Raw genomic sequence first — 985,530 nt, forward strand, 5'->3', positions numbered from 1 at the left:
CAGTTCAAAAGCATCAATTCTTCTGTGCTCAGCTTTCTTTATAGTCTAACTCTCACATGCATACATGACCACAGGAAAAACCATAGACTTGACTAAATGGACCTTTGTTGACAAAGTAATGTCTCTGCTTTTTAATATACTGTGTAGGTTGGTCGTAACTTTCCTTCTAAGGAGTAAGCATCTTTTAATTTCATGGCTGCAGTCACCGTCTGCAGTGATTTTGGAGCCCAGAAAAATAAAGTCAGCCACTGTTTCCCCATCTATTGGCCATGAAGTGATGGGACCGGATGCCATGATCTTCGTTTTCTGAAAAGCCAACTTTTTCGTTCTCAGGGTTCCCTTTTCTCTGCACTTTCATCAACACTTGTTACTGCTTGTTATCATCCTAGCAGGTGTGAGCTGATACCTCATTGTGTTTTATTTGCTTTTCTCTGATGATTATGGTCAGTTTTAGACCACTTTTATCACCCCCCAAAAAATCCATTCTCATTAGCAATTACTCTCCATTCCTCTCCCAAATCCCTACTCCTAGACAGTCACTAATCTACTTCCTGTCTCTATCAGTTTGCTATTTTGGACATTTCATATGAATGCAATTGTACACTATGTGGTCCTTGGTATACAGCTTCTTTCACTTGGCTTACTGTTTTCAAGGTTCATGTTGTAGCATGGAGCAATACTTCATTCATCTTTATTACTAAAATCTATTCGGTTATATGTATATATCACATTTTGTTATCACTTCATCAGCTGATACACATTTAGACTATTTCCATTTTTCAGCTATCATGAAGAATTTTGTTGTGAGCATTCATATGCAGATTTTTATGTAGCAAGGTACAGGATTTTTTTTTTTTTAAAGTTCTCCCCAGTCTAAAGTGCAGTCTGATTTGTGAACCACTAGTCTCATAGATTCATGACATTGTACAAGAGACAGGGATCAAGACCATCCCCATAGAAAAGAAATGCAAAAAAGCAAAATGGCTGTCTGGGGAGGCCTTACAAATAGCTGTGAAAAGAAGAGAAGCGAAAAGCAAAGGAGAAAAGGAAAGATACAGGCATCTGAATGCAGAGTTCCAAAGAATAGCAAGGAGAGATAAGAAAGCCTTCCTCAGCGATCAATGCAAAGAAATAGAGGAAACAACAGAATGGGAAAGACTAGAGATCTCTTCAAGAAAATTAGAGATACCAAGGGAACATTTCATGCAACGATGGGCTCGATAAAGGACAGAAATGGTATGGACCTAACAGAAGCAGAAGATATTAAAGAGGTGGCAGTAATACACAGAAAAACTGTACAAAAAAGATCTTCACGACCCAGATAATCACGATGGAGTGATCACTGACCTAGAGCCAGACATCCTGGAATGTGAAGTCAAGTGGGCCTTAGAAAGCATCACTACGAACAAAGCTAGTGGAGATGATGGAATTCCAGTTGAGCTATTCCAAGTCCTGAAAGATGATGCTGTGAAAGAGCTGCACTCAATATGCCAGCAAATTTGGAAAACTCAGCAGTGGCCACAGGACTGGAAAAGGTCAGTTTTCACTCCAATCCCAAAGAAAGGCAATGCCAAAGAATGCTCAAACTACCGCACAATTGCACTCATCTCACACGCTAGTAAAGTAATGCTCAAAATTCTCCAAGCCAGGCTTCAGCAGTATGTGAACCGTGAACTTCCTGATGTTCAAGCTGGTTTTAGAAAAGGCAGAAGAACCAGAGATCAAATTGCCAACATCTGCTGGATCATGGAAAAAGCAAGAGAGTTCCAGAAAAACATCAATTTCTGCTTTATTGACTATGCCAAAACCTTTGACTGTGTGGATCACAATAAACTGGAAAATTCTGAAAGTGATGGGAATACCAGACCACCTGACCTGCCTCTTTAGAAACCTATATGCAGGTCAGGAAGCAACAGTTAGAACTGGACATGGAACAACAGACTGGTTCCAAATAGGAAAAGGAGTACGTCGAGAATGTATATTGTCACCCTGCTTATTTAACTTCTATGCAGAGTACATCATGAGAAACGCTGGGCTGGAAGAAGCACAAGCTGGAATGAAGATTGCCGGGAGAAATCTCAATAACCTCAGATATGCAGATGACACCACCCTTATGGCAGAAAGTGAAGAGGAACTAAAAAGCTTCTTGATGAAATTGAAAGAGGAGAGTGAAAAAGTTGGCTTAAAACTCAATATTCAGAAAACTAAGATCATGGCATCCAGTCCCATCACTTCATGGGAAATAGATGGGGAAACAGTGAAAACAGTGTCAGACTTTATTTTTGGGGGCTCCAAAATCACTGCAGATGGTGATTGCAACCATGAAATTAAAAGACGCTTACTCCTTGGAAGAAAAGCTATGACCAACCTAGATAGCATATTGAAAAGCAGAGACATTACTTTGCCAATAAGGTCCATCTAGTCAAGGCTATGGTTTTTCCAGTAGTCATGTATGGATGTGAGAGTTGGATTGTGAAGAAAGCTGAGTGCTGAAGAATTGATGGTTTTGAACTGTGGTGTTGGAGAAACTCTTTAGAGTCCCTGGACTGCAAGGAGATCCAACTAGTCCATTCTGAAGGAGATCAGCCCTGGGATTTCTTTGGAAGGAATGATGCTAAAGCTGAAACTCCAGTGCTTTGGCCACCTCATGCGAAGAGTTGACTCATTGGAAAAGACTCTGATGCTGGGAGGGATTGGGGGCAGGAGGAGAAGGGGACGACAGAGGATGAGATGGCTGGATGGCATCACCGACTCGATGGACATGAGTCTGGGTGAACTCCGGGAGTTGGTGATGGACAGGGAGGCCTGGCGTGCTGCAATTCATGATGTCGCAAAGAGTTGGACACGACTGAGCGACTGAACTGAACTGAGTCTCATAGATTATGAGTGACTAAATGGTATTTTTCATTGGACTGACAAATCCTGTGCTCTCCCTCTGCTATGCTTAATCTATCATTTAGACAAAGCACGGCATAGTATAGAACCCCAACAAATATTTATTGAAATAGGAAAGAACAGACCTTGTCATGTTAGAAATGCAGTGAAATGACTCTTCATAATCAAGATACTATTTCACTATGAATTCCAGATCTGCACAGAAGTGTCCTAAATTATAAAACAAAAAAATAAAAATTTCTTCTCACAGTTTGTCCAAACGGAGCTTGTTGTCTTAGTGGTAGTGGTAATGCAGCTGGTGAAACAGTGCTCACTGCATGAATTCCAGAGGAAAAATGAGATTGAATCTAATGCGGGTACAAGTTAATGTTGACTTTCCCAAGTTCCAAGATCAATGTTAATTACTGCTGTGCCACATAATTATAAAAGTGCCATTTGATGTTGCACACCAAGAACATGGGTAGGGAGAAAAAAGAACTTGGGTTAGATCTGTTGTTTCTAAGTTTGTAGTTACCATCACTTCCTCTTTGGAACACTGAAGTTAGGATAGATGATTATTGTTACTGTATTAATGTCTATAGAGGTATTGCCATAAGGGGGATATTCATTCTGGTTTGCCCGGGGTGAATCTGGGGCATCCTGGTCTGTACCTGTTTTCCTGGTACACTTATTAAAAGCCTCTTTCACTCAGAAGTGTCCTATTGTACCCAAACCTGTTCATCTTTGGGAGACTCCTCACTTTCTGAGATGACAAGATTTCCAGTCTCATCTTGTACCTTTTCTGTGCAGACACCTGGAATAGAATATTTCTCAAAGGAGTTCCAACCCTGTTGAGTGATAAATGACATCTGGCAGCCATAGTTTGGGCGTTAGAGGTGTCAGTGCTTTTGGGTTGGTCATTGTTTCTTAGCCTGTTCAGTGGAAAGAAGTAGGAATTTTGTAAGAAAAAGTATGCCGTGAGTTCAAACTGAATCATCTGGGAGTTCCCTGGTGGTCCAGTGGTCAGGCTCCACCCTTTCAGTGCCAAGGGTCCAGATTCGATTCCTAGTCGGGGAACTAAGATCCCACAAGCTACAGGGCATAGCCCTCTCCCCCAAAAATTGTCCTGTTCTGAATAATAAATTTCATGGTTACCCTAGCTTTAGGTGCCAATTCGTGGACACACTCACCAACTTGATAGATTTTGAATGTCATCTTTAAAAATTGATTTTTTAAACCCATTGTATGAACTGATTTTTATTTGAAAGTTCTGCTAATGAATTTTACGTGTTCATAATAAAGGCTTTGCATGCACATGTGCTAAATTGCTTCAGTCAGTCCTGTCTGACTTTTCGCAACCCTATGGACTGTAGCCTGCCAGGCTTCTCTGTCCATGGGATTCTCCAGGCAAGAATACTGGAGTGGGATGCCATGCCCTCCTCCATGGGATTGTGGCATTTAGAAATTACAACTCTGATAACTGGCATGTTAGAGCTTTACTACCTAATCTATTTATGAGACTAAATCCCCAAAGATGACTTTGTCATCTGCCTTGTTTTCATGAAATCATGGTGAAGAATGTGCAGCTGTATGATCATAGACATGTCGCAGGCTTGGCCTCTGGTAGAAATAATTATTAATCTCAGAATGAAGAACTCTTTTCTCGAGTTGTTTAGTCCTTTGCTCAAATCATCCTTTCATTGGCTTTGACTATATCCTTTTTCTTCTTTAACATAAAGAACCTGTTATTTTCTTCATCAGAAATATTATGTGTGATTTTAGCTTCCTTTTCAGTCTCATGCTGCTTTTTTTCCAGAAAACTTTACTTCCATGAAGCTTTTTCATGGATGTAGGGATGTCCCTCCCTCTATCAGAATCACCTAAGGAGGTTTTGTTCTATTTTAATTTTTTAAAATTTTATTGAAGTATAATTGACTTACAGTGTTAATTTCTGCTATACAGCTAAGGGATTCATTTATATATATTTATATATATATATATATATGCTCTTTTTCATATTCTTTTCTGTTAGTATTGAATGTAGTCTCCTGTGCTATACAGTAGGACCTTGCTGTTTATCCATCCTATAGTAATAGTTTGCATCTGCTAATTCCAAACTCCAATCCTTTCTTCCCCTATCCCTCCCTCTACCTTGGCAGCGTCAGATCTGTTCTCTGTGTCTGTGAGTCTGTTTCTGTTCATTTTTGTCGTATTTTAGATTCCACATATAAGTGATAACGTGATATTTGCCTCTTTCTCTTAGTATAATAATCTCTAGGTCCATTCACATTGCACATGGCATTATTTCATTCTTCTTTGCGTGCTAAGTCGCTTCAGTCGTGTCCAACTCTGTGTGACCTTGTGGACTGTAGCCCGCCAGGCTCTTCTGTCCATGGGATTCTCCGGGCAAGAATACGGGAGTGGGTTGCCATTTCCTCCTCCAAGTGATCTTCCTGACCCAGGGATCGCACCCGCGTCTCTTAATGTCTCCTGCATTGGTAGGCGGACTCTTCACCATTCTTCTTTATGACTAAGAGTCCATTGTGTATATATACCTATGTGTTGTATGTGCTGTGCTTAGTCACTCAATCATGGCCAACTCTTTGCGACCCCATGGACTGTAGCCCACCAGGCTCCTCTGTCCGTGGGGATTCTCCAGGCAAGAATACTGGAGTGGGTTGCCGTGCCCTCCTCCAGGGGATCTTCCCAACCCAGGGAGCGAACCTAGGTCTCCCACATTGCAGGTGGATTCTTTACCATCTGAGGCACCAGGGAAGTATATACATATGTACACATATATATACACACAATTTTATATGTATATATTTTTTTATCCATGCATCTGCTGATGGATATTTCAGTTGCTTCCATGTCTTGGCTCTTGTGAATAGTACTGCTGCGAATACAGGAGTGCGTATACCTTTTCAAATTACATTTTTGTCTGGTTATATGCCCAGAGGTGGGATTGCTGATCATATGGCAAGTCTATTTTTCGTTTTTTTGGGCGAACTTCTCTGCTGGTTTCCAGTGGTGGCCGCACCAGTTCACATTCCCACCAGCAGTGGCAGAGCATTCCCTTTTCTCCACACCCTCTCCAACCATTAGTTATAGACTTAAGTGATGGCTCTTCTGACCAGTGTGAGGTGGCACCTCATTGTAGCTTCAGAAACATCTGAGATTTTCAATACAGATTACTAAGCCTCATTCAATTCTGCTGAATCTGAATCTCTGAGGTTGGTACACAGCAATAGTAGTCGACACTAATTTTTGTCCTCATCTCTTCCTTCCCATTTTCTCTCCCCTTCCCCTGTCTTACTCCTCCATTCATGATTAGTGGTCTTGTCTCCAAAGAAATTTGCTAAAAATCACATTCCTTAGATCATAATCCTTTGCCAAGATTCAGTCTGATTCAGTAGATTTGCCATGGAACCCCAGGAAGCTTTTTTTTTTTAAGACTGTATTTTTAGAGCTGTTTTAGGTTCAGAGCAAAGTTGAGAAGAGAAAGTACAGAGAATTCTTACCTACCCTCTGCCCATAAAGCACAGCCTCCTCCACTAGAGTAGTACATTTGTTACAATCAATGACACACTGATTATCATTCAAAGCCCATGGTATGTATACTAGGGTTCATTCTCGGTGTTACACATTCTGTGGATTTGGACGAATGTTTAATGGCATGCATCCACCATTATTCTGTCATATAAGATAGTTCCACTGCCCTAAAAATCCTCCATACTCTGTTTATCCCTTTTCTTCTCTTAACATGTGGAAACCACTTACAGTTTTGCCTTTTTCATTTCCTTTGTCATTTAGTTGGTATCACACAGCATGTAGCCTTTTCAGATTGGCTCCTTTCACTTAGTAATATGTATTTGTTTCCTCCATGTCTTTTCATTGGTTCATAGCGCTATTTTATTACTGAATAATGTTTCATCGTCTGTATTTATCGCAGTTTGTCCATTCACCTTATGAAGGACATTGCAGTCGCTTCCAAGTTTTGGTAATTATGAATAAAGCTACTGTACATATCTGTGTGCAGGCTTTTGTGCAGACACAGTTTGGGATAAATACCAAGGAGAGTGAGCGTATATTAGTTTTGTAAAAAGTTGCCAAACTCTTCCAAAGTGACTGTGCCCTGTTGCCTGTCACCAGCACTGAATGGTAGCACCTGTTGCTCCACGTGCTTGCCAGCGCTTGTGTTTTCGGTTTGTTGGACTGGGGCCATTCTGAAATGGCAACCCACTCCAGTATCCTTGTCTGGAAAATCTCGTGGCAGAGAATCCTGGTGGGCTGCAGTCCATGGGGTCGTAAAGAGTCAGCCACAATTGAGCGACTAACACACACACACACGATGAGTGTGTAGAGTTTATTGTGGTTTTAATTTGTAATTACTGATAGCGTACATTTCTCTTGCTTATTTACCATATGTGTATCTTTGATGAGGTGTTTGTATAGGCCTTCTGCCTTTTTTTGAATTGGAAGGTTCATTTACTTATTGTTGAGTCTTAGGAATTCTTTGAACAGTTTTAATAACAATCCTTTATCAGATTTGTCTTTTGCAGATATTTTTTCCCAATCTGTGACTTATTTTCTCATTTTCTTGACATTGTCTTTTGCAAAGAAGTTTTTTTTTTTTTTTTTAATTTCGATGAAATCCAGCTTACCAACTTATTTCATTCAGGGATCATGCCTTTGGTGTTATATCTAAAAAGTCACTGCCATACTCAAGGTCATCTAGGTATTCTCCTTTGTTATCCTTAAAGAGATTTATAGTTTCTCATTTTACATGTAGGTCTATGATCCATTCTGAGGTAATTTTTGTGAACAGTATAAGGTCTGCATTCATATTCATTTTTAAAAATAGACTTTATTTTTAGAGGAGTTTTTGGTTCATAGCAAAATTGAGTGGAAGGTACCAAGATGAAAGTTTATTTTTAAAATGAGTGTCATAAGTGATCCTGATGCAGATAGTTAAAGAATTGAGTTATGAGGAGCATGGTCATAACGCCATCAAATTCTTACTCATAAGAAGTCAGTTCTGCAAATAATGGTGGGCCTTTGATTTTTCCAAAATCCTTGCATTTCTTTGTAATAGAGAATTAGGCAAAAGAAACACATGAAGTTGCATCTTTGTGTTATGAGATTTAAAGCATTGTCTATAAAGAGTATGCAATGGTGCCTCAAACTGTTCATAAGCTCTCTGCTATAATGTTATTTTTATATTCTAAGTAATATTCCAACCAGTGTAGAGCATAATCAGGAAAGGAGATAATGAAAATCTTCCCAAGCATCAACTTGCTTCGTGACCTTGAACACTACAATTTTCTAGTGAATAGTAGCTTTGATATTATTGGTACACAAGCTAAGTTCCAAAATGTCCTTTCTCTGTAGGCACAGAAAATAAGATGACCTTAGTCTGAAAAGAATTGTTAATGGACCCAAAAGTTAACTCACACGTTGTAAGCAACAGGCAAACAGGTCCCTGTGTCAATTAACGTGGGTCAGCAGTGGTTTAACAAACCTGCAGTATTAGAAGCTCTCAGAACAATCACTCCTGTGTTAGATAGAAACCTTGGAGTGAGGTTTGAAAAAAAAGTTCTAGAGTTAATGTTCTCTTGCTGTGAGGAAATGTAATTCCTTACTTATAGGAAGGAACAAGCTGAAAATATTAACTTTTCTACAAACCAGAGACTTCAAGGCATCTTGTTTAAATATAAAAATATTTATTAGTGGCAGGTGAGTGTAGGTAGCCAATTGCAAGACATCTTATTATATATATATTCAGTTTAGCTACTGGCCTCCAAACAAGAAATAAAATGTTACCTAAATGTCTAGCCACAGTTAAGATATTTTTTCAACTAAAATTGTTCCTTTAGAATAGCAATTTATCATAAGTTCATTCATCTGTGTTTAAATGAATAATTGCAAACTTAGTTAATAGTGATAGATTCTAAGTTTCAAGAACAGAAAGATACCAGAGGATACATTGAAAGTTAAGGAAGACAGAAACAGCAGCCTCACTTGGACTTGTAAAAGAGGAGAAATTTAAATTATTTTCAGGATACAGCATATACAGTTCTATTTCTGTTGCTTAGTCATTTCATCACAAACAGGTTTCTTTTCTGTACATCAAGGTTGTATATTGTCACCCTGCTTATTTAACTTATAAGTAACTCTAACCTGGAAAATCCCATGGACAGAGGAGCCTGGTAGGCTGCAGTCCATGGGGTCGCAAAGAGTCAGACACGACTGAGCGAATTCACGTTCACTTTCCACTTTCATGCATTGGAGAAGGAAATGAAAACCCACTCCAGTGTTCTTGCCTGGAGAATCCCAGGGACAGGGCAACCTGGTGGGCTGCCCTCTGTGGGGTCGCACAGAGTCAGACACGACTGAAGCAATTTAGCAGCAGCAGCAGAGTACATCATGCAAAATGCAGGGCTGGATGAAGCACAAGCTGGAATCAAGATTGCCGGGAGAAATACCAATAACCTCAGATATGCAGATGACACCACCCTTATGGCAGAAAGCGAAGAACTAAAGAGCCACTTAATGAAATTGAAAGAGGAGAGTGAAAAAGTTGGCTTAAAGCTCAACATTCAGAAAACTAAGATCATGGCATCTGGTCCCATCACTTCATGGCAAATAGATGGGGAAACAATGGAAACAGTGACAGACTATTTTTTGGGGCTCCAGAATCACTGCAGATGGTGATTGCAGCCATGAAATTAAAAGACGCTTACTCCTTGGAAGGCGAGTTATGACCAATCTAGACAGCATATTAAAAAGCAGAGACATTACTTTGCCAACAAAGGTCCATCTAGTCAAAGCTGTGGTTTTTCCAGAAGTCATGTATGAATGTGAGAGTTGGACTATAAAGAAAGCTGAGCACTGAAGTATTGATGCTTTTGAACTGTGGTGTTGGAGAAGACTCTTGAGAGTCCCTTGGACAGCAAGGAGATCCAACCAACCCATTGTAAAGGAGATCAGCCCTGAATATTCATTGGAAGGACTGATGCTGAAGCTGACACTCCAATACCTTGGCCACTTGATGCAAAGAACTGACTCATTGGAAAAGACCCTGATCCTGGGAAAGATGAAGGTGGGAGGAGAAGGGGACGACAGAGAATGAGATGGTGGGATGGCATCAACGACACGATGAACATGAGTTTGAGTAGGCTCCAGGAGTTGGTGATGGACAGGGAGGCCTGGCATGCTGCAGTCCATGGGGTCGCAAAGAGTTGGACACGACTGAGCGACTGAACTGAACTGATGTGGCTGTTGTTGCACCACTGTAGTGAGTCAGCTTCTCTTGGTCTTCTTTTTTGCTTGCTTCTACCATTATTGACTTTCCACCGTTTCTCTCTGTTTTCTGGCCTCTGCATTTTCTTTTTTTTGTTTTTTTTTTTTTTTTAATTTTATTTTATTTTTAAACTTTACATAATTGTATTAGTTTTGCCAAATATCAAAATGAATCCGCCACAGGTATACATGTGTTCCCCATCCTGAACCCTCCTCCCTCCTCCCTCCCCATACCATCCCTCTGGGTCGTCCCAGTGCACTAGCCCCAAGCATCCAGTATCATGCATCGAACCTGGACTGGCAACTCGTTTCTTACATGATATTTAACATGTTTCAATGTCATTCTCCCAAATCTTCCCACCCTCTCCCTCTCCCACAGAGTCCATAAGACTGTTCTATACATCATTGTCTCTTTTGCTGTCTCGTAGACCGGGTTATTGTTACCATCTTTCTAAATTCCATATATATGCGTTAGTATACTATATTGGTGTTTTTCCTTCTGGCTTACTTTACTCTGTATAATAGGCTCCAGTTTCATCCACCTCATTAGAACTGGTTCAAATGTATTCTTTTTAATGGCTGAGTAATTTCGTCACTTATACTTCCTGCCCTCTCTCCAGGGGTCTCCATTTCTGTCCCACTACCAATTTGTTACTTCCTTTTGATTTCAGATGTCCTAAGAAGGCAGACTTGATTGGTTCAATTTATCATAGCTGTTCCTGTGGGTAGCTTTTGTCTTGGGCCACCTCCTGAACAGCTGATTTGCTTGGGAAGTCGCAACCCCAAGATCAAGCATCTACTCTGTTTAGTCTGTTCTGTCCAGAGGGCAGCTTCACTTTATCCAGCTTCACTTGACTATGAGCTTGGCAGCAGCTCTGAACACCAGTGATTAATCTGACTTCATGAGAGTGCTGGAGATTTGTGCAATATGTGAATACACTGGAAATCAGCCTTCTAGAAAGAGAGAACTTCCCCAGTTCAACCTGATTGGAGGAGTATTCCAACACACCTACCTATCTGAATTAGTGAAATATCTGAGTTAGAGCATTTTGCATGATCTATTTATAGAAAGTAATATCTTAAAATTGAAAGGGAGACCATAACTAAAGGAAAGATAAAAATATCTGCTTGGAAATACCACAAAATATCCCTTATAAGTGGAATCTAAAATATGACACTAATGAACGTAGTTACAAAACACAAACAGATTCACAGACAGAGAAGACAAGCTTAGGGTTTTACCAAAGGGGAAAGAGGGTGGGGGAGGGGTAAATTAGGATTTGGGATTAACAGGTATAAGCTACTATATATAAAATAGAAAAAAAGGACCTACTGTATAGCACAAGCCAACTCATTGGAAAAGACCCTGATGCTGGGAAAGATTGAGGGCAGGAGGCGACAGAGAAGGAGGTGATTGGGTGACGTCCTCGACACAATGGACGTGAGTTTGAGCAAACTCTGGGAGATAGTGAAGGACAGGGAAGCCTGGCCTGCTGTAGTCCATGGGGTTACGGAGTCAGACGCAACTGAGCGACTGAGCATGCACATCCGTGAGAATATATAAGCAATGAAATGTTAGTGTGCTCATGAAGAGTTACGATATTTAAATGATGGATCCAGAGTTAATATTGTTATATAGAATGAACAGGAAAAGCTTTTTACAGTTCTTGGGAATGGAATAAAACTAGATACTATTGGGAATAACTGTACTAATGATAATGGCAGATCCTTACACTCTTATGATATTTAGGATTAGATTGAAAGGGTGTTGAAAGGGTTTTAGAAAGAAATCCTGATGAAACAGAGTGTTTTCTTCTTAGTAAATAAAAACCGTCTCAAATACCATAACTCTAGCAGGCAGCCTAAAGGTACTACTTCTGGATTAAAATATAAGGAAAATATTGTAGTGAGTCTAGTACTTTTTGGTTCTTAACTGAGTTCTAAATTTCTATGCCCTGCCATTTAGTGTCTTCAAACAAATCATATAAAATGTCTCTGAAACTCAGTTTTCTCCTTTGTAAAATTTTAATTGGAATACTAACAAGTGACTTGCTTAGTTTATTCATAGGATTGTTCTAAGAGTCAATTAGAAATGCATAAGAAAGAGCTCTATAAGCTGTAACATAGCTAGCTGATCAATATCAAATAGCTACAAATGACATGCTTGTTGTTTGAGTATGACTGATAAAAATGACTAGATACCAAGTTGGAAATCACATTAATACTGGTATTGAATGTTTTATGAATATATTTGGGGAGACTTAATTCAATCTAATTTTGGATAGTCCCCTAAATAGTTCTAAAACTTCTCTCATGCAGAATCAGGAGATTCTAACAAAAATTGTTTCTACAAGAAATCCTCAAGCATTTTTTCCCTGGGCCAAGGTTCCAAATTCTTTCATTGCTTTGAATAGGGTTGTGATGGTCCTGGAACCTACTGAAAACAAATTAAGAGTAGATACGGAATTTCCTTCATTGAGAAAATTTCTAACTCCCCATTTACTCTTCGCTGTCTTTGTTTTCCTCTAGAAAGCGACTGATATATCTATTTGCTAACTTCTTGTACTAATATTTAATATTGTTTGAATAATTATGCAAGCACTGAGCTGAGGGCTTTAGATCTGTGTGTGTGCATTCTCAGTTGCTTTGTGTATTTCCTGTTTAATCTTTCTAACAACTCTCTGAGATAATATCTCCATTTTTTCAGATAAAGGAATACAGGCTTAGAGGGGAACTGAGTAACTTGCCCATAATCATACATGACTGAGTTCTGAGCACTGAGTTCAAGAGTCAGTATTTAAACCAAGGCAGTTTGACCCCAAAGTCCTCATATTTAATAATGATATTTGTATGTTAACATTTTAAAGCTACGAATTTTCCTCTAAACACACTTTTGAGTACCATCCCATACATTTTGATATTTTCATTGTAGTTAATTTCCAAGCATGATATAATTTAAATTTTTATTTCTTCTTTGGTCTATAAGGTTGAGACATTTTAAAAATCAGCAAGTACTTGGGATTGTTTTAGCCAAGTTCTTAGTTGCTGGCAGTACCTTTCCTTTGCAATTCACAAAGCTAATTACTAGACACCAGATGTTCTACTGGGGCTTCCCTGGGTTTTTCAAACAGTCAAGAGTCTGCCTGCAATGCAGGAGACCAGGGTTCGATCCCTGAATTGGAAAGATCCTCTGGAGAAGGGAATTGCAACCCCCTCCAGTATTCTTTGCCTGGAAAATCCCATGGAGAGAGGAGCTTGGCAGGCTACAGTCCACAGGGTCGCCAAGAGTTGGACACAACTTAGCGACTAACATACACACACAGATATTCTTCTGTAACCACTGCAGAGAAACCAAATTCCAAGACAGAACCTCTGAGGAAGCATGTGATCTTCACTTTACAAAGTCAGTTCTGCTAAGTCTCACACAACTGTGTCTTATTGGCAACAGGTAGTCCCACACAGAACCTTAGCTTCGAGGGAATGGGAGAAATCTCTTTGACCTTTGACCTTCCAGCTCTGAAGAAATACTACAGATGAGTTGAAGTCATATTGATTGAGGCAGCCTTCAGCATCTGCTTTTGTTACTTATTTTGAGGGTTTTTCGGGGCTTCCCTGGTAGCTCAGCTGGAATCCACCTGCAATGCGAGAGACCCCAATTCAATATCCTGGAGAAGGGATAGGCTATCCACTTCAGGATTCTTGGGCTTTCCTGGTGGCTCGAATCGTAAAGAATCTGCCTGCAATGCAGGAGGCCTGGGTTCAATCCTGGGGATGGGAAGATCCCCTAGAGAAGGGAAAGGCTACTCACTCCAGTATTCTAACCTGGAGAATTCCATGGGATGCAAAGAGTTGGACACAACTGATTGAGTTTCACTTGAGGGTTTTTCTCATTGTGGTCAGAAAATATAAGTTTAAACAGAGGGGATCCATTTATGTGAGGATGTTTTTAATAAATATGTTGGAAATTTTTTTTGGAGATTTGTGACAGTTTGAAAAAACTTACAGAAATCAAATAGCCCAGAGATATCAAAAGAGTAAGAAAAATGATAGGGATATCATCCATGTAAAAAATATATGTAGACACTAGTCTATTTTATCATTTATTGCCATAAAATATACACAAATCTATTATGAAAAGTTAAAATTTATCAAAATTTATGCATACAAACACAGGCCATACCTGGCACCATTTGCAGATGAAAGATAAACAAACATAAAACTGCAGTATTAAGTCATAATTGTATACAATTAACTTTAGTGCATACTATACTGCTATAATAATTTTGTAGCCACCTCCTGTTGCTATTGCAGTGAGCTCCACTTAAAATGCTGTGTGATGTTAATCATCTCTGCATGAGCAGTTTGTTTCTCCAGTAAATTGTGTATCACAGTAAAAAGTGATCTCTTATGATTCTTGCATGTTTTTCACCTTTTTTAGTGCAGTACCATAAACCTTGAAAAACACCATGGGCCCCATACAAAGTGCTGCTAGTGATGCTGGAAATACTCACAGGAAGCAGAGAAAAGTCATGGAAAAGTTGAGTTGCTTTATATGTGCTATAGATCAAGGTCTGCAGCTGTGGTTGCCCACCATTTCAAGGTAAATGAATTTAGGATAAAGGCTATTGTAACAAAAAAAAAAAAAAAAGGAAATTCATGAAGCTATTGCTGTAGCTGTGCCAGCAGACACAAAAACCTTGCACTTTTTGCAAAATACCTTTTTAGCTTGTATTGAAAATGCAGCTTTTATGTGGGTTCAGGATTGCTATCAAAAAGGCATACCTATAGACTCTAATATGATTTGAGAAAAAGTGGAGAAAAAATATGCCAACTTAAAGCAAAAGGAATGTAAAGGATCTAAAGCTAGAGACTTTAATACCAGAAAGATAGTTTGACAGTTACAGAGGTGTGGCTTAAAAAGTATCAAGTAACAGGAGAAGCAGCTTCTGTTGACCAGGAGGCGGCAGACAAGTTCCCAGATGCCATTATGAAAATCATTAAGGAGAAGGGATATCTGCCTGAACAGGTTTTTAATGCAGCTGAAACTGCCTTATTCTGGGGGGCAAAAAAATGCCAACAAGGACACTTAATAGTAAGGAATAGAAACATGCACCAAGATCTAAGCAGGAAGAGATAAGCTAACTACTGTTTTGTGAAAATGCAATCAGTTTTATGACCAAGACAGCCCTTAGCTATACAGCTGCTAATCCCTGGGCCTTAATGGGGAAAGATAAGCACCGGCTGTCTGTCTTTTGGTTGTACAAGGCCTAGACAATGAGAACCTTTTCTGGGGATTGATCCCAACAGTGTTCTGTCTCTGAAGTCAGAAAGTACCTTACCAGAAAGGAACTGCCTTTTAAAGTTCTTTTGATACTGGAAAATGTCCCTGGCCACCCAGAACCCCATGAATTCAACACTGAAGGCGTCAAAGTGACCACTTGCTCCCAAACACATCTCTAACTCAGCCTCTAGATCAAGAAGTTCTAGGGACCTTTAAGGCTCATTAGCATGGTACTATACAGAAAGAATTGTTAATGCTATGGCAAAGTACCCAGATACAGAGAACATCATGAAAGTCTGAAATGATTACACTGTTGAAATGATTATATCATTGAAGATGTCATCATAGTTATAGAAAAAGCCATGAAAACCATCAAGCCCAAAACTATAAATTCCTGTTGGAGTAAACGGTATCCAGATGTTGGCATGATTTCACAGAATTTATAGGGAAATCATGAAAGAGATCATGGATATGGAAAAAAAAAAAAAGTGGGGTGGGGTCGGGTGGGTGAAGAGTTTCAAGATACAGATCTCGGAAAACTTCAAGAGCTGCTGGATACCACACTAGAGGAATTGACAGAAGATGACTTGACGGAGGCAAGTGCTTCTGAACCAGTGCCAGATGAGGAAGAAGATGTGGAAGAAGCAGTGCCAGAAAATAAATTGACATAGTCTGGCAGAAGGGTTTCAGTCATTTAAGACTGCTTTTGACTTCTTTACAACACAGACCTTTTTATGGATATGGACACTGAAACAAAAGCAGATGGTGGAGAAAGCATTGATAGCATATAGAAACAGTTTTTAGAAGTATGAAAAAGCAAAAAAGTCAGAAGAGATTATTAAGTATTTTGATGTTATACTGAATGTGCTCCCCTGCCTCCCTTTCCACCTCCTCCACCACTCCCACCCCTGAGACAGCAAGACAAAGCTGTCCTCTTCCTCAGCCTACTCAGTGTGACGATGACAAGGATGAAGACCTTTATGATGATCCACCTCCACTTAATGAGTAGTAAAGAATCGCTGTGCCATATGGTTGTCGTACGAAAACTTATCTGTTGTATAAGTGTGTGTATCTTTGTGTGAAAACCTAGTAACTTATACAAGAGCTATATGAGATGTTTTTGTGTCATCATGGTTCTCATCACTGCCTAAGAATTCATGGTGTAGAACACTGTGTGCAAGACTTGTGTTGAAGTGGATAGCATATCCTTCCATAGGCATAAGGTGAGTGACAGTTAATATAAAATGAATAATGTGTTGATTTTCTCACTGTTTTATAACTTTGCTTTCAGAGACGCACAGTACTATACAGTATGCCTTTCTTTTTCTTGTAATTGAAGAAACTGCATATCAGACTATCATCCCAAGTGTTGCAAAGAGTTGGACACGACTGAGCGACTGAACTGAACAGTTGATTTATAATATTATATTAGTTTCAGGTGTATAACAGTAGTTCAATACTTTTATGGATTATACTCCATTTAAAGTTGTTACAAAAAATGAATTTATTACCCTTTTCTGTACAAAATGCCTTTTGTTGCTTATTTATTTTTTATATAGTAGTTTGTATCATTTAACCCCTATCTTGATCCTCCCCCCTCTCCTTTCCCCACTGGTAACCAATGGTTTGTTCTCTGTATCTGTTATCTGTGAGTCTGTTTCATTATATTCATTCATTTTATTTTTTAAATTGCACATGTAAGTGGTTCAGTTCAGTTCAGTTCAGTCGCTCAGTAGTGTCCGACTCTTTGCGACCCCATGAATCGCAGCACGCCAGGCCTCCCTGTCCATCACCAACTCCCGGAGTTTACTCAAACTCATGTCCATCGAGTCGGTGATGCCATCCAGCCATCTCATCCTCTGTTGTCCCCTTTTCCTCCTGCCCCCAATCCCTCCCAGCATCAGGGTCTTTTCCAGTGAGTCAACTCTTCCCATGAGGTGGCCAAAGTACTGGAGTTTCAGCTTTAGCATCATTCCTTCCAAAGAAATCCCAGGGCTGATCTCCTTCAGAATGGACTGGTTGGATCTCTTTGCAGTCCAAGGGACTCTCAAGAGTCTTCTCCAACACCACAGTTCAAAAGCATCAACTCTTCAGTGCTCAGCTTTCTTCACAGTCCAACTCTCACATCCATACATGACCACTGGAAAAACCATAGCCTTTACCAGACGGACCTTTGTTGGCAAAGTAATGTATCTGCTTAACAGAATATTATCTTTCTATGACTTATTTTACTAAGCATAATACCCTCTAGGTCCATCCACATTGTTGCAAATGGCAGAATTTCATCCATTTTTGTGACTGAGCACCCCACTCCAGTACTCTTGCCTGGAAAACCCCATGGATGGAAGAGCCTGGTAGGCTGCAGTCCATGGGGTCGCTAAGAGCCGGACACGACTGAGCGACTTCACTTTGACTTTTCACTTTCATGCATTGGAGAAGGAAATGGCAACCCACTCCAGTGTTCTTGCCTAGAGAATCCCAGGGACCGGGGAGCCTGGTGGGCTGCCGTCTATGGGGTCGCACAGAGTCAGACACGAATGAAGCGACTTAGTAGCAGCAGCAGCAGCAGTATTCAGTTTTATATATATGCCACATCTTCTTCATTTATTCATCTGTTGGTGAATACTTAGTTTGCTTCCAAATCTTGGCTATTGTGAATAATGCTGCAATGAAAGTTGGGGTGCATGTAGCCTTTTTTTATAATTAGTGTTTTCATTTTCTGCAAATATATTCCCAGGAGAATTACTGGGTCATGTGGTAGTTCTGTTTTTACTCTCTTGAAGAAATGCCATACTGTTTTACACAGTTGTTATTGTTCAGTTGCTAAGTCATGTTTGACTTTTTGCAACCCCGTGGACTGCAGCACTCTGGGCTTCCCTGCTGCTGCTGCTGCTGCTGCTAAGTTGCTTTAGTCATGTCCAACTCTGTGCAACCCCATAGACAGCAGCCCACCAGGCTCTGCCATCCCTGGGATTCTCCAGGCAAGAACACTGGAGTAGGTTGCCATTTCCTTCTTCAATGCGTGAAAGTGAAAAGTGAAAGTGAAGTCGCTCAGTTGTGTCTGACTGTTCGCTACCCCATGGACTGCAGCCCACCAGGCTCCTCCGTCCATGGGATTTTCTAGGCAAGAGTACTGGAGTGGGGTGCCATCGCCTTCTGCACTGGGCTTCCCTGTCCTTCCCTATCTCCCAGAGTTTTTTCAGACTCACATCCATTGAGTCAGTGATATCATCTAACTGTCACATCCTCTGTTGCCCCCCTGTCCTCCTACCTTCAAGCTTTTCCAGCATCAAGGTCTTTCCAATGAGTCGGCTCTTTACATCAGGTGGCCCAAGTATTGGAGCTTCAGCTTCAGCATCAGTCCTTTCAATAAAGAGGGTTGGTTTCTGCTAGGATTGACTGGTTTGATCTCTGCACCAATTTCTGTTCCCACCAACAGTATAGTAGGGTTCCCTTTTCTCTACTTCCTTTCCAACACTTGTTATTTGTAGACTTTGATGATATTCATTCTGACAGGTGTGAGGTGATATCTCATTGTGGGTTTGCTTTGCATTCTCTGATGATAAGCAATGTTGAGCATATTTTCAATTAGAAATGTTGAGCATATTTTCATGTCCTTGTTGGCCATCTGTATGTCATCTTTGAAAAAATGTCAACTCAGATCATCTGCCCATTTTAAAATTTTTTGTTAAAATATTGAGTTGTATAAGCTGTTTATGGGCTTCCCTGATAGCTTGGTAAAGAATCTACCTGCAATGCAAGAGACCCTGGTTCCATCCCTGGGTCAGGAAGATCCGCTGGAGAAGGGTTAGGCTACCCACTCCAGTATTCTTGGACTTCCTTTGTGGCTTAGCTGGTAAAGAATCACCTGCAATGTGGGAGACCTGGGTTCGATCCCTGGGTTGGGGAGATCCCCTGGAGAAGGGAAAGGCTACTCACTCCAGTATTCTGGCCTGGAGACCTGGATTTGATGCACGGGTTGGGAAGATCCCTGCAGAAGGGAATGGCTATCCACACCAGTATTCTGGCCTGGAAAATTCCATGGACTGTATAGTCCATGGGGTGACAAAGAGTCGGACATGACTGAGTGAATTTCACTCATATGAGCTGTTTATATATTTTGGATATTAACCTTTTATTGGTCGTATCCTTTGCAAATATTTTCTTCCAGTCAATTAATTGTGTTTTTATTTTGTTGATAATGTTCTTTTCTGTAAAAAGATTTAGGTTTAATTAGGTCCTATGTGTTTATTTTTACTTTTGTTTCTTTTGCCTTAGGAGACAGCTCTAAAATAAATTGCTATGATTTATGTCAAAAAGTGTTCTGCCTATGTTCTCTTCTAGAACTTGTGTGGTTTCAGGTCTTACATTTAGATCTTTAAACAAGTGTGTGTGTTAGTGTAGCAGTGTTTCCAATACTATATTATGAATATGACTGTAATACTGTATGCCATAAAGTTTTTGAAATGATTCATTCATTAGTGTATAGACGAGGCTGCTGCTGCTGCTGCTGCTAAGTCGCTTCGGTCGTGTCCGACTCTGTGTGACCCCAGAAACGGAAGCCCACCAGGCTCCCCTGTCCCTGGGATTCTACTGTGAAGCAGTTCTGTCAGATACACTAGGCTACAGTAAAGCAATAAATCATAATGCTGCTTCCTCCTTATCAATGCACCAACTCTCAAAACTCATCAGTAAGTAAACAATTTAGTACATGAATGGGCAACAGATTTGAACTGACCTGTTACCAGAGAAGGCAAATGAATGGGAAATAAGCACATTAAGTGATGTGTAACATCATCAGTTATTAGAGATATGTAAATTAAAGCTCCATCTAGTTAAAGCTATGGTTTTTCCAGTAGTCATGTATGGATGTGAGAGTTGGACTATAAAGAAAGCTGAGCGCCAAAGAATTGATGCTTTTGAACTGTGGTGTTGGAGAAGACTCTTGAGAGTCCCTTGGACTGCAAGGAGATCCAACCAGACCATCCTAAAGGAAATCAGTCCTAAATATTCATTGGAAGGACTGATGCTAAACCTGAAGCTCTAATACGTTGGCCTACTGATGTGAAGAACTGATTCATTTGAAAAGATCCTGATGCTGGGAAAGATCGAAGGCAGGAGGAGAAGGGGATGACAGAGGATGAGATGGGATGGCATCACCGACGGCAATGGACATGAGTTTGGGCAAGCTCCGAGAGTTGGTGATGGACAGGGAAGCCCGGTGTGCGGCAGTCCGTGGGGTTGCAAAGAGTTGGACCGACTGAGCGGCTGAACTGAACTGAAATTAAAGTCACAATAAGATACCAGTGTACACCTGTTAGAATGTCTTAAAACAGACACATACACATAACATATAAAACCAAATGCTGGTGAGAATGTGGAGCAACTGAAATTCTTATACTTTGCTGGTGAGGATGAAAAATAGTACAGCCACTTTAGAAAGCAATGTGGCAGTTTCTATTAAATATACAATTGCCAGGTTTCCCTGGTGGCTCAGACAGTAAAGAATCCTGCAATGAAGAGACCCGGGTTCAATCCCTGAGTCGGGAAGATCCTCCGGAGAAGAGACTGGCTACCCACCCCAGTATTCTTGCCTGGAGAATCCCGTGGACAGAGCGGGTTACAGTCCATGGTATTGCAAAGAGTCAGACACGACTGAGTGACTAACGCTTCCACTTCATACACTTGCCATGTGATTTAACATTCCTACTCCTAGATATTTAGTCTAGAAAAACAAAAACTTACATTCACACAAAAACTTACACATGAGTATTTATAACAGCATTATTCAGAATGGCCCATTTCTGGGAACAATCCAAATGTCTTCAGCTGGCGACTGGGTAAACACACTATGATAGCTCCATACAACGGAGTACTTTACAGCAAGGAAGAGGAACATACTGTGGGCGCAAATGACAACACGGGTAAAGCTCTCGTGTGTTGTGTTGAATGAAAGAAGACAGTCCGGAAAGGTTACATATTCATGATTTTACTTATGTGACATTCTGGACAAGGCAAACTAGAGGGAAGGAGAACAGATTAATGATTGCATGAGATTAGTGTTGGGGGAGAGTAGAGCCTGACGAGAAATTTAGGGGAGTTCTGGATCCTGATTGTGTTTGTGATTACACAAATCTGTGCATTGAACTGTACATCAAAAGTAAGTCTGTATGTAAATTAAAAAGAAAGCAAAACCGTATTTAAAGACAATGCAGATCATTTTAAAATACATTATAAAAAATAATAAAAAATAAAATACATTATCATCTATATCAATTTAAAAACATTATCATCTATATCAATTTAAAAATTAATAGACATAAAAATGAAAGAAATTCTGACACGTCCTACAATGTAGATGAACCTTAAGGACACTATGCTGAATGAAATAAGCCAGTTATAAGAAGACAGATAAACTGTATGACTCCACTTACAAGAGGCACGCAGAGTAGTCAAATTCGTAGAGACAGAAGGTACAATGGGTGGCTTGCAGGATGGAGTAATGGGGCTTTACAGTTAAATGGGTACAGAGCTTCTGTTTGGGGTGATTAAAGGTTCTCATGAAGGATGGTGGTGATATGTGCACAAAACTATGAGTATACTTAATGGTACTAAACTGTACACTTAAAATGGTTGAAACGGTAAATTCTATGTATATCTTGAAAGAGAAAGTGAAAGTGAAGTCGCTCAGTCATGTCCGACTCTTTGCGATCCCATGGACTGTAGCGTACAGCCTCTTCTGTCCATGGGATTTTCCAGACAAGAATACTGGAGTGGATGTATATCTTACATGCACACAAAAAAGTTAATGGATCACATATTGCTTTTACGTAGGTCTTGACTGAGAAATACTAGGGAAGATGCCTTAGATATGCCCTATTCAGGTTAATTTTGTGTGTGCTTTAAAAAACAAAGAAGTTAATCTGTTAACTGTTTCCAAAAAGTCATATATGATTTCTGTGTAATATGTTGCCATAGAACTTTGTTAATCACAAAATAAGTTACAATAAATTCTCAGTGCAAAAACTTGCTTTAAACCCTTCTGCAAAGCCCTACGCAGCAAGAAAAGCCATGTTTCCTCCCATAACTAATTGCAGAGAAATCACAGATAGTTATATAATTGCCCTGATTCTCATCCTGAGGATACAGGAGCCAAATGTGAAGGCAACGCTCTGTGGGAGAGAGCTGCTTTGCAAGGACTTTATCAGGCTGTGTCCTGGGAGGGTTAGAACAGAACTTCAGAAGGTGTGGGATTTACCCTGACTCCAAACAGACTCAACAATCAAATATGCTTTTTCCAACCAAGTCATATCCGAACTGTGAAAGGTTAGGCTATTGTGGTTGTGCCAGAACTGTTCCTTGAGCCAACCTAATTCTAGATTAAAAAAGAGAGAACATGAGGTGTCAGGGGGACAGTTAAAAATCCCTTCTGCACTTGGAAGGACTCAAAGCTAAGGGAAAAGGGGGAAATGGAACTCAGGAAATGGAACTTTTTAATGGATGTTTTAAATTATTTTTTATACGGTTGTATTATTCTACTGACAAAAATCAATGTAAGTAACCAACAAGTGCTGTTCCTCGTTTACTTCATTCTTCAGGTGGCTTATCTTAGGATCAATAGCAACGTCGGGCTTTAATGGCAACAGAAAAATTCAAGTTAGATTGTCGTTTTACAAAAGCTTAATGCTGAGTCACAGATGTTCATGATCACATTGAAGTGAATAATGGGCAAATGACACATTCACCCTTTTGGTAGATTGCATTATCATTCAAAATATTTGTTGCCCTTCCCTGAGATCACCTTCCTGCAGGAAAATAATACTCCCTGGCTGTTAAACTCAGGCATGGCCAAATGACTTCCTTTAGGTAATAAATTATGAGCAGAAGTGATGTGTGTCACTTCAGAGCAGAAATATTAAGAATGAGCATCATGTCCGCCATATCTTTTATTCTTCTGCTATAAGACCAGCAGCATTCCAGATAAAAGCTGCTCTGTGAGTCTTGGTCTGTGAGTGGAGCTGACCTGTGATAGACATGTAACATGAGTGGAAAATCAACCTGCTCATTTGGAGTTGTTTATTCCTGCAGCATTACTTAGCCTATACTGACCTTTGCACGTTTCCATCCGCACTACAGCAGCCGCATAGCTGTTTAGGTAGTTTGTATAACATTTTGCTTAGGCTTTTTATTTACCTGTTTATCCTTTCCTAAAGACCAAATTTAAACAATTTATTTTTCCTTCTTTGATAACAGAATCCCAACTTTTGTTCTAGCTGCAATGTGCCCAACTAATAGTTTGATTTTGTTTGTCATTGTTTAGTTGCTCAATTGTGTCTGACTCTTTTGCGACACCGTGGACTATATAGCCTGCCAGGTTCCTCTGTCCATAGGATTTCCCAGGCAAGAATACTAGAGCGTGTTATTATTTCTTTCTCCAGGGGATCCTCCTAACCCAGTGATCAAACCTGTGTCTTCTGCATTGGCAGGTGAATTCTTTACCACTGAGCCACTAGGGAATCCCTATAGTTTGATTAGTCTAAACCAATCACAGCAACTCTGTTCCTCCTTGAGAGTATTAAAATTGGTCTACAGATAAGCGTCTTATCAGGTCTTCCCAGACAGAGGAGCCTGGTGGGCTACAGACCATAGGGTCACAAAGAACCATACACAATGGAGAATGCAAGCATCTGATCTGGCTCTGAAAATGACAGTGAAAGTGAAAGTCGATGAGTTGTGTCTGACTCTTTGTGACCCCATGGACTATACAGTCCATGGCATTCTCCAGGCCGGAATACTGGAGTGGGTAGCTTTCCCCTTCTCCAGGGGATCTTCCCAACCCAGGGATCGAACCCAGGTCTCCCGCATTTCAAGCAGACTCTTTACCAGCGGAGCCACAGATCTAGCTCTGAGATTTAAGGGGAATCTGCTAGAGGACTCAGGACATACTGTTCCTTTCTGAGAAGAGCAGCATGCAAAGAGGAAGTTGTTTCTGTCCACTTTTAGCTTTGAAAGCTGTAGTATAAGAATGTGATGCCTGGAACTATGGCCACAAAAGCAGTGAAATCAAGAATAGAAAGAGCTGGAGTCTTTGATGACACAATTGAACCATCAAATCAAGCTTAGGATTGCTGACCTAGACTTAGTGAACTATTAACATCCTTATAGTTTAAGCTATAAGTCTGATTTTTCTTTTCCTTGCCATCAAAGGAACACCAGCCAGCTGCTGTATTGAGCAACAGCAACTCCACAGCTTAGATCATAGATTTAGGCAAGCAGGGCTGCCTTTCAATGCTCAACGTGAGTTTGGTCTTTTTTATAGTTTCTTGGAACAGTCTTCATTTTGGCATTCTGTGATCATCCAGTATTGCCAGATATTTCTTGTTTTTTTATAGTAGTTTTCTATTTCACAAACCATGTTTTATTACTTTTGTTTAGTTGCTAAGTCGTGTCCAACCATTTTGTGACCCCACCAACTGTAGGCTGCCAGGCTTCTCAGTCCATGGAGTTTCCCAGGCAAGAATACTGGAGTGGGTTGCCATTTCCGTGCTTTATGACTTGTGTTTGTGGATCCTTGAAAAGATCTCAAAAATCTGGTCATTCTTTAATTTTTATAGGTATCTGTTTCTTTGTTGTGGTACCTGAGTTTGCATTCTGGACATCATGTAGGAGTGTTACTTTCATTTTACATTTCTGGAAACACATAAACATCTCAATTGTTGCTGTGCTGCTTTCCTTTCATCTCTGTTTTATACATATTTCATTTTTGCCAAAAATGTTTTAATATTTGGTGTCCCTTTTTATTGCTTATGCTACCATGTACTTCTTTTCTCCTTGTAAATAAGAGAAAAATATACAAAATTTATCTTGTGCAATTATTTAAATCAATCCTGGTAGCTATTTTGAAAAATTCCCCTAAGAGCAGCTAAGTTACTATTAAACTAATAGCTTTTTTTTTTCCTGAGTGGTCCATGTTCATAAACGTCACAATAGCTATTTCTTTTAATTTATATTTTCCTGTTTTAATTTGCTTAGTATAAATTAGCTAGCAATTGATTGTATTTGCAATTTTTCTCCACTTTTTATATCCTCCATTTTATGGACAGGCTGCCCTTAGGTCAAGTTTTGTTGCTACTTGGCACCTGTGAATTCTTAGCATTCTTTCTTAGATTTATGCCTTGAATCAGGAAAGCTTTATTTAAAAATCTGTTTTTGAACATTGGCCCATAAAATTTTCTTGGATAGACTAATGTACCCAGTTCTCAAGGAGTTTAATGGCTCTTTCACCTTGTTGATTTATTGTGGGTTTTTTTTTTTTTTTTTCTTTTTTGGGAGCATTTCCATTCTTCCATCAGCTCACAGAAACCTTGAAACATCTGTGCTTGGGAGAACAGTGGTCACATGGAAATGAAAAGCACATTTAGCTGCTTTGTTGCTGCATATCATATGGCAAATAAAAGTCATAGGCCCTTGACATTCCAGACAGCCAGTGGTGTACAAACAGCTTGTGTTCTGATGGTCTGTATACCAGCTGGTTATTTGAAATGCATTTCCCCATGGAAACAAGGTTAAGGGGTTTCTAGGTTAGTTCATAAAAGCCTGTTTCACCCAGAAAATAACTAAAATTCTACAGATTGCTGTAAGAGCAGAATATTTTGAGTCTTAAAGAGCTAGAAAAGCAATACAATTGAATAAGAAAGAGATTTTAAAAACGTATGTTGAAGCTGATTGTCAAGGAAAAACAAATTTAACTAGATGGGGATATAATTGTCAGGGGTGTTGGGAGGGGGCATATGGGGATATGAAATTGGCAGGGAGCCAATTTCCACACAGCAGTGAGGGAAGGGGCCATTTTGCAAGATGGATGCTGGGAACTAGAGGAAGTGAAGCCAAGGGAGAGGGTAGGTGATTTGGCGGCAATTTCGCTCAGATAAATTCCATGGTTTCAAAGAGTAAAGCATAAGGGATAACTTGAGAAATGTTCAAAAGTTTTGTTTCAAAATAAAAAAGCTATTTTAGGGACTTCCCTGGTGGTCTAGCAGTTACGACTGTGCTTCTAATACAAGGGGCACCAGGTGGATCCATGATTGAGGAACATCATGGGTGTGTTCATCCATGGGTGTGTTCATGTGGAACATCATTCCACATGCCAGGTAGCATGCAAATTTTTTTTTAAATTTTAATTAAAAAAAGCTACTTTATATTTGTTATAGGTTAGATCCTTGGGTTGGGAAGATCCCCTGGAGAAGGAAATGGCAACCCACTTCAGTATCCTTGCCTAGGAAATCCCATCAACAGAGGAGACTAGCAGGCTGCAGTCCATGGGGTTGCAAAGAGTCAGACACAACTTGGTGATAAAATAGCAACAGCAACATTTGTTGCAATGTGATTATGTGTGATTACAAACTGTCTTGTGCATTTGCAGGGACAGAGTTGGAGAGAGCTAGCTTAGTAACTAGGTCCCCAGGAGCAAAGAATAAAGTAGCTCCCCATGCAGGGTTTGTAGGAACTAGTTCACAAACTGACAGTTTGCTAACCCCTTTATCAGCTTACGGAAGTGGGTTTATATATATAAACCTAATGTCAGCAATACCTGTCATTTATATAAAAGTGATATTTTAATTCCTTAAATAGGAAGGGCAAAATCTTCTGAATAAAAGACAGGCCTTTAAATTTAAATAAATGCAATTGTACTATAAACTTACTACACTGTTCTTACTTTTCTAATTTCACAGAGAAGCAGTGAAACTTTATAAACCCAATGTTTTGAGAAACACGGTCTAGATGACTTCCTAAATGTCTTTTCTGCAAGATGACATATGACACATTTTGATATTTTTTGAAATAAAAGCCTGCTAAAAATATGAGTGTGTCTGTGTGTGTGTGTGCTCATTCGCTCAGTCATATCTCTTTGCAACCTCATGAATGATAACCCACCAGGCTCCCCTATCCATGGGATTATTCCAGAATACTGGAGTGGATCGCGTTTCCTTCTCCAGGGGATCTTCCCGACCCAGGGGTTGAAACTATGTACTATTGTTTTATTTTGTTGCCCAAGCAGCACCCCACCAGTTGCCTTAAAGGGAATATTCCAGTTTCCGTGCCTCAGTGGGCAGTGGGCTCTTTAGGATAAACTAAGGATGATGGCACTGCTGGAACCAGAGGTGGCCCCAGAGAGGTTTAGCTGTAAAAAAGGTAACCAGAGAAGCGCCTTTGATAAAGGGCTTTGAGAAATTATCTTTTTCTTGACCATTTGACAATTTAGACTTGAAAATGCTCAAGGGATAATGTTACTGTGGTCATACAGAAAGGTTAGAAATAAAGTTCCAGAGGAGGTCTCAGTGACTGGAAATCCAGAATTTCCCAGCATCTCAGCATCTGTTCATCTGATCCAATCCTAATCAGCAAAATTCTCTTTCCAAATGCACTGAAGTCCACCCCATGTGACCTTGTATAAGTCTAGCTTCACATCTTGATTTCAAAGCAATTTCAATAATAACTTTTATTCTTAAAAAATAATGATATTCCTTGCCATTAAGACAACTGAACATATTTCAAAAGTTCCCATGATCTTTAATGGAGCAGGACATAAAACCAGGAGATCAGTGCTCGCTTTGGCAGCACATATACTAAAATTGGAACGATACAGAGAAGATTAGCATGGCCCTGCGCAAGGATGACACGCAAATTCGTGAAGCGTTCCATATTTTTAAGACTAAGAAGGAGGAGGCTTGGAGCTTTCTTCCCTAACCTCTCCCATTATCTCAGTATTATAGACCCCTGCCCTTTCTTGGGGAGGCGGGAGTTCCTCTCCTGAGCCAGAGGAAGGGGTGGGTAGGCACCCTCCTTTCTGTTTCTATCTAATAAAATACTAACCTGCAAAAAAAAAAAAAAAAAAAAAAACCAGGAGATCATGAGCTAAAATTTAGCTCCTTAACTTCAAAAATGTCTCCTGGTGGTCTGGTGGTTAAGAATCTGCCATCCAAGGATGGGGACACAGGTTCAGTCCCTGGTGGGGGATCTGAGATCCCACAGGCTGCGGGACAGCTAGGCCTGAGTGCCACAAATGAGCCTGTGTTCTCTGGAACCCGTGTTCAGGAACTAGAGAGAGGTCTGCGCGCTGCAACAGAGAGCCCTCAGCGAAGCTCCTCTGTGCCACAGCTAGGACCCAGTGCAGCCAAAGAAACATTTAAAAACAAAAAAAAACCCAAAATGTCACCATCAAAGTCATCAGAGTTGGGGCAATTTCTCATTTTTCTTCGGATGCTGTTTATTTTTTCTTAAGTATGTTTTATTGACATATAGTTGATTTACAATGTTGTGTTAATTTCTACTGTACAGCAAAGTAGTTCAGTTACATATACATTCTTTTTCATATTCTTTTCCATTATGGCTTATCATCGGATATTTAATATAGTTCCCTATGCTATACAATAGGACCACCTGGTGTTTATCCGTTCTATTTATATATATATATATATATATATATATATAATAGTTTGTATCAGATATTATTTAGAAATAAGGTTCTAAGTATTCCCAGAATATTTTGTCTTCCATAAAGGCAATTTATGATCCAGCTTCCTTGTTCTCTTCCACAATTACTGTGCTTGCCAATTTGTATTTGGGATTAAAATAGCCCGAACATGGATGTACTCTTTGAGTGAAAACTTAGCGCACTTACCAACAGGAGCTAATTTTGTCATAAATAATAATTGCAGCAGTAGATATCAGCAACTGCAATATCATGAGTCATATAAATAAATACATTGACAGTTAACTTCACACAACTCATGCAAACAAAGACAAATAAAAGTAAATGAAAATGCATATACAACACATTGTAAGAACTCTCAGGCTTGTGTCTTCTGAAGTTTTCTCTTTCCCCCAGCCCAGGATATATGGATTTTGGAGGTTTCCTTTCTAATCTGTCTGGTTCACATTGACTTCTTAATAGAAACATCACAGAATCTATAGACTTAGTTAAGACCTAGAGACTGCTGTTACACAGAACAGCACAATTTTAGAAAATGAATGTGCATTTCAGGCCTAATTTTCACAGTCGATCCTAGCACTAAAGGAGAACAGAGCTATAATTTGAACAAAATATGACTATTGAATCCTACAAGAGGAAATGAAATGTATTCCTGTGCCCACTGCCAGGCAATGTTCCTTGGCTCCAAAGTCTAGCCAGGGGCAATGCCAGATGGTCCTTCCCGGGAAATCAAGCTTGCCTCCAGCATAGGAAATCCAAATGACTCAATCCCACAGGAAATGCTTTATTGTCCATGACCATAAACTTGGTGAGAAATAAAAGAATGAGAGTGGCAGTGACTGAAGATTGATCAAAGGAAGGAAGCTGTTAAATAATTGAGACTTGTGCTTTTCTTGGCATTTTGGCTAACACCAGGGATTGTGGTATTAAAACAATAGAGTTGAATTATTAACTGGGTAGAATAATAATAGCTAACTAATGGGTACATACTATGTCCCTAGAACTGTGTTAAAAATGTACATGTATTAATACAACAACCCTATGAGGTCAGTTCATTATCATTATCGTCCCTAATCACAGACATGGACATCAATGAACAAATTTCCACTGGATTCTGGAGTGCCAGCTCATAGAGTTCCCCAAAGTCTTACCTTTGATGAATGGCAGAGCCAGGATTTGAACTCTGATCTGTTTGATGGTTGATATTATGCCTAACAGTATCATGACACATTCCAGCGCTGATATAAAACAATACTGCCTCAAACATGCTACATTTTGAGCGTTAAGAGGCTCCATTGTGCTTTGCCTCTCTTAGATAACATTGTCAGGGAGCTTTTTTATCTTGCTTTTTACTTCCCAGATCCTTACTGATGTGTCTCATCCTGACTTGTCTTCTTCAGTTCAAATTACATATGCTCTGGTCTCTGCTAAAAATAGGATTTGCCCATCGATCATTTTAAAAAATGGCTTCAGTGGTGACATTTATCCTCTGCTAAAAAAGCCTTCTAATTTTCATGCTGCTGTGGATGGACCACAGCTAAGCCTGGAAAAAAGTAAAGCCTGAAGTAAACCAAACCCTATAAATTATATTATTATTTGGACAATTGAATTCCTACATAAATTCTGAAAGGTGGAAGGCGGGATCAGATTTATAATATTATTTAATATACAGCCTGGAGCCCACAGGAGAGATGCGAATACAGGCTCCTTCCAGTCACCTTTCTTCGCCCTTGAATCTTTCCCAAGCAAAACTCCTCCTCTCCCATGGCCAAAGTCAGGTGCGTCATCTTTGTGGTCTAAGACCTGTGGTTTCAGGTGAACTTTTAAAAGTGCCTAGAGTTAAAAACGAGAACACAAAGACTAGCTAAAATGCACGGCGCATTTGTATGCAAGGCTAAGCGGTGTAAGTGATCATTAACTACTCTTTAAGGGAAGGCCTAGGGTCCTGAGCAATTGTACAAGTCCCCTGAGTTATTCACTCAGCCGGAAAGTGGCAAAGAGTTGGGATTTGAACTTTGAGCCTTAAACATGAGGGTTTTTTCTCCCGTCCTGGAATCTGTCTAAAAGTTACCAAATACTTCCAGGGTGGGTCCCTGTGCACCACCTTGCAGGGAAAATAGATCTATTATCAGTCATGATCGCTCTTCAAGAAGACCACAATCTGACTAGTAAGATAAAATATAATGGGAATTATCCACCAAAATAAGTAATATTTCAAGAGCTGTCTCTTGAAATACATATTGGCTGTCCAGGGCATTTTACCAATTCTAATTGCCATGTGAGTTCAGAGGAGGCTGGGGGAGGGGAGGGTTAGAGTGGGGGCCTCAGAGCAGAGGTAGGGCTTAGTTGGCCTGCAGAAAAGATCAGTTTTCCCAGATGGTGCAGTTTTCCAGGTGAGAGCAGGGCCAATCCTAGGGGTTAGGGCAGGTGAGTACAGTCCACTGGACACAGATTGGACTAGAAAGACTTGCAGGGCTACTTAAGGAACTCAGATAATAATATCATTCTCCAGTCTACAGGGAACCACTGAAGGTTTTGAACAGGAAATGTATGCAGACAAAAGAATTCATTTGCTCAATCCTTTAGCAGAGGGGATGGCAATAGGGCAACTGCTGATATGGTGTATGTGGCTGCCCAGTATATTTTGAAGTAAATGTTTTTGTTGAAATATAAAATAGTGATGATGATAAAGTGCAAGTCAAAATGTTGCAGTGGGGATTAAATGAGTTAATTTAAGAAAAAGACCAAGCACATAGTAAGTGCTATGTAAGTAAGTGTGTTTACTGCCGTCACTGTTATTACTTATGACCCTACCAGACTCCTGGGCTTTTTCAGGCCAAAACTTACTTGGTGGGAAAATGCCAGCTAGGACTAGAGACTCACCTGAGTTATTTGCACTGGAGGAAATCTCCAGTATGTTTAGTTCAAAAAAATGGAGGGAGGTAACCACGGTGGTCAAAGCAACTGGGCAGATATGCCCTTGACCGAGGTTTCCAAGACTTCCAGAATGCTAAAGGCTCACCCTACTCCTCATCACTCCCTTCTCTTTATTTCTGCCCTCCTCAAACTCCAGTACCTGTTTTCTCTACATGAAATCAAGTGTGTGTGTGTGTGTCCCAACCAGATTCTGGGTCTTATGTTACCATCTAGAGTTCCTACTTTTCCACTGAAGCCTTATTGTTATTTGGTAATTTTTAAATCTAGAGAGGAGTCCTCCTTTGTGGGAGCAGAAGTTTGTTCGGTAGATTTTTGCCTCTAGGGATGCCCTCATTTTGTGGGGTAGATAGGATTGCAGGATGAAAAGATCCCTAGCAGGGATCCACACTGTCAGGGCAAGTCCTACCATGTGACAAATTTTAGCAAGTGTCTGGGCCTGGGATGGTGGGCAGAAGTGTGCCCTCCATTCTCTTGAGTTCTTCCCTTGGAAGTAGTCCAACTGCCCAGACTCAGATGGGATAGCAATTGAGCTGCTGCTGCTGCTGCTAAGTCGCTTCAGTCATGTCCGACTCTGTGCGACCCCACAGACGGCAGCCCACGAGGCTCCCCCGTCCCTGGTATTCTCCAGGCAAGAACACTGGAGTGGGTTGCCATTTCCTTCTCCAATGCATGAAAGTGAAAAGTGAAAGTGAAGTCGCTCAGTCATGGCTGACTCTTAGCGACCCCATGGACCACAGCCTACCAGGCTCCTCTGTCCATGGGATTTTCCAGGCAAGAGTACTGGAGTGGGGTGCCACTGCCTTAGCAATTGAGCAGTGAAGGTTAAATTGTGGTCTGATGCTCCAGAAGCTCCTTGGCTGTCTTCCACATCTAAGTAAAGAGAAAGTTTTAGTCTTTACCCTAGAGTTTCAAGTGAGAGTCCTCACATTCACTCTGATTGGACTGGCTTAGATCAATCATTCCAAGTGGGAGAGAGAGAATATTCTGGTGGCTTGAGCAGATTAGAGTACACTCCTGGTTATACTCGTACTTGTAGGGTATTGTTAGGGAAGAGGAGTGGAGAGGAATTTGGGGTGGCAATAACCAACACTAGTCACAGCTAGGTTCAGTGCAGCTTAGCTTGGACTGGGACCTCCGTTGAGGTTCAGAAATGAGTAAGACAGGGTCCCTGGCCTCAGGGAGCTTTGTCCAGTAACAGAGATAGACATACAGATAATTCCAAACTGTGGTGAATGCTTATAGAGATAATATGACTGTTGCACATGGAAAGAAGACTAAATCCAGCTGGAAGTCAGTGAGGCCTCCATAGAGGAAAAATAACCAAGCAATTTCTTGCAGGATAAGCAGAAATAAGCATTTCACACTTGTCAAATGAAGACAGAAGGCTGCTCTTAGAGAAGTGTTAGTTGCTCAATTATGTCCAACTCTTTGCGACCCCATGGACTGTAGCCCACCAGAGTCTTCTGTTCATGGAATTCTCCAGGCAAGAATACTGGAGAGGGTTGCCATTCCCATCTCCAGAGGATCTTCCCAACCCAGAGACAGTATCTGGGTCTCTTGCATTGCAGATGGATTCTTTACTGTCTAAACCAAAGCTCTTACAGAAAGAAACAGATAAAGAGCTAGAAGCATGAAACAGTCATTTATTCAACGAGCACCACTGAACATGGTGAAAGCTGAGATCTACCAGAAGTCTGGAGTTATTGGAGATTAATATTTGAAGTGCTTGGAAATTAAAATTTGAATTTTGAAGTTCTTGGAGAGTAATATTTGAAATGGTAGACGATGAGACTAACCTGGAATTGAGACCAGGTCACAGAGAGCCCTCTGTGCCAGAAAAGGAACTCGGGCTTTATGTAGTGAGAGATGGAATTTGAGTCAGGGAATCTGATGTGGACTGGTGTTAAAGAATCTCACCAATTAGTTTTAGCAAGTCTCTCCTTTCCTCAGTCTTATCGTAACTCACCAACTTGGAAAGTGCTCACAAATTATGAACTGTGTTTTGGCATCTCTTTCTTTTTGTTAATCATCTAGCTCAATCACCTAGTTTTTCTGACGGCCACAGGGAAAACTCATTTTGGCCTTTCGTCTTGCCTTGCATTATAAACAAGGCAAGAAAAAGTTGTGTATTTGCTTGCCCTCTTGTATAAAATGGGAAACTATTAGAGGCTCTTTTTTTTTGCACCCTTTTCCACCTTTATTGAGATATAATTGACATACAACATTTATGAGTTTAAGGTATACAACATAATGATTTGATATGTATATATTGTGAGCTGATCAACATAAGTTTAGTGAACATGTGTAACTTCACAGTTACAATTTTCTTGTGATGAGATTAATCTCCAGTCATTTAGCAACTTTCAAGTATATAATACAGTATTATTAACTGTAGGCACCGTGTGTACATTGCATCCCCAGAACTTACCTATCTAGTAACCGAAAGTTTGTACCTTTTGACCACCTCACCCATTTCTACCATCTCCTACCTGTCAACAGCACTTTTTAAAAAAATTATTTTTAATTGGAGGATAATTGCTTTACAGTGTTGTAAAGCAGTATGTATAATGTTTCTGCTATATAATGTGAATTAGCTATAAGTTTTCATATATCCCCTCCCCTCTTGAGCCTTCCTCCCACCCCTCAATCCCACCCCTCTAGGTCATTACAGAGTACACAGCTGAGCTCCCTATGCTATATAGCAGCTTCCTACTAGATGTCTATTTTATACATGATTGTGTATATATGTCAGTGCTTCAGTCTTATTCATATTTGTTTCTACCATCATCACCATAACAAGTAAGAAGTTGATAAACGTTTGTTGATCTCTTGATGATCTGGGTCACAGAGGCCATTAAGCTGGTTTACAGAATAAATTCATTTCCAGTTTGAGAAAATAGAGTTGGGAGTTTTGGAAAGTTGACTGCAAGGTTGTATGTTTTGAAGTCTAGGGCTGAGGTGCTAAGAGCACAGCCCTGGCATGCTTTTGAAGCAGAGAGTTAGGTATTTATCTGGTGTTTGCCAGTCTTGGGGCTGCTTGCTCTCACAGTCACTTCTTGCCCTCCCCCGCCACACACACACTTTGTATTTGTCTGCCGGCTCAGGGTGAGTGCAGCCAACAAGAAGGCAGGTGAATTTGAAGGCAGGAGAGAGTCATCCAGTTCTTTCCCTCTCTCCCCCATCTCTGCCTGGCTGAGTCTGCAGCAATAGCTGAGCCTTCCCTGGCTTCACCTCCTGCCATACATGCCCACATGACACCAGCTTCTGCCCAGCTATGCCAGGGACCCAGGAATTCATCTTCTCCCTTTGTCTCTGCAGCCCAGAAGCTGTACTGACTTCCTGCCTTTCTTCATCTCTGAGTTTCCACCCTGAACCCCGTTTGACTCCTTTGGTCTTCCATCCCTGAATTAAGTTCTCTCTATGTAAAATATTCAAATTTTCCTTACTGAATCCTGAATGATATAAGATCTCCCCGTATCCCTTCTACCAATTCTTTTAACTATTAGGTTGACCTGTAAGATATTACAGGAAAATCTGAACAAACTTTTTGGCCAACCCAATAAATATTTGGCCCAGAATTCAATGTCATACTCCACTTCTCTTCTCCTCCCTTCCTCCAGTTTTTCCTCTTTATGATCCAGGGCTTTTGTGTTGTTCTGTTTCTCCTGTTAGGAAAGAATATGAGTTGATAAATCCATTCACACAAAGATGTGTACCCCTACTGAGAGTATATGCATTTTTAATAAATGCACAGGGACATAGTAATAATAAACTCAGAGTGATGACTCACAGATGGTGGAATTTCTCTTTCTTAGTGCCCTTCAGAGGCCTCTGCTGTCCGTGTAGACTCCACTTCTGGGTTTTATATGAGCATCACCCTGCCTCCCACAGCATTCCTTGCCTAGATGTCTATCTTTGGCCCCAAGGAATGTGGATGGAGCACCAAAATCCATCTCTGGCATTGGAAAATCAATTCAGAACACATGGATTGTGAGCGGTCAATAAGTAAATGTCTTTTTCAAATACAAAGCACATGTGTGTGCATACTCCACTTCTCTTCTCCTCCCTTCCTCCAGTTTTTCCTCCAGTCAGTCATGTCGGACTCTTTGCAACCCTTTGGATTGTAGCCCGCCAGGCTCCTCTGTCCATGGGATTTTTCAGGCAAGAATACTGGGGTAGGTTGTCATTTTCCTCTTCCAGGGGATCTTCCTGACACAGGGATTGAACCCACATCTCCCATGTCTCCTGCACTGTAGGCAGATCTTTACCTGCTGAGCCATCAGGAAGCTTTGTGTGTGTGTATATATATACGTATATATTTACAATTTTTACTAAAGCCTGCATAAGTAATGATAATCCACAGTATAAGATTATCTTCCCATACTCCTTAAGAACTAAGACTAGGAGTTACAGAATCTCATTTTATTTGCCTTAGGCAAACATATGCTACTCTACCTGTGTTTTTGACTCTGACACATTTACTGAACATGGTAATTTTACCATTTAAAATAAATGATACAAATTTAACTGCATAAAGATTTGATAAAAGCTCCACCATAGTAAATCTTAGGTCATCTGGTAACTAGCCACTTCCACCCTTAAGTTGCTCAGATGGACTTGAACCTTGAATGGCCTTAAAAACCAGCTCTTGGGAACAAAGAAGTCATGCACTGGCTTCAGGATTAGGGAGATCAACCATTCCATTTGTTGGGGTCTGGGGAGTTTCCCAGGATGTAGGAATTTCAATGCTAAAACCAGAGTCCTGGGAATCTGGGACAAGGTAGTCACCCTGTGAAGGCCAGATTTCAGAGGAGAAGTAAGGCTCTGAAACTCACAGCCAATGAGCTGTGGTTGACCCCTGCCATGTAGAAGGAAAGCAGCTCTCTGATTGGCTGTGGAGGCTGACACCCAGAAGCAAAGCAGTTCTCTGGCTGTTCATGACTGGGTGAGGTTAGTCTTTTAAGTGCACTGTGCTGTGGGTACAAGTGAAATAACCCAATAGAAGACAGACTGAGAAAAACAGAAAAAGGAGCAGTGAGAGGGTATGAGAAGAGCAGTATTCACCAGGCAGCCTGCAGTGGATCCTGGCAGAGGAAGAGAGAAAATGAAGAGAAAGAAGATAACTGGTTTTACTGTGGAGGTCCAGATGAGATAAACGGTTTTGTACAGGCAGATAGGCCTCACAGGGGCTTCCCTGGTGGCTCAGTGGTAAAAAATCTGCCTGCCAAGCAGGAGACATGAGCTCCCTGGATCAGGAAGATCCCCTGGAGAAGGAAATGGCAACCCACTCCAGTATTCTTGCCTGGAGAATTCCATGGACAGAGGAGCCTGGTGGGCTACAGTTCATGAGGTTGCAAAGAATCGAACATAACTGAGTGACTGAACATGCTCATGCATGTGGGCGCGCACACACACACACACACACTCAATTGTTAAGAGGCCACAGGGCTGCTTCCTTATGAGGATTCACTAGAAGATCTGTATATAGTCTCCTGCTCCAGTCTCACTGAGCTGCCAGCTGTGGTGATCTTTATCTAGTATCTCCTTGAAGCTCAAATCACCTCCGTGCAACTCTGAGCCAGAGTTACCCTCAGGCCAGTGGGAATGGAGGTTGGCAAGGGGAAGCACCACTCACCTTTACCAACCCATCTCAAGCGTGGAATTGGTCCTTTAATTTCCATCAGAACAACAGAGAACAGAAGGTTCTGACAACATAGAGAATGCAGATGCTAACATGGAGATGAAGGGAGAAGTTCCCTGCTAGAGAAAAAGTTTCTCTCTTCCTTCGGCACAAACCTTCCTCTCCAGTTTTCACTTGTCATAGAATCGGCCTCTTAGAATGATTCTATGGAAGGAAGAATCACTCTCATTAGGAGAAAACATAGGTCCTGTCTGGGCTGATTTTAAGCCACTAATGGGACTAAAGAGTCCAACACGAGCCATTTGTGGTCTCCTGTGTTAAATAACACACCTTGAGTAGGGAGGACCTCCATGGTCCAGACCACAATGGGGCTTTGCCGAGCTTGGTGCAGCCCCTCTTCCTCTCTCCTACCTGTGGGCTGAAGCTCCCACCCGTCATTTATGTTGTGAATATCCCAGCAACAGCTACTCGTCATCACCTATGAGCAACCACCAAATAATTTCTCAAGAACAAAGACAGGATTTCTACTTTGGACCCTAAACAACCACAATGTAGGACAAAATATATGAAGCAGTGGTTTCCAGACACAGGGAAAGAGGCAGGAAGGCACTTGGGAGTCCTTGAGTGAGGGAGGCAAACAAGATGAGCCCTACAAGTGGCCCCACCACCCATCCTGGAGAGAGCTGCCAGGCTGCAGAGCTTAAAGGGAGAACCCCATGAAGACCTGGTGGCCTCACTGAGGTGAAGAGACAAGACTGAGTGCAGGGAAGCCAGTGGCTAGAATACACAGAACAGGGTGCTGGAGAGGAGACAGCTACATAAAGAGAGAGCTGCGAATCTACAGAAAGTTCCCCTTCAGTCTTCAGCTGAGCCCAGATCAGCTCATGCATGTGAGAAAATGACTAAAGTCAGAACAAGAAAAAAAGAAGCAAGAGGAAAAATCTCCAGAGTTTACACCACTTCCTAGAAGAATGGACATATCTCCTAAAACAGGGAGCATGAAGTAGAGTCCTCGGCTGAGTGGGCCAAACGAACTTAAATGAAAGGCTGTTCTGAACCTCCTTGAAAAGAAGGCTTAAAAGTAGGCCTTCTAAAGATCGAACTATTTTCAAGTTACTTAACTGAGTTCCAGAACAAAGTAGAAAATATTTAAAGCAGTATATTGCAACAAACACACACACAATGAAAGCAACAGAACTGAAAGTGTAAAATTCGCAGTGTCTGTGCATGTGCGTGTGTGTGCGTACTCAGTCACTTCAGTCGACTCTTTGCAACCGCACAGACTGTAGCCCGCCAGGACAAAGATAATCCCTTTGTCCACTGGATTATCCTGGTAAGAATACTTCCTTAGGCATCTAACCAAATATGGCAAAGACTCAGGAAAATGTGGCTCTTTGGAAAGAGAAAATGAAATTAATGAGTAGGCCCAGAAATGACACAAATGACAGAAACAATAAAATGGAAGGATAAGGACATTAAAACAGCTATTATAAATATACTCCCATATGTTTGATAAGGTAAAAGAAAGCATGAGCATGATGAAGAGGAAAATGGAAGACGGAAAGACCCAATCAAACTTTTAAAGATGAAATAATGTTTGAGATGAAAAATACACTATATGGGTTAACAGCAGATGATACACCATAATAAAGTAGAGTTTATCCTGGGAAGGCAAGGTTTATTTAACACTATTATTTAAAGCTATTGCTTCACCATATTGAATGATTTAAAAAGTAAAACCATATGAACATAAGAAAAAGCATCTGCCAAAATTCAATATCCAATCATGATTAAAAAAAAAAAACTCTCTGCAAACCAGGAATAGCTGGGAACTTCTTCCACCTGATTAATGGCCTCTATGAAAAACTTACAGATAACATCACACCTGGTGAATCCTTTCCTTCTAAGATAAGGAACAAGCAAGGATGTATGTTCTCACCTCTTCTATTTAACATATTTTTTAGAGGACTTAGCCATTAGCAAAAAGCAAGAAATAGACATAAAAGACATACTGATATGAAAGGAAGAAATAAAAGTATTTTTATTAACAGATGACATCATTGTCTATGTAGAAAATTTTAAACTTATGAAAAGGTTGTAAGAACTTAGAAGTGAATATAGTGAGGTTTCAGGGTATGAGATCAATATGTTGAAATAAATTTTATATCTATATTACTGTCAATGAGAAATCAGAAAATAAATGAAAACATACCATTTATTGTTTGTTGTGGACTATTTGTGTTCATGCCTGCCCTCCCAAATTCACATACTGAAATCTAATCTCCAGTGTGATGATACTGGGAGGTGGGAGGCTTTTGGGAGGTAATTAGGCCGTGAGGGTGGAGTCCTAATGAATGGAATTGGTGCCTTTATAAGACACCAATTTATAAGAAACCAAAATGCTCTCTTTCTCTACACTATGAGGATACAGCAAGAAGTCCACTGTCTGCAATCAGGAAGAGGACTCTCTGGCTGGACTCAGCCAGGTTAGCACCATGATCTTGGGCTTTTGGCCTCTAGAACTGAGAGAAATTTCTGTTGCTGACAAGCTACCCAGTTTACAGTATTTTTTTTTTTTTTAAGAACAGCCTTAAGCTAAGACACTATTGCATTAAAAATGTGAAATATTTAGAATAAATTAGACAAGAGTTGTGCAAGACTTGTACACTGAAAACTATAAAACACTGCTGAGAGAAATTAAAGAAGACCTAAAATGGGGAGATACACCATGTTCATGGATTGGAGGACCTCAATATTGTTAAAATGTCATTTCTCTCTAAATTGACTTATAGATTCAATCCCATCCCAATCTAAAGCCCAGCAATTTTTTTTTCAGAAATCTGTGAGCTGAATCTAAAATTTGTGTGGAATTACAAGACTTAAAATAGCCAAAACAATTTTGAAGAAGGAGAATGAGTTTCAAATCTTAAAACTATTGATTTTTAAGACTTTTTAAAAAGTTAATCAAGACAGTATAAAGTTGGTATAAAGTTATATATCAATGGAAATCTGATATATGTGTATATATGTATATATGTATATATATATATATATATATATATATATATATATAAAGATACACATCAAAGGAACAGAACAGCATCCAGAAATAGACCCACACATGTGTAGTCAATTGATTTTTGACACACATGCCAAGGCGATTCCATAGGGAAAGAATAATCTTTTCAACGAATGGTGCTGGAACCATATGGTTGGACAGCCATATGTAAAAAATACAAACCTCAATTCATACCTCACACCTTGGATCATAGACCGAAATATAAGCCCTAACACCAGAAAACTTCTGAAAGAAAATATAGGAGAAAATCTTAGTGTTCTTAGGTTATGGGGTTGTAAAGAGTCGGACACGACTGAGCAACTTTCACTTTCACTAGGTTAATCCAAAGTACAACTCAAACGTCCACCAGCAGGCAAATGCATGAACAAATGTGGTGTACTCACACCACAGAATACTACTCAGAAATGAAAGGAATAAACTATTGGAAAGCTCATCAAAATGAATGAATCTCAATACCACTATGAATGGCAGACACCAGATGAAAAGGCTACAAGACTGTATGAGTCCATTATTTTAAATTCTAAAAATTGCAAACCAACAATGGCAAAGTAGACCAGTGTTTGCATGGGGGTGGAGGGGAAGGAGAGGTGGGAAGGAAAGGATTTCAAAGAGGGATGAGGAGACTATTGGGAGTGATATGTGTTAGTTGCACAGTTGTGTCTGACTCTTTTGATCCCATGAACTGTAGCCCGCCAGGCTCCTCATTCCGTGGAATTCTCCAGGCAAGAATACTGGAGTGGGTTGCTATTTCCTACTCCAGGGGATCTTCCCAACCCAGGGATCAAACCCGGGTCTCCTGCATTGTAGGCATTTTTTTTTTTTTTTACCATCTGAGCCACCAGGGAAATGTTTGTTATTTTGATTAGGTATTGGTTCATGGGTATACAAATATATCAACACTTATCAAACAGTATTCTTTAAATATGTGCAGTTGTTGTAAGTAATTTATACTTCAAGATGCCTGTTTTTAAAAAAGCAAAAAGAACACTTTATAGCTGATATAACGCACTTTAAGTCCACAGAGAAATGTATACATCAAAAAATGTATACATCAAAAAATGTATAACTAGGGCACTTAGCACTAGTTATAACAAGAAGGCTAGTATCTCTATGACTTGATAAAACAAAAGTTTATGTTTTGCTTATGTCACAGTGTCACATGGGCTGGGCTGCTTGCTCCAAGCAGTTGGAAGCCATGCAGTGACTCAGGGATCACGGCTTCTTCCATCTGGTGGCCCTGCTGACTTCAGGATGTATCTTCACTCTTACCAAGGAGAAGAAAGAGCAGAGATGATCCTGACCAGACCTAGCAGGAGGTGCCCATCAGTCTGCCCATGTCCCTTAGGCCAAAAGCCAGTTATATGGTAAGAAGGGCTGGGAAATAGAGTCCCCTCCACTCCAGGAGAGAAGAATTGTGCGTTCATCTGTATCCAGCCAGTCTCTGCCAGAAGGAAAAGAAACATCTCCTCCAAGAGTAGCTATGCACACAACGATCCCATCATGGTTTTCTCGAAATGATGAGAAGTCATTTGTTTTATATTTCTCAACTGAAGAGCCTTTTCAAGGGCTTCTTATGAAGGAACAGTTTCTACACCAAAGGGAATCCAAGGTTCCAGCTCCTGAGAGGCAGCAAATTATTTACGGTTTATGGATCATTCCCACGGCTTCCCCCACTCCTTTTCTACTAATTATCCCCAAGGTTGCAAAGCATTCAGGGTTCAGTCTAGGCAAAGGCATGCATCCTGCGTCCTACACCATCAGCACTTGCACCTACAGCACGAGGAGAAACTGGATCCAGACCAATGACGCAGAGCTACTGAGAACATTTGCTCAGAGTCTTTGGTGGGATAGAGCAGGATAAAGAGACTCCTCTCTGAAGCATCCAGACAGCCGCACTGTGTGACGCTTTGGACAAGCAGTGACTGTGGTAAGGCTGGATCCAATCTTATTATTATCAGCTGGGTGACCATGACAGGGTCTCGTCAGATCTCTATTCCTGGAGCAAATTCCCCAATGGCAGCGAATCTTCTCCAAATTCAGCAGCACTTCTCACCCAGGTGTCTTTGGTCCTGGGGATGACCTGACTTGTCAGAATGTGTCTGGCAATTACCTACAAGGGCCAACAGCTGACTGTGCTCAGAGTGAGAAGATCTGAGTGTTGAGCTTCCAAGTCCACACTGGTAAGGTGATTGACACAGTTTTTGCTAATATTTTTATTTTCATCCTGGATTTTGAGGATAATATACTTAATGTGTGTGAACCACTCCATTCAGTCTTTTTAGCCTTACCACTCAACTGAAACCATGGCTGTCACTGTCACCAATGATCTTCTCATTGTCCACACCCAATGGTCAGCACCTAACTTAACATCAAAGAAGTATTTGATACAGCTGATCACTCCTTCTTTCTCCAAACACTGCTATTTAGCCTCTGGGGTACCATGCTCCTCAGGTCCTACCTGCCTACTGTTCTTCTAACCCCTGAATATTTGGCCACAGAGCCCCTTCCTGGAAAGTCTTCTCATGTATGAATTAGGCATTTGGAAAAGCTATGAATTAAGTTCTGTAAATGGAGAATGAGTTTCCCTGCCTCCACCTCCCCAACCTTAATAGCTTTGGACAACTCAGAGAAAATTTCTCTTTCCTTCTTATCTTTCCTCTTTATTCCCTTATTCCCACTTTTCCTCCCTTCCTTCCTTCTTTCCTCCTTCCCTTTCTTCCTCCTTTACTTTTTGGTCAAATTATCTGGAAATCGTCTCCCTCTACAAATCGTAAATATAGTTTCCAGATACGATAGTTCATTGCCATTTTTTTTTCTCTTACTCAGGAAAAGTGAAAGAGGACACTTTCATCATTATCAGTGAGAAATGCACCATTTTCGAAAATCAACTTAAACTGTCCCCTTTAGGAACGAGTTCATGAAACGCAAGAGGGAAAAACAATGAATTCATAGAAGCACTTGTTCCCACCCACTTGGAACATAGTCCGTGTTTGCCAGCCTGTGTGATTAGCTGGGGGAATAATCATCCTCATTTTCATAACCTCTTGGCCCTTTGGTGTTTCAAGATGGCACCATTCCAGGGGTGCAGTTTCCCTCTAGATGAAGGAAGCTGAAAGCCCATGAATGTCCATCAGATACTCACTGGATATAGCTTCTCTAGAATGTCTAGGAATTTCTGGTTGTTTCTCCATCTCTTAAGAGTCTTGCAGAATGATCTAATATTTGCTAATGTGCATGTCGTCTTTAATAATTCAGTGGCCCAATATTTAGGAAATATTATGAATCACTTGTATATCTACTGCATATAAGCTCTCCTACTGGGTGCTTCAGGCTTGCCAGGTAGCTTGGTGCTAAAGAATCTGCCTGTCAATGCAAGAGATGTGAGTTGGATCTCTGGGTTGGGAAGATCCCCTGGAGATGGAAATGGAAACCACTCCAGTATTCTTGCCTGGAGAATCCCATGAACAGAGGAGTCTGGAGGGCTACAGTCCACAGGGTCACAAAGAGTCAGATGTGACTTAGCAGCTGGGCATGCATTGGGTGCTGCAGCCCTGCCTTGGAGGAACAGACAGGTGAGAAGTGCCTAAACGGTAAACCCTATTCCTAACAGACTGAGCACACCAGGGGCAGAGGCAAGGGCTTTTCTCTATATCCTCTATCTCACCTAAATGTAGCGTTGAGGACATAAACAAGTGATCAGTTTCCCAATGAATTTTCATAATTAAAACCCATAATGGTCACCAGTCAAATTTTTGGGGAAAGAAAGAGCTCCTTTCTCTCACTGTCAGAGGGCATATGACAGTCACAACACCTTCCATAGTAGAAAGTGGTGACAGACCAGAGGCTGAGAAGAATACTTCATGTGGTTCAAATCAAAAGGAACTTTGAGCAGATAAGATAAATAAGCACTGAAATTAGCCTAAATACCAAAGACACTGCTTATTGGGGGAAAAAAAGTTTCACATCTAAAAAAACACACAAGTGGTTAGAAGTTCTAAATACTCATTGCAAAATTGTTTTTGTATTGAATTCACACCCTTAATGGTTTCCGCTCAGAAATGGAGCTCATCAGCTCTACCCCTGTCAACTCACTTATGGGGTTTGGATCACAGCGAAAGAAACGAAAGACCTCCTGAGATAACTGCCATCTCCTCTGCCTCTCGGACCTGACTGAAAACCGTGTCCACATTTACTTAGTGTCTCTCTACGGGTATCTCCTCTAACGAACAATACAATAATATCCCACCTGGGTTAAACCCAAATTAGCCAAGCACTGGCCTTTAGATATTTAAAAATATGTAGAGAGAAATGGCCACAGTTCTCATACTGAAATTTCAAATGGCAACTTCCCTATTGTATAGTTTTTAATAGTGATTTTTTTTTTTTAGCTAAAATGGAAGGAACACTCAGCTGCTCAGTGAGGCAGAGTTAAAATATTCTGCAAAAACAGCACTTACAGCAGAACCCCTGGGCTACCAGTTAATGAACACACAACTATTGGTACCAGACACAGGTGTGCTATGGCGGATTCATGGCCCAGGAAAGGATTTTGCCATTATTATCTTATCTTTAACAATAAACACTTTATAGCAAACCATTTTTATGATAAGTGACTAAGGAGACTAAAAAATGTATATAACAGAATCAAACACAGGTACTCCCTGGAGTGTTCACTAGCTTTCTCTCACAGCTTTCTCTGCTGGGCCCATTACTTCTATTCCACTTATATTGTTTAGTAGGGGTCTCGGTTTTCTGGCTGAACCTGTGAGATTTGTTAATCAAATGAATCCCAGTCCCAGCAAGAGTATCTAATGAACCTATGACAGCATGATCTCTCCGGATAAATTCTGCAGGAGCCCCAAGTCTCCCTGTTGGGCTGTTTTTTCCTGGTTGAAAACTCTGTGCTTAAAATTTAGTCTTTTGTCTCAATCCTGAGAAATAACGGTCATTGACAGGGAACCCATAATATCTGATACCTTTCTGGGAACAGGAGATCTTCACCTCCATTTTTAAGTACAGTGAAGTATAGGCAGAAAAGTCAAGGTTGCCTGCTATGCAAAACCATCGTGACCCCACCCACTGCAGTGGGAACACAGTGGTGGATGAATATGTGGATTTGGCTGGTGAGAGTGTTGTGTGTCAGTGGGTTTGGGAAAGTGTGTAAATTTGCATGAATGTGTACTTGTATGTTTCTGAGTGTTTGTGTATGAATATGCTATTTGTGTGTATTTTTGAGTAAACGTGTGCAGGTGTGTGTGTTCATATATGTGTTTGCATATGATCACATTTTGTGTGAGTGTATGACCATGAATGTGAATAGAAATGTATTGTGTATGGATGTCTATTTGTGTATGAATGTGTGTATGAGTGTAAAAGTGTGCATGTGTCCACTGTGTGGGTGAGTTTGGTTGAGTGTGTGGATGACTGTATGATTTGTGTGTGTAAATGTGTATGTTTGGGTGAGCATGTCAGTGTGTGAGTTTGTGTAAGTTGCATATGTGTGTAATTTGCAAGTGGGGTTGTATTTTTGTGTGGAGGAATGCACGTTGTGGGTGTTATTTGTATATACGTGTCATTTTTTGTGTGTTCAAGCATTGCGTTGTGTGTATTTGTGCGAATATATTTGTGTGTGTTGGAGTATGTGGGTCTGTGATTGTGTATTTGTGTGTTCTCGTTTGGGGGAGTGTGAGGGTGTAATTGTGCAAACGCGAGCGTTTGTGCTGGGACTGTGCGCGCCACGGGAATGTGGGTTTGTGTGTTTGAGTATGTATACTTGGTTTGCCTGTGTGTGTGTGTGTGTGCGCGCGCGATGGAGCGCGCGTGTAAGCCGGTGTGTGCGGTCGCCGCGCGCCTCCACCTCCTCGCGAACCGCCCCTTCGCGGCGGGAGCAGAGGCTGCGGCCGGGCGGGCGGGCTGACGGGCGAGGGAGGGACGCGCGCCGCGGTGAGCGGCTAGCGCCGCCGTCACCGCCGCCGCGCCGACTCTGCCCTTTAAATCGGTCTCCAAGCCGATTACAGCTGATCTCCCACGTGACGTTTTACCTTCTGTCTCCCGGAGCTAGTTGCCCGAGGACAGTCCTTCTCAGCCCGCCGCGGGGCTCGGGCTCCCTCAACTTTGAGCGAAGCGGCGGCCGGCCGGGCGCCCTCGCGGGCCCCTCTCCACACGGGCGTCGGGGCGCCGGGGGCTTCGCTCGGCCGGGGGCGGGGCGGAGAGGGCGGTCAGGGCAGACAACGTGTCCCGCCGCAGCCCGCCGTCCCTCGGACCCGCGCGGCGCCGCGCCCGGGAGGCCGACGGCGTGCAGGGTGCGCCGCGTCAGGCAGCGGGGCGCCCCCCACGTCGTCTGGAGCCAGACGGGCGCGCCCTCGGAGGAGCCGGCGGGAGATGGCCGCGATGCAGGGCTGAGCCCCCCGCGCCCTCACCATGCAGAAGAGCGTGCGCTACAACGAGGGGCACGCCCTGTACCTGGCCTTCCTAGCCCGCAAAGAGGGCACCAAGCGCGGCTTCCTGAGCAAGAAGGCAGCCGAGGCGAGCCGCTGGCACGAAAAGTGGTTCGCCCTCTACCAGAATGTGCTCTTCTACTTTGAGGGCGAGCAGAGCTGCCGCCCGGCGGGCATGTACCTCCTGGAGGGCTGCAGCTGCGAGCGGGCACTCGCGCCGCCCAGGGCCGGGGCCGGGCCGGGCGGCGCCCGGGACACGCTGGACAAGCAGGTACCACGCGCCGTCCCCTCCCTGTTCCCCTGCCTGCGGCCGCGGCGATTCCCAACTCTACTAACCCCGGAGGTCGAGGGCCCGACCTAACGCAAGGCCCTCGCTCCGAGGTCCCCCTGCGGCGTCTGTGGCAGGACCGCTCTACGCGTCTCCCCATCTCCATCCCCCCTTGTCCTCCATCCTTCATCTCTATGATCCGTTGGTACAGGGGCTCGGCTTTATTTATTTATTTTTTTTTTCCGCGTCCCGAAAGCGGGCGGGTCCTTTCAGCTTCTTTGCTCACCTCCCATGGCCTCTCTACACCTTGTTCGGAAGGATTTAGTGTGGTGACGTGTGTTGACACCTGTTGGACTTAGACTGGCAAAACGGAACTAACTTATTTGGGAAAGTTTGGTTTCTCCTTTACCCGGCTGGTGCGTGCAGGTTTCTTTGCCTGAGATGTTTGATCGCTGGCTGAGCAGGGAACACACCGGGCTCCCGGGACGGACAGGCACTTTCTGTTGGTCACTTTCAATCTGTCTTTGTGGTTTCTGTCAGTTTACTTTGCTAATATTTGGCCTGCTGGGTCTAATTATGAAGGTAAATGTGTATCCGTTTCCCTCAGGATTAATATTTAGTAGCCACATTCCTGCTATGTGTAAACATGCGGGCATTTAAAAAGAACGCTTCTGTGTACTTTTCAATGAATGCTTTGAAAATGAATGTGATCTTTTTATTCTGGGTCGTAATTTTATTAGTTTTGCTATGTTTTGCACTCACGGAGGGAAAAAAAACCCCTGCAAATTTAGTAACTCCCGCACCCCATTCCTGCGAATGCGAAATTTGTATTTTTTCAATCACCATTTGTTATTAAAGTTAAAGCAGACTAATTTTATGCTCCCAGATCTTCTCACTTCGCTTCTAGATGTCCACCTGGAAAAAAAGATTGATGGTCTTTGTTGTTGCATAAACATATTTAGCAGGTTAATTTTCCGTGCAAGTCAGACCAAACATCTTTGACTGCAAACCCCGAGGGCGGCTGTGGGAGGCGCTAGCGATGGAAAGATGAGTAAGATGCCTGCATAACCCCTGGGGGCTCATAAATCAATGTGTTAAGTTAAGAGGAGTTAAAGCTAGATGGACCAGAAGTTTGACTTTTCTTTTTTCACTTTACTTTCACTGTAAGTCATTCAGATTTAACTGATTAAGCTTGGTATACCACACACCTGAAAAACTTACACCCCCCTTTGGTTTTTGAGGGCATGTTGAGCGTCTTTGAAAAACTGATTTCCAATTTTGTAGATGTAGGTACTGGAAATATAGGTTTAAATTTCAAGTTAGATATTTTAGAAATTAAATTGAGAGCCAGAGGAGGGGTTTTGAAGAAATATGTAGAGTTTTTTTTTTTTTTTCAGAATTTTTTTTTTAATGTTTCTGTTGGTGAGATTTTTCTTAAAGGCATGTGTTCCAAGGCCTATAGGAGCAAAGACCAATAGATTTAAAATGTGTTATTTTGCCTAAACTAAAATAGGATACTTTAGATTATTCTGAAGATATATCAATGACTTAATTACAAAGTATTTTTCTCTCTTTGTATGTATGCTAATATCAGGAGATAGCCACTTAAAAAAAAAAAAAAACTGGGAGTGGGGAGTTTTTACCTGTTGCACCCAAACGTGGCTGCCTGTCCTAATAACATATGAAAACCAAGATTTTTCTACTTGGAGAATAACTAGACTCTCATCTTTAGGACTGTTTTCTTTGAAGCATACTTTATAAAGAACTCTGATCTCTATAAATAGTTTGACTCTCATGCTACTTCCTAATGGAAGTCCAAAATAGGTCTCCTTACAAAAAAATTTTTTTCTCGGTCATACAAGCCATGAGTATTTCTCACTCATTTCTACATCTCCGTGAGGTTAGAAATTAGAACCTGCGGTGATTGTAATAAAACTGAGATAGAGAATACAGCATTCAAAATGGATTAGGAGTTGGATGGGGAAATCTGTTAGTTTGTCTTGTGTTAGACAACCTTTATGACTTAGGTTGGCTGAGCAGGCTGATATTTTTTCTGTAGTACTATCTGGCTGTGTTTGAAGAATGAAGAAACTGTGAAGATGAGAAGCAAGCAGAAACAGTTTACCTTAAATCTACAGTTTATTTAGTTGGTTCTCTTTCAGTTAATTTGTGTTGCTAACGCGCTGATGTGAAGAGCCTTTGGGAAAGACCCTGATGCTGGGAAAGATTGAGGGCAGGAGGAGAAGGGGATGACAGAGGGTGAGATGGTTGGATGGCCTCATTAATTCAGTGAACACGAGTTTGAGCAAACTCGGGGAGATAGTGAAGGACAGGGAAGCCTGGTGTGCTGCAGTCCATGGGGTCACAAAGATCTGGACACGACTTAGTGACTGAACAACAGTGTGCCTCACCTCAGCTAGACACAGTGGATCTATGAAATGGGTGAGTAGGGGAAGATGAGAGGGGCTGAGCAGAGATCCTGTCAAGGTCTGCTTCTCCAAGTATGCTTCTGGAACTTTCCTCATAAACGTTTCTAGCAATCCCATAAACATACCTGAAGGTTAGGGCTTGAAACAGGTCTTAAGGAGACAGAATAGGTTTCCTCCACCATTTCTGTGTGACTTCTTTAAGGCAAATCTCTTAACATCTCATTAACATTTTTTCTGTTAATGAAATCTGTTCTTTTTAACATGTAAATATTAAGAGTTTGGCTAAGATGATTTCTAAGTTGCCTTCCAATTAGAACATCTCCTGCTTCTAGGATTTTAACAGATAGTGCGAGCTTTTTGCTATGTACAAGGATGTGAAAGACAATTTCACAAGATTTAAAGATTACCCGTCTCTGTCATAAATACTGCCTCTGAGTAGCTGAGGCCAAGCAGGTGATTGAAGTGGACCTTCTGATAAATTCGATCAGCAGAGGTTCAGAACTATAGAAACATTGCTTGAGACAAAGATGTTCCTACCATTCACATTGAAGGGCGACGTATTGTAATGACGATGACAGCTGATGTAATTCTTGCTATAAAATGCCTCTAGTCATCCTTGCCAGTTTAGATTCTACTTCTTCAAATTATTTAAAAGTCTAATTAGCTGTGGTAAGTTATGAGAAGAAAACACTCATTGGTTTGTTTCTTCTTAATACTCATTCAAAGTGCGTTGGTTGACAAAAGAAAATTAAGGTTTTTTTCCTTCATTTTTTTCTTCCCTCTCTCCTTCCTTCTTTCCCTCTGTCCCTTCCTCCCTCGCACTTCTTTTCTTTATTTCGCACTTTATCTTAAACTGTTTCCAGTTAAGAAGAAAAAAGTGATTTTCACTTTCCAAATGTGCATAGGTCGAAGGATTATTTGCATTACTCTGTATTTCTCAATAGCGTCCCAGGATTTCACTTTAGTCGGTCCTCAGGAGATGCATGGCTCTTATCAACCTTCTATAGTAGCTATTTCTTAGCGATAGTTGCGGTGATGCAGTCAAAATGCTCTCAATTACAGAAAATTTTAAGTGGTGCTCCTTTTCTTGAAAATATGTGTATTGATAGCACTTCTTTCTACAAGAGCTCCATTTATGGAAAATGACAAACTTACCTTTCATTCCAGGTAAAGGTGTTCATGGGGGAAAGGAATTTGCATTTAGTAGGAACCTCCTATGTGCTGGGCTTCCCTGGTGGCTCAGAGGTTAAAGCGTCTGCCTGGAATACAGGAGACCCAGGTTCGATCCTTGGGTCAGGAAGATCCCCTGGAGAAGGAAAATGGCAACCCATTCCAGTACTCTTGCCTGGAGAATCCCATGGAGGGAGGACCCTGGTAGGCTATAGTCCATCCGGGCACAAAGAGCCGGACACGACTGCGCGACTACACTTTCACTTTCACATTCTGTGTGCTAAGCTCAGTGTTTCATTCTGTTAGCTAATCAAGTTGGAACCTCACTTCGGCTCTTGGAGATTGGTGATGTTCTTTCATGTTTATCTATGATAAGATTGAGGCTTTGAGAGTTTTAGGGAGATGACCAAAGTCTAACTCTAGGTATGAAGACTGAATAATCTCTGAAGAGTGGCTTATTAAGGAGACTATTTAAATCCACTGAGCTTGAAGAACTTTCAGATCTGGGTGAAATGGGGGTTGGAGTTGTAGTAAGTGAATCACTGTTTAATTTTTTCCTCTTAAAACTGTTTAAGGAGCAGTTTCCATTTTGAGAAATACAGTTGCAGACCATTCCATTTTCAAAGAAAAATGGGCTTTATGTTTAAACAATTGTATGGGGCATTCATTTACTTTGTAGGGAATCTTTAAAAATACTCACTCTGGGGTGAAAGCATACATCCCAGTTAGTCTGGTCTGTTTACATGGTTGTATCCGTCTTGCCTGCTTGCAGGAGAGGCAGACAGGAATGAAGTCATCTTTGCTCTTACTCTCCTGGTAGTGTTGAGTGTTCTGTTCAGCCTGATTTCAGTTGTTTCAGAGGCAGGGTAGAGAACATATCCTTAGTTCTGGAGGTTTAAAGTAGTAGATACTAGTCATATTTGTGCTGAATGAAACATGTTTTAATTTTTAAGGGATTAAAGGTTATGAGATTCCCCCTGTCACCTCATTTCCAGCCAGTCATTTTAGCCTTCCTAACTTGACCACAAGCAGAGGATTTTAATCATTTTATCGAATTAGGCAGAGCTGCCTGCAAGCCCTGAAATATTTGTGGAGGTTGGGGAGTGTGGATGATCGGTTTTTGTTCCAGCTCACGTTAATTGAAATATAATAACCAACTCAGTATTTTCTTTTCAACCTTTGCTTATTGAACACAAATAAAGGGGAAATGGAATAAAAGTACTTGTTAAATCTTATAAAATGTTTTAAAGTATAATTTAGGAAAGAAGTGATTTATCACTTGAATTTTGTAGTCATTCTTCCAATTAAGATTTGAATGAAGAAAAATAATCTATGGATTAGAAAAATACAGTTTTAATTTTGACTGCACTAAACCTTACTGTTTATATTATTGTACTTATCGTTAAGAATTCAGCGTAGAGAAATCCATCTTTGATGGGACAGATGTACATAAAAGTGAATTTTTATTGTGACAAGTATTTTTCCATGGGTTTTAATAAGTGAGTACTAAATATACTACTAAATGGAAAATATTTGTAGTGTAATAACAATTTTTTTTCCCTTCTTTCAGGAATGAAAAAGCAAAAGTATTTTTCTTTCATTAAATGATAAGTCCAAAAGCATGTATGATAACCAAAAGCTTCTGGCTTAGCTGGCAAATATTAGTAGTTTGTTGTAATAGTAGTTGTTGATATTGCTGTTTGTTTAATGCAGATTATACTTTTTAGTTGACCATATTTTTGTCCATATTTCTCAATAAATATGCATGATACAATAAATATAATTTTAATTTTGTAGAGTAGGAAAAGTAATGAAATAAGCCATATTAACAAACAATATGGATTTACTCAGGTCTGAAGTCCTGATTTTATGTTTTAATGCCTTGTTTATTTGTCCTATAAGAAAGGGATATGTGTGTATATTTGTGTATGCATATTGTGTATATGTTTATTGAGTTTATCTTCCATCATTAAAAATCAGACAATTTTTATACAATGATACAGAGCTTCCCAGGTGGTGCTAGTGGTAAAGAAACTACCTGCCAATGGCAGGAGACGTAAGAGACGCAGGTTCGCTCCTTGGAGAAGGGAGTGGCAACCCATTCCAGTGTTCTTGCCTGGAGAATCCCATAGGCAGAGACTGGTGGGCTGTGGTTCATTGATTTGCAGAGAATTGGCCACAGCTGAAGCAAATTAGCATTCAATTACATATCTTGGAGTTTGCAGGGTTTTATTTGTATCATTAAGACATGTATTTCAAGACTTGAGTTGTAAATACAATACTATTTACAATGAGTTGTAAATACAATTTGGGGTGATTTTTCAGGACTAATGATTGTGTTAAGTTACATCACAGTATAAATTCCTCTCTGATATTAGTTTACCTTAAGACTATGTATATGAAAATCTTCATTAATATTGAAACAAAACTAGCAATGATATTTGTTAGGTATCAATATAGCACTATGGTAAATGTTTACTATATAATATTTGGCAATTATTCTAAAAATTGACCATTATTCCAGAATTATTCAATGCAATTCAGTTGGTATAATTTTCAAATATTAGCTGATGGTAAAATTATAAGTACATTATTTTGGTTCCGCCAAAGGGTATAAAATATTTTACCCTTTTTCCCCAAGGAATTAAAATATGATTATGTGTATATTTTGGGAGGAAAACAGCAACAAGTTTTCCTTGATAAAACATTTGTATCAGAAAGTGGAACAAAGATGCAGAAAGCACATGTTCTCACAATTTTTCCTTTTTTACTAGCACTTGAAAAACTTATGATTCACTAGAAATGAACATTCAAATCATTTTTCTTAAGACTTCTCATAGTGAATGCTGCTGCTGCTGCTGCTAAGTCACTTCAGTTGTGTCTGACTCTGTGCGACCCCATAGACGGCAGCCGACCTGGGATTTTCCAGGCAAGAGTACTGGAGTGGGGTGCCATTGCCTTCTCCGCATAGTGAATGCAGAATGCTCCAAATATACTTTTAGGGAGAGGGAAGAAAACAAGAAAAAAGTTTATCTGTGTTTATTTAAGTCGTAATTCTTTTTTTATTGAACTATAAAGAAAGAAATGAGAAAGTTGGGGAGGCTTATGTAAGTCATAGCATTAGAGTGCGGTAAGTTAATGAAAGCTAGAATTCTCATAACATCTGAGAAGATACAAGTAAAACTACTTTAAGAAAAGCTATGCTTAAAAATAAAAGTTATTGATTCTTTAGTGCAGTGGTCCCCAACATTTTTGACACCAGAGACAAGTCTTGTGGAAGAGTTTTCCATAGACAGGGAATAGGGACATGGTTCCGAGACAAGAGACAAGTCTTGTGGAAGAGTTTTCCCTGGACAGGGAACAGGGACATGGTTTCGAGATGATTCAAGCACATCACATTTATTGTGCCCTTTATTTCTATTATTATTAAATCAGCTCCACCTCAGGTCATCAAACATTAGATCCTGGAGGCTGGGAACCCCTGCTTCGGTGCCTTATTTTTTTTTTTTAATGAAGGCTAAAATTTCTTTTATTAGCTCCTCCCATACTTATGCTGTGAACTGGCTGAGACTGATGATGTCGGGATCAGCAGGCGTCTGAGGGACCCTGGTTACTGATAATTTGCATTCTTTCTTTTCAGTTTCCTGAAATGTTTTATTTTGTCATTTTCTGATTTAATGTAGACAACGCCTGATTCATTTCCTGAACTATATTTACGAGCTCATGCCATTTGTGTGACTAATGTAAACAGGAGGGCTAGTGCCGTCAAATAGAGGGACGATTGGAAAGCTAGGAGGCTTCTGGGGTTAGAAATATGGGAGTGGGGAGGAGGTAGTCTGGCCTCAGGCTCACTGTGGAGTATCATACCTCATTGCAGAGTCATAACAAGATGATGTTATGATGCATAGGAATAGGTGACCGCTCATATCTGATATGGATTTGCTTTCAACTTGAAGAATGTCACTTTCCAGGTCAGATAGTAGTATTGTGTATGGTTTGGTTCAGAAGTTAAACTGTGGGGGTTTCAGTCTCCACACAGACGCTTACTGGATCCATGATGAGCAATTTCTCTTTCTACGCCTGTATCCCTGCCTGTGATGGGGATCATGGTGGTAGCTGCATCATCGGGTTGTTGAAAGACTCATAGGCAACCGGTCCATGCCCCAGCGCATACAGAGCTCGTTTGTCAGCTGGCGTTTGTGTTCCTCTCTTTCTAATACAATTCTTTTTAAATTTTCTTCTTGTTGCTTTAATTACTAGGGTTGCTTGGGCAGGTTTTTCCTTTCTTTCTCTTTAAAAAATACTTCTAATTTAACACAGACAAAATAGAATATTTTAGGGAATACCAATATACTTATTGTCTAGCTTCAACAATATTCAGCTTTCTGCTTTCTGGTTACATTTTTTTTCCCCACACATGCCTATGTTGTTGTTGTTGTTTGACTCTTTCAAAGCAAGTCCCAAACATCATATTAAATAAGGAGGTTTTTCCTTTTTGGCGCTGAAGATTGTAGTAGGTGTAGCTCTGAAGAGAACGATCCTGGAAAGAGTTTGTAATGTGTTTCTGATTTAATGTGTGTTATTGTAATTGTCATCATCTTTTTGTTCCTTTGCTATCATTATAAAGGAGAAAACTGGAGACAGTAGTTGTGAAGATATAAAGGTAGTAGAAATAGGTTTTAAATAAGGCCTGGCTTGTTAAATCCTAAAGAAAAGAAGTCTGAAATCAGTTGTTTAACCATGACCATGGTGTAAAAAGTATTTTCATGATTTGACCCCATTGTGGGGGAAATTGAACTTCCCTGGTGGCTCAGATGGTAAAGAATCTGCTTGCAATGCGTGAGACCTGGGTTCGATCCCTGGGTTGGGAAGATCCCCTTGGAGGAGGGCATGGCAACCCACTCCAGTGTTCTTGCCTGGAGAATCCCCATGGACAGAGGTACCTGGAGGGTTACAGTCCATGGGGTCCGAAGAGTTAGATATGACTGAGCGACTAAGCACAGCACACATAGAGGAAATTAAATTATTGGTGGTTTTCTTATTGAGGGATTCTTATCTTTATTGAAATCTACTTACCAAACTCTTCCAGCAGCTGAAAGAGTCTTGTTTAGAGTTAAGAGTGAGTGCTTTCTTTTCTGATGCCATTGATACTTCTCATCTCTCAGTATTTTGCATAGCTTTGCAACAGTCAGGACATTATCCATAAATCAGTGTTTTATCCATCTATCAAAATCAGTTCTGAGACCCAGCAGCAGTAAATGCTATTTTAAGGCAGTTGAAGTGAAGTGAAATCGCTCAGTCGTGTCCGACTCTTTGCAACCCCATGGACTGTAGCCTACAAGGCTCCTCTGTCCATGGGATTTTCTAGGCAAGAGTACTGGAGGAGTGGGTTGCCATTTCCTTCTCCAGGGGATCTTCCCGACCCAGGGATCAAACCCAGGTCTCCCGCATTGCAGGCAGATGCTTTGCCATCTAAGCCACCAGGGGACATAAGGGAACTTTAGTACCTTTTCCTATCCTGTGTCAATAAAGATCTAATATTTTTAGGCCATTTTTCTTGTCATTAGATGATTGCTATAGATTGACCAGTCCAAAAAAAATTTTTTTTTCCCTAGGGGTTCCAAAGTGGGGTGTGGAAGCTTAGATGAGCACTTCCCATGTTAGTTCGAGCAGTTTGCACCAGTTGTCTGTACACTCAAACCAAATGGAACCAAAACCTCACCAGCCAGGAGTCAAACTTGAAACAAAAGGCAAAGAGATGCCCAGAAATCAAAAGCCAGGTGGAAGAGTGTCCCCCAAAAGATGATAAAGTGATGACCAGAAATCGAAAGCCAAAAGGCATAAATGCCAAACATTTATTCCACTAATCCTGAGACCTGGCAGAGTCAGCGTTAGCAGCCTTTTTCACTGATGATATAGTTTCAGGCAATTTCTTGTTGGTTTCCTGCAAAGAAGTTACTCCATCATTTCCTCTTTTAGAAGCTTCTAGATACAAGTCAAAGTAAGCACAGCTGGCCTTTTCTAATTGTGCATGCAAAATGTCAGTTTTGGAATATCAAAAGAACCCCAATTTGGCCATTTTAGGTTGAGATCTCTTTTAGTATAATTTCTCCAATTAACTAGGTACTTGCAAGTATGAGCTCCGTACATACTGTACAAGATTCTGGCTGGAGTGTTAGTCAGAGGCTGGCTTTCTGACACCCCTTTGTTTCTGTTTTTGAGAGATTCTGTTTCCATTTTAAGCTGGGTAAAAATCACTAGTTAACTTGTGTAGTGGGCCAATGTTCTATTTGTGAGCTTAACTCCTCCAGGAGTTATCCCAGAGTTGTTTCAGCTTGTCTTACATGTCTCGGATTCTTCAATCTAAGACCACTGTGGCTGCTCAGGCAGCTGCATGGCCAGTTCTTATGTGCAAACTCCAGACAAGCAAGTATTTTAATTAGTGAGCGGGTTTCCCTATGGGACCACTGCATGGTATGAGGACTAAGGAAAAGTGTCAGATCAGTCTCTTACTTAACCACTCAGCCAAGACCCTTCAGTCCCCTGAAACAGAGCGACCTTGGCATCATTCAGCCGAGCCCCAGGTATTCCTCGAATTTTTTCCCAAATAAGCCCTCCCCGCCAGTACCTTTCCACTGAGTGGGCTGTTCCCCTGGCATCTTTCAGCCATCCCCCTCCCCTGCCCACCCAGTGTCTTTTGACTGGGTGGTAATTTCTCGGTATCTTTCAACTGAACCCTCCTCAGTGTCTAGACCATGAGTAGGTATGCCCTGGATGCTCCACTCTCTCCGCCCGCCCCCAGTATCTTTCCTACTGGGGGCGGTTAGGTAAACTGCTCCACCACCAAATAAAACTCAGAATCTCAACCAATACAGGAGATTTAAGAACAGGAGAGACTTACCCAAATTTGTCTGCACTCCCCGAGGAGGTGGATGGGTGCAAGGCGCCACTGCAGGTACCAAAGCTCTGGTTCCTCATGAAGTCCAGTCGAACTAAGGAAGTCCACTCTGGGTCGCTTCATCGGTTGCCATAACTGTTGACTAAAAAGTTGTTACAACTTGAGAGTTGCGAGTTAAGCTTAATTTGGGGCAAAATGAGGACCGCAGACCGGGAGGCAGCATCTCACATATATCTGAGAGACTGCTATTTTAAGGCAGTTACTAAGGTTTAATTAGTCAGGTGTGTAGTTTGCTTTTTCTAGTGCTGCTAAGTTTTTCCAGGGTTCGTTGGTTACTGTCACATGATTATTTATTTGCTTTAGGCAAGGGAGGGACATGAACTCAAGTTGTCTTGAATTATGGGGACCTCTCTCTGTGGTAGGGGGATAGTGGGAATATCATAAAAAGGCAAGTATTGCTCTATCTTTATTGTGACCAGCTATGATTTGGGCTTCCCTGGTGGCTCAAGGGTAAAGAGTCTACCTGCAATGCAGAAGACACTGGTTCAGTCTCTGGGTCAGGACGATCCCCTTGGAGAAGGAAATGGCAACCCACTCTAGTATTCTTGCCTGGAAAATCCCGTGGACAGAGGAGTTGGGCAGGCTACAATCCATGGGGTTGCAGAGTCGGACATGACTGAGCGACTAAACCACTAGCGCTGTGCTTCGGACACTGGTGCTGGCTGACGTGTTCTTCAGTGTGTTATGCCTCTTGGGTTCCTCATGGCTTCTGTTTTCTCGTCATTTCTGCTTCCCTCAACTGTATGCTGCCATGCCTCTTGTGGTACCTGACTCAGCATGGTATGGCCCTGCTCTCTGCTTTTACTGCTTTAGTTCTCACGGCGGCATCTCTTATTCACTCAGTGTATTCAAGCTCGTCTTTTTGTGAGAGAGAATCTCATTGGCTTAACTCACATTTGGAGACTAGACAAGACTGCTGGACTCTGACCAGTCCGTGGACTGGCTGTCAATCAGCAGGAGCTGTGGATAAGGGAGTTTCATGAAAAGTTTGGTGGATGTCAGAGACATTATTGACATGTCTAGTGTTTTCATCAAGCTAGTAAATATTATTTTCACTAACTAATATTCATACATTGTAAGCCACCTTCTCTTCCTTCAGTAGCAATTTTACATCCTCACCTTATCAATAAGATCTTTCCAATAAAACAGTTTCTATCCTCTGGTCCTGATTGGCCTCCTGTGTTGCTAAGGATTCATGTTCATAACTTCTCTTTACTTTTTAATACTTCAATAGTAAACGTTATTTGAATGTTGTTCTTTTAACCATAAATTACAATATAAACCTGTTTTCAGGGTATAGCATACGTATAGAAAAGTGCACAGATCACAAGTGTGCTGCTTCCTGAATGTTCACAGAGTGATTATATTTTTGTAAGCAGCACCCAGATCAAGTCATTGACATGTTCAGCCCTCCAGAAACGAAACTGTTTCTGTTCCTCTTCGGTGCTCCTCCCCATGGGTAGCCACCATCCTTGCTTCTAACATCATGGATTCCTTTTGCCTGTTTTTGAACTTCATTATAGACTCATGCAGTAAGTACTCTTCTGTGTCAGGCTTATTTCCCTCAACATCATATCTGTGAGTTTTGGATGACACTTCGGATGCTGTGGTTCATTCCTTTTCATTTCTTTGTAGTATTCCACTGGATGAGTATACAATGGTTTCTTGGTCTATTCTTTGTCTACTGTTGGTGAAACATTTGGATTGTTTCCAGATTACAATTACAAATTGTATTGGGGCTATTACAAATAATATGGCAATGGAAATTCTTGTACAGGTATTTTTTGTGTTCAGCAAGGAGATCCAACCAGTCCATTCTGAAGGAGATCAGCCCTGGGATTTCTTTGGAGGGAATGATGCTGAAGCTGAAACTCCAGTACTTTGGCCACCTCATGCGAAGAGTTGACTCATTGGAAAAGACTCTGATGCTGGGAGGGATTAGGGGCAAGAGGAGAAGGGGACGACAGAGGATGAGATGGCTGGATGGCATCACTGACTCGATGGACGTGAGTCTGAGTGAACTCCGGGAGTTGGTGATGGACAGGGAGGCCTGGCGTGCTGCGATTCATGGGGTCGCAAAGAGTCGGACACGACTGAGTGACTGATCTGATCTGATCTGATACATTTCTGTTCAGTATATGCCCAGGAGTTAACTTTTTGATTCATAGGACTTACTTATATTCAACTTCAATAATTACTGCTAAACACTTTTCTGAAATAGTTATATCAATTTGTGTTAACGCTAGCAATGTATATAAGAATTACAGTTGCTCTGCATCCTTGCTAATAGTTGGTATTATCAGTCTTTTTAGTTTTAAGCCTTCTAGTAGACATGAAGTAGTATCTCATGTTGGTTTTCATTTTTATTTCTCTGATGTTTAACTTGAACATTTTTCCAAGTATTTCTTGACCATTTGAACATTCTCTGTTTTGAAGTGCTTATTCAATCTTTTGCCCATTTCTCAGTTGAGTTGTCTTATCTTGTTGATCTGTGAGTGCATGCTAAGTCACTTCAGTGGTGTCAGACTCTTTGTGACCCTATGGACTGTAGCCCTTCAGGCTCCTCTGTCCAGGGGATTCTCCAGGCAAGAATATTGGAGTGGGTTGCCATGCCCTTCTCCAGGAGATCTTCCCGACCTAGGGATTGAACCCTTGTCTCTTACATCTCCTGCATTGGCAGGTGGGTTCTTTACCAATAGCACCACCTGAGAAGCCCTTATTGATCTGTAGGAGTTTTGAAATATTAAGTTAAACTATATGAATTGCCATTTTTGAATGTCAAAATAATTGAATATCATCTTGTTCATCCCAGTATGTATGAAGACATGAGTCCTTTGTCAGTTATATGTATTGGAAATATTTTCTCTACTCTGGTTTGCCTTTCTACTTTCTTAAAGGTGTTGTTTGATGATGAGAAGTTTAAAATTTTATTGTAGTATAAAATATCTGTATTTTTCTTTGTGGAATTTGTCTGCCCATGAAATGAGTGCGGTGTGGATGGGGACAGCGTCTGGAGGTGCTTTGTATGGAAGGTGCAGGAGCTGGGGTCTCCCTTTTGCTCTGTGGTCAAAGCAATCAAGTGGATCACAGAAGATGCAGCCGTAGGTAAAACAGAATGCACTTGCAGCAGCTTCAGATTGCCACACCAGGATGTTTTCCCCTTTGAGAAAATCTCCAGGGGCAATCTACAGGACAAAAATATCTTAATGTTCTTTCCTCCCTCATACCTCCTGGAGCCTGAGGTGTTCCCTTCCTACATGGTAGGTTGTTGTGCTTCCTCTAGAGATGCAATACATGTATGTGCACCAAAGACTTGTACAAGGATTTTGACAGCGGTGTTATTCACAAAAGAGGGTGTTCTGTTCTAGTACTTCTAACTTCACTTTGTTTTCAGTCATCCCCAGTTCACACCCACCTTTCGTCTCAAAGGGTCAGATGCGAGAGGGACAAGGTACTTTTATTAACTTAACCAGAGCTAAGGTTGAATTCCTGACAGCTACCTTTCAACTATACTGCCACCTGGAGGATGTATCATCCAGGCTGACCTGGGGGTGCTGTTGCTGCTGCTGCTGCTAAGTCGCTTCAGTCGTGTCCGACTCTGTGCGACCCCGTAGATGGCAGCCCACCAGGCTCCCCTGTCCATGGGATTCTCCAGGCAAGAACACTGGAGTGGGTTGCCATTTCCTCCTTCGATGCATGAAAGTGAAAAGTCAAAGTGAAGTCGCTCAGTCATGTCCGACTCTTAGTGACCCCATGGACTGCAGCCCACCAGGCTCCTCTGTCCATGGAATTTTCCAGGCAAGAGTACTGGAGTGGGGTAAGAAAAATGTGTTATGCCCAACACTGGTCAAGACTGAGTCCTCAGTTTTCAAAATACATCTATGTAACGCTCTGTAATCCTTCCCCCTTTGTCCTGATCCGTACCCAGGAAATGATCAAGAAGGGATGAGCCCTTTCTTGGAATACCTGTATTCATTAATCAAACTGCCTTGCTGAAACATATGGACTGGGAGGGAATGAGGGAGAAAGAGGTGGACAGTCAGTCCACTGCTGAGCGCACAGGTTAGTTTCAAGGGCCACAGTGGGGTGACTGGAACCTGCTAACCAGTCACCCGAATGAGTACCAACAGTGCTGAGGCAGCGCCGTGAGCCCTGAGAGGGCTTCAGGTGTCTGGTGCAGGCAAGCTGCCAAGAGTGGGAGGGGTACTGCCCCTCATGGTGTGGCCTCTCCCATTGTGAGACAAATGGGCCAACTTTGGACAGGAGTCACAAGCATGCCCTGCAGCGGTAGTCCTGTGCATTAGAAAGAGTCAGCCTCTATCAGTGGCTTGATTCCAGCTGGCCCACAGCCCTTCCTGTGGGCACCTGCATACCTGATCCAAAGAGTTCAGTCAGCAGACAGTTCAGTCAGTGCCCCCCATTCATGTTTCCAAAGAAGGATCTTTGAATCTTGCAGTCTGTAGTTTTCCAAGTGATAGACCAGATGGCTGTGCCATTGCCAACAGCCATGAAGTCTGAGCCCTGCCCTCTGACTGGAGCAACTCCATCTGCTCTTTCTTCTGCATTGCTGACACTGAGACTGACCAGCCACAGCGTGCCGCTGGATATCATTGGGTTTCAGGTTAGCCAAAACATCAGTGAATCAGGCCCAGATATTTAGGGAATTTCTGTGAATCAAGGATCCTATTGAGTCAGTGGCTTTGCCTCAGGTAGCTGAGCAGATAAAGTTTCCTCCAGAGAGAGAGAGAGATGCTGCTCTTTAAAATGTAAAACTGAGATGCTTCTGGGGCCACACCAACTACATTCATAAACATACCTTTTCCATTGAACAAACAAGGTCTGAGCCCTGCGTACCTTGTCAGTTCTTGAGTCTGAGTTAATTCATCCAAAAATTGGAATTTCAGATCGGAAAGTTATAAGTCCTCTATGGGTCAGTTTCAACAAGGACTCAGCTGTAAACTAATGGTCACTTGCCTGCCTTGTGATTTTCTTTGGATGTTGGACATGGTTTATGAAAAACCAAAAGAGGTAATTTCAGTTTCTGCATGACATTATTTTCCTTCAGAGAGGATTTACTTTTGGTTTCTTGCTGGCATTAATGTGGGGTAGTTTATACTAATCCATTCTGAGGATGAGCTGGTGAAAGTTAGGTTTCAGGTTGTGAGAGCAGAGTTTCCACTTTGTCCTGATTTCTAAAGTATAGCCTTTCCAAGATCTTATCAGGAATTCTGAGTGTTTACATAACCCCCTCCTCCTTGGTCTCTTCACAGCCCCATGGGACTGCCAAAAACTCAGTGCTGATTTCCAGCAGCTTAGCTGCTGCTTCTGCCTGGCCTCTTAGCCTCTTGGCTCTATACTACTTCAGTTCAGTTCAGTTCAGTCGCTCAGTCGTGTCCGACTCTTTGCGACCCCGTGAATTGCAGAACACCAGGCCTCCCTGTCCATCACCAACTCCCAGAGTTTACTCAAACTCACGTCCATTGAGTCCGTGATGCCATCCAGCCATCTCATCCTCTGTCATCCCCTTCTCCACCTGCCCCCAATCTCTCCCAGCATCAGAGTCTTTTCCAATGAGTCAACTCTTCGCCTGAGGTGGCCAAAGTACTGGAGTTTCAGCTTTAGCATCATTCCTTCCAAAGAACACCCAGGGCTGATCTCCTTTAGAATGGACTGGTTGGATCTCCTTGCAGTCCAAGGGACTCTCAAGAGTCTTCTCCAACACCACAGTTCCAAAGCATCAATTCTTCGGCGCTCAGCTTTCTTCACAGTCCAACTTTCACATCCATACATGACTACTGGAAAAACCATAGCCTTGACTAGACGGACCTTTGTTGGCAAAGTAATGTCTCTGCTTTTCAATATGCTATCTAGATTGGTCATAACTTTCCTTCCAAGGAGTAAGCGTCTTTTAATTTCATGGCTGCAGTCACCATCTGCAGTGATTTTGGAGCCCAGAAAAATAAAGTCTGACACTGTTTTCACTGTTTCCCCATCTATTTCCCGTGAAGTGATGGGACTGGATGCCATGATCTTCGTTTTCTGAATGTTGAGCTTTAAGCCAACTTTTTCACTCTCCACTTTCACTTTCATCAAGAGGTTTTTGAGTTCCTCTTCACTTTCTGCCGTAAGGGTGGTGTCATCTGCATATCTGAGGTTATTGATATTTCTCCCGGCAGTCTTGATTCCAGCTTGTGGTTCTTCCAGCCCAGCGTTTCTCATGATGTACTCTGCATAGAAGTTAAATAAGCAGGGTGACAATATACAGCCTTGACGTACTCCTTTTCTTATTTGGAACCAGTCTGTTGTTCCGTGTCCATTTCTAACTGTTGCTTCCTGACCTGCATACAGATTTCTCAAGAGGCAGGTCTGGTATTCCCATCTCTTTCAGAATTTTCCACAGTTTATTGTGATCCACACAGTCAAAGGCTTTGGCATAGTCAATAAAGCAGAAATAGATGTTTTTCTGGAACTCTCTTGCTTTTTCCATGATCCTGCGGATGTTGGCAAGATCTCTGGTTCCTCTGCCTTTTCTAAAACTAGTGTCTATTCTATTTTTATGCAGTTGCAATAGAAATTCAAACTATTATTATTATTTAAAAATTAAATAATGATATATAATTCTATTTAACTTTCAAAATACATTCACATATTTTAACCATTGATTTCTTAATAACTCTATATTGTGTTTCCTTTGTAATTCTAACCACTTAGCTACATGGTTAAACTTATTAATGAATTATAAAATTCATTCTCTCAAAAAGGAATAATTTTTTTGTGTATAATTTGAAGTCAGAGAACTATAAGAAATTAATATTTCCTGAAATCCCATTCCTCAGAAAAAAACATATATTAAATTGTCAGAGGATTTCGTTCAGGAGTTTTTTTCATGGGTATGAATATAATAAACAGACATTTTAAAAGTAAAGCATAATCAATACCATATTTTATATGTAGAGTTGTGGATCTTGATTTTTTAATTGAACATTGTATTGTGAGCATTTTGTTTGTCAGTAACTATCTTTCAAAACATTATTTTAAATTACCATACAACATTCTTGCTATCACACAGATGTACAGTAAACATTCTGCTGTCTGATGTTTAGATTGCTTTAATGTTATAAAGCTGTGCTTTGGTGTAGTAAGTAATGCTGCAGTGAACATCAGGATGACATTTGTGAAAAAATTGTCAGGGCAGGTGGAGGCACATGCAATTAAATTAATAAACAAAAAAGCAGGAAGTGATAGGCAGCTTTTAGCTATGACCGTAAGGGTATTTCTCTCAACTTCTCCACCTTAATAAAAGCTATTTTCTCTAATAAATGCCCCACTTTCATTTCAAGGTAGTATTGTAGCTAGTTGAAAACCCAACAGGAAATATAAATTCCTGGAATGGAGGTACAATCTCACCTGTGAGTAAAATACAGAAACAAATATGGTCCAATACAGTAGTCTAATTTGGGGAAATAAAACTATAGACCTATAAATGCATTTTGGTGGGATTTACTCTTCTTAGGAGAGAAAGCAATGGGCAACCCACTCCAGTGTTCTTGCCTGGAAAATCCCATGGGCGGAGGTGCCTGATAGGCTGCAGTCCATGGGGTTGCTAAAAGTTGGACATGACTGAACGATTTCACTTTCACTTTTCACTTTCACGCATTGGAGAAGGAAATGGCAACCCACTGCAGTGTTCTTGCCTGGAGAATCCCAGGGATGGGGGAGCCTGGTGGGCTGCCGTCTATGGGGTCGCACAGAGTCGAACACGACTGAAGTGACTTAGCATCAGCAGCAGCAGCACTCTTCTTAGGAGGTGTTTGTTTGGATTAGTTAGAATGCCTAGGACCATGATAAATGAGCTCTGTTTGAATGAATAAAATAGAAATGCCTGAAACTACCACATTCCATCGATTTTAAGCATATTTGGATTGTGATGTTTTACATTTTGTGAAATTAGAATGTGTTTTCAGTCAATGTGCACATTTGGTTGATGTGATAATACTTTTCCTATACACCTTTACTAATTTAGGTGCATTTAATGATACCATGGGCTTCCCAGGTAGCTCAGTGGTAAGGAATCCACCTGCCAATGCAGGAGACACAGGAGATGCAGGTTTGATCCCTGGGTCAGGAAGATCCCCTGGAGGAGGAAATGGGAACCCACTCCAGTATTCTTGCCTAAAAAATTCTATGGACAGAGGAGCCTGGCAGGCTACAGTCCATGGGGTCTGAAGAGTTGGATATGACAGTATGAACACACTTAATGATACCATGATAAACATAGACTGGGAATTTTCAGACTAAGATACTTGACAGTTGTGTTTGCAGTGCTGTTTGCTCTGTGTATTTGAGCCTGACATTGACGTTGACCCTGAAGTTGCTCAGTCGTGTCCGACTCTTTGCGACCCCATGGACTGTAGCCTACCAGGCTCCTCCGTCCATGGAATTTTCCAGGCAAGAGTACTGGAGTGGGTTGCCATTTCCTTTTCCAGGAGATCTTCCCAACCCAGGGATCGAACCCAGGTCTCCCGCATTGTAGGCAGACGCTTTACCATCTGAGCCACCAGGGAAGTCCAAAAAAAAAAAAAAAAAAATATGGAACACTTCACGAATTTGCATGTCATTTGAGCCTAGAGGTATATAAATATCTCTATTATATCATAGGCTTCCCTGGTGGCTCAGATGATAAAGAATCTGCCTGCAATGTGGGAGACCTGGGTTCGATCCCTGGTTTGGGAAGATTCCCTGGAGGAGAGTCTGTCTAACCGCTCTAGTATGCCCCATGGACAAAGGTGCCTGGTGGGCTACAGTCATGGGGTCGCAGAAAGTCAGACATGACGGAGCAACTAAGCACAGCACATATTGTATCATATGCAGTGGGCTTTTGACCTTTTGATAATAATTAAATATAAGGATGGGAAATGTCCTGACCACGTGAGAAAGAAGAAAATTCAATGCTTGGTTTTTAAGGTGTTTACTCTCCTCTTATCGCGGTTGTTATCTCTTCCTGCAGCCCCTTTAAATTACACGATCTTCGGTCACTAAAATTCAAGATGTTGCTTCTCCATAAAACATTAGCAACTTTTTTGGCAGTGGGTCTTTATTTTTCAAATTCTTCCATTGGGTTAGAAAATGGCAAATTTGACGATTCTAGCTTGTCCTTCGGCGAAGGCAGTGGCAACCCACTCCAGTACTCTTTCCTGGAGAATCCCAGAGACGGGGGAGCCTGATGGGCTGCCGTCTGTGGGGTCGCACAGAGTCGGACATGACTGAAGCGACTTAGTAGCAGCAGCAGCAGCAGACTGTCCTTAAATTGAATTGTGTTAACATTTTGTGATTTAAAGAAACCAGAGCAAAACAATTAAATCCTCCTGGGATAATCATTCTTTCTTACCTTTGAAGTTGTTAACGGCTGCCTTGCCTCTTGCAACTTCTAATCCTTTCCACTAAGAACATCTTTCATGTTCCTGGTGTTCCACCAGCCCTACCCCATCACACCTCTCCCTGTGGCTTTTGATAATAAGAATGATTTTGGCCCCAAGCAGAACTTCTGAAAGAATGTCACTGAACCTCTTCTGTCCTCTTATTTTAAAACTTATATGTTGCTGTGAATTTAAATAAATGGGCTTTCTAGTTTTGTTGTTTAGACAAAAGATTTATGTATTGTTATTGATGTATAGTTAATTTACAATGTTGTGCTTGTTTCTAGTGTACAGCAAAGTGATTCATATATACGTATATATATGTGTTTTCTATGTCTGTGAGTCTATTTCTGTTTTGTAAATAAGTTCATTGCTATCTTTTTTTATATTATACAAATAAGTGATATCACTTGATATATATCTTTCTCTCTCTGACTTACCTCACTTAATACAATAATCTCTAGGTCCATCCATGGTGCTGCAGATGGCATTATTTCAGTCTTTGTTATGGCTGAGTAATATTCCATAGTATATATGTATCACATCTTCTTTATTCATTCATCTGTCAATGGAAATTTAGATTGCTTGACAAAACATTTTATTTGAAGATTATTTTAGCATCCTGGAAGGCAGGTTTGTTTGGAGACTCGGTCACCTTCCATAAAGGAGGAAAGCCCTATGCCTTTTCTCCTGGCAGTCTTGTTGGCTAGTGAGGTGGGCAGCCTTGTTGGCGAGAGCTCTCACAGACCACATCTCCTGCGTACCCACTTCCCAGATTTCTCAGGATTGCTGCTCATGACATCACAGTAAAACCCACTCAAGTGTTTTCCAGATACTTCTAATCTCTTTTGCACATTTGTATAAAAGTTACTAGAAGTTTTGGAGCTGAGTTTTTATGTGTGACATGTTACTGTAGTCTCAATACACCAACAGTAGTTATTTACCTAATCGCTGTTATGAAGTGAAAACCTTCCACGTTAGGTTTTATTAAGACTTGTTTTTGTTCATACTATTTGGCTTAATTGATATCACAGCAGGGTTCCAGGTTTTCCAGGACAATCTTGATTTAAAATATTCTATCTCTACAGTCCCATAACAGCATTTGGCTTTCAGGTCATGAGGTCATGATTTGCTTTGAAAATTATGGTACCTGTACTTCCTGGTAGCTTTGAAAAAATTTGTGAAATTCTGGTTAGACTCTTAAATGGCATTCTCAGCAGTCCATGTGGTACAACTGGGATGAAAGAGACTTTCTTACAAGGGTTGTGTTTTTGTTATTGGAGTTTGTAAGTGCACACGTGTGTGTATGTTGTGATGCTTTAGTAACTAACATCCTCTTTAAGAGGTATTCCAGACAGTTCCTTTCTCATGCTTAAAAAGTGCTTTTCAGAAGCAAAGCTTCTAGTTTCATGGGAAAATTGCAATATATTAAATTTGTCTTTGAAGAATAATAATATAAAGGATATAAAGTGTGTCATAAAGGGAAAAAGAAGTTTGACCTTGAATTAATTCACTAGCAGTATGTGGCTCATGCCTTAAAACGATAAATCAGGACAAGGGTTAGATTATTGGCTTTTCTGCTGTGAAGGCTAGCAGGTATATCCTCACCTCATGTGTCTTTTAGGAAACCTGAATGTGCTCACAAACCAGATCCCTCTGCATCAGAACCCAGGCACTTCATTCCTTCCTTTATTCACTAAGCAGACTTTGAGCATTTGCTGCAGAGCATTATACCAAGGCCTCTGAACAAAGTTTCAGGTCTAGCCCCTGATCCTGAAAGTGCCTGTCTAGAGGGGAGGTAAGGTGGTATATTTAAGGAGTTCTCTGAGGATATGTGAGGCTTTGTAAAGGCCGTACACGTTTGGGGGATGAGGAGGACCTTTCTGGCTTTGTGGTCAGAGAGGATTGCAGGCACATCTGTGGTCTTCAGTCCTTGACAGAGGAACCAAGTTTAACTCGTAGGAAAAAGGAAGAGCTAGGTTCATTTTGACTTCAGCTGGGACATTTAGGTTCAAGTTGGGAGTAACGTTTGGGAAAAATCGGAAAGGCACTTGGAGCAGACCACAATCACTGGCTTGTGCATCATGAAGAGCTTGGAGGGAACTAGTGTGGACACGGGAGAGTTGAAGAGCTAATCTAGCACCGTGTTCTGGGACAATGGAACAAGGAAATACGGGAGCCTGAGAAGGAACCTGGGAATTTGGTTCTATTATTAGTAAGGTTCACTGTGAGGCATTTTTCCTGATGTCAAACAGGGCTTTACAAAATTAGATCAGAACAGTATCTCTCGAAGAGAGCCCTGTGTTATGAGAAATATCAACTTGTGTGCCTTGGTGTTTATTAATTGTTAAAATGGGTTCACACCAAAAAAGTTAAGAAAGCAGAAAAAGCAGAGTTATCCAGAGTGAAGCAGGTTTCTTCATGACAGGATTTCTCAGAATCTTCACTGTGCAAGGGGCTTTGTTAAATCTCCCTTACTTGATAGCCTATTCCAGAACCAGGGTGGGCTGGCACAGAGAGCTGCAGGGACCAAGCTGTGGCATGCCTGTGGGCCTCTGCTCTCCCTCTGGCCCACTTCAATTGCCCACACATTGGGGTCTTCGCTCTGGCAGATGCAGGGCACTGGATGGAGTTGTCCCTGTCTGGGAATCTCGACTGCTCAGTCTGCTCTGTCATGGCCACCTGTCCCAGTGGCAGTGTGACCTGGGTTCTCAGGAGGAGGCAGGATCTCACTGAAATCCAGGTTAAGTGTCAGCAGTGTCCCTGTCCACCTTTAAGCCACTGTCTTCATCTCAAAAGTATCTCCCGTTGAGGGCACTTGGGTGCAAAGCTGCTTGCCACCTTGGATGGGCCACTCAGGCAAAAGGTGCTGTTTAAGTACCTACGCGATATCCTCAGTTTTGCCTGTTGGCCTGCAAAGCCATAAATATTTATTATCTGATCCTTTACAGAAGAAAGCTTGCCTATCCATATAGTAGCCACCAGGCCTATGTGGCTTTTGAAACCTAGAATGTAGCTAGACAGAATTGAGATGTGTTATAAATATTTACACTTACACATGCTCAAATTTGAAGACTTGGTACCAAAAAAAAAAAAAGAGCATAGAATATCTCAATAATTCTTTTTTTAAACTTGATAAGATGGTGAAAGAATATTTTAAATACATTGGGTCAAATTAAATGTATTATTAAAATTAATATCACCAGTTTTTCTGTCCTTTTTCCCCTGCAGCCCCTAGCAAATTTAAAATTACATGTGTGGCTTACATTTGAGAGCACATTATATTTCTATAGTATAGTACTTACTATAGCGTAGCACCCAAGTTTATTGCCCTATACTCTCGCTTCCCTGGGGGCTCAGATGGTAAAGAATCTGCCTGCGATGCAGGAGACCCAGGTTTGATCCCTGGATGGGGAAGATCCCCTGGAGAAGGGAATCTTCTAGTATTCTTACCTGGAGAATTCTTTGGACAGAGGAGCTGGCAGCCTATTCTAGTTTGAGAATTTGTGCTTTGTTGACAGCTAGTGGCACCCCACTCCAGTACTCTTGCCTGGAAAATCCCATGGATGGAGGACCCTGTTGGGCCGCAGTCCATGGGGTCGCTAAGAGTTGGACATGACTGAGCGAATTCATTTTCATTTTTCACTTTTATGCACTGGAGAAGGAAATGGCAACCCACTCCAGTGTTCTTGCCTGGAGAATCCCAGGGACGGGGGACGGGGGAGCCTGGTGGGTTGCCGTCTATGGGGTCGCACAGAGTCAGCCATGATTGAAGTGACTTAGCAGCAGCAGCAGCAAGCTATAATTTAATAGATGTAAACTCTTACTCTTAAAAATATATACTTTCCTTTATGTTTTTCAAATACAGCTATATTTACATTATTTTATAGTTTATTTTTGTTTGCATGTTTTAAACAACCTATGAGCTATATATTTCCTATGCTATAAAAATCATGACTGTATCATGTCTACTCTGATTCAGCAACTCCACTTCTAGCCTTCTGTCCTAAGGAAACCATTGGATGAGTATTTAAGTACTATGCTCATTATTGCCTTTAATGAAGAAAAATTGGAAACAATTTTTGACGCCCCACCCTGAAGATTGATTAGCTAAATTATGAAATATGTACATAATTATATTGCCAATATAAGTTATGGCAATAAATTATTAAAAAGTATTTATAGACAAGCAGTATTTTAAAGAGAAATTGTACTTTAAAAATTCTGAATGGAAGAAAATAGGTTCTAACTGTTTATACTAATTCTCTTTGGGTTATTTTAATTTTCCTCATGCCTACGTATATGGTCTAATTTTCTATAATCTGTAATCTTATGTAATTAATTAACTACTTGATAACTTTGTAACTAATATATGAAACAGCTCCTTGGAAAAAGTTCAGAATTCAAAGTGAACATATTTATGAGGCATAGGAATTCATTAAAATAGATTTTGTTGTCACATAATGAAGGATATTAAATAAAAAGCTTTTTCCTCCAGATTCCTCACATATTGCAAACAAATTGTCTTGATATTAAGGTAAGTAGTCATTGGTAGGGAGTAAAGAAATTTGTACTACCTAAAAAGTAAAGTTCTTATTTGAAATCCTTCCAAGATCTACCTGGAGTCTTCACTTCACTACAATTGTGATAGCCAGTGATTTTTCCTCTAAAATAATTTCCTGAAATTTTAAAATGTTTCATGGCTAGTTATTTTTAAGTGACCTAGCACAGGAAGGATGTGGAGGGGGTGGAGTACCATGGGAACTCCTGCCAGTTACTGGAAAAATTGTCTGAAAGTGGACTAGGGCCACCAAAAGTAGTCTGAAGAGATTGCTGTTACAAAGCAAAGGTTTTTTTCTTTTCAGAGAGTGTGTGCTTGACCCCAACAGGTCTGAATAGGTTTTTACCATTTTGTTTATTTCTGTGATGAAATTCAATGCTGAGAATTAGTTGAAAATGTAAGAAAATGACTCTCATCATAGTAGTTAATGGGTGAGCCCCAGCTAGCAAGCAGAGCTCTGCAAATGGGATTTGCCTTTAACATTCACAAGGTTAAAGTTTCATAGAATCTATGTTCTGATGTATTTTAAATAATTCATCTATTGCTTCGGCTAAGTTAAGGGGGAGTGAATCACTGGCAATGTGTTTATCATTAAAAACTTGGTGATAGATTCTTTAAATTATTAAGACATTAATGGAGTCAGGTGTTACCTGCAAGATCATATCAGTTCAATTCAGTTCAGTTCAGTTCAGTCGCTCAGTCGTGTCCAAATCCTTGCGACCCCATGAACTGCAGCACGCCAGGCCTCCCTGTCCATCACCAACTCCCGGAGTTCACTCAAACTCATGTCCATCGAGTCAGTGATGCCATCCAGCCATCTCATCCTCTGTCGTCCCCTTCTCCTCCTGCCCCCAATCCCTCCCAGCATCAGAGTCTTTTCCAGTGAGTCACCTCTTCGCATGAGGTAGCCAAAGTACTGGAGTTTCAGCTTCAGCATCATTCCTTCCAAAGAACACCCAGGGCTGATCTCCTTCAGAATGGACTGGTTGGATCTCCTTGCAGTCCAAGGGACTCTCAAGAGTCTTCTCCAACACCACAGTTTAAAAGCCAAGGGACTCTCAAGAGTCTTCTCCAACACCACAGTTTAAAAGCATCAATTCTTCAGCGCTCAGCCTTCTTTACAGTCCAATTCTCACATCCATACATGACTACTGGAAAAACCATAGCCTTGACTAGATGGACCTTTGTTGGCAAAGTAATGTCTCTGCTTTTGAATATGCTATCTAGGTTGGTCATAACTTTCCTTCCAAGGAGTGTCTTTTAATTTCATGGCTGCAGTCATACCCAATTATCTCTGTAATTAAAAGTAAACTGACGAAGCATTTCAATTGGCACATACACACTACTATATATATAATAGATACCTAATAAGGACCTACTTCATAGCATAGGTAACTCTACTCAATACCTGTAATGGCCTATATGGGAAAATAATAGAAATATGAGTGGATATATGTATATGTATAACTGATTCATTTTGCTGTACACCTGAAATTAACACAACTTTGTAAATCAACTATACTCCAATAAAAACCTTTTTAAAAGACACACACAAAAAAGTTACCTGCTCTGCGCAGATAGCTTGTGAGTCTCTGTGCACTTGCCAGCTCTCATACGCTTCATACAGCATTGGGATTATTGTGCTTGTTATCTCTGCATCCATTTGTCTTCTACTAAACTCAGAGCTCCTCGACCACCACATCTGTGTCTTACTTTTGTATCCCTAGCTACCAGTATAGGGTATATAGTTAGTGTCTTGCTGATGTTTATTGAAAGAAGGAAAGCAGGAGAGGAATGTTCTGGGATGTAGAATTATTAATTAATCCCTCTTTCAAAAGGCATTAATCTGAATGGCCTCCTGCCTGATGCTTTGCAGACATGAGAAAATCCAGCAGTCTCTAACTTGAGAGCTTAAGCTACATATTTTGCAGATAGAAATCTCTTAGTACTGATATTTGTTAAAATTCTTCCTTTTATCTCGTTCATCACCACTTGAGTTCAGACCCTCCTCTTCCCTCAGTGGCACTACCTGATGATCACCTCCAGGCCTCCTTTCCAGTCTATCCTCCACATTGCCATCACACCTCTCTCTTTAAATTAGTATGATCAGATTAATTTCCTGCTTAATATCTGTTCCTGGCTCCTTGTAACTGCTCGATAATCCTGCCTTCTTTGCAGGGCACTGCAGCCCTCAGTGGGTTGACCTAGTTTCTCCCACTCTCCCCATGTCTGGGCCCCAGTCATACCACACAGAGGTGGCTATCATTCTTTAACAGGTCGGATTCTTTGCTGTGTTACTGCTCAAAATGCTCTCCAGCTTCCTATTTCTGCCAGGTGCTCTCCTCTTCCGTGAAAGAGCAGCTCTCTGACCCCTTTGGGGAGTTTGCCACACCGTTCTGGTGGTCCCTGTCCAGTGCTTCTCAGCTCTCTGATTTACCTTCTGTATTTGTCTTTTGCTTCTTGACTTCTACGTCAGTTCCCTTGGCTCAGCTGCAGTGGTCAAGAAACAGGCGCTCCCGTTTACTGAATGCCAGTGTATGCCAGGCACTGTGTTGACTTGGTTCCCAGTGGATCACCAAGTCCTTGGGGGCTAGAACCTTTGGGGGCTAACCACTTACTCTGGGCTGAACACCTAGTTGGGCAGGAGCTCTCTAAATAAAACATAATGGTTGACTGAAAACCTTTCCATCATCTTTTAAAAGAAGCAGACAAGTAACCTGAGTCATGTAAATTCAACCCTCATTTTATTTTGGCTTCAGGAAGAGACAGTTTTTGCAAATATGTCAGTGGTGGGTGATTGCTTGGTGACATCACTCATTTAGCCGGCTAGTTTGTTTCTGAGCGAATCATTGTACACTGGTGGGAAGCAGACCAGGAAGGGAACACAGGAAATACGGTTTCCACTTAACAGTCCAGAGTGTTGCCCTGGAACACTGAGAGGAAAGGAGAATAAAGCCAGATTAGTGGTGGTGATTTGTGTAAAATGTAGATTCTTGGGTAAAGGAAAACCACTGTGAAGTAGCTCAGCATAGTTTCATATGGCTTGAAATATTAATACTTTGTGACATACATTCTGTTCTCCAGCTGCCACCTCCATCTCTCCTTTTACTTTTTGCCTCTGTATTTGATCAAGGTGTGAAGTTCCCTTCTCCCATCACTGTCAATCCAGGCACTGGTTCCTTAGAAAGCTACATTAGGGATCACCTTGGCAACACTTCCTGCTCTATCTGTCATCTTTCTCTTTATTTCATTTAAATCATTATCATTTCCACTTAGATATATAGCTTTGAAATAAATGTACCTCATGTGTATGTTTTTATTTTTTATTAGCCTGCAAAGTACTTGTAGCCATGGACAATATCTTTTTTCTTTTTAATTTTGTGGATATCTTAGTACCATTCTCTGAAGGTTTAAATGTTGAAGTATTAAATGTTGAAGTCTTTCTGAATTAAATCATTGTTGAGTGTTTAAAATCTTGGTTCAGGCCTTGATGGATACTGTTTGCATTTATTTGATAGTAATTGAGAGAGAAACACATTTCCTGGCTTCAGATACTGACTTTTCTGTGTATTAGCAGTCTAACCTTTCTGTGCTTCACTTTTTCATTTCTTAATGAGGCTAAAAGTCATATCTATTGTACATCCATAGGGTTGATGCAAAGATAATGGTGTTGAGACATGTGCAAAATCCTTAACAATGTATGATATATAATAAGTGCATGATACATACTAACTGCTATCTATGGTTTGTACATACAAGCACAGAAAAATGAATTCTAACACAATAAACGTAGTTTGCATATGTAAATGATTTATTCCAGTGATTATAAAATTGACTTGTTGCAGGCATGAAAAAAATTAATGTGACATTGTGACTCAGAAAGTTGAACACTGTTACTATTATTTTGTAGAAGAAAGAACTCCTTTACTTGTGCGTTGATACCTAAAATCAAATTAAGTCAATTGTAGAAAGTCTGGCCTGAAGATACACCAGATGTTAAAAGAATTGAGTAAAAACATACTTATGGAAATGTTTTTCATGAGTTCACTTCTGGGCAGCCATTTTTAGTTTAGGCATTCCACTGTAGTGGGGGCTCCTTTAAAGATTCCTCGGTGTGAAATTTTGTGTTGGAGCAAACTTTATCATTGGAACAACCAATAATGTTGTTGCAGTTTGGAGCTATTACTGTGAGAATGGTGGGAAAATGTTTTCATAAAATGCCCCATCGTGTTAGCAAATGAGAACTGGAGGACGGCGGTGGCCCATGAGCGGAGCAGTTACCCCACTCCCTGTGCTTGCTGAAATCAACAGCTCCACTTTGGCAGCCTGGGCTTTATTATATTCCTGCATTCCGAAATGTATTCCATTACTCCCGACATGATACAGTGTAGTTATGCTGTAGTTAATCATGCCATCAGTCAATTTATAAAATTCAATATAATCGTATTGTGTAAAATGCAATTACAACACGAGTCATAATGAGATGTGAGGACGGATGAGTCCTCTGGGAACTATTCCTACTTCTAAAGTACTGTTCTTTGTCTGGATTATTTATTGGATTCTGGGGTGCCTGTGCTTATGTAGTCTATTTTCCTTTCTCTTCCAGCCTAACTTTAGAGGCTGCCAGGGTGGGGAGGGCAGATGGCTTTGTCTGTAAACATTGCATACATGTTTGTGCTAGGAACTGAGCGGGAGCTGCATTACCTGGGGAAAGGAGGGCCATTTTCTTAGCACACAGGTGCCTTCTGTCTGCTAAGCCCTGTGTTCCCAACACCCAAAGGAACGTTCCTTACTGAGTTTTTTCCTTCTTCTTTTTCTGTCTAGCTGGAGCCCCATTTTCTAAATCGCACAAAGGCTCACTGTATGGTCCAATAGTAGCTTGATTTCCAGGGTCCGTAGGAAGGAGGTGAGCTCCTTCACACCTGCAATTTCATGGCCAACTCAAAGCCTGCTTTTGGAGTCCTGAGGATCCTCCTGACCACTCCTGTAGTCTCATTGCCTCTGGAAGGAGTGGAGTGGGAACTGTAGCCACAAGCAGTTCAGACCCCTGTTGCCAGGCCAAAGAGTTCTGAGGCTGGGGCTCAGGTCTGCTGGGGCACTTGCCTTCCCTGGGAGGCTTGCTCTCGATGGCAGTGGCCCTGTTGGAATGAGCAGGGCTGTCGGTCCAGGTGAAAGCCTGTTGCGGGCTGGGGTCGGGGCTTGTCAGGGTGCTGCTCTGTTGCCCAGGCCAGCCCTGTTGCAGGTCGTGTAGCCAGTCCCAGGGCTTGCACCAGCCTGAGCTCCGAGCTCCCAGCACTCTGGGCTCCTTTTTGTTGGCTCTTCCTACTTCCCAGCTAGGTTTTCCCATCCCATGGGGTGGCTCACTGGCTGGTTGGCTGGCATGCCCCTTATCCTGATGGCTTCTAACCTCTATTCTGTGGACATCCCTTGGTATGACTCTGGGAAAGAGTGGAGTTCAAATTGTCTTCCTACATTGTAAGTGCTGATTTCTTACTATACAAAGGTTCACACGGTTGAGCTATATAAGCTCAGGTAGGTGATGGCGCTATTGTAGTGGAGGAGTTTGTGAATCAGACTAGAGCAGGAGAGGTACCTCCAGGAATGTCAAAACCTCATTTTCATTTAGTTTTACTATAGATTTCTACCATCCCTTGTTTCTGTCTGCTGCTGCTAAGTCACTTCAGTTGTGTCCGCCTCTGTGTGACCCCATAGACAGCAGCCCACCAGGCTCCCCCGTCCCTGGGATTCTCCAGGCAAGAACACTGGAGTGGGTTGCCATTTCCTTCTCCAATGCATGAAAGTGAAAAGTGAAAGGGAAGTCGCTCAGTCGTGTCTGACTCTTCTTGACCCCATGGACTACAGCCTACCAGGGTCCTCCGTCCATGGGATTTGCCAGGCAAAAGTACTGGAGTGGGGTGCCATCTGTCAGTACCTCCTAATTTTATATATTCACTGATAGAGTATATGAACTCCTGGGACCTTAGAGCAAGGCTTCTGGAGCCTTACAGAGGTCTCCACATCACCTGAGGGCTTTTAAAAATGCAGACTGTGATCCAGCATGTTGGGGCCTAGACTGCATTTTTAACAAGCTTGGGAAGACCTCATCGTAGTTCTCACACTCAATAGGATCTTTTCCACCTTTTTCCAGTTTTCCCTCAAAATCCCACCTTACACACCATTTTATTTTATTAATAGAGCTATTTCTTGTGTGTCTGTTTGCTTTGCTATCACTGAGATGTGTATTGATACACATTTGAAGTGACTTTTCAACTGTCAAACGTGTTCCTAAGATATTATCTATGAAAACAAATAGTTGCATTTTTTCTACTTTTACATTTTTTTAATTAAAAAAATTTTTGACACGTATATGCTACTACATTTATTTATTTTTGACAGCACTGGGTCTTTGTTGCTGCACGCAGGCTTTCTCTAGTTGCGGAGAGCGGTGTCCTTTCTTGTGTGGAGAATGGGCTCTAAAGCGTGTGGGCTTAGTGATTGCAGCTCCCTGGCTCTAGAGCACGGGCTCAGTGGTTGGGGTGCATGGGCTTAGTTGCTCCATGGCATGTGGGACCTTCTCAGACCAGAGATCAAACCTGTGTCCTCTGCATTAGCCTGCTACGTTGCTTCAGTCATGTTTGACTTTTTGCGACCCTATGGACTCTAGACCACCCGGCTCCTTTGTCCACGGGATTTCCCAGGCAAGAATACTGGAGTGGGTTGCCATATCTTCCTCCAGCAGATCTTCCCCACCCAGGGCTCAAACCTGAGTCTCCTGCTTTGGCAGGCATGCTCTTTACCACTAGCACCACCTGGGAAGCGCTAAAAGACTAAGACCTACTCATTACTCCAGGGAAGCTTCCCAACCCAGGGATTGAACCCATGTTTCTTGGGTCTCCTGCATTGCAGGCGGATTCATCAGCAGGTGGATTCTTATCCACTACACCACCGAGGAAGTCTGAGTTGCATCAGTTTCTAAATATTTTCATTTTTAAATTCTGTAAGCATATTTAAATTTTACAGAGATATTTTGAGCACCAGCAGTTTATATATCAGCTTTACCAGGGAAGGTGTCTTTTAACCCATCTAACAACTTCATTGTGAATTCTGGAAGCAGAAGGTCTTTAGATAAGTAAGTGCTGCCTTGGGTAAATTTGGTTTCATGGACCTTATAGACAAGGATGGGATGTCCAAGGAGAAAATTCCCACGAGGATGTTCATAATGCAGACAGTCCTCCATATGAGTACCTGCCATATCCTAACCTCCATCACACGCTCCTCCCCTAAGCCCCATCCTGGACCAGAGAAGACCCATTCTCTTTAACAGAGAGAAAAGAACTCTTTGCATGCATACATGTGCTGTACACACACACACACTCACACTCTCATTCACACACACAGACACGTACACACACACATAGAAACAGAAACTGAGAGAGACATATTGAAGGACCAAGACCCTCAGGGAAGCCAGTACTGTTCATGGGAGGACCTGCTTTTTAGGTCTGAACGTTCCCTTTGGTGTTGAGGCTGTAGGAGGGGTGTCTCCTGGGCCCCGCCCGGGAGCACCAGTGACCTCCATGCCTGTGGGAGATATGTCACGGGGCTTCTGCAGGTTTGTCCAGTGTAGTCTAGTATCTGTTCCACTTTTTTTCTGGCTAATAAAACTGAGATTAGTGGTGTCATTTGCAGAAAAGAATAAGAGGGAGATACAGCCCAGAGGCTTCCTTTGAAAGGGAGAAGAAACTTCAACAAAATGGAAAGGAATGGGTTCCAGGATAAGCGTCAGGATAAGTTATAAAGATTATCATCACATTTCAGGCTTCTTGACAGTTTTAGGGGCATTTTAAAATATAGCTTAAGCTTTATGGGGAAAGATACATGTCACTATTTTCAGCCTTTTTTGAAAGTTTGTTCTAAATTATCTTTCATCTCTGTCTCATTTCAAAAAGAATTTGATAAGCCTGTCTTAGTCTGTTTGAATTTCTGTATCAAAATTACCACTGGGCAGTTTATGGACAACAGAAATTTACTTCTCACGGTGCCAGAGGCTAAAAAGTCCAAGATCAACAGACAAGCAAATTCGGTGTCCAGTGAGATCCACTTCCTGCTTCATAGATGGTCATCTTCTCACTTGCTGTGTCCTCATGCAGTAAAAGGGGTGAGGGAGTGATTTGGGGGTGTCTTTTATAAGACACCCATGCCATTCATGAGGCTTTACCTTCATGACCTAATCACTTCCCAAAGACCCCATCTCTCAGTACTGTGACATTGAGGATTAGGTTTTGACATGGATTTTGGGGGGATGTAAGCGAGGAGATCCAACCAGTCTATTCTAAAGGAGATCAGCCTGGGTGTTCTTTGGAAGGAATGATGCTAAAGCTGAAACTCCAGTACTTTGGCCACCTCATGGGAAGAGTTGACTCATTGGAAAAGACTCTGATGCTGGAAGGGATTGGGGGCAGGAGGAAAAGGGGACAACAGAGGATGAGATGGCTGGATAGCATCACCGACTTGATGGATGTGAGTCTGAGTGAACTCTGGGAGTTGGTGATGGACAGGGAGGCCTGGTGTGCTGCAATTCACGGGGTGGCAAAGAGTCGGACATGACTGAATGACTGAACTGAACTGAACTACAGCATTCAGTTTGTTGCATAGCCCACAAAGGTGCACCCACAAAGATTAAAAATAAAATATGTAAGGATATGGAAAGAAAAGAAGCTAGGAGTAGGGTCAGCACCCAAAACATTTTCTAGAAGATGCCATTCACTAATTAGAAGTGAGCTACGGGTTTGGCTGAGAGCGTCCAGGCTCCCTGAGTCAGTGATACAATGCATCATGGCCCTAAGATTAAGGCAAAACAGCGTTCCCTGTGTTTATATTGGAGAGAAACACCTCATAAAGGGAACACTGTATGTGTTGTGAACTATGCTTTCAGCAGCATTTCTCAAATGTAGAATGGTTTGTGGGACTGTTTTTCAAAAGGTCTTTTCATATAGACTGATGGCATATGTATGCATAATTTAGTGAAGACCTTTTTACAAGGTCCCAATAAGTGTTCAGCTCTCTGACTGCCTCCAGGGATAAATCATCATTTCTGGAGAATGGATGGACCCATATCCATTATGCAGTCTGCCATGAGTGTTATTTTGCTCAACCAAGCTATATTTTGGAAAATATTAAGTTGAATTGCTTAAAAAGGGAAGAAAATTTGGGACTAAAGCTTTCTCTAGCAGAAAGTCATCAACTTTAATTTCAGGGAAAGTCTGTACAAAATGAATTAAATCCAGTGGCTGCTACTGATCCCTCAGTTTCCTAATTTGCATAGTGAGAGGGTTTAAAAATGTATCCCCAAGGTTCCTCTTGTCTCCAGAGTCTTCTGTATTAGCCAAGGTCTTGGCAAGTAAGAGCTGATATTCTCAAACTGGGTAATTGAGGGGCTGTCAATAAAGAGACCATTTACCAGCAGGCCAGAGGACGTCACCCAGGGGTAGCTGGAGCAGGGAGTCCTTGGCACTACCTGAAGACATGAGCGGAGAACCTGGTTAAAGATATTGGAGAGATTAGCTTTCAGGAACTACTTAACAAAAACTACAACCAGTCATGGTTGAGAGGTGAGCTGGAGGGATGGGTACCTCAGCTTGAGTCTATTTCCCTTCTATCCCTGGATGGTGGCTGCCATGGGCCAAACCCAGTCAAAAGCCAGAGGATTTCTATACACCTCAGCCTCTAGGGGCATAGAGCAAGATGAGGAAGAGTGGAGCTGGAAAGGAGCAAATTGAAGAGATGCAGCACTTTTCCTAACTTCATGTTCCTAAACAAATGCTTTTGATTTTCCTCATAGTAAAGAAAGTTGACCTTTACCGGTCCTGTGGCCACGGCTGAGCTTTCCAAATTTGCTGGCATATTGAATGTAGCACATTTTCTTTTCTTGGACTCCAAAATCACTGCAGACAGTGACTGCAGCCATGGAATTAAAAGACACTTGCCCCTTGGGAGAAAAGCTGTGACAAACCTAGATAGCAGATTAAAAAGTAGAGATATCACTTTGCCAACCAAGGTGCATATAGACAAAACTATGGTTTTTCCAGTAATCGTGTATGGATGTGAGAGGCAGACCATGAAGAGCACTGAAGAATTGTTGCTTTTTAACTGTGGTGTTGGAGAAGACTCTCAAGAGTCCCTGGGATTGCAAGGAGATCAAACCAGTCAATCCTGAAGGAAATTAACCCTAAATATTCATTGGAAGGACTGATGCTAAAGCTGAAGCTCCAATACTTTGGTCATCTGATGCGAAAAGCCAACTCACTGGAAAAGACGCTGATGCTGGGAAAGATTGAGGGCAAAAGGAGAAGGGACGACATAGGATGAGATGGTTGGATGGCATTACTGACGCAGTGGACATGAGTTTGAGCAAACTGCGGGAGATGGTGAAGGACAGGGAAGCCTGGAGTGCTACAGTCTATGGGGTTGCAAAGAATTGGACACGACTTAGTGACTAACCAACGAACAACAGCAAAGAAATTCTATCTTTGTGTTGTCTCCACTAGGGACCTTATCTCTGGTTTACTGCTGTAGCTCCAGTGCTTAAACCATGACCTGGTCTGTGATAGAGTTCAGTGAATAAAGGGCCACTGGGCAGTGAAGGGACCTTAAGTAAGTGGCAACAATCACTGCAGAGCCAAGGAAATGAAACAGACATGTGAGCTGACAGCTTTGTCAGGTTTCTGAGAGTCTTTGTTGTCAAGTCCTAATGAATCCTATGAGAATAGTTTTCAGACTGCACGACAAAAATAAAGCCTACATAAAATTTCATTTGCTGCTTTCACCTTTATGGTGTTGGAGAAAATTCATTTTCTGATCCATAAATCTCACAGATTTGACAAGATGGCACCGTGGCCTTGCCTCTGTGACAGTCTCTATTGTGAAAAACCACTCTCTTAGCTTGTATTCCATTCCTCTCTTAGCTTCCATTCCATTCACGTGATAGCTTGAAGAAAAATAGCTTGAAGCAAAATCAGCTGTGCCACAAAAATGTTGTGATTCGAAGTCAAGTATCGGAATATACTCTTCTGAGGGAATTATAGTGGATTTTCCCCCAGCTTCTCAAACAAAAGTACATTTTTCTATACATATATAGAGACTACACATACAATAAATTTCATCCATTTTAAGTATATAGTTCTATGAGTTTGGGCCCATGTATACAATTGTGTGGGCTTCCCAGATGGCAATAGGGGTAAAGAACCCACCTGCCAACACAGGAGATGTAAGAGATGCGGGTTCAATCCCTGGGTTGGAAAGATCCCCTGGAGGAGGGCATGATAGCCCACACTAGAATTCTTGCCTTGAGAATCCCATGGACAGAGGAACTCAGTGCTACATAGAGTCCATAGGGTCACAAAGGGTTGGACATGACTGAAGTGACTTAGCATGCGTACATGTGTACAATTGTGTAGTCACTATCACAATCACTATCACAATCAAAATATGGAATATTTTATCCCACAATCAAAATACGGAATATATATTCCATAAACACCCTAGGAAGTTTACTTGGGTGCTTTTGTGGTAAGTCCTGGCCCTGTGCAGTTTCTAATCTGGTTTTTGTTACTGTAGCTTTGCTTATTATAAAATTCTATATGAATGGAATCATATATAGAGTATAACATTTGAGTTTTAGAACCAGTCTTTTAATTTTTACAAATAAATCTCCTGGGGTTTTATTGTCTATTTGTGCTTACATGTTTATACAAGTTAATATTTATCCAAGTAGATACACATGGTTAAAATGATCTGAGTAGTATAAAAAGATTTAAAATGAAAAGACAAGTCTACCGCCCACTCTCATTTCTAATCCCATTTCAAGAGCCAGCAGCATTTAATTGTGTCTGCCTTTCCTTCTTCTGGACGTTTTAATTAATATACAAGCCACTGTTTCTTGACAGTACTTTTGAGGAGGAAGGAATTTTCCTTTACCCTTTTAGTTTCTTCTGGCTGGCCTAAGAATTAAATTGACACGAAACAGATTAACAGAAGAAAATCACACAAAAGTTTGATAACATGTATACATGGCAGAGACCCAGGAGAATTGAGTGATTCACCAAACTGGTCGAAATCCTCACCTGAAATCCCATCTTCAGCTAAAGACAAAAAAAAGGTTGCTGAGGGCAGTGCTTTGGAACTTGAGAGGAAGGCAGTTCACATGGAGATAGAAAAGCAAACGTTTGGTAAATCAGTGTTTGCTGGACTGTCCAGAAACAGTGGGACACGGAGTAGACTCTGGCCTCCAGGCCCTGCTGAGATTTCCTGGCCCATATTCTTTGCAGATGTCTATGGTCACCTCTATTCTTGGAAGAAGTGAAAGTGAAGTCACTCAGTTGCTCAGTCGTGTCCCACTCTTTGTGACCCTATGGACTGTAGCCTGCAAGGCTCCTCTGTCCATGGGATTTCCCAGGCAAGAATACTGGAGTGGGTTGCCATGTTCCCCTCCAGGGGATCTTCCTGTGCCTTGAACTAGCACTTTGAAGATAAAAGTGTTAATAATTACAATTCTTGGACTCAGTAGACTGTCCTTTATGGAAAATACCTGCATAAATTACAAATTTCAGGGAAAGGGATCAGGCATGACCAGTGAAGTTACTTTGCCATATTGTGTGTGTGTGTGTGCGCGCACGCGCGCAGGTGTGTTTTGATATAGCTCCGTTTTGTTTCAGTCATATGTTACAAAATAGCTAAATTAGACATTTGATGTTAACAATGTAATTTGTGTTATGTTAAAGAAAATTCAGAAGAAAATTGTAGGAGACTTAGGAAAAAGCTGTATTTGTCCCACTTCTTTGGTGCACAGTTCAGTAAAGTGAACTAAGAAGGAGATTTGCTCTTTCTAGCAAGAACATGAAATTTAAAATGAGGCACATGATAAAAATTAGCTAACAAAGATTTTACAGCTAAAGACTCCCTTTATATTGGTAGCTATTTGAGTTGAAGTATTCTTAGCCAATGTTACAGAAAACCTTTCAGAGTAATATTTTTCATGCAAGCATGCTTTCTTTGTTGTGCTACAGACAGTCATCTTTGAGATGGTAAAAGGGGATTCTGACCATTTTCTTTGATTATGAGGAGCTGCAGAGAGGGTGGTTTACTAATTTACTTTCTCCACGTCTCCTTTGGAATCTGTCAGATTTGACTTCATCATCTGGCACCTGGCATCCAGTTTGTGGATCAGACTTCTCTTGGACTCTGCAACTAGAATGTCTTCACCAAGCACAGGGTCTTTTCTGTGCTCAAGGATACTGCGCTGTGCTGTGCCTAGTCACTCAGTCCTGTCTGACTCTTTGAGAGCCCATGGACTGTAGCCCGCCAGGCTCCTCTGTCCATGAAGATTCTCCAGGCAAGAATACTGGAGTGGGTTGCCATCACCTCCTCCAGGGGATCTTCCCAACCCAGGGATCGAACCCAGGTCTCCCACATTGCAGGTGGATTCTTTACTGTCTGAGCCACCAGGGAAGCCCCTCAAGGATACTGTTGACTCTCAGATACTTGATAACTTCACTGAAGGCAGGAATGAAGAGACTTTTTCATACAAAGACAAACCCCTCTTACAGCAACTGCAATCTCAAGAAATTTGTTTAGTTAAATTTAACAACAACAAAACAACAAAGTATAACCTCAGGCCCAGATAACCATTTTTCTTTCTTAGTATATTTATCACGGGAAGATGGCTAAAGTGGGAATTCTGAAATGTTGAAACAGTAATAGCTTCGCATATCATGGAACTCATTTGTTTTGTCATAAAATGCAAAAATTCCTATAGTTCATACAAAAGTGGGGCTTCCCTGGTGACTCAGTGGTAAAGAATCTGCCTGCCAATGCAGGAGACTTGGGTTTAATCCCAGTCAGGGAGATGCCCTGGAAAAGGAAATGGCAATCCACCCTAGTATTCTTGCCTGGGAAATCCTATGGACAGAGGAGCCTGGAGGGCCACAGTCCATGGGATCACAAAAATAGTCACACACGACTTAGCGACTCAGTTCAGTTCAGTCGCTCAGTTGTGTCTGACTCTGTGACCGCATGGACTAGCATGCCAGGCTTCCCCATCCATCACCAACTCCTGGAGCCTATTCAAACTCATGTCCATAGAGTTGGTGATGCCATCCAACCATCTCATCTTCTGTCATCCCCTTTTCCTCCTGCCTTGAATCTTTCCCTGCATCAGGGTTTTTTTTCTCAAGAGTCAGTTCTTTTCATCAGGTGGCCAAAGTATTGGAGCTTCAGCTTCAGCATCAGTTCTTCCAATGAACATTCAGGACTGATTTCCTTTACGATTGACTCATTTGATCTCCTTGCAGTCCAAGGAACCCTCAAGAGTCTTCTCCAACACCACAGTTCAAAAGCAGCAATTCTTCGGCACTCAGTTTTCTTTATAGTCCAACTCTCACATTCATACATGACTACTGGAAAAACCATAGCTTTGACTAGATGGACCTTTGTTGGTAAAGTAATGTCTCTCTTTTGGTAAAGTAATGACAGCTTTTTAATATGCTGTCTAGGTTGTTCATAGCTTTTCTTCCAAGGAGCAAGCGTCTTAATTTCATGGCTGCACTCACCATCTGCAGTGATTTTTGAGCACCCCCCCGCCCCCACCGAAAAATAAAGTCTCTCACTGTTTCCACTGTTTCCCCATCTATTTGCCATGAAGTGATGGGACTGGATGCCATGATCTTTGTTTTCTGAATGTTGAGTTTTAAGCCACTTTTTCACTTTCCTCCTTCATTTTCATCAAGAGGGTCTTTAGTTCTTAGCTTTCTGCCATCAGGGTGGTGTCATCTGAGTATCTGTGGTTATTGACATTTCTCCCAGCAATTTTGATTCCAGCTTGTGCTTCCCTCAGGCCGGCATTTCTCATGCTGTACTCTGCATATAAGTTAAATAAGCAGGGTAACAATATACAGCCTTGACGTACTCCTCCTGATTTGGAACCAGTTAAACAATAGCCTATGAAAGTGAAACCCAAAGCGTAGAAGAAAATTGGTCAGTATTTCCCTTTAAAATCATCAAAGCTTTGATCTCTCCGTTGAGGACAGCTGCATCTTTAAAACAGGAAGATGACAGTGGGAACATAGCATATGAACTGGTGCTGATGGAGAGTTTTGAATGACTGGAACGAGAAGACATTATGTTTGCTCAGTTATTTCTTCCAGAAGCTGAAATGCCCAGGGGAAGATGCTCTCATGCTGGGCAAGCAAGGCCTGAAGTGACCTTTCTACAGTGGTTACCATATTCCAATTTTATAGCTGTTATTGATATTTGTAAATTTCTGTTTTATTTGATCAGCTTTCAACAGTGCCTCTTGAGTCTCTGTTTTCTGCCCTTCCTTCTTCTCTCTTCCCCTCATCTTTACTGTGAAAGTCATTATGGCTGAAACTATGGGGCTTCCTTGGTGGCTCAGTGGTAAAGAATCTGCCTGCCAAGCCAGAGACGTGGGCTAAATTCCTGGGTCAGGAAGATCCCCTGGAGAGAGAAATGGCAACCCATTCCAGTATTCTTGCCTGGGAAATCCCATGGACAGAGGAGCCTGGTGAGCTGTATAGTCCAGAGGGTCGCAGAGTTGGCCACGACTTAGTGACTGAGCAGCAGCACATACATTCTGAAATTTAAATCGTCATCTGCTTTATGTATAGGTTGGTTTTTGAAAGACAAAAGCTGAAAGTAGGTTTTACTGCAGTATACAGAGCTATACTATGATTAGGTTTCTTTCTCTCTGGTACCAGGACCACAACTTCTTTGTCTTCAGGAAATGTTAAATTCTCTTTCCAATATACTCAGCACATTTGGCCACATTTTAGTGGGTTTCCTTTTTGCACCATGACTTTCTTTTGCATGTTCTCTTCCCTGGAGTTCTGTATTGCTTTTTGTTTTTATGCATTAAGAGATGCATAGAGTGCCTTCTACTACTCCCCTTGTACACCCACTCTCCACTCATATTTACCCTGTACTCTCTGCCTATATGCATTGAGTCAACAGAGTACCATGCTTGGTGGCTTCTAGTTGGGTTCAGTCAGTAAGGAGCCCAACAGGAGATGAGCATATGAATAAAGAACATTGCATGCCATTTCCATAAACAATGATGGTTGACCACCATCAAACCATCAGCCACTGCAGCTGCCCCCCGATGGTGACCCTGAGAGGAATTTAGGATGGTGAAAAACAGGATACTGGTCCTACATAGTTAAGATGCATATAAAAGGAATAATTTTTATAAACCTAGACTCTTGCATCTTCCTGTGTATAGAAAAGCACTAAAATCATTAATTGAGATATCTGGTTTTTTTGATTAGCAGTAATCTTTTGATGTTTGACTACATTTTTTTTCAGCAAAAACTTATATATATCCTGGTTCCTCCCTTACCTCTTTGGAACAGTTCCTTAGAACTATCTGAGAGGCTGTCTCCCAGGCTCTTGTCCTCAGTAAGTTCCCTGAATAAAGCATGCATGCCAAGTCACTTCAGTCGTGTCTCACTCTTTGTGATGCTATGGACTGTACCCCATCAACTCCTCTGTGCATGGGGTTTCCCAGGCACAGATACTGGAGTGGGTTGCCATTTCGTCTTCTTCCGACCCAGAGATGCACCTGTGTCTCTTATGTCTCCTGCGTTGGCAGGTGGGTTATTTGCCACTAGTGCCACCTGGGACATCTTGAATAAAGCATAACTCTCAGTTTTTAGGTTGTGCGTTGTTTGTTTTTAGTCGACAGGCAGGAGAGGGGAACATTAAGTCAGCGTAGTCATTCTGTGGGCTCCCTGTCTGTGAGCTTGCCTCAGTCTACTAAAGGTCACTTTTCCTTTTAAGGTTGGCATCCTTGCAGCCTCCCTAGCTTTTTGATTTGGTAGATACTAACTCCTGCTGTCCCTTTGAGCTTGGGGGGCGGATAACTTGTGCTAGCACCCCAGTTATTGCACTCTTTTCCTCAGTTTTGTAAATGTACCCCAAGTGTCCTAATCTGAGGGCGCCACTGGTTTCCTGTTGGGATCTTAACTAGGGCAGGGAACTCTTCCTAGTAAAAGCTGAAGTGTCAAGGGCATATCTGACTTTCCTCAAGGCTGGTTTGTCAAAGCCGTGCAGACAGCTCTGATGGCGTGAGCCTGGAGCGCGAATACAGCAGATTTCATACAGTACACTGTCTTGGTGATGTTCTGTGCTCATCTGCTTGCTATGACTGAGCAAAGAAAGGCTTTGTGCATTTTGTGTTTCCTCAACATGGTACACAAAACACAAATAACTACAACCAGGGGTGTGGTTGGCCAGCTGAATTCAAACAGAGCTGTACCCCTGACACCCTATCACCTTGGCCAAGACCAAGAAGGCCATAGATGAAGCCAGGGCCACACGCCTAACGACGTGAGCTGCTTGCTGCTGCACCTCGCAGCGTCTGTAACTGTGGAGCTAGAAGCTTCAAAAATAAGATCAACATATTCACGCTGCTATACTGTAAGTCTCCTACATATGAATGAGTTCTGTCCTGAGAGCGTGTTTGTAAGCTCAATTTGTTTCTAAGTCCAACAAAGTTAGGTTAGGTACCCAGCTAACACAATTGGCTATGTAGTACTGTACTGTAATATATTTGTCACACTTTTCACACAAATCAGATCAGATCAGATCAGTTGCTCAGTCGTGTCCTACTCTTTGCGACCCCATGAATTGCAGCACGCCAGGCCTCCCTGTCCATCACCAACTCCCGGAGTTCACCCAGACTCATGTCCATCGAGTCAGTGATGCCATCCAGCCATCTCATCCTCTGTCGTCCCCTTTTCCTCTTGCCCCCAATCCCTCCCAGCATCAGAGTCTTTTCCAGTGAGTCAACTCTTCGCATGCGGTGGCCAAAGTACTGGAATTTCAGCTTTAGCATCATTCCTTCCAAAGAAATCCCAGGGCTGATCTCCTTCAGAATGGACTGGTTGGATCTCCTTGCAGTCCAAGGGACTCTCAAGAGTCTTCTCCAACACCACAGTTCAAAAGCATCAATTCTTCAGTGCTCAGCCTTCTTCACAGTCCAAGTCTCACATCCATACATGACCACAGGAAAAAACCATAGCCTTGACTAGACGGAACTTTGTTGTCAAAGTAATGTCTCTGCTTTTGAATATGCTATCCAGGTTGGTCATAACTTTCTTTCCAAGGAGTAAGCGTCTTTTAATTTCATGGCTGCAGTCACCATCTGTAGTGATTTTGGAGCCCAGAAAAATAAAGTCTGACACTGTTTCCACTGTTTCCCCATCTATTTCCCATGAAGTTGTGGGACCGGATGCCATAATCTTCATTTTCTGAATGTTGAGCTTTAAGCCAACTTTTTCACTCTCCACTTTCACTTTCATCAAGAGGCTTTTGAGTTCCTCTTCACTTTCTGCCATAAGGGTGGTGTCATCTGCATATCTGAGGTTATTGATATTTCTCCCGGCAATCTTGATTCCAGCTTGTGCTTCTTCCCGTCCAGCGTTTCTCATGATGTCCTCTGCATAGAAGTTAAATAAGCAGGGTGACAATATACAGCCTTGATGAACTCCTTTTCCTATTTGGAACCAGTCTGTTGTTCCATGTCCAGTTCTAACTGTTGCTTCCTGACCTGCATATAGATTTCTCAAGAGGCAGGTCAGGTGGTCTGGTATTCCCATCTCTTTCAGAATTTTCCACAGTTTATTGTGATCCACACAGTCAAAGGCTTTGGCATAGTCAATAAAGCAGAAATAGATGTTTTTCTGGAACTCTCTTGCTTTTTCCATGATCCAGCGGATGTTGGCAATTTGATCTCTGGTTCCTCTGCCTTTTCTAAAACCAGCTTGAACATTAGGAAGTTCACGGTTCACATACTGCTGAAGCCTGGCTTGGAGAATTTTGAGCATTACTTTACTAGTGTGTGAGATGGGTGCAATTGTGTGGTAGTTTGAGCATTCTTTGGCATTGCCTTTCTTTGGGATTGGAATGAAAACTGACCTTTTCCAGTCCTGTGGCCACTGCTGAGTTTTCCAAATTTGCTGGCATATGGAGTGCAGCACTTTCACAGCATTATCTTTCAGAATTTGGAATAACTCAACTGGAATTCTATCACCTCCACTAGCTTTGTTCACACAAAATAATACATGAAAACAAACACAAAGATAAAACATTTTTTAATCTTACAGTACCTTGAAAAATACTGTAATCCAGTGCAATAGGTAGCGCTTCTTAGTAGTACCAGCCGCATCACTGCTGCTTTTATGTTTGCTTCTGGACATCCCAGGTTTGAAATAAAGACACTGGGCTGTACTGAAAGAGACTGTTGTACTCTATACAGTATGTATGCTTCAATCAGTTAAGTCGTGTCTGACTCTTTTGTGACCCCTTGGACTGTAACCCACCAGGCTTCTCTGTCCATGGGTTTTCCCAGGCAAGAATACTGGAGTGGATTGCCATTTACTTCTCCAGGAGATCTTCCTGATCCAGGAATCAAACCTGAGTCTCTTACATCTCCTGCACTGGCAGGCGGATTCTTTACCACTGAGCCACCAGGAGAGCACTCTACACTACTGTAAAGTAAAGTACACAAAAGCAGAACCACTTGTAGAGGATGCACACACATGAAAACACACACTGGACATGTGAACGAAAGCATGTGATTAGACACGTGATCACATGTTTGTATCTTTGAAAGTTTGCAGTTTGAAGGTTTGTATGTAGAGGACCTACTATATAGTACAGGGAACTGTACTCAAAATTGTGTAATCACCGAAAAGTGAAAAGACTATACTTGAATCACTGTGCTATACACCTGAAACTAAGATGACTTTGTAAGTCAGCTACAGTCTAATAACAGAAAATGAGGACCTACAAGTGGTAAGGGAGGGGACTTGTTGCATGGCTGAGTTATGCACCAGTGAGTGCTATCACAGTTATTCTGTATTTTTCTTATTTCCTATTTAAATAGATCAGGCATATTACCAAGCTCAACGCTGCATGCAGCCTTAATTAAGAAGCACTGTTCTAAAGAGACTGAGATGAGATATATGATCCAACAAGCTGTTTTTCTTTCTCTGTTCTTATGTCTTCACTCCCGGGAAATACCATTGTTAACCCAGTCAATAGCCTTCCGGCAGCAGTCTTTCTATTAGGTTTGTGAATGAAACTGGTCTTTGTTACACAGGTCTTCTCTGGGATACTTGTGATCAAGGATAAGGTACTCGGAGCTAATGACGGATGAGTGGGGACTTACCAGCCTTGGCTGGGCTTCTCTGCTGTGTCAGTTTGGATTCACTGGAGGAGGCCACAGATTTCAGGCGCACTGCTTGGGACCCCTGCAGAATGTGGCCCTGCAGTCTTATAGGTTTTATTCCTTGGACGCATGAACATCTCAGTTTTCACTGCCACTTTAGGGCCCTCTGACTTAGTCTGTATGGGCCGCTATATCAAAATACCACACACCGGGTGGCTTGTAAACAACAGAAATTTATTTCTCACAGTTCCGGAGGAACTGGAAAGTCCAAGATCAAAGCCCCGGCAGACTGAGTGTCTGGTGAGAGCCTGCGTCTTGGTTTATAGAAGGCCATCTTCCAACTGTCCTCACATGCTGGAAAGAGTGAAGGACCTCTCTGCGGTCTCTTTTTATAAGAGCACTAATGCCATTCACAAGGACTCCACTCCATGGTCTAATCACCTCCCAAAGGCCCTGCTTCCTAATTCCTTCTCATTGGCCATTAGGACTCAACATATGAATTTTTGGGGAAGACAAACATCCAGTCTATTTTCATCCTCCAACCTCATTCCTTTGTGACCATGAAGATGCTCTCTGGTACTCTGAGAGTCAAGGGTTCCCTGCTTCTCGAGCACAGGTACTTCTCCTTGGCAATTAAAGAATATGATGTGGATGTTTGATGACCAAAGGGCTTTCACAGACATACACATGAACTGTTCTCCACTTTTGAAAAACCTGAGCAGCTACCTTATGAAACCTAATTCTACCCTGATTTGTATTTACTTGTTTTCTTGCGTCTGTTTTGCTGTAGGAATGTAACTTCCTTGAGGGCTGAGAAAAAGAGTTTCTCATCTTGATAGTGCCTGGCATGATTTTGGCCACATGATGAACACTTAGAAACTTGTGTTAGATTGAACGGAAATCTGGGTTTCCCCTCATCTGCTGGTTTGAGCAAGGTCTTGTCTTCTGTATCTTCTTGAATTGTGACAGAATTGGTGGTCTCTAAGGAATGGGAGAAAAGTGTCCAGTCATTTCGGTTGACTGGGTTCATCTGTTCAGTCTTATCTATAAAGACACATCTCTATGTGGAATTCGAGGAGGGCATGGCTACCACTCCAGTATTCTTTCCTGGAGAACCCCCATGGACCGAGGAGCCAGGCGGGCTACAGTCCATGGGGTTGCAAAGAGCTGGACACGACTGAGCAACTAAGCACATGTGTGGAATTAGGTAATTGGCTACCTCTGTAGTTTTCAGCAAATGGCTTTGCATCTGTAGTCCAGTTGCAAACTATTATATATATCCAGTGGATTTTTTCCAAAAAGAGTATCAACCAATTTTTCCTTCTAGTTTGGCTTTGTTGGAGGAAGTAAAAGTGGCATATTTAGCATTTAACAACTATTCCTATTTATAGAGGGAGTAGTTATCAAATTTGTCAGCTTTATTTGCAGGGCTTTGTTTTTGGCTGCAATACATCTAATTATTTATTTGCTTTTCTTTCCTGCATTTATATTCTGGATACTGGATTTAGTATTATGTTTTGAGCCAAGTATTTACTAACATAGCTAGATGGCTATTGAAATGCCATTCATTTACTACCTGTTTTAAATGATCAATTATGGGGAAAAAGATATAATGGAGCACTATTTAAGGAGCATCTGGACAGTATCTTATGGTGACCTGTCCTAGAGGTAAGGAGTCTGCTTGTAACATAGGAGACATAAGAGACGCAGGTTCGGTCCCTAGGTCGGGAAGATCCCCTGGAGAAGGAGATGGCAACCCACTCTAATATTCTTGCCTAGAAAATCCTGTGGACAGAGGAGCCTGATAGGCTACAGTCTACAGGGTTGCAAAGAGTTGGACATAACTGAGCACGCATATGCACAACATCTATTCTTAATTTTTCCTGTGACTCAGAGGATGCAGTTTTGTCATTGTAAACAAGTGATTATATGATATTAACATAAAGGGACTGTAATTACTCCTGGATAAATTTGCATCTTTGGAAGAGGTAAAAAATTAAAAAAAATCTTAGTGTACCTTTACATAGTAACAGCCTAGATTTTTAAATGTATTAGTTCTTGTGGAATATCAAGATCATGTAAATAAGAGTATTTATTATGTAGACCTGGAAATTTTGTAATTAAGCTATCTTTTTCCAGGATTTTGCAAGATGTTATCTCACTAGATAGTGAAATGGAATATTTGATAGTAGAATCATCATTTTCCCCAACAATAAATTATCAGCATTATATTACATTTATTGTGACAGGTTTGGCAAGCAGCATGGGAGACCTGCCTCTGGCCATTGGACCACTTACGGAAAAAATCTGTTCTGGATGTCTTCAGACCAGATGGAAACTGTCAACGAGAGTCCCTTGAACTCTGTCCAGTGGGTGTGAATTGGTCAAAGTTATTGATTTCCTGCCAGAGGAAAGTAGCTATCTCAGTTTTTTAATATAACAAAAAGTCAGGTTTTTTTTCATAAAGGAAAAATAAATTGGTTTTTGTTTTAAGGTTTATTTATGAAAACAGTTTTTCAGCTGTATTAAGATATAATTGGCAAATAAAATTGTATAAAATCAGTGTTTTGATTTCAGGCAACAAAACAGAAATCTGTGTAAGGTAGAGTCAGTGCCGAGGCTGAACTGTGGACCTAAAGAAATGGAATATCTACTTTTTCTCAATTATTTTAGGAAAAAGAGGCCTATACGTTGCTCCCTAAGTGGTGGGGAGCTGAGACTTCTACATGTTTACCATTGTCCTAGGTCTCTGAAGAGAGTCCTGGAGGTAACAGTTAGGGGCTTTGCCTAGAAAAGGGCTCATGTAACTTTAGATCAGTCATGCAAACAGCGTATCCATCCCTTGTATGCATCCCGACCCTTCTGTTTAAAAATTCCTGCTTGGAAGCAGAGTCCCTGCTGCAGGGCTGATGGTGAAATGAGAGCTCGGAGTTGACATGTGTGCTTGTGTTTGTGTTAATGTTGGCAGGCAGGTTGGTCAGAGCCTCAGAGCATTTAAGGTTCTCCAGGATGATCTGAGGCCAGAATAAAGCTCTCATTTGCTGCTGAACTCTAAACACAATGAGCAGTTTCCTGTCATTGAACAGGGGAGAAAAAATAATGCTCAGCTACTGAGTTTTGGACGTACTTGGATTTGAGGTCTCCTTGATTTGAAACCAGATAGGGTTTGGCACATTACTTCTTGCACACCCTTTTTTTTTTGTTTTGTTTCCAGGCAGTGATTGACCCACTGATCACAGAATGGGATCCATTTCCCAGTGTGTTCCTGGACTTTCTGTGAGTGAGAAGTAGGGCAAACAGCTAAGAGGCTGTTTTGGGTGTGGTGGGAAGCCATGAAGCTGAACATTGAGTCCAATAGCAACATTCCATCAGCTGGCTTGTGAATGAGAGCCACCCCACACCTAACCACTTGGTTAAACCATTTGAAGCAGATTCATTTCTTGCAGCTTAATAACGTGTTGTTCTTTAAAGCAGGTGGCTCTTGACTAAGCCTGGCTTCTTCCACAGGATAGTGTACACAGCTATTTCATTTGGGTCATTTCATCAGCTGAAATGTCTCTGGAGACTTTCAGAGACAGAGTTCCAGAGCTTGGGTAGCATAATCAATGGCAGGGCAGCAAAAATGGAAGAGGTATAAATGCGCTGATTGAGATCATAATCTACACAAATGATTGTTTTCCCCCCATATGACATCATCAGTATTATTCTTTACTTGGAACAGAAGTGCTGATAAATCTTTAGTGTTTGTTTTCAGTTGCACTCTTCCCTACAGTGAATTTGAAACAACTCAGTTTCCCCCAATTTCCCACCACTTGTCCCCCACAGCTCTGTTGCTGTTTTTTAGTCACTAAGTCATGTCTGATGTGACCCCATGAACTGTAGCCCGGCAGGCTCCTCTGTCCATGGGATTTCCCCTGAAAGAATACTGAAGTGAGCTTCCATTTCTTTCTGTAGGGGGTCTTCCTGACCCAGGGATCAAACCTGCATTGCCTGCTTGGCAGGTGGATTCTTTACCACTGATCCACCAGGGAAGCCCCACCAGCCCTGGGCAACCACTAATTTACTTTCTGACTTCATGGATTTGCCCATCTGGACATTTTATACAAATGGAATCCTGTGTATGGAGTCCTTTATGACTAGCTTATTTCACTGAACATAGTAGTGTCAAGGCTCATCCATGTATGTATTATTATATAATATGTATCAATACTTCAGTCCTTTTTACAAGTGAATAATATTCCATTTCATGGATATACCACATTGTTTATCCATTCATCAGTTAGTAAGATATTTGAGTTGTTTCCACTTTTTGGCTATTATGAATAATGCTGCTGTGGATATTCATATACAAGCTTTTGTGTGACATTTGTATTCATTTCTCTTGGGTATATACCCAGGTGTGGAGAGAGACAATTTTTTGCAATGCTTTTTTTCTTCCTATTTGGAGAGGGGAAGGGGCACTTTCCTTGGTGATGTACTCAGAGCTGGAGAGAATGTTGATTAGGAGGCAGGAAATGTGGGTCAGAGTTCTAGGTCTGCCCCTGACAGGCCATTTGTTAGGAAATTCACTGTTTCCTCAGTTGTACAATGAGGTACTTTTTTTTAATCATACAATCTTTAAGATCCCTTCCAAGTTAAAAAAAAATTCCTGAGTGATAATAAAAGATTTTCAAGATGTGAAGGAAGCTATTTCCAGTGAGGTCTAAATAACACACCACACCCCACTAAATTCCCTAGATGCTATTTTATGTTTCTTGACTTTGAAAAAAACTTGGACTTTAATATTCAGAAAATGTTTGTGTGCTTTTCCAAAAAGAGCAAATAAATGCTCTTTAAAATACTAGATGACTATGGAACCAAAATTACTTAAATTTGTATTACCCCAAAACATCTGCTTTAACATTTTGGGTTATTTCCTGTCAGCGTTTTCCACTTTAAGTTGTTTTGTTGTTTATTGAGCTGTAATCATACTCGGTTCACAGTTCTCTGTCGGGATCCTGTTTTGATGGCTCTTTGGGCTCTTCTTGATTTCAGTGTGATGCTTCTTACTCTGATTGAAGGGCCTTTGAAAGAGGCAGTCTCTTGACTTAAACAGCTTTCTGAAAGCCTCAACAGTTTTGAGAGTGGCAAGGTGTTCGCCAAAGTGTGTTCCAGTCAGAATAGTCAGTAGAAAGATACGTACATGGTAGACAAGGACGAGGATGTAAATGAGTTAAAATGAGTAGTTTCAACCCTGGAGCAACAAATCCATTTCCTCTTCTTGTATTTTGACTGATTTAGATGCCATCAAAATCATGTGCTTTTTTTTTTTCCCCCCCAGAATGTAATTTATTCGAAACGTTTCTGATTGTGGTTTCAAGTAGACTGATTCTTCCGAGAAAACACGCTCCCAAGATTTTTTTCCCTTATTGGAAGGAAGGGTGAACTTGAGTTTCCTTTTGCTTACTTGCTGGTTTTCAAGCTCAACAACTTGAGAATTTACACTGACCTTTTCTGTTTCCTGAGAGATGTTCTGCACAGTGAAGCTTCCCTTCTTCCCTGGGGTGTAGCGGTCTATTCCTTCCTAGGACCTTTCTCGAGCTGGGCCCTGGGCTGGAGCGGCCCCTCCCCTGTGACGCCACACACCTTCCGGGCACTCCAGCCTGTGTTCCCTAGAATGCTTCTGCTGGTTACTGCAGTGGAAGTTAGCTGGGCAGACACTCCCTCACTTTTTCTCTTTTCCTTTTTTTTTCTTAAACTCATGCCATCAAATTCAGCTTTCTTATTGTATCCTTTCAGTTATTGCAAATACTGTTTTATATTTATGCAGTCATCATTGTGGAGCCCTTACTCTATGTCAGGCATGGGGTTTAAGAACTTAAGAGTCACAACTCTTGCTTTGTTGAAATGTAGTATTGTATACTACATTTCTGGCTAAAAAAATCTGGGTAAAGAAAGAGAAGTCGCTCAGTCATGTCCAACTCTTTGCAACCCCATGGACTGTAGCCTACCAGGCGCCTCCATCCATGGGATTTTCCAGGCAAGAGTACTGGAGTGGGTTGCCATTTCCTTCTCCAGGGGATCTTCCTGACCCAGGGATCAAACCTGGGTCTCCTGCATTGCAGGCAGATGCTTTACCGTCTGAGCCACCAGGGAAGCCCCAAAAGAATCTGGGTAGAAAAAAAAAAAAGTCATAGGTGCTGGAAACTCTTTTACCTTTAAAAACCCTGGTTTGAATGGATGCAGAAACTTTCTGCCAAAGGCTCTGTATGACTGCCAGTTAATTTTTATAAAAGACAGCTTTTATTATCTCATGATTCCAGCCCAAGAAAATATACAGTTGCAATTGCCTATGGAATAAAATTTATTTTCTATAGTTTCTGTGGCTCTTTAAAATCTAATGAATGAATTGGTGCAACCTTCCATCCCTTCTTTTATGGAGTTATGTTCCTTTCCTCCTCTGATTCTCACCAGTGGGCCATGTGTTGAAGAATATCCAGTCAAATGAGAAACAAAGGCTGATTTATTATCCCGGGCAGACCTCACCCACTGACTATGTAGGACAGTGTGGCCTGAGTTTGATGTTGAAATAGGAGCTTCCTATTTCCCGTAAGTCTGGACCTGTGTACGCAAGCCCTGCAAATAAAGAGCAAGGCAAACCCAAATTTGTTAGTGAAAATAGTTGTATTTGCATAAATTCTTTACTTGTAAGAATTCATATAATTTTCACAGTAACTCTGTGAGATAGTTATAACAATCACCTACATTTTTATATGCAAAAATTGAAGCACAGAGATATTAAGCAACTTGCCCAAGGATATGTAAGTTCCTAAGGGACATCAATGGGACTGGAACCCACAGAGGCTGGCATCACGACCAACAAAGTCAGCCATTAGGATCACCTGCCTTTCCATGATTTCTGCTAACCTTACTCCCCTAATTGTGTACACAACTTAGAGAGAAGGGTGACTGCATGTTGTTCTTTAGAGCAGTGACCCCACCTACAGAGACCAGCCCGCTGAATGTGAAATGCTGAGCAGGCAGATCAGATAGGGCATCCTTGTTGGGAGGGGGTGAGTAGGATGTGGAGACGTGAGTGGAAAGAGCAATAGAAGTGTACACATCCCTTGGCAGTGGCAGTAATGGAGAAGACCTAAAGGCCCCGGGCTTCCCCAGGAATATCCAGCAAGAGACCTCGGCCTTGTTTCTGCCAGTCTCTTCACACTACTACTGTTGCTGTTTAGTCGCTAAGTCGTGCCCAAGTCTTTGCGACCCCATGGACTGTAGCCCACAAGGCTGCTCTGTCCATGGAATTTCCCAGGCAAGCATACTGGAGTGGGTTGCCTTTTCCTTCTCTAGGGGATCTTCCCTACCCAGGGATCAAACCCAAGTCAACTGCTTGGTGGGTGGATTCTTTAGCACTGAGCCATCTTGGAAGCCCCCTTTTCACATTTACTCTTCCCATATTCGGTACCATCATTCTTTCTGAATGCTTAGGGACTTGTCCTCAGGGACTTAGCCTTGGGGAGTGACTCATTGGTATCTTGATGTTTGTTCAGTGATCTCCTATAGCATTTACTGTCTTTATCTGTAGTAAGTATTTTCTCATAGGCCAAAATCCGGTTGAGTAGTCTGATATACGGGAGGAACTGTCTCAAATGTCTAGTAATCCAAAAAAAATGTTGACACTTGCCATTTCATACAGCTTATGACATACCTTACACTGTTATTTGGGCTTCCCAGGTGGCTCAGTGGTAAAGAATCTGTCAGCCAATCCAGGAGACACAGGTTCAATCCCTGGGTCAGGAAGATCCCCTGGAGGAGGAAATGGCACCCCACTCCAGTACTCTTGCCTGGAAAATCCCATGGACGGAGGAGCCTGGTATGGTGCAGTCCATGGGGCCACAAAGAGTCCGACACAAATGAGCAACTGAACACATACACAAACACACACATTTAATCTTACATTGTTATTCAGTTGTTGTATAAGTGTGTAATTTAGCTCTACAGCGAAATAGAAATGTTCTCATGGCCAGAAAGTGTTATGTATGTCTTTGTGTGTAACACACCAGCATGATCCTTCCTAAAATAAGATGGTTGATAAATATTTAATAGATATCTTCCTCCCTCCTTCTCTCTTTTTCCCCCTCTCTCTTTCCTTTCCTTTCTGTAGCACCTGCTGTCTCTCGGGCTATTGATATAAAGATTAGAAATGAGGATACAAATGGTTAGGGCAGCAGATGGGAATATTATAAAGTTCAGGGGTAAAACTGTGTAGACTTGATGATTTGGGGAAATTTATTTTCCGGACACACACGTTCTCTTTTGAGATTCCAGCCCATCTATTTCTCCTTCCCATGCAGTCCATCCTTTCGTGGTGAGTTGGCTCAGCAGAATAGACTTGTGTGTCCGAGTCCAGTATGGACTCGTATGACCCGGCTAGCTCTGGCTACGAGTATAGCTACGCTATATATAGCTATATACGCTCATAGCTACGTGTATGACCCGGCTAGCTCTGCCATGTGTACAGCTTTCACAACAGAGAATAGGAAGCAGGGTGCGTGGTTGAATGTGGGTCTGTTACTACCCCTGGGCCTCCAGGGTAAGGCACATGCCCTGGTGGATTGGGGATGACTGTCATGCTTCTTTAGGCCTATTTCCTCATCTGTAAAAGGGGAGTAAATCACAGTGGTATTATGAGAATTAAATGAGAAAATACAGAAGGAATCTTAGTACAATGCCTGGTATATGTTAAGCACTGAATAGATGTTAGCGATTCTTATGTCCACATATGCAGACATGGACATCATATGCTGCTCAGGTTAAAGAAGCACCCCTGAGAGCGTAAGCTCCCAGAGGGGAGGAATATTCAGCTGCTTATAATTTCCAGTTATAGTATCACAATTGGGGCTGCTTAGTTGCTGTAACTGTTGTGCAAGGATTGTTCCAGTAGCTGATTATCACGCCTGTCAGATGCAACCTGGTGTCAGCCTTGGCCAATGTGGAACAAAGATCCCTAAAGAAAAATCTAAAAACAAGTTAAAAAATCCCCAAACTGTTCTGTATCTGTTGTCCACACTTGAGAGTCTTAAATCAAAATTCAAATGAAAAATTTTATGTACCATAAATAGTATGAGGAATGGCAGAAAACCTTCTAAGTGTTTCAAAAATATGCAAATATGTTTACGTAAACTGTAGTGTGTCCTCTCTGTGCAGTGCTATACAGGCTTTCATAAATGTTTACCGCACTGTAAGTAACATGGAAACATATTTAGGTTATCATATAACTTGAAAAAAACTGGAGTAACGTTGCATATGCAGCATGAGGTCAACTATATTAAACTGGTTTTAGAAAATAGAATGGCTTGAAATACATCTAAATTTAACAGTGGTTGTCTTTGGGTGATGTTGGGATTTTCAATACATTTCCCCCTCTAATTTTGCTTCTTTGTGTTTTCTATCTTTATATGATTTATGTGATTATTTTCATAGGGCAAAAGTACATTTTATAAGAGATAAATAATTTACATAGGTGGTAGACAAAAGCCGTGGCATTTGGCTTGTGTTTTCACAATGAAAAAAAAAAATCAAATGCAGAAGGCACAGACCTGAATTGTTTGCTATGTCTTCCTTAAAGAGAAATAAGAGTGTGGCATAAACTAAATTAAAGACACTTTGATTTGGAGAATTTGAGAGGGGTTTAGCTTTTTGAGGATTTTTGGAGAAGCAGAAAAAAAAAAAAGCCCTAGCTTATGCACACGTGCATGTGTGAATTTTCTTTTCCGGGACTGAAGTTTGATATTCTGAGCCATTCTGATTGTGGAGATTTGAGACTGTCATTTTCTTTTAAATGTCTGACAGCTATAAGCTTTCAGCTATCAGCAAATGAGGTGAAAATGTATTTTTAATATTAAAAGTCTTTTTGGGGGGCAAAGAAGCCCAGCAGAACCATCATTAATAGTTCATATTCAGACAAAATTTTAAGCTCCTTTCCTAATCCTGCTTCTTTGGTATTTAATAGCCAGGCATATCCACCAGATGTGCTCCAAGTCCTTTTATTTACATAAATGTTTCCAGCAATTCGTTATACATTTTTCTACTTAAAAATAAATGCATACCATATAGCCCTCTTTCTCACATTGTGATGCTTTAGCATTATTTGGGTTTTTTTAGAGCAGGAAGATGTCTAATTGACCCCAGGTATTTTTCAAATTTTACCATTCATAGGACTTTTTATATTTATGTCTTTAAAATGTATATGCCGTTATGACTAGTTTGAAAAATGCATTAAGTGTGTGAATTAGAAGATGATAGTTACTAAGGACTACCTACCATTGACATTTTGTTTTTTTTCCTTCCATTTGTTCTCATTAATGTGTGTGTGTGTGCTCAGTCACTAAGTCATGTCCAGCTCTTTGCAACCCCATGGACTGTGGCCCACATGCACCTGGACTGGAGTGGGTTGCCATTTCCTCTTCCAGGGGATCTTTCCAACCCAGGGATCAAGCATCTCCTGCATGGGCAGGCAGATTCTTACCACTGAGTCACCTGGGAAGCCCATTTTCATTAATACTGTTTTGTAAATGCTAATTCTGTATTATCTAGCTTGCTTTGATTGGTTTGCCTATAAATGTTGATCTATGTAGAACTCATTCTATTAAACTGCTTATTCTTGGTTTACTACTATGTATGTAACTATGCTTTTATTGATAGATATTTAGATTGTTGTCTTTTCTGGCTCTTGAAATAGCATTGCAGTGTACATCTTTGTATGTGCTCTTTGAGTGTTTCTCTAGGAAGCAGAATTATTGGATGATGGATTTGCTCTTACATTTTTTCATATACTATGCATTTTCAGTGTATTTCTTTATTCATTTACAGACATAAATATTATAAATAAATATATATTACATATACTTTTTCTTTTAGGGTAAATAGTTGCATTCCACCAGTCTAAATCTTGCTTTTTTGACTTATTGACTCCCTCTCCCCAATCAATGGAAATGTTGCAGTGTAACTGAACTTCTATAATAGATCGTCAGATACCTGGAGATATGACCATGAATTTGCCTTCTAGCAACATTTTGTGAAAGTGTTAGTTGCTCAGTTGTATCTGACTCTTTGTGGCCCCATGAACTATAGCCTGCCAGGCTCCTCTGTCCATGGAATTCTCCAGGCAAGAATACTGGAGTGGGGTGCCATTCCCTTTTCCAGGGGATATTCCCAACCCAGGGATTAAACCCGGGTCTTCTGCATTACAGGCAGATTCTTTACCCTCTGAGCCACCAGGAAAGCCCGGCAACATTTTCAGTTCAGTTCAGTTCAGTCACTCAGTTGTGTCTGACTCTTTGCCACCCCATGAACCACCGCACATCAGGCCTCCCTGTCCATCACCAGCTCCCAGAGTTCACTCAAACTCATGTCCATCGAGTTGATGATGCCATCCAGCCATCTCATCCTCTGTCGTCCCCTTCTCCTGCTCCCAATCATTCCCAGCAACAGAATCTTTTCTAATGAGTCAACTCTTTGCATGAGGTGGCCAAAGTATTGGAGTTTCAGCTTCAACATCAGTCCTTCAAATGAACACCCAGGACTGGTCTCTTTTAGGACGGACTGGTTGGACCTCCTTGCAGTCCAAGGGACTCTCAAGAGTCTTCTCCAACACCACAGTTCAAAAGCATCAATTCTTTGGCGCTCAGCTTTCTTCACAGTCCAATTCTCACATCCATACAGGACTACTAGAAAAATCATAGCCTTGACTAGACGGACCTTTGTTGGCAAAGTAATGTCTCTGCTTTTGAATATGCTATCTAGGTTGGTCATAACTTTCCTTCCAAGGAGTAAGCATCTTTTAATTTCATGGCTGCATTCACCATCTGCAGTGACTTTGGAGCCCCCCAAAAAAAGTCAGGCACTGTTTCCACTGTTTCCCCATCTATTTCCCATGAAGTGGTGGCACTGGATGCCATGATCCTAGTTTTCTGAATGTTAAGCTTTAAGCCAACTTTTTCACTCTCCTCTTTCACTGCAACATTTTAAAAATTTCAAAAAAAAAGTTCATTCACTCAGTCATGTCTGACTCTTTGTGACCCCATGGACTGCAGCACGCCAGGCTTCCCTGTCCATCACCAACACCTGGAGCTTGCTCAAACTCATGTCTATTGAGTTGGTGAAGCCATCCAACCATCTCATCCTCTGTCGTCCTCTTCTCCTCTTGCCTTCAATCTTTCTCAGAATCAGGGTCTTTTCCAATGAGTCAGTTCTTCAAAATTTTGTTATTATTTCAAACTTTATAAAATTGCAAAAGTAGTACAATGAACCCCTATATGTCTTCTACCCAGATTCACTGCTGCTGCTGCTGCTAAGTCGCTTCAGTCGTGTCTGACTCTGTGCGACCCCATAGACAGCAGCCCACCAGGCTCCTCCGTCCCTGGGATTCTCCAGGCAAGAACACTGGAATGGGTTGCCAAAGTGAAAGTGAAGTCGCTCAGTCGTGTCCGACTCTTCTCGACCCCATGGACTGCAGCCTACCAGGCTCCTCCATCCATGGGATTTTCCAGGCAAGAGTACTGGAGTGGGGTGCCATTGCCTTCTCTGGCCCAGATTCACTAGGCATGCATATTTTGCCCTATTTACTTTCTTTCTCTCTCTCTTTCCATACATAGGAATTCAGAATTTTTCTTTATCTTGTTCATTTAGTTATCATGGTGTCTGCCAGATTTCTCCACCTGAAAATTACCTTTTCCTGTGTAATTATTAATAGTTTATGGGGAGATTCACCCAAGTTTATTTAAGTATCAGCAGTTGCTTATTCCTTGCTGAATAGTTTTCAGCAAGCATATTTTTTTTGAATATGCTATCTAGGTTGGTCATAACTTTCCTTCCAAAGAGTAAGCGTCCTTTAATTTCATGGCTGCAGTCACCATCTGCAGTGACTTTGGAGCCCAAAAAATAAGGTCAGGCACTGTTTCCCCATCTATTTCCCATGAAGTGATGGGACTGGATGCCATGTTCGGTTGTATTAGTGTACCTGCTGCTAAGTTGCTACAGTCGTGTCCGACTCTGTGCGACTCCATAGATTGCAGCCCACCAGGCTCACCCTTCCCTGGGATTCTCCAAGCAAGAACACTGGAGTGGGTTGCCATTTCCTTCTCCAATGCATGAAAGTGAAAAGTGAAAGTGAAGCTGCTCAGTCGTGTCTGACTCTTCCCAACCCCATGGACTGCAGCCTACCAGGCTCCTCCATCCATGGGATTTTCCAGGCAAGAGTACTGGAGTGGGGTGCCAATTGCCTTCTCCACATATTGTTTATTCACCTGTTGAAGGACCCTGGGGATTTTCCTTGGCATGGCGGGGCACCAACCAGATTCCCCTTCAGAGAAAGTTGCTGCCTAGCTGCAGGGGGTCAGTCAGCAGACAGCCTCTAGCTGTCAGCTCCTTCACAGTCTGCCACAGCTGCAGAGATCTGTCTTGTCCAAGATGGTACCTTTCCTGAAGCAGCCCACATCAAGTGACTGAGTGAGGCAGCGGTATAAAGATCTAGCCATTTCAGCCTGGGGAGACAACTCTGACACACAATTTTAACTTTTTTACCTCCAGGCATCCACCACAGTCACCCCAGCAGCCCTCTCTCAGCCTCTGTTGATGGCTGTATGGGGGATTCTTTACAGCCCAGTGAAGGAAAAGGGACAAACCCAAGCTTGGCCTGGGGATGGATCACTTCAAAATGGTCTTGAAAGACTGTGATAAGGAGAGATTCCCCCAGTGGGTGGACTAGCAGATCATGCCCCTGGCCACCTATTTTGTGTTGGAAGAGAAGTGGTCTGAGGCTTAAATGTACATAGGCTTATAGGAGGTGGTGAATGTTCTGGCTGGCATCAAAGACCTGGAAGGAAAAAGATTAGACGTTTGGGGGTAGCAAAGCCTGAGTAGAAACATGTGGATGGACAAAATAGGAATGGGCCCCAAATGGGATCATCTCTGCAGCATTCACTAGAGAGATTTAAAGACTGAATTCTATTATTTTCCTGTGAAGAGTGTTCATTTCTTATTCTAGCAGGCCGTTTACTTGGCACTAAATGATCAAATTGACAGACCGACCAGGTCACTTTTTTTCAGATAATCGCTGTCATTGATTACCCCAGTGCTGATACAATGAGCATATGAACAAAATGACAGGTGGGGCAAAAAAAGGTGGCTACTCATGGGCCCAGCATAGGCTTATTCTTACAAAGGCTGATATAACTAATGTGCTAAATGTTCAAACTGACAGCAATAGAGACAACACTGAGCCTTCATATGGAACCACTTTTTAAAGCGATTAACTGTCTTCTGTGTGCAGGTATACTACATTTACTCTTTCATTTAAAACAGCCGTCTATAATCTGCAATTAGGTTTACCCATTTACTTTTTTCTTTTCAATCGTTATGCTTTTCATTTCTAAAATTTCTGTTTGGTCCTTTTTTAGAATTACATTTCTCTCCTGAGATTCCCCATCTGTGTTCTCATTATGCTTCTCTTTTCCTTTGTATACACTGTCTCATAGCTGCTTTGAAGTTCTGTCTGCTAATTCTAACATCTGTGTTCTATTTTCTCATGATTATGGCCCTAGTTTTTCTGTTGTTTCTTTTCTACTAACCTTTTAGCATATACCAGACATTTGGATAATACATTTTAAAGATTCTGGATTATGTTGTTGTCCTTTGAAGAGTGTTCATTTTTGTTCTAACAGGCAGTTTACTTGGCAGACTCAATTTCTAAACTCTGTCTTCCTGTGGCAGGTAGTAGCTGAAATCCTTGTTCAGTCTTTTCAGTCTCCTAGCTGTTATTTTTCACAAGATTGCTTGAAATGTTTCCTGCTGTGCAAAGTTCAGAGGCTAGCTTGAAAATATTCTTACAGATCATTATTAATTGCTCAGAGCATTTCAATTTAAATACCAAATTTAATTTTCCCCCTATTGTTGCGTACTTTTATGGTTATTTTTGATGCTTTAAACATTCTTGGACATAAGTCTTTGAAAGTATTTTTAATGATTTCATTAGTATAGATTCCTATATAAAAACAGAGGCGTAAATTCTGTGGTACAAATTGCCAACCAACTTCACAAAGTTTGTAACCATTTTAATATTAATCAACACATTATACTTCCTAACTCTGGATTTTATTATTAACAAAATCAATTTGAAAGGAACATTTTAATGTACTAATATGCACTTTTTCATATTTTTACCTATTTGTATCATTTTATTATTATTTTTTGTTTGTGGACAAGTGAATATTCTGTTTCTTCTCCCACATTCCTACTAGGCTATTTGACTTTTCCTTATCAATTTAAAAAACTTCTTTATTCATTAAATACAGTCATTAATCTTTTACTGTTATCCAGTTTTTGATTCATGAGCTATGCATGTGATCACTATTATTTGATTATTATTATTATTAGGGCTTTCCATCTTTGAGGTTTGCTCAATGAATTAAGTGCTAGCAATTATTGTCAGTAGTTGGCACTTAAAATGTAAAAGATAAAACATTTTTGTCAGTTTTGTATTGTTACGAACCCAGTGCTTCTGATTTAAAAACATCGATGCAGCAGTGGTTAGTTTTAGTTAATTTGGTAAGTGTAACTGATGATTATCAATATACACCAGGCATAATGTCATAAAAGACTTCTTCAGTTCAGTCACTCAGTTGTGTCCTACTTCTTAACAGGCACTAATTATTTCTTTGTTTAGACTTGTGTTTTCTTTTACTCCCATTTGGTAAATTGCCATGCAATAAAAACTGAGATGTTGAACAGCACAGTGGTCTAACCCTTGTTTATATGACTCCTCTGTGTCATACCTTAATGGTAGAATTCTAGAGTATGTTATAGCTACTAAAGGATTTTGATAATGTGGGATCTTAGAGGCCACCTAGTTCTGTTTTCAGAGGACAGGAATCCCTTCTAAATACCATTGAGAGATGGCCAACTGGCGTCAGCATCCCCTCTCATTTTTAGAAAGATCTTTCAAATCTCTCACTTGAACCACTGTTTCTATTTGTGCCTTATGGAGCTACACAGGATACATCTAAAATTGATCTCATTTATGTATATTTTCCCTGCCCATTTGTTTGGCATAACCATGGTTCCTCTTTGACAGAGCACCTCAGAAAATTTCCTTGTAGCAGCAGGGGAACTCTGACACTCAAGTCTGTGTGTTGAAGTATTCTTTGCTGCTGCTGCTGCTAAGTCGCTTCAGTCATGTCCGACCCTATGCGACTCCATAGACGGCAGCCCACCAGGCTCCCCCGTCCCTGGGATTCTCCAGGCAAGAACACTGGAGTGGGTTGCCATTTCCTTCTCTAAAGCATGAAAGTGAAAAGTGAAAGTGAAGTCGTTCAGTCCTGTCCCACTCTTAGCGACCCCATGGACTGCAGCCTACCAGGCTCCTCTGCCCATAAGATTTTCTAGCCAAGAGTACTAAGTGGTACTAACTAAACTCGGTGTTAACAGCATGCATTTTCACTGTACATACATTTTACACAAATGAGAATACGGTTGGCAAATGAGGAATAATTCAAACCAATGATTGTAATGAGAAAGTGATGAAGATGGCATGAAGTAAAAAGGTTTTGGAGGTTTCATATGAATTTAGAGATTCTAGATTAGTTCAGGAGAGGCTGGGATAGAATGGACATTGGAATGGTGATAAAGTTTAGTTGCCTTGCTGTAAGAGAAGGCTGTAACAATGGTTACAGTGGCTCTAGACAGACAGGAGTTAGATATCTCTCTCCAAAGATAAGATGGTAAGTAAACAGGAGGATGGGGATGAGGTGAAATCAATCACAAAGATGGAATGTTATCAATAACACATGTCGCTGTCTGGAGTGGTAGTACAAGAGAAAATCAGCACTGTGTGAAAATGTAACAAAACATGGAGAAGGATTGTTGCCTTTTTCTGTGAGTCAAGGATGATGACTTAAGCCACCATGTATCATGCTTGCTTCCCTTTTCATAAATTTCAGCATATCTGGTGATTTATGGGAGCTCAGATCCCTTGGTTCATGAAAGTTTCTCTGTTGCAATTTTATATGATAACCTTTCAAAGATTTGAAGCACAACCAAATATATCAACTTGGTTTAGCCATTCTTAAAATGACAGATTTTCTGACCCCTTGGCACAATTAATTTGATTCACTTCTCTATGAAATTTGGAAGCCAGACATAATATATTTTCTTGTTGTGGTAGAAAACCACAGGTAGGAGGCAGTTAAACCCTTACTCCTTGAGCTGCATCCTACATTAAATTCTTTATTAAACATTAAAATATGTTTAATAAAAGGATATATTCTGAGGCAATTTTTAAATGGTGATACTGGATTTTATGCATGTTAATACTCTGCTTTACTCACAGTTTCAAATGTATAGTCTACATGTTGGCTTCTGTTGGGGCAAATCATTCAAACTCTTGCATGTCATTGAAACTGCAAAATACAATTCTTATCTAAGCCTTTGGGAAAATTAGAAATCTTTTCATCATGAGTATCAACCAACTACAAAAATATCCATAAGAACAAAACAACCAACAAACAACCACCATAATAAAAACAGCATGACCTCTTCTTAATTACCAAGTACCCACTATGCTGGTTCATAATTTTAATACATCCTTTTTTCTCCCCCCACTCATGTGCTTTTATCTGGGGAAGGCAGTGAGGGAAACCTGAGGAACACTCAAATTACCCAGTTTTGCAGAGCTGGAACAGGTCCAGTGTTCGAGGCAGATTCGAGGTGACTGGCTTCCCAGTGAGAGCTGGCAGGTCTACCGCTATAGTAACGACAAGACGTACTTCATGCTTTTCAAGACACTTTGATGTGTGTTACTGCATTTGGTCTTCACCTCAGTGAAGATCTTCACCTTCACCATTTGATCTTCAGGGTTAGTGAGAGAGGTGGCCTTGTCCTCACTTGGCCCAGGAACAAACTGAGCTTGATAGGAGCTTGCCAGAGCTCACACTGAGTCATCCGAGACGGGACAGAATCCCAGTGTCCTACTTTCCAGCCTGGGGAGCCTACTGCTGGACCACACTGCTGGTTCAGATGCACAGAAGTCTGTGAAGTTGCCTGTGCTGAAGCGAAAATGCCCACGGCAAGACCTCTGAATCTAGAGTTGACAAGAAAGTGAACCAATAGGGAGGGAAAGCCTTCAGCATCTTGGATCTTTGTTCTTAAGAAGACCTGGTAGTAGCTGGGAGATTTGACATGTGTTTTAACAACAAAAAATGAGCTTCAGTCTGTAACCATGATAGGAGAAGATGGTGTCTATGAAGTAGTTGGAAAATTCAGTCTCCTTTAATATACACAGAGTCTTCTTTGAAACTAAAAGTATGAGATGGAACTGTGGTTAAGAAATGATCGCACTATATGAACACCGTCCCTGAGGCAGGAGAGAGAAATGCTTTCTATTCTAGATACCAGTAGGGCTGGGTCCCAGATATAATGTTTTAGACGTTTCTTCAGGGTGTACCCCATTGGCTGGCACGATGGTGACCAGATGCAGTGGGCAGAGAAGTCTCTTGCAAGTAACGTTTCAGATGAGACTGGGCTCGTTCAGGTATGGCCATAGATGCAAGTAACATTTCAATGGCAGGAAATACGAAAGAGCAGGAATGTTAGGAGGAGGAGGGAAGGGAATGGTATCAAAAACATGAAGTATCTCCCGTTTTTAAATGCTCACTTATTATTTTCAGTCTGTCTTCTCTCATCTCCCTCTCACACGCTGCCAGGGCAGTGGCAGTAAATCTGATTAGAGCAGTCTGTGCCTTTAGGGCTCAAGGATGGGATTCCTTTCTCTTATGGAGGGCCAGTCATGTTCTGGGGACTTTAATTGAAATTCCTGTGAATGTTAAAGATAGTTAGCAGTTTGGGTGAAGTTAAACCCCTGATTCAAAGAGCCAACTCATTGGAAAAGACCCTGATGCTAAGAAAGATTGAGGGCAGGAGGAGAAGGGGGCGACAGAGGATGTGATGGTTGGATGGCATTACTGACTCAATGGACATGCTTTGAGCAAACTCTGGGAGGTGGTGAAGGAAAGGGAAGCCTGGTGTGCTGCAGTCTACGGGGTCCCAAAGAGTTGGACTCGACTCAGCGACTGAACAGCAACAACAAACCCCTGGGAGTGAAAATTAGTATAGGGGGCACAGCAAGCTCAGTTTTGTCAATCTATCCAGTGTTTAAAATGTGTTTCATTTCCACTCTACAAGCAATTACAGAAGGGAGAAGAGAGGGGAAAAGGGAGAAAGAAGAAGATGTAATGAAGCATAGCAAGATTAACATGAGCTCAGGCTTTATTATTGCTTGGGAAACGCACCTAGATTGGAGAGTTGCTGTCCATGGTGTCCATCCATCTCCACATCCAGGAATGCTTGGAGTCTCCCTGCTGATTGGGGTGGATGGTCATAGCAACATGTGGGGCTGCTGTGGGAAGAATATGCTCTGGGCTGCGGAGGGCCACTCAGCAGTGTTATTCACATTCCTGGAGACTGGGAAGGCCAGACCCCAAGGCCCAGGTCGGGGTGGAGAGCTCTGCCTGGCTTTAGAGCCATGCTGTGGTCCCAGAGGCACTGCCATGCCAGACTGCTGTATTCTCATGATCACCATCCCCAGGTGTGCAAGTCATCAAGTTGGGAACTTTGGAAGGCACCCATTTTATCCCATCCATTGTCTGACTTGCAAGGTCAGAAATGTGGTTCTGGAGAGGGGACCATAGCTAGTTCCTGTAGGTCCTCCCACTCCTCCTAGACAGGGGCCAAGTGTAGGAAGAAGATTTGAAGAGAATCTTCTTCCTCAGAGGCTGCAGAGAGGGTTGGTTTTAGTTCTTTTACTCTAAAACTGAAAAAATTTCACTAATATATGTGATAATTTAAAACCCTTAAGTGCCATCAAAATAATAATACATATGGTACTGAAGTTTGTTTCAGTTCAGTTCAGTCACTCAGTTGTGTCCAACTCTTTGAGACCCCATGAATTGCAGCACGCCAGGCCTCCCTGTCCATCACCAACTCCCAGAGTTCACTCAAACTCACGTCCATCGAATCAGTGATGCCATCCAGCCATCTCATCCTCTGTCATCCCCTTCTCCTCCTGCCCCCAATCCCTCCCAGCATCAGAGTCTTTTCCAATGAGTCAGCTCTTTGCTTGAGGTGGCCAAAGTACTGGAGTTTCAGCTTTAGCATCATTCCTTCCAAAGAACACCCAGGGCTGATCTCCTTTAGAATAGACTGGTTGGATCTCCTTGAAGTTCAAGGGACTATCAAGAGTCTTCTCCAACACCACAGTTCAAAGGCATCAATTCTTCGGCACTCAGCTTTCTTCACAGTCCACTCTCACATCCATACATGACTACTGGAAAAACCATAGCCTTGTTTAAAAGAGGTTATTTTTCTAACTGGTACTTTAAGAACACCGGTGGTGGTTTTTAATCTTTTTTGAACATCTCTGATTTGACTAACATCATTTACTTTTCTTGGGTATATAAGTAGTATTATAAAGACCCAGTGGCCACCTCACGCGAAGAGTTGACTCATTGGAAAAGACTCTGATGCTGGGAGGGATTGGGGGCAGGAGGAGAAGGGGACGACAGAGGATGAGATGGCTGGATGGCATCACTGACTTGATGGACGTGAGTCTGAGTGAACTCCGGGAGTTGGTGATGGACAGGGAGGCCTGGCGTGCTGTGATTCCTGGGGTTGCAAAGAGTCGGACACGACTGAGCGACTGAACTGAACTGAACTGATAAAGACCCGGTGGTGGTTTAGTTGCTAAGTCATGTCTGATTCATGTGATCCCATGAATTGTAGCTCGCCAGGCTCCTCTGTCCATGGGACTCCCCAGGCAAGAATACTGGAGTGGGTTGCCATTTCCTCCTCCAGGGAATCTTCCTGTCCCAAGGACCTAACGCAAATCTCCTGCATTGCAGGCAGATTCTTTCCTGCTGAGCCAGCAGGGATAGTTTTGAAAATGGATAATATCTTTACTGTTGATTATATAGCTATAGGTGTTTATTGTTAATGACTCAATTTGAAAGTGGAATGAGCATATTGTTGTCGGCTATATAGCTATAAGTGTTTATGTAAATGATCCAACCAATACAGAAATGGAGGAAGTGGAAGTGGCCCTATAATATTATTCCCCTGCAGTTGCCACTGCCATAACCATAAACTTGTTTCTAGCTTGCAGAGAAGTCTAAGGACCAGAGTTTTAAATGAACTTGTGTTCTCATATTGGGTTACGTTTGTTCTTTCTGCAAAAACACATAGCATAAACAGCAGCAAACCAATTATAATAAAAACCAAACAAATGGAAAATGAAAAGTCATATGAAGCTACAGTAGATACCAATAAGACCCTGAATATTTAGATTTCCTAGACCTGTTCATTATGCTGTCATTCTGGCATTTTGTAGTTACTGTTGGTAAGTGGTAAGACCCTTTAGGGAATCTGCCAACCTGCAGTATCTGTACTTACTGCTTTTCTATTATGAAGAACATCATAATATTCAGTTTTCCTTTTTTTTTTGATAAAAATATGTATTTAGTAGCTTTAATGGTGTTTCTAAATCTTTTCTCTGGGTGTCTACCTAGAGGTGATTATACAGTCATAAAATTGTCATATGTGGCTGTTTGAAGCAAATTTATTAGGTTGATTATACCTCATGTTTTCTTTATGATGATCATTTATTCACCAAACATTATTGAGGGATTTGGGTACAAAGGGACATGTCCTACAGGGAAGAGAGACACATGCGTGGACAACTCTCCGGCTACGTGAGAAGAGTGTGCTCAAGGTTACTGAAACACAGAGGAGTGTGTGCATATGTGCGTGCTCAGTCGCCTCTGACTCTGCGACCCCATGGACTCACCAGATTCTGTGGGATTTTCCAGGCAAGAACACTGGAATGCATTGCCATTTTCTTCTCCAAGGGGTTTTCCTGACCCAGGGGTCGAACCCACGTCTCTTGCATTGGCAGGCGGATTCTTTTACCACTGAGCCACAACTGACCCCACAGAGGAGAGAGGGACTCTTTTATGCCAGAAGGTACCTGGGAAAGATTTAGTGGAATTGACGGTTCATGACGTGAGTCATGAAAGTTCAATAAGAATTTTAGGTAGGAGAGGGACTGGAGAGGAAGAACATCAAGACAATGGTTTGCGCTGAGAGAGAAGGGAATTAACATTTGTTAAGCACCTACTGGGTGCCAGGCATTACATGTCAGCTAGTCCGTCCTGTAAACCTACCTTTGGCCTCATTGACTAGAGGAGACTTAGTCTCAGAAAGTTAGTCACCTGCCCCAAGGTCTCGTAGGTTGTTACCACTTGGAGGAGTCAGGACTCACACCCAGGTCTGGTGATCCCAGAGATATACTCCATCAGTAGCATGAGGCCAAGGAAAGAGCTTGTCTTCTTGGGGGAGTGATGGGTTGATTGGCTGGAGTGTGGCATACTTAGGAGGAAAGAGGCAGAAATGAACTTTAAAATGGAGACTAAGGCCAGTTTGTAGGGTGTTAAGTTTGAGAATATGAATGAGGGTTTTGTAAGGACATATGAAAGCTCAGGTTTATCTTTAAGGAAGAGAATTCTGGTCATCTTGTTTGGCCAGGAGGGAGCTGCATAAGACTGTGAACAGGGTTGTATTAATAGGTTTATCCTCACTACACTTAGATGTGCAAACATTTTTTTTTCCAAAATTTGAGCCAACTTTTTCATTAAGACCCCCTCCATACTTAATATTAGTGGAGAAAAAAGAAGCTGCTGAGAGTAGTAAATTTAGTTTGCTCCAATCATGTAAAAAGTTCCGTTCAGTTCAGTCACTCAGTCGTGTCCAACTCTTTGCAACCCCATGGACTGCAGCACACCAGGCCTCCCTGTTCATCACCAGCTCCCGGAGTTTACTCAAACTCATGCCCACTGAGTTGGTGATGCCATCCAACCGTCTCATCCTCTGTCATCCCATATTCCTCCTGCCTTCAATCTTTCCCAGCATCAGGGTCTTTTCTAATGAGTCAGCTCTTTGCATCAGGTGGCCAAAGTATTGGAGTTTCAGGTTCAACATCAGTCTTTCCAATGAATATTCAGGACTGATTTCTTTTAGGATGGACTGATTGGATATGCTTGCTGTCCAAGGGACTCTCAAGAGTCTTCTCCAACACCACAGTTCAAAAGCATCAATTCTTCGGTGCTCAGCTTTCTTTATAGTTCAGCTCTCACATCCATACATGACTGCTGGAAAAACCATAGCCTTGACTAGACGGACCTTTGTTGGCAAAGTAATATCTCTGCTTTTTAATATGCTTTCTAGGTTGGACATAACTTTTCTTCCAAGGAGTAAGCGTCTTTTAATTTCATGGCTGCAGTCCCCATCTGCAGTGATTTTGGAGCCCCCAAAATAAACTCTCTCACTGTTTCCATTGTTTCCCCATCTATTTGCCATGAAGTGATGGGACTGGATGCCATGATCTTAGTTTTCTGAATGTTGAGCTTCAAGCCAACTTTTTCACTCTCCTCTTTCACTTTCATCAAGAGGCTGTTTTGTTCTTCTTCACTTTCTGCATATCTGAAGTTATTGATATTGCATATCTGATAATACAACCTCAGATAAACACTTTCTGTGTTATCTGTATATCTGAGGTTATTGATATTTCTCCTGGCAATTTTGATTCCAGCTTGTGCTTCTTCCAGCCCAGCATTTCACATGATGTACTCTGAATATAAGTTAAATAAGCAGGGTGACAATATACAGCCTTGACGTACTCCTTTTCCTATTTGGAACCAGTCTGTTGTTCCATGTCCAGTTCTAACTGTTGCTTCTTGACCTGCATACAGGTTTCTCAGGAGGCAGATCAGGTGGTCTGGTATTCCCATCTCTTTCATAATTTTCCACAGTTTGTTGTGATCCACACAGTCAAAGGCTTTGGCATAGTCAATAATGCAGAAATAGATGTTCTTCTGGAGCTCTCTTGCTTTTTTGATGATCCAGTGGATGTTGGCAATTTGATTTCTGGTTCCTCTGTCTTTTCTAAAACCAGATTGAACATCTGGAAGTTCACGGTTCATGTATTATTGAAGCCTGGCTTGGAGAATTTTGAGCATTACTTTACTAACGTGTGAGATGAGTGCAATTGTGTGGTAATTTGAGCATTCTTTGGCATTGCCTTTCTTTGGGATTGGAATGAAAACTGATTTTTTCCAGTCCTGTGGCCACTGCTGAGTTTTCCAAATTTGCTGGCATATTGAGTGCAGCTCCTTTACAACATCATCTTTGAGGATTTGAAATAGCTCAACTGGAATTCCATCACCTCCACTAGCTTTGTTTGTAGTGATGCTTCCTAAGGCCCACTTGACTTCACATTCCAGGATGTCTGGCTCTAGGTGAGTGATCACACCATTGTGATTATCTGGGTCATGAAGATCTTTTTTGTATAGTTCTTCTGTGTATTCTTGCCACCTCTTCTTAATATCCTCTGCTTCTGTTAGGTCCATACCATTTCTGTCCTTTATTGTGGCCATCTTTGCGTGAAATGTTCCCTTGGTATCTCTAATTTTCTTGAAGAAATCTCTAGTCTTTCCCATTCTCTTGTTTTCCTGTATTTCTTTGCACTGATCACTGAGGAAGGCTTTCTTATCTCTCCCTGCTATTCTTTGGAACTCTGCATTCAAATGGGTATATCTTTCCTTTTCTTCTTTGCTTTTCACTTTTCTTCTTTTCACAGCTATTTGTAAGGCCTCATCAGACAACCATTTTGCTTTTTTGCATTTCTTTTTCTTGGGGATGGTCTTGCTCACTGTCTCCTATACAATGTCACGAACCTCCGTCCATAGTTCATCATGCACTCTGTTTATCAGATCTGGTCCCTTAAATCTATTTCTCACTTCCACTGTATAATCATTAGGGATTTGATTTAGGTCATACCTGAAAGGTCTAGTGGTTTTCCCTACTTTCTTCAATTTAAGGAAAAAGTGATCCATTCTTTCTTCTGTGCCTCCCTAAGATTGTATCTCAGTAAGCGGGGCTCCCTGTCCTTGAGACTGCATGCGTGTCTATCAGACACTGGGGGGTGGTCCTTGCTGGTGCTGACAGGTCCGGCATTTATTCTAGCTCTGCCTTGGTCGTCAGATGCCGAAGTGTGTGACTGCTGCCACTTGTGCTCCAAGCTCTCTCAGGTCATTTGTGGTAAACTGAGTTCATATCAGAGCGAGACCAGAACACACAAAGAAGGCTTTTTGATGAATAGCTTAGCCTGAATAATTTGCAGGTATATCCAGTACTTTGGCCACCTCATGCGAAGAGTTGACTCATTGGAAAAGACTCTGATGCTGGGAGGGATTGAGGGCAGGAGGAGAAGGGGACGACAGAGGATGAGGTGGCTGGACGGCATTACTGACTCGATGAACGTGAGTCTCAGTGAACTCCGGGAGTTGGTGATGGACAGGGAGGCCTGGCGTGCTGCGATTCATGGGGTCGCAAAGAGTCAGACACGACTGAGTGACTGATCTGATCTGATGCAGAGACAGTGTTTTGATTATTTGTGGTCAAGCTGAATTTGTTAAGTGAACTCCTGGAAATGTAACCTGTACTCTCAAAACTCCATCATTGGCATGCCTGAGACACAGTCTAACCTTTGGATGTAGTTCTGCTAATATAATTACCTTGCTGTCTTTTAAAGGTGGCTTTTAATTGGGTTCCCACGCAGCAGCTGCTGTTGAGGTTCTGGTTGCAGCCTTCCAATAACAGGTTCATTAAGTGTTTCCTCTTCCCGGACTGGGCATCTGGCCTTGGATGGTAGCCAGCTGTTGCTGAAATGCCATCGCTTATAGGATTGCCCTTAAACCACTGATTTGTTATTTTGTTGACTTGCAACTCCTTTCCTCTCAAGTTTAACTGGAGCTTTATTGAATACAGTGCTAAACTCAATTCTTCCCCTTCTCAGTGGCCTTTTCATCGGGTTATTTCCCCCTAGTTCATAGCATTTAGTCCTCTGGCTAGACAAGAGGTTTAAGAATTAAAGACAGCTTGTCATTTATGGGCTCAGGCCTGTCCGTAGGGTAGTGCAGTGGATTCTCTCACAGGCAAGTCTTCTGATGATTTATCCCCAGGTAACACGAGAAGTCTCTTGGCCAGTTTTTGCCTTTTTTGTAAAATTGTGCTGAAAATTCTAGGGTTTTTAAGAATTTATCTCTAGGATTGTTGTCCTGAAGGATTTTTTATATTATAGTATAAATGATTTATAATATTATATGGTTCAAGTGTAAAAAATAGTGATTCAGCGTTATTATGGATTAAAAGCTTTTGTCCTGAGTATTTTTAATTTGTTTGAAGAAAATGAGCGTGTAATGATCATACTGAATAAAGAGAAGTTTGCAGGGGCTGGTAAGGTGGGACAACAGAAAGAACTTGGGTTTTATCTTTGGTTTTTAATCTCAGAGCAGCTGCGTGGGACTGGTCATTTTCAGGCCCCAGGAGGAAACTGTGGGCAGGCTCAGTGTATTTTCTGATCATTCTCATATAATAAAAAGTTCTCCAGTCATATTTCCTTCCCAGACAGTCTGAGCTTGGTAATTAATACATCTAGCTTCAAATAGACTGATTTAAAGTGACATCTTCCCCGTCCCTGGCTCAGATTCTAGGTTCACTTTGTCAAATTCCACCCAAAGAAAACCTATTGGTAATTTTATTAGAATATATTGAAAGTACAGATTAATTTGTTCTTTAGAGGTGATAAACTTATTTTCTTAGGTCCTTCAACTGTTTATGTTTCTTTGCTATTGAAAATGCTGTGTTTTCAAAATTAAGTTACTTATTTGTTGATATTGTACCAAAGTGCAATACATTTTGTATATTGATTTTTGCATCCAATAATTTTGAAGGATGCTCTTATTTTAATAGTGTGTCAATGGATTTTTAGTATAGACACTTACATCATCGTGCAAAATGATTTCCCCCCTTGCTTTCCATTTCTTTTTTTCTTAATTTTTCTATGTTGCCCTCCAGACAGAATTGGTAATTAGAAGTGGTGATAATTGCAGTTTTTCTTATTCTTGATTTTAGAAGGGCTGCTTATAATAATTTACCATTAGGTGAAATATTTGTAGTAAGTTTTTGGTAGAAATCCCTTATTAGGTTCAGAAATTTCACTTTTGAGTTTGCAAAGAATTTTAATCATGTGTTTGTATAGAATTTTACCAAATATCTTTTCTGTATGTGAGGCATTGTAAGTTGACTCTTACTGAGGGGTATTAAGATGCAATTTATGGTATCTTCCAGGTGCAAAGTCATTGCCAAGTGGACTGGGAATGTTATTAAATTTTGAAATATGATTTACATAATGCTGATGTGTTTTATAAGCATATACTCTTTGTAGGGAAGTATTGTCTTATTATGCTATTATGCCTCAAAAATAAAAGACAACTTTGTTTGTTTTTCTTTCCAGTATTACTTTACTGTTCTTTTTGGCCATGAAGGTCAGAAGCCACTAGAGCTGCGCTGTGAGGAGGAGCAGGATGGTAAAGAGTGGATGGAGGCCATTCACCAAGCCAGGTATGGGAGCCACTGGATTGTCTGGGTTTTGCATTGAGGTTTCACCATCAGTGTTAGTTTTGGGCGAACTTGCAATTCCAAGTTGGATTTCCCCTTAGTACCTCCTCCTCAGTCATGTGTGAGATGATTCTTTATGCTTTCTGTGGCTATATTCTAGCTGAAGATTAAAGGTAATAGATACAGCAATAGTAATGATGATTACTGAACACAGGGTTTGTGCCTGTGTGCCAGGCCCTGTTACAAGTGCCTCTCAATTAAGGAATCTATTAAATGCTTGGATTCCTTATCCTCTCAACAATTTGTGAGAGGCACGTCATGGTTAACCCCTCTTTTACAGATAAGGAAACCAAGACCTGGAAAGTTAGTTTGCTTGCCTGAGGCCTCACAGCTAGTGAGTGGCAGAGCTGGGATACAGGCCCAGCTGAGCCTCCACTTGGAAACCCTGCCCTGTACAGCCTGGTTATCGACAAAGGCAACACCAGCTGCCATCTGGGGAAATAGAAAAGTGTGCTTTTGCTTCCTCCTAAGAAATACCAGAAAGGTGGACATGAGCACACTTGGCCTCAAACGGGAGTGAGAAATCCACAAGAGACACACAGGCAGACCTCTCTCTTTTATTTTTCATATTCAGTTCCAAAGTCCTGTTCATTTTTGCTTTGAATGGCTCTTGTGCTCATGGCTTTTTTCCTGTCCGCACCGTGACTCCCTGCTTGAAGTTTCAGGGCGAAACTTGGCCTGGGACATGTGACTTTCTTTGCCGGACATGACCCCTCCTTCACCTATAAGTCCACTCACGTCTGTGTCTGTCTCTCTGTGTGTCTCCCGGACCCTTCGCCACAAGCCAGCACTCACTGGCCCCCTTCTGCAAATGACCGCAGTTCTTGCTTTATTACATGTGGAATATTTAATGACTTAGTACAATGTGGGTTATTTTTCATATATTTCACACGTGTGATTTCTGTTTCCTGAGCTGGACTGTAGACAGCATGAGAGGAGGAGGATGGCGACACATTCATTTCTGAATGAAGCACAGTGCTGATTATGTAGTAGGTCACCAGGAAATATTTTGACATTGATTATAAAGAATTTAAGGTGCTGTCCTGAGTAAGTGTAGGCTGTTCTTTGAACCCTGAAGGCTTTTCCCTCCCCCGTCCTCCCCTCTGCTCCCTTCCCTTTCCCTCCTCTCATCCCCTTCCCCTCTTCTTTCTTCAGCTGCTGTATGTTGACTACTTGCCCTGTGGCAGGCAGCATGCTAAGAGCTCTACATACTCATCTTTAAAAAAAAAAAGTCTTCCCAACTACCAGTAGGGTATTATTAACTCTGTTTTACAGATGAGAAGACAAAGGTTCATGATGATTAAGCATATTGGCCAAGGTGTAAAAAGCTGGTTAAAGGGAAGAGGAAAGGGCTGGGACTCGAACTCAGGTCTCTTTGACTCCACAACCTTTAACCAATGTTCTATATTGTATTAGTCTTCGTTATTGTCTCTTTTTCTCTCCCTCTAATTCAAAGATCAAAGTGGATTAATGTCAGGTCAGGGTTGAGAGTAGATGTTATTTGCAAAAGATTTCAGTTCCTTTTCTTTCCTCCCCTCCAAAATATTTCTCTGAAATGCGCATGGTTGGTGACCAAATGCTGCTGTCCGAGGGGGACCCTGAGGCAGCCTGCTAACATCAGGATCCAGGCACACTGTTCAGCTGTCTTCACTCTCAGGGTCTCTGTCTGACGGTTTTGCTCCAAACTGAAGGCTAATGCAGACTGACTTGCTGTAGAAAGAAAGCCAGGTTTTCAAAGGTGAAAGAAGTATCAAGTTGGCAAGGTAGAACCTTTGGGTCATTTCCAGACACAGTCTTTGTGACCGCTTCTGTTCCTTTCTACCTGGGAGTTAAAATGAAGTAAATAATTTAAAACACGTGTATTTGCCCATTTTTTTTTTCTTTCCAGAAAAACCAAGTACCATTAGCAGCCTAAATTCCTTTGTAGTTGCCAAGCAAACATTGTGGTGAACCAAATAGAGTATGAATTACTTTAAAATGGTGAAATTTCAAGTAAGAGGTTTTTTTGGTATACCAAGAAAACTTTGTCATATATATGGAAGTAGGTCAGTAGCTATTTGATATTGACTGCCATATGATCAATCCAGGGCTTACATGATTTTGTCAAGAAGCATAGATTTTAGAAACCACTTTAGTGGTTTGGTTAATCCAAGTTTTTCTTCTCTTTTAGATGTGAAGATTTGGTTCTTAATTGATCATTTTTTTTTGGTGTTCTGACTTTTGGTCTATTAGATTTGCTTTTCCTTTGATTTGAGGTCCAGGACTCCATTGTTTGATGACTTCCTTTTAATTTGACTGTTTTACACCTGTTCTTGTATTTGACTTTTTGTATTGAGATGCTTCTTAAATTTTTGCTTTCTAAATCATAGAAGATAATAACTTTTTCATTTACATTTCATTAAGTCAAGTTTTTGGTGTAAACTTGGGTCTGTGAAATTCATCCTGACTTTGTTTGTAAATGAGCAGAGCCAGAAAGTTAATGAGGCTGATGCAGAGAAAGAATTTGTCAGCCCTTTTTGCTTGAAATTGTGCTAATTAAACAACTGGTTGCTAACTAAACATTTCACCTTTAGAGGACAGCCTGATGGCATTACTTTGGTATTTCTGCTTTTTTAATAGCAGATGCTCAATAATTATGGTTTTATTGATCCCTCTTTTTAAGTATGAGCTTTTGATGAACTGATGAGTATTTTAGCCTGAGACTAGTTCTTTTCTGAGCTATAGATCCTTCTGTAGGTACTACACAGAAACAGGGACTGCTCAGAATCCTTCTCTTGATCACTGCTCCTCTTTTCCTGGGGTGTTTATCAGTACTAGCCTGGGTGTTCTATCTTTGGGGTGTCATGAGAATCACATTTTTGAGGCTGGCTTTTGTACCTCCGAGCTGCATCGACTTGATTTGCTTTCAGAGGATCTTTAGGTCGTTTCCTGGTATGTTCAGTTACTTGTTTTCTTCCTTAGATCTGGCCCAGGAAGATATCTTTTTGGAAATTGATATTCTCATTTTGAAGCTTTGACCTTGTCCAGGAAGCTTGTTTTACAGTTTTGCTCAAAGTTGGTTGCTATTACATTTCTAGAAATTGGCACATTTAAAATATCATTTCATTATGTATTACTGGCTTTGGTTCACAGGAAGGTGATAGTGTTGTAGGAAGGGGGAGGCCCCCCTACAGGGCCCCAAGAGCAGGCTCTTGTCTAACACTTGGAAAAGAATTGTCAGAGGAGACACATGTCCTGACAAAGCAAGAGATTTTATTGGGAAGGGCACCCGGGTGGAGAGCAGTAGGGTAAGGGAACCCAGGAGAACTGCTCTGCCACGTGGCTCACAATGTCAGGTTTTATGGTGATGGGATTAGTTTCCGGGTGGTCTTTGGCCAATCTTTCTTTTTTTTTTTTTTTAAATTCTATTTTATTTTTAAACTTTACATAATTGTGTTAGTTTTGCCAAATATCAAAATGAATCCGCCACAGGTATACATGTGTTCCCCATCCTGAACCCTCTTCCCTCCTCCCTCCCCATACCATCCCTCTGGGTCGTCCCAGTGCACTAGCCCCAAGCATCCAGTATCGTGTATCGAACCTGGACTGGCAACTCATTTCTTACATGATATTTTACATGTTTCAATGTCATTCTCCCGAATCTTCCCACCCTCTCCCTCTCCCACAGAGTCCATAAGACTGTTCTATACATCAGTGTCTCTTTTGCTGTCTCGTACACAGGGTTATTGTTTCCATCTTTCTAAATTCCATATATATGCGTTAGTATACTGTATTTATGTTTTTCCTTCTGGCTTACTTCACTCTGTATAATAGGCTCCAGTTTCATCCACCTCATTAGAACTGATTCAAATGTATTCTTTTTAATGGCTGAGTAATACTCCATTGTGTATATGTACCACAGCTTTCTTATCCATTCATCTGCTGATGGACATCTAGGTTGCTTCCATGTCCTGGCTATTATAAACAGTGCTGTGATGAACATTGGGGTACACGTGTCTCTTTCCCTTCTGGTTTCCTCAGTGTGTATGCCCAGCAGTGGGATTGCTGGATCATAAGGCAGTTCTATTTCCAGTTTTTTAAGGAATCTCCATACTGTTCTCCATAGTGGCTGTACTAGTTTGCATTCCCACCAACAGTGTAAGAGGGTTCCCTTTTCTCCACACCCTCTCCAGCATTTATTATTTGTAGACTTTTGGATCGCAGCCATTCTGACTGGTGTGAAATGGTACCTCATAGTGGTTTTGATTTGCATTTCTCTGATAATGAGTGATGTTGAGCATCTTTTCATGTGTTTGTTAGCCATCTGTATGTCTTATTTGGAGAAATGTCTATTTAGTTCTTTGTGGCCAATCTTTCTAATTCAGAGTCTTTCCTGGTGGCACACGCATCGCTCAGCCAAGATGGATGCTAGCGAGAGGGATTCTGGGGAGTGGATGGACACGCAGTGTCTCCTTTCGACTTTTCCCAAACTCTTCCGGTTTTTGGTGGCTTATTAGTTCCGTATTCCTTATCAGGATCTCCTATCGTAAAACAGCTCATGCAAATGGTTACTATGGTGCCTGGCCAGGGTGGGCTGTTTCAATCAATGTGCTTCCCCTAACAATAGCAAGGCTTAGTCTTGTTTCTGTTGAGATGAGGTGAAGCCAGAGTATTTTAATAGTAATGAAGTCTGTATTTGTTCTAGAAATGGTTTGCTATTTAGATATGGAGCTTTGGACATTTCCAGTAACTTGATATTTCTTTGTTCTCTTGGCCATATCTGTCCACCATGGTTGATTTGGTTGTAGGCATTGTTGTGGTTGTTGTTCAGTCTCTCAGTTGTATCTGACTCTTTGCAAGCCATGGACTGCCGCACGCCAGGCTTCCCTGTCCTTCACCAGCTCCTGGACCTTGCTCAGACTCATGTCCGTTGAGTCGGTGATGCCATCCAACCAACTCATCCTCTGCTGTCCCCTTCTCCTCCTGCCCTCAATCTTTCCCAGCATCAGGGTCTTTTCTAATGAGTCAACTCTTCACATCAGGTGGCCAAAGTATTGGAGTTTCAGCTTCAACATCAGTCCTTCCAATGAATATTCAGGATTGATTTCCTTTAGGATTGACTGCTTTGATCTCCTTGCAGTCCCAGGGACTCTCAAGAGTCTTCTCCAACACCACAGTTCAAAAGCATCAATTCTTCAGCACTCAGTCTTCTTTATGGTAGCCATTATGACAATTAAAAGCATTGATCCAATTGATTGTGGGTCTTTAAGGGCTCATTGGCTGACATGATAATGTCCACAGCTCTTTTTCCTCTGAGTTTCATCTGCTGGAGCCCTGAGCAAATGGAACCTCGGAAGTTAGAAGGTAGTCATGTCTTGGAAGAGGATCCAGTTGAACCAGAGGTACCAAAGCTTTTCTCATTCTGATCTAAGCATAAGACCTGAAGGACCTGGTTGATGGCAGTTGGGGAAAGAGGTAGGTGGAAAGTATTTCAGAGTTGTAGAGGGTAGACTTCAAAGGATCTTGTGCCCACCTGGAAAAGGACAGTGTTGGACCAGGGTGGCATCTAACATGTCTCTTGGATCCCTAGCTTGGATGGTGTCACTCTCTGAGAGGGCATATGATGACTGAGAGGAGGACTGTGGGGCAGGATGACAAGTGCTGGCCAGGAAGGGCTTCTGCAGGGAACTGTGGTGTATGAGTGTCTGGAAGGGGGAGTAGGGAACCGGGCAATACTGGTGGGTCTCCTTGCCCACTGGTATGTCAGGTATGGGAGAATGAGCATCAGGGGCTCCTAGAGAAGTCAAGGTATGTCCTGAGGGGAGAGCTGGCTCTGGGTTTCTACCGGGTCTGAGGTCAGGGGAGGGCTTGTGAAACATCAGAGCCATGGAAAACGTGGTGCCTGATGTCGCACGCCGTGGGGTGTGTGTGGCTTTGCTCACCTGCAGAGCTCTTGCTTATGCTCTCAGTGTTTGAGACGGTCCTGCTATCTGTTGCCCGCTTTGCCTCCAACTTCTCCAGCTAAAACTCAACACCTTCGGTGCTCTTTCCTCCCTTTTGTGTGTGCCTCTGGCAGGTGGCTCTTAGATTTTCCTTCATGGGGAAGGTATTTGCAAGAGAAAAAGGAACTGGGCATGTGACTCGGTCCCATAAAGCTCACGTCGCGTTTTGTTTGGCTGGGGCTTGCCACAGCCCTTTCCTTCACCCTGAAGTCAGTTGTGAACTTGATGAGTGGAGAAACTTAATCCTCCAGTTAAGGTTTTCAGTTAAACCTTGTCTTCTTGTCCACTAAAGAAAGCTGTAATCCAGCTTCTTGGGTCTGTGCCTGAGGCAGCCTCGTTCATATTCTCTATCTCTTCACCTCTCCCTCTAAAACACACACACACACACACACCCCCATGGTAATTGCACCAAACACCTAATGCCTGTAACCTCATTCTTTTGACCTGGCTAGAGGCTTACTTTGGAGCAAAGTGTATAATACAAAATCTGTCCAACACTGAAGGCCACTGTATGTATCCTGTCATCCCCATAAAATTAGCACTTTGTAGATTGAGCATGGGGAAGTCCTTCACAAGTCAGAAGCGTGATTACACAGAAAAGCTGAAAATGTTTTATGTATCACAGCAAAGCCACAAGACTAGGAAATCAGAAACGTATGGTAATGTTATACAGCCTAGAGCAATCCCAAGGGCATATTTTGTATTCTTTTTGTAACAGCAAGACTGCCACTGTTAAAAAGCTGAAGATGTGGATTTTGTGTGTTTGAGATTTTGTCTTTCTTTACCAAGAAGGTCTGTCAGACCTTTGCCTCCACATCTGCCACAATGAAAGAGACTTCAGAACTTTTCCCCTTAGAGTTTGAAGAGTGCAACACAAAAGAAAAGGAGTCGTGTTTGTGGACTGAAAGATTTGCTTGGTTGGATAGTAGAAATTGTTTTCTGTGGAGAAAAATTGGGCTTGGATTGTCTTATTTGCAGCCCTTTGTTAATCCTCCTACCCGTCAGTTATCTTTCCTTTTCCTCATAGAGTGTTTGCCTCAGATGCTTGTCTTGTCTCCTTCCTTAAGCGTCAGCTGACACCGCAGTGCGACCTTGAGTCTCCACTCACGGAGCGGGTCCTCGTGTGCACGTGGGCTCACCCCCTGCAGGGGGTCGCCTCCAGAGAACCTCTCTGGTTCAAGGAAGATCTCTACCATTGGCTTCTTCCCTCTGATTTTCTTGCTGGATAATTGATTCATTTCTCTCTTACAGTTCCAATGGGTTTCCCTGAGCCTCCTCTCTCCCTTTATCCTGCTCAACATGACTTTTCTCTTGTGTTCTTTGGTTTTTCTTAAATATTTGTCTCCCACCTAAAAACCAGAAACCCTTTGCCTTGTCCCTAAATCCTCCTCTAGCTGCTGACCACTCTTGAAAGTGCAGCCAGGTTTCTTGGAGAAATGATTTGTTTGTTCTTTCTTTGTACACACTCCTGCTCTTTCCAGCCTCTGGGGGTGGGTTTCTGTCTCTCCCCCACTGAAGCTGTGTCACCTGGGTCAACATGACTTTCCAGAGCTTTTTCCTCCTTATGTAACTTCAACTTGCCATTTTGTATTTAGTACTTATTTTTGAATTACACAAATAATACCTATAAATGCAAATTCTCCAAAAAGAAAATTTAAACAATGCACAAGTGCAGAGGGTAAAAAGTTCTAGTTTCCACTCATATCCTTCCCCTCTCCCCCAACATTCTCCAAGCCTACTTATGTCCTCAGAGGTACTTACTGGTCACAATTTGTTCTTTTTTTTTTTTTCCTACGTATTTGCACGTGTGTGTATAGATAGACTGATACTCAGTAAGCCTAAAACTAAACTCATAGTTTTCTGCAAGAGGTCTCCCTTCCAAATGTGTATCATTCTGATCTGTCCTCCACACGATTACCAGAATACCCTTTCTGAAGAAAACATCTGATCTTCTAGAAGAATTCCAGGGTGCCCTTGAGTAATTTTAGTTATTAAAGTCAATTTTCTTATAATATAAAAATTTAAACAGATACAAGGGTCGGGAGAATAGTATGATGGTCTCCCACGCTGCTTTTAAGGGAAAAAAAATTCATTCATTCAACTGATGTTTATTCCCTCCCTAGCAAGTTCTGGGATGCAGTGAGCCAGTCAAGCAAGGACCCTCTGAGCTAACCTTTGTGAGCTTCTCATGCCATCCCACACCACACCACCGCCACCTCCCATGTCCTGAGCTCAGGAATTCTGATGTGCTGGGGTGTCCCTCCAGCCTGAGTAACTCCAGCTCGTCTTTCAGGCTCAGCTCTCAGTCATCTGCACCATCTTCCTGGATCCTCTTTCTCCAGCTCAGGGAAGTGCTGACCATTCCCTTCTTTGAGCCCCTACTGTAACCTCTTATTTATCTCTGAGCCTCTATGAGATTATTGCATTGATTTGTTTCTCTGCTTCTCCCTGTCAGCTTGAATTCCTTCAATGCAAACGTGTCCTGCTCATCTCTTATCCCTGCTCTTGGCACAGGGCCAAGTTGCTTTTCAGAAATGTGGGTACCAGTTTAATCTCCCTCTGCTAGGGCATGAGAAAGCTGGAATCATTTTTTTAAATCTTTATTATATTGATGGGTAGAGAATAGTATCTTGTGTAATGAGTATTTCCTTGATTATTGGTGAGACTATTTTTTGCTATTGATAATATTTGTCTCTACTACCTATATGAATTACTATCTCATATCCATTCCCCATTTTTCCAGTTGGTGTTTTTCTTATCAGTTTGTTTGTGAGCTCTTTGTGTAACAGAGATATTTTCTATTTTTCATATTTGTTGTAAGCCCATGTCATTTTTTATCTTGTACTTAAATCTATGGCATTTTTGACATAAAATTTTTTGATTTATCATGCAGTGAAAATACTGGTTTTGGGGAGAAGTCATTCCATTGCTTTTTACAAAGTAGTATTATTTTAAAAATTGAGATGTAATTCACATACCATAAAAATGTACCATTTTAAAGATTGTGATTTAGTGATTTCTGGTATATTCACAAAGTTATGCAACCATCACCACTACCTAATTCCAGAACATTTTCAACACTCAAGAAAAAAACCCCATCAATTAGCAGTTACTCCCTATTCCCTGATTTCCCTAGCCCTAGCCAACCACTGATCTACTTGCTGTCTCTATGGATTTGTGTATTCTGGACATTTCATATAAATGCATTTGTCTCTGTCCCTGGTGGCTCAGACGGTAAAGCGTCTGCCTGCAATGCGGGAGACCTGGGTTCGATTCCTGGGCCAGGAAGATCCCCTGGAGAAGGAAATGGCAATCCACTCCAGTACTCTTGCCTGGAGAATTCCATGGACGGAGGAGCTTGATAGGCTACAGTCCATGGGGTCGCAAAGAGTCGGACACAACTGAGTGACTTCACTTTCTTTCACTTAACATAAAGTTATCAAGGTTCATTCATGCTGTAGCATAATCAGCCCTCCACCCTTTTTATGGCTGAATACTATTCCATTGTGTGACTATACTGCTTTTTGTTCATTCATTAATTGGTGGACATTTGGGTTGTTTCCTCTTTTTGCTGTTATGAGCAGTGCCACTGTGAATCTTTGTGTACTAGATTTTGTGTGGATTTATGTTTTCAGTTCTCAGATGGCACTAGTGGTAAAGAACCCAGCTGCCAACACAGGAGATATGAGAGACACGGGTTTGACACGCATTCAATCCCTGGGTTGGGAAGATTCCCTGGAGGAGGGCATGGTAACCCATTCCAGTGTTCTTGCCTGGAGAATCCCATGGACAGAGGAGCCTGAGGGCTACAGTTTATAGGGTCACAAAGAGTTGGACATGACTGAGCAACTTAGCACAAGGCAAGAATTATTGGCTCATGTAGCATCTCTATGTGTAGCTTTTCAAGGAACTGCCAGACTGTTCCCCCATGGATACACTACTTTCCATTCCCACTAGCAGTGTATGAGGGTTCCAGTTTCTCCACAGTCCCACCAACACCTGTTTCCATTGCTATTTTGTTCAGAGTCCTCATAGTAGAAATTAAACACAAAAATTTATAAACGCCTTTAATTCATTTGTGTTTAATGAATATAGTTAGATATATACTTTGGCTCAAGAATTTTTGGTGATCATAAAGAGAATTCTACCAATACTTATTTATGCATATTTGTAAAGAAAGAAAAGTCTCAGTGTTAGGAAAGGGTCATCAGTATCAATTGTGATATAAAACATGTTCCTCACTTTTTAAATATACTACTATACTATAAAATGTATTTAGTTTTAGAAGCATTCCTTAACATTTCTTTCTGTCAAAGTAATAACTTTACCATTATTGGCTTTCTGTTATACTTCCTTATAACAATGTTTTGCTCATTTTTTTATATTTAATTGTGCTTTAGAAAAGATTAGTGACAACTTTTCACATGTCCCAAAGTTAATCAGATGTTGTAAGTAATGAACTACAACTGTGAACTGAAAAGAAAGCAGTGTTTAAAAGAGGGAGCTTTCAGTTCAGTCGCTCAGTCCTGTATGACTCTTTGCGACCCCACGGACTTCAGCACACCAGGCTTCCCTGTCCATCACCAACTCCTGGAGCTTACTCAAACTCATGGCCATTGAGTCAGTGATGCCATCCAACCAGCTCATCCTCTGTCACCCGCTTCTCCTCCTGCCTTCAATCTTTCCCAGCATCAGGGTCTTTTCTAGTGAGTCAGTTCTTCGCATTAGGTGGCCAAAGTATTGGAATTTCAGCTTCAGCATCAGTCCCTTCCAGTGAATATTCAGGACTGGTCTCCTTCAGGATGGACTGGTTGGATCTCCTTGCAGTCCAAGGGACTCTCAAGAGTCTTCTTCAATACCACAGTTCTAAAGCATCAATTCTTCGGCACTCAGCTTTCTTTATAGTCCAACTCTGACATCCTTAGTCCTTAAATTTTATTTCTTTTTTTGATCTCTCCTAACAGAGATGCTTGAGTTTCCACTTATTGTAAAGGGGACAGTGTAGGAAAGAAGAGCCTGTTTGTAGAAAAAAAGAGATTAGTGGGAGTAAATTAGTGTTAGAACCTCTAACACTGATGTGATACCTGGAAAATATTGATAAGCTAGTGGAGTGGACCTATTGATGTAAGAGCAGTTGAGAGCCAGAAAAATGGAGGGTAGCAATGTTAAGGTGGCTGTAATGATGCCTGAAGGCCTGGTCTTGCTTAGTTAAGAGTGCTGCTGCCTGTGCTCAAACATTGTTTAGCTGGGAACCACAATGCTGTCATCCTGAACTGGATTTCTCCAGTTCCCAAAGACTCCACGATGCCTCTGAATGCTGATTCCAAAGTTTTCTCAATAAAATTTAGCATAACCCTGGAGCTAGTGAAACTGTTTCTTCAGTTACCCATTATACAGCTTTTTAGTTTGGGTTTTACTGTAGTTCTCTCCCTTTCTCTGATATGCTAGATATATATGCTAATTGTAATTATAATTGTCTAGCGTATTAGAAATGGCAACCCACTCCAGTGTTCTTGCCTGGAGAATCCCAGGGACGGGAAAGCCTGGTGGGCTGCCGTCTATGGGTCGCACAGAGTTGGACACGACTGAAGCGACTTAGCAGCAGCAGCAGCGTATTAGACACATCTCTCTCTCTCATTAGCAAATATATCTTCAACCAAAATAGCTAGGATAAAGGACTTCCCTGGTGGTCCAGGGGCTAATACTCTGCGCTCCCAGTGCAGGGGGCCAAGGTTCAGTCCCTGATCAGGAAACTAGATCCCACGTGCCTCAACTTAAAGACCCTGCCACAACTAAGACTTGGAGCAGCTGAAGGAAAAGAAAAGACAGGACAGAATAACTCAGATAAGGTTCTGGCCCAAGTAAAATTCCTTCCTGATAATTTTAAGGCCTGTGATTTTATACTGTGCCTTATCTCTGAACTCTTCAGGATTCTACTGGAATATTTCTTCTCTCTTGCATGGAGTAGTGGTTTTGATTATACATATTACCCAAGAATATTTTACTCCCATATATATTTCTCAGACTTGCCATCTGTTGGTACTCAACAGCTTAGTTTGGTTTTCATCATGTTCATTTATATGGCTTAATTTTATTATTTCCTTTGGCAGTGAGGAACCGTTTTTTCTCAAGGAATCTTAAACTGAATAACAAAAACTAATATGTGAATAAATTGCAAAACAGAAGTAATGAATAGTTTAGACTGAAACACTTAAACCTGAGCATTATCTAGTAACCAGAAAATTTAATCAGACAAAACATGTATTGATAATATAGTAGAAGAGAAATAGCAGTGCTCTGAAAACTCTTACACTAAAGGGAAGCCGTGCATGTGTCTTCAATGATTTGACCCAGTCTGTAGTACATTTTTTATTTTACTAGTGGGGTACATAAAAAAAAACTATGATTTTTAAGGTGGGACAATATCCCCATAAGAGTAAACTAGGGAGACCCAATGAAATACTTCAAATGACTTGAAAATTATGAGAAAAGCAAATTATTTTGTAAAAAGAATAAACTGTGCAAAACAAATCATATTAAGTGACATTTTTTTCATTTGACAATGATTTCATTTGAATGACTGTTTTGTGCCAGGTCCCATGCTACATGATCGTCTAGATGATCATCTAGCATGGACTAGTCTTTAACACTTTTCCTGGATTATTGTGGAAATTCCACTGGTTTCCTTTTCTTCTTTATACTCCACCCCTCAGCTCTGTCTTTTCGTATCACAGCATCCAGTGTGATCCTGTAAAGAAGTCAGATCTTGCCATGCCTCTGATTAAAGTTCTGCATCTCATACAGGGTGAAAACCGAGACTTTAGATTGGTCTCTAGAACCCTACATGCATTAAAATCTTGTCCCCTCTTCTGCCTCTCATGTATGCCCCCTAGTAAACCGGCCACTTTGCCATTCCCATACAGGTCAGACCCACTCCCACCACAGGGCTTTTGCACTTGCTGTTTCCTCTGCCTGTCAGGCTCCCCCTGAGCTGGCGACAAGGCTGTCTTCTCAGATCATTCATTAGTCCAGTGCTGGCTTCTCAGTAAAGAGCCTCTCTCATACCCTGGTTAAAATGGTAACCCCGTCTCCCCCATTTCCTTTCCTACTCCTCTGTTTTTTTCCTTTAAGGTACTGATCACCAGTAGCATACTGCTTGGGCTTCCCAGATGCCTTAGTGATAAAGAATCCACCTGCCAATGCAGGAGACATGGGTTTGATCCCTGGGTTGTGAACATCCCCTGGAGAAGGACGAAACAGCAACAGCACACTACAGATTTTTCTTACATTAATGTCTTTTGCTGTGTTGTTGTTCAGTCACTAAGTTGTGCCTGACTCTTTGCGACCCCATGGACTGCAGCACACCTGTCCTTCACTGTCTCATGGAATTTGCTCAGATTTATGTCCACTGAGTCAGTGATGCTATCTAACCATCTCTTCCTCTGCCACTCCCTTCTCCTTTTTCCTTCAATTTTTCCCAGCATCAGGATCTTTTCCAGGGAGTTGGCTCCTTGCATCAGGTGGCCAAAGTATTAGAGCTTCAGCTTCAGCATCAGTCCTTCCAATGACTATTCAGGGTGGAGTTCCTTTAAGACTGACTAATTTGATCTCCTTGCAGTCCAAGGGACTCTCAAGAATCTTCTCCAACACCACAATTCGAAGGCATCAATTCTTTGGTGCTCAACCTTCTTTATGCTCCAACTCTCGTATCCATACATGACTATTGGAAGGACCATAGCATTGACTGTATGGACCATTGTCAGCAAAGTGATATCTCTGCTTTTTAATATGCTGTCTAGGTTTGTCATTACTTTCTTTCCAAGGATCAAGCATCTTTTAATTTCATGGCTGCAGTCACCATCCACAATGATTTTGGAGCCACAGAAAATAAAATCTGGTACTGCTTCTGCTTTTCCCCTTCTATTTGCCGTAAAGTGATGGACTGGATGCCATGATCTTAGGTTTTTGAATGTTGAGTTTTAAGCCAGCTTTTTCACTCTGCTCTTTCACCCTCATCAAGAGGCTTCTTAGTTCCTCTTTGCTTTTTTGCATGATGTACTCTGCATATAAGTTAAATAAGCAGGGTGAAAATACACAGCTTTGATGCAGTCCTTTCCCAATTTTGAACCAGTCATTGTTCCATGTCCAGTTCTAACTGTTGCTTCTTGACCCATATACAGGTTTCTCAGGAGACAGATAAGGTGGTGTGGTATTCCCACCTCTTTAAGAATTTTCCACAGTTTGTTGTGATCCATACTGTCAAAGGCTTTAACATAGTCAATGAAGCAGCAGTAGATGTTTTTCTGGAATTTCTTTGCTTATCCAGAGAATGTTGGCAATTTGATCTCTGGTTCCTCTGTCTTTTCTAAATCCAGCTTGTCTATGTGGAAGTTCTAGGTTCACATACTGCTGAAGCCTAGCTTGAAGAATTTTGAGAAAAACCTTACTGGCATGGGCACAATTATATGGCAGTTTGAACATTCTTTGGCATTTCCCTTCTTTGGGATTGGAATGAGAACTGACTCTTTCCAGTCCTGTGGCCAGTGCTGAGTTTTCCAAATTTGCTGTTGTGTTGAGTGCAGCACTTTCACAGCATCATTGTTTAGGATTTGGAATAGCTCAGCTGGAATTCCATCACCTCCAATAGCTTTGTTTATAGTGATGCTTCCTAAGACCTACCTGACTTCACACTCCAGGATGTCTGGCTCTAGGTAAGTGACCACATTATCATGGTTATCTGGGTCATTAAGACCTTTTTTTTTTTTGCTCTGTACTACAGTGTAAACTTCACAAGAGCACAGGTTTTTTTTTTGTTTTTTTCTTCTTTGTTTACTCCTGTCTCCAGTGCTTTGAACAGTTTCTGGGTACATACCGGTCAATAAACATTGGATGAAAGAATGAATTTGAAGTCATAGGGACATATTAAGAAGGAAATAAACATTACATAATCCTGTCTCACAGAATAAATCTCTGTCATTAGGATTGGTGTATGTGGGGTTTCCACTTAAAATTATAGAGGTGCTGGAAAAATACAGAAAAGCACAAAAGAAGTTAATTAAAAATTACCCATAATTTTACTAGTGAAAGAACACTGCTCTTTGTATTTGGAGTGCCTATCATTCCCTCTTGGTCACCCCTCCTTCCCAACCCTTATATCTGTGATATACATAATTTTCTCTCTCTGCAACTGAACTTATGTGCATGCACAAAACATGTTTATTTTTGTCTCCTGGAGTTTTTGTTATTGTTGTTGCTCACTTATTAGTGAGTCTTGGATATGTCTTCATTATGTTACTGTTCTTTTAAAATATGATTGTAAATGGCATGTATCATTCCACTGTGTAGATCTACTATTGCTTGTTTAATCACTTCCATATTATATACATGTACATTTAGATTGTTTGCACTTTCTTATAGTCATTAAAATAATTAATGAATGCACATCTTGTTTCTTTGTACATCTTTGTGCAAACCTTTGTTTATTTTCCTTGGGTTAGATTATTAGAAGTGTAATTACAATGACCAAGGATGTGTATGACCTTTTTAGTGTATCATAATATTGTACACAATATGTATCACATATTGTGACATAGTTCACTCCAGTAGTGTAGCCGTTTTAACATATCTTTGCTGGCGCTGAGTAGCATTGTTTACTGAAACTCTTGATACATTTGATAAACAGTTTTTAAAAGTGAAAGTTGTGCAGTCATGTCTGACTCTTTGTGACCCTGTGGACTATATAATCCATGGAATTCTCCAGGCTAGGTAGCCTTTCCATTCTCCAAGGGATCTTCCCAATCCAGGGATCAAACCCAGGTCTCCCTCATTGCAGGCAGATTCTTTACCAGCTGAGCCACAAGGGAAGCCCTTGTGAAAGAAACAATTTTTATTTATATGATTAAGTAGTAGCACCTTTTTTCTGTATTTATTATTCATACATATATTATTTTCTATGACGTCCTTTTATCTATTTCTTGACTCAATAATTTTAAGCAATATTATTGGCTCCCTGTTATAAAGAAGAAGACTTTAAGACTCTTACAAATCTCTTACCTCTCCTTCCTCTGTCCCCTCTGTTTGTGTTACTCACAATGGTTGACTTTATATCTTAAAATCATATCATTAAGCCTCTGTTAATTTACCAACTTTGGACAGTGTGTATTGACTCTCTGCTATGCAAGATACATAATTTGAGACATTTAATATGTTTTTATTGTTCTTTTCTCTCTTCTAACCCTGAGGTTTTATTACTTTCACTATTATTTATTCTCTGTTTATAAACTTTTTTAAACATTTACCTTCTGTTCTATAAATTTAATTAAACCACTGTTGGTTCTGAAAATTAAAAAACAGTGAGGGGCATTTGCATCATGGTTATACAAATGTTACGTACCAACTATCAAGGCTGGTGTTCAATTCTCTATTGTGATCTAACTCCCTAGGTTACTGAGGAGGAACGCATCTGCTTGATACTCACTTTCTTTAGCTAACCTATGGTTTCTCTTTGGAAGATTTCATAATTTTTCTCTATCCTTAGAGCTCTGATATTTTACAAGGGTGTGAGAGGGTATGACATTTTTAAAATTTGTTCTCTCTGGCATTTGGATTAGCCTTTCTATTTGAACTGTACTGTGTTCAGTTCAAGGAAGGTTTCTTGAATTTCTTGATTATTTTCTCCCCATCACAGTCTGTGTTTTTTTTTCCTTCTGAAACTCCCATAAGATAGTTTTTAGACTTCTTGGATCTGTACTCCAGGCTGCTCAAATTTTCTTTCCTATTTTTAATCTCTTTGTATTTTTGTTCAGTGTTCTTTATCTCTGCCACCACCCAGCTTAGATTTTAGCCATGTCTGGTTTATTGGTTAGCACATTCATTGACCTGAAAATTTTCAATAATTGTTTTTGTTTCCAAGAACTCTTCCTTTTATCTGATCACTTCTTTTCCAGCCGCTTTTTGTTTTATGGCTTTACTATCCTTCCATATCTCTCTGAAGATAATAAATCTCTGTAGCCTGATTAGTCTTATTTCCCTAGTATCTCTTCTGTTTGTTCATTTGAGGCTTTACTTATTAACTCTTGCCGCTTGACAGTTTACTCCCCAATGCTTAAAACAATAAACTTCTTGGTGAAAATGAAAAAAAAAAATTAAACAAGAATAATCACAATAAATGCATCATTTACAAAAACAAAAAACAAACAATAAACAACTTACGGTCCCCAGCAGTGTCTGTGGCTCGGGAATCTAGGTATGGTTTTGCTGGATGCGTCTGCCCTGAGGACGCAAGGCAGCAATCCTGGTGTCAGCCAGGTCTGCAGTCACATCAGCAGGTTCAAAAGGTACTCACTCACATGATTGTTGGTTGGATTCACTTCCTCGCCAGTTGTTGGACGAAAGCCTCAGTTTCTCATCAGCTGTTGGCTGAGGCCTCTCTCAGTTTCTGTCTGTGTGGGCCTGTCCATGTAGCAGCTCACGACATGGCAGTGGCCAGCACAAACTGGCAAGATAAGAGAAGGCCAATAATAAGATGGAATCCAGAGTCTCCTTGTACACTGATCTTGGAAGTGCCATCCCATCACTTTTGCTGTGATCTGTTCCATCACTAGGGGTCATCTTGCGTGCCGCCTACTACTTTTCTTAGGGATTAATTTTCTCAAGTGTCTAGTGATCTTTGTTTCTAAATGCAGGATCTTGAGGGTTACTATAGGCAGCTGGCCTGGGCTTAACGCTGTGACTGTGAACAAGGGTCTGTCTGTGCCTTGTGTGGTTGTGCAGGCTTCGTTTTCAGGTATGTGGGCAATGGCAGCAAGGTTGGCTGGGACTCTCCCTTGTCAGGTTCCACCCCCTTTAGTGTGCTTGGGTGGCACCTGTGACTTGCTACCAGCAACTAGTATATAGCAAACACGAGTGAATAGTGGCTTCTAGATTACATTCTATGGCAAAGGAAAAGGGATTTTGCAGGTTAATTAAGGTCCTAAATCAGTTGATTTTGAGTTAATTAAAAAGGAGCTTTTCCTCAGTGGCCTGACTTAATCAAATGAGGGAGGTGGGGGTAGAAGCCCACCCCTGAGGTCAGAGATGCTCTCCGGCTGGTCTTGAAGACGCAAACTGCCTGAGTTCTGTAGCTGCAAGAAAATCCCTTTTTCCAACAGCCTGAGTGAACGTGAGTGTGGCTTCTCTCATTCATGCCTCTAGAACAGAAGGCACCTGGGCTGACACCTTGATAGCAACCTTGGGAGACTCTGAGTTGAGGATCCAGCTACACTGACCCACAGAATCTATGAGATAATATGTATGTGCTGTTTAAACCACTGTATTTGTGGTAATTTGTTACCCGATAGAAAAGTCACACAGTGTATTTCACTCCTAGTCCCTCTCCCTTTCCCTTTTGCTCTCTGTCTTGTGTCTGCAGTGGATGTGATATAAAGCCAAGCTCTGCTCCCTGAGTCTAACCCCTTCATGAGGAGCCTTCTTTGGGAAGGCGGCCTGCTTTCTACAGAGAGCAGATCTTCGGCTGACTTGAGGGCATGTCATTCTTGCCTGTTGGACCTTTTCTTTCTTTATCTTGTAAAATGGGAAGAGGAGGAACCTAACTTCCAGATGTTCTGAAGGCTCTTGTTTAATGAAAGACCCTGATGATCCTTCCCTTGCCGTCTCCTGTCCTTTGTTGATTCTGGACTTGGAGCTTCTCTGGCCACTCTTGGTGGGAACCATGCCTGTGCAAGGGGTCTGCCTGTGTGGTTTCCTTGCTCTGATTTTCCCACCGTTCTGATTCTTTTTGGTTTTCCTCTTCATGGAATTTCATAAAACTTCTGGTCTGTTGATGACATATTTTCCTGTTTTATAATGCTGTTATGGTTTCCTTCTTTAAACAAAAACCAGTTTTCCTAGCATTTCAGCAGGACCTTGGAAATGAAGGGAGCCAGATATATCAATGATAAGTCTGCATGAATTCAGCTCTACATACTGGTCTGGACTTTTTCTTTTTATAGAAGAAAATAAAATACTCTTTTGCTGCCTAACAGTGATCTAACATGTTTGTAATAAATTTGGCATATTTCTAATAAAACCGGTGAGAAAGGGTAGAGTTTTTATTATAATAAGTAATTTTCTCATGCGCTATTATTACATCCTCCTTTTAAAGTACCCTAAAGCATATTTCTTTGAGGACCATGCCTTTTTTTTCTCCTTTCCTCCTTTCCCCGTTTACACTTACACAGCCTTTCTTCCTTCTCTTAGGGTAATTTCTTAGAACAAGTGACTTAAAATATTGCTGACACTATGCTTTTTTTTTTTTTCTAACACTAATGGCACACATGATGTAAGTGCTGAGAAGGTTGAGATAACTGAACTAAAATTGTGATTTTTAGAATTGTCTTAAGACTCTTTTAGTTCCAAGTAATGGCACCCCACTCCAGCACTCTTGCCTGGAAAATCCCATGGATGGAGGAGCTTGGTAGGGTGCAGTCCATGGGGTCGCTAAGAGTCGGACATGACTGAGCGACTTCCCTTTCACTTTTCACTTTCATGCATTGGAGAAGGAAATGGCAACCCACTCCAATGTTCTTGCCTGGAGAATCCCAGGGACGGGGGAGCCTGGTGGGCTGCCATCTATGGGGTCGCACAGAGTCGGACACGACTGAAGCGACTTAGCAGCAGCGGCAACAAAAATCTATTTCAAACTAGTGTAGGCTAGAAAGAGAATTTATTACGTGGAAACTGCAATAGGATCTCACCAAACCCAAGGGTAAAATTATATTCAGATATCATGAGGGTCTGGGACCAGAAACTAAAGAGCCAAAGGTTTTTCTGAACATCTGCTTATTCTTTTCTATCTTTGTTTTGGCATGGGTGTGGCCAAATGTGGCTGATAATAATAGTGATCTGAGTTTCCAAGTTTATATCATCTCAGTTCAAGCAAATAAGTCAGAGGCACACTCCCAGATTCCAAAGAGAAATAATCCAGCTTGGTTTAGCTTGGGCCAGTTATCTCTTTTTAGACCAGTGCCATGTGGTCATGAGGGCAGATTTTGTGGTATAAACAGGACTGCCACAGCCCAGGTTCTCAAAGAAGAGGTAGTGGGGTAGAAGATATATCAAGGGGACAGATAGCTCAAAACTTATCTGTTATTATATTCTTGTTTATATCCAGTGTGCTGTTTCTCATTAGAGAGACAGTTTATCTTGTGGTTAAGAACATGAGCTTGGGGTCAGACAGACCTTGATTTGAATCCCAGCCCTGCCACCTATTAGCTGTGAGGATCAGATTCTTTCTCTGTACAATTGAAGTGATAAAGTCTGTCTCTTGGGGTTTCTGGGAGTAAGAGAATATATATGATACATCCTGCTGCTGCTACTGCTGCTAAGTCGCTTCAGTCGTGTCCGACTCTGTGCGACCCCATAGACAGCCGCCCATCAGGCTCCGCCGTCCCTGGGATTCTCCAGGCAAGAACACTGGAGTGGGTTGCCATTTCCTTCTCCAATGCAAGAAAGTGAAAAGTGAAAGTGAAGTCGCTCAGTCGTGTCCGACTCTTAGCGACCCCATGGTCTGCAGCCTACCAGGCTCCTCCATCCATGGGATTTTCCAGGCAAGAGTACTGGAGTGGGGTGCCATTGCCTTCTCCAGTGATACATCCTACATGCTCAGTAAATAGTTATTATTTATTACTGTTATCACATCATATGGAAAAGATTATGGGAATGGGTAAACAAACATTTTACCACCCTAAATAGCACGAGAAGCTCTGGAAGCAAAAATCTGGGTGCCACAGAGATCAATAAAAAATCTAAGAGAGAATGTCTTGCTTTTCACACTTGGCCAAAGTAGTGGAAACAAGTTAGGCTGATGATGTCAGGGCCCAAGAATCTACACTTGTTTTTAGAATAAAGTTTTTGCCTCTAATGGTTTTGGGAAGCGTGAATTCAGAGGTCGCATAATCCTGAAGAGAGCCAGGCTGGTGGTACAGTCATCGGGGTTCTCTGCAGCCAGGGCCTCTTCTGATGGTTCCTGCATTCATTCTGCTTGGTAGGTGGTTTATTCTGATTGGCTGGTGCCTTACCCCGTGAAATACTTTAAATATGTTCCATCAATTCAAAGACTTCAGTTTTTATTAAAGAAGTTCCACTATTTTCTTTATAAAATAATAAATTTGTTTTGCATCTTTCTCATTTATATGACAAAGTTGTGAGTTGCTGCCATTGTAAAATCAACTCTTCTAAAGGTTATGTAAAAAGGTGATGATTCAAAGTCTACATAGTTAAAGTATACCAAATGTAAGTCAAACGTTAATGTTTACATAGAGTTAGTTAAACTCTATGGCTTCTTTTAAAATAAACATAGAGTATGCTGTTCTATATGAAACTGTAGTAGAATAATATCTCAATGACTAACTGTAATTTTCTCTTAAGTTATGCAGACATTTTGATTGAGAGGGAAGTATTAATGCAGAAGTACATTCATCTAGTTCAAATCGTAGAGACAGAAAAAATTGCAGCTAACCAACTCCGGCATCAACTTGAAGATCAAGACACAGAAATCGAAAGGCTTAAATCAGAGGTATTTCCTAGTTGATAGACTCCTCATTGTTTCATGTTTATTGTCATCTCCTTATGGTTACTTAAAGCCTATAGGGGCAAAATTTTGATCCCAAACTTAGTCCTCTGCCATCACAGGTACATGAGAAATGAATATATTTTCTAAGTTAGGATTAGGTAAATATGTACAGTAAAATATCAGGATAATATGCAGCTTTACATTATGTGTGCTCCTGATGTCATTCATTTGCTCGAATATTCAAGAATTGACTACAGTATTTATCTGTTTTCAGATGGATTCATAGTAATGATTATTGTGAACCTGTCATAGATTCAGTGTAAAAGTCTGAATGACAACTAAAGAAGGTCCAGACATGAAGTCAGAAAGTCTTTGCTTTTTTTCTCAGTCCAAAGAGTCCAACCTTCTCCTCTATAGAATTTTGAAAAACTCATTTGGGTTAAAGTATGTGACATATGCTAGGGTGCATTTGTTTCCTGAAGCTGGAATTCCTGCCTCCCTTCCTGCCCTACCCTCACTGTGAACTCCTCGGGCTTTGCACCCCCATAGAGTGAGATTGACTCAGGTGGTCGTGGAGACGGCAGCCGTTGCGGTGTCTGTGGGTCCCCCCTCCTCCCCAAGGTGCCTCCATCTGTATACAGAAACCTGAGTGTACCTCCCTTTGTTGTCCTGTCATCCCTTGTGGGAAGTGAGCAATACCTGAAGAATTGCAGAGGAATGTAGAAAGTGCAGTTTTTCCACTCTTTCTGACCAGTGGTGCAATAGTGTCCTCTTAGCTTCAAAGAAAAGAACAGGACAGAATGAAACCTACTGCTGATTGTAACTTTGTTGATAGAAACAAACCGCAGGCTCCTCAATCTGGGTAATTTCTTGTTTCTCTGTCATTCAACATTTTCTTCTTCATTTCCTCACATCTTCTTTTGAGACTTACTCTGCAAATTCTGAGAGGGTTTTCACCTCCTGCTGCCCGTGTACCTCACCTCCAGCAGACAGAGCAGGGTTTAAGCTGATGTTCCCATTGGGATCTGATTGCTTCTCTGAGGATGAAAAGTTGCAGACTGTCCACCATATCATTAGTGTTGTTAACATCCCGATCCAACCCTGAAATCTGAGATAGTGAAAACAACAACAAAAAACATAACAAACCTGCATTTTAAAAGACTATATCAGGCACTGTAATTTAAAACAAAATTATTGTGTTCTGTCTTCGCCACAGTTAGCTAGAGCAGATGCTTGTCTGCTAAGTGAAAGAGGTTGGCATTTACTCCATGAGAGAAACTCAGCACCAAGCAGTGTTCCCCAATATTTATTTGTGTGTGCTTATCTGCCTTCACTATGTTCTTTTTTAGTCTGAATATATATTGCAGCCACAAACTGTCAGTAGCAGGTCTGTCTTGTGTGGTTGCTTGACAGGAGCCATAATTTATTTCCTACTCCTTTTATTTGCCCACTTCCCTGCCAGAAAAATGGCAGAGGAGAGAGTTTGGTAATGGGGACAAAATGTAAAGACAAGTCTGAGTGGGCAACTATGATCTCAGCGTTTTAAGTGTTTGCTTGTTGGTAAAATCTGAATCAGTCCTTAAGTTTTCAGGAGCCTGCAGTTGAGTGATAGAGATTCTCTGTCCAAGGAATTTCATTGCTAAGTGTGGTTCTGAGGCTACCTGGTTTTGAGTCACAAAAATGAGCTGAGGCTATGAAGAGATCCCCCAGGTGGTTTCCATTCTTTTTGCCTTTTTGTGTTTTCTTGACTGGCTTGGCCGAGCCCCTGGGCTCTGGAGTTCCCTTTGCAGTTACCATTTTCCCTAGGAGATCTGTGACTCTGCTGTATAGAAAGCATGAGCTTGGAGCTGAGTGTCACTGCATTTGGAGATCAGAGGGCTTTATAGGAAGCTGCCATTGATGAGATGCTTGACACACCACTGAGATGCTGAGAAGGCCTTGGTCTGGTCATCGCTGGCAGTCAGGGTCTAGTTTCGGACTCATGTTTCTGTAACCCAGGCCCCCATTCACACTCTCCACAGTCACTTCTTATAAGCACTTTTGTTAGCAGCATAATAAGACAAGTTTGGGGTAAAGTTCAGGCTTCCCCTGCCTTAGCATCAAACGAAGATAATGTGCCTGAAAAGTGACTGTTTCCTGAGGATCTTATAAGTTACCTTGTAAGCGTAACTTCCTGTGATATATGGCTTTAGCCTAGTGTTTCCCAAGTCATGAAATGGACCAATTTTGTGTTACAGATTATCGCTCTTAATAAAACAAAGGAACGAATGAGACCTTACCAAAGCAATCAAGAAGATGAGGATCCAGACATCAAGAAGATAAAAAAGGTAGGGTTTCCAGCTTTGGGCGAGTGTGGTGGGGACCAGTTGTCTTTCTGTAGTGATGTCTTTGCCACCCTGACTCTGAGCTAAGAACAATCTTGGTGTTTCTCTCCCAATGGCTTCCTGACTTCTGCTTCAAAATTATCACACATGGTTACTTCTCTGGAAAAGCTTTGGCTTGAGATTTCTTTCCAGTTCTGGGAATCCATTTGTGGATTCTGTGAGAAGGATGCTAAAGGTGGACATTAAGACAGTGGTATTCTCCGTTTGGGTTATTTAAGTGCTGCTGAATTTTCTGGTGTTTGTGCTACTTTTATATTTTAGGGAGTATTTTTTAAATTACACTTCAAAAATGTTTCTTTTAGCTTTAGTCTTCAGTGTTTATTTAGAGAAGTTTATTTTTTTGAGCATGTGAGAAAACTGAGTGAATCAATACATCTGCTCAGGTTTCTGTTTTATTGTTGTTTCTTTCTTGTTTAACATCCACATAATCAGCAACTCCTTCCATCTTACTGTCACAACTATACAACTTCTGCAATTAACCAGACCCTGGCACTCTCTCTAGTCTACTGTGTTTGATTTAAGTCATCTCGGTTTTGAATTCCACAGTCTTAGTTGTCCTGTGTAAATGCACTGATTCAGCTGTGTTAATATTATGTTAAAAGGTGCACAGTTACAGAATTTTATTTCTTCTTCTTTTTTTCTTATTCCTATTTTCCTATGTTAGGTAATTATTCCCCTTCAGTTGCAATAAAGCTTTAAATATTGCTCAGAATTTGAAATAGAAAAGCTCCTTAGGACTAAGTTGCACTGTTTTCAGATTTCAAGAAATAACAAAGTAAAATAAAAACATTCCTCTCTTAGAATTTGAAAATCTTTAAATTAAATTTGGTTTATGTCATTGTAACAAGATGAATGCTGTTCAGTTCAGTTCAGTTCAGTTGCTCAGTCGTGTCCAGCTCTTTGCGACCTCATGAATCGCAGCACGCCAGGCCTCCCTGTCCATCACCAACTCCCGGAGTTCACTCACACTTGTCCATTGAGTCAGTGATGCCATCCAGCCATCTCATCCTCTGTTGTCCCCTTCTCCTCCTGCCCCCAATCACCATTCTTTTAATAACATGCAGTTCCATATAAACAAAGATATCAGTAAAATACAATTGTAGTACTGTCCTGTTGTAGAAAATGCTAGCAAGTAAACAAGCCAGCTTTTGCACAGCAGGCAATATCGCTCAAGTAAATAGATTTTGTTTGTGTTAATCACTCAAGTCATGCCGGACACTTTGCAATCCCATGGACTGTAGCTAGCTCACCAGTCTCCTCTATCCGTGGAATTCTCCAGGCAAGAATACTGGAGTAGGTTGCCATTTCCTTCTCTTTCCTTCCTTTCTGACTCAGAGATCGAATCCAGATCTCCTGCATTGCAGGCAGATTCTTTTATTTAACACAAATTCAGTTGATTTTTGAAAATATTTCTGTTAAATAGAGGAATAATGATAAAATACATTTTATAGTTTCCTGTCTTCCTCTTTCATAATGGAAATAATTTTTTAAAAACCTTACTTTTAAATTTGTTAACAGGTTTTGAATTTGACTCGATTTCCCTTTATGTCCCCAATCAGACTAACGTCTCTGTGGAAAGGGATGTTTACAAATGAATTGTGTGTGTGTGTGTTAGTTGCCCAGTTGTGTCTGACTCTTTGCAACCCCATGGACTATAGCCTACCAGGCTTCTCTGTCCATGGGATTTTCCAGGCAAGAGTACTGGAGTGGGTTGCCATTTCCTTCTCCAGAGGATCTTCCCGACCCAAGGATCAAACCTGGGTCTCCCGTATTGTAGGCAGAGGCTTTACCATCGAAGCCACCAGGGAAGTCCCACAAATGAATTAGATACTCTATGCTGATCTTTACAAATAGCAACATAATTTTTTAACTTCAGGAGACCAAAAATTGAAATTGGTTCACAGAAATTTCCCATATGATTTATCCAAATAATATGCATATAATTTTCTCCACATAATTCTACTAAAATGTGTTTTTAATTTTTATTGCTTGAGATATGACAACTGTGTGAATGCCTATTATGAAAATTGATAGTGTGCTGACATCAGTTGGTAAATGAGACAGTTTTAAATATTGCAAAAGAAGAATAGTTGTTTAAATGCATGATAATTGAGACCATATGGGTGAAATAGTATGAGAAAAAAGGAAAATAATCTGTTAAGAAGAAAACAATGATACTACAGATGATTTGATAGTAATTTATTGCTTTCAATTATGTATGACTTTGCAACCTGCTTTGTTGCTTAATCTACTGCTTAGATATAACAAATACTAATAAATTATCATATAATTTTTCTTATATTTAGAAAGGACTTCAGATTTTGGGGTCAGTTATTTTGTAGATAAGGAAATGGAGCCCAGAGTTCAAGGTCACCCAGTAGGTTAAGTGGCAGAGCCTTTGGGTTCGGGATATGACATATACCTCTGTTTGCTGCTGCTGCTGCTAAGTCGCTTCAGTCGTGTCCGACTCTGTGCGACCCCACAGACGGCAGCCCACCAGGCTCCCCCGTCCCTGGGATTCTCCAGGCAAGAATACTGGAGTGGGTTGCCATTTCCTTCTCCAATGCATGAAGGTGAAAAGAGAAAGTGAAGTCGCTCAGTCATGTCTGACTCTTAGTGACCCCATGGACTGCAGCCTACCAGGCTCCTCCATCCATGGGATTTTCCAGGCAAGAGTACTGGAGTGGGGTGCCATTGCCTTCTCCGACCTCTCTGTTTAGCTCTCAGCATTTACCTGGGCATTTAAAAGATGCTCAGTAAACATTTGTTGGCTGAAATGCAAAGGCTAGCACACACTGTCCAGTTGGCCTGTTATTTTTCAAATCCTATCTTGGGGATTCAGATCAGTTTTAGGGGCTTCCATCTTCCTACAACATTGATTTTAATTTTTATTTCTTATTTTTTTCCCCACAAGATAACACCATTGTGAATTTTTAGTGTGTGTTTTTGCCCATGTGGCTGAGAAAGAGAGTCCTTATAGTTCTTAACAAAAAGCAGGTAAAAGAAGGGCAAGCCTGGTTGTAGCTTTCCTGTGTAACTTAACCAAGAAATTTAGTTTACTCATCTGTAAAAAGAAGGGGTCAGATGAGTTGATGTCTAACACTGTTTTTTTTTAAGCTTAAAAAAAAAAACCTCAAATAGCCATAACAAAAAATCAAACCCAATTTAAAAATAGGCAAAGGACTTGAGTAGACATTTCTCCAAAGATGATACACATTTCTTTCAAAGATGATTCTTTAGAGAAATCACTAAGACTTGAAAAGATGATCAACATCACTAAGCCTCAGGGAAGTACGAATCAAAACCGCAGTGTAATATTATCGCACACCCATTAGGATGACTACTATAAAAAACCCCAAACACCCAATAACAAGTATTGTTGATGATACGAAGAAATTGGAACCCTTGAACTCTGTTGGTGAGATTGTAAAATGGCTCAACTGTTATAGAAGACAGTATGGTGGTTCCTCAAAAATTTAAAAATAGAACTACCAGCAATCCCACTTCTGAATATTTATCCAAAATAATTGAAAGCAGGATTTTGAAGAGATACTTGTACTCCTGTATCCATTGCAGCATTATATGTAATAGCCAAGAGGTGAAAGCACCCCAAATGTTCATCAACAGATAAAAGGATAAACAAAATGTTATATATCTATATACACATACATATACAGAGTGGAATATTATTCAGCCTTAAAAAGAAAGGAAATCCTGACACATGCTATAACACGGATGAACCTTGAGGCCATTATACTAAGTGAAATAAACCTGTTACAAAAAGATACTGAATGATGCCACTTATGTAAGTTATCCAAAGTAGTTAAATTCATAAAAACAGGAAGTAGAATGGGAATTACAAGGAGCTGAGGGAAGGGGGAAATGGAGAGTTGTTTAACGATTATAAAGTTTGAGTTTCACAAGATGAAAATGTTCTGGAGATCTGTATGTGCAACAGTGTGATTTTACTTAACACTACTGAACTATACACTTAAAAATGGTTAAGACAGTACGTTTTATGTTATGCGTGTGTTTTTTTTTTTTTTACCACAATTAAAAAATGTTAATACCTGACTTTATGTTGTTAAAGAATAAGCCTTCGATTTATTCCTTTCTTGAAATGTTAACAACTAAATATGTGTAATATTATTATATTCTGTTGTCCTTCTAGGCAGGCCTAAACAGCTTAAGCTATTGAAGAAACTTGAAAAGCTGAGGAAAAGTATTGTTTTAAAACTCATCTTTTTTTTTTTCCTGCTATCTGGTCCAAACCTGACATTATTTATTCTGTGGTGGGCCCACCAGTGCTCCAGTGAAGGAGCACGATACACACGGCACAGGATGGACACCCTACCGACCAGCTTAAGAAGCCTGCCTCACCCCTCCCTGAGATTCACTTCTGTTTTGTTGCCGCTGCTCTGTAGGTTCAGAGCTTCATGCGAGGGTGGTTATGTAGAAGGAAATGGAAGACCATCGTGCAGGATTACATTTGTTCTCCTCACGCCGAAAGCATGAGGAAGAGAAACCAGATCGTGTTCACCATGGTGGAGGCCGAGTCGGAGTACGTTCACCAGCTCTACATCCTCGTCAATGGCTTCCTGAGGCCCCTGCGCATGGCGGCCAGCTCCAAGAAGCCCCCCATCAGCCACGATGACGTCAGCAGTATTTTTCTCAACAGGTTTGTCTTGGATAAGTAAAAGTTGTGTGAAAAACCTATCTGTAGTTTTTAAAGGAAGTTTTACTTCACTCGTAAAAGAAGAGGTATCATAAATTCACCTGTACGAGCTTATGATATTGAAAATAAGAAAGCTGTCATTGGTGTTTCATTATTAGCCCATGTTTTCTTATTTTTATCTGGTATGTTCGCATCTAGTTTTTTCTCTCTCTCTTTTTTTCTATTTGACATGGCATTACCTACTGCTACCCCTCTGACATCTTGTCGTTGTGTGTGTGTTGGGGAAAATTACCTCCTTCATAACCTGAGGGAAATGGAAGTGATTAATAGGTCTTCACATGTAACTTACACAGAAGTACTTTAGGAAGAACAAAAATTAACAGAGGGTCTGAGTATCTCTTAGTAAATTTATTTGCTCAATAAATATTTGTAGTGCGTTTACTGCTGAGGATTCATCAGTGAACAAAGCAGAAGGTCCCTGCCTTCATAGAACTTAAATTCTGATGTGGGAATATAGACAATGAACAGTGAATAAGTGAAAGATGCAGTATTTTATCGGAGAAGGCAATGGCACCCCACTCCAGTACTCTTGCCTAGAAAATCCCATGGACGGAGGAGCCTGGTGGGCTGCAGTCCATGGGGTCGCTAAGAGTTGGACACAACTGAGCGACTTCACTTTGACTTTTCACTTTCATGCTTTGGAGAAGGAAATGGCAACCTACTCCAGTGTTCTTGCCTGGAGAATCCCAGGGACGGGGAGCCTGGTGGGCTGCCATCTATGGGGTCACACAGAGTCGGACATGACTGAAGCGACTTAGCAGCAGCAGCAGCAGCAGCAGCAGTATTTTATATTGTGATTAGTGCTGTGGAAGAAATAAAGAAGGAAAGGGGAGATGGGAGAAAGGGGACTGTTAGGGTATTTTACTTAACATTTTAGTTATTTATTTGTTTTTGAGTGCTGCTTCAGCTTCCCAGGTGGTATAGTTGTAAAGAACCCATCTGCTAATGCAGGAGACATAAGAGACCCGTGTTGAATCCCTAGGTTGGAAAGATTCCCTGGAGGAGGGCATGGCGGCCCACTCCAGCATTGTATTTTACTTAACATTTTAGTTATTTATTTGTTTTTTAAGTAGATAAAAACATGCATTTAACCATGCATTTACATGGTTAAAAAAATTAAAACAACATGAGAACATCAAACAGCTTTGAACTCTGTCTCTCCCCACCCCATTTTCCTCACCTGCTATCTGTAACTGTTTTCATTAGTTTTCTATATAGCCTTACAGTGTTTCTTGATGTAGGTCAATCGAATTTGAATATAATTTTATTCCCCCCCCTCTAACACAAAAGGCAAGTACTTTAACACGTGCCTGCTTTTTACAGATATGTATTAAACTTAACAGTATGTCCTGGACATCTTTCCATATTTGATATATAGAGACAGTATTCTATTTTTCAAAAGATTGCTACATGGTATTACATTATGAGAATGTCCCATAGTTTTTCTATAGCCAGTTTTTAGAAAGACCTCAATGATAATGTTAACATTTGAGCAGAGACTGCGGTTGATGAGAAGGCAAGCCATGTGGCTGCCCGAGGGGAGAGAGACGCACACAGAGGAGGTGCCCTGTGCAGAGGGCCCGAGGCTGGAGCCTGCCGGGCTTGCCAGTGTCAGAGCAGATGAAGGGAGATGTCAGAGGGATAACAGTTAAGGCATTGTAAAGATGTTTTCTTTTACTCTAAATGAGATGGGGAGAGATTGGTGGGGTTTTAAGGAGAAGCATTCCATGACGTGATTTAGGTTTTAAAAGTTCCCCCTGGTTTTCTCTTTTGAGTATAGACTGTGGGCAGATCAGTTTTGTGCCTATTTCAATAAACCAGGTGAGAGATGACTGTAGCAGGGAGGCCTATTAGGTGGGGCTAGTGCAGTAATCTAGGCAAGAGATGATGGAGGTAGTGATAAGTGATTAAATTCTGAGTGTGTTTTTAACATAGAGCCAATAAAATTTGCTGATGAGTTTGAAGTGGATTTTGAAGGAAAGTCCAGGGTTTTGGGTCTGAATAACTAGAACGATGGAGCTGCTATTTATTAAATTGGGAAGATTGACATAAGAACAAGTTTATGGGAAAAGACCAAGAGTTTTTATCTCGAACTTGTCAAGTCTGAGATGCTGTTAGCCAGATGTAGAAATCAAGGGAGCAGGGTTGGATGTTAGTCTGGAGTTCAGGGGAGGAGTTCAGGGCTGGAGGTATAAATTTTGGAGTCTAATAGCATATGAATAGTGTTTAAAGTTGTTTGTCTGAATGTGATTACCAAGGGAGTGAGTACAAATAAATGAGAGAAGAGGACCAAGGACTGAGCCCTGGGATATTCCAACATTTAGAGGTTAGGAGTATGAAGAGCCACAGCAGGGAGGGTGAACTGGAAGATTAGGATTGACTTGTGTGTATTGCCATGCGTAAAGTAGAAAGCTAGTAAAAGCTTACTGCATAGAGCAGGGAGCTCAGCTTAGTGCTCTGTGTTGACCTAGATGGATGGGATTGGGGTAGTGGGATGGAAGTTCAAGAGGAAGGGGATGTATGTATACATATAGCTGATTCACTTGTGTGCAGCAGAAATTAACACCACATTGTAAAGCAGCTGTACCCCTTCAAAAAATTATAATGAAGAGGATCAGCTAGGGTTGTAGGATACAAACCAGGAGATGGGTTGTCCTGGAAACCAGTGCAAGCAGGAACAAACAACTATGTCAAAAGGTCAAATAAAACAATAACTGAGAGCTGACTGTGGGTTTAACAACTTGGAACTTATTAGCAATTTTGATGAGGGACCAAAACCTGATTTGGTGAGAAGGGGAATTGGAATTAGAGTTAGTGTAGAAAACTATTTCAAGGAGGGTTGCTATAAAGAGGATCAGAGAAACAGAGTGGTACCTGGAGGTAAATAAAGAAATATAAAGTTGTGTGTGTGTTTGTGCATGTGTTTAGATGGGATAAAAATGACACCAACAGTGATGAGGCGGCGGGGGGAAGGGATATGGGAAAGAGAGGGAAGAATTGCTGGAGCGGGTACTTGCACAGGCAGAAGTGGATAGAATGTGGTGAACAAGTCAAGAGCTTGACTTTAAGTGGGAGCATGGACAGGGAAGGAATAATACCTGGACACATCGTGTGGTTAGGAATCAAGGATAGCAAGTGGCAGTGCTGATGGGAGGGAAGTGCTGGAGTCAGGGAAGAGAGGGAAAGGTGTGAAATGATAATCAAGGCGAACAGGGCAGTGAATGGATGAGGGAAATGTAATAGAACTGCAGATATTAGGCTTGTGGCTATGACTTTACAATGAGACTATTCAGGATGGTTTTATGTTGTTCTTAACCACCTTCAGCTGCATAGGTGCAGGTAAAGAGTGGGCAAAGGGTTGAGTTTAACTAGTATTGGTGTGTATGAGGCTAATATGATGAACTGAAAACAGAAGGGAGTTGAAGGTGTGTGTAAGGAAGGGGTTATAACACTGAACCATGAGATCTAAACTGTGGAGAATGGGAAATGATGTTGTGAGGGGATTTTGGTCAGTAATAAGGCAGCAGGATCAATGGTCTCGGGTCCTGATGGTGGGAAGGGATTTGGGGAGTCAGGTTTCTAAAGATAATGAACTCGGAGGTAAGAGGATGGTCACAGAGCAGTGTCCCTGAAACTGAGATAAGGGAGAGGATGCGGTTATGGACAACGAGACGGTCTAGGATACGATTAAGAGAGTGTTGTCTGAGGTCAGTGGAAGACAAGACCTTCGGAGAAAGAGATTCAAACACCCGAGAAAGGCCAGGTCATTGGAATGTTGTTTGTGCGCATATTGGAGTCACCAAGAATTGTTTCACCTGTTTTCTATTTAAATACCAAAATATGAAGGTAGATATTCCAGTTAGTTTTCAGTGTAGGCAAGAGGAACCTCCTCTGTGATTGGAGGGAATTCACTGCTTATAGGTTCCTTAGGAAGGGCTGGGGCACAAGTCAGACAGCAGGCCTGGACCACTGAATTCAAGGGCACAGCACCACAAATACAACCCAGAGGTTAGAAAACTACTGCTTCCGCTGTTGCCACCGCAGCGGCCTCTCAACCACATCAGACTGGTGCCTAGAAACTAGACCACTGAGGCTAGGCACTGAAATTGCCCCCAAAGCACATGTGCATGACTGACTTTCAGTAACAGGAAGATGGCCTCTGCTGCTGCCTTTCATGTCTTACTATGTGCGTCCATGGGTGGGACTGAATTTACATCTAGAACCCTCTCTGCAAGGGACTCTGGAAAATGTAGTTTTAGTTCCCCGTCCTCTCTACCTAGAAGGACGATGGAATGGAGATTGAAGGACTAATCTACAACACCTACCAAAGTAGATTTGGTTGAAATCCTAAAACAACAAACACCGCTTAGTTAAAATTTCTATGAAAGAAAACAAATCACAGTCTACAAGGAGCATCTATCGTGTTCCATGGGCCATTCACAGAAAGTAAGGATTTCCCATTGATGTTTCTTGTTGTGGACTTTGACTTATAACAAACCCAAGTATGTCACTGACATGAATAATCCTGTTTTTGGTTGTGTTGATGTGTTAGTTCAGAAAAACCTTCAAAAGCTCGTTCCAGTAGATTAATTCTAGTGAGGAGAAAGCAAATATTACTTTGATAACTCCCCTTCTTAAACCTTCTAGAAGTTTGGATCTTTAATTGATGCAATCTTCATTCTAATATATTTATGTAGGCTACATTCTTTACAGAAGATTCCTTTACCTTTCTGGCATGAGGGTTTTAGGAGTGGTTATGGTAGAGGTCTGTCAAGTCTTCTCTCTGTCAAAACTCATTTTAGTGAAAGAGAGAGAACGTTGGCTGAATTATCATTTAGAATTAAATCTGAAGAGAAGGATCTTAACTAATTTTCTGATTATCAGTTGAAGTGCTACATCCTAACAGTAGAAAGCTGTTTTTATCAATATTATAAGTTGATAAAGAGGGCTATATGACACTGATTTGGTGCTTACTGTCTTCCAGTATTTGGGGCTTAGCTCAGAATTTTCATTGAGGTTTTAGTGTTGTTGAAAGATAAACTGCTTTCTGGGGGCTGATATAATCCATGTCTTTATTGATTGTATGGTTCCAAGGCCCTCAGAGACATGTATATCATGTACTTAAGGCTTTAAGGATTCAGTGAACTTCTTTAACAAACTAGATACTTTATAGTGATTAAATTATATTATTTTTTCCATTTTTTTTTATAGTGAAACAATCATGTTTCTTCACGAAATATTTCATCAAGGACTGAAGGCAAGAATAGCCAACTGGCCTACTTTAATTTTAGGTAAGTGCATGCTTTGAAAAGTTTCTCTTAATGTGGCTGCAATAAAGAGTAAAACAGTTTCAATGTTATTCATCCTAAATTGTTTGAACTTCCCTGATGACCTGGGAGCTTCTGTGGGCACGGGGACTCTGCCTTTTTGACTCTTCCCCGTGGCCCGTCAAGGTTCTTTGGGGACTAGAGTTGGGCTCTGCCGAGGGGTGCATTCTACCAGGTCAGTCATTCTGGCATCTGCACTGGGCTGTGTAGCCTGAAACCTGGCTCCGGGGGCCGCTCTCTGCCATTCCTGCAGAGTGAGCAGTCTGTCCCTGTCCCGTGGGTAATTTACTGAGAGACGGCCATGTTTGCTTCTTCTTTCCAGCTGATCTGTTTGATATTTTGCTCCCCATGCTGAACATTTATCAAGAATTTGTGCGTAATCACCAGTACAGCCTCCAAGTGCTCGCCAATTGTAAGCAAAACAGAGACTTTGACAAACTCTTAAAACAGTATGAAGCCAACCCTGCCTGTGAGGGGAGGATGCTGGAGACGTTCTTGACATATCCAATGTTTCAGGTAAGTCACCCAGGATGTGTCTTATAAGTCACTGATTCCAGCTCGATGTGACTGATACCCAGTGTGACCAGCATGAGATGTGCAAGTGTTCCGTGTGGGAGGTTGTGACACCTCCTCTGTCATCTTGAGCTTGACCCTGAGATAAACAAATCTTTGCCACACATTCTCTCCAGTCTGTCTAGTGTTTGTAAGAAAACCAGGCATTTTTGAGACAATTAAATCAGGAGTGATTTTTTTTTTTTTAAAGCAGCACAAATTTCACTCTGCAGAAAGATTCCTCACAGACCTCTTCCATGGAGTCTCCTCCTCCAGCATGTTTAAAAATATTATTGGGTTTACAGAAATAGGCTGCCGTGCAAATGTTCCAGTGCGGGCTGGTTGCATAAAAGGTTCTGGGGCCGGGGGGTGGGGTGGGGGGTAGGAAGGACTGCTGGGAAGGTGTTTGTTTTCCTGCCCTGTTCTTGTTGCTGCCGAGTCTCCCTTGGCTGGAGCTCTGCAGAACGCAAGAAGAACCTTCCCCATCACAGAGGCTGTGGGGAGACGAAGGAGCCAGAGGCTCCTGGCCCCTAGTCAGGTTGCTCCAGTGAATCTAGGGCTTGTCCCGACCTTCACTTTTGGGGGTTAGAGCAACCCCAAAGATCAAGTACACTTGCGCCTTTCCTGTATCTAAGACTTCACCACTCTTTAGTGAGAGCTGCAGAGGCCAAAATGTGAATTGAATCTCCTATCCTTTTAAAAAGTGTTGATTTTGTTCTTTTGGAAAAGCATCGAGTGTTCCCGTTGTGGAATTTGTGGGGCTTCAATCCAGCCCTCCAAATTGTTATGTGGCAAACCGACTCTTCTAATCATGTGTGTTATGGTTTCTGTGGAGGGCTTTGTCCCTCTGAACGGATATCTCTGACCTCAGCTGATCGTTTCATAGCCTCTGAGAGAGATGCTGCTCTGGTTCATAATTGTTTGTCTTAAAGTTTGTCTCTCCTGCTTGAAATCCTGGAAGTCACTGTAGAAGTTTAGTAAGATTTTAAAAAATCAAAAGGATGCATGTGTAACAACTTAAGTATAGTGAAACTTTGTAATGCCCTTGTGTTTTTTCTTTACCATGGAACTGAATTGTTTAACTCTTTGCCTCTCTGAACAAATATTCCATAAGAGAAACTACAAAGAAAAAAATGAGTTTTAAAAACCTTATACAAAATTATAATTTGAGATTTTGTTTAGAGTGAAACAAAATTTTATTCAATGTTCTGAGATTCTATTTGAATCTTTGGCAATTAGCTCTAGGTTATGATTAAATTCTCTAAATCCTGTCTGCCTAGCAACCCTCAACTCAGGTGGATAAACAAAGGTAGGGTTGTGAAAGATGCATGGAACATTCAGAGAGGAACCTCACTCCCTTCCTGAAAGCCCACGAATGCCTTTTCAAGTATTGTTTATTTCCCTTCGTGTGTCTCTCAGTGGTTTAAAATGCAAGAACTGTACTTGAATTTTAGATCAGGTGTCCAAACAGTTGAATGTAGGGCCTTGGAAAGGCCTTTGGATTTCTTAAAAATGCTGAGATAGTCTTCTTCTAACCTTCTTTTCTCCGCCTGGAGTTTAAGCCCAATAACAACAACTTGGCATTTTGATTGATCCCAGGGAATGAATTCCCATAATGTCCAAAAGGGACCATTGGATTGGGAGTATTTAGGAGACCTGCATGTCCTGCTCTCCCTTCAGTGGTAGCATTGGGAAACTTAACTGAACCAATCTGAATTTCTGTTTCTTAAGTTTAAAATTGGGACAGTTGAGCTCTAAATATCTCCCAGAGCCCTGGCTCTCTGGGGGACCAGACTAGAAATTTGAGCTGGGTAACTAACTAACCTTCTAAGTCTCAGATCCCTCCCTCCAGATCCTAGAATTAAGCTAAAGGGTCAGATGTTGAGATTGTCTGTTTTTTTTTTGAGACTAGGGTAACCAGCGGGTGCTGGAAGAAGCCTCAAACTTAAAAGAATTTAGCCAGAATTGGTGCAACTGCAAGAAATGTGCAAATTGAAAGAGCTCTGAATTCTGCTCTTATTTATTTGCTTCTCCAAAACTGTTTTCCTTCTCTCTAGCTATTTTGAACAGACCAAGAGCAGAAAACGTTGGAGTTGCTGCCCAAATGCCTTATTCTCCCTCCTGTCTTCTTCCTAGGAGAGACCACGTAGAACACTTGGGAGAAAACTGCCCTTTCTAGAAACTTGAAGGTTTTTCTTGCTAGGTTCATTCTATACTTCTTGTTCCCTTTGGGTCCTTTGCCTGAGGAACCCTGAGGCGTTTGCTCCCTCAGATGGTCTGCTTCCCTCTGCATAAATTGTATTAGCAGTGGTACTTCTGCACATCTGCCTTGCTCCAATGTAAGCTGGACACCTTGGGGTAAGATCAAGAGTGTAAGAGGTGACCTTAGCTCGTACTGCCAAGAGGCCACTGCCGACTCTAGATATGGAGGCAAAAGTTGGTATGGGGGCCAAAGGAGGAAGAGAAGTAAATGGAAACTTTTAGCCTGTGTATATTTAGAGAAGTGTTATATTCCACCTCTTCTGGGCTGTTTGTTGAGTAGGTCAGTTGTTACTGTGAGTGAATTAGGCTGAGCTATGGAAACATGGAGGAATTATAGTGAATGTATCCTTAATTGATGATGCAGTGAATCGGACTATAGTCCAATAGTCAATTGGACTATTAATATCAGACAAGAAAGTTTGTGTTACCAAGATATGTGTTATAGACAATACAGTAGTGATTAACTTAATTTTTATTTAGCAAAAACTGGTTTGGCTAGTACTATTTAAATTGTCTTCAGCTGCTCATATATCCATAGATGAGCAAATCATGAAATATGCTTCTGAGAAGGACAGTGCTGTTAGAGGTCCTCCAGGAAGTAACCACTTGCTTCTCTACTTACCTATTTACTGTAACTAAAGAGCAAGCTAATTAGTGTCTAAAGGTGACAGTATTATTTCATAATTGAAAGAATTATGATTCATCTAGACAATACTTACTATGATCCTTGGGTTTTGGGGGGTGTGTGTGCGCACTGAGTCATATGTGACTTTTTGTGACCCCATGGGGTGTGTGTGTGTGTGTGTGTGTGTGTGTGTGTGTGCGCGTGCATGCACGTGCATGAGCGCTCACTCTTATCTGACTCTTTGCAACCCCATGGACTGTAGCCCACCAGGTTCCTCTGTCCATGGAATTTTCCAGGCAAGAATACTGGAGTGGGTTGCCATTTCCTCCTCCAGGGGATTTTTCCGGCCCAACCCAGGTATCGAACCCTTGTCTTTTACATCTCCTATGTCTCCTGCATTTGCATGTGGATTTTTTTTACCGCTGCACCACCTGGGAAGCTCCAAGGTCTTTTGCGGGGACAGATTTATAATCAGTTCTTGAATATGTCAGATGAGCTCTTTGGAGCGCTGTCCATTTCTCTCTGCAGAAGTCCTTCACCTGCTTTTTGGTCGTTTCAGGCTTCTTGGTTTCTCTACCAGAAAGTGAGATGGGCCAGTTACTTTCAAATCCATCCACTTGACACTTAGCCAAGGAGCTTTCTAAAATAGATTTAATGATTTGGGGAGGACCATGAAGCTATTGACTGAGCTTGGTTTTGTGGATTTTCAGAACATTATAAGCAGTCAGGCTCTCCCACTCCTGCCCTCCACTTGTTATGAAAAATTGAGTACCTTAGCTATTGATTGCCTTGATTTTCTTGTAGAACTACTAACTTAGAGGCAAACTTTTATCAGTCATGGCATTGTACAAAAGGGATATTTGAAAGCATACTTATCCCAGCAGCCTTCACCAAGAGGAATGGCCCAACCAGCTGTCTTAGTGAGAAGTTTATGGGGTAGAGAGTAACAAAGCCTCACATTAGCTTCAGAGGAAGGGTTCTCTTGTGACCCATCCTCCTATAACTGAGGATACTACACTTCCAAAACCCTGACTTGATGACAGTCTCTAGGACATGATCCTAGAGTATGAACTGCTGATAGATGTCTGTGCTTAGGGCACTGCCCTCTGTACCCATGGGTGATCTGGGTATGCAGTAAATATTAGCAAATGACTCAGTGAAGGCAAGAGAGGAACAGCAGATTTGTAGATAGAGCTGACAAAGCCTCAGGTCAACATGAAAGGAGCTACCCACAGAGTCTGGGAAGCTGCTTTACTTTCTTCATTCTTAGGGGTCCTTTCAAAGGCTGAGTAAGACCCCCCAGTCCCTGCAGAGACACCCACTAGACTAGTGCACTGGTCAGAGCTGGGCTCATGGTTGGCTCTGCCATTTACTGTGAGGCCACTTTGGGCAAGTTATGGAACCTCTTCATGCTTTGTGTCCTTGTCCATAAAGTGGGGAAATGATCCTTATGTTTTGCTGGAGGATGGATGCAAACCTCAAACTCCCAATCTGACCCATAGCGGACAGCATTATGGTAGCTGTTGTTCATGCAGGTTTTTATTAAAATTAAACCCACTGCCCCTGCTTTCTAACAATTTTTTGTTTATAAGCCAGTAAAAAATATGTCAAGTTAAATCAACATATTTAACTTGAGTTAATTCTTCATTGTGTTCTATTAAATCCTCCACAGGGTTGGTGGCGTTTCTGCTTTTGAGAGAATTCAGATAGATAGTCTGTTCATTAATAAAAGCATAAACAAATGATCTAATTAAGCAATACTGCTTACTGCTAGAAGGATGAGTTGAGGTAAAGCGGGATCAGAATGTAATAAGGGTAAACATATCTTTTCCCACATTTTGATTCTTAAAGAGAACATTGCAATAGGATTGTCTATTAAAAAATTGTAAACAGACAAATAAATCTAAAATACAGACTCAAGTGACTTGCTGATAACTGTATCTTTTCCCCTATGAACCAGTTTTCAAAAATTATGATTGAGAAATATATGATTATATTAAAAATCTAAAGAAACAGTTGTTTCTTTGTGCCTTATTATCTTCATGTGTTCTTGGTTGTTGGGGGCCAGAGTGAGGTACTCCGCCCATGGCAAAGGTCATGAGGAAGGAGGCTCGACATACGCAAAGGCGGGATCGAGCCTCAGGAGTCCCCCTGGAAATCCTCGAGCGTCTACCCCCATAACCAGAGCCTGCCTACTTTACTACTTTGTGCTCTTACCTACACCTCTGACTTTACAGGGGGCTGTCCCCCACCACCTCTTTCGGAGAAGGAGTTAACCTAGAGCTCCAGTCAATAAAAACTCTTGGGTGTGACAAGAGTGTTTTAACCTACAAACTCCTCTGAAGGTTCTCTAGCCTGCCTGACAGGCTCGTCCAGCCACATGTGATTGCTCACAGCCTCCCAACCGTGAGAGGCACAAGATGCTTTAAACCTTCTAAAAACAGGTTCCTTAGAAAAGTTAGAAAACTATTAGTATAAGTATAATGGGCTAATTAGAAATTGTGTTGGTGAAGGGTTTTTCATTTGTTGAGCCAACGTTTGTTGCTAAGTCTCCATATCCCCTGACCTTACACACATTAATGAATATATAGAATTAACCTTTGATATTAATCACGTTAGACCTTAGGCTAAGTAAATTCTTTCCTTAACTAAAACCCACTACACCCTCACCCTGTAGGAATGTAACTTTATTTGGGTGGCGTCTGTTTTGAGAAATAAGTGTCCTGATTGACTGACCGCTGTCACAAGGAGAGGGTCGTAAATTGTCAGCAGGCCCCCCTGGCCAGAAGATGATGTAACACCCCTAAGACCTCTGTATACATTTGTATGAAGCACCTGACTTTGATAAAAGTCAGGACTGCTGACCCCGCGTGACTTTTGTATAACATCTCAGTGTATAAAAACAGACTCTGGAAAATAAAGAATTGGGATCAGTTTCTCGAAATACTGGTCTCCCCATGTCGCTCTCTCTCTCACTCTGGCTGAGTCTCCATCTGGAGCGCGGAACCCACCATGCTTACTAAGTATGCCTGGGCTTCTAAGATCCGACCGGGGAGGCCTCAGTGTCTCCTCTCCTTCGGGAGAACGGAAGGACGCCTGCGGCCCACGTAAGTGGTGCAAACTTCTTGTCTTGAAGTTTTATTGGTCTTCCGCGTAAACCAAGCTACTCAGCCTCTTTTCTCCACTGAATTTTCCTACTGAGCTATCCTTATTCTATTACTCTTTATATCTTTAATTAATATCTAATTGAAGCTATTGTATCCTGATCCTCGCCTATGCCGTCTCTCCTTCGAATACCCTGGATCAGCCAGGGCTGGTCCCCGGCACTTGGTGAAGTTTTTGCGTGTGTGAGGTTTGAAACATAGTTCATTTTAAATGTATTTCTTAAAAATATTTGTTTGTGGGGATTCAAACAAATGTTTGAAGCCTAATATTCAAACTGAGTGGTCCAGTGGCTGACTCCGCACTCCCAATGCAGGGGGCCTGGGTTTGATCCCTGGTCAGGGAACTAGATCCCAGATGTGCAGCTAAGACCCAGTACAGCCAAATAAATAACTACTTTAAAAAATATATTTGTAAAACAGCCAGACGTGTCAGAGTAGAGATGAGCTCTTCAGAAGTGGTGATGGTGCAGTAGAGAAGGTCTAGTGTTACTCACCCAGCCCTCCTTCTCACGCTGGCCTTGCTTTGCTTCTAGATCCCCAGGTATATCATCACGCTTCATGAACTCCTGGCTCATACACCCCATGAGCACGTGGAGAGAAAAAGTCTGGAGTTTGCGAAATCCAAACTAGAGGAACTGTCCAGGTACGTGAAGAATTTATAATAAAGGCTTCATATGGCAAAGTAGCATGTTAGTCTTTTGTGAAGACCTGATGTAGACTCTGGGAGTTGGTGATGGACAGGGTGGCCTGGCGTGCTGTGGTCCATGGGATTGCGAAGAGTCGGACATGACTGAACTGAACTGAATGTTTATGTCCACGGGAACAAGAAGCAAGACATAAGCGGCTTCTCAGATTTCCCTGAACATTAAATGCTAGCTTCTGAGATGGTGCTAAATCAGCATGCACATTAATTTTAACCAAGAAAAAATTATATATATATAACATTTATATAATAAGTATAATTATATATATATAAAATCTTTGAGAATGATTTTATGTCATTTAAGTTTATATAATTGAGATTAGACACATTTTGGTTTAAGTTTGAAAAGATTCACATTTCTTTCATTATAATAGGAAGATGGTTAGTTGCGTTTTTGTATGCATATTTGGTAAGAAGTTGGAGAATGTATATTTTCGATTGATCGGTGACTTTTCAGTGTTTCAGGCATTTCTTTACAGCTGTGTTCCTTTAACTTATAAGGGACAAATATAAATAGTGTATTTGGTATAAAGGTCTCTAGTTTGCTCCACCTCTAAGAAACGGCGTCCTAATTTCAATGAAAGAAGCTGTTCATAAAATAATGTGTTGCTTTCCTATTGCGTTTATAAGCAACGGTTCCAGAATACTCCATTTGCTTTGCTTTGAGTCATGACTTGATGAAGGTTAGAAGTCCAGTGTGACTTAACCTACATCTCCAGTTAAACTGATACAAGGTCAAACACTTGCTTCCCAGATGGAGCTCTGTTGCTTACCCACTGGGATAATAGAAGATCTCTCACTGTGGTCCTGTATTGTATTTGACAGGGTCATGCATGATGAAGTGAGTGACACCGAAAACATAAGGAAGAACCTTGCCATAGAAAGAATGATCGTCGAGGGCTGTGATATTTTGCTGGACACCAGCCAGACTTTCATCCGCCAAGGTAAGTCCCTGTTCAGCGGACTTACCAGCTAAGTGGTCTCTGTACCCGTCACCTATCACAGGCAGATCCAGGAAAGCGTGGTGGAGCAGGCTTGATTAGGCTGTTTGCTTGATGCTGTTCGTGCAGGACGTCCCCATGGCCTTGGCCGAGGCTGTGGTTGAGGCCCACCTTTGTGCTGTTTCTTTTCAGGGGCCATGAAAAACAGCAACACAATACTAGTAAAGCACGAGTGGGACAGTAAGTTACATTCTGACTGGACCCTGCTCCTCAGTGGACCGGACATTCTCTACAGCTCCAAGGAGGACAGATTGGTCTGGCCGACTGGAGTGGCAGTGCCAGGTGGTGACGACATCCAGGCAAAGGCCCAAGAGAAACTTGCCTCACTCAAAGCCCTTTCCCATAGGAGAGGGGACAATGTCCGCAGTGAAAACAGCTGTCTCTTGTTCCCATTTTTCATCAGCACTTCCGGATCGGCCCCACACGATATGACTTGATTCAGTTGGTAACTCCAGTTGCTAGATGAAATGTCTCAACTTGCCCTGCCATACTTTGGCGATGGCCAAGGTATCACGTTTGAGGGGTGTGCTTTGGGGGCATCACCCAGTAAATTAAGCCTTTGAAGAGTGGAAGATATTTATGCTGGAAACTGTAGAGAAGCTATGCCATGACAGTGCATATTCCTCTGTGGTTCTTATTACAAAGTACACGAAGTAAACCACACTTGAAATTCTTTGCAAGTGCGTAGGTGTCCTGAGGGAGGGGAACATGCCCTCACAGAGTCGATTTCAGGCAGTATATTGCACACAGTCATAATTTTGAACTTGGGGAGGAGTGGCATATACATTTGGAACTCCAATTAACCTTTAATGTGGTTTCTGTTTATAATGTGCCAATATTAATTGAAGATATTTGCATTTCTAGTGCCTACCAAAATGTGCTGCCTGAAACATTTTTTTTACCTCATCAAACAAGACATTATTTGTGCTGCACACATTAATTTTTGCACAGAACACTTAAAAAATTTAACACATGCTGTTCTATTTTCCATTATTTATTTACAAGGAGAGAAGTCACACATATGTTAAAGTTTGAAAGTATATTTGAGGATATGATACCTTTCGCATTTTTGACTTGAAGTATTAATTTTTCTTTAAGTAATAGTGGACTATCATGCTGACAACACCAGGCCTTCCTAATTCCCCCTCCATTCCTCTTCACAGACTGCGTCCCTGTATTGGCTTCCTGCCTTCCTGGCATTGTCTGCCTCTGTGCCTTTACATGTGTAGGCCCCTGGAGACCAGGGATTCCCTCATCCATGTTTCTGGTGCCTGTGGAAGGTCCTCTTGTCCTGCTAGGCTCAGATCAGAGCCTTTTAAATTTCCTCATCTTCCCCTCCTCTCCCCTCCAGTGTGAATGAGTGTACTCTCCTCCTTGTTTCCAAGAGCCCTTGCTCCTGGTGCGTGCATCTCGTCTTCTTCTACGTGTTTGCTTGCCTGTCTGTCCCGGCAACTGTAGCTCTGCAGGGCACTATTTATGAATTCTCTCTTGCCTAGTTCAATGCTTTCCATTATAGGCATCTGGAAAATGGACAATGGGTTAAATTGAATTGCTTGTTGAACTGCAGTTTTGAATGTCAGCTGTTTTGTTTTGTATTTTTCTTATGTTTGGAGTCCACCGAAAAATACTTACTATAGGACTTGAGCTTTGTAATATGTGAAAATGGAAACAAAAGTTTTTATAACTAGTATTCAATTTCTGAAAGGACTTTGGATTGATGAGTATTATTATTACACATAAACGTTTACTATATCTCTAAGTTGGAAAAAGCATCTATGGTGAAAAATGCTGGAAGGTTGAATACAGTGAAGAAATCGTATTTTTTTTCCTTGCACCAGGAAAACCAATCATGAGCCACCCCTCTCTTTGATTCACGTCTAGATTTTATTTATTGCTTCTTCTGAACCACATGTTTGAGGCGCTTTTGTCAGCTATTAATATATCTGATGTTATTGCTGTATTGACGTTGATATTAATGATTTGCCTTTCAGCAGTATTTTTCTGTGTTGTTTGGTTTGGTTAGTCTGTTTGGGAATTATTCAATAAAGGTGGTTTAAAAAGAAATCAGGCCTTAATCTGAAAGTAGAAGATAATCCAATTACAGTCAATTTGGAAAGTTTGTGTTGTTTTGCTTTGGTTGCAACAATTATTACTTTTACTGCTGCTGCTGCTGCTAAGTCGCTTCAGTCGTGTCCGACTCTGTGCGACCCCATAGACGGCAGCCAACTAGATACGTTCAATGCATGAGTGCAAACATATATGCATAAATATGTGTGTTTTCGTCTCAAAATGAATTTTAATTCTGAGGACTAGAAAAAATAAGGTCGTCTGAAAGCTCCCCTCTGAACAGGGGTGATAGCCAATCTTGAATGTCAATCCGTGGGAATTCATTGATTGAAATAGCTTATTTTTTATAAACTGATTCCAATTACTAGATAGTTGATGAGTATGATGCAAAGGACTGTGTCATAGCAGTGGTCTGACATTGTCATTTATTTTCAAAATCTTTTCAAAGTTTCTTGAGCAAATGTTGTACATGTTTGAGGCAATAATAGACAGTATAGCTAGCTCCATCATGGAGGTCAAATCCTGTCTCCTCCCTTTCCTTGCTGTGTGATACTGGACAATTTACTTAACTTCTTTTAGCCCCAGTTTCCTTTCTTTGTTGTTTAGTCAGTATGTCATGTCTAACTCTTTTGTGACCCCATGGACTGGGGCCCACTAGGCTTCCCTGTCCATGGGGTTTTCTAGACAGGAATACTGGAGTGCGTTGCCATTTTCTTTTCCAGGGGATTTTCCTGATCTAAGAATCGAACCTGCACCTCCTGCATTGGCAGGCAGATTCTTTACCACTGAGCCACCAAGGAAGCTCCTTCCTCTTTTTAAGTGGGGTTAATAGTAGTACCTGTCTTTTAGGGTTGTTGTGAAAATTAAATGTTCATAAAAATGACTGGAGTCAGAGAAATTATGACATAAACTTTAAAAACCAAGATCTAAATTTTGGAATAAGTTTCTATTTTCAATAACATGAAATATATATGAATATTTTTTAGAAGATAAAGGCACTGTAAGTTGACATTTTGTGCAAAATCCATTATATATAGTCATCGTTGTCTGGTAGAAAGGTGAATTAGGAAAAGCAAATAGAGTGACTGAATTTAAAGCTAAATGCATCAAGAATGAAACATGAAACTTTCCGGTACTTTAATCATTTCCAGATTCAAAATCATGTACTTTCAATGTACCAGTGTTCTTTGAAATTGTAACATGCGGTCTGGAAATAGTTTCACCTATTCAAATGCCTAATCCAATAACCTGGAAATTGCTCTTCAGTCTTTTTAACTACTGAATGGAATAAGAATAAGGGCTTTAGCCAGTCTCAAATGCCACACCATGGGAATTTCGTGACTGAAAAACAAGTTTTTTTATAAGTTGACCCCAGTTATTAGATTAGACTGATGACAATGGTAATGCAAAGAATCATTAAGACTAATGATTTCACTTATTTGTAATAACTAAAAAGTCTAGTTGTTTCTAGTAATAACTAGGAAATTTAGAAATTTTCAAGTCTCATAGTTGTGTTGAAACATCATGTCAAACATAAGATGAAATGTGAAAAAAAACCACTTAACATATTTTTCAATATTATTTTATAAACCAGTGTTGAAATTGTTCACTTCTAATTCAGATGTACAGATTTCTGTGCATACCTAATGCATATAGTCTCTTATTTGGATCCAAGATGAGCAGTTATAGATTAGGCATATTAGTGTATAGCTGCCAAGGAAACATTTGGTTTTTTACCTCAAAGCTAAAATTCACAATAATGACTAATACATGAGTTACCAGTGTATTTTAAAATTTCCAACTTACAGAATCATTAAATACTAGAAGCACTTACCCACGAGCACATTATTATTCAGTTTTCTTAGCCTCGGTTATATCCTTTCTGAAAACGACCCTTAAGCCCACTTGTCCACCTGTCTCTGCTGCAGTCTTCCACTCGGCCCTAACCCATCTGTCTGGATGACTCATGACCGCCCATGGCAAAGCTAGAACTTGCTGTCTTTTCCCATCCATTCCCTTTCTGACTTTCAGTTTTTATGTTGTTGAATCCACCGCCGTCTCCTGGCCAGGATAACCCAGGTCCTCTGAAAGATCTCTGGCTTTGATTCCACCAATGGGTCTCACGAGTACAATCCTTCTGTGGCTATTACTTGCTCATTTACTCCTCTAAGCGTTCTGTCTTCTGCTTTTTCACTTTTCCTTTATTCCTCATATTTGATTACTTGCTCCCTGGCTCTCTGCCAGTTTGCTCCCACCTACTTCTCTTGCTTGTTGCCCATTCCTATCACTGCAACCAAGCCCTTCCCCGTCCCCATTCCCCAGTCCCACGCCCTCCCCCAGGACTACCTCTGTGTTATTCTTTAGGCACCAAATAGATGATGACTGTGCCTCTGTCAGGCAGCCCTCTTAAACACTCACCTGAATGGGGGGCATTCAGGGACCCATAGAAATTTGGGTTCTTTACTTCCTGCACATCCTTAGATGTCTGTAAAGGTAGGTACTGTTTGGAATAGTCATATGTTAATGTAAGTGTTTTGTGACCCACAATCACAGATTTATATTCCAAAAACACAATAAAAAAAAACCAATCAGGAAACCTAGGAAATGTATGAAGAGGAAAATAAAGTTGCCTACAGTCTCATCTCTTAGTGATGACCTCTGTTCATAATTAAGTGATGAATATTCATTTAATAGTTCTTACGAGGCTGATAGGAGTCTTTGTAAAGCTGCATTTGGGGTAGGTGGTGAATTACACAAATAGTAGAAATAGTAAAATCAAAGCTTTATAAAAAAAAAAGAAATAGTACTGGCTCAGAGCATTTCAGGAGTCAGAGGCAATGTATTTGCAAGCATCTTTCTTAGCATTTTTTGGTTTGATATTTAAATTAGAATTTCCTTTTGAGGAGAGCAGGAGGTCATAATTAGAGTGAAATTATATAAAATCTCTGCTTAGCTTCTTGAATGGAAGAACACAGGAGTGTTCTGCATATAGAATTTATGTGGTTTCTTTTCTATGTAGGTTTCACAAAGAATTTTTATCACATATAATTTAAATGTAACCTGAAATAACTGCCCTTTAAAAACAGCCCTTCACTAAATTGTGTTGAATTGTATAATCTGTGTATTTTTATAATGTACATTTAAAAATGTACATTATAAATGTGCATCATGTTTTTAAATACAAAGTAGGCTATATTAATGCTATTCATCTACCTTTATTGCTTTAGGAAAAACAAATTTGACTTGCTTTTTATTATGTTGTTTTATTACTATATGTAATTATACAATATGTACCCTATTCTTATGTAAATAAATTGATAAAGATCAGATTATGAAGGACAGAAGGCAGAAATGTCTCATTCTTTGAATTCAGTATGGCTTTGTTTTTAAACTTATTTTCCAGCTTATATATAAATAATCAAATCTAAAGTGTTCTACAAAAATAGTAAGAATTGGTGTGACTCTTAAAGCATAGCAATGTATTGTTTCTTCTGCTCAAAGTGCAGGGGATTTGCTTGTTCCGATGGTACAACAAATAATTCCTTGGTATCTTGGGAAACAGGCCCTAGTGTTTTTGCATCAGGAACTGCTCTCACTTGACAGAATTTTAATTACTGTGTGTTCTTCACTTTTGTGATCACCAGGTTCTCTTATTCAAGTACCTTCCGTTGAGAGAGGGAAACTTAGTAAAGTTCGCCTGGGTTCACTGTCTTTGAAAAAGGAAGGAGAAAGACAGTGCTTCTTGTTTACAAAACACTTTTTAATTTGTACAAGAAGTTCAGGAGGAAAGCTGCATCTGCTCAAGGTACTGGTTTTACATGACTATTCCATTTATGTTCCATGCACTCAAGAGGCATCGAGGTTAATTTAATTATGACTTTCCCATGCCTACTATCATAAAATAGATTATTACCGTATCATGATGAGGTAATATACAGTTGCCAACCTTGACATTTACTTTGTTGTCAGTTAAATCCAAAGTAATAGAAATTTAAGTGCAATTGCCATAAAATAAGGCAATTAAAATCATAACCTGGACAAAATTACTAGTTGTTGACTGAGCTCAAAAATCTTGTCAAATGACTGCAGTGTACTGATTGTGTTCTGCTGCTGCTAAGTCGTGTCAGTCCTGTCCGACTCTGTGCGACCCCATAGACGGCAGCCCACCAGGCTCCCCCGTCCCTGGGATTCTCCAGGCAAGAACACTGGAGTGGGTTGCCATTTCCTTCTCCAATGCCTGAAAGTGAAAAGTGAAAGTGAAGTCGCTCAGTCGTGTCCAACTCCTAGCGACCCCATGGACTGCAGCCTACCAGGCTCCTCCGTCCATGGGATTTTCCAGGCAAGAGTACTGGAGTGGGGTGCCATTGCCTTCTCCTACTGATTGTGTAATATTGGCTAAATGCTATTTTATCTTACTTAGTACCAAGAGTGAGAAAACTATGGCCCACAGCTTTCTGCCTCTTTTTAATAATAAAGTTTTATTGGAACACAGCCACAACTCATTTCCTTCCTTATTGTACCTGACTGTTTCATGCTTTTTAAAATGGCAAATTTAAGCAGTGGCAATAGAGATCTAATGGCTTGCAAAGCCTAAAGAATTTACTAGCTGGCCCTTTACAGAAAAAGTTTGCCTATCTGTGCCTTCTGTTATTAATGCCTGAAAATATTATCCAGCATCACAACAGCAGAGTTCTACTGCTTAAGTCACTTACTGGTTGTAGAGTTTTACCCTTTGTTGCTCTGCATTCACTCTGTGGGGCCTCTGGGGTGCCATATAATCTCCCATAGATCGACTCTTTAAATTTTACAGACATTGCGAGTGAGAGTCAGATGGTGGGGAAGAATCATGAAGCTCAATGAATTCAATTACTTTTACACATTTAAATTTAACTTTGGGCTCTATGAAAAATTAGTTTCAAGACTGAATTGCTGTTTATTCTGTGGCAGTTCGAATATAAGGTTTACAAATCACAGCTTCCCAACCTATGCAAGTCTCTCAGCCACTTAATGAAAAATTGGTCTGTTTCCAGACAGGTGGAGTTCTGTCTCTAATAGAATGTACCTTGGTTGAGGAGCCCGATGCGAGCGATGATGACTGTAAGTCACATTCTATCACTTAGAATTATATTAGCATTAAATAGTCCTATGGTTTTTATTCATTGATAGCTAAGAAGAGCTGCTTCAGGAGACAGGGAAGATGTTAAGAATAAATTCCCTGAATTCATTTATATGTGAAAAATTCTGTTGAACCATTTAACCTGTGACCCCAGTTAAGCCATCTTTGGAAGTTTACATTTTACTGAATTTGTCTCGTGATAGTGGCTTTGCAGCAACAGAGAAGAAAGTAATTGAACTAGAATGTTGGAATTCTGTAATTTATGGAAAATTTTTAAAAAGCCATGAATTGACAAGGAGAGCAGGACCGTAGTCTTGAGTAACCCACCGATCTCAGCTTTTTCCTCTGCTTATGAGCTTAACAAAGCCGTCCCCATGCTTGAGAAGTACTGTATCACTAAAAGGAGATTCTGGACTTAAATCACATTGGTTGTATTACTAGGACCTTGAGAAAGCAGTTACCTATCACTCCTATGTTTGTATTCACATCTAATTGTTTGGTTTACGTGTGTTGAAGCCAAAGGTTCTGGCCAAGTGTTTGGACACTTGGATTTCAAAATAGTGGTGGAGCCTGCAGATGCTGCCCCTTTCACTGTGGTCTTGTTAGCACCTTCCCGCCAGGAGAAAGCTGCCTGGACGAGCGACATCAGTCAGGTGAGCAAGTGACTTTGGCCCCAGGTTGGTTTTTGTTTGTGTTTTAAATTTCCCAGCATAAACTTTTGGGACGCAGTTTTAGAGTCAATTTATTTTTATTAGAAAATTACATCTGGTTGCTGTGGTCATTGTCTTCATGTATTGAATCATTTGTTGTTGTTTGTTTACAGTTTACCTAAATGTTGTCACTGTACTTTGTATCCTGGGCATTCTTGTATAAGCCAGTATGCACTTGCGTGGGACAGTGGTTTTGTGTGTTTGTTTGGAGAGTGTTAAAATTGCCCCGTGAGCAGTAAATTCTCCAGTGACCTCATTAGATTTTTTTTTTTTTTTTTTGCTTATTTGTTGCTGAGATAGGAAAATGGTGAGAGATGTAAAAATAGCTAATAAGGACTGTGGAATCAAATAAAAAAAGAGAGAATGCCTGTAGTATGAGGCCTGAAAATGAGTTCCTGTATTTTATATAGAAAAAGTTAGGGAACAGATTTGCTTACCTTTCTTTGATCAGCACTGTCTGGTTAGGGAATTGCTACATTTGTTCAGGATTTGAAAAAAATGTCAAAACTGTGATGATTGGACTTGGGCATTCTTCAAGCCAAGCTCCACATTAATTTTGGCTCCATTAACCAATCTAGGTGAAAAGGGAAGCTGTGAAGGAAAATATTAAAGCTTAATCATCTTCAGAGTTGTTGACTGAAGGATGATTGGCGCAAACAGAAAAGGCATATGTTATAGATCCCATTGTCTTCCTTTTCTGAAGAGCTCTTAGTAATTTATATATGCTTTAGATATAAGTATGAACTATAAATATATCATAGTTTTTCAGATACTTAATTTTTTCTTTTTTTTAAAAAGCAATTTTTTAATATTTTTTAAAATTTTTGGCCTTGTTGTGAGCCATGCAGGATCTTAAGTCCCTGACCAAGGACTGAACCTGTGCCCTCTACATTGGGAGGGCAGTCTTAACCACTAGACCCCAGAAAAACCCCTTAATTTTTTTCTAAGAGACTGAAAAGCAAAAATAGAAAAAAAATGAATGTGCAAGTTAATCATTTTTATATGTCAGAGAAGTTTTACCAGACTTAATTTCATTTGTCCTTTACAATAATATTCTGAAGGTAAGCAGAAACAGTAGTCCCATTTCACAGGTACAAAAACTGAGGTCCAGAAGGTTAATAAGCATTTGTCTGAAGTTACACAACTGTGCTGGGTCATGACTGAAACCTAATCCAGGTCTTTTATTACCACTCTAAATGTCCTCTACTGGAATTCCAGATTTTTACTGCTTTTCTTCCAGGACTGTTGATGATGAATACATAGCTGAAGTCAAGGTGCTTCTTTTCTGGTTAACAAAGAAACAAAAATATGGGATCATGTATATTTGCATAATTACACACTTATGGTGATTTACTAATACTTTCATTAGCTCTAAGCTGTATGAATTAATACTGTAATTAAGTCTGTGGAATGCATCTTTTACCTTAAGAAACTCTGAATCAGTCATTGATTCTGTGAATGTTAACTGAGCAATCACCCTGTGCTCCCAGGCATTGTGTAGGTACTAGGGGTTTGGCAACGATCCCTGCTCTCAAGGAGACAGACAGATTAGTAGAGAAGAAAGGGAAGTAGATAACTTAATGCAACAAAATCGTGTATGTGTTGTGAAGCCAAGATAAGTAGGAAGAATGGGGAGAATTAGAGTTGTAGACAAAGATGTTTTTCCAGCTTCTTATCGTTTCTGCCTTTTGATATAACTGGGGTGCCTAAGATTCAGAGCTGATAAAAACTTTAAGCCATCTTACTTAGGGGGCCAGGTGAGGCATCACTAAGAGAGAAAAGACCCTTGAGGTGTATGAATGATTCTATGCCCAGTCCTTTAAGGAAAGGATCTAATACTTTGCCTCCCAGAAGCAGTGATTCTCTCTACTTAGACTACATTTTAGCAGGAAATGGCAACCCACTCTAGTATTCTTACCTGAAAAATTCCATGGTCAGAGTAACGTGGCAGACTATAGTCCATGGGGTAGCTAAGAGTTGGACGCGACTGAGTACGCATGTAGACTACATCTTGAGTTAGGTGTACAATTTCTTCCTATTTCTCCAAGTTTGTATGGCTAATATACTGGTGTACTAGATTATAGGTACAATTGAATCGGAGAAAGAAACAACAGGAAATTGTGTCTTTCTGAGTGACAGTGATATCATGATATGAAATTACTGTGTTCAGTAGAGCCTTAATATTGTGTGGTTTCGATACTTAAAATTTCAGCCATTCAACAAATATATTTATGCAGTGATAACATATACCAGGAACTATCTCAGTGCTTGTGATATATCATGGACAGGAGAGAACAACAAAAATTCCTTGACCTTGTGTAGCTTACAGTCTAGTGTGGGGAAACTGAAAACAATGTAAAGATAATAAATATATAATATTTTATGTTGGAAGGTGATAGGGCAGGTTGAGAAGGATTGGGCGACTGGAGGTAGGTGTGGGTCAGTACAATTTTGAAAAGGTGATCATCTCATTTTGAAGACAACATGTAAACAAAGACTGTGGCGAGTTATGGAAAATACCATGTAGATATTTAACAAAGGGAAAGTCATTCCGCACAGAGGGAACAGCCTCTGCAAGCACAAGAGTAGGAGGCAGTATATTTTGAGCAATAGCATGAAGGTTAGATGTGGCTGAAGGGGAATGTTGAGAGGGAAAGTAGAAAGGGGGAAGTAATTTCAATGGAGTTGTTAAGTAAGCAGTGGGGTATGGACGCTCAGTGCTTGAAGGGAGGTCCATGTGTGAGACTCTCTGTCATTTAGATGATATTTAAGGCCACAAGACTGTTGAGATCACCTAGAGAGTCAGTATAGATAGAAATGAGGAGAAGCCCGTGGAGTGAGTGAGGAGTCACGGAGAACAGCAAAGAAGAGAAGGAACCAGTAGTGCAATTGGAGGCTAGCCGAGAGGGTGTGGTGTCTTGCAAGTCAAATGAAGGAAATGCATCGAAGAGGAGGGAGTGGCTATGAGCCAACTGCTTCTAAAAGAAGTTATGGTACACATATAAATTGGAATATTACTCAACCATAACAAGGAATGAAATTGGGTCATTTGTAGAGATATGGAGGGACCTAGAGTCAATCAAACAGAGTGAAGTAAGTCAGAAAGAGAAAAACAAACATCATATATTAATGCACATGTGTGGAATCTAGAAAAATGGTACAGATGAACCTAGTTCCAGAGCAGGAATAGAGACGTAAACACAGAGACCAGACAAGTGGACACGGCGAGGGGAGGGTAAGATGCATTGGGAGACTAAGTGTGACATAGGTACACTGTTGTGTGTAAAATAGCTAGCTACTGGGAGCCTGCTGTATAGAATAGGGAACTCAGCTCCGTGCTCTGTGATGACCTAGGGCCTGGGATATGGGGGAGGGATAGAGGCTCAAGAGGGAGGAAACATATGTATGCATGTAGCTGATTCACTTTGTTGGACAGCAGAAACCAGCACAATATTGTAAAGCAATTATACTCGAATTTAAAAAAAAAATGTTGAGCCAGGTAGTGAGTGTTCTGAGATACTTAGTGATTTTCCTGACGCAGGGTTTGAATGGTGGGTGGTGGGGACAGAGTGCTCCACTATCAATTGAGCCTAGTTTACTGCCCAGCAGCCTGCATCTCAACTGGGCTTGTTCTCCACTTAAAACATTTTCATTTTATGGGGGAAACTGTGTGCTATACATACATCGATGAAATCTGTCAGTCCCCCAAACATCCCTCTAGGCATATTCATTATTGATAAAATGAGCCTACAGAATGCTTGAAATGTACCTTTTAATATTTTATCATGTATATGTAAAAATATGGATACAAAAAGGAACCAGAAATACTCCCAACACCCAGATCACTAAATAAATGTTTATCAAAGTGTCTTTCACAGATAATTACCTGAAGTTTTTTTTTTTTTTAAATGCAGATTCCCGAACCCACCTTCCAGACACCCCCTCAGGTTTAACAGGCCCCACTGATCACTTTTTCACAATTACATTTGAGAAACTCTGTTCTGAAAATCAAATATTTTCATCTCTGAAACCTTCACAATCCTGCCATACCAAAATAATTCAACAGTTTGCCTCTAGCTGCATATATGCATCATTTTTTCCTTTTTCATCTTCCTATATTCCTATGAGTTCTTTGTATCGGTGTCTCCTAATGGTAATATATGTTTATTCTACCATGTTAACTTAGACTTCCCTGATGACTCAGCAGGTAAAGAATCTGCTTACCAATGTGGAAAATGCGGGTTCGGTTCCTGGGTCAGAAAGATCCCCTGCAGAAGGAAATAGCAATCCACTCCAGTATTCTTGGCTAGGAAATCCCATGGATAGAACCTGGTGGGCTGCAGTTCATGGGGTCCCAAAGAGTCCAACATGACTGTGTAACTAAGCACGCATCATGTTAACTTACCACTTTTCTAGCTCTTTCTGAATAATTAGGCATACGGGCAATTTCCAAGTTTCAGCACTAATGTATGATGGGGTGGTGCTAGCCATCTTTGCACCGAGAGTTACTCCTCCTTTCAAGGCCCCTTGTTGGTGTATCTTGCCCACAGGTATAGGGCTGGTGAAGGGGGCCTGATCACTTTCATGATTTCATGATTCATGACTCAACAGACTGCCAAAACACCCCAAGAAATATGTAACTCGTCTATTCTAAGTCCTGCCAGTGCTGAATTTTGTCATGTTTGTCACATTTCCTCATTTAATGGAAAAGTGGAATTCCTTCCTAGTGGTTTTAATTACTTCTGCAGTTATCAGTGAGACTGACATTTTCCACCATATCTATTTCTTGTCTGTTTATACCAGATGGACATTTATTTGTTGGGGCTATGCTTGTAGATATCCTTCCCTGTCCTAGGGAAATAAACATTTCTTTCGATCTAAATTATGAATATATTCTCCATGATTTTGTCCTTCTTTTTGTCATTTTTTTGTTTTGCATAATTTTAATTTTTTCTGGCATAATTTGACTCTACCTTGCTAAACCCTTGTACCATGTTATACTAATCACATGTAGCTCTTACTTGAAATAATAAAGTGGTGCCTAAGTATTGACACAATCCCACTTTCACATAGAGAACTCTGTATGAAAATTAAGACTTTTAGCTTTGTCAGGCCTCTCTCTTTGAAGCTGTAATTTTTAGAAGTAACAATTGCTTGAATGATTAATTATACTTTTAGCTCCACCAGCAAGGTCATAATTAACTGTTGGTGCGTCCAACAAAATGTGCAAGTGGTTAATGGTCTTGACCAATAATTCTTCCCTTTTTCATCTATTTATAGGGAAAAATTTGAGGCTGAAGATTTGACCGTTCATTTCAATATAGTGCATTCATTTGTGCATGTCTTACTGTGATACATAATGGAGTATTAAACAGACTTTTCTGTAATTATGGGTATTAACTAAAATGCAGAATTAAAATTCACCTCTGAGCTTCTTGGTTTGGGCAGATGTGTCAAAATATAGACAAATTTGTAGCACACTGACATGCTTCTTCCCTTAAAATAGCTTCTCTGGAATCAATAGGGAATTTTTTACTTTAATATAAAAAGGTGATTTAAGAGAAAAATTGAGTTTACTTTTCTTCCCACTCTTTAGAAGTATTAGGAAGATAGAAAGGTATGGTGATGCAGTAGATTACTAACCTTTGACCAGATACTTCCTTAAGCAGGACCTGCAGAAAAGCCTACTAGAGGGAATTCCCTGGTAGTCCAATGGGTAGGACTCCGCATTTCCACTGCAGAGGGCACAGGTTCCATCCTCAGTCAGGGAACTAAGGTCCCACAAACTGTGTGGTACAGTCAAAAAAAAAAGGAAAACAAAGCAAAACAAAAAAGCCCAACCAACCAAACAAACAAAAACACTGCTGCAAAAGGCATTGTTAGCCTTCCTTCAAGGACCAACTGCTTCAAAATTACCTGGGTCTAACAATCCCACTACTGGGCATGTGCCTAATCACTTAGTCATGTCTGACTCTTTATGACCCCATGGACTGTAGCCTGCCAGGCTCCTCCGTCCATGGGATTTTCCTGGCAGGAATACTGGAGTGGGTTACCATGCCCTCCTCCAGGGGATCTTCCTAACCTAGGGATCGAACCCACATCTTCGATCTGTCTGTAAAAAAAAATTGCAGACAGATTTTTTTTCCATTGAGCCACCATACCCTGAGAGAACCTAATTGAAAGAGATGCATGAATCCCAGTGTTTATTGCAGCACTCTTTACAGTAGCTAGGACAATGTCCATCTACAGAAAAATGGATACAGAAATTGTGATATATATATATATATATACAGACACACACACACACACACACACACACACACACACACAATGGAATATTCAGTTCAGTCACTCAGTCGTGTCTGACCCTTTGCGACTCCATGGACTGCAGCACCCCAGGCCTCCTTGTCCATCATCAACTCCTGGAGTCTACCCAAACTCATGTCTGTTGAGTTGGTGATGCCATCCAATCATCTTATCCTCTGTCATCCCCTTCTTCTCCCACCTTCAATCTTTCCCAGCATCAGGGTATTTTCAAATGAGTCGGCTCTTCGCATCAGGTGGCCAAAGTATTGGAGTTTCAGCTTCAGCATCAGTCCTTCCAATGAACACCCAGGACTGATCTCCTTTGGGATGGACTGGTTGGATCTCCTTGCAGTCCAAGGGACTCTCAAGAGTCTTCTCCAACACCACAGTTCAAAAGCATCAATTCTTCCGTGCTCAGCTTTCTTTATAGTCCAACTCTCACATCCATACATAACTACTGGAAAAACCATAGCCTTGACTAGATGGACCTTTACTCAGCTATTAAAAAAAGAATACATATATGAGTTAGTCCTAATGAGGTGGATGAACCTAGAGCCAATTGTACAGAGTGAAGTAAGTCAGAAAGAGAAAGACAAATATTGTATTTCCAGTTGGGTTAGTGGTAAAGAACCTGCCTGCCAGTGCAGGAGAAATAAGAGATAAGAATTCAAACCCTGGGTTGGGAAGATCCCCTGGAGGATGGCATGGCAACCCACTCCAGTGTCCTTGCCTGGAGAACTCCATGGACAGAGGAGCCTGGCAGGCTACAGTCCTCAGGGTCACAGAGTCAGACATGACTGAAGTGACTTAGCACCAGCAGCAGCAACGCATGTGTGTGGACTCTAGAAAGATGGTACTGATGAATCTATTTGTAGGGTAGGGGCAGCAGTGGAGACACAGACAGAGAAGAGACTTGTGCACCGTGTGGGAAGGAGATAGTAGGAAGAATTGAGAGAGTAGCATGGAAGCATACACATTACCATACGTGAAATAGATAGCTAGTAGGAATCTGCTGTGTGACACAGGGAGCTCAGCCCAGTGCTCTATGACAATCTATAGGAGTAGGATGGGGTGGGAGATGGGACAGAGATTCAAGAAGGAGGGGATATATGTATACCTGTGGCTGACTCATGTTGATGTATGGCAGAAACCAGCACAATATTGTAAAGCAATTATCCTCCAATAAAAAAAATTTTTTTTAATTACCTGGGGCTTTTACAAATATGCATATTCCCAGTCCTCTATCCCCTGGTCATAGTCATCAAAACTGAACTAGAATAGCCATGATCTAGGAATCTGCTTTTGTTATCTTACTGATTTTAAAGTTTATAGTAATTCACATAAATTGTGTCCTTAAAGTTATATGACACCCTGGCTATTTTCATGTCTTTCTCTTTTAACTGAGTGAATTGGATTCATTTTCCCAGGGCTCAATCTCTTCTCCCGAACACAAGATATGTGCTTATATGATTATGAATATATACTTTCAATATAAATATTAATATATTCATACACACATTCATAAATAAAAGTTCTATTGCAGTTTAACTTTCTTTCTGGAAAAGAACTCTTTTCTTCAGTGCAGCAGTACTGAAAATACCAAATGGAAGTGAGATAAAAGCAAAATATTCTGGTTGAAGTAGAATTGGTAAACCCAGGGCCCCTAGGAATCCTATTTGTTCAAAATCATGTTGTCACTGAACCCTGTCTGTGGAGCCTCTAATAGATAAAGAGTCCATTTCAAAACCACTTCTCTGTTATAAATATACCATAATATATTTTATATACACATGTATGTATATGTGTGTATGGGCTTCCCTGGTGGCTCAGTGGTAAAGAATTCACCTGCTAATGTAGGAGATGCGGGTTCACTCCTTGGATTGGTAAGATCCCTTAGAAAAGGAAATGACAACCCATTCCAATATTATTGCCTGGGAAATCCTAGGGACAGAGGAGCCTGGCCAGCTACAGTCCATGGGGTCGCAAAACTTAGCTACTAATCAACAGCAACATATGTGTATATGTGTGTATGTATATGTATATGTATATATATTCATCCATCCCACAGATAGATGTGTCAGTTATCAAAGACCTTTTTGTACAATTAAATGTGATTTTTTTATTACATGGTCTTTTGATCTCTGGTTCAGATTGCATGTATATTTCCTTCTGAGACTTGAGTGTAAGTAAAAAGTTATTTTTATTCCTATTGAAAATAATTTAATGCTTGACACAATGAATCAAATAGATTTACAAAATGAGATCTGACACTGGATAATAAGATGTTCAAAAGTGGTCACATAAATCTTCTCTTTTGGATCTAAAACATTTATCTCAAGTTTCAATTCTGGCAGTGTGGAGGACTGCACCAATTTAGATCCCCTCTGGCTATAAAATCAGAAATATTCAAGTAATGTATGGCAAAAACAATACAATATTATAAAGTAAAATAAATTAATTAATTTTTTTAAAAAAGAAATATTTAATACATAAAATCAGTATAATAAAAAATTTAATTCATTGATGATATTTATAAATATAAAAGGAAATCTCTAGTTGCCAGAAATAACAGGGAAATTTAAAGTCAGAGCAAACAGCATGTAAGCTGAAGACACAGAGACATGAGGATGATTTAAGTCTGGTTATCGGTCCCATGCCTGAGGGGTATTAGCTAAAGGAGGGAGGGTTAGCCTTGGGCCCCTTAAAGGAACTAAGATTTCTGTTTAAAGCCTGAGCATTGGAAGGCGGTCCCATGCATGAAATAAGAACTCAAAAAAAAAAAAAAAATACCCATTTGGCCTGGGAAATCATAAAGAAGTCTGTCTTTGTCTTGGGTTCTGAATTTTTTAAAATCTCCTTTGAGAAAAACAAATGCATTTCTGGTCTATGGATTTGAAAGTCAGATGTGCAATATTCACATGGTGTGAAAATTCCAAACTGAGAAATTAATGCAGAAACAATTTTTGGACTGTTGCTGGTTAGCAAGAATGCTTGGTAGAAGCAAACACAAAGTCACTGCATTAGCAACACTTCAACAGTTCGGGGCTCATGACAATGTGCTCAAAATAAAAAATTACAAATCTTTTGAGTAACTGATCTATCATGAATGAGAGTTAGAAGACTCAGTAAGGAGTATAATTAGCACTGCTGGAACTTCATCTAATACAGTGATAACTTAGAGAAGACAGGTTTAAAAGAAGATTTAAAGTAAAGTATGAAATGAAAGGAGGGAAGGAAGAAGAAAGGAAAGAAAAGATCGCTATGTAAAAAGGATCCAGATTTAACTTTCAAAGAGCCAAATAGAATATCTAAACATAAAATCTATAGCCCTGAGACATCCTAAGGCTGTTGTCTGATAACTATGCTTTTGCTTAGACTGTTAAAGGATATTGAAGGAACACTGTTTACTTTCCACAATTCTCACCAAACACCAGCTCTGTCCTCCCACTTTCTGTGTTGGTTACCCAGGTAACATCTTCATTCTGCTCAGAAAAACCGAGAGTGAAAAGTCTAAGGAATAGCTAGAAATGTCACTGGGGTGAAGGTGTCACTTAACCCCTCCTTCCTCTCCCTGTCTGTATGCCACATCTGTCCCCATGCCCCAAAATCTCGCTCGTAGTTTCATAAGAATAGGGATAGTGCTAAACCATTTTCCCATTGGAATTAGGAAAATGAATTTAAAGTGGTTTACCTTACTCATCTTTGAAACTCTTTTATATATTCTTTCTCTGCTCCCTGCCCTCATCTCCCAGCATTTAGCCCAGTATCTGTCACATAGATACATACTTAATAAATGCAGACATGAGATCCTCATTTAATAAAATCCCCGCTGCTGCTGCTAAGTCGCTTCAGTCATGTCCAACTCTGTGTGACCCCATAGATGGCAGCCCACCAGGCTCCCCTGTCCCTGGGATTCTCCAGGTAAGAACACTGGAGTGGGTTGCCATTTCCTTCTCCAATGCATGCAAGTGAAAAGTGAAAGTGAAGTCGCTCAGTCGTGTCCCACTCTTAGCGACCCCATGGACTTCAGCCTACCAGGCTCCTCCATCCATGGGGTTCTCCAGGCAAGAGTACTGGAGTGGGATGCTATTGCCTTCTCTAATGCCATATAATCTATGCATCTTCTTGGTGCCCATGAGAATCCAAAAAGGTAGACTAGTTTTGGTTAAGTTCTGTGTCACTCAAAAAACATTTGGCCATGTTTATTGCTTTTAAATATATTTGCATTTTCCAATTTAAAATGTTCTAATAGTGAAGTCATCTTTGAATTTTACCCTGTTTTTTTTTTCTCTTGGTTTTATTCAGTAACTCATCAATTTCTATTATTGCTTTCTTCAAAATATTTATCTCCATCTGTTCCTCTTCATTCCCATGGTCTGCCTCAGCGGAGCCATGAATCATTTCATTTGTGACTCAGAATATCATCCTGATGATCTTGCCATTCAGTGAATTCCCCCAGCTGTAGATCTTCTAACTTGAACAAGACCACTTAGAAACTTGTAGTGACTTACCATCTGCCTGCTGGATATAATCCAGATTCGAGACTGCTGACTGCAGCTGACTTCCTCTTTCTTACCGTCTCCTCCGTTATAGATGCTCACACCAGCCAGACTCATCTCCTTGCTTTCCCCTGTATGCTCATGCATAGAAATGAATGGAGTCACTGGAGTCTCTTTTCACCTGGCCCTGACTGAGAGCTCTCCCTTGAGGTCGTGTGGTCATTTTGAGGCCTACGAGGATACCCCTACTACTGGCAGCTTGGCTCACTGGTGAAAACACTGGCTCCATACAACTGGGTACTAATTTAGGACAGCGCAGTTTCAGAACTTTGGGAAGAATACCATGTCTAACTTCCTGCTACTCAAAACTGATGGGAGAGGCTGCATTTATTTATGCCTAAAGAAGAGCAGCCATACAGACCCTTTTCTGCAGAGTATGAAATTAGTGCTTGAAATCAGATAAGCAAAGGCAGGACCCATCCTTTGGGACTCACCACAGAGTGGTTAGTTTGAAATTATACTCTTCAACCAATGTTGAGGAAGTTTATAAGACATGATTTGATAAAAAAACAAAACTTTAATTACTTTAAAATGAAGTTGTTGAGGACAGTAATGTTCATGACATTATTTAATGTTTTGTTTATAAGACCCATGAGATACTTTTCCTTTGGACAGAGAGTAGGATGAATTGAGGTTCTGTTAAGCCATGAATTTTGTAGTTGATCATATGGCTTCCTTTGAGTTGGCTGCCCCATGGCTCAGCTAATTTTGAGGACCATGTAGAGCAAGTGTTTGGAACTTCTCAACATAAAGTATATGTGGTCAGTTGGTTCCAGGCTTCATCTTATTATTTTCCACACTTTATCCAAATTCTCTCTGATTTTCTTACTTACCTTGACTTTGTCTTACTATATGCATTTTTGTAATCCACCTAGGGGAGTAAGATATAGTATAAACTCATGTATAAGCACATATCATCTAATTTATAGTTAGGGCCACCTCATGTGCAGACTTGACTCATTGGAAAAGACCCTGATGCTGGGAGGGATTGGGGGCAGGAGAAGGGGACGACAGAGGATGAGATGGCTGGATGGCATCACCGACTCGATGGACATGAGTTTGAGTGAACTCAAACTGTTGGTGATGGACAGGGAGGCCTGGTGTGCTGCAATTCATGGGGTCGCAGAGTCGGACTCGACTGAGTGACTGAACTGAACTGAACTGAACCACAGTTATACATATAAGAAGCTAATTCAAAATTTCAGATGTTTAAAGAAATGAATTGAAGAGGAACTTTAAAATATTCTGCTTTATTCCTGGAAGTAGAGATCCGCTATACCTCGTCATTGAAATAATGGCATAAGACTTGAGGAAACAAAGTTTTAAGGAACATTAAGTATGAAAATGGCTATTATGCTAAGTAGGGGAATCAACAGTCAGGGGATGCTGGTAATCCAAAGTTTTTTATATGCATATTCATTCTTTCATTAGACATTGGGGTTTAGGATAAACCCTGAGTTCAAGAGCTGTGTGAAATCACTTGGCAATCAATTTCCTCACACCATTTAATTATAATCATTAAGTAGTACATGGTATCCTAGTAACTAAAAGTAATTTCTGATTTTAAAAAATGTTTAGATTTTATTTTTCATTTTCTGTTTTGTTTAAAGGGAATATGTATAATTCAAAATACTTCTCTAGCCCAAAGTAATTGCAAAGGGAAATTTTGAATTGATAAGGCATAGATGTAAATAAAGGAGGCAGAGAAAATTAGCAACGTTCTGAGTTTTCTTCTTAGAAAGAAAAGAGAGGAGATGAACAGGGCTTTATGTATGTCAGAAACAGGAGAAAGCATACAGTTCATCCTCACCAAACCAACACATTGCCAATAGAAGCTGCTTGAGAAACTAGTAAAATGTAGGGATTTATTGCAAAAAAAAAAAAACAAAACACACACACAAAAAAGCACACACAGAGCTTACTAGTGAGAGAGAAGATGAATCCCATCCAAGGAAGCCGCCATTTCTTCTCTGCCTGCCCCATACCACGCCCTGTGGTAGAGAAGGAATATTGCAGAGGTGGTCACTAGGGGAATAAACTCCTCAAGTAGAGTTGTGACTGCCAGAGGATTGTGCCGATGTGATGCTGTGCTCAGAATCCTTGGGGAACACGTTCCAGGAAAATGCAGCCCTTATATCTATCCTTGGGCATTTGCTAGGTGCGCAGTTTTGGTATTTGGGTATGGACTCTGTTCTTCATTGTGTAATGTTTCCCTGTGTGTGTGTGCATGTGTGTGTGTGTGTGCATGTGTGTGTGTGTGTGTGTGTGTGTGTGTGTGTACACATGTGTGCATACCCATGCTTGCATGCTTATGTGCCCAGATGAGAAACTGAATTGTTTTTATGACTCTAAATAATTCTAGGAATACATACTCTGCCTAGGTTTTCATGTGGGTTGTAACTGTCTGTTTTTTAATTTCACAGTGCGTGGACAACATACGGTGTAATGGTTTAATGACTATAGTGTTTGAAGAAAATTCCAAAGTTACTGTGCCACATATGATTAAGTAAGTGTGATAATCCTTTCTCTGACATTTTAATCAGGATCAAATTGGTGGAGAATGTAAAACCCTGAATAAAATATTGCTTCACTGGGATTCAGCTTCATACTGTGAATACATTCAGCAGTAATGTGATAATTCATAATATGCCATTATAAATAATAAAACTATTGTAATGGTTTTTCAGATTCATGGTTTATTGACTCACAGCATAGAAATACAGTTTTTCATACTATTCAGAATGCCTTCCTCAGTACAAAAAGCCTATCAAAATTTTTAAGTTCAGTATATAAAGTTGTGATAGCAGATGTGTCAGAGGATGGACAAAAGTTTGGCAGATTCTTTTGCAGTCTTCTCAGTGAGTATGAATCATATTAGTTAGATTTGGTTGTAGAGACACACTGAGATTTTGAAGACATTCAACATAAATTAACTGGCTTTCTATGGTACTATCTACCCACAGCCTGTGTATGGATTTGCCCCAGAGGCTATTGCTGAGGGCTTCCATCTTGCTGTCTATGTGTTTTGTTAAGAAAGCAAATCCGATAATTTAGTGTTATCACTAAGGAAACTGTAGTTTTATTTGAAGCGAGAAGTTATATCAATAACTATGTGCCATAACTCTCTACATTAGTACTTTTGTCTCTATATACTTTTTTGTTTCCAAATTCAAAAATTGTTTTGGAAGGATTTTCAAGCTGACCAAATTGTTCCCTACTCTCATTTTCTTGGTTATTTGCAGTCCAAATTCTAAGAATAAAATGTATTTTTAAAAGTAGTCCTGTTATATCTTTCCAAAAAGTTACATGAAGCTAAGAAAATGTTTGTCTTCCATGCCTTTTATGTGGATTTTTTTTTTAGGTCTGAGCTAAGACAAAAAGCAGCATCAACTTTTCTCTTCATTGCAGGTATTGATAGGTACAATTGATAGGTACAATGATAGGTATTTATTGTAATTAGCATCATCCCAATTGTACAAACTTTAAAACTAAACTAATACAATTATGTAAAGTTTAAAAGTAAAATAAAATTAAAAAAAATAAATTGCTAGTCAAGTTTTAAAATATTTTGAAGAGGGTCATTTTTTTCTTTCTTTTTGTGGAAGAAAAGCTATGACAAACCTAGACAGTATATTAAAACGCAGAGACATTACTTTGCAGACAAAGGTCTGTCTAGTCAAGGCTGTGGTTCTTCCAGTAGTCATGTATGGATGTGAGAGTTGGACTATAAAGAAAGCTGAGTGCTAAAGAACTGATGCTTTTGAACTATGGTGTTGGAGAAGACTCTTGAGAGTCTCTGGGACTTGCAAGGAGATCAAACCAGTCAATCCTAAAGGAAATCAACATTGAGTATTCATTAGAAAGACTGATGCTGGAGCTCCAATACTTTGGCTACCTGACGTGAAGAGTCGACTCATTGGAAAATACCCTGACGCTGGGGAAGATTGAGAGCAGGAGGAGAAGGGGGCAAGAGCATAAGATGGTAAGATGGCATCACCGACTCAATGGACATGAGTTTGAGCAAGCTCCAGGAGATGGTGAAGGACAGGGAGGCCTGGCTTGCTGTAGTCCATGGTGTCATAAGAGTCGGACACGACTGAGTGACTGAACAACAACAGGGGTCATTTTAAGACTCTCATGCAGAGATTCCTTTAGCCTTATTTTTCCTAGGTTTTTAAGTATAGTTTAAAAAAAAAACAAAAAACAGATCAGGGACTTAGAATCCACTTTCCAATTCAGGGGACTCAGGTTCCATCCCTGGCCAGGGATCTAAGGTACCACATGCCATGGGGCAACTAATTCCACACACCACAACTAGAGAGCACCTGTGTGCTGCAATGAAGATTTTAGGTGCTGCAACCAAGACACAATGAAGCCAACAATAAATAAATAAATAAGTGCATTTTTTTCAAAGGTAGGTAAAAAGAAAAGATCAGTTAAAAATGTGTGATAATAAAATTAAAACCAAGTATGAAATATTAAGTCAAAAGTTTCAAATTATGACTTAATTTTTAAGTTCACATCACCAGGCTAGTTTTCTTATTAGTTTTCTACCAGAGTTCAGTTCATTTCAGTTCAGTTGCTCAGTCATGTCTGACTCTTTGCGACCCCATGGACTGCAGCACGCCAGGCCTCCCTGTCCATCACCAGCTCCCAGAGCTTGCTCAGACTCATGTCCATTAAGTCAGTGATGCCATCCAACCATCTCATCCTCTGTCGTCCCCTTCTTCTCCCACCTTCAATCTTTCCCAGCATCAGGGTATTTTCAAATGAGTGAGCTCTTCACATCAGGTGACCAAAGTATTGGAGTTTCAGCTTCAACATCAGTCCTTCCAATGAACATTCAGAACTGATCTCCTTTAGGATGGACTGGTTGGATCTCCTTACAGTCCAAGGGACTCTCAAGAGTCTTCTCCAACACCATAGTTCAAAAGCATCAATTCTTCAGTGCTCAGCTTTCTTTATAGTCCAACTCTCACATCCATACATGACTCCTGGAAAAACCATAGCTTTGACTGTATGGACCTTTGACGGCAAAGTAATGTCTCTGCTTTTTGATATGCTGTCTAGGTTGGTCGTAGCTTTTTTACCAAGGAGCAAGCGTGTTTTAATTTTATGCCTGCAGTCACCATCTGCAGTGAGTTTGGAGCCCAAGAAAATAAAGTCTCTTACTGTTTCCATTGTTTCTACATCTATTTGCCATGAAGCGATGGGACTTATTTTAATACTTCACAAAATAATGTATATTATTTTCATTCATTTTTTTGAAGTACTTTCTTGAAGATTAGACAGCCTTGAAATTCCAGTCTGCTTTAGAATGAGAATATGTAAGTTGGACTTGGTAGCCAACTTATAAGCTCTTGAACCTTAGGGCAGCTGCACACCTACTCTACATACACTTTGTTCACTTAAAAAATTAATACAGATAAAAACTTTAGTTTTCTGCCTGCCTCAGTTATGACTGGCATCTCAATGCATCTTCTGTCCTGTGTTCTGGGAGTTTGACTAATTCCCATTTCCAGTTTCATTTGTAACTGCCTCCTATATAGACCAAGACTTCTCTGCATTTGGAGGGACAGAGAGGTCACTGTTATGAGTTGGAACCACTCACTAGAGAATAGAAACCTGTATCTGAGGCTGTAAGGACTTCCTATGGAAGTCACACATATTTGGATGCCCTATTCTCTACGAGGTGTATTCCCAAGGCAGAGTTTCATATATTTTGTATCTTTCTTCCTTCCATTTTCCCCTGGTCATTGAGCCTGATTCTCTTCAATCAGAGAAAAAGATGATTTTGCAATCTCTGTTCCTTCTGATAGTCTCCTCCGTGGTCCTGTTCTTCTCTAAATTCTATATTCTTGCCTCCCTGCACGTCTCTCTGGCTACATGCAATAAAAAAATAAAAAATAAAAAAAGATGTTTTGCAGAGTTAAAAGAAAAAAAATTATCCTATCTTAATGGCATTACTTTGCAGGGACTCACTTTTAAAACTTACTAATTACAATAGGTGATTTGGGTTTGATGTTTCAAGATTGTTTTTTAAAATGTTTACCAAAAAGGAGTTGTTATTATCATGGGAGGCTTAAGTAACACATTATATCTTCTTGAGGGCCCCTTAGGAAATAAAGTAAAATCTCTTTCAGTGTAATAAAAGAAAATTAAATAATTTCATAATATTTAATTCTTTTTTCTTTAGTTAAAATGAAACTGTAATCATAATTTTGAGAGGCAGTGGTGTAATTAGTTGTAATTTCATGTTGGCTACAATATATTTTTTCCTCCTAGTATTTGATTAAAGTAATTATAGTCAAAAAATGCCAAGTGCAAAACTACCATTATAATGCAAAATCATGATATTTATTAGGTGGTTATATTCCTTTAAGTGATGTTTTATACTTTATATATTTAGGCTGAGGCTTGCTTTCTTTTCATAATAGTTGACCTCAACTTAGAGGTTAAAACAAAAAATTTTCCTAGCTTAATGGCATTACTTAGAAATGCCATTTCTAAGAAAATGGAGATTTTAGATGGGAAAATGGTGGGAGAAAAAGTGATCACCTTGATTAGCGGATCCAACCAGTCCATTCTGAAGGAGATCAGCCCTGGGATTTCTTTGGAAGGAATGATGCTAAAGCTGAAACTCCAGTACTTTGGCCATCTCATGCGAAGAGTTGACTCATTGGAAAAGACTCTGATGCTGGGAGGGGTTGGGGGCAGGAGGAGAAGGGGACGACAGACGATGAGATGGCTGGATGGCATCACTGACTCGATGGACGTGAGTCTGAGTGAACTCTGGGAGTTGGTGCTGGACAGAGAGGCCTGGCGTGCTGCAATTCATGGGGTCGCAAAGAGTCAGACACGACTGAGCAACTGAACTGAACTGAACTGAACTGAGACTGATTGAATTAAAGAAGTTTCTGAGGTCTTTTAACAAGGGAGGAAGATTAAAAACCAGAAAAGTAAAGTTGGTGGATGGTCATATAAAGGACAAGAAAGAGCCATTGTATTTTCAAGAACCTCACTCGATGCTCTTCTATATTTTCAAGATCAGTGATGTGACTAGAATGAACAGGCTGCCCTTAGTTCCTCGTCAGAAGTAAGCTACTCATTTAAAATGCTCTTTCAGGCCCTCAAATGAAGTCTTCCCCTCTGCACTGAGCTTACTTTAGGGTGGGATGTTTCCAAGAGCAAGCTAAAGAAGCTATTGATTTCTTTTTATCCCAAAGAAAATAAATATATAATTTAAAATCCCTCCCAAGTACTGCAAGAGCTAATTAGGGACACTCACAACAAGCCAGCTGATTCTTAGCAAGCGACTGTCTCACTGAACCTCACTGGCCCGTAGTGTATCCTTTAGTCAAATGATGAAATCCAGCACTTCATTGATCACCTGTTTCTGAGATGCTGCCATGAAGGTAGACACGGGGGTCTCAGAAGGGAACGTGAAGGCTACGGGCAGTCCTCAAAAAGATGTGCATTTCTTTGAGCCTCACTTGGATTCAGCCTCAGCTTCCACGCTTTCCATCTTATGAACTTAGCCCGGCTTCTTGACCTTTCTAACGAAGGTGCACCACGAGCTGAGGGGTCTGAGCACACCCAAGGATCCCAAGGGCTGCTGTGTGAACCTTCCCCTGAGTTTCCTGTCCACCTGGAAAGACTGTTGCAGGCTTCCAGGACAAGGGCCTCCAGGTGACAAGTTGAGGAGCAGCCAGATGGTGGTTTTATAGAATGAGAGAAACCCAGCATTGCAGGTGGGCAGGTGGAGACTGTGGAAGGGGAATCTTTAGAAGAGTTCACTGAGTATATTACATCCATTATTTTTTTAGGAAGACACTTTTTAACACTGCAGAGTATTGAAAACATAAGGAAAACACAGTATTTTACACAATTGATGGTTTAAAGTGTATTCAGAATAATGGATGGCCTTCAATGCATTAATCAGCCAGAAAGAATGAAATGGATTAAGCATTCAAGGAGTTAGAAAAAAAATGACAAAAATCAACTGTAGGAAAATGTAGGAATAAAATAACTAAGAATGGAAATTAATACCTTAAAATATAGAAAAAAAACAATAGAGCTGATCAAAGAGCTGTTTCCAGAGGGAAAAATACCTAATAATATAATATCTATTGGTTTAGTCAAGAAAAAGTTGGTGGGGGGGGGGAGCACAGATGTACAAAATTACAAGTAAGAAAAAGAAATAACCACAGATAATAGCAGTGCTGTCTGCATCTTCCCCTCCTCCCCACCCTTCTGTGGGGAGAATGTCACCCTTACTTTTTAATCATACTTCTGATATTCTGATTTGAGGGTATAAGCCCTGCTCCTCCTAAATAGGACTTTGGCTTTAATTTCCTAGTAAAATAGGATTGAACCAGAGAAAGAAGTGAAAGCGGAGTATGCTTCTCTAACATAGGCCACTTTGGCATATTCATTACATTGAGCTACAGACACTTGAAAAACAGCAAATGCAGAGAGGGTTTTTCTGAACTCTTCTTATCTGCCTAAAGACAGATTCTCAAAAAGGAACTCAATTGTCATAAATCTTCCCAGGAGTTTCACCAACCATGGAAAATTGACAGCTGTCACAGGAGAGACTAGATGTCAACATCACACCCAGGCTAACTGTCACAAACCTTCCATCTATTTTGATACCTTCCATCTGTTCTGATACCTTCCATCTAGTCTAAGGGTCCATTCATCTTTCCTAAAAATCATTTACTCTTCCCTGAGAGGCCTATACACAACCCCCACCACCCTTTCCCTATTAAGATGGCATTTAAGTCTAAGTTCTAAGCCACCTTTTTGAGTTTCTCATTTTCTCCTGGTTATCTCCCAGGGATACATGAGATATACATGTTAATAAGCTTCTTTATTTTTCTCTTGTTTATCTTTTATCACAGAGACTCAATTAAGATCTCAGGAGTGTAAAGGGAAAATTATTTCTCCTCCCCTGGAGAAGGAATCCACAGAGTGGAATGAATGATTCCTATTTTCACAATTAATTCTGACCTTCCTAAACTATAATGGCATGGTTGATGTTTTTGTGGCCCTGCTTTGTATATGTCCAAGCACATCTTTTATCAAATGCCAGGGGAAGCCTCGACATGAGTGTGCATTTACAGACCCTGAAATACTCAGGGGCTGAAGGTCAGTTATGCTCTGGTTTTATCCTCACGTTCCTGCCTTATGCGTAGGTCTGACGCCCGGCTTCACAAGGACGACACTGACATTTGCTTCAGTAAAACCCTCAACTCCTGCAAAGTGCCGCAGATCCGGTACGCCAGCGTGGAGCGCCTCTTGGAGAGATTGACCGACTTGCGGTTTCTTAGCATCGATTTCCTCAACACCTTTCTGCACACCTATCGGATTTTCACGACGGCAGCTGTGGTGCTGGGGAAGCTCTCTGACATATATAAGAGGCCTTTCACCTCCATCCCCGTCAGGTAGGCCTGGGATTAGCCTGAGATGAAAGTATGCCCCACCTGGTCCCTGGGTCTCTGTGCTGATGGACAGCCCACTCTGCAGGGTCCTGGCTGGCCTTTGAGCTTACCAGACCCCCCAGTCCCCAGTAGAAGACGGTGAGGGGAGGTCACAATTCCCAAGGGAAGCAGTTTAAGTTTCCAAGTGGCCTTTGCCAAGATAAAGCTATTGTTTGGAGCTTTTCTTTCTACCTTTCTTTTCTTTTTTTAAAAGCAACTGTGCTTTTCACATTTTAATATGCAGAAGCATCACCAGGGGACCTTGTTAAACTGCAGGCTCTGATTCAGTAAATCTGGAGTGGAGCCCAATGCCAGTGTTCCTTGTCTTTGGACACAGTTTAGTAGCAAGGGGTTAGACAAAGCCTAAAAAGTGTGTTCTTTTGGCAAGTGTATGGTACACACCCAACATTTAAATAAAGGAATCCAGCCACAGAAGTTCTATGATAGCATGGCCTTTTAATGTAGGGAGCATGTCTTGAACGACATCAGGAGACTAATTTTTCACTCGGCCACAATCTTTTAATAGCTTTTGCTCTTGCTTTTAGGTCATTGGAACTCTTTTTTGCTACCAGCCAGAACAACAGAGGTGAACACTTGGTGGAAGGCAAATCCCCACGCCTGTGTCGCAAATTCTCTTCCCCACCTCCACTGGCTGTGTCCAGGACGTCCTCCCCAGTGAGGGCCAGAAAGCTGTCCTTGACTTCTCCCTTGAATTCAAGGATAGGCGCACTGGATCTGACCACCTCCTCGGCATCCAGCAGCCCCACCACCACCCACAGCCCAGCTGCGTCCCCACCGCCTCACACTGGTAAAGTGCCGTTGGATCTGAGCAGAGGCCTTTCTTCTCCAGAACAAAGCCCGGGATCTGTAGAGGAGTCTGTTGATAACCCCCGTGTGGATCTGTGTAACAAGCTAAAACGAAGTATTCAGAGAGGTATTATCCTGCTACCACACTCTGTGTTTGCTGGCCCCACCATTCCTTCTGGAACCCTAGTTCCCTTTCTTTACAACTTTCCTACTTTTGCATAGAAAGTAGAGTGAGTGCAATGGCTAATTAGACAGTCCTGAAAGTTTCTAGCCTTTGTGGAAGGAGGGCAGGGTTAGCTGCCTTCTGTAGTAAAAGGCCAATTGTAGTCAATTGTCTATGGAAGGATGGTATCATCTATATGATTATCACTGGAAGGTTCTTAGTGGAATTTGATTAAGGCTGGTTGGCTAAAGAGCATAACCCAATATTTGGCATAGAGGCAAGTTGCAGGCACCGTTATCCATGACCTCGAGCCCCAGAGCCTTCTCCTCCTCCAGTGTCCATCTTAAGCACCTGTACTGCTTCTGGCCTTTCCTTGCTTAGGATGACAACCTAACCTGGAAGCATTAAGATGACTTCTTCAGTTTAGTTTCCAAGACAACACTCCATATTATGACAGAGATATAGGGAAAAAATAAAGTCTGAGACAGTGTTCACTGTCCATGACACAACCAAAGCAGTTTTTAGAAATGTGAATTAGATCATCTGATTTCCTGATTATATTCTCTAAAGACTTCCCATCATACTTAGAATAAAGTACAATCTTCTTCCCAAGGCCTTCAGATCCTATGAGATTTGGATGCTGTGTCTCTAATCCCTGCTTCTGCCATTCTTCTTCATCTTCTTGGCTACAGTCACACTGATTTCCTATTTGTGTCTCAAAAACTCCTGGGTTCTTACTGCCTCATGACCTTTGCACTTGCTTATGCCCCTGCCTGGGCAGTCTTTTCTGCCTGGGCAGTCTTTTCCTACAGAAGCTCATGAGATCAGCAATCTTGTCTGTCTTGTTCACTTCTGTACTGTCAGGGCGTTGGCCAGTACCTCACAGATTGTAAATTTTTGTTAAATGAATAAATCAAGCAAAACACTCAGGGGACTAATTAGGGATTGCTGTGACACATCTCCATACCCTTCTCAGCTTGGTACAGCGTAAGGGTTGGAGGAAATGAGCCTAGCCTTGTTCTTTTACAATCCAGTGTTTCTGTGATGAACAGAATTTAACAGCCAAATTAGCAAACAGCTTCTTTGTAAACTACACAGTGACTGATTTGTTTGCTGATAACATAATAAAAAATTGGGCAATAAGTCAGGCAAATTGTCCAAATTTTAAGGAGGATTACTGAGACGGAAGCATAGATTCCTGCTTTCTACCTGCTTGAAGCTTCTATGCACTTTCTAGCTCAGATCATTTAAATCAGCTTTCTGAGTGAAGTGCTTTGTGGAATTTTAACTGGAGTGGTTGTCAAGATCAAAAGTAGCACCCTTTTAACCAAGAAATTCTTTAAGTTGACACATTAGCAACTAAGGAGGATGAAAGGGGAAAGATAATTTAAAAAGTCATTAGAACAACAAGCTGCAGCAGAATCATGATGGATTTCTCTTGGGAATAGTGAGGCAGTGCACAGACTGACAAATGCATCCGGGGTTTGATCCAGACCAGTGCTTGGGAGTCTCTGTGGAGGGAGTGACTTTGGGAGGCTTAGTTCAAATCTCCTCTCTGTGTCAGAGCGGCCTGGGAATTACTGGAACTTCCCAGAATATAGAAAGTTCTTTCTCCTCCATTATTGGATTGTATTAAATGAGAGAGGAGGAATCTGGAGGTTAGTCTGGATTCTCATGTCATTTTGAGTTAGCAGAGCTTTAGGAATAGCATTTCAGTGTTAGACATTGGTGGCCCCAAGACTTTGTTTGGAGACTGGGATTGGAACAGGGTAAGGTTGTTCAGGAGTCATTGTGACCTCCTCCTCTGCACGTTGCCGTGCTACAGGATCCACAGTGGTAAATAAGATGGTACCCTGGCCCCTTATATGTAGTTCTCTGGAGAAGGTGAGCAAACACAGGTGGTTCAAGATGTATAGATGGAGGGCTCAGGAAGGTGAAAAGCAGGGGAGATCATGTTTGGTTGAGCAGAATCTGCAGGGGTCATTGACGTCAGCCAAGAAGAATGGACAAGTGGGCTGCTCGGAGGAAATAGGCAAACTCATGGCCAAAGAGCACCTATGAGCAAAAGGCTGCTGGTAACCCCCAGTGGTGAAAGCCATTTCTGAGAGCAGGAGTGGTCACAGCTTGTGAAGTGACAGCTTTTGTCCAGTTTGGACACCATGTGAAGCTCTGCAGAGTAGACCATGTTACTAGTCTTCCTGCTTTCTAGTATCTAGCAACTATTTAAAACTCTCCTAAAAAGTTCTCCTTTCTCTCCTCCTTCTTCTTTTTGGCCATGTTAGCCATTAAGTGTACAAATCAGTAGTGTTAAGTACCAATATATTCACATTATTGTACAGTACGCAGAACTTTTTCATCTTAAAAAACTGAAACTATATACCCATTGAACAACTCCCCATTTCTCCCTCCCCCAGCCCTTGGCAGCCACCATCTTATTTTTGTTTCTGTGAGTTTGATTACTTCTTGTATTGTATATAAGTAAAACCACACAGTATTTGCCTTTTTGTGACTGGCTTTTTCATGTAGCATAATGTCCTCAAGGTTCATCTTTGTTGTAACACATGCCAGGGTTTTCTCCTTTTTTAAAGCTGAATAGTATTCCTTTGTATGTGTATTCCATATTTTCTTTATCCATCCCTCTCTTGATGGACTTTTGGGTTGTTTCCCTCTCTTGGCTCTTGTGAGTAATACTGCAGTGTACACGTGTATGCAGATTCTCTTCAAGACCCTGCTTTCGGTTCTTTTGCGTATATACCCAGAAGTGAGATTGCTAGATCATATGGTAATTCTGTTTCTAATTTTTTGAGGAAATTTTTGTTTTTGATAGTGCCGACACCACTTACCATTCCCATCAACAGAGTACAGGGTTCCAGTTTCTCTGCATCCTTGCCAACACTTAGTATTTTCTGTTCTTTTGAGAGTGGCCTTCTAATGGGAGCATGGTAAGAATCTTTCTCCTTTTTTGTGATTTTCTAGAGATTGCATTTTAACTTGGCTAGGGCCTGATAGTATAGTTAGTAACTTCTTTCTTTAATAGAGGAGCAAAAGAAAAATCTATTCCTTTCTGCATTATATACTAAGTACGTGTTACAGTTCTAAAGGCCCTCAGTCAAGTTGCCCCTTACCCATAATAATTAATTTTTAGACTTTTACTTGCACATGAATTGTTCTACAGTGGTCACTAAGTTCCCTAGTTCTGGTCTTCCAGGCCCAAGCCCAAAGTGCATGTGATGGTCCCATGCCGCATCATAACATCTGTTTGGCCTACTGTCTCACGTAGAGGTGTAATCACTGGCAGGAATCAGTGGCTTTTCCCCAAGAGTAATGAGGTGGAAAAAGTTTAGAACTGGGGAGCCAAGATAAATGAGAAAGGACCAAATCAAGCTCTCAGGGCAAGACGCTAACAGACTGCCAGAGGTGGGAATGTTGTGGGCACAGCTAGTGGCACCTGGAGACCTTATTATGTGGCAGCTCAGGTTATTGCTGACCAGGGCCCAGCAGATGGTGAGGGCCCATGGATAAAGGCGAGGCAGAAATATTAGGATCTTTCTCACATTAGAGAAAAACCGAAGTTATGGGCTTACTACTTCTGTATCTCCACTGGATTTCCCCCAAACAAATGATATGCAGTTAGAGTTTCAGGGGTCAGTTTATTCACATGGCTTGTGGGGTAGAGATAGGATTTTGTGGTTCTCCAGTCAAGGTTAAATGCAGAGCCATCTCGCTGTGGAGGTGGGGTTGTTCAGGATTGTGTCCATGCATGGCCATGGCACTTGTTAGCCCGTGAAAACCTACCTCAGCTCCAGAGATGTCCAGTCCTCTCCCCAGAGTCCAGCGTGTCATAGTCATGACTACCCACTGACACATCCCCCTTTTTCTCTCATTTTTACTATAATTACCACCCCCCTAACAATCCTTCCCTTGCATGTGTGCTAAGTCACTTCAGTTGTGTCCGACTCTTTGTGACCCTATGTATTATAGCCCACCAGGCTCCTCTGTCCATGGGATTCTCCAGGCAAGAAAACTGGAGTGGGCTGCTGTGCCCCCTCCAGGGGATCTTCCCCGCCCAGTGATTGAACCTGTGTCTCTTACGTCTCCCACATTGGCAGGCAGGTTCTTTACCACTAGTGCCACCTGGGAAGGCCCATCGTTCCCTTAAATACTTTGTTTCTGGCCACTTCTTTGCATCTTGATTTCTTTTCCCTTTCGGGTAGCTGTCTTCTGATGATTTTTAATGTATTTACTTCCCATATTGTTCTTCAAAGTGTTAAAGATGTAACTAAGAGAGGCACATGGTATGCTGGATTAAAAATCAAATAGATAAAGAAATAGGCAATGAAGAAAAATTGTTGAACAAACAAATGCTGTGTGGTTCTCTCCAGTTCCTGGAGTCATTCTGATTTTGGTTTTGAGTGTAATCAATTATATGATTCATACAGACAACTAAGAATAGACTGGTCTGCAGGCACATATTTTCTTGCTCCTGAGACTTGAGAATAATTTATCCTGTGGATCCTCATAAAGGAAACACTGTGAATAGAAAGCTTAGACATAATTCTGAGGTCTAGGGAGCTCTTGGGCATTTTTTTGAAGGGTGAAACGAAGGAATTATAGATTTAGTTTTTCCTTTTATTTTGCATTGGTATATAGGCAGTACTGATCATGAATAGTTCCAGAAAAGTCATAGATGAAATATTTTACTTCAGCATCAGCCTGACAAGATCAGTTTGTGTGTGTGTGTGTGTGTGTGTGTGTGTGTACGTGTGTGTGCGCGTGTGCACAATGTCTGTAGAAGCCAAGAGTGCTGCTGTGTTAACTCTGCTGTCTAATCTTGAAAATTCCAGTTGGCAAAGTAAATGGAGACAATGATCTCTCTTTAATTTGAAAGATGTTTGTGTGTGCTTTGCATAATGTTGACACCTTAAACAGTCGGCAAACTTGAATAAGAAGTCTGTGCCTGGAGTTTATACATTTTCTGCTCTTCACCTCAGGATGCAACTTTCCAAACCTCATTGCACAAGATCAGCTTCTCTGTTGGGTCTGTAGTGGGGCCATGGGTCCTCTCACTGCCATCCGGCTAGACAGTTGCAGGGTGCTGTCTTTGAAAAATGCTAGTAACCTTTGTCTGATTTTATTGTCATTGCAGTTATAATGCCAGCCTTGCCATCTTTCCTGGCAAGAGAACTTCAAATGACATGAAGGGAAAAAAGAGAAACAGGAGCTATCACTCATCTCAGTGAGGCTCTGAACTTGTAAGGGAAGAGTAACGTAGTTGGTTTCACCTCTACTAATCCCCAGATGTGTTCCAGGCTCACTCAACATCCATTCAGTTCAGTTCAGTCCCTCAGTCATGTCTGACTGTTTGCGGCCCCATGAATCACAGCACGCCAGGCCTCCCTGTCCATCACCAACTCCAAGAGTTCACTCAGACTCATGTCGAGTCGGTGATGCCATCCAGCCATCTCATTCTCTGTCGTCCCCTTCTCCTCTTGCCCCAATCCCTCCCAGCATCATGGTGTTTTCCAATGAGTCAACTCTTCACATGAAGTGGCCAAAGTACTGGAGTTTCAGCTTTAGCATCATTCCTTCCAAAGAACACCCAGGGCTGATCTCCTTTAGAATGGACTGGTTTAGTGGTCTTCTTTCTTCCTTCTAGAAAGGCCCCACCTTCTGCTATATTGAATTCTTCTAAAAAGCACAAATTTCAGCCCAACACACATTCAGATTCCACCCAGTGGTGGGATATCAACAAAACATAACCTGCAGTGGAGAAGAGAGGAGAACCACGGGGGCCTGCGCATGGTGTTCAGGCCTCTTAGTCCATCCGCGTTCTCTTGGGCCCTGGCTGTCCACACAGTCTAAGCATTGCCTCTCGACCCACATCACTAGTGTCTGTTTCTTTGTTCCTAGTTTGAAAATTGCCTGCCTGTGGGTTGAAAGTGCTCCCAATTTTAGCATTTGTTTTGAGCCCACATCTGCCCACTCGTTCTGCAGGCAAAGCTGTTTGCAGGGATTGATTGAACGTGAACCTGCCAGAAGGAAACGCTTCTTTCCCCCGCACTGTGCTGGTGTGATTTTTCCTCTCTGTAGGTGCCCGTTTGCTTGCAGTGTTACGCTGTGCTTTTCTGTCCTTTCAGTGGACTTCCCGAGCCCTGTCCAGCTCTCGCACTGGGAAGTTTTTTGGTTCAGTGTAATTGCTGACTAAATGATTTGCTCATTTGCCTCAGAGGAATGAATGCTTGAATCAGACCGAGGACACACGTTTGATATTCTGCTTGCTCTTGCAGAGCAGATGCCTTCTATTACTGAATTTTGAGGGACTTATTTAGAAAATAATAAAACTAACAGCTAAGCACTGATTTTTTTTTGTCTCCATCCTGCATCATTGCCAGCTTGACTGTAATTATGTCATTCAAGGAAAGATTCTAACCATTTCCCTTCCCCGGCCCCTTTGTGTTTCAGAAGAGCTGAATTTGGGCCATATTTCTAAAGGAGTGAATCACATACAAGTGTAAAAATGGCTTTATGTGAAGTCATTAGGAATTTTGTCGAGTTTGTTGAGTGAAATCTTGAATGGAATGGTAAAAGGAGTTGAGAATAATTCTGCTGATAGAGATAATGGAAAATTAGTGGAGGTGGTGCAGTTTTTATCAGTTGATGCAAAGCCCAAGGAAAAAGAAATCAAAGAGTTGTTAGAAGTTTATGAAATTTTTGTAGTGCTTTCCCTTAACATAACACACATGCAGTTGTAGTTTTACCTGGTTAACAAGTTAGTGCAAGGGATGTGGTAATAGCTTGAATGTGACCCTGAAATGATGTTTCTTTTACTCATGGGACGTTACCTGCAGTGAAGAGACTCAAATTATCTTAAAACCTCTCAACTTTCATTATAAAAATTTCCACTGGCCTGCTGCTTATCTGTAGCTCTAGGGCATTAGAACTTTCTGGAAGGATGGAAAAATGTTCTGTACTGTAGCCACTAACCACATGTTGTGTATCGTCAGCATTCTGCCAGGAGGAGTGGCTTGATATCACGATCAGTTCAGTTCAGTCTCTCAGTCGTGTCCGACTCTTTGCGACCCCATGGATTGCAGCACGCCAGGCTTCCCTGTCCATCAACAACTCCTGGAGCTACTCAAACTCATGTCCATCACTTAGGTGATGCCATCCAACTAGCTCATTCTCTGTCGTCCCCTTCTCCTCCCATCTTCAATCTTTCCCAGCATCAGGGTCTTTTCCAATGAGTCGGTTCTTCGATATCATGATAAAGTCCTTTAAAAATACAGACTAGTATGAAATGCTTATTATCCATAAGGAACTTTTGTGTTCCCATGCATGATACTAACAAGAAGCTCTTGAATTCATAACCTGGTTGTTAAAATGTGTGATGTTTTAAAGCAGCAGTCCTCGAGTCTACGCCGGTGGACCGAGCAGGTGTGGACAGCTCCCCCGTAGCCGATGCCGCAGAACTGTCACCTTGCAGGTCACCCTCAACTCCTCGGCACCTCCGCTACCGCCAGCCTGGAGGTGAGCACTCAGGAAGGGACTCAGAAACATGCAAGTGAGAGATGATTCTAGCTCCTGAATCTTTTGTTTACCTTACCATTTCAGTTCCCAAATATTTTTCAGTCTCAATTATGAAAATTAATTGGAAGCAAATGTTACCATGGGAGCAAGTAGTGGAACATAAATGATTAGAGAAAATGTCACTAATATAACCAGTATTTACTTGACCACCATCATTGCGTGGTATTTTGTATGGAGTAACCTGAATCACAGGTTAATCTCTAAGCCTGTTCTTGGTTGCCAGTTGATTGAATGTCAGTGCTGGTTTTGCCAAAGTGTTCCCAGACTCTGATGACATTACAATGAATCCCAGTGTAGTCTCTATTAAATAGGTTCGTCTGGGACACAAAACTGTGGGGTGACCTTATTAAGAACAGTATTTCAACTAAAGTAATGTCCAGTTGCCTGGGACTCCAGTCTTCATTGTTAGTGGCAGAATCTGGTATATTTTCTATTATGAAAATTATAAAATATTATCCCATAATTTGTTTTAAAATATACCATTTCTAATTGAAGGGAAAACTATCAGAGCAAAAGATAGAAAACTTTTATCTCCCCATCGCTTAAGTAAATATAACTACAAATAACAGTTGTTTTTGAAATGTCTCCTTTTTTCTCAAGACAATTGTTTCAAATTGGAAGGGAAAATTATTCACTTGTGAAAGCAGATTCACCCCAAGTAACCTAAGTAAATGTAGATGTTTTCTGACTTTCATACTTCTACTTCAAGTAAGACAGTTTAGCAAAAGACAGAGTGCTTGGCTGCAAATGGTCATTTCATTTGTAGCCTCAGCAACACAGTGGAAGCTGTCATTGCCATCAGCTCCAAGAGAAGCTAGCCTGAGTGGACCATTGTCAGCAGAATTGCCCTGATGGATATTAGCTCTTGAGGAGTGGGACTGATTTTGGGCTCCTGATCAGTCATGGGTCACCCTGACATTTGGGTACTTCTGGAAAACCAATGTAACAAGTTAGACTTCTCTGCCTTATTATAAGACTACTATGGGATTGGCCAAATCTCTTTACTGTTCTTAGAGCCTTGATCAGTCCAGACCTTGGCAACTTCCGTGACCATTGCCATGTCAGACAGACTCCCTTGAGTTCATTATTAACCTGGAAGAGTTTGGGGTCAAACTATATGGAAGCAAAATTTTACCAAGGCAAGAGTTATTTAAGTGCTATCCACTTGGTTACTATCATTAGAGCCCTGTTTTATGGTCTATTTTCATATGTTTATATTCATTTAAAATTCTTTAAATCTATATAGGCATTATTTGAAAATCCTCATCCTGTTTGTGGATTAACTAAGTCCTTTGTTTCTTTCCTGATCCAACCAAATCCCAGAGATGCAGGAAGGAAACCACAGTCTGTGATGATATGGAGGATCCAAATAGTGACAGCAGCCCACGTTTTCTCAGTGTGTAGCTGAAATTTTGTCTGTTCATCTATCTTCTTGCCCACCTTGTTCCACAAATGTTTTCAGGCTATAGCTGAAGGAGAGGGTAGAGCTGTTTTGTGCTTTAGTGCTTAGGCACATTAAGCAGCTCTTTGCTTCCCCTTTTATTTATTTTAAGCATGACTATATGACTTTAGAGGCAAACTAATAAAACCACAGAATCACAGAAAAGCCACAGAAGAAATGAACTATCTTCACTAAAAGCCTGAACGAGAAAAACAGTGAGGTTGGCATCAACATTATCAAGTGCTGTGTGTAAATATCTGAGAAGTGAGAGGGGGTACAAAAAGGTGCTCAGTGCATCCTTCAATATGAGCGCCCATCCCCCTTTCTGAGGGTGCTTTGAGAAGAAAATTCTATCTGTAACATGTAGAATATTAAAAAATATAGATATTTTTATATTGAGATAAAATTCACATACCATAAGATTCACCCTTTTCAAGTGTGCAGTTCAGTGCTTTTATATATTCACAAGGCTGAGACACCATAACCACTGTCTCAATCCAGATATTTTCATTACCCCTGCTAGAGAAATCCTGTACACATCAGTGGTCACTTCCCATTCTCATCCCCCAATACACCTGGAAACCACTAATTTACTTTTTGCCTCTGTGTATTTACCTATTATGGACATTTTATATAAATGGGATCATATAATACGTGACTTTTTGTGACCAGCTTTCACTTAGTATGATGCTTTCAAGGTACATTCATGTTGTGGTATGTATTACCTCATGCCTTTTGTGGCTAAATCATATTCCCTCACATGGGAATTTTTGATTTGGTTTATCATTTCGTCAGTTGGGGGAGATTTGGCTGTTTTTACTTTTTGGCTATTATGAATAATACTGCTGTGAATGTTTGTGTAGAAGTTTTTGTATAGACATATATTTTCATTTCTCTTGGATCTATAACTAGAATGAACTGGTTGATATAGAATCTTGTTATTTGCCTATTAATAAGGACAACACAGGATATTTGACCCAACCCTTCATTCAGTGCAGGAATGAAAATGAGAATTTTCATTATGTAATATTATGCATCTGCCTCACCATGCCATTCCCATTCTTTTTAAATAACCAGGACAGACAGCTGACAACTCCCACTGCTCTGTTTCACCGGCCTCTGCTTTTGCAATCGCTACGGCTGCAGCAGGACACGGGAGTCCACCCGGTGAGTAGGGGCGAGCTGTCGAGCGCTTGGCAATGAATTGCCCAGACCTCTGGCAATTTATGGTAAATCAGTGGTCCTCGCCTGCCAGCATCTTGATAATACACTGGGCAGCTTCTTAAAATTGCAGATTCCCAGCTTCCTAGTCTGTCAGTGTGTCTTGGTGTAAGACTGTCTTTTTAAATAAACACCTACAGGTAAGTCTCATACAGGTAGCCTATGCTTAACACTTTCAAGAACTTCCATATCAGAACAGGATGTGTTATTTCTCTTATGTTGTATTAGCAGAGTTCTTTAACCTTTGAAGCCAAATTGTTGAGAACGTATGTTTCCCTTTTAATTGAGTACGGTGCTAAAAGTGTATGCACGGTGGGAGGGAAGGCTTGTGGAGGGTGGGAGAGGAGAGAGGGATCTATTGGACTCATAATTCATTTCCAGTAGCTCTGTGGTGCTGAATTGTTGTCAGTTAATTTTCAAGGTAAAGAAGTACCTAAAAGAAAAGCACAGTATTTTAAGTAGATGAAAAATTATATTTATTATCTCTGTCCTCTTTTCTCATGTGCAAGAAGGACATTATGTTAAAATAAATCTGTATGTGGTTTAAACAATCCTCTTGCTGTGAGTTCCTTCACCTAAACTAACTCCATGGGTTCTGGAAGTGATGATATATTTTATTAATTAGCAATTGCTCATTAACAATGGACAAAAAAAGGATATTTCCAAAGCCTGTGAACCTGTATTAAACAGTTGTAACTGGTAGGTGCTGTCTGGGTGAAATCTTTCTAAACTGATGTCAGAACAGAGAGATATTCTATAATGAACACGAATTACCATGGTAATTATAATTATATATATATAGATGAGGTAATTATCCCATCTGAATGGAAAATCTTTGCACATTGATGACATTCCACATCTTAAATATTTTACCACACATACTTCACTGGATGTGGTCAGGCAAACTGGAGATGTTCTTTGCCCCAAATATTCCCTAAACCTTCCCCCCAGTTCCCATCAGCATGGCACACAGTACAGCATGTAACGGTAATAATATGGATGGCTTCTCAATCCAGTCAGCTTCTGCTGTCGACTGCATGTTATAATAATGAACATTTCTTTGATGAAGTAATAGGGGTCTTCTTTACCCTTTCGGCAGAGTGAGTTATCAACTGTGATTCCTTGAGACTTTCTCCTGTCTTTTGTTCTCACAATCTAGCCTATCTTTGGAAAAGGTGAAGTACAGAGCTTCCTCACAGGTTTCTTAATTTAAATATGGTTTGTGAGGGGAAATAGCTTTTCAGTCAATTTGGAATGAACCCATCTCCCCATTAGCTGGAGGCTGGGTCAGGGAAGGTACCTTTATTCACCCGAGGCTGAAGCAGACTTCTAATGGAGAGTTGCTTTCGGACTCGGGCTCATCCATCCATGATGAGCCAGAGATGAAGTAGCCATAAGAGCCGTCTTCCTCACTGAAGCCTGCTGCTGCTCTGCCGCCTGTCTTCCTGCTTCTCTCCTGCTGCTGGAAGAGCTGCAGCAAGAAAGCTCCTGCTCAGTGAGCCGGCTGAGGAGGGCAGACTGCTGGCTAACCGCAGCCAGCGTGCTGGATGCAGGGTAGCCTGGTGCTCCTCTCATCACACTGCTGCTGCTGTCTCCTATAATATGGCCTGGAGCCTCATGATCCAATTGTGTTTTTATTTGTTTTTGTTTTTTATGGAGGAAAAAGAGTGGCTTTATTACTTTGCCAGGCAAAGGGGGCACACAGTAGGATAGCATCTCAAGAACTGTGCCCCTACGTGATCCAATTTTAGACATAAATGAAATGAAAGATGGATTTGGCAGTGTCTGTGGCCCTGCTGGGGATACAGGGGTCAGTCTCCATGGCCCATGGTACTAAGAAAGGGGGTCAGTTTTGGAGAAGGGATCAGTACTTCCCTGGGGTTCAGCTGCTCCATGGAGCTGGTCCCACAGAAGAGTCCACCTGCCTGGAAGAACTTGGCAGAAGGGCGAAGTTCACAGGTCAAGAGAGCAGGTGGAAATGGAGCAGAAAGAAAGGAAGTACTAAGAGGATGATCTGGACTTCTTGGCTGGTCAGGGAGAGCCCGATGCTCTCCAAAGAAGTTCTAGACCCAGAAGGACAAATGTCCGAAGGGAAGGAGTGCTAGAGAACGCTTAAGATCTGATATCAGTCTTTTCATCCACTCTCTGAATCAGGAATTATTGACCCGCATGTGCCCACAGAATGTGGAGAGCTCCAAAGTGAGCAGGAGAGAAGGTTGTAGAGACCTCATGCTCACATCTATCTTTCCAGGTCTATCTGCTTGATTGACTGCAATATAAGCCCAGCTGGTGGTTCCAACCTGCTGCTTGTGGCTGATAGCCTGATACAAGGTGCTGCCTGGCCAAGCCATGCAGTCTGCAGAGTGGGCTTCCATATTTCAGGCTCCTCTTCAGGTTCCCTCCCATTTTAATCCTCTCCCATCTATCTCCACATCCCCCACTTCTGCCTCCATCAAAATACACAGCAGTCTGGGAACTCTGGGTTAGAACCATCAATTAGTGGTTATGCTTTCAAATATTCACTCCAGATATTTGCATGTGAGCCATTTCTCATTAATATTTGCTTAGAAAGTAACTTTACTACATGAGAATGAATTTTAATTTAGCAAGAGGATGAACAGAGAATTTCTTCACAAAAAGGCCAAACAAGATGTACATGCCTAGCTGTAAAGGCAGAGAAAGCTGATTTGTATCTATGGCAGGTGGCCTGGGATCTGCTCAGGATTGCCAGTCCTGCCCCTTGGGTCCAAGCCTACCTGATTTCTGCACACACTGGAAAAGCCTAGATTTTTCCCTCTGGTTTCTTTTAGGACCTAGAGCCTGTCCTTTCCAATGATGGGTTTCTTTTCCTTCCACACCATGCCCTCTTTCCTCGTAGACCAACAGGAGTACCTCTGTTCAGATCAGATCAGATCAGTCGCTCAGTCGTGTCTGACTCTTTGCGACCCCATGAATTGCAGCACACCAGGCCTCCCTGTCCAGCACCAACTCCCAGAGTTCACTGAGACTCACATCCATCGAGTCAGTGATGCCATCCAGCCATCTCATCCTCTGTCATCCCCTTCTCCTCCTGCCCCCAATCCCTCCCAGCATCAGAGTCTTTTCCAGTGAGTCAACTCTTTGCATGAGGTGGCCAAAGTACTGGAGTTTCAGCTTTAGCATCATTCCTTCCAAAGAAATCCCAGGGCTTATCTCCTTCAGAATGGACTGGTTGGATCTCCTTGCAGTCCAAGGGACTCTCAAGAGTCTTCTCCAACACCACAGTTCAAAAGCATCAATTCTTCAGCGCTCAGCTTTCTTCACAGCCCAACTCTCACATCCATACATGACCACAGGAAAAACCATAGTCTTGACTAGACAGACCTTTGTTGGCAACCTCTGTTGGAGAGGAAGAAAAGACTGACCTGTCGACATGGTTGTAACACAGCTAATTCTTGTTGACTTCACATTATGAAGATTTCACAGCTTAGTTTAGTGCTTGCCTTCCAAATGGCAACCAAGTTACATTAGGCCCATTATGAATGGATCTAGGGTTTGTGGGGTATAACACACAATTTGCCTAAAGCAAAAGTGTATCAAATTACAAGTACAAACCTTCAGAGCTCTGGAAGAGGCCCAGACACATTGAGAGGCCCTCAGGCTTAAGCTTCATTGGCTTCCTGGTAAATCTGCTTATGAGTTCAGTCCTGATCATTCCTGGAATGATAGCAGCTTTAGGAAATTCTGATCATCTTGGGGAGCAGGTGGGCTTGGAGATGGCAGTGGGACTAATGATCATCAATCAGTCAAATAAGTCCTCTTTTTGGTGGCGGGGTTTTAACTCTATACAACAATGAGACCAAAAAAAAAAAAAATCAGTGGGTCTTATGAGCCACCACGCTGGTTGAAATGTAGTTTCGAGCATCTGCTCAAATTGAGGAGCTCTGCATTAAAGTCAGATTAAAATGTGTGCCTTTCAGATGGCTGCTGATACAGGGAATCTGCAGGTGCAGTTTGGATATAGTTATGATTTGAATAGAAATGCAAATCCAGTGAATACACATATCAGAGCATATCATGGTGCTTACTATACACCTGAAGCTCTGGGATTAATGATAGAGTTTATGAAATGATCTAAAATGAAATATGAAAGTGTGAGGTGGGTTATTTTTATGAGAGTAGAAATAATGGCAGCAGAGGTACTACAAGCAACTCTTGATTATCTGGGAGATGATTGTAGGTTTTGCCCTTCTGTGCAAGTCAAACTAAATTAACAAAGTAGAGGAATGGTTGATTGCATTTATAGGAAAATTAATGGCACAGTTACAGTTGCTTGGGGGAATAGTGAGTTCTTTATTGGTGGCGACTTGGTAATTGTGAAATAGATAATTCATAATCTGTTTTATGCCCTGTCAAACCACTCAGGTTTGTGTAGCCAGTAGTAGATCTGAGCTTGGTGTGAATTGATCTTGGACCTGCTATTTATTTGTTTTTTATTGGAGTATAATTGACTTACAATGTTGTGTTACTGTCTGTTGTACAGTGAAGTAAATCAGATATATATATATATATAGAGAGAGAGAGAGAGAGAAAGAGAGAGAGAGAGAGGTGTGTGTGTGTGTGTGTGTGCACATCCCCTCCCTCTTGAACCTCCGTCCGCTCACATCCCTGTCCCACCCCTCCAGGTCATCGCAGAGCACTGAGCTGAGCTCCCTGTGCTATACAACAGCTTCCCATTAAGCCTCTATTTTATACATGGCAGTGCTTATATGTCAGTGCCACTCTCCCAATTCTGGACCCACTTTTAAAAATACTGATAACTGGTTCCTCCTCCACAGATTCTGACTTGATTGGTCTGGGTACATCCTGGGCATCAGGATTTTTAAAGTTCCCCAGGTGATATTTGGCCCTAGGAGGAGCCAAGATGGAGAACCACTAAACTAGCTGGAGAAGGTATATTTATTCCTTCTCTGGTTGTAGCATGCCTACTGAAAGTATCCTAGTCTGAGACATATTTTCTATTTTTTCCAGCATAATATAAAATCCATTTTTTAAAATGTCTTAATATAGCTAGTTGAAGTTTGGAAGACAGCCTGTATCTGATTTATATTTTTAATGAAAACGCTATTATCACTATTATCAGTGAAAAACAAAGAACTTTGGCAAACTGGATATAACTGAAAATGACTCCAAGTCTTATTTTAAATTATTTATTTTTAAGTTTCACATGTGCAACATTGTGTAATACTTCAACTTCTGTATTCACTACTGTTTGCTCACCACAGAAAGTTTCCATCCATCACTACACAGTTGACCCCCTTTAACCATTGCACCATCCCCAGTGTCCCTCTCCCCTTGATAACCATTACTCTGTATCTATGTTCATTTCTGTTATGTTTGGTTTAGTTGTTTATTTTATTTTTTATATTCCTCATATGAGTAAAAACATAGGGCATTTGTCTCTTTCCATCTGACTTATTTCACTTAGCGTAATACCCTCAAGGTCTATCCATGTTGTTTCATCTTTTTTTTTTTTTTTATGGCTGAATAGTATTGTGTTGTGCACATATACTGCATCATTATCCATTCATCCATTGATAAGCACTTAGGTTGTGTCCATATCTTGGCTATTACAAATAATGTTACACTGAATATAGGGGTGCATATGTCTTTTTGAATTAGTATCTTCATTTTCTTTGGATAAATACTCAGAAATGGAATAACTGGTTTATATGGTGATTCACTTTCACTTTTCACTTTCATGCATTGGAGAAGGAAATGGCAACCCACTCCAGTGGTCTTGCCTGGAGAATCCCAGGGACAGGGGAGCCTAGCGGGCTGCCGTCTATGGGGTCACACAGAGTTGGACATGACTGAAGCGACATAGCAGCAGCAGCAGCATGGTGATTGTAGTCTTAATTTTTTGAGGAATCTCCATACTGTTCAGAAATGGAATAACTGGCTTATATGGTGAGTCTAGTCTTAATTTTTTGAGGAATCTCCATACTGTTTTCCATAGTAGCTGCGCCAACTTACATTCCCACCACCAGTGTTTGTGTTCCCTTTCTCATCATCCTTACCAGCACTTGTTATTTCCTGTCTTTTTGATCATAGTCATTTTAACTAGTGTGAGGTGATATGCCACCGTGATTTTGATTAGCATTTCCCTAATGATCAGTGATGTTGAACACTTTTCATGTGCCTGCTGTCCACTGTAGGTCTTTGGAAAAATGTCTACTTAGATCCTCTGCCCACTTTTTAATAGAGGTGTTTGTTTAATTGTTGTTGAGTTGTGTGAGTTTTTTAAAAAAATGTTTTCCTCTAATTTTCAGCTCTGCTTCTATCATAGATTCTTTTATTTATTTTCTTTGCACTGTCCAGCCTGTGGGATCTTGGGTTTCCCAACCCGGGATCAAACCCAGGCCCCCAGCACGAAAAGTGTGGAGTCCTAACCACTGGATCACCAGGGAATTCCCTGCATGCGTTTCTTTATATATATTTTGGATATTAAACCTTTATCGCATATATGATTTGCAAATATCTTCTCCCATTCAGTAGGTTGTTTTTTTGTTTTGCTGATGGTTTCCTTTGCTGTGCAGTTTTTTAGCTTGATGTAGTTTTTGTTTATTTTTGCTTTTGTTTCCGTTACCTCAGGAGACATATCCAGAAAGATATTGCTAAGACCAATGTTAAAGAGTGTACTGCATAAGTTTTTTTCTAGGGGTTCTGTGACTTTAAGTCTTATATCCAAGTCTTTAATCCATTTTGAGTTGATTTTTGTGTATGGAGTAGAAGAGTGGTCTAGTTTCATTGTTTTGCTTATGGCTGTCCAGCTTTCCCAATACCACTTATCGAAGAGACTGCCTTTTCTCCCATTGTGTGGTCTTTGCATCTTTGTCATAAATTAATAGTCCATATATATGTAGGTTTATCCTGGACTCTCAATTCTGTGTCATTAATCTGTGTCTATTTTCCTGCCAATGTCATGCTGTTTTGATTACTATAGCTTTGTACAGATATACTTCACTTCACTACACTTTGCTTTATTGTGCTTCACAAATCTTATACTTTTTACAAGTTGAAGATTTTTGGCAACCATGTGTCAAGCAAGTCTATCAGTGCCATTTTTCCAACAACATTTGCTCACTTCATGCCTCTGTGTCACGTTTTGGTAATCCTTGCAATATTTTAAACTTTTTCTTTATCATTACATTTGTTATGGTTATCTATGATCAGTAACTTTTGATGTTACTATTTAATTTGGGGGTGGTCCATGAACCATAACAATATAAAGATGGTGAACTTAATAAATGTTTGTGTTCTGGCTGCTCTATACCTGCCATTCCTGTCTCTCTCACTTTCCTCGGGCGTCCCTGTTCCCTGAGATACAAGAGTATTGACATTCAGTGCAGTTCAGTCACTCAGTCATGTCTGACCCTTTGCAACCCCATGAACTGCAGCATGCCAGGCCTCCCTGTCCATCACCAGCTCCCGGAGTTTACTCAAATAAATTCATGTGCATCAAGTCAGTGATGCCATCCAGCCATCTCATCCTCTGTCGTCCCCTTCTCCTCCTGCCCCCAATCCCTCCCAGCATCAGAATCTTTTCCAATGAGTCAACTCTTCACATGAGGCGGCCAAAGTATTGGAGTTTCAGTTTCAGCATCAGTCCTTCCAATGAACACCCAGGACTGATCTCCTTTAGGATGGACTGGTTGGATCTCTTTGCAGTCCAAGGGACTCTGAAGAGTCTTCTCCAACACCACAGTTCTTTGAACTGCATCAATTCTCTAGCGCTCAGCCGTCTTCACAGTCCACATCTCACATCCATACATGACCACTGGAAAAACCATAGCCTTGACTAGACAGACCTTTGCTGGCAAAGTAATGTCTCTGCTTTTCAATATGCTATCTAGGTTGGTCATAACTTTCCTTCCAAGAAGTCATGGCTACAATCACCATCTGCAGTGATTTTGGAGCCCCCCAAAATAAAGTCTAACACTGCTTCCACTGTTTCCCCATCTACTTCCCATGAAGTGATGGGACCAGATGCCATGATCTTCGTTTTCTGAATGTTGAGCTTTAAGCCAACCTTTTCACTCTCCTCTTTCACTTTCATCAAGAGGCTCTTTAGCTTCTCTTCACTTTCTGCCATAAGGGTGGTATCATCTTCATATCTGAGGTTATTGATATTTCTCCCGGCAGTCTTGATTCCAGCTTGTGCTTCTTCCAGCCCAGTGTTTCTCATGATGTATCCTGCAGTGGCCTCTTAAGTGTTCAAGTGAAAGGAAGAGTCATACGTCTCTTGCTTTAAATCAAAAGCTGCTGCTGCTGCTGCTAAGTCACTTCAGTCGTGTCCAACTCTGTGTGACCCCATAGATGGCAGCCACCAGGCTCCCCCGTCCCTGGGATTCTCCAGGCAAGAACGCTGGAGTGGGTTGCCATTTCCTTCTCCAATGCATGCATGCATGCTAAGTCGCTTCAGTCGTGTCCGACTCTGTGTGACCCCATGGACAACAGCCCACCAGGCTCCTCTGTCCATGGGATTCTCTAGGCAAGAATACTGGAGTGGGTTGCCATTTCCTTCTCCATAAACCAGCTGCTGCATGCATGCTAAGTCGTTTCAGTCATGTCCAACTCCATGTGACCCTGTGGACTGTAGCTTTGCCAGGTTGCTTTGTCCATGGGATTCTCTAGGCAAGAATACTGGAATTGGGTGCCATGCCCTCCTCTAGGGAATTGTCCTGACTCAGGAATCAAACCTGCCTCTCTTGTGTCTCCTGCACTGGCAGGTAGATTCTTTACGACTAGCACCACCTGGGAAGCCCCAAACCAGCTGCAACATTCCCAAAGCCTAGTCTAGAACAAGGCCCTAACTCTCTTCAGTTCTTTGAAGAGTGAGAGAGGTGAGGAAGCTGTAGAAGAAAAATCTGAAGCTAGCAAATGTTGGTTCATGAAGTTGAAAAAAAAAAGAAATTGACTCCATAACATAAAAGTGCAAGGTGAAGCAGCAAGTGCTGATAATAGAAGCCACAGTAAGTTATCTAGAAGACCTAGCTAAGATCATTAATGAAGGTGGAAACACCAAACAGCAGATTTTCAATGCAAGTGGAACAGCCTTCTATTAGAATATGGTGCCATCTAGGATTTTCATAGCCATGGAGGAGAAGTCAGTGCCTGGCTTCAAAGCTTCAAAGGACAAGCTGACTCTTGTTAGGCACTAATGCAGCTGGTGACTTGAAGTGGTAGCCAGTGCTCATGTACCATTCTGAAAATCCTAGGGCCCTTAAGAGTTATGCTATATCTACTTTGCCTGTGATCTGTAAATGGAACAACAGAGCCTGGATGATAGCACATATATTTATACCATGATTTACTGAATATTTTAAGCCCATTGCTTAGAAAAAAAGATTCATCTCTAAATAATGCTGCTCATTGATAATGCACCTGATCACTCAAAAGCTCTGATGAAGACCTACAACGAGGTTCATGTCTTCACGCCTGCTAACACAGCATCCATTCTGCAGCCTGTAGAGGAAGGAGTCATTTTGACTTTCAAGTCCTATTATTTAAGAATTACATTTTGTGAGGCTATAGCTGCCATACATAGTGATTCTTCTGATGGATCTGGGAAGGGTAAGTTGAAAACTTTCTGTAAAGTGTTCACCTTTCTAGATGTAATTAAGAACATTCATGAGTCATGGGAAGAGCTCAAGATTATCAAGAATTTGGAAGAAGTTGATTCTAACCTTCGTGGATGACTGTGAGGGATTCAAAACTTCAGGTGGAGGAAGTCACTGCAGATGTGGTTGGAAATAGCAAGAGAACTAGAATTGGAAGTGGAGTCTAAAGATGTGACTGACTTAGCTGCAATCTCATGATAAAACTTGAACAGATGAGGAGATACTGCTTATAGAGGAGCAAAGAAAGTGTTTCTTGAGAGAATCTATGCTTTTCGAAGATGCTGGGAAGATTGTTGAATGTCTTGACAACAGAGGATTTAGAATATGACATAAGTTTAGTTGATGAAGCAGCAGCAGGGTTTGAGAGAACTGACTCCAGTTTTGAAAGAACCTCTGCTAGGAGTAAAATATCAAACAGCATTGTATACTACAGCGAAATCGTTGGTGAAAGGAAGAGTCAATTGATGTGGCAAACTTCATGGTTGTCTTATTTTTTGAAATTGCCACAGCCTTCAGCAACTGGTCAGTCAGCAGCCATCAACACTGAGGCAAGACCCTCCACCAGCAAAAGAATTATCAATTGCTGAAGGCTCAGATGATGGTTAACACTTTTTGCTGCTTAGTCACTTCAGTCGTGTCCGACTCTGTGCAACCCCATAGACGGCAGCCCACTAGGGTCCTCTGTCCCTGGGATTCTCCAGGCAAGAACACTTTTTAGCAATAAAGTATTTTTAATTAAGGTATGTACATTATTTTTTTAGACCTAATGCACATTTAACAGACTATAGTATAATGTCAATGTAACTTTTATATTCACTGGAAACCGAAAAGATTGCGTGACTTACTTTATTGCAATATCCAATTTTTTGCTGTGGTCTGAAACTGAACCTGCAATATCTCCAAGGTATACCTGAAGTATATCTTTTTTATTTGTTTATTTTGGGGTGTGTTAGTTTTCATTGCTGCACATGGGCTTTGTCTAGTTGCGATGAGCAGGGGCTTCTCGTTGTGGTGGCTTCTCTGACTGTGGACCACGAGCTCTAGGTATATGGTCTTCAGTAGCTGTGGCACATCGTCTTAGATGCCCCAAGGCATGTGGGATCTTCCTGGACCAGGGATGGAACCCGTGTCCCCTGTACTGGCAGGTGAATTCCTAACCACTGGACCACCAGGGAAGTCCTGAAGTATAATTTGAAATCAGAGTGTGTGAAACCTCCAGATTTGTTCTTTTTTCTCAGGATTGCTTTTGGTCTTTTGTGGTTCTGTATAAGGGTTCCTAGGTGATGCTAGTGGTAAAGAACCCCCCTGCCAGTGGAGGAGACATAAGAGACGTAGGTTTGATCCCTGTGTCAGGAACATGCCCTGAAGGAGGAAGTGGCAACCCACTCCAGTATCTTTGCCGGGAGAATCCCATGGACAGAGGAGCCTAGTGGGCTTCAGTCCATGGAGTCACAAAGATATGACTAAAGCAACGTAGCATGCACAGCACACGCGTGGTTCTATACAAATTTTGAGATTTTCGTCCTGTTTTTGTGAAAAAGAGTGTTGAGATTTTGATAGGAATTGCATTGAATCATAGATTGCTTTAGGTAATATGGACATTTTAACAATGTTAAACCATAAGACATTATTGAATTTGAAGGAGACACAAAGAAATGGAAAGATATTCTGTGCTCATGGATTCCAGTCTTATTTTTAGATGCATGCACACAGAGACTGGAATTAAAATTTTGTAACTGAGAAGTTACATGTGTGTCAGAATTTTTTCTTTGTTATGGAAGTATAGTTGGTTTACAATGCTGTGCTAATTTCTAGTGTACCGCAACGTGAATATACATATTCTTTTTCATTATAGGCAAGATATTGAATATAGTCCCTTGTGCTATATAGTAGGACCTTGCTGTTTATTTTATACATAGTAGTTCATATCTGCTAATCCCAGACTCCTGATGTATCCCTGTTAACTAGCATGAGCCTGCAGAACAGCTAGGGATGCTCATGTCAGGAGGCCATTGCGTTCTCTTTCTGGCAGGATGCCCACAGCAAGCCAGATCACACGGAGCGCCTCCTCTGCCCGTCATGTGTTTTTGATAAGCCTTTCAAGCAGACTCAGGTCCTTGTTCCAGCTGGCCCGAGCACCCTCTTTCCTGACCATGTTGTGTTGCCAAGTTCTCCTTCTTTGTGCTGCCCTTTCCTGAACTCTGTGAAGATCTTTCTCCTCTCTGACTGTCTCTCCGCAGCCAAGACACAAAGCAGTTGATTATGCCTTTTCACTTTTTGATGTGCTCACATTGCTTAATTGCTGCTTGACCGCAGTACAGTTTCATCCACTTCGGGGCCAGGCAGGTAACCGAAAGACGGGGTTGAAGAGCTGATATCGTGTGAAAAAGGGGCAGCTACTGCTCAGCTCATTCTGATTTTGACGGAGACAGATTAGGGCTGTCACAGCTGTTTTCTTTCATTCTTTTCTTTTTTTAAGGAAAACCCAGAAATCTGGATGTTTGTATGAAAAGTCCTATTTGTAAGTGGGAAGTGAATTCATACACTTTAAAAACTACTATCCAGGCCAAGCAGAATCCTTCTGTGGACCACGTATGGCTGTGAGCCGCCAGTATGTGGCCTCAGATGTACTGGAATCATTCACAGCCGGAGTTGTGGGTTGATCCAGATAAGAGCTCCTGAGACATACCTGAATAGTAGCAATGGACTCCCGAACCTCCCCAGTCCTCCTTCCCTAAAACGATTTCTTATTTCTTTGGTCGGGCTATTTTATAGGAAGTCCATCTCTTCTTGTCCACTGTGGCTTGACGACTTTTGCTTCCACGGTGTAATATTATCTCATTGTCACCCTTGCACCACAGAGGGGATTCGGGGACTGTCTTTCTTATTTTATAGTTTTGAAATAAGTGTGAGACTCGAGAGTGATGGAGGGCTTGGCTCACGTTCTCACGGTGCCTGAGAATGAGGCTCAGATCTGTTCCTACCACATTGCTGCCCTGTTATTGCCTCTGATTTCACATTTACTGCAAAACAACAAGATCTTGGGAAACTTGAGTGACGCAATATTCTTGATCCTGTCTTTGCAGCAGTAATGTCTCTGCTTTTCAACATGCTATCTAGGTTGGTCATAGCTTTTCTTCCAAGGAGTAAGTGTCTTTTAATTTCATGACTGCAGTCACCATCTGCAGTGATTTTGGAGCCCCCCAAAATAAAGTCTGACACTGTTTCCACTGTTTCCCCATCTATTTCCCATGAAGTGATGGGACCGGATGCCATGATCTTCTTTTTCTGAATGTTGAGCTTTAAGCCAACTTTTTCACTCTCCTCTTTCACTTTCATCAAGAGGCTTTTGAGTTCCTCTTCACTTTCTGCCATAAGGGTGGTGTCATCTGCATATCTGAGGTTATTGATATTTCTCCCAGCAATCTTGATTCCAGCTTGTGCTTCTTCCAATCCAGAGTTCCTCGTGATGTACTCTGCATATAAGTTAAATAAGTAGGGTGACAACATACAGCCTTGACGTACTCCTTTTCCTATTTGGAACCAGTCTGTTGTTCCATGTCCAGTACTAACTGTTGTTTCCTGACCTGCATGTATGTTTCTCAAGAGGCAGATCAGGTGGTCTGATATTCCCATCTCTTTCAGAATTTTCCACAGTTTATTGTGATCCACACAGTCAAAGGCTTTGGCATAGTCAATAAAGCAGAAATAGATGTTTTTCTGGAACTTTCTTGCTTTTTTGATGATCCAGAGGATGTTGGCAATTTGATCTCTGGTTCCTCTGCCTTTTCTAAAACCAACTTGAACATCTGGAAGTTCACGGTTCACGTATTGCTGAAGCCTGGCTTGGAGCATTTTGAGCATTACTTTACCAGCGTGTGAGATGAGTGCAATTGTGCGGTAGTTTGAGCATTCTTTGGCATTGCCTTTCTTTGGGATTGGAATGAAAACTGACCTTTTCCAGTCCTGTGGCCACTGCTGAGTTTTCCAAATTTGCTGACATATTGAGTGCAGCACTTTCACAGCATCATCTTAATAACATGTAATTAACCTGTTTTATCTTGTGAATACGTCATAATTGTGGATATTTTTGTGGAAGATCTCTCAAAGTTGTACCCACATCTTTCAAACCTCTATCCTTTGCTGCCCTGTTGGGCATTTCTGTATGCAAATCGATGGAATGTATGTATTGTCAACACCAGAATCACAGCAACAATCAAATTACATAATTCATAGGATATACTATATACCAAGCACTGTCCTAAGCTTTACGTATGTTAACTGATATGTGAAGTAGTTACTATTATTATACTACTTTTCCAGTATAGAAAATTAAGATACAGAGAGTTAAGTAAGTTACCTAAGGTCACATAGGTAGTAGGTGGCAGATTTGGATCATATCATCAGGCTAATGAAAAGAGGACCCATGAGTTCCATTACCAATCCCCGCCATGTTGTTTGGAGAAGGATATGAATGTTTCTGGTGGGTGGTCTGGTGGTTTTAAAAAGACGTCCACAGATTCATACTCCTTCAAGAGACGAAGCTTAATTTCTCTTTATTTTTGTGGGAGCAGGACTTTGTAACTTGATTCTAGCAAATAAAATTAAGCAGAAGTAATTGTGTGACTCGGAGCCTAGGTCATCAGAGGGCATAATGGCCTCTGTCTTGGTCAGTCTCTCTCTCGGATCACTTGTTTTGGGGGAAACAAGCTTCCATATCATGAGGAGAGGCCCATGAAACCAACAGGAAACTAGAAAGTGGTCCCCTGCCCAGAGCCTCGTGCATGAACTTGGATGTGACTCCTCCAGCCACAGCTGAGACTTTGGATGACTGCAGCCCTGGTGGATATATGGCTTGTAACTTCATGAGATATCCTGAGCCTAAGCCACTTCCAAAATCTCATTCTAAAGATACTGTATAATAATAAATGTTTGTTATTTTCAGTCCATAAATTTTAGGGTGTTTTGTTGTGTAGCAATAGATAGCCACTACACGTGGTATCTTGGTAGCCAGTAAACCTTGGCAAAAATATTCATAATCCAATTGAGTTTAGGGAGAATATTTTCATATTAGAAAGAGAAGCATGCCGGGGCCATTCCTGTAGGACAGACAACCCTGCACTTATTCCCTAAAAATATTTTGAAATGGAGAGAATATATCTAGAATTAACATGTAGTTTAAATCTACCCTGTATTTCATGGTCTCTAAACAGTCTTTCTCTACTCCGTTCACCTCTAGTGCTCTGAATTGAATAGACTGATTTTTCTGTTTGAGAGCAGTTTGATTTGAACACAACTGTTGCTTAGCAATAGGAAGGAACTTAATGGCTCTACTGTCTTCTGCAAACTGAGAGGAGCCTCCCTGTGTAGCTATTGTCTGTCTGGAATGCCGAATGTAAAATTGTAATTATCATTTTAAGATGAAATTGAAGCTGGCCTGTGTGACACATTACACTTACCTTAGCATCTCAGCTACCCAGGAGGTTGGAATTTAAGGCCCTTTTGCAGAGAAGATGGTTTCTTGGAACTATGGGGCATTTAGAAGTCTAAGACAAAGCTCTAGTGAATTCCTTATTGGTAGGTGGTTTGTATTCTCTAAACACTGACTTTGTGGTTCTGGGAATGAAAACTTGGCTCTTGAAGTGTTGTGACTAGAAACTGGCCCAGTGACATTAGGGGAGGGGCTAGAGTGGCATAGGGATTCCAGAGAACTTTGGGAGAGTAGGAAGGGGTGGGAAGTTTAGCTGCCACTGACCTTACTACCTACCTGCCTCTGTTGGAAAGACTCCTAGAAATAGCTGCTTTGGATTTTTAAGGTCTAAGTCCAATCGTTCATCAGAGAGGTTGGTATGGAAATTCAGAAGTCTCTGCTGGGATTAAAAACATTATTCTTTTCCACTCTTTGGATTAAAAGATGAACAAGTGTATTTGATTTTGTTTAATTTTCAATTAGTTATATCAGTCTTTCCGTGTGCACACTATGCTATACCAGGCATTGTGGAAAGATAAAAATGAAATAATAGGCATTGCCTCTGCTCTCTAAGAACTGATAAATCCATTGAAGAGATTAGATGAAGAGGCATACAGTAAATTTCAAATGATCAAGATGTAAACTCCAGGTTACTGACAATCAGTGTAATTATTGGCCATGCTGTTAAATTCTGGACTGAAAACCAAGAGAAAATATCACATTAGCAAAATAACAAGCCTTCAGTGCGTAACCCTGAAAGAAAAGGTTACTATGGTTTCAAAGCATTTCATACACTCTTCCAGTTAGTTTTTTGAAAATAGTGGAGCTTTTTGGAGCTTTTTTTTTTGGTTTATTTTTAACTTTGAGACATTTTCCTCTGGATCTTCATGTTATCTGTGTGGCCCCATACTTTCTGATGTGTGTTATAGTCTTAGGAGTTTAGTTATTTTTACATTAAGTGGAGGCAGTGTCTGTCACACTCGAGTAAATTAATATTACCAGGATATCCACATGTACATCAGAATGAGAAGTGATGAAAGTCTTATACAAAGTATATTTCAGTGTCTTCAAAAATCAGAAGCCCTAAACCTGCAGAAAACCGGAAATAGACTTGTTGAAGTAGAGTTGAATAGTAGTATCCAGATATGTTTTTGTGTGTGTGTCTGGTTTTTTTTTTCCAATAAATATAACAAATAGTCATGTTTGTGGCAAACAGCTCCTTTTTCAGATGTTATTGAATCCCCGGCTGTGAAGACTCTGAGTGTTATTATTGTTGTTGTTTAGTTGCTAAGTCATGTCAGACTCTTTGTGACTCTGTGGACTGTAGTCTGCCAGGCTTCTCTGTCCATTAGGTTCGATGTTTAATCATGTGTTGCATTTGAGTGGCAGCAATGCAGATGTTACCTGCCTATAATCCTCCTCCTCTTTACAGACTTTTCTTTGGCATTGCTTCTAATTTTCAAGATCGTGTACATAATTCAGAATTAATTCGAAACAGTAGAGCATCTTAGTCAGGATAAAGCTCCATCTGGCAAATAATGTTACACTACCAGAGTTAGTTCTCTTGATCCATGTGGATTATGCGGAAAACGAGCCAGACCCCTTTAGAGGCAGGCACAAAAGCTAACAGTCTTACAAAGGCTAGAGTTTCTTGCCTCCATCCTACTTACCTTGCTCACTGCAGTGTTACAGATTCATAAGTGATGTTCTCATTCCTTTTTTCCTATCCTAGAAGTTTGGGTTTGTGAAGACCTAATCCTGCACCTCACATTTGTATACTGCCTTACAATTTCAAAGTCCTTTTATGAGTAACAGCGTGGGTGTCCATCACAACAAGGTTGGAAAGTGGATATTATCTTCCTCTTCTAATATGTAAAGAACCAGGCGTAGGGAGGTGAAGCAACTTACAGGCAGTTAACGAATTGCAGAATGGGCCCTGAGTCCAAGTCTCTGGACTCCTGGTCCAGGGCTTATTCCATTAAACCAGGTTACTTTTGTAAAGTGGCATTTTGAGCCACCTCTTAAATGTCAAGGGATGGTTGAACCATTAGTTCTGCTTGGTCGCTTAGTCATATCTGACTCTTTATGACCCTATGGACTGTAAACCGCCAGGCTCCTCTTTCCGTGGGGATTCTCCAGGCTAGAATACTGGAGTGGTTGCCATGCCCTCCTCCAGGGGATCTTTCCAACCCAGGGATCAAACCCAGGTCTTCTGCATTTGCAGGCAGATTCTTTACCAACTGAGCCACTAGGAAGCTCGTTAGTTCGTATCCACTTAATTGGTCTTTAATGAGTTTATTTTTTAAAATATTTATTTGGTTGCATGGGGCCTTAGTTGTGATGCATGGGCTTAGCTGCTCCACAGTATGTGGAATCTTGGTTTTCCGACCAGGGACCATAACCACGTCCCCTGTATTGCAAGGCAGATTCTTAACCACCAGACCACCAGGGAAGTCCCCTAATAATGTTAATTATTGTGTGTACGTGTGTGCTCAGTTGCTTCAGTCGTGTCCGACTCTTTGCAACCCTATGGACCGTAGCCCATGAGGCTCCTCCGTCCATGGGATTCTCCAGGCAAGAATGCTGGAGTGGGTTGCCGTGCCCTGCTACAGGGGATCTTCTAGGCCCAGGATTGAACCCAAGTCTCCTGCATTGGCAGGGGGGTTCTTTACCACTAGCGCCACCTGGGAAGCCCTTTTAATTATTGCTGCTGCTGCTGCTAAGTCGCTTCAGTCCTGTCCAACTCTGTGTGACCCCATAGACGGCAGCCCACCAGGCTCCCCCGTCCCTGGGATTCTCCAGGCAAGAACACTGGAGTGGGTTGCCATTTCCTCCTCCAGTGCAGGAAAGTGAAAAGTGAAAGTGAAGTCGCTCAGTCGTGTCCGACTCTTAGCGACCCCATGGACTGCAGCCTACCAGGCTCCTCCGTCCATGGTATTTTCCAGGCAAGAGTCCTGGAGTGGGGTGCCATTGCCTTTTAATTATTAACCATCTTCAAATATGAGTCTCAGCTTCCTTCCGTCTCAGATTCAGTCACTTCCTATACATAAGGAAGTTTCAAGGATTGCCTTTTCTTTTTAGGGGTTGCTTTTATTCCTCATTTAATAGTTTGTGCCTAATTTCTCAGCAGAGCTCAGGGTCTGCCACCAAAACATTCCTGAGGAGGGTGCTTGTATACTGATTGATACACAGAAAGTCAGTTGTTAGGGCTTAGAATGTATTTCTTTGCTTTCTTAAGCATTTCTTCAGATAGATATCATGCCAAGTAGAAGGAAACCCGAACTCACAACCAGATTTTACTTATTTACTTTATCATTTTAAAATCCACTCACCACCCATTTTCTTGAAATATTCTGCCATTCAACGACCTTTGATGGTGACTCAGAAGCCTTTCATTTTCAAAGATGGGCTACCCTGTCATTTTCAAATTTTTTAATAGCTTCATGGAGATATATTTTATATACTGTAAACTCACCCATTTAAGACATACCATTTAATGGCTTTAAGTATTGCCTGGCATCTTTAATGGAATTCCAGTCTGGGTTTGGAAAGCACTCAGGCTGTTTACTGTGGAAAACAGTTCAGTTGGGATCAATGGTGGACTCAGGGTGTCTGGTCTCACTGGGAACTGTCAGGTGGGTGGAGGATGCAGTGAAGAGGCCCTCTTGCCCTCTTGGTGGGAATTCACACTCAGGCCTGAGGATTTCACACTTCCGTTCTTACTACGTCAAGGGTAGGGGAAGGCTGCATGCCCTGTCCTGAGAACAACACTTGGTGGAGAAGCTGTCTCTGAGTGCTGGTTCCTGGTGATCTGGCTATGGGAAAAGAAGTTATTCAGTGAACAGGGGCCATGAGGGCCTTAGTGCGAATGCAGTGTCGGTGAGAGCAGTGTGAATGACTCTCCAAGGAGTCAGCATTGAAAGTGGTTAAGAGAGTGGATTTTGGTGTCAAATAAGCCTCTTGTATGGAGAAGGCAATGGCACCCCACTCCAGTACTCTTGCCTGGAGAATCCCAGGGACGGGGGAGCCTGGTGGGCTGCTGTCTGTGGGGTCGCACAGAGTCGGACATGACTGAAGCGACTTAGCAGCAGCAGCAGCAAGCCTCTTGTATCTGAGTTCTGCCACTTGCCTAAGCTGTGTGATCTCAGGCAGAATCTCTTAAGTCTGAGTTTTCTCATCTTTGAGAAAAGTGAGAGTAATGATTGTACCTCCCTCATAGAGTTGTCACGAGGGTTAGATGATTCCCATGCAGTTCTTAGCATCTGGAACCAGCTAAGCACTCATTGAATATTTCCTGCTGTTATTATTGGCAGTTTCTTCTACATAATTTATAAGCTTCTTGAGAACAGGCACTGTTGTGTTTACCATTAGATCTCCAGCCCCTGTCATCATGACAAGCAGAATTGCAATGAAATGAATGCATTCTTCTGTTGCCCATTCATTGTCTCTTCCTGCTTCACTTACGTGTGTGCATGTATGAGCATACATACACACACGAACACATACGTGGATACCGTGCCCCCTACTGACTACTTTTACATGGGCAAGAATTAGTAAAATAACTGCAAAAGAGTATTAATTGTGTGTCCTCCCATAGTCATCTGATAAAAGGAGTATAGTTTCTGGGCAAAATCAAGAGGCTTAGAGATAAGTTTGTAAAGTAAATCTATGCTGTATAATGGTATTCATTCAGCTGACCCTTGTGTATTATGACAGATAACTGGGGAGAGAAGAGGTGAGCAACTCACCAGCATGTTTTTATAGTAGTAATAGTAGATGGTGCTTAGGATTTGCACTGGATGGTTCCAGAAGGGGGAGGAGTCTGAGAAATATTAGTATAGACATTTTTGATACATAGTACCCAATGAAAAAGAGAGAAGCCATGCAAACGGTTAAGTTGCAAGTCCAAGGCCTGAAAAACGGAGTTAACAATATAATGATCTCAGTTCACAATTAGCTAAGTGTTAGGTGTCAGCAAGAAATCTAAGTGGGGAGAACCAAAGAGAAGGGAATAACACATTTCCCAAATGAGTTTGTCTGGCCCCCCGCAACCCTAGAGAGATGTCCCCTGAGCTTATTTATTTATGCCTCCCGTCTTTTAGGAAAGGACTTGAGCAGGTGTCCCCACCCCCTGGGCTGTGGACCAGTTAGGAACAGGGCCACATAGCTGGAGATGAGCAGCTGGCGAGCTAGTGAGTGAAGCTTTATCTGCCACCCCACATCACTCCCCATTGCTCACATTGCTGCCTGAACCACACACCCAACTCCCTCATGCATGGAAAAATTGTCTTCCATGAAACTGGTCCTGGTGCCAAAAAGGTTGGGGACCACTGGGCTTGAGGCTAATCCCTGGCTGCACAGCGAGTCTGAAGATGTTGTCCGGGCTCCATTCTGGATAGAGTCCAAGGGAAACTGAGTTTCGGTCCATAGGGAACTGGTATCTTACTAATGGAAATTACATTTGCAACCTTCTATCCTGAAAGTGTCACACATCCTAGCAAACAAATCTTGAGCAGTGTTGCCGTTATTAAAGGCGAGGTCCTCTGACATGGTGTTTGCTTCTGTGCACTGTCTGTACTTGTCAGGGTCTCAAGGGGCCGGTGCACAGATTGCCTGTTGTGTTAGCCTCAAACTCCAGGTTATGTTACTTACTAGCTCCTTGGGTCATCGGTTTCCTCACCATTAAAAAAAAGAATAATTGTGTTTAATTTACTGGAACTTTGAGAATTAACTCATTTTTTTCCCAACGCAGTGATAATCAGAAAGAAAAGGCTCCATGAAGTCAAATTTGAGGTACGGGTTGCAGGATGGCAAATGAATGAAGCTGCATTTCCTGGTGCTTCAAGCTTATTGGCACCTTCCTTCTGCTTGGTTGTCCTGTGCTATAAAGAGATGATTCTGTCAGACAGAGAGAATCTGAGAGCAGAAAGACAGGAAGTCTGGGATCAAGAGGAATATCTCCAATATGACCGAATAGCTTTATTTCACCTACTATGGTCAGCTCTGGTATTTTCTTAGATAAGGGCTCCTTGAGACTTCCCCTGACACTGCCCCAGCCCTGCCAATCACAGGTCCAGCTGCTGAAACTGACATTCCCGTGGATGATTTTCGTAGGTACTGTGGGATCATATCCAGGGTTGGACTCAGCCATGCTGGTACTGTGGTCATGTACATGCTCCAGAATAGTTCCCATTGTGGTTCAGGTCAGTTTATGATAGCTTTCAGTCCTGTTAATTATCATGCGTAATGACTATAACACTAGATTCATTTATGTTGAAATATTGGGAACACTGGATTTTTTTTGTAGTTAGAAGGATCTTGAGAAGCAGTACTAAATCTATGAAATGAAGAGGTATTTTGTTCAAATTCAAATAAAGATTATAGGTACTAAACTCAGCCTTTGGAAAGTTATTGCTATCAATTTGAAAGTGAAAAGTGAAAGTGAAGTCGCTTAGTCGTGTCCTACTCTTTGTGACCCCATGGACTGTAACCTACTTGGCTCCTCTGTCCGTGGGATTTTCCTGGCAAGAATGCTAGAATGGGTTGCCATTTCCTTCTCCAGGGGATCTTCCCGACCCAGGGATCAAACCCATGTCTCCTGCATTGTAGGCAGACACATTACCATCTGAGCCACCAGGGAAGTCACCAGTAATTTGAAGGTGTCACTAAAATTCTCAGTACTCTTTTTGGAAATGTATGAAATGACTTATCATACCTAAAAAAGAGGAAAGGATATCCATAGTAAGTTATTCTTTTTCTGTTCGACTATAGATAGGTAGGCTTTTTGGTGGTATATAATTCCCTTCCCACCACAGAGTTGTCAGATTCAGAAATAAGCTGGCTTTATCTACTACAGATGAAAAAATTGAATTATTAATTTAAAATATTCCTCAAAAGAAAATCCCCGACCTAGATAGATGGGTTCTGAGGTTTCTACCAAACATATAAAGAATAAATAATGTCAGTGCATCACAGAATCTTCTAAGACATAGAGGAGAAAACACTTTTGAACTCATTTTATGAAGCCAGTATTACCATGATACCAAAACCAGAGAAAGACATAAGAAGAAAAGAAAACTGTAGAGAAATAGCCTTTATGAACATAAAATGCACAAATTCTCTGTAAAATGTTAGCAAACTATACCCAACAGCTTATGAAAAGTATTAAACATCACGCACAAATACATTTTATCTCAGGAATGGGAAATTGGCTTATCAGAAAATCAATTATATAATATATCATATAAATATAATAAAGGGTAAAAGTCATTTGATTATCTTTACAGAAACAGAGAAAACATTTCATATGATCCAACTAAGAAAGGCAATTTCTTAGTCTGATAAAAGTCATCTATGGAAAATGTACAGTTCACATCTTACTTAATGGTGAAAGACTGAATGCTTTCCTGCTAATATCAAGAACAATTTGAAGGATATCTGGCCATTTCTATTCAGATCTACACTGAAGTATTTTTCCTGAGGTTGGTGGAGGAGAGGGGCGGAAGATAATATAAAGGCATCCTGATTGGAAGAAAGGAAGGAGGTAAAACTGTCATTATTCACAGATGACATGATCTTATATGTAGAAAACTATAATAAATTCTCAGAGAAAATCTACTAGAACTGATAAACAAGTTAAGCAAGGTTGCAGAATATAAGATCAATATGTAAAAGTCAATTGTATGTTGTATACTAACCATGAACTTAATGAAATTAAGAAAACAATTCTATTCACAAAGCATCAAAAGGAATTAAATACTTAGGAATAAAGTTAATAAAAGAAGTGAAAGACTTGTGTACTATAACGTCCAGAAAAATACTGAGAGAAATTGATGGAGAGGTTCGAAGCTCACTGACTAGAAGGTTGTTTTCCCAAAACTGATCTATAATATATTAAGCACAATTCATATCAAACCAACAGGTTTGTTTCCAGAAATTGACAAGCTGATCCTAAATTCATAGCTTTTAATGTATATTTATTTTTGCTTTCATTTTTATTTTATTTTTATAGGGTGCTAAAATTTATATGGAAAAAGGACTCAGAATAACAAAGACAATTTTGAAAAATAAGAACTCAATTGGAAAGCTTCTTTATCCTGATTTCAACACTTAATAGAAAACTACAGTTTGCAAGAAGCTAGGGTAATGGTGTAAGAATAGTCATATACTTCAATGAAATGGAAATAGGAGTCTAGAATTAAGTCCTCAAATTTATGGTGCAATGATTTTTTTCTTTCTAAATAAAAGTACCAAAGCAATTCAGTGGGAGAAAAGATAGTCTTTTTCACCAAATGGTGTTGGAGCAATTGTTGGCTACAAGCAAAAAGATTAACTTAATCCTTCTGTGAAGGCTAAAATTATGAACTTTAGTAAGAAGTATAGAAAAAAGTCTTAGTGCTTTGGGTTGGGCAAAGAGTTTTCAGGTACAGCATCAAATTCAAGATTGATAAGTGAAAAAATTAATAAATTAGACTTCATAAAAATTGAAAGCTTTGTACTTCAGAAGACACCATCAAGAAAGCAAAAAAGACAACTTGTAGAGAAATGGGAAGAAATATTTGCAAATCATATATTTGATAAAGAGCCTTTATCCAGAATATATAAAGAACTCAAGAATAAGAAGACGACAAACTGCTTAAGTAAAAGTGGGTAGAAGATTTGAATAGATAGCTCACCAAAGAAAATCAAGAAATGGCTAAAAAGCACATGAAAAGATGCTGATTAGTCATTAGGGAAAATACAAATTAAAATCTCAATGAGATACTACTTAATACCCACCAGAATATCTGTAATAAAATTGACCAAAAAAAAAAAAAAAAAAAAAACCAGATGAGCAGCAATGAGAATGTGGAGAAATATTGCTGATGGAAAAGTAAAATAGACCAACTACTTTGGAAAACAGTTTGCCAGTCTCTTAAAATGTTTAATGTCGTAAGTTTATCTTATGATCCAGCAATTTGGGTTGGAGATCCTGGAGGAGAAAATGGCAACTCACTCCAATGTTCTTGCTTAGATAATCCCATGGACAGAGGAGTCTGGAGGGACAGTCCATAGTGTTGGAAAGAGTCAGACACAACTGAGTGACTGAGCATTTATGCATGCATGCACTAGGCATCTACACAAGAGAGATGAAGCCATATATTCACACAAAGACTTGTACAGGAATGTTTATAGTAGCATTATTCATAATAGCCCCAAATTAGAAACAGACCAAATGTCCATCAACAAGTGAATGGATAAACAGATGTGATATTTTCATACAATAGAATATTATTCCACAAGATAAAAGAATGATTGATTGATACATGTTACAACATGTATGCACGCGTGTTAAGTCACTTCAGTCGTGTCCGACTCTTTGCAACGCTATGGATTGTAGCACGCCAGGCTCCTCTGTCCACGGGATTCTCCAGGCAAGAATCCTGGAGTGGGTTGCCATGCCCTCCCCCAGGGAATCTTCCCAATCCAGGGATCAAACCCGCATCTCTTACTTCGGCAGACAGGTTCTTTACTGCTGGTGCCACCTGGAAAGTCTGTTACAGCATGGATCAGTTCAGTTCAGTAGCTCAGACAGTTAGTTCAGTTGCTCAGTCGTGTCCAACTCTTTGCGACCTCATGGACTGCAGCATGCCAGGCCTCCCCGTCCATCACCAACTCCCAGAGTTTACTCAAACTCATGTCTGTTGAGTTGGTAATGCCATCCAACCATCTCATCCTCTGTGTCCCCTTCTTCTCCTGCCTTCAATCTTTCCCAGCATCAGGGTCTTTTCAAATGAGTCAGCTCTTCACATCAGGTGGCCCAAGTATTGGAGTTTCAGCTTCAGCATCAGTCCTTCCAATGAATATTCAGGACTGATTTCCTTTAGGATGGACTGGTTGGATCTCCTTGCAGTCCAAGGGACTCTGAAGAGTCTTCTCCAACACCATAATTCAAAAGCATCAATTCTTCAGTACTCAGCTTTCTTCATAGTCCACCTTTATAGTCCATGTACATTCATACATGACTACTGGAAATACCATAGCTTTGATTAGATGGACCTTTGTTGGCAAAGTAATGTCTCTGCTTTTTAATATGCTGTCTAGGTTGGTTATAACTTTTCTTCCAAGGAGCAAGCATCTTTTAATTTCATGGCTGCAAGTACCATCTGCAGTGATTTTGGAGCCTAAAAAAGGAAAGTCTGCCACTGTTTCCACTGTTTCCCCATCTATTTGCCATGAAGTGATCGGACTGGATGCCATGACCTTAGTTTTCTGAATGTTGAGTTTTAAGCCAAATTTTTCACTCCCCTATTTCACTTTCATCAATAGGCTCTTTAGTTCCTCTTTACTTTCTGCCATTAGGGTGGTGTCATCTGCATATCTGAGGTTATTGATATTTCTCCCAGCAATCTTGATTGCAGTTTGTACTTCATCCAGTCCAGCGTTTCTCATGATATACTCTGCATAGAAGTTAAATAAGCAGGGTGACAATATACAGCCTTGACGTACTCCTTTTCCTATTTGGAACCAGTCTGTTGTTCCATGTCCAGTTCTAACTGTTGCTTCTTGACCTGCATACAGGTTTCTCAGGAGGCAGATGAGGTGGTCTGGTATTCCCATCTCTTTAAGAATTTTCCACAGTTGATTGTGATCCACACAGTCAAAGGCTTTGGCATAGTCAATAAAGCAGAAGTAGAGGTTTTTCTGGAACTCCCTTGCTTTTTGATGATCCAACAGATGTTGGCATTTGATCTCTGGTTCCTCTGCCTAATCCAACTTAAACATCTGGAAGTTCACAGTTCATGTATTGTTGAAGCCTGGCTTGAAAATTTTTGAGCATTACTTTGCTAGCTGTGAGAGATGAGTGCAATTGTGTGGTAGTTTGAGCATTCTTTGGCATTGCCTTTCTTTGGGATTGGAATGAAAACTGATTTTTTCCAGTCCTGTGGCCACTGCTGAGTTTTCCAAATTTGCTGGCCTATTGAGTGCAGCACTTTCACAGCATCATCTTTTAGGATTTGAAATAGCTCAACTGGAATTCTATCACCTCTGCTAGCTTTGTTCCTAGTGATGCTTCCTAGGGCCCACTTGACTTCACATTCCAGGATGTCTGGCTCTAGGTGAGTGATCACACCATTGTGATTATCTGAGTCGTGAAGATCTTTTTTATATAGTTCTTCTGTGTATTCTTGCCACCTCTTCTTAATATCTTCTGCTTCTGTTAGGTCCATACTGTTTCTGTTCTTTATTGTGCCCATCTTTGCACGAAAAGCTCCCTTGGTATCTCTAATTTTTTTTAAGAGATTTCTAGTCTTTCCCATTCTATTGTTTTCCTCTATTTCTTTGCACTGATCACTGAGGAAGGCTTTCTTATCTCTCCTTGCTATTTTTTTGAACTCTGCATTCAAATGGGTATATTTTTCCTTTTCTCCTTTGCCCTTCGCTTCTCTTCATAGCTATTTGTAAGGCCTCCTCAGACAACCATTTTGCCTTTTTGCATTTCTTTTTCTTGGAGATTCTCTTGATCACTGCCTCCTGTACAGTGTCATGAACCTCCATCCATAGTTCTTCAAGCACTCCGTCTATCAGATCTAATCCCTAGAATCTATTTGTCACTTGCACTGTATAGTCGTAAGGGATTTGATTTAGGTTTTACCTGATTGGTCTAGTGGTTTTCTGTACTTTCTTCAATTTAAGTCTGAATTTGGCAATACGGAGTTCATGATCTGAGCCACAGTTAGCTCCTGGTCTTGTTTTTGCTGACTGTATAGAGCTTCTCCATCTTCCACTGCAAAGAATATAATCAATCTAATTTCATTATTGACCATCTGGTGATGTCCATGTGTAGAGTCTTCTCTTGTGTTGTTGGATGAGGGTGTTTGCTATGACCAGTGCATTCTCTGGAAAAACTCTGTTAGCCTTTGCCCTGCTTCATTCTGTATTCCAAGGCCAAATTTGCCTGTTACTCCAGGTATTTCTTGACTTCCCACTTTTGTATTCCAGTCCCCTGTAATGAAAAGGACATCTTTTTTGAGTGTTAGTTCTGGAAGGTCTTATAGGTCTTCATAGAACCATTCAACTTCAGCTTCTTCAGCATTATTGGTCAGGGCATAGACTTGGATTACTCTGAAACTGAATATCAAAATTCAGTATCACAACATGGATAGACCTCAGAAATGTCATGTTAAGTCAGGGTCAGCAATGTTTCTTTAAAGGTCAGATGGTGAATATTTTAGGCTAGTGGACCATATAGTCTCTGTGGCATTGTCCCAACTCTGCTTTTGTAGTACTAAGCAGCAACAGACAATATGTAAATGACTAAATATGACTGTGTTCTAATAAAGGTTTATTTACAAAAACAGACAGCAGGTACTTTGCTGACTCCTGTGCTAAGTGAAAGAAGCCAGATGCAAATAACTACACACAATATAATTCCATTTATGTGAATGTCAAAAAGTAAATCTGTGGTGAAAGAAAGCAGATTCATTCTTGCCTGGCATGGGAGCGGGAACAGGGAATGACTACAGATCAGCACTAGGGATATTTGGGGGGCGATGGAAATATTCTGTAATTGGCTTGTGATCATGGTTGCACAACCTTATAAATTTACTACCTATTAGCGAATTATAGCGAATTATACACTTAAAGGGAATGAATTTCATGGCCTGTAAATTATCTCAGTAAACCTGTTAAAAATTATATGTGCTTTCATTTGTTCTTTTCTTTACTGGCTTAACTATTTTATCCTCATTTTATCTCCAGTGAAAATTTTATTTTACTACTGACTCTACTATTCCAGCTAAAAGCAGAGCAGAGTTTTATAAGCACCTTGTACCTTTGAACTCTTCCCTCTAGAGCAAAAGTTGATACATGTTAGGTGAAGTCTTTTTGAACTCTCTCCCAGGGATCTTACTATAAGGAAAACCCTATTGAGAATTCTGAAGGAAGCTTTATAGCACCATCAGTACTGGAGTGTCTGAAACCAAATGTTAGGGACTGTGATTTCAGAGGTAGGTAAGCAAGGAGCTTTTAATTGTGTGTATTTGTTTCCTGCCTTCTTTAAAAGTTCTGATAATATGAGACTAGGGTAGGTTAATTCATTTGAAGCTTAAAGAATTGCCCATGCCTTTTGAAGATTTTTATATGCTGCTGCTGCTAAGTCGCTTCAGTCATGTCCAACTCTGTGCGACCCCATAGATGGCAGCCCACCAGGCCCCGCCGTTCCTGGGATTCTCTAGGCAAGAACACTGGAGTGGGTTGCCATTTCCTCCTCCAATGCATGAAAGTGAAAAGTGAAAGTGAAGTCGCTCAGTCGTGTCCTACTCTTAGTGACCCCATGGACTGCAGCCTACCAGGCTCCTCCGTCCATGGGATTTTCCAGGCAAGAGTACTGGAGTGGGGTGCCATGGCCTTCTCCCTTTATATGCTAAAAAGAGGGTATTTGTGTGTGTCAGTTGTCTGCTGTGATCATTGCATTCCCATCATGAGATCTGCAGCTCAGATGGGTCAGGGATTCAATTTAAATTCATCTTGGGATTACTGCATAATTGCCCACAGCATCTTACCAAGAGAGTGAGTGAGTAAAATGTAGAACCACTGGCATTCCTGATACACAGACAGACTTTCATGAAACTGAAAATTATCTGGCTGGTGACAGAATTAGTCATACTGAGAGAAAGAGGGCCATGTGATGGCCAGTACCATGATCTGCTGATTTGCTTTCATTTCCCTCATCAGAGAGCATTTCCGAAGTGTGATCTTGAAAGAAAACAGCCTACTCTCTGGGCTGATGGTGGGGAATAGGCTCTAATGAGTGACTACACTGTATGACTGAGATGCTATTAAACCCTCACCCTTGGAATTGAGTATAAGAGCTGGCTCTTAGCGTCTCCAGGAGCCAGAGGTGAAAAGTATGCCCTTGAGAGGATGTGTTATTTACCAGTCATAGGTTTTTCTAACTTGCTGAGCTTCCTGAACATTATAGAGCTGGAGAGGACCTCTTGGACAAAATATTTGTATATATATTGTTTTGTCCCTACTGTACTGTCTTTCCATCTTGTTTACAAAGATTTATGTATATGAATTGTGTGCAAAAGATTAGATGCTGTATTTAAATCCTTATAATGAAGATTACTAATTGCTATGTGCATTCTTGGCACCGGTGAGCTCATTGCCTGTGTTTTAGTCAGATATGCAGTATCATCTATTTAAATTCATTTCTTTTGTCAGTCAGCCTTTTTCTCTGAATCTGTAGAAAATCCTTTGCAATGGTTTGGTTTTCATATAAAGGAATGGTCAGGTCTGCCATCAAACATAGACAGAGATAGGTTTTTAAAAACTCTTTCAGGTTGACTTCTAAAGATTGGCTCAAAGAGTATGTGATTCACCCAGAATGGTCCCCAGGGGGAGAGAGAAGCTTCTGTATGAAGTCTCCTTACTTCTGCTGGGACCTCTCTCCCTCCCTCCCTCCTTCTTTCCTTCTTTACTTCCTTCACATGTGTAAAGCAGTTTTGATCAGTGAATATTTACCTAGAAATTATGGCACTCTGTTAAAAGACAAGCTTCAGCATAATGAAACTAAAGAGCCTCCAGTTACTTCTGAATGTGAAAAATGCTGTTTTAATTGAACATTAAAAAATAAATAAATTTAAGAGGAAAAAAACAGGAAAAAAAATACCAGAGTGGGTTGCCATGCTCTCATCTGGAGATCTTCCTGACCGAGGGATTGAACCCACATTTTCTGCTCTGCAGGCAGATTCTTTACCACGGAACCATCAGGGAAACCACAAATAGTGAGTATCGTAGGCTAATTCCTAGACCTTTGGCTTTGAATGCTTGCTGTCTGTTATCTGTGAAAGTTTGGTTGTAGAGGACAAATGAGCTGTTTTCCTTGGGAAGAGATTTATTACAGGGAATTGGGTTCAGAGGAAGGAACAGGCTTAAGTCTGGGCTTCAGGAAATCACTTCTGAGGTACGGCGTAGAACTGACCCACCAAGGGCTGCTTCTTCTGGTCCTTAGGGTGGTGGGCACACAGGAGGTCTTTTTGGAAACTGCTGACCCCAAAAGACAGTGACTTCACCACTTCAGTGATCAGAAGACTGCTGCCTACCTCTGTGAAGCATGCGCCTGTGGGCTGGGACACTGCTGGCCTCCGTGGCCATGCCTGCTGGCAGAAATGGCTGCTGCAGCGGATAATGGCCTTGGTCTCCTTTCCACCTGCCAGACCCTGAGCAGATGCTCTAACTTGCATTCAGAACCTGAATGGCAGGAGAACCTGGGAAATACAATTTTTAGCTTTTGAGCATTCCAGCCCCAGAAGACATGAAGGAACCCCCTCTCCATCTTAGACTTTTACACATAATCACTTATACTTACCAAAAGGTGTTTATTTTTAACCATAGTTAATTCAAGTACAGATATGAATACACGTATTGGCAGAATATGCAAAAATGCAGTAGTCCATAGGCACAAATCTAAATGCACCTCTCTTGACCACCAGACTCACTAGTTTAAAATGTCTTCAAGTCAAGCAATGTTTGTGCAATATGTGGTCTAGCTACAAAAGAAACATGCAATTAGAGTGTCCTTGTGGGACCCCAGTTATGTGTATATGTCTGCCCGTCAAGTCCTGTGCTGAGAATAAACAGCCCTTTTTTTCTGACCCAGAAAAGTACAGACCCAGCGTGTGTCCCAGCATGAGATGCTGTGTAATCAGAGAGCTGGACTTGGCTAAGGGCATCAGGCATGTTTGCTCACTGGGGGACTCTGAGTTGGGGAAAGTAGAACCTGAGTGCTGCCGTCACGTCTGTAGTTGGTGTGAATGGCAGCCAATGATATCGTGCGTGCAGAAACTCTGGTGCCTCGTGAGGTTAGTGTGCGGGTTAGATACATGTGAAGTGTTAGTACAGTGCCTGGCCTGTAATGAACCCTGTATAAATAATTGCCACCACCACTACTACTATTATTATTTAATCATTATTATTTTCCATGAAGTGAGGGTAACTGACATAGGATTATTGGAAAGCTTAAATGAGTTTAGTCCTTGGCATAAGTGAGCGCTGAGTAAATGTTAGCTATAAAATAATATAGTCATAATGTTTTAACTCTGAGAATGATGCTTTTGCTGTAACGTATTTCCCTAGACCCTCCCTAACCCAGAGACCTCCTACTTCTGAAGAGTAAGAGTCATTGGCTTGAATTTGAGAGATGAGCACAAGGGCCATCTTTTCTTCTTCAGGATAGACTAACTTCTCAGCAACTTGCACATTTACTTCACAGCTTTAGTAACCTTTACAGTCTTTCAATAGAACCTCAAGTCCAAGAAGTTAGTTTACTTTTGGAAAATTATTTTTCTAATCAAAACAACTCTGTACCACACTTATTCACTGTGTGAATTAAGGTCTCTACCCTTAAAATTTGGACAAGTTTAATGAAAAAAAAAAAAGGTCCTACCTTCATGAAGTTGAGGAATCAATATGGTTTGTTAATTTGTATTTATATTAATCAAATACTTTGACCTGATTCAGTAGAAAATATTTTTGCATGAGTATCTGCTAGACTGTGGAATCATTTTTAGACTGTTGAATCATTTCTTGGGACGTTAAAAAGAACATACTTTCAGAATTTGCGGTTAAAAAGATTTTCTCTAGCCTGATGAATAGTGACAGTAACACAGATTTAGCGAATGAAATTCTTGGGGAGCTTCGAATACCTTCTGGCAGTTGCATACCAGTTAGCCATTGACCTGATCAGCAAAGTATGGATTCTGAAGGGAAGAAGTTCCCCGTGAAATTCCTGTATGTGAGTTAAAGTCTTCCATAGATGAGGTGAAGGTGTCTGGGTAGGGCAACGAGACATTCTGAAGCTTTCAAACACATTTTAAGAATCGTTAGAGATCTGTTTGAAAGTTTTCGACACTGAGCGTTGAGCAGCCGTCTTCTGCTGAAAGTATATTATACAAATCGATTTTGTCTGAAACACTTTCTGAGACAAGAATCCTCAGCCAGGGTGGAGCGGGCCCCAAGGACGGGCCCGGGTTCAACCCCGCCTGCATGAGGAGGGCGTTTCCTGGGGTTGAAGGTTTCACAGCTGTGGACAAGCCTCTCTTCTGAGTCCTCAGTTGCTGAACTGAAAGTACTTAATGGCACCTCAAGTCTTGTGGTTACAGACCCCGGGGAGCATGGGATGGGAGGAGAAGTGTGGTAAATTCCGAGTCAGGGAGGTTCAGGAACCTCCAGACTCAGGAAATACCAACGTCTTAGAACAAATGGAACCAGTCTGTGTTGGTATATTTATCCACGGTGATAAAGTGCATTTAAAAATATTGGAATTGTCCATGGAATTCTACAGGCATGAATACTGGAGTGGGTTGCCATTCCCTTCTTCAGGAGATCTTCCTGACTGAGGAGTTGAATCACATTATAGGCTAATTCTTTCCCATCTGAGTGAAATTACATTACTGAATGAAGGGAGATGTAAACCTAATCCAGTGCCCCAGGCTTCCAGCATGGAGCCTCAAAGTGAGGCCTGATTTCTTCTTATGAAGTGAAAGTCACTCAGTTGTGTCTGACTCTTTGCGTCCATGGAATTCTCCAGGCCAGAATCCTGGAGAGGGTAGCCGTTCCCTTCTCCAGGGTATTTTCCCAACCCAGGGATCGAAGCCAAGTCTCCTGCATTACAGGTGGATTCTTTACCAGCTGAGCAACCAGAGAATAACTTGAGTTAAATCAGTTTAAGAACCGCCTCCTCCACCTCACATCCAGTATGGATTAATATTGGAATATCCATCATTCATAGGCTTCCTTGGGAATATTTCTAAGAATTGCAGGTGCTGCATTTCCCTGTCTTCACTTGCCTCCTGGTGCTTCTCTAGGTCAATGTCAAGTTCTAACTGCCTAAGGCCCCACTTGCTGGGCCTCTTCAGTGTCTCTGCTGCTATTGTGGGAGATTTGGCCAATCCACAGAGATGCTCCCGTGAACCCTACTCTCTATACGGCCACCCCTGGGGCTGCTGCAGGTCTCTGCTGATTTGCCCAGACCACATGGTTTACCCGTTTCCTAAGCTCCAGAACTTACTCTGGGTATCAGTTCAGATTTCTCCTTTCTTCTGGTGACTTGACTTTTAGGAGCCCCATCACCCTTTGCTACAGTCTGATCTGGTTCTGTCTGTGCCACTTGGGGCCACCTGGTGCAGCTCAGTGTCACAGAACCTCAAAGAAAAGGGATGGGGTTGTGGTCATAAGGGGGCCTTATGTAAAATCACAGATGCAGTCAGATGTATGGAATTGGTGTTGCCCACATTTACCAAAGGTGGATTACTGGGGCAAAGCGGCACTTTATTTCTCCTGCTGAAAGCTGTGCCTGCTTACAATTCTAGGAATAAGCAAGAAAGACAGTGTGCACTCTCACATGTGAAGGACTGGCAGCGTTGAGGAGAGGCCTTTGTAAGCCGAGGGGAGGATCTATGGAGATTGAGATGCTGGAGAAAAGGCGTGGGGAGGGGAGGAGGCAGGTAATTGATGCTGTCAAGGAAGAGAAGGTGTCAGACACCTGGTGGGAGACCTGAGCTTTGTCCAGGGAGACCCTGAGGAAGGGACCTTAGGAGCATTTACATAAGCTCTCAGTTCAGTCCAGTCGCGCAGTCATGTCCGACTCTTTGCAACCCCATGGCCTGCAGCACGCCAGACTTCCCTGTCCATCACTCCCAGAGCCTACTCAAACTCATGTCCATTGAGTCGGTGATGCCATTCAACCATCTCATCCTCTGTCGTCCTCTTCTCCTCCTGCCTTCAATCTTTCCCAGCATCAGGGTCTTTTCAAACGAGTCAGCTCTTCGCATCAGGTGGCCAAAGTATTGGAGTTTCAGCTTCAGCATCAGTCCTTCCAATGAACACCCAGGACTGATCTCCTTTAGGATGTACTGATTGGATCTCCTTGTAGTCCAAGGGACTCTCAAGAGTCTTCTCCAAAACCACAATTCAAAAACATCAATTCTTCGGTGCTCAGCTTTCTTTATAGTCCAACTCTCACATCCATACATGACTACTGGAAAAACCGTAGCTTTGACTAGATGGACCTTTGCTGGCAAAGTAATGCTCTGTGTGATGCCAAAGAGGAAACTGAGACCCTGAGAGGCGAAGGCACTTTTCCAAAGCAACTCAGTAAGGTAAGTCCGTTAAAACATCTCCAATCTGCTAGTCCTTATATCACATTTGCTGCTTTCTCCATGGGGAAGGAAAAGAGTGGGGATGGAGTGGCAGGGAAATTTTGCAGTCTCAGACTGCAACTGCAGTCTTCAAGTCACAGGTGGCAAGGTGCGCTGAGGGTGAAGGAACCGGACCATCCCCGCGGCGTATGTCTCAGTACTCTTAACAATGCCATACTGCACCGTTATTAGCATTGTGAGTTGTTTGACATTGCCCTCTGTGACTAGGTGATGGATCCGAAGTTGTTGGCATAAGGGGCCAGGGCTGAATCATCCATCCGTCAGTGCTGTTAAACTAATCCACTGGAGTAGAACAGTGTGGCAAGCTGCTCAGAATCTGTCTGAACTCCTGGGGGATGTCTTTAAACTGCACACTTCAGTACACAGTGGGGTGGTGGTGATTTTCTCCTCCCTGAGCTTCCTGTAAGTTTCAAAGCAGGCAAAGAATTTTAAATGAAAGAGCCCCTGCAGGCTTGAAAGCCTGCATTCTGACCCTCCGCCCCCTTCTGCGGCCGCCTCCAGGGCATGTGAGGAAAAGCAGAAGCCTGCTTGGCATGTTCTGCTGGTGTGATCAAAGGCACAGAGCCTGGAGCTACCAGGACCTTTACTAAACATCGACAGGATCAGATGGACTTGGTATTCACAGAGTGGAGCTGCTCTCTGGAGAGGCTGGCAGAGCTGGGCTGCCCAGACTAACCCTCCGTTTTCAGATCTCACATGGGCACTCTGTGCCGCCAGGTCATCCTGGTAAAGTCACTGCCTCACACACCAGGATTTCTCATCCTCTCCTCTCCTCTCTTCAGATCTCCACCTCCTTTTCTGGCTTACTGGTGAGCGTCTCTCCTCCTTCACAGTGAAAACAGAAAGGATGACCTCTTTCCTCCACTAACTTCACCAGCCCTCTGCCCCTGGACTCATCCTCTGCCTTCTTCCCGTGGGTCTGGAAGAATAACCCTTGCCCTGCTGTTGGGTCCACCCCTCCCCTTCCACATACTCAAGAACTGTTCTCATGCAGTTCCTTCCTTTGCCTCTGTCATCCTCAGTTCTCCCTAAGCCAGCCATCCCCCTTGGCATACCAGTGTGTCCTTATATCATCAGTTTTACCGGCTCCTGTTCCATTTCACAGCTTGTTTTCAATGCAGAACATCTCGCAAGAGTGAGCCTGCCTGATGTCTCCCCTCCATCACCTCCATTTCCCCTCCACCTATTCTCTTGGACTTTCACTCTGAAGTGACTGTTATCTTGTCACCTAGGACCTACATCTTGCTGAAGCCAAAGCCCTCATCTTAGTCTACCTCTCAGCAGCATATGGCGGAGCTGATGGCATCCTCCATGTTGAAACACTTGTCCTCTTTGTCTCCATGACACCACATGTGCCAGATTTTCCTTTCACCTTGCTCTCCTTCCCTTTTTGATCTCCTTTGCTGTCTCATCTTCTACAAAATCTCTGTGGGTCTTGGGATCACAAGGCTCTCCTGGCCTTTTGCCCTGTACACACTCTCTACTCATGTAGCCTTATGATTCTAAGTACTTTGTAAATGCTTGAGACTCTCCAATTTACATTTCCAGTCTGAAACATTCTACTTGAATTTCAGGCTGTTATGTCTAAGAGCCTTCTCGACATAGACACTTAGATGTCTAAAAGAGGCATCTTTCAGTTTAAAACCAAACTCTGGATTTTCTCCCTATAACCCAGTTTCAAGAAATGACATCATCATCTAATCCAGATGCTCAGTCCCCAAACCATGGGACTCTTCCTGATTCCTCCCTTTCCTTTAGACCTCACATTGGCTTCTTAGCGCTGCTGTAATAGATGACTTCAAATGATTGACTAAAAATAGCAGAAATTTGTTCTTTCATGAAACAAATCTGAAATCTGAATTTTACTCTCTTCTGTCCACGCTATTCTTAAAGAGATGGGAATACCAGACCACTTACTTACCTGCCTCCTGAGAAACCTGTATGCAGATCAAGAAGCAACTATTAGAACTGGACTTGGAACAATGGACTTGTTCCACATTGGGAAAGGAGTATGATAAGGCTAGAAATTTGAAATCAAGGTGGCGGCCCGGCCATGCTGTCCGAGGGCATTAGAGAAGGAGTCCGCCTTGCCTCTTCCAGCCTCTGCTGACTGCTGGCAGTCCCTGGTATTCCCTGTGTTGTAGCAGCAGAACTCTCTTCTCTGCCTCTGTTGTCATGGGGCCTTCTTCCTCTGGGTGTGTTTGTGTCCAAATTTCCTTCTTATAACCATATCAGTCATTGGATTTAAGACTCCCCCTAATCCAGTTTGACATCTTACTTTGATTAAACCTGCAAAGACCCTGTTTCAAATAAGCTAACACTGACAGGTTCTGAGTGAACGTGAATTTGGGAGAGCACTGTTCAGATCATTGCAGACCTCCACATCTAGTCCGTCCGCAAGTCTTAGCTCCTCCGTTTCCAACAGTTCTTACCATTCCTGCCCCAGCCTTTGTCCAACCCTGGTTTACTGCCTCATTCCTGGTCTCTCCCACTCCACTTTTGCCCACTCCTGTGCATACTACCTAAGGAAGCCAGAGTGACCTGTTCAGAGTGTCAACAAGGTCACGATTCCCTTGCACAGGACCCTCTGGTGGCTTCCTGGTACCCGAGAAGACAATCCAGCTCTTTCGCTTGACTTGGGAGATGCTCAGTTGTCTTGCCTGCTCTCCAACTTCGTCTCCTTTCTCTGGATCCCATATTCACTGGGCCCCAGCCACACAGGCCGCTTTCTGGGCCTCCATCAGGCTGACTGTCTCATGGCCTCCTCATTCACTGTTCTGCTTGAAACGCTCTTCCCCTGGATCTTCATATGACTGTTTCCTTTCCATTGTTCATGTCCCAGCTCACCTGTCCCAGTCCCCGCCTTACAGAGGCCTTCCCAACCCAGCCTAACAAATGTTCTCTCTCTTCCTGTGTGTGTCCCTGTTTCTTTTTCTTTCTCTATCTCTGCCTGTCTTTCTTTGTCTCTCTGTCTTACAACACACACACATGCCTGTTTACTTCCCACATAGCTCTTCTTTTCAATATCTGAATTTACCTTATTCATTTGTTTATAGATAATGTCACTGACATGATTTATTACTTGTAATTTCTGTCTCCCTCAGTAGAGCATAAATTCCTGTAAACAGCTAATTAGCTTCCTGTTGTCCACCGCTGTACCCCAGTTCCTGTGAAAGAGATTGGCACAAAGACTCTCAGTCAGTATTTTGTGTCTGATAAAATGGGCTCTCTTTGTATTCTGTGGCTTCCACCCTCTCTCCCAAGGTACGTTTCATTTTCTACTGGCAGAATCTATCGTTTTAATACACTGAAACTTTTTGTGTACAGTCTAATGTTAACATTTGAGGGGGGAAAAGGGGCCTGTTTTTATCCCCCCTCCCCAGCCGTCTCTAAAAATTCTCTGCAGTGGCTTCTTCGGAACAGCTCAGCTCATTCAGTGGCTGTCCCCTCTCCTAGCACACACCAGTGCCTGCTCCTCCAGCACTGTATACACACTCGATACACCTCCCAGAATCAGGAGCTGTCACTCCTTGCCTCACCCCCTGCCCCCGTGGAAAAGCTTTTCTAAGCGTGTATATAGGCTTCTGTAGAAAGAAATGTAGAAGGCTTTGGAAAATTACCATCGTTTGGGTTTGTGGGGAGATGTTGCCTAATACAAGGACGGGAATGTTGTTCCACGTCACGCTGGTGAGCTGCCTATTATCCGGAAGGGGTAGCAGACAACCATCAGAGAATTCAGACTAACTGAAGAATCATCCTCCTTGTTTTCCAGACAGTTGGTTATGAAATTGGGCCGAAAAGGAAATAATTGGGAAATTTAAAGTTTTGTTCTTTTTGTTTTTTGTTGTTTGTTATGTTAACCATTTCTAGAGCATTTACTGTGTTTTCCAAGGCCTGGGTAATACTAGTTTTTCTATCAAGAAACTCTGACCATGAGTGTTGGATTTCTTGATTTCCTTTAATAGATTGCCATATTTTGATTTTGAGTGGTTCATGTTATTGGCTCCCACAAATCATTATCACTTCTCAGTTTCTAGACTATCTCTTTTCTTCTTGCCACAGCAGTTTTCTTGACAACTCATTTAAATTTGGTTACTTTCTGGCTTCACTTCTTACCTACACCTCAAAGGACCCCATTCTGCCTTGGCAGAAGTCTCCATCTCCCTCCATACTGGCTATGTGTCCTTGATGTATCTCTATGTCAGCACAAAAACTGATGGCAGCCACAGTGGGAGGCCTGGAGCTTACACAGCAATAAACATGGGCAGCCAGCACGTCTCGTGTCTCAGTGGGAAGAGGCTGGGGTTTAGAATCCAATGACCTCACCATAAATCCTGGCTTTGCTCTTACCATCTGTGACCTTCAGTAACTATTGGACTTCTCTGAGCCTCAGTTTCCTCATCTGTGAAGACAAAGAATCTGTTTTATACAATTGTGAGAATTAAAAGAAGTAACACCCAATGGTTCTCAATAAGTTTTGTTTTAAATTTAGTATATAACCATTTCTTCAAGAATCTAAACAGCACATATTTTTTTAAAAATCCATGAGAACAGTTCAGCTGACAATCTTAGTCAAGAAAATCTTACTGATTTTCTTGAAAGGTGAAAGCAAAGGGAAGATATTGATTTTGCCATTCTTCATGTATTTTTCATCACGAATGATGATATAGACCTGCTGAACTTCTTTTCCTCATTCTATTATTTAAGGATGTGTTTATTGCAATTAATCGCACTTAGAAAAAAATCTCAGGTTAAACAGAGTAAAGAGAAGAACTTAACAACTCTAAAGATAAGAACACACTTATAGACAAATTTTTAGAAAAATCTCACTATGCAGAATTTGTTCATTGCCTCATCAATGTCTTGCCCTATAACACCTTTGAGAAAGGGCCTTTCACATTTCTGGCCATGTGCTTTGAGTGGGAGCTACCTCCTCCAGACACACACACACACACACACACACACACACACACACACACACACATCTCCCTGCCATCTCTGACACCTCCCCAGTATTGCCATAGGGATCAATTTGAGGAAGGCATATGATGCAGTCAATGAAACGCAAAGATATTTTAGAGGATTTCTAGGTTACACATTTCTTTATCTTTAGTGGAAGCTACCAAAAAGAATGCCTTGTCATCCTCTGGATGCTGTTATATGAGGTAATATGATATGATTAACAAGGCCTTACCCATTTTTGCTACCTGGAAATGAGAGCAGAATAAAAGCACTGAAGAGAAATAGACATGGACCAGACTAACATGTTCTCTGAATCAAACAGGATCTGAATCTGGAACTATCCCCAGTATAAAACAGCAATTCCCTTTTAAGCCAGTTTTGTTGCTGGTGAATTTAAGGTTCTCACTTTGTTGTGAAAGAATTCAGAAATGAAATGATAGGTAAGAAGTAGATTTGTTTAGAGAGAAACACACTCTACAGACTGTGGGCCTCCTTAAAAGGCAAGAGCAGCCCTGAAATATGGTGTGGTTAGTTTCTATGGGCTGGGTAATTTCATAGGTTAATGAGTGGGAGGATTATTACAATTATTTGGGGGGAAGGGGCAGAATTTTCCAGGAGTTGGGCCATCGCCCACTTTTGGACCTTTTTTGGTTAGCCTCAGAACTGGTAGGTGTGTCATTTAGCATGCTAGTGTATTACAGTATCACAATAAGTGTCTAATGAGGCTCAAGGTCTAGTAGAAGTGAGATCTTCTGCCATCTTGGACCCAGTTGGTTCTACCAGTCTTTGTCATGTCCTTGGGCTTCGTTAGTCTTTTAAAGGTTGTGACCTGCCCCCTTCCCTCCTGTTTCAGTTTGAATTGGGTGTTCTGTCCTTTTGCAAACAAAAGATTGCCAGGAAAGAGACCATTAAAATGGGAGTAATTGAACGTACTGGTATATTACTACAGCAAACATCCTACTATGTACGAACTAAGGTTCAATTTCTGTTAATTGTAGCTATTATTCTAGATTATCTCTCAAAAATGAGTCTGTCAGTTTATAGACTGAGGGAATACTGTTATCATGATGTTCAGCACAGTGTATGTGCAAATCTGCTTGTCTGCATTAGTTTTTTTTTTTTTTTTTTAGTTTACAACTCATAAAGCCCCTTCATAACTAGGAAAATATTCTAGACTTGGTTCAGTGGGCAATAGGGAGACATTAGAAGTACTTGGTGCTGGAGCAATAACAAATTAGAGGGATATTTACAGTTACTGTTGGAGAGACAGTGCCTTGCTCATTTGCAGGATTTCGAATTACACATCTTTGGTGTTTTACTTGTTTGAAGGCTGTCTTCTCTCCATTTAAAAAAACCAGCTCATGAGAGCAGGGGCCACATCTCTTGTTCACCAGGTGAACATAGATATTATTCACAGGACAATGGACCTGTGAACACAGATATTCAGGACACGACTGTCAATATTTCTACACAGCACCTGGAACATAGATATTGATGAGATAACTGAATTATGGATGAGGATGAATAGAAGGCAGAGAGAATGGGGAAACAGGAACATGTAGGAGATAAGAAGCTACAACCCATGTGTGAGGTGCCTAGATGCAGGGTTATAGCAGGAGACTAGAGAAGAAAGGCATCAGTCTGACAGATGCTACCAAAAAGTTAACAGTGTTTGTTGACTGAATGGGAAAAACCAAGGAAATACAGAGAGGAGTGAGGTTTCCCACCCAAGAAACAGAAACCGTGGCTGTTCCATTAACTAAAAGGCAAGTTGGGATGGGGAGGAGCATGAGAGAAAAAAATTTTTTTTTATTTCTGGATATTTTTTTATGAGAGAAGAATGTGTCATTCATATGGAAATGTAAGAAAGATTTCTTTCAAGGAATGAAGGATTTGGGGAAATGATGGAACTCAAGGTGTCAGGTTGGAATATGTAGAAAAACCGTGGGAGAGAATTATGTCCCCAAAGGAGTGAGAACTGCTTGGAGTCAGCTTGAGAACAGACCAGAAACAGAGGAGGAGTATCCTCTGCTTGTTCCTTCAGACTTGTTTCAGAGTAAAGAACAGACTTAGTTTTCTAGAATTTCTGGGAAATTAATACAGGTAGTTTAAACATAATACTCATAATCAGATTGTCCATATTAGTCACTTTCAGACTTTTATTGCAACCCACTCTTAAGAAATACAGTTTACATTTTGACCCACACATGCACACACACACAATTGGTATAAGATTTTCTCTGACGAATATGCACTCTCACTATATACAGTCTACTCAGTTTTCATCTGTTTCATTGTTTAAAGCTGGCAACAACCCACTAAATTGATCTCACTCCCCATTAATAGATCAAGTCTGGAAGTTTTAAAAGCCCTGGTCTATGTGAAGGTCACGTAAGAAATGTAATGAATTTGATGAAAGTATACATTTTGAGAAAAATTAAATTCTGATTAGATAAGAGTTTTTGTTTAAAATCCATTATCATGTAAAACTCTATAATGATGCTATGTTCTTATAGTATCAGGGTAGCTCTAACTGAACAAGCCCATAGTCCACCTACATGCCATCTTACTTCCATCTCACTGTTATTTTACTTGCCTCTTACAAAGTAGGCAGTGAAGTTAACTATCACATCATTTGAAGAAAAAAAAGGAAAGTTTTCCTGCTTTCCTATATTTTAAAATGTCCTTGCATCCCTCCTCACCACTTTTACTGTCTGCCTGCTCGTGATAGATCTCATATCCATAGTCATCATAGTAATATCGTGGGAAAATGCCCTTAATTCACATACATAGGATCTGCAGACACTTTCTGATAGTTTTCATTGGGAGGAATGCAGTTTTTGTTAAGAAAAATAACTGCTGAGTGCCTGTGTGCAAAACTGAAGGGCCTACAAAGATGCCTGAGATAAAATCCCTTCACCAGGGAATGTATAGTTTAATGAGAGAGATGTCATATGTACCACCAGCTGTAAGGGAGAGAATGACTCATGAGGTGTCTGGGGGAAGGACCATAAAGCTGAATCTCATTCTTAACTTCACACACATGCTGATTTGCTTCTTACCACTTTTCTAGATGACTTTTGTTGCCCAAATTAGCCCATCTGACCAGTGCCTACAACTGAAAAAAAACCATGCATGAATTGGAAAGACAAGAATTTCATGGTGGCGGTATTTCACACGTGTGATGTTAGTAAAATAAAACCTCCTGGCATCTGTAGAGTTTGGTTGGGCCGTCACACTTGAAAAGGGAAAGATTTGTAAAACTCCACAAAGAGTTTCTGTTTGGTTTTACAAAAAGTGCCTTAAGAACCCCTTGGGGGTGGATCCATGACTATAGGACAGATTGGCTTCTACTTGGGTATCACCACCAATTGGCTGTGTGGTTCATGTTTCAATTTGGAAATAAATATTGCTCAAGCAGCCCCCAGCTTGTACGGTGGCTTACGATAAGGAGGAAGTCTGGCAAGTTGCAAAAAATGGTTGTTCTGATCAAAGAGCTTTAAAGTCTGTGAAAAATGGGCATCTTTCATTGCTTGATCAACAGATGGACATCTTTGATCTTAGAAGTACTCTTATCAATTCTGTTTAAACTGCCAATTTAGAAATTACCGACACCAGATACATAAACCATCTCTCTGAGGGGATATCTCCAGTAAATCCTGAAGGTCAAGTTTTATTAGTGGAGTTACAGCTTACTCATGAACTGAAATTGCCTTAACGGGACTCTTACGTGCTAAGCTGATACATGGGATCTTGATGTAATTTTGCACATGGGTTCATGCTCCCAATCAGAGCACCTATCTCCCCTCTTTCCTGTTTTCTACCTCTTTAGCTCTTTGTATTGCAGCTGATTAGGGCTTTCCTGATGGCTTAGCGGGTAATGAATCCACCTGCAATGCAGGAAATACAGGAGATACAGGTTCAATTCCTGGGTTGGGAAGACTCCTTGGAGGAGGAAATGGCTAACCCACTCCAATATTCTTTGCCTAGAATATTCCATGGGCAGATGAACCTGGTGGGCTACCATCCATGAGGTTGCAAATTTTCAGATCTTTTTACAGTTTGCTCCTTTCTTTATTTAACTGGGTCTAACCCGTGTTTATTTATATTTTTCTATCCATGTTTTGGGCTTCCTTTGTAGTTCAGACAGGTAAAGAATCCACCTGCAGTGCAGGAGACCCAGGTTTGATCCCTGGGTCAGGAAGATTCCCCTGGAGAAGGGAATGGCTACCCATTCCTGTATTCTTGCCTGAAGAATTCCATGGACAGAGAAGCCTGGTGGGCTATAGTCCATAGGGTGGCAAAGAGTCAGACACAGCTGAGTGACTAACAAATCTGTGTTTTAAATTTCAACTTGTCTATTTTTCAGCAATAATTTAAAGAATAATTCTGTTAATTTGAAGACATTTTATGTGGATCTTATAAAACTTAAAATATTTTAAATTCTTTTCACATGTTTTTAGTTCACACTTTTATATCTTTAGTCTTTATAAGCATCCTAATTTAGGATATTTGAAATTTTTGGTAGTGGTGGAGGGGTGGGATGAGGTGGGGAGTTCCTGATCCCTGTGTCTCTGGACCCTTGTTTATGGTGGATGGCTTATTTGTTTTGTGCTTTGGAATTGTGAGTTTTTCTTAAGGGTCTTTCTTGTTGGTCATCCAGTAAAGGCCGAGGGTAAGCTCATGTCTCTCTGGAGAGGTTTGTATGCTTTTGTCAGGGCGCCAGAGTTACCACTGGCCATGGCCACCCAGTAATGGTTCATTCTGGGCTTCAAACCTACCTGAGGTGGGCCTGTGGTTACCTATTCTCGGCAGGGGGATTCACTCCCCTGAGATCCAGGCTAAAATAGTCAAGTTTCTTAACTTCCTCCTTGTGCAGGCTGGAGAATTTCTTTTCCTAATCCTCTCTCTCAGGCAGAGGGGGTGGTCTGATGAGAATTCCAGCTTTATGTGGGAGTCAGTTCCAATTCTGTCACCCACACTTCCTGAAGGCCCTGGGGCTTCTTCTCTTGAGTCACGTGGATTTACAATCCACATCTCCTGTTAGCAAGGCTGGTAACCTACTCTCCTCTCAGAGCAGTCGTTCAGAGACGTAGTTCTTGTTTTCAAGTCTCTCTGTGTTTGACTCTGGAAAATTCCTTATCTTCTTGAGAACTCAGCCATGCATTTAAAAAGATATGATATTTTCCCCAGAATTTCTAAGATTTTAATATCAAAAAGTTTTTGTTTTGTTTTTTTAAATATCTATTTTACCAAGAGCACATCAGCATCCTCTGACCGTGTCTTCTAGTGGGTGGAAGACACCTGTCCACGTTCAAAGAGGAGTATGGAGAAGGGACCTCTGCCTTTTAGAAGTGCATGCACTTTTTGGTCCAACTCATTGGTAGGCTCTGAGGACTGTCCATTCAGTCTTTCATTCAATCACCCTTACCTTTATAGCACATTCAGTAATTACTGATTTCCTACTATACAAGCTTGCATTCATTTATTCAGCAAACACATATTGTGTCTAGCTTCTGCTACATGCCACATAAGTGCTCACGCTCAGCAAAAACATACCCAATCCCTGTCTTCATAGAGGACACAAATACTGATCAGATAATCATATAGATAAAATGCGTAAAATTGCAAATATGGCCAGTGTCCGGAAATAAATGTGCATGTTGTTGTGAGATGTGCAATGACGGGGTTACCCAGTTCAGGCCCTTAAGGGCTTTTTTGGGGATGTGAAGTAAGAGTGGCTTTCACTGAGTGAAAAGCGAAGTGATAATTGGGCCAGATATGGAGCAGAATGTACAAAGACCCTGGGGTGAGGATGAGGGACTGAAGAAGGGTGGTTAATTGGAAGAGGAAATTGTGAAAAGAATAAGGTCTCAGAAAAGGCTGGAAGGGAGCTGAGAGCCGAACCATGGAAGATGCTGAAGGCTGTGTTAAGGAGTTTTGTGTTTATCCCGAGAGTCATTAAGGGCTTTAAACAGGGCAAGGGCACATCTAATTTGCCCTTTGGAAGATCTTTCTGACTTCAGAAAAGAGAAGAAATTTGAGGAGGCAGGCGTGACAGTGAGGCTAGTTAGGAGGCTGTTGTCAGGAGACTGACTAAGAATTGCTAGAGCTCAGTGCCAGTTTTGGCTTTGTAAATACAAAGACATGGACAAAACTGAGATTTATTTAGCAGGGAGAGCTATCGAGGAGAAGCAGAGAGGCAGGCCAAGAACTATTCCAAAGTTCCAGGCTTACATAACTGGATGGCTGGTGGTGGTCCTGTACTGAGATGGGGAACACCAGAAGAGAATAAGGTTTGCTGGAAAGGCCAGGGGGTTTCCTTTTGCATGTGTTGAGTTTGAGGTTTTTGAACGATCTAAGAGGCAGTTGGATTCATGAATCCAGAGTCCAGAGAAGAAAACTAGGGATGTAATTATGAGAGTAATTTTTTATAGGTGATTATTAAATGAGATTTCCTATGGAGAGATGATAAGTTGTTGTTTGTTCAATTGCCAAGTCGTTTCTGACTCTTTTTGACTCCATGGACTGTAGCATGCCAGGCCTCCCTGTCCCTCACCATCTCTTGGAGCTTGCCTAAGTTCATGTCCATTGAATAGGTTGTAGAAATGTGGAGGTTATTGGTGAGTTTAGTGGGGGCTATTTTGGTGGTAAGAAGGGATAAGAAGCTAGGAGTAGGATGTAGAGTGAGTAGGAGATGAAATGAAATCAGTGAATGTGGACAACTTTTAAGAACTTTCCCAGTGAAGTTACATGAGATTTGAATTCATTTAAAAAAAAAATTATGGCAGTTATTTATTTTATTTATTTTTTTTGACCATACCATACGGCATGTTGGATCAAGGTTCCCTGACCAGGAATCAAACTCAGGCCCGCTGCAGTGGAAATGCAGATTCTTAACCACTGGACCACCAGAGAAGTCCCCTTGAATTCATTTTTAAAGGAAACAAGTCACTTAGTTATGATTGGAAAGCAAAATCTTTTAAAATAGAGAATCAATAGAAAATATTAAAATAGTTTCTTGATAGTGAAGAGGTGGCCAAGGTGGAAACATAGGCTGGCACAGAGATGAAGACTCTGACCCAAAACTGAGTTGTAGTAATAGCTAACATTTATTACGCTCTCACTGTTTTCCCAAGTGCTACTCTAAATGCTTAACTAACTTAATCTCCAAAAAGTCTCTGCAGTTGATACACTCATTCCATTCAGGACATGAGGAAGCTGATCACCAAAGAGGAGCTGTAACTTAGGTCGTGGGAGGACAGGGGTTTGAACCCAGTCTGGCTGTGGAGTTCATGTTCTTACTTCCTTGTGTGCTAAGTTGCTTCAGTCATGTCCAACTCTGTGCAACCCTATAGACTGTAGCCCGCCAGGCTCCTCTGTCCATGGGATTCTCCAGGCAAGAATACTGGAGTGGGTTGCCATGCCCTCCTCCGAGGTATTTTCCTGACTCAGGGATCGAACCCAAGTTTCTTACGTCTCATGTGTCGGCAGGCGGATTCTTTACCACGAGCGCCACCTGGGAAGCTCCTTCATGTTCTTAACCACTGTGCTATACCGCTTCTCAATATGTGAGTGCACAACAAAGTATTTATATCATCTGTGAGCCAAGGTATGAGCTTGCTGCTGCTGCTGCTAAGTCGCTTCAGTCGTGTCCGACTCTGTGCGACCCCAGAGACGGCAGCCCACCAGGCTCCCCCTCCCTGGGATTCTCCAGGCAAGAACACTGGAGTGGGGTGCCATTTCCTTCTCCAACTCATGAAAGTGAAAAGTGAAAGCAAAGTCGTTCAGTCGTGTACGACTCTTTGCGACCCCATGGACTGCAGCCTACCAGGCTCCTCCATCCATGGGATTTTCCAGGCAAGAGTACTGGAGTGGGGTGCCATTGCCTTCTCCGAGGTATGAGCTTATCCATCTGCAAATATTGAAAATACCTGTGGTTATATGACTCTGGAGCAAAAGTATAAACTAATGTTGGCTCAAATACTTTGTTAAAACTCCTTCTTGGCTTTATGTGATACAACAGGACAGCCGTAAGTGGAAATGTCACTAGACCATCTGTAGCTTTAATCAGTGGCCATTAATAAATATGTGCACGTTATTCATTTAATTGTACCTATAACTATGTGGTGAGCTCTGAGGGCATCATAGGTAAGTAAGCAGAATCCACGACCAGCTGAAGCCACTTACTCCTCTGCCAAGATGTGTCATTTGTGAGTGGCATTAAGCAGTGTCCCAAAATAAGTGACCTTTTCCAGGTCCCCGGGGATTGGCTTTAACTACAACATGTGTGTTTCTTTTCCTCCCAAGGATTTAACAACTCCGAGAGAACATGCGACAAAGAGTTTATTATACGTAGAACAGCCACCAATCGAGTACTGAACGTTCTCCGTCACTGGGTCTCAAAGCACGCACAGGTAATTGAGTAGCCTCGGTAATTACTTTCAAGGATTTTTTTAAACACCAGCTTTAAAAATCATTAACAGCACCTCCTGATGCTTTCAAGTAGAGTTTGCAACCTTGGAAATAGAGCACGTTGAGGGGAAGAAACTCGAAGGTGGGCCTGCAGGTCAAAGCAAGCAAATGTGTACCACCACCATCGAGTGGTTCAGTTCTTCCAAGGGCAGAACACAGGAAGTGGGGCAGGACTCCCCTTCTCTCATCTCTGCGAAACAGCACCCACTGTGGCTGCCAGCTGTCCCCTGCCACCTGGGAGCGCTGTTCACAGGGCCCTGTCTCTAAGTGGAGTTGGGTCAATTGGAGTGGTACCTTATGGAGGTGAACAGCAGGTGCCCCTGAAAGCAAGCAGCATTCTCGTACCAGACACGGGGGTGTTTCCTCAGCCTGATTCAGAAGACACTTTTGCCTTCACACCCTTTGATGTTTTGTTTCTAGTACAGTTGACTCTTAGTTGAGGCATGTGGGATCCCGTTCCCGGATCAGGGATTGAACCTGGGCCCCCTACATTTGGAGTGTGAAGTCTTAGCCAGTGGACCCCCAGGGAAGTCCCAACTCTTGAGCGACGTGGTGGTTAGGAGCGCCAGCCCTCTGTGCGGTGGAACACTTGCGTGTAGATGTAAGACATCTGGCCCTCCGTACCCGTGGTCCTGTGATGTATGTGGTTCCTCCACATCCACGGATTCAACCAACCTCAGGCTGTGCAGGGTGGTAGCGCTTACTATTGAGAACAGTCCGCATACAAGTGGACCCACACAGTTCGAATCTGTTTCTTAAGAGTCTACTGTATTCTGTTTTTAAATTGCATCATGCTGACAGGACACCTACTTGTTTTCTATTTGTGCGTATTCAGTGCAAGTTTATAGACTTCATATCCATTTCACCATTTCACAAAATAAAGCAAGGGCCCCCTTTGCCTCACTGATTCAGGGCATGAATTGTGCCAAACAGTGTCCCCGCTTTTTCAAATAAGCAGTGGGCCTTCCTGATGCAGGCTGGCTAGCACCCTGAAAGGGGAGTTGTGGAGAGAGAAGGGGGCCCTTCATGGCTCAGATCAGCACATGGGAAACATATGAAGTGCGAGTTAGCTAATGAGTAGAGGGGAAAAATGCAAGGAATTCCCATGCCTCACTTCATTATATTCTCAGAGGCCGTCACAGGCCTACTGCCCGGTCCTTGGTAATGACCGTTCATCAGAGACAGTCTTGCGAGGGCCAGGCTCCTGAAAACCCTGTGGCAGGACAGTTCACTAACTGGAACAAGTGGGATGTGGACCTTACCACTAGCTGGCCCATGACAGCTCCTAAATAGTAATTAAAATAAAAACAAGTACAGCACGTCAGTAAAGGCTGTAAGCACTTCATCTTCTACATCTTAGATAAATAACAATGGATCCTATATGACTCAAATTCAGAGAACCATCCTTAGCTCGTTGGAAATGTCTGGTCTCTCTTTTCCACAACCTCAGTGAGCTGCTTTGAATCCCTTTTGCTTCACTGCAGATAAAACATGTAGTGATGTTTCTCTGCCACCTGACCATCCATCCTGTCATCTCTGATTTTTGACTCAGAGTCTTGGCTTCTGATTCCTGAGTCTGACAGTGGCTTGGAGATGCAGAGTAGTTTTGATAGACAAAATTGAGCAGATGCTGTGTGGTTCTCTTCCCCAATCAGAGCTTTGGCCCTGCATGTTCATGCCAAGACTTGCAGTCACAGCACCAGTCACAGCCCAGGTTTCCCTGGTCCCAGCTCCTTCCTCTCCTCCACGTCTTCCCTCAAAAACTCTAACCCCACCTCCCTGTTAGCCTCACTTTCCTTTTATCCCTTTTATCAATCCCCAGCACCCTCTTCCTCTAATGATCTCAAACAGGGGTCCCTCAAAATTCACGTATAATACTTACAGTAGCTAGAAAAGTACCTCAATTCAAATTACAGTAGACTGGGGTTGTTTTACTTTTGGTAATGACAGTTCATAGATAGAAGAGATTGGTGTACTAAATCCATCACTTATAATTAAGAGATTTATAGTAAAGTGTTATCATCTGACTTAACAGCTACATTGTACATGCAGGTATACATGTGTGCATACAGGCAATATCAGGCTGAATAGCACCAAGCCATTAGCTACTGGAATAGAAAATGGATTGATATGAAAGCAAGAGTCTCTTAATTCAGATTGTGTCCAAATGGCCTTTAGTTCTAACCCAAAAGCACCCTAGATAGATAGAAGGAGATGATTGATAAATAGATGTTGTTGTTTAGTCACTAAGTCTTGCCCAACTCCTGTGACCCCATGGACTGCAGCCCACCAGGTTCCTCTGTCCATGAGATTCTCCAGGCAAGAGTACTGGAGTGGGCTGCCATTTTCTTTCCCCAGGGGATCTTCCTGACTCAGGGATTGAAGCCACGTCTCCTGCACTGGCAGGCAGATTCTTTACCACTGAGCCAACAGGGAAGCCTAGATAGATAGGTGGTCAAACAGATGACTAAATGCAGCAGGTGCAAAGTTTCGTCTGATGCAGCAGACTCCTAGGAGGAAGATTCTGTAAATGGAAAGGAGAGGGTACGAAAATTTACTGGACACCTACTCTACAGGCCAACTCGAACTTGCTGTCTATATTGTCTATATCTTACAGTTGAATCCCAGATATGAAGCACCGAAAGTCACAGCACTTCTAAGTGGTAGAACCTGGACTTGAACCAAGAACTGTTGAACTCCAGAGCTCAAGTCCTAGTCCCAGAGAGTTGAGTCTGCCAGTTCGGAGTGAACTTGGCTGGAAAGGCAGCCACAAACCTGAATCCTTAATTAGAAAAGCAAAGGCAGAATAAGAAATGGTGCATGGTTAATTTCCTAGGAAACCCTTTTCCCCTTCCAAGTGTGGGTGAAATGGACTAAAATGAAGCTGTCATCTTGGAAATAAAATCTTCTATGTGCAACAAAAAGCACCCTAGGTTTTAGCTTTTATTTGGACAGTTCAGATACTTTGCAGCCTGTCACTTCAGATGTGCTTATACATGGGAAAGCACTTTGCAGTCAATTTTAGCATCCCAGACCCTCTCTACATCAAAGTGGTACATCTCTACACGTGTGGACAGTAAAGCTGCTCAGGTATCCAGTCTTCTCTCCTGTCAGGATTACTGTATAAAATTTAGACCCTGATGTGCCAAAGGCAGTCCTTACCACTCACTCACTTGTCTTTTCTTACTTTGCCTGCTTGTGTGAGTGCATTGTTGTGATGTGTGGTTGGTGTCGGATTGTCCTGGTATAACTTCATCATGTGCACAGCCTGTCACCTTCCTCATTCAAGTGAGTTCTCCATCACCATCTCAGTCAGCGCGTGAGGTGCAGGCGTTTGCATAGCATTTCTGCTTATTGGAAAAGAGCTTTAGGACATTTTTTTACTGGCTTCAGTGTCCATTTTCCCTTCCTCGCTTTACTGCCTTGCTTTTGGTGGGACTTGAGCCCAGGCCTGTCCATTTCTAAAGCCAGAGTGCTTTTAATTACACCTCATGGCCTGGATCCAAAGCTTAGACTTTAAGTTTAATTACAAGTTGGTAACAACACTTCAAGCTACAAGAGAAGTTGCCATTTGAATATTTTGAGAAAGTAAGTACTTTCGTTTTAATTCTCTTTTCTGAATTTTGAAGAGCATGATAAGAACTTAAAGCACTGTTTTAGAGTTTCATATGGTAATGGATTTTAAACAAAATTCTCTATTTATCCAACTGGAATTACAATTAAAATGTCATTAAGTTCAATTTTAATGACATTTTAATTAAAATGTCATTAAAATTAAAGTGTTTTCTTTCCCCAAATTCATTCTATTTCCTATGCGATCACTACACAGACCAGAGCTTTGTAAAGCATTCAGTCATGACCACTTAATGGAGAGTGGAATCAATTAATGGGTTGTTATCAAGAGCAGGTCAAGGCAGGCTCTTAGTAATGGGCTGGTAAACAGTTCCAATAGACAGACCTGGTTTCAGCTCATGGTCCTGGAGACCACATTGTGTGCCCACCACCTCCTGTCACCACTGCAGTACCACCCGAGCCAGCCACCACCCCAGCCAGCCACCACCCGAGGAGGTGGGTGCATGGCCCCCGACTTGATAGACCCCCAAGCAAGGTGACCACCATGGTCCTTGAAGAAGGATTAACAGCTTCAAGCCTTTATCCAGGTTTCAGTTTAGTTCATTTCAGTTCAGTCTCTCAGTCATGTCCGACTTTGCAACCCCACGAATCGCAGCACACCAGGCCTCCCTGTCCATCACCAACTCCCGGAGTTCACTTAAACTCATGTCCATTGAGTCAGTGATGTCATCCAGCCATCTCATCCTTTGTCGTCCCCTTCTCCTCCTGCCCCCAATCCCTCCCAGCATCAAGGTCTTTTCCAATGAGTCAACTCTTCGCATGAGGTGGCCGAAGTATTGGAGTTTCAGCTTTAGCATCAGTCCTTCCAAAGAACACCCAGGACTGATCTCCTTTAGGATGGACTGGTTGGATCTCCTTGCAGTCCAAGGGACTCTCAAGAGTCTTCTCCAACACTACAGTTCAAAAGCATCAATTCTTCGGCGCTCAGCTTTCTTCACAGTCCAACTCTCACATCTGTACATGACCACTGGAAAAACCATAGCTTTGACTCTCCAGGTTTATTTAAAGGTATTTACTCTCACAGACAGAGAAGGCGATGGCACCCCACTCCAGTACTCTTGCCTGGAAAATCTCATGGACGGAGGAGCCTGCTAGGCTGCAGTCCAGGGGGTTGCGAAGAGTCGGACACAACTGAGCGACTTCACTTTCAGTTTTCACTTTCATGCACTGGAGGAGGAAATGGCAACCCACTCCAGTGTTCTTGCCTGGAGAATCCCAGGGACAGGGGAGCCTGGTGGGCTGCTGTCTCTGGGGTTGCACAGAGTCAGACACGACTGAAGTGACTTAGCCGCAGCAGCAGCACTCTCACAGAGGTAATGGGACTTGAGACTGCTGGTCAGAAAACTTGAGCTCTAGTCTGACTCTGTCAGTTAACCCCCATATTTGAGGGGTTTTTAAAAATTAATTAATTAATTAATTTGGCTGCGTTGGGTCTTAATTGTGGCACACATGATCTTCATTACATCACGTGGTATCTTCATCACGTGGTATCTTCCATTGTGATGAACAGGCTCTCTCTAGTTGTGGCCCACGGGCTTATTTGCTCCATGTCATGTGGGACATTAGATCCCCTGACTAAGGACTGAACCCATGTCCCCTGCATTGCAAGGCAAATTATTAATCACTGAAGTGAAGTGGGGAGTCCCGCCAGAGAAATCCCCTGTCATCTTTGTTGTCTCTGGTTTTCACATCACAAATGAGGGGCTTGACAAGAGGATGTTTTTCTTATCTGATTCATTCAGTACCAGTTGAGCCCATTTAAGGAAGAATGCAGCACTATTGTGACAACTTGACTTTTGAAGTAGTAGCTTTATAAGAAAATTAATGAGTTGAACGCATTTCAAAAAGCAGCACAGCATTCTCACAATTGCATTTTTCCTCACATGGTAGACTAACTAGGGGGCACCATTGCAATTTGTAGAAAACAACCACAGTGAAACAGCAAGATGCAAATTTGTCTACAAATAATCTAGAAAATCGAGTCTTCTATAAAGTATTAGAGATCATGCATTTATTTCTCAGTTCTCATCAAAGGTAACTCATGTTGGCAGATACTATCCTGAACTTATTTCAGGAGAAATAAAGAACTGCAGAATTACAGGTATGGGTCTCCAGAGAAATAGAAACTTCCCTAGGATGTCGCCTTCAGCTCTCCCCATCCCCCCAAATGTAGTGTTAGGGTGCCACTTCCTCTCCTAGGCTTTTCTTTAGTATTTGGTAAGGCTAAGATGTTTCATATTTTCCTGATTTTAGAATTTCTCACCTGTGAATATACTCTCCCCTAATTTCTCCTCATCTTGTCATGCGTTTTCACTCATTTTTCTCCTTCCATGTTGAAAGTGAAGCCACAAGACGAGCTGAGTTTCTCACATATGCACTTGTCTATGGATCAGCAGCCCAGAGTTGGTGGGGGGATGGGGGCGGGTGGGGGGCCAGGCTGTGTTCTTCTTCCAGCTCTGCCATTGTGTCTTCTCTGGATCCCTGAACTGGTTACTCAGACTCTCTGGGGGCTAATTTCCTCTTCTAAAAAAGAGAACAGCTATCCATGTTTTCCCTTACCTAAGACTGTGGTGAGAATTAAAGGTGATGTTGAATTAAGAAGCATGAAGGACATAAGGTACAACATAGGTGCAGCCCCTTCCAGCTAAGGACAGGAGAGATGTACATTTCCTCTCCCTCCAACCAGCCCGGAAGCTCCCTCCATACAGGGCGCCTTGCCTCATTCATCTTTATATCACCTTTCACTGGCTCTGCAATGCTGACTACGTGGTAACTGCCCAGTGATAGCTGTTGAGTTTACACTTTAATGTTGCTGTTGTTCATTCTCTCCAGAAAGTCATTTTCTAGCCTTTAAAGTTTCCCAAGGCAGCCAAGGCAGAGACTACAACCACTAATGGAAATCAAGGCTGTGTGTATAGAAAGTCTGAGTAGACAAAGTGTTTTCAACTGGGTGTCCACACCCTCCTTGGGGGTGTCATGCTGGGCAGCCTTATGTGTCATTCACACAATTCCTGATTACAAGGTGTCTGCAGGTTCCTGGACTGCAGAACTTTAATTTTTTTTTTAATCGAAGTATAGTTAATGTACAATATTTTATAACTTACAGGTGTACAATAGAGTGATTCACAATTTTTAAAGGTTATACTCTATGGTTATCTTAAAATATTGGCTATATGCCCCATGTTGTACAATATATCCTTGTAGCATATTTTATACATGGTAGTTTGCGCCTTTTAACCCCTCACTCCTATATCGCGCCTCCCTCCTTCCCTCTCCCCATTGGTAACTACTAGTTGGTTCTCTGTATCTGTGAGTCTACTCTACTGTGTTATAGATCCAGGGTTGTATTACTAGTTTGTTGCACTTTTTAGATTCCACATATAAGTGATATCATACAGTGTTTGTCTTTCTCTGTCTGACATTTCATTTAACATAATACCCTCCAAGGCCATCCATCTTGCTGCAAATGGCAAAATTTCATTCTTTTTAACGGCCGAGTAGTATTCCATTGTCCATATAATATACACCACGTCTTCTGTATCCATTCATCTGTTGGTGTAGGTTGCTTCCGTGTCTCGGCAATTGTTAATAGTGCTGCTGTGGACATTGGGGTGCATGTATCTTTTCAAATTAGTGTTTCTGCCTGTGTCCTCTGTGTACAGCCAAGTTGGGGAGGGACTTCGAGGCTGGCTATAAACAACTCACATCTGTGTTCTAGTATCTATGGAAGGTCTCGTATGTACAATCTACAGCAATTTTGATTTTCCTGAGTTGTCTTATTGATCAACTAATTCTGCAAAAAATACTCTGTCCACTTGTTTGTGGATTATTACAAAGCATGTAATGGCATTGATAAAAGAGCCTGCAACTGTGTCCACAGGTTGCAGCTCACTTCATCAGACTGTGGGCACCAATGGAATAATAAGTACCTGAGAATGAAACAATCATTTATTTTCTTAATTGCAAGCTAAAGGGAATTAGCCTACATATTTTAAAAGTGTAAGATCAGACAAAAACGACCTAGTTATGTTAAAATCTCCTTCCCGAAAGAGTTTGTGGAGGGAACGTTGCTACTCCCTTTCTGTTTCTCACCTCCTTCACTCATTCACTTATAAGAACTGAGTACCAGAGTGTGCCCGACACTGGGGTAGACGTGAGCGAGAGCCTGAGTCGGGTAGTGGGCCTTAAGTCTCTGTCAGAGAGGTCTCCAGAAACCCCACAAATGCCACAAAAGGAGGAGCTTGGCACTGTCCCATCCGCCATGTCCGGAGGGAACCAGGACCAGGCTCCACCTGCTGCAGTATGTCAGGCTAAACCTTCTTCCCCTGGAAGGTCAGAAGTGATAGCAAGAAAGCAGAGAGGAAGTAGGGGAAAGAGAAGGGGCCTTCCATGTGGGGTCCCAGGCTTGAGGCCAGCCAGGCAGGGCCAGGAGGGAACTGGTGTATTCTGGACTGAAATGGAATTTCAATTCATGTATTGGATCGGACATTTTGACTGAAGAGATTGTTCTTATAACTAAAGCTTCTGGAAACTCTGGTGCCCATCCTAAAAGGTGGGGAAGGATGGCCTGTAGAGCAATTTAATGAGGTCGCCGAGAAACAGTACTGCTGCCCAATTATTTCATTATTGTTCACGGTACAGGAAGTGTAGGTCACCTTGGCAGAGCAAGTTTCACAGAATTTATCAAGATAACTCACTTTTTATGTTTCTAACTCACTTCTGTCCTCTTATATTCATTGTATGATGGACAAAGCATATTTAGCTGCTGATGAAGAATACCTTGGTTTAAATGTTTTTTTACATTTTGTTGAGATATTACATACTTCGTATGAAGGACATTGAACATGGGTAGAACTCAGTGACTTTTTACCCATGTATACACCTGTGCATCTCCCACCCTGATTAAGAAATGGAATATTTCTGACATCGGAGAGGCCCCTTCCTGTCAATGTCCCACTTCCTGGGCATTGTTCAGTTTTTCTTTTTTTCTTAGTTTTAGCATTGTTCTTATTGATTTTTATACTTTTTATACATTCAGAATAAAGCCCTTTATTTGTCAATTACATTCATTTACCCCAGTTTGTTCTTTTGTTTAAAATGTTTATATAATTTTTTATTGAATATACTTGATTTAAAATATTGTGTTAATTTCTGCCATACAGCAAAGTGATTCAGTTGTATATATGTGTGTGTGTGTGTGTGTATATATATATATGCATTCCATTTTATATTCTTTTCCATTATATTAATATTAATAGTTTATCACAGGATATTGAATGTAGTTCCCTATACTGTACGGTAGAACCTTGTTGTTTTTTTGTTGTTCCATTCTATATATAATAATTTGTATCTGCTAACCCCAAACTCCCAATCCATCCCTCTCCCACCTCCCCTCCCTTTGGCAACCACAGATCTATTCTGTATGTTTGTGAGTCTGTTTCTATTTTATGGACAGGTTTATTTGTGTCATATTTTAGATTCATATATAAGTGATATCATATGGTATTTGTCTTTCTTTTTCTGACTTCACTTAGTAGGATAATCTCTAGTTGCATCCATGTTGCTGCAAATGGCATTATTTCATTTTTTATGGCTGAGTAGTGTTTCATTGTAACTCAACATTAAAAAACTAAGATAGTGGCATGTGGTCCCATCACTTCGTGGCAAATAGAAGGAGAAAAAATAGAAGCAGTGACAGCTTTTATTTTCTTGAGCTCCAAAATCACTATGCATGGTGACTGCAGCCATGAAATTAGAAGATGCTTGCTTCTTGGAAGGAAAGCTATGACAAACCTAGACCACATATTAAAAAGCAAAGATATCACTTTGCCGACAAAGGGCCATATAGTCAAAGCTATGGTTTTTTCCAGTAGCACATACAGATGTGAGAGTTGGACCCTAAAGAAGCCTGAGCACTGAAGAATTGATGCTTTCAAATGGTGGTGCTGGAGAAGATTCTTGAGAGTCCCTTGGACTGCAAGGAGATCAAACCAGTTAGTCCTAAAGGAAATCAACCCTGAATATTCATTGAAAGGACTGATGCTGAAGCTGAAGCTGAAGCTCCAATACTCTGGCCACCTTATGCAAAGAGCCAACTCATTGGAAAAGACCCTGATGGTGGGAAAGATTGAGGGCAGGAGGAAAAGGGGATGACAGAGGATGAGATGGTTGGAATGCATCACCAACTCAACGGCCATGCATTTGAACAAACTCTGGGCGACAGTGGAGGACAGAGGAGCCTGGTCTGTTGCAGTCCATGGGGTTGCAAAGAGTTGGACATGACCAAAGGACTGAACAACAATTCCTGTTAGAGTAATCATTCTAGATAGATGCTCAGAACTTTGCGTATGGCTGCTCTTGGGAGAGCCCTGTGAAGGTGGAATCTGGGCTGAATCCAGTCCTTCAGACAAAATGCCACTACCCCTGTTTGACCAGTGAGGCCATTAGGTCTCAGGGAGATTCAATCAGCACTGCCCAGGGAGTTTTCTATAGTGATGGAAAGGTTCTGTGTCCGTGGTGTCCAGAACAGTAGCCTCTGGCCATGTGTGATAGTGGCTACAGTGTAACAGGCCACTCAAGAGTTCAGCAGTGAGTAGACCCAGCTCTGATGTCCTGTCCTTCCACTGCCCTGCAGGGCCCCGTTCCTCTGAAGCAGGAACCTGGGTGGGTGGTCCCCGCCAGGGCTCCAGTGAGCCTGCTGAAGAAGGAAATACCCAGACTGGGTTTATTGAAGCAAAAGCAAAATCTTTATGGAACATTGGTATTAGGGTTATAAATCGCACAGAGAAGATGACAGCTTTTTCTCACTAAGGAAGGACAACGAGCACCCTTATGTTTGGGCTTTGGACCTGCGACCCCAGGCCAGCGGGACAGTGGAAACACGCCCTGTTGACTAATTGAGGCAGAAAAGTAGGTGCCGCTGTGACGGCCTGTACTTAGTGTGTTCAAAGACCTCAGGGATCAGGGCGTCCTAAAATGAGAGCTTATCAGTTCAACCCTTCTTTTTCTTATTTTGACAGGTGACAGAGAGCCCTTTTAAAACTGGATTTTATGGGCACATACTGTGTTTACTGGGGCTTCCAATACACCTGCCAATACAGGAGATGCAGGAGACATGGGTTCGATCCCTGGGCTGAGATGATACCTGGAGAAAGAAATGGCAACCCACACCAATATTCTTGCCTGGAAAGTTCCATGGCAGAGGGGCCTGGTTGGCTACAGTCCATGGGGCAGCAGAGAGTCAGACACAAGTGAGCATGCAGGCACTGTATTTATTTGGTTATTATTTATTTATTGTTGTTTAGTTGCTGATTCATGTCCAACTCTTTTGTGATTCCCATGGACTGAAGCCCACCAGGCTCCTCTGTCCATGAGATTCTCCAGGCAAGAATACTGTAGTGGGTTGCCATTTCCTTCTCCAGGGGATCTTCCCGACCCAGGGATCAAACCCAGGTCTCCTGCATTGCAGGTGGATTCTTTACTGCTGAACTGCTGGGGAAGCCCCAGGAGGCCCCTTTAAATTTTTAAAAGTTTTGGCCTTGCTTAAAGAAACATAAAATCCAGTGTCAACTTAAAGCACTAAGTTTAGATTTCTTCTGTGCTCCAAATCTGAAATGGAGGGTGGCCAGGACAAGCACGTGGCAGACTTTTTTTGTGGGTGGAAGAATGAGATGGATAAGAGAGAACCCGCTGCTGACCAGGCAGCTCCTGCTGCCTGGACTGACGGCTCTCAGCCTGCGTCCAGCCCTGTCCTGTCCTCGGGTCCACCCCCTCCTTGTCTATACTGCTTCTACCAGTCTGCCTGGGAGACTCTCCCCGTCTATACGGGCCACCCAGACTCTGCTCCTGAGTCATGGATTTTCTTTCCACTCATGAGACAGCCTTCAGAGTAGGGATGCCTGATCTTGGAGCTTTCTCAGGAGAAAGAGTCCCTCCCCGGACCACAGTACTTTCTGCCGCACTTGGGTGCTTCCTGACCTCATTCTCCTAAAGATGACCAGGACCTTACAAATGTCCCTCCCCAACATCCTCACCACAGCTGAATGAGAGTTCCCAGCATCCACTTCCTGGGGAAATGTGTCCCTGACACTGACCTGGGAGGAGAAGCTCTGGGATTCCAGGGGAATGATCTCTGTGCCAGCCTGAAGTTTGAGATAGTCTTAGTTACAGAGTGGGACACTCGGTCTTTCATGGGCAACTTGAAAACCTAACCTCCCCACCCCTGCCGCCCCCAGAAGGCAGTCCGCTCTCTGAGGATGCATTCTGAGTGACAGCCTCCCAGAGTGTTCAAAAGGTTCTTTAACAATTCTGTATTAATGTCAGGTGCTGTTCTAAGCAGTTTTCAAACAGTCAGTCATTCACTCCTCACTCCAGCCTTTTGCGGGAGGGAAGGTATAGTCTCTGTTTCACAGATGGTGAAATTGAAGCCTGGGGACGAAGTATTAATAATTTGCCTGAGATGTCGCAGGTGGCCAGTGGCAGAACCAGGTTTCACACCCGGGCTGCTGGCTGCCCAGCTCAGGTTCTCAACCGCCCATCTCACGGCCCCTGCATCTCGCCAGCTGACACTCAGGATGCAGAGCACTCCAAACGGATAGGAAAAAGCCACTTCTGACCCCAGACAGTGAGCGTGTCATATGTCAGCACTGACAACACTTCCGTTCTCTATTTCTTAGTCTTCTCTGAGCCTTTGGCCCTAGACTCTGTGTCACTTAGACAAAGGATTTGTGCTTGCTAAAGGTTGGGCAGAGTCCTGCCCGCTTCCAGCAGCCACTCCTGTGCCTCCTGCATTCAGACAGTGATTAGCCGGCTCCCGTACCAGTCTCCCCCGGGCACTGCCAGGGCGGGAGTTGGGGGTGCTGTCCAAGGTCACAGGCCAGAAAAACCCCTGCTGTTTTCAAGGCCTCAGGACCCCAGACATCCCACCAGTATCCCAGGTAGGTTAGGATGTGGCCTCATCACTCAGGTAGTCCAGGGAGGCTCCTAGGCCTTGCCCTGCCTGTGGGTTCTGATGGGGATGCCAGGAACAGGAAGAGAGAATTCAGTCACATTGTGAGATGCTGGAAGCTATGAAATATTTAAAAATATTTATTTATTTTGGCCGCACTACGTCTTAGTTGCGGCAGTAAGGCTCAGTAATTGCAGGCTTGGCAAGCCCGCACATGCGCTAAGGCATGTGGGATCTTAATGTTCCATGAGGGATAGAACCCACGTCCCCTGCGTTGAAAGGTGGATTCTGAAACACTGGACCACAAGGGAAGTCTCTGAAATATTTATTTTTAATGGTAAATTAGTGTGTATTACCTCAGCCTTGTAAATGCTTTTATAAAAACCACCAAATAGAAAGATAATCCATGGGCATAGTTTTTATGTTAGTCTCATCCTTATTAATTGGTCCCGATTTGCTTCTAGCTGTCCACACTACCACCGTTGGCCTCTAAATGTCTAAGCTAAGAAATCTCAAACATCCACCAGGTGCAAACCAGGGTTTATTCACAAGCCCAGACTTGGCCATTTGTTGCTGTTGCTTAGTTGCTCAATCCTGTCTGACTCTTTGCGACCCCATGGACTGTAGCCCGTCGGGCTCTTCTGTCCATGGGAGTTTTCAGGAAAGAATACTGGAATGGATTGCCATTTCCTTCTCCAAGGGATCTTCCTGACCCAGGGATCGAACCCGTATCTCCTGCATTGGCAGGCAGATTCTCTAGAGACCGCTGAGCCACCAAGGAAGCCCAAGACTTCCCATAAAGGCAGCCAAATAGAGAATGCTGAATCTAATTTAATTAGGATAGCAACGTCCTTTTCACTCCTTCTGATTTCCTGAACATGTAGGCTGGTACTTACATTCATCAGTGGGTGTTTGATCCTGCTGAATTTTGTTCTTGTGGTTATCGACATTGTCCTCTCCTCCCCTCAGAATAGACTGCCCTGGGCATTGCATTTCACTTTAGTTTCTGGGTCAAAAAAGACTCACATGAGGAACAAAATCCAGAAACCTGAATTCTAGTTTGGATTCCAGTGTGTGTTTTCTGTAAATTTGTAAACTTGACCAAATGATCTGTAGGGTTCTTCTACAGAAAGGAATGATTTGTCAGACTGCTCTAGAAAATATATAAGAAACTACTAGCTGATAAATATGGGTTCTCTCTTTTTTTCTTTTAAGCTTGAGGATAGATCTTAACTCTTTCTGTGGTCCAGGCAAACAAGATTCTTGTTCCTTGAACTGCTTACTGAGCTTTTTCTTATCTTTTATGCATCCATATTGTTATCCTTTAAACTCTCCTTAAGCTTTCCATGCTTGTCTTTTAAAAAATGCTTGGCAAGACATTTTCATCAGGATTTATTTAAGTCGGTGTGAAATAGAATTAAGAGTTAAAGAAGATGTCTTAAATGGAACTTATTTTCAGTTTCCATTAGTTGCCGAGACAGAACTGTAGTTTTCCCTGTAGAACTAGTGGGATTCTTTAACCTTTTGAGGATGGATTGCACTGACAGAGAAAATTCAGAGAAGCACACAAGGGATTGTATGTCCTTTGATAGGTTCGTATCTCTGCTATAAGAGTTTTCTGATTAAAGGTGCTGTGGGGATCCTCATTTTTCCCGGTTTGCATTCCACATGCTTGTAATCATACTTGGGTCTTGGAAGTGTTTCAGGAGACCACGGTGTGCCATCAGGTCCTCAGGACCAGTGAGCCTGCGTTACTGTCAGTCACCTTAGGACTTGCAGGAGCCCGCTTAACACTGGTGCATCAGATGGTTCATTCGGGTCCAAGATCTTGTCTCACCTGCTGACTTTTGCTTTTGTGTTTCTTTCCTCCCAACTCTGCTCCCCAGAGTCACCCACCTATGTCGTCTCATCTGCTCGGGTAACGTTTCTCTCTGGATGGACGTTGAAGGTTCTAATTCTACCAGATTCCTATGACTCTGAGTCTGTCTTCTCTGTGGGGAAAACCTACCAGCTTTCCTTATCAGTCTTTTCCCCTCTCATGAATCCAGGAAGGGAGGACAAAGCATAGCTTAGAGAATACATTCTAGCATTTTGGTAAGGTTTTTATTCAAGTTAAATTTTCCTGGCATGTGGCCTTCTTTAATTAAGAAAGTTACAAAATCAGGATTAAAACCAGGCTCTTCCACACTTTTCTTTCTCCCTCTGATCCTTGCCATTATCTTGAAAGAGACAATTCCATATCAGTTAACGCCTATCTAGAAACCAATGGAAAACACAGCATGTGGAAAAATTCTCTTTTTTTTCCTGAGAAATGCTTTTAAACTGGCTGATTCTCTCTTGAAGCTTAGAGATGTAGGCTCAGGAGCTATCGGATTTCAAGGTTGTAGGGCAGTATTTAAAATTCTTCTAAGCACAGCTGTTCAGGTCTAGAGGCTGCATTTTAGCAAGTCATTCACATGCAGAGTCGTTTGTTAGAAAATGATGGAATAAATGATTTTCTGCATAGCTTTTTCCTTCGCGCTGAGTTGGTGTCATTCATTGCCATTTGCCTCTCCCCAGTTATTTTTGTTCTAACATATCTTCCACATTTCACATTGTGCCTTCTCCTCGTAGCCTCCCACTTCACATCTGCTAAACTAATTTCCCAAACCGCCAGTTTAAGAAAAATTAGGTAGCTTATTATCACTTGTCTCAAAGTTAAGAACACTCCCAAGAACGTTTATCCATTCATCCAGCAAATAATTGAGGACCCACCAGGCACATGCATGCTTACCAAATCTGGGGGTTAATGATATCTGGAATATACTACCTTTTCCTGGTTCATAAACTCCTACATGATGGTCAGGCATACATTTCTTATATATTCTGTTCCTCTTTGAAGATTCTCAACCTTATGAGTAATTAGTAAGTGTTGAACAGGTACTATAGAGAGTTTAGTGTTACTATGGTATTTTTGTAGGGTTCTCTTCCACACTTAATGCCCTTTCTTTAAAATTTCAACTAGGCTGTTCTCTTTGTAGTGTGAACAAAGAGGTGGTTAAAATATTCTTGCAGTTTATTGATGAGACATTCTGGAAAACTCTATACCTTTCACTTTTCCAGGGAGAAACCCCAATTCAGAGTCATGGTTGCCCAGAGGTGGTGAGAAGGCAGGCAGACGAGGGTGGTGGCGAGTGGACAAGACAACCCAGGTACTATGCAGGGTCCCTTATCCAGCACAGTCTCCCCGAGGATCGGGTGTCAATACTGAAGTTCTAAATAAAGGTTCCCCTCAAAAGAGCTGAAATCCATAGGGGTTGACAGCTTATTATCTTTAGTTCACTAACATCCATGGCGTTCACCGTAGACTCCAGGGTGATTTGAATAGATTTGGGAAGATCAGTCAGCATCTTTGGCTCAGTTTCCCATTTGACAAAATGGCCTGGATCTAACCTAAATCTACATCACAATTTCAAGTAAAAAAAATTCATCTTCTGTAGTCAAAGACAACAGGAAACAGTAGCTTTGCATTGAAAATCGTGAAGTCAAACTTTAGGCTCTTATTTTTGAGCCTAGCACACCCAAGGCCCCTTCTTTATGAGCCCTTCAATCCATTAAAATTATCTATGTGATTTTACTCCACTCTGCAGTATTTCCACTTTCTTTTTAAAAATTCTGGCCACTGTTAGGAATACACTGTATTGATTACAATGAGAAAATTACTCTCATAATTCTCTTTACCCCCAAACTGTGCTTATTGAATCCGACTTTCCCAGTGTCCTAGAGTTCCCTTGGCCATATGTGGTATATTATATTCTATTCTCCTGCAAGAATGAATGTCATTTCCAAGATGCCCAAACTATCAACAGGGGTTAGTTTTAAAGTGCCAGAGAAACTGATTTTTCTGTTATATGATCTAGTCTTATTCATACAAACCTGAGTCTCAAGATCTATGTCTCAAATCATTGTTACTGTAGATGGAAGGTAGTTCAGGATCAGCATGGTAATGCTGTTGAGATGTGTCTTTCAGGCCAAGACAGCTTCACTGATAACTGCTTCTTTGAAGAGTATAGCAGTTAAAAAACTCAGGTTTTAGCCAGCATTACCCATGTTTGAGTTCTGGGTCTGCCACTTGCCACCTGTGTGACTTGGGACGAGATACTTAGTACTTTGACTCCCTCATATGTGACATGGGAGTAATAATGATTGTAACTTGTTGCTGTTGAGGGTTGAAGTAGATAATAGAGCGATTAAAATATCATCTAGCCTGTGGCAAACTCTTAAGTCTTAGTTGTGATGATTACCTCAGGAGTTGTTCAGTAACCTAGAGAAAGTATTGACTCTCCCAGGAATTTTTAGTGTGTTTGAGTTGAGTCTGTAAGGTCTCGGTAAAATGTCCATAAGTCCTAATAGCTTACCAGGAGGGTTCTAGCGTCATCTGTTGGTAACTTTTTGTTCCTAAGCATGTGTTGTGTGTTACACTGCACTCTTTGACACCCTCCTTAAGCTGTCACCTCTTTACAGGGGGCTCCCAGACGCCGCCCCTCTCCTAAGACTCAGTGGGCACCTGCTTTCAGATGCCCCTTGTTAAGCCCCTCTCCCTGGATTTTATTGGTTAATATCTGCTCTGTGCGCCCACTTCTGTTGGCTGGCTGTCTTCCCTAAAGCCCCAGATGCTAAGATGCTCAGTGCCTGTTGAAAGAACAAGAGCTGTAGTCTCCTTTTTAGAGACTGAAGTGTTAAAAGTCTCACATTTTCTGGGCTCTCCGCCTTTGAAAGCAGACTGGTTTCTTTTTTCCAGCCTTCAGTCTCCTCAACCCTGCTTCGTGAATTGGAAAACAAAAACTAACCTAAGTAAGCTGTTGTTGTAATGACTGCAGGTCCTCTTGGGTGCCGTGATGTTTGCTGATCTTCCCTGAAAGCTCCCAGGCTCAGGCCTGGCTCGCTGACACCCGCCGGTGGGTCTGGGAAAGGCGCTGCGGACTCCCGGGGAGCCAGGCGACCCAGGAGCGCCACCTTGTGGGCGTCATTATTGCTGCCTTTGAGAAGGAGCCAGTGTCCTTCCAACACCCAGTATTCATTCTGGTTTCCCATCTCAGGACCTGGGGAAATGTAGCCAAAAATGAGATTCTAGATAAATTACAAAATGGTTGTTAGGCAAACTTACTGTCCATTGCCTACCTCCTGTTTAAATAATCTACCTCCTGTTTACTGCATGTGCCTTTTAGATGTTTCAGATTTCTTTTTTTTTTAATATTTATTTGGCTGTGTTGGGTCTCAGTTGCACGTGCTGGATCTTCACTTGCAGTATGTGGAATCTAGTTCCCTGACCAGGGATTGAACCCAGGCCCCCTGCATTGGGAGTGCAAAGTCTTAGCCACTGGACCACCAGGGAAGTCCCCAGATTTCTTTTGATAGTAGGTACTGTTTTTAACAGGGATTTTTGAATGGCCAATTCTGCATTTTACATGCTCTGGTAAAAAAAAGAAAAAATTACGTTCTAGGTTGTACATCAGAAGATTCCGATTTTTTTCACTAAGGTTTTGAGGAGCTGCTTTTTGCATGATTTTTTTAAGTGGCCCAGTCTTGCTACTCAGAGTGTGAGCAGCAAAACCCAGGAGGTCCTTAGAAAAGTAGAATCTGAGTCCCCATTCCAGACCTTCTGCACCAGAATCTGCCGTGATTCGTGGGCACCGGACAGTTTGAGAAGCGCAGGTGGAAATAAGATGGAAGATCAGTGTTGTCCCCACACGGCCATGTCCTTAAGGGCCTCATTTCACCCCATGTGATCACATCCATCAGCCTCAGTGGCCTGGGTGTGAACCGGGTTTATGGTTCCCACCTTGCCTGCCCCTGGATCGGCTGAGGAAGGGCTGAAATCAAACACAGGAGGTCACTTTGAACATGATAAAAGCCTGTGCAAGTGTAAAGGAAAATTCTGAGTGAAAATTCTTGTTTTGTACTTAGCCATCATTAGCTAGGAGAAGGCAATGGCACCCCACTCCAGTACTCTTGCCTGGAAAATCCCATGGACGGAGGAGCCTGGTGGGCTGCAGTCCATGGGGTCGCTAAGAGTGGGACACGACTGAGCGACTTCCCTTTCACTTTTCACTTTCATGCATTGGAGAAGGAAATGGCAACCCACTCCAGTGTTCTTGCCTGGAGAATCCCAGGGACAGGGGAGCCTGGTGGGCTGTCATCTCTGGGGTCGCACAGAGTCGGACATGACTGAAGTGACTTAGCAGCAGCAGCATCATTAGCTAACCTGCTTTATATTAGCTACATGAGCAAAGTGAGTATTCACCCGTAACCATTCATCACACTTCAGATACTGTCTGGGCAGATTTTACCAAGTTTGCAAAGGTCTCTCTTAGGCTAGTCTTCCCAGAGCTCAGAATAATCAAATTACATTCTCTTTTCCTTAACAAGACCTTTCTTCACACAACTTGCCTTCCTGGGGTCTCGGAAGTGTTCCCGCTGTTGAGCCCAGAATGGGCACAGTAGGCACTGGAGAATGCTTGTTGATTAAGCCAGTAATTAGCCCCCAGCGAGGTCCAAACACCGGCTTGATGTCCTTCACACTAATCCATTTATGATAATCAGATTATTTGCATCATTGAGAGATTCAACATAGCTCCAGGACTCAGTCATCACAATAATAAGTATCAAACATTCATTAAGCAAAGATGCTGGATGGCTGAGAAATCCTTTGGTAGTGCATGAAGACTGGGGTAGGTGAGATCATTAGCTGTTTACAAATGTCACTCCCATTACATTTGAAATGGTGGGAGGAGGAGGACAAAGGACAAAAACAGCAGCAAGATATTACTCTCTTTTCCTTGCATACATTTTAAAAATAAAATCAATAGTCAAGAAGTTGTTGGGCAAAAAGTAGGTGAAATTTTAGGAAAACGTATCATCTGAAGGTGTTGCTTGGACCCTAGTGGCTCCTGCTCCTGAAGAAGTGGTACTGATTGTCAAACAGTGAAAGGGAAATACTGAGAAAAATTAATGACACTTTTTCACCAAACTGAGGTTCACAAATATTCAATTCAGGTTAAATTAGGCTTTTGTATTGTCTATAATTTGTGAAATTATGGACTTTATGCCCCCAATTTACTAAATATGGGCTTCCCAGGTGGTGTTAGTGGCAAAGAACCCGCCTGCCGATGCAGGATACATAAGAGACACCAGTTCAATCCCGGGGCCAAGAAGATCCCTGGAGGAGGGCATGGCAACCCATTCCAGTATTCTTCCCATGGACAGAAAAGCCTGGCCGGCTACAGCCCACAGGGTTGCAAAGAGTCAGACACTACCGAAGGAACTTAGTATAGTAAAAGTATGCTTTTTTATTGGATCCATTGCAATGAGCAATATTTTCTCTAATCATTTAAAAGAAATCAGAATGTAGTGCTTCAAAATTATTTTCTCTAAAGTTAAAATGTACTCATAATGAGTAACTTTGTGTAGTAGGGAAAGTAAACCATATGCTGCACGTGCGAAGACAGTCCATCAGAGTCAGATCTGAAAGCAAGGTGTGGCAGCGTTCAGTTTATCTCTGAGTACCTGATAATCCCAGGATGCTGCCAGGATGCTGTCCATGTTTTACAAGAATACATACAATAAAAGAGTGTGAAAAAACTTGACCTTAACTTTTTGAAATTTTCAAATCAAGAGAAAATGCCGGAATAAAATAAAAGGTGTGGCTACACATCTGGAGTCACTAATGGCTCACATGTTTACCACATGTGTATTCTTTCCCCATCCCTTTCTCACGTTTTCTCTCGCTCCTCCCCTCTCCCCCAGGGACCTGCTCTTAAATAGCCCCAGCAAAATGATCAAATTCAGGACAATGTAACATGGATAGGATGCTCTCAACTGGTACATAATTCTAAACTGTTGCAGTAATGCCCTGTGTAGCATTTCCCCCTCGATCCTGGATCTAATCCAGGCTCACCTCTTGCATTATCTGTGGTGCCTTTGGTGTCCTTTAAACAGGAACAATTTCTTAGTTTCTTTGTCTTTGATGACATTAGCATTTTTGCAATGTGCAGGCTAGTACCTCCTCATAATGCAAGTGTGAGATTATGCATTTGGGGCAAAAATACTAAATGATGATTCTTCACAGAACATTACATTTGTGGGCCCATGATGTTGGTTTGCTCCATTCCTGTGACAGTAACTGATCACTGGGTTCAGGTGACATCTGTCAGATTCTCCCTTTGTATTTAATCATTTCTAATGGTGGTGTTGCAGGGGAGAGGGTACTCTGACACTATTAATTCTGTTTCCGTATAAATTGTGGCATCTATTCATGATCCTTACCTGATAAGTTACTACTGCTTTGGTCAAAAATGGTGATTTTCTAACTCATATTCCTTTATATTTATTGGAAGTCCACTGTAAAGAATAATTTTCTCTTCTGCCCTCTTCATGTATGTGTCTATTTATGTGTTTGTGGGCATTAGTAGGGGCTTGCAAGTTGTTTTGACTCGGTTGGGTATTACTTACTACTCTCATTCATTTTGGTGTGCATGTGGTCCTACTCACCTTTGCCAGGTGGGTGCCCTTTCATGATCACTCCTATGTTTGTTTGACACGGCCTCATGGGTGTGTATCGTTTATTCTTTAGCATACCTGTATTGAGGTTAATTGCAGAATTTATACTTTGAAAAAGCTTTTTTTTTTTTAAAGCTATTGCTGTGCCCCAGCTACTGACTCATGGACCAATGGGCAAACAGACAATTAAATCAGCCCTTACAGTACAGTGAGTTACGACAGAGTGCATCATGGGAACACTGAGAACAAGCTCTCCGTGGCTTCCGGTCAACTCAGGAAGGCTCCTAGGATAAAGTACATCACCTCCTCACCCTGAAAGATGAACAGAAATAAACCTGGGGAGAAGGCAGTGCTCCAGGATAAGGGAAGCACACATCCTTTGAGGAATTCCTGTCTCTCAGGGCTCCCCTGGTGGCTCAGACAGTAAAGAATCTGCCTGCAGTGCAGGAGACCCAAGTTCGATCCCTGGGTGGGAAAGATCCCCTGCAGAAGGAAATGGCAAACCAGTCCAGTATTCTTGCCTGGAGAATCCCATGGACAGAGGAGCCTGATGGGCTGCAGTCCATGGGGTCGCAAAGAGTTGGACAGGACTGAGCACAGTACAGCCCAGGAAGCCTGTCAGCAGGGCCCCACCCCAAACCAATTAAGTCAGGATCCCAGGAGGGGGAAGCGTCTAGTTTCCATACATTTTAATTTCCATATGTAGCTTCTAGAGAATTTGTTATGAGGAATGGTGTCATGTGTCATGGAGCTAAACCCTTCGGAACTAAAATCTTAAAAATCCACTTCATTTTTTAGGACTTTGAACTCAACAATGAACTAAAGATGAACGTCTTAAATTTGCTAGAAGAAGTTTTACGAGACCCAGATCTTCTTCCCCAAGAACGGAAAGCCACAGCGAACATCCTAAGGTAAAAGCACTTGTGGGTGCCTGTTAATCACCCTGGCTGATTTGTGCTGTGTTCAAGATGATGGGATCCTCTCAGTCCGGAAGGACGTGTATTAGACTTCTGAAGCGCAGCTACAGTTCTGTCCTCACTGGTAAAGCTCCCTTGGGAAGACTTTAGTCTGGGCGACATACCTGTGTGCAGGACAGTCGCTCCTGTCTGTGTGGCGGACAGTAGTTTACTGTAGAACCAAAAGCCAGGAGGATGGTCTCCTGAGGGTCCGGCGGGTGTTGCAGAGGTGTTTTTCCCTCATGTGTGTTCTGTTTATCACACACTCGTGGTTATTGGGGGTGGTGGTTTGTACCATTTCTGTAGGAGTCTCGTGTAGCTGGCTTGTGGCTGTGCCACCATAGAGCAGCTATACATTTTCTTCGCTTATTTCACTGGTCCCGAACCAATTTTACCATCAGTGTCTTCGTTTTTAATATTATTTATTTATTTTTTATTTGAATGCAGCACGTCTTAGTTACGGCACTCAGGGATACTCATTGCAGCGCGCATGCTCTCTAGTTCTGGGGCGTGGGCTCAGTAGTTACGTCACCCAGGCTTAGTTGCCCAGAGGCACGTGTGACCCTAGTTCCCCAACCAGCGATCTAACCTGCATCTCCTGTGTTGGAAGGTGGATTCTTAATCACTGGACCACAAGGGAGGTCCCTACCGTTGGCTTCTTAGGTGGAGATTTCCACATCCTGCAGGTTGTATGAATTCAGACCCTGCCCTTGTGTGTGACAAAGTCTTCAACTTTGGGTTTCGCGCTAGAGGCTGCTTGTGTCCCATTACACCCAGCGGCCAGGCAGGTAACAGACTTTCTCGTGCCTCCTTGAACTGATGAGTGAGCTTTTTCCAGTCCATTCTACATGAAGAGGGCAGCCATTAGTGTCTCTGTGCGGACACTTCAGTTACAGCTTCCACCTCACTTGTGGCTGTGTGTCTGTCCCTGCGTGGGGTAGGAAGCCTGGTGCCTGCTCCTCCTTTATACCATTCTGACTTTTAGCTCCCTCTGCATCTGCAGTGGAAAGAACCCTTCCTTTCTTCTATGCTTGGCTCTATTGTTTCTTCATTATCCTGAATGCTTGTGTGTAGAGGAGAATCCAGTTTAACTGAATGCATCGTGCTTTTGGAGACCTCTCCAAAAGAAAGAAGGCCGTGTGGAGATGGAGCAGAGCTTGGAGTAATGCAGCTGCAAGCCAGAGAGTGCCAACGATTGCTAGAAAACTTTCAAAAGCTGGGGAAAAGCAAGGAAGCTGCAGTCCCCAACCTTTTTGCTACCAGGGACTGGTTTTTTTGAAAGACGGTTTTTCCACAGAATGAGGGTGGGGTAGGGTGGGGATGGTTTCAGGATGATTCAAGGGTATTACATTTATTGTGCACTTTACTTCTATTATTATTACATCACCTGCACCCCAGGTCATCAAGCATTAGATTCCGGAGGTTGGGGACCCCTGCAAGGAGGGATTCCTCTGCCGGTTTCAGAGGGAGCATGGCTCTGCCGACACCTTGTGTTTGGACTTCGAGCCTCTAGAACACTAAGACAGTGAATTTCTGTTGTTTCCAGTCACTTTGTTTGTTGTACTTGTTTAGGGCAGCCCTAGGCGTGCTGCAGTCCATGGGGTCGCAAAGAGTCGGACACGACTGAGTGACTGAACTGAACTGAGCTGAGGAAGCCGTTAAGGGTCTTCAGTTTTTCCATTCTATGAAAACATCTCAGTAAACTTTGAGACTCTGTTACTATGCTATCTTCAGATTTTAAAGTTCTAAATACATCTTCAGATAAAGCCTGGTGTCGGTGGATGAGCGGTTACGTCTTTGAGTGACTGCTGTTCTTCTCTTTGTATAAACTGTTGGCTATGCTCTTTGTATTTAAAGCATGGATGATTGAAAACTAGGTTCTGGAAGTGTGGACCCCTAGTGACGTTTGACCAAATAGCTGGCAGGAAAATGGAGGTGATCAGACTGGAAAGGCTGTCAGGCCTGGACAATTTGAGGCCTTCGTGTTGCTTCTCCCCTCCCAGCACCCATGCCAGGCATCACCGACCAATCCTGAGCACTCTCTGCCTGTGCCCGCAGGTGAGCTCAGAACTCAGCTGACTGGCACTTCTACTTCAGACGAACTTTATTTACCATCCCAGGTCTTTATTAGTCATCAGGCTTTAGATGTACAATTTTTTGTCCTGAATAAGTGACCTAAGAATTAGAGGTGTAAGACCAGTAACGAGTGGAAATTTTAGTAGATGGTCAGCCTGGGACTGTGACATCTAGCCATCTGATTCTAGCTTTTGCAGGGGGTCACAGGTTTAAATCTTGGCTCAACCACTAATAACTGTCGAGTTTCTTAGTCAATCTTAACCTAATTTTTCTCATTTATAAAGTGGGACTCTAAATACCTACCTCATGGGGTTGTTGTGAAAATCACGTGATGTAATATGTGTGAAGAGATTATACCTGAAACATACTTAGCACTCATGTTACTGCTACAGGCATTGTTATTATTATAAAGCACTGACTCTTGGGAAAAATAGTTTCTGCTGTCAGGGCTCTACAGCCCAAGTAAAACCAGGCTAGATCTTTAGTCAAACTCAACTTGCCTTGAGCTTCGTTATCGTATCTATAGAAAAGACATCATAATAATTTTGAAAACCTATAGTAGAATATAATCTGCAAAAATATTAAATCCCTATACTGTAGTATACCTTGGAGAAGGCAATGGCACCCCACTCCAGTACTCTTGCCTGGAAAATCCCATGGGCGGAGGAGCCTGGTAGGCTGCAGTCCATGGGGTCGCTAAGAGTTGGACACGACTGAGCGACTTCACTTCCACGCATTGGAGAAGGAAATGGCAACCCACTCCAGTATTCTTGCCTGGAGAATCCCAGGGACAGGGGAGCCTGGTGGGCTGCCGTTTGTGGGGTCGCACAGAGTCGGACACGACTGAAGTGACTTAGCAGCATAGCAGTAGTATACCTGAAACTAACACGATATTATAGATCAACTATACTTCAATTAAAAAACTAATTTAATATTTTACAATAGTAAATAAATCAACAAGTGAATGCAATTAAAAAATCATTAAATATATACTTTAAATGGGTGGATTGTTTGGTATATGAATTATATCTCAAAGTTGTTACCAAAGCAACTTCCACAGTCATAACCTACTTACTACTATTTTGTAAAAGAAAAAAACAAGTTAAAAAAAAAAAAAAAAAGCAATTCCACCGATGGGGTGCCCCCTAGCTGCCCATGCAGAATTCCAGCTTCTTGTAGAGTCTTTCCAGGTGTTCTGAAAGTCCCAAGAAATGTGCTCAGGAACGAACCCAGTGATTTTTCTGCCTCAGCACCTTTATTCACGCTCACAGCTCCCAGGCCATTTGAGGGAGACCCCTTCCAGCACTGCCACAGTTTCTGTGGAGATGCTGCCTGCAGTCTTGTGAAGTTACCATTTCCCTATTGAAAAGCTGAGAAAGATGCCACCTGCCCCGTCCCTGTGCCCCCTGGGCCCCAGAGCAGCCTCCCTCAACCCAGAGTCTCTGTCTTTTGTGAAAACAGCTCTTCCCATGTCTTTCTTAGTTCCACATGTTTCACTGTAAGAATTCAAAAGTCACTCATGGAGCCTAGCAGGAAATAGATGTTACACTCCCCTGTCCATTCTCCCACTTCTGACCATCTTTCTTCCCATGAACCCAAAACAAAAGCCTTTGTTTAGCCCTTAACATAGGGACTTATCAACAGAAGCCGACAGATACAGATACTGGTCGGTCACCAGCCCATCAGCTGAGCCAACAGCCAGATCCTGAGTCCTAGTCTGGGTCAGCTGAGCCTCTGGGGCACTAACTTATCTTCCCAACAAGCTAGTGAATAGATTTGTGCAGTAAACCCTGCTACAAGAAAACAACTGGTATTTGATTGAATTTCTCCTGCCAAATAATTCATTCCACTTACATCATGTTTGAGGATCCCTGGAAAATCCCATGGATGGAGGAGCCTGGTAGGCTGTATAGTCCATGGGGTCGGTAGGAGTCGGAGACGACTGAGCGACCTCCCTTTCACTTTTCACTTTCATGTATTGGAGAAGGAAATGGCAACCCACTCCAGTGCTCTTGCCTAGAGAATCCCAGGAACGGGGGAGCCTGGTGGGCTTCTGTCTATGGGGTTGCACAGAGTCGGACACGACTGAAGCAACTTAGCAACAGCAGCAGCAGCAGCCCCAGCACATGAGATTGTGATTATAGGAGGAATACATCATAGATTTGTTTTTAGGGTTTTTGATAATTTTCCGTATCAAATACTTATGTGTGTGAAATTTATGTTTTTAAAAATCATATCAGAATAATTAGAAAGCATAGTAGGAAGTAAGACCTTGATAGAACCATCAATTGAAGGAATGTTATCGTTCATGGAATCTCTTTATGAAAAAAAAAGTGTGGGGTATAGGAGAAAGAAACAGAAAGCAAAAGGATTATTTAACAACTCTGAAAAGTGTGAAGATTTTCCTGTTCATTTCTTAATTTGAAAATAAACAGGGAATTACTTTCAGCTGAAACCGAGAGAATTTAGTAATAAACATTTCATTTCATTTATGGACAGCTGCCTTTAAAAAATGTGTCAGAGCATGGATAGCAATGGGCTCAAGGAAGCCTGGGAGGAAGGAAAGTCATGCCTGAGAAAGCATGGGAAGGATGAGGTGGTCTGGTAGGTCCCAGTAGCAACATGAGATTAACCCATTCACAAGGTGGGGAGGAGCAGTCTGAGGCAGGCCATGCCACGGACCCAGGCATCCAGTCACAGCAGCAAGCAAGCAGCCCAGAGGGTGTGGAACGCTTCAAGGGCAGAGGCCGGTGCTCTTGACTCTGTTTTTAAGACTACATGATTTCTGCATTTGAAGGGGAAATTTTCTAGCTGTAAAACTTGCATAATCCCACTTCCTCTTAGGTTTTTTCCCCCCTGGTATTGCATTATAGGTCCACAAATATTAAAATGATCATACTGCATGATAGAAACCCAGGATCCCGGAGTACTCATCAAACTCCAAAGTAGTCAGAAGACTAAGCAAATCCATCCTCTATTGGAACTGGACAGAGTTAGGGAAGCCTTCACATCCGACAGGAACTTTTCTGAACATACCTCCCAGTGAATATGTTAGGATTGGGAAAGGTAAAAAAAAAAAAAAAAAGTCCTGATATTAAAGATTTATATGTATTCAAGTCATATAACAGTGAGCCATGACACATGTATTTAAATGCATGATACATTAATACAGTACAGTGAAAACTTTCTGTGACAAACCATCCCCACCTCACACAGTGTCATGGGGGTTACTTTATGATGAAGAAGCTTGATTGGCATCAGTAGTGTTATGGCCCTGATTGTGCATAAAAACCTCTGCTGAAGACTTTCATATTCCTCCAATGTTGTCTGATTAGCTGGCTTCTGAATCTATGTAGTACAGTTTTTTGTAGACAACTAGCATGCCACTGAATGAAAAGAAGCAATGATTGACTTCCTGGATGGTCAACTGGAATGGCTTCAGTCATGACAAGGGGACCCACAAACCTCACACCGACCCTAGTAGTATCAGACTTTTTTGAAGAAGAACTACTTTATTCAAATTGTTTCATACAGTAAACCAGATATTCAAATGAACAGGCCAGGATAAATGGTTTCCTTGGTTTCATTGAATCAGTTTACCAGAATCAAAGGAAATTCAGGAGACTGTGTTTCTGTGAAACTTTTACATCAAGCTAAGGTACTCACATGTGGTGGTTTATATGTTTCAGAAAAAGAGTATTTTACGTGTGGGTGTTTATGTATAGCATTTATTTTGTTCAGACCCATTAGAACTTTTACACCAAAATGACATCTTGCCCCTATTCCAAATGGTTGTCAGGGGTTACCTCTCTTACTAGATAGAGTCTGTTTACCTCCTGGCTTGAGAATGTCTTCAAAGATAATCATCCATTAAGTTTTTTACTTTATAGTCACTTCTAATTTTGGTGTAAAGTGTTTTTTGACAGCTGGATCATCCTCACTTATTAAACACATTTCTACATTGTTTTGAGCTATTTCCTTGGTTCACATGTACCTTAAGAATTCAAAACTTGCCATCACTGATGAATTCATGGGTGGGCATCAAATTCTGGGGCTGGTTCCTTAATGATAACACAAAAATCTTTTGTAAAACAGCAACGTCACATGCTGTTTTATGGCAGAGTATACATTTCTATTGGAGAAGGCAATGGCACCCCACTCCAGTACTCTTGCCTGGAAAATCCCGTGGATGGAGGAGCTTGGTAGGCTGCAGTCCATGGGGTCGCTAAGAGTGGGACACGACTGAGCGACTTCACTTCCACGCATTGGAGAAGGAAATGGCAACCCACTCCAGTGTTCTTGCCTGGAGAATCCCAGGAACGGGGGAGCCTGGTGGGCTGCCGTCTATGGGGTCGCACAGAGTCGGACATGACTGAAGTGACTTAGCAGCAGCAGCAACAGCATACATTTCTATGGTTATCTTTCATCTTGTTGGGGATCACAGATTCCCCAAAAGAATATAATGGAAGCCATATCCTCCCCCAAAAAAGAAATGCATGAATATATGCACACATTTGTATGTCATTTCAAAAAGGTTTATGGACCCTTAGAGATTATTTAGTGATACTCTAGGGTTAAGAGCTTTTGTTCTAAGGGGCCCTTTTGAAAGAGATAGCCTTTATTTTGATCTATAGAGCAGAGATTCTTTTGAAGAGAGAAATATTAGGTAACTTAATGGGACCAGACATAGCTTGGAACATTAGAGTAAGATCACTGAGGAAAGGAACATTTGAAAGAAGTGAAATAACTTCTGGACCATTTCTTTCCAAGTAAAGAATATTGCCCAACCTCATAAAAAAGATCTTTTCCACAGCGACACATAGTTATGTGGCCACTGATCTCTCTCCAGGAACCTAGGCTACAGTAGAAAGAATGACATGCACTTTGGGAAAGAGCTTTCCCCCTGTGTCTGACCCTTAAGTGTGAGGTAACAGTTTTTGGAGAAGGAGTTGTGTTTACTTATTTTTTCCTCACCTTCATCTGCCCCTTAGCATACGGTGACTTTTTCTTCTCACAAATGATATGGCTAATTGCAGGCAAGAGGATTGCCACTCCTATGAGCTGGGAGGATTCTGCTCCCTTGTAAATAGCCTAGAGCTTTTTTTTGTTTGTTTTTTTTTAATTTTATTTTATTTTTAAACTTTACATAATTGTATTAGTTTTGCCAAATATCAAAATGAAGCCTAGAGCTTTTGTTGGAGAGAAGGAAGACAGAGGAAAGGGAACTGACCTTTTTCGGTGTGTGTTCTATGCTGGACTCTGGAAGCAGTGCCTTTCATAAGCCTGCTCATGACAAGCAAGAGCAACAGGGAAGCAAACTGAACCAAACCCTGGGCCAGTTAGTCCATTTCATTGAGCTTTTGTTTCCTCATCTATAAAATGGATATAATAAAGCTTTACTTAAAGCGATTTTTTATGATACAGGAGACAGTGTGTGTCAGATGGTTAGCATGTTCCTAGCACATAATGGGCATACAGTTACCCACCTCAGTTGATTTTGTATTTTTAAGGGGATAGTTTTGTTTTAATCCATTCAGAACACAACAGAATATCACATCATTGTTGCTTTTTAAAACTAGCATCCTCCAACAGACAGGCTACACAGTTGGGCAGTGTTTAAATTTTTTTAATACTTTTAACACATGATTGTGCCTTCATTTTAGGACACCTAAAGTGTTTGGCCCAGATAAAAGTTATATAATCAGGATTAAATAACCCTGGACTCTGAACTCCTATCGGACATGAAGTATCACTCTCACTCTGAAACCAGCACCTGCCTTAACTTAGGAATTCTTTTAATTCATTTGTCACTGATCAAAAATATATTGGCTGACAGCTGAATAACACCAAGTGTGGGGATGGATACAAGACCAAACGTGTCTTGGGAAAGCCCAACTGGGAAGCAACAGGGAAGAGTTTACCTGCTGGTCTTTGCCTGGCATTGTTCAAACTCTTGATACTTGGAACTCTCCTGAGCTTCTGGTCTGCCTGTGCCTGGGGAGGGGGCAGCTCTGCATCTTCTGCCTCAGCACCAGCGGTGTGGGGGTCGGGGGGTACAGGGCAGGGGCTGGAGGAGTGTGGACGGAGCACTCAGCCTGTTAGAAACCCTGACTGCCAGCAGTGCAGGGTGCCCGGATTCCTGGCGCAGGTCCTCTCAGTAAGGCAAAGCCCCAGGTCACCCTCTGCTTCGCTCTCACGGTGGGTGTTTTACTTACAACCTTGGGCTTCCCTCGTGGCTCGGATGGTAAAGAATCTGCCTTTAGTACAAGGGACCCGGATTCAATTCCTGAATTGGGAAGATGCTCTGGAGATGGGAATGGCTACCCACTCCAGTATTCTAGCCTGGAGAATTTCATGGACAGGAGCCTGGCGTCATCTATGGGGTCCCATAGTCGGACACGACTGAGTGACTAACACAGCACTTTTGTGTACAACGGGCTGACTCCTTGTTATAAGTCAGCTCTCGTGATGATCTTCTTCTGCCTTTAACATGTGCATTCTTCTGTTTTCTGGACCCCATGTCTTCAACTCAAGTCCCTACAGTCTCGTAGACCCAAACCCTCTGACTTTCCACCCTGGGGGAAACTGAACTGCATTTTTGTCGTTTCATTCCTGGCCTGTCTATGTTCTTTTCATGGAGGATATTTTGACTTTTTTTAGGGCCCTTTCACAAGATGATCAAGATGACATCCACCTAAAACTAGAGGATATAATTCAGCTGGTAAGTTGAGCCATAGTCTTATCCTGCACAATTAATTATGTGTGAGACTTAACCTCGAAAAGGCAGGCACTGTGCCCACAGCTGGTAACTGGGGTCCGGACTATATGTTCTATCCCTGAAACTGTGTGAAAGGGACCAGATTTGGCTCAGCGTTTAACATCATGGTCCATGATGTTAATGCTGCCTGATATCTCTGAGCGCTCCACCATTTTCTTCAGAGCTGGAATCCGGGGTGGACTTTGTACTCCAGCAACTGCAGTGAGCTGACGGGTACCTGGCTTCGAGGTGTGTGCCATTCCCTGTCCTCATCTCTTGCAGACGGACTGTCCAAAGGCCGAGTGCTTCGAGACCTTGTCGGCCATGGAGCTGGCTGAGCAGATAACCCTCCTGGACCACATCGTTTTCAGAAGCATTCCCTACGAGTGAGTGTGCGCCCACGGCCGCAGCGCCCCCCACCCCCACCCTGCTGCAACCCCACGTGTGTGCACAGAGCTGTGGCTTTTCATCTTATGATGGTTTGGACCCACTTGAATGTCTTTGGGTTCCAGTTTATGTTGAAAATATTGATACAGAAATATTGGAAACTCTCAAGATGGTCACTGTTGTGCTTCTGTATGTACTGCAGTTAAACATAGAATGTGAGTTTCTCTGACCACTCACATCCTAATGTTATAGAAACCTTCATGCAGCTGTAACAGTTGTTCTCAGACTTCATGGTGCCTAAAGTCATTCAGGAGACTTGTTAAAAAATGTACATTCCTAGGTGCTTCCCTCAGAGATTCTGATTCTGGTAGGTCTGAGGCCCAAGAAACTTCATTTTCAATGGGAATTCCAGGTAATTCTGTGTGGTCCAGGACTATACTTTGAGAAACATGGATGTTGGGTCAATGCTGTAAATTCCGCTGCAGTTCTTCAGCCACATCCATAAATCTTCAAGTACTGCTGACTGTGGCAACTCCACAGCAAGACAGATTCCCAGGACAGTGCTTGGCATAGAGTGCATGTGGAGTGTGTATGTGGCAAGTGGATGCTGTCACATAACAAGCATCATTGCCTCATGTATAGAGGATGGTGGCTCTTTCAGCCGCCCGCCTCCAGCAGTCCTCCAGCAGGTCCACACACAGAGCCTCTGTTTGGACAAATAACAGCTGTTGGCCCAAATCCTCTGTGAAGTCCTAGCTGAATGGAAGGCAAGGAAGGGGCCGAGCAAGAGGTCTAAGGGAGGTCCGTGTCGTGTGTAGAGCAGGGGGCACCCGTGATGATGGAGGCTCTGGCGTAGCAGCATGGGGGGTCATAGGTCAAAGGGGCATAAAGAGCAGGGCTAGCGATGCTCCTGCAGACTTTTCTGTAATGCGTTTGTCTTATTTCCTGCCTCCTCTTTCAGCACTTGTAGACCTATCCGTGACAGGGTGAAGTAAGTCAGGAAGAGAAAGACAGATATCATATATTAATGCATATATGTGGAATCTAGGAAAATGGTACAGGTGAACTTATTTGGGGGGTAGAGATAGAGACGCAGGTACGGAGAACAGACGTGGACCCAGAGGGGAGGGGGATGAACTGGGAGATTGGGACTGACATATGTTCTGCCATGTGTATAACAGAGAGCTAGGGGAACCTGCTGTATAGCACAGGGAGCTCAGTTAAGTGCTCGGTGATGACCTAGAGGGGTGGGGTGGGTGGGGAGGGGGTCCCGGAGGGCGGGCTTGTATGTATACATACAGCTGAATATACGTATTCACTTACGTTGTACAGCAGAAACTAACACATCGTGAAGCAACTATACCCCAATAAAAATAATTAAATAGCATCTGCCATTTAAAAAAAGGAATGTGGCCCCATGGCCGAACAAATGAACCCATTAACTATTTGATGACTTGAGTTAGGAGCCTCTTCGCCTTCCTCCTGACGACCCTTCTGTGCAATGAGGATTCAGGAGGGACGGGGCATGACCTCTATGGAGGAGGAGAAAGAGCAAAGCCTGGACCTTTGTGGTTGACTGTGTTGTGGTCTCTTCCTGGGATGCATCTCACCTCTCCTCCTGTCCCCTCTGTGCTGCTGTGAACATGTACCAGTTATTTTCCTCCATGGAGTTAGCACATCTTGTATACAACGGCCTTGCAGGACGGGAACAGTAGTACCGTCTACATCACGGGACAAAGGTCGTTGCCTAGGGACTCAGTCAACATTTCTGGATTGAGAATGTGTCAGAGTAATTTCTTTTTAAGTTATTTTTGGTAGTGCCTTGACAAAATAATTCCTGTATGCTCCAGCTTGATTGTCCCTTGCTTGCTGTGATCCCGGGACCTGCTCATGAATGAAATGAAGGAGCGGGAATGTTATTTCGAAGACAGACTTTCCACCAGGCTGAGCTCCCCCTGCCATAACTGCCTTCCTCAAATGACCAGGCTGCAAAGTGCTAACACTGGTGTTTGTTCTTTTAGCCCTTCCCACGTGGACTGTTCTGGGCTCTGGGGAGAGCAAAGGAAAGTCCCTGCCTGTGGAATTGACATTCTCCTGGAGAATGTCAGAACAAAGTGGAGGAAAACATGCTGTTGCTGATTAATATTTTTGGTAGTGATGAATTTTTTGAGCCTTCTGCTAAGCCTTAAGATTTTTTAAGCTGATCCAGGGGAAATGGTCTTGGTTTCTGAGTTAGTACTTAGCCTCTTTATTCCTCTTGTCTTTGTTTTCCAATTTCAGAGAAGCCTTTATTATGATCCTAATAAGGACACAGTTGCAAACACTTATCCCTGGAGAAGGAAATGGCAACCCACTCCAGCATTCTTGCCTGGAGAATCCCATGGACAGAGGAGCCTGGCGGGCTACAGTCCATGAAGTTGCAAAGAGTTGGACACGACTGACTATCACTCACTCACTCCAAACATTTATAAGAGAAAGCTGAAAACCGAAAAATCTCTTTCTTTTTGGCATCCAGTGGTGAAACAGTAGAATTGGGCTAAAATTCATCTGAGATGAAGCAGCAGCAGTTGAGCAGTGTCAAGTTTAATTTATATAATATTCATAATAGTTATTCAGGACCCTAGATATCCTTAAAAAACTTAATTGATTTTGTGTTTTGCTTTGAACTTTCAGAGAATTTCTTGGGCAGGGGTGGATGAAGCTGGATAAAAATGAAAGAACACCGTACATTATGAAAACCAGCCAACACTTCAATGATGTGAGTAACCATAACAATGAAACCTTGGGCGGGAGTGTTATAGGAAGATGAGTATCAGGGTCTTCAGACTCCTTCTCTAAATTAAAGGAAGTCTGCCACTCACTTCAACAAAATTGACGGAATGTTAAAAAATAAGCTTTAATCTCTTCTATGAGTTCACAGTGATGTGATAACTTCCAGTTACCTTTCAGTCCTAAGAGGTTCACTTTGATGGTACACACATCCCATGAATGCTTAGTGATGCATAGGTGGTGTTGCTCAGTTGCTGAGTTGTGTCCAACTCTTTGTGACCTCATGAACTGTACCCTTCCAGGCTCTCTGTCCTCCAGTATCTCCCAGAATTTGCTCAAATTCATGTCCACTGAGTCAGTGATGCCATTCAACCATCACCTCCTCTCCCACCTGCTTCTCTTCCTGCCCTCAATCTTTCCCAGCATCAGGGTCCTTTCCGATGAATCAGCTCTTTACATCAAGTGCCCAAAGTACTGGAGCTTCAGCTTCAGCATCAGTCCTTCCAATGAATATTTGGGGTTGATTTCCTTTAGGATTGACTGGTTTCATCTCTTTGGAGCCCAAGGGACTCTCAAGCATAGGTCGTTGCTGTTATTTTTATCATGGTCATCATTACTTCATGGTCATAGATCGACTAATTCTGACTGCACTTTGTCACAGGCCCCTGGTGGTGCTGGTGATAGTAAGGCTGTTTTGGTACAGCTCTTCTTCATTATTACTGAACGATCAGTTCAGTACATTCCAGGGTGGGAAGGGACCTCTTTGAGCATAATCACAGTGCTTCTGAGGCTGTGTGCAGTGGTTACCAGCTGTCGGTTCATCTCCTCTATTCTTCTGCAGCAGTAAGGTGGAGTTGCTTTTATACCCTCCAACTACCTGTTGGTGCTGTTCTAATGGTCTTAGTCCCGTGGAAGAACCACAGGTGTTGGAGTATCTTCAGGTCTATGCGGGCAAAGGGAAGGCTACCGTGTCAATTCTACTAAACTATAGTAAAAGGGATAATGATAATTTAAAAAAAAAAAAAAAAAGACTGCCAGGGACCCTGTAGGTAAATTAGTAAATGATTCAGAATCAAAATACAAAACCGTGCAAATTCTCAGTACAGTTTTTCTGTTTTCTGAGGGTACATGTGTATTAGATGTTATCACATAATAAGCATCAATGCAGCTGCTTCCTAAAGGATAGGACACATGCCCGGTTTGGATCACTCTCTGAGAAACAGAGGCCCTGCTGTGGACCATAAACCTTTTTTTTTTTTGCCTGTGTTGTACATACACTTGGGATGTAATGCCTCTTAAATCAGAGGTTCAGATTGTGGGTCCCAGACTGTGTGTGCCAGGCTCCAGACCCACAAGTCTCTACTTAAAATAACTTGATTGGCCACTGTGTCCAGATTGCACGTAGAACTCATCACCAGCCCTTCCCAGACCTGCCAAACCCACTTTTTCATCTTATTCTGTATCCTTGGTCATGGGTTATGGCCCTGCCAGCCACTCACTCACTCAACCTTGGGGTGTTCCCCACCCTGCTCACCCCTCAGGATACCAGTGAGCCCTAAGTCTACCCATGTCTCAGACCCTTCTTTCCCCTCCTTTCCCATGGCCATAACCTTGATCTGGCCTTTCATTCTCTTCTCCATGAGCTCCTAACTCACCAATCCCCACCCCCACGCCATCTCGCTGCCACCCAACCCTTTCTTCACACAGTGTCACAGAAATAACTTCTAAGGCCCATCGAATTGTAGTCCTATCTGTGATGACATTTTGTCCATGGCCTTTCCTCTCGTCTTCTTGATTTGGCCGCAGCTTCTCAGCCCGGCCTGCAGGAGCCCGCCCACCTGTCGTCCTTGTCTCTCACGGTCCCCCGAGCTCCTCACACAACTGTCCGGCCAGGTCCCCCATGCCACCACACCTTCTCTCCCTGTCTCTTTGCAGATGCTCGGATGGGAGACAGTGGCTCCTCCTACTCCTCCTTCAGGGTTCAGGGCCAGGGCGGGCGTGACCTGTTTCCAGAAGCCAGCATCTGTCCCACGCTGCCTCCAATTCTCAAGCTGCCCCCACCCCCACCCTTAGCTTTGCATCTCACTGTGTGATATTTACTTGAGTCTGTCTGACTTCCCCTCACCTTCCCTCCTAACCAGGCCTAACCAGGCCCAGCACCCTAAGGTCAGGGAGACTGATTTATTTGTTTTTCCTGTTCTCACAACCTAAAAGAATGCCTAGTCCTTAGGTGCTCATTACAAAATAACTTATCAATGAATATGCACACGTGGAGGCCCTGTGACCTAAGATGCTCGTGTTTGGGCTCAGTCATGTCTCTGACTCTCTGCAACCCCAAGGACTGTAGCCCACCAGGCTCCTCTGTCCATGGGATCTCTCAGGCAAGAATACTGGAGTGGGTTGCCATTCCCCTCTCCAGGGGATTCTCCCAACCCAGGATTGAATCTGCATCTCCTCTTTTGGCAGATGGATTTTTTTTTTTTTTAGTTCACTGAGCCACCTGCGAAGCCCATCACCTAAAATACCTATGGAATTATCAAAGAATGGGTGTACTCATCAGATTTAGTGTATGGATAGGAGATTATGGATCTTTTATTCCTCTTGTTAGTTATCAATCCAATTCTATCCTTTTCCTTTCCATTTTCTAAGTCTTAAGCACCTTAAGGTGCCTCTTTTTTCTCTTGGCTTTAACTAATAGGGGATTCCCTAATAGCTCAGTTGGTAAAGAATTCGCCTGCAATGCAGGAGACCCTGGTTTGATTCCCAGGTCGGGAAGATCCACTGGAGAAGGGATAGGCTAACCCACTCCAGTATTCTTGGGCTTCCCTTGTGGCTCAGCTGGTAAAGAATCCACCTGCAATGCAGGAGACCTGGGTTCAATCCCGAGGGTGGGAAAATCCCCTGGAGAAGGGAAAGGCTACCCACTCCAGTAGTCTGGCCTGGAGAATTCCATAGACTATAAAGTCCATGGGGTCGCAAAGTCCATTGTGTCGCAGACACAATTGAGCAACTTGCACTTGCACTTAACTATTAGAGTTATAGCACTTAGCTTTGAAACTGTAGGTCCCTTTCACTGCTGGTGGAAAACAAAAATCAGCAAGAAGGTGAAAATGTTCTCTTCCCCTGCACGAAGCGTTTCTGGTTTGAGAGTTGGTAGGTTAGAATTTGATTTGATTGGAGGGAAACGTGTTTTCTTTCTCTGTGATGGTTGAGGTTTCTAGAGTGACTATCCCCACGTTGTTGGGACCCAGGGAACATGGGGAGAGGCCCCAAGAATTGAAACCTCTGATCTGCAAAGGCTGCCATTCCTCAGGGGAATAGCTCATCCTATGCCTTTCTTTCAATAATTTTTGGAAATGACTTCTTCATCAAAATTACTGATTAACAAAAATCACCTCTTCCCCCATCAAGATTATCCCAAACAGTTCCTTTCTTCACTCTCAGAATGAGCATGATTACTGTTAATAATGTTAATAATAATAATGTTATTATTACAAACTTTAGTCTCTTCAGAATCTGGATCTACAACGGACCATGTCCCAAAGGAGAAATCACAAATACGTACTTGTCAGTTCACTCAGGGCAAATTCTGTCGTACCTCCTCCTGAGGAAAATATACATTAATAAACACTTATACATTAATACCTTTCATTGAAAAAATAAAACTCAGTTAAGCCACTCAGAAACAAAGATGAACCGTGACCTCGCATCCCTTGCCCCTCGATTTCCTGACGTTGCTGTAGGTGATTCGGGTACTGTCCCTGCATGAATGGCTTTGGCTCTTAGCTGGCTTCTCTCGGCTTTTCCGTTGTCTCAGATGAGTAACCTGGTGGCCTCCCAGATCATGAATTACGCGGATGTCACCTCCCGAGCCAACACCATCGAGAAGTGGGTGGCGGTGGCGGACATCTGCCGGTGCCTGCACAACTACAACGGCGTGCTGGAGATCACCTCAGCCTTAAACAGAAGTGCCATCTACCGGCTGAAGAAGACCTGGGCCAAGGTGTCCAAGCAGGTGAGCGCCGGCGGGCGGCACCTCCCGCCGCCGGAGGAGGAGAGTCTGGGAGACCAGCGCCAAGATAAATATTACTGATTAGGAAATAATTAGCTGAAACGAGCAGCTCCATTGGCAAAGAAAGTGCCAACATGGGTGATTACTGTGTTCTTACCACGTAATTGATTCCTCTCATGCGCGTTTCTAAATGGTTAATTCAAGGAGGGGAAATACAAACCAAAATATTCATTATAACGTGTTTGGGGACATCTTCAGACACTGTGGTTGACAGTTAGGAGCTGTTCACTGAATTGTTTAGGGAGGGCACGTTGACTCCGGGTGAGCACAGTGATGTCTCTGGATCCATTCTTCGTCCCTCAAAGTAAAGGTACAAGTACCTTAGGGCCAGAGACCAGGGACCGAGGGCCTGTGTGTTCACCTTTTCATTTGTTATTCTTGTAGTCAGGTTGTTGCATAATGACATGGATGTGAAGGGATATAACTTTCTTAATTTTCTCTTAATTTGGCTCAGCTTGCTCATGCTTTTTGCTTTCATTCAGATAATTTGAAGATTCGAGTGACATCACCATTTTCCTCCTGGTCTTCGCCATGGTGTCCGTGGATGTCGGGTGTTGGGGAGGGCTTCTCTGGGCTCGTGGGAGGCTGTGTGCCCCCGCTGGTTTCCTGTTGGGTACAAGCCACTGTGAATTGCCCGTGCCTGGTGTTCGGATGGCAAGCCTACCCCATCAGGAGCATAGTGTGGTTATTGTACCCAGGGAGCTTGGCTGATCTCACCTCAGCTCTCACTGGCGCTGCTGATTCTCTGAGGTGGGGTGTGTATCACCTCTACTACAGGCTGCCCTTCCCCTTGCTGATCCCTGGTGGGCAGGCTAACTCTTCTTTACAATTAATAAATAACTTGTTTGACCCTCTCAAAGGGTGTTGGGGGAATTTTCTAGGCTCCTCTGTGTTCTGTGGGTATCAGAGGCTAGGAGTGTCTTGCCAGGGCCTCTCTGCATATCCTTCTTCCACAGACCACTATGCCCACCTAATTGTGGTTGCCTAGAGTTGGTGAGGGGCGTCTTCAGGGCGCCCACCTCCAGGGTTTCAGGCAGGAAGAAGAGCATATATTCTGTGACATTTCCTCAAAACTATCTGGTTTCTGTTGCTCCTGAGAGTTCAGTCCCCTCTCAGAGACACCACTTCTTACTCTATTCTATCTTCCTTTCTCTCTCCAAGCCTTTTAAATTCCTCCCTGTATAGCAAGAAACCAAGCCTAAGCTATATCTTTTATTCCCTTCCCCACCATTCCTTAGTAAAAATGGAGTGCTTTGAGAATCTCAAATTTGGCCCCTAGAACTAGCAGACTCTTCTTCTATGAAAAAAGCCTTGCAAATAATATCCACAGCTTTTTTAAAAACTCTTTAAAAAAAAAACTTTTAATGTTGAGATCTTTTTAGGTTCATATGCAATTGTAAGAAGTAGTAGAAATCCCCTCCACCCTCCACCCAGTGTCCGCAATGGTTACATCTTGTGTAACTATAGACAGTATCACAACTGCAAACTTAACCGTTGGTACCATCCACCAGCCTTATTCAGACTTCATTTGTTCCACCTGTACTCACGCGTGTGTGTACATGTGTGTGTTTAGTTTTACGTGCCTTTATTACAGGGGTAGATTCACTACAGTCAAGAGATTGAACAGTTCTATCACCAGGATACCTCCTGCCACCCTTTTATAGCCACAACCACCTTCCTCCCTCTTGCTCCCTAACTCCTGGCAACCACAGATCTGTTTTCCATCTCTATAATTTTGTCATTTCAAAAATGTTATATAAATGGAATCATATAGTATATGACATTTTGAGATTGCCTTTTTTTTAATTCAGCGTAACTCCTTTGCGATCTGTTCAAGTTTTACACATATCAGTACTTAGTTCCTTATTTGGTTTAACCATTCACCCCTTGAAGAACATCTGGGTTGTTTTTAGTTTTAGCTATTACAAATGCAATGGCACCCCACTCCAGTACTCCTGCCTGGAAAATCCCATGGACGGAGGAGCCTGGAGGGCTGCAGTCCATGGGGTCGCTAAGAGTCGGACACGACTGAGCGACTTCACTTTCACTTTTCACTTTCATGCATTGGAGAAGGAAATGGCAACCCACTCCAGTGTTCTTGCCTAGAGAATCCCAGGGACGAGGGAGCCTGGTGGGCTGCCGTCTATGGGGTCGCACAGAGTTGGAGACAACTGAAGTGACTTAGTATAACATTACAAATGAGGCTTCCCTGGTGGCTCAGACGGTAAAGCGTCTGCCTGCAATGTGGGAGACCTGGGTTCGATTCCTGGGTCGGGAAGATCCCCTGGAGAAGGCAGTGGCAACCCACTCCAGCACTCTTGCCTGGAAAACCCCATGGACAGAGGAGCCTGATAGGCTACAGTCCATGGGGTTGCAAGAGTTGGACACGACTGAGCGACTTCACTTTCATTTTATTACAAATGAAGCTGCTGTGAATATTCATGTATAGGTTTTGTGTGACTATAACGTTTCATTTCTCTAGGATAAATGCCATAGAGTGCAGTCGCTAGATCATATGGTAATTGTGCATTAAGTTTCATAAGAAACTGCCAGAGTCTTTTCTAGCGAGGTTGTACCATTTTACATTCCTCTCAAGAAGGTATGAATGAACCAGTTTCTCTACATTCTTGTCAGCACTTGGTGCTGTCACTGTTTTTAATTTTAGCTGTTTTGATATTTCATCACTGTTTTAATTTGCATTTGCTAACAGCTAATAATGGTAAACATCTTTTCACGTGCTTGTTTGCATCTTCAGCAAAATGTCTGTTCATGTTTTCAGATCCGTTTTTAATTAGGTTCTTTGGGTTTTTTTATCTTTGAGATTTGAGTTCTTTCTAGACTTCTCTCACTTTATTCTTCTCTTTCAAAATTTTAGCTACCCTAGATGCTGTGACCTTCATATACATTTTAGAATAAAAACTGTGTCTTAAAAACTTTGCTGAGATTTCCATTGGAATTCCATTCAGTTCAGTTCAGTTCAGAGTCACTCAGTAGTGTCCGACTCTTTGTGACCCCATGAATCGCAGCACGCCAGGCTTCCCTGTCCATCACAAACTCCTAGAGTCCATCCAAACTCATGTCCTTTGAGTCGGTGATGCCATCCAGCCATCTCATCCTCTGTCGTCCCCTTCTCCTCCTGCCCCCAATCCCTCCCAGCATCAGTCTTTTCCAATGAGTCAACTCTTCGCATGAGGTGGCCAAAGTATTGGAGTTTCAGCTTCAGCATCAGTCCTTCCATTAAATCAGTCAATTTGGGGAGAATTGACATCTTTACTATATTGACTCTTCCAGTCCATAAACACAATTTTTCTCAATAGTCTTTAGATTTTCTTTGAATTCTTAAATCAACATTTGAAATCTCCAACGTATAAGTCCTGTATATATTTCATTAGATTTATGCCTAAATATTTCATTTTCATTGGAGATATTTTAAATGTAATTGTGGTTTTAACTTGGGTTTCCATGTATTCATTGTTAATATATACAAATGTAATTGATTTTCCTCTGTTCTTATATCTGTAATGTTGCTGAACTCACTGTTATTCCTTGGGACTTTTCTATAGATTCCGTGGGATTTTCTACATAGGCAGTTATGTCAGTTGTTTATTTCCAATTTATATGCCTTTTATTTCCTTTTCTTGCCTTCTTGCTCTGGCTAGACTTTCCAATGCTATGTTGAATATGATAGTAAGATAGAATATTCATTAGTATTCTCGACCTTGGGGTGAAAGCTTTCAGTTTTTCACCATTAAGGACAATATTAACTATATGTTTTTTTGTAAATGCTTTTTTATAAAGTTGAGGAAGCTACCCTCTCTTCCTAGTTTTTGAGAGATTTTATGACAAATTGGTATTGGAATACTATTTTTAAAATAGACTTCAAAAAGCTATATCAGAATCCAAAACCTGGACACTGATGCCTTTGTCATGGCTGGGTCACCTCATGTGTAGAGTTGACTCATTGGAAAAGACTCTGATGCTGGGAGGGATTGGGGGCAGGAGGAGAAGGGGACGACAGAGGATGAGATGGCTGGATGGCATCACCGACTCGATGGACATGAGTTTGAGTGAACTCTGGGAGTTTGTGATGGACAAGGAGGCCTGGCGTGCTCGATTCATGGGGTCACAAAGAGTCAGACACGACTGAGCGACTGAACTGAACTGAACTGAACCAAAGGCAGCGGTTGCCTCAGCCATTGGGCACTGGATGCAAAGAGCCTATTCTCTTGTCATACATGCCACACTTCATCAGGGTCAGCAGGTCACTCCTCTGCCTATTCTTTTCTGCATTCTGTTTCTTTTTTCCTCTGAAGTTGGCACCTTGTTAAATCTTCTTTAGGCCTTCACTGTGGTTAACTTAAGCAATCTTCATTTCTTTGGCAGGATGCAAGGTTAGGAATAACTGAACTGACTATGGAATAGAGATGATAAGGCAGGTGTTGAAATTATTTTTTAAAATTTGAATATATTACCTGTAGAGACATTAAATAGAAGCTACCATTTCAGTCACATATATAGATCACTCAAAGCAGCTTTCTTGTGAATAATGGGCCATACTCAAGGACCCAGTGCCTCAGACCTGTCATAGGCAGGGCCTGGTCGCAGAAATGCCCTGCTTCAGATGCTTTTGTTAATATCACCAGCTGTGTAGCTGTCTTTTCTGCAGAACTGAGTCTAGTCTGGGAAACATCCAAAAGGCCTGGTAGAGTATGTTCTCTGAAGCCCACCAAATTTGGTCTGTGGCTATAGGACAGTTATTTCTGCAGCTTCTTTGAGGGAAGGCCAGCCAGGGACCAGGCAGGAGCCCTGGCCAACCCCCACAACCCTCCATCCCTGTTCAAGCCATGCTGGCTGTCTTTTCCCAGAGCCCTCAGGAACCAGGATGGGAAGGTAGCCGTTGGAGTCACTCTGGAAGCTCTCATGGTGCCTTGAAGCTCCTCTCTAGACTGAGACAGAGTTGTCTGAGGAGCCTCACTCTCAGCTTCATTCCAGATGCTTCTCACAACCAAGCTGCCTGGATGTGGGTAATACCAGGAGTGAGTCTTTATCTCCAAGGCTCACCCTACCATTCTCCATTTCTCTAGAAGAAACTTTAGACCAATGTCATCAGCAACTGTATTTCTTGGTAAATACTAATTATTCTTTTCTAATAAATTGATGAAGATGAACACAAAGGATTTGGACTAGAGGGTATTGATCAATCCGCAGCCAAGCAATATAATATGTGCTTGGATGACTTGGAAATTAACAGTCAGAAAGATTCATCATGAAAACCCCCTGACACAGGACCTCTCTTTAAGATCCCCTATGTGGTATGTTCTTTTTAGGTCTTTAAGTTCCTAAGTTTCCCATGCATTACAATTTTTCTTTTCTATACATTTTCTCTCTTTTAAATGTATTAAAAAAATTAGTATTAATTTTTTTAAAAAGAGTTAGTATTGTCCCATGTTCTTTTTTAACAAGTGAAATTTAAGTACATCTCCATACTTTGAAAATCATATCATGTCATCATACTTGCCGCTGTAGAAGAGAATTGAGCAACTTTCGGTAACTCACAACCTTATCAAACCATAGGGGTATTTTCATGACATACTAAGTTATTTGTTTCCTTCTAGACAAAAGCTCTAATGGACAAGCTTCAGAAGACTGTTTCGTCTGAAGGAAGATTTAAAAACCTCAGAGAAACCCTTAAAAAGTATGTCTATTTTGTTAAATTATTCATAATTCAGAAGTGTATTTATATAATTTTTACAGTATACAAATAGTGGCCTACCTCATACTTTGCTTTGAAAAGAAAACCAAATGGGACACAGCTTCCATCATCAGGTGTTTTTCTGACTTGCCTTTTCATTTGGAATACCACGCATGTAGTGAGTGTCATGGATATACTCATGGTATGCAGAGCATTCCAAATAAGAAGAAAATGTCACCACAGTAAATCTTACTATATTTTACTATAAGAAGTTTCTTTATTTGGTATTTCCTAATCTAAATACAGTGATTTCCTGTGATTCTTTATTTGAATATTCCAGTCCCTGTTGCTTTTGTTTTTTATTTTTGGCTTTTTGTTGCTGGATCCTTTTCTTGTTCTTCAGACACAGAGAGAGAGAGGGAGGGAGAACAGAGGATATCCTCCTGCAATTAGTTTTCTTATGACCTGCCACATGGACTTCACTTACTCTGGAAAATTTTGTCCTGTGATGCCATGACGGAAAGAAAGACTTAAAGTAACAATGATAGTATAAGAACTATTTACTGAAGATTGAATAAATGATAGACTCTATGCTAAGTGCTTGATGTGTTTTATTTAAGCCTCATAGAAAACTAGAGATAAAAGTTTCATTGTCTCCATTTTACAGACAAGGAAGCTGCAGTTCAGAGAGTTTGCCCACCACCACTTAGGAAGTAGGCAAGTGGGGACTCAAACTCAGTTCCCCCTGGATTAAAAGACCGTATTCTCAACCTCTAGACTCTGAGAATGCACCTTCCAAACAAAGAAGGTCTCACTTTAGTGTGCAGGTGTGATATTAATCTCTACCTTCTAAGACATTTAAATACTAACTAAAACAGAAAACAAGTTTTACAAGTTCTAGTCACATTGATTTTTCCACCCACTTCTTCAAGGTTGAATGTTTGCACTTAAATGAGGTGAGGGCATGGGGTTTCCTACATGCTTTTACATCCCTAACGGTGTGGCCATTTGACAAGCACTGCAGGCCAATGCTACAAGCAAGTCCCATTAGCACATGTTTTGTATTTGTCTATAAGACATCCTGTCGTTTGAAGTACCACTGTCTCAAACACATAGTAAAGCATGAGCTGTAATTTTGTATCACACTCTATTGTAAGACATAATTAAACCTCTGCATATTATGAGCATGCTTCTGAAAATGGGATTACAAGAGTTTTTTGCTTCAGGAGGGGAGCAGCGCAGCTGCTTCCTGTTGAAACGGGGGAGGTGGGTGGACACCTGTGTGAATGAGCTTGTGAACAGTGCCTCTTGTTCTTCCAGTTGTAACCCCCCGGCTGTTCCTTATCTGGGGATGTACCTGACAGACCTGGCGTTTATTGAAGAAGGAACACCAAACTTTACCGAGGAAGGCCTCGTCAATTTCTCCAAGATGAGAATGGTGGGTTCGAGTTTCATGTAAGCAGCCTGTCTTGGTGACCTCAGTGGCTTATAGAGAAGAGGCGATGTCATGGAAGAGTGACCGTTTGCTTTTTCATCTTGACCTTTTTATCCGACACTGGGTCTGATACCTGATGTTGGCTGATTCAGGAGATTTTCGCAGTCCTCTTTCAGCTGGCAGTCTAGACAATGAGGGTGGGGAATAAAGCCCCAGGGATGACTTTCTGAGACTGAGCAGGGATAGACAGATGCTGAAGGCTTCTTGTTGGACAGCTGGGTTCTGAGCATTTAGAAGTGAGGAGCCCATGGACACTAGCGCCCCATGCCTGTCACCTGAGGATACCCTGTGCCAGCTGTTTCCCTGATTGGGAATTCAGTATCTTCTTGCTGTTAGGGTTTCTTGTGGCTCATTGAAGGCAAAAAAGCCCTAGGGCTAGGTCATGATGGAGCAGGGCTCCAGGTGCCTCAATGGATGGAATAAGGGACTGACTGCTCTGGGACAGGCTCCCAGAATACTGTGCTGCAACCCAGGGCAGTGCTCATGCTTTGCTTCTGTTCTTCCTCCATCAGATATCACACATCATCAGAGAGATACGCCAGTTCCAGCAGACTTCCTATCGAATTGATCATCAGCCAAAGGTAATCTTGTATGGTTGTCAGGGAACTTGAAGAAAGAAGTGGAAGTTAGTTAATTGGAAACAGCAGTAGAGTAGATCAATAATACCAAAAGCTAACTCAAAGAAAAGACCAAAAAGACAGACAAACATTTGGTAACTCTGATTAAGAAAAACAAGAAAGAAAGCAAAAAGAATATCAATTCATTATCAAATTCTATCTATTTTATATCCAGTATTTCTTGTGAAGCTGTCCACACCACCACCACCACCCCTTGTCCAAGCTACCAATGTCTGGTACCTGGTGTTCAGTTCAGTTCAGTTTAGTTGCTCAGTCGTGTCCGACTCTTTGCGACCCCATGAATCGCAGCACGCCAGGCCTCCCTATCCATCACCAACTCCCGGAGTTCACTCAGACTCACGTCCATCAAGTGAGTGATGCCATCCAGCCATCTCATCCTCTGTCGTCCCCTTCTCCTCCTGCCCCCAATCCCTCCCAGCATCAGAGTCTTTTCCAATGAGTCAACTCTTCGCATGAGGTGGCCAAAGTACTGGAGTTTCAGCTTCAGCATCAGTCCTTCCAAAGAAATCCCAGGGCTGATCTCCTTCACAATGGACTGGTTGGATCTCCTTGCAGTCCAAGGGACTCTCAAGAGTCTTCTCCAACACCACAGTTCATCAATTCTTCAGCGCTCAGCCTTCTTCACAGTCCAACTCTCACGTCCATACATGACCACAGGAAAAACCACAGCCTTGATTAGACGAACCTTTGTTGGCAAAGTAATGTCTCTGCTTTTCAATATGCTATCTAGGTTGGTCATAACTTTCCTTCCAAGGACTAAGCGTCTTTTAATTTCATGGCTGCAGTCACCATCTGCAGTGATTTTGGAGCCCAGAATAATAAAGTCTGACACTGTTTCCACTATTTCCCCATCTATTTCCCATGAAGTGATGGGACCGGATGCCATGATCTTCGTTTTCTGAATGTTGAGCTTTAAGCCAACTGTTTCACTCTCCACTTTCACTTTCATCAAGAGGCTTTTGAGTTCCTCTTCACTTTCTGCCATAAGGGTGGTGTCATCTGCATATCTGAGGTTACTGATATTTCTCCCGGCAATCTTGATTCCAGCTTGTGGTTCTTCCAGCCCAGCGTTTCTCATGATGTACTCTGCATATAAATTAAATAAACAGGGTGACAATGTACAGCCTTGATGTACTCCTTTTCCTATTTGGTACCTGGTGTACTGAATGCAAATCCATTCAACAAATTTACAGCCAAATAGGACTCTCTGAAACACACAGTGGGAGTTATTTGCCCCTTGCTTAAAATATTTTATTGGCTTATCTTTGCTCTTAGGCTAAGGAAAGAAAAAAATTTTGATATATCCCAGAAATCTTGCATTATGTAGTCCCTACTCATCTTTCAGGATTCATCTCATGTCATTATCCCCTTCTTCTCTCCATCCCAACAATAACTGATGTTTATTACCTTTTTCTTTCTTCCTTTTCTTTCTTTCCTTTCCTCTTCTTTCTTTTTTTTCATTTTGTAATAGATGTTATTTTTTAGAATCATTTTAGCTTTACAGAAAAATTGAAATGGTAAGGTAGAAGATTCCAATTTAACACACAGTTCATCATCCCTGTTATTTCATGGAACTTGACATACTTATTATGAAACTCATAAGGAAGCTTTGATAGGCAAAAAAAAGATAAGAACTTTTTGAAAAATAAGAAGAGTAAGGGAGAGCCTTCCCTACCAGATACAGACACTAACACTGCAGTGAATAGAAGAGGACTATCTTGGCAGAGGAATACAAACTCAGTGGAGTAGGATAAAGTCCAGATGCAGATTTTGTCTATATGAAAATTTAATATGGGATAAAGGAGACATTTAAAGAAAGTGACAGAAAGAAACTGACCATTGTGTAAATGAAATAGGGATTTTTGTTCTCCATCTTATACTATTCAAAAAATAAATTCCAGATGAATTCACTACCTTATACAAAAAGAAACATTACATTATTTAAATGAAATAATAAAGGACAAAATATTCATGATCTTTGGATTTGAAAGACCTTCTTAAACACAGAATGCAAAAGCTTTAGAAGATGAGATTGATACAGTTTGCTGAATCAAAATCTAAAACTTCTATCTGACAAAGGGCAATTGTTTAAAAAGTCAGAGTACAAGCAATAGACTAGGAGACAATGTTTGTAACATAAAAAACAAAGACAATAAAATTATTCCTATAAATTAAAAAAGTATTCCTATAAATCTATAAGAAAAATCATAAACAACACAATATTGACAAAGCTATAAACAGGTGATTCACAGAAGAAGAAACAAAAATGTCCAATACATATTTGGAGAATGCTCAACTTCACTAATAAGAAAAATACAAATTACAAAGCATCATTATCAGCTATCAGACAGACAAATTTTTAAAATATTGTTAACAGCAAACTTGAGTTAGGATATGGGATAACAGATACTCTCATGTACTATAGGCACAACAGTTTTGGAGATTATTTTATATTTTTTTTTTATTAAAAATTGATATACCAAGTAACCAGAATTCTCATACATTGCTGATGAGAGTAACATGGTACAACCTCTTTGGAAAAGTGTGTCCTTTGGAGGTTTCTGAAAATGTTAAATATGCATATTTAACTTAAATACCTTATGACTCAGGTATTTATCCAAGGGGGAAGTGAAAACATGCTCACAAAAAGTCTCACATAAGATGTTGATGGCATTTCTTAATAATAGCCAAAAATTGGAAACAGCCCAGGTGTCCATAAACAGATGAATGGATAAACAAATTGCGGTGTATCTATACAGTGGGCCACTACTCAGCAGTAGAAGATAACCAGTGAGACACTCCACAACACAGATGCGTCCAGCACATTATGCAGAGTAGAAGAAACCAGACACAGACGAGTACCTACTGTGTGAGTCCACTCACATGAAGTTCTAGAGCAGACAGGCCTAACACGTGGTGACAGAAATCAGAGCAGCGATCGCTTCTGGCAGTAGGTTAACGGGGAAGCTGCGTGAAGGAACTTTCTGGGGTGATGAAATTATCCTCTAGCACGCTACCTGTGTAGCTTGATTGTTATTGTTTAGTCGCTAAGTCGTGTCCAACTCTTTGCAACCTCATGGACTGTATCCCTCCAGGCTCCTCCGTCCATGGGATTTCCCAAGGAAAAATACTGGAGTGGGTTGCTATTTCCTTCTCCAGATATATAAGTCACATGGGCATTTACTTTTGTCAAAACTAATGAAAGTATTTAATTTTACTTATATCTGCTATCTCTCTGTAAAAATAAAGAGATATTTTTATGGTGCTAACCCCTGTTCTAACCTGTTCATTTCCATGTCCTTTCATTTCATTTCTGGTGTGGAACCATTCATGTGTGAGGACTAGGGAGTATGCTAACAAGGACTTCACCGTAACTTTGTGTCATAGTGAAATATTGATGGCAACCCATCAATATGAGATCATTAAATAAACTCTGATATATCACACTTGTAATACAGCACAGCAGTGAGAGCTCTTTGTATGACATGAGGAGCACTCCACAACTTCTAGTCTGATGAAAGCAGAATAAAATATACCCTTATGATACCATGTATTAGAGGAAAAATGATTTCTGTAAGTACCTGGTAATGTCTGGAAAGATACTGAAAAATATCTGGGAGAATATAAGCCAACTGATAACAGTGGTGCTTCTTGAGGGCAGTGCCTAGGGTAGGGAGTTAAGAGGGGAACAGAATATACAGTCAGAATATATTCCTAATGTATTTTAGTTACATAAAGTATTTCAGTGCTTGGGAGAAAATGTTGAATTGTGTCAGGCTCCATTCAGAAAATGTACATCTGGTGTTGTGAAGGAACTCAAAGCGGGTTTCTTCTTTCTTCTCCAGGTCACTCAGTACTTGCTTGACAAAGCCCTCATCATAGATGAAGATACGCTGTATGAGCTGTCACTAAAAATTGAACCTCGGCTCCCTGCTTGACGATCCGACCTTGCCCCGCGTCCGTGGAATTTTCATGGAAAGCAGAGTGGACAGAACTGTGCATGCCATGCCTCCCGCAGTGCTGAGAGGACAGGGGGATAGAGACAAAGCCAGTCTCCTCTGTTCCCCAAAGATGATGGAGCCAAACCAGAATTCTGTCCCCAGCCAGGGAAGCCCAGCTGGTTGGGATCAAGGATAGATGCTTCAGACTTGGGTGGGAAGCTGAAGAGAGTGGTGTTTGGTAAACTGAGGGCACATTTGCATGAGGGAGTATAAACTGGGAGGTGCTGGTAGCCACTTTAAAGAAGCAGGTTAAGAAGGGAAATTTCAAATTCTGCCCCGTGTTCTGTTAAGAACTCAGGGACAAAGGTCCATGAAAAGGCTTGTGATGTTTCACTGGCACTTAACTGGCCTGGGGCACCTCCCAGTTTTCTCCTAGGATTTAACTGCTTCTCTTACATTTCCTTTGTTACAGGCTTCCAGAAGAGCCGAGGCTGTCTCTGTAGGGATGGGCCGACACATAAGCAATTTCAGTCCTCAGCATGTGCATGGTTCTCAGTGCATCATAAATATTTATATTGGAGGAATGGCATGTTCTGAAACTGCTCTTTCAGTCTTTAGGCAACAGGACAGGAAAGACATGTTGAAAGTCAAATGGATTTGTATGTAACATTTCCATAATTTAAAACCCAATCGTTGTGCCCCCAGAGTCCAGCCACGTGGGGGACTTCTTCCTGAGGCTGTGCAGTTCAGGAAGTCGATGCCATTGGAGAGGCAGGTGCAGGCTTTGCAGAAAGATGCCCACGTGCCTCACGAACAAAACTGTGGAATACAACAGAAGGCCACCGAGGGGAAGAGTGGGTTTCAGTGCTAAGTGAAAAGATATACTTAAAAATTGTCTCTGCGCCTTTCTGTGCTTCTTTTCATCCCCCCCACCCCCTTGGTTACGTGGGAATCTGTTCTGATTTACACGAACCATGTTTCGGCTCACTATGAACATTACTTGTTTGTTTTTTAAAGTTGTCTAGTGCAGTGGCCCCCAAGCTTTTTGGCACCAGGGAGCGGTTTCATGGAAGACAATTTTTCCACAGGGTGGGGCAGAGGGAGGGGACTTGGTTTCAGATTGATTACGTGCATTACATTTATCATGCACTTTATTTCTATTGTTACCACATCAGCCCCACCAAAGATCATCAGGCGTTAGACCTTGGAGGCTGGGGACCCCTGATTTAGTGAGATTTTCTTTTTAAAACCCACCCTTCCATGTGCTATTAGTAGACAGTTCTTCTCCAGTCATCTTTGTTTTTAAATTTTGAGGCATTTCTGAGTGAAAATATATGGGAAAATGGGAAAATATATGGGAAATGGGCCCAAGCACTCATGAGCTCTTGTGTCAGAAAACCAAATGCAGGGGTTCGTCCTCCTACCCTAGGCTGGGAAAGCGACTGTGATTTCCCCAGGATTGTTGGTTATTAAAGAAATAGGGCTAGCTCATGTTCTCGTGTTTACCTCCCTCTTCTCTTCTCAGGGAGACCTCTGCTTTCAAAGAAGAGAAAAGATATTGTTACCTGAGCCTATTGCATCTGGCATTATTTCTTAGAGGCATGAAGCATATTAATGCTGACATTGAAAAAAAAATTGATCTTTTTGGCTGCTTTCTCTCTTTGCACTTTAATTATGTTGTTAGAGCTGACAGCTGACTAATAAATTCAACTTACTGGCTCATAAGACCCAGTGGAATTGATAATGTCCCACAGAGGTGAATGTACATTTTTCCTGCATGGTAAGGGCCATCTCTGTACATAACTATATAGTGAAATATCAAGTAAGTAAAAGAAAATATTTATAATATTTGAAGACCATTCCAAAAATATTTTCAATAGCTCATATTAGCTAACAGGATAGCGCTGAACTCAAGGAGGGTGACTTATGGATGCTTAATTTTTTTCTTTCTTTCTTTTTTATTTTTTAAAGTTGCTTGTTTTTTCTCTTTAGTTTCAAATAAAAAGTTGATGCATCTGGATGCATGATAAGAAGCATGAGTTCTTTGGATCCTAACAGTGCATAACTTACCATTTATTTCTCAGTGTTCAGAAACAAAGTTTGAACTAATATATGTCAGTTGCACCAAGCACCTCAAAGTCTTGCAAAAGAATAAAAAAGTAAAGGTTAACTTTCTTGGTGCAAAGACACAGTTTTGAAAGTGAACTAAAACCGGGACAGATCAGTGAAAAGACCACACAGATAGCAGTTTCAGGCAGAGCAACACGTGGAAATGTTGATATATCAGACTCTGGCCTTAAGAGTCTCCAGAGTCTTCCAGAAGGGAGGGTGTGGGTCTGTGGGCCCCGTCCCTGGAAGTTTGGACCCTTAATTCTCTGACCCAGTGGTTCTAGAGGCACTGCAGCCGTTTTTATTAGAGAAAAACAGAAACTTGAGGAATTTCCAAATGCTCCTTCCCTTTTGGCATACAGGTTTTCCTCAGCCAGTGACAAAGCCGGCAGGCCTATTTCCCGCAGAATGTTGGAAGAGCGCCCCCTGGCGGTCAACTGTGGGCACTGTCCGCCGTCTCTGCTGACCTTTAAGTATTTTTTTTTGCTAGTTACACACCTCTCCTGCTTCCTAGAGTGTGAAGCCTTTCCACCTCCAAGGGAGTTACTTTTGATGACCTGCACCATTTCTGGGCCAGCTGGGAGAGGAAAGCGCATTTTTAAAAAGCTCAATTTGGTCACATTTAAAAGCCCCAAGAGCAATTTGTGGTTTCCTTTTGATTTTTTAAAGCACCCATCCTCTTCTGCCTTGCAAGCTCTGTGTGACGGTTGGAATGAGCGCTCCTGGCTGGGTCTGCTTGTATTCTATTACACGAGACCCATTTCTATGAGTAGATGGGAGGTCAGCCTCTAACAGCCAAATAAGAAACACCTGTATTCTTGCAAAATTAACCTAGAAAATCAGAAGTAAAATCCAAGTTCATGCTTTCAGATGAATACTCACATTTTGTACAGTCAATGAAATTATCTTGGGGATTTTAGGGGGTGCCTTTGGTGATTAACTCAGACATCCAGTTTTGCTACAAGGACAAGTCTCTTATTTAAGGCAATATATTATGTGACTGATTCAGGCATGAAGTAGAATGTTGTCAATTTTCCTTAGTGTTTCTCTGAAGGAATTTAAAGAGGGAAATTCAAACTTACTGTTGCAGTATTTTCAACTGACTGTCACACCGAGTCCCTATTACTGTTTGTTAAATTTCAGTACAGATGTTGAATAACTTGGCAGAGAAAAATCCATGACATTCCAGTTTGGAGTGTGTGTGATAATGGACCCACATCTCTTTTTTTCTCACAGTGTTGTAACAGACAGGACCTAGGGTCAGCAATGATTGGACCATTTTCAAATCCTTAACTAAAGAGTAACACAATAGGAGGGTTGTTCCCAATAGAATTGAGTTTTGTTTTAAAATAGAGGATTTCATTTAGCTTTTCTTTTCAAAGGTTGATCTTATGCCCCCTGGAAGGGGTGGGGGGGAGACTCTCCCTTCATTTTAAACCATAAGATTTTTTTAAAACCAGCCTGTGAAGTTTATTATTTTTTCTGCTATTGAAATGGTATAAAAGGTAATATTTATGGCTAAACAATAGAGCTATGCTAATATCCACAGCCAGAAGGAATAAGTGAATAAGATTCATTTTCACTTCAGAAAGACAACAGATTGTAGCTTTAAATAATGACTTGATTACTGACACCACTATGTGAATCCTGGTAATAAGACTTGAATCAATGAAATTTAATCAAAGTGTCTTTTCTTGGTATCTGTTAGTGACTTAAAATTAAGGCAGGGAGGAACTAAAGTAGAAAACAACCATCTTGTAGGTATAAATACATGAAAGATCAGAAAACTATTCATCTTGGCTACCATACCACATGATGTTAACATCAGGGTTGATTTGATTGTACTTGATTGCATTTGCTCAAGAAAAATAATAGTTCTACTAAATGATGTTGAACCACTGTCTTGTTAGACCACCATTAATTCTTCTCTGGAAAGGCAGTTGTGAAAGAGCACTGGACTAGGCATCGTAGCCCTAGACTCAGATCTACCCAGCTAAAGCTGGGAAACCTTAGGCCAGTGCTGAACCTCTCTGATCCTCAGTTTCCTCATCTGTGAAATGGAGTTGACAGTGATGCCTGTGCTGCCTACCTCACAGGACTGTCATGAGGACAAAGTGGATCCGACTGTAAAGTGCTGTCCAAATGTGAGGTAATTTGATTACCATCCTCATCTCTCTTTTGCAGAGCATTTAAGTGTGTTTGTTATTTGTGTGTGTGATGGACAAACCCATGTATTACTTGGAGAACTATATTGTTTGTGTCCAGTTACTTTGCACATCTGCTGACATCTCTGACTCCGACAGGGGTTTGTGCTGTGGCCTAACACTTGCCAGGTGAGGTGTGGGTTACTCCTGTATGCAAATTAAACTTTGCCTTTCTCAAATTCTCCAAAATCTCCTTAGTCTCTTCATTTGATTGTTTCAGCATTTTTCTATATTGTCTTCTTCATAGCTGTGGGCTCCTTCAGATATTCTTTTACTTCTAAAGTTCAGGGAGGAAGAGGTTTAGAAGAAACCATGTTGCAGGTACTAAAATATCACAGAATTTGAAGGACCTCAGGCTTCCTAAGTAGCACTCATGGTGAAGAATCCGCCTGCCCATGCAGGAGACTCAAGAGACACAGGTTCGATCCCTGCGTCTGGAAGATCCCCTGGAGGAGGAAATGGCAACTGACTCCAGGATTCTTGGTTGAAAAATTCCATGGACAGAGGAGCTTGGGCTAAAGCTTGGACAGTGGGCCAAAGTCCATGAGGTCTCAAAGAGTCGGACACAACTGAGTATGCACGCAAAGATGACATTAAAGGTCTTCTAGCCTCACTGTCTTTCTGGGGTTTACAGCTTTCCCATGCCATCACCAGCCCAGGCTTAATTACCTCCAGGCACACAGAACTCATTACTCTCCAATCAGCTCTGTTCACCCAATGGCAGCTCATGAACAGGCTGTGGAGAGAAGAGCTACTGAGGTTAGAGGTGGAGGTCTGAGGCTGTGTTCCTCATCTAAAATGAAAGCCTCATATCTGCCCCTAGAATTACTGCAGTGGATCCATGGAATAATATATATGAAAATACTTCACTTTTGTCCTGTAGATGAAGTTGTCCTAATGTTTAGAGCTCAAGGAAACATGACGCTGCTGTTGAGTCCAAGAGAAAACTGAGAAAAGGGAGAATGTGGGTCCCTTCTGTCTCGTTGGCTTCCTTTTCCACTTCTGAAATGAGCAATCAGCCTGGTAGGGATTTGAGAACCCAGGTTCCTTTCATTTTGTTACTTGGCCGTTCCTCATGGCGTTGACCTTGCCTGCTGGTCAAATCTGGGTCCTGTTATTAATACATCCAGGCTCTAGCCAGATTCAGGAACAGAAAAGAGAATAAGCCCACAACAGGAGGTTTCCTTTATAGCAAGTGATAGGGCACTTACACGCTTCGCTTCTGTTCCCATCCCTGTGACATGAGCTAGCCATGTGAACACCTGGCCACTAGGTATGGAAAGAGCCCCTGAACTTTGAAGGGAATTGGAGAAGATGAGAAGGGAGTATGTGGCCTATGACAGAGATCATAATTTGAAGAATTTTCAGAAATCTGGGATTTCTGTTTTGTTATCTATGGAGGTAGTCACTTCATCACCCCACCTTTATCATAAGTATGAGGATAACTAGGCCCTCAAAAAAAGGGTGCCACACATTTTTCTCAAAAGTAGCCCAACTTCTCTTCTGACATTACTAACGTAAAATTACACTATAAAAGATGAGGAGTTGAGGTAAGGCATGGGGTGGGTGAAAGTGAAAGTGAAGCCGCTTAGTCGTGTCCGACTCTTTGTGACCCCATGGACTATAGCCTACCAGGCTCCCTGGTCCATGGGATTCTCCAGGCAAGAATACTGGAGTGGGTTGCCATTTCCTTCTCCAGGGAATCTTCACAACATAGGGATTGAACCCATGTCTCCTGTGTCTCCCGTATTACAGGTGGTTTCTGTACTGCTGAGCCACCTTGGAAGTCCATGGGGTGGGTAGGTGGAGGCTGCTTCTGCTGCTGCTAAGTCACGTCAGTCGTGTCCGACTCTGTGTGACCCCATAGACGGCAGCCCACAGGCTCCCCCATCCCTGGGATTCTCCAGGCAAGAGTACTGGAGTTGGGTGCCATTGCCTTCTCCGTGGAGGCTAAATGTCTACTAATAAGGAACTGGAAGAAAAAGAAAGAGCAGTTTCTCATTGTAACCACCATCTTTTAAATTCTATATCTCCATGCTTTTCAAAAGCCTCCCCGTTCTCTGCGTCTGGGATCTGGGCTATTTCAGGCTCACTGGATTTATTTCACCTGGTGCCTGAACTGCCATGAAACAGTTTGGTCAGCCCCACAGACCTCTAACTTTCTGCCTGTTCTGCCAGGGGAGCAGGAGGGACTATGGTCTGTTAGGACAAAATGTGCAAACTTGGAGCTCTGACTCTTTACAGGATCATGCAATTAGTTTGGTGGGTCCCCATCTGCAAATGTTCAATGAGATAACACAGGAGAACCTAGAAAATATCTGAGCATATCATATCACATGCAAAAAGGGTAAGTATCACTTGTATGCTAGGTTATAATGATAGCATATATGTTAACTGAGGCCAATACACAGTAAAGTGCTTGAATCTTAAGTGTACAGCTTGAGGAATTTTTACACGTGTGTACACTCATACAACCACCCCTAAATCAAGAACCCTTCCAGCCCCAGAAGGCCCTCTGAGGCACTCTCCCAGTCCGTACCCCCATGCAAAGGTAAAATATTTTTTTTTCTTTGGGTCATATTTAAAAGAGGTGGAGGCTCTGAAAGAGAACCACTCTAGGTGGGCTCCATGCCCTGCTCCATCATCCCCTCCTCGCATGGCTTGGGTCCTGAGAAGGAAGGGAAAGGAATCAGCTGGTGATGTGCACCTGGACATAGAAGCTGGGTACGTGACCGTCACCAGAGGCCTGGTCAGCTCCCTCTGAAATGCAGGCTGTGCTCCAAAGTCCTGGTGGGTCAATGCTATTTACAGTCAACCTCTCCGGTTTGCAGTGGATGTTCCAAGGAGGGCTATTTTTAAGCAGGTTGATGGCCTGCAGGACCTTCTGGTAGTAAATTAAGCTGCTGTGGATACAAAGTATATCGTCTAGCAATCTACTTCAGACGACCTGATCTAGAAGAGAAGGGTGATTGCCCCTGATTCCAGCCCCCAGATAACTAGTTGGAAGGAGATGCCCTGGTTTCTGGTTCAGAATGTGATTAGAAACTGAGGGAGCTTTAGACGTCTTTCTCAGCTTGGAGGGGAAAGGGGAGGGTCCCGGAGAGTAGGGACCATTCTCCACAGCTAACCAGAAACCCAGGGATGGGCTCCTGAGGGAAGATAGAAACAAATTCCCAAATAGGTGCAGCAATTTTCCCGCGGTCCTCCCACTCCCAACGCAGGAGCCTGCAGGTCTGGGCAGCCAGTTAGCGGGCTGCGGGCCCAGGAAGCCCTCGCAGAGCCCTGGGAGAGACAGCCTACAGGACTGGACTTGGGGCAGGGAAACATTTCAGAGAAAAGATAGGAGATAGAAAGAGGACAGGGCCCACCCCCTGACACTGGCGGAAGAATCAGAGGCCGGTGCTACAAGGGCAAGGCTGGAAAGCAAGTGCGTCTTTAGACCTGATCGGGATTGGCCGAGGCGGGCCCCGCCCCGCCTTCCCGGCCCCGCCCCTCCAAGGAACCCTTTCAAGGCCGGCCCCGCCCCGCCCCTCCGGCCCCGCCCCGCCCCTCCGGCCCCGCCCTCTCAGGAGCCCTTTCAAGGCCGGCCCCGCCCCCACCCTCACAGTCCTTGGCTGTTCGCGAGCGGCGGGACGCAGGAGGCTTCGGCTCCAAGGTCAGTGTGGCTGTGAAACCCGGCTTTATTCCTCCAAAACTGGGGTCATTGCTAGAGCCAGGGTAGGGACCTTGTGAGCGGTGGACCCAGGGCTGTGGGCCGGGGTCTGGGCGATGCTCCTGTGTGAGGAATTCGTGGTCACCCTTGAGAAGGGCCGGCAGCGCGTCTGTCCTTGGAGCCGCTCCGCACCCAGGCTCAGGTGACCATTCCGTGGGCCAGCTGCGCGAAGGGGGCTGGCACCCTGTCAGCACCCTGCTTGCAGTGCCTGTGTTTGATAGTGAATCAGGACTTTTTCTTGATGGAAAAAAAATCTAAATGCCACAGAGTTGGGGACTAGCTTTCAACTTTCTTACCGTTGTAATCTGTAGAAACTCATTAGTTTGAGGGATGGCTTCCCTCAGCAGCATCAGAAGAGATGCAGACCAGTAACTTGCGAAAAACTAACTGAAAAATGGATAGCTTGAAGCCCTGGAAAGGAGCTAATTACAGATTGGCCCAGGAGCTAGACCTGATTTAAACTGATTAATATTATTGCTACAGAACTATTTTTAAAATCTCTACCCCATTAATAAATTAATAATTAAATAACATTAAAAATAATTAAATAATTTAAATATTTAAATAAATCAATTAAAATATTTATAAAATACTTTAAATTTTATTTTAAATCATTTAAATTAAATAAAATTTAAACAAAATAGTTAAAATAATTTAAAATAATTAAAACAAGTAAAATGAATAAGTAATTAAAACCCAAGTAACTATTTGCACCACCCGCAACCCCCGCACTGGAGGTGAAAATGCTACAGAGTTGGCCTACATGTGTTTCATCTCTGGCAAAGGGCTGTTGTTTGCTTGCTTGGCTGGGTTACTGTTAGCCCTGTTTTTGTCCCTTGGGTAGGTGATATCTCTGCTGGGTGTGGAGAGTGACATTCACCATAATGAGGCAAAACCCTCTGGCCCTGCTCAGCGCTGCCCCCGAGACCTTCCCTTGAGCGTTGCCCTGACTCTGAGACACCCTCCTGCACAGGGTCAGGTGGAATCAGCAGAGGTGGCAATCAGTGGCCTTATGACGCGGCTTCGTGCGTTCACCTGGTGTGTTGTTTTCAGAAGTGCTGCGTTTCCTGTCTGCAGCCATCCCCCTGCCTCTGTGTCAGAGCTTGTGTCCTTGGTCAGCTCCCCCTGTGCTCAGATAGAAGAACACGGCTGCCAGCAGAACTTGGCAAGGGGCTTCCTGAGCCTCCCAAGCTGGCTCTGGGGGTTATTAGGCTGTGTGAGCCCTCTTCTACTTTTGTGGGCACCTTTTCCAGCCTCCCCCCTCAAGCCTTTTGTGGGTTAAGGCACTGTTCCAGCAAAGGGCACGAGCACCGCATGCACCCACAAACTCTGCCAGCTTCCTGAGCAAATCTACCCTTACAGCGTGGACCAGGGGCCAGGTCAGTTTTCCTAAAGAGGAGGCTGAGGAAGGCCCGGGAAACTTGGGCTGGGGGACAGAAGGAATGGAGCATCCTGCATGTTCCAAGGCAGGAGGAGGACTGGTTCTGAGACAGACTTTGCCCCTGGCTCAGAGGCTCTGGGACTCCATCTCTGCCACAGCCTAGAACAGGAGCCATTTGCCTTCCCAGAGGGGACCACATGGGACCTTGCGTCAGCATTCTGGGAGTCCCTGCTCACTGAGCCAGGAATCCCACAGGGAGCCCATCTGAAGGTGACCGCTGGAGGTCACACCCACTGCTGCCTGGGAGGCTACAGGGCTCCTTCCCTTGGGCACGGAAGGAAGCTTCCACTCCTGTACAGCATTGCAGAGAACTAGATGGTTCCTAGCTTCCTATTTTCTTGAAAGCAACTTACCCTTGAGAGATGAGCTTGTGATGGTTGTATGTCTTCATCACCAGGAGGCCTAGGAAAGGCCTCTGTTTTACAGGGAAGGACCATAGATTTCTCTGCTTATGACTTTCTACTTGTTAAATAGAATGGAGATGCCCAAAGGTGCCTCTTAGGGTGCCAGTACATCTGGGGGTGGAGAAGTAACTTGAATCCTTTGCTCCCTTAGAATTGGGAAGGGACAGCCAGTCTCTGCTGGCCATGAGTGACATCAGGAGAATTTGTTCAGAGTGTTCTGTGGAGCTAGTCCAGCCTCAAGGACGCCCTCTATTTTGGGGTCACTCTCTCTGGAGGGAACGCCGACACGTGGTCCGACCCCTGGCCTTCCACTGCCCTCCAAGGAGCTCGAAACGCAGATGCCCTGTACAGCTGGACCAGAAATAACTCTGAGTCAGCAGAATGGCACCCATGGCGTCTCCCTCCAGTTACTCAGGACAACCAGGAGGTCAGAACTGAGGCAGTGACAGAACTCAAGGTTGGGTTCCGTCCATAGCCTAGGATGTGACAGAACCAGACCAAACCAGACCCAGACTCCCAGTACGCCTGCCTGAGACAGACGTGGGGGGCTCTTGGGCATGATGACAGAAGAGCTTAATGTGGTGGTTCTTGTTTTTTCAGTGGAGAGGGCAAGTATATAACCACAGCACCATTGCTTTTTGGCTGTGATCTTGTACCCATTTAGAAATCTCACTGGCTTGCAGCCCAGCAGTTTGGCCAGAGTGAAGCCCTGATGGTAAAAATCAAATCAGGAGTCATGAAGTGTTCCAAGTTAGGGAAACTGAGGCAAGTGACTTCTGTGGGGTGAGAACTAGAGACTACCTCCCTCCTCATCCCTGCGGTCCCTACTTCTGTAGGAGAGAGGGGAGAAGAGAGGAGGAGAGAGAAGAAAGCCCCATGTCCTATCTCTTCTGAGAAAGGCAGGCTTGCCCAGCATCCCCGGCATGCCTGGCAGGCACTTTGGGCACCTGGCGTCAGAGTGGGGTGGGTGAAGTGGCACCTGGCATCTCGGCCACTTCAGCAGAAGCCTGAGGACAGGAGAGAGGACAGGCTTATAATGTTCTGGGACGCTGGGGGAGTCACATGCTCTCAGGTGACAATCCCGTGTCTAGAAGCTTCTGTGGTAAGTGCATTTCTACCGTCTTGGGGGCCTGAGTGAAGTGATCTGTGGCTCCCAGGTCCTGAAGCACAAAGGTGGTTTCTCTCCAATTGCTGATCAGTGCAGGGCTGCCTGTGAGGTGCTGTGGTTTGCAAGGAGCCTGGATCCAGGCCCAGAGACTAGCCTGTTTCAAATCCCAGCTTTATCAAGTGTTGGTCCCTTAACCTCTCTCTGTTTTCTCCATCTGCAAAATAATGCCTACTTGCCAGGATTGTTTTAAAGACTGAGAAGAACATTTGTATAGGCCTCTTGCATGATGCATGGCTCATGGTGGGAGTTTGGTAAATGGTAGTTAAATGAAAAAAAGACAGTAAGGTGTGGTCATGCAGAGATGGAAAGGACATTCTAGGTGGAAGGAAAGGCCTGGGTAAAGGGTCAGAGTCTGGAAGAAGAACTTGGGAACCCACCTGAGGAAATCGATGTTGTGAGCCCTGACATTGGTTTTCAAAGGATGATCCGTGGATCTGAACATACATGATGGGTTCCATCTGGAATCAAGGCTTGTCCTCAGAGAGATTACAGAATAAAGCAATTAGATGAAACACTTTGAATGGTAAAACTGAAGTCAACAAACATTCAGAGAAGGGGCAGACCAGTGCTGGCTAGGAAAACCAGTGGTGGTTGTGGGAAGAGAGTAATAACTGTCCTGTAGCCTTAAGGTCATGAGAGAGGAGAGACTCGCATTTACTCAGCGCCTACCGTAACTTGTCACTTAGTCCTCACAGCAGCTCGGGGAGGGGTCTCATCGTATATAATGGAGGAGTCCGTTATATAGAGCAGGTTGCTGAAGCTCAGATAGGCAACTTGCAGGCTCCGTAGACCCAGCAGGGCCTGAGAATTGCCTGCTTACATAATAGACATGTTGACAGTGCCATTCTTGCTACTCATTCAAAAGATGGAGCCTGAAAATGTGACTTTTTAACACACCTCACAGCTGACTTTTTTTTTAGTTTTAAATTTAATTTTTGATCATAAAGACAATCCATGCTGGTTTTTACAAGTGATGCAATAATACAGAATTCTATTAAGAGAAAATAATCTGCCTACTTCAAGTCTGTGGCTCTGAAGTAATGCTTTTTGCAGTTTGATGAGTAACCTTTAATACTTTTCTTTATGTTATACTAATACATGCAAATACATACATAGATACATGGTTGTTATAAAATTGGAGCCATTCATATTCATTACTTTGAGATTTTTTTTTCTCTTTTAACCTAAGAATAGAGCATAGACATGCATCTAGGTAAAGTGGAGGCACTTTTAACTGATTCTTTAATAGCCATGGAATATTCCATCGTCTCTTTTATCACATTTCATACCATCCTTCTGCCTCTGATAGACAGGTTCTTCTAGGTTTTTATGCCACTGCACACAGTGCTTCACTATCGTTGTGCCTCTCTCCTTCTATGGGGCTTCCCTGGTTTTTCGGATGGTAAAGACTCTGCCAGAAATGCAGGAGACTGGGGTTCAATCCCTGAGTTGGGAAGATCCACCTGGAGAAGGGAATGGCAACCAACCCCAAATGTTCTCAAACATTCTGAGGGTAGCACCTAGAGGTGACCTCTCGTGTGAAGCAAAGTGCTAGCTACAGATGTGTGCATATATTCAGCCCTTCATAAGTGCCAGGCCTCATTCAGATTTGTTGCTAGTAGCTGCAAATGTTCTGGAATCTGGAATCCATCAAGGTTGTCCCCAGTCATGGCTTTTCTCTGGGCCTTTGGAGACAGGCAGCCACTATACCTCCTGGGCAGACTCAGTCCCACTGGACTTCAACTCTCCACATTTCAGGGAATTATTTTCTATAGATTCTCTCCAGAGCCAGATTTGGATGAGTGACAGTAGTCAAGGAGTCTGTGTCCTCATCCGGAAGATCCTGGACCAAGGCATAGAACAGGGCTAGTCAGCCCTTCTTCCGCTCTTTCTTTCTGCTGTATTCCAAAGTAGATTGAGTGTAGTGTGGGCTGAGTGCAGTGGCACTCCCACCTGGAGGATGGCTGGAAGGCAGCTGGCCAGAGAGAGGCGATGCCGCAGGCCTCCGTGGTCATCTGTCTATGCACACGGGTGTGTGGTGTCAGGGCATTGTTGCTGCTCTCATCTTTGGTAGTTTGCGTCCTGGTGCCAGTCCGAGGGCAGCTGGAGGTAAACAATAGCTCAGACTGATTAAAACCAGACCAGCTCCCTGAAACAGTATAGCTGAATGAACTGGGCCACTTCAGTCCCTCCCAGGGGCTCCCACGGGGCTCTGGTTCCCCTGGAAGAACACTGACACTATAACTTGTGGTTGCCCAGGCGGGTGCTGGTTAAGAGCAAGGACTGTGAAAACAGACCACTCGTCCTGAATCCCCACGTTGCCACTCACACACTGTGTGCTTTTGGACAAATGAGTTTACCTTTTTTTTTTTTACCTCCATTTGCTTGTCTATATCATGGGGATAATAAGAACGTCCTCTGTTGTGAGGATTTAATGGGGGAATAACCATAAAGCTAATGGAACCATGTGCCCCCGCATGTAGTAAGTGCTATATGAGAATTTCCCCCTCAGACTATGAACTCTGTAAAAGCTGCCACATACTAGATATCTAAATATTAATATTTATCAGACAAGTAAAAAGATACCTCTCCTTACCCTTTCGTCACCAAGCCCTGCCTCTCCCTCCATTGCTGCCCGCTGTGACTCCTCCCTCCATGAAGCATGTCAGTATCATTCACGGTGACCATGACCTGCACTACCTGATGACCTCTGGAAGTCTGTGGTCAGTGGTGTTCCTGGAGGGTGGCGGAAGCCCTGAGGGTCCACCCTCTGATTGCACTGCCCTTCAGAGCTGCCCAAAATGATGCCTGTGTGGCTGGATGGCAATTTGGCCCCATAATTATCCTCCGTCAAGCCCTCGGTGGAAACCCTGATTGAGTAGACCCATCCAGGATCCCTGAGAGACCATGAGGAACCAGAGGCAGCTAGAACTGTCTGGCAGAGGACTCCTTGGAGAGGAGAGGTTGACTCCATCCAAACATACTATGATATTGTTACTAAACCTTATAAGTGGGAGAAGGCGATGGCACCCCACTCCAGTACTCTTGCTTGGAAAATCCCACAGACGGAGGAGCCTGGTGGGCTGTGGTCCATGGGGTCGCTAAGAGTCGGACATGACTGAGCAACTTCACTTTCACTTTTCAGTTTCATGCATTGGAGAAGGAAATGGCAACCCACTCCAGTGTTCTTGCCTGGAGAATCCCAGGGACGGCAGTGCCTGGTGGACTGCTGTCTATGGGGTCGCACAGAGTCAGACACAACTGAAGCGACTTAGCAGCAGCAGCAGCAGCAAACCTTATAAGTAAAAACAGGATCTTCATTTAAAGTCAGTACATGTGATTTCCCTTAACTGACTGTTGGCTGTCAGTTAACCTCTCTGTTTTTGAGTTCCCTCATCTTTTTTTTTTTAACTTTTTATTTTATATTAGAGTATAGCTGATTAGGGGGCTTAGTGGTAAATGTCACCTGCCCATGCAGGAGACCCAGGAGAAGCGGGTTTGATCCCTGCATTGGGAAGATCCCCGGAGGAGGAAATGGCAGCCACTCCAATATTCTTGTCTGGAAAATTCCATGGACAGAGGAATCTGACAAGTTACATTCAGTGGAGTTGCAAAGATTCAGACACAACTTAGTGACTGAGCATGCACACACAGAAACTAAAATATGGATGTGATAACATTTTAAACATGAATATTTTGAATCAGACACCCAGCCACAGATCACCTTCACAGGGAGAAGACCTTTAAAGACCACCAGTGGTTGGTGGGTTGCACGTGGACACCACCCTCTCTGCTTCCTCCTGACTCTGCCTCTTTGGATTTATCTTCTCAAACACGCTGATGTGAACACATCAGTGCTAAAGCCAACTACTGCTGCTACTGCTAAGTCACATCAGTCGTGTCCGACTCTGTGCGAGCCCATAGATGGCAGCCCACCAGGCTCCTCTGTCCCTGGGATTCTCCAGGCAAGAACACTGGAGTGGGTTGCCACTTCCTTCTCCAATGCATGAAAGTGAAAAGTGAAAGTGAAGTCCCTCAGTCGTGTCTGACTCCTAGTGACCTCATGGACTGCAGCCTACCAGGCTCCTCCATCCATGGGATTTTCCAGGCAAGAGTATTGGAGTGGGGTGCCATTGCCTTCTCCGAAAGCCAACTAGGGAAAGAAAAATAAAAATTAACTGTTTGAGCCAAACTCAGAAACAAATGCACTTCTTGTTAACTTAGGGAGTATGTCTTGGCTTAAATTTTGGCCCATATATAGTCTGGAAAGAGCTTGGGCCATGCTTCCCTTATTTTGGAGAGTTCTATGGTTAAATCAGAGAAGAAAGTATTGCCTCTCTGCTTAGGAAGCAGATTGGAGGATGTGAAAAAAGATACAACAGGTTTCAAAGATATAAGTTAGTGTCACCTGCTGTGTACAAAAGCCAGGAAGAATGGGTGTTGTTCCTTGAGGAACACTGACCTACCCTTGGAAGGAGATAGACAGCAGCCCAAAGTCTAGTAGGGAGCAAAGAAGCACATGTGTTCAGATGAATGTTGAGCCATTACAAGTCCCTGGAACAACTCTAAGAAATAGCCCATTTGTCTTGCCTGCTGATTACTAAAGTAATTCCTGTTGTCTTTAGGATTGAGGGGATTCTTTTTAGACATGACACAGAGGAAAGGCTGTCTGACAATTTGATTTCCTGGACTAACATAGGAAAATAACTCCCTAAATTTTTTTCAAGGACTTTGATGCTTTAGGTGAGATGTTCAAATTTCTCCCTAGTGTTGCTCAAAAAGGTGTTAAATAAAGACTTCTAGGTGGCGATCCTGGAAGAATAACTGGGAACTGGGAACTAATCCCAGTTCCCAAAATGCAGTCAGGTAAGAAAGTGGACTGCAGAAGGCTACTGTTAGAATTATGTGTAAAGCCATGCTGACCTCACCCTATTAGAGGAGTTTATTGTCTTCAAGTTTTCATCCTGGTTTCACCTAGGTTTACATTCCGTATCCATACTCTCAAGAGCCTCCTTGCAGCCATCCAACTCACCTATGCTTGGAGAATCCTGTAGCAGAGTCCTGATAATCTAAACACTAGGGGAAAAATCCCACCCTTCGTTTGGGCATCACAGAGACCAGTATAATGAAAAGGTACTAAGAATTGCCTGCTCTATTGTTTTCCACTCATCAACCCATGGTAAATAGCTCCCCCATCCTGGATGATGCTGTGGATTAATATTCCATTCTGATCTCTGGGCAGTAGTAGACAGGATATCTGATTTTCATCCCTGATGACATTATATATTTATCTTGATTTATACATGTTTTCTACTTTATCTGGATCTCATCCTATCCATCTGTTGTCTATTTCCTACTTTCTAAAGCATACACTCCAGTACTCTTGCCTGGAAAATCCCATGGACAGAGGAGCCTGGTAGGCTCCAGTCGATGGGGTCACTAAAAGTCAAACATGACTGAGTGACTTCACTTTCACTTTTCACTTTCATAAACTGGAGAAGGAAATGGCAACCCACTCCAGTATTCTTGCCTGGAGAATTCCAGGGACGGGGGAGCCTGGTGGGCTGCCGTCTATGGGGTCACACAGAGTTGGACACGACTGAAGTGACTTAGCAGTAGCAGCAGTAAAGCATATATTTTAGTAGTTTCTTTGTTATTGATCTGCTATTTACCTTAAATTGCCGTTTTCATTGTCAGGTTTGACAGATACTATGACTATATTCCCAAGTCTGGTTGATAATTATTGTCTCTTAGCCCCTTAAAGACACCATTTCTCTGTCTTCCATTATTCACTGTTGAAAAATCAGCTGATGTTTTTTCTTTATAGATGAACTGTCTTTTCTCTTTAACTTCTTTGGATATCTTTGTTGCTGGTAATCTACAGTTAACTATTATTCATGTATGTATGGATTATTTTAATTTTGCTTGGTTTATGTCATACTTCTTGAATCGTGGATTTTTGTTTTTCATCAGTCCTGGAAAATTCTCAGTCATCATTTCTCCTCAAATATGGCTTCTCTGTTTTCTCTATTCTCCCTTCTGAGGTCTCCATTAGATGGATGTATCTTTGATCTTGTCATTCGATCCTTATATCTCTTATGTCTCATATTTTCCATTTTCTTATTTTCCTCTGCAACATTCTGGATAATTTATTATGTATATCTTCCAATTCATTTATTCTGTCTTCAGCTGTATTATTATCTGTAGTTCATTCTGGTTCTCTTTCAGATCAGGTTGATCATTCTTAGTAGTTTCCTGTTGATTGCTCATCACTGTGATTCCTTGCTTGCTCATTGTTTCTTTAAACATTTTATATAGAGCTACTCTACATTCTTGTCTGAAAATTACAGTATCTTCAGTCATTGGACTGAATTACAGTCATTGGAGGCCCAAATCTGTGGCCCTTTATTCTGTTGATTCCCATTCATAGTACCTCCTTATGTGCTTAGTGATCTCTGAAAGCTTGTTATGGTTTGATCTTCATCTATAGGAGAGTAGGGCCTGAACTGAATATACCTTAGAGCATTTAAGTGTGCTTTTGCTGGGAGGACTCCTGATCTTGGACCACTTTAGCCCCTCTCAAGGGTCCTAGTGCAGCTGGAGAGTCTTAGACTCAGCTTGCCCTTTCCCTGCTGATAGCCTGATCCTAGTGTGCAAATGGACATCCACACTCAAGGTAACCCAAATCTCCTGGCTTCTTACCCTGAGCTCTGACACCAACTCACTTGGGGTGAGTGAAGTAGGAGAGTGGTCTTCAGAGACTTTGAAACTGTGCATAATGATTAGTGAAATTCATTTCACCTGCCTTCACCAATCAAGGTTGATTTAAGGCTTGTGTGTCCACCATGCAGTTTCTGGCCTAAACAATAAGGTGTTTGCCCAAGTTATTTTCCAGGAACATGGACTCAGCTGTGTCCAGTTCAAGCTGAGCTGGTTAAGACTGGAAGGACCACTGACCTCACAACTAGGCATGTGCGAGTGCCAAGTTCAGTGACCTTTTGACAGCGCAGGGCTGGAAACTCCACCCTCAGACCCTACAGAGGTAGCCTAATTACACCTGTGCTAAATGACAATTACCACACCTTTTCCCAGTCACCTTTCTGCGCACTCCCCACGCACTCTATGCTTCAGAGCACCATGCTTCTTTGTTATCCCACAAATACTCCAGGCCCTTTACTTTCCAGGAGGTGAATTTGTGAGTTTTTTCTCCCGTCTTCTTCCGTGGCTGCCTTGTGAATAAACCCTCCTAAGGGTTGCTGCAAACCTTAGTGTCTCAGCACTTTGGATTCCTGCGTGTTGGGCAAAATGAACCTGGTTCAGTAACAGCTTCCTCTGTCTCTCATAAGCCCAGCATGCCATTCTGTTCAGGGTCGAGTTGTGCAGTGGCAGAGCCCAAAGAGCACCTGGTCTGTCAAGCCGCCAAATGTGGAAAGCCTCCATTTTTTCCCTTGATATTATATTGGTGGAGAAAATGACATGGACTTCAAGCAGTTTGACATTCTCTCCGTCTAAAACTATCCAGATTTTTCCAAGCAGTGTGAGGAGGGTGGGGAAAAGAGGGAGGAAGAAAAAAATTAAAAAAACAGAGGCTAAGTCTCCTGCAGTTTTTTCTCTCCCCTATTGATCTCTATACTGTAGTTCAGGGCCATCCTGTGAGGCTGTCTGACCTTGAGCTTCTCAGGAGTTCCCTGGTGGCCCAGTGGTTAGGACTTGGTGCTTTCACCGTGGTGGCCCAGGTTTGATCCCTGGTCAGGGAACTAAGATCCTGCAAGCAATATAACACAGCCAAAAAATTCTTTTAAATATATATATATATATATATATATAATAATCCTCAGCTTCTCTGTTTTCCAGACACTCATCCAAGAGGAAGGATGGCCAGTACCTTCTCAAAGTTGCTGACTGGCCGCAATGCCTCTCTGTTATTTGCTACCTTGGGCACCGGTGCCCTGACCACAGGGTACCTGCTGAATAAGCAGAATGTGTGTGCTGCGGCCCGGGAGCAACACAAGCTATTCCCACCAAGGTAAGTCCTCTTGGCTTTAAAATGACGCCAAATGCCAGCCAGAAATACACTTTCCCCTGCTGAAACTGTCAGCAAGAGCCCCGCTTTCGGTCTCTGAGGATGAGTAAATCAGTGTGACTTGTGATGCACAGTGACCTGTGGTGAACTCAAGGAAGTGTAGTCTCATCATTCCTGCCCAGAGCGTGAGGTCTAGTGGAATAGTAATAACAAGACCGAACCTTTGTTGAACATGTCTAGGTGTGATGAGCACTTTACACAGAGTGTTTTATTCCTCTTAGCACCTCTCTATGATGAAACGGAGGCTTCAGAAAATTAAGTAGTGCCTGAGTTCACGCAGCTGGTATAGCCAGATATGAATCAAGGGCCCTTGATTCCAGACCTGTGCCTCGTAGGTGCTCTACTGCCTTCTGGAAGCTGTGATGTGATAGCAGTGATTTGAAGTATCAGCTTTAAAGGGACTTGCAGAAGGGAATTAGAGAAGTGGAATGAAGATGGAGTGTCTTCTCTGCCCTGGGGACCTTACCATGGCCGAGAGGTCTCACACTGGGTAGAGTTGGAGCGCTGACTTGAAGGGATTCCGTATGGGCAGGTGTGCATATAGACATGAGGAAAACCTGAGGTGTTTCTCAGAAATACTTACTTGGCTTCTGTGGGAATCAGGATCTCTGAGGAAATTGCTGGCACCCACCAGGTACCTCAGGAATTCCTGAGGTGAGAGTGCTTGTGGTGGTCCTGAATTCCCTATTCAGTCAGTGCATATCCCAGGTAAGATTGCACCCCCATTTGATTTTCCCCTATGTATTAGTTTAACAGATATTCCCTGAATGCCTGTGTCTATAGGCAGGCGCTGAGCTCAGCATAGCAGATAGCCATAGAGTTGGCATCATTGAGGACAGACAAATAAATGAATTTCTGTGCAGTTATGCCTGCAGGGACTTTAGCTTCTCTATCACAGACCTAAGGGGTCAAAAAGTGACTGTTATAATTTACCAAAACTTCTGGGTTTTTAAAAAAAAGCCTGCATACGACTTTAGTTTCTTTCCTAATTATCTTCATTCTATTTCCTCTGTATATAAACATAAGTCACAGTCTGTGGGCTCCTGCAGCCAGCATCATAAACCTCTTTAGGCAGGGCTAGGTCCATTTCTTTGGCAGTTCAGGGACGTATGTTTTTAAAATCCGGCTTTCTTGAATCATGACCTAGCCAGTTTCCCTCTGCCCCCTGGCTGAAGAGAGCCTGGTCAGAAACAAAGCTCTTGTATGGGCCCCGTCCCCGCGGGGCTGCTCGCTGAACTCCTCTCTCCTCCGCGGACAGCGCGGACTACCCTGACCTGCGCAAACACAACAACTGCATGGCCGAGTGCCTCACGCCGGCCATCTACGCCAAGCTCCGCAACAAGGTGACGCCCAGCGGCTATACCCTGGACCAGTGCATCCAGACCGGAGTGGACAACCCTGGCCACCCCTTCATAAAGACCGTGGGCATGGTGGCTGGCGACGAGGAGTCCTATGAGGTAAACTCGCAGCTGCGGGTTCCACAGTGCGTGCGTTGGGTGGGTGCTTTGGGTTCCCTCTGTGGGGCTGCATTCTCAGAACAGGTTCCCATAAAGGGGAGCCAACTTCAGCAGAACACCTGCGGTGCTTTCTGGAACAACGAGGTCTATTCTTCCCAGGCACAAGGCTTCCTTTGTGACTGCTCTAGTATCCCTCCCCATAGAGGAATGAGTCCCATGACTCAGTTCTCTGAGCTCATCAAGGGGGTGAACTGGTACAGAAAAAATAAAATCTTTTCATTTTTTGTTGTTTCATTGTATTGGTGATGTGTATTCACCAGTGAGGCTTTAGGAGATGATATGTTTGTGGCTGAATTTTATTGAGGGGAGAGGATGGTTCCATGGGTGTTCAGTTTGGGAATTACTGATGACACAGTCCACTGCAGTCTTAGTGAATCATTAAGTCTCTTGGGGTTTCCCAGGTGGTGCTAGTGGTAAAGAACCTGTCTGCCAGTACTGGAGACGAAAGAGACAGGGGTTAGATCCCTGGATCAGGAAGGTCCCCTGGAGGAGGCTATGGCAACCCACTCCAGTATTCTTGCCTGGAGAATTCCATGGACAGAGGAGCCTGGCGGGCTACAGTCCATGGGGTCACAAAGAGTCAGTCATGACTGAAGTGACTTAGCACGCACACAGGCAAGTCTCCTGGAAAAATCCCATGATCTGCATCCTCATTCTGGGGGCAGAAGCCCAGGATGGCCCCCTGTTCTGGAGCTGAGCCACTAGTGCATCTTCTATGTCATGGCAAATACTTCCAGCCCATCTCCCTCAGGTCTGCCTCCTTTGCACCTTCTGTGACAGGGAGAGGAAAGCGGTTCCTTGGGAAGGCAGCTGTCAAGGGGAGTGAGGGGGCCACCTTGAATAGGCTAGATGGGCAGCTAACTCAAGAGCAGTAGCCCAGCTCTGAGCTCCCAGAGTCCCAGACTGGCGCTGACTCCTGGACTGACATCCCACAGCTCCCAGAGGCTGCAGGGTGCTCTGTTTTACTTCTCTTATCCTTATTTTACCTAAAGGATGTTTCCAGAAATTTATGGTTTTTTAAAAAGTAGATTCTACTCGAGTTAGTTTGAGTGGGAAGGTCCTCAAAGGGTAAGGGGTCCCTGCTTTGCCTTAATTGCTGCTGTGCACTTTTCTTTCTATGCAGCTACTTTTCTACAAATGTATTGTGTTACTTAAACTCTAGAACCAGTTTTGACCACAAAACTGCTTAGCTTCTGATCTAGCAGCTTCTTTTATCCTTCAGATTCTTAAACAAAATTTTCTTGCTTCATCTGATAGTAGTGAACTTGGCAGAACCACTAGGAAAGAGATTACCATGACAGAGATCTGTATGTCTGCCCTCACCCAAGGGGCAGTGTGCCTGAGAGAGGTTTCCTCTGGCATTTGCCTACTACTACTATTGGACTTCCTGGGTGGCTCAGTGGTAAAGAATCCACCTGCCAATGCAAGAGACACAGGTTCGATCCCTGATCTGGGAAAGATCCCCCAGAAGAGATCATGGCAACCCACTCAGTATTCTTGCTGGAAATCCCTGTGGACAGGGGAGCCTGGTGGGAAACAGTCCATGGGTTCCAAAGAGTCAAACATGACTTAGTGGCTGAACAACAACTGCTACTACTACTATTATTATGATTAGCCATCAATGCAGTCTCACACCTGTTTCCTGCGTAGTTGCACTGAGAATTTCAGAGAAGGAGGGCATCACCTTTGGCTTGGCGCTTAAGATTAAAAAAGAGCAAATGATGAACCACTTAAAGTAGTTGAACCAAGGAACATCTTTCTTGGTCCTTTCCAAAGGAAACAGAGCCTCTTCCCTCCTGCAGGTGTTTGCCGACCTTTTTGACCCTGTCATTAAGCTGAGGCACAATGGCTATGACCCCAGGGTGATGAAGCACCCCACGGATTTGGATGCATCCAAGGTAGGCGCCAGCCACCTCTGTACCCTCCCATGAAGCTGGCACTCCAGAACCCAAGACGAAGAGCAGGAGAGAGAAGGGTCCCTGGGTCCAGCTGCAGTTGAAAGCTCTGTGATGGCCTTCCCACGCCACGCTCCCTGGAGGGCCACTGAGACTATCAGGAAATAGCCAAAGTCAGTTTTCCTTGCCTCCTACCACCAGGTTAGTGGTGGTCACTGAAAACCTTCAGCCTTTCCTGAAACAATTCCTTTTTTCACTCTAAATCTACCTGGGGTAAAGGACTGCAGAGGGCACCCTGTGAAGTAGTTCCTCCATTGTCTTCTAAGACCCCAGCCCCCAGAGTGGCAGGATGGCTCCAGCATGCACACGTGCTCTGTGCCCGGGGGTCCCCTGGTCGGCGGGGCGGAGGCCACTGTGGCCGCAGCCCCGCAGTGACCCCGCGCTCTGCTCTGGCAGATCACTCAGGGGCAGTTCGACGAGCGCTACGTGCTGTCGTCTCGGGTGCGCACAGGCCGCAGCATCCGCGGGCTGAGCCTGCCGCCCGCCTGCAGCCGGGCCGAGCGGAGGGAGGTGGAGAACGTGGCCATCACGGCACTGGAGGGCCTCAAAGGGGACCTGGCCGGGCGCTACTACAAGCTGTCCGAGATGACGGAGCAGGACCAGCAGCGGCTCATCGATGTGAGTGGCCCCTGAACCACCTGGGCTGCCAGGGGCGGGGTGGTGCTGAGAGGGCCCGGAGTGGCCGCTGTGTGGCCTCCCCGGAGCCCAGGACCCTGCCCTGGTTGGGCGCTTGCTGGGGTTTCAACCCGGTCAGTCTAAGGCAGAAAGAGCAGGCCTTAAAAGTTTAGGTCAAAAGTGGAGATGGTCTCTGAATGAAGTCTGCAGAGGAAACCATAGGGTGGGCTGGGATTGGTGGGTGGGGGTGGATGGAGGATCCCCGGGCTTGTTGATAAATCGAAACAATTGGGCGTGGAAAATCCTGCCTGTGTCTCCACGGCCACACTCAAATCCAGAAAGCCCGGAACGTCTGGAAGGGGAATCATCCAGGTCGAAGGCCTGCCCCTAAACCTGCCTCACACCAGAGCCCGCCTCTGAGATTCCTGCTGCCTCCCCAGGCTCTCCATGACTTTGGTCTCACACTAGGGGAGACAAAACCCAAGTCCCTTTTTTTGGCCTGGCATTTTCACAAGTAACTTTAAACTCCAAGGAAAAGGAGAAACAAATTTTCTGTTATTTCAGAAGATGCGATACCAGAAAAGATGCCCCATTTCCAAACGAGATGGGCCAACTGATGGTCTAGAGGCCTCTAGAGGCCTCAGTCTCCTGGTTCTCTCCACTTGCCCTGTTACAGAACAACTCCTCGGCCTCAAGTAGCTGCTTCTGGTCTCCAGCTTAAAGGCCACGCTGTTTCCTGGGCAATAACAGTCCCTAAACCTGTCCCAGCTCTTCCACTTAGAGACTGTAGAAGGACTCCCCTTCCCGTGTCCTCTTGATTTCTGACTTCAGTGTGATCATATTGAAATATATGGAATCCACATTCATATTCTTACTGCGTCCACACAAGCAAGAAGAATGCCTGTCTCTGGACACTGATTTTGATTTGTGGCGTGGTATATTGTAGTTAGAGGCATACTTGGGAGTCAGACAGGTCTAGGTTTGCATCTAGATTTTGCCGTTTCCTAGCTGTGTGATAGGTTGTTTTATCTGAGCCTCAGTTTTATTTTCCTATCACATAGAACAATTACATTTACTTCAGAGTGTTGTTGTGAAGATTAAAGGAAATAAAAAGTACATAGCATAGAGCCTGGCACCGAGTGAGCATTAGATGAATGGTGACTATTTTTATTTACAGATCATTATTTTACATCTCGAGTAGTTTGTAATGAAAAGGATAATAAGAATAAGTAAACCTACAACATTAGAAACATGGAGAATGCAACTGTGTGGAACACTTCTTGGGACAGCACCCCCTTGCTCACTGCCCACTCTGCCACTGCACGGGGTTGGTGCTGGCTGGATAGACAACTCCATAGTGAGTAAGGATTTCCGTCTGGGTTAAGCCAGTGGTTTTCAACCTTAGCTGTACACTAGAAAATCCCAATGTCCAGGCCACAGCCAATAACAAAAATCTCTGAGAGACGGGAACTGGGCATTAGAATTGTTTAAGCTCTCTGATTATTATAGTGAGCAGCCAACACTGAGAAGCACTGCCTGAGAGACCTCAGCCATTATTAGTGAGTTGGAAATTGACCACCTGGCACTTGCCATCGTGTCTGATCTCATTAGTGTTGTCTCATTGCTTTGTCCTTTTTGGCCTGCAGGACCACTTTCTATTTGATAAGCCAGTATCCCCTTTACTAACTTGTGCTGGGATGGCCCGTGACTGGCCAGATGCCCGGGGAATCTGGTATGGACTTAGCATGTTCACATTTGCAGTGTGTGCAGTGTTCTCCTTCAGATCACTGCTTGTCCTAACCTGGAGTTGCTGTGACCTGCACTTGACGGCATGCCTGGCTTGAGAAGATAGAGTACTTAGAAATGGAGAAGACAGAGTTCTTAGAAATCGGTGTGTGTGTGTGTGTGTTTAATATATAAGTATAGTAATGTTTCCAAGATGTGCAGGAATGCTAGCTGGTTTGCATGAATTATGCATGAGAAAAAATTGTAAGAAAAACATAGCTTCATATTATTTGACTTTAGAGAATCTCTGTTTCATGACATTAAAACAGAGAAGCAGAAAATGAAAAATAAATATTGAGGATTTAAGCAAAATCCTACAAGGAAGAGTGGCTATGAGTGTACACATATTTTATCTTGGCCAACGGTCCTTGGGCAACTTTGATTCTTGTTCCTTGGTAGTTGTTATGGCACTACCGGAAGGAGCACAGATCAAAGTGCTGGGGAGCAGCTGTTCAGTGCGGGTTCAGAGGCAGGATCTATACAGCAAACATGTGAAATCTGTATACCAAACATGTTGAGCTGCAGGTAGAATATTTTATTAAGTGCCATATGATTTTGGTTGAATCTGTTAGGAGACAGAACACTCTTGTTAGCAACAAAGCTGAAAGTTATCATGGCTGAATTATTGTCATCCTAGTCTGAAGAATGAGGCAGATTATGTTCTTGTTTGGCAAAAACATGACATGAGGCTTGGAGTTGGTGTTACTCTTCATTCAGGGTAACATTATTTTGCAGTACTTGTGCGGCACAGTGAAGAAATTAGGACCATCTAAGGCAATGAGTAAGGTGAAATGAAGCAATCAAGCTACAGAGGTAATAGGAATTTTCATGTGTTGAAACAAATGTAATTAACACTCAACACCATATTTCTCACTTCATTAGGCATAATTATGACAAGACATTTCTCATCTGGATTAATGAGGAAGACCACACCAGAGTAATCTCTATGGAGAAAGGAGGCAATATGAAAAGAGTATTTGAGCGATTCTGTCGTGGACTTAAAGAGGTAAGATGTCATCAGAGAATTCTGAATATTCACTAAAATAAAATCTCTATATTTTTCATTCTTGAAAAAAAGTACTGTGGTGACTTCCAAGACAGGGCTAATTTTTTTTTCTAGGGATCATGGCACTCTTTTGGGTTGCGGCTTCCAGCAAGCTCCCATGCTTCCTGCCCCAATGCAGGATGGTTTAGAGAAGTCTGTGGATCATTAGCTATTTTCTGATTTCTTTAACAGAGCTCTTGGCTGTTCTAAGCATAGAAACAGTATAGAATGCATCTACGTTCATATGTAACCAGGCGATCCTAAAGGAAATCAACCCTAAATAGTCATTGGAAGGACTGATGCTGAAGCTCCAGTACTTTAACTACCTGATGCAAAGAGCCAACTCATTGGAAAAGACCCTGATGTTGGGAATGATTGAGGGCAGGAGGAGAAGGGGGTGACAGAAGATGAGATGGTTGGATGGCATCATCTACACAATGAACATGAGTTTGAGCAAGCTCCAAGAGATAGTGAAGGACAGGGAAGCCTGGCGTGCTGCAGTCCATGGGGTCACAAAGAGTTGGACACGACTTAGTGATTGAACAACAAAAACAACACGACCACAGCCTTACTTGCTGAGAATTACTATGTCCTCCTACAATGCTCATATGAAAAAATAAGAGCAACTGACATTTATTGTTTAATAAACCTATATGCAGGTCAGGAAGCAACAGTTAGAACTGGGCATGGAACAACAGACTGGTTCCAAATAGGAAAAGGAGTACATCAAGGCTATATATTGTCACTCTTCTTATTTAACTTCTATGCAGAGTACATCATGAGAAACGCTGGGCTGGAAGAACCACAAGCTGGAATCAAGATTGCCGGGAGAAATATCAATAACCTCAGATATGCAGATGACACCACCCTTATGGCAGAAAGTGAAGAGGAACTCAAAAGCCTCTTGATGAAAGTGAAAAGAGGAGAGTGAAAAAGTTGGCTTAAAGCTCAACATTCAGAAAACTAAGATCATGGCATTTGGTCCCATCACTTCATGGGAAATAGATGGGGAAACAGTGGAAACAGTGTCAGATTTTATTTTGGGGGCTCCAAAATCACTGCAGATGGTGACTGCAGCCATGAAATTAAAAGACACTTACTCCTTGGAAGGAAAGTTATGACCAACCTAGATAGCATATTGAAAAGCAGAGACATTATTTTGCCAACAAAGATTCATCTAGTCAAGGCTATGGTTTTTCCAGTGGTCATGTATGGATGTGAGAGTTGGACTGTGAAGAAAGCTGAGCACCGAAGAATTGATGCTTTTGAACTGTGGTGTTGGAGAAGACTCCTGAGAGTCCTTTGGACTGCAAGGAGATCCAACCAGTCCATTCTAAAGGAGATCAGCCCTGGGTGTTCATTGGAAGGTCTGATGCTAAAGCTGAAACTCCAATACTTTGGCCACCTCATGCAAAGAGTTGACTCATTGGAAAAGACTCTGATGCTGGGAGGGATTGGGGGCAAGAGGAGAAGGGAACGACAGAAGATGAGATGGCTGGATGGCATCACCAACTCGATGGACGTGAGTTTGAGTGAACTCCGGGAATTGGTGATGGACAGGGAGGCCTGGCGTGCTGCAGTTCATGGGGTCACAAAGAGTCGGACACAACTGAGCAACTGAACTGAACTGATGTCCTAGGTACTGTGTTCAGTGCTTTACATGGTTCATCTAATTTAATTGGACCATTTTGATATGGTGATAGAAGAGGTTTAATTTTCTATTAATGAAGTACTATAGAATAAAGGATTGAAATGTTACCGTTTGCAGCAACATGGATGGACTTGGAGGGCATTATACTAAGTGAAATATCAGACAGAGAAAGACAAACACTGTTATGATCTCACTTATGTATGGAATCTAAAAAGTACAACTAACTAATGAATAAAACAAAAAAAGAAGACTTACTGCTGTAGAGAACAAACTAGTGGTTACCAGTGGGGAGAGGGGATGGGGGAGGGGTAATAGAAGGGTAGGAGGAAAAAAAGGTTATTATGAGAATATATGAAATCACGTGTATGAAACTTTTGAAGATTGTAAAGCATTATAGAATTTAAAGAATCTTTCATTCAGTAAAAAAATATCGGGCTTCCCTGGCGGCTCAGTGGTAAAGAATCGGCCGGCCAATGCAGGAGACACGAGTTTGATCCCTGATCCGGGAAGATCCCACATGCCGAGGGGCAACAAAGCCCATGTGTCACAACTATTGAGCCAGCGCTCCAGGGCCTGGGAGCTGCAACTGATGAGCCCACATGCTGCAACTATGGAAGCTCAAGTGCCATAGAGCCTGTGCTCTGCCACAAAAGAAGCCACTGCAATGAGAAGCCCACATACCCCAACTAGAGCGTAGCCCCCACTCACCACAACTAGAGGAAAGCCCTTGCAGCAATGAAGACCCACAAAAAAATAAATAAAATTATTAAAATAAAAGGATTAAAAATAACTTTCAAAAAGGAACTGCAGTTAGTTTTACTTTTTCGTTTCCAAATATAGAAGTAGTACTATAAATTTACCTGAGTTTTATTCATGGCAAACTTACAGTACGCACACCTCTCCCTGGTGCTGGGGGCATGCTGAGTGAATGGCTCTCTGAGAACTTCATCATTTGCTCCCTGTTGTAGGTGGAACGCTTAATCCAAGAGCGAGGCTGGGAGTTCATGTGGAATGAGCGCCTGGGGTACATTCTGACCTGCCCTTCGAACCTCGGCACGGGATTGCGAGCTGGTGTCCATGTCAGGATCCCAAAGCTCAGCAAGGTACTGTCACGTAGCCTGTGGTCCTGTTGGGTTCCACCAGGATGAGCTCACCTGGGGCTGCTTTGTGGAGGGGAAAATGTCCTAGTCCCTTCCTTAACCTTTACTTTCTGACAGATGAAAGAAAGTGACAAGAAAAGGTTGTTTGCTTGAAAAAACACTTGTGTCCATAGGATAAGAGGTTAAGGGGCTGTAAGAATGGGATGTGACTTTAGGAAGTTTAAATCCTCCATCATATCACAAGTAGAGATGGACAGGAAGGCTTGTCTGCTGCCTGGCCAGCCTTCCATCCCCTTCTTTCTCCTAGTTCAGAGGTTCTCAGGCTTGAAGCTACAGCAGAATCACGTGGAGGGTTGTGAAAACCCAAAATACAGAATTTGCATTTCTCACAAGTCTCCGGGTGATGCGGATGCTATTGGTCAGGGAACTACACTTGAAGCACCACTGCCTTAAGGCATGGTCACAGTCAGACCTCATGTTCAGTTTGTGGGAAGGTGAGAGAGCATGCCACTGTGTCTGTGTGAAGATCTGAGGTCTAGGCCTGGCAGTGCACTTGTCACTTCTGCTTGTTCCATTAGCAAGAACCTAGACAGTGGTTACTTCCTCAGCTCACCTGTTAAGATAGGAAAATGGATTCTGGTGGGCACCTGGGGGTTTCTCTGTCATAGCACACCAAGTGAATCAAATACTTTAAAACAAGTTTAGAAAATGTGATTTCGGCCCCCCCACCCCAAAAAAAGTATGATGATATTATTCAAAATTCCAATTCTAAGAAAATTATTTGATGTGACTTAATATCTTGATTTTAATTATATCAATAACAACTGTTATACAGATGAACAATAAACTCACCAAAGGGTATCTAGATGACAAAATAGGGGTATAGAAGTTAATAACAGCTCTGCTACCTTCTAGCTATGTTCTACTTTTAGGCAAGTTAATTTCTCTGAGGCTTAGTTTCCTCATCTGTGAAATAGGGGTAGAAGTAATACCTTCTTCATGGGATTATTGTAAGTTTTAAAAGTTCCAGCACAGGGCCCTGCTACATAGTAAGTATATGTTTGTGTTTGTGCATGAGTGCTCAGTCACTTCAGTCGTGGCTGACTCTGCAACCCTATAGACTGTAGCCCGCTAGGGTCCTCTTGTCCTTTGGGTTCTCCAGGCAAGAATACTGGAGTAGGTTGCCATGCTCTCCTCCAGGGGATCATCCCGACCCAGGGATCAAAGCCACGTCTCCTACGGTGTAGGCGGATTATTTACTCGTTGAGCCACCCGGGAGGCCCAAATACATGCTTACTAAACATGCATTGTTATTACTTCTCGTTTTACATCTTCTCTACGTGTGCCAAGGATGATGGATCAGCTTTCCTTTTATGACGCCAAGTATTCTCCTTTGTCCCAGGATCCACGGTTTTCTAAGATCCTGGAGAACCTGAGACTCCAGAAGCGGGGCACAGGCGGTGTGGACACTGCAGCGGTAGCAGACGTGTACGACATTTCCAACATAGATCGAATTGGCCGATCGGAGGTAACATGTCTCTCACTTTCCAAAAATGAGCTAACAAAGTCAGCCTAAGAGGAAAAGAAGTAACCTCAACAGCCCTTCCTTATTCCAAAATTCGAGACCTCCTCTAGGCCCATTGAGTCCTGCGCATGTTAGCATTTCATTCTGTAGCCCTGGTCCTCCATGGGAAAGCACTGCAGAAAGGTAAGCACCATGGGATCTGAGAATGTTTAGACAAGCGAAGGAATTCACAGTGGGACTGCTGTCAGCCACCTGCCCCCAGAGCTGTTCCAGCAATCGTGAGTGGCAGGAGTTCTGTTTTGCTAAAGGACAGCAGTCTTATCACTGTGAAGTCAGAGAACACGTGTGCTCCCTCTGAGTGGAGTGAAATAGTGGATTTTTCTCTTGATTCTGAGTTTCCTTTGATGAAGATCACATGCTATCATCTTCACTTGGGCATTTTTAGCTACTTGGTAGTTTGTAAAATTTTGTATTTAGGGCTCAAGATGGCAAATACGGTATGCACCAGATATGTGTAAGATTGTGCTCAGCAGATGGCCCTTAGGGTTCTGTGAATATAAAGGATAAATGAGATTCATAAACTATAGGTAGGCCTGGAGTGACACGTGAGAAAAAGCACAAAGAGCACACATAATGAACATGCAGCAGAAACCTAAGCAAATCCCGATCTCCGTAATTCCTCCCAGTTTATCTCATTGAACATATGTGCTCGCTAAGTCACTTCAGTCGTGTCCAGCTCTTTGTGACCCACAGGCTCCTCTGTCCATGGGATTCTCCAGGCAAGAATACTGGAGTGGGTTGCCATTTCCTTCTCCAGAGGATCTTCCCGACCCAGGGATAGAACCCACGTTTCTTACATCTCCTTCACTGGCAGGAGGGTTCTTTACCACTAGCATCACCTGGGAAGCCCTGAACATACTGTGCCCATCACTAATTAAAAGGCTCTTATACAACTCAGTGGCATCACTGACTCAACGGACATAAGTGTAAGCAAACTCCGGAAAATAGTGAGGGGCAGGGAAGCCTGGCATGCTGCAGCCTGTGGGGTTGCAAAGAGTCGGACATGACTTAACAACTCAACAACAACATACAACTCAATAACTCAGTGGCTGGTTGTTAAACCCATGGATCACTGATGTTGTTTCTTCTTTCTTGCCATCTTTTGCGTATTTCATTGTTAGTTGGTATTCCTACCAGCAAACTGAGGGAAGGAAGGGAGAAAACAAAACAATGAAATCAGCCTGCATGCTACCAGCTCTGGTAAAGTACTTGAGGAAGAAGCAGCTATAAATACCACACCTTCTGAAATTAGCTAAATAACGTATGGTGTAGTGAATAATAAAGAAAATCTGGGCCCTAGCCCTGTTTGCCTCTAATATTAAAACTTGATTTTAATTACTGGAAAGCTAGGTGGTCATCATTAAAAAAAAAAAAAAACCTATGATTTAGTAAGTGATCTTTTATAAGGACTAGAAAAATTCCCAGAAGTGTTAAAAAAAAAAAAATCCACTTATTTAACGTAACAACCCTGTTAACCATTGTGAACATTATTCTAAATTGCCTTCCATTCTTACAATTATTCAAAAAAAATTTTTTTTTACTAAATTTAGTATTATTACATATGTTGGATATAAAACAGCTTTTTCCCAATGTATTTTTCAACATGAGCATTTTTCTACAGTATTAAATATTCTTCAAAACATATCTATTTAACGTCTCCCTGATTATTTGATATTATGCTTGACCATCTCTATGTATAACTTTGATCACAACTATGATTAGTTAGTTAGGATATAGTTCTAGAAAGGGGACTCTTGGGTTAAATTTGAGAGTCCGGTACTTATGACCAAGTTTCCTATCAGAAGATTTATACCAAGAGAGCTCACTGGCAGTGAATGGCCCCTCACCACATCCTCATCAACAGTGGAATGGGTCAGTTGGATAAGTAGAAAAAATAAGTGTTGTTTTTTTTTTTTTTAATTAGTAATGACTAGCTTTTTGACCCAACCCTTTCTTAGAGCTTCCAGTTCCCTCTGCATGAAAAGAAGTGGGGAGGACACTAGACTCCATCATGCCTAAAATATGTTCAGCTGTAACACTTAACCATCTCCTCCGTTATTGCTGGGCGTTCTTGAGTTATATCATGTATTTTAGTGATATCTGGAACTAAATAGTAATTACTTACTACCTTAGTTGGGTTTTTTTAGGAGCAGTGCAAGAAATTTGTTTGAGAGGTGATTCCCAGGGGAAAAATCATAGGTAAATGTACTCTAAGAAAACCAATTATTTGTAAATGAAGGTTCTAACTTATTTTAAGCAGGGATTTTTTAAAAAGTATATCTTAATGTAATTCACATGGTTTCCTTAAGTAACAAACTAGCCTGGTACATTGCAAACATTCTTTAATTGCCAAATATCTGAGTTGAAATATTGTTCAGAAAGCCGTTCCCTGTGTAAATGATAATATCTGAACTGTAGCATGTTTACTGCTCAGGTAGCTTAGTGGCAAGTCAGAATTTAAATCTGGGTCAGAGAATATCACGAGGGTGTCACTGTGTAGATATACTTTAAGACAAACTGTCATTTTTTAGCAGAGATTGATGGGGAAGAAATGTCTGAAATGCAAACTAATGGTTTTCATATTTTTTAAAAAGTTCTCACACACAAAGTAGTGACCTTATCTTAATGACAGAAAGATCGAGAGTAACCCTGTAATATCTCTGCTAGCTATCAGATACCTCTCTTCCCACAAAACTTTAGGGAAACAATGAGAAGAAATTGTTATACAGTCCATCTAACAGGGAAGGTTCTCATGTGTCCCAGTATTGTTCCTTTTGATCAAAGCCTTGCATGTGTCTTCTGTACAAATTAATCTTTCATCTCTTTCACTGTCAAAGGTCGAGCTTGTTCAGATAGTCATCGATGGAGTCAATTACCTGGTGGATTGTGAGAAGAAGCTGGAGAGAGGCCAGGATATTAAGGTGCCACCTCCTCTACCTCAGTTTGGCAAGAAGTGAACTTTCCTTTCCCTGATTTATAAATAATCTGTCTGCTGGTATGACAGACAAAGAAATTTCTACTCTGAGAGTTTTTGTAGACTTGGAAAAATATAAAAATTATAGGTCCTGTCTATCTTTACAATAAAACTCTCCTTATTATCTTTGGTGTGTTTTCCTGATTTTTTTTCTTTTTTGATGCTATTAAGATGGGTAAACACATCCAATTACAAGTGGCAGGAAGTAAAAATATTTTAGGACAATGATAAATCTCATATTTGTAAGACCACTTCGCACAAATCTAGAAACCTTCCAACTATCTGGATGGTAACCTTTCAGCAAATCCCTACAGACACCATTGGAAAATGAAGAACTAATGTAATCAGTTTTCTGGTAAGTAGAGTGAGAGGAGATTCATTTCTCTTGAAATAAAGACTATATGCTGCTGCTGCTGCTAAGTTGCTTCAGTCGTGTCCAACTCTGTGCCACCCCATAGACGGCAGCCCACCAGGCTCCCCCGTCCCTGGGATTCTCCAGGCAAGAACACTGGAGTGGGTTGCCATTTCCTTCTCCAATGCATGACAGTGAAAAGTGAAAGTGAAGTCGCTCAGTCGTGTCCGACTCTTTGTGACCCCATGGACTGCAGCCCACCAGGCTCCTCCATCCATGGGATTTTCCAGGCAAGAGTACTGGAGTGGGGTGCCATCACCTTCTCCAAAAGACTATATAGATGAGAACAAATAGAGGCTATTTATGCAGGGCTTGCTGTAGCAAGGGAGTCAGCCACCTTCGCCAACTTAAATTTGGCAAAAACTCAAAGGCAGGCATAGGAAAGCTTTCTGTTGAAAAAGAAGGGTGTGCTCAGCTGTGCTCTGGGTGGTGTGGTAGGCCTGGGGAGATTGGAGGCAGACTGACTGGAAGTGGGATATCTAAGTAAGTGGTTGGGAAAGTATTATTTGGCTTTCTCTGGCTGGTCCTGAATTGGAAGCAGGGGCAAAAATGAGGGGAACTGGGAATCACTGACCAAGCCCAGTCTCAAAGCTGATGGCTTCAGAGATTGCGGTCTGGCTTCTTGAATTGGATGCTGCCAAGGTTGTGAGTCAGAGTTCTGTTTTCACGGATAGTCTGGCCATTGTCTGTTTGTACGTTCGGTCTCTCAGAAACAATCCAAAATTTGATGTCTCAAACACTGAAAACATATTTAGTATAATTCGATAACTGAATTCTTCCCTCAGCATGCAGAGACTTATCTCTCGAATCTTGTTATTCTTTTCCATCCATCCTGTGATGTCTGTAACCTGAAGAGCACAATAAGAGTTAGTGGGAGCAACTAACTCTGTAACTCTAAAACTGCTCCACATGAATAGAAAAATACTTTGAATAACAGGAATGAGATCACGTTCTGCATTTTGTGAGTACTGTAGATGCTACAGTGAAGATACATCATTGCTATAATATAAGCATTGTTGTCCCTCCTTTTTATAAAGTATAAAAATAATCCACTTGTGCTGATGCTAATAGGCACCATACTAACTTTTGAGTGACAGATATGTGGTCGAAATTTAGAAGAGGAAGACACACCCAATATAGTTCAGGATATTGTGATATTCCCCTGAACATCCTCCGAATGGGATGGGGTGGAGGGCCATTCTACACACCACTGCCCGTAGACATAAGAGGGAGCATGACCTCGACAGTGAGTGGCATGCTGGGGACGAGGGATGGAGGGCTGAGAGGACGCATCATGGCCGAGCATGTTGACTCTACAGCACGTTTCTTGAATACAAGTCCCAACTCCCCCATTATATGGCATTAAGTAATTGACTTAGTCTCTAAGTTCTTCAAGTTCTTTTGTGTAAAATGAGGATGATGATGCCTCTTTCCTAGGGTCGTTGGGAGGACAAAATATTTGTAAAGTTCACTTAGGAGTGCTCAACACATTTTAAGTACCATGTAAAAGTTTGCTTGTTAAATAATGGAAAAGGAATCATTATTATGATAATAATCTATCTCTGAATATACCTTAAAACTCTTCTTTAGGGCAAACAAACCAACAGATCTGACGATCGCTCCTCTGAAAGGTCTGATGAGATAAGTGGTAAATGAAGGCAAATTCATGCATCTGAAGAACATAAGCATAAATGAGCTTGAAGAGATTAGATAGAAGTATATACCAATTTTTTTATTTTTGTTTTATAGAAGAAGAACTAAAAAATAAGCAATGGTATAAAATTATATACTATATATTAAAAAGAAAGCAAGCCTTGTCATCTATACTATGACATCCAAAGCAACATTATTAACAACAAGAATTAACTAAGCTAACATCTCTCTCCTTTTTTGTTGCATTTTTACCTAATCCATTGCTCATCTTTATTTCTAATCATCAATAACCGCACTGTTTGCATTTAATGTTGGCTTGACCATAGACTTCCTAAGGTTTAAATTATCTTGTTTACATTTGAAACTCTTGATTTGTGGGTCAGTACCCTTTATTGTATTACCAGGAATGTTCTTACATGTGACTTTACTCTTTCAGAGCCGGATATTCATAACTAAAGGCAGTCATTTAAACAAAGCTAATGGATTCCTAAATATTCAATCTAGCACCTCAGTTTTTGTTGACATCTTCCATATTCATCAAATATCCTCCTCTGACAGCTCTTCAGTTTTCAGAGCATGTAATAGCACTTAAATTGGATACAAGAATATCCTTTCTCCTCAAATATTGCCAACTGTTTGAGTGATATGATCCTCTTTGCAGAAGTTGTGGTCTCTTGCTATTCAAGAAAGAAGCGCATTGGCAGTGTTACAGTGAAAATAAGAGATTTTATGTAAAAGATGAGTCAATTGAAAGAGATAAAAAGACAACTATTAATTAAAATTCTAATTGAATGCCATATCTTTCAGCTGAAGGCATCAGATCATGCAAATAGTTTCATTTACTAAGTCTCCTTTAATCAATATTCATCAAGCAATGATGTGAACAGAGCGTGGTTTTGTGTCACGGGGCTTTTAGAATTTATGATGTTCCTTGTATCTGCGGCAGAACGCAGCTGGAGTAGGCTTTGAGGCCTGGGAAGCCATTCTGGCTCTCTTCTTTGGGTCCTTGTTTTTGACTTCTGTGCTGCCGCAGTATGTCTCCTTATGCAGAAATGGCTATTCTTCAGGCCAAAGTTTTAAAAGAGCATGTTGTGAAAGCATCTGGAAGAAGTTTTGAGGTCAAAAGATTTGCCTTGAATTCAGCCTCAGCCACTATAGCTGTGTGACCAAGGGCAAATTATCTAACTCAATAGAGTCTTGGTTTCATTTGTAAATGAAGATAATTTGCCTTACAAAGTTTTTATGATGATTAAATAATATAAGACAGTGACTTACATTTTTTTTCTTTCACTGTAACCTCTGGGAAGAAATATATTTTTACCTTAGAATCCATTATAGATATTTTTCATATATGAGTAAGATAGTGAGTGTGTATGTTTATGTATGTAAAACCCAAATAAAAGTTTCAGGTAATAATACTTAACCTTACTATGTGAGATGCACTCTGATATTTTTCTATTCTGTATTATTCTCTCAGTATTAAAAAAAAATGCTGATTGTAGTACTCTAAATTGATCTCACAACACATTAATGGGATGAAATTCATATTCTTGAAGACACAGACCTAATTACCTGACTTGATAAACATTAAGTTCTCTACTTTTACCCCCTTCTTTCAGCTCTAGTTTGTTCCACTGTTTTCTGACTTCTATGATTTTTGGTGGTTACCCCTTTCACAATGGTGATTCTTCTCACCTGCTGGTCCCCAGACATAAAAAGTCTTTTATTCCTTTTTGAATGTCAAAAATGTTTCATAACAACTTTTAATAATTTGACATTTAGGGACTTCCTCGTGATCCAGTGGTTAAGACTCAGTGCTTCCACTGCAGAGGGCATGGGGTTGATCCCTGGTCAGGGAACTAAGAATCTTGTGTGCTGTGTGACCAAAAAAATTAGAAAATTTGACATTTAAGCAAGGCTAATTTTTTAATGTGAAAGGATATATAGTTGCTAGTAATTTTAATGAAGGAAAATTTTGGTACAAATTATGCAATATCTACTGTATTTAATCTAATAATCAAGGTAGAAATGAAATAATCACAATCTCTCTATGGTAGAAATACTCTTTTTCTCATGTGTAGGGAACTATACAAGGATTTAAAATTTTACTGAGGAATACAACATATCGGAGGGAGCCTCAAAACTCTCAAAAGAGAAAGTAAATAAAACTGCCCTCTGAGAATTAAACTAGAAAAATCTGCACATAATGGAGGTTAGCCATGTGAAAGACTAGAAGACCTGCCTGGGATCTGAGACAAAACCAAAGAACTTCTATCCCCTACATTGAGAGTATGGAGTCTTAACCACTGGACTGCCAGGGAAGTCCCAAGAAGAGGTTTTTCTAAAAAGAGTTTTTTGAAACAGAGTTACAATGGAAACGCAGAACTGATATTCATTTACTCTTTAACATAGACATCAGACGCCCAACTTTTCAAAAATGCATTTGACTCATATCTATATTCTATATCTGTATTCAGTCTGAAGGTTTGGAGAAGAAATGTCATATTTTGGCATCTCCACAAAATCTTTTTTGTTGTTGTTTGCACAAAACTCAGTTTTTAGTATAAAGGCAGCTCCGAAAATAAAAATCTCTACAGTAAGAGAAATCAAAAAGAAGCCACTCGGCTCCTGGAATGTAAAAGCTGTGCTGCTGAAGACATGGGCAAACAGGCCTAGAGTAGATGTAAACAGAGACACATAATTTGTGATCACTCTGCAGACCTGGCTTGAATTACTTGGAGCTCATCAGAGCTGATGAGGCACTAACTGCATTCAGGTGCACTTCAATCAGAACTAGATTATACTATTAAGATTAATGAAGCACTAGAAGACTTTAATGAGTAAAAGAGCCTTGGTTTTAAAGTCTTTAATGCATTTTACTCACATGACAACCATTTGGTTGACAGTGAAATCACATCTCTTTCTGCTAGGCAGGTAAAAAGTTTTGGTTATTGAAGGTTTAAGGTTTAATACATTGTGTTCAACATACTCCCTGGCACATCTCTTCAACCTTTACTTAAATGGCCTATGGGTTTGGCTTAATGAAAACAGAGGTTGCTTTATCTGTCTTTTGCTATCCTGTTTTATTTTTTGTAATAGAAACTAATTGTTCTCTCTCAGATTCCAGATTTTCTTATTATACTACTGAGATGGCATTCTCCCCTGTTTTATGCTGCTAGCACTTTTATAAGCCAATGAGGCCCCTGTTTTTTTATCTTTTCTAGGAATGTATTCATCATGTTGGGTAGGGGGAGTTCCACCACCTCCAAATAGGACTTTACTATGAGATTCAGCAGAATTTGAAACTGAGAAGGAAAGATGAATGTTTGCCGAGTATCTATGCTTATTTTAATATTAGCCTGGCAAATATGAAATATTAGGCAACTATAGGAGAGTCATGTCTCTGAGTGCAGGAGAGGGAACAGATGTTTTATGGCCTGGATACAGTTTTGACAAATTTAATGTTAAAAATTAACATTAACAAATTTAGCTGTCTTAAGATACTAGTTTTTGTATCTTAGTTTCCCCCAGATGTCAATGAGTATTACTGTGCATGAGCATTCAGTTCAGTTCAGTCACTCAGTCGTGTCCGACTCTTTGTGACCCCATGAATCACAGCACGCCAGGCCTCCCTGTCCATCACCAACTCCCGGAGTTCACTCAGACTCACGTCCATCAAGTGAGTGATGCCATCCAGCCATCTCATCCTCTGTCGTCCCCTTCTCCTCCTGCCCCCAATCCCTCCCAGCATCAGAGTCTTTTCCAATGAGTCAACTCTTCTCATGAGGTGTCCAAAGTACTGGAGTTTCAGCTTTAGCATCATTCCTTCCAAAGAAATCCCAGGGCTGATCTCCTTTAGAATGGACTGGTTGGATCTCCTTGCCGTCCAAAGGACTCTTGAGTCTTCTCCAACACCACAGTTCAAAAGCATCAATTCTTCAGCACTCAGCCTTCTTCACAGTCCAACTCTCACATCCATACATGACCACTGGAAAAACCATAGCCTTGACTAGACGGACCTTTGTTGGCAAAGTAATGTCTCTACTTTTCAATATGCTATCTAGGTTGGTCATAACTTTTCTTCCAAGGAGTAAGTGTCTTAATTTCATGGCTGCAGTCACCATCTGCAGTGATTTTGAAGCCCCCCAAAATAAAGTCTGACACTGTTTCCACTGTTTCCCCATCTATTTTCCATGAAGTGATGGGAACAGATGCCATGATCTTTGTTTTCTGAATGTTGAGTTTTAAGCCACCTTTTTCACTCTCCTCTTTCACCTTCATCAAGAGGCTTTTTAGTTCCTCTTTCTGCCATAAGGGTGGTGTCATCTGCATATCTGAGGTTATTGATATTTCTCCAAGCAATCTTGATTCCAGCTTGTGCTTCTTCCAGCCCAGCGTTTCTCATGATGTACTCTGGATCTAAGTAAAATAAGCAGGGTGACAATATACAGCCTTGATGTACTCCTTTTCCTATTTGGAACCAGTCTGTTGTTCCATGTCCAGTTCTAACTGTTGCTTCCTGACCTGCATATAGGTTTCTCAAGAGGCAGGTCAGGTGGTCTGGTATTCCCATCTCTTTCAGAATTTTCCACAGTTTATTGTGATCCACACAGTCAAAGGCTTTGGCATAGTCAATAAAGCAGAAATAGATGTTTTTCTGGAACTCTTTTGCTTTTTCCATGATCCAGCGGATGTTGGCAATTTGGTCTCTGGTTCCTCTGCCTTTTCTAAAACCAGCTTGAACATCTGGAAGTTCACGGTTCATGTATTGCTGAAGCCTGGCTTGGAGAATTTTGAACATTACTTTACTAGTGTGTGAGATGAGTGCAATTGTGCAGTACTTTGAGCATTCTTTGGCATTGCCTTTCTTTGGGATTGGAATGAAAACTGACCTTTTCTAGTCCTGTGGCCACTGCTGAATTTTCCAAATTTGCTGGCATATTGAGTGCAGCACTTTCACAGCATCATCTTTCAGGATTTGGAAATAGCTCAACTGGAATTCCGTCACCTCCACTAGCTTTGTTCATAGTGATGCTTTCTAGACCCACTTGACTTCACATTCCAGGATGTCTGGCTCTAGGTCAGTGATCACACCATTGTGATTATCTGGGTCATTCACCCAGATAATCACTATCTTTTTTGTACAGTTCTTCTGTGTATTCTTGCCACCTCTTCTTAATATCTTCTGCTTCTGTTAGGTCCATACCATTTCTGGCCTTTATGGAGCCCATCTTTGCATGAAATGTTCCCTTGGTATCTCTAATTTTCTTGAAGATATCTCTAGTCTTTCCCATTCTGTTGTTTTCCTCTATTTCTTTGCATTGATCGCTGAGGAAGGCTTTCTTATCTCTTCTTGCTATTCTTTGGAGTAAGCATTAGTATTATATATTATGAATATTCATTACTATTTGGAAAGTTTTAGAGCATAAGGTGCTTACTAATAATGGCTATATTTATTTTAAAAATGCTTTGTGCTCCACAACAGAACTTTCCAAATCTAAGTTGATGGCTGACTTTATGATTAGAAAGGAAAATTATACATGGATAACAACTTGCTTTTTACATTTAAGAACAGCTTCTTAAGTAGTAAATAAAAATGTAAAAAGTAAACTTCAAGAGAATCAAGATGAAAATACTACACATAAAAAGGTCAAAGAGCAGTTTTTCTGGTTTTCAAATTGTGATAAAAATACATAAAATTTCCCACTGTGAAGTGTACAGTTCAGTGGCACTAAGCACATTTACACTGGTGTGTAGTCATCGCCCCTATCCTAAATATAATTTTCAAACATACCCATTACAGGAAAAGCAGAAACACCTATAGATTGAAGACTGTTGAGAGGAAGAGCAATTTTGCTCTGCTTCCCTCTTAGTTCTTTTGGCTGGTGTCAACTTAAAAATGCACAAAGAGTTATATATTTCTTTTGTCCAGGGATTTTTACTGAGAACTACAGCCTGAGATGGAGAAGGCGATGGCACCCCACTCCAGTACTACTCTTGCCTGGAAAATCCCATGGACCGGAGGAGCCTGGTGGGCTGCAGTCCATGGGGTCTCGAAGAGTTGGACACGACTAAGCAACTTCACTTTCACTTTTCACTTTCATGCATTGGAGAAGGAAATGGCAACCCACTCCAGTGTTCTTGCCTGGAGAATCCCAGGGACGGGGGAGCCTGGTGGGCTGCCATCTATGGGGTCTCAGTCAGACACAACTGAAGCAACTTAGCAGCAGCAGCAGCACAGCCTGAGACAGCCTCTCAGTAGCTCTGAAGAATTGCTCCAAATACATATGGGAAGAAATAAGTGCAAATATTGATACATGATTTTTGGAGAAGGAATCTGTCAAGCATATATGTTGGTAAAGGAGTAATGCTAGTCACAAAGTACAGGTATCACAAGTTAATGGTTTTAGTGTATTTCTATATATGGGAAGATGCAAGACTTGAGATGTACCTCTAACTATCCATGGGGCCTGCTGTCCAAAGCATAGAGCATCCTGTTAGCATCTTAATTCCCTCTGTCTGAGGCACAGAGTACATCATCCTGTTATCAGCTTAATTTCCTCTCAGAGTACAGAGTTGGTCAGGGACTGCAGCAGATTACGACTTAATCCTAGCAGAATCGGGTGATGAATAGAAATGCTCTTTGTTCTTCTCTGTTTACACTGGTAATTAAAAGGCAGATGTGGGCAGATTAATAGGAGAAAATCAAATGTATTGCATATGCATGGGAAAATCCTCATAAATATGAAAAACTGCAAAGATGGCAAGGCAAGATGAGGTAACACTGTTATTCTGGACTAAGGAGAAGTAGGTAGGGGTCGGGGACTTCAAAGGGAAGTCAGATAATTTGCAGGATGATAAAAAGACTTAATGTTGGGTGTACAAATGTTTGCTGGGCCATGCAAAGACAGGGGACACAGGACTTTGATGAAATGGGCCTTGCTAGGTTTCTTCCTGTCTACCTCTCTTGTTTTACAGGCCAGAGAAGTTAAGTGATTGTCACAGGACACACTGCTAGTGTACACAGCATACTTATGATAGTTGTTACTTACGGTGATAACTCCTCCTTCCCGGGACAGGCTGCCTATCCGAAATTCTTTTGGACACTATCAGGAATGTTCAGAAAATCTTCTCAAGTCTTCTGGGGCTTGCCTGTTTTTAGCTGAGAATAATCAGGAGGCCAGAGTGGAACATCTGGAGGCAACCTTCCCTAAACCCCATCACTGTACATTCGGATCAGATCTTGAAAGAAATCCCTTTGTTGGTTTGCTCTCCTGCTCCAAGACACAGTTTAGATATCTAAAGCAACATACACGTATGGCCAATTTCTATTTGAAAACTGGCTAATAATTTCCATATTGCCCTGCCTTGGGCACACCTGGGTACAGCTCCACATTTGCCCTCTTTCATCTATGCCTTGGGGTACCGTTGGCACACCTTCCTATCTCCTCTGCTAGATTACAGATTCCTCTGGGAATATGGGCGGTGCCCAATTCATCTTCATAGAGCTCACCACCATATACTCACATCTTCCAGAATAAGTATAAATATGATGGTACATTTTCCTGGCCCATAAATGTTTCTTAAAATATTTGTGGAACCTCCTTTCCTATGATCATTTATTTGCCATGCCATACTTTTTGGAGGACTATTTCCCAACTATGTGGTCCTCTTAAATTAATTGTTATTTTTTACTCAGTGATTTATAGGTAGATTGCTTATAGTAGTTACTAAATCTGTTCTAAATATTTCAGTCATTTTATTGTGTTCACTTTGGTCCTGTATCAAGTATTAGCTTAAGTCTGTGAATGTGTGTGTGTGTGTGTGTGTGTGTGAGTGTGCCTTATTTACACAAAGCATTTCATCTTATTGAAGAAGATGGGTAGATTTTTTCTTTTTTATCGACTCCTCCCCATCACTTCCCTAATCCCTCTTTCCAGTTGTCTGCAACACATTCTGTTGTGAGAGTTTCCAAAAGTCTCCCAGGAAGAATGACCTTATCTGTAATCTGTGCTCCCAGGGTAGTTCATACACTTATCACCTTGCTGGTGATTTACAGGTCTTCATGCCTTACCCTTATAGGTTGTTGGCTGCTTAAAGCCTAGGGCTGTCATTTTTATATATCTAGTCTTTAACAAGGTACTGGCAAACAGTAGATATAAAAAAGGCTTCCCAGGTGGCACTGTGGTAATGAATCCGCCAGCCAGTGCAGGAGATGCAAAAGATACAGGTTTGATCCCTGGGTCAGAAAGATCCCCTGGAGAAGGAAATGGCAACCCACTCCAGTATTCTTGCTGGGGAAATCCCATGGACAGAGGAGCCTGGCAGGCTACAGTCCATGGGCTCGCAGAGCTGAACACAAATGAGCACAGCACACACACACACACACACACACACACACACACACCAAAAAATGTTTCTTCCTAACTATCCTTTTATAGAATTCCCTTTGTAACTACAGACCTCTCAGTGCTCCCTTAGAACATAGGGCCGTACCTGGTAGCATTTCCTCAGGCTTTAGGAGAAGGGGAGGAAGTACTTCAGAGAGAAGAGCTTACAAATCTTAGCACTTATAATTTAGGTTTAAGTATTCATTTGAAGCACTTGAAACTCTAACCACTAAAATGCTTGATTAGGAACTCAAGCTTGAGAGACACACCAGAAGAGGGTGAGAAGAGCGTCAGAAGACTACATCATTTTTGTGATTAATGTTTCCAGTGCTACTCTTTTTTCATGTTTAAACAAAGAGTACGAAAAAGATTTAAGCTTTTTCAGGGGAGAACACACACTTCATATTATTTCTTTTCCTTATTGCTTAGTAATCTCAAGCAACTTCCACTAATGGATTTCTGCTGTTAGGCACTTTGGGTCCTGCTTATAATCTTGTTATTTAGTGAGAAAACCAACAATCAAATGAAAAACTAAAAATATAGGGCCATCGCCATGTGCATGTCAGGTAATAAAACTGTGTCACTAGCACGGTGTTCTCTGGCAATCACTTAACTTCCCTGACCCATAAAACAAGATTTTTAAAGGTATATATTTCTATGAATCTATATATAATTGGAAATTCTCATGCGCTTGTCTCAAAACTTCCATGGATTAAAAAAAGCTCTTTAGTAATAATATTAAAGGTAATGCTTGTTCATTAAGGAGTAGTTGTAAAATAATATTTAACGAAGAAAAAAGGAACTCAGTTCTGTTACCCACTGGCCTTACTATAAGGGCCTTCAGTCAGTTCAGTTCAGTCGCTCAGTCGTGGCTGACTCTTTGTGATCCCAAGGACTGCAGCACGCCCTGCTGTCCATCCAGCACGTCCCTGTCCATCACCAGTTCCCAGAGCTTACTGAAACTCACACCCATAGTCCGTGATGCCATCCAACCATCTCATCCTCTGTCGTCGCCTCCTCCTCCTGCCTTCAATCTTTCCCAGCATCAGGGTCTTTTCAAATAGTCAGTTCTTTGAATCAGGTGGCCAAAGTATTGGAGTTTCAGCTTCAGCATCAGTCCTTCCAGTGAATATTCAAGACTGATTTCCTTTAGGATGAACTGGTTGGATCTCTTGTAGTCCAAGGGACTCTCAAGAGTCTTCTCCAACACCACAGTTCAAAAGCATCAATTCTTGGCACTCAGCTTTCTTTATAGTCCAACTCTCACATCCATATATGACCACTGGAAAAATCATAGCTTTGACTAGACAGACGTTTGTTGTCAAAGTAATGTCTCTGCTTCTCTGTTTGTTAATATGCTATCTAGGTTGGTCATAGCTTTCTTCCAAGGAGCAAGCGTCTTTTAATTTCATGGCTTCAGTCACCATCTGCAGTGATTTTGGAACCCCGAAAATAAAGTTTCTCACTGTTTACATTGTTTCCCCTTCTATTTGCCATGAAGTGATGGGACCAGATGCCATGATCTTAGTTTTCTGAATGTTGAGCTTTAAGCCAACTTTTTCACTCTCCACTTTCACTTTCATCAAGAGGCTCTTTAGTTCTTCACTTTCTGCCATAAGGGTGGTGTCATCTGCATATCTGAGGTTATTGATATTTCTCCCAGCAATCTTGATTACAGCCCGTGCTTCTTCCAGCCCAGCGTTTCTCATGATGTACTCTGCATATAAGTTAAATAAGCAGGGTGACAATGTACAGCCTTGACGTACTCCTTTCCCAATTTGGAACCAGTCTGTTATTCCACGTACAGTTCTAACTGTTGCTTCTTGACCTGCACACAGATTTCTCAGGAGGCAGGTCAGGTTGTCTGGTATTCCCATCTCTTTCAGAATTTTCCACAGTTTGTTGTGATCCACACAGTCAAAGGCTTTGGCATAGTCAATAAAGCAGAAGTATAGGTTTTTCTGGAACTCTCTTGCTTTTTTGATGATCCAATGGATGTTGGCAGTGTGATCTCTGGTTCCTCTGCCTTTTCTCAATCCACCTGAACATCTGGAAGTTCACGGTTCATGTACTGTAGAAGCCTGGCTTGGAAAATTTTGAACATTACTTTGCTAGTTTGTGAGATGAGTGCAATTGTGCAGTAGTTTGAGCATTCTTTGGCATTGCCTTTCTTTGGGATTGGAATGAAAACTGACCTTTTCCAGTCCTGTGGCCACTGCTGAGTTTTCCAAATTTGCTGGCATATTGAGTGCAGCACTTTCACAGCATCATCTTTTAGGATTTGAAATAGCTCAACTGGAATTCCATCACCTCCACTAGCTTTGTTCGTAGTGATGCTTCCTAAGGCCCATTTGACTTCACATTCCAGGATGTCTGGCTCTAGGTCAGTGATCACACCATCGTGATTATCTGGGTCATGAAGATCTTTTTTGTACCATTCTTCTGTGTATTCTTGCCACCTCTTCTTAATATCTTCTGCTTCTGTTAGGTCCATACCATTTCTGTCCTTTATCGAGCCCATCTTTGCATGAAATTTTCCCTTGGTATCTCTAATTTTCTTGAAGAGATCTCTAGTCTTTCCCATTCTGTTGTTTTCCTCTATTTGTTTGCATTGATTGCTGAGGAAGCCTTTCTTATCTCTCCTTGCTATTCTTTGGAGTTCTGCATTCAAATGGCTATATCTTTCCTTTTCTCCTTGCCTTTTGCATCTTTTCTTATAAGAGCCTTAAAGCAGCTTAAAAAAATCACGACAGTTTTAAGAAGGAACCTGTTAGAATGTCACTGGTCTGGATCTCATTTTTTATTCTCAACAATAGAATCATTATTTTTTTCCCCTCTCTTGTGCTGTATTTCTGTTTAGTATAGTATATATTCTGTATGTATATTTGTCAATAAGTATATTGTCCAGTGTTGGAGAAGACTCTTGAGAGTCCCTTGGACAGCAGGAGCTCAAACCAGTCAATCCTAAAGGGAATCAACCCTGAATATTCATTGGAAGGACTAGTGCTAAAGCTGAAGCTCCAGTACTTTGGCCACTTGATGCCAAGAGCTGACTCACTGAAGAAGACCCTGATGCTGGGAAAAATTGAAGACAGGAGGAGAAAGGGATGACAGAAGATGAGATGGTTGGATGGAATCACCAACTCAATGGACATGAGTCTGAGTAAACTCTGGGAGTTAGTGACGGACAGGGAGTCCATGGGGTCGCAAAGAGTTGGACATGACTGACAGACTGAACTGAGTTGGATATTGTCCAGAGGCTCCTGAGCACTGCATAAGATATTAAAACATTTTTCTACATCCAACCCTCTTCTCTCGACCTATTTTATGGGATCTACTGTATAATCTAAAAGACTATGTGAAGGTCTTCATTGTTTAAGCTCTAAAGGATAAACTATAAACACTTTGATTTGGCATTTAAAAAATCCTTTAACTTAGTAAAATCTGGTCCCAGCCCTTCTTTTTAGATTCTCTTACCCTCATTACAAATTACTCTACAGCTAAATAGCTGCTGGTGCTACTGTGAGACTCAGCTTGAGGGCTGGCTTATCCCGTGTGGTCCTTGGACACTCCCAGCCCTAAAGCACCTACAGGCGACTTTACTCAGGCCGACAAGACTTCTTATTCTCAGCGAATCCAGGCAAGAATGAGGATTTAAAATTCTAATGGTAGTGGTTCCAATTCCAGGTAAGACGGAATGGGTACACTCTCCCCTGTCTCCCCATGATTGCAGCTGTAAAACACAATGCAGACATCAAGCTCTTTGAGGACTCTGAAAAATAGTAGCAGGCAAATTAGGACAGATCAGAATTCAAAGTACCGCTAAACCAGTGCTAAATTTACATTCTGGATTTTATCTTGGACATTATGGATGCGATTATATATATATTCTGAGTTCTGTTTTATTCCTTAGGAAAAAAAAATTAAGTGGGCCGTTAACGTGTTTAGACTACGTTACAGGCTTTGCCTCACTTTCTGTCAGTGAAAACTCAAATTTCAGTTCATTCTTTTAGCCTCTTAAGTTTGTCCTCTGCATGTGGGTTCAGGGAGCAGCCTGAGACTTGTGAGGGATCCATAGACATATTGTGGGTCAGCCATAAAGTTTGTTCAGGTTTTCCATAAGCATGAATGAACTTTGGACAACCCAATACAAAATACATACACATACAAAGAGAGCTTCAAGAACACTCTTTCTTCAGATTTTTCTCTCCTCGTTCTCCAGGAGTGGCTGTTGCATGCTTCTTTCCCCTGGTTCCTCACGCCAGAAAGTTGATGGTAGGGTCTCTATTGCAGTTCTAGCTGCTCACGTACTTTGCGGCTGTGGCCCTCTCTTACGGCACAGACACAAACACACAGAGGGACACACAGTCATGTGCTAATTGCTTCTTCAGATTTCTACTCCCCTCCACAAATGTCTGCTTTTATTTACTCTTCAGAATCCTCAGGTAGTTGTTTTATACATTTTGTCCAGAATTTATTGTTATCAGGATGAGAGATGGTTTGTAGAAAGCTTATATTAATATCATAACAAACAATTTTTGTTTGAAACATTAAAAGATACTGCCTCTGCAAAAATATTTACATTAATATGATTTCAAACAATATCTGGCAATTGTCTGCTTCTTAAACTTCGCAGTGTTTACATGAACATGTGCTTTATAATTACTTCATATGTTTTATAACCTTTTCTGTACACACCATATACTTCACAATTTTCTAAAAATGAGGTACTTCAGTCCTTCGTAACCAGAACTTCAGTTTCTCACTTAACATTTACGCTTTGGATCATATTGTTTTGAAAATAACACATTTAATCAGTATTTTAATATCTGAATGAAAAATTTTAATTAAAAAAATCTCTTGAACTGTAAAAGTGAATACATTAAAAAAAAATGTCTCACATGGGCAAGGGTGAGTAAAGTCTGTTTTAACCCACATTAAGGGTTCAAGCCAGCAAACAATCCCCTGTAGTATTAATATTTCAACATACTAATGGAGCTCACACCTTTGAATTGAGATCTTGATATTTAAATCCTGACTCTTCTTACCAAATATGTGACCTTGGATAAGTTACTTTAGTTCACTGAACTTGTTTTTCATTGTAAAATGGAGAGCATAATATTTTCTACCTCTCAGGATACTGGATGGATTAATCAGGTGATGAATGTAAAGCATTAAACACAGTTCTAGGTACCTATAAAATATTCAGTGGAAGTTAGCTATTATTAATACTAATACTTTCTTCTGAATCTGAAAGGATATCTATGGCTGATTTACTCAATTTCTAATTTTTATTTGATGCATTTCCACAAAAACAAATTGAGATCATTTTCCTTCACTTCCAGGAATGTACAACCTTCTACAGATTAAAATTCAGGACATCACTAAAGACGAGTTTTAGTTGAATGCACCCTCTAGTGGTATACACTATGTGCAAGAACCTGGTGTCTACAAAAGAAAACCTCTTATGAAATGTCAGGGTCTAGGTTGACATTTCCTGATGGCTCAGAGGGTAAAGAATCTGCCTGCAGTGCAGGAGACATAGGAGACACGGGTTCAATTCCTGGGTCAGGAAGATACCCTGGAGAAGGAAATGGCAACCTGCTCCAGTATTCTTGCCTGGAGAATCCCATGGACAGAGGAGCCTGGAGGGCTACAGTCCATGGGGTTGCAAAGAGTCGGACACGACTAAGCACACAGGCATGGCAGGTTGACATTTAGAGCCTGAAGACAGCTAGTTAAGAAAATGATGATATAAGCAGCACTCTCATACATCTTTTAGGCTTCCCTGGTGGCTCAGACGGTAAAAAATATGCCTGCAATGCAGAAGACCTGGATTTGACCCTTAGGTTGGGAAGAGTCCCTGGAGAAGGGAATGGCTAACCACTCCAGTATTCTTGCCTGGAGAGTCCCATGGACAGAGGAGACTGTGACACTCCATGGGGTCACAAAGACTCGGACATTGCTGAGCGACTAAGCATGAATGCTTTCATCTTTCAGGAGGCTTCTTCTCTTCCAGAGCTGGAGGAATTAAAAAAAGTTTTTTTTTAACTTTTACCCCCATAAGACTAGGATATTTGTGATATTTACCATATCAAATAACAATATTCCTGTAGCATCGACTTTAATCTTTCCTCTTAAAATAGAGTACTTTTCTAGCTTACTTTACCAAGCATTGCAAAATACTTAGTCTTCATTTAGTTAACAAACCATACTGAGCATCAACTATGTACCAGGCAATGGGGATACAGCAAACAACTTATTACACAATTCACTATGAATTACAAATTTGAAAAGCACCATAAGGAAGTATAGATAGACTGCTGTGAGTGTGTATTAGGAATTGATCTAGGTTGGAGAGAGGGGCTTTGGAAGCCTTGCATGCATGCTCAGTCACTTCAGTCATGTATGACTCTTTTCAGTCCAGTGGACTGTATCCTGCCAGGCTCCTCTTCCATGGGTTTCGCCATGCAAGAATACTGGAAAGGGTTGCATGCCCTCCTCCAAGAGATTGTCCCAACCCAGGGATCTTCCTGACCCAGGGAATTATGTTTCCTGCACTGGCAGGGGGGTTCTTTACCACGAGTGCCACCTGGGAAGCCCTTGGATGGTTTACTTGAGAATAAAATATTAAAAGTCTTGAAGGGTGAATGGAAATTAATTGGAAGAATAAGAGGAGGAGTACCCTACAAAGAGAACAGAATATGTACAAAGGCTTGGAGATAACAAGGTGAATGTTAGACTCCTGTCATAGAGCTCAAAGAAGAGAGGAAACTTGTACAGGTGAGGCTAGAGAAGGAGGCAGGGACTTAATACCTCTTTGAAGTGAAGTGAAGTGAAAGTCGCTCAGTCGTGTCCAGCTCTTTGCAACCCCATGCACTATATAGTTCATGAAATTCTGAAGGCCAGAATACTGGAGTGGGTAAGCTGTTCCCTCCTCCAGGGGATCTTCCCAACCCAGGGGTCAAAGCCAGGTCTCCCGCATTGCAGGCGGATTCTTTATCAGCTGAGCCACATAGGAAGCCCAAGAATACTGGAGTGGGTAGCCTATCTCATCTCCAGGGGATCTTCCCGACCCAGGAATCAAACCAGAATCTCCTGCATTGCAGGCGGATTCTTCACCAACTGAGCTATCAGGGAAGCATCTCCTTAATGAGTTTGAATTCCATCTTAGGGAGTTTGAATTTCATCTTAAGAACAGTGGGAAACTACAGAAGGGTTTAAAGCAGGAGAGCAACAATCTGATTTACATTTCAAAAGTTTGCTTTGCTAAAGCATGGAAAATGGATTTGAGGGAGTGGAGCGAGAACAGATGCCTAGATCAGCTGCCACTGATTCATGATGAAAGCTGGAACAAAGGAAGTAGCAGCAGTGATAAAAACAGCTACTTAAGAGTTTAAGAGGTGAAATGGATTGAGTGTGATGATTGGCATGGGCGCAGTTGTCCTGGTCAGCTGAGCAGATTGCCAATTTTCCCGCCAAGTACAAACACTGGTGGTAGCCATTTGTTTTTTTGCAGGGGAGGGAAGGGGGTTGTGGAGATAGTTGCTCAGGAGACTAAGGGTTCTCTCTTGAAGACAGACCTTCTTTGACTCCACATGGTGGTATTTCAATTGAATGCTTAAATAACATTGTTTAGGACTATGGGGCACCATCTCCATCCAGTAAAAAGCTATAGACCCCATGAACTATAGCCACCAGGCTCCTCTGTCCATGGAATTCCCCAGACAAAAATACTGGAGTGGGTAGCCATCCCCTTCTCCAGGGGATATTCCCAAACCAGGGATGGAGCCCAGGTCTCCTGCACTGCAGGCAGCTTCCTTACTCTGAGCCACCTCCACCTAGTAGGGCCCCAAACGTCCTTTTTATATTTTCATTGCAGTGATCCATTCCCACCGTGCTAATAGTTTTACTTTACTGCTGCTTAGGAAAATATAATGTCCTGCGACTGCATGTCCTGATTTCAGGCACAAGTCTCAGATTGGACCACTTTTGATCACAGGTGCCTGGTCCTGGCCCAATCAGCTGTGAGGAGTTAGTCACACGATATAAACATGGCTGCCAAGGGCCCACTCCTGGAGGTTGGGAATACTCAAGGTGTGGGAGAGGCCAGACATGCCAAAGGTCACGTACTTCTCTATCACCCTGCTTATTTAATTTATATTCAGAGTACCTCATCCAAGATACCCGGCTAGATGAAGCACAAGCTGGAATCAAGATTGCCAGGAGAAATATTAATAACCTCAGATATGCAGATGATACTATTCTTATGGCAGAAAGCAAAGAGTAATTACAGAGCCTCTTGATGGTGAAGCAGGAGAGTGAAAAAGCTGGATTAAAATACAACATTCAAAAAACAAAGATCACAGCATCTGGTCCCATCACTTCATGGCAAATTGATGGAGAAACAATGGAAACAGTGATAGATTTTATTTTCTTGGGCTCCAAAATGACTGCAGATGGTGACTGAAGCCATGAAATGACATTTGTTCCTTGGAAGAAAAGTTATGACAAACCTAGACAGCATGTTAACAGGCAGAGACAATACTTTGCCTACAAAGATCTGTATAATCAAAGCTATGATTTTTCCAGTAGTCATGTACTGATGTGAGAACTGGACAATAAAAAAGGCTGAGCACTGAAGAACTGATGCTTTTGAACTGTGGTGTTGGAGAAGCCTCTTGAGAGTCCCTTGGACTGCAAGGAGCTCTAACCACTGAATCCTAAATCTTAAGTAAAGGGAATCAACCCTGAATATTCACTGGAAGGACTAGTGCTAAAGCTGAAGCTTCAATACTTTGGCCACCTGATGCCAGGAGCTGACTGACTGGAAAAGACCCTGATGCTGGGAAAGATTGAAGGCAGGAGGAGAAAGGGACGACAGAGGATGAGATGGTTGGATGGCATCACCTACTCAATGGTCATGAGTTTGAGCAAACTCCCGGAGATAGCGAAGGACAGGGACGCCTGGCCTGCTGTAGTACACAGGGTAGCAGAGTCAGACACGACTAAGCGACTGAATAACAGCAACAAATGAAAATGTAAGTCCCTCCCGCTACCAATTCCAAGAAATGTTTGCCTAATTTTACGATGAGGTCCAGTACAAAGACCATTTCTTAGGGAAGCCTTTTGGGCCTTTCCCATCGCCAAGGATCCTCTCATTCGTCTCCCCCCATTATGCCTTGCGTTCTGCACAGCACAGATCGTACACTCTTCATCTTCGCGTCCCCCGCGCCCAGCGCGTGCCCTTCAAACACTGCGCCCTCCACATTTACTAATTAACCACCTTTCCCAGAGCTGAGGTGCACCGCAACGCAGGACAGGGACACGGCTGCTAGTAAGCCAGTTGCTCGCCGGAAGTGACGCACTGCAGGGACGACGTGCTTCCGGTCCCGGGTGTCGCCGTCTCCGCCGCAGGGGGACGGGTTTTTTCTGGCCTGCTAACTCCGCTGCTCTGGAGGATCCTTTCCTGGTAAGAAGCTGCGCGTGGGGGGAGTAAGGCCCGTTCCCCGGGGCCCGGCGGGAGGGCGCAGGAACTGGCAGCGAGGGCCCCCAGCGCCAGGTGAAGCTGAAGCACCGCGCTTCGCGGCGGGCCCAGGGGAGCGCGGGGATCCGTTTCAGCTGTAGTTGAGTAGCCGCTTGGGCCGGAGCGTCCAGCCTCACTGGGGCCGGTCGGGCGGAATGGACGCGACCGACTGGATACTCAGAGCTCCCCCAGTTCCTTGTTCTCAGGAGAAGGATCATCCATCTCCCCTTGAACGGCCCCATTCCCCACCGTGACTGCCACAGGATCTGCGGCGACGAGTGTGCGCGCGTGGTGTAAAGTGGCGTGCAGAGCCCCACACCTGTTTATTGGCTCCTCCCCACCGCTTGTGTTGAAAGGATGTTGTGGCCAAAGCTGAGGTTAACACTGGTTAGTGCAGGGGATGCTGCCCTAGAAGGGAGCGTGCTAATAGTCGGAAACGATGTGAAACAGCTGGGTTGCTGCTGCTGCTAAGTCACTTAAATTGGAAGTAGATTATACTCTGATTACAGGAGACAGAGACCAGAAACAGACTTTTGGACACAGTAGGGGAAGAAGAAGGTGGGATGATTTGAGAGACTAGCATTTAAACATATACTTTACCGTATGTAAAGTAAATAACCAGTGAAAGCTTGCTGTATGAAGCAGGGAACCCAAAGCCGGTACTCTGTGACAACCTAGAGGGGAGGGAGGGGGTGGGAAGGGGGTTCAAGAGGGAAGGGACATATGTATACCTATGGCCCATTGATTTTGATGTATGGCAAAAACCATCACAACATTGTAAAGTAATTACCCTCTAATTAAAAATAAAATTAAAAAAACGAGGTAGACTCGGTATTATCATGTGACTGTAAACGAGTATGTTTTGCTTATCAGTCTTCGGGAAGGAGTTGTAATGACAACTTCATGCTTAAGGACAAGATTTGTGTATACTTACTAATTTGCTGTACAAATTATTTGTGATGAAATGGCAGATGGTGCAAAAAGATTGGAAGAAAGTAGACCTGGGACTTGGAGATAGGCACATAAACTAAGAAAACTGCAAAATTTGGGAAAAGTAACTTAATTTACTGTTACCATGTGATTTCATTTTGGAAGTAATTTGGTTTTTTGCTGAGTTGTTTTCCATTGAAGCAAGTATTTATATCTGTGTTTTTTGTTTTTTTTTTTTAATAGTTGCTTTTTTTTCCTTTTTAACTGGAGTGGTAGCTTCTCTGGCAAGGGCTAGATTTACATTGCAGGTCTGTCTATGCAGCATGTTATAGAATTAAATATATAGATCTCTAAGTTTTTAAGTTAAAAAGTCTTCTAATAATTAACACTCAACATATGGGTATCATTGATATAGTGATATAGCATATATCTTTAGTTTCATTTTTTTCTTTGAAATGATGACTATGCTTGTCTTAAAGATTGATACACTTCTAATGAAGCTATGACCAGGTGGGCACGAGTCACTACCACACAGAACAAACGACCCTTTCCTGCAACATCATGGGAGGACTTGAAGAAGGGGTCCTCTGAGGGACAAAGCCAAAATCTTCCAAAGAGTAAACAACTTGAAGCCAATAGGCTGTCCCTTAAAAATGATGCCCCCCAAGCAAAACACAGAAAGAATAAAAAGAAAAAGGAGTATTTAAATGAAGATGTGAATGGATTCATGGAATATTTAAGACAAAACTCACAGATGCTTCACAATGGTGAGGTGATAGCAACAGACAGTCAGAAAGTAAGGGAAGAAATTGAAGTTGCTTTAAAGAAAGACAGTCGCCGGGAAGGAAGACGATTAAAAAGACAAGCAGCAAAGAAAAATGCAATGGTAAGATTATCACTTCTCTCACATTATGTTGTATGGTGGGAAACTTACTCATATGCTCATATACATATTTTAGCAGAGTGTGATTGTGGCTGTATGCTAGTCTTAGATGGCATCTTTGTGAGGGCTAGCAGTAACTCTAGGATTTCTGTTTATATGCTCTTATATGCTACACACTTGATGTACTGATGAATTATCACAATACACAAAGATGGCATTATCTCCATATTTTGGGTAGAAAACATGAGTGTGCATATATATATATATTTTAATTTCTGCATTCCCAACACCTAGATTTTAAGGTGTTTCAAACCCAGGAAATGAAATACTGGTATAATTCTTTCCCTTCTCTAGCAAGAGATTCTTCTAGCAGGGTAATACATAAGAATCAACACGTGTTGCTATTTTACATTTTTATTTTTTAATAGACTTACTAAATGTAGAGCATTGTTTGCAACAATGTAGACTTGAAATGTTGCAGCTTCCATAAATGTGGTTTCTATTTGCAGGGTTATTTTTATGCAGTATCATATTTGGAGAGTCTTTTGTAAGATTCTTTTATAAGCTAATACTGATAAAATATTCCTTATGAATAAATTGGGATAGAAAAGAGAATCATTTCTATTTGGATCAAGATAGTCTTGTTTAAATTGTGCAGTTATTTTAAAATATTTTAAAGTCAAGTTAATTTAATATGAAGATAATTTTAAGATAATTTTAGGACTTTTCTGGTGTCCAGTGGTTAAGACTCTATGCATCATTGCAGGGGGCCCCAGGTTCAAGGTTTGATCCGTGGTCAGGGAATTGCATCCCACATGCCCCACCCAACTAAAGATTCTGCAGGCTGCAAGGAAGATCGAAGATCTCAACAGCTGCAGTTAAGACCCAGCGCAACCAAATAAATAAATAAATATTTTTTTTTAATTTAAAGATAATTTCTTTGACATAGGCAGTGTGATGAATTGCATACTTTTTGAAAAAGTTTAGTATTATGACTTTAAGGGAATATTTATGTTTTTAATTAAGGGGAAAGACATTGTTTTTCAAAACAAAAAAGGAATTCTTTATAATAAAGCATAGGCTTTAATACTATAAGGCTTGTTGAGACCTTTCAATTCATTTTCTTACTTTTCTTAGTATCTCAGACTAAGCATCAGTTCTTAATTGTTAATTAAAAAATGATGAACTGTTTTATCCAAAAACTTTTTCCAGTTTAAATAAAATGTCTTAAATATCTACCATCTTCGATTATGACTGATAATTTTATTTATTGCAGCAAAAAAATCCTCCAAATTGCTAGGTATTATTTAAAGCATCAAAACCATTGTTCAATGTTATGCTGGAGCCAAATAATTCACCTTAGAATAATACCTTTAAAATGTGCATATATTTTAAGATGAAACCTCTGTTTATAAATATTAAGGAACATGTAAAAGATATAAAAATTATAAAGTATAATTTTTGGTGTGAAATATATCTTATGATTTGAATCACAACTTAAATGGAATCACTTGACCCAAATTCATTCTATGACGTGAACTTTTAAAAGTGAAGGTATTAATTTTGAGTGATAATTTTTATGCTTATTGCCTGGGTCTCCTCCAGAAAACTCAGTTTAAGATACAGACATCCCCATTAATGAAATGAAATGTAATGAGTCCATATTTGCTTAATTCTTTTAAGCAATTACCTCCTGCAAAGATTTATAACTTTGTCTCCTAGACTGATAGATTTATGAATAGAGGGTTTTCAAAAGTAATGAAACCCTTTGATGAAAATGACGTTTCTTACGGTTTAGGAGAATGTGAAACACTTTTTTCTACAGATGAAATACGGAGAGTTCAAAAAACAGAACTAGACAGCTTTAAAATGGGATGGTTTTTTTGATGACTAGAATTAATAAAGCCAGTGTCGTGTTGCAGTGTGGAAACTCACTTTTTGTTTTCTCAGGTATGTTTCCATTGTAGACAGCCTGGCCATGGGATTGCAGATTGCCCTGCTGCCCTTGAGAATCAAGAAATGGGCACTGGAATATGTTACAGGTGTGGATCCACAGAGCACGAAATAACCAAGTGCAAGGCTAAAGTAGACCCAGCTCTTGGTATGTTGTTGTTTTTTTCCTATCAGTTTTTTTATTTGGTTAATGAGCAAAGTGGCCAGTAAGTAACCAACTGGTTTTTTCATTGCTGACAGGGTTTGTTATGAGTGTGTCACTTAATAGTTTGAAATCAAATGTGATTAAACTTTAAATTACGTAACAACAAATATGTTTTCTTCTCAGAGTGTTTTAAAGTAATATGAATTACACTATATATATATAGATAGATACAGATAGGTATCTGTATCTATCTATGTTGATATATATACATGCACATCCATACATGTATGTAACTAAACAGGAACTGTTGATCATTACAGGTGAATTTCCTTTTGCAAAATGTTTTGTTTGTGGGGAAATGGGGCATCTGTCCAGATCTTGTCCTGATAATCCCAAAGGACTCTATGCTGATGGTGAGTACTGTTACTCTTGTATGTTGAAAATGGTGGTGAGTTATCATGCAGTTGTGATTTAATTTACATTTAAACAGTTTTTAAATTCCTGAATAAGTGGCAAAATCTCTAGAATTTCATTATTTTTATTAAGCATTATCCTATGGTGGCTTAGAGGTAAAGAATCCACCTGCAGTAAAGGAGATGTGGGAAACGGGGTTTGATGCTTGGGCTGGGAAGATCCCCTGGAGAAGGAAATTACAACCCACTCCAGTATTCTTGCCTGGAGAATCCCCATGAACAGAGGAGCTGGCAGGCTACAGTCCATGGGGTCTCAAAGAGTCGGACACAACTGAGCGACTGAGCACACAGTCTATGTACTAGACTTGGTGTAATTTAAGTTGATATGTCAAATCAGAAAAAGCTGACCTCTATATTTCAAACTATATGTACTTACTTCAGTATCATTTGTGAGAATATGTTATAAATATCTACTTTTAAACCTAACAAGCAAAAAGATTACTTCTTAAACTAATATAAGATTTAAAAAATAGTGTGGTGAATTTAATCTCAGTATAGTGTAATATTTGGGGTAGAAGGGTTGGTACTCACTATTCTGGATTTTTTTTTTTTGAATGTTTTCCTTAGTTTATTGTCTGGCATGGACCATGTAACATTCTTACCTTTGGCTCAGCTAATGTCTTAAGGTGCCCACAATAAAGTCTGTGATATTTAAAGCTTTAAGGAGGAGGTTGGCATCTGTTAATGTGAGTCATTTATTAATGTGATGCTGGTACCATTAGGTTCTAGACACTTCTAGTGTCATATCCTGGGTTCCCTTGCAGAAGTCCAGTGAAAAAGCTTAACTTTGGAGTTAACACTAGTTATAGTCTCAGCACTACCACTCACTAACTGTGGGACTTTGGCCAAGGTATTTAACTTTTCTCATCTCAGTTTCCTCACCTGTGAAATGGAGATGAGAAAATTTTATTTCACTAATTCTAAGATGCATGTTTTTTTTTTTTTTTTACATTTTAATATATCTGAACTCAATGTATCTCACTATTGGTGGGTGTTACATAATAGGCAGTTTTTTTTTCCCCCAGAAAGGAATGAATGATATATCTTATAATCAGTGGTGTCTTAGATTTGATGAATTATGATATTTTACCTTGAAGAGTTATGAGGATTAGAGTAATTATTAAAGTGCCTCCTCTGTTTCACTGTGGCATCTACAGCAGTAAAGAGTCTTGGACCTGAAAGATACTCAAAAGTGTCTTTCAGTTTTGAACTTAATAAACAGGCCATATAATATGGCTAGTGAGCAAAAATGCCTTTGTATGGCGAACCAAAATGACCAGATATAAAAAGTGTGGCAAGGGGAGTAAGTCACAGAAAAGTATGAGTTAATCCAAGTTTGTACCCTGTTAGGGTCATTTTTTGAGAAGTCATTTGATATTATGAGCATGATCATGATAATGCTTGACCATTAAACAATAGTGTTTGACTATTCAGTGAAAGATTCCTTTTAGAAAAACTCATTTTAGGACTGTATTGTAACTCACAGTCCTGGGATGTTGCTTAAAGTAGGCAAATAGGCATTTTTACTAGAGTTAGGATGCCTGGCAGATAAAGGCACTGATATAAAAGTTAATTTCATTCCTTTTGTAACTACTCACGCCCATCTGACCTGTATAGCAGGGCAGTGGTCTGTATCCTTTTTTAGGGGGATGGGGCATTGATCACTAAAGAATCTGATTAAAAACTGTGGGCATTCTCCTCAAAAAATGCATCTGCACACAAATTTTTCATAATTCACGAGCCCATGCCTTTCTAACTGTGGTTAAGACCTAGGCTTCCATGCAGTGGCTCCTGGACACTCTAGAGAACAAGTACCTTTTGTCATTTTTCACTTTCCCACATCTCCTTTGAAGGTCAGGGACAAGAAATGGTGCGTTGATACAGTTTAGTGCTCTATGAGGTTAAGAGGAATGGAGAATAGACTTATTAATAGGAATAAGTCGTTCCTGTTCAGCTACCTTTGCAGCTAACAAGGTTATGAGGACCAAACAAGATATGAAAGTGCTTAGAGATATTAAATGCCCTACTTAAGTATCAGAGGTTTTCAGTGACTTTGTTTTTTTTATAGGTGGTGGCTGCAGACTGTGTGGCTCTGTGGAACATATGAAGAAAGATTGTCCCGAAAGTCAGAACTCAGGTGAGATCTCTGGGCCTCCTTTAGAAGGGGTGAGATTGAATATTCCTCTGTGTTTTTGTTGAATTTTGTTATTAACAACTCCCTGAGGTACAACTGGTTTTAAGACTGTCTGGTTTCCTGTTTCGGTAATGACTTCATCATTTCTTTATCAGCAGTACTAAGTAAACATTAGCAGCTGTTCTCAGGTGGGAAAAAAAATGATCAGTAAGCCCCAGAGGACCCTGATTTTATAAAGCATCTTATTCATAAATATTTGTGTTTGCTAACTTATGTGTTTAATAATAACAGCCAATTATGTTATTTAAAAATATTAATTTACTAAGAAATTGAATAGAATAAGTTGCAGTATTGTTATGATTGAGAATCCTCATGTATGTTCTGAAGTCAGAAGGATTCCAAGTTGGTTGCAAAAACTTCCAGAAATATTCAAATTGTGTAATCCACATAGTATCTGGCCAGTTTATATTTTTTTCCTGACAGATAACTACCGTTGGTCATCTAAAACTTCATAAATGTTCAACAAACCTAAGACAGATATTGGGGGATGTGGAGACCATTGTTAGATTAGTTTGCCTAGATTAGAATGATGACAATCTGTGTGTGAAAGGAGGCAAGACAGTAGGGTAGCCCAGTAGTGCTTCTTGGAGAAAAAGCACATTTCTTTCTATATCAAATGGTCATAGAACTAAACAAATAAGTCTGCCCATTCTTACTTCCTACCCCTAGCATTTGAATTTGAAAACCAAGAGTTCTTGTTTGGACTCTTGTCTAGAAGAAGATAGTCTTTACTACATTGTAGGCAGTGAGATTGAAATGAGAAGTGGAATTTGAATTCTCCCTCCTGGGAGGATTGCCACTTCCCAAATGACAAGACTGACAAGCAGATGTTGTATAATTTCACAGGTGGAATCTTGTGCATTTAAAACTGATGCTTCATAAGTCTTGCTGTTTACGGTCTCTTGGAATTCATTGACTCTATAATGATGAACTCTGGGAAAGAATGAAAGAGCTTTCTCATCAACTTGTGCATTGCAAAGCAGTTGCTGCATTTCCCTAATTGGGATGACAAATTGCCCGTGTACTCTGAAATCAAGGGTTATAATCAATTACAGAATTGCTCACTTTGCTTTAGTGATGGATTCTTCTTTGTGATTATTCATGTCAAAACTAGTTCCTTTGCTAAACCAGTACCAGTCAGTCTAGGTGGGTGTATTTGATCACTGTCTTTCTTACATTTTGAGGTTTCTGTGTCTTTACAGATCGAGTGGTCACAGTTGGTCGCTGGGCAAAGGGAATGAGTGCAGACTATGAAGAAATTTTGGATGTGCCTAAACCACAGAAACCCAAAACAAAGATACCTAAAGTTGTTAATTTTTGATGATTAGTACTGTTGTTTGTTCAACATTCTGAACTGGGCCTGCTTTACAAGTTGGAGCTAGACTGTCCCTTGGAGGCCTGTATTATAGATATCAGTATAATTTAGGTGTGATCAAACCAGTGTCCATCAAGGGGCACTTCTCCCATTGTCTCCCATTGTTTGGAGAAGATCACTGAAAAAAGTGTAAGATGTTTAAAATGGATTTTCTAAAAGAATATATTTTTGACCGATAGAACTTAGGTGTAACTAAGTGATTATATACCTGATTGTAACAATCATTTTTTTCTTAAAAACAAAATTATGCATTAATATGAACTATCCCTAAACATAGGGTAACTGCTTTGCATTTGGAAGTGAATTTGTGGTCCTGTTGTTGGTTCAAAGTATCAATTTATCATTATGTTAGAAATTTATTTATAATTGCCACAAAATGTATTTTTAAAATAGTAAATAAAAATTCATTTGCTATTTACCTAGTTTTATGAATACCTAATTTTGGATTGAATGAGCCTTGGTAATGTCCATGTAACAATCTCTTTGGAAACATGATCTTTTATGAATCCTGAATGAGATTAATTTCGATTAATGTTTGTTTTAGTTTTGGCATAAAGATTTACAAATTATTGAGGTTAAAATAGAAGAGTACCTCAGCTTAATAGCAGCTCTTTCTTTGCCCCTGGTTTTCAAGAGAGAGATTCTAGCCAAAATTCAGTTTGGGATATTTAACCAGAATGATGATGGCGTGTAACAGACTGTCTATCAACCTTAATAGCATTTTGTTCACATGTTTTAGATGAGTCAGGGTGAGATTCAGGCATCATCATAATAGAGTTAGAACACTAATCAGAGACCCATTAGCTTCTTTGTTTGATTTGATGAATACATGCATACTTAATACATACATTTCACAAGGCTTAAGGCTCCCATTGTACTGTATAATGGAATGACTTCGTTGGATTGTGTGTTTCATTTGGAATTTTACCTGATTGGATGCATTTGTAACAAAAGGAAACAGCTGTGATTAGTTACTGATGTTTTCAAAAGCAAAATATTTACCAAATAAGGAACACTTTTCTGTTTTAATGTCTGTACATCTCAATATTTCTAATCTTAATAAGAGCTGTTCTTTTTTTTTTTTTTTCAGCAACAGAGGAAAACATAACCCAATTTGGCTCAGCATACCAAAGCTTAAGGAAGTGTCATTTTAAAGGAATAGCACAAGCCATGCAGCTGGAAAAGGATAGTGCTGTCCTAGTCCTTCAGCCTGAACATGCCCAGATTTATCTCACCTATCCTATCTGGAGCAAAAGGCTCTGGAAAGTAAAAAACCCATCAGCTGCAAGCTAAGTCCGATGCTTTTTATATAGTCTTCAATGCAGGGATGTCCGTTTTTGTTTTCCTTGTGGTTACTTTGTTTCCATTTTAAGGATCTATCTACAGTGAAACTAGAAATACATTTCAGGTGCCCAGTGTAAGGTTGGAAAAGTGTGTGGACACTTTGTTAAAGGAATTCACCAGAGATGGAAATTCTGATGTCCTGAGAGATTGCAGGTTGCTTACTGTTGGTTATTTTCTTAACGACAAATGCTGAACGAGGAAGGCACACATTTACTTTTTCATTGTAGATTTCCCAAGGACAAGGACCTACTACATTTTTGGTACTCTTTCAGGCACTTGAGACTGTGGCAGTGAATAAGACAGATAAGGCCACATGCATTCTGCTGAGGCTGAAGAATGGAAGGCAGACTTAGGCACAAAAAATACATATCAGAACTCTCAGTAAAAATAATACCAGAATGTCAACGTTTATAACATTTTATAAATATTTTGTTGAATTCCCTAAGACTTAGTCGTTAGTACTCTTCTTCCTTCTAGTCCTTTGGAAATGTCATCTCTTTTTACAAGCTTGTCTTTCACTTCTCTAGGACTGACTCCTGAGTCTCCATCTAGTCCTAAGATCCTTGGTTTCAATTCTGTGTGCTCACCTGCCTGCTGGACACTCTTAATTGGATGTTGTACTAACACCTCAGAGTAGCTTTAAATTGAATCACTTCCGCTGAGGGGAAAAATGAGCAAATTTCCTTTCTTGTCTCCATTTTATTTAGTACAATTATATTCCAAGCCTACAGGCTCGAATCTCAAGTTATTCTTTTCTTGACATTCCCTCACCACACCCCAGATTTGACCCTCTCTGACTTTCTTTAGGCCTCTACTTGGCAGTCTGCATAGTAAAGAGTCTTATGACTAGCCTTATAGGAAACAGCTTTTTCCTCATCCCAATAACTTTTCATTCTCTTACTCTAAATTTTCTCCATAATGTAAGTCCCTGCCTAACACTATTTGTCCCCTCTCCGCTGGATTATAGGTTACATGAGGGCAGGAATTTTGAGTCTTACTCAGAAGTGCTTGGTGCATACAAAGCATTCACCCTTGTTGAAAGAACGAATGAATTAAATGAATATGTGACAGAATTAGACTTAACAGAGAGATGACATGTGGTTGGATAGCTACTTTAGATTGGAAAATCAAGGGAAGGCCTCTGAGGGGAAGGCTTTTAAGCTGACATCTGGATGACAAGAGGGAATCTGTTATGAAGATAAGGAAAAAGAATACTTAGGGACAGAAAATAGTCAAAGCTGTGAGCTTGCCATATTTGAGGGTCAGAAAGAAGATGTGATCTTTTTGACTGACTTCCTTCACTTAGCATAACATTTTCAAGGTTCATCTGTAATATTCCATTGGTACATAGGTATACAGGGAAGTTTTAGAAGCCTTGGATATCTTGATGTGAGATATTAAGTAAGGGCAATGATACTGAGGAAGGAGCCTGCTTGTTGTAGTTGAAAACTAGCAAAGAGGCCAGTGTGGTTGGAAAAAGAGTTGGGGATAAGGTAGTACAGATCAGACAGTTAACAGGGGTCACATCTTACAAACTACCAGTTTCTGCTACATAACCACCAAAATCAGAAGCATATGGTAACAGTGCTTATTTAGCTCATGCCTGTGAGTCAGATCTCAGTTCAGTTCAGTTGCTTAGTCATGTCCAACTCTGCGAACCCTGAACTGCAGCACGCTGGGCCTCTCTGTCCATCACCAACTCCCGGAGTCCACCCAAACCCATGTCCATCGAGTCAGTGATGCCATCCAACCATCTTGTCCTCTGTTGTCCCCTTCTCCTGCCGTCAATCTTTCCCAGCATCAGGGTCTTTTCCAATGAGTCAGCTCTTCGTGTCAGATGACCAAAGTATTGGAGTTTTCAGCTTCAACATCAGTCCTTCCAATGAACACCCAGGACTGATCTCCTTTAGGATGGATTGGTTGGATCTCCTTGCAGTCCACAGGACTCTCAAGAGTCTTCTCTAACACCACAGTTCAAAAGCATCAATTCTTCTGCGCTCAGCTTTCTTTATAGTCCCAACTCTCACATCCATACATGACCACTGGAAAAACCATAGCCTTGACTAGATGGACCTTTGTTAGCAAAGTAATGTCTCTGCTTTTGAATATGCTGTCTAGGTTGGTCATAATTTTCCTTCCAAGGAGTAAGTGTCTTTTAATTTCTAGGCTGGGCTTAACTGGACAGCTCTGCTAATCTCAGTGGGGCTTGCTTATATCCATAAGAAGCCTGGTTTGGGGTCAGCTGATCTAAACTAGGCTCAGATGAAGCAGCTCTATTTCTTGTATCTCTCTTCCTTTTCCTGGGACCAGCAGACTAGTCCTGACCTGTTTTTCTCATGACAAAGATGTAAGAGGGCAGGTCCACTTGCAAAAACATCTTCAAGACTTTGATCGCATCATGTCTGTTGATGAAGAGGTGGAATAGTGCACTCCATTGGCAGAGCTGGGGATGGTGGCAAGGGAGTGAATATTTTTGAAAAATAATTGAATATACCATATCATACCCCAGAGTGTTATAAATCTTTGGCTTTTACTCTGTGATATGCAAAATTTTTTACAGGTTTGAAAGGAAATGTGACACGATCTGATTGCTGAGTTAAGAGCGAAGGGAGGAATAGGAATAGAAACAGGTTATATTTCAGATGATAGAAGACGATGTTTTGAATTAGGGTTATAGAGTTGATTAGAAGGAATCAGGTTCTGATTATATTTTTCACATAGAGTTGATAAGATTTCCTGAAGGAAGGATTTATGAAGGGAAAGGTGGCAGAATTAAGGGATCTGTTCTGGAAGCGTTGATTTTGAGATGACTATTATCTTAGTGGAAATGTCAACTAAGTAGTTAGATATACAGATGTGGAGTTCAGGAGAGTTTAGGGCTTAAGACGTAGATTTGGGAGTTATTGGCAAGTAGATACCTTTTAAGACCCAGCGACTGGGTGGACTCAATGAGGAATAGAGATAGAGGAGAAGAGACCAAGATGGAGCCCTGGGTGTCTGGTGGAGGAGGAGGAACCACAAGAGGAGGCTTTAAAAGTGTGATGGAGGAGGAAATCCAAGAGTGACATCATGGAAGGCAAGAGGAGAAAATGTTGCAAAAAGAAGGAACTAGTCAGTTTTGTTGTTGCCATTAGTTGTGGCAATGAGAGAGGTCTGCAGAGTAGTGGAGGGAGAAGTATGATTCATTGAATGAAATAAGGGTGTGAAGGCCACATTTATAGATAATTGGAGTAAAGATGGGTGGCCTTTAGGAAGTAGGATCAGATGAAGTGTTGTTTGCTTTAAGATAAGAGATAATAGTGGTTATGATAATAATCCAGGAAAGACTTCCGAAATAGAGAAAAAAGAGAATTGAAGGAGTGAAGCCTTGGAGAAGGTTAGAGAAAGAGTTCTTTGCTAGGGGTGGTGGTTGTTCAGTTGCTGAGTCATGTCTGACTCTTCATGACCCCATGGACTGCAGCATGCCAGGCTTCCCTGTCCTTCATCATCTTCCCAAGTTTGTTCAACCTCATGTCCATTGAGTCAGTGATGCCATGCAACCATCTCATCCTCTGTCATCCCCTTCTCCTCCTGCCTTCAATCTTGCCCAGCATCAGAGTCAGGTGGCCATCAGGTGGCCAAAATATTGGAGCTTAGCTTCAGCATCAGTCCATCCAGTGAATATTCAGGGTTGATTTCCTTTAGGATTGACTGGGGGTAGAGATGTTTCATTTATTATGATAGGAAGGATGGCAAAGAATGGAAGGTGCATAGAGGGGGAAATGAGATGGCTCCTGGCTAAGAGTTTGTATTATACTCAGTGAAGTATTTTCTAAAGTTTATTAACTGCAAAAGAGTAAGACACATGAAAAACTTGAAGGAAAGGAGGGCAGTGTGAAACAGCAAGCTTATAGGAAACGTAGTAGGGTTATCAGAGCCCTTTTGAAATTCGTGGTCATAGATCTCAAGTGAGACCAGTCCACAGTTTTCAGGTGCTCAGTGCAGGGTTGAGGTTTTACAAATACTTTAATTCAACCACAGTTTTGAATTTGCCAGACAAGCCAAATGAAAAGGTACAGGGAGTGAGATTAATGATAACCACAGACTCTAAGCCAGATAAGGAAAGAGGGGGGGACATGGAGAGGGATAATGAGCTGTGGGAATGATAGAAATATAATTTTGAACCTGTTTTCAAGTGTCCCTAAAAATGTCACAAAATGAGGAAGGAAAAAATGGCATCAAATGTGCAATTTTTATATGGTACTTTATATACTTGCAAGTGTACAATGAGAGAGGCATTTTATAATATTTTTCTGACTTTTGGGCTTCCCTTGTGGCTCAGCTGGTAAAGAATCCGCCTGCCATGTGGGAGACCTGGGTTCTGTCCCTCGGTTGGGAAGATTCCCTGGAGAAGGGAAAGGCAACCCACTCCAGTATTCTGGCCTGGAGAATTCCATGGACTGTGTAGTCCATGGGGTGGCAAAGAATCAGGCACAAATTGAACGACTTTCACTTTTCTGACTTTTGGAGGTGGGTTACTATCAAGAATTATGAAGGGTCTGAGATTAGTCTGTTACAGTTTCATGGATGTCAATAGAAGGCATGAGAATCCTGGTTCAGGGACAAAGGACATTATTACTCATGACACAGCAAACAGCATATCATGAGTGTCAGCTTATTTGTGTTGCTTCCATTTTCCCTTAGTCCCCAGGGTGACATGATGGGCCCAGCTGGATGCTGTGGACATGGTGGGTTTGTGTCACAGCTGATGAACACGGGGCCAGCACTCTGAGCAACTGGCAAAAATTGTAGCACACAGCACACAAGCCAGTCTTCTGCACCCTGAGAGTGAGCCATACGCTGAAGTCAGGCTGTGGTCACCATGACCTACTGAATTGCCTGTGGGACTAGCATATTGCCAGTAGATAAGTCTTGCAGTTTGGCACACTGAGCGAGAACATGCAGGACTCCTCTGGGGCCATGGTGAATTGTCTGATTTCAGTAGTTAAACTACTTTCAAATGGGCAAAATGAATCATGAGCAAACTTCATAGTTTACATCTTAATAATTTATTCCAAACTATTAAAGTTATTCCTTAACATATACATTTTCAACACATATTTTCAAAACTACTCCTACAAATAGACCAATAAAAATTTCCAAGGTTTGAAATTTGCAATAAAAAATATGAATAAAACCACATGGTGGGTATATATAAGAATACACTGGATTTCTTTAGATTTTTATTAAAATTATTCATTATTTCCTAGTGGTATTTGCCGGAGAAGGCAATGGCACCCCACTTCAGTACTCTTGCCTGGAAAATCCCATGGACGGAGGAGCCTGGTGGGCTCCAGTCCATGGGGTCAGGAAGAGTGGGACATGACTGAAGCGACTTAGCAGCAGCAGCAGCAGTGGTATTTGCATATAAGGGTAGATATATTCTAAAGTATACAGATCAGTTTTCACATTTTTTTCCTCTAGAATTCTTTATGATAGAAAAACTGAATATAGATCAGAAACTCTGTTGCATTAAAACCAGGAAGAATTAATAGGGAAGAGTTTCCTTTCTTAATCAAAAAGCTTTCAGTCCTGTTAGAAGCACTTGAAAACCCTTACCATCAAGAAGGGCATGAAATCTCAAGTGTTCCTGGAGGATATTTTAGCACTCCAAAGGAGAAAGTAAGTCTGACTACATTTTTATGTTCCCTCTGTCCTTAAGTCTCCAGGGGCTTGAGGATGGCTGCTGATGAACCAGCTTCACTGCTTACCCTTGGATCAATCATGTTTGCTTAAAGCCAGGGCACTAAAGAAAGCTGAGGAAGATTGTACTCAAGTCATCTGTTTTTAATTACATTTCACTCTATTCCAGCCTCTCCAGCATCTGCTTTCCCTGGAATATGCCAGAAACATTCCCATCTCAAAGACTTTGCATGGGCCAGTCATTCTATAGGAAACATGCTACATCCAGAAATCCTCATGGGTCAGTCCCTCTCTGCCTCCAGATCTTCACTCAAATGTCCCGCAGTAGCGCCTACTCTGACCACCCTATTTTTTTTTAATTTTTATTTTTTTCTTAATGTTTTCTTTATTATTCCTAAATAATCTATCAGGCCATCAATAACCAAAGCCCAAATCCTGGATGTGTATATTTCTGTGTTCATTATATAGAATATTTACTTTCAATGTGAAACACCCACCCCCCCCACACACCTCCTTGTTGTTTAAAAGTCATGTCTCATGGCCAGAAAAATGTTATTAAATTTTACATCTTTAACTTGCAGTGTCCGTAAGGAGTAGATGGGAAGCTTCAGACTTCTGACCCCCTAGTCCACATTCCTGCATTCTCAGGTATGAGGGCAACTCCTGGAAGCCCTCACCAGGCCCCTCCAGCCCTGGCGCAGCTGGAGTGAGGGTGGCAGAGGTAAGGAGGGTGGGGGAGGCTCTGCAGCCCCACCTGCAAAGGACACACTCAGTGGGGCTGGGGAACCCCGGCCTCTGCACTGAGCCGCAAGCGCTGGCCTCTCAGCCCAGGGGAGGGAGGCCAGAAGCTGTAGAAGCATTTTCCTGCTGCTTCTGGCAAGTGACCACCCTGTTTAAAATATGCCACCTCCAACACCTCCCCAGCATGCACATCATTTACCCTGCTTTATTTTTCCATTTAACACTTATCTCCTGAAAAGTAAAGTGAAAGTGTTAGTTGCTCAGTCGTGTCTGACTCTTTGTGATCCCAGGACCACCAGGCTCCTTTGTCCATGGAATTCTCCAGGCAAGAATACTGGAGTGGTTTGCATTCCCTTCTCCAGGGCTTCTTCCCAGCCCAGGGATCAAACCCAGGTCTCCTGCATTTTGGGCAGATTCTTTATCATCTGAGCCACCAAATATCCTATATTATTTATGTACTTTATTATGATGCGATCAGTAGCCTTCTGTTACTTGGTGAACCCACAGTGCCCAAAAGTGTCTCATACAGAGTAGGTTCTTAATATTTATTGAATGAGTGAAAGAGCAATCAAACAAATTTCCATTAAAAAAGGAAATATAAACGTAAGGGCTATTGTTGAATTTTACAATAGTAATGCCTTAGTCAGTTGTGTCATGGTTTCAGGCAATAGGTTTTAAACTTTTTGAGATCCCCTAGGTAAAGCCTGAATGCATTGCTGTCTTTTCCAGTGTCATGCCCTCTTAAAGAATCTTTAGTCCAGTAGTCTGAAAGTGAGCAGTTCGGATTAGGCCATGATGACCTGATAATGTCATGTGACTAATAATATTAAAATGAGGCTAGTGTAGCTGATGTTTAAATTTTATTTGAAAATTTAATGAATTTAAATGGTCTCATGTGGTTAGTGGCTACCATATTGGACAGTGCTGGTATGGACTGTGCCTGTGTTATAAGTTAGAGTGGGCAACATCTTTGTATCTAAAAGTAATCCAGCCAAAGTTACTCTATTCTTTGATTCAGAAAAAAGTTTCAAAAAAAAAAACAATACAAATTCAGAGATGTATGAAAGACAAAAGTTAAAAGCATTTCAGTTGTAGAAGAGGGCTGAAATTTTAGCATACAAAACTTTAGTGTACTGTAGCCCTCTTTACTACTCATTTTTAAACATTTTTTAAAATCTAAAAATATTCTTAAAAAATCTGCTTTTGGAATGTAATGTATAAGCATTTAAATCTGCCTGTCCACTCTTCTTATTGTATTTAAATGTTAATTCATAAGATTGGGACATAGGCCAAAATTCATATAAATGAAAACCTGTTGGCACAGATTAATAAAAATAATTACAACCAGGTCTGGACAGAGGTAAAGATTTGACAAACTAAAGCAAGATGTATCTAATCTCTTAAGTGCTCTAAACTCTAATGTAGAATCCCTTCAAATTTTAGAAGTTGTCCCGTAGAGGAGGTTAACTTGATGTATGCTGGTTTGTCTTATGAGTCAAGACAAATCACAGAGTAAAATAATAAATGTAAAGTCTAGGGAATAAAGTTCTAATGTAATGATTATGAAAGAAGAGCTCAGGTCATTCTTTCTCTACAATATCACATTTTGCAGGTACTTTGTGAGTGTATATAGCAATAGATACTAAATGGGTCAGCTACCTTGATATATGTTAAATGACACCAGGAAAGTAGTTCCTATTACTAAAATTGATTGGATTCCATTATGTTTTAATGTCTTCCTAATTTAAAGCTCTAAAACATGTAATACATCTTGTCAGGTGCTTCTGACACACTCATACCTGCTGTACATGGAACAACCCCATACTACTAATCACCTAGCCAACATATCATTTCGGATTTTATAACATTTTATAAAATTTCAAACAGAATATGTTTCACCCCTCTAGCCTAAAAATGTTTTGATTGTTTTAACCAAACTTTCACCATTTTATAGAACACACAATATTGATTATGAGAAATTTTCCATTGCCTGTGCCTCTGGAAGGTAGCAGAGCCACAGATGATCTAAAACAGAGTCTTAAAGCTCTTTTAATGTTAACCCAAATCACTGGTATTTGACTTGGGACGCATTTTGTTTTTTAACCTCTTCACAACTGCATTATTCTTAGACTGATACGAAATTATTTGTGGCCGAGAAACTTGTCAAGTGTCAGGACTAAGGGAGTTTGGAATTGCAAGTGGGAAATAAAATGACAGATGATTTAAAGTATGCTTATCAGCCCATCATCAGTAGCACTCTCTATGAACTGTATACAGGAGGCTGCTGTCTCTTCGATAGATTTTGACCAGCCACCAAGGTTTCCAGCAAAGTAAGGAAGGATGCTAGCAGAAATCTGGTTAAAGTAAGATACCTGTTTCAAGAAAACAAAGTGAAACAAAACAATTTTAATTTCTTATTCACTGGAGCTTTTTCAAGCAAGCATATCAGTCTTTTTGGTGTAGGGGAGGCTATGACCCCAGTCCCTTGGAAATGGATCTGAAAGGGTGACCTGAGGATTCCCTGGTGGGTGTGGGTGGATACACATTACAGAATTACAGTTAATTTAGCAAATCCAGGTAAACGGTTTCTCTGCATCTGTAGGAGAAAATTAATGTGCACATTTCATCGAACTTACGGTACACGAACTGCTGTCAGTAGCATGGATAAGAAATCCAGCACATTCGATTTCACTTCTGACATACTGTGGAGAAGGTGGGACTGACGGCAGAATAACCGACCTCACTGCCACCACGTAAGTGTGACTGAAAGACAAAAGGACATTTTCCAAGCTCTTGAGAGAAATGAAGAACAGTGAATGAAACAGCAAATGGTGAAGAAAAGTAAATTCCTACAGTTAATGCAACTCGTTTATATAGTAGAAGTAAAACTATGAAGACCCAGATATTTTACATGAGTGATATGCATAAAAAACATTCTCTATGGCTAAATTCAAGTATAGGAAATAGTAATAAGGGCCATAAATATTTTCTGCCTAAAAATTACGTATGCTTTGCATAACTCTGCAGAGCTGTAGTCAGACTCCAAACTTGTGTGTGTGTATGCTCTAATGGGTTGTTATTTCAGTCTCGTCCACTTTTTTAATGGAAAAAATAATACCATTGTATTAAAGAACCTTCAAACAATAGGAACCCTGTACATTAGAAAACAGAAGTCATCCTTCAGTCTACCTTAACCAAGAGGACCACCAATAAAATTAACATTTTATTGTGACCCTCCAGATCTTTTTATAAATAAATAACATTTATGTAAGCAAATGGGCATATTCATATTTTCAAATATGAATATGTTTTTTCATATTTTCATATTCATATGTTTATATTCATAAATATAACCATTTTACAAATATTGGTCTATAATTTGATTTTTCATGTAGTGATAAATCTTTAGAGGTGTTTCCTATATCAATACCTCTATAACTACTTCACCCCACTCCAGTACTGTTGCCTGGAAAATCCCATGGATGGTGGAGCCTGGTAGGCTGCAGTCCATGGGGTCGCTAAGAGTCGGACACAATTGAGCGACTTCACTTTCACTTTCCACTTTCATGCACTGGAGAAGGAAATGGCAACCTACTCCAGTGTTCTTGCCTGGAGAATCCCAGGGATGGGGGAGCCTGGTGGGCTGCTGTCTGTGGGGTCGCACAGGGTTGGACACGACTGAAGCGACTTAGCAGCAGCAGCAGCATAACTACTTCATCCTTTTTAATGCTGGTATAATATTCTGGGTCTTCCTTGGTGGCACAGAGGTTAAAGCGTCTGCCTGCAATGTGGGAGACCTGGGTTCGATCCCTGGGTCGGGAAGATCCCCTGGAGAAGGAAATGGCAACCCACTCCAATATTCTTGCCTGGAGAATCCCATGGACAGAGGAGCTTGGTGGGCTACAGTCCATGGGTTGCAAAGAATCGGACACGACTGAGCGATTTCACTTTCACTTTCATAGTATTCTGGTATAGTGTGGTTCTACTATAATTTATAAGAGAAAGCTTCAGTTTATTTCTAATATCTTTTGCCATAGCAGATGATAATACACTGAACATCTATGTGTATTAATCCTATGTGGGCGGGATTTTTCTATAGGCCTGTTTTGACATCAGCAATAATGCTGACCAGTTCTAGAGGTAAACCATAACCACCCTGGAAGCTTCCATTTCTTATCCCTCTGAACACTTACTCTTGGGACCCTTCTCCTTAGAGCTTATTCTCTGAGAAGTCCAGTGCCCATGGAGAAGCCTGAACAGACACACTGATTGAAAGCTAGCCATTTTGGGTGTGTAGCACAGTAGAGCCTTTGTAAATTCTGAACCAAAACCAACTTCTAGTGTTTTATTTGGCTCTCATTGCATTTTTAGCAGTAATAGACTGCTTCAAAGCTTGGCTAAATATCAGTTTTACATGTGCACAGAATAAAAGGAAAGGGAACTGCTTTAGGAGTCCTCCATGATGCTTTGCGCATGGCTGGCACTTAAATAGTTTTTTTTAAATGATAAGTAAAGCCTCATCTAGAAAAAAATTTATATGAACATCATTCAAGACCAGAAATGATTATTCCATTGACTTCCTTATTTTCGTATCAACTTTTACTTTCTACTTTATACTATAAGACCTTGCTTTAACACTTGAGTTACAAATACTCACCCATCTTCAAGCGGCCTTCTTCGTGAAACAAGTACTACCAAGTCTTTGGGTTTGTCATTATTCACCACAGGACAAGTGATATAATATATCTGATCATCTTCATTTACGCAGTCTATGACTTCACAGGACCTAGGTAAACAGAACAGTGACAGAAAGTCTACACTTTTCTACCTGGTAGAATAAGGCATGCCTTTCTTTTGTTTGTTTGGGTAACTTCATTATTGGTGTCTGTATTCACCCTTCTGTTCACATAACCAACTCCTCAAAGCCAGCATCATTTCTTAAAGTCTGTCTTTAGAGTTGTTTGGCCAGGAGGAATACTTCTGCCTGTGATAGAATGCTGACCATCTGACGCTAAGGTCACTGCCTTCAACACTGCAGAGAAAGGCACTTTTCTTTTTTCCAGAACATTATTTTTCTCTAGGATCAATTAATATTAATCAATTAATTTAATTAATCAATTTAATATTTTGAAGACTAGCAAACTTTATGGACAATCCTTTGTGGGACTCTGAGGTAAAGGAATATGGTATATTGGGAAAGCACTAAGCTTGGAGTCAAACAACTTGCCTTTGAGTCCTAGAGTAGCTGTGTTGTGTTAGGCAAGTCACTTTTTTTTTTCATCCATAAAATGTAGATAATAATACCTATGGTGTATTGTATAGGTAATATGTAGATAATAATACCTATGGGCATAGGATCAAATGAAAATACCTAGCACAGTACCGGAATCAGACAGATGCAGAAAAAAAGTTAATGGAATTGGAATTCATTCATTCATTCCTCTATTCATTCACCTGGAATGTCAGGTGATGTAGAAAATAGTGGAGAGAAACATTTGAAAGAGCAGCAAAGGTTAGGCATTATTCTTGCTGAAAACTTTGTACTTATATCTACAGATACTGATGCAAGAAAATTGTGAAGTGTTTCTCTTCTCATGAAGTGTTTTCTAACGATAACATTAACTAGGATGCATCCTTCTGGCATCTATGTGAATATAACACATAAGCCTAGAGTTGTTTTACTTTCAGTTCAGTTCAGTTACTTTCAGTTCAGTTCAGTTCAGTTCAGTTGCTCAGTTGTGTCCGACTCTTTGCAACCCCATGAATTGTAGCACGCCAGGCTTCCCTGTCCATCACCAACTCCCGGAGTTCACTCAGACTCACGTTCATCGAGTCAGTGATGCCATCCAGCCATCTCATCCTCCGCTGTCCCCTTCTCCTCCTGCCCCCAATCCCTCCCAGCATCAGAGTCTTTTCCAATGAGTCAACTCTTTGCATGAGGTGGCCAAAGTACTGGAGTTTCAGTTTTAGCATCATTCCTTCCAAAGAAATCCCAGGGCTGATCTTCAGAATGGACTGGTTGGATCTCCTTGCAGTCCAAGGGGCTCTCAAGAGTCTTCTCCAACACCACAGTTCAAAAGCATCAATTCTTCGGCACTCAGCCTTCTTTACAGTCCAACTCTCACGTCCATACATGACCACTGGAAAAACCATAGCCTTGACTAGACGAACCTTTGTTGGCAAAGTAATGTCTCTGCTTTTGAATATGCTATCTAGGTTGGTCATAACTTTCCTTCCAAGGAGTAAGCGTCTTTTAATTTCACGGCTGCAGTCACCATCTGCAGTGATTTTAGAGCCCCCAAAAATAAAGTCTGACACTGTTTCCATTGTTTCACTTTAGTGGTATTAAATTGTCTGTTATGGGCTATTAATCATAGTGAGATTTAGACATTTAAGAGATGAATTTCTACCTATTCCAAATTAGGAAGTAAATGGTATTAATAATGCTGAATATAATAGGAAGCCCATCTTGCCAGTTCTTTCCGTAAAGCAAGGTGTCCCTAAGGCCTGAGCCCTGCAACCCAGGAACTGGAACTCCTTGGAGAAGGGAGTGTCACCCTGACAGTAGAGTTGACCAGGTGCACAGCCGTGCATTCCAGGAAAGGAGGGAGAGTGGAGAAGGTTGGACTAGGGATGTGGGAAACAGGAAGTAACGAGATGTAGGTTGATATCAGTGGGCCCTGATCAGACAGGGAAGGCAGGAAGGAGTCTACTTACACAGCTGCTTCTCCCAGCTTCTCACCAGGGAGTGCTGTTTCCCAGAATAAGAAGGGCCACCAAGTAAAGATCAAGAGTGGAAGGTACAATTTGATAATCAGTTCCTCAAGAGTAATTGATAATCACTTCTGCAAGAGGAAGTCTCACTTCCTCATGAGACTGTGTCTTAAAGTACAAGAGTGTGGGAATTTAGAGCCTGACAGACCTGGGTTCCAAATGAGGTCCCATTGCTTTACTGTCTGTGTAGTCTTGGCGAGTCTTGGGTCCTCTCTCCCGTTAAGTGGGAATAATATCAACCTTGAAGAGTTACTGGTAGGATTACAATAGATGTGGGAAAAGCATGTCAAGTAAATATAGATGAAAACTAGATGATCAGAATAATTTTTGTGCCTCTCCAACAGCTCCTGATACTGTGCTATAGCAAATACTCTTCAGTTAAAACAGTGGGTCATACATTGGGCGATGGAGATGGACTGCGGTGTGGGGTCATTTTTACATGATGTCAAGGTGGAATAAGAAAGTATTATAAATGTATTCTTACATGTAGTGGGGGTCCCACAAAGGTCGCTTGGTAAAGTTGGACAAGAGATGATAAACCAAGTATGCCGGTCTTTTCACATGCTTTTCAACCCAAACAGATAAACTATCATGTTCTTCCAGAGTATATATTTTTATCTAAAATAAAATAACCAAAAAAATAAATTACAAAAGGAAAATGGATATTTTTACATTAAGACCACAGCAGGATTGCACAAGCTAAAGCATCTTAGCACCTGGATAATTGTGAAGCCAATGATGCAAACTTCACTTTGAACATTTGGATGTCTAGAACTCAGACCAGGATGCTATACTCCTGTGTCATCTACACATCATGCTACTTGAGGGTAGGTTATTTAATTATTGGGCAGTAGTTTTTCTCATGAAAAAGAAAGAGCTTTATCTCTTTCCCTATTTATCTCTTTGTGATATTTCCTTGCCTCTATCCAGGAATGACAAAAAATATCACCAGACTTCCAGGCAAGTCAGCGCTTCCTTTCCCCATAACACCTTGGAGCCAACGCTGCAGCCTAGCATTCCCAGGATGTCAGGTGTGCCTTCATTTGGGCTGAGGGGATTCAGGAAGTAAGCCAACACCTCTAGATCCAACTCAACCTCTCCACAGGAGTGCTGAAGCATATTGTTCCTTCAGCACAAAGCATTCTTTTTTTGTTTTTTGTTTTTTTGTGAATCACAAGGGTCACAAGGTCAGTTCCTGAGTGTCTAGTGCTTACTGTTCCTTAGAGAAGAGAAAGCTTGTCTTGGGGACTCATTTGACTTACACTTAAATATTAATGTACCCTTTGTTACTCTGAACTTTGCCTCTACTGTGTTTTCATCAATAATCAGAGATATATGTTCAGCTAAGAGCACATTTCTATCCTGCCCATTTACTCCATCTCTTTCAGGGTGCTTTGAAGGTAGTGTTGAAATTTGCCATCTTATAATCATTCCCATGGCAACAAGCAATGAGAAGACAGACAAACAGGGTTGAGACTTCACTGCAGGAATCAAGCAGATGGAAAAATCAGGCTGGGAGGGAGAAAACCTTTATTTAAACCCAAATATCTTTTAAGAAGAGAATGAAGAAGTGAGACACCGACTAGAAGCAGCTTAGCAGGGTAAGAGGTGGCTATTTGCTTGTGCCATTTCACCTCGCCAGCTGACCTCAGCACCAAGCCTGCAAAGGAGGGCATGACGTAGGTTGTGGGCACTTGTCAGACAGAAAGAGAACCATGAGTGCAGCTCTAAGTTGAAGGCTGAGACTCAGCCCAGCCTAGACCTACCTACTTTTGCCCCCTATACTGCAGAAATAGCGGGAGGTTCATTGATCCTGGTGTCCATGTGGCTCTTAGCCTGCCTGTTGGGGCTCTACAGTCTCAGAGGAGTAAGAAAAGGTGGCCAGAGTGAATTCCACCACCTCAGTCAGATTCTGGCCTTGGGGCAACCACAGTCAACCTTGGTGAAACCAGGGTAGAGTGAGATGTAACAGTGGGCTGAGTACTTTTTAAGGGTTGAATTGTGTCCCACCCCCCCATTCATATGTTAAAGTCCTAACCCCCAGTAGCCCAGAATGTGACCTTATTTGGAAATAGGGTCATTGCAGGTGTAATAAGTTAAAAGAGGTTCTACTGCAGTAGTATGGGCCCCTAGTCCAGTGACTGGTGCCCTTATATAAAGGGGCACTGTGGGCAAATACATGTACACACACACTGGGAGAACCCCATATGAAGATGAAGGCAGAGGTCAAGTAATGCATCAACTATCCAAGGAATGCTGAAGATTTCAGCAGAGTGCTGTAAGCTAGGGGAGAGACCTGCAATAGATCTTGCTCACTCCCCACAGAAGGAACCAGCATGACCTATACCTTGATCACAGACTTCTAGCTCCCATAACTGTGAGACACTCACTCTGGTACTGTTTTGGCAGCCTGAGAAAACTATCACAGCACTTCAGGAAGCTGCTCTCCAGGTTGGAGACACATGCTGCTGCTTCCTGTCCTGGAGACATAACAAACTTCACACTAAGTAGCCATCATTAAATTCTGCCCTTACAGAGCTCACTAGACTTAGCCAGTGTCAACTACAGTATTGGATGAATGGATGGCATTTTGATCCTTTCCCCAAAGGTAAAAGTAACAGAAAGTCCTTAACATTCTGCTGTCAGAGACAATGACATTGATGCAGACAAGGAAAGGCAGCAGTTGGTGTTGGTTCTCTTTAAACTCTACTATTTTAGGAAAGCCAACTTTTGCCTAGTGAGAAAATTCTCCAAGACCAACTCTCCAAGAAAATGAGTTCCCCTTCATGCTTAGAAGAATACAGGTTACATTCCATTTATCATCTCAAATGTTTTATCATTTGAGAATGAATTTCAATTCTATGAAATTTTATTCTATGAAATGAAGCTTAAAGTAGGTTCAAAATCTGCTGGAGCTTGGTAACGTTTTATTAATGATATATTTTTTCATTCTAATAAGATTCTGTTTAATGAGTTTAGATCTTATACAAATAGCACAAGTGGAAATAGCTCAGTTTTAGAGTTTTATACTATCTGTTGACAGATATGTTATTGAGACTGTATTGTGGGAAGGAGGACAAAACTGGCTTTTACAGAGGTATGGGGAGAGGGTCGAGTCCTTGGAGGTCGATTACCCACTGACTAAGGGGAGGGGACGTGGTCAGGTGCAGCTCTGGAGCCAGTCACTCCCCAGCTTCAATGAGAATAGATCTCCTCTGGTCTGTTTCCTATGGGTTTTGTCCTGTGTCAAGGGTTCTTGCCATTCTGTCTTCCTGTCCTCTCTCAGGTACTGCCTAAATAAAAAGCTACTCCTATCAGGCCAATCTCTCACCCATGCTAATTTCCACCAAGATGTGGCTCAAGCTACTCACTGCCTAAAAAGCCTCTTTTACCCCTCCAGCAATTTATCCTTATACCGTCTTCAAGGAGGAAAGAATCGACTCTTCTCCAAAGTTGTCTTTAAACAACTATCTTCCCTGACTTTGAATTGCCTAAGAGCTGACCTTTGTAGTTTAAATACTAAATCTCACTCTTGTTTATAAACTACCTTAAAATTATCCTTCAGCTATGGTATGTGTATGTGTGATGCTTTCAAGATAGTCTAAGTACTTTTAAGATATTTTCAAGATAGACTATTAATATAAGCTCCTTTAAGATGAGGGCTCATCTTTTGCTCCTTGTATTAGTGCTATTATTAATTCCAACACTATACCTTGAAAATGAAATATGGATTAAAACAGTAAGTACTGCCCAACTTTCATTATGAATACCAGAAATTTTAGACTTTTGCCATCTATCAAAATTTATATCAAAATAAGTATAGATTTTTAAAACCCAAAATAAGTATAATTCTTAATAGTTGTGAAAATTTTTCCAGGTGAAAGGTAACAGAAAAAAATAAGCTATATTTTGAAATTAAAAGCATAATGGGTAAAGAGAGTTAAAAGCATAAAAGCTTTAAAAAGTGGGAGAGAAGAGGATAACCCAAAAAATAAAAAAATTAGATTTTTATCATAAATATAATCTGAAAAAAAGGAGGGCTTCAAATTCAACAGAGATAACATAAGAATGTTTCTTTAGTTATACAATGTTCTCTAGTAAGTAACTGTACAGAAAGTTAAGAATTAATTATTGGTGGCTCTCCTTAGACACTTGCAAATGCACATTTATTTGTTCAGGTTGTTGGTTTTTGGTCCAAACTCCAAAAAAATTGAAAATTTAATTTATATGACTTCACTGAGTATGTTCTCATCCTTCATTCCAGACATGAGTTTGTCTTTTTACTAAGCTGCTCAGTGAGTACTCAGATGCCAGCAATGATGCAAGAAACAGATTTCATGTTAATAAAAGAAAACAAGGTCTTGAGGCATCTTTTATAAAGGGTAAATGGAAGCAAGTAACTTTGTTATGTTAAACCTGTGTGTATCACTGAACCAAGCATAGTTGGAAACCTAACTGGATCCAAAGAAAATAAGGAAGACCCTGAAAGGATTCAGAAGTGAGCACCAAGACATAGTAAAAGCAAACAACCAAAGCTAAAGCATGCGGAGGATGTCAAAGTCAGAGTTGAAAACAAGGAAGTAGTATCTGAATTTGTTTCTGTTTCAGGGTGAGTGGCCATGTAATTTATTCAAACTGGAACACCTGGGCATGGTTAATAATTATGATGGGGCAACCAGGACTGTCCCAGGAAAACCAGAACACATGGTAATCCTGTTTTAGAGGCTACTGTTTCAATGATGATGAAAAACAGTACGCACTGAAACGTGAGCAAAGACAAAGTGTCGGCATTACCGAGCATCCCCTGAACGCCAGCTAGTGCTATGTTCTGCGACTACAGTGATGAACAAAGTGGTCCTCAAAGAGCTTATGTTTAGTGTGGGCATCAGCTTCAAAGGGTCACCTGATATACCTCTGAAAGTAGATGAAATTCAAATGATACACATTTATTTAAATTTGATGACATGCAAAAGCATAGTAAAAGGTGCTGAGGTACAAAAAAGTCAGGATAAGGCTGCTTTCTTAAGATGTTTGTAATCTAGTTAAGGGAAGAGACTATTTGTAAAATTACTGTGTAAGACAAATATCAACTCAATGTGGCTATGGAGTAAGTGTCATGAGATAAGGCATAATTAATTGACAAGTTAATCATAAAGAAGTAATTGTTAAAGGAGTTCCTAAAGTGGTAATTTCCTTCAGTAGGAGATGACTGGCTTTATGGAGAAGCGTTTGTCCCAGGTCTTGAAGACCAGGTAGGACTGGGGTAGATAGAGAAGAGAAGGAGAAAGAGATGGAATATGAGAACTAAGCTTGGAGGTAGGAATGTGTAGGGTGATTTGAAGGCCCTTAGATTAGCCCAGGTAGGGGAATAGAGACAGAGCTGGAAAGATACTTGACTCTTAAAAAAATTTTCCCCAAAGACTTTTTTACCTTTTAAAAAATTGAAATATAGTTCATTCATAATATTCTGTTAGTTTCAGGTATATAACATAGTGATTTAATATTTTTATAGATTACACTCCTGTGTATATGACTATATATGAATATATATATAAGTGTATATTTATGCACTACATACCCAGTAGTAGAATTGCTGAATCATATGGTTGTTCTGCAGTATTTTCAGTTTTCTGAGGAACTGCTATACTGTTTTCCATAGTGGTTGTACCAGTCTACATTTCCACAAACAGTGTAATAGGGTTCCCTTTTCTCTGCATCTTCACCAATATTTATTTGTGGTCTTTTTGATGATAGGCGTTCTAACAGGTGTAAAATGATAACTCATTGTGGTTTTGATTTGTATGTCTGATGATTAGGATTGTTGAGCATCTTTTTATTTGCCTGTTAGCCATCTATATGTCTTTGGAAAACTATCTATTCAGGTCTTTGCCAATTTTTTAATTGGGTTGTTTGGTTTTCTTATATTTCTTATATGTGAGCTGTTTATGTATTTTGGAGGTTAACCCCATATAGGTTATATCATTTGCAAATATTTTCTTCCATTCAGCAGGTTGTTTTTTCATTTTGTTGATTTCTCTTGCTGTGCGAAAATTTTTAAGCTTAATTAGGTCCTTTTTTTGTTGTTGTTGTTTCTGTTTCCTTTGCTTAGAAGATAGATCCAAAAAAATATTGATATGATTTATGTTAAAGAGTATTTCATTTTAATGTATTTTCTGCTAGGAGTTTTATGGTTTCCACTCTTAGGTCTTTAATCTGAGGTTACTCCTACATACAGTTTGAGAAGATGTTTTAATTTCATCCTTTTACTACAGTTGCACAGTTTTCCCAGTGCCACTTATTGAAGAGACTTTTGCAATTGTATCTCCTTGCCCTCTTGTCATAAATTAATTGACCATGAATGCATGGGTTTATTTGGGGGCTCACTATTTTGTCCCATTGTTATATGTGTCTGTTTTTGTGCCAGTACCATACTGTTTTGATTACTGTAGCTTTGTAATGTATTCTGAAAGCAGGGTGTATGATATCTCCAACTTTGTTCTTTTCTTCTCAGGATTGATTTGGCTATTTGGGGTCTTTTGTGGTTCCATACAAATTTTAGGATTATTTGTTCTATTTCTCTGAAAAATGTCATGGGTATTTGGGCAGCGTTTGTATTAAATCTGCAGATTATTTTTGATAGTATGGTCATTTTAACAATATTAATTCTTCCAGTCCATGAACACTGTATTTTTCCATTTCTTTATATCAAATTTTTCAGTGTTTTATAGTTTTCAGAGACTATGTTTTTCACCTGTTTAATTAAGTTTATTTCTAGGTTTTTTATTCTTTGTTATGTGACTTTAATGGGTTGTTTTCTTGATTTTTCATTCTGATAGTTCATTATTTGAGTACAGCAAAGATTATTAGTATTAGTCTTATATCTGTATTAATGTAATCTGTATATTAGTCTTGTATACTGCAACTTTTCCTGAATTCATTTGTTAGTTCCAATAGTTACTTTGTTGGAGACCTTAGGGTTTTCTTTATGTAGTATCATGTCTGAAACAAGAGATAGTTTTACTTCTTCCCTTCCAATTTGAATGTCTTTTATTTCTTTTTCTTGTCTAGTTGCTGTGGCTAGAATTTCCAATAGTAGGTTAAATAAATGGTGTCTTATTCCTGACTTTAGAGGAAAAGCTTTTACCTTTTTATTATTGAGTATGATGTTAGCTTTAATTTTATCATATATGATCTGTATTATATTGAAATATGTTCCTTTCATACCAATTTGGATGAGAGTTATTGTCACGAATGGATGCTGAATTTTGTCAGATGCTTTTTATCCATTTATTGAGATGATCATATTATTTTTATCTTTCCTGTTGTTAATGTGGTATATCACATTGACTCATTTGTAAATATTAAACCATTTTTGTATCCCTAGAATAAATCCCATTTAATCCTGATGTATGATCCCTTTTTTATATATTTTTGGATTCAGCTTGCTAATATTTTGTTGAGGATTTTTACATTTATATTCATCAGAAATACTGGCCTGTAATTTTCTCTTTTTTGAGTGTCTTGGTCTGATTTTGGTGTCAGAGTAACAATAGCCTTATAGAATGAATTTGGGAGTGTTCCCTTCAATTTATTTTGAGAATGCTAGGTATTACCTCTTTGTTGTATATTTGATAGAATTCCCTATTCCAGTCCTGAATTTTTATTTGCCTTAGTTGAGAACTGCAGTGGAGCAGAGCCGTGGGAGGTTTCAGTCTGCATCCTTTGCCTTGTTCCCAGGAATAAGGAAGCATTGATTCCTTTAAGAGTAGAGTTTAGGTTTCTTATACAGCCCTTCTGTTAGTCCCACTGGTTTTAAAACCAGCTAAGGGTACTCCTTCTCTCAGGGTGAGAACTCAGGGCTGGGGTGTCCTCTCCTAGGGACGCAGGTCCTGACCTGATGGCGTTTTTTCTCTTCCTACCTGACTCTGTGTGGATCTTTCTTTATAGCCATAGTTGTTGTATAAGAGTCTTCCTGCCACTCTCCAGTTAGTTTTCAGTGTTGTGAATTGCTCCACATATAGATGCATTTTTGATGTGTTCATAGGGTGACTCGGTGTCCTTGTACTCTGCCATCTTGATCTCCATCTTTTACCTTCTTGAAAGCAGCATTAGAAGTAGCAGAACAACCTCTACCATGACAACTTTCATTCATGATAGGAAGTGAGTTGTATGTATACCTGAATGCCTCCTACCTTTTCCACAGCACTGGTAACCTCCCATCCACTTTTGGCTGCCAGGCTTTTGAGAGCCTCCACATTGCCATTACTCAAGGATACCTAAAGTATAAATAATTGAAAAGCTATGAGTTCAGTGCACAGATATGTGATCAAATATTTTCTGCTTAGAAAATGGATACTGTTAGAGCCAAAGTGATGATGTTGAAGTTAGAACTAAGTTATACAAACATAATTTCTGTCTCAGACTCTTAATTCAGAATTCAGATAAGTCATGTGAGTCCTATATGCTTAGGAAATTAGTATCATTTTAATTGATATCCTAAGTAAACACAAGAATAACCTTCAGTGTGACTAGTAATCAATGTATAATAAGTAAATTTGGATTTCCCTTTACATTTCATGGTCAAAACATTAAAATGACTAATACTTTTTTGTTGAGAAGGCATGTCATTCAGCACAGACCATGATGAGACACTAGATCTCAACGTCCTATGTTGTTTGAATGCATTTGATGCAGATCAACCAGAGTCTGTAAATCAGTAACTATGTAGATAATTCAAACAAGGCAGTGAAGCAGCTGGCTGATGACTAGTTACTCATAGATTGGTTTTGTTTCATTTTGAGATGACAGCTTGCTATAATTCACCTCTACATCTAACCTGTGTAGGCACAACATGAGTCAGTTAAATGAGGGGGTTCCCGTTTTTGTAATGAAGCGATTTTTACATGAAGAACTTCAGATCATAAAACTGTCACCTGGTTGCCAATATCCCAGTATATGCAAAGTGGAACTTCTTCTTTGTGGGAAATGACATATTTTCTGGAAAAAAATGAAAATATTAAATAATAGTTTTCTTCCCTATATCTAGCACATAGCAATAACTGTGACACTTTCTTCAAGTGAAATCAGCAGTTACAAAAAGCTGCCTTTACTGGTGGAACAATCAGGAAGAACAATTTTCATCACAGTAGCATCCACACTCAAAAAATATCAAACCTTCTCTTTTTATATTATGTGGGAGTAGAGACCCAGAGAGGGCTCTTTGCTATGCAATTTGTCAGATAAGAGTCCATAAAATCTTATACCTGAGTCCCTTACCTGCCTAGGCGAATTCTCTTGCGTGCGAGAGCTCCACGATACCGTCGAAAATCATCCTTAAATAAATTTTAAAAAAAAGTAAAATCAATACATTCTTAATATTTCTGTGCTACAGTCCTTAAGTCTGTCTCTCCTAAATCAGTTGAATAGGCTAACTGGGACAAGGAGTCTCTACGTGAACTATCTTCAGGTCAGAGTTGGCAGTAAGGCAGCTTATTCCACAAGACTTAATTCTGATGAATGTAGAGCAGCATAGAGAACTGGATATAAAGCAGGAAAAGAGAGTCAGAAATGAGACATGGAAGACATATGCTTCCACCAGCAGCATGTGGCTGAATAGATGTGGGGTCTTCAGGGCTTTCGCTGTTTAAATAAAAGACCAGAGTGATTTGGAAAAAGAGGAAAAGGATCATTTTACTTTGTGAGGCAAAAAAGAAAGAAAAGCAAAGGGGAATGGACGTCGAGGTTGTTGCCAATGCAGGAAAAGATTCTGGATGGAGCTCTGTACCACAGCTTCACCTAGAATAAGTGATCTGATTACTGAACTGCATGTGCTAATAACTGACCTTTGACATGGGTTTGATTTTGGGAAATGTGATCAGTTCTTCCTTATCATCGACAGCATTATAAATGAGAAAAGCACTGTTGATGTGACGGCCCCGGCTCTTAGACCACTCCTGGCAGTCAAAGGCCTCCACGCGCACTCCAACTTCAACACTGCAGAAGGGCAAGAAGGGCAGTGGGCAGAGAGCCTGAGCATGCTAGGCCTCCCCCGCCCACCACCCCACAGCTCCTCCAGGCAAGGAAGAGAAGGAGGACCCTGTGTTGTTTCTTTGTTGTCTGCTAATCTACACAGCAGTTAACATCCATTTCATCAAGTTGATCGATCTTATGTACAGGCTCCTGGGAGCATGTCTGCTTTACTTTCCCACTTTCAAGTAGTAAAAGAAGGCCAGTGGAACCTTATATACATTCATGAATAAATTTTGGTAATGGGGGGGTAGGGTGTTAAATTATGCCAAAGTCAAGTTTTCTCTCCTAAAACGATAGTTCTATAATTTAAAAGCATCAAACACTGAAGTTGGATAGGAAATACAGATGTTCTTTTTTACATTTAAAAAGAAAAAAATACCAAGTTAAATCTTTCTTTGTGTGTCAAGAATAATAAAAATAACTGAAAGTGTTTTGGGCTTCATGGTAATAAATGACAGGTCCATTATGAGTTGTTGACCATATGGGATCCTTTTGAGAGTGAAAGGAAGAATTAATGATTATGATACACACAAACCAAGACCATCCTGGATCAAGTGGGAAATATAGTCAACCTTATGATGAGATAAAAACCAACTTATCATAACAGTGTAAGGAGGCCTCAGTGGAACAGAGGATTAATATGAATGTCAATAGATTTTGAACATGAAATTTCAAAAAAAATTAGGAGGAATGTGGTTATTTTAAAGTATTCCCTATACTCACCTCCAGGTTGAGATAAAACAAAGAACATTGCTTATGTGCAAGTTTGAATTCATTTTCTAGCAATCTAAGAGCACCAGGTGCTTGAGAAATTTGTATGCAGGTCAGGAAGCAACAGTTAGAACTGGACATGGAACAACAGACTGGTTCCAAATAGGAAAAGGAGTTCGTCAAGGCTGTATATTGTCACCCTGCTTATTTAACTTGTATGCAGAGTACATCATGAGAAACACTGGGCTGGAAGAAGCACTGGGCTGGAAGAAGCACAAGCTGGAATCAAGATTGCCGGGAGAAATATCAATAACCTCAGATATGCAGATGACACCACCCTTATGGCAGAAAGTGAAGAGGAACTAAAAAGTCTCTTGATGAAGGTGAGAAAGGAGAGTGAAAAAGTTGGCTTAAAACTCAACATTCGGAAAACGAAGATCATGGCATCTGGTCCCACCACTTCATGGGAAATAGATGGGGAAACAGTAGAAATGGTGTCAGACTTTATTTTTGGGGCTCCAAAATCACTGCAGATGGTGACCGCAGCCGTGAAATTAAAAGACGCTTACTCCTTGGAAGGAAAGTTATGACCAACCTAGATAGCATATTCAAAAGCAGAGACATTTGCCAACAAAGGTCTGTCTAGTCAAGGCTATGGTTTTTCCTGTGGTCATGTATGGATGTGAGAATTGGACTGTGAAGAAAGCTGAGCGCCGAAGCTTGATGCTTTTGAACTGTGGTGTTGGAGAAGACTCCTGAGAGTCCCTTGGACTGCAAGGAGATCCAACCAGTCCATTCTGAAGGAGATCAGCCCTGGGATTTCTTTGGAAGGAATGATGCTAAAGCTGAAACTCCAGTACTTTGGCTACCTCATGCAAAGAGTTGACTCATTGGAAAAGACCCTGATGCTGGGAGGGGTTGGGGGCAGGAGGAGAAAGGGACGACAGAGGATGAGATGGCTGGATGGCATCACTGACTCGATGGATGTGAGTCTGGGTGAACTCCGGGAGTTGGTGATGGACAGGGAGGCCTGGCATGCTGCGATTCATGGGGCTGCAGAGAGTCGGACACAACTGAGCGACTGAACTGAACTGAAGAGCACCAGACATGCTTTACCAGGTCTGAAATGTGTTGTTGACAATGGCGTTGAAGACAAGACGGTCTCCAACTGTAGATGGTCCCCTGAACTTAAACATGTCCACAGACTTCAGAACAGGATGGGCTCGACACAGGCGGCTGGTGAAACAAAGGGAAGGAGAGAGAGAGAGAAGAAAGTCGTCATTCTCCAAAATGTTTTCAGGAGCTACTGCTTTGCTTAATGGATGCAATAGACCTGTGTTTGGGGTGCTTTCTAATGAACATCTCTTTTAGCCCAAGAGGGTAATAAATAACTAGATTGTGTGTGTCGAGAGTGGTCCTGTGACATTATCTGCAAATATTTTAGGAAATACAGTGTCCCAGTCTGTGGGTGGCTTTCCCAAGATGCTGGTGCTTCTGCTCTTGTGGCGACAGTCCTGTTCTTGTTTTGTGCCCTATGGAAGTATCTCCAAAAACCAGACACCTGTCTTTGGTTCTGATTTCAGAGTTTCATTCCTCTGGACAGCTCAGGACTACAGTCACAGGAAGCTGTGACTCCCAGGTTGGCATGGGAAACAGTGAAGAGAACTTTCAGCTGATGACATTCACATGAGTTCCTTGGCTTCACTGTTATGTAAATTCACCCACATGTCCAAGACCAATTTTTCTTCCCCACAAAAAAAGTTACCTGCATTGCTGCACAAAGCCTGAAAGGCTGCAAGGTACACATTTTATAGTTTTTTGGTGTGCGAAGTTTTGAAAATCTATAATGAAAATTTGATCTCAGAAAGTTACTATAATTGTCTACATTTTAGATTCCTACTGTAGTCATTCGGTTACCGTACAGAATTCTGCTAACCATAAGTGAACAGATTCTGCCATAGTTAATTACATCGTAAGCCTTTATAGTAGAACAGGCTTAAATGTTTTATTGTCATTAGGAATGACAATGTCGTTTTAAAAACAAGCTCTTATATTTTTGCACAATTTTAGGATAACCACAGGTTTCTAATTATAGTCATAACTATAGACATATTAATAAATAAAATTCTTTTAATTTTGGGAAAATAAGACCTTAACAATTTTCAGTGGTTACAAAAATTATCAGAAGGGCAGATCCTGTTCAAATGCATTTTCAGAGACTACAGTGTTCTTTAAAGCTGCCCAGTTACCTACATGGCTCCATTAAGAATGAAATTACCCTTTTTGAAACTTAGCAACATTTAAAAGTACTTTTCCAAGTTCTTCCCTCTTTCTCATCATACTTTTCAATTAATCCTTTGGCCATAATGATTCTAACCAGCACCTTCAGAGGTCAGACCTAATTGTGAACCACCTTTTAAAAAGTTTGTATCTTGACTGTTTTTAAGTGTAATGGCTGTCTTCTATTTCTGTTTTCCATCTACTCTGTCATAACTATCTTTACAAGAGTTGCAAGGTCAACAGTCATAATTCAGAATAACTGTAAGAACTGTCATTTCCTTTTATTTCTGAACCAAGAATTTAAACGTTAACACTCAGGAAAGGACAGAATAATTCTCAGGTAAACAGGAAAATGACTGATCATTGTCTCAGTTTGATAAAAGGCAACATTGTTCTCTACTTGTTCCCTTGACTCACCCAGTAGCCAGTCTTAGACCCTTCTGCCTTCTCCCGACTAGTCTCAAGATCACTAACCAAAGGTTAAAACCAAGAACCTTGCAGAAATAGTAGCCACCGCCTCCATCCAAGCCATGATCTGGCCACCAAATGTATTTCCATGATGGTTTGCGTGGGGTGGGAGGACAAGTTCAATGCTCTGAACAGAGGTGCCCTTTGTGGAAACTGTTCCTTTCTCTTCATCACAGATGGGATCTGAAAGGCAGACATAAACAAAAATGGTAGAGTTAAATGTAGAACCTGAGGCTATAACCTTCCCTTCAACTCAAGAGATTTTTAGAAAAATTATTTTTAATTTTTCTAAAAATTAAATATTATTAATTAAATAATAATACTTAGTTAAAAATTAAATATTATTACCCAAGACTTAAAACTCCCAAGGAAATGAATAGGTTTTATTTAACAGTGAATTGGGTAAGATAAGAAATCAGAAAGGGTGTTTTAGAGACTGTATTCCAACCTATTTTATAAGTCAACTAGAATTTTGATCAAAAGAACAAGTAAGTTTAAATTTGAGTTGCTTCAGGTGGAGAAGGGGCAGATTACAGCAGGTTAGGGCAGAAAGAAATTGGGATTGACAGATATGTTATTGTCTTGATTGTGGTGATGGTTTTGTGGGAGTATGCATGTCTCAGCACCTATCAAGTATAACTTTAAATATGGGCCATTTATGGTATGTTAATAAAGTTAATGAAAAGAAAGGGATTTGAGCTTTAGGGGCCATGGACACTGAGAATCTGGAACAGTTTGCTGTAAACTTCAGAATGGGAATGTGGCCTCCCCTGGTGACTGCTTTGTAATGAAAGCAGTCACAAACAGAAAAGACACAATGCATTGTTCTTCTTAGTGTCTTTCTGCCTCTTTTGAATCATATCTGCTTCATTTACTGACAAATTGGTTTTTCCTCTCAACAATGGAAAAATCATTTACTTTGGCTGCAAAGCAGTAAAATGTATTCAGTTATACTTCCTGCATCATCAAGTGAATCACCAGCTAGACTTAAATCTCACGTGCTGTTGTTGAGGAGATGGGGGAGGAATCACAGATCAGGGGTGCCATGCTGGTTGTACTCTTGGAGGCAGAGCTGAGCTGGCAGTGTGAGAACACAGATATGCCCAGCTGTTGCTGGTAACTGGGAATGGAGCCCTTCTTGGCACATTTATATATAAATCAGCAGAGAAGTGTGGTTACAGAGATTTTAGTTCCATTTCCTAATGTAAATTTTATATTTTTAATTAACTGTCTTTTTCTTTTACTTTTTCCCCCCTGCATTTCACTGATCATTTCAGTCCCCTCCTTAAAAACATACAGTGACTTCCCCTTGGCCTATTGGAAAAGCCTGAATCATTCTTATGACCCCCAAGCCCTTCCTTTCTTATCTGGCCTATGCCTACCTCTCCAGCCCCAGCTAGTCTGAATGCCAGTAGCAACCCTTCTTCCCCCATCACATCTTTTCATAATCTCTCTCTCCCTCCCTTCCAGCCACTCCAGCATTTTTCAGCTCCTATAACTAAAATGCCATCTTCAGCATCAGGGCATTTGTACATGGTCTCTCTCTGTAAGTAGCAGTCTCGCTGGCCACCACCACCTTCTTCCATTTACTGAAGAAGCAAAAAGCCCATCTCCGTTACCACTTCCTCGGGAAAGCCTTCTCTTGACCTCCACAGCTGACTCCACTGTTATGAGCTCCTGCTTGTACCTTTCTTTCACAGTCACAATTTTATGTTTATTTGTGTGATCTTTCATTATCTGACCTCCTAGATCCTGAGCTTCTTTGGGTAAGGACTGATTTTTTAAAATCCTAATAGAATTCCAGAATGTAGGTGCTCAGTCAGTATTTATTGAATGAATTAATGGATGGATGTATGAATAAACTTAACTTTGCTGATTTATTCCACATTCACAGTCCTTACTATCAACAGGATATTTTTAGGTAACAAAATGATTGTACTGATTCATACTTCTATTTTTTACAGTAGTTTCCCCAGCTCTTCATTTTCACTTAATTAGTATTGTGGATACTAATTAACTGAAATTAGTATTCTATACTAAATACTATAGTATTAGTATAGTATTCAGTTTTTCCAGTTGTGTGTGTGGGTGTGATATAGGGTCTCATGGTGGTTATAGTTTGCATTTCCCTGATTAATAATGAGGTCCAAAATCTTTTCAAATGCATATTAAACTTTCATGTTACCTCTTAATAAAATATCTATATTGTTTGCTTCAAATGTTACTTCTCTCCTATTCTTTCTCTCCTCTCTTCTTGGAACTTTGATTAGATGCTTGTTAGACTTCTTACTCCATTCTCTCTGTCTTCTAATCTCTTGTATAGTTTCCATTTCCTTGTTTATCCATCTCCATTCTAGGTAACTCCTTCAGATTTACTTTCCAGTTTACTGTCTTAGATGCTGTTTCATTATTTAGTTTTAAATTTTTGTTATTTTATATTCTTTTTGTATAGAAATTCTTTTTGCTTCTTCATCTAATGTTCTAGGTCATTTTCTTGTTCCTACATAATACTTTTGATACTCTTTTATTTCTTAAAATATATTAACCTTTTACTTCAGATTCTTTATGTGGTAAATTCTATTTCTTTAGTTTTCATTGCAGGCTTCATTCTGTTGTCTGGTCCTTTTCTGAATTCAGGTCACTTACTTTTGTCTTATGATTCTTGTCTAAGAGCTCACATTCCTTGGATCTCTATCTGTGGGAGTTCTTGAGGACTGGGCTTAAAGTTGTGGATTTAAGGATTTAAATGCACAGAGGATTTGCATTTGTGGCTGCAGATCACCCGTGGGTACTTAACACAGTATGAATTCACACTAGGTTTTACTTGGTCTGTTTTAAGCCAAACAAATTATGTGAATTCTGACACCAAATATGCTTGAGAATGCAGTTGTGATTGAATCCTCAAAGAGAAACAAGTGTTTTTCCATTCCACATAGGGCTAAGTGGAAAGCATGCCAACCAGAGCTCTCAGAGGCATGGTTTTTCCAGTTGACCCACTGAGGGTATCATTTTGGAGGTGTTTCAGCTCCAGGTCTGGTTCCCTGATCCACCTTCCCACTTGACTGTGCCTCCTGAGCTCAGGCAGGGCCCTTAAAACACAGCTCAGGGTCTACCACCTACAGGGTCCTCCTTAGCAAATGCCAGCTCCTGTGTCTCCTTACACTGCTGCATTTGTGTTTCTGATCATTTGTGGACTTGAAGCCTCTTTCTTAGTTTTCTGCCTGCTGAGATGTGTTTGTAAATATTTTATCCAGAAATTTTAGATTTTTTTCAGACTGCGAGTCCACCATATTGCTGTAATCAGAATTGGATTGCTTCCTAAAGTAATCCTTAAAAAGCATATGAAATCTTAAATTCTTAAATCTTTCCAACTTCTGTCTTTTTTAAGTACTGATTTTGCTAGATAATTTTTTATAAACATCCCAAACTAGTACTGATTGAGATATTTTTAAGGTTAATTTCTCTTACTCAAATGGCACTTTTTTTGGTTCAAAATAAATTAATATAAATTATCTACAATATATAGCTAAATTAAAAAAAAAAGACAGGTGTGTAATTGAATATTGTGTTCCCAGGATAAAATTAAAAAAATAAAAAAAGACCTTATACTGTGAGAGACATTGTAAAGACTCAGATATGAGGCAACTCCTTTTCTGATGGATAACTAAAGAAAAATTTACTTGATTCCTATGAAGACATACATGGCATACACTGGGGTACATAGAGCTGTGTACTAGGGCAGGTCGCAAGTGGGTAAGGATCATCTAGGAAATGTATGCAGGAAGGTATTGAGTATAGGGGACCTTGGTGCAGAAGTATGCCTATTTGGAGGTAATTGCCAATCGTTGGGGAAATGGGGCACTCCCAGGTTTAGACTAGAGACCAGTCTGGGCTCAGAGCTTTGGCTGTGCACCCATGTTAAGGACAGTAACAAACCTCATCCTTTCTACAGGTTTCCAGCTGGGACATACTCATCTGGAGGTCAATTTCAGTTCTTGTACTTTGGATGTATTTAAGTATTTTGTCATTCCTCTTGGACAATGTTACATTTATCCCACATTTCTTCGGTCAGGAACTTTGACCTAAATTGAGGTTATTCTGTCTTTGATTTTCTGTCTCACTACCACAAAGGATCAGGACAGCAGCAGAATGCACATTCTTTTCAAGTGCACATGGAACCTCCTCCAGAATATGATCACAATCATATAATTAAAGTTCCTGTAAATAGATTTACTAACCATCAAACTTGCCACTTTCCTTCATCAAGTTTTTAAAGGTATCTTCATGTTGTAATCGAACTTTCCTTCTCTCAGAAGCCAGATTGTGTTCCACATGATCTTGTTCAGTTAGAAGTGTGACTGGTTTTAATTGAATCTAGAAAAAGAAAAACATTTATCTTTCATTGCCTTGTTTAATTATAAAAGCACAACATGAACTTTGCAAAAGCAAATAATATGCCACATTATTTTCTAACTCAAAGTAAATAGAGCATTTATGGATATGTATATTTAATGTACATATAATGGATGTGTACATTTTATTTTGTCTTGATTTTTTTCTTAAAATATTTTTAAACTAAAAAAATCAATGTAGGCTTCATAATTTGTTCATATAATATGTGCCTTTAAAAAGTTTTCCAAATATTAATTTTCCCTGATTTAAAAAATTTTCAACAGAATTACAAAATAAACTATTCTTCAAATTAATGAATGAGGAGAGGGACTTTGACTCCACTAAATTCTTATCAAGAAATGTTTTCTACCTTTTGAAAAATTAAGATATCAGAGGGAGAGAAGAAAGATATTCTAGAGAAAGCTGTCATGATGTTCCCTGTTTGGAAATTTCATCACATTATGGGAACATTATCTAATAAGCAAACTGAAAGAATCAGTATATCAGACTAAAGCTCCAGCTGACCTCCAGAAACCTGGAAATGTGATGCAACAGAGCAAGGGCTCAAGTTCTTCCAGAAATGCCTGAGTGCTGTCCTGTGTGTGAGTCACCTTGCAGCTGGACTGGGAGAGCTCCATGCTTATTTACAGGCCACGTGAAGGCTGACCCTTGACCAAGATAACGATGAAATAGGTAGCGATTTCGAATACATGGTTAAAGTCAAACTCCCCTGGATGACTTCATCCAACTTGTTTAGGAATGTAATGACTAATAGCTTATGCTGGTTTAACTAATTACATAGCTTTATTTTAGTTGTGTGGCCCGTGGGGTGCAGAAGACCACCTGGTAAACTAATGTTTCGGCTTTCCAATCTGTAGATGAAGTACATTTTGTGTGCTGAAGAGATCCCTAAGAGCTGTGGCTGGACGTCTTGAACCTCTCGGGTATTTGCTGTGCTTTCTTTCTCCTGCTGTGTCCTTTCCTTTAGCTTCAGTAAGGCCTAGCACGAGCATACCCTGTGGAGTCTTGGGAAGCGTTCTATGATCTGGCCCGTGTCATTGTTGGACTAGATTGAGTTAATCATTGCCCATCTCATCCTGGAATGAACTCACTATGGACAGAGACCCAGGTAGCCCTGTCGGTTCAAACCACTGATTTTTCATGGCTCTCTTAATGGTGTGCTACTGAGTAAGAATGTTACCAACTAGAAAATGAGGTGCTTTACAGTAAAGGTTATCTGAGCTAACCAATTATGGCAGCACTCAGGGCACTTGCTTTCTCAGAAGCACTGTTGGAAAACAGATCTTTAGGCTCAGCAGAGACTGGACGGAAGTGTGGCTGTTCTGTTCTTATTCCATGAGTCCCTGAAGCTGGAGGGGGAAAATGATGGGCTTCGTTTTCTCCTCCATGTGAAGGAATGATTTGGGGAGGTGGATTCCTTTCTGTCACTTCCTCTCAGATATGAGAACTCTGCAACCACCCCTGTATTCTCTCATTCACAAAAGTTTGGAGATTCAGAGGAGATTCCAGGAAAAACAGAATGTTTGACAAGACCTGTCTCAGTGTCTCAATGATTTTAGTGAACATAGGATTCCTAGGATGCTTTGTCAAAGTACAGATTCCAAACTCCTATACTAGTGATTCTAATTCAATAGGTCTGAGATACAGCCCAGAAAGCTGCATTTTTATAATATAATAAGTGTTATGAACTTCAGTTTGAAAAAACAATGCCCCCGGACAATGGGGATTTGCTTTGTGGTCTATTTTATATCAGACAGAGAGTGGAAGAAGTGTCCCAGTATACAAAACTGCAGAGACACCTGCCACCCAGGCACCACCATGGCCTAACTAGGCCCTGGCCCATCTGTGTGCCTCCTGGTCCAAGTGAGGAGTTGCTGGTGACTGCTTCTTTTGGGTACAGGGAGAGCTTTGCTTTGTCCCAGCTGGTTCTTCCATGGGAGGAAGACTTTTGCAGAGTGAATAGTACTTGTGGAGCTAGGAGAAGCCACTGTGCCCACTTCTAAAGCGATCCTTCAAGTGAAAGATTTGAGTTCTAAATTGAATTATTACATTTTAAAATGCTTATACTAAGTGTGGGTCCTCCCATAGGTATCCTGGCTCTAAAAAGAAAATCCAAGAAATTATAGTAAGTCTGCAGTAGACAAAGGACAAGCTGCTCTGGGCCAGCGCCAGGCAAGCCCACTGGAATCCCCACATCAGGCCAACATATCTCTATTAAGGTGTGTTTGTACACCATATGGCCTGCAGCTTGTTTTCAAACTTCAGTAACTCAGCAACTTTGACATTATTCCTTTAGGTTTGAAAAAGTGATTGGACCATAATGCACAATTGGTAGCTAAAATGCTCTTGCTTTAAAAAATATTTTAACTCAATTTTGAGTTATATAACCACAAAAGAATCAAACCAGTAAGCAATATTTTTGGGAAACTGATATGACCTTCAGACCACTTAAAACACAATGTTTTTTCCCTCTTTCACAAACTGGCTACATCTCTCATTTTTTCTAAGGTAGTTCATACTGTGGTATTGGTGACAGTTACAGTAAGTATTGGTGAATAACAAGTCTTGGGAAAGTGTATTCCTGGTAAGAGAGAAATGTCCCTTACCTGTAACAATTCTGATACTGGTAATTCTATTAATGAGTCCCTGAATCATATGCTAGATACTTTTCAGACAGAAATTTACCTTTTCTTTTCCAACTGGTTTGGCTACAAAGGTAGAGAAAGCCACACTAACAAGTTTCTCAGTGCCAGTGAGCATGTCCTCTACTGTAACCTTGATGCTGATCTGCAGTGGAAAGAAAAATAAAACATTTTCAGTCATCCAGACAACAGATGACACTGCGGCATTGAACATTCATTTATGCGCTTCACCATTGTTTTGTTTTTTTGAAAAAAACCAGTATTTTAATTTACTTTTAGTCAGTATTGTCCTCTCCATGATTTTCTATTAAACTGAAAAAGATATCTTCTCTGATTATAGAAAATAGTATATTTACCATGGAAAATTTTGTTAAGTATAAAAATAAATGATAAAAATGGAATCTGACTATCAAGAGTAAATATTATCACTAATCCCGTCACCCAAATTAATAATTACTAACCTTTATATAAATTTTCTCCCGGTGTTATACATATATATGAACTGTGTGTCTATGTATATAGATGTGTATGTATATGTATCTGTATACACACACACAAAAGACTATCATACTGTATTTACAGTTTTATATTATATCTTACAACTTTGGGGCATTTATTAAACATTTTCAAATCCTATTATTACTAAATGTGCTTTTGAAAATAAGATATTAACAAATGCCGTATAGCCCCTCAGAGAGGTGTACCATAACTATTTTTAATCTTCAGTGTCAGTTTTATAACCAAGTTGACATGGATAGAATGTTATTTATAGTCATGTTATTTGCAGCTTTGTTTCTTCTTTCAGGAGTTTTCTTTTTCAGGATTAGCAAGAATTGGCTAAGACACGCTATGGTGATAACACAGTGGACTGGATTTCCCATATGAAGAACTCTGAAGCTTAGGTCCTTATCATGATCACACTCTGCAGAAGTATAGGTAAACTTGGGAACACAGCCCAGAGAAATAATACTATCTTCTTGAAACAGTGGTCAACCTCGCCCATCTTAGTTCAGCACTGTGCTATCAATGATAGTATCTATTTCTTCATCTTCACCAAGTACATCATGCACAGAAATAAACATCAGTCAGTGAGTCACTTAACTTATGAAACCAAGTTAGTATTTGCATAGTAAATGTAAGTTAACTAGATGGTGATCAACCAGATTTAAACCATCCATTCTAATTCCCAACAACTCTCACCCACATAACTTTCTACTTTCAGAGAAATAGGCAAATGAAAAATAGACAACTAACAGTAAAAACAAAGCAACAGTTTCGGAGAGTTAAAGCAAGATCTGAACCTTGTCTTCTATTAGAATAGTTGATGACCAAATGTCTCAAAAACATATGCCAGGGAGAATTTCACTTTTTGTCATGACACAGTAGGTCAGTTTGGAACTATGTCGTGAAAACAACTGGAAAATCGGACCAAGTATAGGAAGCAACTGTTTTCACACCTAGGACAGCAGGCAATGCAGAGCTGGATCTCCACGGAAAGGGAGGATAAATGAGGGGAGCACTTGCTGGGCTCTCATTCTGCAGGCAGTTCCCAGACGATGACCAAGGAGGGGAAATGGGAAACACTGAAATGAGGACCCAGAAATCAAGATCAAGGCAGCTGAGACTGTCCCAGAAAGGAAGGAGCTACAAAAGGGAAGAATCCCAGGTATGTGCATATTGTCCCTGTTGAGTGTTTGGGTTGATACCAGTCTGAGCCTGTGTAGGGTGAAATTTCACAAAGCCAGAAAAGAACAGTTTCTGAGAAACGATTGTAAATTGAGCTCTTGTAAAAATTCCAAGAGTTCACAGCCTGGGAATCTGGTGTTCCCTCCAGCCAGACCTCACTGAATACACAACACATTCATAGAGACCACAGAGGACCACAACTTTGTAGAGGGACTAGATTAACCCTAAATGGGGCTAGTATTTATTTTTCTTCAGATCAGAAATCTATATTTTCCATTCACTGGGTGTTTTGTTTTTTCTCTTTTCTGTTCTTTTCTTAGATTTTAGTCAAACTTCCTTTGGAAATTCTGGCTGGTCTCAGGGAAAAGGACAGGAGAAAAGAAAGGGAACTTTCATCTATGCATGGGCTGAATAGAGGGAGAGTACTATCAGGAGAAAGGCCAGGCCCAGAGGCTACTGTGTGCAGAGATCAAGAGCCCTATAGTTGAGAATCAGAATCCAGAAGCACTGTTATACTGTCCGACATGGCTCATTTTATCCACAAGTTTGTATAACCTTTCTGATTTCTTCAAGTTTTTAGTACCCTGTTTATATAGATACTAGGGGAAAGTGAGGACTAAATCAGGGTAAAGCCATCACCATAGGTATGGTTATTACCAAAACAGTTCTGTTATGGGTTAATTTGTGTCCCCCACCAAATCTGATACCTCAGAATGTAACCTTATTTGAAAATGGGGTGTAATTATTTAAGACAAGGTCCTTCTGGAGTAGGATGGACTTCTGATCCCATATGACTGATGTCCTTCTGAAAAGGAAAATGTGGACACATCAACACAGGGAGAACAGCATGTTCAGACAGAGGCTGAGATTGGGGTGAAGCAAGTCACTGGCAAACCACCAGGGGTCAGGAGAGAGGATGGGGGCAGATTCTCTCCCATAGCCCTTGAAAGGAACCTCCCCTACTAACACCCTGATTTAGGCTGCTAGCCTGCAGAACAGGGAGGCAATCAGTTTCTGTTACTTGAGGCACCTAATCTGTGAAACTAAGATACAAATACGTGTCATTTGTGCCCAGAGAGCAAAGGGACTGCTACTAACCAACCTACAGGTTGCAATGTGGGATCCAGGAAATCCTTTCCTGCTATTTTAACCTGTATTGAGACTTTTGCATTTCTGAGAATTTTGTATTCATAACTATAGTAAAGAGAAGAAAACTAAGTAGATGAAGAAGAAAAGTCTAAGCTTCCCTTCTTGCTCCAATTACTCTGCCTTTCAAAAACTAGTTAATTGTGGGGCTGGTTTTCGTTAGGCGTGAGGAGATGGAGAAAAAGTAGAGTTAGAATATTAATAGAGTCAGAATAATTAATAAATAAAACCCATACCTGGCAAAGAACCAAGGGTGCCCTTCTCCCTTGTATATTTACTTTCTGTGTATCCTTCTCTGTAAAAACCATTCATTGCATCACATTTAATTTTAGTAGCAGGGAAACATAGTCTCCCTATTTACCTGTGAGCCTGACTACAGATTCAAGGGCCTTCTGAAATTCAGAATCTCATAAACGCTTAAGTTATTCCAGGCTTCCTCCTCTGCCCTCTGTAAACAATAAAGAGATGAGCCCCAACAGGCAGTAGGAAGAAAAGGGAGCCTCTTACCTCCATGCTTGTGCTGAATGCTCTACTAACTTTTGCTTTGATGGTTATAACTTGTCCAACTCTAGTGGAAAAAAAAACAACCCTCAGTAATTCTAGCACATCTCATTTCAGACTTGAAGATTTACTTAAATATGTGTGCCATCGAACAGTTCCATCTTACCATGTTGATAATGCTCATGCATGAAAAATGCAAACTAATGATAACATAACGAGACAGCAGCAAAAACAAACACAGATCTTTGTAAACCATACATGTGTCAGCTGACTAGCCTCTTAACAGAAAAGGGCCTTTGCTAAGATGATGTGCAAAATGATTTCCAAATCTACACCATGTACCACAGTTGTTGCCTAAACAGAAGTTACAACAAACACGTGCAAACCTATGCAGTTGATATTTTAAAATGTTGGTTAACAAATAAATGGATAGACATACAAGCAAGCAAGCAGGCAAACAAATGGAATAGCTTCACTAGGTTTATAGGAGCACTCAGTGTTGCCAGATGATTCATTCACTCCACATTCTTTCTGGAACTCTGTTCATGTAACCACAAGTTGTTTCAAAGCTTTTGTGTTTAGGCCCCTCGCTCACCTAAGAGTCTATCAAGCCTCCTCAGCTTTTCTCCCTTCCTTCAGAGGTGAACTGCATTCTCAGTGTTCTTCTCAATCTTTTCTTTCAGAGGAAGAAAACTAGGTCTCTTCCAGACCCCTTTCTTTACCTGTGCCTTTGATCCCACCCCTCTCTTAACCTTTCCTCCTCCACCCATGGCCTGCTTTAGAGAGCTCTTTACTCTTGTAACCTCAGTCTCTGCCCCTTCCTCGACTCCTTATCAGTCTATGAAAATGTTCAAGCCTTTTCCTTTCTAAAAATCTTAACTCTCAAGTTTATTCTATCTCAAGATTCTTTTCTCTTCCCCTCCATATTCAAGCTTCCTATAATAATCTTTTTCTTTTTCCAGCTCATAACATTTGACTGAGTTCCAACTAGTCCTGGCACTAAGCTAAGACCTCAGGATACAGTGATTAATAAGACAAGGTTGCTGACATCAAGGAGACTGGTCTTCACTTGGGACACGAGGATATAGATGAAGTGTAATGCTATGACATTTTTCAAAAAGAAGAAAAAAATCAGGTATTACAAAAGCACCCAGAAGTGACTAATTCAGAAAGTCAGGGAAGAAGTCATAGAAGAGGTAACATCTGAGATGGGTTTTCAAAGATTAGGGTTTTGCCAGGTTTAAAAGTTTGGGGGTTTCATCCTTCATTCACTCTCAGTCACTCTTGTGATCTCTGCCCAGCCTTTAAAGGCAAGAGAAATTCTTAGGACTTGGTTCTCCACCAAACTAAACTTCTGACACTGAATTGTCAAATGAATGGAACGGCTGAAGTCCCAACTAAGTAAAATCAGTTTCGTGGCATGGCATTCAAGGCTTTCTGTTACCCACCCCACACTACCGCTAGGGCATCATCTTAGCACACCAGGCCTTTCCTAAGCACACCCACTTCTTCCCAATTCAGTGCTTAGGCTCTTACATGTACCTCATCTTGTGAAGTCCTTTTCCTATTCACTAGTGAAAATCTATACCTCATTTAAGGCCCATATTAAATACTGCCTCCATCATGAAACACTCATTGATTCTCTAGTCAACATGTGCCTCCCAGAACTTATATCTCACCATAGGCATGCATCCTCTATTCTGATGACTATATATTTGTCTGACTTTCTTACCAGACTGAACGACTGCCACACTCCAGAATTGTGTCATAATCATTCACGTATTCTCTTGAGTCTAGACCAGTACTTTTGGTATATGCAATATATATTTGTGAGTTAAAAATATCTAATATGGCTTTTGACCGAATTATATGGCTTTCTATAGGTAGCTTTCAATTTTCTTATTTTTTAATGGTGTGGGTCCCGTGCGTTTTCGTGGCCACAAGTCCTTTCTGATAACACAAACACAACGCAGTACAGACAGCAAACTCCAATTCAATGCTGAGATTACTTGTTAAGTCTAAGTTATAGAATTTGGGATTGGAAAGTACATAATAGATATTTTATTGTAAAACACTGTTGGCTTTCCTAAGCTTAATAATGGGTCTTCAATGTGTTCTCAAATAAGTTTGCATTTTCAGTAATCTGTAATTTTGTTGAGATAAAGACACATGTCAGCTTTTTCTACTTGAGGGAAAAAAATCATATAGTGTCTGCACTGAGTCAGCAGACCTTCATCTGTATTTACAGATCTTCATCTGTATCTGTATCTGTCAAAGGCTCTTTCAGACACTGCAGCAGACTATGACAACAAGTGTCAGGGGATGTTCAATAAAGGTTGCTGATCACAAAGATAGAAGAAGTGGGTTGGGAAAGCACTGGATAGACCGTAAGAAGATCCAGGCTGTAAGTGCCCTCTGACCTTTGGCTGCCCTCTGACCTTTGGCTGGCTATGGGGCTTAGGCCTCGGGTTCTTATCAGTACAAAGATGACTGCACTGAGTTCTGAAGGTCTCTCCATATCTACAGTTCGAATGCCTACCAAAAATTTCTTTTGGATTAGCTTTGAAGGTGTAATTTTTTATGCGTGTGGTTTTATTTAACTTAATTTTGTTTTTATATAAATGGATAAGTGCCAGATAGATAACTGTAAGCTGAAGATTGGAGAGATGAACTGGGCATCTCAGTGGACAGACTCTCTAGGGTTTGAAAACTGGTGGCAACTAGCAGACAATGTCCTCTCTTCCTTTTTTTTTTGGTAAGTTATGTTTATGTCTTTCAGGATCAATATATTCAGAAAGAAAAAGAGATACAAACATAAAATCAAATAAATTAAATAAAACTATATGACCCTAGTTCATTAGAATTATTTATATGACCTCTTAAAAAAATAAAATTCCTAATTCTGCCATCAGAAAGGTATAGAAATAATGACCAACCCTGTATCAGTGAACATGTTAAACAGGGATACAGTGAGCAGATACAAATGTAGTACCTGTATAGGACAAAAGACCAGATTTCTTTAAAAAGTAAATTGCAAGAGAAAAGAAGAAAATGCAAATTTTATGTTAAAGGTCATGTCAGCCATATTGGTTCCTGATTCAATAGACCAATTGTTTAAATTAAAAAACAGACAAACATTTTTTTTTAAGACTATTGGGAATGATAGTTTTTGTTAATGCTATTGTGTCTATGTTATTATGTTTTCTAAAAGAGCCCATGTTTTTTAGAAATATATATGAAATATTCAGAGATGATTATGGGATTTGCTTAAAGCTAGTCCAGGTGCGTGGGGGATTATGGAGGGGTATTGATGAAACAATATCATCCATGAATTGATTATTGTTGTTGTTAGGTGCTGGGTCGTTGGGGATCCATGGTACTATTCTCTCTTCTTTTGTATATGGTTGAAAGATTTGTATATCTTGAAGTTTTCTACAATAAGAAATGGTAAAATATACACATTCCCACATATAAAATGTTTTTCATAATTTAACATCCCTACTGAGAATAATTAATATTTACCCAACAACCTAATGATGAAATTCACCACTATAGAGATACTTATTATCATTAATTATTCTTAGTAAAGGAAGGAACCATTTAAGAATCAGCTTTTATAAATCCTGTAATGCCTTATATCAAAAGGCATTTAATGCTGAGACCTATTTCTTAACAAATCAGGGCTATAAATTTTACACTGAGTATTTACTAAAAGTAGGTCCTGAAATTATTATTATCTACTGATTTACATTGGCTCAAATATTACTTATTAACAAATTGGATCCATGACTGCAAATGAGTTAGCTTAGGTGCCACAAATACATGTTGTAAATGAACTAATAAACCCAGGGGAAAGGCATGATAAAGCAATGCCACTTACCTAGCTGTCGCTTCAAATTGTATGTCATCCACTGAGGCTGTGACACAGGAAACGCCAGCATGCTTTTCAGCTTCAAAAAATAGGTTAAAAAAAAAAAGGGCTGGATTAGTTATGTTTAAATACTTCAGCATACAGGAAGAGGAACAAAACAAGTGGGTTTATTCTAGTAACTCATCCCTCTATTCAGTACAGGAACGCTGTACCCACACTTCTGAATGAACTGGATTGATAACAGTTCCTTTGCTTGAAAAGTTATTTTTCTACTGCATGGAAGTTACTGTACTCCCTGCAAAGTTTTAATTTACACTGTCTTTGATTTGAAATTCAATACCAATACCCAGCATATCTAGCTACTTGAATAGTAACTTCAATAAGTTGGTGTCAACTTCCATTTTGTCAAGTACTACCCCTCTTTAAAAAAACAATGCATCAGAGCTGTATCCATTGTCCCACATAACCAGTAGCTGAATGTATTTAAACCACTTAACCAGTGTAAGCACTGAACAGTACAGAAGACTTCAAGGTCATATCCCAAATCAGAGAGAAACTTATCTCGGCATCAGAGAAATAGAGATGGGCATGTAGTAAGTATTTAATCATTATGTACTTATTACTACTAAATCCATATGAAATTCACTTGCATTAATTGTGCTGGAGGAGGAAAACGTTGAGTAGGGTGAGAGGTTAGGAAGGAGCTCCAATTATTTCCATGGTCCCTGTCTGCATTATTTAATTCGTTGAGTTTTTTTGTTGTTGTTGTTGGTTTTACTTTATGTAAAAGTATTGGAATTTATCCTCTTTGGGAAAATTTTTGACATGTGTTTTTTCCAGAATTTCATTCTGAGGAACAATTAAAACCTAAGCAGACTGACTGCATTAGCTTTTTAAAGAAATTTTAACTCCATTTTAATTTTGCAGACCTCACTCCTAGTTCCATATTATGAAAAAGAAAGAGATAGTGAATTATACTGAATCTGCATTCTCTGTGTATAGAGGATTACTTTAATTGTAATATATATTGACAGTCCCAGGTAAAGAGATATGATAAAGTACTCCGGAGAGCAAGTATGTGAAACATTTTTCCCTATGATCTAATTCTGTAGAAAATGGGACATTCTCTTTTACTCACTGGAAATAGCTATTCTTCCAAATATGCACATGACCTAAACTGAGTTACTAGAAAATTAACCATAGCAGAACTGTGTATGTGAGTGATGGAGAGGGGAGAATGGGCTTCCCAGGTCTGAAGTTCAATTAGAGAAAAGACACATAAATATATTAGACTCTAGAAATGCTCAAGGTGGGCTCAGTTTAATTCAGTGTATCAAATATTTGTTAAATTCCCATTGATTTTCAGACACTTTGAGCTGAATCAGTCCTATCTTTTAATGAGTCTACTCATTAAAAGTCATAGTCAATGCCCTTTTTCTGGAGAATGATTGGGACTCTTGCAAATATATGCTGTAAAGTTTCCTGACATGAGGGAATGATATGTTTATTAAACTACTCTTGTTGATGAAGTGTAACCCTGTAGCCAACCAATTTGGTAACCAACATGAGTTACCAAATTTTGAGTGATTTAAATGATGACTCTAGTGCAAAAAAAAGACTTTTTATTGTACATATTGGGCGTCTTCTATGTGTATGTAGCACTATACCAGATTGCATTAGGGATCACAAAGAAACATAATCATAATAATTATCATTTATTATTGGTCTGGCACTGAGCTAAGTATGCATGTTAATTATATGAGGTTGATACTGTTAATAGTTCCATTTTACAAATGAGGCAATTTTGGCTTAGAAAGATCAAATACATTGTTCTAAATAGTCATTTTGACTGTAGAAGCAATAGGAACTCTGAGAAAAAAGGCCAACCAAAAAATGTTCCCTAGAGAAGTTCTTGGCTGAATATGGGCTTTAGGGACTCAATTGCCATGGTCTATATTATAGACTTTCAAGGGCCATTAAATTAAAAATGAAAAATTAAAATATGGGGAACCAGCATAGGGCCACAAATTTTACGTGTGATCATTTTTCTTTGTAAGTGTGACAGAGATGAATTAGACAGGACCAATCTCTTCTGGTTCTTGGTTTTAATTGTCCTTCATGCAGTATGCCAGTAAAAGTGGAGGACCCCTAAAGCTATTTCTGATTTCCTGGGAAAACTGAGAAGCTGAGGAATAGTAGTAGCTAAGTGGATGTAATCCAGGAATGATGATTGATCAAAACGATGGTGACTTCTTCATTCCTTCTTTTAACTAATATTGATTAAATTCTTGGGCTCCAAAATCACTGCAGATGGTGACTACAGGTATGACAAACCTAGACATCATGTTAAAAAGCAGAGACATCACTGCCAACAAAGGTCCATCTAGTCAAAGCTATGGTTTTTCCAGCAGTCACGTATGGATGTGAGTTGGACCATAAGGAAAGCTGAATGCCAAAGAATTGATACTTTTGAATTGTGGTGCAGGAGAAGGTGCTTGAGAGTCCCTTGGACAGCAAGGAGATCAAACCAGTCAATCCTAAAGGAAATCAACACTGAATATTCATTAGAAGGACGGATGCTGAAGCTCCAGTACTTTGGCCACCTGATGAGAACAGCCGACTGTTTGCAAAAGACCCTGATGCTGGGAAGGATTGAGGGCAAGAGGAGGACAACAGAGGATGAGATGATTGGATGGCATCATTGACTCAATGGAGATGAGTTTGAGCAAACTCAGGGAGACGGTGAAGGACAGGGAGTCCTGGTGTGCTGCAGTCCACTGGGTCGCAAAGAGTCAGATATGAGTTAGCGACTGAACGACAACAACCTGTGCTGTGCCAACCTCTATGTAAGGTCCTGGAAATGTAAAACAGCCACTGTCCTTATTCTCATGGAATCTAGTGGAGAACCAGACATTAATTAAATGAGTACATAATAACAAAATGAGTTAGGTGATCTGAAGAAAACATGGATATTTTGAGGGTCTATAACTGGAGGAACCACACCTGGGTGGGATGTCAAGAAAGGTGTCCATGTGGAGAGGATGCTTGAAGTGAGATCTGAAAGATGAGAAGGAGTAGAAACAGATGTGTGTTGTGGAGAAGGGAGCAGAGAAGGGAGGGCTTGCTGGGCAGAAGGAACTGTGGTTACAAAGGTCCTGATGAAGGTTTTTGTGGAAAAAATGAAAAAAGCAACAATATGAGTAGGTAAGAGAAGGCTGAGGATAAACCAACAGGGCCTTGAAGCTCTTGGTTGACAATTTTTGTAATATTTAGTATTAAAGATATTGTTTAAGATATTTCAGTATCTTCGGGCCTCCAGATGAGGCTAGTAGCTAACTCTTAATAAAAGTGAAAGCGTTAGGTGCTCAGTCGTGTCTGACTTTGTGACCCCCATGGACTGTAGCCCGTCAGACTCCTCTGTCCATGGAATTCTCCAGGCAAGAATACTGGAGTGGGTAGCCATATCCTCCAGAGGATCTTCCCAACCCAGGGACTGAACCTGGGTCTCACGCATTGCAGGCAGATTCTTTACCACCTGAGCCTCAAGGAAAGCCCTAATTCTAATGAGGTCAGTGGCTAATTCTAATAGTTGTTTTCCTATATATCATAAAGTGTTTTTCTCTGCTTTCAAGATTTTCTGTTCACCATAGAATTGATGATGTGCATAAATGTGACTTTCTTTGTATTGATTTTGCTTGGTGTCCCATGATGTTTCTGAATCTGTGCATGTATGTCTTTTACCATATTTGGGAAAATCTCATCTATTATTTCTTCAAATATTTGTTTTTTTCCCATGCCTTCTCTTGTCTATGGGACTTTAATTATAAAAGGCATTTTATTTTTTTCATAAATCCCAGACATTTTATTTTTTAAATTCATTTTTTCCCCTCTGTTCTTCAGATTGGATAATTTCTATTGATCCATCTTTATGTTTAATAACTTTACTCAGTCACCTCCATTCTTTGTTTAATCCTATCTAGTGAGTTTTTAACTTAAAATACTATAATTTTCAGTTCTGGAATTTCCATTGAGTTATTGTTTTTATAGTTTCTATTTCTGTGCTGAGATTTACTGTGTCTTTTGTTATGATCATATTTTTCACTATATTCTTGAGCAGAGTTATGACACCCGGTTTAAAAATTCTTGAAGCTTAATTCCGGCATTAAGTCTTCTAGGGATTGGTCTCTACTGACTGTCTCTTCTCCTAAGAATGGGTCATGCTTTCCTGTTTGTTTGAATATCAAGTAGTTTTGGATTGTAGCCTAGTTATTATGAGTGATATGTTATAGAAATTGTGGGTTCTTATATGATCCTCTGAAGAGTATTGTGCTTTTTTTTAAATTGGATAATTTGATCAAACTCACAGTATAAAACTCTGTCTCCCTAAAGGTGGGATCAGCTCTTTTAATTCTTTTGGCCTCAGGAAGGAAGTATGGAGTCTGCCTGTATATACATGACTCAAGGTTCACCAGAAAGCTGAGCAAAGATTATAAATATATTTTAGGGCTCTACCTCTCTGGTTCTCTCTTATCTTGAATTTTCCCCCTCATATTCCAGTAGCTGTATTTCCCCTAAATCCTCTGGCTCTTCAAATCAGCAAGTCTATGAGTTTCCCTCAAATTAAGCTGGGAGAATATTAGATTCTTTCTAAGGACAGAAGATCTTAAAATTATTAAAAACAAAACAAACAAAAAAAGACAAAGCTTCTTAGCACCATTCTGTTCCTCTGAGAGTTGATTTCCAAATGTTTTAAACCTACTTTTGTTTGCTTTTCAGTTCCCTTATGTGGCTTTTATTCAGTGTTTGTTCCAGGGATTATGGTTATCTGTGCGAGATATTTTTCTAATGGGAGATACTTACCATGTTAGAAGAGGAACTTTTATAGCCTTTGGTAAGGAAGACAGTGGGACAAGATGAACAGAACAAGTGACATGATCAAATAAGCACCTTCAAAAAGTACTTTAGATGCAGTGCGGAGAGGAGACCAGAATGAATGGAGAAGACCAGTTTGGAAACCACTGCTGAAGTCCACATGAAAGATGATGTTTATCCTGCATTAGGTGGTGGCAGTGGAGCCTAGCAAGATGCTTGGGTGTGAGAGATTGCTTCAAGGGAACGTTGATAAGACTTGGTTCATAGATTAGATCTATGGAGGGAGAAGCAAGGTACAGAGTCAAGGATGGTTGATGCCTAGATTTTTGGCATGCATCACTGGGTACTTGGGTGCCATTCCTGAAAGAGTGAACCCTGGAAAAGATACACAAATGAAATAGAGAAGGAAATGTGAGACTGAGATATTTTAAAATATGGAGGGTGGAGAATGACTCATAGATGGCTTAAAGGCTCTAGGATTAAGATACGAGAAGAATAATGGGGCCACTGACAGAAATGAGGTCTAATGGCGACGTGATAGTGAATGTATTTCATCTTCCTTTAAGCATTGGGAAGGCATTTGGGAATCTAGCAGTGCCCGTGTGTCATGGGAGTACTTCGGGGCCACAGTTGTGATCATTACTTGTCATAGTAATGTGTCTGTACAGAAGTGTGGGTCACTAGGAACTCTGGTTGGAAAAATGCCAGGAAAAAACAGGTTTATTTTTTTATTTTTTACTCCTTTTGTATTAAATATAATACCATGGAGCATTTCTCTGCCAAAGATTCAGTTACATCTTGGATATAGGTCAGTTGGTAAAGAATCCAACTGCAATACAGGAGACCTTGGTTCAATTCCTGGGTCAGAAGGATGTACTGGAGAAGGGATAGGCTACCCACTCCAGTATTCTTGGGCTTCCCTTGTGGCTCAGCTGGTAAAGAATCCACCTGCAATACGGGAGACCTGGGTTCAATCCCTGGGTTGGGAAGAGCCCCTGGGGAAGGGAAAGGCTACCTACTCCAATATTCTGGCCTGGAGAATTCCATGGACTGTATAGGCCATGGGGTCAAAAAGAGTCGGTCATGACTGAGTGACTTTCACTGGCTAAATAATGTCCTTTGCTTATGTAGTGTCTTTTCCTACTGTAGAGTGTTTAACAAAGGTATTAAGCATGTTTCCAAACCAACTTTATCATAAAGGTTTCTTCAATATTGTATTGTTAATAATATAACTATTAAGGTCCACAGTAATCGGTTATCAGTTGACTCCTGCTGTGGTCTGAGTTTCCAAAGATGTAAAAGCATAGACATTTTTATGAAAATTGCAAGAGGGCAATTGTTCTTTCATTATAGGACAGAAGCACTGAGTGAGGTAACTTTAAAAGTCACTTCAATATTCACATGATGAATTCAGTTGCCATGGAAATAGGCATCGTTATTATTAGCAACCTCCATAATTTCTATACTGGTTTCTCCTCCATGTGAATTACATTTGTATTCATGTCGCCATTATTATGTTATTATAACCAACCTCAAATCCTTATTAAAACTGTTAAGACAGAAGCCAAACATTCCTATCAATAAACAGAAATCAAACAGACTGGCATCGGATATGACTGAATTTTGTGGGTGGTTAACACACAGGGGATTAGAAATTGTATGAACACTCATTCAGGAAAGCAGGGATTTGTAATTAGTTGAGCTTTACTTTTGTCCTCTGTAAAACAAGAATCCTGGGATACGTGATCTTAAGCTCCTTCCAGCTCTAATATTTTATCCTAACATAGTTTACTTAAAATGTACATTTGCTGGGTCTATTAAGTGTTGTATGCAAAGCCTGGCTTCCTAAATAAGATTGCAGGCTCTGGACACATCCGTTCAGTTACCCATCCATATAATCAGGAGGTTTTTGTCTAGTGTTTAATAAGCATTAGAAAACTAGCTTTAGTTTACATGCTAATTGGCCAGTCAGGAAATCAAAGGTGAACGTACTAATACACAAAGTAATCGCAGATTGTGTTAAGTGGTGTGAAGGAATTTGGAAAGGATGTTGTGACAAAAGCGATGAAGGGTGCAAGTGTACAGCAGGTGGTTAGGATAGACTGCTCTGCAGAAATGATGTTTAGTGGAGACGGAACGCAAGGAAGGGCCAAGAGGAGAGTGCAAAGGCAAAAAGAACAGCAGGTGCAAAGGTCCTTCGTGGAGACTACGCGAGGGCGTGGAAGGCAACAGACTGACTTCAGAAGCAGATATGGGAGATGGGTGATGTACTAAACTAGACATTAAAGAGATCTGCAGAAATGTAAGCCAATATCACTTCTCTAAGTACATTTATGTTCTTGTTGAAAATAGTTATTTTACAATAAAAATATGTAATGGATTTTTGTTATTTTCAAAAGAATTATTTTTAAAAATTTCACATATGGTAAATATGCATATAAAAAAGAACCCACATGAATGTTCTCTTGGGGCCTTGCTTATTTAATGGGATAAAAGACTAAGAGGTTTAAGAACCAGTGGTCCAGGACTTTCCCAGTACTGGATAAACAATCTCAATCATTATTTCCCAGCTGCACAAGGCTTAAAACTCTGTAAATACCCTCCCCTTCTTCCTTCTCCCTCCTTACCCATTCCGGGTCCTGGGGTGGCGCAGACCCGCACCCCACTGCCTCAGATCTTTTGACATCCTGACTTCTGCCTTACTGACACCAGCCATCCTGCATTTCCACATCCCAGCCCGCTAATGGGGCACTCTCCGCCATCCCGGACACTCGCCTACCCAGCACACACTGGGCCCCTCAAGTAGGGCTCCCCCCATTCCGGACCCTGGCACCCCGGGTCTCCCTAGTCTTACACCCGCCTTCCAGCACTCCTACCCGCCAGGCAGGCTGTGGTGTCGATCCACTTGAGCAGCTGTCCTGCGCTCAGCTCGCCCCGAGAGTTGGCGTGCGCAGGCTGGATGGCCTGGCTCATGCGCACCTCCGCGGGCGCCGGCCGCTCCGGCTCCATGGCTCGTCAAGAGTGCGAAGCGACCGGGCCTGGGCGCCGCCTGGCCACCGGCCGGACCCGCCCCAGCTCCAAAGGGCACTGAGCCGCTGTCCCCAGCCCGTATCCCGCGCCCTGCTGCACCAGGAGGTAAGATTTAAGAGGCCAGGAATGTCGCGAGGAGAGTGAAAGGGAATTCTTCACTGAATCTGGGGCAACCGAGGTTGGCAAAGCTGGAACCAGCTCGGGTTTCTCACCTGTAAAGGGGAGATAGCACTTATCCCAGAGGACTGTGCAGAGAATTAGTGAGATGTAGTACAAAACTCACGGGCTAAGGGGACATGGGTGTTCGCCAGGTAAACTAGTGAGGTTACTGTCTGCCTGAAGAACTTGACAAGTGATGGGGAGTTAATAATTAATTAGTTACATTTTCTCCAGAGGAGGGTAGACCTTTCGCTTTAGAAGTTGATTTTTAAACTGTTTGACTTTTCTTTCTTTTTTTCTGCTGTACACTGCCAGGTAAGGGTGGGCAATCACTCCTCCCATCCCTAGTTCAAAACCCACCTTCTGGTTCTTAGGATAATATAATGGCTCAAAAAAAAAAAAAAAAAAGCCCATTACTCATCATTTTGTTATGAAATACGCCCACAGCCAAACACAGAAAGAGGGGCTGATTTTTGCTGGCATATCAGAGGCACCCAATAAGGGAAGGCAACCTTTTGATTTTAATGTAGAAAATAAACTGTTGCTGTGTTGCAAAAGAGCTCAACAAATCCCAAGAGAATTTCTTCTTGATGCGAGACAGAATCTAGAATATTAAATAAGATTTCTCATTGTCAAACTTTAGCACACATAAGCTTTGTAGAGCTGAAATCAGTGATTCTACAGAGCACTCCCCATTGAGGAAACAGTGACACCAGAAAACCTACAACATGTTATAGAGCCAGAGATGCTGTATTAGGAGGACCGGCTGCATCTGGGAGGGCATTCAGGGGTGAGGAAATGGGCGCCTGGAGGGTGTGTTGGGCAGGCAGCTGATGTAAAGGAGCAGTTAAGGTAGCTGAGTACCTGACTTGAACTCAGGGCTCCTGACTTACCACAAAGTCTAATCGACTCCAACAAATCAGTGCTGCTTTTTCATCCCTTTGCAGATGGCCTGCTAAGACCCAGCTTGGAGCATCTGAATGGAGATTCTGGTAATTTTGCTTCTTTTTTAAAAGCGCTTTTAACATAAGAGAGGAATGAAGGAATCATGAACATGATAGCTTTTCAGGATCCTCTGTGGGTAGGTTTCTGTCCCATATGAGCTTAAGAATTGAATGCATTCAGTTGGGTAAGTAGGAAGTTTGACTTCTATAAAGTGACTTTTTTAAACAAAGTAAAACTTATGCTTCCAGGATGGTCCCCTTATAAGTTGCTTTTCAAATAACAGTGTTATTAGTTTTATCATTTTTGTCATTCCTCATTAGAAAGTACCTCTAGAGTTCTTTATAGCATCTTGGCAGATTGGATTATTATTCAGCAAATACTCACTCCATCTACTGATAACTCCACGGGAGGCACTTACTGGTGTGTGGCTTGGCCATGTGACTTGCATTTTATAGAATGTGAGGAGGTAACGGTGTACCAGTTTGAACCTAGCCCTTATTTTTAGGGACATCTGACCTCTGCAGTGAGAAGATGCTGTGCCTGAGCCGCTGCCCCACGAGCATCTGGGTGCCGGGCTGCATTCACGTATTGCAGAGCCATTCCAGCCGACCTGCAGACTTGCAGCCTGAAGCTGAGCCATGCAGCAGACATGCAGACTCCTGAGTGGGATCTGACTATTTATTTTTGTCTGTCACTGTGATTGGGGGATTGTTACATAGCAATGCCTAACAGTTACATGTGCGAATTTCATTTATTAATATTTCAGAAAATTTATTAAGTTATTGGAAATAAAACATGTGTTTATGCTGAGTTTTATTGTTTGGGGTAAAAAAAGTGGTGACTAACATAATAATATGTATGTACTTGCTTTATATGTATACTTGACTTTCCAAAATGATTATCTGGAAAAGGACAGCCTGTGTCTGTATATGTACGTCTAGGAATGTATGACCAAAGAAGCAAAGTACACAAAGTCACCACTGTGCTTTGTTATATGTATTATCTCCTAATTAGGTGTCTTGATTATGGTTTCTTAGCTTTTGTTGGTTTTGCACCAATTTTCAGTTTCATAGACTCTGCCTGAAACTACTGTTCTTATGGGTTTTTTTTTTTTTTTTGAATAGCATCAGCATGTGTGAACATTTGCTATATCCTTCATCTGTCAAAGATTTCTGCTATTATGTTTGAAGAAAAGGCTTCCATTCTTCCATTTCTGTTTAGAGACATCTTTTGAAGATGAGCTGGTCTGAAGCCAGCTTGATTTTAGAAGGTCATGCGTAAGAGCAGGAAAGCTGTTCGGGAAGAGTAGACAGAATATGATAATCACTAGAATAATAAGAACATCTTAGGATGTTGGAGTGCAAGGGAAACGAGACAGTCAGACCCCCTCATTCTGGACATGAGGAAATGAGGTATTTACCCTGGGTCACATTGTAAAGGTAATGGTCAGGCTCTGAGGAAACTGAGAACAGGGAACATGAAATATAAGCAGAGGGAAAAAAAAGTGCTTCCCCCCAAAGCGGACCCTCCATCAGAAATTTGAGAGCAAGCAGTTTATTTGGGAGAAAACTGCAGAAAGCACTTGTAGGAGAGTCAAAGTGTGGTCCCCAGACCAGCAGCTTCAGCATCACCTGGGATTCTGTTAGAAATGCAGAATCGGCCCACCCCCAGCTTGCTAAGTCAGAAAAGAAAGAAAGAAAGTGAAGTTGCTCAGTCATGTCTGACTCTTTGCAACCTCATGGACTGTAGTCTACCAGGCTCCTCAGTCCATGGAATTTTCCAGGCAAGAGTACTGGAGTGGGTTGCCATTTCTTTCTCCAGGGGATCTTCCCAACCCAGAGATTGAACCCGGGTCTCCTGCATTGCAGGCATATGCTTTACTATCTGAGCCACCAGGGAAGGATGTTAAGTCAGAAGCTGCATATTATTCTATTTCCCAAGGGAGTCCTAAGCATATTAACCTTTGTGAAGAACCTGCCTGAGTTATTCCTCCCAGCGAAGTGGGAGCTGGGATTTTCACCCTCCAATTCCCATCCTTCACTGCTGAGGGCTGCTTCCCAGCTGAACTCCTCAGCACTCCTGATTTTAGGGCGAGAGCAGCTCTACGCTGAGAGCTGTGCCTCCGTAGGGAGGGAGGAGGCTCTCAGCTTGTACTGAAGCTGGGATGGAGAGTGCCGAGGGGCTGCAGGCAAGGTGCCGAGTGATACTTTCTGTCCTGAATTGATGTTCAGAGACTTCCCAGGGGCAGCTGGGAACTTTTTCTTCTTATGAGATGAACCCCAGGCAGAGGGTCTGGTAACAACGTATTTCATACAGAGATGAACTTTATTAGCTACCAGTTTCTATCTCTACCTTTGGTATAGGTTAGGAAAGGTGCCAGCTCAATGTTTTCAAATTCAAATGATTAGGGATGTGGTTCAAAGTGTAAATATGAAGTTTCTAAACAAAAAAATTCTGAATTGGTTTCCATATATTTCAAGTGCCAGCTTATTGCCTGGAGCGTCATTGCTCCTGGATCCTCTTCATGGGGTCACACTGACCTTAGGAAATTGGACTGTCCCATTTAGCATCTGAAGCCTCAAGCCAGCCTTTCTCCTGTTTGTTCCCATGCCTTCTGTGTCCGAAGCTCTTAAACAGACAAGCATTAGGTGTACAAGCCAGGTGTCACCTGGTGTGTGGAGTGCAGCACTTTATTCTTTGAACAAAAGCCATGTGTATTAAGTCCAGTTTTTTCACTTCGCAGGGTTTGCTTGGCCTCGCCTTCCGGAGGTGCAGTAGTAAAGAATCTGCCAGCTAGGACAGGAGAGGCAAGAGACACAGGTTCAATCCCTGGGTCTGGAAGATCCTCTGGAGTAGGAAATGGCAACCTACTCTAGTATTACTTGGAAAATTCCGTGGACAGAGGAGCCTAGCAGGCTATAGTCCAGGGAGTCACAGAGTTGAACACCACTGAGTACACACACACACCCCTTCTTCCCAGGACCTGCTCAGTGGAGGCTCCTGGACACCACTGCCACTGCTTGACAGTTTGCTGGACTCCAGGGTCTGCTTTCAAATATGGAGTCAGCTTTGTATCTCTGGAATAGCCCCACTTGGCCATGGGGTTTAATTCTTTTTACATGTTGCTGAATTCTCTTTGCTAGTATTCTGTTAAGGATTTTTACATTTACAATTTTGAGAGAAATTAATCTGTTTTCTTTTCTTTACTGTCTTTGGTTTTGGTGTCAGGTTCATAAAAAGAACTGGGAGGTGTTCCCTCTGTATTCTAGAAGAAATTCTTGTTCAAACATCTGTTAGAATTCTGCAGTGAAGCCATCTGAGCTACTCATAACATGCTATATAGCCCTATGAAGTATTATATTATTATTAATATATTATATTTTTATTATATAATGGGTGTTATTATATTAATAATTACCATTTTGTAGATGAGGAAACTGAAGCAACTTGCCCAAGATCACACAACTAGGAAATAGTAAAGCCAGGATTCAAACCCAGTAGTCTTGCTGCTGTCTCAACTAGGCTGAGAAAGTGACCAATGGGGTCCAATGCAGTTCAGTCGCTCAGTCGTGTCCAACTCTTTGTGACCCCATGGACTTCAGCACACCAGGCTTCCCTGTCCATCACCAACTCCCGGAGTTCACTCAAACTCATGGCCATTGAGTTGGTGATGTCATCCAACCATCTCATCCTCTGTCGTCTCCTCCTCCTCCTGCCTTCAATCTTTCCTAGTATCAGGGTCCTTTCCAACGAGTCAGTTCTTCACATCAGGTGGTCAAAGTATTGGAGTTTCAGCTTCAGCATCAGTCCTTTCAGTGAATATTCAGACTGATTTCCTTCAGGATTGACAGGTTGGATCAGTTAGGAAATGAGAGGTGACAGTTTACCTACATCTGTCTAACTTCAAGGCCATGCTTCTTCTAGTCCAAGCTACTTTCGTTCACTCATTCATTCAATCAGTACATATTTATTGAGTGCCTACTGTGTCTCAGGGACTGTTCGGGGCATGGGATAAATGAATGATGAATGAAATAGATTTAGTCCCCAACTTTATAGAGTTCATTGCTTAATAAGTAATATGCGAAAGTGCTACAAAAATGTAATTCATTCTAAGAAGTATGAAACGATGATAAACATGTATGGAAACTAGCTGATGGCTGTGGGAAACTCCTCAGATTATATCTTGCAACTGACCATTTACTAAACGTGAAGGTCACTCCTGATTTGTGTTTGTAAACAATCACAGACCTTCAGAACAGTGGAAGTACCATACAAAGATGTGCTTGTTGCCGTCCAAGTGTCCTGCTCCTAGGCCCTTACTGTGGACAGAGCTATGAAGTGTGTGTGTTTTTCTGTCTATGGTGGGTTGAATGATGGTCCTCCCCAAAGACCGTGTCATACTCACTAGAATGGCTCCCCATGGGCCCATCCACAATGGGTCTAGATGTGGCTGTCACTCTGTAGTGAGTGGGAGAGGGCAGGGGCCGACCCCCGTTGAGTTCAGAGCTCACCTTCCAGGACCAAACGCATCTTTAACCACGAGGAGCCATCAGCCAGGGCTTGGTGACTAGAGCAGTGCTAGAAGGCTAAAACCTACCTATTTCATTTAGGAAGAGGCCTGTACCTAAGCATTAGAGGCATTTCCTGGTGGTAAAATGGATATTTATCCCCTATTAGAGAGATATCCATCTGCTGAGAAAAAGCTCCAGATTAAATTTCAAGGATGAAACAAGATTTGTCCTGACAGGTACATAGATCCTCAAAGACTATGTAATAACCTCTTATAAAACAGTCATAAATTATTTTTTATGGCAGTTCCCCACTTTGTATAGAGCCTTTATGATTTGTGCTTAATCATATACTGCCTTAAAATTTAGAATTGTTTAATACCAGCATGTCTTTTCTCTCTAAGGAGATTCATGCATCAGCCATTTCATTAAACATATTGTTTTAAATGTATAATATTGACCAGACACTGGGCTAAGCATAGGTAAGGCCCCCATTCTCAAGGAACTCTGTCTGGTATTTAAATCAGTAATGTGGTGTGGAAAAGGCACATCATAAGATACTGTACACAGTGCATGAGGACATTGAGAGGGGAGGCTGTCCTCCACGTGGCCATCCCCAGAAAGTCCTCATTGCTCTGTCAAGCAAGCAGCAGGACCTAAGCATCCTGAGCAAAGGAGAATGCTTTTGGGCCTCCCAGAATTGGCTAAATATGTTGAACCAGGCTTGACAGTGGACAGGTACAAAGACTTTGCTGCAAGGTTGGGACATATGGCCCTGCCTCTGCTGCTTCCTTCCTTGTGGACCTTGGTTAAGCTCTAAAGTCTCAGGAGAGAGCATCTATCTGACTAAGCTTAATTCATGTCTTCTCATGGCCCTAGGACTGGGGAAGAGAAGAGCACAGTTTCAGTAGAGATTGAGACAGGTACCTGGAATTACTTTCTCTTGAAGATTAAACAGAAGAAGTTATTTCCCCAAAAGAAATTGATCTCTGATTTGGAATGGAGAATGGAAGCTAGATGAATTTTTAGAATTATCAGTGACTTGTACAAAGGCATTCAGGCATTGGGAAGACATAGGGAAAGGCAAGTTCTTGATAATGTTGATCAGCAGCTGGATCAAGCCTCACCTGAAACCAACATACTTTGGAACTTTCTAATTTCATGACCAGAAAAGTCTTTTCTATGGCCTCTTCTCCCCTACTTTTTTTTTTTTTTTGCTTAAGACAAAACAACCAAACAAACAAAAAAACATGTTTGAGTTTGGGTATCTGTCATGTGTAACCAAAAGATTTCTAACCAATACATACCCACTCCCCATTGTTCTTACACAATTGCTGGTAGTTTTTTATTTTTCTTTTATTTCCTATGGAAATATTCATTTCTATTTTTCCAGTCTCTGAGTGACATCCATACTGCTCATTTTTAGCTCATATCAGGTGAGTGACACAACTCCATAACAACATTTTTAAGTCATTTTTCTCAAATAGGTGATATGCTTTTATTACAATGTTTGATTACAATGCTTTGTAGCATCCTAATAAAACCAAGGTAACACACATTGGAAATAATTTTTTTCTTACAGCAATTTTGAAATGTTTTTCAGCCATCCAGCTGACTGGGCTAGAGATACGAAGCCTCCACAGTCAACAGTGTGTCTTTATATCAGGCAACTGCTTGGACCCCACCAGGTCTCCCTGGTCTGAGCCCTGCCTGGGTGCTATGGGGCATACACAGCAGCATCAAAGAGATCCAGGTCAGTTCCTGTCCCTACAGGAGACCGAAAAAGTAACCTGACTTGATGTAATGCCACGTTATCCTGGGGGCTTCAGTTACTAATTAATTCACAAGAGAGTCTGCCTAGGACAGCCACTCTAATTATTCCAATTTTTAAATGAGGAAAATAAGGTCAGAAATTTACCCTGCATTGTCCACCTAGTTCGGTTCAGTTGCTCAGTCGTGTCTGACTCTTTGGGACCCCGTGGACTGCAGCTCTCCAGGTTTCCCTGTCCATCACCAACTCCCGGAGCTTGCTCAAACTCATGTCCGTCGAGTCGGTGATGCCATCCAACCATCTCATCCTCTGTCATCCCCTTCTCCTGCCTTCAATCTTTCCCAGCATCAGTGTATTTTTCATTGAGTCAGTTCTTTGCATCAGGTGGCCAAAGTATTGGCATTTCAGATTCAGCACCAGTCCTTCCAATGAATATTCAGGGCTGATTTCCTTTAGGATTGACTGGTTGGATCTCCTTGAAGTCCAAGGGACTCTCAAGAGTCTTCTCCAACAGCACGGTTCAAAAGCATCAATTCTTCAGCACTCAGCTTTCTTTATGGTCCAGCCTAATCCGCAATCAAGTCCATCTAATCAGTAATCGAATCTGAATTGCTAAGTAACTCTGCCTCTTGAGTCACTCATTCAAGGTACTGCAATCCTTGCCATTTACCATGTTATTTTAATGTATTAAACAATTTCCTAATACTTACCATTTAGCATTTGAAAAGAAAACAATGTCCCATAATGTAGATACTGACATCTCTTGGATTTTTCATTTAGGATCTTTTTCTCTTGATTTTATCACATGCAGAGAAAACAGAAGAGAGAATTAAATTTTTGTTAGAAGGCAGTAATTCATAGGTCAGAAAAATCTTGGTTTACAGATTGGAACTAATGAAGACAAACGTTTTAATAAATCTTAGAATGTATTTCCTACCTGTTGGAATTACAACTGTCTTGCATATTCTCTCCTCTATGGAATCACATATGTAGCCTGGGATATCTAAGGGACATAAACATAGGCCATCATTTCCTTACTTTTTTATTCTTGTCACTTGAATTAGGTCAGTAGAAGTTTGGAGGCAAAAGACATAATCAATTAATCTTTCAAAATCCTAATATGAATGGGAGTAGGTAGCCAAGTGGGTCCCTCAGCAAATGTTGAGAGCTTATCCCTGCTAGAGCTTACATTCTGGTAAGGGGAGGCAGACGCTGATAAATGTGTGTGTGTGTGTGTGTGTGTGTGTGTGTGTGTGTGTGTGTGTTTTGGAGAAAAAACAGGAGAGGGTAAGAGGTAGGTGGGCATGGTTGCAACTTTACACAGAGTGATCAGGAAAGGCTTCCCTGAGACCCTGACAGTTGAGCAAAAGTCAGAAGGAAGTGACTGAAGAGCCATGAGGCCTCTCTGGGGGAGCAGGTTGTCTTTAGGAGTGCTCCCTGATGTCCCTGTCCTCCTTCTTCTGTTCATGTGGGGAGACTGCATCTCGTATTTCCTGGAGTATGAACTGATTTCACCAGTGAGACATAAGTAGCAATGAAGGGTGTTAAGAGTCAGGGCATGACTTGTCATGTTCCCTTCTCTTCAGACAGTGAGTCCACATAGAAGAGTCCCCTGAGGATGCATCTGGATCGGGACATCATGGGCCAGAGCCAGCAGCTAACCCAGAGACTCTGCTGCTGTAACCCTGAAATGTGAGAGTTGTTTGTCACTGTGGCATTCCCTGGGTTGTTCCGACTAATGCAGCAGTGTTCTGGATGAGGGAACAGCAGTGCCAAGGCCCTTCTCTATGAGTGTGCCTGGCATGTCTGAGGAACAGTGCAGAGGCTGTGTGGAGCAGATTGGGCAGGAGAGTCCTGAGATGATATCAGAAAGGTGATGAAGGGTGAGACAGGTTGTGCAGGGCCCTCAAAGCCATTGTAAGGACTTTTGCTTTTAATCTGAGTGAAATGGGGAATTGGGGAGTTTTGAGCAGAGGAAGCGACTTCACTTTCACTTTTCACTTTCATGCATTGGAGAAGGAAATGGCAACCCACTCCAGTGTTCTTGCCTGGAGAATCCCAGGGATGGGGGAGCCTGGTGGGCTGCCGTCTATGGGATGGCACAGAGTCGGACACGACTGAAGCAACTTAGCAGCAGCAGCAGCAGAGCAGAGGAAAGATAAGATTTGCATTGCGTTTCAAAAGGATCATTCTAATCATTCTGTTGAGAATAGATTGCAGGGGGCAAAGTGCAAGAAGTGGAGTAAGGAGATCACTGGAGGTCATGGTATGCTTTCCTGATGGAACCCAAGGGCCTGGGAAACAGGGCGTGGAAGCAGGAGTGGACCCAATCACTGCCGCTTGTGCTACTTGGGAAATGTATGATTCCAGTCCTTGCAACTCACAGCTCAGGGATTTGTGAGTGTATATCTCCTGGTTCCCAAAGAGGGACACTTCTGCTGGGGGAGTCCAGCAAGCATTCCAGTCACTCCAGTCTCCTTGTGCCAAGAGACCAGCAGGAAGGAAAGATGTCACCATCCTGGCAGGGGAAACTGATCTAAAACTCCAGGAGTAGGCTGGACTTTGGGGGAAGGCAAAAATCCATTTGGCATGCAGTGATTTGGGGAGCATCTCTTGGTTCTTCCTTGCCTGGTTTTGGTGATAAATAGATCTTGCAGCAGCCATGTCCTTTGAAGGGCATGATGACCAGGATAAACAAGCTCTTCAGGAATGAGGACACTGTTCACTCACCATGTAAACCGCCTAAGCCCATAGAGGTGTGCTGCTGCTAAGGCGCTTCAGTCGTGTCCGACTCTGTGTGACCCCATAGACGGTAGCCCACCAGGCTCCCCCGTCCCTGGGATTCTCCAGGCAAGAACACTGGAGTGGGCTGCCATCTCCTTCTCCAAGGCATGAAAGTGAGAAGTGAAAGTGAAGTCGATCAGTCGTGTCCGACTCTTAGCGACCCCATGGACTGCAGCCCACCAGGCTCCTCCATCCGTGGGATTTTCCAGGCAAGGGTACTGGAGTGGGGTGCACTGCCTTCTCCGTAGAGGTGTAGCCAGGGGTAATCTAGAATGGGTAATTGAAGAGGGTGATTATTAGCATCATCACAAACTGAAACCAGCTGCAGTAGCAGGGTACAGTTTGTCTCATAAATTTTCTCTTGTGAGTTTTCTCCAGGAAAAGAGACCAGCTAGAAACTTGGAGCAGCTATTCCAAGGTCATCAGATTTTCTGTACAAAGCAAGCAGATCTGAGCAGGCAAGGGGCGGATTTCAGTGAATTTTGTGGTGTGCTGCACACAATACCCCCTGCAGGACCCAAACATTCATTCTCCAAGTTACCAAGCGTGTCCCCATTCTTGGATGACACCTGGGCACCTTTCCAGGTATTGCCCTTTGTGGACGGGAACTGCCAGGATTTTATTTATGTTCCCTCCCCAAGGGGGAGTCATTTTTGCTGACTGGCTTACTTGCGGACTATAAGGACCTGGCCTGTTGCCTCAGTCTGGGACATCTCTGAAGAGCACGCCTGGTTTAGAATCTGTGTGATTGGCTGAGGTCTCTGTTGTACTTACATCAGAGTTCAACTGCATCTGCCCAGTCTGCTTCTTTCCTTTCTAGGATAGACAGAATAATGAATGGCTTCCCCCAGGTGTCTAACCCTACTTCCCAGAAGTCATAAATGTGTTACCTTACATGGCAAAAGGAATTTGCAGGTGTCATTAAGTTAGAGATGTGGAGATAGAGAGATTATCCTTGGTGGACAAGTGTCCTTCTAAGAGAGAATCAGGATTTCAGAGAAAAGAGACGATGCTATGCTGCTGGTTTTGAAGATGGAGAAAGGGGCCACAAGCCAAAGAATGGAGGTGGCCTCTAGGAGATGAGAAAGTCAAGAAAACAGATTCTCCTCCAGAACTTCAGAAAGAAGGCAGCCCTGCTGACTGATTTTGGACTTTGATCTCTAAAACTATTAAACGATAAATTGTGCTGAGTTAAGCCTTGTTTGTATTATTTTGTTTGTTTGCTTTTTACAGGAACAATAGGAAACACACAATACCTTATAGGTACTATGTGGGATAAACACTCCCCAGTAAACTTTGAACATGCAAACCTTTGCACGGAGTCTGTTCCCCAGGGAATCTGGCTTATGCTATACAACCTGTGGGCAGATTTTTATTAGGAAAAGAATCCTGCGGGTGATCAAATCAATCTAGTGGCCAAGAGTTTTAGTTTCCACCTGAATTGGACAATAATCTACACGTGATCTTCCCAGGTGGCTCAATGTTAAAAAAAATTTGCCTGCCAATGCAGGAGAAGGGAGTGGCATCCCACTCCAGTACTCTTGCCTGAAAAATCCCATGGATGGAGAAGCCTGGTAGGCTGCAGTCCATGGGGTCGCTAAGAGTCGGACATGACTGAGCGACTTCACTTTCACTTTTCACTTTCATGCATTGGAGAAGGAAATGGCAACCCGTTCCAGTGTTCTTGCCTGGAGAATCCCAGGGACGGGGGAGCCTGGTGGGCTGCCGTCTATGGGGTGGCACAGAGTCAGACACGACTGAAGTGACTTAGCAACAGCAGCAGCAGCAGAAGATGTGGATTTGATCCTTGGGTCAGGAAGACCCCCTGGAGAAGGAAATGGCAACCCACTCCAGTAGTCTTGCCTGGGAAATCCCATGGCCAGAAGAGCCTGGTGGGCTACAGTCCACGGGGTCGCAAAAGAGTCAGACATGACTGAGCAACTAAACAATGAAGTCCACAGATAAACTGGTCCCAGACTCTCCAGCAGTTTTCATCATCTCAAGGCTTTTTGGAGTTAGAAAGTCCTTGGATGCACTTTGTTTTAGATCTAAGATTAGAGGTAAAGTAATTGTGCAAGGACGTTGGAATAATTTACATCTTTCCTCCTGTCATAGGGGGAAATCTTTCTGTGACCAGAGGTTGCTTATGTTACTATGGATCATTTTTTGCTCCTGGAAAGTCTCACCGTCTCCATGGGGGCAGCTACAGACAGCCTGCAACCTGCTGAAGACTGTGGCAGTTTAGAAACATGCTTGCAATTTCTTGACACTCGTCCCATTGAAAGATTGGGTCTGTGTCCACCCCCTTTCAATTGGGGTTGGCTTGTGACCACCTCCTAGGCTTCGCAGGTGGCGCTAGTGGGAAAGAACACACCTGCCAGTGCAGGTAGATGTAAGAGACGTGGGTTCCATTCTTGAGTCAGGCAGAGCCCTGGAGGAGGGCATGGCAACCCACTCTAGTATCCTTGTCTGGGGAATTCCATGGACAGAGGAGCCTGGCCGGCTGCCGTCTATAGCGTCACACAGAGTTGGACACGACTGAAACAAATTAGCACACATGCACATGACCACCTCTTAAAACAGAGTGTGCTTTGCTTGGAGTCTGTTCCCCAGGGAATCTGGCTTATGCTATACAACCTGTGTTAAAATTGAAATCAAATGGAGACCAGTCCTGACGGTTTTCTGAGCAGACAAAACCAATTTAGTCATTAATTTAGCTTAATTACCAATTACTGTGACGACGTTGCCTTCTCACTATATAAGCCGTTTATAATCACATGTGCTTTTTTTTTTTCCATGCTCTCATTTGGGTGCTCTCGGTTTGCAAACCATTGTTCAGAATGTGGGCAATAATTTTTATTAGTTGCTGACTATTGGTTTTATTATGATATGGCCACTTCTGAACCAAGGATATTTAATCATGCCTGAAGTGGGGCTCAAAGAAGACAAACCCTGCAACCTCAAGCCAGCGGGCAACCTGGCTGCTGCCTCCCGTGAGCCCTTTCTGCCTCTGTCTTCCCGCCAAGCGCAGAGTCCCTGGTAAGTCTGAGCTTCACTCTTTGTGTAATACGCTTTCCAACTTTATCATGCACACTGTTCCACTGCTGTTTGTTTTCCTCTTCTGTTCATGTTCTGTTGAAGTTTCTTGGTCAACCCACTCATCCTCTTCAAAAGGAGGGATAACATGTCATTCTGTGTATTTGGGAAGAACAGTTGGAAAACAAGGCTCCTCATGGTTACCAGTTTAAGAAGTCATTTTTAACACTCTGAGATTTTTGCAAAGTTCAAGTTAATTTGGGGGCTTCCCTGGTGGTTCAGAGGTTAAAGCGCCTGAAATGTGGGAGACCCGGGTTTGATCCCTGGGTCGGGAAGATCCCCTGGAGAAGGAAATGGCAACCCACTCCAGTGTTCTTGCCTGGAGAATCCCATGGAGGGAGGAGGGTAGTAGACTACAGTCCATGGGGTCGCAAAGAGTCGGACACGAATCTCTGGAAGATATTTTAGGGAATCCAAACCAAGATAGTTTCCCCTGGTGCTTGGGTCAGGCTCTTGTGCCTTTCTGGGGAAAAAAATATATATATATTTATATATATAGATGAACTTTTGAATCATTTGGAATTGTATGGCCATTACAATTCCAAATTATTGATAAATAGATAAATGATAGATAAATACACCTTCAAAGCAAAAAAAGAGGATCTTAAATCTCTTGGAGACAATGGAATGCACTTTTCAATTGGTTTGCAGAAACTTAAAGACTCCAAAAATAGCTCCAAAAGGATCCTTACATGCGTGCTAAGTTGTGTCCAACTCTTTGAGACCCCATGGGACTGTAGTCCACCTCCGTCCGTGGGATTCCCAAGCAAAAATACTGGAGTGGGTAGCCATTTCCTTCTCCAGGGGATCTTCCCAAAGCAGGGTTGAACCCAAGTCTTCTGTATTGGCAGGCAGGTTCTTTACCACTGAGTCGGCAGGGAAGCCCCTAAAAGGATCCTTTTTGCAAATAAAAATCTTTAGTAGAACACTTTTGCCATCAGAGCTTGTAACTTTAACAAGTCCAGTTGAGATGGTCATGGTGATTCAACTATTCTTTTGAGTTTTTACCTGAAAAGTGGATAACTTAAAAAAAAAGTCTAGACTCTGTGGGGGAGGGAGAGGGTGGGAAGATTTGGGAGAATGGCATTGAAACATGTATAATATCATGTATGAAACGAGTCGCCAGTCCAGGTTCAATGCACGATACTGGATGCTTGGGGCTGGTGCACTGGGACGACCCAGAGGGATGGTATGGGGAGGGGGAGGGAGGAGGGAGGAGGGTTCAGGATGGGGAACACATGTATACCTGTGGCGGATTCATTTCGATATTTGGCAAAACTAATACAATATTATAAAGTTTAAAAATAAAATTTAAAAAAAGGGAAAAAAAGTCTATTTGTCTATATATCTATGTATGCATATAATAGATATGTTGTAATTTTTTAAACCTCTGGATGGTATTGCTAAGATTTATTTGTAAAAAGCTCTATTCAATTAAAGGCAAAGAACTGCTCTCTCAATTAAGTATATGCTCAGAAACCAGCCCAGGTGTTTTCAAGTTCTCATGATTTGGGATAGTATTAATATTTGATAGGTAAAAGCTGGTTTAGGTCTGTTGGTTTGATTGGAGTGGGCGTGCTTCAGAATTATCATTATTGACTACAATGCAGCTGTTTTGGGTAAACTAAATTTAATATACTGTTAAAACTAGGTATGATTTAAGAGCAAATGAATTAGATGAATATAAGTGAGGTAGAAGTTTTTAGGTGAACTTCTTAGCAAAAATTATGATTTAAATGGTTTCCCATAACTTTTTGGTAGTTGACATCATTAGAATTCTGCTCCTTCTTGTAGAGGAACTGGGGATATTTGGATCTATTGGTGAATATGTACATGTCATATTGAAAAAACTTACTATGAGGATGAATCAAAAGATGAAGTGACAAATGGTTGTCCACTGCTCTGCTAGCTTAGGGAAGACAAGATGGAAAAGCAGGGTAATAAGTTAGAGATCTTAGCATCACATTTTGCAAAGCTAGGACAAAAGATGTTGCAGATTTAAGATCCAGGTGATGACAAAGCCTGATTAAGAGAAGGTGCAGGAAAGCGATGAATATAAAAGTGAGTAAAAGAGACTTCTAAAAATACAGACTGTGGTAGCCAAAAATTGATTTGTATAAAACTACTAGAAATAATAAGAATGAAACAAAATGACTGCATATGAAAAGTAGCATGTGTGTTTTTGGTAAAAGATGGTAAGAGAAGTGGAGGAATTATTCTAAGAGAAAAATCCAGGGTCAAACTCAATGTTTTCCTGCTATATTCTGTGTCTGCTTCCTATGCTAATGTGATCAATTATCAGAGAATCTGTGTGGGTTAGCAAACTTTGATACAAAATATTTGAGTTTCTTTGTAATAATATACTACAGAATTCTCTATTGGCTTACATGAGTTTTTGGATTATCAGTCTGTTCTTGATGAGAAATTCTAAGCAGGGGATTTTATTTCCCTTTACAGTGATCTGCCTTGAGAAAACAAAGCTCTTGTGTCCTGTCAATTTTTTTCTCTCATGTCAGGTCTTGATTAGCTAAGAGGGCTGGACCTTACACACACACACACACACACACACACACACACGTGTTAAATTACATGGGTGTTGTGGTTTAGTTGCTAAGTTGTGTCCAACTCTTGTGACCCCATGGACTGTATCTCACCAGACTCCTCGTCCATGGGATTCTCCAGGCAAGAATACTGGAGTGGGTTCCCATTTCCTTTTCCAGGGGATCGTCTGGGCATGGGAAGCATGTCAAATAAGTATTATGTTGCTTCTAGAAATGATGTAAAATTCCTGGAAATCTGGTATGTCCAAATAGAGTAACTTTGACAAGCAGAGTTTTCTGATAACTTTAAGATCATAAAACTGAACTGGGTAAGAGTTTCCAGAACTAGATTCAAGCAGAACAAGAATTAAGATAGGATTGAATTATCTGATGAGGATGATTGTAATTTCTTCCAGATATAAGGAAACCTTTCCTTTTACCCAACTATGACTTATAGCCCAGATAGGGAGAAAAAGAACTGTTTCATATGTCTTCATTGCAAGCCTGTTTCTAAAAATTGTACATTTTGGAGCAAGAGTCCAAATGGAGGCCCACACACCATATGTCTAAATATTTAAAAATTATAACTCAAGTGAGCAAATTGTGAAATAAAATATGTTCTATCCTCATCTTAAAATACACATTTATGATGACAAAGCAGAAAGTTGGCAAAATACAAAACACAACTGAATTTATTATTATACTTGTCTCTGGGCTGGTGAAGTTTGGATGAGTAACTGTTTCGTACTGTGGAGAGTACAGAGCCACTGCGTGCCACTGTGGCACACACATCCCGAATTCCCAAATATCTCCCGAGTCAGGAAACTGGAAAATGAAGAAAACAAAAAAGAACTCCCAGGAAATACCTTGATGTTAACCATCTTACAGTAAGGTTGTCAGGTGAGTTAGTTTCTCTTTTCACCTACTGAAATTTTTCCCTGAAATTCTCTCAATGATATCCTCCCACACTCTAGAAACAGTGTTCATCTCTGACTGAAAAATCACAAACCTTTATTAAATTCAGACAGCTTTTGAGGTTGTAGGGCAAGCAGAGTAGAAAGGCACTTCCCTGAGACCTGGACAGTGTTGCTCATTAGAGTGGACATCTAGGTTAGGAATGGTGCCACATCAGTTGAGTGCCAGACCTCAAGAGTATCGCATGCATCAGTTCAGTTCAGTCGCTCAGTCGTGTCCGACTCTTTGGGACCCCATGGACTGCAGCACGCCAGGCTTCCCTGTCCATCACCAACTCCCAGAGTTTACTCAAACTCATGTCCATTGAGTCGGTGATGCCATCCAATCATCTCATCCTCTGTCATCCCCTTCTCCTCCTGCCTTCAATCTTTCCCAGCATCAGGGTCTTTTCCTAAGAGTCAGTTTTTCCCATTAGGTGGCCAACGTATTGGAGTTTCAGCTTCAGCATCAGTCCTTCCAATGAACATTCAGGACTGATTTCCTTTAGGATGGACTGGTTGGATCTCCTTGCAGTCAAAGGGATTCTAAAGAGTGTTCTCCAACACGACAGTTTGAAGGCATCAGTTCCTCAGCACTCAGCCTTCTTTATGGTCCAACTCTCACCACTGTACATGACTATTGGAAAAACCATAGCTTTGACTAGATGGAAATTTATTGGCAAAGTAATATTTCTGGTTTTTAATATGCTGTCTAGGTGTGTCATAGCTTTTCTTCCAAGGAGCAAGCATCTTTTAATTTTATGGCTGCAGTCATCATCTACAATGATTTTGGAGCCCCCCAAAACAAAGTCTGCCACTGTTTCCGTGGTTTCCCCATCTATTTGCCATGAAGTGATGGGACCAGTCATGCTTTACTGAAGCAGCCGTGAAGAGATACCCCACGCCCAAGGTAAGAGAAACCCAAGTAAGACAGTAGGTATTGCAAGAGGGCGTCAGAGGGCAGACACAATGAAACCATACTCACAGAAAACTAGTCAATCTAATCACACTAGGACCACAGCCTTGTCTAACTCAGTGAAACTAAGCCATACCCGTGGGGCAACCCAAGATGGGCGGGTCATGGTGGAGAGATCTGACAGAATGTGGTCCACTGGAGAAGGGAATGGCAAACCACTTCAGTGTTCTTGCCTTGAGAACCCCATGAACAGTATGAAAAGGCAAAATGATAGGATACTGAAAGAGGAACTCCCCAGGTCAGTAGGTGCCCAATATGCTACTGGAGATAAGTGGAGAAATAACTCCAGAAAGAATGAAGGGATGGAGCCAAAGCAAAAAGAATACCCAGCTGTGGGTGTGACTGGTGATAGAAGCAAGGTCCGATGCTATAAAGAGCAATATTGCATAGGAACCTGGAATGTCAGGTCCATGAATCAAGGCAAATTGGAAGTGGTCAAACAAGAGATGGCAAGAGTGAATGTCGACATTCTAGGAATCAGCGAACTGAAATGGACTGGAATGGGTGAATTTAACTCAGATGACCATTATATCTACTACTGCGGGCAGGAATCCCTCAGAAGAAATGGAGTGGCCATCATAGTCAACAAGAGAGTCCGAAACGCAGTACTTGGATGCAATCTCAAAAACGACAGAATGATCTCTGTTCGTTTCCAAGGCAAACCATTCAATATCACAGTAATCCAAGTCTATGCCCCAACCAGTAATGCTGAAGAAGCTGAAGTTGAACAGTTCTATGAAGACCTACAAGACCTTTTAGAACTAATGCCCCAAAAAGATGTCCTTTTCATTATAGGGGACTGGAATGCAAAAGTAGGAAGTCAAGAAACACCTGGAGTAACAGGCAAATTTGGCCTTGGAATACGGAATGAAGCAGGGCAAAGACTAATAGAGTTTTGCCAAGAAAATGCACTGGTCATAACAAACACCCTCTTCCAACAACACAAGAGAAGACTCTACACATGGACACCATCAGATGGTCAACACCGAAATCGGATTGATTATATTCTTTGCAGCCAAAGATGGAGAAGCTCTAAACAGTCAGCAAAAGCAAGACCAGGAGCCAACTGTGGCTCAGACCATGAACTCCTTATTGCCAAATTCAGACTTAAACTGAAGAAAGTAGGGAAAACCGCTAGACCATTCAGGTATGACCTAAATCAAATCCCTTATGATTATACAGTGGAAGTGAGAAATAGATTTAAGGGCCTAGATCTGATAGAGTGCCTGATGAGCTATGGAATGAGGTTCGTGACATTGTACAGGAGACAGGGATCAAGACCATCCCCATGGAAAAGAAATGCAAAAAGCAAAATGGCTGTCTGGGGAGGCCTTACAAATAGCTGTGAAAAGAAGAGAAGCGAAAAGCGAAGGAGAAAAGGAAAGATATAAGCATCTGAATGCAGAGTTCCAAAGAATAGCAAGAAGAGATAAGAAAGCCTTCTTCAGCGATCAATGCAAAGAAATAGAGGAAAACAACAGAATGGGAAAGACTAGGGATCTCTTCAAGAAAATCAGAGATACCAAAGGAACATTTCATGCAAAGATGGGCTCGATAAAGGACAGAAATGGTATGGACCTAACAGAAGCAGAAGATATTAAGAAGAGATGGCAAGAATACACAGAAGAACTGTACAAAAAAGATCTTCATGACCCAGATAATCACGATGGTGTGATCACTGACCTAGAGCCAGACATCCTGGAATGTGAAGTCAAGTGGGCCTTAGAAAGCATCACTACGAACAAAGCTAGTGGAGGTGATAGAATTCCAGTTGAGCTATTCCAAATCCTGAAAGATGATGCTGTGAAAGTGCTACACTCAATATGCCAGCAAATTGGGAAAACTCAGCAGTGGCCACAGGACTGGAAAAGGTCAGTTTTCATTTCAATCCCAAAGAAAGGCAATGCCAAAGAATGCTCAAACTACCGCACAATTGCACTCATCTCACACGCTAGTAAAGTAATGCTCAAAATTCTCCAAGCCAAGCTTCAGCAGTATGTGAACTGTGAAATTCCTGACGTTCAAGCTGGTTTTAGAAAAGGCAGAGGAACCAGAGATCAAATTGCCAACATCCACTGGATCATGGAAAAAGCAAGAGAGTTCCAGAAAACCATCTATTTCTGCTTTATTGACTATGCCAAAGCCTTTGACTGTGTGGATCACAATCAACTGTGGAAAATTCTGAAAGAGATGGGAATACCAGACCACCTGATCTGCCTCTTGAGAAATTTGTATGCAGGTCAGGAAGCAACAGTTAGAACTGGACATGGAACAACAGACTGGTTCCGAATAGGAAAAGGAGTTCATCAAGGCTGTATATCGTCACCCTGTTTATTTAACTTATATGCAGAGTACATCATGAGAAACGCTGGACTGGAAGAAACACAAGCTGGAATCAAGATTGCTGGGAGAAATATCAAGAACCTCAGATATGCAGATGAAACTACCCTTATGGCAGAAAGTGAAGAGGAACTAAAAAGCCTCTTGATGAAGGTAAAAGTGGAGAGTGAAAAAGTTGGCTTAAAGCTCAACATTCAGAAAACGAAGATCATGGCATCCGGTCCCATCACTTCATGGGAAATAGATGGGGAAACAGTGGAAACAGTGTCAGACTTTATTTTTCTGGGCTCCAAAATCACTGCAGATGGTGACTGCAGCCATGACATTAAAAGACCCTTACTCCTTGGAAGGAAAGTTATGACCAACCTAGATAGCATATTCAAAAGCAGAGACATTACTTTGCCAACAATGGTCCTTCTAGTCAAGGCTATGGTTTTTCCTGTGGTCATGTATGGATGTGAGAGTTGGACTGTGAAGAAGGCTGAGCACCAAAGAATTGATGCTTTTGAACTGTGTTGTTGGAGAAGACTCTTGAGAGTCCCTTGGACTGCAAGGAGATCCAACCAGTCCATTCTGAAGGAGATCAACCCTGGGATTTCTTTGGAAGGAATGATGCTAAAGCTGAAACTCCAGTACTTTGGCCACCTCATGCAAAGACTCATTGGAAAAGATTCTGCTGCTGGGAGGGATTGGGGGCAGGAGGAGAAGGGGACGACAGAGGATGAGATGGCTGGATGGCATCACTGACTCTTGGACGTGAGTCTCAGTGAACTCCGGGAGTTGGTGATGGACAGGGAGGCCTGGCGTGCTGCGATTCATGGGGTTGCAAAGAGTCGGACACGACTGAATGACAGATCTGATCTTATCTGATGGGACTAGATGCCATGATCTTAGTTTTCTGAATGTGTTGAGTTTTAAGCCAACTTTTCACTCTCCTCTTTCACTTTCATCAAGAGGCTCTTAGTTCTTCACTTTCTGCCGTAAGAGTGGTGTCATCTGCATATCTGAGGTTATTGATACTTCTCCTGGCAATCTTGATTCCAGCTTGTGCTTCATCCATACCTGGCATCTTGCATGATATACTCTGCATATAAGCTGAATAAGCAGGATGATAATATACAACCCTGACATACTCGTTTCCTGATTTGGAACCAGTCTGTTGTTCCATGTCTAATTCTAACTGCTGCTTCTTGACCTGCATAGTTTGATAAAAAATTGGGTGAGAGTACTTGTGATACCTGGACCCTTTTAAATAAAGTGCAGGATCAGGGCAGGGACCCTTTTTACTGTAAGGGCATTTTCACCTCAGTGTTCCATAACATAAGAATAGAAGTCTGGGAAACAATGATAGGACTCTAATCATGTGAGGTTTTATCCACTTTTAACCCCTACCACCCCTGACAACAAAACAGGGATGAGGCTGCAAACCTAGTTTAGTGATTCATGTTCATTGTTTCCATTCATTCATGTGTCTGATGCTGTTCTAGGCATAGCAGTGAGTAAGGCAGTCAGGTTTCCTGCTCTCATTGAACTCACAGTTTAGTGGGAGAAGACCAGAGATAAACAAATTATAAGTAAGATAATTTATCATAGAAATAAGTACTATGAAGAAAAACCATGAAATGGGGCAGGGATGGGCAACTTTAGCTACAGGGGTAGGGGCAGAGCTCTCTGGAGAGGTGACTTTCATGCTGAGACCCACAATAAGAGTAGGAGGCAATAATGCGAACACTGAGCATATTAGCTAACTAGATTTCTTGGTATTAGAGGATTGCTGCTGCTAAGTCGCTTCAGTTGTGTCTGACTCTGTGCGACCCCATAGACGGCAGCCCACCAGGCTCCCCGTCCCTGGGATTCTCCAGGCAAGAACACTGGAGTGGGGTGCCATTGCCTTCTCCAATGCAGGAAAGTGAAAAGTGAAAATGAAGTCGCTCAGTCGTGTCCGACCCTTAGGATGGACTGCAGCCTACCAGGCTCCTCCATCCATGGGATTTTCCAAGCAAGAGTACTGGAGTGGGGTGCCATTGCCTTCTCCAATTAGAGGATTAAGAACCATTTTTAAAACTTCAACACTTGATGAACATCTTTCTCAAGTACTCTGGCCCAGTCTTGCTAACGTCTACAGTGCAACAAATATAAAATTTTTCATTCTTCTGGACTTTCTACAACACTTTGATCATTAATGCACAGAATATAAATGTAAAATTGTGATCAGGCCAAATCTCACTTGAATTCAGAATATAACCTATAAAACATCACTTTAATAGAATTTTTGTATCAGCTACCTTGCTGTTCTTTCTCAAAGTAATAAAAACTGTCTTTGCTGTTTCTAATGTTTTTCTGTAACTGATCTTAACATGAAAAGCTTAATTTCACTAGGTAAGTTTAAAAAAAAAAAAAAGCTAAATCTATATAGAATAAAAATTTAGTCATTTACATGAGATTTTTAATGAAAGCATACTTGAAGTTCTAAGTTCTCAGTCAACTAATGCACTTCATAGCCTGAAACAAAGCAAAATCTTTTTTTCATTTGAAAAAAGGAAATTTACCAGTTGGTTTTAAAATAAATATGCATATATAATTTGGGATTTTTTTGGTAAACCTTAAATATTTTTTCATATAATAGAATCAATGTAAAATAATTTTTCCTTTCAATATTTTGAAATTATAAAAGAGAATCATTAGACTTATTTTTAGTACTTTATTGTTGCTTGTGCCAGACAGCATACAAAATGATGTATATGCATCATTTCATGTAATTGTCAATAAACCTTGCATGGATTAGTATAAGGTAACACTAAGAATTCTTATTTTGTATTTGAGGAAATGAGCAAAGTTAGGTATCTTGTCCAAAGTCACACACAGTGTGAAGCTGTGGAAAGAGATGTTGAACCTAGGCCGGCTGACTTCAGAATCGCCTTAATGCTTGAGATTGACAAGCTTCTCGATACTTCATACTACTTTATCCTTTATAATATTGTCATGATAGCATTCATACATAATCTGAATGTTGCTTAATTCTTAGTTTCTTCAGAAATTCAGTATTGAATTTTAAAAATATAATGTAAGTTTTTATATCATTTTAATATAATCCTATAATTTTATGGAACAAAATTATATGATTTTAATATCCTACAATTTTATATAACATATACAATTATATATTTTTAATAATTTTATATAACATAAAATTGTATAATTTTAATATAATTTTTTGTAGAATAAACTTTATTCTAAAACATATCCCAAACTGCAAGACACAAGTACTGTTGAAACAGGTAAATGTATATGTACATTTTGTGGTGAAACGAAAAATCTTGACCTTTAAGAAGTCTCTATTGATAAAACCCAGTTTAAAGATTTGTTTCCATATTACATATATAAACTCTAGCATAATTCTAAAAACAGTCAAAGTAAAACACAAAACTATGTGAACTGTGAATTCGAGTATAAAAACAAGATATATGTACATTTGAATCTGTGCAGAGTGCTTCAAATTAATTGTAGTCTAATTTCAAACAAATTGATCACACAACCAAGCCCACAAGTCATAGGCTAATGAACAGATTTTATTAAATGACAAAAATGATTTATTTCCAAATCTCCCGTGTGATCTGGCAACTGCCACCTCTTCTCTTTCCTTACTCAAAGATAAATAGGGTTCTGTCACATCTGATGTTAACCATCACATGGTTTGTTAGATTTGGGGTATTTTTGATTGAGACTTCCTCATTAAATTTGCTTTCCTGTGACATCTTTCTTCATCTGTTCATCTTCTAAATATTTCAGGTACCAAAATCTCATTACTACATGACTGTGTAATTATGGTAGCTTCCTTCATTCAAGTGGACATTTAGAGTTCTCTTCAAATAAATGAAAAAGAATAGCAGAAAACTCGATAAGAACAAGTTAACTTCATAAATACACTTCTTTATCCTTTAATCAGTTCAGTACAATTTCTCAGTCGTGTCTGACTCTTTGCGACCCGTGGACTGCAGCACGCCAGGCCTCCCTGTTCATCACCAACTCCCGGAGTTTACCCAAACTCATGTCCATTGAGTCAGTGATGCCATCCAACCATCTCACCCTCTGTCGTCCCCTCCTCCTCCCACCTTCAGACTTGCCCAGCATCGGGGTCTTTTCCAACGAGTCAGTCCTTCACATCAGGTGGCCGAAGTATTGAAGTTTCAGCTTCAGCATCAGTCCTCCCAATGAATATTCAGGACTGATTTCCTTTAGGATGGATTGGTTGGATCTCCTTTCATTCCAAGGGAATCTCAAGAGTCTTCTCCAACACCACAGTTCAAAAGCATCAATTCTTCGGCATTCAGCTTTCTTTATAGTCCAACTCTCACATCCATACATGACTACTGGAAAAACCATAGCTTTGACTAGATAGACCTGTGTTGGCAACGTAATGTCTCTGCTTTTTAACATGCTGTCTAGGTTAGTCATAACTTTTCTTCCAAGGAGCAAGCGTCTTTTAACCTCTTGAAATAGTAACTCCCCAGGTTAGAGTTTTAGAGCTTGGATGTAGTAAAAGTTCAGAATGTAGTAAAGGGGACGAAAGTCAGTCCTATAGAGATGTGGGTACATTTAAAAATTCTGTTAAATATGTAAATGGGTTAATGCATTGGGCAGAGGACACATTTAATCATGTCTCTTCTGACTCATCCCTTCTTAGTTGCTTTTTTCTTTAGGAAATTAACATTTTAGTTTTAGATGGAGAAAATTGCTATCATTAGGGAATTTCTCTGGCTTTTCAATGGTAACATAGGAAAACTAGTTAACATAGGAAAGTGAAATAATAAGTGGTGGTGAACTATCAGAAAAGTCAATTTTCCAAATTTGCTTTTATTAGCAGACTGTTTCTCTACCTCAATATAACTTTTAGCTATTTATAAGATCCCACCTTGACATTAGCAGTGTTAGATATAGTATTCTGGTTAGTATTCTCAAAATACAATGGCTTTAAGGTGAGGTAATTTATCATTGCTGTTGATATTTTCTGGAAGTTTATAGTACGTGCAGGTTTTTCAAATCCATCCTCCTCGTTTAAGTCTGAACAAATGAGGCTCAGCGACAACAACCTGTTGAGTCATATCGTGACAGCAAGATCATAACCCCCAGTCTCTGTCTGCTAGTATTGTGGTCACTGTGACTACACTATACTGTATCTAATCAGGTCTTTATTCATTTTAAAAATAACCAAAATATCTTCATAAAAAGTAACAAAACTTTGAAAGTTAATGTCTGAAGGTTTTTTTTCTTGGATAGAGTTTATGCATATTCTTTATTAGGAATATACCTCTATCTTCCTTTTTAGGATGAGTCAAATATTTATGTTTTATTTCACTTAAAGGTAAAACTTTAACACTCTTAGAAGAAAAAGAGGAAAATTTCCTTGACACTGATTTTTGGCAATGACTTTCTGGATACGACAGCAAAAGCAAAATAAATAAGTGGGATTATATCAGACTTAAAGACTGCTGCACAGCAAAGGAAATATTCAGCAGAAAGAAAAAGCAACAATATTTGTTTTTCTTTTTCTGACTTCACTCTGTATCACAGACTCTAGGTTCATCCACATCACTACAAATGACTCCAAATGTTGTACCTTTTTATTGCTGAGTAATATTCCATTGTATATATGCACCACATCTTCTTTATCCATTTCCTCTGTCAATGGACATTTAGGTTGCTTCTGTGTTCTGGCTATTGTAAATAGTGATTCAGTGAAATTGGGGTGCATGTGTCTTTTTGAATTTTTAATGCATGTATGAAGAATCTAGAAAAAATTATACAAATGAACCTGTTAGCAGGGTGGGAATGGAGACACAGACATAGGGAATGGACATGTGGTGATGGGGGGAGGGAAGGGGGCGGAAAAATGGAATTGATGTGTATACACTGCTGCCGCTGCGGTGTAGTCACTAAGTCACATCCGACTCTTTGCAACCCCATGGACTGCCAGGCTTCTCTGTCCATGGGGTTTCCCAGCAAGAATACTGGAGTGGGTTGCCATTTCCTTTTCCAGGGGTATATACACTACTATGTGTAAAATAGCTATCTAGTGGGAACCTGCTGCATAGAGCGGAGAGCTTAGCTAGGTGCTCTGCGGGGACCTAGAGGGATGGGCTTGGGGGGAGGTTAGGAGGAGGTTCAAGAGGGAGGGGATATATGTATCGGATCAGATCAGATCAGTTGTTCAGTCATGTCCAAATCTTTGCGACCCCATGAATCGCAGCACACCATGCCTCCCTGTCCATCACCAACTCCCAGAGTTCACTCAGACTCACGTCCATCGAGTCAGTGATGCCATCCAGCCATCTCATCCTCTGTCGTCCCCTTCTCCTCCTGCCCCCAATCCCTCTCAGCATCAGAGTCTTTTCCAATGAGTCAACTCTTCGCGTGAGGTGGCCAAAGTACTGGAGTTTCAGCTTTAGCATCATTCCTTCCAAAGAAATCCCAGGGCTGATCTCCTTCAGAATGGACTGGTTGGATCTCCTTGCAGTCCAAGGGACTCTCAAGAGTCTTCTCCAACACCACAGTTCAAAAGCATCAATTCTTTGGTGCTCAGCCTTCTTCACAGTCCAACTCTCACATCCATACATGACCACAGAAAAACCATAGCCTTGATTAGACGAACCTTTGTTGGCAAAGTAATGTCTCTGCTTTTGAATATGCTATCTAGGTTGGTCATAACTTTCCTTCCAAGGAGTAAGGGTCTTTTAATGTCATGGCTGCAGTCACCATCTGCAGTGATTTTGGAGCCCAGAAAAATAAAGTCTGACACTGTTTCCACTGTTTCCCCATCTATTTCCCATGAAGTGGTGGGACCAGATGCCATGATCTTTGTTTTCTGAATGTTGAGCTTTAAGCCAACTTTTTCACTCTCCACTTTTACCTGCATCAAGAGGCATTTTAGTTCCTCTTCACTTTCTGCCATAAGGGTAGTTTCATCTGCATATCTGAGGTTATTGATATTTCTCCCAGCAATCTTGATTCCAGCTTGTGTTTCTTCCAGTCCAGCGTGTCTCATGATGTACTCTGCATATAAGTTAAATAAGCAAGGTGACAATATACAGCCTTGACATACTCCTTTTCCTATTTGGAACCAGTCTGTTGTTCCATGTCCAGTTCTAACTGTTGCTTCCTGACCTGCATACAAATTTCTCAAGAGGCAGATCAGATGGTCTGGTATTCCCATCTCTTTCAGAATTTTCCACAGTTGATTGTGATCCACACAGTCAAAGGCTTTGGCATAGTCAATAAAGCAGAAATAGATGGTTTTCTGGAACTCTCTTGCTTTTTCCATGATCCAGTGGATGTTGGTAATTTGATCTCTGGTTCCTCTGCCTTTTCTAAAACCAGCTTGAACATCAGGAAGTTCACAGTTCACATATTGCTGAAGCCTGGCTTGGAGAATTTTGAGCATTACTTTACTAGCATGTGAGATGAGTGCAATTGTGTGGTAGTTTGAGCATTCTTTGGCATTGCCTTTCTTTGGGATTGGAATGAAAACTGACCTTTTCCAGTCCTGTGGCCACTGCTGAGTTTTCCAAATTTGCTGGCATATTGAGTGTAGCACTTTCACAGCATCAGCTTTCAGGATTTGGAATAGCTCAACTGGAATTCTATCACCTCCACTAGCTTTGTTCGTAGTGATGCTTTCTAAGGCCCACTTGACTTCACATTCCAGGATGTCTGGCTCTAGGTCAGTGATCATGCCATTGTGATTATCTGGGTCGTGAAGATCTTTTTTGTGCAGTTCTTCTGTGTATTCTTGCCACCTCTTCTTAATATCTTCTGCTTCCATAACATTTTTGTCCTTTATCGAGCCCATCTTTGCATGAAATGTTCCTTTGGTATCTCTGATTTTCTTGAAGAGGTCCCTAGTCTTTCCCATTCTGTTGTTTTCCTCTATTTCTTTGTATTGATCGCTGAAGAAGGCTTTCTTATCTCTTCTTGCTATTCTTTGGAACTCTGCATTCAGATGCTTATATCTTTCCTTTTCTCCTTTGCTTTTTGCTTCTCTTCTTTTCACAGCTATTTGTAAGGCCTCCCCAGACAGCCATTTTGCTTTTTTGCATTTCTTTTCCATGGGGATGGTCTTGATCCCTGTCTCCTGTACAATGTCACGAACCTCATTCCATAGTTCATCAGGCACTCTATCTATCAGATCTAGGCCCTTAAATCTATTTCTCACTTCCACTGTATAATCATAAGGGATTTGATTTAGGTCATACCTGAATGGTCTAGTGGTTTTCCCTACTTTCTTCAATTTAAGTCTGAATTTGGCAATAAGGAGTTCATGGTCTGAGCCACAGTCGGCTCCTGGTCTTGTTTTTGCTGACTGTATAGAGCTTCTCCATCTTTGGCTGCAAAGAATATAATCAATCTGATTTCGGTGTTGACCATCTGATGGTGTCCATGCGTAGAGTCTTCTCTTGTGTTGTTGGAAGAGGGTGTTTGTTATGACCAGTGCATTTTCTTGGCAAAACTCTGTTAGTCTTTGCCCTGCTTCATTCCGTATTCCAAGGCCAAATTTGCCTGTTACTCCAGGTGTTTCTTGACTTCCTACTTTTGCATTCCAGTCCCCTATAATGAAAAGGACATCTTTTTTGGGCGTTAGTTCTAAAAGGTCTTGTAGGTCTTCATAGAACCGTTCAACTTCAGCTTCTTCAGCGTTACTGGTTGGGGCATAGACTTTGTGATATTGAATGGTTTGCCTTGGAAACGAACAGAGATCATTCTGTCGTTTTTGAGATTGCATCTAAGTACTGCATTTCAGACTCTTTTGTTGACCATGATGGCCACTCTATTTCTTCTGAGGGATTCCTGCCCTCAGTAGTAGATACAATGGTCATCTGAGTTAAATTCACCCATTCCAGTCCATTTCAGTTCACTTATTCCTAGAATGTCGACATTCACTCTTGCCATCTCTTGTTTGACCACTTCCAATTTGCCTTGATTCATGGACCTGACATTCCAGGTTCCTATGCAATATTGCTCTTTATAGCATCGGACCTTGCTTCTATCACCAGTCACATCCACAGCTGGGTATTCTTTTTGCTTTGGCTCCATCCCTTCATTCTTTCTGGAGTTATTTCTCCACTGATCTCCAGTAGCATATTGGGCACCTACTGACCTGGGGAGTTCCTCTTTCAGTATCCTATCATTTAGCCTTTTCATACTGTTCATGGGGTTCTCAAGGCAAGAACACTGAAGTGGTTTGCCATTCCCTTCTCCAGTGGACCACATTCTGTCAGATCTCTCCACCATGACCCGCCCATCTTGGGTTGCCGCACGGGTATGGCTTAGTTTCATTGAGTTAGACAAGGCTGTGGTCCTAGTGTGATTAGATTGACTAGTTGTCTGTGAGTATGGTTTCATTGTGTCTGCCCTCTGATGCCCTTTTGCAACACCTACTGTCTTACTTGGGTTTCTCTTACCTTGGGCGTGGGGTATCTCTTCACGGCTGCTCCAGCAAAGAGTAGCCAATGCTCCTTACCTTGGATGCAACGCACGGGCGGTGCAGGTGGCTGCGACGGGCGCGCTAAAGTGCCGAAAGCTTGGCCGAGAGGAGCTACCCCACGTCGGAGGTCAGAGGCAGAAGCTGGGAGGACCCCATGCCTGAAGGGCGGCGGCCAATAGAAGTTACCCCACGTCCGTGGTCAGGGGCAGCGGCCAAGAGTGCTAGACTGCGACGGCGCAGGAACGGCGGAGAGGAGCTACCCCACGTCCGAGGTCAGGGGTGGCGACGAGAGGAGTTACCCTGAGTCCTAGGCACAGGAGGGCCTTGGAGGAGCTATCCCATGTTGAAGGTCAGGAAGGGCGGCGGTGAGGAGATACCCCTCATCCAAGGTAAGGATATATGTATACATATGGCTAATTCATTTTGCTGTACAGCAGAAATTAACACAACATTGTAAAGCAACTATGCTGCAGCTGCTAAGTCGCTTCAGTCGTGTCCAACTCTGTGTGACCCCATAGACGGCAGCCCACCAGGCTCCTCCGTCCATGGGATTTTCCAGGCAAGAGTACTGGAGTGGGGTGCCATTGCCTTCTCCAAAGTGACTATACTCCAATTTTAAAAAAGAATAGAAAAAGCAAGCTTTAAAAAGCAACCTATGGAATTGAGATAGTATTTTTAAACCATGCCTATTAAGTGCTTAATGACCAAAATAGAAAGAATTCCTATAACTCAATATCAAAAAACAAAGGACTTTAATAAATATTAATATATTTCCAAAGGATACTTAGAAATGGTCAACATGTATCTGAAAAGATGCTCAACATCACTAATTAAGAAATGCAAATCAAAACTACAATGAAGTATCTTATACCTGTTAGGATGCTGCTTATTTAAAAAATAATGTGTTGATAAGTACTGAGGAAAGGGAACCCTTGTACTCTGAGTGGGGATGTAAATTTTTCAGCCACCATTTAAGAGTGTTTAGTCTCCTCAAAAAATTAAAAATAGAACACCATATATAGTCCAGCTGTTGCCCTCATGGATATGTATTCAAAGGAATTGAAATAGGATCTTGACGGGATACCTGCCTTCTTGTGTTTACTGCAGCATTATTCACAATATTCAAGACATGGAAACAATGTGAATGTTCACTTAGGAATGAATAAAGAAAATGCAGTGTATGTGTACAGTTAAATGTTATTCAGCCTTAAACAAGGGAATCCTGCCATTTCCAACAATGTGGATGGGCCTGGGGAACATTATGTTAACTAAAAGCAGCCAGACACAAAGATGAATATTGCATGTGGAGTCTAAAAATCATCAAATCATCAATCTAGAAACAGTAGAAAGGTATTTGCAGGAGTTGGAGGAAATGAGGAGATCATATTCAAAGGGCAGCAAGTTTGAAAGTGAAAGTGAAGTCGCTCAGTCGTGTCCGACTCTTTGCGACCCCATGGACTGTAGCCTACCAGCCTCCTTTGTCTGTGGGATTTTCCAGGCAAGGGTACTGGAGTGGGTTGCCATTTCCTTCTCCAGGAGATCTTCCCAACCCAGGGATTGAACCTGGGTCTCCTGCATTGCAGGCAGACACTTTACCATCTGAGCCACCAGGGAAGCCAGAGAAAGTTTGAATTATGTAATAATTTCTGGAGACATCATTCAGCATGCTTCCCTGATAATTCAGCAGGTAAAGAATCCGCCTGCAATCCAGGAGACACAGGAGACTCAGGTTTGATCCCTGGGTTGGGATGATACTCTGGGGAGGAAATGGCAACCCACTCCAGTGCTCTTGCCTGGGAAAACCATGGACAGGGGAGCCTGCTGGGCTACGGTCCATAGGGTCACAAAGAGTCGGGCATGACTGAGCCACTGAGCAAGCACATTATTCAGCACAGTGCCTAGAGCTAATAATACTGTATTCTTTGCACAGACATGTACATAACAAACTGGGCGAGAGGAAACTTTGGGAGGTGGTGGATATGTCTATGTTCCTGGTGGTCTCATGGGTGCAGCTTATACCCAAGCTTAGTGATGTGTACATACAAAATATGTAGAGCTCTTTACAAGTCAGTCATACCTCAAATGCTTTAAAACAAAGCATGTAGACTTTAAGAATTTTGCTGCTCTTTGCTGCTGTTCACTCACTGGGAATAGACTGGTGCTGTGATTTCTGGAGGCCTTTAGGCTTCCCTGTGCCATTCAGACTGATGGAGAAGCAGCATACCCTGGGGAGGGGTGTGTTCTCACTCTGCTCCACAGCTGTCGTGTCCACCAACCTGGCCAGAGGTGCGGTCTGCACATACCTCCACCCCACCTACATCTCCCCCTTTAATCTTAGCCTTGGAGTAGACATGGGAGTCCTCTGGGACACTGAGTAAAATCACAGCATTTTAATCAGCATATTCACTTTGTAGTTTTACTTGCCTTTTGATGGAGGAGGAAGTCTCATCTCAGGGATGTAACCAATTAATTATTGTGCGTGTGTGCTAAATTGCTTCAGTCATGTCTGACTCTGTGGGACCCTATGGACTGCTCGGCTCCCTCTTTCCATGGGATTTTCCAGGCAAGAATACTGGAGTGGGTTGCCATGCCCTCTTCCAGGGGATCTTCCTGACCCAGGGATCAAACCTGTGTCTCTTATGTCTCCTGGCAGCAGGTTCTTTACCACTAGCACCATCTGGGAAGCCCGATTGTTGTGGAGCAATCATCAAATACTCAGGTTTCAGTAATATGCTGGACTATGATTTATTATTTTCCTTAAGAAATGTATTGTTGTTTAGTCGCTAAGTCATGTTCAACTCTTTGCGACCTCACGGACTGCAGCATGCCAGGCTCCTCTGTCTGCCACTATCTCCCAGAATTTACTCAGATTCATGTCCGTTGAGTCGGTGATGCCATCCAACCATCTCACCCTCTGTCATCCCCTTCTCTTCTGCCTTCAATCTTTCCCAGCATCAGGGTCTTTTTCAATGACTCGGCTCTTTGCATCAGGTGGTCAGATTATTGGAGCTTCAGCATCAGTCCTTCCAATGAATATTCAGGGTTGATTTCCTTTAGGATGGACTTGTTGGATCTCCTTGCAGTCCAAGGGACTCTCAAGAGTCTTCTCAAGCACCACAGTTCAAAAGCATTAATTCTTTGGTGCTCAGCCTTTCTTACAGTCCCACTCTCCAGTAGTCATGTACGGATGTGAGAGTTGGACCATAAAGAAATGTATACTATTTTAATTTTGAATGCCCAGTGACTAATTAGTTTTAGCTGGATATGACTGCCTTACCAGCAACGGTCTCCCCATTCCCTCACATCAGATATTGAAATAATTGTGTATAGATGACAAACACTGCATTGTTATGTTTTAATGAATTAGGTTTGCAGAAATTCATAGATGAAATGAGCATGCATCTATAATATTTAAATTATTTATAGATTTTTAGAAGTCTTAGAAGCCTAAATATGTTTAACCACACTGAGGAACTGTTGATTGAAGAGGTGGAGGTGGCTTGTTATAAAGCAAGGAGCTCACATTTCATCCATGTAGAGAATCAATAATGAAAGAGGAAAGGGCGTACTCTCACCCTCCCCTCCTCTCCCTCATTGTTTGAAAACATTGGGAAGAAAACTAAACACTTACAATATTCAATCAAATATTAATAAGATATTAGTAGATATTTGTCTCAGTGCTACAAGATGTGGAATAAAAAACCCAGAGTGAACTCAGGGTTTTCAAGGATCATTTGCCTACCTGATATGAAATAAAATAAAAGGGGGAAAAACACCCTGAAAAACAAACACCAAAAGGATGCAATGCAAACTAAAGAAGTTGGGGGTAAAACTTAAAGCAGCTAAAAGTTCTGTGGGTCTCCGTGGGAACTGACGGAGATTGGGGGACTGGTACAAGGGAGGCAGGCAGTGGGGCCTCGTTCTGAGCAGGCTGTTAGTGGGTGCTATATTGACTAAGGAACCACCTGTTGCAGATTCAGTGGTATGTTTATTAACATTGCTCCTGTAACAGGACTGGAGGGACCCATGGGGAGGGATACAAGTAGGAAGAGGTCGAGGAAGACTACTGTTAACTGAATATAAATGATGGGCTTGAATGTAAATAATGGGTCTTGTGGTAGAGGCAAGGAGAGTAGTTAGCCCCAAAGCAAAACATCTTGAAAGATTGCTTAATGGAGAAATGGAATTCTTTAATCAAATTGTAATCATTCATTACAGGAAAGATTGCAGTGATTGTGAGGTGCCATTATCACTTGCCACAGTAGTATAAGATTTGTATCAGCTTGGCTTTTAGTTAGTTATGTTTTCCTGGAGTCTTTTTTTGTCTTAATAATGTTTCAGAAAAGATTGGAATCTTTTCTTACCAGTGCCAGTTATTCCTTAAGGAATAAAGTAGTTGTTTCAAGAACCACATTAATCCTTTTTACACTAATAACTATTTATGAAGGTACATTAATTTTTAAAATAATTCTACATATACCTTAATTACAAGGACTAATTGTAGGTACTAGAGATAACAGAACCCCCAAATGAGAAAGACATATAGACATGATTTAATGTAATTCTACTTACAAAAGTTGTAGGAATTTCTGATTAAACCAATTAGATTTCATTTGATCATGATAATGCATGCTTCAGTTCAGTTCAGTTGCTCAGTTGGTTCCAACTCTTTGTGACCCCATGGACTCTAGCACGCTAGGCTTCCCAGTCCGTCACCAACTCCCAGAGCTTGCTCAAACTCATGTCCATTGAATTGGTGATGGCATCCAACCATCTCATACTCTGTCGTCCCCTTCTTCCCCTGCCTTCAATCTTTCCCAGCATCAGGATCATTTCTAATGAGTCAGTTCTTTGCATCAGGTGGCCAAAGTATTGGAGCTTTAGCATCAGTCCTTCCAATGAATATTTAGGACTGATTTCCTTTAGGATGGACTGGTTGTATCTCCTTGCAGTCCAAGGGACTCTGAAGAGTCTTCTCCAACACCACAGTTCAAAAGCATCAATTATTCAGTGCTCAGCTTTCTTTATGGTCCAACTCTCATATCCATATATGACTACTGGAAAAAAACATAGCTTTGACTAGATGGACCTTTGTCGGCAAAGTAATGTCTCTGCTTTTTAATACGCTGTCTAGGTTTGTCAATAGCTTTTCTTCCAAGGAGCAAGTCTTTTAATTTCATGACTGCAGTCACCATCTGCAGTGATTTTGGAGCCCAAGAGAATAAAGTCTTGCACTGTTTCCATTGTTTCCCCATCTGTTTGCCATGAAGTGATGGGACCAGATACTATGATCTTAGTTTTCTGAATGTTGAATTTTAAGCCAGCCTTTTCATTCTCCTCTTCATCTTCATCAAGAGGCTCCTTGCTTGGATAACTAATTTCTTCATTGACCTGTTCCTTTCTATGTACTCTTCTATTATGAAAGGAAAATAGATTTTTTAAAAGTCCCCTTCTTGAAGTTTCTGTCCTCATACCCCTATCTTTTAAAAATCATTTTGTTTATTTATTTTGTTTTAGGGTATGCTGAGTCTTCACTGCTGGGAGGGCTTTTGTCTAGTTTCAGTGAGCGGGCCTACTCTAGATGCTGTGTGAGGGCTTTGTATTGTGGTGGCTTCTCTCGTTACACAGCACAGGCTCTGGGTACTCGGGCTTCAGTGATTGTTGCACGTGGGCTCAGCAGTTGTGGCTCTCAGGCTTAGTTGCTCCTTAGCATGTGGAATCTTCCTGTTCCAGGGATCGAACCCATGTCTCTTTCATTGGCAGGCAGATTCTTTACCACTGAGCCACCAGGAAACCCTCATACCCTCATCTTAATTCATCCTCTTTGCCTTAAACGTGACTTGAAAAATCACGTTTTTGTAATGAAGGCAGAATCTGTCAAATTCTAACTACAGGAAAAGGAGTGTGCTCAGGGTGCATAGATGGATGGAATTACCTCAAAGGAAGACAGAGAAGCCAACCTTGCACATACGTTTCTTGGTTGTTTGCAGCAAGACTCCTCTGGTCTCATCTCTGCTGGAATGTAAAGGTCAAAGTGAACTTCACACAGCCAACTTCTCATCTCTGTGTGTTGGCTAAATGTCTTAGGATGATAAAGTTTAACTAATGGGAAACTAATCTAATTCTGTTTGCTTCTTAGAAATGTGCAGATTATGCTTTCCGGTTGAAACAGTTCTATATACAAACATCTTAAAAACCCAGTTCTTTTCGATCTCTAATTTCTTCTTACTGAAATATACTTGACTTACAATATTATATTAGTTTCAGATGTCCCACATAGTGACCCGGTGCTTTTACAGATTATGCTCCATTAAAAGTTATTACAAGATAATGGCTGTGTTTCCCTGTACTGTACAACACATCCTTCTTGCTCATCTATTTTATACACAGCAGTTTGTATCTCTTGATCCCATGTCCCCTAACGTGCTCCTTTTCCCACCCTACTGGGAGTCACTGGTTTCTTTTCTGTATCTGTATTTCTGGTTTGCTATGTACATCCATTAGTAGTATTTTTTAGATCCAGTATATAAGTGATATCATGTACTATCTGTCTTTCTCTGTCTTAACATTTCACTAAGCATAATCTGTAGGTTCATTTCCATTATGACAAACGGCAGAATTTCATTCATTTTTATGTTTCAATAATACGACGTTGTGGTGGCTTCCCGGGTCACTCAGTGGTAGAGAATCTGCCTGCCAGTTCAGGAGATATCGGTTCAGTCTCTGGGTCGGGAAGATCCTCTGGAGGAGGAAATGGCAATCCACTCTAATATTTTTGCTTGGGAACGCCCATGGGCAAAGGAGCCTGGCTGGCTACAGTCATGGACATGATTTAGTGACTAAACAACAGTACAACATCGTATGTATATTCCGTCTCTTCTTTCTCCATTTGTCTCTTGATGGGCACTTCCCCATGTCGCTTCCGTATCGTGGAGACTGGAAGTAGTGCTGCTTCGAACACTAGGGTGCATATATCTTTTCAAACTAGTTTTTTCATCTTTTCTGGATATATACCAGGAGTAGAACTGCTACATCATATGGTAGTTTTATTTTAGTTTGAGAAACATCCATACAATTTCCCACAGTGACTGCACTATCTACATTCCCACCAACGGTGTATGAGCGTTTCCTTTTCTCCACATCCTTGCCAATATTATTGTAGATTTTTTGATGGGAAGCATTCTGACAGGTGTGAGGTTCTATCTCATTATCCTTTCGATTTATTTACATGCCTCTGATTGGCGATGTTGAGCATCTTCTCATGTGCCTGTTGGCTATCTCTCTGTCTTCTTCCGAAAAAAACGTCAATTCAGGTCTTCTGCCCAATTTTAAGTTGGGTTGTTTCAATGTTGAATTGTATGAGCTGTTCATATATTTTGGAATTTACTTGTTAGTCACATTTGCAAATAATTTCTCCCCATTGATAGGCTGACTTTTTTTTTTCAGTGGTTTGCTTTGCTGTAAGTTTTATTTAGTTGTAGTTGATTTTATACTTTTTTGTCTTTTAATCTTCATGGTTAAGTGGTTGATCCTCAGTCCTTATAGTATATTTGCCTTTCCTCAAGGAAATTTCCTTTTCCCGTAGATACTTGCCTCTTTTCCTCTTAGATAAGATCCTGTGACTTTTCTTTTAACCCACTCCAGTGTTTTTGCCTGGAGAATCCCAGGGACAGGGGAGCCTGGTGGGCTGCCGTCTATGGGGTCACACAGAGTCGGACACGACTGAAGTGACTTAGCAGCAGTTAATGTTGATCAACTCTTTTAGTCTTTCCTTATCTGAGAAGTGCCTCATCTCTCATTCTATTGTAAATGATAATCTTGCTGGGTTTAGTGATCTAGGTTACAGTTTTCTTTTTCAGAACTTTGAAGGTATCATGCCACTCCCTTCTGGCCTACAGTTTCTGCAGAAAAACCAGCAGCCAGCCTTGTGGGGATTCCCTTGTATACAACTCTTGTTTTCTCTCTTGCTGCCTTTATAACTTTGTCTCTTTTTTGCTATTTTGATTCTGTTATGTCTTGATGTAGGTCTGAGTTCATCTTTTTTGGGACCCTCTGTGATTCCTGTACCCGGATATCTGTTTCCTTCTTGATTTGGGGGAACTTTTTAGTCATAATTTCCTCAAATACATTTTTGATTCCTATTTCTGTCTTCTCTGGGACCCTTACGATGTGAATGTTGGTATGCTTAACATTATACCAGAGAGCTCTTAAATTGTTTTCACTTAAAAAAAAATTTTTTTTTTTTTAAGATATTCTGGTGGGGTGATTTCCACTGTTCTATTTCCAGGTCACTTATGCGTTCTTCTGTGTCAATCTGCTGCTCATTTCTTTTAGTGTGTTTCTTATTTCAGCTGTTGAATTCTTCATTTCTGATCAAGTATTTATTTTCCTGTACTTTGTTAAAGTGTTCACTGTGTGCATCAGTTCTTTCCTCTAACTCAGTTCATATTACCCAAATATTACTGATGCTTTGTGTTCTTTAGTTGGTAAATTGCTTATTTCTGTTTCATTGTTTTGAGAGGGTTTCTCTTGCTCTGTTTCAATTGAGAGTAGTTCCTCTGGATTTTTGCTTCTCTGCCTCTGTGAGTTTAGGTGAAAGTTAGCTACTGTGGTCTTGAAGGGGTGTTCTTATGTGGGAGCATAAGAACTGGTGTGCCCAGTACCTTTGCTGGATGAGCTAGATCAGACAGGGATGTAAGTCACATCTTTCTTCAGGGTCTGCTGTAGCTATGGCCTCAGTGGGTGGTGGGGCTAGAGATGGAGTGGCTAGAGTGGTGCTGGGTGTGACTTCCCCTTGGCTCGGCGGCTGTCACTGCCCCGAGGCCCTGGGGGCTGTCAGGAGTCCCAGAGCTGGGTCTGAGCTGGGGTTCTGTCCCCTCCCCCTCATTGTGACCCTTGCCCGGGGGTGGGGGGGGTGGGGGTGGGGGGGGCGGGGAGTGCTGGAGCAGGTGGGGCCTGTGCAGGTTCTCACTATACGCCCTCTGCTGGCGGAGGCCTGACTTACCTCCCATGTGCTGCCTTTACAGGCTCACAGTTGTTACCTTCACTCTGCTTAGATGCAGCCTCCATGTAAGTCCCCTTTGTCCCTCACCGCCAGTCACTGCCCCCAGCCCCCACTGCCCCTTCCCTGTGTAGAATTGCTCCAGAGGACGGGCAGGGCCCATGTCAACTCTTGGCATGTATTGGGGGATGAGTGGTGGTGGAGTGGCCACCATCAGAGATCTCGGCGCCTTCTGATGTGCTGCTTGTGAGATCACTAACAACGGGCACTGCCCTGCCACCCAGGCTCCACCCGAGGGCTGGGTCATGTCTCTCCCCTGGTCATGGCTCCTCCAGATCCTGTGATGCGCTGGGGAGGGATGTGAGGGGGGCTGGAGCGTTGGCTTGGCTCAGGATGGCCGGTGCAGCAAGGTGGCTGCAGGAGACCCAGCAGTGACCACATCGAACCTCTCTCTGTCCTGCTTCAGGGACAGGCAGTGGATGTGTGCACCTTACCAGGAGAGTTCAGCTCTCCACGGCTCTTCTGTTAGTCCTGGCAGTCCTCCAGCTGGCTGAGGGGACCTGTCTCCTCCAAGTAGGACCCCAGCACCAAAGGGCCCGATCTGTGGCTCCAACCATTCACTCCCCAGAGTAGGTTCCCCACTTCCCCACATATTCCCCCTTTTCCTCTGAGTCCCCGCCCAGTGGCACAGGTTCCAATGCTATTGCTTTCCTTCTCTTCCTACCTGATTACCTGTGTATCTTTCTTAGAGCTTTGGTGTACAGGAGTCCTTCCGCCAGTTTGCAGTGAAAACTGTCCCACATGTAGATTATCTTTGATGTGTTCATCAGGGGAGGTGTGCTTCACATCCTTATACTCTGCCATCTAGATCTGAACCTCTCAGACCCCTGATTTCTTATAATTAAGTCCAAATTTTTTCAATATATTCTTTTAACATAATCACCAAAAACAAAAATTCACAGCCAAGTAACTAAGAAATGTCTTGAACTCTAATAAACACATTCTGAATATTTATGTTGATTTTCAACTTTTAATCAAATGGCAAAATAGAAATTCTATTTGTAAAATAAGCATTTACCTCCATAGAGTTTGAAAGTTGAAATATGTTAATAAATTACTGTTAGCACATATATTTGGGACTCTCTCCAAGTCCCAAATTACTTAGGTATTTTTCACAGTTCTTTTGGTTGAGTCCTTTCTTTTGTGTATGTGTTTTTATGCCAGAAATAGATTTGAAGTGCTTTAATTGTTGGCATTTCTATCTGAAAACAGTTGGAGTCATAACGCTTATTTTTGGCAAGCAGAATCAACGTCCACCACAAAGCAATCTGTAATATAAAGCCTATAGCATAAATTTTTGTCTTTAGTGGTAGGAAATTCACCACAATAGGTTAGGGAACTTGTACGCATTTACTTCTGAAGTTTATGTGGCAGTTAAGTGATTTTGGTAAATGCCAATTTCCTACTTATTAGTAAGAACATCTATTTGTGCAACTCAAATGGAAAATATATGTGATTGAATGATCTGTCTGCTCCAAAACTCCTCTTCAGCAAGATAGGACTGTACATTTCCAGTGCCTCGTTAATGCACAAGTGGGGACCTCAATTTTTGAGACCCAGTGCAAGAACTCATGTCATGGCAAACTTGAGAAATAATACTGCCAAGTGAACCAGAAAGAGATTTTATTTTAAACAGGCTTCAAATGAAGGTTGAAGTAATCTGAAACAGACACTTTCGCAATCTACATTTCATGTTTTCCAAAGTGCTGACTGCCAGAGCAAAACAACAAAATTGTTTCTGGATATGTGAAGGGAAAAAGGTTGATATTAGTTATTCATTTTTGCAGATGCACAGTTCAGTAACTTGTACACAGAAACACTATGCAAATCTTTCTAAAATTTGAAGATACAGTAGTGGACGCCTCATTAGACAAGGTTTTAAGTCATCTGAGGAGTAACCAGGGACAGTTTGCCAGACTTCTACTCACCCCAGATCACTGCCCCTCTGAGATGATTTATAAGGTTCATTTTAGAAATACTTGTAGCACACACATTCTGTAGAGATTTGAACTTCAAATGCTTTACAGTCTAAACTGAGCTTCACTGGACCATGTAGTTTTACAACCAGAAATCTTTCGGCATTACTCCTTTTGGGGAAGAAACTGAGAAGACTGTGTTGCCTATTTCAAAAGGAATTTTTGCTTAAGTGGATTGAATTTTAAACACTGATGTCTCAATATGGAGAATTTGGTTATGGTCTGATTTTTGTGGAGATAATTATCTTAGAAATACTGATAGTGGTCTTATTAATCCACCTATGGTCAACTAGATATGGCTCCTGTGTTGGTTTTGATTTGGTTATCGGGGTCAATCAATTTCTTATTAACTTTTACACTGAGCATTTCAATTCTGAATTGGGTATTAGTTTGAGAACTTCTCTGGTGAGATGTGTCTCTTGCAGTTGCTGGTGCTCTATTTTCATGCAACACTTTCATACCTGGCTTATTATCTTTGTTATATGTTCACTGTATTGTCTTTTTCAATGTGTATAAATTCAGTTCTCTGGAGGTTTTTCAACTGAACAAAAACTGTACCTAGGTAATACTTCTCAAAGAGAAATTAAATATATGACATTTGGCTAGTAACTGCTTGTTAAAATACCATGCTGAGTTCTCAAAATTAAAATGAATATTACTTTCCATGATTTACATGTGTTCTATTAAAACAATTTTGAGACTGTTAAATACGTGTAACATCCCTTCAGTCATAAGTGAATGATACTAACTTGATGATGAAACAGTGAGCACCAATAAGATTATCAACAGAATACTTTTGACTTTTCAATTCTTAAACTATTTCTTTCCCTGAAACAATATTTACAAAACCAAGAAACACTGAATTCTTTTACAAATTGTATTCAAATTTTTGTTTTTTATATGTGATAACCAAGATTATATTGTGAGCACACTTAAAAGCAAAGTTTTCCATGTGACATGAGTAGATATCAAGAGCTTCCTTCCTATTACCATCAAGAATTATGTGCTGTAAGATGCAAAGATACAATCACGTGAGGAAAATTTGAGAAATGCAAAGAGAAATGCAGCTGAGAAATGCAACTGTAGCCAAGCTGAGCCCCACAGACTTCAAGGGAAACATTGCAAACTGAATGAGACAGATAACACTTGAATGTGTGATGTCTATTGACTTGAGGCTTTCTAAAAAGCACTACCATATTTTTCATCAGACAGGTTTTGTAGGGAATAAAACTTGTATAATTTCTTTTTAATTTTTATGCCTTTCTATGTACAGGGTTTATTTTGCCTTGAGGGATACACTGAGCTATGGGAACACTCGATGAGTCTTACTGTGTGGGACTGGGTGTGTGTCCGGCCCCTCACCCTTCCTTTCCCACTCTTTTACTGTTATCTCACTCACCAGAAGGAGCTGAGGAGGAATTAAACTAATTCTACCGACTTTTGTTTATCTATGTTACTCTTGTTCGGAACCTACATGATGCTACTGCCGTTAATACCACTTTCATAGAATCAGAAATAGTTTAACACCTTCTGAGAAAGTTCTTTGCTATAGGATGCTAGCTGTTTTAAATTCAGGGACTCTTCTCTTGCCTTGCTACCTACCTTCCATCAGCCAGAAATCCAGACATCTTGCCAAAACTGTCATTTTAATAAGTTACTTGAGGTAACCTCTAGCTCAGTAAGGAGTCTGACCAATGGGATTTACAGTTTTCCCCTCTCTAAACACTATGCACAAATCTGTGGCATCTCTGAACTAGAAGACCCCATTTGGATCAAAACCATAATGCTCTAGAAATCATTAACATTAAATCCTCTTAACTACTACAGAAACAGTATTTTTAAGAATTTATTGAAAAAATAATTTATATATTTCCACTGATACCTAGGATGAATTATTTTTAACCTCAATTATAGACCATCCTCCTTCTATATTCTTATCTATAGAGCTGTGCACAGAACCTACTTCAGAATTTTTATGTGGGTAAATAAATGCTCATGGTGAACTGAGGTGACAATCTGTGTAATTCATTAGAAAGATGAATGTACTTGAGAAGAAGCATAATGTTACATGAATTATGTGCATAATAACTTCAGATTTCTGCATTATGTATAATCCTACTTGGAATAAAATACTGAACTTTTATCCATTAATTTTGCTAATAATATTACTTACTTTGTGGTAGTCAAAGTTTAGTTATCTGACTATAAAAAGCTAGACACTCATCATAACCTATTTAAATGCATATAAATAAATTCTCTGATACAAGACTGCTGGTTTTACATAAAGCAGAACGTCTAATTCAATTAGAGACACAGATGTCCACATTAGTTACAATTCTTATCATTCAGAAAGCATTTCTGCTAGTTTTATATGAACAATTTCCTTTCCTTTTTCAATAAGTAATAAAGTTAGTCTAGCAATGAAAAGGTAGAAACTGTAAATGAAATAGTGCATTTTTAACATTAAATGTGAAAATGTGTGAAATTAATGGATATTTATGTACAGCTTTATGGCAACCTTTCCCACTACATGAATAGCTCAGATATTTTTACACAAACAGAGATAAATCCATTTGAAAATGTAATAATGCACATGTGTGCACACAGGAAGATGCTAAATTTACAAAATGTATCAGGTAGCTGGTGGCCATGGTGGAATGAAAAATAGTAGATTACGAAGAGTCATCCCAGATTCCAACTATATTTATACATTAATTGTGCATTTATAAAAACCTTACAAATAATTGTTTTTCCAGGAAGACATTGTAAGTAACATTTAAATACATGTAGTAAGAAAACATCTTCAATTCTTAAAATCACAGTTAAACAATACAATAAGCTGATGGCTATACAAGAATCTTCTTTGTAAAGACTTGTCCATTCATGTTTGAAACAACATCATGTTCTTTATTCATTATAACATATAATTTCTGCTAAGTTTTTTTAATTGTTTCAATGCATGGATAATTATTCTGAAATACAACAGAAAGTCACATACATATTTGACCTGTTGTTTATATTAAAAGCATTTCTAAGGTGTTGCTAAGGTTAAAGTGGATTTACTTTCAAATTATGTAAACTGGAAAGGTTATTTGAATTGTTTTCTAATAAGTAGATGATTAATTGCATTTACCTGTCAGGACATGATGGTAATTTAGATAATAACACATTGTCTTGTGTTCTGAGAACACTATGAAGAATCCAAATTTCATTTTCTGGGCAATATACTGAGGTCATTTGGCACACACAAAAGAGAAAGTGGGATAAAGTTTTAATGTTAACTGCAAATAAGTTCTGGGAATAAATATTTTTTCTAGGAATATTAATACTTGCCTTTGTCATGCTAATTGCACATCTTACTTAAAAAATGGAAATGCCAAATATTTCCAGGAAACTATTACATTTCAATGACTGAGATAGTTGGAGTGAGTCCAGTCCTGAAGACAGTAAATCCACAAGGGGTGGTGGTGGAAGATAAACTGTAATTCTATACATGAAAAGACTCAATCCCACTTGAAACTTTACAGTATCTATATATTTGTCTACATATTTAAGGTTGTAGACAGCAAAAGTATTTACATTAAACTACTTATAGAAATTATTTTTCTTCTATTCAGGAAGACCATTACACTAAGTTAACATGGGGAACTTAGAGGAAATACTCCTTAGGAGACTTACTCAATTGAGAATTTCTCTTTAGCACAAAGTTCAGAAAAGTAATTAAGAGGTCTCAGGTGTTTTCATCTGTAGGTCCTTCCTTTCAATCTGAATTACAGTCCATGGGTAAAGTTGACATTTGTGGTGAAACAGATGAATGTCAATTCAATTTCTTCTAAACAAATGTAAACAAATGTCTACATCGAAAGACTGTAATTATTGCACAATTCATGGCAGTGAAGTGACCGAGGATTTAGGCGGTCCCTTACGCTCTTACCTTTAGATGCAGTGCCTTCGTAAGAAAGCCTAATGTGGACAAGCTAGCACAGGATGTGAAGCAGGCGAGGCCATCTGTTTATAGTTTCCATTACTCTGTCCATCCCAAATGACTTAAATCAGCTAATTTTTACCATTGAAATAAAACACAATCAGAGGAAGGAATTAATAGTTACCAGTTGGGCTATAGCACAATCCAAGTCATAATGGAAGTGTTTTGTGAGCAAACTTCACATTGCTACCCCCAACACACATGTACACACACACACAAGTTTAATATGCCAAATGGAAGTGTGTTGGTAGCGGTTCACCTTTCCAGTATTTCTCAAGGTATGGTTCACTGACACAATTAACAGTGACAATCTAAACGTGGAAACTGCAATTTTTTCCCCCTGGGAAAACTGTATACTGTATGAAGAAAACTGCAAGGGCTGAGAAGGTAAAAATGTTCACTTTTTATTTCTACTGGAGGATGCGAGATTGGGAGGGGGGCATGAAGAAAAAGGCCAGTCAAGACTTCATGGCATTAAGGACTGTGGAAAACTTTTTGCCAAGGGCTCAGTACTAAATGCTTTGCTATATATTCTCAGAATGAAATGATAGAGAAAAGGTATGGACAGATGTAGGGCTTCCACATTTCCCAAACTGAACTCCTTTATTTTCATTTGCTCTTTCAAACCACAGGAAGAATGTTAACTGAATGAGCCTATGAAATGCAACAGAGTTCAGAGAGCTTAGAGAATCATAAAAAAAGACATGGACATTTTCACTATTTTATTCCTGGAGAGAAATGATTGTTGTAGGCACTTTCCATGACTCACGGAGCAGATTTATTAATTTTCTGGCCACAGAGAAATCTTAACCTCGTATTCTCAGCTATGTAATTCTTGTTCATCAGAAACTGAGTCCAAACTGCAACACTTGGGAAGAAGCACTAACATTCACCCATCACAGCCGTGGGTTGTTACCAGATCAATGGTGGCTCCAGCCTCTGTTCCCATGTGCAATCTTGCTATAAGAAAGACAGCTGATCAAAGACATACATACCTTAGAAATAACTTGACATATATTTTCAACTATGGTGAGTTAGGCAGAATGCAAAGCAGAGTGATAAGAATTAATGTTTTCACCTATTTATTTTTATATTACACATGTATATTTTGTATGTTCAATGTAGGCAAGAATTGCTAATGTTACTGTGAGATGAAATGTTAAAAGTAACTCAGGAAAGGGTAGTATACATAAAGACCAACACAAATGCATGAGGTGAAAAGAGAAAAGGATAAGGTTTAAATGATTCAACACCTAAACAAAATTAATATACAGATATACTGTTTTCCATTTGGTGGATGAGAAAATTATTTGATGTTAGAATTAAGTGTCCTTATTTTCTGGTTTTCTTGAATACAGCTTCTTCAAATTTTCAACTGTCTGAAACTTAAAGGACTAGCTATTTTTAATCTGGGTTCCAAGACAAGAAAAAATACTTAAGCTGAATTGATTGCTATACCTTGGTTTTTACTTTTTTTTTCCTTTTAACCAAATAGGCTAGAAATAACGGGACCCATATTGCCATCCACATTCCAATATTACCCCCAAAATGAGAGCAAGTAAAATCATGCTCACGATTCTTTGATAATAAGAAACAATACCTTCTTAGAAGGCAAATAAAAGAAATTCAAGATCACTAACAATGGAGAAAAGAGTCAACAAAAGTTTTCAAAATTCTAGCATTATAAGATTAAGCTTATCACAAGACCGTCAGTGTTCACACAACTATCACAAAGTGAAAATTAAAATTATCCTTGGAAAATTCACGTGTCTGTACAAGGTGTCATCTCCAGGCTACCCTGGCTTGAGTTAAAGACCTCGTGGTCTGAATTTTTCATGAAAGCCTGTCTGCAGCTTGAGAGCCTGAAGCTGCTCTCCAGTGTGCAGTCCTAGCCCCTGCACAATGTGTGATTAATGGCAACTAGTTTGATTAGTTTAAATCTGGAACATAAATTTTAATTCAACTTCCTTTTCCCCTTTTAACAGTTCTGCCTAGCAGCCCTGTCATGCACAGGCAAAAATCTTTATTTTCAGAAGGAATAAATCCTTGTGGATTTGAGAGAAGTCAGTCATCTAGGATCAATGATGAGTAAATATAATGCCAAAGTGTCACGTTAGAGACCATTTGCCTCCAGAAAGATGGATGCCCCTTACCTGAGATTAAACAATGCTTTTCAAAATCTCTTGAGTTTGGATATATAGTTGTTTACAATTTTAACAGGAAGGATCAGCATCTTAGCTTTCAGAGTCTAAAGCTGGTCTTCACACTTTTCTATTATAACTTTGGCGTTTACATGTATGATGGAACACAGGAAACACACAAGATCTGGAAAAGGCCACAGAGCAATGTGTTTTCATAAGGGAAGTGTTTTGTTTAAATTTTTCTAATGTTTTCTGAAGTTATACGAAGTAGATTCATATGACTGATGTCAATGACTACAATAATTTCCCTCTAATAAAAGTCCTATATCCTGGGAACACAGCACCTGCTTTGCTGCCAGCGAGTAGGGACACCGTCAATTCTGCCACTAGTAAGATACAGGGGTAGAGAAGTGGCACAGAACCCCTAGGGTGTGATTAAAATTTTCCTTCTCCCTTGTGCTAAAAGCCTCAATCATTTGAATGTATCTCTCTGCAGTGTCTATGTGAAAATGTTCACAAGAAGTCTGAATAAAAATGAGGCACCATTTCACATTAGTATCTTATTAAAAAACTGAGCTCTAGCATTCCTGGTGACAAGTGACTAATTCAAGCAAATAGTTACTACGTCTGGGCTTTATCGTGTTACAGAGAAAATGTGTTGCTAAAAATATGATGACCCCTGGCACTTTATTGCTACGGTTTAAGCAACTGCGACTAATTACTGATTTTCTGTATCATCTAAGCCAAATCAAGAATTCCACCTAGAGCAGTTACTGCAGAAATATACTGTGTTAGGCCCCAGCTAAGCTTCTGTTGATTTGAAGTTTTTTTTTCCTACATAAAAAGTACAAAAATACTCACTGAAGGTTACTGAGAAATTGTTCGATTTGACATAAAGATGAAGACACACTTCTTTTCTTAGTACACGTTGTCATTCACAGGATAACTTGCATCACACGCGATTTAATGAAAGCTCTCAAATAAGCGATTTTATTCCTATCCATGATTGCAGACATTTACAAAACCATAACATCTGAGTTCACCTTAAAAAATAACTTATATAAAGCAGTGATATACACAGCACAAAATAGTTCAGGGAGGGGCAGGAGCAACTTTTAATAATTAAAATGTAAACGTGAAAAAAAGGATGGAATAAAAGTCCCTACTCATTCTACTTAAGATGTCATGTGATAGTATTTTACAATGTCCTGTGGGTCAATGCATGTATGTGCATGTGTCCATATAACATACGCACATACAATACATTCTCTTTCCCACACATATACATACACAGATAATCATTTGCAGTTCAGTTGAGGGCAATTCTAATGTGCCGCTCCGTACAGTTGTTCGAATCACGTTTGGACCCGCTTTCTTCACAAAATAGGGGAGAGAGCAGGAAATAAAAAGGTTGGTTTGGTGTGACTGAGATTCCTCGGTTTAACTGTACACTGTGATGAATAATTTTCTTCCGTAGTAGTTCTGTGGAGGGCTGACTCATTGTGGTTTCCATGAGGAGACTTGGTGATGGATCACACACTCATTGTCATGCTAGGGGAGTACTAGGAGAGAAGAATCCATATTTTAACAACACTTCTACAGGCCACTGACATCCCTCTTGGTAAACAATAGTAACTGTGAATTTTAATGCTTTTTATGAACAAGCTTTTAATACACCATAAAAATTTAGCAAGCAGGAAAAGAGTAAATTATATAGAATTGACTGTCCTGAAATGATAACTATTTCCTCTGGAAAGCAACCAGTCCTGTCCTCTCTCTGAGCGTAAAGGGTTGATAATTACCCGGTCCCTTAGCTTTTTTTCTTCTAGCCAGATTCAGGTTTTATGGGCCCTCGGAACAACTAGGGCAAAAATCTAGCCCGAGGTCGAACCATATGAAATAAGTATGAGGGGCAGGCTAGTCTTCATTTTCTGCTAGCTTGGTTAAGATGGGAGGCTACTAGCCTGTCGGTGCTTGTTTCCTCACCTGTTAATTCTGCTTAATGACAGTATTAGTCTTAAAGGGGTTTTGGGAGGTTTGAATATAAACCCCTTAAAACTATGTATTTATTAGAAACACAGAAATGTGCTCAGTAAATGCTGGATTAATAACTGAACTTCTAGCTGGCCATAAGAAATCCTCACTAGAGCACTGAAAAAATATCAATACTTAAAGAGTCTGATCTATACTTCAGCATATAAACTTCCCTGAAACTCTGACTCCAGTCTCAATCCACAAGCACTTCTGGGCGGAAGTAGGGGCTCTGCTGCCACGTGCTACTTGTCAGTTTGAGGCTGACCACTAGTAGAGGTGAGGCTTTCAGAAATTTGGAAACATAGTCTTATAAATGATAAATAGAGCAGTTACTCTGATAATGATGCCGATACACCCTCATAAAAAGCTTTTTTTAAAGCTTTTTATTTTGTATTGGGGTATAGCTGATTAAGTGTTGTGATAGTTTCAGGGGGAGAGTGAGGGGACTCAGCCACACATACACATGTATCCATTCTCCCCCAAACTCCCCTCCTCTCCAGGCTGCCACATAAGTGAGTAGAGTTTCATGTGCTATACTGTAGGTCCTTGTTGGTTATCTACTTTAAGGCCCAGGTATTATTTTTTCTCCAAAACTCCAGATGTGTCTCTAACGAGCAGCCATGTTTAAAAACACCTGGACTCTATGATGATCTTTTACTTTTCTCTAGTTTGTTTCACTTTTTCTATTTCATATTCAGTGCTCCCATTTCATTTAGTTTGTTTTCCAATTTCTCCATCACTTTTTTGTTTGATGTTCTTTCTCAAGCCTTTATCAAGCATAGTAGAAAAGCTTTTGTATATATATATGTAAATTGTATGTATAATATATATTTTAGAAAACATGAATTTTTACCTAACTAAAAAATTTGACATTTGGGTTCCATTTGTTTGACTTAGTATGAACAGATGCTACATTTCTAATTAAAAAAAAAAAAAGATATGCAACAAGCAACAAAGGTTTACTGTATAGCACAGGGAAAGTAGTCACTATTTTGTAATAACTTATAAGGCAAAATAACCTGAAAAATATGTGTGCATGTATATTTGAATCACCTTGCTGGGTACCTGAAACACTATGTCAACTATACTTCAATACAACACATAGATTAAGAAAAAATTAAATACAGCAGTGTGTACATGTCCATCCTAAACTCCCCAACTATCCCTTCCTCCATCTTTCACCCTTGGCTACCATAAGTTTGTTCTCTAAGTCTGCGAGTCTCTTCCTGTTTTGTAAGTACGTTCATTTGTATCATTTCTTTTTCGATTCCACGTGTAAGGGATGTCATATGGTATTTCTCCTTCTCTGTCTGATTTCATTCAGCATGAAAATCTCTGGGTCCATCCGTGTTGCTGCAAATGGCATTATTTCATTCTTTTTGATGGCCGAGTAATATTCCATTGTCTATAGGTACCACATCTGCTTTTATCCATTCCTCTGTCGATGAACATTTAGGTTGCTAAATGTCTGGGCTACTGTAAACAGTGCTGCGATGTGCCCTCATACTCTTGAGGAATAGACTGTGATGGAAGAGTTCCAGAGTAGCACCGCCCAACAGAACTTACTTCAATGGTGGCCATGTTCCACAATCTGTGGTGTCCAGCACGAAAGCCACCAGCCACATGTGGCAACTTGAGCACAGGAAATGTGGCTAGGAACTAAAATTTTAACATGATTTAACTTCAACTTATTTAAATTCAGCTGGTGGCCTCTGTCTTGGACAACACATTCTAGATCATCTGCCATGGGAGAAGCATCTGCTACAAATGGAATGGTCTCTGGATGAAGGGGGTTTCCAGATTAGATGTAAATATGAGCTCTTAAATACTTTATATGTTTTATAGAAAACTGAGGACCAGGGCCTTTTCATACTGTTCATGGGGTTCTCAAGGCAAAAAATACTGAAGTGATTTGCCATTCCCTTCTCCAGTACATCAATCGATGCTTTTGAACTATGGTGTTGGAGAAGACTCTTGAGAGTCCCTTGGACTGCAAGGAGATCCAACCAGTCCATCTTAAAGGAGATCAGTCCTGGGTGTTCATTGGAAGGACTGATGCTGAAGCTGAAACTCCAATACTTTGGCCACCTGATGCGAAGAACTGACTCATCTGAAAAGACCCTGATGCTGGGCAAGATTGAAGGCGGGAGGAGAAGGGGATGACAAAGGATAAGATGGTTGGATGGAATCACCAACTCGATGGACATGAGTTTGGGTAAACTCCCAGAGTTAGTGATGGATAGGGAGGTCTGGCGTGCTGTAGTTCACAAGTCACAAAAAGTCAGACATGACTGAGCGACTGAACTGAACTGAGGACCAAGGTAAAAGGGAATTCCTTTTAATGTGGTACTAATGATTGTGCCTCATGGAAAGAGGCAGATAAAGTGAGAGGGTTTGGTCCATTCTGCAAGGGCTTAACCAGGAACAATGATGATCCTGAGAAGAAGGGCATGAACCTTCTGAAAAGGGAGCAGAGAGAACAGATGATGTGAACTCCAGATGAACTAAGGCGGTGTAGGAATCAGAAATGAGGTATAAGGTGTGGACTAGATATGGATGGATTTGTTAATATGGAGAAAGCAGGATTTCCCAGGGAAGAGTGCAGGGCGACAGTGGTTCAGCTGGCAGAAGTCTGGACTGAAAGGCATCAGAGTTTATCTATGGCTTAAACCCAAAACCCCACATTGATCTTGAGTAAAAGTAGACAACTAGGCCTGAAAACGGGTCACCAGAGCCTAAGAGGAGGATTGTTAATTCTTTAAACACAGGTCCAATCAAGAAAAAATCTACTTGTTAATCATTTAATAGCCTCAAATTTCCATTCAGTTTAGAAAAGCTAAATTAGACATGTTACTGACTTTCCATGGTGGAGTACAGTGAGTAGGTTGATAGAAGGGGAGACTGCTAGAAAAGACAAAGGGGATTCAATCTGATAGAAAATGTTTTCCCCTTTAAGCTTGACAGTGGCAGCAAAAAGCAAAGTTAAATAAAGCCCCAAACCCCAAACAATCATAGACAAGGATCTGTGAAGTGGAGCCCACCCTGACCCTGTGCTGGGAGGGGATCTACCCCCAACTCATCAGGAGAAACCATGCAAATCTCCACGACAAGGAATGACAGGTGCTCCCACAAGCTATCCACAGACTTCGACAAACAATTATATTTTGGTATTTGACATTTAGGAGCAAAACTAAACAAGATAAATGGGTATCAATGTCTTATCAAAAGTATAAAACATTAGAATATGGCAAAACGGGCACAGGAAATTTGTTGTTGTTCAGTCACTAAGTTGTGTCTGACTCTTCATGACCCCCATGGACTATAGCCCACCAGGGTCCTCTGTCCATGGATTTCCCATGCAAGAATATTGGAGTGGGTGCCATTTCCTTTTCCAGGGGATCTTCCCAGATCAGGGATGCTTTCTATGGCTACTGTTATTTATAGTAAGAATCAGTGAATCAGTCATATTGCACACAGAACCTTCTGTGATGATGGATATGTTCTATTCTGTGCTGTCCAGCACAGCAGCCATTAGCCACACATGGCTACTAAGCCCTTAAGATGTAGCTAGTCTAATTTAGGACCTGAAAATTTAACTGGATTTAATTTTAAACAACACAGCAAGATCATCGATCATTATTTTAAAGACAAAGACTTTAATGGGTATATTGTGCCAATCTAAAAACAGTAAAAGCCTTTAAAGCTTTTCTGAAAGGACTTCAAAGGGTATGTTGGAAAAATTTTCTGGGTAAGTCATAATTAATTCTACAGACCATCTCATTTAATGCACATCCTGAATAATCGGATTTTAAAAATCCCTGAATCCTTTTTTCATAAGGATTATTCCAGTTCATTCATATGTCAAGTGACATTAGGTAATATTGTTAAGAATACATTACAGTATTCATTCTAATTATACACTGTTAAAAGTATGCATATATGCAAACAAATATATGAGCACATTCCCTGCTACCAAGCATGTTTATTGGTTGTTCCTATTTCTTAACACTGGCAATTGTTAAGATTTTAAACCTGTAGTATTTCAAATGTCTCAAGCAAATCTTACAGTAAAATGAGAATCTGTTACAGATTCATTGGGAAGTTAAAGAGAGTTAGGTTTATTCAGGGAGGAAACTGAGTGGAAAAATAGGGTACACCGAGAAAGTCAGGGCCAGATTTAGAAAGGATGGAAGCATCATCTCTAAGCAACACAACTCAGAAAAATTAGCAAGCATCTAATAAAATTTAAAATTTGAAAGTACAAGTAACTGTAAGATGAGGCTCTGAGTATATTTGGAATAGTAAAATAGACTGTGTGTAACTGTCTGTATAAATGATGGGCTATTTGCACTGCTAAGGCTGTAAACCACTTATCTGCTGTTGCCTTTATTGAAACTGCTTCAACTAAGTGAGATTGAGGGAAATCACACAATTTCTAGGAAAACGCACAGAATGTGCAAGCAAAAAGGAATTTTGCTATTATTGCTATTCAAGCAGAAGAGAAACAGCTGACATTTTTTTCCAGAAGTAAAGAAAGAGTAGGTGTTAAATGGGATATCGTACTTGCTGCTGCTGCTGCTGGCACTTAGAGACGTGAAATATTCACGGCGCGCTGTCCTGAGGCCACACTGCAATGCTTCTGTTGTGCCACTGCATCAGTGCGCCATGGCATATTCTAGTGTTTATGCGGGAGGCCTTACAAAGCTGTTGACTGCATCAGTGTTTGGTTTAGCATGTAAAGCGTGAACTAGAGAATGTATTGTACCCACTTCACGTACCATGGACTTCATCGGAAGCACCCATTAACTCTTCAACCAATGCGTGTGCGTTTCTGTTCATACACTTTAAGAACACTTCAGATCTTATGTTTATTTCTAAGCATCTAGATATTTTCTTTTCTTATTAAATAAGAGATAATGAGATGAACTAAAGTGAAATAAATCTAGTGTGTATGTGGCTATGTAAACAAAAAAATACATGGGGGCATATGTGATTTCTTTGCAATAGCAGAAAATGACCAAAGGCAGTAAGGGTAATAAGAAATGATCTACTGCTTGGTTGATAATTCCTATTTGGCAACATTATTTTAACAGCATGTTTACTCAGCTGATTATAGTTCAATGCTATGGCAAAGTATTATGCTAAATTAATTCAAGAAATAAGACTGCTTTCTCCTGAGAGGCATGAAGCACTATTTTGAATTGAACCTTTCTGTATTGTTTTCAAAACCAAACATTTTCTAGAGTTTGAACACTAGGGGGCATCTTTGTTTTTTGAAACAAAGACTTGTTTATGATTTCCTCCCCCGCCCCAAAGAGTTTGAATAGTGGCTCTATTTTTTTGGTTCACATTTTTCTACATAAAGTGCGTTGGCACTTCAAGGTTTCTGCCTTTGGGGGGACATTTCCGTCTGTATATGGATTGTATTAAGCAGCATGTGTGAAATAACTGGGACAGTGTCTGTAGCAATCAGTTAATAGACGTTTGCTTCTTTCCCAGGCTTCTTCTGTGGTTAAACTTCAAAATAAAGACTGACAAGCCCTCAAAAGGCAGACTGCTCAAAAATTTTGGCTTTACAGACTTTATGTGCATTAAACACTAGAATCTGATTTGCATGTTTAGTCATGGGAAATGTTTTCTTTTTGAATTCATTAAGTAGTTCTGCTTTTCCTTGATGATAGTAAAGCTAACTTAGCAGAGATACCTAGTCTATGTACGGCTTTAAGGCCTTACTACATTTGTCTACATATGTCTACATACTACTACAGTTTGCAATGAATTTCTTTTGTCTTCCTCCTCTCTGCTCTGTTTCTTGATCTTTTAAAGTGCAAACAAAAATGTAATAGAAGAATCCGTAACAAGGGCGTCATTCATAGTGGAGACCCCTCACAGCAGGGAGAGGGGGACGGCCGGGGGCCAGTGTGGACCTGCTTCCAGGGCTGCGCTACCTGCTTCCAGGGCTGCACTACACTCTAGGCAGAGGCAGGTTCTCCACCCCATCCAAGTAGTTCTCTTTGGGGGACTTTTCTAGTGGGGACAGGAGAGAGGGGAGGGGAGACAGGCTGGAGCTTTTGGCTTTTTTTTTTTTTTTTTGTAACTTTGCATAGCAGCTTGGCATTTTACCTGCTTCCTGGCTTCAAGGGTAGCAAGGCCGGGCCAGGGCAGGGGGAAGCCCCACTCAGCTGCTCTCTGTGCTGTGCACACAGTCCCAAAGGGGTGTGCTGGTTGGTGTGTGCATAGTCCACTTGGGGCCAGAGGGCGAGGCTGGTGTTTACACAAAGTAGATTTTAAACTTCCTTTCTATCTGGTTTTCTGATCACCACGAAAAGCACTCTGATGCCCGCTATGAAGCTGGCCCCTCCCCAACGAACAAGCTGTCACCAACAAGGTCTGGGAAGGAAGAGTGGGGAGAGTTCCTCTCGTCTCGGCCCCTAAAGTTAAAGTCACACGGGATCTCTTTAAAGAAGTTTTCTTATCCAATACAAAGCTGATAAATTTCCTCAGTGCTCTTTAAACACATGGTTTCTATCTATTACAGTACTTGTGAATCTGACACGTGGTTTAATTAGTTGTGTGAACACATTTTCCCCATCAGATTGCATTCTTTGAGGTTAGGGATGTGTTATGTTTATTTCAGAATACTTTGTCCTTAACCTAGTGCTCTGCATACTACAGGCTCATCGCATGTCTAATTGAACTGAATTAATTATCATATACCTCACTGAATTATAAAATTTTGTTACTGGAAGAATTAACATAAAATGAAATTAATGTCTCTAATTAGATAAAGAGAATAGTAACTAATTAAAATTAATTTGTCCATAGTCTTGAAGCAAACTAGTGAAAGAACCAGGATCTAAAAAAACAAAATCCTATAACCCTAAGCGTTATGACAAACTACATAATTTCTCACATTTTTCTGTTTCCTCATCACTGATGGGCTAATCTTTTGATTTTTTTTAATGCAAAATTTTATGTATACTTTTCTTGTCCCCACTAATCATATATAGCATGCAAATAAAAGCCAAACTAAAAATCAGTGTAATCTTATGTCTAGTTTTAACAGAAGTCAAGTCTAAAATTACAGGAAGTCTTGTCCCAGGTAGAGGTGCTAGGTCAATACCAAGAAGTAAAAGAATCCACAGAACACTCAATCTTGGGTTCCATTTTGGGAAGCAGCTATTCTGGGTAAAAGTTAGGCATGCTACAAGCTACTGCTTCAAATTCTGATCTCTGGTAAAGGTTGAATTAGGGCAAAATGAAGGTGAGATCAGAAGGGTTTCTCTTCTGAGTCTGTTTATGGTTTGGCAGATCCTCCATGATTTTAATAATGGCAGCACGTGTCCTGGAGGCACTGATGCTGTGAACATGAAACCAGCTTGGGTTCTGAAGTTCTTCATTCCAGTTCAGGCATCCTTAGCAGAGAATGTGGATCAGCATCGCTGAGGAAGCTTTTTCACCTGGAAGTATGCTGGGCCCTACTCCTGGAAATCCTGAGTCCCTGGGTCTAGGGAGGCTTCTGGGAAATTGTATTTTTAAAAATTCTATAGGTATTTCTAGTGTGAAAAAAACCCAGTTAATTAACTACTGTATAGTGTAATCATTCCTTGAGAAAGATGCCACGTTGCCCTTTTGGTCTCTCCAGTGCCTAGCATATTGCTTTGGCGAGTGCTCAGTAACTGTTACATGAAGGAATGAATTTTATTGCTGCTCTGCTGCTGTCTGGAGAAGGCAATGGCACCCCACTCCAGTGCTCTTGCCTGGAAAATCCCATGGAGGAGCCTGGTGGGCCGCAGTCCATGGGGCTGCTAAGAGTCAGACACGCCTGAGCTACTTCACTTTCACTTTTCACTTTCATGCACTGGAGAAGGAAATGGCAACCCACTCCAGTGTTCTTGCCTGGAGAATCCCAGGGACGGGGGAGCCTGGTGGGCTGCCATCTATGGGGTCGCACAGAGTCGGACACGACTGATGTGACTTAGCAGCAGCTATTTTTATGTAGACATGAAACGCTGCCTTTGTTTAAAACTATAGTCACACAAAAAATGATGTGAGTATCTAGTTCAGGTTAAATGTAAACAACACATTAACACATCGGGCAGGAAAGTCTAGAGTGTGAAGTACAGGCATCTTAGAGATAAGTTTCAGAGCCTCAAAGGGCAGTACTGAGAACAGACTTGGTTTTGCGGTGACCCAGGATGCTTCAGTCACGTGAAGACTGAGGAAAATGATCACACGTGCAACCTGTTTCTGGTAGATTCCTTCATAATGTATGTTTTCTGTAGAAAAACTATTAGAATTTTCATTTTTGTAACCATGTACGTATAATCAGAGTTGAAAGTGCATTTTTTAATGTTTTCAAAGAAATTTCACATTTTCTAACTCTTAAAAGATCAACCTATTGAACTCTAAATAATCATAATAATGGCTTTATGCATTTATTCTAAAGAAGAGCTTCAGAAATAAAATCTGGATATAATAATGTAGTCAAGGGAATACTTACACTCTCACTCTGAAAAGGATTTAAGAAATTTCCCCCCATTTCGCCATCATCCCTTGGAGTGCCCGGCTGATTACTCAGGCTCATATTATTGGGAGAATTCTGTAAACAAGATTTAGAAAACACAGCATTTTTAAGATTTTAATTTCCCTTTTACACTGTACTGTTTCAAACATGGGATCTATAGCATCATCTCTAAGAACAAAGTAGATATAATTCCTACCTCAGACTTCTACCATGTATTCCATTTCATTCTTGGTACCTTGACAGGACCTATATACTTTCCCAAATGAAAATTAAAAGACAGAAACCCCAAATAACTCACCATAACTCTTCATGTTAATCTCAGAATCAATATTTATTCAAAATCCCACCTTCAGTTTATGGAGTTCTAGGACTCTGGAGATTTTAAGAAACATTTCCAGGAGGCCCATGATGAACACCGTGGGCTACCCACTGATTAGAAAGGATGGGACAATGCCTTCCCCAGGTGATTTTACTAAGCAGACTCAAAGGTCTCTATTTTCATAAACATTTCCCTTTAATTCTACATGCATTTTACATCAGTAACACGATTTTAGCCATTATTTTTATATGAACCATAAGGAAAAAAAGAAAATAGTTAACGATAGTTAAGAACAAGAGGAATAAATACCCTAGAACTTGAGAATTCAGTATGTACTTGTAGAGGGAAAGGAGGCTCATGTGTGGAGTGATCTAGAATCCTTTCCAACCATTTGAGTAGATGTATTCAAAACTCTGAAGATAAAATGGTTGATAGGAGCTATCCAGTCAAACACTAAATTAGCAGTATGTTGCTTTGTGCTCTATTTAAATTTTCCTGTGTGATTCTAGCCACGTGAGGTCATCTGACACTCCACCTCGATGGGGAATGCAGAGCGGCAGCGGCGCACGGAGCATGCGCACATAGGCCTGCAGCTGTGACCGAGGGACTCTTGCAAAAATAAACTGCGAGGGTGAAAACTCGCACTTGTTATTTCAACTGGAAGCCAGGCTTTGGAGTCTTTTCCTGAGTCACTGCCATTTATATTCTGTTTCTGAATAAGTTTTTAGATTTTTTTTTTTTTCAAAGAAAATTTCTGAGGATTCTGACTTACGTCATACAAATGAAAATTTCATGAATGAGTTATTCCCAGAAGAATATAGGCTTTTAAAAAATACGGTTACAGTGTAAAGCAGAAACAGGTAGATGAGCTGGTGGAAATACAGCTCGTGTCTTGTCGTGCTCTGCACCTCAGAGGGAGGATCTGAGAACATGGATTCTCTGAAGTCCATAGGAGCTCTGTTAGCCAGTGAACCCCAAGGGCCCAGGAACCACTGCATGGCATAAAGAGGGTTCTATTTTTTTGACAATTGTTTTTCCTATGAAAATGTGAGTTTCCTAAGTATAAAATAACTGAACTTTGAAATGTACAGGGATAACTTGATTTCCTGGAAAAAAAAATTAAGTAAAATTGAGGTGCAATTACTTAAGCTACAACTCACTAAAATAAATTATTAATCAACTGTTTTAAAATTAGGAACGATAATATTGACTTAGTTCAAAAAAGGGAAAATTTATTTTAAAAAATATTGTAGGATTTACCCCAAGTCTAGCAGTCTTTTTGATCCAGACAGACTTGTCATTTCATGGACAAACTGTAATCTTGGGAGTAAAAAATAATCTAATGTACCTCTATAAGGGTATCTGAGCTGTATACTTTGACGTATCCAAAAAAAAGATGAAATAAGCCCTCTCCATCCTCGTGTAATATTCGGACCCCTAGTCAGAAGCCTGCAAGATACCCTGAGAGGAACAGCATCTCTGACTAAGCTGGGCTGCTCCCAGACTCTGTTGCACTTCTGCCATGTATCAGTCCTTTAAAAATTTTTTCATTTTATATTTAAACATTTTTTAAAATTGTGTATAGTTGATTTACAATGTTGTGTTTCAAGTGTATACCAAAGTGAGTAAGTTATACAAATGCATACACCCATGCTTTTTTTTCCTAAGATTCTCTTCTCATACAGGCCGTTACACAGTACTGAGTGGAGTGCCCTGTGCTACACGGTAGGTCCATATTAGTTCTTTATTTTATATAGAGTGCTGTGTATATGTCAATCCCAATCTCTCAATTTATCCCTCCCCCCGCTTACCCCCCGGTTGCCATAAAGCTTCTTTTCTACATCTGTCACTCTATTTCTGCTTTGTCGATAAGTTCATTTGTACCTTTTTTTAGATTCTACATATAAGTGATAACATTTCTTGATTTAAAACTCTCAAAGTCTGGCTACATTCATATTGATTCCTGATTCAAAGTGTTAATTTAAAAAAAAATTTGAAGTTTAAAAGTAACAGTACATTAATATTTAAATACTTATAAAACACTTCACGGTGTTGTTTTCCCTGCAGTCTTTTCACAGCGTGGTGACCCAGCATTAAGCTGTTTTATGAGCAGGGAGTGGTGTACATAAGAACACTAAGACGGAAGTTAGAAGGACACAGCCTTGTACATAACTGAACTACATATCAGATCTCTGAAACTTGTTCCTATCTAGGTCATTGGGTATATCTGAAAATTGTGAAATGATATAGGACATTTAAAAAAAAATCTGAGGTAAATGCTGTAAAATGTTGTGAAAACAACAGAAGTTGCTAACTGGGGAGTCTTAAGGAAACCATCAACAATGCTGTTGATGGTCCCTGGATGACATGAGGAGGATACAGGGAGAGACATACTCAGTACTGGCATTGTAGGTTAGGGTCGGGGAGCAGGTTACGGTTCCAGACACCAGCCCAGAGCAGGTTATGACGGTCGGTGGCAATGAACATACGTTGCATGTAACTGCAGCTCTGTTTTTGTGTGCTGCTGCTAAGTCGCTTCAGTCGTGTCCGACTCTGTGCGACCCCATAGACGGCAGCCCACCAGGCTCCCCCGTCCCTGGGATTCTCCAGGCAAGAACACTGGGGTGGGTTGCCATTTCCTTCTCCAATGCATGAAAGTGAAAAGTGAAAGTGAAGTCGCTCAGTCGTGTCCAACTCTTCGCAACCCCATGGACTGCAGCCTACCAGTCTCCTCCATCCATGGGATTTTCCAGGCAAGAGCACTGGAGTGGGGTGCCATTGCCTTCTCCGTTTTGTGTACTATCTCAGTAGATTTCATCCACAAGACAAGACTATAGTACACAAAAATGGTTATGTTGGTCAAACAACTTTTTAAAATAGGAAAATTTAAAAATGTAACACTGATGCTTGACAACCTAGAGGGATGGGATTGGGAGGAAGGTAGGAGAGAGGTTTAAGAGGGAGGGGACATGTGTATGCCTGTGGCTGATTCATGTGAGGTACGGCAGAAATCATTATTGTAAAGTAATTATCCTCTAATTAAAAATAAAAAGAAAAAAAGAAAAATACAGGTTTAATTGGAGAATTAGGAAGATGCAACTGGAGGCTCAAGAAGGATTGTGAACAAAAATAAGCAGTAGTGTTTATTAAAAAATAAGATCGTCTTCCGATTCACAAAGAATGACTAGAAAAAGAATAGGATGAAAAGGAAAGAGCCCAGGAAATAAAAGAGAGGAGAGCTTTTTGAGATAGCTGGATATGTGTTGGAAAGGAGGAAGATAGGTAAAATGAAGTTAGTGACACCTTGTATAGCTCAGTGTGAAAGACTGAAAAATTAAGCAGTGGATGGAAAGAAGTAGGGAAGAAAAAATTGGGAGTGTACGGTACGTTTGATGCTGCTGATTAGAGATAAAGTGACCATTAGTGTAGTGGAGATGGGACAGACAATCGTGGTGCCATCACCCTGACAGCCTGGTTAGAGCCCGCAACCTGGCATGAGCAGTGGGGCAGTGCAGAAATGAGATGCTTGGGAGTCCATGTGAAGATGGATGCAACTAGTCATTTCTAGTACACTGTTGAGTGGCAAGTTTATTACTTGGGCATAATTCTTAGGTCAACTGAAATGTATTTGAACTTCCCTTTGTAAAAGTTTTTCCTTATTGTATTTGTTTGGTCTCCTTAGTTATACTAAGCTTTTTGGGGGCAGAGACTATATCTTGTTTAACTTTGGATTTTTATAGTCCAGATTAATGCCTTGGCACATTCATGTTTACTGAATGAAGGAATTCCTGCCTAAGTACATGAACCACTTGAGGGCGAAGATTATGTTTGTATTTAAAGAAGTCTTTTGTATTTTCCCACAGTGTACAAGGCAGTATTTAGTACACAAAAGTACACAATGGGCGGTCAGTTAATGCTGCAAGAATAAACAGTACATCATTAGGCAAGAGAATGTTACTAGCAGTAGACACAGTGTGATGGAAAAACTTGTTTCTGGGAATAGGAATGGAAAAATAAGCATAGATGGCATGGCAACAGATCTGATAGGAAGGTAGATTAGAAGATGGTATTTCATTTGTCACTATGGCCCTTAACAATTTTTAAAGTGCTTTATAATTACAAAGTACTTCCCCATGCAAAATTTTGTTTACATCTATGTAGTATACAAGGTTATGTTAGTGGAAGCTTTAGGAAGATGGCCTTAAGCAAACTGGATATTCCCACCTTTGTGTAAAATAAATTATCTTTAGATATTAGAATATGCTTCTCAAATTTAACTTCAGACATTTTACTGTGACCACAAAGCACAATTCAGCCAACATCAATTGTCAGATACCTAAGATAGCCAATATAATCATGGTCATCTGGTTTGTAAAGGTGCTTCCGAGAAAGAAGTCTCTAATGGAATTATACAATGAATCTTATTTTGAAAACAGTATTTTTGAAGGCTTACCTAATATAATTTCCCAGAGGAAAGATAGTGCCCATTGTATATATTTACCTATTTTTAGAAAAGAAAAAGAGCTTCCCAGTGGTTCCTAAACACAGACATCCAAACTGCATATCAAACTTCTCAGGCCAAGCACCCAAGCGATGCAGATATAATGTCAGGATGCCAGTTAAACTTCTCTCTCTCTTTCTCAATTTGAAGTCTTAATTTGGAAATATCCATAGCTCAACTTCATTTTACTTTTCTTGGCATCAGGAATTTTACTTTATTATACATGAATATAAATTCAAAGTGGAATTTAAAATGAAGGCATCCTTTAATGAATTTCTGTATTTATTGGTATAAAGCAGACTTCTGAGAGAGTCACTCTAGTGGTAGTTAATAATTAGTTCTTATCAGCCATTCTAAATATATATTTGACCCACAGAGAACTATTTTAAAATTCATCATGACCTAAAAACTATTTAGGTATTCTTCAAAAAATATAAGGCATCTCAGCAAAGGATTAATTTTAGATACTCAGATGATTGACAGGGGAAAAACATGGACATGTGCTATTAGAAGGGGAACTTTCCTACTTCTGTTAAGATAACTTCCCTCTAATTACTTTCTTACTGTATTTTATGCAACTATAATAATAATTAAGAACATCAGCAATGCCTGATAAGGGTTTGAATGACAAATGAGATGTAAAAATGTAATACTTAATGCATATAATAATCACTTTTTCAAATTTACCTCTTTTCATGTTGCTCTAGACTCCTTTACATTTTCAAGATTATCTAAACGATGTCAGTTTGCTTTACAAATGTGCAACATCATAATGCGATTAAACTGATTGTTATTCACTGGGTATCAGTTAATCATGTATATCACATCCTGTAAATGAATCTTAGCATGCTTTGAAACCTTAAAAGACTCATTTTACCCTTTCCCACAGATTATGTACATTAATATTTTAAACTTTTACTTAATTGTATCTCGCCTTCTACTTTCAAGCTCTTATTCAAGAACAAAATTCATAATGTTACTCTCATAATCTTAATAAGAGTTCTGTGTGGAATAAAATACAGATTAAAATCACAGAATATACAATACTCACCTTGGAAATACTGTCCATATCTCCTGAGCCTAAAACAAAATAGAGAAAAAAAGCCTTTATTAGGTAAATATTCTATTTATAAATTAAATATTCCTTTAATATGAACAAATGCAATAATCAGGTATACTGTATGTATTTTCCAATGTATGTCTCCTGGATTTTTGAATCTCAAAAAATTACTTTTTTCTATACTATGTGGTGAATAAGTATCATCTGATGGCAAATTCAAAGAATAATTGTAACTACTTCCCAATCATCTTTTTTTGTATAAAAAAATAACTATTGCTACCATAAATTCCTGAAAGCGAAAGAGCAGACATACATATCCTACTCAATTCAAAATTTTAACATGTGTATACTAATATACATATGTGTATATGTTTATAGATATGTAACTAGATAGCAAGAGAGAGATCTCTTTTCTGAAATGGTTCTATAAATCTGATAAAATGTAGAATGGGTACCTGCAACATGACCTGACAATATTCTGAACCACATTTCACTATAATAACCCAAATTGAAGCATTTTTACTATTAAAATTTTGGCAGCAATCAATAAGTGTGGCAATCCATCAAAAGTGAAAATGTCTTCAAAATATAATGTTGCAGTTTTATTTTAATTCTTAGGAAAAATGGACCATCAATACTAATTTATTTTTGTACCTAAGAAATGGAATCACAACTTAGGTAACAAAAATAATCAAATCCTTGCCACAGTTTTAGCTTTATTTTCAACTATTTACATAATTATCCTGGTATAAAAATATTGTATTTTAATAGCACAGCATTCAATAGACAGTCATAAAATGAGAGCCTATTAACATGATTAAGTTATAAACAAGCATAATAAGCTGTTAAATACTAAATGTATATGTAATTATGTAAAATATATAGTAATATTCATGATAGATAACAAGTAAATGTGAAACTATTCTGAAAATTCTATTCCAGTGAGTAATATAACTGAGAATCTTCTATGACCAAATGCTATCTTTTTACAAATGATATTACAGTGAAAAGACTGTAAAGTTAATTATTTTGCAATAAATTAGAACGTAAAATTCTAGAATGGTGCTGTCCAGTAGAATTTTGTGTGATGCTGGAACGTTTCTTTGTGCTGTCTGTCATGACAGCCATCAGCAAATGTGACTACATGCACTTGGTATGTAGCAGTGCGACGGAGGAACTGAATTTTGTGTTTAATTTAAAATCAGTCACACGTGACTAGTAAACACCGTAATGGGACTGTACAAATTAATATTTCGAAACCTAGAAAAATAAGTATATATCCTTAAAAGTAAAAAAAAAAAGTCTATCAAAGTGTAATTTCTTGATTACTGGAGTTACATAGTTTTTCAGAATATAAGAGGATGGTATTTCCTGGCCTAGGGTGAAAGTTAAAGGTGTTCAGTCATGTCTGACTCTTTGCAACCCCATGGACTATACAGTCCATGGGATTCTCCAGGGTAGAATACTGGAGTAGGTAGCTTTTCCCTTCTCCAGGGCATCTTCCCAACCCAGGGATCAAACCCAGGTCTCCCATACTGCAGGTGGATTCTTTACCAGCTGAGCCATAAGGGGACCTAGGGTGGGGTTGTGAAATCTGTGTAAACCTGAGTTACTCATGGGCATGGTTTCTCCAACTTAGGTAAAAGATGGTTCTTTTTCAGAGGAAAAAAATTAGCACAAACTCCAACCCCACTGTCAACTTTTAAAATAGTTTATGATATATGATGATGATAAACATACAGATATAAAATAAACATTTTTCCTTTATTTTTGCGTTTGGTCTGCCTACATATACAGTGTGCTGTGTGACCACATCAATTTTTTACCACTTGTTTCTAACTGTTGTGAACTTTTTGCTCACCTTGCAGGTAGCTGGCTTCATTTGGTAAGAAAACATCATTTATGAAGTATGTTTTCAACCATTATTTGCACTACTTGAAATCAGCTTTATTATGAATACAGACAGTATGGGCAGTGTTTTTTCTTAAGAGAATCAGTTTATCCACAATATGATAACCAGTTTTACTTTTTAAAAAGAGACAAACATTAAAAAGGAGAAACAAAATCAAGAAATTCTTGCAGAGCACTGAAGTTCTCTGAGACTATGTCTGTAGACCTTGGGAGATACCAAAGGCCCACTGGGAGGACTTCACAGTCCTCCAGGTGCCCAAAGCTGCAGCGTCTCTTTTTATTATAAGCACTCAGATTTTCATAGGTTAAAGGAAATACCTGTGAATATGAGCTTGGATAGAACAATTCTCACACATCTGAGTTTTCAAATGTTCTCCAGTAATCATAGCAAATATCCTATGGATTGAACTATCAGGTGTAGGTAAAAGCTGAAGCATTTCAAAACGAGCTCCTATACACAGAAGAACTTTGTAAATCATGGTATGTCAAATTAAGGTTTTGTTTTTAATTCATTTCTGAACATCAGATTTAATATCCTTACCTAAAGAGCCATTCATGTGATGTGACTCCATTCCTCCTAATCCACCCATAGGGCCATCTGACCCAGGGCCCATTGGAAACTATTTAAAAAATGGAAAAAATGACTGTGATCATAGTGAAAACAGTTGTTTATCTCAATGTCACAATATCTATCTTCAACACTGTAATATACTCCTACAGTTTATTTTCATTTACAAGTTATAGAGATTATTTTCCTAGATTTTCCCCCAGCTTTCTAGAATCTCTATCTGCACTGCTATTTCCCTTATTTCATCTTCTCTATGTTCTGGATCTTCAAGCTAATCCTTATCCATATCCAACTTTTCCTTAAGATATCCTTAACCAGAAAGCACATATATTTCAGTGCAAGTGAGAAGAGAAGTACTCTCTCCTATGCTGTTGACAAATTTTGCTATTATAAACCAGAGGTAATTCTTAAGAAGCTGTTAAAAGTATTGGCTTATTAATAAGAACAACTGAACATTATACATTTTTTCATAGCAGACAATCTCTCATTGTTCAAATGGACATAATAAATAATGTCATCTTGCAGGTTAAGTACATTTAGTGCCTTGGGGATAGCTGAATACACCTAAGTCGTCTTGGCAATCTCAACCACGTCAGTCTAGTGACAATTAGACATTCAAAAGCAGTTATATTTCACATTTTTTTACAGTAGTGTTACTTTATTTCCAAGTGAAACCTTACATCTGGAGTCTAGTACAACACACGTGTGAACAGATGTGCTGTGGTAGACTAGGTGGTGGAAAAGTCCATGACCCGCTGCTCAGTCTTTGCCTCAACTCCCTGGAATACTTGGGAGGAAGCTCAGACTCCACTTTGAAGATAGGCTATCTATAGTCACCTTATATTTACAGTTAAGATACTGAAAACACTTGTTCTTAAAATTTCTCATGCCCAAATAATTTCTTCCATGTTGTATGGTGGAGAATGTTGAATGCATGTATGTGTGTGGTGTATGTATGTCTATAGATGTGTGCCTATAGATGGGGTGGTGATGGTTACTCATCAAGGAGGCTTTAGGGGAAAAAACTGCCTCAGCAGACATGCTGTGTATCACCGACTCTGTGTGGAAATAACATGGCTTTCCATCACCGAGCTCACCCGTATCATATGCTTATACATCTTCCCAGGGTGATGCCAATTCTGTTGCCTAAAAGTATGGATTGTTATTTTCCAGTAACAACTTGGAATATGTATGCCTCTACTGAGAGGTCAGAGAAATTAACTTTGAACTTCTGTTTTTCAACCTTTTTTTCCCCGCCCCCCAAAGCATAGTTTAGATCTGGGCTGAGAAACTGGCGGCAGTGAAGCTAACAGCCTGTTCTCTTCCTTGGTTTGGTCCCTTTATCTGGCCATCACTGTGCTTTAAGCAACACTGACTGTAGGTATGATAATTCAAGCACAGAACACTGCAGTCCGAGCCCTCAACAGGCACTGGCTTTTACTACCCATGGCTCAAATAAATGATATTTGAAAGAATGACATGCTCATCGTCTACTTCTTTTGAATCTCTTCTCTTTGTACCACGTGAGAGAACCAGAATGGAACACACTTGGGTGATATCAGTTCAGCTGCCTGCAGAAATGTCTTCAGTACCATATGCTCTTGGTTTCCTCCCTTATTCCTTCCCTTTCAAATATCAAGTTTTAAGATATGAAATTGCGGTATGAAGTGCTTTTCTATATTTGTGCTGCATTTCTAAAATGAACATTGTTCATGATTGTATTCAATGTTTTTAAAATCTCTGTGAAAACACCTTTTAGACATTATTGACAGGAAACTTTTTTTTTTCCCTGAAAAAGAATCTATTTGATTATATAAAGGGAATACTGGTAACTGAAGGCAGTGCTGCTTAATAGAAATAAAATATGTAAAGTTCAAGTGTGAACTACGTAAATAAATTTGGATTTAGTAGCAGCCATCTTTAAAAAGTAAAAAGAAACAGGTAAAGTTAATTTTAATAGTTTTATTTAGTTATGTGATCAAAATTACCATTTCAAAATAGTCAATACAAAATTTTAATGAGATATTTTTTTTGTATAAGTCCTCAAAATCCAGGGTGTGTTTCATACTTGCAGAACACCTCAGTTTGGACTAGCCACATACCCCACCAGTGGCTTCAAGATTCCCTTTGTTGGCCTCACTGATAGGAAGCTCAGTTATAATATTTCATCCCCAGTTTTTGGTATACTTTGGGGAATTCTTTATACATGTTTTTACTTTTCTTTAATTTGAGCTACCTTTTATTCATATATATATATTAACTGTATTGTTATAAATATATTTTGTTAACATGTAGGTTTCATAGAGCAGTACCATTTTTCTGTAAGCATTTGTAGAAAAATCACAACCATATGCCTTATTAAAAATGCCCAAATTCTTTCTGTATAACTGCTTCAGTTCTATATTTAAACTCCAGATTTCAAAAATTTAAAGAAAAACAAGCATATTCAACTTCCTAATTTAGTTTTGAGTTTATCAGGAAAAAAGCACAACCACCTGAATAAGTTAATGATGTGCAAAATGAGGTGATCATAAACGCTTACACACTACCTGTCACCTTCAAATAGTCAATATAAATTATTAGATATTTGAGATAAGGCCACATACCAACATTTTATAATTAAGTTCCACTTTACATTTACATTATACTAATATTAAATCTATTGTTATGTATGTTATATATAATGTTTTTTTCCAACCCAGAACATATATTTTGATATCCAGTAAGGTCCTGGATAATAAAATACAAAGCCAGTATCAAGGAAAAGAAATGTACTTAGAGACTTGAGTCTTCAAATACATTCCAAAAATTTTTAAAAAAGGCATAGTTACATTAGGCCTGTTAGGTCCTGGAGGTACTGCATTCATTAAAGTATACATGTTGTCTCCAGAGTTGGTTGAATCTGAAACAAAATATTATTGAATTAATATCTTTCATTATAATTTACGCCCAAGTCATCACAAAATAATAATCAAAGATGATCTGGACACCTATGTATATTAATAGCTGTACCACTTGAAATAGTCATTATTGATGTTCAGAAACAAGTATCTGTAAGTCATTTTCTGACCCAGAAATTATTCTGAGGTCATAAATTAGGAATATTTACTTAATATATTACGAATAATCACTTGAATAGTCCAGGTCAAAAGGAATATCACTTTAAAAGTCTAAAAAATTATAGTAAACTTTTCCTTCTTTAAAAACAACATGAAAACCTTTTGACTTCTCTAAGCAATTTACATGAATACCTATAACAAAAATCTCTTAAAATTCAGATTTAGTAAATTTTTAGTTATTATTTATTAAGGTTTCTTAATATACCAATTTAAAAAATTTATTTAGCTAATAATAAAAGCTGGTGGAATATCCTGGCTTACTTCCCAAAGAAAGAGATTAGAACAAGATGATACAATGGGAATTAAAATTCTCTTGCTTGACGTAAAAGCCAGCTTTCATTAGTACAACTTCCAATAAAATTTTTTTCAGTCATTTTATTTTTGATTAATTATAATAAAAATAACTGTAGTGTATATCCATATAAATACATGTAACATATTACATTTCATGTCTATTACTAGTCCTAATTAAGTATCTGAGTATAGGTGTTTCTAATGTATAGCCTAAAGTGAAAGGCTTAATATTTTATATTTAGAAACTATTAGTTATAAAATGTTTTTCTATTTTCCCACAATTATATAATTCTCTTAAATAAAACATTGTAGGCCTCTACTTTGAAAAAGTTGTTTTACACTGATTTAAGGCAGAAGATAAAAATCATTTGCTTTCTTATGGCAATAATTGTAGAGTGAGAAATGGGCAATTACTTTTCCTCTTATTTTGTGATTATTACACATTAATTTATTATTTTAGAGTAAGATGCCATTTATCCTTTGTTTATAAACAGTGATCCATAATCCTAAGTATTATTTTTAACATCTAGATTAACAAATCATATTATTAAGAAAGTTGAAATGCCTACCTCTGGCTGACCTCTGTTTATACTAAGTAAGCTTCTAATCTACTTTTGTGGCCTGAAGTATTTTTACATTTTTATGTATACTATACGCTTGTCAACTCAGGCTACTTTTTCCTTCCTGCATATGTGCATCCTTTTCCATCACCTTATTTTTGTTCTTTTTCCTTCAAGTGGCTTCGCTACCCAGTCTCCACTTACTGAGATGACACTCTCTGTCTTCAAGGCCTACTGCCGATGAGACCTCTTCCAAGAAGTTTTAACTTCCCCTGATACTTAAAAGTGTGTGAGTGCATGCTTTGCATTATAGTTAATATTTTGTCTTATTCTTCCCTCCGGCTTCAAACTAGGTTATAAGTTCTCTGAGAGGAGGAAAGGGGCCATGTCTTACTCATATTGTATACTACAGACAATAAATACCTGCTAACTTAGATTCAACTCATGACATAAATGCTATCCCATAAAAACTTATCTTTCAGAAAAGCTGGGTTTGTTTTTTACACATAGGAAAACTTAATGGCTTTTCACCTTTATTAGTCTTACTAATTCTAGTAATTAACTTGAAAGGAAAATGGGCTGTATATTTTAAAATATGCAGAAAGAAAATTCATTGCTTTTAAGACTAATCAAAAGAATTTCATTTGAAAATGAAAAAACATTGAGGGAATAAGTTTGGTATTTTTTAGAAAATGTCTGATTTATATACCAAAAAACTGTAGATATTCTGGCACCTATTTTTTGGAGGCTGAGGCATACTGGCTTCATATTAGAGGACTGACTGATAAAGAATGAGTACATAAAAGAGCATGCAGAAAAGCCAGCAATACTGGTGGCAATTTTTGGCTTGAAAGGAAGAATTGATCAGATTATTTATCGCCTGCAGAGTTTAGTGTCACTCCAAAAATTTTCTTTAAGTACTGCAAGTGAAATATTTGTTAATCATATGCTACCTTCATAAATTAAACCCTAACTTTACCAAAAGGAATGCAAATGTGGGCAAGATGTTCAATTCATATAATTCTATCTTCAATGAATTCTGTTTCACTTCACTGAAGATGTTCTGAGGACAGAGATCTATGAAATATTTGTGATTCATTCCAAAGAGTTAGTGAACCAAAGTAAAATTCTGAACCAATCAAATTTCTGCTTTTTCTAAATTAAGGTTTCAAAACTTAAAAATACTTATTGGTATGATTAATGATACTTAATTTCAAACTTCTATATATCTTAGATTTCAACAAATTCATAAGATATGAATTTGAGTGCAACATAATAAAAATTATTTTCTAATTATAAAATTTTCCCACATATTTCATTACCCAGAAGTTGTGTAATATATTTAAAAATAATATTGTGATCACATTGCATTAAATCATGAACATTTCTCTGTGTCATTAAAAGTTTTATGACAGTAATCTTAATGGCTAAAGTTTTAGTCCATAAAACATAAAAATTTAAAAATATCACTAAAATTGGATTAGGCATGAAAGTTGTTTCTAGTCTACTGCTGGCTATATCAGGTGAGCATCACTGTACATGATTCTTGGGCTATACCTCAAATGATTTATAGTAGTAGGATTATGGAGTCAAATGGTGTGAACTTGTTCATGGCTCTTGCTACATGCTGCCAGGCACTTCTAAGAGGGGTGTACTATTAATATCACTAGAGGCCTCAAGACACAATACATTCACTAGTTTGTATTTAAGTCTCAAAGTAGAGAGGCATTTAAAATAATCATATTACATGATTCCAGGAATACTGCAGTATTTTAGTTTAAAAGATTAAAAAACTTCCCCCATTACATAGTGGATTAGCTAACTAATAAATACCTATAGACGTGCAGGATAAATGATGCTGATAGCACATCCACATCTATTTTAGACGCTAGAGACAATGAGTCGGATTTGCTGTATTAAACCTAGTGGGTCCGTTATGTCATGTGTTACTTGGGCAGAAATTTTCTCAGGCTGTGAGATTTGGATCTTTTCCACAGTTTCAAGCAAATTTCTAGTCAGATAAAATTATTGGGCAATTCATACAGATCAACAGTTTTCATTCTGGTTAAATCCGTTACCTACACAACAGAAGTGTTCTAAATGCTTAAAGTAATCGGAAAACAGTTACTGAAGAGCACTATTTCCTCCTGCTTGCTACCTCTACTCAACTTATGAAACCGCCAATGAGATAAAGGATACTACTAACTTTCCCTCATAACAGTTTCTGTACTCTATTATTTTACTCTGAGAAATACCCTTGTGGCTCATTCAATTACAGTACCTGCTGGACTAGGCATGATAGGTGTTCCTGGTGGCCCTCCACCTCCAGGAGGACCCTAAATAAGTACACAAAATGTCAGTGAAAATAAGGCATTGCATTTAATAAGATAAGGAAAAACAGAAGTTAGACTTTATCACAATCCAATTTGAAAACAGCAGAGGCAATATATTTTCTCCATAATTTACTTTCTTTGAATGCACAATCATTTCACTGTTATGCAAAATATAATTTAGCTTAAATATACTGAGATTGTTTTGACAAGTTTCTCAAAACAGTGAGCCTATAACACTGATTTATAATTCATGACTTAATCACATCAGGTATAATGAGGTTAAGGAGAAACGATTTAAGAGGGCCTTTACAAATCCATAAAATAGAAATAATTCATGTGTATTTGTATTTATGATTTAGTTTTCTGTAATTTTCTTGTATTTTGTATCATTGGTTTTTATAGGCATTTGAAAACCAAAAGATATTCATATGCTTTAAAAATATATTGATGCTATTTCTTCTTTCAGTCTCAACCACAACATCTCTGATGCACTGCACCTTCAGCCATCGCATCAATTAGAAGAGGTGATGCTGACTAATGTGAGGGCTCCTAAGGCTGTAGGTACAATCAGTTTGAAAGGGATGTTAGGTGACTCTAAAGTTAATTCAGTTATTTCACACAACCAAAATGGATAATTCAGGCAATGAGTTTGAGAATTTTCAGAGGGACATAGTCAAATTAACTTTTAAACAGCGAGGTTTTTGTTTCATTCTGAGTACACAGACATAGTCCACTAATTATTCCAAATAATACATGTATTGCTATTTACTAAACAGCTTGAATTTACTTTTAAATATGTCAAATTTACAATTTCATAAGACTATATATGAAGCGTATTTTTAATTGACTTTAAGAAAAAATAGGTTGTACCCAAACTTTTTAACTTTCATTTTGGTTTCATGGAGAACATGAAAAAAGTTACTTTCTTAGTTTGTACAGCTTAAGGGAATTCTGAGCACTAAGTCCGCAGGTCCAAAACCATCTGTGTTTCCGCTGTGCTCATAGAACACTGTCTCCATGGAAAGTAAAACCGATCAATTGATACTGATCTTCCAAAGGACTCTCTTTTCCTACTCTGGTTAACCACCGCCTATGAATATCTCCTTGGGAAAGATTTTCGGTTTTACCATTTATTCCTGCTTCTCTGCTAAACAGTATAACAAATTATGTTCTGTGATGGCCTTTAGACACAGCATGGATTCTAATGTGATGGTTAAAAGGTCATTTGTAAGTTCAAGAGATCATGTAAAACCCGCTGAATCGACAAATATAAATCATTGGACATTATTAACATGTACAAAATGATAAGTGCTCTTGATTTCTAACAGTGAAAATTAACACCCCTCTCCCAAATTATCAGTCGTCATTCTGCTATCGGATTCTCTTTGTGATTGGGAGAAAGTTTACTGTCTTATTAGACTCTGTGTATGGCAATGGGGTGGTGCAGGGGTGTAGATTATGAAGAACTACAAATTCAAGCATATCACTGTGTAACTGGGGGTGCTTCTTCATGATTGGACAGGGTATTGTACTGGCTTACAGAAACATATGCTGAAGTAAAACACAGTACTCAGGGCAATTTTGGCCAGATTGATAACTGTTTCACTAATGAACATCAACATATGTACTGAGGTTGGCAGACGAAACAACTCAATACAAATCAGATGTTCACTTCTTGGCCAATACACAGGGGCTCTTTTAACATCTGGACAACTATTTCATTGCCCAAATAAAACGTAACATCAATTCTTATGAGCAAACAAACCCAAATGTACTTACTACATAATTCCCAGGAGACGCTGAGGAGTATGGTATCTGGAACATGAACAGGACGAAAAATAGACATATTCTGATTCATGTGGCAGTAAGGAGACTGACCTAAAATGAATCTATTTTCTAACTTTTATCAAGTTTTAAAATTTATCACAAAGGATAATAAAGGATAAAGGCATTTATATATGTCTGAGTGCTAGAAAACTGAATAAAATGCAGACCTATCTTGAATTTATTAAAAAAGGGAAAGGATATTAGTCAAGAAGAATTTAGACAGAATTACAGTTTCAAATTATATTGCTTTCAGGGCAGTTATACTCACTGCTTGATACTAGTGACACTTATTCTATTATTAGAAAGATATATATTTGTGCAGGTAAAAACCAGAAACCAGAATTTTTCAAATTAGTAGATTTTACAGATGCCATTTCTAATTTATGTGCATCTGGGATACATTATTTTTTTAGAGACAGGTTTCAGGCTACTATATTCATGCAGTATGGGTCAATACTTGACATATAAACCTGTTTCCCCTTTTCCTTTCTAACTAGCTTCTAGAAAACAATATAATGAATGCAAAATATTTTGCTAATTTAAGTCTCCGAGGACTACTAATTTGTGGGGATCAAATATGGGTAACATATTCCCTCATTCCCTTCAAATCAAGCTCTTAACCAAGCTCTTTTCTAGAGATTACAAGGTATTAATATGACATTGCTATGAAAATTTAAGAAATGAAAACTGGAAAACATATATTTAAAAATAACTCCTTAAGTGTGGATATTAATAGAGAAGTTGATCCAAATATTCTTTTTTTCACACAAGCTCACTAGCTTACATCTTTCATCTTCACATCTAGAAGAGATATTTTTGCCTTATTCTGAAAAAAGCCAGTAAATTACTATCGTCTTGGAGTAAGACAGCCAGGGCTAAAATAGGACCTTAAGAATGGTGAAAAGATTATAGTGTCTGTACCTAAATGCTCCCTCTACATCAATATCTTCCTTCTAATTAAACATAAAAATAATATGAAATCATAAAGCAGAAAGACAACAAAGCTATACTTTTTCTAATGATTTTAACATTCAGTTATTTGAAAACTCTCCTCATTGTTTGATGCCCTTGTTTGGCTTTAAGCCCAGACCACAGGCGTCTGAGCCTCTGCTTGGGCCACTTTCTGTGTAACTCAGCACCGCACACGGCCATTACTGAGTGCTCAGTATTGTTAGTGGTGGTGATTGTGTCTGTGAGTATCAGGATCGCTATGGCACTGTACATTTACTCGACTGGGTGAATGAATACAGCTTTGCTCTCTTGGGTCTTTTGCAGTTCATGATCAATCATCCATCCTCTGCTATTTATTTTAAATACGTGTCCCTGCTGTCTCCAAATCACCAACTTATCTGCCGGCTCCAGTTTTCATTTCCTTATAACTTAAACACCAGGCTCATGTTCTTTCTGTCTCTATTGCCTACTGTCATCCTTAAGCAACTTCAAGATATGATCTAACAATTCCAATACTCTTGCCTTGAGAATTCCATTTGTCCATGGGAGACTGGTGGGCTACAGTCCATGGAGTCACAAAAGAGTCAGACATGACTTAGCGATCGAAAAAACCACTCTTTAGATGTTAGGAACACACTCACTGCCTTTACTTTACAGAAATACCCTCCCCGTGCCCCTCCCCCAAGCCCAGTTTTTTTCCATATATGAGCATGACTACATCCTAAAAGTTTTGCACAGAGATCTAAGATCTAAACAACTTTCCTGACTGACATCTTTCTTGTTCTTCATGACACTCACAAACAACACTCTATATTCCAACCAGAATCTTATCCCATCACAATTCCAGCATTTTCTTTCTCTCTCTCATATCTTAAATTCATTATCCTGAAGTCTACTTTGTTAATTCCCAACTCTTTTTTGATCATCCTCTAGCCAACTTTTCTGTTTTATAGTAGAGAGTGCCTGGCAAGGAAAACAAAACAAGCTTGACAAGGTCCAACACGTGATCATGTTCTCCAGCTTTAACCTAGTTTTCACTAACAGCTGGAAGCATTTTGGCTCAGCTGTTATGGAAGCTCCAAAGTATTCTAGAGGTGTGCTGTAAACTTGAGGGAAAAACTCCAAATCTGTAGTATGTGCCAATTTATGCTGTGTAAATATTCCTATAAGGCAGATTTCAAGCTACCAATGATTTTAACAATCAGCTGACAAAGTTCCTGAATTTTTAACAACTGACTTTTGTGAACTGGCCCTTACTGGTGGTTTGACTATCCTGAGTTAGTACTTTGTCCTTTGGTCATACATCAAAGCCATCAAATTACTGCTATGCCTTCATCTTCAACTAAACACTATAAACACTATATAAACATTATTTATAGATTTAAAATTTCATCCATTCATCTCAGGTAGGGGGAAAAGAAGTCTTTATTTCCAAAGTTAGCCCCTCTTGAACATCTCATTCTCACAAGTACTAACTTCTCCCTCTTCATGGTTTCTTCAAACACCATTAAATATAATAAACATTTAAAACTACTTTAAAAAGTTTGTTACCCCCTCCAGTTCAGTTTATTTCCATTTTTGCCCTGTCAAGCTCTTGTACTCACTGTTTTCTACCTCGTAGTCCTTGCCCTCATTCAGAGAAGAGGAGCATTTGGGCTCTTATCCCTAGCACTTTACGGAATCTGAACTCTCATAAATAACAGCAGTGTCTGTCAGCCTAGTCTGAGAGACCAAATACAACAACGACAGAAGCAGTACTATGTGGGCACAGAAGATGTATCTGAGCTGGGAAACTGGGAATAGGAGAGAGAGTGGGGGTCCATTACAGGACAAAGAGAAGGATCGGCATTTAATAAACAAATGTGAAAGTACTCACAGTTCATTAGGGAAACGGTATGTAGTTTTACAGTTGTTGCAGTGTGGGACTTACAGGCGATTGTGGTAAGTGATGAGGCTACATGGTCAGGCTAAATCTATGCTGTTGCAAACAGCAGGTTTTGAGAGACATGTTCAAATTTACGTATTTTAGTAAGATAACTCTACAGGCATCGTGGAGCATGAATACAAGTTAGGAGAATATTGCAAAAAGTCTAGGCAAGAGATGATAAAAAGAGTTCTAGGCAATGCTGATTAAGATAAATAGGGATAAGAGAATTTGACAGACTTTGCAAATGTACTCTGCAGGGCTTGGGGACAAACTGGGTGAGAAGTTAAGGAAATTCCAAGGTTTCCAACATGCTGATGTTGGTGGGTGGATGATGGTGCTACTAACTCATATATAGGGAGTTTAGGAAGCAGGGGACAGGTTTGGGGAATGTCTGATATTGTATTCAAAAGCTCTAGTAGACACTGAGTTAAAACCAATCAACAGATATTTAGAAGTAGTGGTTAAGAATTCATTGGAGATCAGGACAAGAGATAAAGTTTCAATTAACTAAATCCCCATTGTGTGCCATGCACAATACTTACTATAGGATTTGATTATGTTTAGGTATCGAAACTAAATGATAGTTTCGTTAGTTGAAAATGTTAAACTGAAAAAAAGCCCAAGATTGGAATTAAAGAACATTACCAATTAAAAAGGGTAGATAATGGTATACTAATGCATATACATGGAATCTAGAAAGATGGTACCAAAGAATGTATTTGCAGGGTAGCAATGGAAAAAGAAACATAGAGAACAGACTTACGGACATGGGGAGAGGGGAGGACAGGGTGAGATGTATGGAGAGAGTAACATGGAAACTTACATTACCATATGTAAAATAGATAGCCAATGGGAATTTGCTGTATGGCTCAGGAAACCCAAACGGGGGCTCTGTATCAACCTAGAGGGCAGGGAGATGGGAGGGAGGTTCAAGAGGGAGGGGATATATGTATACCTATGGCTGATTCATACTGAGGTTTGACAGAAAACAAAACAAAATTCTGTAAAGTATCTTTCAATTAAAAAATAAATTAACTTAAAAAAAAAGGGTAGATAATGTGACTGGAGGAAAACCTGGAGAAAATATTCTATAAAATGTCAAGGCAGACTTTTAAGAAGCAAGAAGTGGGAGCAGGCTGGCTAGGAAATGCCTAAACTGGGCTTACTTTTGAGCCTTACTGGGCTTGTCTTTCAACTTCTCTGTGACACACCCAAGAATAAATAATATAAAGGAATATGCTAGTGCAAATATGGAAGAAAACATTACTTAAATGAAGAAAAGAAATCAACAGACATTTAAAACAAAACCAAGGTGTAGAATATTTCAAAGTTCAGGTATGATGACAGAAAATAAGTCCTTAGTTTTGCTAAGTGGAAGATCACTAGGAACTGAAACGGTTGAGTTTAACCGATCTTCGTCCATCACCTGCTGTATTTCTGGCATTGCACGGCTGCACAGGAATGAAGAGGAGGGGTATCAAGGAATCCACTGCCCAGGAGAATGGTGGTGACAGAGTCAGTGTGGGAGATGCGGGACTGTGGTTTGACACTGATGAAGGGTTGAGAGAAGTCTTCTCTCGGTTATCCCTTCCAACTCTAGAAGAGAGAAAGACTGGGGGTTTTAAGGTTGTCCCGGGATTTGTTAATTGGCACACTGTTAGGCAAAGTTCCAACCAATGGAAAGGGATAGATGAAGACTCCTTTAAAAAATGAAAGAGCAAGATATGTAGAAACATGAAGAGGTGGGATAAAGAGACCAGACCAAATGGCTAGCATTGAGAACACTACTAAGACAAGAGGAAAGAAATATGATTAAAGGTCTGATAATACTGAAGTGTAGAATTTGAAGAATGTGAGTCTGATGTTTACTTTTTTTTCCCCACCGTAAAATAAGAGACAAGTTTAGCTGATAGAAAAGGGGCCAAGGATAAGGAATGTAGGAAGGGCATGTGACTAGGGAAAAATAAAAAACTGCTGGTCACACATCAGCGGGTACTCAGCAGAGGTTGAACGTTACAGGTTTGTTATAATGCATTAAGCACAATTACAGAAACACACATTAGGCATTGTAGAAGAATCAAAGGTGTTGCTTTACAAATTCTTGAAATTTAACATTCCAATAACAAAGCTCACAGCCTACGCTCTAAGCCTGCGTTTCCCCCATGTCCTCATTTCACTCTGTGTTACTCCCATCCTCCTCGATGATGATGTTGGGTTGCTACATCATGTCCAGCTCTTTGTGAACCCATGGACTGCAGCATGCCAGGTTCCTCTGTCCTCCACTATCTTCCAGAGTCTGCTCAAATTCCTGTCCATTGAGTTGGTGATGCTCTCTAACCATCTCATCCTCTGCTACCCCCTTCTCCTTTTGCCTTCAATCTTTCCCAGGAGCAGGGGCTTTTCTAGTGAGTCAGCTCTTTGCCTCAGGTGACCAGAATACTGAAGCTTCAGCTTCAGCACCAGTCCTTCCAATGAATACTCAGGGTTGATTTCCTTTAGGATTGACTGGTTTGGTCTCCTTGCAGTCCAAAGGACTCTCAAAAGTCTTCTCCAATACCACAATTCAAAAGCATTAATTCTTTAATGCTCAGCCTGTTATATGGTCCAACTCTCACATCTGTACAAGACTACTGGAAAAACTTTTATAGCTTTGCTTATATGGACTTTTGTTGGCAAAGTGATGTCTCTGCTTTTAAACATAGTGTCTAGGTTTGTCATAGCTTTTCTTCCAAGGAGCAAGAGTCTTTTAATTTCATGGCTGCAGTCACTGTCTACAGTGATTTTGGAGCCCAAGAAAATAAAATCTGTCACTGTTTCCACTTTCCCACCTTCTATTTACCATAAAATGATGGGACTGGATGCCATGATCTTAGTTTTTGAAAGTTGAGTTTTAAGCCAGCTTTTTCACTCTCTTCTTTCACCCTCATCAAGAGACTCGTTAGTTCCTCTATGCTTCCTGCAATTAGTGGTATTATCTGCATATCTGGGGTTGTTGGTATTTCTCCTGGCAATCTTGATTCCAGCTTGTGAGTCATACAGCCTGGCAGGATGTACCCTGCATATAAGTTAAATAAGCAGGTGACAATATACAGCTTAGTTGTACTCTTTTCCCAATTTTTAATCAGTCCATAGTTCCATGTACAGTTCTAACCGTTGCTTCTTGATCTGCATACAAGGTTTCTCAGGACACAGGTGTAAGGTGGTCTGGTATTCCCATTTCTCTAAGAATTTTCCACAGTTTGTTGTGATCCACACAATCAAGGACTTCAGAATAGTCAATGAAGCAGAACTAATGTTTTTCTGGAATTCCCTTGCTCTCTCCATGATCCATTGAATGTTGGCAACTTGATTTCTGGTTCTCTGCCTTTTCTAATGCCAGCTTGCACATATGGAATTTCTTGGTTTATGTACTGTTGAAGCCTAGCTTGAAGGATTTTGAGCATAACATTAATAGCATGTGAAATGACTGCAATTGTATGGTAGCTTGAATATTCTTTGGCATTGCCCTTCTTCGGGAATGGGATGAAAACTGACCTTTTCCAGTCCTGTGGCCACTGCTGAGTTTTCTAAATTTGCTGACATATTGAGTGCAGCACTTTAACAGCATCATCTTTTAGGATGTGAAATAGCTCAGCTGGAATTCTGTCATCTCCATTAACTTTATTTGCAGTCATGCTTCCTAAGGCCCACTTCACACTACAGGATATCTGGCTCTAGGTGAGTGACCAAACCATCATAATTATCTGGGTCATTAAGACATTTTGTATAGTTCTGTACATTCTTGCCACCTCTTCTTAATTTTCTTTTGCTTCTGTCCTTTATCATGCCCATCCTTGTTTGAAATGTTCTCTTGACATCTCCAATTTTTTCCGATCTCTTTCCAAAAGAGCTCTAATCTTTCCCGTTCTATTGTTTCCATCTATTTCTTTGCACTTGTTCACTGAAGAAGGTCTTCTTATCTGTCTTTGCTATTCTTTGGAATCTGCATTCAACTGGGTATATCTTTCCCTGAAAACTAGTCTCAAAGACCTGAAATCACCTTCAACTTCATTTCTTTATCTCTAAATCCAACAATCACCAGTTGTTTTTGATGACATGTGTCACATTTTTATCTCCTCCATCCTTTCTCCACTGCTCTACCTCAGACTGGCAGCATTTTGTAAGGCCCGTTACTCTACTCTTTCAATATTGTTTCCCTATGTATCCATTTTATATACTATCATCCTAAAACAAAATTCTGTTCCACACAGATGATAATTCCAGATTTTTCAGCATTCAAAGCCCTGAACACATCATGGTCCATCTTTCTTTTTCCAGCTTTGCTGCCTTCTCTGCCTTCCAAAGCTATGTTCCAGCCACTAAGAATCGAATATTTTTTCCTCACACATTTCCTACAATCCCTCTTCTCTTTACTTTTGTCCAGGCTTTTCTCTACCTCCAGTCACCAGAATTTCCCCAGCATAATTAATCTTTTCCCTCCACCCCTCCCCCATATACTATACAAAATATCCATTAAGATGAAAATGCAGATGTAGAAGATAAGACCAGAGAGCTAGAAGATCAGAATCATAGAACTACACAAATCTCTTATTTGACAGATAATAAAAATTAAGGCCACATGTTTGTCTGGTTAAGCTAGACAGAAAACTCAAGAGATGTGACGACAATCCAAAAATCCTGAAATATTCTGACTCCTAGTATTTATGATTGGTGCCATGGTAGATGAATAGCAGAATACCTAGAGGTTCTCTTTGGCTTTATTAAAAAATGATTAGCTAAGTAGCTTAACATTTTATTTTAGCTAAGGAGTTTTCATCAACTGTGAAATTCAAAACTACCTTATATGCACTGAAATTCAGTTCACTAGAAACCAGGGAGGGGAACATTCTCTGTGTCACTGTAAAGCTGAAAATGTTCTTTTATTTTTTAGTGCTCTTTTAAAAAAATGAGCATCTATTTTTAATAGGGCAAAGCTCCTACCTGGAGTAAAATATTTGTATTTCTCTTGGGCTTAATCACTCTAGTAGATCCTTATTTTTCCTTACAGGAGTTTTCTCTGTTTCCTGTCCAGTTAGTGAGTTGAGGAATACAGTGCTGTACTGATCATCTGTTGTTTCTGCTCAGCCCCTCTTCTGCCAATTGTTCCCTGCATTTTCTTTGAACCATATCGCCCTTATTTTTCCATGTGGTTCAGGCGGGGCTCAGGGGGTTGAGTGAGTGAGCCGGGCCTGGTGGATAGAGCACTGTACCCCCGGGTCATAGCTGGTTCATGAATAAGCCTATGTATCCAAGCTGAGCAAATCTACTTCAGTTAGTTACTTCCAGTACCTGTGCTTAACTGATGAGAGTTGTGCTCTTTTGTGCTTAACAGGGAGCTGAGGATACAAATCTGGAGCCTCACACAGCCTTCTTGCCAGACTCGTGGAACAAGGGTAAGCGGTGAATAGGGACAGGGTCCTGATGGTGTTATGTGAACCCTGGAGCCAAATGTGTCCCCCAGCAAATTTATATCTGGACTTTTCAGATACATGATCCAGTAGTATTTTCCTTCAGTATGAGCCTAGTTAGGTTGGTACATATAATCAAAAGTATCTCCTGACAAAGCTAATTCAGGTATTTTTGATAAAAGTGCTTGCTACTTTATGATTAGAACCTGTTCTACAGTTCAGCTCAAATGTACAGTTCTTTGTGAAAAACATAAAAAATAAAAAGGTTGGCAGACTTGTAAGTTTCCAAGTAAGAATCAGAGGCCAATACTGTTATACTCAGCATAAGGGAAGTTAAAAGTAAAAATCATATTATCTGAATTAAAAATATAAATTTAAAAAATAATTTTATTTAGTTTTGGCTGCACTGAGTCTTTGCTGCTTAGTGCAAGCTTTCTCTAGTTTTGGTGAGCGGGGCTACTCTTCGTTGCATAGTAGACTCTGTGTGTGGGGTTTATGGCTGTAGTACATGGGCTCAGTAGTTGTGGCTCGCAGGTTCTAGAGTTTCAGGATCAGCAGTTGGTGCAGGGGTTTGGTTGCTCCTCAGTATGTGGAATCTTCCTGGACCAGAGACTGAAGCCATGTCCCCTGAGTTGGCTGGCAGATTCTTATCCACTGTGCCACCGGGTAAGTCCCATAAATTGGTTTTAAAAAATGTTTCTCCTGCTGCCATGTAAAGGGGTGCCAAAAGATTTTTGTTCGAAACATATATGACAAAACTATGTGAAGATACAGATTACACAGATAAATAAATTTATTGTGGATAATGGTAGGCAGACTTCTTACTTTCAGAGAAGTGAATAAACAACATGGAAAGCAGGAAGTCTAGAATGAACTCTGTCGTATTGAATTACAGTTGAAGCACCAGTGTGCACTCATGGTTTTCTGCTTTTAAATTTTATTGGACTTTAGCTGATTTACAGTAGTGTTAGTTTCAAGTGTACCGCAAAGTGATTCAGTTATACACACACATATGTTTATTCTTTTACAGATTCTTTTCTCATATAAGTTATCACACAATACTGAGTAGAGTTTTCTTGGTATATGGTAGGTCCTTGTTGATTATCTATCTTGTATATAGTAGCATGTATATGTTATTCTCAAGCTCTTGATTTATCCATCCCTTCCACATTCTCCCACTTTGGGAATCATAAGTTTGTTTTCAATATCTGGCAATCTGTTTCTATTTTGAAAATAAGTTGATTTGTATCATTTAAAAAATCAGATTCCACATATGGGTGATATCATATGATATTTTTCTTTGTCTGATTTAGCATGTTAATCTCTAGATCCATTCATGTTGCCACAAATGTCATTATTTCACTCATTCTTTTTTTTTTTTTTAATGGCTGAGTAATATACCGTTGGAGAAGGCAATGGCACCCCACTCCAGTACTCTTGCCTGGAAAATGCCATGGACGGAGGAGACTGGAAGGCTGCAGTCCATGGGGTCGCTGAGGGTCGGACACGACTGAGCGACTTCACTTTCACTTTTCACTTTCATGCATTGGAGAAGGAAATGGCAACCCACTCCAGTGTTCTTGCCTGGAGAATCCCAGGGACTGGGGAGACTGGTAGGCTGCCATCTGTGGGGTTGCACAGAGTTGGACACGACTGAAGTGACTTAGCAGCAGCAGCAGCAATATACCATTGTAAAAAACTGAAGGCAGGAGAAGGAGGGAACCACAGAGGATGAGAGGGCTGGATGGCATCACCAACTCAATGGACATGAGTTTGGGTAAACTCTGGGAGTTGGTGATGGACAGGGAGGCCTGGCATGCTGTAGTCCATGGAGTCATAAAAAAGTCAGACATGACTGAGCGACTGAACTGAACATACCATTTATACACAGCACATCATCTTTATCCATTCATCTTTTGATGGACACTTAGGTTGCTTCCATGTCTTGGCTAATTGTAAACAGAGCTGCAGCGTGTACTCCTGGTTTTAATATGGATAGATAAAGACACAGATGTGTGTGGCTATAGGTATGTGTGTATGTATATATATGTATCTGTATCTGTTGGTTGAGATGGCTAGAAGTTAGGTCACACCAATGGGTTCTAAATACCACTCTCCACTAAAAGGAACCAAGGACCCATATATAAATGGCTGTTATCAGGGTTAAGGCTGGGAAAATATGAGCTTCAAAATGCTCAAAGCATAACAGGGATATGTCAAAAGGACAAATGACCCAACTTGAAGGGGTTCTAACTGGACAAATCTGACATGATTTTATTTAAAAAGCAAAACCTTTGCACAAAGTAGAATCCACAAGTACATCAGATATATACGAATGATTGGAGAAGAAAGAAAAACTCATCTAGTAAAGAATCAAGTAATAAGCAGAGAAGGAAAGACAGAATTAGAAAATAGCCATTTGGCAACCAACATAGTGAAAAGATAATTCAGGACAGAATTATCAATGGATACAAAAAGCAGAGGATTAAAGTACGATCTTTATGGCAGTGTTGAAGTATGTCTCACAAGCAGATAATTACAAAGGGAAAAACAATCATTTAACAGTGGAGAAACGTAACAAGCACCGCCTTAACTAAGTGACTGAAGTTAACGTAAGTAACACAAATAATAGACAATTACCACCACACACCTCCTGAAATGATGCACTGAGAAAAACCCAAAGTTACTTCTGGGGATTCCTGACAAATATATATAACCTGAATCTAATTGTGAGGAGACATCCACCAAGACCAAATTATGGGACACTGTACAAAATAACTGGCTTGTGGTCAACAAAACTCCAAGGTTAAAAAAGACAAAGGAACTGTTCCAGGTTAAAGGAGACAAAGGACTTGACAAATGAATGCAACGAGTGAATGGGGATTTTCTTTTGTTACAAAAGACACTGTAGGGACAACTGGTGGAATCAAAATAAGGTGTGCAGATCAGAAAACAGATTACATCAATATTAATTTTAAAATGTTGATCCTTATACTGTGAAAGATAGTCTCTTCGTTTTTAGGAAACAAAGTCCTTAAAAGAAAAAAAAGTATATAAAACATATTTGGAAACAGCAAAAGCAAAGCAGCCAACCTTTAGCACGCTACCCTGAGGAGCCCTGGGCATACTGTACTGACACAAAATGAAAACTATTTGTAATTTTAAATACAGACAAAAAGCCCAAAGAACTTGGAATTCAAAATAATAAAGGTAAATTGTCACTACAGTATAATCTATGGTAAGCAGGGGGAAAAAAAATCCCTCTTGAATACTTTTGCTTTGTTTCATGTAAGCCTTATGTTTTTGCTAGAAAGTCATCACTTGCCTATGGTTTTTTCTTCTCATAAACAACCGTATTTCGGAGGAATGCTTTTCCTTTCAGTGCTCAGGATGATGACTCCTTTCTCTTTGTGAAGAGAAAACGATAGGTGTTCTCACAACTTTTCCCTATCCCATCAAATTCTTTGAGGGTAGGAAAACACATATGTGGTACACATTAATCACATTAGCAGGAATTGCTTTCAACTTGATTACGTGCCTACATGTGTGCTAGCCAAACGCCCACTTTGGAGTGGTTGTTGGACAGTGGTTTGATATGCACAGCTCCTTCTCTTAACTCCTAGTGTTTCTCGGGATCTAAAATAACGCAGAGCTGCTGACCTGATATGGTGAGTTCTTCTATCCACACTGCTTGGCTCTGTGAAATCCTGAAGGGTGTCTTTGGTATAGAAAGTCCCCTAAATATGAATGAGTTCTGTTCTGTGAGTACGTGTGTAAGTCCAATTTGTTGTAAGTCCAATAAAGTTAGCCTAGGTACCCAAACTGACATAATTGGCTAAATAGTGTTGTACTGTAATAGGTTTATAATACTTTTCACACAAATAATACATAAAAAAACAAACACAAAATAAACATTTTTGATCTCACACTGTAGTACCTTGAAAAGTACAGTAGTATAGTACAACAGCTGGCACTTCTTAGCAGTACCACCTACATCACGGCTGCTTTTATGCCAGCTTCTGGACATCCTGGACTTGAAATCAAGATACCGTATGACTGTACTCTACACAGTACTGTAAAGTACACAAGAGCACAGCCGCTTGTGGGGGACACAAGCAGGTGACAATATACACCAGACACGTGAACTAACTTACATGACTGGACACGTGAACACATGTTTGTATCTTTGAAAGTTTGCAACTCGAAGGTTCATATGTCAGGGACTGACTGTACTTTAAAAAATCGTAAGAAAGTACAACTCTTTGCTCATCTCTGCCTCTATCTAATACTCTTTACTCGGATAACACACTTGCTAGGTACAATGTACCGCCTTCAGTATCAGTCCTTCCTTGGTGGCTTTTAGAGGATAGGGTCTCTGGTTAAGAGTACAGGAGGCGCTGGGGAAGGTGGGCAGTGGTGGGTGTGAGCTCACTCCTGCCCTGCAGTGTAGGGATGGCTGGCTAAGTGGGCACTGAGGAAGGAGAGAGGTCTTTTTGCTTTTAGGTAGGAAAGCTTACTAGTGGAGGTGGGTCATCAATTGTGCTTTTTAATCCTGTTTCACCAGATGTGCAGATAATAGAAATATGCTCCAGATTCTGACAACAGGAAGACTGGCAGAGTTTCTACCGTTATTAAAAAATTGTTTTCCTGTACCTTTGGGTATTTTAATGGGAAGTTCAAAGAAAGCATCTGAGCTGCCAGTTAGATGCCATTGTAAAGGGAAGTCTTAAAGTTTGAAAGGCACATAGAGCAAAAAGGAAATAGAAATGTGAAGTATTCAAAAGCATACACACAAATGAAAAGAAAACTGTGGAGTAAAGATAGTCATATATAACATAACCAGGTAAAAGAGTATAAGATCTGCTGAAATAGTGCACCGAAGACCCAAGCAGAAGCAACATCATCATTCTCTCCACCCCAAGCAATTTTATTTAATTATCAAACGTCATAGCTATTGAATCTAAGAGATAGGCAAGTAATACAGATTAAACATTTTCTCTAAAAATATGACAGTTACTTAATATGAGAAGTAAGTGATTTCTACTTTAGAACAGAAATAGATTCAGGATGATTCTGTCTATACCATCCACCAGGGAAGCCCAAGGATACTGGGGTGGGTAGCCTATCCCTTCTCCAGCAGATCTTGCACACCCAGGAATTGAACTGGAGTCTCCTGCCTTGCAGGTGGATTCTTTACCAGCTGAGCTACATGGGAAGTCCATACCATCCACACTTCACAAATTTACATTTTCTTAAAATTTAAATTAATGTTAAACATTGGATCAGTTTCATGTTTATTCAGAATTAAGGCCACTGCTAGTCAATGTAGGTACCTGCATATAAGCAAAAGGCATCCCTTCTGGGTAAATACTCCACAGACTTCACGACTGGAAACCAGCTATCTTCCGGTCTCCTGCTGACTCTGACTCAGGCATCTTTGTGCAGTGCACATACTACACAGATGTACGGAGGAGAACTCTCTCACATATGAACCCAAGGTTTCAAAAGTCAAGAAAGCTATTTCCTGGGTCAGTAGATTTAAAGTATTATTTTAAAGACTGAAAGCTTAAATTTTAACCTGTGCCTACATTTGTGACATTATTAAGAAACAAATATATTTATGCAGTCAAATCACAGCCACAAAATGATAAGGAAAACTCCCATGATGCCAGATACATAGATACAAGCCTAAGGACGGCAGTTTAGTCCATAGGCACAAGGCAAAGCTATACTTGTTTCCTGGAGCAGTGAGACAGCAAGCCTAGGTACAACTAGAACAGCAAACAGAATCATAATACCTGGTCATAATTGGGTTTATTTGGCAATTTAGTAATTACTATAGTTATTTTATAGGTGAATTCATTATATGATAGATTTTATGATAAATGTAGGCTACTGCAGTATTCTTTTTGCAATAAATCACACTATTCCTCTATTTTTGAATGTCCGTTAATCTACATAGAATGCATCTTTACCTTACATCTTGAAGTGAAACAAATCACATAACTTCAAGGATTATACATATTTTTCTAAGAACATATAAAAATACTTTTGAATTATTACTTAAAAAAGGTTAATATGACCAATTGTGGGGCTCTCAAAAGGAACAGATTTTTGTTGTTAACTGTTACAAAGCACAAAGAAAGTGAAAAAATATATATATGTACTCACTGAATTGGCATTTGTCGGGTTTGGCCAAGGTCTACCACCACCTGGGCCCCTACAAGACAATATGATAAATGAAATTTTAACTCATGCTCTGAATGTTTCACAATAAGCAACAACATCATAAAATACTAACATTTATAATTCAGTTACTATGCTGTTCTAGTTCAGCACTGCAATTACTCTTTATATTCTCATAGCTTTTTTAACTACTAAAATCCAAAAGCCTTATCATTCCCCAAACAGCTTTCTTTCCAAATCAAATTACTAGGTTCAGTTATTATAATAACCACTAAAAGTGGTAATCACCTATAGCAGTAAATATATATATACATATATTGAATCATTATAAGAATCTGCTTTTGGAGTAAAAATAACTAATTATGAGATAAATACAAACTATAAATGTGACATCAATATAAGTCCTTTCTGTATCATTCAAAATGAAATTGTAAAATACTATTATATATAAAATTATTGCTTGTATTAAGCTACAAATAAATGTATATAAAAGTTCCCTCCTCTTCAAAAAATTTGCATAGAATATCACATTACTTTATACATCTATATGTCAATCTATCTTTCAGTGCTGACAATTTAGTTACTATTAAACAAGGGGATCACATTTCTTGTTTTCATAATTGTAGTTCAAGACGGTGGTCAGAGTAAATCTTGGGGGGAAAAAACAGGAGGTAAGCTATGCCAACATATGTCAATACATTGCTTCATGTTAGGGTGGAGAAGCATGCTCCCTATTCTATAGCTTAAAGACATAATGATTTTAAAACAAAATTAATGCCTAGTTAAGTTAAAAAGTTCTCCTGTCCATATGCTTTTAGTATTAACTGCACCTGAATAAATACTGCCTGATGAGAAGGAGACTACTGTTAGCATGTCCTTTGTAATTAGGGTCACTCAAAACTCCTTTCCCTCTAATATCAATGAAAACACTGAGCTTTTTAATTAAAAAAAAAAAAAAAGTCCCCTGATTCTTACTCTATGGACCTTAAACCTAAAATTCTAAATGTTAGATAGAAATTGTCCAAGTTAGCTGTATTACCCATGTTTGGTTGGAATATTTAGAACTGTTTTGAGTATTATTTTGGGATTCCAAGGAATGCAAACAGCAGGGAAGGGCATGAGAAATTGTGTCCTTAGGCTCCATTAGGATGCCCAAGTACAATTTTACCCAATTCTGTTGGAGGAATAGAGGGGGAAATAAGATGTTGGAGTCAAAATACTGGTCAAAATATTATGCACAGCCAGAAGGTGAGGGACACATGTATTGTTTCTGGAAATAATTCCTCTCTAAGATGATGATGATGACTTTACAATTAGTTACTGGAGCACTTTAGAAAGGTGATTTTACATAGAGGATTCAATGTCTTAATGGGCAGAAACTGAGGTTAAGCACAGGATATATGTTGATCAAGTGAAATATTTGACTTGCTTGATGTTAAATAAAATACAGTGGAGAAATTAGGAAATACTTATCTTACAACAACATAACAATATATATATCCAAATCATGGCCAAAAATTGTTTGCAATGATATGCAGATAATTTCATAATTCTGAAGTATTATGTTTAAACAAGGACTGTGTGAATAAGATATATTAAATATAAAATAATTTTTACTTAAAATTTGCTTAATGTTAATATGTTAAACTAAATATTACTTAAACAAATAAATAAAAATTAAATGATTACGCTAAATTTATTCTAAGAACCATAAAATACCTTTTATGCATTTCAACTGTTTGACAAATACTAATGTCTCAGCTCACCATGTACTTCATAATAAATTGCATTTTACTGTAATGGGTTAAGTATTCATTTGGATAAGCTAAATTTCCCCTATCATTACCACTGTGTTAGAAAACACTTTAAGTTTTGCAAATACTATCAAATAAAGTGAGGGTTATAGTAGTGAGTAGTTCTATTAGAACAACTTCTTAAGTGCAGTAAGTTTTCTCTACTTTTGAGGGCCATCAGTATTATCAAGAGAATAATCTACAAACTATAGGTATTATTTTGAATGTAAATTTCTACATAAGTATAGTTTGAAGTAGAATCAGTTAATCTCATTTAAAAATAAAGAGAAAAATGAAGTTTAAAAGAATGTTGTTTACTTAGAGAGTTTTCAAGGCTGGTCTTCCTTTGTTTTTTGTTTTAACTGATTCTAACTGAACTCTCCTCTCTCTCCATTTCCTACTCATAAATACTACCTAGACCTCAAACCTAACGGACTCAGTTGTAGCTTGCTGCAATCTGCTTGTCCCAAATTACAATTCCTCTGCTATTCCCAAATAAACCCATCTTTTTAAGCTCGCAAAAAAAAAGTCTTTAATTTTTGGTAGGGTGTATGGATATGATGAAATGAAGGCAACCATGACTACCAAAGAGAAAAAAAATATCTTTTCTTCCATAATTCAGTCATTTCATTTCAAGATAATAACTATGTAAACCTTCTAATTCTATAGGGTATTATCTAGAACCTAAAGGGTCTAGATCCTTTGAAATTATTTGTCCTTTTAGTTCCTATAAAATACCAAGGGACACAAAGTTGAATTAGAAATGTTTTAAAATGCTGAATCTTACATTCTTTTTAAATTTGTAAAAATGTACTTTATTTAAAAATACAGTTTTCTTTTAAAAATCTATGATGCATTTGAAAACATTTACATTGTGGTTACAGTTTGTAAATTCTACTTTAAGTTACTGAAATTGATATTGAATTTTAATTCTAAATATATAGTACTAGCTATAGAAACACTAAAAAATAGGCTCTTATTTTAATTTTAGATGACACTGCATATGATTTACCCTGAGTTTATAGCATGGAAATATAAAAATCATACCAAAATAACCATTTTCTTTGGAGATGACCAGTATGTTTTTTAACAACAAAATAATCAAAATTTTGTTCCAAATGGTTTGGTTTCAGTAAGAGAGAAAGCTGCAGTTAGAATATGGTATTTCTTTACTTTCATGACCAGGGCTGGGTATTTTTTACTATCATTACATTTTGCTATCAAATAATGAAAAGTGACAAACTAAAGAAACCTCATCCAGCTATAGATCTCTGGTAGATCCCTCCTGATCCCAACACAAATGTCTAGACTATTAAAGACGTAGCCCAACGTGGTGCCTGTCGTTCAGTCCCTAAGGCATGCCCAGCTCTTTTGCCGCCCCCCAGACTGTAGCCCGCCAGACTGCTCTGTCCTTGGGATTTCCCAGGGAAGAATACTGGAGTGGGTTGTTATTTCCTTCTCCAGGGGATCTTCTTGAACCAGGGACTGAACCCGTGTCTTCTGCACTGGCAGGAGGCTTTTTTACCACTGAGCCACCAGGGAAGCCCTAGCCTAAGTAACACTAACTCTAATGCCCTTTCCTTTAATTTTTAATTTATCCAACATGTAAAATAATGACATGAAGAAAGTCATAATTTCAGTTAGAAATACTTACTTGCCATTACATAGTAAGATTTAATTTGTTTTAATGATAATTATGGAGTGAATTTCAATAAAATTTATTGAGTACAGTGGAGACAATAATACGGTTTATTTATGTCTCTTTAAATTCACTTTTGCTTTATTGGGGCCAAAATCAATAAAACAATGAGTCTCTCTGTTTAGATCGTCCATATTTCAGAACTTTCTCTGTTAGAGGGAAATATTCATCATAAATATTTCCTTAAAGGAATCCTAATTTATAGAAAACTTAAAATTATATAAGACCCCAAATAACAGTCAATAGTAATTAATGGAATGTCAATCTTTAAAGCTTAAGATTTCTTTAAAAGCAGGAAATTATACATATAGTAACATATAATAAAAACATTTTAAAATATCTGGATATATTAAAATAAGAAACCCAAACACCAACAGAAATAATCATTTGAAATTTTCAGCCATACTTTTAGTCTTCATAGTCTATGGAATTAAATACACCCATAAGTATGTTTAAATGTATGTGAGAAAGAAATTAGACAATTTTAAGCAGCTATCTGATTTCCAGTGGTCACATGAGAATGACTTTTCTTATACTAGCAAAACCAAGTTGATCTAAAGTCGACCACATCACTAATTATCATGATGAGTAATATACCAAATGATATTAGATACATTCTTAATATTTAATGAGAATTCTGGGTTGATCACAGCATTCAAAATGTATACTCCTTAACATCTATACATAGAATTCAAATTATCCTTTAGAAGCTATTTCACTTTAAAGTCAGAATTTTAGGTAAATTTTATATATATCTAAATCCTATTATTGAGAGTTTCAACTTTTGATATAAGCACAAAATATCACTCCTTTTTGTAGCAATCATTAATAAAGTTAAACCTTTGAAAGAATTTAAGAAAAGACTTCATGTCTATCCATTTTTACTTTAAAAGTAAAAAGATGGGATAGGAAAATCTGACCTACTTTTCTCCCCCTTGTTCTGTCGGTTTTAAGCCTGGTTGGTATCCACCTATTAACCTATTTTCTATTTTAGGCAAAACTGCTTTCCATGAAAATGGTTCCAGAAACTTAAACAAATCCCTATGGACATCAAACGAAGCTTACCTCAGTATATTTTCAATGCCATTAAATGATGGCAGAGTCGTGTAGTCTGATAGATAAGTAACCAAAACATGGACTAATGGGGAATATGGAAATAGATGAGACTACCCAAGCCATAAACAGAACTCTTTCATTATTTCTGATAAATTTTCTTTAGGCCACATCATGGAATTGATCTTCTAATGAATTAATGAAGGCCATTAACAAGTTCTGGGTGTATATGGAACTTTGAGGGCAAGTAAGACAATGGAAAAGAAATTAAAACTCCTTAACAAATTGCATTCTATTGATTGATAGAAGTAACTGCTCTCCTTGGTTTTGAAAGGCCTTTACAGTAAAAAACAAAAACAAAAAAAGTCTATTAGTTTACTCCCTAAGTATATCTTGAATTTTCAAAAGAAATTATACTATGGAAAGTTCTTTAATAAAGAAGAAACTACTAGAAACTTCTTCCTGAGTTAACAGTGGTCCCAACAAAGCAAATATACATCTATCTTTAGGAAGGACATCTATAGGTATACATATTTCTAAAAGTTTAAAACTCATAGGAATCATACTGTATCTGTTACAATGAACAATATTCACTTGTCTACTTCTGGAGGGTTAAGTCATGGTCTTGGTGTCATCTCTTCATATTTTTGTATGGACTGCATGAGTACTATGTGCTTATTTACAAGAGATTCATTTTTATGATAAATAGAACATGAAAATCAGGCTAAAAGTTGGCATTTGAAATGGAAAAAAAAGGTTGCAAAGGAAGGCAGAAAAACAGAGAATATGTTGTGAAAACGAAGCAAACACCACAGTTCACATTTAGTTCATTTATACTGTCGTTTCATTTTACATTACAAAGAAATTTAGCTTAAATTGTGTTACAAATTGGTGTGACTTTAGAAGACAGAAAACAGAACAGTTTACAGGACAATATAGCATTTTGCTTACATGTTCATTCCAGGCATTCCGGGGCCACCTAAAGCATTCAGTGGGGGTCTCATTGCACCTCCATAGTTCTGTAATGATAACCAAGGGTCAGACTACCACAAAACAAAAAAACAAAACCAAAGAGGAGGGGGGAAAGAAAGAGAGCAGGTTAATGATTTCCCTACATAACTCCTGGTTGGATAAGGCCTGTGCAATTCATTCTCTGAAGGGTCCACTCTTGTACTTTTGCTTCTATTTAGCAGTTACATTGGTTTGTGTCTTTTTAAAACTATGTGAATATGTATGATCATTGGAGCATGTTAAATGATTAAGGTATATTTACAATTGTAATATTCAATTATCTTAATTTCTTGATATCTGTACAACAGTGAACTTTTTCAAGCAAGACATTTCATAAATCCCAAACTCTGTTTTTAAAGAAAAGACTAAGTCAATATGTTTGAAACTGTCAGAATCAGAAGAATTATGTAGTCTGAAAACAAACAGGTGAATCTAATATAAGCAAGCTGAATGTGAACTTCTGTCTGCAAAATAATATATTCCAGAAAAAAATGTACTAGTATACAAATCCTCAAAAATATACGAACACTAAAGTATACTTAAAATATGCACGTGTGAATTATGACTCGACAGACTTCTGTCAATATTTGAATGTTATGTGCATTCAAAAAATAAAAACATGTAATGTACATATCAGATTAGTTTCCATAAGGGCCAAAAGATTAATTTTAATATGATCATATTAATATATTGTAAACTATCAACTAGTATACTTCATGCTTGGCTTTCTGACATTACTATTCCTCCAACTTCTCTGACCATTCTTCAGTTTCCTTTGCTGATTCCTTTTATTTTGCCAACTCTTTAAATATTGCTTTTCTCCGAGTTCTAGCCACAGCATCCTTCTAAATAAATATGCATTTATGGGTAAACTTATCTGCTACCATTAGTTCAACAATTATTTATATGTTAGGAATCTCAAATCCATTTTGTCATGATGTCTCCCCTAAGCCCTTAGACAACTCACATGTTGAACTTCATATTGGTTGTTTCTATCTGGATACCATTTCACACTCAACATACCTAAAAGTCACCTCCATTTTCTCTTCTCACAGCTGCGTTCTTTATATTGCCTTCCTCAGTCAGTTCTGTGGCATCACCTTCTATACAGTAGTCTAGGCTAAGAACCTCTGGGAGCTCCTTGATGTTTCTTCCTTTTATTTCAATTTCCGTATCCAGTCAGTTACCAAGGTCTATTGATTCTACCTGTGAAATAGCTCTTGAAATACTGCTCCCTTCATATCACTCATCTCTGTCATTTACTGACACGACTGTACTCTCTTAGTTGGTCTCTCTGACTAAGCCTCTCCCCCTCCCAATCTATTCTCCATACTGACTCCAGAACTGTGCTTCTTAAACTCAGTCCTCTTTATGTTGCTTAAAAGCCATGATGACCCACACTGTCTATCAAATGAAGTCTTTCCTTCAGCATGGCCCTATGATGTTATTCACAGACCAGCCTTAGCTGCCCTCATTTCCTATCATATTTACTTTCTTCCCTTACCCCCACCTCCACCCTCCAGATTACTGAATTTCCTGTGGTTTAGAAACACGCAGTGGCCTTTTACACTCATGGTAACTCATCTGCTATGGCCTTCTGTGTAGTAGGTGCTAAGATGACAAGGAAATATTCAATGACAGGAGGTCTGTTAACTCCAGGGAGTAAGCCAGTTTGTAAATAAACCTACCTAGTTACATGTTGTTCTCATTATTAAGACATCATATTTAAATGTCTCAAATGAGGTGCTATGGAACAGGAGAATGGTATCTATCCATAGCTGAGAGAGCTATTTCTCTTAACCTCTGGGTCATACATGGGGGTGGCAGCAGCAGTATTAGCAAGGAGTCTCTGAGAAGAAAATCCGTCACTGGGAACAAAATCCACATGACAGACTATAACAGAAATTCTTCATAAAATAAACTCCCCTCATTTTTGACCCTAGAAGGTCTATGTTTTATTTTATTGACAGATACATTTGTTTTGTTCATAGCTCTGGACATAGATAGTGGTTTGAAAATCTGTTTCCCCTGCCCCATTTCCTCTGCTCCCCTTTCTATACGTGTGTTTACTGACCAGATTCTCCCAATGATCCATTCAACCTTAACTTTCCTATCTACAAAGTGATAACATCAACTCTCTTATAAGCTTATTGGAGGAAAAATGAAATCGTACACAACACCTATTATAGTGCTTGATGTATTAAAGGCAAGATACCTGGTGCTCAAAAACTGCAGTTGCTAACTGCTTACACTGTTAATAAGGGACCAACTTAAATGAGTCTTCTCATTTTCCCTTGGGCCCTCAATCCTAACAAAATTACATGCTTTTGACGTAATGACTCCCTGCCAGAGAAGGTATATTTCTTTTTTTGACTTTTTTCCTACTGTTTAATAGTTTTTCTTTATGTATCTGCATCTCATGCTAAACAATAAGTACCTGAAGGTAGAATCTGTTCTACTTATCTGTGTAGATCCAATGCTCATGTATCACAGTTCATAAGTGTTACAGGATGTCCGTAAGAAATTACCCAATACATATTTTGAGAAACTTATAATATTTTAATTTTGCAAATAATCTGAAGCAAACAGAAAACAGGAAGATAAGAAAGAATAACAACAGTCTTTCTAATGGGTAACAAAGGCAGAATGGGAAGAGCTAATTTGGAATCACTGAATTTTAAAGCTGATGGCAGCTATACAATTCCATCTGGTTTAATCTCTCTCCCAATGCAATGGTCCTGACAAAGGACTGTTCAGACTCTGCCTGGAAAGTTTACAAAGAGTGTTTCCGTGATTGGGCAGTTAAATTTCTAGAAAGTTATTATACTGAACTAAATTCCACTTCCGATCTTAGATGTGAAAATACAGAATTAGTTTACTTCCTCTTAACATCTTAGCATTTCTTCACCCTAAGTATTTGACTTGGAAGCCATGATATGTTCCTGTTTGCATATAACTCACTTTTCCTCCAGATTTCTAAAAGAACTAGAACTAGTTGGAGAGTCTTGAAGTTTTCTGTTAATCACAGGTATCTGCTGAGCCTAAGAACGCAGACAAGCTAACAATATATTATTACAAGAGCCACACAGAAAAATGACTTCAAATATGATATTAGGGAAGACATTTTTCTAGATTGAATAAGTAATTCTGCTTTTCCATTGAAAGGATACTGATATCAGTCTAAAAATCATGTATTACCACTGAACTTTGATTTAAAATAAATTAAGGGGTGGTAGAAATATACCAGGATTTGGAGCAAAGTTTTATTTCTTCCTCCATGCAGTAGGTTTTAATCATATATTTACTATATTCTAGTGTGCATTTTGCCTTCAGCAGCAGAATATATATATATTTCTTTTAGGAATTCAATTATTTTAATAGATAACTACTGTCCCTCTTCACCACATTGGTATTAAGCTGAAAAACCTGGAAATAATATCTGTGATACAAAGGAGATATGTATTTTGTTTGTGCATAAAACTAGAAACAATATTCCAGAGATGCTTCTATAATTCAGCTATAAAAAAGCAGAAGCATTCTGTTCTTGGGTAGTATCTGTATTATTAAATATCTGTCATGAGAGTCTTTTTTTTCTCTTTTAAGAAACACAGCTAACTTTGTATTACAGATCTCACAGTTTATAATCCATATGTTACATATACCAGGTGTTATAAGTAAATATAAGAATCTCTCAATTCAAATGATTTTTCTTCATGTTTAAACTACTGTATCATTCATATGAATATGATTCCTGTTTTCATTTAAGTACATGATATGTATAAACAATTTCATTTAATCTTTTATACTTAAATACAGTGTTACATAAGTTGTTGCAGGCATTTCTGGTTTCTGAGGTAAATTCATAGCAGAACACTTTACTTCCCCCAAATTATAAAGAAATAGATAGCAAAGATATTAATCCAAATGGAAGAAATAAACTACTCTCTTTAGGTTTGAAAATGCAAAGAAAGAATTCATGCTTTATGATAAACTGAGTAAAACTCTTCAGTAACAGAAATAGATGGGCAAACAGTGGAAACAGTGTCAGACTTTATTTTTCTGGGCTCCAAAATCACTGCAGATGGTGACTGCAGCCATGAAATTAAAAGACACTTACTCCTTGGAAGAAAAGTTATGACCAACCTAGATAGCATATTGAAAAGCAGAGACATTACTTTGCCAACAAAGGTTCATCTAGTCAAGGCTATGGTTTTTCCAGTGGTCATGTATGGATGTGAGAGTTGGACTGTGAAGAAAGCTGAGTGCTGAAGAATTGATGCTTTTGAACTGTAGTGTTGGAGAAGACTCTTGGGAGTCCCTTGGACTGCAAGGAGATCCAACCAGTCCATTCTAAAGGAGATCAGCCCTGGGATTTCTTTGGAAGGAATGATGCTAAAGCTGAAACTCCAGTACTTTACTTTGGCCACCTCATGCGAAGAGTTGACTCATTGGAAAAGACTCTGATGCTGGGACGGATTGGGGGCAAGAGGAGAAGGGGACAACAGAGGATGAGATGGCTGGATGGCATCACTGACTCGATGGACGTGAGTCTGGGTGAACTCCAGGAGTTGGTGATGGACAGGGAGGCCTGGCATGCTGCGATTCATGGGGTCACAAAGAGTCGGACATGACTGAGCGACTGATCTGATCTGATCTGATCTGAAGAGACTACTCACCAGAAGTGTTTTCTTACTTTCTGTTGTAATTTACTTAAAACACAAAACACATAAATTTTTGGCTCGACATTTTAAAATATAAAGACCAGTATGCTTTTTTACTTTTGCATTTTCAAATGAGATCTAAGTATTCATATGTTCAATAGCTTAGGTAAGCATCAGTATATCTTTCAAATACTGAAAAACTTACTCAAATCAGACTCTAATTTTTAAAAGTGTTGAAAATATTGGTCTGGAATGACAAAAACTCAAAGAGCAGCTAGCCAAAAAAAAGTGACCTGAATGAAGAATAACTAAATTATAGACATCAACTTTTGACATATATTCAAAATGTATCTATTATGAAAATCTGTTGAGAAAAAAAAATTCTTCAAGTTGTATATAGCTCTAAAACTAGTTGGCATAGTTTATTAAAGACTAAAACGAAGATCATGGCATCTGGTCCCATCACTTCATGGCAAATAGATGGGGACACAGTGGAAACAGTGGCTGACTTTATTTTTCTGGGCTCCAAAATCACTGTAGATGGTGACTGCAGCCATGAAATTAAAAAACAGTTATTCCTTGGAAGACAAGTTATGCCCAACCTAGACAGCATATTAAAAAGCAGAGACATCACTTTGCCAACAAAGGTCCATCTAGTCAAGGCTATGGTTTTTCCAGTGGTCCTGTATGGATGTGAGAGTTGGACTGTGAAGAAGGCTGAGCACTGAAACATTGATGCTTTTGAACTGGGTGTTGGAGAAGACTCTTGGGAGTCCCTTGGACTGCAAGGAGATCCAACCAGTCCATCCTAAAGGAGGTCAGTCCTGGGTGTTCATTGGAAGGACTGAAGTTGAAGCTGAAACTCCAATGGTTTGGCCACCTGATGTGAAGAGCTGACTCATTTGAAAAGACCCTGATGCTGGGAAAGATTGAGGGCAGGAGGAGAAGGGGATAACAGAGGATGAGATGGCTGGATGGCGTCACTGACTCGATGGACATGAGTTTGGGTAGGCTCTGGGAGTTGGTGATGGACAGGGAGGCCTGGCGTGCTGCGGTTCATGGGGTCGCAAAGAGTCAGACACGACTTATGCAACTGAACTGAAAAGTATAGTCAGTCAGTGAACTATTCTACAGATCTTATAAATTCTAATTGCCATTAACAGATTAATGATGGTTGGCCCCATAAATCACCATCCCTAATATGAGCAGAAATAGCAAAAAATAATTTAAATATCTAGATTAGAGTTTTATAAGATCTTAAGAAAATATATAGGAAATAAATTATCCTAAATAATTTTTTTTATTTTGACAATCTCACAAATATTTACATAATAGGTACCTCTGAAAAATTTGTGCTTCATGTTCCAATACAATTTATATAGTTGATCCTTGAACAACATGGGGTTGAACTGTGCTAGTCCATTTATAAGTGGACTTTTTTCAGTAAATACATTATTGGAACATTTTTGTGGATTTGCAACAATTTGTAAAAACTTGCAGATGAAACACATAGTCTAGAAAGAGCAAGAAAATTAAGAAAAAGGTATGTCATGAATGCATAAACTATATGTAGACATAAGTCTAGACTCAGGCATAAGCAGAGTGATTTTTAATATAAAATGAATGTCTTAGTTTTCTTACTGTTTTATAATTTTGCTTTCAAACACCTACATTACTCCATAGTATACGCTTCTCTCTCTCTCCCCCTTAATTAGAGAAACCATGTTATCAGCCTACCATCACATGTAAGCAGTTTAAAAAATTTTGACAATATTTAAATACTGTATTCTGAATATGCCTGTAATACTATATGCCATGAAAATGTTATAATGATTCATTCATTAGTGTATAGGCTAGGCTATGATGAAGCAAGTGTTGATTATTACACTAGGTTACCATAAAGCTATCATAGTGCTGCTTCTTCATTATCAATGCATGAAGTGTTATACCTGTAAATAAATAGGAATATATTCGCCTTTTCTTTTAATTTTTGACGTCTAGTGTTTTAAATATATGTAATATATACAGTGTTTCATATCATTTAAGACAATATATATATTTTTAATCTTAGACAAATCTTGTTAGCAGGTATATACATATTTTAAGACAATATTGACATAGATACTGACAGATAATTCATCTTATAAACTAGATGATGTAAACTTATGGTATTGATAAATATAGTACTGTACTGTAATTGTATTTTCTTATAATTTTCTTAATAACATTTCCTTTTCTCTATATTACTTTATCGTAAGGATACAGTATATAATACATATAATACATTTATAAAATATGTGTTAATTGTTTATGTTATCGGTAAGGTCTCTGGTTAACAGTAGGCTGTTAAGTTTTAGGGAATCAAAAGTTATACATGGGTTTTCAATTGTGCAGTGGTTTGGTGCCCGTAACTCCCACATTTTCAAGGGTCAACTGTGTATTACATGTTGATTAGGAACTCTTAGATATAAGTCACATTTACCTGGGTAAATGTGGTTAGAGTCTTAAAAATCTGTTTTGGGCATACAACAAAATACTTAACATTTTTAAAGTATATACATGAAATAAGCTCCTAAAACCATCATTTATATAGACTGTTCTTGGAGAGAATAAGAAAAGTAAATGATCCTTTTAACCAGTGGTATGATACACTGACCTCTGACCTATGAGGGAGAAATGTACAACTCTGAATTGTGGATTCGCTTCTTTGAAATATAACATTACAAAATTAAATTCTACCTCAGGCAGTTTTCCCAAGAGAGACAAAGAGAGGTTTTAGCTAAAATAAGTGACAGCCTGGAGCAGCATACTAAAAAAATGTCATCAACAGCTGAATAGGTTCAATCTTGGTGTATCCTCCTGGGAAACTGATAGAGAAGTAGGCTAATAACATCTAGTGTATACTGTTGTATTACACTTTTTCAGCGAGACCCATTTTAATGTTTGTTTCTAAATGGTTTTCTATTGTTTTCATACTCGAAATATGGTACTATATCATGGTCAGTGGCATTAAAGACTTAAGAGAAATATATTTTATGCCACTTATTCTGTTTAATTCAATTAGATTTTAAATTATCTTAGTTCTCCTTTATAATAATTACTATAATTATTCATATTTCCTCAATATAAAAAAGGGTAACAGTTACCTTTTTTAGTAATAATTACTATAATGGATTTCTACACAATGTATTTTCTAGAATGTACCAAGGGCAAATGTGGCTTGATGTTACATCTATTTGGACATGTCATAGACAACATATCCTCAAGAGCTTAAAAACTATGTCATATTAAGTCTTTTTTATATATATATATATATATATATATATATATATAAAATAGAAACCAGCAGATAATACAGTTTATTTGTGTAAAATGAAGGCAGAAACTCAGCCTCTGGCTTCCTGCACTTTTTACCTGTGGTCCTAAGGGCACCATTCCTCTTGGAGGAGTCATTCTCTGCATTGGCCCACCCATATTTGGATGACCTAAAAAGAGAAAAAAGTGTGACAATATTAGCAATGTAATGAGCATGAGTGCTAAATCAGAAGCTACAGCCTCCTTTCTGCCTGGTGCTACACCTTATTTACTAAGGGACTAAATTATTGACATCACCTCTACTTGGCTTCCACAGCCATTCTTCTACCTCTTACCACAGGGCTGTCCCTGCCCCCACTCTCCATTAATGTCTTGAAAGTGAAATCTTCCTCTTCTGTGTTGAATTATAATACATCTGTCATAACATTTGCTCCCCTTCTTTTAGAACAGTGAACAGAGCCATCCATGTTTGTGGTACCTAAACAGGTCAGTGGACGGACCCAATTATTGGGTTTGTTAAACTATCAAGGAAGTCACTTGCTGCTTAGCATCATCTTTCCTCCTGCTTATCTTTTTGGTGGACAGACCCCTCTATCTGAAAAAGGCAGAGAAAATTACAAGTGACATAGTCACTTTGATTCTCACTTGCTAGAAGTTATATAAAAAGTTTTAGAAGTTAAGCGTTAAAACACAGATTTTGGATATTTAATTATTCTGTTCCTTGTGTTATCACTGCACTATCACAAATAATTAAGTTAGCAAAAAATATAATTACTTGGCCACGTTACCAAGTAAAATGCAACTGATATAATTATGAAAGATCTATACAAATAATACCTTCCCTAATAAATACAGGGTTTCCTTTGAGATTCTGCACATCAATTTAACTTTTAAAGCAGTCACCTTGTTGTCGAGTTGGGTCCATTCCACTGGGAAGTAATGGCTGACTTCCTGGGACACCTCCAAGTGCCTAGCATATTTAGTAAAAATAAAAAGCAGTAAGTATTGTAACTATTTATAAAATAAGAACTTTTACCAAGTATAGAATGCATTTGAGTATTTCCCAAGATTTTTTTCAAGCTGTATTTTTTTATATTGGATTATATTTTATTTACAACAATGTTAGTTCTGGGTGTACAGTATAGTGATTCAGTTATATTGAATATATGTATCTTCCTTTTCAAATTCTTTTCTATTATAGGTTATTACAGAGTATTGAGTACAGTTCCCTGTGCTAGACAGTAGGTCCTTGTTGATTATCTATCTTGTGTATACTGGTCTGTATATATTTATCTCAACCTCCTGATTTATCTCCCCCCAACACCTTTCCCTTTTGGTAACCATACATTTGAAGTCTGGGAATCTGTTTCTCTTTGTAAGTAAGTTCATTTGTATCACTGTTTTTAGATTTCACATAAGTGCTATAATATGATACTTGTCTTTCTCTTACTTCACTTAGTATGATAATCTCTAGGTCTATCCATGTTGCTGCAAATGGCATTATTTTTATGGCTGAGTAATATTCCATTGTATATATGTACCACATCTTCTTTATCCATTCCTCTCTCAATGGACATTTAGGTTGCTTCCATGTCTTAGCTACTCTTAAGTAAGTACTGCAATGAACACAGGGGTGCATGATCTTTTCAAATTATAGTTTTCTCCAGTTACATGTCCTTGAGTGGGATTGCAATATTATATGGTAGCTCTATTTTAGACATTTAAGGAACCTGCATACTATTCTCCATAGTGACTGTATGAATTTATATTCCCATCAACAGTGTAGGCGGGTTCCCTTCTCTCCACACCCATTCCAGCATTTATTGTTTGTAGACTTTGATGATGGCCATTCTGACAGATGTGAGGTGATATCTATTTTTGATTTGCATTTCTCTAAATTGGTAATGTGGAGCATATTTTCATGTGCTTTGTGGCCATCTGTATGTTTTCTTTGGAGAAACATCTATTTAGATCTAATTTTTATTGTTTCTTTATCTTAAGCTGCATGAGCTGTTTGTAGACATTTGGAGATTAATCCCCTATTGGTTGCATCATTTGCAAATATTTTTCCCCATTCTGTAAGTTGTCTTTTTGTTTTGTCTATGGTTTCCTTTGCTGTGCAAATACTTTTAGGTTTAACTAGATCCCATTTATTTTTGTTTTTATTTTCATTACTCTAGGGGGTAGAGCCAAAGAGATATTGTTGTGATTTATGTAAAAGAGTGTTCTGACTTTGTTTTCCTCTAAGAGTTTTATATAGTATCTGGTTTTACATTTAGGTCTTTTATCCTTTTTGAGTTTATTTTTGTGCATGGTGTTAGAGAATGCTCTAATTTCATTCTATGTAGCTGTTCAATTTTCCCAGACCCTCTTATTGAAGACGCTCTTCTCCATCCATTGATCTATTTGTTGTTGTTCAGTTGCTAAGTTGTGTCTGACTCTTTGTGATCCAAAGGACTGCAACACTCCAGGCTTCCCTGTCCTCCACTGGCTCCAGAGTTTGCTCAAATTCATGTCCATTGAGTTGATGATGCCATCTAACCATTTCATTCTCTGCTGCCCCCTTCTCCTTTTGTCTTCAATCCTTCTGAGCACCAGGGTCTTCTCCAATGAGTTGGCTCTTTGTATCAAATGGCCAAAATATTGGAGCTTCAGCTTTAGCATCAGTCCTTCCAGTGAATATTTAGGGTTGGTTTCCATTAATATTGACTGGTTTTACCTCCTTGCAGTCCAAGGGACTCTTAAGAGTCTTCTTCAGCACCACAATTTGAAAGCACCAATTCTTGATAGCTCAGCTAGTAAATAACCTGCCTGTAATGCAGGAGATTCCCCGTTTGAGTCCTGGGTCAGGAAGATCTGCTGGAGAAAGGATAGGCTACCCCACTCCAGTATTCCTGGGCTTCCCTGGTGGCTCAGCTGGTAAAGAATCTGCCTGCAGTATGGGAGACCTGGGCTTGATCCATGGGTTGGGAAGATCCCCTGGAGAAGGGAAGGGGTACCCACTCCAGTATTCTGGCCTGGAGAATTCCATGGACTGTATAGTCCCATGGGGTCACAAAGAGTCAGACACAATTCAGTGACTTTCACTTCACTTTCTTTACGGTCCAACTCTCACATCCATACATGACTACTGGAAAACCATAGCTTTGACTATTTGGACATTTGTTGGTGAAGTGTTGTGTCTGCTTTTTAATACACTATCTAGGTTTGTCATAGCTTTCTTTCTAAGGAGCAAGCGTCTTTTAATTTCATGGTTGCAGTCACCATCACCAGTGATTTTGGAGCCCAATAAAATACAATCTGTTACTGCTTCCATTTCCCCCCTCTTCTATTTGCCATGAAGTGATGAGACCAGATGGTATGATCTTAATTTTTTAACACTGAGTTTTAAGCCAGCTTTTTCACTATCCTCTTTCACCCTCACCAAGAGACTCTTTAGAGCCTCGTCACTTTCTACCATTAGAGAGTTATTATCTGCATATCTGAGGTTGTTGATATTTCTCCTGGCAATCTTGATTCCAGCTTGTGAGTCATCCAGCCAACATTTCACGTGATGTACTCTGTATGTAAGTAAAATAAGCAGGGTGACAATATACAGGTTGGTCGTACTCTTTTTCCCAATTTGGAACCAGTCAGTTCCATGTTTGGTCCTAACTGTTGTTTCTTGATCTGCACACAGGTTTCTCCGGAGACAGATGGTCTGGTATTTCCATCTTTAAGAATTTTCCATAGTTTGTTGTGACCCACACAGTCAGTGGCTTTAGTATAGTCAATTGAGCAGAAGTAGATGTTTTTTTGGAACTCCTTTGCTTTCTCCATGATCCAAATATATTTCTGTTTATGTCACTCCTATACTGTTTTGAATACTGTACCTTTATAGTACAGTCTGAAGTCAAGGAGCTGATTCCTTCCTTCAGCTCCATTTTCTTTTTGAAAATTGCTTTGGCTATTTAGGGTCTTTCATTTTTCCATATTTCAAAATTTAAGATTTTTTGTTCTAGATCTACAAAAACTGCCGTTGATAATTTGATAGGGACTACATTGAATCTGAAGACTTCCTTGGGCAGTATAGTCATTTTGACAGTATTCTTTCAATCCAAAACCATGGTATATTTTTCCATCTGTTTGTGTCATCTTCCATTTGTTTCATTAGCGTCTTAAGTTTTCAGAATACGGTTTGCTTCCTTAGGTAGGCTTATTTCTAGGTGTTTTATTCTTTTTGATGTGATGTAAATGGCATTGCTTCCTAAACTTCTTTTTCTGATCTTTTGTTCTTAGTGTATAGAAATGCAACATTTCTGTGTATTAATTCTGTAGTCTGCACCTTTACCAAATTCGTTGAGCTCTAGTAGTTTTCTGGTAGTATGGCCAGGATTTTCTATGTACAGTATCACGACCTCTACAGTGGCAGTTTTACTTCTTCTTTTCCAACTTGGATTCTTTTTATTTTCTTCTCTGACTGCAATGGCTAGGACTTCCAAACCTATGTTGAATAAAAGTAGTGACAGTGGACATCCTTGTATTGTTCCTGATCTTAAGACGAAATGCTTTCAGCTTTTCACTGTTGAGTATGATGCTCTGTGTGTGTCTTTCATCTATGGCTTTACCCTGTTTAGGTATGTTCCCTCTATGCTGAATTTCAGAAGACTTGTTTTTTTTTTTTTAATTATAAACTGATAATAGATTTTTGTCAGATGCTTTTTCTGCATCTACTGAGATTATCATATGGCTTTAATTCAATTTGTTAATGTGGTTATCACACTGATTGATTTGCAGATATTGGAACAATCCTTGTATCCCCGGGATAAATCCCACTCGATTTTGGTGTATGATCCTTTAATGTATTGTTGGATTTGGTGTGCTAGCCTTTTGTTTAGGATTTTGTGTCTGTGTTTATCAGTGACATTGGCGTGTTACTTTGTTTGTAGTATCCTTGTATTGTTTTGGTACCATGTTTGAGGCTGGCTTCAAAGAATGAGTTTGGGAGTGTTCCGATCTCTGTAATTTTTTGAAACAGTTTCAAAAGGATAGGTGTTAACTCGTCTCTAAATGTTTGATAGGATTCACCTGTGAAGCCATCCAGTCTGGGGTTCTTTGTTGGCTTGGGGTTCTTAAACCAAAGTTTCGATATCAGTGCTCGTGATTGTTCTAGTAATATTTTCTATTTCTTCCTAATTTGGTTTTGCAAGATTGTACCTAAGAATTTGTCTGCTTCTTCTAGGTTGTCCAGTTTATTGGCATAATGTTGTTTGTCTCTTACGATCCTTCATATTTCTGTATTCACTGTAACTTTTTCATTTCTGCTTTTATTGATATGAGCCCTCTCCCTTTTTTTCTTGATGAGTTTGGCTAAAGCTTTACCAATTTTGTTTATCTTCTCACAGAAGCAGCTTTTAGTTTCATTGATATTTTGTACTGTTTCTTCGTCTCTATCTCATTCTTTTCTGCTCTGAGTTTATGATTTCTTTTCTCTGCTAACTTTGGGTTTTGTTTGTCCTTTTTCTAGTTGCTTTAGGTATACAGGTTAGGTCATTTATTTGAAATTTTTCTTGTTTCTTGTAGTAAGATTGTATTGCTATAATTTTCTCTTAGAGCTGCTTTTGCTATATCCCGTAGGTTTTGGACTGTTGTATTTTCATTTTCATTTGTCTCTAGGGAATTTTTTTATTTCCTCTTTGATTTCTTCAGTGATCTACTGATTGTTTAGTAGTACACTGTTCAGCTTCCACGTGTGTTTTTTTTATTACAATTTTTGTTTGTAGATTTGTACTCTTATTGCATTGTGGTCAGGAAAGATGATTGATATAATTTTAGTTTTCTTAAACTTATCAAGGCTTGCTTTATGGTCCAGTATGTGATCTATCCTGGAGAATATTCTACACACATTTGAGAAGACTGTGTATTCTGCTGCCTTTGGATGGCATGCTCTATAAATATCAATTAAGTTCATCTGGTCTAATATGTTGTTTAAGACCTGTGCTTCCTTAATGATTTTCTGTTTGGATGATCTGTCTATTGATGTAAGTTGGAGGTTAAAGTCCCCCACTTTTACTGTGTTACTGTCGGTTTCTCTTTTTATGACTGTATTTGCCTTATATATATTGAAGTGCTCCTATGTTGGGTGCATATATGTTTACAATTGTTATTATCTTCTTGGATTGATCCCTTAATCATATGCAGTATCCTTCTTATAACATTTTTTATTTTAAAGTCTATTTTGTCTGATATGAGCATTACTATTCCAGCTTTTTAAAAAAAATTTCCATTTGCATGAGAAATCTTTTTCCACCTCCTCACTTTCAGTCTTTATGTGTCCCTAGACCTAAAGTGGGTCTCTTGTAGACAGCATATACATGGGTCTTATTTTTGTAGCCATTTAGCCAGTCTGTGTCTTTTGGGTGGAGCATTTAATCCATTTACGGTTAAAGTAATACTGATATATAGGTTCTTATGGTCATTTTGCTAATTGTTTTGGGATTGTTTTTATAGGTCTTTTTTCCTTCTCTTTGTCTTTAGTTCTCTTCTCTGGTAGTTGCATGATTGTCTTTAGTGTTGTGTTTAGATTCCTTTTTCTTTTTTGTGTGTATATTGTAGATTTTTGATTTGTGGTTACCATGAGGATTTGATATAGCAGTTCATGTATACACAGACTGTTTTAAGTTGCTAGTCTCTTAATTTCAAATGCATTTCCAATATCCTGCACTATTACTTTCTTCTTATGATTGCTGGATTTGATATCTTATTTGTGTGGATGATTTCCCACCTTTACTGTATGTCTGCTTTTACCAGTGAACTTTCCCATTTGTAATTTTCTTTTATCTAGTTGTGGCCTTTTCTACCTAGAGAAGGTTCTTTTAGCATTTGTTATAAAGCTGGTTTGGTAGTGCTCTTAACTTTTGGTTGTCTGTAAAGTTTTTGCTTTTTCCATCTAATCTAAGTGAGAGTCTTGCTGGATAGAGTAGTCTTGGTTGATTTCTCCCTTTCATTACTCTAAATATATCATGCCATTCCCTTATGGCCTGCAGAGTTTCTACTGAAAAATCAGCAGATAACCTTAATGGGAGTTCCCCTGTATGTTATGGGTTGCTTTTCCCTTGATACTTTTCATGTTTTTTCTTTGTCTTTAATTTTTCTCAACTTGTGTTTCAGTGTGTTTCTCCTTGGATTTACCCTGTATGGGATTCTCTACACATTCTGGACTTTGGTGACTGTTTCCCTTTTCATGTTAGGGAAGTTCTCAGCTACTATATCTTCAAATATTTTCTCAGACCCTTTCTCTCTCTATTCTCCTCTGAGACCCCTAAAATATGAATGTGTTGGTGTATTTTTCTGTTGTTGTCCCAGAGGTCTCTTAGACTGTCCTCATTTCCTTTCATTCTTTGTTCTGCAGCAGTTATTTCCAACATTCTGTCTTCTAGCTCATGTATATGTTCTTCAGCCTCATTTATACTGTTACTGATTCCTTCTAGTGTATTTTTCATTTCACTTTTTCTACTGTTTATCTCTGTTCTTCAAATGTTCTTAGTTCTTTGCTAAAAATTTCTTATATCTTCTCGATTTGTGCCCCATTCTTTTTCTGAGATCCTGGATCGCCTTTCCCATCATTTCTCTGAATTCTCTTTTGGGTTGAGAGCCTATCTTCACTTCCCTTAGTTGTTCTTCTGGGGTTTTACCTTGTTCCTTTATCTGGAACGTATCTCTCTGCCACCTCATTTGGTCTAACTTTCTGTGTTTGTGGTCCCACTGGCTGCAGGATTATAGTTCCTCTTGCTTTTGGTTGCCTGCCCTATAGGGCTGGGTTAAAAGGCTTATGCAGGCTTCCTGGAAGGAGGGACTGTTGCCTGCCCAGTGGTGGGTGGAACTGGGTCCTATTCCACTGGCGGGCAGAGCTGTGTCAAGGGCTATGTGTAGAGGTCATTAGAGGTGGCTGTTGGCTCAGGATGACTTTAGGCAACCTGTCTGCTGATGGGTGGGACTGTGTTCCCATTCTGTTGGCTGTTTGGCTTGAGGCATTCCAGCTCTGGAGCCTTCTGGCTGTCAGTTGGGGCCAGGTCTTGGCATTAAAAATGGCAACCTCGAGCACAGTTCACACCAATGAGTACCTAGTACCTCCATCAGAGGTGTCCTCATAAGACTTCTGTTTTACATTTTGTGAACTTTACAGGTCTGTACACTTGGTATAATTTCTTAGTTTTAAAATGATTCCACTTTGCCCAATTTTGTGGCAAACAAAAGAGCTATTGTTGGAAACAAAATCTAGGCAAAAATTGTCCTATTTATCCCTGAGAAGTTTAATGCCCTTCCCCAAAATCAATTTATTAAGGATACAAAAATAACTAATTTTTCTTCTTAAATGTAAATTATTTCTACAGATTATTTTACTCACTGGGGATTATAATAGAAGCAGAACTAAAATGTCAAGGGGCCAATTGATATTATTTTGAATAATTGTATTTTCCCTAAGAAACTATTTAGAAAAATAACACTCCAATTAAGTTCAAACAATTTGCTGAGTGGAAAGAGAACTAGAACTGAAGAAGGGTGGAGATTAACAAATATGGTTTATTTTACTCAGAGGTGTAATACTGGTTACATGCCGAATTGTAAGTTTCAAATAGTCATCTGAGCAGCACTTAGACCTGGACCAAGCTATAAATGATTTAAATATACTGACCCTATGAAAAATGTATATATACATATATACACATAATCCTGACAAGGATTAAACCTGACATAATCCTGGCAAGAATTTCTATGAATGTTCACTAATTTAACTTAAAAACAAAAATATTTTAATTTGTTTAAAATTTTTAATATTTCAAAGAAAATGTGCTATTAAAGAATTTCTATATCCAGATCAGAACTATTTCCTTAACTGTTATATTGGGATGCAGTAATTTTATAATCCTTTGATTTTGGTTTGTTTACAAGCACACTCAATGTCTACTTATTGATTTCTGATTAAATGATCTATTTCCTGCTTACCTTTCCAGGCTAATTTCTTGCCACTGACACACTGACATTCTAACTTCGTTATTCCAAACCTCTTTCAGTTTTCTTTTTTTTTTTTTCAATTCATGTACTCAGTACTGAGGATTATATTTAGCCTTCTTCCTCCTTTTATTTGTACCAGTCAACAGTTTCTCCAACACTGAGATGCCTGGCTTTCATTATCTTAATTATCTTTAATATCATTATCTGCCACTTCCATACGACTCCTCCCTGCCTCCCTGAATATCTTAGCGTGCCGGGAAGTGAGGGCTTCTTATGTACTTTTATAGGTCCTTATACCTCACTCTTATATGCTCATGGTTTGTCATCCATCTGCTCTGTATCCCCAATAAATGGTAAGTTCAGAGACTGGAAGCTATCTGTGCCTGTTCAGAGTAATAAATACTTATCAAAGGAAGAAAAGAAATTTTTCACTGGACAATTTTAGGAATCATCAGTGCCAAAGTCATAAGAATGGACTAGATTTCAAGAATTGAGAAGAAAAAAGGTCAAAAACAAAGATAATTTTCTTAAAATATCAATGAGATAAGAAAGGAAAAAACTGAATAGCTAAAAAATTAGCAAGTGGACTGGGACCATTTATTTCAGAGTGCATGAGGGGAGTTTCAAGAAGTGGTCAATACTATCAAAAGTTATAAAGAAGTAAATTAGGAGGGGTGAAAATGTATGATTAAACAACATTATTTTCAATTGTGAGCTTGAAGTTCTTCCTTTTTTAAGTCTTGAAGTGATTCTAGTTTAATACTCTGATTCTAAATTTCTTTCATGTTTATAAAATTATTTATTTTGCATATTATTATACTTGTTAAGAGATTTATTTCTGTTTTGCTAAATTTCTAAATTTCATTGGTAATACCATGTTTTATCACTGGAAATAATTTTCTTCAAAAGTTTATTTTTTTCTTGTTTGTTTTGAAGTATTAGAACAATTGACAAGTCTATCTGCTATTATCACTAATCCTATAGAAATCTTGATCAAGGTCAAGTTGTCTTTCAAAATGACTCTTAACCCACATTTAACTCTTTAGTCACCAGTGTTTGTCTTTTGGTAAGTCAAATCTTTACTTTTTAAAAACATTTTGATCAGTCACAGGATGACCAGATGATGGTTTTATTCATCAAAAGGGTATGATCACTGGATTCTTTAAACCCATAATATCAGGAAAAATAAATTTATACATTTTGTGGGTTAATATTATATTCTCATATTTGTCAACATGTCAAATGTATTCCATTGAGACTTAACTAGTCACAAATTTTGGGACACATTCTTTGCTTTATAAAAGATGTTCACTTTGACAGAAAATAACACTAATGATGAGGATGCTTAATAACAACAAATAGAAAGTCAACAATAATATACACTTGTGAGCCAATATACCTGTTAAGAGAGTTTCAGGAATGGTGAGAAATTCTAATTCTATAGTGTCAATAAATCAGTAACTTATTCTTGGTGCCACTCACTAACAGTCTCTGTACTTCTGGCTGTCTTGGTTTCCTTAGCAGTGTTGAATGAACACTGAATTTTTCAGATTAAACATTTTATCTATGAGAGGGATAAAGACCTCCAGGTTATGGATGCTTCAACACCACCAACCTATTCTGACAGCTGAAACAATTCCAGTGTAATTTCTGTTTTCCCATAGGTATTTATTCTTTGCAACCTTGCAGATTTTTGTAATTTTACTTTTCCTTTCATCATTTTAGACACTATTACCCCTTCCTGCATTTTTGGACATAGTGATATTATACCATGTTCCAAATACTCAGTCCTGTAAATATACAAACAGGATAAGCCATTGTGTATTTAGTCCAGAATCATGAAAACTGCCTCGGAAATAATTAATTGTAACTTCTGGAGAAGCTCTTTATTAAAGGCAAGTCTTCTGCATATTCAAATGACTAGTCAACACCACTGAAGAAGTTGTTTACTTTTTATTTTCTTAGATACAATCTACCAATAAAATAAAGTTTTGATCATTTCAAATAGACTAAATTTAAAAGTTTAACATTTGTTTTAATAGACATCATCCCAATTAATCACCAAAAATAGCATTGCCAATTCTACTGTAATGACTACATAATGAAATTGAAGAACTGTTTTTTGTTGTTTGAAAATGTTGTGCTATTAGTTAACAGCGTAAATGTTGTTTTAGGAAAAGTTTAACAGTTTGCTCAAAGTTCTTTAAAAACAATAGTATAAATGTAAATTATTATAAATTTGAAAGATGTTTGGATTAATAAAGCTTAACTATACATGGGGAGGAGGACAAAAAAGGGCCACTCAAAAGAGTACAATTGTTTTAAAATATACTTAGGTAAAGACTGTTCAAAATTATTGACAAAAAAGAACCCATATTGTAACTCTTTATTACCTTTTTTAATTGCCTCTTTTAAAAATCCAAAAGCATTATATATTAGATCTTCAAAAATATTTCAAACAAACAGCCTAGATTTAGAATTCCACATTTCTACCGCCAAAACACTCCTCCTTCCAAAAGTCTTTCATTTTGTCAGTTTCTTTGGATGTGGAACTTAGCCTAGTATCTCCTATGTAGCAGGCATTTCAACAGTGTCAAATGGATGCAATTACAGTAATTCCAAGGTATTTTCATAATTCATATGGAATAATGGAGTCAGAAAATTCTCACATACATAGGGAAATTCACAGTTCCCTAATGTAGATTCTTGCTATTTAGTGGTTAAGCCATGTCTGACTTTGTGACCCCATGAACTACACAGCACGCCAGGCTTACACACTTCATATATCTATGGATTTATCTATGGGTGGTATGTCTGAATCATCATGAAAACTGCAGTGAAAGATACATACTTTTTGTCCTTAAAAAGGAAATTTAAAAGGCTCAGGCACCTATAAGCAGATCTGACTGTCAATATACACAGGTTCACCCACAGAGAAAATAAACCTCCCCATATGCTGAAACGCTTGGCATCTGTGTACTTTTTTCCTATTTCCTGCCATGTTCCCCTGGTCCTATGTACTGACTGCAGATTCGGCCTGAAGGAGAAAACTCCTCCAGCTGCTAATGTGAGGACTTCAGCTCTGTAGCAGTGGGATGATGCAGCATTGCTGCCTGCTTAAAGGCCTCCCCTGGGGATGACTGTGGGTGCTGGCACGCCCTGTTGTATGTTAGGACACTTCAAGGACACTAATTTCAGTAAGAGGAGAGGGAAAGCAAAGCTCCGTTTTATCAAATGTCCTATCAAAGAAAACACAATTTTCTTGTTTCATTTTTTGGTCAGGAAGCAAGCAGAAATTTTTTAAAAAAGAAAAAATTTATTGTGATAACAGGCTTTACTTCAGATCTGGGTAAATGATAAAAACAATTGAAAGTGACAAAACAATTATCTTAACATAAATATTCCAAACAGTTAAGCATTTAATTTACTCTTGTTTTACACACACACACACACACACACACACACAGTCTCTAGTCTAAACTTAAAACTATAACATACCTGCAAGTAAAAACTGTGCTTTATTCTCTTTAGCAAATAAATATTTATGCTATTGATAAACTATTTGAGGACAAAAATTTATGAAATCTCAGAACTCTTATAGGTAAAAATAGTTGGATAATCTACTGTTAACTACTGACCTAAGCCTCCTAGAAGCTAGTTATATGCCAGATACGTGACTATAATTGGGCTAAATTGATATGTTACAGCCATGTTATTGTAACTGTATAATATAAAAATAAACTTAAGTATGTTCATAGAAAATTTCACTGCCATCCTTTACAGTGTAATCTGCATTTACCAAAATCATACATATTTTGAAGGTTTGGATCAAAGTATATGGTAGACTCCAAGGGTCAGCAAACTTTTTCCTGTAAATATCTAGATAATAAATATTTTAGGGTTGCAGGCCACCTACCATCTCCATGGTGACTCAAATCTCCTATTGCAGTGTCAAAGAAGCCACAGACAATGCATGAAGGAATGAATGTGGCAGCATTCCAGTACAATTTTATTCACAAAAAGTCAACCAAACTATGGGCCAACCGCTGATGTAGATTATACATCATTTTGAAGTACCATAAAATGAAATGAAGGATAATTTAGCATTTTTATAAGAAAGAAATATATGTGACATTGTCAAGATCTTTATTGACTCTTTAGAAAAAACAAAAACACCAAAACATCAAACTTCAGTAGCACACACAAAATCTTACCTGGTTAGGTATCCTCAACGGGGGCCTTGGACCTCCAGGGTATCGAGGTGACATAAAAGGCTATTGAAGTAAAACAAATAAACAAACAAAACAACAAAATGTAAAATACAGATCTGAAAATAAACTGCTTTGAAGAATTTTAGAATTATACAAAACATAAATTTACTTCTGTGGCTAATTTCAGTAGAATAAATGCTTTTGAGAAAAATTACCGTCCTATTTTTTTTAGTTTGTAAAATATCTGGAAAAACTGCCAAATTTTTTAAAAATGTGAATTATTATTAAGATAATGCTATATAATTGGCAAAAGGTAAGATTAAGAAATTTAGGCAACTGAATTTTAGTAACGACTTCAGGAAGAGGATTACTGGCTACATCATTATACAAGTTGGATTCTGAGTATATTCTTTGGACCAAATTACCCAATTTGGTTTTTGTTTTCCTCTAATAATTTTAAAGTTGCCAAATTTCTTCATCTTTTCTTTTGTTGTTCTGTTTAAAATGGTAAAGGCATTTCTTTCCCAAGGGACATTTGTAGTTAGAAAACCTCCAGCTTTCTTTCATTAAGAGTTTGTTGTAATTCTAAATTGATTATAAATTTTAAAGTTGAAATTTCTTTGCATATTTTGAGCCTAGCAGACTATGAGGTGTGTACATTTTTAATAGACAGTTTTTATCAAAGTATAGTTAATTTATAATGTGTTAGTTTCAGATGTAAAGTGATTCACTGATACACATACACATATATGCAAACATATATATATACTTATTTAGATTATTTTTCCTTATAGGCTATTATAAGATATTGAATATAGTCCCTGTGCTATACAGCAAGTCCTTGTTGTTTATTTTATGAATAGTAGTGTGTATATGTTATGAGGTGTGTACTTTTATTAACAGAAAAATGTTAAAATACAAGTTGATTAGTTAGATGACTCAGAGGCTGCTAAGATGTGCTGACTCTGACAGACTCAAAACTATCTGAAAAATATGCTAAAAGTATCATTTTGATGATTGTTCAATGTTGAGTGGAAGAATATTTTTGACACTTAGATTTGAGCACAAATTTAAAAAATTATTCAAAATTCCATTTTTATAAATATAATTGTTTGATTATATATATTTTTATATATATAATTGATTACATTAATGTAAGCAAATTATCAACTCTGAGGGGCTGAATATTAATTAAAATATTAAGAATGAATTCACTGAAGACTTGTACAACCCAATTCTATAGTAATTCACATAATTCTAAATTCCATTTTAATAATACTTTCTACAAATATTTTTAGAAATTAGACCTGCAGTTCATGGCTACACATATTTTCTAGGGTTATTTTACAAGCAGCATCTGAAAAATAAAATTATAACAAATTTATGTGGTATAGACTTTCTCTTTTGGAGACTCGGACACATCAATGAGAACTTTAGAATTCAGGAATTTGGCTTTTTGCTCACTGTGTTCTCATGTTAACGTAGTCTTAGGAGATCATTTTAAATAGACAGAAACAGTGGGTTATTCAGGTAATAGTGTCAACTTCAGCTGGCAAAACTTAAATGGATTTTCCAGTTTAAACATTTAAAAAACGTTTAGTTTTTACACATTTGATCAAAGTTGACTACCAATTCTGAAGTGCTGCTCTAAATTGGATTAATTAGTTAACTATACTGTCAACTAGAAACTCATCTCAATAGTCACACTTTCTCTGCTACTTTCCTGATCACCTAATTTCATTTATGAAACTGTCCTGGATTCATTTAAACAATTTAATAAGTGTGGTGTCACTGATTTTGGAATGGCTGGCTTTCTTTTACAAAATGTTTTATGACATAGTCACTAAGCCAAAATACAATACCAATTTAGTGTTTGAGACATGGAGAAATAAAAATAGGTTACTAATAATTCCTGTCTATAATAAAATCACTTCCAAGTGGAATACAAGGTAGAAATTGTTAATGCTACTAAATCCTGGTAGACATTGAAATGCACCTTGTTTGGGGCAGAGAATTTGAGATTGTATGTTCCTCTGAATGTAAAATAATGTTACAGTATTAATATAAATGGACTATTTAAAAAGAGAAATTTTTCTCTAATCAGTGGCATTGTGAATAAGTGTGTTTTAACAGGACCGTTGTACTCTTCTGTCTGAACATGAGGCCCCATCGAGACACTACTGAGACAGAGGGGCTGTGCATGCGGTTGTGGACCTGAAGGCCCCTCTGGAATAAGATTGGGAGAGAGAGTCTCTTTTAAATTTACTTCCCCTTGAATGCCCTCCTCCAAGAAGTTCACTTTTTTCTTTGGCGGGGGGCGGGGGAGGGGGTAAAAAACAAAATTGAAACCCACTTATAATTTTCAATCTATTGCTATACAGTTAAAGCAGAAAATAACAAAAAGCTAGTTAATTTAGATAACAATCTACTACTTTTCCTTAAAATATAAATGTAAAAAATGGGTAAAGGATTTTTCTTTGGGTAAAGCATTTTAATACTAAATTAGCACTGTAGTCCTTAATATTCAGATTGAGTCTTAAGTTATTCAGTTAAGCACTGAGAACCAATAGTTTAGTATTAGAAACAGAACATTCTACTACATTTGTATTTCACTATTCAGAAGTCAATTTGTTTTCAAATATAATTGAAGGTATTAAAACGTTTAAATTAATTTATGGTAAAATGCTAATATAAGAGATTACCTACCGATAGTATGTGCGTGTGTGCTAAGTTGCTTCAGTCATGTTTGACTCTTTGCAACCCTATGGACTGTAGCCCGCCAGGCTCCATGGGATTCTCCAGGCAAGAATACTGGAGCAGGTAGCCATGCCCTCTACCAAGGGATCTTCCTGACCCAGGGACTGAACTCGCATCTCTTACATCTCCTGCGTTGGCAGGCAGGTTCTTTAACACTAGCACCACCTGGGAAGCTCTACATCTGTTGACAGACCTGTCAGTACTCTCTCTGTTGATAACCTGGAAAGAACAGACTCCTCAAAGGAGCCCTTAGCTATGAGAGTGTGCTTACTTTTTATATTCGGGGAATTCTTTTTCATAGTTGGGACATCAAAACATTTGCCTGAAGATGTCAGGAGGATGAATCAATATTTTAAATGGAAAAAGCCTTCCCCTGAAAAAACGGGCTAAACAGTTATAATGCGTGCAGAAAAAACATCTGACTGGGAGTCCAACGGGGCCTGGATTCTAGTTTTTGTATGTCCACTAATTAGCAGAGGGACCCTAAATTAAAAACCTTTCAGGGCTTCAGCCTTCTCAATCTAAAATGAGAGTTAGACTAGATGATCTCAAAAGTCTCTTGGGAAATAATAATTTAAAAAGTCCCATGATTCTGTGTTAATTATTTCCAACATTACCCCTAAGTGTAAAGATTAGTGTACTACAGCTATAAATATTTGAAGCGTGTGGATGGGACTAGGGTGGGATATCAGTGTATGTTCCTAAGGCACAAACTATCTTTCTCAAGGAGCTAGAGAAGTTTATTCCCATGCTTTCCAGAGGAAAAGAAAAACCTAGTTGAAGAAAAAAATATACTTCAACAATGATGCTCTTTGTTCAGATCAAAGGTCAATAGAATAAAAAAGCTATGCTTATTAATTAAAAGGTATGCTAGAGATTTGTTCATTCACCAAATGTTTACTTAACACCCACAAAGCCACTGTTGTCAGTGGCTGGACATATCAGTGAACAAACCAGATAAAGATCATTGCCTTTTGCTTAGGATTTTTCAAAGTTCACAGTCCTAAAATTAACAGGAGAAACAATTTTCTGGAAAAATTATTTTCTACAGTCCAGTAATCTGGAAGAAATAGAAGGTTCTCTTCACCAAATGGCAAATATCAATGAAAACCAAAAAAAAACCCATTATTTCAATCTGGTGCCTTCCCTCAGAAGTCATATTACATCATCCCTACTTGATAGAACATGTAGTGCTATGAATGACTGAAACTCAAGGCTATGCTTTTAAAAAAGCTTTCCATATTAGGGTTTCCTAAGGTTCTTTATAAGATAAACTGAGTAGCACAGTTAGTACCCTGACATATGGAAAACATTTACAGGCATAAATTCTCATTTCTACATGTTTCAGCGATTTACTTAGAATGAATGGGATAAGCCAAAGTGGAAGCAATAAAAATATATACAAAGCCAGAAAAATCAATAAATCATTTGATGACTAAATGAAAGGAGAAAAAACTAATAGAAATATAAACCAAGTGTCCAGCTCATTTCCTCCAAGTAGTCTTTTAGAGAAAAGATCACACCATTAGAATCATAGTTTATTTCAGAATGAATGTCATCCCATCTTAAAGAATTATTATTTTCCATTATATCAAGAATTATTCATGAAATATTAAACTTCTGCTTTCCTAAAAGAGATTTTCCTTTATGCTTTTCCATTTCTGCTAGTAGAAAGTCGTAGTCTCCCTCTTATTTGATCTTCATAAGCCATTAGTGCTTTATCTCAATTCTCTAAGATTTAGAAGGAACTGGCTCTTTCTCATCTTTCCTTCTCTGAAAATCCTGGAACCCACCGCACCCTTATGGAATTATTTTACAAATAATTTACCCACCTGAAATTATAGGTGGTTAGAACCATTTTCAGCCCTAACTTCTTTCCATATATATATATATATATATATATATGATCAAACTGTACCTTTTAAATGACACACTGCTCAAATGTTAACCTTACTAATATCTTCTAACATTTTAATAGTTTCTAGAAAGCATAAATATGGTTAATAATCAACAGCAGAATATTTCTTGAGATAACTCTGTTCTCTCCTTTCTCTGCCAAGTAAATTTCTACTAACCCTCCAGAGGCTGGTTTAAGTTTCACCCCCTCATTAAGGAGGGTCCATAGGCTCCTTTCCCTCCGTTTTCTGAGCACGCTGTTCACACCGTTCTCATAGAGGACTGAGCACACTGCAGGGGAATATGTGCCTTGATATGAAGGGAACCCACTTCAGAAAAAGAGCACAAAACCACATCAGAGCAAGTACCTTAATGTCAAGGTAATCCATGAAATAAAACCAGTATTTCTAAGAATCCTTAAAATTGATGTAGCAGTGTACAAATCACCTAATTTTAAATATTTCAACATGGCTTTTGAAACTCTTGATCTTTAACAAATTGATAATAAAGAAAATTTAAAAATCACTGAAAAAACCAAAAGCTTCTTTAAAATACCATCTTAAGCATTTTCTATATACTACATTTTATTTTAGGACAATTTAGAACAAATCAATGATGAAGAGAATACTACCAAGTTCTTTAGTAAAAACAAATCTAACCTTTAGGACACTTCACAACTCTGAAAATTTGTAAGTGAGAGGTATGTTATACAATTTAAAATACTGAACTTTTTTGAGGATAAAACTGCGAAATTTGCTTCTATTTTTGAAAATATAGTATTTTTAAATGACAAAGAAATACACAACTACAAAGTTTAAGAAAATATGAACTTAGGAAATCTAAAAAATACATACACACTTAAAAAATGACTTCACAAAACTAAAGTGAAGTTTTATAAGTTCTGTAATTGTATGATTATAATAACATTCAATTTAAAGAATTTTATTTCAATACACCTTTTTGACACATTTTATAGCAAAAAGTTTTTAGACTTAACTAGGTCAACCTCCTCATTTTATGTAAAAGCAAACCAAAGGTCAAATTTCTTAACTGCCACTTTAGCTTTCTTAGAGCTATATAACATCCCACTACAGTAATACCTTTGTATTGCAGAATAAAGGCAGGTATACATACTGCATTCTCATGACCAACTGACCATAAATAAACTGCCTGACAAGGCACTTCCTCCTAGGCCCTCAGCAACCTTGCAACCATTCATTTAATGTGGAATTCTTTATCTTTGCTCCCATTCAACTTTGAAAAGCTGAAAGGACAATGGCATTTCAAGTAATCAAGTTAATTTGCACATAAAGTAGTAATTAGCATGTGTTCTTGATTCACAGATGAAATTCAACAACAGAAATATAAAATAAATCTGGTAAGCTCTATCTCTCCTTGAACATTTTTGGTAGAGTTTTGATAATATAGGGCTTCCCTGATAGCTCAGTTGGTAAAGAATTTGCCTGCAAATCAGGAGACCTCGGTTCGATTCCTGGGTCAGGAAGATCCCCTGGAGAAGGGATACGTTACCCACTCCAGTGTTCTGCCCTGGAGAATTCCACTGGTCACAGAGAGTTCGACAGGACTGAGTGACTTGCACTTTCTTTGATAATATATGCTGTCTTCAGTTCATTTATTTATTTTTAAGTCAAATACAGGAAAAGAAGAGAAGACGGGTTAGGAATGGTGGTACGTGGATATGGTATTAGTAGAAGAGTACTATCATTATCATGAAACTGTTCATTATAATGTGATAACTCATAATGAAGTTTAGGAAGAAGGGAAGGAAGCAGCACATTATAAGAGAGAATTTGCAGACTCACATTCAATAAATACTTGGTTGTTTCCATAGCTGGCTCACTGACTGAGTGAACAACATTGATGAGAGACTGTAAAAACCAGCGAAGGTGCAATAAAGTTTGGTTCTCTTGTATAAAATCTCATCTGGCCAATTTATGTGTCTTGTTAAAAATAAGTAGCATCAATTGATATTGCAAAGGAACAGTATTGGCACAGTATATTTGGTTGTCTAGTGAGAAAATGCTTATATGTATAGAGGGGAAAATTCAGCTTGTTTATGTAGGATAAATCATATCTTTTAGAGGACCTAATAAAAGGTAAGGAACAAAGTGTTGGAGACCTCAAGACCATATCTACAATGACAATATCCACATTAACAACATATAAGATAATTTCTGATTAAGATGACTTCCCTGGTGGCTCAGACAGTAAAAGAGTCTGCCTACAATGCAGGAGACTTGGGTTCAATCCCTGGTTGGGGAGATCCTCTGGAGAAGGAAATGGCAAACCACTCCAGTACTCTTGGCTAGAAAATCCCATGGACAGAGGAGGCTGGCAGGCTACAGTCCATGGGGTCGCAAGGAGTCAGACACGACTGAGCGACTTCATTTTCTAAGATGACTAAGAAGGTCTTATTCTCTCTCCTACTGCTTTCAGGCTTCTGTTTCCGGGGTTTCAGGGTTGAAAATAGTGATTCTTAAGCAGTTTTACAGAGTGCCAGTATTTAGTAACCACTTTTTGGTATAGAAGGATGTCAGGCTAATCTATGATTTAGAGGAAAAAAAGGTATGATAACTTACCAATTTTTTTCTCTGAAGCAGAGGCCAGCTATGAGAAATGCCACCAATTTCATATAGTGGGGCATTTCAGTGGGGGTGTTTTGTCTATTAGAGTGCTGCATGTACACATGAGACTCTATTCTTTTTATACTTAAATATATTCAAAGAGCTATAAGCCTCAGGTCTTAGAAACAATGTTTTAGCTTACATATTTTCTTTGCATTAAGAAGAGGCTGGGCACTGTGTAAAAGTATTAAACATTCTCCTTTCTTAACATCATATTTTCTTTAGCACATAACCATTTTTAGTGCAAAAATGTGTAAGAAGAATGGCTATTTGCTAAAAAGTAATTTGCTTTCAGCAATATTTAGGCAAAAACACAAGGTACAAAGTGATAAATAGGAAAATATGGGTTATCTTCAGTAACTATATTAATTACATAAAGATCAAATATCTACCTTACTTGGTCCTGTGCAGATATGACTTGAAACAGATTAATCTTCTGATATTTTTTATGTACTGTTTTAGGCAGACACACAGAAATAATATAAAAGTCTGTGACATAAAAATTATTCTAGAATCTTTCAACAGAAAAACTTTTCTTGAAAACAATTTTTTTAAATTGATAAATATGGAAGGTTATAATTATAGTCCTGTAAAGGTAATAAAAATATGTTCACTATGAGATTTTTATCCCAAGCATAAACATTGTCTTAAAAATTAAACATTGCCTTTTTTATTCATTTTGTGTCCATTTTTTAAGTTTAGTTCAATTCTCTTTATATGATTCTCCTATATAGATTTCTATTCTCTATTTTGCTATTTGAAATTTCACTGAGAAGTAAATCTTTTTCCTTAATTGTGATGGGTTGAAAGCCTATGCTATCAATAATAAACAATATTCAGAATATTATTTTGAAAAAAAGCATCAGTGTTGTGACTTGTACATTTGTTTCTGCCATCGCACGTATAGTAAAACTGTTCACATTTTTATTTTTATAATTCCATGAGATGCTTCATGAGTTTTCTGTGGAGAAGTAATGAAGCATAAATTATACATCAACTGAATTTCTTCAAAGTTACTTTACAATTCATATATCTTAATTTGTTCAGTTCCTTTTCTGTTTTTCATGAAAATCTCCATCAGACATTACTGACACCCCAGTGGATAAGACACTCTTGATAACACATCTTAATTCCAACTAGTATTAAACTAATTTAGCTCACAAAATGACATGCTTGTGCTGGCATATTCTGCTAATAAGCATAAATATGTAGTTTATTTTCCATACATCTTAGATATTCTATCATCAACAACACAACGCACATAAAATAACTGTAAAGTAAGATGTTTTTTGGGCAAGGCTAATCCAGTTCAGCACAGAGTTATGAGCAGGTTGATTCTTTGGCTATAGATTTAGTCTAAGCATCCAAATTGCTCACTTCTATTATGGGCCTTTTCAAAAAGATGAGACAATTTCTCAAGCTTTTATTACCATATATTAGATACTGGTTTTTGGCAATGGACTTGTCGATTGTGAATGACCAAGCTTCCTCCAAGCTGCCTTCTATTCTAATCAACTAACAGAAGTTTGAATACAATCTATAAAAATGTTAATAAACTGTTTTACATCAATTTATATTCATAAATACACAAAGACACTTTTTTTTGGTGTCTGTGGGACAAGTAGCTGGAGTCCTATGTAAGCTGAATTTGGCTCTGTGCTGCCTACTATCACTGACTCAAGTCACAAGGACAGATTAACCCGGATTATATAGTTTTAAAAAATCACCATGGGTATGAAAATAAATATGTAAGATTTATAATTCAGGGTAAAGTATTAGGCTGACTCAAAAAAGAAGCCAAAACAATAAGTTTTTAAAATTACTCTTAATTTTTCATTGAAGGATGCAAAAGTATTTCCCTCTTCCCCAGCATTTTCCCTATTTTATATTCATGCTTCCATCTAAACTTGTTCCAGATGACAGTGTTGGAGATAGACACTTTAATTTACCTAAACATACCATTAGGTTAAAAAAAGAAAAAGTTACATTGTTCTTATCCTTCTGATGCCTTGATATGCTAGGGAAGTTTCTACTGATTAAGCAGCAGTCTTTTCAAATTCACAAGCAGTGATAACATTTGTTATAGAAACCTGCCTATGGGCTTGGTCTCTGATACAAGTGGCAGATTATTACATATATATATATATTTACTTTCTTTAGAAATGAAATGTCATGCTTCATATTTGCTTGGTTACTTACCTGCAAACATGAAGTCTATTTAAAATTACTTATGTCCAAACTATATAGAATACTCTTTTCTACTGAACAGATTTTTACAGAAATTATTAATGCTCAAAAATGTCTGTTTTGAAACTAGAGCTTATTAATTTGACTAATGCCAAACAGTATGAAAATAAGCAAGATGGGAGAATTCAAATTGAACCAACGGAAGTGACATCTTCATCTTCAATTTAACAGATGCATTTTGAACCATGTGTCTTAAACAAATACAGAATAAATGTACAGAATAAAACAGAAGACAAATTTGAGCAGAGAAAATATTACTGATGTCAAAGTTATTTGTACTGTCAAATTATTTATAGAATATTAGAAATGACAGAGAACCGGCAGTAGTCACAGTTGAAGGTATCTTTAGTAAGTAATTCTGTTTTACTTTTTTGATAAGCATCCTACTGTGTACAAAGAATATCCGATTACTCTATTCCCTAGCACTGTGTCTTTAAACTCAAGATTATACCTGATAGTTGGGTATGATAGATAGTACCTGGCAACAGCCAATACTCTCTGCTCACAGGTGCCAGCAGAGTTGTTTTCTTTGTCCCTCGGCAGGGATGGACAGTTCATCATAGCCAACACTCATTTGCAGCAGCATTTCTTTGACCTCCCCCTATTCCCCATCCAGTTACCACTTCATCTCTTACTTTCCCTTTAGAGCAGAACTCTTTGAAAGAGTTTGACACCCTCGTTGCCTCCAATTTCTCTCTTCCTGCTACATACTGAATCCACTTTTATGCGACTGTCACCCCCATCACTACATTGAAACTGGCCTTATCATGGTCTCCAGTGACCACCTCATTAGGTCCAACCGTCAGGTGTGAGCCCTCAACTAATTTGAACCATCGGAAGCATTTGACACAGCTGATCATTCCTTATTTCCCTGAAACATTTTTCTTCTTGGCTTCCAGGCTCCTACAGTGCCTGATTTTCTTCCTAACTCATGTGCGCCTCCTTCCCATTTTTCTTCCTGGTTACTCCTCATCTTCTTGCCTTCTTCATATCAGAGCCTTGGGATGCTGCTTGTCTCTCTCTACTCGTTACCCTGGTGATGTCATCCAGGCTCACAGCTTTCAATATTATCCATATGCTAATAACTCCCAAATGTCTCAAGCCCAAGCCTCAGGCATAAAACTCCAGATCTGATACCTTTTGCTCTCTACTTGACATCTCTTGAATATCTAATAGTCACCTTAATCTTAACAAGTTCAAACTTAAGCTTCTGATATTCCTTTCATACCTCCTCTTGCAGTTTTACTTACATGAATAAATAAATGTCAGCTCTGTTCTTCCGGCTGAACAGGTCAAGAACCTTGCAGTCACCCTTCATTTGTCTTTTCCTCTCACAACACATATCTAGACCGTCACCAAGATCTGTTGGCTCTAACTCCAAAATATATCTAACTTCTCACCATGGTTACCACCTTTGAGCCACAATAACCTCTTGTTAAAATTTTGTAGTGATATTCAAACTGGCCTCTCTGCTTCCACCATTCCTTACAATAGACAAATCTCAGCATAGCAGCCAAGAAGACCCTGCTAAAACCCTCCACTCAGCCAAACCCCAAATGACCTACAAAGTTCTACTTGATGTGGCTTTCTACTGCCTACAATTTTGTGTATCTGTCTTCCCCACTGACAGTCCACTATAGTTACTCAGGCATTTTAGTTGTCCCTGGATAAGGCCAGTCATATGCTGAACTCAGAGACTTTACACTGGCTGCTCCCTCAGTCTACAACACTTCCTTCAGACACCAGCTTCTTGTTCCCTGACTTCCTTCAGGTCTTCACTCAAATAGCATCTTCTTGTTGAGACCTTCTGTGGCCAATCCATCCAGAACTTCCTCTACATTGTCAGTTCTTTTCTGATTCATTTTTCTCTCTAGTCTTTATCACAATCTAACATGTCTTATATTTTTAAACATTTATCTTGTTTGCTGACTGCCTCCCATAGTGGACTCTAAGTTGAGTGTGAGCAAGGGCTTCTATTTAGCTTATTACTGCAGTAACTCTAGCATGGGTAAGTGGGGTGGGGCAGTCAGTATTTGATGCTGAATGTCATCAGCTATCTTAGCCACTTGTTCTCAAATCTTAGCTTGTAAGACTCACTCGTTTAAAAAAGAAAAAACAACAACAACAAAAACCAAAGGATTTCCAGCACCATGGCCCCACCACCAAGAATTCTGATATACTAGGAGGCAGGTGACCCCCAGGACTCTTTGCCAATGTTACACAGAACATGCTTAGAGAAACACTGTTCTTAGTCCTAACCCTTTAGATTTCTTACAGGCTGTCATGATGATCATATTCATAACCACTACTTGTTTTTGTAAGTAAGGTTTGATTGCAACGGTTGTTGTTCAGTCACTAAGTCACGGACGACTCTTTGCTACCCATGGACGGCAGCACACCAGGCTTCCTGTCCTTCACTATAGCCACACTCTTCAGTCTACACAGTGTCTATGACTGCCTTTACACTACAACAGAGTTGAGTAGTGTCACTTGAGAGCCTTCAAATCCTTAAATATTTACTATTTGGCATTTTATAGAAAATGTTTGTTGACTTCTGATATAGACAGAAGACAAATTATTTCAGAACAATATCACCTAGTGATAAGTTGTTTTAGCTTTTTTAGGGTGATTTTTTTTTTTTTTTTTTGGCCACACAGTGCAGCATGTTAGTTCCCTATCTGGAATGGAATCCGTGCCCCCTACAGTGGAAGCATGGAGTCTTAACCACTGGACTGCCAGGGAAGTCCGATATGCTATTTTTTCAAAAAGCTGAAGGTATTCTAATGTATACTTAGGCCAAATCTATCCCACCTATATAGGGAACTTGCAATATATTTAATATTTGGTTTATATTTGATGGGCTTCCCTTGTGGCTCAGCTGGTAAAGACCCACCTGCAATGTGGGAGACCTAGGTTCAATCCCTGGGTTGGGATGATCCCCTGAGAAGGGAAAGGCTACCCACTCTAGTATTCTGGCCTAGAGAATTCCATGGGGTTGCAAAGAGTTGGACATGACTGAGCGACTTTCACTTTATATTTAATAATTCATTTCTTTATCTTTAATTCCCCAAAGAATGCTAACCATTTTTGTTTTTGTTTCTATAACAAACATTAAACAAAACACTAAGATTCTGTTATAAACTGTCTTTAGATATTTGCTATACATTTTTTGTTTCCCAGGGACCTATAATAAAAATGGACATATTCTGGGAATAATTTTCAGTAGTAAGACATTGGTCTAGGATAGCCAGGTTAACTTTTTCATAAATAACTCATTTTGGTAAATAAACAAAAAAGTAAGGTTTCTAACAAGAAAGTATTTCATTCTGTTCTAACTGAAAAACCCAAGTAAAGACTCTGAGCCCCTGGTACTCCCCTCTTTGCCTGTTGTCCATCTAGTCAAAATGTAGGGTCTTTAGTTTGAGACTAAATTTTTTTTTAAACTTCAGTTACTCATGCTGAGAAGTTTTAATTTGTTCTAAGAGTTGAGGCCGGAAAAACTCCTACAACTGTAGGAAAGCATTATCAAAGCCAGCAGCTGTCAGGCACCTTTATTTTTTTAGGCTGCTTTTATCTTCATACTAGAGAAAGATTTGTTCTGTTCTTGGTATTTAGAATCCTTGTTCTTTAAAGATTCAAAATTACATTTCCAAGAAAATGAAACTTCAGCTTTATGTCTTGAACTCTGGTAAATAAATAACCTTCCCCACCTCTACTCTCCATATCCTAGTGTATTTAATTCCGAGAAATACTATACTTAATGACTGAATTTTAGACTATCTATTAAATATACTGATAATGTTAAAAGTTATAGTTCAGTAAGTCAATTCAACTTGTGATATTTAGCAATCATTCAAATTAAGAAATGATACACTTCCTAATCTTTCAGTTTGTTACCTGAGGTCAAAGATGATATCTACAACTTCTGGAGAGAAGGAAAAAAGTTTCTCTTGGTTTAGAGTATTTCCTAAGACTAACTTCTGAAATAGACATAATCAGGAGGGATAAGAGGAAAGGCAAACCATTGGGAGAGAAGACAATCGAAAGATTAATAATAGAAGGGAACTACTTAAGTATATGTGTAAGTAAGGCATAGACACTAACTATATGTTAAATAATAGGGTAAAACAAGTTCTCTGATAATAAAACAGTTGTATTGTGAAAGTCTGAATATGAGGAGCAGGGCAGAGGAGTATACTTAGTTATGAAGGTTCCCTGACAGCTCAGTTGGTAAAGAATCCACCTGCAATGCAGGAGACCCTGGTTTGATTCCTGGGTCGGGAAGATCCTCTGGAGAAGGGATAGACTACCCACTCCAGCATTCTTGGGCTTCCCTTGTGGCTCAGCTGGTAAAGAATCCACCTGCAATGCAGGAGACCTGGGTTTGATCCCTGGGCTGGGAAGAGCCCCTGGAGAAGGAAAAGGTTACCTACTCACTCCAGTATTCTGGCCTGGAGAATTCCAGGGACTGTATAGTCCATGAGGTTGCAAAAAGTTAGACACAACTGAGCAACTTTAACTTTCTATGTCCAGAAATAAGTCAAATAAATATATACCTTCAGAACCATTTAATGTTGTAAAAACATTTCTTCCTGTTTGTTCTTTTAAGTTGCAGTGTTAGATTAAATAACTTTTTTCCTCCTTTTTGACTCTTTTTCCTTTAAAATATTAAGAATATCATTATTACCCTGAGTTTTGTATTACCCTGAGTTTTGTTTTTGTCTTTGGTGCTTTATAAATGTCATTTATATTGAGCTTTTTCTAGCCAATAAGAGTACCATCAAGAAAAAGGGAGATTTATTTCTATTTTTTTGTACTTCTTATTATGTTATTACTATGTCAAAGCATTAGGTCAGCTTGCGACTGTGCAGTCTTGATAAAAATAGAACCTTTGGAAAATATACCCAAACAAGTAGAGACACTAGCAAACCACCACTAGATGGCAAAGCCGCTCTGCCTGTAAACAGACTGTGATTTACAAACGTGCTGCAGCACAGGTTCCACCATATCAGAGTTTTGATCAATTTGGATTTTAAAATATGGATGGCCACCACAGTCTGAAACTAAATTACTTGGTATACTTTATCTTAAACAAGTATATATAATCTTATTCATGTCAAACAAAACCTTACATTTACAATCCATCATCAATATATTATTAGTTTTCAACAGTTTTCAGTAAAGACTACAGATCCAGTGACTAAGAAGATAGCAAATGGATCAAGATAAAAATCAAAACACAATATGGTACACGGTAAAAATGAACAAAAGGCGACACAGAATTCAGAATTAGATATTTACAAGTATATCCCACATTAGTTGTACACTCAAAGATACCTACATTAAACCTATTAAAAGGTTACATTGTATTTTCATATAAAAGTTATAGATATACTTAAAGTGATACAAACAAGATGTGGTTTTCTTAAAAGTTTTCTTGTGATAAGGGCAGAAAGGAGGAAAAATAAAGCATTTTTCACTCCCCCAGATTTTTTTTTTTTGGCTGAAATCAGAAATGCTTTAATTAGTATGTTATAATAAATATGTTTAAATAACTACAAAAAGTTATAATAATAAGTTTATAAATAAATGAATTTTAATAAGTACAAATAAGTTAAATAAGTTATAATAAATTCACAAGAGAAGATTTCTTATTGCTCAAATCTAGAAAATTATAATACTTCTTAAGGTGACAGAGTTAACAGTCTATTTAAAAAAAACATGAATGAGAACTTGTTTATAAATGCATTTAACTAAACTATTTTATTATACACAAATGTGAAGAAAATCTAATTGGTTCAAGGATTAATGCTGCCTATTTGGTAAAATTTTGCCTGATTTTTAGTATGAATGCTATGAGAATGAATATATAGCAGACTGAAGCTTTTAATCCATGATTAAATTTCTCAGCATACAATGAAACTTGTGAATAATACTCTAGCACTGGGACAGGAGAGCCATAGCACAGATTTAGTTCAAAGGGCCTGTTAACGCGTATTCATGACGTGCCGCAATACTGTATTTTCTTCCACCAAAACTACCAAATGGCCACTTTTACTATCTTCCCTCTGACCCTAGTAACAAGATTCCTCAACTTAAAGTTATTCTGAAGTTATTCACCAGTTCTGTGGTAGGTCACTCTGAAAATTTATAGCATTTCTTATACAAATTACTCCTTTGATAAAAGACTCCAAGTAAATGAACGTGCCTTACTTCAAATGGCTTCATTTTACTAAACTAACACCTTTGTTGGTATGTTCATCTATACCCCTTGATTTTACTTGAGCTCATACTCAATACAAGCACTTCCATTTCAATAAAAAATGGCGGTTTAAGGGTTTATGAGGGTTTAAGTCTGAACCATGTTGATACCTGTCACTAACAGATGCTAATCTAGAGACTGTCTTCCAGGATGGACTTATTAAATGTATAGGGAATTAACCGTATTTATTTTGGAGTCTAAGTTAACTGTATTCTTGGGCTCCAAAATCACTGTAGATGGTGACTGTAGTCATGAAATTAAAAGATGCTTGCTCCTTGGAAGAAAAGCTATGAACAGCCTAGATAGCATATTAAAAAGCAGAGATATTACAGTGCTGACAAAGGTCCATCTAGTCAAGACTATGGTTTTTCCAGTGGTCATGTATGGATCTGAGAGTTGGACTATAAGGAAAGCTGAGTGCCAAAGAATTGATGCTTTTGAACTGTGGTGTTGGAGAAGACTCTTGAGAGTCCCTTGGACTGCAAAGAGATCTAACCAGTCAATCCTAAAGGCAATCAGTCCTGAATATTCATTGGAAGGACTGATGCTGAAGCTGAAACTCCAATACTTTGGCCACCTGATGCAAAGAACTGACTTATTGGAAAAGACCCTGATGCTGGGAAAGACTGAAGGTGGGAGGAGAAGGGGAAAACAGAGGATGAGATGGTCGGATGGCATCACCAACTCAATAGACATGAGTTTTGAGTAAGCTCCAGGAGTTGGTGATGGACAGGGAAGTCTGGTGTGCTGCAGTCCATGGGGTTGCAAAGAGTCGGACACTACTGAGCAAATGAAGTGAACTGATTCTTCATGCAGTTGTTATGAATTCACAGATTTAGAGTTTGTAATAATTTCATTTGGTAATATATTTGTCTATAGTTATAATGGAAAAGGGGAACTTCTCAGGTGGCTCAGTGGCAAAGAATTTGCCTGCCAAGCAGAAGACGTGGGTTGGATCCCTCAGTCGGGAAGACCCCTTAGAGAAGGAAATGGCAATCCACTCCAGTATTCTTGCCTGGGAAATCCCATGGACAGAGGAATCTGGCGGACTACAGTCCATGAGGTCACTAAAGTACATCTTATGATATGATCACATATTGAGTGAAGCTCAGAATTGTTGAAGATGGTGAAGCTTTATGCATTAATTCAATGCTTTCCTGGTCTAGCACCATTCCAACTGTCCCCAAATAAGCTTTGCACTTCCTCACTAAGAATGGGAATTCAAAACTGATTTCATTCTCTGCATGATTCTTGGACGTCACTATCTGTATGGAACTGGATTAAAAACTGATATGTGGACTTGAATTATCATTGTCTTGATGATATGTCTACTTACAGAAGGCAGCTACTCTCCATTAACAGGCATTGTGGCCAGAATCATGCTGAAGGACAGGAAAGTGATATTGATATTTAGGAAACAGACCCCGAGCCCATTATGATATGTACCAAAGACAACACAGTGCTGCTTTTTAAAAAAGGTTTGATGACTTGAGTTTTCCAGTATTTCAGAGAGGCATTTCTAGGGAGACTGAACATACTTAAGCCTACTGAATAAGGAAAATGAGTATTTAAAGGATTAGCTGGAATGGTCTCCCTGGATAAAAAGGGATGACGTTTATCATGCTTAAACATCTTTAAAACTTTTTGTACCGCCTATCTTTCCTGACTAAAGACATGAAAGTTTTCCAAGGGTCTAAAGTAGGAACCTCAGAATCATCTTTGATTTCTCCAAGTCCAACTTGTTTAATCAACTAACGCCTAGTGAGCATAACGATGCATTGCTTCTTCCTCCCCAGTCCTGCTGCCATTGCTCTTAAATATTAAGAGGTCCACAGAGCCTCTTTCTTGAGCTACTGTCACAGCCATCCAGCTGACCCCCTGCGATAGCCTCTCTCACAGGTTCTGTTGCCTTTGCTCTTCTTTTGAGTGTTAGTGTTTTGGGAGCTCAAGTACACATCTCTTTACTCTCTCATTCTGTAGTTTCTCTCTGAACAGTCAGCCTACACCTGTGGGTTCAGGTCCTTGATATGATGACAATCCTGCAACTTTTATCTGTAGTCTAGATCACTGTCTTGGCCTTCAAACCTTTATGCTTATTGGTCTATAGGGTATCTTTAATTGGAGGTCCCACCTCAAATTTTGTGGTCCCTATCATCAAATCTCATATGGATTACTATAACAGCCCCCCTAAATAGTCTCCCTACTTTCAAAACTGTCCCTCTGCAATCCTCGCTACATCCTATAACTGGAGTGATTTTTCAAAAAAATGCAAATAGGAATAGGCCTCCATCCAGCTTAAAACCCTTCAATAGCTTATTACTGCCTTTAAGATCAAGTTCAAGCTCTTAACTAACCTACAAGGCCCCTCAGGGTTCCTTTGGAGTCTCATTGCTAGCCATTCTCTCTTTAGCTAATAATTAAGCTCCAGTTTTTGGGAATTATTTGGTCTCTGCTTTATTGTCTGGGTCTTCATAATTTTTTTTTCCCTCTTCCTGGAATGTTCTTTTCATCTCTCCCTGCTTCCTTTGCCTAATCATCTTTAGATGCCAACTTGGATTTATTTACTGTTTTGGCAATATTTTTCTGACAATGGCTCTCCCAAGACTGAGTTTGGTGGCCTTCTGATTTGCTCTAAAAACACACACTACTCATTTAATATAGCCATTTCTTTCTAAATTTGAATTGCCTTTTCTCTTTCTCATTCACCACAGTGTACATTTTTGAGGGCAGGGATTTTGTATACAATTATATCACAGGTGCTTAACAAAGCGTAAATCTACCCTAGAGTTTGAACTCTGGTCACTGCCCTTCTTAGAGATGTCCAACAGCTCCTACAAGCCTAGTGAATAAAGACGCAAGTTCTTTACACGGCACACGAGGAGGCCCTTCTCAAGATGCTAGAGTTTATCTTCCAATTTCATTTCCAGGAATTCCTGCCTGCCTCCCTCCTCTACTGTCCATTCATTTTTCGCTGAACACCTCTGCATAGGTAATTCTGATGCTTCCATGCTTTTGCTTATATTTTTCCCACTTTCTAGAGTATTGTTCCTCTGATTGTTTTCTTGGAAAACTTTTTCAAAACCACCTTTAGCTCTAGTTCAGGCAGACTTAATAGTTCTCTTCTCTAGGTCAACACAGAACTTCACACTGTTTCAGCATGTATCTTGCTATATTACAGTTATTTATTGTCAATAATGCCTCACTGGTTAGACAGTGAGCTTTAGGAAGCTACATATAAACACATTCATGTTTAGATGTTGCCACAGTGCCTGACGTCTACTGGGAGCCAAATGTTTATCTAATTGGATTAAAACAAAAATTAATTCTGTTTCAACTACTCTTACCAAGACTTAGGCAGAAGGCAGGTAAGGGAAGACTGGCTCATTCTACAAAATGTGAAAATGAATATGTATAGGTTTATACATCTTTGCTTGACCCTAGAAAGAATTTGGCTTCTTTCCGAACTCATCCTCTTTTTTTTTTTTTTAAAGTGCCACTTAGAGAGCTTCTACTAGCTCTTGTAAGTAGGTAAACTCTTCTGATTTGCTCCCTAACTCCAATCTATCCTTAGCATGAGGAAAATACATAAAATGAGCTAGAAATATTTTATGAATAATGATCAACTATGAACACTGGCTCAGAAGGTAAAGAATCTGCATGCAATGCAGGAGACCCAAGTTTGATCCCTGGCTTGGGAAGATACCCTGGAGAAGGGAATGGCAACCCACTCCAGTATTCTTGCCTGGGAAATCCCATGGATGGATAGGCTATGGTCCACAGGGTTCCAGAGTCAGACATGATTCAGCAACTAACACATACACACATGTGAACTTTAAATGGTAAAGTCAAGGGCAGAAGTTCAGAAAGCCTTGCTTTGAATCCCAGTCCTGTGACTTTCTGACTTTGTACAAACTGCTTATTGTGCCTTGGTTTTTTTTATTTGTGCAATAAGAATGATAAGACTTACTTTACACTTAGGTTATTGTGAAGATTAAGAGTTTATACATGTGAAACATTTAGAACAAAAACATGGCATACAGTAAGCAGTTACTAAGTGTTAGGTTTTATTATGTTAAATAGTGATTAATTATATGTTCCTATATTTTAAGGTGCTTCACCACAGAATGTGAGCTCTAAGACTTTGAATATCAATATAAAGTAGCCAGACAAATAAGCATATCCTAAAGGACTTTACATTTCAAAGTTAGTACTCGGTTCTAATTATGACTTTTTTATTCAATTGCTGTACTGTGGAAAGTTATTTATTTTTCTATTTTCACATTTATAAGTACATTGATCTACTCTGTAATGATGGTAAGTATCAACAAATGATTTTCAAGAATCTTGAAAATACAAAACACAAAAGTGACAAAATAGTTTATAAGTACCCAATGTAATTCATTAACAATATTGCCTATTACATTAATTTCCATACTGCCTTCCAAACATAGCTCTAACTCCTAACTTCTTCCTAATTTTCTCAAAGGGTGTTATAAAATTAACTATGTAGTTAAACTTCAGAATCTATGTTGGTTTGGGTTAGAAAACTGTCAGATTTAAATGTGGATGCCATAAAAGTAATGTAATTTAAAAAATCATTATTATCTTTTGCTAAAATAAATGTGCTTGTTGCAAATTTAAAATACTAACATATGCATTTTAAAATCTGATTTTATGTTATGTAATGATATTGATAAAAATCTGTTTAAAAGCCACAAAAATGATTCTATAACAAAAATACTTTGTTATAGCCTATAATTTTGATAAATGAATAAGTTATGATTTAGCCATAGTGTGAAAGTACAGCCAAATCTTGATTATCTTTGGTCTGTGGAGATATGGATGGCTTACATAGTTAAAATCCATGTATTATTCTAAAACCTCATCCATTAGCCTTTTCTTCCACCAAATCTTCACCACATTAGCTTAATGGGCTAATTTGCACTTAAGCTACCTTTCTTACTTGAACAGTGAAATGGCAAAATAAATACACGAATAAAAATTGGACAACAAATAAAACACTGGAGGGAAGGCTAATCTACACACTAAAACAGATCTCTGAATAATCAAGAGTTGGCTGCACAGTATTATGTTCACTTTAAGGATTACAACAGCCTCGTTCTCCTTTGAACCTTTCAATAAAATTGAACAGGAGTTCCTATGCCTTAACAGTCCTAGTCAGAGTTGCTCTGAGTACCTGAAAGAACCCTGGTGGTACAGGGCCTACTGGCATGCCATCTCCTGGGGGAATGTTTCCTAGCACTGGACTGGGAGCTGCTGCAGCACTCTGCAAAGAATAAAGGAGAAACAAACCTATATCATTACAGAGAAGGCACAAAACCAAAGACTGATGATAACAGACTGTAGGAAGGGAAGCTTTTCATTCCTGGGAACAAATATTGGTAATTTTCCCCACTCCAGAGGTAAAGTAAGATATAGTAGTTACTTTGGTATACGACTAAGTTATTTGGTTTAAACAGATCTCTTTAAAACTTTTTAAAGTTACAAACTATAATAAGATGCTATATTTGAGTGATATATAAAAGGCAATTAATATGATAAAATGATAGAAATTTAAATAAATGCTTTCAGGCAAAGACTTATGAAATGGCAACATCAACCAATAGGTAAATAAGTAACAAGTTTGAAAATGATGGTTGTACGAGATGGAAAAAGGAACTCTGTTTATATTAATTCTCTGTCTATAGGTGGCAACACCCACTTTATTCACTTTCTAATATAAATACTATAATTGGTAGCCAAAATAGATAGCAAAAGTAGGGTGGTGAGGATGAAAAAGTAATTAGACTGAATAAGAGAAAGGAATTAGATTTGCACAGATTAGTCTCATATAAACAGATTATAAAAAAATCAGATTGAAAAATTCAAAGTCTACTTTACTTGCAAATGATTTCATGGAATCCTACAGCTTCAAGAAATAGGAATATGAAAAACTTTGGGATAGGCTCTTCATAATTGAGTCAAGGTTTTAGATTTAATTCTTACATAGAGCAGTAATACATACAACTATTTTACAACCATGGATTTCATCCCTCAATCTGTTTAGATACATTACAAATCCTAAGAACAGTCAAGAAGGGATCAGAAATATATTAAAGACAGATCAGTATGAATCCAACAGTTCTGTTATGAAAGTAACTCAAATCCAAGGTCTAGTATATTTGTTATACTTTTCTCCCATCAGTTTATTCATTCATGCATTAATATTCCATGAGAAGATGTAATATCTCAGTATATTTGCAGCATATATTTCCCAGTATATAAACTGATAAGATACTAAAGTATGTTTATTCTATAGTACTGGAAGTTATTCTCAATCAAGGCCAATGCTTTTGGTCTTTCCTGAGGAAACCTAGATTTAAACTTGGTTATCTAAAGTGTTGTTTACCTATGAACGCCAAAATTCTAAACTTCTGATAAAACACTTAAGTATTAAAGAAGAAATAGTATTTCTTAGATATTAAGATTAAACACCAATCTATTATCCCATTTTAAACAAAAACATGCAATTTCATTCAAGTGTACATTAACTGAATACATACCATTTGTCACATACTGTTGTAATTTGCATTTTATATCAACACTCATGTTTTTTAAAAAAAATTAAAGGCAAATTGCTTTCTCATTTTAACTAGTATAAAATTTTCATATACAATTTTAGAGTAAGAGAAAACCTTACCAAACATTTATCTTCTTTTAGTTAAATATATATGGTTACAGGCAGATCTAGGAAGAAAGATTTGATCTACATCTTTTGACAGTCAATTACTATAATGGGGAAGTTGCTCTTAGTACTAAAAGTTAGACATAGGGTGTCACTATTGTTCTAATTAATTGTAGAACAGAAACCTTTTCTGTAAGAAAAAACTTACTTAAAAGAGACAAGTTTGTAAACAACACTCACCTTTGCTTTTATAGAAACGTACAACACTGAGCCAGTTTACAAGAAAAAAACAGAATTTAGGGAACTGCTGCAACTGCTTAGTGCTGTACAAATATGCTATTTCTCTTGTAATTCTTGTTGCCTAGCAAGTATACTGGGACTTACGTGGCCCCGTGGTATAAAGAATCTGCCTGCCAATGCAGGAGCTGCAGGAGACACAGGTTCGATCCCTGGGTTGGCAAGATACCCTGAAGGAGGAAATGGCAACCCACTCCAGTATTCTTGCCTGGGAAATCCCATGAACAGAGTAATCTGGTGGGCCACAGTCTACAGTGTTGCAAAGAACTGGACATGACTGAGCACAGCACAGGACAGTAAGTATATTAAAAAAGGTTTTGCCTATCAAAAGGGAAAAATATTGGTTTGTATCAATACTAAAACTTAACAAGTAAAGATGTTAGGTTGTCATTGGCTCCTTTATTTTTTCTCTTTTCTTGGAGGTGAGGGAGAATTACATTGTTAAAAGGTATAAAATATACTAGTTTTTTCTTCAAAGTTCTTCATTGTATATGTTTTATAAGGGCTTTTCTCAGCTAGTATTTAAAAATGAAACAAATGATATAGAAGATTTAAGCAAGTTAAATCTGAAATACTTTTTGAATTTTAATTTTATGACTTCAAAATTATTTAATAAATTCAATCAAAATATATCTTGCCAGGACTCTCTTATCAAGCTCTACAACATAATAGCTGACACAACAGAAATAAAAAATCCTTGTCTTTTTGGAATTAACATTCTAGTGAGGGGGGAAAAACACAATTAGTGCTATGGAGAAAAAGAAAGCAAGAAATAAGAGAGTTCCCAGTTAAGAGAGTAGGAATTACAATTTTAAATAGAATAGTCAGAAATGAATGAATCAGCCAAACAAATGGATCAAATTATGGTGACTGATTAAATATGCTTCTTACTCTGTCATTGGGATCACCTTCCTACATTTTAAAGATGTCTTACATATTTATATTTTGCACCTATTCCTTTAGTGTCATAAGAACTATTAGAAAATTTTTCTTTCATAATAATCATACTGTGGCCATAACAATAGAGATGTCTTGAAAATAGTTTTGTAGCCACAGTCTAGTACAGAGCATGATGCTTTGGTTTTCTGGTGTAATAGCAACTTCTAGACTTGGCCTAAGGACATAAATTGAAGTGAACGGAATACTAGTAATTATCAAGTTTATTTACCCAGTACAAAGCACTAGTGTAGAGCATTTCAGTCCAAACTTCACTCTGTGGATCACAGTTTTGAGCTGAATTATCCATCCATTCTTCTGGGATTTACTGACAAGGGATAATTGCTCCCTTTGTTGTACTGTGTGGACTCAAGCTTAGAGGACCATTTGGTACACCACGGTAATCAATAACAAATACTAATCTGATAATAAACACTAAAAGGACACATTAAATGTTACTCTATGCATTGGAAAACAGTGTATTTTTCAAACTACCTAAATTGCTCATTTATATACAGTAGCAATACAAATAATATTAAAACATGCTTTGAAACTGTAAGCCACGGAAGAATCAGGTTTTAGGGATTAAAGCTTTATGTAGAAGGGCGAAATACCGCATTTCTCGGGTTTCATGGCTGGAATTTCTGAGACTTGTTTCAAATTTACTTCCAACTCACGAGACAAATTTATCTCATGACTTGAGGATCCACAAAAATTTTGTTGGTTCTAACTCGTAAAGTATGTATTATTCTGGGGGTGGGGGTTGTGACTGAATTACAAAAGGACAGCAAATAATTTAATTATACTAAGAGCTACTACAAAGCATTAGCTTCACTGGATTTGTGTGAATTCCCATTAGAATACCATGGAAAATCCTTTATATATAATATATCCACAATTATTTAGGGTTGACTTTTTATGTTCTCTCTCCTGTGAAAAAGAAAGACATATAAATAACATGGTTTAAAAATATTTCTTCTAATTAAGTGAATATTTTTGGAGCAAATGTAAAAATATTAATTACCATTAAAACATTTTTCTTTTTGCTGGTTTAATTTATATGATTTTAGTATATACTTTCAGGTTTGTATTTTCTAACTGCTCTTAACTTACTTTGCCACATGACTTGAATTTCAATGCTTTTTTGAAAGTGAAAATTTTACTTTTTATTTTAAAAATGTTTTCCTAAATCACTATCTTTACTTACTTTTTATAAATACAATATATTAAATTTGATATTTTCAAATGAAATAAATTATGGAACAATTATTTGCTTTCCCAAGGAAAATATTACAATGAACTTCAAAGAGTCACCGCAAAATGAGTCTTCATGTTGCTATATATTTAAGTCTCCTTTCTTGGACTTTGTGCTTTCATATCTTTCTACCTTGCAACAAGGCACAAGCCAACCTATGCTCCTTCCTCATGTTATTTTCTTTTCCCTTGTATATGTGTCTAGCACCACTTCCCATTTTCTCTTCAATGCTATTTTAATACTATTTTCATTCTCTAATTCCTGATTTCTGAATGTAAAGAACAGTGAGGTATGCTGTTATTTTATATTTTCCTTTTTTTACAATCTAAAATAAAAGCTAGAAGAGTTCTTATTTTAACCTTAGTTATTATCACTAGTAGCCTATGGTAGGAAAAAAAATGTTGTATATACTCTTGTAAGAAAGTTTCAAAACAACAGGCATAAAATAAAATTTTGCTTAAACTTAAAACTAGGATGCAGTTGATTATAAAATACACGTTAATTAACTAACAGTTTTAGTTACTCAGGATGGTACAGAACCAGCTGCCTAGGAATAAACTGGGAATCAAGACATAAAATCTACATTTGGTAGAAAAGGAAAACGATCTTTAAAGTATACGTAAAATTGTGAAAGTAATAACAGAAACTAAAATAGTGGTATACTTATTGGAAATTGGAAGAAACGAGTAGGACGAGACCTGGCAGAGGATTATTGGTATTTACTCTTAAGACATTTGTGCTATTTTTAAGGCAGATACAAGTATTGTTTTGAGAAATATTTAAACTGTTGATACAGTAGATCCCTTATCTATGGGGCATAGATTCCAAGACCACTGGATGCCTGAAACTGCAGATAGTACTGAACCCTGTATATGTTTTTTCCTATACATATATAATTACGCTAAAGTTTAATTTATAAATTAGGCACAGTAAGAGATGAACAACAATAACTAAAAATAATATGATTATAACAATATACTGTGATAAAAGTTCTATGAATGTGGTCTCTCTCCTTTCCTTCCTCATTTCTGGCAGTGGCTTCTTCATCAACAGATGCAGCTCTTTTGTAATTTTTATATTATTTGATCTAAACCTATTCCTGCATCTGTGTAACCATCCCTTACTGGCAGAAAATGGCTTGTTATCACCTGGTTCAGAGGATCTCTTGCTGAAGTCTTGTTCATGTCTTCCAGTCACAAATGTTATTATGCCTTTTCTACGTTAACTAAGTACTCATCATGCACTGTGGCAGTCTGAGGTGTGAAAACCAGCACAGGTGTCTTTTTTCCTTTGTCACAATTTCATAGAAGACTTGTTCTTACCAAAGATCTTAGCAACCTCAGCATACGACTGCTTTTCTTTCCTTATTAAGTCTAGAACTTTCAACTTTTCACGTAAAGGAAGCCTTTTCCAACTTCTTCTGGTGTATCTGAATTGCCCACATCACTACTGTTGTGCTTTGCACTATTAATAAGCAAAGTAAGGGTCACATGAACACAAGCACTGTGATACCATGAGAGTGGATTTGATAACCCAGACAGCTGCTGACTGAACAATGGGTGGGTTAAGCTGGACAAAAGAATGATTCATGTCCTAGGCAGGATGACGCAGGACAGGGTGAGACTTCATCACGCTACTCAGAATAGTGTGCATTTTAAAGTTATAAATTGCTTATTTCTGAATCTTTAATTTTTTTCAGATCCTGGTTGTCTGTGAATAACAAAAACTGCAGAAATCAAAACCGTGGTTAAGCATGGCTCTGCAGTAGTTTTTCTGTCTTCATAATTTTAATGCAAAGCACAGTTAAATACTTTAGCTATTGGTTGAAGACATGTTCTTTACCATACTAAGAAATATTTCTATGCCCAGTGTTTTTTAAACAATTTTCAAAGGTCAGGAATAATAAGAGACACATTGCCTTTTCATATTTGATTGGTGTTATTTAGTTTTTCTTTTGGGAAGCATGATATAAGTACTATACATTGACAGTTTTCTTAAACCATCATTGTATTTGAGATAAGTCATGCTTGATCATTATGCATGATCCTTTTAATAGGCTAATAATTTTATTAGCTATAATGTTTTATTTAGGATCTTCATATCTATTTTCTAAATGAGACAGGTTTAGAAAATTCCTTGCTAGATTATATTTTCAAATTTAAGCATTAGGATTATTCTGCTTCCTCAAAATGGACTGGATGGCAAACTCTTGCAATGCTCTGAAGAAATTTACATAATACGGTGTTTATCTACTTTGTGAAGTTAAAAAATATGCAGTGATAAAACTGCCTGAATACAAAGGCAATTTTGGAAGTAATTATGGTCCTTATTATTTTTTATATATTTTTTATCTTATTTTCTTCAATTCTGTTCATTTATCTTTTCCCAGAAAACTTCATTTCTTTGGGACTTTTTGTTTTATTCATATACACACTACTTCCACATGTTTTAAAAAGGTCCTCTGTAGCAGCTGTGAGAGCCTGCAAGTAGACCACCACCATCTGTCCTTCATCTTTTCCCATGGTAAGAGAAAAGTAGCCAGGGACCACAACCCAGCTACGTGATGCTGCTTGGTCTCCGTTGCTCTCACCAAGAATTAAGCTCTTACTAATGTGAGCAAAAGGGGTACACATCATTTTCTGGATGCCTCCTGCTGCTGCTGCTGCTGCTAAGTCGCTTCAGTCATGTCTGATTGTGCGACCCCACAGACGGCAGCCCACCAGGCTCCACCGTCCCTGGGATTCTCCAGGCAAGAGTACTGGAGTGGGTTGCCATTGCCTTCTCCTACTTACTTTTAATTGCAGATCCAATTTCTGTCATGCCTATAAGACCAATGCCCTGAACAATGGCAGAGGCCCTACTAGCCTTAGTCTCTGGATGACTCTGGAGCACAGCCTGCCTACCTGGCCTGGCCTGACTTCCTGAACTGCTGGTCCTTAACAGAGGCTGACTTGCTTTCTCCTAAATTGAATGAGTGTTGTCATCATTATCTTTGTCAGGAATTGTTCTATTAACTCACCTTTTTTTTCCTATTTAATATATTTTACTCTTAAAATTTTTTTTCTACTTTCCTTTGCTTAAAAAACGTTTTATTTTCAAACTTTTTAATAAATTAGTAAATACTTTCTCTTTTTTAAAAAGATAAATAATATGAAACTGTAAATTTGGCTCTGAATTTATCCTTGATTGCATCTGCAAGGTCTGATGGTGGTATTCATGGCTTTTTCCCTAGATCATCCAATAAATACAATTTTAATTTTCCAAAGAGTTACTGGATATAACTGGAAACCAAAATGATACTGATTAGATGATTTAGAAAAAAATGAGAACACTAATATCAAACTTTGTACATGTAACCAAAGATATACTTTAATTTATAAATGGATGGAGGTTTTATTTTCATTTTTAGTTTCTAGTTTCCCAAGTGTGCCCAGGTAAGACATACCATGGGCTTCCCAGTGGTAAAGAACCTGCCTGCTAATGCAAGAGATGCAGGTTCCATCCCTGAGTCAGGAAGATCCCTGGAGGAGGGCATGGCAACCCTCTCCAGTATTCTTGCCTGGAGAATCCCCATGGACAGAGGAGCCTGGTGAGCTGTAGTCCATAGGGTCACACAGAGTCAGACATGACTGAATTGACTTAGCATGCATGCAAGATACACAACTTTTGTATTTAGGAACTTTTGAATAATTTTTATATGGCCTAATCAATGGTTGATTTTCATAATATTCCAGGAATACTTAATAAAATATCCATGTTCTTGGTCTACATTTTTATCCATTTGCCAAATACCTTTATATTGTCCCTAATTTTTGTCCTCTTGCTCTTTCAAATATATATATAATACCCTACAACTACTGCTTGTCCATTTAATTTTTCTTTTTCATGTTTAATAATCACTGCCTTGAATCTATTTGTCCTAAAATTAATATTTCAAGCTCAGCTTTTTGTGTGCTCATATATCAAATCATCTCCCATCCATTTATTTTATTTTTTTTTAATTTTATTTTTAAACTTTACATAATTGTATTAGTTTTGCCAAATATCAAAATGAATCCGCCACAGATATACACGTGCTCCCCATCCTGAACGCTCCTCCCTCCTCCCTCCGCACACCATCCCTCTGGGTTGTCCCAGTGCACCAGCCCCAAGCATCCAGTATCGTGCATCGAACCTGGACTGGCATCTCGTTTCATACATGATATTTTACATGTTTTAAAACTTTATGCTATATTTTGTTTAACTGTTCCACTTCTCAGCAGAAAAGGCCTCTAATATGCATCTAATGAGATGTCCTTTAAAGCTAGAAAGAAGAAACTTTTCTCCATCTTAAGCTTTAAAGGTACTAATGTTAATGCAAACAATACTGTTTACCTTTCTTTATGAAAAATGAAGGTGGCTTTCTCTTATTCTACATCACCCTCTTCTATTTCTTAACCCTCATTATAAACACCTAGAGTTTTAGGTATAAATTTTTGTCTTAATCACCTCTTCTTTCAGTAATAATTTTTACCTCTACATTCAGTTTTATAATCAGCTTTATACTTTCAACATAAAAAATAACTCCAATTTTGTCTAGTTTTCTCCCTTTCAGCTTAAAATAACATAACTGTGCTCCTCATATGAGTTGCAATTTGCATACATTTCTTAGTTGGCTAGAGGATGTATGAATACCATTTCCCAAATCCTCGTATGTGCAAATACCTTTTTAAACTCACATCAAAACTACAGACACCCCTGTACCCCTGTTGTCTGGTATTAATGTTGCTGAGAAGTCTGATGCCATCTGATTTTTGTTCCTTGGGATGTAAACTGTTTTTCTCTTCTAAAGATATGATGGATGTTTTCCTGATATTTATAACTCCCAGTGTTTCAATTCCATAGGTATTGATCTCTAAATTTCTTGTCTAGTGAGATGTGAACCTTTTCAGTGATTGTATCTGGGTTATTTTTTTCTAATTACAAAAGTTGAGGGGAAATTTTTTGCAGTTAATAGATGTAAAGGAAAGATCTGGCAAATCTTGCAAATGTTTTTAGCATCTAAGTATATAGTTATGATATTTTTGATAACTTTGGAAATATGTTTAGAAATCATGCTAGGACAGGATTTTAGCAAGTTAACAGTGGCATGGAAAGGCTTCCCTGATGGCTCAGTGATAAAGAATCTGCCTGCCAATGCAGGAGATGTGGGTTCGATCCCTGGGTCAGGAAGATCCCCTGGAGGAGGAAATGACAATCCACTCCAGTATTCTTGCCTGGGAAATCCCATGGACAGAAAAGCCTGATGGGCAACAGTTCATGGGGTCACAAAAGATTTGGACATGACTTAGCAACTGAACAATAGTGGCATGGAAAGCTGGTCAGTACACTTGTAGAAAGCACTTCACATGCAAACACCATGTGCTGTAAAAAGGAATACGTTTTGATTGAGTGATCTTTCTTTTCAGATACTATCCAGTATAAATTGTGAACTATGAGAAAAACAGTGTGCATTAAACATGTTCACTGTCATACATTTATCGTAAAAAATAGTCAAATTTAATAATAATATAATACTTCTATAAATTGCAGCACAAATAAGTGACAGAATGTTTCAACCATCAAAAATCACAGTTGCAAATGGAATTATTTGGGAAACAGGAGTTTATTTATGATATGAAAAAGGAAGCGTTAGTCACTCAGTCGTGTCCGATTCTTTGCAACCCATGGACTGTAGCCCACCAGGCTCCTCTGTCCATGGAATTCTCCAGGCAAGAGTACTGGAGTGGGTTGCCTTTTCCTTCTCCAGGGGATCTTCGAGACCCAGAGATCAAACCTGGGTCTCCTGATTCTTTACCATTTGAGCCATCAGGGAAGGTCTTATTTATGATATACTGCTATTAAAAACATTCCAAATACAGAAATGGGTATATGATTATAATTATGAAAATGGTAAAAAATTATCTATCAAAGATGGTAGATAAAAAAAATTAAGTGTTAGAATGTTATAACTGATAAAGTGTTCACACACTTTCTGAAATTTCATGTTTCTGTTTGTAATATAAATAAAAATTACAATGGGTTAAAAATACACACTGCCAGTTTTGTCAATAGCTATAAAAACAAGACCAAATGCTATTAATAACTTAAGACAAACCTAATCCCTTATTTTAACTTTAAATGCAGACATTTCTAATTTTAAAAAGACCTCTTATTTCAATAATATATTAAACACTGTAATTTTCAGACCGTGATGAACCAGTTTTTCTGCTTTGGAAAGTTAGATCCTAGAAACAATCTAAAAATCACTTTCATTATTGCCGGGCGTTAGTTTGCCCTGTCTTCACAAATTCATTTTTAGTGTCACACACTTTCTACTCTAGTCCACTCCACTCTCTGAAGAGTCCAGAGAACCAGCATCATTGACTACTGTTTTAGGCTTGTTTTAAAAATATTTTATAGATAGTTTTCACAAAACTTAATTATCCAGGGTATAATACTCAAACCCTTTAGGCTTCCAAAAGAGGGCGAGACTCAGAAATAACATTAAAAACAAAATCAAAAGTAGAAACACAGAATGTAAAAGAATTGATGTAAACATTACAGCTAATGTTTGCCATGCAGAAGAAAAAAAGTGCTTTGATTTGGCTGGTAATTTCTACACAATGCTACCTTTTTCACACAAAAGGCAAGAAGCATGGGAAATATGACAGGCAATAGAAGGGAAGCAGCTAGTGATGCTAAAATATGTTTTAAGTGCAAGAGAAATGCAAAAGGACTCTGATAAACACAGTGATGATTTCATTCCTAAAGAATACTTTAGCAGGCAGACTTTGATTTAGTTAATTTTCAAAACAGCAGAAACCATCATATTTTATAGTTCAGAAATCAGCTTCCTTAAATTCTCTATTCAACTTTAATCAGAAAAGGTAGATTGTAAGAAAAATGGCTGAAAAATTGGGAGATTTAGTTGGGTGAGGGGTATTGAGTATTCACTGTATTATTTCTAAACTCCCCCTTGAAATTTTCAAAATAACATGTAGAAAAAATATGAAAACCTGAAATAAGCTAATGAAGTTAGGCTGCAGTAATGTAAAATAATTCAGCTTATACATGTAAGACTGTACTTCCCAAGATGAACTGAGGGAACACTTCTCTACTTGAACTACACCACTACATGAACTATTCTCTACTTCCATATTTTCAATAACTTTATAAGCAGAAAAAAAGAAAAAGAATGGACATAAAGAATCTGCTTTGAGACAATTTAGTTCCAGGTGATATCTTCGCATCCATACATGCAACCCAAATATTAGGTACCTACTATGTGCCTGGGGCTGATCTAAGTTGCACAGATTCATTTTGATCACAAAGAATTTTGAACCTAGTATGATGATACTCCTTGAAATTATGAGTTGTGATGAAAACTTAAATAGCATATAAAATTTTCTGTTTAAAAATGAAACAAAATGGGGACATTTTAGTCAAACGCTTACTAAAATAACCTTAAGCGGTATTTCAAAATACCATAGTTTAAAGGGAAAGCAAGGGAAAAGTGTTAGGTTTTTAACCGTTATTGATTCTGCTCGTTGCCCTACTTTTTCCTTTTTGACTTCAAAGCTGGAAGCCTTTGTCTTTTTTCTACACTATTGATTCAGTTAAAAAAAAATCCCTAGGTTTCTACCAGTTTGGGGGTCTAGGTATTTTAACTATTCTTATAGTAAGAGAAACTGGACAATCAAAGTCATCCCTTGGCAAAAAATTGCTTTCCTGGCAACGGCAACCCACTCCAGTACTCTCGCCTGGAAACCCCCATGGACGAAGGAGCCTGGTAGGCTGCAGTTCATGGGGTCGCTAAGAGTCAGACATGACTGAGCGACTTCACTTTCACTTTTCACTTTCATGCACTGGAGAAGGAAATGGCAACCCACTCCAGTGTTCTTACCTTGAGAATCCAGGGACGGGGGAGCCTGGTGGGCTGCCGTCTATGGGGTCACACAGAGTTGGACACGACTGAAGCGACTTAGCAGCATGGTAGACTAGCCCCCCATAAATACCCATGGGTAATCCTTGGAGCCTGTGAACATTGTGGTTTCTAGAACCTGAAAGCAGTCTCTGGCTGATTCCTACAACCACAAGGAACTGAATTTTACCAACAACCAACAACCTACATAAGTGTGAAAGCTGATTCTTCTCAGAGCCTCCTAATAAGAACCCAGCAGGCCCAGACCTTGATTTCAGCCTTGTGAGACCTAAACAGCCCAGTCAACCCTGACTTCTGACCTAGAGAACTGTGAGATAATAAACTTGAAAGCTAATAAATTTGTGGCAATTTGTTAAGTCATAAACAGAAAACTAATAACACCCTTCCTCCAAAATTACTATTTCATTTTGAAAAACATTTTCCATGAGGCACCTAGAATTGAGGGAACTCTCTGGGTTCTTAGAGGTTATTGGATTTGCTCTGTTGCATAGTGCTTATTTGCAAATACTATAATTTTGATTAAATGAATTGTCTTTCTGATCTCCCAAATGAACAAAGTTTAGTTTTGTGGTATTCTTGGTCTCACAATCTTTTAGTGGCTTTGAATCATGTCTCAGGCTTTTCTCTTCCACAGTTAAGAGTCAGGAAGCACAGTGAGAAGAACGGCACAGGAAGCGTCTTTTCTCCGGTTATAATCACCTGCCAGGACTCTTAACTCCACTTTCTTAGCCACAGAGACACAGCTCCTTGACTATTAACTGAAGGATCCCCTGTCTCACCTAGACTCCAGCCAAGCTAGCTCCACTGACAGGAAAATACAAAGACAACTGAAACCATCATTTAGGATTCACCATCATATCAACTTTGCTAATGGTCCCTGACCCTGTCCACTGATTCAAAGAAACTAGGAACCAGCTTCCATCCTTATACCAGGAAAAAGCCCATTCCTTACTTTGATTTGCTGAGCTTTCAGTGCCAGGTCCCATCTAACTAGCATCTCAATGCCTTAGAGACAATAAGAAAACATTATATTGAGTTTGTTCCTCATATTCGTTCTGAGCACGTTCTGCCACTGGACTTCTATTGCCACGGTTGAGTCATCAGTCTTTGCAGTTGGATTCCCTTGACACCAAGAGTTAGCTTGTTTAGACATGCACCCCTTGCTTCTTCCATCACCCTCCCCCTCTCCATGCACAGCTTTTTCCACCTGCTGAACATTCCCATACTCATTCTCTAGCATCCCGAGGATGACCATTTGCACGTACCTCTGTTCCCTGCTATCAGTCTCTAAGATCTCCATGGCAGATCTACTCACCCGTCTTGACTCCCTCTCAATGATCTGCTACATACCCTCTCTCAATTGCTTCCTCTCTCATCTTACAGTAGCTTGTCTTAGAATCCAAGGCACGCTTATTCTGATTCCATGACTGCAGAATATCTATTTAAGAAGTTCTTTTTTTAAAACTTTGTCACAGAACAAATTACAGTCATGGAAGTATAGCTCTGTATCAATAGCAAGAATCACTGTCATCTCTGTGTATTTAATTTTTCCAGGAGGAAGATAACCATTCTATACTCATCTTTTAAGAAGTCATATCCCATAAGAGTCAGTTAAAAAGTTTATGTAAAAGGCACAGCTTCTGAGAAATATCTTTTTCTCTTCTGTAATTTATAGCTTTTGTAGGAAGAAATTTAAAGTCAGTATTTTTGAGTTTTTTCCTTTAACAGCATTATTAGCATGGACCTGAAACCATGTATATCTAATACAACAAATTTTTTAAAGTTCTTAAATTTTATACAAATAGTTCAAATATACTTAAGCAGAAATTTTAATAGGTGTGAAAAAATTTATATTATTTCACTACATCACAATATTTTGGGATGATTTCTATGCAAAGGTTAATTTCTAAGCTTCAACATTTATCTCGTCTCCAAAAGTTATTATGAATAAAAAGAGAACTTGAAAGTAACTTGAACAGAAATATTATTGTTTACTTTTAAAAGATGGTAATTACTGTTTTGTTAAAAGTAGTATAACAGATGGATTATAAAAGTCACAAAATAAAAATAATGATAATAAATGAAAATATTTGTTTCTATGACCTCCAAACTACAAACAGGGGCTAAGTCACTGAACCAGTTTTCTAAATCTTTGTTTATTAACATAAAGTCTAACTTGGCTTAAACTAATTCTGCCACTAGGTCTGGAGGTATTTAATTGCTGCCTCAGACAAAACAAAATGTTATCGTGTGTTAATACATATAAATATACAAATTAAGGGATACCTGCAAAGGGAGCTTTTATATCTGTGTAATGTTTTGGTGGAGAGATAATATAAAAAATGCCTTATCAAAGATCTTAAAAATAGCACCTATAAAAATAGACTAAAAATGAGAAATTCAGTAAATATCTGGAACTCTCTATTAGATCAGAGAAAGGTAAAGAAAATCATGCTAAAGATCTGCTTTAAATTAAAGAAAGTAAATCTCATGAGGCAGAGATTAAGATAACATTTTGGCCAAACTTGACCTACTATTCTTTTTCTCTAACCTTCAACTGCAACGTAATAGTATTAATAGTAATCACTGATGGTCACTGATATACAATATGTACAGCACTGAGTTATTTAAAATATTTAGAGAAGGATAGTTATGTGTTCAACACAAAGAACTAGTGTGACTTTTTAACAATAACAAAAAAACAAATGCACAAAATCTTACATTACAAAGTGGTAGTGGGCTCTGGAGTATGCCAACACCCCTTAAACCATCTGTAAATCTTTCTAGGGAACTATCTGCCTTCAGACACATTCTTTTGGATATTCTCAAGATAAGAAATATTTATCCTTAAACAGTTAATTTGCTTTTTGGAAGGAGGCAAAATTCATTTGATCCAGTGTTTTGTAAATAATGGTTAATAAGGGTAAAATTTTGATTAAAAAATTTTAATATGACAGTATTTCCACACATAAAGGCTTTGAATTCAATTGCAAAAATTTGAAGTTTTTGAAGTGATGACATGACTGAGATGCTTCAGGTTTACTTATATTTTTAAATCAATTTTTTGTCCTTGTAATTTTCACTTATTAGTGCATCTTCTATCAACAAATATTTTTGCCCACTACATGTTTGATACTACATCACATAGACCTTGGGCTTCCCTTATAGTTCAGTTGGTAAAGAATCTGCCTGCAATGTGGTAGACCTGGGTTCAATTCCTGGGTTGGGAAGATCCCCTGGAGAAGCAAATGGCCACCCACTCCTGCATACTTGCCTGGAGAAACCCATGGATAGAGAAGCCTGGCAGGCTACAGTCCACAGGGTTGCGAGAGTTGGACATGACTTAGCGACTAAACCACGACCACAAGTAGACCTTATTCCTGTTCCCAGGAGCTTATGATTTAGAGGGGTAAACAGTTATATATTTATTTACCAAAGTGATAAATGCTAGAAAAAAAAAGGAGATGTACTTTAGAGGATTACAGACTGTCCCCTAGAAGTAAAATTTAAGCAGATAACTGAAGAAAGTGTTGGTGATAAAGGAGCAAAATGAGGCAACAGAGTTAAATTATTACAAACTAAAAGAATTGAAAAGTAAAGGCCCTAGGATGGGCAAGAGAGTGGCAGAGTATAAGAAATGGTAAGGAAGGTCAGTGTGGCTCTCATACCAAAGTGTGGTACGAGAGATGAATTTAACTTTATCATAAGGCCAGTAAGAAGTTGACAAAAGGTTTTGAGATAGATGCATATGATCATCAGATTGATTGTTTTACATAGGTAACTCTGATAGCTCCCTTGAGAAAATGAAACAGCGGGAGCAAGAGAAGATTCCTTCTGCAGTAGCACTGTGGTGGGCTGAGGTCTTTGGGCAGCAGTGGAGAAGAAATGTGAATAGATTCAATATATGTTTCAAAATTTAAAAATTGCCAAGACTGATGAAGGCCAACAAAATGGGAGTAAGGAAGAAGGACGTGTCATGGATGACCAGATATCTGGCATAAGCAATGTGAGGATGCAATGAGATGGGTAGCACCTGATGTGCATCAGGTTTGGAGGGCAAAGTGTGACAAGCGGAGGGAGAAGCATCAGCTCAGTTTAGAACATGTAAGACATTCAGTGAGAACGTTTATTTACTAATAACTGGGCTCTTACAGAATATTTCCAGAGAGGAAATTCCATGCACCCTACCTACTTTAACAATCTTATTGATACTGAATTTTAAACACACTTCTTTTCATTTAAGTCCTTCTTTTCCATTTTCTTATAGAGAAAACAATTGATCGCTGCCTTAAGTATGTACTTATAGCAATATATACCTTCATTAACAAATGATGAATAAGAGAATTTATGGTTTCTGTAACTCTTGCATAAATTCTCTTGTAGTACCAACCATGTTGCATTGAGATTTTCTCTTTTCAGTTTGAAAATACTTAGCCCTAAAAGATCAAAGGTGTTTTCCTCTTTTTGTTTACACAGCGTTTAGTCATGCCTGGTGTGTGGTCAGTAAAAAACAGCTGAACAGAATCCATGCTATTATGATGGCATGTTTTGTTCTGGCTAAAATAAGTGTTATGTCACTTATAGGATTAATATCTTAAATCTAAACTAGCCCATGTTATTTTATGTCAAGCAAGCATATCAAGTTCCTGGAAGACAAGTTGACAGAAGTCAATGTGGCTGGTACATGCTTTGCTATTTTCTAAATAGGCTTGGACAGTTTTAAAGGACACTAAAGTGAAATAAATTATACAATCTTCATGTTAGCATTCACTGCAGGTGATGAACATGAATCAGTGGTGCCATTACATGGAAATGTCAACTTATTTTTAGTATCATTTCATCTGAATAGTAATTTGACTACTGTAAGATGACCACATAATTCATTTTCAAGATCAAGTTCTAATATATGGTTGCCAATCACATATAACCATTAAGTTAACTCCACTTTAAACACCATTTTGAAAATGGATCCATAAAATAACCATTTATTTCTTTGTGAAATCACTATTGGTGATTACTCAACTAGATAAAACTAGATATTTTGTCTAAAAATAAAATTTAAGGCAAAAAGCATCAGTAGATAAAGAGGGTCTTAAGAATAAAAGGAATAATTTACAAGCAAATTATATAGATTCTAATGCATCTAGCAGTACATCTTTAAAATATACATAGCAAAAAAATCGGGTAACAAAATTACAAATCCATCATCACAGTGAGAGACTGAGTCTTCTCAGGAACTGATATATTCAAACAAATTAAAATTTAGATTTGACCACCATTAACAAGCTTGATTTAATGGACACTTCTAAGACCCTGAATCCACAAACAGAAAATGTACACTCTTTTCCAAACACTCTTAGAATATTCATAAAAAATGGATCACAAACTAGGCCACAAAGAGGCACAGAACAGCCAAGAATATATATAATATGGATTATATTCTTTGAACACAAAGCAATAAAATTAATTTAAAAAATTATCCAGAATTATATACTTTTAGAAACTGAAAATACATATTTATAAATACGTAAAACCACAGTGGAAAACTATTTAGATCGGACTACAAAAGTCCTACATTTTAAAACTTGGATAGCTACAACAGTAGAGAAAGTTCACAGCTTAAATGTACACATTAGCTGATGAGAACGGCTATAGACACATTAGCTGTTATAGATTTATCACAGTACAGTAATATAGGGAGCCTCCATTTGAAATTTACAGACATATTTATTATGTTTCTATTTTAGACTTGACACTTGCCAGATGTAGTTGAGTGAAGCAGGATGTAAGATTCTATTCTTAAGCTTACTGTGGAAAAGAAAGAATGATTATTTGCTTGTGTAAGGTACTGCATATAATCAAGTACGATACATAAGGGTAAAAACACAACTATGGGGTGAGACCAACTATCCTGTGTGCGTTCTAGCCCCCAAAACTGCACTCAAGTGGAAAGTTAAAAAAAAGATCTCAGAAGGAAACAAACACCATTCAGACTGGGGAAAAGTTATTATAAACTATAGTGTATTTCACTGCCTTGTTAAAAATATTACACGTTCTTTGTATGAAACCCTGGGTATGAAACCATCTCACGTTCTTTGTGAGAAACCATGGGTATTCATGCCCAAGTTGAGGCATGGCAACCCATCCCACACACACTAACCCCCCGATGCAGCTCTGATAAGGTGATCCCAGAGAAGTCCCAGTCCTTTCTGCAATACCCAGGAGACCAGTGTCACCAAAGTGAAAGTGAAAGTCACTCAGTCATGTCTGTCTCTTTGCAACCCCATGGACTATACAGTCCATGGAATTCTCCAGACCAGAATACTGGAGTTTGTAGCCTTTCCCTTCTCCAGGGGATCTTCCCAACTCAGGGATCACCTCACCAAAGGCACAGGTAATTCAGAAAACAGCTTATTATTAAGTGCTACAGGAACCTACAGTAAGACAAAAACAACCAAACACTGGGATTAACTTCACAGAAGATTATCATGGTTAAGCAGAATCTTGAAGAAGAATATTCCTTATAGAAAGGAATAAAAATAAATAAAAATCCAGACCAGAATAAAAACAAAAAACTAAGAAAGCAATGAAATACAAAGGAACTATAGAAGACAGGAAATGTCCTTGCTTGGTCATCAGGGGAAGAAACAGTTGTGGATACATGAGATAGAACCAGTTGCTGGGAATTCTGGAAAATACATCAAGAATGCTGGGAACTATACCACGGTGTATTTGATTGAGTTGATGGATATTATATGTCTCGAAGATATGAAGCAACTCAGTAACATGATAATAGTGACATTTTTCTGGCAGTAAAAAGAGGAAAGAAAAACGAATAAAAACTGAAAGCAGACACCAGCATTTTAAAAGATCCAGGTTTTCAGTTTGAAAAAATGGATGGCAGACATGGTGATACAAAGGAATGAACACAGACGAGAAGGCAGGAGCGAAACAATGCAGGTTTCAGATAGTACGCTGCTGCTGCTAAGTCACTTCAGTCGTGTCCGACTGTTTGCCACCCCTGCCGGGCTCCTCTGTCCATGGGATTCTCCAGGCAAGAATACTGGAGTGGACTGCCATGCCCCCCTCCAGGGTCCAGACAGTATAGTACTGTGGTTAAAAATAAACAAACAAAAAACCAGAAGAACACGGACCTTGTGTGATACTGGTCAGCTGCTCAAACTCTCAGTGCAATGGTTCCTCCTTCAGAAAGTGTGCATAATAAAAGTACCTATCATGTAAAGTTGTTGGAGAAATAATGAGTGAATTCAAATAAAGCAGTTAGAATAACTGACACAAAGTAAAGGATCATTCCGTTCAGTCGCTCAGTCGTGTCCGACTCTTTGCGACCCCATGGACCACAGCACGCCAGGCCTCCCTGTCCATCACCAACTCCTGGTATCCACCCAAACCCACGTCCATCGAGTCGGTGATGCCATCCAGCCATCTCATCCTCTGTCGTCCCCTTCTCCTCCTGCCCCCAATCTTTCCCAGCAACAGGGTCTTTTAAAATGAGTCAGCTCTTCGCATCAGGTAGCCAAAGTATTGGAGTTCCAGCTTCAGCATCAGTCCTTCCAATGAACACCCAGGACTGATCTCCTTTAGGATGGACTTGTTGGCTCTCCTTGCAGTCCAAGGGACTCTCAAGAGTCTTCTCCAACACCACAGTTCAAAAGCATCAATTCTTCGGTGCTCTGCTTTCTTTATAGTCCAACTCTCACATCCATACATGACCACTGGAAAAACCATAGCTTTGACTAGACGGACCTTTGTTAGCAAAGTAATGTCTCTGCCTTTGAATATTCTGTCTAGGTTGGTCATAACTTTCCTTCCAAGGAGTAAGCATCTTTTAATTTCATGGCTGCAGTCACCATCTGCAGTGATTTGGGAGCCCAGAAAATAAGGTCAGCCACTGTTTCCACTGTTTCCCCATCTATTTCCCATGAAGTGATGGGACCAGATGCTGTGATCTTAGTTTTCTGAATGTTGAGCTTTAAGCCAACTTTTTCACTCTCCACTTTCACTTTCATCAAGAAGCTATTTAGTTCCTCTTCACTTTCTGCCATAAGGGTGGTGTCATCTGCATATCTGAGGTTATTGATATTTCTCCCGGCAATCTTGATTCCAGCTTGTGTTTCTTCCAGTCCCAGCATTTCTCATGATGTACTCTGCATATAAGTTAAATAAACAGGGTGACAATACACAGCCTTGACATACTCCTTTTCCTGTTTGGAACCAGTCTGTTGTTCCATGTCCAGTTCTAACTGTTGCTTCCTGCATACAGTTTTCTCAAGAGGCAGGTCAGGTGGTCTGGTATTCTGATCTCTTTCAGAATTTTCCACAGTTTACTGTGATCCACACAGTCAAAGGCTTTGGCATAGTCAATAAAGCAGAAATAGATGTTTTTCTGAAACTCTCTTGCTTTTTTGATGATCCAGGGGATGTTGGCAATTTGTCTCTGGTTCCTCTGCCTTTTCTAAAACCAGCTTAAACATCTGGAAGTTCACGGTTCACATATTGCTGAAGCCTGGCTTAGAGGATTTTAAGCATTACTTTACTAGCGTGTGAGATGAGTGCAATTGTGCGGTAGTTTGAGCATTCTTTGGCATTGCCTTTCTTTGGGATTGGAATGAAAACTGACCTTTTCCAGTCCTGGGGCCACTGCTGAATTTTCCAAATCTGCTGGTATATAAGGATAATTAAATATTAGCTATTGTTTCTATTGTTATTTGTTTCTAGTTTGAGTTGATATACATGTAGAGGTATTTGAGAATCCAATGGGAAAACACACAACTGAAACATGGATGAAAGACGAAAGTTAGATGAATATCTTGGATGTTTTCCCATCCTTGTCCCACAGCCACTGTTAAAATCAAGTCCTCCCTTGTGTTTTATGAAAGATTGTTACAACAGCCCCTGTTTTTTTCCTGTTTCTCTCAGGCCCACATTTAAGGCTGCCAATAATTACCTTTTTATAAGCACAGATGCGCTCATATCAAATCTTCATATGAAAACTTTCAAATGAATGAATGAAGGTACCTCATGTCATACGGGAGAAAGTCTATTACCTGGCATAGTGCAACGTATAACTTACGATCATTTGAATGTTCTTCTCTCATTTGAGTCAGTGAAGTTTTCAGGAGAGGAGGGCTGCCTTATTTAAATCACTAAATCTCCTGTGCCCAAGAGCACAGAAAATGTTAAAAGACATGCTCACTGAAAGCTATGTAAATACATATAGTGGTAATTTTATGGTGCCAGGCAAACATTGGCAAATACAGGCTCTCAAAAAAAAGAATTTGGAGGGAATAAACAAGAAAGGTTTAGAAGGCAAAAGAGGTGACCCTTTGGAATATTAAAAATGCTGAATGACACACTGATCAAAAAGTTTTAGGGAAGGAAAAGATGCTGACTTTCAGGTCAATTAAGAAAACTAATTATGAGCTTATATATTAACCACTGCAAACCACTGCAAATACGAATAAGATATGATTACAGCTCTAAAGGAACAAATGTACTATAAAGTGGGAACTAGACACACCAAAAAGAAAGAGAAATTCATGAAGAGTTCATCTGGGGAGTTTAAAGAACGCTTCTTGTAAATTATTATTCTGGAGCTTACTGTTGAAGTAAATAAGAATTAACAAGGCAAAGAAATATAATTACAGTGAGGTTTAGTGTGAAAGCTATAGCATAAGGTGTGAAAACGAAGTTGCTAGGAAATACAGGTAGTAGCTATGGATTTTAAAATCTTAGCTGAGAAAGACACTACAGAAATCATAAGGTAGTTAAAAGGAATAAGACAGTCAAGTGGAGGTTTTACTTAGATAAGGAAAGCATATAAGAAAATGATAAATTGAAAGCAGGACTTCTAAGAGACAAAGAAATGAAATTAAGAGCATAGTTCAGAAAGGGAAGAAGGACCTTTCTCCTGAAACAGAAAGCAAGGACGAGAATATAATCATCTATTGGTAAAGAAAATGGATATTAATCGAGGTGAAAGCATATATCATGAAGTTCATTCCAGACGGTCTCGGTCGTCTGTCCAAGAGGACATGAAGTTATCAGCTGTTACTGAGAGAAGCTGAAACTGAGAACGTTTGGAAAGGAGTTATTTGAAACAATTGCTATAAAAAGTAAGCTGTGAACTAAAGAGCAAAGAGTGGTACTGCCAGGAATATACATGGCCAAGTTTATGTTGAAAGTGCACACCTGAAAAGACAAAGTCTGTTTCATAAGAAGAATGGTTCACTGAGTTTTTCTTAAAACTGCCATTTTGAAATTCTTTATCGGGTGAACTGCAAATCTCCATGTCTGGATTTGCTTATTAGAAGATTACTGGGATCTTCTGGTGATGTCAAGATTTTGATTTTTCGTGTTCCTTGAAGTTTTCCATTGTTGTTTGCACTTAAAGTAGCAGTCACCTTCTCCAATTTTTATTAACTCTCTTTAGAGTAAAAATACCTTGTATCAGTCCTGATACAGATTTCGAGGTATTCTTTGACCTATGGACACAAATGCTCCACGCTTCTTGCTCCCTCCGGTGGTTGAATTCTTAAACTGGTCTTCAGATTCAGTGAACCAGGCCAGATGCTAATAGCCCTCTGTTTTTCTGAAGGTGGCACCTCAGCTCAAGTTTATTATTTCTCCATTGCCCACAGAGCCTGGTCTGCTGTCTGAGTGAGCTCCTTGCTTATCAGAGCTTGCTCTCACAGCAGCCCTGGGAGCCACCCAGGGAGCCAGCGACAGAATGGGGAGAGGTGTGGGTTTGGCAAGCATACACTGGGGATGTCCATTGGTCAGTTGAGGGGATCCAAGGGTGAAGTTTTCCCTTTGGCTGGTGGGTGAACGTTCTCATGGAGTCCAGAGCACAGTCAGCAGGTTTATTCTGCTAATGCCCTTTCGGAGCATTATGCTGCTCTCCTACTCTGCTTCCTCCCCTAGCCAGGAAGCTCCCTCTTTAATGCTCTGGATGTTGTGAGAGAGGAATGTGTCTCTCTGGCAGTATTCCACACAGCTACCAGCTGTGTAGCGTAGCCCTAAACTGCGCCTCCTTGGAGGAGGAATGATGCTGGCAGAGAGGAACTATTCCTCTTACCCACTTCAATGCACCCAGACTCTTTTTTCTCCCCCATCTCTAATAGGGTTTTAGAAACCTGGACTTTCACAAAGGTTCTCTCATCTCTGTTCTGCAGGTGCTCCAAGACTGCAGCCAAGAGTGTCCAGAATTGGTTCACAGTCTCCTGTAGGTTCCACAGCTGGTACCCAAATTGATTACCTATTACCCCATGCGCTGGTTGGCGAGGTGGCTGGATTCCACAACTCCCACAGAGGTATTTCTGTTAATGTTTAGTCGCTAAGTCGTATCCAACTTTGTGTGACCCCATGGACATGACAGGCTTCCCTGTCCTTTACCGTCTCCCAGAGTTTGCTCAAACTCATGTCCATCAAGTTGATGATGCCACTGAGTTAATGGATGGATGTCAGACTTTTGTTATTGAAGTTGGGGGGACAAAAATGAGGGTTGCTTTATGCTACCATTATGCTAATGTCACTCTGCCTGGGCATCCTTTATCTGGCAATCCTATCCACACTTAAGCAAGAAACAAATTTTTACTATAATGCACTGAAATTTACAATCATTCTATAACCACTTGACTAAAGTATAAAAATATTTCAAGGAGTAGTAATAGAAATAATTAGTAGTAGTAATAATAATAATGATAGTCATAGAAAGAATTAGGTTTGTGAATGAAGTCTGAAAACATAACCACATAGTTTATTCTGATTAGTTGATAAAGATACAAGTAGCTCTCTCAGGCATAGTATATGAAATAACTGAGGTTCAGGGGATTCATTTATGATACTTGTTGAGTGTGTATTAGTTGTGATGTACTCGGGGAAATATAACAATGAATAAAACACATTTTGTGTTTTCAGGGGCACAGCAGGGCAGCTGGTACAAATGTTAGAATAATTCTTGTATAATGCAAAAAAGCAACATACACCAAACTAGGAGGGAAAATGGTGTTAATGCAAAATCTTTAATGTGATACCACAAAAAGTGTTTCAGAAGAGACAGGAAGGGAAAAACTGATCTGTAAGAAAACAGAGTATTTTATTTTTCATTTCTTTGTCATGCTATGACATGCTATGGCAAAGAACCTATGCTCCTAGAATCTAAAGTCCATTCCATTCTTGGTAGACAAATGAAATTCACTTACTTTCCTTTTGCCTTTAATAGTTTTTAAAGAGAATGCTTAAGTATAAACCCAGCTAATCTTATCAAAAACGAGCATGATGGCTACCATTTATTGAGCACATACTGGTTGTTAGGCCTTGCATGTACCAAGTGCTTTATATGATCTCATTTAATCACATGATCTCACTTATGCTAGCCATGAATAGCATTATGTTTCCCACTTTACAGATAAGAAGCTATGGCACAAATATGCTATTCAGTTTGTCCAAATTCAGTTTGGTACAAACTATGTACCAAAATCACTTTAAATTCAGTTCTGATTTCAAAGCTTGTATTCATCATCACTAACCTATCCTGTATAATGATATATTTTTAAATTTATTTATTTTAATTGGAGACTAATTACTTTATAATATTGTATTGGTTTTGCTATATACTGACATGAATCCGCCACGGGTGTACATGTGTTCCCCATCCTGAACCCCCTCCCACCTCCCTCCCCATCCCAGCCCTCTGGGTCATCCCAGTGCACCAGCCCTGAGCACCCTGTATCATGCATCAAACCTGGACTGGCAATTCAGTTCACATATGATAATATACATGTTTCAATGCCATTCTCCCAAACCATCCCACACTCGCCCTCTCCCACAGAGTGCAAAAGACTGTTCTATACATCTGTGTCTCTTTTGCTATCTTGCATACAGGGTTATCATTACCATCTTTCTAAATTCCATATATATGCGTTAGTATACTGTATTGGTGTTTTTCTTTCTGGCTTACTTCACTCTGTAGAATAGGCTCCAGTTTCATCCACCCCATTAGAACTGATTCAAATGCATTCTTTTTAATGGCTGAGTAATATTCCATTGTGTATATGTACCACAGCTTTCTTATCCATTCGTCTGCTGATGGACATCTAGGTTGCTTCCTGCGATGAACATTGGGGTACACATGTCTCTTTCAATTCTGGTTTCCTCAGTGTGTAGGCCCAGCAGTGGGGTTGCTGGGTCATATGGAAGGTCTATTTCTAGTTTTTTAAGGAATCTCCACACTGTTCTCCACAGTGGCTGTACTAGTTTGCATTCCCACCAACAGTGTAAGAGGGTTCCTTTTCCTGAACACCCTCTGTCCAGCATTTATTGCTTGTAGACTTTTGGATAGCAGCCATTCTGGCTGGCGTGAAATGGTGCATCATTGTGGTTTTGTTTTGCATTTCTCTTATAATGAGTGATGCTGAGCATCTTTTTCATGTGTTTGTTAGCCATCTGTACATCTTCTTTGGAGAATGTCTGTTTAGTTCTTTGGCCCATTTTGTGATTGGGTCGTTTATTTGTCTGGAATTGAGCTGCAGGAGTTGCTTATATATTTTTTAGATTAACTGTCAGTTGCTTCGTTTGCTATTATTTTCTCCCATTCTGAAGGCTGTCTTTTCCCCTTGCTTATAGTTTCCTTTGTTGTGCAGAAGCTTTTAATTTTAAATTAGGTCCCATTTGTTTATTTTTGCTTTTATTTCCAATATTCTGGGAGGTGGGTCATAAAGGATCCTGCTGTGATTTATGTCAGAGAGTGTTTTGCCTATGTTTTCCTCTAGGAGTTTTATAGTTCTTGGTCTTACGTTTAGATCTTTAATCCATTTTGAGTTTATTTTTGTGTATGGTGTTAGAAAGTGTTCTTGTTTCATTCTTTTACAAGTGGTTGACCAGTTTTCCCAGCACCACTTGTTAAAGAGATTATCTTTTCTCCATTGTATATTCTTGCCTCCTTTACCAAAGATAAGGTGTCCATAGGTGCATGGATTTATCTCTGGGCTATTTTGTTCCCTTGATCTGTATTTCTGTCTTTGTGCCAGTACCATACTGTCTTGATGACTGTGGCTTTGTAGTAGAGCCTGAAGTCAGGCAGGTTGATTCCTCCAGTTCCATTCTTCTTTCTCAAGATTGCTTTGGCTATTGGAGGTTTTTTGTATTTCCATACAAATTGTGAAATTATTTGTTCTAGTTCTGTGAAAAACACCAGTGGTAGCTTGATAGGGATTGCATTGAATCTATAGATTGCTTTGGGTAGTATACTCATTTTCACTATATTGATTCTTCCGATCCATGAGATTATTATATACTTCAACCAATCAAATCTTTAAGCCAAACTGCTATACAGTTTGAGTTATTATATTGATATAGAAGTCAATTTTTAGGTGAAATTTGAAAATGTCTACTACCACAAGATGTGTGAACACTTTCTCAGCGTTTTAAAGCTTAACTTTCAAGAGCTTTAGTACTTTTTAGGCTTGTTACATTTATAGTAACAGGTCTTTGAAGTCTAAGGGATAAAACTTTTTATTAGCAGAATTCTTCATATATGTTCCAAGATAAAACTGCTGGTCTTTGTTACAAAGACCTTAATTTTCTTAGAACAAGTGTCATTTACATTTATCCTCTTCACTAAATTTAGTAAAATATTATGACTCCATGGTAACTATTGAACAGGCTATTGAAGAACAGAAAAAACAGCATATGTATAATTCAATTATTTTTATAAAAAGTGACTTTACAAAAGAAATTTGCCTCCTAACACCATGCCAATGGCAACCTACTCCAGTACTCTTGCCTAGAAACTCCCATAGACGGAGAAGCCTGGTACGCTGCAGTCCATGGGGTCACAAAGAGTTGGATACGACTGAGCGACTTCACTTTCACTTTTCACTTTCATGCATTAGAGAAGGAAATGGCAACCCACTCCAGTATTCTTGCCTGGAGGAGCCTGGTGGGCTGCTGTCTATGGGGTCGCACAGCATCGGACACGACTGAAGCGACTTAGCAGCAGCAGCAACACCATGCCAATCTTACAAACATAAAATTTTAAATGTCACAATACATTCTGAAGAGTCTGAATATATACATTTTCTCAAAAATCACTCACAAAGAATTCAATTATTCTTTGAGTAATCAATTATTCAAATTGTGAAGTTATTTGTTCTAGTTCTGTGAAAAACACTGGTGATAGCTTGATAGGGATTGCAATAATCAATTATGATTGATGGGCATTCTCAGCTAGACTAATCATCACTCATATACTTTGGGCTTTTAGTAAGGGGTAAATCTTGACCAAAGAAATAAATAAGGCCTATCAAGAAATATATGTTCAGATAGTACTATACCAGGCTTACAGTTCTTAGAAAATGTTTTAACTATGGATCTAATGTACATTACTTCTGCCCAAATAGTGTTCTTCAATGACATCTGTATGAATTAAAGGGAAATGAGTAAAAACTGTCCTTCCTTTCTCTTCCTCATGCAAGCTCTGAAATGTTTTAAAATGCTTAATATTAGGAGGTAGTTTTATAAGCTGAGATTTAATACATACTTAAGTAGCATTATATTCATTTTCATCTGAGAAAGACTAACCTAGATGCTTGATAAGCAAGGCATACCATATATTTTTAAAGTTATCAAAATAAACTTCTAACTGCTGAGTCACTATTTGCCTTCAAGGCTTAAAGATCTTAAATTTCCAAATTTTTCAAAATCATCTTTGTCCTTTTAACCTACAACTTTGTTTGTCCTATAACCCATAACTTTTTCATCTTAACTGAACCATTGAAATAAAATAGCATTTGATCTATCTTTCTTTCTCTCTCTCCACTGATCCATCTCTCATTTCCTCTGATACTGTCAGATCATGCTGTCAAACATCTCTGCTCTAAACATATCACTGATATATCCAAATGTTTTCCATGAATCTATTTCTATTTATCTAAATTAATTCTATGTTTTTTAAGCTATAATATGACCCTCCCTGCTCTGAACTGGGTTTCCAGGTCTATTTTCATCCTATTTCCAGGCCTACATACATCCTATATCCCGTTCTTGTTTTGTACATGCATCTGCTCCACCAAGCTAGAGCTGTAGACCCCTTGGAAAGAAGAACAATGCCTACGTCATTATCCTATATACAAATGGGATTTGACAGTATCTATTGAAAGATCTACTAAAAGAACACATAATTCGAGATTATTATGATAGTGATTTTACAGAACACTTACTATCAGTATGACATTTTGATTTTGTAAAGTACCATAAGAAGTCATAATCTTAAGGTCAATAGGATTTGGTATATTCATCCTCTTTTTCTGTGCCTACTTTTCTGAGACAGTGGTCTTCTTGAGAGGACACCAAGTCCCCTTCTTTTTTACATTATACTTCCCCATATCCTTCCTTCCAATCTCTACATGTGCAGATTCACAGCTCAAAGATATGAAAGAATATTTCTGATATATTAACTCCTGCTTGTTGATGTACTAATTGAACTTCAATGCAAATTAATTTTTAGTCTTTGTTGCTATACTTGAATATTAATTAGTAGTTACCTATGTTTTATACTTCAAATCTACTTTCTAGAATTTGAAAAGCATAACTATACTTTTGATGATATTTTAATCTTTGAAGTCTAACAATTTTTTTTTTAACTTTTTATGTTTGGTCTTGACTCTATATTGCAAATTCCATGGAGACCACAATAATGTCTTACACTCTCATTATCTAATGAAATCTGATTCAGCACCTTAGACTTAATAGCTAGGTGTTAAATAAATAGTGTTATAAAAACAACATATTAAATTATCCCAATTTGTTTTACCAAAGAAGTTTTATTAATGAGAAAATGAAAAGCAACAGTTTAAAGATTTTAAAAGAAGGATAAAAATATCACATTGATCCATTACTTAACCTTTATTCTGAATTTGTACAAATGATTTAAATCTTCAAACTAACCCTTAGTTCTTAGCTGAATGGGACAATTTGATTCTTTATATATATCTCACATGATCAACAAACTCTACTTGACTTAAACATGTATATATAATTTCAGGATATGGCTTTTTATTTATATTTCATGATCATGGATAAGGACTTATTCTGAGTTTCCAAAATACAGGCATCATATTTTACTGTAAGAATAGTAATCATACAAAAAAAAAAGCTCATGTTTTTATAATTAACTAGAAATCAATTTATTTTTACTATAAAAACAGCTAATTAACTAGCCTCTAAGATTTTTCTGTTCTGTATTATCTCATTACATCTTCAAATACATTTGGTTTCAGCAATTAGATAAACAAGACCTTATTTTTCTTAAGTATATGTATATGTTTCATAATAATAAATTTGATGATTCTATATTCAGAAGATATTTAACACATGCATAAGCACCAGGTTTTCTAATTAATAGTATTTCAAGTGAAGCATCTTCTGTATCCACTTTTGCAGTTTTATTATACTCATAATTTTAAAACTTTCAGAAATGCAGATGCTTGTTTTATTCTGAGTTAACCTATAAAATTCTGGAATTCTAGAATCAGTCTCTTGAAATGGGAAAGCTTGAACAACAAATGAGACTCTAAGACAATTATCTACTTGTACTCTACTACTTAGTAAAAGTATCCTTTTCCATAAAGGAATATAACAGAATTTCTTCCAGTACAGCATTCAAATCTTATTGGAATTTTTTTGATGGTCACTTGTTAATTACAGGATTCAGTAATTATATTTCAGTACTGAAAACCATATAAAAAATTAAGTTGTCTAGAATTTAAAAATGTATACTCTATTAAATTTAGAATAATAAGAATTTGTATTTATTTTTATGTCATTTTCCTTTTTATATCATGTGTACTCTTAAAAAATGGCTATAAGACTGTTAAAATGTTGATAACTATTAAATATTTCTAAAGTGATTATGCTTTATATGGTAGTTGTTAAGTTTCAGGGAACTTCAAAGAACTTGGAGCAGGACATTTTACTGGAGTGGGTTGCCATTTCATTCTCCAGGGGATCTTCTCAACCCAGAGATCAAACCCGTGTCTCCTGCATTGGCAGGTGGACTTTTTACCACTGAGCCACCTGGATAGCCATATTAAGAAAACAACTAATTAAATATGAGAAGGTATAAGTATATCAATTCACATTTGACTAACCATCTACCACAGATATGTATTTTTAAACAAATATAAACTATAAATATTTGTGATTGCTTTCATCCATTTTCCATTTGCATTCATTTGGGATTAGAAAAAATTGTTTACAGATTTATCTTGTTTCATCTTATTATTTAGTCGCTAAGTTGTGTTCAACTCTTTTGTAACGCCATGGACCAAAGCCCACCAGAATCCTCAGTCCATGGGATTTTCCGGGTAAGAATACTGGAGTGAGTTGCCATTTCCTTCTCCAGGGGATATTCCCGACTCGGGGATTGAGCCAGCATCTCCTGCTTGGCTAGCATGAAACTAATAACTTTAGCTGGGTAAGTCTGTGAATGTGTGAATATCTGTGTTAATTCTTGTATTGAGTGATACATAAGCAAACAACAGTCTATATAAAGTATGTTTAGCCCTCGTCACATGGCTGAATTGGTTTCACAAAGCATATATTTAAAATAAATATCCATATTTAAGAAACGGAATAAACCATAGATTTAATTATAGTCAGAAACTATATGAAGAAACCAGAGATTTTACACACTCAAGACAAGTAAAACAAAATTACAGAAAATAACATAAAGGTGCGCTTGTAGGGAGGAGATGGTAGAATAAGCACTGTTTGGAAGAGTTTAATTTCTTAGTTAATTTATGACTTGAATGGTGATAGACATTTAGTAATTATAAAAAGCTTGCACGTGCAAAGTAGACTCACAATTCATAAATTTTTCATCTCTTTTGCACACCAATATATGTAACATAGCATGCAATACTATCTCTCCCTTGAAAAGGCAACACTAAAAGTAGGTCACAGCTTCTGACGGAGATACAAACTGCCAGGATGCGGACTTGGAGCACAGCAGGAGTTCATGGAAGACTGGTAATGATGAGACCGCATTACTGCTGATTCTCCGCTCTGCTGAGAAAGTTGGAATTCTCACTCCAGGCCAGTGGTCATCCAGCCCTATCACAATTTCTGTGTGGTCTTGGCTGAGTCACTTAAACTCTCTCATTTGATTAACAGCAATCCTGAATTGACTTTGCTCACAAATGTATTATAAGGTACAATAGAGCCATGATAGAATGTGCACATAATACATAGTCCCACACTCACTACCCTTATCTTCCTAAATACCTTTTATATTTTATTTTCTCTAAGACAACTTTTCCTTGGAAGAAAAGTTATGACCAACCTAAACAGCATATTAAAAAGCAGAGACATTACTTTGCCAACAAAGGTCCATCTAGTCAAGGCTATGATTTTTCCAGTACTCATGTATGGATGTGAGAGTTGGACTATAAAGAAAGCTAAGCGCCGAAGAATTGATGCTTTTGAACTGTGGTGTTGGAGAAGACTCTTGAGAGTCCCTTGGACTGCAAGGAGATCCAACCAGTCCATCCTAAAGGAGATCAGTCCTGGGTGTTCACTGGAAGGACTGATATTGTAGCTGAAACTCCAATACTTTGGCCACCTGATGCGAAGGGCTGACTCATTTGAAAAGACTCTGATGCTGGGAAAGTTTGAGGGCAGGAGGAGAAGGGGATGACAGAGGATGAGATGGTTGGATGGCATCACCAACTCAATGGACATGAGTTTAAGTAGGCTCTGAGGTTGGTTATGGACAGGGAGGCCTGGTGTGCTGCAGTCCATGGGGTCACAAAGAGTCAGACATGACTGAGTGACTGAACTGAAGACAACTTTCAGATTTTCATATGTCACAAAAGCTGAAAGATTAATTCTAAAAATATGAGAATCTTTCAGAAAGAGGATTTATTTTAGAAATCCTGGTTTTATTTTTTCCTCACTTCATGTAGAAGAAAACTTGAAAGCAACGTCATGAAAATGAACTAGACACTCGCTCTTTGACAAATGAAGAGTGGCATGCAACCTAATACTTGTAGCCTTATACTAGTTTGGAAAGACTACTCAACTAGATACCATTCAAAACTCCAAGAATGATTTTGAAACCGTCACTTTAATACCTCAGAGCAGAGTTCTCCAGCCTTTAAAATCCATCACTCTAACAGACCTTTTCACTCCACCTTTTGTCAGCTAAAACTGTTAGATTTTACCTTTTCTAGCTTTTAATATAAAAATAGTTATATCAAATATGTAGTTTCAATTGCCTAAACTCTCTTTTCACAACAAGATTTTGATACACTGCCACTGAACTTTTCCATTTACTACCCTACTAGCCATATCCTAGATTTGTACAGGATATTCTTCTTATTCATAACATTAATACACAGCATTACCGAAGTTAACTTAGAAAGCTCTGAGATAGCTATTTTCCAGTAGTCGTATAAAAAAGTTTTACAAGTATAACCAGAACAACTTTCCTTTATGTTTCAATTACTCAGAAATTCATTAACTACATCACCAAAAATATACATAGTGTTTCATTTATTTATATATGAATAAAATATCATCATGGGAGCAGGGAGTAGAAACGAGACAATGACAGGATCTTGTTCTGGCAGAACAATTTAATTTTTATACAAATGAACTATATGTATAGCTAACTCTTATTTTCCTTTTTTCCTCTTTTCTTGCTATCCCTTCCTCCCTCCATCCTTTCCTCTCTCCCATTCTTCCTTCCTTATTCCTATCCAACACTGGTTTTTGGCTGAGACCACAATTTTGATAAGAAATAAAAATTGCATTACTCAGGAAGGAAGCTAATAAGTTTATCCTCCTCAAATGCCATTAGAGACTTCCTGAAAAAATGAGAAGCACATTAATTTAAAAAAAAAAAAAAGGGTGCTTACATAAGCAACAAAAACAGATTCTGGTCTACATTATGTTTAAAACCAACCTGAATAATAAATGTCAGATATGGGTAAGATCTATTAGAACACCTTGCACATCTATGACCAGTGTAGTCTGCTTCCAACAATTGTGTGGATTTCTTCAGTGCTGTGTTAAATAACAAACAGCAGGACTTCTACCACTTCTCTTTAAGGTAATCCCATAACATACTGCATTTTAGTAACAGCAAATTTCTTTTAAATATCATCCTTACTAAAACCTTCATTCAAAATCATTGCTTTATTCATCGTCATAATAGTAGAATAGATGGGATATAATTTACACACATAAATACACAGACATATGTGTCTGTGCATGTGTTTAATTATAAATATATTACTCAATATATTTAATTTTATATAATTAGTTTCATATTTGATACACGGGCTTAAATTTTACACTTTATGTAAAAATCCATCTGTAGCCACATATATTCTGGTTCTAAAGCTCATTCACTATTTTTTTTTTCTTAACAAGGTTACATAAAAATTCCTCTTACAAGTTACATTTTAATTATAGTTAACCATCAGCCTATTGACTCATTTTACTCATTTTAAATGACAAAGAGAACAAACATTGGGGGTTATTTTTTGCTTGGTTTTATGTTTGTTTTGCATGACAATTTATCTGTAAGTCAGCAGTTTATTGTCTAAGCTTCAGTCTTGAGATTGCCCTAAACAAATGATTTGGTCATTATAGACAGAAAAATTCTATTCAGAGTGATACATTAAATAAAAAATCTGTGACTTAAGAGATGAGATTTGGTAAAAATTGGTTTCTATTTCGATGACTCCTAGCATAGTGCAGCCCCTGAAGTCAATTTAATGTTTTTCAAAATCCACTGAACTTTATAGTGAGCATCTGGGTAGTGCTACAGTGCAGATGTTGAATGGAATATCACAATAAAATTACTTAACATCTCATCTGGTTAATAACAGTACTTCACTGAAAAAATTACTTTCTGTAATTTCTGACTTAGTTTTGCCCAAATAAAAGCTGTTCACCTTTTTTTTAAAGCACAATTGTGACTGCCTACAAAACAAGCCCTCAAATATATTATAGGTTTTATTCACAGCTAAGTAATTTTTCAAATTAAATATAAACCACTAATATAGAGCATTATCTACAGGTCACAAAAATTAAAAACATCTCCATAAACCAAACTTAAAATTCTGAATCTCTGGAAATGAGTGACAAAGTGTAAATGTAATTTATAACTTAGAAACCTCTATTTTCTCTCTTTTTTGTGGGAAACTATATTATAGGGTAGTGCTCATATCAGAGGCTGGTCAAATATAAGGAACTCAGGGACCTGAAAGTGTTTATTAGAGACGTCATCTAAAAATTTCTCCAACTGTTCGGTAACCAAGAAGCATTTTCTTTACCCATCTTCCAGGAGTCTCATCTTAGTCTAACCCTGACACACTCTCTATTCTTCCTAATTAATTCATTTTGGCTTCTATGTCTCATCCTATTCTACCACTAGATGATTTTATTAGTGATACAGTTAACACATGTTCACTGTAGAAAAATCAGAAAACACATGAGAGCCAGTAAGAAAATAAAAATCAACTGTAATCTCCCCATTCAGAAACTATAATATTTTTATATAAATTTTTAAAATAAAAATGAGATTAAGGGATAATCTATATAGGTTTGTAATGTGATATTTCTATTTAGCAATATATCCTAAACAGCTTCCACTTTTCTAATTCCTTTCACATTTTTATTATCTTAATTTCTCTTTTTCTCAAAAATTTTTCCAAGTCCTTACTGCCTTATTATTGCAGACAAAAGGTCAGCAAACTTGTCCTGAAAAGAGCTAAACAGTGAGGCTTTGTAGGTTATATAGTCTCTACTACAACCACTTAACCCTGGTGTGATAGTGCAAAAGCTGCCACAGACATATACCAAGAATGGATGTGGTTATGTCTCAGCAATGTTCCCAGCAAAATTTTATTTTAAAAACAGGCAGAGGGCTGTAGTTTGCTGACCCCGTATTCTAGACAACTGCTTAAAAAGCAATATTGCATATCACAATCTCTATCACCCATAGCTGAATATTTTAGATTATCTTTACACTCAACCTTTTCTATAAATGCAGATTTATCCCAGCACATACCACCAAGGGGTATGTTCATTTCCTTTCGTAACTGTAAGTGTGAATTCTTCAAAAGTGGTTGAAAATCATCCATGCCAGAACAGTACCAGAAAGACTTCCCCAGCTCATTCTGTGTCTTAGAAACCTGTATTTCAGTAGCAAAGTGGAAGGATGCTCTTCCTTCTCCCCTCTAGCCAACCTAAGTCCAAGTTAGTAACTTGGTGACACAGAGAATTTTCATCCCTGTTTCAAATCTATGAAAGAGAAATTGAGATCAAAGGAGTTGGAACAGCAGGAAAGTTTATATGCATCCACATCCATGCTTTCCTCCTTCCCCAATGTGACAATAAAAGAGGTCTCTCTCCTCCTAAGCTCCCTCAATTCATTTAAATTTGCTATGACCCTTATTCCCTATTGCTTTGTCCAAAAACTCTTTATTCTCTGTCTCCCTCTTTCTCTTCCTTCCTCCTATTTTCTCTCCAATCCTCCCTTCTTTACGTGTTTCCTCTCATCAGCATTTAATCTAAGATTTGCTTATCTTAGAAGGTCTGGCCTTTCCTAAATCTCAAAACAGTACTTGCCTATGGCCCTACTCTCCCTTTTCACACCCCAGTGTCAAGAAAGAATTGTCTACACTTCCCTTTTCTCATTTTTCTCATTTATTCCTCAATCCACTGCAATAGGTTTTTGCTCCCATTTGATTCACAAAAACTGACTAAAGTTGTCAGTGAAACCCTTATTTTTAAATCCATCTGTCATTTTCATTACTTATCTTGCTGGTCAAAAGCATAAACTGCATAGTCAAGTTATCTGAGCTCAAATCTTGATTCTATTAGCCAAGAGTTTTCTTGGGCAAGTTACTTAGCCTCTCTGTACCTCACTTACCTCATCTGGAAAACTGGGATATGTTAATACCTAGTTCAAAGAATTGTGATAAAAGTTAATAGAGCATTGCAAAATTGTTTCCAAGAGAGCTTAGTCCACACTATCCTATATATATATGAAAAGTGAAAGTCACTCAGTCGTGTCCAGCTCTGCAACTCCATGGACTATACAGTCCATGGAATTCTCCAGGCCAGAATACTGGAGTAGCTAGCCTTTCCCTTCTCCAGGGGATCTTCCCAACCCAGGGACTGAAACTCAGGTCTCCCACATTGCAGGCATATTTTTTACCAGCTGAGCTGCTGAGAGGTCTAATAACTAACAACCTCTACATAAATGTTAGTTATTACAGACCTCTCAGCAGCGTTTGACACTATGAACCTCTCTCTCCTTTCTGAAAATGTCTCTTTGCATAACACACTTTATATGCTTCTTTTTCTTACCTCTTTGATTCATCCTTCCTAATTTCACTTTCATATTTCTCTCTTTATAAGTTGGTTGCTCTTCCTAAGTTCACCTTTCTACTGACATCTTCTCCCTAGGCAATCTCCTTCATTCCCATGAAATTCAATTACCATTCTGTGTCTTCTAGCCTATTATCACCCATTAAGACTTTTCTCTCAATCCAGACACTGGTATAAACTGGCTCTAGTACATCACCACTTGGCTATCTCAATCAAGCTACACATGTTTAAAACTCATTCCATCTTTCCAACCCCTACCCCATCTTCCGCATTCAGTAAAGATCCTGTCACTTCCAACTCTTAATAGGTACTAATATCAAATCTGTTCACATCTCTCCTTCCCTCCTGCAGTCGAAGAAACTATCAACTTTATCTATATTATTTCTATAGACTTTACCTGAGTCTCTACCTTGAGTATTAAGGCCCTCTTCAATACAGTTATACAATGCAATCAAAATATACTAATCGCAAGTCTCATCAATGCTGAAAAAAGTTTAGTGGTTATGCACTGCCCTTCTGAAACTCTGGCACTCCATAATGTAAACAGATTTTAAAAGTATTTATGGCCTATTTACCTCTTCAGCTTTGTGTCATACAACCCACTCACCATCTACTGCAGTTTTCTACATAGCTGATCACATCATCTGCAAAAAAAGACAATTTTACCGGTTCCTTTCTGTTTTCCCTTTTTTTTTTTCTTTTTTCTTGCCCAAGTCCACTGGCTAGAACCTTCAGTATGGTGTTGAACTTAAGTAGCAAAAGTCGACAGATACCCTTGCTTTATTGTTGATGGTAGAGGGTAACTATTTTACCATGAAATTAAGGAAGTTACTTTTTATTCCCAATTTGCTGTGGGTTATAAAAAAATGAATGTTGGATTTTGTCAAATGCTTTTTCTGTATTTACTAGATGACACATTGCCTTGACTGATTTTCAAGTGTTAGACCAACCTTATATTCCTACAACAAACTCCACTTGCTTACAGTATACATCCTCTTTATATATTGTTGGACTCTGTTTACTTAACTTTTGTCAAGAATCTTTTGCATCTATATTCACATGGGATATCATTCTTTAGTCTTCTGATTTGGAATGCCTTTGTCTCATTTTGGTGGCAGGATAATGCTGGCCTCACTGAATGAGTTAGGAAGTGTTCTCTCTCTCTTTTTCTAGAAGAGTTCATGTACAGTTGGCATGATTTCTTCCTGAAAATGTTTGATAGACATCTGAATAAATCTGTTAGAATATGGATTTTGTTTTGTGGAAATGTATTCACATTTTAAACTGTGGTGTTGGAGAAGACTCTTGAGAGTCCCTTGGACTGCAAGGAGATCCAACCAGTCCATTCTGAAGGAGATCAGCTCTGGGATTTCTTTGGAAGGAATGATGCTGAAGCTGAAACTCCAGTACTTTGGCCACCTCATGTGAAGAGTTGACTCATTGGAAAAGCCTCTGATGCTGGGAGGGATTGGGGGCAGGAGGAGAAGGGGACGACAGAGGATGAGATGGCTGGATGGCATCACTGACTCGATGGACGTGAGTCTCAGTGAACTCCGGGAGTTGGTGAGGGACAGGGAAGCCTGCTGTGCTGCGATTCATGGGGTCGCAAAGAGTCGGACACGACTGAGCGGACTGATCTGATCTGATCTGATCTGATTCACATATAAATTCAGTTTCTTTAATAGCTATTCAGATTATCAATTTCTTCTTGAGTTGGCTTTGGTAACTTGTGTCTTTCAAGGAATTTGTCCATTTTATCTAAGTTTCAGAATTTATTGGTACATGGTTGTTATTATCTTAATACATATAGAATCGGTAACGATGCCATTTCTCTCAGTCTTGATACTGGTTTCTGTGTCTTATTTTCTGACAAGTTAGCTACAGATTTATTCATTTCATTCATTTTCTCAAGGAATCAACTTTTGGTTTTCTCTATTTTTATTTTGTTAATTTCCACTCTGATCGTTATTATTTGTTTTCTTTCTGTCTTCGGTTTTATTTTCTCTTTTTTTCCCCTCCGTGCTTGAGGTTGAAACCAATGTCACTAATTCAAGGCCTTTCTTCTTTTCTAAATAAACAGATGATTTTCCTGTAAGTACTGGTTTAGTGGAAATCCACAATTCTTTTAGTCGCTTTTCATTTTCATATAGTTAAAAACTTCCAAGCATTTGGGAATTTTCCAAATACTTTCCTGTTTAGTTCAGTTCAGTCACTCAGTCGTGTCCAACTCTTTGCGACCCCATGAATCGCAGCACGCCAGGCCTCCCTGTCCATCACCAACTCCTGGAGTTTACTCAAACTCATGTCCATGGAGTCGGTGATGCCATCCAGCCATCTCATCCTCTGTCGTCCCCTTCTCCTCCTGCCTCCAATCCCTCCCAGCATCAGTCTTTTCCAATGAGTCAACTCTTCACATCAGGTGGCCAAAGTATTGGAGTTTCAGCTTTAGCATCAGTCCTTCCATTGAACACCCAGGGCTGATCTCCCTTAGAATGGACTGGTTGGATCTCTTTGCAGTCCAAGGGACTCTCAAGAGTCTTCTCCAACACCACAGTTCAAAAGCATCAATTCTTCGGCGCTCAGCTTTTGTCACAGTCCAACTCTCACATCCATACATGACTACTGGAAAAACCATAGTCTTGACTAGATGGACCTTTGTTGGCAAAGTAATGTCTCTGCTTTTGAATATGCTATCTAGGTTGGTCATAACTTTCCTTCCAAGGAGTGTCTTTTAATTTCATGGCTGCAGTCACCATCTGCAGTGATTTTGAAGCCCCAAAAAATAAAGTCTGACACTGTTTCCACTGTTTCCCCATCTACTTCCCATGAAGCGATGGCACCAGATGACATGATCTTCGTTTTCTGAATGTTGAGCTTTAAGCCAACTTTTTCACTCTCCTCTTTCACTTTCATCAAGAGGTTCTTTAGCTCCTCTTCACTTTCTGCCATGAGGGTGGTGTCATCTGCATATCTGAGGTTATTGATATTTCTTCTGGCAATCTTGATTCCAGCTTGTGCTTCTTCCAGCCCAGCATTTCTCATGATGTACTCTGCATAGAAGTTAAATAAACAGGGTGACAATATACAGCCTTGATGTACTCCTTTTCCTATTTGGAACCAGTCTGTTGTTCCACGTCCAGTTCTAACTGTTGCTTCCTGACCTGCATACAGGTTTCTCAAGAGGCAGGTCACGTGGTCTGGTATTCCCATCTCTTTCAGAATTTTCCACAGTTTATTGTGATCCACACAGTCCAAGGCTTTGGCATAGTCACTAAAGCAGAAATAGATGTTTTTCTGGAACTCTCTTGCTTTTTCGATGATCCAGTGGATGTTGGCAATTTGATCTCTGGTTCCTCTGCCTTTTCTAAAACCAGCTTGAACATCTGGAAGTTCATGGTTTCTGTTACTGGTTTCTAAATTAATTTCACTTGGTTAGAAAGCATAGTTTGTATGACTGCTGCTGCTGCTGCTAAGTCACTTCAGTCGTGTCCGACTCTGTGCAACCCCATAGATGGCAGCCCACCAGGCTCCCCCGTCCCTGGGATTCTCCAGGCAAGAACACTGGAGTGGGTTGCCATTTCCTTCTTCAATGCATGAAAGTGAAAAGTGAAAGTGAAGTCGCTCAGTAGTCGCGTCCGACTCTTAGCGACCCCATGGACTGCAGCCTACCAGGCTCCTCTGTCCATGGGATTTTCCAAGGAAGAGTACTGGATTGGGGTGCCATTGCCTTCCCCGAGTTTGTATGACTAGAATCCTTTTAAATTTATGAGATTTAAGTTTTAAAAGGATTCTAGCTAAGAATACTGCTTAACTTGGTAACTATTTAACATGCTTTTGAAAAGAATATATTCTGCCGTTGTGGGTAAAGTATTTAATAAAGGTCCATTAGGCCAAGTTAGTGTTGTTTCCGTATTTTATATTCTTACTAATTTTCTATCCAATTTTTTTCTATCTATTGATAGAAGGGCATCTCTAATAACAACTTACGGATTTCTTTCTTTTTTAATTTAACTTTTAATTTTTATCTTACATTGCAGTATAGTTGATTTACAAGGTTGTGCTAGTTTCAGCTGTACAGCAAAGTGACTTAGTTTTACCCATACACACGTCTGTTCTTTTTCAGATTTTTCTCCCACATATGTTATTAGGGTACTGAGTAGAGTTTTCCATGCATACGTAGGTCTTTGTTGATTATTTTAAAAACGGTAGAGTGTATATTTTAATCCCCAATTCCTCATTTATCCCACCCGTCTTCACTTGCCCATTAGGTAAACATAAATTTGTTTTCTAAGTCTGTGAGTCTGTTTCTATTCTGTAAATAAGTTCATTTGTATCATTTTTTTTTTTTTATTCTTCCAATTTTATTTTATTTTTAAACTTTACATAATTGTATTAGTTTTGCCAAATATCAAAATGAATCCACCACAGGTATACATGTGTTCCCCATCCCAAACCCTCCTCCCTCCTCCCTCCCCATACCATCCCTCTGGGCCGTCCCAGTGCACCAGCCCCAAGCATCCAGCATCATGCATCGAACCTGGACTGGCAACTCGTTTCCTACATGATATTTTACATGTTTCATTGCCATTCTCCCACATCTTCCCACCCTCTCCCTCTCCCACAGAGTCCATAAGACTGTTCTATACATCAGTGTCTCTTTTGCTGTCTCGTACACCGGGTTATTGTTACCATCTTTCTAAATTCCATATATATGCGTTAGTATACTGTATTTATGTTTTTCCTTCTGGCTTACTTCACTCTGTATAATAGGCTCCAGTTTCATCCACCTCATTAGAACTGATTCAAATGTATTCTTTTTAATGGCTGAGTAATACTCCATTGTGTATATGTACCACAGCTTTCTTTATCCATTCATCTGCTGATGGACATCTAGGTTGCTTCCATGTCTTGGCTATTATAAACAGTGCTGCGATGAACATTGGGGTACACGTGTCTCTTTCCCTTCTGGTTTCCTCAGTGTGTATGCCCAGCAGTGGGGTTGCTGGATCATAAGGCACTTTCTAACACCATACACAAAAATAAACTCAAAATGGATTAAAGATCTAAACGTAAGACCAGAAACTATAAAACTCCTAGAGGAAAACATAGGCAAAACACTCTCCGACATACATCACAGCAGGATCCTCTATGACCCTCCTCCCAGAATATTGGAAATAAAAGCAAAAATAAACAAATGGGACCTAATTAACCTTAAAAGCTTCTGCACATCAAAGGAAACTATTAGCAAGGTGAAAAGACAGCCTTCAGAATGGGAGAAAATAATAGCAAATGAAGCAACCGACAAACAACTAATCTCAAAAATATACAAGCAACTCCTACAGCTCAACTCCAGAAAAATAAACGACCCAATCAAAAAATGGGCCAAAGAACTAAATAGACATTTCTCCAAAGAAGACATACAGATGGCTAACAAACACATGAAAAGATGCTCAACATCACTCATTATCAGAGAAATGCAAATCAAAACCACTATGAGGTACCATTTCACACCAGTCAGAATGGCTGCGATCCAAAAGTCTACAAATAATAAATGCTGGAGAGGGTGTGGAGAAAAGGGAACCCTCTTACACTGTTGGTGGGAATGCAAACTAGTACAGCCACTATGGAGAACAGTGTGGAGATTCCTTAAAAAACTGTATCATTTTTTAGAATCCACATATAAGTGATATCATACGATATTTGTCCTTCTTTGTCTGGTTTACTTCATTTACTATGATAATCTCCAGCTCCACCCATAACGCTACAAATGGCATTTCATTCTTTTTTATGGCTAATATTCCGTTGTATGTACATACCACATCTTCTTTATCTGTTCATCTCTTGATGGACATTAAGGTTGCTTCTGTGTCTTGGCTCTTGTAACAGTGCTGCTATGAACACAAGAGTGCATGTATTTTTCAAAGTATGGTTTTCTCCAGATATATGCCCAGGGGTGGGATTGTAGAATCATATGGTAGTTCTATTTTTAGTTTTTAAGGAACTGTCATACTGTTTTCCATAATGGCTGCACCAATTTACATTCCCACCAACACTGTAGGAGTGTTCTCTCTTATCCACACCCTCTCCAACATTTATTGTTTGTAGACTTTGAGGATGGCTGTTTTGAATGGTGTGAAGGTTCCTCTATTTTCTTTTTATAGTTCTATTAGTTCTTACTTCCAGTATCTTGAAGCTTTGTTAATAGGTCCATAAATGTTTAAGATTATAATATCCTTCGGATGAATTAACCCCTTAACTATTTAAAAATGTTTTAAAATAAGAATTGCATACATTTAAGGTATACAACATGGTGATTTGATATACATGATGAAACACATAATGACTACAATCAAGCTAATTAACAAAGTTACCTTTCTGTGCATGTATGATGAGAGCATCTATAAAACTGCAAATTTGTACCCTCTGGTCACCATCTTCCCAGCCCTATTAACCACTGTTCTACTTTTTTATTTCATGTATATGACTTTGTTAGATTTTACAAACAAGTGAGATCATGCAGTTTTTTCTTCTGCATTATGTGCCTGGCTTCACTTAGCATAATGTCCTCCAAGTTCATCCATGTTGTTGCAAATGGCAGATCTCCTTTTCAAAGGGTAGATAATAATCCATTGTGTGTGTGTGTATCACAAAATTTATTTGACCCCTTTAACAGATGAAATGATGTCTATATCCTTGGTTATATTTCTTTGCTTCGAAATCTTTTTCTAACATTAATATAGCCACTCCAACTTTGTTTAGTGTTCTCCATTCTTTTCATTTTTAATGTATTTGTTTCTTTATACTTAATGTTGGTTTCTTTTAGGCAGCATAGTTGGGTCTTGTTTTTTTTATCCAATCTGGAAATCCCTGCTTTTAAAATGGGATGTTTAGTTTCTATTTAATGTGACTGTTGACATGGTTAAGTTTAAATCTATCATCTTGCTGTCTTCTATTTTTCACATCTACTCTTTACTCCCCTTTCCCTCTGCTTTACCCTCTTTTGGATTAAATTAATGTTTTTTAATGATTTCTTTTTTATCTCATTTGATGAGTTATTACCTATAACTCTGTTTATTTTAGTGACTGCTCTAGGGTTTATAATATTCATATTTATATAGTATGTAGTAGTGTAGAGTGTTAGTTGCTTGGTCATGTCTGACTCTTTGCAGCCCCATGGATTGTAGCCCAACAGGCTCCTCTGTCCATGGAATTTCCCAGGCAAGAATACTGGAGTGGGTTGCCATTATATCCTCCAGCAGGTCTTCCCAACCCAGGGACAGAACCCAGGTCTCCCGCCTTGCAGGTACTCTATATTTATGATACCACTTCATGTGCACGCTGGCACTTTATGTAGAGCATAAGGAACCCTATAAGCAGTGCGCTGCATTTCTCTCCTTCCACCCTTTGCATCACTGTTGTGCACTGTACATGTGCATAGGTTATAAACCACATGCTACATTTTTTCTGAAGTCATTTATCTTCAAGTGAGATATGAATTAAAACATTTTGTGTATTCACATACTTACAATTTCTGATTTTGTTCATTCAGTTGTGTAGATCCGTCTTTCAATTATTTTTTAAATTTTTATTATTATTTTTATTTTACAATATTCTATTGGTTTTGCCATACATCAACATGCATCCACCACGGGTGTACATGTGTTCCCCATCCTGAACCCCCCTCCCACCTCCCTCCCCATACCATCCCTCTGGGTCATCCCAGTGCACCAGCCCCAAGCTTCCTGTATCAAACCTGGACTGGCGATTCATTTCTTATATGATATTATACATGTTTTAAAGCCATTCTCCCAAATCATCCCCCCCTCCCTCTCCCACAGAGTCCAAAAGACTGTTCTATACATCTGTGTCTCTTCTGCTGTCTCGCATACAGAATTGAAAGAGACACATGTACCCCAATGTTCATCGCAGCACTGTTTATAATAGCCAGGACATGGAAGCAACCTAGATGTCCATCAGCAGAGGAATGGATAAGAAAGCTGTGGTACATATACACAATGGAGTATTACTCAGCCATTAAAAAGAATACATTTGAATCAGTTCTAATGGGGTGGATGAAACTGGAGCCTATTCTACAGAGTGAAGTAAGCCAGAAAGAAAAACACCAAATACAGTATACTAACACATATATATGGAATTTAGAAAGATGGTAACGACAACCCTGTATGTGAGACAGCAATTATTAATATTTTGTGGTTTTAACATATATAAGTCCCACAATCAGTGACTGAAAAAAAGACTGCTTTTCCTATAAACTTTAACAAAATATATTGAGTAACAGAATTCAGTAGTGTATCAAGTGAGTCTTTTACTATGTGCCATGATTAATTGTATAATACTTCCTATTTAGTTAGAAATGGGAGTCATTTCTGCTGCTACTAGATTCTTACGTTATTTCCAATTTTTTTTAATGTTGTGTTTAAGAGTGTGAATAATTATATTTGGATTTAAACATTATCCCTAGATAAGAGTCAGAGAACCTTTATAGTTCACTGTCCTGCTGTTTAGATCAGAACATAGATGTGAGTGTACACTCTACTGTTAAAGAGTTGCAGAAAAATGTAAAAGACAGCCAGAACTTCGACTTGTAGGGAAAGCAGGCACTATGGCTTAACAGCAGATAATTCTAGCTAGATATGAATAGAAAACTACCAGAGTACATATTTTCCCACCCCTGGTCTTTGATACCCCTTACTCTCTTCACACTCCATCAGACAAGAACAGCATACTTAGATTTTATAGAGATACATTATAACAGACTTGACAATAAAGCTATGTTTTATAAATAAGTTCTGTTCTCATTAGGTATTACAATAGGTAACACTCTTGAAATTAGAAGAATGTGTTTAAGAAATTACAGAACTTTTAAGAACCATTACAAATTGATAAAGACCACTGTCTCACTTCCCAGACTTCAGCACTGTCTTCTGATCAAAAGAATTTCTCCAATTCCCAGAAATCTTTTTCTACAATTAATGTTTTCAGAAATTAGTTTTCTCCCCTACTTTAATAAAATGAGTGTCTAAAAGTGCTAGAGTAAAACATCACACCAAGTAATATCCCCTGATAAACCTTCCTCAAGAATGTTTCTTTTCTGATTTACATTAGAAACCTCCTATGACACTGGAAAATGAAGACACTGAGAATAGAAAAAGGAAGTAAAATATTGTCAACAGTCTCTTAAAACCTAGAAAAACAATGATGAGTATTATCTATAACAGGTGGCTTTAGGTATCTTTAAAAACCTTGCTTCTTATTCATGGCAGTAAATGATGGCAATGCAGTATGTGAAAAAACAATAGTCTGTGCTTTTTTACCTGTTAACCCTAAAAAAATAATTCTAGTTAATAACTTCTAGTCCAGGCTTCCCTGGTGACTCAGTGGTAAAGAATCCACCTGCCGATGCAGGTTCAATCCGTGAGTCGGGATGATCCCCTGGAGGAGGAAACTGCAACCCACTCCAGTATTCTTGCCTGGGAAATATCATGGACAGAGGAGCCTGGCAGACTACAGTCCACGGGGTCACAAAAGACTGGACACAACTTAGTGACTAAACAACAAACTTCTAGTCCAAAACAGCGGCCTTAGGAAATACATCCACAAACAAATATTGTCAAAAACAGGCAAACTAAATTATTAGATAAAATTCTATTAATACTAAATATAAGAAAATTTTTAGATTGAGGGGAAAGAACTGCATTTTGTTTCCAATGCCCCTATGTTACTGAGAAGAAATCCTGAGTTGCGGCAGTGCAGAAAGAAAGAAATCAATAAAGCACTACAGAGCAGAATTGCATCTAGACAGCAACTGTGCACTGTAAATGCCTCTCATTCATCATCATCTGCTCAAATTACAGATTCATTTTTAAGGTCTTGAGAATTCACTCAAGCAATGTCACAACTCCTTTTTTTTTTTTTTTAAATCACATGAAATATGAAGGCAGTCTTGAACATGATTAAAATGCTTAGACCTTTTTTACTTATATAACAATGATGACTAAGCAGCGCAAAAAAGTACAATTCTAGCAAGAATGTATTTTCTGTTTTTATTATTTATCTTAGTGGTCCATGGCAAGTGAGATACACAGTCTTTCAAACTGCATTAACAGAGAGGACTCTGAGAAAAATTCACTTTCCTATATGTCATTTTCCATGTAAATGAATATCTTAAGTATATAAGGATATGGCATCTTATGAGAGAGAATTGATTAAATTGGTCTATACACCAAATAAGTGACACTAAAACAACCAAGGAGAAAAGGGAAAAAACAAGTCATTAGAATCATCTAATCATATGATATTATATGTAAGAACACATCATGTCCTAAGGACCTCATGAATTAAAACAAAACATACTTTTTTGGAAAATCTGAGATATCACTGTTTATACATAAACTCCAAAAGAAACATAAAATAGGTACTAAAACTTAAATTTAGTAGTTTAACAAGGTAGAAAATCAATATATAGGATATGAATGATTATATATATTAAGATTCTAAAAGCAGCACTTATTATACCATAAAAATTATAAAACTATTTTGCTATAAATCAAAACTGTGTGTGCTGAAAAGCTATAATTCACTAATAAAAGAAATTTAAGAAGACTTAGATGGAGGAATGTGCAGCACTCAAGAATGGGAAGGCTCAACATTGTTACTATTTCCCTTCTCCTCAATCTATAAACTCAACAGCTTATAGATAGTTCCAATCAATATCCCAAAAGAACTGCTTTGTAGAAATCAAAAGCTGACTTCAAAATTTATATAAAAATGAAAAAAGAACCAGGATAACCAAAAAAGTTTGAAAATGAACAAAACTGGAAGTTTCACACTATCTTACTTCAAGACTTATATAAAGAATAGCAAACAAGATAACAAGGCCATGGAGAAAGAACAGTGGATCCACACATGCTGGTGATTTTGAAAGTGAAGTCACTCAGTCGTGTCCGACTCATTACGACCCCATGGACTGTAGCCTGCCAGGTTCCTCCATCCATGGCATTTTCCAGGCAAGAATACTGGAGTGGGTTGCCATTTCCTTCTCCAGGAGATCTTCCCAACCCAGGGGTTGAACCTGGGTCTCCCGCATTGTAGGCAGACGCTTTACTGTCTGAGCCACCAGGGAAGTCCAAGATGCAAATACAATTCAATGGAGAAAGAAGAGTCTTTTCAACAAATGGGGCAGGAATAATTGGATACTGATACACCAAAAACCAAGAGTCCAATCCAAACTGTGGACCATACATAAAAATAAAAATGGGTCACAATGGGCCACAAAGAAAGTAAAACCCGAAACTAAAACTTCTTAGAGAAAGCATAGGGGAAAAAAAAAATCTGTGGAATCTTGATCTAGACAAGGATTTCTTAATATATCACCAAAGTAAAAATCGATAAATTGGACTTCATCAAAAGTAAGAACTTCTCTGTTCTTTGAAGAACACTATTAAGAAAATTAAAAGACAAGCCACAGCAGGGAGAAAATATATTCAAAGGACATTTCTGATAAAATTTTTGTATCCTGAATATATAAAGAACTCTCAAAACTTAACAACCCAGTTTTAAAAATGAGTAAAAGATCTTGACACCTCACCAAGCACACGAAAAGGTAATCAGTCTCATTATTCAACAGTAACATGCCAAAAAACCCACAGTTCGAAGCCAGTACATACCAATTAGAATGACTAAAAACAGGAACAAAAACCCCCACAAAACCTGAGGATAACAAGTGCTAGAGAAAACACAAAGCAACTAGAACTCTCATGCACTGGTGGGGGGAAAGGAAAACACAGACACTTTGGAAAACAGTTTGGTATTTTCTCATAAAGTCAAACACAGCACCATACAACACAGCAATCCCATTCCTAGGTATGTATCCAAATGAAGAAAGAAAAAAAAAACATAATCCTCTGTTTATATTGGCTTAATTCATAGCTACTTCAAGCTGGAACAACTCAAATGCCTCTCAATTGAAGAATGAATAAACAAGCTGAGGTATATTCATACAATGGAATACTACTCATCAATATGAAGGATAAATTACTAATCTGTTGTTGTTGCTTAGTTACTCAGTCATGTCTAACTCTTTGCAACCCCACTGACTGTAGCCTACCAGGCACCTCTGTCTGTGAGATTTTCAGGCAAGAATACTGGAGTGGGTTACCATTTCCTACTCCAGGGGATCGAACCTGCATTTCCTGCACTGGCAGGCAGGTTCTTTATTTGCAACAGGGAAGCCCAAACTACTACTAATAACATGCAACATTATGGAATAATCTCAAATGTATTACCTAAGTGACTGAAGCCAGACTCAAAAGGCTACATACTGTGAGTCCATCTTTATGACATTCTAGAAAGAAAAAACTATAGGGACAGAAAACAGATCAGTGGTCACCAGTGGCTGGGAATGGGTTAACTACAATGGCTAAGGGGTAATTTCTTAGGTGATGGAATTGCTCTGTATCTCCACTGTAGTGGTGGTGGCATAAATATACATTAATATAAAGAGTGGGCAGGAAGAACACCATAATCAGACAATGAGAAATACTCAGTACTAAGTTTTTTGATCATGACTGTAGGTTGAAAAACATGATCTTCCCAAATTTCAAATAGTCCTGGATACTGTTCAAGATTTTACCACTATAAGGCAATATTTTACCATTTAGTAGGTAAAAATAACATTTAAAATAATAGAAACTTGAGAAACTACTGCATATAACATGCAAAAATAGGGCATGCATGTTCTCTGTTTTCAAGACCATCTCATTTCATGTATTGAACACATACCTACTGAAAGCAAGAACACATAGGAAAAAATATCATCAACGGACAAAAGACGACACACTATGTCATCTTAGGGAAAAACTCATGGGCTTTCAGGACAGACAAACAGGCCTAACTTCGAATTTCTTTTATGCAACTTACTTAAATTAGGAATGTCAATTAAATTACCTTAGTCAATTACACAAGAAGTAACAGAAAAACACCAAGCTCTTTGCTGGCTTCTATATATTCAATGAGTCCCTCCCTTCTTTTCTTTCTTCTTTCTCTTCTTTTCTCAAAACCCAAGTTTTCCCAAAAGTTCTAGATTTGAGAATGTAACTTCTTTTTAAATAAGAACAGTGTTCTTACTAAGAAAACCCACATGAATTAGTCCCAGCTTCCCTCTTATTTATATTGCCACAACCCCAATTGGTGATGCACCGTTGATCTATTATTATCAATGAGTAGTTAGCATCTCAGGGGCAGCCAACGTCTGGCTAATCAGTGATCTGTGAGGCAGGCAGGTTTGAAGAGCTCTGCTTATAAAAAGTGATGGTAATTTGTTTAGCTAGTCAGACTGAATAGTATTTTCAGACCTAAGAGAAAACTGGCTCATCAGCAGCAACAGGAAGAGCCAATACACAAAGACAAGTAGTGTGTGAATGACTGTATGCATGCGAAAGAAGGGGTGTGTGTGTGTGTGTGTTTGTGTGTGTGTGTGTAGAGAACATATTTGTCGGTGTGGGGGTGTGTGTGTAAAGAACACATTTGCCAGGAGAGGGCCTGCGTAAAATGGCTGGGTAATGAGAGAGAGAAAGAAGCTAGAACCTAGAGCTGCCTTGGTACCCAACAGCTTTCTAGATTTGGTTCTTTATCCTCTTTATGAGTCCTTATAATAAGACTCCCTTTTCTTAAAATGGTATATTAAACATGTTTCATTGCCTATTCTACCCTAACCACTTTCAGAATTTTTTTTTCCTGAGGTTGTCATCCCTAAGGATTATGCACAGCTTATTGGTCCAAAGGAAGTATCTGAGCCAAAGCAGCTTACTCCATCCAGATTCTCTCAAGACCAAGTTACTCATACAGACAGTGACTGATTCTCCAGCAAAAGACAGACAGACTTGTAATCAGCATCTTAGAATATCAAAGTTTCATGTAAAATAAGGCTATGAGTTATGAGAAATCAAGAGAAAACTGGACTAAAGAATGAGCCATTTACAAGCTTTGGTATTCAAAAGCTCCTCCTGTTTCCTGCTCCTTCTAGCGTCAAACATCACCATACAAGATTCTTACAAGGACAACTATGATGACTGCTGTTTGGTCAACAAGGGGTGTGCAACTATCAACTGTAAACTGTATCCCAATTATAGGAACATTACAATGTAAAAAAAAAAAGTGCATCTTATAAGTGATGAAATAATATTTCAAGTTGGTTGAAATAATATTTCTACTTGGTTCATTGACTGTATTCAAAGGGATGCTCTGGTGCTTGAAAATAGTTCTGCTCTCTTAAGAGTTCCTCCCTCACTCTCTGTCCACACACATATCCCTATCATGAAAATCAATGCTAGAGACATCTTTCCAATTGCTGCCAAAGAAATATACGTAAACTTTTGTGTTCCCTGTCTAGTTAAAATTTCAAAAGCACCTGAAAAGAACCAATTCCTATGATTCTCACAACCTACTTCCAAAGTCGACTGTGCAAAATGATACAATATTATGTACAGTTTTCTTGTGCATCTGCTCCTCTCAATATCCCTTTTGATTCGCAATGCTTGATGATTCTTTACCATATAATAAGAGATGCTTATTACTGTCTTTAGTTTCTTTTAGTTATATACTTCAAAATTAAAAAGTTGAGATTTTTTTTTCCAAACAGTCCAGTAATATGGCACGGTATCTGAAATTAACCAATCTTTAAAAAATCTAGGCAAAGTCATGTTACCAGAAGTAATGTCTGTTAGTTATCATCCTGTGATAGCAATTATTACAAAAATTTCTTACATACATAGAACATCAGTTCAGTTCAGTCGCTCAGTCGTGTCCGACTCTTTGCGACCCCATGAATCGCAGCACGCCAGGCCTCCCTGTCCATCACCAACCCCCGGAGTCTACTCAAACTCATGTCCATCGAGTCGGTGATGCCATCCAGCAATCTCATCCTCTGTCGTCCCCTTCTCCTCCTGCCCCCAATCCCTCCCAGCATCAGAGTCTTTTCCAATGACTCAACTCTTCACATGAGGTGGCCAAAGTACTGGAGTTTCAGCTTCAGCATCAGTGAAAGCAGTTTAACAAAGGTAGATGGGGGAATGGGAGGATAACTACTTTTAGTTAAAATCTTAAAAAATATTTGCACAGGAGATACATTTACATCCTAGAAGTAATCCTCCATTACTCTACAATGTTACAAAACAAAATAAAATACACAATTAGACTGATGACTTTCTCTCAACATCTGATTGCTCTCCAGTGATGAGAACTTCCACTGCTGGTACAGTCACGCCAAATCTACTTTGTTCCACAGAATTAAATCAGTAGTATCCTAACAAAATATCCACAACTAAAGTCAACCTCTACATATATAAGCAGCAACTAATACAGTAATAATTTAAAAGGCATATCAGACAGCTTTTTGCTGCCAGGGTTTTTTTAAATCCTCTCACAGGTAGAGCAACAGCTGTTACTGAATAGTTCTGGCCACTAGAGAATTTCTTTTAGCACAGTTTGACATCATGGCCTAAATTCAAAGTGACACCAAATTAAAGCTTGTTATGGTAATAATCATGGCAGTGTAAAGCGGTTTAGAAAAACCTGAAGTCTGAAACTTCAGATATAATTTCATCACTGTTGAGTCTAAGCTAATTTCAAATATTACTTTAAAATAACACTATAATGACTTAAAAATGTTCAAAACCTTGATAAAAAAAAAAGGACATCCTATAAACAGGCAATATATTAACAACAAAGTCTTCCATTTAAATGCTACATTACTTGTCCAGCAGAGGAACAAGATAGGGTAAATATCTTTTCAGAGGCTAGATACCTAACTTTAGAGCTTTCATAAGCTTCCAACATTTAAAACATAATACATAGAGTGATGTCAGCAGGGAGGGGGAACAGGAAGGGCCAGTCCTCATCCCCACACAGCAACACTGATTTAACAACCCCACGCAGACCAGAAAACCTTGAGAACCCCAGAAGCCAGCAAAGATGTAGCACCCTAAAAGAGTACAAAATCAAGAACTAACTACAGTGACATGGTAAAGAAGGGCAATCTCACTGTACTTGTGTCTCCTGACTCCCAACTCAGCACACAAAAAAAAATCCCTTTAGTGTGTGATTTCTATTCACACAGGAGACAGCGAGGGGGAATCCTATGTCCCGAGACCCTCAGGGTGCTGCCCCAGAGAAACGCTCCTGTTTCACCTCACCCAGAGCACTAACATTCCACCACAGTCTGAATGCCTCGGGAAAGCTGAGAACAAGGAGGGATGGTAGGTGGCACTCAGCAGTGGCCGGTGCGGACTGCAGCTGCCGGTGTGGAGGGCAGCGGTGGGTATGGGCCCCAGCAACAGATGTGGACTGCAGCAGCCAGCCAGGATCTCAGTGGCCTGGGGGAGGTCCCCAGCAGCTGGGGTGGCTACTTGGCTCTGTGGGACTGGAAGGAGGCACACAATCCTGAGACTTCCTCTGTGGGAAGGAGGGAAAGGGGAGGGTAGTGGAATATGCACCTAACATCCCAGCGGCATCTCAGGGCACTACCCTGGGGAAAACGTGGCTACCAATAGCTCAGTGGGATCTGGAGAAGGTTTACTGAGAATTCTCCCCCAGGAGGGAGGGAAGGGAACAGAATATGCACATCCATGAAATGATCTGAGACATTCTCAGATCTCTCAGATCTCAGATTCGCAGACATTCTCTGACGGGTGAAAGCCTTTTCTTGGCCAGTGCTAATCCATAAGGACTGGAAGAAGTTTCTCCAAATATATAGACACCAAATGCAAACTTTGCAAGACATGTTCATACAAAAAATCAGGGAAACACACACTGCCAAAGGAACAGAATCAACACAGTCCAAAGTAATGGAGATCCATGAATGGCCTGACCAAAAAAAAACTAAAAATATTTTTTTGGGGCTGTGCCACGTGACACAAAGGGTTTCCTGATCAGGGATCAAACCCATGCCCCCTGCAATGGAAGTGTGGTGTGTCTTAACCACTGGACCACCAGGGAAGTCCCCCAAACAGTCACTCTAAATAAAGAAGTTCAGTGAGATACAAGAAAACACAGATAACTAGATGAAATCAGAAAAATGAAACATGAACAGAACGAGAATATAAACAGAGAGACTGTTTTAAAAACCACAGAAATTCTGAAGCTGAAGTATAGAATAAGTGAACTGAAAAATCCATAAGGCAGAAACTTCCATAGAGACACAAAAAATACACAGAATAGCCACTGGACCAACAGGGAACTTCCTAATCAGCCTTAAAGAGAAGCAGAACCACCTATGTGTGACAAAACAGACGGAGCTGAAGGACGTTACACTAAGTGAAGTCAGTCACAGAAGGCCAAATGCTGCATAATTCCAACTATATGAGAAATCTAAAATAGCCAAGCTTACAGAAGTAGAAAATAGAGTAACAGGTGCCGGGTGATAAAGGGAGAGAAGACAGGAAGTTGTTCTATGAAGTTACTGGCATACAAGATGAGTAAGTTCTAGAGATTGGCTATACACAGAGCCTACAATTATTGATACAGTATTATGCTTTAATTTGTTGAGAGTAAGCAGATATCAAGTCAAGTGTTCTTACCACAAAGGGACACAAACTTTTGAAGGTGATAGATACGTTTAACACCTTGATTTTGGTGAATGGTATTACAGATGTATGCACATGCCAAACTCTTCAAGTTGTATATAATAAATATGAGTTTTGTATCAGTTTTACTCAATGACGCTGTAGATCTCAAAAAAAGAAAAAAAAAATATATATATATTCATATACCCATAACTCCCCAAATATATATAGAAGAGAGGTTCGGTTCAGTTCAGTTCAGTCGCTCAGTCGTGTCCGACTCTTTGGGACCCCATGAATCACAGCACGCCAGGCCTCCCTGTCCATCACCAACTCCTGGAGTTCACTCAGACTCACATCCATTGAGTCAGTGATGCCATCCAGCCATCTCAGCCTCTAAGTTCCCTCTAATATTAATACTATAATGGTGTTACAAATATTGTAATCAAACATGGTGGATCAATTAATATTTTCTGGCTGACTAGTATCTGAATAGTATCAGAGTTCTTGAAAATTAAATCTTCCAGTTATCTGAAATGAAGCAAATCACAGAATTTTTGATAACTAACTTCACTGAGAGGAAAACAAGTCTTTGAGCAATAGTACTTAGTATGTTTATTTTTTTAATTACCCCAACCTCTAACAAGCAATTAGAGAAATATAAAAATATTACAGTTACACTGAAATGAGTCTACAGAGAAATGCCCTCAGAACACCAACCGCCAAATCAGAGACACTGCATATGGTGGTTCCGGGTTGGCATACTGCTCACTGTTCAGAGGCACCTGGCTGAGAAAGCAGAGAAGCCTGGAACTGAACACTCTTCACAAGTTATGCTACGTCCCTGAAGGGTACCCACAGAAAATATAAGGGTAAATTATTACAGAATAGTTTTGAAAAAATATTACCTTGTCAATCATTAAAGCAGCTCAATGTTAACATTTCCCGAGGAAGATCTCAGACAGAATCTTAAAGTCAGAATTAATCTGAGGTTATTGCCTCTCCACTTCCTCCAAATGAAATCCATCGTATCCCATGTGTAACCGATACTGAGTACTTCCATGGAGAGATGTGACCATTAGGTACTTCTTTGTGATAAGCCAAACTGTATCTCTTTGAAACTTCTGCCCTTTGTAATTACTGCTATTTTACATGATAGCCCTAAAGGATTTTTGAAGACCTCTAACAACTGTTCTTTTCCCCTCTTCTTCACTACAAATAACTGGAGTCCCTTTAATTCATTATTTTATGACATTATCCTACACAGTGGCCACTCCAAAGTTCCTAGGGCAGAATAGAGAACTTGTCTTGAAGTTTCTTCTGTGGGGGAAAACAGCGTTTCTATATAGCTTTTATATGATACCACTTTTGTCTTCCTAATAGCTGTCCAATTATGCCAAAGATAGTAGTGATAGCACTTACTTCGTTTTTGCCACAAATCAAACTTTCACCTACTGACTTGTAGGTTTTAACAGATTTGTTTTTAGTTTCTTTGTTGATTTGTTTCTTCCTTTAATGTTTTTAGGGGGATAGCCTTAGCGAGACTTTGGGGGTGGGAGTGCAGGAGGCAAAAACACATATTGCAGAACTCAGCAGTGGCCATAGGACTGGAAAAGGTCAGTTTTCATTCCAATCCCAAAGAAAGGCAATGCCAAAGAATGCTCAAACTACCGCACCATTGCACGCATCTCACACGCTAGTAAAGTAATGCTCAAAATTCTCCAAGCCAAGCTTCAGCAATACGTGAACTGTGAACTTCCAGATGTTCAAGCTGGTTTTAGAAAAGGCAGAGGAACCAGAGATCAAATTGCCAACATCTACTGGATCATTGAAAAAGCAAGAGAGTTCCAGAAAAAACATCTATTTCTGCTTTATTGACTATGCCAAAGCCTTTGACTGTGTGGATCACAATAAACTGTAGAAAATTCTGAAAGAGATGGGAATACCAGACCACCCGACCTGCCTCTTGAGAAATCTGTATGCAGGTCAGGAAGCAACAGTTAGAACTGGATATGGAACAACAGACTGGTTCCAAATAGGAAAAGGAGTACATCAGGCTGTATATTGTCACCCTGCTTATTTAACTTACATGCAGAGTACATCATGAGAAACTCTGGGCTGGAAGAAGCACAAGCTAGAATCAAGATTGCTGGGAGAAATTATCAATAACCTCAGATATGCAGATGACACCACCCTTATGGCAGAAAGTAAGAGGAACTCAAAAGCCTCTTGATGAAAGTGAAAGAGGAGAGTAAAAATGTTGGCTTAAAGCTCAACATTCAGAAAACGAAGATCATGGCATCTGGTCCCATCACTTCATGGCAAATAGATGGGGAAACAGTGGAAACAGTGTCAGACTTTATCTTTTTAGGCTCCAAAATCACTACAGATGGTGACTACAGCCATGACATTAAAAGACGCTTACTCCTTGGAAGAAAAGTTATGACCAACCTAGAGCATATTGAAAAGCAGAGACATTACTTTGCCAACAAAGGTCCATCTTGTCAAGGCTATGGATTTTCCAATGGTCGCGTATGGATGTGAGAGTTGGACTGTAAAGAAAGCTGAGCGCCGAAGAATTGATGCTTTTGAACTGTGGTGTTGGAGAAGACTCTTGAGAGTCCCTTGGACTGCAAGGAGATCTAACCAGTCCATTCTAAAGGAGATCAGCCCTGGGTGTTCTTTGAAAGGATTGATGCTAAAGCTGAAACACCAGTACTTTGGCCACCTCATGCAAAGAGCTGACTCATTGGAAAAGACTCTGATGCTGGGAGGGATTGGGGGCAGGAGGAGAAGGGGACGACAGAGGATGAGATGGCTGGATGGCATCACTGGCTCAATGGACGTGAGTTTGAGTGAACTCTGGGAGTTGGTGATGGACAGGGAGACCTGGCGTGCTGCGATTCATGGGGTCGCAAAGAGTTGGACGTGACTGAGCAACTGAACTGAACTGAATAGCATCTAGGCTAGTCACATTCTTCTCAAAAGGTTGTGTGCAGGAAGAAGTAAAAACAAAAACAAACAAATGTGGAACAATTCCTTCTTATACTACTGGAGTATAATATTTAACTTATCAAAACCCTTCACATATATTTTCCCTATTGAGCTGCTTTCTAGTCATAACTCTAAATTAATACTTTATTTTTTTAACTTAAATATAAACTTCGTTATATTTATGGAATTAGCTAGTGTTGGATTATATATTTTGTAAAAATTCAACTATATAAGTTCAATTATGTATATGAAAGACTTAGTTTCTTTTTTAGTTATTAGAATAAAGTTTCTAAGAGGAAATAAAATAAACTAAAATATTTAATATTATTTATCAGGAAGTCCTATAGGCAGGATATTTCCTAATTCTTCCAGCGGTCTTTTCCTATTAGATTTCTAACAATCCAAAAGAGACCTAAATTCTGTTGATACTACAAATGAAAAATGCCTTAGGAAAGAAATGTGAGCTCAGTTTTTAGTTTCAAAGTAGTCATGGCAATCCATCTAATTAAAAATTTTATACTTTTCTTCCCTTTCTAACTCTTCTACTTCAGTGAAATTAATCAGTTAACATTAAATTTTAAAAATTAGTAAATATTTTTAATTTAAAAGATTGAAAGAAAAAGCAAATCATCCATTTGGAAAAATCATCTAGACGTCTCTACACATAGTATCACACCAGATATTTAATGAAAAGGGCATTCTACTCACACCAACTTGATGGCCCAGTACATATGTACTTTACAAAGAATATGAATTCATGGGATTCCAGCAAAATACCAAATAACCAATTAATCTGAAAATAAATCTGGGTAGCTCTAGGAATGTTCTGAGTTTATAGTAACATTTTTAGAGTCTCGGGGACAAGTGTTGGGGAATAAATTTGTTTTAGTTTCTCATGCCAGTGAATTCCTTTGTGGCAACTTTTAAACCACAGGAATTATCCCATTTGGAGGCTATAATTCTCTTATAAGATGTGCTTCCCAATTAAAGACCATATCCAGGAAAACATGTCAGTAAACATTATGGCTCCATGGAGAAATCTTGAGGGGTGATTTAAGTTGTCATTAAGAAGGTAGCTTATTTACATTAGATTTACAAATTTTCAAATAAATTCTGGCAGAAAAGGAAGGGCTTCCTGGTGAAAAGACTATAGCTTTAGGTAAACAATGCTGCTGCTGCTAAGTTGCTTCAGTAGTGTCCGACTCTGTGTGACCCCATAGATGGCAGCCCACCAGGCTCCCCTGTCCCTGGGATTCTCCAGGCAAGAACACTGGAGTGGGTTGCCATTTCCTTCTCCAGTGCATGAAAGTGAAAAGTGAAAGTGAAGTGGCTCAGTTGTGTCTGACTCTTAGCGACCCCAAGGATTGCAGCCTACCAGGCTCCTTCGTCCATGGGATTTTTCAATAGAATCAATGTATTCTGGCACTGAAGAGGACTTTCAGGGATCACATAAGAAAGCCTTCATCTCACATAGAGTGGCTTATCCAAAGTACCGCTATAACTACAAATTTGACTTTGGCACTTCTCCTTTTTTAACTCGCCTGATCTCAAGCAAGTCAGAACACCATACTAACAAGACAATACCATCCCCATAGACTATGTCACACAATTGGTTTTCAGGATATGATTTCAACATGTACATTGCTACCATCCCTGTCACATCTATAATTTGGTAGCCCACACTTAGGTCCCCAGGGACAGGGAATGAGGAAAATGGCTGCAGTGACAGTCTCTTCCCCCTACATCCCAACATATCCATGGTACCACAAAAGGTCAATCATCTAATTATTAAAGTTTTGGGGAAAGTACATTGTTGTGTTTCATAGACGTCTATCTGATGTACATGCAACTGGTTGTCTGAGTAGTCAAAGAGACTCCTTGGCTCATCATCCCCAGACAGATGGAAACAAATGTACTGGAGGCTGTTATTTAGGTTACCAAAAGATTCTCTTCAAAAGTATTTGAAATGTCCTGATACCACCTTTATGGCAGAAAGTGAAGAGGAACTAAAAAACCTCTTGATGAAAGTGAAAGAGGAGAGTGAAAAAGTTGGCTTAAAGCTCAACATTCAGAAAACGAAGATCATGGCATCCAGCCCCATCACCTCATGGCAAATAGATGGGTAAACAGTGGAAACAGTGGCTGACTTTATTTCTGGGGGCTCCAAAATCACTGCAGTTGGTGACTGCAGCCATGAAATTAAAAGACGTTTACTCCTTGGAAGGAAAGTTATGGCCAACCTAGATAGCATATTCAAAAGCAGAGACATTACTTTGCCAACAAAGGTTCGTCTAGTCAAGGCTATGGTTTTTCCAGTGGTCATGTATGGATGTGAGAGTTGGACTGTGACAAAAGCTGAGCATCGAAGAATTGATGGTTTTGAACTGTGGTGTTGGAGAAGACTCTTGAGAGTCCCTTGGACTTCAAGGAGATCCAACCAGTCCATTCTAAAGGAGATCAGCCCTGGGTGTTCTTTGGAAGGAATGATGCTAAAGCTGAAACTCCAATACTTTGGCCACCTGATGCGAAGAGTTGACTCATTGGAAAAGACCCTGATGCTGGGAGGGATTGGGGGCAGGAGGAGAAGGGGACGACAGAGGATGAGATGGTTGGATGGCATCACCGGCTCGATGGACATGTGTTTGGGTAAACTCCAGGCGTTGGTGATGGATAGGGAGGCATGGTGTGCTGCAATTCATGGGGTCGCAAAGAGTCAGACACAACTGAGCAACTGAACTGAACTGAACATTTCATCACTTTTACAAAATCCTATTTAGAATCAAACACCTGTCATGCTTGGATTCTCATCTGGAATGTGAAGGCACACCCCTGAGAGACCAGAGGACCTGGGAGCTAAGGGGCTCTTTCAAACTTGCAACCTCTAAAGATAAAAACATGCTAATGCCACAATCCACAAACATGCACCATGGGATATCTTCAATATTTAAGGGAAACACAGGAGTATTCACAAACGTTGAGTATTGTGTGAACTACTAGCTCACACTAGTGCAGTTTTGATATTAGATGATGTGAAAATTAATGTGAAAAGGAAAATGAATCATGTGGTGTCTGATCTGATTTCAAGATTTGAGAGGTTGTGCAGTGCCCAACAGGTGCTCAGACCCTGAAAGTAACTGTGATTATTTTAAAATGAAAATATCTTTTTTCTATAAATTTATATATATTTTTAAATGGCTATTAAACTCTTAGATCACAGATACTTATTTACTTAATAAACAGCACTGTTAAGGTTGTTTGTCTGTATTAAGGGGTCCCAGGAAGAATACTAAGGTACTAAGGACTCTATGAACTGAGACAGTTTGAGAATTCTATGCTAATGTAGAAGTGAGATACGCTGAATGACTTAAAGGTTATATAAAACTTAAAATAAAAAGACTAGAATCCCTAGTCATAAACACAGATACACCCAAAATTATAAATCGTAGACTCAGTATTATCATGTATTTATCAGTTGTCAACTTTACTTTATTATATACAGCACTGACTGGATAAGACAGGTTTCTAGAGTTCAACAGCCTCAGGTTCAAAAATTATCATTAACTGTGCATCTTGAATATTTAAAACCTGTTTCCTAATCTGTGGTAAAAGGTACAATATAGTACTTACTTTATAGTATGTACTGTAAAGATTAAATGAAATAAAGCATGAAAACTACAGAGTAGGCCTGCACCCAGGGTGCCTCTTTAAGTACCTGACGTGCCTATCCACAGACTAGGACCCCAGCCAGGGGGGCCCCTCTATGTGCCTGAACTGACAGAGCTACAGGGAAAGACCAGCCAAAGAGGCCTTCTGATTGCCAGCTACAAAAAGCTTGAAAAAAGACTCTGGTAGGGCTATGACTCCTGCCACGGAGGCAGTCCAGTGTCCCTGCACACGTGGCACTGCCAGGGTCCCCGCAAGCCAAGCAGCTGCACCACCTTTATGCTCAGCCCTGAGCTGCCACAGGCAAGAAAAAAAAAAAGCCTTGTGTCTGTGCATGTAGGGTCACTTCGGTTCTGTCCAATTCTTTGTTGACCCTGTGGACTGTGGCCTGCCAGGCTTCTCCATCAGGGGGGTTTCTCCAGGCACTGGAGCGTATTGGCCAATACTGGTTGCTACTGGTTGCCATACCCTTTTAGAGCACTTTATTTCCTGCTTCCCTAGCTGCCAACTCCCCTGAGTAGCTGGTGCTGCCAGAACCCCTGAGACCCAAGCAGCTGTACCACCTCCACACCTGGCTCTCACAGGGGCAAACCCAAGTCCTCCAGGGAAGCCTCAGGACCAAACACCAGTGGAGAGCCCATACGCAGAGGTGGAAATAAAACCACAATTGGAACCCAGGGGCAGTGTGGCTAAGGAAGAAGACCCAAAACCTTCCCATCAGCTGTACAAGATGCAGATTAAATCCACACAATCAACTAGGCAGACTGCGTGTCTATGGAATATATAAAAGGTCATTGAGAGCTCCCACAAAACAAAAAGTACTAGTTCTGATAGCTGCGGACACTGGAGGCAAGAACACACAGGAGTAGGACCAGATTAGAATCGGAGCTGCCCCCACAGCAGGTCCAGAGAAAACACCGCGTTGCAGGGCATCCTAGGGAGGTGAGGTGGACTGTGACTCCCAGGGAGGGAACGGACTCTAACAGCAGTGACTCAAGAAAAGCATTTACTTTTCTTATGTTTTGACTTGTTCTATAGATCCTTTTGGATTTTTTCCTTTCTTTTCCTTTTATCCCCACCTCGATTTTATTGCCAGTAGGAAATCTAATTAAGTTTTTGAGCCATTTTTTTTTTTTTTTGCTTTTTTTCTCAGTTACATTTTTTATTGTTGTTATAAACCTCTGCCTCTACATTGGGCTTTTGCAGTTCTGGGAGTTTTTTTTTTTCTTTTCTCCTTTTTTAATTTTATTTTTTTAACCTATTATTATTTTTTCTACATGTATTCGTTTGTTTGCTTTTCCTACTGTCCTTTTCCCCTTGCAGTTAATCTTTAAATATAAATCTTCTTCATCTACCTCTATTTAACTGTGTATATCTGTTCTTTCTTTCTTGTCTTTCTTTCCTTTCCTCTCAACATATTTGTTAGTTTTGTTTTCACTGCTTTATTCCCCACTTGGCACCTTGCTTTAGTTTTGTTTTCTAGTTTGTGCTTAGTTTTGTTCTTAACTGGTAAATAAAATTTTGATTTCCTTTGTTCACTGGGTTAATCTACAGTACTTTGTTTTTGTTGGACTCTTTTGACTTTGGTCATGGTGTATATGTATATGTGTATATTCCATTATTTTAATTATTATTTGCCTGATTTTGTAACTGCCATTTGTCTCGGGTTCATCTTTGGTTTCTTGTTTTTGGGTATTTGTTTTAATCTCACTTAATGCCATAACTAACCATGTGTGGGATCTTCATTCCTCACCAGAGATCAAGCCCCGAGCATTTGGAGTGGGACCACTGACTCCAAGACCCTAGACTATGAGAGAACTAACCCCAGGGAGTATCAAATAGTGAGAACTCACACAAAAGAAACCACTTGAAAACAAGAGCCGGCATCACCCAACCACCAGTAGCACCCTGTGCAGGACGCCTCATCTAAACAACAAACAAAACGAAAATACAAACCCAATCATCAGCAGACAGGACTACCACCTCACTCAGCCTTGCCCATCAGAGGAAAAACAAACAAAAACTCAGCACAAATCTCACCCCATATGAAGCTTACACAAACCACTGGACCAACCTTAGAAGGGAAGAAACCAAAAGGTAGAAAGAATTCAACCTTGAAGCCTGGGAAAAGGAGACTTCAAACACAGTAAGTTTAAAAAAAAATAATGAAAAGGCAGAGAAATACTACACAAATGAAGAAACATAGAAGTCCAAATAAATGAAGAGGAAATAGGCAAACTACCTGACCGAAAAAGAATTCAGAATAATAATAGTTAAGATGATCAAAACCCTTGAAAACAAAATGGAGAAAATGTAAGAATCAATTAACAAAGACCTAAAAGAATAAAAGAATAAACATGCAGAGATAAACAACACAATTACTAAAATTTAAAAATTTCTAGAAGGAATCAATAGCAGAATATTTGAAGCAGAAGAATGAATCAGTGAGCTGGAAGATAAAATGGTGGAAATACATTCTGAAGAGCAGCATAAAGCAAAAAGAATGAAAGCAAATGAGGACAGTCTCAGAGACGATGGGGACAATATCAAATTCACCAACATTCCAATTATAGGAGTCCCAGAAGAAGAAGAGAAAAAGAAAGGGTATGAAAAAATTTTTGAAGAGATTATAGTTGAAAATTTCCCCAACGTGAAAAAGGAAATAGTCAAGTCCAAGAGGTGCAAAGAGTCCCATACAGGATAAATAGAAAATTAATAAGTAAACACAAGTCTTATATGATACATTAGATGAGATGGATCTCATTGATATCTTCAGGACATTCCATCCAAATTCAGAAGAACACATCTCAAGTGTACATGGAACATTCTCCAGGACAGACCACATCTTGGGTCACAAATCAAACCTCAGTAAACTTAAGAAAATTGAAATCCTATCAAACATCTTCTCCAACCACAATGCTATGAGACTAAATATCAATTACAAGAAAAAAACTGTAAGAAATACAAACACATGGAGATTAAATGACACATTTCTAAATAACCAACAGGTTACTGAAGAAATCAAAAGGTAAATCAAAAAAGTATGAGAAACAAATGACAATGAAAACACGACAACTCAAAACCTACAGGATGCAGCAAAAGCAGTTCTAACAGGGAAGTTTATAGCCATACAATCCTATTTCAAGAAACAAGAAAAACATCGATTATACAACCTAACTTTACAGCTATAACAACTGGAAAAAGAAGACCCCAAAATTAATAAAAGGAAAGCAATCATAAAGATCTGAGTAGAAATAAATGAAAACAAAGTGAAAGAAACAATAGTAAAGATTAATAAAACTAAAAGCTGGTTCTTTGAGAAGGTAAACAAAATTGACAAACCTTTGATGAGTCTGCATCAAGAAAAAAAGAAGAATCAAATCAACAAAATTAGAAATGAAAAAGGAGAGGTTACAACAGACAATGCAGAAATACAAAGGATTTTAAGAGACTATTATGAACAACTATATGGCAATAAAATGAATAACCTGGAAGAAATGGACAGATTCTTAGAAAGGTTCAATCTTCCAAACTGAACCAGGAAGAAATAGAAAATATGAACAATCCAATTACAAACACTAAAATTGAAGCTGTGATAAAAAATCTCCCAAAAAACAAAACCCCAGGACCAGATGGCTTCACAGGAGAATTCTATCAAACATTGAGAGAAGAGCTAACGCCTATCCTTCTAAAATTCTTTCAAAAAATTTCAGAAGAACATTATCAAACTCATTCTACGAGGGAACCATCACCCTGATACCAAAACCAGACAAGTTCAGTTCAGTTCAGTTGCGCAGTAGTGTCTGACTCTCTGTGACCCCATGGATTGCAGCACACCAGGCCTCCCTGTCCATCACCAACCCCTAGAGCCTACTCAAACTCATGTCCATTGCATTGGTGATGCCATCCAACCATTTCATCCTCTTGTCATCCCCCTCTCCTCCAATCTTAAATCTTTCCCAGCATCAGGGTCTTTTCCAATGAGTTGGTTCTTCACATCAGGTGGCCAAAGTATTGGAGCTTCAGCTTCAGCATCAGTCTTTCCAATGAATATTCAGGACTAAAAGAAAGCTACAGGCCAGTATCACTGATGAACATAGATGCAAAAATCCTCAACAAAATTTTAGCAAACAGAATTCAGCAAATATCAAAAAGCTCATACATCATGATCAAGTTGAGCTTATTCCAGGAATGCAAGGGTTCTTCAATATACACAAATCAATCAATGTGATACACCATACTAACAAACTGAAAGATAAAAATCATATGATAATCTCAATAGATGCAGAAAAATCCTTTGACAAAATTCAGCACCCATTTATGATTAAAACTCTTCAAAAGATGAGCACAGAAGAAATCTAACTCAACATAGTAAAGGCCATATATGATAAGCTTACAGCAAACATTATTCTCAATGGTGAAAAACTGAAAGCATTCCCCCTAAGATCAGGAACAAGATAAGGGTGTCCATTTTCACCACCATTCAACATAGTTGTGGAAGTCCTAGCTACAGCAACCAGAGAAGAAAAAGACATAAAAGGAATCCAGATCAGAAAAGAAGTAAAGCTCTCACTGTTTGCAGATGACATGATACTGTACATAGAAAACCCTAAAGATCGTATCAGAAAATTCCTAGAACTAATCAGTGAATTTAGCAAAGTTGCAGGATACAAAATTAATACCCAGAAATCACTTGCATTTCTATATACTAACAATGAAAAATCAGAAAGAGAAATTAAGGAATCAATCCTATTCACCATTGCAACAAAAAGAATTAAATATCTAGGAATAAACTTACCTAAGGAGACAAAAGAACTGTACACAGGAAATTATAAGACACTGATGAAAGAAATCAAAGATGACATAAACAGATGGAGAGATATTTCATATTCCTGGGTAGGAAGAACCAATATTGTGAAAATGACTATACCAAAGGCAATCTACAGATTCAATGTGATCCCTATCAAATTACCAATGTCATTTTTCACAGAACTAGAATGAAAAAGTTAACAATTCATATGGAAACACAAAAGACCCAGAATAGCCAAAGCAGTCTTGAGAAAGAAGAATGGAGCTGGAAGAATCAACCTTCCTGACTTCAGATTATACTACAAAGCTACAGTCATCAAGACAGTATGGTACTGGCACAAAATCAGAAATAGAGACCAAGAGAACAAGATAGAAAGCCCAGAAATAGACCCATGCACCTATGGGTACCTTATTTTTGACAAAGGAGGCAAGAATATACAATGGGACAAAGACAGCCTCTTCAATAAATGGTGCTAGGAAAACTGGACAGCTACATGTAAAAGAATGAAATTAGAACACTTCCTAACACCATTGTTTGTTTGTTTGTGAAGTCACTCAGTCATGGTCAACTGTTTGTGATGCCGTGGACTGTAGCCTACCAGGCTTCTCCGTCCATGGGATTCTCCAGGCAAGAATACTGGAGTGGGTTACCATTTCCTTCTCCAGGGGATCTTCCCCACCCAGGGATCGAACCTAGGTTTCCCGCATTGGAGGCAGATGCTTTAACCTCTGAGCCACTAGGGAAGCCTTTCCTAACACCATATACAAAGATAAACTCAAAATGGATTAAACACCTAAATGTAAGACCAGAAACTATAAAACTCTTAGAGGAAAACAGGCAGAACACTGGATGACATAAATCAAAGCAAGATCCCCTATGATTCACCTCCTAGAGTAACAGAAATTAAGACAAAAGTAAACAAGTGGGACTTGATTAAACTTAAAAGCTTTTGCACAGCAAAGGCAACTATAAGCAAGCTGAAAAGACAAACCTCAGAAAAGGAAAAAATAACAGCAAATGAAACAACTGACAAAGGATTAATCTCCAAAATATACAAGCAGCTCATACAACTCAATGCCAGAAAAACAAACAACACAATCAAAACTGAGGAAAAGTCCTAAACAGACATTTCTCCAAAGACAACATACAGATGGCCAACAAACACATGAAAAGATGCTCAATACTGCTCATTATTAGAGAAATTCAAATCAAAACTACAATGAGATATCACCTCACATTGGTCAGAATGATCCTCATCAAAAAGTCTACAAACAATGAATGCTGGAGAGGGTGTGGAGAAAAAGGAACACTCTTGCACTGTTGGTGGGAATGTAAATTAATACAGCCGCTATGGAAGACAATATGGAGATTCCTTAAAAAACTAGGGATAAGACCACCATATGACCCAGCAATCCCACTCCTAGGCATATACCCTGAGGAAACCAAAATCGAAATAGACACACGTATTCCATTGTTCATTGCAGCACTATTTACAATAACTAGAACATGGAAGCAACCTCGATGTCCATCGACAGATGAATGGATAAAGAAGTTGTGGTATATAAATGCAGTGGAATATTACACAACCATAAAAAGGAACACATTTGAATCAGTTCTAATGAGGTGGATGAACCTAGAGCCTATTATACAGAGTGAAGTTAAGCAGAAAGAGAAAGACAAATACCATATTCTAATGCACATATACAGAATCTAGCAAAATGGCTGGAGAAGGCAATGGCACCCCACTCCAGTACTCTTGCCTGGAAAATCCCATGGATTGAGGAGCCTGGTAGGCTGCAGTCTATGGGGTCGCTAGAGTCAGACACAACTGAGCGACTTCACTTTCACTTTTCACTTTCACGCACTGGAGAAGGAAATGGCAACCCACTCCAGTGCTCTTGCCTGGAGAATCCCAGGGACAGGGGAGCCTGGTGGGCTGCCATCTATGGGTTTGCACAGAGTCGGACATGACTGAAGCGACTTAGCAGCAGCAGCAAAATGGTACTGAAGAATTTATTTAAAGGGCAGCAGTGGAGAAACAGACATAGAGAATAGACTAATGGACATAGGGAGAGGGGAGGAGAGGGTGAGATGTATAGAAAGAGTAACATGGAAACTTACATTACCTTATGTAAAATAGATAGCCAACGGGAATTTGCTGAATGGCTCAGGAAACTCAAACAGGGGCTCTGTATCAACCTGGAAGGGTAGGATGGGGAGGGAGATGGGAGGGAGGTTCATAAGGGAGGGGATATATGTATACCTATGGTTGATTCATGTTGATTTCTGTTGACAGAAAACAACAAAATTCTGTAAAGCAATTATCCTTCAATTAAAAAATTGAAAAAAAAAATCAGACCAAAATGAAACTAAAAAAAGTAACAAAACAGAGAGAATAAAAATTTTTAAATGATAGATTAAAATTCCCATGTGTCATAAGTATACTAAATGTACACAGAATAAATGTTGTGATTAAAAACAAAAGATTGTCAGATTGGATTTTTTTAAAATCCAACTACATGTCAATAACAGGTCACAAGCCTTAGATATAAGGATGCAGAAACTTTGAAAGTAAAAAGAAAGACAGAAAAAAGATATAGTGGCAGCTATCAGCCAAAAGAAAGCTGATGTAATAGCAGACAAAGTACACTTTGAAGCAAAATATAATTGCTGATTAACATATATACACTCACTACTATATATGAAATAGACAATAAGGACCTAGTGTACGACACAGGCAACTATACTCAATATTTTTTAATCACCTATAAGAGAAAATAATCTAAAATATATATATAACTATACCTCATATGCATATGTATACCTGAATCACTGTGCTGTATACCTGAAACTAACACAACACTGTGTATCAACTATAATTTAAAAAATACAGGAGTCATTATCACAAAAGCTGCTTAACAAAATTAAAAAATAAATAATTGCTGGAGTCTGTGACAGCATTCTAAAGTGATTAGACAGCAATTAGTAAAAGGGAAATTTGTTCAAGAATTCTATTTCTTACATTCTTGTCAATTCAATGCATATACTACATAGCCTAACCTCAGATGTGAGATGGTTAAAATGTTCTAGTTGAATTCCCTATACGTAAAACAAGAAGAAACTGAGATTTATTTTTAAATCTCTCCAAAGAAATTACAGTACCCATTTTAAGATCACACAGACAATTTGTGGAGAATTTAGTTTGTATTATCATTGAGAGTCTCCAATGCCAAGTCGCATGGACTTTGTCTCCTTAAAACTTAAAATGCATTATTTACTCTGGACTAATTTTATACTCAAGTGAAATATCTGAGCTTAACTTGCTAAAATATTAACCAGTATATAACACATACGGCACTAACTGTATGTCAGGCACTATTCTAAAGTATCTTATGCCTTTTAACTTGTTCAATCCTCATAACCAGAATTAGAGATAAGTACCATAATTATCACTTTTTTATTAACAGAGAAAGTGAAACACAGAGAGTTCAAGTATCAAGATCACACAGATAATAAAGAGAGAAGATTGGAACCTAGGCTCCAGAGTCTGTGCTCTTTATCAACCAAGAGAAGCCTCTGGGCTTATGGTTGCCTCTACCACAAGCTAGATGTCTAACCTTGGCAAGACATTTCATATTTCTACATGTTTTTCTTAACACAGAGAAATGGAGAATTTTACCAAATATTACCTAAAATCTATTTTAATTTTTAAAAACCTGATTCTCCATAGCAATTTATATCCTTAACCAGATATAAGTAAGCAAAGCTTTATTATATATTTATATCCTTCTATCGTGTAAGCATAGAAAACTTGCATGAACACTAGGCCTTTCCAGATAGTTTAATTATAAGTTTCTAATTTCTGAACAACATAACTAATATTACCATAAGAATAAAGAAAGAAAAACTATTAATAAATGCCAGCATATTTTTCTGTAATTTTTTTTTGTACAGTCATTATAAAGGCAATTGTATTTTCCATTAAAAAGGTAATTCTTGTTTCTTGGATTTTTAGTCTCCTCCCCACCCCACCCTGCCCCTGCCAAAAAAATCTCTTTTCTTACAAAACTATAGAAAATTTTCAATTGGATACATATTCATGTAGCTAAAGATCATATTTGCCAGCCTTTTGAAGCTTCATATGGCATACAACTAAGTTCCGATCAACATGACTTGAGCATAAGTGACATGCACAACTTTGAGGTCATTCTTTTCAAAGTGAGGGGTGTGCTCTCTTCTTTCCCTTCTTTCCTCTTTTTAGCTGACTGGGTTTGAGTAGAACTGGACCACTCAATGGAAACTGCATGTTGAAGGTGGCATAGCAACAAGAAAAGAGAAGCCTAATTCTCTGATATTTGTGGGCCCATCATTACAGCCAAGATATTTATGAGTGAAAAATATACTTCTATATTACTGGGGAGCTCTTAACTTCAGTCACTGATCATGAATCCTAACTACTTTAGAACTAGGAAATCAATCACAAACTGATTTGTATATTCACACAGAAAGCTATAATTAGGGAATATGTTCTTATCCCTAGTCTTTAAGATAAATGTTGTCAATAACACAGTAAGAGGAAAAAATAAAACCAATATCATTAAACTCCCTTACAATATAAAGCTATGACATGTTACTATAAAAGACATGTAAATATGCTATGTACATTGATTACAGAAGGCTTATATGACTTCTGCATGTAAATATAAAATATATATTAATACAAATCACAATTATATATGGTACTGCATAAATGTGACCTAGAATTAACAAGTCAGCTATAATCTGACTAAACATTTAATTACTAACTTTGCTTGCTCCCTTGGAACTTAATTCAAGGAAATTTTACTTATTTCTGTATTTTTGTAATGATAGCTTCTCTTGTTTTCTTACAAACAAGCCCAGGGCAGCTTAAACTATATACTACACTCAAATAGTTTCCTAAATGCAATAATTTTATTGATCAGAGAGCTATATCTTGTAAAAATATGCTGAAAGTCTTCACTACTCTTCAGTTTAGTTGGCATTTGATGACAAATTCGATGTGCTATGGGTAATTAATGCAGGATATTAACCAGAGTTCTAACTTAAACTGTAGTATGTCTGAGAATCTGGGTCCACATCGATTCATGTGTTTCTAATCAACACCAGAAGATGGTTTTTTAAATAAGGTTTAATTTTCTCAGAATTAACTGCGAGGAATTAAAGACAACTCTGTGGGTGATGTGTGTACGGAATTACTTGTCACTGACCACCAATCACAAAACTGTAGTCACTAGATTGGAAAAAGAAAATCCGTAAGGCACAGAGCGAAGTCCTAGACCCGGTCTTGTGTAATTCCCTTCTTCAGCCAGGCACTAGGGGTTGACTGGAGGCTAGATGTCTAGATGCACAATGACCTTAGGAACTCCTCACTCAAACTTTTCCATTTATATGAAGCCGTTTTTTCATATATTACTTCTTTCTGCTTTTGCTGCAGGTTTGGAGGTTCTCTCATCTTTTGTCTGTCTCTGTCTCTTGGCATTTGTACAGGAGAAACACTTGTCTCTGCTGAGTAAGGAGAAACATCCATCTTCTATAGGTGCTATATTAATTAGCAGGGCGTTCAGCTTCCCAGTGTTAGACTATCATGCTAAACTAATTTGAGCTCCTTTCTTGTGTTGCTTAAGGCTGAATATTTTCATTGACTCGCTGGCTTTAAGAAAACTGTTTTTATTTTTTAAGTTTTTTTATTTTTATATGTTTATGATATCAATTATGATATATTTATATTCCTCCAAGTGAAAAATTTCACATTTGAAGATTACTTAAGAAGTTATTAAAAAATAAGTTATAAATTATTTGTGGAGGAAATACAATATAATTTCTTCAAAAGAAGAATAATCTTGTGTTAATATAAACACTATTATACTCACTTTAAGGCTGCTTTGAAATCATACTTAAACAGTGGCCACCATGGACTAGCTTACAGCTAATAAGGACGGAAGAAAATAAACTTAAAATATCCTATATAGTACAAAGAGAATTAGAAAAGCATAAGAACAAAATTACAAGGAAAGCAAAATCATGTCTTTAATGAAACCAACCTAGACAGCATATTCAAAAGCAGAGACATTACTTTGCCAACAAAGGTCCGTCTAGTCAAGGCTACGGTTTTTCCTGTGGTCATGTATGGATGTGAGAGTTGGACTGTGAAGAAGGCTGAGCGCCGAAGAATTGATGCTTTTGAACTGTGGTGTTGGAGAAGACTCTTGAGAGTCCCTTGGACTGCAAAGAGATCCAACCAGTCCATTCTGAAGGAGATCAGCCCTGGGTGTTCTTTGGAAGGAATGATGCTAAAGCTGAAACTCCAGTACTTTGGCCACCTCATTCGAAGAGTTAACTCATTGGAAAAGACTCTGATGCTGGGAGGGATTGGGGGCAGGAGGAGAAGGGGACGACAGAGGATGAGATGGCTGGATGGCATCACTGACTCGATGGACGTGAGTTTGATTAAACTCCGGGAGTTGGTGATGGACAGGGAGGCCTGGCGTGCTGCGATTCATGGGTTCGCAAAGAGTCGGACACAACTGAGCAACTGATCTGATCTGATCTGATCTGATTTATATTTTTCCCACATAAAATTTCCAATTTCCACATAACTCAAGCCAAAAAATTTAATAGTAACCCTATATAAATCATTACATCCTTTTTTCCACCTCTTTTGTTTCATGTTGAGATTAACTTTTTTCAAGATGCAATCTAAATATTTACTTAAAAAATTGTAGAAGAAGTATGTTATAGCAAAAGCAGGGAGTAGCAGCTATCATTATTAAGTGCTTACTATATACCACTGTAAAATGTTAAATGAATTACCTTATTTAATCCTTCTTATGAGTCTTCCCTGGTGGCTCAGATGGTAAAGCGTCTGCCTGCAATGCAGGAGATGTGGGTTCGATCCCTGGGTTGGGAAGATCTGCTGGGGAAGGAAATGGCAACCCACTCCAGTATTCCTGTGTGGAGAACCCCATGAATGGAGGAACCTGGTAGGCTACAGTCCATGGGGTTGCAGAGTTGGACACAATTGAGCGACTTCACTTTCACTTTCAATCCTTCTTACACCTCTATTCGGAGAAGGCAATGGCACCCTACTCCAGTACTCTTGCCTGGAAAATTCCATGGATGGAGGAGCCTGGTAGGCTGCAGTCCATGGGGTCGCTAAGAGTCGGACACGACTGAGCGACTTCACTTTCACTTTTCACTTTCCTGCATTGGAAAAGGAAATGGCAACCCACTCCAGTGTTCTTGCCTGGAGAATCCCAGGGATGGGGGAGCCTGGTGGGCTGCCGTCTATGGGGTCGCACAGAGTTGGACATGACTGAAGTGACTTCAGTTCAGTTCAGTCGCTCAGTCGTGTGCTACTCTTTGCGACCCCATGAATCGCAGCATGCCAGGCCTCCCTGTCCATCACCAACTCCCAGAGTTCACTCAGACTTATGTCCATAGAGTCAGTGATGCCATCCAGCCATCTCATCCTCTGTCGTTCCCTTCTCCTCCTGACCCCAATCCCTCCCAGCATCAGAGTCTTTTCCAATGAGTTAACTCTTCGCATGAGGTGGCCAAAGTACTGGAGTTTCAGCTTTAGCATCATTCCTTCCAAAGAAATCCCAGGGCTGATGTCCTTCAGAATGGACTGGTTGGATCTCCTTGCAGTCCAAGGGACTCTCAAGTGTCTTCTCTAACACCATAGTTCAACAGCATCAATTCTTCGGCGCTCAGCCTTCTTCACAGTCCAACTCTCACATCCATACATGACCACTGGAAAAACCATAGCCTTGACTAGACGAACCTTTGTTGGCAAAGTAATGTCTCTGCTTTTGAATATGCTATCTAGGTTGGCCATAACTTTCCTTCCAAGGAGTAAGCAACTGAAGTGACTTAGCACACCCCTATTAGATACATTTTAGCCCCATTTAACTGGAGAAAAAAATATATAGAGAGAGGAATTAAGTAAACTTGCCCAAGATGAAACAGTTTATAAATGGATCAAACAGGACTTAAACCCAGGTTGGTGCACCAGCAGCACACTTCCAAACTTTTCAAAAACATATTAAAAGCATTCATAATTCTGTAATTACTCCCTTAGAGTCAAGTTTTCCTTTAATTAGCAATTACACACATACAGACTAAATAACAGGTCGAAGATACCACATTGGAACTACTTCCAAACAAGAATCGGAGGATGTTTGAGTTACAGAGCCTCAGGAGTTGCATGCGGACATAATTCTACTCGAAGTACTCTCTTCTCATTGTTTTCTCTTGGCTACTCCAAATCCCAAAGAATTTTTGAACTTGGAAAGAATCAGAGTAGCATTACAAAGACTACACTGACCTATTACCTTAATTAGAAGATAAATTTTACTTCAAGAGATGTTATACGATTGAATTTAAATTATTTGTAGATTTTTAAAAAATGAATACTATGTAATGAAAACAAAGAAAAGGGACAAAAATAAAGTGTTGAAAGACTGGAAAGCAACGAGAGGGAAAGAAAGATGAGTAGGAAGGAATATAAAAAGGGCAAAGAGAAGAAAACGAATAAAGAGAAGAAAATTTAATAATGAGAAAGATTATAAAAAGTAAATTACTAAAATAACAGAAATTTACAAAAGTAAGTTACACAAATAAAACAAATGATAAAAAATAGACTGAGGAATTCCCTTGTGGTCCAGTGGTTAGGACTCTGCTCTCACTGCCAAAAGCCCAGGTTCAATCACTGGTGGGGAAAACTAAGATCCCATAAACCACACAGTGCAGCCAAAAAAGAAAAAACTATTAGCAAAAATGAAAAACGAGAAGTGAGAAAAACCTGTGCCTATGACCATTCTTACCTTGCAAACATCTACTAAGTACAGATCTCTTCGTTACTCTCTTTTCTAGACTACAATTCTTAGGCAGTAGCTCTTCAGATCCAGTGCGCATGCTATTCCATAGGTCAGGAAAATACTAACACACCCTAATCCCTTACTCACAGTCTCTTTCTCTTTTAACATTTTTTTTCTTTTTGAGGTGCACAAACTAAAATTCAAGAATCTAAATGTCCTCAGTCACTCAGTCGTGTCCAACTCTGTGACCCCATGGTCTGTAGTCCGCCAGGCTCCTCTGTCCATGGGATTTCTCATGCAAGAACATAGAAGTGTTGATGCATGAGAGAGGGTGCTCGGGGCTGGTACACTGGGATGACCCAGAGGGGTGGGATGGGGAGGGAGGTGGGAGGGGGGTTCAGGATGGGGAACACATGTACACCCGTGGCTGATTCATGTCAATGTATGGCAAAACCACTACAATGTTGTAAAGTAATTAGCCTCCAATTAAAAAAAAAAAAAGAATATAGGAGTGGGTTGCCATTTCCTCCTCCAGAGAATCTTCCTGACTCAGGGTTAGAATCCATGTCTCCTGTATTGGCAAGCAGATTCCTAACTACTGAGCCACCTGGGAAGCCCAAGAATCTAAATGGTTATATGAAATACTAAAAAGCATTTTACAATAAACATATTTTATTAATATACTATTAATCAGTTTATACTGCTCTCCTGCAATATGACATTAGAAAGCATACTTCCTTTCAAGGGTTAATATATTACTTATAATAGGCAATGTTAGAAGCTCTTGCCAACCTGCCAATAATATATTTGTCATAATGAAATCAAAATCAAAAGGAATGATGCTTTCCTGTCTGGTCCTTTTCCAGGCTAACACTCATTTACATAAGTAACTCCATTTATCTTAAATCTGGAATTTATTACTTATGAACAAACTTAAGAACAATGCTTTAACCAAAAGTATATATAACATACACCCAAATTCCACCAGAAGGAAATGTTATTTCACAGAATTAAAAGAATATGAGATGACATTACATTACTCCTAATTCACTTAGAAACATCACTGGTGTTTCTTCTAATGCAGATGAAATTTTCATTACAAATAAAATCTGCCTTTATAAGAATGTTCACAAATCCACTGATTCACAACTGGGTAAGTATATTTATAAATTAACTTCTGAGTGGTTTAAAAATCTGTTCATGGACCCTAACTGGAAAGAAACAGACATAAAATGCAACTCCCTTTGGAAAAAACTTCCAATTTATACATGTTCATGAATAGCCATTCGAGAGTGACTATCTTCTAAAGTCATCTATGATTGTGATAATACAAAATCAACATGATAATGACTTACTGTCATTGCAACTTGGTCTGGGTAACACTTCAGCTTTGAAAAATTGAGGGGAAATTTTAATATAACAAAAGATATACTTCATAATGAAAATATAATCTATTTAAAAATTAGCTATGTAACTTGTCAATATCCTGTATTAACAAACAAAATAAAATGAACCCTAGTGATTAAAGGCACTGATACTTGAGAACATTCCAGGAAATACTCTAAAATGTGTCAGAAAAAAAATTATTTAAAACTACTTATTACCATAATATCTTAAAAAACAGCTAACTTATACCTTTTCCACACATGATCTACTCACCCAGTCTGGGCAGGAAGAAAACAATACAAAGGGGCAGTCAAGGAATAACACACGATTTGGAATGAACTTCTTGCCACCACTTTTTGGCAAGGCATAAGAGCCTAAAGCAGTGACAACAACCTTCTCTGATATTGTCTCTGTCATGTCAGACTCCTCTATGCATGTATCTTAATGAAAAATGGGGTCAGTCAATCAACTTTGGTACAATAAATTTGTTCCCAATCCTAAAATGTAAAAATAATCTTCTAAAAGACCAATGTATCAGAAATGAACTTATTTACAAAACAGACTCAGAGACTTGAAAAATGAACTCATGGTTGCTGGGAGGAAGGTTGAGGGGAAGGGACAGTAAGGGAGTTTGGGATGGACATGTACACACTGCTATATTTGAAATGAATAACAAGCAAGGACCTCCTATATGGCACATGGAACTCTGCTCAATGTTATGTGGCAGCCTGGATGGGATGGGAGTTTGGGGGAGAGTGGATACGTCTCTATATATGGCTGAGTCCCTCGGCTGTCCACCTGAAACTATCACAACATTGTTAATTGGCTATACACCAATACAAAACAAAATTTAAAAAAAACAATGTATCAGTACAAAGTAAATAAGAGACAGTCTGAATGAAATTAAAAAATACATGTTTATACACATATATGTATATGTTTGCAAAGAAAGCTGAGCGCCAAAGAATTGATGCTTTTGAACTGTGGTGTTGGAAAAGACTCTTGAGAGTCCCTTGGACCGAAAGGAGAACCAACCAGTCCATTCTGAAGGAGATCAGCCCTGGGTGTTCTTTGGAAGGAATGATGCTAAAGCTGAAACTCCAGTACTTTGGCCACCTCATGCGAAGAGTTGACTCATTAGAAAAGACTCTGATGCTGGGAGGGATTGGGGGCAGGAGGAGAAGGGGACGACAGAAGATGAGATGGCTGGATGGCATCACCAACTCGATGGACATGAGTCTGAGTGAACTCCGGGAGTTGGTGATGGACAGGGAGGCCTGGTGTGCTGCGGTTCATTTGGTTGCGAAGAGTTGGACACGACTGAATGACAGAACTGAACTGATGTATATGTTTTATACTTGAATTAAAGTTTACTTTTCATAAGGATCAGGAAATGAGCCTGGCAGAGGTTCATTAACATACTGCTTATGGTCCATGATCACATGGCATTTAAATAGCAGAACGTGAATAAAAATCTAGATCTATCCATCTGACTCCAAAGACACTGCTTGCTCTCTGTGATTATACTACACTGTCTTCCACTCAAAGTAAGTACAGCAAAATGATTAATCATTCCATATTTATTCAATGTTTGTATAAAATGTTCTGGGCATTGGCTGGGGCACTGAAAGTTTACATCAATATATAGTGCTACCAAATTACACCAATAATTAAAATTTGTTTTTGTTAATAGCCATTGCTATATATGAGGAAATAAAGGGTAAAAAGTACAGATACTGAACGGACCAAGAAAGGATTTATGAAGAAAATCGTATCTACAGTAGGATTGCAAAGGATGAATTACATTTAACAGGTGAATAAAGAGTTCAACCATTGGAAAACCTCAGGGAGATAGTTCCAAAGTCTCGTGACTGAGAAAGGGCTGCACTGGTTTAAATAGTAATGGATTTGAGTGCAGCTTATTCACAGGGGAGTAAAATAGGCATATTGAAAAGCAGAGATACTATTTTGCCAACAAAGGTCCATCTAGTCAAGGCTATGGTTTTTCCAGTGGTCATGTATGGATGTGAGAGTTGGACTGTGAAGAAAGCTGAGTGCCGAAGAATTGATGCTTTTGAACTGTGGTGTTGGAGAAGACTCTTCAGAGTCCCTTGGACTGCAAGAAGATCCAACCAGTCCATCCTAAAGGAGATCAGTCCTGGGTATTTATTGGAAGGACTGATGCTGAAGCTGAAACTCCAGTACTTTGGCCACCTCATGTGAAGAGTTGAGTCATTGGAAAAGACTCTGACGCTGGGAGGGATTGGGGGCAGGAGGAGAAGGGGACGACAGAGGATGAGATGGCTGGATGGCATCACCGACTCGATGGACATGAGTTTGAGTGAACTCTGGGAGTTGGTGATGGATAGGGAGGCCTGGCGTGCTGTGATTCATCGGGCTGCAAAGACTCAGACACGACTGAGCAACTGAACTGAACTGAACTGAAAATAGGCAGACTTGGCTGAAGCAGAAAATTAATAATGAACATAGAGAATAGAACCAGATCATCATGAAACTAAATGCCAGATAAAGACATCTGGATTTCTTCTTGAAAGTACTCAGAAATTATTAAACTTTTTGAGTAGAGGAATACTTGAGAAAATCAGTATTTAGTAACTATGTATTAGTCTGGTAGAAAGAAAGGTAGCCAGAAGCAAAAGGTAATTTACAGGATGTTGGTAAAGAAAGAGAGGGAAGGGTCAAACAAAGTTTCAAATCATGGAAAAACAGAAGAAAAATGGTATCAGAAACAGAAATACGGAAGTTAGAAGGGGATAATAAGTCTCTACTTGCTTTTTCAAAAAGTTTCCTGTTTTTCAGGTTTAGCTGGGGTCAAGTGGATTTAAGTATTTTAAAAACACTTTATATAAAGTGGGATAACAATGTATAAGTATAAATGTCCAATGGACCAACTGGTGAAGTAAGACTAAAGCTTGAGCGGGATTGGGGAAGTCATGTTAATAAGGATGACGAAAGGAAATATGAGGAAAAAAGAGAAAAACTGACAAAACAGCAGTTCTGAGTTTAAGGTACAAGAAGGGGATTGACAGAGGAAAAAAGAGATTAAAGTATATAGACCTTGTTAAGGACAGTTTAAAGAATGGTTACTTCATTATATTTTTAATTTTTGCTGCCCTGTCATCATCCATTGGAGAAATTGGAGTAGAAAAATACTGGTTTTAAAGGATACAGTTTCTACCATATAGTTTCAAGTAGCTGATAGTAAAAACGGCACCTGGCCTCTCAGTACATGTGCACAAACACACACACCCATTATGTAATCAGATAAAGCCTTTCACAACAGGAAAGGAAGCTGTCAAACAGCCCCCAGATACTACCTGGTGAATAGTTTTGCCAGTTCCCGTCCTAACCAACTGCCAGCAATGGTTTTCAAATTAATTAAAACATATGGTCATTAAATACACAGAAATGCATTACAAAAAGACATTTTTTTGCACAATAGATGTATTCATAAGAAGTTACCAGTAAATATCATTTCTAAATTTAAGAGATGCTGAATCTTAATTTCTGATCTTAATTTGGCACTGACTAAATTCAATTTTCAGTTTATTTGCCCTCTAGCCCCTCAGTTAAGAAGCTAATGTTCTATAAATAACATTTAATGAATTAAGAAAGCTTCTTATTTCATAGACCATACAAAAAAGTTATGTAAAACAAAAAATTAGTACCTCTTGATATGCACTTTGAAAATTTGAAGTGTAGGGAGAGGGTGAGTGGTATAAGGTTGGGCAAAGAGGTTTTTCTATAGAATAAAAACTGTTGTTCTATTAAATTACGGTCTCTACAATACAAGATACTAAAGCAAAACTATAGCAATGATTTACTACTGTTAATTTTTTTTCATAGAAATCTGCCTAATTGTACAGCAATTAGACAGAATTTACTTCTTTCAGGGACAAAAGAGGTTGCACTAGTAGGCTAAGAAATAGAGTCAGTGATAAATCCTAATTGTGAAGAACCTATGTTAGGTCACACTCTTGGCACTGCTCAGGTGGGCAGTGAAGACCATCAGCCGTGTTAATTCCAAATCCTACTCAAGCTCGTGAATATTTACTTAGTATCTACTGACCAAGGCTTGCAGGGAAGACAGATGACGACAACTCAACCAAAAGACAGCCAATGCAGAATCAAAATCCATACTGGTTTTCGGTGTTAGTTTCAATTTCAGATTATAAATCTTAATTTTTTGGTTGGGAAAAGAACATCACTGTGTCTAATCTCCCAATTCTATGTTCATATCTCCACATTTTATTGTTGTTTCTGTGTTGTATGTATTAGAATTATTGTGTATCCCCTGGTAGATTGGTCCCGGATGGAAGAGACTGATATTTTACTACAGATATTAAACAATAATATAGGGATCTTAATATCATCTCAGGTCTAATACAATACATAAAGTATACATCTGCTCAATGTCAAGGTATTTATGAGGCAAAACATGTTAACTGAAATAAAACTTATGTGCAGGTGAGTAAAAAAAAATCTCACATGTAGCTGAGAAAAAAAAAACAAACTTCCTCAATAGAAGACAAGGACATCCAATGACACCATATGTTAACACCAAATGCTGATTATACTGTACTCAGCTTCTGATTCCTCCATTATTTTAAGGCATACATGGTTAAAGATAATGAATATAGTTATGCTCATAATGAAGGTCTTAAGACCATTTAAGATCTCAGATCTAAAAAATGAAAGAAAAAACTATAGATCAGGTAAACAAAATAGTCTGCTTTCTATCCAGAGTAGCAAGCAACCCAGGAGAAAGTTAAGTAAAAGTACAGATTTTATAGGTCAAATATATAGCCCATCAACCTGGTTTAGCAGAAATGTTAATGATCTGGTACCTGATAAGCACCCACTGATTGCAATTCAAACATAACATTTATTGCCTAGGACTGTAAGAAACAGAGAGAAAAGAATTAGTGGTGAGGTATGCTGCAAGTGAGATCAAGAGTACCCACAGGTCAGAAATTTGAAGCTGGAAATAACCATGAGCATATAATCCCTGAAGATATGTAGCAGTACTAAAGAGGCCAGTGGATGGATAGGAGGCTTGAGCTGACGCTGGGTTTAAACGTAAAATGAAAGTGTATGACTAGATGAGCCGAAAATTCACTTTTAGCTCTAAAAATCTGTTACTTTATACCATATAATCTTTGCAGAGGCAGTACCATGTTAACAGGAAACTTCAGAGCCAAGAAGAGATATCCAGTAAAAATAAGAGCAACTCTACTAAGTTGAAAAATTCAATTTCAGCCTTTTAAAAACAGTAGAGAGAAAAATGATGACTTCTCCCCATAGAAGATAAAGGAAAATGTTTCTACTGGGAGAGTCTATCACTTATAGCTACTTATTGCCTACAATTGAACATAGTACAATGATTTTTTGAAGCATAGAAGTGCAGGAGATAAACTGTAGTTTATATTTTATAAAAATGCTAAGAATTGTCTTGTTCTCATAATGAAGTCTACGTGCCCTGTCTCCTCAATGTTTTCTGTTTGATTGACTCCTTTTAAGGATACATGCAAAATACGCAGGCCAAAATCAGGAGTGCTGTGCTGTGCTGAGTCGTGTTTCACTCTTTGAGATCCCATGGACTGTAGCCTTCCAGGCTCCTCTGTCCATGGGATTTCCAGGCAAGAATACTGGAGTGGGTTACCATTTCCTGCTCCAGGGGATCTTCCTGATCCAGGGATCAGCTTGGAGTGTCTTGCATCTCCTACGCTGACAGGCAGATTTTTTACCACTGAACCATCTGGGAAGCCCAGTACAAAATAGTAATAGGTCATATAATTGTTCCAGAAACAAAATAACTTCATTCAACTTTGTACTAGCTATAAATTCTAAAGAAAACTTAATTCAGAAATTTAGAGCTTACTAGGTTAAAAATATAGAAATGTCTTTATCAGCAGCAATCAAGTTCTTTCTCAGCTAAGGCCTTTGATTTTCCTCAGTTTTTCAAAAGGCTTCTTAAACTGAGTCTCAAAGTAAATAGCTTATCCCTTGGAATTTAAGTTCAGTTTGTTTAAGTATTAGGATAAAGCTCTGATTGTTTTGTCTAAGAAAATCCATCTTCTTGAGACAAAAGTAGCTTTCTTTGTTGGGGGTTGAGGTCTAGAGCTGCTATTATTTTTCCCTTTATAAACTTTTTTTAAAAATACTGAAAATCAAACAGGTAACAAAATTAAGTTTTATTTTAATGAAATTGAAAAATTTATGATACCACAGATGAGACTTTTTAATCCATTTTAATTATCAAAAACCTATCTAGTTCAATATGTAATTTCATAAATTCACAAAAAGAAAACATTCTTCTGAAACATATTTAACCTAGTATATAATGTACTCAATTTTTGTATTAAACTTTTATTATACCATATGAGTTCCTTTATAATATGCATTTCTCATTTACAGAAGACATGTGAAGAATCTACATGAAAAAAATTTTATAATGATTATTGAAATTTGATAGTAAACACATATGATCAGATAGACTACTATCCTCTTCAAACATATATTCTGAAATATAAGTAAGCAACAGAGAAACTATTCAGAAAAGTACATCAAACAAATAACTGGTACTATCACACGTATGTTTCTCTTGCATTTTATAAAGGAGATATTTTTATACATTTCCAATCAGAAATGTGGTTTCCTGTGGGGCTTCTTCTAGCTCAGTCGGTAAAGAATCCACCTGCAATGCAGGAGACCCAGGTTCAATTCATGGGTCCGGAAGATTCCCCTGGAGAAGGAAATGCAACCCACTCCAGTATTCTTACCTGGAAAATCCCATGGTCAGAGGAGCCTGGTGGGCTACAGTCCATGGGGTCGCAAGAGTCACACATGACTTAGCAACTAAGCCACCATCACTGTCCAACTACTTTTAGAATATATTAGATTACTGATGACAGATACAAAAACTACTAATAAAGTACAGCTTCTTGGCTTTCAAAAAGAACATGGAATTTTTTCCCATATTTGCCTAACATAAATTCCTAAGTCATTCTAAAATTTCCACCAAAAGTTGTTTTCTAGCTCTTATTGCAAATCCAAGCTTCACCAAATGCAGTTCTCCACTGAATTAGTGTTAACACACCAGATGCTAAACATATTTGCTATTCTTCAATTTTTTAATATAATAACTATATCATGGTAGTCTCCATGCTCAAAAACTAGTTTGAAACAGGAGAATTATAGTCAATATAACACTGGTATGTGCTATTTAATAAACAGTACAAATGTTACTATACACATCATAAATCTGGAGAAAAGAGACTAAATCAGCCAATTACTGAGCTATTCATTAATAGCTAGGTGGTACTTTTAGTGATACATGACATATTCAAATATTTGGTTTAAAATTTTTAACGTCCCATCTAGAGGTTTGCCAAGAGTTTTGTTGTATTAGTAGACAATGATTAGTTAGCTGAATTTCTAATAGTTCTTACAGTGTATCTTATATTTGAAAGAATTAACTTTTCACATTAAGACAAATATTCATACATAATTATAACACGCAAGGCAGCTTCAGGTTAGGCAATAGGCTCTCATGAAACATTTTCTACTTCTTATTAGTACAAAGAAAGAACTTTTTATGATATAGCTGTACTATCCTGGACTAGACAACCCTTTAAAATTCTATTTTAACCTTAAAAAATACTGCAAGGGAACAAAGCACAGAAGATTCATTCTTATAAAAGCTGCCTTCCAAATAATTGAGTACTATGCCAGAGGAAAAACACAGGAAACGAAGGCCAAGTAGGGAACCTACTATGATAAGAAGAGTGAGAAAAACCCAAACCAGTACATATATGAATGCTAAGAGCCTACACTATAAAGCAGGAGAACTATAACATTTGGCAGCAAGAGAACCTTCTGGTATAAATATTCAGTGAGGCAGCAGGAGACCAGGTAAGAGCAAACTGAGGAAGACACGTAACTTTGCTGTGCAGGAATTCCAGGAAATAAAAATTAGTGTTCTTGCCTGGAGAATCCCAGGGATGGGGGAGCCTGGTGGGCTGCCGTCTATGGGGTCGCACAGAGTCGGAAACGACTGAAGTGACTTAACATAGCATACCTAATGAGACAGTTATAATTTTTAAATGATTGCTATAAATATTTTCACACAACTTTTTCACATATATCATCATATTTAATCTTCAAAACAACCCTATGAGTTAAGTAGTTTCCAATTAGGAAACAACAAGAGACAAATATATAATACTTGTATCTCATATAAACTACTAAATAAAAGTAAGTCTTCCTAGAAAGTTTTCGAGTCCTCAAAAGCAGAAAATATACGGTCAACAGCACTGATACAAAAAGTGTCTGAGTTTACATTTGCTTCAGAGCAAAAATACACAACTTTCTTTCCCCTTCTCGCCTACCCTATCTTCAGCTTTCCCTTAGTCATGCTACTCTATTTCCCTAGCATATGTTTTGTCTTTTTTTTCCTCCTCTATTTACACTCCTTATCTTCAGTTCAATACCAGTTTCCTCTTAAAAGGCTTCCCCAAGGAATCCATTCTCTATTTCTCTCTTCTCTGCATACCACATGAAAGAAAATCCTAAATCTAGATCTTCTAAATTTCATTTGCAAACCAGTTGTTTGAAAGTTGCAACGAAGTTTTATGTAAGAAAACTTGCTATAAAATTTCTGGGTGTTTCATAAAAGCCTTTTAAATTCACAGCACAAATGCTATTTGTGGAGAAAAGCCAACGGAAAATTGTTTTCATGACATTAAACAGCCTATAACAAAAGCTAGCATTTGCTCAATTAGCAAAATTAGGGTCTGTATTGACCTTGATGGAGCTTTCTGGATGCTTTTTGGAAGGACCTTCAAAGTCTAAAAGCAGTATGCCAAAAAAAAAAAAAAAGACAACATTGCAGGCTTGAGTTGCTACCCTCAGAGAGGTCTGCATGCAAGGCTGGTCTCTAGATGTCTTCTGGAAACTTTGATTGGGGCGGCTTCTTACCACTCACAAAATGGAAGCTCACTATGCCTAAACTCTTTGTACAAGCAACATGGTCTATACTGAACACTTGTTTTCCTTCTAAGAGAGTGTGCCTGCATGACCAGCCCCCAGTAAAAACCTCAGGCACTGAGTCTCACACAAGCTTTCCTGGTGGAGGTTTTACATTTTTTTTCTTCCAGTTTTATAGAGACATAATTGACATAGAACACTGTATAAGTTTAAGGTGTACAGCATAATGATTTAACTTATATACATCATGAAATCATCACATAGTAAATATCCAGCATCTCATACAGAAACACAATTAAAGAAATAGAACAGTTTTTCCTGGAATGAGTACTCTTAGGACTTCATTTATAACATAGAGCTGTAGTAATTATATTTATCATGGTGTACATTACATCCCCAGTACTTATTTATCTTTTTAACTGGAAGTTTGTACCTTTTGACCACTTACATCCAATTCCTCCTTCCCTACCCCTTACCTCTAGTAACCACAAATCTGATCTCTTTTTCTATGAAGTTTTTAACTACAACAATATATTAGTTTCTCTTACACAACATAGTGATTTCATATTTCTATACATTTCAAAATGATCATCTGTCTCATCTCTTTCTTACTTCCCCACCCTTTTCCCCCTCTAGTAACCACCTGTTTATTCTCTGTATCTGTAATTCTATTTTGTTTGTTCATTTGTTTTGGTTTTTAGACTCTACATATAAGTGAAATCATACAGTATTTGTCTTTCTCTGTCTTACTTATTTCACTTAGCACGATACCCTCTAGTTCCACTGATGTCTCAAATGGCAAGACTTAATTCTTTTTTGTGGCTGAGTACTAGTACACTGTATACATATACCACATCTTTATCCATTCACCTGTGGAGGGACACTTAGATTGCTTCCGTATCTTGGCTATTGTAAATAATGCTGCAATGAATAAGGAAGGGGAGGTGGTGCTAGTGATAAAGAACCTGCCTGCCAACGCAGGAGACATAAGAGATGTGGGTTCAATCCCTAGGTTGGGAAGATCCCCTGGAGGAGGGCACGACAACCCACTCCAGTATTCTTGCCTGGAGAATCCCATAGACAGAGGAGGCTGGCGGGCTATGGGCCACTGGGTTGCAAAGAGCTGGCCACACTGAAGTGCCTTTGCACATGTGCTGGTGTCTGTTGCTACCTGTGGGCTTTTCTCTAGTTGTGCTGCACCAGGTTCTCCTTGTGGTGGCTTCTCTGTTGCAGAGAAGAGGTTCTAGGGCACACAAGCTTCAGTAGTTGTGGTGTAAGGGCTCAGTAGCTGCGGCTTGCGGGTTCCAGAGCACAGGCTCAACAACTGTGGGGCAAAGGCTTCGTTGCTCCATGCCAGGCGAGATCTTCCTGCAACAGGGATCAAACCCACATCTCCTGCACTGGCAGGTGGCTTCTTCACCACTGAACCACCAGGGAAGCCTCTATATCCTTTGGAATTGCTCACAGCAGTGAATATGCCTACACACTGGGCTCTGTGAATCCTTCTAGAAAATCACTGAATTTTTAAGTGGTCTTAGTACAGTAACCCAGTACAGGCTGTTACTATGTTTTCATCTCATTTCCACTAAAGGTATGAATATTTCATCCTTAATACAAATAAACTAGTAACAGTATTCTGAGTCTTCTCATTTCTGATTAGGGTTGTTTGAGGTTCTCTATATATATAGGAATGAGCAAAAGAGGAAGATTAATAATAATGAAATCATGTTTAGAAGAGGAGAAAAGTTCAATAAGATGTCAATATACACATAAGAGGGGAAAAAATACTGCATTAAACAGAATAAACTGAGATGTGACTTGGGAAACGGGTCCAGAGTAAAGTGGGGAAAGGGAGGAAACCTGGAATATAACATTTCTATAAAGAAGGAAGAGGTGGCAGATGGAGATGATGAGTCCAGTCATTATGTCGTTGCTGCCATGTTGGTGCAGAATGTCTCCATTGCTAAATGCAGTGAAGACCAACAACTGACATCTGAAGCACATGTGGACGAGTACTTAGTAAAAACTTGTTTATCAAGATCAACTTTCTCATAAAACAGTATGGAGTCACCAAATTTTCAAAAAACAATGGATACATGAGATAGCCTTTTCAGAGAAAATCTTTTCTTTCTTTTTTTTTTTTTAAATACTTATTGACAAGATGCCTAAAAACTTTACAACAACATGTTAGGAACAAATACGAAATGGAAGGTCACATATCAAAAAACCAGAACTTTAAAAATATCAAATGGGAGCAAACAAACTGTTACATGAGCAACTAATAAAGCAAAACAAAACAAAACAAAAAGATCTTTAAAGGTAAAGGGGCATATTTTGAGATAAGAAAATTCTGACCACAAAAGAAAAACAGGGAAGTCCATGAAGCAGAGTATGAGAAGTGAGATAAATCAAAAAACAATTCAAGCCCTTACCAAGAATCTTTAAACCAATAATAAAAAGTTCTTTAAATAAATCAAAAACAGGAAGTCAGATAGATTATAGCTGGTCCACTTAATCTTCGTAAAAATAAATGCACTCATGGGTGAAGAGTATATAGGGAAAGGTAATAATAAAATCACAATTTGTATAGAGTTTTACATTTTTCAGAGATCATTTATACACAACATTTCAGTTGAGTCTTACAACAACTCTGTAAGAGGAACAAAGGTGTTAAAATCCTCTTTTAAAAATGAAAAAAGGATATTCAGCTAAATGACTGATTGATTCTAGATGAATTGACTCTAAAAGAAGACCTGACATGGGACCCATATTTTTCTAATGCTTAAAACTGAGATTTCCTTCCTGTACCAATGTATTTCAAAATGTGTCTCTCAGAAGTTGCCTTAGAGGTGTATTGAAACAGTTGAAAAGAACTATCAGGCTCTAGCCAGAAATTTTAAAAGAATTTATCAGAGAGAAAATCAAAGTAGGAACTGCATCCCTTTCAGCCCAAATGTGTAACCCAGGAGCATAAGCAACATAGATGAACAATGTGATTATATATTGAGGGACCTGCTCATGTTTTCCACATAAGATGTAGAAAGCTGGAAACAGCATCATTTCCAACCTTACAATAAAAAAGGCAGTTAATCTACAAAACTATGGATCTCCTTGAACCAATCAGAGAGCTCATCTAAACACAGACAGATACCTCTGAGGAGAAACACAATATGGACACCAGATAACCTGCGGCAGAGACCAGAGGGAATGCAAATTGGAAAGGACCTGGCTAGAATCTCTAAATTGCTAAAGGCTGGGTGTGAACTAGCATGAGAATGCAGAGTCCCTGAGATCCAGAACGTCACAGGAAAGCTCATCCAGTCACAGACTCTTCTCCACATACCTCACAAGGTGCTCACAAGAAAAACTAAGAGAAAGCAGGAGACTAGAGAGACTCCCTCCTGTAGCAGACCTGGAGGAGAGGAAAAGCAGCTATTGTGGGGCTGGGGGAAGGGGGTGAAGCGCAAAGCTCCATTTAGTCCCCTCTCCCCTAAGAAAGGTAACTTCCCTGATGGCTCAGACGGTAAGGCATCTGCCTACAATGCAAGGAGACCTGGGTTCCATCCCTGGGTTGGGAATATCCCCTGGAGGAGGAGATGACAACCCACTCCAGCATTCTTGCCTTGAAAATCCCGCGGACGGAGGAGCCTAGTAGGCTACAGTCCATGGGGTCCCACAGAGTTGGACAGGACTGAGCGACTTCACTTTCACTTTTCCCCTAAGAAACAACAAAAACCTATGCCCCTCAGGGCACAGGCAAAAACCCATTAAAGATGAAGGAAAAGAACAGGGGAAAAAACTCTTCACTGTGGAGAAGGGGTAGAAAAAAATTCTGAACCAAGACTACTAGCGATCCTCTACCACTGGGACAGGACAGGACTGCTCACAATGTGACACTCTTGAGACCCAGGGAAACAACCCCTGCCTAACAGGCTGAATTGAGCAACAGAGACTGCCATCCTCTGTCCAACACTACCAGGCTGATAAGCATCTAGTAACAAGCAACGCGGCCAACTTCTAGAGGAGGTGCCAGATAGTAAAACCCTCTTCAAAGCTCAGAAATAAACAGGGGACTTAAGAGCTAAAGGCAGACTAGATACTGAATAAAACTCCTGAGCAAACCAGCCTCCATCCTGAACACAAAGTAATGCTAGAGAAATGTGAAGTCTGTGGTACACTGACACCAAACCAAAATCCAAATCCAAATCCAGCTCAGTCCCTGACTAGATTAACCTAACTGCTCTCCCCATACTTGAAAGGACTACAAAAAGAAGAGACCTCTCATTTTGCAACATGAATAAAATTTACCTTAGCCTCTACTATCCTATGCAAGATGTTTAGCTTTCAACCAAAAAAAAAAAGATATACAAAAAAAAAGAATAAAAAAGATACACCTTCCATCAACAAAGAGCTAGAAATAAATATTGATGTAATGTTATTATCAGGCAGCAAATTTTAAACATTTAAAATTAATGTGTCAGAGGTTCTAGTGGCAAAGATGGGCCCCAAGCATGAATGAATGGAAAATTTCAATGGAAAAAAGACGGAAATTAGGTAAGACAATCAAATTAAAATGCTAGAAATAAAAACCCTAGTAACAGAGATGAGGATTGCCTTTGACAAATTCATCAGTAAACTCAACACAGTGAAGAAAGCAGCAGTGAATATGAAGGTAAGTCAATAAAAAGTACTCAAACTGAAACACAAAGAAAAAAGAAATAAAAAAGGGAACAGATGATTTAGGAGCTATAGGACAATATCCATTTAACTTATCTACAAGAAGAGAAAAGGCAAGGACGGAAAAAAATACTTGAAAATACAATAAATGAGAATTTTTCAAAACTGATAAAAGACAACAAAACATAGATCCAACCTGCCTAGAAAATATCAAGAGGATAAAAATCCTACATAGACACATCACATTTAAATCCCAAGATAACGAGAAAATCTTGAAGGCATCCAGAAAGAAAAAGACATATTACATACAGAGGAACAACGATTGGAATTACAATAAACATCTCATCATAACTTAGCATATACAAGACAATGGGGCAGTAATTTTGACAGAAGCATCAAATGTTATGGAGCACAGACAAGTTATGCCTACTATCCGCCCTTTCTAAATTCTTCAACCAAGGACCCGTAACTTTGCTTTACACCATTATTTGGGGGGATGATTTAGTTACACAGACACAGGAAGTAGAATAGAGAGCTACATACATTTCCCTACCTTGACCTTTGTTTCCTCCATATTGAGACCTGAGTGGACTTTTTTAAAAAACACAAATCTGATCAATTTTCTTCCCTCTGTAAAGTAAAAATTCCCATCAGCTGCAATGTGCCCTCAGAGAAAATCATAACTTAAGTTAGTCTTCAAAATTCTCTCTGATCTGGTCCCTTTCTACCAATCCAGTCTCATTTCTCAGCATTCCCCCTCATACCTTTTGTTCTAGCCATATCAAGCTACAAGAAATCTCTTAAGATTGCATACTTAGTTTTACTTCTGTATTGGTTTATGATTTATCAAAATTTGAGAGGCTCCTTTCTAGGCCAAACCCTACCTCGATTCTTAATAACTAAAATCATTACCCCTGTCCCACCAAAAATGTAAAGAAATCGGGCTCTGCCTTTATTCTTCAGACATATGTGATACTAAGCAGTAACATGCTCTTCTGAGGAAAGTAACAGTCTTAAAAAAAGTTCAGAATCTTACAGCAGGGTTGGCATTTGGGAATGTATAATAAAGAGACTACCTGAAACCTGATACCTGAAATTTAGCCTCTGCCAGTAGGACAATTCTCTGGAGGGAGGGGAAAAATGAAGAACGCCACATCTCTTTCTTTCCCAGGCCTGAAGTTGTAGGCTAATGATGCTAGGCAATCACAGGTCCCCTACATCATTAGGTAAAAGTTCAGTGGTGAGTCCAATCACATCATTTTTACTTTCTTTAGGACTGAAAAGGACAAGCTTCTATTTTTTACCTTAAAAAAAAAACAAAAAAACTCTAACAAAATCAAGCACATTTTTCTAAACCAAAAGGCCTGCACAGGGACTTTGAAGCTATTACATATTTCGTTATCTAACTTCTGGGAGAAGCCAGAGAGACCCTCACAGCTGTGTGCTTAGAAACAACAGGCAGTGGTCACAGTCTACTGATTCCATAGGGGGAGAGAGGAAGAGAAAGGAGGGGCGGATGGGGGCGGGCAGCGAGGTAGGAAGGAGGGAGAGGGAGAGGGGCAGAGGAGAAGCGGGCAGGGACATGGGGGAAATGAAGTCCGAGAACGCCTGCCTCAGGAGAGGAGTTTTACCAAGGACAAAAGTCTGTGCACATGCTGCTCCCTCTGTCTAGAACAACCTTCCTTCAGTTGAACAACTGAAGAGGGAACAACTCTTCCCTCAACTCATTCCAAAGCTGCCTGTCAAAATGCAGTTCGAAAGCTCTGCTTTTCAACAGTCATCAAACACCTACTGAGGGCCCATTCTACTCTGGCAATCAGAAGAGAGGTCATGGGGATACAGACAGGGTTAGGACCTCAATTTTCCTGCACTCACAGAGAAGCCTAACGAATTCCAACCTTCTCCTCCTCCTGGAAGCCTTCTCTCACTTGTGAAGGCTAAGTTTAAAGCCCACAACCTGAATGTTTCCACAGTGCGTGCATGGCTGCTAAGCCACTTCAGTCGTGTCTGACTCTTTGTGACCCCATGGACCATAGCCCACCAGACTTCTCTGTTCATGGGATTCTCAAGGTAAGAATTCTGGGTTTATTTTTCTGTCAGAGCTCATTTTATTATAATCCTCTGTCAACCAGTCTCTTCTATTAGAAACTCCTTAAGGGCTGGGACTCTTGTTTCATTTCTATCCTTTGAAGACCTAGACTTTTGTCTGGCAGGGTCAATAAATAAAATTTTAATTAAAGAAGGAGTAAAATAAAAGAGTGGTTTGAGATGGTCTAACTGCCTTTTTAAAACTAAAAGATGTAGATTAGATGCTAAAAATAAGATAAATCATCGGTTCAGTTCAGTCGTTGTCGTGTCCGACTCTTTTCGACCCCGTGAATTGCAGCACGCCAGGCCTCCCTGTCCATCACCAACTCCTGGAGTTCACTCAGACTCACGTCCATCGAGTCAGTGATGCCATCCAGCCATCTCATCCTCTGTCATCCCCCTCTCCTCCTGCCCCCAATCCCTCCCAGCATCAGAGTCTTTTCCAATGAGTCATCTCTTCGCATGAAGTGGCCAAAGTACTGGAGTTTCAGCTTTAGCATCATTCCTTCCAAAGAATCCCAGGGCTGATCTCCTTTAGAATGGACTGGTTGGATCTCCTTGCAGTCCAAGGGACTCTCAAGAGTCTTCTCCAACACCACAGTTCAAAAGCATCAATTCTTCAGTGCTCAGCTTTCTTCACAGTCCAACTCTCACATCCATACATAACGACTGGAAAAACCATAGCCTTGACTAGATGGACCTTTGTTGGCAAAGTAATGTCTCTGCTTTTGAATATGCTATCTAGGTTGGTCATAACTTTCCTTCCAAGGAGTAAGCGTCTTTTAATTTCATGGCTGCAGTCACCATCTGCAGTGATTTTGGAGCCCCAAAAATAAAGTCTGACACTGTTTCCACTGTTTTTCCATCTATTTCCCATGAAGTGGTGGGACTAGATGCCATGATCTTCGTTTTCTGAATGTTGTGTTTTAAGCCAACTTTTTCACTCTCCTCTTTCACCTTCATCAAGAGGCTTTTTAGTTCCTCTTCAAATTATAAATAATAGTAATTTTAGAAATTTCTATCTGTGGGTCACAAATAATGCATATCATACACTAAAGCTCTACAAAGTTAAAGATCCTGCAGATATCTTAATTAAAAAATAAAATTCACACCAATGTTTCATAATACTTGTGGCATTGTTATAAATAATCATAGAAAAAACTGTAAGGAAGAGGTGAGTACATGAGACAGGAAAAAAAGGAGGGAAAAAACAAATAATTTGATAATCAAAAAAATTTAAAGGACAACACTAAATTGCTTACAACTTACTTTGCCTGTATTTCTTACCATAGCAACAAAACGGTACAGTAGAATAGATATTAATGTAGCACAGAAAGGCAATTCTTTCCTTTAGGAATGCTTTCTTTATAACTCTTCATACTCGGTTACCTTTGACTGAATACACTGAACAATAGAGAATAAAAATATCACTATGTAGGGTATACATTTTTTTTTAAATAAAAAAGCAAAGTCCTTACACTGTTGTCCAATACAACCGACCACATGCAAATGAAGCACTTATATCACTGTTTTAAGCCATCTCTGGATAGTAGTGAAAAATAGTAAGTGCAATTAAGGTAGTCTTTACTGATATAATAGTTATTTCATTAACAGATAAATTCTGAACTTGGAAAAATCAACCTTATATATTTCTAAACTGAGGCCTCTGTTGATAATTTTCATAGATCCAATTTAATAAGATGATCCTATATGTAATACATATTCATTTTTCAAAGGCTATCTGCATTTATAACATGAGCTAATGCTGTAACAAATCCATCTGGCAGGATCAGAAACAGACTGGGGAGGGAGGTGTGGCTAGACAAGAGCAACAGGAGGAATTCTTCCGGTTGGGTTCCTTGACTATGGTGGTGGATACAGGAACCTACAAATGATAAAACTCACACAAAACTAGATACACACACGCTGAGGCAGCTGCTGCTGCTGCTAAGTCATGTCCGACTCTTCAAGACCCCATACACACACACACACACACAACAAATACAAGTACAAGTAAAACTTGGGAAATCTGAATTAGATTGGTGGATTCTGGTTACAGGTATTCTGCTGAATATCAAACCTAATTATTGTACTAGCATTTTGCAAGATGTTATCATCTGGAGAAACTAAGGGTACATGGAATGTACAATAATACAAATGTATTTGTGTTTCTTACAAGTGCATGTGAATCTATAATTATCTTAAAAGTTTTAAAAGCTCAATCTGGCACAACCCACCCAATTTTCACAATTCACATTCCAACACAAGACACACTCACTCCCTTCCCCACAATCCTCAGATATCTCTTCATAATTATAGTAATAGTTCAAAATTCAGGAGCTAATCATCTAAATCAGGTCAAGATTCAAATGGTGTTCTTGGGTACTGCATCTTGAGTACAATTCTTCTCAATACAAAGACCAGTGGACTGAAGAGACTAGTTCTTTACCTCCCACACATCCCAAATACCCAGTTTTCCAGGCCAGGATAATCACAACAGATTTCCATTCAAAAAGGTAGGAGAGGAAGTAGAGTCTAGTAGGCGTGTAAATGTCACTGGTCTATAATAATTCGAATATCCAGCAGGGTCCATGTAACCAGTACCTTCATGAGACCCGGGTCCCATTCAGTGGGAGTATTTCTCTGTCTTCTGGGTTCTGCTCTCTTGATCCCACTATCTGAGTCACATTTCCTCTTTCATAAAAAAGAAGCCTGTGTTTGTAAAACTTCTCTCAGCTTTCTTCCTGCCTACAGGGACCTAAAAGTCTCTTCATTTTGTGTTGCTTCATTCCAAGTCTGAAAGTGAAAGTGAAGTCGCTCAGTCGAGTCCAACTCTTTGTGACCCCATGGACTGTAGCCTACCAGGCTCCTCCGTCCATGGGATTTTCCAGGCAATAGTACTGGAGTGGATTGCCATTTCCTTCTTCAGGGGATCTTCCTGACCCAGGGATCGAACCCAGGTCTCCCACATTGTAGACAGACACTTTACAGTCTGAGTCACCATTCCAAGTCCAGGCTCATATAAATTTTTAAAAATTTTATAGGCTTCTTTTAAATCAATTTATGAATCCATTCATTCAGGCAAAAGCTGTGACATAGATCGCTTTGAAGTAAGTCTTTCTCAACCTTGGGCTCTCTGTGAGGCTGCTGTAGGACAAAGCCCATGGATTCTTAGAAGCCCTTTTGTTTAACAGACAGGAATTAGGAGGCAAGCCCTCAAAGATACTTGGAGGGGGGGCTTTTTGTGTGTCTGAAAGAGCCCATGAGGACTACCTCAAATCTTTCTGAAATTGTAAAGATATTATAGTTGCACCTTAGTTTCATTTTTGCCTTGAGACTACATTTTCCTAACTTTATTCTGGATGTGATCTTTGTTTTGAGGCCCCTTCTTACTTTGAGAACCCTTTGCAGGCTGGAAAACTGTCCTGAATCCTTTATATTTCCTCCAAATTGTTGAAAACAAGAATTCCTTTTTTAAGCTCATTTTCCTCCACCCATATCTCATGAGATATAGCTAAAAGAAACAGTTGACAATACTTGAGACATTCTGCCTGGAAATCTCCTTTGCCAGATCTATCAGTTCACTAAGTACATTTCCTATTTTCCATGATACCCTGGGTGACAGTTTTGCTTAACTTTCTGCCACTAGATAATAAAGGTCTTATTTCCAGCTTCAAACACCATTGTCATCACTGTCTTTCAAGTCCTCACCAGCCATCACCATGAATCCCTTCCAGGTTTCACCCACTGGCTGCTCCCATGTACTTTTCAGCTTTGTTACAGCAGCATTCTGTATCAGAACATATCAAATTACATTCTGATTATCTACTGCTTTTCCATCCCTGGGTTGAGAAGATCCCCTGGAGAAGGGAATGGCAACCTACTCCAGTATTCTTGCCTGGGAAATCCCATGGACAGAGGAGCCTGTCAAGCTACAGTCCACGGGGTCACAAAGAGATGGACATGACTGAGCGACTAACACTTTCACTTCATTTATCTACTGCTGTATAACAAACCAAACTCAGTAGCCAATAAATAAATAAATAAATAACACTTTTTATTTATTATTAATGCTTGTGTGTTCTGCAATTCAGGACCTTGGGCTGTGAGTAGCAGAAACGGCTGTGTGTTCAGACTCTAAGATACCTGGGCCTCAGCTGTAAAGATCCAAACAACTAAAATTAAACTCTAAAGTCTACCAGAAAAAAAACATGGTAAATCAGCTTGCGAAATCTTGCTTATATCTTTAGTAAGCAGGCTAAGCTCAATGAGGTCAAAACATGCTTTCAACCCCAGCTAAAATGGCAACAAAGGCCTTAAAAATTAAATGCTTTGATTATAAGACAAAACTAAATAAACCTTAACTGATTTAAAATTTAAATATTTCATACAGATAGGCACTGATGATCAGATTTTTTAATGACATCATTGACCATGTAAGTGTTATAAGATACATGTTATTTTCCATGGAAAATGAAAATATTATTTGAGAAATCTCATGGCAATTCCTTCAAGATTTCAATATGATATAAATTTACTTTTAATATTTTGGACCAGTTTGATTAAAGAGAATTTTTTCCTCCACTTAAAATGAAGTAAGGAGATATCAAGAACTCATGAGACAATAATTTAAATTATTTTTTAATATATCTGAACAATGTTTAACTACATATTTAAATGGAAGAGTTTTTGTTGGCATTAGATCACTTGTCCAATATATAAATTAATCTCTGATTTTCAGAACTTTCCTAAATATTAAGGTCTTATTTCTCATTCTTCCTTTCTGGTTCATTATATAGAGCTGAATCATGGAAAATTTTATTCAGTAGAATTTTATATTTCTTACACTTTATTTTAAAAGTCGATCCTCAGCATGATTCATTGAAAAAAAAAAAACTTTCTTTTTAAATAAAATTTACAGAAATAAACAGTCTAAACTGAATTACTGTTTACCATCCTGAATTTAACTCTGATTCAATTCATTGACTCTCTCCAAAAGAGAGATGGGGAGAGCAGCACCACACAGCAAATTAAGTAACTACCTACTTATATTTACTCAAGGGAAAAAAACACGCACACTTTTTTCTCTACAAATATTTACGGACAAGATCTATTATTCACTTTTTTTATTTCTAATTAATTCCCATTATTAGTAAAAATAAGTTTTATAGAAATCACAGTTGAACCAAAAAAATCCCTAGAGTTTTGTTTAATCTAAATTAATCAACCCTAGTTCTCTAAGCATCTCCCTTTATTGCTTGTCTAGACTATGCCAAAGCCTTGAACTGTGTGGATCACAACCAACTGTGGAAAATTCTTCAAGAGATGGGAATACCAGACCACCTGACCTGCCTCCTGAGAAATCTGTATGCAGGTCAGGAAGCAACAGTTAGAACTGGACATGGAACAACAGACTGGTTCCAAATCAGGAAAGGAGTACATCAAGGCTGCATATTTAACTTATATGCCAAATACATCATGCAAAATGTTGGGCTGGGATGAAGCACAAGCTAGACTGCCGGGAGAAATATCAATAACCTCAGATACACAGATGACACCACCCTTATGGCAGAAAGGGAAGAACTAAAGAGCCTTTTGATGAAAGTGAAAGAGGAGAGTGAAAAAGGTGGCTTAAAACTCAACATTCAGAAAATTAAGATAATGGCATCTGGTTCCATCACTTTATGGCAAATAGACAGGAAAACAATGGAAACAGTGACAGACTTTATTTTGGGGGGCTCCAAAAATCTCTGCAGATGGTAATTGCACCCATGAAATGAAAATACCCTTGCGCCTTGGAAGAAAAGCTACGACCAACCTAGACAGCATATTAAAAAGCAGAGACATTACTTTGCTGACAAAGGTCCATCTAGTCAAAGCCATGGTTTTTCCTATATGGAAAGCTATGGATATGAGAGTTGGACCATAAAGAAAGCTGAGCATTGAAGAATTGATGTTTCTGAACTGTGGTGTTGGAGAAGACTCTTGAGAGTCCCTTGGACTGCAAGGAGACAAAACTAGTCAATCCTAAAGGAAATTGGTCCTGAATATTCACTGGAAGAACTGATGCTGAAGCTGAAGCTCCAATACTTTGGCCACCTCACATGAAGAACTGACTCACTGAAAAAGACCCTGCTGCTGGGAAAGACTGAGGACAGGAGGAGAAGGGGCAACAGAGGATGAGATAGATGGATGGCATCACCAACTCGATGGACATGAGTTTGAGCAAGTTCCAGGAGTTGGTGATGGGACAGGGAAGCCTGGTGTGCTGCAGTCCAAGGGGTCGCAAAGAGCCGGACATGACTAAGCAAGCGACTGAACTGAACTGAATTGAGTTTTCTGATATGAATAAGGAAAACATGGGGTGCTGTTTGTTCCTGACAGATACTAATACCCAATGAAAATTACATATACATTTAAATTACAGAAAACTGTATATAATTATCATTTCTTAAACTTGCTAAACTAAGGGGAAACAATCCTTCTGGTTTTTGTATTATTTAAAAAAAAACTACTGAGATAATTTTTTTGTTTCCATTCAATCTTGCTATTACTTTAACTCCATGAAAATTGTTTTAAAAAAGAAAAAAGGCAAAATATTTTAGTCACATTGTCTAAGTGAAAAACAAATTGGTTAGAGCACTGATATACAATCTTATATTTTATCTTTTAATGTAGTTGATATACAATATTATGAAAGTTACGGTATACAACTCAGCCATAAAAAAGAATGAGATTGTGTCATTTGCAACAACACAGATGGACCTGGAGGGTATTACGTTAAGTGAAATAAGTCAGAGAAAGACAAATACTATATGATATCACTTATATGTGGAATTTAAAAAATAAGACAACCTCATATTTTAAATTGATAAAGTGGACAATTTACTAAGGTCACAGTAATTAGGAAAAGTCCTCACTAAAGAGGCAGAATGTGACTTTTATCCTGAATGACAGGAGCACTTGCAAAGGCAGAAGCAAGGATATTATAAGACGAAAGCCTACCTTTTCCCTCTGATGGAAACTGTTAAAGTTGACCACTGTTCAACAGAATTTAAATTTGAGAAAGGAGGCTGAGAGTTTATTCAGATAGTATCTGAAAAACTGATGATCTGAGCAAGTGGGTCCCTGAGCAAGGGAACCAATCATTTTTGTTCAAGAAATGAACATTTCTCAGATAAGACAGAAGAACTCTGTAGATGATCCAACTGGATGCACAACTTTGACATAGGAAAACACAGAAATGGGATACAAGTAACTGAAAGGAGCTACAGTAACAAAAAGCAGAAAGCTTCCCTCACAGTAATGCCTGATGTTAAATCTCATTGGCAAGCCTAAACGTGCATTAAGAACACAAAAGCTTAGTTACTCTCAAAGGTAGTATTAGCCTGAAAATCCCAGCAAGTAGACAAGATGATGGAAAATTTAGCATTAAAAGGCAGCAGAAGACCCAGGAGGAGAAGCTTTGAGGGTCAGCTAGGAAAGTAGCATCCTTATTTATTCTGCCCTTTCAGAGAGACCTCTTGGAAAGCAAGAGGTTACAAGGATACCACAAGTTCTAAAGAACCAGGCAATGGTGCCAGCTCAATCCTTGCTCTGAACTTGAAGAATGAGCTCTCATTCAGGCAAGAGAGGAGAATAATTCCCAAATAAGAGATTTAAAATACCCCTACCCACTCCACTTTTCCAACAACTCCTTAAATAAATAAATAAATAATCAGGAATGTGGTCTTGGAGGTAAAACCAGGTAAGTTCCATTTATATTTCAAACAAAATCTTGCTAAGATTCCAAAGTCTCTGCAAACTCCCCGGTGTCTGTTTTGTTACTTCCTGTATGTCTCTGTAGTGAATAAAATCAAAATTCTAGACATAAAAAAAGAGAGCAGGCACTGTGGGAGAAAAAAATTGACAAAGGAAAATGGGAAGAAAAAGTCAAATGTTATACTCAAGGTCTGGAAAAGACAGAAGAGTATGCAGGCAGGTGGCCTGTGATGGAACAGGTCTCCAGATTTAACTTACAACAAGTTTCCAATGTTTCTTCATGGGGATATTGCAGGTTAGAGCAAAGAGGAAGTTAGTCGGGTTATGTGGTTACACGTTGATGAAAAATTCATATGGAAGTTATGCCCATAATTTCTAATACACATTAAATTAAGATATACTATTGTAAGCAATAAAGGAGTTCTTTCTTGATATCTAAAGACATTTCCCCATTCCCTTTATATATTTGAGCTTTTGTCCATAATAAAAAATTATAATTTCAGCTCTGAAATATTTTTCTTCATTTTCTCTTTTCATCTCTCTCTTACGGCTGACAAAGAAACGATGATAATCAGGAAGAGGGATAAGGTGACAAACAGGGTAATTATCAGAGGAAAGAAAGAAGAAATATCAAACGGATCAGGTATGAGTAGCGATACAAAGTTTCCATGGAAGTTGGGACACGTAGTTTAGAAACAGATGCTAGGAGTTCCCTAGTGGTGCAGTGCATAAGGAGTCCTCCTGCTAATGCAAGAGCCATGGGTTTGATCCCTGATCCTGGATCCCTGATCCAGGATTCCACATGCTGCAGAGCAACTAAGCCCACGGGCTACAACCGCTGAGCCTGTGCTCGAGAGCCCGTGTGCCGCAACTACTGAAGCCCACACAGCTAGAGAACCTGCTCCCCAACAAGAGAAGCCACTGCAGTGAGAAGTCCACACGCGGCAACAAGAGTAGCCTCCACTTGGCACAACTAGAGAAAGCCTGTGCAAAGCAACGAAGACCCAGCACAGCCAAAAAAAAGAGAAGTACTAAAAAAGAAATAGCATGCCTGGAGAAAGCATATTCTTTCATCAGAAACTGAGTGCTAATTAAGTACAAGCCACTAGACCACCAAATTGAATGTAATGGACTTCTACAGTCTTCATGTATGCCTACCTCCCTAAGGTATGAGAATTTTTACTGATCTTTATTTAACAGGCAAGTCAACACAGGTTTACTAAAGCAAAGCTGCAAACAAAGAAGGCAGGCTAATATACTGGGGTTTCCCTACCTATTAGATAATCTAAGTTTAAAAACCTTCTGGAAGAAGCCATAGAGCATTTAAGTCCACCTAGTTCTTCTCCAAACTTGAATCTACTTTCTCCCCTTCACAATACATGACTGCTTTCTAAAATGAAACTGTAGCCTATAAAAATCATCTAGGCATTTGACATAGTAGGAGTCTCGAGTCTTGCTTCAAAAACCATAAACAACTTTTGAATATCTTGGGAACTCAAGATAGTACCTTAATACCAATACATTGTATTAGCTGCTCTAGGATAGAGTTCACATTGGACACATCCAGCAACAGGAAACAGATCTGGTGAATTTACTGGGTTTAAAGTACACACCACTCAAGCCATCTAAGCCTGACTGGCTAGTGTGATAAGTGTTCACCTCTCATCATATCGTATTTTTCCTCTGTCTTAATGCTAGCCTCTTCCTTTCTGTCACCCCCTAAAAGTATTTCTTTCCAAAGTTCTATCACCAGGACTCTATTCTTATTTTACCCTTATTCCCTCGTCAATTTAACTCACATTTATAACTGAACCTTCTTTCTTCCTTCCAAATTTCAGATTTCTGATAACAGTATCACAAGTCTCAGTAAATTGGTCATGTTATTTTTAAATAATTTTACAAATTATTTTTAAAATTTCTTTCTTCCTCAACGCTTACAACTAGACAATCTCAACTTTTTAATTCTTCATTTTCATTCTCAATTTTCCATTTCATTTGCTACCACCCTCATTCAAGGGCTTTTCAGCTGACATCAAGACTATTAGGATAGCCTCCTCACAGTCTTTGCCATTAGCCCTTTCCCCTTTTCTGCTCCTCTTACACATGCCCTCAGATTAACTGTCCTAAAATAGAATTTACTGTTTTCTGAATATGCTTTTAAAAAAATGACTCTTGAGTAGACAGAACAAAACTTTCATCCAGAAAGGTTGAAAGAGTACTCAATTAAAATTTGGAAAACCTGAGTTTTCCCAGCGAAACCTCACTCCATTTTTAAACAATGGTATACCATATCCTTTATGTCTCTAAAGACCCTGATGCTGGAAAAGATTGAAGGCAGAAGAAGGGGATGACAGAGTATGAGATGGTTGGATGGCATCACTAACTTGATGGACATGAGTTTGAGCAAGCTCCAGGAGATGGTGATTGACAGGGAAGCCTGATGTGCTGCAGTCCATGGGGTCACAAAGATTCAGACGTAACTGAAAGATGTCGTCTCTGGGTACGTACCAAGTTTTTTATGTATCGTAAACAGATAAACTGTAAAATAACTAGGTCAGGCCAAATAAGCAGTTTTCAACCTTTTTTAAAGTTTTTTATTTAAAAAGGTGATTAAAAGAAGATTCATTTAAAGGTGAAAAGATAAGCTTCAGAATGGGAGAAAACATTTGCAAACAAAGCAACTGACAACAGATTAATCTCCAAAATATACAAACAGCCCATAAAGCTCAATATTAAAACAGCAAACAACCCAATCAAAAAGTAGGCAGAATACCTAAACAGACATTTATACAAAGAAGACATACAGATGGCCAACAAACACACAAAAAGATGTTCAACACTGCAAATTATCATGGGGTTAGTCGCTAAATCATGTCCGACTCTTGAGATCCCCATGGACTGTAGCCCACCAGCCTCCTCTGTCCATAGGATTTTCCAGGCAAGAATACTGGAGTGGGTTTCCATTTCCTTCTCCAAATTATTATAGAAATGCAAATCAAAACTACAATGAAGTATCACCTCATACTAGTCAGAATGGCCATCACCAAAAATCTCTACAAACCATAAATTCTAGAGAGGGTGTGGAGAAAAGGGAATCCTCTTATATGCTGGTGGGAAAGTAAATTGATATAGCCACTGTGGAGAACAGTATGCAGGTTCCTTAAAAACCTGAAAAAGATCTACCGTATGACCCAGCAATCCCACTACTGGGCACATACCAAGAAGAAACCATAATTCAAAAGGACATATGTACCTCAACGTTCACTGTGGTACTACTGACGATAGCCAGGAAGACATACATGCTCAGTCAGGTTCAACTCTGCAACCCTACTGACTGTAGCCTGCTAGGCTCCTCCATCCATGGGATTCTCCAGGCAAGAATACTGGAGTGGGTTGCCATGTTCTCCTCCAGGGAATCTTCCCAACCCAGGGATCAAAACCGTGTCTCCTGCATTGCAGGCGGTTTCTTTACCACTGAGCCACTGGGGAAGCCTAAGACATGGAAGCAACCTAAATGCCCATCAACAGAGGAATGGATAAAGAACAAACGGTACATATATTCAATGGAACATTACTTGGCCATAAAAAAAGGAGCAAAACATTTGCAGAGATGTGGATGGACCTAGAGACTGTCATACAGAGTAAGTCAGAAAGAGAAAAACAAATATTGCACATTAACATATATTTAGAATCTAGAAAAATGGTATAGATCTTATTTGCAAAGTAGAAATAGAGACAAAAACATAGAGAACAAACATGTACACGAAGAGGGGAAAGGAGATAGATGGAGTAGGAAGAATCAGGAGACTGGGACTGACACATATACACTATTGATACCACGCAAAAAATAGAAAAGTGATGAGAAAACACCGAACAGAACAGGAAACTCTACTCAGTGCTCTGTAGTGACCTGAATGGGAAGGATATTTAAAAAAAAAGTGATACATGTATACACAGAGCTGATTCACTTTGCTATACAGCAGGAACACAACATTGTAAATCAACTATATACCAATAAAAATAAAAGAAGATTCATTTATAGCATAAGTAACTAGTTAAATTGGAGTTCCGTTTAGTAAGAAAGAGAAAATATAAGAAACTAGGAATAGGTGAAAACTGAGCTCCTCTGGTTAACACAGAGGAAGCCAAGGACCTTCTGGCAGGATTCTCTCACTCTTGCTCCTAGGCACCTGCAATGGTCCTTCCACTGCACCCCGAAGTCCAGGGAACTCAGCATGAAACCACTGCAAAAGATGACTGAGAGTTTTAAAATGCTACCATCTGTTAGCGAAGCATTGATCTTGAGTTTGATTTTTCTACTCTGGTCAAACAGGTCTTCTTACCATTCCTTAAACATCCCTAGCATTATTTCAACATCAGCCAGTTTTTCAAAAATCTCCAAAATAAATTTATGAGTTTCAAATCTCTAATAGAAAGTTTGATATGCATGCTACTTTTGAAAGAGTATCATATTTCTGTCATTTATGTTATGATGCTATTGGCAACATAATCACAGGCAGTGCAACATCTGCCTCAAAAATAGTTAATTAAGGCCTTTCCATCTTCATTTTTCCATATTCACCAGAAATTAGACTTTAATAAAATCAGTGGGAGGAAAAGGGCCTAAGATGAATCCATGAAACAACATACTTTGATGAAACAATACATTATTTTTCACAGTGAAACAAACTATGAAGTCAGATCTGCTCTGCCGTTTTACCTCTTTTCCATATTAACTTCTTCACTTATCTTTTTTTGAAATTTATGTCTATATGGTGGTTTAGTCGCTAAGTCATCTCTGACTCTTGTGACCCTATGAACTATAGCCTGCCAGGCTCCTCTGTCCATAGGATGTCCCAGGCAAGAATACTGGAGTGAGCTGCCATTTCCTTCTCTATAGGATCTCCCCGACCCAGGAATCAAACCTGGGTCTCTTGCATTGCAGGCAGATTCTTTACCAACTGAGCCACCAGCACCCTGTATCTCTATATAATGCAGTAAATTATTCTAAGAGATTAGGTAAAGTAGAATTCTTCGCCAATGCGTTTATAGTTTCCCTGATTGTCTTCTGTTATGCATATTTACCACTGAATGACTGAAGTAACATATTGCCCTACAGGAAATCTCAGGATCAAAAGTAACAGGGAGAATATCTGATAGCTCTTAACAGTACTTAGATACCCCCCAGAAGCCATCCTATGCCCAAGGACGAGTTGAGAACACATACACACCTCACAGGTAAAGTGGTGAATATGATTCTTCAAATCAACACAGCTTGCACAAAAACAGAACAAAATAATCAACTTATGTTGTGCTATAAAGAATATAAGCTGGTTTATACCACTTGTATTTGGCAAGAGATATTAAACTTAATCCTACAGGAAATGAAAACAAGAGCAGAAACAGTATGGCAGATAAGAATAAGGCAAAAATTTGCAGCAACATGGATGGACCTAGAGAGTGTGATACTGAGTGAATTAAGTCAGACAGAGAAGGAAAAATATCATATGACACCCTTTACATATGGGATCTAAAAAGAAATGATACAAATGAACTTACAAAACAGAAAGAGGCTCACAGACTTAAGAGAACGGACTTATGGTTGCCAGGGGGAGGATGCGGGGGGTGTAGGAACAGTTATGGAGTTTGGGATGGATATGCACACACGGCTATATTTAAAATGGATAGCCAACAATGACCTACTATATAGCACGTAGAACTCTGCTCAATGTTATGTGGCAGCCTGGATGGGAGGGGAGTTTGGAGAAAATGGATACATCTATATGTATGGATGTGTCCCTTCACTGTTCACCGGAAACCATTACAACATTATTTGTTAATCAGCTATACTCTAACACAATATAAACAGTTTTAAAAAATGTTTAAAAAGAATACAGCAAATAATGAATCTCATTACAGTGGTCCTTTGGTATCTGTGGGGAAGTGGTTCCAAGATCCCGACAGATACCAAATCAGCCCATGATCAAGTCCCTGACATAAAACAAATAAATTAAAAAAAAAAAAAAAAAGGCACAGTACAGTTAGCCTTCCGTCTCTGCAGATGTGGAACCTGTGTGTCCCTACCCGTTGAGCTGAACAGCTACCAGTACTGACCGACAAGTATATTTTGGCTCGATCTTTGTTTTAGGACAATTAAGGAATCATCTATTCATACTAGAGAACTACAAATATAATCCCTGTTTTGACAGTTTTTATCATCTTAATGGATTTAAAATATAACTTTATTTGTTCCTAGTCTATCAAGAACTCTAGTTTACATGTACTGTTTAGGAGAATTATGGTCCAAAGTGAGACTATTCATCCATCTGAGCATTTACTAATTATTTCTACTATATGCCAAAACTGAATATATATCAAAAGGTATGTGTATTTATTCCCCATATTCTAATCTATTTCTCTCCATATTCTTACATATCTATAAATTTTGATGAGTCTAGCAATATAATGCTATCTCTACATACATTTTAAAATTTGATACTTCAAACTTCTTGAGAGAAGGTCTCTTTTGCCATGAGTGTGGGAACTATATGTGTTTTGTTCACCACTACATTTCCTAGAGCCATGCCTCCCAAGATTATAAAGCCTCTGCTACCTGCTCTGATTCACTTATTTCTTTACAAGCTGCCATTTTATCTCAATTTGTTTCAAAATATAAAGTGAGTAAAAGTAGCACTAAATGACCTCCTTGCAACTACGTATTCAGTTATATTAAAATAAGAAGTGATAAATACTTATTAGATAATATTTTAGTCATTCATTTATATAAACATAAAACATGATTTGAACATCTCCTGTCAGGCACCCTGCTGGACAGAAAGAATGAAAAAGATAAATAAGACAAAGTCTATTCCCTGAGGAAGTTTACAAATTATTAGAGTAAACATCCTATTATGAAAATCTAATATATAGGGACATTCAGGAGATGCACAGAGGATATTATAGGATCATGGCAAAGAATGCATCTAACTCTCTACAGTAGTTTCTACACAAGTATTTTCCTAAATAATATGTAATTATCTGTTAAAAAAAAAAACTTTCTAACATACAAAATATTCTTCTCCTACTATTTTATGTACATAGTAGGTGTTTTTATACCATTAAAAAAAACTACCCCATCTCTACAAACCTGTAACATAATTTTTTTCAGATGTTACAAACACTCTCTTAGGTAAGAATACAAAAACCAGCCACATTTTATCAACAATTATAACTCAAGCCTATCACTTTACCTAAACAGTTGAATGATTTGAAATATTTCCAGTTTACCAATTAACAGACTACTTCAATCTGTGGATATTTATTGAACATCTATTATTTGACAGACCCAGGGAAAGAATGGGTCTAATTTTCTGTGCTCTCAGAGTTCATTGTAATAATGCAATGTCATTACCATCACATTACTAAGGCAATAATATATTTTGGCTCTATCTTTGCTTTAGGACAATTAAGGAATTTTCTATCCATACCAAAGAACTAAAATTATAATCACTGTGTATGTTTTTAGTTAAAAGTTTAGTGGCATACATTGACATTTTTGCTAAATATTTTGGAAATAAATGAAAGCAGAAATAAATTATTAAATAATTCTATGTTAAGCTGTATCAGGAATAAAAATTCAGTAAACATTAATTAGCTCCACATGAAAGCATTGCCTGAAATTTCAGAGTGAAATAAAAACATACTAATGGGGAGAAAAGGAAATCTAGTCCAATAAACTTTATAAGAGAGGAGGTACTACTTATAATCATTGAAATGATGGTTTCCTTTTCAATGATAATATTGTATGTGCATAATAATAATTTTATATTTAGATAAACCTGGTTTTCACTTAGGTTAAAAATAACAGGCTAACAGGCCAAGCAAGATATCTCCAAAATAATCATCCTAAAATCTCTCTTTTCTTACAAAATAAGTTCTTAATTACTAAATTTTCCTCCAACATTTCTGATCTTATTCTGTACTCCCCTCTAGAAAAATCAACAGGTGACACACTTCATAGAATCTGTCACAGAAGAGAAAAAACAAACACAGGTTTATGTGGAAACCATCCCTACATTTTCTCCATCAGTTCTCAAGGATGAACTATAGCAATGCCTGGAAACACATTAGAAATGACGGTGCTCATTCTTTTTCTAAAGTTAATTATTATAACTGATCTAAAATCTTGTTACTTTAAAATAAAAAGTATAAGAAGCCATACAAAATAAATTTGTGGCACTATGTAATTTTATAAAGCAAACATATGGTTATTATAAAGTAACCACCGCCATCTCAGAAGCCCAGGCCACAAGCCCCATTTCTATCAGAACCCCTGTCTACCTCTCATTGTCCTGACAAATACAGTAATCATTTTCTTGTGTTTTTTACAGCTTTGTCATCCAAAAGTACATTCCTACACACTATTAACTGCTGATTTCTAAAGGTATACTTATTTTACAGTTGGTACTCCATACATACAGATTGTAAATAATGTTATCTTAAAATATAAATGCAAGAAGATAAAAATTTTACTCATTTAAATGCTTCCTCTCTTTTTTTTATTTTTCTCACAGTAAGTATGAACAGGGTGAATTTTTTAAAATAAAGAGATATTAATTAACACTGCATCTATAATTATTTTGCAAATAAAATGATACAACAACAAAAATCCGTATTCTTAAACAGGCAATGGTTAGAAGACAAATCAAAAAAAGTTAAAAACCAAAAGTCAAAAAAATTTTCTGGGATAATTATTATCAAAAAAGTTATTAGAATTATAGAATGGCTCAAAATAACATCTATTCACTTTACCTATCTCTCTTTTAGTATGTGTATTTACCCAAAAAAAAAGTTCTTAATGGGAAGTACTACATATGCTTATGACTATAACATGGTGACATGAAAACATATGACCACTTCAAATTTACTGGGTTTTTTTTTCTAATTTTAGAAGATTAGAACTCACTGTAAGGTGAAATTTGATCTACTTTACAGTAACTTTCTTGAATATAAAATTAACTATAGATACTTGGAAAATACAGAAATATATAGATAAAAATTAAAACCACGCATAATCCCAATGTCAAAAGATAACCACTTTTAACATTTTAACTTATTTTTTAATTAAAAGGATTATTCATAATTTACATTATGCCTCCACTATATCTTTTTAAAAAGTAATTTATTCTTTCATTATCCATTCAATCTCATAGATAAATGAAGACTATAAAATAACAGGACTTTTAAAACATATCAGAATTTACACATATCCATTCATCTTCTGATGGGCATCTAGGTTGCTTCCATGTCCTGGCTATTGAATGGATAAGAAAGCTGTGATACATATACACAATGGAGTATTACTCAGCCATTAAAAAGAATACATTTGAATCAGTTCGAATGAGATGGATAAAACTGGAACCTATTATACAGAGTGAAGTAAGCCAGAAAGAAAAACACCAATACAGTATACTAACACATATATATGGAATTTAGAAAGATGGTAACAATAACCCTGTGTACGAGACAGCAAAAGAGACACCGATGTATAGATCAGTCTTATTGACTCTGTGGGAGAGGGAGAGGGTGGGGAGATTTGGGAGAATAGCATTGAAACATGTATAATATCATGTATGAAAAAAAAATAAATCTGAAAATCTGTTAAAAAGAAAAAGAATTTACACATACAAGTATTTTTTTATTCTAAAAACGCAGCTAATAAATAAAATATTTTTAAGAATGTTTCTTTGAGAACTACCTTGAGTTCAGTGGGTATATATATTAATCACTATTCTAAAATGGTTCCCAATGGACTCTAATATAACAATATAACATGACAGAATTTTACCAAAATCTGTTTGTTCCTGTTTCTGTTTTTTCCCTGAGTCTTTCAAACTTCATCTACACCTTAAACGTGAATCATGTTGATAATTCAGAAATTGTCTACTATTAAGAATTTAGGAAATCGCACCCACAAAAATTACCATAAAAGTGTGCTACAGGAAACAAACATTTCTAAAAATCCAATTGCAATATAAAATTACACAAGCCAAACTCTACCTTTACAGCAACCTCCATTTAAAAAAATTGAGATGCATTACCATTAATTAGAGATGTATTACCATTAACGTAAATTGACTTGAAAGTGAAAGTGAAAGTGAAGTCGTGTCCGACTCTGCAACTCCATGGACTGTAGCCTACCAGGATCCTCCCTCCATGGGATTCTCCAGGCAAGAGTACTGGAATGGGTTGCCATTTCTTTCTCCAGGGGATCTTCCTGACCCAGGGATCGAACCCAGGTCTCCCACATTCCAGGCAGACGCTTTAACCTCTGAGCCACCAAAGGTATAATAAAAATTCCATCTAAGAAATCAAGTCTCTTAAAACTAATATTTAAGATAAAATTATGAAACGCCTGATAAAACATGTGCTAACCGATAACAAATTGCAAAATTCAAATGCTGAATTTTTTCTAAACTACATTTTCTTGGGACCAAATTAAATGAGGAAGAGTTATTCTTCCTATAAAATCTACTCTAATTTCACTCCTACCTCTGGTCATTGCTTGTTTTCAAAAACCTTGAAATATTTAAGTGGGCTTCTAAAGTTAACAAGTGTGAGTACTCTCTGAAATACTGAAAAAATGCCTTATGAATGCAAAATGATTATGATGATAATGGCTAAGGCAATGACAATGGTGATTCATCTAATGCTTCCAAGAAGGAGATACTAATTAGTTCAGTGCTCCTTTTAAGGTCTCCACGGTGAATAGACGGTTGCATCTTTCTGTACGATGGGATTTTGAAAAAATGCTTATATAATTGATTTCTTAAGATGTAGATCCATAAATACTGTATGTCATTTACAGCAGAACACTGGTACTCTCTAACACCATCTAGTTGTCAAAATTATGCCATTAAGGGCAGGCCAAATCTAGGCATGTCTTTCTTGATGTAAGAGACAGATGAGGTGAGTATCTTACTCTAGCCAGAATCTTCACACTCTTCATGGTTGAGTCTCTGTTTTCCTTTACAGCCATTACCCCAAGGGTGAAAAAGGAGAATCAGATTGTTCAAATAAATGCCACGTCCTGGGCCCTGTCTTACCTGCCTTTTCTGCGCTTTTTCTTTATATGCAGCACCATCCCTTTTACTCACCTTGTCCCCAAGAGCTAGTGTTTAGCACACAGCAAGCTTTATGAGTACAATCAATATCCGATGAAGTAATCACAGGCAGTCTCACTTTAATCAGTTTAGTACACGTTTAAAGTATTACACAGTCCCTGTCAGATGCCCAAGATTCTCACTCAAGTTTGCATACTCTTCCTTGTGCTATGTTTGGGGTTATAATTCTGGCTATTTCCACTCTCCAGTGTAGGACTGAAGTACTTCCTTTGGAAGAAGAAGTTCCTTTTCCTTTTTGAGGCCTGGTTCTGGTTTTAAAGGGTATTTACACAGAATGATGCCACCCTTTCACCAACTAAACATGCATCCCTCTGATAAATTTTTAGGTACTTAAAATCGATATTTCCTCAGGCTCCAGGCCTAATTCCACTTCCTCTAAACTAAGATTTAGCATGATGTAACTAAGGGATCCCACATACCACAGTGAAGACTGAGGGTCCTGTAGTTCTGAAACTGAGACCCAGTGCAGTGCAGCCAAACAAATAAATTTTAAAAACAAAACAGTCTTGCCATTATTAAATGCCACTTTTCCCTGAAGAAGACCTACTCCCCCTGCCTTCCACCTTTCTTTTACAATTCTGCTTCCTTGTGCCATCAATTCTCTAAAATCACATTTATAATTCTTCTTAAAAAACACTCAATATACATCCATCACCTTGTCACAGATAGTCCACGGCCCTGAAGAACTTAACAAAAAGTTCATATTTTCATTTTTTGTCCAGACATTTTTGCTCTCTTATCTTGTATTTCCTTTAATTCACATTAAATTTACTTACGGAACTGAATTCAGTGAGTGGATATTTAGCCTTATAATAATGTAACTCAAAGTTGTAAAAAGAATAATGTAATACTTCTATATATTTTTTAATGGAAATGCAGAAGAAGAACTTTTATAACATTCTTATGATGACTTTTTTGTGGAATAATTACTACTTAATTTTTATATATAGGCAATTACACAAATCAAGCACACTTAAAGGTAAGAAACACCTCTAATAGCTTGAAGTTAGGACTACTCTCTTGCCCTACGCTTCTTCAACAAGACTCACACATCCATTTGTGTTTCACTTTTAAAGTGATAAGCCTATTTCCCAAGAAAAAAACAGTAATTCCTTAAGTACCAAAGGAAAAAAATGGACGGTCCAATATATTTTTCAAGAACAGTGGTTAAAAACAAAACTGACAATATAGCTTGGTAAAACTGTATAGAAACTTACGTAATCATGGAAGGCTTTTGCTTCACTTGAATGTTCACATGTTTCCCGTCTTTCTGGAGCTGCACAGTAGAGATCCCAAAATACACTAAAAAAGTAATTATAGAAACATTAAGAAAATCATATAATGTCAAATGAGAGAGCACAATTCCAGAAACAGAAGGCAAATATTCCTTACACAATATGTGTTTTCTTCTTTAGGACAAACATTTATTTGAAAGATTTAAATTCAGAGAAGTCTCTTCTTGTAGTAATAGGTATAACCTAGCCATCACTCAGAAATGCTAAGATTTTTCTGAAATGACAATAAAAAAATTAAAACTGTCATTCTTGTCTTAAGAATGACTTAAACATTTGATTGAAATAATCATAACACTTTTCACAACTTTCCCATGAAAAATAAAAGATTTTTTTAATACCAATTTAATCATTAAGGAATAAAATAACTATTTTTATAAGTGAAATTCACTTTTTCAAGATAATTTTATTATCCAACCCCAGGCCAATACCCTAACCATTAGGTCACACCTGCCAAATAAATATATTTTCTTAAAATATCCTCTGGTTTTCCTTTGTAATTACCAAGACAGGTTGGTCATTTTGAAAATTTAAAAAATCACAATTTCTTTTTTTCTTCCTATTCAAGAGCAATAAAAGCAAAACAGAACTGGTTGGGAAAAATAATTATACTGCTTACAAAACACACAGGCCCATGTTTCATAAAATTAACAATGAACATGAACAAGGGATTAAAATCAAGAAAGCAAATGTCTGAAAGTCCTAATGATAAACAAAAGCAGTTTTACTGATCAACAAATATTTTTTTACTGTACATTTCCCTCTCTAGAGAACTGCAAAGTATGCTCAGCCAAATGGTTAACGGCCTAACTTTAGGAACAGGACATATCTGAGATAGAAGCTGGCCCTGCCGCCTACTAGCTCAATTTGTTTAAACAAGAAACAATTTTCTCCTCTATAAAATGGGGCTGTTGAGAAAATTAAATTGTATAAAATAAGCACAGGGTCTTACAGTCAATATATTATTAATAATATAACACTATAATTAGCTTGCACAAAAATTTAAAATGCATACATATTGTTAAGGCAAGTCATTGGGCTGAGGGCACAGTTAACAATGGCACAATAAAGCTTGGTAAATCAAACTGGTCTCTTTGTTTTGACCTTTGAAGTCGCATTTTATCTGGATCTCTCTCCTGAGCTAGGATAAAACATTCTCTAGGCATTATAACAATTAATTCCGTAAAATAAGATTACTCTTAGAGGCAAAATATATGAAAGATTAAGTACTGACATTTATTTCCTTTTAAATTTCTACAATAAGCAAGAAATACAAAGCAAACAATAAAGACCAAATTAATTCAAATAATTTCAATTCCTAAACTAGAGTGCAAGCAGTTTAAAATTGTGCTTGGCTTTCCTATATTCCTTTTGGGATAAAAAGTATAATAATTATACACAGACAAGGATACAGCTTAAAGTTTTCCACCTGGAACAGGTGTGTTATGAATTATCATGTATTGCAATTATACTTATTTTCATGTTCTTAAGGAATGTCAAAGTTCTTAAAACTAAAATTTTATAATGGCTGTCTTTAAATTGTATTTAATCACAGAATATTATATGCAATATTATGACAATGTTTCTCTTTATGGATTTAGTAAGTGGTCAAAAATTTATAAGTGCCATAATAAGGATAATAAAACAAATTACTAAAGTAGCATAACTTTATATATAGTGTTTCTAATAATCCTACATTATTAGATATATAAAAAATGTATTAAAAATATACATTATTTTCTTGAATAAAGGTAAAGAAATATATCCTTTTAAAGACATTTACCCAAAGAAGAAATACACAGTTCTACAATAATAGAGACAAGGTGAAGTCTTAACCACTGGCCTGCTAGGGAAGTTCCTAAATTATTTTTAAAACAGCATACAGTTATTAAAAATATTCTAGAAAAGACTCATAGAGTTAATATGGTCAAAAAAAGTTTTCTTATTAAGGAAGTAAAATTTGTGTCAATTTCCTTTCCAATCCTTTGTATTTAGTGGAAAATTCCAAGTTGTTGTTTTTACAGTGTCTTCCCACCAAATCTTCCTTGTATTCCACATTCCTTCCCTACTCTCCAACACATTTCACTTTTTCCATACAGTCTGACCACTTCTGTTGTTTACTTTCTTCCCTTCTTATTGTGATTATACTCCTCTTTCTATCCTAGTTGTTGCCTACATTGTCTTATATTGATGTTTAGTTTAACAAATTCAAATAAATAATTAGTTATGCAATGCCTATTATAGGCAAGACATACAAGATGAGTAAGAAGTAGTCTGCCACTTACAAATATTATATATCATTCTAGTAAGCAGGCTAATTCCAACACACACAATTATTTTCACACGTATATTTGGTTATTCTTAGCTACACCCGATGTCATTATTAGATTCTAAGATCGTCAGAGTGCTAGCATGCTGCAAAATTTGACTTTTCCACTGCCAGGAGACAGAAACTGGATTCTTATGATAACCTTAGTTATTGGTTCATTTTTTCCTGCAATGTTATACATATTTAATTACAGGATATAAATACATGAGCCCAAAGTTATTCTAAAAGGTTTTTATATATAAAATTAAATTTAAAAGTTTCTTCCATTAAAAGTTGAAATAGGAAGTTTTAAAAAGTGTGTATTTTTAAATTATACAAATAAAAAGGGACATTAATTTCAGGGGAAAGAAGTTCCTCAGCATTTGTATCCCTGAAATCCATGGAAGAGAGCTGGGAACTTTTATTAAAGCATATTAACAGGAAACATGTTTTCAAGATGGATTTGATCACAGTGAATGTAATGAGCACGGGAGAGAGGCATAAAAATTACAACAGTACTGGGCATGATACAAACTGAAAGAAGAAAAGAAATCACAAGGGACATCATATTAGGAACAAGAAAAACATTTCCAGAAAGTAAAATCACACACTTTCCCCTAAGCCATACTAAAGGGAGAAATTTCTCTCCTCTCTAAGGCCTCTGCCCCTCATTCCTCCCGTAATTTATTCTGCATTTTTGTTCATATTTATTCTCTTTCAGCATCTTCAATCTCCCCTACTCTTTTTACCTCCATCTACATACAGGCTGAAATCTATGCTAAAAATAAAAATACAAAAATGCTAGGTCCTGTTCTGTGTTGTTAATCCTGAAACTACTATACACATCACCACATACCTCAACTATTCTTCATAACCCTGGAGCTGGAAAAATGGAACATAACAGTCCCCTAAATTTCATGTTCACTATTCCACTGAAACTGTTCTCCCCAAGAAGATCTAAGAAAACCTTAGTTCCCAATTCAGGAAAACTTTTTTTTTTTTTAACTTATACCTGCTGCAGAATTTACTCTCTCCTTTGAACACCTTTTCTAGTTTCCATATATTATTCTTTCCTGATTACCCTCCTTCCTCTCTAGGTATTTTCTTTTGAGGCTCCTCTTTATCTGTTTACACTTAAACGTTGACCTTCCTCAGAGTCCCAACCCCAGGCCCTGTTCTTACTTGTTACACTGTATATTACTATAATTGTGGATACACGTCATTATACATTTGCTTAAGGCCACAGAATGTACAACACCAGAAATGAACTGTAATGTAAATTATGGACTTGGAGTGATTATAGTGTGTTAATGTAGGTTCATCAGTTACAACAAGGGTACCACTCTGGTGGGGAATGTTGATTATGGGAAGGCTATACATTGTGGAAGCAGGAGTTACATGGAAAATCTCTACCTTCTCCTCAATTTTGTTATGAACTGACTGAAAACTACTCTAAAAAATGAAGTATCAATTAAAAAAAAAAAACAAAAACAAAGAGATCTTTGAAACAACAGGAAAAAAAAGTCAGGACCCTGCTGGACTTAAGGCCCATAGTCATGGTTAGCTACACACAATGATCAGAAAAGCTTAGGATCTGGGCAATGTCCTGAAAGAGGGGATCCCTAGCTTTCCATCAGTTCTCAGAGGACCCCATGACTTAAAAATCATTAAGAATCACTCATTTATATAAAGCAGGCACCTCAAAAGGTACATGTAGTAGTTTTAGGGAAGAACATTAAAAACACTGAAAACAATGTACCTTTTGCATGTGCTAGACTTAAATGAAAATAAATATGGCCTAAAATATTTATGTGCCCTTTATTTACAATTTCTTTGATATCTACAACTAAGTAAAAATGACTTAAAATACCAAAACCACAGAGAAAGAGCTCCCCTGAATCTAAGAGCCACAGAAAAAGGAAGAGCAATAGCAGATCTAAGAGCTGCACCTACTGATAAAAACGACCAAAAAAACTGAAGTCTGACAGAAGCAAAAAGCCAAAGTATTCAGTGAATTGTTATCAACCATCTACAGTACAAGGATAGGTTAGATTCATGAGGAAGGGAGTAAAAGAGAGATGGGTGCAAGAAACGGAATTAATTCTATAATGAAAAACTTAAAATCTTCATTTTGTTAGCCCACTAACCAATATGGACAGACCTCTAACGTGGTTTCTTGTGTCACTTTATAGACATAATAGGAAACATATAAAATATAAGGGTGTCGATAAGTGGGGAACCTCAATTACATTCAGCAGTTAAGCATTTATAGTCTAGATCTAGATACCATAAAAAAAGCTTATGTAAAATGAAAAATTGACTTTTAAAACATTATGTTACAAGACATCAGTCTTAAGCCCCAGGAAAAAGCACAACAATAGAGCTTAACTGCAATGAACCGTTATTCCAAATACAGGAAAAACTCTGAACCAAAGGCCCGCACCTGTTCCTGCCATCCGTATTGGAGACTAACAAGGGAAACCCACAATCATAACTGACCAAGTGCGGTTCCATTCACCACGGGACTTCTAGTAAAGCACGTTTTCAGGAGAGAGATTACAAAGATGATGGCATTAAGTAACAGACCAGGAAACCACATCCACGGCACTGGAAGAGAACTTTTATTTTTGTTTTTTCCTTTTAAGTATGATGCTGAGAGATGAGTGTATTAACATACTGAACAGGAAATGCTCCTAAATGAAGAAACTTTAAAAAAAAAAAAAGAAAAACCTTAGCTTGTCCATTTGAGTACCTAGACTAATGCTGCTGCAGAAAAGTCACAAACCTGGGTGTATTGGTGCTGCAATAAAATTTGCAAGTTCTGATATCAACTAGCCTTTAATACTGACTGATCATTTGTGTGTACATTCCTAGGCAGTTCTATCTCTGAATCTATCTAGAACTATTTCAAACTTTTTTCGACTATTCTGAAAATTCACCACCACCACCACCACCACCTTCAGTATCTTCAGGCTTAGATGAAGTCACAAGGGTGGGGCCCTCATGATGCAATTAGTGCCCCTACAAACACAGCCATCAGAGAGCTAGCCAGTCAGTCAGCATGTGCTTGCTCTGTCTCTCTCATTCTGATATGTGCGTGCTCTCTCTCTCTCTATCCATGTGAGGACACAGTAAGAAGGCAGCTATCTACAAGCCAGGAAGAGAGTTCTCATTAGAAACACACCATGCTTGGCAGGTTGAACTCGGGACTTCTGGCCTCCAGAACTGTGAGAAAAGTAATTTCTACTGTTTAAGCCACCCAGTCTATGGTATTTTCTTATGGTAACCAGAGTTGACCAATACAAACTCATACTTAGAGCTGGAGAGTCCACATTGGTCACAATTACATCTTGACTTAATAGCAGTATCTTTAAGTTAACTACTTAATGCTGGTTTTGAGCTTGTTTTTTGTTGTTGTTGTTGTTGTTGTTTTATAAGTGCTACCTTTCAGAAAATAATTGCAGAAAATGAAAAAGTATAAATGAGAATCATAAAACCATAAACAGGTATGTGCAAGCCTAGTGAAATGCATCATCAATCTAATGAAAATGGAATAAAAGATACTTACCACCACCAAGAATGTAAGAATCCTGGTGGCTCCCCCAACGTGATGTTCTTTTCCCATCTTATCTAAAATGAATAAAATAGATATTAAACACTCCTAATAATACTTTCCCTACACATATGACAAAGCAATATTTTCCCTTTTAAAATATTAAGATAATATATAGGATTTTAATCATTTTCATGTTATTCTTTATCCAAGCTTTACAAATACTCATTTTATATTATAATTTGCTGACTGAATAATCTGAGAGAAGATGCCACCATTATTTTCCTGAATTTGCTTCCCACTGTGCCAGAATTTCAGAAAGTATTTCAGGATCTTAAGGCACATGAAAATCACAATTATTAACACCAATACGGAAATCAGCTATCACCACTAACCCAGACACTTGCAAGAACTTGGGCTTAATATGTACAGACTCCAAATTAAACTTGAAGGACTGAATTTGTGAATAAGTTTCTGATTTGAGAGGATGGAACTAAGAAGGCATATGTAAGAATTTTAAAAGATGGTGATATTGACTTTCCAACTATTTATATTTCAGATGAGTTGAAGTTCACTATAATAAAAATTTAAAACAAGGTCAATATTCTCAAAATTAAAAGTTCTGATTAAATGCTTTTTACAAATTAAATTTAAAAATCGCAAACCTGAGTGTGTATTTATACAGTGCCTTTTCTAAGCACTGGATAGCATTAAGAAGAAAAGATGAAAATCTTTGCATTCGAGGAGATTACATTTTAGTAGGAAGGATTGCTGTTGTTTAGTTGCTAAGTCGTGTCTGACTCTCTGCGACCCCATGGACTAGCCTGCCAAGCACCTCTGCCCATGGGATTTCCCAGGCAAGAATATTGGAGTGGGTGGTTACTTCCTTCTCCACAGGATCTTTCTGACCCAAGGACTGAACCCACATCTCCTGCATTGCAGGTGGATTCTTCACCATTAAAGAGAAGCTCAGTAGGGAAAATGGACCATAACAAACAAACGCCCCTGCCCCACACTCCGCCCCCGAAAAGACTGCATTTATACTAGAAGGTGACAAATGCTATGGAGGAAAATAAAGCAGTGAAGGAGGATAAAGAGAACAGACAAACTGTAAGAAGTTATAATGTTAGCTAAGGTGATCCAGCTTCAAGAACAAACTACCCTTATATGTAAGGGTTGTTTTTTAAATAACTAAAAAATAATTTAACAAAACTCCAATCAGTAAAATGTGCCCATTGGCCCTTACCACTACTAGGAAGCAAACAACTATGAATACTGACTGATTCAAAGAATTCTTTCCATCACCTACTACGGAAAAAGTTATCCCAACAGGATAAAAAAACAAAAATATTTTAAAATAAAAACTCATAACGTGATTCTAAATGTTAAAACACACACACAAAAAAAACCCTCTTTAAGGAAGAGATGTTAAAACTTAAGCATAATTAAAATCGCTGAAACTGACAGCATTTTTACAGTGCTTATGCACACAAAGTATAAATCAATGAAAACTCTGATGTAAAAAAGTTATTTGCTCTCAAAAACCAGAGAAATTCTCTGAAGATTAGAAAATTATGCATGTGATAGCCATTTTAAGAGATAAAGTGAAACTCTAAGAGTTAATCAACTTAAATTTATAAAGTATAAACATAAACAATGAACCAGAACATGTTATATAAATGGAAGCCAGACCCTAACTTGAATTCTCCAAAGTAGTAACATTCAAAATTTTTTAAAAATCTATGCTACCTTTTATCTGAAAATTTCAGGTGATTAGTATTTTATCTTTTTTGGTTCATGAAAAATAAGAAATGGTACTTAATGTGTCTTATGAGAAATAAAGCTCTGACATCCTGCTGAAGTTATAATTTAGTCAAAAACCTGTGTCTCATCTTTTCTCTCAATCTCTTCTCTTACCATCTTTTCCCAAGTCCATGTCTTCTTGAAAGGGCGTAATGATGCACCTCACAGATGTGCCCCAGACATACTAATATTCCTAATCCCTGGAATCATCCTAAGCATATAAACAGGAAGTTTTTCAAAGTACAGTCTTTACGTTTCATCTCAGCTCATCTTGACTTTACTGAACACAACTGTGAAATACTTAAAAGGAGAATGTGAGATGACTTTATGAAGAGTCAAAGCGGCATGACTAGGTCTGAATGACAGACTGTGCTAGAGGTTATTAGACTCACGGTCTAACAAGAGTCCTGCTCCACCACATCACCAACTAAGCAGTCATTTTCTTGCACTTTCACAACTTCCACAGCCAGTCATCAGATGTTTCAGGAGATAAGGTACTCTAGGAAAACACCTATATGATTATATTTGATATGGTCTTCTGTAAGAGGAAGTCTGAAGATAATGTATTTGTATTTTAAACAGTATGACATCTTATTACTCCTAAGAGAAACAAAATGTTTCATAAACATCATCTCTTTCATCCTCAAAATATTATTTTCTATATCATGAGTGAAGTTCACCTTTCTCACTTTATTATTATTTTTTTTATATTTCCTATCTCCTTTATTAAATGATGCCTTTTCCCCTTGAAGCAAGCCCATTAAAACTGTAAAGCATTTCCATTTAAGAGGAAGCTTATGGCTAACAATCTTTTGCAAATTACTCAATCAGAGAATTCCAGGGTGTTTCTCCAGGAAAATATTTTCTTCCCTGTCCACGTTAGAGTGATGCTCTGTTACAGGTGTTGCTGAGGTTACAGAAACTTGGACAGAATTTAGAATGTAAACAAGCCATGTCAGCACATGAATGTGAAAGAAGTAAAATGTCATGTAAAAAAATGGGAGGGAAAAAAGAAAAACCATTGTGCTCCACGTAGTTTAGAAAGGGTACTCAGTTCCATTTATGGTGCTAAAGAGCCCCAATCCCTAGTTCCAAATTCCATGTTTAAAATCTGAAACCTCAGCTTCTAAGCTAGGAAAATTATACCCAGCAGAAATAACAAATCTCAGGAGCTTGCAAAACTCCAAAGTAACCTTGGTTACTGTTATTTTTTATTGATATTTAAGATACCAGAAGTATAATCTAAAGGGCCTCCTTTCTTACTTCCATCATGTTGCAATAACAAAACACTGAGACAATGACCAAAACCTAGAAAGATATGTGACATTTCTTTCTAAACTATTCAAACACATCAAAGCCAGAAGCCTTAGTTGTTTTAATATGGAGAAATGCAAAAGCACTAAAAAGTCAAAACTATAGTACTCCAACTAGTGCCACTACCAATGAAAAAATTACAAGAAGTAGGCTACTCTGACCATAATGAGTTATTTGGTGAAATACTGAACTTGAAAGGGGACATAACATTTGAAATTATCCTTTTATGTGGAGAATTCTGACCCTGAAAGACCTGGGAGCTTCCTTAAAGTTATGTTCTGACTAAATATTATATGCTTGATTTAAAGAAAAAAAATTAATGTAATTTAACTTGCATCTAATCTCTTTTCACTGTCATTCATTAATCAACTCTGAAACAATATTAGAGGTAAAGGTTTACTATAAATGTTTTAACAGTCTTTGCCTCTGCTTTTTAACTTGGCCTTCCCAATACTTTGTCTACTACTGCAAGTCTTAGCTTTGATTACCTTCTATATCATGAGTGAAGTTCACCTTTCTCACTTTAAATTGCAAGTCTGTGGAAGAAACAGCTAAAACTTTGGTCAAACATATTTAAGTTAACACAAAAGTCATCCTTTCACAGTTATTCAGGGAACAACAACCAATGTGCAAGCTATTTACGAAGAGGAGATGGTTCTACACAGGAATATGTTTCCATAGTGAATGGTAGTCTTTTGCCTCCAAACTAATTACTATTCTTGTTACATGCGTGCTTAGTCGTGTCCAACTCTTTGTGACCCCATGGGCTGTAACCCGCCAGGCTCCTCTGTCTATGGGATTTTCCAGGCAAGAATAGTGGTTGGGTTGCCATTTTCTCCTCCAGGGGATCTTCCCAACCCAGGGATCGAACCCATGTCTCCTGCATTGGCAGGTGTATCCTTTACTGCTGAGCCACCTGGGAAGCCCCAAATACTACTCCAGATAATACTCATTTAGAGAAAGCATGAGATGGTATTCAGGAAAACAGAAACTGATCTAGAGAAAACTTTGTCACATTTACTGCGGCATTGTTACAAACAATGAAAATTAGAAACGACGTGAAAAATATTCACAAACAGTGAATGCAAAATAAAATTTACTACTTAAACACCCAGAACAGTGTGTAATCATTAAAGAGAATAAGATAAATCTATATGGAAAAAGGGCTATCATAGACTGGTTTTTCAAATGAGATTAAGAAAGGCTACAGAATAATACATACAGTATAAAACCTTTTCTGTTTAAACATATGTGTGAATATGTATGTATGAACTTGGTTGTATGTATATTAAAAAAATGACACCAAACTTACAACTATTATCTCTGGAAAAAGGTAAAGGACTTCCATTTTGAAGTCATATTCATATGTTTAATTTTTTTAGCAAACATAATGATGGATGAGGTTGAGGGATAGCCAGAAAACACCTCTAAATGTCAAAAGTCGCTTTACAAACAATTCTTCTGCTGTCTATGAAGAGGCATTTTCTGTTGTACTGAGTTTCATGGGCTTCAGGCTTGTTTAGGTGCTTAAATGGTATCTATGCAAATAATTTCTCTCTATTTTTTCTTCTTGTATTATTGCAGCCTCTGTATGTTTTCCCTAGTCCTTAGGCTTTTGCTCTTTAAATCACTCACCTCCCTTCCTTCCATCATCAGTCCAGCTAAAAGCTGTATTCTCCTGTAACCTTGTAAATTGGAAGGCCAATGCCTACCACCATACTTTACATCTAAGGGCCTGGTCTGTGATTAGGCAGTGTCGCTGTAATATGATCTACTGTTTTCAGCATTTCTATATAAATGCAGAGCCAAACACTGAATCATGAATGAACGGTATACTGGCAAGAATAAGATATGCCATATGATTTATAAATGAAAATTATAAATTTCAATGAACCTACTCTCTGATACAGCAATTCTTATAGGAATTTATTAATATGGTCACATGTGCAAAGTTACATATAAAACAATTTTCAATGAAACATCATTTGTAATTGAAAAAGACTGGACACAATATAAATGTCCATTAGTAAGGGGACTAGTAAACTATACTATGGCACAGGTCATAGAATGAAAAATGCTACAAGCACAAAAAGAGAATATTTATAAAGTTTAGCAAACTGACAGAAAACAATTAAAGTCAAGTAAAACAAAAATCAAAGCACAGTGTGTATAATAAAGAATCTGTGATACACACACACACACACACACACACTTATTATTTCAGCATTATTTGCTCTGGCAAGGTATGTAGTCATTTACATACCTCTCAGCCCCACACCCACCCTCCTATATCCTCCATTCTACACTCAGTACTTGGATTCTGAAAATTACATTTCCTAGGCTCCTAGCCAGCTAGTTTCCCTGAAGTTCTATCAGGAGATACTAGTAGGAGATCAAAGGGCAGGAGGAAGAAGAGAAGCTGCCTGCCCCTGGCTCCAACAGAAAAGTGGCTGCTTGTTGCAGAATCGGCAACAAAGTAGAGGTGGGGCAATTCTGGATGCTGGTAGCACCTTTTTGGGGGGGTTCTAGCTTTGTCAGTCGGAGAAGGCAATGGCACCCCACTCCAGTACTCTTGCCTGGAAAATCCCATGGATGGAGGAGCCTGGTGGGCTGCGGTCCATGGGGTCGCACAGAGTCGGACACGACTGAAGCGACTTAGCAGCAGCAACAGCAGCTTTGTCAGTGTGGGACCACTTCAGAGGATCTAGATCTACTTCAACAGCATCGCCAACAGCACAGCAATACATCCGAAGCTCATGAAATCCAAACTTTACAGAGTATTCCTAAGTCCTTTCATACTTTTTGAAAACCAATATTATAAAAATTAATATCATAAAATAATAAAGCTAGTTCCTATATTAAGAAAAGAATCTAAATACCTATGTATAGGCTTCCCTGGTGGCTCACATGGTAAAGAATCTGCCTGTAATGCAGGAGACCTGGGGTCAATCCCTGGGTTGGGGAGATGTTTGTTCCTAGAAAAATTCCTGAGACTTCTAAGTTAAATATAATCTACTGTTTATACTAATTTTCTAACACCGTCCATGTATAGAAGTATAGGTGCAGCTATACACTAAATGTAATAAAAGTTAAAACTTTTACATTCTAATTTTAAAAATTAAAGCAAACAGATGTACAACAGGAAGAAAAATCTGACTGCACTCTGAAGGAGATGTAATTCAAAACTGTGCTATTCAATGTGGTACTCATTAATCACATGTGGCTCTTTACATAGAATTAATTGAATGTTCTTCGATTTCTCTAGCCACTTTTTAAGGGCTCCGTTGTCACATGTGACTAGTGGAGAACTTACTAAACAGCAGAGATTAGAGATCATTTCCATAATCACGGAAAATTTTAGTGAATAGTGCTGTTCTGCTTTAGAAGCAATGCAGAAGTCTTTATAAAGGAAATTTTTTTCTTGGGAAATTGGGAAAACTCCTTGATGGATCCTTCATATTTCTGGCCCAGAAAGGCAGAGGCTCTTAGAAATGGTTTGAAAGTAAAGAACAGATAGCTAATATTCTACATAATAAAACAACAAGGATTTAGGAGGTTGCTAATAGTCTCCAGGAAGGAGTAGTCTGGGGGTCTGGGAGTACTCAGAAAAGGAGCAATTGGGAAAGTTGTGAGGACTCAACAAGACAAAAGGCAGAAGGAGTCTTCAGGACAACAGCTGGTGAGAAATTCTCTATGGCAAGAAGACCAAAGAACTTAAGGATAGTTGTGTCTAATCTCCGAGCCAATTTTGTTGCTTGTACTGTACTTAATCAACACTTAATAGTCTTCAGTTTTTCCCTAACTTTCAGTAAGAATCCTTCATATCCATGACCAATGCGTTCGTGGGGCTTTAGGCTATGAGGGCAACAGGAAAGCTGAGGCAAAGAAAAGGCATCAGCCGTAAGGAAGAGAGCAGCGCTGCAATGCTGAGTGACAGCAGGAAATTACAGCAAGGGAAACGTAACAACCTCCCCGGCTTCTTGTAAGCCCCAGAGATATGAAAGAGGACCTGAGACAATCTGTCACATTAGGGTTTGAGTTGGAGTCATTTTGGCAGAAAAGGTAACCCTAGGAAGTAGGAGGGTTGTGGGCTATCCAGGTGACAGACACTTGGAGCTATATGGCACACAGGCGATATATTTATATTATTGTTGTTCAGTCGCTAAATTGTCTCTGATTCTTTGCAACCCCACAGACTGCAACACACCAGGCTCCCCTGTCCTTCAGTATCTCCTGGAGTTTGCTCAGATTCATGCCCACCGAGTTGGTGACGCTATCTAACCATCTCATCCTCTTTTACAGTTTTATTTTTAAAGAAATAAACTACACAAGATAGAAAAGAATTTTCAAAATAGCACTTTTGAGTACTTACCACATGCCAGGTCTTTCAAGTTATTTCATATGTACTAACTCATTTAAACCTCAGCACAACTTTAAAGTATTACTATGATTATCTTTTTTTTCATAATTGAGAAAATGGAATAAGTAAATACGATTTAGAACACAATTCATATCCAGCAGTGTGGCCCCACAGTCATTGCTCTGACCCATTATACTATGTTGTTTCCAAGTCAAAGTTCAAGAAACATGCAAGGAAATCACTACTATTATTTCCTCTCTTCACATAGATGAAAAAATAAACAGAACAGAATTTTGAGTCTATGGAGTTCAATAATTTAGCATTCCTAACAAAATCTGAAGAAGCCACCCATTAGATGTCTTTAAGCTTCTATTTCTGGCTACCTTACTGGCTGCTGCTAAGTCGCTTCAGTCATGTCCGACTCTGTGCGACCCCATGGACTGCAGCCGACCAGGCTTCTCAGTCCATGGGATTCTCCATGCAAGAACACTGGAGTGGGCTGCCATTTCCTTCTCCAATGCATGAAAGTGGAAAGTGAAAGTGAAGTCGCTCAGTCATGTCTGACTCTTAGCGACCCCATGGACTGCAGCCTACCAGGCTCCTCCATCCATGGGATTTTCCGGGCAACAGTACTGGAGTGGGGTGCCATTGCCTTCTCCCACCTTACTGGCTAATTTATGGCAAATAAGGGTTAATAATAAAGTATAAACAAGGTAAAATTATTAAGAAGAGAAAATCTGGATCTCTGCAACTCTTTTTTATTTGCCTCATTCTGAGGCACAAATGCCATGTAAAATTTCAGGAATAAACAGGAATTATCTTATCTAAAATGGAACAATATAATCCAGCAAAAAGATAGTTTCTAATGAGTCCAAAGTAACATTTAGGATTTAGCCATGGTTTGGAATCTATGATGAATCAGAGATAACACTGAGCTTGTCAATACAACCTGGCTAGACAAATGTTTTAATTTTTATTGTTAGTCCAATGATATCACTTTTAACTAGGAAAAAAAATTGCTGGACTAATGAGTGTCCTACTATTTTGACTGATAACCAAAGCTACCAAAAGCAATCCAATTTCTGACAGGCTAAGCTAAGGGCACTATCAGAAAGGCAAGCCCAAGTGAGAACTTAGATGCTGAGATTCACATCTTACTTGCTCAGATGATGCCTGGAGTTCCAACCTGACTTTCTCACAACTTAGTCCAGACGGCAAACCCACACAAAATGAAAGAGGTGGCCCAGCACAAAAAACCCTGCTGACAAGGGCTCACTAATGTCACAGTCATCCATATCCTCACTCATCCTGAGGAAGAAAGCCGAAACTGGAAGAAGCATTCTACTTCACCTAGAACCAGAGTAAGAACATTGAATAATTGGTGCCACATTGAGTAACTGGTGCCACTTCAGTCATTTCCTTTTTATCACAAATATCCAATTCAAATAAGTCTCATTTTTTAAGTTCCCTGTTTAACAGTACTGAATTAGGTAAAAATCTAGTATAGCGTAAGAATTAGGTAAGATGGTCCTTTACTACACAATTGACTCAAGAAGTCATTCTACAACATGCTGATAGTGCTAAGTTGCTTCAGTCGTGTCTGACTCTGCAACCCCAAGGAGCCTGCCAGGCTCCTCTGTCCATGAGATTCTCCAGGCAAGAACACTGGAGTGGTTGCCATGCCCTCCTCCAGAGGATCTTCCCAGCCAGGAATCGAACCCGAATCTCCTACATCTCTTGCATTGGCAGCTGGGTTCTTTACCACTAGCGCCACGTGGGAAGTCCCATTCTACAACAAGCAGTCCTAAATCTTCCAGACGATCCAAGTGAAAGTAGAGAGAAAGCCATGCTAAATAGGATATAAAGCTGTAAAAGATTACACTGTCCATAGTTTAAGAGGATGGGTACAACCATTCACACAGACACTACAGTACAAACCTCTTTTACTTAAAAGAATAAAAGTTCCCTTTTGCCGAGATGATAAGTCCAAGCTTCCTGGCAGAATATGTAAAGGCTTTCATGTTAAGAATGCACAATCAGCACGGAGAGGTGGAGCCCTGAGAAAGCTTTCCTAGAAAAAGCTACCTCTGAGCTAATCAAGGAGAGAAGGGGAGGAGATTTTAGGCAGTGAATACACTGACTAAAGCTCAGATGAGAGACGCCTTCTGGTATGTACAGACAGACACAAGCAGCTGGTATGATGGAAACTTAAAGCATGAAGGAGGACAATATAGCAAGCTATTAAAATTTTACCAACTGAAATTACAGTCAACGGTCCCTATCTGCAGGTTCCACATCCACAGATTCAAACAACCATGGGTAGAAAATAATACTTGGAAAAAAATGTTCCAGAAAGTTTCAAAAAGTTGAAGTTGCTCCCAATGGGCAACTATTTACATATCATTTACATTGTATTTACAACTATTACACAGCATTTGCACTGTATTAGGTATTATAAATAACCTACAGATGATTGAAAATACACGCAAAAATGAGTGTAGGTTATAGGCAAACACTGTTTTACATAAGGGACTTGTGCTGTTTTACATAAGGGACTTGATCAACTGTGGATTTTGGCATCCCCGGGGGAGGGGAGCTGGGTCCTGGAATCGATCCCCAGTGGATATGGAGGGATGACTGTATCTAGAACTCTAGGGTGTACTCAGCAGTGGCCTATTACAAATCTACCTCCAAACTTTCATTTTAAAATCAAGATAATTTTAACTATACAAATATATATGTGTGTGTGTGTGTGCTTGTGTATATTTGTTTTAAAAAACCCTACAAATATTTTTTATTGCAGGATAAAAATTCCTTTTTGAATACTTTAACATTCACACTCCCACAAACAACTACTTTGGAATGTATATTCTTTCAGACCTTTTACTTTACTTCACGTTCATAAATATGTACCCACAAAAATATATACTATTGCCTTATGTTCAATGGTTTTCATGTAACTCTCCTGGGGATCACATACACCCATCTCCAAAGTCCAGTAATACTGTATATCTTCCTGGTGACAGGAGTTTCTTTTCAGCTTAACTGATTCCTCTTGTGAAATCAAACCAGACTGATAATGGAGAAATCCTCAGTTTTGTATTCCAAATGCAAGCGGAGACAATAAAATCATGGTAAATACTTGTTTAAAAATGTGCAAATCTCTTCTGAAATTATACTTTTATTTTTACCAAATAGCACTAGAAAACGTCGTATTTCCATTTTCCATTGAGTTCAGAAGCATATCTGTAAGTACAGTATCTAGTTACATGCTTAATCTACATAACTTATTTGAATCCAAATATCTGAATGTCCTTAAATAAGTTAGCAACACTTTTTTTGTTTGATGAAATGATTATGAATGTTGGCAAGAAAAAACAGATTCAGAAAGTTGAGCCAATTCAAAACAATTCTTTATCTAGGAAAAGTGATCAGTAACTCCTTTCATCAAGTTTTCAACTGCATTAAAACAAAAGTTTAAAATCTCCATAACTGATTTTAGTTTCTTTTAAATATAAGTTGGCAGTGATTAAGAATATAATTATTAAAAGTATCCTGTTTGCAATCTCTGTTGCTTCCTTTGGAACATCAAAGTGATTGTGACTCAGAAAGGTTATAGACCAAAGTCTTCTAATTTACAATTTAATCAGGAATAGATATGTTAAACTTGTTTTGATTTAAATATACTTTGAAATCACATTTTTATTACACTGCATAAATTCCTTCTATGGTAAAACAATTGACTTAAGTTCTGAGCATACCTCTCAATTTTCTTACTTGCAAATAGGCCCCAATGGTTCACATATACTAATTAATTAATTTAATTAGATTGGGGGGATACGTGTGTTTATTTACTTGTGTGCTTGTTGGGGGATAGTGAATCTCAAGAAGGCTGTACCTCAGGCAGGGACTTTGGTCAAAGGGTTGCCTGTCATGTCCCTGATCTTGTAGAGGCAAACTCATGAGATCACTAGAGACAACATAATTTTGATCAGCACTGTCCCACAGAAATATAATCACAGGCCACAAATGAGAGCCACGGATATAATTTAAAATTTTCTAGTAACTACTTTTAAAAAGAAAAATAACACTAGTAATTTTATTTTACCTAATATATCCAAAATATTATCCTGTCAATGTGATCAAATTTTTAAAATTATTCATATTTTGTATTCTTTTTTTCACATCAAGTCTTCAAAATTCAGTGTGTAACTTCATATTTATAGCACTTCTCAATTCGATCAGTCATATTTCAAGTGCTCACAAAGCCATAGTTAGGCAGTGGCTACCATACTGGACAGCACAGAAACAGAGGGAAAAACGGGGGCTTTGGAATTAACATGGACCTAAGATTTGAATCATAAGGGATCTGATTTAGGTCATACCTGAATGATCTAGTGGTTTTCCCTACTTTCTTCAATTTAAGTCTGAATTTGGCAATAAGGAGTTCATGATCTAAGCCACAGTCAGCTCCCGGTCTTGGATCATGGAAAAAGAAAGTTCCAGAAAAACATCTATTTCTGCTTTATTGACTATGCCAAGGCCTTTGACTGTGTGGATCACAATAAACTGTGGAAAATTCTTCAAGAGATGGGCATACCAGACCACCTGACCTGCCTCTTGAGAAATCTGTATGCAGGTCAGGAAGCAACAGTTAGAACTGGACATGGAACAACAGACTGGTTCCAAACAGGAAAATGTATACGTCAAGGCTGTATATTGTCACCTTATTTATTTAACTTATATGCAGAGTACATCATGATAAACACTGGGCTGGAAGAGGCACAAGCTGGAATCAAGATTGCCGGGGAGAAATATCAATAACCTCAGACATGCAGATGACACCACCCTCACGGCAGAAAGTGAAGAGGAACTAAAAAGCCTCTTGATGAGAGTGAAAGAGGAGAGTGAAAAAGGTGGCTTAAAGCTCAACATTTAGAAAATGAAGACCATGGCATCTAGTCCCATCACTTCATGGGAAATAGATGGGGAAACAGTGGAAACAGTGTCAGACTTTATTTTTCTGGGCTCCAAAATCACTGCAGATGGTGACTGCAGCCATGAAATTAAAAGACGCTTACTCGTTGGAAGAAAAGTTATGACCAACCTAGATAGCATATTCAAAAGCAGAGACATTACTTTGCCAACAAAGGTCTGTCTAGTCAAGGCTATGGTTTTTCCTGTGGTCATGTATGGATGTGAGAGTTGGACTGTGAAGAAAGCTGAGCACTGAAGAATTGATGCTTTTGAACTGTGGTGTTGGAGAAGACTCTTGAGAGTCCCTTGGATTGCAAGGAGATCCAACCAGTCCATTCTGAAGGACATCAGCCCTGGGATTTCTTTGGAAGGAATGATGCTAAAGCTGAAACTCCAGCACTTTGGCCACCTCATGTGAAGAACTGACTCACTGGAAAAGACTCTGATGCTGGGAAGGATTGGGGGCAGGAAGAGAAGGGGACGACAGAGGATGAGATGGCTGGATGGCATCACTGACTCGATGGACGTGAGTTTGAGTGAACTCCGGGAGATGGTGATGGACAGGGAGGCCTGGCGTGCTGCGATTCATGGGGTCACAGAGAGTCGGACACAACTGAGCGACTGAACTGAACTGAAGTGAAGGTTTGAATCCTAGTTCAATAACTTACTAAGCTGTGTGAGCACAAACTAGTTATATGAACTCCCTGAGTCCTGTAGTTCTTATCAGTAAATCAGAAATAATGCCAGATGCCTTGCAAATTTCTTAGAACTATAGATAATATGCTCACACATAATATAACTCAGTAAAGTCCTCCTCTTCCTCATTATTATATAAATTGAAGAAGAAAAGGTAACACTGTATGAAAGCTAAAATTTAAGGTTTAAAAATTGTGAAGGAGAAAAATAGAAACAAAAACTTGAAGCAAGATTATCAAAATCTTTTCTAACTTAAGTTCCGTCATCAACCCACTATTATCTATACAAAATAAAAACAAAAACCATATTTTCCAAAACTGTGAATAATGCCAAAATAAAATATTTCTAAAACTAGAGATATGATGGTGTTTGCCTTTTAAAGCAAATATGCTTTCTTGATTATTGTTGCTGAGATTACTATTAGTTTCTATTTCTCAGGGGGGAGAAATGGCTAGAAAGTTGAGTAGAAAGTTATTTGCATGGAAATGGCATTTTGAGATACTGCAAATGCTTCCAATAATCTACAAAGACTACATTATGCATTTGGATAACTGAACATTCACAATTTTCAGATAACTGTTACATTTTATTTTTCATTCACTTATATAGGATATCAAAATACAATACAGAAAATATACATAACATACCTCTGATAAAAATGTTTGGGCCGATTTCTGAGCTCCTACATGGAGCAGATACTCATATACGTAGAGTGCTAACCTGGGAAAAGAAAAAAATATTTATTGAGAAGAGGTATATTTAAAATTCACTCTTTAAACAATGCATACACCTTTTCATTACAAAAGTATTTTTCACACTAACAGTGACAGAAAATCAACTCTTCCAACATCTTTTCAATGGGAGTTTATACATGTATGTTCAGAAAGAACTTTAATTAAAATAGGACACAAAAAAATAAGGCACATTGTATCTTTTGGCAAGAAACACCTAAATAAGGATTATTTTTGTCTTGTATCATCTAATTTTTCATACCCTAAGTTCTCTTTTGTACTTAATATGAATTATAAATTTAAAACCAAACATTAATAATTCCCATAAGCTATATTAAGGTATAATTATTAGTATAATAAATAATTGGACTTTTAAAACAACACTATATCCTTCCATCTTTCTAGTGAATGTTATTATAAACTTCAGCTGTTTACACATCCATATGCCAAAATGGATGTTGAACATCCACTGTAATATTTGTTCAGCACTTTCTCCTCCTTAGATGTTATTGTTAAACCAACAATATTTTAGTTTATAACAAACTCAAATTACCTGCAAATCACAGCATTAAGTAAACTTTAAAGATACTAGATTATATTAGGCATTTGGGGACTTACAATTCAAAGGTTAACACAAAAGTACATATAAATTCATCACTCAAATACAGAATATTAAGTATGCACTATCCACTTATAGTACTCTCATTAACTAGTGGATTCAGAATTTTAAGCTAGACCATGTGGCTCAATTTTAGTTAAGCTGTTAACAAAATATTATTCATAAACCCAAATTAGTCTGCGGCAGTATTTTTAATGATCTCTTGGACCAATGCCCAGATAGCTCACAACACTTCAGTTTCTGCCACACTGTATTTACCAATATTGAGCCAGGTTTACAGTAAACAAAACAATGTAACAATAACCACAATTCTGTGCAGCCACACCATTTATCTTGCCAAATGAATTTATGATTGTTAAAGACTGATGGCATTTGCAAAAATGAGTATTTTCTTCATGGTTATGAAAACATAACATGTACTTGTAATGAAAAGGGAAAGCCTGTATATAATCATTGCTCTGTCCATTTAATTATTTCTCCATTCCCAAACTGTCAGACCCTTAAGATGAGAATCATTCTGTAGTTACTAAGCACCACGAATAGATACATGTTAAAGTTACTCATAGATGAAAAGCATGTTGTTGACAGTGAGTTTAGGAATATAATTTAGAAATATCTATTCTCTTCAAGTTGAATGCCATCTTCTAGGTCGGTGCTTCTCAACTCATCTTCTGCCCTAACACAGCTGAGGCACATGTCACATCCCTGTGTGATGCTCCATGGGGAAGGTTCATTCCCAACATACATTATATGGGATACGGGAACTGAAATGTTCCTGGAGTTTCAAACAAACAAACCCCAGTGGTGATTCTTATCACACGTTCTTCACACACACATATTCCACACACCCTGTCCCTCTAGTAACTGCGTTCAACCCTATCACATGATGCCCTGACCATGATGGCAGGTTTCATCTTGAAAGAGAAAATATCGGTGAATTTCGCCTGGAGAGACCAAAGCCTCAAAATTGCCTGCCAGTGGCATCATGGCCTTCCTGCTATTGCCCTAGAGCCTCATGTTATTCCTTCGGGTTGTAAAATCTTGGGCCTAGAGCCAAACCAGTGGTGAAGGCTAGAAAAGAAAGCCAGGTCCAAGTCAAGGGCCCAGTGGTAAGGATGTTCCACCAAGGTGGAGAAGCTGAAAGTTGAGAGGCTCTGAGTGAAGCGGGGGCATGGTGGTGGATCCAGGGGTGGCGATGGGGCAAGAGAACTGACCGCAGAACAGCCAAGGCCAGGGCTCGGCTTAGCTGTGTCCTTGCAATACAAACCATTCCTTAAAGTTGAGCAAGCCACTTCCTTGGAATCTCTTCTTTGTAATATTAAAGAAGATAATATATTTCTTATATGTTTCTCCCAGTTAATTAGGTAACAAAAAGTGTATCTCTTTATGAGTAGAATTTAAAGCAACATCTCCCCTCTTTGAATGACTCCAGGACAGTGATTCTAAAAGATGTATTGGTGGGGGCAGAGAATCAATGAGAGGAAGGGGTTTCAAACTATAAAGCTAAAGATTCTGAAGCATCTTCCTAGGTGTGTGCCTGTCCTCCTATCCTTCAAATCTCAGCTGTAGCAGCACATCATATTTTTACCAACAGAGTGATAAAACAGGACAGGGCTGAGAAAATCTACCTACAACGCCGCCTAAAGTATCCTAACGTTCTATCACCTCCCTGGAACAAAATGAATGCTTCCCAGGCAGTCAGGACCTGTGCTCTGGAAAGAGTGGCAGGGACCATCACACAGGTGAACAATTAATCAACTCCACTGCCATGGTGACTGTGGAATACATCACTAGCAAATTTCCGAATTTTAACTACCATCTCTGTATATGCTTGCTAAGTCGCTTCCGTCATGGTGTCCAAGTCTGCAACCCCATGGACTATAGCCTGCCAGGCTCCTCTGTCCATGGGGATTCTCCAGGCAGGAATCCTGGAGTGGGCTGCCATGCCCTCCTCCAGGGGATCTTCCCAACCCAGGGATCAAACCTGCGTGTCTCGTACCTCCTGCCCTGGCAGGTGGTTCTTTTTTTTTTTTTTAATTTTATTTTTAAACTTTACAATATTGTATTAGTTTTGCCAAATATCGAAATGAATCCGCCACAGGTATACCCGCGTTCCCCATCCTGAACCCTCCTCCCTCCTCCCTCCCCTACCCTCCCTCTGGGTCGTCCCAGTGCACCACCCCAAGCATCCAGTACCGTGCATCGAACCTGGACTGGCGACTCGTTTCATACATGATATTATACATGTTTCAATGCTATTCTCCCAAATCTCCCCACCCTCTCCCTCTCCCACAGAGTCCATAAGACTGATCTATACATCGGTGTCTCTTTTGCAGTCTCGTACACAGGGTTATTGTTACCATCTTTCTAAATTCTATATATATGCGTTAGTATCCTGTATTGGTGTTTTTCTTTCTGGCTTACTTCACTTTGTATAATAGGTTCCAGTTTCATCCATCTCATAAGAACTGAGTCAAATGTATTCTTTTTAATGGCTGAGTAATACTCCATTGTGTATATGTACCCCTAGCGCCACCAGGGAAGCCCGCTTCTGTGCACAGGATTTTCCAAACCCATCTCTTTAGTCCAATCCTCTCTACCAAGCTACAAACCAGCTTCTCCAAATCAGTTTGAAATTTCTAGCAAGGCAGTTCTCTCTTAACTTGACCACGTCCAGTGTTAAATTCACCTTCTCCGCCTGTTTACAGTACCCATGCTCATTTTCAAGGAAACATAATTTCTGAGTCTCAGTTTCCTCATTTGCAAAATGGGAAGGATACTTTCCTTGCAGTGCTGTTGAAAGGATTGGAGAGCACAGCAAATAGTAACAATGACTGCAACAGTTTAAGCTAACTATGTCACATATTACATTGCCAAGCTAATTATGTCGCAGCTAATTCTGTCACGTATAACCAAGTCACCAATGCCACAGTCGCGCCCACAGTTGCCATTCCTTTCACTCCTCCCCTGCTCCTGAAGGACCACGAAGCACCACAGTGACAGAACGGATACTGTTGATCTCCATTAGCTTCCTACAGAGGCATTAAGGTCACCAGAAATAAGAGCCTTCAGATGGTTCTGAGGGAAAAGCCCTGGAATAAATTAATTTTATATGAAGACAAATGTTTCCAGGGGAGTGGGGAGTGATACCTGTCCATCCGTGCATGTGAATCACAGCTTGGTCCCTTACCCAGTGACATGAGATCACCAAACACTTTATTCAGATTCAATTTCTATTGAACAGTGAAAATCTAAAGGTAAATACTGAATGTACAAATATTTTAAATGCGTACACTGTCATATTAACATGTTCCTTTTCCTTTTTAGGATCTTTAAGAAATTTATCTACTTTTGAAAAAGCACAGAGTGGCTACTTAATCTAGTGGCTCATGAAATGGAAGTGAAAGTTGTTAGTCACTCAGTCATGTCTGACCCTCTGTGATCCCATGGGCTGTAGCCCTTCAGGCTCCTCTGTCCATGGAATTCTCTAGGCAAGAATACTGGAATGGGTTGTCATTCTCTATTCCAGGGGATCTTCCCAACCCAGGGATCGAACCCAAGTCTCCCACTTTGCAGCCAGACTCTTTACTGCTTGAGCCACCAGGGAAACCCCAGTGTCTTATAACGTAATTCAATTACATAGGAAAAAAAAAAAAAAATCATGCACCTAATCTGCTTCCAGAAAGCAGACACGCTTTTTTTTTTAAACACTGATTAACAAAAAAGTATATCAAAGGTTCATGGATCATGTATCTTTTTCATTTCATTCTAAATTTCAAATAGATATCAATGACTGAGTTAACAAAATCATGTGACCAGCAACTCTAGAGAGAGACCCAAATCTGAAATAACTCAAGACCTGCTTTACTCCCTGGTTACTGCAGGCACTACACTTTTAAATTAAGAGCAAAGACAGAGGTTACAAACGGAGGAACACTGAAAACAGCTAAAGCCTGAGCCCACTTGGCACTGCCCTCAAAGCACCAATTACATATCAGCTACAAATGTGATGCACATTCAGTTCACCGTCTGCAAGTTACACACATATATACTCACGGGGCCATAGGAGCAGGACAGAAAAGGCACTGACAAAACTTCACAATTCAAATTCTATCAATCTCCAATTCTGATGGAGTGAAATCTATTTCAACTAGGCTTCATGGATTCAAAATCTCTAGTAAGTTGGGGTGGACCAAGTTTACAGTTTAATTTTTTAAACTGTTTACAAAAGGAAAGGGGGTAATTCCAATCACATTTTATTTGGTACATAATTCTAACAAACGTAGATTTTTTTATGAGTCACAAAATATATAATTAGAAGCAAATTAAAGATATATAAAAATGAAAAAATACAAAAAGATGTTAAAACTTTGACGATCCCTCCAAAAGAACCAAATAAAACTAAAAAGCAATAATGGACTGAGAAAAATGGATGTATGACCCACAGGACAACAAAAAGCTAACATGCTTAATACATTCTGCTCATATACTATGACCTGCCAGAACACGAAAATCTTAGTTTTTAAATAATGAGCAAGGATGGACGTTAAAGGCCAAGTAAGAAGAATGGCTACCGATGGCCAGCAAATAATCCTAAGGAAAAATATTCAACCTCCCAGCCATAAATAATATTTTAAAATTTCACCAATGTAGAAAAGACTCTACAAACATTAAAGCATTCAGTGCCTAAACGGTAAAATATGGAAGTGTAAGTCTACAAGTGAAAAACAGAGGATGCAGAATAGCTTACATGGTACACTCCCATTATTCAACTTCTATGCAGAGTACATCCTGAGAAACGCTGGGCTGGAAGAAGCACAAGCTGGAATCAAGATTGCCAGGAGAAATATTAATAACCTCAGATATGCAGATGACACCACCCTTATGGCAGAAAATGAAGAGGAACTCAAAAGCCTCTTGATGAAAGTGAAAGTGGAGAGTGAAAAAGTTGGCTTAAAGCTCAACATTCAGAAAACGAAGATCACGGCATCTGGTCCCATCACTTCATGGGAAATGGATGGAAAAACAGTGGAAACAGTGTCAGACTTTATTTTTGGGGGCTCCAAAATCACTGCAGATGGTGACTGCAGCCATGAAATTAAAAGACGCTTACTCGTTGGAAGGAAAGTTATGACCAACCTAGATAGCATATTCAAAAGCAGAGACATTACTTTGCCAGCAAAGGTCCATCTAGTCAAAGCTATAGTTTTTCCAGTGGTCATGTATGGATGTGAGAGTTGGACTGTGAAGAAAGCTGAGCGCCAAAGAATTGATGCTTTTGAACTGTGATGTTGGAGAAGACTCTTGAGAGTCCCTTGGACTGCAAGAAGATCCAACCAGTCCATTCTGAAGGAGATCAGCCCTGGGATTTCTTTGGAAGGAATGATGCTAAAGCTGAAACTCCAGGACTTTGGCCACCTCATGCAAAGAGTTGACTCATTGGAAAAGACTCTGATGCTGGGAGGGATTGGGGGCAGGAAGAGAAGGGGATGACAGAGGATGAGATGGCTGGATGGCATCTCTGACTCGATGGACGTGAGTCTGAGTGAACTCCGGGAGTTGGTGATGGACAGGGAGGCCTGGCATGCTGCGATTCATGGGGTCGCAAAGAGTTGGACATGACTGAGTGACTGAACTGAAGTGAACTGAAGTATACTACACATACACATGTATATTCTGCCAGAGACAGTTCATATACATACAGGCACAGGAGCAACAAGTGTCACCCTCCAAGCTTCCCCCTCTGGTGAAAACATACGTAACCAAACAATATCTTTTATTGTAGGATTTTTTTATCACTAGGGAGTGGGAGCCTAGGATAAGAGGCAGACTTTTTTTAACTGCATAAACATTCTTCTGTTTGCTTATTTACCCAGTACTTCTATTACCTGTTTTAAAAGAAAAAAAAGGAGTAAATGGGAAAAAATTAAAATAATAAACCTTTTGTAACCTCTGACCTAGTAATTTTTATTCTAAAAAACTGTTTTAAAGAATTAATCAGAAATCCAAACAATTTATAATGAAGTTTATGGCAAAAGTGTAGCAGTGAAACACTGGTAACCTAAATATCTGATGAGAGAAATAATTAGATTGTAACATATGCAGGTAATGGGAAAATACATTTTTGAAGATGTTTAATGAAATGAAAAAATGTTCATAATTCATTGTTAAAAGTGCGAGAACGTATATACACAAATATACCATACTACATGTAGAAAAAGAGACGGAAATTTGAGTTATAGCTACTGGTAAAAACATTAATAGCTGTAAGAAGAAACAGATGATGAGCAACTAATATGGATGTGGTGGAAACAATAAATAAAACATAAAACCAGTATGGTCTAATTAGACTAGGAGCAAACACCCCCATGCCTCCTTCATAAGGCCTGAGGACAACTCTCGTAATAGCACTGTCTTTATTACATACATATCATTATTAATCATAATTAATAATCATAATATTAGCTTTGGGTCTCCAGTAAAAGATCATACTTTGTGCCATTCATGCTGCATAAAGACCCAAGATATGTGGCCAGATAAAAATATTAAACCGCTGATGTTTTCTGCAAACATTTTTTCCCCAGTTTGTTGTCTGATTTAATTTTGGTCAGGTTTTCTGGGGCTTCCCTGATAATTCAGTTGGTAAAAAGAATCCACCTGCAATGCAGGCGACCCCGGCTCCGTTCCTGGGTGGGGAAGATCCGCTGGAGAAGGGATAGGCTACCCACTCCAGTATTCTTGGGCTTCCCTTGTGGCTCAGCTGGGAGAGACTGCACCTGCAATGAGGGAGACCTAGTTCGATCGCTGGGTTGGGAAGATCCAGTATTCTGGCCTAGAGAATTCATACAGTCCATGTGGTCGAAAAGAATCGCAAAATGTATACAACTGAGCGACTTTCACTTTGTGGGGCGGGGGAGGGAATGGGGTGGAGAGCAGAGAGGGGTGACACATTTAGATACTTTTGATTAAACTTTATATGTAGAAATAACTATTAATAATATGAAAATAAAAATTCTAAACTTCATAGAAAATGGGCAGAAGCAATAAGAAACATCACAACTAATTTTGAAACATGGAAAACATTAAACCTTACTGGGAATCAAACAAATACATATTAAAGCAACAATGGGATTTAAATTCTTAATTAAATAATATGTAAAAAAAATGGATATTCAAATACTACTGATGGCAATAAACTGGTACAGTTTTCAAAACCAATTTGGCAGTAAGTATAAATCAACAACTTGCTAAAAAAGTTCACACACTTTGATCCAACAATATAATACCATTACTTGAGAGTCTAGCCTAAAGAAATTTTCCCAAATGTAGAAAAACTTAATACACAGAACTTTTTAACCAAAGAACATGTAGAACAATAAAAAATAAAAAAATAAATAGGAAAGTGGCTGCATCTGTAGTAAAATATTTTGCATTAGTTAATTTCATGTTTGAAAATATAATTCAGAATTTATATATATTCATTGAAAAAGCACCAAAGAGACTTCTGCTTAATTCTTGAACTTTAAAATGTGAAAAAAATGTCATAACCATACCCTCAAATAAAATTATTTCAAATTTACCTTAGGAAAATTGCCAAATCTAACAAAGAAACAAAGGTTTACTATTCATGTGAATAAACTCTATTACATGGTTGCCACCATGTATCATGTAAAAGATCTAAGACAATGAAGCATTTAACTAATAGCACATCTACAACAGATACTGTCATTTAAGAGTTTAATTACAGCAAATTCTCAACCACACTTATAATAAGGACTTTACAGTCTGGAAAAGGGGTAAAGAATTCACTCTATAATCCAGCTACCTAATTTGAGATTAAATCTCTTGCTCTGAAGGAAACAGTAGAAAATAAGGAACTTTGACTAACGTATAAAAAGGGTTTTTAAGACTACTGTTAATCTACAAAAAGGTTTTCCAAGCTACATATAAATGAAAGGTGAATAGTCCCTGTAGTACAGAGCTAATGCCTCACTCACTACATGCACATATGTGTATGTATGTCAATGTCTATGTATGATAGATCTCTAGAGAAAAAATCATTATTTCACAAAAGTCAGTAAATAAAAATGGCCTAATGTGTTTGAGCTGAATTTACAGAATAGTTAAGACGGATATGACTGTTTTATTCATAGATTTTTAAAAATCTGGTGAGCAGGATTCATCACAAGTTTTCTTTACATTATACATGCTAGTTATAATAATGATTTAATGTTTATAAAATGTTTGGGGAATGTGCGCCACTCTTGGATAATATTTAATCATGCCCCCACAATATTCCTGTGAGGCAGAGTCATGAACTATGTATAAACATCATTAGGTAAGAGCTCATACAATGAAAAGTCCAACGGCCAATAAACACATATGTCTGTCAGCCCGGCCACAATATCCTATATTTACTTTTCACAGGCAGATCTACTATCTGCTACCTGTCTTTTGCATGTGATTCTTTTAATATTCCAAAAAGATGTAACACTGAAGGTGAAAGCAAGAGAAAGTGTGTGTGTGTGTGTGTGTGTGTGTGTGTGCACTCAGTCATGTCCAACTCTTTGCAACCTCATGGACTGCAGTCCACCAGGCTCTTCGGTCCATGGAGTTTTCCAGGCAAGAAATACTGGGGTGAGTTGTCATTTCCTTCCCAGGTGATCTTTCCAATCCAGGGGTGAAACTGTGTCTCCTGTATCTCCCGCACTGGCAGGCAGAGTCTCTATCACTTGTGCCACCTGGGAAGCCCTCCAGAGAAAGCAGCCATTTAATATGAGAAAACAGATATCCATCCCAAACTTCAGTGATGGAAACTGACTTTGTTAGTATTTCACCATCTTATGTTTAGCAAGGAGAAAAAAGATACAAGTAAACATAAAGCCTTCAGAGTAACGAATCCCCATTTGTACTCTTAAAATTCTTTTGGTTAATTCACCTGTATGCCCAAAGGTAGAGGGAAGACATGGAAAGAGAATAACTTCAAAAAACAGCTGTTCCTAATTTCTACTGAAATTAAACTACTATAACACATTTTGTTTCATTTATCTCTGTATCTCCAGCACATAAAGAAGTGCCAATAAATAATTTTTAATGAAGGAATGACTCTCTTAGACCAGGCATAAGGCATTAACAGAATCTTCTGGCTTCCTCCAATCCTCTGGTTTCCTCTAATCAAGCAATACAAGGGGAAGCATAAGGAATCTCCTTAGCTATTTCAGCTTCAATTAATACTATAGTTTAACAACATGAATGTTATCCAAACAATTTCTTCACACTGATTCCTAATCCCTATATTCAAAGGATACTTTTTTTTTTAAAGAAACAAATTAGTCCATCAAGTTGTGAGGGGTAGATATTTGGTTTTTTTTTTAATTTTATTTTATTTTTAAACTTTACAATATTGTATTAGTTTTGCCCAACATCAAAATGAATCCACCACAGGTATACCTGTGTTCCCCATCCTGAACCCTCCTCCCTCCTCCCTCCCCATACCCTCCCTCTGGGCCATCCCAGTACACCAGCCCCAAGCATCCAGCATCGTGCATCGAACCTGGACTGGCGACTCGTCTCATACATGATATTACACATGTTTCTTGTTTTGTTATTTTTAATGAAACAAATCCTCAAAAGACAACAACCTCCCTATTTCCTTAAAGGAAATAAATCAAGGTCAGAAAATAAACAATAAAATGACTGTAGAGGGTTAGAAGAGGGCTATTTTATACAGAACGGTCTAGCTGTTATATTTAGCACTGGTGAGCAGTATGTGTTGCAAACTGGACATCCAAAACCCACTCCCCATCTTTTGTCATTAACCATGTCAAATCTGCATGTCATTAACCAGAGAAGCCTCAGACAGAGAATTTAGAACACAATTAAGTTCTCCTGTGCACGTATGCTAGGTCACTTTAGTCATGTCCGACTCTTTGTGACCCCACTGACTGTAGCTCACCAGGCTTCTCTGTCCATGAGATTCTCCAGGCAAGAATACTGGAGTAGATGGCCATGCCCTCCTCCAGTGAATCTTCCCGACCTGAGGATCAAACCCACATCTCTTATGTCTCTTAGTGGGTTCTTTACCACTAGCACCACCTGGGAAGCCCAAGTTCTCCTAATGGACTATAAAAAGTCTTGGTGGATCTAGATTCCTGCTGCTGCTGCTAAGTCGCTTCAGTCATGTCCAACTCTGTGAGACCCCATAGACGGCAGCCCATCAGGCTCCCCCCAATCCCTGGGATTCTCCAAGCAAGAACACTGGAGTGGGTTGCCATTGCCTTCTCCAATTCATGAAAGTGAAAAGTAAAAGTGAAGTCGCTCAGTTGTGTCTGACTCTTCGTGACCCCATGAACTGCAGCCCACCAGGCTCCTCCAACCATGGGATTTTCCAGGCAAGAGTACTGGAGTGGGGTGCCATCGCCTTCTCTGCTAGATTCCTACCCACTGCTGTATTTAAAATGAATAACCAACAAGGACTCACTGTATAGCGCAGTGGACTTTGCTCAATATTATGTAACAACTAATTGGGAAAAGAATTTGAAAAATAGTAGACAATGTATACATGTAACTGAATCACTTTTTATATACCTGATCTGAAATGTTTGTTAGTTTCAACTGCACTCCAATATAAGTTTCTTTTTTTAAAAAAGTCATTTTGGATCTAGAAAACAGAATTCTCTTATTCCTGATGCACTGTATAATTCCAGTGTTGACTAATGACACATATCAGGATCCAAATGTGTCTCCTAAGTGATAAAATGCCAAGAGTTAGCTGGATCACAGCTAGCTAACAAGTAGCAAGGAGCATTTGGCAGCCTCTGAGAGACTGCTCATGGGATTTTAAGTAGTTTAGCAATGAAACTAGATCAGCCTGATCAAATTTTCAACAGAGCTTACAACCTGGTGCTAAGGAGGTGTGAAAAATTAGAAATCTGTTTCTAACGTTGTCTTTGTAAAGTTCTTCATCGTTAACAGTGAAGTGAAAAAACAGGTTTACCGTGTCAAAAACAGTGTCTATGCAACCACACAAAATATTAATATCCAGCCTTTGTTTTAAATACACTTAAAAAGTCTATTTTTTTATATTCTCAATATCAGTTTGAGGGAAACAGATACCTCATATACATAAAGATACTGAAGATACTAAACCTTCTCTCTATTGATCTGTACTTCCCAAATTTTCTATAATCAAGAAAAAATGATTTTAAAACTCAGTCACAAGCTCATGATTCCTTCTTCAAGCTTATTTTAAATTATTATCTATGTGTAACATTTTCCTCAAGTACAAATGAACAATAATAGTTTATTCTAATCATGTTAATAGCCAAGAAAATACCTTCTTTCTAAATAAATTACATATCCCAAGAAATTAAGATGAGTGGAAAACATTTAAAAGCCGTCTAATGTTATTCCTCTTACTACTAAGCACTGAAAATAACCTACTCAGAATTTCTTCCTGGCTTTACCATTTTTTTTCTTTTTTATCTCATGCAAAAGCTTACCGTAAAACTAAAAATAAGTCGTCGTTGTTGTTCAGTCCCTAAGTTGTGTCCGACTCTTTGTGACCCCATGGACTGTGGCACGCCAGGCTTCCCTGTCCTTCACTATCTCCTGGAGTTTGCTCAAACTCATGTCCATTGAGTTGGTGATGCCATCCAACCATCTCTTCCTCTGTGGCCTCCTTCTCTTCCTGCCCTCAATCTTTCCCAGCATCAGGGTCTTTTCCAATGAGCCGGCTCTTCAAATCAGGTGGCCAAAGTATTGGAGCTTATTGGAAAATAAGTTGCATCATTTAAATCTCTCTCTCCTACTTATTTACAAAACAAAAATAGACTCACAGACTTTAAAAACAAACTTGTGGTTACCAAAAGGGAAACATGGCAGGTGGGGATGAATTAGAAGCTTGGTACTAAAATATACACACTGCTGCTGCTACTGCTGCTAAGTTGCTTCAGTTGTGTCCGACTCTGTGTGACCCCATAGACGGCAGCCCACCAGGCTCCTCCGTCCCTGGGAATCTCCAGGCAAGAACACTGGAGTGGGTTGCCATTTCCTTCTCCAATGCATGAAAGTGAAAAGTGAAAGGGAAGTCGCTCAGTCGTGTCCGACTCTTAGCGACCCCATGGACTGCAGCCTACCAGGCTCCTCCATCCATGGGATTTTCCAGGCGTGAGTACTGGAGTGGGGTGCCATTGCCTTCTCTGAAATATACACACTACTATATATAAAAATAATCAACAAGGACCTACTGTATAACACAGGAAACTCTACTTGATATTATATAATAATTTATATGGGAAAAACATCTGAAAAAGAATGGATATGTGAATATGTATCATATAACTGAATCACTTTACCATTCACTTGAAACTCACACAACATTGTAAATCAACTGCACTCCAATATAAAATAAAAACTAAATTTAAAATATCTCTCCTTATTTCTGTTTTTTAAGCAGTGCACATAGCAGAAGCTATATGTATAGGTAGCACTTTCTTATCATTAAAGATCATTTCCCTGGTGTCCCACAGGTCACATGCCAGATGGTTGCAACCCACATCACAGAACCAGGTCTAAGATCTGTAGTTCAGTATCTACCTTCTTTTCTGAAGCTGTTCAAACTTGGGATCACAGATATGAACATAACATTCTGATCGGGTATTAGTAACTTGGATCCACCACAGGTTTGGGGAATTGTAAATCCTTCAATATCCTTCTATTCCCTGCTTCATGCAAATAGTCTCCTCACGAAAAGACTGAGGCTCCCTGATGTGGACTGAAGTCACTACAGCTTACTTCTTCTCACGTTTCCATGTGATGAGGACTTCTAAGGGGACTTTCCCTTTCACTTTAGGGAGTCCATGAATAGAAATGAGGAGAACTTAATGTGACATTCTTATTTGTTAAAAGTCTTCCTGTTAATTTCCTTTTGCAACCTTCGCACATACTGTTTTGGCATTTAGATCTATTCTGCTTTGTATCTGCTTTTCTTTAGCACTCACTTTACATTCCCTATTATTTCTTGCAGCATTTTATGTTTCACCTTGTTCTAATTTCCTTAACCCCAGTCAAATCCATACAGTCATCAGTTCAGTTCAGTTCAGTTCAGTCCAGTTGCTCAGTCATGTCCGACTCTTTGCAACCCCGTGAATCGCAGTACGCCAGGCCTCCCTGTCCATCACCAACTCCCGGAGTCTACTCAGACTCACGTCCATCGAGTCAGTGATGCCATCCAGCCATCTCATCCTCTGTCGTCCTCTTCTCCTCCTGCCCCCAATCCCTCCCAGCATCAGGGTCTTTTCCAATGAGTCAACTCCTCGCATGAGGTGGCCAAAGTACTGGAGTTTCAGCTTTAACATCAGGCCTTCCAATGAACACCCAGGACTGATCTCCTTTAGAATGGACTGGCTGGATCTCCTTGCAGTCCAAGGGACTCTCAAGAGTCTTCTCCAACATCACAGTTCAAAAGCATCAATTCCGGCGCTCAGCTTTCTTCACAGTCGAAGCCATAATATATTTGGTGATGTCTTTAGTTGGACCTACCTTGTTATTGCCATATTTCAAGTATCTGCATTAATATGCACCATTCATTGAGGCTAGTGTTTATAATTCATTTTCCACTTTCCCTAGAGGAATTCTGGAAAATTTTTTCTCTTAACAAATTCCAGCAATGTCTCTGATCTGTACTTCTTAGGGCACATGCAGAACTGGAAAGAAATGCTTCAGAAGAACACACCCATAGACACAGGACCCAGAACACCATAGAAGGAAATGGGCAGGTATTCAAAGGAAAACCCAACTCAGGAAAGATACGGGATAATTTTTTCTCTCTGATTTTCAGAAGGTATATATGTATGATAATTGATTTTTAATCATTAGTTGGAGCTATTTTTTTAAAGTTCCATATAAAATAATTAAGACCACAGGGTTTTTCCCTACGACTTAACTCATTTCCTAGCATTAGTCTGAAGTACTTAGACATTTACAGCATTTAATCTTTCATGCTAGTTATTTATCTCTTTATTAGACAACTCTTAAGCAAACATCTATCTTGTGCAAAGTACTGAGAACCAAGGAAATAATAATTTTTAGGACCCACCACAGCAGAATGTGTAGCAATATGGTCAAAGAATGAATCTTTACACTAAGAAAAATTTTTTACAAGTTAGTGGCATAAAGATACGGAGAAGGCAATGGCACCCCACTCCAGTACTCTTGCCTGGAAAATCCCATGGACGGAGGAGCCTGGTAGGCTGCAGTCCATGGGGTCGCTGAGGGTAGGACACGACTGAGCGACTTCACTTTCATTTTCCCTTTCATGCATTGGAGTAGGAAATGGCAACCCACTCCAGTGTTCTTGCCTGGAGAATCCCAGGGACGGGGAGCCTGGTGGGCTGCCGTCTATGGGGTCACACAGAGTCGGACACGACTGAAGCGACTTAGCAGCAGCATAAAGATAATTCTAAATATCTAAAATTAGAAACAAAAATTATTTTGAAACATGAGAAATTTAATAAACACTTAATACTCATCACCATCAACAGTTAGTAAGCTCCTACCATTAGTCTAGCCCTTAAACCAAAGGGAAAAAAAATAGAAGAAGATATAAATTTTGTCTTCAAGGAATTTTCAGGCTTGTTAATGGGAAGAAACATATAATTAAAACCAGGTCAGTAAATACAGAGTGGCATGTGGCTGGCACACAGGCAGCAAGACATCAAGAATCCAGACGAGGAAGGGACCACTGTAAGAGACTCTTGACAAAAGGGCTTGAGCTGACACAGGAAACAGCACTTAAGCTAGGTATTAAGGGAAATGGGATAAGCAGGAAGAAAAGAGGATGTTTAACCAGAGGATAATAGCCTGAAAGAATTACCTAAATTATATACATCACTGTGGCCAAAATAAAATTCTCTATGTACCTTAAAGCAATAAAAATGGTTTCACAAAATATTATTGAGATTTCTACTGTCACTATGCAATATAAAGATTTTACTCTATTATATAAAACATGATGGAGTAATAATAGGAACTTATATTTATAGTATTTTACAGCTTATAAAATGTGTTCACCTATGAAAGTAAATATTTAATTACTTACTAGCAGTTTATAGTAGTTATTTTATTAAGAATTCCTCCGCAGAGTTATCTTTTATTTTTTTTCGACTTTTTAAAAAATAAGCTTTTCTATGTACATTTGTAATTCAGAAAAATATTCATCTAAAAGGGATTCCTTATGGTATTTCCTGTGGATGGATGTGCTGCAGTCCATGGGGTCACAAAGAATTGAACACGACTGAGCGAGTGACTGAACTGATGGCATTTCCTAATTAAAATTTAGGTTTCAATTTCAGAATATAAAAGCTTATTTTTTACCCCAAAATGTAAGCAGAAGCCCACATTTTTAAGTATCAGAAAGGGATATATATCAAAGATATATATTTTTTCCTACATATCTATACATTTAAATAAACATATTCTGATTCTCCAGTTACATTTGTATCTAAAATAAATGTTTAAAATGTATCTCTACATAAGAAGCTAAAATAATCAATAGATAAAAGAGAAAGACAGGGGGAGATAATAGGATTAAATACAGGAACCTCTACTAAATTAATCTCCAGATATTCAATTTCCAGTCAATTGCACAAAGAAGCATTTAGTATCCATGGATGCCTAAATCAATGAAAAGAGTAAGCTAAGAGACTGTGACTTCCTTAAGTAAATATACAAATAATCAAACTAACTCCCTGATCTTAGATAAACAATCGCTGCATAATCATCAAATTTGAAAATAAAACTGAGATAACTAACATATTTAGATTCCACATTAGTATCTGAAAAGAACAGGTAATCTGAAACACTGCACTAAATCTGATAAGATTAAGTTAACAAAAATAAATGTACAACTCTGCACTTGAATCAAAAATCTTGTATTGACAAAAATCTTGTAGGACTGACAAATATAACAATAGCCCAAATTAAAAGACAGGTTTTAGCTGACTGCAAGTTTAATATGAATTAATAGTGCACTTGACTGCCCTGCCAAAAGAGCTAATTTTATCTTAAATGCATTAATGGAGTATAGAACTAGAAAAGGAAAGATAATAAGTCCTAGAAAGACAAGGGGGAAAAAAAAAAAAGACAAGTTGTGAGCCATGACTGGAAGTATCAGTGATGCATAATCTGAAGAAAGGGAAAGCGCAAACCCTTAATAGGCTGTCAGCTATCAGAGGGATTGGTCTTATTTCACATGGCTAAAGAGAGTGGAACTAAAACCAATGGGTTAAAGTGATAAGAAGGCAAACTGCAACTCGATATCCCAAAGACCTTTTCTGTAAGCATTAGAGCTATCCAAAAATCTTATAGGCTGGGAAAAGAATCATTTTGGGGTTGGAAAACATGAGAGTCCAATCTCCGAAAAAGTAAAGGCACAGTATGGGTTGAAGCTGGGGATACTGCACGGGCTTTATTCACTAAACAGAAGCTTGGATCAGAGGAACTTTAAAATATCACTCAATACAAGATTATCTAATCCTAGTATCACTAAAATACGGCCCAGAGCAACTGAGGGGCTTCCATATCAACCGAACTATATGGTAAAAGGGTTGAAATTAGGATATATGACTCAAAGCTTAGTCTGCTATATTTAGAAAAATACTGCAAAACCACCTAAGTCAATACCTTTCATGAAGCAATTATACTCCACAGGAAATATCACTCTGTGACCAAGTAAAAGATGGAAAAGAAGCAAGTTTACCTGTCCAAGTTGACCTAAGCAACTGCTCGTACAACCACCTCTCCCACATGCTGCTCCTCTGCTCAAACATGAAGCAGATTAACTGTTTCTCCATAGCCTGGGTCTGCTTGGTTCCTACAGACCATATGGCTCTATGTCCCAAGGTTTCCAAACCAAAAATGGAAGATAAAAGCATGCTATCTATCTATACTTATGGGGAAAACCTAGCCATACGAGTTAAAGATTAGTCAACTGACTCCATGTAAGTTGGTTTGACGGGTAAAATCAGAGCATGCAGAGTTCTAATCAATAAGTGGAAAGAGGCATATCACAATAAAATTCTTATCTAAAAGAACATGTGATTTCCAAACATATTCACTCTTTCCAAATTCTCCCAGATGTCAGCAGAGAATTGCTACATTCTACATTAGTTTAATCCTTTTAACCTAATCTACCCTATAATTAGAAACCATATATTTTATTCCAAAACAGTCGAAGAAGATAAATTACACTAATGTTGACAATTACAAAGCAAGTTAAATAGAAAATATTTTATAATAGGTTCATGGTACTAAACCAGATTACTATGTCATTTCAGTATTTCCTTAACATACCAAAATATAATTTATAGAATGGAAGCAAAATATTTTAGCAAAGGTCTGCCTTCCGTACGTGACAGCCCTAAATATCTGCAAAATTAAATGTTTAAAAGCAGAAACGTTTATAGATCTAAACAGTGTCAGGTGCACAGTCTATTTATCTATTTTTAATAGTTCCCTTAGAATTAACCACAGTAATGCCCAGGAGAAACACCACAGAAGCTCCAAAAGAACAGAGAAACCAAATTTACAGAGCTTTAAGTAAGCTTTTATTCACCTCCCTCAAACATGCACACACGTGTGCGCACACACACATTTAACCTCTTCTAGAGCAGAGACTTTTTTTTTTTTTAATTTATTTTAACTGGAGGCTAATTACTTTACAATATTGTATTGGTTTTGCCATACATCAACATGAATCCGCCACAGGTGTACATGTGTTCCCCACCCTGAACCCCCATCCCACCTCCCTCCCCATACCATCCCTCTGGGTCATCCCAGTGCACCAGCCCCAAGCATCCTCTGTCCTGTATCAAACCTGGACTGGCGATTCGTTTCTTATATGATATTATACATGTTTCAATGCCATTCTCCCAAATCATCCCACCCTCTCCCTCTCCCAGAGAGTCGAAAAGACTGTTCTTAGAGCAGAGACTCTTAAGTTGCTTGGGGGTCTCTCCTCTGAGCAGTGAGAAACCCAATTTTTAGCTTGACATATTGATACTAACCAGGGTTCTTGGCCTTCCCCAATCAACAGAAATTGACTAGAAGCCAGATAAATTCAGGCAAGGCTTTACTGGGGCCCCTGCTGCAGCAGGAGGGAGCGTGAACAAGTAACTGGTTCCCTTGCACACGTGCTCCCTGAGTGGGGATGAGCTTGTCCTTTTTATGGGGTGAGGGTAGGGGTGTGTCCAGGCATTGGGTTGAGGGGTGACTCGGGTGTTTTGCCCACCCCTCTGGTGATGGTGAGGGCAGGGGGCACGCTCAGCATCATGTTTTTGCTCCTGGTTCTTCAGAGGTGACAGATGAGTTTTTTGGTCTTTTGTATCTTTTGGTCCAAAATTCGACCCAACTGTTTATGCATGTGGTTGTTTTTAGTTAAATAGTTCTTTGTATTTTGTTGTTTTAGGAGAGGTTTGTCCAGGTGCAAGTGTTGGAGCACTCGCAGCAAAGGGTTGCAGGCCCCAGTCTGTCTCAATATTATGCCTCAGCTAAAAAGTGTATATTAGTCGCTCAGCCGTATCCAACTCTTGGAGACCTCATGGACTGTAGCCCACCAGGTTCCTCTGTCTATGGAATTCTCCAGGCCAGAATACTGGAGTGGGTTGCCATTCCCTTCTCCAGGGGATCTTCCTGACCCAGGGATCAAACCCAGGTCTCCTGCATTGCAGGCAGATTCTTTGCCATCTGAGCCACCAGGGAAGCCCCAGATAAAAGGTAATATTTTCCTATTTCCCTTGAATTTGGGTGTATTCACCTGCCTCAAGTTTGGCCAAGGAGATGGAGATTTAAGTTGGAAGACTTACACAAAGCAGTATTGTTCTATATTCCCGTATCCTACATTCAGCCTATAAGGCTGGTATGACTGCTGGAGTTCCAGCCTCCCTCTTGGACCATGAGACCACTGTAAGAATGTCAGATACAATGAACTGAATGTTTGTGTCCTCCCAAAATTGATTTTGGTTAAAACTCTAATTTGATTTGTTAAAACTCTAATTCCAGTGTGATGGTATTGAGAGGTGGAGACTGTGAGAAGTAATTAGGTCATGAGAGTAGTCTTCAAAATGGGATTAGTACCTGACAAGCAGAGACTAGGGAGCTAGCTAACTTTCTACCATGGAAGGACACACAAGAAGTCTACAACAAGGAAAACCACCTCCCTCCAAACACACCATGATGGCACTTTGATCCTGGGACTTCCAGCCTCTAGAACTGAGAAATTTCTGTTCTTCATAAGACACTCTGCCTATGGTACTTTATTATAGCAGCCCAAGCTTACTAAAACACTAGAATAAAAAGACAGAAGAGGTATAGACCCATGATAGCTTCGTGGAACTGCCATTTCAGTCATGGATTCTCAACCTTCAGACTTCTTTTACTTAAGAGCAAATAAATCTTAATCTTCTTTAGGGTTTCCAATTATATGCAGCCTAACCATTCCTAAGTACACGTGCTGATTTCTCCACCCTTCCCACTGTATGATTTCCACACAACTCTACCTGAACTGCTCTTGCTATGCTATCAAATGTGGTCACCGGTTAATCCTTGTCTTAGTTTATTCTGTTAGTATATTTGATAACTCTCGTGATAACTCCCTCAGACTTAAAACATCAAATCACTATTCATTCTCTTCCATATCTTATCTTCTCCCTCCTATCCCTAAAATGCTGGCACTCCCCAAGGTTACTTCATGTCCTATTCTCAATTCTACACATTTTCCTGAGACCTACTATGCCAGTCAACAGAAAACAGTCCATGTTGACACCACCAAACCTCTATCTCTAATTCAGAGTTGCTAAAAGTTCCAGGTCAATTAATTCAAATGTATTCTGGGCACAACCACCTGAATATCCTTCAGGCAACTTAAATGCCACATTCCTCTCTGTTCCTCCTCTAGTTAATAACACATGTCCATTTAGTTGTCCAAACCAAAAACCTGGTAGTCATCCTCAATTCCTTACTCTTGCCTGATACGAATTCAGCCACTAAGTATTCTAGAGCCTAGAGTCTGTGGCTCATATCTATTTTCTCCGGCAATGTCCTCACTGTCACTTTCCCAGATTACTGTAATAGTATTTGAACTAGTCTTCCTTTCTCTTATCCTCGCTTCTTTCCATTGTGAAATCAAAAGATCATTAAAAAAAAAAATCAATCTCTTAAAGTTGCTTCCTGGTCATCAGTAGACCCTCATACCAATAGGATAAGGACCAGATACCTAAACGTGGCAAACGCACCCTGCACAGATTTGGCAATGGCTTCATCATACAGTAAAAAGCTGAACAAATGCAAAATCAACTAACCTTACATCTGTAAGAGAGGTGAGGTCACTGAGCAAACCACTGCCCTCAACACTGGAGAGGCAGATAGGCAGATACAGAGAAATATAACCAACCACAGAGGAAACCCCTGCAAAAGCAATCTCCCCAGAAACCAGTGCCTGAGTAGGAAAACCTGAACTGTAATTGGCAAAGTGCTAGAGACTCTGTATATACAAGTTTGAGAGATAAAAACTTCAGGGGAAACCAGTCATGGAGGGCCTCCATACAATCATGAATTTTATCTCCAGGAGCCCACTTGGTTCTTACAGTGAATGCCAGAGAAAAATCTCCTCATGCTGTTAGCTAGGGGTTGAGGGAAACAACCATTCTGAAATGCACTTCAGTTCAGTTCAGTCATTCAGTCACATCCAACTCTTTGAGACTCCACGGACTGCAGCACGCCAGGCTTCCCTGTCCATCACCAACTCCCAGAGCTTGCTCAAACTCAAGCCAATCGAGTTGGTAATGCCATCCAACCATCTTATGCTCAATCGTCACCTTCTCCTCCTGACTTCAATCTTCCCCAGCATCATAGTCTTTCCCAGTGAGTCAGTTCTTTGCATCAGGTGGCCAAAGTATTGGAGCTTCAGCTTCAACAGCAATCCTTCCAATGAATATTCAGGACTGATTTCCTTTAGGATTGACTGATTTGATCTCCCTGCAGTCCAAGGAACTCTCAAGAGTCTACTCCAACACCGCAGTACAAAAGCATCGATTCTTTGGTGCTCAGCTTTCCTCATGGTTCAGCTCTCACATCCACATGAAATGCACTAGAGCATTCTACTCTTAAAAAGGACTGCCCTCAAGAGAAACCAGTTTACAGCCCAAACTGTTGGGGTTCCATCAAAGCCTAACCTACTTGGAGTAAGTAACATACACAACTCCAGCATCCTCTAGGCATCCTGTCCCACCTAAGAAGGTAAAAAATAAGAAAGAAACAAAACAAAAAACTGAGAAGCACTGGTGAAATTCACAGCCCAGGAACACAGGGTCACCAAAGACTGAGACCCAATCCTAGGATTGTGGAATACACACCACACCTCTCCACTGTATTACTAAAGGCCTTCGTTACTACAGTTCCTTTTACCCAGCACATCATGTCCACCTTTCAACAAAAAGGTACAAGGTACACAAAAGGACAAAAACATAGTGCAAAAGGATTGAACAAACACTGGAACCAGAGTTTGATATGGCAAGAGTTTGGGAATTATCAGACCAGGAACCTTTTAAATGATGATGAATATGCTGAGGACTTTAATGTAAAAATTAGGCAACGTGAAAAACATATGGTTAATGTAAGCTAGCTAGATTATTACTACTAGAAACTTCTCCCTTAACATGACTGTAACAGTGCTTTCTTCTTTTAATGGATTTAAGTTCTTATTTATGCTAAATGATATAATATTTATTTTTTAAAAGATCACAAAAATTAGGTAACTTAAAGACGATTTTAATAAAGACTCTCAAATGCATAAGAATAGCGGTTTTAACATTATCCTCAACGGTGAAAAAGTGAAAGCATTTCCCCTAAAGACGGGAACAAGACAAGGATGCCCACTCTTACCACCACTATTCAACATAGTTTTGGAAGTTTTAGCCACAGCAATCAGAGAAGAAAAAGAAATAAAAGGAATCCAGATTGGAAAAGAAGTAAAACTCTCACGATTTGCAGATGACATGATCCTCTACACAGAAAACCCTAAAGACTCCACCAAAAAATTACTAGCGCTAATCAATGAATATAGTAAAGTTGAAAGATATAAAATTAATACACAGAAATCCCTTGCATTCCTATACACTAACAATGAGAAAACAGAGAAATAAAGGAAACAATTCAATTCACCATTGCAACAAAAAGAATAAAATACTTTGGAATAAATCTACCTAAAAAAACAAAGCAAAGTCACTCAGTCGTGTCCGACTCTTTGCAACCCCATGGACTGTAGCCCACCAGGCTCCTCCGTCCATTGGATTCTCCAGGCAAGAATACTGGAGTGGGTTGCCATTTCCTTCTCCAGGGGATCTTCCTGACCCAGGGATAGAACCCAGGTCTCCTGTATTGCAGGCAGATGCTTTAACCTCTGAGCCATCAGGGAAGCCTTAAAGAAACAAAAGACCTATATATAGAAAACTATAAAACACTGATGAAAGAAATCAAAGATGAGACAAATAGATGGAGAAATATACCATGTTCATGGATTGGAAGAATCAATATAGTGAAAATGAGTATACTACCCAAAGCAATCTATAGATTCAATGCAATCCCTATCAAGCTACCAATGGTATTTTTCAGAGAACTAGAACAAATAATTTCACAATTTGTATGGAAATACAAAAAACCTCGAATAGCCAAAGCAATCTTGAGAAAGAAGAATGGAACTGGAAGAATCGACCTGCCTGACTTCAGGCTATACTACAAAGCTACAGTCATCAACACAGTATGGTACTGGCGCAAAAACAGAAACATAGATCAATCGAACAAAATAGATAGCCCAGAGATAAATCCACGCACCTATGGACACCTTATATTCGACAAAGGAGGCAAGAATATACAATGGAGAAAAGATAATCTCTTTAACAAGTGGTGCTGGGAAAACTGGTCAACCACTTGTAAAAGAATGAAACTAGAACACTTTCTAACACCATACACAAAATTAAACTCAAAATGGATTAAAGATCTAAATATAAGACCAGAAACTATACAACTCCTAGAGGAAAACATAGGCAAAACACTCTCTGATGTAAATCACAGCAGGATCCTCCATGACCCACCTCCCAGAGTAATGGAAATAAAAGCAAAAATAAACAAATGGGACCTAATTAAACTTAAGAGCTTTTGTACAACGAAGGAAACTATAAGCAAGGTGAAAAGACAGCCTTCAGGATGAGAGAAAATAATAACAAATGAAGCAACTGACAAAGAATTAATCTCAAAAATATACAAGCAACTCCTGCAGCTCAATTCCAGAAAAATAAGCGACCTAATAAAAAAATGGGTCAAAGAACTAAACAGACATTTCTCCAAAGAAGACATACAGATGGCTAACAAACACATGAAAAAATGCTCAACCTCACTCATTATAAGAGAAATGCAAATCAAAACCACAATGAGGTACCATCTCACGCCAGTCAGAATGGCTGCTATCCAAAAGTCTACAAACAATAAATGCTGGAGAGGGTGTGGAGAAAAGGGAACCCTCTTACACTGTTGGAGGGAATGTAAACCAGTACAGCCACTATGGAGAACAGTGTGGAGATTCCTTAAAAAACTAGAAATAGAACTGCCTTATGACCCAGCAATCCCACTACTGGGCATACACCCTGAGGAAACCAGAATTGAAAGAGACACATGTACCCCAATGTTCATCGTAGCACTGTTTACAATAGCCAGGACATGGAAGCAACCTAGATGTCTATCGGCAGACAAATGGATAAGAAGGCTGTGGTACATACACACAATGGAATATTACTCAGCTATTAAAAAGAATGCATTTGAATCAGTTCTAATGAGGTGGATGAAACTGGAGCCTATTATACAGAGCGAAGTAAGTCAGAAAGAAAAACACCAATACAGTATATTAATGCATATATATGGAATTTAGAAAGATGGTAACGATGACCCTATATGCAAGACAGCAAGAGAGACACAGATGTAAAGAACAGACTTTTGGACTCTGTGGGAGAAGGCGAGGGCAGGATGATTTGAGATAACAGCATTGAAACATGTATATTATCATATGTGAAACAGATCGTCAGTCCAGGTTTGATGCATGAGGCAGGGTGCTCAGGGCTGCTGCACTGGGAGGACCCTGAGAAATGGAATGCGGAGGGAGGTGGGAGGGAGGTTCAGGATGGGGAACACATGTACACCCATGACTGATTCATGTAAATGTATGGCAAAAACCACCACAATATTTTAATTAGCCTCCAATTAAAATAAATGAATAATTTTTTTAATGGTTTTAAACTGATCCATGTGATCTATGGCCATCTAAATATTTCATAATGAAGGACGTCCCTGGTGGTCCAGTGGTTAAGAGTCCACACTTCCCAACCTAGATTTCCATAGACAGATGAATGGATAAAGAAACTGTGGTACATATACACAATGAAGTATTACTCAGCTATAAAAATGCACCAGTTCTAATAAGGTGGATGATCCTAGAGCCTATTATCAAGAGTGAAGTAAGTCAGAAAGAGAAAGACAGTATCATATATTAATGCATATACATGCAATCTAGAAAGATAGTACTGATGATGCTATTTGCAGGGTAGCAAAGGAGATGCAGACATAAGGAACAAACTTAGGGTCACAGTGAGGGAGGGAGAGGATGGGATGACTTAAGAGAGTAGTATTGAAACATATACATTACCATATGTAAAACAGACAGCCAGTGGGACTTTGCTGTATGATGCAGGGAAACCAAAGCCAGTGTTCTGTGACAGCCTAGAGGGGTGGGATGGGGAGGGAGGTGGAGGGAGGTTTAAGAGGGAAGGGACATATGTATACCTATGGATGATTAAAAATAAAATAAAAAATTTTTTAAACTACTAAAAGTTTTAACTAATAAACAGAGGGAAGATGATTGCAAAAAGAAAAAAACAAAAAAAGAACCCACGCTTCCACTGCATGGGGTACAGGTTCCGATATCTGGGTGGGGAGCTAAGATTCCTCACACCATTTAGCAAAGCCAAAATAAATAAATAAATAAAAATATTTTTTAAAAACTGGCTTAAAAGTAAATATTTCTTAATGATATTATAGAAAAAAGGAAGTGTCAATAAAAAGAAACAGCACACAGGCAGAACCTGACTTGCAAATATTAATTCTGTAAATCTGCCACATCTGAGAAATTCAAGTCCTTGGGCAGGCTGCCCGCCAAGATTCCAGTTCCCTTTTGAGCAGCTATTGTTAAATATTCTCCTCCAGTATCCTGTTCTACTCATCCAACTTGAATTACCCCACTCCCCTTTAACACCATCTTGAATCCATCCCATTATTACTCCATCTACCCTGAACTCCCGTACTTCCTCTTCTAGGTGCAAAAGCTTCTCTACCTCCTGAATGGTCTTTCATACATCTGTCCCCCTGCATAACTACTTCACCCATCCCCCTAACTGTCCAAAGCCCATACCTCCTTTCTGTCACAGCTGGAGGGCACACTCATTCTCCTATTGCCATCATCACTACCACAGTTGGTGAAGAAATCTCTGACTGCCAGTGGGTGGGGAAAAAAAAAGAAATACCCCTGCTGTTTAAGGCATATGGAAATTGGGGTGGGGGAGGAAAGAACATTCTTCAGTTATTAAAATTGCTGGAAAGCAAAATATAGTCTCCGAATTTTAAAGTTACAGCTGGAATCTATATCCCCAAAGATGAGACCATAATATTGTTAGTTCTGGAATTCAGTTATATTATGGGTACCATTTGGGAATATAATTACAATTTATAATATTTCCTCTTTGGGGATATGTTCCCTTTTATCAAACAAGCCAATATACAAACCACCTTTTGAAAGACAACCTACCTAAACACTGGTGACAGCACGTAAGTGATTCTTTCATATTATCCTAGAGTAAGAAATTAAAAGTATGGGGAGATAAAACTAAGCTGCTGAAGAGCAGGAGCCTTGACTGTCTTGTTCAGCATTTTATCTTGTACCCAGCATCTGGTACACTTTAATCTCTCAACAACTATCTGGGGGGAAAAATGGTGGGAAGAGACTGAGGACAGGAAGAAACCCAACGTCCACAAGAGTGCTGTTCCAAGATGAATTTGTGTCCATGATTAGTTAAGGAAGAGTACAGCGCATTTCAGAGATGGAGAAGAAAGGAGTCTTCTTTAATCTTTCAGGTTACCTGAGATGAGTGGGGATTCCATTTTTGAGTAATCTTTTATTCATACCCAAAACCTTATCTATCCAGAACAGGCTATCAAAAATTAGGTCTGTACAGTTGAAAAATGAGACATTAAGTCATCTTTCACTGGTAACACTGCAAGTTAACATTTGATTTTGACTGGCCAGAAAAATTAAATGGAGGACTGAGAACATTTTTCTACATAAAGCTAAGAAGCAGAAGAAAAAGACTAGTCACAGTAGAAAACTCTCTCAGACTGTATTATCCAGATTGGCTGGGTTTGGTTCCACTTCTTCTTTCATTCATTCAAATAGTTATACTCTTAGGTATGTTTTTATTACAACAGTCTGTGACAGCTTTTATTGGAATTTACAACCTGGCATTTATTTACATAGAATGCTTCATTAATATCACTTGCCTGATCTTCTGTTTTAATTAGATTAATATGATTTGAAATGAAACAATTGCTTCAGGAACTAAAGCACAAAAAGATAAATTTAATAATAATAACTATGATCACTAGCTTTAACATTTTTAATTATTACTGTTTCTTTAACTATTTAGTAGAAATTTTTGAAGAATAAAGTGAAGCAAGACCTGAGGTTCCAGTTCTAGTGTCTAATGTTCTGGAGATGACTAAAATAGCTTAAGGAAGAAAGTCAGTTCTTAAAATAGGCAAGGCAAAACACTGAATTAAAATATTACATTCCATTAAGTATAAATCCCTTAAATCCACTAATAATTACTCACATACCCAAAAGATACAGTAAGATGATAAATGTGTCAAATGAACAAACACTGACATTATAAAAATAAAGCCAAAATTATCTGCCCCTCAAGTAAAATTTTCTAAAAAAATTTATCTAAGATCTCATCTATACATCCTTTTGAAATATAAGTTCTTTACAGGTGTTTTATATCCTAATTAATTTTTATATTCAATTTCTTTCTCAAGACACTATCTCCTGAAAGGCTAAAAATGATATTGGGAGATTTATGTGACTATTTAAAATAGACTAAAGTAAGTCATACAATGACAAATACCATATGATATCACTTATATGCAGCATCTAACAAAGGCTACAAATGAACTTATCTACAAAACTGAAAAGTTGCAGATGTAGGAAATAAACTTGTGGCTACCAGGGGGAAACCAGGGTGTATAAATTGTAAGACAGGGTTTAACATACACATAGTACTATATATAAAACAGATAACTAATAATGACCTAGTGTGTAGCACAGGGAATTCTACTCAGTACTCTGTAATGGTCTATATGGGAAAAGAATCTTAAAAAGAGTGGATACATGTACTTGTATAACAGGTTCACTTTGATGTATATCTGAAACTAACCCAACACTGCAAATCAATTATACACCAATAAAATATTTTTAAAAATAAAATAGTCAACCATGACTAACACAGAATATGAATGAACTACAAAGAAAATATACAGGAAGTAAAATATTTTAAATATAAAATACCAACCTAAAAAGCAGATCATCAGAATTAATTTAAAAGTTTTTAGTATATTAAACTTAATTATTCCACTTCATATGTAAATGGTAAAACAGGTGGCCTAATATACTATATGATGCCATCTACACTACAGGTATTTAATAAACACCTTTGTCTAGATGTTTCACCTATTTCCACAATTCTTAATTTATACTAGTTTATTTTTTATAAATGGCACAAAATAGCTCAAAATAAAAAGGTAAGACAGTGCACAACAAAAATTACCCTATAAACAAATAACTCATTTTCAGCAGTAAGGAAGGATTGATGGATAGCAAGAGGAGTGGAAAGAGAAAAGGCATTTATTTCATCTGTGCATGCTTTCGCCAAGTTCAGATAAAATAACAAACACCAATCTCCACTGTGCAACTTGGAAAAAAAAAAAAAAGGAATTAGTCAACGGTTGACAGTAGAGTCCAACAAATTTGACAATTTTAGTCTGTCAGGAAGAAGTTTAAGGAACAAAGCAAAAGTGAAAGCCCCTCAGTGTGTCTGACTGTTTGCAACCCCATGGACCATACATATACAGTCCATGGAATTCTCCAGGCCAGAATACTGGAATGGGTAGCCTTTCCCTTCTCCAGGGGATCTTCCCAACGTCTCCCGCATTGCAGGCTGAGCCACAAGGGAAGCCCAAGAATACTTGAGTGGGTAGCCTATCCCTTCTCCAGCAGATCTTCCTGACCCAAGAATCGAACCGGGGTCTTCTGCACTGCAGGCAGATTATTTACCAATTGAGCTATGAGGGAAGCCCCTAATAAAGCAAAAGAACTGCATAATTTAAGCTAACTGAGCAAAAGAATTCTGATTTAACAAGTACTCTGAATGATATGCCGAGTACATCATGAGAAACGCTGGGCTGGAAGACGCACAAGCTGGAATCAAGATTGCCAGGAGAAATATCAATAACCTCAGATATGCAGATGACACCACCCTTATGGCAGAAAGTGAAGAGGAACTAAAATGCCTCTTGATGAAAGTGAAAGAGGAGAGTGAAAAAGTTGGCTTAAAGCTCAACATTCAGAAAACGAAGATCACGGCATCTGGTCCCATCACTTCATGGGAAATAGATGGGGAAACAGTGGAAACAGTGTCAGACTTTATTTTTTTGGGCTCCAAAATCACTGCAGATGGTGACTGCAGCCATGAAATTAAAAGATGCTTATTCCTTGGAAGGAAAAGTTATGACCAACCTAGATAGCATATTCAAAAGCAGAGACATTACTTTGCCAACAAAGGTCCATCTAGTCAAGGCTATGGTTTTTCCAGTGGTCATGTATGGATGTGACAGTTGGACTGTGAAGAAAGCTGAGCACTGAAGAATTGATGCTTTTGAACTGTGGTGTTGGAGAAGACTCTTGAGAGTCCCTTGGACTGCAAGGAGATGCAACCAGTCCATTCTAAAGGAGATCAGTCCTGTGTGTTCTTTGGAAGAACTTATGCTAAAGCTGAAACTCCAGTACTTTGGCCACCTCATGCAAAGAGTTGACTCATTGGAAAAGACTCTGATGCTGGGAGGGATTGGGGGCAGGAGGAGAAGGGGACGACAGAGGATGAGATGGCTGGATGGCATCACTGACTCAATGGACGTTGAATCTGAGTGAACACCGGGAGTTGGTGATGGACAGGGAGGCCTGGCGTGCTGCGATTCATGGGGTCACAAAGAGTCGGACACGACTGAGCGACTGAACTGAACGACACTGGTATTCACTAGTTTAACTAAACTAACATAACTTTTTGTTAGTTACAAAGTCCTTATTCATCACACATTGTAAAGTATTAGTTTGAGACTGAGAAAGATTCAAGATCAAAACAGGAAAAATACGCAACAGTCTAAATCAATAACTGTTAGGTGTAATGTAAGGTAGAGTGCTGGTCATAATTACTGAATGCTCAGTGCATCTACTCTGGGTGGCCATTCTTCAATTCCCACATTATGAAGAAAAAAAAAATCCACTGAAAAAATCATTAAGAACTTCCAGGCAGCTCTCTGGTGCCACTAGTTTTGCCTAAGATGGCAGCAGGACAGGGAGTTAAAATTATTATCTTAGCATCACAGCCTTTGCTGCTGCTAAGTCACTTCAGTCGTGTCCGACTCTGTGCGACCCCATAGACGGCAGCCCACCAGGCTCCCCCGTCCCTGGGATTTTCCAGGCAGGGGTACTGGAGTGGGGTGCCATTGCCTTCTCCGATCACAGCCTTTACCCTCCCTCAATAATCCTGATCTCTGCAATAACTGCCATCGCCCTGCCTATGCCTAACTCACAGGAATGAAAAGCAGTGGGGGAAAAGTGGAGATGAAGGAAACAGATTAAGTCCTTGGTCTTAGCAAGCATCTTCCTATTTCACTGGGTTACTTCTAAGCAAGATACAAAAAAGGAGGCCAAAAATTATTAATACAACGGATGCATAAAAAAATGAAAATATGTAAATGAGTAAAAATAAGGATGAGTTTTAAAAGACGAGAAATAAGTGGACTTTTCCCCTATTGTTACTCTCCAATATTATACCGGATCCTAACTAAAGGATTTAAAAACAAGTTTTAAAAAATGAATTACAGACTATCATATGAGGAGAACTACAACAAAACAAACGTAAATCTCTCAGAGATCCTATCTTGCCTGCAAAATTGAACTGCCCAATAAATTACCATTTGGGGTGGTTGTGACAGTTAGAGATCAGCTATGTAAAGTGTCTAGCACATTATGGTTAAAACAGTAGCTATTATTATTATGGTAAACACTCAGAATATATTGATAAATAGATGAACTTGACCACATTATGAAAGTGCTATAATTCCTTTCCCTTCAAGCAGGACTTTAACAGCCAGAAATGTAATCCTCCAAGTTGTGCAAGACTTCAAGATTTCTAAAGCAAAACAGAAGAATAATATGGTCATAAATTCAATTGGCCTGATTATCTCCAATCCAGCAGCAACTTCAGCTGAGGCCCTGTAAAGGCACAGACTATCATGAGTATAAAAGAAAGGAAAAAGCAGTCCTAAATGAAACCCTGTTACAGTACCTGGGGTAGCTAGGTTCAGGATTCCAGGATTCCTAATGCTCATATCCTGGGTCTCCCAGCTCCTGAGTCTACCCATCCTCCACCTCCTAACTCCAACTGTGAAGCCAGAAAAAGCCAGAGGGATAATGTGCTTGGTCGCTCAGTCGTGTCTGACTCTTTGTGATCCCATGGACTGTAGCCCGCCAGGCTCCTCTGTCCATGGGGATTCTCCAGGCAAGAATACTGGAGTGGGTTGCCATGCTCTCCTCCAGGGGATCTTCTCAACCCAGGGACTGAACTCAGGTCTTCCACACTGCAGGCAGATTTTTTACCATCTGAGCCACGGAGGACAATATTTCACAGAGAAATCAAAGAAGGAGGACTCTACAGAAATACTGAATACTACCTGCTGCTGCTGCTGCTAAGTTGCTTCAGTCGTGTCCGACTCTGTGCGACCCCATAGACGGCAGCCCACCAGGCTCCTCCATCCCTGGGATTCTCCAGGCAAGAACACTGGAGTGGGTTGCCATTTCCTTCTCCAATGCATAAAAGTGAAAAGTGAAAGTGAAGTTGCTCAGTCATGTCCGACTCTTTGTGACCCCATGGACTGTAGCCTACCAGGCTCTGAGGAGCCTCTCAGTCCATGGAATTTTCCAGGCAAGAGTACTGGAGTGGGTTGCCATTTCCTTCTCCAGGGGATCTTTCCAACCCAGGGATCGAACCCAGATCTCCCGCACTGCAGGCAGAGGCTTTACCATCTGAGCCACCAGGGAAGCCTTTAAATGCAGAGTACATGATGTGAAATGCAGGACTGGATGAAGCACAAGCTGGAATCAAGATTGCTGGGAGAAATATCAATAACCTCAGATATGCAGATGACACCACCCTTATAGTAGAAAGTGAAGAGGAACTAAAAAGCCCTGTGATGAAAGTGAAAGAGGACAGTGAAAAAGGTGGCTGAAAACTCAACATTCAAAAAACATTCAAAAAGATCACGGCATTCGGTCCCATGACTTCACGGCAAAGAGATGGGGAAAAATGGAAACTGTAACAGGTTTTATTTTCTTGGATTTCAAAATCACTGTGGATAGTGACTTTAGCCGTGAAATTAAAAGATGCTTGCTCCTTGGAAGAAAAGCTATGACAAACCTAGACAGTGTATTAAAAATCAGAGACATCATTTAGCCACCAAAGTTCCTTATAGTCAAAGCTATGGTTTTTCCAGTAGTCATATACAGATGTACAAGGTGGCTATAAAGAAGGCTGAGCACTGAAGAATGGATGTTTATGAATTGTGGTGCTGGAGAAGATTCTGGAGAGTCCCTTAGACTGCAAGGACATCAAACCAGTCAACCCTAAAGGAAATCAATTCTGAATATTCATTGGAAGGACTGATGTTGAAGCTGATGTTCCAACACTTTGGCCACCTGATACAAAGAGCTGACTCATTAGCAAAGACCCTGATGCTGGGAACGATTGAGGGCAGGAAGAGGAGTGAGTGGTAGAGGATGAGATGGTTGGATGGCATCACTGACTCAATGGACATGAGTTTAAGCAAACTCTGGGAGAGGGTGAAAGACAAGGAAGCCTCATGTGCTGCAGTCTATAGGGTTGCAAAGAGTCCAATATGATGTAGCAACTGAACAGCAACAACATAGGAAGGTAGATCAGAACCAGTTTTTGCCTCTTTCCATTCAGTTTAGTTCAGTCGCTCAGTCGTGTCGGACTCTTTGCAACCCCATCGCAGCACGCCAGGCCTCCCTGTCCATCACCAACTCCCGGAGTTCCTCTGTCGTCCCCTTCTCCTCCTGCCCCCAATCCCTCCCAGCATCAGAGTCTTTTCCAATGAGTCAACTCTTTGCATGAGGTGGCCAAAGTCCTGGAGTTTCAGCTTTAGCATCATTCCTTCCAAAGAAATCCCAGGGCTGATCTCCTTCAGAATGGACTGGTTGGATCTCTTCTTTCCATTATGTCCCCTTAAACAGCTACATAATATCTTCACAGCCTTTAGCCTGCTAAGAGATCTGTGACCCACTCCAAGCTGCCATTAAAATCTCAACTGAACTACTGGACAGTGTAAGAAATGTGACTTCTCATGCTATGTCTAAACCTTAACATTCTCCAGCTCCAGTAACTAGGAATAAGAACAGATATTTACACACAGTCTCCACTGTTTACTACAAAAGACAAACTGGTCATTTTAATGAGGGATCTTTGTCTTTCACCCTCCTTTATCCCCCCACGTATCTTATTCCGTATTCTTCGTGTGGTGGCTACTTTATTAAAATGGTTCAATATTTAATTAAGGATTAAATGGTAAAGCAGTTTGCCCATTAAATTATAAGAACCTTCGGTGTTTACACAGCTTTTTAAAAATTAATTAAATAACTTAATAGAAGTTTCAAAATTAGATTTAAAAGTGAGCTTTGAGAACACAAATTATTTTGAAGATATTAAGCCATGACAAAACACGTGCTCAGTCATGACTTCAGAAGACATGCAGTGCTTTCAGCCCAGGAGGACTCCCCAAGCACTAGCATCCCCCACCACTATCTGCATTGTCTGTCAGATGGACACACAAAATTCAGCATTCATTTAGTGATTCTGTGGGACTAGAGAAGCAGATTAGGTTATCTGAAGAGGCCCAGAGGGAAATGCAACACATATTTCCCAGGGAAAAAGTCAAAATAAATTACTTTAAAACTCTGTTATTTAAATTCAATTCTTCTCTCACTTAATTATTAAGCATTGAGTCTAAGTCTTCATGTTTATTTTCCTAGTAATAGAAAACACTGGATTTATTAATGCTTATTAATGCTTTCTCTTCAGAAAGGAGTTTAATAAAGTCAGCTTACTTCAGATTACCTTTCAGCTTATTTTAAACACTTTTTTTAAAATTTACAGATCCGGAATTGAGTGCTAAGGTTTCCCTTGTACCCACAGGCAAATTCTACATTTTGTTTCCTTATTTATTCTATTTTCATGTATAATAAATGTACTGAGATAGAGCTGAAAATATCTACTACCTAAAATATCAGAATAAATGCCAATGGAGCTTTCCTGTTGCTTTAGTTTCTTTGACATGTGAGCAGAAACCTGGAAGCTGAGACGCTGAGTGAATACCTAAGCCAGGCAAAAAGCCAGGCAATCTGAGCCCTGTTAAACGGTCCCATGACCAGTGGTCACAGAGCAGCACTGGGACTCGGGCTACCTAAGCACTGCGTTGCGGGGCTGGTGACTCTCCTTAGTCACCTGGTGCTCTTCTGTTCTCCTTTCTCGGTCCTCGCACTGTGGTACATAATTAATGATGGCATGATTACAATTTGTGAAGGGTGTGGCAGGTTTTCACTATCCTACTCACGAACTTCTATAAAAACTGTAAGCTTACATATACTTTCTCAGTTACTTACCAGTCTTAAGAAATACCATCACCAGCTCCCATTTCCCTGCCATATTACCATCTGTTTAGTTCTGTCACTTACATTATATTATAAACCTACTGTTTTCCAAATTTTGCATAAACACATAAACAAACACACACAATTTTGGCAATGTTGGGCTAAACTTGAGTAAGTTTCTTTATTGCTGGACCACTTAGAACCTTTAATGTGCTAATCTCAATTTCTTGAGACAAACCTAATATGCCACATTTCCAAATCTATTTGGCTATAGAGACCTTTTCTTAGAGAACATTTTCAATGATACATACCTTGAAAAACTCTCATCCAAATTACTCAAAACAAAATATTTTATATGTAGATATAAATTATCTATTATATATAAAGCAAATATGTATATGTAGCAACAAATATGTATATATCTATAATGAAAATATGTATATTCATACAAATATGTATATAAAACAAATTTAAATATATCAATTTATCCACTCATCCATTTACACATGCATTCTAACAGTCATCCAACAGATAACACAGAGTATATAAAAATGTAAACATTCTTGTGCTTGGTGCTCTGGGAGATAAAGAAATTTGGAAATATGTTTAACACACTTTCTATTATTTTCTTATTAATCTCCACATAAAACAATGGTACTTTTAAAACAGAGTTAATATGTTAAAATTCTTGAAGAATCTATTAACAGAAAACATAACAATAACTGATGTGCCTTAAGAAATTATAAGTGGCAAACTAAAAAAAATTTACTTCACAAAAGTGCTTTAAAATACTAAATGTCACAAGTATAATTTAAATTAATTTATGTTACACAATTTTCCAGAAACAACTAAAGTTAAAATAATCAACTGATTTTCTAAGCAAAAATTTTTAATGTGCTTACATATCTACTTTAGATTTTAAAAGCCATAAACACACTAAGACAATTAAATGTATCTTAATTAGATTCAACTAATCAACTGGCAAAGGTCCATCGAGTCAAAGCTATGGTTTTTCCAGTAGTCATGTATGGATGTGAGAAGACCATAAAGAAAGCTGAACGCAGAAGAACTGATGCTCTTGAACTGTGGTGTTGGAGAAGACTCTTGAGAGTCCCCTGGGCTTCAAGGAAATCAAACCAGTCAATCCTAAAATAAATCAGTCCTGAATTTTCATTGGAAGGACTGATGCTGAAGCTGAAGCTCCAATACTTTGGCCACCTGATGTGAAGGACTGACTCATTGGAAAAGACCTTGATGCTGGGAAAGACTGAAGGTGGGAGGAGAAGGGGATGACAGAGGATGAGATGGTTGGATGGCATCACCGACTCAATGGACATGGGTTTGAGTAAACTCCAGGAGTTGGTGATGGACAGGGAGGCCTGGCATGCTGCAGTCCATGGGGTCGCAAAGAGTCGGACACGACTGAGCCACTGAACTGAACTGAATCAACCACTGTGCAATACCAATTACTTAGAATTTTTGCCCTGAACTTTAGAATTCTTCTAAACCAAGCCTTCTTTCAGTTCTCTCATTTTATTCCTGACTTTTATACTGAAAAACTACCAGGAAAATCTTTAAATTATTTGACCATAAATACTTTTTATCAAGTAAAACTTAAGGAACAAAGATGCAGATGTAGAGGACAGATTTCTGGACACAGCAGGGGAAGGAGAGGGTGTGACGAATTGAGAATATAGCACTGAGACATATATATTACCATGTGTAAACCAGATAGCTAGTGAGAAGCTGCTGTATGACACCAGCAGCCAGGTGTTCTGTGATGACCTAGCCGGGTGGGATAGACTTGGGGTGGGTGGGAGGTGCAAGAGGGAGGGGACACATATGCTTATGGCTGAGTCACACTGTTGTATGCAGAAACAATCACAATATTTTAAAGCAATTATTCTCCAATTAAAAATAATTTTTTTAAAAAGTGGTAGGACATTCCAATCTGGACATGTAGGTGACCAAATACACCCATGATTAGTATGTGCTGTACTTTATAAGCAACCTTCCTTAATTTAAACAAAGATTACTTATGGCTCTGGTCTCTACAGCTTTGCTGGGTACTCCTCTGCCCTTTCCCTTTCACAGATCACTGCCTTGTCATGGCGAAGGGGCAGATGTCAAGAAGAGATGGAAAGAATACACAGAACTGTACAAAAAAGACCTTAATGAACCAGATAACCAAGATGGTGTGGTCAGTTGCCCAAAGCCAGACATTCTGGAGGGTGAAGTCAAGTGGGCCTTAGGAAGCACTGCTGTCAATAAAGCTAGTGGATGCAATGGAATTCCAGTAAAGTTATTTAAAACTTTAAAAGATGATGCTATCAAAGTGCTTCAGTCAACATGTCAACAAATCTAGAAGACCCAGCAGTGGACACAGGACTGGAAAAGGTCAATCCTTATCCCAATTCCCAAGAAGGGCAGTACTAAAGAATGTTCAAACCACTGGACAATTGCATTCATCTATGATACTAGTAAGATCATGCTTTAAAATCTTGCATGCTAGGCTTCCCCATTACGTGAACCAAGAAACTCTAGACATCCAAGTTGGGTTTAGAAATGGCAGAGGAACCAGAGATCAAATTGCCAACATTCACTGCATCATAGAGAAAGCAACGGAATTCCAGAAAAACATCAACCTCTGTTTCATCAACTATGCTAAAGCCTTTTGACTGTGTGGATCATAACAAGTGTGGAAAACTCTTAAAGAGATGGGAATACCAGACCATCTTACCTGTCTCCTGAGAAACCTGTATGTGGGTCAAGAAGCAACAGTTAGAACCCTGTATGGAACAACTGAATGGTTCAGGATTGAGAAAGGACTGGGTATTTAATGTTTCGATGTTTAATTAACTTATACTCTGAGCACATCACAAGAAATTCCAGGCTGGATACGTTACAAGCTAGAATCAAGATTGGTGGGAGGAACATCAACAACCTGAGATATGCAGATGATACCACTCTAATGCCAGAAAGCAAAGAGAAACTAAAGAACCTATTGATGAGGTTGAAGATGGAGAGTGAAAAAGCCAGCTTAAATTAAATATTTAAAAAAAGTAAAAGATCATGGCATCCAGCCCTACCAGTTCAGTTCAGGCACTCAGTTGTGTCCAACTCTTTGCAACCCCATGAACTGTAGCACACCAGGTCTCCTTGTCAATCACCAACTCCTGGAGCTTACTCAAACTCATGTCCATTGAGTCGGTGATGCCATCCAACCATCTCATCCTCTATCGTTCACCTTCTCCCCGCTGCCTTCAATCTTTCCCAGCATCAGGGTCTTTTCCAATAGGTCAGTTCTTTGCATCAGGTGGCCAAAGTATTGGAGTTTCAGCTTCAGCATCAGTCCTTCCAATGAATATTCAGGACTGATTTATTTTAGGATTGACTAATTGCGTCTCCTTGCAGTCCAAGGGACTCTCAAGAGTCTTCTCCAGCACCACAGTTCAAAAGCATCAATTCTTCGGCGCTCGGCTTTCTTTATAGTCCAACTCTCACATCCATACATGACTACTGGAAAAACCATAGCTTTGACTAGATGGACCTTTGCCATCAAAGTAATGTCTCTGCTTTTTAATATGCTGTCTAGGTTGGTCATAGCTTTTCTTCCAAGGAGTCTTTTAATTCCATTGCTGCAGTTATCATCTGCAGTAATTTTGGAGCCCAAAAAAATAGTCTCTCACTGTTTCCATTGTTTCGCTGTCTATTTACCATGGAGTGACGTGACCAGATGCCATGATCTTCGTTTTCTGAATGTTGAGTTTAAGCCAACTTTTTCACTGTCCTCTTTCACTTTCATCAAGAGGCTCTTTAGTTCTTCTTCACTTTCTGCCATAAGGGTGGTATCATCTGCATATCTGAGGTTATTACATTTCTTCTGGCAATCTTGATTCCAGCTTGTGCTTCATCCAGCCCAGCATCTCACATGGTGTATTCTGCATATAAGTTAAATAAGCAGGGTGACAATATACAGCCTTGACGTACTCCTTTCTCTATTTGGAACTGGTCTGTTGTTCCATGTCCAGTTCTAACTGTTGATCTTGACCTGCATACAGATTTCTCAGGAGACAGGTAAGGTGGTCTGGTATTTCTATCTCTTTCAGAATTTTCCACAGTTTATTGTGATACACACAGTCAAAGGCTTTGGCATAGTCAATAAAGCAGAAGTAGATGCTTTTCTGGAACTCTCTTGCTTTTTCGATGATCCAATGGGATGTTGGCAATTTGATCTCTGGTTCCTCTGCCTTTTTCTAAATCCAGCTTGAACGTGTGAAAGTTCACAGTTCATGTACTGTTGAAGCCTGGCTTCGAGAATTTTGAGCATTACTTCACTAGCGTGTGAGATGAGTGCAACTGTAGTTTGAGCATTCTTTGGCATTGCCTTTCTTTGGGATTGGAATGAAAACTGACCTTTTCCAGGCCTGTGGCCAATGCTGAGTTTTCCAAATTTGCTGGTATACTGAGTGCAGCACTTTCACAGCATCGTCTTTTTGGATTTGTAATAGAAGGGGAAAAGGTGGAAGTAGTGACAGATTTCCTCTTTTTAGGCTCTAAAATCACTGCAGACGGTGGACGCAGCCATGAAATTAGAAGATGACTGCTTCTCGGCAGGAAAGCTATGACTAACCTAAACATCATAGTCACGTACGGTTGTGAGAGCTGGACCGTTAAGAAGGCAGAGCACCGAAGAACTGATGTCTTCGAACTGTGGTTCTGGAGAAGACTCTTGAGAGTCCCTTGAACAACAAGGAGATCAAACCAGTAAATCTACCCTGAAAATTCATTGGAAGGACTGATGCTGAAGCTCCAATATTTTGGTCACCTCATGTCAACACTCAATTCATTGGAAAAGATCCTGATGCTGGGAAAGATTGAAGGCAGAAGGAGAAAAGGGCGTCAGAAGATAAGATGGCTGGATGGCATCACTGATGCAATGGACATGAACCTGGGCGAACTCTGGACGATGGTGAGGGACAGGAAGGCCTGGCGTGCTGTGTCCATGGAGACAAGAAGAGTCGGACCTGACTGGGCAACTAAACAACAGCAATAACCTCTGTGCTTTTCCTTTCATCTATACACTTTCACTTTTCACTTTCATGCATTGGAGAAGGAAATGGCAACCTACTCCAGTGTTCTTGCCTGGAGAATCCCAGGGACGGGGGAGCCTGGTGGGCTGCCGTCTATGGGGTTGCACAGAGTCACAACTGAAGCGACTTAGCAGCAGCAGCATGCAAAGTCAACACAGCTTCCTGAAATTAGTTCAACCCCTAATCCTGTGCAGTTATTTTCGATGTTTCCACCCTACAGTTATCTATCTTACCCATCTCAGAACTCATAGTACTTATGATCCATTATCACTCATAACATCTATTACATTTTTGGCTTATATTATTACTTTATGCTGCCATTTAGCCTTTCATGTATCATAGTTTTCTAGCTATACTGTAACCTCTCTGAAAGACAAGGAACATTTCTTACCCTTCTTTACATCGTGTAGTAAACCTTAAATATAGTAAGTATACAAATTACTTCACAGAATAATAAAGTTTCTCATCTGAATGTGCAGATCTCTCATTTTGCAAATATGAAAGGAAGTTGAGAAAGGTGAAGTAACTTGCCCAAGGTTATTCAGTCAGCTGGGAACTGAATCAGGGCAAGAACTCAAGTGTGTGGATCTAATCTAGCATTTTTGGGTTTAGCCTAAGTTAAAAGAAAGAAATTGTGCTAACAGACACTTGTTTACTTTCCAGCTTTAATAAGCACAAAAAGCCAACCTGTATGTAACCAAAAACTTTGCAATGCCTCAAAATTAAAATTGTCTTCACTATTAATCACTGGCAATCCTAAGAGTGATGATGATGATACCTGCAAGATGAAGGCAATCCAGTAAAATGTCTAGTGGCCCAGAACAGTATTACTTCTTCCCTTTAAAGCATGATACAGTGGTGGTGGGGGTGAGGGTGTTATCAAGCTAAACAGGTCAGTTACCAGGTTTAGTTAATTGGGATTTTATCTAAATAACACTAACGAGCTACTTGTCTCCCTCTAAATCTTACTGTTCAAGAAGTCTTCTCACCATTTATTTATGGAATAATCTTAAAAAAAAAAAAAAAAAACCAACTAGCTGCTTGATAGTCTGATTAACCTGATTTCCTTCAGAGACTCTTCTATCACCTGCCTAAGTCCTCCAGGGAAGGAGGGCCATATAGATGCACAAGAGAACAGCTGGAGCATGAAGTGACAGATAGATTTACTTTAGAGATTTGCCCCAAGAGAAGTGCTTGGTTCTCAGTTAACTTTGTGTATTCTAACATAAGAAAATTCCAGGGAAATAAAATTATATATAGGGGTATTTCCGCAAACTACTCATTAGATAACTTTATAGCTCTAAGAACCAGAATAGGGAGAGTTCTGTCAAAAGTGCCTTCCACTGGCATTAAATTAATTTCATCTGAGAGTTAACAGCGCAGTGAAGATCAAATGAGTTGCTATTAAGCTTAAGCTACTGGAATAAAAAAAAAAAAAAAAAAAAAAAGAGTCCTGACCTCCAGTCAGGCTTCTTTTACTAAAAGGTTTAAGTGTTACTGGTTAAACAGGCCCCACCCAAAAAAGATTTGTTAGAATACTAGCCCCCAGTACCTCAGTGTGACCTTATTTGGAAACATGGGTGTTATAGACGAAATTTGTTAGGATGAGGTCATATTGGAATAGGGTGGGCCTCCAATCCAATATGACTGGTGTCCTCATAAAAAGAAGAAATTTGGAGAAAGACCTGCTTAGAGGGAAGATGATGTAAAGAACCACAGGGAGAGGATGGAAAGAGGTCTGGCCAGGCTACTCCCTCATAGCCCCCAGAAGAAACTAATCCCGCCAACACTACGATTTTGGACTTTTAGCCTCTTGAACTGTGAGACCAGAAATTTCTGTTGTTTAAGCCATTCATTGTATGACTGTTTGTTTCAGCAGCCTTATCAAACCAATACAAAGGTGTGTGTAAGGTAAATGTAAAATAGCAATAAGCTAGAAATTTAAAAGTCCTAAATCCTAGGTTTCAAAATGGTAACTTCTGGCATAAATCTCTGCTTCAGTTTCCTTACCTAAACCTCTTTTAGGCTGTTGTGAAGATAAGGCTTAATAACATGTATGATAGTTCTTAAAAAGTACAAAGTATTAAATAGAAAATGTTATGACCCAACATTTAAAATTCACTTAAGGAAAAAAGCAAAGGTACAAAAAAGGTATATACGATCCCTACATTTTTTCCTCAGAAACAAAATTAAAGTATTAGTCACTCAGTCATGTCTGACTCATGGCAATCCCATGGACTTTAGCCCTCTAGGCTCCTCTGTCCACAGGATTTCCAGGGCAAGAGTACTGGAGTGGGTAGCCTTCCCACCTCCAGGGGATTTTCTGGACCCAGGGATCAAACCTGGGCCTTCAGCATTGCAAGTAGAATCTTTACAGTCTGAGCCAGCAGGGAAGCACAGAAGAGAGACTAATGACTTCAGATGTTAATCAAAAATGAAATCAAATACACAGTGCAAATTAAAGCATATCATGGTCAATATTTCCTTATCTGTTAATTTCTACAATAGCAATCCCCACTAAAAAACAAATAAACAAAAACCACCCAGAAACATTCATAACTATATAATGATTAATTTTTCTGATCTTGTTCCATGTCTGCTATATTCCAGGAACTGGATACCAGAGCTCAGAGACATGAGTACTAATTTTGAGGCGCTCCCTCTACAGCAAAGGAAATAGAAGTGATTAAACAAAGATTCATATAAACTATGACAATTATGCACATAGCACAATAGAGCAGATACAATTATTTGTATGTATATTGAATACAATAGGGTTTAATTTTCTGGAATTAACAATGCTTTACATAACACATATAGCAACACTTTAATGAGTTAATTGAAAAGTTATTCAATGTTTTTTCTTAACTGTGAATCATTGCTTAATGTTAGAGAACTTCATCCCTCACATTTTTTAGAGCAGCCTTAAAAACCGGTTGTTTGCTGTTTTTTTCTTACTTGTATTTTATCATTCTCTTTTGCTGGGGAAGAGAATTATATTTGAAGCTAGGTAACTGGATATTTATTTTCAGAAGAGAACACCAGAAAATTAATGTTCTAGTCCATACTGAAAATTCTACTAAAATACCTTTCTATCAACTTTGTATATGTGGCCTGTGTTTCCCAATTAAAGCTGTCTTCGATGGCTAAAGATTTCCCAGGTCCTTAGGAGTCAGCTGAGTACCAGTGATCCAAGCATGGTCTTTTAACTAAGTACAAAAGAACAGTATTCTGGGTTGATCTTTACCCCTAGGTGGAGAATAACTGGGAGAGGCAGGGACTAAAAGTCAATTTAAAGACAATTAAATCTACTAGAAAAACACTTTTACTGTAAATTGCTTTTGTTTTTTTAAGGGGGAAAAAAAGTAAGACAACGAATTCATTCTGAATCAAAGTTAAAGGTTGACTATGAATAGTCTGATCTAAGAGCCAAACTACACAAGAGTGTAAAAGTAAGCATGAAATCGTGAAATGGCTCAAAAAGTCTTTATCACCCTCTTTGTTTACTTATGTCAATAAGAACTTGAAAGCTATATTTGCAAAGGCTAAAACACAAAGCAGATAATCTCTCGATGGATAACTGAGTTGACACGACTAGGATCTGGGAGTTGCAAAGGCAGCACAAGCAATGGCCCGCATTTTCTGGAAGTTTAAAATTCAATGAGCAAAGAACAAGTAAATTAAATAAATGGAAACAGAAGCAAATACATAATCAACTATACAAATACGTCTCTGAATTTTTTCTCCTGATCTCTTTTACAACTTTCTTTTCTAAGTTTTACCCCCTTCCTCTTTCCTGCTTTCTCTTCTACAGTGCAGTTAAGCAAATAACCTCTCCAAAACAGTTTCCTTCATTTTTTCCACCACTGTGTGCACAGTTCCCAGTAATCCCTTAATAATACCTGAATTACAACTCACAATTATTAACAGACCTTAACCTAGCTCATGATATACAAAATACAGACATATGAAAATGTGAAAAAGGAAAAGAGAAACCCTAGAAACTTGACATATTTATGTCCAATTTGATCCCCAAGAACTTAAGGAATTAAATCATAAACAGAAAAAGGAAAAATAGAGACTTCTAAATGATATGTGGTTTCTAAGAATTTAAGATAGATTTTTCACCTTTCTGAAAATTTAAAAATATGTCCATTTTAGTTTCTTTATATACCATTATTCTTTTAGAAAGAAAAAAAAACTTAAAAAAACAGTAAGATGAAAATAAACATTAAAAACTCACCATAGCCAGATGTGTAACACTTAGAGAATTATTCTTTTGTATATGTTAGGAGTAAGTCTGTCTGGGAGGCAGAGGTTCTCTTTAATTCAGTATTTTAATTTAAAAAATTAAAAATTCATCAGAAGAAAAGCAGACACAAATTCTTACCAATACTTTTTGTTTGTGCTTTTAATTTTACACTGTCAAATACTCAACTGAACAGGCAGCTCTTACACAGTACTCTCAAATTTAGCTAATTTACTCTTTATTAAATTAGAAGAGGAAAAAAAAAATCATGAGAATGAACTCTGGCACAATAATTCCAACTCTACTACAATAATTCAGTAATGATTTGTTGGAAAAAAAAAAAAAAAAAAAGCCTCCCTTTTGATCCTAACTGCCACGAGTAGAAAAAGTTGTATGATACAATGGTAACTAGCAGCCCAACTATAATGGGATGTAAAAGGTAAAGTAAATAATGGAGACGAATGAATGAAGATTGTCTAGTAGATACCCTGGGAGAAAAATGTAGCTTCTTCACAAACACAGTGCTTCCTGATGTTTGACTCTAATTTCAGTGTTTCACATCACACATCACTTTTCCTTCCTAAATGAATCCCAAACAAGAAACTTTGTGATCAAGACTAGCACTGGCTAGTGTTACACTCAAATAGAACTGAAAAGACGACGATAAGCTTTTAAATGACATGATAAATACCTACCTAATTATGAAATTTAGTCAAATTTTTCTGTGAAATTCCTGTGAAATTTCTGTGAAATTCTGTGAATTTCTAGAAATTGGTCATTTTCTAGAAGCCAAAGTATATTATGAGAGGTTAACAGATGGAAACAGAACTGAAGACTTGAATTAGAAAATAACCTCTCATGCTTAATAAGACCAAAAGGAAACTAAAAAGCACATTTCCATAGAAACAAAAGTGTTTCAAATATAATATGAATACATAAGTGCTAAGGAAATTCCAGGCATCACTCTCACAGAGTGAGTTGGAATAGTGATACATGAATTCTAAAAACAAATAAGTGAGCCATGTTTGAATAGAAGAAAGAAGGAAATATATTCAGGGAAGAAAGAACATTACAGTCATGAAAACAAGAATAGAAATCTGTTAATCAGGTAAAAAAATTAAATCTGATTAGGATTTGTTTATATAAATAAATAATAATTTTTAATATCTTTAACAAATTTCAATAAATCCTAAAGAAAAAAGGCAAGGAGATATATTTTTGAATGTACACTTGAATATGACTACATCTAATGCTCTTATAAAAATAAAAATAAAACCTTTTTATTCTTTCTTTCAGACATAAACTGAAATAGTTAAGAGGGTGCAAAAGCCTAGACAGAGAAAGTTTAATTCTACAAAGTTAATTGTTTATTCACAACTTGATGCAGGAAGGGAATTAAATAATTAGGTGCTTATCTTTAAGAACATCTTTCTTCCAGCTCCTACTTAAACAAAGGAAATAAAAAGCCAGTCTGTTTTTAAACAACTAAACTCAGCCAACTGACTGATTCTGCCTAATAAATTCTCAATGAAATATCTGTTCCAAATACTCTAAAATATGGATAATTCCCCTTTGAGATAATTACTCTGTGAAATCCGAAAAGGAGACAGTTTCCTATAGCTCAGCGCTTTACCAGAAATTCACCATATGTTTAAATAAAAGTATAATGAAGCAGGAGGTAGTCTTTGGAAAGTATGAATCAATGAAAGTTCAATAAAGAAGGATCATCAGAAATATATCCATTTGTATAATGAGGGAAAAAGTAAAGCCTTTGAAGTGAAGTGAAATGAAAGTCGCTCAGTCATGTCTGACTCTTTGGCAACCCCGTGGACTGTAGCCTGCCAAGCTCCTCTGTCTATGGAATTCTCCAGGCAAGAATACTTGAGTGGGTAGCTGTTTCCTTCTCCAAGGGATCTTCCCAACCTGGGGACAGAATCCAGGTCTCCCACACCGCAGGCGGATTCTTTACCATCTGAGCCACCAGGGAAGCCAAAGCTTTTGAGGATATACCAGAAAAATCTAAGTAACAACTTATCTTCAGATAAATCATTAAAAGGAAAATATTTTTATATCTATAGCCTCTTTGTGATAGGCTATAGATATATAGATATATAGATATTTGTGATGATGCCTAAACAGATACATGAATTATAGCAAACAAATAAATTGATCATTCTGCCTGATAGAAAATTTAAATCTTTATCTCAAACAAAAGAGATAACAATCACAACAGCATAATAGTTAAGTGTGTGGGTTCTGAAGTCAGATTATCTAAATTCATATTCTTACTCCTCCACTTCTTAGGTTAGTTGTGATGGACTATGGCAAAATTATATAACCTTTCTATACCTCAATTTCTTCATCTATAAAAGGGAGGTATAAGAGTACCTTTTCCAAAAAGTTGGTGTGAGGTGTAAATGTGTTCAGTGGAGAACTTAGACAGTCCTTGGCACTTAGTATGCAACTGTAAGCTATTTAAGCTATTTTTATCATCACTGTTGATATCACAGACATGACATATTGTAGCTATCACTAATCACTAGCTCTTCATGCAAAATACCAAATTATGGCCTCAATAAGTCATATGAGAGTTTAGCTGAAACAGAACTTGTGAATAGACAGAGGGATATTCACCAGATTTTCTAAAAAGCAGGGGGTGGGAGGAGACAGTACTGTCAATTAAAAAATTAAGATTTATGGTTTAAGGTGGTAGACTGAACTTATATTGACAAGCACACTCTCCCACCAAAATGAGAGTAAAGGGTTTGGGGGGTTTGCTTTTTTGTTTTAAGGCTTAAATGTACATGGACAAAGCATTTAGGAGATGAGGTAACAATAACAAAATTATAGTAAATGTCTTTTCAGAACCTAGAAATGTGAATACTTAACAGACAAAAATGGAAAGTAAAAACAACTCAATAAGCATGACAGAACCCCTAAAAGACAAAGAACGATTATAAACAGGAGGACTGGTTAAATATCTGCCTGAAGAGCTGTTATATTCCTAATTCCTCACTCCATCTCTCCAAAACTTCAGATAGCTTAATGCTCCTACCCCACCATTGAAGAACACTAAAGGTTTGTTCTCCAGAGGAGATCTTTTTAAAAATGGCCTTATCATTACTGAATGACATAAGGCAAGTTTAGAACAGACACGTAACACTAAAAGAAAGAGAGGACTAAACAAAGATTATGTGCTGTTTCCTAAAACCAGCTTCCAAAACACTAGACAGGTTTATACCTTCCAGCCAGGTAATAAAGAGTCTTTTCAGGGCAATCTAGGCAGCCTAAAATAAACCATTTAAAAATATGGACATCAGAGATTCCCCAGCTGAACAGCGCAGCCAATTTTCCCTGAAAAGTAGATTACAAAACTGATATTTGTAAATTTACAAGCCTCACCCAGAGACACAGAACTACTGGTCAACTTCTTAGAACTCTTATCCCTGGGTCAGGAAGATCTCCTGGAGAAGGAAATGGCAACCCACTCGAGTATTCTTGCCTGGAAAATCCCATGGACACAGGAGCCTGGTACGCTACCGTCCATGGGGTCACAAAGAGTTGGACATGAATGACTGACTTCTTTCTTTAACTGAACAGATGAGCCAAAGGCCACCACACATTTAAGGACTCCTGAGGCAAGAAACGCAGAGATCAAAGCAAGCAAATAAAAAATCATAACTTGGAAGGAACAGATAACAAAGAGAAGAAAATTTCCTAAAACTGTCATTAATAATCTTCAAAGAAACAAAAGAAAACAAGCATCCATGAAACAAGGACAAGATGATACTAAAAAAGAGAAAGAGGTCCTGTAAGATGAAAAAAATTTTTAATCTATAGATGATTCAAGATAAAACTTTATGGAAGATAAAACTGAGGAAATCTCCCAATAAAATAAAACCAAAGAGAAAGATGTGAAAAACGAAGCTAAAATAACTGGAGACCAATCCAAGTTCCTACAACATCTGAACAAAATAGGTATTCTAACGAGAGAATTAAGGGAAAGAAATTAAGAACTAACTCAATAAAACTTCCTGAGAACTGGGTCTGATTTTCTATATCAAAAGAAGCCACCAAATACTTAGGATGCTGCTGGAGAATGTGCTCCGCCAAAGGAGGACCCCACAAAGTACAATATCGGGTAACAGGGGATCCAATACAATAAAGAAGCACAAGGAAATCTCTAGGGTGATGGACATGATGGGAAAGGAAGAGTCTAGGATAACAAACTATGAAAAAGACCAGAAGAATACCCAGTATACATGAGAACAAGTCAAAAGAGACTGAGAGATGCATCTTTAAGAAAATAAAATTAATAAAATAAGAGGATATTTATACAATAGGGTAGAATTTGAGGATACATTAAGGGTAAGTATACAGACAATTATGCTACCTTTAAACAAATAAGTGTATCCCAGGAATAAAACTATGTGTAAGAAAGAAAAAATAATCATAGGATACTACTACATGGCAGAGCTATGAAGAGCATCTATATCATTATAATAATGTAAACATAAAATATTCTTCTAACCAAAATTAGAATAACTGTCCTGGGAGGATGAGAAGGAAAGAAATGTATATATAGATGTGGCAAGAAGACAAGCAAGAGAACAAAATTTTCACCTTCAACTGTGGGAAGTCAAACAGCATCTAAAAAAATCAAGTAATAGCAATGTAAGTTTATTATTTAGAGACAGAACAATATGTAGCAAAAGAATCAGTTAAAAATTGTTGAAGGTAGTTATCCCTAAGAGAATATGCGAAAAGCGTGATGGTAGACAATGTAGTCTGCCATTACAAGCCTCATAGAACTATTTGGCACTCATTAAACACTGTGTTTATAAAACACTGATAAAATTAGATCAAAATAAAAAATAATTTTCCTAATCATAATTTTAATACATGTTCATACAATATGAAAACTGCAGAGACTAAGAAGAAAGTAATCTTGCCATCCAAATAAAACTATTATTAACATACTGCTGCACTGCCTTTGGGTTCCCAAATCACTGCAGACAGCGGTAACAGCCATGAAATTAAGACACTTGTTCCTCGGAAGGAAAGCTATGACACACCTAGACAGCATGTTAAAAAGCAGAGACATCACCTTTCTGACAAAGGTCCATAGAGTCAAAGCTATCATCTTTCCAGTAGTCATCTATGGATGTGAGAGTTGGACCATAAATAAGGCTGAGTGCTAAAGAACTGATACTTTTAAATTGTGGTGCTGGAGAAGACTCTTGAGAGTCCCCTGGACTGCAAGGAGATCAAACCAGTCAATCCTAAAAGAAACCAACCCTGAATATTCATCAGAAGGACTGATGCTGAAGCTGAAGCTCCAATACTTTGGCCACCTGATGCGAAGAGCTGACTCATTAGAAAAGACCCTGATGCTGGGAAAGATTGAAGCAGAAAGAAAAGAGGACAAAGGGGATGAGATGTTAGATAGCATCACCAACTCAATGGGCATGAATCTGAGCGAACTTCAGCAAACAGTGAAGGACAGGGAAGCCTGACGTGCAGTAGTCCATGGAGTGGCACAGTCAGACGTGACTTCACGACTGAACGACAACTGCCTCTGAATATTGTGCTACATAAATATTCATACACTTCACACTTACGTGAAGTGTGTGTGTGTGCTCAGTCGTGTCTGACTCTGTGACCTCATGAACTGTAGCCTGCCAGGCTCTCTGTTTATGGGATTCTACAAGAAAGAATACTGGCGTGGTTTACCATTTCCTTCTCCACACTTATGTAAGTAGACTGTTTTAAAATTGTGGGTTCATGCCAGATGTGCAAATGTACATAATTTTTAAAATTATATCATTAACATTTTTATGTCCTTAAATACTCCTTTAAAACACTATACTATTCCACTTTATCCTCCAGCATCACATATTTAACCATTTTCCTATTTACTCTTCAGCAAACAAATGGTTAACAAAGGTCTCCTTTCTCAAACTTCCATCACTTGAACTGTGGTATCTTTCCTGACTTCCTTCCTCTCTCTAGACCCTTGGGTCTCTCCTCTTCCCAGTCTCCCCCGTAAACATTAGTGTCCTGCAGGATTTCATCCTCCATTTCCTCTCCTCACTCTGGATAACTCCCTAACAACACAATACCAAGATAAATGACAATCACAGTTTCCTTAATTCAACCTTTAAAATAACTTGAATGTATCCATTTCCATCGATCTCCACTACTACAACCCAGTCTAAACCATCATTACCCACCAGCCTAGAGTCCTAGTTGATCTCCCAGACTCTATTTCTCCTCCCTTTCACAGCATTCTCTAACATAACAATCAGAATCTTAAAAACACAAATCTAATCTCACAGCACCCTCCTTGAAAGTTTTCAATAGCTTACTGTTGCAGAATAAACTCCAAAGTGCTTTCCTGCCTACGAGGTCCTGAATAATCAGGCCCCTGCCAATTTCTTCAGCTTCATTTCATACTACTCTCCCTCTGCTTCACTATGGTCTGACCACACTAGTCTTTCTGTTCTTTGAATTTACCAATAAGTCTCTTGCCTGGAGGGCTTGGCACATGCTGTTTCCTCTGCCTGAAACAATTCTCTCCACATCTCCACAGCTCCTACCTTGGCTGACCCCCACTGATTCTGAACAAGACCTTAAAGCTGCTCATTTTATTCTATGTAAACAATGTCTCCTCCAGCTGGGCAACGCAGGAGCTCTGAAATCTAAGGCAGCACTTTAATAAAATAATTTGTATTTTTTCTGTTAAAAGTCTGTGTCCCATGAAAATGTAAACTACATAGAGCAACTTCTGTGCAATGCTGGTTCTTCAGGGCCTACCATTGTGCTTTATAAACAGTAGACAGCCACTGAGAAACCTGTAGGCAGGTCAAGAAGCAACAGTTAGAACTAGACCATGGAGCAACAAACTGGTTCAAAACTGGGAAAGAAGTATGTCAAGGCTGTATATTGTCACCCCACTTATTTAACTTATATGCAGAGTATACCATGCGACATGCTGGGCTGGATGAATCACAAGCTGGAATCAAGATTGCCAGGAGAAATGTAAATAACCTCAGATATGCAAATGATACCACTCTAACGACAGAAAGTGAAGAGAAACTAAAGAGCCTTTTGATGAAGGTGAAAGAAGACAGTGTAAAAGCTGGCTTAAAAGTCAACATTCAAAAAACTAAGATCATGACATCTGGTCCCATCACTTCATGGCAAACAGATGGGGTAAAAATGGAAACAATAACAGACTTTATTTTCTCGGGCTCCAAAATTACTGCAGATGGTGACTGCAGCCATGAAATTAAAAGATGCTTCGTCCTTGGAAGAAAAGCTATAACAAACATAGATAGCATCACCTTGCTGACAAAGGTACATACAGTCAAAGCTATTTTTCCAGTAGTCATGTACAGATGTGAGAGTTGAACCATAAAGAAGGGTGAGCACCCAAGAACTGATGCTTTCCAACTGTGGGGCTAGAGAAAAGTCTTGAGAATCCCTTGGACAGCAAGGAGACCAAACCAGTCAATCCTAAAGGAAATCAACCCTGACTATTCATTGGAAGGCCTGATGCTGAAGCTGAAGCTGAAGCTCCAATACTTTGGCCACCTGATGTGAAGAGCAGACACACTGAAAAGACCCTGATGCCGGGAAAGACTGAAGGCAGGAGGAGAAGGGGATGACAGCAGATGAGACTGTTGGATGGCATCACTGACTCAACGGAACTGAGTTTGAGCAAACTCTGGGAGATGGTGAAGGGACAGGGAAGCCTGGCATGCTGCAGTCCATGGGATCTCAGAGTCAGATACGACAGTGAGTGTACAATAAGCCATTTGTTGAATGAATAAGTGATGCCCAAAGGTATATTCTGTTGTTCTAAATTCTAAATCCATATAATCAACCAAAATCTCCACCTAGATGCCCTATAGGCGCCTCAAACTCAACACACTCAGGCCTGAACTCGTCCGTCAGATAGGATCTCCCCAACAACCTTTTCCTCATGCTTATTTTCCCATCAGCGGTGCCCTGTTAATTCTGCTCAAGTCTTTCTTGAATCAGGGCCCTCTTCTCTACCTATTTTATCAAAGGCTTTCAAGCTCAGAACCTTACCAAATCTTACCTCAATTACCACACTAGCTTAATAAGGAATCTCCATACCTTCACATCAATCTCACCTGTCTTCCAACCTCATTGTCAACATAATGATTTTTTTTAACTAAAAAAAAAAACTTGATATTATCGCTCCCGTGCTTAAGCTTTTTCAATGCTCTTTTCCCCACATGTGCAATATTACTATATTACTGGCAAGTCCCTGAATGTAGTAATCTCTCTTAATCTTGTGCTTTTGACTTTTCTAATCCCTCTGCCTGTATGATCATCCTTTCTTACCCATTTTGCTATTTTTTTTAAGACTTGACTTAAAGATATGCTTTTCCTGACCACCTCATCCAAGGCAGAGCTGGGTACCCTTCTTCTTGTTTCCACAGCGTCCTGGGCATCACAGCATTTACTGCCCTATAACAGAATTTACCTGTGTGCCCCTCCATTCTATCCTCAGTGCACAAAAGATTAAAGCTGTTTAATCTTTGAACTTCCTGAGTCTATTAAACAGTAAGCCCCTCCCCCCAAAAAATTTGCAGCATGACTGTCTAACATGATTGGTAATACAAAGTTTGGTATAAATTTTTCTAACTTTTGCATAATTAAATAAATATATGGTTTGACTCTCGGTAGAATAATTTTCCATTTTAAAATATCTTCAGTTAATTATCCTTTAAATACTATATTCATGGCTCTTGTACTTATTGACTCAATACAACCTATTGGAGACATTTCTCAATGGATCTCTCACAGTCCTATATGTCTTGCTGGGAATACCAGAAATGCAAGATCCTGACCACTCTGCACCATAGTCATTTCTCAGGAGTATGTCTGCAGTGAGCAACCTTGAGGGATGAGGTAATATCACCCTCCAGGATAAACAGCAATCTTGGCTACTATGAAAGCAGCAGAGTCCCCATCCATGTTCCTCAGCAGCAGCTTACCACATATACAGCACCCAAGTGTACCACACTGTATCACCTCCAGGGACCTGGGGGCAAGGAGTCTTTTCTATCAGCAGTCATGAAACAGTAATAAGCCACTTATAAGCAGAGTGAAATCAAATCCCAGACCTACCAACCCACGTCACAGCAGTTCACCAACCTCTGGGACCAAATGGTTTAGACATGACATTTAAACCATGGAATGACACTGCCATTTCTTCTTTACCACCCATGGCATCACTGACTCAATGGACTTTGAGCAAACTCCGGGAGATAGTGAAGGACAGGGAAGCCTGGCATGCTGCAGTCCATGGGGTCACAAAGAGTCGAACATGACTTAGTGGCTGAACACCAACTTATTTAAAACAAGTATAATACATGAAAATCTACATTCCCCACAGAACTCAACTTATTATACATGTCAATATTTTCTGCCTGCTTATTTATATTATTCTACTGGTTCAACTATTTTGTCCCCAACAAAACTTCATGATTCTATTTAACTTTTCATTTCTCTTTTTTATTCTTATCCTTAAATGGAAGTATTTTCCAGTATATTAGCTCTCCAATAATAAAATCTAAAACCCACACTCAAATATTCACAAAACCTATCCAATCACTGGAGCATATGTTGTTGTGGTCTCTCCACATTAAAAAAGTCATCAACACACAGCTAAAGCATCCTGGTGCCTCTTCTGAGTCGTAAATGAGTCACAGAGAACTCTATGTTGAATTCCAATCTTACAGGCCCCTGAGAACTCTTTTGTACCACCCTATGCAAGTTAAGTAGGCTTTTCCATTATTTTAAAGTTTTTCTTTTTGATAACACTTTTCACACCTTCCCAGGCATTAATCAAATAACAAAGAAATTATACTTCTGAAAAAGGCAGGGAAAGGAGACAAGGAAAGCTCATAATGACATATTATCAACAGGGAAATATTTTTTAGGAATTTACGTAAAAATAGTAGATGGGGGAAGAAACTACCAGGGTTTTTCATTGTGGCAATAATTTAAGTAATGTACAGAGACAGAGGTCAGAGGACTAACTGGACAGAGTAGATCTAAAGTGGCAGACTAGCAAAGAAAATCCTACACAAAAACGGAGAAAAATAAAAGACAGCAGTGATTTTTAAAAAAAAAAGAAAGAAAAGAAAACAGACATGGATTAGCTTTGAAAGCAGGTAAAGTAGGCTAGCTCTCACCAGGTCATCCAGTAACTACCACTCAGCCTCACGCCATCAGCAGAGCTCAGGCTCTGCTAGGAAACCCAAGTGGAAATAGTCTCTACATTCAGAGGAAAGCAACTGAGACTTCAGAAATCAGGAAGTCAGTGGAAGCTGAAGGTTGCACAGCTTCATCGAACTGAGGCTCTACATTAGTTAAATTTATTAACACAACTGTGGAAAGAAAGAATATAAATTTTGCACTTCATGTATTCCCAGGAGTGCTGCACATGAAAAGAGAATCTGTCAATATTCAATGAGACTGAATCCTTAGGGGAACCTACCTTAAAAATGCACTGATTAGGGTCTTCCCTAATACACAGTCACAAGTAATTGCATCGCAAATAAGACTGTAGCTTCATTAACATACAAAAGCACTTTGGGCCACAGAAACTCTTAACGTAAACTTCTAAGGCCATTTCTAATCTAGAAATTGCTATTACCCCTTAAATAAATCTCTCAGTTAAAATACAATTGATATTTAGTGAACACTAAATCTGTGATTTTTCTCTATTTTTCCTCCACTTACATTTCTAATAAAAAACATGAAAGGTAGTTTTGCCAGAATCACGTAATTCATCTTTTCTTCAGTAAACATTTGTTATGTTTACTCCTACAGAGTTTCCACTGAAGCATCCATGTTTATCAATTAGGACCCAGATGAGGTCACCACAGGTTTCCAAACAGAGTATGATGATAACTTCCTGCTACAGAAGCCCACAGACTGCCTTCAGGTCTGGAGCAGCAGCAGTCTGGAAGATCTGGCCCTATGCCTTCTGCAGCGGTGAGAGCTGCTGGTGGCTGCCCTCTGGGGTTACCCAGCTCCCTTCTCCAGGACTTACAGCCACCATGCTCCTCCTCTCTCGCCCATTACATCCCCCAACTCCCCCAAGAAAAGTTAAGGCCCATCCCAAAGGACAGATTACCACCCTCATCCAACCGAGCTCATTACTTCTCAAAAGACATGCCCTCCGTGGTCTTCTCCATGTCCACGATGAAGGGAGACGGAGAGGAAAGGTGAAGAACAGACTCCTCGCACTAACAGAGGGGACACCACGGGCACCCAGGATCTTTCTACTCATCCTGATCACGAAATTGAACTGAGGCTCGACCAGAGCTTCTAAGGGGACTCCAGAAGAGAGCTGGGCCCGTGTTCTAAAAGGTACGCAGGACTGGTTTTCATCAGGTTTCATAAGATGATGGGAATGGATACAACTGCCTTTCAAAGAAGAGTTTATTACTCTCAGTTCCTCAAGAGGGCAAGTGGGCAGGCGGGCAGACTGCACCACACAGGGGAAACACCAGATGGGGCAGGAGGCAGAAGGAACAAGGGGAAGACATGGCCACAAGCCTTTACTGTGGTTTTCCCAGGAAAGTCGAGGTAGGGCAGGGTAAATCTCTCAGGATTGGCAAGTCTGAATCATTTCAGCAGCTTCTAAGCCACAGGGGCTACTACTGCTTGGCTGCAACCTGGCCCTTGGGTGCTATTAGGGCCAAGGCATGGCAGGTTAGCCTGAAAGAGCTCAATAAAGGTGGTGAGTAAGGGCTCTCGGTTGGTGGGTTTGTAAATGCAAGGCACACTCCCAGAGGACTGCTATCTTGAGGAATTCTAGCTATCTCTAGGAATCAGCTAGTGCTGGGAGGGGCAATCTGACCCCAGTCAGCAAGGTTCCAAGATATCAAGGAATCATAAAACACAGAAAATAAAAAATATGATTAATACAGCCAGATTGTATTTCTAGGCTCAGAGTTCATCTAGGCTGCACCTGTTGCATAATCTCTGGTCGCATGGCATGTTCTTAGCTAAAGAGTTTTCCTAAACTAAGAGCCCTCCTTGAAGCACTATCAAGCCCATCTCCACCTTTTATCACCACAACCATGTGTTGGTGGAAAATATATCAGAGCAATCACTTCAAATGGTCTTCCCTTAGTCTCATGTTGATTATTTGAAACCTGTATTACAACCCGGAGAAGGCAATGGCACCCCACTCCAGTACTCTTGCCTAGAAAACGCCATGGACCGAGGAGCCTGGTGGGCTGCAGTCCACGGGGTCACAAAGAGTCGGACACTACTTAGTGACTTCACTTTCACTTTTCACTTTCATGCATTGGAGAAGGAAATGGCAACCCACTCCAGTGTGCTTGCCTGGAGAATCCCAGGGACGGGGGAGCCTGGTGGGCTGCTATTTCTGGGGTTGCACAGAGTCAGACACAACTGAAGTGACTTAGCAGCAGCAGCAGTATCACAACCCATCCAAATGATGGCATGGCCTTTGTTACAACTTCTGAAGAAGGCACACTACTGCTGTCAGAATCATTCAGAACAGTAAGCTTCAGGTGCTATAAAAGCATACACGCTAAGCTTTACAAGCTCAACTGTTAGCTACTGTTCAGATGTTTGCATAAAATTTCAACAAAAAGAACACAAAAATATGCCTTAGGATTTCAAAGACATCACTAGTGTTTATCATCGTCTAGAAAAAAGGCAAGAAAGCTAACTAGATAAATATCAAGGCATCTCCCCCTCTCCTCTGTTGCTAAGCTTCTGAACAAAATTTTTGCTCTACTTTACAATGCCATCAGTAATGCACTCTTCGAATTCACAATTTGGCTATAACCATAGTTCACTCTAGTAGATGTTTAACCACAGGAAAAACTTCAATCTCTACACTCGTTTTTTTTTTAAATGCATTTCACTGTTGAACTATTTGTTATACATGCTGCTTGATTATTTCATGCAAAAGTAAAACTAGATCTGTGTAAAACACACACAAATAACATCTGTAACCAGGGGTTTTCTTTTTGCTATATTGTTTTCACAGTCACAGGCATGCCTGCTAATTAACCTAATCATCGCAAAACAAAATATTGGGTAGAACAGTGGTTTTAAAACAAAACTAAGTGGGAAAAAGTAGCCCAGATACACAGACAGGTTCAGTTCCACATTCTCTAGTATATTTATCAACCACTCAGCTTAATACCATTTTTAGAAAACAGTCACAATTGTAGAAGACCTAAAATCTGTGAGCTACTAGTCTGGATGGACACCACAAAAAATATTAAGACTACTACTTGATGGGATGGTTGGTCATAGAAACAAAATAAGTCAGCTATTTAATCCTTCTAGATCAGACTTAAGAATCATAAGATCTAAAAATATTTCCAAATATTTTTCTTAACTTCTGGAGAATTCTCCCAACCCAGACAACAAGCAAACAGTGGGATGGATTATATTACAGTGTCTAAAGTCAGCAAGTACTAATGTCTAGAATATTCAAGGAATCCTTGCTGAGTAGAGGAAATGGGCAAATCATATAAATAGCAAATTGACATTTATTCATTCAGCACATATTTATGAGTACCTACTTTTTTAAGTGCTAGGGTTATAGGTGTGTACAGCACAGATAAACATACCTGCCTTCAAGGCACTTGAGCAGGAGAAATAAACAAATAAATGAATAATAAAGTTAACATACTATGTCTTGTGATAAACACTAGGAAGAAAGATAAAACATAACAAAGACACAGGGTGATGGAGTGTACTCTTTTTGATAAGATGGTCAAGGGTTTGATATTTAAGCAGAGATCTGAATGAAGTAGGTGAGCCAAGCAAGCAAGCAAGAGTTTTCTAGGCAGAAGAAACAGCAAGAACAGTACATGAAAAGATAACCAACCTCACTAATATCAGAGAAAGGAAAATTTAAGTAATGCTATACCACTTTACTGGAGAAGGAACTGGCAACCCACTCCAGTGTTCTTGCCTGGAGAATCCCAGGGACAGGGGAGCCTGGTGGGCTGCCGTCTACGGGGTCGCACAGAGTCGGACACAACTGAAGTGACTTAGCAGCAGCAGCAGCATACCACTTTACAAATATCAGACCCACAAAAATATAATGTGAGAGAACACCAAGTGTCAGCGGGAGTGGAGGGAGAGGGAGCCCTCGTGCACTGTGGGCTAGACTGCAGAGGGAAGCCGTTCTGGAAAGCTAGCGGGCAGTACCTAGTGAGATGAAGAGTGTGTACACTCCAAGATCCAGAGACCTTGCCCTGGAACATCACAGCTCTCCCAGAAGCCCTTAGGAAGACATGGATGAACCTAGAGGTCATCAAACTGGGTGAAGTCAGACACAGAAAGAGAAATATGGTATGATATAGCTTAATGTAGAGTTTAAAAAAAATGATTAAATGAACTTATTTACAAGACAGAAACAGATTCACAGACTGAAAATCTGAACTTATGGTTGGGGGAAGGAGAGAGGGGAAGACAGTTAGGGAGTTTGGGACTGACATGTACATTACACACTGCTATATCTAAAATGGGCAACTGACAAGGACCTCTGCTCAATATTATGCAACAACCAAAATGTGAAAAGAATTTGAAAAGGAATAGATAAATGTATAACTGAGTCACTCTGCTGTATACCCGAAACTAACACAACAGTGTTAATCAACTATACTCCAATATAGCATAAAAAGTAAAAAAAAAAAAAAAGTATTCCACTTTAATTCTTTTAAAAATTGTGCAAAGAAGGTATGCTCAAAATGTGTTTAAATACATTAAAAATCAAATTTTAAAAAAAGACATGTATGAAAATGGAAATCAGAGTTGCATAAAAGCTATGATTAGAGTGTTGAGTGAAAAGATCTAAAACTACCACCACTGTAGCAGAGTACCATTTATATAAATGAAAACGTACATGTGCATAAAACACCAATATATTTTTTAAAGATACACACATATTCAAAACACTCAAAAGCAGGTCTGGCTCAGTCTCTGTGAGATCTCTAGGTCCTCGTGCACATAAGGGTTTTTTTCAGCCATCCGAGTGTCTCTGGCTGGTATGGGGTTTGATTCTAAATACGATTTCACCCCTCCAACCATCTTGTTGGGGCTTCTCCTTTGCCCATGGGGTAACTTTTCTTGGTGGGATCAAATACTCTCCAGTCAATGGTTGTTCAGCAGCAAGCTGCAATTTTGGAGTTCATGCAGGAGAGGATGAGAGAAAAGTCATCTTTTCTCTGAAATGATGAGTCTGAAATCAGTACTTGGGTTCAATCTCAAAAATGACAGAATGATCTCTGTTCATGTCCAAGGCACCCATTCAATATCACAGTAATCCAAGTCTATGCCCTAATCACTAATGCCAAAGAAGCTGAAGTTGAACGGTTCTATGATGACCTACAAGACCATTTAGAACTAACACCAAAAAAAAAAAAGCCGTCCTTTTCATCATAGGGGACTGGAAAGTAAAAGTAGGAAGTCAAGAGATACCTAGAGTAACAGGTAAGTTTGGCCTTGGAGTACAAAATGAAGCAGGGCAAAGGCTAACAAGAGTTTTGCCAAGAGAATGCGATAGTCATAACAAACACCCTTTTCCAACAACACAACAGATGATTCTACAAGTGAACATCACCAGATGGTCAATACCAAAGTCAGATTCATTGTATACTTTGCAGCCGAAGATGGAGAAGCTCTATATAGTCAGCAAAAACAAGACTGGGAGCTGACTGTGGCTCAGATCATGAACTCCTTATTGCCAAATTCAGACTTGAAGAAAGAAGAGAGAACCACTAGACCATTCAGGCATGACCTAAATCAGAGCCCTTAAAATTATACAGTGGAAGTGACAAATAGATTCAAAGGATTAGATGTGATAGACAGAGTGCCTGAAGAACTATGGATGGAGGTTCATGACATGTACAGGAGGCAGTGATCGAGACTATCCCCAAGAAAAAGAAATACAAACAGGCAAAATGGTTTTCTGAGGAGGCCTTACAAATAGCTGAGGAAAGAAGAGAAGTGAAAGGCAAAGGAGAAAAGGAAAGATACCCGTCTGAATGTAGCGTTCCAAAGAATAGCAAGGAGAGATAAGAAAGCCTTCCTTAGTGATCAATGCAAAGAAATAGAGGAAAACAATAGATGGGGAAAAACTAGAGATCTCTTCAAGAAAATTAGAGATACCAAGGGAACATTTCATGCAAAGATGGGCACAATAAAGGACAGAAATGGTATGGACCTAACAGAACAGAAGATATTAAGAAGAGGTGGCAAGAATACACAGAAGAACTGTACAAAAAACATCTTCATGATCCAGATAACTACAATGGTGTGATCACTCACCTAGAGCCAGACATCCTGGAATGTGAAGTCAAGTGGGCCTTAGGAAGCATCACTACGAACAAAGCTAGTGGAGGTGATGGAATTCCAGTTGAGCTATTTCAAATCCTAAAAGATGATGCTGTAAAGTGCTGCATTCAATATGCCAGCAAATTTGGAAAACTCAGCAGTGGCCACAGGACTAGAAAAGGTCAGTTTTAATTCCTTTCCCAAAGAAAGGCAATGCCAAAGAATGCTCAAACTACTGCACAACTGCACTCAACTCACACGCTAGCAAAGTAATGATCAAAATGCTCCAAGTAAGGCTTCACCAGGATATCAACCAAGAACCTCCAGATGTTCACGTTGGATTTAGAAAAGGCAGAGGAACCAGAGATCAAATTGCCAACATCCGTTGGATCACAGAAAAAGCAAGAAAATTCCAGAAAAACATCTAATTCTGCTTTATTGACTACACCAAAGCCTTTGACTGTGTGGATCACAACAAACTGTGGAAAATTCTTAAAGAGATGGGAATACCAAACCACCTTACCTGTCTCCTGAGAAATATGTATGCAGGTCAAGAAGTAACAGTTAGAACTGGACATGAAACAACAGACCGGTTCCAAATAGGAAAATGTATACGTCAAGGCTGTATATTGTTACCTTGCTTATTTAACTTCTATGCAGAGTACATCATGAGAAACGCTGGGCTGGAAGAAGCACAAGCTGGAATCAAGATTGCTGGGAGAAATATCAATAACCTCAGATATGCAGATGACACCACCCTTATGGCATAAAGTGTTGAAGAACTAAAGAACCTCTCGATGAAGTGAAAGAGGAGTGAAAAAGTTGGCTTAAAACTCAACATTCAGAAAACTAAGATCATGGCATCTGGTCCCATCACTTCATGGCAAAGAGATGGGGAAACAGTGGCTGACTTTATTTTTCGGGGCTCCAAAATCACTGCAGATGGTGACTGCAGCCATGAAATTAAAAGACGCTTACTCCTTGGAAGGAAAGTTATGACCAACCTAGATAGCATATTCAAAAGCAGAGACATTACTTTGCCAACAAAGGTCCGTCTAGTCAAGGCTATGGTTTTTCCAGTAGTCATGTATAGATGTGAGAGTTGGACTATAAAGAAAGCTGAGCACTGAATAATTGATGCTTTTGAACTGTGGTATTGGGGAAGACTCTTGAGAGTCCTTTGGACTGCAAGGAGATCCAAGGAGTCCATCCTAAAGGAGACCAGTCCTGGGTGTTCATTGGAAGGACTGATGTTGAAGCTGAAACTCCAATATTTTGGCCACCTGATGCGAAGAGCTGACTCATTTGAAAGACCCTGATGTTGGGAAAGATTGAGGGCAGGAGGAGATGGGGACGATAGAGGATGAGATGGTTGGATGGCATCACCAACTCAATGGACATGAGTTTGGGTAAACTCCGGGAATTGGTGATGGACAGGGAGGCCTAGCGTGCTGCGGTTCATGGGGTCGCAAAGAGTCAGACACGACTGAGCGACTGAACTGAATTGAAAATCACTGCAGATGGTGACTACAGCCATGAAATTAAAAGACGCTTGCTCTTTGGAAGAAAAGCTATGACCACCCTAGACAGCATATTAAAAAGCAGACAGATTACTTTGCCGACAAAAGTCTATCCAGTCTAAGCTATGGTTTTCCCAGTAGTCATGTATGGATGTGAGAGTTGGACCATAAGCCAAGTGCTAAAGAACTGATGCTTTTGAACTGTGATGTTGGAAAAGACTCTTGAGCGTCACTTGGACTGCAAGGAAATCAAACTAGTCAATCCTGAGGGAAATCAGTCCTGAATATTCGTTGGAAGGACTGATGCTGAAGCTGTAGCTCCAATACTCAATGGAAAAGACCCTGATGCTGGGAAAGATTGAAAGCAGGAGAAGAGGGGCCAACAGAGGATGAGATGGCTGGATGGCATCACCGACTTGATGGACATGAGCTTGAGCAAGCTCTGGGAGTTGGTGATGGACAGGGAAGCCTGGCGTGCTGCAGTCCACGGTGCTGCAGAGTTGGACACGACTGAGTGACTGGACTGAACTGACTGAACATAGTCAAAAACATTAGCATGGATGTCTTTGGAGGGACACAATGAGAATCAAAATTGGGACTATATGAGAGTTGTTCCAAATAAAATAAAACAAGAGAGGAGGGGCATTCTTGCCAAAGCTGACAGTGTGCCATTATCTGAAGAGTTCAATTCAATTTTTTTCACCTGAGGTCAAGAAAGGAAACGTGAAGCAAACACAAAGTTCTCTAGAATCAGAGGACCTGACTTGGGGAAGGGGTATTCCCGTCCACACCTTGGACCCACTGAGTCAGACTCCAGAATTCAACAAAAGGTACTACTGTTCAATTTCCATTTCACAGACGAGAAACTGAAGGAAAGAAGTGAAATAACATTCCAAGCTCATAACCCAGCAAGCAGAAGAGGTGGAATTCAAGCCCAGGGCCAGAAATGCCACACCTACTCACTGTGCTACCAATGCTGCACTATTCTTACATAAAAACTGCACACTGCTACCAAATTCAACTTCCCAAAGTCCTACTTCATGCCACAGTGCCACTGTTCTTGGCCACCACAGAAAAGAATTAACTTCTTTATAGACTATATACTGCCCCCAATTACCTTCATCCACTCTTTCAATAATATCCTTTTTTTTTTTTTGGAACTCTAAATCCTCTCTTCCAGTCACACTAGTCCGTATTTCTTTCAAGATACAGAGAACACCTCTAAGCACTTTGTCCAAACTAAAATACCTCTCCTTTCCTTGACAGTACTTACTCATTTCCCGTATGTCCTACAGGGTCCAGTATTCTGAACACTTGCACAGCACTAACTGAATGAAGTTCCACAGATATTCCAAGAAGTCTCCCTCATGACGTCAGCACACACCTTTTCCTCTTTAATGTCTTTTGCACTTACTCTCTGAGCCACTCAATTAGCCCCTATTATAGTAACACCTCATTTATCCAGCATCATTGGGAAGGGTATGTGTTCATCAGAAGCGCATTTTCCAGACAACTTAAGCATTCATTTAGCAAGCAGCAAAACAGAGTGAAATTAACTGGGGAATCAGCAGAGTCTTGCTGACTTTAGCCACAGAAAGACTTAGGCTCAAATCTCACTACTAACTAGCTATGAGCAGGTGACAACTGTCTGTTTCATCATCTATAAAGGGGGGACATACTACTATCTTCACAACACTGCTGTGGGTATTAAAGAAATCACATGCAAAATCTGGTACTGCTACTGCTGCCAAGTCACTTCAGTCGTGTCCGACTCTGTGCGACCCCATGGATGGCAGCCCACCAGGCGCCCCCGTCCCTGGGATTCTCCAGGCAAGAACACTGGAGTGGGTTGCCATTTCCTTCTCCAATGCATGAAAGTGAAAAGTGAAAGTGAAGTCGCTCAGTCGTGTCTTACTCTTAGCGACACCATGGACTGCAGCCTACCAGGCTCCTCCGTCCATGGGATTTTCCAGGCAAGAGTACTGGAGTGGGGTGCCATCGCCTTCTCCATAAAATCTGGTACAACATCCCTTAAATCATGGCTGTGTAACTCCAACTAATAGTATACACCAAGACAAAATCATTCTTAATGGAAATATTCGCCAAATGTATATATTTTGAGACTCTTCTCAGAGAACAGTGAATGCAAATTAATTGAATCTTGATAACTCATTATGTATTCAACATTTACTCATTCAATTCAATAAAGCTGCGGGATACCAAATCAATATACAAAAATCACTTCTGTCTACTAATAATGAACAGCAACATTTTTACATCTCATTTCTAATAGCATCAAAAGAATAAAATATTTAGGAATAAATTTAACGAAGTAAAAGATCTATAAACTGAAAGATAGTGATGAAAAAAAAAATTGAAAACAGAATAAATGGAAAGACATTCCATGCTCATGGATCAGAAACACTAAGACTGTTAAAATGTCCACGCGATGATACCCACTTTTTGCTCATTCTTTTGTGGAGTAAACATGGACTAGTTTGGCCTAGAGTCTGCATCCCAAAAGAAAAGCAGCAGCAATGATACAGAGCAATGATTTTCTAAATTTTGCCAAAAGGAGTAGCAATTTAAAAAAAATAAAACATTTCTTGTTACTCCACTACCTAGAACCATAAATACTGGAACTACTCTAATGGGGCCTCATTTAATATGATGTTACCTCCTTCAGTTCTTTCTGAAAGTGTTAGAAAACATGGATTACAATTAAGAAGATACACACAAAGAAAGTTGAGCACCAAAGAATTGGTGCTTTCTAACTGTGGTGCTGGGGAAGACCCTTGAGAGTCCACTGGACTGCAAGGAGATCAAACCAGTCAATCAATCCTAAATATTCATTGGAAGGACTGATGCTGAAGCTCCAATATTTTGGCCACCTGGTGTGAAGAGCTGACTCATTGGAAAAGACCCTGATCGGGGAAAGACTGAGGGCAAGAGGAGAAGGGGGCAACAGAAGATGAGACGGTTGGATGGAATCAACTCAGTGGACACAAATTTGAGCAAACTCTAGGAGACAGTAAAGGACAGAGGAGTGTGGCATGCTGCAGTCCACGGGGTCACAAAGAGTCAGACATGACTTAGCGACTGAACACCACCACCACTATTAAGAACATTGGCCTAGAAGTCAAAGGATTCCAGTCCTTGTTCTGAGGGTGACTTTGTAACAAAGTCACCTATACAAGTTACTTAATGTCTTCAACCTCTCCTTTATTAAAACAAAGATAAACCTGATGTACTTACCACACACAACAGTGTGAATCAAAAGCACTAATATTGAGGGGAATATTGTCACTTACTAGATTGTAAACTAACACTACATCTTTTACTGCTTTTGTAATAAATTCAGATTGCTTGTCTGATGTCCAAGTCATATTGAAATATTAAGGGCCCCACAATGGCACCCCACTCCAGTACTCTTGCCTGGAAAAATCCCATGGATGGAGGAGCCTGGTAGGCTGCAGTCCATGGGGTCGCTAAGAGTCGGGCATGACTGAGCGACTTCACTTTCACTTTTCACTTTCATGCACTGGAGAAGGAAATGGCAACCCACTCCAGTGTTCTTGCCTGGAGAATCCCAGGGACGGGGGAACCTGGTGGGCTGCCGTCTATGGGGTCACACAGAGTCGGACACGACTGAAGCGACTTAGCAGCAGCAGCAGAAAGAATGGATTAACTTTTGCAAATGACCAAGCCAATTTACAACTGGTAACTGTGGCATCAAATAGAATAAACACATTTATTGAATCCCTACTACATTTGAGGCCTTACACAATGCAACAACCAATTGCAAACAATAACTAAATTAGGTGCTTAATGGAAAATGAAGTTTATCTTTTAATTACTTATTGGGTTTAAAAAGTCAATGAGTTAAAAGTAAATAACATACTCGGAGATTTCTAAATGGTTTCAACACGTTAAACTTATTTACTTTTTACAAATCACTGAATTAGGTTATATTTGTTCTTGTGTGTGTATATCTACATATACATCTATCAGTTCAGTTCAGTTCAGTCGCTCAGTTGTGTCTGACTCTTTGCGATCCCATGAATGGTAGCACACCAGGCCTCCCTGTCCATCACCAACTCCCGGAATTCACTGAGACTCACGTCCATCGAGTCAGTGATTCCATCCAGCCATCTCATCCTCTGTCGTCCCCTTCTCCTCCTGCTCCCAATTCCTCCCAGCATCAGAGTCTTCTAGAGAGACATATTTATACATACAGTAAGATAGATAGACCTGAATTTATCTAAGATAGATGGTTTCCTTTGGGCTGGAAGTTGCAGAAATGGGGAATGCAAGTAGACAGGCACCCATGAATGAGTGAAAGAATAAATGATTGTGAATTAAACAATAGAGAGGCCTGACATGAACCAAAGATGATACTATGCCATGAACTGGGGAGTATTATTTACTCAATCCTCTATAAAGGGAAGTCGCTCAGTCATGTCTGACTCTTTGTGATCCCATGGACTGTAGCCCACCAGGCTCCTCCATCCATGGGATTCTCCAGGCAAGAGTACTGGAGTGGGTTGCCATTTCCTTCTCCATATTCACTGTCAAATCCTCTATATTTACTGTCAAAACAAATAGTTACATATATTGATGGAGGAAAAAACTAAATCTCATAATTTAAAATACTTAATTCTAAACAATTGGCTCATATTATTAATCTTTTTAATCTAAAAGACAAACTAAAAAGTAACAATTTAACAAAATATATTTCCACAGACATTTGAGAGACACAGGAAAAACACCATCTTTTTCCAGTAGTTGGTCGTTTTTTTAATTGAGATGTTGTTGGTTTTCTTTTTTTTCTGTCCATGCTGTGTAGCTTGCAGGATCTTAGCTCCTGATCAGGGATTAATTGTGGGCCCTCAGCAGTAAAGTCCAGAGTCCTAACCACTGGACCATGAGGGAATTTCCAGAGACGTTGTGTTTTTAAAAATAAACATTATTTTTGAAAGAATTTTTAAATAAATTATTTGACATTGTATTTTCAAAAGAAATTTTACATAGTCAAAAACATCTGTAACTAAAAATCTGCAGGCTTGAGTTTTCTCTCTATTGAAAAGCAGACTGCTCATATAGAGTGATGCACTGAAATACACTTATCCTATGGTACTAATTCTGATTTATATCTTATTACTTAACTTTACATCATTGACTAGATTTTTTAAAGAAATATAACCTTCTGCTAATTAAAAAAAAACTAGACTTTTTATATAGCTCGATCCAAATCTAAGTAGAAACTGAGGTTCCTCCTAAGTGGTAACATTTCAGCAGATTCATTTTAGATAAGAAATGAACCAAAATGATGAACATCTTACCTGTCATCATCACTAAAAAATCTATTTAATAAGCAAATTCCCCCCAAAATCACTTCTAATAGTATTGTTATTTTGTAAAAACCACATAACATAAAATTTGCTATCTTAACCTGTTTTAACTGTGAAGGTCAACAGGGCCAAGGGTGTTCACACTGCCGTGCAACGGATCTCCAGAAATTTTCACCTGGCAAAACTGAAACTCTACACTCATGTGGAAATAAATGTTCAATGGAAAACAAAAGGTTCAAATATAGATTCTATAAACACTAAAATGTATGACGTTAGGTTTCTAACTACTTTTGTCTCAGATTCTTTGTCTACAAAAGAAGATAATGTCCACCGTGTTGGTATTGCAAGATAATGAATGAAACCAGTAATTTAATATCCTGTGTTGCTGAGGTTGTTCCTTAGCTAGTTCAAATATGTTAATAGTTGATTAAGAAACAATATATAAAACCTTTACCTTTTTTAGATGACCAGGGATTTAAAGACTAACAACTAATATTTTCATGGAGCAAAATTATTGCTCTCAAGAAGTAATCACAAATCCATGTGACTGCCAAGCCAAATGTATCTTTGGCAATATCCTATGGAAAAGTATCTTAGCTTATGCCAACTAAGGGAGAAAGATTTCCTGGCTGCCTAAATAAGCTTCAGGCAAAAGTGCTTATCCATTTCAAGTGTTCCAGTAACCATTCCAGTAAGGAACCTTAAAAAATAGAAAGTCAATTACTTTATCCAAACAGAGTTCAATTAATAGGATTTTTTTTCAACTTCAGATTTCAACACATCTACAGGAGACAAGTCACCCAAGTTAAAAGGAATCCCTTTCCTTTTCCGTAAGAACAATGAACCATTTATTTGTAGATTATTTGGGAGAGCTAATTCCCAAAACTTTGCTTCTCTTCTCCCTGTTGGCTCTGTATAACTTGAGAAAGTGCTAAGATAAAACCCAAACTGGAACTTTCTTTTATTATAAAATTAATTTACATGGAGAAATGAAAAGTTCTATCTTCATTTCAATTATGTCAGGAAAACAAAAGCTTTTGCCTTTTTAACACTGCTGTGTGTTGGAGCATCAGATTTTAAGGCCTTAAAACTGGATTCAAAAGATGATATTTAATGTCTTACCTCAAATCAAGGTTGTCTGTGATATCATTCACTTCTGTAAATTAGAAAATCTTTATAGTAATACTTAAAATGTTATATCAAAAGCAGAAGAACCTACTCAATCAGAAACATAACATAAATGGATTTCAGAAATTAAATATGCAAAAATTAGTGGTGTATGATGTTAAACCATCAGGTTCTTCAACTGTTTCCTTAAATCTTTTTTCTTAGTTTCTAAATACCAAAACTATCATTCTCTTTTTTCCAAAATAATGTGGTAATCCATGATCCATAGTATGGATAAATGCTTTATTTTTTTTTAAATACAATGTGATATATAAAAATCAGGAATTTATTATTCCTGAAAAAAAGAAGATTAAATAAAATGTCAGGTCACTTTAAAAGTATAAACATTAAAACCTGAAGTTTATTTGTTTAAGTAAATATTAACATTTATTTGAAGAAAGATATAAAATAATAGATAATTAAAATTTAAAACATACTTTTTATAAATAAAAATCATAAGGGAAAAAGATAAAAATATGGCTCTTGGTAATCTATATCAAGGCTGGGGAGCTTTTTTATTTTTTTCATCTTCAAGGAATACCTTTATTGTTTTATACCCCTGCCCCAGTTTAGCATTGATTAATGCTATAACAAAAGTCCATTAGCAGGGTTGGAGTTACCTTTTTTTTTTTTTTTTACTTATTTTATTTATTTTAATTGGAGGCTAATTACTTTACAATATTGTGGTGGTTTTGCCATACATTTACATGAATCAGCCATGGGTGTACATGTGTTCCCCATCCTGACTCTCCCTCCCACCTCCCTCCCCATCCCATCCCTCAGGGTCATCCCAGTGCACCAGCCCTGAGCACCCTGTCTCATGCATCGAACCTGGACTGGTGATCTGTTTAACATATGATAATATACATGTTTCAATGCTATCCTCTCAAATCATCCCACCCTCACCTTCTCCCAGAGTCCAAAAGACTGTTCTACAAATCTGTGTCTCTTTGTCTCGCATATAGGGTCATCGTTACCATCTTTCTAAATTCCATATATATGTGTTAGTATACTGTATTGGTATTTTTCTTTAAACATATATTAAAAACCACTGGTCTTTATGGAAGAAAATAATAATAATTTACAGCCTAGACGGCAACACATGCAATAAGAGTAATGCCAATGCACTCTGCAAATTTACTCTAAACATCTTGCAAATAACATTTTAAATGTTTTAAATAAAGTAGTTTTGCTTTCACATGTTCAACTTTCTATCAAAATTCTACCAAGACTAAATAGAACCTCTTACTTAATTTTTTAAACTAAGTTCTGAATGATAATCTACCAGAAGAAATGACTATTTGCTTGTTTTTCCTGTTTTGTTGCTTTTTATAAGAACTTCCCTTTTTACAGATACAGTAAATTACATATGCAAATAAATAAGTACAACAAGCAGTCTGAATGCGGCTTTTATCTGTGATATATAACTTTTTGTAGCTTGGTTACTTTGAGTGGTTCACATAGAGGAAAGAAATCTTGACTACAGGTGAAACTGAGTTTTGTATAGATTCACCTATCACTACAATAAAGTATCTTATGCTCTAACAAACATTTAAAAAAAAAAACAGCCAGACATCCACCATCATTCCTCCTCCCCACTTCACTATTTCAGTAGCCTGATCCATTGCTGGCTAAGTGGTACCTTAACATTTTAAACAATTAGAAAAACAGCACACTCAAGAAACATTCAACTTCTACCTTTATACATTTAAATGAATAATTCTCTCATCATTGGAAGGAAAGAGATCTGAGAAAGCAATTCTAAATTTAAAATTCTCCAACTAGGATAATTTCAAAAGATTTAAATATCTGAAATATTTTAATTGATTGTCAAAACTGTAGACGTCATCAGACAAAATAAATATGCCCAGAATCCCCCAATAATCAAGGTCTTATTAAACTTCTTTTAACGTCAATCGGCAAGATCAAATACTATCAGTCATCAATAGAAAAAAATATGAAGGCCCCAATAATCTCAGGGTTCCACTGAATGAAAAATATAACTTGGAAGTCAGCCAGAGAAGAGAACTAGTCATGTGGTAATAAACAGAAGAAATAGAGAGAGTGCCCATGACTTTCAAGCATCAGAAAAATGAGTCTCCCTTAGTCACATTAAATTACGATTGTAGGAATTCTCATCACACATCAACAGCTGGAAGAGAAGGATCAGAGACAGCCATTACAGCCACACGGGTGGAAGCTCATTAGACTTCAAACTGAAGTATCTGCACTGATAAGTGATATGTAACACATAATGTGCATTTATTATAATGTACCTAAATTGGATTACTCAAAAGTAAACAGGCTCAAGAACTGTCCTTCAGTACCCCAACTTTGCTGACAGATCATATCTATTAGGCAATGTAAGAAATTATTAACCTAGATTTTACTGATTCCTTTTTTCTTTCTATATAACTCACCTTGATCTGACTAAACATCACACACTAGACAGCATTTGCCTATAGCAATATAATTTAGGAAACTGAAAGATCTCCCGTAAGCCTGGCTATTTTTGTCTACATAGAGTCCTGAATACTAAATAGTACTTGTTTCAGCTAGCTGAATTTCTACGCATTTAAAACTTGTTCTCTGCCCTGTAAAGGAAGTCCAAAAAATTATAAACATCATCAGTCTTGCAATTATCTGGAAGAAAAAAAAAAAGCAAATGTATTAGCTAACGAGACTATGGGAAACGTGCATGTTGTATCATAAATACCTATTCATTCAAAGTAAATGGACAAAAGGATGACATTTTCTGATTAGAATAGAGAATTAAATTCATTTTAATTAAAGCTACTTAAATGAATTGGTAGGTGATGTGGAAAAGTAACACCAACCTGTATCTGATTCTCCGCCTTTTACAATTTTTTAAATATATGGATAAAAAGGTCATTGTTTAATTTGTTGTATTACTTACATATTAACAGTAAGAAAAAATGTGGTAAAACAGAAAACATAGCAAGATATCTCTAAGTAAGACTTTATATTTTAAAGGGCTGGTAAACCAATTATAAGGTATTTTTCATCTTGGTTTCCGGTTGCAGTCTGACAAAAATATCTCCTTCCCGCTACTTTAAATGACAGCAGGCTACTATCAATACAACACAGATACAATTCCTAAAGTTCCTAGCCTTGCCAGGAGAACAAGCCGAACAGATGAGAAGTACAACCACAACCTCAACAAATTTCCAGTACACACCATACAAACAACCAGCCAGCAGAGGAAATGGACTTAGAAAGGTTCGCATGAATCTATTAAACAGAAAGATTTATCTATATTTAAGAAGTATTTATAAGGAAAACATTTAAAGGTGGTATGCTATACTCTTAAGCCAGTACCATCACTGCCTCTCCAATCAGTAACTGGTTATCTTACAACTGGTATCAAAGACCATTGCCCTCACTGGAAGATTTTTCAAATAAATGCCACTTCCTTCAAGTTCCCAAGAGAAAAATCAAACTGACTTATACATGCTCTTCACTGTTGACCTTAAATGAATATAAGCATACTAAATTAACGATCAAATGAAAGTATTTAAGAATTTTGCTTACAACAGCAATTTGTAAACTTTAATTCATTTCATGTGGATCTGCAATTATATTATATATATACTGACAAACCTTAATTTGTTGTATATAACTATATAACAAAAAATAACAAACATGTTAAATACATTTCAAAGCACAAATGAAACAGTCACAAGATTTATGTAAAAGGCAAATATGCTATTAATGATGTTACAGAGAACTAATTCTTACATTCTAAATTTTAAAAATTCAAATATACTCTTAAATAACTAAATAATTGATAAGAAGTTACTATTCTACAAATGGTAATTAACAACCTATTTTGTAAACTTCTCTACTGACAAGGCAAAGATGTTACAAATTTTATCATGAAATAGTAATATACATAAACAGAACACCAGTAACAAACTGTACTTTATATCATTTTTATATATCCATTTGTTTTCCTCTGCATTTAAGCTTATCCTGCTACAAATAATAAAACACATTTACCAATCCATTTGTGCTTTTGTATTACATCTGGGTAAAACTGAATGGACTTTTTTTAAAAAAAAAAAAAATCTCAGATGACCTGTTTCCTATTTTCAAGATGGTAGAAAGTAAATTCTAACCAAGGCAGTTTCCGGCTTGAACCCCAAGTAGCCTCAGGATGAATTCAGAACTTAGCACGGCTTTCAGAATCTATACAACTCTCTAAATTCAACATTCAGTTTACAGGCGATATGGAGAACAGGAAAATACCCAAAACAAACAACCAAACAAAGTGAATTTGAGTCATTCTATAGGACAAGAGACTGGACTTTTCAACATTTCAATTTTATGGGGAATATAGGAGGAAGATAATGTTCCAGATTCAAGATTAAAAGATTTTTAGGAAATAAAATTAGTAAAAAGAAAGAAAAAAACTAGGCTTTTTTTTCATCTCTGTAGCCTCCACAACACGACTTAAGCGACTTAGCAGCAGCAGCAGCAGCAGCAGCAGCAGCCACCTCCACAACCTTTTCAAAAATCACCCCTCCCCCCAAACACACAACTAAAGTGCTACTGAACTTTCTGTTTCTAGAAAGGATGAGAGCCCCTCTCACTTCTACACTTCTCCAAAGCACAACCTGCTCCCCATGCCAAAAGCCCTGCTAACTTCTCCGGCAGGGCGTATCTTACCCCCTGGTGTATCCCCATCGTCTAGCACACACCTGGCACAAAGCAGAACTTCGAATAAGTGAATTCCATAAGTGAACACAGTAAATAATTGTAAAAGCTTTATTTTAACCTTCTGTTTTAGAAGAAGGAATTTACTGAGGACTGGAAAATGATAAATGCCCAGAAACGAGGCTTCCCAGGTGGCGCCAGTGGTAAAGAACCCACTTGTCCATGCAGTTAGATGCCAGCAACACAGGTTCGATCCCTGAGTGGAGAAGAGCCCCTGGAGAAGGAAACAGCAACCCACTCCAGTATTCTTGCCTGGAGAATCCCATTGACAGAGGAGCCTGGCGGGCTAGGTCCCTAGGGTCACAAAGAGTCGGACACGACTAAAGCAACTTCGTACACGCACACATGCACCCTCTTATTTAAAAGGGTACGTTTTAGTCAAGTAACTTTGATGCTTTTCTTATTAAATAATATTAAAAATTTATATGTATGTATGTAGAGAAAAATCAGGAATGTTATATGATTATTTTTATTTTCATTTTGCTTATCTGCATTTTTAACTTTGAATATTACTTAAATACTAAAAAGTATTTTAAAGAGTACTATTGGGCACTACAGGGGTTTTTACTCAAGTATTCTCGTTTGTCCCTTTTACCAATTTTAAAAGTAGAAAGGAAATGTCACTAAGTCATGTCCAGCTCTTTGCGACCCCTGTGGACTACAGCCTGCCAGGCTCCTCTGTCCATGGGATTTCCCAGGCCAAAATAATGGAGTGGGCTGTCATTTCCTTCTCTAGGGGATCTTCCCCACTCATGGATAGAACCCGCACCTCTTGCTGGGCAGACAGATTCTTTACCACTGAGCCACTTGGGAATCCAGAAAGGAAATGCAGAGATACTCTACAGGGAGGAGTTAAAATATGCTAACCAGAGATTTTAAAAAATACTTTCTCATCAAACTTTTGCTTTAAGGCTAACAGTGAACTGACTGGTAGCCTTACAGGCAGCTATTAAATTCTTAAACTATTCCACAGTCATTTCCCAAGCATCACTTGAAAATGTCCCTTTCATTCCAATCTCCTAAGATTTAAAAAGTCTGTTAAAAATCAGTTGACAAAAGCTAGCAATGTCGGAGAAGGCAATGGCACCCCACTCCAGTACTCTTGCCTGGAAAATCCCATGGATGGAGGAGCCAGTCCACGGGGTCGCTAAGAGTCGGACACGACTGAGCGATTTCACTTTCACTTTTCACTTTCATGCACTGGAGAAGGAAATGGCAACCCACTCAAGTGTTCTTGCCTGGAGAATCCGAGGGACGGGGAGCCTGGTGGGCTGCCGCCTATGGGGTCGCAGAGTCGGATGGAAATGAGCGACCTCCACTCCAATGAAGCTGCACCCCCCAAGGTCACAGCAGATCTTTTATTCTAAATAGTCAAACTGTCTAACCTCCTCATTCTTCTCTATCCTCTATCACAGTACCCTACGTTTCTGTTCTCAAAAGTTCTCTTCCTTGACTTCTGTGATGCCAGTTCCTTAGGAGTTTCCCCTCATAACCCTCTACTGCTCTTTCAGTTTCAATCTCAAAACTTGTTCTTCAACCTGTCCTTTAAATTGTCCCTAAAGTTCCAGCTTTGATCTCGTCACACTTTCTCCTTGGACATTTCCATGAAAAATTACTTCATTCCCACCCAACTTACGGCTTCCACACACAAAAATGGGCCATATGTAAGGGGTGAAAGAGGCAGAATGAATCTATGCTGTTAAAAGTCGGGGAGGGGGTAGGTTGGGGCAGGAGGGTATAACACGTCAAACTTCCAGAGTGCTGGTAATGTTCTTTATCTTGATATGGGCGCTTGGTTAACACTGCTGTGTTTAGTAAAAATTCATCATGCTATATACACTTACGATACACTCGCTTTTCTGTATGACTGTCTTACTTTGATAAAGACAGAAAGTTTAGATTCCAGGTCTGCCCTGTGTGACTTAGCTAATTCACGTATCATATTAAAGCCTTAGTTTCTGCATCATTAAAACGGAGATGACGAGATGAGAACACCTACTTCACAGCACTGTAGAGAATGAAATAAAATATAAATAAGCTGCCTGGCCCACCGCTTGAAACACAGGTAGCTTATGCTTACAAATGTTCCTGCTCTTTCCCCATACTTTCTCAATTCCATATCTCTAGCCTAGACATCTGTCCCCTCGACACCCAACCAGCTCAAGAACTACATATCCAAATTCCCCCTAAAGCGCTCCATTTCTAGGTCTGAAAAGCATCTCAAATTGAACATATCATCTTCCTTCTTAATAAATCTATCTCCTCTTCCTCCTGTAGTCCCCTGAAGTCTGACTGAAATTTCTACACACAATTACAACCTTCTTAAAAACCCTAATTTTTCACATTTAAGCTACCAAGTCCTATGTATTCTACATTTTAAGACATCCATTGGACTGCCAGTAGTGTAGAAAATGGTGTATTATTACAGCAGCTAATTTATTACAATAGCTTCCCAATATCGTCTCCCCCTTTATCCCAGCCTCCATACCACTTCCAGAATAATTATTCTAAAATGCACCTCAGATGATGTAACTTTTCTGCTTTAAAATCACTTATCTCAGGGCTTCTCTAGTGGCTCAGGGTTAAAGAATCTGCCTGCCGAGGCAGGAAACACAGGTTTGATCCTTGGTCTGGGAAGATCCCACTTGCTGCGGAACAACTGAGTGTGTCCGCCACAACTCCCGAAGCACCTAGTGCCCACGCTCCGCAACGAGAGAAGCCACCGTAATGAGGAGCCTGCGAACCACAATGGGAGAGGAGCCCCTGCTCGCTGCATCTAGACAAAGTCCACGTAGCAATGAAGACCCGGCACAGCCAACAGCAAATAAGTAAAAAAAAAAAAAAAAAAAATGTATATATATATATATATATATATATATATATATATATATATAATTGTTCATTTCCCTGATCAAGTTGTCATTCAATTTTGTTCTTGAAGTACTTCCTGTTGGATACAGAGAACACACTAGTGGCTGCCAGTGGGGAGGGCGTGGGAAGGGCATATAGGGGCTGGGGAGTGGGAGGTACAGACTCCTGGGTGTAAGGCTACAAGGATGTATTGTACAACACAGGGAATATAGCCAATGCTTCGTAATAACTTAAAATGAAAAGTAACCTTTCAAATTACATAAAAAATAAAATTAAGCAAATGAAACGGTTTCTGTTTAGAGTATTCCTCAACAGCACATCCAGGTGGCTCCGTGGTAAAGAATCTGCCTGCCAATGCAGGAAACATGGGTCCCTGATCTGGGAAGATCCCACGTGCTGTGAAGCAACTAAGCCTATATTCCACAACTGCAATTTGCTTGCAGTTCACCATATTCTGTAATGCCTCCATGTTTCTGTATGTATTTCTCTCTCTCTCCCTAAAGTACTCTTTTATTTGTCCCGTCTCCCAATTTGGCTAATGCTTATTTCTCATTTAATAAATATCCTCTTGGAAATATCTCCTGGGTGTGCCACAACTTCTGGCTGGATGCAATGTACTTTTGCAGAACTTCCACAGACATTCTGCATACCCATGACAGTGTGTGTTACCCAGAGTGGTGACCACTGGTAGCAAGCCTCCCCTGACAGTGAGTCCTAGTGGGCAGAGACTGCTGTTATTCAGATCTGACAGAAGAGGGCTCAACAGAGACTGACCTATGGGAGACAGTGAGCATTTAAGTAAATAAAGGAATTAGAGATAGCAGAAAGCAGAAGGAATATTATCCCTATCTCATAAAATGTATATAAATTTATAGTATCATAAAGTACTTAAACAGGTTCTAAAAACTAATTTTAAGTGCTATTTTGACCAAACCCAATTTTTTAAAGAGCTCTATTTTGTCAGGGCATTGTATACGAAGAACTGAAAGACTTACTTCAAATCTATAAAAATTTAGAACTTGAACACAGGGCCCTGCTGTGACCAGGAAGGCTGATCTCTACTGAGTTCATCGCCTCAGCTCCCTTACCCGATGGTTCCAAGTTGAGCTCTACAGAGAGGAGGCACTGACCAATCAGAGGGCAGGAGAAGAAAGAAGCACCCCTCCCCAACAAGCCCTCAGCCTCTGTTGACAGTGGGTTTGACCCTGGCTGTGGTCCCCATCATAAAACCTCAGATCCAGGAGGGGAGCCCTTCGACAATGACCACAATGTTCACCAGATTCTGGTAACCGCGCTCTCTCTTTTCCCCTCAGACCGAAGAGGGGAAAAGCTTCTCTTGTTCCTAACCCCTGGGTGTTAATCCATCCCTAGTGAGTTTTAATCGTGCACATACCTTCAATAAACTGTCTTCACATGTTCTTTTAAGGGAGCTATCCTACTGGGGATCTAATACAAATACAGAAATATTACTAACTAGCAGCATGTTAGCCAGTGATTGCTGTATCATGGACTCACTTGTTAATGATTCCCCATCTTACAGAAAAGCATCAACATCATTTTTTGGCATTAACTAACTTCATTATGAAAATCATTTTGCAATATATACATATACATATATCCAATAATCACAATATACATCTTAAACTTATCCATACTGTATGTCAATAACATCTCAAAAACTGGAAAACAAAACAAAAAACTCAAATTTTATATTAACTATTTCTCAATCCAAAACCAAAAGAAAAAAACTGCCTGTGCCTCACCCTGGATATAGCTTGGTACTGTCAGCTTAATATGGTCACAGTAGATTCTTCTGTGGGTGCAAAAACAGTGTATTAGTTTCCTATGGCTAACTTCCCTCATAGCTCAGTCCGTAAAGAATCTACCTGCAATGCAGGAGACCTGGATTCGATTCCTGGGTCGGGAAGATCCCCTGGAGAAGAAAAAGGCAATCCACTCCAGTATTCCTGCCTGGAGAATCCCATGGACAGAGGAGTCTGGCAGGCTACAGTCCATGGAGTCACAAGAGTCGGACATGACTTAGTGACTAAGAGAGAGAGAATGTGTAACAGATTCCTATAAATTTAATGGCTTGAAACAACACAAATTTATTATCTTCTATACTGGAGATCAGAAGTACTAAAATTAAGGTGCTGGCAGGGCTCTGTTTCTTTTCAAGGGTCTAGAATCCACTTTCTGCCTTGTCTAGCTTGTTAAGGATGACTGCTTTCCTTGGCCCGCTGGTCTTACCCTTTCCCTTCAAAACCTGCAGCGTTCCCAATCCCCTTCTCTTCTGTCACCACATGGCCTTGCCTGACTCTGAACCTCTAGTCTCTCTCTTACAAGGACTCACGTGATTACACTGAGCTCATGCAGATCATCTAGGGAGGAAGTAACCCATCTCAAGATCCTTCATCCAAGATTTTCAACTTAGTCATATCTGCAAAGTTCATTTCCTAGGTAACACAGTCACATGTTCTAAGGGTTAGGATGTGGCCATCTTTGAGTTGCCATTATTTAGCCTATCATAGTAAAAATCCAAGGTGCTGGTTGGGAAAAAAACACAAAGACAAGAAATGGAAACATCATTTAAAGTTTTAGTTAAAAACTTGCCTATACTGTAATCTTTTTGGCTCTGAATCCAATTTACTGACTGAGTAACAATCTGAATTAAAAATAAATTAGTAAGTCATTTCCCAAGATGAACTTCTACCTGAAAACTATTCCCAGTATACACACACACACGTATGTTGTGTAAATGTATGCATTTTATGGTAAAACAAAAAATCCTCACTGAAGTTTTTGTCATTACAATATTTCTAAATGAAAGAATAATAGTATCAGTCCCTCAGTTTAATTTGAGGGGAATTTGAAATACCTTTAATAGCTTCCTAATAACAGCTATTGCTTAAATGTACTGATAGAGTGTAATAATCACATAATTTTAATCCCATTTTAATGACACTGTGAAAAAGTGAAACAACGGAATTGTTTCTATTTTCTCCAATAGTCAGTACTATAGAAATGACTATGTAATAGACTCAATATTTTTGTACTATTGCTCCTAGACCACATGGAACCTTCCAGATGCCCTAGTCCAAAAACAAACAAAAAAAAACCCAACAGGCCATATGCTGGGTAGAAGAGAGAATAAAAGGAAACTCATAATTAGAGGAGAAAGCATTTTTTCTACACATTGCATATTCTTCTATTTATTTCTGTCTCTAAAATTTACCATGTAAAGTAATTCATTCCAGATTACTTTGCCTCTAGATACAGAAAGAACGGAGAAACAGCTCTACCTGAAATTATGATCTGAACTCTTAATTGGCATTGTCCTCTCTGAGAAGCATTGTATCCAAGTTGTTAAATCTCAGATACCAGCTAACAAATTTGGAGCTACGTGTGGAGGGACCACTTTGGGTAGCTATGATTCTGCCCACCTTTTTAGCACCTGTAAAATGTTTTCTTTAACCTTCTTCCTTAACCTCTTCCTTCTTCAATGCATCCAACCCCAAGTAAAAACGGATATGTGTAAAGAGAACTATCCAAGCAATCCCCTCCCCCTCACTACCCTCGTGATTTCCATTATTTTTTTTCCCATATGAGGCAATAAAACACACTGAAGCAAGATGTTTAAAATCGGCAGTGGACTCAGAAACCTGGGTCTGAATTCATACTATACAATTTACTACCTGGCCTTGGACAAAGCATATAACCTCAGTGAGACTCAGTTCCCCCCTATGTAAAATGGGGCTTTATATCAACTTTATGAAGCTAATGAATGGATTAAGTGAGTAAATGAAAAAGCCAGATACAAAATGACAAACACTGCATAATTATACTTTGGCTCAGTTGGTAAGGAATCTGCCTGCAATTTGGGAGACCTGGGTTCGATCCCTGGATTGGGAAGATCCCTTGGAGGAAGGCATGGCAACCCAATCCAGTATCCTTGCCTGGAGAACCCCATGGACAGAGGAGCCTGGGGCGCTACAGTCCATGGGCTCACAGAGTTGGACACGACTGAGTGACTTACACACACACAAAGTATTCTTGCCTGGGAAATCCCACGACTGAGTGACTTTCACACATACATACACAAGTATTCTTGCCTGGGAAGTCCCACGGACAGAGGAGCCTGGCGAGCTACTATAGTCCATGGGGTTGCAAGAGTCTGACACGACCTGGGGACTAAACCGCCAGAGTCGAACACAACTTAGTGACTAAAGCACCACCAAAGTATCTAGAAGAGTCAAATTCACTGTGACAGAAGGGTGACTGCCAGGGGCTGGGGGAAAAGAGAAATGGGGAGTTATTATTTAAAGAATACAATGTTTCAGTTTGGGAAGATGAAAAAGTTCTAGAGAGGGTTGGTGATGATCCTGCACAACAATGTGAATGGGCTTAATAACCAGTATATACATACACATACGTATATTGTGTAAATGTATTTTATGGCAAAAAAAACCTCACTGAAATTTTTTAATTGTGTGAAAGTCGCTCAGTTGTGTCTGACTCTTTGCAACCCCATGGACTGTGGCCCTCCCAGGCTCCTCTGTCCATGGAATTCTCCAGGCCAGAGTACTGGAGTGGGTTGCCGTCCTTCTCCAGAGGACCTTCCCAACCCAGGGATGGAACCCAGGTCTCCCACACTGCAGTCGGATTCTTTACCATCTGAGCCACCAGGGAAGCCTGGTGTTTTTTTATTCATTACAACATGCCTAAAAGAAAGAATAATATTATCAGTTCCTCACTTTAATTCCAGGGGAAAAAATGCTTATTAAAAAAACCTTTAATAGCTTTCTAATACATAGCTATTGCTTAAATGCACTGATAAGAGTATAATCATCACATAACTTTAATTCAATTATAAATGACAAATAGCACATAACATTGTGAAAAAAAATGAAATGTACACCTAAAAATGGTTAAAGTGGTAAATGTTATATATATATATTTTATATATATATTTACAATCATAAACACAAAAACAAGAAAAGAATATTCTATCAATAATCCATATCAAAAAAAGCTCTCTCCCTTATTGGAGAGAGGCACAGAAGGAAAAAAAACACTACCTCAGCTCTCCAAATAGAACCTAACTGGCAAAAGAATAGAGTTCATCAACCTAAATTAGCATAAATCTTCACAGACTAGAAATCCAAACTACCTCCAAATCCCAAACCAATCAATTTATATAACAAAAGCATATAAAGTTCAAATAAATAACAGATTTTACTTATGGTGTAGCACTTTTGGAGTTAAGTCATTATATAGGATTCTGTATAACCCATGTTGTAACAATATTTTTCACTTAAAGTATTGATATATTCACTTAAAGTATTGACATAAACTTTTAACTGTCTTCTAGTCCACAATTCTCTGTTAAATCAAATCTATACTTAAGCTTTCTTAAAATATATATGAATCTCTTTATTTTAAAAGAGGCAGCTGTAGTATAATGAAACAAACACTGACCTAGGAACCAAAAAAATCTAAATATGACTAAACTCTGCCATGTATTACCTATATTACTGCAGTTGGGTAAGTCAATTTCCATGTACAAAGCTCTACAGTCAATGGGAATTATCACCTACCTCATAGAATTATTGAGAGATTTAAATAAAGCACATTAAAATGCCTTGAAACTCTAAAGCATAATTCCATTTATACTATTAATTTGTTGAAACACAAAAAGACTATTCTATCAAAAATTCATATTAAAAATGTACATGTATTTCACACTGATACAACTAGGTAATCCCCTGTAGTCCTGAAAGCCACAGAAGACACTAAATGCCTATATTAGAGAAAACTCTTCTTTAGGAACTACGTACTAATCCTCATTCTAAATATTAGAAATATTGGGGAGAAAATGAGCTAAATATAGTGATATCCTGTTGTGATATATTTATAACCAGTTACATCCTTGATCCATTAATTCTACAAATATCTATTTGGAATATTCTGGAATATCCTACAAATATTCCACTCCAACCACTGTGTTAAGCAGTAAGACTACAGTGGTGAAGACAATACCCATGGTTCTTTCTCATCAGGGACCTTCCAACCTAACCAGATGAGACATTAAACAAAACATCACACAAATGATCCATAAATTTGTGACAACATGAAAAATGAAAAGTAGAGGTTGCTACGATGCACAGTAAGGGGGTCTTATCCAATATAGGAAATTTATGAGATATAATTATCCAGTTGTACCATCCTTTCTCAAACCAAGAGGGCTTAAGTGTTCAATAAATCTTAACTATTTCTTACATCAATAATATTATAAAAGCCAGGTGTTCCACTCCCTTCATTAGGAACAACTATATCCCTGGGGTTTAGAAGATAGGAGATAGGCAACCTTTTTATTTAGGAAGACATACAAACTAAACTCACCACCCAATTGCTCAATAACAGCTAAAACCACTCTAGGAAGCACAGCTTCTCATCCCAATTTTGACTCATATTTTATGTATCAATTATGCTGATGCTGAGAGGTTACCTCAATGGTAGTTTAGACTGTTTAAAATGCTCTAACCCCAAATCTCCTCATGACTGACTCTTTCAATATTACTCAGGTCTCTGCTTATTCAGGTCTCCCCTGAACCACCCAATCTAACGCAGCCTTCCAGTCATTCTCTATATTACAATTACACTACTTTATTACCTTTTTAGCACTTCTATCTGAAATTGCCTACTGTATATATTGGGTTAGCCAAAAGATTCATTAAGATTATTCCATAAGATGTCCCAATATTTACTTGTTTATTATTATATGCTTCTCTTTCAAACTTGAAAGTAAGTTCCATAAGGCAAGGACCCATTTCATTCTCCCCATATCTTCAAGATACATCTTCCTTGCCAAAGACCTCCAGTTGTGCTTAGGTAGTTCAGATACAAGTGAGGAATGTTCCCAGCCTGGAGGATGACCGATTTAAGTCAGTTATGGTTATCCCATTACCGTTCCCAGTAACTGGTTTAGCGGAGGGAACTTAACAGTTTCCTTCAATAAGGCATAAGAAGACATCTGCTAAGTACCTCAAGAAGAAGCTTTTCTCTCTGATTAATGAGACATAAAGGAAAAACCTTGCCCCTTCTCCTGCCTTTATACTTGGTTGTATGAGGAAGTGACTCCGGGAACCTGATGCAGGGACGATGCATTCATGGGAGGGAAAAAATGAAGACGGAAGAGAAGCTGATCTCTTGGTGTTCTTGAGTCTCTAAATCAACGCAGAAACTACCTCTTCTAGACATCCTGTTATATAAGAACTATTCTTAAGCCCTGACCAATTAAGCCATTTTCTATCTCTTGTTTTGATACCCGCCACCAAAAGCTTCCCTGGTGGCTCAGAGGTTAAAGTGTCTGCCTCCAATGCGGGAGACCTGGGTTCAATCCCTGGGTCGGGAAGATCCCCTGGAGAAGGAAATGGCACCCCACTCCAGTATTCTTGCCTGGAGAATCCCATGGACGGAGGAGCATGGTGGGCTACAGTCCACAGGGTCGCAAAGAGTCAGACACGACTGAGCGACTTCACTTTCACTTTCTTTCCTTACGAAAAGCACAATAATCTCTTAAGTCTCTTGTTTCTCCTGTAATATTAACAGAAAGCAGTACCTACAGTCTAGCAGATTCTTGAGATTAAATGAGACAATGCAATTAAAGTGCACAGCCACTAAGTCATGTCCAACTCTTTGTGATCCCTTGGACTGAAGCTTGCCAGGCTCTTCTGTCCATGAAATTCTCCAGGCAATTTCCTTCTCCAGGGGATCTTCCCCATCCAGGGGTCAAAGATTCTCTACCGCTGTACCACCTGGAAAGTCCCAAGTAAAGTGGCAAATATAAACAAATACTCAAATGATAGCATCTGCTGTTACTGTTGCTATTAAACATTTAACTTTCTACGACAAAACTCCACAAACTCTTTATGTAGTATTTGGGATTTTGTTATTTTACAGAAAAAAAAAATCATTTTAATCCTGTTTAAATAAAATCATTTTTAACAGGATTACTCATTCACTTTCTTTACTTTTTTATATTAGTAAAGAAGATTTGTTTTTTTTCTCAAGTTTGAAGTAGATAAAAGGAAGAATCAAGGCAAATATCAGATCACTAAAGAAAAATAATCATATTAATTTCAGGTGAGACTCTGTTTTTGGCATCAACTCCTCCCTTAACTTACACAGAGCTAAATAAAAATTTTCATCTACTATCCTTATCTTCACAAATATTTCGTTAGTATTTTAAGATGGCTTGTGTGGTGTTAGTTGCTCAGTTGTGTCCAACTCTATGCAACCCCACTGACTATAGCTTGCCAGGCCCCTCTGTCCATGAAATTCTCCAGGTAAGAATATAGGAGTGGGTAGCCTACAGGGGATCTTCCTGACCCAGGAATCGAACCCAGGTCTCCTGCATCGTAGGCAGATTCTTTACCATGTGAGCCACCAGGGAAGTAGATTACACTAACTACAAATTTATAATATGTTAGTAACTAAATCTGTATTAAATATACAATTACAAAAAATTCTTTTTTAAAAGAAGTGTTATACATCAGTGTCTACAATTTTTTTCTGTGCTCAACTACTTGTTTGATATGCCATGAAGCAAAATTAACACAGATCAAAAATAAGAGATTTCCAGGTCATTGGTTTAAGCTCACTCCCATTGAATTGTAATCTAAAATGTTATGATGGCTCATTACTATTGGAAAGCGGTATGGGTCTTACATGAAACAGAATAATCAAAATTCTTAAAGTATAATATGAAGGTGGTTTTGTCACTACTAAAGAAGTGGCACCAACTGATGTGTCTCTTTTAAAGAGGAACAAAGAACAAATACTAATTCCTTCACTGCCTGGAAATGCCCAGGCTCTTGTGAGCTCAGATAAATTTCTGGTTCTATCAATATTACAAAAACATTATTAGCACCACTTCTCAAAAATCTTTACTAACCCACTCTGACAAAAATTACCAGTTACCCATTATGACCAATAAAAATTTGAGCAACTTGTACAGCTATTAGAAGTTATCTGGAAAAACACTATTCTTCCCTGGTTGGAACATTTTTCTACCTGTTTTTCAACATCTCACACAGTGACTCAGATACATAGTTCAGGGGAAGAATAGCCTCCACTATTTCTGTACTACTGAAAACAGGTAGGATATAAATCTTGGCAGACCACCTTTTGGATCACTCTTTAGCGTATACACGGGGTTTTGGTAGTATAGTCAAATAACTCACAGTTCAAGTCATGTTAAGTTGTATATATGTGTTACATTAATAGATGTTACATATGTAAAACATATATAAAATCTGACAAGCAAATTTTAAAATCCAAATATAACCACTTACTTTTAATTCCAAACTCTTTTCAGATTTCAAAATATATCTTATTCTATTGCTCCAGTGCTATTTTAAAGCCCTCCTTTGATAAGCAGTAAGTTATTAATAAAGTAATATTTTAGCATGTTTACAGAGGCTTACTAACCAACAATACATCACTAGTACACAAATATTTTCTATCCTTCCCATACCAATGTCAAAGCAATAAAGTACACACAATAGTAGGGAATAGTCCCACATATTACAGAATAAAATTATCTTCAATACATATTTTAAATTAAACATTCTAAGTAGTTTCCTGTCTTTTAAGTCTAGTACATTAAGCCTCAATCCTATGTCCCAACATTAATGTAACAGTTGTGATCTCTATGGAAGAGAAAACATTCTAAATTTCCCAGATTTTACTTCTAATTCTAAACTGTTAGGGTGGAGTGTTAATAAACAGCAACCTCGGTATTCCAGCCCTTGTTTACAGTGTATGTTTCAATTTTAAAACAAAATAATTCTATTTTCTAGTAGTAACTGAAAATTTAAGATGCATTTAGTTCACTACTGCAAAGTAAAACTTAATTTTTTTCACTCTAAATTGGTTTTATATGGCAAATTGGCCATAGGGTGTGGAATAAACCTTTCTATTTTTTTTTTCTTTCACAGCTCTGAAAAAATACATCTCAACATTATTACTATTTCTAAGAGTAATAAACCTCTAAATAAACAATACTAAAAGTTAACTCTCAACATCTTACACTTTTTTCTTTAGATCTGTTCCTTCAAAAAAAAATCATTTTTTGGATACTTCTAAAATAATGGAAAGGAGATCAATCAAAAAGTAAGGCTCCCAGAGCTGACATATTAGATACAAGTTATTTTGGAGGAAACATCCTGGGGATAGAGAAGGGAAGAGTCAACTGAATATCATATAGAAAATTTAATCCCCATAAAGGTATTCCTTCATTGGTTTTAGAAATCTTTAATTGTGTTAAATGAATTAACTGCTTCTCAATTAAGTTTCTGACAAGATCTGTATTACTTCACTTGCCTTATTTCCTTTAGGAAAAAAAGGAAGGAATGAAGAAGAAAGGTTTACCATTTTTAGGGGGGGAAATTTAATTAAAAAGAGGTCATGCTAGTATCTACAAACTCTCTTATACGGAGTATTTATTGTTTTTTCCAAATTTCCAAAATTCATTTGACTAAATTCTATTTCATGCATAATCATGGCAGTCTATGTGAAATCATATTTAAATGATCATTAGATTTTAATCACTTAAAAATAAGTCTATGTTGTTTTCATAGTTTAAAAACCAAAGTTACTTCTCAGAGCCCAGGGTCAAATGTACAGACTTCTATAGTTTCTGACAAGTTTAACTTAATGTCACTATTCAGTATCTTTGTTCAATGTTGTTTTGTAACACATTCATCTTTCTGTGCTATTATGTAATTTTAAAGATGAAATTAGTTTAACAAAAAGTAGTATCACACTCATCTATTTGCAGGTGCTAGGTACTCTTTCTGTGGCAGTGGTGGCATACAGAGTGGTCTAAAATTCAGCAACATTTCATATAGAACTTGTTCACTACAGTGTCTAATTTTAAAACTTAAATGATCACACAAAAGTTCCAGAAGGAAAAAGTCTCAAGAAGCAAGAATTTTTCATTATTTTAGGCTTTCAACTTTCCCTCCTAAAGTTTGTCTTCCTCACACCATATACATGTCTGCAATCTGTGAAAATGAAGGGTATCAGCATAAGGTGCACCAATGGTCAAGACTACATATCTGATCAAATATTTAAAGTCTGTTATATCTGATTATGTAAAGCTGTTCCCTAAATCTGTAGCAATCTACCCTTAATCAAGAAGGCAAACTAGGATGGTGAAAAAAATGTATCTTTCATCTTCAACTACAGATTTTAAGCAGAGATATCTTTGTTAGAAACCCAGCTGGTAGTGTATCTCTGGGCAAAGTTACTCAACTAGTCAAGAGTTTTCTTATTTCTTTAATGGAGGAAAAAATTTAAAAAGTATCTTGCAGAATTGTTGGGAGAATTAGAAAAAAAAAAGTGCAGAACACAGTGACTTACACACAGAATAACAATTTAAATAATGATTACTCTTTTGTTATCAGTTATTTTTTAAATATCCCTAAGCTAGAGAATATGGAATTCAAACTTCCAAAGTCCTTATTCTGGAGGTCACTGAAAAAAATTTTTTTCACATTGAAAAAACGCCCTTGAGTCTAACATCTTCATTATTCAACAGTATTTAGTTGGTGCTTTTGACATTTGAAGACACTATTCAATGTCAAGGACACCTCAGAGAAGAAATCCCAAGTATTATCCCTTGCCCTCAAGAAACTTACATTTTAGAGGAAGGCAGATATTAAACAACCAATTGCATAGTTACTTAATTGCAATTGAGACTACAGTACAATGTTACAAAGAAAGCCTGCTAAAGGGGGAAATGACCTAACAGGATCAGAATTTATATTTCTACACAAACATCCCTCCTCCCTCCAAGGGTTTTCAATCACCCTGTCTATAATTAAACCTAATCCAAACTTCTGTATAGACTTGACCCGTCTGGCTTTTAAAACAATGAAATCAGTAATTAACCTGACTTCAGTCATTTTTATGTTCAGAAATGTACAGTGAAAATATAGAACCTGCATAAAATCTACAAATTAATTTCAAGTATCCCATACAGTGACTTAATGAAAGAGAAAGCAAAGATATAATATAGATAAGGGCCTGTCTGCTCTCCTCTATGAACTCATAAGAAAATGTATTTCTTGATGGATTATAAAACAAGTATTTTTATTTTATGTACATGCCATTATTTTTAATGATGACTCATTTTTCAGAATGTTTTTATTGTAAAATGTTTACATATTCATTACTGAAAAACATTATTTCTGTGATTTTTAAGGTCAGTACAGTTCTAATTTGCTATATAAATTTGCTATATAAAAGAACATTCTTCACACAAGCACTTTTTGAGGTCTACCTCCTTAAAAAAAATTTTTTTTTAGGTGATATCCATTTTAAAGACAACTTCAAGATACCTATCTTCAAAAGTCAGTAGGTTATTGTGGAACAGTGCCCTTAAAGTCCCAAGTACACATAAAGGGCAAAAAATGAGTAATCAGATCAACTCTTCTAGCAAAATGAAACTTATTGCATCAAACAGAATCTACCTCAATGTTTGTCTTAGATTCAAACAACATTCGCCTAGAAATTAACGCAACAACAGTTAACTCAGAATGGTCATTGTCAATTCTCCAAAAGTGGCCTCTTTACCTATATGTAGTCCATAAGGCAAAGCAATCCAGGATTCCTGCTGCCAATTATAATGAATGGAAGAAATTTATTTAAATCAAATAGCACCATCTAGCAGAACTCTCACCACCTGGCTTACAAGTGTAGATGTTACTTGGTGTTCAGTTTGGTAGACTTGACAGCAAAATGGCAATTATTTATTTTCCTGACATAACCACAGAATTAGAGCTAGAAAGGACTTAAGACACACCAGGTTCAACTTCCTCATTATTATGCTAGATGCTTTTAAAATTTTTTTACAAAGTTATCATAATATAGATTAAATTCATCCATTCCTGGAAGTTCAAATAAAACCCAAAATTTGGATTCTCAAATTCAACCACCCTGAAAATAAGTAAAATATACCTCAATACACATTTCAATTCCTTCACTCCCAAAACTATGAAATCCAAATACTCTGTAATCATTAAAACATCTTCCCTAAATTTTTCTATTTTCTCAGATATATTGCCACTAAATGATAAATGCACACAAATTACGCTATCTCAAAACTTCAATTTCAGTAACTTGCTATTTCTTAACCAACCTATAATGCTAAATCTTTTACATACTCCTAGTCACAGCAACAAGATCCTGAATACAGCTCAGAAAATACCTTGGGGGTGAGGGGGGCGGGGAGTATCTTTTTTTGGTTTGTTTTGATATGCCAAGGCCTGCCGCCCCTAAATCCTATAGGAATTGCGTTTATTGCTACCAACACGAAGATTAGGAAATGTTCCCAACCGTAGGGCACAAGAAACTTTCAGAAGACTATTAACTGCCTAAAACTAGGAGGGAAACCCGGTAGTTTCTGCACATTCGGTTTTTATTTACGCAGCTATTTCCTTGTGCAAGGTGACTAAAGTAGCTTTTGAGAGATGCTCTCAGACTTTTCCCCAGTCTGAAGTCCTCGGAAGGGCACAGCGCGTCCAATGACAGGGATACGCCTCATCCTCAGAATGGAGGTGGTTAATGGGAATCACCATAAGAGCTGCTGCACAGAAAAGAGGGGTTCTTCCTCACTGGTCACAGTCACTATGCGCTCTCATTTTTAGTAACAACCAAATCACCGTTACAAGCACATAAGAATAGAAGCAAACAACCCTGCTTCGCAGCGTGCCGTGACGGTGGCATCCCAGGCCGGGAGGGGCTCTTTTCTCACCAGCCTCCCCTGGGCTCCCACCGGAGTTAACACCTGTATCTCTTCGCCACACCGACCGAACAACTAACTCCTCCCCGTCTCCCCGCTTCGATCCTTCCTGCAAGTCCGGGTTCGGACCACTGCCCCCTCCCCACCGCAGACAGTCCTCCTGGCGCCAGCGGCCGCGGCCCCCACCGCTACTCCTCTGCGCCCCGCGACCCCCGCTCGCCGCCCGGACCGCCACGGCCCTCCACGTTTGGGAGGCTGGAAGTCTCCAAAAAAAAAAAAAAAGTTCTCCAGCCGTCGCCGCCGCCGAGTTGGGGAGACTGCGAGCGGCAGAAACGCCAGCCTACCCCAGCAGCTCCCGCTTCTCGCCAGCACACTTTTCCTCCCCGGGAACTCGGTCCTTTGACTCCCAAACTTCAGCGGCGCCCCTGGCGCCCCCTGCCCCGAGCTCCGCGGGGCGCACGGGGCTGCGAACGCGGCGTCCCTCCTCCGGACCAGGAAAGCCCCGACGCCCACCCAGCCCACGCCCCGCACACGCCCTCCGCGCCCAGCGCGCGTCTCCGCGCCCAGCGGGGCCCCGCTCGGCCGCTCCACGCCCGGCTTCCGCCCGCCGCGCGCCCGGCCCCGCTGCCTTCGCCTCGCCAGGCGCAACCGGCCCCGGCGCCCGAGCCCCCCGCCGCGGCGCCCCTCGAGCTGCCCGCCCCGACCCCGGCCCGCCCCCACCGAACACCCACATTCCCTCCGCGTGCCTTCCTCCACGCAGCTGACCCTTCTCGCCCAACCTCTACCCCCGGAGGCTCTCCGCTCCCCGCAGCCCCGGACCCCAGCTCCAAAGTTACTTTGCGAGGAGGTGAACCCGCGGGTTATTTCCCTCAATCACCCAAACAAGTTTCCATCCCCGCCACCAGCACCGCCGCCGCCCCCCGACACACTCGCTCCCTCCCGCCCGCCAGACCCCACGGCCGCCAGCCCCGCGCGAGCCCCTCCTGGGAGACAGCCGCTCCCCGCACCGCACGCCCCCCACCTCGCGCACCCCTCCCCCTGCCAGCCCACCCCCCGGCTCTCCCCCGGCAGAGAGTGTCTGTGTCTCTGGGTGTCTCCGAGAGAGTGTGCGAGTGCGTGCGTGTGTGTGTGTGCGCGCGTGAGAAGGCGGAGGTGGGTGAGAAGCGGAGACACTTACTTCTCCCGGGCCTGGCTGTCGGACGGGACGGCGCTGCTGTTACTCTTGCCTTTGCCGTACATGCTTGTGCCGAGAGCAGCTCCCACTGTCACGCACCTGTCAACCCATCACAGCCTCCCCGGGAACAGCCCCGTCCCCATGGCGACCCACGCAGCCACCCCCACTATTGGCCGCCCCACGCCAAAGCTCCGCCCCCTTCGCCCAGGCAACGCACGAGACTGACAGGCCTTCCCCCCCCCCCTCCGGCCTGCCGAAGCGCGCGGCGGCGGCTACAGCCTAAGCGGCAGTCTCCTCCCTCCTTCCCTCCCTCCCGGGTTCCCTCCCTCCTTCCCTCTCCGCTCTCCTCCCTCCTCCCGCTCCTCTGCCCCCCTCCCCCCTCCGAACCCCGGCGCAAGGGGGGAATTAGAAACTGCTCTAGAAGGATTTTAAACAACTGGCTGTTCCCTCCGCCGCCGCCCCTCCCCCCGCACCGCCCGCGCTCGGCTCCTCACTGGAGAGAAGGCGCCGGGAGGAGGGGAAAGTGTGGCCTGGAGTCTCTGGCAGGAGCCGGCAGAGCCGGAGCGGCCCAGACTTCAGGGCGCCCGCCGAGTACACAGGCAGATCTACGGCCCCAGCCGCCCTGGGGAGCCTCCCCCACCAGCCCCTTTCTCCCGCTCCTCTCCTGTCTGTGACCCCGCGCCGGTACCCAGGATTGATCTCTGCGGTCCTCGGCCCTACTCCCTGCGGTGTCGCCCCCGCCCAGCTCCCAGAGGGCCGGCTGGCGGGGGACACGCGCACTGTTCCCTCGACCTTCTGGCTGAGCGACCGGGAGCGACTCGCCTTCCCTCCGGGGAGGGACTATGCCTCCGGCCCTTGGCGCCGCTGGGGTGGCGTCGCCTGGCTCCTGGGGCCGCGCCCTGCAGCCCGGGGGAGCACTCGGGCTCGGGCCTGGCTCCTCTCTTTAGAGGTGAGCCTGCCTCCCAAAGGTGGCCCAGTGACTCCTGGGGCCTCAATGGCCCCCACCTTGTCCTCCTAAGATCAGAGCCCCGCGACATGCCAGACCTACTGCAGAAAAGGGCCCCGGGTATCCCCACCTGGCCTGCCTCTCTAGCTTTGGGCGTTGATGCCAACTCATCCTGACCTTTGGAGGGGAAAAGACCGTAGAAGGCTTTTAAAAACATCCCTGTCTTTGTCCATCAGAATAGGCCCCAGCTGTGCTCCAAGGTGTACAAAGCTTTTGCCAGAGCTGAACGGCTGCCCGAGAATATTCATGGATCCCAGGCCCCAATCCCATTTCAGTAAAGGCAAAAAAGTTTCTGAAAACACACACAACCTGGCTCCCAACTGAACTCCATCCTTTATCTTGTGGAGATCCTTGGATGTAAAATGAGACAGTGCAAATACGGTTAAAAAGAAGAGATGGGCATCAAATAGGGAGTGACAGGGGAAGTGGGATGCAGTTGGGGGTCAGATAGGGGAAAACATCAAGAAAGGATAAAAAGACATGGAACAGCTATGGGAGGGGAGAGGAAATAACATTCAAATGGAGAAAGAGACCTTTCTTTTCCTCACATGCAGCTTTAAACTTTTAGTAGTAGGATCATAAAAATGTATATGGAGATTCTGAGATAGATGGAATGGAAAGAAATGGGCTTGTGTGGGCATTGACAGCAAGTGATAGGAATATAACATCAACAGAAGGTTAAGGAAGGGCAGTTAGTAAAAATGAAAGAATCAGAAAAGGTGCTGGCAACCAAACATAAATCAAACACTGGGAAAAATGAAGAGAAGGGACCTGCTATGTTAAGGAAAATGAAAACAAAAATGGAAAAGGTAAAGTGTAAAAAGAAAAATAAGAATAACAAACAAGATTAAATGAAGTAGCCCTAGAATATAGCAAAAGATGACAATTACAGTAGAGGATTGACTAATACAAAAGGATACAAGAAAAATAAAATGTTTTTATTAAAAGGACAAAAATTCAGCCAATAGAAGTGAAGATAAAGTCAAAAAAGTCACACTGGCTTAAGTTGATTTTTGAGAGCTAATCTACCTTTTCTTATTCAAAATTCTCCTCTCTGTTTACAATAACCTGCAGTGGTGGGGACAGGACATTCTTGGGCTCTGAGGTACTTGGAAGTGTTGCAGGAAGGGGGACCCCTTCCAGGGCCCAAAACTGGGCTCTTGTCTAACACTGGGAAATGAATTGTCCGAGGAGACACATGTGCTGACAAAGCAAAAAAGATTTTATTGGGAAAGGGCACCCGGGTGGAGAGCAGTAGAACCCAGGAGAACACCTCTGCCACGTGGCTCACAGTCTCTGGTTTTATGGTGATGGGATTAGTTTCCGGGTTGTCTTTAGCCAATCATTCTGACTTGGAGTCCTTCCTGGTGGTGCACACCTTGTTCAGCCAAGATTGGATGCCAGAGAGAGAGAAGGATTCTGGGAGGTGGTCGGACATGTGTCCCCTTTTGACCTTTCCTGAACTCTTCCAGTTGGTGGTGGCTTATTAGTTCCGTGTTCCTTACCAGGACCTCCTGTCCTAAAACCACGCATGCAAATGGTTACTATGGTGCCTGGCCAGGGTGGGCGGTTTCAATCAGTGTGCTTCCCCCTAACAGAAGGAGTAATAACCTCCCTCTTTTAACAAACTTTTGTTTGAAATGACCAAATGTCTATCAGGCTGTCACTGTTTACAAACTCTACCTTCAAGTTTGCTGCTATGTAAATTGCTGTTCGATTTAATCTACTTCCATTAGCTTTAACTCAGAAAATTATTAGCATCCCCAGGCTCCATCACCCATAGAACATTCCCTAGTAGATACTGGTTAGAGAATGCTGTCAAGGAGGAAACTGGCAGCTGCTGCCCACACCTGGAATAAGGTAAGGTTTCCATTTAAAACCAAGAGTGGGCTTTGTACTATTACCTAAGTTCTATATTATCTTTGCACTAGTCTTGGGATCCTCTCTAATTCTCAGTCACGACACATTAGAATTGCCTTAGAACTTTTTTCTTGTTGTTGTTCATTTGTTTTTAAATACCAGATCTGGAACCCCAGCCCAGACTAACTAAATCAGAAACTTTGGGGATGGACCCAGGCATCTGTATATTTTTGTAAGCCCCAGGGCTGTTGAATGCTGCTTTCAGTACCCATTTACAGACAGCCAATGGGCACCATCTTTCAGAGAAAGATTTTTAGGCTGTGGCTCTACAAAGCAGATGACCCTCCCCATGTAAGACACTAAGACATCTTTACAGTGGACTTTACTTTTTATCCATTGAGCTAATAGATTTGTTAATAGGATGAAAATATATGACTACATGTGTTCTTATAGTGCAAGACCACAAATAGCCATGGTTTAATTTGCTTTTTCCTAAAGAGAAAAGAAAATGAAGAAAGAAAACAAGAAGGGCTGTTTGCTGTTTATTGCTGTAAGTTACTCATTTGATTGGTCTTTACCCAGATTTGTTACGTGGACGAGTCTTTTGAATAATGGCATGTTTTCTGATATTTAAAAAATAAATAAATTATAGATCTGCACAGTGAGGTATGGGATTCAAAGCAATTTGGTCTTAGTATCTGGAAATAATAAAATGCCAAAAGGTCTTAGTTCAGAACTTGCCAAGTTAATGTCAGAGTTACCTTTACAAGAATGTTATCATGCAACAAATACACAAAGTGAAAACATGATTGTTACTCTATCTCATAATAGTTTATAGCTTAAGTAATAGCTTAAGTAATCAAATCAATTATCTTTAAAATATCTAAGCAGCTACCTGAACCATCATCTCTGTTTTATTTTTCCCTTAATGTTTACACATGTAAATAAAATTTTTCTTTGCCCTTGTTCAAATTATTTTGAGTACAAAGAGTGTTCTTTGCATCAGCAACTGTATCTCACGGGGCCAATATTCTAATTAATGAGATTTGAAACACATATTCAGAGCCAAATTTGAGATCCCAGACACAGAATCGAAGACCCATGTTTTGTTTGTTTTCATTTTTTTACAAGGGTGAAGAATTAGAACACTTAAAGATTCCTACTGTAAAGAATCTCAATTTTTTTTTTTAGAAGTTTGAAGGTTTTTTACCTCGTATATAAGGCTGATTAATTTGGGTGGGGGGAGGGGGCGGCTAGATTTAGAGTAGGGGAATGCTGATCAGCTGAGCCATCAGAATGGAGCATTTGCATTTGAGGTTAATTTTTTTTAAAAAAAAACTTTATTCTGTCAGATATAGAACACCAGAGTTATTCAATCATTAGGTCTTTTTTCCCTCCCATTTTGTTTGGGCACATATGCACAATTTTCTCTTTCTGGAACCTGCATCTTATTCTTGGAAGTCTTTATCATTTTAAAACAGGCAGTTTATTATACCACCCTATTGAAGCTCTAGATTGACTATACATTTCTTAGATTCTAATTTTTCTCTAAAACATTGAGGTTAATAATGTCTGTATTCTTACAGTGCATGGAACTTTAGAAAAGATTTCCCTTTGCTATTAATACACAGAACAAAGAGACTATCACTTTATGTTTAAATGGAAGCTAATCATGAATTTAATTATTTCCATCACATAAAATACTTGGGGTGTTAAAAAAGAAAAACATTTAGTGTAGAAAATATTTATTTAGAAAATTTAAACTATTTATACATAAAGATGGATTTTCTTGTTGAGGGGATAATTTTTCTGAAGGACAAAACTGTTCTATTGTTTGTTTTATAGAACTCATTCGTTTATGAAAATAACATCTCCCTACTTACATTTATATCACTTTTCATATGAAGTCACTTAGCAGAATATATGCCAGTTAATTAGATTTTCCTAACCAGCTTTCTAAACCTGGTAAACTGAGTCCAAAGAAAAATTCATTAGCATTATCTGCTCCATAGAGCAAACAATACTAGTTCCAAGATGAGAACTCTGTGTTCCTGGCTGACAGTCCCGTTCCCAGACCACGAAGCCGCACCTCTTTCTCTCAGAAGTGACTATTCCACAGAGGAATGTGAGCAAGCTCTGAGATGTTTGTCACTCAGACTACTGTTTGAAACTTCACTCCTAAGCAGAAGAGACCAGCATGCTCATATTCAAAAACTGTTCACATGCCATGTACCAAAGTAATGGAATGAATGGAGTCATTACAACTATAATATACTATGCAATATGGTCTCTCATACCAGAATAATAAGTAAAATGGGGACTCATATTAACATCATTTGACACACTGCTGTTGGTTTAACATTAGCTAATCTGAGGCAAGACTGTTTTCTTAACCTATTGCCCTAGATTTTTAAAATCCCAATTTAGATATAAACACTTACCAATGACTTAGGAGAGACAGTGTGCAAAGCTACCACTTCTAAATAGTTCCTTCTCTAGAGTGCCTAGTTTTTCTAACACTGTCAAGAATTTGCAGTTTAGGAACTTGGAATAATTCTGATTCAAAGGATTGTGCATAAGCTAAAGACGAATAAAAATTAAAAAAAAAAAAAAAAACCAGGGCTACCATGTACGGCAATTTCTTACACTTTAGCACATTTTGCAAAACAAATTCCAAGTGTTGCAGTGTTCACTGGCTGGATTTTTGTCATTAAATGTTGAAAGTTATATAATGGGAAGTGTGCCAAAGAGTGTTCCTTATTCAAAAGTATTACTATATTTTTTTAGTGCATTCCTAAATCTTCACAATGATTTTTCACCTACTAAGGTTATGCCAATGTGATGTCTTTGCACTCTTGGAGTTGACAAAAGCCCCAGTCTCAAGAGGGAAGCTGTACAACATTTCAGGCAGTGTCATTTCCTTCTGTTGGGAGTGGAAACATAGGAGGAAAAAAATAGCACTACATTTGCTTTTCATAATTTTCCAACATAACTGGATCTCCTCGACCAAGTGTGGCAAAAAAAAAAAAAAAGGAAGATGACAAATATATCACTATGGTATTTTATTTACCTTGAAACGGTATAAGTGTTAAAAATCTGGTTAAGATAAATGCTGAGTATTGTCATTGCCAAGTCAGTCATAAGGAATAAACAATCTTATCAGGGTCATGTATACTTCCCAGAGATATAGAGGACACTTTAATATTTTATTTTGGGGGTATTCAGAAAGTGTTTGAAAGCAGTTGGACTCCATCCTATATATTGCAGTAAGTTCCTGAAGATTTATACGTACTCTGTGATAGTAACTGCTATCTGCCAGCATCATCATTACATTATACCTGTACAAACCAAATTCCTCAACAGATAAATAATGTTATAATCCCATTAGCATCTTTCAAAACTCCTCAGGCCTTTTTCTTTGGACCTAAATATCTGATGCAGAAGAGAGAAGGGTCCCCACCACATGGTGCTGAGCTATTGACTACTACGAGGCAACACCCATTAGCCTCACCCAACTTCTCAGACCCACGCTGTCTATGGTCTGGAGGGCCAGTGTTAGGAAATTTAAGGAAGAAGACATTTTTGTCTTGCAGTCTGTTACTGCTCCTCTGAGTGTGCCTCCTACCCTGTAACACTCACGGGATTTTAGTTCTTTGAGGAGAAACTTTATAAGGGTCCACAAGCCTATGGACACTACTTAGGGCTATATTGCTTTGTTAAGGAGAGTTTTGACCAACCTCTGGAATGTTTTTCTTTAATACAATATTTGGTGCAGAGGTGCCCAGAAATTAGAGGCTTCACAAGCACCGTGTCCGTTTGCCTGGCTTTTCAGCCTGGTCCCGTTTCTAGGAGGAAGGCAGACGAAGAGGTCACTCTGGTGATGGATTTGGGTAGTCTATGGAGAAGGGTGGTCATGGAAGAACCCAGCTCTGGGCACTTCCTGCCACTCCTCTGGAAGAGTTACCCGTGTACTGAGACGTTCTTGTGCTGCTTCATTTGTTTTTGCCTTGGCACTGTGTCCTTTTAGGAGCTGTCAGTTCTACTCTATGGTTTGGGTGTTTTATTTTAAAGGAGCATTTATCATTTGTGGAATGAGGAGACACATCCATGTCTCAGGAATTTTCTGAAAACCTGGAGAGTTCACTAAAGGGCTGTGAGAGGGGTTGCGGGGAACAGGGCTATATTTCATCACTTCAGCTTCCTGTCAGTGCGGGTTCTTCAAAAGGCTCTCCCATGTAAACTCCCACCTTCCCATTCCTTCTTTTCCCCGTTCTTCCTCTCTTCCCTCTTCCCTCTCTTCACCCTTTAACCCCTGACAAAAGCACAAAATGTGAGAGAGATTGGCAAGTTTCATGGGAACACATTAGATTGAAACACATGGAACTGCTATATTTGCAAGTCAGACATGGTTGACTTGGCAATGTCATATGGTTCACCACGCAAGAATTTCAGTTCTTGCGGACCACACTATAGACTTCTTATGTATTAACAACACTAATATTTATCAAGCTCTTGCCAGGTACTATCTAAGTGCTTTACATAGAATATCTCATGCAATGCTCTACCTCAAAGCATTTACTCTTTCATGCACCATGATTCTAGAAGGGCAAGCCTCTCTATGAATTCAGGTTGGATTAAATATAGGCGGGGCCACTCGAGCAGGGCTTACAGGACCTTGCTTCAGCATGGTAAGCAGCACTGAATTCTGTTCTTACAGCTAACCCCCTGATTAGGTAAAATCAAAAACACCAAGCCACACCCTGCTTTATTACAGCCTTGTGTTTTATCAAATACATCATTTCCTCCCATTTTGACTGTTGCAAAGTAAATCCTTTGGCTCACTATAGGTTATTAAAAGGAAAAACGATGTGGCATGAATCTATTTTTTTATGTTTAAAAGAGATGAGTATTCTTACTCTGACTAAATTGGTCAGTTCATGTCTAATTTCCAATCTTCACTTTGTTCATTCCTCTGAGAAATATCAACCACACTTCCCAGAACTAGGTGGCTGTGTGATCTATGAAAGATGAAATTCAAAACCAAGGTCTTCATTTTAACTCACATTCTGCTTAGGAAAAGGGAAACCTGAATCACTGGATTCCACTGACATCCATTCACTGATCACTGTATGTAAGTGCCCTACCTCTGGAAATGGTCAAAAACTTGTCCCCGCATCTAAATCAGCCCATTGCAATTCCCTTTGGGTTTGGTTTTTTTTTTCCCCCCTGTGTGGTTTTCCTTTCCTGGTGAATTGTTGTAGTTCACTGTTACTTTTCCTTCTTCCCTTGTTTTTTGGCTTCACTTCCTCCTCCTATTGTTGTCGCTGTCTTTTCCTCTCATCACTTTTCCTGTTGCCTTTCCAGTTGGGTGGGGCCCTCATCCAACTCACTCACTCTCTGGCTCTAGAGTCTCTTCGTTTCAGGACAGAATAATCTTGTGCCAAATAGTTTCAATCTCTGGGGCATCACAAGAAAGATCCTAGAGGCTAAATATCCCCAAAGTTTTCTTTTATTGATCTTATATTAAAATGTAATCCAAGGATGCCTAATTAGGTAAGAAAAAATACTCATCCTCTTGGCCTCCTAGCCCCAGACCATTCTCAACTATGACAGCACCAACATCCATCAAATCCAACAATGAAATCAACCTTGGTTACTTAGCATAATAGAAATAAACTTGTAATATTCTATTAGTGAAGGATCAATGTCTCCTGTCTTGAAAATAAACATCAGAGCTTGGTCTCAACATTTATGTAGCAGCAGGAGACCATTATTTTGTGGCAGCATTCGATTACATTGACATCAAGACAGATTTATTAAATTAATAAATAGTACATGATTTTCAGCCTTTAATTTCCAATCCTCACTACCACCCCTCCTCCTTCTCAAGCTCAAGGTGATCTTCTGAAACCTTTCATCCATATTTTGGATTCCCCCATTATCTATGGTTTTTATTTCTTTTTTGCTATTTGTCAGTTTGTACTCAAGTTAATTTTTTAAAATATCCATTATTTCAGATGGAGTATTTTAAATGGTTATTAAGAACAATGTTAATAATGAGAATCACTGAATTGCTAATTGTTAAAATATTTCATTGACATAGTATATGAAGAAGTATTTCAGATATGCTTTTCAAAGTTCTGAATGAGGCTAATAGCAAAAGCCCAGGATCCTGCTGCCTCTTCCTCTAACTTCCAACCTCAGGGCCTCTGTCCTGGCTGTTTCCTCTGCCTGGAATGCTCTTCCCTCTGATCTTTGTGTGGCTGGCTCTTCATTACTCAGGTCTGCAGGAATGTCAGAGAGGTTTACGGAGATTCCTTTTTAAAGAGCTTGCTCCTCCATCCTGTCACTCTTCATCCCGTAGCTCTGTTTGGGTTTCTTCAGTGTCACATGTCACTATCTGAAAGGTTTGTGGTATGAATAACCCTGTTGGCTTGCATACTCCATGAGGACAGCTGTCTTACTGTGCTTATACTAGACTCTGCTATGTTCCAAGACTTGCAACAGTAGCAGGTCCCCAGTGGCACTCAATGAACAAATACAGCTGAACCTGAACAATAGGTGGGTTAGGGGTACTGGCCCTCCAGGCAGTCAAAAATTTGCATATAACCTCCATATACTTGGTTCCTCCATACACTTGGCTCCTCCATATCTGTGGATCCATATCCATGAATTCAACCAGCCTTGAATTACGTAGTACTGTATGAGGAGACCCACACAGTTCATATCCATGTTGTTCAAGGGTCAACTGTAGTCATCGAATGACAGACCCACTGCATAAATGGATAACTAAAATGATCGAGCATGAATGAACATATATCTTCAGTTCAGTTCAGTCACTCAGTTGTGTTTGACTGTGTGACCCCATGGACTGCAGCATGCCAGGCCTCCCTGTCCATCACCAACTCCCAGAGCTTAATCAAACTCACGTCCATCGATCTGGTGATGCCATCCAACCATCTCACCTTCTGTTGTCGCCTTTTCCTCCTGCCCTCAATCTTTCCCAGCATCAGGGTCTTTTCCAATGAGTCAGTTCTTCACATCAGGTGCCCAAAGTATTGGAGCTTCTGCTTTAGCATCAGTCCTTCCAATTAATATTCAGGATTGATTTCCTTTAGGATGGACTGGTTGGATCTCCCTGCGGTCCAAGGGATTCTCAAGAGTCTTCTCCAACACCACAGTTCAAAAGCATCAATTCTTCAGCGCTCAGCCTTCTTTATAGTCCAACTCTCACATTCATACATGACTACTGGAAAAACCATAACTTTGACTAGACAGACCTTTTTTGGTAAAAAAAAAAAAAGTCTCTGCTTTTTAATATGACAGGTTGGTTATAGCTTTTCTTCCAGGGAGCAAGCGTCTTTTAATTTCATGGCTGCAGTCACCATCTGCAGTGATTTTGGAGCCCAAGAAAAGAAAGTCTGCCACTGTTTCCATTGTTTCTTCATCTATTCGCCATGATGAAGTGATGGGACCGGATGCCATGATCTTTGTTTTTTGAATGTTGAGTTTTAAGCCAGCTTTTTCACTCTCTTTCAGTTTCATCAAGAGGCTCTTTAGTTCCTTATATCTTAATTTGCAACAAATTATATCTTGGACATTTGCAACAAATAATCTTTCCAGGCCTCTACCCAACCCCTACAGCCTGGAGGCGGGGGGCTCCTTATATTCTTAGGAACAATAGTGATTGAACAAAAAGCATCAGCATGTCTTTAGATTTTATGCTTCAGCTTTTATTCCAATTTATTATTCCAGCATCTAAGCCAATTTAGCAGAATTTTGGTGAGCAGGACATGAGAGAGAGAAATATTTCCTCCTCTTTTCTATACCATGTATCTAACTTGCTTGGAGTTCCAAGTGGCTTAATGTTGCTGACAATAAGGAAACAAGGAGCACAAGTCAGCAGATTAAGTTTTCAGTAATAAGTTTTCATCACGTCACTCTCCTGCTCAAAAACTCAATTCTTTTTATAGGATAACTTTCTTGCCCCCTCAGATTTATCCAATCTGATCAGTCAATACCTGTAGCCTTCTGTGCATTGTAGTTATATATACATGTCTGTCTTCCCTACCAGAGTATATACTCCTTGAAAATAGACTTTGAATTCACAGACATTTACAGTAGACCTACATGTTGAGCTTGAGCGACTGAACTGAACTGACTTTTGAAGACATTTTGCTACTCTCAAACTCTACAATTCCTACCTCAGTTTGTGCTTTGCCTTTAGGAAGTGATAACTAATGTTTCTGGAATTAAATTTTAGTCCCAGTAGCTGAATTCTGACCACCTGAGTTTGAATTCCCTGCTCCATCAATTGCTTGCTGTGTCATCTTAGGCAACTCACTTAACCACTCTATGCCTTCATTTTATCAACAGCAAACCGAGATGATGTTTCTAACCCTATGTTAGAGTTATTATGAGGACTGAATGAGCAAACGCACAGGGGTCTGCATAGAGCTTGGTGCTTAGTGAAATGTTTATGAATGTTTTATTCCTCAGTAGAGCTTGTCTATGCCCTACATTGTCTGAAACCACACACAAAACGACCTGGCACCTCTGTCAGCACTCCATCGCTTTACATGCTGTTCCCTTTGTCTTGAATGGCCTTACTTACTCTGGTTCCTAATTCCTTTGAAAGCCATTCTCTGCGCTTGTAATCTGTATCATGTATAAGAAAAAGCTACCTTTTACTAGAACTTGACTTTTCCTATCATCTCCCCAGTGAGATACATGCACCAGGATAATGCTGTGATTCTTCAGCAGAGCCTAAGACAGTCCTGCACTCACAGCAGGTACCCTCTGACTCTTACCTGAAGGCAGTGACTGCAGAATGTAACGCCCAATTCAACAGCCTCTTCATGGGTGGCAGTTGGTCACTCCAATGACATCATCCCTAATTTCATAGATTCAAAGGTGAAAACAGGGATTTTGATGTCATCAAGTCAACTCTGCAAAGTGGGAATCCCCACAGTATACCTTAATTCCACTAAGGAAAGTCTTTCTTATTTTTAACTATTGATACAATGTACTTTCCCTCATTGAATCAGCAATAACAATGGGAAAAAAATTACCTCCTCCTCATAATAAACCTACATATACTTCAAGAGAGTCATCAAATAATCCTCTTCTCCCAAATAAATAATCAAAATATTTATTTGCATAGCTGCTATCACAGTCTAGGCAATCAAAGCCACTCTCCTATGAAGAAGTCAAGCCCAGTGTAGGACTGATCATCCTTCAACCAGTCTGGTGGAGTTCTCTGGAGTGAATATTATCCATCAGTGTCCGGACTACCTTCCTGGCTTCAGTAGAACCAAATCCACACCACTCCAGTCGACTGAACCGAACTGATCACAGTCTAGGCAAGCAAAGCCACTCTCCTATGAAGAAGTCAAGCCCAGTGTAGGCCTGATCATGCTTCAGCCAGTCTGGTGGAGTTCTCCGGAGCAAATATTATCCATCAGAGTGTCCAGACTGCCTGCCTGGCTTCAGCAGAACCAAATCCACACCACTCCATTCGCATGCTTAGATCTCTTACCCTTAGAAGTGCTATATTCAGAAATATAGAAATACCAAAATGCTGTTCAGAAAATAATTTAAAACTGAGTTTAAAATCAGTTATAAATAATAAAATAGCAGTGGGAATTAGAAGACAAGCAGGAAGAAAAGAAATTGATTGTTCTTTTCCTTTCCACATGTATGGTGAAAATCACAGAAATAATACAACACACAATTAAGCAGCTTCACAGAACTAGAAGGAATAGTAGAAAGTAATGTAGAGCATTTTGGAACATAGGAGAAAACTGTGTTTTCCTTTCTCCATCCAGTCAGCTACAGTCTCATCTGAGGGACCTCTTCCAAAACATTTAAATTCTCTTTGCTTGAATCACTGATAATTGGATAGTACTCATAACAGATATACTATCATGTGGAAATCATGCAATGAGGTACACTATGGAATCAGAGAAATTCAAAACTCAATACAATGACTAGAGAAAGAATGGCTCATCGTAGCTCAAAATATCAGTCTTTTTCAATATGGCAGAGCAAGGCACAGAAAATAGTGAAGATCTTTAACTGTCATTTCCGTAACTTAGTACTATATACCGAGTTCATAAATCCTCATCCCTCAGAATTTATCACTATGGCTAAAACTCATTGATTAAGATTCCATAAATTTGTAATGTTACAGTAATACAGTATGTCATTATGGCTAAGAAAACATTTGATGATTTTTTTTTTCTCTGAAAAGAAAGGGCCTATAATATTCTCCAGGCATACCTTCAAATTTTGGGACCAGCTATTATTTCCATAAGGTCATGGGTGGTCATGATCCACTACCGTACACCAATCAGTTCAGTTCAGTCGCTCAGTCGTGTCCGACTCTTTGCGACCCATGAATCGCAGCACGCCAGGCCTCCCTGTCCATCACCAACTCCCGGAGTTCACTCAGACTCACATCCATCGAGTCAGTGATGCCATCCACCATCTCATCCTCTGTCGTCCCCTTCTCCTCTTGCCCCCAATCCCTCCAAGCATCAGAGTCTTTTCCAATGAGTCAACTCTTCGCATGAGGTGGCCAAAGTACCGGAGTTTCAGCTTTAGCATCATTCCTTCCAAAGAACACCCAGGGCTGATCTCCTTCAGAATGGACTGGTTGGATCTCCTTGCAGTCCAAGGGACTCTCAAGAGTCTTCTCTAACATGGCAGTTCAAAAGCATCAATTCTTTGGCGCTCAGCCTTCTTCACAGTCCAACTCTCGCATCCATACATGACCATTAGAAAAACCAATACTGACTTGTAATTTTTAAACAAATTCACTTAATACCATTTTTTCCCTCATACTATGCAAATTAGAATGGCATTAAAACATGTATAATATCATATAAGAAACGAATCACCAGTCCAGGTTTGATGCAGGATACAGGAAGCTTGGGGCTGGTGCACTGGGATGACCCAGAGGGATGGTATGGGGAGGGACATGGGAGGGGGGTTCAGGATGGGGAACACGTGTACACCCGTGGTGGATTCATGTTGATGTGTGGCAGAACCAATACAATATTTTAAAGTAAAAAATAAAATAATAATTTAAAAAAATAAAATAGCATTTACTTAAAAAGATTATTTTTCACTGATTTGGATTGGATGTCTGCTCCTTTTTTCACATAGGTTTAGTATAGTCTTATGGTAACCCTTTTCCCCAATCCAACTAATGGAGTTCTACATTCCTACCTAGATGCCTTGCATGTACCAAAGAACTTCTTTTTACCCCTCAAAATCAGATTAGTGCAATAATATAGATGTGAGAAGAGAGTGGAGAAAGAGGAAGAAGTTAGCTCAAAAATGGGTAAATGATAATATCCAAAGTAAATATAAACCTACATGTACCCCTAAAATATCTGAAGAGTAATCATGTCACCACAGTTTCCCACAAACGCTTTGGTTTTTGAATTTATTTATCACAAGCTATATTATTACCTACATAAAATAATGCACTTTAAAATATATCTTATGAATGGATAAAGAAGATGTAGCATATATATACAATGGACTATTACTCAGCCATAAAAAGTGTGAAATCATCCCATCCATTTGCCACAACATAGACAGACCTAGATATGATCATACTAAGGGAAGTAAGTCATAAAGAGAAAGACAAAGACTATACGAAGCCACTTATATGTGGAATCTAAAATATGACACAAGTGAACACATTTATGAAGCAGAAACAGACTGACAGACATGGAGAACAGACTCGTGGTTGCCAAGGAGGAGGGTGTGGGGAGGAAAGGACTGGGACTGGGGATCGGCAGATGTAAACTATTACATAGAGAGTGGATAACTACAAGTTCCTACTGTAGAGCACAGGAAACTATACTCAATATCCTGTGATTAAACCACAGTGGAAAAGAATACAAAAATGAACACATATATGTATAACCAAACCACTTTGCTATACAGAAATTAAAACGACACTGTAAGTCAACTATATTTCAATAAAAAAATTTTTTAAAGTAATCATCTTAATAACTTTTAAAAATGTCAACAAATCAAGTTAAACACTTTGATGCTTTGATTTTCAGAGTGTATGTATCTAATGAACAATTACATTAGGTATCTTTATTTGTATCATTATTGCAGAGAAGACTGTGGTTTTAGGCACTGCATCCACCACAGCTGCCACAGGAAGACCCACGCAGCCCTAAGTCCTTCATCTCAGTGAACGCTTAGCTCTGGACACCACACGCCGGAACTTCTGCGTGCCTCCTCCAAAGCCAGAGCCTCCACTGCCACTTTTTCCAGAAAATGGATTCTGTGAGGCGCCTACTCCCTCTCTCACTGTTCTCTTCCCAAAGCACCTCTCCTCCAGCAAGTGGGACTGGTTGAGCCTGAGTCCCAGATTTGGGCTCTTGCTACAAGAGAAGCTGGGAAAGTGCAGCTGGGGCTTATCAAATGGGGAGGTAGGACTCAGACTGCGGGGAATTCCTCAAACATAGAAAGGGTGTTCAAAAGGTGGTAAGTGGCCACAAAAGCCTCAGCATGAAAGGCAACAAAAATATAGAGCTCAAGTGCCTGGGAGTGCCTGGGAAGTTTCCCCAGTCGAGGAACTGGGTGACATACTGGTCTTCCCAGGGGGAGCTGGAGAGGAGACACTTCTTGCTGACTTCATTCCTGGTGCTCCAGACTGTTCCAGATGGCAGGAAGTCCCTGCTCAGGCCTCTGGCTGGGCCTTTCTCCAAGAGCTGACCCTCAACTCCTGCACAGGGGCAAGCTGCCAGACCAGCAGGGAGGCTCACCTACTCAGGCACAGCCCGTTCTCCAGAACAATTTGGAAATTTAACTGACACACAGTGGGGAAAAGAGCAGGTTTTCAAGGCTTGTTATTATGCATATGCTAATTATTAGACAGAGGGGAACAGTATAATTGAGTTATGAAACAACTAAATACAAATAAGAGTACCTGACAGAAAGCTTCTTTACATGACGTTTTTTTACACAAGAATAAACAATGTGTTCTTTGTAGAGCTTAAAAAAAAACAGGGTTCATTTCATTCTGTAAACTACAGTCTCTTGTAACTAGACTAGTGCTTGTGTTTGCTGACATCTTGATTTATAAAAACCTGAACAAGTCCAATTTCAATAATTCTTTTTCTTCAAGTAATACCAGAGAAAAGGGGAAAAGATGGATGTCTGCCCTACCCCCTCCTAAAAATGGCATATGCAAAAGTTTTAGAATTCTCTTTGTTCGACTCTGGGTCAGATTTCATGAAAAAGTCATTGAAATTCCTCTTGCTCCCCATTCTTCCAGGCATGTATGGAAGCTTGTGTTCTTAATGAGCACCCAGAAGCTTCCTTCTACAGAATGTTATCTTTGAAAGATGAAATCACCTGTTTCCCTCAACTCTTCTGTATCTTGTTTCTGTTTTATTAACACCCCCTTTCTCAACGGCAACAAACAACATGTGCTAATTAAACCACTGTTGAAAAAGTCAATCTAATGCCTGAAATTGGTGCCATGTGCTAAGAGTCAAAGTGAAACCTACAGCAGAGAAATAAGGGGTACCAGGTTCTGTTCTTTTTTTTAACACTGAATTACTTTGGGTAAAATCAAGAGTAATTGTGCCTATGAAATGGCAAAAAAGTGGTTCACCATGTATTCAGATTACTGAATTTGTGTGACATGTTTAAATAAGATAGGTAACAAATAAAGATAATAATATATAAATGAAACAATTTGGAAAAAGTCTTGTGTAAACCATACTTATTCATAAGATGTTACTCTCTTCACATCATATGATAAAAGTAACAAAAGAAAGAAATATTCAAACTACAGTTTCTGGTGAGAGAAAGCAACCAAATTATCTAAAGAAAATGTCTCTAAATTAGATATTAATATGTGATAACCACAGAGAAATCCCCCTTCTTTACGTAGCCACTAAATTCAAATACATACATGACTATAAGGCAGTGCCCTTCCTTACCCATACTTATCTGTATAATTCACTGTCCTGGAATCATCCATGACTTCTACCATTAAAATAATAAACAATGGAGATTGCTTTAAAAACACACTTGTCTATTTAGTTCTTTGGCCCATTTTTTGATTGGGTCATTTATTTTTCTGGAATTGAGCTGCAGGAATTGCTTGTATATTTTTGAGATTAGTTGTTTGTCAGTTGCTTCAATTGCTATTATTTTCTCCCATTCTAAAGGCTGTCTTTTCACCTTGCTTATAGTTTCTTTTGTTGTGCAGAAGCTTTTAATTTTAATTAGATCCCATTTGTTTATTTTTGCTTTTATTTCCAATATTCTGGGAGATGGGTCATAGAGGATCCTGCTGTGATGTATGTCGGAGAGTGTTTTGCCTATGTTCTCCTCTAGGAGTTTTATAGTTTCTGGTCTTATGTTTAGATCTTTAATCCTTCTCCAAAGAAGACATACAGATGGCTAACAAACACATGAAAAGATGCTCAACATCTATCATTATCAGAGAAATGCAAATCAAAACCACTATGAGGTACCATTTCACACCAGTCAGAATGGCTGCTATCCAAAAGTCTACAAGCAATAAATGCTGGAGAGGATGTGGAGAAAAGGGAACCCTCTTACACTGTTGGTGGGAATGCAAACTAGTACAGCCACTATGGAGAACAGTGTGGAGACTCCTTAAAAAACTGGAAATAGAACTGCCATACGACCCAGCAATCCCACTACTGGGCATATACACCGACGAAACCAGAATTGAAAGAGACATGTGTACCCCAATGTTCATCGCAGCACTGTTTATAATAGCCAGGACATGGAAGCAACCTAGATGTCCATCAGCAGATGAATGGATAAGAAAGCTGTGGTACATATACACAATGGAGTATTACTCAGCCATTAAAAAGAATACATTTGAATTAGTTCTAATGAGGTGGATGAAACTGGAGCCGATTATACAGAGTGAAGTAAGCCAGAAAGAAAAACACCAGTACAGTATATATATGGAATTTATACGCATATATATGGAATTTAGAAAGATGGTAACGGTAACCCTGTATGTGAGACAGCAAAAAAGACACAGATGTATATAGAACAGTCTTTTGGACTCTGTGGGAGAGGGAGGGGGGAATGATTTGGGAGAATGGCATTGAAACATGTATAATATCATATAAGAAACGAATCACCAGGCCAGGTTTGATGCAGGATACAGGATGCTTGGGGCTGGTGCATTGGGATGACCCAGAGGGATGGTACAGGGAGGGAGGTGGGTGGAGGGTTCAGGATTGGGAACACGTGTATACCTGTGGCGGATTCATGTTGATGTATGGCAAAACCAATACAATATTGTAAAGAAATTAGCCTGTAATTAAAATAAATAAATTTAAAAAAATAAATAAAAATACACTTGTCAGTATGACACATCCACTTCTGGTAAATGTTCCATTTTCAAACAAATAAACCAAGGAATTAAATTCAACTGCTTACCCAAGCTCAACATACCAGAATCTACCAGATAAGTGATACTTTTTAGCAGGTTACCTACAGTCCCCCTCTTCTAAGTCAGTTCCTAAACCAAAGAGTTGAATATTGTACAAGGATAAATATTCAGAATGCTGTGTCATAGCTTGATAGATTACTACTATCCTGGAGCTGAAAGGGCTCAGAAACATTCACGGTGCTGTTGCCCATGGTGCACTGGCATGTTCCCATATGTCCCTCACATGAGACGGACAATGGAGAAGTATGGTGACTGATATTTTCTGTTGATCTGGTGTCTGGTGTCACAGATGACATTTTAGGCTTTGTGAACCAGAGTTATGGGCTTCCCTCATAGCTCAGTTGGTAAAGAATCTGCCTGCAATGCAGGAGACCTCAGTTCCATTCCTGGGTCAGGAAGATGCCCTGGAGAAGGATAGGCTACCAACTCCATATTCTTGAGCTTCCCTTGTGGCTCAGCTGATAAAGAATCTGCTTCCAGTATGAGAGACCTGAGTTTGATCCCTGGGTTGGGAAGATCCTCTGGAGAAGAGAAAGGCTACCCTCTTCAATATTCTGGCCTGGAGAATTCCATGGGGGTTGCAAAGCATCAGATACAACTGAGTGACTTTCCCTTTCCCTTTCAATCGGAGTTATTATCTCAGCTTTTGACAATGGAAATATTAACTGTCAGCTAATAACTGGATCCAAACTTGGTTGAAAATCTGAGGATGGAATTTGCCCCCATTGGCACTGTTTCCAAATCAAACAGACCCCAATGGAAACTCAGATGTGATAATGACCTATCTTATCCAGTTTACTAAATGTCCAGCTTCCACTCTGCTCTCTTGATTGCATCTTTGTCTTGGCCACTACACTGTTCTCCCACCAGAGAGAAGGTCTAGAAAGAGAAAACTAAAATTGTAATTTGTGAGTTATTCTTTATTACCAGTGTTGGGTAAAATAATTTGGATTGAAATGTTTTTCAAAAAAAATAAGTAAATAAGGTTTGAAGGTTATCTATGGGTTTGAATCCTTGTTCCTATTATAAAACCAAGTTAATTAAGAAATAATATGGTATTTTTACATACAGTTATGAAGAAAAGCCTTATTGTTTCTAAAGTGATTTCATGTCATCATCTCATTAGAAACTCCTGAAATTCCTGTGAAATATTTTAAGCAGGTGCTATTTTTGTTTTAATATTACCATTAAGTGTTAGTTGCTCTGTTATGTCTAACTCTGTAGCCTTCCAGGCTCCTCTGTCCATGGGATTCTCCAGGCAAGGATACCAGAGTGGGTTGTCATGCCCTCTTCCAGGGGATCTTCCCAATCCAGGGATCGAACCCTGGTCTCCTGCACTACAGGTGGATTCTTTATCATCTGAGGCACCAGGGAAGACATATAACCAATGAAGCACTCCATTTTGCAGAAACTGAGGATGAAATGTTGAGGGCTGCTCAGGAATCTCCCACTAACAGCGGTAAAATTGAGACTAGATACCAGCTTTTCTGACTTATAATCCAAGGTGCTTTCTATGTGGTCATCAGCTCTGTTTTCTGGGTAATCACCTAGTTCTTAGCTGGAAGGACCTTACATACAGTTTTCCACTTCATTAACTGCTGCTGCTGCTGCTGCTAAGTCACTTCAGTCGTGTCCGACTCTGTGCGACCCCATAGACGGCAGCCCACCAGGCTCCCCCGTCCCTGGGATTCTCCAGGCAAGAACACTAGAGTGGGTTGCCATTTCCTTCTCTAATGCATGAAAGTGAAAAAATAAAGTAAAGTCGCTCAGTCGTGTCCAACTCCTAGCGACCGCATGGACTGCAGCCTACCAGGCTCCTCCATCCATGGGATTTTCCGGGCAACAGTACTGGAGTTGGGTGCCATTGCCTTCTCCGACTTCATTAACTACTGGGTTCCAAAAATGTAGTTGTAGAACCTAGAATGCACTGTCCTAGCAGAAAAACAATGCCTTTATCTCTGTGTCAACTCACAAGAACCTATGCCTGAGCCACAAAAGCTAAATATATTACTTTTAGACAAAATACTTTTCACAGAAGAATATTCTCTCAAGAAAGTTTCAAGAATAAATTCCAAGGTCAAATAAGTTTGGGAAACCCTGCATATCATATCATATCCCACTCAGAGAGTTCATAATGTACATTTGCATATTAAAGGCTTTAAGAAGTTCTGCAGGAAAGAAAACTGCTTAAAATTGTTCCATTGAGAATTCATCAACCTTCTTTGACTTTGAAACCCTTTTATTGAGTAACAGATATTAACACCCAAAACTAGAGCTCCCCAAAACACATTCTGAAAATTACTGCTGTAGGAAAAGATGTTGAGTTGCCATGTGCAGTGTTAAGAGCACCTCTACTGCTCTGAGATTGGGTGTTACCCTGAAAGTAAGACAGATACTGGTGATGATTCCTGTGAAATCAGTCTGGGCTTAAAATCAGCGATGGATGTTGGGACACAGAGCAGAGTCAGACATTGAAGGATAAGGAACAGAACCAAGGATGGGAATGATCCCTGGGAACACTGAGACGAGACCAGGATGATGGGGCTGGGGCCACGAGAATATAATAAGACAGCAGCTAACTTGGGGATTTTTCCTGCCTGCCTCTCTGTTATTCCTCAAATTCTGCTACTGTCGACACTCCCGTAGCCAAACAAACCAAGAGTAGGAAGCAGGGATAGAGCTGAGAAAAAGGGGGGTAGACCCAAGCATTAGAGACTCTCCTTATCTATTGATTAGTAACCTTAATTCTCTTTGGCCATGTTGATTGACACACTCACAGGTGGGGTGAGAACACTTTTGGGGGCTATTATTCTGCTCACCACAGCATCCTAGCGGTCAGGCTCTTCCATGATTTTATTCCCCCACCACTTCCCTTCGTTCCAGGCACCTCTGACCCTCATTGTTGTGTATAATGAAATTTTACTGAAGATTTGTGGATCATAAAGGGTGATCATAGTACAGTATAGTATAGAAAAGTACTTAAAATCAAATACAAAATTTCTTTGCTTCTAAAGTTTTGGCTAACAGGAAATTTCTTTTTAGCCACTTCCCCCTCTGGTCTGCTCATTCTCCCCATCTCCAGGTATCTTTCTTTCCCCTTATTCTCTGTTTTCCAAGTGCTTGGCCTCTCAAAACCTCTTCCTCCCAATTCTCACTAGAAATGGAAAATTCCCCTTACTTTATTATTTAAAGCAAATCAGCTTGTTTTGTCTCAGTCTTCTCCATCTGGGATGTGTCCTGGGCCTTCCCTTTCATTACCAAAAAGATCCATCAGCGTCTTCAGAGGCAAATTCTGAGTCCAATGTTCATTTTATTTCTTTTTAATAGTAGTCATTTTCTTCTCCCTGCATGCTTTCAGAGAAGGCATTAATGCCAATTTTAGAAAGAACATTCCCTTTCCAATACAGGTGGGTGACCTTCTACAATGCAAGGACTAATTGGACAGTGGTTTACAAACAGCTGAAACCAACTGGCACCCTGGGATGGTGAAACTGACCTGACTCTGGGGCTCAGAAGACCTGGCTACCGATTCTTGTTGTGCTTTAAATGGCCTGGTGACTTTGGGCAAAGCCACCGTCTCTCTGAGTCACCATTTTGTCACGTGTAAAACAGAAACATTGAATTAGATTTTCTCTGGGTTCCAAAATTCCAAAATACTTGGCACTTTTTTGGTGTAGACAGAGCATATGGCTCTTGGAGAAATCAACTCTAAATGATCTGGTAATGTTCAGCCAGTAGGTCACTCCTCAAAATTTAGAGGATTTTGATAAACTGATGAAGCTGGAATTGTATATTAAAAACGTTCTTTCTAGTGCCTCAGGGGTCGCTGATCACAGTGTAAATACCTCATTGAATTAGTGGAGTTTATGTTTGTAGCCTGGGAGGTTTATTTGACATAATAAGCAGTTAGAAGCAAACCAGTGTCACAGGAACTTTGGGGACTCTCAGAAACTCTGCTACTGGCCTAGCTGGCTTACTCTCCTGGGATTACATTCAATTTGGGGACCCTGGGCTTTTTCTTTTCTCTTTGAAAGGGCTGTTGGGATGGTAGCCAACCTGCAGAAGCCACAGGGATGGACTAAAAAGAAAAATATGACAAGACCAATGTCTTTTGAGAAAGATTAATCTAGCAGTTAGGTATGGGATGAAATTAAACAGTGGGCACTAGGCGGCAGGAAAACCAATTAGGAGACAGTTGTAAAAGTACAGGCGTAATAAAAATGTAACAGGATACTGGATGGGACCTTTCCTGTTGTCTCAGAGTTTCCGCCAAAGCACCCTGGCCAAGGACAATGGGCAGTGGGAGGCCACACATTGTAAAGACAGTTGCTAAACTCATCCAGCCTAGACTTGCTAACTGGTTCTTTGAGTGTCCATTCAATTATGCTCCTCTCCTACATAAGAGAAGTTAGTGAATCATTATGAGAAGAATCTGGGGTAGAAGCGGAAAGGCCTACGATGCATCTCTCTTCTCAAATTGCATATTTGTTGGAGTTTGGGGAAAAGAGAGGCTGACGCCTGCTTCTTACCTAGAGGTGGACAGGGGCAGAGAGAATAGCCATGGGATAGCCTCGCTTCTAAAATGTGATGGGAAAGGGGGGTAAATTTCCCATAAGCTAAATAGCATGGGAGGTAGCTGGGGTCCATGGCAGCATACTGAGCCCAAGCATCACTTTCTTGGGAGACCAGAGAAGTGTTTGACATTCTTGACAGCAGAGGACTGGAGGGATGAGAACCCAGAAACACCCGTGAAACTTTCCTTAAAGTAAAGGGCCAACTTTGGACAGTTACTGTGACCGAGGCCATTGAGAGAACTGTCATGAGAGAATCAAGGAAGAAGTACAAGGAGGAGCAGCTACCATCCCTTCTGGTTGCCTCCAGCCCTTCCACCCCCACCAGTATGAAGGAGCCATAAATGGGTGACAGAAGCAAAGAGAGCCAAGGAACAGACTCTGTGCTGCCCCCTCCACGGATCTGGGCCCCCTGGCAGGCCTGAGCTGGGAGAAGGGAAGAAGCTTTAAACTTCTTCCCTGCAAAAGGCAGTTTTGCTTTAGATTGGACTAGTTTTTTTACATTTTGAAAATGAGACTGTCGTATAATATCCTAAAGTAACAGGGAAGTACACAGAATCTGTCCAAAGTATAACCCAGGGGCAGGAAAGGGAGATAAGACAGAACGTGTTTAAAGGCAATGAAATTTAAAAATAAAGCTATTTCCTGTTTGTACCTCATATAGCCCAGATCCTATAATTCACTGGTATGACAATAATAATGAACAACCATGACCATAGCAGCAACAATAATAACAACTATTTGTTAAGTATTGGCCACAACGTGCCTGACTGTGTTAGATACTAAAAATACATTATTTCATTGAATCCTTACAACAGATCTCAAGAGGTAGACATCCTCAAATTTAGCCCCATTTAACAGATGTTAAAAGTGAAACTGAGAGGTTAAGTAATATGCTGCAAAATGCAGTTAATAAGTAGCTGACTTTAGACTACACAGCTAATTTAAGGCTAGAATAGGGTGACAGTTATAGAAGATGAAAGAATTAAGCAAGGAATGAATAAAATAATCTGTGTTTATTATTCTAATCCAAGAATTGATGACATAATTGATAAAAAGCCATGATAAAATTTTTGTCCATTGATAGTACTCCAGTTATCATACAGCCCACAGATATTCAGCATTTGTTGTTAAGGATAAAATTAGTAAATGTATACTTTAAATAACTTGTTTTTGGTGGGTTCCATTTTATTGTTTGGTTTTGTTTTTTAAAGAAGTGTCATCTGGTCATTTTGAAATTAGTTCTCTGGAATACAACCAATATATTAATTAGTCATTTATACCATGGAGATGTTTTACTAGCTTAGGATATTTGATGGAAATAATCTAGTGCATGTTCATTGGTTTAGTGATGATGTAGCCACTGAAACAGTCACCAAAATTCAATAATGACTTTGATACTCTGCACTCCTTGAAGCAGGGATCTTGTCTTACTCCAAACCTCATATTCATGAGATAAGTATCTGGCACATTGTAGATAATCCTTAATGGAGAATCTTTTTATTGAGCACCTACTAGGTTTCAGGCACTGAAGTGAACACTACACGTGTGAGACAGAGCAAACCTCTTCATAGTGTATGTTCACAACCCTAGCTACAACCCTGCTGCTCTCTAAAGAGAATGCTGGCTTTTGCCCACAGCTTGTAGTCTCTGCACTCTGAGAGGAATCAAAGACTTTTGCCTGATTCCAGGACATTTGTGATACTGAATTAACAGACTGGGAGCCAGAGAAACAGAACTAATGAGGTGGGAGGAAGAGGGAGAGAAAGAAAGGATAGTCCTATGAAGGCTAGACTTTGGGGAGGAGAGTGGGGAATTTGTTTTAGGGAATGCCATTGTAGATGACAAATAGGACCTCCTTCATTGTGCTCTGAGAAACCCAAGTGAAGGATGTCATTTGCTTCTAACTGCTCCTAGCTGCTATTTCTTCTCCAAGATAGGAACATGGGGGGTCAGATCACATGTGTATTATTTCTAGTCCTTAAAACACCCTGCCCATAGAGATATTAATATCTTTAGTTTCCAGGCAAAGAAAGAGCCTTGAAGCAGATAAACCATTCTCTCAGGCGGTATAACTAAGGCTAGGATTTGAATCCAGCTCTGGTGGGCCTGAAGCCCGCTCTCTTTTCAGAATGCCACAATACGTTCCCATCACCATCTGTCGAGCTGTGCTGAATCAAAGGGCTTCCTTTGTGAGGGACCTCTATTTATTCTAGTATCACATATAAATGGGAAAGGCTTATTTCTGATATTTGAATCAGAGGAGAAAAGCTTAACTCCTAGCCTGGAAACCAGGCCTGCTTGCTGTACTAAGCTTGCCTGTGGGTTTGATGGTTCATTTTGAAGTCCAATCACTTTGCACTCAGGAAATGGCACTGTTTACCCCAAAGATTCAGCTAAAATTGCTCTGTGGCCATTCCTGTTTCTGGAAATCAATTTTATGACTAGGTGGCTGCCTGATGCAAAAAGTGAGGAGTAAAAGGTTACTTCAAACAGCCAACCAAGTTACCCTAGACCTTTCAATGACCAGGTAGTAAACAAAATTATTTACCTTTGTTTTGGCAGATACGTTTTAAATGGCTTGAAGCAATAAGCTAATCATCTGTTGCCATAGAAACCATTATAAAATTTCTTATAAATATCTCAGAACTAGGACTACCTACCCTTATAGAAATGGATAGTAAATGCAATGGACCTGCAAGGAAATAAATGACTGCTTGACAGAAAATAATACAGCCCATTAAAAGAAATCTCTTTATGATCCAAGTTCTAATGGACAAGCTGAGCGTATGAACAAGTAGGGAAAAAAAGATCTGAAAGTACTATGAGGTGGGTTTGGAATAGTTTGCAGATACCACTTTCCAAAGCTGAATAAATTTCTCACTTGTTGAGGAGACATTCCAATGAGGGGTTAACAGTAGACTGATTTCTTCTATATTCAGGGAGTCCATGCCATGGAGTCATTATAGACCAGACAGGCATTGTATAAAAATGACTTGACAAAAAGAAATAGTCAGTCTGCTATGCCAAATTCAAAGCATTCTTCTTCAAGGTGAATCATATTCCCTTCCAAAATGTCAAGTAGATTTAGTCATTTTAATCTTTTTATTGGATTAAAACTTGATACCTTTATAATAGCTAAAGGAAATGACTGGAATATAAGGCTCCACCTCAAATAAATTGTGATAAATTGTGTAATCTTGGGCAAGTTGCTTGGCCACTCTAAGCCTTCTCCATCTCTAAATTGAAGGTGGTGCTTTATTAATAGCAGAATTAACTAAAATGATCCACACAAAGGACTCAACACTGTCTTCAGCACTTTCGCGAGCAGCCAGTAATAAATGTTAGAAATGACTGTTTGTCATAAGGAATAATAAAAGTAATAAACTGATAATAAGTTTTCTGAAGTCATCGACACATACTGTTGGTTTTTACATTCTGCCTTTCCCTTGAACCCATGGACAGTACCTGATCTTAAATAATTGAAAAGTGTGCTGAGGAATAAAGAAAACATAGATCTTAAAAGCAGAATCAATGCAATCTCTGCATAGCTCTGACCACTCTGGGACTGGTGGATCCAGAAGTTTTCATGTACCATGGGTGTCCTTCTTGAAGTATTTCCTCCTGATGCTTGAAAAGACAGTCTGTTTTCATAAGACCTTGGGTGTGATTTCCAGTGGGAAAAAGGCTGAAGAAATTTGGCTTCCTTTCCAAGTGTCTTTGCGCTTTTCCCAATTGCACAGAACCTCCAAGCTTCTCCAGATTACCTCGTTTCAATGACATCCAATCTTTCAACGGGAATGTAATAATTCCACAGAGAACTTAGCATTTCTGACAGCCTACCTCCCACTGTCCTCAGTGCTTCATAAATTATGCTGCTTCTGAGTGTGAGCCGGGCAGCACCATTTTCCCGGCCCCTTGTGATTCATGGTTTCTCTTAACTATGTCAGTGCCTCATCAGTGGAGCTGCTCCTTTTGGACAGAAAGTGATGTGATCTGCTTCCTGGAGGGCAGCTTGCTAATTATGCACTCATTTTACATACAGATGATTTTTTTTTTTACAATTTCAAGGTAACTAATAACTATTAACTTTAGGAATTACTTCCAAACTCAGAAAACATTACCATTTAATTAACAATCTGCTCTCTGTAATACACTGTGACCTGAGAAGGCACTCTAATGATAATATGCTGCTATCATTAAATGAACTAACAAACCAGAAGAATGGTGCTGTTCAGGTCAGATATGGAGAGACTGTAATTAAAAGAAAGTGAAACTAAAAACAAGTATCAGACCAAAAGATCAACACAGCATGGATGGCCACCGGTCCAGCGTCCCTGTTTCGCACCACCTAACAGCTCCCTCCTGACCTGCGGCTCCCCAGAATGTCCAAATGTGGGTCCCCGTCGAGCATAGGACTGAGCCAATTTGTCTGACAGTTTAATAAGGGTGGGTCAAAGGAAACAGGAAGAAAAGTTCCTGAAAATGACTTGCTTCTAGAGCACCTTCTCATGTATCTCCTATCTTTACGTGTAAGAATGAAAATCCAATCTTATCTTTCCCTAGCCTCTAGGAACTCACAAGCGTCTTCCAGCCACACTGGTTCTTCCTGACTTAGAAAACTTAGCTCATGGGGATGTGATCAAAGTCGATATGTGGGGCCTTCCTAGCATTTCCCTTAACCCCCTCCTACCCCTCAAACCCCCATCTACTCAGAAAGGGTTCTGCCATTGTGAGGGTGCTTCTTTGAGCTTAGGGAATGCAGAATTAGGAGAAAGGGGATGGGAGGAGAAGAAAAAAAATGTGCATGGGATATGGCTAGGAAAAATGATCTAGGGGTTTAGAGAAGGAAATTCTGACAAAACTATAGGATGAAGCCACTGTGTTAGTTGCTCAGCTGTTATGCGACTCTCTTCTACCCCATAGACTATAGCCTGCCAGGCTCCTCTGTCCATGGAATTCTCCAGGCAAGAACACTGGATTGAGTTGCCATGCCCTCCTCCAGGGGATGAAGCCAACAGGAAAGCAAAAGGAGATTTAAAACAAATACTTTGTGGATTATGTATTGACAGCACAGTGTTTGAGACAGCCAAATATTTAAACTATTTTGAGATGACCTTCTAGCTGGTGGGCCATGTTTCTTGGGTAACGTGGTGACCCTGATTGAATTTCCTGAATTTCAGCCTCGTAGAATTTCTTTGAGGATGTAATGCAGCTTTAATGAATGTTAATACAGGTAAACTCATGCTACTACTCAATTCAGTTCAGTCACTCAGTCGTGTCCAACTCTGTGACCCCGTGGACTGCAGGACGCCAGGCCTCTCTGTCCATCACCAACTCCTGGAGTTTACTCAAACTCACATCCATTGAGTCGGTGATGCCACCCAATCATTTGATCCTCTGTCGTTCCCTTCTCCTCCAGCCTTCAATCTTTCCCAGCATCAAGATCTTTTCAAACAAGGCAGCTCTTCGCATCAGGTGGCCAAAATATTGGAGTTTCAGCTTCAACATCAGTCCTTCCAATGACTATTCTGGACTGATCTCCTTTAGGACGGACTGGTTGGATCTCCTTGCAGTCCAAGGGACTCTCAAGAGTCTTCTCCAACACCATAGTTCAAAAGCATCAATTCTTCTGCACTCAGCTTTCTTTTTAGTCCAACTCTCACATCCATACACGACCACTGGAAAAACCATTGCCTTGACTAGACAGACCTTTGTTGGCAAAGTAATGTTTCTGCTTTTTAATATGCTGTCCAGAATGGTCATAACTTTCCTTCCAAGGAGTAAGCCTCTTTTAATTTCAAGGCTGCAGTCAACATTTGCAGTGATTTTGGAGCCCCCCAAAATAAAGCTGCCACTGTTTCCACTGTTTCCCCATCTATTTGCCATGAAGAGATGGGACTGGATGCCATGATCTTAATTTTCTGAATGTTGAGCTTTAAGCCAACTTTTCACTCTCCTCTTTCACTTTCATCAAGAGGATCTTTAGTTCTTCTTCACTTACTGCCATAAGGGTGGTGTCATTAATTTATATGCACAGTACATCATGAGAAACGCTGGACTGGAAGAAACACAAGCTGGAATCAAGATTGCCAGGAGAAATATCAATAACCTCAGATATGCAGATGACACCACCCTGTGGCAGAAAGTGAAGAACTAAAGAGCCTCTTGATGAAAGTGAAAGAGGAGAGTGAAAAGTTGGCTTAAAGCTCAACATTCAGAAAATGAAGATCATGGCATCCAGTCCCATCACTTCATGGCAAATAGACGGGGAAACAGTGGAAACAGGGGAAACAGGGGCTGACTTTATTTTTGGGGGCTCCAAAATCACTGCAGATGGTGACTGCAGCCATGAAATTAAAAGATGTTTACTCCTTGGAAGGAAAGTTATGACCAACCTTGACAGAATATTAAAAAGCAGAGACATTACTTTGTCAACAAACATCTGTCTAGTCAAGGCTATGGTTTTTCCAGTGGTCATGTATGGATGTGAGAGTTGGACTATAAAGAAAGCTGAGTGCGGAAGAATTGATGCTTTTGAACTATGGTGTTGGAGAAGACTCTTGAGAGTCCCTTGGGCTGCAAGGAGATCCAACCAGTCCATCCTAAAGGAGATCAGTCCTGGGTGTTCATTGGTAGGACTGATGTTGAAGCTGAAACTCCAATATTTTGGCCACCTGATGCGAAGAGCTGCCTTGTTTGAAAAGACCCTGATGCTGGGAAAGATTGAGGGCAGGAGGAGAAGGGGATGACAGAGGATGAGATGGTTGGATGGCATCACCAACTTAGTAGACATGGGTTTGGGTGGACTCTGGGAGCTGATGATGGACAGGGAGGCCTGGCGTGCTGTGGTTCATGGGGTCGCAAAGAGTTGGACACGACTGAGCGACTGAACTGAACTGAACATCTGCATATCTGAAGTTATTGATATTTCTCCCAGCAATCTTGATTCCAGCTTGTGCTTCTTCTAACCAAGCATTTTTCATGATGTACTCTGCATATAAGTTAAATAAGCAGGGTGACAATATACAGCCTTGACGTACTCCTTTTCCTATTTGGAATCAGTCTGTTGTTCCATGTCCAGTTCTAACTGTTGCTTCCTGACCTGCATACAGGTTTCTCAAGAGGCAGGTCAGGTGGTCTGGTAGTCCCATCTCTTTCAAGATTTTCCACAGTTTGTTGTGATCCACACAGTCAAAGCCTTTGGCATAGTCAATAAAGCAGAAGTAGATGTTTTCCTGGAACTGTCTTGCTTTTTTTTGATGATCCAGTGGACATTGGCACTTTGATCTCTGGCTCCTCTGCCTTTTCTAAATCTATCTTGAACATCTAGAAGTTCACAGTCCACATGTTGTTGAAGCCTGGCTTGGAGAATTTTGAGCATTACTTTACTAGTGTGTGAGATGAGTGCAATTCTGTGGTAGTTTGAGCATTCTTTGGCATTGCCTGTCTTTGGGATTGGAATGAAAACTGACCTCTTCCAGTCCTGTGGCCACTGCTGAGTTTTCCAAATTTGCTGGCATATTGAGTGCAGCACTTTCACAGCATCATCTTTTAGGATATGAAATAGCTCAACTGGAATTCCATCATCTCCACTAGCTTTGTCCGTATTGATGCTTCCTAAGGCCCGCTTGACTTCACATTTCAGGATGTCTGGCTTTAGGTGAGTGATCACACCATCATGATTATCTCAGTTGTGAAGATCCTTTTTGTACAGTTCTTCTGTGTATTCTTGCCACCTCTTCTTAATATCTTCTGCTTTTATTAGGTCATACCATTTCTGTCCTTTATTGAGCCCATCTTTGCATGAAATGTTCCCTTAGTATCTCTAATTTTCTTGAAGAGATCCCTAGTCTTTCCCATTCTACTGTTTTCCTCTATTTCTTTGCACTGATCACTGAGCAAGGCTTTCTTATCTCTCCTTGCTATTCTTTCAAACTCTGCTTTCAAATGGGTCTATCTTTCCTTTTCTCCTTTGCTTTTGGCTTCTCTTCTTTTCACAACTATTTGTAAGGCCTCCTCAGACAGCCATTTTGCTTTTTTGCATTTCTTCTTCTTGGTCTTGATCTTGATCCCTGTTCTTGGTCTTGATGGTCTTGATCCCTGTCTCCTATACAATGTCATGAACCTCCATCCATAGTTCTTCAGGCACTCTATCAAATTTAGTCCCTTAAATCTATTTCTCACTTTCACTGGATGACCTTTTATAAAGTCAACAGTCAGACAGCCTCAGCTCTCAAACGGGTGAATAGAACTGAAGACTAAAACTAGTTTCCATCCAAGCCAGAAGCAGTAGAGCCCACCTGACTTCTGAAGTTCACAGAAAAGAACTTCAGAGTCAACACTGGTATAGACTCCCTGAAGGACCCCAGCCTCGTGATAAGGCTACTCCATCCTATTGCACCAGCTCCATCTTGCGTCTCTCTCCTTTAATTTTTTAAGAGATCCAAAGCTTATGTAGGGAATAAATATGTGGAGACTATGCTCCCTTACCTGGAGAAGGCAATGGCACCCCACTCCAGTACTCTTGCCTGGAAAATCCCATGGATGGAGGAGCCTAGTAGGCTGCAGTCCATGGGGTCGCTAAGAGTCAGACACGACTGAGCGACTTCACTTTCACTTTCACTTTCATGCATTGGAGAAGGAAATGGCAACCCACTCCAGTGTTCTTACCTGGAGAATCCTAGGGACGGGGGAGCCTGGTGGGCTGCTGTCTACGGGGTCACACAGAGTCAGACACAACTGAAGTGACTTAGGAGCATGCTCCCTTAAAGAAATAGGTTTAGAAAAAGGTACAGGTCAGAGGGCTAAAAACCATTATGCGTAAGTAGGGTTTTTCTCTTTGGGCCTGAATTGATAACCTGTTGTTTGAATATTAGCTCTATGGGGGAAATGTGTTCTGATTTCCAAACAATGAACGTGCATAGGGATTTTAGAAAGACAGTTCAATGGAAGGTTCCCTTTTAATGGTTCTTGAGTTACACTGGTGTTAGTTAATTTTTAAATGACAGAGTCCCCAATTATATTTTAAAAATATGTATATGTAGGTATGCATATAAACAAGATATTGAATATTCACCAAGATGCTAATAATAATTATCTATAGATGGTAATATTATAATTGATACTTTCTTCTCTACATATTTTCCAAAATGAGAAAACTATGAGGATTTTTCATTTTTTAATAGAGCAAATAGGATTGAAAAATGAAATTTAATATAAGATTCAAAAACTTTGCAAATATTTAGGTATAATTTTCATAATAAAAGAATTACAAGATTTCTGTGCTGAAAAAATATACAGTATTGCTGAGAGGTTTGAAGAAAAAAAACAAAACACCTAAATAGAGATAAACATGACCATGGGTTGATATACTCAATATTGTCAAAAAGTCAATTCTCTCCAAAGTGTTCTATAAAGTCATCACTAGCTAAATCAAAATCTTGAGAGGTGTTTTGGTAGAAACTGATTCCAATAATACATGTGGAAAAACAAAGCAGCTAGAATAGCAAAAGCAATTTTGGGGGGAAAAATAAAGAGCAAAGTTGGAAGACTTAATCCTAATCTACCTGATTTCAAAATATAAAGCAATAATCAAAATGAAATAGTATTCTATATATAGTCTTTAGTTTCTTTAGGTAGATATATTCCTAAGTATTTTATTCTTTTCATTGCAATGGTGAATGGAGTTGTTTCCTTAATTTCTCTATTTTCTCATTATTAGTGTATAGGAATGCAAGGGATTTCTGTGTGTTGATTTTATATCCTGCAACTTTACTATATTCATTGATTAGTTCCAGTAATTTTCTGGTGTAGTCTTTAGGGTTTTCTATGCAGAGGATCATGTCATCTGCAAACAGTGAGAGTTTTACTTCTTCTTTTCCAATTTGGATTCCTTTTATTTCTTTTTCTGCTCTGATTGCTGTGGCCAAAATTTCCAGAACTATGTTGAATAGTAATGGTGAAAGTGGGCACCCTTGTCTTGTTCCTGACTTTAGAGGAAATGCTTTCAATTTTTCACCATTGAGGATAATGTTTGCTGTGGGTTTGTCATATATAGCTTTTATTATGTTGAGGTATGTTCCTTCTATTCCTGCTTTCTGGAGAGTTTTTATCATAGATGGATGTTGAATTTTGTCAAAGGCTTTCTCTGCATCGATTGAGATAGGTACCATTTCACGCCAGTCAGAATGGCTGCTATCCAAAAGTCTACAAGAAATAAATGCTGGAGAGGGTGTGGAGAAAAGGAAACCCTCTTACACTGCTGGTGGGAATGCAAACTAGTACAGCCACTATGGAGAACAATGTGGAGACTCCTTAAAAAACTGGAAATAGAACTGTCTTATGATCCAGCAATCCCACTGCTGGGCATACACACTGAGGAAACCAGAATTGAAAGAGACACGTGTACCCCAATGTTCATTGCAGCACTGTTTATAATAGCCAGGACATGGAAGCAACCTAGATGTCCATCAGCAGATGAATGGATAAAGAAAGCTGTGGTACATATACACAATGGAGTATTACTCAGCCATTAAAAAGAATACATTTGAATCAGTTCTAATGAGTTGGATGAAACTGGAGCCTATTATACAGAGTGAAGTAAGCCAGAAAGAAAAACACCAATACAGTATACTAATGCATATATATGGAATTTAGAAAGATGGTAACAATAACCCTGTATACGAGACAGCAAAAGAGACACTGATGTATAGAACAGTCTTTTGGACTCTGTGGGAGAGGGAGAGGGTGGGAAGATTTGGGAGAATGGCATTGAAACATGTATAATATCATAGATGAAACGAGTCGCCAGCCCAGGTTCGATGTACGATACTGGATGCTTGGGGCTGGTGCACTGGGATGACCCAGAGGGATGGTATGGGGAGGGAAGAGGGAGGAGGGTTCAGGATGGGGATCACATGTATACCTGTGGCGGATTCATTTTGATATATGGCAAAACCAATACAATATTGTAAAGTTAAAAAATAAAATAAAAAAAAAGAAATAGTATTGACAAAAGGACAGGCAGATAAATCAATGAAACAAAATAGAGAAGTCTGGAAATAGACTCTCATTTGTAGGGTAAAAAGACTTTCAACAAAGGTGACAGAGAAATTCAGCAGAGTCGGAAGGATGGTTTTATTCAGTAATCGGTTCTGTGAGAACTGGATAACTGTCTGTGCAAAAAAAGTGTAAACACAAAACATTAGCTTAAGATGTATCCATAGACTTAAATACAAAAGCTAGAACTATAAAGCATTTAAGAGGAACTAGGAGAAATTTTTTATGATGAAGAGTAGGCAATGATTTTTTTGACCAAAGTCCTAATCATAAATGAGAATATTGATAAATTGGACTTTTATCAAAGTCAAAACACTCTGCTCATTAAAAGACATTGTTAAGAAAATAAGTAAGTAGTCTGCAGAGTGGGAGAAAATATTCATAACACATAGATTAGGCAAAACACTTACATCCAAAATATATAAAGTACGTCTATAACTTAATGATTAAAAGACAAGCATACTTTAAAAATGGGCAAAAGACTTGGAAATGCCATGAAGGATGATATATAAATAGCCAATAAGTACATTAAAATATGTTTAATTCATTAATCATCAGGGAAATGCCAATTAAATCACTGATATGCCACCATGCATCCACTAAAATGACTTAAAAATCTAAAAGATTGATAACATCCAATATTGGCAAGGGTGTGGAGTAGCGAGAATTCTCATAATTACTGGTGAATATAGTATAGTATATGGAGAGCTTCCCTGGTGGCTCAGCGGTTAAAGCGTCTGCCTGCAATGTGGGAGACCTGGGTTCGATCCCTGGGTCGGGAAGATCCCCTGGAGAAGGAAATGGCAACCCACTCCAGTATTCTTGCCTGGAGAATCCCGTGGATGGAGGAGCCTGGTGGGCTGCAGTCCATGGGGTCACAAAGAGTCGGACACGACTGAGCGACTTCACTTTCGATAGTATATGGAATGGGACAATCTCTCTGAAAATTTGCATTGCTTCTTATAAAGTTAAATGCATATTTACTCTATGATCCAGCAGTCCTATTCATAAGCATTTATCCAAGAGAAAAATTTTAAAATGTGTTCAGAAAAGACTTGTGCCATATTCATAGCAGCTTTATTCATCATAGCCTAAAATCTGGAAACAACTCAGTTAGGAGGCTCTTCCTTGTCAGACCCCTACCTACATGTTTATTGTCATCTTATATGAATCATCTTGCCCCTCCCCTCCCACCCTTTCACTTATGCTCTCAGAACACAACACTCCCTCCCCTGTTCATCCCTCTAAAATGGACAGGCAAGCCTGGTGTGCTGCAGTCCATGGGGTCACAAAGAGTTGGCTGTGACTTAGCAGCTAAACAGCAACAGCAATCTGCCCAGAATCCCCTCTTCCTCTACTCCTGTTCTCCTAGGATCAGCCTGTATTCTCTGAGTTGCCTTCCTTCACTCCTCTGTAATCTTGCTTGCTTTCTCTTAGGGACCTGGAATGATCGTGCTGCATTATAATTTTTTGTGCGTGTTCATCTCCCCTACTAGTTCATAAACGTCTATCTTCATGTATCTCTTGCACCTAGCATTGCACCTCGCATACAGTACATATTACAAGAACATTTAAGTATATGATAGAATCTAACTTATGCTGCATTAAATACTGAAATATACACTTGTCATTTACCTTTCTTTCCAAATGCAAGTAAGTTTCATAATAAGGATTGCCAGTTGAATACTTTCTCTGGTATGACCCTCTATACTGAGCAGTGCCTGTAGGAACATTAGTCAGTGTTTGTACTGTGCCAGTTACTACAAGTTCTCACTGAATTTTACCTGTTGCTCTTAGTCCTTTCAATTCTTTGATGATTTATACAGTAGTGGAGGATTCTTAAGTACATGATCCTCTGAAAAGAGTGCTTTTTACTTTTTAATAGTGGCCTTGGCATGTAGGTGCTTAATCACTTATAACCTACATATATCCAGAGGAAATATTACCTTTTAATAGTAGATACTTTCCTAGAGATGGTTTCTTTGTTGTAGAGGGCTGTGCAATGTATTGCATGATATTTAGTAACACTCATAGCTTCTACTCACTGGAAGCCAGGACCGCCAAATTACAGCTACCAAAATTGTCTCCAGGCATTGCCAAATATTCCTTGAGACATACCCTCACCTCTAGTTGAGAGCTACTGCCCTTTAGTTTAAGAGAAGTGTCCCTGGAATTAGGCAGACCTTGATTGCCATTTAAGCTCTATTGCTGAGGGATCCAGGTTAGGCTATTACCACTCTAAATTTCTTAATCTATAAAATGTGAATTGTAGGTAAAATGATGAAAGAATTTTAATGGACCAAATGATTACTGGGTGTCTTTAATTGAAAACAAGTCATATGCATCTGACATATCCTTCTCAGTTATCTGATTCTCTGGAATCTCTCACTTTTTGTTGTCTTTGAGCTACTGTAAACTATGACTTGGGCTTCCCTCATAGCTCAGTTGGTAAAGAATCCACCTGCAATGCAGGAGACCCTGGTTTTATTCCTGGAGTGGGAAGATCCCCTGGAGAAGGACTAGGCTACCCACCCCAGTATTCTTGGGCTTCCCTTGTGGCTCAGCTGGTAAAGAATCTGCCCGCTATGCGGGAGAACTGGGTTTGATCCCTGGGTTGGCAAGATCCCCTGGAGAAGGGAAAAACTACCCACTCCAGTATTCTGGCCTGGAGAATTCCATGGACTGTATAGTCCATGGGGTCACAGAGAGTCAGACATGACAGAGTGACTTTCACTTTCAAAGTATGACTTGTAGAAAATTAATAAAAATGTAATTCTTGATGATAAAAGCCCAAAGTGTATCTGGCAGTGTGATCAGTTACAATACTTACCTGTGGCTATTAGCCCATTTTTCCTGTTTTTGCATTTGTTTTAAAATGTATTTCCACATGCATTATTTGACCACATTACATGTGGTGGGCTTCTCAGGTAGTGCAGTAGTAAAAAACTGGCCTGCCAATGCAGGAGACGTGGGCTCCATCCCTGGGTCCGGAAGACCCCTTGGAGGAGGAAACAGCAACCCACTCCATTGTTCTTGCCTGGGAAATCCCATGGACAGAGGAGCCTGGCAGGCTACAGACCATGGGGTCACAGAGGCAGACACTACTGAGTGACTGAGCATACACATACACACACACACACGTGTGTGTGGTTTTGTGAATTTTCTTTGAATCCACTGTAACATCTTAGTTTTTTACTAAGATTATTTTTTTAAGTAACAAATTAAATGAAACCTTCGACTTGTGTTAAAAGAAAAAAGGGGTGATTGCTTTTCCTGTGATTCACTCATTCTTTAGGAGATGAAAACATGAGACACTTGCCTAAAAACCTTTGAGAGGAGAGGTTTTCAAAATGCAAACTACTCAAGACAAATCACTCCTTTCTTGATTCTTTACAATGCCTATAATTTTTGTATGCATTAATCAAGGGGAATAAAGTGAGTGCTTTGGAAGAAATGACATAGTCTACAATGCTACTTAGATTCTCTAAATTCCTTGTTTTTGTTGCAGACATCTACTAGTTCAAATGTCAATCCATGCTATGTAATACCTAACCCAGTTGGTGACAATAGCTGGAAAATTACCCCAGATTCCCACTGGGACACATTTGCCTCATTATTTGCAGAGCCACAATGTATCTCATAGGTTGATAGATGTCATATTTCCCGTGGAAGTTATTAGTTATGAAAACCAGTTTTGGTGGGTTTCCCTGGTGGCTCAGATAAAGAACCTTCCTGCAATGCAGGAGACCTGGGTTCAGTTCCTGGGTCTGGAAGACCCCCCGGAGGAGGGAATGGCAACCCAAGCCAGTATTCTCGCCTGGAGAATCCCATGGACAGAGGACCCTGGCAGGCTACAGTCCATGGGGTCACAAAGAGTCAGACACAACTGAGCGACTAACACACACACACACCGCCCCCATAGTGTTTCATTTTAGCCTATTTATTGAAGTGAAGTGTCCCTCTTGCTAAAAGGGCTTCAGAAGTGCGGAAAATTTACCGGAACTCCAAAACCACTATCCTGAGATCTAAGAGAAATTGACTGGTTCTCTCTAGCTTTCTGCCCCTAATTTGTATGTGACCTTGGGGAAGCTCTCGGATCTTCCTGAATCTCCCATGCCTTGTCTCTGATTTGATTAAAAAGCCTTAGGTTATTTTTAGCTTCAAGATTCTATGACATCATGGTTCCTTCTCTATGAGTATTCTCTTGAGAACAAAGTAGAATCAATATTTTTCAGGGGAACACAAGTACAGAAAAAAGATGTTGCATTGCCAAGTTCTCCCCCTCCCAGGTTATGACACCTTCTGTTACTTTTGACTGGGCTCTACCTTCCTTCTCTGGTCCAGAACAGGGCTGCCATCTGGGAACTGACACTCGGGCTCCAGGTCCTCCCCAGAAACAGCCCCAGCAAGTCATTTTACCCTCAGCTTCTCATTCTACATGGGTGAGTCTCTTTGAGAACATCTTAACGAAATATTCCCTCATCGCTGTGGACAAAGGAATTTTTATTGTTGGGGTATCCCATTATTCTCAAGCTCAGGGATTCCTCCTTTATTGTTTCCCTTCCCTCTGATTCCTTTTCCACCTTCAGCTCCTCTTTCATGGCTGCATCTTTCTTCTTACAGTGTTGCGGGATAGGTCAGCAGCTGCAGGAGAACTTGATTAGTGCCTTGCCTCTGAGCAGATGCATTTCCCTGACAGCATCGATCCTGGGTGCTTTCGCTTTGCAGGCAGCTCCACAGAGGAGGAGCTTGGACTGCAAAGGAGGTGGCCTGTTGTCTGTTCAAGGTGAGTTTGGGGCAGGCAACTAATTCGTTTCTCTTTGCTCAGCTGTGAATTTTGCTTAAATAGGACCTGCTTGAAAATTTTTATTTAAAATCCACTGCCTGACTGAGACCTTGTGATGGCAAGATTCAAAAGACAATTTTTATTGCTAAGTTATTAGTCCTTTGAAAGAAGGAAAATTTGATGTTTAATATTTAAACAGTTTCTATTTTGCTGAATTTTTTGATATCTGAACGTGAACTGGGTAACTATTTAAGGCCCATTTCTAGAGACTTTTCCAGATATTGAAAGCCCTACAGGAATTTAATTGTAATGCTCTTGCATGAAAAGTTGCCATTCATTTCTTGCCATGGTGGCCATTGCCAGAAGATATGTTCATTAGGGATGAAATAAAGAAATATTTAATATTTTGATGCATTTCAATTTGTCCACAGTACTAGTCTCTTTTTGAGGATAGGAATCTTGAAATCCTTTCATCTTGAAAATGTTATCACGCCTCTAGATTTTTGGAGAAAAATAATTGTATTTAGCACAGGGAAATTATCTGTGGGCAAACAGGATAACTCCAAGCATTTTTATTTCAATTTTTTCCCTTGATTTTTGGTTTGAGGCTCAGGAGTCATTGAAAAAAACTGGCACAAATGTGCCTGGGTGTAGATCTGGCTAAGGGCTCATTTTTTCCATGCATTTTAAGGACATCCCCACCTTTAGGGAACCTGTGCCTCCCTTAGCCAAAATTCCAGCTCCACAAAAGCATCACATGACATTTCAAAGGCATATTCTATTACTTGTATAACACTGAACTACAGTTATTGAATAACCCAAAATAATCTATTCAACTTATTCTTTTCATGGTATCCGTAACTCCTACAAGTTTGTACCATATGAATATAAGAAAATGTATTCACAAGCTTCCAGGGGAGTACAGTACTGACCGTTAGGTACAACATCAAAATGTGGTATTATGAGAGGAAGCTAAAAACGGCTGTGGTTTCAAATTAGCAAATTCATCCATGAGTGTTAATTGTGAATTAAACTGTGGATATAAAATTACCACCACAGCAACCTTCTTCCAAAACTTGTGTCCATTTCCACGGACAAAGAGACAGCCTATATATGGTAGAAAGGCCAAGGGGCTTTGGTGTCTAGTCTTGGGTCCTCCGTTTCCTTTGTCAGATGACCGTCACCAAATCATTCAGTCAGTTGGCCACAGATTCCTTAGGTGTAAGGTGGAGATAGATAGTTCCAGATCAAAGGAGACTATATGAAAACATTCCCCAAACTATAAAGTCATATTCACATACTTTTCATTTATGATTGGAGATGTGTTAGTAATACTTGCTTCACTCAGAGCCATTTTCTCTAGAAACTGCCCAGTTGCCCATATGCTAACCCTTCCTAAGGAGGTAGACATAGCAATCACACTTGTGCCTCCCTTCCCGGTGACTCTGGTGGACACCTGATCAAGGACACAAATGGTGGTGAGGAATCAGACCTCTCAAAATTAAAGAGACTCAAGAGTGTCCTTAGATGGCAATCTGGGATCATTAGAAACTGGGATCTATGGTGACCGTTTTCAGCCATGAGCATGCCGATGCATAGGCAGAGAATGCTGGAGAATGAAGTAGATACACAGAAAGAAGCAAAAACAGAAAATTGCATGCTCACAGGGGTGACAAAGGAAGTACCTGATCTCATTCTTAATCCAGCATATGGGCTGAACATTGATTTTTTTCCCCCTAGGATGACCAGAAGATGGCCCATTTTAACGTCACAAAAGATTCCCCTTGAGTGGCTTTCTCTGCCTGGCATCAAGTAGAACTTTAGCTAAGACATTAATACTGCAATTGAAAGGTCATTACCAAGAACACCAAAAATTTGAAGATTTTACTGTACCAAAAGCAAAAGTTTCCAACTGTCCTTTGTAGCTACCAAGATGAAACTCTTTCCAGATATGTTTCTCCAGCTATAAAATGCAGACTGCAACATGGAAGATTCAAGAACAGATTCAATTTGCAGCACATAAATTTACTAACTAGATTTGAAAATGTAATTCAACAATATGAGGTGTAATCCTCCAAATGAATTCTCTCCCTTTTAGTCCTCCCTAAATGAAACTTCAGAATTCACAGACAGCACCACAGGATAATAAAAATAGCATAAATTTTAAAGGTAGTCTCAGATGGAAGTTCTGGCTCCTCTAAATCTGAGATCTATAAATTTGGTTAAGTTATTTAACTTCTCTTAGCCTCAGTTTCCTCATCTATACATTAAGAATAACAATATTTCTCTTTCAGTCTTTTGTAAGGAATAAATGAGGTAATTTATGGGAAGAGTATCAGTTACTCAACAAATGTTCATCTCCTCCTTCCCCTCACTTATCATGTAAGTCCTATTTTTTTTAATAACAAACCACATAATGTAACTCCAGATTAATAATGAGTGTGGAAACTAGAAGGAAAATAAGCTCTTTTTGATTTCTTGGTCCAGTCAGCTAGAAAGTTTCTTACATTATTTTTAAAAAGAAAAAACACGTAGGGCTTAAAATCAGACTTCAAGCAGAAGGGATTTTAATTCAGATATGCATATTTTGGTCAACAAATTAGCTTTTCCGTGTAGTAACATGTGATGCTAATACATGTCCAAGACAGTGTGTGCGTGTGTCTACCTGTATTAGCAGGACCCAGCCAACAGAGTGGTTTAGTTCATCGCATAAACCCAAGATTGACTTGTTAAGCATATCCACTCATTTGCATGAAGAAAGCTAGATAGCTTCACCCACTGGGCACACTGCTTCAATATTCAGTAATAAAATCTATTAAGCCCATAAGTCATTATTTAGCTTAGGAGAGGAATATTCTTGACAAGGAAGCCCTGTGAGAAATGTAGTACATGATATCATAGGAAATAATTTCTAGGGGATGGTGATGAGTCTAACCAAATCATTTCAGATCACTCCAGCCCTGTCAGTCCATGTAACATAGTAGAAAACCATATGCATTCATAAAAGTGTCCGATTCTGCATGTAATAGATACAGCAAATAATATCCTAGAAACCAGACTTCGGGGACTATGATCAGTTGACAGTCCAAGGTTTAAATGGCATGTTTTCAAAGAAGGGGCACAAAAAGAGAGCAAGAGGACCATGCGCTATAGTTTCATATGTGAATAATTACTCCTTAAGTAACCTGACAAGAAAACATTCAAGAATCACATATACTTTTCTAAAGGTACTGTCTCTAGCCTCTCTCCATCCATCTATGTCTAGCCTTGGTGCCAGGCCCAAACAACCTGAAAGTGGATAGAAAATATAGAAAAATATTTATATTATAAAAGAAAAGCTTTATTAAATGTGAGTTACAATATCAGCTATATCCTAATATTCTAATTATATTCTTATGCTAATATTCTTTCAGAGTTGTAGAAAACCATACTTTCATAAAGAATAAGAACAAAGCACTTCTATTTATATTATTATTCTTACGCTGTGTTCATTATATGCTAATTCAACATCCAAAGGAGAGGTTATCAACAATGACAAATCCAGTTTAAACAGGTTATTTAAATTGGGAAATTTGATAGCACACCAAAATTAATAAATCATAATCCACTAGTCCATAGTTTTTTTTACCAGTCTCTGACTATTTAAAGTCAATTTAGAAAAGTTTTCAAGCAACTACTCTAAACCTAACTCCCTTTTCCATTTGCTATCTGATTAGTGTCTAAATAAGTTTACGATATAAGAGCATCATGACTCTCTAAAAGAGCACTCCCCCTCCAACCCCCACCCCCAAACCCCTCACTAATTTAGGTTAAAAACAAAGTAATGGCAGCAAAAGTGTCTTTAAGTTTTGCAATAATCCTTCCAGTACTTTTGCATCCCAAAAGGCTCCAGATGTGACCAGCCACTGCAAAATGGTAAGTTGTTTATCAGCATTCTACGCTGGGAACTGGCACCTGTAATTTTACTCTTATTTTGCATCAGCATTATTAAAACACCTAAAAAATGACCAAGTGAAGGTTTTGTGTAATCACACAGACACCTTCAGGGTGAGACGCCCTGTTGGCTGTCTGCGTCCGGAAGGTGTGCCGGCTGCAGGCAGCAGCTTCCTTCTCTGTCGTCTGGATAGCTGCTCTGAGCCTCCTTGGATAGGGAGTTTGTGCTTGTAGCTGGAGCTGGAAAATAATGGTGAAATGTGGTTCTGGCAGCCTTGAAAGAATCGATTGTTGATCACTTTTGATAATGCAAATACTCACAATCCTTCTCTTTCATTCATTTTTTTCTTTTTCTTTCTTTCCCCTTACTTGCTGTTAATAGTCCTCTGTAGCTAAAAAAGAGGCCCCTTATCCACCTCAATACGGGGTGAAGATTTAAGAAATAAACATAGGTGAATCATGTGATGACAGTTAACCACTTTGTTGAGCCAGAGATCCCACTTCACCCTTACCTCCTCTTTTTAACCTCCGGGCTCTGTTACATCTTGCCTACAGTTTTCCTAGCTGCCTGCTTCAGCCTGCTCCCATCTTACCAGGGGTTTAGAAACATGACAAACTACCTTTTGCTTGCTGGCACTTTCACAATGCAGATTCTTGGAACTTCCTTCTGTTTAAGTGCTGATTCCTAACCCTGTATGGCAACAGACTGCAATTTGGTACTGCTGTGCGGTCAACCCAGACTTGAAGTTTGCTTTCCTAAAAAGTTTATTTTTTTGAGCCTATGAAATGATTTCCCACTCAGATGCTTGAAAATGGATCATTTTAAAAAGTCTTCTTTGGCAAGATCTTCCCATACATGTTAAAGGGAGAGAAAACAAGTGGGGAAACTGAGGAGCAGAGGGTTTAAGGGACTCACCTGGGATTGCAGAGTGAGTCATCACCAAGCCAAGTTGGGACTCAATGTTCCTGACAGCTGATGGTCAGCATGATATATTTGATTATAGTACTTCTGGAATTAAAGCTCCACAAAATTCTCCTTTCTTGGGCTTTGACTAGTTTTGTTTCAGCTTCTTATTCATTGTTGTACTGATACATTAAAATAACCCCAAGACCAAGGGCAGTCTAGATAAGGTCATGCAGGAACATCTAATTGTTACTCCCTGAGGCAAAGAGTGGTAAGAGTAGCCAGCAAAAGCCTTGTGCTATCATTATTTCAGAGTTAGTTGTTAAAGTATCTGTAGCATCAGTGATGGTCCAAATGTTTGTATCTATTCAAATAACTTACTGTAAAACAAATCTTACGTCCAGTGGTTCACCCATTGATCGGTGTTAGGAAAGTCTCTTATCAACTATAGAGGACTGTGAAATGTGTAGGTGTGTGGGAGGACAAGGAGATGAGGAGTAGTTACATACTGCTCTAACGGATGTAAGATCTCATGCATGACCTTTCAGGTGAGGGTGACCATGGTGCCCCAATGAGGGCTAAATCAGGACCCAATAATGTTTATCACTTACGGAGTCCATCATTAAGCATGCCTTACCTTAACAGAGTTTGGGGGTTTGACCCCAGTCATCTGCATGTGACTTCATCTTGAAAAGCTATTTTTCAAAATTGGGAAAACTTCCATCATCAGAGGTCTCAAGGTAAGTTCTTTAATGGATAATACAGTATTTTCTAGTGATGTTAGTTATTTTAAAGGAATAAAGTGAGACTTTTAAGAGCTGGAGCCAAAAGATCCTTCTGACTTGGGGACAGATGCCAAGACCCTACCTTCTCCATCATAAGCCCTCAGTGGAGGAGAGTCCCTTGAGAGCAAAGAGAGGTCTAAAGAGGACCAGGATCTCCCCTTGAATCAATCAGAAGCCCTTGGAGAAGTCCTAGAACCACCTGTCTCTAATTAATCTCCTCTCCTATATTCCCTCAGCACATACACACTCATAATTATATTTATGCTTGTAATTGTATTATATTACAGTTCAGATCTCCTTACAATAAATATTACCATAATGAATACTTCACTATTATAAAAAATTCTCAGCCTGAGCCAGCAACTTACTTATTCAAGCATATTCACTACCATAAAATTCTAGTGAAATAAAAGAATTTGGATGTTATGTCAATTCAGTTATAATGGAATTTGACCTTGTAACTATAACTTTGTCATATGAAGTACTTGGGCTCTTCTACTGGATCACAAGGTCCTTAACAAGATAGTCCCCAACACAAAGTTCCATACATAGTAGATGCTTAAGAAACACTAGAACGCGTGCACAATTTACAATAGAATGTGAAAGCCATTGTTGGTTATGTAGTGGATTAGACTGATTTCCCTGGTCTACAGCAATGGCGCTACTAGAATGGTTGAAGTGAAATTTTTTCATCATTTGAAAATTGAAGAAAATTTGAAGATCATTTTTCATCACCACTTTTATCACTATTTGAAGGAATTGAGTGTGAAACTGTAGCCGGTCATATGAAATCTTTTAGCCTCTTTTTTCATCCTTGATGAATTCAAAAAGTAATCAGTGTCATCCAGTAACAGAAGGGCTAGTTGTGTCATCATAATGCTGTTTACAGTGGCATTAACTGGCTGGTAATCATCTGACCTGGATATTTATATTTCCCTAAATTTGTGATCGTACTATTGACATACACCCTTTATTACTAGTGGAAAACAATTCTACTTGAATATGGGTGGTCTATAGTATTATTTTTATATGCAAACCACAGCATATTTTGTCTATTCTTTCAAATATCTACATTTGAAAAAGGTAGTGCCATAGTGCCTACACTGAAAATAAAAAATTTTAAATGTGAAAAGATTAATAAGAGAAGCAAAAAACAGTTTCTACCAAATGTGAGCGGGATCACTAAAACAAGGGAGCAACATGAGTACCTATACTTCTATCTGACGAGAAAAGACAATATTAGAAGGCAATGGAATCGGGGAGAGCTTGAGTCTTACACTCTGGAAGGATATTTTTCTGGGTATATGCTGTGCATACTCATGAAGAAAAGAATTAAACATGTAGGCTCTATGTATTTCATAATCATTTCTTTCATCACTGGAAGTGGAAGAAACATCTAAATAAAAAGGAAAATGCTTATAATTCATATTCATGAACTATGTTAATATGCAAAATAAAGTGACCTGAAGAGCAGAACACAGCAAACAGAATTCTGGACTTTTTTTTTTTTGCACCAGCAACTTATTTAAAGGTAAATAGCTATTAAGGAAAATTTTCATTTCTCCATCAGGTATATGTATTTGGAAAAGTAAGAATCACTAGGTCTAGGATGATAGTTGTACAACCTTGAGAATATACTGATAACCATGAAATTGTGTACTTGAAATGATTCATTTTATGGAATATGAACTATATCTAAAGGAGAGGGAATCACCAAGTCTTTTAGGTCTTCTGGGTTCCACTGTGCCTGGGCAGGAGTATTCACTATTTCCCAGATTGCCAGGGAGGGAGGTCTGGCTGATCCTGAGAGAAGCCTTGTGTTGTAAAAATCAATCAGCCCATAAACCAACAAACAAGGGGATAAACTTGTCATTTGTCTGAGTTCAAATGTGTATTATATTCAGACTCTTGGCATTGTGCCTAAAAACCAACCCGTTTCCTGAGCTGTATAGGCAGATATCACTGTTAAGTCTGTGGCATGAGTTCAAGCCAACAGTGAACTGACTGAGGCCGCCAGGATTCCAGCGAATGACATCCTACTAAAAAACCACCTAGTTCTGAACGTGCAATAGAGCCAAGTGGGCGTCTGATTCTGATAGACACATTTTATAGATGGCAGTTGGAGCCAGTAAACCTTAGCTGCTAATCATCATGACCAGAATCACTAGTCATTCTTTTAATCAGACATTTATTCAGAAAGGTTTCATATATTCATATAATACTACATATGAAACAGGAAATATCTGTGAACAAACTCTGCCAGAGAAGAGAAACCTATTGTATTAGTTTAATGTGTGTAGCATTAGAGAAAGCAGATTTCACTACAAATAAAGCTGCTCTTGTCAAATGCTTGACAGGTACCTACAGAGGTTAACTAGTCAAATCCTCAGAAACACTGCAAGGTAGGTCTAATGATCCCCATTTTACAGATGAGTAAACAGAAGCTCCTGGAAGTTTAATTTCTATAAGCATAAACAGCTAGTAAATGATAGGGCTAGAATGCAAAATAAGAGCCTCTTTTCACCACACACTCTATACTCCTGGCACTACGAGAAGTTATCTTCCCAACAACTGAAAGCAATTCATGTTGGGAGAAGTATTCAGTCCTGCTTAATTAATAATGGCCCACAGGTTGATGAGAATCGAAAATAATTCAATAGGATGGAATCATAAATCTAGGAAAGATAAATAATTTGGGGCCATACCCCACACGTTTTGATAAAGACGATGGGATCTTGAGAGGATGGAAGACTCTGGAGGTTAGCATTAAAATTAAAATCTTGAATTGCTGAAGGAATTATTGGATTATCAAATACAAGTTAATGCTTTCTGTACTAGTCTTCATTTACACATGTTTATACTCTAGCCTTTTGTCAAGTTGGTATCCAATATCCAGCCCAAAAGGAGGAGCTAAGATACCCCAAGATCTCTAAGAAGAGGGATTATGGGAACAAGAAATAAAACATAACCTCAGACAGTTCAAATCCCAGCTGTCCTACTTAATAACTATATGGCTTTAGGCAAGTTGCATGGCTTTTCCGAACCTCTGCTTCCTGATTAGTGAAATGGGGATGGTGGTACCATTAGTATATAGTTCATAGAACTATTTTGAGTATTAAATCACTAAATGCAAAAATCACATTTGGCACATAGCAAGTGGTCAACATTATATAGTTTTTATTTCTAACAGTTTTTTGTTGACAAGTTAAAATCTGACATCTATCAAAACTATTTTCTTTTTCTACAGGCTCAAATCTCTTACTAGATTCAAACTTTTTTGTTATATTGCTGTCATTAGAGAAGAGACGCTATTGTCTTTCAAAAAAGAAATTATTATGCAAACTCATTCAACATTTTTGTAGGATTTGGGGATTTTGTAGATTAGTTAGGAAATAACACTAAAATTTGATTACAACTACTAACATTATTATTGTAGTTGGTGATTTTCCTCAAAGTTGAAAATTTTATAATAATTTATTTAAGGACATTATCATCTGGGCTCTAATATTCCTCCAGATTCATATCCCTGATAAAAAAAGAAAGCCACCAGGAGCTTCAGATAAATAATAAATGGGACTACGACCTTAAAGATATTTGAGCAATACTGTCTTCAAAGTTCTCAAGAATTAAAGGATGTGCATTGGAATAAAACCAATATGTTTAGGAGGTGGGGTATTTGCATTGCTGAAGTGTCTCCTCACTCCCCAGACCACCTGTTCTAGAGCCCACATCAGCCATGGGAGTTACAGACCCTCACAGTACTTTGTACACAATTCAAACAGCAGTTATCACACCTATGCTTTGGTTTGGCTTATATTTCATCCAATGGGGTTTTTTCCCTAAAGAATTGAAATCAAAATATGCAGCCTGCCTGCTCAAACTCTCTCCCACTAACTTCAGGCAAAAGGACCAAACTCCTCAGTGTGGCATGACAAGCTGTATGTGATCAGCCACGCTTCATTCTCCAGCTTCACCTTTTTCCTCTGTTCCCCTCCTCGCTCTTCCTACTGTAGCTACAACCACACTGCCCTGTCCCAGCCTGGTGCGGACTGTGTTCTTTCTCCCCTCTGGGTCTTGGACCCATTGTTTCGTTACTGGAAAGCTGTCTCTACCCTCCGCTTCCTCCCTAGCACTTTCCCAGCAAAGTTTCCTTGGACTTTCCTTTCTCAAGAAGGGGTGGGGTAACTCTTGAAAATATCCCCCTAACAACCAACACATCCCTTAATATCACACTTGGCACTTTTGAGTTGAAATATGTGTTTTCTTGTCCTTCTTTCCCAGTAGACAGTAAGCTCTTTGAGGGTAGGTACTGGGTCTTGCTCATTGCTGTAGCTCCAGCTTCTGGCCCATTGCCTGGCGGATAAAAAGACTCTTAGTAATTATCTATTGAAGAGATGAATCTGAATCTGTATGAAGAAACTCAACAAATATTACCTTTAAAATAATAGAAGGTAGGTAACAAATGAAGAAAACACTATCTTTTTGCCTGCTGGTGTGAGAATTCCTTTGTAGGAAGAGGCTTGCTCTGCTGTGAACACTCTGATAAGCCTGCTGTGGTATAAGAGGAAGGCTTGTGCTGGGGTCCAGGCTTTGTGCCTAATAAAGGAAAGGGGAGCAGGCAGGTGCAAGACCAAGGGCTTCTTGGAGGAAGGGGTCAAAGAAGATTCCAACAGTCTGCCCACCTACAAAGGGACTTTGAAGGAAAATGCACAAATGGGGGCTTTATTAAGTTGTTTCCTCTGTGGTGTGTGATTAAAAACTCTTTCCTCCATCTACACTACTAAATCTTCATTAAGTCTACTTTGATAATGTTTTTGGGTAAAAAGTTTTGTGATTTGGGAAGCTCAAAGACGACAAGGGGAACACTTATTACACAAGTTTTTTAAAGTATACATCTTCCTGCATCTTTCTTCGCACTTTTAAACAAGTTGGGCTCCTAAGAGCCTATGATGTGAAGGTATCAGTGACTGAATTATCTGTAGATCTGTCTTTCTTTCTTGAGAGAGAGGATTCTGCAAAAATTAGCCTACTCACTTGGTTAATCTTGAGATAAACCAATCCCAGCCTATCACATAAGCATACATAACTCAAGGTTACTTTGAAAGAGTTTATTTTCCTGCGTGTGACTAGGCAAGTTTGGAGAAAGTGGAGGTCTGTTGAAATGGCTATGCATAAAGCAGTTTTAAGAGACTGAGGGAGGAGGGGTGGGATTTGGAAGGCTGAGTATTACATTACAGTAATACACTGTAGTGGGGGGAAGGGCAGAAAATAAAAGAAGGTCGACTGTGGTGTGGGTCTAAGTGGCATGCCAGAGAGACTTGGGCAGAGATGCACTGCTGAATAAAAAGAGGGTTTATGAGAGTGTATCATGTGCAGGGTAAAAGCTTCCTTGATCTTCCTTCTAAAAACTTGAGTAAATTTTACAAGACTGACTACTGTTTTGGTTTTAAATAGATTGTAGCCCCGGTGGCTCAGATGGTAAAGAATCTGCCTGCAATACAGTAGACCCGGGTTTCATCCCTGGGTCAGGAAGATCCCCTGGAGAAGGGAATGGCAACCCACTCCAGTATTCTTGCTTGGAAAATCCCATGGACAGAGGAACTAGGGGTCGGGCTATAGTCCATGGGGTCACAAAGAGACCAACATGACTGAGCAACTTTCAGTTTAGCTCACACCATCAGTATTTATAAGTGACTTGAGGGTGACTGTCAGGACTACACAGAAAGCTTTGTTAGTGGACAACTGTAACAATTTACACAATTCTTTTTGCTTCTCAGATGCCTTACTGCTCAAAATCTCCGACTTTTCAATGATCCCTAAGGCTTTTTTTTTTTTTTTTGCAAGAACTTTGATCATCACCCAGACTTTGCACTGGGGCAGTTTCAGAATCAGTACTGTTCTTCCTCCCCATCTAATGCAGCACAGCTGGGGGGCAGCTAGCACAGATTTGATATTGGGGTCCCTTTAGGCAGAAGAGTTGTGTGGTCTAGGATGCTACTCTTGAAGAGGAAAATGATGTTGAATACTATGGCCTGACCTGGAGTCTATTGGTCATGTTCCTGTCATATTTTCCCTAGCTTTCTCATACTCCAAATCCCTGTGGAAGAAAGAAAGTAGATACTAACATGTTAGACATTTACAAGTCAGCTATCAGGATAAACACTTCATATGAGTTAACCTCAGGCCCACATATTTCCAAAAGTATCCATCAAGGAGATAAGGAACTTTATCTGATTATGGGCCATTTAGAGCATTGCCTGATTCTACAGCATTCCAGCCATAAAGATTTGTAGGCAGATTATTTGAGGCATGAAGACTGATTTTGTTTAGGGTATTTAAACAGCCATATTAATTTAGAGACATCCTGGAGGACCCAGTTCAAGTTTGCACCAGGCCCAGAGATTCACAGGATGGGTTGCTTTTTTTTTTTTTTTTAATTAAGACTTTCTAATTGACAGTTACAGACTCTGTATCTTAAGATTCATCTTGAAACCCACCCACAGGATTTTAATAGGATTTTAAAGGATACCATGGTATCCTTCTCCTCTGGCAAAGGAAATGGCGACCCACTCCAGTATTCTTGCCTGGAAAATCCCATGAACAATAGAGCCTGGCAGGCTATAGTCCATGGGGTCACAAGAGTTGGACACAACTTAAGAGAGTAAACCACCACCAGCACGGTATCTAGGGAGCAGAAAGGGTTTCACAGAACAGCACCTCTCCCTGCTTTATTTGGAACCCTGTGGTTTAGGATGGGGGAAGGATAATCTAGAGTTTTTTTGTCTTCTTGAGTCAGAACAAATGAGTGAGGGTGATGCTGACTGCAAAGAATTGTCTAGATCCAAAGCCAAATGAGTTCAAATTCAAAACATCCCCAAACCCTAAGTTAGTAAACAGATCGCAGGAGGTAAGGCCATACTCTGGCCCTCTGTGGCTGCTAATTGTATTGGTGCCACTTAGGGACGAGGTGATACTCCCACTTATATAATATCATGTATATGACTTCAGTGATGAATGCTGTTTAGAAGCAACTGAGATTTAGACACAAGGCATATCTAGGAATGTTGGAAAATCTTTTACCTTTCAAGGAATGAAAAGATTATACAAGGGTTAAAAGGCTTATTATAACTGGGAAAATAGCATTAAAATATCGGTCAGTGTTAGAATCAGGTGGACTTTACTAAGGACAAAACTAAAAGTATAAATAGCTTTGTAGTTCATTACCATTTGGGGCTCGTAGTGTTCAAAATAGTTTTAATTCTTAAAGAGAAGGAACATTATGAATCCAAGATAAAAATAAGATATGATCTATTAAAATAGTGGTTTAATGAAAGCTTATTTGCCTTTGCTTTAAAATCTTAAAGCACATAGTAGCCTTACCTTGAATAAACATTGTTATTAACCTTCAGCTGTAAAGTGACTTTCAATAATCAGAAGAGGTATAATATCAGAGAACATTTTCTAATACAAATAACAATGCTTATAGAGACTACATATAAGGTGAGACTTCTTCACTGAAACTGGCCAGAGGAAACTGCAAATTAAGAATTTACCAAAATAGAGTGGTTTAGATGCTAATTCATGTCTGACTCTTGCAACCCCATAAACTGTAGCCTGCCAGTCTCCTCTGTCCATGGGATTTTCCAGGCAAGAATATTAGAGTGGATTGCCATTTCCTTCTCCAGGGGATCTTACCGACCCAGGAATCAAACCCACGTCTCCTGCATTGCAGGCAGATTCTTTACCGACTAGCTATGAGGGAAGCCCAAAAATAGAGTAGGAACCCATTTTATTAGAAGTAAAGCAGAAGGGTTCAGCCACCCAAAGGTCACACACCAGTGATTTAATTGGAAAGATTTTTTCCTTATAAAAAAGATTAGTTCCAATTAATGGAAAATTCAAATTATGTTTATCAATATAAACACTAACAAAATGCTATCATTCCATAGCATATTACTTGCACAGTACCTATCCTATAAGACATTTTGTAAGAGACAAAGGTTCATTCATTTTACTAATTCTCAGTTTTATAAATGAAGAAGCTGAAGCATAAAGCATTTAGAAGACAAGCCACAGAAAGTTTCCAGAAAAACTGAAAAAAAATTCCTTTTGTTCATGGTACTCCCCCATGGGAAGAAAATTAAAAACAAGCCCTAAGTAGCACAAAAATGAAAAAGGGAAAGTTTTATAAGAGTCTATAGCAGCAATCCAGAAGAGAGGTGAACTTGAAAGTGAGAAATAAATATTTACAAATCGTGAAGACTTCAATTCCCTCCTCTCTGGCCCTTCTAATAAGGTAGGAACCAAGGTACTGCCTTTGTATCAAGGAAAAGCTCCTTGATACAAAGCTCTTAGGTTTGTACCTCCTGACAACCTCTTTTGTAGCACTTGTCAGACATGTAACATCCTTGAGCGGGCACAGTTCATGCCATTGTTGATACCACCAGCCACAATATGACCTGGAAAAATGGGGCATCTCTGTGGAGATGTATCCTCAAGTCATAGGGCCAGCACAACCCCTGACCTGCTGCCCTGGGACTAAGATCTCAATTAGTAAAAGCCCACAATCCAGCAGGTAGGGGCAAAACCTGTCTGACCTACCAGCAGAGAAATACACCTACTGAGATTCTCTATGAGAATCCAGAAGCCATGGTTGTGATTGCCCCAGGCTGCTATGTATGCGTGTGTATGCGTGTGTGTGTGTGTGTTTGTGTGTGTGTTTGAGAGAGAGAGAGAGAACAGAAAATGAAAACCCAAGGGATCTTTGTTGTTGCTGCCTGCCTGCCCTCCAGAGGACCTTCTGTAGTTAGTTACCCAACAGAGCCTAGGGCATGAGTCACCAAAAGATATAGGGAGGAAGTAGGGGCCAGGTCGTGGAGGGCACACGCTGCTCTCCATACTGAAGGGCTCAGATTTCATCCAGAGGGCATTTGGAAACCAATGAAGATTTTTAGCACAGAAATGCACTTGAGAACGATCTCTCCTGCCCGCTGTTACACAGAGTGAAGTGAGCAAGTTCTGCCTTGTTCATCACTGTGTCACAGTATCTAGGGCAAAATAACTCTGTGGATGCTCAATACATTATCTGTTGACTGGATGAGTGAATGAATGAATGAATAATTTTAGTGGGGAGAAGCAAGAAGGGCCTGGCAAAGAACTTACTTTGTTGAAGGTTGCCAACAGTGTCTTAATCATAAGACAAATGAGATTTCTTAATGTACAAGGGGGAGGGGGCACACTGTCTACTTTGTAGGATTGATGATGCCTTTTGGATGCTTTTATTATGGTAGAGGAAGCAGAAACAAAGACAATTAAGTAAACTATTAAAAATTGTGGTTGGTATCATGAGAGAAACCAAGGGCTAAGATAGAAAAGACCAAAGGGGACCTACTCTAAAGGATATGATTGAAGAAAATCTCCCTATGAATGTGGTCTCTAAGCTGAGCCCAAGGGAAGAGACAGAACAAACTACGGGGAAAATCAAGGAAAGAGCTTTACAGGAAGGGAAATAGTTTATGTAATGGCTCAGAGGCAGGAAGGAATTGGTTTTGTTCCCAGAATGGCAAGAAGTGACTAGAGCTGAGAGCCTGAAAGAGGAAATAACTGAGGCAGAGGCCGGGTCCCCCAGGGCTGGGTGATCAGGAGCTGACAGCTTCATCCCGCCAACCCCCTTCCCTGGTCCAGCAGGAGGAATGAAAGGAATCAAAGAGAGCTCGTGGAGCAGACAAACGACTGGAAGAATGAGGGGAATGTCAGACCAGTTTTATTCTAGGTCTCCCCCAAAGGGATCATCACATTCTAGAAACACTCCAAAAGGAAAGGAGAGCTTGTATTAAAGATAAAAGACTTCAACTCCATCAAAGGAGATGTTTGGGAAGCCAGATTCCTGGGCAACCAGTCTTTCTCTGAAGGAAAATTATCACTTACCTGCCTCTTGAAAATCGAGAGGCTTTGGGTTTTTTGTTTTTCCTTCAATATTTTAAGTAACCCCAAAGTAAAACTGATGAGGGGAAAGATGTGAAAGAAACAAGGAGGAGATAAAGCAGACTGGGCGGGTAGTGGGGCGCTGGCAAGTCAGCAGAGGGAGAATGGCCCTCTTTGGCCCTGCCTCAGAGTGCTCATCCTCCTCCTCCTGATGGACTCCGGCCTGGCCAGGGGGAGGATTCAAATAGAGCAGACCCAGAGGGAAGAGGATTGTTTGCCTTCTTTCCTCCCTGAACATGGTGCATGACTATGGTGTGGTTTTCTCCTGAACAAGCTACACCTGCATAGGAAGTTGCCCTTACAGTGGGGGAAATGGCCTTTTCTTTTATTCTCTTCAATAATTCTCAAAGTTCTTCAGATTTTTGCCTGCAGCCCCGTGGTTCCACAAGTTGTCTAGGAAGAAACATTTTGTAGTTGAAAGCAGATGGGATCCCAGTAGTAGGGGGAGAAAGTGTGTATCCCACATGAACTGGGAAAGTCTGAGAGATGAAGACTGGTTGTATCTTGGGTACCTCTGATTGATGATGGGTGAGGCTTCTCCTTCCTGGGGCTTCCTCCTGCTCAGCATAATAAGTGTGGGGTAAACCCCAGATCCACCATTTACACCACATCAGTTAAGTTCAGTTGCTCAGTTGTGTCCGACTCTTCACAACCCCAGGGACTGCAGCACGCCAGGCTTCCCTGTCCTTTACCAACTCCTGGAACTTGCTCAAACTCATGTCCATCGAGTCAGTGATGCCATCCAACCATCTCTTTACACTACCTGATCTTGAGCAAATTACTTAGGTGGGTCAAAAAATAAGTTTTCTATAGCTCTGTGTTTTTTAAGATTGACAACCATTAATGGGTCATGAAATCAATTTATAGGTCCAACAAATATGTTTTTAAAACAGTAATAGAACAGAGTATAAGTATTTTCCATGAAGCTTGTTTTATGTGTGTGTGATGTGTATGTGATGGGGGTGTATGCGTATGTACATGTGGGGAGTGGAGTATACACTCCTGTGTTTACTGGTTGCAATGTTAGATGCATTGCTTATTGTACGTGGTGATCAAAGAAGTTTGAAAAATCCTGACAACCTCTTTTCTAACTCCTATTCCCACTCAGAAGTAGGAAAAAAGGTGGAAACTGTACATTCAACACTACTCAGCATTTTTCAGTTTCCCGTTTGAAGAGGTTTGATGTCCATTCTCCCCTCCCCTTCTACTTCCTTCTTCTCTCACTCACATTCCACTCCGCTTCCTTAGGCTGTGAGTTTCCATCTCAGTGCATGGTTTCGATGGAGTCAGAGCTTCAGAGAGACAAACTGCCCAACAATAAACCCTGAACTTACCAAGATGGGGAAAGACAGCAGAAAGTGCTTTTAATATAACATTCCCCACTACATGTAGAATTAATTCAAGGCTCAGTTCCTTTATCTATTAAGTGTGGTGAAGATCAGATAGGTTTACCATTTAAATGCCTATCACACTTTAGGTACTGGATAAACACGAAGGTCTTCCCTCTTCGGGCGCTTATTTGCTGAGAGGGTTTCTCTAAGCCAGCCCTAGTCCTCTGGGAACTTAGGCTGCGATATGGATACTATGGTGCATAGAGACAGCAAAACGAAAACAAATCAATACATCAATGGAGCGGAAGGTATTTATATCATACTCAGGTCAAGTGCATTTTATGGCCCATGGCCAAAGGTCTAAGATACCTCAACTGATGAATCCCCCAGGAAACTAGTTCCAGCATGCCTAGCTTTAAAGATAAACAAATACTGACTACAACTGCATGGACACAGACAACCCTAAGCAAACACGAGAGTGGTGAGATGTCTGGACCTGAGCCCTCTGTCTGCCTGCCCTGCTCCCTCATGCAGAGCCTGGTCTCCTCACTGAACATGTGGTTGCCCATATGCTCCCTTCACAACCCGATCCTCAACCACCCTCAGAAGATTCTGATAGCATGTAACATAATTGACACTCCAACCTATTCTCACTGAAATGTTTCTGTGGAAATATATACACAAACACACACTAACACATATTTTTCCCCTAAAGAAATTTCCAATAGAATCAAGGGACCTGAAGGAACCTTAATTTAGCCCCTGAGTGTGGCACAGCAGGTAAGGAACGAAAGGGGAACAGGGCCTATAGTCTGGCCTGCCCATAGAGAATGCCATCCTCAGCTAAAGACCCTCTGACCTGGCCCTGAAGCAAATGAGGTAGAGAAAGATGCCTCCACCTTCCATGGATGGAAGCTTACTCACTTGTTTAGTCACTATGTCTGACTCTGTGACCCCAAAGACTGCAGCATACTTGGCTCCTCTGTCTTTCACCGTCCCCTGGAGTTTGCTCCATTGAGTCAGTGATGCCATTTAACCACCTCATCCTCTGCTGCACTCTCATCCTCCTGACCTCAATCTTTCCCAGCATCAGGGTCTTTTCCAATGAGTCAGCTATTCTCATCAGGTGGCCAAAGTACATCAGCTTCAGCATCAGGCCTTCCAATGAGTATTCAGAATTGATTACTTTAGGATTGACTGGTTGGATCTCCTTGCAGTCCAATGGACTCTCAACAGGCTTCACCAGCATCACAGTTCAAAAACATCAATTCTTCAGTGCTCAGCTTTCTTTATGATCCAAGTCTCACATCCATACATGACTACTGGAAAAACCATAGCTTTCACTATATGGACCTTTGTCAGAAAAGTGATGTCTTTGCTTCTTAATATGCTCTTGACTGCAGCCATAAAATTAAAAGATGCTTGCTCCTTGGAAGAAAAGCTATGACCAACCTAGACTGTGTATTAAAAAGCAAAGACATCACTTTACTGATAAAGGCCCATATAGTGTCAAAGCTACGGTTTTTCTGGTAGTTACGTACAGATGTGAGAGTTGGACCATACAGAAGGCTGAGCACTGAAGAATTGATGCTTTCAAATTATGGTGATGGTGAAGACTCTTGAGGGTCCTTTGGACAGCAAGGGGATCAAAACAGTCAATCCTAAAGGAAATCAACCCTGAATATTCATTGGAAGGACAGATGCTGAAGCTGAAGCTTCAATACTTTGGCCACCTGATGTGAAGAGCTGACTTATTGAAAAAAAAACTCTGATGCTCGGAAAGATTGAGGACAGTAGGAGAAGGGGACAGCAGAAGACGAGATGGTTGGATGGCATAGTTGACTCAATGGATATGAGTTTGCACAAACTCTGGGAGATAGTGAAGGACAAAGAAGCCTGGTGTGCTGCAGTCCATGGGGTCACAAAGAGACACGACTGAGCAACTGAACAGCTTTGTCACAGCTTTTCTTCCAAGGAACAAGCATGTTTTAATTTCATGGCTGCAGTCACCATCTGCAGTGATTTTCTACTACTCACCTAATAGAAACTAAAAGGCCTCAAACACCCCCCACCCCAGGTCTGCCCCCAGCTTTACTGCTATGATGATCATGATCCTCCAGAGGAAAAACAGAACCAAAGAAGGAGGGTGGGAGGGAGAGGGTGAATTGAGATTTACTTTAAATAGTTGGTTCACAGGATTACAAAAGCTGGCAAATCCAAAATCTGTAGAGTGGTTCGGCAAGCTAGAGATCCAGAAAATAGCTGATGCTAGAGTTGAAGGCTGTCTGTTGGCAGAATTCCTTCTTGTTCAGGGAGGTTAGTCTTTTGTTCCATTAAGTGAAGTGAAGTGAAGTTGCTCAATTGTGTCCGACTCTTTGCAACCCTGTGGACTGTGTCCATGGGACTTTCCAGGCAAGAGTACTGGAGTGGGTTGCCATTTCCTTCTCCAGGGGATTTTCCCAACCCAGGGATCGAAGCCGGGTCTCCCGCATTGTAGGCAGATGCTTAACCATCTGAGCCACCAGCCTTCAACTAATTTGATGAAGCCCACCCACATTATGGAGGGCCACCTGCTTTACTCAATGTCCAGCAATTTAAATGTAAATTTCAGGAGGATTTCCCTGGCAATTCAGTGGTTAAGACTCCAGGCTTCCACTGCAGGGGGTATGGGTATGGGTTTCCCCCCTGCTTGGGAAACTAAGATCTCACCTGCTGCACAGCATGGCCAAAAACAAAAATGTAAATTTCACCCAGCAATTTACACCCTCACAGAAATATCCAGAATAATGTCTGACCCAGCCACCTGGTGATCTAGCCGAGTTTACAGGTAAAATTAACCATGACAACTGCTAAGGCCAGAGTGAGGCTTCCTCAACACACCAACTTTAATCCAACTGTTTTTCAACTCAGGCACTCTTTAAAAATTCCCAGACTCAAAATGCTTTATTCTAGCACACTTTAAGTTTTTCAAGAGTTTAAAGATTGCTCATGGTTATAATTCCTTCTCCCTATTTGACACACAGAAACATTGTAAAGTATTAGAGGGCAAGATGCTTTCATATATACATACAGTTCTCAGATTTTTTGTTTCAGGATCTTTTTATACTCTTAAAAATTAAGAATGTAAAAGAGGTTTTGTTTATGTCGGTAATATCTCTAGATACTATGCTTTAGAGAAACATATGCATCATATTAGAAATAAAGATGAGATAGTTAAATATATATTTATGAGTTTCATTCAAAATAATAAGGCAAACAAATGTTAGCATAATATATTTTTCATTAAAAAGTAGTTGTTTTTCAAAATAAAATAATTGGTGAGAAATGTATCATTCATTTACATCTCTGCATTTCTCTTTAATGCCTGGCTTAATAGAATATGGTAGGATTCTCATACCTGTCTGCATTTAACCTGTGCTATGCTGTTTTAATTAAAATATATGAAGAAAACCTAGCCTTATATGAATATGTAACTGAAAAAGGGAAGACTTGCCCGGGACTACTCGGACCACACTTTGAGAATCACTTGTTTCAGAGAACTACCCTTACTGTGAGTCAGAGGTCACAGGTCACAGGTCCTGCTCTGCCAGTAACCAGCTGTGCAACCTGAAGCAAGTCACTAAACCATTCTGAACTGAAGCTTCTTTATGTAAACAAGGAAACGAATTAACATATTGTTGAACACCTATTATGTGCCAGGCACAATTCATTTAAATGAATCTTCACAACTTACCATGTAAGCAGTGGTGTGGTGGTAAATGCTTAACTATGCGGGAGGAATCAGTCCAAGATGCTCACATGGATGTGACTTACATTGTCTAATGGGACACTGAGCCCCGTTTTCCAGTTTAATCTACTGCCTGTATAGACCAATGTACACCCTGATTACTTCTTTCTCAGAAGGATGGTGAGGAAGGGGAAGAGATGCAGTGGAAGGGAAGAACCAAAATTAAGTTTGAGTAATGATGTAGGGTGTGCCAGAAGTGAAAGGGAGGGGCTCCAGCTAGACAAGCTGCGAAGGTCAGGGGGTTAGGGTTAGCTTACTGGCCTAGAGGAGCCTTGGTTTGTAGTATTTGCCAATTTTCATGTATAAATATGTCCACCATGGCCAACTTTATGCTACCAACCTGACATTTGAAAAAGGAGTTGCAAAAAGCTGGGCACAATTGATTTTCAAAAGCCAGTCCAATGAGAGCCTATGCTTCTTATAGTAAAAATGAGAACCTGAGGTTGAAGGGATTAAAGGAATGGACTGAGAACACGCAAGCGTCCCTGGTACATGAAACAGAGTGAACCTCAGGTTATAGTAAGTACGGACTCAGACACATAATAATCTTTTAAAAATGCATATGCATATAAATTAACTGTATGTAAATGACAGAAAAAGGTCCAGACATCTATACAACAAATTATACATACTGATTTATTTGGGGGAAAGAAATGAAACAGGCATGAAGATGATAAGGAATTTTTATTTTTCTACTCTTTATATTTCTGTATTGTTTTAGGGTTTTTGTTTTTTTAATGTAAGTGAGCCTGTAATTATGTGTTCCTTGTAGAACCTAAAATAAAACATTTTCCAAAGAGACTTAGGGATATGATTAGATATTTAATTATATAGAGTTAACAAAAATGATTCAAAATATTCAATAGGGGACTTCAGTGGGGACTGGTAAGCATCAGAGAAAGAGAAAGAAATTCAGAGACAGAAAAAGACTATATTTTGATGTAGTGCCTCCTCCATCAGGTGCCTTAGCAATTCTCTTTTCAAATAATTTCTGTCTGGTGGTTAAACTTGAAGTATTGAACATAAAATGTCTTATATTCTCTGGCGAATTGGAAAGGCCAGTAGCTTTTTTGAGTAGACTAATATTAAAATAAACCTTGAATCCCATATAGAAGCCGGATCTTAGTTTGTCAATACTTAGTGAGCCACTCAGCTCAATTGGTTAAACATGGGGTCAGCCGAAAGCGAGCTTCACGTTGTCAACCTTTTAGTCTTCAAGGCGGGTGGGGGTGGGGGTGTTGTATGCATGAATATATGCACATGTTGGTGAGAGTACTTTTTGGTGAGTTGAGCTAAGAAAGAATAGAAAGGGACCCAACCAAGATCATTTTCCCACATGTTCCACAAAGTAATAATTTCTTAACCTGACAAATTCCTTTAAGGACAAGAGTCATCAATATCATAACACAAACTAATTTAGTTAGGCAAATGTCTTCTTTTTTTTTCTTTACAACAAAAACTTAAGGAGTCAAAAAATTAGAGAAAAGGAAAGAAGTTTTTTGTAGTATGGGGCACTAAATTTGGGTAGAGAGAAAGGCCCCCACAGCGGTTTGGTGGAAAAGGCAGCCTTGATGTGAATCTGGGCTTTGTAATTTGCTAGTATTGCTTCCTAGGGCAAATTTCTTAACTTCTTCAATGCCAAATTTCCTCTACCATAAAATAGAGATTGTATAAAAAGCAAGATCATTGTAAGACATCTGTGTGTGTGTGTGTGTGTGTGTGTGTGTGTATACATATATATATGAACATGGGACCTGGGATAGAGCCTGGTACATAGAGATTATGCAATAAATGGCAGCTACAATTTGGACAGAAAGAAGGGATAGTCAAAAAGTCTGGCAGGAAACTCTCTGAATTAATACATTTAAATAAGCTTCAACTCTATAAAAAACAAACATTTTTATTTAAGCACCTACTGGTTAGACTGTCATTCAGACATCAAAAGTTGGAACCAGCCACTTTCTGAAAATGGGGTACCTGGACATACCAGAAGCTGCAAGGTACAGAAAGGGCTGTAGAAAGAAGCTGAAGGAAAATACTATTCTGGGGTAACAGAAGAAACTACAATGCCTGTTTCTCAACTGTATGCCTAGGGACAAGAGGATACAGGAGAGTGTGGGTGATGGCTCACTACCATTCTCCTGTAACTCAGAAAACAACTCCAGTGGCCAGCCTGGGAGGGTTGGTCCCCAGGGCCAGCTTTCTGGAACAAGAACATGGTGTTAATGTCTACCTGCTTCACTCATAAATAGCAACGATGGTACCGATAACAAATTGGATGAGGGAAGCCAGTTCCCTTCAGGAACTCTCAATTCAAACAGAGGGCATTTATGCTGAGAAGAATGGAAGATATGAAAGGCAGAGGCCAACAGACAACAGGGACAGAGATTAGCTCCTGTCATCAGTCACAACCGACACTGGGCATTTCTGAGATTGTTGATGGTTAAGGAAAGAACCTTAGAGGAGAAAATGAATCTCTTAGAAGATGTGAGGTTGCTTAATCTGGAAGACAGAAGAGAAGTTTGAAGAAGACGACTGGAGTGATGGGAGAGAAAGATTACTCGGGGAGAATTTTGAACTGACTGAATCAGAGAGGAAAGAAGATGAGTTTGCAGTAGTTGAAAGTACCATGACATCGGGGAAGGTGGTGTGGTGATGGCAACGACAATGATTTCAGAGAGTATAAGAGTGCAACACGAAACTACCCTCAGAGATACCAAATTACTTTCATATTCATCTTTTCATTTTTCCCCCATAATGCCCTGGGGATACATAGAGACATACAAGTCAGAATTCATCCAAAAAGCTGTCAAGATCAGAATTTGGGGAGAAGGGATGTAAAAGTACCAAGTTTTTACATACAGATTTCTCCTCTTTGTGAAAGTACAGCATTCCTAAGAAACCTTTCCTAAGCTGGAATGACGTGAAGCAAAGAAGCAATTACCTTTTTAAATAAAGGTGAAAATTCTCTTTTGGTTCATGAAAACAGGTACTAAACTAGGTCTTTCATGAAAGAGAAGTGATGTAAATCAAACTTTCAAAACAAAAACAAGGGAAGACTGTCTTTCAGATTCATCACAACTTTAAATGTGCTCTTCAGTCTGAGGAACCAAAGATTTTGCTATTAAATTTATTTACTTTAATTTTTGGCTGCACAGCATATGGGATCTTAGTTTCCCAGCCAGGGAGTGAACCTGCACCCTTTGCCTTGTAAGTGCAGTCTTAACCACTGGACTGCCAAGGAAGTTCCAAAAGATTCTGCTCTCAAAAAGAAGAGTTAACTATATGGATTGGTGTCCCTTAACAAACGTGTCCCTTAACATCAGTCAGGTAGAAGCGCCACATTCCAGGCATCAATGGTGAAAATTCAACCCACTCAACAATGTTTATCAAACTAGGTAAACTATCTCTGTACACTGGCCATGTTCCCCTTCTGCTAAACATTATTGTAAAATACTTGAAAATCTAAATGAAAATAGTTGCTGCAAAAGCAGACTAAAGGATTAAAAAAAAGATGGCAAGGACAACTGCTAGCAAAAGCACGGTAGAGCCAGCAAATAATACATTTAACTCCACATGAATTCTCTGAATGAATTTAACACAATTTCTCCCATTCTAACTCAAAAATTAATTTCTGTATATTGTCCTTGAGATTTGGATTGGGAATGAAAAGGAGAAAACCATTGAAAGTGTGAAGATTTTATGTGAATTAATCAACCAAGGGCTCAGACACTGGGGAGTGAAGATTAAACTTTATAGTTTAGAAACCCAAGGACAATACTCTTCTCATGAGTGTACCTCACATCAAAAAAAATCTCTACTGATATCTATGTCTCATTTACAACATTCAAGTGAAGAGGTAATTTTTATGACATCCCAATGAGAAGATGCAAAGAGGTTAAACATTTTATAGAAAAGTCAAGGGAAAGTCAAAATTAGAACAAAATGTCCCCAGCTTTGGCACTGTCTTGCATTCCAGATGAAAAGATAATTTCGTGCCTCTGTCCATTCACATTAAAGCCTAAGCAGATAAGACAGTTCAGCCTCAAAGAATCAGAGTAAGAAAGTTGTCCATAGGGTACTGGTATTCAGAAAGAAGCTGCTATATTATTTCAGAAGTAATAGTGGTTTCCCACCCGTTGACCACCTCTGTCCACTGCTGACAGCCTGTTAAAACCGTCAGTTACTGCTTGAAAGAATTCAGTTTGCAAGATAAGATACAGATACAAGGCTTGTATATAGGTTCCTCCTTGGTTTTCCCCAGGTCTATTCAGAAGTACTCTATGGGACTAAGGTATGGGTGAGCCTACACGCCTCACTGTGTGGCAAAGAGCTTACTTTTAAAAGTTGCCGATTCCAGATATCATAGACTATTTAGCCTTTTCTAGGAAAAAATCTGAAAAGAAATATGTGAGCAAATGAACCTATAGGATCTGCCAGCTTTCATCTCCCTCAAGCACCAGTAAACTTACAAGAGTCCAGAATACCATATGCTAAAACGAGGAGTTAGGTTCTATATCCCACAGAGTGAGCAACCTTTTCATTTCTGTCATATGCAATCAAGTTGGCGGACTTGACGTAAAAGGTATGCCAGGGTAATTCATTCTGTGCTAACTTTAAGGCCCTTGAGAACATGGTGAGTTTGTTTTTTTTTTTTTTTTTTCCTGTACACTGCTCTAAGATTCCCATACAGCTTGATCTGTAGTAGATATTCTTTCTATGTATTCAATCAACAATTATTAGACACCTCAATGGTTAACCAGTTAGAAAAAAAAAAAAGTATAAGATGTTGTCTATACCAAAGACTTCAGTATACCAAAGACTTTGTCTATACCAAAGCTCAGTGGAACTGAGCTTACAAGAAATAGCTAAAAACATGTGCAAAGCATAATGTTATACAAGGAAACTAGGCATCTAAGGATTAAGAAAGGGTCAGCATGACTTTAGAACTTGAAACCTTAAGAAGAGTAGCTTCCTCTGCTTTTTGGAGCTTTCCAAATAATCTATTCCTTTGTTCTTCCCATAGGTGGTGGTGATTGTTGTTTAGTCATTAAGTAGTGGCCAACCCTTTTGTGACCCTACGAACTGTAGCCTACTAGGCTCCTCTGTCCACAGGATTCCCCAGGCAAGGATACTGGAGTGGGTTGCCATTTCCTTCTCTCCTGCATTGGCAGGCAGATTCTTTACCACTGACCAGGTAAGCCCCTTTCCATAGGTAGAAAACCCTAGATAAAACAGAATGTGTATATACTTAAAAATATTGAGAAATTTCCACTTCTGGGAAGATGGAGCAGACATACTTTCCCTTATTCCTCCCACTAAATACAGGAAAAAAAAAAAAAACCCGGGGCATTATATATGTAAAATAAACATAAGAAGACTCTGGAAGGCAGAGAGAAAAGGCAAACTTAACAGGGCCCTCAGGGATCTCAGAAGTGATGCAGTGGTTAATGCCCTGGGTTGCCATTTGGCTCATCTATCTCACACTTAGAACTGAAGAGGTCAGCAGCCAGAAATGCCAAATGAGTACAGATGAAGAAAACACACACACGTCTGCATTCTCTAGAAAAAGGGCAAGGAGAGGGGCCACCAGGAAAGAAAGAAAACTTGTAGACAATAACTTCTCTATTCTAGTGAAACCCCAAAGAACGGGAGTTCCGGTGACACTCGCACCAGCAAAAGCCAAGTGGAACCCTAGAGTTTTACCCTCAGGAGGCTGAAATAAGTAAAACGCTTTCAGGTGGGATGAGACAAGGCAAACAAGGAGCCAGGACTATCCTCAGGGCAGATGCTCCCCTGTGTACTCACTGCTGCGTGTGAAGCTACAATTATCTCAAAAAGTTTAATAAAAAATTAAAGGAATTGAGTCATTTTTGATACGAGGTGTCTCTATTGGGAAAGAAAATTTCATTTACAGGTTAATCCAAGATCGTAATCTAAACCTTGCCATCTCTTCTTAATATCTTCTGCTTCTGCTAGGTCCATACCATTTCTGTCCTTTATTGAGCCCATCTTTGCATGAAATGTTCCCTTGGTATCTCTAATTTTCTGGATGAGATCTCTAGTTTTTCCCATTCTATTGTTTTCCTCAATTTTTTTGCATTGTTCACTTAAAAAGGCTTTCTTATCTCTCCTTGCTATTTGGTGGAACTCTGCATTCAGATGGGTATATCTTTCCTTTTCTAATCTAAAAGTCAGGAGTCTGTAGCAGTCTCCCATGGCTGCTCTAACAAGTCACCATAAACTTGGGAACTCAAAGCAATAGAAATTTATCCCCTCACAGTTCTGAATGCCAGGTCTGAAATCAGGATCACTGGGATCACAGCTTCTGCTGGCATTCCTTGACTTGTGGTCACATCATTCTAACCTTCTAGTCTCTCTCTGCTTCATCTTCATGTTAGCCTCCTCCTCCATGTGTATGTTAACTCTCGCTCTGCCCCTCTCTTATGAAGATACTCTGAGTGAATATAAAGTACATGAAAAGGTATTCAATGTCACTAATTATCAGAAAAATGCAAATCAAAACTATATTGAGGTATCACTTCACACCAGTCAGAATAGCCATCATCCAAAAAATCCACAAATAGTAAGTGCTATAGAAAGGGTCTGGAGAGAAGGGAACTCTCCTACACAGCTGATGGGAATGTAAATTGGTGCAGCCATGATGGAAAACAGTATGGAGGGTCCTTAAAAAACTAAAAAAATAGAGTTACCATATGATCCTGCAATCTCACAAGAAAATTCTAATTTGAAAATATACATGCACTCCAAAGTTCATCCCAGCACTATTTACAATAGTCAAGGCATGGAAACAATGTCAATGTTCATCAGATGAATGGATAAAGAAAATGTGGTATACATGTTGTTGTACAGCAGAAACTAATAGAATCTGTGAAGCAATTATACTCCAATTAAAAAATCAATAAATAATGTTATATATACGTACAATGGAATACCACTCAGCCATAAAAAAGAATGAAATAATAACATTTTCAGCAACATGGATGAACCCAGAGTTTATCGTAGTAAGTAAAATAAATCAGAGAGAGAAAGATGGGTATCATATGATAACACTTATAAGCGAAACCTAAAATATGATATGAATGAACTTATTTATAAAACAGAAACAGATTCTCATTCATAGAAAAAAAATTTATGGTTACCAAAGGGGAAAGAGGGGAGGAGGGGTAAATTAGGAGTTTGGGATTAGCATATATAAACTACTGTACATAAAATAAATGAACAATAAAGTCCTACAGTATAGCATAGGGAACTATATTCAGTATCTTGTAATAAACTATAATGGATAAGAATATATATATGTATATTTTTATACCTGAATGACTTTGCTGTATATAAAGTGACACAACAGAAAGTAAAGCAGCATTGTACACTAACTATAGTTCAATAAAAAATAAATAAAATAAACTGTTAAAAAAAAGATATTTAATGTGATAGCATTTAGAACCAACCTACTAATCTTAGATAATCCCTCCTTACATTCCTTAATTTACTGGTTACTATAAGATCTTTTTTCCAAATAAGGTTACATTTATAGGTCTGAGATCTAAAACTTGATATTGTACTATCAGAATATCTTATTATCCAAATAAAATATTGCTGTGCCTACCACAGTATGCTAAGCAGTCCATTGTGTGAATATGGTGTAATATATTTAACAAATCTACAATTTTATAAAATAGTGTGTTTTTATTTTCTTGACTATAAAGATAACAAAGGTAATTTTGCATTAACAAATATTTTTTGAGCATCTACTGTGTATCAATTTTTCTTCCAGGCACTGGGGATAAAGCAGTGAACAAAACAGACAAAAATCCCTCCCTCATGAAGTTTATAATCTAGTAGGAGAGGAGGAACATGGGCAATGAATGACTGAGGAAAAGGTGTAGAATTTTAGGTGATGTGTCATGGAGAAAAATACTCAAATTGCCAAAATCTACTGGATCATCAAAAAAGCAAGAGTTCCAGAAAAACATCTATTTTTGTTTTATTGACTACACCAAAGCCTTTGACTGTGTTGATCACAACGAACTGTGGAAAATTCTTAAAGAGATGGGGAATACCAGACCACCTGACCTGCCTCCTGAGAAATCTGTATGCAGGTCAAGAAGCAACAGTTAGAACTGGACATGGAACAACAGACTGGTTCCAAATCAGAAAAGGAGTACGTCAAGGCTGTATATTGTCACCCTGCTTATTTAACTTCTATGCAGAGTACATCATGCGAAATGCTGGGCTGGATGAAGCACAAGCTGGAATCAAGATCGTTGGGAGAAATATCAATAACCTCAGATACTCAGATGACACCACCCTTATGGCAGGAAGTGAAGAACTAAAGAGCCTCTTGATTAAAGTGAAAGAGGAGAGTGAAAAAGTTGGCTTAAAACTCAACATTCAGAAAACTAAGATCATGGCATCCGGTCTCATCCCTTTATGGCAAATAGATGGGGAAACAATGGAAACAGTGAGAAACTATTTTTGGGGGGCTCCAAAATCACTGCAGATGGTGACTGCAGCCAAGAAATTAAAAGATACTTGCTCCTTGGAAGAAAAGCTATGACCAACCTAGACAGCATATTAAAAAGCAGAGACATTACTTTACCAACAAAAGTCCATCTAGCCAAAGCTATGAAAAGGCAATGGCAACCCACTCAAGTACTCTTGCCTGAAAAATCCCATGGACGGAGGAACCTGGTAGGCTGCAGTCCATGGGGTCATGAAGAGTCGGACACGACTGAGCGACTTCACTTTCACTTTTCACTTTCATGCATTGGAGAAGGAAATGGCAACCCACTCCAGTGTTCTTGCCTGGAGCATCCCAGGGATGACAGAGCCCAGTGGGCTGCCGTCTATGGGGTTGCACGGAGTTGGACACGACTGAAGCGACTTAGCAGCAGCAGCAACAGCAGTCAAAGCTATGGTTTTTCCAGTAGTCATGTATGGATGTGAGAGTTGGACTATAACTCTCTATACTCTGAGTACCAAGAATTGATGCTTTTGAATTGTGGTGTTGGAGAAGACTCTTGAGAGTCTCTTGGACAGCAAGGAGATCCAACCAGTCCATCCTAAAGGAAATCAGTCCTGAATATTCATTGGAAGGACTGATGCTGAAGCTGAAACTCCAATACTTTGGCCACCTGATGTGAAGAACTGACTCATTGGAAAAGACCTTGATGCTGGGAAAGATTGAAGGCGGGAGGAGAAGGGGACGACAGAGGATGAGATGGTTGGATGGCGTCACCGACGTGATTGACATGAGTTTGGGTGGGCTCCGGGAGTTGGTGATGGACAGGGAAGCCTGGTGTGATGCAGTCAATGGGGTCTCAAAGAGCTGGACACGACTGAGCAAGTGAACTGAACTGAAGAGGATAGGAAGTATTAAGAAGCTGCACATTGCAATTTTAAATAGGATGCCCAGGGAAGATCTCATTGAGAAGATGACATCTCAGCAAAGACTTGGATGGGATGGGAGTTCAAGCCCTACTTATCTATCTTGAATTGCAGTGTGGCCAGAGCAACTGCAAGGGCAAGACCTGAGGAACAGCAAGAAATCAGGGTGGCTGGAGTAGACGGAGAGGGGAGGTTAGTAGGGGCTGGGATGTGTCTCAGACTCCTTCTCTACTTAGTTTTAGATAAGTTTAAAACAAGCATTTATTTCTGCTTTATTGACTATGCCAAAGCCTTTACTGCGTGGATCACAATCAACTGTGGAAAATTCTGAAAGAGATGGGAATACCAGACCACCTGACCTGCCTCTTGAGAAACCTATATGCAGGTCAGGAAGCAACAGTTAGAACTGGACATGGAACAACAGACTGGTTCCAAATAGGAAAAGGAGTACATCAAGGCTGCATATCGTCACCGTGCTTATTTAACTTATATGCAGAGTACATCATGAGAAATGCTGGGCTGGAAGAAGCACAAGCTGGAATCAAGATTGCTGGGAGAAATATCAATAACCTCAGATATGCAGATGACATCACGCTTATGGTGGAAAGTGAGGAGGAACTAAAAAGCCTCTTGATGAAAGTGAAAGAGGAGAGTGAAAAAGTTGGCTTAAAGCTCAACATTCAGAAAACGAACATCATGGCATCTGGTCCCATCACTTCATGGGAAATAGATGGGGAAACAGTGGAAACTGTCAGGCTTTATTTTTTGGGGCTCCTAAAACACTGCAGATAGTGACTGCATCCATGAAATTAAAAGATGCTTACTCCTTGGAAGGAAAGTTATGACCAACCTAGACAGCATATTAAAAAGCAGAGACATTACTTTGCCAAAAAGGTCTGTCTAGTCAAGGCTATGGTTTTTCCAGTGGTCATGTATAGATGTGAGAGTTGGACAGTTAAGAAAGCTGAGCACTGAAGAATTGATGCTTTTGAACTGTGGTGTTGGAGAAGACTCTTGAGAGTCCCTTGGACTGCAAGGAGATCCAACCAGTCCATTCTGGAGATCAGTCCTGGGTGTTCATTGGAAGGACTGATGTTGAAGCTGAAACTCCAATACTTTGGCCACCTCATGCGAAGAGTTGACTCATTGGAAAAGACCCTGATGCTGGAAGGGATTGGGGAACAGGAGGAGAAGGGGACAACAGAGGATGAGATGGCTGGATGTCATCACCAACTCAATGGACGTGAGTTTGAGTGAACTCCGGGAATTGGTGATGGACGGGGAGGCCTGGCGTGCTGCAATTCATGGGGTCACAAAGAGTCAGACACGACTGAGCGACTGAACTGAGCTGAACTTAATTTTATTCATTGATGAATGTTCCCATTCTTTACCTCCCTGATAATTTCAGCCTCCCTGGGTCCTGTGCCCTAAGGGAACACACATTCTTGATCTTCTCTGTCCAAAGGGAGAGTGGAAAGCTGCCTGGGGCTGGGGCAGGAAGAGAACTTCTGGGCAGAGTATTTGAGGTTCACAGCTCCAAAACACAGGTGCAAAAAGTGAGGGGAGAGGATGAAAAGGGATCTAATATATAATTCTGGGAGCTCATCCTTTCCAAGCTGTTTGACACAAACAAGTAAAGGGTGTGTTATTTTGAAATGACTTTGAGCTATGAATTCACTTTGCACCACATGAACTCTGTATTTTGACACCATTCACGGGGCACAGCCCTTTTCTCAGGATAAATAAATTCCTACAAGAAAAATTTCTGGGCCAAACGGAACACTTTAAATTTTGATACACAGTATTAGGTCCCCTCTCACTAAACGGGGTATGTCATTTTAGCCAACTGTCCCAATAACAACTTGTTCCCTACAAGTTCACCGCATTTGAATATTAGCACTCTTAATTTTGGGGATTTTAGGAAAAATATGGGAAGAATGATTTTCAACAATATTTAAAAATTTTGCATTTTGGGAATGTGAGGGCAAAGGCTTTTTCTATGTTTATTGGCTAAAAGGTCTTTATCTGTGTTTATTTCCTTGTGACTGAATTGTCTATTCATGTCCTTTGCTCTATTTTCTATTGGAATATGCATCTTTTCTTATTGAATTTGTTAGAACCATTTGTATGGGCCGGGGTGGGGGTGGTATTTTGCTTCAAACTGTAAAATGCTGTAAGTAGGTTTCCCAATGTATTGTCAGGGGTTCTTGGATGCATGCAACAGAAAGTTGATTGGCTCATTCCAGCAGAAAATGAATATTTTGAAAGGATATTTACTAGATCACAGAATCATTTGAAAAGCTAGGAAACTGGTCAGTGAAAATAGAGCAGCACTAAGGGAGACTGGGCAGAGAAACGCCCAAAGTAAACTCAGGAATGACTGGTGAGAACTCTGCCTTCCTGACACGAGATGCTGAAAGATACTCTGGCACCCTTGCCCCCACTGTCCCCGATTCAGACTGTCTTGTTGCTGTGCCCCTGTCACAGCCTGTTCCTAGTTGCCAGGGAGCTGAGAGAGTGAATATGGGGCATTTCCATCTCCTGAGGTGGAAAAAAGGTCCTTACCTGGAGTCACACAGTAGAGAATTCCATGAACAAGGAAGTCAGAGGCTAGGCAGAGACACAGAGATAGAAAGGGAGAGGCCCTATCACCAGCTTGCTGTTTTAACTTTTAACTTGTTCATTAAAGCTCTTAGCTTTCTAGAAAATTTAATTTTCAGGGTGAAAATAATCTGAAAATATCTTCCTTTATGATTTCTGATCTTAACAACTCTGCTCTGACCTTCACCCTGTCCGACTTTCTACACTCTCCCAGTTGAACCAACCAGGGCCGCAGTTTTCCTTTCAAGGACTTCTTGTGCATGTAGCCAGGGCTTTGTAGACTATCCTTTGAGTCCGTAGGCAGCTCTGATCCTCCCAGGAGGAGTCCCAGGTCCTCCTCCAGTATCAGAGGCGTCCTTGACCCTGAGACACGTGTGGTCCTGCTCTGGAGGCTAATTATCTTAAGTGGTGGCCCTGTCACCTCCTAGGTTGGGAATCCACCGCCTCTCAAATGTTTAACATTCTGTCTTTCAGACGGGGAATTTTTCTGACCTGTTCATCAAATATGGCTAAGGAGTCTCCTAACTCTCCTACTGCTTTATATGTATTTTATTACTTAGTTTCATTTGGCCTGGAAAAACATCAGGGACACTTGACAATTTTGATGTCTTGGGATGTCATTTTCATACACAAAGTCTAAGTTCCTCTCTCCTACTCCAAGGAAGATGGTGTAGTGTGAGACACAATGAATACTTTTAACTGGTCTTTGAAGGGCTTAGTCATCACCTGTCTTCTTGTCTATACTGTTAGAAGCCTGTCTATGCACGTTGGACAGACCAGTAATGCCTAGTCTAGAAGAACTTCTGGAGGATTCTCTGTTCACTCAGGGTACTCTGAGAAAGCTCTCATGCTGGCTTCCTATAAACACCCCTTCCAGACTCAGCAGTGGAAGGAGAGGGAAGAATTAGCAGGTATGAAAATGACAGCCAGGGCCCTCCTTGCAGAGAGAAGCCCCAGCAAGTCACCCTCAGGAGTGGAGCTTGGACCACTGTAGTAGAAACCATGCCTGGAGTCACTAGAGCCTGGATGTGGGCTGTCCAGTGTAGGTGAGCAAGGGGCTTGGAGATCAAAGTCCCCATGGGGGATGGAAGGAATCTGGCCAAAAAGGTAGTATCTGGAACGGTCTAAGACAGGCAGTAGGCAGCATCCTGAGCAGGGACAAGGGAGGCCAAAATTGAGTGGAAGCAACTGGCCTAGGACTCAGGGACAGGGCTGCAGCTCCTGCGGACTCAATGGTGAAGACCTAAGACCCCAGGCAGCTCATCACCACAGCACTCAGGCAGACAGAACAAGTTGGAGTCTTGATTTTTATAATGGGAGAACAAGCTGGGGCCTGAGACGGAGGATTATGAGAAGCTTATGAGGGGGAAGTGGCTAAGTGCCTGGCCTATACAGCCAGCCAGTCTGCGCTCAAATCTCCATTCTGTCACTTAATGCCTGTGTAACTTTGGTCAAGTTACCTAGCCTCCCTGCACTACAATTTCCTCATCTACAAAATGAGGGAAATAACAATGCCTACCTCATAGGGCTTTTGTGAGAAGCAGGTGGAAAAAGTAAAATGCTTAGAACAGGACTAGCACAGAGTAGGTGTTAAAAATATTAGTTGTTATTGTTCATATTATCTTTACTAGAACTGGCACAAATAAAGCCAAAGAAGCAACAGGGTGGCCCTGACGTGGAATCACCAATGTTTTTCTTATTCTTGTTTCCTATGAATAAGAACAAGATTTGTCACAGACCTGGGATGAGGCTAAGCTTACAGAAGGGGTCAAGAGGTGGAAAAGAGCTGCAGAGAAAAGGAGGCTGGCAAATTCTTACAAGTGCAGTTGGCAGTGTGGCATTTTCTTCTTCGGTGAACTCTGCACACAGTCACTGTGCCCCCTGGCCCAGACAGCATCTCTGGGGTCCCTGCAAGGCCCTCTGCCATCTTGGGGACTCTGTCATAAGCTGGCTCATCTAAACCCTCATGGTGTGCAGTGGCCACAGGAGGCAGCATGCACCTCTGGCCTCACACAGGCCCTTTTTTTGGGGTGAACCTGGAGTTGGAGGCATTAAAGTACAGATTCTGTTTCACAAGTCATGCCCTTGTGGATCCTTCCCATATACAGGCTGACAAAACAGGGCCTTAAAAAAGAGTTACTGGGGGAGGGGGTTGGGGAAGGAGTGGAAAGGGAGGTTGGGGTTAGCAGCTGCAAGCTATTATATACAGGATGGATAAACAACAACGTCCCACAATATGGCACAGGGAACTATATTCAGTACCCTATGAGTAAACCATAACAGAAAAAGAACATATATATATGTGGGTATATATATGTATATAACTGAATCAATTTGCTATGCAGCAGAAATTAACAAAACATTGTCAATCACTTATACTTCAATTGTTTTTTTTAAAAAAGTTATTTATAATACACTTGACCCTTGAACAATATGGGTTTGAAATGCATAGGTCTGCTTACAGGCAGATTTTTTAAATAGTAAATATTACAGTACTGCCTGATCTGAGGTTCATCAAGTCTGTGGATCAGGAGGAACCATGTCCTAGGAGGGCTGTCTGTAATCTCCAGCCCTTGCATGCATGGTTCAAGGGTCGACTGTAATAATAATGGCCACCACGGCTGGAGTGTTCGGCATGTGCAAAGGCGCAGTGTTTGGACCTCAGGGCCACATGTCCCTCAGCTCATTTAGGCCTCATTGCAACGCTGTGAGGTAAGTCCTAGGATAGTTTTGCAGACGAGGAAATGGGCTCAGAGGGTCAGGTAACTTGCTAAGGCCAAGCAGGCAGCAAACGCTAGAGCCAGAGTTCCAGTTGAAGCGGCTCCATATTCGAGCCTGAGCTTCTAATGAGAAGAAACAAAGAACGCTTTGCGGTTGCTCTCCGAAAGGAAATACTGCACTTTTGACAGGAGTGAAATATGTGCTGTTTGCTCCCTTCCTTGGTGAGCTGACACCGACTGAAACATTTGCTCCCTGCAGCAGCGTCTGTTTTGGTTCTCCAAGTTCAAGGGTTCACTCTGTGGAGACTCTCTGCGAGAGGCCAAAGTTCCTTACAGCTTCTGGGATCACAAAACCCTTTTCAACAAAATCCCTCAGGCCCAGCCCCCTAAAAACTATGTAATAAATTCACCATCAAAACAATCTCACTTGGTCCCTCTGAGACCATTATGCTACAAACAAAGGTAATGCGATATGCCAATAAATATTTCTCCTGTGAAGTCATTAGGGTTTTTTCTCTCATACACTAAACTGTAGTCTTCAAATTTAATATCATTTCATAGTTCCCCTAAATCATTCACGGATATATGTAAAACATTCAAGTGCTCCACATCCTGTCATTTGAATAAGAATGATTATTAAAGTTTAGGCTGAGTCTAAACTGCAAAAGCATTTTACTGTTTTTATTATTAAAAATGCCGTAATGAAATATTTTTAAATGTTATAGCAATTATCTTTTCATTGCACAAAACTGCACTGTCAACTATGCCACATTAAAATGTTAAATCACTATTTTAATATCAAATTACGGAAAGAGAAAGAGAAACTGCTAAAATTCATCTTCCTGTATGCTGTCTTCCCCTGCAGAATTCTAGCACACGTGGATTCTCATGACTGAGAGATACTGCGTCATATCAAGGAAACATCAGGGATTCTGGAGGCCCCAGAGTTGAAATAATGAGGGGTCTAGGAAATGTGTGATTCTTCAGCATTTTAAGACATTGGGACATTAGAAACGGGATTAACACACACACGCACTACTGTATGTAAAATAGATAACCAACAAGGACCTACTGCATAGCACAAAGAAAGTGAAAGTCACTCAGTTGTGTTGGACTCTTTACAGTCCATGTAATTCTCCAGGCCAGAATACTGGAGTGGGTAGCTGTTCCCTTCTTCAGGGGATCTTCCAACCCAGGGATCAAACCCAGGTCTTCCACATTGCAGTCAAATTGTTTATCAGCTGAGCCACCAGGGAAGTTCAGGGAAATTTACGCAATATTCTGTAATAACCTATATGGGAAAAGAATCTGAAAAAGAACAGATATATGTGTACGTACAACTGAATCACTTTGCTGTACATTTGCAACTAACACACCATGATAAATCAACTATACTACAGTAATTTTAAAATAAATAATTAAATACCTCCCCCAAATCAATAAAACATTCGGATAATTGGCTATTTTTCTGGGTTCCCAAACCCAAGCCTGCACAACATCACTGGAAAGTGAGCAGAACCAGAACAGCTGGGCTTGCAAAAATGAGATGATTCACAGAAGCCATTCTGTAGGTTGTCTGCTTTGGGCATCAATGCTGTGGTCTCCCCAAGTCCAGCCAGGCCAGGGCTTTGGGCTCTCACCACTGGAGGTAACAGCAGAACATCAGAGCAGCTCTTGCTGCCCTGGGACGAGTGATAATGAGGAAGAGGCACAGAGATGAGACATACTGCACTTGGGCTCTTGCCTGCATGGTTCTCACAATGTTATCTATAAAACCGAGCTACCTGTCTGGATCACACGGAGTATAACCATTACGCAGAGGACTTTGACCTGGGACTTTGTCTCTTTAGGTGATTAAAAAACAAGAGTATGTTTTTTAATAGATTTCGTGAGGAGCTGGTTGTGTGTGACTCTGGTTGCTTACAGGAAACTATTAGATGATGTCCACACTGGGTCAGTAACTCACTTTTAAGCCCTTGACATTACTTGGTCTTTTTTCTATGCAGTTTAAAAAACTGGTCTTGTTAACCTCAAAACTCATAATCATCTGAATACTGCCAATAGGTTATGTTATGAACAAACTGCCCCTTAATAGGGAGTCAGAAACTAGTTATCTTATGGGTACTTAGTAAATACTTGACTAATTGATTCATACTGGTATTATTTAACTTAGTCCATCAAATCAGCCTTGAGGGATACTACAAATTCAAAGTTTATAACCTAAAAAATTTAAAAAAAAAATTTAAGATTGAAGTAATGAAGAAGTAACTCCTTCTACATCTTCTTCCTGCTCCATATTTACATCTTTGTTTAGTTTCTTTGTTTTGTATCTTAGCTTTGACTCCTTGGAAAACAGACAAAGATGAAGACACGTGTGTAATAATTTTATGAGGATGTGCTTTGGAAAGCGAAGCTTGTAAAAACGGGTGAGAAAAGCAGGACTGGGCAGAAGGAGAAGTTGAACTGCTGGTGCAGGTGGAACATGATTTCAACCAATCCTTCTGGAAATCTGAAGGTGGATGAATCCTCGCAGAGGCCCCATACTAAGGCTAGGAAGCCAGGACTTCGTATGACCTCATCAACAAGTCACTTGATGTGGGCTATCCCTTGAGAAAGATACATAACTTGGAGCAAGAAAGCACCTTTTGCCTACGGGCAAATCCTGGAGAGGGAGTCGGCTGTGAATCAACAGCAGGTAAGGAGGAGAACGGGACAACAGAGGATGAGATGGTTGGATGGCATCACCGATTTAAAGGACATAAGCAAACTCTGGGTGATGGTGAAGGACAGGGAGGCTTGGTGTACTGCCGTCCATGGGGTTGCAAAGAGTCAGACATGACTTGAGACTGAACAACAAAAACTACAACACTCTAACAGCTGTGGGCTAAGTGCCTTGGTCCTGTCCATGGAATTTGGGTAGCACACCACAGTGCCCACTATACTGGGTTACACTACCATGGTAACATTACCATGTAACTTCACCAGTGGGAAGTAAATTCAGCCTCCTCTTAACAAGTTAAATTTTCCTTCTGACTCTCCTCTCTTTGTTATCAGCCTCACCATTTTTCCTTACCCAAGGTAGCAGAAAAGAAATCTGAAGATTTCTAAAAATTGCCTTGGGCAATTTTTAACAGTCTGTCACATTTAATTTCCAGCATATTTATCCTTTTAAACAATTTTAAATAATTCACTACAAAGTGAAATCTGGCATAAGTCCTATCTGTCTTTTACTCCCTGAATTACAGAAGAAGCCAACACAACAGATTTCTAGGCAGTTTCCAGGGCTTGGGTTGGGGACTGGTGGTATAACTAAGGAATGAGGAAGGGGGCTGTCTCTTCTTCCTAATTCAGAGAAGAAAGCTTGAGTCATTGGTCAGGCAAATAAATACTCCAATATTCTCTGGGAGTCCTCCTCTGTTTATAAGAATGCAAATGAATAACCTTGACAAAGAATGTTATTTCATGTAAAAAAATGTTTCCACATGAGCTGTTTTCAGAGATTGAGATTTAAAAAAATCTAAGAAGTGGTTGTGGGTACAACCTCACCTTCCACTAATATAACTACACTGTCAAAGACCTAGCTGCCACTCCAAACACTGTCCTCCAAGTACTTGCAGAGAAACACAGGGGATATTAAATTATCATGTAATTAAATTAAATTATCACTTTGCAATCCCACCAATAAGGCTGAGACGGCACTTCTGTTATGAAACCTTGCTTGCAAATCTTTTTACTCTGAGATGAAAACTCCTTCCTGGCAGAAGCAGTTTCAGCCCAAAGGTGAAGTTGTGGATTACATGATTATATCCAGAAGATTCTAAGGACAAAAAATAAAATTTGCTTTTTCTTAAGATTTATGATTTTTGGTTTTTGAATGATTTAACTTGTCGAAAACAAGGATCTATATGTTACCTATTGATGATTTCACATTCTAAATAGAAAGCTTTTTTTTCAAATCTTCAGAACAATTTTGTTGAGTAGTAAAGTGGAATATTTTAATGTTAAGAACTTTTGGATATGCAAAGAAAATATCTACTCCTGAATAACGGACCAGAAACCAGTGCTGACGGTTTGAAGCAAGAACTGTGGGAGGCATGAGCGTTGGTCATCTCCGCACCTCCCGTATGCACAGCCCTTACAAGATACTACAATGACGAGCACAGTGTAGGAAAAACACAATCTCAGATTTCTAATAATATAAAAAGGAAAACAGGGCAGGAAAACCCTTGGGGCTCAGTTTTCCTCTTTAAGCCCATGAGGTTTCTTAAGCAAGGTTTCCCATTGGGTGTGTGGGAAAGATGAGGTTCCTCTAAGAACCACCTTAAAGCCTCTAGAGGGGTCCACAGGAGCTGTGCAGCTGACACTAGGTGCCCCAGGACCGTTCAGGGGTGTGTGCTGTGCCTATACAGGTGACTGAAGATTCTCAGTGCAGGGATGCCTTGTAATGAACAAGCCATAGAGAAGGACCCTACAGAATGGCTTCATCTATCCTCCTTATCCTTCAGACTCTCTTGGCGTCTATCTGGGAGGCTGATGCAAGTGGCAATGGATGGATGCACGGCGGCATAGTGCATGGCGGCCCCATGAAGGGCACACTCAGAGACAGGGGATGATAAGCCAACATCCCCGGACCCAACCGTTTTCCCTCAGGGATATTTTGGAGAGGTCATCTAAACAAGGCTCTACTGAAATTCTTAAACTTTAACCTGTTTCAGAATCACCCAAAAAGTTTGTTAAAACAGATTCCTGGGCCCCGTACCCAGAGTCTCTGATTCAGCACATCTTGGGTTAAGTCTGAAAAATGTCCATTTCCAACAGATATTCGGTGATGCTGATGCTGCTTGTCTAGGCATCCTACTGTAAGAGCTCATAGTGTAAAGAAAAGTCTCTACTGTCCTATTCTGGGGACTTCTAATTCATTGCTGGACCTGGTGGTGGGGATGACTGCCAAGCGGAGGCAAGTTAATGTCTTAGGTGATGATTCTAATCCCTGAAATGAGCCACAGATCTGAGGTGGGAGCAGAAAGTGTGGAAGAAGTCTGTACGAGAACCTTGGGAAATCAGACAAAAAGCCCATTTGCTTTTCTGCTCCTTTGTGGAGGATAAAGCAAAGTTGTATCACTATACTTCTTGTCATTGATACAAGGGTTCTGTCTGCACGGAGAGGCGTTCCTGTCCCCTTGGGGAACTGCCCTACCCACTCTCCAAGCGTATATTTCTGGTGGGCTTAAAATCAGAGCATTATACCCCAGGGCCACAGGGATGCGTGACCTTCCCTTGCAAATATTCCTTTGGAACATGACGAGAGCCTAGCCAGTCAGAGTTCTTCCTTGGGAATTCGTTAAGTTTACTACTGAAGAAAGTAATTCATTCATTTTTGGTCACAAAGCTGTAAGAATGTGTCCGAGAGCTGCTGTCAGCCATGCCCACCACCATGTAGAACATGCAAGAGAATGAAGAAGACAAAAGCCAAAAAGAAGGAGGAGAGAACCATGGCAGCAACAAGCCTCTGCCTCTAGACACTAAGGACTCAGAGCTATGTGGGTTCTGCAACAATTTCTTCAGTTCTGCGGTCTCTATCAGTATCTTTCTAACTTCCATGCTTCTCTCATTTCTCCACTCACCCCTGCTTGCTTGCTTCAAGTAATTTTAGTTGTGTTTCTGTCACTTGCAAAGAATCCTGACTAATATCATCAAACCACCACAGACAGAGGTAGAAGAAAGAAGCCTTGGAAGGGCATTGGTCGTGGGATGCTCACATGTGCTGTCAGGCTCTTGTAGCTACAAGAAACAGCCGCACTCAGATCTCCCTGAGTACAAGGACACATATGTGCAGATGGGAAGTGGAAAGCCACCAGAACAAGGAGACAGGCCAGGGCCAGCTACTCTCTAGGGGTTTCTCTCCTGGACTCCCCTCCATGTCAACTCTGCTTCTCAGAGTGTCTGTTCCATTCTCCACTTGCTCCTCTCTGATCAATACTCTCCCACTTTTCAGTGCAAATCCCAGGAGACCAGCTGCTGACATGGCTGTTCCTACTGGGCTGAGCCCCTTATTCGAGGCCGCTGGTGGGTGAGGCACCATCTCTGGTCCCATCAGGGTGTCCTCTGAACAACGATAACCAAACCTGGGGAATTCAGGACAAAGCAGACATCCGTTGTGCCCCGTTGTAGGAGAAGTGTTTCAGAACACCAAGAATGAGGAGTCATAATATGAAAAATCAAACACTAAATCAACATTTGCATGATATATGTACACATATAGCTGGTTCACTTCGTTGTACAGCAGAAACTAACGCAACATTGCAAAGCAATTATACTAAATTAAAAAAAAACTTAAAAAACGAATTGTACCAGGAAACCAAAAGTATACCAGAGAGGTGGGTACGACACGGAGCAAGGACTCGATGAAGTGATCTGCGCCAGAGCCAGGTGCATTAGGTCCCAGAAAAAGCAGCGAGCCCAGGGTGAGCGCTTTCCAGATCAGAAGTGTGAGGCTTCTCACAGCCCCAGCAAAGCCACGGCCTCTGCTTGGCTTGCATCCCACTACCGACTGGGGGAAACTAGGGATGGTCCCACATTGCCCACTATGTCCATCATCTCTCAGAGACCGCTCACACACTGCAAGCGCACTCAGACCGAGGATGGGGTTCTCGTAAGGGACTGTGGGCTAGTCTCTTAGCTTCCGAAGCCTCCGTTTCCTCATCTAAAGATGGCATTATCTGCTTTCATAGGATTACTGTGAACAGCAAATTAGACAATGCCTGTGAAACACTTAGCCCAGCTCCAGGCACAAAGCGTTCATTGAGCACCAGCTATCATTGCTACATCATCATCATCATTATCCTCATTTTCATTAGGATACTTTGAAGGTGAGTGAGTGCAATGTGACTCCCGGGATACATCTGTGAACAAAGCTCATCTCTTGACCTGTTTGCTGATCCTAGTCATTTCTCTAACAAACATTCCCCACTTCCAGATGAAATTAAAATCAGAATATATTTTAATTGGACAGCTATGTGTGAAAAGTGAACACTATACTATTTAGAAGGTCTTTATTTTTAAAAAAGAAAGAGAGGATGGAAGAGAGCAAGCAAGCAGGGAGGAAAAGAAGAAGGGAAGAAAATTGCTTGTCAAAGTCCTCCTTCACTTGTAAGATTTTATACTTCATTATAAAGAGATGCCAACTGCTACCTGAGGTTTCAATGCAGCACCAACTACCAAAAAAAAAAAAAAGCCAGAAGAGTTATCTCAAATCATTTCACTCTGTAATACAGAATATCCGGGTGTATTTACCTAGTGTAAAATCATTCATTTGGTCTGACATGCCCCTAGGATTACTAACAGTTTACTTGAAAAAGATATGAAAAGGTTGGGAGGGTGTGGTTTAAATATAATCTGCAATTTTAAAATTTAACTTTACATATTGCCATGCTGTTCCATTATATATGCAGGAAAGGGAAGAGCTGTATTCTTCAGGCTTGAAAAAAATTAATCCATGTTTCTTGGCATGAAAAACCAATGTTATCTTTAAAATATACATGTATAATGTGAGACATATTATCTAATAAAAATCATGCAATCTAGCTTGTTCACTTTGTAACACATAACGGGGAGTTGATCAAAGAAAACTACTTCCATTTTTATTACTACATTGTTCCTATTTTTATGAACAAAATTTAAAATGCATGATAAAAATCCAATATACAGTAATTGAAACATACAGTCTGACCTCACATTGCTCTGATAAATCTGTTCATTTCTGGCCATTTTCAGTGTTGCTATAGTGAACAGTGTTGACAAGTGGATGAAAAAAAGCTTACAAATGGAATTCTGATCATAGATAAGACTGAACATAAACTATCTCCCCACATTTCTGCATGTTGGGAGGCCCGGTGTGTGCCACAGATGGCCATCTCCCAATAATACATAAAACATTTCTTGCTGGAGCTCAGCTCACATTGTTGAATTCACAGGTCATTTGAACAGAACAATAATTCAATTCACTTAATAATGACCTCACTGGGAACAAACAGACACGGGATGATGCTGTTAGAAGAACAAAATCGTACTAGAGTTTTAAAAATGAAATTCTTAAAAAGCCGCCATGCTCTCTTGTCAAAATAGCACTTAAATGTATTCAGTGTTTGGCGGCCAGGCAGGCTCACTGGGTTAATTTTAGTCTCTGGAATTTTGCTGCAGCGACTCTGTGCCATGTTTTGTCTATGTTCAGGCTGGTAGCTTTCCTGGGAAGGTCAGTGGTGACCACTGAACCCCCTATTGGCTTATTGGCTGAGCTCATTGATGAAGAAGCCTTGAGTACATCATTTTTTTCCTTCTCAAATGGCTGAGATGGCAGTCAATGAAGAATGACTGCAGAAAGTTTCAGAAGGGCACGTGGGAATCATTTAACCAAACCAATAAAATCAGCTATTTATGTAAGTAACAGTTATTATAACCTTAACCATCCAGGCCATATTTCTCTGAAATAATTTTTAGGTTTAGGGCTGATTTTATTTCTAGTTTATAAGATGTAAAATCCTGGATTCCTGGCATTGGAAGAAATGAATGGACTCAGGAGAAATCAGAATCTAGAGTGACCTCTTTCTAGCAGCTAGTTGCTTGCTAACAAGATAGTATGTATTGATTCCACTAGTATTCACAAGATCAGGTCTTTCCTCCTCGTCTCTATATTATAAAACCAAGACCGAGTGCTACAGAAGTCAGGCCCTTTACTGTCACAGTTTTAACTATTAATACCATGCTCTCCTTTGTTATTCACACATATTATAAAAGCACACAACAAACAGCAAGGGCTTTAACTATGTTTTGCTTGATACATTTTATTAAAATGATTTTTAACTTTTAAGATCCAAATTACAAACTTGCAGAATTAGAGGGATTTTTTTTTTTAAAGCAGCTAATGAGGATACAGTTTATTCAAATTATTACTATTTTAATGGACAGAGGAGCCTGGCAGGCTACAGTCCATGGGGTCACAAGAGTTGGACACAACTTAGCAACTAAACCACCACCACCGATATTGGAGAACAGGGAGAAAATTTTGTAAGACTTCCATCAACAATCATCTCATTGTTTAGTTTAGTTTTATAGTTTAATTATTTTATTCTTTATCCCCCACCCCACACCATCTATCCGAGCAGACTGGAAAAAACTAAATCTACTTTCCTACAGAGTAGGGCCTTTATGCTTGGGAAACATTTTTTATAGGAACTAACCCATTAGCTTATTTCTGTACCTACTTCATCAATATCAGCTGGGAATACCCTGTAATCATGGCAATTTATTAACCTGGCTGTAAAAGCAGGAGAAAGAACACTCATGCTATTTTTCCATGAAAATGGTGGCTAGAGGAAGGTGTGTTTCAGGGGTATCGTAGTGTGGGGTGGAGGGGAGGAAAGAAGAGTTAAAGAAACAGAGTACATTTCCAACGACACATGCATAAGCTTCTAAAGCTTAAAGAGGCATCTATAATCCAAACAAGACATCTCTTTTCCTTCCTCATCTCCCCCTCCCTCCATTTACTGACACTTCTCCCAGAAGACACAGTTCTTGCCTCTAAAAGAACTTACTGTGTGAAGGAAAGAAAACACAGACAGTAAATAAATAAGTGGCAGCTGGTAATTTAGGGAACACGTTGGTATTATAGGCGTTCAGAGAAATAGCCATCAGGAAAGGCTTCTTGAAGGAACTGCTAGGCGTGTGTGCGGATCCTGCTCCCGTGACATGTGTTAATTATAGGTTGTCTGTCAATCCCCAGTGAGACAGAAGGGACTTTCCCTTCCTTTCCCACCCCAGAGGGCTCCTTTCTCCTACTATCTCCTGAGAGGCAGGAAGTCCTTCTGTGGCCACGTCCACCATCTCAGTAGCAAAGCTCAGCTCCTCAGCTTACCTGGAGGTAACAGGCAACAACTCAGCTCCCCGGCTTACCTGAGGGCCAGCAGGGCTTTCAGGGACCGAGTAGGATGCTGAAGCATCTCTGTACCTTCCTCTCAAGGGAAAGGGAGGAAGATGGAGCACAGGAAGCTACCCTCCTCTCTGGGCTTAGGCACTCTGAAAGGGGGAGCAGTAGGGAGGAAAAGCCCAGAGAATGCTGCTAATAGTCACAATAGTAACATGTGCCCAGCATTTACTGTGCATGGAAGGTGCAACTGACATGGGTCATTAACCCAAGTGATCCTCACGACAGCCCCGTGAGGAAGTCCTATTAATATCCCCATTTTACAGATGAGGTACAGAAAAGCTAAAGAACTTTCCTAAGATCACACAGCTACTCAACTGGCATCGTCTGGACTGGAGCCCAGTCTCAGCTAGACTCCAGCACCTCTGCTCCTAACGTGGCTCGCAACTCAGGCTGCACTTGGAGAGCTGTTAAACAGTACTGATACCTGGGCCTGCATCCCAGAAATATGGATTTAATTGATCTGTAGTGGGGCCCAGGGCAGGAGGGCTCTTGAAATTTCCCCAGGTGATGCTAATGTGAGGCCAGGATTGCCAGCCACGCTATTTCTCCTCCCGCCCTCCTGCTTTCTCATTATCTCTGCACCTCTCCCCTCCTCCCTGTTACTCAGAAGGTTCTGTCTTGATCCCTTTATCTTCCCACACAAAACAGCCCTTGAGATGGTTTGAAAATGTGTCCATGAATTCTCTGACATTCCTTCCTTCAAAAGGTAGAACCTGAACCTCGTCCCCTTCAGTGCAGGTCAAATGTAGAGACTGGCTTCTAATGAATGGAATTTGGTGGAAATGATAGTCAGTGGCTTCCACGACCAGGTCGTAAAAGTCCTAAAAGATACTGCAACTTCTTTTTTGTCCCTGCTTGTGAATCATAGAGTGCTCACTCTGGGGAAAACTAGCTGCTACACCACAAGAACACTCAAACAGCCCCATGGAGTGGACCTAATGGCAAGAAACTGTGGATTCCTGCCAATGGGCAACAAAAAACTAGGCCTTCTGAAGCAAATAACCCTTCAGTGAGTGAAACTGGGAGTGAATCTTCCAACCCCAGTGAACCCTCAAAATGACTGCAGCCCCAGTTGACATCTTGAATGCCAACTCATGAGAGACCCTGTGCTGGAACCATCATGCTAAATTGCTTCCAGATTCCTGACTCTCAGAAGCTGTGAGATAATAAATGCTCGTTGCTTTGTGCTGATAAATTGTGGGGTGGTTTGTTATGTAGCAAGAGATAACTAATACAGGCATCTCCCTCCGCACTCCACGCCAGACCCTCCCAACCTTGACTTGGAGCAGGGGAAGTTGCCAGGGCTGCAACAGAAGTGTCTGACATCCCAAGGTGGAATTCTGAATGTCTTTACCATAGAAACGTAGCTCTATGCATATTTATATATGTACATATATGTATGTAAATACATAGGAAAAGTCTGGAAGAGACAAGCCATACTATTAACAGTGTTAGAGGCAGAGAAAAGGGAGAAGTGGGGTTGGAGAAGAAAGCCAAGGGGAATTTTCCTTCCTTCCTTGTCAGCTGCTGTGTTATTTGGATATTGCACACCAAGAATGTGTCTATGCATCACCTGGGTAATTAAACATATTTTTCCTACATAAAAGCAGGGGAAGTTTTTTTTAAAAAAAAAAAAAAAAGGAAGAAGAAGTGCAATCATACCTGAGGATGGGTTCTGTTGGCAGTCGAGTTATTAAGAAAATAGTTCTTCAAGAACATTATGGTTAGGTAGTATTGATCTTCGCAGCCTGTTCTGACTGCCTTAGCACTAGGTAGAACACTGGATCGTAGGCACTGTGGTGATGAAGAATTAAGAACAGCTGGGCTTAGAGCCTTGATGCTCATGTGTTTTCGATTCCTGACTCTGACACTTACCAGCTTGACAAGTCATGCAACTGTTCTGGACCCATTCTTTCCTATCTGTAAAGTTGGGAGAATAATGTAGAAATTTTAAAAAGCTAAATATATAAGGGGCCTGAAACAGTAAATGATCCAAAGGCAGCACTCATTGAATGGTAGCTATCATCCTATGGAAAAAATATTTTTCTAGTTTCAAACACATAATGGGGATTATGACATGAAAATAAACTGAAAAGCGAAAGTGTTAGTTGCTCAATTGTGTCCGACTCTATCCTATCCTGTACACAGACATTAGAGGTTTGCACATGGGGAGCCAACCTATAGACCTCAGAAGTGAAAACAGTGTTTTGTTTGACCCACATAGTGTTGCTGAAAACAGTGAATTTTTTGCCTGCATTTAATTTTGGAAGATGGATTTCAAGGGCTTCCCAGGTGGTCTAATGGTTCAGGCCTTCCACTACATGGGGCAGAGGTTCAATCTCTGGTCGGGGAATTAAGACATGCCAGTGCTGTGGCAAAAATATATGTATAAATAAATGAATAAATAAACGTGGTGTTGGTGGTTTAGTCGCAAGTTATGACCGACTTGTGATCCTGTGGACTGTAGCCCACTAGGCTCCTCTGTCTATGGGATTCTCCAGGCAAGAACACTGGAATGGGTCGCCATTTCCTTCTCCAGGGCATCTTCTCAACCCAAGGATCAAACCCGAGTCTCCTGCATTGCAGGTGGATTCTTTACTGCTGAGCCACCAGGAAAACCCACATAAATACATACATGTATATTTCAGGCTGCTCTTAAAAAACTGATACATCTGCCTATCTCGGGCCAGTTGGCTGGCACTGAGTCATGGGTTTCTCTTTAGTCAGGATAAGTGTTCTCCAGAAGGTCACAATTCCTGCGTGGACTGGCCTGTGTTACTCATTGGGGGTAACCCCCACCCCGCCCCTACAGGCTCTGAGTGTGCACCACTGAAACTTGGGATGTTTACTTCAATGCAACAAGAGTGTTATTGGGGTAGGATGATCACATGCTTCTATAATTATAAAAACTGCCTCAGCGTGCCTGCAATGTAGAGATCCCAGAAATGAAGGCCATCTCTCTCTGTTTACTTTTTAATGAACTGAAGAAAAGGAATGTAGAGCTCTCTAAAATGTTTCTATGAGGAGATGAAGAGCTGCTATTTATAATCTACTATGCTTCTGCAATGAGCTGGTATTTATTATGAGAAGGACCTCAGTCTCTCAAACACCATAGAGCTGCATGGCATCATAGCCCATCTGTTTATGTCATCTTTTCCGTTTGACCAAGTAGGCTGGGATTCTTTCCCTCTGCGCATGCTCAGATCCTACAAACGGAAGAAAAAGCTGAACCACGACCCTTGCCTTTGATATATGGAGATGCTTATCAATTTTGGCGATATTGAGTTCCTTTTTAATATCATGGAGTCACTTGTGAATCAATACCTGTCCCATACTTGCTTAATAAATGTTTCTGTCTGACCGTTATTAAAAACAAACAATAAAATCAGTCCTATTTCCTTAACTCTGCTTGAAGATCTCTCCATGGCAAAATTATTCCATAATTAACAAAAGTAAAATGTGAATTTGTGGTAAAAAGAATCCTTCATTTGCTAGTTAATTTTCTTAGCCTAAATCATTTCCCCCCAACATTTTATTAAGAAAACTTTCAGAGATTCCCTTGTGGCTCAGCAGTAAAGAATCTGCCTGCCAATGCAGGAGACACGGGTTCGATCCCTGGTCTGGGAAGATCCCCTATGCTGCGGAGCAACCAAGTCCATCCGCCACAACTACTTAGCCCTCGCTCTAGAGGCCATGCTCTGCACACAACAAGAAAAGCCTCCACCAGGCGAAGCTCACACACCGCAATTAGAGAGCAGCCTCCACTCACTACAAGAGAAAAGCCTGCACCCGTCAGAGCCAAAAATAAATAAATAAATTCATAAAAAACAAAAGAGAGAAGGCTGTTTAAAAAAAAAAAAGAAGAAAACTTTCAAACATACAGAAAAATTGGAAGAATGGCAGTCAATACCTATATATTTACCATCTAGATTCTGCAGTTTACATTTGCTATACTTATCACATGAATCTATCAATTCATGTTCATTTCTTATGCACTGGGTCTTCCTTGCTTTTGCATGGGCTTTCTCTAGTTGCAGTGAGTGGAGGCTACTCTAGTTCTGGTGTGTGGGCTTCTCATTATGGTGGCTTCTCTTGCTGTAGAGCACACGCTCTAGGTGTGTGGGTTTCAGCAGCTGTGGCACACAGGCTCAGGATTTGTGGCACATGAGCCCAGTTGCTCTGTGGCATGTGGAATCTACCTGGACTGAGGATCAAACCCATGTCCTGGGCGTTGACGGGCAGATTCTTATCCCTGGGTCACCAGGGAAATCCTCATCTTCATTTCTTGATACCTTGATACATTTCAAAATAACTTACAAACATCAGTACATTTTACCCCTAAACACTTCAGCATGCATATCATTAGAGTTCAGTATTTGTTTATGGGTTTTAAAAACACGTTTTTAGTGTAGTAACATATCCATAACACTTATCATTTGAATCATATGTAAGTATACAGTCTGGAGGCATGCAGTATGCTCACCTGAGCATGTAAATCATCACCACATCCGTCTCCAGAAGTTTTCATTTTCCCCAACTGTAACTGTCTACCCATTAGACACTAAAGCCCCACTCTCCCCTCCCACCAGCCCCTGCAACCACCATTCTACTTTCTATCTCTGTGAATTTAACTATTGAAGGTACCCATGTAAGTGGAATCATATACTATTTGTCTTTCTGTGACTGGCTTATTTCACTTAGTATAATGTTTTTGAAGTTCACCCATATGGTAGCATGCATCAGAATGTAATTCCTGCTGTTGCTACTGCTACTGCTAAGTCACTTCAGTCGTGTCCGACTCTGTGCTTTCTCTAGTTGCATAGAGAAATCCCATGGACGGAGGAGCCTGGTGGGCTGCAGTCCATGGGGTCACTAGAGTCGGACACGACTGAGCGACTTCACTTTCACTTTTCACTTTCATGCATTGGAGAAGGAAATGGCAACCCACTCCAGTGTTCTTGCCTGGAGAATCCCAGGGACAGGGGAGGCCTGGTGGGCTGCCGTCTATGGGGTCGCACAGAGTCGGACACGACTGAAGCGACTTAGCAGCAGTGGCAGCAGCCACAAATGCATACTCTAGTGGATTTTTTTGCTTCTTTTTTAGGCCCTCCAAATATGTAAGAAATTTTCACTTAGAACACTGCCACTTTCTTGGCCAAAATCCTAATGGAAAGTGTATGAGCTCGGATGACGTCAAGGTGTCTAGTTTCAGGATCTACTGACCTTTTACCTGTTCACAGATTTTAAAGGAACTCACAGTCCTGAAAACAGGAATTTGCAAAAAATTATCTCCATCTTCTACTACTGACTATAAACACTTTACCCTTTGTGAGCAGTAAGTATAATAGTTTCAAAAAGGGATTTTTTAAAAAACAGATGAATGCATGGCATGCTCATTTTTTTAGCTTCTGCCCATCACCAGGGGGTGAGATGATCCCCCACTGCATCTCTCATGCAGATTTTCCAGAGTCTACAGTGAGGCTCTTTCTAAAAATTCTAAGCAGGCAGTAAGCAAAGTTTATCTTGCACATCAAGAATTTACATTATTGAAAATGAAAACAACAACGGCCATAGCCTGTTTTTGCAATCTGATTGGCAAAAAGTGATGGTAGTCTCTTTGTGAAGGCTGCGGAGAAACAGGCCTTCTCTGATACTGTAGATGGCATTAAACGGTAGGACAATTTGCTAAAGTCTGTTAATATTTTTAATATACCTTTTGCCAACTCCAGGAATTTCACTTCTAGGAATTTTTCTTACAGAAATGCTTATATAAGTGCACCAAGATATACGTGTACACTGTTGTTCATTGCCACACGGCTTATAGTAGCAAAAAATTGGAAAGAACCCAAATATCAGTCAGTAGGTAACTGCTAAAAATAAATCCTAATATACCCACATTTAACTGGTGTAACTTGCTTTACCAGTTTGGACACAAATAAGGTTACATCGTTTTTATTTTTTTCAAATTATATTAGACCCAAATATCTATGTGCCAGATTAGTGCCAGAGGAAGTCCACTGCCTGTCTTCTTTCTTAAGGCCTGTTCCCTCCTGTGAATTATCCAGCCACCCTGGGGCTTTACTTCTTGCAAAGTGGCCAGTCCTGCTTCTAAATGCCTCATGGAGAGAGAACTAGGGAATCTGATTAGTCTATTAGAAGCCTTATTTTCAGTGTCTGTTGCTTCTGTTTGCCATAACATGGCTGATGAAAGCTGTAAAAGTAATAAATAGGGTTGAGCATTGTAAAATGAAGAATAAAAAAAAGATTTGATTGAAACTTTGTTTTGAAAAATTTCAAGATTATCTTATCTTTAAATATGATTTATCTTTGAAGATATACATATCACAACTCTAATTGCAACAATGCTCTAATTTTTAGAATAAACAAAGGATGACTCAAGTGTTGATTTAGTGAAGGGAATAATTTTTCTAGCAAAATTATGTGATAGCAAATTTTGACACCCTTCACTTCACACTGACTTTTATAGCAGAATCATACAAAGGTCATTTTGAAAAAAGATGTGAGGGCTTCATCAATTTTCCCGAGAGCCTATCTTAATCCTTTGATATTCAAATAATTTTCCTTTTGAAGAATTTATCCTCTTATCATCCTTGTTGTTTTTCTCATCTTTAATTGTTAACTGGCCCAACATTGTCGGATACTCATTTGGTTATGGAACAGTTCTCCAGAATCACTTTCAATGACTTCATAAAATCCTGCATCTTTTGCAAGATTAGCAATTTTACATAGCAACTGAAATGCATTTTATTTACATTGTCTTGTTGGATGTTTACAACATCTACAATCAGCAAAATTGACTGGCTGAGTGGGAATAAATGCTGGTATTAAATTGGGAGGGCTCTTTGAGTGGGGACTAATTTAGTAAGTGGCCAGTTCATTAGTGGATATATTCCTGTTACGACCAATTTCTGCTTTCCTACACAACTTATCCACTATAGGGATCAGATAATGGTAATGAATAGTTGGATCACAAGAAACTTGTATTATGCAGCTCTAAGTAAGAATGAAGTGTGTGTTGACATGGAGGAATGTTCACAATGCATTGTTAAATGAAAAAAGCAAGCTCCAAAAGTCAATGAACTGTGTAACTGTTTCTATGAAATAACAATAAATGTTAGTATATGTGTCAAAAACAACTAAATAAAACAACCTGGAAGAATATAGTCCGAAATATTAGCAATTATTTTCCAGTAGGTATGTGGAGAATGGAGAAAGCCATCTAGGGAGCCTTATTTTTAATGAGTACTTATTACACTTCCAAAACAAAAATTAAAGATATTTTAAACTAGTATAGTTGAGATAGGGCCAGAATAAAAAAAAGAAAAAGGAACGAGAAATGGGCTATTATTTCATTAGTGTCCAAACTGTGTTTTCCTAGCAAGAGCTTCTATAGGCCTGTTTTGAAAGTGCATAATAGGATTCTTCAATACGAACTTGTTTTGTTATAAACACCCCAGAACTCTTTCTCAAAATAACCAAACAGCAAACATTGGCTGAGAATCTGTTATTTTCAAGGTACTGTGTTACATTTAGTGTCCAGAGGGATACAAGAACCTATGAGACTGCTGGAACCTGTCCTCAGAAAGCTCTCAGTCTAGTTGAACGGTGAGAAGCTGCTCAGTCAATGAGGTTGGCAACAGCACTTGGTCATCAGTGACTGTGGTCTGAGCAACAGCATGCAGCTATATAACGGGACAACTGAGAAACTGGCGCTCTGACTTCTGAGTCTTTGCTTCTACTTTGGTTTCAATGGGTCAGATACTAGATGAGAGTGTAAAATATTACACTGACTCTAAGGTATTAACTTTTAGAGAATAATGCAACCCTTCACTTCCATGGGAAGGGAAATTCACAGATTGATCCAAAGGTTATTTAGAGCTCCATCAAAATCTTGTGAGAGCTTCTGATGGGGATACTAATGAAGTGAGATGGTAAACAATGGATATTGTGTTTCCATCTTCTGCCCTATTTTATGAAGGAGGAACTTAAGACTGACTCAGGGTTACACTGCTGCTAAGACAGAATCAGGATTTGAACCCAGCACTATGACAGTTGAGCTGGCACTCTTAATTTTTCTGACCCGCTCCTTCCTCATTGCAGGCTAATCGTCACCTGGAAGGAAGAAATGTTCAGCATGGTGCTAATTGATGTGTATATTTACTGTGAAGTACTACCCCAGGAGAAAAGAGGCAACCGGCTGCATGAATGGAATTTGGAGAAAGGTAATACCTCCTGGCAAACAACAGCAAGATCCATGAAATCACTGTAGTCTCCCTGGATAAGAGTTTGCCAAGATTTCTGTAGACTCGGTGTTCCTTTCCACTCCTGGAAATAACCCCTTTAGGGCAGAGTTGAAGCACAAAACACAGTAACACGTTCTCTTCTGCCTGTATTCTACCTAAACAGTGGATAATTAGAAGTGCTTTGGGTTCTGAATTCAGCTGCAACAATAAACACTTTAAATAGTTGCCATTAAGATACCTGAATTACAGCCTCACTTTGTATGGCATCTTCACTATCTAGAATGAAAGTGTTTTCTATGTTATATAACATAACCTAGAGTGATTAGTGTAGTATGCCATGCTGCTGCTGCTGCTAAGTCAATTCAGTCGTGTCCGACTCTGTGCGACCCCACAGGCGGCAGCCCACCAGGCTCCCCCGTCCCTGGGATTCTCCAGGCAAGAACACTGGAGTGGGTTGCCATTTCCTTCTCCAACGCATGAGAGTGAAAAGTGAAAGTGAAGTCGCTCAGTCGTGTTTGACTCTAGCGACCCCGTGGACTGCAGCCTACCAGGCTCCTCCATCCATGGGATTCTCCAGGCAAGAACACTGGAGTGGGGTGCCATCGCCTTCTCCCATGCCATGCTAGTTACCACTTAACTTTACCAACTCATTCTGTAGAACACTTTGAAATACAAGGCAAGTACAACTTAACTGTCCTTAGATTTGGAAAGTGAAGTGTTAGTTGCTCAGGTGTGTCCAACTCTTTGCGACCCCATGAACCTCACCAGGCTCCTCTGTCCATGGGATTTTCCAGGCAAGAATATGGGAGTGGGTAGCCATTCCCTTCTCCACGGGATCTTCCAAACCAAGGGATTAAACCCAGGTCTCCTTTACTGTCTGAGCCACCAGGGAAGCCCCTTATCATTAGAGTTTAGGTTGGATTTATGACCCATTCTGGAAGAGTTAAAGAACCTTTAAATAGTGTATATTTTTAAAAGAAAAAAAAACACTTAACCTTTTAGGCAAAGTATATTATGTATTAGCTTGCAAAATTGTATCATAGAAGAACCAAATATAAGGAAAAAAGGTTTCAGTTCACTACTGTAGTCATTATAAAATTCAAGACAAATTATTTAGGTCACTTTTCTTGTTGCAGAGTGAAAACAAACTGCTTCTTACACCCACTCTTGGGACAGTACATGAAATGCAAAAATACCCCTTTTATGGAAAATGCCCGGGAGTCATCGCCTTGAAAAATTTCTAAAAAATGTTCTTGACATCCTGAACAACAGGAAAATAACTTGTGGATAATGAGCAACACATTCTTTCTCTCCTTCTTTGCCTTCTTTATCTCTGAGAATGTAAGGACTTGGCATTAAACATTGCAATGACTTATCGACAACCTCAAAGTTCTATGAAAAAAATAAGTTGCAGATTTGCTGAGAGAAGCATCAGAATCCGAAACATGACTGTCTCAGAGCAAATCACTTTACTAGTGAGTGGGCCCAGCTATCCACCTGGTAATCACAGCTTAAGCAAGGCCTTATGGTTCTCTTTATTTGTTACATCTGCAATAAATACTGCCAAAAGATAATAGCTTTGTTTCTTTGTGAAAAATGTCTCTGAAAAGAAAGTCAACTGCTAGTGTAGTGCTGAAAAGTGAGGGCATTTATTAATTGGCATGATTAGATTTAGATAATTCCATGATTTTATTTATATTTATATTATGTTAAAAATTAGATGCATGACATTGAAGGCTTTTTGCTGCTGCTGCTGCTGCTGCTAAGTCACTTCAGTTATGTCCAACTCTGTGCGACCCAATAGATGGCAGCCCACCAGGCTCCCCCGTCCCTGGGATTCTCCAGGCAAGAACACTGGAGTGGGTTGGAAGGCCTCTTGGTGTACTTTTATTTTTTAAAATTTAAGTGTAGTATAGTTGATTTACAATGTTCAGGTATACAGCAAAGTGTTTCAGTTTTTTATGTGTGTGTGTGTGTGTGTGTGTGTGTGTGTGTGTATAAGGCTTCCCTGGTGACTCAGACAGTAAAGCGTCTGCCTGCAATGTGCAAGACCGGGGTTCGATCCCTGGGTCGGGAAGATCCCCTGGAGAAGGAAATGGCAACCCACTCCAGTATTCTTGCCTAGAAAATCCCATTGAGGGAGGAGCCTAGTGCAGGCTATAGTCCATGGGTTGCAAAGAGTCAGACACGACTGAGCGACTTTACTTTCTTTCATATATACTGTGCTTAGTATACATATATGTAAAATCAGTCGTGTCCGGCTCTTTGAGAGCCCATGGACTGTAGCGCTCCAGGCTCCTCTGTCCATGGGGATTCTCCAGGCAAGAATACTGGAGTGGGTTGCCATGCCCTCCTCCAGGGGATCTTCCCAATCCAGGGATCAAAACCAGGCCTCCCACATTGCAGGCAGATTTTTTATCATCTGATCACCAGGGAAGCCCATATATACACATATATATTAATTCTTTTTAGATTTTTTTCCCTCATATAGGTTATCACATAATATTAAGTAGAGTTCCCTGTGCTATACAGTAAATCCTTGTTGATAATCTATCATAGATATAGTAGTATGTGCACATTCAACCCAAACTCCTGATTTAGCCCTCCCCACCACACTTCCCCTATGGTAACCATAAGTTTGTTTTCAATATCTGTAAGCCTGTTTTGTAAATAAGTTCATTTGTATCATTTTAAAAATTAGATTTCACATGTAAGTGATATCATATGATATTTGTATTTCTTTGTCTGACTTACTTCACTTAGTGTGATAATCTCTAGGTCCATCAACATTGCTGTTGATACACTTCTAATCTGAAGACTCCCTGTGTATTTCTCCTCAGACTGGCATGGTACTTCTTTGAACAGGTACGGAAAGACAAGTTCTGGTTTCACCTGTTGGTTAAGGAAAAAAAGGAAAAAAATATTATATTGCTATGATCTTTGGGGGGCAAACACCTTTGGAAAGCAAAAGTACTGTGTAACTTCTGGGCTCTGAGATGGCTGTGTGTTGGGGGCGGGGGGGCGGGGGGGTTGCCGTTTCCTTCTGAGATGGCTATTTGGCAACAAAAGCTTTCTTTCCCCTAAATCGTGCTTTAAAAAAATAAGTCTCTATGGTTGACCTTGTTGTTCACTATTTGCAGCTGAGAAAGGGCTCCTTGTTTTCAGCTGAGAGTCCCATATATTAATCGCAATAATCCCAGAATTTTACAAACCACATTATTAAGGTGGCTCCCAGCCAGGTTTCATCGGGCTATTCACAGGTGAAGAGCTGATGCCACCTTTGATACACAGTCCCCATACCCTTTTCCAGGGAATGTTATCAGGCATGTTCAGTTCTAACTTGGGCACCAAGACTCGAATCGCTTATTATTCTATCCATGCCCCTTACTGGTAGTCAGTGAAACTCAGACGAGAATACCCTATCCAGGATTTGATTGTGGTGATACATGGCAAGATGTCAAGCATTTCCAGAGGTCTTAGATGTCTGGCCTATTGCCATCGGAGAGATAGTCTCTGCTTTTACAAAAAAATATTCTCATAACTGGTTCTAGCTGCAATTCTTAGTAGTTCTCTTGGGAAGGTGGTAGCATCATACAGTTAGGCCTGTAGATTCTGAAGAATCTTTGCTGCCTCAGAAGAACTCAAGGAAATTTAATTTCCAGACCTGGAAGTGATCCATTTTTTAGAATCACTTGTTTAGCCTTGTTGCCTTGAGTCAAAATAAAGTGAGTGACTCTTTATGAAGCATGAACAATGCCGGAAACAAATCGTTAAAATGTTAATTTAATTTGGTTGGTTGAAGTTAGCATCCAGACAGTTTGGTTCACCTAAAAGTGTCTGGGATTTATGATATTATTTTTGATCCGGAATAATTTTGGTCACATGAATGAGAGTTCTAAGGTGGTGTAGTTATGAAGAGTCATCACCTTTGCTGTAGGTTGGAGACCAAAGTAGGAAACATGCCTTCTTCAGAGTTGTTGATTTTGTACTTTTGGCAAACAATAAATTCACTTTTACGAGGAAGGTAAAAGTTAAAATCTATTTGGCTGATAAGTCTGATTTTGTGTCCTTGGGTTGGGTTTTTTTAATCTGTTGTTTACTTCCTTGCCAACTTTTCTGAACTGAAATGCTCACTCTCAAGTAATACAGACCTTATTTCACTAGTCACCAGCAGGTCCACAGAAGAAATTAAAACTTTTCAGACCCAGATAGCACAAGAGTATTCTTTTTCTATTTGCCGAGATAAAATTCCAACTTTTGGATTGAGATCATACTGTAAAATGTAAGTAACATTTTAATGAGCTCTGTAGAGGAAGAGTGTGTTAGGCTGGTCGCCCACCGCCGAAGGGCTGGATTTAGTGTTCCTTGGGTCATAATGAAACTAGTTTGGTGGTCTTTGCCTCCCCAGTAGACATTTTCCCACATTAGAAAACCAGCACAGGAGTTCCTGCAATTCCCTACAAAGGACAATTGCAGTTCTGCCCAAAACCAGAACTGGAATGTGGATGGGATAACTGGAGGAGAAGTTAGAAGAGAATCCATACAGAGACTTTTAATCCTAAATTAAACTCTAGCCTAGATTTAGAATGAAAGGGAAAGGGGAAAATAATTGCATGTGTATTTTTATTTCTGTCTATATTCTGTAATCTCAAATACTATGTAAAGACATCTTGTTTCCATTTCCTTTGCTGTTCGTGTTCTTGACTCTGTGAGAATACATTTTCAGAAACATTGACTAAAAGCATGTGTTAACCTCTCTGAACTAGCAACCAGCTCCTGGGGCTATAGGACTGAATACCATCTCAACAAGATTCCATGTGAACTGTACTGGTTCTTACTTAATCTCTCCCTGATTCCAAATTCATCTTCTCTAAGTGTGAAACTGCACTGGGCTCCTCTGTCCATGGAATTCTCCAGGCAAGAATACTGGAGTGGGTAGCCATTCCCTTCTCCAGGGGATCTTCCTGACTCAGGGATTGAACCTGGGTCTCCTGCATTGCAGGCAGATTCTTTACATCTGAGGCACTGGGGAAACCCATCTTCTCTAACCAACTATTTTATATAACTCACTTGATCCATAACCCAGGCACAGCCCCTGTTCCTACAGGAAGTCCTCGGTCAAAATAAGTGCACATCTTCATCTCTTCTTTTTTGCACCTGTCTATATGGAACAGAAGGCAATGGCACCCCACTCCACTACTCTTGCCTAGAGAATCCCATGGATGAAGGAGCCTGGTAGGCTGCAGTCCAGGGGGTTGCTAGGAGTCGGACACGACCGAGTGACTTCACTTTCACTTTTCACTTTCATGCACTGGAGAAGGAAATGGCAACCCACTCCAGTGTTCTTGCCTGGAGAATCCCAGGGACGGGGGAGCCTGGTGGGCTGCCATCTCTGGGGTCGCACAGAGTTGGACACGACTGAAGCGATCTCCCCTGGTGGCTCAGCAATAAAGAATCTGCCTGCCAGTTTGGGAGACCCGGGTTCGGTCCCTAGGTCAGGAAGATCCCCTGGAGCAGGAACCCACTCCAGTATTCTTGCCTGGGAAATCCCACAGACAGAGGAATCTGGCAGGCTATGGGGTCACAAGAATCGGAAACGGCTTGAGCAACTAAAACAACAGCACGTGGAACAGTTAAGGCCTGATCATGTACATCTGAATTTCCTATTACTATTCTATTTGACTGAAATATACGTGAACATTTAAAAGGGAGAGAGAAAATAACTCTTCAAATATAAGGAGCTACATTCTTGACCTTGATACCCTTCAACAAACAGTATTCTTTAGGTCCTTTTTTCCTTTGGAAAGAGACACTAGCTCTAAATCCCTTAATAATTCTACTTGATTTAAATCTGACTTTAATCCTGCATGATAAATTAAGATTGTGTATCTTTTCACCTTTGCTTTTTGGAGTAATTTGTCTAACCCAACACCTGCATAAATAGATCAGCTCCTCTAAGTGATACGAAGGCACCGGGAAGAGTATCATTAGCTCCAAGACAGCTACCTTACCAGGGGGCACCCTGACCCCGTGCGTGTTTGAGGGCTTCAGGAGTGGTTGCATTTAGAGACCCACCCCCTGAAGGAAGGATGTCTGATTCCTCTGATTGCGTGTAGAGTTCCCTGGACAGCTGCTACAGTCTCCTCTTACAGTAGTCCCAATCCGCCAAAGTCCCCCCACAAAAAATTCTACTTAGAAAGGGCTTCCCAGGTGGTGCTAGTGGTAAAGAACCCACCCCCCAATGCAGGAGACATAAGAGATGCATGTTCGATCCCTGGGTCAGGAAGATCCCCTGGAAGAGAGCATGGCAACCCCCTCCAGTATTCTTGCCTGGAGAATCCCAGGGACAGAGGAGCCTGGTGGGCCTCAGTCCATAGTGTCGCCACAGAGTTGGACACGACTGAAGCGACTTAGCACGCGTGCAGAGGAAGAAAGCATTGTCCCTGGGAGGATGCCAGGTAGCCAGCCAGGAGGAGGAACCCTGAGGTCTGCCCCAACACAGTAATTCCCTGTAGCAGGATAATGTGCCTTTCCTGGAGCTGGGCCGACTTTGCCCTGAGGTTACATTTCCACACAAAGAAGCCTTTAAGGGTGCTGGTGCAGACCTCCACAATGAAGGTTTATGTCTGTCAATCTTAGAAAAAAAGGAGGCCGTAATAAAACTACAGGAGCCAGCAGTAGGGAATTACAACTTCAGGATTAGTGGAGGTCTGCCTATAGCCCTGCTAGATGCTGAGCACTGGTCTAAGGACGGAGAACAATAAAGCTAAAGGAATTTAAGGCAATTGACTGCTGGATTGCATGAGTAGGACTCAGAGAAGCGGGCACTTGCTGAGGATGGTGCCTGATGCTTGGCCACTGCCATCATGTCACCACAACTGGGCGACCCAGAGTTGGAGAGAAGGGGAAATGACCAGCACACTGCAAAGAGACACAGAGGGAGAAAAAAGCGGTGGCCTCTGGGAACTAGGCAGCGAGAGAGGTGGGGGAGTCACTGAGTGCATGACTGGCTGGGGTGGCGTCTGGGGCGTAAGGTGGGGGAGACATGGGACAGCAAGTGGGGAATGGAGCTGAGAATAGAGAGGGCATCATTGCCACCTGTCCAGCATCTCCGCAGCCCTCATTTTGGCAGTGTGGCCCTGATTCCTGCACAGAAGGCTGGTTGGACCCAGCTTGAGAGCTTCCTAAAATATCCTTGGGTCTGATGCAATATCACTTTGTGATGGCACTGCATTGCGATGTGGTGACAGGCTAACCTGGTGGTGGAGTAGGAAGGCCTTTTATGTCTTCATATGACCGTGTCTGAGAGAGACCAAGTGAGCAGAGTGTTCCCAAAGGGCAATGGGGCACTTGGAAGACTGGTTAAGTTCTCTGATGAGGAAGGAATCGAGTTCCCAATCCCCCACTCCCACTACAGAGAACGACCACGTTTGGAGAGTTCAGTCAGGACATGGAGACTCAGGCAGACCCGCAGGGCACCCTAAACTGTACAGGGAGCAGAGGAAGGGTTGTGCTAAAATCAACCTTCACCCTGAAGAAAGCAGGAAAAAACAAGATAGCTTGTCCCAGAGCATGCCCTCTGGGCAAAGGAGCTGGGTTGGGGAACTGGAGAAGAGACGGGCCTAATCTGGAGAAAGCCACCAAGAACTACCAAGAGCTGGCAGCAAGGTCCAGGTTGGCCTAGGTCTCCAAATAAAAACAATTTGCCTAGCTCTAGGCCAGTCCTTGTTCTGCATCATGATATGAAATTTGAAATGTGAATTAAACCTTGCAAAGGAATGTAACTCTTTCCTCCCTCCCCCAGGCCATTCTATCTTTCTTAGAGAGGGTGAGGTGGGTCAGAGGAGGAAGGTTTAACATTTTTGCCCCTTTACCAAAACATGGAAAGTGTCCACCACCTCTCCCGCCATCCCTGCGCCGCCCGCACCCTGCCACCCCCCAGACAGTGCTAAGAGTGTTCAAAACTAAAAGCTGCAGCATCTTTTCAGCAAGTAATCAGCACAAGTTGAAAAGCACATGCTGTTGCATTTCTGATCAGATTGTATGTTAAGCAGGAAAATATCCCCCCCCCACTCTCCCCCACTTTTTTTTTTTTTTTTTTTGGCTAAATGCTTGTCTGTTTAAAGAAGCCACCAGGCAGTGCCTCTCACTTTGTCTTGGCAGGGCACAACCATCAGACGAAGTGGGAGGAAGAAACATTAACTTCAACAGCTGTTTCTTGACCCCGGCTGTCAGTCTTCCCAAGAATAAATTTTGGAGAGTCCTATTTGAAACAAAGAGGGAGTTTTGGGGGAGAGAAAAGTTGGTTGGTTCCAGGGCGGCCGCCCAAAGGAGCAGGGACCAAGATGCTGGCAGTTACCACGCAGCCTGCCAGCCTCTGCCGGGTGCAGGGGTGGAGCAAAGTAACTTGAAAGCTCCCCTCTCGGCGCCCTGTGCCTGCAGCTTCCCCCCCTAACGCGCGCCCAGATCCAGCGCCGGTGGTAAGAGCCGTAGCTCGACTACAGTAATTCCCCAGCTCGGGCGGCTTGAAACTGCTCGGGCTGAATAGCATTTGCTGTTCCGTCCGGCGGCCGCCTCCCGCCGCCGCTGCCGCGCTCCCTGCAAAGCAGCTCTCATTATCCCGGAAGTTGTGCTGACACTGTCTCGCTGCCACCAGAAGTTTGTCAACATCAAACTTCTCCTGTGTGGGGTACGTTCACCTTCCACGAGTATTTAATCGAGCCAACAAGCAAACAAACAAACCCAAATAAACCTGCCCGTGATGTCATGGTCTTTTTTTTTTTTTTTTTTTTGCTTTTGCTTTCCTGGAAGGCTGGGGCTGGTAGGAATTTGCTGGTGGGCGCTCAAAGCGCCGATAGGTTTCAGGGGGGCTGGCGATCAGGGACGCCCCCCGACCCCCGGGTGAGGAGTAGGGAAGGGACTGCGGAGGGCGTGCGGGAGATTGGGGCTGGGAGGCGGGGGCCGGGGCCGGGGCCGGTGGATGGGTCCTGCAACCTCTTGGCTGCGGTGGGTTTGGAGGATGCCCTGTCATGGGGCGAAGGTTGTTGCTTGGCGGCCCCGACCCCGCAGCAAGGGTTACCTGGACCAGGTGGCCAGGCACGTACCGCGGGGGTTTTCTTCACTCCCATTGCGCTCTGTACGCCTGCAGGACGTTTCTGCAGACACCCCTTGGGGTCTTTGGGAATAAAGGGCATTAGGGTCATAAAATGTATTTTTGAGGCTTCAACTGCAACATCAAAGAAATCCTTGCGATTTGAGGGCAGCACCTTTTCAGCTACCTTGATAAAACCGTTTGGTCTAAACTTAACTCCTTTCCCTAAGCCAGGTCTCCAGCTTTAGTTTGAGTTGCTCCCGGGTTTGGGTGTTTGTGGTTTCCAGTTGCTCCCCCGCTGAGACACTCCGGGCTCTGTCGCCGGGTGGAGGGGGGAGAGGAGGAAGAGGAGAATTGTGATTAACCCTTTCCGTCCCGTGCTTTTATCCAGGTACAGTCAATCCTACTCAGACTGGAGAGGACAAGGCCTGACTTGCCGAGTTTTGACCCTAGGCACTGATGAATTAGTTCCCCTTGAGGGCCATGGGTTTGGGGGGAGGAGCTGGAACCTCGGACACTATTAACTTTATGTGTAGTTTGGGAGGCCACACTCCCAAACTATAAAGATATAAAGACAGGGGAGATCCCAGGGAGGGTGCTGCTGTATGTCAAGGCAAGTCAGGTATGGGCAACTGAGAAGGTTCAATATCCCTAAAGCAAGAGGCAGCCCAAAGCCTGCCCTCTTGAATTGGAAATCTGTCCACTTGTGGATGCAGCAAAATTTTCTGTATTCTTAAATAAGTCAGAGTGGATAAATACCTCTATAAAGAATGTTACCCATTGTCCAGTATGGTATTGCAGAGACACTGATTTAATCCATTTAGGGAGGCAGGTACTGGATTTACTCTTGCTGGTAGTCTATTATTAACCATGTTTTTAGAAAAATTATATCTACAGTCACCTATGTTTGATAACAAGAAGCAAGACGATCTCTCCTATTTTTCAGACTACCCTAAACAGGAAAATTGTGCTAGTCCCTAAGGGCTAGCTTACCTTAAACACAAAACAAAAACAAAAAGCTAAAAATAAAACCTAAAGAACTGAGGTGTTTCTCTGGCACTGGAAGTTACTTTTGACAAACATAAATCAAACTGATTCAAATACATTTCTAGAGCAGCCAGTCCTAAAAAATATTAAAAAATAAAAGCCACACACAAAGAAGTGTGTTTTCTTAAAAGTTTAGCTATTCACTACAGTGAATTTTCCCTGTTGGCCATGCCTCAAAAGTCTCCCTGAACTATTCAGACTTACTTTCTTTGGGTGGTACTTTAATTTTTATTTATTTATTTTCTTATAATCCACAAAGTACTACTCAACATTGTTGTACCTCAGTGTGGACATGAATCAAGAAGGACGTGTGGAAGATTCCATTTCCAGCTCCACGTGCATGAATTTTTTGCCCTGGTTGTTAATCTGTCATGGTGTAAAAAGCCTGATTTACAAAGGCTGAAGGACTTTTTTGCAGAGCAAGGTTTTGTATGGTTTCTATGGCTGGGCTTATATACAAATAAAACTATTTTGCATTTCTGTCCACAATTTCCTAGTTGCACAAGGATAATTTCAGAGTTTTCAGCTTCTAGTCCCTGAATGGGAGCGGCAAGCATGAGGAAACAATTTCTTTTTACAGTGATGTGAGCTCAATGCTCTTCTGGATTTAGTTACTTCATAAGGTAAATATCACTAAATGTGCGCTGAGATCTTTGGGGATCTAAGGTGGTGGACGGGTGAAAACAGTCTACTGTGAAATGCTAAAGAATGTCAAACAACAGAATTCGTTTACAGAGCTAATTGGGTCAACTATGGTACTCTTTAAAGTGGAAATTAATTCGAACATTTGAAAAAAAGTATTCTCAGTTTTCTTTTGGTTACATTTAGGTTATTTTAGTCACTATGATTTTTAGAATTTTACCCCAGGAATTCAATTAAAACAGACCCTTCCAGAAAATGTACACCATCCAATGAATAACATCCTCTAGTGAAAATGTAGGTTTTAAACTTCATGCTAATTACATTTTTAAATAATGAAGTTCTTGTAATTATTTTTATTTAAAGGCATAATATCTGATAGAAATTGCCAAAGCTAACCAAACTGCTTTTAAAATTAATGAATATTAATGAAGTTCATGAATAGCACAATACTGCCCCTGCCTGCCTCAGGAAAACAAATGTATTGACTTCATTCTCCTAAAATAACAACCCTCAGTTATTGATGGTTAAAATAATTTTTATTGCTAAAAAGATTGTACATAATGCAATTTTTACAATTCATAAGACTTGGCCCTGTTTACTGGACTTCACTGGATTGCTTTCCAAAAGCTAAGCATATTTTATCTTTTTACCTATCCGAATGTTATTTTTTTATTAATTTACCACCTCAAGACATTTTGTTTTCATTTTGTAAGTTCCCCTCCTCTGTCATTTAAGTGGCTGTCATGAATGACTCAGGATTTTCAAGCCTTCATTTACATTGGCTACATAGATAATGGCATCATTAGTTAGCACCTCCATTCATCTAAATTTGTCTAAGCATAGTGGAAGCTGCCCATGACATTTTCTAATGAAAGAGACAAATGGATGTCAATCAAGTGACCCCACCCATTTCAACCTTATTTTGTATGGTGTGTACATGTTTGTTTATATTTCTACCATAAAAATAGGCTATTTTTTGATCTGGACATCTGCCTGTTAAGGTAGGTTTCCCAGGCAGATCACTGTTGGCATTAGACTAAATTTGGAAAATTTAACACCAAATGAATGACAAAAGAAGAGAAACAGGATATAAAATTAATTATGGCAGAATCCATTCCCTAAAGATAAATAATTTTTGATGCTCTAAATTTCAAGATTCCACAGTTTTACTTCAAATGAATTTATAATGAGAAAGGCAAAATCATTTCAAGTAAGCCAGCAAATTTGGGTCAAAATGAAAGCAGTTCTGAGAGAGAAAGAGAGATGTTCCTGCTTTCCATAGGGCTCGTAATTTTCTGTCTATTAACAAAAATGTATATGTATTTATTTTCTATTAATATATGTGTGTATATAAAAATACAGACACAATAGTATACTCTAGTGTCCTCCCTATTTCCCTTTGTTTTTAATAACCAGTCCAATCTCTAGTGCTGTTTGGAAGGTGAATGCTCATTAGAACCTGATGCCAGTTTTAATCTGAGATTACTTTGCACTTGAAATCAATTGCTGTTTTATAATCTGTGACATGTTTTTACATGTTTAGAAGTGCTGCTGCTGCTGTAAAAAATTCTGTGTTGATATTATAATGAGTTTATGTGTTTAGCCAAAAAGTACAGTATGCTAAGATTAGACAGTAAAGATTCTAAAATCCTAAATGGGCTAGTAAACCGTTGGTAATAATTATAGTTTTATGGGTAAAAAATATTTCTAACAGCTTAATACTGCATTAAAGTGCATTTTTCCCTAAAGTTGTTATGGAATTTCTTTGTCCATAAGGAATATTTTTTAAAAGTTTACCATGTAAACTTATTTGATTTGGAAATGCATTGGAGTGAAGCTAATCTTTACACCCAGGACCACAGACTGCAATTTCACTTACCATTATCCATGGCAGGATGTTTAATTTTACTCCTGTGACCTAAAGAATTTTTAGTGACTTTTTAAAAGTGGAATGTGGGAAGTAGCTCCAGCTCATTGTGAACGTGGGAATTTGATAAATAATGCTCTAAATGACCATCTACTCTACTACTACCATCTACTCTGTGACTTGTAGTATAATGAGTAGATGTGGAAAAGCAGCTATCACCTAGACTGTAGGTTTAAAGTTTAGAATGTTTTTTTGGCTGTGGCTATAGTCAGAGTCATCATGGCAATTACATTTGTCATGTAATTGGCAACATGCTTTTTGATCCTTTAGTCCTTTCCCCCCCCAAATTTGCAGAAGGTATAAATGCATATTCTGCAAACTAAACTTGCTTTCTAAAAACCAGACTGGGCTTCTCTTTCTGTTTACATTTGGAAACCAAGAATCCTGAATTAGAAAAATACCTGGCTTTCTTGCTTAAGATTTTGGAAATAACATTTAAAAAATATATATAGGTGTATATGGAAAGAAAACTGCCTTCTTTTTGGAGGAAAGAAGCAGCCTTGGTTTTGTTTATAAACAGTTCAAACCCAGTTCAAAACTACTATTGGGAATTAGATATGGAAAGGTTCAAGCTGTTCTGACTTAAATTTTTAGATACGTAACATATGTGATGACCACCCACCTAGTGGCTGAATAGTATGTTTACTTTCCTACAGTTTTCTGAACCCATTCAACTTTGGAGATTTAAATATGGCATAAATCTCTGTGCTCAGGAACCTGATGTGGGAATCCCTGCGTAGCAGGATCCTCCAGCCTCGACTCTGGTTCTTGTCAGTTTTTTTCTCTAAGTCACTGGTTCCTTCTCCACCCCACACACTTGACTCTTCTCTTCCTCTAAGCCATCCCCCCTGTAGTGTGCCTCACGGGGCCTGGATGGAGTGCCCAGAAGGCAGTTGTTTAATGGCTGTACAACATCCTGGGGGTACAGTTTGACAGACTTAGCCTTGCACACAAGCTCTTTAAGGCTAAAATTAGCCAAGTTTTTTTTCTTTCCTCCCTTCTTCCAAAAGGTTGTATTTAATCAAAGAATCTTACATCTGGGAGAAGTTCTAGAAGAGGCCGATAAGCTAAGGTTACATTCAGGTTCTGGTTCCTGAAGAATCCACAGCCTAGGACCCAAAGTCCCTTTAAAGTGTTTCATGATCATTAGAGGGCTCCGAAGGAATCCCTGAATGACTTTAAAAGTCCTGGTGCCCTCCCTTCTCATCTAACCAGGGCTTGCAACCACACTGGGCCCATTGCCTCAACAAGGGCATAAAGAAGTTTGGAAAGCTTGGGTAGGCTTGGAAAAATGACAGGGATGGATGTTTCTCATCCCACTGTTTCAAGGAGAAGATTGGAGGACAGGCGGCTGAAGGGACAGATACCCGGTGCAGACACTTGACAACTCCTGGGCAGTGGGCCAACCACCAGGCCGAGTACTGGGCGCAGCTCCAGAGCCCGGGCCCATGCCCAGGGCACTCAGTGGTTTAAAGCTGGCACGAAAAGAACACTCCTGCCGGCAGGAAACTGAGTTGAACAGATTGGGAAAGAGCAAAAACGGGCTGCCCAGGAGGCTGTCTCCTGGCCTGGGGTTGCCAGTTGTCAGTGGCAACCTAGAGTAGAGCAGATTTCGGGTTTCCTCCTGCCTAGGGGGCTGGGAGTGATGGGGTTGGATACAGGGTGAGTGCAGTGTGTAGAATTCAGCACAGGACGGCACAGAGGCACACAGGCCCCTGGGGAGAAACTCTTCATCAACTTAGGCCTCCCAGGCCAGCTTTGTCTGGGTTTTGTAGTGTCCTCTGAGAGTGAGTTCTGATGCGTTATAATTTCTGTAAAATGTTAGAACTTCCTTGCCCCAGATTTATCTCAAGAAGAATTTTTGAAAGAGTAAGGCAAAGAGCAAAATTTTCTTAGCCTCTTATTTAGTGCTTACCCTGTTTATAAGAAAAGGAAAATCAAAGAGTATGATCAATCCTCCTCCTGTTGCATAATTAACTCCTATTTTTATATGTTAAACCCCTGCAGCTATTTCTTAAGGGCTAAACGTTGGTAAGTCCCACTTGCCTATACCTGAAGGAAGGCAAAATAATTCTGAGTTTTATTAAACAATTCTGGACCCTGGAGAATGCAGGCATTGTGTTAGAGCCAAGAAAACAAGAAAGAGAGTGAAGCTTTGGGTTTGCAGAAATCCAAGTGGGCTTCAGGTTAATAGCAGGGAGTTGCAGCTTGTGGCTCATATAATTAGCAGAAATAAAAAACAAAAACAGAGACTTTTTTCTAAGTAAGACACGACACTAAAACTCAGTAGACACCTCAAGGAGTGTATTGAGGAATCTGACGTTTCAATAAAAATTTCACAAGTGATTTATATATATATGTCGAATTTTGAGAGCTATAGCCATGTAGCTTAAGAATAATGCCATCCTTCCATGATCCTAAAGCATGAAGGTAAATATAAGACCTCATTTGAAGTCATTTCTCTATTGTTTTTGAAAGCACTGTAATCGTTTTGCAGCACATTTTTCCTTTCTAGTTGCTTTCATCTAGGGCAAATTTTTTATTGGTTAATATGTGGTGGAGGAAGATTACTGAGAGGTTCTAATCTGGCCATTAATAATCATAACAGTAAAAAAAAAAGTATGCTACCCACTTTTCTAAAGTGCTTAAATATAGTAGCCCCACTTTACAGATGGGGAAATTTGACTGTAGAGAGGTCAGACAAATTTCCCAAGGTCAAGATGAGTGGCAGAGTCAGGTTTCAAACCATAATCTTGTGGTATCATAGTCCTGACTTCTAATCACTCTGTCCTGGGAAACCACTTTATCTCTATAAAATGTAGGGTTTTTGTGTGTGTGTGTGGCTACCATAGGGGTGAAACCTACTTTAAAAAGGTGTGAGGGTTATATATAAACATAAATAAAGTTCCTGACACATAATAGTCTCCCAATAAATGGTTGCTCCTACCATTACCAAGGAGTAAACCAAATAGAGGAAAACCCACATGGAGATACCAGTAATTGACTGGATCTTCTGAATCAGCTTCATGGTGACATTTTATTAGGCCTGCACACCTACTTCATCCTTATTTTGTATAAGAAAGTCATTTCCTGGTCATTACCCAGTGCTCTGATTGGAGACCAGAATACCCAGGCAATGAATAAGCCACAGGGCTAGAAATATCTTGCTGGTTTATCTAGTGCCAGTCTAACAAAATATAAAATTCATCTCTAAACACTCAAAATGACTGGCTGAATTTTTCTTGACTAATGTATACAACATCTAAGGAAAATTTCTTAAAGCAGCTATGATGCCACGTGGCATCTCCAGAGCTTTGAAATCCATTTTCAGAAATTGATTTCGTTACCTCATTGCTTTATTAAGGCCATAAAGTCTGTCTACCTCGCCTGGTTCATCTCCCCAGACAGACTTTCTAACACTTTCCAAAATGCCTTCCCACCGCCTGTTCTCTGTGCTGGAATATATCTTTTTTTCTCTCTCTTCCTGGATTGCTCCGATTCATTCTTCTAGGCTATGTCTTGAATGCTGCCTTCTGTGTGAAGTCCCTCCAGCCCACTTCCCCAGAGAGAATTACTCTCTGTACTCCTGCAAAACCTGGTTACCACTCAGACCACCGTCACAATGTTTCATTGAAGTGATTTGTCTTGTGGACCCTTCCAAGCCAGGGACCGTGGTTTACACATCTGTGTGTATGTCATTACAACTATTGCAGTTGATGTCACAGTTTAAGTTCTATGTAACTGCTTGTTAAGTGAGTAAAAAGTTTTAAGTTATATGATTCAGGGTTTTTTTTATTATTATTATTATTATTATTATTAAAGGAAATTGATTGGACAAAGTTCCCTGACTGGTTTTCAGTGGGCTGTCATAGGAGTTCTTGGTCATTCGTTGTGATGGAAGAAATGAACTTGAAGAAATGGACCTGACTTCATGAATGTACATACTCTCTGCTTTCATCTGTAGTGGTGAAAGTCATGCTTAAGAACCTGACCTGGAATGGGTTAAAGAGAACAAACACCAGCAGGAATGGTGGCCATGATTGCATTGTTAGGGGAAGAACCACAGATCGGTGGCCTTAGTTTAACATCCTAGCTAAGAGTGGAATGAAAGATGACCTTGGAACATTTTAAGTTCAATAGAATCGGTTACTCAATTTTCAGTTGTCCCTTTATTCTGAGCTGTGCCATATTTCCCCCTCTCTTACTCTCAAGCTTTGTATAAAATTCTACTCTTCACAGCAGTCTTGGGCTAGTGGTGAATGAAGAATTAACGGAGAGAATGAGCTGAATTAAAGCCCTTTCTTACCAGCACCTTGTCAAGGAAAATGGTGTCCTGAATGGTAGAATGAGTGAAGATTCTGGGCCTGAATCCTGTTACTATGACCTTCCTAATCAGCAGCACCCAGCACAAGAGACTCTCTGTGTCTCTGGCTCCAGCCATACAAGTCTCATTCTTGAAAGATTGCATATGCTGTTCCCTCTACCTAGGAAGCTTTTCCATTCTCCTTTTGTCAAATGAACTATTTCTCATCCTCAGCTCAGTTATCATTTACACAGGGAAATTTTCCCTGATTAGGTCAGTCTCCTCCTGATTGTTGCTTCTTAGTAGCATGTATCATAGTTATGGGTTTACATTTATTTGTAAGATAATTTAATTTATGTCAGCTTCCCCTGTGGTCAGAAGCTCCATGAGAGCTGTTTTTTGCACCATTATAATCCCAATTCCTCAAATAGTGCCAGATGCAAGGTGGGTCTCATTAAATACTTGTTTAGTGATGTGAGAAAAAAACTATTTTCCCCCCAAAGATATTAGAGGTCGATGACTCCTGAAATGGAAGACAGTGGATAACTTGAGTTCCACATCCATTCACTGAGTCCCTCCTGTGTTCCTGACGCTGTTTGAATCTTAACAACACCCGATGAATGGGACACTGAGCGTTGCTTTCATGGCTTCTTTAAAGCTTCTCTTGACTATGTATAAGCCAATTACAGTGATGATGACAATGATATTAATGTAAAAGTAATAGTGAATATGTGTAGTAGATTGAGCATCCACTGTATACCAGATATACTGCAGCATAGTTGCCTTCTGTTCATCAATTCACCTGATTTTTACATAACATATGAGGTAGGCATTTATTGTCTCTAGTTTGTAGCTGAAGAAACAAAAGCATCAGAAAAGTTAAGTTTCTGGCTCAAGATGACTCATCTAAAGCTCAAACTCAGAAATTCCTTGGTGGCCCAGTGGTTAGGACTCCATGCCTTCACTGCTGTGGTTCTGGGTTCAGTCCCTGGTTGGGGAACTAAGATTCCACAAGCTATGTGCTCAGATGCTTGGTCGTCTGGGACTCTTTGCAACCCCATGGACTGTAGCCCGCCAGTCCCCTCTGTCCATAGGATTCTCCTGGCAAGAATACTGGAACGGATTGCCATGTCCTCCCCATTCAGGGATTGAACCCAAGTCTTTTATGTCTCCTGCATTGGCAGGCAGATTGTTTACCACTAGTACCACCCGGGAAGCCCCAAGCTGTATGGTGTGACCAAATAAATAAGTAAAGCTTGAACTCAACCAGAAACTCTGGTCTAGATAACTTGTTAGACTCTATTTTTGGATATTAGAGATAGGAATGAAAGTCAATCAGAAATGAATCTGAAATCCCCCTAAAACATCAAACTTCAATATTCTGCTCTCTGAGTACAATCTGTCCTTCCAAGTCTCATTCCCAACCCCAGTCAACCTCACAGAGACCCTCAGGGCCTCAACTTCTCTCTCTGCCTATTCACTGATCTCCCTTTAGCCCAGCTTCTATCTTAGCTTTCACAGAGGCTTCCCCTCTTAACCTTCTACTTTTACTGTATCCATCAATGAAGACTCAATTCCATGATCATCTCCTCTACTCATTCACAATTTGATCCTTAGATCTCTCATATAGAGTTGTTGTGAAGATTAGCCGAGTCAGTGCATGCAGTCTTTAAAACAATTCTTCACATATACATAGTATTATTGCTTTTGTTTATCCCTGGTCAAGCACTTTTGGATAAACTCTTGTCTGTACTGACATAGACCACCTCAATTGGATCCTTAATGTTTCTGTCAATCTTCTTATTTAGCAAAGTTAAGCTCTCATATATTCTTTAAGGAATATTTTAAACCTCTATTCTTCACAAGTCTTTTATTCAACTACTAATACACTTGCCTTCAGCAAATGACCTTGGCAGTGAACATATTTTGTTACCTGCTTAGTTAGCATCCATTCCCCTTTCATTCTGGTAATCACCACCACCCTCCTCATTCACCATCATGTCTGTGGTTTGGGTGGATGACTGTATCCTTTTGGCCATAGTGATTGGTTCAGGAGTAGGTATTGGACCCAATGTGAGCCAATCAAAAACTTTCCTAAGACACTAGAAACATGACTGTAAAAGGTATCTTTAGACCATACATAAATGGACCTCTTATCACTTCACTTCTCAAGCTCTCTATCTAGATTCCAAGATGAGACAGCTCTCTCCCAGCCCCTCTAAAACCACTCTTGCTTATCTCTCTTCTATCCCCTGCTTTTCTCATGCTACATTCTCCTTGTGTACTCTAACTGCTGCTGCTGCTGCTGCTAAGTCGCGTCAGTCATGTCCAACTCTGTGCGAGCCCATAGACGGCAGCCCACCAGGCTCCTCTGTCCCGGGATTCTGCAGGCAAGAACACTGGAGTGGGTTGCCATTTCCTTCTCTAATGCATGAAAGTGAAAAGTGAAAGGGAAGTCGCTTCAGTCATGTCCGACTCTGTGAGACCGCATAGATGGCAGCCCACCAGGCTCCTCTGTCCACAGGATTCTCTAGGCAAGAATGCTGGAGTGGGCTGCCATTTCCTTCCCCGGTGTACTCTAACTACTCCATAGTTTTCATTTTTACTGTATGCCAGTGACTCTTGAATCTATGTTTACTCAATCCAGTGTTCTATCTGGAACTTCAAATGTTTGCTGTGTATTTACACCTTGATGTTCCAAGGGCATCTCAAATTCAACTTAATAAAAACAGAACTTATTATCTTACTTCCAAATCTGCTTTCCCTGCTATATTCTCTGTCTCTGTTTATAGCACTGCAATCTCCCAGAGGTACAAGCCCATGTTTGTCTTCTGACCTTCACCTCACCTGATCCGACCCAACACTGTGTTGGTCTCCTAAAACATTTACTGAATAGATTCCCCACTTTTAGCAGATGCTGATGGCCACCTGCCTGACAAACATTCTCCCTGCCTTCTTCCCTGCTAACAGAATTCCAGTTTTGCTCAGGTATCCACGTGATGCTGTAAAGATATGTGCTTGAGGCAACTGGCTTCAGATTCTGTCCCAGATCCAAAGGATGAGTCTTGATTTGTCTATTCTAAACCAATCATGATAATTCTTGTCAAAGAATAACTCAGAAGTAGTTAGTTAGTTATCTGCACAGAAATATTTGACTCATATATGAGAGAAACAGTCATTAGATTGTTGTCAACGAACAAAGGCAAAACAACAGGAATTATGGGAGGAGGGGAGGATAAACCCCCAGACCTTCTGTACACATTACATCTTGTTTTATATTTTGGATGAACTGATTAGCCAGCATTTTGTTCATTCTGCTGCCACTTTTTGCAAAATCCTTTTACCGTTTCCACCTTCTACTAGCTTAGCAGGTATCACGTTCTCTAGAAAATCTCCATGGTCAGCTCCTAATCCCTGTTACACACCAAGTGTATTAGAATCCCTTCTTTTGTTTAGGATGGATGCACACACACGCACACAGGGTGATGCGTGCTGGCTGCTAGATTACTCTTTCTCTAGTTAGATAGGGAAACTCTACAGTTCAGGGGGGAAATATGTGCTATATGCTAAATATAGATCTACTTGGGTAAGGCAGGATTTTGAAGAGGAAAGAAAAAGCCACGTTCATTGCCTCTGATTAGTTATGACTAAGGACCCTTGCATGCATGCGAGTTAAATCATTTCAGTAGTGTCCGACTCTGTATGACGCTATGGACGGTAGCCTGCCAGGTTCCTCTATCCATGGAATTCTCCAGGCACGAATACTGAAGTGGGTTGTCACACCTTCCTCCAGGGGATCTTCCCAACCCAGGGATTGAACCCATGTCTCTTATGTCTCCTGCATTGGCAGGTGGGTGCTTTACCACTAGCGCCACCTGGGAAGCCCTTTTCAGTTCAGTTTAGTCGCTCCGTCATGTCCAACTCTTTGCGACCCCATGAACCGCAGCACGCCAGGCCTCCCTGTCCATCACCAACTCCCAGAGTTTACTCAAACTCATGTCCATTGAGTTGGTGATGGCATCCAACCATCTCATCTTCTTTCGTCCCCTTCTCCTGCCCTCAATCTTTCTGAGCATCAGGGTCTTTTCAAATGAATCAGCTCTTTGCATCAGGTGGCCAAAGTTTTGGAGTTTCAGCCTCAACATCAGTCCTTCCAATGAGCACCCAGGACTGATCTCCTTTAGGATGGACTGATTGGATCTCCTTGCAGTCCAATGGACTCTGAAGAGTCTTCTCCAACACCACAGTTCAAAAGCATCCGTTCTTCTGTGCTTAGCTTTCTTCACAGTCCAACTCTCACATCCATACATGACCACTGGAAAAACCATAGCCTTGACTAGATGGACCTTTGTTGGCAAAGTAATGTCTCTGCTTTTTGGTGTTCTGCAATTCTGGAACATGGATTATCTGATGTACATCATTTCTGAAATGAGTGGTTACTAAAGTTGAACTCCTAAATAACTGTAGACAGACAGAATCCCTTAGGAAACACATAAAACTTGACTGTCATTTATTTAGCATTTTATTTAAGTTATAAAGTGTTTCATAATAGCCTTGTTAATAGATGCTTGGCCAGGGCAAGAAATAATTTACTGGACAAGGTATAACAGTTCCCATTTTATTCACTTCCTATGTTATATTTTGTATGAAGGAAAACAACTCACAAAACTTTCAACTTTCCCTGCTAACTTTTTATTTTGAAAAAATTTAAACATGATGAAAACTCGTTGTACCTTTCACCTAGAATCACCAACCGTTAACATTTTATTATACATACTGTCTCTCCTCTTCTTCCTCTCCCCAACAGGAAAACACCACACTTTTTATGACTGAAGAGTCTGAAAATAAGTTGGAAACACCACACTACCCTTTCATCCTTCAGCATGCATCTGCTACGGACAGTTTCTCTTACACAGCCACAATATCATTGTCATACTCAAGAAATTTAGCATTAATACAATGACATCATCTAATACAAAGTGTACATTCAAATTTCTCTAATTGTCCCCAATCTGATTTAGCTTTTTTTCTCACCTGGATCTTACTGAGACTCTTGCATTACATTTGGTTGTTATGTCTTAGTCTTCTTTTCTCTAAAACAGTCCCTCGACTTCTTAAAAATCTTTCACGACATTGATATTTCTGAAGACTCCAGACCCATCATTTGGTAAAATGTCCCGTAATGTATTAGATTATTACCTTTTGGTTGGATTCAGGTTAAGCATTTTGGGTAGAATACTGCATAAGATGAGGCTTCCTTCTTAGTGCAGAGCAGGAGAAAGTATTTTCATGATTGGTGATGTGCCGTTTGATCACTTTTATCTCTCTTTTTTTTTGGTACACTTCTCAAGTGAATAATTTTTTATAAGAACCTCACAGAGATGAGACCAATGTCTCCATTTATTGGGTATTTAGTAAAGTGAAATGGTGAATAAGGTAATTATTTTAAAAAATACTTTAAAGTGGTCAGGTTTCAATTATCTGGATATTTTCATTAAAACATTTTTAGCATCTTAGGAAACAGAATTATCTGCAGAGTTGTTTCAAATCTGCAGTTCTCTTTGTTCACACAGATCTGGCCACCTAATGGCATCTATTATCTCCAATTCACAGATCAGCACAAAATTCAAATGGCTTAAAAGAAGCACAGTATAGTGGAAAATAGAGATTCATCTAGAGTCCAGAGTAGTCAAACTTGTCTCATCCCCTTAGCAAACCACATGCTTTTCCTGGGCCTCAGTTTTCTCTTTTGTGGAATGAAGAAAGAGGACTTTAAGATCTTTAAAATTCTCCCATTTTAACAGTTCATTCATATCTTTAGTTCACTATCAAATATACCCTGAATCATTGTGACTCCTAACTTAAATGCTTACGATTTGTGCAAGATCAAATTAATGTTATTGTTTTTTCTTGGTGGAAATAACAGAATTTTAGTAATAAGAAGGAGTTGTGGAAATTATCCCTTCAACCTACCACATGATGTGGGAAACCCATCCTATTGGGCCATCTGGACGGCACTTTAGGTTATGTGGGAGTGATCCTGGGAAGCAAACTGTTCATGTGTGGGCTCTCTTAAGTTCTGCCTCAGCCGTTTTAGGTCCTACGTGATGATTGGCGATGTCCTCACTATCTTAGTTTGTTCAGGCTGTTGTAACAAAATACCACAGACTGTGGAGCTTATAAACAATAGAAATTTACTTCTCACAGTTCTGGAGGCTGAGATGTCCAAGATCAGATGCCAACATGGGCATGGCCCGATAAGAGCTCTCTTTCTGGCTCTTAAGTATGAGCCTTCACTGTATTCTCACATGAGGGAAGGGAAAGGATCTCTCTCAATTCTCTTTTATGAGGACATTAATCTCATTCAAATCGAAGAATTGATGCTTTTGAACTGTGGTGTTGGAGAAGACTCTTGAGAGTCCATTGGACTGCAAGGAGATCAAACCAGTCCATCCGCAAGGAGATCAGTCCTGAATATTCATTGGAAGGACAGATGCTGAAGCTGAAGCTCCAATACTCTGGCTGCCTGATGCAAAGAACTAACTCATTGGAAAAGACCCTGATGCTGGGAAAGATTGAAGGCAGGAGGAGAAGGGGATGATAGAGGATGAGATGGTTGGATGGCATCACTGAATCAATGGACATGAGTTTGAGCAAGCTCCAAGAGATGGTGAAGGACAGGGAGGCCTGGTGTCCTGTAGTCCATGGGGTCGCAAAGAGGCAGACCTGACTGAGCAACTGAAATTAATCTCGTTCAAAACCCAAGGCTCTGCATTTATGACCTAATCACCTCCCAAAGGCCCACCTCCTAATACTATCACATAAGGATTAGGATTTCAACATATACTTTTTTTTTTTTTCACTTTAAAAGGTAGACTTTAATTTTTTAGAGAAGTTTTAGGTTCACAGCAAAAGTGGACAGAAAGTACAGGGTCCCATATGGCTCCTGCCCCCTCACAGACATGCCCCCTTATCAACATCCCACAACAGAGTGATATACTTGTTACAGTCAATGAACCTATGCTAACACATAATAATCACCCAAAGTTCATAGTTTACATTAGTTTCACTCTTAATGTTGTACATTCTATGGTCAACACATGAATTTGAGGGCCAGACAGAGATATTCAGCTTGTAAGCCTTCACCTTCTCTTGACTTCAGGCATCCTTTCCTTTACTCTCCTTCAATAATGCACCTGTGTGTCTGTACCTGGAACTCATAGCTCAGCTCTTCTCTGCCTCTGAGATCTAGACTTTCAGTTTCCTTGCCTTAGACCATCCTCTCCTCCCTTCTCATTGCTCTTGAACAACACCTGGATATAAAATCTCTGGACACGTTTCTTCCTCCCCATTGAGTCCACCAGTCCCTTACAACTATATTTATCTTCTGCCCAGCCTGGGCAGTCACTTCAGTATTGCCCATACAACTTCCTCAGCACTCATGCTATGCTATGCTAAGTCACTTCAGTCGTGTCCGACTCTGTGTGACCCCATAGATGGCAGCCCACCAGGCTTCCCCATCCCTGGGATTCTCCAGGCAAGAACACTGGAGTGGGTTGCCATTTCCTTCTCCAATGCATGAAAGTGAGAAATGAAAGTGAAGTCGCTCAGTCGTGTCCGACTCTTCGGGACCCCATGGACTGCAGCCTACCAGGCTCCTCCGTCCATGGGATTTTCCAGGCAAGAGTACTGGAGTGGGGTGCCATCGCCTTTATACCTGAATATTTATCTATATGCCAAACACTGCACAATACACTTGCATAATATAAAACAGCTGTGCAGGGAAACAAAAAATCAACTTGTGAAGAATACTGTAGGGTAAGTGTAGAGTTTCTAGAATAAAAATATATATTTAACGATATTGTAACCTAACCAAGCAAATACCACTGACCAAATCACATATTATTCATATAGAGTAATAATGGCAACTTTTCTGGGTGAAAATGAGACACCTGCCAATGAAATTGAAAATATTACATATGTAATCTTAAGGACCTTAAAATATAGAGGGTTGCAGACATGTGAGGTAACAAATGTTTCCTCTGATGCGGACTGATGTGCTATGGTTTAAATTGGAGATGGAGTACAATGATTGCAGATCAAGAAATGTGACCCTGAGGGTTTGAATGTGTTTTTATTATATTTTTCAAGAGTAAATAAGTACATCATATTTCAAAACAACATGCTTTTAATGCTAATGTAAACCATGGGTGCCTTTCTTCATATTTTATTCCCAATAGATTTCTTTGCAAAGTCTTTATGTGAATAGTTACATTAGAAATCAGAATAGAATATTGGCACAAGAAGGACTCTTAGAGATCATTCAGTCTATTAGTGAGGGAATTGAGGCCCAAAGGGGCAAAATCACTTTTCCAACATTGTATAACTCTGGTGATCCAGCCAGATCTAGAGCCTGGTTTTGAGGTCAAGTTATTTTCCCAGTGATTTTCAAGCCTGTCTGTCTAGGGGCTTGAGGGGTCTCTGGAGGCATGTTAGCACTCCCTTGGAAGGGAGCATTGATTGTTTCTCATCTTCTTAAGCTAGTATCCACTACTTTTGAGTGTCTTACATTTTGTGGTTCTGCTTAAAAATTTGAACTAGGGAAAAGGATTCCAGTGTTAAAACATATATATTTTAAAAAATTGGTAACCAGGCCTTATTCATTCACATAGTAACTGAATTTTCCCCTGTAGCTAATTAAATGCTAATAATAATTAAATAGTCGATATTAGTATTATGTTCTGGATTATATGCATTTCATATGTTTTATTTAAATTGTTTCTTTACATAAATGCAACAAACATGTTTCTATAGACAAAGATGCAGATCAAATTGAATAAAATCCTCTCTTTTGCTGTCTTTGAAATCAGCAGCCTTCTCCTTGATTTTGCCAGTATGCAACCTGGCTATGTCAGAAAGAAGAGAAATAAAATAGACACTGTAAGATGAAATTAAAAAAAACAAGCAATTTTAGGTTTCTACAAACTACCCACACTCACCTAGTGGGAGTCTGACATGTTGCTATGTATACATGGCTAGAAACCTATCAGATTCATATTTCTATCTAAAGAAATTTATTTTCACAGCTCTATTCCTTCTCAAGAATGTCTTCCCAAGGAATTATAAATATTGATTGAGATCAGATTAATAACAGCATACATTTTTCTAAGTGTTTTGCATATTACAATTAATAATGAGTCCCCAGCATTCCAGTGACTGTAGCCATGTTTCCCTGGGTCATGGAATGGCCTATATTTCAGTTTCTCTGAGTGTTCTGGATTTCTAGTTAACCAGTATTTTAGTACCTGAAAATTTTCAGTGATCATTTCATCCTTCCTTAATCCTAAAATGTATTTGACTACCAAAATGAACTTGAATAGACTATTAAAAAAATAAAATCCAATTTCTTGAAGTGGTTGTTTTCCCCACTAGAACAAACTCAGCTTGCGCAGTGATAATTCACAAATGTTTAGGATTCCAGTTATGAGCTTCTTTCCTTTATTAGAGCAATTAAGATCCATGAGAATGTAAGTTTGTTTCAAAAATACCAGGAGCACAGATTTCCCTTAACATTTTTTTAACTTTCACAGAAAATTAAGATTTTATGAGCTATAATTTTCACTTTTTTGACAGTCTAATAGGTGTATGACTTTCCTCGATATAGCTGTTTCCTTCACTACCTGTGGTGATGTGGTTGCGATATTAAAAAACCAAAGGCGTGCACTGAACTCTGGCTATAATGTTTCTAAACTAATCCAGCATGAGGAGAGAAGTGATTAGAAAGGTGACGGTTCCCAGTGGAAGATGGATAAGCTATTTCTAGAAACTACCATTACTACTGAAAAAACTAATTGCTTTCCTCTCGTTTTTAGATATTTCTACCAGTTCAGGAAGGACAAAGTGTGAGGAAACTTCACCTTGTTGCAACTTACCATGTTTCTTTCCTAAACTGTCGAGAGCAGAGAGCACTGGATCTCCAAAGCAAGGTTTTGAGATGATAGACTAACGTGCTTAAGAGAGAAACTATGAAAGTGTTTCTGTCTATGAATGAGTAGATCAATAACTCACTATTGATTTGATAAATATTATGGGGTGCCCACTATGTGGCAGGCAATGGGCTTCTAACGTGATGTAAGCAGTAATAATCAGTAAGAAAAATTACTATGGTAGTCCCAAGTGAAGGAATGACTCAAATATCAACCTAGTGCCCTTTTAGGGCTTTGCAAAATTTGTTTTAAGTCAATTCATGCCTAGAGAATTCTGTGGACAGAGGCTACAGCCCATGGAGTCGAAAAGAGTTGGACACAACTGAGTGACTTACACTTTCACTTTCAGTTCAGTTCAGTTGCTCAGTCGTGTCCCACTCTTTGCGACCCCGTGAATCGCAGCACACCAGGCCTCCCTGTCCATCACCAACTCCCGGAGTTTACCCAAACTCATGTCCTTCAAGTCAGTGATGCCATCCAGCCATCTCATCCTCTGTCGTCCCCTTCTCCTCCTGCCCCCAATCCCTCCCAGCATCAGAGTCTTTTCCAATGAGTCAACTCTTCGCATGAGGTGGCCAAAGTACTGGAGTTTCAGCTTCAGCATCATTCCTTCCAAAGGAATCCCAGGGCTGATCTCCTTCAGAATGGACTGGGTGGATCTCCTTGCAGTCCAAGGGACTCTCAAGAGTCTTCTCCAACACCACAGTTCAAAAGCATCACTTTCAAAAAAAAAAAAAAAAAACTAAAGCATCACTTTCATTTTCTATCAAACCTTACATTAGGCTAGCAGTATCTTATGGGTATGGCAGATATATTACCTATTTTTAAGTTCTGCAAAGCTCAGTATAATATGCTAATAATACATCATGAGATCTGGGAATATTTGGGCTGATGACTGAAAGCAAGAGCCTCTGAGCTATCCTAGTGACTGTATTCCGTAGTGTGGTATTGTGGAAAGAACACAGGCTTTGATCTAAATCCAGGTTCTTCCAGTTATTAATTGAATTAGCAGGAGCAAGTCACTTAAGAACCAACTCCCACCTGCTAACTCAGATGAGGGCTGTGCAATTTGCCCTCTGTTCATGTTACCGCTGATAGTTGTCTTTACATAAATCCCTGTTTTGATAAAGCTGGATCTAAGTGGTGACAAATTGCTTTTTTATAAATACTATCTCTTCAATTCCCACTGGTTCTAGCCAGAGACACACCACCTCATGATTCCACTGAGTATCTTCTGAGAAGGACAGCCTAGAAAGGCGATGACAGTGTGCAATGTGTATTAGTTCAGACTTTGAATCCCTACTAAATTTTAAAAAGTGATCCGTCTTAGGGCTTATTGGTTTTGGCACTTTAAAAAAGCTTGATTTTTCCTCCCTTACAATTTTAATAAATTATAACGGCATTTTTGTCATACCAGACATCAGATAAAATGAACACATTGGCAAAAAAAAAAAAAAAATCCAAAAGAATAAATTAATACAATTACAACTTCGCTCTCCTCCCATTCAGTTTACTCCATCTTTCAGTCTGGTTTCAGATATTAGTAAGTAATGGAATAATACACAGGAAATGAATAGCCCCTCCCCTGCCCTGTAAATCAGAAAAGTCATTTACAGGAGCTGAGTGAATGCAGAGAGAGGTATGTGGTAAGGGAATTGAACCTTAATGGGCCCTCAAGAGTTATAACATCTATCTCTCTGCCAGTCTGTCTGTCTCTCTCCCCTCACCTTGCCATCTTTCTCAGTATTGCACCCCACCCCATTCTCTTTTCTTTTTTTCAGTCTCTTTCTCTCTGTTTCCCAGTTTATAGATCTCAGGGGGCTTCCCTGGTGGCTCAGGGTAAAGAATCCACCTGCAATACAGGAAACGAAAGAGACTTGGTTTTGATCCCCGGGTCAGGAAGCCCCTCAAGAAGGGAATGGCAACCCACTCCAGTATTCTTGCCTGGAGAATCCCATGGATAGAGGAGCCTGGTGGGCTGCAGTTGACTTAGCAATTGAGCACACACCCAAGCCTGGGGACCTATTGTCTTACTGAGAGGTGGTCTCTGTGTTTTAAACATTTGAGTGAAAAATTTCTCCCAAGTGCCTAAGATACTCCTTAGGGTGAATTTTCCCTTTTTTTGACAGTGGATGCTTGGTTACTTGTCCTTCCTGGTGGCTCCTGTTTTTGATCTGTGTCAAATTCTGCAAGATATTAATTGTATGATTCAACTGTATATTGTCATGAAAGAAGTCAGAGTCATGAAAATAATCAAAATTTGAAAATAAAAATATCATCAGAACATTGTTTGGAATGTATCTCCTCAGTTCAGTTCAGTTCAGTTGCTCAGTCATGTCCAACTCTTTGCGACCCCATGAATCGCAGCACGCCAGGCCTCCCTGTCCATCACCAACTCCCAGAGTTCACTCAGACTCACGTCCATCGAGTTAGTGATGCCATCCAGCAATCTCATCCTCTGTCATCCCCTTCTCCTCCTGCCCCAATCCCTCCCAGCATCAGGGTCTTTTCCAATGAATCAGCTCTTCGCATGAGGTGGCCAAAGTACTGGAGTTTCAGCTTTAGCATCATTCCTTCCAAAGAAATCCCAGGGCTGATCTCCTTCAGAATGGACTGGTTGGATTTCCTTGCAGTCCCTTGGACTCTCAAGAGTCTTCTCCAACACCACAGTTCAAAAGCATCAATTCTTTGGCGCTCAGCCTTCTTCACAGTCCAACTCTCACATTCATACATGACCACAGGAAAAACCATAGCCTTGATTAGATGGATCTTTGTTGGCAAAGTAATGTGTCTGCTTTTCAATATGCTATCTAGGTTGGTCATAACTTTTCTTCCAAGGAGTAAGTGTCTTTTAATTTCATGGCTGCAGTCACCATCTGCAGTGATTTTGGAGCCCAGAAAAATAAAGTCTGACACTGTTTCCACTGTTTCCCCATCTATTTCTCATGAAGTGATGGGACCGGATGCCATGATCTTCGTTTTCTGAATGTTGAGCTTTAAGCCAACTTTTTCACTGTCTTCTTTCACTTTCATGAAGAGGCTTTTTAGTTCCTCTTCACTTTTTGCCATAAGGGTGGTGTCATCTGCATATCTGAGGTTATTGATATTTCTCCGGGCAATCTTGATTCCAGCTTGTGCTTCTTCCAGTCCAGCGTTTCTCATGATGTACTCTGCATAGAAGTTAAGTAAGCAGGGTGACAATATACAGCCTTGACGTAGTCCTTGTCCTATTTGGAACCAGTCTGTTGTTCCATGTATCTCCTAGTTATATTCAAATATGGCCACTGTGGTAAACTAAGAGTTTTCAAAATTCAAGCAAGAAAATGGATAGCTCTGTCAGATTCTGAAGCAAGAGGTATAAGGAGTTACCATTCTTTTTTAATCTACTTTCTAATATTTCTTTTCTTTATTCCAACTTCAGGCTAGGAATGAATTCTATCACTTCTCAGTATACCAGCAGATCATCTAAACCATCTTCTAAACCTTGACTGTACATTTGGAATCATCTGGGAACCCTCAAAAAAATTTTGATTCTGAGGTGTCTCCCAGAAATTATTATATCATTGGTCTTCAATAAGCCCTGAGTATCAAGATTTTTAAAGAAGTCCCAGGTGTTATAATACCAAACCAAAGTTGAGAACCGTTGATGGTTTTGGAAGAAGTTATGAAACAATGATGGAAAACATGTCTGGTGGCCAGATCACTTTGTGAAATGCTGTGCAAGTTACGGTATAGTTTCGGCTGCTTTGACAGAAATCCGAAATAAGAGTGGCTTAAACACTACAAAAGTTATTTCTTTCTTATATCACAGACTGAGGTAGTAGACATGTCTGCTTTGAGAAGTTATTAGAGACCCAAAGTTTCTTTATCTTACTGCATTGCCCTCAATCACATGGTTCAGAACAACCCACCACTATGTCCACATTCTAGTTAGCAAAATGGCATACTCTTTCTTTTAAGGAAATTACCTTTCTTTTTAAGGAAATAAGTGCTTATGTCGCTTCTACTCCCATCCAACAAACCAGAACTTAGTCATAAGGCCACAGCTTGTTGCAAGGAAAGCAAGGAAATGTGAGCAGCTATGTAGCTGACAAAATGTGGACTTCTATTATTTTGAGGACAAGGGAGGAAATATTGGAGGAAAACTGGCATTCTTTGCCACAAACATTTTATTGTCTTTCCAAGGTAAAGTCTTAGAGGTCCTGACATAGTTGGATTCGGCAGGAGGGAAGGAATGAGAGAAGAGGAGAGAACTCTGTGGATAGACAGAGCGAGTTCAGTGTTCAAAATATTGGAGTAGGGGTCATCTAGGAGTTGGCTTGGGTGAGTCTAGTAGTGATAGATGAGATTTCCAAAATAAAGGAAGTGCTGGGACAATGGGACTACATGAAGTCACTTGAAGCCACTACACAGAAGGCTGTTGTTACTTGATACCTCACTGTAAATGCTGTTGCTTCTCGCATCCTATGTATTTAATAATAAAAATAAAATGGAGCTATTTATCAGGTCATATTCTGATCCCTGGAAGGGCTTGTAAAGAAATACAGCACAGGATTGCAAAAACTTAGTGCTGAATGAGGAATTTACACTTTTCTTTCAAGCACAGGCCACTGCTGGTGGGCATAGAACACTGGGTATGTTGATCACTAACGTGATTTATTGCTGTCCCTGTGTATTCAGCTACATTCTGTGACCTTTCTTCCACAGTGTCCTCTGCCTTGATAAAATCGCTCTATTCTATGTCAAGTCTTTTTAATTCTTTTTCTGAATCAAGTAAGAAACAATTTCCAGTGCATTCAGCTCTAACTTTTTTTTGCTCATTGTTTATTCCCTTAAGACTGAATAATACCTTTAGAAGTTGAAGAATTGTAAATTGCTGCTTTGTATACAGTGTTTTTTTGTCCAGATTTTCAGTCTGGCCTCAGACGAACCTCTTATTTTTATCTTTTTTACACATGAGTTTTGAGTGTTCAATGTTAATCACTTGGGTCTGCAATTAACCATTTGTATTCCCTAAATGGTGATACCATTCCCTGGTGGCTCAGCTAGTAAAGAGTCTTCCTGCAATGCGGGAAACCTGGGTTAGATCCCTGGGTTGTGAAGATCTCCTGGAGAAGGGAAAGGCTACCTACTCCAGTATTCTGGCCTGGAGAATTCCATGGACAGAGAGGAACCTTGCAGGCTGAAGTCCATGGGGCAAAGATTTGGACATGACTGAGCCACTTTCATTTCAGCCCCCAAATATGTGACATCATCTCACTGGGCAATTGAGGGATAACTGTACATACAAGAAAGAATGGTAATTAATCAGTTAAGCACGAAAGTAGTATTTCAACAAAAAGGGGAAGGAATGCCTTAGGAAAGGACCTAAAACTTTAGCCCATGGTTGTCCACGCATCTACCCATCCAACCATCCATCCATCATTCCATTAAAAATTCTTGCAAAATGTCAGTCTCTATAGAACTCACTAGGGTTCAAAGATTATTATAAAATGTTTCCAGTCTTTGAAGAGTTTGTATGTCATAACTTGAGCAGACCCAGTTTTGAGGAAGGAAAAGAAGTTTGTCAGGAAGAAAGAAAGGAAGGGAGATTATACACCAACTGTGTCCTAGCTACTGTGCCAAGCTTTACATACATCATCTCTTTAATTATCAGGACTAAGGAAGATAAAGACGCTTACTCCTTGGAAGGAAAATTATGACCAACCTAGATAGCATATTGAAAAGCAGAGACATTACTTTGCCAACAAAGGTTCGTCTAGTCAAGGCTATGGTTTTTCCAGTAGTCGTGTATGGATGTGAGAGTTGGACTGTGAAGAAAGCTGAGCACCAAAGAATTGATACTTTTGAACTGTGGTGTTGGAGAAGACTCTTGAGAGTCCCTTGGACTGCAAGGAGATCCAACCAGTCCATTCTAAAGGAGATCAGTGCTGGGTGTTCATTGGAAGGAATGATGCTAAAGCTGAAACTCCAATACTTTGGCCACCTCATGCGAAGAGTTGACTCATTGGAAAAGACTCTGATGCTGGGAGGGGTTGGGGGCAGGAGGAGAAGGGGACGACAGAGGATGAGATGGCTGGATGGCATCACCAACTTGATGGATGTGAGCTTGAGTGAACTCTGGGAGTTGGTGATGGACAGGGAGGCCCTGTGTGCTGCAATTCATGGGGTCGCAAAGAGTCAAACACGACTGAGCGACTGAACTGACTGAACTGAGGGGTTAAATGCAAAGAGGAGAGACTGGAGAGAGAGACTGGGACTCCACATGTCAAGCTAAGGCATTTGAATTGTATTCTGTAGGTAATGGGAAGCTAGTGAAAGTTTATAAGCACAGGAGTAACATGATCAGATTTATGTTTTGAAAAGATGACTGGAAAAATAAGCAAAGGGGGAAAAAGACTAAATACACTCACTTTCACCAAGCAAATATTTATTGAGTACTGTCATATTCCAGGCATCTTCTAGGGGCTGAATTAATTGAGATATTAATAAATAATAAAGATTCTTGCCCCCAAATAGCTTTAAGGAGGGGGCAGGCTATAAACAAATATATGTATATAATCAGATCAGATCAGTTGCTCAGTCGTGTCCGACTCTTTGCGACCCCATGAATCGAAGCACACCAGGCCTCCCTGTCCATCACCAACTCCCAGAGTTCACTCAGACTCACGTCCATTGAGTCAGTGATGCCATCCAGCCATCTCATCCTCTGTCATCCCCTTCTCCTCCTGCCCCAATCTCTCCCAGCATCAGGGTCTTTTCCAATGAGTCAACTCTTTGCATGAGGTGACCAAAGTACTGGAGTTTCAGCTTTAGCATCATTCCTTCCAAAGAAATCCCAGGGCTGATCTCCTTCAGAATGGACTGGTTGGATTTCCTTGCAGTCCCTTGGACTCTCAAGAGTCTTCTCCAACACCACAGTTCAAAAGCATCAATTCTTCGGCACTCAGCCTTCTTCACAGTCCAACTCTCACATCCATACATGACCACAGGAAAAACCATAGCCTTGATTAGATGGATCTTTGTTGGCAAAGTAATGTGTCTGCTTTTCAATATGCTATCTAGGTTGGTCATAACTTTTCTTCCAAGGAGTAAGTGTCTTTTAATTTCATGGCTGCAGTCACCATCTGCAGTGATTTTGGAGCCCAGAAAAATAAAGTCTGACACTGTTTCCACTGTTTCCCCATCTATTTCCCGTGAAGTGATGGGAATGGATGCCATGATCTTCGTTTTCTGAATGTTGAGCTTTAAGCCAACTTTTTCACTGTCTTCTTTCACTTTCATGAAGAGGCTTTTTAGTTCCTCTTCACTTTTTGCCATAAGGGTGGTGTCATCTGCATATCTGAGGTTATTGATATTTCTCCAGGCAATCTTGATTCCAGCTTGTGTTTCTTCCAGTCCAGCGTTTCTCATGATGTACTCTGCATATAAGTTAAATAAACAGGGTGATAATATGCAGCCTTGACGTACTCCTTTTTCTATTTGGAACCAGTCTGTTGTTCCATGTCCAGTTCTAACTGTTGCTTCCTGACCTGAATATAGGTTTCTCAAGAGGCAGATCAGGTGGTCTGGTATTCCCATCTCATTCAGAATTTTCCACAGTTTATTGTGATCCACACAGTCAAAGGCTTTGGCATAGTCAATAAAGCAGAAATAGATGTTTTTCTGGAACTCTCTTGCTTTTTCCATGATCCATCAGATGTTGGCAATTTGATCTCTGGTTCCTCTGCCTTTTCTAAAACCAGCTTGAACATCAGGAAGTTCACGGTTCATGTATTGCTGAAGTCTGGCTTGGAGAACTTTGAGCATTACCTTACTAGTGTGTGAGATGTGTGCAATTCTGTGGTAGTTTGAGCATTCTTTGGCATTGCCTTTCTTTGGGATTGGAAAGAAAACTGACCTTTTCCAGTCCTGTGGCCACTGCTGAGTTTTCCAAATTTGCTGGCATATTGAGTGCAGCACTTTCACAGCATCATCTTTCAGGATTTGGAATAGCTCAACTGGAATTCTATCACCTCCCACTTGACTTCACATTCCAGGATGTCTGGCTCTAGGTCAGTGATTACACCATCGTGATTATCTGGGTCGTGAAGATCTTTTTTGTACAGTTCTTCTGTATTATGATTATGTATGTAATCACGGAGTGGTAAAAGTTCTGTGGAGAAAATAAAAGCAGGTAAGGAAAATAGATACGTTCTTTGCAATTGGTTGACCATTTCACTCCATATATATTGTGACTCCCATTGGGAAGGAAGGGGACATTTGAGCAAAGATCTGAAGGAGGGGAGAGTAAGACATGTGGATATCTGTAGGAAGATAATTTTAGGCAGAAGGAATAGTGCAAAGCCCTTTGTATTACATGAGAGCTCTGAAAACCCTAAGATGACAAAAGAATGGGATTTAAGACTTTGTTTCCCATATTTACATGAAGGAGGCATTGCCCTAAAGAAATACTGATCACCTGTTACATTTCATTCAGAACTTCTAGTCACTTGTCTTAAAGTATGCAACAGGATCTTCTTTTATAGATCATTATTGTTGTTGTTTAGTCCCTAAGACATGTCTGACTCTTTGCCACCCCATGGACTGTAACCTGCCAGGCAAGAATACTGGAGTCAGTTGCTGTTTCCTCCTCCAGGGGATCTTCCTGACCCAGGGATCAAGCCTCTGCCTCCTGCAGGATTTTTTACCACTGAGCCACTGGGGAAGCCCAAGCCCTTCAGCAAATAAGCAAGATGAGTGAAACTGAGAATGTATCTGGGTGATCATGGTCTAGCTGAGTGCATTGCACACCCAGAGATAAAAATGAAGCCAGAATCTGGAATGAGATCATTAGTGTATACCATCCTGAAACTTCAGTCAGACCACACACATATATTTAATGCACTGAACATGCCTTGAAATGCCTCTCAGCCCCTAGGGAAAAAAGCACTAGAAAAACTCAAGGGGATGGTGGGGAGGATGCTGCATGATCCATAATGTTGTCAATGTCACAATTCATCCTGAACAGCAGAATAAAGTTAATAGAGAAAGTTCTTTAGTGCTTGTTCAGCTGCCTGCCACCCAACTCTGTGGCAGAAAAACAAGGAAGAAATAGATATGTCATTATAGAATGTATCAAAAATAAATTATAGAAATGTCTTCTATATAAGGAGTAGTTCCCTGTATTTATTTGAAGTATCAATCTTTAGGATTGTGTGTTTGACCACTCAATGCCAAAAAAGAAGTAGACAATCTTAAGTCATTTTTTACAACTATTGGCATTTTAATAATTAATTAACATAATTGTATGAGTCAAAAATATTGAAGACAAGAATTGAAAAGTGTCAAGAAAAAAGAAGAGAAGCAGTGTATTTTCTAGAGTTCAATAAATAAAAAATTGCCTTGGGATAAACACTGAATCTATTTATAGCATACATAAAGGAATATCTCTGGAAGTCAGCTCTTCTATCTGAATTTTAAGTGTTATTTTTCAGCTGAGAGAATTTCATGGTTTGTAGAAGAATATTTTCATCTCAAATCTATGTACCTTTACTTCCTAAAAATTTTTCCTAAACTCTTCCAGCATTTCGCTACTTGGTTATGAAATCAAGAACTTGGACAATTCATCTAAAATCTATCAAATATTTATTTAAACGTTAAATACTTTCTGTGTTTAAGGTGCTGACTGGGCAACATACAGCAGGAAATGTAAACTGAGGAAAATCTAGTGCCTCCTCCCAAAGACCATTGGAGGCAAAGTGAAAAATGATAGTAGATGACACAGAATATGTTCAGTAACCGAAAGGTTCAAAGGAGAGAGAGAAGACCATGGGTTAGATAAATCAAGGAAGGCTTCAAGAAAAAGCAGTATATGACCTAGACCCTTGAAGCCTTGATGGATGGATAAAATTTCCATAGGTAGAGATGACACTGTTATGAGCCGAATGGGGAAAATAGTTCAGGGAAAGACAGGACGTGAGAGGAGCATTTCCTGTTTTGCTGGGGCAGGCTGTATGTACGTGGGAGTAGCTGGAATAAAGCTGGAAGGTGAGCAGCAGTCATGGAGTCTCTGGACTTGGATGTCAGCCTGCAGGCTGGACTCCATTCAGTCAACAGTGGGGCTCCATGGAAGTGGGTGGATGTGACATGATGTGATATGACACTGCTCTGTTCACGCTCTGATGCCCAGGCTTTTGTACTCAGTCACAGTCGCCTGCTGAAAGAGCGAGGCTAGTTCTCCAGCCCAGGGGGAGAGATTGGTACTATACTACAGATTCACTTAGAGAGCAGAGTGTGGTAGGGGCATTTAGGTACGTTCCTCTCACTCCCCCAGGGACGATCTAGATGCTGAATGTGGCCTCTGTCTTGGCTATTTAAGTCATTTGAGCTCCTGAATATTTTCAGAAGTGAGGGAAAAAGTCATCATCAGCCACAAGTATTTTTTGTGTTAATTTAAAATAAACTAAATAAAAATTTTAAAACTACATTTTAAGTTCACCTACTAGATGAACAGAAATAGTTTTGCCCTGCTCTAGATTGGTGGTAAAACAGCAGTCCTAGCCAGAGGCTAAATAAAAGCTTGAACTTGGAATAGGAAAGGACTAAAGCTAAGGATGGTGCACCCAGTCTGTAGGCTATGGAATCCTTGCCTTTGCAACATTGCACCATTATATAATAATCTCTTAGATATTTCGTTTTTTACGTTCTTATTTAGGAGAAGCAAAGATAGTGTTAGGAATTTAGCAAGATATAAAAGAAGTGATTGCCATTCTAGAAACACAGAAATTCAAGAGACTTTGCTGCTGCTGCTGCTAAGTCGTTTCAATCGTGTCCGACTCTGTGCGACCCCAGAGACAGCAGCCCACCAGGCTCCCCCGTCCCTGGGATTCTCCAGGCAAGAACACTGGAGTGGGTTGCCATCTCCTTCTCCAACGCATGAAAGTGAAAAGTGAAATTGAAGTCGCTCAGTCGTGTCCAACTCTTAGCGACCCCATGGACTGCAGCCCACCAGGGTCCTCCGTCCATGGGATTTTCCAGGCAAGAGTACTGGAGTGGGGTGCCATTGCCTTAACCTTTCACTAATGTGCACCATAAAAGAGCTTACTCCTTGGAAGGAAAGTTATGACCAACCTAGATAGCATATTCAAAAGCAGAGACATTACTTTGCCAACAAAGGTTCGTCTAGTCAAGGCTATGGTTTTTCCAGTGGTCATGTATGGATGTGAGAGTTGACTGTGAAGAAAGCTGAGTGCCAAAGAATTGATGCTTTTGAACTGTGGTGTTGGAGAAGACTCTTGAGAGTCCCTTGGACTGCAAGGAGATCCAACCAGTCCATTCTGAAGGAGATCAGTCCTGAGTGTTCTTTGGAAGGAATGATGCTAAAGCTGAAAGTCCAGTACTTTGGCCACCTTATGCGAAGAGTTGACTCATTGGAAAAGACTCTGATGCTGGGAGGGGTTGGGGGCAGGAGGAGAAGGGGATGACAGAAAATGAGATGGCTGAATGGCATCACTGACTCGATGGACATGAGTTTGATTAAACTCCCGGAGTTGGTGATGGACAGGAGGCCTGGCATGCTGCGATTCATGGGGTCGGACAGAACTGAGTGACTGAACTGAACTGACTGAATGTGCACCATGTAACATGATATATAGGTAGCATATAAAGTTCCAGAGTGTTTTCCACTGGGTTATGTTCAGCATACATAAACCCTGTTTAAACATCATCTTACCAGGGGACTGTTTGCCCTGTTTGTCTATTCTGGGCACCAGAAGCTAGGCTGCAGGGGTTAGTTGGGTTTATAGTCCACGTACAGACTTTTAACAGTACCTAATGTAGTTCTTTAACTGGATTTTTTTTTTTTAAAGACACAGAAAACTTAATTAAGAATGACTTGAATGCCTGTGGGTTGAGAACTTTATAGTATACAACTCTTATCTGATCAGAGCAACACTGTGTCAGTTAATCCAAAAATTTGGTTCAAGTCCCAAATCCTAAAAAATACAATGACAAAATATGCTTAGGCAATATTTTGATGTAGAGTCAAGGTCTTTTTTCCCCACTAAGTGTAGATCTGTATTTTAAAGACTTTCTTGCATAAATCACATCCGTAATGCAATTATTTCTAGTTTCAGTTTATTAAAGTAAAGCAGATATTTCTGAGGCAGTCTGAGTCTAGAACTTGTTGGAACTTTTAGGATTCCTACTGTGGTCTTTTAAACATTTTTTTCGCTGACCTTTATTTTAACTATATATAGGTACATATATATATATAGTGATTTGGGATTATTAAGACTTTCCAAAGCATTCAACTTAATTTTCAGGATAACAATTACTCTCTTTTTTTGTTATCCTAGTTTGTTGATTTTCATAATATTTAATTAAAATGTGCTTAATTTAATTAAAGAAAATACTACAATCACAATTCTAATTAACCCAAACAGGCTTGGGAAAAAAATACAATGAACTCTTGGTTAGTAAACCACAGCAGAAGTGGGAACCGGATATATTGAAGAGTAGTTACTGCCCTCATGTGCTCAGCCTGTTGTGCAAATCAGAAAATTGAGTCCATAGAGGGAATGGAGAGCATCTGTGAATCTGGCAAGTTAGTTAAGTGGAAGTGGTTGAAAGTTTCTCCTGTATAAAGTTAGCTAAGCAGTTAGTTTATGTGTATTTAACCACCCAAAATACACTATGTGATTCTAAATAAACATTACTAAAGAAATGGTTAAACACACACAGACATACACATACCAAAAGCAAAGGTATTTTTCTCAGGTGTGGAGAAAGGAAATGTTGGTTCTGGCCTTGTTGTGAGCTTCCATTTATATGCTGTTGATATTCTTGAGTGTTCTACCCTAAATGTCTATCTGGGCTGTAATTTCTACATATCAGGGCATTTATATTAATTATAGAATTTTTAAACTCCTAAAAATGCAGATAGTGCTTATTTTATAGGCTTTTCTAAGAATTAGTAAAATAATGCATATGGAGTGTTAATCACAGAGCTAATGAGATTTACCTCTCTATGCCATCTTCTTGTTTGAATGTAATTGCCCGAAATCCAGACTTTAAGTAGAGTCTTCTTCAAAAACATATCTACCAACTTGCTGCTGCTAGTCACTTCAGTCATGTCCGACTCTGTGTGACCCCATAGACGGCAGCCCACCAGGCTCCCCTGTCCCTGGGAGTTTCCAGGCAAGAACACTGGAGTGGGTTGCCATTTCCTTCTCCAATGCATGAAAGTGAAAGGTGAAAGTAAAGTCACTCAGTCGTGTCCAACCCTCAGCGACCCCATGGACTGCAGCCCACCAGGCTCCTCGGTCCATGGGATTTTCCAGATAAGAGTACCGGAGTGGGATGCCATTGCCTTCCAACTTGAAGGGGTTCCTATTGGCCAAATTTGAAATAATTCAAGCATCAGAATGAATAACGACAAGAATTGACAAAACACGTTAAATGTTTAAAATATCTATGAATTCATATGCATAGGAAATAAATTTAAGAGAGGGGGAAAAGGGAAGGCTCTTCTCTAGCAAAAAAAAAAAAAAGCCAATTAATAAATGTAGAAAAAATAATAAATTATCATTTTTAAATCACCATAGCAATTATAATTATTTAGTCAAAAATTATCATGGGTGCTAAAATAATTGGGTGAAAGAAAACTGGGGAATGGGATGTTCAGACAATTTCACCTGATAGATTCTCGTTTACTACAAAAGGAAAATATACCCTTAGCAATGGAGAAATACGGTGAAATATGGTCTGTCTTCACCAATAGTCCACGTGGAGCACCACCAGTGAGGTATTAGCTGGCATCAGGAGGTAGATCCCTATTTACTGCACACAGAGTCATCTGTGTAGTAGTCCTGCTTCAATTCTCCAAGTCCCAGTTTAGCCTGAATCTAATTATAAGAAGGCAATCAGACCAATCCAAATTGAGAAGCAGTCTGTAAAACAACAATATCATCAACAACAAAATATGTAAATCAATGAAGCAAAACAGAGAAAGGCCGGGAAATGATTTAAGTTAAAAGAGACTAAAGGGACAATTGAAGAAATTTGAACATGGCCTGTATAGTATATAATGTTATATATCAATATCAAATTTCCAGTTTCATGGTTATGTAAGAGAACATCCTTATTCTCAGGGGTAAAGTGTCAACGAAACAATAATAATAACAATGTTTATATTTATGTGTGGATATATAAAAGCATATTATGAAACAGAGAGAGAAATAAAATGTGACAAAATAATTAGGGAATCTCTATAAAGGTTATATGGATCTTCATTGTAGTTGAAAACTTTCTGTAGGTTTGTAATTTTTCAAAATAAAAGCTGAGAGAAATAAATGTATATCTACAATGTAGGTACTGTCCCTCCTAATTTGCTATTACACAGATTTGTGCAATGTTGGATCATCCAGTGCAAATTGCACAATTGTCCTGTCTGTCATCCAGTTATAGGCTTGCGTTATGACACGCAGTCTCTCCCATAGCCACCACTTGTAGATCATATACTTCCCTAGTGGCTCAAGTGGTTAAAAAAAAAAAAAAAAGTCTGCCTGTAATGCAGGAGACCCGAGTTCAATCTCTGGCTTGGAAAGATCCCCTGGAGAAGGAAATGGCAACCTGCTCCAGTATTCTTGCCTGGGAAATCCCAAGTAAGACAGAGCAGCAGAGGAGCCTAATGGGCCAGAATCCATGGGAGTCTCAAAGAGTCAGACACAACTTAGCGACCAAACCACCACTACAGCAGAACAAGAACCAAAGACTTCCTTCTTGTGCAGTAAAGATATTAGTGAAACTTGATAGTGGAGGAAGACATATGAGCAAACCTCCTGACAGGGCCTGAGGGGCTCCTGCTAGAATTCCCACTAACTGCATGGAATATTAAGCTACTCACCAAATGCCCGATGCAATACTTAGACCTGAAGTACAATTCAGGAGATGGCTGAAGCGACTTAGCACACACACACACATCACTGAGACTGTTAGGAAAAATAAACAGGCCAAAAAGTTGACATGAGAATTACCAGAGAAAATAAGGTAGATGGCAGTCATACGACACAAGTCTTTACTGACCCAGTTAAAACTTAAAAGTTCGACAGAAGTTTTCTGACCAAAAAGGTCAAAAGGCCAAATGGAAGAAGAGCTTGCTCTGGTGAATTTTCCCAAGGGAGATTCCACAGAGCAAAAGCAATAGGGTGGTCCCTGAAACTCAAGCACAACAGAATCACAAGGTGTAACCGTGACCAGGACAAAGATATCACCACTGGAAACTTTGGTCTCTTTAAGAAAAGTTACATAGGTTATCAATAACCTCAGATATGCGGATGACACCACTTTTATGATAGAAAGCAAAGAGGAACTAAAGAGCCTCTTGATGAGGGTAAAATAAAAGAGTGAAGAAGTTGGCTTAAAACTCAACATTCAAAAAATTAAGATCATGGCATCTGGTCCCATCACTTCATGGCAAATAGATGGGAAAACAATTGAAACAGTGAGAGACTTTATTTTCTTGGACTCCAAAATTACTGCAGATGGTGACTGCAGCTATGAAATTAAAAGACATTTGCTCCTTGGAAGAAAAGCTATGACAACCTAGACAGCACACTGAAAAGCAGAGACATTACCTTGCCAACAAAGGTTTGTCTAGTCAAAACTATGGTTTTTCCAGTAGTCATATATGGATGTGAGAGTTGGACCTTAAAGAAATCTGAGTGCTGAAATATTGATGCTTTTGAACCGTGGTGTTGGAGAAGAGTCTTGAGAGTCTGTTGGACTGCAAGGAGATCCAACCAGTCAATCCTAAAGCAAACCAGTCCTGAATATTCTTTGGAAGGTCTGGTGCTGAAGTTGAAGCTCTAATACTTTGGCCACCTGAGGCAAAGAACTGACTCACTGGAATAGATTCTGAAGCTGGGAAAGATTGAAGGTAGGAGGAGAAGGGGAAGGGGACAACAGAGGATGAGATAGTTGGATGGCATCACTAACTCAATGAACATGAGTTTGAGCAAGCTCTGGGAGTTGGTGATGGACAGGGAAGCCTGGTGTGCTGCAGTCCATGGGGTCACAAAGAGTCGGACATGACTGAGTGACTGAACTGACCTGAAGAAAGGTGTAGACATTTTCTATGTGCATCTCACAAAACAGTCCTGTCACCAATATCCACATATAAGAAAGAGAGCCTTTATATTAAGGGAAACTCTAAGATACAGTCCAAACAACAAGATCAGAAAGTATACATGGACAACAAGGTTGTTGCATATAACAACAGAGAGCTAAGGGTGACTTTCCACCAATAGGGTTGATTAGGACGCTTTCATCTCTTCAGCAGATTGGCCAAGTTCGTGTGTAGTTAATTCTCTTCTTCTTCAAACTAAGAACTTCCTTTGGTGGTAGTAAAAAACAGAAGATGCAGATAACAAATCTTATTTAAGAGAATGATCCCTACCTATGTTGGCTGTGTCCTATAGTCTTAGGATCAAAGAAATAAAAACTGTGATTGCTGCCTCTGTCATGAGAGAATGGTCATATTTGTTTGAGCCAGATGTTAGTAGTCTAGAATGGGAAGGCATTTTGAACAACAGCAACAAAAGCATTAGGATAAATGTGAATACCAAAGAGCCAAAGCAGACGGGCCATGGGAATTACTGAACGTATAAACTGTTGCTTCACCTACAAGGATTTTCTGACCCTAGAATCAGGCCCTATCGGAATCACAAACATTCTAAAGAACATAAAACATCAAAAAATATATGAGGGCTTTAAATATGATAATACATGTGGGATAATAATGTCTGAACCTTTCAAGTTCTTGCTATGTGCCAGGCAGGCAGAGTTCTAAGTATTTTATCTCATTTGGTCTAATTCTATGAATTAGGTGCCACTATTCCCATATTACTTATGGGAAAATGAAAGCACAAGGCAGTTAAATAGACTACCCAAGGCAGAGCCAGGGTTTGAGATCAGGCAAACTGGCCCACATGCTCTTATCTACTGTTCTTTGCTGAGATGTTATTAAACCATTAAAATAATCTTTAGACCATTCAACAGCATGGTAAAGTGTTTTAAAAAATTAAAAACAGCAAATATGTATGCACAGTATGTTCTCAATTTTAAAAATACAATGATTAAAGGAGAGAGAAAGACTGAGGGAGAAAAAGCAAACATGAGCAAGCCCAAGAGAAGATAGGAAGACACTATGCAAGATATCAGTGATAATTGCTCAGATGGTTTGTCAATAATTTTATCTTCTTCTTCCTATTTTTATGAAATTAAAAAATTTTCTATGGTGAAAATATAGCATTCTTTAATTTAAAAAATTGTATATAAAAGAAATATTCATAGAAGCACACCTACTCATCAACTCACTCTTTATCCATATACATGCCACTTTCATTTACTTAATAATCCTTTCAATTAAATCACTATTTTAGCATCCTAAGTAATATCTATGAAATAATACTTTGCTATTGTACGGGTTTTTTACTCCACTGAATTCTGCTTCATTGACTATGCTAAAGGCTTTGACTGTGTAGATCACAACAAACTGTGGAAACTTCTTAATGAGATGGGAATACCAGACCACCTTATCTGCCTCCTGAGAAATCTGTATGCAGGTCAAGAAGCAATAGTTAGAGCTGGACATGGAACAACAGACTGGTTCCAAACTGGGAAAGGAGTATGTTAAGGTTGTATATTGTCACCTCACCCTGCTTATTTAACTTATATGCAGAGTACATCATACAAAATGCTGGGCTGGATGAAGCACAAGCTGGAATCAAGATTGCCAGGAGAAATATCAATAACCTCAGATATGCAGATGGTACCACCCTTATGGCAGAAAGCAAAGAGAAACTAAAGAGCTTCTTGATGAAGGTGAAAGAGAAGAGTGAAAAAGCTGGCTTAAAACTCAACAATCAGAAAACTAAGATCATGGCATCTGGTCCCATCACTTCATGGCAAATATATGGGGAAACATTGGAAACAGTGAGAGATTTTATTTTCTTGGGCTCTAAAATCACTGCAGATGGTGACTGTAGCCCTGAAATTAAAAGACGCTTGCTCTTTGGAAGAAAAGCTATGACAAACCTAGACAGCATATTTAAAAGCAGAGACATTACTTTGCTGACAAAGGTCCGTCTAGTCAAAGCTGTGGTTTTTCCTGTAGTCACGTATGGATGTGAGAGCTGGACAATAAAAAGGCTGAGCACTGAAGAATTGATGCCTTTGAACTGTGGAGCTGGAGAAGATTCTTGACAGTCTGTTGGACTGCAGGGAGATCAAATTAGTCAACCCTAAGGGAAATTAACCCTGAATATTCATTGGAAGGACTGATGCTGAAGCTGAAGCTCCAATACTTTGACCACCTAATGTGAAGGGCTGACCCATTGGAAAAGACCCTGATGCTGGGAAAGATTGAAGGCAGGAGGAGAAGGGGATGGCAGAGGATGAGATGGTTGCATGGCATCACTAACTCGATGGACATGAGTTTGAGCAAACTCTGGGAGATGGTGAAGGACAGGGAAGCCTGGTGTGCTGCAGTCCATGGGGTCGCAAAGAGTCTGGCATGACTGAGTGATTGAACAGCAATAATAAATGTATTTTTTAAATGTAAATTAATATAAATACATAACTCCTGTAATCTCTTTGCCAACTACATTATGATTAGCCACTTTGGGACAGACTATAGTCCTCTAATAGGGGCTTCAGAATCACTTAGTTGCACAAGACAAAGAGGCAGTTTCCTAGTTTCCTGAAGTGCAATTGTAGGTAAGGGGCCTGGGAAACGCCTTTAAATACACTCTCTGGGATATTTTCCTCAGCCTATAGTTAAGGAGTTCCTTACAGGTTTCCTAAGAGGGTGTCATGATCATAAATATGGTATTGACTCTGAGGTAATTAAAGAATTTAGTAAGATATCCAGGATGCAACCCAGAACTGTACCAAGCAACCCCAGGGGATAGCTTGTGGAGAGCATTAGAGATAACCTGGGTGATGGTGGAAGGGAAAAGCTCATTATTGCAAACTAAATGAAATCCTCAGTTTCTTTTGTTACCAAGAACGACACCCTGGAGAGTGACTTTGCTGTCTTGTTTGAGTGACAATTCTTACTGCTGATAAATCTTATCATAAACTATATTAAGGTAGCAGTATGTGACAGTTTGGGTTGAGGTTGAAGAAGACCTATAAAAGTAGAGACAGAAGATTTGCCTCCAAATTCGAAGTCCAGAAAGAACTTGGTGCAGCAGAGGGAGCAAGAGAAGCTCATGTGAAAGAGCCAGTTAAGAGCTGGATACGGTGGGCAAAACAGAAGTTGGCCAACCAGTGGGAATCGGAAACATGAGCTCATCTAAAGAACTGAATGAAGGAAGTTTTCAGTTTAATATCCATGTTGAAGATGACTAGTCTCCAACTGAAGTGCTTTGATGAGCCCTCTACAGGGTGGAAAAGAAGACTCAGGACCTGGAAAAGAAAGTTGCTTGAACTTTCCTGAGGTTATTAATATTTCTCCTGGCAATCTTGCCGGGAGAAATATCAATAACCTCTAATATGCAGATGCCACCACCCTTATGGCAGAAAGTGAAGAAGAACTAAAGAACCTCTTGATGAAGAAAAAGTTGGCTTAAAGCTCAACATTCAGAAAACTAAGATCATGGCATCTGGTCCCATCACTTCATGGCAAATAGATGGGGAAACAGTGGAAACAGTGGCTGACTTAACTTTTGGGGCTCCAAAATCACTGCAGATGGTGACTGCAGCCATGAAATAAAAAGATGCTTACTTCTTGGAAGACAAGTTATGACCAACCTAGCAACATATTAAAAAGCAGAGATATTACTTTGCCAACAAAGGTCCATCTAGTCAAGGCTATGGTTTTTCCAGTAGTCATCTATGGATGTGAAAGTTGGACTATAAAGAAAGCTGAGTGCAGAAGAATTGATGCTTTTGAACTGAGGTGTTGGAGAAGACTCTTGAGAGTCCCTTGGACTGTAGGAGATCCAACCAGTCCATCCTAAAGGAAATCAGTCCTGAATATTCATTGGAAGGACTGATGTTGAAGCTGAAACTCCAATACTTTGGCCACCTGATGCGAAGAGCTGACTCATTTGAAAAGACCTGATGCTGGAAAAGATTGAAGGCAGGAGGAGAAGGGGACGACGGAGGATGAGATGGTTGGATGTCATTCCCAACTCAATGGACATGAGTTTGAGCAAACTCTGGGAGTTGGTGATGGACAGGGAGGCCTGGTGTGCTGCAGTCCATGGGGTCACAAAGAGTCGGACACAACTGAGCTACTGAACTGAACTGAAATTTCCTAGTGGTGGTCCAGGGGTTAAGAATCCATCTGCTAAGGCAAGGGACGCGGGTTTGATCCCTGACCCAGGAAGCTTCCACGTGCCATGGGGGTGAGCCCGTGAATCTAGAGCACAACAAGAGAAGCCAGCATGAGAAGTCTGTGCACCGCAACGAAGAGAAGCACTTGCTCGCCACAGCTAGAGAAAGCCTGAGCACAGCAAAGAAGATCCAGCACAGCCAAAAATAATTAAATAGAGAAGTAGAGAGATCAATAAAAAAAAAAAAAAGAAAAGAGAGCTGCTCTGCATAACCAAGAGACAGAACCAGAAATAACCTGGGTACCCTCAGGATAGTCTGAGAAGGGCCCCTGTGGCAGCTGTCAGCAGGAGGAGACACCTGGGGTTTGGGAAGAGGCGTGTAAAAGGGGTGTCTCTGTTTAGATGCTGTCATTGTATGCAGTGACCCTTCTCCATAAGTTACCAACAGAACCATATATATCATGAGGTGTGTGGGTGACCAGACTCCTAGAAGCTAGGGAGGGAGGAGCTAACAGTTGCTGTGTGTTATATATTTTTTTGCTATGTGTTACATTATTGTATTGTTTTACAATTAACGGAGAATGTGCAGGTGTACAAGAACAGAGGGGCCAGGATATAGTCCATGGGAACCTTAAGAATGTCAAATGCGACTTAGCAACTGAACAACAGCAACAGACCAAAATAGAGACTGGAGATGGCCTCATTTGAATATGTAACAGAGGTCTGTGGGCTGATAAGGCCTGGGTGAATCTAGCTAGAGTTGGGCTAGGAGAGAAGTATCTGTAAAGAGGCATTCCTGGGGGGATTTCACACAGGGACAAAGTGGAATGTTCACTGGGTTACTGTTAGGAGCACTGGGGCTAGGGAGTTTGTAGTTAGTATTACAAAGACCCAGAAAAAGAAACTTTGCCCTTAAGAGGAACAAATATATGGTAACATAAGTTTCCATGTTACAAATAGATAGCCAACTTGGGAATTTGCTGTATGGCTCAGGAAACTCAAACAGGGGCTCTGTATCAATCCTTCAACCCAGAGGGGTGGGGTGGGGAGGGAGATGGGAGGGAGTTTCAAAAGGGAGGGGATATATGTATATCTATGGCATGATGCTGTGAAAGTGCTGCACTCAATATGCCAGCAAATTTGGAAAACTCAACAGTGGCCACAGGACTGGAAAAGGTCAGTTTTCATTCCAATCCCAAAGAAAGTCAATGCCAAAGAATGCTCAAACTACCGCACAATTGCACTCATCTCACATGCTAGTAAAGTAATGCTCAAAATTCTCCAAGCCAGGCTTCAGCAATACATGAACCGTGAACTTTCTGATGTTCAAGCTGGTTTTAGAAAAGGCAGAGATCAAATTGCCAACATTCGCTAGATCATCGAAAAAGCAAGAGAGTTCCAGAAAAGCATCTATTTCTGCTTTATTGACTATGCCAAAGCCTTTGACTGTGTGGATCACAATAAACTGTGGAAAATTCTGAAAGAGATGGGAATACCAGACCACCTGATCTGCTTCTTGAGAAACCTATATGCAGGTCAGAAAGCAACAGTTAGAACTGGACATGGAACAACAGACTGGTTCCAAATAGGAAAAGGAGTACGTCAAGGCTGTATGTTGTCACTGTGCTTATTTAACTTATATGCAGAATACATCATGAGAAACACTGGATTGGAAGAAACACAAGCTGGAATCAAGATTGCTGGGAGAAATATCAATAACCTCAGATATGCAGATGACACCATCCTTATGGCAGAAAGTGAAGAGGAACTCAAAAGCCTCTTGATGAAAGTGAAAGAGGAGAGTGAAAAAGTTGGCTTAAAGCTCAACATTCAGAAAACGAAGATCATGGCATCCGGTCCCATCACTTCATGGGAAATAGATGGGGAAACAGTGGAAACAGTGTCAGACTTTATTTTTTTGGGCTCCAGAATCACTGCAGATGGTGACTGCAGCCATGAAATTAAAAGACGCTTACTCCTTGGAAGGAAAGTTATGACCAACCTAGGTAGCATATTCAAAAGCAGAGACATTACTTTGCCAACAAAGATCTATCTAGTCAAGGCTATGGTTTTTCCTGTGGTCGTGTATGGATGTGAGAGATGGACTGTGAAGAAGGCTGAGCGCCGAAGAATTGATGCTTTTGAACTGTGGTGTTGGAGAAGACTCTTGAGAGTCCCTTGGACTGCAAGGAGATCCACCCAGTCCATTCTGAAGGAGATCAGCCCTGGGTGTTCTTTGGAAGGAATGATGCTAAAGCTGAAACTCCAGTACTTTGGCCACCTCATGTGAAGAGTTGACTCATTGGAAAAGACTCTGATGCTGGGAGGGACTGGGGGCAGGAGGAGAAGGGGACGACAGAGGATGAGATGGCTGGATGGCATCACTGACTCGATGGACGTGAGTCTGAGTGAACTCTGGGAGTTGGTGATGGACCGGGAGGCCTGGCGTGCTGCGATTCATAGGGTCGCAAAGAGTCGGACACGACTGAGCGACTGAACTGAACTGAACCGATGGCTGATTCACGTTGAGGTTTGAGAGAAAACAGCAAAATTCTGTAAAGCAATGATCTTTCAATAAAAAATAAATTAATTAGAAATAAAATGAAATAAAATAAATATCAGTGTCAATGCAAAAAAAAAAAAAAGACGGACAAATATTTAAGCGATTGGGAGGAATATTCTCTGGTAACATGAGAGGCGGATAAGAGCACAAAACCAATGTAAATGAAATCATGCTGTAATTTGAAAAGGGTTTGATAAAGATGGCAAAGGGAAAATGTGGAAAGAGGACCTGGAACCCTGGCCTGTGACTGAGAAGCTGTTCTCCTTCTGTTGGAAGTGCATCCTGGGGCACTCAGGACCCACTCACCTGATCACCTTCAACCTAGCAGCCCTTGGCTTATTGGCTTAACTATTGGATTGACCAAAAAGTTCAGGTTTTTCCATGTTACAGAAAAATTTGAACGAATTTTTTGGCCAACCCAGTATTTCCTATACATTCTCTGAGTCTGTTATTCCTCCTCTGAGATTCTGACATGTGTAATTGCTATTTATTTCTAATCTCTTTCCTATTATATACACATCATTTTGAAACCTCATTCCATTTTTAATATTGGTGGTTCTCAAGAATTTCCTGGTCCTCTTGAATTCCCTTTCCCTGAATGCTCACATTAAACCTTGCACAATGTGTCTGACCACTCCCCTGTGCTCTCTCTGCACCCCTCTCCAAAAGAAAATTCAGGGTAGCTAATCAGCAAGGTGATTAGAAAAGGACTGGAAGGGAAGCTAGTATTCTGTGGAACAGGTGGCTCCAAGTGTGGGTTAAAGCATGGTTGGGACCATATATATTCTGTCACATAATACTCTGCAAATTGACTTTTCCCTTTTGGATTTAAATGATGTAAGTGTCAACAAAGATATGAGATAGTATTGTTTGCCATGATTCAATGAACGTACATCCATCTTTCCTTGTTCCACCGAGGGAAATAAATGCACCAGGTTGGTAATGAAGGTCGGCTGTCCAGGATGTGAAGTCAGCTAGGCTGAGGGAGCATCAAAAGGGTTTTTACTTCATTTTGTGCTCCTACTATTTCATTCTAAGACCAAATTACCTTACATGGTGACAAAAGCTGCTCTGGGCTAGCCTCATCATCTGGACCTAACATTCAGGTTTCAGAAATAGTTTCCTCTAGGTCACAGAACTATGTTGCCAAACCAGCCACAGACTATAAAATAAACTCTGGGCATGTGCATGAAAAGCTGCATCACAACATTGTGATGATGACCAGTCTATGCTTTCATACATCCTGTGGACCTTGGAGCTAAGGAGGCATTGAGCGCTGAATTGGCCACTACTAGTAGCTAAGCTGTTTGAGGAAAGAGGGCCCTGGGCTTGCAAAGAAACTGCCAGCAGTAAAGAAAAGCGAGACACTGGGCAGCTCGGAGTTGGTGGTGTAGTTGTAGTTCAGTTGCTAAGTCGTATCTGACTCTTCGTGACCCCATGGACTATGGCAGGCCAGGCTCCTCTATCCTTCACTATCTCTCGGAGTTTGCTCAAATTCATGTCCATTGACTTGGTGATGCATCCAACCATCTCATCCGCTCTCACCCCCTTCTTCTCCTGCCCTCAATCTTTCTCAGCATCAGGGTCTTTTCCAGTGAGTTGGCTCTTAATATCGGGTGGCCAGCTTGGTGGTGTAGAGAAGTTCCAGTTGGCCCTGAGACACATTGCTGAGAGTCTGACCAATACTGCAGGGAAATAAACTGACTCACTTTCAGAGCACCTGAGCACTCATAGCCAGAGGTCACTCTCTGGAACCACTGCTACCATCAGCTGAAATCTACACTTACCAAGACTCAGGTTATTTGTTCCTCAGACTACTTCATGCTAGTTAAACATGTCATTATTATTAATAATTAAATTAAATATTACATAAAAAATGAAATGTGAACACAAAAACAGAAGTTGTTCCTGTGAAAACTTGGTTGAAAATTTTGAAAAGATTCAACAAAAGTAAGTTATTAGGCAATGGTTAAGGTGGAAAAACAATTATAGAAATTAAATGCATCCTGCACTCAGTTTGTCCAACAGGTGTCTAAGTTTTTGCTTGTTTTTAAAGAAATTATAATCGGAAATAGTACAGGATATATTAGGGGTGCAGCTTATGCATGAAAGATGAGGTAGAACTCTAATGAACTGACCAACATTCAAAGAAAAAAACCTTTGTATCAAAAGCTTAGCAAAAGAATGAAGCTATTTTAATTTAAAATACAAATTTGAGGGCACAGTGTATAGGAAACCACCTGCCAATGCAGTGGAAATGGGTTTGATTCCTGCTCTGGGAAGATTCCTCATGCCAAGGGGCAGCTACCTGGCCGTGTGCAACTACTGAAGCCCACAAGCCTAGAGCCTGTGCTCTGCAACAAGAGAAGCCACCACAGTGAGAAGATCGTAGCAAAGAGTTGCCATCCACTCACTCCTCACCATCCCCTGTCCTGGTCACGGCAAATAGAGAAAGCCTGCATGCAACAGTAACGACCCAGCACAACCAAAGGTAAGTAAATAAATAAAAATGCTTTTTTGATGCTTTTGAACTGTGGTGTTGGAGAAGACTCTTGAGAGTCCCTTGGACTGCAAGGAGATACAACCAGTACATCCTAAAGGAGATCAGTCCTGAATATTCACTGGAAGGACTGATGCTGAAGCTGAAACTCCAATACTTTGGCCACCTGATGCGAAGAGTTGACTCATTTGAAAAGACCCTGATGCTGGGAAAGATTGAAGACAGGAGGAGAAGGGGACGACAGAGGATGAGATGGTTGGATGGCATCACTGACTCAGTAGGCATGAGTTTGAGTAAACTCTGGAAGTTGGTGATGGACAGGGAGGACTGGCGTGCTGCAGTCCATGGGGTCACAAAGAGTTAGACATAACTGAGTGACTGAACTGACCTGAACTGAAATAAAAATACAAATGATGTATATATCCACGACATTTTTATGATTCATCTCTTTAACTAACGTCTACCTCTAACCAACCAACTCCTTGTCCTGACTACATTTGATTAAAGGGTCTCTGTGGAACTTCCTCTCTCATTATTCCAAAGAATGAGGAATTCCCATGATCAGTCTCTTCTTCAAGGTACAGGACAGTAGCATTTCAAGAAGGAGGGACTTCTGAAGATCTGGTGTGATTCAAAGCTTTAATCCCAGCCTGATCATGACCCAAAAAGGACGAGTATTTCTAGTTATCAGCTAAAAGTGGCAACACATAGTGTTACTGACCTTCCAGAGCGGGGGAAGGACCCTTATCGGGTGTTGTTTGCGCTAATAGAAGGAGACCAAATTTGGTTCAGAAGCAAAGAACGTTTTGATCTTCAATCAAAAAGTGAAGATGTGGGAGCTCCCACTCTGGAGAAAACACTCTCCGAGACAGGCTGTTGGCAGGACTGTTTTATCTGTGGGTTCATCTGTGAAGGGAGGGGTGGAGTCTGGTGGGGGCAAGTGTGTTGTGAAAGGCACCCCAAATCTCAGTACCAGGTGCAACATCTCTGTGTTGGGGACTCTAATCTCATGTCTTAGGTGCAAGCCTTCTCCAGGGTCCCCTATAGGCAAGCAAAACTAGACTAAGAACAAAAGAAGTGGTTAGACCTTATATCTTATCACCTAGATTCCATCTTATTTTTCCCAGGACTCCAGTGGGCTTTGCTAGTGACAAAGGCGATAGCAAAATCCAATTTCTAAAAGGGCTTCCCAGGTGGCTCAGTAGTAAAGAATTCACTTGCCAAACAGGAGACACAGGTTCGATCCCTGACAGGGGATGATCCCCTGGAGAAGGAAATGGCAACCCACTCCAGGATTCTTGCCTGGGAAATCCCAGGGACACAGGAGCTTGTGGGCTACAGTCTATGGGGGTCACAGAGTTGGACATGACTTAGCTAAACAATTTCTAAAAATTCATAACATACCAGCTTTGAAATTGATATTCTTGATAAATTCAGAAGCAATTTCAGAATCTGCATTCATTCCATTTTATTCACAAAGATGTTACTATTTTATATTATATAATTTTAAATTTCCCTGTATCAAAAGCAACTCTTTCTCTGTGACGGTAGAAGTAAACCTCTTTACTTAAAAGAGGATGTTTCCCAGCAATACCTCTTTTCTTGGTGACGCGGGTCTCTCCCCTTGAGCTTCCTTTTGGTGTAGAAGCTTATGCTCGTGATCAGCAATGGTCTTCTCTGAGTTCTTCCCTGGAATAAGTCGCTTTTTAAATCTCTTCTCTTTCATCATAAGCTATGAGTCTCTAGCTTTATCAGTGGGTTTCAGTTCATTATCATTAAAGTTCCTCTCTGAAGCTTGTGAATGACAGCAAGTTGTTTTATTTTAAAGTATAGGACAGAGATATTTAACTACACATAAGTTTAAGGAGTCTAGGAAATTTGATTCCTTCAATATGTCTGTCTGCATCGCTAGGTCTCTGACCAGAATGTAAACCTTAGCCCCTTTCTGATACTTTCATGGATGTGTGCTCAGTCACTTCAGTTGTGTTCAACAACTTGCAACCCTATGGACTGTAATCTGCCAGGCTCCTCCGTCCATGGGATTCTCCAGGCAAGCATAAACCATTGGAATGGGTTGCCATGCCCTCCTCCAGGGGATCTTCCTGATCCAGGGATCAAACCCATGTCTCTTATGTCTCCTGCATTGGCAGGTGGGTTTATTATCACTAGCGCCACCTGGGAAGTCTCTAATACTTTCAGATGACCTGTTAGAGTCCTTCAGGTTAAATATGAGGCATTGACACACATTACCTTGGCTCTACCAAATGGCTTTGACCAGAGTTTCTTAAATTGAATTCTAGGACCTGGAAAAGTCAAGAGGCAGTTCTGAGGGCATTACAGGAGTTAATGGAGCAGAGACAAGGACTCCATCAAAAGGAACTCTCTCCTCTTCCCCTGTGCCTTCCAACTTTCCCACTTTTATTCTGAAACAGCTCCTTTACCTGGAGCACCCTTTTGTAGTTACATCAGTCAACTTACCTATGTGTAGGACCCAGAAGTTGAGCAGGCAAAAAAAGAAAAGCCCTGGCCCCTAAATTCTCCAAAATGTCAAAATGACTTGCACAACATTTAGGCCTTTGACTCTGTTTTAACAGCTTTACTGAAATGTAATTCGCATGTTATAAAATTCAGTCCTTTAAGTGGTTATACATTGTTGTGCAACTGTCGCCACTATGTAATTTCACAATATTTTCATCACCGCAAAACGAAACACTGAACTCACTAGAGTCAGTCTTAAACCCTCATCTTCTCAGCTCTATGCAACTACTAATCTACTTTTTGTCTCTGTGACTTTGCTTATTCTGAATATTTCGTGTAAATGGAATTATGTAATGTGTGACCTTTTTTGTCTGGTTTATTTCACTTAGCATAATGTTTTCAAGGTTTACGTATGTTGTACCAAGTATTAGCATGTCTTTTTTAATAGCTGAATAATAGTCCACAGTATGGATATATCACATTTGTTTAGACATTCATCTTTCGCGGGACGATCGGATTGTTTCCACCTATCAGCTATTGTGAATAGAGTTGCTCTGAACATTTGTATACAGATTTTTATTTTAACACCTGTTTTCAATTCTTTTAGGTAGATGCCTGGAAGCAGAATTGCTGGGTCATGTGGTGATTTTATGTATAACTTATTGAGAAATTGCCAAACTGTTTTTCATAGCAGCTATACCATTTTACATTCCCACAGTGCTGTATGAGAGTTCAGTTTATCCACATCCTCTCCAGTACTTGCTGTTTTCCATTAAAAAAATTATTATTATTATTACGGTCATCCTCAAAGCTATAAAATGAAATAAGGTGAACCAACTTACTGGTGTTTTGATTTTCATTCCTTGATGACTGACAATATTAAGCATCTTTTCATGTTCTTATCGGACACTTGTATACCTTCTTTGAAGAAATGTATATTCAAGTAATTTTTCCTTTTAAAAATTGGTTTGTCTATTGTTTTGTTCTTGAGGTGTGTGACAGTGAATTTTATGGTTCTATTTGGCTAGGCTATACCCAACTGTTCAGTCAAGCACTCGTCTGTGTGTTGATATGAAGGTATTTTGCACATGTGATTACCATTTAGAGTTGATTTTAAGTAAAAGGGATGACCCTTGATAATGTGAGTAGACCTCAATTCCATAAGTCTTAAAAGCAAAATCTGAGGTTTCCTGAAGAAGAAAGAATTCTGCCTCAAGACTAGAAATCCCACCCATAGGCCAGCTTATAGGCCAGACCCCAGACTCACAATAATATTGTGACCCAGTTCCTTAAAATAAATCTCTTTATAAGCAAGAATGTGTCTGTGTGTGCATTTGTGTGTAAATACATATATAACATAATATGTATGTATAAGTACATATATATGTATGTTTATATATATACACATACATAATATACAAACATGCTCGCACTATATATATATATATATATTTATCCTATTGGTTTTATATATATATCCTATTGGTTTTATATATATATAAACAGGATTTTATATATATATTATATATATATTTTATATATATATAAACAGGATTTTATACATATATATATATAATCCTATTTTTCTGAAGAACTCTGATGGATAAAAATTGCTAAAGTTCTTTATGTAGTTATACCTTCTGGATACTAGACCCTTACCAAATGTATGAGTTTGCTTAAACCACATCAGTTGAGTTTGTTACATGCAGTCATAAAATCCTGAATGAAACTCATAAGGGTTTCTGAGGATCAGATAGGATAATGCATGTAAGACACTTAAAACAGTGCTTAACACATAACTCAATTAATGTTATTATTATTATTTTCATCACATCTGAATTCATTTAGAGAAATGAGCCCTGCTCACTGAGGCTTAAAGATATTCATTATCAGTAAATGCTTATGAATTCCTATTACGTTTAAAGCACAATATGAGGTTTGAGGCAGGGTCAGCTTTATGGTGCACAGTCTGGGCAGTCATACAGGGCCCTGGGCCTGGCTTCAATGCTCTGCTGTCATCATCTTAAAATTCTTATCAAGTCTTGGACAAGAGGCTCTGCATTTTCATTCTGCACTGGGCCCTACACATTATGTAGCTGATCCTGTTATGATTAATAAAAAATTCTTTTTGCTCAGAACAATAACAAAAATTACCATGCGTTATTCAGAAAAAAAACTTCTGCTAAACGTACGCTGTTTCAAAAGACTGAGAAGTATACAAAAACATCTTAACATAATTAAATGAAGTTTTGAAATATAACTGATAAGCTTACATTATCTGAAAATAATGACTACTCTCTTATTTAGAATAGTCAAGTGCCTGATAAATGAAATATCAATATATTTTTCAATAGCAAGAAAGAGAGAAACTGTAGGTTTTGTTGTGGCAGTAGTTATTCAGAGTTGGGGAGTTTATACTGCTGAGGTTTGGGGAATTACGAAGCAAAATTTTTAAGTAGTTATCTTCTCCCCAGTTATTGTTGGTCACCTACAGGAGTTCGCTGTAAGAGCTGGACATGTTGCTTAACATTTCTTTGTCTTAGTTTCTCTTTCTGTAAAAATGAAGGTGACATACAGCTGACAAGTCTATGCAGAGAATCAGATAATTAGCATTGTGTCATATGCAGGACAGTAAATGTCCTTTTCCCAGAATTTCTTCTTTCAAAGATGTATTAAGCACCTACTATGTGCTATGCCTCATTCTAAGCTCTGTGGACACATAGCTGAGTAAAGGTCTTTTTTCTCAAGGAGATTATATTCTAGTAAAGAAAGACATGACAAGTATGCAGAGAGATAAATATAACCACCCCAGGCTGGTAATAAGTGTTCATGAAGAGGATTAAATAGATGGGGGGAGGGGCACTTTAGCTAATTTGGGGAAGTCAGCGAAAAGTTCTCTGAGAAGGTGACCATGTAAGTTGAGATCTGAAAGAAGAAAACAAGGAAGTCAGGTGAGGATCCCAGACAAGCGTATTCTTAGCAGAAGACAGCAAGAACAAAAGTCCCACAAGTGAGATGGGCTTGGTTTGTGTGGAGACAGTGATTAGAGCACAGGAGTCAGGGAGTGGGGTGACCTGCTAGAGGACAGACAGGTGCCAGGTCAGGTAGGGCTCTGGGGACCAGGAGCAGGAGTCTGGGTTTTATTCTGGTTCAGAAAGAGGCCTTTGGAGGGCTTCAAGCAGGGGAAATATGTAATCCAGTTTTATGTTTCAGAAAGATTCTTCCATCTGTTTGCTCTGTGGAAGACTCAGATGGACTGAAGGTTGGCAAGGCTGATGGCCGTGACCGTTTATTGAGGATGTTGCTGTAACCCAGGAAAAGGAAGGTGGGGCTTCACCTGTGGTTGTGACCTTGGGAGATAATATGAAGTTAGATTCAGGGTATACTTCAGAAGCAGAGTGGATAGGACTTACTGTTGGACTGAATGTAAGAGTTAGGAAAGGAGAGAGGTTTTTGTTCTTCCCTGATGAAAAGTTTAATACAGGGTTCGCTACAGAAAACTTGGAAAATTCAGGAAAGTGTTCAGCAGGCTATCTGTTTTAATATGGAAACTTAACTTTTTCTTGCAAAAGAAAAATTCTATTATTATTGTTACCGTTTTGAAGATTTCAGTGCACCTTAGCTTATTAGAGGTTTAGGGGATTATTCAAGTTAAAAAACAAAGGGGAGTGGAGACAGGCAGAGAAAAATAAAAAACTGTTTCACTCTGTTAAATACAGTGTTTCCTAACCTTAGTTGAACTTTACATTTTTTTGATGTTGTTTTGTATAACATCTGTTACCAACTCTATCAATGATCACCAGCAAACAAGATCTAATATTGGACTGGATTTTTTCTTCTTGCTTTTCTCTGCAGGTTCTAAGCTCAGGGCCATTTACTGAGTGCATCAACACAGTTCTTCATGAGAACTTCGTGAGGATTTAATCTTGCCCTGACTATTCCTTCTCTTAATATTCTAGGAGGTACATGGTACTTCAATTGCATTTTCTTTCATGTTTTCAACTGTCTTCCTAATCCACTGTGTTTCATTTGCCAATTATTCTTTTTCTCTTTTTTAAAAAAATTTTAATTAGAGGACAATTACTGACTTAAATCTAATTGACATAGATCATTCGTATTTTGATGGCTTCTGCCATACCTCAACATGAATACCAGTTATTCTTATAAAAGTGCTAGGAAATGTGTAAAATTTTGTTTAAAATTGACATCCATCATCTTCCAAATAACTTCTCTCTCTCCTAATGGAGAAAGTGACAGCCAGTGGAATATGAACAACTTTGATAACATACAACTAGTTGCGATGAAAGAAATTGTTTTAAACTTGAGAATGCACTTTTAAGGTGTTTATAAATTTATATGGTCAAAAATCCTTAACATCCATCTATTTAATTTTAGTATGGAGTAACAATACTGGACAGTTAGTGAGGTTCCAAGTGTCCAGGGTCGAGGAGGTGGGTAGGTAGTAAAACAAAAATATTTCCTTTGTCCTTGTATGACTTGGAATTGTCTAAAATGTCATGAAGAAAAAGTACCTCATTTAAAAAATATTTGGGGATAGGTATTGGTAATAATAATAATTAGTGCTTTTATGCTCCCGCAGCAGTTGGTACTGCTTGTCCCATGAAAGTGGACATGATGTGCCTTATACTCAGCTTAATTTCAAGATTTTAATAAAGGAAAATAAATTGTAGGAAGTGTAGTATATTATCATACTTAAAGGAGTCAATTAAATTAGTCTCCTGATACAGACTACTTTATAAACTCATTTATCACACAAGTTAACTCGGTCTGACCTTTCCACCCCTTCCTGGATAAGGATGGTAGCAATTTCTCAGTAGCAAAATTATTGATTTTTTTTTTTTTTTTTGGACAGAGAGTCTTCTTCAGTTTGAGTTTCCTTTTCCGTACTTCTATTCTTGAATCACCTTCTGAGAGACTGGAGTCTCATTTACACATTGGCAAGAAAAAAATACTATTTGGAAGGACATGGGACGCTGTACCTTAGCGTCCAAGCTGATTCACCACACCTAAACAGTTTATGAGAGCGTTTGGCTCCATACGGAGTGTTTCCCTTATTCAGTGAACAGAAGAAAGTGGTGATTATCTATTGAAGCTTAGTGTGCTCACCAGGCAAATGTCAATCCTTTTTTACACCATACAATCTCATGAGCTCTAGCATCTTTTTTCCTGAATTTTCATGTTGATTCTTACGTGTTAAATGACAATCCATTTGGCACATGCAATATTGACATAGATCATTCACTCAGCTAATTGAAAATGTTTCCCTTTATCAACAATTTTTCATGGTTCAGGGTCAAGACGTCTCTTTCCAAAAAAGAATTAGAAGGTGACTTTAGCTTTTTACCAGATTTGAGAAATTTGACAAAAATAACTATCTTTGCAAAAATTTTATTTGCACTCAGTCTTTCCAAAAGATAAAGAATTTTTCAAAAAAAATAATGGGGGCAGGGGTCATGGATGGAAGAGGTCTTCCATTCACTGAGTACCCATTATAAACCAGAAACTGGGCTCTGAGTTTTACATGCATTATTTCCTTTAACACCATGAACTGTTTCTTTTATCTGCGTTCTGTGGTGAAACTAAGGCTCAGAGAGGTCAAGTAACTCATGCAATCAGTGATGGATGCTTGGCCTGGGCTGTAACACCAAGTCTGTTGATTACATGTCACGCTCCTTCCATTTCACTACGCTTTACTGCTTCACTGCTTTAGTTGGTGTGATCAATGGGATCTCTACACTGAGGGTTGCAGCAACTCAGTGATCACAACTAGTTCAGATTCACAATTCCCTTGAGTGCTTTCTCAGTGGCATTGATAGAGGGACAGGAGACTCTTATCCCATGTAACTTTGATCCCTCACCCATGGTCAAAAGCAGGCAGTCTCCCACTGGGAGGCTAGGATACTGAGAAGCTCCATGCGCTCTTACAGAAAGAAACAAGACTATCATTGCTTCTTATCAGTGATGGTCTTTGTTTTCTTTTGGTAGCTGGGATTTTGTTCTAAGGAAGGACACTTTGTTCTAAGGAAGGATACATTTTCCTCTGTGCTGCTCACATCTTTGCTGGTGGCCACTCAGCCAACTGCATAAATAGGTTTATGCAGTTGGCTGATAGGTTCAATAGTCTAGTATTTTAGACTATTACTCATAGTATTCACAAAACTGTTGGAAAATCTATTTAAGAGAAACCAACAAAGAATCATAAGAGCAGTATTCCTGTGCTTATATGCATTTATAAAGATGAGTGATACAAAGAAAATACGTATTGCTTTGGATTGTGTTGTTTCCCTAAACATACATAGTCCAGTTTTCTCAGGCCACCCTTTGAAAGACTAATTCTAAAACAAATAAAAAAATGTGTAGATCAGGAGTGAAAGGTAAGACTGATCACAGTGGTCCTTTTCTTACAAAATATATTGGCATTTTCTCCTACCAAAATACCTACGACTTGCCCAGACCAAGGTTGAAATGACCATGTACCTTATTTTGATAGAAAAAAAATAGACTCCACTTGAGTAATCAAGTTAATTGTTTTCCAACATTAAGATCATCAGAGATGCAAAGAAATATCAAGTTTTAACTTCTTTTCTGACTACTACAGTAATACTATTTTTACTGAAATTTTTAGAAAATGCACCTAAGAAAAAAGAAGAAAATTAAAAAGATCTGTGATCATACACACCTAAGGATAACCATTATTAACATTGAGTGTACATCGAGTCTTTTATCTTTGCATTTTAAATAACATTGATATGCAAGTCAGAGGGCTTCCCTGGTAGCTCAGCTGGTAAAGAATCTGCCTGCAATGCAGGAGACCCTGATTCAATTCCTGGGTCAGGAAGATCCCCTGGAGAAGGAATAAGCTACCCACTCCAGTATTCTTGGGCTTACCTGGTGGCTCAGATGGAAAGAATCCACCTGGAACGCGGGAGACCTGGGTTCAATCCCTGGGTTGGGAAAACCCCACTCCAGTATTCTTGCCTGGAAAATCCCCATGGACAGAGGAGCCTGCCAGGCTACAGTCCATGGGGTCACAAAGAGCCGGACACAACTGAGCGACTAAGCACACATATTAGTCAGAATTCTTAGCTGTAAGCAACTGAAAGAGCTGTCACTTCTTTAAGTAGAAAAGAATTTATTGAAAAGATATTTGATAGCTCAGAAATTTACAGAAAGGCCTGGAAAACCAGTCCTGGTAAAGAGTAAAAAGGACAAAGAATGGCTAAAAAACCAGAACTAGAAGCCGGATAATACCATACAATGATTCTAGTGAGGTTCCCACACTAAAGACTTTCATTGAAGCTGGTACTTCTGACACCACGGGCCCAGATGCTGATGTCGATTCTACCCTAGAAACTGTCACCTTCATTAATGGGATGGAGTTTCTACTATCCTTGCTTCTGTGGGTCACTGGTTCCCAATTCCAAGTCTGGATGGGTGGGTGCATGATCAAGTCCATGTGCTGGCCCCAGCTGTCTGGGAACGGTGGCAGAAAGTTTCTTAATTCTTGCCTCTCTAATGGTAGGAGAACTTCACAGCATGTGAAGAATCACATGGTGGGAAATTCCCCAAACCTGGGCAGGGAGTTGAGATACTGAGAGGCCAAAATCCCACATGATGTCTGATACAGTGAGCTCATACAGCTTTATATAGCTTTGTATCCTGCTTGTCCCTCAAACATTAAGTCATGGCTTATTTTCCTAAAACATGAAGTATTTTTCAAAATTAAGACTTTCAATGACTCTGTAAGTAAAGTTTTAATTTAATCAGTAAATTAGCTTATGTGATATTGTGTGTGTGCTCAGTCATGTCCAACTCTTGGCAACCCCATGGATGATAGCCCTCCAGGTTCCTCTACCCATGGGATTTCCCAGTCATGAATACTGGAGTGAATTGCCATTCCCTCCTCCAAGGGGTCTTTTCCACCCAAGGATCAAACCTGTGTCTCTTGCGTCTCCTGCATTGACAGGTGGATTCTTTACCACTAGCGCCAGATATGTGATATTAACCATCCTAAACAAAGCTTGAAGAGCATGGCAGTTACAAAGGAAGAAGCATCTTAACACAGAGATATCAGAATTATTTTTCTAGCTTCAGTTAGCACTCATCAGGAAGAAGTCAGCCTCTTGAATTCCAGGCTTCATATCTTGAGGCACCATCTGAGATGACCTAGATAACTTGAGTGAGGCAAGATTGACTGGAAAAGGCAGCTTAAGGAGTTGCCTCTCCTGAGAGGCTTAGGCAGGCAGCCGGGGCACAGGCCCAGCTGCAGAAGCTGGAAGTGAGTCCAACCCAAGAGAAAAAGAAGTCTGCATCTGACCTGGTTGTAGTCTAGCCAGAAGGCTGCCATCTTGCGGTTTGATGCTGAAGGAAGGATCCAGAAGCTGTCAGGGATTGAGAGTTCCAGCCTTTTGCATGAGATTCAGGAGGAGCCAGGGGACTGAAAAATAGGATCAAGGTGAGCTTTAGTTCTAGAAGGACCCATAATAGGTAAATTACCAAAGAGAAGAAACACAGCAGTTATAAGACCCTGATGCTGGGAAAGACTGAAGGCAGGAGGAGAGGGGATGACAGAGGATGAGATGGTTGGATGGCATCACCGACTCAATGGACATGAGTTTGAGTAAGCTCCAGGAGCTGATGATGGAGAGGGAAGCCTGGCGTGCTGCAGTCCATGGGGTCGCAAAGAGTCAGACACAACTGAGCGACTGAACTGGACTTAACTGAACCAAAGAGAAGAAACACAGCAGTTACAAGACCAGTGAATAGGGTGGGAACAGGTCTTCCAAGTCTGGGTGTCAGAACTGAAGCAGACATTGAATTCAAGTCTCAATTTCCTTGAAAGTGAAAGTGCTTGCTGCTTAATTATGTCCCACACTGTGTGACCTCATGGACTGCAGCCCCTCCCCCCCCCAAGCTCTTCTGTTCAAGGAATTCTCCAGACAAGAATATTGGGATGGGTAGCCATTCCCTTCTCCAGGGTGATTCCCAACTAAGGTTGGGCCCAGGGAGCTGGGTTACAGGAGTGGGGTTGGCAGAATAGCTACATATTGGAGCCCAGGGACTCCCAATGAGGACAACTTCAGGGACTGGGAAAAAGGCCATGGGCACAGGCTGTGTTTGGTGAGGTTGTGCATCCTTGTGTCAGGAAGTCAGGCTGTAAAGAGAGGGCACAGGTGGTCCAGATGAGGCTTGGGAAGAATTTGCCTGCCTCCTGTTGTTGGTTTTTCTGAGGCTATGGAGATCTACCTCTTTTGTTCTCCCTGGGACCTTATTAAAGGGTTTTCTCATTGTGTTCAATTTGTATGTGGTGTTACCATTCCTATGGGTTTCCTGAAAATTCTAATACAGGCTTCAGATGTCCCAGTAGTCATTTACAGATACCATGACTCAATAATTTTGCCCTGAAGATGCTTATCTTTTAGGGAGTCTGTTACTTGTTGAATGTTGAAGGACCCAGCACAGCAATGCAAAGCCAAAACCACATATGGAGCTAGAGCCCCCAGGTACTAGAGTGGAATTAATTGGAGTAGCAATTTCCAATCTATTTCACATAATTTTGTGTTTTGATTTCACGGGACTTTAGCTACAAGAACGTTATTCACAGAAAGTGTCTGTGGCATGTTTTGCACTAACAAAAGAGAAAACTGCATTGACCATGGTATAATTACACTTCCTTCTGCACAACTTGGTCCATTCCATGCCTGACAGGTGGAATCTGCTCAGGACTGGCTGTGAACCCTGCAAAACCGCTATATGATAAATTATTGTCATCCTGCTTCAGAGGCTGTGTCACACTGCCTGCAACCATTGGATGGACCTATCTTTTAAAAATAGATGTGTTTTTGCACTCTTGAAACTACTTATTTTCTTACTCTTTGTCACAGCCAGCCTAGTTTAAGCTGACGGTAAAAAGAGGTTTTGGAGGTTTTCCACCACAAGGTTATTTAAAGTTCTTTGAGCTGCCGCCAGATCTTCATTTAGCATTTTAATAAACTTCCTGGGCCAAGGAGTAATTTTCCTGTATCCTCTTTGTCCTCAGCATGAAGTAATAGTACAAAAGAGGGTCATCATTTTTAGGCCAGTCATCTGCATGAATTATAAAATTATCCTTATGAATAACCAGATATAATGTCTGGGGTAGAGAAAAAGGGAGCAGGTTTCTTTCTGTGGTTAACATTAAACAGGGATGGTCATAGATACATCAAGGGTGTAAGAAAGTGCCAACAGAAATATTTTTAACACAGATAGTTAGAAAAGACATTAAAAGAAACTGCACATACAGTCAAGTTATAGGAAGATAACTAGAATTAAATTGCCTAAACATTTGCTTACTGGTGGCGTCCTTATCTGGAGGCTCTCTAAAGGCAAAAGTACTGATAGACACCCATGTTTACATGGTGATATGGAAATTGGCCTCCAAGACAGTTGTAAGGCTCCCCAGAGAATTTTTTGGAACCCGCATCTCTGGGTGCAGTGTGATGTCACTTTTTAGAGTTTCTAGGCATTGTGCCAAAACTCAGTTTCAGGAAAATAATTGCAAAAATGTTTAAATAATTTGCATGAGGTTTGTGAAAGCTAAGGAAAAGCTGCCTGTTCCATTCCCAAAGGAGATTTCAAGACACAATCAATGTTAGGCCGCAAAAACACTGTTTAGACAGAATAATTATCAGCCCTTTCCCTTCTCTTTCATTATTAAACTGAGGCTTATTCCCTCTGAGGGTTTCACCTGGCATATGGAAAGACTGTTGTTGCTAAGTCCCCTTTATGGGTGTTCAAACAGGCTAAGCAAATTCAGAGTTTACTAAATTCATTCATGGACATGATTTGACATGAGGTTGCTTCTGTGTCATGATTAGCTTTTTTGTTTCTATTCATATTATAATCAAGTATGATGGAATTATATAGAATGGTTCCAAACTACATGGAGAATTCTTGAAAATATATCCCAATGCTGAGTTAATTTCAGTCATTGTTGGCACCTTAAAACTGAGCTCAAAGAACCCGAAGTGACAGGATCATCAAAACAACACACAGAAGGATGCAGTGGGTGGAATAGTATTAAGACAAAAAAAGTGAAGTCATGTTTAAATTGTGTTACAGCTATCAGTGCCCAAGTTACAGTACAGTTATTTCTTTAGGGAACTACTCAAAGTATTGTTTGAGTGGAATCAAAGTTATTTTCACAGAGACTTTTAAAATGACATCTTGTGATTTAAAGAGACCTGGTACTCTTCATATTGTAGTTTATTGATTTTGACAGTTCAGGAATGACATTGAGTAACTGGCACAACTTCCCTCTTGCCCCTCCCGTTATACTGCCTGTTCAAACCACTCTGTGCAACTAGTTTTTCCTCTGCCTGGTCTGTGGAAGGCACTATTATGTAAATAGGTAGGTAGATAACTGCATATACATGCTTAGCTAGCAAAAGGTCTTTGGACACTTACAATCTAAACAGACTTATGCTGCTAATTAATGCCTAGTTCTGTGTAATAGTTAAAGATTTAAAACATTAATTTGGGGGGTTTCTCTGGTTGCTCAGTGGTAAAGAATCTACCTGCCAATGCAGGAGACGTGGGTTCGATCTCTGGTCAGGAAGATCCCATCTGCTGCAGAGCAACAAACCTGTGTGCCACAACTATTGAGCCTGTGCTCTAGAGCCCAGGAGCCACAACTACTGAGCCCCTGTGCCACAACTACTGAAGCCTGTGAGCCCTAGATCCTATTCCCCATGAGAAAAGCCACCATAAAGAGAAGCTTGTGCGCTGCAACTAGAGACTAGCTGCCGCTTGCTCCAATAGAGAAAAACCAGCAGAGCAATCAAAACCCAGCACAACCAAATAAATAAATAAATAATTTAAAAACACATTAATTTGAAGCTCAGCATTATTTCCTACTTTGGGCCTCCAGTGGGAAATAGGGAGAAGTTGGCTTCTTCACTTCTGACTCTGCCTTTTCTTCCCTAACGCTCACTAACTGTGACTTCTGATCTCAGTAGAGTTGGGATGTGAGTGAGAGAAAAAGCAAAACATAAGGAAACAGGCAAAGGTTTACTTGATTCCTGATGTGTTGACACTCTTCAGACTTGGTGAATGTTTAAGCTGATTTTCCCCTATGGGTTCATCTATAAATTTTTTTTTTTTTTTTTTGAGATTCCCACATCACTGGATGTCTCTCACCTGGAAAGTCCTTTGAAAGAAAGAAATGTATCTTCTCAACGTGGTCTTTTCTGATGCCTCCATTACCCTCCTTGAGTATCTAGCAGAAAACTTGTACCTCTTTATGCTGAGGTCTCCTCACACTTTGTGTGGTCCTTCTGGGCAGAACCTTAGATAACTCTGGCTCATTTTGCTCTTTTATAACTTAACCTGGTCCACAAAACACTAACAATATCAAGTACATTATTGTTATTCCCCTCCGCGTTGTGGCTAAATGTAGCTTGAAGCTTGAGTCAGTTTTTACTATTTTGCCCATGTGTCAGACATACAGTCCCCATGCTAGGGAACACACAGAATGCACTCTGAGTGGACGCAAAATAGGCCCTCTTACATTTGAGGTGAAGAAGAAGTATCTCCCATCCTACCTAGTTTTTAGAGCATTAGACTCTCGGTACAACTATCTCCAAAGACATCCTCTCTCTGGACACCTCGAAACTCTTTTTGGAAGTACTTCTTAGGTATCCTCAAAACTCACTTTGGAATATTGCTGTAGATGAAAGTCAAAACTTCTGCAAATGATTATTCAGTTTGTACCCCACACAAGGATATGGAGCTAATGGGATGAGTGAATGTAGAATTACGCCTTTTGTCCTCTAGCGACACAGCATGCCAGAGGGCACTTTACTGTAACTCACCTAACCAGTGGGGTTGCTTTTTTGCCAGTTTGCACAAAGGCACTTATTGCCTTGAAGCTCTCATGTGAAACTGAGAGTCCCACTTGAAATCTCATTTCATTTTGATGAGTTATAAGATTAGAATTTTATCTGTATGAAAACCATCTATGGATATTGTTGACATTTGCAACAACACTTCAACAGCATATCAAAAAATCGCCAAGAGGCCAAAGTTGTCATCCTGTCACTTTTTATTAGAACAAAGTATCATATTTTTAGAGTTATTTTTCCCAACAAGAGTTCTAAAATAGTTCAATGAAGAAAGAAAAATCTTTTCAACAAAAGGTGCTTAGACAACTAGGTATCACATGCAAGAAAAAAATGACCCCTACCTCACACCATATACAAAATTTAACTCCAGATGGGTTATAGAGTAAGAGCAAAAACTATAAAACTCTTAGAAAAACATAGCAATAAATCCTGAGGCCTTGGACTAAGGGGAACAAGATGGCAAAGGAGTAGGTGGACATGGAGTATATCTCCTTCATGGATACTTCAGGAATACACCTTCAGACAAAAAAGTGCATTCAGAACTGACAGCAGACAGGAGTACCTGACCAGCAATAAAGAATATATAGAACCACACAAAACTCGGTAGGATGAAGGAACTAGGGGGGAAAATGGGAATGTTAGTAGGACTGGAACTACCCTCAGTGGGTGGGGGAACTGAAGCAGGGCTCCCATCCCCACATCAGGGCAATTGTCTGAGTCAGAGGAGAAACGTTTAAGGCTGAGAGTGAAACAGCTGATCTGTGGCAGCCTAAATGGAATGAGAATCAGACAGTCCTTGCCTCAGCCATACATATCCTGGACAGGGATGCAGGTCCCCTGGAAGGTGTAGTGGCTAGGAGTTTAGGGATTGTGAAGCAATCCCAGGGTGAGGGCTGCTGCTGACTGCAGAGAGATGGATTAAGGGAATATGAGGGAGGAGATTGTGGGGGGAAATACCTGTGGAGGAAAGCCAGGCAGCCAGGGAAGCAAGGCAATACTGCTGAGTCACACGTAGTGGGTGGAGCCATCATCATAGCCTCTCTCCCCAGACACCAGCATAGGTATCTGAACAATACAGAGGCTGGCCCATCAAATGTCTGACGCACTGAACTACAGAGTAGGACCCCAGCCAGGATGATCCTTTAAGTGACTGATGTGCCAAACAACAGAATAGGACCTCACTCAGGGTGCCCTCTTAGGTGCCTGACTCACAGATCTACAGAGTAGGACCCCAGCCAGGCGGGCCACTCTATGTGCCTGATGTGCTGAACAACAGAGAAGGACCCCCAGGCAAGGGAGCCCTCTAACTGCCTGAATGGGCTGAGCTACAGAGAAAGACTGGCCAAAGAGGCCTTCTGATCACCAGCTACAAGAGGCTTGAAAAAAGACTCTGGTAGGGCCATAATTCCTGCCACAGAGGCAGTCCAGTGTCCCTGCACACTTGCTGCTACCAGGGTCTCTGCAAGCCAAGTAGCTGCACCACCTTCCTGCTCAGCCATGTGCTGCTACAGGTCACCTTGGTCGTGTCCAGGTCTTTGAGACCCTGTGGACTGTGGCCTGCCAGGCTTCTCTGTCAGGGGGTTTCTCCAGGCAAGAACACTGGAGCATATTGGCCAATACTGGTTGCCATAACCTTCTAGAGCACTATATTTCCTGCTGCCCTGGCTGCCAACTCCCCTGAGTACCTGGTGCTGCCAGAACCCCTGCAGTCCTCCACCCCTGACCCTCACTGGGGCAGACCCAAGTCCTTCAGGGCAGCCTCAGGAGCAAACCCCAGTGGACAACCCCCATACAGAGGTGGAAATAAAACCACAACTAAAAACCAGGGACAGTGTAGCTAAGGAAGAAGACCCCAAACCTTCCCACTAGCTGTACAAGTGGCAGATTAAATCCACACGATCAACTAGGTAGACTCTGTGGCTATGGAATATATAAAAGGACATTGAGAGCTCCCACAAAAGAAAATGCACTAGTTCTGATAGTTGTGGACATTAGAGGCAAGAACACACATGAGTAGAATCATATTAGAATCTGAACTTCCCCCTCAGCAGGTCCAGAGACCAGCACAGTGTTGGAGGGTATCCTAGGGACATGAGGTGGACTGTGAGTCCCAGGGAGGGAAAGGACTCTGACAGCCATGACTCAAGAAAAACATTTATTATTCTTATATTTTGACTTGCTCTGTAGGTTCTTTTGGATTTTTTTCCTTTTATTTTTCCCCTTCCACCCCCAGCCTCCCCAATCTGTTGTAGTTGTTGATATTATTGGCACTATGAAATCTAATTAAACTTTTGAGCTTTTTTTTCCCTCAGTAACATTTTTTATTGCTGTTATAAACCTCTGCCTCTATGTTTGGCTTTTGCAGTTCTGTGGAGTTTTCTTTTTTTCCCTTTCTTGTTCCCTGTTTTTTTTTTCTTTTTTCTTTTTTTAATTTTTTGAAACCTATTATTATTTTTTATACATTTATTCCTTTGTTTGCTTTTCCTACCATTCTTTTCCCCATAAAGTTAATCTTTAATGTATATAAATCTTCTTTATCTACCTCTGTTTATCTTTGCATATGTATTCTTTCTTTCTTTCCTCTCAACATATTTGTTATTTTTGTTTTCATTGCTTTATTCCCAACTTGGCACCTTGCTTTAGCTTTGTTTTCCACTTTGTGCTTTAGTTAGTTTTGTTCTTAACTGGTAGATATAATTTTTTGTTTCCTTTGTTAGCTGGGTCAATCCATTGCAGTTTATGTTCATTGGACTGTTTTGAATTTGCTTATGAAATTAAAAGATGTTTGCTCCTTGTAAGAAAAGCTATGACCAACCTAGACAGCATATTAAAAAGCAGAGATATTACTTTCCCAACAAAGCTCCATCTAGTCAAAGCTATGTTTTTTCCAGTAGTCATGTATGGATGCAAGAGTTGGACTATAAAGAAAGCTGAGTGCCAAAGAATTGATGCTTTTGAACTGTGGTGTTGGAGAAGACTCTTGAGAGTCCCTTGGACTGCAAAGAGATCAAAACATTCAATCCTAAGGGGAATCAATGCTGAATATTCATTGGAAGGACCAACACTGAAGCTGAATCTCCAATATTTTGGCCACCTGATGTGAAGAAATGACTCATTTGAAAAGACCCTGATGTTGGGAAAGATTGAAGACAGGAGGAGAAGGGGACGACAGAGAATGAGATGGTTGGATGGCATCACCGAGTTGATGGGCATGAGTTTAAGCAATTCCTGGGAGTTGGTGATGGACAGGGAAGCCTGGTGTGCTGCAGTCCACGGGGTCACAAAAAGTTGGACAGGACTGAGTGACTGAACTGAACTAAACTGATGGGTGTGTATGTATTTGTGTATATTCAGTCACACTTTTAATTGTTGTTATAAACCTCTGCCTCTATGTTGGGCTTTTGCAGTTCTGTGGAGTTTTCCTTTAGTTTTTTTTTTTTCTTCTTCCTGTTTTTATTTTTCTTTTATCTTTCTTTTAATTTTTTAGACCAATTATATTCTTTCTACATACATCCCTTTGTTTGCCTTTCCTACTGTTCCTTTCCCCTTGCAGTTAATCTTTAATGTATATAAATCTTCTTCATCTACCTCTATTTATATTTGCATATCTATTCTTTCTTTCTTTCCTTTCTTCTCAACATATTTGCTCTTTTTGCTTTCATTGCTTAATTCCCTACTTGGCACCTTGTTTAGTTTTTTTTTTTTTTTCTCCAGTTTGTGCTTTAGTTTTGTTCTTAAGTGGTAAGCATAATTTTGGATTTCCTTTGTTCACTGGGTCTGCCTACTGTACTTTATGTTTGTTTGTTGGACTGTTTTGACTTTGTTCATGGGTGTAAATATATGTATGTGTGTGTATTTCATTATTTTAATTATTATTTGCCTGATTTTGTCTGGGGTTCATCTTTGGTTTCTCGTTTTTGGGTATTTGTTTTATTCTCACTTAATGCAATAACAAACCAGTTGTGGAATGTTCGTTCCTGACCAGAGTTCAAGCCCTGAGCCTTTGGAGTGGAAGCACTGACTCCAAGACCCTAGACTACCAGAGAACTAACCCTAGGGGGTGTCAAATAGTGAGAACTCATACAAAGGAAACCACTTGAAAACAAGAGCTGGCATCACCCAACCACCGGTAGCACCCTGTGCAGGGCGCCTCATCTAAACAACAAACAAAACAAAATACAAAGCCAGTCATCAGCAGAAAGGATTATCACCTCACTCAGGCTTGCCCATCAGATGAAAAACAAACAAACAAAAACAGCACAAATCTCACCGTATACAAAGCTTACACAAACCACTGGACCAAAGTATCCCATACAAGATAAACCCAAGGAGAAACATGCCAAGACACATAGTAATCAAACTAACAAAGATTAACACAAATAAAGAATATTAAAAGCAGCAAGAGAGAAGCAACAAGTAACATACAAGGGAAACCCCATATGCTTAACAGCTGATCTTTCAGCAGAAACTATATTTAAAGAACTGAACGGGAAAAATACACAGCCAAGATTACTGCACCTGGCAAGGATCTCATTCAAAAGTGATCGAGAAATAAAAAGCTTTTCAGGCAAGCAAAAGTTAGAGAATTCAGTACCACCAAACCAGCTTTACAACAAATGTTAAAGGGACTTACTTATATAGTCAAGAAATACAAGAGAAGAAAAAGATCTGTAAACTCAACCCCAAACAATTAAGAAAATGGCAATAGTACTGTTTGTATCAGTAATTACTTTAAATGTAAATGGATTAAATGCTCCAACCAAAAGACACAGACTGGCTGAATGGATACAAAAACAAGACCCATACATACGCTGTCTACAAGAAACCCACTTCAGACCTCAAGACACATATAGACTGAAAGTGAGAGGATGGAAAAATATATTCCATGCCAATGGGAAGCAAAAGAAAGCTGGACTAGCAATCCTCATATCAGACAAAATAGACCTTAAAATAAAGAAGATTACAAAAGATAAGGAAGGGCACTACACAATGATCAAGGGATCAATCCAAGAGGAAGACATAACAAGTGTAAATATCTGTGCACCCAACATAGGAGCACCTCAATACATTAGACAAACACTAACAGACATAAAAGGAGAAATTGACATAAAACACAATAATAGTAGGAGACTTTAACACTCCACACACACCAATGGACAGATTATCAAAACAGAAAATTAATAAGGAAACACAAGTCTTAAATGATACACTAGGTGAGATGGATCTCATTGATATCTTCAGGACATTCCATCCAAATGCAGAAGAATACACCTTCTTCTCAAGTGCACATGGAACATTCTCCAGGATAGACCACATCTTGGGTCACAAATCAAACCTCAGTAAATTTAAGAAAACTGAAATCCTATCAAGCATCTTCTCTGACCACAACACTATGAGACTAGATATCAATTACAAGGGAAAAAACTGTAAAAAACATGAACACATAGAGATTAAACAATACATGTCTAAATAACCAACAAGTTACTGAAGATATCAAAAGGGAAATAAAAAAATTTCTAGAAACAAACGACAATGAAAACATGACAACTCAAAACCTACAGGATGCAGCAAAAGCAGTTCTAAGAGGGAAGCTTATAGCAATACAATCCTACCTCAAGAAACAAGAGAAATATTGAATAAACAACCTAACTTTACAGCTAAAACAACTGGGAAAAGAAAACAACAATAACAAAAGCCCCAAAAATTAGTAGAAGGAAAGAAATCGTAATGATCTGAGCAGAAATAAATGAAAAAGAAATGAAAGAAACAATAGTAAAGATTAATAAAACAGCTGATTCTTTGAGAAGGTAAAATTGACAAACCTTTAGCCAGACTTATCAAGGAAAAAAGAGAGAAGAATCAAATCAACAAAATTAGAAATGAAAAAGGAGAGGTTACAACAGACAGTGCAGATATACAAAGGATTATAAGAGACTATTATGAACAACTATATGGCAATAAAATGGATAACCTGGAAGAAATGGATAGATCTTAGAAAAGTTCAATCTCTGAAGATTGAACCAGGAATAAATAGAAATAACAAGCACTGAAATTGAAGCTGTGATCAAAAATCTTCCAAAAAACAAAATCCCAAGACCAGATGGCTTCAGTCAAGCATTTAGAGAAAAGCTAATGCCTATCCTTCTAAAACTCTTTCAAAAACTTGCAGAGGAAGGAACACTTCCAAACTCATTCTATGAGGCCACCATCACCCTGATACCAAAACCAGACAAAGACAATACACACAATAAAAACCTACAGGCCAATGTAGAGTGAAGAGATGGAGCCAAAGCAAAAACAACACCCAACTGTGGATGTGACTGGTGATAGAAGCAAAGTCCAATGTTGTAAAGAGCAATATTGCATAGGAACCTGGAATGTTAGGTCCATGGATCAAGGCAAATTGGACGTGGTCAAACAGGAGATGGCAAGCATGAACATCGACATATTAGGAATCAGCAAGCTAAAATGGACTGGAATGGGTGAATTTAAATCAGATGACCATTATTACTACCATTATTACTACTACTGTGGGCAAGAATCCCTTAGAAGAAATGGAGTAGCCATCATGGTCAACAAAAGAGTCCAAAACACAGTACTTAGATGCAATCTCAAAAACAATGGAATGATCTCTGTTCGTTTCCAAGGAAAACCATTCAATATCACAGTAATCCAAGTCTATGCCCTGACCAGTAATGCTGAAGAAGCTGAAGTTGAACAGTTCTGTGAAGACCTACAAGACCTTCTAGAACTAACACCCAAAAAAGATGTCCTTTTCATTATAGGGGACTGGAATGCAAAAGTAGGAAGTCAAGAAACACCTGGAGTAGAGATCAAATTGCCAACATCCACTGGATCATAGAAAAAGCAAGAGAGTTCCGGAAAAACATCTATTTCTGCTTTATTGACTATGCCAAAGCCTTTGACTGTGTGGATCACAATAAACTGTGGAAAATTCTGAAAGAGATGGGAATACCAGACCACCTGATCTGCCTCTTGAGAAATCTGTATGCAGGTCAGGAAGCAACAGTTAGAACTGGACATGGAACAACAGACTGGTTCCAAATAGGAAAAGCAGTTCATCAAGGCTGTATATTGTCACCCTGTTTATTTAACTTATATGCAGAGTACATCATGAGAAACGCTGGACTGGAAGAAACACAAGCTGGAATCAAGATTGCCCGGAGAAATATCAATAACCTCAGATATGCAGATGACACCACCCTTATGGTAGAAAGTGAAGAGGAACTCAAAAGCCTCTTGATGAAAGTGAAAGAGGAGAGCTAAAAAGTTGGCTTAAAGCTCAACATTCAGAAAACGAAGATCATGGCATCCAGTCCCACCATTTCATGGGAAATAGATGGGGAAACAGTGGAAACAGTGTCAGACTTTATTTTTCTGGGCTCCAAAATCACTGCAGATGGTGACTGCAGCCATGAAATTAAAAGACGCTTACTCCTTGGAAGGAAAGTTATGACCAACCTAGATAGCATATTCAAAAGCAGAGACATTACTTTGCCAACAAAGGTTTGTCTAGTCAAGGCTATGGTTTTTCCAGTGGTCATGTATGGATGTGAGAGTTGGACTGTGACAAAAGCTGAGTGCCGAAGAATTGATGCTTTTGAACTGTGGTATTGGAGAAGACTCTTGAGAGTCCAAGGGACTGCAAGGAGATCCAACCAGTCCATTCTGAAGGAGATCAGCCTTGGGTGTTCTTTGGAAGGAATGATGCTAAAGCTGAAACTCCGGTACTTTGGCCACCTCATGCGAAGAGTTGACTCATTGGAAAAGACTCTGATGCTGGGAGGGATTGGGGGCAGGAGGAGAAGGGGATGACAGAGGATGAGATTGCTGGATGGCATCTCTGACTCGATGGACGTGAGTCTGAGTGAACTCCGGGAGTTGGTGATGGACAGGGAGGCCTGGCATGCTGTGATTCATGGGGTCTCAAAGAGTTGGACACGACTGAGTGACTGATCTGATCTGATCTGAACAGGCAAATTTGGCCTTGGAGTACAGAATGAAGCAGGACAAAGACTAATATAGTTTTGCCAAGAGAACCCACTGATCATAGCAAACATGCTCTTCCAATAACACAAGAGAAGACTCTACATATTGACTTCACCAGATGGTCAACACTGAAATCAGATTGATTATATCCTTTGTTGCCAAAGATGGAGAAGCTCTATACAGTCAGCAAAAACAAGACTGGGAGCTGACTGGCTCAGATCATGAGCTCCTTATTGCCAAATTCAGGCTAAATTGAAGAAAGTAGGGAAAACCACTAGACCATCAGGTATGACCTAAATCAAATCCCTTATGATTATACAGTGGAAGTGACAAATAGATTCAAGGGATTAAATGTGATAGACAAAATGCCTAAAGAACTATGGAGGAGATTCATGACGTTGTACAGGAGACAGGGAGCAAGACCATCCCCAAGAAAAAGAAATGCAAAAAAGCAAAATGGCTGTCTGAGAAGGCCTTAAATAGCTGTGGAAATAAGAGAAGTGAAAAGCAAAGGAGAAAAGGAAAGATATAGCTATTTGAATTCAGAGTTCCAAAGAATAGCAAGGAGAGATAAGAAATCCTTCCTCAGTTATCAGTACAAAGAAATAGAGGAAAATAATAGAATGGGAAATACTAGAGACCCCTTCAAGAATATAAGAGATACCAAGGGAACATTTCATACAAAGACGGGCACAATAAAGGACAGAAATGGTATGGACCCAACAGAAGCAGAAGATATTAAGAAGAGGTAGCAAGAATACACAGAAGAACTATACAAAGAAGATAAATAAACCTATGCACCTATGGGTACCTTATTTTTTCAAAGGAAGCAAGAATATACAATGCAGCAAAGACAGCCTGTTCAGTAAATGGTGTTAGGAAAACTGGACAGCTACATGAAAAAGAATGAAATTAGAACACTTCCTAACACCATACACAAAGATAAACTCAAAATTGTTTAAACACCTAAATGTAAGATCAGAAACTATAAAACTCTTAGAAGAATACATAGGCAGAACACTCGATGACACAAATCAAAGCAAGATCCTCTATGACCCACCTCCTAGAGTAACTGAAATAAAAGCAAAAGTAAACAAGTGGGATCTGATTAAACTTAAAAGCTTTTGCACAGCAAAGGAAACTATATGCAAAGTGAAAAGACAACCCTCAAATGGGAGAAAATAACAGCAAATGAAACAGCTTACAAAGGTTTAATTTCCAAAATATGTAGGCAACTCATACAACTAAATACCAGAAAAACAAACAAGCCAATCAAAAAGTGGCAAAAAGACCTAAACAGATATTTCTTCAAAAAAGACATACAGATGGTAACAAATACCTAAAAAGATCCTCAAAATTGCTCATTATTAGAGAAATTCAAAGCAAAACAATGAGATTTCATCTCACACCAGTCAGAATGGCCATCAACAAAAAGTCTACAAAAAATAAATGGTGGAGAGGGTGTGGTGAAAAGGGAATGTTCTTGTGCTGTTGGAAGGAATGTAAATTGGTACAGCCACTATGGAAGATGTATGGAGATTCCTTGAAAAGCTAGGAATAAAACCATCATATGACCCAACAATCCCACTCCTAGGCATATACCCTGAGGAAACCATAATTGAACAAGACATATGTATCCCATTGTCAATTGCAGCACTATTTACAACAGCTCAAACATGGGAACAACCTAGATGTCCAGCGACAGATGAATGGATAAAGAAGTTGTGGTATATATACACAATGGAATATTACTCAGCCATAAAAAAGAATGCATTTGAGTCACTTTTAATGAGGTGGATGAACCTAAAACCTATTCTACAGAGTGAAGTAACTCAGAAAAAAAAAGAAAAACATTGTATTCTAACACACATATATATATAGAATTTAGAAAAATGGTATTGAAGAGTTTATTTACAGGGCAGCAATGGAGAAGCAGCCATATAGGGAATAGACTTATGAACATGGGGAGAGGGGAGGAGAGGGTGAGATGTATGGAAACAGTAACATGGAAACTTACACTACCATATGTAAAATAGATAGCCAACAGGAATTTGCCTTATTGCCCAGGAAACTCAAATAGGGGCTCTACATCAATCTAGAGGGATAGGATATGGAGGAAGATGGGAGGGGATGTATGTATACCTATGGCTGATTCATGCTGAAGTTTGACAGAAAACAAGAAAACTCTCTAAAGCAATTATCCTTCAATTAAAAAATAAATTAATTTAAAAAAGAATCCTGAGGCCTTGGATTAGAGAATGGTTTCTTAGATATGACACCAAAAGCACAATCTACAAAGGAGAAAATAGATTGAATGGACCTCAGTTCAGTTCAATTCAGTCAGTCAATTGTGTCTGACTCTTTGCAACCCCATGGACTGCAGCATGCCAGGCCTCCCGGTCCATCACCAACTCCTGGAGCTGGCTCAAACTCATGTCCGTTGAGTTAGTGATGCCATCCAACCATCTCATCCTCTGTCGCCCCCTTCTGTTTTCAATCTTTCCCAGCATCAGTCTTTTCCAATGAGTCAGTTCTTCACATCAGTTGGCCAAAGTTTTGGAGCTTCAGCTTCAGCATTAGTCTTTCCAATGAATATTCAGGATTGATTTCCTTTACGGTTGACCGGTTTGATCTCCTTGCACTCCAAAGGACTCTCAAGAGTCTTCTCTAACACCAAAAGCATCAATTTTTCAGTGCTTAGCTTTCTTTATGGTCCAACTCTCAGATCCATACATGACTATCAGAAAAACCATAGCTTTGACTAGACGGACCTTTGTTGCAAAGTAATGTCTCTGCTTTTTAATATGCTGTCTATGTTGGTCATAACTTTTCTTCCAAGGAGCAAGTGTCTTTTAATTTCATGGCTGCAGTTACCATCCACAGTGATTTGGGAGCTCAAGAAAAGAAAGTCTGTCACTGTTTCCATTGTTTCCCTGTCTATTTGCCATGAGGCAATGGAATTGGATGCCATGATTTTCATTTTTTGAATGTTGAGTTTTAAGCCAACTTTTTCACTCTCCTCTTTCACTTTCATCAAGAGGCTATTTATTTTCTCTTTGCTTTCTACCATAAGGATGGTGTCATTTGCATATCTGAGGTTATTGATATTTCTCCCGGCAATCTTGATTCCAGCAAGTGTTTCATCCAATCCAGTATTTCACATGATGTACACTGCTTAGAATTTAAATAAGCAGGGTGACAATACACAACCTTGACACACTCCTTTCCCAGTTTGGAACAAGTCTGTTGTTCCACATCTGGTTCTAACGGTTGCTTCTTGACCTACATACAGATTTCTCAGCAAGCAGATAAGGTGGTCTGGTATTCCCATCTACTGAAGAATGTTCCACAGTCTGTTGTAAACCACACAGTCAAAGGCTTGGCGTAGTCAATAAAGCAGAAGTAGATGTTTCTCTGGAACTCTCTTGCTTTTTCGATGATCCAGTGATGTTGGCAATTTGATCTGTGATTCCTCTTCCTTTTCTAAGTCCAACTTGAACATCTGGAAGTTCTTGGTTCACGTACTGTTGATGCCTAGGTTGAGAATTTTGAGCATTACTTTGCTAGTGTGTGAGGTAACTGCAATTTGCGGTAGTTTCAACATTCTTTGGCATTGCCTTTTTTTCGGATTGGAATGAAAATTGACCTTTGGCAGTTCTGTGGCCACTGCTGAGTTTTCCAAATTTGCTGGCATATTGAATGCAGCACTTTCACAGCATCATCACACCATGATGTGTGATCACACCATCGTGGTTATCTGGGTAATGAAGATTTTTTTGTATAGTTCTTCTGTGTATTCTTGCCTCCTCTTCTTGATATCTTCTGTTTCTGTTAGATGTGTACCATTTCTGGCCTTTATTGTTCCAATATTTGCAAGAAATATTCCCTTCATATCTCTAATTTTCTTGAAGAGATGTCTAGTGGATCTGGAATGGACTTAATAAAAATTAAGTTTGGTGCTTCAGAGGACACCATCAAGAAAGTGAAAAAACAACCCATGGGAAATGTTAGCAGATCATAAATCTTTTAAGAATGTGTAGAGAACTCAAAACAACAACAAAAAAGGAACAACTTAAAAAGGGACAAATAATCTGTATAGATATTTTTCAAAAGAAGACTTTGAAATGACCAATAAACACATGAAAAGGTTTTCAACATCATTCAGTTCAGTTCAGTCGCTCAGTCGTGTCTGACTCTTTGCGACCCCATGAATCGCAGCACGCTAGGCCTCTCTGTCTATCACCAACTCCCGGAGTTCACTCAGACTCATGTCCAGCCAGTCAGTGATGCCATCCAGCCATCTCATCCTCTGTCATCCCCTTCTCCTCCTGCCCCCAATCCCTCCCAGCATCAGAGTCTTTTCCAGTGAGTCAGCTTTTCACATGAGGTGGCCAAAGTACTGGAGTTTCAGCTTTAGCATCATTCCTTCCAAAGAACACCCAGGGCTGATCTCCTTCAGAATGGACTGGTTGGATCTCCTTGCAGTCCAAGGGACTCTCAAGAGTCTTCTCCAACACCACAGTTCAAAAGCATCAATTCTTTGGCGCTCAGCTTTCTTCACAGTCCAACTCTCACATCCATACATGACCACAGGAAAAACCATAGCCTTGACTAGACGAACCTTTGTTGGCAAAGTAATGTGTCTGCTTTTCAATATGCTATCTAGGTTGGTCATAACTTTCCTTCCAAGGAGTAAGCATCTTTTAATTTCATGGCTGCAGTCACCAACTGCAGTGATTTTGGAGCCCAGAAAAATAAAGTCTGACACTGTTTCCACTGTTTCCCCATCTATTTCCCATGAAGTGATGGGACCGGATGCCATGATCTTCAAATATAATCAAAACTACAATGAGATATCACTTCATACTCACTGCTGCTTCTGCTAAGTCACTTCAGTCGTGTCCGACTCTATGAGACCCCGTAGACGGCAGCCCACCAAGCTCCCCCATCCCTGGGATTCTCCAGGCAAGAATACTGGAGTGGGTTGCCATTTCCTTCTCCAATGCATGAAAGTGAAAAGTGAAAGTGAAGTCTCTCAGTCGTGTCCAACTCTTCGCGACCCCATGGAAGGCAGCCTACCAGGCTCCTCCGTCCATGGGATTTTCCAGGCAGGAGTACTGGATTGAGGTGCCATTGCCTTCTCCATCATACTCACTAGCATGGTCATTAAGAAAACAGTAACAAGTATTGTGAAGATATAGTAAAATTGAAACCCTCTACAGCACCAGTAGAAATGTAAAATGGTGTAGCCACTTTGGATAACAGATTGACAGTTCTTTATAAGTTTAAATATATAGTTACCACAGGACCTAGAAATTCTATTTACAGGTGTAAATATAAGAGAGTTAAAAGCATGTCCACACAAAAACCTGTACCTGTACATAAGTGTTCATAACTACACTTCTAATAATAGCCAAAAAGTGGGGGAAAATTCAAATAACCATCACCTGATGAATGGATAAACAAATGTAGCATATCTATACAATGGAATATTATTCAACAATAAAAAATAATGAAGAACTGATTCATGCTACAAGATGGAAGAATCTTGAAAGCATCATGCCAAGTCAGAGAAGTCAGTCACACACAAACACACACATATACAAAACCTACCTAAAATATCATTCCATTTATATGAAATATTTAGAATAGGCAAATCCATAGAGACATTAAGTAGATTAGGATTTTCCTAGGATTTGAAAATATTTCATCTTTGTATAGTTCATTGCTAATGTATAGACAAGAAATTGATTTTTGCATGTTGATCTTGTATCCTGTAACTTTGCTGCATTCTTTTTACTAGTCTTAATGGATTTCTTAGGGTTTTCTTCCATAAAAGAACATTTCATTTGCAACAGAGATAGTTTTACTTCTTATTTTTCCATCTTGATGCCTTTTATTTCTTTTGCTTGCCTGACTTCACTGGCTAGAATTTTCAATACTATGTTAGATAGAAGAGGAAAATGCAGACATTCTTGCCTTGTTCCTGATCATGGGGGGAAAAGTGTTCAGTCTTTCACTATAAAGAAGCATTTTGCTGTGGATTTTTTTGTAGATACTTTTTAGTCTGGTTGAGGCAATTTTCTCCTGTTCCAAGTTTGTTAATAGGTTTAAAAATAATAATGAATGTTACGTAGGATTTGTCAAACACTTTTCTATGTTCATTGAGTTGAATATATGCTTTTTGTTAATTATTTATTAATATGGTGTGTTACATTGAATAATTTTCATATATTAAGCTAGCCTTGTATTCCTAGGGTTAATTCCATTTAGTTATAGTATATAATCCATTTTATATATTGCGGAATTTGGTTTGCTAGTATTTTGTTGAGGATTTTACATCTACACTTATAAGAGCTTTTATATTTTAGATACTTTCTCTTAGCTTATTTGTCCACTTAGCTGCCCATTGTGTCTTTAGCTGTGCAAAATTTTCCAGCTTTTATGCAACCAAACTGGTTTTCTCAGGGCATCCCTGGTGGTACTGTGGATAAGAATCCATCTGACAATGCAATCCCTGGTCTCTGAGGATTCTTGGATTGTAGCCTGCCAGGCTCCTCTGTCTTTGGGATTTTCCAGACAAGAACACTGGAGTGGGTTGCCATTTCCTTCTCCAGGGGATCTTCCCCACCCAGGGATTGAATCTGGGTGTCCTGCATTGCAGGCTGATTCTTTACCAACTGGGCTACCAGGGAAGCCCAGATTCAATCCCTGGTCTTGGAGGATTCCATGTGCTGTGGAGCAATCAAGCCCACATGCTGCAAATACTGAGTCCATATGCTGCAACTACTGAAGCCAAGCACCGCCAGAGTCTGTGCTCCACGTCAAGAGAAGCCACTGCAATGAGAAGCCTGTACACCACAGCAAAGAGCAGCCCTAGCTCACAGCTAGAGGAAGACAGCGCCCAGCATTGAAGACCCAGTGCAACCAAAAATAAATAAATTAGTTAATAAATAAAGACATAAAAAGAATTATTTTTTTTCCAGATTTACCTAGGTTTATCTCCAGACTTTTCCATTCTACTTGTTTGTTCTACCTTAAGCACAAACAAGGTGCTGAATCAACCACTGCCTTACCTTAGGCTGTAATTTTCAAAAGGATTCTGGCTGCTCTTGTGTATTATTTTTTCTGCATCTACACCAAATTGTCATACTCCAAATAATCCCATTGGAATGGCCTTGAATTTATACGAGCATTTGGAGGAATATTGACGTCTTCATAACATTCAGTTTGTCTCACCAGGAAGAATTCTTCCATTCAGGCTTTTTCCTATTTATAGTTTTCTTCCTGGAGGTCTAGCTTGTTTGCTCGTAAGTTTATTCCTAGATAGTTTATGGTTCTGGTTGCTAACATATATCAGCTTCTTTTTATTGCACTCCTTAATTGATTATTGCTGGGTTTTATTAGAGTTCTTTGTTGCAGCCCACAGACAGCATCTCTGACCAACTCTGACCAACTGAAGTGGATGAGGGAGTTTATTTGACTAAAGAGAGACTGAAGAAGCAGTGTCAGAATACATAGTACTTTTTATAATAATAAGAAAAGTTATTTTAATTAATACTTTTATAAAATCAATAAAGTTAAAATGTAGTAAAGAAGTAAAAAATGGGAACATTTTAATATCTTCATTATGTAAATAACTCCTAAAACTATAAAACACCATGAAGCCAAAAATAAATGTACAAAGGACAAAAATAAACATGCATTTAGTAGAAAAAACAATATGAAAAATTTAAAATTATTCAGGCCTCACTGGTGGTAGAAGAAATGTCATATAATAAGCTACTGCTTTTTCATCTTCAAATTAACAAAGTCTTTGTTATTTTTGTTAATGATTAATTCTGGCAAGGGTTTAGAAAAATGTATTCTTATCCACTACTGGGAAAATTTAAAATGGTATAAGAAGTGTCCAAAGCCTTAAAGATGTTCACAATTATACTAAGTCATTCATTTCATAGTTAAACATTCAGGGTTCTATCTTTTGAAACTGATTCTAAATATAGGATACATTTTATGTGCAAAGATGTACAGTTCAGTTTTATTTATGAAATAGCAAAAAATTAGAAGCAAAAATGCTAGAAATGCTTAAGGATATTATAGCATAGCCACTTGGAATATTAAGTGAAATTTAAATGTGAGATTTATAAAAGCTAAATGATAGCTAGAGGTGCTACTGTTAACATGTGGAGGAAAAAAATCACCCAATTGTCTAATACTTTCTAGTAGTTATCTTTGTTTCCTGGAACGTCAGTTATTTTTTTTTTCCCACTTTTCCAAAATTTTTCCAAATTTTCTATACTGTGTGCATTTTATTTCTATAATATAACAAAAATACAAAAAAAAAAAAATCCAGTACGGCCTGTGTCTACTTTATGATTGCTCTTTTAATTTGTATTTCATAAAGGTCAGGAGGCTCAGACACCCATTTTCCCATCTTTCCTACTCTTTGCCTCTAAATGCTGGTCTCTCTGCACCGTCTTGGGTGCTTCTCCCTTTTCAAGACTAACTTGTCTTCTTTGAAATCCTGCTCTGTCAATTTCTCCAGTCTCCTGCATTTTCAATCTTCAGGCAACACTATATACAGGTCTTATCTTTCTTTATACTTCCCTGGTCACTCACTCAGGCAGTAAAGAAACTGCCTGCAGTTCTGGAGACCTGGGTTCCATCCCAGGGTCAGGAAGATCCCCTGGAGAAGGAAATGGCTATCTACTCCAGTATTCTTGCTTGGAGAATTCCACGAACAGGAGCCTGGCAGGCTATAGTCCACGGGATCTCAAACAGTCAGACATGACTGAGCAACTAACTCTTTCTTCGGAACAATCGTTACTTGACCATTTTGCTTTTAATGCTCACAATCCTTTTTCTTTATTATTTTTACCATCTAACACTTCTCTCATTATAATTACACTTTTGTTCTCTCTCATCCCCGAGAGGGTCACTATCAATTTTCTACTTTGTATATATTGAAATGACAGAGCTAGAGTTTATCTTTGCCCTTAAGTTTCCCCCAAAGTGCAATCCTAGCTCTGTGATCTCTTCCTGGTTTGTTGTTTTATTATGTCTTTAGTCTTATTGTATTATGACTTCATCTATTTCCTCCACAGGCTGTGTGTTGATTCCCTGCCATGAACAAGACTTCAGCTTTCTACAACTCCAGGGTTGTCATGTTCCTCCTAGTTCATGTGAATGCCACCCCCTAGAATTATGCAGTACGTGGCCTGTGTGTCTATATGCTGTGACTCTGGTCTTGACCTCTCTCCTTAGTTACTACCCAACCTGTTAGACTGCACATCAGACATTCCCGCTTATATGTCCCGTGGTGTTGTGCTGTTAGTTGCTCAGTAGTGTCCTACTCTTTGTGATCTTATGGACTGTAGCCCACCTGGCTTCTCTGTCCATGGAATTATCCAGGCAAGAAAACTGGAGTGGTCAGCCATTCCCTTCTCCAGGGGATCTTCCTGACTCAGGGATTGAACCTGGGTCTCCTGCACTGCAGGCAGATTCTCTACTATCTGAGCCACCAGGGAAGCCCACTGTCCCATTGCCACCTCTAATTTGTATGTGAAAAGTGATAGCCTCATCTTACCTCACAGACTAGGGGCTCTTCCTCACCTTTCTACCTCCAGATAGAGAAATCCCGTTTAACCAATCCTCAACCCCATGTCCTAAACCCCAGGGTCATATACTCCCTCTTAATGTCTTATCGTTCATCCTGACCAAACTGTCAGGCAATAGTTGTGTTTTTGAAACCAGTACAAACCTAGAGAGAATTCTGTAGTAGCCTGAGCTGTCCTAGAGAAGATGTGTCACCAGATGTGAGGCAGGGAGACTGATGTGAACTGTAGTGATAGAAAGAGCCAGAGGTCAGAACCAGAGGAGCAGTGTATGGGATCAAATCCAAAGTGAGAGGGATAGGTGTACAAAGGCAAGGGATTAGTGCTGAAGATGTTGCGAACAAGTGATGAGAACACAGACTGTAAGGCAAGGCTAGGTGAAAACTCACGAGAGGGTTGAGGTCTAACTCTGAAAGGTGTTTCTTATGTGGCATGGGGACTCATCCTTGGGCTCTTCTTTTTAAAAGTGGCTACCTATTCCCACTGCCACTTTCTTAACTCACTGCCTCAGTGCTTTCACATCCTATTGGATCTCCTTGCTAGCAATTCTATCCCTCCTCTCACATTAATGTTCTCTATTGGATACGACTGAGCGACTTCACTTTCACTTTTCACTTTCATGCACTGAAGAAGGAAATGGCAACCCACTCCAGTGTTCTTGCCTGGAGAACCCCAGGGACGGGGGAACCTTGTGGGCTGCTGTCTATGGGGTCACACAGAGCTGGACACAACTGAAGCAACTTAGCAGCAGCAGCAGCAGCATTCTTTACTTTGACCATCTGTCTTAGTCTGTTCAGGAGGCTAAGGAGTCTGTTCAGGAGTCTGTTCACCACCATAGCCTGGGTGGCTAATAAACAACAGACATTTATTTCTCACAGTTCTGGAGGCTAGGAAGTCTTAGATTAAGGTGCCTGCAGATTTGGTTTCTGGTGGCGTTTACGTCCTGTTTCAGAGACAGCATCCAGTGTCATGTCCGAGAGCAAATAAACCCAGCAAGAATGGGGCCTGATAAGTAGATGAGGGTGGTGTGTTTGTCCACTGGAGGATTTGCTGAAGATTTGAGCAGCAGAAGCCTGGGTAGACTGTGGAACCCTAGTGGGTACTCACATTAGAAGGCTTACCAGGTCCTTCTAGATGGAAGTCCACCACCAGGGAAGCCAAGTAGGGAACCAGAGGGTTTATTCAAAGAGAAGCCAATCCTTTCTTCTATATCCCAGATGAGACCAGTGCATGAGCAAAAGTGGGAGGGAGAAGGGCCAGGCGCCACAATGAGGGTTTCAGGTGCACTGTTGCTATCTCAGCCAGCTTGTGCCAGACACAGTGACCTTCAATGTGAATAGCACCTAAGTCTGCATCTCCTTCTAAAGCAAGGGTCAAAAACACCTAGTTTGGGGGGTCTTGTGCTCTTATTTAGGCCACTCCCCCCCCAAAAAAAGCCAGGGCTTATCAATATACCCACATGTCACAGGATGAACGCTCGTGGAGGTCAGGATCTGAGTCTTGAAAGGAATCATGAGGCACATGGAAGACGCAGTAGCATCACTGCCCAGATGATGCTGTGTTCAATGCTTCCCTTTCACCAGGTCCCTGCAGTGCACTTTGTTTTAGATGTTCCTGGCCAAACTGTGGACTTGGATGGAAGCCAAGCAGCTGAGAGTGCGTCTAGGTAGGATGGAAGCTGATGCTGCTCAGGAGAAAACAGTTGGCTAATGGTATTCAACTTATCTTGGCTCTTCTACCTGGGTAATTTTCCATTTCTATCAAATTGCAATATTTGATATCTCAATATCTGGTATTGTTTTTGAGGTTTTGAATGATAGCTCAAAAAATCAAGAATACAACACCATGATAAAAAAAATTATATTAGAAGCATCATATGCATGATTTTGGGGCTTCCCTGGTGGCTCGGATGGTAAAGAATCTGCCTGCAATGCAGGAGACCCAGGCTTGAGGTTGGAAAGATCCCCTGGAGAAGAGAATGGCTATCCACTCCAGTTTTCTTGCCTGGTCAGACACGACTGAGTGACTAACACTTTCAGTTTTCGTGTATGATCTTATGTTTGTGAGAAAATTGGTGTATATGTGTATATGCAAACAACTGTGTATATATCAAGGTCACTCAAGCATAAAAAAGACAACATGGATTAAAAAAAAAAAGTTCCTTACCAGGACCACTAAAATGAACAAAAGGTGATGGCGGTTCTCATTATGCAGATAAACTGAAAAGATTAGGGCTCTTCATCCCACAAGGGGCTAGGACTGCAGCCTACAAATCAAGAAGCAGTGCGAAGGCTAGTGAAGATATCTCTTTGTCCCTCAGATCTCGCGGTGCTGCTACTGAGAGGGCCACTTAAAGCTCAACAAAACTTTCAGGACTCAGAAGGGTAGGTGAAAATTTACGCATGAGGTAACAAGACCTGTGTTATTTCATGGATTGTGCTGACTGATTATTTAAACATGCATGTTTGATGAGAGTTTATAAGCATTGATCAATGATTCATAACGTGCAAGTCAGAGATATGTGAGAAATACTCCTGGTATAATCATTTGAGGTGATAGATCTGACACTTTGGGTTGGGCAGATCAAACATATGACCTAATATGGCATTTCCTACACTATTTTGAGGCACCTTTTTGTATCAGACAGTTCATGTCTCATCATCTACATCTGTATTTTTATCTCATTTTTTTATTCTAAAATGGAAGGGCAGTTAAAAACTGGTGTGCTATTTTTTTTTAATAGTAAAATGGTTTAAAATATAGGTACTTTATGCCATTTTGATGGGTTGGGGGAAAATGAGGTCATCTGCCAAGAAATTGAAAAGTTGTATTTAAATAGAATGTGGGAGACTTTTCTGGTGGTCCAGTGGTTAAGAAAACACCTACCAATGCAAGGGGATAAAGGTTCAATCCCTTTTGGGATTTGAACCTTAGTTGGGGAACTAAGATCCCACAAGCCGTGGGGCAATTAAATCCACACCACAACTACTGAGCCCGAGCTCCAGAGCCCTCAAGTCACGACTCCTGAGCCTGAATGCCACAGTAGAGAAGCTTGTGTGCCAACAAAGCTCAACAAAGATCCCGAGCAGCCAAAATAATTTTTTTTTTAATTCTTAAAAAAAAAGTGGAAATTGCCTGGTGGGATTATAAAATGCAGATTCCAAGAAGAAATAAGCACATACACACACACACACACACACAGTGCAGATGCCAAGGTCCGCCTCAGTAGTCTGAAGTGAGATACAAAAATTTTTTTTTTACATCCATCCATAAATGTTTATTGGATATCTGCTATATGTCAGTTATTATATCTACAGTAACAAAGTAATAATTGTTTAAGTCAGTTCATAAAGGAATTGTGAAAAAGTATCAAGAGTTAGTCCCAAGACAGTTCTTTGAGAAACACTGAACGAAGAGGATTTCCTTGAGCATTGTTGCTAGCCTATACAGTGTCTGAGTGATGGAATCAAGTTCTTGATTTCCATCTGCCAGAAATTAAACATACAGACCTACAGAGGCGAACAGCACTCCAGAGCCGTGTAGTGCACAGCCTGCACACGTGTACATAGCCGTGTTTTCTTTCAAAACTTCGGTTTAAAGCTGAGTGTCCTTTGTGCACAGGAAGCACCAGAGAGCAAGCATCTCTGTCCTTGGCAGGAGGCCCAGGCAAGAGGCTTCTTACTCCCTTTTCACCCTTGTTATCATAACTGATTTCTAGCCAAAGCATGGACACGAGGAGAGAGACCTCAACAAAGCAAACAGCAAGGGAACAGGGAGGAAATGTTAGTATGAGTGAGGTATTTTTTAAGGAAAAAAAAATGTAAATATATACTACAAATAGTAAATTTATACTAATAATTTATAAATAAACTAGAAATAAGACCGCAGATTTGTTATGTATTTTAAAACATAATTCCAACAATAAACTTCAAATCTGAGTCACAAAACAAATTGCCACTTTCACCTGACATTGCAGAATATTGGTCATTTTACACTTAAGATTTCCATTTACAAAATAGCAATTCTCAGTACGATTTCAAATTCTTTATATTCTAGGTTCCATACAAACAACTAGCAGTTCACATTTCTAGATGCAGCTATCTCTTCTTACAATGCAAGTTTCTTCATTATCTCATCCACTTTCTCTCCCCTGGCTTGTTTTCTTCCCCCACTCTTTGTGTTTTTCTCTTTTCTTACTAGTGACACATGTTACAAGCCATGTGGCAGTTTCCCAGCACTGTCACTCAGCTTCACCCACTTTTTTCCATCCCTCCAGTCGTCACCTCAGCCATCTGCCATAATCCTATGCTTGGATTACTATGTTCAGCTCTTTTTGGTGTCTCTGCCTCCAATTTCTTCTTCTAATCTATTCTGGACATCACAGACAAAATGATTTTCTAAAATAAAATTTTCAGAGTATCTTCCCCTTGTTTAAGAATGAAGCAACCCAATCAGTTGACACCCCCACCCCACCCCCGCTGCCCATTTCGTTGGTCCAGCTTTTCTATTGCTGCTTCTTTCCTATTGATTTCAGCACCATTTACCATGTAAGTGATTTTGTCACTAACTCAGTTCCTTTGCTCAAATTCTCTCCCTGTGAAGACACATTAAGGCAAAGAGGTTTTCAAATATATGCATTTAAATATACCCTTCAATGGTGGTTGCCTAACTTGGCTATGCTTCAAAATCACTGGCAGAGATTTTAAATGACACAGTTCCTACTGTTTAGCAACCCTGTTGTTGCTTAGTCGCTAGGTTATGTCCAACTCTTTGAGACCCATGGACTGCAGCATGCCAGGCTCCTCTGTCCTCCACTATGTCCCAGAGTCTGCTCAAATTTGCGTCCACTGAGTTGGTGATGCTATCTAACCATCTCATCCTCTGCTGCCTGCTTCTCTTTTTGCCTTCAATCTTTCCCAGAATTAGAATCTTTTCTAAAAAGCCAGCTTTTTGCATCAGGTAACCAAAGTATTAGAGCTTCCGCTTCAACATCAGTCCTTCCAATGAATATACAGGGTTGATTTCCTTTAGTATTGTCTGGTTTTATCTCCTTGTAGTCCAGGGACCCTGAAGAATCTTCTCCAGCACCACAACTCAAAAACATCCATTCTTTGGTGCTCAGCCTTCTTTATGGTCCAACTCTTACATCCATACATGACTACTAGAAAGACAATAGCTTTGACTACATTGACATTTGTTGGCAGAGTGACTTCTCTGCTTTTTAATACACTGTCTAGGTTTACCATAGCTTTCCTTCCAAGGAGCAAATATCTTTTAATTTCATGGCTGCAGTCACCATCTGCAGTGGTCTTGGAGCCCAAGAAAATAAAATCTATTACTGCTTCCACTTTGTCCACTTCTATTGGCCATGAAGTGATGGGACAGGATGCCATGATCTTTTTTTAATTTTGAATTTCTTGCCTGCTTTTCCATTCTCCTCTTTCACCCTCATCAAGAGGTTCTTCTGTTCTGCTTCACTTTCTGCCATTAGAGTGGTATCATCTGCATATCTGACTGAGGTTGTTGGTGTTTCTTGCAGCAATCTTGATTCCAGCTTGTGATTCATCTAGCCTGGCATTACAAGTTCTGATTGGGTAGGTCTGGGTGGAGCCTGGACTCAGAGATGTTTAAAAGTTCTGCAGGTGACTTTGGTTAGCAACATTACTCAGTGCTAGATATACATCAAGTGTTCAGTAATTAAGGAGAGGGTGAATGCATGCCACCCCTTGCCTTACCATCTACAAATGTTCCCCATAGCTCTCAGGATGAATATCAAACCCTAGTTTAGCACACAAGACCCTTAATGATCTTGCCCTTGTCTGCCCCTCTTGATTCACCTGCTATTCCCCCATCCAGGCTTTGCAGCAGTCATGCTGAATATGTGCGTACTAAGTTGCTTCAGTTGTGTCTGACTCTTTGCGACCCTATGGACTGTAGCCAGGCCTCTCTGTCAGTGGAGTTCTTAGGGCAAGAACACTGGATTGGGTTGCCATGTCCTCTTCCAGGGGATCTTCCTGACTCAGAGGTCAAACCCACATGTCTTATGTCTCCTGCATTGTCAGGCGGGTTCTTTACCACTGGTGCCACCTGGAAAACCCCTATACTGATTATACTTCCCCTCAATTCCTATCATGTTCAATTTGTGCTTCCTATGATATAGCACACCTTATTTTCTGCGTTAGTAACTGTGTCCATTCCTCATCTCTCCAACTAGATTGTAAACCTCTTGAGGACAGTTCTTTCTCTAATGCATCTTTGTCTCTCCCACTGTGCGAGCACAGTATCTCACACATATATTTGTTGCTTAAGTGAATACATTTTGCTAATGTCATCACTAATAAAGATTTGTATGAATGAATATTTCTCTTTTCATTGTTCATTTTAGATCAGAATTATTGTGGAATGCAAATGTTCTTTACAACTTTTAAAAAATGTCCCTTCAGATGGAGTGTTGACATGATTTTTAGCACATAGTTTGTGTGTGAAATAGTAAATGAAGTTAACACATATAAACTTTTCATCAAAATTGCCATTGTTGAGGATATAACTGAGAGTGAAAAAATGAGGGTTTATATTCATCTCAAAGTATAATTCTACTCATGGTAATATGTGAGTAACATTAAGTATGCTTCCATTTAAATTTAGAATAAATTTCTCTTCAAATCTGCTTGAAACCTAGAGTAATGTTTCTCAAACTGTGGTCTAGGGACTGCCTAGGTCAATATCCCCTGGGGTGTATTTTAAATATAAAGGTAACCCCACCCCAGACACCTCCCAGGTCAAAATCCCCAGAGGAAGGAAGCTAGAATCTATCTTTTTAACAAGCTTCATACATGATTTTTGTCTATGGGGTCTCAAAGAGTCAGACATGACTGAGCAAGTAAGCATGAACAGCAGCATACATGATTTTTGGAAAGGTCCGCTAGAGGAGAAAATGGCAACTCACTCCAGTATTCTTTCCTGGAAAATCCCCTGGACAGAGATATCTGGCAGGCTACAATCCATAGGGAAACAAAGAGTTGGACATACATACATGATTCTTAATGTCAGAATTGTTCAATACCAACCTTTCTAGAATTAAAATAAATGCTCCATTGCATTAATTTAGTATAGATAATGGCTTGGTTTTAGAGCATATTCTTATTAGTGAGAACTGCTTAGGTGAAGATAAATTGAGGACTGGTTTGAAAACAAGATAAAAGAATAAAATAAAAATCTCTTTGATATTCATTAGAACGACTTCTACAGCTAAAACTTTCTGCTTTTCTTGAAATTTTTGAGGTGTTTACTTTCTCAGAAAAAAATTTATAAAGGTCCTTTGGAACATATAGATACCAATACAACAGTAGAGATACAAATTCTGCAACAGGTATTTTTGGAGAATTTGAAATTTTAAAAATAGTCTCAGGAGCAAGAGATGTACCATTCTTGAGTCTTTGTGTTGCTGACAATAGTTGTGGCACGTAGGCATAGTTGGGGCTTCCCAGGTGGCACTAGTGGTAAAGAACCTGCCTGCCAACGTAGGAGACATGAGAGACGTGAGTTCAAGCCCTGGATGAGAAAGATCCCCTGGAGCGCACGGCAACGGACTCCAATACTCCTGCCTGGAGAGTCAGGCATGGTTGCTCTGTAACATGCCGGGTCTTCCTGGACCAGTGATCAGACCTGTGTCTCTTGCACTGGCAGGTGGATTCTTTACCACTGAGATATCATCAGGGAAACCCAGGACCCCTTCTTATGAACTTGTTTAGCTTTAATTACCTCCTTAAAGGTCTTCGTATACAGTCACACTGGGTGAGAAGGCTCAGTATGAATTTGGGATGGGGTGGGGGACACAGTTCAGTCTATAACAAAGGTACTGTCAGTGCCGTTGACCTTGTCATTCAGTCTTTCAACTCTGGAAGGTCACAAATGTATTCTATTTATTTCCGTAAGATTTTTCTTTCACATATCAGTTTTCAGTGACCACAGGATCTTGTTGGGATCAGCTCTAGCCTTTACCTATTTAGCTGTTTATGCTAGCTTTCATAGCCACAGTATGGCAAGGTCTGTTAGTGGGCTGTAAAAAATGTAAAATTGTTTGTAAGTGACTTGTAGTGTAGGCTTCTTTGTGGTGAGCCTTCTTTTGAATTCAGTGCAACGATAAAACGTTGGGCTTATCTAGTGCAACTTACTATGTTTTTGCCTCATAGAACAGTAAGCACAATGACTTTTGCTTGTGAGAATAACCCTGTTGGAGGTGGTGTTAGTGGACACCTTATCTAAACACAAAAGGGCTGGGGCCATGTTGTTATCTCTAAATACAATAAATACAGTTATATCTAAAACAGTGCTATCCAACAGAATTATAATGCAAGCTGTAAATGTAATTTAAAATGTTCTAACAGCCATATTTAAAAATGAAAAAGAAACAGGTTATTTAAAAAAAAAATTTGACTTAACCCAAAACATCAAAAATATTCTGATTTCAACATATGATTAATATTTTACAGTATTGATGAGATGTTTTACATTGCTTATTTTTAAGATGCTTTTGAGATATGATGCATAGTTTATACTTACAGACATCTCAGTTCAGACTAGCTGCATGACCAGTGCTCAGTAGCCACATGTGGCCATTGGGTACTCTATGGAACAGCACAGGTCTAAAATATCCAAATATGGATATAGATCTCACAGTTTCAGAGCTGGAAGAGAAATCCAGGGTGTAGAAGATTTCACTTTTTTTGTCGTGGTAAATGTATCCATCTGGTACACATTTCCACACAGTAGGAAACCACTTCTGTCATGTTTTTCTCTCCCTGTGGTAGTAAATGTCCCTCTTCTAGGTGTCAGCATTATGACTTAAGTTCTTCTTGACAATCAGTTGGTCAGGTGTCCATTCTGATATGAATCATTTGTCTGCAGTGACTCAAATCTCGTCATCGTCCATCACCGGACATCTATCTTGTTATCTGTCACCACAGGACAACATGATAAGGTGTGCTCTTTAGGGGAGCCATGTTCTTCCAGTTGTAGCCATTTAGGGCTTGAGGCGGGAAATTATTGAAAGAATTAACCCAGCCTCCAGAAGTTTTTATCGACTTGGTAGTAGCTTAGGCACCAGGAGATGATGGCTCCTCATGGACAGTCAGGTATTCAATTTAAACTGCTTTGAATGTTTATTCATCTTTCTGAATAATAAACCTCACCATCATTCATTAACCTTTGGAAGCAATACAGGTTTTCTTTATTTGGCTTAGCCTCCCATTGTCCTATGTCAGATATTTAAAGGTCAAATTTCATAACATAACAGGGTTGATACTAGCATTGATGAGAATCTTCAAAAGAAGATGCCATACCTGAACTCCTTGGTCATCGGTCTCAGGTGGAAACATGTCAATCTCATGCCTGAGTGCTGTGTGCTATGCTTAGTTGCTCAGTCATGTCCAACTCTTTGCGACCCCATGGGCTGCAAGCCTGCCAGGATCCTCTGTCCGTGGAATTCTCCAGGCAAGAGTACTGGAATGGGTTGCCATGCCCTTCTCCAGGGGACCCTCCCAACCCAAGGATTGAACCCAGGCCTCCTGTATTGCAGGCAGATTCTTTACCATCTGAGCCACCTGCCTCTAAGTCTCCATTGTGGCTGCCACAGCTCCCAGCATGGCCCCTTGCATGTAACAGATGCTACATTGATGTTTTTTTGAATGAATAATGAAATGTTTTATAGCTAGATAAACTGGAATGCATTCATCACTTTACCAAGTGATATGAATGGAGAGTAAAGAAGTCCTTTCTATGTTTGGGGTCAGGGACCAAAGCAACAATGAGATGGAGGGGAGAAGGTGATTTCTGGTTTTCAAGGCCTACTCAGTACTCAGGGGCTAAGACTAAACCCTGTGGGAAGGTCATTGTCCCCATTTCTGCATCTGAAGAGCCTAGATTCAATGTAGGGAGAGTAGAAGGTGTCACTGTGACACTTCAGATGCTTTGCTATAAGAGACAGCACCCTAGGTAGGTCAGCTTCCTTCCTGAGGAGCACAGGAAGCACCTGTGTGGAGTCCGGGGGACCCACATGAGTTTGCAGAAACAGAGAACGTACAGAGGAGATGGGGTGTAAAAGTAGCAGAGCATAGGCTCTTGAATATATTCAATCCCCCGCCCCAACTGGGCTCCCAGAATGACTTGAGGTGGAGAGAGAGATTGGCAAGATGCTATGAAAGTCGTTATGAAAGTTGATGGTACCCTCAGGTGATATAGTGATACTGGCCTAGGGACATTTGGTTTACAGTTCCAAAACATTTCAGGATCTGAGCTAACTGAACGCTCAAAACAACAACCTCTCTCTACTTCACCCATACTCTGAATCCCTCCTCCCTTCTCTTTCTCTAATCACAAAGACATTAAGTAATTTATCACACAAATCATACTGTACTAAGAATTAAAGGGGGAATCAGAATATAATTTTTAAAAGAGCTTTAACAATTATGACAACTTCTATTGGAAGAAACCTGATGCAAAGAGCTGACTCATTGGAAAAGACCCTGATGCTGGGAAAAAAATTGAGGGCAAGAGGAGAAGGGGGCAACAGAGGATGAAATGGTTGGATGGCATCAGTGACTTAATGCACATGAGTTTGAGCAAACTCAGGGAGATACTGATGGACAGAGAAGCCTGATGTACTGCAGTTCATGGGGTTGCAAAGAGTTGAACACGACTTAGTGACTGAACAACAATGACAAATAGTTGTTGAGGAAACACTAAAAAGAAGGTTATAATTTTGAATAAAAGAAGGCTTTTGGAAGGATTGGCTATATATGGCTTGGTAAATATATAATTAAAGATCCAAGAAGCTGTAATTTGATTAAAATCTAACTGTATACCAAGTGACTTAATCTTATAGAATGTCAAACATTGATTGTGACAAATAAGGGAGTTTATTGAACATCATATAATGCCTTTACAAACCACGGAGCAGGAAAATTCAGGACTGTATACCTGAGCAAGAAGGCTGTCAACTATTGAATTTAGCACTAATGATATGTTGAGCTGCTTGGATAATGAAGTTCCGTAATACTCATCAGAAGAGCTATTAACAGATAGTAAAACACACACATGTTCATATATATTTAATAGTAAAAATGAACATGGCAAAACCTGAATTGAAGGTACATTTTTCTAGTGAGGATTTGCCTTTGCTTCTGCCAGATGCCCTGGGGCATTATTGAGCTAGAAATATTTGGCAGAAACTTTCCTAGACCACACAAATAAATGTAAACACCAAACTCAGTGTGGGCAGATTTGTGCTTAGGAATCCATCAAGTAAAAAAATGTTCTCCCTCAGCCCATACACAATAAGACCTGTGAGAGGCAGGTTTTCTTTATGGCTCTTTTTCTCAGCAGAGATTTTCTTTCTAATTCTCTCACTAGAGCCCTTCTAAGATCTTGGCTAATGTTCGTAAAGGCCTCAGTTCTAACTCTTCATTCTTTTGTCCAGGTTTCTTCTCCAGTCTCCTACATTGCTTTTAGTCAGGAGGCTCTAGGTTCCTTTCATTGGCAAATCTCTCAGAGTAGCCTGTGATATTTCCCTACCATTCTGGTTTCAGCTCTCTTTTCAACATTGGTTGTGGTGGATTTCCCTTTGTTGTACAAGAAGGCTCAAGGTGAACACCAGCCACAGTGGCAGAGGCAATCAGCAAGCACATAGATGCCCCTGTCTCTTGCCATCTGGTGATGAGGCAAACTTGGTCTGGGGTATTGCAGGATGCGCTGCAAGGCTGGGTCACAAGCAGGGATGTGGCCTTCCTTTATACTAGTTGATGTGAAAATAGCCTTTCATATGGTGGGGATGGGGGTATTGCCTATTGTATTGACTTTTACTTAATATTTATACTATCTCCTGCCAGTCCACATTTTATTTCTTTGTAAGTCATCTGCTTATTCTTTATGGTGACTCTGAGTAGTTACCTTTTTTTTTTCTTTTAAATTAATTTATTATTTAATGAAGCATAATTGCTTTACAGAATTTTGCTGTTTTCTGTCAAACCTACATGAATCAGCCATAGGTATACATATATCTCCTCCCTTTTGAACCTCCCTTCATCTCCCTCCCCACCCCACCCCTCTAGGTTGATACAGAGCCCCTGTTTGAGTTTCCTGAGCAATACAGCAAATTCCCCTTGGCTGTCTATTTTACATATGGTAATATTAGTTTCCATGTTACTCTTCCCATACATCTCACCCTCTCCTGCCCTCTCCCCATGTCCATAAGTCTATTCTCTATGTCTGTTTCTCCATTGTTGCTCTGTAAATAAATTCTTCAGTACCATTTTTCTAGATTCTATATATATACATTAGAATACAATAGCATTCTCTTTCTGACTTACTTCACTCTCTATAATAGACTCATCTATAATAACACTCATCTAGACTCATCTATAATAACACTTTAATAGACTCATCTCTATAATAGACTCTCTATAATAGGTTCATCCACCCCATCAGAACTGACTCAATTGTGTTCCTTTTCATGGCTGAGTAATATTCCATTGTGCATATGTACTACAACTTCTTTATCCATTCATCTGTCGATGGACATCTAGGTTGTTTCCATGTTTGAGCTGTTGTAAATAGTGCTGCAATGGACAATGGGATACATATGTTTTTTTCAATTTTGGTTTCCTCAGGGTATATGCCTAGGAGTGGGATTGTTGGGTCATATGATGGTTTTATTCCTAGTTTTTTTAAGGAATATCCATACCATCTTCCATAGTGGCTGTATCAATTTACATTCTCACCAACAGTGCAAGAGGGTTCCCTTTTCTCCACATCCTCTCCAGCATTTACTGGTTTTAGACTTTTTGGTGATAGCCATTCTGACTGGTGTGAAGTGTTATCTCATTGCAGTTTTGATTTGCATTTCTATAATAATGAGCGATGTTGAGCATCTTTTCATGTGTTTGTTAGCCATCTGTATGTCTTCTTTGGAGAAATGTCTGTTTAAGTCTTTTTCCCGCTTTTTGATTGGGTTGTTTGTTTTTCTGGTATTGAGTTGTATGAGCTGCTTGTATATTTTGGAAATTAATCCTTTGTCAGTTGTTTCATTTGCTATTATTTTCTCTCATTCTGAGGGTTGTCTTTTCACCTTGCTTATAGTTTCCTTTGCTGTGTAAAAGCTTTTCAGTTTAATCAGGTCCTGCTTGTTTACTTCTGTTTTTATTTCCATTACTCTAGGAGGTGGGTCATAGAGGATCTTGCTTTATGTCATCGAGTGTTTCGCCTATGTGTACCTCTAAGAATTTTATAGTTTCTGGTCTTACATTTAGGTGTTTAATCCATTTTGAGTTTATCTTTGTGTGGTGTTAGGAAGTGTTCTAATTTCATTCTTTTACATGTAGCTGTCCAGTTTTCCCAGTACCATTTATTCAAGAGGTTGTCTTTACCCCATTGTATATTCTTGCCTCCTTTGTCAAAAATAAGTTACTCATAGTGCATCAGTTTATTTCTGGGCTTTCTACCTTGTTCCATTGGTCTATATTTCTGTTTTTGTGCCAGTACCATACTGTCTCGATGACTGTAGCTTTGTAGTATAATCTGAAGTCAAGAAGGTTGACTCCTTTAGCTTCATTCTTCTTCTCAAGACTGCTTTGGCTATTCGGGGTCTTTTGTGTTTCCATATGAATTGTTAACTTTTTTGTTCTAGTTCTGTGGAAAATGCCATTGGTAATTTGATAGGGATCACAATGAATCTGTAGATTCCATTTGGTAGCATAGTCATTTTCACAATATTGATTCTTCCTACTCAGGAACAAGGAATATCTCTCCATCCATTTATGTCATTTGATTTCTTTCATCAGTGTCTTATAATTTTCTGTGTACAGTTCTTTGTCTCCTTAGGTAAGTTTATTCCTAGATATTTTGTTCTTTTTGTTGCAATGGTGAATGGGACTGATTCCTTAATTTCTCTTTCTGATTTTTCATTGTTAGTATATAGAACTGCAAGTGATTTCTGGCTATTGATTTTGTATCCTGAAACTTTGCTAAATTCACTGATTAGCTCTAATAATTTTCTGATACTATTTTTAGAGTTTTCTATGTACAGTGTCATGTCATCTGCAGTGAGAGCTTTACTTCTTCTTTCCCAATCTGGATTCCTTTTACTTCATTTTCTTCTCTGATTGCTGTACCTAGGACTTCCAGAGCTATGTTGAATAACAGTGGTGACAGTGGACACCTTAACTTGTTCCTGATCTTAGGGGGAATGCTTTCAGTTTTTCACCATTGAGAATGTTTGCTATAGGCTTATCATATATGGCCTTTATTATGTTGAGGTAGGTTCCTTCTATGCCCATTTTTTGGACAGTTTTGGTCATAAATGGGTGCTGAATTTTGTCAAAGGCTTTTTCTGCATCTATTGAGATTACCATATGATTTTTATCTTTCAATTTGTTAATATGGTGTATCAAATTGATTGATTTGTATATATTGAAGAATCTTGCATCCCTGGAATAAACCCACCTTGATCATGGTGAATGAGTTTTTTGATGTGCTGCTGAATTATGTTTACTAAAATTTTGTTGAAGATTTTTGGATCTCTGTTCATCAGTGATATTGGCCTGTAGTTTTCTTTTTTTGTGTTGTCTTTGTCTGGTTTTGGTATCAGAGTGATGGTGGCCTTGTAGAATGAGTTTGGAAGTGTTCCTTCCTCTGCAATTTTTTGGAAGAATTTTAGAAGGATAGGCATTAGCTCTTCTCTAAATGCTTGATAGAATTTTCCTGTGAAGCCAGCTGGTCCTGGGATTCTGTTTCTTGGGAGATTTTTGATCACAGCTTCAATTTCAGTGCTTGTAATTGGGTTGTTTATAATTTCTATTTATTCCTGGTTCAGTCTTGGAAGATTGAACTTTTTAAAGAATCTATCAATTTCTTCCAGGTTTTCCATTTTATTGCCATATAGTTGTTCATAATAGTCTCTTATAATCTGTATTTCTGCACTGTCTGTTGTAACCTCTCCTTTTTCATTTCTAATTTTTTTTGATTTGATTCTTCTCTCTGTTTTCCCGGTAAGTCTGGCTAAAGGTTTGTCAATTTTGTTTATCTTCTCAAAGACCCAGCTTTTAGTTTTATTAATCTTTACTTGCCGGGGTCCAGCCCCGGTGGATCCAGGGAATTCGAAGCGGGGACGGCGTCGGCGAGGATCAGGAAACAATTGCTTAATTAAACGTTAATTAAGGATATAAAGAGTAATAGAATGAGGATAGCTCAGTGAGGAAATTCAGTGGAGAAAAGAGGCTGAATAATTCAGCCAGAAGGTAAGAGAAAGAACGACATGGTGAGACCAAGTTTCGGTGAACAAGGCCCACACTTTATTTTCCAAAGTAGTTTTTATACCTTAAGTTATGCATAGAGGATAATGGGGGAAGGGGTAGAGTCATGCAGTAAGCCAGGCTTTCTTCCTGCAAACTTATCATATGCAAAAGTTTAGGTGATTTGCATCATCTTCTGGCCTGGAGGCCTTTTTCTCTAAAGGTGATTATTCTAAAGTCAGGCGCCAGCCTCCAAAAAGCATTAGATAAAGTTGCATTCCTACAGAGCAAAGGTGTGGTGGGCTATAACAAGAAAAAGAATTAACTCAAGGGTCCCAGGTTACAAACATTAAAGCTACTATTTACACCAATCATATTAATCAATACACTGCCAGGGACACAGCAGGTAAGGGATATGGAGACTTAGCAGCAAACATTGGCCCAACAAGTGAAAATCCCTTCACCAATACAATTTCTAATCAATCTTTTAACTGCTCAAAGGAATCTGTATTTAGACAGTTTAGAACATCTCATGCCTCTCACAGTTTGGAGGCTCTGAGCGATCACATGTGGCCGGAAAAACCTATTCAGGCAGGCTAGAGGACTTCCAAGGGAGTTTGTAGGTTGAACACTGTCACACCCAGGAATTATTAACTGGAGCTGTAAGCTAACTCTTTTTTCAGAGAGAGGTAGTGGGGGACAGCCCCCCGTAAAGTCAGAGGTGTAGGTGAAAGCACAAAGCAGAAAGTAGGCAGACTCTGGTTTTGGGGGTAGATTGCTCGAGAATTTCCAGGGAGACTCCTGAGGCTTGATCCCGCCTTTGCGTATGCCAAGCCTCCTTCCTCATGACCTTTGCCAGGGGCGGAGCTCGCTCCCCGCATTTACTATTGTTTCTTTCATTTCTTTTTCATTTATTTCTGCTCATATATTTATGATTTCTTCCTTCTACTAATTTTGAGGGGTTTTCTTTTTGTTCTTCTTTTTCTAGTTGTTTTAGGTGTCAAGTTAGGTTGTCTATTCGATGTTTTTCTTGCTTCTAGGGGTAGGATTGTATTGCTATAAACTTCCCTCTTAGAACTGCTTTTGCTGCATCTCATAGGTTTTGAGTTGTTGTGTTTTCATTGTCATTTGTTTCTAGAAATTTTTTTTATTTCCCTTTTGATTTTTTCAGTAACCTGTTGGTTATTTAGACATGTATTGTTTAATCTCCATGTGTTTATGGTTCTTTAAGTTTTTTCCTTGTAATTGATATCTAGTCTCACAGTGTTGTGGTTGGAGAAGATGCTTGATAGGACTTAAATTTTACTAAATTTACTGAGGTTTGATTTGTGACCCAAGATGTGGTCTATCCTGGAGAATGTTCCATGTGCACTTGAGAAGAAGGTGTATTCTTCTGCATTTGGATGGAATGTCCTGAAGATATCAATGAGATCCATCTCACCTAGTGTATCATTTAAGATTTGTATTTCCTTATTAATTTTCTGTTTTGATGATCTGTCCATTGGTGTGAGTGGAGTGTTAAAGTCTCTTACTATTATTGTGTTACTGTCAATTTCTCCTTTTGTTAACAGACACTGTTGGTGTTTGTCTTATGTATTGAGGTGCTCCTATGTTGGGTGCATAGATATTTACAATTGTTATGTCTTCCACTTGGATTGATCCCTTGATCATTATGTAGTGTCCTTCCTTATCTCTTGTAATCTTCTTTATTTTAAGGTCTATTTTGTTTGATATGAGGATTGCTACTCCAGCTTTCTTTTGCTTCCCATTGGCATGGAATATATTTTTCCATCCTCTCACTTTCAGTCTATATGTGTCTTGAGGTCTGAAGTGGGTTTCTTGTAGACGGCTTATGTATGGGTCCATTCAGCCAGTCTGTGTCTTCTGGTTGGAGCATTTAACCATTTACATTTAAAGCAATTATAGATATATATGGTACTATTGCCATTTTCTTAACTGTATGGGGTTGTTTGCAGATCTTTTTCTTCTCTTGTATTTCTTGACTATAGAAGTCCTTTTAACATTTGTAAAGCTGGTTTGGTGGTACTGGATTCTCTAACTTTTGCTTGTCTGAAAAGCTTTTTATTTCACCATCAATTTTGAATGAGATCCTTGCCAGGTACAGTAATCTTGGTTGTATATTTTTCCCTTTCAGTTCTTCAAATATATCCTTCCATTCCCTTCTGGGCTGCAGAGTTTCTGCTGAAAGATCAGCTGTTAAGCATATGGGGTTTTCCTTGTATGTTACTTGTTGCTTCTCCCTTGCTGCTTTTAATATTCTTTATTTGTGTTTAGTCTTTGTTAGTTTGTTTAGTATGTTTTGTATGTTTCTCCTTGGATTTATTGTGTATGGGACTCTTGGTGCCTCTTGGACTTGATTGTCTATTTCCTTTTCCGTGTTGGAGAAATTTTCAACTATAATCTCTTCAAAAATTTTCTCATACTCTTTCTTTTTCTCTTTTTCTTCTGGGGCCCCTATAATTCGAATGTTGGTCCATATGATATTGTCCCAGAAGTCTCTGAGATTATCCTCAATTCTCTTCATTCTTTTTACTTTATTCTGCTCTTCAGAAGTTATTTCCTCCATTTTATCTTCCAGCTCACTGATTCGTTCTTCTGCTTCAGATATTCTGCTACTGATTCCTTCTAGAGTATTTTTAATTTCAGTAACTGTGCTGTTTGTACATTTATTCTTCAGTTCTTCTAAGTCTTTGTTAATTGATTATTGCATTTTCTCCATTTTGTTTTCAAGGTTTTTGATCATCTTTCCTATCATTATTCTGAATTCTTTTTCAGGTAGTTTGCCTATTTCCTCTTCATTTATTTGGACTTCTGTGCTTCTAGTTTGTTCCTTCATTTGTGTAGTATTTCTCTGCATTTTCATTAATTTTTTAAAACTTACTGTGTTTGAGGTCTCCTTTTCCCAGGCTTCAAGGAAAGTTGAATTCTTTCCTTGAAGAAGGTTGAATTCTTTCTTCCTTTGGGTTTCCACCCTCCTAAGGTTGGTCCAGTGGTTTGTATAAGCTTCAAATAGGGTGAGATATGTGCTGAGTTGTTTTTCTTTTGTTGTTGTTGTTTGTTTGTTTTTCCTCTGATGGGCAAGCCTGAGTGAGCTGGTAATCCTGTCTGATGATGATTTGATTTGTATTTTTGTTTTGTTTGTTGTTTAGATGAGGTGTCCTGCACAGGGTGGTACTGGTGGTTGGGTGATTCTGGGTCTTGTATTCAAGTGGTTTTCTTTGTGTGAGTTCTCACTATTTCATACTCCCTAGGGTTAGTTCTCTGGTAGTCTAGGGTCTTGGAGTCAGTGCTCCCACTCCAAATGTTCAGGGCTTGATCTCTGGTCAGGAACGAAGATTCCACAAGTGGTTTGTTATGGCATTAAGTGAGATTGAAACAAGTATCCAAAAATGAGAAACCAAAGATGAACCCCAGACAAATGGCAGTTACAAAATCAGTCAAATAATAATTAAAATAATGAAATATACACATAAACATATATTTACACCCATGAGAAAAATCAAAACAGCCCAAGAAAAATAAAGTACAGTAGATTGACCCAACAATCAAAAGAAATAAAAAATATTTACAACTTAAGAACAAAACTAATTAAAGCACAAACTAGAAAACAAAACTAAAGCAAGGTGCCACGTGGGGAATAAAGCAATGAAAACAAAACTAACAAATATGTTGAGAGGAAAGAAGAGAAAGAAAAGAAAGAAACAATAGATAAGCAAAGTTAAATAGAGACAGATGAAGATTTATGTACATTAAAGATTAACTGCTAGGGGAAAGGAACAGTAGGAAAGGCAAACAAAGGAATAATGGTAGAAAAATATAATAGGTTAAAAAAATTAAAATAATGAAAAAGAGAAATGAAAAAACAGAAGAAGAAAGAGAAAAGGCGTGTGTGGGGGGGAGGAAAACTCCATAGAACTGCAAAACCCAACATAGAGGCAGAGGTTTATAACAACAATAAAGTGTGACTGAATATACACATATACATATATACATATACATATATACCCATAAGCAAAATTAAAACAGTCCAACAAAAATAAAGTACAATACATTGACCTGGCAAACAAAGGAAACCAAAAATTATATACACCAGAACAAAACTAACTAAAGCACAAACTGGAAAACAAAACTAAAGCAAGGTGCCAATTGGGGAATAAAGCAATGAAAATAAAACTACCAAATATTTTGAGCGGAATGAAGAGAAAGAAAATAAAGAATAGATATGGCAAGTTAAATAGAGGTAATTAAAGAAGATTTATATACATTAAAGATTAACAGCAAGGGGAAAAGAACAGTAGAAAAACCAAACAAATAAATGTAGAAAAAATAATAATAGGTTTAGAAATTTTAAAATTAAAATTAAACAAAGAGAAAGGAAAAAAACCCCAAAACCTCCATGGAGTTTCAAAAGCCCAAGTAGAGGCAGAGGTTTAAAGCAACAATAAAAAATGTGACTAGGGGAGGGGGGAACTCAAAAGCTTAATTGGATTTCATAATGTCAATAAAATCGATAACTACAACGGGGTGGGATTGGTGGGGGGGTGGGGTGGAGGGAAAAAAATCCAAAAGAATCTACAGAACAAGTCAAAACATAAGAATAATAAATGCTTTTCTTGAGTAACTGCTGTCAGAGTCCTTTACCATGCTGGGAGTCACAGTCCACCTTACCTCCCTAGGATGCGTCCAACACTTCTTATCTCTGGACCTGCTGTGGAGGCAGCTCCGATTCTAATCTGGTCCTTCTCCTGTGTGTTCTTGCTTCCAATGTCCACAGCTATCAAGACTAGTGCATTTTCTTTTGTGGGAGCTCTCAATGACCTTTTATATATTCTATAGACACAGAGTCTGCCTAGTTGATTGTGTGGATTTAATCTGCAGTTTGTACAGCTGGTGGGAAGGTTTTGGGTCTTCTTGCTTAGCCACATTGCCCCTAGGTTTCAATTGTGGTTTTATTTCCATCCCTGCCTGTGGGGCGTCCACTGGGGTTTGCTCCTGAGTATGCCCTGGAGGACTTGGGTTTGCCCCGGTGCAGGCCAGGTGTGGAGGTGGTGTAGCTGCTTGAGTCTCAGGGGTTCTGGCAGCACCAAGTACTCAGGGGAGTTGGCGGCTAGGGCAACAGGAAATATAGTGCTCTAGAAAGGTATGGCAACCAGTACTGGCCAATACCCTCCAGTATTCTTGCCTGGAGAACCCCCATCCCTGACAGAGAAGCCGGGCTGGCCAGCCTACAAGGCCACAGAGTCGGACACCACCGAAGCAACCCTGTGTGCATAGATGCAAGAAATTTTTTTGCCTGTGGCAGCTTCTCCCCAGTGAGTTGAGTGTGAAGGTGGTGCAACTGCTTGGCTTCTGGGGACTCTGATGGTGCCAAGTGTGCAGGGACACAGACTGCCTCCATGACAAGAGTTACGGCCTTATCAGAGTCTATTTTGGAGCCTCTTGTAGTTGGCAATTAGAAGGCCTCTTTGGCCAGTCTTTCTCCGTAGCTCTGCCCATTCAGGCACTTAGAAGGCTCCCTTGCCTGGGTCCTTCTCTGTTCTTTGGTGCATTAGGTACATAGAGGGGCACCCCTGACTGGGGTCCAACTTTGTAGATTGGTGCATCAGGCACTTAAAGGGGCATCCTGGGTGGGGTCCTAGTCTGTTGTTCAGTGCATCAGTCAGTTAAAGGAGCACCCTGGCTGGGGTCCTACTCTGTAGTTCAGTGTGTCAGGCGTTTGATGGGCCAGTCTCTCTATTGTTCAGCTGCTGATGCTGGCGCTGGTGTGTGGGGAGAGACAGGCTATGGTGATGGCTCCACCCCCTATGCATGACTCAGGAGTATTGCCTTGCTTCCATGGTTGCCTGGCTTTCCTCCACAGGCACTTCCCACCACGATCTCCTCCTTCACATCCCCTCAATCCATCTCTCCACAGTCAATAGCAGCCCTCACCCTGGGATTGCTCCGTAATTCCTAAACTCCAGCTCCCAGATGCTGTGCCTTCCTGGGGACCCGTGTCCCTGTCCGGGGTCTGCATGGCTGTGTCAAGGACTGTCTGATTCTCATTCCATTTAGGCTGCCACAGATCAGCTGTTTCACTCTCAGCCTTGGATGTTTCTCCTCAGATTCAGACAATTGCCCTGATGTGGTGATGAGACCTCTGCCTCAGTTCCCCCACCCACCGAGGGCAGGTCCAGTCCTACTAACACTCTTGTTTTTCCCCCTAGTTCCTTCGTCCTACTGAGTTTTGCATAGTTCTATATATTCTTTTCCACTGGTCAGGTACTCCTGTCTGCTCTCAGCTGGTGTTCTGCATGCACTTCTGTGTCTTGAAGGCGTATTCCTGATGTATCCATGGAGAGAGATGTACTCCACATCCACCTACTCCTCTGCCATCTTGTTCTCTACTCTGTTTTTGATGTTCTGTAGTTTCATTATGATGTGTCTAAGTATATTTCTTTTAATCTTTTTTTTTTAGTATCTATGATCCCTGAATCTTAAAATTCTTATTCTGCTATTTTTAGAATGCATATCCATCAATTCTGGAAAATTCACATTGATATCTCTTCAAGTATTTCTTCTCTCCCATTCTTAATAGACTTTTATCTTGGAATTCCTATTTGGCCCTTCTTGTTCTATTCTTTGCATCTGTTAAACTAGGGTGACCAAGCACCCAGTTTCTTCAGGATTTCCCAGGATGTAGGATTTTCAGTACTAAAACCAAGAAAGTCCTAGGCAAAACCGGATCTGTAATTATAACTGCATTCTCTGTAATCGTTTCAGAGCTATCTTCCAGTTCATGAACTGCCTCTTTAGCTATGATTGTTAAAAATTTTAGTCGGTGTATTTTTCTTGAAAATTTATTTTTCAAATAACGTTTTCTCTTTTTTACAGTTTCTCAATTTTTAAAACAGAATTTGGATTTATAAATTAGTAAGATTATATTTTTATATGATAATCTCTATTAGAATGTTGTTATATAAAATTCTTAGGGCTATATCTTACAATTTAGTGTATATTCTGACTCTAATTTATGGTAGCTTATTTTTATATATATTTTGTAATTTTATATTTTTAAGCTCATTTTCAGTGAGGTTTAATCTGTATCTTTCTGGACAGTCTGCTGCTGCTGCTGCTAAGTTGCTTCCGTCATGTCCAACTCTGTGCGACCCCATAGACAGCAGCCCACCAGGCTCCCCCATCCCTGGGATTCTCCAGGCAAGAACACTGGAATGGGTCGCCATTTCCTTCTCCAATGCATGAAAGTGAAAAGTGAAAGGGAAGTCGCTCAGTCATGTCCGACTCCTAGCGACCCCATGGACTGCAGCCTACCAGGCTCCTCCGTCCATGGGATTTTCCAGGCAAGAGTACTGGAGTGAGGTGCCATTGCCTTCTCCATCTGGACAGTCTAGTAAAGTGTATTTCTTCAGAAAAGTTTTGTATGTTTCTCTTTGAAGTGCACTAAGTATATTAGTAGCCTTCCGTGGTGGCTTAGTAAAAAGAATCTGCCTGCCAAAGCAGGAGATGCAGGTTCGATCCCTGAATTGGGAAGATCCCCTGGAGAAGGAAATGGCAACCCATTCTAATATTCTTGCCTGGGCAACCCCATGGACAGAGGAGCCTGGCAGTCTATAGACCATAGAGCTGCAAAAGTTGGATGCACTTAGAAACTAAACAACAACAACGGGTGTATCAGTAGCCTAGAATTAATTTTATTGTAATTTCTTAATTTGAAGGGCTCCAGGAGTAAGCAGTAGTATTAATCTAAACTCTATAGTTATGAGAGTCAAAGACCTATGGTTATAAATTTTTAAGGGAGACTTTTTCTACCCAGAACTCAACCCAAAGTAAACAAACTTTTTAATCAGGTTAGTGGAAATTTTGTTGACTCTTTTACAAGGGATATAACTTTAGGGATATCTTTCTTCATAGGCATAAAATCGAGTCCTTAGATTGCTGAGACCAGCGAAGCATAGTGCCTGATCTGGTTTTTTAGTCTATTTTAGCTGAACACCATTACATTTCCCATACTTTTTGCAGACAATTATATAATGATAATAGCAACAATAACAAAAGCTAACACTTCTATAGAGTATACACCATGGGCCAGATATTTTCTAAGCATTTTGCATTTAGTTCTCATATAATCTTTTATATAATATATAATAACATATATATGAATATAATATCTTTCCAACCTTCCAGATAAGGATATTGAGCCACAGAGAGGTGGATTAACTTGCTTAAGGTCACACAGCTATTAAGTGACAGACCTAAGTTTCAAATCCATACATCATGACTCCAAGTTCTTTAATTGTTAAAAACCACTACCTCTCAATTATGGATTTAGAGTAATATTTTTCCAATATTTCTTATATAGTCATAGCAGAGCTTTCAGTTCAACTGTCATATTTCTAGAAAAGGAAATTCCAAATCTTGATTTTAACATTTCATTGTGATGGTTCATTTTATGTGTCAAATTGATTGAGCCAAAAGGTGCTTAGACTAAACCTTATTTCTGTCTGTGAAGATATTTCTGGATGAGATTAGCATTTGAACCAGTACACTCAGTAGATTGTCCCCACCAGTGTGGGTGAACATCATCGTCCAATCTGTTGAAGGTCCAAATAGAACAAAAAGGAGGAAGAGGGAGGAACTTTCCCCTTTTGCTGGGTCTCCAACTTGCTGATGGCAGACTATGGAACTCAGCCTCCATAATCTGTGAGCCAGTTTATCACAGTAAATCTTCTCATATTTATCTCCTATTGGTTCTGTTTCTGTGAGGAACCATGATCAATATAATCATACTCAAATATTTCTGACCTTTCAGTTTCCCATCCTATTATTAAGAAAATACGATTAAAATGTACGTTTATTGTAATGATCTGTATTATTTGTCAGAGAAGGCAATGGCACCCCACTCCAGTACTCTTGCTTGGAAAATCCCATGGATGGAGGAGCCTGGTAGGCTGCAGTCCATGGAGTTGCTAAGAGTCGGACACGACTGAGCGACTTCCCTTTCACTTTTCACTTTCATGCATTGGAGAAGGAAATGGCAACCCACTCCAGTGTTCTTGCCTGGAGAATCCCAGGGATGGCGGAGCCTGGTGGGCTTCCCTCTATGGGGTCGCACAGAATCGGACATGACTGTAGTGACTTAGCAGTATTATTTGTATCTCAGCATTTCTAAGTGATTTACAAATAGAGAAGTTTGTAAAAGAAAATCCTGAATTTTACATGCTGAGGAGAGATACTTAAATCTGAATAAAGAATTGAGGGTTATAATAATAAGTGAAATCACTAAAGCAATGGTAAAATGTAAATGATTGCTATAGTCCAGTTCTTCTCCATGTGCAGCCCCCAAAAGGCAGCATCAGCACACTTAGAAAACTGTGTTAGAGCTAGATTCACTCCAAATTCACTGAATCAGAAACTTTGTGGGGGTAGAGGCCATAAATCTCTGTTTTAACAATCTGGATAATTTTGAACCAGTTCAGTTCAGTCACTAAGTCGTGTCAGATTCTTTGCAACCCCATGAACCACAGCAGGCCTCCCTGTCCATCACCAACTCCCGGAGTTCACCCAAACTCATGTCCATTGAGTCGGTGATATCATCGAACCATCTCATCCTCCATCGGCCCCTTCTCCTCCTGCCCTCAATCTTTCCCAGCATCAGGGTTGTTTCAAATGAGTCAGTTCTTAGCATCAGGTGGGCAAAGTATTGGAGTTTCAGCTTCAACATCAGTCCTTCCAATGAACACCCAGGACCGATTTCCTTTAGGATGGACTAGTTGGATCTCCTTGCAGTCCAAGGGACTCTCAAGAGTCTTCTCCAACACCACAGTTCAAAGGCATCAATTCTTCTGCACTCAGCTTTCTTTATAGTCCAACTCTCACATCCATACATGACTACTGGAAAAACCATAGCCTTGACTAGACAGAACTTCGTTGACAAAGTTATGTCTCTGCTTTTCAATATGCTATCTAGGTTGGTCATAACTTTCCTTCCAAGGAGTAAGCGTCTTTTAATCTCATGGCTGCAGTCACCATCTGCAGTGATTTTGGAGCCCAGAAAAATAAAGTCTGACACTGTTTCCACTGTTTCCCCATCTATTTGCCATGAAGTGATGGGACTGGATGCCATGATCTTCGTTTTCTGAATGCTGAGCTTCAAGTCAACTTTTTCACTCTTCTCTTTCACTTTCATCAAGAGGTTCTTTAGTTCCTCTTCACTTTCTGCCATAAGGGTGGTGTCATCTGCATATCTAAGGTTATTGATATATCTCCCAGCAATCTTGATTCCAGCTTGTGCTTCTTCCAGCCCAGCGTTTCTCATGATATACTCTGCATATAAGTTAAATAAGCAGGGTGACAAAATACAGCCTTGACATACTCCTTTTCCTATTTGGGACCAGTCTGTTGTTCCATGTACAGTTCTAACTGTTGCTTCCTGACATGCATACAAATTTCTCAAGAGGCAGGTCAGGTGGTCTGGTATTCCCATCTCATTCAGAATTTTTCACAGTGTGATCCACACAGTCAAGGCTTTGGCATAGTCAATAAAGCAGAAATAGATGTTTTTCTGGAACTCTCTTGCTTTTTTGATGATCCAGCGGATGTTGGCAATTTGATCTCTGGTTCTTCTGCCTTTTATAGAACCAGCTTTAACATCTGGAAGTTCATAGTTCATGTGTTGCTGAAGCCTGGCTTGGAGAATTTTGAGCATTACTTTACTAGCATGTGAGATGAGTGCAACTGTGTGGTAGTTTAAGCATTCTTTGGCATTGCCTTTCTTTGGGATTGGAATGAAAACTGACCTTTTCCAGTCCTGTGCCACTGCTGAGTTTTCCAAATTTGCTGACATATTGAGTGCAGCACTTTCACAGCATCATCTTTTAGGATTTGAAATAGCTCAACTGGAAATCCATCACCTCCACTAGCTTTGTTTGTAGTGATGCTTCCTAAGGTGCACTTGACTTCACATTCCAGGATGTCTGGTCTAGGTGAGCGATCACACCATCATGAATATCTGGGTTGTGAACATCTTTTTTTCTCTGATTCAGTAGTCATGTATAGATGTGAGAGTTTGGACCATAAAGAAGGCTGAATGGTGGTGATTTAGTCACTAAGTCATGTCCAGCTCTTGCAACCCCATGGTCTGCAGCTTGCCAGGCTCCTCTTTCATGGGATTCTCCAGGCAAGAATACTGGAGTGGGTTGCTATTTCCTTCTCCAGGTCATCTTGCTGACTCAGGAATTGAACCCAGGTGTCCTGAATTGCAGGCAGATTCTGAGTGAAGGCTGAATGCCGAAAAATTTATACTTTCAAACTGTGGTGCTGCAGAAGACTCTTGAGAGTCCTCAGACAGTAAGGAGATCAAACCAGTCAATCCTAAAGAAAATCAACCCTGAATATTCATTGGAAAGATTGATGCTGAAGCTGAAACTTCAATACTTTGGCCATCTGATGCTAACAGCCAACTCATTGGAAAAGACCCTTATGCTGGGAAAGACTGAAGGCAACAGGAGACGTGGGCAGCAGAGGATATGATGATTAGATAGCATCACTGACTCAGTGGACATGAATTTGAGCAAACTCTAGGACATAATAAAGGACAGAGAAACCTGGTGTTCTATAGTCCATGGGGTCGCAAAGAACTGGACATGTTAGCAACTGAAAAGAAACAATTCTGATCCACCCTAATGTTTGAGAATCATTGGTATCACCTATTTAGGATTTAATTTATTGTGAACACTGAGCTTTTTATAGTCGAATGTTGTTTTCCATGCAATCACAGTAAGTTTCCATGCATCATAAAGTATTAACCCTCAAGCTGAAGTTTACTGCCTCTCCAGCTAAAATAGGGATATTAGATTCCTTTTCAACTTCTTGTCCTTCCTATTAAGTTGCAGCATTGTAGTACTACTTTCCTTTAAACATCTGAGTTTTTTTGAAAGAAGTCTTGTCATTAAACTTAATGGGAAAGTAAAGACCATTAAGTAATCACTCTTTCTTATGTTAAAAAAAATATGAAGACCACTGCTCTTAATCTCTCTTGTGTTGTTATTTAGTAAGCAGTAGGTGAGTCTTTGGGTCTTTCACAACAGATCAAAGATAAAATTGTAGTTTTATGACTTGATTAACCCAAGCACTGGCTGAAACTAAGCTACATTAAAGTTGCCTCTGAAGTTTAACAATATTTTAACTATTTGTCAAGATTGAGTTTCCAGAAATTATTTCTATGTCCATGTGTAAAATGTTCTGATGTTTTTCCTTCCTTTAGCGTGCTAGGCACTGTGCTAGATGATGAGAATACAACCATGATCAAGACTGACATGGTGCTTATCACCACAGAGCTTAAAGGTTGGTGGAAAGATAAGAGGAGTTGATTACAGAACGGCACGATAAGGGATTTCCTTATCATGGTTAAAGAAGTGGTTAAAGAATCTGCCTTCCAATGCAGGGGACACAGGTTCAATCCCTGGTGGGGGAACCAAGATCACATAACTACTGAGCCTGCATGGCCTCAACTAGAGAGCCCAAGTGCCGCAATATACAGACCCGCACACACTCTGGACCCTGCAGGCCACAGCTAGAGAGAAGTTCACATGCCACAGTGAAAAAGCCCACTTTCTACAACTAAGACTCAATGCAGCCAATAAAAAAATAAACTGCAAAACAGCATAAGTGTTACGATAGGTGAAGTAAAGGGTGCTATTGGAACTGTTCTCAATAAAAATGCAACACAACTCTGAGTGATTTATTGCTCTTGATTATAACATACACTCACAAGACAGAAGTTAACTCCCACTCATCCTTTAGAAGGCAGTTCAGGTTGTCATATCCTCACATCCTCTACCCTGCCCCCCTACCTTTGAGATTATGGCCTTTCTGAATGCTTCCATGGAACTCTGCATATGTTTCTTATAGTACTACTCACAATATATTCCAAATGTCTATTCAAATGAGACATTCTACTGTACTCTAAACACTTGGAGGGCAAGGGTTCTATCTTGTCTTTGCCTTCTCAATTCTAGCACCAGTATCATTTTGAATTCTTTTTATTGCATTATTTAGGGTTGCCTTTTGCTATGGATTGCTTTTATCTTTTATCGTCTTGGAAAAAGAAGGCACTTTTTAAAAGTTGATCTTTTCACTGCTAGGAACATGAGTTCACTATAATCCTTTCCCCCCAGTACTGATGGTTATATAGAAGTTGTACCTTAATATTAACTGATTTTTGTGGTAGTAAGTGTAGAGGGATGGAATAATTAAAATATTAAATTATTCCCACCCCTCCTTAATAAATATAGCATACTGAAAAGATGCAACAGTGATGGCCATAGCATCTCTTTGGGGAAGTATAGGGAAAAGAGTACATGCTGGATGGTTGAAGTTCTGGACTGAAGTCACCATTTATAATTTTTCTGGCCATTCAGCATCCAAATGCTCCCCCTGTTTGAGAGAAATTCCCCATTGTGTGAGTCTTGGTGAACTTTACAGGTCTAATTCCCTCTCCAAAAACCCAATGAACCAGATATCCCCTCTTTCCAATCCCAGCAGTGACAGCAAGAGCATGAAACCTGGTTTTGGCCAATCAGATTTGGGAATCTGAATCTGAAGTGAATCACCTGGGGTCTTCCCTGGTGGCTCAGTGGTAAGGCATTGACACAGGTTCAATCTCTGGTCCAGGAAGATCTCATGTGCTGCTGGACAATTAAGCCTGTGCTCCAGAGCCCAGGAGCTGCAACTACTGAGCCCACACGCCACAGCTATTAGAGCCTGCATGCTTAGAGCCCATGCTTCACAAGAGAAACCACTGCAACGAAAAGCCCATGCACCACAACTAGAGAGTAGCCCCTGCTCACTGCAACTAGAGAAAGCCTGCCAGCATCAACCAAGACCCAGCACAGCTGTAAATAAATAAATAAAAATAAATCTTGAAGTGAATCACTTGAGTAAAGATGGTTAAAATATGCTCCCAACAGCCAATGGTTTCAGTACGGTGTCTAGCAGTATCTTTATTTGTAGTGGGGTTAGCAGAAATATCCTAACCAAGCTTGGATATAATCATATTTTGATTCCGAATGTCTGATTGCCTTGGTTCCTGCCTTTTTTTCAACATGGTTCTTCAATCTTCCTGTTGATCCTATGAGATATTTGATATTCTGCCAATAATTCCTTTCCTGCCCAAACTAGCCAGTTTACATTGCTTGTGACCAAGAACTTCATCTTTACATTGTTTTCCTCAAAGTGCTTTGTGTTTACTGAGTAAGTAGTGATGACCAAGTGGCTATCAATTTTTACGCCTTACCCAAGGATTTTTTCTGTGGGTCCATATTTCTGATTCTATTTTATGACAGAAGAACACTTATTTCATGAAATATTAATGACTGTTTTCTGGAATATGTAAGTTCTATAAGACAAGTCATATCAATGAAAAATTTGCAGTGCAACAAGAAGGTAGGGGGCCTCTGGCACAATCACATGGAGCCTGAGGAGGCAAACACAGGATTGAAATCCCTAAACCTATCCGAAGCCAAATCCCTCCTCCTAAGGGAAGGTCAGCTTGTGTTTCAGCCTGGTATTTGTTCACTGAACCTTATCTACAGTGAAATCTAAGATGGCAAGCCTCCCATAGGCTTTACTCAGCCCTAAAAGCTTATGCTCAAGCCTCAGGTTGTGAGGATACACTGAGAAGGCTAACAGTTCCTGTTAGCTGCAGGATTTGAAGCTTGAATGGTTTTGTAGTCTAAGAAGATGAGTGTACAGTGGAAAGTGTTTGTGGTCTGATGTTCTTTCTTCTTCCTTTTTATTTTCTCACCTCTTTCATAGCACAAGTTATAATTGATTTTTAAAGGTTTTGATTTTTTTGTTGTTTGTTTTCAATTTTATGTCTTATCATTTCATTTATTTATGGAAAATTTTATCTCTGATAATTTGACATTGTGAATTTACATTTTATCTTCCTGATACTATTTTTATAGAAAGCTATTAATATATTGATTGTATTTATAGATTAGAAAATCTATAGATAGAAAATTTTTTCAAAATAGATCTAAAAATGTCTATTTAGTTCTTTGGCCCATTTTTTGATTGGGTCTTTTATTTTTCTGGAGTTGAGCTGTAGGAGTTGCTTGTATATTTTTGAGATTAGTTGTTTGTCGGTTGCTTCATTTGCTATTATTTTCTCCCATTCTGAAGGCTGTCTTTTCACCTTGCTAATAGTTTCCTTTGATGTGCAGAAGCTTTTAAGGTTAATTAGGTCCCATTTGTTTATTTTTGCTTTTGTTTCCAATATTCTGGGAGGTGGGTCATAGAGGATCCTGCTGTGATGTATGTCGGAGAGTGTTTTGCCTATGTTCTCCTCTAGGAGTTTTATAGTTTCTGGTCTTACGTTTAGATCTTTAATCCATTTTGAGTTTATTTTTGTGTATGGTGTTAGAAAGTGGTCCAGTTTCATTCTTTTACAAGTGGTTGACCAGATTTCCCAGCACCACTTGTTAAAGAGATTGTCTTTAATCCATTGTATATTCTTGCCTCCTTTGTCGAAGATAAGGTGTCCATATGTGCGTGGATTTATCTCTGGGCTTTCTATTTTATTCCATTGATCAATATTTCTGTCTTTGTGCCAGTACCATACTGTCTTGATAACTGTGGCTTTGTAGTAGAGCCTGAAGTCAGGTAGGTTGATTCCTCCAGTTCCATTCTTCTTTCTCAAGATCGCTTTGGCTATTCGAGGTTTTTTGTATTTCCATACAAATTGTGAAATTATTTGTTCTAGCTCTGTGAAGAATACTGTTGGTAGCTTGATAGGGATTGCGTTGAATCTATAAATTGCTTTGGGTAGTATACTCATTTTCACTATATTGATTCTTCCAATCCATGAACATGGTATATTTCTCCATCTATTAGTGTCCTCTTTGATTTCTTTCACCAGTGTTTTATAGTTTTCTATATATAGGTCTTTAGTTTCTTTAGGTAGATATATTCCTAAGTATTTTATTCTTTCCGTTGCAATGGTGAATGGAATTGTTTCCTTAATTTCTCTTTCTGTTTTCTCATTATTAGTGTATAGGAATGCAAGGGATTTCTGTGTGTTGATTTTATATCCTGCAACTTTACTGTAGTCATTGATTATTTCTAGTAATTTTCTGGTGGACTCTTTAGGGTTTTCTATGTAGAGGATCATGTCATCTGCAAATAGTGAGAGTTTTACTTCTTCTTTTCCAATTTGGATTCCTTTTATTTCTTTTTCTGCTCTGATTTCTCCAAAAAAGACATACAGATGGCTAACAAACACATGAAAAGATGCTCAACATCACTCATTATCAGAGAAATGCAAATCAAAACCACTATGAGGTACCATTTCACACCAGTCAGAATGGCCGCGATCCAAAAGTCTACAAATAATAAATGCTGGAGAGGGTGTGGAGAAAAGGGAACCCTCTTACACTGTTGGTGGGAATGCAAACTAGTACAGCCACTATGGAGAACAGTGTGGAGATTCCTTAAAAAACTGGAAATAGAACTGCCTTATGATCCAGCAACCCCACTGCTGGGCATACACACTGAGGAAACCAGAAGGGAAAGAGACACGTGTACCCCAATGTTCATCGCAGCACTGTTTATAATAGCCAAGACATGGAAGCAACCTAGATGTCCATCAGCAGATGAATGGGTAAGAAAGCTGTGGTACATATACACAATGGAGTATTACTCAGCCATTAAAAAGAATACATTTGAATCAGTTCTAATGAGGTGGATGAAACTGGAGCCTATTATACAGAGTGAAGTAAGCCAGAAGGAAAAACATAAATACAGTATACTAACGCATATATATGGAATTTAGAAAGATGGTAACAATAACCCGGTGTACGAGACAGCAAAAGAGACACTGATGTATAGAACAGTCTTATGGACACTGTGGGAGAGGGAGAGGGTGGGAAGATGTGGGAGAATGGCAATGAAACATGTAAAATATCATGTAAGAAACGAGTTGCCAGTCCAGGTTCGATGCATGATGCTGGATGCTTGGGGCTGGTGCACTGGGACGGCCCAGACGGATGGTATGGGGAGGGAGGAGGGAGGAGGGTTCGGGATGGGGAACACATGTATACCTGTGGCGGATTCATGTTGATATTTGGCAAAACTAATACAATTATGTAAAGTTTAAAAATAAAATAAAATTGGAAGAATAAATGCCAAAAAAAAAAAAATAAAAAAAAAAAAATAAAATATTTTCTCCCATTAAAATAGATCTAAAAAGACTGAATGTTAAAAAAAATAAAATGGTTGAATGTTTATCTCTGAAATTTACTGATTATAATTGAAAAAACTATTATTGTGTAAAGCTTGCCAAGTGTCAAAGGAATAATGATCTTGCATGTAATTTACATATCACATATTATCTACCTACAATTTATTTGTGGTTTTTTTTACAGTTCATATAATTCAGTATTCAGAATAGCAATCCACTATAATGCTTCTAAAAATATCTAGGAAATTTTCCATTTCCCATGCATATAACATTTAAACTTAACTTTCATGTAGATCTCAGGTGTCATGTTTTAGAATAACATTATACAGTTCTACAGTTGTTTTGCTATTAAAGCAATCTTAACTGATTTCCATATCAATTGATTCTATGCCTTGTTGTGATGTACATAACCCCTAAAGACACAATAATCTAGTGTTTGCTCTTTAGTAAACAGCTCCATCAATGACTTTCTCAAAGACATAGGAAGGCTTATCAACATAATCAATATCAATACCTGCCAGATTGTGTACATATTTTTATTTTCTTGGGAAAGGTTTGGTTGATTTAGCCTTTAACCTTCCTCCAACAACAGTCTCATAATATGCTCAGGCAGGAATATTTTTCCTGCATATTTGTCTGGGCTTTTGGTGACTAAAGACAATTTTATTAAGGCAGGGCAGTGCCTTCATTATACTTCCAACACCTAGCACAGTACCTGGCATATTCTAGATTCTTGATAAATTTGTGCAAAGAATGGATGAATGTTAACAGGCTTAACAGTTTCCATTTTCCATAGAGAGAGCCAGTATGATATAGACTGGCTCTCTATATCATGAACAACATTTCATCAATGAAATGTTTATTTGCTAAGTGATGTCCATTCGTGGTTGTTCATTCACTAAGTGATGTCCGACTCTTTAAGACCCCATGGACTGCAGCACACCAGGCTTTCCTGTCTTTCACTATCTCCCTGAGCTTGCTCAAACTCACGTCCATTGAGTTGGTGATGCCATCCAACCATTTCATCCTCTGTTGTCCCCTTTCCCTCCTGCCTTCAATCATTCCCAGCATCAGGGTCTTTTCCAATGAGTCGGTTCTTTGCATCAGGTTGCCAAAGCACTGGAACTTCAGCTTCAGCATCAGTCCTTCTAATAAATATTCAGGGTTGATTTCCTTTAGGACTGACTGGTTTGATCTCCTTGCAGTCCAATGGACTCTCAAGAGTCTTCTCCAACACCACAGTTCAAAAGCATCAATTCTTTGGCGTTCAACCTTCTTTACGGTCCAGCTCTCACATCTATGAAATTAAAAGACGCTTGCTACTTGGAAGAAAAGCTATGAGCAACATAGACAGCATATTAAAAAGCAGAGACATTACTTTGCCAACAAAAGTCCATCTAGTCAAAGCTATGGTTTTTCCAGTAGTCATGTATGGATATGCAAAAGGTCAATTTTCATTCCAATCTCAAAGAAGGGCAATGTCAAAGTATGTTCAAACTACCACACAATTGCACGCATTTCACATGCTAGCAAGATCATGCTCAAAATCCTTCAAGCTAGGCTTCAGCTGTTTGTGACCAGAGAACTTCCAGATGTACAAGGTAGATTTAGAAAAGGCAGAGGAAACAGAGATCAAATTGCCAACATCTGTTGGATCATAGAAAAAGCTGAAGCTCTGATACTTTGGCCATCTTATACGAAGAGTTGACTCAATGGAAAAGACCCTGATGCTGGGAAAGATTGAGGGCAAGAGGATGAGATGGTTGGATGGAATCACTGACTCAATGGACATGAATTTGGGCAAACTCTGGGAGACAGTTCATGGGAGAGCAGAGAGTTGGACATGACTTAGCAACTGAGCAACAGAAATATGAAACTATATTCAATATCTTATAATAAATTATAAGAATTTATTATATTATAATATGAAAAAGAATATATAACTGAATCTTTTTGTTATATACCAGAAACTAACACAACACTGTAAATCAACTATACTTTCAATAAAAAGATGTTTATTTTGAAGAAAAAAAAGCTTCACCTCTTCAACATCACATACATCATGATATATAAACAGGGACTTCCTTGGTGGTCCAGTGGATAAGATGCTGCGATCCCAATGCTCCCAAAGGGGACCCAGCTTTGATCCCTCATCAAAGAACTAGATCCCACACGCAGAAACTTAGAGTTTGCATGCTGCAACTGAAGATCCCAAGTGGCTCAACTAAGACCCAGGACAGCTAAATAAATAAAAGTAAATATTAAAAAAACACTCCCCCAAGTATAAATAATTAAAAATTCAAAGCATCATAATACAAAGCAGTCAGAAATTACATTAAAAGTGTAGCAACAACTTTGGCTTGTTTCACTCCATATTGAGCACTCTAACAAAACATCACTTCAGTGGGACTGGACAGCTTTTATGGTGCTCTCCTTCCTGTCATCACTTGAGTTCCAAAATATGCTTTTTAGCATCCTTGAGTATGCATAGAATAAAGATGTCTCTTTATATCTTTCTACTATCTGTTTTATGTCTTTATACTATCAGCCCCTTAATTTGAGAAAGACTGAACCATGCAGGGACATTCTCCATGGCCAACTTTGGGTTGCAGAAGATAGGAAACTGCACATGTGGAATGTCCCATTATTATCCTTTGCTGGGCATCACATTTTGGCTTTCCTCCCTTTGAAGTTGACCTCTTTACCTCTATTGTTATTCCCTTTAAGAACAATAGGATATAATCTATATCCAGATAACACTCCTTTCTTTGTGTCAAATAAATATTCAGTAAAGATTATAAATAATTTGTTCCATCTCAAATCACAGACATTGATTTTTTAAAATTGTAGATAGCATTCTTCATTTTTATTATAAAAAGTGACTTACCAATAATACAGTATTTTTTCTTAAATCTGAAATAGCTAAAAATATGAAAAACAAGCATCATTCATAATACCTTTACCTAAGGATATCCATCATTAATTTTTTGTCATAATTTACCATTTTTCTTTAGGACCATAAATGAAGTCATACTTTAACACATTATTTTGTACCTGGTCATTTTTTCCACGTTAGAAAACACAGATTACATGATTATATTAATGATTGCGTTATTCCATTGCTTCTCGGTATCAATCTGATAAATTTGAAAAAGTATATCTTTTTGTTCTCCACAGCTCTGCAAAGCTGGGATTACTAATTCAATTACATAGAAATACAGATCCTGAGGTTCAGAGTGGGTAAGTGACTGCTGAAAATTTACATACCAACTAAGTGGCAGAGATAAAGCTTACTCTATGATTTCTTGACTCCAAATTGGTAACCCTTCCATAGTGTGTCTCCTGTCTCTCCAATGAGATAATGCAGATGAAGGGGCTGGGCAAGTGTACCCTATTATTATTTATTTTAAGAGGCATCCTAATGGGAGTCATTGCCTCAGGAACAACTTCTGATTTTGTCTGAATCTAGGGCAACTTCCTGAATTAAAAATGCACAAAGTCTTCAAGGGCTGCAAATTGAATTCGTCTTAATGCAAAGCATCATTATAACACACCAATGTGTGCCAAGTTGCTTCATTGTGTCCGACTCTGTGTGACCCTGTGGACTGAAGCCTGCCAGGCATCTCTGTCCATGGGATTCTCCAGGCAAGAATATTGGAGTGAGTTGCTATGCCCTCCTCCAGGGGATCTTCCCAACCCAGGGATCGAACCCATGTCTCTTATGTCTCCTGCATTAGCAGGCAGGATTTTTACTACCAGTGCCACCTGGGAAGCCCATAACACACCAGTATCAGTATGCAGTTGAATCCTACAATAAGAATTAATTCCTGACCAGTGAACATAGCCATACAGCGTTAAAGAAAACAGTTCGATCCCTGGTCAAGGAACTAAGATGTCTCATGCCACACAGCTTAACCAGAAGATTAAAACAAAAACAAAATCAGGTCACTATTGAACAAGGATATTCAAGTCCGTGCTAGCTTAACAGCAAACCCTAGGCATGTACATTGATCTTGTCTCATTATCCCCTGCCCCCCTTATTTTTTTCACTGAATGATAAGTGAATGGTCTAGCAGGGGAGGGCATCTTGCTACATAGGTCTAAGGAATCTAACCTGAGGCCTAGAACGCACACAGACTCTGAACCAAAAATTTCAAAGCGTTTATGAGATTCTGTAGTCACTTCTCTATTCTCTATTCATTGCTTTTCAATGATATAGAGTACTGCAATTTCTCCACATATTCTAAAAGTGTTGCACATTCTTTTATCACAGATAATTTGCTATTGATCTACTTTCTCATTTATATCTTCTTGGACCTTACACTCTCTGGGTCAAGATTTTGGTTTCCCCTGGGGCAGCTGTCTCTGTATGCCTCCAAATACTTTGGATTGTCTTTCCCTTCAGGGTCCTGGACACTTCAGTGAGACTTGAGACTAAGAATCCACAGTGAGAACTTATTCCTAAGAGGTTCTCAGGTATAAATTGCCAGGCCTCCACTAAAAAGTAATTTTCAGAAAAAGACAAAACTGTGACTTTCATACAGATATAAAAAAGGGCACACATTAAAGAATTCATTTTACTCATATAATATGAGAGAACCAGGTAAAATGGAATAGCACTGATTTTTTTTCCCCCATGGGTAGGATGGGATGAATAAAATCACTACCACAAGCACAGAAGTTATATATTTATCAATTACCCACAATTTTCAAAGAACAGTGAAATAGTTCAAAGACAATGAATAGAGCTAGACTCTAAAAACACAGAAATATACATTATAGACTTGTGTAGTTTTTTAAATACCACCCCCCACAAATGGAAGAACATAGGGCCATCCTAACCAATTCCAGTGGAGTAAGACAAACATCCTGAAGAATATCAGATTACTCCAGAGTGATCCCTTTAGAACACTGAATTTCCTTGACAAATTTAAAACACAAGTTATAATTCCCAATAGTCCTTACATATTTAAAAGATAAAAATACACAATGAATAATATTCAAAAGTAAAGTTAATGTCAAAATTCACCAGAATATTCCAACCTTTATTAAGACAGTTCAAACTGGATTATTTCCTGATTATACCCTTCATTGTACAAACTAGGCCTTCAAGAACAAGATCCTCACAATAGAGTCACAGCTATGCAAAATCACTCTCTACACTGTTAACTAAAACATTTCACTGCTCTAATTCTACATTAACTTTATCCTGTGCCATCACCAAGAATTTTAACTTCAAGCAACATTCAGGATATTCCTACTGTATAATTGTAAGGGATTTGATTGAGGTCACATTTGAATGGTCTAGTGGTTTTCCCTACTTTCTTCAATTTAAGTCTGAATCTCGAATTAAGGAGTTCTTGATCTGAGCCACAGTCAGCTCCTGGTCTTGTTTTTGCTGGCTGTGTAGAGCTCCTCCATCTTCAGCTGTAGTGAATATAATCAATCTGATTTTGTTATTCACCATCTGGTGATGTCCATGTGTAGAATCTTATCTTGTATTGTTGGAAGATGGTGTTTGTTATGACCAGTGCCTTCTCTTGGCAAAACTCTTGTTAGCCTTTGCCCTGCTTCATTTTTTACTCCAAGGCCAAACTTGCCTGTTACTCCAGGTATCTCTTGACTTCCTACTTCAAGAAGCACGTCAAGGCCGTATATTGTCACGCTGCTTATTTAACATATTTGCAGAGTACATCATCAGAGAAGGCAATGGCACCCCACTCCAGTCCTCTTGCCTGGAAAATCCCATGGACGCAGGAGCTTGGTAGGCTGCAGTCCATGGGGTCACTCAGAGTCGGACACGACTGAGCGACTTCACTTTCACTTTTCACTTCATGCATTGGAGAAGGAAATGGCAACCCACTCCAGTGTTCTTGCCTGGAGAATCCCAGGGACAGCAGAGCCTGGTGGGCTGCTGTCTATGGGGTTGCACAGAGTTGGACATGACTGAAGCGACTTAGCAGCAGCAGCAGCAGCAGAGTGCATCATGCG

The 985,530-nt window shown here is 39.9% G+C and overlaps 5 protein-coding genes, 2 long non-coding RNA genes and 3 other non-coding genes across 18 annotated transcripts; 6 read left to right on the top strand and 4 right to left on the bottom strand.

Annotated features, from left to right (window-relative positions):
* The first annotated feature begins 28,059 nt into the window (after window positions 1-28,059).
* Window positions 28,060-28,165, top strand: LOC133252257 (U6 spliceosomal RNA). Its single transcript, XR_009737870.1, has one exon. It is a non-coding gene; the product is annotated as a U6 spliceosomal RNA (small nuclear RNA).
* Window positions 28,166-46,520: 18,355 nt separating this feature from the next.
* Window positions 46,521-303,616, top strand: RASGRF2 (Ras protein specific guanine nucleotide releasing factor 2). 2 transcript variants are annotated; one of them, XM_061424294.1, is made up of 27 exons: window positions 46,521-47,314; window positions 119,533-119,639; window positions 141,083-141,230; window positions 143,465-143,554; window positions 148,036-148,289; window positions 153,558-153,637; window positions 153,996-154,189; window positions 160,810-160,919; window positions 161,805-161,923; window positions 167,692-167,852; window positions 169,078-169,144; window positions 169,680-169,816; window positions 183,162-183,244; window positions 189,936-190,184; window positions 190,766-191,154; window positions 198,589-198,717; window positions 201,296-201,385; window positions 249,049-249,155; window positions 271,130-271,242; window positions 280,024-280,084; window positions 280,403-280,506; window positions 283,181-283,265; window positions 287,094-287,291; window positions 292,964-293,043; window positions 294,361-294,478; window positions 295,048-295,116; window positions 299,019-303,616. In XM_061424294.1, the coding sequence occupies exons 1-27, from the start codon at window positions 47,027-47,029 to the stop codon at window positions 299,109-299,111; spliced, it is 3,723 nt and encodes a 1,240-aa protein (XP_061280278.1). In that variant the 5' UTR covers window positions 46,521-47,026; the 3' UTR covers window positions 299,112-303,616. The 2 variants fall into 2 exon arrangements, with proteins under 2 accessions (XP_061280278.1, XP_061280279.1); XM_061424295.1 differs by having other exon boundaries at window positions 46,522-47,314; window positions 198,592-198,717.
* TRNAG-CCC (transfer RNA glycine (anticodon CCC)) lies at window positions 267,095-267,167 on the bottom strand. Its single transcript has one exon. It is a non-coding gene; the product is annotated as a tRNA-Gly (tRNA).
* Window positions 303,617-306,978: 3,362 nt separating the features above from the next.
* Window positions 306,979-332,588, top strand: CKMT2 (creatine kinase, mitochondrial 2). The gene is made up of 10 exons (XM_061424303.1): window positions 306,979-307,082; window positions 318,007-318,178; window positions 319,494-319,692; window positions 321,555-321,650; window positions 322,104-322,325; window positions 323,969-324,054; window positions 324,990-325,113; window positions 327,772-327,906; window positions 329,306-329,431; window positions 332,326-332,588. The coding sequence occupies exons 2-10, from the start codon at window positions 318,027-318,029 to the stop codon at window positions 332,443-332,445; spliced, it is 1,260 nt and encodes a 419-aa protein (XP_061280287.1). The 5' UTR covers window positions 306,979-307,082; window positions 318,007-318,026; the 3' UTR covers window positions 332,446-332,588.
* Window positions 332,589-352,299: 19,711 nt separating this feature from the next.
* On the top strand, window positions 352,300-360,814 carry ZCCHC9 (zinc finger CCHC-type containing 9). The gene is made up of 6 exons (XM_061424307.1): window positions 352,300-352,389; window positions 353,853-354,259; window positions 356,207-356,357; window positions 356,675-356,767; window positions 358,896-358,964; window positions 360,224-360,814. The coding sequence occupies exons 2-6, from the start codon at window positions 353,876-353,878 to the stop codon at window positions 360,340-360,342; spliced, it is 816 nt and encodes a 271-aa protein (XP_061280291.1). The 5' UTR covers window positions 352,300-352,389; window positions 353,853-353,875; the 3' UTR covers window positions 360,343-360,814.
* Window positions 360,815-369,171: 8,357 nt separating this feature from the next.
* Window positions 369,172-410,565, bottom strand: ACOT12 (acyl-CoA thioesterase 12). The gene is made up of 15 exons (XM_061424306.1): window positions 410,433-410,565; window positions 402,694-402,763; window positions 398,820-398,880; window positions 395,524-395,625; window positions 392,664-392,799; window positions 388,452-388,608; window positions 386,794-386,913; window positions 384,780-384,930; window positions 384,214-384,269; window positions 383,871-383,934; window positions 383,130-383,213; window positions 375,422-375,555; window positions 372,821-372,949; window positions 370,800-370,926; window positions 369,172-370,535 (listed from the first exon to the last, which is right to left on the bottom strand). Exons 1-15 carry the CDS (start codon window positions 410,563-410,565, stop codon window positions 370,386-370,388), a joined length of 1,674 nt encoding a protein of 557 aa, XP_061280290.1. The 3' UTR covers window positions 369,172-370,385.
* Window positions 410,566-410,602: 37 nt separating this feature from the next.
* LOC133251631 (uncharacterized) lies at window positions 410,603-421,948 on the top strand. The gene is made up of 5 exons (XR_009737709.1): window positions 410,603-410,691; window positions 411,693-411,737; window positions 412,196-417,951; window positions 419,556-419,661; window positions 421,132-421,948. It is a non-coding gene; the product is annotated as an uncharacterized LOC133251631 (long non-coding RNA).
* Window positions 421,949-441,678: 19,730 nt separating this feature from the next.
* On the bottom strand, window positions 441,679-441,750 carry TRNAC-GCA (transfer RNA cysteine (anticodon GCA)). Its single transcript has one exon. It is a non-coding gene; the product is annotated as a tRNA-Cys (tRNA).
* Window positions 441,751-449,021: 7,271 nt separating this feature from the next.
* Window positions 449,022-450,149, top strand: LOC133251632 (uncharacterized). The gene is made up of 2 exons (XR_009737710.1): window positions 449,022-449,205; window positions 449,604-450,149. It is a non-coding gene; the product is annotated as an uncharacterized LOC133251632 (long non-coding RNA).
* An 8,112-nt stretch (window positions 450,150-458,261) lies between these two features.
* SSBP2 (single stranded DNA binding protein 2) lies at window positions 458,262-769,948 on the bottom strand. 8 transcript variants are annotated; one of them, XM_061424314.1, is made up of 17 exons: window positions 769,142-769,948; window positions 677,928-678,000; window positions 664,146-664,207; window positions 658,195-658,279; window positions 546,605-546,694; window positions 525,604-525,663; window positions 513,299-513,365; window positions 512,495-512,565; window positions 504,360-504,427; window positions 498,849-498,897; window positions 484,305-484,340; window positions 482,474-482,528; window positions 479,051-479,121; window positions 476,193-476,271; window positions 473,732-473,760; window positions 467,837-467,935; window positions 458,262-458,861 (listed from the first exon to the last, which is right to left on the bottom strand). In XM_061424314.1, the coding sequence occupies exons 1-17, from the start codon at window positions 769,201-769,203 to the stop codon at window positions 458,832-458,834; spliced, it is 1,086 nt and encodes a 361-aa protein (XP_061280298.1). In that variant the 5' UTR covers window positions 769,204-769,948; the 3' UTR covers window positions 458,262-458,831. The 8 variants fall into 8 exon arrangements, with proteins under 8 accessions (XP_061280298.1, XP_061280297.1, XP_061280294.1 ...); XM_061424313.1 differs by having other exon boundaries at window positions 504,360-504,451; window positions 769,142-769,324; XM_061424310.1 differs by lacking the exon at window positions 769,142-769,948 and adding an exon at window positions 768,309-768,712.
* Between the last annotated feature and the right edge of the window lie 215,582 nt (window positions 769,949-985,530).

This window comes from Bos javanicus, chromosome 7 (genome assembly GCF_032452875.1).
Source record: "Bos javanicus breed banteng chromosome 7, ARS-OSU_banteng_1.0, whole genome shotgun sequence".
NCBI classification, from domain to species: domain Eukaryota; kingdom Metazoa; phylum Chordata; class Mammalia; order Artiodactyla; family Bovidae; genus Bos; species Bos javanicus.

Coding starts and splice junctions, on each gene's coding strand:
- RASGRF2 (XM_061424294.1), top strand. CDS start 47,027: ATGCAGAAGAGCGTGCGCTACAACGAGGGGCACGCCCTGTACCTGGCC. Junction 198,718..201,295: donor CCGCTACCGCCAGCCTGGAG/GTGAGCACTCAG, acceptor TTAAATAACCAG/GACAGACAGCTGACAACTCC. Junction 294,479..295,047: donor ATTTCTCCAAGATGAGAATG/GTGGGTTCGAGT, acceptor TTCCTCCATCAG/ATATCACACATCATCAGAGA.
- CKMT2 (XM_061424303.1), top strand. CDS start 318,027: ATGGCCAGTACCTTCTCAAAGTTGCTGACTGGCCGCAATGCCTCTCTG. Junction 319,693..321,554: donor GCGACGAGGAGTCCTATGAG/GTAAACTCGCAG, acceptor TCCCTCCTGCAG/GTGTTTGCCGACCTTTTTGA. Junction 325,114..327,771: donor TCTGTCGTGGACTTAAAGAG/GTAAGATGTCAT, acceptor TCCCTGTTGTAG/GTGGAACGCTTAATCCAAGA.
- ZCCHC9 (XM_061424307.1), top strand. CDS start 353,876: ATGACCAGGTGGGCACGAGTCACTACCACACAGAACAAACGACCCTTT. Junction 356,768..358,895: donor CAAAGGACTCTATGCTGATG/GTGAGTACTGTT, acceptor TTTTTTTTATAG/GTGGTGGCTGCAGACTGTGT. Junction 358,965..360,223: donor TCCCGAAAGTCAGAACTCAG/GTGAGATCTCTG, acceptor GTGTCTTTACAG/ATCGAGTGGTCACAGTTGGT.
- ACOT12 (XM_061424306.1), bottom strand. CDS start 410,565: ATGGAGCCGGAGCGGCCGGCGCCCGCGGAGGTGCGCATGAGCCAGGCC. Junction 402,764..410,432: donor CACCACAGCCTGCCTGGCGG/GTAGGAGTGCTG, acceptor TATTTTTTGAAG/CTGAAAAGCATGCTGGCGTT. Junction 398,881..402,693: donor CAATTTGAAGCGACAGCTAG/GTAAGTGGCATT, acceptor TTTTTCCACTAG/AGTTGGACAAGTTATAACCA.
- SSBP2 (XM_061424309.1), bottom strand. CDS start 768,697: ATGTGGGTGTTCGGTGGGGGCGGGCCGGGGTCGGGGCGGGCAGCTCGA. Junction 664,208..677,927: donor CCCAAACATTTTTATCAGAG/GTATGTTATGTA, acceptor TATTCATTTTAG/ATAAGATGGGAAAAGAACAT. Junction 658,280..664,145: donor TTCTTACATTCTTGGTGGTG/GTAAGTATCTTT, acceptor TTACTTTTTTAG/TGTATTTTGGGATCTCTACT.